At 44.1% G+C, this 1,151,005-nt stretch overlaps 4 protein-coding genes across 20 annotated transcripts; 3 read left to right on the forward strand and 1 right to left on the reverse strand.

The window, feature by feature from the left end:
* The first annotated feature begins 134,675 nt into the window (after positions 1-134,675).
* On the forward strand, positions 134,676-734,835 carry PTPRS (protein tyrosine phosphatase receptor type S). 16 transcript variants are annotated; one of them, XM_040417715.1, is made up of 37 exons: positions 134,676-134,922; positions 236,469-236,607; positions 271,985-272,130; positions 288,972-289,113; positions 291,634-291,822; positions 311,783-311,791; positions 339,011-339,028; positions 340,601-340,711; positions 361,406-361,675; positions 363,163-363,744; positions 388,416-388,549; positions 391,899-392,043; positions 408,139-408,444; positions 408,983-409,176; positions 415,236-415,262; positions 427,510-427,627; positions 469,392-469,979; positions 470,545-470,642; positions 471,541-471,794; positions 475,189-475,279; positions 475,805-476,020; positions 501,748-501,908; positions 509,449-509,460; positions 509,570-509,682; positions 520,745-520,786; positions 525,998-526,095; positions 530,930-531,053; positions 552,191-552,366; positions 568,646-568,765; positions 570,062-570,216; positions 571,298-571,583; positions 575,515-575,693; positions 575,769-575,895; positions 585,809-585,934; positions 620,055-620,209; positions 664,419-664,554; positions 733,373-734,835. In XM_040417715.1, exons 2-37 carry the CDS (start codon positions 236,532-236,534, stop codon positions 733,439-733,441), a joined length of 5,793 nt encoding a protein of 1,930 aa, XP_040273649.1. In that variant the 5' UTR covers positions 134,676-134,922; positions 236,469-236,531; the 3' UTR covers positions 733,442-734,835. The 16 variants fall into 16 exon arrangements, with proteins under 16 accessions (XP_040273649.1, XP_040273647.1, XP_040273657.1 ...); XM_040417713.1 differs by having other exon boundaries at positions 134,676-134,897; XM_040417723.1 differs by having other exon boundaries at positions 134,676-134,897; positions 469,392-469,463.
* Positions 734,836-811,498: 76,663 nt separating this feature from the next.
* Positions 811,499-842,813, reverse strand: TICAM1 (toll like receptor adaptor molecule 1). 2 transcript variants are annotated; one of them, XM_040417730.1, is made up of 2 exons: positions 842,717-842,813; positions 811,499-813,006 (listed from the first exon to the last, which is right to left on the reverse strand). In XM_040417730.1, the coding sequence occupies exon 2, from the start codon at positions 812,876-812,878 to the stop codon at positions 811,529-811,531; it is 1,350 nt and encodes a 449-aa protein (XP_040273664.1). In that variant the 5' UTR covers positions 812,879-813,006; positions 842,717-842,813; the 3' UTR covers positions 811,499-811,528. The 2 variants fall into 2 exon arrangements, with proteins under 2 accessions (XP_040273664.1, XP_040273665.1); XM_040417731.1 differs by having other exon boundaries at positions 842,739-842,812.
* Positions 842,814-948,646: 105,833 nt separating this feature from the next.
* LOC120990935 (potassium voltage-gated channel subfamily V member 2-like) lies at positions 948,647-950,608 on the forward strand. The gene is made up of 2 exons (XM_040419826.1): positions 948,647-949,882; positions 950,351-950,608. Exons 1-2 carry the CDS (start codon positions 948,647-948,649, stop codon positions 950,606-950,608), a joined length of 1,494 nt encoding a protein of 497 aa, XP_040275760.1.
* Positions 950,609-1,017,914: 67,306 nt separating this feature from the next.
* Positions 1,017,915-1,077,093, forward strand: MYDGF (myeloid derived growth factor). Its single transcript, XM_040417732.1, has 6 exons — positions 1,017,915-1,018,088; positions 1,041,669-1,041,719; positions 1,054,190-1,054,251; positions 1,054,339-1,054,420; positions 1,058,683-1,058,737; positions 1,075,999-1,077,093. Exons 1-6 carry the CDS (start codon positions 1,017,951-1,017,953, stop codon positions 1,076,076-1,076,078), a joined length of 468 nt encoding a protein of 155 aa, XP_040273666.1. The 5' UTR covers positions 1,017,915-1,017,950; the 3' UTR covers positions 1,076,079-1,077,093.
* The last annotated feature ends 73,912 nt before the right edge of the window (positions 1,077,094-1,151,005 follow it).

Here is a 1,151,005-nt window from a genome sequence, read left to right on the forward strand (position 1 = left end):
TAGATGTGCCCCAAGCATCTGTGGATATATATATGTAATATGTACTATGTATATATGCAATTCCAACTCTTATCAACAGAGTTGTTTAGAGAAAAACTTTACAGATAGCCTGTAGGATAACAGCTGATTAGCATCTAGTCCCCTTTTGTTCAGGCCCCAAACAATCAGACTCTCTGGCACCATTTGTGAGGGGACTTTCTAACTAGAGACATCAAATACCTGTTTTCCACACCTCTGCCCATGGCTAAACACCATGCCCCTACTCCCAGCATTTTTGGGACTAGGGGGAAGGACTCTTGGGATTGTAGGAAGGCACACTATGATGTCACATGCCTGAGGAAGGAGGAGGGGGCTGTTTTTGGGCTATAATAACCCAAACCGGACAAAGGTGCGGTCTCTTGCAACTGGACTAGAATCAGAAACACATGGGAGAGAGCAGCTCCATGACGGGCACCAGGAGAAGGCCGGCCTACTAACTCTGGAAGGATTAAGTATCTACCTGTCTAGCCCCTACCTACCCCTCACAAACCCCCTATATATAACTATACCCATACCCCCTACAACCCCTTGCCCATAACTCACCACCCTATGATCCCTCCCCCTGCCATCCACTCCCTGTACCTCAGCAATCACTTGCAAGGTATTAACCCTGGCATTGCTGAATCCCTCCCCTGCATTGCTATACAGCCCTGAACTCCCCCATTGTCAACCCTTACCTACCCTGTCCCACCAACGATCCCTGAAGCCCTGATCCCCCCCCCCCCCCCCCACTGTACCTCACCCCTATTCCCTTGTCGTACCCAATAGGGACAGTAAGTAGAACCAGGTGGATGGGCTGCTAATATAAATGTATGTGTGTATTGTATAGTCAGTTTGTGGGTGGAACTTGGGAACTGTGTAGTGTAGTTTAGTGCTGTATTTATAGTACTGTATTGTTAGTGTATTGCGTGCGTAGTGTATTGTTGGTATTAATAAATACTATGTTTTATCTATCTGTGTAATGTGTGGTTATTAGCGATAGTTAGTTTAGTAAGGCGCATGCAGCTAGCTTAGTGATTAGCGTAAGGCAAAGTATAGTGAAAGTATTGTATTATTGTTATATAAAGGTATAAGTGGGCGGAGTCATCAATAGACGGCTCCTCCCATTTATGAATATTAATTATTGATATTTGCATAAATATTGGTGATTAATATTCCCCCTTTACAGTATAAAAACAGGAACTCTCTTTATTTGAACACACAAGCATTGATTTATACACATCTTCCAACAAGGTTACCACCCACAGGGTTTTGTAAAAACAGCCAATCACATGCATTTACAGTATTCAAACCTTCCCAGCAATTGCACACAAAATCCCCTTCCCTCTGTCTGTAATGCAATAAACAAAATACAATGAGCATTGTCTGAGACGCAATTAACTAACACACTGGCATTGTCTGAGACGCAATCCACAAAATATAATTACCAAACGTAATGGGCTAACTTAATCACTACCAGACAGAAAACACACATTTTTCCCAACACACAGAAAACACCTCAAAACCCCACACATCCCCATAATGTATACATCCATGGATAGCTCTGATCTGGTTGAACAACATATCCAAAAATCACCCAGATCCGAGCAGGGGTTCCCGAATTCCATGGAAGTCACATTTGGCCGGCCGCAAGCATGGCTTTTCTGCCCAAAACAGTTCCACAGATTTAAGCTGTGCGGCCGGTCTGTCTTCTCCTTCAAAGTTAGTATGGGCCATAATCCTGGGGCAGGAGGCTGGCAAACAGCCCCCTCCAAAACACCGTGGCGAGGTTGGTTTCGCCACACATCTCCCCCTCCCAGGGAAGACTAACCAGATACCTTATCTCACGCCGGTCAGTACCTGTGTTAGTCTGGCAGTCCACCCACAACCCAATACTGGACCTGTTGAATTTTTGGGCCTGACTCTGTTCTGTATGTCCCCAGCTGTTGAGTGGGCATCTGCTACGCCTTGCTTCCTTGTGGTTCGCTAGCTTGGAGCTGTAAGTACTTGGTGGGCAGAGGCCGACTGCGCTCTGCCCAGATGCCAGCTCATCCGCTGGGGTAGCCAGTGGGGAGTCAGCCTCTGGACAAGAGGATAGGGGAGGGCAGAGGCCGACTGCGCTCTGCCCAGATGCCAGCTCTTCCGCTGGGGTAGCCTGTGGGAAGTCCGGCTCTGGAGAAGAGGATAGGGGAGGGCAGAGGCCGACTGCGCTCTGCCCAGATGCCAGCTCTTCCGCTGGGGTAGCCTGTGGGAAGTCCGGCTCTGGAGAAGAGGATAGGGGAGGGCAGAGGCCAACTGCGCTCTGCCCAGATGCCAGCTCTTCCGCTGGGGTAGCCTTTGGGAAGTCCGGCTCTGGAGAAGAGGATAGGGCAGGGCAGAGGCCGACTGCCCTCTGCCCAGATGCTAGCTCTTCCGCTGGGGTAGCCTGTGGGAAGTCCAGCTCTGGAGAAGAGGATAGGGGAGGGCAGAGGCCGACTGCGCTCTGCCCAGATGCCAGCTCTTCCGCTGGGATGGGGTCAGGGAATCCTGCCCCCAGGACCTTGTTGCGGATCAGCTGTGGAGAGGAGGGATCGTTTACCTCCTCCTCCTGGCATTCCTGCAGGGTTGGTGGGGGATCCGTACCAGCCGTCCAGCATCCCGGTAGGCCTGGTGCAAAGACTGCGGTCCCATCTGCACCATCGGAGTTAGGGGTGCTGTCCCCCTGTGGTTGGGGAGAGAGACCGGTTGTCTCCTCTCCCTTCAAAGTACACTGCCGCTGGGGAGTAAGACCGACTGTCTCCACTACCCATGATGCTGGTTGTTGCAGGGGTGAGGGAGCGACCATCTCCTCCCCCTGGACTCCCAGTGGCAGTTGGGGATCTGGGCAGCCTCCCCAGCCACCCTGTTGGGCCGGTGGAGTGACTACGGTCCCATCTCCACCTGCCGACTGGGGTTCCTCCCAGTACCAGTCTATGAAGTCCCCTACCTCCACAGTTGGTGAGGAAGTAGGGGATACCTCAGCTGTGACTTGGCAGGGGTAGGGCTGCAGGTCTGGGCCTGGTATCCAACTGTCTTGTATCTTACGCTGGGCTTGAATGGAGCGAAACAACTGTTGATAATCTTGCTCCAGCTCCCACTCCCTTTGGACCAGAAAGGTCAGATCTGCCCTCACCCCACTAGTTGTACGCCAATTGTGCAAGTCCCCCCTGTAGTCAGTAATGTCCCAAAATCTAGATTCTTCTGTGCTCCCAAAGTCAATGTCTTCAAAAGACTCCCACAATAACCCAGGGCAATTATATTCCTCACCTTCGGGCTTGGCGTACTCCTCCATCCATGGAGACTGTCGTACTGTGTCCCACCATAGTGCTTGGTAAGCGTCATCCAGCCAGGTTTCCTGCCATACCAGTGTCTCAAGCTCTGACACCCACTCCGTCAATGGTTGCTCTCCCAGTAGAGGCAGTCGCAGCGTCAATCGCATTCGTAATCTCTGCTCCTCACTGGGAAGACTCTCACCCCTCCGACGCTGCACGTCCTCCAGGGCCTGGTGCCATACGCTTTTCCGCTCGTCATCCCTGTAATCCGGGTGATCTTCCTCATGGAATGCTGTGCAGGAACCAACGGCATCCATATTGCTGTAGCCAGGGGCGCTGTACGGATACTAGCGTTGCCCTCAATTTTGTAAATCCACGAACGGTGTCTCCGAGCTGCTTCTCCTCACACTAGGACGCCATCCCACTGCTTGCCACCAATGTAACGGAACGCCTAGCACCCCGACCAGGTACCTCCATTGATAGTGCTTCCAGAGGACTCCAAGCACTCCACTTGACACCGTCAGCACTGCAGACCCCACAAACCGCCGAAGCTTGGTGGAGGTCTCGCCGTCTCCTACCCACCCTGGACCTACGACAAGGCTCCAGTGGGTGAACCTCTCCTAAATGCAGAGACAGGAACCAGGAACAAGCTCTTACAAGAGCTTATACTCAGGGGAGTATTATGATATAGCAATCCCCAAGAGTGTAGTTATCCCATCCCCCAAACATGAGCCAAGACTTCATGAAGGTATAAAAACAGGAACTCTCTTTATTTGAACACACAAGCATTGATTTATACACATCTTCCAACAAGGTTACCACCCACAGGGTTTTGTAAAAACAGCCAATCACATGCATTTACAGTATTCAAACCTTCCCAGCAATTGTACACAAAATCCCCTTCCCTCTGTCTGTAACACAATAAACAAAATACAATGAGCATTGTCTGAGACGCAATTAACTAACACACTGGCATTGTCTGAGACGCAATCCACAAAATACAATTACCAAATGTAATGGACTAACTTAATCACTGCCAGACAGAAAACACACATTTTTCCCAACACACAGAAAACACCTCAAAACCCCACACATCCCCCATAATGTATACATCCATGGATAGCTCTGATCTGGGTGAACAACATATCCAAAAATCACCCAGATCCGAGCAGGGGTTCCCGAATTCTATGGAAGTCACATTTGGCCGGCCGCAAGCATGGCTTTCCTGCCCAAAACAGTTCCACAGATTTAAGCTGTGCGGCCGGTCTGTCTTCTCCTTCAAAGTTAGTATGGGCCATAATCCTGGGGCAGGAGGCTGGCAAACAGCCCCCTCCAAAACACTGTGGCGAGGTTGGTTTCGCCACACTCTCCAACTCACTGTACTCTGCGTCTTCTCCTTCCATGCTGCTGGCTCTGTCACTCTGCCTCAATTCGGCAATTATTGTAGCTCTCTTTTTGTTGCTGGCTGCTATACCTCGAGCTTCCAATAGATCTTTCAGTGTGGTTCTTTTCAATTGTTCATATTGCTGAGCCATTCACTTTTCCTCTGGTTCGGGACATCCATTCGGGAACCGAAATCCCTCCGCTTGCCACCAAATGTAACGAACTCTATTAGGGGTAGCGTGTAGTTCGTTTGCTTTTCGCCGAACGGACCTTGGTTGCAGTGATTCCCTAGTCCGTTCGGATGAAACTCGGTAAAATCCCTCAGAGTAACATGCAGCATCCACAGGAACAATATAAATCCCACAACGATCACAGATATCCAAACACCAGCCGAAACATGATGAAGGGTAGAAGAAGACTCCCTGAGCTGCCAGATGCAGCTCTTTTTATTACGTGCTCCCATGCAGGGGAGGGACACACACATTATCTTACAGTAGCCAATAAAACAAGGGTTACAGCCCACACAAAATCCTCCCCTCTGCCTGTGATACAATTACCTTACACAATGGGAAAGGTAATTATCACAGGCAGAGAAATACAGTTTTTACACATATACATTAACTTTAAAACTATACATCACATTCACATAAAAATTACATATTCACAATCAATCCATTCAGGGGAACAACATGTATTAAGCAAATATATTGCTGCATTTGTGGGAGGGGAGGCTGATTACAAAGCTAATTATACACACCTGTGGGCCCAGGCTGGCTGATTACTAGGCTAATTATACGCACCTGTGGGCCCAGGCTGGCTGATTACTAGGCTATTTATAGGCACCTGTGGGCCCAGACTGATGATTATTGAGCTGATTTCACTACCTCTGAGTCAGTTCTAGGATACAGCAGCATGGTGTGGAGGCTCCTTACGGCTGGGCGACGGCAGAATGTCTCAGGAGGGCGCTGGTATTCATGGTAGGATCGGAGTTGTTTGTACGGGACCGACGCTGCGGTCCGCGACATGTAGCGCTCTGGAATGAAGCAGAGTTTGGGCGCTAATGGTCGAACCATGGTTGTTTGTATTGTTTGTCTGGCTATTCAGAGGCCTGGTGGGGCCATTGCATACAGTTATTGGGGTAGCATGTGCTTAGAGTGGGCATGGTTGTATGTTTTCTGATACCTGCGTTACATGCGGGGTGCGTGTCTGCAGTTGGCTCAAGCTACGCGTGCTGGGTTTAAGTGATGGTAAATGTGGATCAATGGTCGATGATTTAAAAGAAAAAAAAAAACTCCTGCAGCATCATGTGGAGGTTCGGTTGCGCCTGGGCAATGGCAGAAGGTGCCAGGCGAGTGCTGGCATTCACGGTAGGATTGGACTTGGTTACACGGTCCGTGACTTGTAGCGCTCTGGGGCGAAGGGGGTTGGGCTCCAATGGTCAAATGATCGTGGTTAGGATTGTTACCTTCAAAGCTACGTCCGTGTGTCGGCATTTACATTTTGTCCTATACGCCATTCACTACTAGAGCTGCGTTCATGCGTCCGCCGTTGCATTACATTAATACTCTGCTCACTTTCAGATTGCATTCATACGGCTTCTTTATACCATGCTACTCATACTCATACACAGAGCTGTGCCCATACCATGTTTTTAGGCACCACTCACATCCAGAGGTGCATTCACCCACTTGTTTTTACATCATGTGTTATACTCTGCTTCCACTTAAAGCTGCATTTATTTTCATTGCTACATAATGGTTACTCAGTATTCTTACTAGGGCTATCAGCACACCGCTCTGATACTGCTCTTCCGATAAAGATAGCCGCTTTCTTTTCAGGCTTACGTTTCTTTCCTCGGTGGTTTGTTACATTCCTTAGGCCTACCTTTTTCTGTTTACTTGGGGGGAAGAGAGAGGAGAAAGAGAAAAATAAATAAATGGGTGGTGTTCTTTAATCCTGGTTTGCATTCACTTAGACTGGTCTCCTTTACTTCTGGTTCGCATTCACTCAGATTGATCTCCCGCCCCAGTTAACCAAATAGCTCGCTAGCGGACAGTGGTCCAATAGGAGTAAGTTCCTACTATGTTGTCACAGTTGTTCATTCCTTTGTCACGACGAGGGTCTTTTCTTAGCGAACTGCAATGCCCCTGGCTCTTGTTTTTCTCCCATCTGTTTCAATTTCGCGGTTGGTTAATGTTTCGTTCATGCAAGTGGTTCAGATCACTAATGTCTATGCATTTTCCATTAGGTCTGGCTCACGTTTTAATTACTTATCGTCACTGTAAGGTCATCCAGGTCAATCTCTTGGCTTCAGGGGGCCTCATGGCTTCGGGGGCCCGATGACCGTTCTTCATGTTGTTCGTTAGGGGTACAATATTGTTGTAGGCTGGTTAGTGTCCTAGGTTTATTGTCGGAGAGGGTCATGGTCATGCGAGTCCCCAAGTCATACTGGTGCTGCATAAGTGGTTTTAAAAAAAAATAATCTGCCATTAGAGTTTCTCACGCATGGCTTCTCCGTTTTAGTTTTACACATATGGCTCCGCCATTAGAGCCTCTCATGCATGGCTTCTCCGTTTTAGTTTTACACACATGACTCCGCCATTAGAGTCTCTCACGCATGGCTTCGCCATTAGAGTCTCTCACGCTTGGCTTCTCCGTTTTAGTTTTACACACATGACTCCGCCATTAGAGCCTCTCACGCATGGTTTCTCCGTTTTTAGGTTTACACATATGACTCCGCCATTAGAGTCTCTCACGCATGGCTTCTCCCTTTTGGTGTTACATATGACTCCGCCATTAGAGTCTCTCACGCATGGTTTCTCCCTTTTGGTGTTACATATGACTCCGCCATTAGAGTCTCTCACGCATGGCTTCTCCGTTTTAGTTGTACACATATGACTCCGCCATTAGTCTCTCACGCATGGCTTCTCTCTTTTAGTGTTACACATATGACTTCGCCATTAGAGTCTCTCACGCATGGCTCCGCTATTAGTCTCTCACGCATGGCTTCCCCCTTTTAGTGTTACATATGACTCCGCCATTAGTCTCTCACGCATGGCTTCTCCCTTTTAGTGTTACACATATGACTCCGCCATTAGTCTCTCATGCATGGCTTCTCCCTTGTAGTGTTACATATGGCTCTGCCATTAGTCTCTCACGCATGGCTTCTCCGTTTTAGTTGTACACATATGACTCCGCCATTAGTCTCCCACGCATGGCTTCTCCCTTTTAGTGTTACATATGACTCCGCCATTAGAGTCTCTCACGCATGGCTCCGCCATTAGAGTCTCTCACGCATGGCTTCTCCGTTTTAGTTTTACACATACGACTTCTCCCTTTTAGTGTTACATATGACTCCGCCATTAGTCTCTCATGCATGGCTTCTCCCTTTTAGTGTTACATATGACTCCGCCATTAGAGTCCCTCACGCATGATTCCGCCATTAGTCTCTCACGCATGGCTTCTCCATTTTAGTTTTACACATATGACTCCGCCATTAGTCTCTCACGCACGACTTCTCCCTTTTAGTGTTACATATGACTCCGCCATTAGTCTCTCACGCATGGCTTCTCCGTTTAAATTTTACACACATAACTCCGCCATTCGAGGCCGGCTGCGTGGTCCCACAACAAGTAAGTTCCATGTCTTTTTCTGTCCTCAGACCCGCTCGCATGGCTCTGTCATCTGTAGCTCACAATACAATTTTCTTGTGGTGGCTCGCACGTGTGGCTTGTGCCATTAGAGTCTCACTCAAGTTATTGTTTTCCCTGACTCTTTTATTTTCTAGGTTGTTGGGTTTTCATTGTTTTCTTTATAAGCAGTCATTACAAGCCTGCCTTTTCGGACATCATCTTCTCCCAGGCATGCTTACTTCATCTACAAACTCGGGCTCAGGGTGTTGGTGTCCGGCCTAAGTCCTGGGTATCGGTCCATCTTCCAGTAGGAGGTACAGTAATAAGGCGCAGTTTACGAAGTCTGTCATGTCTTCTGACACGACAAGTCCTATCACGACTACAGGCGCAGCATACATAGTTTATCACAACCTTAAGCTTATTTTCTGTCACAACTGCAGGTATTACGTGTACTTTCTGTCCTTATTACAGGCAACATTAGCTCGTTAATCGAAATAGCCATGTATTCCTGAGGATGGTTCCCCAGGCCTGGTGGGTTTACACATTTCACTTAATTTACTACTACAGTAAGACGGCAGACGCTATGTTCTAACTTTTGGGACCTTAATAGAAAGTGTGGCCTGGGAAATAAGTAGAGGTAAAGTATTTTGCCACCAGGAACAGTCGGTGCCCGATCAGGGCCCTTGGCGGATGGTTGGAGTTCATCTAGGCCCTTCCAACAGATTCACCATTGTTTGTTTCAGTCTGCAGCTCTCAGGATTCAGACCTTCTCGTAATATGGTCATATGTTAGTCAACATAGGAGTAAATCGTTCCTGGTTACCAGCCACTCTTTCAATTGCATCAGCATTAACCATCTCCAAGAACGATGTGGCGGTGCACATGACAAAGAGGAAAGGTAGATGGAAGTCACAGTGATATATGCGGTATATTCCGCACCTTCATCGTGAAAGGTCTTTTCCGTTCAAAATCGGGTGTCGTAACGGTATGTATATATTTACTCTAAACAAGGTCTGCTCTTTTTGGCCCCTTTAGGCTGCCCTACCACGGCAGTCATGGCGTAACTCCACTGCTTGTTGTAGATAGGGGTTAGATAGGTTAGGTTCACCTTTCTGATAGCCTATCCGACCACAAGTATTAAGCAAATATATTGCTGCATTTCTGGGAGGGGAGGCTGATTACAAGGCTAATTATACGCACCTGTGGGCCCAGGCTGGCTGATTACTAGGCTATTTATAGGCACCTGTGGGCCCAGGCTGACGATGATTCAGCTGATTTCACCCACCCACACCTTCTTACAGTCACTTCACATTAGGGTGGCCCCCTTTAGGCTGCCCTACCACGGCAGTCATGGCATAACTCCACTGCTTGTTGTAGATAGGGGTTAGATAGGTTAGGTTCACCTTTCTGATAGCCTATCCGACCACAAATTAAAAAAGGGCACGAATCAGACCAGGGGTTCCGAAGTTAGAAGTATTTTTGGAGCCTGGCTGTAAGCATGCTATCCGGCCCAGACCGGTTTTACAGAGCCCTCTATCCTGGAGACAATTGAGAAGTAAGTCAATTATCTCTCTGGACAAAGGGAAATCGCCAATACACACGTGGAGACAATAGGACAGACATCACTACTCAAATATACAATGTCCCACCCTTTACAGTACACATAGATATTTAACATATCCAAACAGAGCTCAGATGCCACAAACACAGTCAGATAGCCATGGGGTTTTAGTTTAGCATGGGCTGATGAGAGGGCCCATAATCCTGGGGCAAGAGGCTGGCAACCAGGCCCCTCCAAAACACAGTGGCGAGGTTAGTTTCGCCACAGTAACGGAATCCATAACGCAATTCTGCTTTTACCACCAAACGAAGCGTAAAGGAATTTCATAACATGAAATTCGCTCATCTCTAATTATGATGTTCTGCAGCAGCTGAGATGTGTATTATGATGTTCTGCAACAGCTAAGGTATATATTAACCCATACAGTACCAGCGCCGTCCATGTACGGAGCTGGCTACTGTGTTTAAAATACCAGCGCGGTGCGCTGATCAGGCGTGTGCAGGGGCTGCACCTGCCCTATCAGCTGCAGGGGTCCGGCAAGGACTGATAGCCAGACTCCTGCTGTATGCCTCGGCATCGGTGAAAACACTGATGCTGGCACATTAACCCTAGATGTGCTGCGGTCAACGCTGACCACGGCATGTGTGATGTATAGGGAGGGAGCTGCCATCGGGTCCCCCCGCTGCTGTGATGGGGATCCGATCGCTGGGAAGGCAGCCCGATGCCTTCCTTAGGCATCGTGGCTGTCTTCCTGTAAGCCTGTGAGCCAGATGAACGCCATAAAAAAAAACACTGCCAAAACAGACATTTTCTGTTCACCTTGTGTAACGGGGCGCCGAAGGCGCACTCAGTCTCCCATCAGCCACAGACCTGCTGCTTAGCTTCAGGAGCGAGGATCTGTGTTCGGCCTCATTCCCAGGGCAGCTTTGCTAGCTGGGAGCTCCTAGGTCTGCCTTGAGCGCCGAGCTGATCACTCGGTGCTCAACTTGTCTGTCTGTCGGTCATGTGACGCTGGCCACGTCACATGACCTTCACTCCCCACTATAAATACAGGCAACCTGCTGGCTACAGGTTGCCTGTGATACTGGTCCATTGGTGCTTCCTTGTTCCTTGGTTCTAGTCTGCGGCTGCTTGTTCTGATTGACCTCCTGACCTTGTGACCTCAGCTCGTTCTTTGTCCTCGACTTCGTATCATCCTTTGTACGTATTTGCTCTCCTGGATTGACCTCGGCTCTGACTGTTGACTTCACATTTGCCCGCTCCATTTGTACTCCCGCTTCTCCTGGTTCTGACCCTTGGTTTGTTGACCTTCCGTATCTTCCCTCTGTGCACTTACGTAAGTAAGTGACGGTCGCCCAGTTACGCCCCGTCGCCTAGGGCGGGTAGTGTAAGTAGGCAGGGACAGGGGTTGAGGGTGGAGTCAGAGTGCACCATCTTTCCTTCCTCTCTGATCCCTGACACCTTGTCTCAGAAAAAGTGTAATACCAAGCGATCAAAAAGGCATATGTATTCCAAAATGGTACCAATCAAACCATCATCTCATCCCGCAAAAAATGAGCCCCTACCTTAGACAATCGCCCCAAAAAAAATAAAGAAATTATATGCTTCTCAGATAATGGCAACACAAAAACAAGATTTTATTCTGTTCAAAAAGGCTTTCACTGTGTAAAACTTTTTTTTTTTTTTGATAAATATAAATTTTTATTTTCCAAATCATGATATTAGTACATAAAACAGTAATAATCACAACGATATGCCTAGCATGGCAATCATAGACATCCTTACAAGAAGAAAAATTCCATACAACATCCTAAGAACACCCTCACGACAATATACAGTAATAACTATATCCACTCCCCCCCCCCCCCCCCACCATTGGCTGCCGTCCACTCCATTCATCAATATATGAAATAATATTAATTATGGCTATGTAAATCTGCGTGCAATTCTCCGTTTCCTTTCAATGTCCTCATAAACTTAAATTTTTTGAAGATATGAACCCCACTCCGTCCACTCCATTCATCAATATATGAAATAATATTAATTATGGCTATGTAAATCTGCGTGCAATTCTCCGTTTCCTTTCAATGTCCTCATAAACTTTAATTTTTTGAAGATATGAACCCCACTCCCTTGTTGAGGGCGGGGAGACAGAGCCCCAATACTTTATCAATATAGCTTTAGCGACCATCAATCCCCGCATCCAAATCCGTCTGACCTGGGCCGGAACTTCCACTTCTGACCCACATTCTCCAAAAAGCACTATCAAAACCCCCGGGTTATAATTCATTGAGCTCTCCCTTTGTAGGGTAGCGAAAACCTCATCCCAATAGCTTCTTATTTTGCTGCAGCTCCAAAGCAAGTGGACATAGTCCGCATTAATATATCCACATTTGGAACAGCAGCAATCCCGATCTTTATTTTGGGGAAATTTTCCCTGGATTTTAGGCATATAGTAAAGTCTATGGAGGATCTTAAATTGGATTAACCTGTGCGCACTGGAAACTGACGCCTTTCTCACATTCCTATAAATAGTAGACCACTGTAGTGGGGGGCAATTCAACTCTTGCTCCCACTTATCTGTGCTTTTGAAAGGTGTTACAGTTGCCAGTGCAATTCAGAGTTTTGCATAAAGACTGGATAACTTCACTTTTTCATACTTCTGAGCGTCACAAAAATCAAAAAATATATTCTCTCGTGGAAAAAAGGGGCCTCTATTCCTAGAGGCTTCAAATATATGTTTCAAACGTGAATACATAAATAAATCTAATGGTGAACTATCAGTAAAACCAAATTCCAAAAGTGATTTAAACTGACCCATATAAAAAAGGTCAGAAACCCTATTGATACCATTACGTACCCAATAACCAAAATCTGTAATTTTGAAGAACTCCTCCAGCCCCCTGTTCTCCCACAGAGGGGTGAAAACAAACGGACCGGAAGATTTAAGGATCTTCTTCAGTCTGTTCCAAACCCTCTGCAGTGAGCACTGGATCAGCAAGGACCTCCTCATTCCCATAAACCCATTCTCCAAACATACAAAAATATTATCAACTGGTTTATCAAAAAGTTTTGCCAAATATCGTGAAAGTAAACTCTCCTTAGAACAGCAACAACGCCGAATCTGTGCACACAAATAATAACCTTGAAAAAAGGGTAATGACAGCCCGACATCTGCCTCCGACAACCATAGATATCTCTGCTTTATGCGAACCCTCTTCCTTCCCCAAATTAAATCATTGATCATAGCCTCTAACCTATGGAAGAAAATATCATCTATCCAGATAGGGGAGGCACACAACGGAAATAAAACTATCGGGAGGATAATCATTTTAATCAGAGCTATTCGATCCGTCTGTGCCAGTATCAGCTTCCGCCAAGCGCAGATTTTGTCCCTGACTTTATTCAGAACCGGGGCCAGATTAAGATCTTAAAACCTATTTAAGGGGAGCCCAATCTTAACCCCCAAATAATCTAAAGTGTCATTGGGGACCAAAACACGAACTCGCCTCCCCTCATCTACAGCTTTCCGATTTAGCGGGAGGAGCGATGATTTTGACCAATTTATTCTATAGCCTGATAGCTTACCGTAATCTTCTATTACCTCTATGACATACGGGAGAATTTTCCACCCCTGGTCCAGGAACAGAATCACGTCATCGGCATATAGACTTATTTTATCGCCCACTCCCGCTACTCCAAAACCGTCTATATGACTATCCAAACGAATCCGAGAAGCCAATGGTTCAATAAAGAGAGCGAAGAGGAGACAGGGGGCAACCCTGTCGCATCCCTCTCTGCATCGTAAACTGTGTAAAACTTAACAAAAATAGAAATAATAGTCGCTTCCGTAATAACCTGCTCTATAAAAATATCAAATCATATGCCCCCTCAGGTGAATGCTGAAAAAAATGTTTTTAAAAAACTATGCCGAAACAGCTATTATTTGTCACCTTTCCTTACAAAAAGTGTAATACCAAGCGATCAAAAAGTCGTATGTACCCCAAAATGGTACCAAAGAAAATGTCACCTCATCCCGCAAAAAATGACCCCCCCCCCCCAAAGACAATCACTCAAAAATTTTTTAATAAAATCTATGCCACCCATAAATCAATCCATCAAAATCTCCTGCATAAGCCATTTGGCGCTCCTTCCGTTCTGAATCCTGCCATGTGCCCCCACAGCAGTTTACCACCACATATGGGGTGTTGCTGTATTCAGGAGAAAATAGGTAACAAATTATGGGGTGATTTTTCACCTGTTACCCCTTGTGAAAATGATAAAATTGAGGCTAAAGCGACATTTTATTGGAGGAAATAAAATATTTTATTTTTACAGCCAAGTGTTTCCAAATTCCGTAAAACGCATAGGGGGTCAAAGTGCTCAGTACCCCCCTTAGTATATTCTTTAAGGGGTGTAGTTTCCAAAATGGGGTCACTTTTTGAGGGTTTCCACTGTATAGGTATGTCATGGTGTCTTCAAATACAAAATGGTGCCTAAAAACCATTAGCAAAATATGCCTCCAAAATCCATATGGCGCTCCTTTCTTTCTGACCACTGCCACGTGCCAATAGAGCAGTTTACCACCACATATGGGGTATTTCTGTAAACTGTAGAATCAGAGTAATGTATATTGAGGTTTATTTTGCTGTTAACCCTTGCTGAGTTGCAATAAAAAATTTACATAAAAATGAAATTTTGAAATTTCACCTCCATTTTCCTTTAATTGTGTGAAACACCTCAAGGGTTAACAAATTTTGTAACATCAGTTTTGAATAATTTAAGGGGTGTAGTTTCTAAAATGGGGTCATTTATGGGTGGTTTCCATTACGTGCTTAAAAAATGGTTTTGGAAATTTTGTTGAAAATTTGAAAAATTGCTTCTAAAATTCTAGGCTGTATAACGTCCTAAAGAAATAAAATTACATTTACAAAATTATGCCAAAATAAAGCAGACATATAGGGAATGTTGGAAAAAAGGGGATCCGCTCACCTCTGTTCTCTCAGGATAGGTGATCCAAACCAAATATTGAGTCACCCCTCAAAAGTGGATATATATAGTAGAAAAGTATGGAATGGGCACTCATATATGGAATTATAGGACACTTTATTCATAAAACATATAATACAATAAAATCACAATATAATAAAACAATCTATCAAAACACAATATGCTTGTTCTCATTGTTTGAGAAATACTTTGTAAAGAAAAAAACGTTTGGGCAGAGGCTGGTGGCTCCAAATTTTCTCTCTAATATTCCCCAACGTGGGCCTGTTAGGTCCTGGGTATTGGATACACGCTATTGATTTTGGAGAAAAAAAGGGGGCGTGGACAGCCTCCGCTTACTTGGGTAAGATTTCTTCTACAAACTTCATATAATAATGACATACACCAATTCTATAAAAACACACCAATTATAAAAAATAATGGCAAAATTCAGTCCTATATTTGATAAAAAATCGCACCGTTATGATGATAAGTCACTGGACATTAAAGCTGTCCTATGTCAGTACAAAGTATATCCGGGGATAAGTATTCAAGGAGCGCTCCATATATTTGATACTTTTCAAGCACTTAATATTTTCTGTGAACTGTATCTATTTCCTATTAAACCAACTGTATGCTGTTGCAATTTGTTGAAGTTCAATTGCTGACGGAAAAAAGACTTTAGTGGATAGATGATACAGTTCGTTCACTTTACCTACTAGCATCTCAATGCAGCGTCTCCTGGTATTTTACCCACACATGTGGGCTTACCTTCACCTGCGCCGCTGGTCTGGTGGGGACTTGCTGATGAGTCTTTGCTCCAGTCTATGAGCCGGCGTCCCGGCTATGGAGCTGCTCGCGTCCCACGTGTCTCTCACAGGTGATCTTGAATCTTAGTCCAATGTGAGGATCACGGACCTTTACTCACAGGCACTGGTAGATGACGTATTGAAGTCCTCTATTCCGGAGTTAAAGGATTCCTTTTTTCTTTATAGTGCCCTAAGTTCCATAACAAAGTGGGGTATTTATCCAAGATTTTTACACCAAACGCGTTTCGGGGAGACGCTTTCCCCTTCCTCAGTGGCCTACCCCGGTTCCATAAGTCAGTGTGATTAATACCTCATGTTGGTCTTTGAAAAAATCCGATCTGGATCTTAATTATGTCCAAAAGCCGGTCTGGATCAAAATCCCGGATGTCATTTTACATCTCTGCGGCTTCTTCGCGGTTTCAATGCGATTTCTTTTTTTTCTATAAAGGTGCGTTTTCTCTACTATATTTGCAGTTTTATATCTATAACTTAATCCATTCACAATTATTCATGTTAAACATTCCATTCTTATGTTTTATCCTGCAATATTTGGTGTAAGGAGTACTTAGTGTTTTTTTTTCAATATATACTACTACTACAACTTATTCAATAAAAACAATGTCATATAGGGATAAAATTTAAACTCTAAAATAATAAATATATATGTTTAAAGGGTTTCTGTCACCCCGCAAAACTCATTTTTTTTTTTTGGGATAGTTAGATTCCTCATAGTGCGATATAGGAGAATATAATGCTCTTACTTACTCCCTCAGTGCACCTGCGCCGATGACGTCTTCTCTTTCGGTGATGTCATCGGCGCAGGCGCACTGAGGGAGTGCTGAGGATACGAGCCTCCTCATCTCAGAGTGCCTGCGCCGAATGACGCGAGGCGCGCGATTTTTGAATTACTGACAGGGCCGGCCGGAGGAGGAGATCACGGCTGGCCCTGTCAATCAACACGGCGAGGGGGCGGATTTCTGCAGCAGCTACCAGCAAGTAGACGCCCTACTTGCTGGTAGAGCCCTCATTTACATATTATAAAAGTTCGTTTTATAAAGAATCGGCCGCATGAAAGTAAGTAAGAGCATTATATTCTCCTATATCGCCCTATAAGGAATCTAACTATCCAAAAAAAAAAAATGAGTTTTGCGGGGTGACAGAAACCCTTTAATGCAGATTTCCACAAATCCAACATGGAAGGGTTGTCTGTCATCCACTAACATAACTATCTTGACCAAAAAACGCATCTGCGATTTGGTTGCGTTTTCTTTAGATCTAGATGCGTTTTAGTCTCCCACCCACATTATAATGTTTGTGAGGTCCATCATGGATATTTTATATGTAGAATCCTATGTGAAGAGTGTTTTCCGGGGATAATATACATATCTATAGTTTTCATTTATTCTTGGTGTCTGGACGGTGTAGAAGGGGGGGGGGGGCCCATGTGGGGTAGAGGGAGAGAGTTGCAGTGCTGGAAAAAACAGCCTGACATGCAACTCTGCATCGACACCCACACGGACCACCCTGTTTTCATATAAAACCAAATATTTCCATTTCCACATTTAAGCCCCTTGGCAAGAGGCTACCGAATCCATATATTTTCCTGGATTCTGCCCTTGATAGTCTCTCCATCTGATTTTCTCCCCGCCAATGTTTCTCCACCTTCTCCAGTGCCATGAAAGAGAGACCCCTAGGGTCTTGGTTGTGTGCATCCTTGAAATGTCTGGATAGCGAATGTTTTTCGTAACCTTTAGAGATATTGTTTAGGTGTTCTGCTATCCTGACCTTCAAGGTGCGTTTGGTTCTCCCTATGTATTGTCTCAGACATGGACACTGGATCAGGTAGATAACATTGACGGAGTTACAAGTAAGGAAATGTTTAATAGTCATGGAGTGGGAGTTTTGTGTGGAGGTGACTGTTGTTGTTTTTCTTGGGAACTTAGTTTTCCTACAGCCTAGGCATCTCCCGCATCTGAAAAAGCCTTTTGGTTGAAGCCAGTTTGATGTTGGGCCTTTTTTAATTTTCTCTTTCACTGAGGGGGCTATTTGAATTCCTAGATTTGGAGCCCTTGAATACGTGATTTTAGGAATTGGGGGCAGAAGCATCCCTATGGTTTTATCATTATGTAAATTATGCCAATGGGATTTTATAATAAATTCTATCTGCTTTGCCTGAGTGTTGTATGGCAAAATGATTCTAAAATCCGAATTCTCTTCTTGTTTGGATTTTTGTGTTGGCTCAAAAAAGGTCTTCCTATCCAAATTTTTTACTTTCACAAGAGCTTCATTGATAATTGATTCTGGATAGTCCTTTTCTTTAAATTGATTACTCATGGAATTGGCCTCTTCCTCAAATTTACCCTCTTCCGTGCAGTTTCGCTTAAGTCGGCGAAACTGTCCGAAAGGGATATTTGTTAGCCACCTTGGCAGGTGGCAACTTGAGAAAGGAATATATCCATTTTTGGCCATGGGTTTATGGAATGTGTTACATAGAGATCTATTGTTTCTTCATGTAATCTCAATATCAAGAAATTCAACCCTTTCACTTCCAATGTTGGAGGTAAATTTCAGATTATTCATGTTGTCATTGATTTTACTGACAAATTTATCAAGATTTTCTTGTGTTCCACCCCAGATAAAAATAATATCATCTATATACCGCCGCCATAGGACCAGGTCTGCCCCCAGTTCCTGGTCGATGTTATTGGCCTCCCACTGTGCCAGAAATAAATTGGCATAACTGGGGGCAAACCCGGTACCCATGGCGGTTCCTCTCCTCTTTAAATAAAATTGATCAGAGAAGAAAAAATAATTATGATGCAGGATGATGCAAGATCACTCCTATTCCACAGGATGTGGTTCACTCCTATTCCACAGCTCATTCCCAGATAATTGTTCCCTCAGGGCTGCAATACCCTGGTCGTGGTTGATGATGGTATAGAGGGACTGGACGTCCAGGGTGCCCATAATCCAATGGTCATGGACGTCCAGACCCTCCAAAATACCCACGATCTCAGTCGTGTCACGTATATAGGATTTTATTTTCCTCACTTCCGGTTGAAGTAGGGTATCTATATACTGTGATAAATTGACTGTTAGGGATCCAATGCCCGAAATGATGGGACGACCTGGTGGGTCCACAATGCTCTTGTGGACCTTTGGTAGGCAATAAAAGATGGGTAATCTACCCGGTGTATCCACAATGAAATTGTATTCTTGTTGTGTTAGGATTCCCTGTTGTAGCCCGTTTGAAATCCTCCATAGGATCTTTTTTCAGGGGGATATATGTGGCCTGGTCTGTCAATTGTCTAAGACATTCCTTGTTGTATTGGTCTTCTCCCCAGATCACTATGCCCCCCCTTTATCCGCGGGGCGGATATGGGGAATGTTCATTGATAACTATTTGATGTGCTATTACTAACTGTCTTAAAAGTAGAGAAATTCAAATTTAGAAAATTGTGAATTCTAATTGTGAATTCTTTTATAAATAAAGGTGAAATATATTGACTCAAATTTACCACTGTCATGAAGTACAATGTGTCACGAGAAAACAAACTCAGAACGGCTTGGATAAGTAAAAGCGTTCCAAAGTTATTAGCACATAAAGTGACGCATGTCAGATTTGCAAAAATCGGCCTGGGATTTAACATGAAAAGTGGCTCGGTAGTGAAAGAGTTAAGATGTTCTGTATCATGGGAGTTGTGTATTATGATGATCTTCAGCAGGTAAGGTGGGTATTATGGTATTCTACAGCAGCTCAGGTATGTATTATGTCCTGAAAAGGGGGCACAAATACTGCGTAGGCTTACTATGGGGGTATTTTACTGTGTATGGGCATTATAGGGGCATTTTACTGTGTAGGGGCACTATGGGGGCATGCTACTGGGGACACCAAGGGTGCACACAGCATGAGGCACATTAGGAGGCCACAGAGTTTAGGAGGCCCCATGAGTCACTAAAGGTAGCACAGAGGAAGCGCCACAATATAAAAGGGGCACAGATCCTGGCACTATATACAGTGGGCACAATGTATGTGATGATATTCACAAACTATGTACAGATCCAGCACCAAGGAAAAATAAAAAACTTTTTTTAGTAGAATTAAAAACTGCTTGGCTTCCCTTGGCTTATGCATTTCATGTGTATAGTGCTTAAAGGGATTGCCCCGCAAAAAATATTCTACAATTTTTAAACCAGCACCTGGATCTTAATACTTTTGTAATTGCATGTAATTAAAAATTTTGTATAGCCACTGAATTTTTTCAATTAAACGTATCCATATAGTGCCACCTGCTGTTTGCTGTTTTTCTTATTTCTTTGTCCAGCTTACTGAGAAGGCTGCACATGATCAGTTTCATCCTTCAACTGCCTCCTGAGCTGTGATAGGGAGAGAGCTGAAGCATAATAGACACACACCCTGTCCTGCAGCAGAAAAAACACTCTCTTGAGCTGCCAGCTTGATATAAATATAGCAGAACAATAAATGGGGAGATCTCTGGATCCATGTTAGGTACAGGGCTGGTTCTAGCTTTGTTAGAAAGAGTGTCACAGTGCGGCGTGAGAGGTAAACTCCACACCGAACACAGGAGGGAAGGGAAAAGGTACAAGTCCTGGAAACTAGGGAAAGGGTAAAGGTCACCACCTAGTGAATCCCTAAACCGAGCCCTGACCTCTAACAGTATGAACAGACCTCGATGGTAGGAATGTTCATACGCAGGAACCTAGAGCCCTATCTGACCCTAAAGGGCTCCGGAAATAGTGTCAGGACAAAAGATGACCTGTTCCTTCCCAGCTGCAGGAACAGGAGACTCCCTCAGGCCTAATACCAAAAGATAGGGGAATACAACAAACTAGAGATAGGGAAAAGACACTTAACTCCGAAGTACGCGGACGAGCAGGAACTCAGAAGAGAACCAAACACCAGCACTTCCACAACCAGAAAGGAGCTATCCACCGCATAGCATGATGGGTGAGACCAGATTAAATAGAGGAGTTGGAATGACCACTTAAGCTAAACCTGAGACAAGAGGTTTTGGTCATAACCAGCAACAACACAGAAACAAGTGAAACCAAAGAGGCTGTCAGATCACATCACGTGCAGCCAGTCTCTTAGATCTAATGTCCCCTGTCACGGGAGAGACCGTGACAAAGAGTTTGTCATGTACTATATAATGTCTGATTTTTTTTTTTTTTTTCCGTAATCATGGGATAGCCCCTTTAATCATAGCTCAAGGAGAAGCTTGGAATAAAAAACACTTTTAAAAGCAAAGCAGACAATAAAATATATGTAAATGGGTCATGTGAGGAAAACTTAGTAATGGTACAATAAGTCTGAATTATAGTTCAACCCTGACTTATAGTTCAACGTGTGTTAAGTTGATCCAGTAGGCTTCAAGATGGAGCAATTTCCTGCGGCAATCCCCGCTCCTTACTGGTCTCTGTACCCGATCAATTCTGTAAAACTTGAAAAAGGAAAAGTTACCCTTGTTTTATAAAAAATAAAATGCTCCTGACAGATTGCGGGAGGAGAGATTTTGGATAAATGCTCAGCGATCTGTATTTTTTTATTTTATGATTGTGCAATCCACATACTTGAGACTGCATGATGTATAATATATTCTGATGTATAATATATGTGCCCAGAGCAGGCAATATGATAAATCCAAGAAAGACAAATTTCCAGCACTTGAGATCTCCCATAAAAATTCAAGATTTATTGAAGCCCTTAGTGACCAGCCTGTTTTCGGCCTTACTGACCAAGCATTTTTCTTCCTTTTTTTCATCGTCGCGTTCCAAGAGCTATAACTTTTTAATTTTTCCATCTATATAGCTTTATGAGGGCTTGTTTTTTGCGGGACAAGTTGTAGTTTTTAATGGAGCCATTTTGGAGTACATGTAACTTTCTGATGAACTTTTATTAACTCTTTCTGGGAGGGAGATGGGAAAAACAACAATACTGCCACTGCGTTTTTATGGTATAAATTTTACGGCGTTCATTTCTCGGTATAAATAACATAATATATTTATTCTCTGGGTCAGTACGGTTACAGTGATACTAAATACATATAGTTTTTTTTTTACTTTTTACTACATTTTTTGCAATAAAACCCCCTTTTTTTAAAGAAAAAAATGTTTTTGCATTGTCACTTCCCAAGACCCATAACTTTTTTATTTTTCTTTATATTGAGTTGTGTGAGGGCTTGATTTTTGGGGGATGTATTTTTCAATGGTATCATTTTGGAGTAAATGCAGCTTCCTATTACGTTTTTGTCGGTGGCAACTAATAATAAATTAGCAATTCTGTCTTACAGCGTTCACCGTAGGGGATAATTTACGTGATATTTATCTAGTCCAGTTCATCACGGATATGGCAATAAAAAAAAGCGTAATTTTTTTATGTGATTTTTTTTTTTTATTGCATAAATGAGGTTTTTTTCAAACTTTTTTTTACCACTTAATAGTCCCACAAGGGGACTATAACAGACAGCTTTTTGATTGCTTAGACTGGGCCGCCGTAAAAAAGAGGCAACCCAGCCTAAACTATTAGTGACCACTGTAAAAAGACATATGGGTGGTCACTAAGTGGTTAAAACCAACATGATCCCACACTGCACACAGGGCCAACGTGTTTCGGATAAAATGCTTAATCATGATCTCATGATCTCGGGGTGGCAACCGTATGAGGAGGCAACACAATGGCCCAGCCACAGAATGGTGAGGTGGCAACTGCATGAGGAGTCAACATAGTGGCCCAGTCACAGAGTGCGTAGGTGGCAAACACATAAGGAGTCGAAACAGTGGCCAAGTTACAGTATGAGGTGGGTGGCAACCGCATGAGGAGTCAACCGTCAACATAGTGGTGCAGTCACAAAATGGGGAGGTGGAAACCGCATGAGGAGTCACCACAGTGGCTCAGTTACAGAGTGGTGAGGTGGCAACTGCATGAGGAGTGAACATAATGGCCCAGTTACAGAGTGGTGAGGGTGGCAACCACATGATGAGTCAACATAGTGGCCCAGTTACAGAGTGGTGAGGTGTCAGATGCATAAGGAGTCAATATAGTGGTCAGTCACAGAGTGGTGAGGGTAGCAAACGCATGAGTCAACAAAATGGCCCAGTCACAGAGTGCTGAGTGTTGCAAACGCATGAGTAGTTAACATAGTGGACTAGTCACAGAGTGGTGAGGTGGCAACCACATGAGGAGTCAACATAGTGGCCCAGTTATTGAGTGGAGAGGGTGGCAACCACATAAGGAGTCAACATAGTGGCCCAGTTACAGAGTGGTGAGGTGGCAACTGAATGAGGAGTCAACATAGTGGTCAGTCAGAGTGGTGAGGGTGGCAAACGCATGAGGAGTCAACACAATGGCCCATTCACAGAGTGGTGAGGTGGCAATCACATGAGGAGTCAACACAGTGGCCCAGTTACAGAGTGGTGAGGGTGGCAACCGCATGAGGATTCAAAACAGTGGCCCAGTTACAGAATGGTGAGGTGGCAACCACATGAGGAGTCAACATAGTGGTCAGTCACAAAGTGGTGAGGGTGGCAACAGCATAAGGAGTCAACGCAGTGGCCCAGTTACAAAGGTGGGTGGGGAGCTACAGCAGTGGCAGTAACATCACAAGATGGTGGGTGGCAGCATCAGAATAGTGGCTGAAGCAGGTGACCAGCAGAAAGTTTTGGTGTGGCACCCAAAATGATCTAGTCTGATGCATCAGACACTGGCATATGGAAATCCTAGCTGACTCATGCCTGATTCATCTTTACAAAAGTCAGTCTCTCCACATTTTGGGTGGAAAGGCAAGTTCTCTTTGGTGTGCCCCCGCTGCACTAAACACCTGCTGTGATGCCACACTACTACCCAGGCAGGAAAGCTTGCCCAGGGCAAACTCGGACAGTTGTGGCCACAAATCAAGTTTGGCTGCCCAGTAGTCTAAGAGATCTTGGATGTGGGGTGACAGGGTGCAGTTCAAGTATGCCACTACCTGCTGGTTCAGTTTCTGCTCCATGTCTTGCTACTGGTGGGTGGTTTAGTAGGTGGGTGAAGAAAAGTGCTCATTAGAGATGCCAGACTTGTTGCTGCTGATGGAGCTGATGCTGCTCCTGCCCCCACCCCCCTCCAGCAGTCATGGCAATGGGTGGAGAAGAGGCCAGTAGTCATCCCTCTGCCGAATAGTGATAATACGGCTGTCACTACGCAAGCAACTCAGCATGCATCTGGCCATTTGCACAAGGGACACCCTGCCTCCTCCTCCTCCAGCTCAGGTCCCACAGGGCTCAGGTGGCCATGAGAAGTAGGCACCACATCTTCTGTTCCCTGGCCAGCCAGATTTGTCAGCATCTGCTCCAGGACATGAAGGAATGGAATGACGTTGTTCATCCCGTAGTCCTGGCGACTGACAAATAAAGTGACCTCCTCAAAGGGTCTGCGCAAACAGCAGGTGTCACGCATGAGCTGCCACTGGCTAATGTCAAAGTTACACAGGGAAGTGCTCCTGTCCGCCTTCATCATCAAGAAATTGTTTACAGTCTTCCTTTGCTCATATAGTCGGTCCAACATGTGGAGGGTAGAGTTTCAACGTTGGAAACATTGCATATTAGGCGATGTTGGTGAATGCTATTCTGCCTTTGAAGCTGAAGGAGGGCATGATTTGCAGTGTAAGCTTGCGTGAAGTGCATGCACAGTTTCCTGACCATTTTCAGGATGCCTTGCAGTTGGGTGGAAGACTTCAGGAACAGCTTTACAACCAGATTAAAGACATGCGCCACACCAACGTGTATGGCATTTTCTCCCCACCACTCTGTGTTGACTGCCTGCTGCCGCTTGTGTTTTATTGATATGTACAGATGTAGTAGAGTTAACACACGTGCTTAATGAGACATGTTATCTAAACTAAATGCATTAATCAAACACCTTCAATTGCTTTCCAATGGCTTTTGTTTCAAGATAACGCGATGAGTTAAGAAATTTGAGTTGTAGGCTCCGAAGTAGCAGGCGGTCTAACCCGGTCATGTTTGGCTCCAGAACTCACACTGCTGTCACCCTGCGTACTCACCACCACACTAGCACACTGCTGGCTCAGCCGCTGCCTCACGTGCAAGCTGCCTCCCGTGACTGCTTCTAACCCCTCCCCCCACTTCTGCTGCTACTGTGAGGGATGAGAATCCATTTTGTATAAACATGTCCTCCATCTTGTACATATGTGGAAAAATTAAATAGCCAGTTGGAAAGTAGGGAGCTTCTGTGTATAGATAGTTACAATGCCAAGGTAAGCAGCTCTCTCTGAGTTCGGGATGAGCTTCTAACGAATACTAACTTTAAGATAAGATGCTGCAGAAATGTTTTAATTATTAGAAGTTTTTAACCATCAAAGACTAATTCTGTCAGTATGGTGCGAAAGTATTGCCTTTTATGAATAACCAATCCAATCATTAGTTTCGCTTTCCACCCCTTTGGTGGTGTGCCAGATTTGTCTATGCTTATCTGTGGTGTTATAAAAATGTATGCTTTTATGGAATAAAGGAGAGAGAGAATTTGATTCAGCGGTGTGCCTGTGTCAGCTCTCTTGAGCACTCATGAACAAAACTTCAATTGGAACCCCAACATATAGAGGTGGGGGCTTTGCCCCAACAAAACTTGTCGCCTCAACGAGGGGCTCGACTAAAGGACACTTCATTGATCTCCCAACAACTTGGATAATCTGGACCGGGACGGACAGATATAAAAGACAGCGCTGCAAGGTAAGAGACTTTATCTTACATTATATCTGTTCCTCCCTGACCGGTTGTCTGGTTCGAGGGATTGTTGAAGGAACATACGTATAAAGTCCTTTTACAGTCAAGTCCATATTGATAAAGAACCTTGAAAGTTGAAAATGCCAATGATTGTTGGGTTTAGTTTCTGATCATGAGTAGATTTGATTGATGATGTTTTTGGTCTGGCTTTAGGAGTCACGGTATATGTTTTGTTTTGTTCTTTACTGTGTTTGAAAATTGCAGAACATTATAGAAAGGAAAATAAAGGACTCCAATGTCCGGTTTGTAGACATTTGATTTGTATAATAAATCTTAGTAACAGAGTACACTAGGTGACATAGTGGGGAAGGTCTGAGGAAACTGAGGCTCAGTAACAGAGTACACTAGGTGATATAGTGGGGAAGCTCTGTGGAAACTGAGGGAAAACAGACGTCTGAATTTTGTTACTTTCTATAGTTGTTCTGGTACAGTTGAAGAGCAACGGGGAATAATTTTAGTACACCCGCAGGTTATAAGACAGCCAAAACACTGGTGAAGGAAAGAGGAGGTAAGGAGGGTCTGAAGAATGTGGAAAGAGTGTTGGAGAAGGCAGGGATGAAGTATGGGAATCTTAACCGTAGGAGTACTAGTACGGTGGCACCCTGATTTAGGGAGCAAGCTAGGCTAGGAAAGATTCAGAAGAACACATTATGGTTGGATAAAGGATCATGGATGTGAAGAAGTAGTTGATACATGGATAAAAGTAGCTCGTGAGGTTGAAACTGAGGGATGGAGAGGAGAAGGAGGAAATTTTGAATACTCAGAAACAGAAAGGTAATACCATTCCTGGTTGACAGGGGGCAGCCAAAACAGTAGTAGACCAGAGTTTCTTGCAGCCTCATCAGTTAACCCCTTGTTATGTACCGGCTGTGGGATTCACAGGAGAAACAGTTTTTGTCTGTGAATCTGAGCCAGTTAAACTGAAGATAAAAGACAGTACAGTTGTTACCCAATTTGTTAGTTAAAGAAAACCTGCTAGAACCTCTTTTAGACACTGATGTTTTGCAAGCACTGGGAGCCCACATACACTTTTACCCCAATGGCACTAGCCGTGTAGTTTTGGGGCCCCAGAGGGAGTATTATGTCCCTTAATAGCGACACTGGCCTTGCCTGAGACTGAACCATCAGAATTAACCCTTGTAGACCAGACTGTTCTTGAGGTGGTCGAAAAACAGACATAGGGAAACTCCCCGTGTCTCCCGTCCCAGTGCATCTTAAGCCAGGATCTCAGCCCCCTCAAGTGAAGCAGTACCCACTCAGTCATGGCCAGGAGATAGCAGTGGCCAGTCAAATTCACAAACACTCGGCTTTACAGATTGATTTCAAAGGCCTCATTTAGGCCATAAGGATTGAGGCTATTGAGTTTAAAAATCCAATACATTTCACGGCGCCTGATGTATTGGACGTCTTTTTGGAGATGTATTGGAATTTGTTCAATGGGTGTTACAGAAAACCCGACAACATTGCCTTCGTGGTGTCTGGACACGCTATGTTTCATATATTTATTTTTTATATTAGAACGATGTTTGTTAAATCTGTTGCGCAAAGTCTGAATGGTTCGGCCTACATATTGTAAATGGCATGGGCACTCAAGCAGAGTGTTACAGGTTAGATGAACACCACGAAGGTAATGTTGTCGGGTAATCTGTAACACCCATCGAACAAATTCCAATACATCTCCAAAAAGACGTCCAATACATCAGGCGAATTGAGATGTATTGGATTTTTAAACTCAATAGCCTCAATCCTTATGGCCTAAATGAGGCCTTTGAAATCAATCTGTAAAGCCGAGTGTTTATGAAGAAGGGACATCCTCCCCTCTGCCACCTGCGCCGTCTTCCTCTCGCCCCCACTCCCCCTTCCCTTGCCCCTCCCGCCACTCTCGCCATCCTATTCCCCTGCCCCCCATAATAGTCATTCTTCTCTCTAGTACTTCAAAATGAGACTTGGATTAGTCATGAAGAATACGTTCTATAACAATCTATCTAGTATTTTATGTACATAACCTGGATACGTGCATATATATTTATTCTACATAATATGCTTTCTATGGTCTTTTTTTCCCTTTTTTTTCCTTATTTTATATAATTCTTTTGAAATTTTGATATGAACTTTTATGTGAGTTTTTATCATCCCCCCTTTTTTTATATATATTTTTTATATATATATATATATATATTCTTTATATACAGTACAGACCAAAAGTTTGGACACACCTCATTCAAAGAGTTTTCTTTATTTTCATGACTATGAAAATTGTAGATTCACACTGAAGGCATCAAAACTATGAATTAACTCATGTGGAATTATATACATAACAAACAAGTGTGAAACAACTGAAAATATGTCATATTCTAGGTTCTTCAAAGTAGCCACCTTTTGCTTTGATTACTGCTTTGCACATTCTTGGCATTCTCTTGATGAGCTTCAAGAGGTAGTCCCCTGAAATGGTTTTCACTTCACAGGTGTGCCCTGTCAGGTTTAATAAGCGGGATTTCTTGCCTTATAAATGGGGTTGGGACCATCAGTTGCGTTGAGGAGAAGTCAGGTGGATACACAGCTGATAGTCCTACTGAATAGACTTTTAGAATTTGTATTATGGCAAGAAAAAAGCAGCTAAGTAAAGAAAAACGAGTGGCCATCATTACTTTAAGAAATGAGGGTCAGTCAGTCAGCCGAAAAATTGGGAAAACTTTGAAAGTAAGGGCTATTTGACCATGAAGGAGAGTGATGGGGTGCTGCGCCAGATGACCTGGCCTCCACAGTCACCGGACCTAAACCCAATCGAGATGGTTTGGGGTGAGCTGGACCGCAGAGTGAAGACAAAAGGGCCAACAAGTGCTAAGCATATCTGGGAACTCCTTAAAGACTGTTGGAAGACCATTTCAGGGGACTACCTCTTGAAGCTCATCAAGAGATTGCCAAGAGTGTGCAAAGCAGTAATCAAAGCAAAAGGTGGCTACTTTGAAGAACCTAGAATATGACATATTTTCAGTTGTTTCACACTTGTTTGTTATGTATATAATTCCACATGTGTTAATTCATAGTTTTGATGCCTTCATAGTCATGAAAATAAAGAAAACTCTTTGAATGAGAAGGTGTGTCCAAACTTTTGGTCTGCACTGTATATATTTTTTATATACTCACTTTTTATATACACATTTTATAATCATTCCTTTACCCTTACCATGTCATTTTTATGTCAACAAGATATATATATGCAAAAGTATGTATGTATACACTAGTAAGCCCCTTGATAAATTATATTAAGTTAATCTTGAACTGCTCCTATGAGCTATATCTCTCAATTACTAGCATCTTCTTTGCCAGTATAAGAGACTATGTGACCGCACAATTGCGATCACGTGATACCCTACAAATTGCAGCCGCCGGCCCACAGTTGAAGACTGAGCATGCGCCTACCCATGAACCAGATCTTGCGGTGACTGGCCTCTCCCCCTGGTTTTTCTCACATGGGGAGAGAGGCGATCACTAGAGGATGCTTTCACTTCTGGCCTCCCGGGTCATGTGACCGCTTACCAATGCGATCACGTGACCGAGAGGTCGGCACATACAGAGAAAGGTTTTATGCTGTAACTTCATCAATAATGCTCGTTTTTGATTAAACTTATAAGCGATCATGTGCATAAATGACAGGAATAGTTCTACAGTGGTTGACTTGAAGATTTGAGCATGCAACCTGGATGACACCTGGGGACATCCTATCCAAAAGAACACACAGTCTGCGGCTGCAGTCCTGGTATAAAGGTCTTATCTATATGAAGTCTACAATAGAGTTGTGCTTATATTAGCACAACGCTACAAGGTGAGCCTGGATATTTCTCACTACATTATTCTTTTATTTAAACATACTACCCTATTGTGCGCCCCCCCCCCCCCCTTCTTTCTTCTCCTGTTTTTCCTCACTTTTGGAGGGTAATACAGATTTGTCCACGCGATAAGATTCTAATTTCTGGAAACTCCAGATTGTGGGAGCAGCACATAGGACCTACCAAATAAGAACTAAAGAAGATATCAATTCAAGAAGTAAACATGGACTATATGCTGAATAGAATTGAACAACGAGAACGTCTGATATTACAATGCACTAGGAATCCAGTGGAATACTCCACGAATACAACCCAAGAGGAAAACGCAAGCACTATCGACGAAAAATCACTATTGAACCATTTTCATAAATTGGAAAAACTTTTAATCTACGAGATTCAGCATCATTTGGATGCTACTTTCTTGGAGATCTATGTACAAGAACAAATTGTCCCCCGGGGTCTTAGACTACGGTTTGGCAATTCATAATGAATGGGATAAATACTTACTTGATTGTGCCAAGGGTCTTATGATGAGACTGATTGAGAAAAGGCGGTCCCTATATTTAGACATAGGGGTTAAAATATCTGACTGCTACAGAGAATTGTCTAAATTCAGATCACATACCAACTTTCTAAAGTTGGATCGATTAATCACCACAAGGGTTTTAACTTTCGAAAAATAAACCCTTAACTGAAAAAGCGGTAAGCTGGTCAGGGACTGCTATGATTTTGAAACCAATAACATCAAATTCTGGCAGAAAACCCCTCCCCAGAATACTATTCACCATACAACAACAATAGAACATAACGCAGGATCTAATAGCATTGGGGGCACTAGTAATAACATAGAGCAGGTAGCCTCTAGTACTCCAATAACATACGCGAAATGGTTACAGAACAAATACCATACACAACAATATCACAAACCACGCAATATTTATTATAATAGAAATAAGTCCACTAATAACTATATCTCATGGCCCCATCCCAGATTTCAACCTAGGAAATCACAAGCCACAATAGACCCAATGCATATGGATAGGGTGGAACTATCAATCCTTAATACTACGCCAAATGTAGGAAGATCCTTAGATTTACTATCTATCAATGCTATCACCCGCAGTAGAGGTACCCCAACATCACAGCTGGATTCCTCTAAGCTGGAGTTTCATTACTTACTCCAAGCAAACCTGGCCCAATTCCTACTCAAAATTACACAGTACTCATCACCTCTCCATCCACTGTTTTCCCTGAAAACATAACGGCAGGGTGTGGACCACTCAACCTCCCACCCACCCTCTTCCCTACTCACTCTAATTTTACTTCGCTACCTCAGTCCAGGTTCTCCACTCCGTCCAACTCTTCAGATGTAGAAGCGGATTTCTCATTGAATCTGACTGCACGATGCCCACTCGCAATCATCCAGACCTTCTTCCACCCACCACACCTAGCACCAAACATTCACATCACAATACCATTCAATCTGATCCCCAATCTACTGAAGATCTTTCTATAGCAGGTCCATCCACATCCATTTCCTTCATAGCCCTACCCCCTCTCATACATCCCACGTTAGCCTAACCCATTCTGAAAAGTCCCAAAACAACTAATATCACACATTTTTTTCACCCACTAGGCCGGAAACCCACAAAAAGAAAAAACCAAGAAGAGGATGTAGAGCAGGTAAAAACAAAAAGAAAAACCCAATTAAAAACATAAACCCAGAGAACAGAAGAACAATTGAAATGTCTTTGGGTATTTTCAATCTATCGTCATACACCCTGAATAAAGCAGAAACTGCAGTACTTTCCAAAGGCCTGTCATTTTGCCCAACAAACAAAATCAATGAATTCAACCTTTTTTTAGATTTAAACCGCTTTATCAAAAAACTTACTCTGAAACGACACTTTAAAATGTTAGAGAATTCAGGAAGAAAACCCGAAAACAACTACTCACACCATCCCAATATCCGAGGGAGAAGAAATGAGAGCTATTCCATCAGGTCTCAAACCACCGTCTAGTTTTTGCCCTATCCACCATAAGGGTAATTTCTTGGATACGTTCTATTCCCTAGTTTCCAATGATTTTAGAGAAATAAATCAAGAAAGCACCCTACCCCCACAAGAAAAATAATCTCAAACCATTGGAGAGAGAAGCCCTTAAAAATTTACAAACAAACACGAGTATAATAATAAGAAATGCGGACAAAGGGGGTGGGATCGTAATCCAGAATAGAGAGGAGTATATAAAAGAAGCCTTCAATATACTTTCAGATAAAAACTACTATCTACTGCTCGAAAACGACCCATCAATTCAAGACAAAGACGAGTTTGAGAGACTTATAAAATCAGCAGAAACATTCCTAGATAAAAAGGAAAAAGAATATATTCTTGTGAAAGAAACAACTCTTGCTACTTTTCACCATCTCCCCAAAATTCACAAAGATATAAAAAATCCCCCCGGCAGACCTATTATCTCTGGGGTGTCCTCTCTTACTAGGAATCTCTCTCACTATATCGATATACATCTCCAAAAATATGTCCTCAATCTAAAATCACACCTAAAAGATTCCACATCTCTAATAACGTCTCTAAAAGATATAAAATGGAAAAATAGCTTTTATTGGCTTACCCGAGACGTATCAGCCCTTTATACAAATATATCTCACGACTTAGGACTAAAATGCGTATCAACCTTCCTAAACAATGACCAGAAAATGCCTATACAACAGAAGACCTTCATCACTAAAGGTATGGAATTTATCCTCACCCACAACGTCTTTACATTCCAAGACCAGATCTATAAACAGATACAGGGGACCGCGATGGGGATGCGTTTCGCACCGAGCTTTGCGAATTTGTTTATGGGTGTGTTTGAAGAAACGTTCATATACCAATCTAAATTCTGGCCCAAAAATAACATCTATTTTAAAAGATATATTGATGATCTAATTTTCATCTGGGATGGTGAGCAGACAACAATAGAGGATTTTATTTCTCATCTTAACACCAACAACTGGGGCATCTCATTTATAGGAACGTATGACAAGAAGAAAATAGATCTTCATCCAAAAAGGTAGATAGCAACAGCTATCTTAACTTTGGCAGCACACACTATAGGAAATGGAAGTCGAACGTTCCATTTAGTCAGTTCAAATGACTCCGGCGCAATTGCACACTAGATACAGACTTCACTTTACAATGTGATACTCTTGTATCTAGGTTCAACCAAAAGGGGTACCCAAGCAATATCATTATGGGTGCCAGAGAAAAAGCAGCCAAACTCACGCAATTAGAATCTCTAGCCCCAGTACGGAAAATAGGGGGCGAAAATTGATACCAACCCTTATTGCTATAATTTCATAACAACATACAACCAGATCCAGAACCACAATGCTATTATAGCTACACTGGGGAAACACTGGCATATCCTGAAAATGGATCCGATACTCAGCCAACTCATTCCAGAGATGCCCCGTTTCACCTATAGAAGAGCGAAAACTTTGAAAAATATTCTAGTGCCCAGTAAATTAAGATCAGCTACATTTTTCACGAAAGATTAGGACCAGGACACTAGGGCCCCCAAAGGAAGTTTTAAATGCGGCCACCAAAGATGTTTGGGCTGCATCAGCATCTATCAGAGATCATCTTTTCATAGCCGAACTACTGGAGATTCCTTCCTAATTCCACACCATCTAACCTGTAATTCGAATCATGTAATATATCTGCTTGAGTGCCCATGCCATTTACAATATGTAGGCCATACCATTCAGACTTTGCGCAACAGATTTAACAAACATTGTTCCAATATAAAAAAGACATTTATGAAACATAGCGTGTCCAGACATGCGGCTGAACACCACGAAGGCAATGTTGTCAGGTTTTCTGTAACACCCATCGAACAAATTCCAATACATCTCCAAAAAGACGTCCAATACATCATCTTTGTTCCCAGTATAAGAAAATTGCGATCACGTGATACCGTACAAATTGCAGCCGCCGGCCCACAGTTGAAGACTGAGCATGCGCCTACCCATGAACCAGATCTTGCGGTGACTGGCCTCTCCCCCTGGTTTTTCTCACATGGGGAGAGAGGCGATCACTAGAGGATGCTTTCACTTCCGGCCTCCCGGGTCATGTGACCGCTTACCTATGCGATCACGTGACCGAGGCACATACAGAGGAAGGTTTTATGCTGTAACTTCATCAATAATGCTCGTTTTTGATTAAACTTATAAGCGATCATGTGCATAAGTGACAGGAATAGTTCTACAGTGGTTGACTTGAAGATTTGAGCATGCAACCTGGATGACACCTGGGGACAGCCCCTCCCCTAGGTGGTGTCACCAAGGTGCATCTCTTTGGCGTTTTTTTTTAAATATGTTTTACCTATAAATACTGATCTGTGTACTATATTTATTGTATCATTGTGAAACCTGATGAAGGGGAAACTCTAATCCCCAAAACGCGTTGTTTCTATTAAATAAGAAGAATTTATCCATTAAGACCGTCTCCACCGGTGACTTTGCGCCGAAGCAGAACCTTTCTTTCTACTGCAAATATCTTTTGGGGGACTGGACATCCTATCCAAAAAAACACACAGTCTGCGGCTGCAGTCCTGGTATAAAGGTTTTATCTATATGAAGTCTACAATAGAGTTGTGCCTATATTAGCACAACCCTACTGTCATGCCCGGCTCAGATAGTGTGCGGAGGTCTGTCAGATTGGCAGCACGTGTCTAACCTTTTGTTTGTTTTGGAATCATGCTGGATCCGCCTTCCTTCAGGTGCTCTGGGTGGGGTCATTGGCTTAAATTGCCTTCAATCCCAGAGGGCCAGGCGGGTTATAGCTTTCAGTCTGGCCTTGGATTCAAGGAAGGAAGGATTGTCTGTTCCAGCTCAGATAAGTTTGATTTCTGTTTGTGTTGTTTGCGGTCTAGGCTATTTGTGTGTCTTCTGCCCCTTCTCCCCTTTCACCATCTCAGGGATTCTAGGGTGTTTGCAGTCCAGGCACGAGGACACTTCATTCCTACCATTAAGGTCTGAATGTGGGCTTAGCAGCATAGGGAGAGAAGTCAGGGATGTGCTAGGAGGTGACCTGTCCCCAGCATCTAGCCTAGACACTTGTGTATTTGGTTGTCTGTGTATCTGAGTTCCTGTCCGCCGTGACACCTACAAGGTGAGCCTGGATATTTCTCACTACATTGTTCTTTTATTTGAACATACTACCGTATTGTGCCCCCCCCCCCTTTTCTTCTCCTGTTTTTCCTCACTTTTGGAGGGTAATACAGATTTGTCCACACGATAAGATTGGAACTGTGTTAGGCATTCCTCATTCGCAGTCCCCCTTTTTACATCCACTGGTCCCTTTCCTCCTTCCCCACCTGGTTCTGTAGGGTGTTAAGAATTTCCAGCGAGACAGGAGGAGTTATTTCAGGGACCTGAGCTGTGTCCACTAAGGCAGGGGTCTGCCTAGGCAATTTGGCAGCCATTGTTGCCGTCTAATCTGCCTTGGCTTTTTTCTTTGCCTCCTCTGAGTCTGTTTTACAGTGACCTTTGTTTTTGTCATCGCCACTCAAGTTGGCGACATGAGGGCTTCTATAAGAGACCTCACTGCTTCCCCATTTTGATGGGTTTACCTGAAGCGGTCAGGAAGTCTCTGGCTTTCCAAATGGGCCCATAGTCATGCTCTGTACCTGGAATCAGTGTAAATGTTGGCTGCTTTTCCAACTGCATATCTGCAAGCCATCTCCAGAGCCCTCAGATCTGCTTCTTGGGCAGACATGTGTGGTGGTAAATACTCATCTTTTTTGGTGTCATGTTTAATCACCACTGCCCAACCTGTGTAGTACCTGCCATCCTGACCATACCTCGATCCATCGACAAAGAGCACATGATCTGGACTATCTAATAGTTGATTTACCAAATCCCGCTGTCCCTTGTGACAATTATCTGCAAACAGTCATGAGCCTCTTCCTCTGGATCTGGAAGTCTGGAAGAAAAGTTGTAGTGCCCTAACTCTTCCCTCCCCCCTTGCTCCAGAGGCAACATGGTGGCTGGATCCAAAATATTACATCTTTGAACATTTCAGGTGTCATATGAATACCCTATGTCAATGAAAATACATTACATTAATCAAATTAAGTGGATGATCGTACATCAACAAAATAATATCCCTGATGGGCACAATTTTTTGATGAATAGATTAATGGAAAAAGTTACAACAGCTGGAATTCTGTGATAGAGGAACAATTCTAGAAAGATAATATTATCTAGAATAGTCCTATATATTAGTAATTAGGGCAAATAATCAACACGATGAATCCATGATAGTACTTAAAACACTTGATCTATAAGCTTCAGGAAATAAGTTTATGATACGTCATCATGATAGTCTGTAACAGTGTCAATTGTGAGAAGCCAAGAAAGGTAATACAATCTAGAATGAAAGTCCAAGACATGATCCTATATGTTAGTAGTAGGTTAAGAAATCAACACAATAAACATATGGTCGGGATCAGTTATTAACTGTTAATTTAGTAACTTTTTGGTGTACTAAAACACATATACAGTTGCAAGAAAAAGTATGTGAACCCTTTGGAATGATATGGATTTCTGCACAAATTGGTCATAAAATGTTATCTGATCTTCATCTAAGTCACAACAATAGACAATCACAGTCTGCTTAAACTAATAACACACAAAGAATTAAATGTTACCATGTTTTTATTGAACACACCATGTAAACATTCACAGTGCAGGTGGAAAAGTATGTGAACCCCTAGACTAATGACATCTCCAAGAGCTAATTGGAGTGAGGTGTTGGCCAACTGGAGTCCAAACAATGAGATGAGATTGGAGGTGTTGGTTACAGCTGCCCTGCCCTATAAAAAACACACACCAGTTCTGGGTTTGCTTTTCACAAAAACCATTTCCTGATGTGAATGATGCCTTGCACAAAAGAGCTCTCAGAAGACCTATGATTAAGAATTGTTGACTTGCATAAAGCTGGAAAGGGTTATAAAAGTATCTCCAAAAGCCTTGCTGTTCATCAGTCCACGGTAAGACAAATTGTGTATAAGTGGAGAAAGTTCAGCACTGCTGCTACTCTCTCTAGGAGTGGCCGTCTTGTAAAGATGACTGCAAGAGCACAGCGCAGACTGCTCAGTGAGGTGAAGAAGAATCCTAGAGTGTCAGCTAAAGACATACAAAAGTCTCTGGCATATGCTAACATCCCTGTTAGCGAATCTACGATACGTAAAACACTAAACAAGAATGGATTTCATGGGCGGATACCACAGAGGAAGCCACTGCTGTTCAAAAAAAAACATTGCTGCACGTTTACAGTTTGCACAAGAGCACCTGGATGTTCCACAGCAGTACTGGCAAAATATTCTGTAGACAGATGAAACCAAAGTTGAGTTGTTTGGAAGAACACACAACACTATGTGTGGAGAAAAAGAGGCACAGCACACCAACATCAAAACCTCATCCCAACTGTGAAGTATGGTGGTGGGGGCATCATGGTTTGGGGCTGCTTTGCTGCGTCAGGGCCTGGACAGATTGCTATCATTGAAGGAAAAATTAATTTCCCAAGTTTATCAAGACATTTTGCAGGAGAACTTAAGGCCATCTGTCCACCAGCTGAAGCTCAACAGAAGATGGGTGTTGCAACAGGACAACAACCCAAAGCATAGAAGTAAATCAACAACAGAATGGCTTAAACAGAAGAAAATACACCTTCTGGAGTGGCCCAGTCAGAGTCCTGACCTCAACCCGATTGAGATGCTGTGGCAGGACCTCAAGAAAGCGATTCACACCAGACATCCCAAGAATATTGCTGAACTAAAACAGTTCTGTAAAGAGGAATGGTCAAGAATTACTCCTGACCGTTGTGCATGTCTGATCTGCAACTACAGGAAACGTTTAGTTGAAGTTATTGCTGCCAAAGGAGGTTCAACCAGTTATTAAATCCAAGGGTTCACATACTTTTTCCACCTGCACTGTGAATGTTTACATGGCGTGTTCAGTAGAAACATGGTAACATTTAATTATTTGTGTGTTATTCGTTTAAGCAGACTGTGATTGTCTATTATTGTGACTTAGATGAAGATCAGATAACATTATATGACCAATTTGTGCAGAAATCCATATCATTCCAAAGGGTTCACATACTTTTTCTTGCAACTGTATATACCGTTGAGAAACACACATTTGTGTACTAGTCATTGTCTTTCTCTTGCCTTTTTGAGAAATTTGGACTCAATTCCTAAGCTGAGCCGGATGGGCAGATGTCTTTTGTCAGCCCTATAAAGTTATGTGAGAACCAATTTGCTTATCCTTAGTCAGAATGAATATGAACATTCAAATCATCAAACAGAGATATACCGAGGTTCAGTCCTAACCAGACTGTGGTCTTCTTCCGGCACATAAGGATTTAGCAGAGTTATACCACACACTTTGTAAGTTATCACATCTAACTCTGCGGGCAACAAAAAGGTTCTTGGGTTCTACTTCCATGAGGATAGACGTAATAGCACTGTCACTTTGTGGTTCAGGACTATCTCAGAACCTTTATCAACCGTGGCTTGTACAACTGCTACAGCTCTGATGCAGAAAGGGGCACCTCTAGCCACGGGGTCAAGTCTGGCTGAATAATATGCCACAGGGCGTTGTTGCTACTGGCCATGCAGTCGGGTGAGGAAAGCTGAAGCATGGCCATTTACTTCTGTACAATACAATCTAAATGTGATAATCTGATAGGCCCAGTACAGGGAAGAACAAACTGGGCATCTTTAGGCATAAAAGGCATCTACCAACTCATCTATAAGGTGGAAAGGACTAAAAGACAAACAATCGTAAAGAAAACTGCATCAAACGTGCATATCCACGGTCTGCAATAAGAAACAGGGCCTAAAAATGATGTCCTCAGTGCATTCATGTTTCTGGGCAAAGGGATGTCCTCCACTGTCTTCTTACATTCAGGGATGAGATGTTTCACCCCAGAAAGGCAACAGTAATGCAACAAAACTGATTTTTTTTTTTTTTTTCTCACTTGCAGCCATGTTGTAAAAAAGGACAGGAGTGACATGGTTGCAGTATACATACTAGGTGAGTTCTAGGCTCCCTGTGGCAGCAACCCCCAGGTATACTGTTTATCCTCATGTGTGAAGGCAAACAACTACCAACTGTCTGAATGTACTGGTACTCAAAAGAAAAACATTTGTCAAATCAATTACAATAGAGTGGGTAGGGGTAGTGGGAACCTGAGCCAACAAGGTGTGTATTGGGCACAATGGGGCTGTTACAAACTGTGGCTTCATTGACAGCACGTAGGTCAGTACCATCTGGTATCGGGTTGGTTTGCCCTTCTCATTCTTCTTTTTACATGGTACAAAAGAGTGTTAGAAGGGGATACAATCTCTTTGATAACCCCTTTTTCAAAAAGTCTCGGACTGTTTGAGATATGGCATCTGACTGTGCCATATTCAAGAGATACTGCATCTTCCTGGGAAGTGGGGCACCAGGTTTCATCACCACTTCAACAGGAGGAACTGGGAGCTTGCCAACATCTATGGGTCCAATAGCCCACAGATGGCCCGACGTTCCCGCAAGCAGGCTTCCTTCTCATCTTCCAGGAGACCTGACAAAAAGATGGACCAGGGAGTTTTATCACTAACTGCTAATAAACAAAATTCCTGGACATTGAGGGCACCTGTGAGCTTCACAGTGTCATCCTCCTGGTACAGTCCTGATCAAAAGTTTAAGACCACTTGAAAAATGGAAAAAAATCATATTTTACATTGTTGGATCTTAACAAGGTTCCAAGTAGAGCTTTAACATGCAACAAGAAGAAATGAGAGTGAGACAGAACATTTTTTGAGCATTCAATTAATTGTTTGTTTGTTTTAAAATTGTTTTTATTGTTTTCCAACACGAAATAAAGCAACAACATAAAGGTCATCACTATCTCAAATCCCTGAAAGTATACATATACCCTGAGCATACATCCTAAAACGAGTAATCGTATAGTTGCACATATCAAATAATCATAAGCACATTAATTTCCAAATGACATCTTCTAAGAAAAAACATCTCTGTTCATCCTAATCTATCAGGTACATGCATATTCACTATAAATTTTAATGCACTGACCTTAAATATAAACCAAAAAGAAACAAAAACAAGGACAATGGGAAAAATGGGAAAAAGGGGGGGGGGAATAGCTTTGTAAAAACACGGAATTCCATCAAGGCAGGCATAAAGTGCTATGTCTAGCGTTAACTCCCACCAGGAGTAATCAGTGTGAGTGTTTACAACCGAAGAAGACCCGTTCAAAGGAAACCAGCTCAGAAGGAGGAGGAGGAGGCCCACCATCGCAAAAACATTCCTCTCGCATGAGCATTCAATTAATTGAAAATAACAATTAAACTGAAACAGGCTGTTTTTCAGCTGATCCAAATTTTAGGACCACATGCCTTGAAAAGGCCAAATCTGTGCAAAGATGTGGATTCATTGTCATTTTCTGTCAGGTAGTCACACGTTGTGATGGCAAAGGCAAAAAACTCTCCCTTTTTTAACGTGGTCGGCTTGTTGAACTGCATAAGCAGGGTCTCTCACAGTGCGCCATCGCTGCTGAGGAGGAATTCAGTAAGACAGTCATTTGGAATTTCTTAAATGATCCTGAGGGTTATGGAACAAAAAAGTCAAGTGGAAGACCCAAAAAAAATTCATCAGCACTGAGCCGGAGGATCCAATTGGCTCTCCATCAAGACACTGGACGATCCTCGACCCAAATTAAGGCCCTTACTGGTGCTGACTGCAGCCCCATAACCATCAGACGGCATCTGAGACTGAAGGGCTTCAAAAACAAAAAACTTCTTCAAAGACCTCGTCTCCTTGAACGCCACAGAACTGCTCGTTTTGGACTTTGCAAGAGAGCACCAAACATGGGACATTCAAAGGTGGAAGAAAGTTTTATTCTCTGATGAGAAAAAATTTAACCTTGATGGTCCTGATGGTTTCCAACGTTAGTGGCATGACAAGCAGATCCCTCCTGAGATGTTTTCTACGCGCCACAGTGGAGGGGGCGCCATAATGGTCTGGGGTGCTTTTTCCTTCAGTGGAACAATGGAGCTTCAGGAAGTGCAGGGGCGTCAAACGGCCGCTGGTTATGTCCAGATCTTTTAGAGAGCATTCCTCATGACTGAGGGCCCTCGTCTGTTGTGTAACGACTGGGTTTTTCAACAGGACACAATGCTACAGTACACAATGCCCGCAGGACAAGGGACTTCTTCCAGGAGAATAACATCACTCTTTTGGCCCATCCTGCCTGTTCCCCTGATCTAAATCCAATTGAGAACCTTTGTGGATGGGTGGCAAGGGAAGTTTACAAAAATGGACAACAGTTCCAGACAGTAGATGGCCTTCGTGCGGCCGTCTTCACCACTTGAAGAAATGTTCCCACTCACCTCATGGAAACGCTTGCATCAAGCATGCCGAAACAAATTTTTGAAGTGAGAAACAATAACGGCGGACCTACTCATTACTGAGTTCATGTTTGGAAGTTGGATTTCTGTTTTGGGGGGTTTATTTTTTTTTTGGAGGTGTGGTCCTAAACTTTTGATCAGCTGAAAAACCGCCTGTTTCAGTTTATTTGTTGTTTTCATTAAATTGAATGCTCAAAAAATGTTTTGTCTCACTCCCATTTCTTCTTGTTTCATGTTGAAGCTCTACTTGGAACCTTGTTAAGATCCAGCCATGCTAAATATGATTTGTTTGCCATTTTTCAAGTGGTCTTAAACTTTTGATCAGGACTGTATTTCACATGCACATTGCACATCCATTGTCATGCCGCACACTATATACCACACACACACACACACACTATATACTGCTCACACACACTATATACCGCACACACACACAGTTTATAGATTATAGTTTGTATCCTGTTGGTCAGGACTCAGGAGAAGCTTTCTTTGTCAGACCGCCAGTATTTGCTGGTTCATTTAGAGTTACCCAGGGTGAATCCCGGGGAGGCAAATCAGCTGTACACCCCATACCGTACCATCACTTCACTAGACAGGTACATCTCTGCTTAGCTGGACAATATCTGATAGCTCCGACCCCACCCACATACAGTCGTAATGCAATCCCATCTTCTAACCGTAACAGTAAGGCCGCATTCACACGGGTGTGTTTTTTCACAACTACGGACCGTAAAAACCCAGGCTGATGTCCTGCAGAGTGGACGAGCGCACGGCGTCATTGGTTGCTAACTCGCTATGACGCCGTGCGCTTCTTGCTGCCACCGCTGTACAGTAATACACTTGTATAGATCATACAAGTGTATCACAGTACAGCGGTGGTGGCCGGAAGCGCACGTCGTCATAGCAACCAATGACGCTGTGCACTCGTCCACTCTGCAGGACGGGTTTGTACGGTCCGTAGTTGTGAAAAAACATGCCCGTGTGCAGGCAGCCTAAATCTAATATTTCCACTTCAAAGCATTAAATACTTTTTGCAGTTTACTTGAGTAAATTATTTTCAATACTATTATTGTTAAAAATTGGGATTATATTATTATTATTATTATTATGCTTGCATTTTTATCTTGCAGCGGATGTTGGGGCGGGGATATGACCGCACCCGGTCCCATGCCGAGAAGCAGCGGATTGTGCGGGAGCTGGCATTTGAGATCTGGCGCAAAACGGGTCTCAAACACCACCGTCTGGCCATCATTAAAAAATGGTCATACATGAAGCGAAGACACCCCCGGTTTATAAAAAGAATACATGACGAAAAATGCCCAGGTAGATGTGGAAATAACTTTTGTATGTTTTGCCAACACTCTGTAATGTATACAGTGCTAAGTAAAAGTATTCACCCCCCCTTGACTTCGTTGACTTTTTTTTTGTTGTCTCACATCCTGGAATTAACATAGATTGTTTGAGGATTTGCAGAACATGCCTACAACTTAGACCTTTTTTTAAATTGGTTAATTATAAAGCATACAACTAATAGGACAAAATAACAGAAAAGGTCAATGTGCATAACTATTCACCCCTAAAGTCAATACTTTGTAGAGCCACCTTTTGCGGCAATCACAGCTCCAAGTCGCTTTGGATAAGTCTCTATGAGCAGTTGCCACATCTTACCACAGGGATTTGTGCCCATTCCTCCTTGCAAAACTGATTCAGCTCCTTCCAATTGGATGGTTTGCGTTTGTGAACAGCAATCTTTAAGTCTGACCACAGATTTTCTATTGGATTGAGATCTGGGCTTTGACTAGGCCATTCCAACACATTTATATGTTTACCCTTACACCACTCAAGTGTTGCCTTAGCCGTGAGTTTGGGGGCATTGTCCTGCTGGAAGGTGAACCTCAGTCCTAGCCTCAAATCACACTCAGACTGGAACAGGTTTTGCTCAAGAATATCCCTGTGTTTAGCACCATCCATCTTTCCATCAACTCTGACCAGTTTCCCAGTCCCGGCTGCTGAAAAACTTCCCCACAGCATGATGTTTCCAACCACCATGTTTCATTGTGGGGATGGTGTTCTTTGGGTGATGTGATGTGTTGGCTTTGTGCCAGACAAGTGACGGACTGAACCATCACTGTGTCTGCAGTAGTAGGCTGAGGGCTAGCCTCCTTCCTATGGGCTATGGACCCAGGACTATGGAGACCCCCACTCTGGGTTAGAGGAAACTATAAACCATGATTTTTTGGTTGAGTTTATAGGCCACATGTTTCCTATTCCCCATTGAAGTTGTATGGTGTGAATCCATAAACATAATAAGGGTTAACTCTGCTCTGAGACTCCCAATCAATGTGTTAGTTTATTTGTCCCTTTGTTCTATTGTGTTAGTGATGGGATTAAGAAGTAGCCGAATCTGCTGTAGAGAAGTAGATCATCCTATGATACACTCAGGAGATAATCCCATCCCATGGGTCTCCTCTCGCCCTATTGTTTCATCAAGACACTGTGGAGGGGGATGTCTTTTTGCATGCTGCTCATTTTTGATTGAGTTATGCATCATAAAGCTGGCAGCCATTGCAATTATATATAGATCCCTCCATATTGGAATTTCTTTATATCTGCCGATCGCCTTCTCCGAATGGAGGGAATAGGAACTTCTGTGATCACAGAATGTTCCGATTTTAGATAAACAACTAAAAAATCTGAACATTCTGTGATCACAGAAGTTCTTATTCCCTCCATTCGGAGAAGGCAATCGGCAGCGGCCATGGAGGTGGTGGAGATTGAGGAGGAAGAGGAGGAGGAGGCCGGACCCTCCCAGCCTATTGAGCCACCCCTACCAGATGTGGGAGAAGTGAAGGAGGTGGAGGTGGAAAGTGCTGGACCCTCCAGCACCGCCCCATCTCAGGACTTATGTATCCATAACATGTACATAAACATTAAAAGGGCCAACAATGAGGGGACAACATACACTATAGTAATACAAAAAAACAACACTGGACAATAACTCTTTAATCTACATTAAAACCATTAACTTAACAAATAAATAATATTAAACTCTATAGAACTATCACTAACAAACCAAATAAAATTATACTGTACTGAAATATCACTAACTAATAAACTATATAATCATCATAAATATCACTAACGTATTGAGATTTAAATCGTCAATGTGTATAAAGACTTAAAAAAAAAAAAGTAAAAAATAGACAAACAGACATATTTTGTACCGCCGTGTACATATCGACCATCTCTATAAAAATATCCTATGATCTAACCCCTCAGGTGAACACTGTAAAAATAAAAAAAATAGAAACAGTTTAAAAAAAGAAAAATTTTGTCACCTAACATCACTAAAAGTGCAACACCAAGCTATCAAAAAAGGCATATGCCCTCCAAAATAGTAACAATCGGTCATTTCATTCGGCCAAAAATGAGACCCTAACATTAGACAATCGCCAAATAAAAATAATAATATGGTTCTCAAACTATGGAGACACTAAAACATGAATTCTTTTTGGTTCAACAATGATTTTAATTGTGTAAAACAGAAATAACTAAAAAATAAGGAAACATTAGGTCTTGCCGCATCTGTAACAACCAGCTGTATAAAAATATCATACCAACTAACCCCTGAGATGGAAACCTTTCAAAACAAAAATTTTAAACTATCCAAAAAGGCATTTTTTTGACAACTTTTATTACAATAAGGTGTAATAGCAAGCGGTCATAAAGTCCGATGCACAACAAAATAAAGGTTTAGTAAGAATTGCAAATAATGTTCATATATATATTTTTATTTTTCGAACAGTAATGAAGACATTGAAGATCAAATTGGCCAAAATGCAGAAGGAGCACCGCCAGGATATGCGGGCCATTCAGGAGCGGATGAAGGCCATGGAGGAGATGCAACACCAGGCCATGAAGGGGGTGCAGGAGATACTCCTGCTATTGGAAAAGTTGTTCGTTTTTTTTTTTCTAATAAGTTATATAAATCGTTTATACAGTTTTAACGTGTATTTTGTTTTTTGTAATATTGCTCTGTTTTAGTGTAATAGCTCGGCCTAAATCAGCCAGAACTGACAGCAGCCGGTAAATACATGTCAAATACATATAGGGTCCATCTGTAAAATGGTTCCGCATCTGTTCCACAATTTAGAATTTTCAATTCCAGTCAGAAAAATTAGGCATTGACAGGATAAATAAGTAAGTGTCGGCCAGTACTGGCCCCCAAAATTAGCCAACAGGCGTTCACCTGACAGCAAAGAACTTTGTATTCTGTGGCTGGAGGTACATTAGGCATTCACAGGATAAAGAAATAAGTGTCGGCCATTACAGGCCCCAAAAATTAGGCATTCAACGGACATAAAAGGCTTTTTATGCCGCTATATTTACCTAAGACAGGGACCATGAATTGTTATGGGTGGTGGCGGATATTTGTGGGCTGTCATAAGGAATTTGAATCAAACATGGTCTATTGGTCACATGTGTTGAATTCCTCCGAGATCCATGCCTCATTCCTTTTTAGAAATGTGAGGTAGTCAACACTGTCGTGAGCTAGGCGAGTGCGCTTATCGGTCACGATCCCCCCTGCTGCGCTGAACGTCCTTTCGGACAGGACACTGGACGAGGGGCAAGCCAACAGTTCCATGGCAAATTGTGCCAGCTCTGGCCAGAGGTCAAGCCTGTCCACCCAGTAGTCCAGGAGTTCATCACTTCTCAGAGCGTCCACATCGGCCGTTAACCCAATGTAGTCGGACACCTGTCGGTCTAGGCGTTCCCTGATGCTGGATCCGGAGGACAGCTGTCGATGGGTCGGCTGAAAGAATGATCTCATATCAGAAGTGACCAACACATCTTCAAACCGCCCTCTTCTTGCAGGCTCTGTTGGATTGGTACCCGCAACTGTTTCTCTGTGAGTGGAAATTCCTCTGCCATCGCCCGCAAAAGCAGAATGCAGCATTTCTCGAAGCAAGGCCTGAAGGCAAGATGGTGGTAACATTTCTGCCATTATCTGATTGTACCGGGGGTCTAAGTACGTTGCCACCCAGTACTGGTCCTTGCCCTTTATGCTTTTTATACGGGGTCCCTCTTAAAACACTGGAGCATGAAGGCCCCCATTTGCACTAAACTGGAAGCGGTGTAGTGGCGTCCTCGTTCTCCTCCCCCCATCCACGGACAACACCAGGGATCCCAGAAAGGTTTAAAGCATACTCTTCTTGCTCCTCCTCATCCGCCCCAGCACCATCTTCCTCTGACTCCTCTTCAGACTCCTGTAGTTTACTTGTCTCAGATGGAGTAGCCCCCACTGAGAATTCATCCAGCATTGCTACTTCCTCATCTTCCTGCTCCTGCTCCTCGACTGCTTGATCAATGACACGACACAATGCACGCTCCAGAAAGAAGGCGTAAGGTACGATGTCACTGATGGCGCCCTGGCTGCGACTGACCAGTTTGGTGATCTCATCAAATGGCCACAGAAGTCTGCATGCGTTGCGCATGAGCAGCCACTGGCGCAGTGAAAAAAAAAACAAGCTCCCAGAACCTGTCCTGCCGCAGAGTTAGTACTGGTATTCGTTAACTGCACGTTTCTGCTGGAGCAGTCTATCAAGCATTTACAAGTTTGAGTTCCATCGCGTCGGGCAGTCACAAATAAGACGTCTGATGTGCAGGTTGTGTCGCCGCTGAATGTCAGCAAGGCAAGCCATGGCCGTGTAAGATCTGAAATGGCCAGAGATTTTCCTGGCCTGCCGCATGACGTCCTGGACCCCAGGGTATTTGACAACGAATCGCTGCACGACCAAGTTCAGGGCGTGTGCCATGCCACGTGTGTAATTTTACCCTTTTTCAGCGCGCTCAGCAGATTGGCACCGTTGTCGCACACCACTTTACCAACTGTCAAATTGAGCGGGGTTAGCCACTGATCTGCCTGTGAATGCAAAGCTGAAAGGAGTGCAGGACCCGTGTGGCTCTTGGCTTCCAGGCACAAAAGACGCAGCTCAGCATGGCAACGTCTCACCTGGCATGTCAAATAGGTTCTGGGGATCTTGGGGGGTGCAGCGGAAGAGACGGTAGCAGCGGAAAAGGAGGAGTCAGCCGAGGAGGAGAGGGAGAATGGAGTAGGAGGAGGAGAAGAAGAGGCAGGCCTGCATGCAATCCGTGGCGGTAAAACCAAATCTACACGGGTGCCACGGGTTACATGCTTGATGGCCATCAGAAGGTTCACCCAGTGGGCAGTAAAAGTGCTGTACCTTCCCTGCCCGTGTTTCCTAGACCACGTGTCTGTGGTCAGATGTATCTTGGCACCGACACTGTGTGCCAGAGATACATTCACTTGCCGCTGAACGTGGCTTTGGGATGCCCTTCTGGGAGAAATATTTCCTTCCTGGGACCTTCCATTGCGGTGTTCCAATGGCCACACATTTTCTAAAGGCTCCGAGTCCACCAGTTTATATGGCAGTAGTTGGCGGGCTATCAGTTCCGACAAGCCAGCGGTCAACCGTCAGGCAAGAGGGTTATCCGGCATCATCATTTTTTTATGCTCGAACATTTGGGCCACGGAATCCTGCCTTTTGCCAGAAAAACATAAGGACGGCATGATGAAAGGTGGAGTGGAGGACAATTGGGAGGAGAGAGGAGAAGAGGCTGGATGGTGAGCGCCTGGAGTGTGGCTTTGTGGGTTTTGACGGCGTTGCTCCCACTGGGCTCAGTGATGGGAGGCCAGGTGCCTTCTTAAGGCTGTCGTCCCTAGGTGAGTGTTGGGCTTACCGCGACTTATGCATTGACTACAAAGGCTGCAGTAAAAGATAAAAGAAAAAATTGGAGTGGATGAATGGGAAAGGAAAATGGAGCAGGAAATGAAGGGAAGGGATAGGTAGAGCGCCAAAGGAGAACTAAAAATTAACGCGGAGACACCAGGTCGTAGTTTACTCGTTAAAGTACAAGGCAGCTACCCACTTAGAAAAAGCAGAACACAGAACACATGTTTATAGACTAAATGAATACTCTTTATCAAAATATGATTTAACTATAAAAATAGTCTAACCTCTGGATATTTGGATAAAGAGTGTATTTATTTAGTCTAAAAACATTATAGTATTTTATTTAAGCTGCCCACGAACACACTTCCTGTTTCCGGCCCCAGAGGTCATGTGATCAGGAAGTCTCTGCCCACAACGAAATGCCACATGGAATCCATCAAACAAATGATATGCATCTCCTCTATATAAGGCCTCATGCACACGACCGTTGTTGTTTTCCGTTCCGCAAAATGGGGTTCCGTTGTTCCGTGATCCATTTCCGTTTTTGTTTCCGTGTGTCCTCCTTTATTTTTGGAGGATCACCAGACATGAAGAAAAGTAAAAAAAAGTTTGCCATGCAAATGATAGGAAAAAAAGGGATGCGGACGCACGGACGCGGATGACAATCTTGTGTGCCTCCGCGTTTTTTCACGGTCCCATTGACTTGAATGGGTCCACGAACCGTTTTCTGTGAAAAAAATAGGACATATTTTATGGACGGACTGGAACCACAGATCACGGACACGGATGACAAACGGTGCAGTAGCCGAGTTTTCAACGGACCCATTGAGAGTCAATGGGTCCGCAGAAAATCACGAAAAACGGAAAAACAGACACGGAACACAACAACGGTCGTGTGCATGAGGCCTTATCGTGAGTTTTTCTTGTATTATGTTATGCTTATGCTCTTGATAAAGGGGACCTAACTCTAATCCCGAAACGCGTTGAGCTTTTAATAAGAATAAAACAAGCATCCTTGGTTTGAAGTCCTCAAGTTTACTTCCATCGCGAGGACGGGGTGTGTATCCATCTTACAGGCGACCTCGGCGGGGGAGGTAAGGAGGACAGGTGTCTTGAGCTTATCCTGTTCATCCTCCTCCCCGTTGAAGTAAGTCCCTTGACTTAACTCGGTTTTTAATTGTGTTTACACTGTATGGCATGTTTTAATACAGTTTTAATACAGCTTTAATACAGCTTCCATACTTGATTACTGGTATATTTACCATTTGAGCTGTTCTACTAAGGCTGCAGATGGCAACACTATTGTCAGCAGCGGACACGTTAAAAAAAAGCCCACACTGCGGAGCCATGTGCCAGCGTCCTGGGAGCGCCAGATGCGACCGTACATGGTTGATGGCTCGCTCCTGATACATTAGCAGTCTGGTTTTTCCCTCCTGTGCAATGTAAGTTCTGCCTGCTTCTCCTCCCTATCTGCTGGTCCATCTCTCCCTCTGAACTCCCCTCCTCTTCCTCTCTTGTGGGCACCCACGTGACGTCCATAGACATGTCATCATCGACGTCACCTTCCCCACCACTAACATTAGAGATCTCGGAGTAGGCAGCAACAGCGGGGACCAACCTCCTTGGGCTGATCTGGGTACTGTCGTCAGACTGCTGATTGGCGGCCGTTGCTACCTCCTCTTCCTGATCCGATTCCAAAAATGGCTGCGCATCGGAAATGTCTTGTAATGGATCGGAAAATAATTCCTGTGACTCAAGCGGAGGATATATGGATATATGGTCTTTGGGGATGCACACAGCAGAGAGTGAAGAGGGTGCAGATAGAGAGGATGAGGAGGGTGCAGAAGCGGAAGGCTGAGTGAGCCACTCAACCAAGTCTGGTGCGTCCTTTGACGTAATCGAACGCACCTTCTGCAACTTCCCACTTTGGCTCCAGCCTGGTGCTCCTGCCCTACCCCTACCACCCCTGCGGAAGGGCCTGCCTCTTCCTCTGCCTGTCATTTTTTGAATTACCCTGTGACAAAAGTCTCCAGAGAAGCGCAGTGTATGTGGAAGAAGGTATATAAACACCCCGCTTCAATCTGTCGTTTGGGGGGCCACTGGTATATCACACCAGTTATAATACTTTTTTTCCAGTACCGTTTGTCACTCTGTGTAGCAGAGGGAACGCAGCAAAACAGGCAAAAATTCTGCAGTACCCAAATACACTATTAAGAAAGTATATTGGTATATAACACCCCGCTTCAATCTGTCGTTTTGGGGGGCCACTGGTATATCACACCAGTTATACTGCTTTTTTTCCAGTACCGTTTGTCACTGTGTGTAGCAGAGGGAACGCAGCAAAACAGGCAAAAATTCAGCAGTAACCAAATACACTATTATGAAAGTATATTGGTATATAACACCCCGCTTCAATCTGTCGTTTTGGGGGGCCACTGGTATATCACACCAGTTATACTACTTTTTTTCCAGTACCGTTTGTCACTGTGTGTAGCAGAGGGAACGCAGCAAAACAGGCAAAAATTCAGCAGTACCCAAATACACTATTATGAAAGTATATTGGTATATAACACCCCGCTTCAATCTGTCGTTTTGGGGGGCCACTGGTATATCACACCAGTTATAATACTTTTTTTCCAGTACCGTTTGTAACTGTGTGTAGCAGAGGGAACGCAGCAAAACAGAAAAAAAAAATTCTGCAGTACCCAAATACACTATTATGAAAGTATATTGGTATATAACTGTCACGAACCGGCAGGACAGGTAGTGAATCCTCTGGACCAGAGAGGCGATGGCGCGGGTTGTACTAGAGGACCGGTTCTAAGCAGTTACTGGTCTTCACCAGAGCCCGCCGCAAGGCGGGATGGATTTGCAGCGGCGGTAACTACCAGGTCGTGTCCCCTAGTAACAACTCAACCTCTCTGGCAGCTGATAAGGCGTGGTACACAGGGAGAAGGTAAGAGCGTAGTCAGACGTAGCAGTGGTCAGGGCAGGCGGCAAAGGTTCAAAGGCGAGTGGACGGTAGCAACGGGTAAGGCAACAGGTAAGGCAAACTAACAACGTAGGAAACGCTTTCTCTGTGGCACAAGGCACAAAGATCCGGCAGAAAGCTGTGGGAGGAGAAGGAATAAATGGGCAGTGCACAGGTGCAGCCTAATTAAGTCAGCACTGCCTCTCAACCTTAACCCTTAATAACCCCTTTGGACCAGGCACCAATCACTGGTGCACTGGTCCTTTGAATCTAAGAGTCCCGGCGCGCGCCCTAGAGAGCGAGGACGCACATGCCGAGACGCTGGAGTGCTGCCTGGGGGCATACGCTGTGAGCGCTCCGAGGCCAGCAGGGGACCCGGAGCGCTCAGCGTAACAGTACCCCCCCCCTTTGGTCTCCCTCCCTTTTTGGTACCGAAGAACTTGCGGATGAGACTGCGGTCCAGGATGTTCTCCTCCGGCTCCCATGACCTCTCCTCAGGACCGCAGCCCTCCCAGTCGACCAAAAAAAATCTTTTCCCCCGGGAGATCTTGGTCGCCAAGATCTCCTTGACAGAGAATATATCGGAGGTACCGGCGACAGGGGTGGGAGAAACAAGCTTGGAAGAAAAACGGTTAACGACAGCAGGTTTAAGTAGGGAGACATGGAAGGAGTTATGGATTCGGAGGGAGGAAGGAAGATGGAGCTGATAAGAAACTTGATTGATACGACTCTTGATTTTATAGGGTCCCAAGAAACGAGGGCCCAACTTGTAACTTGGGACCCTAAATGGGATGTACCTAGAGGAGAGCCACACCTTGTCACCCGGACGAAATTCCGGTGGAGATCTGCGTCTCTTGCCAGCTTGAACCTTCATACGGGCGGAAGCCCTGAGGAGAGCAGCGTGGGTTTCTCGCCAGATGGAGGAAAAATCTTGTACAAGACTGTCAACGGCAGGTACAGAAGAAGGAGTGGGAGACTGCGGCAGAGGTGGAAGAGGATGACTGCCAAAAACTACAAGGAAAGGAGACTTGCTAGAGGCAGAGGATTGTTTGTAGTTGTAGGAGAACTCCGCCCAGGGAAGTAGATCAACCCAGTCGTCATGGCGTGAGGATACAAAGTGACGCAGATAGTCACCCAAAATCTGGTTCACCCGTTCTACTTGGCCGTTAGACTGAGGATGGTACGAAGAAGAAAAGTCCAATTTGATCCCGAGCTGAGCACATAGAGCCCTCCAGAATTTGGAGACGAATTGTACCCCACGATCCGAGACAATATGTTTGGGAAGGCCATGGAGACGGAAGATGTGTTGGAAAAATTGTTTGGCCAACATGGGTGCAGAGGGTAGACCGGGCAGGGGTACAAAGTGAGCCATCTTGGAGAAGCGATCCACCACGACCCAAATAACGGACTTGCCATGGGAGGAGGGAAGATCTGTAATAAAGTCCATGGCGATGTGAGACCAGGGAACTTCAGGAACAGGTAGAGGCAAGAGGAGACCCGCTGGTTTCTGGCGAGGCGATTTATCCCGGGCACAAATCGTACAGGCCTGGACGAAGTCCGAAACATCTTTCTCCAGAGAAGACCACCAGTACCTTTGGGAGATTAGTTGGAGAGACTTTAGCACCCCTGGATGACCGGCAAAAGGGGAGGCGTGGCCCCACTTGAGAATTCGCAGCAGCTGACGTGGAGGTACGTAGGATTTGCCAGGAGGAAGAAGGCGCAGGTCCACGAGAGCGACTGTAATAAGGCGTTCTGGGGGGATAATATATCGAGGTGTTAACTCGTCGCCCACCACATCAGAGGAGCGAGACAGAGCATCTGCCCTAATGTTCTTACAAGCCGGACGGAAATGGATCTCAAAGTTAAAGCGGGCGAAAAACAGAGACCAACGAGCCTGACGGGGATTTAATCTCTGAGCAGACTGGAAATAAGCCAGGTTCTTGTGGTCCATGAAGATGTACACAGGATGTGTGGCGCCCTCGAGTAAATGTCTCCATTCCTCCAGTGCCAATTTAATAGCCAGCAGTTCCCTGTCCCCAATGGAGTAATTTCTCTCTGCGGAAGAGAATGTTTTAGAAAAGAAGCCACAAGTTGAAGTCTTGCCCCGGGAAGACTTCTGGGTGAGGACAGCTCCGGCTCCCACCGAGGAGGCATCCACTTCAAGAGAGAAGGGCTTGGTGGAATCTGGTCTAGAGAGAACGGGTGCAGAGGCAAAGGCGGATTTCAGGGACTGGAAGGCTTCCTTGGCTTGGGAAGGCCAGGATTTGGGGTTAGCTCCTTTTCTAGTGAGGGCCACGATAGGAGCTACCAGAGTGGAATAATGAGGGATGAATTGCCTGTAGTAATTTGCAAAGCCCAGAAATCTTTGTATGGCTCGGAGACCAGAGGGAAGTGGCCAATCCAGAACCGCCGAGAGTTTGGCTGGGTCCATTTGAAGTCCTTGGGCTGAGATAATGTATCCCAGGAAAGGCAGGGAGGTCCGTTCAAAAAGACATTTTTCAAGTTTAGCGTACAGGCGATTTCTCCTAAGACGAGTAAGAACTTGTTGCACATGGACCCGGTGTTGATCCAAATTGGAGGAAAAGATGAGGATATCATCCAGGTATACGACCACACAGGTGTAAAGTAAGTCCCTGAAAATGTCATTGACGAATTCCTGGAAGACAGCAGGTGCGTTGCAGAGGCCGAAGGGCATCACCAAATACTCTAAATGGCCGTCCCTTGTGTTAAAGGCGGTCTTCCATTCGTCTCCCTCACGGATACGGATCAGATTATAGGCCCCCTCGAAGGTCCAATTTAGTGAAGATCTTAGCCTCTCGGAGACGATCAAATAGCTCAGAGATTAGAGGCAGAGGGTAACGGTTCTTGATGGTAATTTTATTAAGACCTCTGTAGTCAATGCAGGGGCGGAGGGAGCCGTCTTTTTTAGTCACGAAGAAAAAACCGGCCCCAGCAGGAGAAGAAGATTTTCTTATGAATCCTCTCTGTAGGTTCTCACGTATATAGTCGGACATGGCAAGAGTCTCAGGAGGTGAGAGAGGATAAATTCTGCCCCGAGGTGGAGTAGAACCGAGTATCAGGTCTATCGGGCAATCATAGGATCGGTGAGGAGGAAGAACCTCAGCTTGTTTCTTGCAGAAGACATCCGTGAAGGAATGGTATGGCTTGGGCAGCCCAGAAGGCGGAGAAACTTGCGGGTTCTGTTTGACCAGAGCAGGCTTGAGACAGCGGTCCGAACAGGAGGAGCCCCAACGCAGGATCTCACCGGTGGACCAATTCAGGACAGGGCTATGACGTTGAAGCCACGGCAGACCCAGGAGGAGTTCGGAGGAACAGAAGGGAAGGACAAAGAATTCTAAAGTCTCGGTATGAAATATTCCGATGTCCATCTGCAGAGGCTGGGTACGGAACTGCACGGTGGCTGAGAGTCTCTCACCGTTAACAGTAGAAATGAAAAACGTCTTGGGTAGATGGATTACTGGAATACGGTACTTGTCAACCAAGGAGGCGTGAATGAAGTTGCCAGCTGAACCGGAATCCAAGAAGGCGGCTGCGGAGAAAGAGGACTTGGAAGAGATGATCAACTGCACGGGTATGATGAGACGTGGAGAGGAAGAATCCACACCTAGCAACGCCTCTCCCATGCTTACTAGGTGCGAGCGTTTCCCGAACGCGGTGGACGGAGAGGACAATCTCTAAGGAAGTGCTCGGTACTGGCACAGTACAGACACAGGTTCTCGTTTCTGCGGCGGCTTCGTTCTTGCGGAGTCAAGCGTGACCGATCCACCTGCATGGCTTCCACGGCGGAAAACCTAGTAGCGGGTTGAGGGGGATGCGGAAAAACGGGAGCCAGACGAGGAAAGCTTCTAGGACGAGCTTTTTCCTTTTCAAGGAGGAGTTCCTCTTGTCTTTCGGCGAAACGTTTGTCTATCCTAGTGGCCAGCAAGATGAGGTCACTAAGAGTGGAAGGAAGCTCACGTGCAGCCAGAACGTCCTTTACTTCACTGTTAAGTCCTTTCTTGAAGGTGGCGCAAAGGGCTTCATTGTACCAGTTCAGCTCAGAGGCCAGGGTGCGGAACTGAATGGCATAGTCACCCTCGGAAGAACCTCCTTGGGTCAAATTTAGTAAGGCAGTCTCTGCGGAGGTAACCCGGGCAGGCTCCTCAAAAACATTCCGGAACTCTAGGCAGAAGCTCTGGACGGAAGCGGTGGCAGGATCTGCGCGGTCCCATAGTGGTGTAGCCCAGGCCAGGGCCTTCCCGGATAGTAAACTGAGAATAAAGGCTACCTTGGCTCGCTCAGAAGGAAACTGGTCGGACAGAAGCTCGAGGTGGAGAGAGCACTGCGACAAGAACCCACGGCACTGCTTAGGATCTCTGTCATATTTGTCTGGTAAGGACAAACGGATTCTGGAACCGGTGGTAACGGCAGGCGGAGGTGATGCAGCAGGAGCAGACAGAGGAGCTGGCTGTTGCAGAGAAGGCAGGAGCTGCTGCAACATAGCGGTCAACTGGGCCAGCTGTTGACCCTGCTGGGCCACAATGGTGGTGAGGTCCTCCAGGCTTGGCAGGGGAACATCAGCGGGATTCATGGCCGGATCTTACTGTCACGAACCGGCAGGACAGGTAGTGAATCCTCTGGACCAGAGAGGCGATGGCATGGGTTGTACTAGAGGACCGGTTCTAAGCAGTTACTGGTCTTCACCAGAGCCCGCTGCAAGGCGGGATGGATTTGGCGCGGCGGTAACTACCAGGTCGTGTCCCCTAGTAACAACTCGACCTCTCTGGCAGCTGCGTGGTACACAGGGAGAAGGTAAGAGCGTAGTCGGACGTAGCAGCGGTCAGGGCCGGCGGCAAAGGTTCAAAGGCGAGTGGACGGTAGCAACGGGTACGGCAACAGGTAAGGCAAACTAACAACGTAGGAAACGCTTTCTCAGAGGCACAAGGCACAAAGATCCGGCAGAAAGCTGTGGGAGGAGAAGGAATAAATGGGCAGTGCACAGGTGCAGCCTAATTAAGTCAGCACTGCCTCTCAACCTTAACCCTTAATAACCCCTTTGGACCAGGCACCGATCACTGGTGCACTGGTCCTTTGAATCTAAGAGTCCCGGCGCGCGTGCGCCCTAGAGAGCGAGGACGCACACGCCGAGACGCTGGAGTGCTGCCTGGGGGCATACACTGTGAGCGCTCCGAGGCCAGCAGGGGACCCGGAGCGCTCAGCGTACTAATAACACCCCGCTTCAATCTGTTGTTTTGGGGGACCACTGGTATGTCACACCAGTTATAATAATTTTTTCTAATTGCATTTTTGTCACTCTTTGTTGTTGTAGTATCGCTGCAGAACCGCTCACCAGTCACAATGCTGCACAATACAAATCCACTATAATATGCTTTCTATGTTAGAAAGTATATTATAAGTGTATTATACCCCTGTATACTGCACACCAATCAATAGCACACCTATACCAGTCCTTAAAAGGACTTTTGTGGACCTATTAGCTAGTGATTTGTGTCACTAACAGTCTGTCCCTGCTCCACACAGCAACCTCTCTCTACACTGACAAAAGACAGAATGTAAAATGGCAGCCAGATCAAGTCTATTTATAAGGTAGGGAGTATGTCCATGTGCTGAAATGTCTCAATTGGCTGTCCTGTACCACCTGATGGATGTGTCATGGGTCAAAGTTCTTCACAATGTAAAAGAATATGGCGGGCGCGAATATCGCCATATGTTCGCATGTTTGGTGAACCGCGAACGAGCAAAGTTCGCCACGATCCGACGGCCGGTCGAACCGCAAGGCCATCTCTAAAAGCCTGTCAGTTACAGGATGGTTCATGATCTTAGAGAAGTTAACAAGGTGACAGTTTTACAAACTCCAATAGTGCCAAACCCACATACCCTACTGTCACAAGTTCCATCCACTGCTTCACAGTGATAGATCTGGCAAATGCTTTCTTTAGTGTCCCACTGCATCCTGTCAGTATCTGTTTGACTTTACATTTAAGGTTAACTAGTATACTTGGTCCGTCCTGCCTCAGGGAGCTCAGAACTCACCGACCATGTATACACAGGCTCTGCAATCTGTACTTACAAACTGGGCACCGCCCGGCTCAGTGGTCCTGTTACAATACGTGGATGATTTGCTTCTGTGTGCTGAAGACAATGAGACTTGCTATGAGGCAACTATATCTCTTTTAATTTTCCTACGTCAGAACAGGTCTAAAGCTTCAAAGCAGAAGCTGCAGTTTTGTAAAAACAAGGTTGTATTTCTAGGACACTGCCTCTCCCATGGAGTTTGCCACCTAACCCCAGAAAGAAAAGAGACTGTTGAAAGGATACAAGTGCCCAAAGGAGCACAAATCCTAAGGGTGTTTTTGGGACTGGTGTCATACTGTCGCCCCTGGATTTGACATGCCTCCATGTTAATGCAGCCTCTGTATGATTTTCTGTCATCTGACCCATTTCACCTTACAGAAGAGGCAGTGAATAATTTCCATACATTGAAGCTGTGCATAACCTCGGCCCCAGCCCTGGGTATTCCAAAATATGACAAGAAATTTAACCTGTTCTGTTCAGAAATACAGGGTCACAGCACGGCTGTGAGTCAGGGGTTACCACATTTCCCTCTCCCTTGGGCAGGGCTTTCCCTTTTCCCTCCCTGTGCGTGACGCCGGTCATTACAGAAACATAGTGACCGCCAGCGGCCAGTGGTGTACTTTTCAGCCAGATTAGATCATGTCGCCAGAGGTGTTAGGGTGGTAGCGGCAGTGCAGGCAATGATAGAAAAAGCCTCTGAAATCGTGTTAGGCTGCCCGGTGACTGTACAAACACCTCATGACATACAGGGCATATTAACACAGGTTCAACCTAAGCATATTTCTATGGCCAAGCAACTCAGACTCTAGTGTGCACTCCTCATGCCTGCTAACGTTTCTTTCAAAAGATGTACTACTCTGAATCCTGCTACTTTGCTACCAATCACAGATTCAGAAATGGGGGAAGGGGGCATAGAAGTTACAGGCAGCCTCCTAAATTACATGCTGGAACATGACCTCCATGACTGTGTACAATTAATGCAACAAGAAACGTCAGGATTTAATCAAGTACATGAAAACCACCTTGATAACCCTGATTTTGAGTATTTTGTAGATGGAAGCAGGTTGCTGGGAGAGGACAGCCGGTTCCACACTGGATATGCAGTGGTCAAACAGCATGAGGTAGGGATAACTGAACCACTGCCACCTCACATGTCAGCGCAAGAGGCGGAGCTGAAGGCACTTACTGAGGCGTATAAATTGGCCAAGGGGAAGAAGGTGAACATCTACACGGACTCAAGGTATGCTTTTGGTATTGCACATGACTATGGACCCATATGGCGGGCTAGAGACTTTCTAACATCAGCAGGCCAGCCAAATAAAAATAAAGACTCTGTACTTGAACTTATGAAGTCTCTGTTATTACCAGAGGAGGTTGCTATTATTAAGGTAAAGGCTCATGCAAGATGTACCACGGTGGAAGCCAGGGGCGTAGCTAAAGGCTCATCGGCCCTGGTGCAAGAGTTCAGTTTGGACACCCCTCCACTCTCAATATTGTTTCCTAACACCACCAGACCCTTGCACGTCCACCATGCCCAATGGCAGAACTAAAATCTCACTGAGAAAATACATTTTAATCCAATAAGTGCATAATAATAATGATTCCCTCTAAAAGCATATGGGTTAAAGGGGTTTTTCTCATCATAGACAATGGGGGCATATCGCTAGGATATGTCCCCATTGTCTTATAGGTGCGGGTCCCACCACTGGGACCCACACCTATATAGAGAACGGAGACCCAAAAGTGAAGGAGGGCGCACTACGCATACGCAGCTGCCCTCCATTCATTTTCTATGGGTCTGGCGAAAATAGCAGAGCGCTGGCTCGTCTATTTCTGTCGAGCCCATAGAAGTGAATGGGAGCAGTGGCCGGTCATGCGCGGTATGCTCCCATTCATTTCTATGGGAAGCCGGCTTGGTGGTGGCCGGACCGGAGTCCTCCAGCCACCACCTTGCAGTCTTCCGTTCTCGATATAGGTGCGGGTCCAAGCGGCTGGACCCGCACCTATAAGACAATGGGGGCATATACTAGGGATATGCAACCCCACTGTCTATGATGAGACAACCCCTTTAAAGGGATAATTGACTTAAAGTTAGGCTGCTACGTTCACATTGCTATGGCGCTGCCATGCCTGTGCTTTGCATTGACAACCAAAGATCTGCAAAGCAAGACTTCAATGGGTCCGCGATCCACAAGATGTGGCCAAAGACAGGACATATCCTATCTTTTAACCTCTTCAGGACACATGACGTACCGGTACGTCATGTTGTCCTGGTACTTAAGGACACATGACGTACCGGTACGTCATGTGTATTCCCAATCACCATCGCCCGGCGGGCGGTGATCGGAAAAAGGTGCCTGCTCAAATCGTTGAGCAGGCACCTTGACTCAATGCCCAGGGGGGTCCTGTGACCCCCCCGTGTCGGCAATCACTGCAAACCGCAGGTCAATTGAGACCTGCGGTTTGCGGCTTTTACATGCGGCGGCGGTTGCGGTTGGCGGTGCCATTGGGTCCCCTTGGGGCTGTAAGGGGGACCCGATGGCATGGAAGGCAGCGCGATGCCTAAGGAAGGCATTGCGCTGACTTCCGGTGACGAGCCTGTGAGTAGTAAGAGGGTATATGTTTCGTCAAACTAAAAGTGACAGGTACCACGCCCCCTTTTATACAGATAACCCCGCCCCTTTTATATTGATTTATATTGTTTGATATAAAATTTATAGTGTTTGATATAGAGTTTATATCGCTTGATATTAATTTTATATCGCTTGATATTGCTTGAAATAAAGTTTATATCGCTTGATATTAATTTTATATCGCTTGATATTGCTTGATATTAAGTTTATATCGTTTGATATTGTTTGATATATAGAGTATTCGTCCATTAAGGTCTTACCACTTCTGACAGCTTCTTACTACAGAGGGCAACATCCTCCAAGACAGTCTTCTCAGATTACTGTTACTGCTAAAACAGGATGTTGAGCTTTTTGAGAGACGCATGACAGCTTACGACAGATGGTGAAAGCTAATGTCCTGCAGTTACAAATTAAAAAATAAATTTGATGTTAAATTTATAATGATTCTTATCTATCTATCAATTATCTATCTATCTATCTATCTATCTGTCTATCAATTAACTATCTATCTTTCTATCTATCTAGCTCATATCTATCTATCTATATCTCTATCTATCTATCTATCTATCTACCTATCTATAGTCTATCTATCCATCTATCTGTTATCTATCTATCTATCTATCTATGTATCTATACACCCATATACCCCATCTATCTAAATTCAATCTATCTATCTATCAACTATCTATCTATCTATATATCTTTCTATCTACCTATCTATAGTCTATCTATTAGAGTTGAGCGAACACCTAGATGTTCGGGTTCGAGAAGTTCGGCCGAAATGTTCGGGTTCGTGAACCAAACCTGACCCGAACTTCGTCCCGAACCCGAACCCCATTGAAATCAATAGGGACCCGAACTTTTCGGCACTAAAAAGGCTGTAAAACAGCCCAGGAAAGAGCTAGAGGGCTGCAAAAGGCAGCAACATGTAGGTAAATCCCCTGCAAACAAATGTGGATAGGGAAATGAATAAAAATAAAAAAAATAAAAATTAACTAATATCAATTGGACAGAGGTCCCATAGCAGAGAATCTGGCTTCATGTCAGCAGAGAATCAGTCTCTTCATGCCATAGCAGAGAATCTGGCTTCATGTCAGCAGAGAATCAGTCTTCATGTCATAGCAGAGAATCAGGCTTCACGTCACCCACCACTGGAACAGGCCACTGTCACATATTTAGGCCCCGGCACCCAGACAGAGGAGAGAGGTCCCGTAACAGAGAATCTGGCTTCATGTCAGCACAGAATCAGTCTTCATGTCATAGCAGAGAATCAGGCTTCACGTCACCCACCACTGGAACAGGCCACTGTCACATATTTAGGCCCAGGCACCCAGGCAGAGGAGAGAGGTCCCGTAACAGAGAATCTGGCTTCATGTCAGCACAGAATCAGTCTTCATGTCATAGCAGAGAATCAGGCTTCACGTCACCCACCACTGGAACAGGCCACTGTCACATATTTAGGCCCCAGGCAGAGGAGAGAGGTCCCGTAACAGAGAATCTGGCTTCATGTCAGCACAGAATCAGTCTTCATGTTATAGCAGAGAATCAGGCTTCACGTCACCCACCACTGGAACAGGCCACTGTCACATATTTAGGCCCCGGCACCCAGACAGAGGAGAGAGGTCCCGTAACAGAGAATCTGGCTTCATGTCAGCAGAGAATCAGTCTTCATGTCATAGCAGAGAATCAGGCTTCACGTCACCCACCACTGGAACAGGCCACTGTCACATATTTAGGCCCCGGCACCCAGACAGAGGAGAGAGGTCCCGTAATAGAGAATCTGGCTTCATGTCAGCACAGAATCAGTCTTCATGTCATAGCAGAGAATCGGGCTTCACGTCACCCACCATTGGAACAGGCCACTGTCACATATTTAGGCCCAGGCACCCAGGCAGAGGAGAGAGGTCCCGTAACAGAGAATCTGGCTTCATGTCAGCACAGAATCAGTCTTCATGTTATAGCAGAGAATCAGGCTTCACGTCACCCACCACTGGAACAGGCCACTGTCACATATTTAGGCCCCGGCACCCAGACAGAGGAGAGGTTCATTCAACTTTGGGTTGCCCCGCAATATAATGGTAAAATGAAAATAAAAATAGGATTGAATGAGGAAGTGCCCTGGAGTACAATAATATATTGTTAAGGGGAGGTAGTTAATGTCTAATCTGCACAAGGGATGGACAGGTCCTGTGGGATCCATGCCTGGTTCATTTTTATCAACGTCAGCTTGTCCACATTGACTGTAGACAGGCGGCTGCGTTTGTCTGTAATGACACCCCTTGCCGTGCTGAATACACGTTCAGACAAAACGCTGGCCGCCGGGCAGGCCAGCACCTCCAAGGCATAAAAGGCTAGCTCTGGCCACGTGGACAATTTGGAGACCCAGAAGTTGAATGGGGCCGAACCATCAGTCAGTACGTGGAGGGTGTGCACAGGTACTGTTCCACCATGTTATTGAAATGTTGCCTCCTGCTAACACGTTCCGTATCAGGTGGTGGTGCAGTTAGCTGTGGCGTGGTGACAAAACTTTTCCACATCTCTGCCATGCTAACCCTGCCCTCAGAGGAGCTGGCCGTGACACAGCTGCGTTGGCGACCTCTTGCTCCTCCTCTGCCTTCGCCTTGGGCTTCCACTGGTTCCCCTGTGACATTTGGGAATGCTCTCAGTAGCGCGTCTACCAACGTGTGCTTGTACTCGCGCATCTTCCTATCACGCTCCAGTGTAGGAAGTAAGGTGGGCACATTGTCTTTGTACCGGGGATCCAGCAGGGTGGCAACCCAGTAGTCCGCACACGTTAAAATGTGGGCAACTCTGCTGTCGTTGCGCAGGCACTGCAGCATGTAGTCGCTCATGTGTGCCAGGCTGCCCAGAGGTAAGGACAAGCTGTCCTCTGTGGGAGGCGTATCGTCATCGTCCTGCGTTTCCCCCCAGCCACGCACCAGTGATGGGCCCGAGCTGCGTTGGGTGCCAGCCCGCTGTGAACCTGCTTCATCCTCATCCTCCTCCACCTCCACCTCCTCCTCATCCTCGTCCTCCTCGTCGTCCAGTAGTGGGCCCTGTCTGGCCACATTTGTACCCGGCCTCTGCTGTTGCAAAAAACCTCCCTCTGAGTCACTTCGAAGAGACTGGCCTGAAAGTGCTAAAAATGACCCCTCTTCCTCCTCTTCCTCCTGGGCCACCTCCTCTTCCATCATTGCCCTAAGTGTTTTCTCAAGGAGACATAGAAGTGGTATTGTAACGCTGATAACGGCGTCATCGCCACTGGCCATGTTGGTGGAGTACTCGAAACAGCGCAACAGGGCACACAGGTCTCACATGGAGGCCCAGTCATTGGTGGTGAAGTGGGGCTGATCCGCAGTGCGACTGACCCGTGCGTGCTGCAGCTGAAACTCCACTATGGCCTGCTGCTGCTCGCACAGTCTATCCAGCATGTGCAAGGTGGAGTTCCACCTGTTGGGCACGTCGCATATGAGGCGGTGAGCGGGAAGGCCGAAGTTACGCTGTAGCGCAGACAGGCGAGCAGCGGCAGGGTGTGAACGCGGGAAGCGCGAACAGACGGCCCGCACTTTATGCAGCAGCTCTGACATGTCGGGGTAGTTGTGAATGAACTTCTGCACCACCAAATTCAGCACATGCGCCAGGCAAGGGATGTGCGTCAAACCGGCTAGTCCCAGAGCTGCAACGAGATTTCGCCCATTATCGCACACCACCAGGCCAGGCTTGAGGCTCACCGGCAGCAACCACTCGTCGGTCTGTTGTTCTATACCCCGCCACAACTCCTGTGCGGTGTGTTTCAGAACGGCCTGCTGACGTTTACCCCGGGCTGTGCTGAAGTTGGTGGTGAAGGTGTGTGGCTGACTGGATGAGCAGGTGGAAGAAGAGGAGGAGGAAGCTGAGTAGGAGGAGGAGGAGACAGGAGGCAAAGAATGTTGCCCTGCGATCCTTGGCGGCGGAAGGACGTGCGCCAAACAGCTCTCCGCCTGGGGTCCAGCCGCCACTACATTTACCCAGTGTGCAGTTAGGGAGATATAGCGTCCCTGGCCGTGCTTACTGGTCCACGTATCTGTGGTTAGGTGGACCTTGCCACAGATGGCGTTGCGCAGTGCACACTTGATTTTATCGGATACTTGGTTGCGCAGGGAAGGCACGGCTCTCTTGGAGAAGTAGTGCCGGCTGGGAACAACATACTGTGGGACAGCAAGCGACATGAGCTGTTTGAAGCTGTCTGTGTCCACCAGCCTAAATGACAGCATTTCATAGGCCAGTAGTTTAGAAATGCTGGCATTCAGGGCCAGGGATCGAGGGTGGCTAGGTGGGAATTTACGCTTTCTCTCAAATGTTTGTGAGATGGAGAGCTGAACGCTGCCGTGTGACATGGTTGAGATGCTTGGTGACGCAGGTGCTGGTGTTGGTGGTACATCCCATGTTTGCTGGGCGGCAGGTGCCAACGTCCCTCCAGAGGCGGAGGAAGAGGCCGAGGCGGCGGCAGCAGCAGAAGAGGCCGAGGCGGCAGCAGCAGAAGAGGTAGCAGGGGGAGCCTGAGTGACTTCCTTGTTTTTAAGGTGTTTACTCCACTGCAGTTCATGCTTTGCATGCAGGTGCCTGGTCATGCAGGTTGTGCTAAGGTTCAGAACGTTAATGCCTCGCTTCAGGCTCTGATGGCACAGCGTGCAAACCACTCGGGTCTTGTCGTCAGCACATTGTTTGAAGAAGTGCCATGCTAGGGAACTCCTTGAAGCTGCCTTTGGGGTGCTCGGTCCCAGATGGCGGCGGTCAGTAGCAGGCGGAGTCTCTTGGCGGCGGGTGTTCTGATTTTGCCCACTGCTCCCTCTTTTGCTACGCTGTTGGCACCTGTGTTTCGTCATCATCAGAGATGTGCTGAGGTGGTATTCCTATGTCCTCATCATCAGGAAACATAAGTGGTTGTGCGTTAGTGCATTCTATCTCTTCCACCCCTGGGGAAGGGCTAGGTGGATGCCCTTGGGAAACCCTGCCAGCAGAGTCTTCAAACAGCATAAGAGACTGCTGCATAACTTGAGGCTCAGACAGTTTCCCTGATATGCATGGGGGTGATGTGACAGACTGATGGGCTTGGTTTTCATGCGCCATCTGTGCGCTTTCTGCAGAAGGTTGGGTGGGAGATAATGTGAACGTGCTGGATGCACTGTCGGCCACCCAATTGACTAATGCCTGTACCTGCTCAGGCCTTACCATCTTTAGAACGGCATTGGGCCCCACCAAATATGGCTGCAAATTCTGGCGGCTACTGGGACCTGAGGTAGTTGGTACACTAGGACGTGTGGCTGTGGCAGAACGGCCACGTCCTCTCCCAGCACCAGAGGGTCCTCTAACACCACCACGACCATGTCCACGTCCGCGTCCCTTACTAGATGTTTTCCTCATTGTTACCGTTCACCACAATAAGAAAAATATTATTCGGGCCAATGTATTGAATTAAAATTCAGGCCTTTTTTTGCAGACACCTAACACTATCTGGCTATCTATTTAGGTACCGTATTACACTAATACAGGCACACCAGTAATGACAGATTTAGCTGAATATAAATGTGAGGCCTATTTTTTAGGCGCTGGGTGACAGGTATACGTTTAATCACAGAATTAGACTTGGATCTGCACTGTAGCGTGTGTGTTAAGTTTTTCAGAATGACCCTATCAGCACCTTGAATCTAATATACCCTTTTAGGGATAGATTTAAAGTAGGCCTGATACAGCAGAAACCACTAATTTTGAGAATTGCAAATTTGGGAATTGTTTTTCAACCCAGAACAAAAACTGTGCTTTGACGGTCACAAACAATTACTTGACCAGCTAAAACAGTACAGATTTGGTTGAATATAAATGTGAGGCCTATTTTTTAGGCGCTGGGTGACAGGCTCAACTTGCCCCTGATGTAGTATATGGCCAAAAAATAACCACACTATTGATGGTTAAATGCACTTGGGTGACACAGGCTCAGCTTGCCCCTGATGTAGTATATGGCCAAAAAATAACCACACTATTTATGGTTAAATGCACTTGATGAAAGCTTGACCCTGATGTAGGATATAGCAAAAAATAACCACACTATTGATGGTTAAATGCACTTGGGTGACACAAGCTCAGCTTGCCCCTGATGTAGTATATGGCCAAAAAATAACCACACTATTGATGGTTAAATGCACTTGATGAAAGCTTGACCCTGATGTAGGATATAGAAAAAAAATAACCACACTATTGATGGTTAAATGTACTTGGTGGTAGCTTTTGCTGGCGCACCACAAGCCACAAAATGGCCGCCGATCACCCCAGAAAAAAGTGATATAAAAACGCTCTGGGCAGCCTAAAAACAGTGAGCAATTGAATATCAGCACTTCAATGATCCACAGCTGTAGATCGATCACTGAATGAAGTCTTTTGGAGGAGTTAATCTGCCTAATCTCGCCCTCGCCATTTGGGAATTGTTTTTCAACCCAGAACAAAAACTGTGCTTTGACGGTCACAAACAATTACTTGACCAGCTAAAACAGTACAGATTTGGTTGAATATAAATGTGAGGCCTATTTTTTAGGCGCTGGGTGACAGGCTCAACTTGCCCCTGATGTAGTATATGGCCAAAAAATAACCACACTATTGATGGTTAAATGCACTTGGGTGACACAGGCTCAGCTTGCCCCTGATGTAGTATATGGCCAAAAAATAACCACACTATTGATGGTTAAATGCACTTGATGAAAGCTTGACCCTGATGTAGGATATAGGAAAAAAATAACCACACTATTGATGGTTAAATGTACTTGGTGGTAGCTTTTGCTGGCGCACCACAAGCCACAAAATGGCCGCCGATCACCCCAGAAAAAAGTGATATAAAAACGCTCTGGGCAGCCTAAAAACAGTGAACAATTGAATATCAGCACTTCAATGATCCACAGCTGTAGATCGATCACTGAATGAAGTCTTTTGGAGGAGTTAATCTGCCTAATCTCGCCCTAACGTCGCAGCTGCAACCTCTCCCTACGCTTGTATCAGCAGAGTGACGTGCAGCGCTACGTGACCCAAGCTTATATAGAGGCTGGGTCACATGCTGCACTGGCCAATCACAGCCATGCCAATAGTAGGCATGGCTGTGATGGCCTCTTGGGGCAAGTAGTATGATGCTTGTTGATTGGCTGCTTTGCAGCCTTTCAAAAAGCGCCAAGAAAGCGCCGAACACCGAACCCGAACCCAGACTTTTACGAAAATGTTCGGGTTCGGGTCCGTGTCACGGACACCCCAAAATTCGGTACGAACCCGAACTATACAGTTCGGGTTCGCTCATCCCTACTATCTATCCATCTACCTGTTTTCTATCTATCAATTATCTATCAAGCTACTTATCTGTAGTCTAGATTTCCAGCTATCTATATTTATAGTGCTTGATATTAATAGTTATATTGCTTGATATTAAATTTATATACTGTTGTGCACTGTCACAGATGTCCTAAGACATATCCTACACAACCAACCCCCCCCCCCCCAGCACTCTGTGTCAATACACACCTTAGTATTTCTCTGTGCCAACCATCCCCAACACTCTGGTGCAATACACAATGCAATGTTGCAAAGTTGTATTCATTTAAAATGTTTACACAATACAAAATTTCAAAATATCTATCCCGTTATCTATATATATATCTATGTTTCTATACATCCATATACCTCATCTATCTAAATTCTATCAATTTATCTATTTATCTATCTATATTTCTATCTATATATCTCTGTATCAATTACCTATCTAGCTATCTATTCTGTCTATCTACAGACATGTCAGGACATGGCCTAATATAAAGTCTATCCATATATCTATCCATCTATCTGTTATCTATCTATGTAGCTAAACAACCATATACCCCATCTATCTAAAATGTATCTGTCAATTTATCTATCTATCTAGCTATCTAGCAATTATCTATTTATCTATCTCATATCTATCTATCTCGATCTATCTATCTATCTACCTATCTATAGTCTATCTATCCATCTAGCTGTTATCTATCTATCTTTCCATTTATCTATCTATGTATCTATACATCCATATACCCCATCTATCTAAATTCTATCTATCCTTCTATCTATCTATCTATCTATCAACTATCTATCTATCTTTCTATCTACCTATCTCTATAGGCTATCTATCCATTTATCTATCCAACTACCAATCTATCCATCTATCTGTTATCTATCTATGTATCTAGACATCCATATACCCCATCTATCTAAATTCTATCTATCTATCAACTATCTATCTATCTCTATAGGCTATCTATCCATTTATCTATCCAACTATCAATCTATCCATCTATCTGTTATCTATCTATGTATCTAGACATCCATTTACCCCATCTATCTAAATTCTATCTATCCTTCTATCTATCAACTATCTATCTATCTATCTACCTATCTATAGTCTATCTATCCATCTATCTGTTATCTATCTATGTAGCTAAACAACCATATACCCCAATCTATCTAAAATGTATCTGTCAATTTATCTATATCTAGCTATCTATCAATTATCTATCTATCTAGCTATCTATCTCATATCTATCTATCTATCTATATCTCTATCTATCTATCTTTCTACCTACCTATCTATAGTCTATCTATCCATCTATCTGTTATCTATCTATCTTTCCATTTATCTAGCTATCTATGTATCTATACAGACATATACCCCATCTATCTAAATTCTATCTATCCTTCTATCTATCTATCTATCAACTATCTATCTATCTATAGTCTATCTATCCATTTATCTATCCAACTATCAATCTATCCATCTGTTATCTATCTATGTATCTAGACATCCAAATACCCCATCTATCTAAATTCTATCTAACCTTCTATCTATCTATCTATCTATCTATCTATCAACTATCTATCTATCTACTTATCTGTAGTCTAGCTTTTCAGCTATCTATATTTATAGTGCTTGATATTAAATTTATATTGCTTGATATTAAATTTATATTGCTTAATATAAAATTTATATACTGTTGTGCACTGTCACAGATGTCCTAAGACATATGCTACACAACCAACCCCCAACACTCTGTGTCAATACAAACCTTAGTATTTCTCTGGGCCAACCATCACCAGCACTCTGTGGCAATACACAGCAAAATGTTGCAAAGTTGTATTAATTTAAAATGTTTACACAATACAAAATTTCAGAAATGTTGTACAATATGCTGTAAAATGTCAAAATGATCAATTTATCCGTATATCTATCTAGCACAATCTAACGTTTCAATAGATAAAAATTTTATCTATCTATCTATCAATCTATCTAACAATTTTATCCATTTATCTATCTATCTTTCTATCTATTTCTAACCATCTAGCTACTATAACATGGCTATCTATCAAACATCTATTTACCTTTCTATCAAACATCTATTTATGTTAAATTCTATCTATCCTTCTATCTGTCTATCAACTATCTATCTAGCTATCTATCTTTCTAGCTACCTATCTATAGTCTATCTGTCCATCTACCTGTTTTCTAGCTATCAATTATCTATCTATCTATCTACTTATCTGTAGTCTAGATTTCCAGCTATCTACAGGGTGGGCCATTTATATGGATACACCTTAATAAAATGGGAATGGTTGGTGATATTAACTTCCTGTTTGTGGCACATTAGTATATGTGAGGGGGGAAACTTTTCAAGATGGGTGGTGACCATGGCGGCCATTTTGAATTCGGCCATTTTGAATCCAACTTTGGTTTTTTTAATAGGAAGAGGGTCATGTGACACATCAAACTTATTGGGAATTTCACAAGAAAAACAATGGTGTGCTTGGTTTTAACGTAACTTTATTCTTTCATGAGTTATTTACAAGTTTCTGACCACTTATAAAATGTGTTCAATGTGCTGCCCATTTTGTTGGATTGTCAATGCAACCTTTTTTTCCCACTCTTCACACACTGATAGCAAAACCGTAGGAGAAATGCTAGCACAGGCTTCCAGTATCCGTAGTTTCAGGTGCTGCACATCTCGTATCATCTGAAGGCAATCATCTATGCTGTGAAGATACGAGATGTGCAGCACCTGAAACTACGGATACTGGAAGCCTGTGCTAGCATTTCTCCTGCGGTGTTGCTATCAGTGTGTGAAGAGGGGGAGAAGAGGGTTGCATTGACAATCCAACACAATGGGCAGCACATTGAACACATTTTATAAGTGGTCAGAAACTTGTAAATAACTCATGAAATAATAAAGTTACATTAAAACCAAGCACACCATTGTTTTTCTTGTGAAATTCCCAATAAGTTTGATGTGTCACATGACCCTCTTTCTATTGAAAAAACAAAAGTTGGATTCAAAATGTCCGACTTCAAAATGGCCGCCATGGTCACCACCCATCTTGAAAAGTTTCCCCCCTCACATATACTAATGTGCCACAAACAGGAAGTTAATATCACTAACCATTCCCATTTTATTAAGGTGTATCCATATAAATGGCCCACCCTGTATATTTATAGTGCTTGATATTAAATGTTACTATCTATAGTCTATCTTTCAAGCTATCTGTTATCTATCTACCTTTCCATTTATCTATCTATCTATGTATCTATACAGCCATATACCCCATCTATCTAAATGCTATCTAGCCATCTATCTATCTATCAAATATCTATCTATCTATCTTTCTATCTACCTATCTATAGTTTATCTATCCATCTACCTGTTTTCTAGCTATCAATTAGCTATCTATCTACTTATCTGTAGTCTAGCTTTCCAGCTATCTATATTTATAGTGTTTGATATTAAATGTTATATTGCTTGATATTAAATTTATATTGCTTGATATTAAATTTATATACTGTTGTGCACTGTCACAGATGTCCTAAGACATATGCTACACAACCAACCCCCAACACTCTGTGTCAATACAAACCTTAGTATTTCTCTGGGCCAACCATCACCAGCACTCTGTGGCAATACACAGCAAAATGTTGCAAAGTTGTATTAATTTAAAATGTTTACACAATACAAAATTTCAAAAATGTTGTACAATATGCTGTAAAATGTCAAAATGATCAATTTATCCGTATATCTATCTAGCACAATCTAACGTTTCAATAGATAAAAATTTTATATCTTTCTATCTATTTCTAACCATCTAGCTACTATAACATGGCTATCTATCAAACATCTATTTACCTTTCTATCAAACATCTATTTATGTTAAATTCTATCTATCCTTCTATCTGTCTATCAACTATCTATCTAGCTATCTATCTTTCTAGCTACCTATCTATAGTCTATCTGTCCATCTACCTGTTTTCTAGCTATCAATTATCTATCTATCTATCTATCTATCTATCTATCTATCTACTTATCTGTAGTCTAGATTTCCAGCTATCTACAGGGTGGGCCATTTATATGGATACACCTTAATAAAATGGGAATGGTTGGTGATATTAACTTCCTGTTTGTGGCACATTAGTATATGTGAGGGGGGAAACTTTTCAAGATGGGTGGTGACCATGGCGGCCATTTTGAATTCGGCCATTTTGAATCCAACTTTGGTTTTTTTAATAGGAAGAGGGTCATGTGACACATCAAACTTATTGGGAATTTCACAAGAAAAACAATGGTGTGCTTGGTTTTAACGTAACTTTATTCTTTCATGAGTTATTTACAAGTTTCTGACCACTTATAAAATGTGTTCAATGTGCTGCCCATTGTGTTGGATTGTCAATGCAACCTTTTTTTCCCACTCTTCACACACTGATAGCAAAACCGTAGGAGAAATGCTAGCACAGGCTTCCAGTATCCGTAGTTTCAGGTGCTGCACATCTCGTATCATCTGAAGGCAATCATCTATGCTGTGAAGATACGAGATGTGCAGCACCTGAAACTACGGATACTGGAAGCCTGTGCTAGCATTTCTCCTGCGGTGTTGCTATCAGTGTGTGAAGAGGGGGAGAAGAGGGTTGCATTGACAATCCAACACAATGGGCAGCACATTGAACACATTTTATAAGTGGTCAGAAACTTGTAAATAACTCATGAAATAATAAAGTTACATTAAAACCAAGCACACCATTGTTTTTCTTGTGAAATTCCCAATAAGTTTGATGTGTCACATGACCCTCTTTCTATTGAAAAAACAAAAGTTGGATTCAAAATGTCCGACTTCAAAATGGCCGCCATGGTCACCACCCATCTTGAAAAGTTTCCCCCCTCACATATACTAATGTGCCACAAACAGGAAGTTAATATCACTAACCATTCCCATTTTATTAAGGTGTATCCATATAAATGGCCCACCCTGTATATTTATAGTGCTTGATATTAAATGTTACTATCTATAGTCTATCTTTCAAGCTATCTGTTATCTATCTACCTTTCCATTTATCTATCTATCTATGTATCTATACAGCCATATACCCCATCTATCTAAATGCTATCTAGCCATCTATCTATCTATCAAATATCTATCTATCTATCTTTCTATCTACCTATCTATAGTTTATCTATCCATCTACCTGTTTTCTAGCTATCAATTAGCTATCTATCTACTTATCTGTAGTCTAGCTTTCCAGCTATCTATATTTATAGTGTTTGATATTAAATGTTATATTGCTTGATATTAAATTTATATTGCTTGATATTAAATTTATATACTGTTGTGCACTGTCACAGATGTCCTAAGACATATGCTACACAACCAACCCCCAACACTCTGTGTCAATACAAACCTTAGTATTTCTCTGGGCCAACCATCACCAGCACTCTGTGGCAATACACAGCAAAATGTTGCAAAGTTGTATTAATTTAAAATGTTTACACAATACAAAATTTCAAAAATGTTGTACAATATGCTGTAAAATGTCAAAATGATCAATTTATCCGTATATCTATCTAGCACAATCTAACGTTTCAATAGATAAAAATTTTATATCTTTCTATCTATTTCTAACCATCTAGCTACTATAACATGGCTATCTATCAAACATCTATTTACCTTTCTATCAAACATCTATTTATGTTAAATTCTATCTATCCTTCTATCTGTCTATCAACTATCTATCTAGCTATCTATCTTTCTAGCTACCTATCTATAGTCTATCTGTCCATCTACCTGTTTTCTAGCTATCAATTATCTATCTATCTATCTATCTATCTATCTACTTATCTGTAGTCTAGATTTCCAGCTATCTACAGGGTGGGCCATTTATATGGATACACCTTAATAAAATGGGAATGGTTGGTGATATTAACTTCCTGTTTGTGGCACATTAGTATATGTGAGGGGGGAAACTTTTCAAGATGGGTGGTGACCATGGCGGCCATTTTGAATTCGGCCATTTTGAATCCAACTTTGGTTTTTTTAATAGGAAGAGGGTCATGTGACACATCAAACTTATTGGGAATTTCACAAGAAAAACAATGGTGTGCTTGGTTTTAACGTAACTTTATTCTTTCATGAGTTATTTACAAGTTTCTGACCACTTATAAAATGTGTTCAATGTGCTGCCCATTGTGTTGGATTGTCAATGCAACCTTTTTTTCCCACTCTTCACACACTGATAGCAAAACCGTAGGAGAAATGCTAGCACAGGCTTCCAGTATCCGTAGTTTCAGGTGCTGCACATCTCGTATCATCTGAAGGCAATCATCTATGCTGTGAAGATACGAGATGTGCAGCACCTGAAACTACGGATACTGGAAGCCTGTGCTAGCATTTCTCCTGCGGTGTTGCTATCAGTGTGTGAAGAGGGGGAGAAGAGGGTTGCATTGACAATCCAACACAATGGGCAGCACATTGAACACATTTTATAAGTGGTCAGAAACTTGTAAATAACTCATGAAATAATAAAGTTACATTAAAACCAAGCACACCATTGTTTTTCTTGTGAAATTCCCAATAAGTTTGATGTGTCACATGACCCTCTTTCTATTGAAAAAACAAAAGTTGGATTCAAAATGTCCGACTTCAAAATGGCCGCCATGGTCACCACCCATCTTGAAAAGTTTCCCCCCTCACATATACTAATGTGCCACAAACAGGAAGTTAATATCACTAACCATTCCCATTTTATTAAGGTGTATCCATATAAATGGCCCACCCTGTATATTTATAGTGCTTGATATTAAATGTTACTATCTATAGTCTATCTATCAAGCTATCTGTTATCTATCTACCTTTCCATTTATCTATCTATCTATGTATCTATACAGCCATATACCCCATCTATCTAAATGCTATCTAGCCATCTATCTATCTATCAAATATCTATCTATCTATCTTTCTATCTACCTATCTATAGTTTATCTATCCATCTACCTGTTTTCTAGCTATCAATTAGCTATCTATCTACTTATCTGTAGTCTAGCTTTCCAGCTATCTATATTTATAGTGTTTGATATTAAATGTTATATTGCTTGATATTAAATTTATATTGCTTGATATTAAATTTATATACTGTTGTGCACTGTCGCAGATGTCCTAAGACATATCCTACACAACCAACCCCCAACACTCTGGGGCACTACACACCTTAGTATTTCTCTGTGCCAACCATCCCCACCACTCTGTGACAATACACACCGCAATGTTGCAAAGTTGTATTCATTTAAAATGTTTACACAATACAAAATTTCAAAAATGTTGGACAATATGCTGTAAAAATGTCAAAATGATCAATTTATCCGTATATCTATCTATCACAAACTAACATTTCAATAGATACATATTTTATCTATTTATCTATCAATCTATCTAACAATTTATCCATTTATCTATCTATCTTTCTATCTATTTCTAACCATCTAGCTACTATAACATGGATAGCTATCAAACATCTATTTTACATCTATTTTACCTTTCTATCAAACAGCTATTTACCTTTCTATCAAACATCTATTTATCTTTCTACCTATCTAACTGGCGGTCTTTCTATCTTTCTTTATATCTATTTTCCTATCAATCTATCCATTTATCTAACAATGTAACCATTTATATGTCTTTCTATCTTTCTATCTATCTTTCTATCAATTTTTCTATCTATCCAGCTCAATTTATCTATCTATGATCAATTTATCCATATATCTGCGCCAATATAGACAGACAAACCCCACCACTCTGTCAATACACACCGCAATGTTGCAAAGTTGCATTCATTTGAAATGTATACACAATTCAAAATTTCAAAGTGTGGTACAATATGCTGTAAAAAATGTCAAAATGAGCAATTTATCCATATAGCTAGCTATCTTTCTATCCTTCTATCAATCTATCTATTTATCTTTATAACAAACATCTATTTATCTTTCTATCTAACCGTCTATCTTGCCACGATCTTTATAGCTATCACATATCTATTTATCTATCAATTTATATATCAATTTATCTATCTATGCATCTATTTGCCTATTTATCTAACAATTTATCTAGACATCTATCTATCTATCTATCTATCTATACAACTATTTATCTAGCTTACAACAGCTAGCAATTTATCTATCTATCTATCTATTTATGCATACATCTATGTATACGTATATCTATTTATAAAGCTTCTAATATCTTTCTAACAACATATCTTTCTATCTATCGATCTATCTATAACACGGCTATCTATCAAACATCTATTTATCTTTCTATCTATCAAACATCTATTTATCTTTCTATCTAACTGTCTAGCATTCCACTATCTTTCTATCTATCACATATCTATTTATCTAACAATTTATCTATCAACAATCTATCTAAATATCTGCCAATTTATTTATCTAGCTTCTAATATCTATCTAACAGCCTATCTTTCTAGCTATCTTTCTATCAAGCTATCTATATATCGAACTATCTATTTTAGCTGTCTTTCTATCTATCTTTCTATTATCTATCTTTCCATTATTTTAAGAATTGTGAACAGAGACGTGAACAGCTGTTGGAAACTAGATAGATAGATAGATGTCTAGATTAATTGTTAGATAAATAGGCAAATAGATGCATAGATAGATAAATTGATAGATAAATTGATAAATAGATATGTGATAGCTATAAAGATCGTGGCAAGATAGACGGTTAGATAGAAAGATAAATAGATGTTTGTTATAAAGATAAATAGATAGATTGATAGAAGGATAGAAAGATAGCTAGCTATATGGATAAATTGCTCATTTTGACATTTTTTACAGCATATTGTACCACAATTGAAATTTTGAATTGTGTATACATTTCAAATGAATACAACTTTGCAACATTGCTGTGTGTATTGACAGAGTGGTGGGGTTTGTCTGTCTATATTGGCGCAGATATATGGATAAATTGATCATAGATAGATAAATGGATAAATTGAGCTGGATAGATAGAAAAATTGATAGAAAGATAGATAGAAAGATAGAAAGACATATAAATGGTTACATTGTTAGATAAATGGATAGATTGATAGGAAAATAGATATAAAGAAAGATAGAAAGACCGCCAGTTAGATAGGTAGAAAGATAAATAGATGTTTGATAGAAAGGTAAATAGCTGTTTGATAGAAAGGTAAAATAGATGTTTGATAGCTATCCATGTTATAGTAGCTAGATGGTTAGAAATAGATAGATAGAAAGATAGATAGATAAATGGATAAATTGTTAGATAGATTGATAGATAAATAGATAAAATATTTATCTATTGAAACGTTAGATTGTGATAGATAGATATACGGATAAATTGATCATTTTGACATTTTTACAGCATATTGTCCAACATTTTTGAAATTTTGTATTGTGTAAACATTTTAAATGAATACAACTTTGCAACATTGCGGTGTGTATTGTCACAGAGTGGTGGGGATGGTTGGCACAGAGAAATACTAAGGTGTGTAGTGCCCCAGAGTGTTGGGGGTTGGTTGTGTAGGATATGTCTTAGGACATCTGCGACAGTGCACAACAGTATATAAATTTAATATCAAGCAATATAAATTTAATATCAAGCAATATAACATTTAATATCAAACACTATAAATATAGATAGCTGGAAAGCTAGACTACAGATAAGTAGATAGATAGCTAATTGATAGCTAGAAAACAGGTAGATGGATAGATAAACTATAGATAGGTAGATAGAAAGATAGATAGATATTTGATAGATAGATAGATAGATAGATAGATAGATAGACGGCTAGATAGCATTTAGATAGATGGGGTATATGGCTGTATAGATACATAGATAGATAGATAAATGGAAAGATAGATAGATAACAGATAGCTTGATAGATAGACTATAGATAGTAACATTTATTATCAAGCACTATAAATATAGATAGCTGGAAAGCTAGACTACAGATAAGTAGATAGATAGATAATTGATAGCTAGAAAACAGGTAGATGGACAGATAGACTATAGATAGGTAGCTAGAAAGCTAGATAGCTAGATAGATAGTTGATAGATAGATAGAAGGATAGATAGAATTTAATATAAATAGATGTTTGATAGAAAGGTAAATAGATGTTTGATAGAAAGGTAAATAGATGTTTGATAGATAGCCATGTTAAAGTAGCTAGATGGTTAGAAATATATAGAAAGCTAGATAGATAAATGGATAAAATTGTTAGATAGATTGATATATAAATAGAAAAAATATTTATCTATTGAACCGTTAGATTGTGCTAGATAGATATACGGATAAATTGATCATTTTGACATTTTACAGCATATTGTACAACATTTTTGAAATTTTGTATTGTGTAAACATTTTAAATGAATACAACTTTGCAACATTGTGCTGTGTATTGCCACAGAGTGGTGGTGATGGTTGGCCCAGAGAAATACTAAGGTTTGTATTGACACACAAGCAATATAAATTTGTAAGCAATATAAATTTAATATCAAGCAATATAACATTTAATATCAAGCACTATAAATATAGATAGCTGGAAAGCTAGACTACAGATAAGTAGATAGATAGTTGATAGATAGATAGATAGAAGGTTAGATAGAATTTAGATACAGTGAGGAACAGAAGTATTTGAACACCCTGCGATTTTGCGAGTTCTCCCACTTAGAAATCATGGAGGGGTCTGAAATTTGCCATTGTAGGTGCATTCCCACTATGAGAGACAGAATAAAAAAAAGAAAATTCAGGAAATCACATTGTATGATTTTTAAATAATTTATTTGTCTTGCACTGCTGAACATAAGTATTTGAACACCTGAGAAAATCAGTGTTAATATTTGGTACAGAAGCCTTTGTTTACAATAACAGAGGTCAAACGTTTCCTGTAGTTCTTGACCAGGTTTGCACACACTGAAACAGGGATTTTGGCCCACTTCTCCACACAGATCTCCTCTAGATCTGTCAGGTTTCGGGGCTGTCGCTGAGCAACACAGAGTTTCAGCTCCCTCCAAAGATGTTCTATTGGATTTAGGTCTGGAGACTGGCTAGGCCACTCCAGAACCTTGATATGCTTCTTACGGAGCTGCTCCTTGGTTATCCTGGCTGTGTGCTTCGGGTCATTGTCATGTTGGAAGACCCAGCTACGACCCATCTTCAATGCTCTGACTGAGGGAAGGAGGTTGTTGCTCAAAATCTCACAATAAATGGCCCTATTCATCCTCTCCTTAATACAGTGCAGTCGTCCTGTCCCCTTCGTAGGAAAGCACCCCCAAAGCATGATGTTACCACCCCCATGATTCACAGTAGGGATGGTGTTCGTGGGATGCAACTCATCCTTCTTTTTCCCCCAAACACGATGAGTGAAGTTTAGACCAAAAACTTCTACTTTGGTCTCATCTGACCACATGACTTTCTCCCATGCCTCCTCTGGACCATCCAGATGGTCATTGGCAAACTTCAGATGGGCCTGGGCATGTGATGACTTGAGCAGGGGAACGTTCCGTGCAATGCATGATTTGTGACCTTTAAAACTGTGGTCCCAGCTCTCTTCATGTCATTGACCAGCTCCTCCCTTGTAGTTCTGGGCTGATTCCTCACCTTTCTGATCATCAGTGATACCCCACGAGGTGAGATCTTGCATGGAGCCCCAGTCCGTGGGAGACTGACAGTCGTCTTGAGTCTCTTCCATTTTCTAACGATTTCTCCAACAGTTGATCTATTTTCACCAAGCTGCTTGGCAATTGCCCCTTAGCCCTTTCCAGCCTTGTGGAGGTCCACAATTTTGTCACTGGTTTCTTTTGACAGCTCTTTGGTCTTGCCCATGGTAGTAGTTGGCATCTGAATGATTGTGGGGTAGACAGGTGTCTTTAAAGAGATCAGACAGGTACTACTAAGTTAGATTAATGAGTGGAGTAGAGGTGGACTTTTTAAAGGCACAGTAACAGGTCTTTGAGAGCCGGAATTCTAGCTGTTTCTCAGGTGTTCAAATACTTATGTTCAGCATTGCAAGACAAATAAATTCTTTAAAAATCATACAATGTGATTTCCAGATTTTTTTTTCTTTTTATTCTGTCTCTCAGAGTGGGAATGCACCTACAATGTGAATTTCAGACCCCTCCATGATTTCTAAGTGGGAGAACTTGCAAAATCGCAGGGTGTTCAAATACTTCTGTTCCTCACTGTAGATGGGGTATATGGATGTCTAGATACATAGATAGATAACAGATAGATGGATAGATTGATAGTTGGATAGATAAATGGATAGATAGACTATAGATAGATAGATAGATAGTTGATTGATAGATAGATAGATAGATAGAATTTAGATAGATGGGGTATATGTCTGTATAGATACATAGATAGCTAGATAAATGGAAAGATAGATAACAGATAGATGGATAGATAGACTATAGATAGGTAGATAGATAGATAGATAGATAGATATGAGATAGATAGATAATTGATAGATAGCTAGATATAGATAAATTTACAGATACATTTTAGATAGATTGGGGTATATGGTTGTTTAGCTACATAGATAGATAACAGATAGATGGATAGATAGACTATAGATAGGTAGATAGATAGAGATATAGATAGTTGATAGATAGATAGATAGATAGATAGATAGATAGAAGGATAGATAGAATTTAGATAGATGGGGTATATGGATGTCTAGATACATAGATAGATAACAGATAGATGGATAGATTGATAGTTGGATCGATAAATGGATAGATAGCCTATAGAGATAGATAGATAGATAGATAGATAGATAAAAGGATAGATAGAATTTAGATAGATGGGGTATATGGATGTATAGATACATAGATAAATGGAAAGATAGATAGATAACAGCTAGATGGATAGATAGACTATAGATAGGTAGGTAGATAGATAGATAGATATGAGATAGATAGATAGATAATTGCTAGATAGCTAGATAGATAGATAGATAGATAGATAGATAGATAAATTGACAGATACATTTTAGATAGATGGGGTATATGGTTGTTTAGCTACATAGATAGATAACAGATAGATGGATAGATAGACTATAGATAGGTAAATAGATAGAGATATAGATAGTTGATAGATAGATAGATAGATAGAAGGATAGATAGAATTTAGATAGATGGGGTATATGGATGTCTAGATACATAGATAGATAACAGATAGATGGATAGATTGATAGTTGGATAGATAAATGGATAGATAGCCTATAGAGATAGGTAGGTAGATAGAAAGATAGATAGATAGTTGATAGATAGATAGATAGATAGATAGATAGATAGATAGAAGGATAGATAGAATTTAGATAGATGGGGTATATGGATGTATAGATACATAGATAGATAAATGGAAAGATAGATAGATAGATAGATAGATAGATAGATAGATAGATAACAGCTAGATGGATAGATAGACTATAGATAGGTAGATAGATAGATAGATAGATAGATATGAGATAGATAGATAAATAATTGCTAGATAGCTAGCTAGATAGATAGATAGATAAATTGACAGATACATTTTAGATAGATGGGGTATATGGTTGTTTAGCTACATAGATAGATAACAGACAGATGGATAGATATATGTATAGACTTTATATTAGGCCATGTCCTGACATGTCTGTAGATAGACAGAATAGATAGCTAGATAGGTAATTGATACATAGATATGTAGATAGAAATATAGATAGATAAATAGATAAATTGATAGAATTTAGATAGATGAGGTATATGGATGTATAGAAACATAGATATATATATATATAGATAACGGGATAGATATTTTTAATTTTGTATTGTGTAAACATTTTAAATGAATACAACTTTGCAACATTGCATTGTGTATTGCACCAGAGTGTTGGGGATGGTTGGCACAGAGAAATACTAAGGTGTGTATTGACACAGAGTGCTGGGGGAGGGGGGGGGGGTTGGTTGTGTAGGATATGGCTTAGGACATCTGTGACAGTGCACAACAGTATATAAATTTAATATCAAGCAATATAAATTTAATATCAAGCAATATAACATTTAATATCAAGCACTATAAATATAGATAGCTGGAAAGCTAGACTACAGATAAGTAGCTAGATAGATAATTGATAGATAGAAAACAGGTAGATGGATAGATAGACTATAGATAGGTAGATAGAAAGATATATATATAGATAGATAGATAGATAGATAGTTGATAGATAGAAGGATAGACAGAATTTAGATAGATGGGGTATATGGGTGTATAGATACATAGATAGATAGATAAATGGAAAGATAGATAGATAACAGATAGATGGATAGATAGACTATAGATAGGTAGATAGATAGATAGATAGAGATATAGATAGATATGAGCTAGATAGATAGAAAGATAGACTATAGATAGGTAGATAGAAAGATAGATAGTTAATTGATAGATAGATAGATAATTGATAGATAGATAAGAATCAATATAAATTTAACATCAAATTTATTTTTTAATTTGTAACTGCAGGACATTAGCTTTCACCATCTGTCGTAAGCTGTCATGCCTCTCTCAAAAAGCTCAACATCCTGTTTTAGCAGTAACAGTAATCTGAGACGAATGTCTTGGAGGATGTTGCCCTCTGTAGTAAGAAGCTGTCAGAAGTGGTAAGACCTTAATGGACGAATACTCTATATATCAAACAATATCAAACAATATAAACTTAATATCAAGCAATATCAAGCGATATAAAATTAATATCAAGCGATATAAACTTTATTTCAAGCAATATCAAGCGATATAAAATTAATATCAAGCGATATAAACTTTATATCAAACACTATAAATTTTATAGCAAACAATATCAATCAATATAAAAGGGGCGGGGTTATCTGTATAAAAGGGGGCGTGGTACCTGTCACTTTTAGTTTGACGAAACATATACCCTCTTACTACTCCTGTGAGATCCAGCCCCCACAGTATTACTCATACATCCAATGCATTCCAATACAGAAGTATTGGAATGCATTGTAAAGGATTAGACCCCCAAAAGTTGAAGTCCCAAAGTGGAACAAAAAATAAAGTGAAAAATAAAGTTGAAAAAATAAAGTTTTCCCCCCAAAAAATTTAAAGTTTCAAGTAAAAATAAACCAAATTTCCCCAAATAAAGTTAAAAAAAATTGGTAAAAATAGGGGGGGGAATTGACTTATTAGGTATCGCCGCGTCCGTATCGACCGGCTCTATAAACATGACCTAACCCCTCAGATGAACACCGTAAAAAAATAAAAACTGTGCTAAATAAACCATTTTTTTGTCCCCTTACATCACAAAAAGTACAACAGCAAGCAATCAAAAAGGCGTATGCCCACCAAAATAGTACCAATCTAACCGTCACCTAATCCCGCAAAAAATGAGCCCCTACCTGAGACAATCAACCAAAAAAAAAAATAAACTATGGATCAGAATATGGAGACACTAAAACATCATTTTTTTTGTTTTAAAAAAGCTGTTATTGTGTAAAACTTACATAAATAAAAAAAATGTATGCATATTAGGTATCGACACGTCCGGCTCTATAAAAATATCACATGACCTAACCCCTCAGATGAACACCGTAAAAAATAAAAAATAAAAACTGTGCTAAATAAACCATTTTTTGTCACCTTACATCACAAAAAGTGTAATAGCAAGCGATTAAAAAGTCATATGCACCCCCAAAATAGTGCCAATCAAACCATCATCTCATCCCAACAAAAAATTAGACCCTACCTAAGATAATCGCCCAAAAACTGAAAAAACTATGGCTCTCAGACTATAGAGACACTAAAACATGATTTTTTTTTTGTTTCAAATATGATATTATTGTGTAAAACTTACATAAATAAAAAAAAGTATACATATTAGGTAAAACCAGCTCTATAAAAATATCACATGACCTAATCCCTCAGGTGAATACCGTAAATAACAAAAAATAAAATTTCTTGTTACCTTGCCTCACAAAACGTGTAATATAGAGCAACCAAAAATCATATGTACCCTAAACTAGTACCAACAAAACTGCCACCCTATCCCGTAGTTTCTAAAATGGGGTCACTTTTTTGGAGTTTCTACTCTAGGGGTGCATCAGGGGGGCTTCAAATGGGACATGGTGTCAAAAAAACAGTCCAGCAAAATCTGCCTTCCAAAAACCGTATGGCATTCCTTTCCTTCTGCGCCCTGCCGTTTGCCCGTACAGCAGTTTACGACCACATATGGGGTGTTTCTGTAAACTACAGAATCAGGGCCATAAATATTGAGTTTTGTTTGGCTGTTAACCCTTGCTTTGTAACTGGAAAAAATAGATTAAAATGGAAAATTTGCCAGAAAAATTTAAATTCTGAAATTTCATCTCTATTTGCTAATAACTCTTGTGGAACACCAAAAGGGTTAACAACGTTTGTAAAAATCTGTTTTGAATACCTTGAGGGGTTTCGTTTTTTAGATGGGGTCACTTTTATGAAGTTTCTACTCTGGGGGTGCATCAGGGGGGCTTCAAATGGGACATGGTGTAAAAGAAAACAGTCCAGCAAAATCTGCCTTCCAAAAACCGTATGGCATTCCTTTCCTTCTGCGCCCTGCCATGTGCCCGTACAGCAGTTTACGACCACATATGGGGTGTTTCTGTAAACTACAGAATCAGGGCCATAAATATTGAGTTTTGTTTGGCTGTTAACCCTTGCTTTGTAACTGGAAAAAAAAATATTAAAATTGAAAATCTGCCAAAAAAGTGAAATTTTTAAATTGTATCTCTATTTTCCATTAATTCTTGTGGAACACCTAAAGGGTTAACGACGTTTGTAAAATCAGTTTTGAATACCTTGAGGGGTGTAGTTTCTTAGATGGGGTCACTTTTATGGAGTTTCTACTCTAGGGGTGCACCAGGGGGGCTTCAAATGGGACATGGTGTAAAAAAAAAACAGTCCAGCAAAATCTGCCTTCCAAAAACTGTATGGCATTCTTTTCCTTCTGCGCCCTGCCGTGTGCCCGTACAGAAGTTTACGACCACATATGGGGTGTTTCTGTAAACTACAGAATGAGGGCCATAAATATTGAGTTTTGTTTGGCTGTTAAACCTTGCTTTGTTACTGGAAAAAATTTATAAAAATGGAAAATTTGCCCAAAAATCGAAATTATGAAATTTTAACACCATTTGCCATTAACTCTTGTGGAACACCTAAAGGGTTAACGACATTTGTAAAATCAGTTTTGAATACCTTGAGGGGTTTAGTTTCTAGAATGGGGTCATTTTTGGGTGGTTTCTGTTATGTAAGCCTCACAAAGTGACTTCAGACCTGAACTGGTCCCTAAAAAGTGGGTTTTTAAAAATTTCAGAAAAATTTCAAGATTTGCTTCTAAACTTCTAAGCCTTGTAACATCCCCCAAAAATAAAATATCATTCCCAAATTGATCCAAACATGAAGTAGACATATGGGGAATGTAAAGTAATAACTATTTTTGTAGGTATTACTATGTATTAAAGAAGTAGAGAAATTGAAACTTGGAAATTTGCAATTTTTTACAAATGTTTGGTAAATTTGGTATTTTTTTTATAAATAAAAATGTGGGTTTTTTTTTACTTCATTTTACTAGTGTCACGAAGTACAATATGTGACAAAAAAAAACTGTCTCAGAATGGCCTGGATAAGTCAAAGTGTTTTAAAGTTATCACCACTTAAAGTGACACTGGTCAGATTTGCAAAAAATGGCCTAGTCCTTAAGGTGAAATAAGGCTGTGTCCTAAAGGGGTTAAATAACATAAAATACGTAAAAATAAAAAATAATTTTGATCTAGGAGGACTAGGTCCATATGAAGTAGGAGGTTGAGGAGGCGGTGGATGTGGCGGTGTAGGTGGAAGTGGCGGTGGAGGAGGAGGAGGTAGCCTACACTGCTAAAAAAAAAAAAAAAAAAATTTTAATTAGGGTACACCCCAAAACATTGGGAAATATAACCCTCCAGTCGTGCTAACACACATTCAGACAATACAGGCCAGCACCTCCAAGGAGTAAAGGGCAAGCTGAGGCCATGTGCCCAATTTGGAGACCCAGAAGTTGCAGGGGCTGACCCCTGCCAGTTAGTTTGTGTAGGCGTGTGCAATCTTAATGCCCCACCATGTCGCACGTCCCCGTGATGTTCACGATCTAATTTCGTATCTGCTCTATCAACTTTCGATGTTCTTTTATGCGCCTACCATGGTGATTACGGGTGGCGGGCAATCAGGGTTCCAGGCCGGAGAGGGAGCGTGAGAAAAAGAGACCAAATTTAAGGGAGATAAATTTATTTTAAAAAATTGGGATCGAGAAGAAATGTGGGAAAAGCTATTGAGGCGCAAATGTGGGACAAATTACAGAAGCCCAAATGTGGGCCAAAAGAGTCAAGCGGAATTGTGGGAAAAGCTATTAAGGCGCAAATGTTGGCCAAAAGAGTATAGCGGAAATGTGGGACAAAGTATTGAAGCTTAAATGTGGTAACATAGTACATAATACATAAGGCCGAAAAAAGACATTTGTCCATCCAGTTCGGACTGTCATCCTGCAAGTTGATCCAGAGGAAGGTAAAAAAAAAAAAAACCTGTGAGGTAGAAGCCAATTTTCCTCACTTTAGGGGAATAAAAAATTCCTTCCCGACTCCAATCAGGCAATCAGAATAACTCCCTGGATCAACGACCCCTCTATAGTAGCTATAGCCTGTAATATTCTAACACTCCAGAAATACATCCAGGCCCCTCTTGAATTCCTTTATTGTACTCACCATCACCACCTCCTCAGGCAGAGAGTTCCATAGTCTCACTGCTCTTACCATAAAGAATCCTCTTCTATGTTTGTGTACAAACCTTCTTTCCTCCACACCCAGAGGATGTCCCCTCGTCACAGTTACAGTCCTGGGGATAAATAGATGATGGGATAGATCTCTGTACTGACCCCTGATATATTTATACATAGTAATTAGATCTCCCCTCAGTCGTCTTTTTTCTAAAGTGAATAACCCTAATTTTGATAATCTTTAAGGGTACTGTAGTTGCCCCATTCCAGTTATTACTTTAGTTGCCCTCCTCTGGACCCTCTCCAGCTCTGCTATGTCTGCCTTGTTCACAGGAGCCCAGAACTGTACACAGTACTCCATGTGTGGTCTGACTAATGATTTGTAAAGTGGTAGGACTATGTTCTCATCACGGGCATCTATGCCCCTTTTGATGCAACCCATTATCTTATTGACCTTGGCAGCAGCTGCCTGACAATGGTTTTTGCAGCTTAGTTTGCTGTTTATTAAAATTCCTAGATCCTTTTCCATGTCAGTGTTACCGAGTGTTTTACCATTTAGTACAGGTGACTTGCATTATTCCTTCCCATGTGCATAACTTTACATTTGTCAGTGTTAAACCTCATCTGCCACTTATCTGCCCAAGCCTCCAGTCTATCCAGATCGCTCTGTAGCAGTATACTGTCCTCTTCAGTGTTAATTACTTTACACAGTTTAGTGTCATCTGCGAAAATTGATATTTTACTATGCAAGCCTTCTGTCACGGCGGACGTGCACTCAGACTAACAGTTAAACCACCAACCAGGCTCTAGGCGACAGGCAGGGGAAGGGTCACCTCCTAACTTATCCCTGACCTCTCTCCCTGCACTGCTCAGCCCACATGCAGACCTTTGTGGTAGGTATGATGTGTCCTCGTGCCTGGACTGAAACACCCTAAATTCCCTGAGATGGTGAAGAGGGGAAATAGGAGCAGCCTGCTCGCACAGAACCTGGATGGGAGAGATGACACCAAACAATCAAACAAGAAACCACACTTATCTCTCTGCGCTGGAACAGACAACCTTCCTTTCTAGCTTCCAAGACCAAAGTGATTAATATAATCCGCTCAGAGCACTGGGGTGGAGTGCTATTTAAACTCATAACCCCACCCAGTGCACCTGATGGGAGGCGGATCCAGCACAGCTCCAAAACAAAACACTAAACTCGTGCTGCTATTCTGGCCGACCTCCGCACACCGTCAGGACCGGGCATGACACCTTCTACAAGATCAATACTGACCCCTGAGGTACTCCACTAGTGACAGTGACCCAATCTGAGTGTGTACCACTAATAATAACCACCCTCTGTTTTCTATCCCTCAGCCAATTACTTACCCACATACAGATGTTTTCTCCCAGTCCGAGCATTCTCATTTTATATACTAACCTTTTATGTGGTACAACTTGTTTAAGTTTAAGCATTGAATCAAAGGAGGTGGCGCGCATCAATTAAAGAAGCATTTCAGAAATTTTATTCCCTGTCACCTATGCAGAGCAGGGGTTTATTCACATCTAAAATTGTATAATGTCAACCCAAGAATGTAACAGAAAAATTACAGAAATTAATTAACCTGTCTACTTGGTAGAGCAGGGGTCTATGACAGAAAACAATTGTTTATTGTCACCCGAAAATGTAAAATAAAAATTATTAAAATTTATTAAGCTGTCAACTAGGTAGAGGAGGGGTATATTACAAATGTTTTTGTTTTTTTTACCGGTCTACTAGGTATAGCAGTGGTAGTTCACACCAAAAAATTGCTGAATTTCACCATAAAATGTAACTGACAAATTATTTTTTTTTGTTAACTGGCCTACTAGGTATAGCAGTGGTACTATACACACAAAAATTGGTTAATTTCGCCCGAAAATTTAACTGACAATTTATTTATTTTTTAAAACGGCCTACTAGGTATAGCAGTGGTACATCACACCCAAAAATTTGTGAATTTCACCATAAAATGTAACAGACAAATTGTTTTATTGTTTAACCTGTCTACTAGGTATAGCAGTGGTACTATACACCCAAAAATTGTTGAATTTCAACTAAAAATCTTAATGACAATTTTTTATTTGTTTTTTTAACCGGCCTACTAGGTATAGCAGTGGTACTATACACCCAAAAATTGGTGAATTTCACCAGAAAATGTTAATGACAATTTATTTTTATTTTTTTACCGGACTACTAGGTATAGCAGTATATATACACCCAAAAATTGGTAAATTTCACCCGAAAATGTAAATGACTTCTTTTTTTTTTTTAAACGGCCTACTAGGTATAGCAGTGGTACTATACACCCAAAAATTGGGGAATTTCACCAGAAAATGTAAATGACAAAGTAGTGAAATTATATAAAATAAAACACGTACAAAAAAAAAAAATTTATTTGATTTATGAGGTGGAGTTCCATATGGAGTAGGAGTTTGAGGAGGCGGTGGACATAGCGGAGTAGGTGGAAGCGGCGGTGGAGGAGGACGAGATAGCCAACACAGGTTTTTGGTTTTAATTTAAGTTTTTAAAATTAAGGTACACTCCAAAAGAGTGTGAAACATCCAAAATACAAACATGAGCAATTGCGCTGCAGTATAACAAGGGATTGTTAGTGCCGGTATACATGTCTATTCTGCACAAGGTACGGACAAGTCCTGAGGGATCCATGCCTGGTTCATTTTAATGAACGTGAGCTTGTCCACATTGGCTGTGGACAGGCGGCTGCGCTTGTCTGTGATGACGCCCCTGCCGTGCTAAACACACGTTCAGATAATACACTGGCTGCAGGGCAGGCCAGCACCTCCAAGGCGTAAAGGGCAAGCTCAGGCCATGTGCCCAATTTGGAGACCCAGAAGTTGAAGGGGGCCGACCTGTCATTCAGTACTTGTAGGCGTGTGCACACATACTGCTCCACCATGTTGGCGAAATGCTGCCTCCTGCTAAGTAGTTCCATATAAGCTGGTGGTGCTAGTTGTTGTGGCGTACTGACAAAGCTTTTCCACATTTCGGCCATGCTAAGCCTGCCTTCTGAGGTGCTGGCGGTGCCCCAGCTGCGTTGGCGACCTCTTCTTTGTCCTCTGTCTTCGCCTTGTGCTTCCACTGTGCCCCCGCTGTCAGGTGGGAATGCCACCAGCAGCGCATCTACCAGCGTGTGCTTGTACTCGCGCATTTTACGATCACACTCCAGTGATGGAATTAAGGACGGTACGTTGTTCTTGTAAGGTGGATCCAGCAGCGTGGCCACCCAGTAATCAGCACAAGTTAGAATGTGGGCAACTCGGCGGTCGTTGCGGAGACACTGTAGCATGTAATCGCTCATGTGTGCTAGGCTGCCCAGAGGCAACGAAAAGCTGTCCTCTGTGGGAGGTGTATCGTCTGTGTCTTCTGTATCCCCCCATCCACGCACCAGTGATGGCCATGAGCTGGTCTGGGTGCCACCCTGCTGTGAACATGGTTCCTCCTCCTCCATCTCCTCCTCATCATTCTCCACCTCGTCATCCTCCAGAACTGTGCCCTGGCTGGACAATTGTGTACCTTGGGTTTGTAGGTGCAGGAACCCACCCTCGGAACCACTTGGGAATGACTGGCCGGAAACCTTTCGAAATGATCCCTCTTCCTCCTCCTCCTCCTGTGCCACATCCTCTTCCATCATCGCCAGGAGCGTTTTTTCAAGGAGGCATAGAAGTGGGATAGTTACGCTGAGAACGGCGTTATCGGCACTGGCCATGTTGGTGGAGTACTCGAAACAGCGCAACAAGGAACACAGGTCTCGCATGGAGGCCCAGTCATTGTTGGTGAAGTGGTGCTGTTCCGCCGAGCGACTCACCCGTGCGTACTGCAGCTGAAACTCCACTATCGCCTGCTGCTGCTCGCACAGTCTGGCCAGCATGTGCAAGGTGGAGTTCCATCTTGTGGGCACGTCACATATGAGGCGGTGAGCGGGAAGGCCGAAGTTACGCTGCAGCGCTGACAGGCGAGCAGCGGCAGGGTGAGAACGCCGAAAGCGCGCACAGTATGCAGCAGCTCTGACATATCGGGGTAATTTTTAAGGAATCTCTGCACCACCAAATTCAGCACATGCACCAGGCAAGGGATGTGCGTCAAATTGCTAGTCACAGAGCTGCTACGAGATTTCGTCCATTATCGCACACCACCAGGCCGGGCTTGAAGCTGACTGGCACAAACCACTCATCGGTCTGTTGTTCAAGGCCCGTCCACAGCTCCTGCACGGTGTGGGGTTTGTCCCCCAAACAGATAAGTTTTAAAACTGCCTGCTGTCATTTACCCCTGGCTGTGCTGAAGTTGGCGGTGAAGGTGTAACGCTGACCGGATGAGGAGCTGGTAGAGGATGAGGAAGCAGAGTAGGAGGAGGAAGCAACAGGAGGCAAACTGCAATCCTCGGTGGTGGAAGCAAATGCGACAAACTGCTATCCGCCTCAGGCCCAGCCGCCACTGCATTTACCCAGTGTGCTGTTATGGAGATATAACGGCCCTGACCGTGCTTACTGCTCCACATATCCGTAGTCAGTTGCACCTTGCCACAGATGGCGTTGCGCAGTGCACACCTGATTTTGTCCCCTAATTGGTTGTGCAGGGAAGGGATGGCTCGCCTTGAAAAGTAGTGGCGGCTGGGCACGACGTACAGTGGGAAAGCCACCGCCATAAGGCCTTTAAAACTATCCGTCTCCACCAGTCGGAATGACAGCATTTCAAAGGCAAGTAATTTAGAAATGCTGGCATTCAGAGCTAGGGATCGCGGGTGGGTAGGGGGGTACTTCCTCTTCCTCTCCAGCGTTTGGGAGATGGAGAGCTGAACGCTTCCGTGGGACATTGTGGAGATGCTTGGTGACCCAGGTGTTGGTGTTGCTGGCAGATCCTCTGTTTGCGGGGTGGCAGGTGGCACTATCACTCCAGAGGTGGATGAAGAGGCCTTGACTGCAGCAGAAGAGGAAGCAGGAGGAGCCAGAGACCTTTCTTGGTTTTTGAGGTGTCTACTCCACTGCAGCTCGTGCTGTGCACTTAAATGCCTGGTCATGCAGATTGTGCTCAGGTTGAGAACATTTATGCCTCGCTTCAGGCTCTGATTGCACAGCGTGCAAACCACTCGTGTCTTGTCGTCAGCACATTGTCTGAAGAACTGCCACGCCAGGGAACTCCTTGGAGCTGGCTTTGGTGTGCTCGGTCCCTTGCTGCGGTTGGCAGTAGGAGGCATACTGTCTAGAGGACGGCCGCTCCGCTTTTGCACCCTGCTCCCTCTTCTGCTGTGCTGGTGGCTCTGTGCGACCACAGCCTCTTCCTCCGAACTACATAGGTCACTCGTATGACCTTGATTCCATGTGGGTTCGAGGACCTCATCGTCCTCCACATCATCTTCCACCCAGTCTTCACCCCTGCCTTCCTTGTCGGTCTGCACACTTTCGAAAGCCCCAGCAGTTGGCACCTGTGTTTTGTCATCATCCGAGACGTGCTGTGATGGTCCTCCCATGTACTCATCTTGAAAGATAAGTGGTTGGGCATCGGTGCACTCAATCTCTTTCACTTCTGGGGCAGGGCTAGGTGGATGGCCCTGGGAAACCCTGCTAACAGAGTCATCAAAAAGCAGAAGAGACTGTTGCATGACTTGGGGCTCAGACTGCTTGTCTGATTTGCAAGGGGGTGAGGTGAAAGACTGATGGACATTGGCTGCAGGTGCCAACTGTGGTCTTTCAGCAGGAGACTGGGTGGGAGACAATGTGAAGGAACTGGATCGACTGTCAGCAACCCAATCTACTATGGCCTGTACTTGTTCAGGCCTCACCATTCGTAGAGCAGCATTAGGCCCGACCAAATACCGCTGCAGGTTTTGTCGCCTACTCGCCCCTGAGGAAGGGGTTTCACTTGTGCGTGTAGCTGGCACAGATCGACCTTGTCCTCTCCCTGCAACAGGAGCTCCACCAGCAGCACCACGACCTGGGCCACGTCCCTTATTTGACGCTCTCCTCATATTTTTTGAATTTAGGATCTTGCCCTAAATGGGTGTTTTATTAATAGTAGAATAGAACGACAGTATGTAAAGGGTGTATCTCACACGGTCTGAACCAGTGTAGGCCTGAATTAAATATTTCTTTGCCCAAAATGGATGTATTTCAAATGGCTTTATTTCAAATGCCTGAATCAAACCCCTGTATGTAGAGGGAGTATCTCACACGGTCTGAACCAGTGTAGGCCTGAATTAAATATTTCTTTGCCCAAAATGGCTGTATTTCAAATGGCTGTATTTCAAATGCCTGAATCAAACCCCTGTATGTAGAGGGAGTATCTCACAAGGTCTGAACCAGTGTAGGCCTGAAGTAAATATTTCTTTGCCCAAAATAGCTGTATTTCAAATGGCTGTATTTCAAATGCCTGATTCAAACCCCTGTATGTAGAGGGGGTATCTCACACGGTCTGAACCAGTGTAGGCCTAAATTAAATATTTCTTTGCATAAAATGGATGTATTTCAAATGGCTGTATTTCAAATCCCTGAATCAAACCCCTGTATGTAGAGGGTGTATCTCACACGGTCTGAACCAGTGTAGGCCTGAAGTAAATATTTCTTTGCCCAAAATGGCTGTATTTCAAATGGCTGTATTTCAAATCCCTGAATCAAACTCCTGTATGTAGAGGGGGTATCTCACACGGTCTGAACCAGTGTAGGCCTAAATTAAATACCTTATTTTTTGCTTTATAAGACGCACCTGATGATAAGACGCACCTAGGTTTTTGAGGAGGAAAATAAGAAAAAATATTTTGAACCAAAAGGTGTGCTTTTGGTAGGTTTTGAACTAATGGTGGTCTGTGGATGCCGCACTGTTATGAGGGATCTGTGGATGACGCACTGTTATGGGGGGATCTGTGGATGACGCACTGTTATGGGGGTATCTGTGGATGACGCACTGTTATGGTGTATCTGTGGATGACGCACTGTTATGGGGGGATCTGTGGATGACGCACTGTTATGGGGGGATCTGTGGATGACGCACTGTTATGGGGGATCTGTGGATGATGCACTGTTATGGGGAGATCTGTGGATGACACTGATGGGGGATCTGTGGATGACACTGATGGGGGATCTGTGGATGACACTGATGGGGGATCTGTGGATGACACTTATTGGGCTCTGTGGATGACACTTATGTCATCCACAGATCCCCATAAGTGTCATCTACAGATCCCCCATTAGATGCATCAGTGTGGAGGGAGGAGGCGGAGACACTCATGGTAGGGCCTGGTGCAGTGATTCTACTCTAATACATCGGCCCCCGCAGCTGTTAAGTACATTCAATCCAATCCATATCTTAATGTATACCGCACTGTTCTGTACTTACTGTAGTACCGTATGTATAGCATTAAGAGTGCGCAGACCGGCAACTCCCTAAGTCATGCGCCGCCTGCCCCGCCTGCCGCAGCTCTCTCCTCATGCCTGCTTATCTCACTTTATGAATGAACAGACAGGCGGGGCAGGCTGGGCATGAGGAGGGAGCTGGGGCAGGCGGCGCATGACCGAGGGAGCTGCCGGTCTGCGCCGTCTTAATGCTATACATACGGAACTACAGCAAGTACAGAACAGTGCGGTATACATTAAGATTAGAGATGGCCCGAACTATCCGACGGCGAACAGTTCCCGGCGAACATAGCTTGTTCGCGTTCGCCTCTGCCGGGCGAACACATGCGATGTTCGGTCCGCCCCCTATACATCATCATTGAGCAAACTTTGACCCTGTACCTCACAGTCAGCAGACACATTCCAGCCAATCAGCAGCATACCCTCCCTCCCAGACCCTCCCACCTCCTGCACAGCATCCATTTTAGATTCATTCTGAAGCTGCAGTCTTAGTGAGAGGAGGGAGACTGTAACTGCTGCTGATTTAATTGGGAAATCGATAGCTAGGCTAGTGAATTCAGTGTCCACTCCAGTCCTGAAAGACTCATCTGATCTCTGCTGTAAGGACAGCGTCCTGACAGCACCCCAAAAAGCCCTTTTTAGGGCTGCAACATTAGTCTGCTTTTTTTTTTTCCTTTATATACATATTGCAGTTGCCTGGCCTGCCTGTGTGTGAGGAGCTGCAGGCCCACAGACTGTAGTGTGCCCACTGCCAGTGCTCACCCCTGTCATTCCGTGTGGCACAGGACTTTGCTTAAAAAAAGGCACTTAATTTTTACACTTTAATCTAAGGTTAGTTGCCTGCCAGTGTGTGTCAGGCTGACTTCCACTGACTGTAGTGTGCCCACTGCCAGTGCCCACCACTCATACCGGCTGGCACAGGACTTTGCATAAAAAAGGCATTTAATTTTTACACTTTAGTGTAATTTCAGCTGCTTGCCTGCTGCTAGTGTGTGTCAGGCCGACTTCAACTGACTGTAGTGTGCCCACTGCCAGTGCCCACCCCTGTCATCCCGTGTGGCACAGGACTTTGCTTAAAAAAAAGGCACTTCATTTTTACACTTTAATCTAAGGTTAGTTGCCTGCCAGTGTGTGTCAGGCCGACTTCAACTGACTGTAGTGTGCCCACTGCCAGTGCCCACCCCTGTCATCCCGAGTGGCACAGGACTTTGCTTAAAAAATAGGCACTTAATTTTTACACTTTAATCTAAGGTTAGTTGCCTGCCAGTGTGTGTCAGGCTGACTTCCACTGACTGTAGTGTGCCCACTGCCAGTGCCCACCACTCATACCGGCTGGCACAGGACTTTGCATAAAAAAGGCATTTAATTTTTACACTTTAGTGTAATTTCAGCTGCTTGCCTGCTGCTAGTGTGTGTCAGGCCGACTTCAACTGACTGTAGTGTGCCCACTGCCAGTGCCCACCCCTGTCATCCCGTGTGGCACAGGACTTTGCTTAAAAAAAAGGCACTTCATTTTTACACTTTAATCTAAGGTTAGTTGCCTGCCAGTGTGTGTCAGGCCGACTTCAACTGACTGTAGTGTGCCCACTGCCAGTGCCCACCCCTGTCATCCCGAGTGGCACAGGACTTTGCTTAAAAAATAGGCACTTAATTTTTACACTTTAATCTAAGGTTAGTTGCCTGCCAGTGTGTGTCAGGCTGACTTCCACTGACTGTAGTGTGCCCACTGCCAGTGCCCACCACTCATACCGGCTGGCACAGGACTTTGCTTAAAAAAGGCATTTAATTTTTACACTTTAATGTAATTTCAGCTGCTTGCCTGCTGCTAGTGTGTGTCAGGCCGACTTCAACTGACTGTAGTGTGCCCACTGCCAGTGCCCACCCCTGTCATACCGAGTGGCACAGGACTTTGCTTAAAAAATAGGCACTTAATTTTTACACTTTAATCTAAGGTTAGTTGCCTGCCAGTGTGTGTCAGGCTGACTTCCACTGACTGTAGTGTGCCCACTGCCAGTGCCCACCCCTGTCATACCGAGTGGCACAGGACTTTGCTTAAAAAATAGGCACTTAATTTTTACACTTTAATCTAAGGTTAGTTGCCTGCCAGTGTGTGTCAGGCTGACTTCCACTGACTGTAGTGTGCCCACTGCCAGTGCCCACCACTCATACCGGCTGGCACAGGACTTTGCTTAAAAAAGGCATTTAATTTTTACACTTTAATGTAATTTCAGCTGCTTGCCTGCTGCTAGTGTGTGTCAGGCCGACTTCAACTGACTGTAGTGTGCCCACTGCCAGTGCCCACCCCTGTCATACCGAGTGGCACAGGACTTTGCTTAAAAAATAGGCACTTAATTTTTACACTTTAATCTAAGGTTAGTTGCCTGCCAGTGTGTGTCAGGCTGACTTCCACTGACTGTAGTGTGCCCACTGCCAGTGCCCACCACTCATACCGGCTGGCACAGGACTTTGCATAAAAAAGGCATTTAATTTTTACACTTTAGTGTAATTTCAGCTGCTTGCCTGCTGCTAGTGTGTGTCAGGCCGACTTCAACTGACTGTAGTGTGCCCACTGCCAGTGCCAACCACTGATACCGGGTGGCACAGTAGCTTGCCGATAAATAAGGCATTTAATTTTTAGACAGTAGTCTAAATTCAGTTGCTTGCCTGCTGCCAGTGTGTGTCAGGCCCGCTTCCACTGATTGTAGTGTGCCCACTGCTAGTGCCAACCACTGATACCGGGTGGCACAGTAGCTTGCCGATAAATAAGGCATTTAATTTTTAGACAGTAGTCTAAATTCAGTTGCTTGCCTGCTGCCAGTGTGTGTCAGGCCCTCTTCCACTGACTGTAGTGTGCCCACTGCCAGTGCCAACCACTCATACCGGGTGGCACAGTAGCTTGCCGATAAATAAGGCATTTAATTTTTACACTTTAGTGTAATTTCAGTTGCTTGCCTGCTGCCAGTGTGTGTCAGGCCCGCTTCTACTGACTGTAGTGTGCCCACTGCCAGTGCCAACCACTGATACCATCTCCCCGTTCGAAAAATCTATTCAATAAATGGCACCCAGATTGGGGACGTTAGAGGGATTAAACTGATGAGAATAGTACTACAGAAAATACCACTCATATCGGGTGTGACAGTAAATTGCACGGCGCAGACGCAGTCACCGTGGATAAAAACAAAGGGGAGGGAGCCAGCGTTTTTTTAACCATCTCCCCGTTCGAAAAATCAATTCAATTGACCTTTCGGGGACCCTTGGTGTTGTACGTGGCTGGGTGGAGGAAGAAACCTTCAATGACATCACCGGGACGTGGCTAGCTTGGTATCCAACCTTGTGCAAATGGGGAGTTTGCGGTTGTGCAAATGAACTGTTTGCGGTGCATTAAAAGGGGAGTTTGGTCTGTCAATGTCTGTGATGCGGGCGTAACCCTTACACTACCTGATCGATACAACATCATACCTGATCGTATACACACACTGGATGTTTTAAAGCACGTTATTCCAAACAATTTAGGAATGTTAGTTGATTTATGCCCTTTATGGATTAAAACCCGACTCTGCGTCCACTACGTAATTTTCCATGGGAGTTTTGCCATAGATCCCCCTCCGGCATGCCACAGTCCAGGTGTTAGACCCCTTGAAACAACTTTCTCATCACTATTGTGGCCAGAAAGAGTCCCTGTGGGTTTTAAAATTCGCCTGTCTATTGAAGTCTATGGCGGTTCGCCCGGTTCGCCAGTTCGCGAACATTTGCGGAAGTTCTCGTTCGCTGTTCGCGAACTGAAAATTTTATGTTCGCGACATCACTAATTAAGATATGGATTGGATTGAATGTACTTAACAGTTGTGGGGCCCGGTGTATTAGAGTAGAGTCACTGCACTGGGCCCCGCCATGAGTGTCTCTGCCTCCTCCCTCCACACTGATACTTCGCTGGCCGCGCTGTGCAGCATAATGGCCAGCAAAGTATCCGCTTTATAAGATGCATGGCCATTTCCCCCCCACTTTTTGGGGGGGGGGGGGAAAGTGCGTCTTATAAAGCGAAAAATACGGTATTTCTTTGCACAAAATGGATGTATTTCAAATGGCTGTATTTCAAATCCCTGAATCAAACCCCTGTATGTAGAGGGTGTATCTCACACGGTCTGAACCAGTGTAGGCCTGAAGTAAATATTTCTTTGCACAAAATGGCTGTATTTCAAATCCCTGCATCAAACCCCTGTATGTAGAGGGTGCATCTCACAGGGCATGAACTAGTGTAGGCCTGAAGTAAATATTTCTTTGCCCAAAATGGCTGTATTTCAAATGGCTGTATTTCAAATCCCTGAATCAAACCCCTGTATGTAGAGGGGGTATCTCACACGGTCTGAACCAGAGTAGGCCTGAAGTAAATATTTATTTGCCCAAAATGGCTATATTTAAAATGGATTTATTTCAAATCCCTGAATCAAACCCCTGTATGTAGAGGGGGTATCTCTATAGCTTGCTGCTTTCTCAAGGCTGCTAATCAAGTGCTGGTCTAATCAAGTGCTGGTCTGCAAGTGCATTGGAGATATTCAGGAGATACTCAGGAGGTAATCTGGAGGTGGATACAATCTAAACAAGTAAGATTTGTTTGTCTAAAAATGTTTCCCCTCTTTGCAATGGTAGACCTGGTTCTGTGCAGGAATTATTGTGCTTTTATTTCCGGTTCCACTCTTCAGAGGTTTGGATACTGTCTGATCTGTAGACAACTCTCCATAATGCAACAGGAAATTACCTTTTTGAAATATGAGATTTGTAAATTAACCATTAAACAAACTCAGGCTGAGAACATTTCAATGCCACTGCCACAGAGGCCCCCTAGAAATGGAAGATGGGTTACTGTAGGTTCTGGTAGACAGAGTTGTGGATAGAAGACATGTCCCACAGTCTGTGGCTCTCCATAATTCATTTGCAGCACTTTTAGAGTGCAAGAGCAACATGGCGGATGGCTCAAGCATAGTGGGTGAGAAACAATCATCTCCCATGCCTAAAGTATGCAAGACTGCAACCAAAGACAAAAAGGAGAAGGTGAGGACTGATAGTAAGCAGCTGTTGGTGGGCGATTCCATCATAAGAGGTGTGAAGTTTGAGAAGAATGGTGTTGTGAGATGTCTCCCTGGTGCTACTAGTTGAGGAAATAGCTAAAATGACATTGAAGGGGGAAGTTATCATTATGGGAGACTTCAATCTTCCTGATGTAAACTGGAAAACCAAAATAGCTAGTTCTGCCAGGAGTACAGATATTCTAAATTCCCTACTGGGATTATCTCTACAGCAAGTAGTTGAGGAGCCAACCCGGAAGGAGGCCATTTTAGATTTAGTATTCACAAATGGGAATTTGGTATCTGATATTACTGTAGGGGAAAGCTTTGGATCTAGTGATCACCAGTCAGTGTGGTTTACTATAAGTACTGAGTCACACCACACAAAAACAAAAGTTTTAAATTTTAGAAAAACTGACTTTTCTAAAATTAGATTAGTGGTATACGAGTCCCTATCAGATTGGAACAGTTTCATTGGAGTCCAGGAGAAATGGGACTACTTAAAAGAGGCACTATTGAAGGCAACAGAAAATTGCATTAGGCTTGTCAGTAAAAGCAAAAAAAGGAAGAGACCACTGTGGTACTCAGCATAAGTGGGCAAAATCATTAAAAACAAAAATATAGCATTTAGGAATTATAAAAAAAACAAAAACGAGGATGACAGGCAAATTTATAAGAATAGGCAGAGAGAAGCCAAACAAGTTATAAGAGCTTCTAAAGCACAGGCAGAAGAGAAATTAGCTCAGTCAGGGAAAAAAGGCAATAAGGCATTCTTCAGAAACATAAATGAAAAAAGGAAACTAAAACAAGGAATTACAAAATTAAAAACAAAAGAAGGAAGGTATATGGAAGATAAAGAACTAGCTGACTGCCTCAATGAATACTTCTGTTCAGTCTTTACAAAGGAAAATGAAGGAAAAGGACCTCAGTTAGGAAAGAAGACTAATGAATCTTTTGATGCATGTGTCTTTACAGAGGAAGAGGTTCTAAGTCAGCTGTCTAAAATCAATACAAATAAGTCACAGGGGCATGATGGGATACACCCAAAGCTATTAAAAGAGCTCAGCGGTGAACTAGCAAAACCATTAACAGATTTATTTAACCAATCACTGGCAACAGGAGTCATCCCAGAAGATTGGAAATTAGCAAATGTTGTGCCCATTCACAAGAAAGGTAGTGGGGAGGAATCGGGCAACTATAGGCCAGTAAGCCTGACATCAATAGTGGGGAAATTAATGGAAACCATACTTAAGGAGAGGATTGTGGAACATGTAAAATCCCATGGATTGAAAGATGAAAAACAGCATGGATTTACTTCAGGGAGATCCTGTCAAACTAATCTTATTGATTTTTTTGATTGGGTGACTAAAATAATAGATGGAGGAGGTGCAGTAGACATCGCTTATCTAGACTTCAGTAAGGCTTTTGATACTGTCCCACACAGAAGGCTTATCAATAAATTGCAGTCTTTTGGCTTGGACTTCCATATTGTTGAATGGATTAGGCAGTGGCTGAGGGACAGGTAACAGAGGGTTGTAGTCAATGGAGTATATTCAGACCAAGGTCTTGTTACCAGTGGGGTACCTCAGGGATCTGTTCTGGGACCCATATTGTTTAATATCTTTATCAGCGAAATTGCAGAAGGCCTCGATGGTAAGGTGTGTCTTTTTGCTGATGACACAAAGATTTGTAACAGGGTTGATGTTACTGGAGGGATACACCAAATGGAAAAGGATTTAGGAAAACTAGAGGAATGGTCAAAAATCTGGCAACTAAAATTTAATGTTGATAAGTGCAAGATAATGCACCTGAGGCTTAAAAACCCAAGAGCAGAATATAAAATCAGTGATACAGTCCTAACCTCAGTATCTGAGGAAAGGGATTTAGGGGTCATTATTTCAGAAAACTTAAAAGGTAAGCAGACAATGTCATAGAGCAGCAGGAAATGCTAGCAGAATTTGGAGTATTGTGCTCAGTACTGGAGACCATATCTCCAGAAGGATATTGATACTTTGGAGAGAGTTCAGAGAAGAGCTACTAAACTGGTACATGGATTGCAGGATAAAACTTACCAGGAAAGATTAAAGGACCTTAACATGTATAGCTTGGAAGAAAGACGAGACAGAGAGGATATGATAGAAACTTTTAAATACATAAAGGGAATCAACAAGGTAAAAGAGGAGAGAATATTTAAAAGAAGAAAAACGGCTACAAGAGAACATAGTTTTAAATTAGAGGGGCAAAGGTTTAAAAGTAATATCAGGAAGTATTACTTTACTTAGAGAGTAGTGGATGCATGGAATAGCCTTCCTGCAGAAGTGGTAGCTGCAAATACAGTGAAGGAGTTTAAGCATGCATGGGATAGGCATAAGGCCATCCTTCATATAAGATAGGGCCAGGGGCTATCCATAGTACTCAGTATATTGGGCAGACTAGATGGGCCAAATGGTTCTTATCTGCCGACACATTCTATGTTTCTATCTCACACGGTCTGAACCAGTGTAGGCCTAAATTAAATATTTCTTTGCACAAACTGGATGTATTTTAAATGGCTGTATTTCAAATCCCTAAATCAAACCCCTGTATGTAGAGGGTGTATCTCACAGGGCATGAACCAGTGTAGGCCTGAAGTAAATATTTCTTTGCCCAAAATGGTTGTATTTCAAATGGCTGTATTTCAAATCCCTGAATCAAACCCCTGTATGTAGAGGGGGTATCTCACACGGTCTGAACCAGTGTATGCCTGAATTAAATATTTGTTTGCCCAAAATGGCTGTATTTCAAATGGCTGTATTTCAAATGCCTGATTCAAACCCCTGTATGTAGAGGGGGTATCTCACACGGTCTGAACCAGTGTAGGCCTGAAGTAAATATTTCTTTGCCCAAAATGGCTGTATTTTAAATGGCTGTATTTCAAATCCCTGAATCAAACCCCTGTATGTAGAGGGTGTATCTCACACGGTCTGAACCAGTGTAGGCCTAAATTAAATATTTCTTTGCCCAAAATGCTGTATTTCAAATCCCTGAATCAAACCCCTGTATGTAGAGGGGGTATCTCACACGGTCTGAACCAGTGTAGGCCTAAATTAAATATTTCTTTGCCCAAAATGGCTGTATTTCAAATGGCTGTATTTCAAATCCCTGAATCAAACCCCTGTATGTAGAGGGGGTATCTCACACGGTCTGAACCAGTGTAGGCCTAAATTAAATATTTCTTTGCACAAAATGGATGTATTTAAAATGGCTGTATTTCAAATCCCTGAATCAAACCCCTGTATGTAGAGGGGGTATCTCACACGGTCTGAACCAGTGTAGGCCTAAATTTAATATTTCTTTGCACAAAATGGATGTATTTCAAATAGCTGTATTTCAAATGCCTGAATCAAACCCCTGTATGTAGAGGGGGTATCTCACAGGGCATGAACGAGTGTAGGCCTAAATTAAATATTTATTTGCACAAAATGGCTGTATTTCAAATCCCTGAATCAAACCCCTGTATGTAGAGGGTGTATCTCACAGGGCATGAACCAGTGTAGGCCTAAATATTTCTTTGCCCAAAATGGCTGTATTTCAAATGGCTGTATTTCAAATCCCTGAATCAAACCCCTGTATGTAGAGGGGGTATCTCACACGGTCTGAACCAGTGTAGGCCTAAATTAAATATTTATTTGCACAAAATGGATGTATTTCAAATGGCTGTATTTCAAATGCCTGAATCAAACCCCTGTATGTAGAGGGTGTATCTCACAGGGCATGAACCAGTGTAGGCCTGAAGTAAATATTTCTTTGCCCAAAATGGCTGTATTTGAAATCCCTGAATCAAACCCCTGTATGTAGAAGGGGTATCTCACACGGTCTGAACCAGTGTAGGCCTGAAGTAAATATTTCTTTGCCCAAAATGGCTGTATTTCAAATCCCTAAATCACACCCCTGTATGTAGAGGGTGTATCTCACACGGTCTGAACCAGTGTAGGCCTGAAGTAAATATTTCTTTGCCCAAAATGTCTATTTCAAATGCCTGAATCAAACCCCTGTATGTAGAGGGGGTATCTCACACGGTCTGAACCAGTGTAGGCCTGAAGTAAATATTTCTTTGCACAAAATGGATGTATTTCAAATGGCTGTATTTCAAATGCCCGAATCAAACCCCTGTATGTAGAGGGGGTATCTCACACGGTCTGAACCAGTGTAGGCCTAAATTAAATATTTCTTTGCACAAAATGGATGTATTTCAAATGGCTGCATTTCAAATGCCTGAATCAAACCCCTGTATGTAGAGGGGGTATCTCACACGTTCTGAACCAGTGTAGGCCTGAATTAAATATTTCTTTGCCCAAAATGGCTGTGTTTCAAATGGCTGTATTTCAAATTCCTGAATCAAACCCCTGTATGTAGAGGGGGTATCTCACACGGTCTGAACCTGTGTAGGCCTGAAGTAAATATTTCTTTGCCCAAAATGTCTATTTCAAATGCCTGAATCAAACCCCTGTATGTAGAGGGGGTATCTCACACGGTCTGAACCAGTGTAGGCCTGAAGTAAATATTTCTTTGCCCAAAATGTCTATTTCAAATGTCTGAATCAAACCCCTGTATGTAGAGGGGGTATCTCACACGGTCTGAACCAGTGTAGGCCTGAAGTAAATATTTCTTTGCACAAAATGGATGTATTTCAAATGGCTGTATTTCAAATGCCTGAATCAAACCCCTGTATGTAGAGGGGGTATCTCACACGGTCTGAACCAGTGTAGGCCTAAATTAAATATTTCTTTGCACAAAATGGATGTATTTCAAATGGCTGCATTTCAAATGCCTGAATCAAACCCCTGTATGTAGAGGGGGTATCTCACACGTTCTGAACCAGTGTAGGCCTGAATTAAATATTTCTTTGTCCAAAATGGATGTATTTCAAATGGCTGTATTTCAAATCCCTAAATCAAACCCCTGTATCTAGAGGGGGTATCTCACACGGTCTGAACCAGTGTAGGCCTGAAGTAAATATTTCTTTGCCCAAAATGGCTGTATTTCAAATGGCTGTATTTCAAATCCCTGAATCAAACCCCTGTATGTAGAGGGGGTATCTCACAGGGCCTGAACCAGTGTAGGCCTGAATTCAATATTGGTGCACCAAATGGTGGTATTTCAAATCTCTGAATCTAACCCAAATGAATTAAGGGTGTATCTCACAATGACATCTGCATTAAAGGCTGGCAACTAAATTTTTTTGGCCCAAATGAGTGTTTGTTTAACAACTGAATTTGACAGCAGTATATAAGCCTGTAATTTCACACGTGCTGATGCTGCAAGGCCTGAAAATAGTGGTTTTTGTCAAAAAAGTGTGTTTTTAAAACCCCTGAAAATGATGGGTGTGTTTCTAGCTTAAATTTCACACTGACTAATCCAGATGTTGTAGATTGCCAAAAAAGTCTTTTTTTGGTAACAGAATATGAAAGCTGTATATATTAAACTTGAATTTAACACTTGCAGATCAGGAAAATACAGTTTTTTGGGCTAAAAAAGTGTGTTTTTCAAACCCCAGAAAATGATGGGTGTATTTCTACCTTAAATTGCACACTGACTAAACCAGATGTTGTAGTTTGCCCAAAAAAATGATGATTTGCAATGTCCCAAAAGCTCAGATGCAGTGCTGGTGCACTGAGCTTGCATAAAATGGCCGCCGCTGCCACCCACCTAACTAACAGAATTATAAAAGTTGTTTTATTTTTGGTCAATGGCCTCAGGGCAGGGTAAAACGATTGTGCCCTGCACCCACACAACTATTTCTATGTAGATCGCTGAGTTAGGCCTCTTTCACACGGGCGTTGCGGAAAAAAGGTGCGGGTGCGTTGCGGGAACATGCGTGATTTTTTCGCGCAAGTGCAAAACATTGTAATGCGTTTTGCACTCACGTGAGAAAAATCACGCATGTTTGGTACCCAAACCCGAACTTCTTCACAGAAGTTCGGGCATGGGATTGGTGTTCTGTAGATTGTATTATTTTCCCTTATAACATGGTTATAAGGTAAAATAATAGCATTCTGAATACAGAATGCATAGTAAAATAGCGCTGGAGGGGTTAAAAAATAAATAAAAAATTAAACTCACCTTAGTCCACTTGATCGCGCAGCCGGCATCTCTTCTGTCTCCTTCTTTGCTGATTGCAGGAAAAGGACCTGTGGTGACGTCACTCCGGTCATAACATGGTCCATCACATGATCCATCACCATGGTAAAAGATCATGTGCGATCAAGTGGACTAAGGTGAGTTTAATTATTATTATATATTTTTTAACCCCTCCAGCGCTATTTTAATATGCATTCTGTATACAGAATGCTATTATTTTCCCTTATAACCATGTTATAAGGGAAAATAATAATGATCGGGTCTCCATCCTGATCGTCTCCTAGCAACCGTCCGTAAAAATCGCACCGCATCCGCAGTTGCTTGCGGATGCTTGCGATTTTTACGCAACCCCATTCATTTCTATGGCGCCTGCGTTACGTAAAAAACGCACAAAGAGGAGCATGCTGCGATTTACACGCAACGCACAAGTGATGTGTGAAAATCACCGCTCGTGTGCACAGCCCCATAGAAATGAATGGGTCATGATTCAATGCGGGTGCAATGCGTTCAACTCACGCATCGCATCCGCGTGGAATACTCGCCCGTGTGAAAGGGGCCTTAGATTCTTTCCTATTCTCTCCCTGAAATCACAAGTCCAGCAGCATCCTCTCCCTACACTTGTAACAGCAGAGTGACATGCAGCGCTACGTGACTCAAGCTTATATAGAGCCTGGGTCACATGCTGCTCTGACCAATCACAGCCATGCCATTAGTAGGCATGGCTGTGATGGCTTCTAAGGTCAGACAGTTAACCGCTTGTTGATTGGCTGCTCTGCAGCCTTTCAAAAAGCGCCAAGAAAGCGCCAAACAACGAACCCGAACTTTTACAGAAATGTTCAGGTTTGGGTCCGGGGTCCAAAAATCCTAAAGTTCGGTACGAACCCGAACTTTACAGTTCGGGTTCGCTCAACCCTACTAGGAAACCTAAACAGTAGTGCTCAGATAAATAGATATATGTGTTCCTACGCGTTTCAACTATTTATATAGCCTCAAATTAATCAGGGGACATGGGGCTAGTGGTACCTACAAAACAAAAACAAAGGGAAATCTATATATTTGTTTGTTAACCTATATGTACACTTAAAATTAGAGGCAATTGGATTGCCCATTATCACCATTCAGGGCATCCAATAAACCACTCACTTACTTCTAAACGGGCTGGTTAATCCCCGATGTAGCCGTCCTGGAGAATGTATGGTCGCACCTCCGGATATATTAACCCTTATAGGATGAGGGTACTGTTACATGGGATGGAAGCCATTAACGATACATGGCGTCCCATGTTATGTGTCCTTTTAAAATGAAGCTACCGCCTCCCGAAGTGTGCTGATGTCATCACGCACCGCCCATGCTCCGCGGCGTCATTGCGCACGTGGGGAGCGTCACGTGGGTCTGCCTGTCACGCCCAAAGGGCGGGGACATGGGCTGGCAGGTCCTAAAAGATACCCCCAATGCCCAAGTCCTTAAAGGTCAGTACAACACTGATAAAAAAAACACAACATAAAGGGGGCGTGACACCATGCTGTAGTATATCACAAATACGTACAACAATTGCCCGATTATAGGGGACTAGATAATAGAGAATCCTTAATAGGATCCTGTCCAAATGGACACAAAACATAAATACCAAGGGATATTTTGACCTAATTTTCGCTGCGGTCATTCACAAGAACACAAAACTAAATTGAGGAAAGTGTGGGGGATTTAGGTAAAGCAGCCAAAATTCAATTGCTCATTGAGGCCACGAGGACTAGAGGTATCAAACTCGAAAATCCACCAGCATTCTCTTTGCAGGATACGTCTATCCCAATCACACCCACGTAGTGGTTTGCAAACTCGTTCTATCCCCGTAAATTTAAGCACCATTGTACGTCCATTATGGACAGTATTAACGTGTCTAGCCACCGGGGTCTCTCTGTTATTCCGAACGTCCCCAAGGTGTTCACCCATCCGAAGGCATAGTTCTCTACCTGTCTTGCCTACATACTGTAAGCCGCAAAGACAGGTAATCAGGTAGAAAACCCCCGCAGTGCGGCAGGTAATAAATTCACGTAAGTCATATGACTTTTGAGTACTAGTACTAGTAAAGCTTCTGCCGCTTCTGCCAGATTTATTGGAGTCGCAAAAGATACAGTCCCCACATCTAAAACAACCTCTAGTAGGATTTTCCAGCCAACTACGAGGTCTCTCTGGTGGGAGATAATGACTATGTACAATATGGTCTCTGAGGTTTTTTCCCCTTCTGTAGGTGATCGCAGGTTGGGCGCCAAGTACCTCCTTTAGATCGGGATCCATTAACAATGTCTCCCAGTGGTGGCTGATAACTCTCCTGACCTCATTTGCCGCGGCATCATAGGTCCCTGTCACGGATGGTGTTGCAGAAAACTGGAAGTTATAAATAAACATCCGACTGACTTGATCCCAAACTAAGGAACATATGGGTGAGCCCTATAAAACCCCTAGAGCTCTCCCTGACTGCTCTGCCCATGCAAAGATCTTTATGATAGATAATTGCATGCCCTCGTACCTAGACTGTGTGACACCTGAAAACCCTATAATAGTGAGGGGACACGACCACCGGCTCCCTGCACTTAATACGGAGGGAGTCAGGGTCACCTAGAATCAAGCCAGCATGGAAACACAAATAAAGGAAAAGACTTATCTGAGGAACCAGCAGTTACAGCATCTAGCAGTGAACACAATCCAGGAAGTAGTATAAACCGCAAAGTGAGGCAGTATGGGAGGGAATATAAAGGGAGGCAATCAGTGTAAATAGATGACAGCTGGGAGAAGGAAAAGAGATAACAAAGTGAAACCAAAACAAAGAACATCATGCAAGAGGTACAGAAGATCTGCCAGAGCATCTCAGATTGCTGGCGGTGACAGTCCCTATTATTCTGATCATGTCAGGTCTGTCAGGTTCAGGGTGCCTTGTTTGATGTAGTAATGTCGTGCGAGTTTGTGAAAGTGCCCGCTGATAGGAAGAGCGTAAGCTTCTGTCAGGATAACCATGGACCAGAAACCTATTCCTCAAATCCTTAGCTTGGCGCCTAAACTCGGCTGGGTCAGTACAATTACGTTTCAACCTCAAATATTGTCCAGTGGGTATCCCACGCTTCAGTGAGGTTTATCTTGGCGCCTAAACTCGGCTGGGTCAGTACAATTACGTTTCAACCTCAAATATTGTCCAGTGGGTATCCCACGCTTCAGTGAGGTTGGATGGTTGCTCTCTCACCTGAGTAATGAATTTGTTGCGGTGGGTTTCCGGTAAATGGTAGTATTGAGTCCCCCCCCCCCCCCCCCCCGATTATCTTTTGAAATTAGGGTGTCAAGAAAAGGTAATTTGTCCTCCACAATCACAGAAGTAAACTGAAGATTAATTGGATTGACATTGAGCTTCGCTACCAGGTCATTAAACTCTCTATCAGTCCCGCTCCAGATGATAAAAATTTAATCTATGAAGCAGGACCAAAAGGACAACATTATCCAGTTCTTTTGGGGGAGCCTCACCAAAAACCACAGTCTTCTCCCACCAGCCCAGGAGCAGATTTGCATACGATGGCGCACAAGAACTGCCCATCGCTGTGCCCCTGAGCTGGTGGAAGTGTTTGTTATCAAAGAGAAAGAGGTTTCTGGTGAGGATATATCTCAAGTGTTCCAACACTAATGCATCAAGGGTAGTGCCCTTATGGACCTTGGGTAGGCAGTAAAATGTTGCAGTAACTGGGTGGCGTGGATACAGGAATTCAAACTCGTCCTCACTAATAAGGAGGTCCGTTTTTGCTCTCACAAGAATCTCCCTCAATTCCTTCTGAAACTGTACAGTGGGATCGCTGGACAGAATCTCGTAGCCCCCCCCTTGTCCTGTAGTATGTCTAGACATATTTCCTTGTAGCTAGATTAGTCTATCACAACAATATTGCCCCCCTTATCGGAGGGCTTAATTGTGATGGATTTATCCGTCTCAAGCACATGAATCGCCCTACGTTCCTCACCACTGCAGTTAAATCTCCTAGGGGTAGGGTTCAATCGGGTTAGATCTGATGTGACCTGGTTCACAAAGACGTCTATACACGACCCATCACTCTGTGGGGGCTATTTTTTTACTTTTATTCTTTAAATCTATGAATGGACCCTCGCCCTCTGCGTTCGCAGGTGTTTTGTCCAAGCTATACAGTAATTTTACGTCCTTAAGGATCTCCACCTGTAATCCCAGTTTGCGGCTCTCCTTCCTGGCCATGGTTTTCAAATGCTTATGCCACTGTAATTTGCAGGCAAACAGGTGGAGATCCTTAGTCCACTCAAAGGTGTTAAATCTACACGGGGGAACAAATGATAAATCTCTTCTCAGGACTCTTTCTTCAATTGGTGTCAAATTGCGGGCTGAAAGGTTAATCACCAATTTTTCTTCCGTAATTATGCTGTCGGTGATGGCTGCGGATTTCGAAAAGGGTAATTTATTTCCTTATCCAAAAAATGGTAGAGGGTAGGTTGACTTTGTGTGTAACGTCCACCCCTCTTTCTCAGTCTGGACAAACCCGTACCCCTTGGTCTGGGTTGTTTATCCCTATCAAGATCTGAGTTATCCGTTTCCGTTGAGGAGAGGTCTGACTTCTTCTCTAATATTTGATCAGAATTATTAATGAACAAGTAGGCCCTATTTTCTTTAAAATCCTGTAGATCTTTTGCAAACAATCTATGTTTTCGTTCCTTTAGGTGATATTGGAATCGTTCAATTGTGTTTTCTAGATGTCTCTCTTTGGTGCTAAACTCAGGTTCCTGATTAAATTTCTTTGTAACGTTGATTTGTTCTACTAGTTGTTTCTCTACTTGTTCCAGTGTGACCCTCTCTTCCTCTAACAGGAGTTGCATGAACTGAAGTGAGTTACTTGTTGCTTCTTTTTCCCACTTACGCATGAGTTCGGGATTTCTACAATGTGTGGCCGGGGTTAGTGTGATACGCAAACCCCGAGGGACAATGCCAGGCTTAATATAATTCTCCAGTCCCTGCAACTCCCACCAAGAAACGGTATGCTCTTTATACAATTTAGTTAAATCCGAGAAAGCCCCATTCAGTGTTGCAGTATATTTTTTCTGAATGAAGGCTTCCTCTAAGAACACAGCTTTTGCCTCAGATAGCCATGTGCTGTTCCACTTATAAGACCAAATACAGTCCTAGCAGACTACCGCAAATAACCGAACCAAAACAATGAAAAGGGCAGTAGTAAAATTTAACTTTTAATGTTATACCTTAAAAAACAAAGGCCCACGATTCTTTTAATAGACCACACCCCTCACGGGGCCAACATCGCAAACATATCCCTACCATACGAATATGTTTATGCCCGAAATAGGATAAACCAGCTTTCGTAAATATACACACTTCTTACCGGAGTGTACAGGTAGGGCCTTGCTTGAGTCTCGCACCCACTAAGGTTGTTCCCGTCCCCACAAGTGAAAAAATTGGGATTCTGCTGTGTTCCACAATCCGAGGCCACACCGATTTCTCACCGTCTGGTCCGTGTATATGTAATATTGCAGACAGAGCAAGAGGATAGAGCCCTACCGCTGATAGTCCAAAGAGTGCTAGGAAACCTAAACAGTAGTGCTCAGATAAATAGATATATGTGTCCCTACGCATTTCTTCTATTCAAATAGTCCCAGATTCATCAGGGGACATGGGGCTAGTGCTACCTACAAAACAAAAACAAAGCGAAATCTATATATTTGTTTGTTAACCTATATGTACACTTAAAATGAGAGGTAATTGGATCGCCCATTATTATCATTCAGGGCATCCAAAAAACAACTCACTTACATCTATACGGGCTGGTTAATCCCCGATGTAGCCATCCTGGAGAATGTATGGTCGCACCTCTGGATATATTAACCCGTGGCGCACGTCCTTTTAAAATTGTGGTAGTCTGCTAGGACTGTATTTGGTCTTACAAGTGGAACAGCCTCCATGGTTGGAGTTGTGGTTTTTGAGTTTTGATTTATGAGTTTAGGATATGGCTGGTTTTCTTGCTGCTGGTCTAAACAAGAGCACATGGCTATCTGAGGCAAAAGCTGTGTTCTCGGAGGAAGCCTTCATTCAGAAAAAATATACTCCAACACTGAATGGGGCTTTCTCGGAGTTAACTAAATTGTATAAAGAGCATACCGTTTCTTGCAAGGACTGGAGAATTATATTAAGCATGGTATTGTCCCTCAGGGTTTGTGTATCACACTAACCCCGGCCACACGTTGTAGAAATCCCGAACTCATGCGTAAGTGGGAAAAAGAAGCAACGAGTAGCTCACTTTGGTTCATGCAACTCCAGATAGAGGAGAGAGTGTCACACTGGAACAAGTAGAGAAACAACTAGTAGAACAAATCGACGTTACAAAGAAATTTAATCAGGAACCTGAGTTTAGCACCAAAGAGAGACATCTATAAAACACAATTGAACATTTCCAATATCACCTAAAGGAACGAAAACATAGATTGTTTGCAAAGGATCTACAGGATTTTAAAGAAAATAGGGCCTACTTGTTCATTAATAATTCTGTTCAAATATTAGAGAAGAAGTCAGACCTCTCCTCAACGGAAACAGATAACTCCGATCTTGATAGGGATAAACAACCCAGACCAAGGGGTAGGGGTAGGGATTTGTCCAGACCGAGAAGAAGGGGTGGACATTACACACAAAATCAACCTACCCTCTACCATTTTTTGGATCAGGGAATAAATTACCCTTTACGAAATCGAAATCCGCAGCCATCACCGACAGCCTAGTTACGGAAGAAAAATTGGTGATTAACCTTTTAGCCTGCAATTGGAGACCAATTGAAGAAAGAGTCCTGAGAAGAGGTTTATCATTTGTTCCAACGTGTAGATTTAACACCTTTTGAGTGGACTAAGGATCTCCACCTGTTTGCCTGCAAATTACAGTGGCATAAGCATTTCAAAACCATTGAAGGAGAACCGCGAACTGGGAATACAGGTGGAGATCCTTAAGGACTTAAAATTACTGTATAGCTTGGACAAAACACCTGCGAACGCAGAGGGCGAGTGACCGTTCACAGATTTAAAGAATAAAAGTCAAAAAATGCCCCCACAGAGTGATGGGTCGTGTATAGACGTCTTTGTGAACCAGGTCACATCAGATCTAACCCGATTTAACCCTACCCCTAGATTTAACTGCAGTGGTGAGGAACGTAGAGCGATTCATGTGCTTGGGACAGATAAATCCATCACAATTAAGCCCTCCGATAAGGGGGGCAATATCGTTGTGATGGATTCATCTAGCTACAAGGAAATGTGTCTAGACATACTACAGGACAAGGGGGGCTACAAGATTCTGTCCAGCGATCCCACTGTACAGTTTCTATCTCTCTTTAATGGTAACTTTACAGTGTTTTGCAATGTGGTTCGAAGAGGCTGAACACTCCCCAAGCTTTTTGAGAGTATCTATGCACTCTTGCATTATCTTTGTCCTGAGCTCACAACATTTAATAGGTTGAAGTTTTTTTGTGCATAGGTAATGAGCGATTGGGATCCCTTTCTTCAAGAGCAGGAGCATCCTGCCTAGCAGTTAAAAATGTATTTAATGGAACATCAGTCTTTCTAACACATACCATTCCCCTTAAAGGGAGTCTGTCACCTACTTTTAGCGTTCTAGACCACTCATATTGCGTTATTGCTCAGTTCCCCCTTATTTAAACAGTACCTTTATTGTACATGTCCCACCTAGAGAAGGTGAAAAAACTAGTTTATAACGATATGCTAATTAGGTTTTGGAAGTGCCCAGGCCCCCCGCCAATGTGCCCGCCTAACCACTCCCCTTGCAGTCCTCTGGCCCCCCCTGCCCTCTTTGTTCATCATCCTCCTTTGCGTCTGAGATCTTGTGCCTACACCATCCACCGTCAAACTAGTGACAGATTAATTAGAACAATGTAGCTTGCACGAAAGTATAGATAACGATTGCTTTAGCTTGTAATCAGTAGTGCGACCAGCTGGGTATTCCAATTCTCCTGGGATGAAGCAGTCCAGATCAGTATCCTACTGTAATGCTTGTTCAAAGACTTACAGTAGGATACTTAAAGAGTTTTGCTAAAGCTACTTTCACTCTAGCGGTAGCCTTCTACCGCTAGTGCACCGTGCCGCCAGAAGTCTGCTCCGGCCCCATTCACTATAATGGGGGTGGGCCGGAGGTCCGGCCGCAGCACAGCAAACCTGCCGAGAGGCAGCCAGAATAAAACTACAATCTGTGTCGCTGTTAAAGCGTGGAAGAGCTGCTATGTAGTGTTCAGCTCTTTCCCATAAGTCATCTAAATTGTTGTGGAACTCATCTCTGGTTGCCTCAAAGTTCTCTCTAATCTTTTGTGTCGGTTTGATCAGACATTTAGATAATATATTTTGCTCTGCAATAAATGTGGAATCTGCTTCCTGTACATCTCAGTTGTCAGAAACATGATTTATTTGCTTTGGCCAGCAACAGAGGAATCCACACATCTTTTTGTGGACTTCTTATGCTTTTGTTCAGAAAGGTACTGTCTCTTTAAGATAGAACTACCGCTTGCTCACAGACCATGTGGGTCGTTTATCAAACAAAAATATGCCTAAATTATGAATATTTCTGGCGCCACAATCTGTAACTTCTCCCCGCTCACGCCAGGTGGGAATGGCGTAGGTGGGGAACGGCCAGAAGGCCCGTCTCATTTGCCATTTTCTACGCCTGGTTTAGATGTAGAAAATAGTCTAAATATAAGACAGCTCGGGAGCTGTATTACATTTAGAAGTGGCAGAGGATCCGCTGATGTTTTGTATAGTTCTGCGACTCTTCATAACTCCAGCGGATCCACCGCCAGGTTAAGAAGTTATTAAGACATGTATCTAAAACGTTGGTATTGGTAAATGTGCCCCCATGTGTGTAGATGCAGATGCTGTAGACTTAGGTTTCCTTCAGCTATTTTGCCACCGAATTATGTGAGAGAATTCTCTGATGTGTGTGAGTGGCAATCTTGTACAAGCAAATAGCAATGGAAGATAGTTAATTTCAGCGACCAGGTCGCAGAGGCAATATGTGAGAGTTGTGGTGTGCCGAAGCGGGTAGCAGCAGTTTGACTCACAGTTAGTAGCGCTCGCTGGGCTGGCGTGCAATGAATGGAAGTGCAGCCAGCCAGTAGCGCAGGGGCAACACGTGAGGTGCACGGTGGACCAATGAGGGGCCAAACATCAGTTTACTCACGGTTAGCAGAAAGCCGCCCTGGGCTGGCAGCACAGTGTTGAGGTGGACAGCACGAAATCCTCCGGGGCACGCTCTGTGGTAGGGAAGCATCAGCCAAGATGGTGGTTGAGGTGCCCTTGATGTTAGGGGTGCTTAGGGTGCTTGTTGCGGCTGAGTCCCTTGATGGTTTTTGTTGTGACGACCAGTACCGTTAATGGTGGTACAACCATTAGTAGTAATAATGAGGTAGACAGTGGTAAGATCCAACTCACAACTTTTACTGTTGATGACTTTGGTTGCAGCAGTACAAAAATGCAGTCTCTTGATGTTACAGAGTTGATTCTGCAAATCCACTGTTTCTAGGCTTTTCAGGTTTGATTTGGTGCAGTGGGTTAGGTGTACCTGGTTCCTATTGATTTGCTGGGTCCTATTCCTTGTACTTTCCCTACAAGCTGAACATTTTGACAGGAAAACTCAACTATCTCTCAGAAGTATGGTGTGGCTGCCAGAAGCTATAAATCCTCCACCATGCAAAGGTGTCTGTGGCCCTCAATAATGGCTCTTATCACCGATGATTCCTTAGGAAGCTTGTTTCTATTCCAGGGAGGCAAACTCTCTCCTACTGGTCAGGGATGCAAGTATATAGTCCGGCCACAGAAGGAAAACGCTCTTCTGCGCCTCACATCTTAGTATCACCTCCTAGCAAAGTTGGCTCCACTCACTAATCTGTGTCATGGGGTCTTCACTCTACATTCTCTCCCACTAATATGATCTGATCTACTCAGATCTGCACTCGTCTGAACTACATTTTTAATCTGCCTAATCTCAACTCAATTCTGGTCTCAACTGACTAAACTAGGCCTGAACTAGGTATATATAAGACCTAAGTTATATCCCCATCTAGTGGTGGGATGTATAAATTACACCTAATCTGCCTGGTAACAGGGATTTTGCAGATACAATAGTACAAAGTCATACAATACAACATAATACAGTTTCAAATGTAAAAAGTGCTTTTAAAAAGTGCCCACACACACGTAGTGGGACGCTGCATACCCCCATGGTAAAATGTAAGTCACCCTCGACGTTGGTAATGTCTGAAGTTGTGGATCTCTAAGCCGTGTCCTGAAATACACCAAATACACACCTCCAAATATGCACATGTGAATATAGACATTGCAATGCATTGTCATGACTCTTCAATAACCTCCTGTGAATAAAGGGTTATGCACAAAAATACATTCTAGGCAAATATATAAAATATATCACATATACTTTTTCTTTATGGTAGATGTGTTACGGCCAAAAATGGTTATTAGAGAATGATCTCACATTAGGGCAGTAAAGTCCATGATATGGTTCAGAAGATAAAGTCCATACCTAAAATGGGGTATAAAACATGTATAAAAACATTTTAAAATGCAAAAATTTTGTTGTAGAACGGATAAGCACAGAAAAGTCTTTCTGGGTATTTTACTTTAAACGTTGCATTAACAAAGTCCCTTGATAACCTGAAAATTGGGTAAAAAGGGGTTAAACATGATAAAACACAACAGTAGTGCAAAATTCTTAAAGTAGGTGGAGTCCTGGATGGAGTCCTTGCAAGAACATAGAGAGGGGCTCAAAAATAAAAACAAGAAGAGAAGTCCTCTCAAACAATTAGCAGCTCCTGCTCCATGTAGTGAATATTGAACGGCCTTCTTAGTGGTAGGGATCCGAACAGGAAGACACGTCTGTCGGAATTGGGCTCCCAGAATCCCAGGAATCAGGGGATGATCCTTCTGGATGTCCCTCCATCACTCTCTGTTTAGGTGTGGATGGCAAACCAAGTTCCTGCTTCACTTTCTCAAAGATAGGGGGCAGTTCTCTTTTCGCTTCACAAGCCAGCCCAACTGTAGGGTCACTCCTGGTCACAGGATTTGATTTCTCAGTTGGCTTTTTCTGTATTGATGGACCAGCAGGTTCTTCTCCATAGTGTGGGATGGCGAATCCTTGCTGTTGTTGTACAGCTAGCTGCTGAAATAACATAGCACAGTCCTCTGTAGCTGCAGTGAGGTTTTGAGGCTCGGGCCTCATTCTTCTAACCCTTTCCCTTTGGGGTTTAGGTTTGATGTCAGGATCTCTGGTAACAATGGCGGGTTGCCAAAGAATGTTGGTTCCTGCAAAACCAATGGCGTATTGGTTCTGTGTAGTACTGAGTGGTATATATTTGACATCAGGCCGGGGCTGCTTCAAAGCCAGCAGATGGCAGAGGACCTCTAGCAGTCCACCAGTGTTTACAACTTTTCACACTTCCATTCAGCCAGCCAGGAACCCAGCTAATTCAACAGGAAAGACCTCTCTGCAGGATGTCTAGTCCATTCCCCAGTTCAATAGAAATTATCAGACTTTCTGGGGCGGGCAGTTCATAAGGAATTATGAATTGCCCGGCCATCACAGGCACAAACCAGATACATATTTGTGTCCCTATGGCCACGATGAACAGGCCCATGGTCATGGTTTGGTGGTAGGCTGCCAGGGAAGGGAGATATACATATCTCCCCACAGAAACTAAATAACGTTACCATGCTTGGACTCTACTTGTAGCCGGAACCCCGGGTGGGTCTGTTGGTCCCAGAACCATCTCCCTGTGACCTTTTGGTCGGGAGCTATGAACCCTAAAGGGTTTTTTGGGTCATTGAGCTGCCAGGATCAGCAGGCAGGGGGGACCCTTCCCAGAGGCTGGAAGAGGAGGGGCCGGCTACAGTTTAAAAGGCTTGTGCCAGCAAGCCGGCGGGTCTTTTCTCTGAAGGAGGGTCACATCGTGCAATGTGTTTAGAGGGACCTGCAACCTGCTGACGTCACTGCCCTTCATGTGAATACAGCTAAGAACTCATCACAACCCAAAAGGACTCATCCATCTGGTAAACTGACTTTTGTTCTACTTAACCCTGTTTGTACCATACCACCTGTATTTGTAACCTCAGACCACTGTGTATATGAGCTATGAGCCCTTAAGGCGATTAAATATATAATTTAATCTTGTGCTGTCTGGTATCTACGGTAGATCACAAATCACCACGTCCGTGTATTACGCTACCATGGGTTGGTTTCTTACCCTATATAATCCCGTTTGGCTTATATCAAACAAGGAACTAGTGGCAGTCTTCCCGGGCTGAGAACACGCTGTTTTACTGGGGCAGTGAAAAGGCTCTCTCAGCTTGTTGCCTCTCTGTGCCAGTGTGGACAGGAGGAGTCTGTGAAAACTGTACCAAGACTGACCTTACCCGCTCATCCAGGAGGGCGTAACATCACGCCTTGGTAACCAGTGGCCATACCGTATCTCGTGAGCTTGACGTAGTTGACGTCCGGCGTCAGTCGGGGCACGAGGGGTACAGTATTCGTCACAGACAGTAGTGAGGTGCAAAGGTGGTAATGCCACTCTGGGGCATTACAAACTCACTATGATCACTCCCCTAGCAACACCAGTTGCATGTACAGTCGTGGCCAAAAGTTTTGAGAATTACATAAATATTGGAAATTGGAAAAGTTGCTGCTTAAAGGGACACTGACAGGCCCAATTAGCATATTTAGGCATATATATGTCAGTACAGGTCTTATAAAGTCTATTAAAATCATCTAAGTATCCCCCCTGTCCACCTTATAAATACCGAAATATTAAGTTTTATAACCTGCTTGTCCGGTCACAAATCTGCCCAAGGGGCGGCGTTTCATCTGAAAATGCGCCCAGCCAGCCGCTCCCAACTGTCGTCTGCAGCCCCGCCCAGCTCATCAATATTCACTTCGCTGGGCGGCGGCTACAACTCTCCAGACTCAAGATTCTGCGCACAGCCCATTCGATCCTCTGGGCACGTCCTCCGTCCAATCTTCAGAGCATGCGCCCGGCCGGGGTCACATCGCGCCTGCGTACATAGCGCTGCAGCCCCTGCTTTATGCGCATGCGCTGGGCACTTGAGTCGGGAGAGTTGTAGCCGCCGCCCAGCAAAGTGAATATTGATGAGCTGGGCGGGGCTTCAGACGGCAGTTGGGAGCGGCTGGCTGGGCGCATTTTCAGATGAAATGCCGCCCCTTGGGCAGATTTGTGACCGGACAAGCAGGTTATAAAACTTAATATTTCGGTATTTATAAGGTGGACAGGGGGGATACTTAGATGATTTTAATAGACTTTATAAGACCTGTACTGACATATATATGCCTAAATATGCTAATTGGGCCTGTCAGTGTCCCTTTAAGTTTTTATAATAGCAATTTGCATATACTCCAGAATGTTATGAAGAGTGATCATATGAATTGCATAGTCCTTCTTTGCCATGAAAATTAACTTAATCCCCAAAAAAACTTTCCACTGCATTTCATTGCTGTCATTAAAGGACCTGCTGAGATCATTTCAGTAATCGTCTTGTTAACTCAGGTGAGAATGTTGACGAGCACAAGGCTGGAGATCATTATGTCAGGCTGATTGGGTTAAAATGGCAGACTTGACATGTTAAAAGGAGGGTGATGCTTGAAATCATTGTTCTTCCATTGTTAACCATGGTGACCTGCAAAGAAACGCGTGCAGCCATCATTGCGTTACATAAAAATGGCTTCACAGGCAAGGATATTGTGGCTACTAAGATTGCACCTCAATCAACAATTTATAGGATCATCAAGAACTTCAAGGAAAGAGGTTCAATTCTTGTTAAGAAGGCTTCAGGGCGTCCAAGAAAGTCCAGCAAGCGCCAGGATCGTCTCCTAAAGAGTATTCAGCTGCGGGATCGGAGTGCCACCAGTGCAGAGCTTGCTCAGGAATGGCAGCAGGCAGGTGTGAGCGCATCTGCACGCACAGTGAGACGAAGACTTTTGGAAGATGGCCTGGTGTCAAGAAGGGCAGCAAAGAAGCCACTTCTCTCCAACAAATAACATCAGGGACAGATTGATCTTCTGCAGAAAGTATGTGAATGGACTGCTGAGGACTGGGGCAAAGTCATATTCTCCGATGAAGCCTCTTTCCGATTGTTTGGGGCATCTGGAAAAAGGCTTGTCCGGAGAAGAAAAGGTGAGCGCTACCATCAGTCCTGTGTCATGCCAACAGTAAAGCATCCTGAGACCATTCATGTGTGGGGTTGCTTCTCATCCAAGGGAGTGAGCTCACTCACAATTTTCCCCAAAAACACAGCCATGAATAAAGAATGGTACCAAAACACCCTCCAACAGCAACTTCTTCCAACAATCCAACAACAGTTTGGTGAAGAACAATGCATTTTCCAGCACGATGGAGCACCGTGCCATAAGGCAAAAGTGATAACTAAGTGGCTCGGGGACCAAAACGTTGACATTTTGGGTCCATGGCCTGGAAACTCCCCAAATCTTAATCCCATTGAGAACTTGTGGTCAATCCTCAAGAGGCGGGTGGACAAACAAAAACCCACTAATTCTGACAAACTCCAAGAAGGGATTATGAAAGAATGGGTTGCTATCAGTCAGGAATTGGCCCAGAAGTTGATTGAGAGCATGCCCAGTCGAATTGCAGAGGTCCTGAAAAAGAAGGGCCAACACTGCAAATACTGACTCTTTGCATAAATGTCATGTAATTGTCGATAAAAGCCTTTGAAACATATGAAGTGTGTGTAATTATATTTCACTACATCACAGAAACAACTGAAACAAAGATCTAAAAGCAGTTTAGCAGCAAACTTTGTGAAAACTAATATGTCATTCTCAAAACTTTTGGCCACGACTGTAGAATTCCAGCGAGGGAGATGCTAAGGATATGCTTTTAGTCAATTTATTGAATATACCTTGAGAAATGATGTGATAGAGGTCAAAAGAAAATCTCTCTCCAGTTCAATGATGCATTTATGTCAAACAGGAAAAGACTATAAGACACAGGATATAAGCTCATAGAAGAAGAGTTACAAGATGAATGACATAAAAAATTACAACCATGAATAACTTCATAAAACCAAATATAACAATGGCCACTAGATGGCATCAAAGAACACCAAATATAGTGGTAACAGATATAGCACTGAATACAACTAATTTGGATTCTGATTAGAAAGCCATAGTTGGCATAGCACACATTATCTGTGACAGGATGAGTGGCTCCAATGGACGTGAGGTGACGATGGCTTCATTTTATTTTTCTAGTCCATGTACTATACAGGATCCTAAAGAAGCTTGTGCCCTAACGATAAACAATGATTTACCATTACCAGCAAATAATAAAGAGTGTCCCTGAGACTGGGAACCTGTTTTCATATGGCCAGGCAGGGTGGTAAAAAAAAAAAAAAAGGACTCACCCGTGACTAGCACTCTGGTTCCAGTGTAGAGTTACCTTCTACTCCTCTTCCACTCCCTGCTGGATCAGAATTGTGAGGTGACATGCAAATTACCACTGCCTGTCAGTCAATGGCCTCCACGTGACCGCTGCCACCACTGCGGCAATTAACTGTCCTTCAACTGTGATGTGCAGGTAGACAGCTTGTCATGTCACATTTCTGTTCAGCAAAGACAAGAAACCATGGAGAAGGGAGTTTGCTGCACCTAGAGTCAGTGACAGGCAGTGACGCAACTATAGGGGTTGCAGCAGTCTTGACCGGGCCCCTAAGCCAGGGGGTCCCACAGGGCCCTCCTTGCCAGTGGTGCCATCATTTTCTCTTTATGAGACACAGTGCGTCTTATAAAGTGAATACTAGAAAAAGCTTCCATTATGAAAGCACTCACTAGTCTGCAGGAGGTGGAGGGAGGGTGTCACGAGGGTGTCAAGAGCCACGCCTGACTCCGTTATACCCGGGGTCAGGAAGTCGCAGCGGGTGGCTGCGCGCTCTATGTAGAAAGATTGTGCTGTTTCTTTATGGTAGCTTTCTGGGTTTGCCTTGCAACCCTTTTTGGCTCACTCAGGGATCCGTAGCTCCTTCTCCTCAGCTGTTTCTTGTCCAGCACTCCCAACCTCCTTATGTTCCCCTCTCCCACTACTCCGGTTGCCAGATATAGAGCTTCCTGCCTGGACTTCTATACTGACCCACTGGAGCTGTGTAGCTGTGTTCCCTGGTTGTTGTTCCAAAACGTTACCCTCCGGATCCCTGTTGGGCCTTCATCAGGACGCAGTGTGCGCACTATGACCTGACGCTGCAGGCAGTCAGGTGTCAGTGCAGTGTGGGCCCAAAGAAAACCGGGAGCTGAGAATGCAGGGGAGACCGCTGAACCTAGAGAGGAGAGGCGGAAGGGAAGTTAATTTATTTATTTTAAGGTGTGACCTGAGGTGTAATACTTGGGGAAAGTCTGGCATGGAGGTCTAATGGCGGGTCTGATCTGAGGTCTGATATGAGGGATGGTCTGACATAGAGTCCTGATCTGAGGTCTAATACTTGGGGGGTCTGACATGGAGGTCTAATCGGGGTGTGATTTGAGGTCTGATATGGGGGCTGAGATGAAGGTTTAATGGGGATCTGATCTGAGGTCTGATATTGGGGGCATCTGTCATGGAGGTCTAATGGAAATCTGATTTGAGGTCTGATATTGGGGGGAGTCTGACATGGAGGTCTGATTGGAGGTCTGAAACTGGGGTCTGATCTGAGTTCTGATATGGGGGTCTGACATGTGTAACATCCCAGAGTATGTCACTAAACTCTTTCCCCCCTGCTACAACATGTTAAGTGTATGTATATTGTCATCTGGTATAAGTTTGCATCACTCTCTCCATAATGTGCATTTTCCAGGCTTGTATTGTATATCTGCTGTAATTCTCAATGTACACCAGCAGGTGGCAGCAATATGTAAGCAGACCATAGTTAGTTAATAGACCTAGACTGGAACAGTCCATTCCAGGCTAGCTCCCCCTTTCTGAGGAGGAGTGGAATGTTCCCACATCCTACTTCAGGGGGAGGAAAGAAAGTTCTAGGGAGTGTGAGCCACCCCCCTGCTGGGGTAGGCTGTGTTAGTAGGAGCTCCCAGAAACAGGGACCCCAACCAAGGATTCAAGCCTCTCCTGAGGCCCAAGATCAACCTTCCCAGCCTGAGTCCCTTACCTCAGCTGGTGGACAGAGAAAGCAGCCCTTCACAGAACTATCAGATCTCCAGGAAGCCACCACCATACCCTGCGAGCAGTCCTGTAAGTAAAGATCCCAAGACAAAGAGAAGATAAATACCTCATCAGCTAGTCCGACCCATATCAAGCAGACCAAAGACAGAGCAGAAGATAGATACCTGCCAGATTCTAATAGGCGTATGATCAGATGCAGAATACTTATAAATTCCTGCCACATATTGACAAAACCTGCTGGGACTCTAGACTAAAGCTGTAACTTGTATGGATCAAAAGCTGCATATCATATCACCAAGTAAAGACAAGTTGGACCCTATTATCTGTGTGGATTTCCATCATTCCTCAATTACTCCTATTAACAACACTCATTTTGTTGCATGTGAGCCAGGATACAGGAGTCCAGCCGTACTAAGGTAGGAGACACCGTTGACACTACACAGAGACATTATCCCCCTCTGGCATTCCTTACCTAGTACGTGAGCTCATAACATCTTAAAGGGCCCTGCTACAGTACCTGCGCAAGCTGCAACTGGCGTCACAAACTTATACACATATACTGTACAGTCGTGGCCAAAAGTTTTGAGATTGACACAAATATTAGTTTTCACAAAGTTTGCTGCTAAACTGCTTTTAGATCTTTGTTTAAGTTGTTTCTGTGATGTAGTGAAATATAATTACACGCACTTCATACATTTCAAAGGCTTTTAACGACAATTACATGACATTTATGCAAAGACTCAGTATTTGCAGTGTTGGCCCTTCTTTTTCAGGACCTCTGCAATTCGACTGGGCATGCTCTCAATCAACTTCTGGGCCAATTCTTGACTGATAGCAACCCATTCTTTCATAATCCCTTCTTGGAGTTTGTCAGAATTAGTGGGTTTTTGTTTGTCCACCCGCCTCTTGAGGATTGACCACAAGTTCTCAATGGGATTAAGATCTGGGGAGTTTCCAGGCCATGGACCCAAAATGTCAACGTTTTGGTCCCTGAGCCACTTAGTTATCACTTTTGCCTTATGGCACGGTGCTCCATCGTGCTGGAAAATGCATTGTTCTTCACCAAACTGTTGTTGGATTGTTGGAAGAAGTTGCTGTTGGAGGGTGTTTTGGTACCATTCTTTATTCATGGCTGTGTTTTGGGGGAAAATTGTGAGTGAGCTCACTCTGCCATTTTAACCCAATCAGCCTGACATAATGATCTCCAGCCTTGTGCTCGTCAACATTCTCACCTGAGTTAACAAGACGATTACTGAAATGATCTCAGCAGGTCCTTTAATGACAGCAATGAAATGCAGTGGAAAGTTTTTTTTGGGATTAAGTTAATTTTCATGGCAAAGAAGGACTATGCAATTCATCTGATCACTCTTCATAACATTCTGGAGTATATGCAAATTGCTATTATAAAAACTTAAGCAGCAACTTTTCCAATTTCCAATATTTATGTAATTCTCAAAACTTTTGGCCACGACTGTATACTGACCCACTGCATAGCATGCCCACTGACCCAGTGTCCTGCTCATTGCATGAAGTGGCGTCACGAACAGGATCGGATTGAATTGTGTGTCCATCCCTAACTACAGAACCGGATCCAATTGTGCGCTAAAAAAAAAAAAAAAACTGACCTAAACTGCATGATTCACAGTATAATCAGGGCTGAAGATTGTGAAAAAAAAAACGCTAAAAAAGTGACTTTCTTACTTGTATTGTTGTGCCAAGAAAGCGCTGGACGTGCGCTCCTGCATACAAAGAGTTAATTCGGCATTGTGGAATTCGCCATATTTGTTAAAATGGCGCTTCATCTTCATGTCCAGAAACAAAGGAACAAAGAAACGCCTTCTCAGGAGCGCGAAAATGCTGTTTACGCCCCCCAGAAGCGGGAAAATCTAGCGACACCCCCTCAAGAAAGGCGCGAAGATGTCGAATACGCCCCTTCAGGAGCGGGAAAAATAGAGAACGCCCTCCATGAGCTTGTTACTGACTTGGCCCGAGGTGATAAAGACTCCACCCTCTGTGCCCCTCCCTTAGTTCTGGCAATCAGTGTGTTCCGGAGAGCAGCAAGCATGGCTTACCCGCGTCCCAGGTGGAACGAAATGTCCATCGGCGGAGAAGACGTGTACCCAGAACAGCCGCTGGAGATCCAGGTCTCCCAGCTAATGCAGAAACGTGGACCGTCGACCTTTGGTACCAGGCCGGAGGCAGTGGATCCCTCTTTGCCCAAAGCCCCAGTCTCGCCTGTCAAGTATTACAGAGGAGTCGGAGAAGGCCGCCGCTGAAGCCCCAACCCCTGATGCGGAGAGCCAAAAGGTGTTCAAGTACCCGGAGGCCGTGGATCCCTCCGCCGATGCAAGTACCCCCGCGGAAGGCGATGCAGCCATAAAGACGGAAGTGGACGTCGAGCCATCCACCGCAGGGGCCGTCGCTACTGAAACCAGCATCCAGCCTGCAGCGCAGACTAAGATGGAGCTGCAGGATAGTGACCAGAGGACACCGGAACCGGCCGCCCGGCCGCGTCATCAGGTAGGAGCAACCCCGCTCCCTGAGGCCCAGGCCCGGTCCGTGTCCGTCCCGCCGCCACGTCCAGAAACTCCAGCACCAGCCATCAGTCTTAGGCCCGCAAAGCCACAGCCACCTACTGGTGCGGCGGAGGCGGCTGGTGATTCCACTCCGCCGCCCAGCTATGAGAAGTTGAGGAGCCTTAATCCGGAGGTCCCTCATGAGATCACGGCCTTTGCCCAGACCGCTTGGGAATACAAGTCCGTGGTTGAAGAGTGGGCAAAACAAGTCCTTGATAACCCCCAGTCAGGAGACCCCAAGTTGACCAGGAGAACCGGTACGGTTTTATGGTTTTCGGTGGAGAGAGGAGTGGGGTTCCTCCAGGACAATTATTCGGGCACTGAGGTATTTGTGGGCCGTCGCTCCGTGAAATGCCACTATTTGCCCCAGGAAAGGCACAATCTGTATATTGGGGACAAAGTGGAGTACACTCCCATGAGGTGCATGCAGGGACTCTTTGCTGCAGGAGTCACCCTGTTGCAGAAACCACTCTCCCCTGCCGTCACCCCAGAGACCTGGCAGGAGGATCCAGGCTCTGCGGGCAGGACCGGATGCCTCCAGGAAACCCCGGATGGCCACCTACTCTTTAAAGAAAAAGTTCAACCTGCACCGGCACCACTAATACCGGACCTGTCACCACCACCAACCTTGAGAGTGGGACAAATAAATAACAGTGTGCTGACATTCAACCCCAAGGTGCAGCCGTGTTTCATGCCTCCCTATGCGCTCCCTTGGAAGCAGCCCTAACAAACTGCTCCAGGCCTCCCTGAGCCTCTGCAGCCAGAGATTCTGCCACTACCTGCACCGGCTGTGGATTCCGGTCTGCGGCAAGTTACCGCGACGTTCTCCAGGCTGTCGGTACAGCCTATCCCTACTGTCACCGGTAGAGGGCAGTGGCGCACCACCACCAACACTACCCTGAGCTACCAGCAGAGGCTAGAGCAACCTCTGATAAAGTTTAGCAGCTCTAGTAGTGACGAGGAGCTGGACACCTACCTGTAAGGTGTCCCTACCAAAGAAAAACAACCAGTGACATTGTTCTGGGAGCCACTCCGTGGACTGCTACCTGACGGGTAAGGACCTGTTTGGCATTTTGTGTGCTTTTAACCCTTTTGTTCCAGGTTGCCAGTGTTGTCCTCATCCAGATGATCATGTCAGTTAGGACTCCCCCCATCAGCACTTAACCCCCTCATCTCCAAGTTAACCGTTTTATCCCCTTTCTCAGGTTACTCGATAGCCTGTTGCTGCTATTAACTTTTAACCCTTTGGATTACAATTAACTCTTTTGCCCTGTGGATTGCAAAGAACTTTTATCAATTTCCAGAGGATTCTGCAACTTCAAGCACTTCCAGGAATACGGACTCAAGTTATTGCTGAGCCTATTCTTGCACTTATAAAATTTGCACTATTTTATATCAAATGTTTGCAACATAAAAGCTTGCACTCAATCCTCATGCTATTAAATATTTTGCGCTATTGTACCTGTTTACTGTTATGTAACATTTTAAGTATCCTGCCCATTGTGTGTATTATCCATCTAGATGCCACAATGTGAATTATGCACTGTTTGAAATGATTGCACTTAACCATTGCACTTAACAAAAATGTCGCAATTTACTTAAAGTGTGCCTTTTTCACAGCTCTTGTTCTCTTCCACCTTCATACGGACTGTCATCAAAGGGACGCTGAATACTAATGGCCTACACCCGGTGATATATACCCATAGGTACCCAGGGAGGGACCAAGTGGTAAGTCCTGACAGGTCTAATTACACAGGTACCCCTGCTGCTTCGGGAATCGTTAGAAGCCCTATGCTGCTCCTTCCCGCTTGTTAAATGTTCCGGATTGTTCCCATCCGGAGGTGTCTCATTTCCAGGAGATCCATGGGAACGTACTGCCCTCCTCCTTTGACTTGCCAGAAGATACGGAGACGATAAATACCTCCCCTTCTGAGCGTTTGCCTAAGGTATGGTACCTCAAGCCTTAGAGCCTTATATTTAGCTTCCTCTTAGTCATCATAGTGATCGTGCTATAAGCCAAATTTCTTCAGGCTATGATGCAGGGAAGGGAATACAGGATAAAGCCACCCTTTCATTTGCGGGCTTTGCATTACACAATGGTGGGATTACGGAGTAAAGACACCCCCATACTTTCTTTGATATTGGTGGACGATATACGAAGTCAGTCTGTAATGTTTGCTTTGTGCAGTATTTAGGTTACCTGGTTATACCAAGAGAAGGAAACTGTGTGTTGGACACCTTACTCTAGCGGGCAGGAACCTCGAGGAAACCGTTATACGTTTTGTCTATGTAATGTCCTCTATGTATATTCATGCAGCACGTTGTATTTATTGGGTACCCAGAGCTTATTCCTCTTATCCTAGCATACGCTGAGGACGGCTTCACTTAAAGTAAAGGGGTATGTAACATCCCAGAGTATGTCACTAAACTCTTTCCCCCTTGCTACAACATGTTAAGTGTATGTATATTGTCATCTGGTATAAGTTTGCATCACTCTCTCCATAATGTGCATTTTCCAGGCTTGTATTGTATATCTGCTGTAATTCTCAATGTACACCAGCAGGTGGCAGCAATATGTAAGCAGACCATAGTTAGTTAATAGACCTAGACTGGAACAGTCCATTTCAGGCTAGCTCCCCCTTTCTGAGGAGGAGTGGAATGTTCCCACATCCTACTTCAGGGGGAGGAAAGAAAGTTCTAGGGAGTGTGAGCCACCCCCCTGCTGGGGTAGGCTGTGTTAGTAGGAGCTCCCAGAAACAGGGACCCCAACCAAGGATTCAAGCCTCTGCTGAGGCCCAAGATCAACCTTCCCAGCCTGAGTCCCTTAACTCAGCTGGTGGACAGAGAAAGCAGCTCTTCACAGAACTATCAGATCTCCAGGAAGCCACCACCATACCCTGCGAGCAGTCCTGTAAGTAAAGATCCCAAGACAAAGAGAAGATAAATACCTCATCAGCTAGTCAGGCCCATATCAAGCAGACCAAAGACAGAGCAGAAGATAGATACCTGCCAGATTCTAATAGGCGTATGATCAGATGCAGAATACTTATAAATTCCTGCCACATATTGACAAAACCTGCTGGGACTCTAGACTAAAGCTGTAACTTGTATGGATCAAAAGCTGCATATCATATCACCAAGTAAAGACAAGTTGGACCCTATTATCTGTGTGGATTTCCATCATTCCTCAATTACTCCTATTAACAACACTCATTTTGTTGCATGTGAGCCAGGATACAGGAGTCCAGCCGTACTAAGGTAGGAGACACCGTTGACACTACACAGAGACATTATCCCCCTCTGGCATTCCTTACCTAGTACGTGAGCTCATAACATCTTAAAGGGCCCTGCTACAGTACCTGCGCAAGCTGCAACTGGCGTCACAAACTTATACACATATACTGTACAGTCGTGGCCAAAAGTTTTGAGATTGACACAAATATTAGTTTTCACAAAGTTTGCTGCTAAACTGCTTTTAGATCTTTGTTTAAGTTGTTTCTGTGATGTAGTGAAATATAATTACACGCACTTCATACATTTCAAAGGCTTTTAACGACAATTACATGACATTTATGCAAAGACTCAGTATTTGCAGTGTTGGCCCTTCTTTTTCAGGACCTCTGCAATTCGACTGGGCATGCTCTCAATCAACTTCTGGGCCAATTCTTGACTGATAGCAACCCATTCTTTCATAATCCCTTCTTGGAGTTTGTCAGAATTAGTGGGTTTTTGTTTGTCCACCCGCCTCTTGAGGATTGACCACAAGTTCTCAATGGGATTAAGATCTGGGGAGTTTCCAGGCCATGGACCCAAAATGTCAACGTTTTGGTCCCTGAGCCACTTAGTTATCACTTTTGCCTTATGGCACGGTGCTCCATCGTGCTGGAAAATGCATTGTTCTTCACCAAACTGTTGTTGGATTGTTGGAAGAAGTTGCTGTTGGAGGGTGTTTTGGTACCATTCTTTATTCATGGCTGTGTTTTGGGGGAAAATTGTGAGTGAGCTCACTCTGCCATTTTAACCCAATCAGCCTGACATAATGATCTCCAGCCTTGTGCTCGTCAACATTCTCACCTGAGTTAACAAGACGATTACTGAAATGATCTCAGCAGGTCCTTTAATGACAGCAATGAAATGCAGTGGAAAGTTTTTTTTGGGATTAAGTTAATTTTCATGGCAAAGAAGGACTATGCAATTCATCTGATCACTCTTCATAACATTCTGGAGTATATGCAAATTGCTATTATAAAAACTTAAGCAGCAACTTTTCCAATTTCCAATATTTATGTAATTCTCAAAACTTTTGGCCACGACTGTATACTGACCCACTGCATAGCATGCCCACTGACCCAGTGTCCTGCTCATTGCATGAAGTGGCGTCACGAACAGGATCGGATTGAATTGTGTGTCCATCCCTAACTACAGAACCGGATCCAATTGTGCGCTAAAAAAAAAAAAAAACTGACCTAAACTGCATGATTCACAGTATAATCAGGGCTGAAGATTGTGAAAAAAAAAAACGCTAAAAAAGTGACTTTCTTACTTGTATTGTTGTGCCAAGAAAGCGCTGGACGTGCGCTCCTGCATACAAAGAGTTAATTCGGCATTGTGGAATTCGCCATATTTGTTAAAATGGCGCTTCATCTTCATGTCCAGAAACAAAGGAACAAAGAAACGCCTTCTCAGGAGCGCGAAAATGCTGTTTACGCCCCCCAGAAGCGGGAAAATCTAGCGACACCCCCTCAAGAAAGGCGCGAAGATGTCGAATACGCCCCTTCAGGAGCGGGAAAAATAGAGAACGCCCTCCATGAGCTTGTTACTGACTTGGCCCGAGGTGATAAAGACTCCACCCTCTGTGCCCCTCCCTTAGTTCTGGCAATCAGTGTGTTCCGGAGAGCAGCAAGCATGGCTTACCCGCGTCCCAGGTGGAACGAAATGTCCATCGGCGGAGAAGACGTGTACCCAGAACAGCCGCTGGAGATCCAGGTCTCCCAGCTAATGCAGAAACGTGGACCGTCGACCTTTGGTACCAGGCCGGAGGCAGTGGATCCCTCTTTGCCCAAAGCCCCAGTCTCGCCTGTCAAGTATTACAGAGGAGTCGGAGAAGGCCGCCGCTGAAGCCCCAACCCCTGATGCGGAGAGCCAAAAGGTGTTCAAGTACCCGGAGGCCGTGGATCCCTCCGCCGATGCAAGTACCCCCGCGGAAGGCGATGCAGCCATAAAGACGGAAGTGGACGTCGAGCCATCCACCGCAGGGGCCGTCGCTACTGAAACCAGCATCCAGCCTGCAGCGCAGACTAAGATGGAGCTGCAGGATAGTGACCAGAGGACACCGGAACCGGCCGCCCGGCCGCGTCATCAGGTAGGAGCAACCCCGCTCCCTGAGGCCCAGGCCCGGTCCGTGTCCGTCCCGCCGCCACGTCCAGAAACTCCAGCACCAGCCATCAGTCTTAGGCCCGCAAAGCCACAGCCACCTACTGGTGCGGCGGAGGCGGCTGGTGATTCCACTCCGCCGCCCAGCTATGAGAAGTTGAGGAGCCTTAATCCGGAGGTCCCTCATGAGATCACGGCCTTTGCCCAGACCGCTTGGGAATACAAGTCCGTGGTTGAAGAGTGGGCAAAACAAGTCCTTGATAACCCCCAGTCAGGAGACCCCAAGTTGACCAGGAGAACCGGTACGGTTTTATGGTTTTCGGTGGAGAGAGGAGTGGGGTTCCTCCAGGACAATTATTCGGGCACTGAGGTATTTGTGGGCCGTCGCTCCGTGAAATGCCACTATTTGCCCCAGGAAAGGCACAATCTGTATATTGGGGACAAAGTGGAGTACACTCCCATGAGGTGCATGCAGGGACTCTTTGCTGCAGGAGTCACCCTGTTGCAGAAACCTGTCTCCCCTGCCGTCACCCCAGAGACCTGGCAGGAGGATCCAGGCTCTGCGGGCAGGACCGGATGCCTCCAGGAAACCCCGGATGGCCACCTACTCTTTAAAGAAAAAGTTCAACCTGCACCGGCACCACTAATACCGGACCTGTCACCACCACCAACCTTGAGAGTGGGACAAATAAATAACAGTGTGCTGACATTCAACCCCAAGGTGCAGCCGTGTTTCATGCCTCCCTATGCGCTCCCTTGGAAGCAGCCCTAACAAACTGCTCCAGGCCTCCCTGAGCCTCTGCAGCCAGAGATTCTGCCACTACCTGCACCGGCTGTGGATTCCGGTCTGCGGCAAGTTACCGCGACGTTCTCCAGGCTGTCGGTACAGCCTATCCCTACTGTCACCGGTAGAGGGCAGTGGCGCACCACCACCAACACTACCCTGAGCTACCAGCAGAGGCTAGAGCAACCTCTGATAAAGTTTAGCAGCTCTAGTAGTGACGAGGAGCTGGACACCTACCTGTAAGGTGTCCCTACCAAAGAAAAACAACCAGTGACATTGTTCTGGGAGCCACTCCGTGGACTGCTACCTGACGGGTAAGGACCTGTTTGGCATTTTGTGTGCTTTTAACCCTTTTGTTCCAGGTTGCCAGTGTTGTCCTCATCCAGATGATCATGTCAGTTAGGACTCCCCCCATCAGCACTTAACCCCCTCATCTCCAAGTTAACCGTTTTATCCCCTTTCTCAGGTTACTCGATAGCCTGTTGCTGCTATTAACTTTTAACCCTTTGGATTACAATTAACTCTTTTGCTCTGTGGATTGCAAAGAACTTTTATCAATTTCCAGAGGATTCTGCAACTTCAAGCACTTCCAGGAATACGGACTCAAGTTATTGCTGAGCCTATTCTTGCACTTATAAAATTTGCACTATTTTATATCAAATGTTTGCAACATAAAAGCTTGCACTCAATCCTCATGCTATTAAATATTTTGCGCTATTGTACCTGTTTACTGTTATGTAACATTTTAAGTATCCTGCCCATTGTGTGTATTATCCATCTAGATGCCACAATGTGAATTATGCACTGTTTGAAATGATTGCACTTAACCATTGCACTTAACAAAAATGTCGCAATTTACTTAAAGTGTGCCTTTTTCACAGCTCTTGTTCTCTTCCACCTTCATACGGACTGTCATCAAAGGGACGCTGAATACTAATGGCCTACACCCGGTGATATATACCCATAGGTACCCAGGGAGGGACCAAGTGGTAAGTCCTGACAGGTCTAATTACACAGGTACCCCTGCTGCTTCGGGAATCGTTAGAAGCCCTATGCTGCTCCTTCCCGCTTGTTAAATGTTCCGGATTGTTCCCATCCGGAGGTGTCTCATTTCCAGGAGATCCATGGGAACGTACTGCCCTCCTCCTTTGACTTGCCAGAAGATACGGAGACGATAAATACCTCCCCTTCTGAGCGTTTGCCTAAGGTATGGTACCTCAAGCCTTAGAGCCTTATATTTAGCTTCCTCTTAGTCATCATAGTGATCGTGCTATAAGCCAAATTTCTTCAGGCTATGATGCAGGGAAGGGAATACAGGATAAAGCCACCCTTTCATTTGCGGGCTTTGCATTACACAATGGTGGGATTACGGAGTAAAGACACCCCCATACTTTCTTTGATATTGGTGGACGATATACGAAGTCAGTCTGTAATGTTTGCTTTGTGCAGTATTTAGGTTACCTGGTTATACCAAGAGAAGGAAACTGTGTGTTGGACACCTTACTCTAGCGGGCAGGAACCTCGAGGAAACCGTTATACGTTTTGTCTATGTAATGTCCTCTATGTATATTCATGCAGCACGTTGTATTTATTGGGTACCCAGAGCTTATTCCTCTTATCCTAGCATACGCTGAGGACGGCTTCACTTAAAGTAAAGGGGTATGTAACATCCCAGAGTATGTCACTAAACTCTTTCCCCCTTGCTACAACATGTTAAGTGTATGTATATTGTCATCTGGTATAAGTTTGCATCACTCTCTCCATAATGTGCATTTTCCAGGCTTGTATTGTATATCTGCTGTAATTCTCAATGTACACCAGCAGGTGGCAGCAATATGTAAGCAGACCATAGTTAGTTAATAGACCTAGACTGGAACAGTCCATTTCAGGCTAGCTCCCCCTTTCTGAGGAGGAGTGGAATGTTCCCACATCCTACTTCAGGGGGAGGAAAGAAAGTTCTAGGGAGTGTGAGCCACCCCCCTGCTGGGGTAGGCTGTGTTAGTAGGAGCTCCCAGAAACAGGGACCCCAACCAAGGATTCAAGCCTCTGCTGAGGCCCAAGATCAACCTTCCCAGCCTGAGTCCCTTAACTCAGCTGGTGGACAGAGAAAGCAGCTCTTCACAGAACTATCAGATCTCCAGGAAGCCACCACCATACCCTGCGAGCAGTCCTGTAAGTAAAGATCCCAAGACAAAGAGAAGATAAATACCTCATCAGCTAGTCAGGCCCATATCAAGCAGACCAAAGACAGAGCAGAAGATAGATACCTGCCAGATTCTAATAGGCGTATGATCAGATGCAGAATACTTATAAATTCCTGCCACATATTGACAAAACCTGCTGGGACTCTAGACTAAAGCTGTAACTTGTATGGATCAAAAGCTGCATATCATATCACCAAGTAAAGACAAGTTGGACCTTATTATCTGTGTGGATTTCCATCATTCCTCAATTACTCCTATTAACAACACTCATTTTGTTGCATGTGAGCCAGGATACAGGAGTCCAGCCGTACTAAGGTAGGAGACACCGTTGACACTACACAGAGACATTATCCCCCTCTGGCATTCCTTACCTAGTACGTGAGCTCATAACATCTTAAAGGGCCCTGCTACAGTACCTGCGCAAGCTGCAACTGGCGTCACGAACTTATACACATATATACTGACCCACTGCATAGCATGCCTACTGACCCAGTGTCCTGCTCATTGCACATGGAGGTCTAAAGGGGGTCTGATATGGGGGCGGGTCTAACATGAAGATCTGATGGGGTCTGGTACTGGCACACAATGTAAGAGGGTATTTTTTGTACTGGTGCACACTGTAAGCGGGTACTTGCACTGACACACATTATAAGGGGGGTAGTTTTTGTACTGGTGCACATTATAGGGGTATTTTTTGTACTGGCACACATTATAAGGTTGTATTTTTGTACTGGCACACATTATAAGTAGAATTATTACTACTGGGGACTATGGGGAACATGATTACTAGTATGGGCACAATTGGGCCATTATTACTATTGGGGGCACTTGTTAACACAATGCACTCTGGTAGATAATTATTTCTATTGGTGGGACATTTGGGAGCACTCTTACTGTGGGGGCACCCTGGCACAGGATCAGCTTAGCACAATTACCTTTGGGAGACATTATGTTTACACTATTAGTGTTAGGGACATTATTTGCTGGGTGCAGTTATTTTTTTAGGGTACTGTGTTCCTAAAATTATTGAAGGGGACACTATCTGGGTGGTACTAGTACTTTCAGGTGAAATGTTTCTGCAGTATAGTATTTGGGAGCATAGAGGGCACAGTTTTTGGGATGGCAGGATGGGGTTTGAGAAGATGTGAGGATGATGAAAAAGTAGGAAACTAAGATGTCTATGTGTCAAACTCTAGACAAGAGATGGCTGAAAGAAAACATCATGGTGGTCTGGTACAAATAGAGAAAATGATGAAAAAGAACATCTACATCAGAGGAGACAACACTGGATGTAAAGGTTCACATCACATTTTATGCCTCTGTTTGACATACACGTTAGAAAAAAAAAGGATACAAAAACGCAGTACACCACGTTCTTGTATCCTGCACAGTCCGGTAAAAAAACATATACTTTTTTTAAATAATGGAACTCTATGGGAAACGGATGCCACTGTATGGCATCAGTCTGAAGCATCTGTTTAACGTATACGTTTTTTGTATACTTTAAACGGACAGGAAAAACGTGATGTGAACCCATCGTAAGAGGTATGTGGGGCTTTATTACCCTGTATGTTTTGTAGTGCTGTATGTAATGTCATGTTTTCCAAGTATGTCTTTAACAATAGTACTGGAGGGAAGGGGTTAGGTGGAGATTTTGACATGAGGGTTGGGGGGGGGGGGGTGCTGTTTCAATTTTACCTCAGGCAGTAGAAAGGCTAGGTGCACCCCTGCCCCTTGTAACAAAGCACTGAGGGAAGGGCGGAGGGGGGGGGGGGGGGGGGGGGGGGGCTGGGGGGCAAGCTGAACTCTTGCACCAGGGCCCCTGAGCCTTTAGCTGGTGACAGGTGATTTTTTTTTTTACTGCAGCACTCTGCCTGGCCATATGAAAAGGCCTTCCCAGTCTCGGAGAACCCCTTTAATTTGTTTTCTTATTTTAGGGTCCTCTGAGCCAGCTACCAGCAATAGCTTTGTGGCCTAAAGTTACAATGGTTTCAAGGTAGTACGGTGTTCCTGGAACCAATAAATACTGTATGTTGTGTGTATATATATATATATATATATATATATAGTAGAGCAAAAGAAGGTAGCACTACTCACACATATATATATACTCACACTAGTGCTGCCTTCTTTTGCTCTACTATCCATACTTGGGATCTTGGTCGCAGGTCTCTCAGGAGGATATTTTTGCACCCGTTTGTTTTTTGTGTGCTGCTTCTTTTCTTTCTGTATATGTATATATATATTATATGTGTGAGTATATATATATATATATATATATATATATATATATACTTCGTTTGATATTTGGATATGTGACAGGATCGGAGGCAACATAGCAGTAGCAAGCTTCCGAATGAGGACACCAATCACCACAGCGCTGCATGTAAAAAGCAATGTTCCATCTTCTATTTTCAGGTAGCGATGAAGAGTCCACCCCACAAGGTACCACAGTCCTAAAGATGGCCACGCCCCCAGTGACAGGACCCCGCCTCCTCCGTTTGACAGACACGACTGCAGCAGCCCGATAGGGAAGGCTGAGAACCGCTCCCTCACAGACACCGCCTTTGAAGCGCGAGCTCCACCTTTCCCGTTATTCTCTGCTGGGTCATCGCCTTCTGTAGGTGTTCCCGTTCGGTGACAGCCGCCAGCACCGTGGATATTGCTCGGCTGATTGATTCATGTGTGGCTAGAAGAGCGATGCTCCCTCTGCTGCTCCTCTGACAGTCCTCCCGATGCTGCCGGTAAGGAATGAGTGCAGGAATAATGGTGAGCGAATTCGTGTTTTTCTGAATCGGTTTCTGTCTGCCATAGACAATAGGTGTGATCCGCGGTGTGTGGGAGACGGCAGGAGCCGGGACAGCGGCGGCTTCCTGGAAGGATGGAGAATTAACGGGTGGATTGGTTTTTTGTTTTTCTGCTTTGCAGAATGAGATTGGATTGAGGAGGAGAACAGTGTCGTCATGTCGTCTCCTGAATCGGCTAATAGAATAGGGACAATTGCCATTTGGCTTATGTAATAGAAGATAAGAATGTATATGTGAGAACGGGAGGTGCACTGTCATATACATAGACTGGCCTGGTGGAGAATGGCTCATATGAGGTAATGGCTGGTGACGTACACGGCTTCTGAGGTGGAAATCATACATGGGGTAGGTGGGCTAGCTATCTCATATATCATACATGGGGTAGGTGAGCTAGCTATCTCATATATCATACATGGGGTAGGTGGGCTAGCTATCTCATATATCATACATGGGGTAGGTGAGCTAGCTATCTCATATATCATACATGGGGTAGGTGAGCTAGCTATCTCATGATATATCATACATGGGGTAGGTGAGCTATCTATCTCATGATATATCATACATGGGGTAGGTGGGCTAGCTATCTCAGGATATATCATACATGGGGTAGGTGGGCTAGCTATCTCAGGATATATCATACATGGGGTAGGTGAGCTATCTATCTCATGATATATCATACATGGGGTAGGTGGGCTAGCTATCTCAGGATATATCATACATGGGGTAGGTGGGCTAGCTATCTCATGATATATCATACATGGGGTAGGTGAGCTAGCTATCTCATGATATATCATACATGGGGTAGGTGGGCTAGCTATCTCAGGATATATCATACATGGGGTAGGTGAGCTATCTATCTCATATATAATACATGGGGTAGGTGAGCTATCCATCTCATGATATATCATACATGGGGTAGGTGAGCTATCCATCTCATGATATATCATACATGGGGTAGGTGAGCTATCCATCTCATGATATATCATACATGGGATAGGTGAGCTAGCTATCTCAGGATATATCATACATGGGGTAGGTGAGCTATCCATCTCATGATATATCATACATGGGGTAGGTGAGCTAGCTATCTCAGGATATATCATACATGGGGTAGGTGGGCTATCTATCTCATGATATATCATACATGGGGTAGGTGAGCTAGCTATCTCATGATATATCATACATGGGGTACATGAGCTATGTATCCCATGATATATCATACATGGGGTAGGTGAGCTATCTATCTCAGGATATATCATACATGGGATAGGTGAGCTAGCTATCTCAGGATATATCATACATGGGGTAGGTGAGCTAGCTATCTTAGGATATATCATACATGGGGTAGGTGAGCTATCTATCTCAGGATATATCATACATGGGGTACATGAGCTATGTATCCCATGATATATCATACATGGAGTAGGTAAGATATCTATCTCATGATTGATATATCCTAGATGGGGTCCATGAGCTATATGTCTCATATGATATACATGGGGTACATGAGCTATGTATCTCATGATTTATCATACCTGGCATAGGTGAGCTATGTATCTCATATGAGATATCATACATGGGGTAGGTGAGCTATGATACCTTTCTATCTTATATGATATATAAATGATATTATGTGGTATATATCTATAGTACATTGTGAGGTGCTTTATCGTTGCCGATGACGTAATTAGGAAGTATATTACCAATGAGAAGTGAGGCTTGGCTCTTGTGTATTACATCATTGAAATAAACACGCGGTGGAGAAACCACCTCAGAGCTGGTGGAGATGGTCATCTGTCATTGTTTCTGGGCTTGGGTCAGGCTGGGGAGAGTGCTGCTGAGGAGAAAGCCTCGGTCATGTCGGAGAGACTACTGTACATCATGCCTGAATCCATTAAGGAGAATTGCATTTGGCTTTTAATAGACTTTCTCCTTGTGCACTGGGTAATAACCTTGGCTTCTTACATATATCATTTATGCGGGTGTATAGATATAGAAGACGCCTTCTGGCCCTAGCTTTCATTAAATGTATAGCTGGATTGATTTGTGGACCTGATTAACGGCTGGATTGATTTGTGGACCTGATTAACGGTAGACGGGGATGAAGGTTTTTAGAGGAGAACAATGGATTCATTCGGTTTGTTGTAATTTGCTTGGCTGGAAGGGGATTTTATGAGAGAATCTACCTTCTTGTACTATGGAGTGGTGTCCTCATCACCCACAGTGGAAGACCATCTGTTGTTCTGATGGGGGAGGGAAGTGAATGGTTGATAATTCTGGAGAGCCGCATTCCTCCTACCAGTGAGAGGGAGGGGGGAGAGAATGATTGGAAACATCTCCTCCATTGTAGGCCCTGAGTGGAAAGAAATCTCTGCACCATCCAAAGGAGAACCGCTCTGCAGCCTTTCCGCACATTATTGTGGCATGTATGGATTTGGGAAGAAGGTGTTTATTATCATCATGGTCCTTAGAAACGCTTGTGCTGTGAAGAAGTCATTTTGCCTCGCCTGTTCCACCACCATGGTGTGAGCGACTGCGCTGAATGACAGCATGATTTGTAGTGGGAGCAGCTGGCTTGGCATTAGGCCTTCTTTGTAACCAATAATTCCACATACAAAGACTACTAATGCCTGGTTACTCCTATATATTAGAGCACAGATCCTACAAGTGCCTGGCTGGGATTGCTGCTTGTTCTGGTACACAACGAATGGCAATGAACTGGTGCCCAGCTTTCACCTATGTATCAGGATGCTGGGAATATTTCTTACAACTGCTGAACGCTGACGTTTTACAAATAGTGGTGGAGAAATAGCTTGTTAGTCCATCTAACATTTTAAGATATATGTGTGTTTTTTGTATATTATGACTATGGAAGCCATATAAATAATATGTAAGTCTAGGGCCACCTACACACAAGTGCGGGTGAACGCACATAAGATCTGTGAGGATTTCTATGCGTTTCTGCAGCATATCCACACCAAAATCCGTCATTTCTAATTGCACATTTTGGTGTGGATAAGGGTGAAATCCGCAGCTAATTGACATGCTGCAGATTTGGAAATCCGCACGGCAGGTCAATTCCCACGGTGTACATGAGATTTGTGTGATCTTATACACTTTGCTGGTACTGTACTATGCTGCGGTTTTTCCATACGGGAATCCTCTCAGAAAAAACACACGTATTCTGTAATGTGTGCTGGTGGCCTAATAGATTTTGGCGTCTCGGCAGGAGCTAGAGAAGATGAGTGAAACCTACACTAGAAAAAAGGGGAGAAAATGCAGCACTACTAAGACTGATCCACCCAAACATCAAACACTTGAACCATCTGCAAGAAAGAAAAGGGGAAGATGGGAAAAAAGGGATATTTAGGTAGCTAGATGTCATAAGAGCAGTGAGACTATGGAACTCTCTGCCTGAGGAGGTGGTGACGACGAGTACAAGAGGGGCCTGGATGTATTTCTGGAGTGTAATAATATTATAGGATTTCTGTAATTCATCCAGGGAGTTATTCTGATTTAGAGTTGGGGAAATCAGTCTGTCTGTGTATCATTCTCATATCTAATACCTACCTACCTACCTACCTATAACAAGAAACAACAGCAGCACTGTCACATGAAAAAGATGATGTGGGTGTAATCCCTCCATAACCATCGGTTATGGTTTAAGAATATCCACAGCAGAAATGAGGCAGCTCTCCAATATGGGTGAAAGGGTGGTGGACCCACTTTATCAAGCAGGTCCACCACCCTTGTGGATATCTATCTATCTACAGGTCAATGAAGAAAAATGGGAGGGAATGCTAACTCCAGGACAGTATAGATATGTATTTTAATAACCACCAAACAGTTTTGCTTGAGCTTGGGCTTTGGGAAAGCACTTAACTGTTCTGCCTGAGCCCAGCTGAAAAAACAGTATTTATGTCGGCATTATCTCAACATCAGCAGGAGATATAGCTGTTAAAAATTGAGTCGGGAATAAATATGGTAAAACCTGCTTTTACTTTCACCTTCAGTCTGGAGGGCGGGGGGCAGTTGGGGAACTGTCGGCCTGCAGGAGTAAAGGAAAAATAAAAAATGTATAGAAATTTGACATTATCATCATTGTACTGTCCCACATAATAAAGTTATGATATATACACACACCACATAGTGAACGGCGTCAATAAATTCCACAAAATAATGTTAAAGAGGACCTTTCACCGATTATTACACTATGAACTAAGTATACAGACATGTAGAGCGGCGCCCGGGGATCTCACTGCACTTACTATTATCCCCGGGCGCCGCCCTGTTCTCCTGCTATGCCCTCCGGTATCTCCGTTCCCTAAGTTATGGTAGGCGGAGTCTGCCCTTGTTCTTCTGTAGCGCTGGCCAATCGCATTGCAGAGATCACAGCCTGGGAGAAAATACCCTCCCAGACTGTGAGCTCTGTGCTAGACTCCGCCTACCATAACTTAGTGACTGGAATCTCCGCCTACTATAACTTAGTGAGCGGAGATACCGGAGGGCATAGCGGGAGAACGGAGCGGCGCCCGGGGATAATAGTAAGTGCAGTGAGATCCCCAGGCGCCGCTCTACATGTCTGTATAGTTAGTTCATAGTGTAATAATCGGTGAAAGGTCCTCTTTAAGATTGCAGTATTTTTTGTTTCACCCTAAAAATAAAATAATAAAAGTTATTTAATACACTGTACATATGCCAAAATGGTTCCTAAAAAACCTACAACAAATCCCGCAAAATAAATAAAAAAAATTAGAAGAAAAAAATTAGGATCAGCCCTATTAAATCGTAAAAGATAAAAGAAAAAATTGGAGTGGATGTGTGGAGAGGGGGATTGGGACAGGGAGAGGAGAATAGGAGGGGTGAAGCGCCAGAGGAGAACTTGAAACTACCATCAAATTACCAGCTTGTGATAGGCTGGCCACAGTGCAAGGCAGCTGCCCACTTAAAAAGAAACAAAGCGCAGGAACATGGACAGGATGCTTATATTTATACTTATGCTCTTGATAAAGGGGATTTAGTTGTAATCCCCGAAACGCGTCGAGCTTTTTATTGGAATAAACAAGCATCCTTGGTTTGAAGCCCTCAAGTTTCCTTTCATCACGAGGACGGGGTGTGTATCCATCTTACAGGCGACCTCGGCGAGGGAGGTAAGGAGGACAGGTGTCTTGAGTTTATCCTGTTCATCCTCCTCCCTGGTGAAGTAAGTTCCTTGACTTAACTTATTTCTCATTCTAATAACATTATTCCGTCCAAGTTATGGCATGTTTTTTATATAGCTCTAACACAGTACCAATAGACCTGCCATTTGAGCTGTTGTAGATAATCTATATACTGCTATATATACATATATTTCTATACCGCCACCCTTGTAATACCGGTCACGTGTAATTGGCGCCCCACTATATTGCTACTAAATCGTAATAGGTAGGGCTCATCATTCTGATTAAAACTATACCTTTCTTTTGTCTGTATGTTAAAGAGCTGCTGCTTTTTTAAAAATTATATGCAAATCAGCAAGTTTGAGCACAAGGAGGCGGGGCTGAATCTTTTGCGCACTGCTTTGCAACACTCTCTGTGCCCATCACAGTCCCCCTCCCCTTGATTGACAGGTTTAGACATCAGCAAAAAAATTCCAAATGAGGTGGAATTACGAAAAAAAAACCGCAATTCTGCTACAGTTTTATGGTTTTCATTTTTACGGCGTTCACTATGCAGTAAAACTAATTTATGCTCTTCATTCTCCAGCTCAGTACAATTACGGCGATACCACATACAGTGAGGAACAGAAGTATTTGAACACCCTGCGATTTTGCAAGTTCTCCCACTTAGAAATCATGGAGGGGTCTGAAATTCACATTGTAGGTGCATTCCCACTCTGAGAGACAGAATTAAAAGAAAAGTTCAGGAAATCACATTGTATGATTTTTAAAGAATGTATTTGTCTTGCACTGCTGAACATAAGTATTTGAACTCCTGAGAAAATCAGTGTTAATATTTGGTACAGAAGCCTTTGTCTGGAATTACAGAGGTCAAATGTTTCCTGTAGTTCTTGACCAGGTCTGCACACACTGCAACAGGGATTTTGGCCCACTCCTCCACACAGATCTCCTCTAGATCTGTCAGGTTTCGGGGCTGTCGCTGAGCAACACAGAGTTTCAGCTCCCTCCAAAGATGTTCTATTGGATTTTGGTCTGGATACTGGCTAGGCCACTCAAGAACCTTGATATGCTTCTTACGGAGCCACTCCTTGGTTATCCTGGCTATGTGCTTTGGGTCGTTGTCATGTTGGAAGACCCAGCCACGACCCATCTTCAATGCTCTGACTGAGGGAAGGAGGTTGTTGCTCAAAATCTCACAATAAATGGCCCCATTCATCCTCTCCTTAATACAGTGCAGTCGTCCTGTCCCCTTCGCAGAAAAGCACCCTTAAAGCATGATATTACCACCCCCATGCTTCACAGTAGGGATGGTGTTCTTGGGATGCAACTCATCCTTCTTTTTCCTGCAAACACGACAAGTGAAGTTTAGACCAAAAAGTTCTACTTTGGTCTCATCTGACCACATGACTTTCTCCCATGCCTCCTCTGGATCATCCAGATGGTCATTGGCAAACTTCAGATGGGCCTGGACATGTGATGACTTGAGCAGGGGAACCTTCTGTGCAATGCATGATTTGAAACCATGATGGCGTAGTGTTCTACCGACAGTGACCTGGCTCTCTTCATGTAATTAACTAACCTTTCTTATCATCAGTGATACCACACGAGGTGAGATCTTGCATGGAGCCCCAATCCGAGGGAGTCTGACAGTCGTCTTTAGCCTCTTCCATTTTCTAACAATTGCTCCAACAGTTGATCTATTTTCACTAAGCTGCTTGGCAATTGCCCCGTAGCCCTTTCCAGCCGTGTGGTGGTCCACAATTTTGTCTCTGGTGTCTTTTGACAGCTCTTTGGTCTTGCACATGGTAGTAGTTGGCGTCTGACTGACTGTTGGGTGGACAGGTGTCTTTAAAGAGCTCAGACAGGTGCTACTAAGTTAGATTAATGAGTGGAGTAGAGGTGGACTTTTTATAGGCACAGTAATAGGTCTTTGAGAGCCAGAATTTTTGTTGTTTCTCAGGTGGTCAAATACTTATGTTCAGCAGTGCAAGACAAATAAATTCTTTAAAATCATACAATGTGATTTCCTTAATTTTTTTTTTTTTCTGTCTCTGAGTGGGAATGCACCTACAATGTTAATTTCAGACCCCTCCATGATTTCTAAGTGAGATAACTTGCAAAATCACAGGGTTTTCAAATACTTATGTTCCTCACTGTATGTATAGGTTTTTATGCATTTTAATATGGAAAAAAATAAAAAAAAACTTTTGCATAACCTTTTTATTTCGTTTCATCACCATATTCTGACACCCATAACTTTTTTATAGTTATGTCTACGGATATGTTTCAGGGCAAATTTTTTGCAGGATGATCTGTAGTTTTTGTTAATACCATTTAGGGGTGTTTATGACTTGTTGATCACTTATTCCATTTTAGCCAAAAATGAGTAACATGCAATCACTAAAAAAAAATTACTCTGAAGGTGTACTCTAAATGCAGAGATAAAAGATTTGCTTCTCTGGCTCCAAATCATGCTAGAGAAGACTTTAGTACTTTTGTCTCCCTATCAACATAATAATTTAACTTGGACTGCATAGTGGTTTTAATATTTAACACAGCTCTCATAGTAACATATTTTGTAAGGCTGAAAAAAGCTGCAAAGTTAATCAGAGGAAGGAAAAAAAAAAAAAATTCATGAGGTAAAAGCCAATTTTCCTAATTTTAGGGTAAATAATCCCTTCCTGACTCCATTCAGGCAATCAGAATAAACCACTGGATTAATCATCCTTCTTCAGAATTCTAGTAACTTACATTTATCAGTGTTAAACCTCATCTGCCACTTCTCTGCCCAAGTCTCCAATCTATTCAGATCCATCTGTAGTAGTATACTGTCCACTTCCGTGTTATTACTTTACACAGTGTAGTGTCATCTGCAAAAATTGGTATTTTACTGTGCAGTGCATCTATAAGATCATTCATAAAGGAGAGCATAGGGCCCAATACTGACCCCTGATGTACCCCACTAGTGACCCAATCTGAGTGTGTACTGTTAATAGCCATCCTCTGTTTTCTATCGATGAGCCAGTTACTTACCCAGATACACACATTTTCCCCCAGTCCAAGCATTCTCACTTTTTGAATATTGACACCATATTTGCTATGCGCCAATCCTGTAGAACACTCCCTTTCATTATAGAGTCCTTAAATATCAGAAACAAGGGTCTGTCTTTTAACAAAGGGGTGAATACAGGAGTGTATGCCATCTGGACCCAGTAATTTGTGTTTTTTAATCTTTCTAAGATGCTGCTGCACTTCGTCCCAAGTCAGACAGGCCACTTTTAATGGGGAGTCTTTTTTGATACTCTGCATTTTATCTGATATATATAAGTGACGAAAAAATGTATTTAATAAATTCATCACTCTATAACTCCTCCCTCATCACTCTTTAAAGGGCCAACACATTCAGGTTGAAACGTTTTAACCATTTATATAATTGGAGAACATTTTACGGTATCAAGCTTCCTTGCTACCTTCCCATTTTAGTAATTTAAATGCTTTCTTTTTGTCATTTATTGCCCCCTTTACATTTCTGTTTATCCACACAATTTTTTTCTTGTTACTGACCTTTTCTTCCCATAAGGTATGTACCTCTCAAACACAGATTATACAAATTGAATCAGCTCACCTCCATCCACTATGTTGGTGTACTAACACAGAACTGGCTCCCACTTGATATATGGAAAATACACATTTGTTCAGCACTCAGATAAAATCCATCATACTTTAGTCTTGAAACGTATAGAAAAATTAAAGATCAATTTTGAGCAAAATTGTTTTTTTTCTGTATGTTTCAAATAAATAAATTATGATGGATTTTATCTGAGTGCTGAACAAACTTGTATTTTCTATGTACCTCTCAAAATTAGAGTTTAGGATGCTTTTAAAAATATCCCATTTTGTGTCTGCATTTTATCCCAGTTAGTGAGGCTAATGGCCTCTCTTAGCGTTTTTATGCCTCCCTGATTAAAAAAAAACACTTTTGAACAATAATTTGGAGTTTATAATATTATGGTCTCTACTTCCCAGGTATCTCCCAACCTATATATCTGTTGCTCTGTCAGGTCTATTGGTTAAGTCCAGTATGACTGTCCCTCTAGTTGGATCCTGGAGCAGTTGAGGAAGGTAATTGTCTTACAGGTTTCAGTTTCCCAATCTATATTTTGGTAGTTGAAGTGCCTCATAATAATGACTTTGTTATCATTTGCTGCCTCATCTATTTCCAGAGGAACGGGCACAGAAGCCCATGTTTCCGTGGGCTTTCATGCCTATGCTTCCACTTCTCAAAACATAAAACATGTCCTATCTTTTGCCATATGTTGCGGATCGCGAACCCATTTAAGTCAATGGGTCACCACCCGCGAGTTCACGTGGCCGGTCCCCTTGTTTTGCGGACCCGCTGTTTTCGGTCCACAACACCAGCAAGGCGGCCTCACAGTCGTGTGAATGGGGTCCTAGTTGTAGATTTTCTGTGGATTTACAATGAATTTCCACCCATGGTGACTTCATGTTTTCATTTACCTCACTTATACCTTCCCAGAGTGTAGGCTTTAGACAGGACTTTACATGGGCAACCCCTCCACCTCTCCGGTTTTTACGATCCTTTGAAAAAAATTTTTAATCCTGTGCGTTAACTGCCCAGTCATAGCTATCATCCAGCCATGTCTCAGTGATTCCTACTATGTCATAGTCCTCCTCACACATTACTGCTTCCAGTTTGCCAGTCTTACTAGTCAGGCTTCTGCAATTAGTATACATACAATTAAGAGTTTTTTGGATTTTTTTTTTTATCCTACACCGTGGGTACTCAAGTACTTTTTGTAAAGGTCCACATACTGTACCTGGGTCTGCTGTAAAATGAAGGTACTAACTGCGAAAAAAAATGTAAGGATGGACACCACAGTGAGGTGTAGTGCTCAATTATTTTTTTTACGATTAGCCACACCTCTTAGCCCACCTAATCCTCTTACAATATCGATGCCACTTAGTGCTCCTCAAACAGTATGATATCCCTTTAGAACCCTTGCAAACTAAGATACCCCTAAGTGCCCCCTCACAGAAGGTTGATCCCTTTGTGCCCCAAACAGTATGATGCTCCGTAGTGTCCCTGACACATTGAGATGGCCCCTTAGTTCCTCCTTACAGAGTATGATTCCTCTAAGTGCCCCCTAACAGTAGGATCATGTCACAGACTTTCCTGCGACAGGTGGCAGGAGATTAGTGAGACTGGAAACCGGTGGTTTGAACTGACATGTTTTCTGTTTGGATCAAATGATCTATGTGTTGTTTCTGGTGCTTGACACACCTTCTTTCCCCAGGTGTGGCTATTATGGTCATTTAACCTTCTCTATTTATTATTGTTTCTCCCACTATGCTATGCGGTTTATAGCTTCTGTTGGAGTTGTGAATAGCTGGTGTATGGATCTCGACTGAGTTCCTTGTGCTGCCATAGCCACTTGAAGTTAAGTGTTTTCTTTCCCTTTTGTATTTTGTTTGGGTTATTTTGTGTGTTGCATTTCCCTGTCATTTGTATTAAGGCCTGAGGGAGACTCCTGTTCGTCCTTCATTTTGGAGGGACATGTTGTCTCAGTCCTGACATTAGTACCAGGGTCCTATAGGGTGAGTTAGGACACTAGGTATTCCAGTGTATGAACTCACCTACCTCTGGGGTCTGTTCATACTGGTAGTTAGTCAGGACTTTGATTAGGGTTTTACTAGAAGGTGTCCATCTCCCTTCCTTAGTTTCCAAGCCTTATTCTCTCACCCCTTTCTCTCCTATGTTCAGTGTGGTGTTTCCCTCCCACACTCGAATGTGACAGATGATCCCTTAGGTGCCCCTCACACAGACTGAGGCCCCCTTAAAAGCCCCCCAGATAAAGTTTGGTCTTAGTGCACCCTCACACAGTATGATGTACCCTTAAATGCTCCTCTCACAAAGTGATTCCCCTTAAGTGTCCCCTTCACAGTATGATGTCCCTTTAAGTAGGCTCCGTACAGTATAATGCCCCATATGATGTACCCTTAAATGCTCCCCCCACACAGTGCTCCCCATCAAGTTCCCCCCACCCATTGTAGCCTCACACACAGTGATGTCTTCCTCATAGTTTATACCCCTTTAGATGGTCCCCACACATTGATGCCCCCCTAATTGTTATGCATCCTTTAGTGGCCCCCAGAGAGCCATGCCCACATAGACCCCCCCACATAGTCATGCCCCCACAGTGCTGCTCCAAGTGCCTCCACAAATAGTGATGCCTCTTTAGGGGGCCCCCTAAACACAGTGATGCCCGCCTCATAAATTATGCCACTTTAGGTGGCCCCCACAGTGATGTCCCCCTAATAGTTATCCACCCTTTGGTCATCCTCTCTCAGAGTTATGCCCCCTTAGACAGCTGCCCACCCAGTTATGCCCCCTAGATGGCCCCCCACACAATTATGCCCCTTTAGTGGTCCCCCACAGAGTTATGTCCCTTTAGATGTCCCCCCCATACAGTTATGCACTCTCTTAATCTTCTTCTCCTATAATGTAATTACTCTTCCCCAAGTCCCTGTTTACCTTCCTAATCTCTCGCTGCCTTTCTGGTGTGGCTAATGGTACAGGTAGCAGAGAATACTACCTATGTGGTCATTGGCATGAGCTTTCAGCCTAAGTCCCTGAAATAATTTTTAAGGACCCTCCACCTACCTCTAACTTTGTCATTGGTGCCAACATGCACCATGACTGCTGCATTCCACATCTTGAGAAGGTCATCTGGGTGACCAACCAGGAGTTGCCAACCATTAAAGAAGGAGACTGAACAGGAACAACTATCTGACAGGAAGCTTTTTTACCCCTGAATCTGTCAGCAGTTTGAAGGCACCTTGTTTAGGCTACTTTCACACTTGCGTTCGGGGTTCCGCTTGTGAGTTCCGTTTGAAGGCTCTCACAAGCGGCCCCGAACGGATCCGTACAGCCCCAATGCATTCTGAGTGGATGCGGATCCGCTCAGAATGCATCAGTTTGGCACCGTTTGGCCTCCGTTCCGCTCAGCAGGCGGACACCCGAACGCAGCTTGCAGCGTTTTTGTGTCCGACTGGCCGCGCGGAGCCAAACGGATCCGTCCAGACTTACAATGCAAGTCAATGGGGACGGATCCGTTTGACGTTGACACAATATGGTGCAATTGCAAACGGATCCGTCCCCCATTGACTTTCAATGTAAAGTCAGGAGTCCCTATTAATATACTATCAGATCGGAGTTTTCTCCAATCCGATGGTATATTTTAACTTGAAGCGTCCCCATCACCAGGCAGCAGGGGGCAGTCATGTACACAGTTCTTTTAGTATATTCTAACTTGAAGCGTCCCCATCACCATGGGAACGCCTCTGTGTTAGAATATACTGTCGGATCTGAGTTTTCACGAAGTGAAAAATCAGATCTGAAAAAAACTGTTATGCAGACGGATCCGTTCTGAACGGATGCAAGCACTTGCATTATAGGAGCGGATCCGTCTGTACAGACACCAGTCTGAAAGTAGCCTTAGTTGTTGCACAGTATCAGAGAACAAGGAGCACGCTGCTTCGCATTCTGGGACCCCTCTAAGCCTCACATTCTTTCTGTGACTCCTGGTCTTCGTGGAGATAAAAAGCATTGTTGAGATGAGACCGAAGTGCTTGATACTTTGCAGCACCTTACTGTGTTGTATAATCGTGGTCTGCGAGTCTTCTAGCGTAGCTGTGGCTTGCTTCACATCTGTCTTGATGTCGGCCAATTCTCTCACTACAGTTGTGAGCATGCGAATGTTTAAGAAACAATCTGGAGATGAGCATAGGTTCAGACCTACACCTAGTGCCTGAAAGGGCACAGGAGGTGCCATCGTCTGAGCCCTCTGCATTCAGAGGCATACATGGCTCATCTGGTGCCAACTTTGCCCTACCCTGGGGAGAGACTGACTTATTTTTCAGGTACTTATCAAGTTTGGCTTCGGTCCTCCCATTTAGAACTGGCACTGGATGCGCCAAAGTTATGTAGAGGCCTATTAAGGCTTTATTAAGACCAGTGTCTAAAATGCCAGTCTTAATAAATGTGCCCCATAGTGTTGGTTTCAGGAAAGGACAGAGGACATACACTTGTACTTATAGGAGTGGTGTCGGGCAAGAGGCCTAGGGGACAGTCATATGGACTATTAGGTGGCAGAGTTTCAGCCTCCTTATTGAAGACATCCACATAGCTTGGTGTAAGAAGGAGTGTGTGCTGGAGGTCTTTCCTCTCTCCCTGTTTGGTTTGCCCATGATATCGAGAACATGATGATCTAAATAAAAGCTCCACAACCCCCTCCCCCCAAAAAAATCTTGACAACCTTCCTTAATTTCTTCGAGGAACCTGGTCGGGTGGCTTCCGCTGCATCATCTTTGCTATTTGACTGTAGATCAGCATGCCATCTAGTTCCGGAGCCTGTCCTCGGAGTTGTCCTGAAACAATGAGGCTCTGGTAGCAGCTTTCTGAGAGGGTATGGCAGGTTGAATTAAGGTAGAGTTGGCAGATTGGGATTTACTGTTTACTATGGATGAGTTACAGTAATCTCTCTGGACACTGGTATAGCCCTATGCTTCAGAGAACGCCTCTAGAGTCCAGTCTGGAGAGAAGAACTCCAAGTCTGGCACTTTCCTTTCAGAAGTCCCTACTTCCTTCCTCATCTGCTCCACAAGAGGAGCATGTGCGAATCGAGAAAGTCAACCGGTCACAGGAGAAGCGGTTGTGATGGTAGGGCTGATTATGTGAAGGATTGCCCCTAAAATAGTAAAACTCCAGTGCTTAGGGTTGGTTGGAGAGACACTTCAGAATGACCTCTCTCCAAAACTGACAATTGCTGTAGTTCTGTCCTGCCGCATCGTCTCCGAACAGGCCTTTCTGCACTAGGCTTTAATTACTTGGTACTACATATGATGTACCTCTTCCTGTTCCATGCCTCTCTTATTGATTGAGACACCAGATAGGCCCCACGTTGGAAGTCTCAGTGCCAATCTGATTGCCTCGCCACAGTTTGCCTAGTTTGGAGGCCTCAAAACCTCTAGAGATAACCTCCTTCTTACACCAAGCTATGTGCATGTCTTCAATAAGAAGAAGGCTAAAACTATGCCACCTAATAGTATATATAACTGTCCCCTAGGCCTCTTGCCCAACACCACTCTTACATGTAGAAGTGTAAATCCTGTGTCCCTTCCTAAAACAAACAATATGGGGCACATTTATTAAGACCGGCATTTTAGATGCTGGTCTTAAAGGGATTCTGTCAGCTTGTTTTACCATAAAGAGCTGTTTACATGTGCTGCTATATCGCCACTAGCATGTCCGCAATATACATTTTCCATAGCTATAAAACCTTTTACACATTTCCGTGTCAGTGTCACGTCCATAAAAAAAAGCGTACGTGTTTCATCCTTGAAGATATCCGCGAAGGTCCGTGTGTCCGTTTTTACCAAGTGTGTTATCCGTAATTCACCGATATTGCTCAGCTGAAAATTAATTTCCAAAGATTCTCCTATCAGTCTTCAGTGGAAACCAGACGCAACACGGACACATCACAGATGTGTGTCAATGATTTTCACGGACCCATAGACTTCAGTGGGCGTGCTTGGTCTGCATCATGGTTTAAAGTAGCGCATGGCTACGTGTGCTGTCTGTGGAAAATGTGGACAGCACAAGTCAGTGAAAAATGGAAATGTGAACAAGGCCTTAGGCTGCCTTCACACGTCAGTGATTTGGTCAGTGTTTGATCATCATCAGTGATTCTTAGACAAAACCAGGAGTGAAGCCTTCACAGAGATACGGTATAATGGAAAAAATGCCAGGTGCTGTGTTTGTGACCTGCATCTGGTTTTGACAATAAGGCCTCTTGCACATGACCGTATGGCTTTTTCTGTATTTTGCGGTCCATTTTAAACGGATCAGCCTTTCCATTTTTTTTGTTTCAGTAGTGTTTCCACTTCTGTTGCGTTTTTCCGCTTGGTTTCCGTTTGTGATCTGTTTTTTGCATGTCGCAAACGGAAACGGAAGCATACAATAATGTTTAAACAATAAGTACATTAAAAAAATTGGGCTGGGCATAACATTTTCAATAGATGGTTCCGCAAAAACGGAACGGATACTTTTTTTTGCAGAACCATTGTCTTGGAGCCACGGAACGTGATTTGCGGGCAATAATAGGACATCTTCTATCTTTGAACGTAACGGAAACGGAATGCATACGGAATACCTTCCGTTGTTTTTGCGGACCCATTGAAGTGAATGGTTCCGCATACGGACCGCAAACGGAACACAAAAAAACGGAATGGAAACAGAAAAAAAAAAGTTTGTCTGCAAAATACAGAAAAAGCCATACGTCGTGTGCAAGAGGCCTAACTGATGGAAATCACTGACCATCTATCCTGAGCCACTGTTATAAATCTTTTGCAGGTCTAGACAGCCTGGGGGTAATTTATTAAGGTCTGGTGTAAAAATAGTTGCAGGGGAGTGTTTACGATGGGTGGGATGAGGGCATTTCGGGGGCCATGCTGTGGCTGGGTCTCCGGCCCTGGCAAATTTACAACTTTTTTGCCTGTTTTTCAAACAGATACATGGATTGCCATATATGGTCCTAATTTATGACGAGGTGCACACCTCATCATAAATTAGGCTACTTTCACACTAGCATTTTGGCTTTCCGTTTCCGAGATCCGTCATGTGCTCTCACAAGCGATCCAAAATGGATCAGTTTTGCCCTAATGCATTCTGAATGGAAAAGGATCCGCTCAGAATGCATCAGTTTGCCTCTGTTCAGTCACCATTCCGCTCTGGAGGCGGACACCAAAATGCTGCCTGCAGCGTTTTTCTGTCCATCCTGGGATGCGGAGCAAGACCGTTCCGTCCTGACACACAATGTAAGTCAATGGGGATGGATCAGTTTTCTCTGACACAATAGAAAACTGATCTGTCCCCAATTGACTTTCAATGGTGTTCATGACGGATCCGTCATGGCTATAGAAGACATAATACAACCGGATCTGTTCATGACGGATGTATGCTGTTGTATTATTGTAACACACTTGTGTTTGGGGTTCCGCTTGTGAGATCCGTTTGAGGGCTCTCACAAGCGGCCCCGAACTGATCCGTTCATCCCCAATGCATTCTGAATGGATAAGGATCCGTTCAGAATGCATCAGTTTGTCTCCGTTCCGCCTCCATTCCGCTCTGGAGGCAGACACCAAAACTCAGCTTGCAGCGTTTTGGTGTCCGCCTGGCCGTAGGGAGCCAAACGGATTCGTCCTGACTTACAATGCAAGTCAATGGGGACGGATCCGTTTGACGTTGACACAATATGGTGCAATTGCAAACGGATCCGTCCCCCATTGACTTTCAATGTAAAGTCAGGAGTCCCTATTAATATACCATCGGATCGGAGTTTTCTCCAATCCGATGATATATTTTAACTTGAAGCGTCCCCATCACCATCGGAACACCTCTATGTTAGACTATACCATCGGATTTGAGTTAGATCGTGAAAACTCAGATTCGACAGTATATTCTAACACAGAGGCATTCCCATAGTGATGGGGACGCTTCAAGTTAGAATATACTAAGAACTGTGTACATAACTGCCCCCTGCTGCCTGGCAACACCCGATCTCTTACAGGGGGCTGTGATCTGCACAATTAACCCCTCAGGTGCCGCACCTGAGGGGTTAATTGTGCGTATCATAGCCCCCTGTAAGAGATCAGGTGCTGCCAGGCAGCAGGTGCCAGACCCCCCCTCCCTCCCCAGTATTAAATTCATTGGTGGCCAGTGCGGCCCCCCCTCCCTCCCTCCCCAGTATTAAATTCATTGGTGGCCAGTGCGGCCTCCCCTCTCCCCCCCCTAATTAAAATCACCCCCCCCCCCATCATTGGTGGCAGCGGAGAGTTCCGATCGGAGTCCCAGTTTAATCGCTGGGGCTCCGATCGGTTACCATTGCAGCCAAGACGCTACTGCAGTCCTGGCTGCCATGGTTACTTAGCAATTTTAGAAACATTATACTTACCTGCGCTGTCTGTGGCCGGCCGGGCGCTCCTCCTACTGGTAAGTGACAGGTCTGTGCTATAAGCAATGCGCCGCACAGAACTTTCACTTACCAGTAAGAGGATCGACCGGCCGGCCACAGACAGCGCAGGTGTAACGGTCACGTCCACACACACACACAGGGGGAAGGATAGTGACCACTGCGCTCCACCCTCACCCCTGGCCCTGCCTACTTGCCTCACGAGTCCTGATGACAGGGGACAACTGGACGACAGTCCCTAACTTAGGATACGTGCAGGGAAGACAGACAAGACAAAATACGGAACATGAACGGACCGGGTCAGAACCAAGAGAGCTACGCAGTACAAAGGGTTAAGCAAAGAATGGTCAGGAGAAGCCGGGGTCAAATACCAGGAGAGTAGAGAAGTACAAGAGGAGTCCTAAGAGAGTAGTCAGGTGGGAGCCGAGGTCACAATACCAGGACGGATGCGCAGTACAGGAGGAGCAGGCAAAGGATCGTCAGGGAACGGAATCAGGTGAGTATTCAGTAGTCCAACCAATAGCCAGGAACCTAGAAATTAACAGGCAACCTGTGGCTAGCAGGCTGCCTGTATTTATAGTGGGGAGTGAGGGTCATGTGATGTGGCCAGCGTCACATGACTGACAGACCAACCAGTTGAGCACCGAGTGATCAGCTCGGCGCTCAAGGCAGACTTAGGAGCAAGGAGCCACCCAGCAGTAAAGCCGCCCTGGGAATGAGGTCAAACACAGATCCTCATTCCCAAAGCTAAGCAACAGTTCTGCGGGCAATGGGGGACTGAGTGCACCTTCGGAACCCTGTTACAGCAGGTAAGTACACTGCTCAAAAAAATAAAGGGAACAATTAAACAACACAATGTAACTCCAAGTCAATCACACTTCTGTGAAATCAAACTGTCCACTTAGGAAGCAACACTGAGTGACAATCAATTTTACATGCTGTTGTGCAAATGGGATAGACAACAGGTGGAAATTATAGGCAATTAGCAAGACACCCCCAATAAAGGAGTGGTTCTGCAGGTGGGGACACAGACCACTTCTCAGTTCCTATGCTTCCTGGCTGATGTTTTGGTCACTTTTGAATGCTGGCGGTGCTTTCACTCTAGTGGTAGCATGAGACGGAGTCGTCTACAACCCACACAAGTGGCTCAGGTAGTGCAGCTTATCCAGGATGGCACATCAATGTGAGCTGTGGCAAGAAGGTTTGCTGTGTCTGTCAGCGTAGTGTCCAGAGCATGGAGGCGCTACCAGGAGACTGGCCAGTACATCAGCAGACGTGGAAGAGGGCAACAACCCAGCAGCAGGACCGCTACCTCCGCCTTTGTGCAAGGAGGAACACTGCCAGAGCCCTGCAAAATGACCTCCAGCAGGCCACAAATGTGCATGTGTCTGCTCAAACGGTCAGAAACAGACTCCATGAGGGCCCGACGTCCACAGGTGGGGGTTGTGCTTACAGCCCAACACCGTGCAGGACGTTTGGCATTTGCCAGAAAACACCAAGATTGGCAAATTCGCCACTGGCGCCCTGTGCTCTTCACAGATTAAAGCAGGTTCACACTGAGCACATGTGAGAGACGTGACAGAGTCTGGAGACGCCGTGGAGAACGTTCTGCTGCCTGCAACATCCTCCAGGATGACCGGTTTGGCATTGGGTCAGTAATGGTGTGGGGTGGCATTTCTTTGGAGGGCCGCACAGCCCTCCATGTGCTCGCCAGAGGTAGCCTGACTGCCATTAGGTACCGAGATGAGATCCTCAGACCCCTTGTGAGACCATATGCTGGTGCGGTTGGCCCTGGGTTCCTCCTAATGCAAGACAATGCTAGACCTCATGTGGCTGGAGTGTGTCAGCAGTTCCTGCAAGATGAAGGCATTGATGCTATGGACTGGCCCGCCCGTTCCCCAGACCTGAATCCAATTGAGCACATCTGGGACATCATGTTTCGCTCTATCCACCAACGTCACGTTGCACCACAGACTGTCCAGGAGTTGGCAGATGCTTTAGTCCAGGTCTGGGAGGAGATCCCTCAGGAGACCATCCGCCACCTCATCAGGAGCATGCACAGGCTTTGTAGGGAGGTCATACAGGCACGTGGAGGCCACACACACTACTGAGCCTCATTTTGACTTGTTTTAAGGACATTACATCAAAGTTGGATCAGCCTGTAGTGTGTTTTTCCACTTTAATTTTGAGTGTGACTCCAAATCCAGACCTCCATGGGTTGAAAAATTTGATTTCCATTTTTTCATTTTTGTGTGATTTTGTTGTCAGCACATTCAACTATGTAAAGAACAAAGTATTTCAGAAGAATATTTAATTGACTCAGATCTAGGATGTGTTATTTTTGTGTTCCCTTTATTTTTTTGAGCAGTGTATAATGCTTCTAAAATTGCTAAGTAACCATGGCAGCCAGGACTGCAGTAGCATCTAGGCTGCCATGGTAACCGATCGGAGCCCCAGCGATTAAACTGGGACTCCGATCGGAACTCTCTGCTGCCACCAATGATGGGAGAGGGGTGATTTTAATTAAAGGGGGTGGGGGGAGAGGGGAGTCCGCACTGGCCACCAATTAATTTAATACTGAGGAGGGAGGGGGGCCGCACTGGCCACCAATGAATTTAATACTAGGGAGGGAGGGGAGGCCGCACTAGCCACCAATTAATTTAATACTGAGGAGGGAGGGGGGCCGCACTGGCCACCAATGAATTTAATACTAGGGAGGGAGGGGGGGCCGCACTGGCCACCAATGAATTTAAAACTGGGGAGGGTCTGGCCCCCTGCTGCCTGGCAGCACCTGATCTCTTACAGGGGGCTATGATACACACAATTAACCCCTCAGGTGCGGCACCTGAGGGGTTAATTGTGCAGATCACAGCCCCCTGTAAGAGATCGGGTGCTGCCAGGCAGCAGGGGGCAGTTATGTACACAGTTCTTAGTATATTCTAACTTGAAGCGTCCCCATCACCATGGGAACGCCTCTGTGTTAGAATATACTGTCGGATCTGAGTTTTCATGATGTGAAAACTCAGATCTGAAAAAGCCGTTATGCAGACGGATCCGTTCTGAACGGATGCAAGCGTTTGCATTATAGGTGCGGATCCGTCTGTGCAGATACCAGACGGATCCGCACCGAACGCAAGTGTGAAAGTAGCCTAAGACTGACGTTAAAAGCCATCTTAGTAATCGTCTAAAGTTTGTAGCATCTAAAAGATTAGTAAATCTGTTTGTAAAATATAAATAAATAAATGCATGCCTGACTTGTTCAGTATATATTTTTTTGGGCCAAAGAGTGGGGCACATTTATTAGGCTAATCTGTTTTTAGGCTTTCAATTAGACAGGCATATTTGCTTTGTCTGTCTTTTTGTTGACTATTTATCAAAAGTCTCATAGCACTTCATAAACTAGACTAGGTGTATTGCTATTAAGCCTCATGATCACAGCCGTTGCCCTGCCATGGCCGTATTACGGCCCGTAAACAGTGGGTCCGCAATATGTGGGCACGGTGCGGACGGATCACGGACCCATTCAAGTTGATGGGTCTCGATCAGTCCCGGCCGCCTCACGGATGTTGCCCATGCAACAATGGATGTTGCCCATGCATTGGGGACCGCAAATTGCGATCCCTGATGCACGGAATGGCCGCACAATGGCCGTGTGCATTAGGCCTAAGTCTGACCTCTAGTCAGATTCATATTCACCAAGACTGGTCTAATTAGTATGCGCATGGAAATGTGGCGCAAGTGACCATGAAAGGGTAACTTTTTAGGCAAAATGTGGTGCAACCCACTACTCCTAACAGACGAAGTACTCCAGCCCTGGAATGGAGTAGAAATTAGACTGTTTTTACGACTAAATTAGGCGCAAAATTATGCCTCCTGCACACGATCGTATGTATTTTGCGGTCCGCAAAAAACAGATCTGCAAAAAATACGGATGACATCCGTGTGCATTACGTATTTTGCGGAACGGAACAGCTGGCCCCTAATAGAACAGTACTATCCTTGTCCGTAATGCGGACAATAATAGGACATGTTCTATTTTTTTGCGGGAACGGAAATACGGAAACGGAATGCACACGGAGTACCTTCAGTTTTTTTTTTTGCGGATCCATAGAAGTGAATGGTTCCGTATACGGTCCGCAAAAAAAACGGGACAGACACGGAATGAAAATAGGTTCGTTTGCAAGAAGCCTAAGGCACACCTACATACATAAATAGGTTGGAAATTAGTTGCAAAAGTCTAAAAATAAATTGGTCTAAAATAGGTGAATGAGGCGCAAATGCCGCCAAAACATTAAGGCCTTTTTCACACGGGCGAGTTTTCCGCACGGGTGCAATGCGCGAGGTGAACGCATTGCACCCGCACTGAATCCGGACCCATTCATTTCTATGGGGCTGTGCACATGAGCAAGCATCCGCAAGCAAGTGCGGATGTGGTGCGATTTACACGCATGGTTGCTAGGAGATGATCGGGAAGGGGACCTGATCATTATTATTTTCCCTTATAACATGGTTATAAGGGAAAATAATAGCATTCTAAATACAGAATGCTAAGTAAATTAAGGATGGAGGGTTACAAAATTTTTTAAAATAATTAAACTCCCTTTATCCACTTGTTCGCGCAGCTCGGCTTCTCTTCTGTCTTCTTCTTTGACGACCTGGGAGGGCAAGGACCTTTAGTGACGTCACTGCGCTCATCACATGGTCCATCACATGATCCATCACCAAGGGAAAATAATAAAATCTACACAACATCTAACCCAAACCCGAACTTCTGTGAAGAAGTCCAGGTCTGGGTACCAAACATGCCGATTTTTCTCACACGCTGAAAAATTGTGCATTTTCCCGCGATTCACACGGGCGTTGCCTGTGAGTGCCGGATAGGATGCGGGTGCAAGAGGCCTAAATGTGACAAAAAAAAAAATAAGACAGACTAATGCCTCATTCACATGTCAGTGTTTGGTCAGTGATTTTGAGAGCCAGTATTTTTTACGCCTAAGAACAGGTGCAGACTAGGGTTGTTGCGGGTATCGAAATTTCGATACCCAATCAATACTTTTGTCCCGGTATCGATATAAAGCAGTCTCTCCCTCCTCCCTGTGCTGCTGCCGCTGCCACCAATGAGGAGAGAGGGGCGGAGGAGGGGCGGGCGCACTGCGCCACCAATGATAGGACTTTTCCTACATAAAGCGGCGCCCAGCGATGTCCCAGCAGTTACTATTATTCCTGGGCTCCGCTCCATTCGCCCGCTGTGCCCCATTACTGTCTCCTCTCCTGCTCCATATGCCAATTACTATCGGAGCAATGGGGAGGAGACATCAGCTTCTCTAGTGGGCGTTCCTTCTCCCTGCGCTGTGCTGCGATTGGACAGCGCTACAGCCAGGGAGAAGGAACGCCCACTAGAGAAGCTGATGTCTCCTCCCCATTGCTCCGATAGTAATTGGCATATGGAGCAGGAGAGGAGCCCAGGAATAATAGTAACTGCAGGGACATCTCTGGGCGCCGCTCTGTGTAGCCTAATACTTAAAGCCTGCTTTATATGGGTCCAGACTTTAACACATAATACAGGAGGCGGGTGCCGGCAGCAGAATCGCATTGCCGGCACCCTGCCCCTGACAGGGAGCTGCGATCAGCGGCAGTTAACCCCTCAGGTGCAGCACCTAAGGGGTTAACTGCCACTGATCTGCTGCCAGTACCCGCCTCCTGTTTTAAGGGGTAATTATCATTAAAATTATTGGTGGCACAGTGCCCCCCCACCCCATTAAAATCATTGGTGGCAGTGGCCACAGGGTTCTCTCCCCTCCCCCTCATTGGTGGTGCAGTGGCAGCTTCTGATCGGAGCCCCAGCAGTGTAAGCGGGGCTCCGATAGGTTACCATGGCAGCCAGGACGCTACTGAAGCCCTGGCTGCTATGGTAACATCCCTGATGCTGTGTGCACAAAGCACAGAGCAGCAGGGACAGTGTGAAGTCCTATTCACCCTAATAGAGCTCTATCAGGGTGAATAGGACAAGGGATGAAAAAAATCCCAGGTTCTAGCCCCTAAGGGGGGAATTAGTTATTAAATAAAAAGTGTAAAAAAAAAAAAGTAAAAAACCCCCCACCAAAATATTAAGTATGAATCATGCCCTTTCCCAATTTCACATATAAAATGTATAAACAATAAATAAACATATCACATATCGCCGCGTCAGAAAAGTCCAAACTATTAAAATATAAAAAAAAAAAATCTATGTGGTGAACGCCAGAACAGAAAAAATAAATAAAAAGTGTGCGATTCGCCATTTTTTAAAATGCGGAATGCACATGGCTTTTTTGGTTTCTTTTTTTGCGTGGTATCGAGTATCACAATACTTTTTTATGGTATCGAAACCGAATCAAAAAATTTGGATCGCAACAACTCTAGTGCAGACATTATAGTAAATGTGCCCCCATGTGTTTGAGCTCAGATTTTTTTTTTATGGATTTGTTTTTGGGATGAAAAACTAAATAAAAAAATGTTAAGCATATTTATACCTAATGTTCAAGCAGGGCAAAAAATGGATGTCTATAGCCGCTTTCAGACAAGAGTATTTGAAATGTGTACAGTATATAGTCTGGATTTAATGTCCCAGAATCCGCTGCTAATGTTAATTAGGGATGAGCGAATCGACTTCGGGTGAAGCATGTCCGATTTTAGACAATGCCCCTGCAGTCTCGGACTACCTTTTGCGCAACAAGCAGTGATTAACCATCCCTAAATAGAGGAACTGCAAGTTATAAATCTGTCGCAGTGTACCCTGACCCCATTTGAAATGGATGTCCTCAAAAGAGGCCTTTCCTTCGTTCCCTCACAGAAATGTAATTTATTTAATTCAGTCAAAGACCTAAATTTATTTGCATGTAAGCACAAATGGAGGAAATATTTCCTCACCCACGATAAGTGCAAATGTCAAGAGCTAGGAATAGAAATGGAAGATCCTAGCTGACTTGTATGAAGAGGGACAAAGATATTGGTGACGGTCCATTTACTGAGTTGAGAACACCTTCTAAGCAATACCCCCCGTCAGTGATACAACACCGATTGATACATGATTTGTATCAGTGGTCACTGAAGATCTTATTAAGGCCTATTGCACACGACCGTATGGCTTTTTCAGTATTTTGCGGTCCGCAAAAAAAGGATCAGCAAAAAATACGGATGACATCCATGATCCATGTGCATTCCGTTTTTTGCGGAATAGAACATCTGGCCCCTAATAGAACAGTACTATCCTTGTCCGTTATGCGGACAATAGGACATGTTCTATCTTTGAACAGAACGGAAAAACGGAAACGGAATGCATACGGAATGTTTTTTTTTGCAGACCCATTGAAATGAATGGTTCCGCATACGGACCGCAAAAAACTGAACGTAAACGAAAAAAAAAAAGTTTGTGTGCATGAGGCCTAAGTTGGAGGGTAGGCAGTTTGGCCCAGATAATGTGAGCAGGGAAGAGAGAGATGCTCTGAGGGACCTTGAAGGTGATACGACTATTGTTATTAAACCCTCAGACAAGAGGGGTAACAGTCATAATGGATCATAATCAATACCGAGACATGTGTCACCTGTGCTCAACTGTCCCTTCTCTTAAATGAAGCCTATGAAAACAGGCTCATTAGCAAGACTGAATTAGACTATCTGTTACCGAAATTTCCAATATGTGCCACCTTTTACAGCCTGCCAAAATTACATAAATCAGGCACACCCATTAAGGGTAGGCCCATAGTGTCAGCCATATGCGGTCTTACAGCCAATATCAGTGCATATATAGATACAGTGAGGAACAGAAGTATTTGAACACCCTGCGATTTTGCAAGTTCTCCCACTTAGTAATCATGGAGGGGTCTGAAATTCACATTGTAGGTGCATTCCCACTCCGAGAGACAGAATTAAAAAATAAATTCAGGAAATCACATTGTATGATTTTTAAAGAATTTATTTGTCTTGCACTACTGAACATAAGTATTTGAACACCTGAGAAACAGCAAGAATTCTGTCTCTCAAAGACCTGTTACTGTGCCTTTAAAAAGTCCACCTCTATTCCACTCATTAATCTAACTTAGTAGCACCTGTCTGAGCTCTTTAAAGAACCCTGTCCACCCCACAGTCAGTCAGATGCCAACTACTACCATGGGCAAGACCAAAGAGCTGTCAAAAGACACTAGAGAACAAAATTGTGGCTGGAAAGGGCTACGGGGCAATTGCCAAGCAGCTTGGTGAAAATAGATCAACTGTTGGAGCAATTGTTAGAAAATGGAAGATGCTAAAGACTACTGTCAGTCTCCCTCGGACTGGGGCTCCATGCAAGATCTCACCTCGTGGGGTATCACTGATGATAAGAAAGGTGAGGAATCAGCCCAAAACTTCAAGGGAGGAGCTGATCAATGACATGAAGAGAGCTGGGACCACAGTTTCAAAGGTCACTGTCGGTATAACACTACGCCGTCATGGTTTCAAATCATGTATTGCACGGAAGGTTCCCCTGCTCAAGTCATCAAATGTCCAGGCCCGTCTGAAGTTTGCCAATGACCATCTGGATGATCCAGAGGAAGTATGGGAGAACGTCATGTGGTCAGATGAGACCAAAGTAGAACTTTTTGGTCTAAACTTCACTTGTGTTTGGAGGAAAAAGAAGGATGAGTTGCATCCCAAGAACACCATCCCTACTGTGAAGCATGGGGGTGGTAACATCATGCTTTGGGGGTGCTTTTCTGCAAAGGGGACAGGACTACTGCACTGTATTAAGGAGAGGATGAATGGGGCCATTTATTGTGAGATTTTGAGCAACAACCTCCTTCCCTCAGTCAGAGCCTTAAAGATGGGTCATGGCTGGGTCTTCCAACATGACAATGACCCGAAGCACACAGCCAGGATAACCAAGGAGTGGCTCCGTAAGAATCATATCAAGGTTCTGGAGTGGCCCAGCTAGTCTCCAGACCTAAATCCAATAGAACATCTTTGGAGGGAGCTGAAGCGCTGTGTTGCTCAGCGACAGCCCCGAAACCTGACAGATCTAGAGGAGATCTGTGTGGGGGAGTGGGCCAAAATCTCTGTTGCAGTGTGTGCAAACCTGGTCAAGTACTGCAGGAAATGTTTCACTTCTGTAATTGCAAACAAAGGCTTCTGTACAAATATTAACACAGATTTTCTCAGGTGTTCAAATACTTATGTTCAGCAGTGCAAGACAAACAAATTCTTTAAAAATCATACAATGTGATTTGCAGATTTTTTTTAAAAAATTCTGTCTCTCAAAGTGGGAATGCACCTACAATGTGAATTTCAGATGCCTCCACGATTTCTAAATGGGAGAACTTGCAAAATCGCAGGGTGTTCAAATACTTCTGTTCCTCACTGTATAGTGCCGAGACCATTTGTGGTAGGCTTACTATCACATGCCAGGGACACGATAGACATCCTGCAGAGATTGGACGGTATCCAGTGTGATGGGGATAAATGGCTGGCTAGCCTAGATGTGAAGGCCTTATATAGCTCCATTCCCCATCACGCTGGATGCCAGGCCGTAAAAACTTTCCTCCAGCAAAGAGGTGAACATATGAATCGGCATAATGCGTTTGTGATGGATCTTCTGGAATTCGTGTTAACACACAACGTCTTCCTGTTTGACCGTGAGTTCTTCCACCAGCTCAGGGGAGTTGCGATGGGTAGCCCATGGGCCCCGACTTACGCAAATCTCTACCTGGGCTGGTGGGAGAGAGGTTATTTTCAGTGATGCAATGGATCAATTTACATCATCAATATTGATCTGGATTAGATACATCGACAATGTATTTATGTTGTGGAAAGGCACCAGAGAAATTTTCGCCAAATTTGTGTCAGAACTAAATGTGAACCAGCTAGGCCTTTTTTTCATATCCGAGATTCATGAACGTGAAATTATGTTCCTAGATCATACCATCTACTTGGGGGCAGAAGGAAAAATAGTCACGAACCTGTTCAGAAAAAAAGACAGAAACAAATAGTCTCTTATGCTGGGACAGTGGGCATCCCCTTGCCCTCAAGAAAGGTATCCCAAAGGGACAATACCTGAGGACAAGAAGGAATTGCTCAGAGCTGAGTGATTTTAAAATAATGGCTCTTGATCTAAGGAGCCATTTTACCAACCAGGGGTATCCACAAGAGATCATCAGACAGGCATATCATCTCTCCATGAGCACTAATCGTGAGCAACTTCTAAGCCCAAAAATTAAGACCGCTGAAAAAACGACCTCAAGAATAATAGGCACCTATGATAAGGAGATTTTACAGTCTCACTGGTCCATTTTAAAATCTGACCCAGACATTGGATATCTGATGCCAGAACATCTGCTCGTCACATATCGCCGTGGTTCAAACTTACGTGACCGTCTTGTCCACAGTTTGTACCAACACCCTAGACCATCAACATGGCTAAAAATACCCTTGTGGGCACTTTTTCATGCTGTTCTTGTGTGGTATGTGCCAACATTATCAAGGGGGCATTTTTCACAAGCTCAGTTACCAATGAAAGATATTCCATCAGATCCTTCATTAACTGTTTGTCTATAGGGGTGATCTACTTGTTAACCTGTCCATGTGGACTGCAATACGTGGGTAAGACCAAAAAAAAAAACACAACACAGGTGCAAAAAATAAATAAATATATAAATGCTAGACTATTAAAAACGTAAACTGTACCTGCATGTTCCTGCACTTTTAGATAACTTTTCAGAATAAGTTGTCATTGCACATGAGGAATAAAACTACGGGGGTCATTTATCATGCTCGTTTCTTTTCGTGTCCATTCCGGGTTTTTTGGCGGACCGTATGCAGAACCATTTATTTCAATAGGTCCGCAGAAAAAACGGAAGTTGCTCCGTGTGCATTCCGTTTCCGTATGTCCATATTTCCGTTCTTCAAAAAAAAATAGAACATGTCCTATAATTGTCCGCATTACGGACAAAGATAATACTGTTCTATTAGGGGCCAGCTGTTCCATTCCACAAAATACGGAATGCACACAGACATCATCCGTATTTTTTGTGGATCCGTTTATTGCGGACTGCAAAATACATACAGTCTTGTGCATGAACCCTTAGAGTGCGATTAAACAGGCGTGGTGGATTAGCCTGTCACTATTTAGCATAGTATTTATAAGGATTTGCACAGCAGGTGATGAATTAGGCGATACGTCTTTGTATTCGTGGATCATGTATGATTAGATTACTCGTTTGTCAACTCCCGAATTAGGTGCAAAAGTGCAGCGAAAAAGTCACATATTAGCTATAAAAAGTTGCAGTCATATATAGGGTTGTTTCGATACCAAAATTTTGATTCGGTTTCAATCCCATAAAAAAAGTATTGCGATACTCAATACCATTCGATACCACTCGAAAAAAAGAAAAACACCAAAAAAAAAAAGCTGTGTGCATTCTGCATTTTATGGAACGTCCGGCCCATAATAGAACAGTCCAATCCTATTTTTGGGGGGGAAAAGGTGACTAAAAAAAAAAAATGGCGAATCGCACAGTTTTTATTTATTTCTTTTTCTGTTTTTACTATTTTAATAGTTTGGACTTTTCGGACGTGGCGATATGTAATATGTTTACTTATTTATTGTTTACAGGGTGGATAAAAATCTATGATTTATTTATTTATTTTTTTTATAAAAAAAAAAAAAAAATCAGATTTTTTTGATTTAAATCTGATTTTTTTTTTATATAAAATGCTTTTTGAGGAAAATTATATTACCATCCAAAGGTTATTCCATCATGAAATAAAGATTAGTTTTTTAATTATGTAGAATAAGGCTGTACGTAGACTCCCATATTGTTGAATGGATTAGGCAGTGGCTGAGGGACAGACAACAGAGGGTTGTAGTCAATGGAGTATATTCAGACCATGGTCTTGTTACCAGTGGGGTAACTCAGGGATCTGTTCTGGGACCCATATTGTTGAATATCTTTATCAGCGAAATTGCAGAAGACCTCGATGGTAAGGTGTGTCTTTTTGCTGATGACACAAATATTTGTAACAGGGTTGATGTTCCTGGAGGGATACACCAAATGGAAAAGGATTTAGGAAAACTAGAGGAATGGTCAAAAATCTGGCAACTAAAATGTAATGTTGATAAGTGCAAGATAATGCACCTGGGGCGTAAAAACCCAAGAGCAGAATATAAAATCAGTGATACAGTCCTAACCTCAGTATCTGAGGAAAGGGATTTAGGGGTCATTATTTCAGAAGACTTAAAGAGGACCTTTCACTAGTGTACAAACTAAAAACTAACTATATAAGTGGGCAGAGCGGCGCCCAGGGGTCCCCCTGCACTTACTAGTATGTCTGGGCGCCGCTCCGTTCGCCCGGTATAGGCTCTGGTGTCTGCGCTCCCTCTGTTGTACTGGACTGATTTTTTGTATGAGGCGTGTCCCTTGCTGCAGCGCTGGCAAATCGCAGCGCACAGCTCATAGCCTGGCGCCCAGACATACTAGTAAGTGCAGGGGGACACCTGGGCGCCGCTCTGCCCACTTATATAGTTAGTTTTTAGTTTGTACACTAGTGAAAGGTCCTCTTTAAAAGGTAGGCAGACAATGTCATAGAGCAGCAGGAAATGCTAGCAGAATGCTTGGGTGTATAGGGAGAGGCATTACTAGTAGAAAGAGGGAGGTGCTCATGCCGCTCTACAGAGCACTAGTGAGACCTCATTTGGAGTATTGTGCTCAGTACTGGAGACCATATCTCCAGAAGGATATTGATACTTTGGAGAGAGTTCAGAGAAGAGCTACTAAACTGGTACATGGATTGCAGGATAAAACTTACCAGGAAAGATTAAAGGACCTTAACATGTAAAGCTTGGAAGAAAGACGAGACAGAGGGGATATGATAGAAACTTTTAAATACATAAAGGGAATCAACAAGGAAAAAGAGGAGAGAATATTTAAAAGAAGAAAAACTGCTACAAGAGGACATGGTTTTAAATTAGAGGGGCAAAGGTTTAAAAGTAATATCAGGAAGTATTACTTTACTGAGAGTGTAGTGGATGCATGGAATAGCCTTCCTGCAGAAGTGGTAGCTGCAAATACAGTGAAGGAGTTTAAGCATGCATGGGATAGGCATAAGGCCATCCTTCATATAAGATAGGGCCATAGTATTCAGTATATTGGGCAGACTAGATGGGCCGAATGGTTCTTATCTGCCGACACATTCTATGTTTCTATATGTGTAATTTTTTTGGTAAATAAATTCCATTAATCCATTCACAATGTCATGCTCTTCCAGAGGTTTTTGTAAGATTATTGGGCAGTTTCTCTGCCTACAAGATATTATCACAGATGCTTGGTTTACTTTTGACTTTTGACTCAGCAGAGATCACATGCCTCTGCTTCACAGCAAAAATGTTATAACATTAACAGAATTGAGAAAAATACCTTAATCCTAACTTCTACAAACCTATGAATGCAGGCAGAATCAACCTAATCAAACTAATATGAAAAGTTGTTTAAATCTTCATCTACTTGCATATTATAAGTTATACCAGCAAGAATTAGTCTTTATGTAGAAAACTATGATTAAAAATCAAATACACCCTGATTGTTTATATATTTTATATGTAAAATTGGGAAAAGGGGTGATTTATACTTAATATTTGTGTTTTCTTTTACTTTTTTTTTTTATAAACTTTTAATTAATAACTAATTTTTTTCCCCTTAGAGGCTAGAACCTGGGATCTTTTAATCCCTTGTCCTATTTACCCAAATATAGCTCTATTAGGGTTAATAGGATCTTACACTCTCCCTGCTGCCCTGGGCTTTGTGCACACAGTAGCAGGGAGCTTACCATGGCAGCCAGTAGCATCCTGGCTGCCATGGTAACCAATCTGAGCCCTAGGATTACACTGCTGGGGCTCCGATCAGAAGCTGCCACTTCACCACCATCTGATCTGCAGGGGTCCGACATCCGGGACCCCCGCTGATCAGCTGTTTGAGAAGGCACGCTGGCCCAGTGACATCACGACTAGTATCAACTGGCCTAGGCGGGGCTAAGCTCCATTCAAGTGAACGGAGCATAGCCGCGCCCAGTTTAGCTCAGTTTTTGTTTTTTTCCCCCACAATAATGCCTTATATACATCGTATTATTATCTTTTGGGAGACACCTATGTCATTTCCCATCAAAAAGTACTTGCTGGTTGAATAAAAGTAACTTTAAGTCAAAATTTGCCTGGGGTATGAAAAATTATGGGCAGCACTGTATGTGGTTGGGATCACCCATTAAATACAATCACTGTCCTCCATAGAGAATCATAAATGAAAGCTCCACATGAAGTAAAGAACAACGATTAATAATTGAGAGAGCCGAGTGAAACCTGTATCCTAATGTATATACTGGATTAATAGGAAATGGGGATATATTACTAATTCCTATTTAATACTCCCATTTAATATAAATATTCAATTGAAAAAAGTATTACCATTATTGTGAGGGAATTATACAGTAAATAAAAAAATAATAAAATGATAGATTTGGATGCGTAGATAGATATATGAATGAAGGTAGGGAGTTTAAAAAGAACTTTATAGCCCCTATTGCACTGGCAGATAAGACCTGTACATCAGTAATAATAATTATATTACTATAGGGTGTATATATAATGTGTAATAATCATGATTGACAAATAGAAGTGGGTACATTATCTATAGCATAAATATGTAAATCATTGTGTAATTAATGTATTAACCCAAAAATCATGATTTGTACACAAATTAAATAGCGTATACATTCTATATCTTGCACACATAATTGATTAATATAAAAAATGTAAATCATGTTATCTTATGGTTAATCATGTTTTTCCTTTATTGAACATGTCCATCTACAAATAAGCATATATAGAGCAGGAATCATTGAATTAATAATGTGGATCAATAAAGTGAGTATGTTACAAATGGTATTGGGGTTGTAAATGCATAGTCTAGAGCAGGCATGCTCAACCTGCGGCTCTCCAGCTGTTGCCAAACTATAACTCCCAGCATGCCCGAACAGCCTACAGCTATCAGCCTGTGGGAGTTGTAGTTTTACAACAGCTGGAGGGCCGCAGGTTGAGCATGCCTGGTCTAGAGCAATGCAATTATTGTGGAGTGATAGAAAATCAACTAAGTCCGGAAACATGGCCAGTAACGATCACCGTGTGAGAAACAGACTAAGTTCCCTGACATGCACGGAATGAAAGCCGTAAGGGTAAGACGTTCCTGTGACATGCGCGGGACTAGGTAAGATAACGCGAGATTTGGGAGGATAGTAGGTGATACATGGAGATTCCTAAGGGTGGAGCATCTGAAACACCTGGCCCAATGGCTAAGCAGATGACAATTAAATGTAATGTAATGGATCACATAATTGGTATAGAGACATGACACAACCGTGGGAGTCTATAAAAGATCCATGCCACACCCACCAATGCGTAGACTGTCCGATCCCCTGAAGATGCCAGGTTAGCTGGCGAAACATGTCGGGGGACAGTCATTGAGGGTGTTTTTAGAGCAGGGGTGTAGCCTATAGATATCAAGTGTATTCAGAATAATGGAGTGTATTCAGCAATAAGTGTATTCAGCCTAACACAAGTGTATTCAACATAATAATGGAGTGTATTTGGCATCAAGTGTATTCAGCCTAAACACAAGTGTATTCAGCATAATAATGGAGTGTATTTGGCATCAAGTGTATTCAGCCTAAACACAAGTGTATTCAGCATAAGAAAAGGGGGGGGGGGGGGGGTGGTTCTGGAGCCAGCACGCAGCTTCCAGCCCCTTATTGAATTCACAGTCCAGATAGTGAACAGAGTATAAATTGATTCATTAAACGAAAAATAGGCAACACAACTGATAGTTTTTAAATGGGTAGATTTAATGGTCAGTAATAATGAATCAGCTGTAATAAAAGTTACGTTTTATGGGAGTGAAAGGCATATATCAAGATAAGGCAAAAACAGTCTAGGCAAATTATGAATTAAGTGCCTTTACATATGTCAGGGTCAAATATTTTGTATTAACCAATGATTATTAACATTTAATACAGGAGGCAGGTGCGGCACTTCGGGGTTAACTGCCGCTGATCGCAGTTCTCCGCCAGCACCGCCTCCTGGATTTGTATTAAACGTTTACTTTTATTGGGGCGCAGTGTGCCCGCCCCTCTCTCCTCATTGGTGGCAGCGGCACAGGGAGGAGGGAGTGCTTCCTTCTCCCCTGTGCTGCTGAGGAGAACACGGAGCGCGCTGACAGCAGCACGCTCCATGTTCTCTGATACTAGACTGTGCAATAGCGAAGCCTAGTATTGATAAAAGGCAAATCCCGCTATTGAGGTCGGTACCAGGCAAAAGTATTGATTGGGTATCCAAAATTCGATACCCGAAACAACCCTAGTCATATACACGTTTTGGGTTTGTGAAAAGGCGTACTTCTCCCAAAAGATGTGACTCTTTAAATAAAATTGTTGCACAGCCCCACACAAAGCTGACAAAAAAAACTAAGCCACCCCTGGAGTGGAGTAAAAATTTGAATGTTTTTGCTGCTAATTCATTTATTAAAAAGACGCAGCTACTAACAAAATTGTCGAACGAAGCACAATTTTACTGTAAGGCCTCTTGCACACGAACGTTGTGTGCCCGTGGCCGTATTGCAGCCCGCATATGGCAGGTCCGCAATACACGTGCACCGGCCCGTGTGCACTCTGCATAACGGATGTGGACCCATTCACTTGAATGGTTCCGCAATCACGGAGATGCTGAACGGAAGCACGGATTGGAACCCCACGAAAGCACTACCGAGTGCTTCCGTGGTGTTTCTGTCCATGCCTCAGCACCGCAAAAAAGTAGAACTTGTTCTATTTTTTTGCAGTGCGGACGGATCACGGACCCATTCAAGTTGAATGCGTCTCGATCCGTCCCGGCCGCCGCACGAACGTTGCCAAACCACGGAAAGGATGAACGTTTGTGTGCAAGAGTCCTAAAACTGTCGCAAAACGGATGTAATACACAACCCCCTATATCTATTATATGACTTTTCTCTGGTATTTTCCACTTTGCAGGGTCTGTCTCTAAAGGCTCCTTCATTGGCTAGATAATCGCTAACAAGCGTTTGTAGAAATGCTCATTAGCGATTGTCTGCCAGTTTAAAGGTGCTGCAAAATGGTTGTTCATCGGATAATATGATTGTTTGTACGGTCACCTAAATGATTGTTTAGCAGCAGCAGATCGTGCCATCTAAACATCCTCTGCTGCGGCAAACAATGATTCTATATGGGGACGAGCGAGCAGTACTAGAAGGAGATCACTGCATATAATAGCAGAGGTTTCCACCACTGACGAGCAGGCGATTATTCGGAAGGAACGCTTCCCTCCCGACAATCATCTGCTGAATCTAGCAGTATAAAGGGATCTTAATTGTCAGTTGTCACCGAGTTGGTGGGTGGACACGCTGTAGCAATGTCTGCCATTAGGGAGCATTCATAACTGCAGTATGAATCTGTCTGAATCATAGGACATTATAGAAAAGTAAGGAGCAGGGACCTGTCCCCCCGATCATAATTGTATTGCCCTTAAAGGCTGGCCTGGGACTTTTTCAACATGACGCAAGGAAAACTATTCCTTCAACTATTCCACACAGACTGCTACCTGACACTGCATGACTCCTCCTGTAGGGTCCTCCTCTCCTACTTTACTGCTATTGAGGTGGCAGCACTTTATGGAACATTTTATTTTTTAGATTCTAGCAATGCAGTCTCCCTTTAGGCTACATTCACACAAAACGTATTTTGTGGGTTACCATAGTTTGCGGTATTTGACATAGGTTTCTGCTGCCACCAATACGCTGTTCTCAACCACAGATCAGCCTTCTAATCTGCCACTGTTTTTTTCTTACACATATTCTAACCATGTGAACATAGCCTTTAAGGGGCAGGCTCAAGAGCTGCCATCTGAGCGGGAGCAGTCAGCTTAACCCCTTAGATGCCACAGTCAATGCTGACTGCAGAATATATAAGGTTTACAGAGGGAAGATGCTCACTCTCTAACCCAATTTTCAGCCATGGCTGGCATCTTTCTATTCACACATATTAGGCCTTTCCAGAAGCAGGGCCAAATACGGTCTGTAGTGCTGAATTTAATGTATAAATATCCATCCTGGGTCAGTGTGCAGCTGAGCTGTGTATCTAGGACTAGCATGCAAAATTTGTCTGAGTTTGTTTTTGAGGAAATTGGTACATATCCTAGCAACACCTTTGGTACTGAGCAGTAGTGATGTGATAAAGCACTCATGATGAGATATAACACTTCCTATTAACTGCTGAATAATGCCTCTGACATACGGTTTGTGTCTCTCTGTGCTGCTCACTGCTTCTCCCCTCTCCATAGACTATGGGTAGGGCTAGGTGATTTTCAACCCTATGGACGATTATGATTTGATTCTTGACTTTATTTTTGTTAATCAAACTGAAAAAAATACCAAGACACAATTCAATAAATTATTTTCGTTATACTATTTTATTTTTTGCCATAATCGCCCAGGGTCCCCAAGTAGGGCGGGACGATTTTGGCAACAAAAAAAAAAAATTCTCTACTTTAGGCTACATGCCAGGGTGGATAAAAATCAATGTTTTAAAAAAACATATATAAAAATAGAAAAATGATTTTTTTTTTATATAAAATGCTTTTTGAGGAAAATATATTACCATCCAAAGGTTATTCCATCATGAAATAAAGATTAGTTTTTTAATTATGTAGAATATGGCTGTATAGGTTTAATTTTTTTGGTAAATAAATTCCATTAATCCATTCACAATGTCATGCTCTTCCAGAGGTTTTTGTAAGATTATTGGGCAGTTTCTCTGCCTACAAGATATTATCACAGATGCTTGGTTTAGGCTACTTTCACACTCGCGTTTGGTGCGGATCCGTCATGGATCTGCAAAGACGGATCCGTACAGATAATACAAACGTCTGCATCCGTTCAGAACGGATCAGTTTGTATTATCTTTAACATAGCCAAGACGGAACCGTCTTGAACACCATTGAAAGTCAATGGAGGACAGATCCGTTTTCTTTTTTTCTGGCAATAACTGTTTTTATTTTTATGTCGGGGGCACTGTATATATAGAGGGGTGCACTCTAAATAGGGGGAATCCAATGTCTGCAAGTGGAGGGAAGCAGTTGCAAGGTTGGAGATTCAGTGAAGCAAGGGGGGGGGGATCAAAGTGCAGGGATGGCAAAGACAAAGATACTCTGTAGGGGTGGGGCTGGAGCAAGACAGGGTGGTACAGTGTACATGAAAGGGGGCACAGAAGATGTGAAGAAGAAGTTTCGTTTTTGGCAGACTATTTGAAGCAACAGCCTGCCTATACAGAACACAGAACAGGCTACAGCTTTCAAAGCTCTCCCTAGCCTCCCTCCAAAACAGAATAATTGCATACCTCATTCACTGTGTCTACTGCTGTTCCTACAGATTTCAGGCCGGATCCCACCGTTTCAAGTATAACCAACTGCAGCCCTTCACCAGCACAAATCATCCTGTTGTGGAGGTGAAGAGGGGGACAGACTACTGATACTGCCCTGATCACGGCCCTGCAGCAGGAGCCCAGCTAATTCACTGCCGAGCTTCCACTATGATCTGGAGTGCTGTATCAGTGCATCATGTGCTCGTGCACAGGTGGCAGGGACTGAAACAGTGCTCCTGAAGAAAAAAAAATAAAAATAAATAAATAAATAGATGTGGCGATATTCAACAGAATCAATACTGTTGGGCTGTAAAAGGGCCAAATAGTAAATTTCTCACCAGCCCTAACTATGGGGGGTTGTAATCTGGTTCTTGGTCTCACAAGACTGAATTAGAGAAAATTCAGAGAGAAGTGTAGCTGTCATTTTAGTTTATGTTTAATACTGTATAGGGACACTGATATTAAACATTTTGTAATGTACTTTATTAAGGAAAGAGGTTTCTTTCTACTTGAAAACAGGGTGTAAAGAGTCTTCTTAGCAAAGCACTGACAGCGTTGCTAAGAAGAGGCCATCTTCTGAATTATACTGAGCGCTGAAGACGTCTGTGTGTAACATACAGAGGTTTCCAGCCACATCTTGTCACTACCCCAGTCTATGTACATGTGCCCTAACCATCACTGACCATTTCTCTGCCTGTCTAACTTGTTAGACTGGAGACAGACTCTTCTTAGCAACGTTCAGAGCTTTGCTAAGAAGACTATTTAAAGGGAATCATGAAAATGCAGTGTAACCTGCAGGCACCATGTTCTAGAACAAGAGGAGCTGAGCAGATTGATATATACTCTATACACACAACCAATTTAGCAGTAGTCAATGATTTGTTAACTGATGGTAACCCAAAATTCTAAAGAACTTGATGACCATTTTGCATGCAGCTAAAACTGAGGGCCTGATTTCCGAGGAGGAATTTGATTTTATTCAATGTAAACACCCAACAGTGGCAACCTTTTACAGCCTACCAAAGGTCACAAGGGCATGACCCCTTTAAAGAGGCGTCCAATTGTGTCAGGCATTAATAGCCTGAGTCAAAATGCTGGGATTTACATTGATTCAATTCTAGCACCCTTTGTGAAAACTTTGCCCTTCTATATAAGGGATACTGGGGATTTGTTGGGCCGCCTGGAGGGTATCTTATTGGAAAAGGAGGCACTTCTCGGGTCGATTGATGTCGAGTCCCTGTACTCTTTTATCCCACACCATCTGGGGATGAAGGCAGTAGCAGGATTTCTGAATACCAGAGGGTGTCAATTCCAAGCACACAATCAGTTTACGGAATTTACTTGAATTCACATTGATGCAAAACAATTTTTTGTTTGATGGCATCTTCTACCACCAGCTCAGGGGCACTGCGATGGGGAGTCCTTGTGCCCCATTGTATGCAAACTTGTTCCTGGGCTGGTGGGAGAAGAATATTGTATTTGGGGAACCACCCATTTCATCTACTGTAGATATCGTCATGTGGGCCAGATATATAGACAATGTCTGTCATCTGGAAAGGAAAAAAAGAGATGGCTTTAAAGAATTGATGCTAACTATTAACAAGAATGACTTTTGTTTGCGGTTCACCTCAGAGTTGGAAAACAATACCCTCCCGTTTTTGGATATTGAGATTAGAAGGGGGCCCGGAGGTGAAATACAAACCAAAACATTCAGGAAACCCACTGCCACAAAGTCATTACCCCCAGCCCCCGAAACAGGGAATTCCAATTGGGCAATTCCTGAGGGTTAGGAGGAACTGTTCATCTTTGGACGATTTCAAACAACAAAGCGGGGGACCTCAGAGAAAGGTTTTTAGAAAGGGGATACCCTGAATCGGTCCTGAAAAGGGCTTAACAGAGAGTTCAAGAGTAATCAGAGCTCCTACACCCGGTGAAAAAACAGAACATGGCTAATTCGATACGCCTGATTGCTACCTATGACGGAGCAGCAAAGGAGATCAGAGAGGTGATCTCAAAACATTGGGAGATTCTTCAATTAGACCCCGATATTAAGAACGTAATATCAGGGACCCCACAGATTACATGCCGGAGGGGACGTAGCCTACGAGATCGGCTGGTCCATAGCCATTTTACTGATCCATCTAGAAAGCTAGGAGGAGGTTGGCTTCGTCCAGTGTGGGGGTGCTATCGTTGCAGTGGATGTGAGGCATGTGAGCATGTTGCCCAGGGATGTCAGTTTACAAGTGGCATCACGCAAAAGAGGTATCCGATTTGACAATTTATTAACTGCAATATGTGAGTGCGGCCTGGAATATGTGGGCTCAGGAGACGCATTAACGAACGTCTGGGTGATATGCGACATGGAAGAGATGCCCCCTTGGCAAAACTGGTTTAAAGTTATCATTCGGGAATCTATTCAGGAATGAAATTTATAGGTATTGAGATCGTGCCCCCCCCCCCCCCACACACAATGAGAGGGGGCGATTGGGATAAAAAAAATCCTGCACTGAGAAACATGGTGGATTTTTCAACTAAGAACGGTGCAGCCGAGAGGCCTCAATGAGCAGCTACTGTATGGCTGCTACATTTAATTATATTAATGGATTTGACATATACATTTTGGAGAATAACGTGAGATGTCCTACCAGATTTGACTTCTAACCTTTGTCAGTTTAAACCCCATGTGCGCTGTGGACTGTCATCTTACAGCCATGGAGCGCACACCATTTGTGCATTCATCGTTGATAAACGTGGAGATCGAGGATGATGTACGACCTACTCACCTCCTTCTCCCCGCCCTCTCTTCGCCCCACTATATTGAAACCGAGAGGGATGTATACAGGGATCACATGACGCAGCCCTCAGTAGTCATGTGATAAACGTGTCACTCGGCCAGAACACATGACCGGTCATGCGGAAAATCATGTGGACAAGGGGGGAGGGATCGGCGACCCGGGCTGGTTTTAAAAAGCGCCAATGTGGACGCCGACTTTGCTGCTGCCACACGCAGGATGCCAGCCCTGTTCCATGTTCATCGACATATGAGAAGGGGAGCTAAGTATTATATTTAGTTTTTTTGTGCCTGATTACCGCTGAGCCAATGTCTGATTATTATAATTACATCTGACTATATGTGATTATACGTCGATACATATGCATTCAGGGCTGTGGCGACTGTTCATTGCTAGCCTTGTTTAAAGCAATTGAATGTTATATCTGGCTTTGTGTTTTTATATTGCAGACACTTATTGATTGAGGAGTCCCCTGATGAGTTGGCTTGGAACCAACGAAACGCGTAGGAACAATTTGTGGTTAACTAATATGTATTGGCTTAGGGTCCCTCACCTTAGCTATTGACGAAGCTGGGCAGTCACCTTTGCGGCGTTTCGATAAGGGGGGACAGTCAGGTCGTTATATGGTCCTGTGGGGTCGCCCTTGTGAGGGTAAGTGGTAACACTCCTGGGATATAGGCCTCTTTCACATGAGCGTGACAGATTGGCTCCAGATGCTTTCAGGATGCCTTCAGTGAAATTCGCACCATTTTGCAAGAAAGTTTAGTCAGTTTTGTCTGTGATTGCGTTCAGTTGTTTAGTTTTTTCTGCGTGGGTGCAATGCGTTTTGATGCGTTTTTCACGCGCGTGATGGAAAATGAAGGTTTACAAACAACATCTCTTAGAACCATTAGTGAAAAACTCATCGCACCTGCACTAGCTTGCGGTTACAAATCGTTTTTCACGCAGCCCCATTCACTTCTATGGGGCGTGAAAAATTTAGAATATAGAACATGCTGCGTTTTTCACGCAACGCAGAACTGATGCGTGAAAAACAATGCTCATGTACACAGACCCATTGAGTTGAATGGGTCCGGATTCAGTGTGGGTGCTATGCATTCACGTCACGCATTGCACCCGCGTGGAAAACTTAAGGCCCCTTTCGGGGGGCGTGGCCTGATCGAGCTCGATGGCGGCTGCTTGTTAGCAGAGCTCTCGCCACCAGAACCTGTCTCAGCCTCTATCACAGCACTATCCTACGACCGGCATGAAGATTCAGCCGAAGGACTGCACACAGGCCACTTCTGGGCATAAAGAAGACCCAAACCCGAGGTCGGACATGGAGAAATTCCTTAGTAAGTTGGCCTCTCAGCCACCAGCGCGGTCCTCTAAGATGGCGCCGAAACATCATGGCGCGGCCTCGAGCGACTCCGTAGTATCCCAGGCATCGAGAGATGAGGAGGCCATAGGAGATGGTAGCTCACAGCACGGAGACAAACGGTCCGATCTCACCAGAGAGTTTCTGGAAGGAGCCCTGCAGAGAGCCCTGGCTCCGTTGGCTGCGGACCGGGTGTCCATAAAAACTAACATTCACCACATTGGCGATCGGGTCGAAACCCTCGAGCAGTCTCAAGACGCCATACTTACATTTAACTCAGCAGTAAAAGAATCCTTGTACTCCCATGCCAGAGTGATGAAAACACTCCTGCTGGAAATGGAGGACCAGGAGAACAAACAGGCGGAGAAATATCAGGATCAGAGGTCTGCCAGAGGCGGATGATAAAGAGGACCTGTTCCAAGTCATGGACTCCCTCTTCCACATGTTATTGGGTCCGGAACAAGCGGTCCATGTTACAGTCGAAAGGGTACACCGAGCCCTAAAACCGAAACCAGTATCCCACGACAATCCGAGGGATGTAATTTGTGGTATCCTGAGCTACAGGGATACCGAGCTAATCTTACAAGCTGCAAGGAAGAAAGGTGAAGTGAAGTTCCAAGGGGTTAATGTCCAGTTATACCAGGACTTGGCTGCTTCTACCCTGCAAAAAAGGAGACTTCTAAAGCCACTCACCGACCTCCTTCGCTCCTCCAAGTTCCCTTACAGATGGCTTTTTCCCTTTGGGATCCTGATTACAGCGGGGAATCGTCGCATAACCGTCCGTACACCTGAAGATCTTCCGCCAGTTTGGGAGGCGCTGCAACAGTCGCCATTCGAGATTTCTTCCTGGCTGCCTATCCCATCTATGGAGGACTTGCTACCGTCGGTGTCAAAATGGATGAAGCCGAAACCTCAGAGATCCGGGAAGTACAAGAGGGCCTGGTCCCAAGGAGTACCAGATTGAGGGCCTGCCACAAGTGGTATTTTCTTTTTTCATTCGGGCATCGCCCGATTGCCTGGACCTCTTCCTTACAGTTTATAAACCACCCATGATAGCAGTTTTTCTTAGTTACACAATTTTAAAGCAGTAATATGCTAATTATGCATTTCAGTTTAATGTATCTATAGCCTTAAGTTGATTCAGAGCTTTACCTACTACCCAACAAGGGTGTTGTAAGGGTAGTATTAGTATCTCTTATATTAGTTAACGGCGAGGCTGGGAAGATGGGGTTCTGGGCTGGTTGGGATACACATGCTATTAGCGTGCATATTTACTCCCCCCCAGCACAAAACTCTGAATGCGTCGGAAATTACCTTTAAGTTATGTTCGTTGTTTTACTTGATTTGTTATGTATATCCTTGATATCTGGACAGATGTATAGCCTTAGCTCGTGGTTCTATAGCCAGTTCCAATGGCTCCATTAACGTTAAGTTTTTCCACCTTTTAATGTGCATGGATGTAATAACCCCATGAAACGTAGCAGAATTTTTCAAATTGCAGTTGATATAGCCCTCCTTCAAGAGACCCATTTTTCTAACTCCCACATGCCTAATTTAAGTAACTCCCCTTTTAATCTATGGTATCATGCTACTTCTAGCAGCTCAGCGGAGAGAGGAGTCAGTATCGGATTCAAGCAAGGGAGAAATAGGCCATCTTACAGTCACTATATGCAATGTGTATGCGCCTAATGTAAAAACGGTCAGCTGGTTAAAAGGATGTGCTTAGCAAAATTAGCGCATTTGCCACGGGCGTCCTTTTGGTAGGGGGGGGACCTTAATCTCACCCTAAATCCCCTGTTTGACTCCTCAACCCAGAAATCGGCCATTTCATTTCGTGCTCTCAAGTCGGCCCAATCACACCTTAGAGCCCTTCACCTCAGTGATGTTTGGAGATCGGTGCATGGTGACAAAAAAAAAAATGCAAAATTTACCAAAAATTTAGAAAAAAAAATAGCAAATTTCCAAATTTCTATTTCTCTACTTTTATAATAGATAGTAATACCTCCAAAAATAGGTATTAATTTATATTCACCATATGTCTACTTCATGTTTGGATCATTTTGTGAATGCCATTTTATTTTTTTGGGGACGTTAGAAGGCTTAGAATTTAGAAGCAAATCTTGAAATTTTTCTGAAGATTTCTAAAACCCACTTTTTCAGGACCAGGTCTGAATTCACTTTGTGAGGCTTACATAATAGAAACCACCCAAAAATGACCCCATTTTACAAACTACACCCCTCAAGGTATTCGAAACTGATTTTACAAACTTTGTTAGCCCTTTAGGTGTGCCACAAGAATTAATGGAAAAAAAAAGGATACAATTTCAAAATTTCACTTTTTTGGCAGATTTGCCATTTGAATCCATTTTTTCTAGTTACAAAGCAAGGGTCAACAGCCAAACAAAACTCATTATTTATGGCCCTGATTCTGTAGTTTACAGAAACACCCCATATGTGGTCGTAAACTGCTGTACGGGCACACGGCAGGGCGCAGAAGGAAAGGTGTGCCATATGGTTTCTGGAAGGCAGATTTTGCTGGATTGGTTTTTAGACACCATGTCCCATTTAAAGCCCCCTGATGCACCCCTAGGTTAGAAACTCCAAAAAAGTGGCCCCATTTTGGAAACTACGGGATAAGGTGGCAGTTTTGTTGGTACTATTTTAGGGTACAAAAAGTAACAAAAAATAGAAATTCTGAAATTTCATCTCCATTTGCCATTAACTCTTGTGGAACACTTAAAGGGTTAACAAAGTTTGTAAAATCAGTTTTGAATACCTTGAGGGGTGTAGTTTCCAAAATGGGGTTATTTTTTGGAGTTTCTACTCTAGGGGTGCATCAAGGGGGGCTTCAAATGGGACATGGTGTCAAAAAACCAGTCCAGCAAAAACTGCCTTCCAAAAACCATATGGCGCTCCTTTCCTTCTGCGCCCTGCCGTGTGGCCATACACCAGTTTACGACCACATTTGGGGCATTTCTATTAACTACAGAATCAGGGTAATAAATATTGAGTTTTGTTTGGCTGTTAACCCTTGCTTTGTTACGGGAAAAAATGGATTAAAATGAAAAATTTGCCAAAAAATAGCTGTTTTGGCACTGTTTTTATTTATTATTATTTACAACGTTCATCTGACAGGTTAGATCATGTGCTATTTTTATAGAGCAGGTTCTTACGGACGCGGCGATACCTAATATGTATACTTTTTTTATTTATTTAGGTTTTACACAATAATATTTTTGAAACAAAAAAAAACATGTTTTAGTGTCTCCATAGTCTGAGAGCCATAGTTTTTTCAGTTTTTTGGCGATTGTCTCAGGTTGGGTATCATTTTTGCGGGATGAGATGACGGTTAGATTGGTACTATTTTGGGGTGCATATGACTTTTTGATCGCTTGCTATTATACTTTTTGTGATGTAAGGTAAGAAAAATAGCTTTTTTGACAGTTTTTATTTAATTTTGTTTACAGTGTTCACCTGAGGGGTTAGGTCATGTGGTATTTTTATAGAGCAGGTTCTTACGGATGTGGCAATACCTAATATGTCTACCTTTTTATAATTTATCTAGGTTTTACACAATAATATCATTTTTGAAAACAAATATAATCATGTTTTAGTGTCTCCATAGTCTGAGACCCATAGTTTTTTTTATTTTTTGGACCATTGTCTCATGTAGGGGCTCATTTTTTGCGGGATGAGGCGACGGTTTGATTGGTACTATTTTGGCATACATGCAACTTTTTTGATCACTTTTATTACCTTTTTTGGGAAGTAAGGTGGGCAAAATTTCAATTTCCTCAGTTTTTATTTTTTTATTTTCATGGCGTTCACCGTGCGGGGAAAGTAACATGACCGTTTTATAGATCAGGTCGTTACGGACGCGGCGATACCTAATGTGTAGTGTATTTTTTTTTTTTATTCAGTGATAAGTGTTTTTTTTATCTTTACTTTTTTCACTTTTTTTTACTTTTTTTTTGACCCAGACCCACTTGGTTCTTGAAGATCCAGTGGGTCTGATGTCTGTATAATACAGTACACTATATAGTGTATTGTACTGTATTTTACTTACACTCTGAACAGATCTATGCCTTTAGCACAGATCTGTTCAGCACCATGGACAGCAGGATGACACCATGGACAGCAGGCGTCCTGTTGCCATGGGAATTTTCCGCGTCTGCCACAACTGAGCAGACGGGGAAGGGGAAGGAGGGGGGCTGTCTGGGGGCTCCCTCCCTCTCCCATCGGGGGCTGCAAAGTTACAGCAGCCCTCCGATGGGGGAGGGAGGGAGCTTCCTGACTGTTAACCTTTTCCATACAGCGGTCCGTACGCCTGCAACACCCCCCCTGCACCACCCGCCGGCATAAAATCATTCAGGGGTGCAGGGGGGGGGGGGGGGGGTGAAAAATCTTTATTTTGGGCATACTAAAGTTTATGATCAGAAACTGCAGAAAGCGCTGCAAACCGCAGGTCTGAATTGACCTGCGGTTTGCAGCGATCGCCGATGGGGGGGGGTCACAGTACCCCCCTCGGCATTGACACAGCCGGTATCTCAGCGCTGTCACCATGTCTGCAGACATGGTGACAGTTTAATGCCATGACGTGTATACTCATCATGGAGTGCTAAGTAGCAGTGCTCCATGACGAGTATACTCGTTATAGGTCGGGAAGGGGTTTTAATGTACAGCAGCTTTTCACACTCTCTCCTTCTCTGATCGCTTCCCTGACAGGAATTGGGACGATTAGAGAAGGAGAAGCACATAGTCCCTCCCTAACCCCCCCTTATCTGCCCCGATGCGCTGCGATTGGTCCAATACTGCAGAGGGACCAATCACAGCGATCGCGGGCGGGTCAAAGCTCCGATGCAGTTCCCGCTGGCTTCTCTGGTTGCCTAGCAACCCCAGCACGCCGGCTTTACTGAACCTTCAGCGCTTCGCTCCCTGCGCTGACAGAGAAAGCCGATCACGTACATGCACGTGGGGATGCGGTGAGGCACCACATTCCCCCACGTACATGTACGTGATGTTGCGTGAAGGGGTTAAAACAAAAAAAACTGTTTTAGTGTCTCCATATTCTGAGCCATAGTTTTTTTTTTTTCTGCAAATGTCTTAGGTAGGGGCTCATATTTTTGCGGGATGAGGTGACGGTTAGATTGGTACAATTTTGGCGGGCATACACCTTTTTGATCGCTTGGTGTTGTACTTTTTGTGGATGTAAGGTGACAATTTTTTTTTTTTATTTAGCACAGTTTTTATTTTTATTTTTTTATGGTGTTCATCTGAGGGGTTAGGTCATGTGATATGTTTATAGAGCTGGTCGATACGGACGTGGCGATACCTAATTAGGTCTACTTTTCTTTTTTTCCCTATTCTTTTTTTAAAGAAATGTTTACTTTATTTGGGGAAAATGATTTTTTTTTTTTTTTACTTGAAACTTAGTTTTTGGGGGGGAAAACTTTATTTTTTCACTTTATTCTTTGTCCCACTTTGGGACTTCAACTTTTGGGAGTCTGATCCCCTTTGCAATGCATTCCAATACTTCTGTATTGGAATTCATTGGCTGTATGAGTAATACTGTGTGTATTACTCATACAGCTTCCTGCCTGTGAGATCCAGGGGGCTGGATCTCACAGGCTCTCCACCAGAAGGCAGCCCTGATGGCTAAGGAAGGCATCGGGCTGCCTTCCATGCCATTGGGTCCCTGTCACAGCAGCACGGGGACAGCGGCACATGAAGATTTAATGCACCGGCATCAGTGATTTCACCGATGCTGGCGCATGCAGCAGGGGTCCGGCTATCAGTGAATGCCGGACCCCTGCCGCGGATTGGGCGGGCGCAGCTTCTGCACCCGCCCGATCCCCATGAAGTACATGTACGTCACGGATCTTTAAGTCCCGCAAAGAAATGACGTACATGTGTACATGTACATCATTGGTCCTTAAGGGGTTAAATAGGCAGCTGGGCTCAGCAGCTGAGTCTCTGTTTAGGGATCTGAGGCATGGTGCCGTGCTAGAGGGCTAAAAGCCACATGCGCATGGACCGCTGAAAAAAACCTGCTAACAAGGTGACAGTTTTGTGCTTTGGACTTTCCTTTGTGTGAACGAACACTAAGGCCTCTTTCACACTTGCGTTGTTGGGATCCGGCATGCACTTCCGTTGCCGGAGGTGCCTGCCGGATCCGTAACAACGCAAGTGTACTGAAAGCATTTGAAGACGGAACCGTCTTCCAAATGCTTTCAGTGTTACTATGGCACCCAGGACGCTATTAAAGTCCTGGTTGCCATAGTAGGAGCGGGGAGCGGGGGAGCGGTATACTTACAGTCCGTGCGGCTCCCCGGGCGCTCCAGAATGACGTCAGAGCGCCCCATGCGCATGGATGACGTGATCCATGTGATCACGTGATCCATGCGCTTGGGGCGCCCTGACGTCACTCTGGAGCGCCCGGGGAGCCGCACGGACGGTAAGTATGCTGCTCCCCTGCTCCCCGCTACACTTACCATGGCTGTCAGGACTTTAGCGTCCCGGCAGCCATGGTAACCATTCAGAAAAAGCTAAACGTCGGGTCCGGCAATGCGCCGAAACGACGTTTAGCTTAAGGCCGGATCCGGATCAATGCCTTTCAATGGGCATTGATCCCGGATCCGGCCTTGCGGCAAGTCTTCAGGATTTTTGGCCGGAGCAAAAAGCGCAGCATGCTGCGGTATTTTCTCCGGCCAAAAAACGTTCCGTACCGGAACTGAAGACATCCTGATGCATCCTGAACGGATTACTCTCCATTCAGAATGCATTAGGATAATCCTGATCAGTATTCTTCCGGCATAGAGTCCCGACGACGGAACTCTATGCCGGAAGACAATAACGCAAGTGTGAAAGAGCCCTAAGACTAAAAAATGTTGCTTTGTTTTTTCCTCCTGTTTAAATAAACACTGACATTTTGATTTACAAACTTGTACTGCGTCTGCTTACCCTGCCTACCAGAGCAAATCCTTACACATGCTATAAGGGAAAATAATAAAATGAACAGAACACCTAACCTAAGCCCGAACTTCAGTGAAGAAGTCCGGGTCTGGGTCTGGGTACCACATTCAGTTTTTTCTCACGCGTGTGCAAAACGCATTTCAGTCGCGCGGAAGAAACTGAACATCGGAACGCAATCGCAGTAAAAATTGACTGCAATTGCGTGTCTATTTGAGCGGTTTTCCTGCAATGCACACGCGACGCATCCAGAGCAAATCTGGGACGCCCGTGTGAAAGAGGCCTTAGTCTTCACATACACACAGTTTTAAACCCGGTTTCCATAACAACCGAGCCATTTTTTTACACTGCTGTAGGTCAGCTTTAAAGTCCAGACCCTGCATCGAACTGGGGACAGGGAGTCTGAAAGCCAGACTGTCCGCCCTAAAACCGGACCTCTGGCCTCCCTATGGGCAGGCTGCTGTGGAGGTCACAGTTAAGGGGATGGTTCGCTATGGAGGTCAGTGTTAAGGGGCAAATTGCTGTAGAGGCCACTGTTAAGGGGGTGGGGTGTTGTGGAGGTCACTGTTAAGGGGGCAGGATGCTGTGGAGGTCACTGTTAAGGGGGCAGGGAACGGTGGAGGTCTCAGTTAAGGGGATGGTCCGCTATGGAGGTCAGTGTTAAGGAGCGGGGTGCTGTAGAGGTCACTGTTAAGGGGGCGGGGTATTGTGGAGGTCACATTTTAAGGGAACTGAGCTCTGTGGAAGTCACTGTTAAGGGGGCGGGATATTGTGGAAATCACTGTTAAGGAGACTGAGTACTGTGGAAGTCACTGTTAAAGGGAGCGGGGGTACTGTCGAACTCACTGTTAAAGGGGCAGGCTGCTGTAAAAGTCAAAGTTGGGTATACTGTTGATATCTTAATGTCACGCACAAATATTAAAATGAAATATACCCGTGTGAAGCTGGGTCCTTCAGATTAGGGTTGTAGAGGGTATCGAATTATCGATACCCAATCGATACTTTTGTACCGGTATCGATACGATACCGGGATTTGACATTTACAGATACTAGGCTGCGCAGATCAGAGAACATGGCGCACGCTGCTCTCAGCGCGCCATGTTTTCCTCAGCAGCACAGGGGAGAAGGAGTCTTTCCCTCCCCCGTGTGCCGCTGCTTCCAATAAGAAGAGAGCGGGGCGGAGGAGGGGTGGGGCTGTGGCCACTGCGCCAATGATGATAACTCAGCCATTAATACAAATATAGGCGGCGAGTGCCGGCGGCAGAATCACATAGCAATGTGCCCCCCCCCCTCTTCCACCAGTACTAAAAACATTGGTGGTGCAGTGCGCCCCCCCCCAACCCCCCCCCAGTATTAAAGTCATTGGTGGCAGTGGCCACAGGGTCCCATCCCCTCCTCCTCATTGATGGTGCAGTGGCAGCTTCTGATCATATCCACAGCAGTGTAATCCTGGGGCTCCGATCGGTTACCATGGCAGCCAGGACGCTACTGAAGCCCTGGCTGCCATGGTAATCTCCCTGCTGCTGTGTGCACAAAGCACAGGGCAGCAGGGAGAGTGTGAGGTCCTATTCACCCTGATAGAGCTCTATAAGGCCTCTTTCACACGGGCGTTGCGGGAAAATGTGCGGGTGCGTTGCGGGAACACCCACGATTTCTCTGCGCGAGTGCAAAACATTGTAATGCGTTTTGTACTCGCGTGAGAAAAATCACGCATGTTTGGTACCCAAACCCGAACTTCTTCACAGAAGTTCGGGCTTGGGTTAGGTGTTCTGTAGATGTTATTTTCCCTTATAACATGGTTATAAGGGAAAATAGCATTCTGAATACAGAATGCTTAGTAGGTGATCAATTGAGGGTTAAAAAAAAATAAATAAAAATTAACTCACCTTCTCCTCTTGTTCGCGTAGTTCCCGGTCTCTTCTTTACTTCTTTAATGATGAGCTGTGGGCTAAAGGACTTTGGTGACGTCAGATCACATGCTCCAATCACATGGTCCATCACCGTGGTGATGGACCATGTGATTGGAGCATGTGATCTGACGTCACCACAGGTCCTAGCCGGTGGTTCATCATTAAAGAAGTAAAGAAGAGACCGGGAACTACGCGAACAAGAGAAGGGGAGTTAATTTTTTTTATCCCCTCCAGCGCTATTGTACTATGCATTCTGTATTCAGAATGCTATTATTTTCCCTTGTAACCATGTTATAAGGGAAAATAATACAGTGAATAGACTGTCACCTAGCAACCATGCGGGGGGGGGAAAAAAAAAAAAAAAAAAATTATAAATCACACAGCATCACGCAACTCCATTCACTTCTATGGGGCCTGCGTTGCGTGAAAAACGCAGAATATAGAGCATGCTGCGATTTTCACGCAACGCACAAGTGATGCGTGAAAATCACCGCTCATGTGGACAGCCCCATAGAAATGAATGGGTCGGTATTCAGTGCGGGTGCAATGCGTTCACCTCACGCATCGCATCCGTGCGGAATACTCGCCCGTGTGAAAGGGGCCTTAGGGTGAATAGGACAAGGGATGAAAAGATCCCAGGTTCTAGCCCCTAAGGGGGGAAACACACAAAAAAAACCACAAATATATTAAGTTTAAGGGCTCTTTCACACCTGCGTTCTTGTCTTCCGGCATAGAGTTCCGTCGTCGGGGCTCTATGCCGGAAGAATCCTGATCAGGATTATCCTAATGCATTCTGAATGGAGTGAAATCCGTTCAGGATGCATCAGGATGTCTTCAGTTCCGGAACGGAACGTTTTTTGGCCGGAGAAAATACCGCAGCATGCTGCGCTTTTTGCTCCGGCCAAAAATCCGGAACACTTGCCGCAATGCCGGATCCGGAATTAATGCCCATTGAAAGGCATTGATCCGGACTTAAGCTAAACGTCGTTTCGGCGCATTGCCGGAGCCAACATTTAGCTTTTTCTGAATGGTTACCATGGCTGCCGGGACGCTAAAGTCCTGGCAGCCATGGTAAAGTGGAGCGGGGAGCGGGAGAGCAGCATACTTACCGTCCGTGCGGCTCCCCAGGCGCTCCAGAGTGACGTCAGGGCGCCCCAAGCGCATGGATCATGTGATCGCATTGGACACGTCATCCATGCGCATGGGGCGCTCTGACGTCATTCTGGAGCGCCCCGGGAGCCACACGGACTGTAAGTATACCGCTCCCCCGCTCCCCGCTCCTACTATGGCAACCAGGACTTTAATAGCGTCCTGGGTGCCATAGTAACACTGAAAGCATTTTGAAGACGGTTCCGTCTTCAAATGCTTTCAGTACACTTGCGTTTTTCCGGATCCGGAGTGTAATTCCGGCAAGTGGAGTACATGCCGGATCCGGACAACGCAAGTGTGAAAGAGGCCTAAATCACTCCCTTTCCCAATTTTTCATATAAACAATAAATAAATATTACATATCGCCACGCTCAAAAAACTATTAAAAAAATATATCTTGTTACACCGTAACCGAAAAAAATAAAATAAAAACCGCTTGATTCGCCATTTTTTTGTCACCTTGTCCCCCCAAAAATAGGATCGGATTGTTCGATTATGGGACGGATGTTCCATAAAATGCAAAATGCACACTGCTTTTTTGGCGTTTTCTTTTTTTTCACATGGTATCAAGTATCGCAATACTTTATGGTATCGAAATCGAATCAAAATTTTGGTATCGCAACAACCCCACTTCAGATAGTAGTTTATAAGGCTGAAAAAAGACATCTGTCCATCCAGTTCAGCCTGTTATCCTGCAAGTTGATCCAGAGGAAGGCAAAAAACTCCTATGAGGTAGAAGCCAATTTTCCTCACTTTAGGGGGGGGTAAAAATCCTTCCCGACTGCAATCAGAATAACTCCCTGGAGCAATAAGATATATGTAAATGTTTCTAATATTTGATTTAAGCAAAACTTTCAAATGTTATTTACCATTTAAAGGGCTTTTTTTTGTAAAATCTGATTAACCGCCTCCGGACTGCCTAACGCAGGATCGCGTTCCGGAGGCGACTCACTCAGGCAGAGTCACGCATCTACGCGTCATGTCGCGAGACGCGAGATTTCCTGTGAACGTGCGCACGTTCACAGGAACTTCAGGTAAGCCGAGTGGATCTACAGCCTGCCAGCGGCGATCGTTCGCTGGCAGGCTGTAGATGCGATTTTTTTTTTAACCCCTAACAGGTATATTAGACGCTGTTTTGATAGAAGCGTCTAATATACCTGCTACCTGGTCCTCTGGTGGTCCCTTTTGCTTGGATCGACCACCAGAGGACACAGCCAGCTCTGTTATAAGTAGCACTAAGCACCACACTACACCCCCCCCTTCTCGTCACTTATTAACCCCTGATCACTCCATATAGACTCCCTGATCACCCCCCTGTCATTGATCACCCCCTGTAAGGCTCCATTCAGACGTCCGTATGTGTTTTACAGATCCACGGATCGGATCCGCAAAACACATACGGATGTCTGAATGGAGCCTTACAGGGGGGTGATCAATGACAGGGGGGTGATCACCCCATATAGACTCCCTGATCACCCCCCTGTCATTGATCACCCCCCTGTAAGGCTCCATTCAGACGTCCGTATGTGTTTTGCGGATCCATGGATCGGATCCGCAAAACACATACGGACGTCTGAATGGAGCCTTACAGGGGGGGGGGGGTGATCACCCCATATAGACTCCCTGATCACCCCCCTGTAAGGCTCAATTCGTGGATCCGCAAAACACATACGGACCTCTGAATGGAGCCTTACAGGGGGGTGATCAATGACAGGTGGGTGATCAGGGAGTCTATATGGGGTGATCACCCCCCTGTAAGGCTCCATTCAGACGTCTGTATGAGTTTTGCGGATCCGTAAAACACATACAGACGTCTGAATGGAGCCTTACAGGGGGGTGATCAATGACAGGGTGGTGATCACCCCATATAGACTCCCTGATCACCCCCCTGTCATTGATCACCCCCCTGTAAGGCTCCATTCAGACATTTTTTGCACAAGTTAGCAGAAATTGATTTGTTTTTTTCTTACAAAGTCTCATATTCCACTAACTTGTGACAAAAAATAAAATCTCACATGAACTCACCATACCCCTCACGGAATCCAAATGCGTAAAAATTTAGACATTTATATTCCAGACTTCTCACGCTTTAGGGCCCCTAAAATGCCAGGGCAGTATAAATACCCCACATGTGACCCCATTTAGAAAAGAAGACACCCCAAGGTATTCGGTGAGGGGCATATTGAGTCCATGAAAGATTGAACTTTTTGTCCCAAGTTAGCGGAAAGGGAGACTTTGTGAGAAAAAAAATAAAATCAATTTCCGCTAACTTGTGCCAAAAATAAATAAATAATCTTTTATGAACTTGCCATGCCCCTCATTGAATACCTTGGGGTGTCTTCTTTCCAAAATGGGGTCACATGTGGGGTATTTATACTGCCCTGGCATTTTAGGGGCCCTAAAGCGTGAGAAGAAGTCTGGGATCCAAATGTCTAAAAATGCCCTCCTAAAAGGAATTTGGGCCCCTTTGCGCATCTAGGCTGCAAAAAAAGTGTCACACATGTGGTATCGCCGTACTCAGGAGAAGTTGGGCAATGTGTTTTGGGGTGTCATTTTACATATACCCATGCTGGGTGAGAGAAATATCTTTCTACAAGACAACCTTTCCCATTTTTTTTTATACAAAGTTGTCATTTGACAGATATTTATCTCATCCAGCATGGGCATGTGTAAAAAGACACCCCAAAACACATTGTCCAACTTCTCCTGAGTACGGCGATACCACATGTATGACACTTTTTTGCAGCCTAGGTGGGCAAAGGGGCCCAAATTCCAAAGAGCACCTTTAGGATTTCACAGGGCATTTTTTACACATTTTGATTTCAAACTACTTCTCACGCATTAGGGCCCCTAAAATGCCAGGGCAGTATAACTACCCCACAAGTGACCCCATTTTGGAAAGAAGACACCAAGGTATTTCGTGATGGGCATAGTGAGTTCATGGAAGTTTTTATTTTTTGTCACAAGTTAGTGGAATATGAGACTTTGTAAGAAAAATAAAAATTAAAAATAATCATCATTTTCCGCTAACTTGTGACAAAAAATAAAAAGTTCTATGAACTCACTATGCCCATCAGCGAATACCTTAGGGTGTCTACTTTCTGAAATGGGGTCATTTGTGGGGTGTTTTTACTGTCTGGGCATTGTTGAACCTCAGGAAACATGACAGGTGCTCAGAAAGTCAGAGCTGCTTCAAAAAGCGGAATTTCATATTTTTGTACCATAGTTTGTAAACGCTATAACTTTTACCCAAACCATTTTATTTTTTTTATCAGACATGTAGAACAATAAATTTAGAGAAAAATGTATATAGAAATGTAGTTTTAATTGAAATTTTTTTTTAACTGAAAGTGAAAAATGTCTTTTTTGCTAAAATTTCTGTAAATTTCGATTAATAACAAAAAAAGTTAAAATGTCAGCAGCAATGAAATACCACCAAATGAAAGCTCTATTAGTGAGAAGAAAAGGAGGTAAAATTCATTTGGGTGGTAAGTTGTATGACCGAGCAATAAACGATGAAAGTAGTGTAGTGCAGAATTGTAAAAAGTGGCCTGGTCATTAAGGGTGTTTAAGCTAGGGGGGCTGAGGTGGTTAAAGTGCATGAAATATATAGAAATGTGACCTATTGAAAATCCTTTATTTTAAGCCAGAAAGTGCTGCTCGACGTGGAAAAGTGGACACCTGTGGCCTTCTCAGTTATGTCATACATTAATCCCACAGTCACATACACATGTGACCCTTTTGTTCATGCCTTTGGCATACACCAGACTTGCTAAGGGATACTGTGCTGAAGATAGATTTTATTTGCTGATCGCTAAGCAATGCACATTTCTTGTGTTCGGTATAGGACGACCACTGACACGGTGACTCTCCCCTGATAGCAGATGTTACGGGAATCCAAAGTTGAGATTTCAGAATGCCTGATCTGTTCGGTCTATGAAAGTAGCAACTGTCAGAAGTGTTTGGCAGCTACTTCTTCCCCTCTCCCCAGTGGTATAAAAACGTACACTTGGCTGGTGAGCATTGAGCTGACATTTATGTTAAGTATGGCCAGCTTTAGGATGTATTCACACTATCCTTGTGCTCTGCATCACATGTATACTTTTTTTTTTTTACATATAAACAAACTTCTACAAAAAAGTGATCCATCTGTTTGTTTTATATGTGTTTCTCAATTGGCATCTCCTTCTCCCTGGCTGTAGCATGGTCCAATCACAGCAGAGAGCGTCACAGCCAGGGAGAAGGAGATGCCCATTCATAAACAGGGCAGTCTCCTCCTCCCTGTACCGATAATATGCATTTCCATACCAGGCGGGAAAAGTAAAAGGGGGGCACAGCGGGGGAATGGAGCGCCGGACAGATAAGCTAGTAAGTGATCTTACATGCTTGCACTATGCCCTACACAACCCCCTACTTATTTCATAATGTCTGGACCCATGAAAAGTCCTCTTTAACAGCTGTCTGTAGATTAGGTGCTGGCTTACTTAATATCTGAGTCATGTCTCAAGGCCTGTTTAAAAGGTTGAACTTTGACTTATAGGATGGCTGCCTTACATCTGGTGGCATTAGAGGTTGAGTTTTTTAAGTGCTTGTTGCATCCCTTTTTCTTTAACATATACTCAAGGTAAGTCTATGGGTACTGTAGAATATGTCTGTATTTGTTTTTACTATACTGTATATGTGGCACAGGGCATATACATCATATTGACACCACATAATGCAGTTGGTTAGCTTGGGCTTTGTTCACACTGCATTTGAATATCATTTAAGATGTTTATACAAACATACTGTCCTATAGTCATCTCCTTCCTCTCTCTTTCAGTTTACTCAATCTATGTTATTCCTCATGTAAGAGAAAAGTCGTCCAGCTCTCTCCCTGTAAGTGTCCCAGCTTCTAACCATTGACATGACTTGGTTGGAACTGAGCATGTGCAACCACCTCTGTAGATGGACGTACACATTACTGTGAGGATTAAACCCCAGGAAGGGCCATTAGAATGAAGTAAAGAGAATATCTCACACCTGGAGCATTTTTGTAAAGTAAATTACAAAAGTAATTCGTTTTTCATGGTGAATGTTAAAATAACAGTTCATGGTGGCACAACCCCTTTAATGGCTTGTTCTCACTGCCACATATGATTTCTGCTCTAATTTCCAGGCCGAGTCAGCAGTTTGTGCAGAAACTGCTGGAAACTGTGGGAGAAGTGGGCCTATTAAATTGGACTAAAGTCACGGGCTGCAATATGTAAAATCAGGGCAAGTCTGAGGTTTAGCCTAGCATTTCTGAAATTACTTCTGCAGCAGATTTTTCCAGAGGAAAAAAATATCTTTTGTGAATGTGCCCTTAGTTTGTTCACCCTCCATTTGAAAATTTGTTTGTACTCTTTAAAATGCTTACTTTTGGTTGTCCAGGACTATAAAAACGGTTTGCTGTTTTATCGGAAACAGTGCCACATCTTTGCATAGGCTGTATGTAGTATCAAATAAACAAAGATAATAAACTGTACAGGCACATATACACGTGCCAACCGAACAGTCAATTATCAGGAAGGAACCAACCTGTCACGCTGGCGATCCGTGCCCACTACTTTTTCTGTCCTGGGCAGGCATAGACTTTGCTCTGCTCTCCCTGTGTGAACTGGGACTAGTGCTCAATGAACTGTCCTACAGCACTGCAGGAGTTAATCCTTCCTTGTGCTCTCCCAGATGTTGATTAATGACTGCTCAGTCTCCCTAGTTAGCTGAGCTGTGGATTTACCTCCTTACCCGAGTTTGTCTAGTCTCTAGTAACCAGTGAAGGAGACTTCTTGTTTGACTACCCGTTGTGACATAGTGAGAGGTTTGGTCTTGGAAAACAGGTATTTTTCACCCAGCATGTGCTGCTGGGCTGATTTACAGCCAGGTGAGGTCAAATACTGGACCAGATTTTAAATGCCGGTCCGGGTTTTTGCAGCACCTGGCTGTCCTTAAATAGGCTGCTGGGCTCAGAAACCAGGTCTCTGTGTTGGGACCTGGGAGCCGTGTGTCTGGATAAAGGTTTGCTACCTGTTTGGCGTAAAAACAGGTTGGTGCTGCTATGAGCAAGGACTCTGAGTCAGAATTGCCGCATGGTGTAAATTACCACCAACACCATTAGGCTACTTTCACACTTGCGGCAGAGAGATCCGGCAAGCAGTTCCGTCGCCGGAACTGCCTGCCGGATCAGGCAAAATGTATGCTAACTGATGGCATTAGTAAGACTGATCAGGATCCTGATCAGTCTTAAAAATGCCTGATCAGTCGAAAAAATGCATTGAAATGCCGGATCAGTCTTTCCGGTGTCATCCGGCAAAAACGGATCCGGCATTTATTTTTACACCTTTTTTTCAGTCTGCGCATGCGCATACCGGAAGGACGGATCCGGCATTCCGGTATTCTGAATGCCGGATCCGGCACTAATACATTCCTATGGGAAAAAATGCCTGATCCGGCATTCAGGCAAGTCTTCAGTTTTTTTAGCTGGAGATAAAACCGTAGCATGCTACGGTTTTCTCTTTTGCCTGATCAGTCAAAACGACTGAACTGAAGACATCCTGATGCAAACTGAACGGATTACTCTCCATTCAGAATGCATGGGGACATACCTGATCAGTTCTTTTACGGTATAGAGCCCCTGTGACGGAACTCTATGCCGGAAAAGAAAAACGCAAGTGTGAAAGTACCCTAAGGTGACTCTGTTTGAATAGGACTGCTTGTTTTGTCACTTGCCTAAAGTGTGAATAAAACACAACTGTTTGATCCAAATAACTTGTTGCCTCTATACTGTACCTCCCGACAAAATAGAAGCGGTCGTGAAAGCCCTCGTGGAGGCTAACTTGCAACAGCAGGAGGCTATTAAGCAGCAGCAGGAAACCAACCAGCTGCTATTGCAACATGTAATTTCTTTACAAGTGGCAGGAGCATCCACGATGCCCGAAAAGTGGTCCGTGCGGCAATCCCCAAGATTACCCCCTCAGACAACGGCGAGACTTATCTTGCGGTGTTTGAGAAGGTGGCCATGAGGGAGAGACTACCCCGAGATCAGTGGGCTGAGGTCGTCTCTCCGTTCCTGGCATCCGGACCCCAGCAGGTGTTTTTCGACTTACCAGATGATCAAGCGGCCGTAAGTAAAGAGTGAGATTCTGGTAAAACTGGGGGTGTATGTGTTGGTCCGGGCACAGCGGGTGCATCACTGGGAGTTTAACCCGGCTGAACCCACAAGACCTCAGTATTATGATCTGTTACACCGGTTGCAAAAATGGTTGCAGCCTGACGTGCTGAGTTCCACTGCTATGCTGGACCGTCTGGTGGCCGATTTATTCTGGAGGGCTTTGTCGTACCCTCTCCAGCACTGAATCTGCCAGGTGTCTCCTGTAATGCCCTTGAGATGGTCGACCTGGAGGAGTGCTATGAGGCTACCAGAACTCTACAGGGGGGTTATTTTGGGAGGGGGCAGTCAAACCCTGGAAATCTCCACCCCAGACCCAGCAACTGGTGCCAGCAAAACCCGCCCAGGATATACCCCCTACAGACCTAGCTCTGTTAGTCTGCTGGCAGTGTCAGGAGCCTAGCCACATAAGGGCCGACTGTTCCTTGTATGCCAGGAAGCTGTGTGCAACAGGTACCCTAGAGACTATAGACAATAGCCACCTGTGCCAGGTGGAAGTAATAGACACTGTGGCGGTAGCTCTGCTGGACTCGGAGTCTGGTGTTCCTGGTAAGAGCTTCCCTGGTGCAGCCCGGAGAGTATACTGGCCGAAAAGTCGGGGTCGTGTGCATCCATGGAGACTTAAAGGACTATCCCACCGCCCTGGTGTCTGTCCATGGTGGCCGGCAGATGGACCCATGAGGTGGCCGTCGCCACCAATTTACATTATGAACTTATAATAGAGAGACTTCCCGGCACTGTGGCCTACTATGAGAGTTACTGATACCACTGAGACAGTGGTAACCCTAGCAGAGTGGCCCAGCTCAGGGGTTAGACCAGAACTCTAGGAACCTGAGACCAAAGGGCCAGCGGTAGGGGTGTCCGCCACTTCGGTGGAAGAGGGGGAGACAACCCCGCCAAGTTTGATGGTGGGAGACGTGGAGGACTTGCCGCCAGGTCCTGAATTGGCAGCCCTCAATGTCTCCAGGGATAATTTTGGTACCGCCCAACGACGGGACCCAACCCTATCCAGCTCCTGGGAACCATCTATTGAAACTGTTATGCCCAGCCCTAAACATTATTGTATCCTTCAGTTTACGATCTGCAAAAAACAGATCAAAAAACAGAAACCAAATGGAAAAACGGAACGGAAGAGTAAACACTACTGAAACAAAAAAAACTGAACGGATCAGTGAAAAATCGCCTGCGGCTATGCTTAGTATCACGCTCAGCCCCATTGAAGTGAATGTAGCTAAGCGCCATACCAAGCACAGCAGCTATACAATGTACGACACTGTGTTTGGTAAGGACAGAGAAGGCCGCCGCGCTCACAGGAGCGCCGGTGCCTTCTCACACAGCTGATCGGCGAGGGTCCTGGGTGTCAGACCCCTGCTGATCACCTATCTAGAGGACAAGTCATCAGAATCAAATTCTTACTTTAAGTAAGAATTCTGACCTCTACATGTATTGTTGCTTTATTTTTGTCAGGACTGAGAAATTGAACTTTTAATCCCCTCAGTGGTCAAAAATATTAGACCTGGTAATTTATTTATTGAGGAAAATGATCCAATATCACATGTCTGTGATTGGCAAAAGTATGTGAACCTTTGCTTTCCGTACCTGCTGTGACCCTCTTGTGCAGCAATTTCTGCAACTAAACATTTCCGGCAATTGTTGATTAGTGCTGCACATCAGCTTGATTTTAGCCAATTCCTCTGTACAAAACAACAACTTCAGCTGTTATGTTGGGGAGTTTCCTCCCATGAATATCTCGCTTCTAGTTCTTCCACAACATTTCTATTGGACTAAGGTCAGGACATTGACTTTGCCATTTCAAAACACTTTATTCTTCTTTAAAGAGGGCCTGTCATCACTCCTGACATGTCTGTTTTAATAGCTTCATGCATTCCCCATGTAATAACAATTTTGGAGCATCTATTCTTATGGCTCTGTGTTGTGCTATTTTATTACTCCTAGATAGAAGTTATGAGTTGCCACCAGTCTGCAGTATGGGTACAGAGGGGTGGTAACCACTTGAGGGTGTCCCTGCACAATCTGACTATCCAATCAGTGCTGCCATTATCAGACTGTGCAGGGACACCCCCCCCCCCCTCAACTTGTAACACCCCTCTATACCCTTACTGCAGGCTGCTAGCAATTCATTCATAAATTCTAGTAGAAATAATAAAGGAATGGCACAACATACAGACATAAGATAGATGCTCCAGAATTATTATTACATAGGGAATGCATGAAGCTATTAAACAGGCATGTCAGGAGTGGTGACAGGTCCTCTTTAAAGAGGACCTTTCACCTGGAAAAACATTGTGAACAAAGTATGCTGACATGGAGAGCGGCGCCCGGGGATCTCACTGCACTTACTATTATCCCCGGGCGCCGCTCCGTTCTCCCGTTATGCCCTCCGGTATCTTCTCTCACCAAGTTATAGTAGGCGGTGTCTGCCCTTGTCCTGTGGGCGTCTCCTTCTCCTAGGCTGCAGCGCTGGCCAATCGCAGCGCACAGCTCACAGCCTAGGAGAAAAAAAAAACCCCAGGCTGTGAGCTGTGCGCTGCGATTGGCCAGCGCTGCAGCCTAGGAGAAGGAGACGCCCACAGGACAAGGGCAGACACCGCCTACTATAACTTAGTGAGAGAAGATACCAGAGGGCATAACGGGAGAACGGAGCGGCGCCCGGGGATAATAGTAAGTGCAGTGAGATCCCCGGGCGCCACTCTCCATGTCAGCATACTTCATTCACAATGTTTTTCCAGGTAAAAGGTCCTCTTTAACCATTCTTTGTAGAATGACTTGTTGCATGACCCACATTCTTTGTGATTAAGTACAGACAAATGACATTTACCTTTAGAATTTGCTAATATAATTCAAAACGTGTTGTTCTATCAATGATGGAAAGCGGTCTTAGCCCAGATGCAGCAAAACAGGCCTAAACTGTGATACTACCACTACCTTGTTTACAAATGGGATGGGGTTTTTATGCCTCTCTCCAAATATAACACTTCTCATCTGCACCAAAAAGTTCTATTTAGTCTCATCGGTCCACAAAACATTGCTCCAATAGCCTTCTGGCTTGTCCAGGTGATCGTTAGCAGACTGCAGATGGGCAGCAACGTTCAATTTGGGACTGCAGCACATTCTCCGTGCAATCCTGCCATACACACCACTGTTTTCAGAGTCCTCCTGATGGTAGACTCATTAACTTGACATTAACTAATGTGAGAGGCATTTAGTTGCTTCGAGGTTGTTGTTTTTTTGTGACCTTGCAGGCTATAACATGCCTTGCTCTTGGCATGACCTGTGTTCGTCGACCACTCTTGGAGAGGGTAATAATGGTCTGAATTTCCTCCATTTGTATACAATCTGTCTGACTGGTTTTGTTAGTTTCCATCCTGACAACAACTCTTCTTCTGAAGTCCTCAGAAATCTTTGTTCATGTCTTGATACACTTCCACAAAGATGTGCTGTGAACATCAGACTTTAATACATTCCTCAGCGCTCCAGATGGCAACCAAAATGGTCACCAATGTGACTTAGGATTGCAAAATGGCGACAAGACTTTGTAGTCTTGTTGTCATTTGCTCTGCCGCTTTAAGAAGAAAAAAAAAGGCTTTCATCCAGCAGACACAGCTGCAGACATCTGCTGGGTGAAGATCCGCCCCTCACTCTACCCGGCATAGATGGTGGGCATGGCTTGGGTTTCTGCGTCTTGGGCTCCTGCCTCCAGCAGTCTGGCAAGTTTGAATCTGTGCTGTGGAGCTGAGCTGCTGGTGGAAGAGACATGTCAACTAGGGACACACAGATCTCACCACACCGTCCATGGCGGATAACACTAGGCACTAGGCATGCAGATCTATTTGTGTTTTATAGGACTGGGCCCCCATGAGGTCACAAGGAGAAGCCAGAGATCGGTAAACCCGGTTAGAACATGTAATAAGCAATGGCTGTGCTGGTTTCACACCACAGTATGCCAGTGGGATCCCCTCATCCTCACCTATAGCATTATACACTGCGTGCAGAATTATTAGGCAAATGAGTATTTTTGACCACATCCTCCTCTTTATGCATGTTGTCTTACTCCAAGCTGTATAGGCTCGAAAGCCTACTAATTAAGCATATTAGGTGATGTGCATCTCTGTAATGAGAAGGGGGTGGGGTCTAATGACATCAACACCCTATATTAGGTGTGCATAATTATTAGGCAACTTCCTTTCCTTTGGCAAAATGGGTCAAAAGAAGGACTTGACAGGCTCAGAAAAGTCAAAAATAGTGAGATATCTTGCAGAGGGATGCAGCACTCTTAAAATTGCAAAGCTTCTGAAGCGTGATCATCGAACAATCAAGCGTTTCATTCAAAATAGTCAACAGGGTCGCAAGAAGCGTGTGGAAAAACCAAGGCGCAAAATAACTGCCCATGAACTGAGAAAAGTCAAGCGTGCAGCTGCCAAGATGCCACTTGTTTGGCCATATTTCAGAGCTGCAACATCACTGGAGTGCCCAAAAGCACAAGGTGTGCAATACTCAGAGACATGGCCAAGGTAAGAAAGGCTGAAAGACGACCACCACTGAACAAGACACACAAGCTTAAACGTCAAGACTGGGCCAAGAAATATCTCAAGACTGATTTTTCTAAGGTTTATGGACTGATGAAATGAGAGTGAGTCTTGATGGGCCAGATGGATGGGCCCGTGGCTGGATTGGTAAAGGGCAGAGAGCTCCAGTCCGACTCAGACGCCAGCAAGGTGGAGGTGGAGTACTGGTTTGGGCTGGCTATCATCAAAGATGAGCTTGTGGGGCCTTTTCAGGTTGAGGATGGAGTCAAGCTCAACTCCCAGTCCTACTGCCAGTTTCTGGAAGACACCTTCTTCAAGCAGTGGTACAGGAAGAAGTCTGCATCCTTCAAGAAAAACATGATTTCATGCAGGACAATGCTCCATCATACCGTCCAAGTACTCCACAGCGTGGCTGGCAAGAGAAGGGTATAAAGAAGAAAATCTAATGACATGGCCTCCTTGTTCACCTGATCTGAACCCCATTGAGAACCTGTGGTCCACCATCAAATGTGAGATTACAAGGAGGGAAAACAGTACACCTCTCTGAACAGTGTCTGGGAGGCTGTGGTTGCTGCTGCACGCAATGTTGATGGTGAACAGATCAAAACACTGACAGAATCCATGGATGGCAGGCTTTTGAGTGTCCTTGCAAAGAAAGGTGGCTATATTGGTCACCGATTTGTTTTTGTTTTGTTTTTGAATGTCAGAAATGTATATTTGTGAATGTTGAGATGTTATATTGATTTAACTGGTAAAAATAAATAATTGAAATGGATATATATTTGTTTTTTGTTAAGTTGCCTAATAATTATGCACAGTAATAGTCACCTGCACACACAGATATCCCCCTAAAATAGCTAAAACTAAAAACAAACTAAAAACTACTTCCAAAAATATTCAGCTTTGATGTTAATGAGTTTTTTGGGTTCATTGAGAACATGGTTGTTGTTCAATAATAAAATTAATCCTCAAAAATACAACTTGCCTAATAATTCTGCACTCCCTGTATTGATGTATAATGCTATGTAACCCTTAGAGGTCTGGAGTGTACTGGATAACACTGACCTAATGCAGTGTTATCCAATACACTCCAGAACTGTAAGGGTTACATAGCATCATAAATCAATATAATGCTATGCGACCCCGGCAGTGCTGGGAAGTCAGTACAGAGCGCCTGCCTGATCTAGAAAAGTACAACTATGTTAGTGCAAGGCTCTTTACTGACATGCGAGGTGATGGGCAGAGAGCGGTTAGCTGCTCCTTTCTGCTCCAAAGATAGGTGACATTATAAGAGGTTAAGCACAGGCTAGATCAGCTGCCAGAGGAGGTCTCCTACCTTTCCCACACCTTTGCTTCCTGGCAGTGAATGGAAACCTTCAAGGTTGACATTCACAGACTGAATGTCTATGTCCAGCCACAGTTCCACAGTGAGCAGCACTAGAATATTGGCAATCTTTCCTCCCTTTGGGAGCAAAGGTTTTCTTTCACTGACAGGCAAGCACAGGTGTTGAGAATAAAGAGTAAAAGCTCCTGAAGTTTATATTCATATGTCCCCATTGTCTTATAGGTGCAGATCCCACCGCTGAGACCCGCACCTATATCGAGAATGGAGCCCCGCAAGGTAGTGGCTGGAGGACTCCGGTCCGGCCACCACCAAGCTGGCTCCCCATAGAAGTGAATGGGAGCACACCACGCATGCTCGGCCATCGCTCCCATTAACTTCTATGGGCTCGACGGAAATGGCACTCGGCTATTTTTGCCGGCCCCATAGAAAATAAATTGAGGGCGGCTGCACATGCGCAGTGCGCCCTCCTTCACTTTCAGGGCTCGGTTCTCGATATAGGTGCAGGTCCCAGCGGTGGGACCCGCACCTATAAGATAATGGAGGCACATCCTAGCGATATGCCCCCATTGTCTGTAATGAGACAACTCCTAAGTGATTGGCCTTTTAAGGATTGCAGTGGGGATAGTTTATTTTAACCCATTCTGTGTCACATATAGAAGAATACTGGTTTGAAACCCCCTTAAAAAATGTTTTACTTTAAAAGGGTTTGTATACACCAATTTCTGAAACTGGCAGGACCTTTGTTGGTAATCATACTTAGCTGATCCCCAGTGCTGGGTCCCTGCTTTGCTTTGCTCCACAGCCCCCGTTGCTTGTCTTGAGTCCCTCCATGAAAACTTCCTGTTTGACACCGTTACAGCCAACAACTGATCACTGCTTCCCTTGCATTATGTTAAATGGTCATGTGATGCCAGGGGAGCAGATCTCCACTGTGGCCAGTGATTGGCTGCAGCTGCATTAAGATAAAAGTTTTCATGGAGAAACCCAAGACGAGCAGCGGAGGCCTGGAAGCGAATAAGCCAAGGCCCAGCACCTGGGGATCATGCAAGCATGATCAGCAATGTGAAATCTGGCTAGTCTGAGAGTTCATAGAAATTAGTGCACAACCCCTTTAACTGTGTGGCCTAGGAAACCTCATGCGCCTAAGCATCCCAGTTTTTTTTATTTTATTCTAACACTACAGTAGCCATGTGGGTGAGAGTAGGCAGGGGCTTAAATAGAGGAACAGTGAGGGGGTGTAATGAAGGACGGTGAGCATCAAGATTGATGGGGTTAGAAGAACGAATCAAAAAGGAGAGACAAATGGGCAACTACACAAGGTAAGACACGTCGTTTTTAAAAAGATACCGTAATTATATGTATTTTAAATTTGGCAACTAAAAATTTTATTTGGCTCCTAAATTTTTCAGGTTAGGAGCCAATGGCTGCTTTATATATTTTTTCGTCTGGAGCACTGTCCCTATTCTTTAAATAAAACAGTTTGCCCCTCACACCTGATTTTCAATCAATATGACGACAACAACTGACTCTTTCACCTTTAGGGGTTCACAAATGTATAAGCACCTCTCTCTCTCTCTCTCTCTCTCTCTCTCTCTCTCTACCTATCTATATTTATACTATATAGCCAGAAGTATTGGAACACTTACAGTAGCTTTTATGACATCCCATTTTAAATCAATAGGCATCAATATGGAGTTCGGCCCCCTTTGTAGCTTAAACAGCTCAGTTTGTCTGGGAGGGCTTTCTGCAAGATTAAAGGGGTTGTGCCACAAAATTATTCTATATTTTTGTAACCAGCACCTGGATCTAAATACTTTTGTAACTGCATGTAATTAAAAATTTACTATAGCCACTAAGCTATTGAATAAAACGTATCTGTATAGTGCCACCTGCCTGCTGTTTGTACTTTTCCTTACTTCTGCGTCCACTTCACTGAGGTGGTTGCATGCGCTCAGTTTAAGGGTCCATTCACACATCAGTGTGTGTTTTGCGGATCCACAAAACACGGACACCAGCAATGTGCGTTCCGCATTTTGCAGACCGCACATCGCCAGCACTTAATAGAAATTGAATAGGACATGTTCCATTTTTTTTTCAGGAACGGAATTGCAGACCCGGAAGTGCGGATCCAAAATTCTGGATCCGGGCAGCACATCGTGCGGCCCCATAGAAATGAATGGATTCGCAATTCCGTTCCGCAAAATGCGGAACAGAATTGCGGACGTGTGAATGGACCCCAAATCTTTAACTGCCACTAGCCATATCTAATGTTAGAAGCTGTGTCAGTTACAGGGAGAGAGGTGCAGCAGAAAGTACACGCCCCCTGAGCTGCTAGGCTGAAGATAATCTAGCAGAACATTTGGAGCCTTGAATGGTTAGATCTCTGGATCCATGTGAGGTACAGGCCTGGTTCTCTTTGTTAGAAAGAGATTGCTACTTTATAATGTCCGATTTAATTTTTTACATCAATCATGGCATAACCCCTTTAAAGGGTGCATCTGTGGGACATTTTTGCCCATTCATCCAGAAGAGCATTTGTGAGGTCAGACACTGATGTTCGGCCTGGCTGGCCTTCTCAAGTTCATCCCAACGGTATTTGATGGGGTTGAGTTCAGGACTCTGTGGGGGCAAGTGACGTTCTTCCACAGTAAACTCTCTCAACCATGCCTCCATGGACTTTGCCTTGTGCACAACTATGCTGGATCAAAAGAGGGCTTTCTCCATACTGTAACTACGAAGTCAGAATCCTACAGCTGTCTGCTGGGGGGGGGGGGGGGGGACTGGGAGGAGGATCTGGGGGCCGGCAATAGCGGCGGGGCGATGCAGTCAGTGTACTATAGCCCCGCCGCTCCGGTACACTAATATAAAAGGTCCTATTCAATTAATCGTTATTAAACATGCCCCCTCACTCCTAATAGTACCTTACATCCTAACTGCTTCAGTAGAATGCAGGCTGGCCAGAAGCGTAACTCCCTGATGTCACGTGCCTGCGCCGCCTACTTTATGAATGAAGCAGGCAAGTGTCGTAGGTGTGTCTTAGGCAAGTGTCTTAGGTGTGTCTTATGGGCCGGTGCGTCTTATAGGGCGAAAAATACGGGATAGATAGATAGAGATAGATATATATTACACACACATATACACACACACACGAAAAGCCGGGCAGCACTCCTTGTTGACTGAAAGATGGGTGCCAGCGGTAATCCCTCGATTCAGGGTGATGAACAAATAATGAAAATCCGCGGCACTCCTTGAAAGATGAAAAAAAAATTGCTATTTATTCACACGTCATACAGCAACGTTTCGGTTCTCTCACATAACCTTTCTCAAGCCAAGTGAGCTTGAGAAAGGTTCTGTATGACATGTGTGAATAAATAGCACATTTTTTTAATCTTTCAAGGAGTGCCGCGGATTTTCATATATATTTGTGGTCATGGCTACGGCCAAGAGATATCCGAAGAACCCTAGGGAGAGAAACAACGGGAACAACCTAACCCAGCTAGGCGTGTCTTAGCTAACCTAACTAAATGGCTTGTTGTGTGCCCTAAGCCATGATCGTGGGTAGGCCTATAAGTGGGCAAAAACCAAGCCAAGTAGGGTAGAAAAGGAACTCGAATGGCATGTGCAAACTAATCCCCAAGCCAACTGCAAGGAGTCAGGGATCTAGAGCGAAAATTCGGGGTGTATGAGGCAAGACCAGAAGGAGACCTACAACCTATCTTGTGGATGACAAGGCCAGAGACATGATGCTCAATATTGCGGATACAGCGGAATGGAGGACCGGGAATACGTTGTGAAATGGATCATGAAAACCAACTGAACCTTGTAAAGTTTTGGTTCTAGTGCGAGTACTGGCAATGCCCTAGCCTCAGGAGATCGTGGGACCGAAACCTAACTGCCTAGACTATGCAGGAATGAAGGCCAAAAAGAACCATGTAGATAGGAAGAGAATCCTTGAATAGTCCCCAAACAGCTATCTGCTAGCTGTGGTCCGCGCGTTCTACTGTGTGCCCCTGAGAATTGTTTTAATGCTTGAGACGTGAAGACCAACCTATTATCTGAATCTTCTACAGAGAGGAAATGCTGGACCTTGTCCAAAACCAGATTCAACATTGTTGTAGGGAGTCTGAGGTTAGTGCGGCAAGAAGCTACGAAGCCATAATATACAAGATTCTGTCTATGCCCTCCCATGAGTGAGGGAATGCAATTGCAATGAAGCTACCGTCAAAAATGAATTCCTGGTCGTGGTAAAAAGGCAAAGACTCTGCGCCAGGGACCTGGTTGACAAGATATGATCGACTACAGAGACTGAAATGAGAGAGGGAATTGCCCTACTTGTTCTTCCTCTGGCAGGACCTGAGCAAAAGCATGAACAATTAAAGCAAGACGATTATATTCTGCGTAGGACATGACAATGATGCTGTAGGGCGAACCGGACCAGATTGCGGTCAAAACATATAGTGAGCGATCAACATGGATTATTAGGAAATTAGGGAAGCAGGTATGTATGCGATACATACGGGTCAAATCAGCCCAGCAGGACTGAAAACAGTCATCGGTCGCCCGAAGCCATGGGGCCAAAGCTGTCATCGGGCCCCCGAAGTCATGGGGCAGAGTTTTGTTTTTTTCCCCAAGAATTATAACTATAACAAGTTATAATTGAATAAGGTGCAGGTGAAATTAAACCATGAGCCTGACCGATGTGGCAGGCGATACCCAAGATAAATTACGTGGCCTGAATAACATGCAAGGAGAAATATCTGCATGATCTGAAAAGATGAAGGGAAACGTGACAGAAAATGGAAATAACGGATATTAACTAAAATGAAACCTAAATAACATAAGCTGGCAAGCAGGTAAAGATGCGAGTCATTCAAAACCAAAAGCATAGCTGCACAGGTGGACAGAACCATTGGTCGGACCCCTGAAGCCATGGGGCCGAAGCAACCACCAGGGGCCCATGGGGCCGGGCAGCCGCCGGGATGCGGAGCTTAAGAATTAAAGACGGCTGGGGAAAAGATTGGGGCTTAACCCAACGGGTTTAGTAATCAATCGGGACTCTATAACCTAGAAAGAAACACATGGGGTAAAGCTTCTTAATGAAATGAGGCTGAAATGAACCGCAAGTACTAATCTGTAAAATATAAATGAACAAAAGAAAACTTCTGAAAGGTGTGCCATGGAAAATAGTCAGATGGCCGTATGACCTACCAATGTCGATGACAATTGTGAAATCCTCTAAGCCAAGAGCCACTCCAACGAGCCCCTTATGGCGGGAGCCATGCGCGAGAGCCCCTTATGGCGGAACAAGTATCAGATGACCGTGCGAACTACGAATGACGATGCCAGTCGTGAGGTCCTATAAGTGAACAGCCACTCATGCGAGTCTCTTAGGGGAGGAGCCATGCGTGCGAGTCTCTTATGGCGGAAAAAAGTATCAGATGGCCGTGCGAACTACAAGTGTCAGTGCCAATCGTGAGGTCCTATAAGCGAAGAGCCACTCGTGCGAGCCTCTTATGATTTATTTTTTTAATAAACCACTTACGCAGCACCAGAATGCCTTGGGGACTCGCATAACCATGACCCCCTCCAACAGCAAACCTGGGACACTAACCAGCCTACAACCATGTCGTATCCCTAACAAACAAAACATGAAACTGTCATGGGGCCCCCGGAGCCATGAGGCCGGATCAGTCATAGGGCCCCCGAAGCCAGAGGGATGACGTTGCGGTGACGATAATTAAAACGTAAGCCGGACGTGATGGGATATGCAGCGACTTGAATGATTGGATTGGCTAGAAGGTGGTTTAAGGAACATAACTGCCAACAGGCGTTGAAAATATAGACATTAGTAATCCGAAGCACGTGCATACATAACACTAACCACCGCGAACCATAAAACGTAAACATGAAATTGAAACAGAGATGGGAGAAAAAACAAGAGCCTGAGGCATTGCAAGTTCGCTAAGAGAAGTCTCTTATCGTGGCAAACAAATGAACAGCTTGTGAAAACATAGCAGGAAACTTACTCCTATTGGCCCACTGACCTCCGCTGAGGAGCTATTTGGTGAACTGGGGCAGGAGACCAATCTCAGTGAATACGAACCAGAAGTAATAGGAGACCAGTCTGAGTGATTATCAACTAGGATTAAACAGAAAATTAGGCCTATGGAATGTAACAGACCACCGAGGAAGGGAACGTAAGCCTGAAAAGAACAGTTATGTTTGTCGGGAGAGAGGTACCAGAGCGATGGGTGCAGACTGCCCCGGTGAGATTATTGAGTAAAACCATGACGTAGCAATGAACAGGAGAATGCAGCTTTGAGTGGGAGCAGAGTACAACACAGGATGTAACAACAAATGGGTGAATGCAGCTTTGGATGCGAGTGGTACCTAAAAAACATGGTATGGGCGCAGCTCTGAGTATGGGTAGCGCATGAAAAGCATGGTATAAAGCAGACGTATAAATGCAACCTGAAAGTGAGCAGAGTATTGACGCGATGCGAAAGCAGACACACGAACGCAGCTCTAGTAGTGAATGGAGTATAGGACAAGATGTAAAAGCAGACATACGGACGCAGCTTTGGATGTGAACAGTATATTAACTTGATGTGACAGCAGACATGGAAAGCGGCTTTGTTGAGTGGGGTATATGACCTGGTGTAGCAGTAGAAGTGTGAACACAACTCTGGGTATAAGCAGAGCATGAAATTTGGTATCACAGCAGCTCTGGTTGTGAACGGAGCATAACAGATGTAACAGCGACATGAATGCAGTTCTTGAAATGGGCCTGGAAAGAACCTGTAGTAGCATAGGACGTGTGAACGCAGCTCTGAGTGAGAGTAGAGCAAACATGATGTACCGATAGACATATGAATGCAGCTCTGGTCGACGGTGAAGTGCAAAAAATGATTTGACAGCGTAGTGTGAATGCACCTCTAAGTGTGGCCGAGAATGAAATTGGAAGAATAGCAGCTCTAAATGTGAGTGGAGCATAAACATGATGTAACAGTGAACGTGAATGCAGCTCTGAAACAAGCCTAGTATGAACATGTTGTGACAGCAGACGTGTAAACACAGCTCTCACAGTGAGCAGAGCAAACATGGTATATCAGTCGACGCATGAACGCAGCTCTGGTTGTGAGTGAGCAAGGTGGGAACACCAAGGTGGTGCGTCCAGAGCATAAAAACAGAGTAACAGTAGCAGCTATGGCTGTAAGCCGAGTATACAACATGTAATAACAGGCGTGTAATACGGATCCGGCTGTCGGCTGGGTACGGAATGAGATGTAACAGCCAACAGGTGACCGCAGCTTGAATGTGAGATCAATCTGAGTGAATATGAACCAAGAGTAGGAAAGTGCTGGACAGTAAAGACGTGCGGATGCAGCATAAAAGACATGAAATAAAAGCCGAAAGTGTAAATGCCGCTCAGGATAACAGCAGAGCATGAAAGTGCGGCAGGGTTTTTAAGTACATGGAGCAGTGAAATACGTGAAGTCTAAAGATGGTGGTAGCGGGGGGAGGGGGGAGACACGTGGCAAGGAACAGCTACAGCAAGAGGCCTAAACAATAAACGCTGCGTCCGATCGCCAAACATGACGTCACGTGCAGCCCGGGTAACTCTTCTTTTACAGCAAACCGGCTGAAGTAACTTTTTATACGAGACAAACGAAGCAAAGTGAAACTTGTAAGATTTATAGGAACTAACTCCTATTACCAACAAACAAAGTTGAAAAGAAATAGAAGTATTTAGGCCCAATGGGCAAACCTGAGGTAGCAGATTCTGAGGCGAAGCCTCCCGTTTGCTAGCAAAGTCTGTTCAGACCGGGCCAGGAGAGACGGCCCCGGCCCAACCTACTTACATAGTATGGCGCGTGCGTGCTACAGTAGCAGAGAGTAAAATAACGAGCTTCATGCTGCAAAGAAAGACTCCTACCACCAGAGAAGCTAGTTTGCTAATGACACCCAGCGGCAGCTGTGCACCTGAGAACACACGCCTGTAAGTGAGGCTGTGGCTCGTATATGAAGAGCCTCCGTCCCTCCCACAAATGCAGGCTGACTAATCAGCCTTACCAACATATATAATCATGGGATAACCCCTTTAATTCTATAATTCCGCTGCAGTTCTCTTTTGTTCACAACCATATTCTGTCATCACCCCTATGTAAGGGTCCATTCACAAGTCCGCAACTGTTTTGTGGTCCGCAAATTGCACATTTGTCGGACTGCACTATGATAGAAATGCCTTTTCTTATCCGTGGCTGTGGACAAGAATAGGACACGTTCTATTCTTTTCTGTGGCCGCTTAATGAAAGTGCGGATGCGGACAGTGCTCGGTGTGCTGTCCGTATCTTTTGTGGCCCCATTGAAAATGAATGGGTCCGCACCAGTTCCGCAAAATTGCGGAATGGTTGCGGGCCCATTTTGGGGATGTCTGAATGGACCCTGTGGATCGTGATCAATGATACAAAACTGTACCTGTTTTTCCAGGTTTGTAAATTCAGCTAAATCTTTACTGGTAAATCCATTTGCTTCTGAATCATGGTATAACAGTGCTGGTTAATACAAGTTAGAAAAGGGCAAGAAAGTCAATAAATTACAAACTCAGTCGCACATTAAAAAGAGTTTCATTGAAAAAAAAACGTAACCTGTAGATGGATGTGGAAAACTTCCACCATTAGGCCTCATGCATACAGCCGTTGTGCAGCCGTTCTGTGCATTGGGGACTGCAATTTGCGGTCCCCAATGCACGGGCAACATCTGTGTGGCGGCCGGGACGGATCAAGACCCATTCAACTTGAATGGGCCCGTGTTCCGTCCGCACAGTTCAAAAATGAAAAAAAAACGAACATGTTTTCCATGCCTCTGTTCTGCACCGCAGCTCCGGATTGCGGACCCATTTAAGCAGTTTGCATGCCGCAATATGGCCACAGCCAGGCAACTGAGAAGCATGAGGCCTTAATCATGAAGGGACAACTAACACAACACGCCATGTGTCTGCCGTAGGTTTCTGCCAAAACCCACAACCAGCAGATCTACTAATCCTACAGGTAGTGTAAACATGTGCCTCAGGCTGGGTGATACATTTGGTGCAAGGATAGACACTTGTGTTCTTTCCACCACTTACTAGTTGCTTACTGTTCGATAAAATTTTACACCACAATAGTGGTGCAATTTTTGTGCAAATTGTGCATTTTAGCCCAAATCCCTTAACGCAAATCCATGCAGGTATGCCCCACCCCCTTCTGGACAAGTCACAGATAACTTTAAACCTAGATGTGTCAAACTGCCCCACATTTTGGAGCAACTAATGACAAAATCCACGTAAGGGCTCTTTCACACTTGCGTTATTGTCTTCCGGCATAGAGTTCCGTCGTCGGGGCTCTATGCCGGAAGAATCCTGATCAGGATTATCCTAATGCATTCTGAATGGAGAGAAATCCGTTCCGGAACTGAAGACATCCTGATGCATCCTGAACGGAACGTTTTTTGGCCGGAGAAAATACCGCAGCATGCTGCGCTTTTTGCTCCGGCCAAAAATCCGGAACACTTGCCGCAAGGCCGGATCCGGAATTAATGCCCATTGGAAGGCATTGATCCGGATCCGGCCTTAAGCTAAACGTCGTTTCGGCGCATTGCCGGAGCCGACATTTAGCTTTTTCTGAATGGTTACCATGGCTGCCAAGACGCTAAAGTCCTGGCAGCCATGGTAAGTGTAGTGGGGAGCGGGGGAGCAGTGTACTTACCGTCCGTGCGGCTCCCCGGGCGCTCCAGAGTGACGTCAGGGCGCCCCAAGCGCATGGATCACGTCATCCATGCGCATGGGGCGCTCTGACGTCATTCTGGAGCGCCCGGGGAGCCGCACGGACTGTAAGTATACTGCTCCCCGCTCCTACTATGGCAACCAGGACTTTAATAGCGTCCTGGGTGCCATAGTAACACTGAAAGCATTTGGAAGACGGTTCCGTCTTCAAATGCTTTCAGTACACTTGCGTTTTTCCAGATCCGGCGGGCACCTCCGGCAACGGAAGTGCATGCCGGATCCCAAAAACGCAAGTCTGAAAGAGGCCTTACTCACATTAGTAAATGTGGGCCATGGTGTCATGGGAAGGCGTCTCTGCACAGTGCCTGATTGGGAGAAACAGCTGAAGGAGCAGCCTCCCTCCCCTTCCTTCAGGGGATTGTGGAGGTTCTGGCAGCTTTACCCCAAATCATTCATTTATGACATAGCTTAGCTATAAGCCATATGCTACGTGCCTCTTTAAAACCATGTCCAATAAATCTTTATGTCTAATTGAAACTAAAGTACGGTACACAAATAAATGTCCCATCTTTCCTCATTTAATGGCTGTGGGTTGAGATGTAGAAAAAAAAAAATGCAAAACTATAAATTCAACTGCATACAGCTGTCTGACATACAGACTCTCATAAGTGGTCCTTACTTGTCTATTGTCTGCCAGGCTTATGTCAGCTCAAGCCTTATGCTAGAAGTTTGAAGCTTACAAATTACCAGCTACATGGGTGGCCAGATTGCAGACTATTCATGCCACTGGGCTTATTTTGGACTGAACTGTCAGCAAACTGCCAACTGGATCAGCATACATTATGTTTGAATAACGTTCAGTGGCACAGTATTAGCACACCCTAGAATTTCATAATTAGACATCAAAGTGTTATTTTGAAAGTGATGCTGACTTTGATGCCGTCGCAGACACTGACTGGCGCTGACCCTAATACGTGACCAGTTTTTTTTAGAGTCACCCAAACATATCTTTGTTTGCCATTATTTTTTTTATTTCCTACATTATGCATATACCAGTTCTGATTGGCTAACAGATTAGGTCCAGCCTCCTGTATAACTATTCACAGAGGGGAATTTATCATAGACCAGCGTTTCACGATCATATCTCTGCGCTACTGGCCCATCCTCGCCCTCGCAGTGACCCCGTTTCTGGAAAGTGGCTAGGGTGGTGGTGTAGAAAGGCCACCTATGCTTAGATTTAAGCACAAGGTTTGCAAGTTTTCTAGGGAAATGATAAATTCCCCCTTAGTTGCTTGATAATACAGACTTCACACTATAGGAAGATCCTTGTCATTGCTGCCAAAATAGATAATATAGTACTTTACTCTTATTGTGTTGCCTTCACAGAATTTAACCTTTGACAATGTCCTCAGACACCTTCATGAATCTCTTAGGCTAACTGTCTAACCTACAGCATTATAGCTAAGCTGGGTTTCAAGTTACAAACTAAATCCTGACTGTCTTTGGTGGTCAGTGTCAGACTCTACTCTGAGCTGCAGTACCCCTCCCGTCTGTGACAACAGTCGCACAAGATAGAGGCAGCTGGAGTTGAGATCAGAAAGAGGGGGGGGGGGGGGGGTGCAGGGGTCAGAGCCCTTATAGTCAGATCCTATCCTGAAATATTAAGGATATGACAGGTTCCATTTAAAAAATACTTCTGAATTGTGACCATTTTCCAAGATATTTTCAATGAAAGGGTTAATTGAAATAATTGATTTTGGGATATTGGAATATTGATCCCTTGGAAGACAAATAGGTGGGCTAACAGGAAATCCATGTCACGGCACAGTAAGTGAAGCGTTCTGTACTACCTATGATGCCAGGTACCTGCTCCTGATCAGATTAGTTTTACTTTCCTGCTATTAATAACAAAAATGAGCATTATGAATGTTAATTTTAGTAAAGGAATTAACTGTGTACAATGAAACCTCATTATTCAAGACCAGAGTTCCTGTAACAGATCTTCAGTTTCACCATATATTATGCATACTGGCCATTTTCTGTGAGAGGACCACCCCCTCCCCCAGAAAGCCACTTTTCCAGTCGGGACCCATGAAAGGTCCTCTAGGTAATGTATCAGTGAGCATATAGTATAGGTTACCACAGATACCTGCGCCTGATTTTCTTAAAGGAAATCTGTCATATTAAACAGTGTCTGAGCGTAAGGCAGCATGTTATAAAGCAGGAGGATGTGAGCAGACTGATGTATAGTTTTATGGGAAAAGATTCAGTATAAGCTGCATTTCATTGATTTAAATTCCTGCTCATTCTGGTCTTTGAAGTCAAGTAGGCGGTCCTATCAGTTATTGACAGCCTCCCCTCTATGACTGACAGCTATCTCTGTATACACAGTCATAGAGGGGAGGCTGTCAATCACTTATAGGACTGCCTCCAGGGCTGTATTTACAGATCTTGCTGCCCTAGGCACTGAGGTTGAATACGTCCTCATTAAAGGCACTTTTACAATTGCCAGTTATCACCATGTGTGAGGAATATGGATTATTATTTAATGTTAGCCATGTTCCCACACCAGCCATCTGCTGTCAGATAGAGGTAGTGAACTCCATAGGGGGGCCCTGCTTCAAAGCCCAGCCAAATGGCAGAGAACTTCTAGCAGGCCACCTTTGTTTACAATTACTCACCTCCATTCAGATAGCACGGAAAGCTTCCCTGCACGGGGTCTAGGCCATTCCCCAGTTCAATGAACATTATCAGACATCATGGAACCGGCGATTCATAAGGAATTATGAATCGCCCGTCCATCACAGGCATAAACCAGATACATATTTGTGTCCCTGTGGCCACGATGAACAGGCCCGTGGTTATAGTTTGGTGGTGGGATGCCAGGGAGGGGTTATTGGTACCAAATAACAGTACCATGCTTGGACTCTACCGGTAGCCAGAACCCATTGGTCCCAGAACCATCTCCCTGTGACATTCTGGTCTGGAGCCATGAGCCCTAATCGGTTTTGTGGCTCATTTGCAGCCAGCCCCAGAAAAGGGGGAGTGGACTCCTCCCACAGGCCGGGAGGGGAGGGGCCAGCTACAGATCAAAAGGCTCGTGCCCACAAGCGGGCGTGTCTTTTCTCTGAAGGGGGGGGGGTCACATCGTGCCATGTGTTTAGAGCAGGGGTGCACAACCTTTTCAGGTTGGGGGCCACATTATCAGACTGAAGGAATCCCATGGGCCGAAAATAAAAGTTAAAGGGGTATTACCAGCTGAAATACTGTATTTATTGCATATTGTACATACAGTATACACCATAAATGTCTGCTTACACCTCCAGCACTCCCATCTAATGGGAGAATACATGAAAAATGCATGTGAGCAGCCACAAGACATAGACATACATGTCTGTCACCAGATGGTTGAGGGCCGCACAGAATGATATCGAGGGCCGCATGTGGCCCCCGGGCCGCAGGTTGTGCACCCCTGGTTTAGAGGGACCTGCAACCTGCTGACATCACTGCCTCCCATGTGACTACAGCTAAGAAATCACCACAACCCAAAGGGCTCATATACCTGGTAAACTGACCTTTTTGTTCTGCTTAACCCTGTTTGTACCACGCCGTCTGTATTTACCACTCAGACCACTGTATATAGTTTGTGTATATTGTGTTATGTCTAGTTAGCCCTTAAGGCAATTAAATATATAATTTAATCTTGTGCTGCTCTGGTATCTCGATCACGAATCCCCACGTCTGTGTTTCAGCTTAGTTATACGCTACTGCGGGTCGGTTTCTCACCCTATATAATCTCGTTAGCGGACTGGGCTTATATCATAATGAGAAGCTGGTGGCACTCTACCCGGGCTGAGGAAGCGCTGTTTCACTGCAGCAGTGAAGAGGCTCCCTCAGCTTGTTGCCTCTCTGTGCCCGTGTGGGCAGGAGGAGTCTGAACATTGTACCAAGCTGACCTTACCTGCTCTTCAGGGACGGCATAACGTCACGCCTTGTAACCAGTGACTATACCGTATCTCGCTGGCTCTACGTCTTTGGACGTCCACCGGCAGCGAGGTGTGGTATTCATCACACCATGTTTTGCTGGTTCTCGCACAACTGTAATAATAAAGTGGTCAGTGTTTGGGCCCATTCACTTGACCGTATATTTGAGTACACATCCGTGTTTTGCAGATCCGTAATTTGCGGACCGCAAAACACATACGTCATCTGAATGAGCCCTTAACAAAGGAGAAGATCATATCATTGAACATCAGTACGGATTTAATAAAAATAATTATTACGGCACAATTAATAAGTGTAATCACTGCTACCTATTTTAGATGCTGGTCTTAATCCCTTTTGCTGGCGCTTAATGCGCCTACGTTTTGTAGAGGCGCTGGCCTCTACATAACTTAACTTAGGCACATCCACTGCTGGCCTAAATTTATGCCAGCTCCCTTGCTGCCAATTTCTATGCCTAAAACAGGTGTAGAAAATTATAAATGAGGGGCAGACCACGATGCCCCCTTCCCAACCCACGCCCCTTTTTTTTTTTAGAACTGGTGTACGTGCCGTGGATGAGAAGAAGTCACAGATTTGGCCGCAAATCCCCTTTGCGACAAAATATGTGACAGATATATGACATAAATTGGCTTATATCAATTTATAAATGATCCCCTTAGTTCCTACATATTACCAACATACAGGGAGTGCAGAATTATTAGGCAAGTTGTATTTTTGAGGATTAATTTTTGTTATTGAACAACAACCATGTTCTCAATGAAATCACAGAAAAAATGCACCGATATTTTCCTGACAGGAATATATTGGCGAAAGTCTCAGCTTTTAATATCTGCATTTATGACTAGCCAGTATAGTCAGTGGCATATTCGTTTGGTGCATTTTTTCTGTGATTTATATGATTGTATTTACATCCGCACAATGCTCCGTTTTGTGTAGGATGCCCTTGTGGTGCATGTGGACCGCGCCGACATCCTCCACCGTATGCATTTTTTGCTGGGGATAGTAGTTTGCTGCGGTCCACATGCGGTGGGGCTGCTCCCCCAATGTAAAACACGCTACAGTGTTAGGGGTTGAGCCGCTCCTCCAGTATTGCCACTATATTTCTGTGTTTTTGTCATGTTCTCAATGAACCCAAAAAACTCAATATCAAAGCTGAATATTTTTGGAAGTAGTTTTTAGTTTGTTTTTAGTTTTAGCTATTTTAGGGGGATATCTGTGTGTGCAGGTGACTATTACTGTGCATAATTATTAGGCAACTTAACAAAAAACAAATATATACCCATTTCAATTATTTATTTTTTTTACCAGTGAAACCAATATAACATCTCAACATTCACAAATATACATTTCTGACATTCAAAAACAAAACAAAAACAAATCAGTGACCAATATAGCCACCTTTCTTTGCAAGGACACTCAAAAGCCTGCCATCCATGGATTCTGTCAGTGTTTTGATCTGTTCACCATCAACATTGCGTGCAGCAGCAACCACAGCCTCCCAGACACTGTTCAGAGAGGTGTACTGTTTTCCCTCCTTGTAAATCTCACATTTGATGATGGACCACAGGTTCTCAATGGGGTTCAGATCAGGTGAACAAGGAGGCCATGTCATTAGATTTTCTTCTTTTATACCCTTTCTTGCCAGCCACGCTGTGGAGTACTTGGACGCGTGTGATGGAGCATTGTCCTGCATGAAAATCATGTTTTTCTTAAAGGATGCAGACTTCTTCCTGTACCACTGCTTGAAGAAGGTGTCTTCCAGAAACTGGCAGAAGGACTGGGAGTTGAGCTTGACTCCATCCTCAACCCGAAAAGGCCCCACAAGCTCATCTTTGATGATACCAGCCCAAACCAATACTCTACCTCCACCTTGCTGGCGTCTGAGTCGGACTGGAGCTCTCTGCCCCTTACCAATCCAGCCACGGGCCCATCCATCTGGCCTATCAAGACTCACTCTCATTTCATCAGTCCATAAAACCTTAGAAAAATCAGTCTTGAGATATTTCTTGGCCCAGTCTTGACGTTTCAGCTTGTGTGTCTTGTTCAGTGGTGGTCGTCTTTCAGCCTTTCTTACCTTGGCCATGTCTCTGAGTATTGCACACCTTGTGCTTTTGGGCACTCCAGTGATGTTGCAGCTCTGAAATATGGCCAAACTGGTGGCAAGTGGCATCTTGGCAGCTGCACGCTTGACTTTTCTCAGTTCATGGGCAGTTATTTTGCGCCTTGGTTTTTCCACACGCTTCTTGCGACCCTGTTGACTATTTTGAATGAAACGCTTGATTGTTCGATGATCACGCTTCAGAAGCTTTGCAATTTTAAGAGTGCTGCATCCCTCTGCAAGATATCTCACTATTTTTGACTTTTCTGAGCCTGTCAAGTCCTTCTTTTGACCCATTTTGCCAAAGGAAAGGAAGTTGCCTAATAATTATGCACACCTAATATAGGGTGCTGATGTCATTAGACCACACCCCTTCTCATTACAGAGATGCACATCACCTAATATGCTTAATTGGTAGTAGGCTTTCGAGCCTATACAGCTTGGAGTAAGACAACATGCATAAAGAGGATGATGTGGTCAAAATACTCATTTGCCTAATAATTGTGCACACAGTGTACAGAGACTGACTGGATAACACGCACCATACCACTGACTGGATAAAACCGTGACTGGATAACAGGGTATAAGGTGGCACAGTACAGCATATGACCAGGGGCACAGTATAGAGTATAAGAGGACACAGTGCAGGGTATGACTAGGAGCACTGTACGGGGTATGATAAGGGAAAAGCACAGGGTAAGGTACAGAAGAGGGTATGATTGAGGATATAGCACAAGGTAGGGAGCACTTTACGGGGTATGATAAGGGAGTCCAATACAGGGTGTAAGAGGGCATAGTACAGGTTAGGAAGCACAGTGCAGGGTATAAGGGGGCATAGTACAGGTTATGAGGGTCAGTGTAGGGTATAATAGTGGGGCATATTACAGGGTTTAAAGGGGCACAGTACAGGGTAGGAAGCACTGTAAAGGTTAGGCACAGTAGAGGATATGATAATGCAGCATAGATCAGGGTATGATAAGGGGCACAGTATAGGGCATAATGAGGGACAGTATTTGTTATAAGGCGGCATAGTACAGGATATGACTAGGCACACAGTACAAGGTATAAGTAGGCATATTAGAGATTAGGAGGCACAGTACAGGGTATAAAGGGGCTCAGTACAGGGTATGAAAATGGTGCAAAGTATAGGGTATAAGGGAGCATAGTACAGGTTAGGAGGCACAGTATTGGTTATAAGATGGCATAGTACAGGTTATGACTAGGGACATAGTACAGATTATGAGGCACAGTACAGGGTATAAGGGGGCATAGTACAGGTTATAAGAGGGCATAGTACAAAATATAAGGGGGTTAAGTACAGGGTATGATAATTGGGCATAGTGCAGGGTATAAAAGGGACACAGTACAGGGTATAAGGGTACATTGTACAGCTTAAGAGGCTTCGTAAAGGGTATCAGATTCACGTTCTTGGTCAGGCTGGCCACCAGGATGCATGCAGCCAACAGATAGGGAGTCTGAAGCAGGAAATTGGTGGCAATGGCTGGCAGCAGCACTCAGACACAGGTGGTTGACCAGGGACTGACACACAGCGCTGCTCAGGGGCGCTTGTCGTCTCCTTGGTGGGCAGGGTCTGTCACAGGAGCAGGAGGTCAGCAGCGATAAGGGCGGGGCAGGCTCATCCAGGGTACTCTTAGTGCTTCCTCTTGGCGGGTCCTATTTGTCACTGAAGTGTGACTGAAACGATTGGTAGGGCTCCACCAATCAGCTAACACTGTCTAGCAGTGCAGGGGAGAGGTAGCAGAATTCTTTGCCTCTCTCCTCCTTAGGCCTCTTTCACACGACCGTTTTTCCCCCGCCGTTTACGGGCTGTTTTTTGCGTTCTGTATACGGAACCATTCATTTCAATGGTTCCGCAAAAAAAATATAAAACACGGAACGTACTCCGTATGCATTCAGTTTCCGTTACAAGATAGAACATGTTCTATTATTGTCCGCAAATCACGTTCCGTGGCTCCATTCAAGTCAATGGGTCTGCCAAAAAAAAAAAAAAAACACATACGGAAATGCATGCGTATCCATTCTGTTTTTTGCAGAATCATCTATTGAAAATTATATGCCCAGACCAATTTTTTTAATGTAATTACTGTATACGCCATACGGAAACAAAAAAAATGTAACGGATCCGTGAAAAACAGACCGCAAAACACTGAAAAAGCCATACGGTCGTGTGAAAGAGGCATTGTCTCACTTCAGCAATTTATCATGTAGATAAAGTTATACAAAACACTTAATATATTTTGATTATCTATATTGCCTCCTTTGCTGGCTGAATTAATTTTTTTCATCGCATTATACAATGCTAGTTTCCATGGTGTGGGGATTCGCTCTGATAGACAGGATAAGACAGGATAAGCGGACGCAGTATAGAGGCACAAACCAGTTCTTAAATCAAAAAGTTCAGTGTTTATTCACACATTAGCAAGTTCACAAAACTTATTTGTCCAGGTGGTGACAGGCCGCAGCCAAACCTGTATCGCTCCTTCAGAGATGGCTTGTCGCCGAGCCACGGGCACATGGTACAGCTTTAACCAGACTTTTGCCTGGGGCTCAGTGACAATATCCCAGTGGGTTACGGTAGGGCGTTCAGAGAACACATCCGTGTTCCGACTAATGAACTCCCTGACCCCCTGAATCTGTTTAATGGAAAGGCTGTCAGCAATTTTTTCTGTGGCAGCCGCTTTCCCCTAGATAAACCGGCCGTGGGCTCTTCTCAGTACAGGTCTCCCTAACCTTGCAAGGTTTTACAAAATTTACATGGTAGACCTGCTCCAGCTTCCGCCAACCTGGCTGGCGTACCTTGTTATTTACATCTACAACTTCCTGTAGTATCTTGTAGGGCCCCTTTGACCTAGCGCGGAACTTACTATCCACAGGCGGCCCACAAACCTAAACCGGATCTCCCCGGCTAAAGTTACAGACCCCAGATGCTCGATTATAGGTCCGACTCTGGGCTTGCTGAGCTATCTTCCTATGCTCCCTACCTATCCTATTCTGTCCCGTGGGGTTGTCTCCCCCTCATCCACCGGACCTACCATGTCCCCCTCCGCCTTGGGTTTCCTGTGTTCTAACACCTCAACTGGGCCAGGCCTCACTACTGGAGCTTTCCCATCTCTCGGGTATCAGTTTGTACAACGGCCGGCCACAGGGCTGGGAACAATGGAAAGTCTCTTCCTAATATCAATTCATAGTGCATGCTCGTGGTTACGGCCACCTCATGGATCCGCCTGCCGTCACGTGCTTAGGGACACCAGAGCAGTGGGGTACTCTTAAATCTCCATGTATGCTGAACATCCCGACTTTCCGGCCCATAAACTCAGTTGGTCACACCAGGGAAGCCCTCACAAGGGTCACCAGACTCCCTGAATCCAAGAGAGCCACAACGGGAGTGACTCCCACCTCCACTTGACAGAAATGTTCGTTATTGAGAGTCTCTGGAGTGTCTGACGCACAGACCCTTCTGGCATACATGACTGTCGGTACCCAAAGTTTGTGTCCATGAGCTCAATCAGGTGGGGACAGTCAGCCCATACATGGCCGGGCTCATGACACCGCCAGCAGATTATCGGGTCCTGATCCCCAAAGGAGAAACCCCGTGCGGTCTGTCTCAGCTCAGGCCGCTGGGGCGGGGATTTGCTTGGTTCTGTTACGCCCTTCCCCAGAGTTCCCCCCTGGAGTTCCTCAGTAGCTCCATACCGTTCAACCATGTCCACCATCTTCTACACTAGTAGAAGATGTCTGGCCAACCCAGCGCTGGAGGGGGTGGTGGCAATGCCCCCCAGAATTTGTCATCTACAATACAGTCCAGCATGGCAGTGGGACTCAGTTCGTCAGGCGGTAGCCATTTTTGCAAGAGATGCAGCAAATTATAATACTGGAGTCTCGCTGGCTAAGCCGGGTTAAACTCCCACTGATACACCCGCTGGGCCCGGACAAACACATTCACCCCCAGTCTCGCCAGGATCTCACCCTTGACCTTATAGTATTCTGCCGCCTGCTCATCCAGTAAATCGAAGTAAACCTGTTGGGGTCCGGATGCCAGGAACGGAGAGATGACCTCAGCCCACTGGTCTCGGGGTAGACTCTCCCTCACGGCCACCTTCTCGAACACTGCCAGGTAGGTTTCGACGTCATCCGTTGGTGCCATCTTGGAAATCGCTGTGCGAACTGCTTTCCAGGCATTGTGGACTCCCTGAGACATCCCTGACTTCTAAGGGTACTTTCACACTAGCGTTTTTGTATTCCGGTATAGAGTTCCGTCACAGGAGCTCAATACCGGAAACAAAAGTGATAAGTTTTATCCTAATGCATTCTGAATGGAGAGCAATCCGTTCAGGATGCATCAGTTCAGTCCCTCTAACGTTTTTTGGACGGAGAAAATACCGCAGCATGCTGCAGTTCTCTCCGGCCCAAAATACTGAACACATGCCGTCATTAATTTACATTGAAATGTATTACATTAAGTGTTCCAGTAAAACGGATCCGGCTTTCCGGTCTGCGCATTCCATTAAAAAAAAAAACGCGCTTTGTTAAGCTTGACAAAGCGCGATTTCAGTGCGAAACGGCTGTTGCCTTATTTTGCTGCAATTGTGACCTGCATCGGCTATGTTTTAACCCGAAATAAAGCTACGATTGGTGAAGATTCGGTGAGTGACACTTTTTCCCCCTCTATTTTTTATGCAACTATTGGTCTGCTGGTTCTGGCTGAGCACCACCTGTTTCACTTCATGGTTGCTGAGAGAAATGTTACAGACATCGGACCGCATGTAGTAGTGCCGACTGTTTTCTTTTTGTTGTGGATCCAGTATTTCAATGCATTTGTCAGACGGATCCACATCAGGATCCGTCTGACAGATGCCATCAGTTTGTGTCCGGATTGCCGGATCTGGCAGGCAGTTCCAGCGACGGAACTGCCTGCCGGAATCCTCTGCCGCAAGTATGACAGTACCCTTAAGCCATCACATGTTGCAGCAGCTGGTTCGTTTCTTGTTGGACATGTAAGGCTTCTTCAGGTCTCTTTTTGTCCTCTGCATACAACTTTTGCTGTTGCTCTATGGCCTGTTGTTGCCTTAGGTTGGCCTGCACCAGCTGCTTCATCATCTCCTCCATCTTGTCCCGTGATGCTGGTTGCAACTTAGCAGGCTTTATCCAGGACATACAACAGTGCCCCAAAAAACGCAACAAAAATATTTCGGCTTTTACGCCAGCTTCACTGCGATTGCCCGCACCTCCACCAATTGTGGGGATTCGCTCTGATAGGTTAAGCGGACGCAGTATAGAGGCATAAACCAGTTCTTAAATCAAAAAGTTCAGTGTTTATTCACATATCAGCAAGTTCACAAAACAAATAGTCACTTTCAAGCAAAAAGTTACCTTGCAGTATTGGTGTTTGTTCAAACCAGGCGGGCTGTCCTGCCACAAAAAGTCCATAAGCAGGCTTTAGTTGGCCTGTTTTCCCCTCACACATGCCTCAGCCCTCCACCCCGGCACAAGCCTCAGATCCTAACACAGAGATCCCCTCTGCTGATCCCAGCTGTCTTTTAAAGGCAGCTAGGTGTTGCCAAAACCCGGACTGGCACCAGAGATCCAGTCCGGTGTTTGACCCCACCTGGCCGCCAATCAGTCCAGCTGCGCACACTGGGAGGAAAATACTTGCCTCCCCATACAACTCCCTTTACTGTGTCACAAATGTTACAACCACCCTAATCCAACAGCGGTGGCCGTTATACTCACCCCTTTCTCCAGTGCCATTCCCTGCAGCTCTGGTCTGTTCTTGTTTACAAACTGCAGCAGGGACTTGTCAGTATATGGCATGTTTCCGCTGCAGCCCATCAGTGGTCTAATGCTGAGGGCAGTTATTGTCTGCAGTGGTCACATATCATAGACTTGCACATCAGCGTGCACATAACCAACACTGTGACAGATGTGCACACTTGCCCGTTATATCCCCGACAATGATGATGCAATGATGCCAGAAAGTCCAGCACGTCACATACATCATCACTGAAGCCATATAAACAAGGCACGCATACAAGTGTGGCAGGGGACGTACCGGCTTTTTTTTTTCCATATGCTCCGGCCATATTTGTAACTACTGGATAACCCTTTAATTATGGGGTGTTTGTGATTTAAGTGCATTATATTTAGGGCATCTTGAGGAGGTCATTGAATGGGTGACACCCCCAAACCCCATGTGTCCGGGAGCTTTTAAGCTTAAATACCAGAGGTTGAATAAAACATATCATAATCGGTAACTCATTCCTGGAACAACACACATATTAATAACTATAATAATCGCATTTGGTATAATGTGGGCATTATAGGGAGTCTAAACGTCCGACCCCGACAGTCAGCATTGCCACATAATGAGCATCTCATGTTCTGGGACCCCTACACCGGTCATATTTGCTATCAAAGTGCTCGGCATGATAAAAACATGTTGGCATCTGTATGTCCGTCAAACATACTTTCTGTATATTTCATATCTGTCAGCTGAATGAGAGAGTATTCATGTGTAATGAACGCCTTCCCAAAAGGCTGGGCCAAGAATGGGAGAGAGACCTCCGCCTTCTGCTGAATAGAGATAAAAATGAGGGAGTTTGGACATTTCTTTGTCACAATTTGTGGATCTCATCAACATTGGGTTGTGTTCCATGTTCTCCCTAGGACCAGAAACAGACTCTTATCAAAGCCATTCGCTAAGTATGAGAACTTTTCTGTTTAAATACTCTTATTTTTGTAACTTTTTTGCACTCCTGTAAATAAGTACTGTACATGTTCGTACTTAATGGTTTGCCTTGTACCCTTGAATGAGCCGTTACCTCCGTCTGCCTGCGAGCAAGGTGATGTTCAGGTTTCTATTGTCCCCTGATTATTATTTTAATAATTGTAATGCGATATGATGGCAGGGAGTTTGGGGTACCGGGACTGTGGTGGGGTGTGATTCATGCTCATTTGGCAGCCTGAGTAGAGGGCGAGTGCAAGCTTGAGTGAAGTGAATCAGTCCTGAGAGTCGCATCCGTGTCGCGTGACAGGGCGTTCTGTTCAGCAAAGTGCTGAAGATATGAGTGTTCAACTGATCTGTTTCTGAAAGTTGGTTCATCACGTTCTTCATAAAATGTTTAATGAATGATACATTGATACCTTGCACCAAGGGCAGCTGTGATGCATCAGTTGCAACTCTATCCAACTGTAGCGCCCAGTGGTCGCCCAAATCTGCAGGTTAATGGAGAGTGAATGGCGCTGTGTAGTTCTGATGCCTGTCGCCGGTGCTGGAACTACTGCCGAACAGCTGATAAGCAGGGTTGCTGGGAGTCAGGTAGGTCATGGATACTTCTGTCCTGGAGACCGGATGCATAGACCCCCATTTACCCACAGTGTTTTATTGGCCTCTGATGGGACGTTATCTGTTAGGGATACGGTTTTTGTTTTTACTGTATGGAACAGCACTGCAGACTACAGTAATTATGTAACAACTGTACAAGTAGAACTGGCTTAGTTGCCCCTAGCAACCAATCAGATTCCACCTTTCCTTTTTTACAGCTCCTTTGTAAAATGAAAGGTGGAATCTGATTGGTTGCTAGGGGCAACTAAGCCAGTTCTACTTTACACCAGTTTGATAAATCTATCCCATAATGTCAGTTTTTTTAAACTTCCTGCTGCAATGTAAGTGTGTGTGTCAGTGAAGCTGATTTAACAATGTGTTAATGCATAAACCCACTGAAAAATGTTTTTGGTTGAATGCCTCGTTTATCAAGCGCTTGTACTGCAGTGCAGTGGTCATATGTAGATTACCTTTTAGATAAAGCTGACCCATAATGATGAATTATTAGGCTACTTTCACACTCGCGTTTTGGGTGGATTCATTATGGATCTGCAAAAACGGATCCGTTACAATACAACCGCATGCATCCGTCATTAACTGATCCGTTTGTATTATCTGTAACATAGCCAAGACGGATCCGTCATGAACTCCATTGAAAGTCAATGGAGGACAGATCCGTTTTCTAATGTGCCAGGTTGTTTAGCTTAGTTTCGTCATGCGGGCAGCAAAACGCTGCAGGCAGCATTCAGAATGCATTAGGGGAAAACTGATCCGTTTTGGACCGCTTGTGAGAGCCCATGACTGATCTCGCAAACGGAAAGCCAAAAACGTGAGTGTTTAAGTAGCCTTACAGTGTATGCTACACGTCCATCAGATGAGTATCTCATCCAGTAGATTGCTTCTGTCTCTATTCACTACACAGCACTCATTGCGTGGTGCCGATATAAAACCGAGGTTAACATGGCTGTATTTTGTATTAGAAATGGTGAAGGAAACGGGCAAATGAACCTTGTACTGATGTAAAATAAAATCCGCAACAAAAATAATTTTCCGTATCATTTCATTGTATTTGTGCTTTGTGTATGTGTGTTTTGTACAGATGTTTGTATGTGGAAAAAGCTTTTGAATTTGCCATACTTTAGATAAAATCCATATAAAAGCTGCTGATGTATTTTCCTCACTGCATATTGTAATGAAACCTGCCTCCATTCTGTGGAATGTCTGGACAAATAGATTGCTATAGCAACCGGTGTACGTCAGTCTCAGCACTTCGGGGAGCTGTGTCAGGGGATCGATGCAACTGCTAAAGGAAAACGAACAGTGCTCATTATTAGCTCCTGTGTCTGCTCTCAATATTGTGCATTGTCTAGTGGTAGACTCTGCTGCTGTGGTATTTTTATATCTGGCTATTCTTTGTGGGGTGAAATTGAAAAAAAAATCAACGCAATTCAGCCATGGTTTTTTTAAGCCATTCAGCAGGTGCTAAAAATGACGTGATATAGGCCGGATTTATATCGTTTTTATCATGTTTCACTACTTTTTTAGATTTCTGCCTACAGAGCTGTTTGAAGGCTTGTCATTTGTTGTGCAAACTTTTCGATCACTTTTTATATTTTATTTTTTTAGAGGTGTAAGGTGACTAAATAACAACAAATTTGCCTTTTTTCTGTTACTTCGTTTACTTTGCATGATATTTTAATAGTTGGACATTTTTGCTTATACCATAGACTGCAATAGAAAACTATTTCAGGCTATGGGATTTTTACGGACCTCCTTTAAGCCCTGGCATGCAGAGCTTAATAGGCAGGTTACTATGGCAGGTCTTCACAAGGCCCCAGGCTGCCATAGTAACCATTCGGTACCAATCTGTTTTCATAGGGGCTCTGATCGGAGTACAGAGGATGCCCTCTCCCTCTGTCTAATCTTTGAGGTTCCATGGCTGCCATTGACCGTGAATCTTAGGGGTTAAATGACTGAGATCTGATTTATCACTGATCCTGGTAGTTGCAGCTGGGTTTTAGCTGCATTACACAAGCAGTACCAGCTGCTTATTAGGCAGGACAGCTTCTGAGCCTACTCACTGATGCCAGTAGCTGATAGGTGGGGGTGCCAGGTGTCAGACCCCCACCATTCTGATATTGGTGACCAACCCTTTAATTGTTCAGTCTACTCTATGGGGTTGTCTGGGATTTTAAGAAATTTGCCTAACAGCAGATTTCTGTCAGTCCTGCAGTAATGATAACATGTAGACAATTCATGTAACACTTGTATGTACAATACATAACAGTTTTGTTGGTGGTCATGTAAATGAAATATGGGACCTCATCATTGCATTAGTAGTAGGGAGAAGCAGTGCTGGAGCTGTGGGGGATTTATAAGGTTAGTCATTTTTATATATATTTTTTTTTGTGTGCATTTTCTTGCCCTTAGGCCTCATGTACACGACTGTGCTGTTTTTTTGCAGACCGCGGTTCCGGAAAAAACGGAAGCCGTCCGTGTGCCTTCCGCAATTTGCGGAGCGGGCGACCCATTGTAGACATGCCTATTCTTGTCTGCAAAACGGACAAGAATAGGACATGCTATATTTTTTTTGCGGGGCCTCGGAACGGAGCAACGGATGCGGACAGCACACTGAGTGCTGTCTGCATCTTTTGCGGCCCCGTTGCAGTGAATGGGTCCGCACCCGAGCCGCAAAAACTGCGGCTCGGATGCGGACCCGAAAAACTGTCGCCTGTCAGGCCTTAGGCAAATTTCTTATCTAGGAGCAGCCTCTTTAATAGCCTAACCAATTGAAGTTAGGGAGAGTTCACTTCACTGTGATTTTTCCGTTCTTCTAATCCGTCAGAAGAATAGAAAAATAAAGAAAAAAAAATCCTGTGCAAAATCCTGTAAAAAAACGTATCTTGTGCATCAGTTATGCACATTTGCCACCCATTTTAGCCATTTCCATCTGAGATCAGTTTTTTTGGTGGAAAAAGAAGTACTGTATGCAGTACAGATCTCAAAAACGCGTCTCAGACGGAAATGGCTGAAACGGATGCCAAATGTGCATATTTAATGCACAGGCTCCTATTTTGTTACAGGATCCGTTTTTTTCTTTATTTTTCTGTTCTTCTGATGGATTAGAAGAACGGAAAAAATGACTGATGTGATTTCTCCCTAAACAGGCGTAAAATGGTTGAGGGATTTATAAGTCTCAATGCTCTGTCTCATATGTTGTGTCATACTTTCGACAATTGATTTTCCTCTTTGTAAGGTCTCATGCACACGGATGTATGTTCTTTCCGTGTCCGTTCTGTTTATTTTGCAGACCATATAGGGAACCATTAATTTCAATGGGTCCGCAAAACAAACGGAATTTACTCTGTGTGCATTCCATTTCCTTTCCGCCAAAAAAATAGAACATGTCCTATTATTGTCCGCATTACCGCTAAGGATAGTACTGTTCTATTAGGGGGCAGCTGTTCCGTTCCGCAAAATACGGAATGCACACGGACATCATCCGTATTTTTTTGCGGACCGCAAAATACATACGGTCGTGTGCATGAGGCCTAAGTGGGAGTTCACATCCGTTTGCAACAGTTTTTTAGGTTTTTTTTATTCTTAAAATAAAATATTACGTTCATTGTAGTCAAAATGCACAAACAATTGCTGCCAAAAAGATAACAGCAACCACAATATACTTAGGCCTCTTGTACACGACCGTATGCCCTGCGTTACATATGGTGGATGAGTGTGCCATATGTCCTGGAGCGGGATTGATCGTGCGCATGGGAGCGCACCGCATCATAGGTTACAATGATGCCGTGCACGTCGGCCCGCCCGCGGTGCTATTGTCCTGCACTTGTATGACTTTATGAGGCTGCCCGACTTGCACAGCATCATTGTAACCTTTGATGCTGTGCGCTCCTGTGCGCACGATCAATCCCGCTCCAGGACATATGGCCCGCTCACCGACCATATGTCACGGAGGGCATATGGTCGTGTGCAAGAGGCCTTACTGTGTGTGCATTAATATTGATGTGCCTCATCTCTACAATGCTTGAATAGGATTTTGCACTGCAGTGTACGCTTTTTTTATTTCTTCCTTTAGCATCTACACTTGAGGTTAAATGAAAAAAAGATAGGGCAGATTTACTAATTTTGTCTAATATTTAGATGTGTATTTAAAGATGTGCCAAATTTTTCAGAGTGTGTCCTGCTGCGTGAATTTGGTGCATCTCGCTAAAACTTTTATCTCACATATCAGTTATTTGGTCAGTTATTTCCATCCGTGATTGTAAGCAAAAAACAGATCAGGTGCAGATCTTTCCCATTGGGTTCATGTACACGAGCATGTGTGCCCCGTGCCCATATTGTGGATTGCAAACAATCCACAATATACAGGCACCGGCCGCATGCACTCCGTATCACAGATGCAGACTCATTGCCTTGAATGGGTGCGCAATCCTCAAGATAAAGAGCAGTGTGGAGCGGTGGCATGGATTGGAAGCCCACGGAAGCACTACAAAGTTCTTCCGTGGGATTTTGGCCCGTGCCTCTGCAATACAAAAAAAAAATAGAATATGTCCTATATTTTTGTAGTGCAGACTGTCTCTTTTGGCTTGTGGACCCATTCACGCCAGAGACTGTTCAAAAGCACCATGGCACCCATAAACCAATCCATTAAAATCTGAGCTGCAAAGCCAAAAGAAGGTCTTTCCCTTCTGAACCGTGCAGTGTACATCCACATTTATGGCATTTCAGCACTGAAATGCCATATCTGTGTATAACTTGCAATTATTGTAGTTGCCTGTGCATTTATTTCAGCAAAATACCTGTGGTGTTTAAATGCTCACTCCACCCCTTTATACCTTGATAAGTGGAGTTTCAGTTGCAAGTGGTGGGGAAGTTCAAATACCTAGGAATCACAGTGCCTACAAGATTTATTTGGCAGGAAATTTAGACTAAATGTAGTCAAAAGGTGGAAGCCTGGTGCTATGTACCCAATAGAAAGAGGCAATTGGCTTAAAATGGTTATGATGCCCTAACTCCTGTATACTGTATTTTACACAACTTGTCAGTCTGGATATCTCTCCATTTTTTTTTTTTACAAGATTCAAAGTATTTTCAGATCCTTAATATGGAAGTGCAATAGATTAAGGGATGGTGGGGAGAGTCAAGGATAACATATAAATGGTTCTATAGTAAGCTACCTTTCAGACTTGTCTGCTCCCCTTATGGCTATGGAGACTGGATTAGCGGGCCTTCGGGGGCTGGGATTACCCATGTTGGCCATGCTGAAAAAAGTTTGGAAAACAGCCCAACAAGGGGTTGCTTGGGATACATTATTTAACTCCCTTTACTCCTTTATGGAGGAATCCATACTTACTGGAATTTTTCAGATTGTAGGGTTTTACTTCATGGGAGCGGAGAGGAGTAGTGTGTTACGATCAGTGTGTGTGTGTGTGTGTGTGTGGGGGGGGGGGGGGGGGGTACTCCACACTGAACACAAGAGGGAAGGGGAACAGTAACTGGGCCTGGAAACTGGGGAAGAAACAGGTCACCTCCTAGACAACCCTAATCCAGGCCCTGACTACCTAGGCCCTTTCCCTATAAGGCCCTGGAATAAGTATAGCACCAGAGACAACCCATTCCTCCCCAGATGGACTAATGGAAGTCTGTTTCGGGCCCAGATACAACAACAGGGAATATAACAAATACAAGCAAACGCAACACCTAACATCTGTAGAGATGGAAGAACAGGAACACCAGAGATGATCTCACACCAGCTCAGCCAAACCCAAATGAATCAACCTCATAGTCAGAAGGGTTGGGTGAGATTATAAAGGGTAGAATTGATGACCACTGAGCAACAGCTGAGAAAAGGCAAGTGGTCATTAACTTTATCAACACTGAATCAAGAGAAATCAAGGAGGCTGTTAGATTCCTCCACGCTCAGCCAATCTCCTTGATTTCCTGACATCAGTCACCTGAGGGACATAGTGTCACTGGCACAGGTTCATAGTAATGGGCTGCTTTTTACTTTCAAGGAATTCCAGGCTGTACTTTTATTACTATTATCAATTGAGTTTACTCTATTGCCTTTCATCACAAATTACACATCTGCCTGCTAGGCATCTTGAATTTAGACAACATAGATGAAAAAGTGGAGTTAAGTATTCAGGGGATATTGTACCAGGCTAGGAAAACTATTGCTGCCTGGTGGACCTGCTCTGATCCTCCACCCATTCAAGAATTTGTGTCTAAAATGTATGTAAATATTAGATATGAGTATGGTGCCTCCCTTAAATGAAACTGTATAAACAAATTTATCTCTATCTGGGGTAGTTGGTTGGACACCCCTGGATTAGCATCTCAGGCCCTGCGGGATCTTAGAGGTCAATATACAACCAATATAGGGCATAGATGCTTCAGCCCGATATAATTGGGGTAATCGACATGTGGTCATACATACCTAGTTCTGGGCATGCCTTTATGCACCCATTCGATCATTGTTTATTATACAGATGTAGCAGGGGTAACACACACACTCTTAACTCAAATTTCTTAATTCATTGCGTTATCTTGAAACAAAAGCCATTGAAAACCAATTGCTTAAGGCTACTTTCACACTTGCGGCAGGACGGATCCGACAGGCTGTTCACCCTGTCGGATCTGTCCTGCCGCTATTTTGCCATGCCGCCGGACTATAATGGGGATAGGGGCGGAGCTCCGGCGCAGCACGGCAGTGCACGGTGAGAGGCACCCGGACTAAAAAGTCAGACATGCAGTACTTTTAGTCCAGCGGCCTTTCGCTGTGCACTGCCGTGCTGCGTCGGAGCTCCGCCCCCGTCCCCATTATAGTCAATGGGGACGGAGCGGCAGTCCGGCGGCATGGCGAAATAGAGGCAGGGGTGAACAGCCTGTCGGATCCGTCCTGCCGCTAGTGTGAAAGTACCGTAACGCATTTAGTTTAGATAACATGTCTCATAAAGCATGTGTGTTAACCCTGCTAAATCCGTAGTATACCATAGTAAGCCTATCTTTTGCGATATGGAATTTTGTTTTCTTAGTTATTGGTGCCCAGTGACTCCACTATAGCTCCTCTGGTGACTCCCCACCTGCTATGGTTTAGTATGCTCTATCTTCATTTTTTATTGTTCTTTTGGATTTCTGGTTTCCCATTCGGCAGGATAGGGGGAGTAAGCTAGCTAAGCTCTATTTTAAGGATTTTGGCATTTATATTAGGGCTCATGCACACGACCGTATGCCCTCTGAGACATGCGGTCTGTGAGCGGACCATATGTCCCGGAGCGGCATACATCGTGCGCACGGGAGCGCACAGCATCTTAGGTTACTATGATGCCGTGCGCATTGGGCCGCCCGTGGGGCTATTTTTCCACACTCATAATATCATATCATAACTTTTAAAATTTGCAATAGAAAAAAAAAAAATTGGTGCACATTGTCATATATTAAGCCATGTTCCTTTCTACTTAGGCTACTTTCTAACTAACGGCAGCCTGTCCTAGTTTTATTCTGGCCTCCTCTCGGCATGTTTGCCATGCTGCCATCGGAACTCCGTCCCAGACTGACAACTATCTATGTATGAACACTTACATAGAGAATATTATCAGTCACAGATAACACCTCCCTTGTGTACAGTTATCAGTGACTGACAGCTATTAGTGTTGAGCGAGCATGCTCGGCCGAACACCACGTGTGCTGGAGCGCGATGCTGGAGTCAGTGTATTTAAATATAATTTAGCATCTATTTCTGAAAAGTTTCTGCCGAGATAGCTGTATAGTGTAGTTGTTACCATCCTTACCTCTAATGTACAAGCTAGGGAGTTCGAATCCCGGCAGAAACATCTCAGATTATTATAATTTTTTTTTTATATATATATTTTTTTAGCCATAATATATGTACATATTATATATTTAGAATATATAATATATTATAATATATGTAAATATATTATGGCTAAAAACATCAGTAGTAGTGTCCCACATTTCCCATTATGCATTCATATATATCAGAAGTATGATTTTATCTAAATATATATATATATATATATATATATATATATTTTTTTTTTTTTTTTGTAATTGCACATTTATTTTGTGCCATACATTTTTTACATTTACTAATAAAAATATTAAATATATAAATTGTATCTCTATTTCTGAAAGGTTTGTGCCAGGATTTGAACTCCCTAGCTTGTACATTAGAGGCAATGATGTTAGTCACTACACTATACAGCTACATGTTAACATGCACAGAAATATAAAATAAGTCTTCTGCTGAATAGAAATACTCACTAAATCAGAAACTACTATGAGGTTTTTCTGACATGGTTTAGCATTCAGCTTTATAGCTGAGTGGATAAGGTCTTTGCCTCTAATGTACAACCTTGGGAGTTCAAATCCTGGCAGAAACTTTTCAGAAATTAGATTTAAATACACTGGGGTGTCCCCAAGCACTTATTACATATATGGATATAGAGTCCCGACACCCTACCCTCTTCAGAGCAGGGGGTGCCTGGGGTTCTCCCATTGACTTCCATTGTGCTCGGTAGAACACCCGAGCATCGCAAAGTGTTCTACTCGAGCACCCATGCACCTTGGTGCTCGCTCAACACTAACAGCTATCTACGTTTATACACTTACACAGAGAATGTTATCAATCGCTGATAACTCCTCCCCTGTGTACAGCTATCAGTGACTGACAGCTATCTATATTTATACACTTACACAGAGAACACTTCCCATGTGAACAATAAAGTCAGAAAAAACTGAGATATAAATTATGTTATCCTGAATCTTTTCCCAAAAATATTTATACCAATCTGCTCAGCTTCTCCTGCTCTGTAACATACTGCCTTAGAATGCACTGCATTTTGTGGTGACCGGTTCTCTTTAAATGCACATGTCGTGGCAGTATATATTTTTTAAAGGGCTCCCCATAGTTTAAAATGATAAAATAAGTGAATTCTCACCTAATCGATCCCCCTCATTGTTTTAAAAAATATGCTTGGATAACCCCTTTTAAGTTCAAGTTTGGATTTTATCTGCAATGACTCCCATCTGGACCCCCAGGGAGACTTTAAATAATATGAGCAGTTCTCTCTAGATTTGTTTGCAGAGCAAGCAGACACTGACCAATACTGTATAGCTGCATATCGCTATTTGGTGTTACAAAGCTAGTTAATTGTATAATGTAGACCTACAGATGGAAAAGCACATATTTACTTTGCTGCAAGAAAGATCATGTGAATTCATCTCTTTTTGGAGATTTGTGTATCAGAAATGTGTGTGTAATTTTTCAGTGTAGTATATTACACCTCATATAGAGCTAAATAAGTTAACTTTGCTTTCCATAGCTGTTAGGCTGGGTTCACATCGCATTTATGCTGTACATTTTGAGGGACACTTATCAAGACTGGCGTATCCATATGTCAGTCCTAATCTCCCTGCACTGGCGTGAGATGCACTTAAGTTATTAAGAGGCAAATGCCACTTAACAAGTCAGGCCCATCTCTGCCCTGTTGTGCGACAGAAACTGACTTCAGCTATAACTTATGCCATCTACTGGCGAAAGTTCTAGTAAATGCAGCGGGTGGCGTGAAGCTCCATCCCCTTCTGCCAAGCCCCGCCGTAAAAAGTCACACATTATGGTGCACATATGGCGTGCGCCATAATGTGCGACTTTTTTACACGCAGTAGTGGCGTTAAGGGCTTAATAAAGGTCCCTCTGTGTGTGTAAGCTATCAATATCAGAGTGGACATTATCAGATCAAACACCCTGCTCCATCACCAATCAGATGTTTTGTTGTAGATCCAGCACTTCACTTCAGCGTACGTTGCAATAACAAAACCCAAAAAGCAATGGCAGAATTACTGCCTTTTCTTTATCCTGCTTCCCTAAAAAGCCGAATAAAAAAGCGGTCAAAAAGTTGTATGTTCCCCAAAATAAAACCAATGATGATGGCAACTCATCCCACAAAAAATAAGTTCTCGCACAGCTCAGTCGAGAGAGAAAATAAAGTATGGTTCTCAGAAAATGGTTGTGCTGGCACCCAGAGACCCAAAGCCAAAAGGTGGGCCTTCCCTTCTGAACCCTGCAGCACCCACACAGCAGTGTACGTCCACATTTATGGCATTGCAGTATCAGGTAGAACCCACCCAATAATTTAAAGGGCATGCTGTTTTTTCAGATGGCACACACTGGGAACAATATATTGAGCACTGAAATGCCATTTCTGTGTAAAACTTGCCTGTGCATTTATTTCAGAAAAATACCTAAGGCGTTCAAATGCTCACTCCACCCCATAATTTCTTGATGAGTGAAGGTTCCAAAATGGGGTCACTTTTCAGGGGTTCCATTCATTATTTCACCCCAGAGCGGCTACAGTTTTCGGCACAAGCGATGTAAATCACCACATTGGTCTTAAAATGCACATGGTTGTCTTTTCCTCCTGAGCCCTCTCATAAATTCAGGCAAACGAATAGGGCCAAATTTAGGGTGTTTAGAAGCACAGCATAATAAGAAGGTTGACTTTTCACAGTGGCACTCGCTAGATACAATATATTGGGCATTGAAATGCTATATCTGTTGAAAAAATTGCAGTTTTCATTTTGCACCATCCGATGTGCATTCCTTTTTACAAAACACCTGGTCAAATGCTCTCTCTACCCCTTATTTCACCTCAGAGCCTCTACAGTCTGCACAACTTTCTCAAATGCACTTAGTTCTCTTTTAAACCTAAACCATGTAGTATGTCCAGGCAAAAGATTAGGGTCACATGTATGGTGTTTCTAATACCAGAAAACACAGCTTAATAATAAGGGCTTACTTTTTTACACTGCCACATGCTTGACACAACATTTCGGGCACTGAAATGCCATATCTATTTAAAAATTGCAATTTTCACTTTGCACCATTTGCTGTGCATTATTTATGAAAAACACATGTGGAATTAAAATTCTTACAACACTCCTTGGTGAATTCAGTGAGAGGTGTGGTTTAGAAAATGGGATCACTTCTTAGGGGTTTCTATTTTCCACCTCACAGCCTCTTCAGTTGTTGGTAAGTGTTGTATAAATCACCAAACTAGACCTCAAATGCACATGGTGCTCTCCTCTGAACCCTGCAGTGTGCACAAGCTTCAGTTTATGACCACATCGGGGATATTGTCATATAACAAAATTTGGGGTGCTTTTTATCCTATTAACACTTGTGAAAATGAAACATTATAGGCTAAAACTATGTATAATTGAAATGCAATGTAATTTTTACATTGCATTTAAATTATGTAAAACACTTGTGGGGTCAAGACGATCACTGTATCCCTACGTGAATTCCTTGAAAGGTTTAGTTTCCAAAATGGGGTAACTTACAGTACACTGTTCTGGTATGTCAGGGACTCTGTTACATACACAGCACCCGAGAACTATTCCATCACAATCTGCCCTTTAAAAGCCAAATGGTGCTCTGTTCCTTCTGAGCCCTGCAGTGTGCCCATACATCAGTTTTTTCTTCTCATGTTACTCCTTATAAAAAATGTGGGGCTAAAGCAACATTTTATTGGAAATTTTTTATTTTTTTTATTTTCACAGCCATGTGCCTCTAAATTCTATGAAACGCCTGTCGGGTCAATACACCCCATGAAGGTTATATTTTCCAAAATGGGGTCACATTTTGGTAGATTCCACTGTATGGGTACCTCAGGGTCTACTTAAACGCAACATAGCACCTGAAAACAGTTTGAGCAAATCTGCCCTACAAAAGCCATATAGCACACCTTTCCTTTTTAGCCCTGCGGTTTGCGCATACAGCAGTTTACGACCACATATGTGTGTTGCTGTTTTTTGGAGAGAAAAGTCAATCTAGACTCCAGTTAATGGGTGTGGTGGATGCACATCTTTCCTGGGGTATGGTTTACTACCTCCAAAAAAAGGTTACACCAAAAACACAAGTGATGGAGGCAGCACTCCTAAATGCAAAAGATAGTGACCTTTAATCCAGATGCAATGTTTTCGGCTATATAAAGCCTTCTTCAAGCAAACATATATACCAACAAGTGTACATTTATATAGGATATGTGAACATGCATTTAGGAGAAAATGGGTAAAGAATTTTGGGGTGCTTTTCCACCTGTTACCTCTTGTGAAAATAAAAAAATCTGGGGCTAAAGCAACATTTTTTTTTGGAAGAAATTGAATTTTTCATTTTAACAGCCAAATGTTTCTAAACTCTATGAAACACCTGTTGGGTCAAGGCGCCCACTACACACCTCAAAAAATTCCTTGAGGGGTGTCCCTTCCAAAATGGGGTCACTTTTGGACTGTTTCTACTGTAGGGCCTTAGGGTCTCTTTGAATGCGACATGGCGCCCAAAAAACATTACAACAAAATCTTCACAAATGTAAAATTAAAACAAGTGTGAAAAGTAGATTTAAAACATAAAGCATGTATTGTCACTGCCTGCCCTGTGAGAGATCTCAGAAAATACTTGCAGCACGTGAGTCTATCTGACAGGTCTTTCTCTGTTTCCTTTCTGTTTGTTGTCGTGGGCAGGATCCCACCTCTCCACAGGTTCTGCTCGTTAGCTGTTTTAGAGGCTCTTTTTAAGTCCGCCTCTTACTGCTGACTTTGCGGTTGATATTTTCCTTCTGGAGTTCTATCTTGGTTGTTTGTGAATCCTCTACTTCCCGCTCGTCTCAAGCTAAGTCCTCCTGTTTTCTCCTTTGTGCTTGTGTTGCTGCTAGGTCTCAGGGAGACGCTGGTCCCTTCACGGTGGTAGGTACCGGCTGTCTCATTCCCCTCTTCCTAAGTTAGGGTTTGCTACAGTGTCAGTAGGGCTTAGGTTCCAGCGTATGAGTTTGTTCACCATCAGGACTTGCTCATACTGTCAGCAGTCAGGGAAAGGCTCAGGGATTGTTAGGAGGTTACCATTCCCTCCTCCCTAGCTTTGGGGCCTGGTCTGTTTACCTGTTGCTGTTTGTTTACTTAGTGTTCCTCTTATCCCCACTTGCAGTGACATGTATACTGGCCCGCATTTAATGTGAGTGTACCTAGATTTTAGCGTAAATTGCATCAAGTTGTGGGACAGTTTGGCGCCTCTAGGTTTAGAGAAACTATCCGTGCCTAACCTGAAAAGGCACTGAGATCTTGCCAATTGCTAGAATGAGGAAGAGTATCATTTACATGGCACACTCTCCCTACTGCAGGAAACAGAAGCAAGACAGACTTAATAGATTCTGTTTCCTGTGAGGTGAGAGAGTGCAATATGTGAGTGCTTCTCTCTCTCCTTGTTCTAGCGATTTGCAGAGGTCTCAGTGCTGAGACCCACACCAATTAAGAGTTTTCCCAAAATATAGTGCCACGTTGAAATGGTTTTCCGGGAGTTCAATATCGATGGCCTATCCTTTCCCCCTTGCCCCCGCCCCCCCATCATTCAGCTGTTTATGGAGGTGCTGCAGCCTCCTCACAGCTTACCAAGCACAGTGTTGTACAGTATATAGTGGCTGTGCTTGTTATTGCTTCAGATAGCCATGTGACCACTGAGCAGGACTTCACTAGAGCTCCACAACCTCTTCAAAACAGCTGAATAGCAGGAGTGCCAGTAGTCAGCCCCCCACGATCAAATATTAATCTATTATGAAGACAGACCATCAATATTGAACTCCCAGAAAACCATTTTAACGTTCATTGCTTTTTTCACAGAAAATGTAATAGTGTCATCATGTTATAAAGAACTTTAAAGATGACCTAGGCAGTAGGTTATAGAACAGGAGGAGCTGAGCAGATTGAGATATAGTTTTATGGGAAATGATCCATTTATACATTATATCTCTGCTATATCCGACTTTATTGTTGACAGGGGAAGTGTTATCAGTGACTGACAACTAATGTATACACACTCGCAGAGAATGCTGTTAATCACTGATAACAACTGAAGACAAAAAAACTGAAAATTAAATGTATAAATGACAATTTTTTTTTTATCTTTTCCCATGAAAATATATATCATTCTGCTCAGCTCCTCCTGCTGCCTGCAGAGTGCATTGCATTTTGTAGTAACAGGTCCATATTTACCGTAGTTATTTACTCACGTGTTTTACAACTCATAAAACGTATGTTCCATGGTCAGTGGTGGTAAAATAAGACATGTGCTGTGGTTGCCTGCCATCTAAAGAACGGTGGGTAATAACAGGGAACTGGTGGCGAGTGGTAAGAAATCAGTAAGTGTATTGAAGATGTTTATTATTTTAGTGTATTAGGCTGTACAAGAGCAAGTTTGTTGTATTGTTATCTAGTTTATGTGAAGAGGAAAGCTGTATTCAATTAAATATCCTTTTGTCATTTTACAGTTGATGCTACCAGTTTGAATCCAGGATATTGGCTGCACTGAACCAAGGAGAAGTTAAAGGATCATGCGGAACCCCAGCATGGTTATCTTGGTGTGCATAATAAGCCATCTTCTACTTCTTGCCGGACTCAAGGCTGACAGTAAGTCAATTATTGTTTAGTTTACACTTTATATTTTCAAACGTTTACATGAAATATTTGTGACAAAAATCTTAGAGAGTCTATCACTTCTGAGGGAGACTCGAAAAGTGACTGACAACCAGAATAAAAGTACTGTATTTTTCACCCTATAAGACGCACTGACCCATAAGACGCACCTAAGTTTTTGAGGAGGAAAATAAGAAAAAAAATTTAACCAAAATGTGTGCTTTTGGTGGGTTTTTAACTAATGGTGGCCTGTGCATGACACTATTATGGGGGATCTGTGGATGACGCACTGTTAAGGAGGGGATCTGTGGATGGCACTGTTTTGGGGGGATCTATCAATGGCACTTTTATGGGGTGGGGCATCTGTGAATGGCACTACAGTCCTGATCAAAAGTTTAAGACCACTTAAAAAATGGCAAAAAAATGTATTTTACATTGTTGGATCTTAACCACCTCAGCCCCCATAGCTTAAACACCATTAATGACCAGGCCACTTTTTACACTTCTGACCTACCCTACTTTCATCATTTATTGCTCGGTCATGCAACTTACCACCCAAATGAATTTTACCTCCTTTTCTTCTCACTAATAGAGCTTTCATTTGGTGGTATTTCATTGCTGCTCACATTTTTACTTTTTTGTTATTAATCGAAATTTAACATTTTTTTTTGCAAAAAAATGTCATTTTTCACTTTCAGTTGTAAAATTTTGCAAAAAAACCGACATCCATATATAAATTTTTCTCAAAATTTATTGTTCTACATGTCTTTGATAAAAAAAAAATGTTTGGGTAAAAAAAAAATGGTTTGGGTAAAAGTTATAGCGTTTACAAACTATGGTACAAAAATGTGAATTTCCTCTTTTTGAAGCAGCTCTGACTTTCTGAGCACCTGTCATGTTTCCTAAGGTTCTACAATGGCCAGACAGTACAAACACCCCAGAAATGACCCCATTTCGGAAAGTAGACACCCTAAGGTATTCGCTGATGGGCATAGTGAGTTCATAGAACTTTTTATTTTTTGTCACAAGTTAGTGGAAAATGATGATTTTTTTTTTCTTACAAAGTCTCATATTCCACTAACTTGTGACAAAAAATAAAAACTTCCATGAACTCACTATGCCCATCATGAAATACCTTGGGGTGTCTTCTTTCCAAAATGGGGTCACTTGTGGGGTAGTTATACTGCCCTGGCATTCTAGGGGCCCAAATGTGTGGTAAGTAGTTTGAAATCAAAATCTGTAAAAAATGGCCGGTGAAATCCGTAAGGTGCTCTTTGGAATGTGGCCCCCTTTGCCCATATAGGCTGCAAAAAAGTGTCACACATGTGGTATCTCCGTACTCAGGAGAAGTTGGGCAATGTGTTTTGGGGTGTCATTTTACATATACCCATGCTGGGTGAGATAAATATCTTGGTCAAATGCTAACTTTGTATAAAAAAAAAGGGAAAAGTTGTCTTTTGCCGAGATATTTCTCTCACCCAGCATGGGTATATGTAAAATGACACCCCAAAACACATTGCCCAACTTCTCCTGAGTACGGAGATACCACATGTGTGACACTTTTTTGCAGCCTAGGTGGGCAAAGGGGGCCACATTCCAAAGAGCACCTTTCGGATTTCACTGGCCATTTTTTACAGATTTTGATTTCAAACTACTTACCACACATTAGGGCCCCTAGAATGCCAGGGCAGTATAACTACCCCACAAGTGACCCCATTTTGGAAAGAAGACACCCCAAGGTATTTCATGATGGGCATAGTGAGTTCATGGAAGTTTTTATTTTTTGTCACAAGTTAGTGGAATATGAGACTTTGTAAGAAAAAAATAAAATAAAAAATCATCATTTTCCGCTAACTTGTGACAAAAAATATAAAATTCTCGGAACTCGCCATGCCCCTCACGGAATACCTTGGGGTGTCTTCTTTCCAAAATGGGGTCACTTGTGGGGTAGTTATACTGCCCTGGCATTCTAGGGGCCCAAATGTGTGGTAAGTAGTTTGAAATCAAAATCTGTAAAAAATGGCCGGTGAAATCCGAAAGGTGCTCTTTGGAATGTGGCCCCCTTTGGCCACCTAGGCTTCAAAAAAGTGTCACACATGTGGTATCTCCGTACTCAGGAGAAGTTGGGCAATGTGTTTTGGGGTGTCATTTTACATATACCCATGCTGGGTGAGAGAAATATCTTGGCAAAAGACAACTTTTCCCATTTTTTTATACAAAGTTGGCATTTGACCAAGATATTTCTCTCACCCAGCATGGGTATATGTAAAATCACAGCCCAAATTCCTTTTAGGAGGGCATTTTTAGACATTTGGATCCCAGACTTCTTCTCACGCTTTAGGGCCCCTAAAAAGCCAGGGCAGTATAAATACCTCACATGTGACCCCATTTTGGAAAGAAGACACCCCAAGGTATTCAATGAGGGGCATGGCGAGTTCACAGAAAAAAAAACTTTGGCACAAGTTAGCGAAAATTGATTTTTTGGGGTTTTTTCTCACAAAGTCTCCCTTTCCGCTAACTTGAGACAAAAATTTCAATCTTTCATGGACTCAATATGCCCCTCAGCGAATACCTTGGGGTGTCTTCTTTCCAAAATGGTGTTATTTGTGGGGTGTTTGTACTGCCCTGGCATTTGAGGGTCTCCGCAATCATTACATGTATGGCCAGCATTAGGAGTTTCTGCTATTCTCCTTATATTGAGCATACGGGTAATGAGATTTATTTTTTTCCGTTCAGCCTCTGGGCTGAAAGAAAAAAATGAACGGCACAGATTTCTTCATTCGCATCGATCAATGTGGATGAAAAAATCTTTGCCCAAAAAAAAAAAGGAGGGGAAAGGCGTCTGCCAGGACATAAGAGCTCCGCCCAACATCCATACCCACTTAGACCGTATGCCCTGGCAAACCAGATTTATCCATTCACATCAATTGATGTGGATGAATAAATCATTGCCGGGATTATTATTATTTTTTTATATATACAAAGTGTTTGCCAAAGCATATGAACACCGCCGCCTCCTCAGCTCATATGCCTCGGCAAACGTAACTTTTACTGCAGAGGAGAAATCTCGTCTTGCAGCACCGCATACACCGACTTGTGTGTAATCTGACAGCAGCGCAATGCTTCTGTCAGAATGCACATCAGTGCTGCAGCTAGTCGATCGGTTGGTCCACCTGGAAGGTAAAAAAAACAAAAGAAAAAACCAGGCCGCAACGCAATAAATTTTATTAACTTTAGAATAACTTTTGAACAGAACATATAAACTTTTTTTTAACTTTTTGAACAGAAGTTAACTTTTTTGCTTACTGGTGTTTTTTTTTTTTTTTTTTTACCTTTTATAGGACAAACCTCTCCTTCCCCATGGGACAATGTGCAAAGCGCAAATCGCCCAAAGATGTGGCGAAGTACATTATGCACTTTATCCCAGGTGAAAGGAGAGGTTTGCAGCAGCTGTGAGTAAAAGGGCCCTAATAGCCCTGTGTGCCTGTCCTGTGAGATGCAATCCCTATGCTAAGTGTACCTGTGTGTGGTACTTCCTGAAACACTCTCCAAAGCATAGGGCAGGGTGGTCAGGACAGTCAGGACAGAAATAGCGGGTGTCACGCCTTATTCCACTCCTGCTACAGACACGACATCTTTTTCGGGGTGACGGTTGGGTTGAGATACCAGGAACGACACTGGGGAAATGTTGCTCGTGTAGACGACTAACTACACTGGTGGATGGGGCCATGGAACCTTCTGGATACAGGAGGTTCTCGATGATCTCTTCCTGAAATTTGAGGAAGGATCCCGTTCTCCCAGCCTTACTGTAGAGAACAAAACTATTATATGCAGCCAATTGAATTAAATATACAGACACCTTCTTATACCAGCGTCTGGTGCGTCGGGAAACTAAATACGGAGACAACATCTGGTCATTGAAGTCCACCCCTCCCATGAGCAAATTATAGTCGTGGACACAGAGGGGCTTTTCAATGACACGGGTTGCTCGCTCAATTTGTATTGTCGTGTCTACGTGAATGGAGGAGAGCATGTAAACGTCACGCTGTCTCTCCATTTCACCGCGAGCTGTTCTTCGTTACACAAGGCAGCCCTCTCCCCCCTTGCAAGACGGGTGGTAAACGAGCCGTTGGGGGAAGCCCACGCGACTAGTTCACGCGGTGCCACAGCAGCCAATCTGTTCTAGGAACAAATGCCTGAAGAGGGCCACACTTGTGTAGAAATTGTCCACATAAAGATGGTACCCCTTGCCAAATAAGGGTGACACCAAGTCCCAGACTGTCTTCCCACTGCTCCCCAGGTAGTCAGGGCAACCGACCGGCTCCAGGGTCTGATCTTTTCCCTCATAGATCCGAAATTTGTGGGTTTAGCCTGTGGCCCTTTCACAGAGCTTATACAATTTGACCCCATACCGGGTACGCTTGCTTGGGATGTATTGTTTGAAGCCAAGGCGCCCGGTAAAATGTATTAGGGACTCGTCTACGCAGATGTTTTGCTCAGGGGTATACAAATCTGCAAATTTCTGGTTGAAGTGGTCTATGAGGGGCCGAATTTTGTGGAGCCGGTCAAAAGCTGGGTGGCCTCTGGGACGGGAGGTGGTGTTGTCGCTAAAGTGCAGGAAACGCAGGATGGCCTCAAATCGTGTTCTGGACATAGCAGCAGAGAACATGGGCATGTGATGAATCGGGTTCGTGGACCAATATGACCGCAATTCATGCTTTTTGGTTAGACCCATGTTGAGGAGAAGGCCCAGAAAAATTTTAATTTCGGAAACTTGGACTGGTTTCCACCGGAAAGGCTGGGCATAAAAGCTTCCCGGGTTGGCGGATATAAATTCAGAAGAATACCCCCTGTTTGACATTTGGACTACTAAATTTAGGGGTATACCCTGAGACTACCCAAAAAAAAAAGCAAGCCTGTCTTACAAAGGGGAGGCTAGCGAAGTACCGGAGGCCGCTGCGGTTGATAAAAAATATCAAAACTGATTTTTTTATCGCCGCAGCGCTTGGAAAGTGATTGTGCAGTGATCAAAAAAATATATATTTTTTGTCACTGCGGCGGGGCGGGTGTGGGTGAACGCACGTGTGGGCGACCGATCAGGCCTGATCGGGCAAACACTGCGTTTTGGGTGGAGGGCGAGCTAAGGTGACACTAATACAATTATAGATCTGACTGTAATCAGTTTTGATCACTTACAGATACTATAAAAGTACAAATGCTGATTAGCGATACGCTAATCAGCGAATCAGTGACTGCGGTGCGGTGGGCTGGGCGCTAACTGACGCTAAACTACCTAACCAAGGGGCCTAAACTAACCTAAAACCTATCAGTCAATACCAGTGAAAAAAAGTGACAGTTTACACTGACCACTTTTTTCCTTTCACTAGGTGATTGACAGGGGCGATCAAGGGGTGATCAAGGGGTTAATTTGGGTGATGGGGGTGATCTGGGGCTAAGGTGAAGTGTTTGGTGCTACTTACTGTGATGTCTGCTCCTCTGCTGGAACCAACCGACAAAAAGGACCAGCAGAGGAGCAGACAAGCCATTTAACACATCATATTTACTAATATGATGTGTTATCTGGCTTTTCATTTGTTTTTTTTTAAATCGCCAGCCTGCCAGCCACGATCATTGGCTGGCAGGCTGATGACGAACTTGTCCTCTAACTTTTGCCGGCCCGCGATGCGCATGCGCGGGCCGGCTTTGAGCGAAATCTCGCGTCTCGCGAGATGACGCATATATGCGTAACAGTGCGCAGGGCTGCCGCCTCCGGAACGCGATCCTGCGTTAGGCGGTCCGGAAGTGGTTAACAAGGTTCCAAGTAGAGCTTCAACATGCAACAAGAAGAAATGAGAGTGAGACAAAACATTTTTTGAGCATTCAATTAATTGAAAATAACGATTAAACTGAAACAGGCTGTTTTTGAGCTGATCCAAATTTTAGGACCACATGCCTTTTAACCTCTTCAGTACACATGACATACCGGTACGACATGTTGTTCTGGTACTTAAGGACAGGTACGTCATGTGTATTTCCGATCACCGCCGCCCAGTGGTCGGTGATCGGAAGAAGCTGCCTGCTCAAATCATTGAGCAGGCACCTTAGCTAAATGCGTGGGGGGGGGGGTCCCGTGACCCCCCCGTGTCGGCGATCGCCACAAACCGCAGGTCAATTCAGACCTGCGGTTTGCGGCTTTTACCTGCGGTTGCGGCGGCGGCGGGCGGTGCCATCGGGTCCCCATGCAGCTGTAGGGGGGACCCGATGGCATGGAAGGCAGCGCGATGCCTAAGGACTGCATCGTGCTGCCTTCCGGTGACGAGCCTGTGAGATCCAGCCCCCTGGATCTCACAGGCCGGAAGATGTATGAGTAATACTCACTGTATTACTCTTACAGCCAATGCATTCCAATACAGAAGTATTGGAATGCATTGTAAAGGGATTAGACCCCCAAAAGTTCAAGTCCCAAAGTGGGACAAAAAATTTAGTGAAAAAAAAAAGTTTAAAAAATAAAGTCCCCCCCCCCCCCAAAAATTAAAAGTTTCAAGTAAAAATAAACAAATACTTAATTTTCCCCGAAATAAAGTAAAAAAAAAAAAGGTAAAAAATAGGGGGGGGGGGGGGGGGGAGAAAGTATACATATTAGGTATCGCCGCGTCCGTATCGACCGGCTCCATAAAAATATCACATGACTTAACCACTCAGATGAACACCGTAAAAAATAAAAACTGTGCTTAATAGACCATTTTTGTCACCTTACATCACAAAAAGTGTAATGGTAAGCGATCAAAAAGTCATATGCACCCCAAAATAGTGCTAATCAAACGGTCATCTCATCCCGCAAAAAATTAGACCCTACCTAAGATAATCGCCCAAAAACTGAAAAAACTATGGCTCTCAGACTATGGAAACACTAAAACATGATTTATTTTTTATTTATTTTTCTTGCTTAAAAAATGAAATCATTGTCCTTTAAGCGCATGGGGGTTATCCTTTCTCACAATGCTGGACACAATGCTTTGCCTATGTGTCCCGCCGTTATTTATCAATGTTGGCAGTTTATCATACCTCTGCTGAAGAGGGAGGGAGCACAACCTGCGTAGTTACATCTACCTACACTATGCAGGTCCCCGAGTTATTGGCCATTATGTTAGTCGGTTTTGGTTCCGACATTTTCAAGTTATCACTGTTCATGTTTTGTAACATGTTCGTAATTGCTCAAGTATACCTACCTCAAGTATGGGTACCTCACTTCACAAAAGTAGCAAGGGAGACAGCGTCGTATGTAGATCAGATACCTGGATACCCAGGAATTGCAAGTTGGGCGAGTGTATATGTCTTTGATGTACCGCTAGTGCACCCATGGCCTCCATAAGAGTGTTGTCATGGAATGTGAGGGGTTTGGCAGATCCTAAAAAGAGGATTGCGGTATTCTCCCACATTCGTTCATTCAACCCACATATTGTAGTTCTTCAGGAAACCCACCTGACTCCGGAAACGGGTAATAGACTGAAGAAGCCCTGGGCCCAGCACTTATTCAATGCTTATGGTAGTTCTCACTCCAGAGGGGTCGCTCTGCTGCTCCATAAAAGCCTTAGGTGTGAGCTTCATGACTCGGTTGTGGATCCAGGAGGACAGTATATTTTCATACATTTGCATATCAATAGTGCCCCTTATGTGATTGTCAACATATATAACTCTCCCCCTGCCTCTCTCTCCCTTCTACAGGCAGTCGCGGGTTTTGTGGCTCAATACCCCACTGCTCGCCTACTCTGCATGGGGGACTTTAATCAGGTAGTGAATGAGAACTTAGACAGGTTTAGCAGTAGGGGTGACAGAGGTGGGTCAGGCGGGGACAGCACGGTTCTTGCTAGAATATCTCAGGAGATGGGCTGGATAGACATGTGGAGAGCTAGGAATCCACACACAAAGGAATACTCCTGCTTCACCCCAGCCAGAGGTGCCCTGTCTAGGATAGATTACATGTTCGGTAACACCACGGTATATACTGACTTGTTTGAAATAAGTTATGGGCCTCAGGGACCCTCTGATCATGCACCGGTTATGGCTGAGCTAGCCATGACTGACTCTGTCAGCAGGGGCTGTAAAATGCGTATACATCCTTTCTGGCTTTCTTTGTTCGGCTTGAACGATAGAATTCCAGATCAGTTGAGGATGTTCCTTGAGGTTCAGGGCGACTCAACTGACGACTTGTTGCTCTGGGAAACCATGAAGGCATATCTCAGGGGGTGCCTCAAGTCATCCATTTCTTACATCAAGAGGGATTCGCAGCGTAAAGAGAATGATTTACATGCCAGCTGCAGGGAGGCCGAAAAGGCATTCATTGAGTCTCCCTCAGAGGAACGCAGAATTGGATGGCTCTCCTGAGGGAGAAGGTACATGCTGCATTTAGAGGAAAGGAGCAAAAGGAAACTTTTCTTCCTTAAGCAACAATCATTTGAAACGGGCAATCAGACCGGGAAACTGCTTGCGCACATTGCACGCAACAACAATATGGCTCCTCCGGTACTCCGCATTCAGGATGCTGATGGGCATATGGCGGAGTCGGTGGAAGACATACTGAGGAGTTTTCTCAACTTCTATGGAGACCTATATAATTCAGCAGTTGCATACTCAGGGCATGAGTTGGAGACATACCTCCGCGAGGTGTCTCATCCTCGGCTAGAAGACCTGGATAGAGGTCTTATGGAGGAGGATATTACACTGGGACCTCAGCTTCTGAATATGTACAAAGCCGCGCACTCCCGCGGATCCTTGACGGATTCTATGTACGATGCCACTATAGTTGTGATTCTGAAGCCCGGCAAGGATCCGCTGGACTGTGGATCTTATTGCCCAATTTCTCTTTTGAACTTGGACTATAAAATCCTAACCAGGATCCTAGCTAATAGATTGAACAAGAGTGTAAGTACCCTTACATGTCAATTTATGTGGTTATAAATTTGGAATGCTTTTACGTATCCAAGCAATTTTGAGATTGTTTTCTCAAGACATATTGTACTTCATGTTAGTGGTAAATTTTAGTTGATATGTTTTACCTTTTATTTAAAAAATATCCCAAATTTATGGAAACTGTTGAAAAATTTGCAGTTTTCAAAATTTTAATTTCTCTACTTTTAAGAGTGATACGTTATAAAATAGTTATTAACATTCACTATATGTCTACTTTTGTGTTGGCATCATTTTGTAAATATCATTTTAATTTTTTAGAATGTTACAAGGCTTAGAATTTTAGAAGCAATTTTTTTAAAATTTTAACAAAAATTTCCATAACTGACTTTTTTAAGGACCACTTCAGTTATAAAGTGAGGGGATCTGAGGGACTTACATAATAGAAACTACCCATAAATGACCCCATTTTGTAAACAACACCCCTTAACCCCTTATTGACCTGCACCATACATGTACGGCGCAAGGTCCGCGGGGCTCTGGGGAACGATCGGGGATGGGGGAGTCACGGCACCATGCCTGCTCTTACCGGCAGGCAGCCATGCCGGGTAAGGGCAGCATGGTGCTGCACCTCCCCCCCTGCAGCTCCAAGTGCTGCGATTGACTGATCAATGAGACCGGCACATCGCAGTGCAGGACGGTCAGCACCGGTCACCTCCGAGGTGAGGCAGGGTCCCCTGCCAGCACTGCGATTGGCTGAAACAACGCTCCAGCCAATGGCAGCGCTATTAGCTGTACAGGAAGAGGCAGAACTTCCCTGCATGCAGTCATTCTAGCTGGTGACTGCATGCAGAGAGGTTCTGTGCCTTTCTGTGCTGCTTGTGGCTTGCTGGGACTTGTGGTGCACACCACTGCGATGTAACCCCTTTCCTGCTGAAAAGAAGAAGAACATCTGCGTGAGAAGAAGTCTGGAATCCAAATGCCTAAAAAATGCCCTGTGAAATCCTAAAGGTGCTCTTTAGAATTTGGGCCCCTTTGGGCACCTAGGCTACAAAAAAGTGTCAGACATGTGGTATCGCCGTACTCAGAAGAAGTAGGGCAATGTGTTTTGGGGTGTATTTTTACATATACCCATGCTGGGTGAGAGAAATATCTCTCTAAATGTCAACTTTTCCCATTTTTTTTTTATACAAAGTTGTCATTTTAGAGAGATATTTCTCTCACCCAGCATGGGTATATGTAAAAATACATTGCCCTACTTCTCCTGAGTACGGCGATACCACATGTGTGACACTTTTTTGCAGCCTAGGTGCGCAAAGGGGCCCAAATTCTAAAGAGCACCTTTAGGATTTCACAGGGCATTTTTTACGCATTTGGATTCCAAATTACTTCTCACGCTTTAGGTCCCCTAAAATGCCAGGGCAGTATAAATACCCCACAAGTGACCCCATTTTGGAAAGAAGACACCCCAAGGTATTCCGTGAGGGGCATGGGGAGTTCCTAGAAAAAAAAAAAAAATTGGCACAAGTTAGCAGAACATGATGATTTTTTTTTTTTTTTCTTACAACGTCTCATATTCCACTAACTTGTGACAAAAAATAAAATTTTACATGAACTCGCCATGCCCCTCACGAATTTTTTTTTTCTGGTATATTAGACGCTTTTAACAAAAAATGATCACCGCTGGCAGGCTATAGATCAGCTCGTTTACCTGCAGTTCCTGTGAACGCGCGCTCCTGTGTGCGCGCGTTCACAGGAAATCTCGCGTCTCGCGAGATGACGGGCCGGCGCGTCTAGGAGGAATGAATTGACTGCCTCCGGAACGCAATCCTGTGTTAGGAGGTCCGGAAGCGGTTAATAGGGATGTGTCAACGTCGAACGGATCCGTCTCCATTGACTTGCATTGTAAGTCAGGACGGATCAGTTTGGCTCCGCACGGCCAGGCGGACACCAAAACGACTTTTTTTAACTTTCCTTTATGTCTGGTGATCCTCCAAAAATCAAGGAAGACACACTCCATTTTACCAGTGTCATGAAGTACAATATGTGACGAAAAAACAATCTCAGAATGGCCTGGATAAGTCAAAGCGTTTTAAAGTTATCTCCACATAAAGTGACACTGGTCAGATTTGCAAAACATGGCCTGGTCCCTAAGGGGTTAATTATCCAGGAGCCCCACCTGGAGTCCCAGTCCAAACAAGGTGAAATCCTGGAGAGGGTAGAACTGGATCTGTGCCAAATGACTACCATCCTCTCAACTCTCCAGCACCAAGATTGGAATTATACTACTGTGACTAATCTCAGTTGCATGTATCTACCCTCCAGTACTTTTCTTTCTGGATGCTTACAACACACACATGTTAATGTCAGAAAAAAGAGTGGTTTATTCTACACAACCTTCCAAAAGGTACCGTATGTTTTAATGGGGGCAGAATTCCTGCAAGTATTTATTTACACAAGTGTTAATTGTCAGTAGAAAAAATGGCTTGTTCTGGAAAAATCTTCCATTTAATTGGGAGCAGTAGCAGTACAGTGTGGATGTGGAAAGGGTAGGGTAATAGCATGTGGCTGCAGTGGCAGCAGTAACAGCACAGCATGAAACAGCCAAGACATTAGAGGTGTGTGGGGCTGTATAGTGGTGTAGCAGTAATTCTAGTGGCAGTAGGGTTAATGGAAGTGACAGTAGTGTAGCAGTAATTCTAGTGGCAGTAGGGTTAATGGAAGTGACAGTAGGGGATTAGCAGTATGGAATAGCTGCTATGATGGTAGGCAGGCAGCTGCATTATGGTGGTGGCAGCGGAAAACAGCGAGAGAGAGCATCAGCCTTCACATTTTTTATCCCAGGTCGGAATGTAACAACAAAATTGAATCTGGAGAAGAACAGAGACCATCTGGCCTGTCTCGGATTCATACGCCTGGCCGACTCCAAGTATGCCAGATTCTTATGGTCGGTAAAAACGGTGATAGGGTGCCTGGCCCCCTCCAACCAATGGCGCCATTCCTCGAAAGCCAACTTGATGGCCAACAACTCCCTATCTCCCACATCATAGTTTCTCTCTGCCGGGGAGAGTTTTTTAGAGAAAAAGGCACAGGGTCGCCATTTGGCAGGAAAAAACCGCACCCACACCCACCTCGGAAACATCCACCTCAACAATAAAAGGTAAGGAAACATCGGGATGCACCAAGACGGGAGCAGACGCAAAACTCTCTTTAATCTTAGAAAAGGCTGCAAGCGCCTCCTCCGACCAAGAGGAAAAAGCCGCCCCCTTTTTTGTCATGTCAGTGAGGGGTTTGACAACAGAGGAATAATTGAAAATGAACTTTCTGTAATAGTTTGCAAAACCCAGAAAGCGCATCAATGCCTTCTGATTCTCAGGAAGCTCCCACTCAAGTACAGCACGGACCTTCTCCGGATCCATGCGAAAACCAGAAGCAGAGAGGAGAAAACCCAGAAATTGAATTTCCGATACCATAAAAAGACATTTCTCCAGCTTGGCGTACAATTTATTTTCCCGCAGAATCTGCAGAACCTGAAAAAGATGATCCTGATGGGTCTGAACATCAGGGAAAAAAATCAAAATATCATCAAGATACACCAATACAAATTTCCCCATTAAATGGTAGAAAATACTATTAACAAAATGCTGAAAGACGGCCGGAGCATTCATCAGGCCGAAAGGCATAACGAGATTCTCGAAATGCCCGTTAGGGGTATTAAAGGCCGTTTTCCATTCATCCCCCTCTCTGACCCTGACCAGGTTGTACGCGCCTCTCAAATCCAATTTGGAAAACACCTTGGCCCCAACAATTTGGTTGAAGAGGTCCGGGATCAGAGGAAGGGGATAAGGATCGCGAATCGTGATACGGTTCAGCTCCCTAAAATCTAGGCAAGGTTTCAGAGAGCCATCTTTTTTTTTAACAAAAAAAAAACCCGCGGCCACAGGTGACTTTGAGGGACGAATATGCCCCTTCTCGAGACTCTCGGAGATATAAGTTCGCATTGCGATTCTTTCCAGTTGTGAGAGATTGTAGAGGCGTGCTTTTGGCAGCTTGGCGCCGGGAATGAGGTTAATGGGACAGTCAAACTCCCGGTGAGGAGGTAGCTCCTGAACACCGCTCTCGGAAAACACGTCCGAGAAATCAGAGAGAAATGATGGCACAGTTTTAGTAGACACCTCTGCAAAAGTCGCTGTGAGACAATTCTCTCTACAAAAGTCACTCCACTCATTTATTTGCCTTCCTTGCCAATCAATAGTGGGGTTATGTCTAGTGAGCCAGGGTAACCCCAAAACTAGAGGAGAAGGCAATCCGTTAAGGACAAAACAAGATATATCCTCCACATGAGTGTCACCTACAGCTAGCCGGATATTGTGAACAATGCCCTTCAGAGATCTCTGTGAGAGTGGAGCAGAGTCAATAGCAAAAACAGGTATATCCTTTTCTAATGTGCAAACCTGAAAACCATGCATGGCTACAAATTGAGTGTCAATAAGATTGACGGCCGCTCCACTATCGACAAAAATCTCACAAGAAATGACTTTGCTCTCTAGCGCCACCCTGGCAGACAGGAGAAAACGGGAACTGCAGGTCAGAGGAAAAGCATCTATTCCTACATCAACTTTGCCCAAAGTAGCAGATGAAGCAGAACTTGATGATTTACCTTTTGAGGTTTTTCTCTTATTATCGCTCTTAGTACAGTTCAAGAATCTCCTAGACGGACAAACATTTGCCAAATGACCTATGCCCCCACAACAAAAACACACCATACTCTGAGGACTAAATCCTCTTTTATCAGGGGCAAGTCGACCTAGCTGCATGGGCTCCTCCTCAGAGGGGAGCGAGACAGGATGAGGCCCCTGCACACTGAATGAGTCCGCACCACTGCCCCTAGACTGACAATGGCTGGACAGAGAGGTCTCGTTTCTTTCTCTTAGACGTCTGTCAAGGCGTACCGCCAATGACATGGCAGACTCTAAGGACGTTGGTCTCTCATGGAAAGCAAATGCATCTTTCAATCTCTCTGAGAGACCATGACAGAACTGACTCCGGTGTGCAGCATCATTCCAACCCGAATCAGCTGCCCATCTCCGAAATTCAGAACAATAAAGCTCCGCAGACAGTTTGTTCTGGCATAAAACACGTAAGTTAGATTCGGCCAGAGCAACACGATCCGGGTCATCATATATCTGCCCCAGGGCCACAAAAATCTTTCCACGGATCGAAGGGAGGGATCCCCTGATGGCAGTGAAAAAGCCCAAGTCTGAGCATTACCCCTGAGCAGGGAGATGACAATCCTCACCCTCTGCTCCTGATTACCAGAGGAGTGGGGACACAAGCAAAAATGGAGTTTGCATGCCTCTCTGAAGCAAACAAAATTCTCACTGCCACCGGAGAACGTTTCCGGAAGTGAGACCTTTGGCTCGCAACAGACTCCATGAGCCGGAGCAGAGCCCAATGCTTGAAGCTGAGTCATAGATTGACGGAGATCCGCTACTTCCAAAGAAAGACCCTGCATGCGGTCAACCAGGCCAGAAAGCGGATCCATGTCAAAAAAGGACGGTTTTGGTGGATTATAATGTCACGGCTGTATGTGAGCAACAATAGTATACACCGTAAAAGAGCTACTGACCGGACCCAAACTAGGGAGGATAAAGGGTGACCCCTGTCCGACCCTCAAAGCTCTCCCTATTCTGCTAAAGCACATGCCCGGATCCAAATGGCGGAACGAGGCATGCCCACGTGCCTAAGACTGATGACCACTGTAACCCCTACAATAGTGGAAGGGGCACGGCCACCGGTGCCCTACTCAGTATATGGAGGGAACCGTGGCCACCTCAGATCCAGTCAGAAAATAATCAGGTACATAACAATGTCTGTACACTTAGCTGAAGGTGTTGCAGCCGCAGAGAAGACGGATCCAAGGACAGCTGGCAATATCCGGAGTGCTTGCTGCAGCAGAACACAGGTCCAGTGAACTGATAGCTACAAGTGAAGATACTAAAGCAAGAGCTACAACTGAAATGAGAACTATAATCCACGCCCTACAATAGGAGGAGGGGTGATATAAAGAGAGGGAAATCAAACGCATGAGGAACAGCTGGGAGGAAGGAAACCAAAAGTAAACAGAGCAGTGAGAACTCCTCCCAGCTCTAGTAGTGAAATCATCACAGGGGTGGAGAAACAGAGCTGTGAGAACGTCCCAAAGCTCTGGTAGTGACAATATGGTACAGAACATAATTGTAGGTAGGCAGACAGTGGCATGATGAGGCACCGTTAGCAAGGGCTGATCTATTCATTGGCCTCAGCTGGCGAAGTGTGAAAATCCTCACGGATCCATGCTTCATTAATTTTGACCATTGTGATGTTTTGTCCATTGGCAGAGGACAACTTTGTCAGTTTTGGTGTCCCTTGCTATGCTGAAAATCCTCTCTGAGATAACACTGGACGCTAAGCAAGAGAAAACTGAGAGCAGGCTGGGCCAGTGTTCCAGTCTGCCTGCAAAGAAGTCCACAGGGTAAGGGAACACCATATGCACCAAAGAAAGGCCAGAGTGCAGATAGGACTAAACCTGGATGTTGTGGCGGTAGGTTTCCATTTGCTCATTTGTGTCAGCCTAGTGTGGCACATGAAGAAATTGCTTCATCATGTTAATACTGAACTGGCTGCTTATACAGTGAAGACGGTGGAAGGTGGGTGACTCTGCAGGGGGCGGAGAGCGTCCTTAGACATGTGGCCGGCAGGAGCCTGCTCGCCATTAGCTGAGGCAAGCTGCATACACAGTGTTTCCTAGTAATAAAGTAATTTGACCTCCCGTTTGGAAGGAGGAAAATATTCCCCCATTTTGCTTTGATAGGGAGGATCTAACAGCATCATCATTCAGTTATTATCATGCTGAACGCCCCCAACCCCCCACCAACGTTCAGTGTGAATGTCCGTTCTAAGATATTGTACATATCAGGGAGATGACCTAATTTATGCTGCAGCTGTCCCTACTAACAAATTTCATGGCCTGTTTGAAGTGCTTAAGTACGAGATAGGCATCTCCGATGAGCTGCCGATGCCTGACCTCGAAACAACACATGCTCCCTGCTGAGGTGGTCTGGTGCATGACAAAATCATTCACGGCTTTACGCTGCTCATACAAACAGTCTAGCTTCTGCAATTCCAGTGAGTTGAAACTTTGCAGATTAAGCGGTGGTGTAATGGCAGACTGCTCTGTCTCTGCAAGTCCAGGAGGGTGCTCCTTGCCACATAAGAGAGGCTGAAATGCATGGACAGTCTCCTGGACATTGTCAGCACCAGCCCCAGTCTACTTTTCAGCCCCAGCACCAGCCAGTCTACTTTCCAAACAGCGTTGCATGACTAGGTCTATCACATACACCAGGCAGGGAGTATGTGTGATTTCTCCCAAATGTAGCATGGCTGCGATGTTCCGGCCATTGGCGCTGATCACCTTGCCCAGTTGAAGTTGGCGGGAAGAGAGACAGTGGGATTTTTGTTGCTTGATGCACTTTGACAAATGATCAGCTTTGTGGCTACTCCTACCCAGGCCAGCTCTAACATCTCATGGCAAAGCTTCACTTTATACATATGATAGGAGGAAGGGGGAGTGGGAGCAACACTCTGCCCTGCTGCTGTTGGGGACTGGAGAATGTCCATGGAGGAGGTAGATAAGCACCTTGTGTGGGAAACAGACCAACACAAACTTGGAGTTGTCAATAGGACCTGGCCTTCTTGCTGCAGTTCTGTCTCATCATGAAAAACATTGATTCAGGGAGCCATGAAAGATCTGTACATGTAAATTGTAGAACTTTTTAACCAACCAATCAGCATAGACCTCATCACCTGACACCCATGACCTCTCCTAAGGACCATAACCTTTCCAGTGGACAAGATATTGTAATTTAATACGGATCCTTCTGGAATCCAGAATTCTGCCAATCTTCTACTCCATCTCATTTTCTACCTCCATCGGACCAGTAGGTTCCTGTAAAACTAGAGGAGTAATATATTTTTTATCAAAGATTTATGAGGCACATTATGAAATTTGCACGATGGAAGGACACAGGATTGATAATTTAAATAATCTGATTAGCACTAAAGCAGTTTGGCGCAACATTTTTTGAATGGAACTTTAAGATCAAAAGATCAAAATTAATACCTCGAGACTTCTTTCTGTTAGGCCACTTCAGATGAGCAAGTGTCAAGCTGCGGACTCGCAGCACAGCTCCCGTCCTGAACTTCCAGCACTGCCGGGGTCGCATAGCATTATATTGATATTATGATGCTATGTAACCCTTACAGTTCTGGAATGTATTGAATAACACTGACATAATGCTGTCAGTGTGATCCAATACATTCCAGAACTGTAAGGGTTACATAGCATCATAAATCAATATAATGCTATGTGACCCCGGCAGTGCTGGAAGTTCAGGACAGGAGCTGTGCTGCGAGTCCGCAGCTTGACACTTGATCGTCTGAAAGGGGCCTTAGTGGTTCGTATAAACCTGGATCCAGACTGTGGTCAATTTGTCAGATATTACTTCTATCTCACCATAATTGCAGAAAAACAGCAAAGTATTAGTAGAATTGTTTGGACGATTATTGATGACCACATAGCACCTCAAAAACCGTTCAAGGCTCTGATTCAGCCTTTCAGTCTGCCCATTAGTTTCCGGGGGAAAGGCTGAAGAGGACAAGAGAGTGACACCCAAACAATTATAGAACGATCTCTAAAACTTTTAAACACTGTGGGCCAGATTTATCATTAGCTCAATTCAAAATAATGGAGTTAAAAAATTTTTGCGACTTTTATTGGCTCTGCGCTATGTTCGCCAGTTTTCTGAAAGTGGGCGTGTTTTCTTATGTAAATGAATCTCTAGACATATTTACTATTGAGACAATTTAAAAAAGTCGCAAAAAATTTTGCAATTTGACTCCAGTGTGGACCATGCTTATCTTATGCGACTTTTTAATAGAGAATGCGACTTTTTTGTAAAGACGTGCGACTTTTGTAAAGCTGCTTACTGAAGGATAAACTACTACCGTCAAACCACATTTATAATAGTATTAATGGACCATTAATAAATCTGTATAAGTGGAGTAAGATGTAAGTGTAATGATAAATCTGGCCCTGTGTGTCTTGTCCTGTTTGGTGTTTGCTGGATATATGAGTAATATTATTATAAATATTTCTTTGTATACAGATTTTACCCATGTGAGTTCTAAAATCTAAAACTTTTGTTTTATAATAACTGACTTTTAAAAAAAATTAGATTAGTGGTATACGAGTCCCTATCAGACTGGAACAGTTTCAATCGAGTCCATGAGAAATGGGACTACTTAAAAGTGGCACTATTGAAGGCAACAGATAATTGCATTAGGCTGGGTTCACACGAGCGAGATTTCCGCGCGGGTGCAATGCGTGAGGTGAACGCATTGCACCCGCACTGAATCTGAACCCATTCATTTCTATGGGGCTGTGCACATGAGCGGTGATTTTCACGCATCACTTGTGCGTTGCGTGATAATCGCAGCATGCTCTATATTGTGCGTTTTACACGCAACGCAGGCCCCATAGAAGTGAATGGGGCTGCGTGAAAATCGCAAGCATCCGCAAGCAAGTGCGGATGCGGTGCGATTGTCACGCACGGTTGCTAGGAGACGATCGGGATGGGGACCCGATCATTATTATTTTCCCTTTATAACATGGTTATAAGGGAAAATAATAGCATTCTGAATACAGAATGCTAAGTAAAATACGGCTGGAGGGGTTAAAAAAAATAATTGAACTCACCTTAATCGACTTGTTCGCGCAGCCGGCATCTCTTCTGTCTTCATCTATGAGGTAAAGGACCTGTGATGACGTCACTGCGCTCATCACCTGGTCCGTCACATGATCCATCTACATAGTGATGGATCATGTGACGGACCATGTGATGAGCGCAGTGACGTCATCACAGGTTCTTTACCTCACAGATGAAGACAGAAGAGATGCCGGCTGCGCGAACAAGTGGATTAAGGAGAGTTAAAAAAAATAATAATAATTAACCCCTCCAGCCGTATTTTACTTAGCATTCTGTATTCAGAATGCTATTATTTTCCCTTATAACAATGTTATAAGGGAAAATAATACAATCTACACAACACCTAACCCAAACCTGAACTTCAGTGAAGAAGTTCATCTGGGTAGCACATTTATTTTTTTATCATGTGCGTGCAAAACACATTGCACCCGTGCGATAAAAACTGAACAACGGAACGCAATCGCAGTCAAAACTGACTGCAATTGCATACCTACTCGCGCGGGTTTTCCGCAATAGACCCGGGACGCATCCTGAACAAATCTGTCATGCCCGTGTGAACCCAGCCTTAGGCTTGTCAGTAAAAGCAAAAAAAGGAAGAGACCACTGTGGCACTCAGCAGAAGTGGCCATAATCATTAAAAACAAAAAGATAGCATTTAGTAATTATAAAAACAAAACTAAATGAGGATGACAGAGAAATTTATAAGATTAGGCAGAGAGAGGCCAAGCAAGTTATAAGAGCTTCTAAGGCTAAGTTCACACGAACGTGTGTGATCTGTGGCCGTATTGCGGCCCGCAAATCGCGGGCCGCAATACACGGCCACAGTTCCGTGTGAATTCCGCATCACGGATGCGGACCCATTCACTTCAATGGGTCCGCAAATGCGGAATCGCGGAACAGCCGCACGGGACGGGACCCCTCGAAAGCACTAACTTGTTATTCTGCCGAGATCCCGCGCCTGCGCACTCGGTCCGTCGGCCGTATGGCATCACAGTAATTAATGCGCATGCACCGGCTTCGCGCCGTTAGCCGGCGCATGCGCAATAGTTACTGTGATGCCGTACAAGGAATGGGCATCGCAGTGCACATGCGCCGGCCGACGGACTGAGTGCGCAGGCGCAGGATCTCGGCGGAATAACAAGTTAGTAGAAAGGCGGTCAGAGGGAAAGGATGGGCGGGCGGAGGGTAGGAAGGGGCGGGGGGACGCAATGAAAATGCTGAGCAAGCAGGGCACCTACGAGTGTAACGCCGCCCCTGGGCACTTGTGAGCCCTCATTTGCATAAGTTATAAAGATCGTTTTTGATGGTTCTATAAGTCCAGGATTGATGCCAGAGGTAACGTTTTTATTAAAGGAACACTGACAGGGCCAAAAAGCATATTTAGGTATATATATGACATTACAGGTCTTATAAAGTGTATTAGAATCATCTAAGTATCCCCCTGTTCACCTTATAAATACAGTAAAATGAAGTTTTATAACCTGCCTGAATCGTGTTCAATCTGCCCAAGGGGCGGCGTTTCATCTCAACTTGCGCCCAGCCAGCCTCGCCACAACTGCCGTTTGAAGCGCCGCCCAGCTCATCAATATTCACTTCGCTGGGCGGCTACTAGTGTCCCCGACGCAAGATCCAGCGCATGCCCAGTACAATCCTATGGGCATCGGCCTCCGGCTCATCGTCGGGGACACTAGTAGCCGCCCAGCGAAGTAAATATTGATGAGCTGGGCGGCGCTTCAAACGGCAGTTGTGGCGAGGCTGGCTGGGCAGAAGTGGAGATGAAACGCCGCCCCTTGGGCAGATTGAACACGATTCAGGCAGGTTATAAAACTTCATTTTACTGTATTTATAAGGGGGACAGGGGGGATACTTAGATGATTCTAATACACTTTATAAGACCTGTAATGTCATATATATCCCTAAATATGCTTTTTGGCCCGGTCAGTGTCCATTTAAATGTAAGCATGCTAGGGAGCTATGGGAAGGGTTAAAAAAGTGAAATGCTGATGACAGACTCCCTTTAAAAACAAAAGAAGGAAGGTATATGGAAGAAGATAAAGAACTAGCTGACTGCCTCAATGAATACTTCTGTTCAGTTTTTACAAAGGAAAATGAAGGAAAAGGACCTCAGTTAGGAAAGAAGACTAATGAATCTTTTGATGCATGTGTCTTTACAGAGGAAGAGGTTCTAAGTCAGCTGTCTAAAATTAATAAAAATAAGTCACAGGAGCCTGATGGGATACAACCAAAGCTATTAAAAGAGCTTAGCGGTGTACTAGCAAAACCATTAACAGATTTATTTAACCAATCACTGGTAACAGGAGTCGTCCCAGAAGATTGGAAATTAGCAAATTTTGTGCCCGTTCACAAGAAAGGTAGTAGGGAGGGATCGGGCAACTATAGGCCAGTAAGCCTGACATCAATAGTGGGGAAATTAATGGAAACCATAATTAAGGAGAGGATTGTGAAACATCTAAAATCCCATGGATTGAAAGATGAAAAACAGCATGGGTTTACTTCAGGGAGATCATGTCAAACTAATCTTATAGATTTTTTTGATTGGGTGACTAAAATAATAGATGGCGGAGGTGCAGTAGACATCGCTTATCTAGACTTTAGTAAGGCTTTCGATACTGTCCCACATAGAAAGCTTATCAATAAAGTGCAGTCTTTTGGCTTGGACTCCCATATTGTTGAATGCATTAGACAGTGGCTGAGGGATAGACAGAGGGTTGTAGTCAATGGAGTATATTCAGACCATGGTCTTATTACCAGTGGGGTACCTTAGGGATCTCTTCTGGGACCCATATTGTTTAATATCTTTATCAGCGAAATTGCAGAAGGCCTCGATGGTAAGGTGTGTCTTTTTGCTGATGACCCAAAGATTTGTAACAGGGTTGATGTTCCTGGAGGGATACACCAAATGGAAAAGGATTTAGGAAAACTAGAGGAATGGTCAAAAATCTGGCAACTAAAATGTTGATAAGTGCAAGATAATGCACCTGGGGCATAAAAACCCAAGAGCAGAATATAAAATCAGTGATACAGTCCTAACCTCAGTATCTGAGGAAAGGGATTTAGGGGTCATTATTTCAGTCTGTCACCTACCTGACCGGTTTCAAACAGGTGACATTGTTCAGTGGGGCACAAAGACATGACACAGATGTTATCCGTGTTAAGTTCTTCAGATGCTTGAAATCGCCCAAAAAGTCGTTTTTTTTATCATATGCTAATGAGCCGTCGCAAGTGCCCAGGGGCGGAGAGTTTTCCGAAAGTGCCCAAGTTCCCCCGCCTCACTCGTGCCTAACTCCGCCCCTCAGTAAGCTCATGCCAGCCCTGTGGCTCTGTGACATCATATTTCCCTATAGGCTGTTCGCGCATCACTGCCGGGCCTGGGCATGCGCAGAGTTCTAACCACTGTGGGCAGAGGGACAAGGATATGGAGTGCGCATGCACCAGTTACTGGCGTGAAATTGCCCATGCCCGGCAGTGATGCTCGAACAGCCTATAGGGAAATATGATGTCACAGGGCTGGCCTGAGCTTACTGAGGGGCGGAGTTAGGCGCGAGTGAGGCGGGGGAACTTGGGCACTTTCAGAAAACTCTCCGCCCCTTGGCACTTGCGACGGCTCATTAGCATATGATAAAAACATCTTTTTGGACGATTTTAAGCATCTGAAGAACTAAACACGGGTAACATCTGTGTCATGTCTTTGTGCCCCACTGAACAATGTCACCTGTTTGAAACCGGTCAGGTAGGTGACAGACTCCCTTTAAAGGTAGGCAGACAATGTCATAGAGCAGCAGGTAATGCTAGCAGAATACTTGGGTGTATAGGGAGAAGCATTAACAGTAGACAGAGCCACAGACCCAGAGCATCATCCTGCCAGACCGCAAGTACAATACAGAATGATGTTCTGGTCATTCTGCACAGGCAGCTCCCTACCTTCTTCCTCCTTGATTGGCTGATCCAGGCTGTCTGTCAGCCTCTGAGCCAGCCAGGGCAATCACTTCCCCTCACTTCCACCCAGTGTCATGTGTCCATTCTTCTTCTTCCTCACTTGGGGTTTTGCCCACCAACATGGACAGTAAAATGGTGCTGCATACCATTTAAAGTGATTCGTCCAAAACTAATAAAAAATCTTTGGAGTCGTTTTGCAGATGAATTTTTGTGAAATGATTGATTAGTTTACAATTGATTTGCCTATCCTTAATTATTAATTATTCCTCAACATTGAAATTGCAACACCAAGAAGCACATGCTGTAAGGTTATGCAAATTGAGGAAGTAACAGGTGTCGGTAAGATCTGCAAATTATAACATTTTCAAGCACCTAGCTCCAGTAGCCAGATTGAAAGCAATGTTTTTTTAGCCACATGAAACCTCAAAAATCCAATGAAGTCATGTGGGATGATTGTGTGTTACCTCATGTTCAAAGACGTGCCAGTTATCACCACTTGTTGCAAACTGAGAGGGACAAGAATCATTGAGAGACCTTGGTTTATTAATCCAGCAGATCGTTATGTGCCTGGGTTGAGATGTCAACACTGAGACAAACCTTAATGTTGATGGATTATCTGATTAGAAGAATGGCGCATAATGATCCCTTCTGTACTGCAAGTGAAATTGAACATCATATCCTACCGGATTTGCGACTTTTCTAATCTGCAATTTATGCTGCCTTTGCCAAGTCTACAAAAATGGGGCATGTTGAGGGTAGAGAGGGCGTTTTAAGGGCGAAGCTATCATCCCTGGCTACTTCATCGTTATTTATGCCGAAAAACTAGAGTAAGGGTACTTTCACACTTGCGTTGCTGGATTCCGGAAGGCAGTTCCATCTCCGGAACTGCCTGCCGGATCCGCCAATCTGTATGCAAACGGAAACCATTTGTAGACGGATGCAGATCTGTCTCACAAATACATTGAAATACCAGATCCGTCTCTCCGGTGTCATCCGGATCCGGTATTCATTTTTTTAAACATTTTTAAGGGTCTGCGCATCCGTCGATGCGGCAATTTTAATACATTCCAATGGAAAAAAATAAGTAAGTGTTCAGGATTTTTGGCCGGAGAGAAAAATGCAGCATGCTCTGTTTTTTTCTCCATCCAAATACCGTAAAGGACTGAACTGAAGACATCCTGATGCATCCTGAACGGATTGCTTTCCATTCAGAATGCATTAGGATAAAACTGATCAGTTTTTTCCCGGTATTGAGCCCCTAGGACAGAACTCAATATCGGAAAACTTTGATGCAAGTGTGAAAGTACCCTAAATATTGACTAAAATCTATGGCAGTTCAGAGCTGCCATAGATTTCATTCCGTTGCATGTAGAGCCAGGAGGAGCAGGTGCATAGCTAAAGGCTCATGGGCCCTGGTGCAAGAGTTCAGCTTGGGCCCCCTTTCCACAGTGTTTTGTGGCCAGGACAGGGAAGCACACAGCCTTCGTGCTGCCTGAGGCAAAAATTTAAACGGCACCTTTCATGTGAAATTCTTGACCTAACCTCTTCCCTCCAGTCAGTGGTGTAACTTGACCAGCATGCACTTTTCATAATACTGATGTCTTCTTATGTGGCACAAGGGTCTTTGGGCCCCCTCAGGCTCCTGGGCCCGGCAGCGACTGCTTCCCCTATAGCTACGCCCTTGAGAAGGAGGCAGATCATTTATGACGAGGACTGCTCCTTGTCATTACGTGCCTCCTCCGTATACGGCGCAGGCCCTATCATGGCTAGCACATGCTGGCCTTGATAAAGGTGGGCCAAAGTGCTTAGACAGCAGTTTGGGGAGCACTTTGTAGACATAATTGTGTGCACTATGGATTAAATATATTTATGTGATTTATGTGTTTTCAGGGTTTAGTTCCCCTTTCAAGAGATTTTCCGAGAAAATACTTTTGTGACATGTCAATCATGCTATGCTATTAACTTGAGTTTGTGGAGATCTTCTAACTGAAACCCTAGCCAATCAGCAGAAAGAAAAGAACTTGTTACCAGTTCTCAACTGAGAGGTTTATTTTTGTTTGGTTTCTTAACCCCTTCCCGACTGCAATCCGTTTATATACGTGATATTTGCACATGCCCCGTGCAGCTATCACGTCTATAAACGTCAAGCCAGTTCTTTAATCCAAGCGCTGCAAAGCGCTTGGATTAAAGCTTCTGCTCCTGTCCTGCTGCTGTCACGGACAGCATACAGTTCAGTAATGCTGGCAAGGGACCAATCAGAGTGGCCCCTTGCCGGCAATCGATCCGATTGGTTAGTCTATGCAGACTAACCAATCGGATCGCGGCAGTGAAAAAATGCCGGTTTCAGGCTCTGATCTGCGCTCTGCAGATCAGAGCCTGAAATCAGGTAGTGTTCCTCGTGCCCCCCGATCTGTGCCCCTCCAAGCCCCCCTTGTGTCCGCCTGCCGCTGAAGCTCATCTCCTGCCTCCTGCGCTCATCTCCTGCCTCCTGCCCTGATGCGGTCCGCCCCTCCCTGCCCCATACATTCCTCCTGCCCCAGCCTCCCTCAATGTTGGCGGCCGTACCCACCCCCTTTCCAGCGCTGCCCCCAGTCCCCCTGCTGTGTGTGATGGCGGCAGCTCCATTCCTGAGCCGCCGCCATCAGCAGAGTGTCAGCTGTATGCTGACACTCTGCTGTAACCCCATAGATGCCGCGGCACCGGCATCCATGGGGTTAATAGAGGGAGGGGGCTCCCTCTCACCACCATCGGGGCTGCCGCGCTGCGATGCCAGCGTCCGCTGTTGCCACCTACATGGCATCTGATAGTATTATACTTTGCAATGCAAGAGCTGTTAACCCTCAATGTGTTAAAGAATTTTTTTTTTATAAAATGGAAAATCTGCCAAAAAAGTGCAATTTTGAAATTTCATCTCCATTTTCCTTTAATTCTTGTGGAACACCTAAAGGGTTAACAAAGTTTGTAAAATCAGTTTTGAGTAACCTGAGGGGTGTAGTTTCTACAATGGGGTCATTTATGTGGGGTTTCCACTATGTAAGCCCCACAAAGTGACTTTAGACCTGAACTGGTCCTTAACCACTTCCCGCCACGCTAACGCCGAAAGGCGTCATTTCTGCGGCGCTCCCAGGTCACACTAACGCCGATTGGCGTCATCTCGCGTGAGCCGAGATTTCCTGTGAACGCGCGCACACAGGCGCGCTCACAGGAACGGAAGGTAAGAGAGTGGATCTCCAGCCTGCCAGCGGCGATCGTTCGCTGGCAGGCTGGAGATGTGATTTTTTTAACCCCTAACAGGTATATTAGACGCTGTTTTGATAACAGCGTCTAATATACCTGCTACCTGGTCCTCTGGTGGTCCCCTTTGTTTGGATCGACCACCAGAGGACACAGGTAGCTCAGTAATATGTTGCACCAAGCACCACTACACTACACCCCCCCCTGTCACTTATTAACCCCTTGATCACCCCTGATCACCCCATATAGACTCCCTGATCACCCCCCTGTCATTGATTACCCCCCTGTCATTGATCACCCCCCTGTAAAGCTCCATTCAGATGTCCGCATGATTTTTACGGATCCACTGATAGATGGATCGGATCCGCAAAACGCATACGGACGTCTGAATGGAGCCTTACAGGGGCGTGATCAATGACTGTGGTGATCACCCCATATAGACTCCCTGATCACCCCCCTGTCATTGATTACACCCCTGTCATTGATCAACCCCCTGTAAAGCTCCATTCAGATGTCCGCATGATTTTTATGGATCCACTGATAGATGGATCGGATCCGCAAAACGCATACGGACGTCTGAATGGAGCCTTACAGGGGGCGTGATCAATGACTGTGATGATCACCCCATATAGACTCCCTGATTACCCCCCTGTCATTGATTACACCCCTGTCATTGATCAACCCCCTGTAAAGCTCCATTCAGATGTCCGCATGATTTTTACGGATCCACTGATAGATGGATCGGATCCGCAAAACGCATACGGACGTCTGAATGGAGCCTTACAGGGGCGTGATCAATGACTGTGGTGATCACCCCATATAGACTCCCTGATCACCCCCCTGTCATTGATTACCCCCCTGTCATTGATCAACCCCCTGTAAAGCTCCATTCAGATGTCCACATGATTTTTACGGATCCACTGATAGATGGATCGGATCCGCAAAACGCATACGGACGTCTGAATGGAGCCTTACAGGGGCGTGATCAATGACTGTGGTGATCACCCCATATAGACTCCCTGATCACCCCCCTGTCATTGATTACACCCCTGTCATTGATCAACCCCCTGTAAAGCTCCATTCAGATGTCCACATGATTTTTACGGATCCACTGATAGATGGATCGGATCCGCAAAACACATACAGGCGTCTCCCTGGAGCCTTCCAGGGGGGGTGATCACCCCATATAGACTCCCTGATCACCCCCCTGTCATTGATCACCCCCCCCTGTCATTGATCACCCCCCTGTCAGGCTTCATTCAGATGTCCGTATGATTTTTACGGATCCACGGATACATGGATCGGATCCTCAAAACACATACGGACATCTGAATGGAGCCTTACAGGGGGGTGATCAATGACAGGGGGGTGATCACCCCATATAGACTCTCTGATCACCCCCCTGTCATTGATCACCACCCTGTCATTGATCACCCCTCTGTAAGGCTCCATTCAGACATTTTTTTGGCCCAAGTTAGCGGAATTATTATTATTTTTTCTTTCAAAGTCTCATATTCCACTAACTTGTGTCAAAAAATTAAATCTCACATGAACTCACCATACCCCTCACGGAATCCAAATGCGTAAAATTTTTTAGACATTTATATTCCAGACTTCTTCTCACGCTTTAGGGCCCCTAGAATACCAGGGCAGTATAAATACCCCACATGTGACCCCATTTCGGAAAGAAGACACCCCAAGGTATTCCGTGAGGGGCATATTGAGTCCATGAAAGATTGAAATTTTTGTCCCAAGTTAGCGGAAAGGGAGACTTTGTGAGAAAAAAATAAAAAATATCAATTTCCGCTAACTTGTGCCAAAAAAAAAAAATTTCTATGAACTCGCCATGCCCCTCATTGAATACCATGGGGTGTCTTCTTTCCAAAATGGGGTCACATGTGGGGTATTTATACTGCCCTGGCATTCTAGGGGCCCCAAAGCGTGAGAAGAAGTCTGGTATCCAAATGTCTAAAAATGCCCTCCTAAAAGGAATTTGGGCACCTTTGCGCATCTAGGCTGCAAAAAAGTGTCACACATCTGGTATCGCCGTACTCAGGAGAAGTTGGGGAATGTGTTTTGGGGTGTCATTTTACATATACCCATGCTGGGTGAGAGAAATATCTTGGTCAAATGCCAACTTTGTATAAAAAAATGGGAAAAGTTGCCTTTTGCCAAGATATTTCTCTCACCCAGCATGGGTATATGTAAAATGACACCCCAAAACACATTCCCCAACTTCTCCTGAATACGGCGATACCACATGTGTGACACTTTTTTGCAGCCTAGGTGGGCAAAGGGGCCCATATTCCAAAGAGCACCTTTAGGATTTCACAGGTCATTTACCTACTTACCACACATTAGGGCCCCTGGAAAATGCCAGGGCAGTATAACTACCCCACAAGTGACCCCATTTTGGAAAGAAGACACCCCAAGGTATTCCGTGAGGGGCATGGCGAGTTCCTAGAATTTTTTATTTTTTGTCACAAGTTAGTGGAAAATAATAATTTTTTTTATTTATTTTTTTCCTTACAAAGTCTCATATTCCACTAACTTGTGACAAAAAATAAAAACTTCCATGAACTCACTGTGCCCATCAGCGAATACCTTGGGGTGTCTTCTTTCCAAAATGGGGTCACTTGTGGGGTAGTTATACTGCCCTGGCATTCTAGGGGCCCAAATGTGTGGTAAGGAGTTTGAAATCAAATTCTGTAAAAAATGACCAGTGAAATCCGAAAGGTGCTCTTTGGAATATGGGCCCCTTTGCCCACCTAGGCTGCAAAAAAGTGTCACACATCTGGTATCTCCGTATTCAGGAGAAGTTGGGGAATGTGTTTTGGGGTGTCATTTTACATATACCCATGCTGGGTGAGAGAAATATCTTGGCAAAAGACAACTTTTACCATTTTTTTATACAAAGTCATAAAGTTATACATCATTTTCCGCTAACTTGTGACAAAAAATAAAAAGTTCTATGAACTCACTATGCCCATCAGCGAATACCTTAGGGTGTCTACTTTCCGAAATGGGGTCATTTGTGGGGTGTTTGTACTGTCTGGGCATTGTAGGACCTCAGGAAACATGACAGGTGCTCAGAAAGTCAGAGCTGCTTCAAAAAGCGGAAATTCACATTTTTGTACCGTAGTTTGTAAACGCTATAACTTTTACCCAAACCATTTTTTTTTTACCCAAACATTTTTTTTTTATCAAAGACATGTAGAACAATAAATTTAGAGCAAAATGTATATATGGATGTCGTTTTTTTTGCAAAATTTTACAACTGAAAGTGAAAAATGTCATTTTTTTGCAAAGAAATAGTTAAATTTCGATTAATAACAAAAAAAGTAAAAATGTCAGCAGCAATGAAATACCACCAAAGGAAAGCTCTATTAGTGAGAAGAAAAGGAGGTAAAATTCATTTGAGTGGTAAGTTGCATGACCGAGCAATAAACCGCTAAAGTTGTGGAGTGCCGATTTGTAAAAAAGGACCTGGTCTTTAGGGGGGTATAAACCTGTGGTCCTTAAGTGGTTAAAAAGTGGGTTTTGGAAATTTTCTTAAAAATTATAAGAACTGCTTCTAAACTTCTAAGCCTTCTAACATCCTAAAAAAATAAAATGACATTTCCAAAATGATGCCAACATAAAGTAGACATATGGGAAATGTTAATTAATAAATATTTTTATTAGGTATGACTTTCTGTTTTAGAAGCAGAGAAATTTAAATTTTGAAAATTGTGAATTTTTCTAAATTTTTGGTAAATTTGGGATTTTTTCATAAATAAAGGTGAAATATATTGACTCAAACTTTTTACTATCATGAAGTACAATATGTCATGAGAAAACAATCTCAGATTGGCTTGGATAAATAAAAGTGTTTACAACATAAAGTGACGCATGTCAGATTTGTAAATTTTGACCTGGACACTGGGGCATCAATGACACTTGGTCATGAAAGGGTTAAACACCTACTTATGTAAGTCGAGGGCAACTGTACTTTTTTCCACTGCAAACAGGATCAGAACCCTGTTCTCAAAATCAATTAGGGCCAGACCTGACTGACTTGAATGCCTCATTTAAGGCTAGTTTTACCCTAGCAGCAGGGGAGTCCGGCAGGCTGTTCCGGCGGGTGAACAGCCTGTCAGATCCGTCCTGCCGCTAGTTCACGTGTTCCCCCGGACTGCCGCTCCGTCCCCATTGACCATAATGGGGGCGGGGGCAGAGCTCCGGCCGCATCACGGCAGCGCACGGCGAGAGGCAGCCAGACTAAAAGTACTGCTTGCAGCGTTTTGGTGTCCGTCTGACGAAACTGAGCCAAACAGATCCGTCCTGACACACAATGTAAGTCAATGGGGACGGATCCGTTTGTAACGGATGCATGCGGTTGTATTATCTAAACGTTTGTGCAGATCCATGACAGATCCGCACCAAACGCGAGTGTGAAAGTAGCCTAAGTTGTAAAAGGCATTTCCTGGAAAGCCCCTTTTACTGGCTTTTCATGCTTATTTTTACCTCCTTCCCTGCAATTTGGCAGCTGGTAGGTGTTGAACAGCTGAGGTTTGCAGTGAGTCAAGGTATTTGACCTGTACCAGAAGGGTTAGCTTTTACTTGTTTAATCCCTTAAGGACAAAGGAAATTTCCATTTTTTTGTTTTCCTAGTTTTTTCCCCCGTCTTCCAAGACATAACTTTGTGCGTTTCCCTTCACATAGCCATGTGAAGGCTTTATTTTTGCAGGACAAGTTGTATTTTTTAATGGTACGATTACATTTGTAATTTGCCATATCCTGCTTTTCTGAAAGGAAAAAAAAAATCTTTGTGGGGTGAATTATTCATGCGGGTCAGTACGATTTTGATGATACCAAATTTAATACATCTTTATTTTGTTTTACTACTTAAAAACATTAAAACAAAATCAGCATCACCATATTTAGAAACTCATAACATATCTGTCTACTGACCTCTGTGCAGGTTCATTGTTTGCATGGCAAGCTGGTAGATTTGACTGTTACATATTGGCCGGGCCGTCTTTAACAAAGGGCAAAAGGGGCAGCTGCCCCAGGCCCAGTTTCTCCTGGGGGGCCCAAGGCAGCTGCCTCTTGAGCCCTGCTAGCCACTGCCCCGGGTGTCAGGCTGTCAGCTACACAGGGGGTGCTGCCATGCCATGCCTGCCGGCACTCCAGGCAGCGTACTGTGAAAGCTGTGATTCTCTAGGACCTTAGATGACATCATCACCATGTGACCAGTAACCTAGCAATATTACTGGTCACATGGCTATGAGGTCATCAAGGTCCTACCAGGAGTGTTGCTGTAGAAGTTTGCCTTAACTGTGGAGCTTTTTTTGTGAAGATTACATCAGAAAAAGGTGACAGGGGCTGTTATGCTAATATACTGTAAACTACTGTATAGTGGGGTACTGTATACTGTGGGGGCCTGTATACTGTGGGGGCCTGTATACTGTATACTGTGGGTGCTGCATATTGTGGAGTGCTATACTGCTGTACTGTATACTGTGGGGGGCTGTATACTGTGGGGGGCTGTATACTGCTGTACTGTATACTGTAGGGGGCTGTATATTGTGGAGTGCTATACTGTATACTGTGGGGGGCTGTATACTGTGGGTGCTGTATATTGTGGAGTGCTATACTGCTGTCCTGTATAGTGTGGGGTGCTGTATCGTGTATAGTTTGGGGTGCGGTGAGGTGCTATACTGTATACTGTGAGGTGTTGTATACTGTGGGGTGCTGTATACTGTGGGCTGCTATACTGCTCTACTATATACTGTGGGGTACTGTATAGTGTGGGGTGCTATACTGCATACTTTGTGGTGCTGTATACTATAGGGTGCTATACTGCATACTGTGGGGTGCTGTATACTATAGGGTGCTATACTGCATACTGTGGGGTGCTGGGTGCACTGTAACACTAGGGTGAGCCGAGCCCTGGTCTCCTTCCTGCAGAGCGGTGCCCACTTCCAGCCTGAGCCCAGCTGCCCAGAGCACTGATCCTGAGCCGCTGGAGTCTTCAGAACTTGAAGTATTTACAGTCATTCACTGTACTCTACCATATGTGTGGATTTTTTGTGTGTGTTGTGGTGGAGGGCGTGATTGCCTGCTAAGGTGTGGGAAGGTGGGATCCTGGGGGGACCAAGTAAATTTTTGCCCAGGGTCCAATCAATATTAAAGAAGGCCCTGCATATTGGAGTATATATTACTTTTGTGATCACTGTTTCTTCCATTTTTGGTTGGTGGGGGGATAGGCAAAGTGACCAAAAAACATTGACTTTCCAAAATTAGGTCAGCCTGTTTCATAGGTACAAATCTGCTGACAGATGCCCTTTAATCCATAGTGCACACAAATTTCATAATTTTCAAAATTTGAACTTCTCTGCTTTTAAGGTAGATAGTGAAACCTCACAAAATAGTTATTACATTACATTTTCCATATGTCTACTTTATGTTGGCATCATTTTGTAGATGTAATTTAATTTGTTAGAACATTAGAAGACTTAGAATTTTAGAAGCAATTCTTAAAATTTTTAAGAAAATGTCCAAAACCCACTTTTTACATAAAAGAAACCACCCATAAATAACCCCATTTTAGAAACTTCACCCCTCAAGTTATTCAAAACTGATTTTACAAACTTTATTAACCCTTTTAGATGTTCCACAAGATTTAAAGGAAAATGGAGACTTCGGCTCATTAGAGCCCATACATACAATACTGTACGGACTCAGATGTCTATACAGTATTAATCCGAAGATTTGAATGAAGCGACTTTGGATGTAGCATCCGAAGCTTGCTTCGCTCATGACTAACTGTGACATATGCAGTGTCCCAGAGGACTACTGCAAATGGTTAATTACTACTAAAATGGTTAATTTAATTTTAAATAGTAATATGTAACATAAAATTAACCCTTTTATGTTGCCGAGTTAAATACTGTGATTTATTATTAAAGCACTTATTGCATACCTAAAAATAGGGCTGATACGATTACTTGATTGAATGTAGTAATTCTACACCAAAAATTCCTCGATGCAAATTTTTCGCATCAAGGATTCGTTTGTGTCATGTGAACACGGACCAGGAGTGAAGTGCTTGCTATTACTTACCGCTCCCTGGTCACCCGCCAGCCCGTACCGCGCTGCACTGGATCCTGACACATCGTCAGGTCATAGTGCACGTAAATGCGCACTATGACCCGACGCTGTGTGACGTCAGGATCCAGTGCAGCGCGCGGAGAAGAAGAGGAAGGAGCTGTGGAGCGGCGCCCCTACAGGAAAGTTAAGTATTTTATTTCACTGGCGCTGGGGATATGGCACTGAAGGGGGACAGCCGGCAATGGATGGCATGGAGGGGCAGATGGGAGTGGGGGACATGGAGGGGCTGACTGATGGCAGTGGGGGACATGGAGGGGCTGATATGATGGCACTGGGGTAGTGGGGACATGGAGGGGCTGATCTGATGGCATTGGGGGACATGGAGGGGCTGATTTGATGGCATGGGGGAGTGGGGGACATGGAGGTGCTGATCTGATGGCACTGGGGGAGTAGGGGACATGGAGGGGCTGATATGATGGCACTGAGGGAGTAGGGGACATGGAGGGGCTGATATGATGGCACTGAGGGAGTAGGGGACATGGAGGGGCAGATATGATGGCACTGGGGGAGTGGGGGACAAGGAGGTGCTGATATGATGGCACTGAGGGAGCGGGGGGCATGGAGGTGCTGATCTGGTGGCACTGGGGAGTGGGGGACATGGAGGGGCTGATCTGGGGGAGTGGGGGACATGAAGGGGCTGATCTGGTTGTACTGGGGGAGTGGGGGACATGGAGGGGCTGATCTGATGGCACCGGGGGAGTGGGGGACATGTAGGGTCTTATATGATGGCACTGGGGGAGTGGGGGACATGGAGGGGCTGATCTGATGGCACTGGGGGAGTGGGGGACATGGAAATGGATGGCATGGAGGGGCTGATGGCACTGGGGTGGGGGAGAGCTGAAGCACTGGGGGAAGGGAGCTGATGGCACTTGGGTGGGGGGGGAGCTGATGGCACTGGGGCATAGTGGAGCTGATGGTACTGGGGGAACTGATGCACTTGGGCTGATCACACAGGGGGGAACAAAGGGTGTTGGGGACTGATGGCAGGGGGTCTGATGAGTTTTTATAAAGGAAAACAGTCTAATAATTAATTTTTTCTTATAAGATTACTCGATTAATTGTAAAAAATAATCGATAGAATACTCAATTACTGAAATAATAGTTTACTGCAGCCCTACCTAATAGCAATGAATGGGTGCAATGTAACTAAAGCTGGCATATTTGGTTAGTTGACCAGGGTGATGGACTTTGCCCACCCCCTGGTTAGTGATGTCAGAGCAGATCTGCAGAAAAGACCTACATGTGCAAGCTACTGCAGAACCTTTATCCTTGAGGCTATAACTGCCAAAGAAGAGCTGCTAACAGAGTACTCCTGAAGGAAAGATGCAAGCGATCTTAGGTCCAGAACCAACAAGACCATGCAAGATAACATCAGTAAGGTTTCGCTTGTTTATGTGAAGAGACTTTACTGCTGTGGAAAGGGTTCATTGCCTCCGGCGCCCAGCACACTTTGAGACGCATTAGTCATCTGGATCTGCACCCCTCAGCTCATGAATAGCAGAAAGAGTTTACCTCAGACATGCTATTCTGTCCTTGTTATTTTGGAAAGAGTGCAAAGTGTTTAGAAAGAGACTCGGGGACTACTACCATCTCCATTGCTACCCATACACGGCTATTGGGGAAAGAACTACACTGTGATATACTTTGGAACTGTGCCTTTGTTGTTATATGTACTACTACACCTATCATCATTTCAGTAAAGATAAACTTTATTTATTGCAACCAACGGACCTTGTTATTAACTCCATCCTCCTTTTGCTGTCCCTGCATCCGTACTCCTGCCTTGCACCCTGCCAACAACCAAACGTGAAAGGCAGCTTAACTAGCATCAGGCAGGTGCCCCACAAAGTTAGGGAGTCCCCGAGGGAAGAAAGGGTGCACCCTCCACTTACTGTGCATGGCCTGGGGAGCACCAAAGTGAGGACTGCAACAGTGAATTGTGAGTGTTACTACCCCTTTCAGGGCCACAACCACTACATCCATCCTCTCTGCTCTTCTTCTCCATGGCTCTTTGAACATACTCATAGCTTTCTATGGTCCACACGTATGTCAAACACTTTTGGCATACATCTTATAAGTTAGGCTACTTTTGCTCTCTTGCCAGTGATTGACTTCTTTCTCCCTATGCAAAGTAGTAGAGAGATAGCAGTCACTCATAATCATGAGTGTGGCTGGAGGTATCCCAACAGCTCATGAACATGAGGACTACTTCCTAACAATGTAATGCCAGTGCTGCAGCTAGTAAATGCTCATAAATGCATAATGATACTCACATCATATTACATTAATTATCTTTTATGTGTCTTCTTAAGGTGTCCCTGAGTTTATCAAAAGGCCAACAGATGAAATTGGTGTTTCTGGTGGTGTGGCTTCCTTTGTGTGCCAAGCTGCCGGTGATCCCAAACCCAGAGTTACATGGAACAAGCGAGGCAAGAAAGTAAACTCCCAACGATTTGAGGTGGGTATACATTCATGTCAAGTTTTAAGTCAAATACAAGAAGAAAATAAAAAAGTTAATCATTTGTGAAAAATACTCTTTAAATTTTAAGTAATTATTTCAGATCTGTTTGTATGCTTGTTTAATTTGTCATATTCTTGTATCACTCCTCTTTAGGTTGTAGGGGATTAAAGGGGTTTGTGCTACCATTAAGTATTATTTAAATATAATTGAGGATGAAAATCTAGTTATTTTTGTAACTTATTTCCTGTGGAGATAGAGGTATCCAGATATCAAAATTATTTTTAGGAGTAGGCAACACCTGCCTTTATATTCCAGTATTGGGTCATAACCTCATTCATATCCTCTGCCCAAAGCCAGGTCAGGAGATTGTAGCCATAAAATCAGTAAGATGGAACTACTTCACAGAGACCATTATAAAACGTGAAGATAGCTTGAGGGTAATACACAAGTGTTACACAGACCAGAACAGTTAGAGGGGTCAGGGAAAGACTGGCATCCTCTCCAGCCAAGGTCACACATAAAACCCCTATCTTGCGATATACAAAGAAATACGTGGCCTAATGCATATTTTGGCTACGTGCTTCCTCCTGAGAACTCAGACCATGTATATGCGTCTACGGTATCCTTTTCTGCATAATTTGTGCGAGTTGATCATACTTACCAATGTGATATACGACTTGATTTTTCTTTTGTCCAGTTGCTGTTAAGGGAAAAAGATATTTCCTGTTTGACATGAAGAGATATATAATGTAACACATGTATCTGGAAATATACATTGTTTGTCGTTAATGAAAAATGAAAATAAATAAAGAATAAAAAAAAATATATACTCGATCACAGCTCAGTAACAGGGAGCAATTGGATAACGCAAGCCATCCTGCCATTACCGCCGCCATGTTTGGTACGCACGTGTGCGGGACATTAGGATGGAGTGGATGGAGGTAATCTGAAGTTGTGATAGGATGCATGCCCAAAAAGATATTTCAGTACAAAGATTTTGAGGCAGATCTGATAGTCATTACCATACTCACTGGCCTCCTCTAACATCATGGGCCGGGTCTGGTGTAATGTGGGGGAACATGCATGGAGGATAGCAAACTGTCATTTCTTTGGGGATCACTAGCGTGATGGACTGACCGATATTTCTGCTTCCCCGGGCAACCAGACTTAATCATCGCGTAACGTATTAAGTTCTGTTTTTATTCCTTTGAGTTTCCAAACTGTTATTTAGCACTGTATGTATATATCTGTATATTTTATGTTGTATTTTCTATGATAACCCTATTTGTTTGCAATGTCCTTTTTTATATTAAAACTTCACTTTAATAAGAACCTTCTTGTTTTCTAACGATTCCATGGCCTTAAAAGAAACGTTACCTGTATTAATTTATTAACCTGTGCGTGCTAGCAGTTGTAGAGTGTACTAAGGGTACTTTCACACTTGCGTTGTTGGATTCGGAAATCCGTATGCAAACGGATAGCATTTGTTTCCGGGTCTGGATGCGGATCTGGCTGACAAATGCATTGAAATACTGGCTCCGTCTCTCCGGTGTCATCCGGAAATATGGACCCGGTATTTATTTTTTTCACAGATTTAAAGGGCTGCACATGCGCATACTGGGAAACCGGATCCGGACCATCCGAACAATTGGTACCGGATCCGGCATTAATACATTTCTATGGAAGTATTCCGGAATTTTGGCTAGAGAAAATACCGCAGCATGCTGCAGTACTTTCTTCGGTCAAATACCGTAAGAGTGACTGAACTGAAGACATCCATTCAGAATGCATTAGGATAAAACTGAAGCGTTTTTTTCCGGTATTGAGCCCCTGTGATGGAACTCAATACTGGAAAACTTTAACGCAAGTGTGAAAGTACCCTTAGGTGTTATTTAATGCAAGGTGTCTCGCCAGCCTAATATGACGAGTGGTTGCAGCTAATTAGGAAACAGATAAAAGAGAAAGTAAAAGAAAAGGTAAAATGGGAGAAACAGAAGGGGCAGGCGCTTTACGCCTGTATTTCTGATCTGATATTTTTTGACCTGGGAAGAAAGCCCATCTTAATTTTATAGCCGAGCTTTTCTTCTCCCATACAAGGGAAAGAAGGGAGATGTGTATGCACTTTTCCATTTACAATAGCTGCGAGAAGGGGGCCCCATTCTTAAGATAGGTGTTGATCCCAGGGGTGGCATCCGCACTTATTGAACATTCATCAAATATCATGTGGACTTGCCATAAATGTCGAGATAGGAATACCCCTTTAGTGAACACTCTGCACATTTGTGGATTCCTCTGCATTGGAAAGAAGGTCTGGTCATGGGCATGGTGGGCAGATTTCTTCAAGACAAGCTGCATCCTTTGTAAAACTCCATTACTTCTCCAGGGACCAGGGTTTGAAAAGGAGCAGGTCTTGGTGATCAAGGCACAGAAATAGAGGGTTATGCTCTGACCACAAAATGTCTATCTAGAGGAGAAATTATGTCACAGGATTCATTGTGGAGGAAATAAAGCAACTCCATTTGTCTATAGATTTGATGTGTGGGAGGGAAGTAAGAATAGTCTTTGTTGTTGTGCCATGAAGAGATCTCCAGGCATCAGCCAGATATAGTTGGTGTACCTCTTGTTTTAAATTACATTAATGTCACGGCTGAGGATGGGGAAAACCCTCAGCCGTGCGATGCCACAAGATGATAGTCGCTGCTCGGCCAGGACGACAGAAATAGGGAGCAGGTCACCTCCTAGAGCTTCCCTAATCTGACCCTGACTCCTAGCTGCATGAGCCGACCTTGATGGTAGGAGGGCTCATGCTCAGGAACCTCGGATGCCTACTCACCCTCCGCCGAGCTGAACTATGAGCTGGGTAGACCACCTGTTCCTCCTGGATGCGGAGAAACAGGAGTCTAAACTGGCCGAGCTGCAAGGGGATATAAACATAAACAGACTATGGATATGGCAGGGGAGTGAAAGACTTCCACCCCTACCTGCCACAGACACACTGACTGGATCCCTGGACACAAGTGCTGAAGTCCACACACAGACATAACAGGACACAGCACACATAAACACACAGGAAGCCAGAACCATAGCTGAACTAATAGACACCACATACTCATAACATCACATAACAACATTTTGCTTATAACCACAAGGGTGGCCCTCACTGGCAGGTGGTATAAAAGTAGGACGAAGACTCCAGCAGACCATGGCTGAAGTACCCCTCTGACTACTGCTCTCAGCAGAGGCAATATAGGCCCAAGTAGCCACACCCACACAGACACACCCAGTATTCACACACACAGAAGGGAGTTAACCCTTCCTAGACCAGGCAAGGGAAAACAGCCACATACAGGGGAAGTGTACAAACCCTTATCACACTGCAGCTGTTACCGCAGGCAACGACATGCGTGGCAACCGTGTCCTGGAAGTCAGCCAGAAGGCCGAGACACTGCCACCACATGTACAGGATACAACACGTTACCTCGGGCAGCCACAAGTGAAGGGAAACTATCACAGTGCATTCACCCAAACTTCGTGCACACCAAACATATAAAACGGCACACCTACAAAGACAGGTTGCCAGGTGTAACCACATGTGAGGCAACAATCCAGCCGCCCTCACCATGTGATTGACAAAAACCAAACCAAAAAAGGCAACTGCCTGCGGATCAGGAGTCACGACCATAACCATGGTCGTGACAATTAATGACTAAGAGGAAGTTGTGATTTGCCTATCCAAGGGGCCAGTGAAGGGTCAAGGGGAAAATTATATTTGCCACCTTCAAGGATGTTGCCCTATGCAAAGTTCCCTAGTTTCTTTAAAAGCCTTTAGCAGGATTGTACCTGGCCCTGATTTGTAAGATACCAACAGATAAAAAAAAAAAAGGTGAAGAGGGGTGGTTAGAGAAGGGGTAGCGAAGGAAGACGAAGAAGCCAAGAGACTATATGCATAAAAATGTGGAGTAGCAAAAACTAAATATTGAGTTGACCCCTTGTAATGCTGTCACCTAGAGTCCCAAGACAAGATAATAATTAGTGATGAGTAGAGTTGAGCGGACACCTGGATGTTCGGGTTCGGCAGGTTCAGCCGAACTTGAAAAAAAAGTTCGGGTTCGGGACCCGAACTTGACCCCAAACCCGAACCCCATTGAAGTCAATGGGGACCCGAACTTTTGGGCACTAAAATGGCTCTAAAATAGTCCTGGAAAGGGCTAGAGGGCTGCAAAAGGCATCAAAATGTGCTTAAGAGCATGACAACTGTTCTAACAAATGTGGATAGGGAAATGACTTAAAATAACATAAAATACAGAAAAAATTAAAATAACAATCTGGATCTAGGAGTAGGAGGTTGAGGAGGCGGTGAATGGGTGGATGTGGCGGTGTAGGTGGAAGCGGCGGTGAAGGAGGAATAGGTAGCCAACACTGATTTGTGTTATTTTTTATTTTTAAATTGGGGTATCCCCCAAAATATTGGGACATATAACAAAATAAAACAAAGAATAAGTGCACTTGAGTACAAGAATGGATGGTTGAGGCTGGTATAAATGTCTATTCTGCACAAGGTACGGACAAGTCCTGTGGGATCCATGCCTGGTTCATTTTAATAAACGTAAGCTTGCCCACATTGGCTGTGGCCTGTGATAATGCTCTCTGCCGTGCTAAACACATGTTCACACTATACACTGGCTGCACGGCAGGTCAGCACCTCCAAGGCTGACAAAGCTTTTCCACATTTTGGCCATGCTAACCCTGCCTTCTCAGGTGCTGGTGGTGCCCCAACTGCGATGGCGACCTCTTCCTCCTCCTCTGCCTTCGCCTTGTGCTTCCACTGTGCCCCCGCTGTCAGGTGGGAATGCTATCATCAGCGTGCGCTTGTAGTCGCGCATCTTCCGATCAGTAACAGATGTTTTCACTAAATTTAGTTCCCTGTCAGCAATGCAAAGCAGGGGTTCATTCACGGCAAAAGGGGGTTCATGTCACCCAGCAATAGAACAGAGGATTTTGAGAGATTTAGGCCCCTGTCAGCAATGCAGAGCAGGGGTTCATTCACGGCAAAAGGGGGATCATGTCACCCAGCAATACAACAGAGGATTTTGAGAGATTTAGGCCCCAGTCACCCAGGCACAGCAGGGGTTCATTCACGGCAAAAGGGGGTTCATGTCACCCAGCAATACAACAGAGGATTTTGAGAGATTTAGGCCCCAGTCACCCAGTCACAGCAGGGGTTCATTCACGGCAAAAGTGGGTTCATGTCACCCAGCAATAGAACAGAGGATTTTGAGAGATTTAGGCCCCAGTCATCCAGGCACAGCAGGGGTTCATTCATGGCAAAAGTGGGTTCATGTCACCCAGCAATAGAACAGAGGATTTTGAGAGATTTAGGCCCCTGTCAGCAATGCAGAGCAGGGGTTCATTCACGGCAAAAGGGGGTTCATGTCACCCAGCAATAGAACAGAGGATTTTGAGAGATTTAGGCCCCTGTCAGCAATGCAGAGCAGGGGTTCATTCACGGCAAAAGGGGGTTCATGTCACCCAGCAATACAACAGAGGATTTTGAGTGATTTAGGCCCCTGTCAGCAATGCAGAGCACGGGTTCATTCACGACAAAAAGGGGTTCATGTCACCCAGCAATAGAACAGAGGATTTTGAGAGATTTAGGCCCCTGTCAGCAATGTAGAGCAGGGGTTCATTCACGGAAAAAGGGGGATCATGTCACCCAGCAATACAACAGAGGATTTTGAGAGATTTAGGCCCCAGTCACCCAGGCACAGCAGGGGTTCATTCACGGCAAAAGGGGGTTCATGTCACCCAGCAATAGAACAGAGGATTTTGAGAGATTTAGGCCCCTGTCAGCAATGTAGAGCAGGGGTTCATTCACGGCAAAAGGGGGTTCATGTCACCCAGCAATACAACAGAGGATTTTGAGAGATTTAGGCCCCAGTCACCCAGGCACAGCAGGGGTTCATTCACAGCAAAAGGGGTTCACGTCACCCAGCAATAGAACAGAGGATTTTGAGGGATTTAGGCCCCTGTCAGCAATGCAGAGCAGGGGTTCATTCACAGCAAAAGGGGGTTCATGTCACCCAGCAATACAACAGAGGATTTTGAGAGATTTAGGCCCCAGTCACCCAGGCACAGCAGGGGTTCATTCACGGCAAAAGGGAGTTCATGTCACCCAGCAATAGAACAGAGGATTTTGAGAGATTTAGGCCACTGTCAGCAATGCAGAGCAGGGGTTCATTCACGGCAAAAGGGGGTTCATGTCACCCAGCAATAGAACAGAGGATTCTGAGAGATTTAGGCCCCTGTCAGCAATGCAGAGCAGGGGTTCATTCATGGCAAAAGGGGGATCATGTCACCCAGCAATACAACAGAGGATTTTGAGAGATTTAGGCCCCTGTCAGCAATGCAGAGCAGGGGTTCATTCACGGCAAAAGGGGGTTCATGTCACCCAGCAATAGAACAGAGGATTTTGAGAGATTTAGGCCCCTGTCAGCAATGCAGAGCAGGGGTTCATTCACGGCAAAAGGGGGTTCATGTCACCCAGCAATACAACAGAGGATTTTGAGTGATTTAGGCCCCAGTCACCCAGGCACAGCAGGGGTTCATTCACGGCAAAAGGGGTTCATGTCACCCAGCAATAGAACAGAGGATTTTGAGAGATTTAGGCCCCTGTCAGCAATGCAGAGCAGGGGTTCATTCACAGCAAAAGGGGGTTCATGTCACCCAGCAATAGAACAGAGGATTTTGAGAGATTTAGGCCCCTGTCAGCAATGCAGAGCAGGGGTTCATTCACGGCAAAAGGGGGTTCATGTCACCCAGAAATACAACAGAGGATTTTGAGAGATTTAGGCCCCTGTCAGCAATGCAGAGCAGGGGTTCATTCACGGCAAAAGGGGGATCATGTCACCCAGCAATACAACAGAGGATTTTGAGAGATTTAGGCCCCTGTCACCCAGGCACAGCAAGAGTTTGTATACGCCAAAAATGGTAAAATGTCACCCGACAATTAAAAATAAGAATTTTTTCAATTTAGGGCACTAAAATTGACATTTTTTTAAAATTAAAATGGCTCTAAAATAGTCCTTGAAAAGGCTAGAGGGATGTAAAAGGCAGTAAAATGTGCTTAAGAGCATGGCAACTGCTCTGCAAACAAATATGGATAGGGAAATAACTTAAAATTAAATAAAATAACTAAAAATTACAAATTATTAACCTGCAACTCAGAGAAGGAGGTGGATATGGAGTCGGAGGTTGAGGAGGCGGTCAATGTGGTATTGTAGGTGGAGGCAGCAATGGAGGAGGAACAGGTAGCTAACAATGTTTTTTTATTTTTTTTTATTGGGGTAGGTAGCCCCCAAAATATTGGGACAAATAAAATAAAAATAAAACAAAGAATCATTGCACTTGACTTGTGTACAAGAATGTATGTTTGATGGTGGTATAAATGTCTATTCTGCACAAGGTACAGACAAGTCTTGTGGGATCCAAGCCTGGTTCATTTTAATGAACGTGAGCTTGTCCACGTTGGCTGTGGACAGGCGGCTGCGTCTGTCTGTAATGACGCCTCTTGCCGTGCTAAATACACGTTCAGAGAGTACACTGGCTGCAGGGCAGGCCAGCACCTCCAAGGCATACAGGGCAAGCTCTGGCCATGTGGACAATTTGGAGACCCAGAAGTTGGGTGGGGCAGAACCATCAGTCAGTACGTGTAGTCGTGTGCACAGGTACTGTTCCACCATGTTGTTCAAATGCTGCCTCCTGCTAACACGCTCAATATCAGCAGTTGGGGCCGGTTGTTGCGGCGAGGTGACAAAGCTTTTCCACATGTCAGCCATGCTAACCCTGCCTTCTGAGGTGCTGGCGCTGACACAGCTGCGTTGGCGACCTCTTCCTCCTCCCCTGCCTTCGCCTTGTGCTTCCACTTGTCCCCCGGCGTCAGTCGGGAATGCTCTCAGGAGCGTGTCTACCAGCGTGCGCCTGTAGTCGCGCATCTTCCGATCACGCTTCAGTGTTGGAATTAAGGACGGCACATTGTCTTTGTAACGGGGATCCAGCAGGGTGGCCACCCAGTAGTCAACACACGTTAAAATGTGGGCAACTCTGCAGTCGTTGCGCAGGCACTGCAGCATATAGTCGCTCATGTGTGCCAGGCTGCCCAGAGGTAAGGAAAAGCTGTCCTCTGTGGGAGGCGTATCGTCTGCGTCCTCCGTATCCCCCAGCCATGCACCAGTGATGGGCCCGAGCTGCGTTGGATACCACCCCGCTGTGAACATGCTTCATCCCCATCCTCCTCCTCCTCCTCCTCCTCATCCTCCTCCTCCTCGTCCTCCAGTAGTGGGCCCTGGCTGGCCAAGGTTGTACCTGGCCTCTGATGTTGCAAAAATCCTCTTTCTGAGCCACTTCAAAAAAACAGGCCTGAAAGTGTTAGAGATGACCCCTCTTCCTGGGCCACATCCTCTTCTATCATCGCCCTAAGTGTTTTCTCAAGGAGACATAGAAGTGGTATTGTAACGCTGATAACGGCGTCATCGCCACTGGCCATGTTGGTGGAGTACTCGAAACAGTGCAATAGGGCACACAGGTCTCGCATGGAGGCCCAGTCATTGGTGGTGAAGTGGTGCTGTTCCGCAGTGCGACTCACCCATGCGTGCTGCAGCTGAAACTCCACTATGGCCTGCTGCTGCTCGCACAGTCTCTCCAGCATGTGCAAGGTGGAGTTCCACCTGGTTGGCACGTCGCATATGAGGCAGTGAGCGGGAAGGCCGAAGTTACGCTGTAGAGCAGACAGCCAAGCGGCGGCAGGATGAGAACGCCGGAAGCGCGCACAGACGGCCCGCACTTTATGCAGCAGCTCTGACATGTCGGGGTAGTTGTGAATGAATTTCTGCACCACCAAATTCAGCACATGCGCCAGGCAAGGAATGTGCGTCAAACCGGCTAGTCCCAGAGCTGCAATGAGATTTCCACCATTATCACAAACCACCAGGCCGGGCTTGAGGCCGACTGGCAGCAACCACTCGTCGGTCTGTTTTATACCCCGCCACAACTCCTGCGCGGTGTGGGGCCTGTCCCCCAAACACATCAGTTTCAGAATGGCCTGCTTACGTTTACCCCTGGCTGTGCTGAAGTTGGTGGTGAAGGTCTGTCGCTGACCGGATGAGGAGGTGGTAGAAGAGGAGTAGGAAGCCGTGTAGGAGGCAACAGGAGGCAAAGAATGATGCCCTGCGATCCTTGGTGGCGGAAGGATGTGCGCCAAACAGCTCTCCGCCTGGGGCCCAGCCGCCACTACATTTACCCAGTGTGCAGTTAGGGAGATATAGCGTCCCTGGCCATGCTTACTGGTCCACGTATCTGTGGTTAGGTGGACCTTGCCACAGATGGCGTTGCGCAGTGCACACTTGATGTTATCTGATACTTGATTGTGCAGGGAGGGCATGGCTCTCCTGGAGAAGTAGTGGCGGCTGGGAACGACGTACTGTGGGACAGCAAGCGACATGAGCTGTTTGAAGCTGTCCTTCTCCACCAGCCTGAATGACAGCATTTCAAAGGCCAGCAGTTTAGAAATGCTGGCATTCAGTGCAAGGGATCGAGGGTGGCTAGGTGGGAATTTACGCTTTCTTTCAAAGGTTTGTGAGATGGAGAGCTGAACGCTTCCGTGTGACATGGTGGAGATGCTTGGTGACGGAGGTGGTGGTGTTGGTGGCACATCCTGTGTTTGCTGGACGGCAGGTGCCAACGTTCCTCCAGAGGCGGAGGAAGAGGCCGAGGCAGCAGCAGAAGAGGGAGCCCTTTCTTGGTTTTGAAGGTGCTTACTCCACTGCAGCCCGTGTCTCGCATGTAGATGCCTGGTCATGCAGGTTGTGCTAAGGTTCAGAATGTTAATGCCTCGCTTCAGGCTCTGATGGCACAGCGTGCAAACCACTTGCGTCTTGTCGTCGGCACATTGTGTGAAGAAGTGCCATGCGAGGGAACTCCTTGAAGCTGCCTTTGGTGTGCTCAGTCCCTGTTGATGGTGGCCAGTAGCAGGCGAACTTTTTTGGCGACGGCTGCTCTGCTTTTGCACCCTGCTCCCGCTTTTGCTACGCTGTTGGCTCGGTCTCACCACTGCCTCTTCCTCCGAACTCTGAAAGTCAGTGGCACGTCCTTCATTCCATGTGGGGTCTAGAACCTCATCGTCCCCTGCATCGTCTTCCACCCAGTCTTCCTCCCTGACCTCCTTTTCGGTCTGCACACTGCAGAAAGATGCAGCAGTTGGCACCTGTGTTTCGTCATCATCATAGACGTCCTGAGGTGGTATTCCTATGTCTTCATCAGGAAACATAAGTGGTTGTGCGTCAGTGCATTCTATGTCTTCCACCCCTGGGGAAGGGCTAGGTGGATGCCCTTGGGAAACCCTGCCAGCAGAGTCTTCAAACAGCATAAGAGACTGCTGCATGACTTGAGGCTCAAACAGGTTCCCCGATATGCACGGGGGTGATGTGACAGACTGATGGGCATGGGTTTCAGGCGCCACCTGTGCGCTTTCTGCAGAAGACTGGGTGGGAGATAATGTGAACGTGCTGGATCCACTGTCGGCCACCCAATTGACTAGCACCTGTACTTGCTCAGGCCTTACCATCCTTAGAACGGCATTAGGCCCGACCAAATATCGCTGTAGATTCTGGCGGCTACTGGGACCTGAGGTAGTAGGTTCAGTAGGACGTGTAGCTGTGGCAGAACGGGCACGTCCTCTCCCTGCACCAGAGGCTCCACAAACACCACCACCACGACCATGACCGCGTCCCTTATTAGATGTTTGCCTCATAGTTAGCGTTCACAAAGCAAAGTAAAAAGTGGTTAAGTATGTTAAAAATAATTAACCGCCAAAATAAACCCTGATGTAGGGTATTGCACTTTATTATTATTTTTTTAACTCTATATGACAGCGGTATTTGTGGCCTAAATGGCCTCACTTATGCACGTCTTATCCCAGATGTGCAGTATATTAGAGGGTTTTTGCACCCTAACCAAAAAGCTGTATTTCTGTCCTAAATGTGACAGTGACTTATGCTTGTGTAATCCCAGATGTGCAGTATATTAGAGGGTATTTTAACCCCAGTATGCCAAAGCCGTATTTATGGCCTAAATGTGACAGTGACTTATGCACGTGTAATCCCAGATGTGCAGTATATTAGAGGGTTTTTTCACCCCAGTAACCAAAAAGCTGTATTTCTGTCCTAAATGTGACAGTGACTTATGCACGTGTAATCATACATGTGCAGTATATTAGAGGCTTTTTTCACCCCAGTAACCAAAAAGCTGTATTTCTGTCCTAAATGTGACACTGACTTATGCACCTGTAATTACAGATGTGCAGTATATTAGAGGCTTTTTTTACCCCAGTAACCAAAAAGCTGTATTTCTGTCCAAAATGTGACAGTGACTTATGCACGTTTAATCACAGATGTGCAGTATATTAGAGGCTTTTTCACCCCAGTAACCAAAAAGCTGTATTTTCGTCCTAAATGTGACAGTGACTTATGCACGTGTAATCACAAATGTGCAGTATATTAGAGGCTTTTTTCACCCCAGTATGCCAAAGCCGTATTTATGGCCTAAATGTGACAGTGACTTATGCACGTGTGTTCACAGATGTGCAGTATATTGGAGGCTTTTTTCACCCCAGTAACCCAAAAGCTGTATTTCTCACCTAAATGTGACAGTGACTTATGCAAGTGTAATCCCAGATGTGCAGTATATTAGAGGCTTTTTTTACCCCAGTAACCAAAAAGCTGTATTTCTGTCCAAAATGGGACAGTGACTTATGCACGTGTAATCACAGATGTGCAGTATATTAGAGGGTTTTTTCACCCCAGTAACCAAAAAGCTGTATTTCTGTCCTAAATGTGACAGTGACTTATGCACGTTTAATCACAGATGTGCAGTATATTAGATGGTTTTTTCACCCTAACCAAAAAGCTGTATTTCTGTCCTAAATGTGACAGTGACTTATGCACGTGTAATCACAGATGTGCAGTATATTAGAGGCTTTTTTCACCCCAGTATGCCAAAGCCGTATTTATGGCCTAAATGTGACAGTGACTTATGCATGTGTAATCACAGATGTGCAGTATATTAGAGGGTTTTTTCACCCCAGTAACCAAAAAGCTGTATTTCTGTCCTAAATGTGACAGTGACTTATGCTTGTCTAATCCCAGATGTGCAGTATATTAGAGGGTTTTTTCACCCCAGTATGCCAAAGCTGTATTTCTGGACTTGCAGATAGCCTATGCTGGTGCACTATCATTGCATAAAATGGCTGCCGATCATGTATTGATATTGACTAACTGAAGAAAAAAAAGTTCGTTTTCAGCAGTAGTTGGCTCAGGGCAGGCTTAAAAAAATAGTGTGGGGGATTCAGTCAGCACAACCCTATATGCAGGTGCACATCGCTATGGCGAAATACATATTCAAAGAAAAAAACAAAAATGCAATAGCACTCTGCAACCAGCACTCCGCCCTGCCTCCATGCTGGATGTTGAATGAGGCATTGGTGTACATTTTGGCCAAAGCGTAATAAGCCACTCACCACGTCAAGGTCGCCTCTATGAGTGGTCCCTAACACTAGTTCCTACCTGTTTATGGGCCATGACAGCCCCGGATCCGATGAAAGCTGTAACGGCACCGGACGGGGTTAAAAGCAGAGTGTGCCTGGCGTTCATGCTGTACCTGCGCTCCCTGGACTTTGTGTGGCTGTCATGGCCCATAAACAGGTAGGAACTAGTGTTAGGGACCACTCATAGAGGCGACCTTGACGTGGTGAGTGGCTTATTACGCGTTGGCCAAAATGTACACCAATGCCTCATTCAACAACCAGCATGGAGGCAGGGCGGAGTGCTGGTTGCAGAGTGCTATTGCATTTGTGTTTTTTTTCCTTAAAAAAATTGTGCACTGCACCCACAAAACACTTTTTCGGTAGATCGCTGAGTACATAAACCAGTTCTTGATGAGATTTCTCCCTGATCTCTCCCTCACAGTAGCTGCATCCTCTCCCTACACTAATCCGAGCAGACTGACGGGCGGCGCTACGTGACTCCAGCTTATATAGAGGCTGGGTCACATGCTGCAGTTGGCCAATCACAGCCATGCCAATAGTAGGCATGGCTGTGATGGCCTTTTGGGGCAAGTAGTATGACGCTTGTTGATTGGCTGCTTTGCAGCCTTTCAAAAAGCGCCATAAAAATCGCCGAAACCCGAACCCGAACTTTTATGTAACTGTTCGGGTGCCGAAAACCCTAAAGTTCGTTACGAACCCGAACTTTACAGTTCGGGTTCGCTCAACTCTAGTGATGAGCAAATCAATTTGTACTAATAGAATTCTTAAAAAAATTAGCCTCCTTGAGCAACGAGGGGCTGGCCTTGTGTTGCTCAAGAGACTCCCCCTCCTTCTTGATTGAGGAGGCCAGACATCTTCCTGGCCCTATCAATCTCATGCCTGGGCATTGCTCTCAGTAGCGGCCCAAGTGCAGAGGCTCTGCTGCTGCAGTCTAAACAGCACAGATGCCGACTATGCATGTGCCACTCATGTCTGGTTGCACCCAGAAAGTATAGCAACATACGCACAGTTGGCACCCACGCTGCTCAGGTAGCAGCAACAGAGCCTCTGTGTTTGCGCCACTACTCTGAGCAACTGTGCAGGTGCAAGATTGACAGGGCATTAGGAAGGGGGTATGGGACCCACGCTCTCAGGGTCAGTGGATTCCAGCATTCGGACCTCCCACCAATCAGTTATCACCTATCCAGTTGATGGGGGATAACTTTTAGTTACCAGAATGTGCATCAACAATCCTGTTACCCGATGAACAAGCGTTTCGCAGTTAATCAGTTGAACCTTTACAAAGGCAGATTTCACTAATGAGCATTCGTACGAACACTTGTTAGCGATAATCTTCCCTAACATCGGGTAGTATAAAGGGATCTTTAAAGGGGTTAACCCATGATTAATGTAAAAAATTAAAATCAGTCATCATATCATACATGGCAATCTTTTTGTAACAAAGCTATAACTAGTCCTGACCTCACATTGATCCATTCTCTGCGCCTATTGCTCTGCTAGATTTTTTTCAGGAGCTCAGGTGGAGTGTCCTTTCTTAGGGAATGTGTCCCGTAACCAGGGGTGTCCATAGAAATCATTGGGATCCATAGCAAGAAACTGAATTGGGGCCCCATGCCCTGCCCCTGATCCCTCCCACTACCCACACCTAGCCCCTGGTACTACCTGCCCGCCTGTTTTCACCAACAAAGAAAGAAATGTACAATTCAATCTTCTCATCCACCACCCAACCATTTATTCACTGCAAGTCTAAATTCTTATCGGCAGACTTCCCTTTCCCCATCATGGACAACTACAAACTTACCAGCCGCTTCCCCTCGCCCATCATCATGAATTACTGCAGTCTTGTCATGTACCGTGAACTTTGTGTGCAATCTCACAGCCCACCCATGAACTGCGCTACGGCTGCAGTCTTATGAGCCACACATAGTACCCCCTATGTTACATGCACAGGGGCAAACTACCTGTACTCACGCTGGATACCGACTGACCCCATTTTTGTGAATGGGATCCAGCGGGTGCTCAGCATATACAAGATCCAGAGATTTTGGATTCTGCTTTTATAACAGAATACCGAAATCTGATTGCAAGTTTGAACCTAGCCTTGCCCGATGAACTGTGGCCTTATAGTGTACCATCCTTCACTCATAGATTGTGCCTGCTACTTATTATACAGTATAAAAGTGCCATACCCTCCCCCATGAACTGTGCCTACTGCTGTTTCAACCTACCCCATACTGATTTACTGCTGTGTTTCTGGAGGAGGCTGACACTGTGGCAGAGCGCAGTCATGGTGGTCTCTGGCAGACCTCCATATCTCTGGACCAGATTCTGGACACTGCTGGATCAGATCAGGTCCAGACCAGTCAGTAAGGACACAGTGCGACTTGTGCTGGCAGAGGAACAGTGCCTGGACAAGCCTGGACCTTAGCAGCTGCAGAGCCTCATTACACACCTCAGTTACTGCGGAATATCATAATATACACCTCAGCTGCTGCAGAACCTCATAATACACACCTCAACTGCTGCAGAACATGATAATCTGATGCTACAGACAACATAAGGCTTTGATCACATCTGTGTTAGGGGCTTCAGTTGCAGATGATTTTATAAATGCTGGACACAATGTTACAGCCTGCCAGGGTCCATGATGGAAACCCATCAGATCTCATCATAGTCAGCGGGATCCGTCAGATCTTGCTGTCTGTGATATGCTAGATCCTGCACTACCAGAATTTTCGTTAGCGCAGATGTGAACAAAGCCTAATGCACACCTCAGATGGTGCAGAACATCATGATAGTGACAAAAAAACTACAAGTCTCATCATGACCAAGTTATTGCTGAAAATTAGAGGGCAATACATGGAGGGGTAAAAGAACAGAGAACTAAAACTCCTAGAATGTCCTAAGGTCCTTCTCCACATCATTTCTTATCGTTTTCACAGCTAGCTATGTAAGTGTAATTAGGGGGTGGTCTGCCTCCATTGGAGGTACGCCACTGCCTGTAACTGTCACAGCTTCTAACAGAATATATGGCTGGTGGCAGTTGAAAGTTGGAACTGAGCATGTGAATCCCCCTCAGCATGGTGGACAGAGTGATGAGGAAAAGAATAAACAGTAGGTGGTGCTATACAGATACATTTTATTGAATAACTTAGTAGCTATGCTAAATGTTTAAATACTTGCAATTACAAAAGTATTCAGATCCAGGTGCTGGTTTGAAAAATGTATACTATTTTTGTGGGACAACCCCTTTAATTAAGAATTCAGTCTGTGTTCACGCTTTGCTGTGTGTGCTTGCTGTGTCCAAGTTGTTAGCATATATTTGCAAGCAGCAGATTTGTTGCAGAGATTTCTGCAAGTGTCTCATTCATTTGAATGGGACATGCATAAATTCATGAATGGAACTAATATTAAAATGCAGCAATTTCTGCAACAAATGTGGCATGTCTGAATATATCCTAAATTAAAGGGGTTCTGCAGTTTGTTTAAACTGATGATCTATCCTCTGCATAGATCAGAATCTGATGGGTGGGGGTCCGATACCTGGGAGCCCCGCCGATCAGCTGTTTGAGAAGGCAGCGGCGCTCCAGGAGTGCAGTGGCCTTCTCAATGTTTACCGCAGTGACGTCATGACTAGTATCAACTGGCCATGGACGTGGCTAAGCTCCATTCACTTGTTTGCCTTCTCAAACAGCTGATCGGCGGGGTCCCGGGTGTCGGACCCCCGCTGATCAGATGCTAATGATCTATGCAGAGGATAGATCATCAGTTTAAACAAACTGCAAGAAATGTTTTTTTTTCATCTCATTGTAGGGAGTCCGTCACTCTGAACATGCAGTCTGATTTGTCAGTCTCAGGCTTCAGAGCAGGATTTGCTGTGCAGATTGCTATATATATTTTTTTTTTGGGGGGGGTCAGTACCACGTGTATTTTATTCATTTGAACTCATTTATGGCTTGGGAGTGCAGTGGGTGGTCCTATTTATTGACTAATAGCTATAGTTATCTGTCTATACTCACTTATGCAAGAAGGCTGTCAGTCAAAGAGTTAAACAGTAACTAAACTCCTTAGTTCAGAATGAGCAAATGAATAAAGACATCGTTATGGTGAATCTTTTCTCTGCTAGCTATACATCCATTTTCCTCAGCTCCAGATTAAACTGCATGTTCAGTGTTGTGTTTCCTTTAAGTTGTTGTCTTCCATTTCTAGATTCAAAGCTTTAACCAGTTTTCTTTCCCCTCAGACAATAGAGTTTGATGAGGGAGCTGGAGCAGTTCTACGAATTCAGCCTCTGCGGACGCCCCGGGATGAAAATGTGTATGAATGTGTGGCTCAGAACATTCATGGTGAAGCTACAGTCAGTGCCAAACTCACTGTCTTGAGAGGTACAAAGGCAGCGTATGACTGACATTATTCTCTTCTACTGTTTGTGAATGTTTGCCCTATGGCTACAAATCAAATCTGTCTTGTCATAGAGAAAACTGTGCATCTTCCATTCTTCCACACTTCTGTGGTCGGGCTCACCTTTTTTCACAATGATCATATGGACAGTGTTTAACATATATTTCCAGAGAGGTTTGCACACATATTTGCAGGTACATTTGAGCTGTTTGCACAACCAGTGAGTGGCCAAGCATGTATTTGTGCAGAATGGGAGAATGGATAAAGCCACTGCCATAAAACACTGGCAGCAGCTTATGTCTCTGAGGACAGCAGATTTGTACCTATGACACTGGCTGACCTGTTGCATGTGCGCTTGGCAGCTGAAGACCTCTGTGTTGGTCCCATGTTCCTGTGTGCCCGCGTTGCTGATTAAAATGAAGTTTTAATATGTGCAAATGAGCCTCTAGGAGCAATGGGGGCGTTGCCGTTACACCTAGAGGTTCTGCTCTCTCTGCAACTGCTGCACCCTCTCCACTTTAATTGACATGTCCAGGAGTAATGATGTTTTTACTGCTTGGTCCTGTTAATCAAAGTGCAGAGGGTGCAGCAGTTGCAGAGAGAGCTGAGCCTCTAGGTGTAACGGAAATGCCCCCAATGTGTAGAGGCTCATTTGCATATATTAAAACTTTATATTTCTCAGCAATGCGTGCACATATGAATATGGGACAAGCGCACATGCAACAGGTCAGCCAGTTTCATAGGTACAAATGACAGATGCCCTTTATAAGGATTGGGCAGTTGAAATCCATCCAAGCAGACAGCAGACCCCCTCCACATTAGATGGTCGTCAGAACCACAACAAAATTGGCAGGTTCACTCAACATAGATCTAATTTGTATGGTCAGCAATTGTTTACTCTGAGCTTTTGGTAATAGATTACCTGATAGTACTGTACTTTTTTCTTTTTACCTTACTGTTATCTTCCACACTTATTTCCCGGTATATGCAATGATTGGGTATTTTTATCCCTGTGTGTCACGATTCTTGTCATGGGTGTATTATAGCTATATTTAGAGCTAAGGAAATAATATATGGCACCCCCACTGCACAGCAGTAAATGGAAGCAGTGCTGCATCATTACACAATGGATGGAGTTGTGTCAGTGAAGCAACAAGCTAACAGCTGATCGGTGGGGGTGCTGGGTATCGGACCTCACTAATCTGATACTGATGGCCTAAAATTACAGTCACTTATCAATACATATAGATTTACCATAATTAGTGCCATATTTAGGTTATTTTTTAAGGGAATAATTTATAGAAAACCGTATTGCGAAAATTGAAGAGTTTTAGCCACAAATATTTTTCCCAGTTGAAGACAATAGGGATAAAAAAAACTAGGGACTAATAAGATGAAAAATATGAATGAGGCTTTTACAAATCTCATTAATAAATATGTAAAATCTGAATTTGGATCCACAATTTCAAAGGCCATTTTAATACCAAACCTAGTTGCCAACTGAATGTTCACTCCATGAACTGTTTTATTCCACATCTATCTTAAACCATGCATCTTATTTTAATGGAGAGAGGGGAATAAGCTGCTGATACACACGTCACAGGAACAAAGGATCAAACATGAAGCCCATCATGCCCAATCTCTGCCCCTCGTCTACTGTCTGGCAGAGTACACATACAGCATTGTCATCTGTTCTGTGTGGAATAGGCAGGTTGTAGATGCCTTTTCATTATTCCAGAAACAACACCACTCCAACTTTAAGTCAAACTAAATGGATTTAACTGCAATACCAAAGCAGCATTGTATGTCTCCTCTCTTTCCTATATTCTCTATCTTTGCGTCTTCATCTCTATTCACGTACTTTCCCCAGTCTTCCTATTTGTGCCCTCTTTTTCTACTAGTGTCTTCTTTTTTAGAATGCCAATTGTATTGGTCATACCCTTTTTAATGTGTTTTTTGTTTCTTGATACTTACAGTATACACAGTATGTAGCGCCAGCATAGCCTGCCGTGCTTTATGACACATACTAGTCTCTATGGCTAGTTAGGCTCACAGTATAATTTCTCGGTCACACAAATACAAAGAACACTACAGCACATTTGAGACGCATGTCGAGAATCTGTAACTTCCAAGAAGACGTTACCCATGTTGATTTCTTTTTTGAATCAGATCCTTTTTATTAAAGGTTTTACATACAGCCAATTATTCAGATTAACCGTACATTATATGACAATAGGATATCAATACATTTTTAATCAATCCTACTTTATCCAAATCAGCACGTCAATAACACTGCATCAAATAAACCTTTATTAAGTCTCCCAGTCCCCCCCAACTCCCCCTCGCCCATGTTGATTTCTAACAAAGGAGCCCAGTGCTAAACACTAAGCCACTCTCCTGCCCTAAGTACTTCTCACTCTGTAGTATAGTTATATTATTAGCACAAAGATAATATTTATACAACATGGACTGGTTTTCTTATGTTTAATGATCTTTTTGCACAGAGGACCAACTCCCCCCTGGCTTTCCAAATATTGATATGGGTCCACAGCTCAAGGTTGTAGAACGTACAAGAACAGCTACCATGTTGTGTGCGGCCAGTGGAAATCCAGATCCGGAAATAACCTGGTTCAAAGACTTTCTCCCAGTAGATCCTGCAGCTAGTAAAGGAAGAATCAAACAATTAAGATCGGGTAAGAGGAAAAATTGTACTGGAAATGCACGATATAACATACAATGTAGAACCTTAACCAGTGCAAAGCTATCCATTCATCTGTCTATGTATCTAAAGAATAAAAACTGGCAGCACTCCCAATGATTTTATTTGTAGTAGCAACATTTCAGCTCCTTCCCGGGGCTTTTCTCAAGCAATGTGACAGTGTCCAATAATAATAGAGAGAAAAGAGAGAGGGTTTTGTCTAAGAGAAAAACAGTTTGTTGCCCATAGCAATCAATCACAGCACAGCTTTCATTTTACCAGAGCAGTGTAAAAAATGAAATCTGAGCTCTGATTGGTTTTACATTATACATCTCTAGGATGTGCTCCCTGTACTATATCACACTAATATATAAAAGGCAAGCCGTGTTGCCAAAATCTTTTTAAATGAGGCAGAACGCACTGGTGGAGTCCACTATGCAATACCCCTCTTCCCCCTCTACTTCTCAACTACAGGAAAAGGTGTATTGAGTAGTGTACTCTGGTAGTGTGTGTGTGGAGATCAGGTTGCTTTTGAGGGGGGAGTGCAAAAATCTATAAAACCACAAAAAAACAACAACCTGTGAAATTGGTGCAGGGACAGTGGACAATGATACCATATAGAGTAGTGGTATACCCAGGAGACAGCGATGTATATAGGGGATAGAGTGGTGGTATACCTAGGTGACACTCATGGCATAACCAGAGGACAGAGTAGTGGCATTGAAGTGGCACAGTGATTAGGGGACAACGCGTTCTAGCGTCTTTGTATTTTTTGACACAACTGGCTTTATTGCTAGTGTGTAGATAACTATAAAGATCATGTTAACAGTGCCGTCAAGTTCACACTCAGTAAGGATCCTGTTTCAAAATCCAAAAGTGGAATCAAGTCACCATTAACGTCCAACATGCACTTTAAAATAGCTTATACTTTATATAATAAATTATACAACAGATTTCAGATGGAAATGGCTCAAACAGTGCCAAATGTGCATAACTGATGCTCAGGATCGTTTTTTTTTACAGGATCCGTTTTTCTTTCTTTTTCTGTTCTGATGGATTAGATGAACAGAAAAATAAATGGTGATGTGAACTCAGCCTAAATAACTCTCTAGATGTTTGTTTCTGATTGTGTACCTGATTATTGATCCTTGTCTTCAGATCAAGGCCTGTTTCTCCCACTCATAGAGTAGGTGGCCAGGCTTTAATTGGACCTCAGAGGATACTGAACCTCTAGTGCTACCTGATACAAGGAAGCTATTCTATAAGGCAGGGGTCAGCAACCTTCGGCACTCCAGCTGTTGTAAAACTACAATTCCCAGCATGCTCTATTCATTTCTGTGACAGTTCTGAGAAGAGCAGAGCAAGTATGCATGCTGGGAGTTTCACAACAGCTGGAGTGCCAAAGGTTGCCTACCCCTGCTATAAGGCAATGTTCACCCTTTAAAACAGGCCTTTAGACATAATTTAGGATTGTAGTTAAGCCAGTAGTTTATCCGCAGACAGCTGTTTTGGGGTGAATACCACTCATCAGTGCAGAGCAGAGAACAAATTTAAAACAAACCTGGCATCAGTTTTATGGTGCCCTAACTGCCAAGTCCTACCTAACCTCTCCAGCGATTGGCTGATCTGAGCTTGAATCATATTATGGACTTTTCTCTAATGCTCATGTATGACATGCTCTCAGAGATTAGTGTAGCTCCAGCCTCCATTCTCCTTCCTGACATGCGCAGAAGCTGAGTGACAACCTGACAAGGCTATTTATGTGATCCCCAGGGACACACAAGTGCTGTCTCGCTTGATGACGGTATTATATATATATATATATATATATATATATATATATACTTCATAGTTTTGGCACAATTTATTGTTCAATGTATGATTTGCATTCTACATACCTCCAAACTTTTAAAGAGTCCAAGGAGGGACAATATTGGCGCCATGCGTAGCGAGTGTAAAGGGGGAATATTAATCACCAATATTTGTGTAAATATCGGTAATTAATATTCATAAATAGGAGGAGTCAGCTATTGATAACTCCGCCTATTTATGCCTTTATATAACAATAACAATATTTTCACTATGCCTTACACTGATCACTACACTAGCTGCATGCGCCTTACTAACTATTGCCAATAACTACACGTTACACAGATAGATACAAATATAACAGTATTTATTAACAATACACTGCGCAATACACTAACAATACAGCACTAATTATACAGTACTCAACTACACTACACGTTCCCAATTCCACCCATAAACTAACTATACGATACACACATTCAATATTAACAGCCCACCCACCTAGTACTATAAACTGTCCCTATGGGGTAGACGAAGGTTGACGGTGGTCTTACACGGGTGTAAGCCGACCTCAAAGCATTAAAGGGTTATTAGGGGTATATAGGATTACCAGGGGAGGATAGGGTTACCAGGGGAGTATACCAGGGGAGTATAGGGTTACCAGGGGAGTATAGGATTACCAGGGGAGTATAGGATTACCAGGGGAGTATAGGATTACCAGGGGAGGATAGGATTACCAGGGGAGGTTAGGATTACCAGGGGAGGATAGGATTACCAGGGGAGGATAGGGTTACCAGGGGAGGATAGGGTTACCAGGGGAGGATAGTAGTGGGGTATATATATAGAGTGGTAGGGGGTATATAGGGAGAGAGAGTTGTAATAGGGGGGTATATAGTGGTGAGAGTGGTATGGTGTATATAGGGAGAGAGAGTAGTGGGGTATATAGTGGGGTATATATAGTAATAGGGGGGTATATAGTGGTGAGAGTGGTAGGGGGTATATAGGGAGAGAGTGGTATGGTGTATATAGGGAGAGAGAGTAGTGGGGTATATAGTGGGGTATATATAGTAATAGGGGGGTATATAGTGGTGAGAGTGGTAGGGGGTATATAGGGAGAGAGAGTAGTGGGGTATATTGCAGGGGGGTCCGGAGGGTAATGCAGGGGGGTCCGGAGGGTATATGGATACTTAGGATTGATGCTCGTTGGTCCAGGGGTCGCTCGTTCGTCTAAGGGGGATCTCCTTCAGCGGCGGGGGGGCGGCACGGCTCTTCTACCCCAGTGCTGGGTCCGTGGGATATTTATATCCCACGGCCCGCACTGCCGCACCGCCCACAGGGTGGCGCGCGCGCGCACGCGCGCACACCACTATTGGAGACACGTGGGCCGGCGCAGTGAGATGATGTCACTGCGCCGGCCCGTGCGTCTCCTGAACGAGCGCATCGGGGCTGCGCTTTCATACCAACAGGCGGGGGAAGCCTTTGATCTCCCGCCTGTGGTATTTAGCATTCCGGCCAGCGAGATGTTAATTTCGCTGCCGGAATGCGCATAATAGAAGAAGGGGAGAAACCTCCTCTCCTTCTATCATGCATAATTGTCTCCAGCGGCGCTGGTGACAATTATATCAAAGGGCTCAGATTCTGTGGAATCTGAGTCCTTTGAAGTTATCAGGATGACCAGACCTTAGTCTGGTCATTCTGATACAATCAACCAGATTGCATCTGTGTGAATGCTTGGGGGACATTCACACCGATGCATCTGGTTTCAGATGTATGGAGGGGGGGAATATCATATAATATATATCTATATATGTGTATGGATGCATGGGGCACATCCATACACATGTATACACCAACATAGGGGACAAATACACACACATCAGGGGGCATAAGGGGCCCAGTTATATACATGTATACATATCCTAATATGTATACACATGTATACAAGGGGCCACTGCCCTATACATATTATAAAGGGGGATTATGGAAATACATATACATATATATATATAGAAAAGGGGGCCACAGTATATATGCTAAGGGTGCATATATTTCCCACAGGGGCCACCATGAGTCCCTGTGGGCACCCATGGGCAAACGCGCACAGATGCTTGGCACATCTGTGCACATCATCCCAGGATGCGGTAGTACATGTATGCATATATACCATACATGGCCGCACGTGATTGCATGCATGTATGGGTATATATGCATACGTCTCAACCCTTCCTCAACAGCGAGCCACGGCAAATCTTTTTGGTGCTAAGCCATGCCTCTGCCCAATGTCTATCTTTACACCCACACAGTATTATGCTCCCTTAATGCCCCACATAGTAGTACCCCCACAGAGTAGAATGCTCCCTTAGTACCCCACACTGAAGAATGCCCTTTTTAGTGCCCCACACGGTACATATGCCCCCTTAGTGCACCCTTACAGTAGAATGACAACTTTAGTGCCCCCTTATAGTATAATGTCCCTTTTAATGCTCCCTTTCAGTAGAATGTCCCTTTTAGTGCCCCTTACAATAGAATGTCCTTTTTAGTGCCCTCTTACAGTAGAATGTCCCTTTTAGTTTCAACCAAAAGAGTAGAACGCGGCGGCACTGCCTAAACATCAGGCTTTCAAATACATGGGCAATCCTGTGATACGTGTGAAACATCCATGTGGTGCTCTGCCCGTAATTAGTCCTTAATAATTCTCAAATGTAGAGTATATAATTAAGGCGGCACTCACCATTTGTCGTATAAAAGTCCTTTATTCTTCTAAACAGACATATACATGTGTGGCAGGGGCGGACAAACTTCCATGCAGTCAAAGACGACGGCCGTTTCGCGCAATTGTGCTTCTTCTGGCCACTGACGTAATCGCGTCCCACAGGTGCTCATTTTATATGCTGCTCTGCACCATTATCATGGTAATCAAAAAATACTGATTCATCGCAATGCAGCATATATACTATAGTGTGTATATCTCGCATTTAAAAACAAGCAACAGTAATCAAATGAGCTCTGACACAAATATTCATGTTTTTTAAAGAAAAACGCTGAGGTCATTTTTATCATTTAAGCCTAATAGACCTAATGCTTTTGTTCGGATGATCCATCTAGCCTCTTTTTGTAACAGCAGGCGGTGCCTATCACCAGCTTGTGGAGGAGGAGGTACATATTCAATACCTGAAAAACGTAAACAGTTTGTATTTCCCCCGTGTGCTTCCCTTACCAGATTTTACCGAATTCAAATGTTCTCTAAACCTTTCATAGATACATCTACATGGTTTTACCCACATAAAAACGTCCACATTGACACATTACCAGATATACCATGTACGTACTTTTACAAGTTATAAACCTATCAACTTTATGGTATATGCCCCCAAAAAGCAGGATTTTATTTTGAGCATACCTACAGAAGGCACAGTTTCCACATTTAAAATTTCCTTTTGGTCTCCTGTCTTGTAACCAATTTTTATTCCTCTTTTCTACCTATCTACTCCTCACCAGCATGCCTTTTATAGTCTGGCTTCTTCTGAATGTTATTATCGGTCTGTTTTTAATATACTCTTCTAGGCTACTATCTCTTTTCAAGATGTCCGAATTACTCTGTATTATTTTACGTATATTTTCTGCCATCGGACTATAGCTAAAGGAAAAAACTAATCTTTTTTGGTCTCCCCTATTATTCCCTTTTCTTTTGTTATTCCCCTTTTTTTCCAGCTGTCTCCAAAGCTGATTCAAGGGCTTCACTCGGTTAACCTCTCTCCAACAATCTTTCCTTTATTTCTAAAGCTTGTGTTTTGTAACCCATTTTTGTACTATTTATTCTTCTTAGCCTAATAAATTGGCCATAAGGAACAGATTTTTTTACACTCATAGGATGAAAACTGTCGTGGTGCAGCAAGGAGTTGGTCGCCGTGGGCTTACGATAGCCCTCTGTGACCAACTCGACGCCCCTCACCACGACAGCCACATCCAGAAACTGCAAAGTTTGATTGCCATAAATCTAGGTAAACTTCATATTCATATCGTTCTTTTCATTTAAATAGGTTACAAACTCAGCACATTGTAACTCATTTCCTGACCACACTACAAAAACATTGACATATCTCAAATATGTTTTTATATGACACAAGAATGGATTATCCACTGAAAAAATAATGCTGTCCTCGAACCTTGCCAGATATATATTCACAAAAGTGCATGACACTGGTGTCCCCATGGCCGTACCGTGTTTTTGTTTATACCACTGCTCTCCAAATTTAAATACATAGCAAGAATAAATTCTAAACCTTCTTTAATAAATTGGCAAAACAAATTGCTCTTTTCGGTATTGCCCAACACATCCATTACTGCCCTGATCCCTGCTCTGTGTGGTATACGAGTATAAAGTTTTTCTACATCTAAGGAGACCAAATTATACTCCCCCTGCCACTGAAATTCCTATCATGCCAATAGGAAGTCATTAGTGTCTCTCATATTTGCAGGGGCATTTTTTAGCACTGGTCTCAAAAACCAGTCAATATATTTGGACAGAGGTTCAGTTGCCGAGCCGATCCCCGACACTATAGGACGGCCAGGGGGTCGGCTCGGCGACTTATGTATGTTGGGCAGAAAGTACCACGAAAGCTTAGTGGGGAATTGAGGTATTAATTTTTCTGCCATGCGATTCGAGATAAAATCTCTCTTCACATACTTTAGGACAAGATTTTTCAATTGGTGTTGTATCACTATTATCGGGTCACTGTGTATACTTTCGAAGGTATTTTCATCTTTTAAATGCCTCAATGATTCCTCAACATAGTATTGTCTAGTCATAAGAACCACATTGTCCCCTTTGTCGGCCGGTTTCACCACCAAGTCTTCTTGAGCATGAATCCATTTAAGCGCTTCTCTCTCTTTTTTACTTATATTATCCCATGAACATGGATATATAAGTGCTTTAACTTCTTTTAAAACTTGTTGGTGGAAAATATCCACGGTCCCACCAGCCGACAATGGGGGACAAAGTGTATCTGTTAGCAACTCCAAACACAATCTTTCTTCTTCATTAAATTTTGTTGAGATATTAAAACTTAAAGGGACTATGTTAACAGGTATTTCACCTTGGTTTTTTTTATCACTCACTACTTGAGGTACATTATTGAACATCTTGTGTAAATGGAGTTTGCGTACAGATTTAAACATATTGATCTGAAAGCTCACATCATCAAATTGCTCCACCAGGCTGTATCCCAGCCCTTTTTCAAGGACAGAGGTGCAGTCCGGCGTCAATTCATAGTTAGTTAGATTTACAACAGTACTTTTATTAAATTCCTGTCCCTTGACTGGATTTACTGCCTCCAAGACACTTGCTTCTTCTTTCAAGTTGATTTCCTGATGTTTCCTTGCTTTCCTGCGGCTTCTTCTGGTGTTGCTCCTAAAGGGTGTTTCCTAGACTCTAGGTCAGGTTGCTCATTATGGTTAGTTGGATCATCTGATGCGCTTGAATGTGAATCTGTAGTCCAGTATTCACTCCTAGTGCGTCTTTGGTATTGCTTTCTTTGTTGTTTTTTTCTTTTTGTTCCAATCGAATACCCTTCTGTAATGGCATACAAGGGAATGCTCCAAACTCCGAACGGAACCTCACGAATAGCTGCTAGCAGACGAATAGGAAACGCACCCAAGCGGCTTACACTCCTAGCAATCAGTCTCTAACAGCATACAGTGAATCCCCCCAAGAACGAGACGAGGCTCCGTGTTGAGGGTCAAGCAGTGGTCACCCATAGCTGTGTGTTTATTGAACTTATATAACATTGGTACACATTAGTACCACCCACAGGGTTTTGTAAAAACAACCAATAAACACGTACAATACAGTAAAACACTCCCACACAAAATCCTCCCCTCTGCCTGTGATACAATTACCTTACACAATGGGTTGATGTAATTATCACAGGCAGGAGAATACACAATGTCTTCTGTCCTGGAGACAACTGAGGAGTAAGCCAATTATCTCTCAGGACAAAGGGAAATCGCCAATACACACATGGGGACAATAGGACAGACATCACTATTTAAATATACAATGTCCCAACCATTACAGTAACATAGACATTTAACATATCCCCAGATGGCTTGGATCTGAGCGCTCAAAATATCCAAACAGCGCTCAGATGCCACAAACACAGTCAAATAGCCATGGGGTTTTAGTTTAGCATGGGTGGATGAGAGGGCCCATAATCCTGGGGCAATAGGCTGGCAACCAGGCCCCTCCAAAACCCAGTGGCGAGGTTAGTTTTGCCGCACATCTCCCCTTTTCCAAACAGACTAACAGGGTATCTGACCTTCTGCCGGTCAGTGCCCTTGTTAGTCCAGCAGCCCACCCACAAAATAGAAACAGCAGTACAGCCCACCCACAATAAATGGTTACTACACTTGAGCAAGGGATAAACTTGTCCAGGTGCCTCACCATGGCTGTGTGGGGGACTGGTAGACTGCCTTGGTGGTTTGCTGAGTGGGCAGAGACCAGCGGTACTCTGCCCTGGTGCCAGCGCTACCACGGAAGTAGCCTGGTTGGAGCCTGGTTGTTGAAGGGGGAGACCGACTGTCTCCCCTTTAGATACACCGCTCTGCTGTTGTAGGGAGAGACCGACTGTCTCACCTTTAGATAGACCACCATGCTGCTGTCGGGGGAGACCGACTGTCTCCCCTTTGGCTAAACAGCTCTGTTGCTGGGGGACAGCTCCGACTGTCCCTACCCCCTGTGCTGTGAGTGCAGAGACCATGGTCCCATCTGCACTGTTGTGGGGCTTACTGTCTCCCCCTGGTGCGTTAAACTGCCGCTGGGGGATAGAGACTGTGCTCCCAATTCCTTGTAGATCACACGGCCGCTGGGGAATGGAGACTGGGCTCCCAATTCCCTGCATATCACACTGCCGCTGGGGAATAGAGACTGGGCTCCCAATTCCCTGTAGATTACACTGCCGCTGGGGAATGGAGACTGGGCTCCCAATTCCCTGCATATCACATTGCCGCTGGGGGACAGGACCTACTGTCTCTGCCCCCTGTAACTCAGCCTGCCGCTGGGGAATAGAGACTGGGCTCCCAATTCCCTGCAGGAGCAGTGGAGAGACCTCGGTCCCATCTCCAACGGCCACCTGGGGTTCTTCCCAGTAAACCTCCACAATATCTTCCCAGCTGAAGGGCTCTGGACCAGGGTCTGACACTCTGCTCTCTCACTGAGCCTTCCCAATGGAGTGGAAGAGATCTCGGTAGTCCTGCTCCAGTTCCCACTCCAGGGTTGCTAGGTGAGCCAGGTCTTTCTCTACCTCATGGGGGTCATCCCAATTCTGCCTAGCCTCCCTCTCATAGAAAATGTCCTGAAGTCTGGACTGTGCAGTGCTCCCGAAGTCAGGCTCTGCAAAGGACTCCCATAACAAGCCAGGACCATCAAACTCCTCTCCCTCTGGCTTGTCATGCTCAGCTGTCCAGGGTATATACTGTGCCATATACCACCAGAGCGCCTGGTAGGCATCTTCCAGCCATAGCTCCTGCCATACCCGGTGCTCTAGTTCCTTCACCCATTTCTCCAGGGGCTGCTCTCCCAGGAAGGGCATCCACAGGGCCACTTGCTTCTGCAATCGCTGCTCTTCACTGGGGAGACTCTCGCCTCGCTGGTATTGTACATTATCCAGGGCCTGGTACCAGATGCCTTTCCTTAATGCATCCCGGCCATCCAGGTCTTCCTCATCGTATCCCACTGCTGCCACCAATTGTAACGCCATACAAGGGAATGCTCCAAACTCTGAACGGAACCTCACGAATAGCTGCTAGCAGACGAATAGGAAATGCACCCAAGCGGCTTACACTCTTAGCAATCAGTCTCTAACAGCATACAGTGAATCCCCCCAAGAACGAGACGAGGCTCCGTGTTGAGGGTCAAGCAGTGGTCACCCATAGCTGTGTGTTTATTGATCTTATATAACATTGGTACACATTAGTACCACCCACAGGGTTTTGTAAAAAACAACCAATAAACACGTACAATACAGTAAAACACTCCCACACAAAATCCTCCCCTCTGCCTGTGATATAATTACCTTACACAATGGGTTGATGTAATTATCACAGGCAGGAGAATACACAATGTCTTCTTCTGTCCTGGAAACAACCGAGGAGTAAGTCAATTATCTCTCAGGACAAAGGGAAATCGCCAATACACACGTGGGGACAATAGGACAGACATCACTATTTAAATATACAATGTCCCAACCATTACAGTAACATAGACATTTAACATATCCCCACATGGCTTGGATCTGAGCGCTCAAAATATCCAAACAGGGCTCAGATGCCACAAACACAAATAGCCATGGGGTTTTAGTTTAGCATGGGTGGATGAGAGGGCCCATAATCCTGGGGCAAGAGGCTGGCAACCAGGCCCCTCCAAAACCCAGTGGCGAGGTTAGTTTCGCCACACTTTCCTATTTCATAATCCTGTTTATCTCCCTTTTAGTTTCCCCTTACAGTAAAATGTCCCTTTTAGTGCCCCCTTACAGTAGAGTGTCCCCTTTAGTGCCCCCTTACAATAGAATCCCCCCTTTGTACCCCAACACAGTAGAATGCCCCCTTTAGTGCCCTACACAGTAGATATGCCCCTTAGTGCCACAACACAGTTGAATGCTCCTACACAGTAGACTGGCCCTTTTAGTGTCCGCTAACAATAAAAATGTCCTATTTAGTGTCCACTTAAAGTAGAATGCCACTTTTAGTGCCCCTGTACAGTAGAATGCCTCCTTTTGTTATCCTTACAGTACAAGGCCCCCTTACAGTAGAATGTCCCTTTTAGTGCCACCTTGCATTAGCTGTGCCCCCTTAGTGCCCTCACACAGTAGTTGTGCGTTCTTAGTGCCCCCACACAGTAGTTATGCCCCTTAGGCTCTAATAATAATACGTGTTACTAGATCACACTCCAGATTAGACACTAGATCTCGGGGTCCTGACAGAATGAGCATAATCATACACACAGCCTTCAACAAAATGGCTACTGCAGCTTCACTGAATGTCTCCACCTAGTGTTCCTCCTTGTGCTTGGAGTATCACTTACATGTGATTGGATGCTTTTCTGACATCACTAACAAGTGTCTTCGGACACAACATCTGTGGTTGCTGCCTTGTGGAAGATGCTCACAGTAATGAACCAGATTGTGTAGATTGCAGAAGAGGCGGGCCAGAAGAGCCAAGCATGATTATGATCCTGGCCCACCTTCTTCTGCACATGAATCAGATCCTCTCTCACAGACATAAATAGAAAAGGCTGATCCTGATCAACTTCCCCGCAACCCCCCTCCCAGGCTAATCAAGACTGCCTACACTTGCCGAAAACCCGCCCACTCAGTAGTTATGCCTTCTTAGTGCCCCCACACAGTAGTTATGCCCCCTTAGTACATCCTCACAGTAGTGCACACCTTTGATGCCCCCACACATTAGTACTCCTCCCTAACCTAGCCCTGTTCCTACGATGAATGGACCACCTCCCTCTGTCTTCAGCAGGCGCAATGCACAGTGACATAATTGCACCTGCTGGGATGAGTAGACAAGGACAGGCTGGAGATGATCCTCAGCCCGTGCGTTCTTCTATGTAGTCCAGCAGGCAGTGTCACTGCATCGCACCTGCTGTAGGAATGGTGGCGAATGAGGCCCTCGCTGTGATGGATTACAGACACCCATTATGGCCTGAGCCTCATCTGGTAGTAGTCATTATTACAGTCTGTGTACTGCCAGGAGGGTGGCCAATTAGACCATAACCCCAAAAAGGAGGACATCATACCCGGGACAGTAGGTGACGATACAACACACAGAAAGGAAACCATATGGTACCTGCACACAGAGTAGAACATACATGCTTTTCCTCATGCAGAAAAAATGCAGCGTAATACAATAACAAAAGTGTATGAGATTAAACAAATCTCATGTTCACTTTGCAGATATTTTCCGTTCAGAAATTGACCTGCTGTGCAGATTTAGAAATACGCAGCTTGTCAATTATGTTTGTTATTTTAGCTGCTGGGTTTACTCTTTTATAATGAAGGGTGAGATCTATGGCAAAGCCGCATCAATCCACACAAAAAAACACTGTTAGAAATTGTTTTTTGGTTGTTTGGGTGTAGAAATGCACATATGCATAGAAATGTGTGTGTCATCTAGATTACACTACAAATCTACAGCATAAACGGGGCCGACTATCCATAGACCATACAGGGAAATTTCCCGGGGGGATCTATGACCAAGGGGCCATCTGAGCCCCCCTCATGGCCACCGGCTGGGTACAAAATGATCTGATCCTCAGTCTTAATTAATACTAGGAACATTAGGTACTTATGTACTTTGCTGGCGGCCATAGGTCCCTTCCTGAATTCAACTGTATCACCATCCTCAGGACGGTGATGCAGTTGAATACTGCAGCAGAGGCAGCAGTACTTTGTGCTGTACTGTGGTATTTGGTTCTGCAGGGTGGTATTTTGTACTGCACTAAGGTACTGCTCACCTTGCTTTGTGTCAATTTGGACCTTCCTAGAACATGGGACCACTTTAAGTTCTCAATCCACCCCAGAACATAAAATCACTGCTTTACTAACCAAACATGGTGCCTACTTGTGATCTTTAAAACCTTTCACCCCTGGCTCCAAGGGTTTGTTATTGGACATTACAGGGAGCAGGAATAAGAGGAAAGAACTGTTATTATGTGATATCATAGGACATTACAGTAGGAGAAAGCATAAGTGGAGAGAACAACTCCAAGCATGTCCAGGCCTTTTTTATGTGATATTAGAGGACATTACAGGGAGGAGGCATAAAAGGAGACAACTCCAACTCCTAGCATTTTCCTGGTGCTTACATTAAATCCATGCTTCTTCACTTTCTTCTCCTCCATACAGAGCACAGTCCACTAATGTCACAGGACGTTACCACAGGTGCTTCACCACCTCTTTGCCTCTCCACTGCTGAGCGCCGCCCCTCCTTCATTGATCACATGATGGTAATGTCATCACAGGTCCTTCATCATCACTTCTCTTCATTGCTGAGCTCCTTCCATCCTGCAATGATCACACGAGAGTGACGTTATCACAGATCTTTCAGCTCTTACTAGTAGCTGGTATCAGCCATTAACAGAGCACTCTTACCACCTATATATAGGGCAAGGCGGGCATAGCGGGGCATAAAGGCAACCACCTGGGAAGGTGGGAGAGTGGTGAAAAACCAGCACTGTCCCGTCGAAACCGGAACAGTTGGGAGCTATGCTTCTATGTTAAATGACACCGCACACTTACATTCATGTAATATTATATTGCAACTTCTACTTTGATTGCATTTAATTAAATAAAGTAATTCTCAAACTCAATATATACAGTATATATTCTGTTTGGACACTGTCACATTGCTTGACAAAGTCCTTGGAGATGCTGAAACATCTCTACCACATGGGTCAATAAAGATTAATTGTTTGTTCACTTGAATTCTTGGGAGTGCTGCCTATGACAATATTTTTTATCGCTTATATGGTGCTGCTTTTTCCTTGACTATCTATCTGTCTGTCTATTTGAAATCTGTCTATCAGTGTCTGTGTATCTGTCTATTTCATAGCTATCTAGCTATCTATCTCTATCATCTCATGTCTATCTGTCTGTCTGTTGTGTTATATATCCTTATAACTTAGTAGATAGCTGTGGTTATTGGCTCTTTTCCCTTTCCAAACTGTTTATACATATATAATTGAATAAACATTGTGGTAATCTAATCTTGTTGATGACAAAACAGATATTTTTATTTTTTTTGCTTGATCCTCGTCTGATCAATCACAATTGATATACAAGCTTCTTCTATAAACCTAGTAATTTATTGGTTGTGTAGGTTTGGCAGTGTAATATACAAAGTTGCAATACAGTGGCCTCTCCATTTACAATAGCATCAGTTTCCAAGATGTCCAATGTACAATGGTCCATTCCATGTTTCTGGCTCATTATAACGTAAAATCACATTTAACTATGCCATGGACCGGGCTGACCTGCAGTCCATATATCCAGCAAGTCAGCACTAGCATTTCACTGGCACAACTTCTGTGATCAAATTGCAAGAACGTGGAGGGAATCATTGGGAGCTGTATTACTGGACCACATGTGGTGAGAGGCTGGTCATAGCCACTCTGTGAGTACAGTACTACATGTACTGCTTCCTACCTATATGACTACTAGGTAATCTTTTAGACACCAAGCAAGCGTGGCTTCCTTTTATTTTTACTGTGTACTAAACAGGGCCCGGAACGAGCTCCTGCCCTCTACAGATAAAGTGACACACCAGCTTGCAGTAGGTTTTTATGTATTTTATATAAGGAATTATTTTATCAGTGTTACTGTGGTTATATTTCTTTAATCCAAATTTTTTATTATGTTGGGATGATTGGTTTTCTTCAGAGTTGCGGTCTCAGGTTCCAATTATTGCAAGTTACAATATTTGTTCCAAAAAATATTAATAAACGCAGTATTACCCACAAAACCACAAGGCCATTAATAATTTGTTAATATAAAGAGGACTTGTAACCTCTCCGGACATGTCATTTTTAATTAATAAAAGTAACTGCACAGCATAGAGTGGTAAGAATAGATGCTCCAGAATTGGTATTACCTAAACAGACACGTCAGGAGATGTGACGGTCCTCTTTAATGGTCGGGTGCTTTTATGGACAAAACTGTAGTAATAGTATTGCCGTCAAAATCATGTGGTCAGTTAGCATTCTATTTGAAAACCTCAGCCAAGTGAGACTGCCGCAGCACGAAAACTTGGCCTCACAGTCGGGGCTCATATGCTACCCTAATAAAGGGGAGGATCTTACAGATGAGTATTCTTCTCTGATTGACAGCTTCCTCTGTATCATGCTTAGGCTACATTCACACGACCGTATGTGTTTTGCGGTCCGCAAAAAAAAAAACGGATGATGTCTGTATGGCATCCTTTTTTTTTTGCTGATCCATTGTAACCATGCCTATCCTTGTCCGCAAAACGGACTAGAATAGGACACGTTCTATTTTTTTGCGGGGCTACAGAACGGACATACAGATGCGGATAGCACACAGTGTGCTGTCCACATTTTTTTGCCGACCCATTTAAATGAATGGGTTCTCATCCAATCCGCAAAAATAAAACAGAGCGGACACAGAAACAAAATACGTTTGTGTGAATGTAGCCTTAGACAGTGGGAGAATTGTTAATCACTGCGCATGGTCAGGGAAAACAGGCCTCAGGCCTTGGAATGAGGCCTTGGAGACAGCATTTAATAAAAATAGCATAGCGATCCATTCATATCTTATCTATCACATGCAAATAGGGCATTATGTGAATTCTGACGAGTCTTATTTACATGAGTGTTAGCTGACATTAAAAGCCCTTCATCATGTCATCTCAATTTATTATGAATAACCTGTCATTATCATTTTAAATGCTGCGTATATTGTTAACACTTTTTTAACATGTTAACTTGTTTTCTTGAAATTTTAACAGTTCTGAGGTGAAAAAAGCCTTCTTTGGGGAGATATGGGTAAAAGTACACTAGGATGTGAGGGGGAAAGGCAGATGTGATGTTAACCTAATTTTATCACTTTTGGTTTTTGCAGCTTTACCAACCGCATGTGGTATATGCTTTCCTTCTGTTTTTCCTTAATTAATATTTCTCCCAAGGTGGAACTAATGTATGTGGAACATGTATATGTGCAATGCTCATATGTTTTTGTGCAGGTGCAGTACCAGCCAGAAAGTATGGTTTACCATGCAAACAGGTGACAATATTGAATGCAAATGTTTAATGTCATTATTTCTTGCAGGCACAGGCAGGAATGCCATCACTGTTAGGGACCGGGTTATCACAGGAACGAACAGCTCCTCTGATCAATGTACGGGGAAGCCTTTTGGGCCCTGGGAGCACGGAGCTCCGGAGGAAGACTGCCCGTTAAATGTTTGAGATTGGCATGATCGCCAACCACAGACATTAGCTCCAGGTGACTGCTGTGTGAAACAGCAGAAACTCAGCGGCTATGGCACCTGCACTGCTCAGAAGCAAGTGTCATCTTTAAAGACCCGCCCTCCTCTGTACATGTACTGTAGTGGTCGGTTAGGGGTTAAACTCAAAGGAGTTAAGCAGTGGCTCAATACTGATTATCTATCTTCAGGATAGGTCATCAATATTAGGTCAGCAGGACAAGCAGTTATAATTACACTCCACTGCTACTACAAAGATGATGGCACTCAGGTAAGGCTTTAAAGAGCAAGCAGTGCTCGAGGGTGGGCAGGTACCCCTTCAAACAGCTGATCAGTGGGGGTGCCGGGAGTCGGTCCCCCACCGATCTGATATTGATGACCTATCCAAAGGTCATCAATATTAAGCCACTGCACAACATTGTAATTGCACAGAACTGGAGGAGGTTAAAAGATTATTTAGGTATAAAATATAAGTATAGATTTTCCCGTACAAAATATTGCATGATTGGAAGATGGTTGGTAGCCATCCTGTAGGTTTTGTATAACAGTTCACAGATTATTTGTTTGTATAATTATGTCAAGTTCAAAAGGCAAATAAACTTACTTCCCTTAAAACTGTAGTAGAAATTTGGTCAATATGTATTTTTTGTTTAATAAATTATCGTCACAATGTGCAAATAATGGACAGCTCTATCTTTTCAATACAACTTGCTGTATGGGGTACACAGTTTTTAAGCACCCCAGTAATACAATGTTTTCTTGCCTATATATTGCAGCATAGGCTATTATTAAGCATTAATGCAGAGTCTGTTCTGTATGACGTGTATATACCTGTTTTAGCTGATCCAACATTGATGGCTCGTGTGGCATCTTGGCTCCTTCTTCCCCTCTCATATGATTCCTCTAACACAGCCTGAATTTCCTATTATGCATTATTTTGCAGCGACAGAGTCTCACCACACTGGTCCTGCTGTGATCTGAGTCCTACATAAGAACAGCAACAGCAACTGATTGATTTGTCACATATAACTCATGCTGCAGAATCTCAGTTTATCTTATGTGATGGAGCTTCAGTCTGTCTTTCCTGACACCTGCTGGTGATAGATTTGTCCCTGTCAGCTCTTACAAGCAGGAGGGAATGGAAAGCAGTGTGAAACTGCATTCCATAAGAGTACACTGGAGATGCTGCATACATCACACCCAGATAGAATGGGCAGGCAGTTTGAATCAGGGTACTTTTCTAACTGTCTGGCTAATATATACATAACAGCACTCCTGGTCTCTTAGACAAGACATACATGATATCTTTAGCAGCTCTCTATACATTAGGAGAGGGGAACAGCCAGAGAGTTTCCAGGGGGGATTTGGTAGATGTATTCCTGTAGTTCAGGTGAAGTCAGGGACACAACAAGGGAGACTGATCTGTGACTGGTAGTCAGAATGGGGATCACTTGACGCAGCTGCCTATAACATTAGGCCTCAAAATGTATGCATGAAACTGAGTTGGTCTGAAACAATGTATACTACTGGAACATTGCTGGTGGATTAGCATTATGTCTTCAAAAAAGTAATTGCAATACTTATCTAAATGGCAAAAGAAAGCGGGATTTTCTAATCAAGTATGTTATACACAGTCATTTTGTGTTAGCATAATGCAACTAGCTATCCATGATATCAGTGTCTTCCAGGGTAGATTTGTCATTTCCAGTTGTATTAATTTTGGGACATGTTGTACATCAATAAAGCAGGTTTGAAGGCGCAAGTAGGCTTTAAGTGTGGGCATCTACTTACTTACTGTACCATCTCACTTTTTCCTGGTGACGTACATCATGTTCCCTTTAATCTGGCATCAAGTATCTTCCCTCTTTCCTGGCACCTATTTGTTATTCTATAATGTTACTGTAAAGTAACAAGTTTTGTCTTCAGAGCTGCCATCTAAATATTATATACCTAGGGGTAATGACTGAGTACCTGGGTTTGTAACATTTACTTATTCAGATTCTGCGCCAATTAACATGACTATAAGGGTAAGTCCATGTGGGATGTATTTTGTTGCGGAAAATCTGCAATGAATGCATGGTAAAGTCTTCCTGAGTTCATGTATGATTTGGTTGCAGGTTTGAAATGGATTTCACATTCTGCTTTGTAAAGGGTTAAATCTGCAACATAAATTTAATATGCTGCATTTTTTAAATCCACATTGCAGGTCAAATTATGTGCAGATTCTGTTGCAGAAATGTTTTACAATCTCATACATTTTGCTCCGATTGTACAGCTGCAGCCGAGCTAAACTTGATGGTTAACACTTTAAGTAAACAATAGCAAGAATATGTTAATTGACTTTTTCAATGGCTTTTGTCACGAGATTTCCTGACACCGTTCTGCTACAGTATAATTGCCACGTGTGGCTGTATCATAACTGCATCCTTTTCTGTTGGATACAGTTATGCAAAAGCCAATACTTCATACACAGTATCTGCATTGGCCATTACCGCTAATAACCAGCATTGTTATTACCTGGCACAAGCAGCCACCTGAATTTGGGCAACGTTATGGCCTTCATAATAAAAATCTTACGAGGGGTCTCAGACCTTACTTAAGAGCACACTACAGTAGATCACTTTATCCAGCTATCTGTATTATCTGCTGCTGTAGTACCTGACTTTTACCCGATTCTACAAAGCAATAATAATTGGCCTTACTGCTTCATAATGTCCTAGAAGTAACTATTCCAGTGTATTCCTCCACAGTGAAAGGAAGTCGTTCTATCTGTAGTGATTTTTTGCCATTTTGTGAGATGGTTGTGTAGTAGTCACTTTGCTCTTTCCCGTTTAAGACCGCTTGCTCTAGTTTCTCCTCTTAGTCTGTAGATTTTGCTCCTTTGCTGTGTTGTAGGATTCTTTCCTCCTCCAAATGATCATATTACTTAGCACTGTGCTGTGACATTCCCTCCTGTTGGCTATATAGCACAATGCGCCTTTATTCCTTCTTCACCCTACGTTACAAATCTCCATTGTCACTGCATGCCAGATTAAAGTAAACTTATTGCGTGCGTATACATGTACACTATAAAATACAATTGGTGGTTTAAAAGGGAATCCGTCTCCAGTTGAATGCTACCCTTACTGAGGGCAGTATAAAATGATGACAGATACCCTTAGCAAAATCCTGGGTCATGTATTTGAATTTGACTACTCTATGGCGTGTCCTGTGTATTAAAGGAGGAATGATTTAAAATGGCCACCAGCAACCTGTGCAGCACTGGTTGCCTCCACTTGCAGAGCTGCCTAGGGCTGTGAGGATGTGGGGCCTCACCATGTACTACGCTCTGGCAATTACATATACCACATATTGATGAGTTTTCCTGTCAGCCTGCTCAGCTGTGGTGGTATATTGTAGGCAGTATCACATCATTACCATCTATTGTAGAGCAGTGTAGTGAGGCCCACCCCCCAAACCTCCCCAACGCAGCTTTGCAAGTGGTGGGAACCAGTCCTGCTCACATTCTAGGACAGACCTGAGAACAGAGCTGTTCGATACAGATATTAGTTTTAATGGCTTGGTTAAAGTAAGTGGCCCAAATGCTGCTTCCCGTTTAAGTGAATGGAAGGCAGTTTGTAGTCATTTTATTGTGCTGATTCTGATGTAGAAATGTGCCAAAATCAGCACTAAAAAACTCTGTAGGCCCCAATCACAACACAGAGTACTGCAAAGAATGAAAGCTGTGCTGTGATTGACTGCTATGGGTAACAAGACACTATCATAAATCTCCCAATGTATTCTATTGAATTATTAGTATAGTTAAGTGTATATCTGGATGATATTTTTAATGCCTGGCATTCATGCCTAGGAGAAACTGCTATTAATTATTATTAACCTTTTGTTAACTTACTGATAAAATTCAGTCGCTAAGTGTTTAATTTTAATAGTTTCTGTGTTTTGTGGAGCTCCTTTGGCTAAAGAGATGAAATTCATGTTTATAACCTCGATGATAAAATAACTGCTTCAATATATAATATGAGAATTTAAAGTACAATTTAGAGTATAATGTTATTCATATGGTATTGTTACATTTGTTGTGTCTTAACACAGTAATAAATGGTTAACTTTTTTTTCTTTTCCTTTGTTTCACTCTTTTTTAACAGAAACTTTTGGTAAGTTGGTAAATAAACCATAGACCCAACTAAAGCAAATACGCCCTGAACTAATTCTAACAAGCTTTGACAATGCATGCTTTGCCTACAATACTAACACCCTAAATGGCTGCACTACAAAAGCAAGACAACCCCTTCTAACTAACATAATAACACTTAACACGTGTTGATCTACTCCTTCCCCTATTAACTCTGAAATTGCCCATTTACTGAATTGTGTAGAAAACATTGCCACATATTGGTGAAATTTCTTCCTCTTGTTTGGGATGGGAGATTTCATAATTAAGTAGTATAACTTCTACTTTGCTTTCTAACCCCTTTTTTCAATGTGAGTTAAAAAATATTAGCTAGATTTAAAAACCACTGTCACACGTGTCACCAAAAATGTTGTAAGGATTCCAATTAATGGACCTGAGTTGTAAAAACAATACATGTAGTCTTGCATTAGTATTTGACCCCTGGAAAACCAGTTGAGGACAAAATAATGTACCTTCAAGTTAAAAGGGTTACAACTAATACTTGGGGTTTATATTTGTATAAAATATAAATACTCTTTGTACTTGACTGGCAGGCTCTGTAAGTCTGTCCACAGCAGCTGTCATCACTGAAATGTGAGGAGGGTGGGGGTTTGAAAGACTGCCAGTTCAATGCTCCCACTACAGAATGTTTCTGCATATCCCTGTTTTATTTTGTCTTTTCCCACGCTGCCTCATGCTGATTGTCTTCTAGTACTCACTATCCCGTATAGCTGTCACAAGTTAGAACATAACTGCTATTTATTATAACGGTTGTCTAAAAGAAAACTTATTATTGATATACTTTTGTTAAGGTACTTTGTGTTTCCATTTAAGCTAGGGTGACATAAGAGTTCAACGGGCGGTCCTGCACACTGATTGACAGCTATTTTTGTATGCACATAAAGGGAAGGCTGCCACTCACTGAATAGGATCACCCACATTGGCCTACTAAGGATAGAAGGTGCAGGGATTTAAATGCATAAATTGCAAGTTGAAAGTGAATCTTTTCTTACTATACTATATAACAATCAGCTTAGATAATTCTGCTCTGTATCATAATGCCTGCAGATTGCATTGCATTTTCATTGAGAAAGTTTCAGTTTAATACATTAGCATCAGTGTAGTTAAAGCCCTGTGGTGGTCATGGTTTGACTCTTCAGGGAAGATGTTGTCACGCCCGTGTGTGGGAGGGAGACACCACACCGGACGAGGAAGGAGAGGGAACAATGAACAAGGCCTGAAAGCAAGGGAAGAAAGAAGGACACCTCCTAATCAAATCCCTAGTCACAGTCCTGACTGGCTATCAGTATGAATAGACCCCAAAGGTAGGTCAGTTCATACGAAGGGGTACCTAGAGTCCTAACTCATCCTATGGCGATAGTGACAGGACTGAGACTACCTGTTCCTCCAGAAAAGGATGACCAGGAGTCCCCCTCAGGCCTACAACAAAGGGCAGGGGAAAAACAACTAACAGATAAACCAAAACAAAATGCAAAAGGGAAAGGAAACGCTTAACTTTCCAGTTGCTATGGTAGCAATAGGAACTCAGCAGAGAACCAAACACCAGCAGACAACGGATACCACTGAAGCTATAAACCGCACAGCATTGTGGGAGAAGCAACTATAAATAAGGAAAGTTAAATGACCACAATGACCAGCGGACGAAGAAGGAGAGGGAACAATGAACAAGGCCTGAAAGCAAGGGAAAAAAGAAGGACACCTCCTAATCAAATCCCTAGTCACAGTCCTGACTGGCTATCAGTATGAATAGACCCCAAAGGTAGGTCAGTTCATACAAAGGGGTACCTAGAGTCCTAACTCATCCTATGGCGATAGTGACAGGACTGAGACTACCTGTTCCTCCAGAAAGGAAGGATGACCAGGAGTCCTCCTCAGGCCTACAACAAAGGGCAGGGGAAAAACAACTAACAGATAAACCAAAACAAAATGCAAAAGGGAAAGGAAACGCTTAACTTTCCAGTTGCTATGGTAGCAACAGGAACTCAGCAGAAAACCAAACACCAGCAGACCACGGATCCCACTAAAGCTATAAACCGCACAGCATTGTGGGAGAAGCAACTATAAATAAGGAAAGTTAAATGACCACAATAGCAACACCTGGAGGTTAGAGGTGTAGCCAGTATCAGAAACAACACAGACGTCTATTGATCCACAAGGAAACCTGTCAGATCAAAGCACGTGTTGCGAGTCTCGCAGATCTTCTGTCATCCACTGTCGCGGGGACGTCCTTATGTCTCGATACGTCCGTGACAGATGTGGCCCACTGCTTTTTTGGGGATATTTAGTATTATGTGGTGTCTATTTAGATGAATGCTCTCCATGTAGTTAATTGACAGCTCAAATCTATTGATCAATTTAAGAGGACATACCCATATTTTCACCCAGGCAGCCCCACTAAAATGCCTTTGCCCTGCGCTGAATCCCGCAGGGCAAAGGCATTTTATGGAGTTCCGTTGACGTACTGGGCTTTCCATAGGGGACTGCCAGGAGGAGGCTTCTGCCCAGCAGTGAGCCCGGTGACGTCACCGGCACTGATAGGCAGACTTTAGCACTACCCTAGCCTGTAAAACAGGTAGGGCAGCTCTAAAGCCGGCCCATCAGAGCCTGCTGGGTGGAAGCGTCCGTATGTATCGGTACGTCCGTGACAGTATTTCCCCCTTTTACGGTTGACCTCCGGGCACCCAGGACCAACCTTATCCAGGTGAGACCTGTGAAAAGCTTTCACCAAAAGACTGGCATTCATGTCAGATGCCGGTATCCACATCCTTTCCTCCATAACCCTTCCAGTGAACAAGATACTGAAGAGATCTACGAAGGACACGAGAATCAATAATCTTGGTAATCTTGAATTCCAAACTACTATCTACCATGACAGGAGCGGGTGGCAAAGAATACAGCTCCAAAGGTTCCACATATCTCTTCAACAAAGATTTATGAAAAACATTATGTATTTTTATAGCCCGAGGAAGTTCCAAACGAAAAGCTACAGGATTATTAATGGCACTGATCTTATATGGACCAATAAATCTTGGACCCAACTTCCAAAAAGGTCCCTTCAACTTAATATTTTTTGTGGACAGTCACACAAAATCACCCGCTCTTAGGTCCGGACCATTCATACGTTTCCTGTCAGCCACGTGTTTTTACTTGTTGCCCATATACATCAAGTTATTTTGAATTCTCCGCCATATGGATGATAATGACGACGAAAAATGTTCATTCTCGGGGATACCAGAAGTATCTGAACCAGAAAATGTGCCAAACTGTGAGTAAAACCCATATGCCCCAAAAAACGGCGACTTCCTAGTGGACTCTTGTCCACGATTATTTATGGCAAACTCTGCCAGGGACAAAAATGAGGACCACTCCTCCTTGTTCTCAGAGAGAAAACATCTTAAGTAAGTCTCCAGACTGATTAGTGTGCTCCGTCTGTCCGTTCGACTAAGGATGAAAAGCCGAAGAAAAAGGCAGTTGTACCTCCAGCCTAGTACAGAATGCCTTCCAGAATCTGGACACAAACTGAGTCCCCCGATCTGAGACCACGTCAGAGGGAATGCCATGAAGTTTCAGAATGTTGTCAACAAACATTTGTGCAAGTGTTTTTGCATTAGGTAGGCCAGGTAATGCAATAAAATGCACCATTTTACTAAAACGATCAACATCCACCAGAATAACTGTCTTTCCTGACGAATTAGGCAGATCCGTGATAAAAGCCATAGATAAGTAGGTCCATGGTCTGGACGAGATGGGTAACGGAAGTAGAGATCCGGAAGGCCGAGTATGTGTCACCTTAGCGTGTCCACATGTACCACAGGCCAATACATAGTCCTCAACACACTTGCGCAACCCCGGCCACCAGAATCTACGAGAGATGAGGTCGGCAGTGGATCTACTCCCAGGGTGTCCCGTAAGAACCGTGCAGTGATGTTCCTTAAACACCTTGTGCCGCAATTCTGCTGGCACAAACAATTCCCTAGAGGGGCAAGAATCTTGTGTGTCTCCCTGAGCCTCTAATACTTTCACTTCTAGGTCAGGGTATAGAGCAGATATCACCACCCCTTCCGCCAGTATAGGACTCGGATTTTCTAAATCACTACCTCCAGGAAAACTATGTGACAAGGCATCCGGCCTTGACGTGCTTAACCCCTGGACGATAAGTGACAGTGAAATTGAATCTGGTAAAAAACAACGACCATCTAGCCTGCCTCAGGTTCAGTCGTTTAGGTGACTTCAGGTAGGCCAGATTTTTGCGATCAGTGAACACAGTGATTGGATGAATCGCCTCTTCAAACCAATTATGCCATTCCTCAAAAGCCAACTTAATGGCCAGCAACTCTCTGTTACCCACATCGTAATTTCTCTCTGTGGCAGAGTTGTTGTTTTTTTGTGAAAAAGGGACATGGACGCCATTTACCTGGTGATGTGCCCTGCGATAAAAATGCTCCTACCCCCACCTCAGACGCGTCCACTTCCACAATGAAAGGTTGTGAAACATCCGGCTGCACCAATATAGGGACAGAAGCGAAGCACTCCTTAGGGTACTTTCACACTAGCGTTATTCTTTTCCGGTATTGAGTTCCGTCCTAGGGGCGGGACGTCTGTATGTCTCGATACGTCCGTGACTGATGTGGCCCACTGCTTTTTTGGGGATATTTAGTATTATGTGGTATCTATTTAGATGAATGCTCTCCATGTAGTTAATTGACAGCTGAAAGCTATTGATCTATTTAAGAGGACATACCCATATTTTCACCCAGGCAGCTCCACTAAAATGCCTTTGCCCTGCGCTGAATCCCGCAGGGCAAAGGCATTTTATGGAGTTCCGGTGACGTACTGGTCTTTCCATAGGGACTGACAGGAGGAGGCTTCTGCCCAGCAGTGAGCCCGGGACGTCACTGGCACTGATAGGTGGGCTTTAGCACTACCCTAGCCCGTAAAAGAGGTAGGGCAGCTCTAAAGCCGGCCCATCAGAGCCTGCTGGGTGGAAGCCTCCGCCTAGCAGTGTGCCAAAGTAAACAAACAAGCTCTTGCCCTGTGCGATTCTGGGCTCATTTCACAGAGGCCGGGGGGAGTGAAAATGCGGGTATGTCCGGGTTCAGCTATGAACCTGGAAAACCTCTTTAAGCTGATTTATGAATGAATCAAAGTTTAACTAAGGCTACTTTCACACTGATGTGTCTGGGTTCGCTTGTGAGATCCGTTTCAGGGCTGTCACAAGTGGCCCAAAACGGATCAGTTAAGCCCCAATGCATTCTGAATGGATAAGGATCCATTCAGAATGCATCAATTTGGCTGCGTTTGGTCTCCGATGCGCTTTTTTGACGGTCACTAAAACGCAGCTTGCAGCGTTTTTGTGACCGTCTGACTGTGCAGAGCTTAACAGATCTGTCTATACTTACAATGTAAGTCAATGGGGACGGATCCGTTTTTCACTGACACAAATGGTGCAATTGAAAACTGATCCGTCCCCCATTGACTTTCAATGTAAGTCAAGACGGATCCGTTTTGACTTCGACTTTTTTTTTTAATGAATAATGCAAACTGATCCGTTATTAATGGATACAAGCGTTTGCATTATTCGTGAAAGTAGCCTAAGTTGGTCATAAATCAGCTTAAAGGAAATGTGTCATCAGAAAATGACCTATTGTTTAAATCATGTTTTTATGTTTAACATATTTTTTAAGAATTGTTGGTGATGTTATTTTTAATTTTCCATGTCAATATCAATTTTTAAAGGGAACCTGTCATCAACTTTATGCTGACCTCACTGAGGGCAGAATAAAATAGTGGCAGAAATGCTGATTTCAGCGGTGTGTCATTCATGAGCTAAAAGTAAGTAAGTGGTTGCTGAGAACCAGCATTATAATCATTACAGCATAGACCTTGAAAAGAGTCAAATCTACTTGAGAAGAGTCATGGTTATTCATAATCTACTGTGCTCCCCGCCCATCTGCTGATGATTGGCAGTTCTCTCCTAGAGAGAAAGGGAGAAAACTAGGTAGAAGCCTGTCAGTCATCAGCAGGTGGACAGGGAGAGCAGGAATTCATGAATAACCAGGACTCTTCTCAGGTGGCTGTGACTCTTTTCCAGGCCCAGTCTGCAATGATTGTGATGTTGGTTCTCGGCAACCACTTACTTTTAACTTTTAAATGACAGACCGCTGAAATCAACTCACCTGTCTCTACTTTATGCCGCCGTTAGTATGGGCAGCATAAAGTTGCTGACAGGTTCCCTTTAAACAAAAAATATAAAATCCTGCAGTTTTCAGAATGGCCACTAAACCTAATTAGGCACCACTTCTTGGTCTGTACAGATCACCTTACTGCAGTTTTCCTGCTTATCTGTACACAGGGGTGATATCAGTACAGGCAGGATCCACCATTCACAATAGGTGATTGTCACAGCTTATCTATTCTTTCCTTGTACAATGACCTCTGCACAGGTCACAGAGCATGCCTAGAAAACTCTCCCATATAAGTCAATAGGGTCCCCATCTGTTCATTGTGTGTATGGACCATGGGGTTGCTGTAAAGCAATTTTCTTAAAGCTTTCTAAAGGCTGTTAAGAACAGTGTTCAGGAAACAGAATAAATAAATCTGCAATCAGAAAATAAAAACTGATTAGAAAAATAGGATATGTGTCACTATCTGTTTTTAACTGGCAGAAAACATTTTTAGTGACACATTTCCTTTAATAGGTCATTCACAAGAGGTCAGAGGGGCACTGGAGAACGAGCAATCTGTTGGATTTTCTACAGCTGCCTGTGTAATATACATACATACTTTCTGTAGAAGCAGAAGACATGCTCAATAAAAGGTCTGTGAGGCCATTTTGTCTTTAGCGGTGAGGAGAGACTGATTTTAGCAATGAGCACTCTGATCCCCACCAATAAAAACCTTTGACATGTCACCATGACATTTCAAAGGTTTTGGCATTGGGCACTTACTCTTTAAAAAATGTCTAATGTTTTCAATTGTTTTGCTGTTTTTAGTTCTGACAGCTAGTAGATTATACTGTGTAGTCTATAGTAATGTTGTCATGTGGTTTAGGCCTCATGCACACGGACGTTTTTTTTTGCGGTCCGCAAAACGGATTTCCGTTGTTCCGTGATCTGTGACCGTTTTTTCGTCCGTGGGTCTTCCTTGATTTTTGGAGGATCCACGGACATGAAAAAAAAAGTTGTTTTGGTGTCCGCCTGGCCGTGCGGAGCCAAACGGATCCGTCCTGACTTACAATGCAAGTCAATTGGGACGGATCCGTTTGACGTTGACACAATATGGTGCAATTGCAAACGGATCCGTCCCCATTGACTTTCGGAGTTTTCTCCAATCCGATGGTATATTTTAACTTGAAGCGTCCCCATCACCATGAGAACGCCTCTATGTTAGAATATACCATCAGATTTGAGTTAGATCGTGAAACTCGGATCCGACAGTATATTCTAACACAGAGGCGTTCCCATGGTGATGGGGGCGCTTCAGGTTAGAATATACTAAAAGAACTGTGTACATGACTTCCCCCTGCTGCCTGGCAGGTGCTGTCAGGCAGCAGGGGGCAGACCCCCCCTCCCTCCCCCCCCCTGTATTTAACTCATTGGTGGCCAGTGCGGCCGGCCCCCCCTCCCTCCCTTGTATTTAACACATTGGTGGCCAGTGCGGCCGGCCCCCCCTCCCTCCCTTGTATTTAACACATTGGTGGCCAGTGCGGCCGGCCCCCCCTCCCTCCCTTATATTTAACACATTGGTGGCTACTGCAGTCCTGGCTGCCATGGTTACTTAGCAATTTTAGAAGCATTATACTTACCTGCGATGTCTGTGACCGGACGGGCGCTCCTCCTACTGGTAAGTGAAAGGTCTGTGCTATAAGCAATGCACCGCATAGACCCTTCACTTATCAGTAGGAGGAGCGCCCGGCCGGTCACAGACATCGCAGGTAAGTATAATGCTTCTAAAATTGCTAAGTAACCATGGCAGCTAGGACTGCAGTAGCGTCTTGGCTGCCATGGTAACCGATCGGAGCCCCAGCGATTAAACTGGGACTCCGATCGGAACTCTCCGCTGCCACCAATGATGGGGGGTCGGTCATTTTAATTAGGTGGGGGAGGAACGCCTCTGTGTTAGAATATACTGTCGGATCTGAGTTTTCACGAAGTGAAAAATCAGATCTAAAAAGCTTGTATGCTGACGGATCAGTGGATCCGTCTGTTAAAGTAGCCTACGGACAAGGATGACGGACGCGGATGGCAATCTTGTGTGCATCCGTGTTTTTTCACGGACCCATTGACTTGAATGGGTCCGTGAACCGTTGTCCGGCAAAAAAATAGGACAGGTCATATTTTTTTGACGGACAGGAAACACGGATCACGGATGCGGCTGCAAAACGGTGCATTTTCCGAAAAAACTGAAAACGGAACAATGGTCGCGGATGCACACAACGGTCGTGTGCATGAGGCCTTATTAGTGGAAAATTCCTGCTCACCACCAGTCTCCTTTGAGAACTATAGCTCTTCAGCCATCAATGCCATTAAAGCAAGCTAAATATGTGAAGCCTTTAAAATTATTTTTAGCATTTTTATTTTGTTAAGTTGAAAAAGTAAAGTGCTGTATTGCTCATATACTGGTAAATTATTTGCACAGAATTACTATGTACCCTTTCTAGGCGACTGATTTAGCTTTCGTGCTGCATCTGACTGGTTACCCCCAGCTGTTAGTGGACTCTCTTTATCATGGACTATGCTTTTTTTTTTGTTTTACTTTTATTTTGCATTTTCATTATAATAATTAATACTGCCAGCAGCACATTGGATTTAAAGAAGGAATTACACAAATTGTAAACAAATTGATCTTCTGAGTGAGGCAAAAGGGCCCTATAATAGTGCAAGAGTACCTAATGAACATTCATTTGAGCAACAAAGAAAACCAGAAGGAACAAGAGGAAAAAATGGTGAGAAAGATGGGGAAAACTAGTAAAGGCTCATTCACACGTCCGTGTCCGTGCTCAAATCCGTGAGCAAGTGGTCAGTGATGCATCCATGAAACTGTCCGTGAAGGATTTGTGTTTGGTCCGTGTGTCAGTTTTTTGCTGTCCGTGTTTCACTGACACTGAACAGCTAAAAAATTATTTTCAAAGCATCTCTTCTTAATGATCCGTGAAACACGGATGCAACACGGATGGCATCCGTGGTTTTTACGGACCCATAGACTATAATGGGTGTGAGGGATCCTGGAACACGGACCAAGATAGGACATGCATCTGTGCTGAAAACACGGACCCACGGACCGTGCTAAAACACTGATGTGTGAATACAAATGAATGGGGACGTGTGCTGTCTGCGGAGATCACGTACAACACATGTATGTGTAAGGCCTAGTTCACACGAACGTTTTTTTTGCGGGTGTACGGGCCGTTTTTTTGTGTTCCGTAAACGGTCCGTATACGGAACCATTCATTTCAATGGTTCCGCAAAAAAAACGGAATGTGTTCCGTATGCATTCCGTTTCCGTTTTTCCGTTCCGTTGAAAGATAGAACATGTCCTATATTTGGCCGTAAATCACGATCCGTGGCTCCATTAAAGTCAATGGGTCCGCAAAAAAAACGGAACACATACGGAAATGCATCCGTATGTCTTCCGTATCCGTTCCGTTTTTTCTGAACCATCTATTGAAAATGTTATGGCCAGCCCAATTTTTTCAATGTAATTACTGTATACTGTATATGCCATACGGAAAAACAGAACGGAAAAACGGAAAGGAAACGGAAACACAACGGAACTCAAAAACAGAACAACGGATCCGTGAAAAACGGACCGCAAAAAACTATAAAAGCCATACGTTCGTGTGAACTAGGCCTAAGGCTTCATGCACACGAACGTTGTTTGTTTCCATGTCCGTTCCGTTTTTTTTGCGGATAGGATGTGGACTCATTCATCTCAATGGGTCCGCAAAAAACGCGGACAGCACACAGTTGTGCTGTCCGCATCAGTATGTCCATTCCGTTGCCCCGCAGGTCCTATTTTTTCCTAGTTTGTGGACAAGGATAGGCATTATTACAATGGATCCGCAAAAAAAAAACGGCCCCGCAAAAAAGATAGAGCATGTCCTATTCTTGTTCACGGTTGCGAACAATAATAGGCATTCTCTATATAGCGCCGGCCATGTGCGGTCCGCAAAATGCGGAACGCACACGACCGGTATCTGTGTTTTGCGGATCCGCAATTTGCAGACCGCAAAACACTTACAGTCGTGTGAATGCTCCCTAAGGCAAACATGCACACGACCGTGCCGTTTTTTGCAGTCCGCAAACAGCGGATCCGCAAAAACCGAAAGCCACCCGTGTGCCTTCCGCAATTTGCAGAACGGGCGGCCCATTGTAGACATGCCTATTCTTGTCCGCAAAACGGACAAGAAAAGGACATGCTATATTTTTTTGCCGGGGCCTCGGAACGGAGCGAAGGATGCGGACAGCACATGGTGTGTTGTCCGCATCTTTTGCGGCCCCATTGAAGTGAATGGGTCTGCATCCGAGCCGCAAGAACTGTGGCTCTGATGCGGACCCGAACTACGGTCGTGTGCATGAGGCCAAACACTGACGTGAGAATGAGGCTTAAGACAGGAGAAAAAAAGGGTTAATAGAAGGAATCGCCTCACCAGCAGAACATAATCAATCAGGAGATGCAGAGAGATGCCAGAATTCCAGAGAGTCTTAGAATGCTATCCATTGATGCCAGGATTTTAGAAACTTTCATGTGTACCTGTTTGTGTAACTGTAGTTGGGAAGGAATTGTTTCCCCTAAAGTGAGGAAAATTGGATTCTACCTCACAGTTTTTTTTTGCCTTCCTCTGGATCAACTTGCAGGATGACAGGCCGAACTGGATGGACAGATGTCTTCTTTCAGCCTATGTTACTATGTGAAGCAGTGACATCCTCCACCCTCATGATCTCTTGTATTTTGTAAAACCACAATGAAATCACCAGCTGTGTCCAGAGGGCTGGAGAGTGGAATGTCACAAAGATGCAATTAAAACATTGCAAGGGATTTCGGTAGAGAGGGATGCTTTACGTTAGATGTCATGTACTAGAATTCTCACCAGAATCTTGCAAGTTTTGAGCAATACCAAAAGATATTCATGGTCATACCCAGTTCTGCTCTGCATCTCTAACACAGTGAAGAGACCGAGGACACAACAGGACATTGAAACTCGCCTCTTGCTACCTGACAGCAGTAAATGATTTCTTTTTCAAAGTGTAAATATGGTTATTTTGTCATCAGATAGGAAGGGTCCCAAGTCCAATTGCCAATTAAGCAAGTAGGTATTAGTGGAGTTTAGGTAGGAGATATTAGCAGTTTGTAAATACAGGAAATTGTATAAAAGAAGTGCACCCACGTGATGTTTTAAACCTAGCATATACCGATGCGGGAGGGGGTTAACATTAGAAAGTGCTGAAATTCTGTAACTTGCCAGGCAGACAGTGGGGTAGGAGCAGAAAGCTTAGAAAGCACTTGCGAAGCCATCCATTCCTCACCATGCAGAAAGCATCCAGATCTGAACTTGTTCACCTGGAAACATTGGCAAAAACTAATACTATCTGTGCCAGGTGGAAAAGCTGGCTGCTCCAGAGCGGGGAATAAAAGGATAAGAAAAGATTTCCTCTTTTGGGAAAATACTAGAGGCGACCTTTAGTGTTGGACTAATTTTGGTTTGCATATGAGCTTGTAAATCAATATGATCTGATAAGCATGGAGTGTTCACTAATTTGGTAGGGAAGACTAGTTGCTCCATAGTTAATCCTCATTTACACGTCCGTGTCTGTGCTCAGATCCGCGAGCAGGTGGTCAGCAATGCATCCGTGAAGCTGTGTGTGATTGATCCATGTTGGGTCAGTTTTTTGCTGTCCGTGTTGCATCCGTGTTTTTGCTGACACTAAACACCTGAAAAATCATTTTCTAAGAATCTCTTCTTAATGATCTGTGCAACACGGATGGCATCCGTGGTTTTCACAAACCCATAGACTATAATGGGCGTCTCGGACAAAATAGACCCACGAACTGTGCTAAAACACTGATGTGTGACTACACACATTAAGGCCTAGTTCACACGATCGTTTTTTTTGCGAGTGTACAGGCTGTTTTTTTGTGTTCCGTATACGGAACCATTCATTTAAATGGTTCCGCATTAAAAACGGAATGTGTTCCGTAAGCATTCCGTTTCCGTATTTCTGTTTTTCCGTTCCGTTGAAAGATAGAACATGTCCTATTATTGCCCGCAAATCATGTTCCGTGGCTCCATTCAAGTCAATGGGTCCGCAAAAAAAAAAACGGAACACATACGGAAATGCATCCGTTCCGTTTTTGCGGAACCATCTATTGAAAATGTTATGCCCAGCCCAATTTTTTCTAAATAATTACTGTATACTGTATATGCCATACGGAAAAACGGAACGGAAAAAATGGAACAGAAACGGAAACACAACGGAAACAAAAAACTGAACAACGGATCCGTGAAAAACGGACCGCAAAAAACTATAAAAGCCATACGTTCGTGTGAAGGAGGCCTAAGGCCTCCTTCACACGACTGTTTTTTTTTTCAGTTTACATACCGTTTTTTGCGTTCCGTATACGGTCCGTATGCAGAACCATTCATTTCAATGGTTCCGCCAAAAAAACTGAAGGTACTCCGTATGCATTCCGTTTCCGTATTTCCGTTTTTCTGTTCCGTTGAAAGATAGAACATGTCCTATTATTGCCCGCAAATCACGTTCCGTGGCTCTATTCAAGTCAATGGGTCAGCCAAAAAAACTGAACACATACGGAAATGCATCCGTATGTCTTCCGTATCCGTTCCGTTTTTGTGGAACCATCTATTGCAAATTTTATGCCCAGCCGAATTTTTTCTATGTAATTACTGTATATGCCATACGGAAAAACGGAATGGAAAAACAGTACAGAAATGGAAACACAACGGCAACAAACAACGGAACAACAGATCCGTGATAAACGGACCGCAAAACACTGAAAACGATCCTCAAGAGATGGGAGTCCTGATAATATTACTCAAAATACAGTAGCATAATACCCCCTTTATGTTTAGGGAAAATCAGTGTGGACCATGCTATAAAAGCTGGATTACCCACCCAAATGAATTTAGTCAACATTAACAGAATCTGGGGAAGTATGTTCAGTTTAAAAATCGAGAATGTCCCACACCAGGTAATCCATAGTCCAGGAAGTCAAATGATTCTCAATGCATTGGAGGTACGAAGGATAGTTATCAGCATAGAGCCAGGAAAGATCTTTGGCATGGAGGGAATGCCTAGCCCACCAAAAGGAGAAAGAATCAGAAATTCCAGATACCAGTGATGGTGGCAATGTGATATTTAGGGCCTCCAACTTCTGGTAATTAAAATTCAATAGAATGGGTTGGGAGAAAAGGAGATATGGATAAAAAAGCAAAGCTGCCACATATCGTTGGCAAACCTACCCTCATGTCAGACAGTGATGATCGAAGTGATCAAATAGTTACATATAGTTGTTAAGGTTGGAAAAAGACAAAAGTCCATCAAGTCCAACCTGTAATTCTGAACAAATCCCTGGCTCAATCTCAAAACCTCGATTCGACTGCTTCGCCAAATTTCACATAGAAATTCGCTTTGTGACGAATTACGAAACCCTATTCAATTGGAAATTAAAATGTTAGAGGAGAACTACTTATTAGCATTTACTACTACCGAAGTAAAGGAATAGAGACTAGCTATCCTCTGCACCATATCATTCCCAAGACAATGTAGTGAAGCGTAGGTATCTAACATGAAGTTGCAATTATCAAAAGCTTTGTGTGCATCAGTTGACAAAATAAACACTTGATGAGTATGAAGAAGCCAGCACTCGCTCAGATGTACGCTGCCTGGGAGAAGAGCCCACTCCACAATAATCAATTAAGAAAGACTCCCAAGCAGCTGTGTCTTGATGCAGATAAACTGTTTATTCCATAAATAGAAATGGTCCTACAACCAGGAAGTGTTTCGGCAATGTGCCTTCATCAACAGGTATATCCAAGTGTGATAAGAGCAATATATATATACAAAAGGTACCGTCCAGAGGGACGGAAGGCCCATCCCACAAGGGGAGTGGCCACAAAGGGATACAAAACATCAATATGAATCAGCATACTACAATAGCAAACAAACAAAAAGCACTATGATAGAAAAACTATCTTACATGTTGTAGTCTAATCCCATGGTAGATAATTAAATAGTTGACGCCTGAAAAAAATATAAACAATAAATCAATTATAATCAATAAAAAATAAATGCATAACCTCATATTCCCTATTCAGGCCTGCAATGTATCCAACGTATGGATCCAGAAGGCTTCTCTCCGTTGGAGGATTTTCTTGATTACACCCCCCCCTACGTGGTCTAATCACCTGTTCCAAAACCTGGAACTTCAGCTGGGCTATGGAATGTCTACATTTATCAAAGTGACTTGGTATAGGTAACAACAAGTTTTTTGTCCTGATGGTTGACTTATGTTTATTAATTCTATTTCTTACTGCCTGCATTGTCTCTCCAATGTATAGCAGACCACAAGGGCATTTAATGAGATAGATAACATTGGAAGATTCGCATGTAAAGAAACCCTTTACTTCAAATGAACGTCCAGTATGTGGATGATAGAATGTAGGGCCCTTTATGATGTGCGAACATTGGAGACAATGCAGGCAGGGAAACGTGCCTTTACGTGGTGTTGACAGTACACTCTGGCTTTCAGCCTCACTTTGCGAAAGAATTGTTGTATGTCAATGTCCAATTGAAAGCTATCGAATCTGGGTGAGGGGCTAAATGACAGGCCTTTCTGTAGCGCTTCAACTTGCTGGCTACTTAAACACCGGGACGACAGATTCATTATCAGTGATGGACTCTTACCTGTGACCGAGTCTGCACTTGATTCAGTCCCGTCTCCGGTATTTTTAGTCCATTAGCTATGGTCCTAGAGAAGGCCTTGACGCCACTTGTAAAAAATACAAAGTCGTTCTTATTGGACACACCCCATTTTCTGAGGATGATTAATGATTTGGGTCATGTTCCTGGAGATAGCCCCCTAGTGACTATCGACGTTGTTAGTTTATACACGTTGATTGGCCACAGGGAGGGCATTCTGGCAGTCTCCATGATCTTAGAAACCAGTGAATACTCTCCATCTATACGTGATTTCTTTGTACAGCTATTAGAGATTGTTCTGATGGAGAATTATTTGTTGTTTGGGGATAATTATTATCTCCAGAAACGTGGGACCGCGATGGGGTCGAACGTGGCCCCGCCCTATGCAAATATATTCATGGCTGCATTTGAAGAAACATGTGTTTACACCAATGACTTATACAGAAACAATGTCCTCATTTGGAAAAGATTTATCGATGATATTTTTTGCATATGGGCGGGGCCATGTGAGACTCTGCTGATGTTCATTGATAATTTAAACACAGGTTGTGACGGTCTACAGTTCACCATGTCATGTGACAGGGACATGGTCAGCTTTTTGGATACGATGGTTATAAAAAACCAACAGGGTCAGCTATCCACTGACCTTTACAGGAAGGAGACAGATAGAAATAGCATTCTACTCTATACGAGTGCACATCCCCCCTCTTTAAAGAAATCTATACCTAAATCTCAATATCAGCGGGTGAAACGGATTGTTTCGGATCCATCTATACAGAACCAGAGGCTTGAGGAAATGACTACTAGATTTAAGGAACGAGTATATACCTTAAACATACTAGTTAGTAGTGGTGTTGACCAATCTGTTGTGACAATCAACCCTAATAAAAGGGACACCGCCAGGGTAGCGTTTATACACAAATTTCATCCTTTTAACACACAGATTGACAATATTGTCAGGAAACATTGGCACCTGTTGGGTAAGGCCTATCCAGAGGTTATGGAGTTTAAAAGTCCACCTTTGATCTGCAATAGAAAGAACCCTAGTTATAGGGACAGGCTAGTCAATGCAGATATAGGAGGCACCAAATGTATATCACGCCAGAGTGTACTGTCAACACCACGTAAAGGCACGTTTCCCTGCCTGCATTGTCTCCAATGTTCGCACATCATAAAGGGCCCTACATTCTATCATCCACATACTGGACGTTCATTTGAAGTAAAGGGTTTCTTTACATGCGAATCTTCCAATGGTATCTATCTCATTAAATGCCCTTGTGGTCTGCTATACATTGGAGAGACAATGCAGGCAGTAAGAGATAGAATTAATAAACATAAGTCAACCATCAGGACAAAAAACTTGTTGTTACCTATACCAAGTCACTTTGATAAATGTAGACATTCCATAGCCCAGCTGAAGTTCCAGGTTTTGGAACAGGTGATTAGACCACGTAGGGGGGGTGATATCAAGAAAATCCTCCTACGGAGAGAAGCCTTCTGGATCCATACGTTGTATACATTGCACCCAAGAGGCCTGAATAGGGAATATGAGGTTATACATTTGTAACATGTATTATTTTTTTATTGATTATAATTGATTTATTGTTTATATTTTTTTCAGGCGTCAACTATTTAATTATCTACCATGGGATTAGACTACAACATGTAAGATGTATCATAGTGCTTTTTGTTTGTTTGCTATTGTAGTATGCTGATTCATATTGATGTTTTGTATCCCTTTGTGGCCACTTCCCTTGTGGGATGGGCCTTCCGTCCCTGTGGGCGGTACCTTTTGTATATATATCTTGCTCTTATCACACTTGGATATACCTGTTGATGAAGGCACATTGCCGAAACACTTCCTGGTTGTAGGACCATTTCTATTTATGGAATAAACAGTTTATCTGCATCAAGACACAGCTGCTTGGGAGTCTTTCTTAATTAACAAAATAAACACTGGTAGCTCAGAGACAGTGGTGTGATAGATCAAGTTAACCCGTAGAGGACACGCACCGATGTACGGCGCAGATGTCTGTGATTTAAGGACCAGTGCCGTACATGTACGGCACTGTGATCGGGCGTCTGCAGGAGACTCACCCGCCTGGAGCTCGGCAGTGGTCCGGCAGTCACTGATAGCCAGATTTCACAGATGCCGGCGTATTAACCCTTTATGTGACGCGGTCAGCGCTGACCGCGGCACGTGCGATGTCCGTGCGGGGATCGGAGCTTCCATTGGGTCCCCGTGCTGCTGTGACAGGGACCCGATTGCAGGAAATACAGCCCGATGCCTTCCTTAGGCATCGTGGCTGCCTTCCGGGAGAGCCTGTAAGATCCAGCCCCCTGGATCTCACAGGCAAACAGGCTGTAAGTTTACTACAGTCTGTAATACACTTGCGGCCAATGCATCACATTACAGAAGTATTGTGATGCATTGTAAAGGGGATCAGACCCCCAAAAGTTAAAGTCCCAGAGTGGGACAAAAAAAAAAAGTGTAAAAAATAGTTAAAATAATAAAGTTTTACAAAACAAAATTAAAGTATTTTTTTTTTAAAAATAGGGAAAAAAGAAAAGTAGACATATTAGGATTCGCAGCATCCGTATCGACCAGATCTATAAAAATGTCACATGACCTAACCCCTCAGGTGGACACCGTAAAAAAATAAAAAATAAAAACTGTGCTTAAAAAAACTTTTTTTTCTCACCTTACATCACTAAAAGTGCAACACCAATCGATCAAAAAGGCGTATACCCCCCAAAATCATACCAGTCTAACCGTCACCTCATCCTGCAAAAAATGAGCCCCAACCTAGGACAATAGCCCAGAAAATAAAGAAACTATGGCTCTCAGAATATGGAGATAATAAAACATGATTTTTTTTGTTTCAAAAATGCTTTTATTGTGTTAAATGTAAATAAAATAAAAAAAAGTAGACATATTAGGTATAGCCGCATTCGTAAGAACCTTCTGTATAAAAATATAACATGACCTTACCCCTGAGGTGAACACTGTAATACCAAGCGATCAAAAAGGCCTATGCAGCCTTAAATAGTACCAATCAAACGGTCATCTCATATAGAAATAAATGAGCCCCTACATAAGACAGTCACCCAAAAAATAAAAAAAACTACGGCTTTCAGAATGTGGAGACACTAAAAAAATCTTTTTTTTCCCCAAAAATGCTTTATTATGTGAAACTGAAACAACCAAAAAAAGTTCCCATATTTGGCATTGTTGCGTCCGTAACAACCTGATCTATAAAAATAGTACATGATCTAACCTGTCAGATGAACGTTGTAAATAACAAAAAATAAAAACGGTGCCAAAACAGCTATTTTTTGTTACCTTGCCTCACTAAAAATGTAATATAGAGCAACCAAAAATCATATGTACCCTAAAATAGTACCAACAAAACTGCCACCTTATCCCGTAGTTTCCAAAATGGGGTCATTTTTTGGGAGTTTCTACTCTAAGGGTGCATCAGGGGGGCTTCAATTGGGACATGGTGTCCAAAAACCAGTCCAGCAAAATCTGCCTTCCAAAAACCATATGTCGTTCCTTTCCTTCTGCGCCATGTCGTGTGCCCGTACAGGTGTTTTTGTAAACTACAGAATCAGAGCCATAAATATTGAGTTTTCTTTGGCTGTTAACCCTTGCTTTGTAACTAGAAAAAAATTATTAAAATGGAAAATCTGACAAAAAAGTGAAATTTTTAAATTGTATCTCTATTTTCCATTAATTCTTGTGGAACACCTAAAGGGTTAACAAAGTTTGTAAAATCAGTTTTGAATACCTTGAGGGGTGTAGTTTCCAAAATGGGGTAACTTTTTTGGAGTTTCTACTCTAGGGGTGCATCAGGGGAGCTTCAAATGGGACATGGTGTCAAAAAAACAGTCCAGCAAAATCTGCCTTCCAAAAACCATATGGCATTCCTTTCCTTCTGCGCCCTGCTGTGTGCCCGTACAGCGGTTTACGACCACATATGGGGTGTTTGTGTAAACTACAGAATCAGAGCCATAAATATTGAGTTTTGTTTGGCTGGTATCCCTTGCTTTGTAACTGGAAAAAAAATATTAAAATGGAAAATCTGCCCAAAAAGTTCAATTTTTTAATTGTAGCTCTATTTTCCATTAAGTTTGTAAAATCAGTTTTGAATACCTTGAGGGGTGTAGTTTCTAGAATGGGGTCATTTTTGGGTGGTTTCTGTTATGTAAGCCTCACAAAGTGACTTCAGACCTGAACTGATCCTTAAAAAGTGGCTTTTTGAAAAATTTCAAGATTTTACCAGTGTCATCAAGTACAATATGTGACGAAAAAACAATCTCAGAATGGCCTGGATAAGTCAAAGCGTTTTAAAGTTATCACCACATAAAGTGACACTGGTCAGATTTTCAAAAAATGGCCTGGTCCTTAAGGTGAAAATGAGCCCGGTCCCTAAGGGGTTAATAACCCCTATATCTGGCAGTGCTGGCCTCTACATAACTTCCACCGCCAGTCTAAATATAAGCCAGTTTCCTTGCTGGCTTACATTTAGTGTATTTTCTTACATTTAGTGTATTTACCGGCCCGTCCACGACCGCAACCGTTTTTAAAAGCCTGGCGTGAGCAGGGAAACATCACAGATTGAGGCACAAATAGCCATTGTGCTGCAATCTGCGCCAGAAATACCCCTAATATAGGATTATTTCTGGATTATAAATGACCCCCATAGTGTTATTCCCAATGTACACTCACGTTAGTTTATTCTAAAAACTCATCTGAAATGATAGATATGCTTAATAGATTTAAATATAGAACTCTGTGGTGTAGTGCCTTGTAGATTCGAGATGTTTTTTACCTGGTGACTTCCTTTGTTTGTACTCAGAGAGCTTATCACATTTTAAAGTGTGTTACCACTTATATTCTATGCACCTCTCAAACTGCCATTGTTAAAACACGTATTCTGTATGTGATACTAAGAGCCAACTTGTTCCGAATATATGTTTTAAAGAAGCAGCATATGTTTCCAAAATTAAAGCTTCCTGGTTCATCAATGTCCCTTCCTTGTGGCAGATCTTCCACCAATTGTGGATGGGCAAACAATTGTTTTTTCTTTTCTTTATGATGACAAGTGTTTCTTAAAATATAGATGTTCACTCTTAAATCCTTTATCCTCCCTTGCAGTATTTTTACTTTAAGCCTAAACTTCCCTGCTTTATTAACTATAGCTTTCCCTATTAGTGTACTATATGCTAAAATGTGGAAGAATATAATATAAATATATATTTTTCATATTAACCCCTTATCCTGGAACTGTTAGTAATAAAAGTATATTTTCCAATGTATCTGTAAAGGTTGTTATAAACTTTCACTTCTACATTTTTGCATTTCTGGTAAAAAAAATTGTTACCTTCCATTAGTTACTTACCATTTTCAGGATTGGGGAAGCTACATATACTTGGTTGTATATTGTGGCTACAAGGAAGCAACATAGTTATGAAAGGCACACTATGATCACAATAGTGTATATTATGTTTAATCTTTTGTGAGGATTGGGATTTTTTTCATGTGTATAAAGATTGCTATTCTGTATACTGGAACTGTGTTCAGTACATTTCTGTGGAGGTCTGCCAGAAGCTGCAGTAGATGTATTGGTTCTTCTCAGTATGTGAATATACGACTGCAGTTTGTAGGGAAAGATTATCATAATTGGCCACATATGGTAGCCATTTGCTTTTCATTAAAAAGTAAAGTTACTATCTTTACGATCTATTTGTCTGATAAACCAAATGTGTTGCTTTACTACATTTTCAGTCATTTAAAATCTTTCTAAGGGCACCACCTTATCTATAGCTATGGGCAACGCAAATTCTCTATTCTTTAGTCTATTTATTGCAGACTGTAGTTTGCATATCATTTCTGGCTACTAAATAATGTCAGAAAAGTGTTGTGGAATATACAAATTCTTTGGTTGTCAGTTGGAGAGCTCTATGTTGTACTTGTGGTTTCAGAGAACAAGCTTTAGTGACTTCATTGCTATGTAGCCATTAAGCTCAGATGCTTATTATTGTATATGTATGAAGACCCTTTTTATCATGAAGGAACACAACTTGGAACAACATGTAGATATAACAAGATTTTAGTAATAGTGAAGCAACATGTATGTTCTCTTGTGTTTATTTAGCATTTTACAAACTGTATTTTCTATCTGTCAAAGCAAATCTCCAGGTTGCAGTCATTTTGCTTCTGTAAAAAGAACAGTGTGGCTTAACCTAGGCACTTAGTTTGAGTCATGGATTGGGAATGCCAAAGGGGATGCTGAAAAAATACTGTAGCAGCCAGAGTTCGCAATAAGGCTCATCTAGGCATCATAGACTGCTGTACTGAAGCCACCCTCCCGCTGTAATGGTTGAGATAACCTGCCTAATTCCCTAGATAATGCTGTCAATAGTCAATAGCGACGTGACATCCAGGCTGTTAGACAGAGGGAGAAGGCCGCCCCCCCCCTTACCCCGTGAATGCAATTGAGGATTGCCGATGGATGCGTTGCCATGGCAGCTGAGGGCCTAACAAAACGACAGGCATTGCTAAATACCTGTTACTATTACAGTGATATTCTACAATGCATTAATATAGGTATGCCAGTTCTCTTTGAAAGTGATGCCCCTTTGCGGGATTTAAAAAAATAATTAAAGTTTAGTAATGCTTATTTAACAAATAAATAAAATAAAACTATTTTTTTCCAAAAACAAACATGCACACATATATGGTATCCCCATGTTTGCCACAATAAAGTAGCATGTTATTTAAACTGCCTCATGAACAATGTAAAAAAAATTAACAACTAAAAGAATTGTTTATTTCCTATGTACCCCCCACAAATAATAAATGTTAATCAATAAGTCCCATGCATCCCAAAATGGTGCCAATGAAAACTATGTCACGTCCTAAAAAGCCCACGAGTTATATCTGTTGGAATGAAATGATATTGAAAACTATTATTTTTGCATGTGATGTGTTATTATTATGCAAAAGTAAAAACAAATAAAACTTACATATTTGGTATCACCGTAATTGTATTGACCTATAGAAACAAGTAACATGCTAAGTATGCTGCATTGTTAAGGTTGTAAATGAAAAGTCCACAAAATAATGGCAGAACTGCTTTTTTCCATTCCCACCTCTAAAAAAAAAAAGTTGTATGTACCCCAAAATGGTGTCACTAAAAATACAACTCATCAGTGCAAAAATAAGGCCTCATATGGCTGCACTGACAAAGATACGTGTTGTCCAGGATATGAATATTGGTAGCCTATCCTCAGGATATGCAATCTATAAGCAATCTATACCTGATTGACAAGGGTACAATCCTGCCAATCATTTGTTACAGTGTAGTTCTTGCGCCAGAAGTCAGAGCTGGAACTACACAGTGGTGTCCATTATGTAGTGGAGAGAGCTGCTAACTGCAGTGCTGCGCCCATAATTATAGTGCTGGAGCTACAGATCCTTGCCGATGAAATTCTGATGTCCTTATGAAAATGACAGAAAATCTTTTTAAATTGAAAATACATTTTCTCCTCTGCTATTGTAATCACAGCAGAGCTTCCCTCAGTAGTCACAATATAGGCTATTTTTACAATGGTTCATAGTGTATGTAGCTTTGTGTTTTGTGCATATACATCTGCTCACAGATTTTATTACATGGTAGAACATTGTAGCACTCTCATTTGAGGCTGCTGTAACCTCTTCCTTGAATCTCCAGTAGCGTTTGCTCTTTGTCCAGCAAGTTTTTTTCTGGATTTCTGCTCAAAAGGAGTGATCTTTGACTACCTCTGCGAAAACAGGCTGCTGAATGCATATAATGTATTTTCTGGCAGCTTTCAACAGCTTGCATCATGCAATCTCTGAGCTGCATTTGGAAATGTTTACATTTAAATGGTATCTTGAATACAAACCCCCCCCGGTCCTTGTACTGTATGCTTATTCAGACTGGCTAGCTGTTGTGTCCTGTAGGAAAATCAGTTGTTTGCCAGAAGTTACAGAAATAACACCCATGCAAAATTACTGTTACTGTGAATTGTTAAGCAAGTTGAAGATGAACTATCTCCAAAAGGCATACAGTTAAAGATGAACTACCCCTTTCAACATTTTAAGCAATATCCGTGTATCATTTTAGTTTTGTACAATTTTACAGTGCAAAGGTATGGGAACCAAGGAGATTTGAGCACTCAGATAACTTTGATGGAGCCTTTTAGGTTTAAGGCTTGTTCACAATTATCATTAGGAAAGGTCAGGTGATGCAAATTTCAAAGCTTTATAAATACCCAGACTCCTCTAACCTTGTCCAAAAAACAATAGCCATGGATTCTTCTAAGCAGCTGCCTAACACTCTGAAAATGAAAATGGTGTAGGGCCACAAACAGGAGAAGGCTATAAGAAGATAGCAAAGCATTTTCAGGTTGCCATTGTCAGTTTGAAATGTAATTAAGAAATGGCAGCTAGCAGGAACAGTGGAGGTCAAAAGACCGTCTGGTAGACCAAGAATCCTCACCACATAATTCAGCGTCAGAAGTTTGCAAAGGAACATCTAAACAAGCCTGTTGCATTTTGGAAACCTGTCTTGTGAACTGAGGTTAAAATAGAACTCTTTGGCCACAATGAGCAAAGGTATGTTTGGAGGAGAAAAAAAAGGGCACAGAATTTCATAAAAGAATACCCCTCTAAGCATGGGGGTGGATTAATCATGCTTTGGGTTTGTGTTGCAGCCAGTGGCACGGGGAAAATTTCTCAGGTGGAGGGAAGAATGGATTCAATGAAATTCCAGCAAATTCCGACAGCAAGCATAACACCAACTGTAAAAAATCTGAAGTTGAAAAGAGGATGGCTTCTACAAATGGATAATGATCAAAAACACACCTCAAAATCCACTATAGACTGCCTTAAAAAACGCTGAAAGTAGTCCTCACAGTCCCCTGATCTGCACATCATTGAAAATCTGTGGATAGATCTCAAAATAGCATTGCATTCAAGCTGGCCCAGGAATCTCACGAAGCTGTGAAACTTGCCAAAGGGAATGCTACTAGGTACTAGCCATGCTGGGTGCCCAAGGTTTTGCTTTGGGCCTTTTTCCTGTTTGCTATTTTGAAAATGTAAAAGATGGAAAAAAAATGTTTTTGCTTAAATAGTAACTAAACTTTTGTATAATTTTTTGGAATGTGTCCCTAATATCCTAATAATAGTTTTTGTAATATACTTTATTAATGTATTTAGTATTTTTATTACACTTTTTCCTCCCTAAAGCGCATGTTTCGCTGTGCACCCAAAATCTACTTCTTCTAAGCTGACTGCTTAGCGGTGTACAGAGTATGGAGAACACATTTTATGAATGGGGCCACAGCGCAGTGAGTACAGGCAGGAGTGTATATTGCTGCTCCTGCCCGTGTCCCCCGGAGTTTTACTAATTCCTGGCATAGCCCATGTGCTATGCCAGGATTAGCTGAGCGGAGCAGTCCTGCATGTCAGCTTTTAGCTTAGTGAAGCAGGCACAGGCAGGAGCCCACTCCGCTCAGCTAATCCTGGCATAGCACATGAGTACAGAGTACCCATGTGCTATCCCAGGAGTTAGTAAACCTCCGGGGGGGATGCGCAGGAGCAGCAATATGTGCTCCTACCCGTACTCACTGCTCTGCAGCCCCATTCAAAAAATGTGTTCTCCATACTCCGTACACCGCTGAGCAGCGGTGTACAGATAAGTAGATTTTAAGTGCACAGCGAAACATGCGCTTTAGGGAGGCAAAAGTGTAATAAAAATACATGAATAAACTATATTACAAAAAATATTATTAAGGCATCAGGAAAACACGTTCACAAAAAATTATAGAAAAGTATAGTTAAAGTGGTTGTCCAATGAATAATGTAAAAAATGTAAATCAGACATCATATAGTACATGGCAACTTCTTTGTAACAAAGTTAGAACCAGCCCTGTACCTCACATGGATCCAGATATCTCGCCATTCATTCCTCTGCTAGATTTATATCAAGCTGAACGCTCAAGGGGGGTGTCTTTTCTCCTGCAGCTTAGGGGGCGTCTCTCAACTCTCCCTATAACAACTCAGGAGGTAGCTGAAGGATGAAACTGAGCATTTGCGACCATCTCAGTGAGCAGGTCAAAGAAATAAGAAATTAAGTGGCACTATACAGATATATTTTACTGAATAACTCAGTAGCTATACAATTTTTTTTATTACATGCAATTACAAAAGTATTCAGATCCACGTGCTGGTTTGAAAACTGTAGAATATTTTTTATGGGACAACCCCTTTAAAGAAAAGTGTCATCTTTAGCTTTATGTATTTTGGAGATCATTTCATCTTTAACTTGCTTAACTGTTCACAGTAACAGTAATTTTTACCAAGGGTGCCGAAACTTTTGCAATAAAAACACAAAGAGGACAGCACATAAAAACTGATCAGCCTCTATGAAAAAGTTTCCCCGAGGTTGTGGAAAATCTTTTGGAAGATAGATGGTTAGTAGGGCAGGTTATGTTGTCAGATGAGAATACATCCTTAAGAGAGCTAGCTAGTGAAACGAGGCTCAATCTTTAGGAAAGAAGCATATGTAGAGAGAAAGAAGAGGAGAGAGAATACCATGGAGAAGACAGAGACACTACAAAAATCTGAATTAAAAAAGCATGGAGGCACCTTAGGAAGCTTTTACCTTTTCTATGTGGCTTTTATACAGTTGTGCTCATTAGTTTTCATACCCCAAGGTACACATATTTCCACGATGATGAGTAGTTTCACCTGACCAGTATTCCTCAAGAAATGTTGTTTAACAGAATCACTTATATTTTTGGTCTAAAAATGGTACACGTCTTATGAATTCTGACTGGGGTATGTAAACGTATGGACTCAGCTGTATGTATGTAAAGCTGAAAGGATAGTAAACATGGCCTGATATATATATAGTTCCTATATCATTTGCTTATATTAGTTCATTTTCATTTATTGAATGAAGCAAAGCAAAGTGGCTACTTCCCGAAGTAATAAATAATAAAAGTTGTGCTAAAATATTTGCAATCCTGCCAAGAGAACATATATATTGTTGATAGATGAGAGGAAGCCATTTTGTGGTCTGCAGCCTTTGACATTTTAAGAGAACATTGTCATAGCAGCTTGGTATATATTACAGTGACAAATGCACAGTTCAACTTTATTTCTGTCCGACTTTATAAGCTAACACAGAAGTTCTAATTTTATGGAAGCAGATGCTATTTACAGATCTAAATCTGCCATATACTTCTTTTACACTCTGTGCTCTTCTGTTATTTACAGCCACCATTCTGCCTGTGCTCTCTGCTGTGAGCTGTATAAATCCTCTCTTCATCCTGGCTATACACATTAGATTTGCATCTGCCAAACTTGGCTGGCCAACCATCTGATGTGTATGGATGCCTCCAGACTTTTCCTCAGTGGCGCATTTCGAGGAAGACAAGGAACGTGGAGTTTGATTGGCCAGTACTTTTGATCCCAGGTAGACAGCTGCCATCAGAGGTGTTTTGCAGCAGCTTTCCCCCATCATCCTTGCATGCTCAACTGAGCCAGTGGAGTTGGGAGAGATAAATATTGGATGGAATGAGCCATCATCTATAAAATTTGTATGATCAGCCTTAGTTCCCCTTTGCGTTGTAAGTTCTCCATTAATTATCTTCTGGTTTTGTGACATAAGTATAGCTCACCATGAATATAGAAAACATGGAGAAAATAATTTCATGATTTGTGCAATGTCAAGCAAGGGAATGGCTGTAGGGCACAGAAAGTTAATATCTAAAAGTATATTGTAGATTTACTGTGATAAGTCTGACACAGAAGGTTGGATTGAAAATGGCACCACTTTTCAAAATCAACGTACCATTAGTTCACCTTGGACTAGTAAGTGTACTGTGGATTTCGTTGATATTACTTCAGTTTGTTGTGTCATTGTTCCAGAGTTCCCACTAAGTATCAAATGTTTGCATTTGTTAGAAATCAGAAAAAGCAGTCCACAAAATGGCTTACTGTACTTTACTTAAGTGGAAGGTCTGTTCACACTTTGTGTAGATTATGACATATTCAGTAAGGATGAAGATGTGCTTTGTTTAGATTTTTTGTGTGTGTGACTAGAACGATTTCTTCCAGGATACGGGGCCCTTATTTTTGGCTATGTGCCTGGTAAATAAATATAATTCCTCACCACTGTCACTTTTTTCCTTTGCTTTCATTACAGAAAATACTCCAATTCGAGGTAAGGCATTTTGTAACCTGAAAATGCTATTCCCCTTTAAGTCTTGGACCTCCCCTAGTTTTTTTTACTAGATCATCTTGTTCCTTGCGATATTTCAGTATTTTCTTATTTTTATCTCGCAGAGCTGACAGTTATGTACTCCCCTAGTTTAGAATTAAGGCATTAGAAGAGACTACAGTTTGCAACTTTCCACGACCCAATCCGCGTGCAGTATCAAACAATATTTATGTTTTGTTCTACACAGTTTACACTTGTTTGATGTCACCAACATTTTTGTGAACTTTTACGTTTATCACTGTTGAAAGATAAACTTGTTGTTTTGCACCAAAACATAATGGGGGGAATTTATCAGTTTGCTCTAATTTGTGCGCAAACCATGTTTGTAGAAAAAGTGTGACTTTTTTTTTCTGCTTTTCTTACCTCTCTTTTAAAAGGTGAGTAAGGCTTAGGCTACTTTCACACTCGCGTTTTGGCTTTCCGTTTGTAAGATCCGTTCAGGGCTCTCACAAGCGGTCCAAAACTGATCAGTTTTGCCCTAATGCATTCTGAATGGAAAAGGATCCGCTCAGAATGCATCAGTTTGCCTCCGATCAGTCACCATTCCACTCTGGAGGCGGACACCAAAATGATGCCTGCTTGACGAAACTGAGCCAAACTATTCCGTCCTGGCACACAATTTAAGTCAATGGGGACGGATCCGTTTTCTCTGACACAATCTGGCATAATAGAAAACGGATCCGTGTCCCTTTGACCTGTCTTGGCTATGTTACAGATAATACAAACGGATCCATTCGTGACGGATGCATACGGTTGTATTATTGTAACGGATCCGTTTTTGCAGATCCATGACGGATCCGCCCAAAACGCGAGTGTGAAAGTAGCCTTAGCAGAGGTGACGGGGCTATTGTTACTCCCACAAATTTGCTATCATTTACAACAGAAACTAGCATTAATTATAGCTCAAATCTACAACAGCTACATCACCTCTTAAATATAGCACACTCCAGCGCATGCTCAGTTTAGACGCGTGCATGAAACGCAAGTCTAAAAAAATCTCTCCCAATGTGTTTTCAGGTAAACGGCAACAGGTAAATCTTAGATATGCATTATGAGACTATTTATCTCAAGTCCTCATTGGTTCTACAGAAACTGTCCTGATCTAGAGAAGAAAAAAGTATCATATAGAAGCCAAACTATAGATTGCATATCAAGTAGATGTACAGCAGAGATAAAGTTTCTTCAACTTCTGTTTGGTGTTAATAAAGTCTTTACTAAATGTACTTTGAATAAGTATGGAGCATAACAGTGTTAGTTTCCTTTATTAGTTCACTAAAATACCCTATAGTCTGAGAGTAAAATCTTAAACGAGCATTGTCATTGTAACATTTTGACTTAAATTGCTTATTGCCTTTTGTGAATAGGTTCTTCAGTTCCATGGCTGCTGGCTACAATGTTAACACTGCGGGTTTTGCAGAAGGTTCCTCCAATGGTACCTCCAAATTAGGACACCAGAATGAATAATGCTTGATACCTGACCTTAATGTTGTTTCTTTTTTTCTTCTTTCTTTGCAGGTGCCTTACAAATAGAAAATAGTGAGGAGACTGATCAGGGGAAATATGAATGTGTGGCAACAAACAGTGCTGGAGTTCGATATTCTTCACCTGCTAATCTTTATGTGAGAGGTAGGGAGCAGCAGAGCTCTGCACGCTGGTAATGTGTACAATCTGAGAACGGGATTTATCTGCCCTCCGGTCCTAATCCCATTATTGGTTTTACTTCTTTTTTTTAAATATAATAATACATTGTGTATCTGTGTATACTACTTTTACTAACTAAATAGGGTAGTTTTTTATACAAAGGGAAAAATTAGACATAGTTGTTTTTTGATTTGTCACTCCCTAAATGTCAGTTTCTGAATTATGTAACAATACAGAAATGATTGGTATATATTAGGGGTGTACGTAAAAAAATTATTTAAAAGTGTTCAGTATTTTTGTTAAAAGACCTAAAATATAAAACCTATGTTTAGTAATCTTTATAAATTTGTCAGGGAACCAGCTCAGTTTTAAGTATGTTCCCACAAAAAAATCCCATTATTTTCTTATTACATTAATATAGCATTCTAACAGTAAAATGTATATGTAGTTTAAGCACAAAGTGAATGCAGTTGCAATGGCTATCACTAAGATTCTTGGTAGGTATAAATATCTCTAGATTTCACATTTTATCATTTATCCAAACTATTTTGTATATTAGATTATTCTGTAGTTACACTGCAATATAATTTAACATGAACATACACTTACTGAGTTTTTGGTCTCATGAGACAAAAAGACCAAGAATTGGGCTGTATGTGACCTTTTGACAATCAGAAGCAGTCTATCATACAAGTAGACTTTCCATATTTTTGGGAAGTCTTCTTTTGATGACTTGTTTCCCCTATGACCCCCTATGGTTTTGTGGAACTCTACGCCACAGAGAAGAGTTCAGTAGTGGTGGGCAGATTTTTCAAGACTGTGAGACATCTTTCTGATAATAGCTTATCGCTAAGATCTGTAAACTGATGAATATATTTCTAAATGTAGTTTCTATTAGAAGTCTTACATATTTAGTTTTAGAAATCAATTGGTCAGTAAATATTTCCATGGTTGTTATTATACTGTCTAGATAGGTGTAAGTAAAATTGTATCTGTGTGTGTGTATGTGTATATATATATATATATATATATATATATATATATATATACACACACACACACACACACACATACATGTATTGTCAAGTCAGCAGTTAACTAAGCAGAGGAGCATTGTTATACCAAAGTGGTCAGACAGAAACAGACTGAAAAAGATGCATTCGTGACATGAGTTGGATAATCTTTCAACTCTTAAGAAAGGGAAATTTATTTGTTAATACTTATAATATTTATTAATGGATTAGTCGCTTTGCAGCTGAAAGCCTGGAGAAGGTCTTTTTTTACTCTCTCTGTGTCTCCCCTATTTTTTCTCTTCTCCTCATGTCATTGTGTTCTGCATCAAACCCCTTAACATCCCTCAGAGCTACGAGAAGGTTGGTGTGTTTTTTTTTGTTTACGTTCTTTACCCACATTTTTACATTCTTAAAAAAAAATGAAAAAATGAAAAAAGAAAAGAATAAAAAATTATTTTAGTGACTGACAGTGCAGCTGTCCATGGGCTTTGGGGATTGAGATGATATTGCATTGTGAGACCTCTCTATGCATCCTTTGGTAATGTTGCTGGGTTTTTGCACTTTTCGTCGTCATGGTAATTGGGTGCTTGGGCATTGAGCCTGATGCATGATAGAAGAATGCAACTATCTTTGCATGTGTTTTGGTTATTTTACATGTGTATGTGTGTATTTTTTCTTTTCTTGAGTTTTATTGTTCTTAAGTTACCAATTTATTTTGTTTACTGTAATTTATAATGCATATATTTCTCAAGTTCCTGCCCAGTGTCTGGGTCAAACTACAGTGAAAATGTATTCTCTCAGTTCCTTAAAATATAAATTGACTTATTTTTCTCACTAAGTATTTAAAAAATTATAACTTACAGGTCAGTGGTGCATATCATGAATTCATAATTTGAATTGTAATCCTATGTAGATAATACATTTATTCCAACTACACACATTTAATATAATTAACTTTAAATTTATTTATTTTGGATTATTATTTTATGAACTTTCTAGTAGATGGAGTTTTCACAGGGCAGGAACAGAATTACAGAGAAAAAAAATGTCTTTATCAGTGTTCTACACTATCTTTGTATTGCTTTGTGTTTGCTTTAGAGGAAAAAAATAGATTACACCTTGTGAAGCTTTAGCTCCTTTTACTTTTAAGTTCTTATGCTGAAATCACTGCGAATCACAAATTTTTGTTACATTGCCGGTCAAATTGTTAACATACATTCATCGTTGTAAAACACTGAACAATAAGGTGTAATCTAAGCCTCCGTTATTTTGTATAGGCTGCACATTATTTTGGCTCCCCTCCCTACATCCCTTTCTTCTGCATTTTGGAATAAGACGGAATGATTCCAGTCTCACCAAAATGGTATTATAATATTTGTCTTCTCCCACCCTGTTTGGAGCCGCCGCTTGCTGACTGTTGGAGTGCAATGAAATAATTGGATTATGTTAGTGCTTCAAATGCTCATACCACAATGTTTTTTTTTTTACTGTAATTTATTATATTTTATCATTATTTTTATCTAAATCGGGGCTTGAAAATCAGTGGTTTGAGTATAAAATCTAACCTCAAATTGTACATATAGCAAGGAGCACTCACAGAGCATACTTCTAAATATAATGGAATTGCCTTCACAGGTAATCAGCCGTCCTTCAAAAGAATGCATGCATAGCTTGAAGAGACATATGTATTACTAGGTTTATAGCTACCACCAAGAAGAAAGAACATACCAGTTCTAGACCAAATGTTATCAAAAGGTCTATTACCTTTTTTCATTTTAAATGCAAACAACACATTGAAATATTAACAAAAAATACAAGATTTAAAACATTTTCTTCTTGTTGGTATCTTATTATATTGGTGCATTATTAACCTATACCTACTTATATCTACTTATTAACCTATAATAAGTGATTTTGGACAGCAGAATTTAAATGGAATGTGTCGAAAGCGACCTCCCTATCAAACTGTTTGCATAGACACTTAGTTGTGGTTTACCTGATGAAAACTGTTTTTCTTTTGTTGATCTTAGGCTCCATACCCGGGTTATGATATTTTTTCATAGTATGCCAAGTAGGCCTTTTGTGCAACGAGGGGGATACCATTGCTCTTGTTGCTCCTCTCTGTGGCTAGCTCCTCCCTTGCTGCTTTGCCACTGTCTGGCCCTTTAAATCAAAGCAGCCAGGGAGGGTCTGGCCTCAGAAATGAGCAGAGACTTAGCGCAACAAATGGAGTGGTGATGCCCTCATTGCACCAAATACCTAATTTGCATATTAAGAAAAGTGTCATAACTCAGGTTTGAGTCCTTAAGGCAGCCCCTGCTCCTGTTATATATATATGGACAAAATAGATGGGTCTCCCTCTCTGTAACTCCCCCTCCCCATGAGCAATAACAGAGCCAATCTGTAAAGCTAAATTTCCATGCACCATCAATCTCTGGCCACAAGTGCCTTTTCACAACAATAACAGAGAATCATCAGGGGTTAGACAATCTAAGCTTACAGCGAAACTGCACTGGCTTTTTTATGAGACAGCCTCTTTAAACCCTAGACACCCAAAATATGTATATGAACATTTCAGTTGCAGACTTCCTGTGCAGCTGGTTTATTTTAATGGCAGATCATGCAGATCACAGCGATCATTTTAGCTCCCTGTCACGAAAAATTCTAAACACGACGATCAATGTTATATTTCACAGAGGGACAGAAATGCTGGAAGCCATCCTTGTGCAATTGTGCCGCTGCCATGGGACCCTGAGAGGTGCATGCTGATAAGGCATGATCTGTGTCCTCCCATTTTTGCATATACAAATCACTCTTACCAGATAGTCAGCAGGCTTTAGATCAATAATACCTGGATAAAACCAGGGAACGGTTGACGTGATGACGCCACGTTGCGCCTTCCTCCTCCCGCTCCACCTCGCTACGCCGTGTAAGCTATGCTCTACCCTGATTGATCTGAGGGTTTCACCGCCTCCGAGCCCTGAACACGTCCGAACCTCTTGAACACCCTCCTTGTTTCCAATCTGTGACTGCCCGCTCCTCTCTGGCGCTCTGTGGATGGTTTCTGTCTCCGGAGGTTTGAAGAGCTGTCCTGTGTCCTTCCTGGTCTGTATATTTGTTCCACCCTCCCTTTTGTCTCCTGACATGTCTTAGTTTTATTCCGGCAGCCTCTAGGCATGTTTGCCGTGCTGCTGCCGGAACTCTGGCCCGCCCCCATTATAGTCAATGGGGCCGGAGCAGACCTCCGGCGGCACGCGTGCACTAGCACTAGTTCACCCGCCGGAACAGCCTGCCGGAGAAGGCTGCCGCTAGTGTGAAACTAGCCTAATACTGACTCAGAAGGGGCTCAGGAAAGCCTTGCTCTGTTATTGTGGCACCACACACTTCAGCTGCGGTTTAGTACGGGACAGCACAGGATCTCTATAATGAAACTGTTCAGGTGAATGAAACTTTGGAAGCATTAACAGCTACTTAACTTTAGCCAAAGGATGATTTTCAAAAATTTTGCCTGCAAATTAGATGTCACAGAAAGAAAAACAAGCTGGGCATCTAAAACCTTGAGATGTAAGGCTAGTTTCACATATGTGGCATAGAGCTCCGGTGCGCTGTTCTGCTAGAGAATAACCTGCCAGCGTTCTCCGGATCCGGCATTGACGGATATTACCTCCTTCCTGTCAGACTCCGTTTGGTGTTGGACACAGATCTGGCCACTACCCGGAAATATGCTGCGAATCTGGCGGACAAGAAACAATAACACCTGGCCGCAAGTGGGAAAGTAGCCTAAGGTAGCTATTAGGGATGAGCGAATCGACTTCAGATGCTTCATCACAAGTCGATTCGCATAAAACATTTGTTTTAATACTGTAGGGAGCGAGAGAGACTTTGTGTAATAACTTCGGAAATTAATTTTTACTGTAAAAAACCTGTATCGAAGTTGTGTTTTAAGGACTGTTTAAACAGTCACGTATTGCATTATAGGACAGCTAACTTACATCTGGTTGCATTTGAGGCTCAGTCCTTAACAGCTTTTCTGGCTGAGATTGAGGAAGCTGTAATATACCTGTGAAGGCTCGCAACCTCAAACAGGCTCCGATACCCATCACTTGTATATACCAATACAGGCATCAGGTGGCAGCATTGTATTGGTATGCAGTGAATAGTGTTTCTGTTTTCAGAATACAATTGACTTAAAAAAAAAGTTTTAAAAAGTCGTAAAAATATAAAAAATATATAAAAGTTCAAATCACTACCCTTTCCTCAAAATTAAATTAAAAATAAACAATTAAAAAAAATCGTAGGCATTGCAACGTTTAAAAACACCTGTAATATTAAAATATAAGAATATTTATCACATACAGCGAATGGTGTAACAGAAAAAAAAAATTTAAATGGACAATTCACAATTTTGGTCACTTCACCTACTCTAAAAAATTTAATACAAGTGATCAAAAAGTCACACACACCTCAAAATAGTATCACTGAAAAGTACAGATCACCCCGCAAAAAAATGAACCCTCACAGAGATCCATGCACATAACTACTAAAAAGTTATAGGGGTCAGAATATGAAAGAAAAAAATATTGTTTTTGTTTTGTTAATGTTTTTTTTCCAGTATTTAAACACAAGAAAAACTATACAAGTGTGGAATCGTCGTAATCATACTGACCTGGAGAACAAGTCAGTTTTACCAAAAGCCATGAGAACCCCTTTAAGGAAGGTTTTAATGTTTGCACTTTGTTTTTTTTTTCCTTTTTACATTGCAAGAGCCACAATGTTTATTTAATTTTTCATTTATATAGCCATATTTGGACTTATTGGGTTATTTGCGTGACATTTGATTAGCTATAGCTTGTATTGGAAATTTGAAAACAAAAATTCCCCTATAAATTTTGAGTTTTGCCTTTATGGTGTTCACTGTGCTCTAAAAATGTCATGACCTGCTTATTCTATGAGTTAGCACAATCACGGCAATACCAAACTTATATAGTTTCTATTTATTATACTACTTTTTTTAAAATACAAGTTTTACTGGGTGGGCTGTAGTTTTATTGGTACCATTGAAGTACATACCATTTTTTGATCAATCAATTTTTGGTGCGGCAATGTAACAAAAAGCAAACAAAAAAACAGCGAATTGGTTATATAGATTTTTTTCCATTATTGCATTCAGAGCACACAGTACATATTTTTATATTTTAATAGTTTGGACATTTACAGATGCGGCAATACTAATACTAATGATGTTTTTTTTTATAATTTCTTACTTGTTTTTATATGTATGGATCATTCTATGTGAATTTCCAATTTTAAATTGGCTTCAGAGTTGTAACACAATTTTAGGTTCAAGATATTGCTTTAACCCCTTAAGGACATCCGCTGTACATGTACTGTGGATGCTGGTTCTATAAAGATGACACCTGCTCAGAAGCTGAGTAGGCACAATAGCCGCTGGCTGCTTGCTGTTTTACAATGTCAGTGATTGATCATAACGCCAATAAAGAACTTTTAACCCCTGAAATGCTGTGGTTAATTGTGATCATGGCATTTGAGTGGTGAAATCCCAGGAGTGCTGCGCCCCCAGGCCCATATGGCTTCCCCGCACCAAGATCGAACAAGCCATTTGATTGCTATGGCAGCCTTGGGCGTTCTGAAGGCTCTGAAGCCTGCCAGTAGAAATTCCTGTGGTGCTCTGTAGGAACACAGTAAACCACCCATAGCCTGCAATGGTAAATCATTGGAATCTCTGGGAGAAGCGATCAGACAATCGCATGTCCCCCGTAAGGGGACTTAATATAAATCCCCTTACTTAATAAAAAAAAAAGCTTTTCAAAATATAAAGAATAAAAAATTAAAATTCAAATCATCAAATTTTCTCCGGATTAAAAATATAGGTATTGCCGCATCCCAAAACACTCAAACTATTAAAATATAAATGTATTTATCCCATAACAGAAAAACAAATCAAAATGGCCCATTCCTTGTTTTTTGTAATTTCACCGCCCTTAAAAAATTGAATAAAAAGTGATCAGAAAGTCATACTACAAAATGATATCAGTAAAAACTACAGATCACACAGAAAAATAAACAAGCCCTCATACACCTCCATAGGCATACTGTATCCCCCCCCCCCGCTCTATAACGCACCTGACCATAAGACGCACCTAGGTTTTAGAGGAGGAAAATAAGATATAAAATAAAATATCTTTCATTAGACTCCCAATCTTCATCAGACCTCAGATCAAACTACCAATATTCATAAGACCTCTTATCAGACCACAAATCTTCACCAGACCCCCAATCTTCATCAGACCATAGATCATCAGACCCTCAATCTTAATCAGACCCCCAATCTTCATTAGACTCCCCAATCTTCATTACACCCAAACCTTTATTAGACTTCAGATCAGACTTTCAATCTTCATCAGATCCCCAGTCTAAATCAGACCTCGCCTGTCCCCCAGTCTTCATCAGACCCCCAATCTTCATCAGACTTCCAAATCAGAACTACAATAGTCATCAGACCTCAGATCAAACAAAAAATAAATAAAACAACTTACTTCCATAATGGAAGTGTTCATTAGTATTCATTTTTTAACATGCACTGCCATTTTCCCCACTTTTGAGGGAGAAGTGCTTCTTTATAAAATTAAAAATACTTTAAATGTAAAAAGTCAAGGGATCAGAATATGATGATGCAAAGAAATAAAATCTTTTTTTCCAAAGTTATTTATTTATTTATTTTAAAACACCAGAAAAAAAAAAAATATCACTATAATTGTACTGACCCAGAGAATGAAAGTAACAGGTCAGTTTTACCACATAGGGAAAAACAAAATCCATAAAACCTAATTTAGATTTTTTTTTTACAGCTGTCCACTATATCGTATGCAATATAAAATAATGCCATTATGAAAAGTACAACTTGTCCTGCAAAAAGCAAGCCCTTTTTCGTGAACGGAAAAATAAAAAAAAGTTATTGCTTCAAAAAGGCAGGGAGTAAAAAACAATTTGCAGATCCGCAATACACTACGGACGTGTTAATGGACCCTAAGATGGAAACAAACCAGAGTGGTTGAATTACATAGTGAAAATTGGTCAGGAGAGTCCAAATTGATAAATACAATGCGTGGCGAAGATGTACCTGAAGTAAGAAGCAACTACATGAGCATATCTGTAAAAAGCAATAGTAATCCTGGAAAACCAATATAACAACTGGGCCAATTTCCATTTTTGTGCCTTAGTTTTCTCTTCTTCACCTTTCAAGTTTTTTTATTTAACAGCACAATTAAATTTAACATGTCTTGTATTGGAAAATGGGACAAACAATTGAGGGATTAAATAAAAAATAAAAAAATTCCTCATCTTGGGTTTTGTTTGTACAGAGTTCATCCTGCACTACAAATGACATTATGGTCTTAATCTGTTATGATGATACTACATTTATATAGTTTTATCATGTTTTACTACTTAGGCCCCTTTCACACGGGCGAGAATTCCGTGCGGGTGCAATGCGTGAGGTGAACGCATTGCACCCACATTAGTTCAGATGAGCGGGGATTTTCACGCATCACTTGTGTGTTGCGTGAAAATCGCAGCATGTTCTATATCCTGCGTTTTTCACGCAACGCAGGCCCCATGGAAGCAAGTGTGGATGTGGTGCGATTTTCATGCATGGTTGCTAGGAGATGATTTAAGTAAATTGATAAGTCAATTTACTGTATTATTTTTGAAAGTAATAGCATTCTTAATACAGAATGCTTACTAAAATGTGGCTTTAGGTGTTAAAAAAATAAATAATTATTAACTCACCTCATCCTGTTGTTCGCGCAGCCAGCATCTTCTTCTTTCAGGACCTGCCAAAGGACCTTTGATGACGTAATCGTGACGTCACCACAGGTCCTGCTGAATAAAGATAGAAGATGAGGTGAGTTAATTTTATTTTTTATTTTTTAACCCCTAAAGCCACATTTTAGTAAGCATTTTGTATTAAGAATGCTATTATTTTCCCTTATAACCATGTTATAAGGGAAAATAATAAAATATACAGAACACCTAACCCAAACCCGAACTTCAGTGAAGAAGTCCGGGTTCGGGTCTGGGTACCACAGTCAGTTTCTTATCACGCGCGTGCAAAACGCATTTCACCCACGCGATAAAAACTGAACATTGGAACACAATCGCAGTCAAAACTGACTGCAGTTGCGTACCTACTCACACGATTTTCCCTGATCGCAGACGCAACGCATCCAGACACGCTCGTCTGCAAGGGGCCTTAGAAAAACGAAAAATCTTTTTTTTTTTTTAAATGCTTTGCATTTCCTTATGACCATATATCATGCATATCCAACTTTTTGATCACTTATAAAAATTTATGGGGGGAGTGAGGCGACCAAAAACAGGAAATCGACAATTCGAATTTTTTTTTTTTTTAACTTTATACCAGTCATGATAAATAGTTTGGAGTGATGGTAACTATGGTTATTTTTTATTGTTTATTTTAATAAGTAAAATGGGAAAGGCGGGTGATTTAAATTTTGTGTGCTAAAAACAACATGATGATTGTATTCTGCAGTCTACTATGATACCAAATTTATATCGATTTTATTGTTTTAATACTTAGGCAAGTGTCACATCTCCAGTATTGTGGTAGTGCAAGTTAGTTTCCACAGAGAATGACAGGCTGGACACAAACTGCACAAGCGTGCAGTGGTTTCTGTTCGGCTGATTCTCTGCATTTTTGCCAGTTGCATTTGGCACTGCTGGAGCTGTGAAACTAGCCTTAAAAAAAATAAAAACCTTTAAATAATTTTTCTTTGCTTCACCATATTCTGACTTCCATCACAACTTTTTTATGCTTACATCTCCAGAGCTGTTTGAAAGTATTTAAGAGGTTGAGGGTGAATGACTGAGGAAAAAATACATTAAGGCCTCATGCACACGACCGTTGTGTGCATCCGCGTCCTTTCTGTCATTTTTCACAGTTTAGCGGAGGTCCCATTCATTTCTATGGAGCTGTGAAAAAAAACTGGTAGTCCTCCGTTTTTTCTCCGCGTCCGTGATCCGTGATTCCAGTCCGTCAAAAAAATATAACCTGTCCTATTCTTGTCAGTGGAAAACGGAGGATGGACCCATTCAAGTCAATGGGTCCATCAAAAAAAACGGATGCACAACTGGTATGTCATCCGTGTCCGCGTCCGTTTCCGTTTTTTCCTACAAGACCTTGGTGCAATAAAATTGCACTTTTCATTAACCTTCCTTTTTTTCCCCTGTCAGACAAAAAAAAAGGAAGACACAAGGAAACACAACTGAAGCAAAATCGGACACAGACCACTGAAGCCAAATCACTGACAGTGAAAAAACACTGTCGTGTGCATGAGGCCTAAACATGATGCCATTATGTAAATCCAATTCTAGTAATTACCATATGTTGTTTCTGTCATGGTCACTGTCCATTAGTGTTTATGGAAAACAGTCAAGTAATTATGTATGAAAAACTTCTCCAATGGGAAGTTCAGTCAATGCAGGTCCCCCTCTGTCAATATGATATAAATGTTTCAGATGGGGATATTACTTTAAGGCCTCATGCACACGACCGTATTTTTTTTCCGTGTCCGATCCGTTTTTTTTGCGGATAGGATGCGGACCTATTCATTTCAATGGGTCCGCAAAAGACACACCGTGTGCTGTCCGCATCAGTATGTCCATTCCGTTGCTCCGCAAAAAAAATAGGCATTATTACAATGGATCCGGGAAAAAAAAGGGATCCGCAAAAAAAAAACGGATGCCATACGGAACGTCATCCGTTTTTTTTTGCGGATCCGCAATTTGCGGACCGCAAAACACATACGGTCGTGTGCATGTAGCCTAACACTGTTATTTATTTGCAACATTTTTACCCAACTATTTTTACATAAAATATAAAAATACATATACACACACCTTTCCTACTGTTAATTCATTATATGTATATATATATATATATATACACAGTACAGACCAAAAGTTTGGACACACATTCTCATTCAAAGAGTTTTCTTTATTTTCATGACTATGATGCATCAAAACTATGAATAAACACATGTGGAATTATATACATAACAAACAAGTGTGAAACAACTGAAGATAGGTCATATTCTAGGTTGTTCAAAGTAGCCACCTTTTGCTTTGATTACTGCTTTGCACACTCTTGGCATTCTCTTGATGAGCTTCAAGAGGTAGTCCCCTGAAATGGTCTTCCAACAGTCTTGAAGGAGTTCCCAGAGATGCTTAGCACTTGTTGGCCATTTTGCCTTCACTCTGCGGTCCAGCTCACCCCAAACCATCTCGATTGGGTTCAGGTCCGGTGACTGTGGAGGCCAGGTCATCTGGCGCAGCACCCCATCACTCTCCTTCATGGTCAAATAGCCCTTACTTTCAAAGTTTTCCAAATTTTTCGGCTGACTGACTGACCTTCATTTCTTAAAGTAATGATGGCCACTCGTTTTTCTTTACTTAGCTGCTTTTTTCTTGCCATAATACAAATTCTAACAGTCTATTCAGTAGGACTATCAGCTGTGTATCCACCTGACTTTTCCTCAATGCAACTGATGGTCCCAACCCCATTTATAAGGCAAGAAATCCCACTTATTAAACCTGACAGGGCACACCTGTGAAGTGAAAACCATTTCAGGGGACTACCTCTTGAAGCTCATCAAGAGAATGCCAAGAGTGTGCAAAGCAGTAATCAAAGCAAAAGGTGGCTACTTTGAAGAACCTAGAATATGACATATTTTCAGTTGTTTCACACTTGTTTGTTATGTATATAATTCCACATGTGTTAATTCATAGTTTTGATGCCTTCAGTGTGAATCAACAATTTTCATAGTCATGAAAATAAAGAAAACTCTTTGAATGAGAAGGTGTGTCCAAACTTTCGGTCTGTACTGTATATATATACAATATTTTTTTCAGGTCTTGGTTTTCAGTTTGATTTGGAACTACCATTTGTTTTGGAATGCTAAAATATTCACCCCACCTATTCAAATATATCCCTCAGTACACATCTCACATACCATATATGCCCCATCATTGTCCTTTTACAGGCCAAATTTACAGACCAAGTTTCAAATATCAATTAAAGGGATTCTCCAGGAATTATGAAAATACTTAAATATTACTTTATTATAAATATATTTCCAAATACCTTTCATTAGTTAGAATGGCTTGTTTTGTCTAGAGAGCAATTATCAGGAGAAATAAAATGGCCACCGTTCTATTAGTAACCTGTCCTAATCACACAGCAGGATAAGTTACTTCATAACATTGAGGTAAAGAGATGCCTCATCCTCCTCTCTGCTCTGCCTGTCAGAGATTATGATTGTCAGCTGATAAGATCTTCAGCTGAATCTCTGGGAATGGAGTTCATGAAAAGACATTGGGCCAAATTTATCATTACACTTACATCTTACTCCACTTTTACATATGTCCAAAGTTACTTTTGGCCAAGTCAGATTTATTAATAGTCCTTTAATACTGTGATAAATGTGGTTTGACGGTAGCAGTTTATCCTTCAGTAAGCAGCTTTACAAAAGTCGCACGTATTTACGAAAAAGTCGCATGTTCTATTAAAAAGTCGCATAAGATAAGCATGGTCCACACTGGAGTAAAATTGCGCAATTTTTTGCGGCTTTTTAAATTGTTGCAATAGGAAATCTGTCTTGAGATTAATTTACATAAGAAAACACGCCCACTTTCAGAAAAGTTGCACTTTTTTGCGCAGTTTTAGCAATTGCGCAAAAATTTGCGACTTTTTCACTCCATTATTTTGACTTGAGCTAATGATAAATATGGCCCATAAAGTACAGAGAGGATGGACAAGACAGATTCTGACAATTTGGGACTGTGGTAATGGCAATGTATACAAGTTCTACTGTTTATTACCACACCCCCACACCCCTCTCTGTACTTCATGTCTCCTCATGAAATCCATTTCTACAGAGATTCAGCTAAAGATCTTATCAACTGTATTCCGGATCATAATCACTGACAAGCAGAGCAAAGAGGAGGATGAGGCAGCTCTTTACCTCAGTGTTGTGAAGTAACTTGTCCTCCTGTGTGATTAGGACAGGTTTTGTGTGCACGCATAGAACGGCGGACATTTTGTTTCTCCTAATCATTGTTCCCTAGACAAAACGAGCCATTATAACTAATGAAAGGTATTTGGAAATATATTTATAATAAAGTAATACTTAATTACTTTCATTTTGTTAATTCCAGGAGAACCCCTTTAAGTACAGAAACCAAAGTGAGTGAACTAAAGATTTGATGACTGATACCTAAAATTACCTATTTGTATGAGCTTTACCATCAGTTTTTATCTTTCACTGTAGACAGTCATTTGGTTCTCATATGACACTAGCATTTTATTTGTCAGTGTGGTCACTGAGGGACAAAATAAATCAATTTCCAGTTAGCATTAGGTGATCATGGTATGACATGTCATGTTCGATCTGTTTCAATCAATATTAACAACTACGTAGACCTAGCCATTGAGGTGCTCTTGTGTAATTTAGCCATGAGTCAAGCCCACCCATTAGCTTTTCCAGTAAGCCCATTTACAACCCTAAGCTAACAACAGTGCTGTTATAAATTCTGAACTTTGGCAGCTACTAATTCTAAACAAATCGCAGATGAAAAAGTTTGATATTCCTCAGTGGTTGATACCTTTTAATGGCTAACTGAAAAGATGACAAAATTGCAAGCTTTCGAGGCTACTTAGACCTTTTTGTCAGGTGTCTCTTAACCTGTTGGGGACACATGACATGCCGGTACGTCATGATGCCCTGGTACTTAAGGACACATGACGTAATGGTACGTCATGTGTATTTATGATCAGCGGCGTGCGGTGATCGGAACAGAGTGCCTGCTAAAATCATACAGCAGGCACTCTGTTACAATGCCGAGGGGGGTCCTGTGACCCCCCCCCCCCCCCCGTATCGGCAATCACGGCAACCGCAAGTCAATTCAGACCTGCGGTTTGCTGCGTTTCCGGGTTATTCGGGTCTCTGGTGACCCGATAACCCGGAATTGGATGGTGATCGGTGGTGTGATAATACACCACCAATTACCATCCTGCGATCCTGAGAGGTGATGGTGACATCACCTCTCAGGATCGCTTCCGATTGGCTGAAGGGCGGGCGGGAGGTTTAACTTACTGCAGCTCTGCTCTCCTCCTCTATTCTGTGTCCGGGAGCGAGGAGAGAGAACAGCCTGCGTCGGATCTGTGCCCAGCAACCCCCTTCTGACCGTCCATTCTGACCGTCCACAGTGCCATCTGGCACTAAAAGATACTTTAGGGAAAGGTTAGGTTAGGCAGGGATATTCAGGGAAAGTTTAGGGAAACAAAAAAAAAAAGTTCACTGTTGCATCACCCTGATAGGGTGTCTGGGGTCCACAGCACAGCTTTGTGACCCTAGACCCCCCAGGGGTGCTGCAGCTTGCCCCTCTGTAACCCACCCCCACACAATTATTATTTTTTTGCGTACGCTGACTGTGGCCGGCACTCTTAGCGTCCTGCCACTGTTAGCGCATCGCCCACCCCACCGCTGATCAGCGAGTTCGAATTTTTTTATTTTCTTTTTTTGCCTTTTTCGGGTTTTTTTTACTGCGCAGGGCGCAGAAGGAAAGGAACGCCATATGGTTTCTGGAAGGCAGATTTTGATGGCCTTTTTGTTGGGCACCATGTCCCATTTGAAGAACCCCTGATGCACCCCTAGAGTGGAAACTTCATAAAAGTGACCCCATATAAGAAACTTACACCCCTCAAGGTATTCAAAATGGTATTCAAACTTTATTAACCCTTTAGGTGTTCCTCAACAGTTTATGGCAAATGGAGATGAAATTTCAGAATTTCTATTTTTGGTAACCTTCCCTCACAAAAATGTAATAAAGAGCAACCAAAAATCATATGTACCCTAAAAATAGTTTCCAAAATGGGGTCACTTTTATGGAGTTTCTACTCTAGGGGTGCATCAGGGGGGCTTCAAATGGGACGTGTGAATAAACCAGTCCAGCAAAATCTGCCTTCCAAAAACCACACGGCACTGCTTTCCCTCTATGCCCTACCGTGTGCCCGTACAGTAGTTTACGACCACATATGGGGTGTTTCTGCAAACTACAGAATCAGGGCAATAAATATTGAGTTTTGTTTGGCTGTTAACCCTTGCTTTGTTACTGGAAAAAATTCTGAAATGTTATCTCCATTTGCCATTAACTCTTGTGGAACACCTAAAGGGTTAACAACGTTTGTAAAATCTGTTTTGAATACCTTGAGGGGTGTAGTTTCTAGAATGGGGGCATTTTTGGGTGGTTTCTATTATGTAAGCCTCACAAATTGACTTCAGACCTGAACTGGTACTTAAAAAGTGGGTTTTAGAAAATTTCAAAAAAATTTCAAGATTTGCTTATAAACTTCTAAGCCTTGTAACATCCCCAAAAAAATAAAATGGCATTCCCAAAATGTTCCAAACATGAAGTAGACATATGGGGAATGTAAAGTAATAACTATTTTTGTAGGTATTACTATGTATTATAGAAGTAGAGAAATTGAAACTTAGAAATTTTTGGTAAATTTGGTATTTTTTTTTACTCCATTTTACCAGTGTCATGAAGTACAATATGTGACGAAAAAACTATCTCAGAATGGCCTGGATAAGTAAAAGCGTTTTAAAGTTATTCACACATAAATTGACACTGGTCAGATTTGCAAAAAATGGCCTGGTCCTTAAGTTGAAATATGGCCGTGTCCTTAAGGGGTTAAAATAGTATCTGAAGAGTCAGATTTATACACCAAAGTACATAGGAATCATGAAGTAGATGAAACAAGTGATGTAAAGCAGATCAATATGAGTGGAGGAGTGACTGATTGATTTAAACCAGAAAACCTCTGTGGGTCTTTATCATCTACCTCTTTAGTTCAGGGTCAAGTAGCTGGCAAAAAAGGTCAGACATCTTATGGTAATTTTAGGTACTTATTTCAAAGTACGGTACATCTGGTAAGAGACAAACTCGTTTTGAACTGGTAGAATAGGCTAGTCAGTGTGAAGGAACCAAAATCTAGTTTAGGGGATGTTCACACATGGCTTTTTCAACGGAATTGTGGCATGGACAGACGCAACGAAACTTTACTGAAAACATGCCAGCGACTGCATCCTTTCTGCCTCAAATACATTTCAATGGGAGGCAGCGTTAAGGATTGCAGAGCAGTGAGAAGAGGTTAAAATAAAAGTCATTAAAATTAAAATTAAAAATAGTTCAGCAATATTTTAACATTTTATTTCTGTGCTGAGATATGGTAGCCAAACGTTCCAGACCCAAAGTCTGTAGTATCAAACTGCCATGCTCAGGTGACAACAGTAATAATTTCTGTAAGGCAAAAAGCTTGTGTGAATCCTAATTAGTGAAACCTTACTAAGGCTAATCAACCCAGAAGTCAGAAGGAAAAGAGACAAATAAGGTATTGGAAAAGTACTCAAAAAGGGGAAAGACCATATATTATAGACATTGCAAAAATGGCAGCTGTGTGCCAATCGGAAAACGTATGGGTGAATTTTGAGAAACTGGAGGTGACACTTCCATTGGTTACATGGCCTTTGTACAGCTCAGTTGCATTCAAGTGAATAGGTTTGAAATGCAATACCAAGCCAGCTGCTGTGCAGTGTATGGTGGTGTGCTTGTTAAATTAAGATGTCATATAGTACATGACAATCTCTGTCTAACAAAGCTAGAACCAGGCCTGTGCCTCACGTGGAACCAGAAATATCCCCATTAATTGCTGTATTTGCTCTGCTAGATTAATTTCAAGCTGGCAGCTCAGGGGCATGAGGCATGCACTTTCTTGGGGAAGGTGGGGGGGGTTCTTCTGCAGCTGGTGGCAGTTCAAGGATGGAACTGAGCATGTGCGTCCACCTCAGGTGGACACAGAAATTTTAAAAATAACAAACAGCAGGTGATGCTATGTCATTGAATAACTCAGTGGCTATACTAACTTTTTATTTACATGCAATTACAAATGCATTCAGATCCAGGTTCTGGTTTGAAAACAAGAATAGAATATTTTTTGTGGGACAACCCAGTTTAACTCCAAGAAAACTCCTTTAAAAAACAGTAAGGTCACAGTAAATAGTCATGCCAGTAACCAGGACAGGCTTCACAATGATGAAAAGTCACTTACTGTGAGGAATATTGTCATACAAAGTGTACAGTTATACAGAAAATGTATGGTTGTTTGGTTGTTCTAGGTATATCTGGCTGTGTAGGGCTATGGCACTGCATTTTTCTTTGCTCAAGTCTTCTAAAATAAACTCCAGTATTTATTAATTTTATTTGATCCTGTGCTCTGCGAGTGCTTCTTTTCTATTTCTAGGTTTGAAGTAAATCTAATATCCGCAAAGGTTTTGTAGAACCCTGTTCTTCAAACTCTGATATAAGATATATTAGTACCAATCGTGCATTATTAGATTCTATTCTAAATATCCTTGTATTTACTTTTTCTCATGACAACAGAGTATATGCATCACATGCTGCTGTTTGTCTGTAAATGTGTTTGCTGACTACATATGGATAGTCAGCTTCTGTCCCATTTCTACTCTGCACTCAGTTATTTGTTGGCCCCATCAGAAGACTTGCACTACTCTGTTCTGTCCGCATGTTACTTTATTTTCTCCACTTTTATTCATTGTATGTTAGGTGTGCCTGAGGATTTGGTGGAGCCTCTGTGACTCTGATCTTTGGAACATATTTTATTGTGCTTGAATTCAATGACTAGGAATTAGTGTAAAATTACATGGATGGACTGTATGGTCCATTAGTACCCTATGCTTACACATTTATGGAGAATTTTCACATCACACCATTCTCACCTTTATTGGCATTTAAAAGCAATGGACACAAGCAACATTTGTTTTGATATATATATATATATATATATAGTGGACAAAAGTATTGGGACACCTACAGGAGATTTTATGCATTAATATGGAGATGCCCCCCTCTTTGCAGCTAAAACAATAATCACATAAGATTATTTGTGAGGTCACACACTGATGTTGGACGACAGTGCCTGGCTTGCAATCTCCGTTCTAGTTTATTGCAAAAGTGTTCAAGCCAGTCAAGTTCTCCCACACTAAACTTACCTGCAAGTGCCTTTATGGGCCTTGCTTTGTCACTGGGGTCCAGTCATGCTGGAACAGGAAAAGGCCTTCCCCAAACTCTGCCCACAAAATTTGAAGTATACAATTTTCCAAAATGTCTTTGTATGCTGAAGCATTAGGATTTACGTTCACTGGAACTAAAGGCCTAGGTCAACCCCTGAAAAACAACTACTGATCAAAGAAATATGTAGGTTAGTACCAAGACTTCAACCGTATCGAGGCTGTTAGCAAGAAATCACAACTATGAAGTATGCCGTCTTTTCTTTACTCATGTCTTCATGTGGATGGCGAGTGGAAACTCAGCGTTCTCAAAATTAATCTGTGCAGTTGTATAACTACAAACTGTTTATGAAGACGTGAATAAAGAAAAGATGGCACTTTGTGTACCTCATGGATTGTAAGTAGTGATTTGTTGCTCACAACCTCCTTATAATTGAAGTCATGCTGCTAACCTGCTTATTGCTTTGATCAGTATTTGGGGTGTGTATCGGGGTGGAGTTCAGCGGAAGATAACGATTCATGCATCCCTGTGTGTGGACATTGTTTAATTGAGTCAGCCCCCTAAAAAACAAGCCCATAGTATTATCCATCCTCCACCAAACTTTCCAGATGGCACAGTGCAGTTATGCAGGAACTTTACTCCTGGCATTTGCCAAACCCAGACTCATCCTGCAAACTGCCAGATAGATATGTGATTTATCACTCCACAGAGCATGTTTCCACCACTCTAGAGTCCATTGGTGGGTGCTTTGCACCACTCTATCTGATGCTTGGCATTGTGCTTGGTGATGCAAGGCTTGCATGCAGCTGCTGAGCTGTGAAAACCCATGCCATGACGCTTCCAGCACATAGATTTTTTGCTGTTGTTAATGCCAGAGAAAGTTTGGAACTCTCCAGCTATTGAGTCAGCATAGCGTTTGATGACTTTTATGCACTATAGTCCTCAGCACTGCTTGGTAACTTTACAAATTCTGCCACTTCATGGCTGAGTTGCTGTGGTTCCTTCCACAGTAATACCACTCACAGTTGGTTGTGGCACATCTAGAAGGGAAGACATTTCATGAACTGACTTTTTGCAATGGTGGCATTCAATATCAGTACCACGCTCAAATTCAGTTAACTCCTTAGAACAACCCATTCTTCCACAAATGTTCGAAGACTGCATGGCTTTATGGCTAGCTTGATTTTATACAACTGTGGCAATGAGACTGTTTCAATTGGACTGAATAAAACACTTGAATTCAATGATTAAGAGGTGTTGCCCTATACTTTTGTCCATATAGCGTATGTGTATATATATATATATATATATATATATATATATACATGCACATAAATAAAAATATTGCTTCATAAGCCTTTCACTTTGTAAAAAAATTATGAAGCGTGTATATTTTTCCCTAGGTAACGGACTTGCCAGTTGACTCTTACATTACAATATAAGATGAGTTAGCATATATTTGCATTGATTTTTCAGAAATTTTACTCAATACATTACCAAGAGCAGAGTCACTGAAACTGGGGCTGCCTCAACCCCTTGATCCATGTTCTAACTCGTGAGGTCTGAAAACTGCATCCACCTATCAGCAAGGGGGATGCACAGAACATGTCACTGTTACTCTCAGCGTTAAGTCCATCACTTTGTTTTACTGCAAATAATCTGTTTAATATCCCACCAGGGCTAGTCACATATGCTGTACTTAGCAACTTTTAAGTGGGTTCTCTGCCCTTAATCCTCTGATGCCTTTTTCTACACCCAGTATTATTGCGGGCATTTGCTAGTTGCCCTTATGTTATATTCCTCTGCATTTTCTGTCTTTCCCTTCCTTTTTGTCTTCTCTCCCGTTTTTTGTTTTTGTTTTATTTTCTTTTTCAGTTTAATACCTCTTTTGCATGATGTTTGTGTTTCTGAGAGCTGCATTTATCGATGAAACCGTGTCAGATTCTAAAGAGGCTTCGTTAGGGTTTTTACACCCCAAAACCACAAAAATTTCATTAGAGTTTCTCATCTCTGCTGCTGGTATGCGGTGCATCAAAACAGTAGATATGTATTTTAAAACTTATTGTATGGCACTGGTGCTTAGAGTGGTTTGGCTATGACAAATGAGAGGCATCCATTATAGCCAACAACAGTTTTTCATTTAAGAATAGTTCTGTCAAGGCCATATGACTCCTGAAGTTAAATATGTCTAAAAACCTGAAACATGTAACTTTCATTTGGTTTTCATACCCCATATCTGTTGTTAAAGATGAGAAATTGCTAATAAATTTTTGTGTATTATCTGTGCTGTGATGGGTGTACTCCTGATCTATGGAACCCTTTTGCTATGAATTATGGCTTAATGTTTCTATATTCTCACTTTTTGTTTGTAAAGTAAGTTTTTTTTTTTAAGTCTTTCTATACATTTTTTATTTGTAAAATACATAGTGCCTTTTTAAGTCAGTTTCTTTCTGTATCCTTGTTAATTTACCTGCAGTTCGTCGTGTTGCCCCACGTTTCTCCATTCTTCCTGTGAGCCATGAAATTATGCCTGGAGGTAATGTAAATATAACTTGTGTTGCGGTTGGTTCACCCATGCCATATGTGAAGTGGATGATGGGTGCTGAAGACCTAACCCCAGAAGATGACATGCCTGTTGGGCGTAATGTTCTGGAACTTACCAATGTGAAGGAGTCTGCTAATTATACCTGTGTTGCCATGTCAAGTCTTGGGGTTATTGAGTCTGTAGCTCAAATCACAGTGAAATGTAAGTATTTTTTTTCTTTAGATGTTGCTATAAAGATGTCGGGGCACGTTTACTAGGCTTCTTATCACACTTTTGTGGCATAACAAAGTTGCAAATTATGTTGGATGTCATATGTGGCTGCAGCACAGTTTTCAAAAGAAAAAAGTAGGGCTTGGCTAAATTGTGGCATAAATTATAGTTCATATCTACCCCGGCTCGTAGCTGGTGTAGATAAAAATTTCTGGTGCACAGACTGCCTGGAGATGCATCAAGGGTCACTAACTTTTCAAACAACTTTTGATATGTCATAGAGACATATCAAAAGTTTAGATTGTTGGCGTCTGAGCTCTGAAACCTCCACAGATCTCCAGAACGGTGGGAGAGAGGAGCGCACATAGTGCGCTTTGTTTCCTCGCTGCAGGAGACTGGCCCCATAGAAGTCTATGGGTCTGTCTCTATTCTGTCCCAGGCAGTGTGGTGAGAGAGAGCGATATGCATGTGCTTTTTCCCCTCGTTCTAGGGATCATAGTCTCAGCTCTGATATGTCACTATAAAATATATGAAAGGTTTTTTGAAAAGTCAGTGACCCCTTAAAGAGCCCATGACTCTTAATAAATTTGCCCCACTGTGCAACAACGGACTTTATACTAAGACTGATGCTGTAAAGTATTAGTATATCTGCCGATGTCTACAAGTAACTATCAGTGACTGGAATAATTCATTCTTTAACTGTTTGTACAAAAATTCTGAGAACTGCTGGTTTTCAAATGACCTGTTTTGTTTCCTCTGCAAGCACAGTTATTGTAACCAAGTGAACCATTTATTTATTGCTCATTCTCTTTCTGAAACTGATAGGGAATGAGAGAATAAGCGATTTTTACTAGAGATGTCTAATTTATGGTTCTCTGTGATCTGGAACATTACAACTATTATTAGACACCTTGCAGATGTTTAGCCTGCCATTCCTTACATTACAGCCACCTCAACATTTCAGGCCCTCTTTTATTATTAGGGTGCTCTGATATTGGAGCAAAGCAACAAAAATAACAAAAGTGCCAGATTCAGCATTTAACTTAATAAATGGAGCTGAAAAGACTCTACTAACAACAGTGAAGTCTGTTCAATTTCCGTTCAGGAACCATTTTTTTTAGGCTAGTTTCACCCCTGCGGCAAGGAACTCCGGCAGGCTGTGTCGGCAGGTGAACATTCTTTCGGATCCGTGCTGCCGCTAGTGCACGCGTGCCCCCGGACGCGTGCACGGATCCGACAGGCTGTTCACCCGCCAGAACAGTCTGCCTGAATTCCTTGCTGCTAGTGTGAAACTAGCCTTGCTGGACAAAAAGTCCTGCATGCAGGACTTTTTGTCCTGTCTTTTTGACAGAATATGTGATGGAGCCTCCAACGCAGATGTGAACAAACCTTTATTGTGTTTTACCTTTGTTTTACCTTTGGTTTAATGATAAAGTATATTTGATTTTATTTCTTGTTTTTTCCCCCCAACTTATTAGCCCTTCCCAAGGCACCTGGAGCTCCTGTGGTAACGGAAACCACTGCTACAAGTATAACAGTCACATGGGACTCAGGAAATCCTGATCCTGTATCTTACTATGTGATAGAGTACAAATCTAAAACACAGGATGGACCATATCAAATTAAAGAGGACATCACTACTACGAGATACAGCATTGGAGGCTTAAGTCCTAACTCTGAATATGAGATTTGGGTATCAGCTGTAAACTCTATCGGCCAAGGACCACCTAGTGAACCTGTTGTAACACGTACAGGGGAACAGGCACCTGCTAGTGCCCCACGAAATGTACAAGCTAGAATGCTTACTTCCACTACTATGATAATTCAGTGGGAGGAACCTGTGGAACCCAATGGTCAAATAAGAGGTTATCGTGTTTACTACACTATGGAGCCTGTCCAGCCAGTCAGCAACTGGCTAAAATATAATGTGGATGATAATCTTTTGACTACTATAGGAAACCTTTTAGAACATGAAACCTATACCGTCAGAGTATTAGCTTTTACTTCAGTGGGAGATGGGCCACTATCTGATCCAATTCAAGTAAAAACACAGCAAGGAGGTAAGCTTTTGCTTTGCACACACACACACAAACACACATACACAGACATAATGCAAATTAGGTTATAGCATGAATAGTTACCATAAACAATATATTTTAAAAATGTTCAGTGATACAGTGAACAAAAATATAAACGCAACATTTTCGGTTTTGCTCCCATTTTGCATGAGCTGAACGCAAAGATCTGAAGCATTTTCTACATACAAAAAAGACCCATTACTCTCAAATATTGTTCACAAATCTGTCTAAATCTTCTCCTTTGCCGAGATAATCCATCCCACCTCACAGGTGTGGCATATCAAGGTGCTGATTAGACAGCATGAGTATTGCACAGGTGTGCCTTAGACTGCCCACAATAAAAGACCACTCTGGAATGTGCAGTTTGACCACACAGCACAATGTCACAGGTGTCGCAACATTTGAGGGAGCGTGCAATTGGCATGCTGACTGCAGGAATGTCTACCAGAGCTGTCGCCCGTGCAATGCATGTTAATTTCTCTACCATTAAGCCGTCTCCAAAGGTGTTTCAGAGAATTTGGCAGTACATCCAACCGGCCTCACAACCGCAGACCACGTGTAACCACACCAGCCCAGGACCTCAACATCCAGCATGTTCACCTCCATGATCATCTGAGACCAGCCACCCAGACAGATGCAGCAACAATCGGTTTGCATAACCAAAGAATTTCTGCACAAACTGTCAGAAACCGTCTCAGGGAAGCTCATCTGCATGTTCGTCATCCTCATCGGGGTCTGGACCTGACTGCAGTTTGTCGTAACCGACTTGAGTGGGCAAATGCTCCCATTTGATGGCATCTGGCACTTTGGGGAGGCGTTCTGTTCACGGATGAGTCCTGCTTTTCACTGTTCAGGGCAGATGGCAGACAGCGTGTGTGGTGTCGTGTGGGTGAGCGGTTTGCTGACGTCAACGTTGTGGATCGAGTGGCACATGGTGGCGGTGGGGTTATGGTATAGGCAGGCGTATGTTATGGACAACGAACCCAGGTGCATTTTATTGATAGCATTTTGAATGCACACATATACCGTGACAAGATCCTGAAGCCCATTGTTGTGCCATTCATCCACGACCATCACCTCATGTTGCAGCATGATAATGCACTGCCCCATATTGCAAGGATCTGTACACAATTCCTGGAAGCTGAAACTCACCCGATCTGTCACCCATTTAGCATGTTTGGGATGCTCTAGATCGGCGTATACGACAACGTGTTCCAGTTCCTGTCAATATTCTGCAACTTTGCACAGCTATGGAAGAGTAGTGGACCAACATTCCACAGGCCACAATGAACAACCTGATCAACTCTATGCGACGGAGATGTTTTGCACTGCATGAGGCAAATAGTGGCCACACCAGATACTGACTGGTTTTCTGACCGCACCCCAGTAAGACACAACTGTGCACATTTCAGAGTGGTCTTTTGTTGTGGGCAGTCTAAGGCACACCTGTGCAATATCCATGCTGTCTAATCAGCACCTTGATATGCTACATCTATGAAGTGGGTTGGATTATCTCGGCAAAGGAGAAGTGCTCACTAACACAGATTTAGACAGATTTGTGAACAATATTTGAGAGTAATGGGTCTTTTGTGTATGTAGAAAATTCTTCAGATCTTTGAGTTCAGCTCATGCAAAATGGGAGCAAAACCGAAAGGGTTGCCTTTATATTTTTGTTCAGTGTATGACCATTAAGACCGAGTTAGCACTCACATTTTTTGCAGTATGTTTTTTTTCTCAATAAATGTAAACTAAAAACCTGATGATAACACCTGCATCCCTTTTCCTCAGTTTTCTCATTCTAACTACCATTGACTTCAATTATCAGTTTATTTATCTATTATCATGACTAAATATTTCTTTGAGTCCCAAATAGGTTCCCCTGATTTTCTTTGAAAAGCATACTGCAAAAATATGCAATTGTAAGCTCATGTACACTGGTGTATACTGAAATACCTTTGAGTTGTATTAACCATATAGACATCAATGGGGATCAACTCCTGTCTAAGGCCTCATTCACACCACCGTATTTTTGGTCTGCATCCGATCCGCATTTTGTGCTGATCGGATGCAGATCCATTCACTTCAATGGGGCCGACAAGATGCGAACAGCACACTGTGTGCTGTCCGCATCCGTATGTCAATTCTGTGGCACCCGCAAAAAAATAAAACATTTACGATTCTTGTGCTTTTTACGGACATGGATAGGACTGTTCTATAGAGGGCCAGACATTCTGTTCCGCAAAATGCAGAAAACACACAGCCGGTATCCATGTTTTGCGGATCTGCAATTTGAAGACCGCAAAACAGTCTACGGTCGTGTGCATGAGCCCTAATACAGAAGTTTTTTCTTCTGTCCTATTCCACTTGAATCTGTTCCTTCAGCTGGTGTACTATGTACTATGTATTATGGAGTTTTGTCTCTTAGTTCATTCCTCCTTGGGGAGAATAGCTCTGTAATAATTGATTTAATGAGGCTGTGCACACAGGGCCTAAGACATTTTGACAATGTGTGTTGCCTTTTAGTGCACTTAAATGTTTACAATGTATATTACAAAATGTTTAGTAATAGATATTTAAAAGATGGGATAACAGATCGTAATTTAGGTGAAAATTTTTTGCTGTCTTTGATTCTGTAAATGTCCTGTTTGTTGCCCTCATCATTAAATGGCTTGTCTGGACAATGATTTTTAGTTTTTTGGAAAAAAAAGGTTCACAGTGCTTTAAAAAGTATTAGACCCTTTCTTATCCACTGCTTTTCATTTTCCAATGCTCCACAGGTCTCTTTACTTCCTGCTGCCTCTCAGCATGGAAATGTGACCACTCGGCCAATCACTGGTCGCAGCAGTGATCCGCTACAATATGTTATTGTCTTAGTGGTCACATTTCTGTGCTGAAAGTATATAGACTGGTGGGAGACCAAAGAAATGTTGGGATCAGTTAGGTGGGTGTTTAATTTTGAAAGCCTTCTCAGCCTTTTTATTTTATTGGCTAAACAACCCATTTAATTTCCCGTTTGGTAATCGCTATAATTAAGCCAAGAAAGTTTACGTTTATCATGATCATAGTTAAATAAAACATGCTGCATCTACCATGTAAATGAATTGTGTTACTGGAAAAACATTACTGTTATTGGAAAATGCACAATGTAAAAAGAGCAGTTTCCTCCATAAAGTGTCGCAGTATTTTGGGGAAACCTTGACATGTCATAGTGCTATGTTTGCCTGTACACATTGGGGCATATTTACTAAAGTGTCTGTGCCACTTTTTTTGTCGTATTCTCTCTTTGATGCCCTTGTTTTTTTTGGGTCCGCACAATTTATTAACATTGTTGCGCCTGTAACTCTGAACCGAAGCTGAGTTCAGTTTCAAGTGTTAAAGTGGTTTTCCACTTTAAAAATCAACTACCAAAATTATTCAACGAAGTCACACGCGACTTCGCAAATAACTAACTTCTGGTCATCAGAGCCCATACATTCTAATACTGTACAGAGACGGATCTCCGTACAATATTAATCCAAAGTTTTGAACTAAGCAACTTCGGATGTAGCATCCGAAGCTCGCTTCGGTCAACACTACCCACGAGCGCCATAGATGTACAGCACTCTGATGGAGTGAGCACAGAAGCTGCACTCGCTTGATCAGTGCCAGGGGACCGGCTGTATCCACTGGCATCACCGAACACTTAGATGCCGGCGGGTCGGCTGCCCACCACATCTAAGGGGTTTACGGAGGGAGGGCTAACTTCATCGGCTCCCCCTGATGCACCCAGGCTGGTTCTCATAGGTGAACTGTCAGTGTAAAAGTGACAGTTCAATGCAGTACTATACAGCATGTATTGTACTCCATTGGAAAAGGAATCAGACCCTGAAAAGTTGTGGGACAAAAAGAAAAAAAGGTGTTCTATAAAAATCTCTCCTGACATGTCACCTCTCCTGATATGTCTAAATGCTATATGCATTCCCCTGTAATAACAATTCTGGATCATCTATTCTGATGGCTCTATGTTGTGCCTTTCCTTTCTATTATTTATACTAGAAGCTATGAATGAATTGCCAGCAGTCCTCAGTAAGGGTACAGAGGGGTGTTAACCAAGAATCGAGGAGCAAACTTATAGGAAGGTACCCCCAACCGGATATTTCTGAAGTACAGACAGGCTTTGTCCCCAGGGGAGAAGTATGTTGTTACTATTGTCTCTAGTTCACAGATCTCTTGTGAGCAGTTGCCTGGATAAGTTGAGATTTAGTCTCCTGACAGATCTGGAGGAAGTCCTTGTTAGTAGAATCGGCAGCTGGCATCTCATACAATGTAAAATGGGGATTTGCCAGTACATTTTCCAGTGTACTCAGTGCAGCGCTGGGGACAGTGGTAGAGAAGACGTTAAAACTTTTATTTTGCTGTATAGAAGTTCAGAGAAAGGATAGGGAGAAATCATTCCACAGTATTGAAGCAGAAAAAGTTTCAGTAGGGGAGTTTACAGCCTGGGTAATAGGAACAATCCCATTATACAGCTATGTAATTCCAGTAAACCATTCTTGTTATTGCGGTGCAGGTGCTGTTTGATACAGCCATTAATAGGGTTTATTACAAGGAAATATTTCTACATCTTATTTGCCCTTGTGCGGTGCAGTTATATGTTCTAAAGCATTTTTTGGCTTGTATTAGTGGGTAAAAAGGGCTTATTAGCCGTTGTGTGGTGAAGTGATAAAATTACAGTGCTTTTTTTGCGTATATTAGTGGCACAAAAATATATATTATTTGCTGTTCAGCAGTGCAGTTATATGTTCCAAAGTTTTTTTGAGCGTGTATTCGTAGCAAAAAAATATATATTATTTGCCGTTCAGCAGTGCAGTTATATGTTCTAAAGCCTTTTGTGGCATGTATAAGTGGAAAAAAATAAGGGCCTATTTTCCGTTCAGCGGCAGTTATATGTTCTAAAGCCCTTTTTGGCATGTATTAGTGGCACAAAAATATGTATTATTTGCCATTCAGCAGTGCAGTTATATGTTCTAAAGCCCTTTTTGTCGTGTATTAGTGGCAAAAAAATAAATATAATATTTGCCGTTCAGCGTTGCAGTTATATGTTCTAAAGCCTTTTGTGGAGTGTATAAGTGGAAAAAAGTAAGGGCCTATTTGCCGTTCAGCGGTGCAGTTATATGTTCTAAAGCCCTTTTTGGCATGTATAAGTGGCACAAAAAATAGTATCTGCCGTTGTGTGGTGAAGTCAGAAAATGACAGTCCTTTATGGCGTGTATTAGTGGCAAAAAATATATATATTATTTGCTGTTCAGCGGTGCAGTTATATGTTCTAAAGCCCTTTTTGGCGTGTATTAGTGGCAAAAAAATATATATTATTTGCTGTTCAGCGGTGCAGTTATATGTTTATAAAGGGAGTCTGTCACCTACCTGACTGGTTTCAAACAGGTGACATTGTTCAGTGGGGCACAAAGACATGACACAGATGTTACCCGTGTTTAGTTCTTAAGATGCTTCAAATCGCCCAAAAAGTTGTTTTTATCATATGCTAATGAGCCCTCGCAAGTGCCCAGGGGCAGAGAGTTTTCTGAAAGTGCCCAAGTTCCCCTGCCTCACTCGCGCCTAACTCCGCCCCTCAGTAAGCTGAGGCCAGCCCTGTGGCTCTGTGACATCATATTTCCCTATAGGCTGTTCGCGCATCACTACCGGGCCCGGGCATGCGCACTGTTCTGCCCACTGTGGGCAGAGGGGCAGGGATATGGAGTGCGCATGCACCAGTTACTGGTGTGAAATTGGCGCATGCGCACTGCATATCTCTGTGCCTCTGTCCACAGTGGGCAGAACAGTGCTGGCCTCAGCTTACTGAGGGGCGGAGTTAGGCGTGAGTGAGGCCGGGGAACTTGGGCACTTTCAGAAAACTCTCCGCCCCTGGGCACTTGCGAGGGCTCATTAGCATATGATAAAAACTACTTTTTGGGCGATTTGATACATCTGAAGAAATAAACACGGGTAACATCTGTGTCATGTCTTTGTGCCCCACTGAACAATGTCACCTGTTTGAAACCAGTCAGGTAGGCAACAGACTCCCTTTAAGCCTTTTGTGGCATGTATAAGTGGAAAAAAGTAAGGGCCTATTTGCCATTCAGCGCTGCAGTTATATGTTCTAAAGCCTTCTTTGTCGTGTATTAGTGGGGACAAAAAAGGGCCTATTAGCCGTGAAGTGAGACAGTTTTTTGTTAAGCCGCTGAAGGAGGTGAACACGGCTATTTGTAGAATCTGTGGGCAGAAGGTGAAGCATGGCCAGTGTGCCAATGTTGGCACCACTGCCCTGCATCAACATATAAAGCATCACCATGAATTCAGGCAGTCAAGGCTCCACCACCTCAGCCGAAGGGAGCTGTCTGTCCTTCCCACCATCTGATGCTCCTGCTCCTACTCCTCGTCAATCATTCTGTCAGCAGTCGATCACGATTGCCAAGACACAACAGTATGCGTGCACTTATCCAACAGCACAGAAGTTGAATGTGCTCCTGGCCAAGTTGCTGGTGCTGTAGTCCCTCCCTTTCCAAGTGGTGGACTCTGCACCCTTTAGAGAACTGATGGCTTGTGCCGAGCCGAGGTGGAGAGTCCCAAGCCGTTATTTATTGCCCAAAAAGGCAGTACCAGCCCTGCACACCTATGTAGAACAGAAGGTGGGCCAGTCCTTGAGCCTGTCAGTGTCTGCTTAAGTGCACGGCAGCACTGACGTGTGGAGCTGTAACTACGGTCAGGGACAATACATGTCCTTTATGGCCCACTGGGTGAATGTGGTTCCTGCACAGCCACACCAGCAACTTGGCCAGGTGACGCCGCTTCTGCCTCCACGTTCTCACACCGTTGATCCTTCGACAATGTCCACCTCGGCCTCCTCAGCCTCCACTGCACAGACAATTTACAGTGCCCCTCCAGCATACCACATGTGCAGGGCACGGCAGTGCAACAACTCAAAATCAGAACCATGGTGACCGACAACGGGAAGAACATGGTGTCGGCGCTGCGTCAAGGAGGGCTGAGCCATGCTCCCTGCATGGCACACCTGTTCAATCTGGTTGTCAAGTGGTTCCTGAAGTCTTCTACCCATCTTCAAGACATCCTAAAAATGGGCAGGAAACTTTGCATACACTTCAGCCACTCATACACCGCAAAGCACACCCTCCTTGAGCTGCAGCGGCAGAACGGCATCCCCCAACATAGGTTGATATACGACATTTCCACCTGTTGGAATTCCACCCTCCATATGTTGGACTGACTATACGAACAGAGAAAGGCCATAAATGATTTCTTGATGATCCAAGCGGTCAGGAGTACTCCCCTGTGTAACTTCGATGTCAGCCAGTGGCAGCTCATGCGTGACACCTGCCGTTTGCTCAGGCCCTCTGAGGAGGCCAAGTTACCAGGACTACGGGATAAACAACATCATTCCACTGCTTCATGTCCTGGAACAGATGCTGGTAAATCTGGCTGGTCAGGGGACTGGAGACGTGGCACCTAGATCTCACGGCCACATGAGCTCTGTGGGGGCTGAACTGGAGGAGGAGGAGGACATTGGAGTACAAGCAATGTGTAGTCAAATGGGTGGTTTTTATACACAGGTGACAGAAGAGGAGGAGCAGCTAGAGGAGCTACAGGGTGATGAGGAAGACGAGGCAGAGGACCCAGACACACCGTGGCAGTATGCAGTGGAGATGGAGGCAGTTGCATAAATGGCCTGATGCATGCTCACTTGCTTGCGTAGTGACAGCCTTATTGTCTCCATTCGGCAGAGGGATGACTTCTGGCTCTCCACCTTGTTGGACCATAGCTATCGGTCCAATATGGGGGCCTTTTTTACAGCCGCTGAGAGGGAGGACAAACTGAACTACTATAGAGACATCCTATGTAGTCAGTTGGCCTATTTGCACCATTGTCCATCCTCTCGCAGGTCTGACCTCACGTTCCTCTGTCATGGCTGCTATGGCAGGGTGGGGGGGTAGGAGCAGTTCCAGCTCCATCAGAAGCAACTTCTCTAGTCTAGAGTTACTGATGAGCAGCTTTCTTCCCCCGCCTAGTGAAGAAACTAATCACCAGCAGCAGCTAGACCTGGAGCAAGACCTGAACCAGCAGGTGGTGGCATACTTGGACAGCACCCTGCCACCCCACATTGAAGATCCACTGGACAGCCAAAATGGATTTGTGGCCGCAAATGGCAGAGTTTGCCCTGAAAAAGCTGCCCGGCCAGTAATTTGGCATCAGAGCGGGTGTTTAGTGCGGTGGGGGCCTTAGTTACCCCAAGAAGAATTCGCTTGTCCACCCAAAATGTGGAGAGACTGACCTTTGTCAAGATGAATCAGGTGTGGATCAGCCAGGATTTATACCCACCAATGCCTAGATCATCCATGGTGCCACACCAACACTTTGACAAAAGAGACCAGTTTCTTCTGGGTACCTGCCTTAGCTACAATTCTGATGCTGCCTCCCGCCTGATGCCACATATCTGATGCCAAGTGCTCCTTCTTTCACCCACCATCTTTAGCTGGTACTGGTGCCACCCAGCTTCCCACTCTGTCACCTGGTCACTCTGTGGTCTCCTGATTCTGCTGCCACCTACAGACTATGTCACCTTGCCACTCTTTGGTCTCCTGATGCTCCTGCCAACTCCACACTATGTAACTTTGCCACTCTGTGGTCTCCTAATGCTGCTGCCACTTCCACACTAAGTTAACTTTGCCACTCTGTGGTCTCCTGATGCTGCTGCCACCTCAATACCATGTCACCTTGCCACTCTTTGGTCTCCTGATGCTGCTGCCACCTCCACACTATGTCACCTTGCCACTCTGTGGTTTCCTGATGCTGCTACTTCCTCAACACTATGTCACCTTTCCACTCTGTGGTCTCCTGATGCTGCTGCCCCCTCAATACTATGTCACCTTGCCACTCTTTGGTCTCCTGATGCTGCTGCCACCTCCACACTAAGTTACCTTGCCACTCTGTGATCTCCTGATGCTGCTTCCACCTCCACACTATGTAACCTTGCCACTCTGTGGTCTCCTGATGCTGCTGCCAACTCCACACTATGTCACTTTGCCACACTGTGGTCACCTGATGCTGCTGCCACCTCCACACTATGTCACCTTGCCACTCTGTGGCCTCCTGCCACCTCCACACTGTCATTGTGCCATCCTGTGGCCTCATCCTGATGCTTCTGCTGCCACCTACACACTCTGTCATTGTGCCACTCTGTGGCCTCCTGATGCTGCTGCCACCTCCACACTGAGTTACCTTGCCACTCTGTGGTCTCCTGATGCTGCTGCCACCTCCACACTATGTAACCTTGCCACTCTGTGGTCTCCTGATGCTGCTGCCACCTCCACACTGTCACCTTGACACTTTGTGGTCTCCTGATTCTGCTGATACCTCAACACTATGTTACCTTGCCACTCTTTGGCCTCCTGATGCTGCTGCTGCCACCTCCACACTGTCATTGTGCCACCCTGTGGCCTCCTCCTGATGCTGCTACTGCCGCCACCTCCACAAACTCATTGTGCCAGTCTGTGGCCTCCTCCTGATAATGCTGTTTCCACCACCTCCACACTCTGTTACTGTGCCACTCTGTGGCTTCCTGATGCTGCTGCCACCTCCGCACTGTCATTGTGCCCCTCTGTGACCTCCTCATGCTGCTTCCACCTCACCACTATGTCATAGGGCCACTCTGTGGACTTGTCATTCTGCTTCCACCTCACCACTATCTCATAGGGCCACTCTGTGGACTCCTCATGCTGTTCCCACCCTCCCCACTTCATGACTGGGTCACTATTTTGCCTTTCGGCCTGGCTGACATCATCATTCATTTGACCCTTCTTCTGATCTGTCAGAAGGAAGGAAGAATGAAATGCACAACGGATCCTGTCTATATAACAGTTCTAAGGCCTGCATGACATGGTCCCTATTTTACATCAGAATTGGCTTATGATTTGGTGGCCAAAAGCAGGAGTGTGTACAAAACACATAAGAAATGCAAATATTCCATTCACGTGTCATATCTGTTTTGGATCCACTCGTGTTTTTTTGGGCTTTAGCAATGCTGATGGATTACTGACCAAATGCTGACCGAGTGAAGGTGGATGCTCCACAGACAGGATCAGTTTTTTGGGGGTTATTGTTCGGATCAGTTATTTGGTCAGTTTTGTCCCCGTAACTGCCCAAATAAGTGAAGTGTGTAATGATTCTAAGAGGGACGCCTGTCATCTACATGTCATACTGACTCACAGTATTGTTTCACTACCACAGCAGACTCCCTATGCATGTTACTGCAAGGCACAGTGTTCTACACCACTATAAAGGCTCTATGCAGCCAGGAAATAGCCATTTTTTTAACGCGATTTGCAACAAATAGATTCGGATAGAACCACATTTTTTCGGAAGCGAGCTTCAGATCATAGATCCGAAGTCACTTCGCGCCAAACTTCGTTTTAATGCTGTACGGAGATTCGTCTCTGTACAGCTTTGTCACTGTTTCATTTTTTTAGCTGAACTTCTAAATATATTGAGGGTCATTTACTATGCCCCTCTTAGCCAGAAACTGTGGTTTGCACCAAAATGTAATCACAAGTGGCATTTTAATGCTGCCCTTGCTACTTTTTTAACTCCTTCCCGACTGCCCACTGAATGTATACGTCCTATCTGCACATACCCCGTGCAGATAGCATGTCCTGTGGATGCCCCAGTTACATTGGAAACAGTGAAAAAAAAGTCAGTGTCCTCCAGAGGTCTTTTAATGACCTCCTGAGGGATATATTATATGCCAAAAATAAATTAAAAAGTAAAGTAAAAAAATATTTTTTTAAATGAAATAAAAAAATAAAAAAATGCAGTCGCTAACAGACACCGTCACCATCAGTGGCACACTGACAGGGGTGGTCCAGCGGGTCTGGACCCCCGGCTAGAACAACCAGCGAATATAAAAAAAAAAAATTTTTATCCCTCAGGGCTGCACCGCCGATCACCACAGGCGGCGCGGCCCTGGTTCTAGTTGCCGGCAGCGGTGGGGGGGCAGTAGGAGATGAGCGCTTCCATTGTGGAAGCGCTCCTCTACATATTCATTTGTATCGCCGTCCTCAGGACGGCGATACAGATGACTATGCTGCTGTGGGGCAGGGGAGGGAGAGGCGTCTCCCTTCCCTATTCTTCTGATAGGCCACAGGCACTAATGCCTGCGGCCTATCAGAGGCCGGCTCAGGCGGCGCGTTGATGTCATTATTGCACCGCCTGAGCCGGGCAGCACAAAGCGGGTGTCACAGGCCGGAAGAGGCCTGCATCGCATCACTGCTGATGAAGGTAAGTATTAGTGTTTTTTTTGGGCGGGGAGCTGGCACTATGGGGGCATCTGGCATTTGGGGGTGGCACTCTGGGGTCATTTTTTTCTTGCACATTTTTTTTTGGGGGGGCACTATGGGGGCATTTCTTACTGGCACATTATGGGGGGGGGCAGCATGGTGGAGAGGAGCACTATGGGGGCATCTGGGGGCTCTAAAGTGGCTTTTTTTTATTGGCACATTATGGGGGGCACTATAGGGGAGAGCGGCACTATGGGGCATCTGGTGGCACCATAGGGGCATTATTTGGGGCACTATGGGGAAGTGGGGGCTCTTATTGGCACATTATGGCTGACATTATGGCATCTGGTGGCACTAAGGGGGCATTTTTTACTGCCACATTGGGAGGCAATATAGGAGAGAGCGGCACTATGGGGCATTATTTGGGGGCACTATGGGGAAGTGGAGCACTATTGGGGCATCTGGTGGCACTAAGAAGGGGCATTTTCTACTGCCACATTATGGGGGAGAGGAGCACTATAGGGGCATCTGCTGGGGCACTAAGAAGGGGCATTTTTTTACTGGCATATTATGGGGGACACTATGGGGAAGGGGGAGAGGAGCACTATGAGGGCATTTACTGGGGCACTATGTAGGGGTATTTTATACTAGCATACATTATGGGGACATTAGCTCAACTGCGGGCACTAAGCGGGGGTATTTCATGTACTGTCATATTATAAGGAGAATTATTACTACTAGGGGGTATTATGGGGAGCTTTTTACTACTGGGGGGCTATGAGGAACATGATCACTAGTATGGGCACTATAGGGGCATTATTACTACTAAGTGTGCTCTGGCAGATAATTATTTCTATTGGTGGGATTTTGGAGAGGACTGTTACTTTGGGGGGGGGGGCACCCTGGCACAGTATCAGCTTAGCACAATTATTTTTGGGGGACGTTATCTTTATACTATTAGAGACGGGAGATGGCTGAAAAAATCATCATGGCGGTCTGGTCTGAATGGAGAAGATGAGGAAAGAGAACGTCTACAAAAAAGGTGACATAACTGGATGTAAGAGGTATGGGGCGCTATGTAGTAGAGGAGATGCTCCGGCTCCTCCCCCTGCCATTTGCAGTAGGAGGATTCAGAGCTGGGTGAGGACGGCCAAGGGGGGCAGTAGGCCACGGGCGGGTGTCAGATGGTGGGGGGAACCACAGACCTTGAGCAGGATCTGGGGAGGGAGGAGAATGAAGGAGCTTCCTGGCTGTAGCCTGCTGTTGTTTATTGTATAATGTGAAGCAGGCAGTGCAGCCAGGACAGGTCCTCCCCTCTCCGTATGATGTGTAGAGACAGGCCTCAACAATAGAATTTCAGCTGTACAGTGTTTGTTGGGAGTGGCCTATTATATGTAGGAGGGGCTTTTAATAATGGGAGGGGCTAAAAAATTGCATGGCTCGCTACCCGCACCTCATTTTTTAATATGAAGGGGGCTTTGAAAAATGGGTGGGCAAAAGAATTGGCACAGCGCGCTACACGTGCCAAATCTTTTGCCTTTCTAACCCCCCCCTTCCTAGACAAAATTCCTGGGTGCTCCCGTGGTCACCATAGTCACCCCGTTCCCTGAAACCTATACATGTTATATATGAAAATGATTGTCACAAAATAAGGAACCCATGTTTAATATTTAAGAAATAAAAAGCTATAATTAAAAAAATTGCAAAAACTTATTTGGTAGTCAAACAAATAAAAAAGCTAGGGTCAGTAAACCACCACAAGCACAAAATCCCAAAAAGTTGCCTTGACATTCAGGCCTTTTTTGGGCCCGGTCATGAAAGGGTTAAAAGGGGGAGTTGTGGAGAAGATGCAGGGGCATGGTGTGGGCAGGATCATCGGCATCGGCAAATTCACCCAGCATAAATGCCGATTGAAACCTATTCCAGCTACCAACTGGAGTAGATTTCAATCTAAGCACAAGGACTGAAAAGAGATGCAATTAATTAATGAGGAGATATGAGCCTCATTATACATTAAGCATATCTTTTGTCTAAAAGTGGTGTTCTGGCCTAGGAGCCGATAACCCCAGTGCAACTACTGTGTAACCAGCTAAAAAAAAAAACACACGTCCGAAGTCTTGCTGGTGGTTACTGGCACAGTGGAACTGTGGGCAGATGCGTCAAGCGACCAGGACGTGAGGTGGAGTTTTTGGGTATGATGTGTTTATTTTACCTCTTACCATCTCTGCTGGGGTTTACTATGAAATCTGTCACGGTGCATTTTGCGTACTGGCTGCGGGTGATTTCGTGCAGGCTGGTTGCTTTTGGCTGTGTGCTGGCTGAGGTATTAGTGTGAACCTGTCCGTGTACGTGTGTACCCCTTTGACTGTATCTGTGTTCTGTATCAGTGTATGCTGGTTGCCAAGGGCAACGCCCAGTTCGGTATCAGTGTATGCTGGTTGCCTATGGCAACGTCCGGTTCTGTTCCTGTGTGTCTTGGCTGTCTGAGCTCCGGTGCTGTTGGGGTTAATTACCCTGTCTGCTGTGCCTGGGTGTGTCTTCCCAGGTGCCTCGTTACCCAGCTATATAGACCTGTGAGCTGTGGTTCTGGGGGTCACTTCTACTTCTGGTCAGTCTTTGTCAGTCTGTCCTTAGTCCTGTCTATGCTGCTAGGTGCCACCTCGCTTCTGTTCCTGGGGGTGTTCTGTTACCCTTCTGCGTGGTGTCACCTGGTTTTGCATTGTTTCTGTTTGTCTGTTTCACTAGAGATTCCACCAATCTGTTCCTGACAGGTAAGGGCCAAGTGTACCGGGACCTTCCTGGAGGTGTGACCAGTGAGCCCTCGGCCCAGTCATCCCCACCATCCGGGGCTCTGTGAAGTAAGGGGCTCGCTGGCTCTTGCCTCTGGGTTTTCCTGTGGTCGGCCGGAGCACTTAGTTCTGTGGTATCGTTACCACTTCTGTTTACCTGCTTCTCTGTCATGTGTAACGGTCACGTCCACACACACAGGGGGAAGGGTAGTGACCACTGCGCTCTTCCCTCACCCCTGGCCCTGCCTACTTGCCTCACGAGTCCTGATGACAGGGGACAACTGGGCGGCAGTCCCTAACTTAGGATATGTGCAGGGAAGACAGACAAGACAAAATACGGAACATGAACAGACCGGGTCAGAACCAAGAGAGCTACGCAGTACAACGGATTAAGCAAAGAATGGTCAGGAGAAGCCCGGGTCAAATACCAGGATGGATGCGCAGTACAGGAGGAGCAGGCAGAGGATCGTCAGGGAACAGGATCAGGTAAGTATTCAGTAGTCCAACAAATAGCCAGGAACCTAGAAATTAGCAGGCAACCTGTGGCCAGCAGGCTGCCTGTATTTATAGTGGGGAGTGAGGGTCATGTGACGTAGCCAGCGTCACATGACCGACAGGCCAACCAGTCGAGCACCGAGTGATCAGCTCAGCGCTCAAGGCAGACTAAGAGCAGGGAGCCACCCAGCCAGCAAAGCTGCCCTGGGAATGAGGTCAAGCACAAATCCTCATTCCCAAAGCTAAGCAACAGGTCTGCGGGCAATGGGGGACCGAGTGCACCTTCGGAACCCCGTGACATCATGTCTATTCTGTTTGCCTGTGACCTGCTCGTAGTACGTCCCGGAGGTCTGTCTTGGACCCCCGACACACGACAATATCTGGTCCCAAAGGACTGTCTCTCAGGTGCCTGTTGCCATGAAAAATTAGGAGGCATCCGACTGGGTAAAAATCCTCAAATTATTTGGTACATAAGTTAGGACTTTTCAATCGGATGACTTTAAGTGTGCAATGTGATTATTTAATTTACACAGAAAATCTCTACCCATTAAATTGCATGGAACTGCATCACTAAGAAGGGATGCTACCTGTGCACTAAGGGAACCAATTTCTACTGGCAATGTTTTTGTTTAACCAAGTAGTGTAACCTTGGTATCCAAACCAAGTACAGGCATATGTGTGTATCTTATGTGAGGGATGGAAGGCAAGCCACTCCATAATGCTATTCACACTGCCCTTGTATCGACCAGGCAAAGGAAAGGTAACTACTTTTCAAAAATTTGAAGGGTCATATCATCTACACCCTATTCAGAGAGGGGAAATATTGACACTAGGTAGAGGCACTGAAAATCATTTAAAATCATCTTCTGGGCTTTATACTGTACTTGTTTTGAGTTTCCCTTTTGCGTGACTGGATGCAGTCCACAAACATCTCCTCATCTTTAGTATCATACAGCCCCTGTGCTTCAAAGCCACCCTTGGCATAAGGGACTGGAGGTTAAAAGGTAGTTAGCACACTATGAGGCTGTAGTGGTCACTGACATCTCAGGAACAGAGCCACGATGTAAGATAATACAACGCCACAAGCAATTAACAATTATAAGGAAAGAAAAAGAGTCACCTATGAGAGAGAGAGAGAGAGAGATCGGAAATGTCTCTTTTAGCCTAAGTCCCCAGAAGCAAGACCCACAGAGGAGAGGAGACTGGTAAGAAATCCCATCTGTGCCACTTAGCCTGTCCCATAGACCTTCCCATCAGGGTTACGTGCACTGGGGCTAGAGAATGCTGGACATCTCTGCCAATTCTTCACCATCTGATAAAGAGCTCTGGTATTTCTTCAAATGATTGCCTAAAGCAAGGGGCTTAGCAGACATTTATTTTGGCCACTTTGGCATTCATAGTAATACTAAGAGTTTGCATGATATTAACTGCCGGAATATGTTGTCTGGAACACCATTACTGTCTCTAATATTTTTACCCTGAGATTGACTTTCCTCAGCATCCATGTTTTGTCAGGGGGGAGCAGTGAATGTCACACGACAAATTCCTTTCTAGCATATCTAGATTTGTGAAAGCCATCTTTTTATTATGTCAAAGGTAGAATAGTTGCAAGAAAAAGTGAACCCTTTGGAATTATATGGATTTATGCACAAATTGGTCATAAAATGTGATCTGATCTTCATCTAAGTCACAGCAATATACAATCACAGTCTGCTTAAACAAATAACACAGAAATAATTAAATGTTACCATGTTTTTATTGAACACACCATGTAAACATTCACAGTGCAGGTGGAAAAAGTATGTGAACCCCTAGACTAATTACATCTCCAAGAGCTAATTGGAGTGAGGTGACAGCCAACTGGAGTCCAATCAATGAGATGAGATTGGAGGTGTTGGTTACAGCTGCCCTGCTCTAAAAAACACACACCAGTTCTGGGTTTGCTTTTCACAAGAAGCATTGCCTGATGTGAATGATGCTTTGCACAAAAGAGCTCTCAGAAGACCTACGATTAAGAATTGTTGACTTGCATAAAGCTGGAAAGGGTTATAAAAGTATCTCCAAAAGCCTTGCTGTTCATCAGTCCACGGTAAGACAAATTGTCTATAAATGGAGAAAGTTCAGCACTGCTGCTACTCTCTCTAGGAGTGGCCGTCCTGTAAAGATGACTGCAAGAGCACAGCAAAGACTGCTCAATGAGGTGAAGAAGAATCCTAGAGTGTCAGCTAAAGACATACAAAAGTCTCTGGCATATGCTAACATCCCTGTTAGCGAATCTACGATACGTAAAACACTAAACAAGAATGGATTTCATGGGAGGATACCACAGAGGAAGCCACTGCTGTCAAAATAAAACATTGCTGCACGTTTACAGTTTGCACAAGAGCACCTGGATGTTCCACAGCAGTACTGGCAAAATATTCAGTGGACAGGTGAAACCAAAGTTGAGTTGTTTGGAAGAAATACACAACACTATGTGTGGAGAAAAAGAGGCACAGCACACCAACATCAAAACCTCATCCTAACTGTGAAGTATGGTGGTGGGGGCATCATGGTTTGGGGCTGCTTTGCTGCATCAGGGCCTGGACGGATTGCTATCATCGAAGGAAAAATGAATTCCCAAGTTTATCAGGACATTTTGCAGGATAACTTAAGGCCATCTGTCCACCAGCTGAAGCTCAACAGAAGATGAGTGTTGCAACAGGACAACGACCCAAAGCATAGAAGTAAATCAACAACAGAATGGCTTAAACAAAAGAAAATACGCCTTCTGGAGTGGCCCAGTCAGAGTCCTGACCTCAACCCGATTAAGATGCTGTGGCATGATCTCAAGAAAGCGATTCACACCAGACATCCCAAGAATATTGCTGAACTGAAACAGTTCTGTAAATAGGAATGGTCAAGATTTACTCCTGACCGTTGTGCACGTCTGATCTGCAACTACAGGAAATGTTTGGTTGAAGTTATTGCTGCCAAAGGAGGTTCAACCAGTTATTAAAGGGGTATTCTCATCTTAATGATCACTGTTAAATCTGTTAATGATTTTACAGTGATCATTTTTCTAAATATATTTAATTAACTAATTCCCACCCCTTAGAAGAAAATAAACATATACTTTCCTGACTGTTGTCTTCCGTCTCCCCTGGTTACGGCCACCGCTCTTCTCAGGAATCGCGGTGGCCGCGCTTGCGCAGACGACTTCTCTTCTCCTGGCCGGCCGCGCGCAGTCCCGAAAGCGCACGCCGAGGCCGCGCATGCGCTATGGTAATTTCTTCCTGGCCAGTATAGTATAATTGCCAGGAAGAAGTCACCAGGGCGCATGCGCGGCCTTGGCGTGCGCGTTCAGTCCAGCGCACGGCCCGGCCGGGAGAAGACTTCAATCAAGATGGAGCCCGCCCCCTTGCCGAAACCAGGAAGTGGACAGCGCGCCGGGAGCAGGTAAGTATGAAACGGCGTGTTGATAATACCCCTTTAAATCCAAGGGTTCACATACTTTTTCCACCTGCACTTTGAATGTTTACATGGTGTGTTCAATAAAAACATGGTAACATTTAATTCTTTGTGTGTTATTAGTTTAAGCAGACTGTGATTGTCTATTGTTGTGACTTAGATGAAAATCAGATCACATTTTATGACCAATTTGTGCAGAAATCCATATCATTCCAAAGGGCTCACATACTTTTTCTTGCAACTGTAATATAATCAGTGGGCTACCTGGGCCCTTCTCACAGCCGCCAGTGGAAGGTTTTGGGGATGTATTTTGTGCTGCTGGCAGTATTTTATGATGGCCTTTGGTATTTGGGTCTGTTTGGGTAGTATAATGTGCCACAATATGGTATCGCTGGCCCTGCCTTTCATCAATTTGGACCCAACTACAAAACAGGGCCACTTTTAGTATTTTTTCCAGGGCCACTTTATATTCCCAGTCTGTCCCTCGATATAATATTGGCAATTGTATGTTAGCAAAGCCATATATGATCATTTTCCTTATCACGGTCAACCACTTGTTAGCCTGAGAGTTATCCCTACCAAACCTGCCATACACCTGTACACTCAGCTCGGAACAGGCAGTTACATAGTCAGCACAGTTGAAAAAAGACACAAGTCCATCAAGTTCAACCAAGGGATGGGATGTGAATTTTAGGAAAGAGGAGTCAGAACCTGACTTCTACACATTTAAATAAGCATTAATGATTTAATTTTTAGAATTAATCTAAGCCCTTTTTAAAACCATACACTGTTACTGCTGTGACCACATCCTCTGATGGACTATTCCATAGTTTCACACTCACAGTTCATATGGGGAAGAAGTCTTGTGATCTCTGGAGACTGTACTTTTTCTTCTCTCGGCAGAAGCAGTGCCCCCTGTCTTTTAAGAGGATTTCACACGGAACAGCATTTCATCATATTGCTTGTATGGGCCATTTATATATTTGTACATGTTAATCATGTCCCCTCTTTGATGCCTCTTTTTAAGACTAAATAAATGCAATTCAGTTACTCTTTCCTAATAACTGAGGCCTTGTTCAGATCTCTGTCAAGCAGATCCAACAAGCTGTTCCATCAGAGAATAGCTTGATTGATTTTGCCAGATTTTGTATTGCTGGACTCTTTACTTCACCTCCAGACCCCTTTGACTGTAATACTGGGTTTCAGCCACAAAAAAACACCATTGCATGCTACGGTTTGTTGTCTGGCTGACATCCGGCATTTGTGCCGGATCAGGCAATTGGATCTGTTTAATGGATATGTGAACAAGGCCTAAGACCTTCCTTGCTCCTTATCATTTTAGTTGCTGTTCTTTATACTTTTTCCAGCTCCTAGGCAAACATAACAGCATTCTAACCAAATGCTAAATCTATATATAAACTAATACATTTTGTATGATAAATGATGTTCTTAGCAAATATACAGTATTTTGATCAAAAAATATCTGTGCCCATCCACCACATCAAGGTGACCTCAGTCCATGCGGAAACCTACTCTATTTAATACCTATCTCCATTCCAGTGGGGATCTAAATTTAGGAGAGCAGACCCCACACATACGCTGTGCTACTCTGTGTGCTATCAGGCTTCCGGGAGAGGAAGAGCAAACTCTGCTATATATATCACCTTAATTAAAAACACTTGTGGAATGGATGTGATGATAGGAGTACATTCAGACTTAGAGGCAGCCGAGTATGTACTGCAAAGACAAAAAAAAAAAAACAACAAAAATGATAAACATACCTTGCATGATATGATAAATAGATATATGGATGTAAATGGTTATAATTAAAGAGAAAAACACAGAATATAACAGAAAACTTAAAGGGCTTCTGTCACCCCCAAAACACATTTTTCATTTTTGGGCATGTTAATATCCTTATTGAACGACTATTCCCTATATAGGGCTCTTACCTTGGTCTGTGGCTTCGTTTCATTAAAAATCGATCTTTTAAAATATGCAAATGACTTCACTACCAGCAAGTAGGGCGTCTACTTGCTGGTAGCCGCCGCATCCTCCTTTTAAAAAACCGCCCCCTCCTCCTTTTGATTGACAGGGCCAGCGAGCGCTCTCCTCCTCCGGCTGGTCCTGTCAGCATTTCAAATCCCGCGCCTGTCTTCATTCGGCGCAGGCGCTCTGAGAGAAGGACGCTCGCCTCCCCAGCACTCCCACAGTGCGCCTGCGCCGATGACGTCTTCTCTTTCAGTGACGTCATCGGCGCAGGCGCACTGAGGGAGTGCTGAGGAGGCGAGCGTCTGACAACTTCTGTCCTTGGTAAACCCATGCTGGTCATCACTTATAATATTATTAACATATAGTCCCTTGAGTCCTTCAAACATTTTTCCGACAACTGAAGTCAAAGAGGACATGTCACCAAAAATGGGATGCAATCTGACAGCACCATGTTGTAGAGCAGGAGAAGCTAAGCAGATTGATATAGGGTTGTTTCGGGTATCGAACTTTCAATAGCCAATCGATTCTTTTAGCCCGGTATCAATACGATACCGGGATTTGCCTTTTATCGATACTAGGCTGTGCTACTGCACAGCCCAGTATCAGAGAACATAGCCGCGCTGCTCTCAGCGTGGCCATGTTCCCTCAGCAGCACGGGGAGAAGGAGGCAGTCTCTCCCTCCCCTCTGTATTGCCGCTGCCACCAATGAGAGCACAGAGGAGGGAAGGGGCTGTGGCCACCAATTATAACTAGTGTTTAATACAAACCGGATTCCAAAAAAGTTGGGACACTAAACAAATTGAGAATAAAAACTGAATGCAATGATGTGGAGATGGCAAATGTCAATATTTTATTTGTAATAGAACGTAGATGACAGATCAAACGTTTAATCCGAGTAAATTTATCATTTTAAAGGAAAAATACGTTAATGCAAAATTTTACGGTGTCAACAAATCCCCAAAAAGTTGGGACAAGTAGCAATAAGAGGCTGGAAAAAGTAAATTTGAGTATAACGAAGAGCTGGAAGACCAATTAACACTAATTAGGTCAATTGGCAACATGATTGGGTATAAAAAGAGCTTCTCAGAGTGGCAGTGTCTCTCAGAAGCCAAGATGGGTAGAAGATCACCAATTCCCACAATGTTGCGCAGAAAGATAGTGGAGCAATATCAGAAAGGTGTTACCCAGCGAAAAATTGCAAAGACTTTGCATCTATCATCATCAACTGTGCATAACATCATCCGAAGATTCAGAGAATCTGGAACAATCTCTGTGCGTAAGGGTCAAGGCCGTAAAACCATACTGGATGCCCGTGATCTCCGGGCCCTTAAACGACACTGCACCACAAACAGGAATGCTACTGTAAAGGAAATCACAGAATGGGCTCAGGAATACTTCCAGAAACCATTGTCAGTGAACACAATCCACCGTGCCATCCGCCGTTGCCAGCTGAAACTCTACAGTGCAAAGAAGAAGCCATTTCTAAGCAAGATCCACAAGCTCAGGCGTTTTCACTGGGCCAGGGATCATTTAAAATGGAGTGTGGCAAAATGGAAGACTGTTCTGTGGTCAGACGAGTCACGATTCGAAGTTCTTTTTGGAAATCTGAGACGCCATGTCATCCGGACCAAAGAGGACAAGGACAACCCAAGTTGTTATCAACGCTCAGTTCAGAAGCCTGCATCTCTGATGGTATGGGGTTGCATGAGTGCGTGTGGCATGGGCAGCTTGCATGTCTGGAAAGGCACCATCAATGCAGAAAAATATATTCAGGTTCTAGAACAACATATGCTCCCATCCAGACGTCATCTCTTTCAGGGAAGACCCTGCATTTTTCAACAAGATAATGCCAGACCACATTCTGCATCAATCACAACATCATGGCTGCGTTGGAGAAGGATCCGGGTACTGAAATGGCCAGTCTGCAGTCCAGATCTTTCACCTATAGAGAACATTTGGCGCATCATAAAGAGGAAGGTGCAACAAAGAAGGCCCAAGACGATTGAACAGTTAGAGGCCTGTATTAGACAAGAATGGGAGAGCATTCCTATTTCTAAACTTGAGAAACTGGTCTCCTCGGTCCCCAGACGTCTGTTAAGTGTTGTAAGAAGAAGGGGAGATGCCACACAGTGGTGAAAATGGCCTTGTCCCAACTTTTTTGGGATTTGTTGACACCATGAAATTCTGATTCAACATATTTTTCCCTTAAAATGGTACATTTTATCAGTTTAAACTTTTGTTCCGTGATTTATGTTCTATTCTGAATAAAATATTAGAAGTTGGCACCTCCACATCATTGCATTCAGTTTTTATTCACGATTTGTATAGTGTCCCAACTTTTTTGGAATCCGGTTTGTACATTACAAATGCCGCACCTGAGGGGTTAACTGTCGCTGATCGCAGCACCCTGTCAGAGGTCAGGTGCCGGCAATGTGATTCTGCCGCCAGCTGTATTTGTATATTAAACGTTAGTTATCATTGGTGACGCAGTGCGCCCTCTCCGTCCCCAGTATTAAAATCATTGGTGGCAGTGGCCACAGAGTCCCCTCGCCTCCTCTCATTGGTGACAGTGGCAGCTTCTGATCGGAACCCCAGTAGTGTAAGCCTGGGGCTTCGATCGGTTACCATGGCATCCAGGACGCTACTGAAGCCCTGGATGCCATAGTCGACTCCCTGCTGCTGTGTGTACTATGCACAGGGCAGCAGGGAGAGTGTGAAGTCCTATTCACCCTAATAGAGCTCTATCAGGGTGAATAGGACAAGGGATTAAAAATCCCAGGTTCTAGCCCCTAAGGGGGAAATGGTTATTAAATAAACTGTAAAAAAAAATAAAAAATAAAAAGAGTAAAAAAAAAAATACACCAAAATATTAAGTAGAAATCACCCCCTTTCCCAATTTTACATATAAAATATATAAACAATAAATAAATAAAATATTACATATCGCCACGTCCAAAAAGTCCAAACTATTAAAATATTAAATAATATCTCTTATGCGGTGAACGCTGTAAAAGAAGAAAAAATAAACTTTTTTTGTCACCTTGTCCCCCCAAAAAATAGGATCGGACTGTTCAATTATTGGCCGGACGTTCCATAAAATGTGGAGCGCACGTGGCTTTTTTGGCGTTTTATTTTTTTCCGAATGGTATCGAGTATCTCAATACTTTTTTATGGCACCGAAACAACCCTAGATTGCTATATATTTTTGTGGGAAAAGATTCAGTAAAACCTTTTTATTTATAGATTTATATCTCTGCTTTTTTCTACCTTCTGTTAGCATTGGTACAGATGGGAGAAGTTACCAGTGACTGATGGCATTATGTGTATGTGTACATAGAGGAATAGCTGTCAATCACTGATAACACCTTCTCCCTGTAACGATAGCTCTTTACAGGGCTGCCGATGTAAATGTAAACATTTTTAGGGAATATTTTCCCACAAAACTATATAACAATCTGCTCAGCTTCTCCTGCTCTTTAACATGTTGCTTTCAGATTGCATTGCATTTTTTGGTGACAGGTTCTCTTTAAGCTTACTGGTCTATACTTACCTGTAGAAGACCTAAGCCCATTTTTGAATATGGGCACCATATTTGCATTGCGCCAGTCACTTGGCACTGAACCAGTTACTAGAGAAACTCTAAAAACTATGAATAGGGGCACAGTAATAACTGAACTTTTAAGAACTCTTGGGTTGAATCCATCTGGACCTGGAGTCTTGTTCATATATACCTTATTTAACTTAGCTTGGACCATATCTACAGTTATCCACTTTAGTATAATACTGGATGTACTAACAGCCCTGGCACCACCAATATCAGGTCCTTCTTTTGTATATACAGTGTGTGAAAAAATCGTGCATGTTCCCGCAACGCACCTGCACCTTTTTCCATGTTATAAGGGAAAATAATAATGATTGGGTCTCCATCCTGATTGTCTCCTAGCAACCGTGCGTGAAAATCGCACCACATCCGCACTTGCTTGCGGATGCTTGCGATTTTCACGCAGCCCCATTCACTTCAATGGGGCCTGCGTTGCGTGGAAAAATATAGAGCATGCTGCGATTTTCACGCAACGCATAAGTGATGCGTGAAAATCACAGCTCATGTGCACAGCCCCATAGAAGTGAATGGGTCCAGATTCAGTGCGGGTGCAATGCGTTCACCTCCCGCATTGCACTCGCGCGGAATACTCGCCCGTGTGAACTCAGCCTTACAGTTGAAGCAGAATCTTGACCCCAGTCAATATATGGCAGGTTAACCCATTATGACCAGTGTACCAGCCTGTGCAGCCCATTCTATATGGTTATACAGCTGAAATGCTATCTCCTCATTTAAGTTGGGGGGGGGGGTCAATAGGTTACACCAAGTATTATTGGTAGTAGTAAGTTAAAATCCAGCTGCCCAGTCTCTCAGTGGGGAGTGCACAGTTTTGACATCATACCAGGAAGTGTGCCCCATATCAACTTATCAACTAGCATGGAGATAAATTGTACATTTTGATATATTTTTTATGTAACAGTAGTTTTGATTTCAAGGTGCAGTAATATAGCAAAATGTAAATTTATAATTTGATGTTTTTTTTTTATAATTTAATTTCAACAGTCCCTGGCCAGCCTATGAATTTTAGAGCTGAAGCCAAGTCGGAAACCAGCATTAGCCTGACATGGAGCCCCCCTCGTCAGGACAGCATTGTGAAGTATGAGGTTTGTTACAAAGAAGGAGAACGAGGAAGTGAGGTAAGTCTTTTTATTCTTCCATTACATATGAAATTTTATTACAATATATATTGTGAAGAAAACTTTGTAATAGTTAAGGTAATATGCAATTTTTTTTATTATATACTGAATTAAGTAATAATGCAATAATGCGCTATGGAGGTGGAGACAAAGTGTGGAGCATGGACATGGCGCTTCATATGCTCCTGGTAAATATAAATTTTTGATCAGGCCTATGAAATCTGGCCAGCCAAGTGAGCATTCTTTAAAATGCTTGTCAAAACATGGCATAAATGAACGCTATTGACCCCCCTCCCAATTAGATACATTTGCAGCTGCGTCTTTCTATTAGACAGTGGATTATGAAAAAAATCCCAAGCAAAGCGGAGGCAAAGAAATAAAAACGCACGTTCCGCAGGCTCAGAAGTTCCACCTAAAAAGAGAGCAGAAGCCACAGAGACTTACCAACACCCAAAAGGAATAAAACGTTAGAGAAAGGTCTCCTTTGCAGTCTTGTATTCAATATTATTCACTACATTCACTTCACAGCTTATCAGCACAGGTGTTCTTTCATAGGAAACCCACATCAGAGGCACAGCCGCAAATCCAAGCAAGCCTAATGCTGAATGTAGAACTCCCTTGTAACGTTCACACTATGCGGCAGAGAAGTAAGTCCAGATGAGTCAGACACTAGATAGAATGAAGCATGATAAATGCAGACTGCTAGGCTAAGAGTGGGCGAAACCTTGGGTCGGGAGTTTTGTACAGCATTTGTCACGTGCTGGTATTTCTTTTATTTTTGTATGGATTAAGCCTATCAGTCTGTACTATCTATCGTAATTCATTCTATCTAGTGTCTGACTTATCCGGAGTTGCGTCTTTGCCGCATGGTGTGACCATTCCAAGGGAGTTCTACATTCAGCATTAGGCTTGCTTGGATTTGCGGCTGTGCCTCCGATGTGGGTTTCCTATGAAAGAACACCTGTTCTGATAAGCTCTGAAGTGAATGGAGTAGATACGATTGAATGCTAGATTACAAAGAAAACCTTTCCCTACCTTTTGGGTGGTGGTAAGTCCCTGTGGCTTCTGGTCTGTTTTTTAGGTGAGCTTCTGAGCCTGTGGAACTTGCAGATTCTATTTGTGTTGTAAATAGGGGTTGATTGGACCAACCCGTTGTTCCCTTGTGCTCTGATCCTTTTATATAGTTAGGTGCCTGATTATTCATACAGTATCTGGAGGCAAAAATGAGGCAGTCACCACCTTTAAAGCTGTGAATTTATGTTTTACTATCAAAGCAACTACCTGTGCAACATTTAGGCTCAGATTTCACAAAATTATTATTATTTTATGCACTTGTATAGCGCTGCTATATTCCGCAGGGCTTTACAGACATTAGCATCCCGCTGTCCGCAACGGGGCTCATAATCTAAATTCCTATCAATATGTCTTTGGAGTGTGGGAGGAAATCAGAGTACCCAGAGGAAAACCACTGGGAGAACATACAAACTCCATGCAAGTGTTGTGTTGTCCTTGGTTGGATTTGAACCTAGGACCCCAGTGCAGCAAGGCACCGGTGCTAACCACTGAACCACCGTGCTACCCTAATATATAGAAGAAGCTCCACAGCACTTACCAATGAAGGTACAAACTCCCTTATTGAGACATGTTCACCATGTGTGGAAGAACAAGCTTATGGCCGTTTGGCATGCTCCCACATTTTGTCAAGGCCTCTACTTTTGCAGAGGTTTTGACAAAGCTTGGGAGCACACGAGGCAGATGTAGGCTTGTTCCTCCACACTGTGTGACTATCAATAAAGGAGTTTTTACATGCATCAGTGAGTGTTGTGGTGGTTCTTATACACGTTGTGGATGTTGAATCTTGTGCTATACATATGATCTGTTAAGCACTGCTCTAAGATCAGATGCACAAGGTGATACAGGCGATTGAATTTAAGGTGGATTTCTCTGATTCTTGTAATGCCTTTTTTTTTTTATGTAGGCTCAGAATTTTGAACTAATGCATTCACTACTTTTGAGGTGGAAGTGCCATTTCTTACAGTCTTCACAGTTAACAGTAACAGCCAGCATGCTCCATAGCACAGACACATCCCATTGTAACAGTGAGAAGTGAGAGTCTCCTCCTATAGCAGTAGCATCGTGTAATGTTTCCATAGTGTCCCAAGACAGAACTTACTAGTGACAGGAAGATTGTTCCCATAGCAGTAATAACCTCGACAATAGAGGCAGCCAGCTTTAAAGCTGTGGCTGTCTTTGTTATCAGAGCTGTGGCTATCACTTTTAAGGTGGGTTTTTGTTGTCCCTATTAGGGCTGAATATGACTATTATTGTTATGTGGGCTTTAGATGTCAACTTAAAGAGGACCTGTCACCCAAAAATCAATGCAATTTGAAAGCACCATGTTATAGAGTAGGAGAAACTGAATAGATTTGATATATATATTTTTGTGGGAAAAGATTCAGTAAAATTTGTAATTTTTACATTTACATCTACAGCCTTGTGAAGAGCTATCGGTACAGGAGGGAGGTGTTATCAGTGACTGACAGTTAGCACTGTGTATATAAGTGTACATAAAGAGATATCAGACAGAGCTCGAATAACAGTGACAGACACAGCTCTGATAACAGTGACAGACACAGCTCTGATAACAGTGACAGACACAGCTCTGATAACAGTGACGGACACAGCTCTGATAACAGTGACGGACACAGCTCTGATAACAGTGACGGACACAGCTCTGATAACAGTGACGGACACAGCTCTGATAACAGTGACGGACACAGCTCTGATAACAGTAACAGACACAGCTCTGATAACAGTGACGGACACAGCTCTGATAACAGTGACGGACACAGCTCTGATAACAGTGACAGCCAAAGCACTGATAAGTGACGGCCACAGCTCTGATTATAGTGACAGCCAGATAACAGTGACAATAAAAGCACTGATAAGTGACAGCCACAGCTCTGATAATAGTGACAGCCACATATCTGATAACAGTGCAGGAGAAGCATTGTTTAGCCTTGATCTATATTATTGTACGTAATAGTCCTGTGTAACTCGTACATTATAGAACATATTTTTGTTATTTTTATTTGTGTAAACATTTGATAAAAAGAAAGTTGTTGGTTACACCCTTAAAATTTTTTGCACTTATGTGACTTAAAATATACATGTAGGAGATTTCTACATGGCATTAAAATCAGTGTAATAACATAACTGTTTTATGACTATGCTATTTATACAGAATGAGAAATATGCAGTGTGTCATATTCTGCCTTGTGCACCTCACTTTCACCATCAGATACTTTAATAGAGAATAATGATGTGCTGATACTGTATTTTTAAACAGATAAGAAAGACATTTGATCCTGCAACATCTTATTTAGTAGAAGGCCTAAAACCCAACACAGAGTATATATTTCGCCTTGCTGCACGTTCTAATCAAGGTCAAGGTGCTTGGACATCGGATGTTAAAGAGCGCACAATGCAGTCTAGTAAGTTTCCCCTTTCTTTATCTCTGTGGAAACAGAATCGAGCTTTTGGGGGGTAGATTAGATTTTTTTTTATATACATTTATAATTGAGAGCTTTATGGCAGAATGTATTTTATTCTAATTTGCTTTCACTAATTTTGGATTATTAGCTATATTTCATGCAACCATATAATCATTACATCTGTCCAAAAATGAGTTAAAAACAGGGCCTGCACATCAAAATGTTTTTGAACATGTAGCTCTTAGTACACATTTTGGTCTGTTAATGTGTAGGGAAAATAAACCAGGTTTATATATTTATAGTATATAGAGTATGGCCTTCGATGTTTATTTCTGATTTATCCTTTTTATCCTTTTTTTTTTTTTTTGCATTCTGTTAATCACATAATCTCTGGTCTAGTAAGAATGCCATTTTATGGTTTAATAATCAGTCATCTAATAATGAATTAATTAATCACCATCTTAATCTGTGCTAATGGATACAAAATATTCTCAAGTTGTTGCCTTAAAGAGGTTGTCTCATCTTGGACCTTCATGGCATACTGCTTGGAAGAACAGGACCCTGAAGTAAATGGATAGCAGACAGCATATGCGTGGCATCCTCTCCATTCACAAATGGACTCAGCTATCTTTTAAAAGTTCTATAGCAGTGAAGGGATTGCAAGCCTTGCAAGTTCGGCCAACCCCTCCATTTATCATTATTGGACTGCCTAAATTAGCCAAGCCAGGGTTTGTTCTCCTTTCACGTCGGAGCCCCATTCTGGAGATAGTAGCGAGTCCCAGAGGTGGGACCTGTACCTATCAGATATTTATGGCAAATCATAGCGATATGTTATAAATGTCCCAGATGGGAATATTCCTTTAGCATAAGTAATTGCCCACATTTGCCCTCTACATTCATAATCTCAGTGCAATCAAAGATGCCTAATGTCACTATTACCAGACTTAAAATGATATTTGGGTTTAAGAAAATAAGCCCTGATGACCTAACAGATGCTCAGCATGTTACAGTACAGTTATCAAACCTCTGTCATGTAACAAGTCGTTCACCTTTGTGTCCATGACATGACCAGGACAGATTTGTATTTGCATGGTTTACAGTTAAGATGCTATAGAGTTTGAAAAATGTCAGGCGTTACCTAAAACTTGCCATACATTTAAGAAAGCTGTCGGTCAAATCCTCGTTGAGCTGACAACAATGTCTCCCAATCTTCTCATGCATATGCATGGTCAATTGAGGATTAGAGGATTAAGATAGTGAATGACAAAGGGAGAAAGAAATTGTCAGAATCCTCCCCATCTCACTACTAAAAAGAGATTGCGCAGCTGAAATCCAAATCTCCCCTAACATCAGCTGTTGGTGGAGTGTCAGGAGGACAAAAATAATTCAACAAGAGCTGGAAAACTTAATCTGTGAAAACCCTATAACTACAGGGGCCCTGCCGACAGTGGAATAGCAGCACTGATAGAGGCTATCCCACACAGAAAGCTAACTAGTTAACCCTGACCAGTCCCTGTGGGTGGTAAGAAATCCTATATTGTGTTCACTCTGTAATTTCTACCAGGGGGAGTGAACAGAACCAAGAAATACAAAGTTACAGAAACAAGAAGGCAGGGGAATAGTCACTAAACAGTCCGAGGTCAAACACAGTACCAAGAAAAGAAATGGTAAAGAGTAATCATGGTAAACAAGCAAAAACACAAGAATACTCACTATGTGCACAGAGTTTTATAACATACAAGAACCAGTTTAAAAATACAATAACTGGCATTGAACAGTCCCACAGTAGGATTTACGTAGAGCATTGATCTCACTGATTGGCTCTCAAGGCAAGCCTCCTCCTGACTTTCTGCTTCAGAACAGGTGAGCTTGTCAGGCTATGCCCTTTCCTTGGGACCCTCTAACCCATTTAAAGTTCACAATACCTTGCGCCTGAAATTCAAGATTACTTCTAGGCAGGGTATCTAGTTAGGCAGGGTATCTAAGTCTGCTATTTAGTTATGGATATCTGCTGATGATTGTGTATACATATGTTCTGGCTTGGTACCTCTGCTATGTACCTCAACTCTGGACTTGCTCGTTAGTCCTCTGTGTACTGACTGCAGCTTGTTTTCTGGATTAATCTCTTGTCTGCTTGATTGACTTCTACTGATACTGGTATTCTAACCATGGACATTTCTGTATTAATCCCTTGTCTACTTTATCCATCCCTCCTGCTTCTGACCCTGCTTGTTAACTACTCTTTCCACACCAGTCATTTTGGTAGATCTACTTCTAGTTAGTTTGCACCAGTTTATGCTACCTTACTTCGCAGCAACCCTAGCAACCAAGGTGATCCAGCCTTGCAGCCCTCTAAGAACCTGGGGTCGCCTTACCTTCCTACTGACAAGATTGGTTAAGAAAGACTGCTTTTGAGTTTGCTGGCTGTGATTCCAGACAGTTACAGTAATATTTGATTGCACATAACATTTGAGGATCTCTTCCAGCATATGATTAACACATTCAGTTGCCCATTAGATTCTGAGTGGTAAGCAGAGGAGAGCATCAAGGCTACCTTAAGTGTAACGGTCGCGTACACACACGGGGGGGAGGGAAGTGACCACTGCGCTCCACCCTCACCCCTGGCCCTGCCTACTTGCCTCGCGAGTCCTAATGACAGGGGACAACTGGACGGCAATCCCTAGCTTGGAATAAGTGCAGGGAGGACAGACCAGACAAACAACAGAATGTGAACGGACCGAGTCTATACCAGGAAAGCCACAAAGTACAAATGGAGCAAGCAGAGAATAGTCAGGAGAGGCCGGGGTCATAAATACCAGGAGAGTCGTGAAGTACCAAAGGAGTCAGCAGAGGATCGTCAGGAGGAAGCCAGGGTCAGAATACCAGGAGAGCAGCAAAGTACACAAGGAGCAGGCAGAGGATAGTCAGGAATTCAGCAGGAGGTAAGTACGCCAGGAAAGACAAAGTCGCAGATGGAACCTAAATAACAGGCAATCTGTGGCCAGCAGACTGCCTGTTTAAATAGGGAGCCAGAGGGGTCATGTGACGTGGCCAGCGTCACATGACTCCACACAGACTACACAGCCGAGCGCCGAGTGATCAGCTCGGCGCTCAGCCCTAAAACCATTCTCATGAATGCGAATAGACGCGCGGGGGGGGGGGGGGGGGGAGCGTGCATAGTATTATCAGCTGGATGCGCTGATGATGCATGCGCGCTCCGGACGTGCCCGCCTCCTAGACCGCGCCGTGTCATTAAGGTTGTTTTCCGAGGCCAGGAGATTCATTATGAAATCCGTGGACAAGTGTTTCCTGGAACAGATTATCACAAGAAAGGACAGTAGTTTTTCAGCAGGCTGAAAACAGGGCAGTTTGGCTCAGGCACATGCAACGTGACCCAGGTATAGTAGGAATGCCGAGCGGTGTAGTGCTGCCTAAATGTCTCTTTATGTGTGTCACGGTGCTCCTTCCTGGATACCGCTGGTTCCCAGGCTTTGGCTCCGAAGCAAAAAAAGGGGGAATAATTGAGAGATTTGACAGAATAACTTGAGTCCAGACCTTGAGATGAAGTTCAGTAGCAGCTTTACTTGAATACATGTTTCTACAAAAAGAAAACAGTTTTCAGGCATTGTTTTTGTTCCAGCAGGCTTTAGCATGAACTGGCAGGCAAACTCAACTCCTGCCTTATCTCTTTCTCTCTGCTGTACTGACAAGCTAGCTTAGTAACTTTGATTTCTTCTTTATGCTGCACTCCACTCTTTAGTCTGACTTAGTTTCAGCCAAGGAACAGGTTAGTGGGTTAGTGTCCTGTCACTTCCAACATGGAGTCTAAACCAGACTTATCTATAACTGCCATACCTCCTTCTGGTAGCAAGCAGGACTGGCCCACTTCTGCCCAAAAGGGGGAGAAGGAGAATGGAATGGTAATTTCCATTCTCTCTAAGTGTAGCTCTGCCATATTTGCTGCCGCCTGCTGGTGAACCAGGCACATTACATGTAATAAACAGTTACATAACAAGATTATAGATGCACATTGATGTGAACCTGGAACAGAATTACACAGACAACATTTATGTTAGACCATTAAAGATAGTAGCAGGGTGCAGGAGTGATAACACCACTCTGGGGTGTTACACACACACCTCACAGGTTAGTACATAAGTCTACAAATTAGGCTCATAAGAGGGCCACCAGTAGTTATGGGACATAATAGTAGTTTTGGCTCAAATAGCTTCTGAGACGGGAAAGCCTCAGGGACTGTGGATTATGTACTCCTGATCTCTTCCACCAGGTCTAAGGAGACAGTGGAAATGACAATACCTGGAGGAAGTAGTGGTTCTGGAAAAAAAATTCTCAGATGTGTGGGACTAAAACAACTGGACAGCACATCTGCCTTGACATTCTTAGATACATGCCAGAAAGTTACCAAAAATTGGCCCATCAAGCTTGCTTGAGATTCTGTGGATTCCACTTTTTGGGGATTCAGCTGATCTTTATGGTCTATTATTATGGTCAATTATTACAGTGACAAAATAAGCAGTTCCCTCAATCAAGTGTCGACACTCCTTGACTACCCATTTAATCGCCAGCAATTCTCAATTGCCAATATAAACTTCCAATATTGTAACTGGCTACAGGAGAAGAAAGCACAGGGCCATAAGTTAATGAGACTCAATGGATCCTGAGAAAGGACAGCTAACACCCCGACCTTAAAAGCTCTACTTCAGCTATGAAGGACTGTTGGAGATCTGACTGAACCAGAACAGGTATGGTAATGAAGATAGAGACTCAAATGCCTGAACAGCTTCTGAACTCCAGCTACCGACATTATAAAGGTCTTTCATAGACTTTTCCAGTTTAGAAAACAAAGCAATACATTTTTTGCAAAGCCCTGAAAGCTCTGGAAAACGTTATGGGTTTTTGGCTGCACCCAGCTGACAATGGCCCGCTCCTTGGCAGGATCCATACTAAAACATTTAGCAAAGAGGCAACACTACAGAAAATGCACCTCCTGAGCTTTAAACACATATTTTTCTTGGTCTGGCAAACAAAGTTATTGCATCATTTCTTCATCACAGCCTGAGGATGACAGACATGACATTCCTGGTCTGGAGAGTTTATAATCTAAGTAAACAACTACAAACTGGTCTAAAAAGTCCCGGAAAATATCATTTACAAACCCATGTAATACAGCTGGAGCATCACACAGACCAAAATGCATAACCAGGTATTTTTAATGTCCTTCTGGTGTATTAAATGTTGTGTTCCATTCATCCTAAGACCATATCTGGATCAAGTTATAAGCTCTGGGTTATTAAACAAGTCTGGTATCAATAGCAAAGGATACAGTTTTTTCACCATAATCTTGTTCAGTTCCCTATAATAAACACATGATCTTAGGCCTCTATCTTTTTTCTCTCATAAAAAGAAGTCAGATTCTACAGAAGACGAGGGAGGCCTCATGAATCCCTTACGCAGAATGTCAGCAATATATTGTTTCAAAGCCTGCCACTCCGAGAACTGACAGATTGAAAACATACTTCTTGGGGTGATGGGGACCAGGTACCAAATCAATAGGACAGACATATTCCCTATGGATTGGCAACTTGTCACATTCCAAGACATCTGAAAATACTCTAAGAATTTGAGGCACGGCAGGGAAACGGAACTGAGATAAAGTGACATACAGGAGAAATGGAAGTCAGGGTGCCAATTGACAGTATCACCAAGACACCAGCCAACCAGTGGGTTGTGCTTACATAACCAGGGATATCCAAGCATAACCGCAGTGGGTAATGAACAGTGCCTTGCAAAAGTATTTACCCCCCTTGACTTTTTTCAGATTTTGTTATATTACAGCCTTAAATTCAATGTTTTTTTAATCTGAATTTTATATAATGGATCAGAACACAATAGTCTAAGTTGGTAAAGTGAAGTAAGCAAATATATAAATAAAACTATTGTTTAGAAATAGAAAACCGAAAACTGGCATGTGCGTATGTATTCACCCCCTTTGTTAGGAAGACCATAAAAAGCTCTGGTGCAACCAATTACCTTCAGAAGTCACATAATTAGTGAAATGATGTCCACCTGTCTGCAATCTAAGTGTCACATGATCTGTCATTACCATAGTAACATAGTACATAAGGCCGAACAAAGACATTTGTCCATCCAGTTCGGCCTGTCATCCTGCAAGTTGATCCAGAGGAAGGCAAAAAAAAAAGCCAATTTTCCCCACTTTAGGGGAATAAAAAATTCCTTCCCGACTTTAATCAGGCAATCAGAATAACTCCCTGGATCAACTCTCTAGTAGCTATAGCCTGTAATATTATTACACTCCAGAAATACATCCAGGCCCCTCTTGAATTCCTTTATTGTACTCACCATCACCTCCTCCTCAGGCAGAGAGTTCCATAGTCTCACTGCTCTTACCGTAAAGAATCCTCTTCTAGGTTTGTGTACAAACCTTCTTTCCTCCAGACGCAGAGGATGTCCCCTCGTCACAGTCAAAGTCCTGGGGATAAATAGATGATGGGATAGATCTCTGAACTGACCCCTGATATATTTATACATATTAATTAGATCTCCCCTCAGTCGTCTTTTTTCTAAAGTGAATAATCTTAATTTTGATAATCTTTCAGGGTACTGTAGTTGCCCCATTCCAGTTATTACTTTAGTTGCCCTCCTCTGGACCTTCTCCAGCTCTGCTATGTCTGCCTTGTTTACAGGAGCCCAGAACTATACACAGTACTCCATGTGTGGTCTGACTAGCGATTTGTAAAGTGGTAGGACTATGTTCTTATCACGGGCATCTATGCCCCTTTCGGTGCAACCCATTATCTTATTGGCCTTGGCAGCAGCTGCCTGATACTGGTTTTTGCAGCTTAGTTTGTTGTTTATTACAATTCCTAGATTATTTTCCATGTCAGTGTTACCGAGTGTTTTACCATTTAGTATGTACGGGTGACTTGCATTATTTCTTCCCATGTGCATAACTTTACATTTGTCAGTGTTAAACCTTATCTGCCACTTATCTGCGCAAGCCTCCAATCTATGCAGATCCCTCTGTAGTAGTATACTGTCCTCTTCAGTGTTAATTACTTTACACAGTTTAGTGTCATCTGCGAAAATTGATATTTTACTATGCAAGCCTTCTACAAGATCATTAATAAATATATTGAAGAGAATAGGGCCCAATACTGACCCCTGAGGTGCCCCACTAGTGACAGTGACTCAATCTGAGTGTGTACCGTTAAAAACCACCCTCTGTTTTCTATCACTCAGCCAGTTACTTACCCACATACAGACATTTTCTCCCAGTCCGAGCATTCTCATTTTATATACTAATCTTTTATGTGGTACAGTGTCAAATGCTTTGTAGAAGTCCAGATATACGACATCCATTGATTTGCCGCTGTCAAGTCTAGAACTTACCTCCTCATAGAAATTGATTAAATTAGTTTGGCATGACCGATCCCTCATGAAGCCATGCTGATATGGCGTTATTTGCTTATTTCCATTGAGATGCTCTAAGATAGCATCTCTTAGAAAACCTTCAAACAGTTTACCCACAACAGATGTTAAACTTACCGGCCTATAGTTTCCAGGCTGTTTTTGGACCCTTTTTGAATATTGGCACCACATTTGCTGTGCGCCAATCCTGTGGAACACTCCCTGTCAGTATAGAGTCTGTAAATATCAGAAATAAGGGTCTGGCTATGACATTACTTAATTCTCTTAGGATACGGGGGTGTATGCCATCTGGTCCTGGCGATTTGTTTATTTTAATCTTTTTAAGTCGCTGTTGTACTTCTTCCTGGGTCACACAGGGCACTTTTAATGGGGAATTTATTTTTACATTCAGCATTTCATCTGACAGTTTATTTTCCTCAGTGAATACATTGGAGAAAAAAATATTTAACAGCTTTGCTTTCTCCTCGTCGCTCTCTGCGACTCCCCCTCATAACTCTTTAAAGGGCCGACACCTTCAGATTTATACTTTTTAAAATTTATATAATTGAAGAACATTTTAGGGTTAGTTTTACTCTCTTTGGCAATTAATCTCTCTAGTTTGGCCGCTTTTATTTGTTTTTTACTTGTTCTATTTTTTCCTTATAGTGCTTCCGTGCTACCCTCCTTTTTTTAGTGATTTATATGCTTTCTTTTTGTCATTTATTGCTTTCTTTACAGTTCTATTTATCCACATTGGTTTCTTATTGTTCCTTAACCTTTTGTTCCCATACGGTATGTACCTCTCACAATAAGATTTTAGGATGCTTTTAAATATATCCCATTTTGTGGCTGTATTTTTATTTTTGAGGACTTTGTCCCAGTTAGTTAGGCCTGTGGCCTATCTTAGTTGGATAAATTTCGCTTTTTTGAAGTTTGGTATTTTTGTTCCTCCCTGTAGAAACGCTCTTTTGAATGATAATTGGAAGGTTATTACTGTTTATTTCATATACACACCTTTTTTGAAAGGCCCCAAAGGCTGCAACACCTAAGCAAGAGGCATCACTAACAAAACACTGCCATGAAGACCAAGAAACTCTCCAAACAAATAAGGGACAATGTTGTTGAGAAGTATAAGTCAGGATTAGGTTATAAAAAAATATCCAAATCTTTGATGATGCCCAGGAGCACCATCAAATCTATCATAACCAAATGGAAAGAACATGGCACAACAGCAAACCTGCCAAGAGACGGCTGCCCACCAAAATTCATGGACCGGGCAAGGAGGACATTAATCAGAGAGGCAGCACAAAGACCTAAGGTAACCCTGGAGGAGCTGCAGAGTTCCACAGCAGAGACTGAAGTATCTGTACATAGGACGAAAATAAGGCGTATGCTCCATAGAGTTGGGCTTTATGGTAGTGGTCAGAAGAAAGCCTTTACTTTCATCAAAAAACAAAAAGGCACATTGTGAGTTTGCGAAAAGGCATGTGGGAGACTCCCAAAATGTATGGAGGAAGGTGATCTGGTCTGATGAGACTAAAACTGAACTTTTCGGCCATCAAAGAAAACGCTATGTCTGGAGCAAACCCAACACATCACATCACCCAAAGAACACCATCCCCACAGTGAAACATGGTGGTGGCAGCATCATGCTGTGGGGATGTTTTTCAGCAGCCGGGACTGGGAAGCTGGTCAGAGTTGAGGGAAAGATGGATGGTGCTAAACACAGGAATATTCTTGAGCAAAACCTGTACCAGTCTGTGTGTGATTTGAGGCTATGATGGAGGTTCAACACTTGAGTGGTTTTAGGGGAAACATGTAAATGTGTTGGAATGGCCTAGTCAAAGCCCAGATCTCAATCCAATAGAAAATCTGTGGTCAGACTTAAAGATTGCTGTTCATAAGCTCAACCCATCCAACTTGAAGAAGCTGGAGCAGTTTTGCAAGGAGAATGGGCAAAAATCCCAGTGGTAAGATGTGGCAAGCTCAAAGAGACTTATCCAAACTGACTTGGAGCTGTTATTGCTGCAAAAGGTGGCTCTACAATGTATTGACTTTAGGGGGGTGAATAGTTAAGCACATTGATTTTTTCTGTGATTTTGTCCTATTTGTTAATTCCAGGTTGTGAGGCACCAAAATATGTCAAGGTGGGGTGAATACTTTTGCAAGGCACTGTATATGTATAGCACCAACCAACTCTGAAATCACAGGAGTCATGGAACAGATCACAACTTTTGACAAAGGGGTGTTGTCTACTGCTGTCACCTTAATAAGAACTGACAACCTGATAAGGGGCAGATTCAGCTCTTTTACCATCCTGGAGTCTTATCAGTTTGGCTGCAGACTCACAGTCAATAAATGCATTTCACAAAAATTATACTTCTTATAGGACAACATCACTGGCAAAAACACTATAGAGGGAAAAAAGAAGATACCTAGGTGGGCTTCCTCTGACCCACCTATGCATTTGAGTTTTCTGGCAACTGGCGTTTCAGACTGGAGTAGAGCTAATGTCCCGAATACCCACAGTTGAAGCATGATCCATGCTCTCTACATTGGCTTCTCTGATCACAAGCAGTTTGCATTATTTCAATTTGCATAGGATCATCTGAAGAGGACAGAAATGCAAGGGAGGATGTTGAATGCTCAAAACGATTCTCACCATCCAGTCGAATCACCAGAGACATGGCCGAAAAAGGAAAAAAGTGATGGGCCACAGTGTCCTTGATGGCCTCTGGCAACCCTCAATGAAACTGACCCTCTGCCTAAATGCAGTATTCTTCAGCCAGACATTTACCCAGTCTTGAAGACATTATTTTGCTCTCCGTTACTGCATCACAGTTAGGGTCATGGTAGAGTAGGCGTTGTCATGGTGGCGCTCCATGCCCTCTGCCATCCTGCTATCTGTAACTGGAATGGCTGCCGTGCTCCTGTGTCCCACATTGGAGGCCGCAGCCAACACCAGACTGCAAGGCCTCTACCTGTCTTCCTTAGGGCACGCATGCATCTCCCGGCTTTTAAAGGGCCATTGTCCAATTGTATAAAATCAATGCCAGGCAATGGCTGGTCACCTTTTGGTATTTAAGGCACTTTCCCATAGGGAATGATGCCTAAGCTTTAGGCACCATGTTTGCTAGCTTCCATTTAAGATGTGTTTTTCTATTAGTTTGCTCATGTACTGAACTCTTCCTGTTTATAGACTCTGACTCTCTGCTGCTGCTTTCCCTGCCTCCTGCCTAGTTATCATATTGACTCTCTGCTGCCTGCCCTGACTACTGCTGAGTTATCATATTGACTCTCTGCAGCCTGCCCTGTCCTCGAATATTTTTACAGATATGCACAAACTCTGCCTGCCCTTACCTTGACCTGTTCCTGAGTATGAGTATTGCCTAATCCCTTGATGCTTTGCGCCAGTGTCTCTGACCCCCATGTGACAGCTACAAACTACACTGATTCTATTCCAAGAGGTAGTGGCCTGGTTTCTCCCCTGCAGTGAGGTCCAGATCACTGTATAGGCAGTTAAAGGGTGAAAACCAGGGAACTGCCAGGACAATGCCCTTAGGTATAGACCAAAGCCAAAACAGTTAGCTGGTACAGAGGGTCCACCCCCACAGTCTGTTACAGATGTTCACAGAAACCAGCTTAGGAGAGTCAAGAGACAGTGATAATGCCCAGGTCTGAGAATCACCCTGAAGAAGGAAAATAACTATGCCTACCTGCTAAGCCTCTGAACCTGAAGACCTAGGCCTAAACCTTACCGCTTTCTCTAAATGTGGTAAATTATTTACAGTTGCCAGAGAATTTATCAAGATGATCCAGAGGCTTTTGTATAGAGGGAACAACTGCTGCTGCCTGAGCTTCCTGCACCTTAAAACAGATTACAAGTGTACAAGCTGAGTTTATCCATGTTTCCACAAAAGTCATATATACAATACAAAACAATAAATTGCCTCTGTCTAAAATGTATTTTATATAGTATAGAACTAACTAGACTAGATGTGTTTGGATATGGTAGGATTAAACAATACAAGGCAGCATGCCTTCTCTAAAGAGAACTTGTTGGCTTGACGTGTCCTGTTTAGTAATCAGATATAGATGACTGCTGCATGATAACTGGTCTGCTTATCAAATTCACAGCAACAGTGTTTGGGTGATTGTACACTGTACTGGCCACACAGTCGGAGAAGCTTTGCCTTGCCTGTCACCTTTAGCACATTAGCAAAGCTGTGGGCTACTAGCTGCTCCTCTGAGAACAGCTCACCCACAGAACTGCACACATTATGGCTTTACAGGCTGTATACTGGCTGCACATAGCATCAAACAGTTCAACACTTTATGGACATCTTATAGATATTCATGTTTAAAGTCACACAGTGTCATGATTTACAATATCTTTTTAAATGTAAGACAGTTTTTTTTTTTTAGCTTTAAAACATGGAAACGTTGGATGTAATTTGCTAAATGTAACCATTTTCATTTTAAAATAGTTGTTACCGAGTACAGTATTACTAAGAATTAAAACTTTATATTTTATATTGTTTTTACAATTTCCTATTCATTGGATGCAGCCAATCACATATCACTGGGTGTGGCTTATTTTAAAGGGGTTGTTACATTGCTATTTAATTGTGCTAGAAACATTACATTTTGTGTTTTTAAAATGTACACCTATTAAAACCAATAAAAAGAGAGGGCAAGTAAATCCAGTGTCAACAAGTACTATATTAGGGTTTGTGCAGGCCATACATATTGATGATCTATCATTAGGATAGGTCATTAATATCTGATTGGCGGTGGTTCGACACCCCCACCATCAGCTGTTTGAAGAGGAGGCAGTGCTCCATGCGAAGTTCATCACACCACGCGTCGTCTCCTCTGCAGTGGTGATGTAGTGTAATTACATGTGAATGGAGCGAGTACTTGTCATTACACTGCACTGTCAAATCTTCAGAGATGACAGGCAGTGTAGTGAAGAGAAAGTAACGCTCACATGGAGCACCACCTCCTCTTCAAACAGCTGATCGGCAAAGGGTGCCTAGTGTTGGAACCCTCCCCGGTCATATATTATTGACTTATCCTGATGATAGGTCATCAGTATGTATGACCTGCACTATCCCTTTAATTTCATCCATGGGATGATTGGAAACGCTTTTTAAAAAGTTTGATCGTGGCAGAATTCCTCTAACCCTTTCAGGAGACAGCCTATTTTATTTTATTTTTTGTTTTTCTTCCCTGCCTTCCAAGAGCCATCTTTTTTTTTTAGTTATCATAATCAAATAAACTTATGAGGGGAAATAGGTCATGTGGCAAATCTCTGCATTGGTGGAGTTACACTGCAAGATCACATTTTGGATTTACACTTTTTTTTTCTCATTGAAGAATGAAGCTATTCTTTTCTTTATAATGATTCTCTTTATATCTTGGAGCAGACAAAGTAAAATATGGGGGACTTAAAGACCAAGTAGAGGGCTGAAATCTGTTATATTTTCTATATATTTTCCATTTGATATGGCATATAGTCCTCTTTATTTGATCATGAATATTGGTGTATTAAAATCTAAAATGTGTATATTATGTAACTACAGTAATATATAGAAATTGGATGGTGATGGTCATGTCCCAGTCCTTTCTTCCAGCATTAATCAGCCCTGCACTCTTTACTGGAATTACAGTATCTCTATTTCTGCTTTACACTTATTAATAAGCAGACTGTGGAGGTGGTATGGGCTGCATTGGAAGCGGTCTTGCTACAATGAATGTGTCAATTTTGGTCATTTTAGTTTAATGGATTGGAATGTTGCTGTTACTGTGGGATAGATTTCCCTTTATGGCAATAAACCTGAACTTTTCTCAGACCGTTGCCTTTGTATGAGTTGTTCTTCACTGCATGAGTGGCTGTGGCAGCTCTTTTTTTTGTGTCTTGTCTTTTTTCACCTCTGTAACTCACCAGCTACTTTAATAAATAGGATATTTCACAATTTAGGCCACCATGTTTCAAATATTTTTTTCATAAATTCAGTTCTGTAACACAATGTGTAGTTTTATGGATTTTGTCAAGTGGTCATGAATGCATTTTAGCGATGACTGTAAAGTATTAATGTGTTTGCTAACTTTACCCACACTCTGCTTCAGGTCCCTAGAACCGATAGTGATTTACCATGGTAAAGCCATGGTGAATATCAATCATTTAAATAATTATTATAAATTAGGTTCAAGCTTTCCAAGGTATCATTGGTTGGAAAATCCTTTTTGGATGTCATCTGGATCATCGAGACACCTCTTGACTGGAAAATGCTGGCATAGCTTGGTACAGTCCCATTGTGTCTTCTCTTTAAGTTTTGGTTCACTCATCACTGTTAACCTTGTATGTATGTCTTGTGAGGGAAGAGTGTACTTTCCATTTTGTCTATTCTTTAGTTTTTTCAGCATCACTGCTTTGCTTTACTTGCATGCCATTTTACATCTTCCCTAACACACTTTCCCTTCCATTAGTTTGCTTCATGTGCACTTTGTGCTGCTGTAAGAAAACGTCTTTGTCCTTGAGTCTCACTTCAAATATACCTGCTAGGCTGTAAGCCCTAACAGCATCAAAGCTTAAAGTAAAATCCATTAAACTAAAGGTAAAGTATATCTATATTTTTTTTTATCTTGAAGAAGACCTCTTTTAACTCTTTAAGTACCAAGAAGAGAAACACAATGGTAGCTAATGAATTTAATTAACCAATAGCTAATCAGCCAGAAAACCAAATTATATTCTTCACATAAAAAATTTACAAGTCACCTGGTACTTCAAGGGTTAAATGCCCAGGAAAGTGGTTTCTTTGAGTATGGACATCAGCCAGATTGCTGAAAAGCAGAAGAGGTGAGTAAAAAGTGAAGCTCCAGAAATGTTCACAGACTGACCCTTTTGTAAGGTCAGGTTTTTTTTTTCCAAGTTCTTCTGTGTCTTGAACTGGAATTATAAACACAGGTTTGCATCCTTTTCAAAGTTCCAAACACAAAGTGAGCCGTGGGTATGGCCGTAAACAGAATGGCACGTGTTGAGTTAAGCAGAGTTGAAGAATTGTGACATTATGTTGATGTAAGCAGCTCACCATAAGGAATTAGGAGGTCAGAAAACTTCCAGTGGATTGGTTTTATAGTTACTATAGGAAGGGATTTTCATGCCATTAATAATTATCCATATTTAAATGGTTTAATCGTTCAAAATAATCACAATTTAATAACAAGTGTGACGTCTGCAAGAAAGTCATTTAAAGTTAAAGAGATAATGTACAAATGAACACAGATTTTATGATGTAAACACAAACCACAGAAGTTCTGTCTGATCTCGCTTTCCTATCAAACATTGTCAGAAAGTCTTATGTAAAATTTCTTGATGTAAAGGTAGGTGATTAAATGGCACCTAAACAAGATTCTAGTGTTATTTATTCATTTTATGTGGTCTTTCATTTCTATTTTTATTTGTTTTATCATTTCCATTTTAATCTGCTAATGTTGTGACTGATCCATTGGTTTTTCCCTATTAAATACAGCGTTCATTCACACATAGTGTACATTAGGTAAACGTTTAGTGGAAGGCTATTGCATTTACCTCTTATTTATCAAACTGGTGTAAAGTAGAACCGGCTTAGTTGCCCATAGCAACCAATCAGAGTCCACCTTTCATTTTCCAAAGGAGCTGTGAAAAATGAAAGGAGGAATCTGATTGGTTGCTATGGCCAACTAAACCAGTTCTACTTTACACCAGTATGATAAATGACCCCCTTAGTCTCTAAGCTGGTTGTTGATCAGTTTAGACCTCTTACAACACACAGCCAAAGCCTATAGAAATTGAGTAAATAAATAAAAAACTATTTGTAAAAGAAATGATGTAATGACAAATATGATAATCCATTAGTCAGCAAGTAACTAATAGAGTCTAAGGGTGGCTGCACACAGTACGGATTTGTGTGCAGAAAATCTATAAGAAATTTGCACTTAAACTGCACAAAAATCTGCCCTATTTTAGCATTTTCTGCATTTTTGTTGTTGCTGATTTTCATGCACTTTTTCTGTTTATGTAAACAGTGGTGAAAATCACTCTACAGAAGGTGCACAACAGGTCAATTTCCGCACCTTAGAAAAAAAGCTAAGTGAACATGAGATTTGTCAATTCTAATTCACTTTGCTGGTACTGTATTACACTGTGGTTTATCCGCACAAAATCCATGCAGGAAAAAACGTGCGTAATTCGCATCATGTGCAGCCACCTTAAATGTGGACTAGAAACTCCCTTACATAGTCAATCTATTGAAGAAATGTAAAACTACTTTAACTCACAGACTCCAGAGAAACACCACTTCTGCAAAGATTTTTGTACAAGAGGTGTTAAAGTCTCTTTATGTACAGATGAAAACGGTAGTTCCCCCGATTATATTTAAATTACATTGTTTGAACCCAACTAAATTAAAGGGATCAGAAATTCTTTATAATTTGCCCATATGTTCCATTCTGACCTTTTTAGTTAAACATTTGTGTTTTTGTTGTTTTTGCTTTTATTTTTTGAGTTGTTTTCCTTTTTTTTCTGTTCCATTTTTTTTATCTTTCCCATCTTTTGTTTCTCTGCTTGCCCTATCCCTCCTGCCCTTAACTGTCCTCTCATAGAACCGTCTGCCCCCCCTCAAGATGTAAAGTGTGTCAGCTCAAAGTCTACCACAATACTGGTAAGTTGGCAGCCACCCCCTGCAGAAAGTCACAATGGCATTCTTGCTGGATACAGCGTGCGTTATGGTGCTTTGGACTCCGAGGACCCAGTACCTAAAGAAGTGAAGGACATTCCACCTCAAACAACTCAGATTCTTTTAGAAGCTCTAGAAAAGTGGACTGAGTATCGTATCACCGTTGTGGCACATACTGCTGTGGGACCTGGCCCTGAAAGCTCGCCCATTGTTGTACGCACTGATGAAGATGGTAATTTTATGCTCTTATTATTATTACTCTTTGCATTTTATGTTACGTAGTGATTAACTTGTAACTTGTAATAAAATATCATCATTTACTATTGTCTCACAATTCTATTAAACATCACCTGTTAGCAGGATGCTCCTGTTTAGTATACTGGCTGGAAGGGTTGACCCTGCTGATTAAAATGATACCTGTCTTGTGGAAATTGGTTGTGATGTTCCCAAGAAAAAAGACTGTTATTCTTTACGCAAATGAGGGCTTCAGTGCACCGAGGGGCATGGCCAGCAGTGGAAAGATGAGGTGCACCTTGGGGCTAAAGCCCGTGTCTTGGTGCACTAAAGCCCTCATTAGCTTACAGAATAAGAGTATTTTTTTCTTGGGAACATCAAAACCAACTTTCATAAGACAGGTATAGTTTAAATGAGCAGGATCGTCCCTATCAAGCATTGTGCCTCATTAACTAGGGTCGATCCTGCTGAAAGGTGCTCATGAAATATTTGGAATATTTAATATAGCGAAAAAAAGACTTTGTTTTCTTCCTCAGTGCCTAGTGCTCCACCACGAAAAGTTGAGGTGGAGGTACTCAACTCGACTGCCATTAAAGTGTTTTGGCGTTCTCCTGTTCAAAATCGCCAACACGGACAAATTCGAGGCTACCAAATACACTATGTTAAAATGGAAAATGGAGAGGCAAAATGGCTTCCCCACATAAGAGATGTTATGCTGGCTGATGCTCAGGTGAGAAACCTGAAAAAAAACCATATCTGTTAACTATTTGTTGTTTTAACATGCCATATGTTTCCACGAACCTTGTGAAAACTGTATTATTGTTAAAGGTGTTGTCCAGGACTGGAAAAAGATGTCTCCCTAAAACAACACCACACCTGTCCATAGGTTGTATAGTATTACAGCTCAGCCCCCAAAAAAGTAAAAAAACGGATCCTGTTGCATCAGTTATGCATAGCATCCGTTTTCTTACTTACAGGATCCTGTAAAAAAAAAAACAGATCCTGTTGCATCAGTTGTCATCCGTTTGTGACATTTCCGTCTTTTTTATATGTACTGTACTTTAGAAGTACTGTATGCAGGACTTTTTTTCCTGTCTAAAAATACAAATCGCAGACGGAAATAGCTGAAACGGATGACAACTGATGCAACAGGATCTGTTTTTTTACAGGTTCCTATATTTTTTTTCTCTCTTCTTCTGACGGATCAGAAGAATGGAAAGCTAAACGGTGATGTGAATGCACCCTAACTTCAATGGAACTCAGCTGCAGTACCAGTCACAACCCATGGACAGTTGTGGGGCTGCTTTTGGATGAAAGCAGCCATGTTTTTCTCGTTCTGGACAACCCCTTTAATATATATTCACTAGCTCATACTTATCAGTGACTCTTTCTGTATTCATGTAATTGAATTCTATCTTGATGACTGTAAGTGGTCTTCCATAGAGTTAGTTGTGGAGTAAGATACTTTCAGTGTTTACTGCACATTCTCTAGGTGTTGGATTGTCACTTGTAACCTATTATGTACCATAGTTGCTAATATAGCAATACTGCTCATATTACCTAGTCATTTGTTAAATGGGTTATACTCTTTATGGTTTTACAGAAAAAAAAAAACTACCGGTAATCTTTGTATAATGAAAAATTTTTTTTTATGTTTTTCAGTCCCTCACCATTCTGAAAATCAAATTGCTGTCTATAAACGGGAACATCCTAAGGCCTATTGCACACGACCGTATGGCTTTTTCAGTGTTTTGCGGTCCGTTTTTTACGGATCTGTTGTTCCGTTTTTTGTTTCCGTTGTGTTTCCGTTTTTGTTCTGTTTTTCCGTTCTGTTTTTCCGTATGGCATATACAGTATACAGTAATTACACAGATAAAATTGGGCTGGGCATAACATTTTCAATAGATGGTTCAGCAAAAAACGGAACGGAAACGGAAGACATACGGATGCATTTCCGTATGTGTTCCTTTTTTTTGCCGACCCATTGAATTGAATGGAGCCACGGAACGTGATTTGCGGGCAATAATAGGATATGTTCTATGTTAAAACGGAACGGAAAAACGGAAACGGAATGCATACGGAGTACATTCCATTTTTTTTGCGGAACCGATGAAATGAATGGTTTCGTATACGGACCGTATACGGAACGCAAAAAACGGCCAGTAAACGGGGGAAAAAACGGCCGTGTGCAGGAGGCCTTAGGCTGTGTTCACATCTGTGTCATGGTTTCTGTTAATTACAGAAGCTATGGCACTATATCTGATCCGTTCTACAGTGTCTGCCGAGGGTATCCTAAGGACCCCTATTATCTTAAAATGAGTCTGACTTCCATCATTTTGACATAGGAATAGCTCTGCATGCATTTCATTTCTTGCCATCAAATCTGACAGAAATGTTGACAGGTCAGTGCCAATAAACACATATATGAACAGAGCCTTAACTGGGTTTTCTGGGGTTCTGATATTGATGACAATCAGCACCCCCACCACTCAGCTCTTGCCTACAGCCTCCAGCGCCAAAATAAGCACTTTGAATGGAGCCAGGAGCATGACTCTATTTAAGATGTAGTGGCCATGGTTGCTGAGCTCAACTTCCATTCAAGTGATTTCTATGCATCTCAGAGAAAAAACGATTGTCCTTAATCATGGCATGTTGCAAAACTGTGCACTTCTTGCGTGAAAACACTCACCCAGCCTCCTGTGCTGCAGATGAACATCAGTAGTACCTGTCCTTGTGACTCCTTTAGCACCAATACAATGAGGAAAAACATGGCATATTCAATGCTTTAAATAACTAATAATACACATGACCATGTGATACCTGTCCGGGTATTATACTTTTTAAAAGTAAGAGACATTGGAAATAAATTAATGCTTTTTGTGTACCTTTCCAGTTAAAATGTTTATTAATTGTAGCTCCATCCATGTAATATGATGTGAACAGTATAATGTTAAATTCATTGCAGCCCTTTCAAACAGCTGATCAACAGGGGAGTCTGACCCCGACCTATCTGATATTGAAACCCCTTTAAGCAAGAAGTGCACAGTATCCTAACATGCCATATTTTAAGATAGTAGGTTTCTGGCCAAACCATTTGCACCCAAGATGTTTTTAAAATGACCAAATAAAAGTATGGATTTTAACTAGAAAGTGTTGGAACATTTTTCTTGTGATGAGAAGTGTAAAAATTTGACACTGCCTACACTTAAAATGTATTCTAGTTTTAATAATTACATTATTTTCTTTTAGGGAATAGAATGTTGAACAATTTTCTAATATACATTTATTTCAAATTATGTTCATGTGACCTGGCTTTCAGTTAATTGCCCCGGTATCCAACAGAATAGTAATGTATTGAGGAGCAGAACATGTATAGTATATACACTACTACTACCTGTACGTGTAGCAGCATCTCATCATGTCTATCAGTATCAGGGTAAAGGCAAATCTGTGTGTGTTGTTTGTTTTTCTTTCAAACTAGACTTTACTAACAACATGACAACATTTTAAATATAAATAGTACCAACAAAACTGTCACCTTATCCCGTAGTTTTCAAAATGGGGTCATTTTTTGGGAGTTTCTACTCTAGGGGTGCATCAGGGGGTCTTCAAATGTGACATGGCAGCCTTAAAATTATCCCAGTGAAATCTGCCTTCCAAAAACCATACGGCGTTCCTTTCCTTCTGCGCCTTGCCGTGTGCCCGTACAGCAGTTACGACCACATATGGGGTGTTTCTGTAAAATACAGAATCAGGGCAATAAATCTTGAGTTTTGTTTGGCTGTTAACCCTTGCTTTGTTGGCGTAAAAAAATGGATTAAGGGTACTTTCACACTAGCGTTATTCTTTTCTGGCATTGAGTTCCATCCTAGGGGCTCAATACCGGAAAAGAACTGATCAGTTTTTTCTCTAATGCTTTCTGAATGGAGAGTAATCCGTTCAGGATGCATCAGGATGTCTTCAGTTCAGTCTTTTTGCCTTTTCAGGACGGAGATAATACCTCAGCATGCAGAGGTTTTATCTCCTTTCAAAATTCCGGAACACTTGCCGGCATTTTTTTCAATTGACATGCATTAATGCCGGAACCGGCCCCGAGTGTTGCAGCAAAATGGATCCAGCATTGCGGTCTGCGCATGCTCAGACTGCAATTTTTTTAAATAATTTGTCATCCGGAGAGACGGATCCGGCATTTCAATGCATTTGTCATACGGATCAGGATTTGCATACATTTTGACAGATCCGGCAGGCATTTCCAGCGACTGAACTGCCTGACGGAGTTCTCTGCCGCAAGTGTGAAAGTACCCTAAAATGGAAAATCTGCCAAAAAAGTGAAATTCTGAAATTTCATCTCCATTTTCCATTAATTCTTGTGGAACATCTAAAGGGTTAACAAAGTTTGTGAAATCAGTTTTGAATACCTTGAGGGGTGTAGTTTTCTAAAATGGGGTAATTTTGTGTGGTTCACTTCACGCATTGCACCCGCGCGGAAAACTCACTCGTGTGAAAGGGGCCTAAGCCTTCTAACGTCCCCAAAAAATAAAATGGCATTCACAAAATGATGCAAACATGAAGTAGAGATATGGGGAATGTAAAGTAAGAACTTAGAAAAGTAGAGAAATAGAAATTTGGAAATTTGCAAATTTTTCTAAATTTTGGGTCTCAGAATGGCCTGGATAAGTAATAATCATTTTAAAGTTATTACCACATAAATTGACACATATCGGATTAGCAAAAAATGGTCTGGGCAGCAAGGTGAAAACTGGCCCGTGGTAGAAATGGTTAAACGCTGGCTTGTCTAATTACATACTTCAAAGAAGATGTTTGGAACCAGCCAAGACAACAATTGTAGTGTCCGTTGGAACAGACGAACACATAGATTACTTTGCCACCAAAGGATGTTTCCATGTTTGGCCTCTCTATTCCTCAATGCTTTCAGTGTGGTGAGTTTAGGCTTATTGCACACTAACCTGTGCACTCTGTGGCCGTATTACGAACCGCATTTGCAGATCCGCAATACACGGGCACCGTTCAGTGTGCATTCCGCATCACGGATGCGGACCCATTCACTTCAAAGGGTCCGCAAATCCGGAGATGCGGAATGGTGCGGAACAGAGGCACGGAATGGAACCCTACGGAAGCACTACGGAGTGCTTCCGTGGGGTTTGTCCCGTACTTCTGTTGCGCAAGAAGATAGAATATGTCCTATCTTTTTGCGGAACGGCTGGATTGCGGACCCATTAAAGTGAATGGGTCCGCGATCCGCTGCGGCTGCCCCACGGTGGGTGTTCGTGCATTGCGGCCCGCAGCACGGCCACGGGACGCACACACGTTCATGTGCAAGAGGCCTTACCATTACCAATCTGGGCAGCAATAAGGAATTTGTTCCACATTACCTGAGACTTTTATGGTACTTATAACCTATAAAGGATGACCAATAACCCATACTCAATAATGCAGATCAAATATAAAATATGTAAAATATGTTATATTTGACCTATACATCATTATTGAGTATGGGTTATTATTAGTTATCCTTTATAGGTTACCAGTGTAATTTCGACTAGACCCTCTTTACTTTTGTTGTGATGGTTGAGGTACTTATTGGTTGATTATTTGTGATACTTATAGACAGATCTTAGTGGTATGGTATTGTACAGGCCACATACCCAATGCAGCTTCTACACTGCTAGACTAGTATGGGGAAATGGTAAAGAAAAGAAATGAAATTATAATACTGAAATGTAGGAAACTGACACTGTCCAAGTCCTTCACCTGGACCTGCAGAACGCTGTAGAGACAATGACTAATGTACCGTAATATGGTGAAAATATAAAATAGTTACTGGTCTAGATTGATGCCAATATGACAGATATAAGACTACTTTCACATCTGCATTTTCAACTCCAGTTTGAGATCTGGCAGGGGATGTCAAAACCAGAATTAAACGGTTCAGTTTTGTCCCAATTCATTGTCAACGGGGACAAAACTCATCAGGATGCATAAGTATGCATCAGTTTCATTTTGTTGTCAGACACAAAACTGCTGCAAGCTTCGGTATTGTCTCCGGCTTGCAAAACTGAACAAATTGGATCCTGCATGAAAATCAGTGTAAGGGCTCATGCACATGACTGTGTGCCCCCCGTGGCACAGGCACCGGCAATTGAATGGATCCGCAATCACGGAGATGCGGAACGGAGGCACGGATCGGAATCCCACGGAAGCACTACTGAGTGCTTCTGTGGCGTTTCTGGCTGTGCCGCCGCACCGCAAAAAAGTAGCACATGCACTACTTTTTTGCGGTGCGGACCGTCCCATGCAGATCGCAGACCCCATTCAAGTGAATGGGTCCTCGATCCGCATGCAGCTGCCCCACGGTCTGTGCCCGTGCATTGCGATCCGCAATTTGCAGTCCGCAGCACGGTCACTGAGCCCTTATGTTTGTGGGCATGAGCCCTTAATCAGTGGTGCACAAAAAACTGATCCAGCGCCCGGTCAGTTTTGATTTAATACAACCGGTTCCAGTCGAAACAGATGCATCTGGATGTATTAAATGGCACAGATCCGTTTAATTCCAGTTTTTAAACCGGAATTAACAAACACAGATGTGAAAGTAACCTAAGAGATGCAAATTGAAATTAGAAGTACACTACCCCTTAATTCCAGTGCCCTTGTCTGTCACTCTTATAATCAGTTGGTTCATCACTGCTGTTGTTTTCTTCGCACCTCTCACGCTCAAGCACTTGCAATTCATATCACTCTTTCTTCCTCTGTTTGCTTTTCAATGATCAGTGGGAGAAGGACGATACAGCTGAATATGTAAGTATTGGCTTATGATGTTCAACAGCACAGTTCATGTAATGTTGGTGCATGCTTGTGAATATAAAGTGTACCTCCATCATTGCACACATTCCTGCAAATTACCACTGACAGTCTAAGGCCTATTGCACACGACCGTATGTCTTTTTCAGTGTTTTGCGGTCCGTTTTAAACGGATCCGTTGTTCCGTTTTTTGTTTCCGCTGTGTTTCCGTTCCGTTTTTCCGTATGGCAAATACAGTATACAGTAATTTCATAGAAAAAATTGGGCTGGGCATAACCTTTTCAATAGGTGGATCCGCAAAAAACGGAACGGATACGGAAGACATACGGATGCACTTCCGTATGCATTCTGTTTTTTTGCGGACCCATAGACTTTAATGGAGCCACGGAACGTGATTTGCGGCCAAATATAGGACATGTTCTATGTTAAAACGGAATGGAAAAACGGAAAAACGGAAACGGAATGCATGCGGAGTACATTCCGTTTTTTGCGGACCCATTGAAATCAATGGTTCCGTATACGGACCGTATACGGACCGCAAAAAACGGCCAGTAAACGGGAAAAAAAAACGGCCGTGTGAAAGAGGCCTAATAGTTAACATACCTGGCCCAGATTTACTAATGTGTCTACACCAAACAATCTGTCTAAAAACTAGGGCAAATTGGAACTATACATTTATTCCCCAACATACTCAACAAGGAGGCAGGGCTTAGCGTAAATGGATGGCTCATTGATGGGAAGGGGTGGGGCCTAAGACACGCCATTTTGTGCCAAAATTGCTCCGTAATTGTACTATAGATATCTGTCGCAAAGTAAGCAAACCAGTAATTGGTACAGAGTCAGAGTGTCTATCCCATCACCAGCCTGAGCCTCCATGATAAATCTGGTGCAGGTCTAGACCGTTTGTCTAAGCTCTACAGGCTTAGTAAATCTGGGCCTATGTTTCTTTTTTTGGATTGGATTTGTCATTCAAATTCCATTGTTATTACTAATTTGATATATTCAGCAACTGCTATATTTGCCTTCATTGTATATTTTGGCTCCTACAGGCAGAGTATTCTTGATTTTTATGATACAACACAGGGCACGTGTAGCTTGTAGTTCTGGCCCTACTGGCAAAATTGCAAAGCAAGAATACACAAGAAAATAAGGTTATGTTCCTTTAATTTGATGAAACGTTAAACAAACTGCGTCACCAGTTACAACTTTAGAGAAAAATGTATGAAAAGGAGGGCAGATAAGCAGGCCTGTTTTACTTGCCTGACAGAGCAACAAATGAATTTAAAGGGAATGTTGCACTGGAAAATTACATTTTTGAAAACCCAAGTTTTTATGTTAAAGGAGTATTCCCATCTCAGACAACGGTGGCATATCGCTAGGATTTGCCCCCATTATCTGATAGGTGTTGGTCCCACCTCTGGGACCCGCACCTATCTCGTAAACTGAGCCGGCAAAGTGATGGAGGGCGCGCCCGGCCACCCTCCATCCATTTTCATAGGGGCGCCGAAAAAACTGCTACTTCTGTTGGCCCTATAGAAATTAATGGGAGCGCACCGCTCTTGCGCGGCCACCACTTCCATTCATTTCAGTTTACGAGATAGGTGCGGGTCTCAGAGGTGGGACACACGAACCTATCAGACAATGCTAGCATATCCTAGCGATATGCTTCCATTGTCTGAGAGGGGACTACCCCTTTAAACATATTTTTTAATAATTTTTGGTGATTTTGTTAAAATTTTCAATGTCACTGTTGTGGGGATTCGCCATGGTAGGCAGCTTAGTGAATATAGAGGCAATATAGAGGCAATCACAAAGTCTTTAACTTAAACAGTTCAGTGTTTATTCACACAGAAGGCACAACAAAATAACAGTTTGCAGTGTTGCTGTATGTTCACACCATGGACAGTCCACAGAACACAAACGTTCACCTTGTTAGCGGTTTTTCATCAGTCATCCACTGCAGGCTTTAGGGGGCCTGTTTTCCAGCAATGCGGATCTCAGCCCTTTAGCACGGCACACCTCATGCGGATCCCAAAAGCATAGTCTCCAGAGGTTCACTTTGAAATGGAGGATAATCCACACCCAGCTGAGACTGCTGGCTGGGTTTTTATATCCCAAACCAAAACCTGGCCTGGAACGTGGGGAAAAGCCACCCACCCTGCACTTTGGCTGCTCCCAGTAGGAGCCGGCCCGGATCGGCTCTACAGCCATACTAAATAAATAGTGTCAGTCAGCTGACACTTAAATTACCGATTCTTACCTCACCGAGGCCAGGAATCTCGGTGACACATACCTTCCGTCAATGACGGACCCTTGCTCCTTCCTACACTGTCTAGATTTTTTTTAAAAATCCTAAAATCATGTAGTTCTGACACTGGCCAGTAGGAGAAGCCACATTTGCCATGGACAAGACTAAAAAAATATGAACTTATTGACTACTATGGGAGAGTTTTCTAGTCGTACTCTGTGACCTGTGCAAGAGGGAGTAGATAAGCTTTGATTTTACCTGTGTTATCTATAAATAGGTGATAACTGTCATTGTAATCCCACCTACAATGATGATAATAAGATTACTACTGAAATGTTATCTATACAAAATCAGAAGCATTGGCATGTTTTAGACCTAGTGGTCAGTGCAAAAAATGCATGATTTTAAGATTATATATTTTTGTGACATGGAGAGTAAAAAAAAACAACTCAAAAAATATGTTTAACATAAAAATTTCATATAAGCAATAAGTTGTTTTCTTAAGACACAAAGGAAGAGGTACACAGACATTTAGGCCACATTTACAACGTGACAAAATCCACAGTTAACAGATGCAGATTTTGGTGAGTATTTGTTGTGGAAACGCATGCGATAGCTGTCTGAAAATCCACATGATCTATACTGCCGTGTGCATGTCCTCTAAGAGTACTTAACCTGTGGATTAAATCAACCTTGGAAATCATTGTCAAATATATAGTACGGTATATCTGCCCTTTTCTTTATCTCTGTGTATGTATAGTCTAGAACAAGGCTGATGAAATATTGACAGCTATAAGGCATTGTTATATCTTTGTTTTTCATGTGAGAGCAGGATAAAGGAGGTATTTTAGGAAGTCACAAATATATGGGGCATATGAATGTTGGATCTGGTACTTGTCGCAGATAAAGCAGTTTATGCACCCAGAATCATAAGTATGGTCCTTCTGAAATATACATTTATCTGCATCTTTCCCTTGTTGCTCATCATCTACACAGAATTTCTAATATATACGCCGCGCCACACAGCATGAGATGTAGCCGCTCCTTGCCTAAATGTGTATTTAAAGCACCGCTACTTTCTAAGATGCTCCTGATGAAACAAATGTATGTGGAAATGCGTCGAGTGCATATAAAGGAGTAGTGAGCTCCTAACAGAGCAGCTGCTAGTGGCAATATGCCTGCCAGCAGTGTCGAACTGGGGTGCCTAGAGCCCACCAGTAAAATACATTTTGGGGCCCACTATAAAACTACATGTATCATCTGCCTGTTTTTTATATGAACATAAGCAATGTACTGTATAGCATCTTTACCAGCCTATCTATATGTCAGTCTACTTTGCCATGTGCTACTTGTGGGCGACTTGGAGCCCACCTTGCTCAGTGGCCCACCAGGGGATTCACCTGTTCCCCTGTGGGCCAGTCCGAGCCTGCCTGCCAGATAGGGGGGATTCCCAAGTCCACATGTTTCCTTGCGGTTTTGTCTAGTCTCCTGGAGAAGCTAAATACAATGAGCACTAGGACTCCCTGATAGAGGCACTATACCTACATCCTCCATCTGACTGGGCAATTTTATTAGATTTTTCTCATGATAGCTTGTTCCAGTTCTAATGTGCATTTCTAGGACAAACCTATCAGTATACTGGGTGCTGTCTCTTTCTCAAATGCACCTTGTCTGTAGGGAATGAACAACTATTTGGGTACTCCCAGCAGTATACAATTTCATGAGATTTTTGTGCTCTTAAGGCCTCATGCACACGACCGTTGTGTGCATCCGTGTCCGTTGTTCCGTGATTTTCTGTGGACCCATTGACTTTCAATGGGTCAGTTGAAAACTCGGAAAATGCACCGTTGTACATCCGCGTCCGTGATCCGTGTTTCCTGTCCGTCAAAAAAATAAGACCTGTCCTATTTTTTTGACCGACAACTGTTCACGGACCCATTCAAGTCAATGGGTCCGTGAAAAAACACGGATGCACACAAGATTGTCATCCGCGTCCGTCATCCGTGTCCGTAGGCTACTTTCACACAGATGGATCCGCTGATCCGTCTGCATAAAAGCTTTTTATATCTGAGTTTTCACTTCGTGAAAACTCAGATCCGACAGTATATTCTAACACAGAGGCGTTCCCATAGTGATGGGGACGCTTCAAGTTAGAATATACTACGAACTGTGTACATGACTGCCCCCTGCTGCCTGGCAGCACCCGCTCTCTTACAGGGGGCTGTGATCCGCACAATTAACCCCTCAGGTGCCGCACCTGAGGGGTTAATTGTGCGTATCATAGCCCCCTGTAAGAGATCAGGTGCTGCCAGGCAGGAGGGGGCAGACCCCCTCCCTCCCCAGTTTTAAATTCATTGGTGGCCAGTGCGGCCCCCCCTCCCCTGTATTTAACTCATTGGTGGCCAGTGCGGCCCCCCTCCCTCCCCAGTATTATATTCATTGGTGGCCAGTGTGGTCTCCCCTCTCCCCCCCTAATTAAAATCACCTTCCCCCATCATTGGTGACCAGTGCGGCCCCCCCCCCCCCCCCCCCCCCTAATTGGCCACCAATGAATATAATACTGGGGAGGGAGGGAGGGGGGCCGCACTGGCCACCAATGAGTTAAATACAGGGGAGGGAGGGGCGAAGGGGGGGCCGCACTGGCCACCAATGAATTTAAAACTGGGGAGGGAGGGGATCTGCCCCCTCCTGCCTGGCAGCACCTGATCTCTTACAGGGGGCTATGATACGCACAATTAACCCCTCAGGTGCGGCACCTGAGGGGTTAATTGTGCGGATCACAGCCCCCTGTAAGAGATCGGGTGCTGCCAGGCAGGAGGGGGCAGTTATTACACAGTTCTTATTATATTCTAACTTGAAGCGTCCCCATCACTATGGGAACGCCTCTGTGTTAGAATATACTGTCGGATCTGAGTTTCACGATCTAACTCAAATCCGATGGTATATTCTAACATAGAGGCGTTCCCATGGTGATGGGGCGCTTCAAGTTAAAATATACCATCGGATTGGAGAAAACTCTGATCCGATGGTATAATAGGGACTCCTGACTTTACATTGAAAGTCAATTGGGGACGGATCCGTTTGCAATTGCACCATATTGTGTCAACGTCAAACGGATCCGTCCCCATTGACTTGCATTGTAAGTCAGGACGGATCCGTTTGGCTCGGCCAGGCGGACACCAAAATGACTTTTTCCTTCATGTCCGTGGATCCTCCAAAAATCAAGGAAGACCCACGGAAGAAAAAACGGTCACGGATCACGGAACAACGGAAATCCGTTTTGTGGACCGCAGAAAAAAACGGTCGTGTGCATGAGGCCTTAGAATAATTACCAATAAAACATATTTATTTTTCCTTTTTAGCGTCTCTATAGACAGTGAACACTATTATTATCTTGGAGGCATACACCCGTTTTATTTGTTATTCCGTGATTTATAACTCGAAAGCCAAGTATCCCTAACTTTTTGTGGGTAGTGTATCATTTCAAACACTGAAATAGAAGAATTGCAAACTTTTGTCAATCTACATTATTCTATTAAAATATAAAGAAAATCACAACAAACTGCAAGTGTAAGCGGAGGCCTATTCACACCAGTTTTTTTGTGTGTGTTGTACATAATACATGTAAATACATGTACATTCATACTCCTTCCTAGACAAATTGCCTTGCACATAAGAACAAAACTGAACAACAAAAGTAGTATTCAGTGTTTAATAGGTTGATTGTTATGTAAATATAGGAACAATATCCCATGCATGTACCTGAGTTAATAGTTCCACATTTCTGATGTAAACTGAAGTCATAGGCCTCTTTTACACGGGCGTCACGTTTTGGGGCTCAGGATGCGTCCCGGGTGCATTGCGGCAAACCCACGCGAGTAGGTACGCAATTTGTCAGTTTTGACTGCGATTGCGTTCTGTTGTTCAGTTTTTATAGCGCGGGTGCAATGCATTTTGCACGCGCGTGATAAAAAACTGAATGTGGTACCCAGACCCGAACTTCTTCACTGAAGTTTAGGTTTGGGTTCAAGGTTGTGTAGATGTAATTATTTTCCCTTATAACATGGTTATAAGGGAAAATAATAGCATTCTTAATACAAAATGCTTAGTAAAATAGGGCTGGAGGGGTTAAAAAAAAATAATAATAATTTAACTCCCCTCATCCACTTGTTCGCGCAGCCCGGCTTCTCTTCTGTCTTCTTCTTTGCTGATTTGTGAGGAAAAGGACCTGTGGTGATGTCACTGCGCTCATCACATGATCCATCACCATGGTGGTAGATCATGTGATGAGCGCAGTGACGTCACCACAGGTCCTTTTCCTAAAAGAAGAAGAAAGAAGAGAAGCCGGGCTGCGCAAACAAGTGGATGAGGTGAGTTAAAAAAAATTTTTTTTATTTTTTTAACCCCTCCAGCCCTATTTTACTAAGCATTCTATATTAAGAATGCTATTATTTTCCCTTATAACAATATTATAAGGGAAAATAATAATGATCGGGTCCCCATCCCGATCGTCTCCTAGCAACCGTGCGTGAAAATCGCACCGCATCCGCACTTGCTTGCGGATGCTTGCGATTTTCATGCAGCTCCATTCACTTCTATGGGGCCTGCGTTGCGTGAAAAACGCACAAAATAGAGCGTGCTGCGATTTTCATGCAACGCACAAGTGATGCGTGAAAATCACCGCTCATGTGCACAGCCCCATAGAAATGAATGGGTCCGGATTCAGTGGAAATCTCGCCCGTGTGAAAGAGGCCTTAATTATTGAAGCCTAAGAATAATTGAGCTTATTTGACGTTAGAGTGGATAGATATGCTTGGTGGTCACTTACAGGCATCCGCATTTACACTTCTCTATATTATGCATGTCTGAACAGTAGGCCTCTTGCACAAGCAAAAAAAGATCAACCAGAATGAGATTTGAATTATGATTGTTTTTATAATTTGAGAGTGTTGACCATTTCTCTAGCTGCCTGTAACTGGATGGGCAGACCTCTTTATCTCTTTGTTCAGTTCATTCGGATTTGTTACTGCGTGTACTTGCATGCCTCATTATGTTGTCAAAATGTGAACAGCTGTGCCTTTGGATATTGATTGGACCATTAGGCTGGATTTTAACAAGGCATCTATGATTCAACTGTCGCATACCCGACCACACATAATGGCCAGTGGCTGCTCACATTTGAAGCAATACCTCCGTTAACATAAAAATTTGTGCAGCCATTGGAGGCTGCTGGTGTTTTTTTGTTTCAGTAGTGTTTCCATTCCGCTTCTGTTCCATTTTGGCGTTCAGTTTTTCCGTTTAGTTTTCCGTTTTTTGCGGATCGCAAACGGTAGAATGGCATATACAGTAATTACATAGAAAAATCGGGCTGGGCATAAAATTTTTAATGAATGGTTCCGCAAAAACGGAACGGATACGGAAGACATACAGATGCATTTCGTATCTGTTCTTTTTTTTTTTTACAGCCCCATTGACTTGAATGGAGCCACAGAACGTGATTTTCAGGCAATAATAGGACATGTTCTATCTTTGAACGGAACGGAAATACGGAAACGTATTGCATACAGAGTACATTCCTTTTTTTTGCGGACCCATTGAAATGAATGGTTCCGTATACAGACCGTATACGGAATGCAAAAAAAGGAACGTAAACGGAAAAAAAAAAACGTTCATGTGCAAGAGGCCTAATTCCCATAGAAGGAAAAGAAGGATTCTGGGAGCTGTATTTTCAGAACACCTGGAGTGCTGGAGTTGCTGATCTAAGTTCTGGAAAGCCCTATAAATCACTGGACTAAAACAATTGGATCTCCATCAATCTACCAACCTGTCATGCACCAATCTGAGGTGGCATGCCCTGACTTCTAATGATTAAAAAAAAAAGCACTTTTAGGACACTGATGGCCCTAATGAAGATCCTCACCCTGTGCTTAAGCACAGTGCCTGTCCTTGGATGACAATACCATTGCGACATCCTTCAGACTGACTTCCATAGCCCAGCTTGTTCCCAGTTTTGCATTTAAATTAGTCACCAATCCATAACATCTAGGTGGCTCCTTTTTTGCAAGTCAGCGGCCTGAGGAAGCGCGCGAAACGGCTGTCGCTGCTGAGATGGGTGAGGTTTGCGTGTTCCGACCCTGAGCATTGTTAAGCAAGAATAAAGGACTGCTTTTAGCAACACTACAGTTGTGAGTGCCGCCCCATTTCTTCTTTTTATTATTAGCCATTTTTTGTTAGCTTACCTCACAAAAAGTGTAATATAGAGCAACCAAAAATCATATGTACCCTAAAACCTGCCACCTTATCCCGTAGTTTCCAAAATGGGGTCACTTTTTTGGAGTTTCTACTTTAGGGGTGGATCGGGGGTCTTCAAATGTGACATGACAAATTAAAATTATCCGAATGAAATCTGCCCTCCAAAAACCACATGGCGCTCCTTTCCTTCTGTGCCCTGCTGTGTGCCTGTAGAGCAGTTTAAGATCTCAAATGGGGTGGTTCTGTAAACTACTGAATCAGGTTGATAAATATTGAGTTTTGTTTGGCTTTTAACCCTTGCTTTGTTAGCGGAAATTAATGGATTAAAATGGAAAATCTGCCAAAAAAGTGAAATTCTGAAATTTCATCTACATTTTACTTTAATTCTTGTGGAACACCTAAAGGGTTAAAAAAGTTTGTAAAATCACTTTTGAATACCTTGAGGGGTGTAGTTTCCAAAATGGGGTCTGTTTTTTCTAGTTTCTACTTTAGGGGTGCATCAGGGGGTCTTCAAATGTGACATGACAACTTAAAATTATTCCAGTGAAATCTGCCCTCCAAAAACCACATGGCGCGCCTTTCCTTCTGTGCCTTGCCGTGTTCCCCTAGAGCAGTTTACGATCACAAATGGGGTGGTTCTGTAAACTACTGAATCAGGTTAATAAATATTGAGTTTTGTTTGGCTGTTAACCCTTGCTTTGTTACTGGAAAAAATGGATTAAAATTGAAAATCTGCCTAAAAAGTGAAATTCTGAGATTTTATCTCCATTTTTCTTTAATTCTTGTGGAACACCTAAAGGGTTAACAAAGTTTGTAAAATCAGTTTTGAATACCTTGAGGGGTGTAGTTTCTAAAATAGGGCCATTTATGGGTGGCTTCTATTATGTAATCCCCACAAAGTGACTTCAGACCTGAACTGGTCCTTAAAAAGTGGGTTTTGGAAATTTTCTTAAAAAGTTTAAGATTTGCTTCTAAACTTCTAAGCCTTCTAACGTCCCAAAAAAGAAAATATAATTGACAAAATGATTCAAACATGAATTAATCATATGGGAATGTAAAGTAATAGCTATTTTAGGAGGTATCAGCATCTTTTTTAAAAGCAGAGAAATTTAAATTTTGACAATAGCGGATTTTTCAATATTTTGGGTAAATTTGGTAGTTTTTTATAAATAAAAAATTACATATTTTGACTGAAATTTACCATTGTCATGAAGTACAGTATGTGATGAGAAAACAGTCTCGGAATGGCCTGGATAAGTAAAAGCGTTTTAAAGTTATCACCACACAAAGTGACACTGGTCAGATTTGCAAAAAATGGCCTGGTCCTTAATGTGAAAAATGGCAGGGTCCTGAAGGAGTTAAAGCTTTATTTATTTTTGGATAACCTCTGCCTCTTTTCTCCAATCCTCTGTTTGTGTGTATTCTTATATATTTTTGGTGGGTGATGACTGATACTGTAGGTGGTACTAGTCTTTTTTTTCCCCATCTGTTGTGAGCACTAATATGTAGAATAATTGATGGACATGTAAAAATATATGTGAATTCAGAAAAACCACATTAGCTATCAATAAGAACTAGGTTTGTTGTTGGGTAATAAGGGTTGGGCTACAGTGTAGCTTACATCTGAAAATATTACTATATGTGCTAAGCCCTGTACAGTAGCAGCGATGGTTGTAGCTATCCCTTATTGTGGGTCCAAAAAGGTAATTGGTTGGCTCCATCAGTTATAAGTTATCAACCATACCATATTTACAGTTGCACAGTGCTAGTATATTGATGACCTAACCTCAGAAGAGCTTATCAATATCTGATCAGTGGGGTCTGACCAATCAGCTGTGTGAAGAGACCATGGCGCTTGTGCGAGTGCTGCATTGAACTACACACCATTTAGCTTGTATCGGCGGTGCAGTGTAACTATATCTACTTGTCCTGTTTCACTTAAATAGTATGAGCAGTAATAGTATGAAACGTGTGTCCACCATTAGAAAGGGTAATTTACTGCTCCCTGTACCATATCATTTTCATGAAAAAAAGCACACTATAGCGCAGTTGTGTTACCAGGTGATTGAAGACGTTCCACTACCTCGCCGTGGCGGCGATCGTAATAAATTACTTTTGCAAAAAGAGGCGTATTGGATCCATCGTTTACAAATGATGGAGCCAAGAGGCCTAAACCGCGAATACAATATAAGTAGTTTGATTTGATATCTGAAATTATTTTGTTTGCTTTCAGCGGAGTTAATTATGGGACTTTCATTGGAAACAAGTGGAAACAAGTGAAAGCTTCCTTGCCTGAGTGTATCTGATCAGGGGGAGGAGTCAGTGGTATGACGTCAGTTCCTTTGTGTTTTTTTCATTTCTCTGCTATTTAAGACATGTTTGAGGTTATGTGAATATAGTGTGATGAAAGCACGTGTGAGTGCTGAAACGCGTCACTAATGAAATAAGAAGTGACTTGAATTAAACTTCTGCATTTGAAAATTCAGCGCGAGTGTCGGTCATTCCTTTACAGCATTATTACTGGGATGCCTGCCCATTGACACGTGCACCGCCGAACAAGCAAGGTGAGCAGTGCCGGCCATTTCATTCTAAACTATTCTGAGGGTAGGTCATCAATATACTAGCACAGTACAAGCCCTTTAAATGTAAATATGGTATGGTTGATACAGATATATCTTCTGGCTGTGCTTACACGTTCGGTCTAGTGACATTACTGGATTCCGGTTATATACTTGATGATCAGGCCTGAAAAGGCAACGTTTTACAGTTTTTTCGCCTATGCATCCCCATGCGTCTGAGGGCTTGTTTTATACATGAGAAATGCTATTATTATTTTTTTACATTGTTCAGGACTTTATATAAATTATGGTGTAATTTATATAGTTTTTGTTTTGTGATGGAAATATAGAAAAAAGTGATTTGGCCTTGTTTCTTTAATTTCATGTTTCACACAAAATAACTTGATAATGAAATTCTTCTGGTTATTACGGACTTGCGGATACCTAATATTTGTCTTTTTATTTAATGTGTGCACAGCAAAAATTATCTTACAGTAAATAATGTTGATTTTTTTTTTTTGTGGTGTGCGATTCTTTATTACATTATTTTTCACATTTTTTTAGATCATCCCATTATGGGATTACTATTTTATAACTGTATTTCACATTTATAATGAATTAACATACCCCTGTATATTAATGCATTCTAAACAGTGTCCCTTTGACATTGGCTGCTGTAAGGACAATGCTATTGTGCCCTAACAGTAGGTTTACTGTACATACAGCCCTGGTGTACTTCAGAGGACCTCAGGACTGACCGTGGATCACTTCTCTGGTCTCTGGGAAACCCTGTGACCCGGTTGAAGGGAGAGTACCCTTTGATCATGCCACAGTATGGACCGCAGCATAATCAAAGTGTTAACAGCCGGGCTTGGATCTTCGTCTGAACCTGGCTGTGAAGCGCAGAATGCTCTAAGAAGCCAGGCTGTTACTAACAGCTGGTTCTTAGTGCTGGATAGCTCTGGTGGCTTTTAGCCCCCTCCTCATCTGCAGCAACACCAAAATATATTGCTGCAGACTGGGAACCTGCACTTCCCACCATCAAAAGACAGAGGGCGGTTGATGTATTCTTGTTACCTAAGTGGTTTGCATGCAGTGTTTACATGCATGTAGCTAATGTCTTCTGAATTCTGTAGATTAAGTGCACAGTATTTAGAAAGACATTTTCTTCGTTTTGAATTCACAGGAAATGATCATAGATGGACTTCAATCAGAAACCACTTATTCTATCACTGTTGCTGCATACACAATGAAAGGGGATGGAGCACGTTGTAAACCAAAGGTTGTAACAACACAGAGTGCAGGTGAGCCATTATACTAATATATAAAAAGCATGCTGTGTTCCCAATTACTTTGTCTCTGATCACATGGTGTAACCGCTTCTGGCAATCAGTGGCAGGTTGAAGCAGGCATATATAGTGCTAACTGTAACTGCATGTACTTTTTATTAAATGTGCCGTTTTACATGTAATCTGTACTTACTGGAGCATATTTAGCAAAACTGTTTAAAAGAAAAACTTTTGCCCATTCTATGGGAAGGCAGCAGCTTGTCCCATGTGACCATCAGGCACTGGCATCTGCACCTTCCAGGATGCATTGCAGTTAGCTCTTGCTAACCCCTTCCTCTTCTGCATAAAAAATAGTTCCTCACATATAGTCCCATAGATACGTATGGTATGTAATGCCCTACCCAATTTCCATCTCCACTGTCTAGCAAGGGATATAGCTCTATATTTCTATGAATTTAGAAATATTGATGGATGAATGAAACATGTCCAGGCTGCTTCACCTACTTCTCTATGAGATCACTACGCTGTCACTGACAGGATGGAAGTAGGGAGGTTGCTGAACCTTTTAAAGGGGTTGTGTCACTTCAGCAATTACTAATGTATTGTGATTGTCCATATTGCTTCCTTTGCTGGCTGGATTCATTTTTCCATCACATTGTACACTGCTTGTTTCCATAAATAGCCAAAAGACATGGACTGCGCTGCTTCTCTAAAATCCACAAACAGACAGATTGGGGCAGGTTAGATCCTGAACCACTCCTCCTTCACTCCTTTTTCGTGCTGCCAAACACTGCTACTTGTATCACTTGGGGTACCACTTCCACATGTCCTGCAACCTCCTGTACGGATCAAGGCTCAGGTAGAGAAATAGTGAGTCAACGGAGGCACTTGTACAACAAAAAGATGGATTTATTATGCTCACAAGAGTAGATAAAATCAAGGCACATCAATGGTTTAAAAAGTCGGTTGCCCGTAGTTCATCCAACCTAGGTTTCAGCTCTGCTTTATTACACACAACTGATGAAGCAGAGTAGAATCCGAGGTCGGTCAACTACGGGCAACCAGCTTTTTAAACCATTGATGTGCAGCAGTAGCGGTGTTTGGCAGCACAGAAAAGGAGTGAAGGAGGAGTGGTTCAGGATCTAACCTACCCCAATCTGTCTGTTTGTGGATTTTAGAGGAGCAGTGGTTGAACTTGATGGACTTATGTCTTTTTTCAACCGTATCAATTATGTAACTATGTAACAGTGCGGTCCATGTCTTTTTGCTGTTTATGTCTGGTGTAAATTGAACCCACTTCACAAGGGACCTGCAGCACTAAAAATAGGAGATATAACTTGAGATGCTTGTATTTATTTTTGAACTGTTTGTTTCCATGGTGGTTATGACCAACCAGCAATCCAGCAGTGGTGGAAGTGCTTGCACACTATAGAAAAAAAGCACCAGCCTATGTGCGCTCCCACAGTCCCGTCCCAGAGAGACCGGCACTTTTTCCTATAGTGTGAAAGTATGGCCAACCGTTGATGGATTGCAGGCTAGTTGTAACCATGGAAACAAGCAGTGTATAATATGATAGAAAAATGAATCCAGCCAGCAAAGGAAGCAATATGGACAATCACAATACATTAGTAGGTGGCTTGTATTACCTTTCTCTAAATGGAAAATATATGACGTGTTTGCACCAACATGTGTACATATTTGTGATATGCTAGACATGACATTCAGAAAGTCATTTTTCAAGCAATTTTTGTCATGACCTACTTTTTATCCTAGTTTTAGACCGGTTTTGTCACATCTTTGGGTCAAAGGTGGTCTAAAACATGGTGTGAAATCTGTAGTCGAAAGCCCTGTGGTGCATTGTTTGTTTCGCAAATAGACATCATGTGGCTGATTATGTTGCAAAGGGACATCCTCTAGCTCATCTCTCTTATAGGCATCCTATGGCCCATTGTGTCACATGTAGGCATCCCGTGGTGCATTGTGTCACATATAGGCATGCCATGGCGCATATAGGCATCCTGTGGTGCATTGTGTCACATATAGGCATTGTGTGACGCATTGTGTTGCATATAGGCATCCTGTGGTTTATTGTGTTGCAAATAGGCATCCTGTTGTGCATTGTGTAGCAAACAGGGTTCCTGTGGTGTATTGTGCTACAAATTCCCTACAAAATACCGGAGACGAAAAACAAACTTGGGCACATTTAGCACCATAAACACCTTTTTACCTTTACAATTTACAGTATGTATATTGCAATAATAATTCATTTGAAAAGCCATATTGCATAGTAATATTTTGCATGGTATAGTCCCTTTTATAATGTTTGCGTATTTAGGAAACACTGAACCTTCTCAGTCCCCCTGCATCATGTATAAAAGGTTGCATGAATAAAAGAAAAATCAATTGTATCTAAGAGTCAAATCTAGTAGCATAGTCATTGTTATAGAGTTACAGTATGTATGAAAATCCCATTCCAGAAATCACCACTGCTGTCTTGCAACAACAGAAGCCTGTACGGTCCATAAGAGCAGGGCCGGTTTTAGACAAAATGTGGCCCTGGGCAAAATCAAAAGAGGGGCCCCAAATCTTGTAATAATGTGCTAAAAATACAGTACTACACCTGACACCCCCGCTGATCAGCTGTTTGAGCAGACGGCGTGTGCTGTTCACTGCTGCTATCCCATAGACATACATGGGTGAGCAGGAAGAGAGAAGGGAGACAGAACGTGCGCACACCGTCTCCTCAAACAGCTGATCGGCATGGGGTGCCGGGTGTCCCTACAGTACCCTAGTAGTAATAATATAACCATAATGTCCCCCTGTAGTGCCCCCCACTAGTTCCAATATATAATGCTCCCCCCCCATAGTGCCAGTATATATATAATGTTCCCCTGTAGTGGCAGTATATATATAATGTTCTCCAGTAGTGCCAGTATATATATAATGTTCCCCCATAGTGCCAGTATATAATGCTCCTCCATTCCTCCCCAGTAGTGCAAGGTATATATAATGATCTCCTTTCCCCCATCCCTGGTGCTCCCAGCAGTGCGGACATTTAGTATAAAAAAAAATAATAAACACCTCACTCCCGTTTTCCCCGCCGCTGTCTGCGATGCAGACCACAGTTTTATCTGTGGCTTGTGTTGCTGTGTCCTGATGCATGCGGTACCAATAACATCCCCACTCCTGCTCTGGGTCTCACGTGATCACGTCATCATGCTAGACCCAGAGCAGGAGGTTGCGTTGATGTCATTGCGGCTTCTTGCGCTATTCTAATGCCTCACAGGCTTGAGGCCTAGCGGCCTGAGGCTTGTGAAGTTGGACGGCCATGAGTGCGCTTCCCTTGATGGGTAGCAAAGTGGTGCCCTAGGCAGATGACTACCCTCACCTACCCATTGTCCCGGCCCTAATGCAGAGCACATTACTGCAGGAGGTATAACAGGAGAGGACTATAACTCCCAGCATATCTAAGCCATTATTATTTAATATCAGAGCACATTACAGGGGGACGTATAAGAGGATGGGACTACAACTCCCAGCATATCCAAGCTGTTATTATGTAATGTCAGAGTACATTATAGGAGGAGGTATAATAGTAGAGGACTACAACTCCCAGCATATCCAGGGTGTTGTAATGTGCCCTTATATTACATTATAATGGCTTGGACATGATGAGAGTTGTAGTCCTCTCTTGTTATACCTCCTCTTGTAATGTACTCTGATATTACATAACAAGCTGGACATGCTGGGAGTTTTAGTCCTCTCCTCATACCTCATCTTTTATTGTACTCTGATATTACATAACAGGAGGTATAAGAGAAGAGGAATACAACTCTCAGCACTTCCCTGGCACTTACATTGAATCCTTCACTTCTTCCCATGCATCACTGGTCTTCTTCTTCATTACGTTACTTCATAGCTCCCCCTCCTGTTCTGGTCACATGATGGTGAGGTCATCGCAGGTCCTTCATTCCCCTCTTCTTTGCTGAGCTCCGCCTCCTGCAGGTGACATCATGGCAGGTCCTACAGCTCCAGTAGAAGAATATTGCTGGCGTCCGGAGCTGTCAGTTTGCACAGCAGCACTGTGGTAATGACTTGTGTTGTGTGTCCAGGAAGGGGGCCTTACACTGCATTGGAAAGTGCAGCTTTTCAGCTGTCCTCCCGTTTGCTTCCAGGGACGTTCAGCTGAACAGCACCACTGAAGCAGGGGGCCCCTTAGACCATGGGGGCCCTGGGCAATTGCCCAGTTTGCCCCCTCCTAACGCCGGCACTGCTTAAGAGTACGACAGTTGATCAACACTTGTCAGGCACTTTGTGTCAGAGTTTTCATAAGGAATAATGCTGTCTTCAGTAGATTCTGTTTTTACTTACAGTTAAACTTAAAATATGTTTATACATAAATGGTACAATAGAAACTAAGAAACATTATAATATATCTTATTACAGAAAATTGTCTCTTTCTTCATTTATCAGACTCCTCACCTGCACTCTGCACTTGTTATTCACTGACAGTTTACTGCTCAGATCCATCTTCAGTATAGATGGGTTAACAGCTCTTAGACAGATCAGATTACATAGAAGTTTTTAGAGAGGGGGGAGTAGCTGGATGGAGACAAAGGCAGAGACACACACAGAAGTGCTGCTGCTGTCTAGTAAGTGATTTACTGTCTCATTGAACTGCACAATTAACATCTAAACTGCTCAGTACTGATCTCCATACTGTATATTGTCCTCAATGCAATACAGTGCTTGTAGTTTTCACTTTATAGTGTTTGGTGGAGGTGCCGTCATTTTCACCAGATTTACCAAATGTGACATGATGTTTTATAAATGTGACCCTTGAACTCTAACACTTCTGTCCTGATATGTTACTCCACTTTCTACATTGTCTCTTTACTGACGTAACATTGAAACAATTTTTTTCGTCTGTTTAAGGCTAGGGCTACACGACGACATGTGTCGTGTGACAATAAGTGGTGCGACACATAGGTCACAACTACACTGCAACATGTGTCACGCGACATTGATGTCGCACGACAATTTTTATAATGATAGTCAACTGCGACGCGACACTTGCAGAAAAATCCATTTCAAATGGATTTTGTGCAACACCATAGACTATCCTTATAGAAATTGTTGTGCAACATTGGTACGACAAAATGTTGCGCAACAAATGTCGACATGTAGCCTAGCCTAAAAAGATGCAGTGGATACATCTGGCTAAAATATCTAAAAAATGTATGCAAAAATAAGTCCAAAAATTCTCAAAGGCATATTTTAAGACTTTTTGAAGCCAGATCTAGAGTGTAAGGCATGATAAAAGTTCATCCAATGTGTTTTTGTGTATTTTTTTAATTTTATTTCATATCAGGTTTTTTTTTAAAAAGCACATATTAGTGGTTCACTGTTCTAAATTTTATGCATATATAGTAAATCAGAGATGTGTTTATTGACAGAGAAATGTAATAGATTATTACAGTCTTCAGAAAGTGATGAACTACAGTCCCTCTTCAAGCAACCAAGGTACAACAAGCAGGATACATACAGAACCTTGTTTGGAATCCTGTAGTAGAGCGGTCATTAATTCCCCGGCCTTCTAATGATAATAAAATGATTCTGCTTAGGGCTCATGCACACGACCGTTGTTGTTTTGCGGTCAGTTTTTCCCTGATCCGTTGTTCCGTATCTGAGTTTTTTTTTCCCTCTGATTTAAGTCCTCTTCTGTTCCGTTATTGCACAAAACATATCCGTATGGTTTCCATATTTGACCCATTTTTTGCGGATCGTATTTTGCGGACAATAATAGGACATGCACTACTTTTTTGCAGAACGGCCATGCGGACAAACGGAAACGGAATGCACGCGGAGCAACTTCTGTATTTTCTACAGCCCCATTGAAGTGAATGGTTCCGCATACGGCCCGCAAAAAAAAAACGGAAGCGGAAAGAAAATACCTTTGTGTGCATGAGCCCTTATCCTGTCCTTGTAAGTGGCAAAGCTAATAGGGGAGATAAAGAAAACAGGGTGCATTCATCCATTGTGTCTGCTCTAGTGGCCAGTGTTAAAACTGTAATATTTTTATTTATTTTTTTGTATACGTTACACACCAGATCTTTATGCAGTCTGTGTCTTTTAACTGTTTCTAGATGGAGAAAATATCTCTTGGAATGCACTGTGCTTTAAATATTCTTTAGTGTAGAACTCCATTTCTTAGGCTACTTTCACACTGGCGTTTCTGGGTCCGCTTGTGAGATCCGTTTCAGGGCTCTCATAAGCGGCCCAAAATGGATCGGTTCAGCCCCAATGCATTCTGAATGGATAAGGAACCGTTCAGAATGCATCAATTTGGCTGCATTTGGTCTCCGTTGCGCTTTTGGACACTAAAACACAGCTTGCAGCGTTTTGGTGTCCGCCTGACGATGCAGAGCCAAACTGATCCGTCCTGACTTACAATGTAAGTCAATAGGGACTGATCCGTTTTCACTTTAACACAATATGGTGCAATTGAAAACGGATCCGTCCCTAATTGACTTTCAATGTAAGTCAAGATGGATCAGGTTTTTTTTTATGAATAATGTAAACGGATCCGTTATTAACGGATACAAGTGTTTGTATTATCAGTGCGGATCCGTTTGTGCAGATACAAGACGGATACCGAACGTAGGTGTGAAAGTAGCCTTAATCATTTGTGCTATTATGCTTAAAAAGGACCTGTAAAGGTGCTAGTTTGAAAACTGTAGAATATTATTTCTGGGGCAACCCCATTAAAGAAGTTTCCCACTATAGTTTTGTACACTGATTTGTGAGGATTTGATGAGTGAAACCCTCCCCTGTGAAACCTGTGAATGGGCTGGCATCAGACGGTGCAGACTTAATAACCACTGTTTTATGCCATGTCCTATCAATATGACATGAAAACTTTAAAATATCACTTGATAGTCAGTTAAATAGTTAACTAGCGTGTGTAAATATAAATATATATATTGCTTTTTTCTTTTATGGAAAACTGTTTAACCCGTCCGTCCATAGACTATAAATGTCCGGGTCGCCTGCAGGGCGCCCTATAGCAGGGTTCCCCATAGAGAAGAAATGAAAGTTTTAGCACTATCCCTTCCTTCCTTCAATACGCTCTATAAATATTGCTCTGGTCCCAGCAGTCATGTGACCACCGGGGGCCAGGAGTCTGCACAAGCAGACCCAGATTAGCTCTCCAGTGAGTTTGTACAATGTCGTACAACCTCCCTGAGGGCTGTATACCCCCTGTAACTGGGGTGACACAAAAACATGTTGTTGTTTTTTAAACAAACATATTAGGTATCGCTGCATCCATAATGACCTTCTCTATGAAAATATCACATGTCTGCTGAACTCCGTAAAAATAAAAAAATATACCATTTCTTTTTTCACCTTGCCTTCCAAAAAAACATAATATCAAGCTATCAAGAAGTTCCCAAAATGGTGCTAATGAAAAATGTCAACTCCTCCTGCAAAAAACAAGTCCCCACACAAGACATCACCAGGCCTCCAGTGGACTCCCAAAAACATAATATCAAGCTATCAAAAAGTACCCAAAATGGTACCAATGAAAATTTGTACTCAAAACAAAAAAATATAGCTCTCAGAATATGACATCACAATTTTTTTTTTTCAAAAATAGATGTAAACATAATTGGTATCTATGTAATCGTACTGACCAGCACAATGAAGTTAACATGTTGTTTATCCTACACGATGCATCCAAAAAGCAATTGCAGAGTTGCTGCCCTTTCTTTATCTTGCTTCCCAAAAATCAAAATAAAAAGCGATCAAAAAGTCATATGTACCTCAAAATAGAACCATTGATAATGGCAACTTATTCCACAAAAATAAGCCCTCACACAGCTCCGTTAAGAGAAAAGAAGTGTGATTTCTAAAATAGGGCCACTTCTTGGGGTTTCTTTTTGTTAACTTTACTGCAGAGCCTCTGCAGTTGTCAGCCTGTGCTGTATAAACCACCAAACTTGATCACGAATACAAATGATGCTCATTCTCTTCAGAAATAGTGTCACCAAATAGAGCTCTAAAAGCATATAGGCTCAATTAAACACTCCAAAATATAAACAATAGAACAGCCCACAAGGGGAGAGTGTCAATATTAAAACATGACTTTTACTTGGATATTAATAATAAAACACACCACTGTGATGCACAAATATAAAATTGAGGGGTCCAACCTGGTACCCCAACACTGGTAGATAAAGAAAATACCTGCTTCACGTAGAGAGGGGTGCGAGCAGTCTTACCAGACCAATACATATGATAGGACCAGGAGAGGTTTCAAGGGAGGCAAATCCGGAGGACATCAGATGTACCGTATTTTTCGCCCTTTAAGACGCACCGGCCCATAAGACGCACCTTGGTTTTTGAGGAGGAAAATAAGAAAAAACAAAACAAAGGTGTGCTTTTGGTGGGTTTGAACTAATGGCGGTCTGTGCATGACACTATTATGGGGGATCTGTGGATGATGCACTGTTATGGGGTGGGGGATTTGTGGATGGCACTGTTATGTGGGGGATTTGTGGATGGCACTGTTATGGCGGGGAGCTGTGGATGGCATTATGATGGGGGGGTCTGTGGATGGCATTATGATGGTGGGGGGATCTGTGGATGGCATTATGATGGTGGGGGGATCTGTGGATGGCATTATGATGGTGGGGGGATCTGTGGATGGCATTATGATGGGGGGGATCTGTGGATGGCACTGTTATGGGGTAGTGGATCTGTGGATGACACTGCTATGTGTCATCCACAGATCCCCCCATAACAGTCCCATTCACAGACCCCCCCATCATAATGCAATCCACAGATCCCTCCCACTATCATAATGCCATCCATAGACCCCCCCCCCCCCCATAATTATCCCATCCACAGATCCCTAAGGAGGGGCTGTAGTAGGCGGGGAGAGCGGCGGGGCCGTGCAGGCACTGTACTCTGGCCCCGCTGCTCAGTATGTACTGTATTATACGTAGTGTTAATAATCATATCTAAACTGTGCTCCCCATGTGTACCGTACATAAGGAGGCATAAGTCTGGAGGATATGATAATCCTACGCTGTTGAGGTCAGGAGGATATGGTAATCCTATGCTGTGTGGGTCCCTTATGGTTGGGGGAATCATATGAGTGCGGGACAATAGTCCCACGGCCTGACATCCACAGCATCATTGTAATCTATGATGCTGTGCACTCCCGTGCGCACGATCAATGTTGCTCCAGGACATATGGCCCGCTCACAGACCGTATATCTCGGAGGGCATACGGTCGTGGGCAAGAGGCCTAAACCGTTTTATAAATTCTTTGAGGGATGTAGTAAATGGGGTCACTTTCTGTAGGGTTTCCACTGTACTGGTACCTCAGAGTCTCTTCAAAGGTGACATGGCACCCAAAAACCAAAAAGGCCAAAAAGACGATCTTTGCGGTGTGCTCATACAGCAGTTTATGAACACATATGGGGTGTTTCTGTAAACCGCAGCACAGGGGCATAGCTATAGGGGTGTAGGTAGCTGTCGCTACCGGGCCTAGGAGCCTGAGGGGGCCCAAAGACCCTTGTGCTACATAAGAAGACACTGGTATTATAGAAAGTGCATTCAGGTCAAATTACATCTCTTGCTGGAAGGAAGGGGCTAGGTCAAGAATTTGGCATGGGAAGGGGTGCCGTTTCAATTTTTGCCTCAGGCAGCATGAAGGCTATATGCTTGCCTGCCCCAGGCCACAAAGCAGGGAAGGGGGGCCCAAGCTGAACTCTTGCACCAGGACCCATGAACCTTTAGCTGGGTTACAGGAAAAATTGATTAAATATAATTATTGCGCTGAGTGTACCTATATTATAGTTATTTTAAAACATAACTTTTATTTTGTCGATATTTAGAATATAAAGACACTTATATTGAAACAATGCTTGTGTTGCACTGCTTTCTTAGAGTAAGCCACTGCCTTGATATGCGTACGGGAGCGCTGCCACTGCACTAGGCGCCCCGACGCTGTTGTCTCCTTGTCCGTGAAGAACCACTTCTCCCAGTGGTGAAACGCGTCGGACAGTATAGAGGGAATCTAGTTGTCAGGGTGAAACAGCGATAGATCCGAGGTTCCAGCGGTTGTGGGTCGCCCTTATAAGGGCGGGTGCCCGGAATACAGCCAGATAGGGTTCTCCCCACTCATCACGACTAGTATATGTAGGGATAGAACTCAGGCAGAGCAACCCACCTGAATATTTGTTTAAAAGCGACCACGGTCCAAAAACCGCAGCCTGAAAAAATCGGAATCTCCTTGTCACGCCTGACACTCCTCTAAGAAAGCAGTGCAACACAAGCATTGTTTTAATAAAAGTGTCTTTATATTCTAAATATCGACAAAATAAAAGTTATGTTTTAAAATAACTATAATATAGGTACACTCAGCGCAATAATTATATTTATAGACACCTCTGAGTCATAATACACTGGGCCACGACTATAGACCTCCTGACCTTGAGTATTCTTTTATTACGAAAAATTGATTAAAATGGAAAATCTGCAAAGATTCTGCGAACATTTTTAAATTTCACCTCCATTTTGCTTTCATTCCTGTGGAACACCTAAAGGGTTAACAAAGTTTCTAAAATCAATTTAAAATAATTTGAGGTGGAAGGTGTGGCCAGCAGCTAAGATGGCTGGACGTGCTTGATAGGAGCTCTGTGGCTAGTGCTACAGAACAGGACAAATCCTGATTGATAACGGCCATTCTATAGCAAGTTGGACCCCCGGCTGTGCCCTACCGTAGACAGAAGTGCGCAGATAGCAGACTCACGCTGCTGGGAGTGCGGAGAGAGCTGCGCCAGGAGACGCGCCTCGTGGGAGAGGTCTGAGCGGCGGTCCTGGAGAGCGCTCAGAGCGCACTTGATCTGGTGAGGAAGACGGGGAGGGGACCAGGAACCGGCAGGCAAGATAACCGCATTGGAGGAAGGAGTACAGCTAGGCTTGCGGGCCCCCATCAGTTTCCCGCCAGTCGGCCATCTTACTGGCTTCTCTGAAGCACCAGAAAGGTGGAAGGAGCCCAGATCATCACAAGCTTCAGCCTAAGCAGCGGCCCCTCAGAATCCTCTACATCATACATTGCAGCCAAAGCCTCCTGTGTAAAGTCGCTTGGGACACAATCTCATACTGTCTGATCCTCTACACGGATTACAGATCCACTTATTGGAGCTCAATATAACTCCAGGGAAAACATCCTGACCTCTACCAGCAGCTTCATTATATAAGAAAACACATTGCCCTTCCCAGAGCCCTGGAATCAGTCTTATTTACTGTCTACCTGCTACTACCCTGATATAACAATAGGGCCGCAAAAAACACAAAGCGCCGCCAAAAAACTGCAGGAATTTGTTAGTCAACCAGATGAGAGTACGTGGTCCCCTCTACCACAGTGGAATGTGCACACCAGGGCTAGTAATGCATTAGATTTATCGGCCCCAATAACTTCCTCTGAGGAGGATCATGATGAGCTCACCCTTAAGCAAGCGTCAGCCCAAGTTCTGGAAGCCATTACTGCATGTAAGACTTCGTCTTATTTTCCTGTGAGAGATAAGTCAAGATTGACCTGGGGCTACTGCGCCAAGTCCTGCATAACCTGCGAGAAAGGGTTCCACACTGAAGAGCGTATATCACGCATAGAAGACGGTACTGCCACTGTTCCCAGATCCATATCTGATCTTAACACCAAAGCGGAGTTCTGGAAGCAGAAAGCAGATGACCCGTGGGCTATCCTGAGAAACTCAGAGTGGTGGACGACGACAGAGCGGTCTTCTTTACCTCTCCTGGAGAAGTCTCTGAATGGCTGGCCCTATGGCGAATATCTCCAAGGCGCTGAGATTCCCGGCATTATTTAAGGACTGGCCACCAGATGACGTCAATAGACTGGTTTGACTAAGTTGATATGTTTCAGATATGTTTACATGCAGCTTCTTGATTATACTTTTATCTACTTTTGCTAATGACTAAGAGCCATAATATTTATATACATACACTTAAATGCTCATACTATTATTATAGCCGCAGCCCGCATGCTTCTGCCAATCATCGCAGGCAGAGGCATCCCGGTTTTACTGGCCTATAGTCTGGATTGAGAAAAGTTATTCCAGACCTAACACTGATTTCACAAGAAACACAATGTTAGTGAATCTAGGTTGTTTATCTAGTTTTACGATAATTATGTATTTTCTGTTGGTTACCATATTTTCAAGTAGCACTGTTGCACACTACTACACCCATTGCAGTATGTTCAACCCCTGATAACACATGTTTGCCCTGGAATCCATGGCTGAGTTAAAAATCTTATCGTGGAATGTCAGGGGACTGGGCATGCCACAAAAGAGATCTATAGTGCTTGCCTTTATTAGAAATTCTAGCCCGCAAATTCTGTGTCTCCAAGAGACACATCTTATTACCAGCACTTCTCAGGTACTGCGGAAGTCTTGGGTTCAGTAGGCCGCACGTTCCTATCACACCTCCTCTTCTGCTGATACACAAACAAGTACGCAGGGAGGTTAGAAACATAGAAACATAGAATGTGTCGGCAGATAAGAACCATTTGGCCCATCTAGTCTGCCCAATATATCTGAATACTATGGATAGCCCCTGGCCCTATCTTATACCTGGCCCAGGTTAAAGAACTAGCCATTGATCCAGAAGGCAGATATGTCTTTATTCACTCTCTTATTGACAATGTACAATACACTTTATTAGGCATTTACAGTCAGGTCCATAAATATTGGGACATCAACACAATTTTAATATTTTTGGCTCTATACACCACCACAATGGATTTGAAATGAAACGAACAAGATGTGCTTTAACTGCAGACTGTCAGCTTTAATTTGAGGGTATTTACATCCAAATAAGGTGAACGGTGTAGGAATTACAACAGTTTGCATATGTGCCTCCCACTTGTTAAGGGACCAAAAGTAATGGGACAGAATAATAATCATAAATCAAACTTTCACTTTTTAATACTTGCTTGCAAATCCTTTGCAGTCAATTACAGCCTGAAGTCTGGAACGCCTAGACATCACGAGACGCTGGGTTTCATCCCTGGTGATGCTCTGCCAGGCCTCTACTGCAACTGTCTTCAGTTTCTGCTTATTCTTGGGGCATTTTCCCTTCAGTTTTGTCTTCAGCAAGTGAAATGCATGCTCAATTGGATTCAGGTCAGGTGATTGACTTGGCTATTGCATAACATTCCACTTATTTCCCTTAAAAAACTCTTTGGTTGCTTTTGCAGTATGCTTTGGGTCATTGTCCATCTGCACTGTGAAGCGCCGTCCAATGAGTTCTGAAGCATTTGGCTGAATATGAGCAGATAATATTGCCCGAAACACTTCAGAATTCATCCTGCTGCTTTTGTCAGCAGTCACATTATCAATAAATACAAGAGAACCAGTTCCATTGGCAGCCATACATGCCCACACCATGACACTACCACCACCATGCTTCACTGATGAGGTGGTATGCTTAGAATCATGAGCAGTTCCTTTCCTTCTCCATACTCTTCTCTTCCCATCACTCTGGTACAAATTGATCTTGGTCTCATCTGTCCATAGGATGTTGTTCCAGAACTGTGAAGGCTTTTTTAGATGTCATTTGGCAAACTCTAATCTGGCCTTCCTGTTTTTGAGGCTCACCAATGGTTTACATCTTGTGGTGAACCCTCTGTATTCACTCTGGTGAAGTCTTCTCTTGATTTTTGACTTTGACACACATACACCTACCTCCTGGAGAGTGTTCTTGATGTGGCCAACTGTTGTGAAGGGTGCTTTCTTCACCAGGGAAAGAATTCTTCGGTCATCCACCACAGTTGTTTTCCAGGGTCTTCTGGGTCTTTTGGTGTTGCTGAGCTCACCGGTGCGTTCCTTCTTTTTAAGAATGTTCCAAACAGTTGTTTTGTCCATGCCTAATGTTTTTGCTATCTCTCTGATGGTTTGACCTCTGGAGGGCTAAATATCCCAGAGATAAGGTGTACTCTTGCCACAGTGGCGGTCATAATGCCCTAACTCAGATAGACTATGTTAGGCAATGGAATAGCAATGTTAAATGTTCGCTCCATATCATACTTACCTCGGGGGATATCAGATCACTCACCAATACTAGGTACTCTAATACGTAGCGCTCCTTCAATAATGTACAGAATGAATATAAACCCATTCTGGCTGAATCTCCTGGGCTCAGCGGACGGGATTCCTTATCAACTAAAAGAGTTTCTGAAAACACACGAAGGAGAGCCCAATCTGGCCCTTGTGTGGGACACCTTAAAGGCGTTTGTCTGTGGGTCCTTACATTCCAGCATATCCTATATAAAAAAACACACCAAATGCTCGGAGATGTAGCTGGAAACTGAGTGAACTACACTAGAGTAGCAATATATCCGTCACCCAACTGATGCTAACCGGACGGCTTGGCTTCAGGTGGGCAGACAATATCTATCGATACTTAAAGACAAAGCAGACAGGAAACATTTTTTTCTGAAACAGACCGCTTTCGAGCTGGGCAATCAATCGGCCAAGCTACTGGCTCAGCTAATCTGCCACGACTCGCCCTCTTCTGCAATTCTAGCAGTTAGGACTTTTGCAGGACAAGAACTTCGCACCCAGGCAAAAATCATTCACACTTTTACACATTTCTACCAAGACCTATATAGATCCAGCATAGCAGTACCTGAAACAGAGATAGCCACATATCTAGGAGGCATTTCTCTCCCTAAACTTACTATACCACAAAGTGCCTAATTAGATCAACCAATCTTCCTGGAGGAGATACTACACGCAATATCAGATCTTAATAACGAGAAATCTCCAGGCCCATACGGGCTCCCCAAGAAAGTGTATGCCAGATATGCGGAGGTGCTAGCCCCTCAATTGTTATCTACCTTTCACTCGACTCTGAAGACGGGGCACTTACCCGACTCATTTATGGAAGCCACTATTATACTTTTATTTAAACCCGATAAAGAACCCCTAGACTGCAGTTCCTATAGGCCCATAGCATTGCTAAACGTGGACTACAAAATCCTAGAATCCTACATGGACTAGAATTCTGGCTACTCACCTCAGTCAGGTAATTCTGTCACTGTTCCACCAAGACCAAACGGGATTTATGCCAGGGAGGTCCACTACTGAGAACATCAGACGGGTTGAGGTAGTTAAACAGGTGGGCTGCTCCCTGAATGCGGATTAGGCCTTGGACTCATTAGACGCCGCCAAGGCATTTGACTCTATAGAGTGGGCTTATTTGCTTGGCTGCCTACAAGGTTTTGGGGTTGGTCCACAGTTCCTCAGATGGATTACTATCCTGTACACCACCCCGGTAAGCAGGTTATTGATGAATGGAGAACTATAAGAAAGCTTTCCCCTTCACAGAGGAACAAAACAGGCCTGCCCCTTGTCACCACTCTAGTTTGCCTTGGCGGTTGAGACACTGGCAATTATAGTGAGGAGTAGCAACAACATAACTGGTGTGACCCTGGGAGAGAGAGAGGTTTGTATAGGGCTATATGCTGATGATATGATCCTATACCTGTCCTCACCTGACACATCTCTTCGCAATGCCATGGCTTTAATAGATGAATTTGGGGAATACTCGGGCCTAAGAATTAATTGGGAGAAATCAGTATACATGCCTCTGGGCAGGGTAGATTGGACAGGTCCCTCCTATGTGGCACGGCGAAAGGTGGTAGACACATTCAAGTACCTAGAAGTAAATATCACTAAACAACACTCCTGGGCCTTGCCACTCAATATTTACCCCTTAATTGATCATATACGGAACAAATTTCAAATCTGGAAATCATTGCCTATCTCGGTGGCACGACGCATTAACTTAATTAAAATGATTATACTCCCCCAGACTCTTTACGCCTTTCAACACTCAGAGGTACAGTACAGACCAAAAGTTTTGACACACCTTCTCATTCAAAGACTTTTCTTCATTTTCATGACTATGAAGTCATCAAAACTATGAATTAACACATGTGGAATTATATACATAACAAACAAGTGTAAAACAACTGAAAATATGTCATATTCTAGGTTCTTCAAAGTAGCCACCTTTTGCTTTGATTACTGCTTTGCACACTCTTGGCATTCTCTTGGTGAGCTTCAAGAGGTAGTCCCCTGAAATGGTCTTCCAACAGTCTTGAAGGAGTTCCCAGAGATGCTTAGCACTTGTTGGCCCTTTTGCCTTCACTCTGCGGTCCAGCTCACCCCAAACCATCTCGATTGGGTTCAGGTCCGGTGACTGTGGAGGCCAGGTCATCTGGCGCAGCACCCCATCACTCTCCTTCATGGTCAAATAGCCCTTACTTTCAAAGTTTTCCCAATTTTTCGGCTGACTGACTGACCTTCATTTCTTAAAGTAATGATGGCCACTCGTTTTTCTTTACTTAGCTGCTTTTTTCTTGCCATAATACAAATTCTAACAGTCTATTCAGTAGGACTATCAGCTGTGTATCCACCTGACTTCTCCTTAACGCCACTGATGGTCCCAACCCCATTTATAAGGCAAGAAATCCCACTTATTAAACCTGACAGGGCACACCTGTGAAGTGAAAACCATTTCAGGGGACTACCTCTTGAAGCTCATCAAGAGAATGCCAAGAGTGTGCAAAGCAGTAATCAAAGCAAAAGGTGGCTACTTTGAAGAACCTAGAATATGACATATTTTCAGTTGTTTCACACTTGTTTGTTATGTATATAATTCCACATGTTTTAATTCACAGTTTTGATGCCTTCAGTGTGAATCTACAATTTTCATAGTCATGAAAATAAAGAAAACTCTTTGAATGAGAAGGTGTGTCCAAACTTTTGGTCTGTACTGTATATATACCCAAATCGATTTTCAAATAAATGGATTCCCTGATTAGGGTTTTTATTTGGGGCAGATCCCGCGCTAAACTAATCCTAGATACACTAAAACGCCCCAAAAACAGAGGAAGGTATGGCACTACCGGACTATTTTATATACTACCTAGCGGGCCAGCTGTGACTCATTTATACCTGGTACACAACAGAAGACCTGCCCACCTCAGAGTATTTTTTTAAACTTTACTTAAACTGCTACACACTGTGGTTGGTTTTGGAAATGTTCCCCAAATTCCAGAAACCACTGTTGCCGCTGCACAAGCTGGCTCAAACGATCTAGAAAAAGGCTAAATCATTGTCCCAATTTACGGAAGTTGTCTTGATTATACTTCTGTGGGACAATCAATCATTGCCGCATATACAGGAGGTTATGGGGGTGGACAGTTGGAAATCGGCAGGGGCAAAAACCCTTGGCGATATTTATGACCAGGGAGTGTTAATGACGTTCTTGGCACTGTCACAAAAGTATAACATCCCTCAAACCCATTTCTTCTCATATTTACAACTTAGATCTGCCATACAAAGTAAGTCCCCGAGCACTAGCACCACGATCTCTAAGTACCCACTCATAGAAGTTTTCAAAACCCAGGGTCCCAGGGGACTAGTCTCAGCAATCTACTCACACTTAATGCATACGAAGGTCAGTGCCAATCCCCTCACAGTAATAGACAAATAGAAAAGACTGATACCCACACTCACAGAAGAATCAATAATGGATTTATTGGAATCACATTTACAAGTATCACCAGCAGTCAATAACAAAATAATACAGCTTTACATCATTCATTAGACATATCTCACACCAATTAGGCTATGTAGAATGGGTAGAGCACCATCCACGGCATCTCCACGGTGTGAGGAACTGGAGGCGGACTTCTGGCACATGATTGCCACATTCTGGAAGGAGGTGACGGTCTTTCTTTCCAATTTACTGCAAGTCCAGGTAGCATACACCCCTGAAGTCTGCCTTCTAGGAATACTGAACAAGGATAGCTGGGATCATTATATGACAATATTCTTAAAGGAATCACTGTTCATGGCACATAAATGTATTGCTCTGAGATGGTACAGACCCAATACACTGAAATTAACCATGTGGAAATTGCAGATAAACCATATCCTACCATATATAGTGTTAGTATTTAAACACCGCAATAAACCTCAAAAATGTGAGAAGGTTTGGGGTCTATGGTGTGGGTCACTCCACACTATTTACTCAACCTCGAAACTGCGACAAGCCCTGTCATCGGCTCGAAATTCTATTACTCAGTCAGTTTAATTGGGCCACCTGAATGTATTGTATATTGCTATTTCTGCCACAGAAATAAAGTATTCGCAACAGTGCAATGTTTAGAGAAAATGATAGCATGGACTCTATATCTCTGTATTCTAATCTATAAAAGGAGTGTATGAAGTCAATGTCATTTCTGTTAATAAAAGAGTTTAAAAAATAATAATAATTATTTGAGGGGTGTAGTTTCTAAAATGTTGTGAAATGGGTGGTTTCTATTTTGTAAGCCTTTCAAAGTCACTTCAGATCTGAATTGGTCTTCACGAAAGTCAGTTTTGGGAATTTTCTTACAAACTCCAAAAAATGCTTTTGCAGTTCTCAGCCTTCTTACATTCTAAAAAAAACTAAATGACAATTACAAAATAATGTCAACATAAAGTAGACATATAGACAATGTTAAGTAATAAATATTTTATGAGGTATCACTATCTGTCTTAAAAGCAGAAACATTCAATTTAGAAAATTGCCAGTTTTTCCACATTTCCAAAGTTCCAAAGTTACGTGTCAGATTTGCAAAATTAGGCTTGGTCAGAAAGGTGAAAACTGTCTCAGTCTGGAAGTGGTTAAAATATTTTTTTTGAAGTGCAATCCTATGCTTCAGAAGTAATAAACACAAACATACGTTCTAACAGGATGCAAAATGTAGTGTGAATCCAACCTTAGCCATACTAATAATTCCAAATAATTGAAAGGCAACTGCCTTGTCTGACAATTATTGCTGGGCATGTGTAATCCTTTATGGTCCACCCTTCACCCTACTTTCAGCAGTATAATATGTTGAATTGCTGGCTAGTACCATGGAATACAGGGAGTGCAGAATTATTAGGCAAGTTGTATTTTTGAGGATTAATTTTTTTTTTTTTTTTTTTTTTTTTTATAAATTCTTTATTATTTTATCAACAAGACAAACAATATATCCAGAAATTTGGTCCTGGACACAAAACATTGAACAACATACATTGGGGCATTCAAAAGTTATGGACGCGATATAGTCAGTACAAGCAATCAATAGTGATGACACATATTTTCCTCATTTTCATGAATCTAGGACGTATTGGCAGATTGGAGCAATAAACGACCCAGGGTTCCCTTCAGTTGACCCACAAGGTACCATTCCGTTAGTGTAAACGGGCTCATTATTAGTTTGATCTCCTCATCAGACATACAGTGGGCAATAAATGGTTTCCATTTCTGGAATAATCCCTTTGCCTGTCGCTCTTTTCCTGCAAGGGAATTCAATCTTTCCAAATAAAACACCCTTTTTAACTGTTCTATTATACTTTGTACCCCCGGTGCGTCAGCTTGCAGCCATGTTTGTAAAATACTCCGCTTAACCACCATGCATATCGTGTGAAACAAACAAGGTAATCCCCTTTGACCCCCCCCTCCCTCCTCATAATGAAACAAATATAATTGGGGGGATAATGGAAACTCTCTTCCCCAAATTCCCTTAACTAAGTTCCCTACCTCCTCCCATACCTTCTTACTTTGTGGGCACGTCCAAATCCCATGAAATAAATCTGTAAAACCAACTCCACACTTCGGGCAATTAGTTATCCTATCCGGTTTTGCCGGATGAGGGGGAATGTTAAAGCCATAAATAGCACGATACATTAGCCTAAACTGCGTATCCCTCCATGACTCGTTAATCACATGTCTCCTAACCACTTCCCAGCCTTTCAATATCTTTTGTGCCACATCTTCGTCCTCTAGTTGCTCGGCCCATTTCCCAAACCTCATACTCCTATCTACGACTCCCTCTTCCTTCCTCATGTCAGCATAAATTGTGGAAATCGAGACCTTCCCTCCGCCCAGATCTAGGATTTTATCTAAAATGTTCCTATGACACTCCTTCTGTACCAAACCTAACTGATTTATCACCGCTTCCCTTACCTGGGACCATTGAATGGTTTGAAAAGGCGATAGTGAGAACTTTGCAATCAATTCTACACATGTTAACCATCGAGATTCAGTGTCATGCAATAGATGTTTTACAGTCACAATCCCTTTTCTCCTCCATTCCTCAAATAATTTATTCTCCTTTCCTTGTACAAATTCAGGATTATTCCATAGGGGAAGGTGTTTGGAAATCCTATAGGATAACCAATATTTTTTCCGGAGAGTCCTCCATGTGGCTATCGTATCTTTAAATAGTAAAGACTGTTTTATCCACCCCGGAATCACCGGTAACCTCGCATGCAGCAACGCCACCGGAGACCAGGGAGCACAGAATTCCTTCTCCAACGATAGTGCAGAGTAAAAATCAGACCCATTTATCCAGTCACTAATATGCCTCGCCATGCAAGCCAAGTTGTATCTCCTAATATCAGGAAAGGCAATCCCTCCCTGTTCAATCTCCTTCGTCAAGGAACTCATTGGAATCCGCGGCCTCTTGCCATGCCATAAGAAATTCTTAAACGCTTTTATAATTCTTGATATATCTTTATGTTTTAACAGAATAGGGATAGTCTGCATGGGATACAGCAGCTTAGAAACCGACATCATCTTGATTAAATGATTTCGCCCCAGTAACGACAACGGGAGATCATGCCATCTTTGTAATTCTTTAACTATTTTATGTATTAATGGGTCATAATTTAGTCTATATATGGACTCGGGAGTGGCCCCCACCTTAATACCCAAATACGTTATATGGGAACGTGCAATTGGTACACCTCTCAAGGCACCCCCCCCCCCCTCCCGCCTCCCCCCGCCCTTCAAAAAAAGGAACTCGCTCTTTGCTTTATTAATTTTTAACCCGGAAAGAGAGCCAAATTCCTCCAGCACATCGATAACCCTCCCAATATCCCTAACAGGATCAGACAGAAAAAGCAAAATGTCATCGGCAAACAAGGCCGAGCGCATCTGCCGTCCACCTACCCTCAAACCCTCAAACAACTCCTCTGAGTTCAGCCATCTCGATAGTGGCTCTATCGCCAGATCAAACAAGAGGGGAGATAAAGGGCAGCCCTGTCTGGTTCCTCTCTGTAACTGAAACGAATCCGACAGATACCCTCCAGTACATACCCTCGCCCTAGGGCCTAAGTACAACCTATCTAAGAGCGTGCGAAACATTCCCCTAACGCCTACTGAATCTAGGGCGAGACCCAACCATTTCCAATTGATACTATCGAAAGCTTTTTCTGCATCCAAAGTAAGAATGGCTGGGTCCCGCCCAAGATACTCCGCCTTCCCTGCCACTGATTGAGCCAGCAGCACTTTCCTTAAGTTGGTGACGGCCGCCCTACCCTTAACAAACCCTACCTGCGCAGGAGATATCAAGAACGGGAGGACCCCTGCTAGCCTATTGGCAAGTAGTTTCGACAGAATTTTAAGATCATGATTTATTAAGGATATTGGCCTATACGACGTCATACTCTCCGGGTCTTTTCCAGATTTATGAAGTAATATTATGTGGGCCGTATTCATACGCTCCGGCACTACCCCCCCCTCAACTAAATGGGAATAAAGCGAAGTCAAGTACGGAACTACCTGAGTATCCATTACTTTGTAAAAATCAGACGTAAACCCATCTGGGCCTGGTGCTTTCCCTGAAGGAAAAGATTTAATAGTAGCTTGTATTTCCACTGCCGTCAAGGGAGCGTTCAAGACCTCCAGTTGCCCATCTGTCAGACTTGGCAGAGATATCCTTTCCAAAAAGGCCTTCCCCTCCTCCACCCTATCCCCCGCATTCTGATAAAACTCTTCCATAAAACTTCCGAATAACTTGTTAATCTGCTGTGGTCTGTGCTCCCTGATCCCATCCCTATTTCTTACCACCTGGATATGGTTTAATGAGCGCCTTCCTTTGGCCAATGAGGCCAACAGCTTCCCAGATTTATTGCCAAACCTGTGCAAACTAGCCTCCAATTGAGACTTTTTTGATACCTCTAATTTCTCTGCCGAATCTTCAAAGTCTCTCTTAGCTGAAACCCAACGATCCTTGGCAGTCTGGGTCTGAGTTAAGAGAAAGTTACTATATGCTTCTCGTAAACATACGCTTGCTTTATCATATTGTGTCCTCGCAACCTTCTTAATAGCAGATACATAGGCTAACAACCTACCTCTCAGGACCACTTTCCCCGTTTCCCAAAATAATACCGGATCATTTACATGCTCCCTATTGTCTTCCACAAATTCCATCCACCACCCCCTCATTAATTTTACAAACTCCTCATCCTTTACCAGATAATTGGGAAATCGCCAGATGAAATCACTTCCCCCAGTATATTTTTCTCTAATATCCATAAAAATTGGAGAGTGATCAGAGATTACCATGTCCCCTATGACAATGTCCGCCACTCTATGCACTAATGTTGAGGACAAGAATAGATAATCAATCCTAGACCAACTTTTGTGCGCATGCGAGTAGTGAGTAAATTCCCTCCCCTGAGGGTTAGAGTACCTCCAGACGTCCCTGAGAGACAACGACTCGGCAAAGCCTCCCAGGGAGTATTGATGACAACTCCCCCCAGCTGACTTCCTATCCTCATTCTGATTCATCACTGCGTTAAAATCCCCCCCCACTATTTTTGCACTATGCGTATCCTGCAAAATTTTGGCTCCCATTGAGTCAAAGAAAGCTTTTTGCCCTTGATTTGGGGCGTATAGATTATATAGACTGAAGTCCCCAAAAGGACCCGAGATGTGAAGATGTAACATCCTCCCCTCATCGTCTGCCTCTTCTACATGAACAGTATGAGATACATGGCGACCTATAAGAACCAAGACTCCTGCCTTCCTATTTGCAGCTGCGGACCCATATACTTCTCCCACCCATAACTTCTTCATCCTTTGAAAGTCCGCTGTCGACAGGTGTGTCTCCTGCAACAAGGCAATATCCGCCTTCAACCTACGTAATTGTCTCAGGACCTTCATGCGTTTGTTGGGAGACCTCAGACCTTTCACGTTCCATGAGATTATTCTCATGAATTTATCTGCAGCCTAAGACCCACCTGTCGACAGAAAACCCCTCCCCACCTTTCCGTCATTGCATAAGCTGTATCTATCAAAGCACTGCCTCCCAGCCCGACAGCACTCTGGTTATCATTACACATTAATCGCTTATATGATGCCCCAAAATAAAAATAAAAAACTATGAAGAAAAAACCCAGCCATAATAACATCATGACCGATGGAAACCTTTAACTCTAACAAAAAAGTTTTCCTAACCAGTCATGTAACACCACAATTTGGTTAAGAACTTCCTTTTTTCAGGCAATAGACGCGTCCCAACACCGCCGATTAGGTGTTTATAGCATATAGTCCCCAGGAATCACGTAATGTCCCTGCAAACCTTCATAACAGACTGTAGTAACATAACATTATCAGGACAGATCTAATGATCTAATGAACCATGACTACACCTGACAGAGAAATCACAGTCCTCCTGTTTTTCTCACAAATTTGGATCCCGAAGACTTTTGGAATTTGGACATCCTCTGCGGAAAAGATAAAGAGTTCTGAGACACCCTATTCCATCCATTGCCGCCATCTCTTGCTTCAGCTCCTCTTCGATTCTCCTCCACTTCCACAGACTCCTGCCTGTTACTCATCTGAAGCCGCACGAACTCCTCCGCCTCCATAGGATCGGTGAAATGCTTGGAACCTCCATCCGGAAGCTGTATCCTCAATATCGCGGGGTATGCCAGCTGAAACCTGTTTCCAGCCTTAAAGAGGGTAGTGCAGACTGTCCCGAAAGCTCTCCGTTTCCGCGCTACTTCCGCTGAATAATCGGCAAATAGCAGAACCTTAACGCCGTTCAGAATCAGCGGCTCCCTTCTTGCACGGTAAGCCCGCAAAATGTCCTCCTTATCCGAGTAATCCAGGTACTTACAGATCGCCTGCCTCGGTCTCTGATCCGCTCTGCCGTTATTAGATGTTTTCTGATCTCTCCATGGCCCCACTCTGTGAGCTCTCTCCACTTTCCTTCTTCCTCCTTGGAGACCCAGGGCCTGCGGCAGGACCACTTCGAACACATGGCGCAATTCCGCTGCCGACACTGACTCAGGTATGCCCACCAAACGTAAATTACTTCGCCGGGACCGGTTTTCCAGGTCCTCGACCCGATCATTAAGCTTCTCAGCCAGCTGAAATAGTTCCCGCATTTTCTGTGTTGTGTCCGTAGCCTCCTCCTCAATACAGGCCACCCGCTGCTCCACTTCAGACACTCTGTGATCCTGCAACTCCACCTCCTCTTGTAGTTTGTTAAGCGCCGCATGCAGGGTTGTGGACAAAGAGGCTATAATATCAGGCGCCAACTGTTTCGCCACCTCAATGGCCAGTGTCTTAACATCTATCATTTTGCCCGACGTTTCAAATAAGTCCAGCTGTGTGTTAATAGCCGGGGCATCCTGCTCATCTGCTGGCGCATGCTTTGGCGAGGGGGGAGGAAAAGGCGCCATCATAGGACAGGGCCCGTCTTTACTTGCGGTATCAGCAGCTGCCTGGGTCGTAGTTTTCTGCCCGCTTCTCAAGAGATAACGCTCCATACAAGGCTCCTACACCACCCTGTAACAGTGATGACACTCCGGCTGTGCTCAGAGAAGCAGGACAAGCAGATATTATACGGCGGTGAAGCGGAGCAACTGTCTCACGCGTCTCTACATGCCCGCGCCGGAACCGGAAGTCTGCTACAGCCTTTTGGGGGACTTGGAACCCCGAGGATTAATTTTATTATTGAACAACAACCATGTTCTCAATGAACCCAAAAAAACTCATTAATATCAAAGCTGAATATTTTTGGAAGTAGTTTTTAGTTTGTTTTTAGTTTTAGCTATTTTAGGGGGATATCTGTGTGTGCAGGTGACTATTACTGTGCATAATTATTAGGCAACTTAACAAAAAACAAATATATACCCATTTCAATTATTTATTTTTACCAGTGAAACCAATATAACATCTCAACATTCACAAATATACATTTCTGACATTCAAAAACAAAAACAAATCAGTGACCAATATAGCCACCTTTCTTTGCAAGGACACTCAAAAGCCTGCCATCCATGGATTCTGTCAGTGTTTTGATCTGTTCACCATCAACATTGCGTGCAGCAGCAACCACAGCCTCCCAGACACTGTTCAGAGAGGTGTACTGTTTTCCCTCCTTGTAAATCTCACATTTGATGATGGACCACAGGTTCTCAATGGGGTTCAGATCAGGTGAACAAGGAGGCCATGTCATTAGATTTTCTTCTTTTATACCCTTTCTTGCCAGCCACGCTGTGGAGTACTTGGACGCGTGTGATGGAGCATTGTCCTGCATGAAAATCATGTTTTTCTTGAAGGATGCAGACTTCTTCCTGTACCACTGCTTGAAGAAGGTGTCTTCCAGAAACTGGCAGTAGGACTGGGAGTTGAGCTTGACTCCATCCTCAACCCGAAAAGGCCCCACAAGCTCATCTTTGATGATACCAGCCCAAACCAGTACTCCACCTCCACCTTGCTGGCGTCTGAGTCGGACTGGAGCTCTCTGCCCTTTACCAATCCAGCCACGGGCCCATCCATCTGGCCCATCAAGACTCACTCTCATTTCATCAGTCCATAAAAACTTAGAAAAATCAGTCTTGAGATATTTCTTGGCCCAGTCTTGACGTTTCAGCTTGTGTGTCTTATTCAGTGGTGGTCGTCTTTCAGCCTTTCTTACCTTGGCCATGTCTCTGAGTATTGCACACCTTGTGCTTTTGGGCACTCCAGTGATGTTGCAGCTCTGAAATATGGCCAAACTGGTGGCAAGTGGCATCTTGGCAGCTGCACACTTGACTTTTCTCAGTTCATGGGCAGTTATTTTGCGCCTTGGTTTTTCCACACGCTTCTTGTGACCCTGTTGACTATTTTGAATGAAACGCTTGATTGTTCGATGATCACGCTTCAGAAGCTTTGCAATTTTAAGAGTGCTGCATCCCTCTGCAAGATATCTCACTATTTTTGACTTTTCTGAGCCTGTCAAGTCCTTCTTTTGACCCATTTTGCCAAAGGAAAGGAAGTTGCCCAATAATTATGCACACCTAATATAGGGTGTGGATGTCATTAGACCACACTCCTTCTCATTACAGAGATGCACATCACCTAATATGCTTAATTGGTAGTAGGCTTTCGAGCCTATACAGCTTGGAGTAAGACAACATGCATAAAGAGGATGATGTGGTCAAAATACTCATTTGCCTAATAATTCTGCACGCAGTGTAGACAGTGAGTTCAGATTCCTCCACTGATCTGCATGGTCATCATTGCATTATGCTATTTGTGCAGCACCAGATCTGTTACTTCTGATAGTCTAGTAGCTGCTTTCTGCAGAGCTTTCTGTATGATATACTGGAGACAGGGGAAGTGGCTAGAAGTAAAGGGGATGAATTTAATAGAGCTTAGTATGAGAGATTCTTTTATATGAAAATTCATGATGCAAAATATAACTAAAGCCTTCATTACGCAACTCCTTTAAGTAACATTTTTTTTTATAAAACGGCAAATCTTATTGAAGGTAAACTTACATTTTATCTAATTACTTTTGTTGAAGCTACTTCCACTTCAATCATTTAAGATACACTTTGGTGCTCCAATTGAAGGTACCCGAAAGGGTTAATATCCACACATGGCAGAGACATACGCTGACACAAAGGCAGGTAAAAGACAGTCTCTATGTTTATTACAATGAGTAAAGCAGTTCATACATCTTTAGGGGGGGGGGCACCCCCCTCTGAGGCTCATGCCATTATTTCATTGGCTAAGAAGGAAAAAGAGATAAGATAACACTTGGCTTCTGTGCAGTATGCACTGTCTTACAAACTTTGGTGTGTGAACTTAATGTAAACATCTGTGTGCTAGCGCCATCTTGTAATGGCGTCTCACTAATATTAATACTGCATACGTCATATATGACACTTTAAGGAGGTGCTTTTTCATAGGCAATAAGTATATATGTGAATCATCTAACTAAGTAATTGGCTCAAGCATTCTTTTACAGTCCATACATCACTCTTGACACATCTGTAGGCAGAGGAGAGGACAAACACTGCCCTCAGCTGTGTGCCCCCCTTCTTCTCTCTTCAGACAGCTTGGCTAGCAAAGGGGGGAGGGGAGGCGCTTGAGATAAAGAACAAGCAGCTTAAAGCAACTACTTAAAAATCATACAGTTACTCAGTCCTAGAGATACAAAATATAGAATGATATTCACACATCTCTATCACTTTGCAAGTTACAAAGGTTTACTGGTATAATTTATGAAACAATATATTATTTATTTTGGCACAGTTTATTTTATACAGTAATTGCTACAGGTAGCCTTTTTCTTAATTTCTGCAGAATAGGTAGATCTTTTTTAAGGCACTGTATGTCTAGCGATCTAGCTCAGCTTCCCTATGTCATGATGCAAAAATAGCTGGAGGGAATTAAAGCCAGAACTAATACCATAGTTTTCTATAACATTGCTAATATGCATCTAGTGCAGGCATGGCCAACCTGAGGCTCTCCAGCTGTTGTAAAACTACAACTCTCACCATGCCCTGCTGTAGGCTGATAGCTATAGGCAGTCTGGGCATGCTGGGAGTTGTAGTTTTGCAACAGCTGGAGAGCCTCAGGTTGGCCATCCCTGATCTAGTGCATCACTTGTGATGCCAGGCGTCAAATAGCGCCGGACAGAAAAGCACTGTATGCTTTGCTTTTCTGTCCGGCATTATCAGTCTATAGATGCCAAATCTGTGCACAAAGTGAACATACACATACACTCACCTAAAGAATTATTAGGAACACCATACTAATACTTTTGCCTTCAGAACTGCCTTAATTCTACGTTTCATTGATTCAACAAGGTGCTGATAGCATTCTTTAGAAATGTTGGCCCATATTGATAGGATAGCATCTTGCAGTTGATGGAGATATGAGGGATGCACATCCAGGGCACGAAGCTCCTGTTCCACCACATCCCAAAGATGCTCTATTGGGTTGAGATCTGGTGACTGTGGGGGCCATTTTAGTACAGTGAACTCATTGTCATGTTCAAGAAACCATTTTTCCAGTCTTCAACAGTCCAATTTTGGTGAGCTCGTGCAAATTGTAGCCTCTTTTTCCTATTTGTAGTGGAGATGAGTGGTACCCGGTGGGGTCTTCTGCTGTTGTAGTCCATCCGCCTCAAGGTTGTGCGTGTTGTGGCTTCACAAATGCTTTGCTGCATACCTCGGTTGTAACGAGTGGTTATTTTAGTCAACGTTGCTCTTCTATCAGCTTGAATCAGTTGGCCCATTCTCCTCAGACCTCTAGCATCAACAAGGCATTTTCGCCCACAGGACTGCCGCATTCTGGATGTTTTTCCCTTTTCACACCATTCTTTGTAAACCCTAGAAATGGTTGTGCGTGAAAATCCCAGTAACTGAGCAGATTGTGAAATACTCAGACCGGCCCGTCTGGCACCAACAACCATGCCACGCTCAAAATTGCTTAAATCACCTTTCTTTCCCATTCTGACATTCAGTTTGGAGTTCAGGAGATTGTCTTGACCAGGACCACAACCCTACATGCATTGAAGCAACTGCCATGTGATTGGTTGACTAGATAATCGCATTAATGAGAAATAGAACAGGTGTTCCTAATAATTCTTTAGGTGAGTGTATATCAGTTGTTACAGTTCTGGTTACAGAAATAAAAACTTTTTTTTTTTTTTAAACTAACCGAACACAACTCTTGCAAGTGCCTTAGATAGTGTTTACATAGCATGATTGTATTATACCAAAACCAGATTTTAGACTTCTTCCACTGTCCTCCCATGTTAGCTGGGAATTAGATATAATACACTGTTCATGTTAGAATGGTCCCTCAACCTGTTATGTAGGGAATGTGGTTTATTTTGTCTCAGGCAATGTAATTAAACTCATTTCCATAAGCAATTTATTTTGTTGCATTCTTTTTTTTTGCCACAAGAAGATCCAGCAGGAGCAACGAAAAACTTGGAAAATGTTTTCTTTCTTCCCCTGCTGGCGTTCTTGCCTTATATTGGCAAAAAATCATGGAAGGAAACGTGCATGAATTCTGATCATTCATCCTAGAGGATACATATACAGGAATCATCAGATACAATGCCAATAACAGGATAAAAAAATAAGTTTTCAAATATTGAACTTTGTGATTACATCCTAAGTGCTGATACATATGACCGTACTGCGATTCCATGTTGTATAAATCGATACCTGAATATGTCTCTAAGGCCTCATGCACACGGCCGTTGTTTTGGTCCGCATCCGAGCCGCAGTTTTTGCGGCTCGGATGCGGACCCATTCACTTCAATAGGGACGTAAAAGATGCGGACAGCACTCAGTGTGCTGTCCGCATCCGTTGCTCCGTTCCGTGGCCTTGCAAAAAAAAATATTACCTGTCCTATTCTTGTCCGTTTTGCGGACAAGAATAGGCAGTTATATCAATGGCTGTCGGTGCCGTTCCGCAAATTGCGGAACGCACATGGACGCCACCCGTGTTTTGCGGATCCGCAATTCGTGGACCGCAAAACACACAACGGTCGTGTGCATATACCCTAATTTTTATATGGATGCAGTTTTTTTTCTTGTTAGATTCCATAGGACTCCAGCAAAAAAATATTGTGCCATTGTGTCATTAGATCCTGTTTGCATTGCCCTGATTACACCCAACAGATTATGTATGGCATAGGGTGCTCTGTAAGCCTCTAAAGAATAGAAATGTATTTATTGTAAGCTGCAAAAAGACGCTATTTTGGACCTTCCATACTAGTTCTGCAGTTAAGGCATCTCTCAATTTGAGAAGCCTGCTAAAAAGCACATACATAGATTTCAGCACTAGTGGAGGATTAAGCCATTAAAACAGTTTTAGTGTTTGACTGAAGTTGGGCTTTATGAACAAAAAAAGATACATGTTTAATGCATGTTTAGTGCCACCATGGAACCACAAATCTGGAAGTCTGCTCCAGTTGTTAGAATGTCAAGACCATTTACTTCTTGTGATAAATGCTTCTTCTCCCTAGGTTCTATGATGTAAGATTTCTTCTTTAATATTGGCAACCATATTCTCCTTTCTAAAGTGCTTTATCCAGCAAAGTTCTATGCCTCCCCAACCAACATTTGCACACCCCTTGATTCCTACCGAAGCTGGATGGTCTGCAAACAAATGTGTATTAGTCAGTTGAGGTAAGGTTTGCTAGAAGTTACAGAAATCAGGTTCATCATTTTATTTTAACCAGCTAGAAATGTGGGACATTTTTGTGAACATTTAATGAGCCAGCTTGTAGGACTATTTCAGAATATTTAATACCAAACTAGACTTTAAAATCCTGTATTGTGCTCAAGAATAGTATACAATTAGTTTATGTACTCTATTGGAGTAGTTATATGGGGTTCCAAATGTAGCTTTTGCAAGCATTGCCTGACACTTCAGTGGTACATGGACCACATCCACATAATAAAGCAAAATCAGGGTAGTTTCACGATACTTAAAGGGAATCTGTCACCTGCTTTTAGCATTTTAAGCTGTCACCATTGCCATGTTCACTAAAGTACCTTATTTCCTGCAGTCTTCTTCTTACTTTATTTCGTTTTGTCCTTTTGATAAAACAGCCCTTTTTATGATATGCTAATGAAGCTCTAAGGTGCCCAGAGGGGCGTTTTTTTCCTCTCTGGTGCCCAGTGACGCCCCCCTGCAGTGCCCAGCCCGCCTTAATTTGAATCCCAAGAACGCCTCCGTTCTTGGGATTCAAATTAGGGCGGGCTGGGCACTGAACATGGCAATGGTGACAGCTTAAAATGCTAAAAGCAGGTGACAGATTCCCTTTAAAACAAGCTGTTTGTTTTTTTGTTGCAGTTTTTCTTGCAAAAGGCCAGCACCACTCAGGATCATATCCATGGCTATGATTAAGGTCACAGACTGATCAAAATGCGTAAGCTGTTTTTATGGGACCTTTTGAATGAAGGATTGACCACTGAATAAAGCTGGAAATGTTGGCTCTTGAGTGGTGCTGGCTTTTTCCATGAATTTTTCTTGTATTATTGGCTTCTAGGGCTACCGCACACACATCTTATATATACAGTATATATATTTTAGACAAAAACGCAGTAGCAAATTATAACGTGCCCTAAAAACAGTGTTTGTAGAGGCATTTTAAGACAGGCATTTTTTGTTTCATTTTTGTTCCCTTGTATACTCTATACTCCCTCCCCTAGTATACTCTGGATGTGGTGTTTTTCAGGTATTTTCCCATAAACTTCTCTATAGAACAAAAAAAATAAACTAAACGTGCTTGTAAAAAACACATGAATTTCTTGTCATTTTTTCCAAGCTAAAAATAGACACCAAGCAAAAAATATAGGTTGGTAGCACTTTCGCAAAAAGCTTGTAAAATTCCATTTTATATCAGATTAATTATGCTAACAGTGTTATCTTAATGTACAATTGTACAATTTAATATATTTTACTATATGCAGCATGTCATTAGATATGTTTTGTAGTTCATGTGTGAAATGCAGTTAAGATACAGTATTGAATTGAATGTCTAAAATTTGAAGGCAATTTGCAAAAAAAACCACAAAAAAAAACCTGTACATATTTCCTAGGTATTCTGTAGAATAATGAGTTTTTTAGGCAATGTGTGAAAGATCAAACTGTATCCTAAAACGTGAAAGCAACATAAAAATTAAATACATTTTCTAAACTTAAAGGCTATGTACACTCATTGCATTTTACTCATTTTGGGCTAAAAATCTGTTTCAGTTAGTCTTTATTAAAAATATTCAGCCATTCTCTCACAAAGGGTTAACTGTCTAGCTGTGTGAATGGTACTTTCACTTTTTGGCAGTAATCTAACAAACCTTATCTCTAAATTACTAATAGCTCATAAACACTTATTTAAAGAGAACCTTTCATCAGTTTTGACATAGGCTAATTATGGTATTACCTTGTAGGGCGGCCCCACTGATGCCATGGGTGTTTTTTTTTCAAAAGCCCCCCCGTTCGTCCACTGTGGCCCCCACCCACCCGATGATTTGGCGTGCTGTATTATAATGAGCAGTATAGTCGCAACTGGGAGGAGATGCAGTCTTCTGCTGTGGGCGTCTCCTTCGCCCTGGCTGTGAGCGCGATCCAATCAGAGTGGGCCGCTCACAGCCAGGGAGAAGGAAGAGAGATGACAGTCAAAACTGATGAAAGGTCCTCTTTAAGCCACATTCTTAGCAGAATGATGATAATTGAGCTATAATGAGTGTCTATAAGGTCAGAGATAAGGAGCCGTCAGCTGAGCTGCCTGATGGAATACAGAGCATGCTTCTAGAGAATCTCAAGGTTTTATAGAGAAAGGGTTAGCTCAAAGTGAGTGCAATGCAGTAATAATAAATAGCCTTTAAAGAGATTTTTCCATGTTTACTATAGTTTTGAAAAGATTTGCTCATGTAGTTCCTTAGCTCGTGTACAGTCGTGGCCAAAAGTTTTGAGAATTACATAAATATTGGAAATTGGAAAAGTTGCTGCTTAAGTTTTTATAATAGCAATTTGCATATACTCCAGATTGTTATGAAGAGTGATTAGATGAATTGCATAGTCCTTCTTTGCCATGAAAATTAACTTAATCCCCAAAAAACCTTTCCACTGCATTTCATTGCTGTCATTAAAGGACCTGCTGAGATCATTTCAGTAATCGTCTTGTTAACTCAGGTGAGAATGTTGACGAGCACAAGGCTGGAGATCATTATGTCAGGCTGATTGGGTTAAAATGGCAGACTTGACATGTTAAAAGGACGGTGATGCTTGAAATCATTGTTCTTCCGTTGTTAACCATGGTGACCTGCAAAGAAACGCGTGTAGCCATCATTGCATTGCATAAAAATGGCTTCACAGGCAAGGATATTGTGGCTACTAAGATTGCACCTCAATCAACAATTTATCAGATCATCAAGAACTTCAAGGAAAGAGGTTCAATTCTTGTTAAGAAGGCTTCAGGGCGTCCAAGAAAGTCCAGCAAGCGCCAGGATCGTCTCCTAAAGAGGATTCAGCTGCGGGATCGGAGTGCCACCAGTGCAGAGCTTGCTCAGGAATGGCAGCAGGCAGGTGTGAGCGCATCTGCACGCACAGTGAGGCGAAGACTTTTGGAAGATGGCCTGGTGTCAAGAAGGGCAGCAAAGAAGCCACTTCTCTCCTAAAAAAACATCAGGGACAGATTGATCTTCTGCAGAAAGTTTGGTGAATGGACTGCTGAGGACTGGGGCAAAGTCATATTCTCCGATGAAGCCTCTTTCCGATTGTTTGGGGCATCTGGAAAAAGGCTTGTCCAGAGAAGAAAAGGTGAGCGCTACCATCAGTCCTGTGTCATGCCAACAGTAAAGCATCTTGACACCATTAATGTGTGGGGTTGCTTCTCATCCAAGGGAGTGGGCTCACTCAAAATTTTGCCCAAAAACACAGCCATGAATAAAGAATGGTACCAAAACACCCTCCAACAGCAACTTCTTCCAACAATCCAACAACAGTTTGGTGAAGAACAATGCATTTTCCAGCACGATGGAGCACCGTGCCATAAGGCAAAAGTGATAACTAAGTGGCTCGGGGACCAAAACGTTGACATTTTGGGTACATGGCCTGGAAACTCCCCAGATCTTAATCCCATTGAGAACTTGTGGTCAATCCTCAAGAGGCGGGTGGACAAACAAAAACCCACTAATTCTGACAAACTCCAAGAAGTGATTATGAAAGAATGGGTTGCTATCAGTCAGGAATTGGCCCAGAAGTTGATTGAGAGCATGCCCAGTCGAATTGCAGAGGTCCTGAAAAAGAAGGGCCAACACTGCAAATACTGACTCTTTGCATAAATGTCATGTAATTGTCGATTAAAAGCCTTTGAAACGTATGAAGTGCGTGTAATTATATTTCACTACATCACAGAAACAACTGAAACAAAGATCTAAAAGCAGTTTAGCAGCAAACTTTGTGAAAACTAATATTTGTGTCATTCTCAAAACTTTTGGCCACGACTGTACATCTTCCCCTTGTTTTTTTCAGTTTTAACTCTCCTTATTCATTCACCATGTAAATAAATCACTCTGGTTTGTTTCCATCCTGTATGTTACACTTCCGGCTGCTGTATCCAGTCAAAGCCAAGATGTACTTCTCCTTTCTCTGCCACAGCTTGAGCACCAACCCTAATAACGCCCAGCTAGTTACTTAGACACTCCCCTATCACTACACCTAACAACGCCCAGCTAGTAACAAATTGCAAAAATGGTCAGCTCCTGACTTCCAGTTCGTCGGCACGGGAGAGGAATCACTCCAATGGAAATATAGCAAAAAATCCCAGCGGACGCTCTTCGTCTTTAAAACATCTCTTTCAGCAATACAGATACATATTGAGGACGCGTATCGGCCCGTCCTGCCTTCATCAGCTTCATATGAGCTGATGAAGGCTGGACAGGCCGATACACATCCTCAATATGTATCTGTATTCATGAAATAAAGAAAGAGATGTTTTGAAGACTAAGAGCGTCCGCTGGGATTTTTTGCTATATTTCCTTTGCAGCTAGTAACATAGACACTCCACTATCGCTAAACCTAACAATGCCCAGCTAGTTACATAGACACTCCCCTATCGCTAAACTTAACAACGCCCAGCTAGTTACATAGACACTCCCCTATCACTACACCTAACAACGCCCAGCTAGTTACATAGACACTCCCCTATCACTACACCTAACAACGCCCAGCTAGTTACATAGACACTCCCCTATCACTACACCTAACAACGCCCAGCTAGTTACATAGACACTCCCCTATCGCTACAGCTAACAACGCCCAGCTAGTAACATAAACACTCCCCTATCCCTACACCTACCAATGCCCAGCTAGTTACATAGACACACCCCTATGGCTACACCTAACAAAGCCCAGCTAGTTACATAGACACTCCCCTATGGCTACACCTAACAAAGCCCAGCTAGTTACATAGACACTCCCCTATCGCTACAGCTAACAATGCCCAGCTAGTTACATAGACACACCCCTATGGCTACACCTAACAAAGCCCAGCTAGTTACATAGACACTCACCTATGGCTACACCTAACAAAGCCCAGCTAGTTACATAGACACTCCCCTATCGCTACAGCTAACAACGCCCAGCTAGTAACATAAACACTCCCCTATCCCTACACCTAACAATGCCCAGCTAGTTACATAGACACTCCCCTATGGCTACACCTACCAAAGCCCAGCTAGTTACATAGACACACCCCTATGGCTACACCTAACAAAGCCCAGCTAGTTACATAGACACTCCCCTATGGCTACACCTAACAAAGCCCAGCTAGTTACATAGACACTCCCCTATCGCTACAGCTAACAATGCCCAGCTAGTTACATAGACACACCCCTATGGCTACACCTAACAAAGCCCAGCTAGTTACATAGACACTCACCTATGGCTACACCTAACAAAGCCCAGCTAGTTACATAGACACTCCCCTATCGCTACAGCTAACAACGCCCAGCTAGTAACATAAACACTCCCCTATCCCTACACCTAACAATGCCCAGCTAGTTACATAGACACTCCCCTATGGCTACACCTAACAAAGCCCAGCTAGTTACATAGACACTCCCCTATCGCTACAGCTAACAAAGCCCAGCTAGTTACATAGACACTCCCCTATCCCTACACCTAACAATGCCCAGCTAGTTACATAGACACACCCCTATCCCTACACCTAACAATGCCCAGCTAGTTACATAGACACACCCCTATGGCTACACCTAACAAAGCCCAGCTAGTTACATAGACACTCCCCTATCGCTACAGCTAACAATGCCCAGCTAGTTACATAGACACACCCCTATGGCTACACCTAACAAAGCCCAGCTAGTTACATAGACACTCACCTATGGCTACACCTAACAAAGCCCAGCTAGTTACATAGACACTCCCCTATCGCTACAGCTAACAACGCCCAGCTAGTAACATAAACACTCCCCTATCCCTACACCTAACAATGCCCAGCTAGTTACATAGACACTCCCCTATGGCTACACCTAACAAAGCCCAGCTAGTTACATAGACACTCCCCTATCGCTACAGCTAACAAAGCCCAGCTAGTTACATAGACACTCCCCTATCCCTACACCTAACAATGCCCAGCTAGTTACATAGACACACCCCTATCCCTACACCTAACAATGCCCAGCTAGTTACATAGACACACCCCTATGGCTACACCTAACAAAGCCCAGCTAGTTACATAGACACTCCCCTATCGCTACAGCTAACAATGCCCAGCTAGTTACATAGACACACCCCTATGGCTACACCTAACGAAGCCCAGCTAGTTACATAGACACTCCCCTATGGCTACACCTAACAAAGCCCAGCTAGTTACATAGACACTCCCCTATGGCTACACCTAACAAAGCCCAGCTAGTTACATAGACACTCCCCTATGGCTACACCTAACAAAGCCCAGCTAGTTACATAGACACTCACCTATCGCTACACCTAACAACGCCCAGCTAGTTACATATACAAACCCCTATCTCTACACATAACAATGCCCAGCTAGTTACATACACAATCCTCTATGGCTACACCTAACACAGCCCAGCTAGTCACATAGACACTCCCCTATGTGGCTTCGCTAGGGTGCTGAGTCTCCTTAAAGAGATCAGTTCTGTATGGAGACTTACTGGAAGTACTCTATGGTTCAAAGACTTATTGGCAATGCTCCATGGGAAACGAATATACAAAAAGGTATCTCCACCTCTTGAAAGTGGCTTCCTATAAATTAAAATTTGACTTTCCAATAAGCCTTGGGATTTGACAAAGGAATATAGAAAAGCCAGAGATCTTGGGAGATAGCTCTTTGCATATTCATTTTCCATGGAGCATTGCCAATAGGACTCATAGGAAAACACATTCAAGAGGTGTCACTAGTGAGATTGTTTTCTTCCTTGGAGATACCTCTTTACATGTTACATATATCGAAAAATGGGATCCTTTTCAATGGCACAGTCAGTGAAATGCTTTCTCGTTCTTCAATAAATATCCAGTACAGATCATATTTTCAGCTGTACTTGAAATAAACTGTTCAAAATACGATCTGTACTGTATATTTATTGAAAAGTATTCCATTTTCCGATATATCTACTTGGGTTCTGTTTGTCATTGTTGGATTGAATTAATGGCTGCAGTCAGAAGGATTGCTGAATCCTTCTTGAGTGTCAAGCCCAACAAGGTATTGTGCCTGTCACAACCAAAAAGGTCAGTGAGATACTTACTACACTCTCTCTGTTTTTCTTGCATCAAAATAAATGTTAGACGTTGTATAGAATAATTAGGCTTTCAATAAAATCCCTAAGTAATCCTTAAGTAATGTATATATGGTCAGAATTAAATGACGTTCATACTTTGCTAAAGATGATAGGAATTCTATAAAATGCATGCATTTTGCACATATACTAGCGTGTGATTGTTGGTTAGGTTTGATGAAAGACCCAGCAATAGCTTTGTACCAAGGCTGTGAACATACAAGCTACATTGCTGATAGGTAGTACCTCTATAAGGCCTTATGCACAAGACCATATTTTTCACCCATGTGCTATCAGCATTTTTGGGTGATAGCACTCTGGCCCGGTAATTTCTATGGGGCCATGCACATAGAACCTGTCCTATTCTTGTCTGTATTGCATACAAGAATAGCTCTATCTAATGATCCATATTTTGCGGCACCGTTGCTTGTGGGCCAAAGTACGGACACATCTGTGTGCACGAAGGTTAATTAAGGTTTTTATCCTGATGGGTATGGAGCAGTCTGAAAACCAAAAATAATATTGCAGTGTGGTCTAAAAGCAATATTTCCATCCAAGGTATTTATGGCATAGCCACTGTATATCATATAAAATGCACCAATAGGTGTGGGTCCTAATCCTGAAACTGTTATCTATTAAGAAAACTGGGCACTAGATATTCCTGTTCATCTGTTTTTGTCCGCCATAATCTCCAAACACTTCAGAGAGGTGGCAACTTGCATGTGGTCCTCTCCTTTGAAATATATAAGTTATGGAAAGAGCCGAATAAGCAGCTATAGCATTCATAAGTAGGGATGTGCACAAGACTGGTCTCCCTTTCCATAGCCTCTAATGGAGTGGACTGTGCATAAGCACAGCAATAAAGGACACAATGGGAATACCCCTTTCATTATTTATCTGGTAACATGAACAATGATTTAATGTAGAAACCATTATGGTGGGAAGTGTTGTCATTGTTCTAAATATGGGGGGAGATTTATTAAAACTGGTGTAAGGGAAAACTGGCTTAGTTCCCCATAGCAACCAATCAGATTCCACCTTTCATTTTTCACATCTCCTTCGGAAAATGAAAGGAGGAATCTGATTGTCTGCTAAGGGCATCAGTACTACTTTACACCAGTTTCATAAGGTACCATGGGAGAAATTTATCAAAAATAATGTAAGGGGAAACTGGTTTAGTTGCCCTAGGAACCAATTAGATTCCACCTTTCATCTTCCAAAGGAGCTGTGAAAAATGTAAAAGTAGAATCTGATTGTTTGCTATGGGCAGCTAAGCCAGTTCTGCTTTACTCCAGTTTGATAAATCTCCCCTAATGTGTCTATTAAAGGGATCTTTATTATTGATGGCCTATTCTCAAGAGGAATATCCTCCAACAGTCAGCTGTTCTGCAGTAGTTCTGGCACTGGAACTACAAAGCTTGTCCACTTTGTAGTGGATATAGCAGGTGACCGCAGTACTACTCCCATCCACTACACAATGATGGAACTACTGCAGAGCAGCTGATCAGTGGGGATGCCGATTGTGGGAACCCTGTGGATCTGATATCGATGAGCTATCCTGAGGATAGACCATCAGTATAACAATCCTGGTGAACCTCTTTAGCTCAAAAGGTCATAATTAGGGGTGCACCGAAATTTCGGCAGCCGAAAATATCGGCCGAAAATGCACCTAATCCACTTCGGCCGATATTGTTACATATCGGCCGAAAATATGGGGTGTGGGATTTGTCACCCACCATCTGCGGGCGGGCGCCGGGCGGGCGGTTTACTTTGTCACTGCATCTTTATTTTACCTTACAATCGTGAGGCTCCAGTAACTAACAACTCTGCAGGCAGAGCGGAGGCCGGCGTAACGTCACTTACTCACGTGACGCGCCTGCTCCGCCTCCTTCATTCATAAAGTGGGCGGAGCAGGTGCGTCACGTGAGTAAGTGACGTTACGCCGCCCTCCGCTCTGCCTGCAGAGTTGTTAGTTACTGGAGCCTCACGATTGTAAGGTAAAATAAAGATGCTGTGGGCAGCAGGGCCGGGGCTGTTATGGGTAGGGGGGATCGGTCTATGGAACTGCTATGGGGAGGGGGGATCTGTGCACTGCTATGGGGAGGGGGGGATCTGTGCACTGCTATGGGGAGGGGGGATCTGTGCACTGCTATGGGGAGGGGGGATCTGTGCACTGTTATGGGGAAAGGGATCTGTGCACTGTTATGGGGAAAGGGATCTGTGCACTGTTATGCCCATAACAGTGCACAGATCCCCCTCTCCATAACAGCGCCACCCACAGATCCCCCTCTCCATAACAGCGCCACCCACAGATCCCCCTCTCCATAACAGCGCCACCCACAGATCCCCCTCTCCATAACAGCGCCACCCACAGATCCCCCTCTCCATAACAGCGCCACCCACAGATCCCCCTCTCCATAACAGCGCCACCCACAGATCCCCCTCTCCATAACAGCGCCACCCACAGATCCCCCTCTCCATAACAGCGCCACCCACAGATCCCCCTCTCCATAACAGCGCCACCCACAGATCCCCCTCTCCATAACGGCGCCACCCACAGATCCCCCTCTCCATAACGGCGCCACCCACAGATCCCCCTCTCCATAACGGCGCCACCCACAGATCCCCCTCTCCATAACGGCGCCACCCACAGATCCCCCTCTCCATAACAGCGCCACCCACAGATCCCCCTCTCCATAACGGCGCCACCCACAGATCCCCCTCTCCATAACAGCGCCACCCACAGATCCCCCTCTCCATAACAGAGCCACCCACAGATCCCCCTCTCCATAACAGCGCCACCCACAGATCCCCCTCTCCATAACAGCGCCACCCACAGATGAATTTCATTCATGAAAAAGAATTATTAATAAAATCATTAAAAAAAAAGTATTTTAAAAGTATTTGGGCAAAAAGGCAGTTTCGGTTTCGGTTTCGGTTTTCGGTCAAGGGCATCCTGAATTTTCGGTTTCGGTTTCGGACCAGAATTTTCATTTCGGTGCACCCCTAGTCATAATTGTATTGTTTTTTCAATCTTGTGAGTTCAGTTAGAAGTTTACCAAAGCATTATGAATATTTGTGTCTATCAATATGTTACTCCGTACAATTCTCTCTTTACTTCTTTGAGTAAGAATACTATTACCAGAGAGTGTCCTATATATTTTTTCTTATTGCCATAACCATTGTGAGGACTTGAAGCCTTGGAAATACTGGATCTTAACATCATTGGAGATTCTTGTGAAGCGTTCATTTGTATTTAGCATTAACTATTTAAATACTGAACACATACTGCACACATTTCTATATATTTTGATACAAAAAGTGAAAATGATTCAGGGTATAAAGGTTTATACAGGCATAAAAGAAGATAAACTCACTGGGCCTACTGGCCCTGCCTCATCCCCACCCTCGCCATGCCTCCTTTTCAAGGGTGGCGTAAAAACACCACTTGACCCTAGACTTGGGTGCAGTGGCATTTCAAAAGTCGCAAACATGAGGTTTGGCATAGGGGGAAATAGACTTTACTTTGAGATTTGGATATTAGAATACATTTCTAATACCTGTCTTTATTAGTTAATGTTGGTAGGAGGGAGTCACCATCCCTGCTGTCAACATTCCTGAATAAATAATCCATCGGAATTGTACTTTTCAGAGAATAAATATGTAGAATTTTATGATCTTGTCCTTTTGTATTGGTCTGTCTTATTTGTTTAAGTTTAATTGATGCAAAAAAATATGTTAAAGATGTTTGTGTATTATTTATTTTGGGATATACATTGCCAGAATCCATATTTAGAATGCTGAATCCATGCTTTTAGAAGCACACACTTTAAAATGGAACTCTCAAAGCCACTTTAGTGTGGGTTAACATTATAGAAAGTCTAGTACTTTATTTGTCCACCAAATAATCAGACTTTTAGTTAAAAGCTATTTATAAGAGACATTTCAGCGGTGGTGGCACTAATATAATGCTTTCATCCATGTCCTCCAGGACACATAAGGACACTGTCTTTGTTCTAATAGTTGCTATTCAAGAACATCGATGAAGACAGTCACAAAGGCTAAAATTATATTCAAATTATAATTCTGGAGTTTAACTTTAATTCCAAAAATCTTTGCTTAATTACAGAGAACAATACAGTGCAATTAGTTTATTGTTACATGTCCATTGAGTTGACGTGTTGATGCAGGCTAAATCAGAAAAGTGCTCACATTGGTAATCATAGATTTTTTTAAATAGATGGACAGTGTATCCTAAATGCATTTTCTTTCTCTTATAGTTTCAGGAAAACCTGACCTTTCTGTCAGTCAAATATCGGAAAGCAGCTTGCTACTACAATGGGAACCACCAAGTGAGTCAGTTGGACAAGTCCTAGGTTACCGCCTACAGTTTGGGCGTATTGATGCTAAAGTTCTTTCAGAGCTAGAGTTTGGAGCTGAAGAAAAGAAATATACAGCCAACAATATCCATAAGGGTGCAAAGTACATCTTTAAAATGGCGGTCAAAAGCCGGGCGGGCTTTAGTGAGGAAGCAGTACAAGAGCATATGATACCAGAGGAAGCATCTAAAGGTTATCCTCAATTAACTGATCCTAGCAATATCACCTCTGTGTCTATCCAGCTAAACTGGCTGCCTCCTGTTCTTGCTGAACAGCATGGTGTTATCACCAAGTATACATTATCCTATTGGGTAGTCGACTCTCCAGACAAAATGCTGGAAATGGACCTACCATCTTCTGAAAATAATTGCTTGCTGAGCAACCTGAAGCCTAACACTGTTTATGAAGTCAAAATACGTGCATACACCAGTAAAGGTCCTGGGCCTTACAGTCCAAGTGTCCAGTACCGCACTTTTCTTCTAAATCAAGGTAGGCCTTATCAGTCTTGATTCCTTGGCTTTAATTTTGGTTCTTGAAAGCAAGCAGGTAAACTAAAGCAGCCTTCAGAACAAGGGCAGTCATGATAAATGGGATGGTGGTCTTTCTGCCATATGTTTTTTCTATATAAGAGTGATTCGAAAGGTATTTCCAGGTAAGTGTTTCCCCTTATTCAAGTTTAGTTAAGACACTTCTCATGAGTTTCTGGGTTCACCAAACATCACAGGTGGGAAACTCCTCTGCTTCCTCTTCCTTTCACTGTGTGCATTGTAATATTCTTGTTGCCATCTCTCGTGCTTGATTAATCAATCTTACCCCCTTTTGTGGTGTAATGCTTATAATTGTCTTATAATGCCATTTCTGGTTTTGGAGTCATGAAGCAAAGTGTGGGCTAGTTTAATATTAAATAATTATGGTATTTAAAAACACACAGTTTATTTCCTTTATAGTGTCTCAAAAGTCCTCTGTCCTCTTGAAAGTGGTTCCTAAAAGGCATATTCTACTTGAGTAACTTAGAGACCCGGCCCTCTCCCTTTTTCTTTTCAATATTTTTCAGTATTACCCAAAAATTTTAAGGTCAAAATGGTCACGAAGACTTCAGTTCTCTTGAGCTGGGAATTTCCTGAAAATTACAACTCAGTAATGCCTTACAAGGTAAGCAAAATTAATGTTTGTTTTTACGTTAATTAGACCAACCGATAAGAAAAACTCTGATAAAGTGCATGCAATACACTGGGGTCTAGCATAAATTACTATAGCCAAAAAAGAACCAAACCAATAACCCCAAAAGGAATGAGGAAAACACTCATATAAAATATATGTAGTTTTATTAAGACATAAAATAAACATACGACATAAGGCACAAGGCAATGGGAGGATGGGACGCCCCGTGTATCGCACCTGCAAAACCCCCACCCTCACATATACCGTACTGACAAGGGAACGTGCCAGAAATACAAGGTGCTAAACCACACTATGGTGGGTGAGACGTGGAATCACCCAAAGTAACATGTTACTTGATGCATACCGCAGATGTACATAATATCGCCTTATCACACATGCCATGGTTGCCAACCAAAATAGATGGTGACCGTGGCCTGCCTTTGATGTAAAGCAGAAAACCAGGTCACAATAAATGATATGATCATAACAAAGCAACAATAGCATGTGCAAAAAATAACAGCCAAATAGAGACACTAAACATAAACTACGGAATACATGAGTTACCCATGATGTGTGGAAGCACCAGGTATCTGAACAGAGCTGCACCTCGACGCGCGTTTTGCCAGGAAAAGTCTTCATCAGGAGGTAAGGAATACACACAGGTGTCCATCTAGTTACATGTTACTTTGGGTGATTCCACATCTCACCCACCATAGTGTGGTTTAGCACCTTGTATTTCTGTCACGTTCCCTTGTCAGTACGGTATATGTGAGGGTGGGGTTTTGCGGCTCCGATACACGGGGCGTCCCATCCTCCCATTGCCTTGTGCCTTATGTCATTTTATGTTTATTTTATGTCTAATTGTTTCTATGCCTTCCTTTACCTTAAGATTCAATATAACATGCAAACAGTGGATGTTGATGGACGAACAACAAAGAAATTGATCACCAACCTGAAACCGAAGACCTATTACAATTTTATTCTTACTAGTCGTGGGAATACTATGAGTGGTCTTCAACAAACTGTTGCTGTTCGCACTGCACCTAATATGTTGGGTATGAAACCTTTGATGAGTTGGAAGACAGATTCTGATGGTCGCATAACAATAACTTTGCCAAGTGTGGGGACTACAGAGTCAGTCAGGTAAAAATTGTGATGATCGTTTTGTCCTTTGACTGAGCCTAAACATTTCTGATAATTTCATTGGTAAAAACTTTTTTTAACAGTTAAGTTGATTTAAAAGGGTTAGTGTCACGGATGTAGTAGGGGAGAACACCAAAAGACAACAAGAAGGAAGGGGAAAGACACTAGGCCTCACCGCTAGGGAAGGAAAAGGGTTACCACCTATAAAACCCTGCTCCTGGCCCTAACTCCTATCCGTATGGGCACCTCTCAATGGTAGAGATACCCATACACAGGAACCTAGAAAACCCTGGTGACCCTCAGATGCCCTAAAGATAATGACAGGGCAGAGACCACCTGTTCCTTCCCTGGTGAAGGAACTAGCGTCTCACTGAGGCCTAGTAAACAACCAGAGGGGGGGGGGGATACAAAACACAACAAGCGGAACACTTAACTTCAGAGGATGATGGATGAACAGGACTTCAACACGAACCACACTCCAGCTCTTCCTAGACCAAATTAAGCTATCCCAAGCAAGAAGTGATGGGAAAAGTCAGACTAAGGGCTCTTTCACACTTGCGCTTTTGTTTTCCGGCATAGAGTTCCGTCGTCAGGGCTTTATGCCGGAAAAATCCTGATCAGGATTATCCCCATGCATTCTGAATGGAGAGAAATCCGTTCAGGATGCATCAGGATGTCTTCAGTTCAGGACCGGAATGTTTTTTGGCCGGAGAAAATACCGCAGCATGCTGCGCTTTTTGCTCCGGTCAAAAATCCTGAACACTTGCCGCATTGACGGATCCGGAATAATAGCCCATTGAAATGTATTATTCCGGATCCGTCCTAACATCTTCAGTTGTTACAACGCAACGACGGATCCGGAAGTTGCGTCTGCGCCAGGAAGTAGGAAGGACTTGGCTGGCGCGAAAAGAGACTGATCCGGAAATCCTGAAGCCAACATCAACGTTTTTTTTCCGGATCCATCGTTTTTTTTCCGGATCCGGCCCCATACCTGATCCATACGACGGATCCGGAAAAAAAACGTTGATGTTGGCTTCAGGATTTCCGGATCAGTCTCTTACCAAAAAAGCCGGAAAGACGCATCCGGAAAGAAAAAATTATGCGTTCTTACGCGTTTTTCCGGACAACGCGTTTTTCCGGCGTGTAATTCCGGCAAATAAAGTACACAATGGATCCGGACAACGCAAGTGTGAAAGAGCCCTTAATAGGGCGAGGTAAAGGTCACATGATCCACACCTGAACAGGAGGTGTGGACATACCAGCAACACACAGACAAAGTGAAACCGAAAGAGGCTGTCAGATCACTAATGCGTAGATAATCTTTCAGACCTTCTGAGACCTGTCACAGATGTGACAGTTAGGCTCTTTAAGACATTTTTCTGAATTGTAATGTAAACAGCATTATAAGGCACTTACTCATATATTTTGATTACGGGGTCAGCACAAATTACCTGCTTTGTAAAGTGCTGTGTCCTTCTCCACTCTCTGCCCGGTGCTTCAGTCCCAATATGGCCACTGATAGAGGGAACTCCATTAAATAACACTACATGGCATGGGAAACTATAATGTCTGATAGGCCTAGTCCTGAGCTGAGTTATATTACCCTGCCCATGCCCTGTATAATAATGTACCCTGATACCCCTTAGTTATATTACCCCAGCGGGGTAATATAATTAAGGGGTATCAGAGATGGGTACATTATTATAAATGGCATGGGCAGGGTAATATAACTCAGCTCAGGACTAGGCCTATCAGACATTATAGTTATAATGACACCCACAGCAGCCTCCATTCTAAATAATGTCCATAGTGATCCTTATTAAACTTAATGTCCCCCACAGTGACAGTGGCCCCCACTTTCATGTCTCCCACAGTGGCCCCCGCCTCCCATTGTAATTAATGCCACTTCCCCCACAGACCATCCACAGTGTCCCCATTGTAAAAAAAAATTTGGTTTAACCACATTGCACCCACCCACTGTCCCGGATCCACAGAATAGACTCAGGCTTGCCTCACAGCAGGCTTCTTTTCAGCATCAGCACTGCTCAGGGGCTCAGGGCGGGCGGTAACAGGCAGGCAGCGCGGCGCTCACTCACTGTACGTCACGCGCCTGCGCCGCCTAGTGGGAGGAGCAGGCGCGTGACGTCAGTAAGTGCCGCCCGCACGTACCGGAGCTGAGTGACTGGACTCGGTACGTACGGACACTGTCTGTAGATAACAGAGGCCTCGACACTCAGGTGCAGATCGCAGGGCAGGCGAGATCTCAGAGGGAGGGAGCCAGGGCGCATGGCACGAGAGTAATAACAGTCAGAGAAACGACCGCCCCTGCCGGCGCCCCCCTTCAGACAGCGCCCGGGGGGCCGCCCAGCCCGCCCGGTCCTAGAAACGGCCCTGATGTACACCTTTGGAGGCAAAAAAATATATATTTATGATTGCATTTTACTCATTTTGGGCTAAAATAATTTTTTCAATTGGTCTTTATTAAAAATATTGAGCTGTTCTGTTACAAAGGGTTAACTGTCTAGCTGTGTGAACTGTTCTTTTTACTTTCACTTTGTGCCGGTCATCTAATAAACGTTATCTCTAATTTACTAAGACGTCATAAACACTTGTTTAAGCCACATTCTTCAGTAGGATAAGAACTGAGCTATAATGAATGTTTATAATGTAAGAGAGCAGAGATAAGGAGCCTGTAGGATTAGCGAGGTGACAGAGCAGAGGGAAATTGATATCTCTTCATTGGAGCATCTTATCCCTGTACAGAAAAAAAGTTTCCATATTTGAAATAAAGACCAATTAAAAAAATGATTTTTAGCTTAAAATGAGTACAATGCAATAATAATTTATGAATAATAATAACAATAATAAAAATGCCCCCAAATGTGTACATAGTCTTTAAATGGGTAAAGGAGGTAATTTTTATTTTCATATGTTTTTGTTTTTTATATTTTTACAAACTTTTTGGGAACCTGCCATTGTCTGATCTGAGAGAATCTATGTGTTCCTATAAGAACAGGCATGGCTTCATAGGAACTTTGCTGTGGCAGGCCTCGGAGCCTTCAGAAGGCACGAAGCTGCCATAGATAAGAATGGCTCATCTGATCTCATTACGGGAAGCCACTCAGTCATCGGGAGCACAGTGCTCTTGGTAACTGACCGTTCAGATGTGGTTAGAATTGGCCACACTGCTGATCTGCTGCCATCTTTCAGGTTTTTTCATTCAAATGCTGGTGTACCTCCGTATGCCATAAGAACCATGAAAAAAACATTGAAATAAGGCAAATCAAAATATTGTTATCAGTTATGTCAGCTGACAAATGCTTTTTATAGTTTCCAAATGTATTAATCCAAAGTGTTTTCATTTTTAACATACTAACAGTCTTTCATTTTACAGGGGTTACTATATTGTAGTAGTGCCTTTGAAAAAATCACATGGACAGTTTCTTAATCCATGGGGGAGTCCTGAAGAGATGGATTTAGAAGAGGTAAGAAAGTGTATTTCTATCCATCTCTCCCTGGTGTTCATGTTTGCGGCCAATTTGTGCAGAGGTGGCAGATGACATAACTTGCTGGAAGAGAAGTTGGTACACATTGGAGACTGTGAAACATGAATCAGCTCTTCTTAACAGGAGCACATCTAGTATTAAGTTATGTACAGGAAATACATTGCCAGGCTCTTTAAGATTCATGGGCACCTGGTCAAACTTGGCAAATTTTGAAAGTTGGTATTGCTTGTTATAATTTAAATAGTTCTAAATTATTATAACAATAAAATGTGATTGTTGAAACTATGCAGATGCCATCACCTTTATCTCATCCAGTGGATTCCAGCCCAATGAAACATATATGCCAATTTAAACAATACAGTTTAGCTGTTACATAAAGTCAAAGAATTGAATGTCTGAGGCCAGATCAGTCTAAAGCTTCTATTGTTAAGACTGTTTGTTTGCCATTTTCCCATGATAAGTTTTCTCATATATCTTTAAGTATAGTGTACATGTGTATTTCAGCTAGTTCACAGCATTACAAAGCTGCATCGTCGGAGCTTGCGTCATCTAAGGCATGTGGAGCTCCCCAAGCCATACGTTGCAGCTCGTTTCCAGTCTCTACCTCCTGAGTTTATACTTGGAGATCAGAAAATTCATGATGGATTTGAAAACAAAGCACTTGAATTTGGGCAAAGATATGTTTTCTTTATCTTGGCCATGCTGGAAGGTGCAGAAGCAGTAAGTAATTTTTTTGCATTTTTATGTTGCAAAAAGGCTTTGATAACAAACTTTTACTGTGTATTTAGATAAAGTTGGTTTGAACAGGAACTCAGATATCTGCAGCAGATTTTCAGTTGTAAAGTGGGTTCTTATTAAAATAAATGGGAGACTGAGTTTCTGCTGCAGCATCTGTGCCGAAATCGACACAGAAAATACTCAGTGTGAACATACCCTTAAGGCTGTTTCACACAAACGTGATCATCCTTTTCATGTGAGTTCAGTACAAGAGATCTGCAATCAGATAGTAACTGACTGCTTCATAAAACACTATGCTACAGTCAGTTTAGTTCAGGGAAGCTCAGTTGGCCCGGAAGATCCAGCAGACACACAGGCTGATCACGTTCGAGTGGAACTGCTGTTAGGAACATTGCAATCACTACTGAGCTGGCCACCAGGGTGGTTGCATAATGAATTGCTTAGTGTGTGTCAGCACAGTAGGCAGGGAAAACACATTTACACAGTGAGCCCTAACTTGCACCCAACCCTCTGTCCCTGCCAACTTGCAGAGCAAGCCCTGGCGAGTCCACAACTGGTCGACCGTCCCTATGCTGGTAAGTGCAGGGAGTCACACCAAGCACCCGCGGTAAAAGCTGCAAGGACCTGTTTATACAACTGGAACCCAGAAACAGACATACACACAGAGAAAGGTCGTGCAGGAAAAGGTCAATACAGTACCAAATCACAGCAGAGCAGAAAGAGAGGTCCAAGTCAAGCCGAAGACAAATCCAATAGTAAAAATCCAAACCGCAAAATAGCAACTCGAGCACACCAAAAAAAACTGGCAAGGGTGTATTGCCAGCAGGGGTTTAAATAGAGCCCCGAATCCCTGAATCAGAACCTGATAGGTCTTGACTCGGCTCCCTATCAGTCAGAACACAGCACACAGGCATAGATCAGCTGAAGAATCAGCCCACTGCTAATCTTCTCCAGCACACTCCCGCTGTGGGGAGAAAGAGCATCACTAGGGGGCGTGGCTTAGCAGCATGTCTCTCCCAGCTACAGATCTCACTTCTGGAGCCCGGACAGGTAAGTTTGTGACAGTGTGTGAGACTATATATAGTCTATAAAGCACCTAAAAGTAGTCTGTATGTTGTCATGTATACACAAAAAACATGTATAACTTTTGAGCAGCACCTAATTATTATTTTTTTCAGTAGGTCCAGCATTCTGTGCTGATTCATTTCTTAATATGTCTTTATTGCCATTAAGGCCTTATGCACACGGCCGTTGTGCGGCTGTTCCGTGCGGCGGCCAGGACGAATCAAGACCCATTCAATTTGAATGGGTCCGTGATTCGTCTCCACCGTAAAAAAATAGAACATGTTCTATTTTTTTGCGGTGCGGAGGCACGGAGAGAAACACCACGGAAGCACTACGAAGTGCTTCCGTGGTGTTTCTCTCCATGCCTCTGTTCTGCACCACAGCTCCGGATTGCGGACCATTCAAGTGAATGGGTCTACATCCGTGATGCGGGGAGCACACGGCCGGTGCCCGCATATTGCAGACCCGCTGTTTACGGGCCGCAATACGGCCACAGCCGAGAAACGACCATGTGCATGAGGCCTAAAACTGATTTTCAGATACAGAATAATCACCTGGGTCTGGATGCTCAGAATTAGGGCTCATGCACACAACCGTATGTATTTTGCGGTCCACAAAAAATAGATCCGCAAAAAATACGGATGACGTCTGTGTGCATTCTGTATTTTGTGTTATTTTGTGGAACGGAACAGCTGGCCCCTAATAGAACAGTACTATCCTTGTCCGTAATGCGGACAATAATAGGACATGTTCTGTTTCTTTGCAGAACGGACATATGGAAACGGAATGCACATTTAGTAACTTCCCTTTTTTTGTTATGTACCCATTGAAATGAAAGGTTCTGCATACAGTCCGCCAAAAAAATGGAACAGACACGGAAGTAAAATACGTTCGTGTGCATGAGCCCTAAAATTGATCTGTGCATAGAGGAATTCAGGAAGAAATTACATCCTCAGAGCAATTACTCTTGAGACATGTTAATGATAGAAACTCCTGAGGTTTAGAATTGATCATTGTGTGTGGCTCTGTCCAATATTGATAACCAAATGGGAAAAAAAATATACAGTACAGACCAAAAGTTTGGACACACCTTCTCATTCAAAGAGTTTTCTTTATTTTCATGACTATGAAAATTGTAAATTCACACTGAAGGCATCAAAACTATGAATTAACACATGTGGAATTATATACATAACAAACAAGTGTGAAACAACTGAAAATTATCATATTCTAGGTTCTTCAAAGTAGCCACCTTTTGCTTTGATTACTGCTTTGCGCACTCTTGGCATTCTCTTGATGAGCTTCAAGAGGCAGTCCCCTGAAATGGTTTTCACTTCACAGGTGTGCCCTGTCAGGTTTAATAAGTGGGATTTCTTGCCTTATAAATGGGGTTGGGACCATCAGTGGCGTTGAGGAGAAGTCAGGTGGATACACAGCTGATAGTCCTACTGAATAGACTGTTAGAATTTGTATTATGGCAAGAAAAAAGCAGCTAAGTAAAGAAAAACGAGTGGCCATCATTACTTTAAGAAATGAAGGTCAGTCAGTCAGCCAAAAAATTGGGAAAACTTTGAAAGTAAGGGCTATTTGACCATGAAGGAGAGTGATGGGGTGCTGCGCCAGATGACCTGGCCTCCACAGTCACCAGACCTGAACCCAATGGAGATGGTTTGGGGTGAGCTGGACCGCAGAGTGAAGGCAAAAGGGCCAACAAGTGCTAAGCATCTCTGGGAACTCCTTCAAGACTGTTGGAAGACCATTTCAGGGGACTACCTCTTGAAGCTCATCAAGAGAATGCCAAGAGTGTGCAAAGCAGTAATCAAAGCAAAAGGTGGCTACTCTGAAGAACCTAGAATATGACATATTTTCAGTTGTTTCACACTTGTTTGTTATGTATATAATTCCACATGTGTTAATTCATAGTTTTAATGCCTTCATAGTCATGAAAATAAAGAAAACTCTTTGAATGAGAAGGTGTGTCCAAACTTTTGGTCTGTACTGTATACTAACATTCATTTTTCAGTATAGATTGAATCTTCAGATAATCCCTAGATTCAGGGTGATTTCTCATATATCCACATCCATTTTTTGATTCTCTAACTAACCCTAAAATCATCATCCTCATTGTATTTTTTATTTCAACTTTAATACAAACTACTTCATCTCCCGCCATCCAATTTTTCCAGTGTGTTTTCACTGATAATGGGATGAAGAAATTCATAGATTTACCAAACAAGATACATCAGAATTTAGTTGCAAATTCAACCACAAACAGAGCTGTAGTTATAGTCTGAATACTTCCTATAATGGCCAGGATGAGGGGATTGGTAGATGCAGTAGTGGCAATTGCAATGAGCCGGACCGTGGTACGATTACACGGACGCCAAATTATGCAGTGGGTTAGGATATGGGTACAATAGTCTATAGTTTGTTCGTGACGCCAATTGCAGCGTGCGCAGGGTACTGTCATAGGGCCTTCCAAGGTGTTATAACTCACGCCCCAGGTTAGGAATGCCAGAGTGGTGTAATGTCTCTGTATGGTAGTGGTAATGGTGTCAACGTTGTCTCCTACCTGGGTACGGCTGGACTCCTGGATCCTGGCTCACTTGCAATAAAATGAGTGTGTTGCTAGTAGGAGTAATAGAGGGATTTGCAGCAGTAATTGAGATCCAGACCTTTGGTAAAGTTCAAACTTGTCTTTACTAGTTGTAGCTAATATCCAAGCAAGGTACAGCATTAGTCTTTGGTCCCAGCAGGTATTGGCAATGTGTGGCAGGAATATATCTTCTGCTCTATCATGCACCTGGAGCTTTGCAGGAAAAGGACGTCTGCTTTGTAGCTCTATTCTATGGCAGGAACTTGGCTTCTGCGCTTTCTATCTTCTGCTGTCTGGGGACTGACTAGCTGAGGAGGAATATGGCTTCTCCTGGGTCTCTGGATGGTACTCACAGCTATCTTCACAGGGTATGGTTCTTCCTGGAATTGGAGTGGTCTGCTTGCTTCTTTCAGCTGAGGCTGCAAAGCTCAGGCTGGGGATGATGATCAATGTCTCAGCCGAGACAAGATCCTGGCTTTGGATCCCTATATCTGGGAGCTCCTACACACACAGCCTTCCCCTAGCCGGGGTGGCTGGCACACTAACTCTAACTTCCTTCCCTCGCCATGAGGCAGGATGTGGACATGGATTGAACCAGTCTAGGAACACTAAACTGTAGCTGACTCCTTGCTAACACATTGCTGCCACCTGCTGGTGAACATAGAAATTACAGCATTATACATGTAACAAGGCTTTCAATGCACATTTGTGAGAATATTATGTGAAATTACACAAGATGACAATGTTAATGCTCTTAACAGGTTGCAGCAGGGTAAAAGAGTTTCGTAACACAACTCTGGGGTGTTACACAATCTGAGGCACCACTGAAGAGAACGGATGGCCAGGAACGTACTGGGAATTTAAAGTGGCCTCAGGTTGTAGGCGGTGCCAAATTAACAGGTGGGGCCGATGTAAGTAGGTGGGGTTAACTCAAGTAGGTGGGGCTAACGAAAGCTTAGCACAGCATACTGTCCCAGCCGCACCAAATACCACAGCACAATACAATATACTGGCCAAGCAGAACCATATACAGTACTTGGGCTGCAGTAAATAGAGTATTCTACCAATTATTTTTACAATTAATCGAGTAATCTAATAAGAAAAAATGAAATAATAGACTGAAACATAGAAACATAGAAACATAGAATGTGTCGGCAGATAAGAACCATTTGGCCCATCCAGTCTGCCCAATATACTAAATACTATGGATAGCCCCTGGCCCTATCTTATATGAAGTATGGCCTTATGCCTATCCCATGCATGCTTAAACTCCTCCACTGTATTTGCAGCTACCACTTCTGCAGGAAGGCTATTCCATGCATCCACTACTCTCTCAGTAAAGTAATACTTCCTGATATTACTTTTAAACCTTTGCCCCTCTAATTTAAAACTATGTCCTCTTGTAGCAGTTTTTCTTCTTTTAAATATTCTCTCTTTTACCTTGTTGATTCCCTTTATGTATTTAAAAGTTTCTATCATATCCCCTCTGTCTCGTCTTTCTTCCAAGCTATACATGTTAAGGTCCTTTAATCTTTCCTGGTAAGTTTTATCCTGCAATCCATGTACCAGTTTAGTAGCTCTTCTCTGAACTCTCTCCAAAGGATCAATATCCTTCTGGAGATATGGTCTCCAGTACTGAGCACAATACTCCAAATGAGGTCTCACTAGTGCTCTGTAGAGCGGCATGAGCACCTCCCTCTTTCTACTGGTAATTCCTCTCCCTATACACCCAAGCATTCTGCTAGCATTTCCTGCTGCTCTATGACATTGTCTGCCTACCTTTAAGTCTTCTGAAATAATGACCCCTAAATCCCTTTCCTCAGATACTGAGGTTAGCACTGTATCACTGATTGTATATTCTGCTCTCGGGTTTTTACGCCCCAGGTGCATTATCTTGCACTTATCAACATTAAATTTTAGTTGCCATATTTTTGACCATTCCTCTAGTTTTCCTAAGTCCTTTTCCATTTGGTGTATCCCTCCAGGAACATCAACCCTGTTACAAATCTTTGTGTCATCAGCAAAAAGACACACCTTACCATCGAGGCCTTCTGCAATTTCGCAGATAAAGATATTAAACAATATGGGTCCCAGAACAGATCCATGAGGTACCCCACTGGTAACAAGTCCTTGGTCTGAATATACTCCATTGACTACAACCCTCTGTTGCCTGTCCCTCAGCTACTGCCTAATCCATTCAACAATATGGGAGTCCAAGCCCAAAGACTGCACTTTATTGATAAGCTTTCTATGTGGGACAGTATCAAAAGCCTTACTAAAGTCTAGATAAGCGATGTCTACTGCACCTCCTCCATCTATTATTTTAGTCACCCAATCGAAAAAATCAATAAGATTAGTTTGACATGATCTCCCTGAAGTAAACCCATGCTGTTTTTCATCTTTCAATCCATGGGATTTTAGATGTTCCACAATCCTCTCCTTAAGTATGGTTTCCATTAATTTCCCCACTATTGATGTCAGGCTTACTGGCCTATAGTTGCCCGATTCCTCCCTACTACCTTTCTTGTGAATGGGCACAACATTTGCTAATTTCCAATCTTCTGGGACGACTCCTGTTGCCAGCGATTGGTTAAATAAATCTGTTAATGGTTTTGCTAGTTCAACGCTGAGCTCTTTTAATAGCTTTGGGTGTATCCCATCAGGCCCCTGTGACTTATTTGTATTAATTTTAGACAGACAGCTGACTTAGAACCTCTTCCTCTGTAAAGACACATGCATCAAAAGATTCATTAGTCTTCTTTCCTAACTGAGGTCCTTCTCCTTCATTTTCCTTTGTAAAAACTGAACAGAAATATTCATTGAGGCAGTCAGCTAGTTCTTTATCTTCTTCTATATACCTTCCTTCTTTTGTTTTTAATTTGGTAATTCCTTGTTTTAGTTTCCTTTTTTCATTTATGTATCTGAAGAATGCCTTCTGGCCTTTTTTCCCTGACTGAGCTAATTTCTCTTCTGCCTGTGCTTTGGAAGCTCTTATAACTTGTTTGGCCTCTCTCTGCCTAATCTTATAAATTTGTCTGTCATCCTCGTTTTGTTTTTTTTTTATAATTCCTAAATGCTATCTTTTTGTTTTTAATGATTTTGGCCACTTCTGCTGAGTACCACAGTGGTCTCTTCCTTTTTTTGCTTTTACTGACAAGCCTAATGCAATTTTCTGTTGCCTTCAATAGTGCCACTTTTAAGTAGTCCCATTTCTCCTGGACTCCAATGAAACTGTTCCAGTCTGATAGGGACTTGTATACCACTAATCAAATTTTAGAAAAGTCTGTTTTTCTAAAATCTAAAACTTTTGTTTTTGTGTGGTGTGACTCAGTCACTGTACTTATAGTAAACCACACTGACTGGTGATCACTAGATCCCAAGCTTTCCCCTACAGTAATATCAGATACCAAATTCCCATTTGTGAATACTAAATCTAAAATGGCCTCCTTCCGGGTTGGCTCCTCCACTACTTGCTGTAGAGATAATCCCAGTAGGGAATTTAGAATGTCTGTACTCCTGGCAGAACTAGCTATTTTGGTTTTCCAGTTTACATCTGGAAGATTGAAGTCTCCCATAATGATAACTTCCCCCTTCAATGTCATTTTAGCTATTTCCTCAACTAGTAGATCATCTAATTCTTTGACTTGGCTAGGTGGTCTATATATCACACCTACACGAGTTACCTTATGATTATCAAGCTGCACGGTAACCCAAACTGACTCTAAATTGTTCTCGCTAACTTGTATCAAATTAGATTTTATGTTATCTTTCACATACAGGGCCACCCCTCCCCCTTCTTGCCTTCTCTGTCTTTCCTGTATAGAGAGAACCCTGGTATTGATATATCCCAGTCATTACTCCCCTTGAACCACGTCTCAGTAACAGCCACTACATCTATATTCTCAGATGCCATTATAGCCTCAAGTTCATTGATCTTATTCCCTAGACTGCGAGCATTTGTAGACAAGACTCTGAGCTTGTCATTCCTTAACCTTTGTGCTACTGGCCTCTTCTGGCATTGTTCCGGGGGGCAGTTGGACTGCTGGATTATCACTCTTTTGCCCCCCTTTCCTAGTTTAAATGCTTCTTAGCAAATACCTGGAACTGTTCACCGAGGACATTCCTTCCTTTGAGAGAAAGATGCAAACCATCTTTCTTGTACAGTTCTTTTCCATTCCAACAAGAGCTAACATGAGACACAAAGCCAAACCCTTGGTTCAGACACCATTCACCAAGCCATACATTGAATTCCTTAATGTTTTCCTTTATAAAACTCATCAGACCCCCTGCCATCATTCCCCAACACCCTTCGTTCCCCTCTGTGCGATTAGATCAAGTACATCAGTTCCCCCCAGTGCCATCAGCTCCACTATCCTCCAGTGCCATCATCTCCCCCCCCCCCGTGCCATCAGCTCCGTTCCCCCAGTGCCATCAGCTCCGGTCCCCCAGTACCTTCAGCTCTCCCCCACCCCAGTGCCTTCAGCTCTCCCCCACCCCAGTGCCATCAGCTTGTCCCCCTAAGCTTGCCCACCAGTGCCAGTACTTACCTTTCCTGTAGGGGCACCACTCCATAGCTCCTCCGTCTTCTTTTCCGCGTGCTGCACTGCCACCCTAACGTCACACAGCATCAGGACATAGTGCACACATACAGTACAGACCAAAAGTTTGGACACACCTTCTCATTCAAAGAGTTTTCTTTATTTTCATGACTATGAAAATTGTAGATTCACACTGAAGGCATCAAAACTATGAATTAACACATGTAGAATTATATGCATAACAAACAAGTGTGAAACAACTCAAAATATGTCATATTCTAGGTTCTTCAAAGTAGCCACCTTTTGCATTGATTACTGCTTTGCACACTCTTGGCATTCTCTTCATGAGCTTCAAGAGGTAGTCCCCTGAAATGGTTTTCACTTCACAGGTGTGCCCTGTCAGGTTTAATAAGTGGGATTTCTTGCCTTATAAATGGGGTTGGGACCATCAGTTGCATTGAGGAGAAGTCAGGTGGATACACAGCTGATAGTCCTACTGAATAGACTGTTAGAATTTGTATTATGGCAAGAAAAAAGCAGCTAAGTAAAGAAAAACGAGTGGCCATCATTACTTTAAGAAATGAAGGTCAGTCAGCTGAAAAATTGGGAAAACTTTGAAAGTAAGGGCTATTTGACCATGAAGGAGAGTGATGGGGTGCTGCGCCAGATGACCTGGCCTCCACAGTCACCGGACCTGAACCCAATCGAGATGGTTTGGGGTGAGCTGGACCGCAGAGTGAAGGCAAAAGGGCCAACAAGTGCTAAGCATCTCTGGGAACTCCTTCAAGACTGTTGGAAGACCATTTCAGGGGACTACCTCTTGAAGCTCATCAAGAGAATGCCAAGAGTGTGCAAAGCAGTAATCAAAGCAAAAGGTGGCTACTTTGAAGAACCTAGAATATGACATATTTTCAGTTGTTTCACACTTGTTTGTTATGTATATAATTCCACATGTGTTAATTCATAGTTTTGATGCCTTCATAGTCATGAAAATAAAGAAAACTCTTTGAATGAGAAGGTGTGTCCAAACTTTTGGTCTGTACTGTACGTGTATGATGTCCTGACGATGTGTCAGGGCTGAAAGTGCAGCGCAGTACGGGCCGGCGGGTGACCATGGAGCGGTAAGTAATAGCAAGCGCTTCACTCTCTCTCCGTGGTCACATGACACAAATGAATCCTCGATGAAAAAAATTTACATCGAGGATTTTTTTGTCGAATTACTCGATTCAGTCGAGCCCTATACAGTACCTCAACGAAGTACAATATACTGCCTCAGCAGAACCAATTACCGCTGTACAGTACAATATACTGCCCCAGCAAAACCAAATACCACATTGCAACACAATATACTGTACTGCCCCAGCAGAAACAAATACAACAGTGCAGCACATTAGACCGCCCTGGCAGAACTAATTATCATAGTGCAACAAAATATACTGCCCCAGAAGAACTTCTTGTTGCACTGTGGTATTCGGTTCTGTTAAGTAGCAATTTGTTCAGCACCACAGTATTTACTTCTGCTTGGGCAGTGTATTGTGCTACACTTTGGTATTTGCTTCTGCTGCGGAACCAAGTGCCTCAGTGCAGGACAAAATATGGGGCAGAATATACTGCCCTAGCAGCACAAGATACCTCCCCAGAAGCTGCCCTTTTGTGGTGTCCTGAGCAAGTTGGCACTTTCTGTTTTCTTCCTCCTCCAGTTTTCTCTAATTAAAGGAAATGTGTCATGAAAAAAAAACTTTCACACCCCTTATCTGTAAGATAATTAAGGACTCACTCTCAAGATCTTTGATATGTGGTTCTGTTGTTTTTCAAATGTCCATTCATTCCCCCATGTCTCTGTTCTTATTGTATACAGTTGCAATAAAAAGTATGTGAACCCTTTGGAATGATATGGATTTCTACACAAATTGGTCATAAAATGTGATCTGATCTTCATCTAAGTCACAACAATAGACAATCACAGTCTGCTTAAACTAATAACACACAAAGAATTCAATGTTACCATGTTTTTATTGAACACACCATGTAAACATTCACAGTGCATGTGGAAAAAGTATGTGAACCCCTAGACTAATGACATCTCCAAGAGCTAATTTGAGTGAGGTGTCAGCCAACTGGAGTCCAATCAATGAGATGAGATTGGAGGTGTTGGTTACAGCTGCCCTGCCCTATAAAAAACACACACCAGTTCTGGGTTTGCTTTTCACAAGAAGCATTGCCTGATGTGAATGATGCCTCGCACAAAAGAGCTCTCAGAAGACCTACGATTAAGAATTGTTGAGTTGCATAAAGCTGGAAAGGGTTATAAAAGCCTTGCTGTTCATCAGTCCACGGTAAGACAAATTGTCTATAAATGGAGAAGGTTCAGCACTGCTGCTACTCTCCCTAGGAGTGGCCGTCCTGTAAAGATGACTGCAAGAGCACAGCGCAGACTGCTCAATGAGGTGAAGAAGAATCCTAGAGTGTCAGCTAAAGACTTACAAAAGTCTCTGGCATATGCTAAGATCCCTGTTAGCGAATCTACGATATGTAAAACACTAAACAAGAATGGATTTCATGGGAGGACACCACAGAGGAAGCCACTGCTGTCCAAAAAAAACATTGCTGCACGTTTACAGTTTGCACAAGAGCACCTGGATGTTCCACAGCAGTATTGGCATAATATTCTGTGGACAGATGAAACCAAAGTTGAGTTGTTTGGAAGAAACACACAACACTATGTGTGGAGAAAAAGAGGCACAGTACACCAACATCAAAACCTCATCCCAACTGTGAAGTATGGTGGTGGGGGCATCATGGTTTGGGTCTGCTTTGCGTCAGAGCCTGGACGGATTGCTATCATCGAAGAAAAAATGAATTCCCAAGTTTATCAAGACATTTTGCAGGAGAACTTAAGGCCATCTGTCCACCAGCTGAAGCTCAACAGAAGATGGGTGTTGCAACAGGACAACGACCCAAAGCATAGAAGTAAATCAACAACAGAATGGCTTAAACAGAAGAAAATACACCTTCTGGAGTGGCCCAGTCAGAGTACTGACCTCAACCTGATTGAGATGCTGTGGCATGACCTCAAGAAAGCGATTGACACCAGACATCTCAAGAATATTGCTGAACTGGAACAGTTCTGTAAAGAGGAATGGTCAAGAATTACTCCTGACCGTTGTGCACGTTTGATCTGCAACTATAGGAAACGTTTGGTTGAAGTTATTGCTGCCAAAGGAGGTTCAACCAGTTATTAAATCCAAGGGTTCACATACTTTTTCCACCTGCACTGTGAATGTTTACATAATGTGTTCAATAAAAACATGGTAACATTTAATTCTTTGTGTGTTATTAGTTTAAGAAGTCTGTGATTGTCTATTGTTGTGACTTAGATGAAGATCAGATCACATTTTATGACCAATTTGTGCAGAAATCCATATCATTCCAAAGGGTTCACATACTTTTTCTTGCAACTGTATATAATGCTATTTCTTCATATATTCTTGTAGTATGCCTGATGAAGGGACTGGTGATGTCTCGAAAGCTTGCTATGTAACATCATTACTTCTATTTTTGTTAGCCATTAAAAGGTATCAAACCTGCAATACTCTTATTTTGTTTCTGTTAATGAGAGCACTAAACCAAACTAAGGGTACTTTCACACTAGCGTTAAAGTTTTCCGGTATTGAGTTCCATCCTAGGGGCTCAATACCGGAAAGAAACGCATCACTTTTGTCCTAATGCATTCTGCATGGAAATCAATCTGTTCAGTATGCATCAGGATGTCTTCTGTTCCGTCCCTTTTACGGTATTTGGCCGGAGAAAATGCTGCAGCATGCTGCAGTATTTTCTCCGGCCAAAATTCCGGAACACTTGCCGGATCCGGCATTAATTTCCATTAAAATGTATAAATGCTGGATCCAGTACGAAGTGTTCAGGAAATTGCCGCATTGACGGATCAGTTTTTCCGGTCTGTGCATGCGCAGACCTTTAAAAATGTGAAAAAAATTAAATACTGGATCAGTTTTTCCGGATGACACCGGAGAGATGGATCCAGTATTTCAATGCATTTGTTGACGGATCTGGATCCAAATGATATCTGTTTGCATACGGATTTCCGGATCCGGCATTAATTTCCATTGAAATGTATTGATGCCGGATCCAGTACCAAGTGTTCAGGAAATTGCCGCATTGACGGATCTGTATTTCCTATACATGATTCCGTGGGCGGCTGCCATCTTACCTGAATTGTTTTTAACAGTATTTAGAAAGCATTATAAAAATTGCTTTATGGCAGCCCCATGGGCCATAGACACAATGGACAAGACCTGACCTCATTGACTTTTATGGGAGAGTTTTCTAAGCATGCTCTGTGACCTGTGCATAGCTCATTGTACAAGGAAGAATAGATAAGCTTTGCTAATCACCTACTGTGAATGGTGGAACCTGTCACAGAGGTGATATCTTTACAAGCAGGATTACAGTTGCAAGAAAAAGTATGTGAACCCTTTGGAATGATATGGATTTCTGCACAAATTGGTCATAAAAAGTGATCTGATCTTCCTCTAAGTCACAACAATAGACAATTACAGTCTGCTTAAACTAATAACACACAACGAATTAAATGTTACCATGTTTTTATTGAACACACCATGTAAACATTCACAGTGCAGGTGGAAAAAGTATGTGAACCCCTAGACTAATGACATCTCCAAGAGCTAATTGGAGTGAGGTGTCAGCCAACTGGAGTCCAATCAATGAGATGAGATTGGAAGTGTTGGTTACAGTTGAACTGCCCTATAAAAAACACACATCAGTACTGGGTTAGCTTTTCACAAGAAGCATTGCCTAATGTGAATGATGCCTCGCACAAAAGAGCTCTCTGAAGACCTACGATTAAGAATTGTTGGCTTGCATAAAGCTCGAAAGGGTCATAAAAGTATCTCCAAAAGCCTTGCTGTTCATCAGTCCAGGGTAAGACAAATTGTCTATAAATGGAGAAAGTTCAGCACTGCTGCTACTCTCCCTAGGAGTGGCCGTCCTGTAAAGAAGACTGCAAGAGCACAGCGCAGACTGCTCAATGAGGTGAAGAAGAATACTAGAGTGTCAGCTAAAGACTTACAAAAGTCTCTGGCATATGCTAAGATCCCTGTTAGCGAATCTACGATACGTAAAACACTAGACAAGAATGGATTTCATGGGAGGATACCACAGAGGAAGCCACTGCTGTCCAAAAAAACATTGCTGCACGTTTACAGTTTGCACAAGAGCACCTGGATGTTCCACAGCAGTACTGGCAAAATATTTTGTGGACAGATGAAACCAAAGTTGAGTTGTTTGGAAGAAACACACAACACTATGTGTGGAGAAAGAGGCACAGCACACCAACATCAAAACCTCATCCCAACTGTGAAGTATGGTGGTGGGGGCATCATGGTTTGTGGCTGCTTTTCTGCGTCAGGGCCTGGACGGATTGCTGTCATCAAAGGAAAAATTTATTCCCAAGTTTATCAAGACATTTTGCAGGAGAACTTAAGGCCATCTGTCCACCAGCTGAAGCTCAACAGAAGATGGGTGTTGCAGCAGGACAACGACCCAAAGCATAGAAGTAAATCAATAACAGAATGGCTGAAACAGAAGAAAATACGCCTTCTGGAGTGGCCCAGTCAGAGTCCCGATTGAGATGCTGTGGCATGACCACAAGAAAGCGATTCACACCAGACATCCCAAGAATATTGCTGAACTGAAACAGTTCTGTAAAGAGGAATCGTCAAGAATCACTCCTGACCGTTGTGCACGTCTGATCTGCAACTACAGGAAATGTTTGGTTGAAGTTATTGCTGCCAAAGGAGGTTCAACCAGTTATTAAATCCAAGGGTTCACATACTTTTTCCACCTGCACTGTGAATGTTTACATGGTGTGTTCAATAAAAACATGGTAACATTTAATTCTTTGTGTGTTTTTAGTTTAAACAGACTGTGATTGTCTATTGTTGTGACTTAGATGAAGATCAGATCACATTTTATGACCAATTTGTGCAGAAATCCATATCATTCCATAGGGTTCACATACTTTTTCTTGCAACTGTAGAATGGTAGATAAGCAGGTAACTGCAGTATAGTACATATATAGTTTCTCTGTACAGACAAAGAAGTGGCGCCTATTATGAGGCTTAGTGGCCAGTGCGAAAACTGCAAGATTTTGACATGGAAAATAAAAAATAATATAATTAAAAATTCTTTAAAATATATTAACCACTTCCCGCCACGCTAACGCCGAAAGGCGTCATTTCTGCGGCGCTCCCAGGTCACACTAACGCCAATAGGCGTCATCTCGCGTGAGCCGAGATTTCCTGTGAACGCGCGCACACAGGCGCGCGCGCTCACAGGAACGGAAGGTAAGAGAGTTGATCTCCAGCCTGCCAGCGGCGATCGTTCGCTGGCAGGCTGGAGATGTGTTTTTTTTAACCCCTAACAGGTATATTAGACGCTGTTTTGATAACAGCGTCTAATATACCTGCTACCTGGTCCTCTGGTGGTCCCCTTTGTTTGGATCGACCACCAGAGGACACAGGTAGCTCAGTAAAGTAGCACCAAGCACCACTACACTACACTACACCCCCCCCCCCCGTCACTTATTAACCCCTTATTAGCCCCTGATCACCCCATATAGACTCCCTGATTACCCCCCTGTCATTGATTACCCCCCTGTCATTGATTACCCCCCTGTAAAGCTCCATTCAGACGTCCGCATGATTTTTACGGATCCACTGATAGATGGATCGGATCCGCAAAACGCATCCGGACGTCTGAATGAAGCCTTACAGGGGCGTGATCAATGACTGTGGTGATCACCCCATATAGACTCCCTGATCACCCCCCTGTCATTGATTACACCCCTGTCATTGATCACCCCCCTGTAAAGCTCCATTCAGACGTCCGCATGATTTTTACGGATGCACTGATAGATGGATCCGATCCGCAAAACGCATCCGGACGTCTGAATGAAGCCTTACAGGGGCATGATCAATGACTGTGGTGATCACCCCATATAGACTCCCTGATCACCCCCCTGTAAAGCTCCATTCAGATGTCCGCATGATTTTTACGGATGCACTGATAGATGGATCCGATCCGCAAAACGCATCCGGACGTCTGAATGAAGCCTTACAGGGGCATGATCAATGACTGTGGTGATCACCCCATATAGACTCCCTGATCACCCCCCTGTAAAGCTCCATTCAGATGTCCGCATGATTTTTACGGATGCACTGATAGATGGATCGGATCCGCAAAACGCATCCGGACGTCTGAATGAAGCCTTACAGGGGCATGATCAATGACTGTGGTGATTACCCCCCTGTAAAGCTCCATTCAGATGTCCGCATGATTTTTACGGATGCACTGATAGATGGATCGGATCCGCAAAACGCATCCGGACGTCTGAATGAAGCCTTACAGGGGCGTGATCAATGACTGTGGTGATCACCCCATATAGACTCCCTGATCACCCCCCCTGTCATTGATTACCCCCCTGTCATTGATTACCCCCCTGTAAAGCTCCATTCAGACGTCCGCATGATTTGTACGGATGCACTGATAGATGGATCGGATCCGCAAAACGCATCCGGACGTCTGAATGAAGCCTTACAGGGGCGTGATCAATGACTGTGGTGATCACCCCATATAGACTCCCTGATCACCCCCCTGTAAAGCTCCATTCAGATGTCCGCATGATTTTTACGGATGCACTGATAGATGGATCCGATCCGCAAAACGCATCCGGACGTCTGAATGAAGCCTTACAGGGGCATGATCAATGACTGTGGTGATCACCCCATATAGACTCCCTGATCACCCCCCTGTAAAGCTCCATTCAGATGTCCGCATGATTTTTACGGATGCACTGATAGATGGATCGGATCCGCAAAACGCATCCGGACGTCTGAATGAAGCCTTACAGGGGCATGATCAATGACTGTGGTGATTACCCCCCTGTAAAGCTCCATTCAGATGTCCGCATGATTTTTACGGATGCACTGATAGATGGATCGGATCCGCAAAACGCATCCGGACGTCTGAATGAAGCCTTACAGGGGCGTGATCAATGACTGTGGTGATCACCCCATATAGACTCCCTGATCACCCCCCCTGTCATTGATTACCCCCCTGTCATTGATTACCCCCCTGTAAAGCTCCATTCAGACGTCCGCATGATTTTTACGGATGCACTGATAGATGGATCGGATCCGCAAAACGCATCCGGACGTCTGAATGAAGCCTTACAGGGGCGTGATCAATGACTGTGGTGATCACCCCATATAGACTCCCTGATCACCCCCCTGTCATTGATCACCCCCCCTGTCATTGATCACCCCCCTGTCATTGATCACCCCCCTGTCATTGATCACCCCCCTGTAAGGCTCCATTCAGACATTTTTTTGGCCCAAGTTAGCGGAATTATTATTATTTTTTTCTTACAAAGTCTCATATTCCACTAACTTGTGTCAAAAAATAAAATCTCACATGAACTCACCATACCCCTCACGGAAACCAAATGCGTAAAATTTTTTAGACATTTATATTCCAGACTTCTTCTCACGCTTTAGGGCCCCTAGAATGCCAGGGCAGTATAAATACCCCACATGTGACCCCATTTCGGAAAGAAGACACCCCCAGGTATTCCGTGAGGGGCATATTGAGTCCATGAAAGATTGAAATTTTTGTCCCAAGTTAGCGGAACGGGAGACTTTGTGAGAAAAAAATTAAAAATATCAATTTCCGCTAACTTGTGCCAAAAAAAAAAAATTTCTATGAACTCGCCATGCCCCTCATTGAATACCTTGGGGTGTCTTCTTTCCAAAATGGGGTCACATGTGGGGTATTTATACTGCCCTGGCATTCTAGGGGCCCCAAAGCGTGAGAAGAAGTCTGGTATCCAAATGTCTAAAAATGCCCTCCTAAAAGGAATTTGGGCACCTTTGCGCATCTAGGCTGCAAAAAAGTGTCACACATCTGGTATCGCCGTACTCAGGAGAAGTTGGGGAATGTGTTTTGGGGTGTCATTTTACATATACCCATGCTGGGTGAGAGAAATATCTTGGTCAAATGCCAACTTTGTATAAAAAAATGGGAAAAGTTGTCTTTTGCCAAGATATTTCTCTCACCCAGCATGGGTATATGTAAAATGACACCCCAAAACACATTCCCCAACTTCTCCTGAATACGGCGATACCACATGTGTGACACTTTTTTGCAGCCTAGGTGGGCAAAGGGGCCCACATTCCAAAGAGCACCTTTAGGATTTCACAGGTCATTTACCTACTTACCACACATTAGTGCCCCTGGAAAATGCCAGGGCAGTATAACTACCCAACAAGTGACCCCATTTTGGAAAGAAGACACCCCAAGGTATTCCGTGAGGGGCATGGCGAGTTCCTAGAATTTTTTATTTTTTGTCACAAGTTAGTGGAAAATGATGATTTTTTTTTTTTTTTTTTTTTTCATACAAAGTCTCATATTCCACTAACTTGTGACAAAAAATAAAAACTTCCATGAACTCACTATGCCCATCAGCGAATACCTTGGGGTCTCTTCTTTCCAAAATGGGGTCACTTGTGGGGTAGTTATACTGCCCTGGCATTCTAGGGGCCCAAATGTGTGGTAAGGAGTTTGAAATCAAATTCTGTAAAAAATGACCTGTGAAATCCGAAAGGTGCTCTTTGGAATATGGGCCCCTTTGCCCACCTAGGCTGCAAAAACGTGTCACACATCTGGTATCCCCGTACTCAGGAGAAGGTGGGGAATGTGTTTTGGGGTGTCATTTTACATATACCCATGCTGGGTGAGAGAAATATCTTGGCAAAAGACAACTTTTCCCATTTTTTTTATACAAAGTTGGCATTTGACCAAGATATTTATCTCACCCAGCATGGGTATATGTAAAAAGACACCCCAAAACACATTCCTCAACTTCTCCTGAATACAGAGATACCAGATGTGTGACACGTTTTTGCAGCCTAGGTGGGCAAAGGGGCCCATATTCCAAAGAGCACCTTTCGGATTTCACTGGTCATTTTTTGCAGAATTTGATTTCAAACTCCTTACCACACATTCGGGCCCCTAGAATGCCAGGGCAGTATAACTACCCCACAAGTGACCCCATTTTGGAAAGAAGAGACCCCAAGGTATTCGCTGATGGGCATAGTGAGTTCATGGAAGTTTTTATTTTTTGTCACAAGTTAGTGGAATATGAGACTTTGTATGAAAAAAAAAAAAAAAAAAAAAATCATCATTTTCCACTAACTTGTGACAAAAAATAAAAAATTCTAGGAACTTGCCATGCCCCTCACGGAATACCTTGGGGTGTCTTCTTTCCAAAATGGGGTCACTTGTGGGGTAGTTATACTGCCCTGGCATTCTAGGGACCCGAATGTGTGGTAAGGAGTTTGAAATCAAATTCTGTAACAAATGACCTGTGAAATCCGAAAGGTGCTCTTTGGAATATGGGCCCCTTTGCCCACCTAGGCTGCAAAAAAGTGTCACACATCTGGTATTGCCGTACTCAGGAGAAGGTGGGGAATGTGTTTTGGGGTGTCATTTTACATATACCCATGCTGGGTGAGAGAAATATCTTGGCAAAAGACAACTTTTCCCATTTTTTTATACAAAGTTGGCATTTGACCAAGATATTTATCCCACCCAGCATGGGTATATGTAAAAAGACACCCCAAAACACATTCCTCAACTTCTCCTGAATACAGAGATACCAGATGTGTGACACTTTTTTGCAGCCTAGGTGGGCAAAGGGGCCCATATTCCAAAGAGCACCTTTCGGATTTCACAGGTCATTTTTTACAGAATTTGATTTCAAACTCCTTACCACACATTTGGGCCCCTAGAATGCCAGGGCAGTATAACTACCCCACAAGTGACCCCATTTTGGAAAGAAGAGACCCCAAGGTATTTCGTGATGGGCATAGTGAGTTCATAGAAGTTTTTATTTTTTGTCACAAGTTAGTGGAATATGAGACTTTGTAAGAAAAAAAAAAAAAAAAAAAAAATCATCATTTTCCGCTAACTTGTGACAAAAAATAAAAAGTTCTATGAACTCACTATGCCCATCAGCGAATACCTTAGGGTGTGTACTTTCCGAAATGGGGTCATTTGTGGGGTGTTTGTACTGTCTGGCCATTGTAGAACCTCAGGAAACATGACAGGTGCTCAGAAAGTCAGAGCTGCTTCAAAAAGCGGAAATTCACATTTTTGTACCATAGTTTGTAAACGCTATAACTTTTACCCAAACCATTTTTTTTTTACCCAAACATTTTTTTTTTATCAAAGACATGTAGAACTATAAATTTAGAGCAAAATTTCTATATGGATCTCGTTTTTTTTGCAAAATTTTACAACTGAAAGTGAAAAATGTCATTTTTTTGCAAAAAAATCGTTAAATTTCGATTAATAACAAAAAAAGTAAAAATGTCAGCAGCAATGAAATACCACCAAATGAAAGCTCTATTAGTGAGAAGAAAAGGAGGTAAAATTCATTTGGGTGGTAAGTTGCATGACCGAGCAATAAACGGTGAAAGTAGTGTAGTGCCGATTTGTAAAAAAGGGCCTGGTCTTTAGGGGGGTATAAACCTGTGGTCCTTAAGTGGTTAAACAAACAAAACAAAAACGAGATTTAAACAATAGGTTATTTTTTGATCATACATTCCGTCATTCCCTTTAAGATATAGAGGAGCGAGCAGAAGAGGTGAGATGTGGGTCACAGCAGCAAGTCAGCTATACCGACAGCATACTGCCTGCCAGCATTAACAAACATAAAGAAGAATACAGCACTACATACCTTTTACATTCAGTGACGTCTCCTCTGATGTTTACGTTCTCTTTTCTCGTGTTCTCTGGACCAGATCGCCCTGGTAATGTCCCCCACAGAGCACCCCAGTATAAATGTCCCTGACAGTGTCCCTCCATTAATAATTACTCCTATTAGTAGTAATGTCCCCTACAGTGCCCCCACAGTAGTAGTGTCCCCCAAATAGTAATTTCCCCCAGTGCCCCCTATAATAAAGTCCTCCATCCCCCCAATGATGATAATATCCCCCACAGTGCCACCTAATGGTAATGTTTCCCAAAGCGCACCCTCCAGTAATAATGTCCGCTAGTGCCCCCCTAGTAGCAATGTCCCCCACAGTACCACCTTCAGTAATAATGTCCCCCAGTGCCCTGCACCCCAAAGCAATGCCCCCCATACTATTTCCCACTCCCTGTAGCAATGTCCCCCACAGTCCCCTCCCCCCAAGGATTGTCACCAGGTATATTAATATAACAGTTCCTTTACATGTACCATTTTTAGAAACAAAGCCACATTTTCTGTGTGTTTTTTTCCAGCATTTAGTTTTTTTTTAAAAACAGCTGGTGCCAAAATGCCCAACAAACAATTTTTATCCACATTTCTTTGTTTTCACAGAATTTTGGGTCAATGATATTTTTCCCCAAATGCTACATACTCTAGGTTTGCCATTGAATATAACACAGCATAAAATTGAGGAGTCCTCTCCTGTATAACGGAAACGGGACGGATCCGTTTTGCAGCCCACAGACTTCTATTATGAAGGAATGAATAACGGAATGCCTCTAAAGGCATTCCGTTATGCATTCCATCATAGAATTGCGTTATGGTCCGTGGTAACGAATCCATAACGCAATTCACCTTTTACCAGTAAATGAAGTGAACGAATTTCATAACCTGAAATTCGCTCATCTCTAGTGCTTTTTACCATTGCTATTACCTTTTGCTGTTTACAGCCTTGCTTGTTTCATGAGCTCAGTGAAGGCTGCAATAGGTCACAGGCACCATGCTGAGTCCACTAAGTGTCTCTAGTTGCTTTGACAACCAGTATGTCAGATGTGGGGGCACTGTTGGATATCAAGGACACATTTGGGATCGCCGTTCTGATGTGGGAGTCTGATTAGGCTGGCGATGCATGTGCAGTATACTTCTACCTTCTTTCCCTGCACTGACACATGGCACACTGACCAGAGCACTGGGAGTGACATTTACTCCCCACCACCATGTACATCACTCCAGTGAGTTGGTAATCATGGGAATTGTAATACAGCATGTTATTGCTTGCTGTCATCTTGGACTTGTTGGTTGTATCTCTGTGTTCCATGATGATCGCACAGGCAGAGAAATGCATCAAGACTTGGGACTTGATGTTGTAATTGATCTAATCCCTGCATGGTATTAAGATTTACATGATCGTATACATACTGTGGGCAGCTGGAAATTTTGATTAGGCACCAAGGTTCACATTATACCCTACTTTTGTATACCCTACTGTGGATAGGACATGTTCCTTGTTTGGTTATTGTATAGTAATTTGCTGTTAGCGCAACAGATTACTTTAGACTTTACCTTTGTCACCTTTACCCTTCTAGTGCAGAGCTGTACTTTTTTGGGCGATGACCCTGCTTGTATGAAAGGCGCTTTACAGCAAACTAGGGATCTCCGATTTTTTTATCCTATGTGTATGTTTTCTCTAGCATAGCGTGATATGCGGTCTACCTGTTTGCCTAGTGTTGATTTCAGAGTACTGAAGCATTTTCTCTCACTTAGATCATACTGTGACTAGACCCATTTCCACATGTGTGTTTATTTGTGTACAGTAGGAAGTTAATTACTTTTTTAACTTAACCCCTTAATGACTGGGCCATTTTGCAACTTTGTGACCAGGCTGATTTTTTTTCAAATTGTCACTTTGTGTGGTATTACCTTTTGAACGCTTTTACTTATCCAAGCCATTCTGAGATTGTTTTCTTGTGACACATTGTACTTCATGTTAGTGGTAAATTTGAGTCGATATAAACTACCTTTATTACTTCATACTTACTTCAATGTTTCCCATCTTTTATCTGAAGGTGGACATGGAGCCCTCTGTGCGTGCGTCCTCACTCCGCCATGCCCCCCTTCCCGACAATCCAATATGAATTATACTAGTTGTCTGGTGTAAATACATTGAGAAATCATTGAGAAATGATTGCTATAATTGTAAAGTACCTATTCATTTTTTTCTGATATAGAAATCAAATAAAGTGGATGAAGTGGAGGTTGACTTTTTTTTATTACATTTTTAATTTTCCATCGGAAATCTGGGATTTTGTACTTTGTGATGCCTGGGAGCGATTGTCGCACATGTACTGGGAAACTGAGTGGGGCCCATCCGAAGTTTTGCTATAGGGCCCTATGAGATCTTTCTACACCCCTGAATGTGGCAGCTATTCTGCTATAGGCAGAACCCTACTTAGTGATAGGGGTGTTTCAGGGTAAGACCTCCATTCACTAATGCTTGATAAACCAGATGACTAGCATCAAATCTGTCAGTGGGTGTGCATTTCACTAGACAGATTACCAATGCATTGTTACAAAGAGATTACCGTGGGGGACAGTATTCTAAATTTTGCTATGAAGCACTATGGTTTCTGTGTAAGCCCCTGCTTCTGTGTTCTGTTGTTCTGTTATTCTTCCTAGAATTGCATGAAAAAAATCGACACTGGCTGACTGTGTCATACTTTGACAAGGGGAATAGGAATAGGAATTCATAGACTTCTAGGGGAAATAACAGAGGAACGGCACAGCACAGAGCTGTGAAAATAAATGCTGTAAAATAGTTATTTTATGGAAAATACAACTATGTATTAAAATAGACAAGACAGTCCAGAGAGCAGACAACTCTCCAAAGCAATTCCCCCCCCCCTTCCCTTCCATTCCACCCTTAGTGGTTACATGCTGTTTGTGGGCATGTCACAGAAGAATATGCAGTGTACAGTATCTCACAAAAATAAGTACACCCCTCATATTTTTAAAAACGTATTTTATTATATCTTTTCATGGCACAACACTGAAGATATGACACTTACATACAATGTAAAGTAGTCAGTGTACAGCTTGTATAACCGTGTAAATGTTGTGTGCCCTCAAAATAACTCAACACACAGCCATTAATGTCTACACCTCTGGCAACAAAAGTGAGTACACCGCTAAGTGAAAATGGCGAAATTGTGCTCAAAATGCCAATATTTTGTGTGGCCCCTATTATTTTTCAGCACTGCCTTATCTCTCTTGGGCATGGAGTTCATTAGAGCTTCCCAAGTTGCCACTGGAATCCTCTTCTACTCCTCCATGACGACATCACAGAGCTGGTGGATGTTAAAGAAATTGCGCTCCTCCACCTTCTATTTGAGGATGCCCCACAGATGCTCAATAGGGTTAAGTCTGGGGACTTGCTTGGCCAGTCCAACTCTTTTACCCTCAGTTTCTTTAACAATGCAATGATCGTCTTGGAGGTGTGTTTGGGGTTCGTTATTATGTTGGAATACTGCCCTGTGGCCCAGGTTCCAAAGGGAGGGGATCATGCTCTGCTTCAGTATGTCACAGTACATGTTGGCATTCATGGTTCCCTCAATGACCTGTAGCTCCCCACTCATGCAGCCCCAAACCATGACACTCCCACCTCCATGCTTGACTGTAGGCAAGACACACTTGTCTTTGTACTCCTCACCTGGTTTCTGCCACACACGCTTCACACCATCTAAACCAAATAAGTTTATCTTGGTCTCATAAGACCACCAGGTTCCAGTAATCCATGTCCTTAATCTGCTTGTCTTAAGCAAACATTTTGCTGGCTTTCTTGTGCATCATCTTTAAAAGAGGCTTCCTTCTGGGACAACAGCCACGTAGACCAATTTGATGCAGTGTGTATGGTCTGAGCACTGACAGGCTGACCTCTGCAGCAATGCTAGCAGCACTCATACGTCTATTTTGAACAGGCAACCTCTGGATATGACGCTGAGCATGTTCACTCAACATAGGCCTTTTTTGAGTGGAACCTGTCTTGATAAACCGCTGTAGGGTTTTGGCCACCGTGCTCCAGCTCCGTTTCAGGGGGTTTGGCAATCTTCTTATAGCCTAGATGATCTATATGTAGAGCATCAATAAAAAAAAATTAGATCCTCAGAGAGTTCTTTGCCATGAGGTGCCATGTTGAACTTCCAGTAACCAATATGAGAGAGTGTGTGAGCGATAACACCAAATTTAACACACCTGCTCCCCATTCACACCTGAGACCTTGTAACGCTAACGAGTCACATGACACCAGGGAAGGAAAATAGCTAATTGGGCACAATTTGGGCATTTTCACTTAGGGGTGTACTCACGTTTGTTGCCAGTGGTTTAGATATTTATGGCTGTGTGTTGAGTTATTTTGAGGGCACACGAAATTTACACGGTTATACAAGCTGTACACTGACTACTTTACATTATATCAAAGTGTCAGATCTTCTTTGTTGTCAAATGAAAAGATATAATAAAATATTTATAAAAATGTGAGGGGTGTACTCACTGCCCATTTTATGTGCTGTAATATACTTCAAAACCACTTGAAAACCGCTTCCCATTGATTTCAGTGGGAAATACCATACATATTTTTTTGGCTGCTATTTTCAAATATGCTCCAGGTAGTAGCATGTCGCTTTGTTGAAGCTTTTTGAAGCTGATTGTGCCAAACTGTATGCCTGCTTGCTACTTGGTATGTATTTTGTAGGCATTTCCGCAGCTGCAAATACTGTTGAAAAAAATGAATGCACCTGGATTATAGAGGCTGAGTTTTCAGCTTCAAAAATGGTGCCATGTGAACATAGCATTATACTTGTCATTCAGTGTCAGTACATTGGCCCACATTTAATAAGTTGTCTGTGTTTGTGTCTAATGTTTCTGACCTTTGTCTGATAAGCTTAACAAGGGGGTGGATTTAGCTGAAAGGGTGGGGTTTCATTAGGAAAATAGGTGGGTCCTAGAATGGCCAAATTGCACCACAAGTTTGGCACAAAAATCTGCCTAAAAATAAGCCAACCAATTGGTATAGAGTCAAAGAAATCTGTCAATCCCTAACTATATGTATCATCCAGCCTGAGCCACTGTGACAAATCTGGTGCAGGTCTTGACAGGCTGTCTAAGTTTAGGCTATCTGTAGGATTTTTAAATCGGGACCATTGAGTTAAATGCCGCAAAGAGAGCAATCATAGACAAGTACATGGCATGATATTTCAGTTCTATTCAGTTCTATCCCCAAACTGTATAAAGAGAAGGTGAGTAAAGCGATGTTCAAATACAACAAATGTATCTGGATGACCCCATTTACCTGGTGGAGGACGAAAAAAAGCTCTTTTGGCCTCCATCTGGATGTTTTTCTTTCAGCATACCTTTTGTTTAAGGTGTACAGGAGAGCACAGTCTATGGGTCACTGCAAAAATGGTATAATGTTTGGGAGAGTTTTTTTAGGTTTAAAAAAAACATTGAGGCCTATAGTGCTATAACATGGTATTCATCAGCGTCTTCCATTAAAGGGAGACCTGCACAGCACAAAACGTCCCTGGTTACGTCTCCTTATACATCTTTTACTAATTACCTTTTCTTCATTCTCCCATTTTTTTTACTTCTACATTCTTTTTCCCTGTAGAAAATGTTTGCTGCAAGCCCATATTCTGAACCCATTTACATAGAAGATCCAGATCCCCAGCCTATCATTGATGGTGAAGAAGGCCTAATATGGGTTATTGGACCAGTCTTGGCAGTTGTTTTTATAATCTGTATAGTCATTGCTATTCTTCTCTACAAAAAGTAAGTTCATTAAATGTTAATTTTTAAATATTAGCTATTATATTAGCAATATTAGCGATTGTATATTAGATGAATATATTTAATACAATTATGAAAGATTACATGTGTTGTTACCTGAAATTTTCTGTTCCTTGTATGCAAAAAGCAATACAATATTAGCTAGCAAGCAGGAACACATAGCACAAGTAACATTCCAGTTTGCAACTTCCACCATGTGCACAAATAGCAGCAATGCCAAATTTACTTGTATGTTAACTTTTGTAGCTTTTCCCTTGAAATATAAATTGGTCCCTTTAAGGAATCACTCCCAATTTTTAAACCTAAAGATATGTCTATAAGTATGTCAAAACAAGTCTTACTGTTTCATCAACCCTGCTACAATTTTTCTTTCTGCTTTCTGTTTCTCCGTGGCTGGTCTGCCATCTTTATCTGGCTTTTCTCAATACTATATTTATTAAAAATAGCTAACATAGATCTATAGATATATAATCCGTATAACAGTAATACTTTCAACTTTGCAGTACATGAACATATGTCTATTGTTAACCATAAAGCTAGTTTCACATCTGCGGTAAATATATCCAGAAGGCTGTTCCAGCAGAGGAACAGTCTGCCCGAGTTCACTGTATCAAGCATCGCCAGGTATTGCGTACACCACCAGAGCCCATGAGTGCCTGGTTTCGGCTAAACAAAAATCGGTGCATGCACAGGTTTTTGTTCGGCTGAAACCCTGCACTCATGTTGGAAACTGCCTAGATCCCCACCGGATCCTATTATAGTCAATAGGGTCTGGTGGTGCACAGCCCTATCCGGCTATACTGGATACATTGAACTCCAGCTGGCCTAAGTAACCCTAATATGTGTATACATTTTGTACAGCACGCATCATTCAATAGAGTTGCAAGCACGGTCATTGATGGTTTAATAGAGAGCCAAAGTATAACTTTGGACAGTGCACAATAAATTTAGCTACACATGTGCACCTTCTCCTTGTCATGGCAACTATCGTTAATTTCTAACGATAATTTGTTTTCCCTTAGTCCTAACAGCAGCACAGATGGGGGTTAACTGCCCCTGTGGACTGGTAGGATCGGCGGAATTTTAATGAGCCCAAAGAACCAATAAACGATCTTCAGCTCCCTGAAAGGGAGGAGATCACCCCCCAGCCCACCGTGTTTTTAACAAGCATAATGTATTTAGGGTGGGATATTTGTGTGCTGCTGTTAGGACTAAGGGAAAACAAATTATCGTTAGAAATTAACGATTCCCTTACGTCCTACCAGCAGCACAGATGGGGAGATAGCAAGAAGAATCCCCTAGGGAGGGTCCTCATGCCTGGCAGAACTAAGAACAGTCTGCCGAAAACTCTGCCATCCTAGCATCTATCCTATAATGGGAGATGAAGGTTGACTCAGAGCTCCAGGAGGCCGCCTTACAGATCAACTCTAAGGGGAGGAGTCTTCTCTCCGCAACCGAGGTGGAGACCGCCCTAGTAGAATGGGCTCTCACAAACTCAGGAGGATCTAAGGATTGGGAGACGAAAGCTTCCATAATGGCTTCCTTAATCCAGCGACTCATGGTAGCTTTAGACGCTTTATGGCCTTTAGACTTACCGGCAAACAGGATAAGAAGATTCTCATCTATCCTGAACTCTCTAGATCTATCCACATAGATCTGGAGGCATCTTGAAATATCCAGCGGGTCTCTAGCTGGAGTATCAGAGGAGGAGGCTGTAAACAAAACTGGTAAAGAGATTACCTGATTGATGTTCTGGAAAGTAGGCACCTTAGGCCTGAAGTAGGGTAAAAACTTCAGGAGTACTCTATCCTGTAGGAAAATAATGTACGGGTGAATTGCAGAGAAAGCCTGCAATTCAGAAATTCTTTTGGCTGAAGCTATAGCCAGAAGAAAGACCATCTTTAAAGTAAAAAATTTGAAATTTACCTCCTCCAAGGGCTCGAAGGGGGGAGATGCTAGCCCCCTGAGCACTACTGAAAGATCCCACTGGGGGATAGGTTTCAGTATAGTAGGCTTTAGTCTTTCAGCTCCCTTCAGGAAGCGTTTAATGAGTGGGTCCCGAGAATGTGGCCTGTTGAGACAGGCCGAGATGGCATAAACCTGTACCTTCAAGGTAGCTGGAGATAGGCCTCTATCTAATCCATCTTGAAGAAATTGAAGTATCGCAGAAAGGGGCGGATCTGCGGACGCCACCTGTCTGGAATCACACCATGCCACGAAGATTCTCATGATCCTGGAGTAGGCCTTCTTTGTAGACTCTGCTCGGGAATGCGACAAAGTTCTCAGGACCGACTCGGAAAGCTCTTCTATGTTGGGAAGGGACTGATCAACCTCCAGGCTGTCAGGTTGAACCTGTGCAGATCTGGGCAGAGGTGAGTGTCCCACGACACCAGGGTCTGCTCCGGGGGGAGTCTCCAGTATTGTCCCCGACTCATCTGAATGAGCTGGGTAAACCAGGATCTTCTGGGCCAAAACGGTATGATGGCTATTACCGAGGCCTGATCCTGACGGATTTTCATCAATACCCTCGGTATCATGGAAAACGGAGGGAAGATGTAAGCCAGCCTGAACCTCCACGGTATTGACAGAGCATCTATCGCCAGGGGGTTGTCTTCCCTGTAGAGGGAACAGAACCTCAGCACCTTGGCGTTGAACCTGGTTGCCATGAGATCCACTTCTGGCATACCCCATCTGTGAACTAGCTGCCTGAAGATCTCCGGATGCAGAGACCACTCCATGGTCGGTAATCCTCGACTTAAGCGGTCCGCTATCATATTGAGGGAGCCTCGAATATGAACGGCAGATAGATGGGAAAGGTTCGTCTCTGCCCACCGAAGAATCACCCCGATCTCTGACAGAAGGGGCAATGATCTTGTGCCTCCCTGTTTGTTTATATAGAGAACTGCAGTCATATTGTCTGACTGGACTTTCACTGCTTTGCCCCGGATCTGAGGGGCAAAGTGAAGGAGGGCTAGCCGGATAGCTCGCATCTCGCGAAGATTGGAAGAAAGACGCCGCTCCAGAGGAGACCAAGATCCCTGTATTGGGGATCCGTCCAGGTGAGCGCCCCAGCCTACAAGGGACGCATCTGTAGTCAATATGACCCAAGCTGGTTGGGTCATAGACTTCCCTGGTGGTAGCTGAAACCACCATCTGAGGGAATTCCGGGTTTGACCGGACAGGGAGCACAGGGAATCTAGCCCCGCAGGGCTGCCGTTCCATAGGTGTAAGACCTCCGACTGAAGAGGACGGAGGTGCCATAGCGCCCAAGGGACTGCATCCGCAGCCGCTGACATGAGCCCCAGCATCTTCATGAGAGTCCGGATAGAGACTCGACGAGGGACATAAAGGACCTTTGCTAGGTCCTGAATCCGCGCACTCCTTTCTGGAGTCAACCGGAGGGACATCTCCATAGAGTCGACCACGAATCCTAAGTAATGGATTGAAGTCGATGGGCTCACATTCGACTTCTGCCAGTTGATAATCCAGCCTAGGCGGAAGAGAAAAGAGATTGCAACCTGAAGATGGTGGGTAAGGATCGGAACTGAAGAGGCTATGAAAAGCCAATCATCCAGATAAGGAATAATAGTCAGTCCTTGAAGTCTCAAAGCTGCCACCACCGACACCACCACCTTGGTGAAGATAAGGGGGGCAGAAGAGATTCCGAAGGGAAGCGCGGCGAACTGAAAGTGCCTGCGAACCCCTGAAATCTGGACTGCGATCCTGAGGAGTTTCCGGGACGCGGAATGGATCGGAATGTGAAGATACGCATCCTTGAGGTCCAGAGTAGCCATGACGTCCCCAGGGTTGAGGATATGGCTGACTGACCTTATGGTTTCCATGCGAAACCTTGTTTTCCTTATAAATCGATTGAGAAATCTCAAGTCGATGATCATCCGGAGATCTCCCGTCTTTTTGGGAACCAGGAACACTGGTGAATAAATCCCTAGGCCCCTCTCCCCTGCCGGCACCTCCTCTAGGGCTCCCTTGGAAATATAGTCCTGAATGTAAGCTTCTAGGACCACTTGTTTGGCAGACCCGAAGTTTCGTGTGGCGATGAATCTCTCTGGGGGGAGAGAGATAAGATCTACCCGGTACCCGAGGGAAACTATGTCCTGGACACAGGGGTCTGCAATCAACCGGCTCCAAGAGTCTTTGAAATGGGTAAGACGACCCCCCACGGGAATCTGGGGGAGGGGTACGGGAAAATCTAGGGGAGATACTGCAGGGGCAGCAGGGTTTATCCAAGAGCCTCGAAGAGGCCCATAGTCAGGAGGGTTTTGCCTCCCTGGTGGGTTTACGGGAGCGCCTCGAATATTTACGAGATGGTCCCCCCCAATCTCTGCGCCTAGACTGCTGCCCTGGACGACCTCCACCTTTCTTCTCCTGCCTGGGGCGTCCCCGAAAGGGCTGCTGGGGGAGGCTCTTCCCCTTTTTATCGGAGAGCCCCTCCATTATCTTGTCCAATTCGGACCCGAATAGCCTATCCGGTTCGAAGGGGAGCCCACAAAGATTGAACTTGGACGCGTTATCAGCGATCCAAGGTTTCAACCAGAGTGGTCTGCGGGCAGCCGAAACTAGGGCCATAGTTTTGGCGGCCAGCTTCAGCTGCATCTGGGTAGAATCGACCAGAAAGTCCATGGCCAGATTGGCCGACTTGAAGGCTGCCAGGATATCATCCCTTGATACGCTCTGATCAACGTCCGTCTGGATTCGGTTAAGCTTAGAGCATAAATAGGTGGCTACCTCCGTGGCCGCAATAGAAGTTGATGCGGAGGCAGCAGCCGCCACGTAACTCCTCCTAAGGGTGCACTCTGCCCTCCGGTCTAGAGGGTCCTGCAGACTAGACCCATCGTCTGCAGGAACTAGAGTGCGCCGGGACAACTTGGCAATAGCCATGTCCTTCTATGGAACGGAACCCCACGATTCCACCAAGGGTTTAGCCATCGGGTACATCAGTTTTAATTTTCTAGTGAGAACTGGACCTTTCTCAGGCTTTCTCCATTCTGTGCGCATCACGGAGAGAAGGGTCTCATCCGCTCTAAAGACACGCTGTGTCCGTCCGGCGGGATCGGAGGACTCCCCCATGTCAACATCATGGTCCCCCGACCTGATGGACTTGAGTAACTTCTGCGTCTTTTCTGGAGGGAAAAAACAAGAAGTAGATTCTTCTTCCTCAGAAGAAGAAGACCCCGGAGAACAGGGGGTAGGTCTTTCGACCGGTGCGACCACCTCCATGGGAGTCTGAGAGGGTCCTGGTAGCCTCTCATTCAGCAGCTGCACCACTCCCTTAATGGAGTCATCCACGTATGTCTTCGTCCACTGAAACATTTCTTGCATCGTGGGTTCCGTGGATGCTGTGCGACAACTCTCACATCTAGAGTACGGACAGCTGTCGTCTAAGGGGGTGTTACATTCGTAACACGCCAGATGCTTCCTCTTGGCCCCAGCTTTACGCTGATCCGGATCCTTAGGGGAAGCCATAGTCTGTAATTAGAAAGAACACAGGTCATAACACCTACAATTTTACCTGGAGGTGGTGAAACAAGACCTTATGGGGGCCCACCAGCACTAGCAGAAAATAGAGCTGTAAAAGAGGAAACCACAATCCCAATCCAAGCAATAGTAAATATCTCAAGGCACAGGGAACTCTGGAGCTAACTTGTGAAAGCGACGCAACCAGAGCACTGACTGACAGGCTCTGTGCGCTTAAGAGGAGCAAGCCCCGCCCCCAGGGGCCTCACTCGTAACTAGCCCAGAGGGATAACAGAGCCTAAACAGGCTCAGCAAGCCCTAAATGTCTGCCCCACCTAATCCTGGATCCCAGGGTGACATGGGGAGAAAGTTTTAATAAAAGTAGTGAGGTTTAAACCCTCACGGCATCGCTATGGAAAAACCGGAAGTGACGTAGCGCACCTAGTGCGCGTCACTTCCGGAGATGGCGGCGCCCATAGCGCCGCCACATGCAGCGAGAGAAGGACGGGATACCGCAGCACTCGAGTGGAAGGAGAGGGGAGGGAACACCCCCCTCCCCGACAGTACCCCAGCGGCACCCGACGGCCATAGCGCCGCTCACATGCGGCGAGGGAGGACGGGATACCAAAGCTGGTTCAAAGAAGAGGGGAGGGGGCACCCCTCACCCCGACGGTACCCCAGATAGAAACGCCGACCAGCCTATAATAAAGGCAATGAGAGGCCATGGAGGGCAAACTTTAGATCTAACAAAAAAATAGAGCCCCTAGCACTCTTCAGCTCCCAGAGGGGGAGCGACACCGCCAGTCCACCTGTCCAGAGGACAGAAAAAAACACGGTGGGCTGGGGGGTGATCTCCTCCCTTTCAGGGAGCTGAAGATCGCTTATTGGTTCTTTGGGCTCATTAAAATTCCGCCGGTCCTACCAGTCCACAGGGGCAGTTAACCCCCATCTGTGCTGCTGGTAGGACGTAAGGGAATCCTCTGTTTAGAACTTCTGTTAAATTGATTTCCATTGTTTAGGCCTGTTTCACATTTCCATCTGTTTGACATCCATGGAAAATCCATCCATATTTTATCTGTGAGGATGTCCATGAAGAATCCGTGTTTGGTCCATGTGTCGATTTTTTTGCTCTCCATGTGTCATTCATATTCCATGGACACTGCTCAGCTACAAATCTCCTGCAAATGGTCTGTGAAACGTAGATGACATCTGTGTTGTGTCATTTTTTTTTTTAATGGACCTATAGACTTCTTTCTGTGTGTTTGGTCCGTATCATGGACCAAAGTGATGCATGTGGAAACCACTGATGTGTACACAGACACATTAAAGAGGACCTTTCATGGGTCCAGACATTATGAAATAAGTAGCAGGTTATGGAAGGCATAGAGCAGGGATCTAAGAGTCCTTACAATTTTTTTCTGGGCGCTGCTCCGTTCACCTGCTGTGCCCCTGTTGAATTCTCCCGCCTGGTATGCTAATGGTATGCATCAGTACAGGGAGGAGGAGACTTCCCTGTTTCTTAATGGGCGTCTCCTTCTCCCTGGCTGTAGCACGGTCCAATCACAAAGGAGAGCGTGACCAATGCCATTCACTAGCATACCAGGCGGGAGAATTCAACAGGGACACAGCGGGGCGAACGGAGCCGAAAAAATAGTAAGCGCTCTTAGATCCCTGCTATATGCCCTACGTAACCTGATACTTATTTGATAATGTCTGGACCCATGAAAGGTCCTCTTTAAATTCAGTGGGTATGTGTACTTTCCGTTGAAAATATGGATAGCACACATCCATGAAAAAGAGAAATGTGAACGAGTCCTAACATTGTTTAAGAAAACTGATTTGACAGTTCTGAATGGTACCATAGATGTTTCATTGCTTAGAACAGATATCAGACATCTAGCAAACACAGCTTTAGTGAAATTAATGTAACTCTTGTTTTTTTTTATTTTTCACTTTGCTATCTATTGTTACATTAAGTAAGTATTATTATATTTCTGTTCCAAACAAGTAATATAATGTGTTCTCTCTTGTTTGCCTCCATTAACAGCAAACCAGACAGGTAAGAATTCTGTACATTATTTTCCCTTTACATATACAGTCATAGATGGAATTAATCCATTATGAGTCATGGTTTGTTAAAAATAATAGCGCATTTTAATATTTTTAAGCAAAAGGAAAAACTCAGAACCCAGGACCAAATGTCTATTAAACAATGCAGAGATACCTCCTCACCACCCTACTGATCCAGTGGAACTGAGACGCATAAACTTTCAAACTCCAGGTAATGGCAGATATGTAAAATTTGGGGCAAATTTTTAAGTAAAAAAAGTTTCACCTTGAACTGACTATACCCTTGTGATTAGATTGCAGTTCTGCCCTGAAATACATAGAATACTTCCACTAACTTCACAGAGTGATACAAATGATTGTATTAATTATGTTGTTGCCTCCTTCTTTCACATTGACCGGTATTAGGGTCCATTCACACGTCCGCAAAATGGGTCCGCATCCGTTCTGCAATTTTGTGGAACAGGTGCGGACCCATTCATTTTCAATGGGGCTGGAATATGCTGTCCGCATCCACATTTGCGGATCCGCACTTCCGTTCCGCAAAAAAATAGAAAATGTCACATTCTTGTCCTTAATTGCGGACAAGAAAAGGCATTTTCTATGAGAATCCCGGCGATGTGCGGTCCGCAACATGCGGAATGCACATTGCCGGTGTCCGTGTTTTGCGGATCCGCAAAACACATACGGACGTGTGAATGGACCCTTAAAGGGGTTTTTCCATCTCTACATTTGTGGCATATTGCTAGGATATGCCATGAATGTCAGATAGGTGCAGGTCCCACATCTGGGACACGCTACTGTCTTTACAACTGGGCCTCCGAAGTGAAGAGAGTTCAGCCATGCATACACAGCCAACCTTCATTCACCACTATGAGAGTTCCAAAAATAGCCACACGTTCGCCTGGTTATTTCCGGTAGTCCCATAGTGGTGAATGGAGAGTTGGCCGCACTTGTTGGGCTTGTTCTCTATTCACTGCATTAGGACTTTCGAAAATAGCCAGACATGATATCTGACATTTCTGGCAAATTCTAATGATATGCCACAAATGTTGAGATGGGAAAACCCGTTTAATACGAACAGTAGAAATAATTTTATTTAGCACTGTAAATGTGCTTACTTTCAGAGTTAGGCATCTCACACACAGCCATATTCAGAGTATGAACCATGCGTATTCTAAATATGATGTCCATAGCCTGCTGTGGGCCCATGCTGCACCTCACTGTGCCTCTGGTTTTACGTAAAAGTCCAAAAATTTGTTTTTCTCATATATACAGTGAGATCCATGGCAAATAAAATGGGGTATGGTGCAACACTTACCTTAGTTTGGTAACACTTATAAGAGGGAAATTCTAATGCCTTCTAGAAGTAACAAAGTGTAGTGGAGTGCAGTAGACCCATAGTGCTCTCACATAACTGGTATATGCCTCCTTAAATATGAAAATGCCAAACTGAATCGATGTGAAGCGTTCCTCTAGTGATTTACTTAAAAGCCTCTTAGGATATACACCTTAGAGTATAAATTCATGTTTATAATGTACATTTAAAAAATGAGTTCTATATGCTGTTTATTAGCTTCATACATTTGCAGGCTGCACAATCAATTATTGTAATATTTGGCAGAATAGAGACCCGATATGCTACAGCATTTTACTTCCTTCCCTTAGAAGAAAAGATACCAAAATAAATAATGAGGGAGATACAGCAATATACTGTATATACACATTTTGAATGTTCCCCAAACAGGGAACTTCCAGCTGTCTTTATGTAGACCAGTGTAAGGCATGTGAACCAAGGAAACTGATTCAGCTCACCTCCCCAAGGCACTCGAGTAGTATTTGTTCTAACAACTTTATCCAATGCTCAGCGCCACTCCACTTCATAAAACTTAGACAGTATTAGAAAAATTGCATGAAAAAATGCTCACATTATAGAGTAATTGATCACAGCAGCATGAAGAAAGGCATGACTATCTGGTTGACTCGTTTCGGAACATAGCCTGTTCCTTAGGCTACTTTTACATTAGCATTTTCCCTTTCCGCAATTGAGATCCGTCATAGGATCTCAATAGCGGAGGAAAATGCTTCAGTTTTGTCCCCATTCATTGTCAATAGGGACAAAACAGAACTGAACGAAACAGAGTGCACCAAAATGCATTCCGTTCCATTTGGTTGCGCTCCCATCGTGGACAGAATAATGCTGCAAGCAGCGTTTTACTGTCTGTGATGTGGTGCCGAGCAAGACGCACAATGTAAGTCAATGGGGACGGATCCATTTTCTCTGACACAATAGAAAATGGATCCGTCCCCCATTGACTTTGAATGGTGTCCATGGCTATATGGCTATATAAGACATAATACAACCGGATCCGTTCATGACGGATGCATGCGGTTGTATTATTGTAACGGAAGCGTTTTTACAGATCCATGACGGATCCACAAAAACCACTAGTGTGAAAGTAGCCTTACTCATAACCTGATACTATGAATGAGGGAGAAGATATATATACACGTCTGCAATATTCTCCACCCCCCTATTTAAAGAGGACCTTTCATCTGTTTTACATATAGGAGCTAAATACCTGTACTTGCGGGGTACTGCCACCCATTTTTTCTTTTAAACATCTCCCCTACGCCCCGATGTGCCGTCCTGAAGTTTTTGCGCTCAGTATGTTAATACTGAGCATTTGAACAGGGAGTAGGAGACGCCAGGGTTTCTCAATGGGCGTCTCCTTCTCCCTGGCTGTGCCGCGATCCAATCACATCGGAGAACGTCACAGCCAAGGAGGTTTTTCCTCCCTGGCTGTGACGCTCTCCGATGTGATTGGATCGCGGCACAGCCAAGAAGAAGGAGACTCCCATTGAGAAACCCTGGCATCTCCTCCTCCCTGTTCCAATGCTCAGTATTAGCATACTGAGTGCGAGAACTTCAGGCGGGCGCAGCGGGGCGTAGGAGTGATGTTTAAAAAAAAAAAGGGTGGCAGCATCAGTACCCCGCAAGTACAGGTATTTAGCTCCTATAAGTAAAACAGATGAAAGGTCCTCTTTAAACACAAAGGCATATACACAGCATGATTAAAATACAATCACTTCTGAACACACAAATACAATGTCATTTAGTTATCAACAATATAACATAAAATCTGTTCTCATATTTACACCTTCTGGGTTTCAGCTTTTTAGCGTAAAATCCAATAGATTTCGCAATTCAGGGTTCTCCACTCTATTCGCCAGAATCTAAAAGTGGACACATTACCTGAATAAATCTGACAAAAGTGCTTTGAAATGATAGAAGGATTACTTTCTTTATTTTTGCTTCTGTATGGTACAACCCACATATAATCGCATTGAATTCCATACATAGAAAATGAAAACGCAGCACACTAGCGTTAGGGTGCAGAATCAGGCCAATACGAATCGGCACCAGGGTCCCATTCAATGGAGAAAATTCAAAAAGCCAGCAGCACTCCATTCTGATCAGAAAATAAACGTGGTTTATTCACCCAGTGTCAAATAGCAGCGACGTTTCAACCGCTTGTTGCGGTCTTTCTCAAGCTATACAGACATGTGTTACATCAGTGATATATAAAGGTGTGTCAATTCATTACATTAAATCCTCCAATAAAAATAATCACAATTCATAAGAAATATATTTAATAAATACATATCCACCAGCAGCAATGCGAAATTATATATAGTACAAATAAAGTGACAGTGCCTAGTGCAAAAATGCATTATACATAACAAAAGTGCATAGTCGAATATAATTGATAATTAAAAATTCACGTGTTACCAATGTATGGTGTTAATTAAAAACTTACAAAACCAGTTAACCAACAGTGTCGACGGAGCACCACGGTCCCGAGAGCGTCCACATTCAGTTAATGCACAAGTGCGAGATCAATAGATCTCACGATATCTCAAGCGCAAAGGAACTCTATGGGAACCTCATCACAGATGGCCGATTCTGGAAGCAAATACATGTGCGCATGTCTGAGCAATAGTTACCACCCAAGTCAGGGTCATGTGATCACAGTCACATGATCCCAATCGCAAGATGTAAACATGAACAATGATACATTAAGGATCACAGCGACTAGCAGCGAGCCGGGACCGTGTCAACAGTCAACAATTCACTGATGGTAGGTGATGGAGACGCTGCCACGGCTCCCCGCGGCAAAGCGTCCCCCAACCTACATCACGCTGTATAGACCCAAAAGTAAACAAAATAATATAATATAAATGAACCGCTGGATTAGAGGTGTCTCACAGTTAAAACCGGCCGGGTCAGCAGTCAGGTCATCACTGTTATAGTTTTATATATATATATATATTGTAGGAAGGCGCAAGGGTCCGTCGTTGACAGAAGGTATGTGTCACCGAGGTTCCTGGCCTCGGTGAAGTAAGAGCCGGTATTTTCAGGTGTCAGCGGCAGCTAATGCTGATTGACACTTTGCTATTTTAGTATGGTTGTATAGCTGATATGGGACGGCTCTCATTGGGAGTAGTCAAAGTCCTGGGTGGGTGACTACTCCCCACGTTCCAGGCCGGGTCTTGACTAGCCTATAAAAAAAACACCCGGCAGTGTCAGCTGGGAGTGATTAACTCTCTCTGACATAGGGGCTCTGGCAATCGCTGGTGTGGCAACTGAGCCCTGTGCTGGGCTGAAAAGCTGAGACCTGTGTGTTGTGAGAGCAGGCCACCTAAAGCATGCATTTGGACTGCTGGAGGCAGAACCGCCGACAATTTGACATTTTTTGTTATGCACAAACTTACTACTCTGTGTGAACAAACGCCAACCCTGCAAAGAATGTTTTTTGTTTGTCCTTATGTGTGAATAAACACAGACACACATTTGAATTACGAACTTGTACTTTGCCTCTGTACTGCACTCGCTTATCCCAACTACCAGAGCGAATCCCCACAATATATATATACACTCACCTAAAGAATTATTAGGAACACCTGTTCTATTTCTCATTAATGCAATTATCTATTCAACCAATCACATGGCAGTTGCTTCAATGCAGTTAGGGGGGTGGTCCTGGTCAAGACAATCTCCTGAACTCCAAACTGAGTGTCAGAATGGGAAAGAAAGGTGATTTAAGCAATTTTGAGTGTGGCTTGGTTGTTGGTGCCAGACGGGCCGGTCTGAGTATTTCACAATCTGCTCAGTTACTGGGATTTTCACGCACAAACATTTCTAGGGTTTGCAAAGAATGGTGTGAAAAGGGAAAAACATCCAGTATGCGGCAGTCCTGTGGGCAAAAATGCCTTGTGGATGCTAGAGGTCAGAGGAGAATGGGTCGACTGATTCAAGCTGATAGAAGAGCAACGTTGACTGAAATAACCACTCGTTACAACCGAGGTATGCAGCAAAGCATTTGTGAAGCCACAACACGCACAACCTTGAGGCGGATGGGCTACAACAGCAGAAGACCCCACCGGGTACCACTCATCTCCACTACAAATAGGAAAAAGAGGCTACAATTTGCACAAGCTCACCAAAATTGGACTGTTGAAGACTGGAAAAATGTTGCCTGGTCTGATGAGTCTCGATTTCTGTTGAGACATTCAAGTCCGAATTTGGCGTAAACAGAATGAGAACATGTATCCATCCTCTGATGGCTACTTCCAGCAGGGTAATGCACCATGTCACAAAGCTCGAATCATTTCAAATTGGTTTCTTGAACATGACAATGAGTTCACTGTACTAAAATGGCCCCCACAGTCACCAGATCTCAACCCAATAGAGCATCTTTGGGATGTGGTCGAACGGGAGCTTCGTGCCCTGGATGTGCATCCCTCAAATCTCCATCAACTGCAAGATGCTATCCTATCAATATGGGCCAACATTTCTAAAGAATGCTATCAGCACCTTGTTGAATCAATGCCACGTAGAATTAAGGCAGTTCTGAAGGCAAAAGGGGGTCCAACACCGTATTAGTATGGTCTTCCTAATAATTCTTTAGGTGAGTGTGTATATATATATATATATATATATACACATATATATATATATATATATATATACACACTCATATATATACACATATATATATATATATACACTCACCTACACTCGCCAAATTCGGACTCAACCATTTGAATGTCTCAACAGAAATCGAGACTCATCAGACCAGGAAACATTTTTCCAGTCTTCAACAGTCTAATTTTGGTGAGCTCGTGCAAATTGTAGCCTCTTTTTCCTATTTGTAGTGGAGATGAGTGGTACCCGGTGGGGTCTTCTGCTGTTGTAGCCCATCCGCCTCAAGGTTGTGCGTGTTGTGGCTTCACAAATGCTTTACTGCATACCTCGGATGTAACGAGTGGTTATTTCAGTCAACATTGCTCTTCTATCAGCTTGAATCAGTCGGCCCATTCTCCTCTGACCTCTAGCATCCACAAGGCATTTTTGCCCACAGGACTGCCGCATACTGGATGTTTTTCCCTTTTCACACCATTCTTTGTAAACCCTAGAAATGTTTGTGCGTGAAAATCCCAGTAACTGAGCAGATTGTGAAATACTCAGACCGGCCCGTCTGGCACCAACAACCAAGCCACACTCAAAATTGCTTAAATCACCTTTCTTTCCCATTCTGACATTCAGTTTGGAGTTCAGGAGATTGTCTTGACCAGGACCACACCCCTAAATGCATTGAAGCAACTGCCATGTGATTGGTTGACTAGATAATTGCATTAATGAGAAATAGAACAGGTGTTCCTAATAATTCTTTAGGTGAGTGTATATATTATATATATGTTTAGAATATTTCTGACGTGCACATATACATACATGTATATATATGTTCTGAAACAGGTCAACCAGTTAGTCATGCCTTTATTCATGCTGCTGTGATGAACTACTGTATGCCATAAGCATTATTTTTATGCCATTTTTCTAATAAAGTCCAATTTTTATCAAGTGGAGTGGTGCTGAGCTTTGGGTACACTAAGGCATGCTTCACTGAGGTGTGGGAAGAGAGACAATGTTACTGCTAGTGGGAAAGGGGTGGAAAAGGGGGCAGTATTGCTGTCAGTTTGGGAGTGGTGTGTATATATCAGGTCCACTTTGGCGTCTCTCCAGCTCTATAAACCAGGGGTAGTAGCACTTCTCAATTTCCACTTGATGTAATTAATCACAGGTATGTATACATGCATAGTCGGACCCTCCTTTCACCCCTCTGTACGCTTGGAACAGATATTTTTCCAATAGTGAAAGCTGCTTCAGAGACAGACACACACTGATGTCTACTTACGCAGTTTCAGTGTGCTCTTGCAAAATATTGCAGTTCACAGGTTTTCTTTAATGGGCCACCGCATACTTCTCCCACTCCTTCCTGCACACCTTGGCTTGGAAATAAAATGCCTTCGATAGTTACAAATATTACAATATTCTACTTACACGTTTAACATGCAAAATTGTATAGCATATAATCACTGGTAAAAGAAAACGACCTGGGCTTAGCCTTGCTTCCTCAGGGTTTTAAAATTAAAAGTCCAGCTCTGGCCTTTATGGCCTCCCCCTTCCTTTTTCTCTTATAAAAATTCCTTCCATTACAAATAACATTAAAAAGGAAACATTGCCAAAACATTTCCATGTTAGAAAAAGACAGAAATACATTTAATACAATATATCCTTATATTGTATTATATACTATATTTCTCATAATAAGTCAAGTGGAGACGAAGAAGTGAGACTAACAAGGGGAGCCTACATTTCAGGTATACTGGTTAAGCCAGTTGAATACTTGTATATTGATGTACACCCATGTGCATAGATATAGCTCATCTGTGATACCTGTATATTAACCTCAACACGTCCCAAAGCGCAGTATCATATATATTTAAAACGGAGACCAAGAAGTGCTACTACCCCTGGTTTATAGAGCTGGAGAGAGGTCAGCGCAGTCCTGATATATACACATAATTCTGGAAATAGGTGGAAGGACCTAACCTCAGCGTGGTTGTCCAGTGCCCAAAGTGTTGGACTCAAAGTAAGGTGTTTTGTATTGTATTTTCCAGTTTGTGAGTGGTGGTTAAGGGGGCAATGCTGATGGCAGTGGGCGATCGGGGATTAGGATGACAATGCTGCTGCCAGTGAGGCAGGGGTGGAAAGCGTGACAATACTGCTACTAGTGAGGGAAGGGTGTCAAGGAAGACAGTTCTGCTGCCAGTGGGGAAGGTGTGGGAAAGGGAACAAAGCTGCTGGCACTGGTGCTGCACTGTGTTATTTGTTCTGCACTGTAGTATTTCACATTATTGGGACAGTATTTTGAACTGAAGGTGGTATCTGTTTGGCACATCTGAGGAGTTTGCATGTGCAATATTTTGGTATTTGTTTAGTGCTGCTTTAGAGTTATGCTGTGCTGCATCATGGTGTTTGGCCCTTACAGGGAGAAATTTAGTACTATTGGCACTTTAGTCATTTTTTTGCATGTGGAAGCTGTCTTGTGCCACATTGCGGTTTCTTATGTGCTGCACAATAGTACTTGTGTGATGTTGTGTGTTTGCTGGTGAGGCCCTGGCAGCACCATGGATTTGCTAGTAAGGCCTGAGTAGAAAAAGTTTTAGAAGCCAGAGTGTCAAGGGAACTTTTAAATTAATGTCTTTTATTCACAGCATCATCTGCCCTGATTAACGTGTGAGGGTATAGGGTAAGTTAGGTACATGTAAGGTAAGCCAGCAAGCATGTAATCAATACCAGGCAGCAGCTCCACTTTATCCGTGACATGGCAGACAAGGATAACAACTATCTGCTAGTGATTTAGTATAAAGAAGGGGGTCTACAACGCAAATGGCTGATTTTGCTGGGAAAAGCTCCACAAAGGTATTGGACATGAGACTCTAAGAGTATGGTGTGGTTTTTAAGTGTCACCGGAGGCACGCTTTGAAACTACAAAATATACAAAATATATTTTCTTGACTGCTTTATGGCTAATGGCTTCCTTTAAACCAATTAAGTTAACACAACTATATTACAGGTTGGTTAAGAGTACGCCCATAAATCCAGAGCCAGAAAAGCAGCATGTTCGTTGAGCAGTGCCTGTGACTAGCTTAGGAAAAAGCCTGCTGAGCTCTCCTCCTGAATCGCTCTGCCCAATCATAGAGCTGTGCAGCAATACATTTATAGCTGCACAGTCTTCTCTATCCCCTCCCTGCACTCTTCTCTCTGATCATTGCGGTGAGGAAACAGGAAGCTGAACTGTCAGTTTTCATCCTCCTGTTACAGCCATAGCACTGGTTGAGCGGAGCCTGGAAAAGTGAGTAACCACTGGACCCCAAGTACAGTATATCCCTCCACCAAGGATCTTAAAATTAACAGTTTGTTTGCCATAGAGCACTAGGGATCCTGACATTAACCCCCATACTGCCCTAGACCACCAGATGTGCTAACATTAATCCCCACTCAAGATCTTAATATTTATCCTTTCACTGCTGTAACCACCAGGGTTACTAGAAATACCCCCTTACTGCACCAGGTATTCTGACATCAACCACTTCATTGCCTAAGACCACCAGTGATTCTTACATTAACACATAATCTCTTCAATGCTCAAGACCACCAGAGATATTAGAAGTAATGCCGTTTACTGTACACCACCAGGTATTAACCCATTCACTGCTCTAGGCCACTAGGGATACTGGCATTAACCCCTTTGATGCTCTTTCATACTATTTGCCTGGATGTTATGTGGCCCAGTGTTGCTATATAGCTATTCGTTAGAGCACTGTATGTTAATATTTATTTAATGTACTGCCTGCCTTGGAGCAGAGCCCAGATCACAAAGACTTCTAGAGAAAATTATTCAGCACTGAGTAATTTTTTGTGAATTTTGTATCCATTTTATAGTCTAACTTTAATCTTCACTAGGTAAGTGGCACTTGTTTATCCGTTGAGGTGCCTATATACATAACCGTGATTTTTGAGGAAACATACTTAGCGATCATTGCTATGTGTATGTTACTACAATTATTTTCTTGTAACGGATTAAGAACTGGCTTTACATTTTTATTGGCTGTTAGTAATTACACAGTACAATGTTTTCATGCAATCAGTTATTAAATGTAAAAATACACATTAAACAATATTTCCAATCATTTCCCATATAGAAAATAATTTGATCATTTAGGATATCTCGCTGTGTATGCTTTTTTTTAACCAGAAGGAGTCATTTTGGAAAGCTGACAATAGGCAACTTTATTGAAGAGGGTTTGTATACCACAGCAGTCTGCACTGTAATACTTTTAATTTTTTTAACACAAACCTACCGCAAAAGCGGTTGTCCTGGATTTTTTTTCAATTATCCCAGTCAGTAGGACCTGTGAAGAGTGGGTCACATGCCTCTTAGGGGCACACCACCATTGTCATTGGAGGACAGTAGGGCATGTGACCCCATCTGTGCTGATGTTGACAATCTGGCAGCTGGAACTTCATAGGTCCTGCTGGCAGTGACGGATCCAGAGCCTGGTCTCGGGAGAGGCACACACTGTCACTGGCACCATCACAGTTGTCCGCAACCCGTGAGGTGAGGTGAGGTCCCGTCCCTGTCCCGACTTCCGCACTCCTCTGTTTTGCACTTCCAGTTCCCGAGCCTGGAACTTGGTGGGCGGAATTAGAACGGTGCCGGCTTGTACCGGCTTGATTCTGGCTCGCTAGCAGTAAAATGCACGGGGGGGGGGGGGTGTGTGTGTGTAAGGGACAGGGCGCTCCTCTGTTTTCTGTTTACATAACTGTGGAGACACGCTCAATCACTGTGTTGTGTAAACAGAATACAGAGGGGCGTTGCTAAGGTTCAAAATGGGCCACTTTACAGCTATTTTTCTAATAGAAATGTATGATTTCAGTAATTAAAGTATATTACAAAAATGGTTAGTGTCACTGCCCCTATATATTACAAAAATAAAAATACAATTACATTATTTAATTTAACATACAGTGCTGGATTTTCTTCATATAAAGGGTACATAACAAAGCGGTACAACTATAGCACCCAGGCTATTTGGTTGTGATGGATTAGCCACATCTCATATGGAAGCCTACTTTTTAAGCATTTACAGTATATTATGATGTGCATTGTCATCCTATTTATAGTTTTTGCAAATGCCACTCATACTGATATGCTAGTGTGTCACACAATCTCACATCTCACAATAGACAAACACAAAGTGAATGTCTTTGTTGTTAATGTAACCCACTATGTGTTCTTGTGAATGTGAAAAATAGACATTAAAAAACAAGTTGTTTTTATTTCTTTATTTACTGTTCTTTGCAGATTCTGGTCTCAGCAGTCCCCTCAGTGACCATGAATTTGAAAGTTAGTTCCTGTCTGTTTTGTTTCCGTTTTTTTGTGCTTCAATTGCTGTTCAACTTTTTATTTCTCCTTTTTTTCTTACCTTTTGTTTCGTTTCTTTATCTTTTCTTTTGTTCTGTTATTTAATTTTGTGTCCCTTAAGCTTTTCACATAACATCTTTTTACAACAACATTTCTGTGCCTGTCTCTGCAGTTCTGCAGTTTTGGATAAAAAGTGTCTATTGTGCAGATTGATGCTATTATGCCATTGAGTTTGTCTGACAATGTAAATCGAACCATCTTTCCCATTCATGTGTAATACTTAAAAGGGTATTCCAGTTGTGACATGTTATCCCCTATTCACATGATAAGGGATAACTATTAGATCGATGGGGACTCCTACTGCTGGGACCTCATACCCCTCAGGTCCCCCTGAAATGAATAGAGGCAGGTCAGGCATGTGTACTGACACTTCTGCAGCTCCATTTATCTCGACAGGAGTTTCGAAGACAGCCGAGTACAGGACTTGGCTATTTATAGAATGCACATGCCACTCAGTTCATTTTTGGGGCCTCATAGGGGTACAGGGTCTCTATTCGTGCGATCATTGGTGGTCTTGTGAACAGGGGATAACTTGTCACACTTGGAATACCACTTTACCTTAATTCCATATTATCAGTTGTCTTTGTTACATTGTGCTGCTGAAAAAAGTGATTGATACCTGAAACAGTTCTGTAATTAAGAGCTTTATAATAGTCTTTTGGAAGGTCACAAATATATATAAATACACACATACACTGAGATAGTCTTAATTTTAAGTGCCGTACCTGTCACTACTGCTGTACAGTTGCATAGAAATGAAATACTTTTGTTGTATCTCCCACTGAGATTTAACATTTATATCCATTGAACGAGCTCCAGAAATGTGAACATGTATATGTTTTCATTTTCTTTTAATTTGCTACCATTTAAATGTCCTCTTTTCCTGTGTCTGCACCCATAGACTGTGTGTGTGTGTATATATATATATATATATTTATATATATATATATATATATATATACACACACACACAATCTGCCAGTCTGTGACCATGTATGTTTCTAGTCATAAACACATTGGCCAGTGTCCATAATGTTGTTTTTGTTCCAAAGTTCACAAAACTAGATACAATGGGCAGTATTAAGTAATTTCTTTACCATGTCATTCAGCAGTGCCATTTGCATGCATCATTTGTAATTACTGAACATTTCAAATCAGAATAGTTGAAGTGCACATCTGATCTAAATATTGTAAATCCTAATGTCTAGGCTAACTGAAGGCAAGAATAGCATTTCAAAAAGGAAAGATAAAGAACAACTTTGCTTGGTATATTATATTATGGGTAGATTTTGTGGCATTTATTCTGATTATTACTCTTTGCTTTAGCAACACAAAGTGACATAGAGCATAAGATGACCAGTGGTTGTAGTGTGGTAGTTGGTATTGTGTGATGTACTTTTATAATAATAAACATATTCCATTTAGACACTGGATCTGTGTATTGATTGTTCACTTGCTGGTGTTGAACGGGGCGCGAAATTCTCTATGGCAGACATTCCCTTCCATTTTTGACATGCAGAATTTTTCATGTTCAAGCCCACTTCTCATCTCATGTTTCAGGAATCAATTGCAGGACTAGTAGTTATGGAAAAGAATCTATAAGGCTGTTGTGATGGTCCCCTAGTCCATTTAATGAGCTCTTATAGTACTGTGTGAAGTAAAGTAAAATCTAAGACAGGTTTGAAGGCAAGGTCTTTGTTTCAGAGTTATGGTCCTTTTACATGGACTGATAATCAGGCCAATTATCAGAGATGAGCATTTGTAGAAAAGCTCGTTCTTGATAATTGACCTGTGTAAAAGGTGCTGGCAATCACCCAATCAGCAATCCAACACTCATTCATTAAGTGATTATGTCTTTTTGCAGGCACTTAAACTCATCCGTTCATGTAAATGTACCTTTTGGCTGAACGGGTTCTCTGTCATAGTCCTCAGAGAGCCCTTAATAGACGAATTTAAAATATATCCTTATCTGGGTATGGATGACTTCATTACTGATGTTAAGACAGGAAGTGTCGGAAGTAGTACGATTACTAATTAACCTAGCTGTGCTGACAATTAAGTCTTTTGAAAAAGCATGTCAATTGGTCTCTTAGGGTCAGGAAAGGGCTGTGGAGCCATTACCTTTACACCGAGCAGATCTGTGAAATCCATAGTCTGCCCTGTTCTGACATTTCTTATATCTTTCATTACTTCATTGCTTCCCAGTTCCTGATAAACTATTGCAGCCATCCTAATCCCCAATGTCTTTATGTACTGTAATTTGCTTGGGGTACAGTCACAAAAGTGTATTTTCTTAATTAAATGCACTGCATGATCTGAATTGCAGTAATGGTGGCCACACAGTGCCCAGAGTAAAATAGAAGCTGATTTAAGTTAAATAGCTCTCTCCTGAACTTAAACTGATCTTGATACAAAAGCAGGTTTACCTAAAAAGATTATAGTAACCATGAACCTATCATGTCAAATTCTTTCTTCTTCCAAATCCTGGGATCAGTACAGTTAAAGAACATTTTTGTTTAAAATTCCTTCCTTATGTTTCTGTGCAAATCACTTTAGAATCATATATCAAAGAATGTAAGAATATTTTACTCCAATACCTAATGATCCTCCGGAATTTCATCTTTTCTCTTAATTAAATGGATCCCAGCCACATAAAAAGCTGTTTCCATATGATTAAAATGGAAATTTGATTAAACTTACTTGAAAGGTGCCCCAGTTTTAAGGCTGTATTACACAGTCCGACGTGGCAGACGATTGTTGGGAGGGCAGCGTTCCTTCCAGGCATTCACCTGCATCGCTAGCGGAGTAGACCGCTGATGTTACATAGAGCGATCTCCTACGCAGCATGGGTGGAGCGATGCTATGCCATCGCTCATGCCCATGCTGTATAGTGATTTGCCGGCAGCAGATCATTATTAGACACCATGATTTGCCGCCTGCAAACAATTATTTTTTAACATGTAAAAAATTTGGATTGGCCACTGATTGATGCTCATTCATTGGGCAATCAACGCCAGTATTACACTGCTAGATGGTCGCTAACAAGTGTTCATACATCAGCAGGTGTAATACAGGCTTTAGTGTCTGTCCAGGAAGCCTCACTACCACATTGAAGGGGCTGGCTTACTGGCTCTATTAGCTAAGTCAGCTCCCTTCTCTATTACAACTGATGCAGAGTCAGAGAAGCGGACAGGTTCAGCTAATGAACTGAGCCATGCAGCCAGCCCCCTTCAAGCACATTACCAAGACCGGGAGCCTGGGGAAACTCCCTGCCTGTGTTGTAACAATCCTGTAAGAGAAGGTTCCCGGACCATATTGGGGCAGCTTGCATAATTAAATTATATTTGTAAGTATAATCAATTTCCATTTCAAACACATTGAAATAACTTTTTATGTGGCTGGACAACCCCTTTAAGATAGAATTGGTAATCTTCCTCTACATGGTGACTGTTCCATTAGAGTGATCTCACATTCACTGCTGGCAAATGATTGACATGATTAGTCTAAATACAGTAATCGAAAACATTTTTTTTTTACAATGCAACCCTAGGGTGACATATGCCCCTATATGACATCCTTCTGAGGCACCCTTTTAAGGGTCGTGTATATATTAAATGTGGGACAAAAAATGTAATGTGAACACAGCCTAATAGAAACATTTTGAGTTTGTATTAACCCTTCATTTTACCATAGGTGTTGTGTGCCCCTAGATAAGATAAATAATAAATACAATATTTCTCCAACTACTGCTTCTCATTACTCACATTACTGCTCATAGTCCCCCACCAGCCTCTGTTTACATGACAACAAAAATGACAAGCTGTAAAGGCAGATGACCAGTTCAGCCAATCCCTGGCATGCCATCATTTCTGATATGTAAACAAAGACCAGCTGAGGACCATAGGAGTATCTGGGTATTAAACTGGTGATTAATGGGGTTTATGTTATTTTATTACATATACTGCTGCCAGACTTCTCTTATTTCTTGGACTACCCCTTAACAGTTTTGACCGAACTCTGTTCAGCCTTTGAGAGAAGGACCTAACAGTTCAGCTCGAGCAGATCTTATGCAGATTAACACCTTTAAGTTTAAATTAGGTCACCAAGGGGTTAAAATGCACCTGAGTTGTCCGCCAACTATATTTACTTTAGACATAAATTCAAAATCTACAATAAAAAAGTGAAATTTTCGGGAGGATTTCCATAATTATAGTGTCACAATTGGGGGGTTTAAGGGATTGTCCAGGCATTTTCTCATTTTTCACCATGGCAACTGTCTGACCCACTGCAAATATTGTGCATGGGTCCCATTAGAACAGGACCCATGCACAATTCTTACTGCACATCAGACTCTTGCCTGAGCGACTGACCTGCCCAGAGTCCAGTTGTGACTCTTTACTTCTGAAGCCATGACAGTATGTCTACACAACCGTTTTAGTGTCACTGCGAGTATGTGAATAATGATTAATTTACATGTTTTACAAGTTCGTTACTTTGGTGGAGTGTGTAACAGATTTGACAGAATGTTAATTATAAATACATTATATTTTGTTATGGCATTACAAAACTTAAAACTACCTTTACTGTACTTCTCCTAATACTTTATGGTGAAAAATTGTCAGTACATGATATATATATATATATAAAATATATATTTTAGAAAGTGTACCAGCTTCTGTGAATTAGATAATATTTAGTTTAAAAATCCATCACATGGCTAAGCACACTTGAATTTTCATTTTTGTTAATTGATCTTTTTTGTATTTCATCTTCAGTATTTCACCTCTTTTCCAAACCCATGTGCTAGAATTAATTACATTTAGACATCATACTTTTATGCTTTTTGCTGTTCTGTTGAATATTTATACATTGTTTCTGTATTCTTGAAGTTCCCTCATTCCTTGGGTCGTAACCTTTAACAACAGTATCTGCTGAATATGGGGTATTGGAGGGAAATTTAGATCTTATTTTTCTTTCAGGATAAAATTTCGAGCCCTGCTTTCCGTTTTTATCTAACCTGTGTCCTTTCCTTGCAGATCTCACATTAAATATTTTTTCTTATTTTTATATATTTTTTTTTTTGTGATTGCTTTAATAAAATGTTCACGCTGCTCCATTTTTCCCTCCTCTTAGGTATGCTTAATCATCCACCAATACCTATTGCAGATCTTTCTGAACACACAGAACACCTTAAGGCCAATGATAACCTAAAACTATCTCAGGAATATGAGGTGAGGAGCTAAGGTGGCAAATCTTTATGTGGTTAATAGAGTGGTTAAAGTATAATTTCAAACAGAGGATGCAAAGTTATTGATGTTAAGTTTACTGGGAATCAAATAAACTGGAGTATATGTAAGAGGCAGTTTCAGGAAAGCCCCAAACCATCATAAACACACCATTCAGAACAGCACTGTAGTATTCTTATAGTTGATACTTAAAGGGAACCTGTAAGTATAATTTTTGTGATTAAAAAAACTACCATGCTGCTATAGCACTTGTAAATATCTTTGTAGGGATGACCTATCATGGTGGGGAGATGCTCTCCAGTACTCATCTGGGCAGTACTGGAGATGTGACTAGTCACAGTGCCCTGGCTTACGGCATACATATTAGGACATCCTCAGACATCATCCACAACTCCCTCCTCCGTCAGGCAAAACTTCATCAGTCCTCCTCCCTCAGACCAAACTCCCTCCTCCATCAGGCAAAACTCCCTCCTCCGTCAGCCAAAACTCCCTCCTCCCTCATCCAAAACTCCCTCCTACGTCAGACATCAGTAAAAACTTATTAGGACATCCTCAGACATCATCCACAACTCCCTCCTCCGTCAGGCAAAACTCTCTCCTCCGTCAGGCAAAACTCCATCAGTCCTCCTCCCTCAGACCAAAATCCCTCCTCCGTCAGACTAAACTCCCTCCTCCGTCAGCCCAAACTCCATCAGTCCTCCTCCGTCAGATTAAACTCCCTCCTCTGTCAGCCAAAACTTCCTCCTCCCTCATCCAAAACTCCCTCCTACGTCAGACAAAACTCCCTCCTCCGTCAGGCAAAACTCCATCAGTCCTCCTCCCTCAGACCAAACTCCCTCCTCCATCAGGCAAAACTCCCTCCTCCATCAGGCAAAACTCCCTCCGTCGTCAGCCAAAACTCCCTCCTCCCTCATCCAAAACTCCCTCCTACGTCAGACATCAGCAAAAACTCCCTCCCCTAACTCAAAACTCCCTCGTCCCTCAGACGTCAGTCAAAAAATACCTCCTCCATCAGCCCTCAGCCCAAACTGCATCAGCCGTCAGGGGTCAGACATCAGGTGTCAGCCCTCAGCCTAAATTCCATCAGCCGTAGAAATAGAATTTAAAAAAAGGTTTACAGCAAGCGCTGGCACCACAGACCATTGTCTTCACACATTCTATATATATTATGGACACTAATACCAGGCACCAGTACTGGATACAAGTTTCCTTGGTATATAATGGAAGCACGCCGTGTTCAGCCGCTGACATACACGGGCTTCTCTCTAGGACATCAGCAGCCGCTAGAGACTGGTTCGCCTACAAGTGAATGAGATTCCATTCCTAACAGCAGATTGCTCCATAGTTCAGGGGTTAGAGTGCTGGTCTTGTAAGCCAGGTGTCGCGAGTTCAAATCTTGCTGGTACCTTCATAATTTTTTTTTGGGTCTGTTAATATTTGTACTATTACTTATTCCGTTTAGTAAGCAAAAAACATTTTAGCAATTTATTATATGAAATATGCTTTCCGTTATCATATAAATATGACAGGTCTGCTTACACATAATTCAGGATAGATAGAGAGATGAATGACAAATGAGATGATAGGGGTAGATATATGATGGGTGGATGATGGCATATAGGTCTTGATTTGGTTCTTTTACTGTTCTGGGGGCACAAATCAATGCAACTGGGGTTTCACTTACAAGCAAGCAATAGTACATATATTAACAGACAAAATTTTTTTTAAATTGGTGAAGGTGCCAGTGAGATTTGGACTCGCGACTCCTGGTTTACAATACCAGCGCTCTAACCCCTGTACTATGGAGCCATCTGCTGTTAGGAAAGGAATCTCATTCACTTGTAGGCGAACCAGTCTCTAGCGGCAGCTGATGTAATGTGTGCTAGAGAGAAGCCCGTGTATGTCAGCGGCTGAATACGGCGTGCCTCTATTATACACCAAGGAAACTTGTATCCAGTACTGGTGCTTGGTATTAGTGTCCATAATATATATATATATATATATATAATGTGTGAAAAGAATGGTCTGCGGTGCTAGTGCTTACTGTAAACATATTTTACATTCTATTACCACGGCTGATGGAGTTTAGGCTGAGGGCTGACACCTGACGGCTGATGGAGTTTGGGCTGAGGGCTGATGGAGGAGGTATTTTTTGACTGACGTCTGAGGGACGAGGGAGTTTTGGCTGACGGAGGAGGGAGTTTGGTCTGAGGGAGGAGGACTGATGGAGTTTTGCCTGACGGAGGAGGGAGTTTTGGATGATGGAGGAGGGAGATTTGGCTGACGTCTGAGGTAGAAGGGAGTTTGGGCTGACGGAGGATGGAGTTTTGCCTGACAGAGTATGGAGTTTTGCCTGACGGAGGAGGGAGTTGTGGATGATGTCTGAGGATGTCCTAATATGTATGCTGTACTGGCTGTTAGCATGCCAAGTCAAACAAGAGTGGATGTGCTTGTAGTCAAGGCACCATGAGTAGTTCCATTACTGCCCAGATGATTGTTGTACATACTGAGCATATTTCAATGTGGTGAAGCTATAGTACATACAGTATATGATATGTAGATAATAGGACACCACTCTGCCCTCAGTATGTGTAGCCCTGTCAATCAAGGGGAGAGTGTGCAGAGCACAAGGGGTGTTACAAAGCAGTGCTCAAATGATTTAGCCCTGTCTCCTGGTGCTTAAACTTCTCATTTGCATATGAATAAACATTCAGATTTCTCTGCATCTGTTTAGCATACAGACAAAAGAAAGGTATTGTTTTAATCATCGGCATGATGAGCCCTACCAGGCACTATGTCTGGTTTAATAGGGTTGATCCTGGTGACAGAGCCGCTTTACCAACATCTGTCAATGGGGGACCATGTGACCACTGCAATGGTGACCTGCTCCCGTTGAATCACGACAACAGGTGGCCCAATACATTTTACTGAATTAGGTGGTTATATAAATTTTATTTAAATTACTTGCAATTATAAAAGTATTCAGATCCAGGTGCTGGTTTGAAAAATGTAGAATATTTTTTGTGGGACAACCCTTCATGACACCACTCAGTGCGGGCAGTGAGGACGTTATACACCCTGGTGATCTAGAAGCACTGGTATTGACCAAACTGCATCTGAAATTTGAAATCCAATTACTCCCAACCCTTTTAACTATTGGATATTACCATTAAAGGGGTTTTCCATGGAAATACACTGCCCGCCACCAAAGAAAAAGGTCACACACTCTAATATTTCGTTGGACCGCCTTTAGCTTTGATTACAGCACGCATTTGCTGTGGCATTGTTTCGATAAGCTTCTGCAATGTCACAAGATTTATTTCCATCCAGTGTTGCTTTTTGTGATTTTTCACCAAGATCTTGCATTGATGATGGTAGAGTCTGACTACTGCACAAAGCCTTCTCCAGCACATACCAAAGATTCTCAATGGGGTTAAGGTCTGGACTCTGTGGTGGCCAATCCATGTGTGAAAATGATGTCTCATGCTCCCTGAACCACTCTTTCACAATTTGAGCCCTATGAATCCTGGAATTGTCATCTTGGAATATGCCCGTGCCATCAGGGAAGAAAAAATCCATTGATGGAATAACCTGGTCATTCAGTATGTTCAGGTAGTCAGCTGACCTCATTCTTGGAGCACTTACTGTTGCTGAACCTAGACCTGACCAACTGCAGCAACCCCAGATCATAGCACTGCCCCCACAGGCTTGTACAGTAGGCACTAGGCATGATGGGTGCATCACTTCACCTGCCTCTCTTCTTACGCTGATGCACCCATCACTCGGAAACAGGGTAAATCTTGACTCAGCAGACCACATGACCTTCTTCCATTGCTACAGAGTCCAATCTTTATGCTCCCTGGCAAATTGAAGCCTTTTTTTCTGGTTTGCCTCACTGATTAGTGGTTTTCTTACGGCTACACAGCTGTTCAGTCCCAATCCCTTGAGTTCTCTTCGCATTGTGCATGTGGAAATGCTCTTACTTTCACTATTAAACATAGCCCTGAGTTCTACTGTTGTTTTTCTTCTATTTGATTTCACCAAACGTTTAAGTGATCGCAGATTACGATCATTCAGGATTTTTTTCCCGCCACATTTCTTCCTCGAATACGATGGGTCCCCACTATCCTTCCAGTTTTTAATAATGCGTTGGACAGTTCTGAACCCAATTTTAGTAGTTTCTGCAATCTCCTTAGATGTTTTCTCTGCTTAATGCATGCCAATGATTTGACCCTTCTCAAACAGACTAACATCTTTTCCACGCCCACGAGATGTGTCTTTCGACATGGTTGTTTAAGAAATGAGAAGCAACTCATTGCACCAGTTGGGGTTAAATAACTTATTGCCAGCTGAAAGATAGTTAGTTAAATCCAGGTGGCGACTTTTTTTTTGGACAGTTAGTGTATGTTGAAACATGAATCAGAAAGGGATCACAATATAAAAAAAAGTTTTATATTGCCCTCTCTGATTCCCCACTGATGCTGTTCTGTCACTGCCCCTGCCCCCACTGGTGTCCATTTTTGGTCCAAGCACAGCAGTTACCTGCTTCAGCCAGTGATTGGCTGGTGGCCATGCCAAGCCATTTCCTAAAGGTGAAGAGCAGTGGGGTTCGGAAGAGTATCAGAACAGCATTTATGGGGGATTGGTGAAGTTGAGTAACGCTTGGTTTTTATTTTTATAAATTTTTGGCCCCCCATCCTATTTTTATTATTTCCCTGGAAAATACCTTTAAGTAAATAAAGCAATATGTAAGATATTTATTGTTTATTGTAGTAAATATTACACATTTATGCAATCTACCATTTAATTTTTTTTGCAGTCCATTGATCCTGGCCAGCAGTTCACTTGGGAGCACTCGAATCTTGAAGTCAACAAACCCAAAAACCGCTATGCAAATGTGATTGCCTATGATCACTCTCGTGTCATCCTCATGCCCGTTGAAGGTACAGAATTGCATAAACCAACTCAGCAATACTTTTACATTAAAATAATAAAACCATAGTTATATAAAATGTAAACATATCACAAAGCAAATTTATATATCTGGTTCTTCCAAAGTAATGATTCAGGTAACATTTCTAAGTCACATAGGTTAAAAACTACAAAGGGTCTAAAAAGTACCAAGATAGTTTATAGAGGACAATCCGTAACTAGAAAAGCTACAATTTCTGGGGAAATTGTGTGAAGTGTTCTTGCCTCCACCAGTAGTCTATAACTGGAGTGGGCAGAGTAACTGGGTTGAGTGGCTGTTGTTGTGTGGTCGGAGTGGCTGGAGTAACTGTGGAAAGACTGGACTGGGCAGAGTAACTTTATGGAGTGGGCAGAGTAACTGTTTGGAGTGAGTAAAGATAGTAAACATCACACTAGCCAACTGATTGATCAAATTTTAACAGTGCACATGGCAAGCTTGTTAAAATGAGAAATGCATTTCAACTTTTATTTATCTATATAGCACATTTAATTGCTATAAAGTGCTTCACAGTTACATTAAAACATACATTTATAAAAACATTAGCAGCATTATCAAGCCTAGCAGATGAAGTATGACCACATGCATTTGGGTGGTCTCAGCATCTTGATGTAGAATGGAGGTGAAGGTGTGCTATCTGTTTGATGATAATCAGTGTTCACAACCACTGTTTACTGGCAACGCTCATGCCCCATTTATGCAGGCTCTAAGCATGTGACACCACATCACTATGTACCTCCTGGGCACATTCACTGTCACAAACCTCCATTTCCACTATGCTGCTGTGGGGCACCGGATCCCGAATGTCACAAACCTCCATTTCCACTATGCTGCTGTGGGGCTCCGGATCCCGAATGTCACAAACCTCCATTTCCACTATGCTGCTGTGGGGCTCCGGATCCCGAATGTCACAAACCTCCATTTCCACTATGCTGCTGTGGGGCTCCGGGTACCAAAAGCGTGGGTATGAAAGGTCCAGTTTAGTCCAGCGTATCTTTGCAGCTTTAGATCTCTTTCCTTTAGATGGCATGAGGATATTCACACAGCTCTAATTTCTTTTCGTAAATGTAACTAGTTGAAACACCTCAAATACTCTCTACTGTATAAAACTTATTTCCAAACTTTTAAAGGGTTTGGCCACCCTAAGTATCAAAAATCCAAAGTGCCCCAGACAATAGTCCAAACTATGAAGTATGTATATCATGCTAAATGTGCTGGCTATATGTAATTTTTCTAATCTGTTCACAATGACATGTTCCCCTGAGGAGCTTCCTCAGAGGCTGTGTGGGAGGAGCAGCTGTAAAGTGAAAGTAAATATCCCAGCATGCATTGCAGCAAGCATCTTCAGAGGAGTAGTCACATGACATCCCCGTCCACCTCTGTTCCTATAGAGACAAGAGCCCCACAGACTTCTGTACAGACACAGCAATAGAAAGCACACCCCAGTCCCAGCAGTAAAGAGAGGTCACTTCACTGGCGGTTGCCATCTTCAAACGGTTGTAGTTTAAAAATTATAAATCCTACAGCGAAGAGCTTTATATTGTGAGAATCACAAGACCCAGACCTACATTGATGCATAGTGTGTCTCTGAAATATTAAAAATAAAGGCACAGTTGCAGTTTAGAAATTGCCCTTCAAATTTGAGGTGGCTAGAGTGGAGTTTCAATGAATGTCAATGGGCGGCGTGGGTTCCAAGCAGATGGTCATATTGTGAAAACTATCAGGACTATGGCTGAACGTTTTGATATAAGATTTGTGTAGGTCGGCTTGAAAATGAGGGAGTGGTGGCAGTTTAGAAATCATGTCCTGATTTTTCAGCTCACACTCTAGCTTTTGTCGGCTCCCACTCTAGTTTTGAACATTCCGCCATTCATTCCTATGGGACCGATTTCGCCACACAAATGCTGATATTTTGTGAACCATTCGGCGAAACGTTCCACAATGCAATAGCACACCAATGGGGAATAATCCGCACATTTCGGTATATTACTGTCTATGTAGTGTAAAAACTGTGGGAGGAGTTAGAGTGGTAAATTTGGCTATAATAAGAATATATATGTGAGATAACAGTAAGTGGTCTTGCCATTAAAGGGGTTACCCAAAATAATTATTAAATCTCTCAGACCTGCCCCCCTGAATGCAGTAAAAAAAAAAAATGATCGTAAACTTAAGAGGTAAGCATATAATTTTTTTACAGTACAGTATTCGGGTCTTGCCTGAGATTTTTAATTGTCTTTGATAACCTCTTTAGCAATAAAAATTATAGATCATGTAAAACAATAGCCATATATCAACAGATATAGAAATATAAAAAAATTAAAATTCATAGCACTGACTTTGAAGTAAAATAAATATATATGTTTTCTCAGTTCATACCAAACGAATGCAACATACATACACATAAGAAAAAACAGACAAGTATAGTAGCTCAGACTATGACTGTATGCAGACGACGAACTGTAGAAGAAAATATTCAAATTGATCAATCCGTTTTTTAATGGAAAGTATACTGCACAAAAAAGGATATTGGGGCAGATAAATTAAGATAGGTTGATTTGGTGCCAGATTTATAATTTGGTTTGTTAAATTTCTCTAAATCTTTGATGTTTCAGCACGTGGTGAAGGGAAAATGTGATACAATGCTCCATAGGGCTTTATGCTATCAGAATGTTACACCACTTTCTATGCTACATTGGAGCTGGTATAATAGTCCAAAGTACGTGCCAGAAATAGCCCTAGACTGCTACAAAACAAGGTGCATATTAGACCCAGACAAAAATCTGGCATAAAAGTTGTTTATAAAAACCTTGGAGGGAATTTATTATTTATGGAGGTCTTGGTGTCAGCTTTACAAGTAAAAGTACATCAGGGGGTTGTCAGGTGTGGAGATGCAACTTTTTTAAAATTGCACTTCATAATGAGATTTAAAGGTGTTATAATCTGAAATCCTGATGTACTATTTTCTCCACTTCTAAAAGTGGTGCAAAAATATGCACCCAATGTTGCACTTTTTTATGCTACAAATCCTGCATGGCAGGTGGCTGTAATCTCTGTAAATGAGCAGAGTATAATGGAATCAAAAGGAAACCTTAATCAAACCAGCAAAAGGAAGCACTATGTACAATCACAATACATTGGTAAGTGCCTTGTAATAACTTTTCTACATGAGAAATGCCATTTGCAGAAGTTAGACAACCCCTTTAAGCCTTCAGGGCCAGCCATCCTAAATCCGAAGTCTCTTCAGTCAAAACTTTGTTTGAATACTGTACGGAGATTCGTCTCCGTACAGTATCCAAATGTATGGACTCAGGCGTGGTGAAATGAGTAATCACCATAATGTTGTGATACTTTGGTGAATAACTTTTCCAGTTGATTATTAAACTGGAAAACCAGTCTAAAACATTATTCTTTTTTAACCTTTTATTTTACACTTACATTTTTTCCATCTTCTTGTGGGAGGACCAATAGAGTGACAGAGGCTGCAGCAAGAGCTGCTTCCCTCGCTATTCCCGTGACATAACTGTTCATCAAGTTGCAGAAAATAAGCCTTCACCTCCATGTAGAGTGATGGCAAGTTTTTTTTCCATTTAATTTTACACTCCAAAACATTTTTTTTTAGTCCTGTTGCAGGAGGACCTTTGAAGTGACAGAAAAGGCTCTCTCTTTCAGTCTAACTGCTTAGGTGCTAGTTGCTATTGACAGCAGCATCTAAGGGTTTAATGGATCGGCTCAGAAGTAACTCCAACCTAAGGTGCTGCAGTGGAAGCCCAGCTGTATATTACAGGTGGCTGCCGATAATTTGGACACAACTTCAGTGACTCCGGTATCCTCACAACCTAACTGTACATATATAGGCACAAAGAGGGCATTATTAATTTGTAGATGTACTGAGTAGAGTTGTTTCGAAACCAAAATTTTGATTTCAAGTAAAGGGGGTTGGGTGCGCTCACCTGCTGGTATATCGTAGTCGAAGCAAGGATTGCTGTCAGGAACCGGATGGAAATTTTTTCAATGTGGAACTAAGGAAGGATAATCCAGCTTCATATCAAACATGGCAGCTTTATTGTTCGAAGTAGTGCATTAAAATACATACAAACAGCTCATGTCAATGCATTTTGGATCCCCTTAATGCTGATCCTTAATCATGACCAACATTTTGATTCTGTTTCGATACCATAAAAAAGTATTGTGATACTCGATACCATTCGATGCCACGTGAAAAAAATAAAAACACCAGAAAAAGCCGCGTGCGTTCCGCATTTTATGGAATGTCCGGCCCATAATCAAACAGTCCTATCCTATTTTTGGGGGGACAAGGCGACAAAAAAAATTAAATGGTGAATCATGCAGTTTTTGTTAATTTTTTTTCTGTTACGGAGTTCCCCGCATAGGAGATTTTTTTAAATATTTTAATAGTTTGGACTTTTTGGACATGGCGATATGTAATATGTTTATTTATTATTTATATATTTCATATGTAAAATTGGGAAAGGGGGTGATTTATACTTAATATTTTGGCTTTTTTTTTTTTTTACTGTTTATTTAATAACTATTTCCCCCTTTAGGGGCTAGAACCTGGGATCTTATGATCCCTTGTCCTATTCACCCTAATAGATCTCTATTAAGGTGAACAGGACTTTAAACTCTCCCTGCTGCCCTGTGCATAGTACACACAGGGCAGCAGGGAGCTTACTGTGGCAGCCAGGGCTTCAGTAGCGTCCTGGCTGCCATGGTAACCGATTGGAGCCCCAGGATTACACTGCTGGGGCTCCGATCACAAGCTGCCACTGCACCACCAATGAGGAGGAGGGGAGAGGGGACCCTGTGGCCACTGCCACTAATGATTTTAATACTGGGGGGGTTAAGGGGGGGGCGCACTGCGCCACCAATGATCTTAATACTGGGAAGGAGGTGGGGGGAGGGCACACTGCGCCACCAATGATAATTAACGTTTAATACAGGAGGCTGGGTGCGGGCAGCAGAATCACATTGCCGTCACCCAGCCTCTATGACAGGAAGTTGCGATCAGTGACAGTTAACCCCTCAGGTGTGGCACCTGAGGGGTTAACTGTCACTGATCGCAGCTCCCTTTCATAGAGCCTGAGCGACGGCTATGTGACTCTGCACCCGCTTCCTGTATGTGTATTAAACGATAGCTTTCATTGGTGGCGCAGTGCACCCGCCCCTCTCTCTCCTCATTGGTGGAAGCGGCTGCACAGGGGGAGGAAGAGAGTGACTCCTTCTCCCCTGTGCTTCTGAGGGAACATGGCGCACGCTGATAGCAGTTGCGCATCCTAGTATCGAAAATTGTCAAATCCCGGTATTGAGGTTGATACCAGACAAAAGTATCGAATGGGTATCGAAAATTCAATACCCAAAACAACCCTAGTACTGAGATGGTGTTATTTCGTTCTACATAGCACAAATTCGAGCACAAAAGAGGTTATTAATAGTGTGTTGGGCACAAAGTGGACATTACTGTCTAAGCCACATTATTACTATGTAGCACAAGAGGGGCATTATTATTTAGTACAGGACACAACAGTTGCCATTATTAGTCTATTGGGCACTAACAAAAGCACAAGTGTGGGCCTAAAAGGAGCACTATTCAGATGCATTCACATATGTTGCCACAGATTTTTGTGAGGAAAATCCAGTGTTGTACTATACCAACAAAGTGGATGAAATTTTTAGACATCTGATCTGCACACTTTAAAAAAAAGTCTGCAGTGAAATTGAACTACAGTGAGAATTTGAAATCTGCAGTATGTCAATTTAAGCTGCAGATCTCCACCACAGAATTCACACTCTGCAATGCAGAGGGTATAAAATACTGTTTGGGTGACAACTAATGTCTGGGGCAGCTGCGGTGGCCCTGGGAAAAAAGTAAAAGTGGCTCCATGTTGTAGGTGGGTTCAAATTGAAGGCGAGCCAACACAAGTAGGCAGGGATGGCAGAAGTGAGAGGTACAGCAATACCACAGTGCAGCACATACAGTAATACTGCCCTTGCCGAAGTATTCAATATTCGCTGTGCCCATACCTTAACCTATCCAACTGAGGATGGCGACACAGTTGAATTCAGGAGGGCACCCGCAGCCGACTGTTATGTACCCGGCTGGCGGCCTCAAGCAGGGCTCGGGCAGCATCCTGGGCCTTGGCCCACATGGAAATTTCCCTGCAGGGTCTATGGCCAGTCCTCCCTTGGTCTCGAGCACAATATGGGGCACTGTCTGTTTGGCACTATTATTATGAACATATTTTTGGAGGGAAGTAACTATAGTTATGGTCATGGTGCGGTGAAATTATTTGAGCCCTGTATAGTTGTATCATTGATTATATAGTTCTTTGTTTAGTGCTGTAACAGTATGGATGTCATTGCTGAAATATGATTTAATTGCTGTATGGTGGTGATATTCGGTCCTAGCATAGTTTTATTATTTGATAACTGTATATATGTTAATGAACCTGTGTGTGTGTGGGGGGGGGGGGGATATATGCATTGGGGCTTGTGCCCCTCATCTTTTAAGACTCTAGTAACACAGCTGAATCATAGATATCAGCTCTGTAGCTTTATGCAGTGGGGTCCTATTTTTAATTAGGCCCAGGGCCACACCATGTCTAAAACTGGTGCATCACTTTACATTTATAAACGTTAAAATGTATTTGTCATGTTCTCTCCCATACTGCCAGCTTATCTTGGTCATTCTGTAATATTTGACAGCCAAGCTGTGGTATCCCACTGCTGATTTTAGCCCATTTTGAGTATGAACCATTTACAACAACTTTTTATTTTTGTACCATAACCAGTTCTTTACCCATGTGCATATTCTGTCTCCTGGTCCCTGCAATAGTAGCTTCAAAATAAGACTCTTGTTTGGTTCAGTATCCAAAGTATAGTTCATACAGTGGCATGTAAAAGCTTAGGCACTCCCAGTCAAAATTACCGTTACTGTGAACAGTTAAAGGGGTTGTCGTGATTCAGAGCTGAACCCGGACATACCTCTATTTTCACCCCGGCAGCCCCCTGACTTGAGCATCGGAGCAGTTCATGCTCCGATGCTCTCCTTTGCCCTGCGCTAAATCGCGCAGGGCAAAGGCATTTTTGGGAGATCCGGTGACTTCTAGGGGCTCTCCATGGGGCTGCCAGGAAGCCCGGTGACGTCACCGGCACTGATGGGTGGGATTTAGCGCTGCCCTAGTAAAACTGCTAGGACAGCGCTAAAGCCTGCCCATCAGTGCCGGTGACATCACCGAACACACTGCCGGGCAGAAGTTTCCTCCCGGCAGTGTGTTATGATAAACAAAAGAGCCCGTGCCCTGCACGATGCTCCGATGCCAGCCTCAGGGGGGCTGCCTGGGTGAAAATAAGGGTATGTCCGGGTTCAGCTCTGAACCCGTACAACCCCTTGAAGCAAGTTGAGGATGAAATGATCTTCAAATTTTTCACATTTTCAAAATAACAAAAAAGGAAAATGACCCGAAGCAAAATTTTGGACACCCTGCATGTTAAGTATCTAGTACCATCCCCTTTGGCAAGTGTCACAGCTTGTGAAGGCTTTTTCTAGTCAGTCAAGAGTTTTTAAATTCTTGTTTGAGGTATTTTCATTTATTCTACCTTATAAAAGTCTTCCAGTTCTGTGGGATTCCTGGGCCATCATGAATGCACTACTCTTTTGAGGTCTATCCACAGATTTTCAGTGATGTTCAGATAAGGGGACTATGAGGGCCATGGTAAAACCTTCCTCTTTCACCTTTTAAAGGTTGTATATTGTGGATTTTGAGGTGTATCTTGGATCCTTAACTATTTGTAGAAGCCAATCCGCTTTTCAAATTCTGCTTTTTTACAGTTGGTGTTATGTTTGTTTCCAGAATTTGCTGGAATTTCATTGAACCCATTCTTCCCTCTACCCGTGAAATGTTCCCCCGTGTCTGCAAAACAACACCAAAGTATGATTGATCCACCCCCATGCTTAATTGTTGGTGAAGTGTTTTTGCTCATGAAATTCTGTGCCCTTTTTGCTCCAAACATACCTTTGCTCATTGTGGCTGAAGAGTTCTATCTTAACCTCATTGATCCACGGGACAGGTTTCCAAAATGCATCAGACTTGTTTAGATGTTCTTTGCAAACTTCTGATGCTGAATATTGTGGTGAGGATGCAGGAGAGGTTTTCTTCTGATGACTCTTCCATGAAGGCAGTGGCATACCTACCATATAGGCAGACCACGCAGCTGCTATGGGGCTCGTGAGGAAGAGGGGCCCGCAGTGGAGGAGAGGCCCCACCCCTAATTGCTCCTGTCTATCTTTATGAAGCTAAAGAACCTTTGATGATGTCATCACAGGTCCTGTAAGGGAACTGCACAGTGTAAAGCAGGCATGCTCAACCTGCAGCCTTCCAGCTGTTGCAAAACTACCCAGCATGCCCGAACAGTCTACAGCAGGGCATTGTGGGAGTTGTAGTTTTACAACAGCTGGAGGGCCGCAGGTTGAGCATGCCTGGTGTAAAGTGTAGTTCCCAGGTTAGAACAGTACATCCGCCAGAACCTGTAATGACACAATCTTCAACATCACAGGTCCTGCAGGATCTAGCAAAGGAACTGCACCAAAAATGGTGTAGTTCCTAGGTTTGAAAGGTACATCTGCCGGGACCTATGATGACATCATAATAGGTCCTTCAACCCCTAACAGCAAGTATTAGAAGTTTAATGAGGACATGGTGATTTTTCTTTTTTGTTTTTTACTCTCTCCCATTCCGGGGCCATAACTTTTAAATTTTTCACATAGATGTATGAGGGCTTATTTTTTGCAGGATAAGTTTCAGTTTCTAATATATCACCATTTAATATTGCATATGATGTACTTGGAATTCCAAATGGGTGCAATTGCGCCATAGGTTTATAGGTGCTCTCTATGCAGTAAAACTGACCAGTTACCTTTGTTCTCAGGGGTCAGTATAAAGTTTTCTTGTTTTTGGAATCCAGAGGAAAAAAGCAGTCTGATTTGAAGCTGTTTGGGAGCTGCACTTATACAAGCAGACAAACAACACGAGTATGTGAGCGTTCACGTGTTTGATTTCAAGTGTGTGTTTGTATTAAGTGTTTGACTTTATATTACGTGACTTCAGATTCATGGACTTTAAGAGGGGACTACAGTAAGTTAGATTCTTTTCACTGGACTGTATTGTATTTTTTCTCTTTTCAATGGGGTAGAGGGGGAGAAGGGTGGTAGCATGGCGGATCAGGAAAGTGAGGTAGCTAGCTGGGTAATAGTTAGAAAGCTGGGTATAGGGAATAGTGCCAGGGAGGCTAGTCCTGATCTGACACACCCTAACAAGTTCGCAAGGTTGGCAGATGAGGGTTCATGAGGATGTTCGTTTTAGGGAGAACACTGCTGCAGCCAGACACTTTCTCTGCCAATCAGGGGAATGTCAGCTCCAGTAAGCAGGGGACCAGGAGAGCAGGGCAGGGGAGACAGGTGCTGGTAGTGGGACACTCAATTATTAGGGGTACAGATAGGACAATTTGTCACAAAGACCGGGATCGTCGAACGGTGTGTTGTCTTGGCGCTCGAGTTCGACACATCACGGATCGGGTTGACAGATTACTGGGAGGATCTGGAGAAGATCCAGCAGTCATGGTCCATATCGGAACCAATGACAAAGTTAGAGATAGGTGGAGCGTCCTTAGGAAGGAGGGGTCTGGGTTCCTGGAGAACTGGGCTAACTTCTCTGTCGGCTACAGGCTCTATCGTAGGGATGGGACTGCACCTCAATGGGGAAGGGGCAGCTGTTTTGGGGGAGAAGATGGTTAGAAGGTTGGTGGAATGTTTAAACTAGGGACTTGGGGAGGGTAATTACATTATAGGAGGGGAAGATAGTGCAGATAGATACCTGGGGCAAGGTATTAGAACTGGGGGAGGAATGGAAGGGGGGACTAGAACAGTTCAGAAGGAAAGGTGTAGGGTAAAAAAGATACATAAACCTCTTAATTGTGTGAATACTAATGGCAGAAGCCTGACTAACGTACAGGGTTACAGTCTGTTTAGAAAGGATCGTCATAACCGGAGAGGGGGAGGGGGTCTGCATTTATGTAAAGTCCTGTCTAAAGCCCACTCTCCGGGTAGATATAAGTGACGGACATGAACATGTGGAGTCACTGTGGATAGAAATACATGGAAAAAACAATAATAAAATACTAATAGGAGTGTCACTGGAAACAAATATACCCACCGAAAACAGAGGAGGTATATGGAACCCTAAATATGACCTGCCGATTCGAGAGTATGATTCCGAATAAGATGATTAATAAGAAGAAAATAAAGAGTATATGGGAACCTTGGAAAAAACATCACAGGTACCAACCTTAATACCCGATACTGGGTATACAGATATGTTCTAACACATTTATCTGCTGCTACACAAATTATCATCCGAATATATTCTGAAAGATATTGCAAATAGTTGGGTCGTGCGTCATGTTTGGAAGCATCCAATGCGGATGTCGTGGCGCATAGATCCAGGTAACATGTATACAAGTCTACGAATTGGTCGCTCTCATTGAAACCCTAGGAGGTCCACCTTTATACATAAACACGATGTGATATATCTTGGTGGCTGCGTCCACTGAAAATGTGTATACTTTTTAATGTTATTAGGAAAAACTTCAATAAAAAGATTGAAACATAAAATACTAATAGGAGTTTATTATAAGGCACCTAATATACCAGAGTCCACAGAAAATCTACTTCTAAATGAAATAGACGAGGCTGCAAATCATAATGTGGTAGTCATTATGGGGGACTTCAACTACCCAGATATAGACTGGGAAACTGAATCCTGTACATCTCATAAAGGAAACAGGTTCTTGGCAATAACCAAAGACATTTACCTTTCCCAATTGGTTCAGGAACCAACTAGAGGGACGGCCATACTGGACTTAGTATTAACCAATAGACCCGACAGAACAACAGATGTGCAGGTTGGGGGACACCTGGGAAATAGTGACCATAAAGTAATAACCTTCCAATTGTCATTCAAAAGAGTGTTTCTTCAGGGAGAAACAAAAATACCAAACTTCAAAAAAGCTAAATTTAGCCAACTAAGAGAGGCCATAGGCCTAACTAACTGGGACAAAGTCCTCAAAAATAAAAAATACAGCCACAAAATGGGATATTTTTAAAACCATCCTAAAATCTAATTGTGAGAGGTACATACCTTGTGGGAATAAAAGGTAAGGAACAAGAAAAAAAACTATTTGGATAAATAGAATTGTACAGAAAGCAATAAATGACAAAAAGAATGCATTTAAATCACTAAAACAGGAGGGTAGCGAGGAAGCACTGAAAAACTTTAAGGAAAAAAAATAGAATATGTAAAAGACAAACAAAAGCAGCCAAACTAGAGACCTAGAGATTAATTGCCAAAGAGAGTAAAACTAACCCTAAAATGTTCTTCAGTTATATAAATGGTAAAAAATATAAATCTGAAGGTGTCAGCCTTTTACAGAGTAATGAGGGGGGAGTTGTAGAGAGCGATGAGGACAAAGCAAAGCTATTAAATATTTTTTTCTCCACTGTATTCACTAAAGAAAATAAACTGTCAGATGAAATACAGAATGAAAAAGTAAATTCCTCATTAAAAGTGCCATGTCTGACCCAGGAAGAAGTATAGCGAAGTATAGCGGCGTCTTAAAAAGATTAAAATAAACAAATCTCCTGGACTAGATGGCATACACCCCCGTATCCTTAGAGAATTAAGTAATGTCATAGCCAGACCCTTATTTCTGATATTTAAGGACTCTATAATGACAGGGAGTGTTCCACGGGATTGGCGCATAGCAAATGTGGTGCCAAAATTCAAAAAGGGTCCAAAAACAGAGCCTGGAAACTATAGGCCGGTAAGTTTAACATCTGTTGTGGATAAACTGTTTGAAGGTTTTCTAAGAGATGCTATCTTGGAGTACCTCAATGAAAGTAAGCAAATAACGCCATATCAGCATGGCTTGATGATGGATCGGTCAGGTCAAACTAATTTAATCATTGTCTATGAGGAGGTAAGTTCTAGACTTCACCATGGCAAATCAATGGATGTCGTATATCTGGACTTCTCCAAAGCATTTGACACTGTACCACATAAAAGGTTAGTGTATAAAATGAGAATGCTTGGACTGGGGGAAAATGTCTGTATGTGGGTAAGTAACTGGCTTCGTAACTAATAGTAAACAGAGGGTGGTTATTAAGAGTACACACTAAGATTGGGTCACTGTCACTAGTGGGGTACCACAGGGGTCAGTATTGGGCCCTATTCTCTTCAATATATTTATTAATGATCTTGTAGAAGGCTTGTACAGTGAAATATCAATCTTTGCAGATGACACTAAACTGTGTAAAGTAATTAACACGGAAGAGGACAGTATACTACTACAGAGGGATCTGGATAGATTGGAGGCTTGGGCAGATAAGTGGCAGATGAGGTTTAACACTGACAGATGTGGGGTGATGCACATGGGAAGGAATAATGCAAGTCACCAGTACATACTAAATGGTAAAAACTCGGTAACACTGACATGGAAAATGACCTAGGGATTTTGGTGAACTGCAAACTAAGCTGTAGAAACCAGTGTCTGGTAGCTGCTGCCAAAGATAATGGGTTGGATCAAAAAGGGCATAGATGCCCGTGATGAGAACATAGTCCTGCCACTTTACAAATCACTAGTCAGACCACACATGGATTTTTACATCACCTTATTATATAACTATAACTTTTTTATATTTCCATCTACGGAGCTGCATGAGGGCTCATTTTTTGCAGGGTGATCTTTAGTTTTTATTGAAACCATGGAGTGTGTATGACTTTTTGTTCACTTTTTTAGTCAGTTTTATTGGGAGGTAAAGCAACATAAAAACTGTAAATCAGCCATTTAGATTTTTTTTCTGCTAAGGTGTTCACCTCATGGGAAAAATATGGTTATATTTTATTAGTAATGGCATTTTAGAACACATCAGTGCAAATAAGCTTTATTTTTATTTTTTTAAACTGAGTAAAGGGGTATGATTTGAATTTTTATATATTTTTTTAAACTTTTTTTAACTTCCCCTGCAGCATTTCATAATTGCCAGTGTGTACCATGACAGCCCAGTCCTCCCCTGCCTGTCTATCCAATCAGACGTATGCATATCCCAATCTCCCAGAAGACAACACACTGAGTGTTCGGCATTCATGGTTTTTGCAGCAGATGACAAATAACACCACCAACATACAGTATGTCTCACTTTTGCAGCATGCTACCTAAAAATCCTTCCTACATCAGTCATCCTCCTTGCTGCTAGGAGCAATGCCCTGCTGTAGTGATGCTGGCCCTAGGCTTGCATTCCTAATATCAGCCAAATTGCATATTTACTACATTGTGCCAGGGGAGGACTAGCCTCCCAGGCACCTTTTCCCCCTTCTTCTTCTTCTGTTACCCAGCTACTGACATCAGGGTCATGGTCTTGCCCTCTACCCCCCACTTCCATTTCATTGGACCTAGCCAGTGTCTGCACAGTATGCTCTAAACTTCTCTCCAGGTTTATTGTGGTTCTGAGCATTATAAGCTGTTCATTTATATACAAAACCTGGGTTTCCAAATACACAATATGCGTGCATCTAGTACAGATATATTCACCCTCAAACAGGCATGTATACATTGCACAGGGCACCCACTTAGCAGTGTTGTCCATGGAGCACATATTTAACCTCTTAAGGACATAGGGCGTACAGGTACGCCCTTGTGCCCTGGTACTTAAGGACACAGGGCGTACATGTACGCCCTGTGTATTTTCGATCACTGCCGTGCGGCTGGCAGTGATCGGAACCCGGTGCCTGCTCAAATCATTGAGCAGGCACCTAGGCTAAATGCGCGGGGGGGTCCCGTGACCCCCCCATGTCGGCGATCGCGGCAAACCGCAGGTCAATTCAGACCTGCGGTTTGCTGCGATTTCTGAAGTTTCTGGTCCCCGCGGTCCCTGACTGCGGGGATCAGAAACTTTATATGCCTAAAAAAAAAGTTTTATGCACCCCCGAATGATTTTTATGGTGGCGGGAGGTGCAGGGGGAGGGTTGCGGGCGGTGTGGGCGGTGCGGGAGGCGGGCGGTGCGGCAGGCGGGATCGCGATGGGGAGGGGGAGAGCCCCCCGAGAGATCCCCTCCTTACCCTTCCCCGTCTGCGAAGTTCTGAGCAGTACTGAGCAGACGGGGAAGGTTCCCATGGCAACAGGACGCCTCTCAGGCGTCCTGCTGTCCATGGTGCTGAACAGATCTGTGCTGAAAGGCATAGATCTGTTCAGTGTAAGTAAAATACAGTACAGAACAATATATATTGTACTGTACTGTATTATACAGACATCAGACCCACTGGATCTTCAAGAACCAAGTGGGTCTGGGTCAAAAAAAAGTGAATAAAAGTGAAAAAAAAGTAAAAATCAAAAAACACATTTATCACTGATAAAAAAATGAAAAAAATAAAATTCCCTACACATGTTTGGTATCGCCGCGTCCGTAACGACCTGATCTATAAAACGGTCATGTTACTTTACCCGAACGGTGAACACCATAAAAATAAAAAATAAAAAACTATGATGAAATTGAAATTTTGCCCACCTTACTTCCCAAAAAAGGTAATAAAAGTGATCAAAAAAGTCGCATGTACGCCAAAATTGTAACAATCAAACCGTCATCTCATCCCGCAAAAATCATACCCTACCCAAGATAATCGCCCAAAAACTGAAAAAACTATGGCTCTTAGACTATGGAAACACTAAAACATGATTTTTTTTGTTTCAAAAATGAAATCATTGTGTAAAACTTACATAAATAAAAAAAAAAGTATACATATTAGGTATCGCCGCGTCCGTATCGCCCGGCTCTATAAACATATCACATGATCTAACCCCTCAGATGACCACCGTAAAAAAATAAAAATAAAAACGGTGTAAAAAAAGCCATTTTTTGTCATCTTACGTCACAATAAGTGTAATAGCAAGCAATCAAAAAGTCATATGCACCCCAAAATAGATGCCAATCAAACCGTCATCTCATCCCGCAAAAAATGAGACCCTACTTAAGATAATCGCCCAAAAACTGAAAAAACTATGGCTCTTAGACTATAGAGACACTAAAACATTTTTTTGGTTTTAAAAATGAAATCATCGTGTAAAACTTACATAAATAAAAAAAATTGTATACATATTAGGTATCTCCGCGTCCGTGACAACCTGCTCTATAAAATTACCACATGATCTAACCTGTCAGATGAATGTTGTAAATAACAAAAAAAAAAACGGTGCCAAAAAAGCTATTTCTTGTTACCTTGCCGCACAAAAAGTGTAATATAGAGCAACCAAAAATCATATGTACCCTAAACTAGTACCAACAAAACTGCCACCCTATCCCGTAGTTTCTAAAATGTGGTCACTTTTTTGGAGTTTCTACTCTAGGGGTGCATCAGGGGGGCTTCAAATGGGACATGGTGTCAAAAAAACCAGTCCAGCAAAATATGCCTTCCAAAAACCATATGGTGTTCCTTTCCTTCTGCGCCCTGCCGTGTGCCCGTACAGCTGTTTACGACCACATATGGGGTGTTTCTGTAAACTACAGAATTAGGGCCATAAATAATGAGTTTTGTTTGGCTGTTAACCCTTGCTTTGTAACTGGAAAAAAAATATTAAAATGGAAAATCTGCCAAAAAAGTGAAATTTTGAAATTGTATCTCTATTTTCCATTAAATCTTGTGCAACACCTAAAGGGTTAACAAAGTTTGTAAAATCAGTTTTGAATACCTTGAGGGGTGTAGTTTCTTAGATGGGGTCACTTTTATGGAGTTTATAATCTAGGGGTGCATCAGGGGGTCTTCAAATGGGACATGGTGCCAAAAAAACAGTCCAGCAAAATCAGCCCTCCAAAAACCAAACGGCGCACCTTTCAATCTACGCCCCGCTGTGTGCCCGTACAGTAGTTTACGGCCACATATGGGGTGTTTCTGTAAACAGCAGAGTCAGGGCAATAAAGATACAGTCTTGTTTGGCTGTTAACCCTTGCTTTGTTAGTGGAAAAAATGGGTTAAAATGGAAAATTAGACAAAAAAATGAAATTCTCAAATTTCATCGCCATTTGCCAATAACTCTTGTGCAACACCTAAAGGGTTAACGACGTATGTAAAAATCAGTTTTGAATACCTTGAGGGGTGTAGTTTCTTAGATGGGGTCACTTTTAGTGAGTTTCTCCTCTAGGGGTGCATCAGGGGGCTTCAAATGGGACATGGTGTAAATAAACCAGTCCATAAAAATCAGCCTTCCAAAAACCAAAAGGCGCACCTTTCACTCTACGCCCCGCTGTGTGGCCGTACAGTAGTTTACGGCCACATATTGGGTGTTTCTGTAAACGGCAGAGTCAGGGCAATAAAGATACAGTCTTGTTTGGCTGTTAACCCTTGGTTTGTTAGTGGAAAAAATGGGTTAAAATGAAAAATTTGACAAAAAAATGAAATTCTCAAATTTCCTCCCTATTTGCCAATAACTCTTGTGCAACACCTAAAGGGTTAACAACGTATGCAAAATCAGTTTTGAATACCTTGAGGGGTGTAGTTTCTTAGATGGGGTCATTTTTGGGTGGTTTCTATAATGTAAGCCTCGCAAAGTCACTTGAGACCTGAACTGGTCCCTAGAAATTGAGTTTTTGTAAATTTCGGAAAAATTTCAAGATTTGCTTCTAAACTTCTAAGCCTTATAACATCCCCAAAAAATAAAATATCATTCCCAAAACAATTCAAACATGAAGTAGACATATGGGGAATGTAAAGTCATCACAATTTTTGGGGGTATTACTATGTATTACAGAAGTATAGAAAATGAAACTTTGAAATTTGCAAATTTTTTTAAAAATTTAGTTAAATTAGGTATTTTTTGGTGCAAAAAAAAATTTTTTTTTGACTCCATTTTACCAGTGTCATGAAGTACAATATGTGACGAAAAAACATTCTCAGAACGGCCTGGATAAGTCAAACCGTTTTAAAGTTATCAGCACTTAAAGGGACTCTGGTCAGATTTTCAAAAAATGGCCTGGTCCTAAGGTGTAAAAAGGCTGTGTCCTTAAGGGGTTAATGGGGATCACCAGTAAAAGAAAACACAATTTAGAATACAAATGTAAACCCTTTTTCTCATTTTATCTGAGAGCTTTCTAGAATACCGACAGAAAGTGCATGATGAAAATCTACTGAACATTAGTCCTATGTCCTTGTGTTGAACTGTGGCCTTTTATTAACTATTCACTTTTCTGTACTCTTGCAAGCCTTGCTCCACCCAAGAAAACATTTACAGAGCCGGCAACACCCTCGACACTCCTATGTGTTTAACACGGCGCAAAAACACTGGGCGTTCAAAAATTTGCAAAAAGGGGGTCGTGCAACATTTTTACAACATGGTGTAAAAATGTTGGTGAATTTGTCTGGGTTGCCCCAGCCACACCCTTGACACTCCTATCATTGTTGAACAGAGCGCAAAAACACTGGGTGTTCAAAAAGTCAAAACAAAAACTGGAGTAAAAATGTTTGTAAATGACACCCAAAAAAAAGTTGCAAGACCCCATTTTGATACTTTTTAAATGCCTGTGTGTCAAACATTTGACTGGTGTTTTCACGTCACCCTCGTCACATGGGAGTGGGGAGGGAGTTGGATGGTGTGGCGGCTGGGGTCGGCCGATATCTATTGAGTTAAATTAATGTAGTTTAAGTCTGCTGTGTGTTTTACCTTGCTGAAAGAAAACACAGCATAAGGCCCTTTCAGACGAGCGAGCGAGGCACCCAGCCTGAAATTCTAGCACTGCCAGGGTCACATAGCATTATATTGATTTATGATGCTATGTAACCCTTACAGTCCATTTGTAACATAACTGGTTATTTTCAAGACTGCAAAACTTGAGTACACCTATAGCAGTTGCCTTTCCCAGGTTCTAACTATGGCTCTTGGTACTCACACAGCACTAGGACCTAAATATTATCTGTATACATCATTCTTAAAATCCTAGGAAAACAGCCGGGGAATTGCAGAGCCAAGAAGGCATCACTAGATAGTCATAATGCACTGTATGAATGTTAAAAACTGTTCCCCCTTACCAGGGGTGGGATTCAAATTTTTAACAACAGGTTCCCTAGTCAACGGTGGACACTCGGCATCACAACACATGTTTACATATAAATACACCATATATATGCAACACACATGCACATAAATATACCATATATACTGCATACACATAGCACCCAACTTTTTAAAAGCCTAAGGAGCTAAACTACGGAATAGAAGCGCTCATTTCCAGCTGCCGCCGCCAGAGCACTGGATCGGGATTCAGCCGGTAACACGGTTCTCCGATCCAACTGTGATTTTAACAACTGGATCTGGAGAACCTGAGGGAACTGGCTGAATCCCATGCCATGCCATGCCATACCCTTCCTGATCAGATTATAGGTTCCACAGAAGTCAGTATTATAGAAAATGACTGCCTTTTTGAGCTGAGGGGTAGAGGATGGTGGATACGTATGGTGATATTATTAAGTCCTCTGTAATCAATACAAGGACAAAGATCGCCATATTTCTTGGCCACAAAAAAAATATTCCAGCAACAGCTGGGGACCAGGAAGGATGATTTAATTCCTTTTGCAGAATCTCCTTGATATATTGCTGGCCCAAGTCTCTGGAGCAGGCAAGGAATAAATTCTTCATTTGGGAATCTTGGAACTGGGAAGAAGGTCTAAGGAGCAGTCATAATTTTTTATGAGGGGGAAGAACATCAGCAGTCTTTTCACTAAAGACTTCAGCACATTCACGATACTCAGGGAAACCTTGGAGACTGTTGGCAGTAACTAGGAATGGTTAATTAGACAATTGTCTTGTACAAGCTTTTCCACATTGTATTTCATTCTGCTGAAGCCTAATCAATGACTGGACTATGGAGGACCAACAAGGATACTACAAAATAACTGGATAAGAGGAAGAGTGAACTATCAGAAAAAAATGTGATCTGACTGTGTATTTTTTGCTGACAAGGAGTACAGAATCTTACCAATCCTACAGTTAGGGATACCATCTAAAGAATGAACGTCAATGGGTTGCTCCAGATCCTTGTTTACACAGCAGAATCTGCTGCACAGAAAAAATGTTTCAAATGACACGATCACTCGATGAACAAGGGTTTGCTTGTTCATTGGGTGATTGCTGACCTCTTTTACACAGGCCAGTTATTGGGAACTAGAGTTTCTACAAATGCTCATCCCCGATAATTGGCCTGATTATTGGTCTGTGTAAAAGGACCTATAGTTTAACTATGGGGCGCTATAAGATTTCTATGTGCCCTTGGTTGCAGGGCTTCAAGATTATTATAAGAACAGAACATCACTTCAATTTGTTCCACCCTTATCTCTGAAACTATTTTATAACCAAATTATATAGTAATTTTTTATTTTAATTTATTTTACGCATGTATATAACGCTGCTATATTCCGCAAGACTTTACAGACATTAGCATCAAGCTGTCCCCAATGGGGCTCACAATCTAAGTTCCGTATGTCTTTAGAGTGTGGGAGGAAACCGGAGTACCCAGAGGAAACCAACACATAGTTATGCAAAATATCAGTCCAATATAGCACATGTAATGCCAACACGTTTTTCAACAAGCATATTGTTCAAATGGACATTGCTAGTTTGATTAACACATGAATTATGAATTCTTTTTTTTTATATTGTAAAGGCATACGTTTGACAGGGATGCGAGCACTCTAGAATCTGATCAGCAGCAATATACTATAATAAAACTTTTGTAAACTGGAGTTGTGTAAAAGTCCAAAAACATAAAAATTGTTTTGCACAAGTGAACCCAAAAGTCACAAAGCCCTATGATGCTACTTTTTGAAGTGAGAATTCTGATTCTTTCCACATGAAAAAATATAGTAATACTTAAATTACCAAACCAAAATATATTTCTTAACATCTGAAGTTGGGCTTGCATTTTGCACTTTTCTTTAATTAGAGTTTGATCTGTGGTAAAATGAACCTTGTCACGTGATATACAATTGGCAAAAAAGTGAGTGTTGTAAAGTAGGTACTGATGTAACTGCTCCCTGTGGCCTTTAAGTTCTGTGGGTGGAGTATCTGTGTTTGACAGACTTTTCTATATAAAAGATGTCAATCGCTTATTTGTAACGTCACTGAACGTATAAGCATGGAGTGAATTCGGTAAATCTTCAGACCCTTTCACATTTTGTTACATTGTTACAAGATTTTCCTCTTTATTCTGCATTCAATAACCCATAATGACAAAGTGAAAAGAGAATGATCAAAATCTTTGATAATTTATTGAAAAGGAAAAACTTAAATATTTCATTAACATAAGTATTCAACCCTTTACGCATAGCTTAGTTGAAGCACCTTTACCAGTGATTAACGCCTCCAGTCTTCATGGGTATGATTCCACAAGCTTTGGGGATTTTGTACCATTCTTCTTTCTGGCCACTCAGGCATAAAGCCCAGATTGGTGGAATGGTGCAGTGGTGGTTGACCTTCTGGAAGTTTCTTTCATCTACACACAGGATCTTTGAAGCTCAACAAGAGTGATCATTTGGTTCTTGGTCTTACCAAGGCCCTTCTGGTCCTGGTTGTTCCATTTAACTTCTTCTATTTAAGAAGCATCAAGGCCACTGTGCTCTTGGGAGCTTTCAGTGCAGCAGAATTTTCTTGTACTCTTCTCCATATCTGCGCCTCCACACAATCCTGTCTCTGAGCTCTACAGGCAGTTCTTTCCTTCTCCTGGTTGATCTTTGCTCTGATATGTCAGCTGGGAGACCTTATATATACCGCAACATAACAAAATATGAAAAAAGTGAAGTGAGTTTGAAGAGTTTCCGAATGCATTGTACTTAGTACATTTCACTTATTTTTCTACCAGAAATATATAGCTTTGCTATAGCTGATACATTTGTAAAAAGTGTTATAAATAAGCATTTTACATATTCTTCACCTTTTTAAAATATATTTTTGTCTCTTTAATTCTGTGACTATTTTCTAATTATTACCCCTATTTACTACAGGAATTCTTGGCAGTGACTACATAAATGCCAACTATATTGATGGTTACCGGAAACAGAATGCATACATAGCAACCCAGGGACCCTTGCCTGACACTTTTGGAGACTTTTGGCGCATGGTTTGGGAACAGCGCTCTGCTACCATAGTTATGATGACAAGACTAGAAGAGAAGTCTCGGGTGAGTATCATATGACAGTATAGCAGCTCAAGCTATTTATATTTTAAAACCCAAAACAATGTATTAATCAGTTTCTGCCTGGTTTGAGTGGACATTGCACAGGTTAAAAAGTCTCACCTAAAAATTAGCTAAATTTTAAACATTTGTGTTCTCAGTCCTAAAAAGAAAACAGGCAAGAAAAGTGGGTGTGGTCAAGCTGTAAAGGCCACTTTCACACAGTCAGTGTTTGGTCATTGATTTCGATCAGTGATTGTGACCCAAAACAAAAATTTTAGAACAGGCGCAACTCTTCCCATTAGGCCCTATTTACACGACCATATTTGTGGTCTACATCTGATCCGCATGAGCAGAAAAGTAGATGTGACCAAAGAGCAAGTAACAATACCTATTAACTCTGTCAGGGTTAATAGGTATTGCTGGGGGTGTCATTTTTATTTTAGTAATTTTTCTAGAGAGGTTGTACAGCCTCCAGTTTGCACAGACACCCAGCCCCGTTGATCACATGACCTCTGCGACCAGAGAAATAAGTGGCAGTGCTTGTTGAACATCGTATATAGAGCGATGAGGAAGGCAGGGATGATGAAAAACCATCCCTGCCTTCTCTATGGGGAGCTCTGCTGTCACTGACAACAGGCTTTCTGCTCCCACAGCTGCACTATTAGTGTGAAGCTGCAATCTCTTCAAGGAGGTTTAGAAGCCTCTGTGCAGATATATGTGCCAATTGCCCAGACGTTTATCATCAGTGGGCAGTCAGCAAGCATTAGTAAAGTTTTTAAACATATAAAGCCAACTCACATGCCCATCATTAGCTATATTCTTTTTACTTTAGAATAGAGGACAGTGCATTCAAGGGATATCAGTTGTTACTAAGTTTACCCCTAGTTAGGTTTCTGTGTCATAGTGAGTGGGAAGAGAGGGGTCTCTATTCTGTTACACAAATACAAACAGGGACTATCCTAAAAAAGCTTTCATTAATTTCATGAGAAATTTGGTATCTCCCATATACCTTTTTACAAGTACTTACAGCTTAGGCATGTCAATAATACCCAAATCAGAGGGACGCCTTTAACTGTTGAAACTAGTTTTTTCATAGACTTGATTGCTGAATTGGGAAACACAAAGAGGATCATTTATAAAGACCAGCCTCTACATAACGTAGACTGTACACTTGTCCAAATCTACACCCGCTCCCTGCCAGACTGCCCATTTCCCCACCCACTCCACACACCCTTTTTTTTAGAACTGGCATGAGTAGCGGAAAAAGGGAAAAAGTTGCAGATTGCGGTGTAAATAGCCTGCGACAGATATACGCCAAAAAATTGCATATATCTGTTCACAAAAATCCCTGCAATATAGACACCTATTATCCTTCTATTTGAAGAAATTCCCAGTGGTAGTGAAAAGCAAATTAAAGGCAGATGTTGGTACCAAAGCTGAGGATAAGTGTAAAGGCCGATTAATTGGCCTGTATTTGTGGGAGGGGCTTGGCCACCTACTTCAACGGCCGGCACCCTCCCACATGCGTACGACGTGCAGAGTTCTAGCGTGCGCTCGTACCTGGCAGTCCTGGTCGGAAGAGTAGGTGAGTGGACGTCCGTGCGCTGGTTCAGGCCTTTTGTAAGTAGGGGCCGCCATGCGCCGCGCCACTGCATGGCTGACTGTAGACAGCGGGGGGGCGGGCCTCGGCACTACGGGGGGTCCCTCCTGCCCGTTGCAAACGCCGCCACTTTAGCCGCCCGCGGGGGTGGGGGTCCGAGCCCACGGAGACGCTCCTCTCTCCTCCACCGCTCAGGTCCGGTCACGACACCACTCTCCGGCGGGGGGGGGGGGGGGGCGGGGCTCGCGGTCACAACAGGACCTCCCCCCGCCCGCCTCCCCGGCCGCTTCCGCCCTTCCACCTCGCGCATACAGCCAGTGCTACCCCGCTCCCTCACGTGGTGGGCGCACGCAGTCTGCGGTGGGCCGGCCCCCTAGCTAGGGAAGGCACCCCTGCGACGTGCGCCCTACCGGGGGGCGGGGCGGCACCACGTGGCTCCACCCATCTCAACACGGAGCTGGGGATGAGCCACACAAGCTCCCCCGTTACCCCAGGTCTGCCAGGGGGCACCACCGTTCTCCCCACGTGGTGGAGGGGCCCAGCCGGCGGTGGGTCGGCCCCTCATGGAATAAGGGGGCACCCCTGCACTGGGCACCCCATCAGGGAGCGCCGGGCCCCCCACGTGGCACGTTCGCACATTAGAAGGGGGGAGGCCATGTCTGATAAAGCCTCCCCCTATGCCAGGGGGCAGCACCGTTTCCCCACGTGGTGGAGATGCCCAGCCGGCGGTGGGTTGGCCCCTCAAAGGTAGGAGGGCTCCCCCGCACTGAGCTCTCCATCAGGGACCGGTGAGGCCCCCCACGCGGCATTTCTAGTTTTTGGCTAGGTGGGGCCCTCGACGCCGGGGGCCCCCCCTGTGTCAACTTCATGCCAGAGGGCTGCGCAGCTCCCCACACGGCAGTAGTGCTCAGCCGGCAGGCGGCCCAGCCCCAGGACGGCAGGGGGCCCCGCACTGAGCACCCTGTCAGGGACACGCGCTGGCTCTCCACGTGGCACCTGAGACATGTTGGCGTGGGGTGTCGGCCGTTGCCCAGAGGTCCACCCCCACTTGGTTCACGGTGCCAGGGAACCCCGCGCTCCCCACGTGGTTGCCGCGAAGCACGGTGGGGCTCGCAGCGGCCCCGCTCCTCACCCACACCAAAGTCTGGCACAGGCCGCTGTGCCGCTTAGACAGGTAGGGGTTTTTCACCGCCAACGTCAGGTAGTGGTCAATGTCAATCAGTATACCTACTCTCGTTAGCCGACCATACCTTCTACTCACAACCCACGTTCTACAATTGAGCCTTACGCATTGACTGGTTCTTTTGTTGCTCCGTTGTTGTTTTCCAGGTTCAAAGCAGTTATTAGTCAGAGAGAAGTTGGTTTGGATCTCAGTTTATTTTCCTTGTCAACCAAGGTAGTGGGGGTACACCTTGGGGGACGGGTAGGTGCTGCCTTTGTCAGGCTTGTGTCTCATGCATTACTTTACGTACAGGTTGTTCTGTGTTCATTGATACTTCCGTGAAAGTCAGAGTGTAGTGCTTCTCAGTTGGTAAGTACGGCAGGTCTCCTTGCATGGACTACCGGGTGGCGGTTCCTGGCCACTCCTTCACGGCTCTTCTGGTGTCAACGTACATTCCTCACGGGGATAGTTCACCCTTTCGTTACGTGGTTTAGACTGCTGCACGGTTTCCGGCGGTCATTTAGGCTAGACGGTCATTTTACGTTACTGTTTTCACAGCCACGATGTCACACGCGTCAGACATCGTTGAAGCGTCAGTGGACGCGGTCGTAGCAGAGACATCCGAAGGCGGCAGTATACCGTCCCTACGTGCTTGGACCATCCCCAGGCTTATGGCGGCGCTGACAAAGCAGGGCGTCCCTTTCCCGGCATCTGCCAGAAAAGCGGAACTGTATCGCCTATGGAAAGACTCCCTGGTACCCAGTACCAATGATCCCCCTGCGGCCACGATGCAAACTTCGCTGACTCAGATACATGTCATGCTAAACAGTCTGACGTCTGCCGTCACGTCCATGCAGGCGAGGTTGGAGTCTATCGAGGCTCGCAGCGCAGTCCTACCAGTTTCCTCCCTCGAGGTTGCGGTCGCCTCCACCTCTGCCGCCGCAGACATTCGCTCTGTCCAGTCCGTCCCCAACGTGACTCCCTCCCACTTTGTCCCGATCAACATCAGGAAGGACATCCTGGAGGGTAGGGATGTCAATCTTGCGTCTCTATTGATAGCCTCCAGGGACCTATCTGACAACAAGGTCATAGCTTGCGGGGAAGTGTCAGTGGTACCGAGAAGCCGCGACCACCGGCTCAACCGCAAATTGTCCATACCGGAATTCGTCATGGCGTTCAGCCTTTTCAGGGATGTGATTTGCACTGCCAGGCCGGACAGGAGGGAGGAACTAGACCTGTATCTCTTTAGGGTCACAGAGTTGGGTCACAGGTATGGAGGGAGCGCATTCTATGACTACCACTGTTCATTTTCAGCTAAGGCGGCAGCGGCTCTCTCCCAGTTCCAACACGTTACTGACTGGTCCAACCTGGACACTGAGCTTTTCTGCAGGCATTTTGCAGGTCTGAAGGCTCCCTCCTGTTCCGCCTGCCAGTCTATCTTTCACTCTGTCGAGTGGTGCGACAAGTCCGCCGTCAGCACGGCATCCTACCCCTCCAGCTCTACAGCTGGTCCACTCGACGTCTTCAGACCCCCCAACTCAGTAGACAAGCTGGGCCGACCCATCGTTCAGCTAGGGAGGGCACAGATATGTAACAATTTCAATTACGCGTCTTGTAATTTCGGTCAATGCCGTCTGTTACATATCTGTACCAACTGTTTTAGGGCCCACCCCCGAGTAGCGTGCTCATTAAAGTCGGTGAAAAATTATATGAGTGTGGTCAATATTAGCCGTCTACAAGAGTACTTGCAAGGTCATCACAATCCAGGGTTCGTACAGTTCCTGGTGTCAGGATTTCACGAGGGTTTCCATACGGGCTTGATCACGACTCCGGAGTTCACACACGAATGCAGGAACCTTCAGTCAGCCGAAAGAAATCCCGCTTCGGTAGACACACTAATAGAGGCCGAGTTAAGCAAAGGGTTCTTGATCGGTCCCTTTAGTGTGCCCCCCTTTCAACGCTGGAGAGTCAGTCCCGTGGGGGTAGTTACAGGCAAGTTCAGTAAAAAGGAGAGACTCATTATTGACTTATCGGCCCCACACGGCTCCCAGGTCCCCAGCCTTAACTCCCTCATTCCTTCGGAGGAAGTGGGCATGAGATATGCTTCGATCGATCAGGCTATCGCCATCATTATGAAAACGGGCCCAGGGTCCATGTTGTCCAAAGCCGACATATCGGATGCCTTTAAGTTGCTTCCCATCATGCCAGCCCTCTGGCAGTGGCACGGCATCAAGTGGAGAGGCCTGTATTATTTCTCCACCAAGCTCACCTTCGGTTCCAAGAGCAGCCCCTGGCTCTTCGATCAGTTGGCTCAGGCGCTCCACTGGGTCTTGGTACACAAGGTCCTCTGTGAGTTTGTCATCCACTATTTGGATGACTTCCTGCTGATTGAGAGGCCAGGGGCAGTTCCCCTAGGGCTGGGAAAGTTGCTGAGGTGTTTTTTCCAGTTAGGTGTCCCGGTTTCCCCCAAGAAAGTAGAAGGCCCGGCCACAGTCATCACCTTTTTGGGCATTGAGTTAGACTCCCAGCACATGTTAGCTAGGTTGCCTGCGGATAAGTTAATAAGGATTAGAGAAGTCATCCACAGGTTTACAGTCACAACCGTGGTCACTAAGGCTGACCTTCAGTCTCTACTGGGTATGTTAAACTTCGCCATGCGCATCATCCCGCAGGGCAGAGCGTTCATATCCTGCCTACTGGCCCTCTTAAGTTCCGCCACGGAACAGGACAGCCCAGTGTGCCTGGACAGTCAAGCCCTAGCGGATCTCCACATGTGGGACCATTTTCTGAGCCAGTGGAACGGGGTGTCCTTATTCGTACCCGAGCTGTCTTGTCGGTCGCCTACAGTCTTTTCGGATGCAGCTGCGGGCTCAGGGTTTGCCGCCATTTTTGGCACCCACTGGGTTGCAGACGAATGGCCTGCCGAGGTGGGACAAATTCCGGGGTTCCTCCAAACCTCGGCGCTGTTCGAGCTGTACCCCATCGTGGTAGCCGCCCACATTTGGGGCAGTCTTTGGGCGCGTCAGTCTGTTCTGTTCGTAACTGACAACGCAGCCGTGGTAGACATCCTTAACAGTGGGCTGTCAAAGTCTAGCCAAGTCATGTGTTTTCTCAGACGGTTAGTGCAGCTCTCCCTACGTCACCACTTTCATGTTTTCAGTGCCCATGTGCCAGGTGCGCAAAACGGGGCTGCTGACGCCTTGTCGTGGGCTAACTTCTCCCGTTTCTTTCAGATCATGCCAGAGGCAGACGCGACAGGCACCACCGTCCCTCCTCTCGAGTCCTTAAGGCTAATGTAACCAACCACCTTGAGACGGCTCACGCTCTGATACGCAATTCCCTCTCACCTAACACAACCAGGGCATACAACACCGGGTGGAAGACGTTCTGCAGGTTTCGAGGGGAATGTCCTCAAGGGGACTCCAGTTTTCTAGAGTACATCCTGGCGTTCATTGGTTACTGCCACTCAGTGCGCAGGCTCTCCCACGGTACAGTGAGGTCGTACCTGGCGGGAGTGCAACACTTCCTCTCTGTTAGCCATCCCGAACTAGCGTCAGTGTTTACCATACATGCTGTCAAAGCCGCTCTCAAGGGTTTGAGCAAGTGCGGGCCGCAAAGCCAAGTACGCAGGCAAGCGGTCACCGGCCCTCTTTTCCGCAAACTGTCCTCACGCCTTGGACGGTAATCCTTTCGGGGTTTTGGCCAGCTTGGTACTAAATCCGCCATCTATCTAGCCTTTTACGGCTTCCTGAGACCTGGGGAGTTCACCTGTTCGCCAGGCAGTAGCAAGTTCCTCACGGTCAGTCAGCTGGTCCAGAACTCCGACGGGTTCACATTACTGCTCAAAACGTCCAAGACCTCCCAGATGGGCCCCCCTGTTCCGGTATCCTTCTTTCCCACAGCACACCAATGGTGTCCGGTGACGGTGCTTCGTCAGTTACGGTCTGCCTTGTCCGAGGCCGGACCGAATAGTCCATTGTTACCCTTCGGGGGGGTTCCACTCACCACCCATCAGTTCATATCCCATGTAAGGTCACTCGTGGCCAGCACGGGCGGTGACCCTGCCACTATTTCGGGTCATTCATTTCGCATAGGTGCCGCATCCGCGGCCTCCAAAAACCGAGTGCCTGCGCATGTCATACAGAAACTGGGGCGTTGGCACTCGTCTTGTTTCAATCGTTACATACCTCACCCCGAAACAGAAATGTCGGCAGCCTTTCAAACTTTGGCTTTGTAACGACTTTGCAATAAATTACTTCTGCCTATCAGTATGTCTTTTTGCCCTCTTTCAGGCGTCCCTCCACGACGCGGTTACGGCACAACTCTGACCGCTTAGGGATAGGGTATACTAGGTAGGATAGGTACGTACTTGGTTGCCACGACCACAAGTGTAAAGGCCGATTCATTGGCCTGTATTTGTGGGAGGGGCTTGGCCACCTACTTCAACGGCCGGCACCCTCCCACATGCGTACGACGTGCAGAGCTCTCCCTCCCACCCACCCCTTTCTTCTGTTACTCTCAAAGGGGATGCCCTCTTTCAGGCGTCCCTCCACGACGCGGTTACGGCACAACTCTGACCGCTTAGGGATAGGGTATACTAGGTAGGATAGGTACGTACTTGGTTGCCACGACCACAAGTGGAATAACATATTAGAGACTCTGAAACTGTCTTTGTGTGAAGCCCAATGTCTCTTGCAGCTCTTTACTGTTATAGAATGCCAATCTTATTTCACAACATAGAAATCAAGGCTAGTGCTATATTTCCGAGACATGAAGGTTGAGGAGGCATATTTCATGCATATGCTATGGGAATGCACCTCTCGTGGTCCAAATTGGAAAGTTCTTAATATCATACATACGGTACATAATATAACACTTCCAGCAGATTCTAGAGTATGCATACTAGACTTACTTGGGGGTAAGCATTTCAGGCATGCTATATCATGCTAGAAAACATCACTTTTCATTGGATACAGGCAAGCCCTTTCAACTATACAGATATCTAAAAGTAAACTAAACAGGGAAATATGGTTGGAAAAAGGGGTATGTAAGAAGAAAGACACGCTCCATAAATTTGAAGCAGTTTGGAAAGTTTGGAGTGCCTAAACACCCCATTATCAGCGGCCAACATTTTTATGGACAAACTGGAAAACCATAATGAATGATAAAGATTATAAGTACGGTAATACATGTCTATAGCACAATATCCTTAGATGATCTATTTACTAGCATTACAATCACAATGACTTGCTCAAGCACTAGTACCCGCCTAAAATCATAGACCTATCTATTTTTTTTACAGGAATTTCTAAACAGTTGGCAATCCTGTCCAGGGTTGCCATCAGACATTCTCATAAGGAATATATTACATATGATAATCTAGTATACCAGGTGTTTGCTAGGAAGGGAAATAAGGGCTCATGCACTGGATGTTTTGTGGTCTGCAAATTGTGGATCCGCAAAACATGGACACCGTCTGTGTGCATTCTGTATTTTGCAAAACGGAACAGCTGGCCCCTAATAGAACAGTCCTATACTTGTCCGTAATGCGGACAATAATAGGACATGCAGAACAGCCATGCAGACATACACTTTTTTTTTGCGGCCCCGTTGAAGTTAATGGTTCCGCATACGGGCCGCAAATAAAACAGAACAGACACAGGAATAAAAACATGGAAACAAGAAGTATATATTGTGATGGAAAAATGAATCTAGCCAGCAAAGGAAGCAATATGGATAATAACAATACATTAGTAAGTGCTTTGTGTCAACTTTCTGTACATGATAAATGCCATTTGCTGATGTGAGACAACCCCTTTAGCCTCTGCATGTTACCCTCGGGCATCTTCAGCACGCACTAAAACACTGAAGACAGATTCTCCTTATCAACACTGTTAGGCCCCTTTCACACGGGCGTTGCGGGAAAATGTGCGGGTGCGTTGCGGGAACACGCACAATTTTTCCGCGCGAGTGCAAAACATTGTAATGCGTTTTGCACTCGTGTGAGAAAAATCGCGCGTGTTTGGTACCCAAACCCGAACTTCTTCACAGAAGTTCGGGCTTGGGATCGGTGTTCTGTAGATTGTCTTATTTTCCCTTATAACATGGTTATAAATTACACTTTAAATGACAATTAACCTTAAAAACCAAAAGGAAAAAAGGGAGAGGATAATTGTCAATAGTCCTAGGAAGGAGGCCACAAATAGGAGTTGTTTGTACAAATTTACCCCAGAGTCAGCAGTTTGTGGCTGTTTCTTGGACACTTCGGACATTACATGGGAAATTTTTGCTCAGTATATGAGTGTGATGGAATACATGAATTGACATAAAAAAAGATAACAACCTGTATCATAGTAACATTAAGACTTCATTATATGACTTACCATATTATGCTGTGTCTTTTTTTATTTGTGCAGAATTGCAAAGTAAACCCACAATAGTTTAGTAAAACTGTTATAAAATGCATAAAAAAAAAAAATATCTGATCTCGTAATTAATAAATCCACATGTCAAAGCCAGAAAGGGAAAATAAAACAAATGGCAATTTTGGGATACATAGGTCCCCAAAACAGGTACAAAAAAAATCCTGGCACGCTTACAATGTTGTTATATGAAAATTGGAAAATACAAGTTTTGGCAGAAGTTTTACAGTTTTTCACCACAATTTTGCAAAAATCTATATCACACAGGCTGGAAAAAATCTATTTCAGTTTTCGATGCAATACCTCTTCAAATTCAATGTATTTTACATTTGCCACACATATCACCCTATGCATTACAAAGGCCAAAATATGTAGTAAAACTCTGCAGAAAATAATTTGCAGATTTAAAATCTGAAACCACCTGATAGTTTCCATGCATGAACTTTCTGCAGCACTGCAGCTGTATTCCTGATTTTCTGCCTGCAAAGGCAGATAAGAAGTCCACTGCATTTCAAAGTCTAAGGGTTCATGCACATGGCCGTTGCCGTTTTTGCTGTCCGCAAATTGCAGATCTGCAAAATACGGATTCCAGCCTTGTGTGTTGTGCATTTTGCGGAACGTCTTACCCTTGTGGTGGTTAGCTGTACAAATGGTAGGCAGTCGGCAAAATTGGATGCAACATAAGGGTTTTATTGGAAAACAAACACAACAAAAATTGTTCCAACAGGATGGCTTGGCTTCAGCCCATCAAAGTTCAGTCACATAAAGCACTTATCTTCAGCCCTCAAGTGTCATATAACAGTTCAATTTTTAAACAGGCAGAAATACAGGAGTCACCTTTGTGCAGAGTCTTGCCTCTTTCCTTCTCTCGAACACTGTGGAGATGAATGCTCCCAAGTCCTCTGCAGATCACTCCCATACTCCATCTCGGGTGTTACCACCCAATGTCAGTATGTATGGGGTACACATACTGACATTGGGTGGTAACACCCGAGATGGAGTATGGGAGTGACCTTCCCACCCAAACTCTTCAGTCACTCCTAAATCCCGGACCAAAATTCCAGCTACCACAAACTCAGCAATCTAACATCACTGGTTGCCATTTACATCCAGGATTTACATCACTGAGAGCAGCAACCTCAGTGACACATACTTGCCATCAATAACCTCACCCCTTGGATGCTTACACCCTCTATAGAACTGTCCTATCCTTTTCCGTAAAACGAACAAGAATAGGACATGTAAAACATTTTTTTGCGGGTTCGCATCTGTTGCAGCCCCATTGAAGTAAACGTTTCCGCAGCCGACCCACAAAAAATGTGGATCAGATGCGGGCCAAAAATAAGTTCGTGTGCATGAGCCCTAAATGTAAAAGGGATACTTCCATCTGAAAGGGGTATGTTTTCAAACTCTACAGAAGTTGTCAAAAGCTTTGAGACTGACACAAATTTTGGTTCTCAATAAGTTTCCTGCTTCAGTGTTTTTATATCTGTTTGGGCTCATGCACATGACCGTATGTATTTTGCGGTCCACAAAACACAGATCCACAAAAAATATGGATGACGTCCGTGTGCATTCCGTATTTTGCGGAACAGAACTTCTGGCCCTTAAGAGAACAGTCCTATCCTTGTCCGTAATGAGGACAATAATAGGACATGTTCTATTCTTTTGCAGAACGGACATACATACTGTGAGGTAGTGACGGGCCTCATGGCTGCTAGGGGAGATTCATGGCAGGAGTTTCCATGTCTTCCCCATCAGTAATCAATTCTGAGGCAGCACCAGGTGCCACAATCAGTCTGGGATAAGAGCCCAGCCCAGACTGTCAGTCATTGAGAGAGAGTCTTTGTGGAAACAGAGTCCTGCTGGAGACTCTGTACAAGTGGTCTCAGCCAGGCTGACTGAGGTGCCAGGGGGCTAGGTGCTAATGTTCCGGACATTGGGGGACGCCGTGACGTCTGGGTGCAAAGGTCACGAGGCCAAAGTCGGGAGGACTACTGGGCCACACTCCCCTATAAAAGTACTGGACTTGAGAGCGTGTGTGAACGGTGCTCTGTACAGCCAGGAGGCTGATGGACATTGGGTTAGGAAAGCCTTTAGGTGAGTCAGGGATATGTTATGTTTAGTTAGAGCCCAGCCGGGCGAGTGTTTTTTTATTTTGTATAATTGTTTATGTTTACGCGGATGTGCCGCAATAAAGCAGTGTTTGGACCTTAAACTTGGTGTCTGGCGAAGATATCTGTGAGAATGACCCCCGAAAGAGAGCTAATCCCCCACAGTACATACAGAAACGGAATGCACACGGAGTAACTTCCATTTTTTTGCAGACCCATTGAAATGAATGGTGCGGCATATGGGCCGCAAAAAAACCGGAACAGATGCGGAAAGAAAATACATTTGTGTGCATAAGCCCTTTGTCAGATGTTTCTACGGTTTACTGAAGTACAATTATTTTTTAACATTTATGCAAAGTTTCAACATTTACACGCTGGCATGCTGGATATCAGCTTATGGGCCAAATCCTCACTGATGGCATCTCATTCTTGACTAATCAGTGCTTGGAGTCTATCACAATTTCTTTATTTTTATTTGTCCACGTGCTTTTTGAGGGTTGACTACAGGTTCACAATGGGTTTGACATCTAGGGAGTTTCCTGGCCATGGACTCCACATTTTAATATTTTGTTCACTGAGTCACTTAGATATTATTTTTGCCTTGGACATGGTGATCCATCATGGTAGAAAAATCATTGTTCATCGCCAAATTGCTCCTGGATTGTTGAAAGAAGTTGCTCTTAGAGTTTGTTTTGATTCCATTCTTTATTCATGGCAGTGTTCTTAGGCAAAATTGTGAGTGAGCCCTTGGATTAAAGCAACTGTAAAGGCTCTTTCACACGAGCGGATCCCGTGCATGGAATCCACTGCATGAAAGAGTGGCAAGCCCCATTCCGGACAGCAGAGACACGGAGCAGTAACATGATTGATAATGCTCTTTGCCTCTCTGTGACCTTTTTACTACAAAATCATGATGACAACTTTATCTCACTGTGATTTTGTAGTAAAAAGATCACAGAGAAGCATGGAGCATTATTAATCCTGTTAATGCTCCATGTCTCTGCTGTCCGGAACGGGGCTTGGCTCTCTTTCACGCAGCAGATTACCCGCTCGGCATACGCTCGTGTGAAAGAGCCCTAAAGGGTCTCAGGATGCTTCACTGTTGGCATGACACAGGACACATGGTAGCTCTCACCTTTTCTTCTCCGGACAATCAGATGTTCAAAACAGTCTGAAAAGGGCTTCATCAGAGAAATGGGCTATGGGCCTTTATTAATACCACCGCACGTTTTGCTGCCTCTCCCTGTCCCCTCACATTCCATCCTACAATTTTAAGTTTGTCAGCCTTACTCTGCATGGTAGTAAATCATGTCAGGAGAAAGAGCTCGAGAATTCTGGTGCTCTGACCATATCCCTTTACCTCTGAAGCCAAATTATCAATGCACCTGTCCCATCGCTGGACCCACCCAATCCCCAAACCCACATAAACAATGTAAACATCATCAACATAGAATCCTTTTTTTAAAAATATGCTCCATAAAATATGTAGCTTAAAGAATTCACCTAAGGCGGAAAAACTTCCTGTAAACGTGCAGCGGCATATAAAAAAACTATCAAAAACATATTTTGAGTAAACATTAAGCAAAGTCGCTTCTCCGTCCTGCTTCTTATATAGTAAAGTCTGCAGTGCGCAACAGTTGAGCCAATCATGCACTATATAACTACGTCCTCTCTGCTAAATGACCTTAGGCAAACATATATACTCTAGCAGAAGCGAACCAATAGTACATATTAGTATAATTTTGTCATAGATATTGTATTCCAAAGATAAACCACAGTAATAAGGCAAGAGAAAAAAAGTAGAAAGCAAAAGCAATATATTGCACTTATCAGGCATGTCCCTCGACCCAGGCTGGATCCACAAAAGTCCCATGGGCTTGCAGGAGACATATTCAACCAGTGTTCGCTTTAAGCTTTTCGTGGGTTTCCACCCACTGCGCCGCAACCATCTGTGTTTCAAATATGCAGACCTCTCCATGCTCCACCACTCGCAACTAGGCCGGATACATCATAGAATAGGGAATCTGCAAGGCTCCAAGATGGCGTTTCACATCCTGGAAGTTCACTCTTCTGCACTGAACCTCAGAGGAAAAATCTGGAAAAATTGATATTTTGTTTCCATTGATTAGGAGATCAGGGTGATCCCTGGCTTTCGTAAGGATAGTATCTCTGTCCCTGAAGTGCAGTAGCTTCATCAAGATTGGGTGGGGCATGGAATGGCACCCTATGTGCTCTTTCAATGGCAAACACACGAGACGGAGAGTCCTTGCCGAATTTAAGGGCCAGCCAATCTTCAAAAAACATCCACTGTGTCGGACCCCTCAGCCTTTTCGGGCACCCCAACCTATTTTCTAGGTAGTTGGTTTTGGACATCAATATAGACACATTATGTATGATTCTGCCGAGATCTCTCTTCACTGGGGGTAGCTGATCCTCAATAGTGCTCACTTCATTTTCCACCTCTTTGATCCTCTCAGTCCCCTGCCTGAGATCTTGTCTGATGAGGGAGACATTTTCCTTCAAGCTGCCCATATTTGTATTGAGAATGTGTAGTGAGCTGCTGCAATGTTTCACCGCATTAACAATATCTTTAATAGTGGGCTCATCTCCAGGAGTAACAGGGTTCTCTAGCTCCATGTGTGTAGCTTGTGCCTCAGCTGGGAGGTGCCTTCCTGCATATCCTGCCCCCCCTGCTGATGGTGGGGCCGCCATCTTGTGGACCATATATGTCTTTTCAGGGCCTGTAGTAGGGTCTTGTATGGGCTCCCCTAAGGGTTTTACAGGGCAACTGATAGTTGGTCTCGGGGGGGACAGAGGAGGAACGTGCATATCTACCCAGCTCGCGGCCCGCACCTCTGCCACGGTGCCATCTTGCTTCGGCGTTGCCAGAGGCCCAACATCCCTCCCTCCCTGTCCTTCCTTCTGGTGCGGGTCTTTTTGGCGCAGGAGGGAGCCGCACAGCACAAGAAGGTCGCCTGTGGTCCATGTAGATGTTGAGTGACCTGCAGACTGAGGATGGTGCAGGATGGCAGGGAAGCAGGACAGGAGCCTCTCAGTGCTGCGTCCTCTCACATGCCCGACCAGGCCATGCCCCCCGAGAACAGCTACTTTAAACAATTATACATCACCAAAAACAATCCATAGCCTTAATGTTCCCATAAAAACTTAGTTTATTAATACAATTAAAAATATCAAACACACTTAATATAATGGGGGTAAATCAAGATTCCTACCCTGCGTGTATATATAAAAAAATCTTTTTAGAATTAATAATTTCTATTTTTCACTTTTTATCACTTTCAAAGTATGTGCCTTCAATTATAATATTGTTTGAGACACTTTTATACTTTTTAACACTTGTCTAAAATAATCATGCATAGTTGTTTATCTTGCACTTTAATCATGGGCACAAATGTGTTTACTTAATATTTATTATATTGTATTAGTGTTTAATCAATTCGTGGCACTGAGCACTTTGATGTCTTTTAAATCAAAAGTTTTTTTCACTTTAGAATTATGCCTTTAATCATACACATTAATGTTAATTCATTTAATAAATGGCTATTTTGGGATATAGTTAGGTTTCACAGTTCAATCAATAATATAGTGGTCATAATAATATAGAGGCTAAAGAATTGCCAACAGCCCCCTTTGATAGGTATATTGGAGTTGTGTGCATGACAGTTTTAGACTCTCGAGCCTCTTCCGCCACTTTGCCACATGTGACCGGTTCCCAGATGACGCAGTTGCGTGGAGCTACGCACCACGTGATCGGCCTCAGGGGGAAGTGGTCTCGGGTGGAGGGCGGAAGGGGGAGCTCTCAGAGTCCACAAACAGCCATGTGCCGTAGTCACTCCGATAACGATCTCATGACATATACATATCTCTTTAACGGCTTAGCACCCATGTCGCTCCGTTAATGCTCACAGACATACACTCATCGTCCTATTGGAGGATGGTTCTTTTATCAACACCCTTACCCTATCCTACGTCATCTCCTGATGAAGCTTACGCAAAGAGGAACCCGGACATCCCGCTGGCGTGTATCGTGCAGTGTCACAGTAGGCAAGTGATATCGTGCTACAGTGCAAATGAATTAATTAATTACTAATGCTTATTGCTCATTACTAGACTCGAGTGCAGTATATTATATGGATAGTGCCATACTTATATACCTCTATGACTTAACATAGTCAGATAGTGTTGTGAGTAGAATTGTTACTTCTGACTGATATGTAGCGGATTCAGGCCACAAATAACATGGATTTTTTATATATATATATATGTGCAATGAATAGCAACTTGCTGTATATTTTAGATAAAGATGCCCACAGGAGAGTTTTGTTCATTTTAGTGTAATGTGTGATGCTGTAATTAAGTGACTTATCCCCCTTTCCTTTCTGGTTGGAGTGAATGGTTTGAATGAGAAAGTACTGCCATGCTAGAAGTCTAAACAAGCAGTAAGTTAAATAGCCAGGACAGGAATTAGAATATATGGAGTGAAATTCTATCCAGAAAATTAGCAAGCCCTTTAAAAAATAAAAATAAATAAAACACTAAAATACATTGAATATTCACATATGGGCTGTTAATATGTATTTGTTATGTCTAAAAGATTGTAAGCTCTTCCTGGATTGCAACTGTGCAATCTGGAGTCATTGTGGATTAAACTACTGTTGGTGTTTCTTAGTATCCAACAACCAGGACTGGGAAGAGGGTTAGGCATAGTTTCAGGGCATCAGGGGATAGGCAGAGAGTGGATGATTGTGTGGCTGTTCTATGGATGGATTTAGGTTCATTGTATTCAGTCTTTAAAGGGTCTATCTGTTTTACTGTTGAAAATAAAGTAAACCTAAAAAAAAAACAAGTGTGAATGAAACCTGTATCTCACTGCTTTGTTTTTATTTCAAGACTTTTAAAAAACAGGGAATTGGAATGCCATTTCTCAGAATATTACCCCTAACAAATGCATTTTTGCTTACAGATCAAATGTGACCAGTATTGGCCAAGTAGAGGTGCAGATACATATGGAATGATTCAAGTGACACTACTCGATACAATTGAACTGGCGACTTTCTGTGTGAGAACCTTTTCCCTACATAAGGTATGTTAAATGTCAAATGGACGTTTTACCCAGAGGACTATAGAGAAGAAAGGGCGGCTTCCACAGAGTTGATTTCACAGTTATATTTGAACATATATCAAGTCAGGCTGGATTTATCTGTCAGTTTAGATGGGGGTGATCTCTGCAAAGAAATCTTGCTACAATGCCTTCTTTACATGTGCAATACGTCAAGATATGCAGTTGGGCTGTGTTATATTTCTCTTAGAATTGAAGACTAAGGCTGGGTTCACACAAGCGTGTCCGGATTAGGTCCGGATGCGTCCCGGTGTGTTGCGGCAAACCCGCGCGAGTAGGAATGCAATTGCAGTCAGTTTTGACTGCGATTGCGTTCCAATGTTCAGTTTTTATCACACAGGTGCAATGTGTTCTGCACGCGCGTGATAAAAAACCGACTGTGGTACCCAGACCCGAACTTCTTCACAGAAGTTCAGGTTTGGGTTAGTTGTAGTGTAGATTGTATTATTTTCCCTTATAACATGGTTATAAGGGAAAATAATAGCATTCTGAATACAGAATGCTTAGTAAAATAGCGCTGGAGGGGTTAAAAAAAAATAAAAAAATTAACTCACCTTCTTCTCTTGTTCGCGAAGTTCCCGGTATGATGAGTTGTGGGCTAAAGGACCTTTGGTGACGTCAGATCACATGCTCCAATCACATGGTACATCACCACGGTGATGGACCATGTGATTGGAGCATGTGATCTGACGTCACTAAAGGTCCTTTAGCCCACAACTCATCATTAAGTAAAGAAGAGACCGGGAACTTCGCGATCAAGAGGAGAAGGTGAGTTAATTTGTTTATTTTTTTAACCCCTCCAGCGCTATTTTACTAAGCATTCTGTATTCAGAATGCTATTATTTTCCCTTATAACCATGTTATAAGGGAAAATAATACAGTGAATAGACTGTCACCTAGCAACCATGTGTGAAAATCGCACCGCATCCGCACTTGCTTGCGGATGCTTGCGATTTTCACGCAACCCCATTCACTTCTATGGGGCCTGCGTTGCGTGAAAAACGCAGAATATAGAGCATGCTGCGATTTTCACGCAACGCACAAGTGATGCGTGAAAATCATCGCTCATCTGAACAGCCCCATAGAAATGAATGGGTCAGGATTCAGTGCGGGTGCAATGCGTTCACCTACCACATTGCACCCGCGCGGAAATCTCGCCCGTGTGAACGCAGCCTAATGGCTGACTTTCCCTCAATGTCATTGTCTATTAGACATTTCTTTATTTAAATTGAATGATTGACAAGATGTTCTTTTTAACAGAATGGTTCCAGTGAGAAGCGAGAAGTGCGACAATTCCAGTTTACAGCCTGGCCAGATCATGGAGTTCCTGAGTACCCAACTCCATTCTTGGCATTCCTTAGAAGAGTAAAAACTTGCAACCCTCCTGATGCAGGGCCTATTGTTGTACACTGCAGGTACAGTCAGTTTTAATTATGTCTCTATCATTACTACACAAGAGAGATATAGTACTAGTCCAAATAAACCTAACAGAATGGGTAATACAGGAAATGTCAGAATGTTCGACTTACTGCAGAGGAGATGACTGAGGTAAAGACACAAAATGGTTCGAAGCAATGCCTGGTAAATTATGAAAGGGACGTGGTACTCACTGGAGCATAGCAGCCCCTTCAAAGAACTGATTGATAATGGTGTAACTCATGATCAGTATGGATTCAGATTTTCGAAACCCCAACAAACAGCTGATTTTGTACAGGAAAATGTAGTGGAAATGAAATATTACATGCAGACTGTCAGACAGAGAGTGGATGTAGTTTCTATCTGCTCTGGCTCCTATGATGTCTCTATGACCTAATAGGGCATTATAAATAGAAGTTGTGGCACAAAGATCAGGAGCACAATAGGCAGTGCTATTACTTATTACTCAAGTTCAGCTTTAAAGGGTTTAGAAACCCCATATACTTATACCCCATTGAAGGGGTTGTGTCACGAAACATATTCTAGATCACCTGGATCTAAATACTTTTGTAACTGCATGTAATTAAAAAGTCAGCATAGCCAGAAAGCTGTTCAATAAAATGAATCTGCATAGTGCCACCTGCTGTTTGTTATTTTCCTTATTTTTTTGTCCATCTCACTGAACTTGTCGAACGTGCTTAGTTTAAATCTTCAACTGCCACCAGCCATATCTAATGTTAGAAGCTGTGGCAGTTACAGGGAAAGAGCTGCAGCAGAAAGTACATGCCCCCTGAGCTGCCAGGCTGAAGATAATCTAGCAGAACATTTAGAGCAGTGAATGGGAAGATCTCTGGATCCATGTGAGGTACAGGGCTGGTTCTAGCTTTGTTAGAAAGGTATTATCATGTACTATATGAAGTCTGATGTTCATTTTTAAATCAGTCATGGCATGACACTTGTAAGAAATTCTACATTATTATTGTGTGTAATATTTTAGTATATTAGATATTATATTGTTTGCTTTAAATCTGTGTACGTGGCCTTTTTTTAGTATGTGCATTTTTTTATTCTTTTTTCTAGTGCTGGAGTTGGCCGAACTGGCTGTTTTATTGTTATTGATGCAATGCTAGAGAGAATAAAGCATGAGAAAACTGTCGATATATATGGTCACGTGACCTTAATGCGCTCACAGAGGAACTATATGGTCCAGACAGAGGACCAGTACAGCTTTATTCATGATGCCTTGTTTGAAGCTGTAGCATGCGGAAACACAGAAGTTCCAGCTAGAAATCTATATACATATATCCAGAAGCTAGCCCAGATTGAAATAGGAGAACATGTAACAGGCATGGAGTTGGAGTTCAAGGTAAGAACATGAGTAAAACATTAGTAATAATATTGATACCGTATTTTTGGACTATAAGACACACCAGGCCCGACGCTATAATAAGGCAGACCAAGCGGCTGCCTTAGGGTGCAGAGATGCCGAGCCGGAGGGGGGGTGAACCTTTTTTTTTTTTAAATAAATCACTTTCGCACCGCTGCCCGCCCACCCGCGGCTGTTCTCTTCTGTGTGGTCCTGGTATCTTCTTTCTGGGCTCCCGGCAAGTTTGAGAACCTTTCCCACTCAGCCAATCAGTGGCCGCAGCTGTGTCACGTGTCAGGCCAGTGATTTCCCGCTGAGCCAATCAATGGCCTGACACGTGACACAGCTGCGGCCACTGTGGGAAAGGTCCTCAAACTTGACGGGAGCCCAGAGAGAAGATACCAGGACAACACAGAGGAGAAGGGGAGCTGCTACTTACGGGACCAGGGCCAGATGAGCATAATGTTTTTTACACAACATTAATAGGGGGAGGGTGACATGGAGGGGGAGAAATGAGACATGGGGGGAAGGAATGTCCTCTCCTCCATGTCACATTTCTCCCCCTCCATGTCACATTTCTTCCCCTCCATGTCACATTTCTCCCCCCCCCCCCATGGCACATCATCCCCCCATGTCACATTTCTCCCCCTATGTCACATTTCTCCCCCTCCATGTCACATCACCCCCCTATGTCACATTTCTCCCCCTCCATGTCACATCACCCACCTATGTCACATTTCTCCCCCTCCATGTCACATTTTTACCCCCTCCATGTCGCATTTCTCCCCCCTCCATGTCACATTTCTCATCCCACCCCATGACACATCACCCTCCATGTCACTTTTCTCCCCCTCCATGTCACTTTTCTCCCCCTCCTTTTTCAATCACCCCCACCGAGTTCTGGTGGGGAAGGGGGGCGCCAAAATGTAGCTTCGCTTGTGTTGGCAATAAATACTTGCACCGGCCCTGAGACACACTATAAGACGGGCAAGGTCACTAACTCTGGGATTTAGCATAGAGAGAGTTAATGGTTTTGGTCAACTCCTGTTTACCTTAGTGTGTTTTCTGCTGACCATTGTAAGAAACGGCAATGGTGCATGTGGTCACCTCCTCAAATTTACCTATCCAAGTAAATGTGTCTCCTGCTTTTTAGTGTCTTGACATGTTTTTCTGCTAGATTATTTCTTTTTTTTTTTTTTTTTACTCTCCATGACCATGAAATTTTACTTACACACACAGCTCTACAGCACAGATGTTATATACACAACCACATAATACAAACACACAAAGTTCTGCTGCATACGCACACAGTATTGCAGTATGCACATTATACACACACAGCACTGCTACATACATACTCACACATGGGAAGATAGTATGCAAATGAGCTCTTAGCAAGCTCTTTCTCTAATGTCACCAAATGTAAGATAGATATCCTGTAAGTCAATGTTCGACCTTTTAAACAGGCCTTGAGACATGACTTGGACATGTTGTGGGTATGAAAATATATCGATACTTTTGTCCCGGTATCAATACGATACTGGGATTTGACATTTACCGATACTGGGCTGCCCTACTGCACAGCCTAGCATCAGAGAACATGGAGCGCGCTGCTGTTAGCGCGCTTATGTTCCCTCAGCAGCACAGGGGAGAAGGAGTTACTCTCTCCCTCCCCCCTGTGCCGCCGCTGCCACCAATGAGGAGAGAGGGGCAGAGGAGGGGCGGGCGCACTGCGCCACCAATGATAGTAGAGGACCTTTCATGGGTTCAAACATTGTAAACTATCAGGATATGTAGAGCGGCGCCCAGGGATCTAACTGCACTTACTATTATTCCTGGGCGCCGCTCTGTTCCCCCGCTGTGGCCCTCTGTATATTCTCCCGCTCTGTATGCTAATTGCTAGCATCGGAGCAATGGGGAGGAGACCTTTTTCTCAATGGGCGTTCCTTCTCCCTGGCTGTAGCGCTGTCCAATCAGGGAGAAGGTGAGGTTTTTTTTCTTTAGCATACAGAGCGGGAGAATATACCGAGGGCCAAAGCGGGTGAATGGAGCGGCGCCCAGGAATAATAGTAAGTGCAGTGATCCCTGGGCACCTCTCTACATATCCTGAGAGTTAGTTTACAATGTTTGGACCCATGAAAGGTCCTCTTTAACCTTTAATACAGGAGGCGGGTAGCCGGAAGCAGAATCACATAGCCGGCACCCGGCCTCTGACAGGGAGCTGCTATGAGCGGCAGTTAACCCCTCAGGTGCGACACCTGAGGGTTTAACTGCCGCTGATCTGCTGCCGTCACCCGCCTCCTGTATTAAAGGTTAATTATCATTAGTGGCGCAGTGCACCCGCCCCCTGCCCAGTATTAAAATCATTGGTGGCAGTGGCAGCTTCTGATCGGAGCCCCAGCAGTGTAATTCTGGGGCTCCGATCGGTTACCATGGCAGCCAGGATGCTACTGAAGCCCTGGCTGCCATGGCAATCTCCCTGCTGCTGTGTGTACTATGTACAGGACAGCAGGGAGAGTGTGAAGTTCTATTCACCCTAAGGCCTCCTGTACATGACCGTAGGTGTCCCGTTGCCGTATTGCGGACCGCATTTGCGGATCAGCAATACACGTGCACCGTTCCGTGTGCATTCCGCATCACGTACGTGGACCTATTCACTTCAATAGGTCTGCAAATCCAGAGATGCGGAATGATGCGGAACGGAACCCTACGGAAGCACTGTGGAGTGCTTCCGTGGGGTTTCGTCCCGTACATCCGTTCCGCAAAAAGATAGAACATGTCCTATCTTTTTGCGGAACGGCCGGATCACGGACCCATTAAAGTGAACGGGTCCGTGATCCGCTGCGGCTCCCCCACAGTCGGTGTTTGTGCATTGCGGCAACGGGGCGCACACATTCGTGTGCAGGAGGCCTAATAGAGCTATATTAGCGTGAATAGGACAAGGGATGAAAAGATCCCAGGTTCTAGCCCCTATGGGTACTTTCACATTAGCGGCAGGGGAGTCACCCACCGGAACAGCCTGTTGAATCTGTCCTGCCGCTAGTTCACGTGTGCGTCTGGACTGACGCTCTGTCCCCATTGAATATAATGGGGGTGGGGGTGGAGTTCCGGCGGCAGCGCACGGCGAGAGGCAGCCGGACTAAAAGTACGACGTGCAGTACTTTTAGTCCGGCTGCCTCTCGCCGCGCGCCGCCATGCTGCCGCCGGAACTGCGCCCTCACCCCGATTTTAGTCAATGTGGACGGAGCAGCAGTCCGGGGGCACACGTGAACTAGCGGCAGGACGGATCCGACAGGCTGTTCACTCACCGGAACAGCCTGCCGGACTCCCCTGCCGCTAGTGTGAAACTAGCCTAAGGGGGCTAATAGTTATTAAATAAAAAGTAAAAAAAAAATATATAGTATAAATCACCCCTTTTCTCAATTTTACATATAAAATATATAAACAATAAATAGGTAAACATATCACTTATTGCCACGTCCAAAAAGTCCAAACTATTAAAATATAAAAAAAATCTTCTATGCGGTGAACACCGGAACAGCTATTTTTTTAAATGCGGAATGCACGTGGCTTTTTTGGTGATTTATTTTTTTCGCGGGGTATCAAATGGTATTGAGTATCGCAATACTTTTTTATGGTATTGAAATCTAATCAAAATTTTGGTATCGCAACAACCATACAATATATGAGGTCAAACGACAGGTTGTTAGCATGTAGAGGAAACTGCTAAATTACCACTGGAAAGTGGTGGTGTATAAAGAAATAACCAGCAGACATTGGGGGCATATCCTAGCAATATTCCCTCAATGTATGAGATGATACAACCCCTTTAATTCACACATTTTTAGATTTCTATATGTACTGTACAAATGTATCCTGTGTAACTTCTTTAAAGATCCTGTTGTAATTAATATGTTTTGTGCATGTTCAGCGCCTTGCCAATTCGAAAGCTCACACTTCCAGATTCATCAGTGCCAATCTTCCATGCAACAAATTTAAGAACCGCCTTGTGAACATCATGCCATATGAAACCACAAGGGTTTGCCTGCAACCAATCAGAGGAGTAGAAGGGTCAGATTACATAAATGCCAGTTTCATTGATGGATACAGGTATGCTATAGTCTGCATGTCACACAATCATGGTGTTTTTATATAGGGGTACTAATATATTGTCTTATTTTTTAGGCAGCAGAAAGCTTATATTGCAACACAAGGACCACTTGCAGAGACCACTGAAGATTTCTGGAGGATGCTATGGGAAAATAACTCCACGATTGTTGTAATGTTAACAAAACTTAGAGAAATGGGCAGAGTAAGTTACCATACTTATTCTTCAGTTATTGAACCTATGGTCCCTAATATGTAGTGTTAAAACATTCACAAAGTTGGTTCTGTGCTACTTGTGAAGTATAGTAATTGAGAGGTGTGCATGAGTGTGACACCGAATGTTCATTCCTTAGTACAATAGAGGTCTCAGTGGTCAGCCTAACACCAGTTATGGCATATCCTTTTGATACGCCATATATATTTCTGGTGGGAAAACTGAATTTAACCCCTTTCTGCACTACATATGCATAACATATACGCACCATACCATATACAATTGCAAGAAAAAGTATGTGAACCCTTTGGAATGATATGGATTTCTGCACAAATTGGTCATAAAATGTGATCTGATCTTCATCTAAGTCACAACAATAGACAATCACAGACTGCTTAAACTAATAACACACAAAGAATTAAATGTTACCATGTTTTTATTGAACACACCATGTAAACATTCACAGTGCAGGTGGAAAAAGTATGTGAACCCTTGGATTTAATAACTGGTTGAACCTCCTTTGGCAGCAATAACTTCAACCAAACGTTTCCTGTAGTTGCAGATCAGACGTGCACAACGGTCAGGAGTAATTCTTGACCATTCCTCTTTAAAGAACTGTTTCAGTTCAGCAATATTCTTGGGATGTCTGGTGTGAATCACTTTCTTGAGGTCATGCCACAGCATCTCAATCGGGTTGAGGTCAGGACTCTGGCTGGGCCACTCCAGAAGGTGTATTTTCTTCTGTTTAAGCCATTCTGTAGTTTATTTACTTCTATGCTTTGGGTCGTTGTCCTGTTGCAACAACCATCTTCTGTTGAGCTTCAAATGCTGGACAGATGGCCTTAACCCCTTAAGGACTCAGCCCTATTTCACCTTAAGGACTTGGCCATTTTTTGCAAATCTGACCAGTGTCACTTTAAGTGCTGATAACTTTAAAACGCTTTGACTTTCCCAGGCCGTTCTGAGAGAGTTTTTTCGTCACATATTGTACTTCATGACACTGCTAAAATTGGGTCAAAAAAGTACCAAAAATTTTGAAAAATTAGCAAATTTCCAAGTTTCAGTTTCTCTACTTCTGTAATACATAGTAATACCCCCAAAAATTGTGATGACTTTACATTCCCCATATGTCTACTTCATGTTTGTAGCATTTTGGGAATGATATTTTATTTTTTGGGTATGTTACATAGCTTTGAAGTTTAGAAGCAAATTTTGCAATTTTTCTGAAATTTTCCAAATCCAACTTTTTATGGACCAGTTCAGGTTTGAAGTCACTTTGTGAGGCTTACATAATAGAAACCATCCAAAAATGACCACATTCTAGAAACTACACCCCTCAAGGTATTCAAAACTGTTGAATACCTTTGTTAACCCTTTAGGTCTTCCACAAGACTTCATGGCAAATGGACATAAAATTTAAGAATTTAGATTTTTTGCAAAATTTTCCAATATAATCATTTTTTTCCAGGAAAAAAACAAGGGTTAACTGCCAAACAAAACTCAATATGGGTTGCCCTGATTCTGTAGTTTGCAGAAACACCCCATATGTGGTCGTAAACTACTGTTTGGCCAAACAGGAGGACATAGAAGGAGGGGAACACCATATGGGTTTTGCAAGGCAGATTTTGCAGAACTGGTTTTGTTTATACCATGTCCCATTTGAAGCCCCCCGTTGCACCCCTAGAATAGAAATTTCAAAAAAGTGACTCCATCTAAGAAAGTACACCCCTCAAGGTATTCAAAACTGGGTTTACAAACTTTGTTAACCCTTTAACCCTTCCACAAGAGTTAATGGCAGATGGAGAAACAATTTAGAAATTTCTATTTTTTAAAAAATTTTCCATTTTAACCCATTTTTTCCAGTAATAAAGTAAGGGTTAACTGCCAAACAAAACTCAATATAGGTTACCCTGATTCTGTTGTTTGCAAAAACACCCCATATGTGGTCCTAAACTACTGTTTGGCCAAACGGGAGGACATAGAAGGAGGGGAACGCCATATGGGTTTTGGAAGGCAGATTTTGCAGGACTGGTTTTGTTTATACCATGTCCCATTTCAAGCCCCCCCCCTTGCACTCCTAGAATAGAAATTCCAAAAAAGTGACTCCATCTAAGAAAGTACACCCCTCAAGGTATTCAAAACTGGGTTTACAAACTTTGTTAACCCTTTAAGTGTTCCACAGATGAAGAAACAATTTCGAAATTTCCATTTTTTGGAAGAATTTCCATTTTAACCCTTACTTTATTACTGGAAAAAATGGGTTGACAGCCAAACAAAACTCAAAATGGGTTGCCCTGATTCTGTAGTTTGCAGAAACACCCCATATGTGGTTGTAAACTACTATTTGGCTAAACGGCAGGACATTGAAGAAGGGGAACGCCATATGGTTTTTGGAAGGCAGATTTAGCTGGACTGGTTTATTTACACCATGTACCCTTTCAAGCCCCCTGATGCACCCCTAGAGTAGAAACTCCATAAAAGTGACCCCATCTAGGAAACTACGGGATACGGTGGTTGTTGTTTTGGGACTATTTTAGGGTAAATATGATTTTTGGTTGCTCTTTATTACACTTTTTTGAGGCAAGGTAACAAAAAATTTAAATTCTAAAATTGTTTCTACATTCGCTATTTAGTTTTGGGGAACACCTAAAGGGTTAACAAAGTTTGTAAAGTAACTTTTGAATACCTTGAGGGGTGTAGTTTCTTAGATGGGATCACTTTTTTGGAGTTTCTAGTCTAGGCTACATCAGGGGGGGCTTCTAATGGGACATGGTGTAAATAAACCAGTCCATCAAAATCTGCCTTCCAGAAACCATATGGAGTTCCCTTCGTTCTATGCCCTGCCGTGTGGCTATATAGCCATTTACGACCACATATGGGGTGTTTCTGCAAACTACATAATCAGGGCAATAAATATTTAGTTTTATTCAGCTGTTAACCCTTGCTTTATTACCGGAAAAAAGGATTCAAATGGAAAATTTGCCCAAAAATGGGTGTTTTGGCACCGTTTTTATTTTATATTTTTAACGCTGTTCATCCGAGGGGTTTGGTCAAATGTTACTTTTATAGGGCAGATTACGGACACGGCGATACCTAATATGTCTACATTTTAAAATGTATTTATATTTGACACTATATTATCATTTTAGGAACCCAAAAAAATATTTTAGTATCTCCATAGCCTGGGAGCTACAGGTTTTTTTTTGTTTTTTTTTGGGCGACTATCTAATGTAGGGGCTCATTTTTTGCGGGATGAGATGGCGGTTTTATAGCACTAGTGGCAGGGGGGGTCCAGGGTCTGAAAGCTGAAACAAAAAAGTTTAGATAAAAGGGCTTTTTTTTTTCCTAACTAACTTTTCCCTTCTTTCCCTGCCTAACGGTGCCTCTCCCTCACTGACCCTAACCTACCTGGAGGGCGATGGGTGCAGGAGGGTGATGGATGACGATTAGGGGGACTCAGGAGCTGGTGCTGGACGGTGCTGCAGGGTGCTCGTGCAGAACAGGAAGAGGAGGGGAGAGAGGAGCGCAGGAAGTTTGAATCTCGCGCCTCTCTCCCCTGCACCAATCAGCACCCTGGACAGCAGCATTCAGCACCAGGGCCAGCACCGCCTCTTCAAATCTTCGTACTGCGATTGGTGGTGTATAATCACTCCACCGATCGCAGTCTTTTTCCGGTTTATCGGGTCACCGGATACCCGAATGGACCGGAAACGCAGCAAACCGCAGGTCTGAATTGACCTGCGGTTTTCTGCGATCGCCGATACGGGGGGGTCAAATGATTTCAGCCGGCATTCTGTTCCGATTAACCCCTGCGGCGCCGAAATCGCGATTCAAAGCCATGACGTACCGGTACGTCATGGGTCCTTAAGGACTCGGGAAACATGCCGTACCGGTACGTCATGCGTCCCTAAGGGGTTAAAGGGTACCTGTCACCGGGATTTTGTGTATAGAGCTGAGGACATGGGTTGCTAGATGGCCGCTAGCACATCCGCAATACCCAGTCCCCATAGCTCTGTGTGCTTTTATTGTGTAAATAAATCGATTTGATACATATGCAAATTAACCTGAGATGAGTCCTGTCCCTGACTCATCTCACGTACAGGACTCATCTCAGGTTAATTTGCATATGTATCAAAACACTCCGCTGATGGTGCATTCAACCCTTCACGATGATGAGGGGCGTTACTTGTTTCTGAAAGGGACCTTAGGCACTCAGAAAGTAACACTTGGTAACCTATATACTCCTAATGTGGCGCAGGCGGTCTGGTTGGAAAATTCCTTAGCAACGCTACAGAACTTTGCTGAAGGTATTATAATAGTAGGTGGAGATATTAATGTAGCCTTAAATCCCTCTATAGACACATCGACAGGCTCCTCCTCGCTGTCACAGATTACTATCAGACGGATAAAGAAAAAATTAGCAGAGTTAGGCTTAGTCGATATATGGAGAGCTATGAACCCAACATCAAGAGATTACACATACTATTCAGTGGCACATGTCTTATATCAGCGCTTGGATTATCTGTTTGTCCCCCCAAGGTTTTTAGGTGAATGCTCCCAGGCTTCAATAGGCAACATATTACTATCAGATCACGCTCCTGTGTATTTAACTATTAAAGTTAAATCCCTCCCTAAAACGCACTTTACATGGAGATTAGATGAAACTCTGCTGGATACGCTAGAGAACATCCTCACTATAGAAAATCACATTGAAGAGTACTTCAGTCTCTAAATGCCCTGAACTCACATATCAAAAAAAAAGAGAGAAGCCTTAATTGTGTCATTACAGGATCAAATACAAAAACTGGAACTACTACACAAAAAGCAGGTTTCCCCTGAAGTGCTAGATAGCTTAAACAGACTGAGGTCTGAGCTAAAGAACATACTGAATACCCGTGTAGCCAAACTATATTTATCAGTGAAATTTAAATATTATGCACATGGGGACAAAGCATCGAAGTTCAGGATGTCCAGTCTAAAAAAACGTAAAGTTAAATCATACATACATTCTATCAAGGATCCATCCGCCCAGTCACTTATGTCAACAGACCTTATAGCAAAACAATTTTGCACTTTCTATAGTTCTCTTTATAATCTTAGGGAACGGGGCAATCTGGAGGAAAACGAAATAAGATCAGAGAAAATAGAGAGATGGCTATCCCAGTTACAGCTCCCAGTTATCTCCCAAGATCAGGCTTCGTCACTTGCTAAACCATTCACACTGCAAGAACTAAATAAAGCTTTAAGAACGGTCCCCAAACATAAATGCCCTGGACCCGATGGATTAACCTCTGGTTACTACAACACTTTCTCCTCGATATTACTACCTAAAATGCTCAAAGTGTATAATGAGGTATATAATGGTAACTCACTCCCGCCACAAATGTTAGCGGCCCAGATTACCATTCTGCTGAAAGAGGGCAAAGATCCTTCTTCCTGTGTCAGCTACAGACCCATCTCGTTATTGAATGCGGATCTAAAGCTGTATGCTAAAATGCTGGCACTCAGGTTGCAACCCTTTTTGCCCCGGCTTATCAACGCGGAACAGGTGGGTTTTGTGGCTGGCAGGGAGGGACGAATGAATACCACTTGGCTAGTAAATCTCATACATCATGCCAGGGAGAAATATATTAATCTAGTTCTTTTGGGGACTGACGCAGAGAAAGAGTTCGATCGCATAGATTGGCTTTTTATGCAACTAGCTCTGGAAAAATTTGGGATACCATCCCAGTTTATAAGAGCTATAATGGCTATTTCCGAATCCCCTACAGCTAGAGTAATGGTAATTGGTACTCTATCTCCCGGCTTTATAATAGGTAATGGTACAAGGCAGGGGTGCCCCTTGTCCCCCCTGCTCTTTATCCTGGTGGTGGAGTGCCTATTTCAGGCGATCCGCCAGGAGGAGAATATTCAGGGCTTAAAAACGGGAAACACCTACCACCAACTTGCGGCATTTGCTGACGATCTTTTGGTTATCATAACCAATCCTGTAGAAGCTATTATATATCCTGTTCCCAGCTATTCAGGAACTGTTCCAGAGGTTTGGGGATCTATCGAATTTTCGTATCAATCCCACAAAATCCTAAGTTATAAATGTCACGACTAACCATGACACACAATTGATCTTAGAATCACAACATAAGTATATCTGGTCAACGCGATCAATTAAATTCTCAGGGGTAGACATAACTTCAGATCCCAAGACTTATACGAAGAAAACTTCCGAAACCTACCCAAGTATATATTACAGCCACCATAGACTCATGGAGTATCCCCTTCACTTCTTGGTTCGGAAGACACACATTGATTAAGTCCATCTTAGTCCCTAAAATACTGTATCACATGTCGGCGCTACCCATTCACTTACCAAAAGCCTTCTTCGCACAATTGAAGCAAGGCTTTTCCAGATTCCTCTGGAAAAAATCAAGCCCACGTCTCCCTCACTCAACAATGATCCAACCAAATAGGCTGGGAGGGATAGGCCTACCCGATATGACAATATACTATAAGGCAACACAGGGGATGAGTTGTTTAGAATGGATCAGGTGTTCAAAAAATAGGCTAGACATCTTAGCAGAATCAGGAGATGTGAGACCTCCTCTGAGGACCTTCCTATTTTCACCACCTAGTGATATGTCTCAGCAGATCAGACCTCTTAGCAACATGATGAAAAACACCTTGAAATTATGGCACTCTGACCTAGCTAGAATATTACTCTCAAATCAGGAAGTATCGCCCGTGCTTCAGGTGAGAGATATCCTATGGCGCTCTGGGGGGGTCTTCAGCTCCACTCTGCCAGAGGACATCATAGATATTTCCCTTCCGGTGGTTGACCTGTTGGACCCTGCGGGATTTCTCTTAGACGGATGGGATATACATCCTAATCTGTAATCACTATCTTTTATTCATAAGCTGCGCATTAAACACTACCTAGGGAAGAAAAAAGCTTCACCGAATGCCTCTAAGACTCAATTCAAAAAAATTATCCTTGCAAGGGTACCCCCCGAAAAGAAAGTGGCACAATTGTGCTCAATGCTGGTTTCCCAGGCCAGACCCGACACATATAGCTTCATCCGTATGTGGGAAAAAGACCTTGATGCCCAATTTACAAATAGGGAAATTTCACAACTCTGCTTTAATGCACCCAAGGTGTCTAGATGCGTAAAGCTTCAGGAAAACTCTTATAAGGTGATCACCACTATACACCTCAAAAGCTACATCTCATATATCCAGAATGTGACCCGAAGTGTTGGAGGTGTCTTGGTGCTGAAGGCTCACTCCTGCACATCTGGTGGTCGTGTCCTGCTATCTTTGCGTACTGGCAACAAGTCTGTTCAGTATGCTCAAAGATAAGCAATGTACAGATCTTACCTTCAGAAAAAAGGTGCTTATTGGGAGATATCAAAGGTAATAGACAAGTCACTTCTCTGTTAGGCCAACTCTTTGCGGCTGCTAGAGTTTTGATTGCGTATAACTGGAAAAGTCGTAAGGCCCCCTCTGTTTCCCAATGGATAACGAAGTGTGACGCCATATATAGATTGGAGCAGATTGCAGGGTGGGAATCCAAGAGGTCTCACCTGTTCGAAGCCATCTGGTCTCCATGGAAAAAATACAGAGGGTTCAGTCACAGATAACATTTTCTCTAGTAGGAAGTTTCCCCCCCCCCCCTCCCCTACCTCTTCCTCCCCCAATGTAGGTACTTAAATGTAATTGCAGACAAACTATGCAATATATGTAAAGTGTACCCTCTTGTGGGGAATATTGTATTCTATGTATTTTTCTGCTCATCATTCAGAATAAAGTACTTTTCAAAACCCCCCAAAAAAATAAAAATTAGGAACTGGTATAAAAAGCTGGTGGTATATATTGTACAAATGGCCCTTCATTGATGCACAGCCAAGAATATTTTGACCCCTCTATGCCATTTTAATTGTGGCTCAGTGCAATAAATAGTACGCCTTACGTGTTGCAAGTGTTATTTCTCTTCTGAGCCATACCATGTGCCCAGGCCACAGATAATTGCCACATCTGGGGTACTACCATACCCAGGAGAACCTGCATAACAATTTAGGGGGTGAATGTCTCTGGTAACACAGCTGGGAACAATATATTGGGCACTGAAATGGCATAATTGTGAATAATCTGCAGTTTTCACTCTGTGTATTAAATTCTGAAATACACCAGTGGGTCAAAATGCTCATACACCCCTAGATGAATTCTTTGCGGGTTGTAGTTTCCAAAATATAGGGGTCTTCAAAAACAACATTGCACCTGATAATTATTCCAACAAAATCTGTGTTCCAAATGCCAGTCCTTTTTTTCCTGCCATGTGCCCAGGCAGCAGATAGAAACATGGATAGAAACATAGAATGTGTCGGCAGATAAGAACCATTTCGCCCATCTAGTCTGCCCAATATTCACTGTATTTGCAGCTACCACTTCTGCAGGAAGGCTATTCCATGCATCCACTGCTCTCTTAGTAAAGTAATACTTCCTGATATTACTTTTAAACCTTTGATAGAAACATAGAAGATAATGACCACATCTAGGGTTCTACACTACCCAGGTGAACCTGCATAACAATTTATGAGGAATTAGTCTTGGTGGCACATGCTGGGATCAGAAATTACCCTGCAATCCAGCAGTGGTGGCCGTGCTTGCACACTATAGGAAAAAGCACCAGCCTATGCGTCCTCCCATGCTCCTGGTCACCAGAGAGGCAAGCACTTTTTCCTATAGTGTGCAAGCACGGCCACCACTGATAGATTGCAGGGTGGTCATAACCATGGAAACAAGCAATGTAAAATGTGATGGAAAAATGAATCAAGCCAGCAAAGGAAGCAATATGGTCAAGCACAATACATTTGTAAGTGCCTTGTATTAACTTTGTCTACATGATAAATGTAATTTGCTGAAGTGCGACAACCCCTTTAAGGGGTTAATTATGGCATTATATTTCAAGATATATATGAAAATACAGGTTAATATACGTACTCTGTATACACATTCATAAATCAATACACCTGTATGCACCATGCATTTTGATTATTAGATTTTTTTCACATTGGTGCCATGGGGTCCATTTTTATAGGCTGTATATAATAATAATATAATTAAAACTAATAATAAATCCCACTGACTTGTAATGTACATATCTGTCAGTTTTCTATTATTCTTCTGTTCAAGAGCAAGAGAGACCAAGCATAACCATGATGCCAGTGTGAACAGTGGATTAATTGCTGCATTTAGATACTATATGAGACAGTAATGAGTAAATTTGTGACAAAAATTACAAACTTTAATGGGTTTCTCCGGGTCTGTAACTAAAATGGCTCTTTCAGCTAACCTGTGGAATGGACGGTTTGAGTAGTGTTAACCATTCTGTCACTTGATCCCAGCTGGGATCACGTGACTGCCCGACTGGCTGTGGGCTCTTCCTCTGATGTTGCAACCCGATGTGCTCTTATTTCCTTCTGTTCCGCTACATCTACATTATGCAGCTGAACAGGAATAAAGAAGAGCACATACAGTCGCAACATTAGAGAAAGAGCCCATAGCCAGTCGGGCAGTCAAATGAACCCACCAGGGATCATAGAATTAGGCTTCATTCACACATCCGTGGAACACGGTCCTCGAGATACCGGACTGGTATCCTGCTTGGTGCAGGAGCGCACGGCGTAATTGGTTGCAGTAATACCGCGGCAGCTACTGAATGAAGCCTTAGCAGAGCGACAGGCAGGTAAGTACTGTTGGAAAGTGTCTTCTCTCCACAAGTTAGCTGAAAGAGGCATTTTAGCCACATACTCAGAGAACCTCTAAGTGTCTTTTTTGTTGACACATTTATTTGGTGCATCTAAACATGTATTGTTTCTTTTTAAAGGAAATAATTTTTGTTGCTTTACAGGAAAAATGTCATCAATATTGGCCTGCGGAGCGTTCAGCTCGGTATCAATATTTTGTAGTTGATCCAATGGCTGAATATAACATGCCTCAATACATCTTGAGAGAATTTAAAGTTACAGATGCAAGGGTAAGTGTACAAGACATCTATATATATATCAATGTATCTTCTTTAATATCTAAAAACATAATGAAATATTCGAAAACTTTTGCTTTTCTGTCCATTTATCATCATTTAACCTCCACACTGATCTTCCCAGTTACTGTTTGTGCATGCAGGAAAGGGCAATAGTGTTTTGAACTAACACTGTTCAGGGGCCATGTGGCTGCAGAAAGGGGAGCTATTTCTTAAGCTATTTGCTACAGCCACAGTTGTGGAGTTGTTTTACAGCTAATAATCTAATCTTTCAAACAAGACCAAAATCATATCACTAACCCTGATATATTACAAGTTACAGCCCTTAAAAATGCGTCCTAGTCAAAGCTGTATATACCTCCAGCCTTTATTCCTGACCAATTTCTAATAGCTGTATCTCTTCATGTATCCAACCTAGCACTATGATCTTGGTGTTTTTTAAATGCTTACAGTATATTGCTACACTGTGGCTTTTTATATTGCTACTGATTGTTTTGTTTTTTTAACTACTGAACTTCGGCTGCCAGCCAATTAAATGAATTCAGATGAATGCAATCTTGTGACTGCAGCTGTCATTCAATAGTTAATATCAATCAATTGCACTACAAAAAGACGCAGTGTAGGCCTTTAACAAGAGATACAAAGGGTTAAAGGGGTTGTCCTGGATTGGGGACATTGTTCTAAGTGTACAACAGTGACATAAATATTACACACATGCCTGTCCTACCTTTGCCACACATGTCTGATGCCCGTTTTTATATTGCAAATTCTCAGCCGGAAGTGCCTTTTTTCTCATGTTCAGTGACGTACCGGGTCCCTTGCTGCAGAGCGAAGCCTCTTCTTCCGCTTCGCAGGGAGCCCGGTGACGTCGCCAACAACCTCAGTAATTATTCAGATCGTAGGGAGGGGCGGTAACTAGGCTGGAAGACATCATACTAAGCCACGCCCCTCCAGCCCGATGATGTCACCATCAGCCTCAGTAATTATGGAGATCGCAGAAAGGGGCGGTGACTAGGCTGGAAGACATCGTGCTAAGCCACGCCCCTCCGGTCCGGTGACGTCACTGGGCATTGCACTTGCTAATGAATGAAGGAGGCAGAATATTAATGAGGGGGCGGAGTTATGGCGGGGATGATAGGCAGCTGTAACCACGTGATGCCGCACTGCGCTGGGACCAACAGGGAAGTGCGGCAGGAAGTTAGGCAAAGATAAAATAGATGTAAACAATGCGTGGAGGACCATAGGAGCCCTGTAGAAGTGGGGAAAATACCTAAAAACATAAGAGGGGAACTTTAATCAGCTGTTAATAGTGAGTACACTTTAAAAAAATATATATATATTTTATCTCGGACAACCCCTTTAAAGTAGCCCTCCTCCCTTCAGCTGACTTAGCCATTAAATAGAAAAATAGACCATGAATGACCCTATTACAAAAGGGGGGTAAGTACCCACCCAAAAATTTGGGACAAGGTAACGGGCCACCTAATCAAATAACTCGGTAAAAGCTCCCGAGTATATCCAGCAAAAACAGAAAAATGGAGCTCACACAGTACAATTATTAAAATATATAAATTTTTATTGTAACATGATTAAAAAATGTATAAGCTATTAAAAAGGGGAAGGAAAGTGACAGAAAAAAAGCCGTCCTGGCACTGCACACATACCAAAAAAGTAATAAACGTATCTCAATAGAGTATAATTACAGCACATTTAAACAATGGTAAATGAGTTATTCATATAAGAGATGAGTCTCGGTAATGCTAACCACATTGCCTAAGATGTTAAACATTCTAGAACAAGGAAATAATTATACTGTATTGAATTACGTTAATAACTTTCTTGGTATGTGTGCTGTGCCAGGATGGCTTTTTTCCATTTTGTCCACCATGACGGCTCTACCATGAGATTGACCCCTTGACCTCTGTAGGGGCAGGAACACAGAGAGTTTAAAAGGCCACCACCCACTCTCACCCTCAGTGTTTTCCTGTCCCTACGGGGGCACCTCACAGAGAGTCCTCCTGGTGGAGGTGAAGACTTTTTTTCAACTTTTTTAATATTTTAAATACCTTAGGGATCTCTGTTCCTTCCCTCTGCCCTCCTGCGGTTGAGTCCAAAGCTGGGCAGAGGATGACAATGGAGCTGCATCTCGTCCCTGTCAGCAGGGGCCTGTATCTCTCCTCATAGCGTCGGGTCCCCCTTCCCTACATTGAGGAAGCTGACCGCTCGCTGCAGAGACACGCTGCATGCCGACTCCCTGTAGAAAATCCTCAGCGCTGTACTCTGCTACGGACCGGCAGGAGGCTGAGGGGGCGGAGCTTGGACTGGACACCGCGCACTGCGATGATGTCAGACGCCGCTCTGGGCATTTAGAGGCGGCAGTCTGAAGAAGCGGTGGAACACAACTGGGCCTCCCTCTGAGTGTCTCCAAGCTCCAGATGTCTGTCCCTGACGCCCCTGCAGTCCAGATGGAATCTTCTGAAGCCCCCTCGGCTACTCCAACCGTGAGTTCCCCTGTGCGGAGATAAAAATGGTGTATCATACCGACCTGCTATACTTGTCTTGTCTATTGATACCTGGTTACTCCTCTCTTATAGGGAGTAAAAGAGCCCAGAACTAAAACTAAAGTCCCTAGGTGTGCAATTTGTAGCAAGAAGCTTCCAGAAAATCACAAAAAGAAACTCTGCCAAGTTTGCATCAATGATCTTGTAAAGGAGGAGCAACCATCCATACTCATGGAAGTCAAATCCTTGATTCAGAGCGAAATAAAGTCCTCCCTGGCCTCTCTCAGATCTGTCTCTCCAACACCACCGGCAAAAAAACCTAAGGTGTCTGTTCCATCCTCCTCTGACTCAGAGGACATGGACGAGGAGGCTTCCACCTCTAGACAGAACGTAGATATTGACGCTCTGTCTGAGGGAGAAATTGTGGAAGATAGTAAGAAATACTTCTTCTCATCTGAGGACATGGAGGAATTATTGGGCGCTGTCAGAGCAGCCATGGGCATGGAGGAGGTGAAAAAACCACGATCTGTCCAGGATTAAATGTTCGGGGGACTTAGAGTATTTCCCGTGAATGAAAATATAAAAGATATGATCCTGGGTGAATGGACGGATCCTGAGAGAAGACTGGGGGTATCCAAGGAATTCAGGAATAGGCTATTATTTGATCCGGCTGATGTTAAATTGTTTAATGAGAGCCCAAAATTTGACGTCCAGGTGGCAAAGGTAGTCAAAAAGACCTCCCTCCCATTTGAGGACTCGCCACAATTACAAGACCCAATGGAAAGGAAGGCCGACTCAGGCCTCTTTCACACTTGCGTTGTCCGGATCCGGCGTGTACTCCACTTGCCGGAATTACACGCCGGATCCGGAAAAAACACAAGTGTACTGAAAGCATTTGAAGACGGAGCCGTCTTCAAATTGCGTTCAGTGTTACTATGGCAGCCAGGACGCTATTAAAGTCCTGGCTGCCATAGTAGGAGCGGGGAGCGGTATACTTACAGTCCGTGCGGCTCCCGGGGCGCTCCAGAATGACGTCAGAGCGCCCCATGCGCATGGATGATGTGATCCATGCGATCACGTGATCCATGCGCTTGGGGCACCCTGACGTCACTCTGGAGCGCCCCGGGAGCCGCACGGACGGTAAGTATGCTGCTCCCCCGCTCCCCGCTACACTTTACCATGGCTGCCAGGACTTTAGCGTCCCGGCAGCCATGGTAACCATTCAGAAAAAGCTAAATGTCGGGTCCGGCAATGCGCCGAAACGACGTTTAGCTTAAGGCCGGATCCGGATCAATGCCTTTCAATGGGCATTAATTCCGGATCCGGCCTTTCGGCAAGTCTTCAGGATTTTTGGCCGGAGCAAAAAGCGCAGCATGCTGCGGTATTTTCTCCGGCCAAGAAACGTTCCGTTCCGGAACTGAAGACATCCTGATGCATCCTGAACGGATTTCACTCCATTCAGAATGCATTAGGATAAAACTGATCAGGATTCTTCAGGCATAGAGCCCCGGAACGCAGGTGTGAAAGAGCCCTCACTTCTAAAAAAATCCTGGGAGGCGTCCATGTTTGGTATACAAACAAACATAGCTGCGACGTCGGTAGCTAGGTCCATGTGTTTCTGGCTCAATGAGTTGGAAAACCATATTAAAAATAAAACCCCAAGAGAGGAAATATTAAATTCTATTCCACTCCTTAAATCAGCTACCGCATTCTTGGCGGATGCCTCAGCTGAGTCTGTGATGTTTGCCGCCAAGAATGCTGCTCCCTCCAATTCAGCTAGAAGGGCATTGTGGATGAAAGCATGGGGATGGGATAGAACCTCAAAAGCTAAGCTATGTTCTATAGCTTTTTCTGGGGAATACATTTTTGGACCCGTGCTAGACTCCATCCTTGAGAAAGCAGCAGACAAAAAGAAAGGGTTTCCGGAAGAAAGTAAAAAGAAGCCCTTTCGTTCCTTTAATACCCAGACTAGATCCTATAGGGGCAAAGGGAAGTAGGGTAGATAGAGTTACCAGAAAGGGGGAAAAGGCAGAGGATTCCTTCTCAACCCCCAGAATAAGCAAGCAGATAAGCAATGATGCCAGAGTAGGGGGGAGACTGAGGAGTTTTCTGTCCCGTTGGGAAACCGTGACCAAAAATCCGTGAGCCTTAGACATCTTAGGAAATGGCTACCGGATAGAATTTTCCTCAGTCCCTCCAAAAAAGTTCAGAGTAACATCTCACAGCCAAAAGACTCTAGAAAAAATCTGGCAGGGGGTCCTTCAACTTATAGATTCAGGAGTAGTGGCAGAAGTCCCCAGTGCGGAAAGAGGAAGGGGTTACTACTCCAATTTATTCCTGGTTCAGAAACCAGACGGTTCCTTCCGCACTATTATAAATCTAAAGGGACTAAACAAAGCTATCACATACAGAAAATTCAAGATGGAATCCATAGCAACCATCATTCCTTTGATCAAAGCCGGAGATTTCATCCATAGACTTAAAGGACGCTTACTATCACGTCCCCATAAACGAAACATCTCAAAAATACCTCAGATTTGCCCTAGTAGACAACTCGGAAGAAGTAAAGCACTTCCAGTTCACCGCGTTACCCTTTGGAATTTCCTCTGCTCCAAGGGTATTCACGAAGCTCGTAGTGGAAATGATATCCCCCCTCAGAGCAGAAGGAATAAAAGTATTTCCGTACCTAGATGATTTCCTAGTTCTGGGGTCCTCGGAACTGGAGACAACCAGCCTTACCAACGACCTAATACGCAGGTTCTCAGACCTAGGCTGGATAATAAACCTAAAGAAATCGTGCACAGTTCCATCCACCAGAATGACATTTTTGGGATTGATCTTGGATTCAGTTTCCTAGATAACATCCCTCCCTCAGGAAAAAATAAAATCCTTTATAGACAAAACAAAAAAGTTCCAACGCCAGTTTCAGTGCTCCATCCGCAGTGCCATGAGCCTCTTGGGAATGATGACCTCCTGTATAACGGCAGTATCCTGGTCCCAAGCTCATACCAGGGTAGCCCAGTCTTGGATCCTGAAGAATTGGGACAAGAGGCAGTCCTCTCTAGAAAAAATTATCTCCATCCCCTACTGCGTAACATCAGATTTGAACTGGTGGACGGAAAACAAAAACTTGCTAAGAGGTGTACCCTGGATAAAAAATCTAGAAATACAAATATATACAGATGCAAGTGGCACAGGATGGGGAGCAAAGGTAGGCTCACTAATCTACCAGGGCACTTGGTCGGACAACATAAAAATAAAATTGTCAAACCACAGAGAACTGAGGGCGATCTGGGAGGTTCTGAAGGCGTCATAGGACAAGGTATCCGGAAGACACCTGAAAATTCTTTCAGACAACGTAACAGCAGTCGCATATTTAAAACATCAGAAGGGCACAAGATCCCCAAGCTTAAAAGATCTGGTGGAAAAAATATTCTTCTGGGCAGAAATAAATGTTCCATCCATCACAGCTATCCATTTAAAAGGTACAGAAAATATACAGGCGGACTTCCTCAGCAGGAAGACCATAGATCCAGGAGAATGGGCCCTGAACTCAGAGGTATTCCATCAGATCAGGAGATGGGGGACCCCCCAGATAGACCTGTTAGCGTCAAGGAAAAACGCAAAAGTTCATCCTTTCTGCTCCCTAAATCCCAGGGAGAACCCTTGGGCAGTGGATGCATTCTCAATCAGGTGGACTCGGGATCTAGCCTATGGCTTTCCCCCTTGGGCGCTAATACCCCGAGTACTGCAAAAAATAAGATCGGACCCAGTAACAGTAATCCTAGTGGTTCCATACTGGACAAAAATAAATTGGTTCCCAGTACTAAGGGAACTAGCTCTGGAAGAACCCTGGAAAATTCCCACACAGGGGAGCATCCTTTCTCAGGGTCCAATCTTTCATCAGAATCCAGGACTGTTCAAATTATCAGCCAGGATCCTGAGCGCAAGGTCCTAAAAAAGCTGAGGGCTGTCTGAAAAGGTTATAAATACCCTCATATATCTTAAAATCTGGAAGAAGTATTGTAGCTGGCTAGGCCAGAACCCTCCTGTCGATTCTGCCCCAAGCATTGAGAAAATACTTGATTTTCTTCAAAAGGGATTGGATTTGGGCCTGAGACCAAGTACACTTAAAGTGCAGGTCTCAGCCTTGGGGGCATGCTATGATACAGACCTGGCCAGCCATAAGTGGATAAGGAGGTTTATAAGAGCTGCCTCTAGGTTAAGGCCATCCTTAACCCCTAGGACTCCTCAATGGGACCTGAACTTGGTCCTGAAAGGACTTACAAAATCACAATTTTTTCCTATTCAGGACATTTCACTTAAACACCGGTCATTAAAAGCGGCCTTACTAGTAGCCATTACTTCGGCTAGACTGTTGGGCGAGATCCAGGCGCTATCCTGCCGTGAACCATACCTCACTATCTTTCCAGATAGAATATTATTACGTTTGGACCCTGGTTTCTTGCCAAAGGTCGTATTGGACTTTCACAGAGATCAGGAAATTGTCCTTCCATCTTTTCCCAGGGATTTATCAGGTCCATCACACGATCAGTTCCAGCTCCTGGATGTTCGGGATACTATCATACAGTATCTAGCAGCAACAAAGGAATTTAGGAAGGATGACACTTTTCTTGTTCAATACGCAGGTCCAAACAAGGGAAAATATAATATATAGATAAAAAATATATAGAAGAAAATGGTATAAAAAATATTATATATATACACTCACCTAAATAATTATTAGGAACACCTGTTCTATTTCTCATTAATGCAATTATCTAGTCAACCAATCACATGGCAGTTGCTTCAATGCATTTAGGGGGGTGGTCCTGGTCAAGACAATCTCCTGAACTCCAAACTGAATGTCAGAATGGGAAAGAAAGGTGATTTTAGCAATTTTGAGCATGGCATGGTTGTTGGTGCCAGACGGGCCGGTCTGAGTATTTCACAATCTGCTCAGTTACTGGGATTTTCACGCACAACCATTTCTAGGGTTTACAAAGAATGGTGTGAAAAGGGAAAAACATCCAGTATGCGGCAGTCCTGTGGGCAAAAATGCCTTGTGGATGCTAGAGGTCAGAGGAGAATGGGCCGACAGATTCAAGCTGATAGAAGAGCAATGTTGACTGAAATAACCACTCGTTACAACCGAGGTATGCAGCAAAGCATTTGTGAAGCCACAACACGCACAACCTTGAGGCGGATGGGCTACAACAGCAGAAGACCCCACCGGGTACCACTCATCTCCACTACAAATAGGAAAAAGAGGCTACAATTTGCACGAGCTCACCAAAATTGGACTGTTGAAGACTGGAAAAATGTTGCCTGGTCTGATGAGTCTCGATTTCTGTTGAGACATTCAAATGGTAGAGTCCGAATTTGGCGTAAACAGAATGAGAACATGTATCGATCCTCTGATGGCTACTTCCAGCAGGATAATGCACCATGTCACAAAGCTCGAATCATTTCAAATTGGTTTCTTGAACATGACAATGAGTTCACTGTACTAAAATGGCCCCCACAGTCACCAGATCTCAACCCAATAGAGCATCTTTTGGATGTGGTGGAACGGGAGCTTTGTGCCCTGGATGTGCATCCCTCAAATCTCCATCAACTGCAAGATGCTATCCTATCAATATGGGCCAACATTTCTAAAGAATGCTATCAGCACCTTGTTGAATCAATGCCACGTAGAATTAAGGCAGTTCTGAAGGCAAAAGGGGGTCCAACACCGTATTAGTATGGTGTTCCTAATAATTCTTTAGGTGAGTGTATATATATATAAAAAAAATGGGTAAGATGATGTATAGAAGGTGATATGCAATTTTTTTTTGATGATTATACAAAAAATTAAAAAATTGATTTAAAAATTCAAAATACAATCAGTCCTGAGGTAGTAAAAAAGAGTCTTTGGAGTAAAAGGAGCCAGAAAGATATCCAGACGTCAGTCTAAGTGATTGGTGAAATCTTCATAGGCTGTCCATTTTCACAACTATGAAAGTCTCTGATTGCCCCGGGGGGTTATGCCCGTTGATAGGGGGTATAGTGATGTAGTTAGGTCAGAAGAGGGGAGAATAAGCCCCTTCAGAATGATCAGCCCCTTGAAATATTTAGGAGAAAACACTCTCTATTTTAGGGTGACACGGACCTCTCCTTTATGCTAGACATAACTTGAAACATAGGTATTAAATGATGGGCATGTATTACCAACGTGTGGCGTCCCACACTGAACCGGTGTAGTGCCCTAATACCCTTGATACCTTTGATTCCCCCGCAGTCTGTCGACGATGGTCCTGTGTTCGGCGTGTGGCGGCGGCTCCTAAGCGACTCGTGGGTAGCATGCGCATCTCCTCTGCCCGGCGTCCCACGTGGCGGTGACGTCACCGGATTTGTTGATGTCCGCGCCAGCAGGGGGGTGTGAACAATTGGCGGTGTAGTAATGGTCTGTTCGTTATCCAAAGATCGAGATCTCCTGTAACTGAATCCTTGTGTGAGATCAACCGGTGCTAATCCAGGATATGCAGGGTTCTTAGGACGGTACCTATAATAACTTCTCCAGCTCTCGTCAAACTCAAAGTGACAAGTGACCACACCCCTTTCTGCCCATAACCACACCCACTCTGCCCATAACCCGCCCAAACCACGCCTAAAATACCGCCCATTCAAATCCCCTTTTATTCTTTTAGATCCGATAGGGCGTGAGTAATTCAATTAAGTTTAATATGTTTAAAAATAAAATATTAAGCTTGTATTAAGCTTATATTAAACTCTTATTTATTAAGTTATTATAAATATTGACAATAGCTATTTGATCGGTCTATCTAACTATCTATCTATAGAAGTCAAAAAAGCGGGCAGCACTCCATGAAATAAACAGTAGAAAAATCTTTATTTACCCAGACAGGACATGCAACGTTTCGGCTCTATGCTGGAGCCTTCCTCAAGCCTATTGATGATGTCACCGAAGGTCCTGCAAGGTATACGTTGCAGTCCAACACATCAGTAACTTAATTAAGTTTAATATGTTTAAAAATAAAATGATATTAAGCTTGTATTAAGCTTATATTAACCTCTTAATAAGCTATTCTAAATATTGGCAGTGGCTAATTATAAATATTGGCAGCGGCTATTTGATCCGTCTATCTTCCTAAAAGCTAAAAGATCTTTGATGATGTCACCGAAATGCCCCATTTTCCCACCCATAACCCCACCCCACTCCGACCACAACCTCGCCCATCGTGATGTCTTCAAAGGTCCTGCAAGGTATACGATGCAGTCCAACACGTCAGTAATTTAATTAAGTTTAATATATTTTAAAATAAAATGATATTAAGCTTATATTAACCTCTTACTAAGCTATTATAAATATTGGCAGCGGCTAATTATAAATATTGGCAACAGCTAATTGTTCCTTCTATCTTCCTAAAAGCTAAAAGACATTTGATGATGTCACCAAAACGACCTATTTTCCGCCCATAACCCCAGCCCACTCCGACCACAACCCCGCCCATCGTGATGTCTTCGAAGGTCCCGCAAGGCAGCAATCTCTTTGTTAGTGGAGCTGCCATCTTTGAAATTTTCTATTTTTTTTTAAATCAGATAGTTTTTATTAAACATTATTACAACATAATACAAAGAAATTTTGACTCTTTCCTTACATAATATATGACATCTGATCACATAATAGACAAACCGAGCCATCATGAAAACCCAAAAATTTAAAAAGAAAATGAGAGAAAGGAAAAGAAACCCAACCAAATCCCCCGTCCCTCTACTCCGGACACCTATCAGTCCATATATAGAAAGAAAACAAATGTTTCCTTCCTGTCTGTATGAAGAGCCTAGTAGCAATTAGTGCTATCCTTTTAATCCAGTCCTCAGAGACGCATCCTGTCACCACCTGGAACAGTTCCTAGACATACTCAATTCCCCCCACATCACTTTAATTCCAAACGCATGTCTTGAATTATCATCTTCTTGTGTTTGAGACATCTGACAACTTAAGTGGAGAAGGTCCCAGCCCTAGCCGAGAGCCACCTGTCCCATATTGCTGCAAATTTGGCTTCACGGTTCCTTTTTAGATATAACCCCCTTTCTAGGCGTAATATATGGCGGTAACTCTATTAAAGAATTCTGCTAGCGAAGGAGGTTGAGGACGAATCCAGTACCTGGCTATTAATTTACGAACTTGAAATAATAGACATTGCACCCCAAGGCACAATTCCCGGTCTCCAGTGATCATCACCCCCAAAAGACAAGCTCTAGGAGTGGCTAGTATCTCCACCCGATATGCGTCCTTAATATTTTGTAGCACCCCTGCCCAGAAGCTCGACAGCTCCTCACATTCCCAGAACATATGTAGTAGCGATGCTGGTCCCCGCCCACACCTCGGACAGGAATCATTCACTCTAGCCCCTATTTGGAACAGAAAGGACGGGGTTCTATATACCCTATGAATCAACAAAATCATCAAATTGAGATACTCAGTGTCCCTCACATACTGATAGCTGCGGGGTTAAAGCCAGTATTTCACTCCATTCCTCATCTGAGACGGCACTACATCCTCCTCCCACCTCTTTCTAACCGGCAGTGTACCCTCATCCACGGATTTTGCAAAAACATTCCTGTAAATTGAGGAGATCAGCCCCTTTGTAGAGGACCTAGTGAGAATCTCATGCAGGAGTAACACATGTCATTGGAGAGTACCTAGCCTGTGTCTGAAACGTGTGCCTCAATTGTAAAAATTGATAAAAAGCGGTACGGGAAAGAGAGAATTTCTCCCTTAGCTGCTCAAATGACTTGAGTTCCACGTCTTTCTGCAGCTGATGTAGAAAAAGCACTCCCTTCTTTTTCCCACAGGGAAAACCCTTCCAATCGAAATGTCTCAGGCAACTGAGGGTTATTCCAGAGTAGTGTAACCTGAGTACAGCCCGTTATGGACAACATCCCTCTGCATTTTTGCCAGACCTTACTGATCAGGTTGATAGTCGGCATTCCCACGGCACTAACTGATAAACTACCCTGTTCCAATACTGCTATAGGGGATTTACATTTTATAATATGGGCTACTAGTCTTGCAGCTACTCCTCCACCTCCAGGAGTCCGTCCCCATCCCCCCAAGTGCTGTATCTGAGAAGCAATAAAATAAAGCCAAGGGTTAGGAAGAGATAATCCCCCTGATTCCTTTCCTCTTTGCAAAGTCTCCAACCTTATCCTAGCAGATTTTTTCCTCCATATCAAACATCTAAATAGGCTTTGTATTTTAAAGAAAATCATTTGCGGGATCCACACCAGGGAGTTATGTAAAACATATAGTAGTTTAGGCATCAAGATCATCTTAAGGAGATTGCACCTACTAGCCATCGTTAGTGGCAACTTGCACCATGTATTAATTGTGTCCTTCATATTGGTTAGCAGTGGCTCAATGTTGTCTTTGACATATCTGTTAATATCAGAGGAAATGGTAATACCCAAATATTTAAAACATTGAACAACCTGCAGCTGGGTGGATAGAAAGGAGGAGCCAGGGGGAACCTGGTCTAATGGAAATAGTATCGATTTGTCCAAGTTAATGCGAAGACCCGATCTGTCGCCAAAGCCCTGTATGAGGGACATTATGGGATCAAGAGACTCCTCTGCATCTCCAACACATATTAGCATATCATCCCCATATAATGAGACCCGTTCTTCACCTGCGCCCATCGTAAATCCCACTATCTGTCTGAACGACCTCAACAAGCAAGCGGTTCGATCGATATAGCAAAAAGGAGAGGGGACGGTATATTGGGCAGACTAGATGGGCCAAATGATTCTATGTTTCTATGAGTGCCCCTTTCCAATGCAAAGGGCTCCGATGTGATGCCATTAGCCCGAATGCGCGCCACCGGGTTTTGGTATAGCAATCGGACCCAAGAAATAAAGGTCCAAAATCCATGACTCAACACCTCCCATAAATTTTGCCACTCGATACTATCAAAGGCCTTAGTCGCGTCTAGGGATAGTATTGCCCGGCTTCCCACCGCCTCCGACCCCCTCTGAATGTTAAGGAATAGCCGCCTAAGATTAACTGATGTTGATTTATCAGGCATGAAGCCAGCTTGGTCCTCATGAATAATGGTAGTGGTTACAGATTGCAGTCTGTTTGCCAAAACCTTTGCTAGAATCTTAACATCAGAGGTCAGCAGGGAAATGGGGCGGTATGAGTCAGGGCGAGATGGGTCTTTTCCTGGCTTCGGCAGCACCACCACTGTTGCCTCACTCATAGAATCAGAAAAGCTTCCTTTCTGAAAGGCCTCCAAAAATACCTCTAAGAGCTGGGGCAGCAGGATGTCGCCATATTTTTTTTAAAAACTCTGCTGACATTTCGTCTACACCAGCCTTTTCATTCGGGAATGAGCGAATCACCATCTCCAGCTCTTCAGCCCGCATGTTCCCTCGAAAGCCTAGGGAGAGGGATGCCACTAAGATAAGAACCAGATTTTTGTCCCTATAGGGCCCTCAGGAGATTGTAACAAAAATCAAACCACGGTCACCTGACCAAAAACTCCTTTTAGGGGTCCTATCTATATGTTAAAACTTACACCTTTATTATTTACTTTTAAAACAAAAATACTCAGAGAAACCAATACTACAAGGTAATTTAAAAATATCAGGTTGCAGTTTCGGGCTAAGTCAGTTAATTTATGTCTTTTTTGGGCCGCTGTCGCTCGCTCTACATTCTATTTAAGAGGTGGTTAACCTCATGGATACTCTGTGGCCATGTATCACTGCTCAGCAGGCGAGTGGTAGTGGCAGGAACAAGATGCGTCTCAGACACAGACAATAGCCAAATGACATTGCGGTGCGCGAGGTCTATTGCCGTGCGCTTTGTTGCCTCTAACATTCAATCCCACAATTGGTAACTTGTCAGCCATGATTTAGGTATGGACATATATGAACAAGACAACTAGGTTTCAAATAATACAGCCCAGATTGATACATCTTTTTAGCCCGACTATATGGTTCAACCGTCTCTTCACTAGCCCCTCCCCCACCCCCCAAACAACGAAACATTACATATGCATCAACAGGTAACAACAAAATACCCAATACAAAAAGTAAAAAAAGGTAAAAAACTGAGGCAGAAAAATTTCCTGGAGCCGAGAAACAGCTAGGTAAAATGTTCAGCCGCAAAAAGCTGACTATAGACATATTATGAGACATCACCCCCGGCCCACCTCCCACAGAATGTACTCTGTAGTTGACAGCACATTACTCACAGTGCCAGCATACGAAAGAAGGGTATCTCACCAGCATTACAATTATTAGTTCTCCCATTCTACCTAACCGTAGTGCAGAGTAACATAACATTGCAGTACATTGCCCCGTATATAGAGAGATCATTATATATAACATTCCAAGACAATAGATTACAGGGGAAAGGATAGAAAAAAAGATGAAATGAGAACAAGTAGATCATATATAGGGAAGGAGGAAGGAAAGAGGAAAAAAAAGGGGGAGAACAATATACAGTACAGACCAAAAGTTTGGACACACCTTCTCATTCAAAGAGTTTTCTTTATTTTCATGACTATGAAGGCATCAAAACTATGAATTAACACATGTGGAATTATATACATAACAAACAAGTGTGAAACAACTGAAAATATGTCATATTCTAGGTTCTTCAAAGTAGCCACCTTTTGCTTTGATTACTGCTTTGCACACTCTTGGCATTCTCTTGATGAGCTTCAAGAGGTAGTCCCCTGAAATGGTCTTCCAACAGTCTTGAAGGAGTTCCCAGAGATGCTTAGCACTTGTTGGCCCTTTTGCCTTCACTCTCCAGCTCACCCCAAACCATCTCGATTGGGTTCAGGTCCGGTGACTGTGGAGGCCAGGTCATCTGGCGCAGCACCCCATCACTCTCCTTCATGGTCAAATATCCCTTACTTTCAAAGTTTTCCCAATTTATCGGCTGACTGACTGACCTTCATTTCTTAAAGTAATGATGGCCACTCGTTTTTCTTTACTTAGCTGCTTTTTTCTTGCCATAATACAAATTCTAACAGTCTATTCAGTAGGACTATCAGCTGTGTATCCACCTGACTTCTCCTCAATGCAACTGATGGTCCCAAACCCATTTATAAGGCAAGAAATCCCACTTATTAAACCTGACAGGGCACACCTATGAAGTGAAAACCATTTCAGGGGACTACCTCTTGAAGCTCATCAAGAGAATGCCAAGAGTGTGCGAAGCAGTAATCAAAGCAAAAGGTGGCTACTTTGAAGAACCTAGAATATGACATATTTTCAGTTGTTTCACACTTGTTTGTTATGTATATAATTCCACATGAGTTAATTCATAGTTTTGATGCCTTCAGTGTGAATCTACAATTTTCATAGTCATGAAAATAAAGAAAACTCTTTGAATGAGAAGGTGTGTCCAAACTTTTGGTCTGTACTGTATAAACGCATGGCACTTATACGGCGCTATCAAGAAGGGTTACGACAGCTCCGCATATCTCCGGCCGGAGTGGAAAAGGGGTCCCAAGGGTGCCAGCATAATAACATCACAATTACAAGTGTTACAATGATTAAAACTCCCATTCCACTGAACAATATGGCAAAGTAACATAACATTGCAGTATATTACCCTGTATATATAGAGAGTATTATACATGCCCTTTCAGAATAATAAGGTACGGGGGAAAGGAGAAAAGAAAGAGATGGAATGAGACAGAGTAGATCATATACAGGGGAGAAGGGAGGACCAAGAAAATGAAGAGAGCAACCACTCTCAGCTTGGCGGGATATAACATGGAGTAGGGGAGTTGCAAGTCTCGTAGACGGCGTTTCACCTCCTGGAACTTGGCCCTGTTACGCTGTACCTCGGCGGAAAAGTGCGAAAATATGGAAATGTTATTCCTGTTAATAAGGAGTTCAGTATGATCTCTGGCCTTCCTGAGAATTAAGTCACTGTCCGTGAAGTGTAGTAGTTTCAGCAAAACAGGATATGGGGTGCCCCTGGTGGTTGAGCTTGGAATGGCACTCTGTGTGCCCTTTCCATGGCAAATACATGAGACAATGAGTCCTTGCCAAATATATGCGTTAGCCAATTTTCAAAAAAACACCACCGGGTCGTCTCCCTTTGCTTTCTACAGGACCCCCACCAATCTAAGATTATTCCTGCGTGATCTGTTCTCGAGGTCATCAGTTTTGTCCATTAGTAGAGTCACGTTATGTATGATCCTGCCAATGTCTCGTTTTACAGGGGGCAGCTGGTCTTCCACATTGCTTACTCTGTCTTCCACCTCTTTAATCCTCTTATTGACTTTCTCATGTCCTGTCTGATAATGGACACATTTTCTTGCAAATTACCCATATGGGTAGCAAGGATGTTTAGGGAGCTGTTGCAGGACTGTATCGCCGCATATATATCTTTTATAGTGGGTTCCCCATTAGATGTGGGACTGCTGTCTGTGATCACATCATGCCTGCTAGATGGTGCATGCAGGCTAGAGATTGAATCTGACTGCAGGGTCGCCATTAAAGCAGCTGCTTCTGTTTTATCAGGTGCTGGAGAGGAGAGCATAGGCTCAGCCATCATGTTATTGGGGGCAGCAGCCACCGCAGCCGTCATAGAGGGCACTGAGGATGAGTGGGTATATTTATCCAAGCGGGCCGCCACGTCCGCGGCCTGTGCTTCAGAGACAGCGCCATCTTTCCTCAAGGTAGCTGGAGGCCCAGCATCTTTCTGTTCTCTCTCCTTCTTCCCGATACGCTTCATATCGGCGCAGAATGTGGCCACCGGTATAGCAGCGGCTGGGGGCGGTTTTGTCCACGGTAGAAGGAGGATGACGGAGAATTATAGAACGTAGGACGGGAGCCTCACAGCACTGCGTCCTTTCACATGTTCGGCCAGGCCACGCCCCATTGAAATTTGCTTTAAATTATATACAATCATGTATAATAAATCGAAGGCTGCCGTGATTTAAGCAAAATATTTGATCATCGCTTCTAACACAGATACGTATCATTTATATAAATATTAACAATAGCTAATTGCAGCAACCAACTTTCCCGGGGCCGATTCTGTTTACCCATTTGTCCTATTTCATAGCCTATGAACAGAGGTTCACAGACATGTCAGGGCATGTTCTAACATATTTATATAACTATCTATCTGTTATCTATCTATCTACCAATCTATCTATTTTATCTATGTATCTATTTATCTAGCTTCTAATATCTACAGTCAGGTCCATAAATATTAGGAAATAGACGCAATTCTAACATGTTTGGCTCTATACACCACCACAATGGATTTGAAATGAAACGAACAAGATGTGCTTTAACTGCAGACTGTCAGCTTTAATTTGAGGGGATTTACATCCAAATCAGGTGAACGGTGTAGGAATTACAACAATTTGCATATGTGCCTCCCACTTGTTAAGGGACCAAAAGTAATTAGACAATTGGCTTCTCAGCTGTTCCATGGCCAGATGTGTGTTATTCCGTCATTATCCCAATTACAATGAGCAGATAAAAGGTCCAGAGTTCATTTCAAGTGTGCTATTTGCATTTGGAATCTGTTGCTGTCAACTCTCAAGATGAGATCCAAAGAGCTGTCACTATCAGTGAAGCAAGCCATCATTAGGCTGAAAAAACAAAACAAACCCATCAGAGAGATAGCAAAAACATTAGGCGTGGCCAAAACAACTGTTTGGAACATTCTTAAAAAGAAGGTACGCACCAGTGAGCTCAGCAACACCAAAAGACCCGGAAGACCATGGAAAAAAATTGTGTTGGATGACCGAAGAATTATTTCTAAATACATCTAAAAAAGCCTTCACAGTTCTGGAACAACATCCTATGGACAGATGAGACCAAGATCAACTTGTACCAGAGTGATGGGAAGAGAACAGTATGGAGAAGGAAAGGAACTGCTCATGATCCTAATCATACCACCTCATCAGTGAGGCATGGTGGTGGTAGTGTCATGGCGTGGGCATGTATGGCTGCCAATGGAACTGGTTCTCTTGTATTTATTGATGATGTGACTGCTGACAAAAGCAGCAGGATGAATTCTGAAGTGTTTCGGGCAATATTATCTGCTACATATTTAGCCAAATGCTTCAGAACTCATTGGACTGCGCTTCACAGTGCAGATGGACAATGACCCAAAGCATACTGTAAAAGCAACCAAAGATTTTTTTAAGGGAAAGAAGTGGAATGTTATGCAATGGCCAAGTCAATCACCTGACCTGAATCCGATTGAGCATGCATTTCACTTGCTGAAGACAAAACTGAAGGAAAAATGCCCCAAGAACAAGCAGGAACTGAAGACAGTTGCAGTAGAGGCCTGGCAGAGCATCACCGGTGATGAAACCCAGCGTCTGGTGATGTCTATGCGTTCCAGACTTCAGGCTGTAATTGACTGCAAAGGATTTGCAAGTATTAAAAAGTGAAAGTTTGATTTATAATTATTATTCTGTCCCATTACTTTTGGTCCCTTAACAAGTGGGAGGCACATATGCAAACTGCTGTAATTCCTACACCGTTCACCTGATTTGGATGTAAATACCCTTAAATTAAAGCTGACAGTCTGCAGTTAAAGCACATCTTGTTCGTTTTTATTTCAAATCCATTGTGGTGGTGAATAGAGCCAAAAATGTTAGAATTGTGTCGATGTCCCAATATTTATGTAGCTATCATCCTATCTTTATATCTATCCATCTATCTAACAATTTATCTATCTATCTATATATCGACCAATCTATTCTTTCTATCTATCTTTCTATTAATCTTTCTATCTATCTATCTATCTATCTATCTATCTATCTATCCATCTATCTAATAATTTATCCATGTATCTATCTATCTATTATCTATCCATAAACCAGCTTAATAAAATAATACTATAAATATTTTATCTATCCATCTATCTAACAGTGTATCTATTTATCTATCTAACTATCTATTTATCTATTTATTTATCCATCTATCTATCTTTCTATCAATCTATCTATATATCGACCTATATATCTATTCTATCTATCTGTTTTTCTATCCATCTTTCTATCTATTATCTATCAATCTTTCTATCAATCTTTCTATCCATCTATCTAACAATTTATCCATTTATCTATCTATCAATTTATCTATCTATTTATCTAGCTTCTAACACCTATGAATTTATCTGTCTATCTATTTAACTATCTATCACATATCTATTTATCTATCTATCTATACATCTATACAGCACATATCTATTTATCTAACCATCTACCTATTTATCCATATATCTATTTATCTATGTATACGCATATCTATTTATCAAGCTTCTAATATCTTTCTAATGACCTATCTTTCTATCTAGCTATCTATCTATAACACGGCTATCTATCAAACATCTATCTATTTATTTATCTTTCTATCTATCAAACATCTATTTATCTTTCTAACTGTCTATCTTTATACTATCTTTCTATCTATCACATATCTACTTATCTTTCTATCTAGCTATCTATCGTTCCACTATCTTTCTATCTAACCATCTATCTAACAATTTATCTATTTATCAATTTATCTATCTTTCTATATATCTTTCATGTTTCTATCTAACTGTCTATCTTTCCACTATCTTTCTATCTATCCATCTATCTAACAATCTATCTAACAATCTATCTATCACATATCTATTTATCTAGCCATCTATCTATTTATCCATATATCTATTTATCTATGTATACGTATATCTATTTATCAAGCTTCTAATATCTATCTAACGACATCTTTCCATCTAGTTATCTATCTATCTATCTATCTATCTATCTATCTATCTATCTTCTAATATCTATCTAGCTACCTTTCTTTCTATCTAGCTAGCTATCTATAACATGGATAACTATCAAACATCTATCTATTTTTCTTTCTATCTATAACATATTTATTTATCTATCTAAATGCCTATCTTTCCATTATCTATCTATCTATCTATCTATCTAACAATCTATCTATCTAGCAATTTATCTAAAAAGGAAAAACGGATAGCACTCCAATGTTCCAAGGATAAAGTAAAAAACCTTTATTCACCCATGTGGTAAAAAAACGTTTCGGCTCAACAATAGAGCCTTTCTCAAGCTCTATTGTTGGCTATAAGTTTGTTTAACGTTATAAATTTTACTTTGCCTGGATATAAAAATGTATTTGTATGTAATGTCTGATAATGTTTTACATAACCTTGTTACAGACGTCTTGGTTAACGTAACTTTTACTTTGAATGAATATAAAAATGTTATTGTATGTAGTGCCTGATAATGTTTTTATTTGTTTTACATAACTTTGTTGCAGAGGTTTTGGTGGGCACCTGGGATCACACAAAGGTGATACCTTGGTGCCCAGCCCTAATTGGTTCCAGGGACACTTCCAAGTTGCCTCTTGGGTGGTCCCTATATACCCCTGGGGTGTCAGCATGGGTATAGTTATGCTGGAAGGTCTGGGATGGGTGTGCGCTGTTGGCCACCGCTTTATAGCGGCCCCCTACATGACATAGTGACACTGGAACTGGTGATCATTCATGGGTTCACTGTGGTCCCGTCAGCTGGATCTATTGTGAAATGCTGGGCAATGAGTTATCAAGCTAATTTTCGTTTATCTGTATATCTTTATATTGCTCGTACGGAGGATAAGGGGCGTGCCAGCCAGTATTGGCACGAGCATGCGCCCTGAACACAGTTGAGCAAGCGGCCATCTTTGATGTGGTTCCCATTATATTCTCATGTCTCATGAGAGCACGAGCTGAAACATTGCTGTCAGATGGGTTAATAAACCATCCACTTTTTTTTCATCACAATTTGGAGCACTGACGTCTTTTTTCAACATATACATATGTGTGCAGTAGGGATGAGCGAACCCGAACTGTATAGTTCGGGTTCGTACCGAATTTTGGGGTGTCCGTGACACGGACCCGAACATTTTCGTAAAAGTGCGGGTTCGGGTTCGGTGTTCGGCGCTTTCTTGGCGCTTTTTGAAAGGCTGCAAAGCAGCCAATCAACAAGCGTCATACTACTTGGCCCAAAGGGCCATCACAGCCATGCCTACTATTGGCATGGCTGTGATTGGCCAGTGCACCATGTGACCCAGCCTCTATTTAAGCTGGAGTCACATAGCGCCGCACGTCACTCTGCTATGATCAGTATAGGGAGAGGTTGCAGCTGCGACGTTAGGGCGAGATTAGGCAGATTAACTCCTCCAAAAGACTTCATTCTGTGATCGATCTGCAGCTGTGGATCATTGAAGTGCTATTATTGACTTGCTCACTTTTTTGAGGCTGCCCAGAGCGTTTTTAGATCACTTTTTTTCTGGGGTGATCGGCGGCCATTTTGTGACTTGTGGTGCGCCAGCACGAGCTATCACCAAGTGTATTTAACCATCGATAGTGTGGTTATTTTGTGCTATATCCTACATCAGCTGCAGGCTGAGCCTGTGTCACCGAAGTGCATTTAACCATCAACAGTCTGGTTATTTTTTGGCCATATACTACATCAGCTGCAGGCTGAGCCTGTTTCACCCAAGTGCATTTAACCATCAACAGTCTGATTATTTTTTGGCCATATACTACATCAGCTGCAGGCTGAGCCTGTGTCACCCAAGTGCATTTAACCATCAACAGTGTGGTTATTTTTTGGCCATATATTACATCAGGGGCAAGTTGAGCCTGTCACCCAGCACCTAAAAAATAGACCTGACATTTCTATTCAACCAAATCTGCACAGTTTTAGCTGGTCAAGTTATTTGTAGTGACCGTCAAAGCAGACTTTTTGTTCTGGGTTGAAAAAGCATTCCCAAATTTGCCATTCTGAAAATAACTAGTTTGTGGTATTTCAGGCCTACTTGAAATCTATCCCAAAAAGAAAATCTTACATTGAAGTTATTGATAGTGTCATTCAGAAAAACCTAAGACACACGCTAGCGTGCTGATAGAAGTGTCATTCTGTGATTAAACCTATAACTGTCACACAGCGCAAAAAAAAACAGGTCTCACATCTCTATTCAACCAAATCTGCAGTGTTTTAGCTGGTCAAGTTATTTGTAGTGACCGTCAAAGCAGACTTTTTGTTCTGGGTTGAAAAAGCATTCCCAAATTTGCCATTCTCAAAATTGTGGTGAACGGGAACAATGAGGAAAACATCTAATAAGGGACACGGACGTGGACATGGTCATGGTGGTGTTAGTGGACCCTCTGGTGCTGGGAGAGGACGTGGCCGTTCTGCCACAGCCACACGTCCTAGTGAACCAACTACCTCAGGTCCCAGTAGCCAGCAGAATTTACAGCGATATTTGGTGGGGCCCAATGCCGTTCTAAGGATGGTAAGGCCTGAGCAGGTACAGGCATTAGTCAATTGGGTGGCCGACAGTGGATCCAGCACGTTCACATTATCTCCCACCCAGTCTTCTGCAGAAAGCGCACAGATGGCGCATGAAAACCAAGCCCATCGGTCTGTCACATCACCCCCATGCATATCAGGGAAACTGTCTGAGCCTCAAGTTATGCAGCAGTCTCTTATGCTGTTTGAAGACTCTGCTGCCAGGGTTTCCCAAGGGCATCCACCTAGCCCTTCCCCAGGGGTGGAAGAGATAGAATGCACTAACGCACAACCACTTATTTTTCCTGATGATGAGGACATGGGAATACCACCTCAGCACGTCTCTGATGATGACGAAACACAGGTGCCAACTGCTGCGTCTTTCTGCAGTGTGCAGACTGAACAGGAGGTCAGGGATCAAGACTGGGTGGAAGACGATGCAGGGGACGATGAGGTCCTAGACCCCACATGGAATGAAGGTCGTGCCACTGACTTTCACAGTTCGGAGGAAGAGGCAGTGGTGAGACCGAGCCAACAGCGTAGCAAAAGAGGGAGCAGTGGGCAAAATCAGAACACCTGCCGCCAAGAGACTCCGCCTGCTACTGACCGCCGCCATCTGGGACCGAGCACCCCAAAGGCAGCTTCAAGGAGTTCCCTGGCATGGCACTTCTTCAAACAATGTGCTGATGACAAGACCCGAGTGGTTTGCACGCTGTGCCATCAGAGCCTGAAGCGAGGCATTAACGTTCTGAACCTTAGCACAACCTGCATGACCAGGCACCTGCATGCAAAGCATGAACTGCAGTGGAGTAAACACCTTAAAAACAAGGAAGTCACTCAGGCTCCCCCTGCTACCTCTTCTACTGCTGCCGCCTCGGCCTCTTCTGCTGCTGCCGCCGCCTCGGCCTCTTCTGCTGCTGCTGCCGCCGCCTCGGCCTCTTCCTCCGCCTCTGGAGGAACGTTGGCACCTGCCGCCCAGCAAACATGGGATGTACCACGAACACCACCACCTGCGTCACCAAGCATCTCAACCATGTCACACGGCAGCGTTCAGCTCTCCATCTCACAAACATTTGAGAGAAAGCGTAAATTCTCACCTAGCCACCCTCGATCCCTGGCCCTGAATGCCAGCATTTCTAAACTACTGGCCTATGAAATGCTGTCATTTAGGCTGGTGGACACACACAGCTTCAAACAGCTCATGTCACTTGCTGTCCCACAGTATGTTGTTCCCAGCCGCCACTACTTCTCCAAGAGAGCCGTGCCTTCCCTGCACAAACAAGTGTCCGATAAAATCAAGTGTGCACTGCGCAACGCCATCTGTGGCAAGGTCCACCTAACCACAGATACGTGGACCAGTAAGCACGGCCAGGGACGCTATATCTCCCTAACTGCACACTGGGTAAATGTAGTGGCGGCTGGGCCCCAGGCGGAGAGCTATTTGGCGCACGTCCTTCCGCCGCCAAGGATCGCAGGGCAACATTCTTTGCCTCCTGTCTCCTCCTCCTCCTACTCAGCTTCCTCCTCCTCTTTTTCCACCTGCTCATCCAGTCAGCCACACACCTTCACCACCAACTTCAGCACAGCACGGGGTAAACGTCAGCAGGCCATTCTGAAACTCATATGTTTGGGGGACAGGCCCCACACCGCACAGGAGTTGTGGCGGGGTATAGAACAACAGACCGACGAGTGGTTGCTGCCGGTGAGCCTCAAGCCCGGCCTGGTGGTGTGCGATAATGGGCGAAATCTCGTTGCAGCTCTGGGACTAGCCGGTTTGACGCACATCCCTTGCCTGGCGCATGTGCTGAATTTGGTGGTGCAGAAGTTCATTCGCAACTACCCCGACATGTCAGAGCTGCTGCATAAAGTGCGGGCCGTCTGTTCGCGCTTCCGGCGTTCACACCCTGCCGCTGCTCGCCTGTCTGCGCTACAGCGTAACTTCGGCCTTCCCGCTCACCGCCTCATATGCGACGTGCCCACCAGGTGGAACTCCACCTTGCATATGCTGGACAGACTGTGCGAGCAGCAGCAGGCCATAGTGGAGTTTCAGCTGCAGCACGCACGGGCCAGTCGCACTGCGGATCAGACCCACTTCACCACCAATGACTGGGCCTCCATGCGAGACCTGTGTGCCCTGTTGCGCTGTTTTGAGTACTCCACCAACATGGCCAGTGGCGATGACGCCGTTATCAGCGTTACAATACCACTTCTATGTCTCCTTGAGAAAACACTTAGGGCGATGATGGAAGAGGAGGTGGCCCAGGAGGAAGAGGAGGAAGAGGGGTCATTTTTAGCACTTTCAGGCCAGTCTCTTCGAAGTGACTCAGAGGGAGGTTTTTTGCAACACCAGAGGCCAGGTACAAATGTGGCCAGACAGGGCCCACTACTGGAGGACGAGGAGGACGAGGATGAGGAGGAGGTGGAGGAGGATGAGGATGAAGCATGTTCACACTGGGGTGGCACCCAAAGCAGCTCGGGCCCATCACTGGTGCGTGGCTGGGGGGAAACACAGGACGATGACGATACGCCTCCCACAGAGGACAGCTTGTCCTTACCTCTGGGCAGCCTGGCACACATGAGCGACTACATGCTGCAGTGCCTGCGCAACGACAGCAGAGTTGCCCACATTTTAACGTGTGCGGACTACTGGGTTGCCACCCTGCTGGATCCCCGGTACAAAGACAATGTGTCCACCTTACTTCCTACACTGGAGCGTGATAGGAAGATGCGCGAGTACAAGCGCACGTTGGTAGACGCGCTACTGAGAGCATTCCCAAATGTCACAGGGGAACCAGTGGAAGCCCAAGGCGAAGGCAGAGGAGGAGCAAGAGGTCGCCAACGCAGCTGTGTCACGCCCAGCTCCTCTGAGGGCAGGGTTAGCATGGCAGAGATGTGGAAAAGTTTTGTCAACACGCCACAGCTAAGTGCACCACCACCTGATACGGAACGTGTTAGCAGGAGGCAACATTTCACTAACATGGTGGAACAGTACCTGTGCACACCCCTCCACGTACTGACTGATGGTTCGGCCCCATTCAACTTCTGGGTCTCCAAATTGTCCACGTGGCCAGAGCTAGCCTTTTATGCCTTGGAGGTGCTGGCCTGCCCGGCGGCCAGCGTTTTGTCTGAACGTGTATTCAGCACGGCAGGGGGCGTCATTACAGACAAACGCAGCCGCCTGTCTACAGCCAATGTGGACAAGCTGACGTTCATAAAAATGAACCAGGCATGGATCCCACAGGACCTGTCCATCCCTTGTGCAGATTAGATATTAACTACCTCCCCTTAACAATATATTATTCTACTCCAGGGCACTTCCTCATTCAATACTATTTTTAATTTCATTTTACCATTATATTGCGGGGCAACCCAAAGTTGAATGAACCTCTCCTCTGTCTGGGTGCCGGGGCCTAAATGTGTGACAGTGGCCTGTTCCAGTGGTGGGTGACGTGAAGCCTGATTCTCTGCTATGACATGAATACAGATTCTGCGCTGACATAAGGCCAGATTCTCTGTTACGGGACCGCTCTCCTCTGCCTGGGTGCCTGGGCCTAAATGTGTGACAGTGGCCTGTTCCAGTGGTGGGTGACGTGAAGCCTGATTCTCTGCTATGACATGAATACAGATTCTGCGCTGACATAAGGCCAGATTCTCTGTTACGGGACCGCTCTCCTCTGCCTGGGTGCCTGGGCCTAAATGTGTGACAGTTGCCTTTTCCAGTGGTGGGTGACGTGAAGCCTGATTCTCTGCTATGACATGAATACAGATTCTGCGCTGACATAAGGCCAGATTCTCTGTTACAGGACCGCTCTCCTCTGTCTGGGTGCCGGGGCCTAAATGTGTGTCAGTGGCCTGTTCCAGTGGTGGGTGACGTGAAGCCTGATTCTCTGCTATGACATGAATACAGATTCTGCGCTGACATAAGGCCAGATTCTCTGTTACGAGACCTCTCTCCTCTGCCTGGGCCTAAATGTGTGACAGTGGCCTGTTCCAGTGGTGGGTGACGTGAAGCCTGATTCTCTGCTATGACATGAATACAGATTCTGCGCTGACATAAGGCCAGATTCTCTGTTACGGGACCTCTCTCCTCTGCCTGGGTGCCTGGGCCTAAATGTGTGACAGTGGCCTGTTCCAGTGGTGGGTGACGTGAAGCCTGATTCTCTCCTATGACATGAATACAGATTCTGCGCTGACATAAGGCCAGATTCTCTGTTACGGGACCGCTCTCCTCTGTCTGGGTGCCGGGGCCTAAATGTGTGATAGTGGCCTGTTCCAGTGGTGGGTGACGTGAAGCCTGATTCTCTGCTATGACATGAAGACAGATTCTGCGCTGACATAAGGCCAGATTCTCTGTTACGGGACCTCTCTCCTCTGCCTGGGCCTAAATGTGTGACAGTGGCCTGTTCCAGTGGTGGGTGACGTGAAGCCTGATTCTCTGCTACGACATGAAGACAGATTCTGCGCTGACATAAGGCCAGATTCTCTGTTACGGGACCTCTCTCCTCTGCCTGGGCCTAAATGTGTGACAGTGGCCTGTTCCAGTGGTGGGTGACGTGAAGCCTGATTCTCTGCTATGACATGAATACAGATTCTGCGCTGACATAAGGCCAGATTCTCTGTTACGGGATCGCTCTCCTCTGTCTGGGTGCCGGGGCCTAAATGTGTGACAGTGGCCTGTTCCAGTGGTGGGTGACGTGAAGCCTGATTCTCTGCTATGACATGAAGACAGATTCTGCGCTGACATAAGGCCAGATTCTCTGTTACGGGACCTCTCTCCTCTGCCTGGGCCTAAATGTGTGACAGTGGCCTGTTCGAGTGGTGGGTGACGTGAAGCCTGATTCTCTGCTATGACATGAATACAGATTCTGCGCTGACATAAGGCCAGATTCTCTGTTACGGGACCGCTCTCCTCTGCCTGGGTGCCTGGGCCTAAATGTGTGACAGTGGCCTGTTCCAGTGGTGGGTGACGTGAAGCCTGATTCTCTGCTATGACATGAATACAGATTCTGCGCTGACATAAGGCCAGATTCTCTGTTACGGGACCGCTCTCCTCTGTCTGGGTGCCGGGGCCTAAATGTGTGTCAGTGGCCTGTTCCAGTGGTGGGTGACGTGAAGCCTGATTCTCTGCTATGACATGAATACAGATTCTGCGCTGACATAAGGCCAGATTCTCTGTTACGAGACCTCTCTCCTCTGCCTGGGCCTAAATGTGTGACAGTGGCCTGCTCCAGTGGTGGGTGACGTGAAGCCTGATTCTCTGCTATGACATGAATACAGATTCTGCGCTGACATAAGGCCAGATTCTCTGTTACGGGACCTCTCTCCTCTGCCTGGGTGCCTGGGCCTAAATGTGTGACAGTGGCCTGTTCCAGTGGTGGGTGACGTGAAGCCTGATTCTCTGCTATGACATGAATACAGATTCTGCGCTGACATAAGGCCAGATTCTCTGTTACGGGACCGCTCTCCTCTGTCTGGGTGCCGGGGCCTAAATGTGTGACAGTGGCCTGTTCCAGTGGTGGGTGACGTGAAGCCTGATTCTCTGCTATGACATGAAGACAGATTCTGCGCTGACATAAGGCCAGATTCTCTGTTACGGGACCTCTCTCCTCTGCCTGGGCCTAAATGTGTGACAGTGGCCTGTTCCAGTGGTGGGTGACGTGAAGCCTGATTCTCTGCTATGACATGAAGACAGATTCTGCGCTGACATAAGGCCAGATTCTCTGTTACGGGACCTCTCTCCTCTGCCTGGGCCTAAATGTGTGACAGTGGCCTGTTCCAGTGGTGGGTGACGTGAAGCCTGATTCTCTGCTATGACATGAATACAGATTCTGCGCTGACATAAGGCCAGATTCTCTGTTACGGGACCTCTCTCCTCTGCCTGGGTGCCTGGGCCTAAATGTGTGACAGTGGCCTGTTCCAGTGGTGGGTGACGTGAAGCCTGATTCTCTCCTATGACATGAATACAGATTCTGCGCTGACATAAGGCCAGATTCTCTGTTACGGGACCGCTCTCCTCTGTCTGGGTGCCGGGGCCTAAATGTGTGTCAGTGGCCTGTTCCAGTGGTGGGTGACGTGAAGCCTGATTCTCTGCTATGACATGAATACAGATTCTGCGCTGACATAAGGCCAGATTCTCTGTTACGAGACCTCTCTCCTCTGCCTGGGCCTAAATGTGTGACAGTGGCCTGTTCCAGTGGTGGGTGACGTGAAGCCTGATTCTCTGCTATGACATGAATACAGATTCTGCGCTGACATAAGGCCAGATTCTCTGTTACGGGACCTCTCTCCTCTGCCTGGGTGCCTGGGCCTAAATGTGTGACAGTGGCCTGTTCCAGTGGTGGGTGACGTGAAGCCTGATTCTCTCCTATGACATGAATACAGATTCTGCGCTGACATAAGGCCAGATTCTCTGTTACGGGACCGCTCTCCTCTGTCTGGGTGCCGGGGCCTAAATGTGTGATAGTGGCCTGTTCCAGTGGTGGGTGACGTGAAGCCTGATTCTCTGCTATGACATGAAGACAGATTCTGCGCTGACATAAGGCCAGATTCTCTGTTACGGGACCTCTCTCCTCTGCCTGGGCCTAAATGTGTGACAGTGGCCTGTTCCAGTGGTGGGTGACGTGAAGCCTGATTCTCTGCTACGACATGAAGACAGATTCTGCGCTGACATAAGGCCAGATTCTCTGTTACGGGACCTCTCTCCTCTGCCTGGGCCTAAATGTGTGACAGTGGCCTGTTCCAGTGGTGGGTGACGTGAAGCCTGATTCTCTGCTATGACATGAATACAGATTCTGCGCTGACATAAGGCCAGATTCTCTGTTACGGGATCGCTCTCCTCTGTCTGGGTGCCGGGGCCTAAATGTGTGACAGTGGCCTGTTCCAGTGGTGGGTGACGTGAAGCCTGATTCTCTGCTATGACATGAAGACAGATTCTGCGCTGACATAAGGCCAGATTCTCTGTTACGGGACCTCTCTCCTCTGCCTGGGCCTAAATGTGTGACAGTGGCCTGTTCGAGTGGTGGGTGACGTGAAGCCTGATTCTCTGCTATGACATGAATACAGATTCTGCGCTGACATAAGGCCAGATTCTCTGTTACGGGACCGCTCTCCTCTGCCTGGGTGCCTGGGCCTAAATGTGTGACAGTGGCCTGTTCCAGTGGTGGGTGACGTGAAGCCTGATTCTCTGCTATGACATGAATACAGATTCTGCGCTGACATAAGGCCAGATTCTCTGTTACGGGACCGCTCTCCTCTGTCTGGGTGCCGGGGCCTAAATGTGTGTCAGTGGCCTGTTCCAGTGGTGGGTGACGTGAAGCCTGATTCTCTGCTATGACATGAATACAGATTCTGCGCTGACATAAGGCCAGATTCTCTGTTACGAGACCTCTCTCCTCTGCCTGGGCCTAAATGTGTGACAGTGGCCTGCTCCAGTGGTGGGTGACGTGAAGCCTGATTCTCTGCTATGACATGAATACAGATTCTGCGCTGACATAAGGCCAGATTCTCTGTTACGGGACCTCTCTCCTCTGCCTGGGTGCCTGGGCCTAAATGTGTGACAGTGGCCTGTTCCAGTGGTGGGTGACGTGAAGCCTGATTCTCTGCTATGACATGAATACAGATTCTGCGCTGACATAAGGCCAGATTCTCTGTTACGGGACCGCTCTCCTCTGTCTGGGTGCCGGGGCCTAAATGTGTGACAGTGGCCTGTTCCAGTGGTGGGTGACGTGAAGCCTGATTCTCTGCTATGACATGAAGACAGATTCTGCGCTGACATAAGGCCAGATTCTCTGTTACGGGACCTCTCTCCTCTGCCTGGGCCTAAATGTGTGACAGTGGCCTGTTCCAGTGGTGGGTGACGTGAAGCCTGATTCTCTGCTACGACATGAAGACAGATTCTGCGCTGACATAAGGCCAGATTCTCTGTTACGGGACCTCTCTCCTCTGCCTGGGCCTAAATGTGTGACAGTGGCCTGTTCCAGTGGTGGGTGACGTGAAGCCTGATTCTCTGCTATGACATGAATACAGATTCTGCGCTGACATAAGGCCAGATTCTCTGTTACGGGATCGCTCTCCTCTGTCTGGGTGCCGGGGCCTAAATGTGTGACAGTGGCCTGTTCCAGTGGTGGGTAACGTGAAGCATGATTCTCTGCTATGACATGAAGACAGATTCTGCGCTGACATAAGGCCAGATTCTCTGTTACGGGACCTCTCTCCTCTGCCTGGGCCTAAATGTGTGACAGTGGCCTGTTCCAGTGGTGGGTGACGTGATGCCTGATTCTCTGCTATGACATGAAGACAGATTCTGCGCTGACATAAGGCCAGATTCTCTGTTACGGGACCTCTCTCCTCTGCCTGGGTGCCTGGGCCTAAATGTGTGACAGTGGCCTGTTCCAGTGGTGGGTGACGTGATGCCTGATTCTCTGCTATGACATGAAGACAGATTCTGCGCTGACATAAGGCCAGATTCTCTGTTACGGGACCGCTCTCCTCTGTCTGGGTGCCGGGGCCTAAATGTGTGACAGTGGCCTGTTCCAGTGGTGGGTGACGTGAAGCCTGATTCTCTGCTATGACATGAAGACAGATTCTGCGCTGACATAAGGCCAGATTCTCTGTTACGGGACCGCTCTCCTCTGTCTGGGTGCCGGGGCCTAAATGTGTGACAGTGGCCTGTTCCAGTGGTGGGTGACGTGAAGCCTGATTCTCTGCTATGACATGAAGACTGATTCTGCGCTGACATAAAGCATGATTCTCTGCTATGGCATGAAGAGACTGATTCTCTGCTGACATGAAGCCAGATTCTTTTTCTCTGCTGACGTGAAGCCAGATTCTCTGCTATGGGACCTCTGTCCAATTGATATTGGTTCATTTTTATTTTTTTTATTTTAATTTTAATTCATTTCCCTATCCACATTTGTTTGCAGGGGATTTACCTACATGTTGCTGCCTTTTGCAGCCCTCTAGCTCTTTCCTGGGCTGTTTTACAGCCTTTTTAGTGCCCAAAAGTTCGGGTCCCCATTGACTTCAATGGGGTTCGGGTTCGGGACGAAGTTCGGTTCGGGTTCGGATCCCGAACCCGAACATTTACGGGAAGTTCGGCCGAACTTCTCGAACCCGAACATCCAGGTGTTCGCTCAACTCTAGTGTGCAGTTTATCAGCTGATTGTGTGAGTCTTTTAATTTACGCTATGTAATGGGCGCACCTGTATTGTGTAATGATCAATTATATTTTATCATGTATGTTCACAATGTATCATGTATTTGATTATATAACACTGCTAATTTATTTTATTTCATGTACTTCAACACTGACAATGAGATTTTTTATGTTTCAAATGTTATTATGATGAATTTTGTTCACTTATGTATTTGATTGATTTTATTGTATTATTAATTGACACACCTATATATTCTGTGGTTGTAACACATGTGCAGATAGCTTGAGAAAGACCGCAACAAGCGGTTGAAACGTCGCTGCTGACACTGGGTGAATAAACCGCACGTGTTTCTTTGAACTCCATGGTGTACTGCTGCCTTTTTTTCTCTGTATTGAATTGGACCGTGGTGCTGGTTCACACTGGCCTGATTTTGCACCCGATTAAGAAAGTGTGCTGCATCTTCAATTTCCATTTTTAGATAAATTAATAGATAGATAAGATAGATAGTTATAATTATGTTAGAACATGCCCTGACATGTCTGTGAACCTCTGTTCATAGGCCACGAAATAGGACAAATGGGTAGACAGAATCGGCTCCGGGAAAGTTGTTTGCCGCAATTAGCTATTGTTAATATTTATATAAATGATACGTATCTGTGTTAGAAGCGGTAATCAAATATTTTGCTTAAATCACGGCAGCCTTCGATTTATTAAACACGTTTAATTAATTACATTTTATTAAACGTATATATAATTAAAAGCAAATTTCAAAGATCGCAGGTCCAGTAACAAAGGGACTGCTGCCTTGCGGGACCTTCGATGACATCACGATGGGCAGGGTTGTGGTCGGAGTGGGCTGGGGTTATGGGCGGAAAATGGGGCATTTCAGTGACATCAAAGGTGTTTTAGCTTTTAGGGAGATAGAAGGATCAATTAGCTGCTGCCAATATTTATAAGTAGCCACTGCCAATATTTATAATAGCTTAGTAAGAGGTTAATATAAGCTTAATACAAGCTTAATATCATTTGATTTTTAAACATATTAAACTTAATTAAATTACTGACGTGTTGTACTGCATCGTATACCTTTCAGGACCTTCGGTGGCATCATCGAAGGTCTATAGATAGTTAGATCAAATAGCTATTGGCAATATTTATAATAACTTAATAAGAGGTTAATACAAGCTTAATATCATTTTATTTTTAAACATATTAAACTTAATTGAATTACTGACGCCTTATCGGATCTAAAAGAATAAAAGGGGATTTGAAGGGGCGGTATTTTAGGCATGGTTTGGGCAGGGGCGGGGTTATGGGCGCAATGATCTGAAAAGTGCGTGGCCACCTGTCACTTTGAGTTTGACGAGAACGGGAGAGGTTATACTACTTGTGCTTTAATCCTTCTACAAGCAGAAAAGTTTATAGCCATAACAAGCAAATACCTTGCTAACACGCACAGCCTTGTGATATTTTTTGGATATATATTCCTCCTTCCCTCAGGGATTCTCTCCTTAATATGATGTTTCTTCTGGAGAAATAGCCTCTTTTTAGCATCTGGTAGAACTAACATCTGCCCTGCATGGTAGGCAGAGCTAAATGGCAGTGGCAGATACAATAATAACTAAAAAGCGCCTCCATGGCATGGGCGGAACAGGGAGGAGGAGACATCAGCTTTTCTCAGTGGGCATCTCTTCTATCTGGCTGTGGCACTGTCCGGTCACAGCGGAGAGCGTCACAGCCAGGGAGAAGGTCAGCTGTTTTTTCTCAATGGTTGTGACGCTCTCCGCTGTGATTGGACAGCGCTACAGCCAGATAGAAGAGATGCCCACTGAGAAAAGCTGATGTCTCCTCCTCCCTGTTCCGATGCTATTAATTAGCATACAGGGCGCCTAAACAGAATGAGGTGCACAGCGGCGCAACGGAGGAGCATATCATGAAAAAAATTACTGATATGACATCTAGGGAAGATGCGCTACAGTGTGAGGTATCGCTTTTATAAATTAAAAACTGGTAACCGGTCCTCTTTAATGTTATTGTCTGCAGAACGGAAATGTAACAGGAAATCTAAATGGGCAAAAAACAGACCATCAGGCCTGATGAGGAATGAGCCATTCAGCAGGCTAGAGAAGTTTTTATGATCAGTGTAACCAATAATGGATGATTAACAACCTCCAGAAGATAACACCACTATTCCAATGCCAGCTTGACTGTCATCTCTGAAAAAAGTAGCCACATGTGACCATCTTGCCAGAAGTAGTCTTCTGAGTTAGAACAGTTCTAGCTCCCACAAAGGATGCGTCCACCTTCAAACAAAATTTCTTAGAAACATCAGGACAGTGCAGATGCAAAAGCCCATTTAAGGGTCTGAAAGGCAGATTCAGCCTCAGATGACCTTTCCCTGGCACTCATTCCACAACTATTGCATTAGGCTTAACATGCCACCTCAGGCTGTAAGATGGCAGGAGAGGATATTGAGAAATCTCATTCATAAGTGTGCCTCTTCTGGTCTTATTATATGTGAACTTGCTGTACTAGGGCTTTTTCACATCTGTGATGGAGACTCTGTTCGAGGCTTCCGTCACAGATTCCGTCAATAAGACTGGACAAAAAAGTATTGCATATAGGACTTTTCTGTCTGGTAAAATCTTTTTTTTTTCCGAATGGAAACTGAATGGACTCCATTGTAGTCAATGGAGTCTGTTAAGCTCCTTTTTTGTTCAGTTACGTGCCAAATCTGGCACTTTTGATATTTTTGTTGTTCTGCACTTATAATGGAGCAGAACAACGGAAATTACTAGCTTTGATTTGAACTTGCCTTTAATTTCATAAAAAATAAATGTTATTTTGCTGTATAACGCTAAACATATATATGATTTCTCACATGGACAATATATTGGACTTATTCTGGGGTGGGGGACGGGGGTAGGTAAATGTTGATGTTTGTAAACAGTTTTTTTGTTAAACTTAGTGAAGATGGGAAAATTATCAAAGGTGGTTCCGTAAAAAAAGACCTGATTTAAGTAAACTGTACAGCCCCTTTCACATTCATCAGGGTGAAATATTGACTAATAGTTGTCTAACAGATTGACTTATTTCTTTCTGTGTTTAGGATGGCCAGTCTCGTACAGTACGTCAGTTCCAGTTCACTGATTGGCCAGAACAAGGTGTGCCAAAATCAGGTGAAGGTTTCATCGATTTCATAGGCCAAGTACACAAAACGAAGGAGCAGTTTGGACAAGATGGACCTATATCTGTTCACTGCAGGTAGGGATATAACTAAACTTTGTAAAGCTTGGTCCTATATACTCTAATTACTTTTTCAAACAAATTGATTATCTATTTGTGCACGTCATGAAATGTTTTTCCATCATGCTGTACATGTTAGGCTACTTTCACGGATCTGCACAGACGGATCCGTTCAGATAATACAAACATTTGCATCCGTTCAGAACGGATCCGTTTGTATTATCTTTAACATAGCCAAGACTGTGCCAGATTGTGTCATAGAAAACGCATCCGTCCCCATTGACTTACATTGTGTGTCAGAACAGATCAGTTTGGCTCAGTTTTGTCAGACGGACACCAAAATGCTGCAAGCAGCGTTTTGGTGTCCGTCTCCAAAGCGGAATGGAGACGGAATGGAGACTGAACTGATGCATTCTGAGTGGATCCTTTTCCATTCAGAATGCATTAGGGAAAACTGATCCGTTTTGGACCGCCTGTGAGAGCCCTGAATGGATCTCGCAAACGGAAAGCCAAAACGCCAGTGTGAAATTAGCCTTAGTCACATGTGATCATATACATGCCTGTAAATTAATGTGGGAGCCCAGGAATAATTATCTGCCAGAAACATGGCCTATTTGTAACACTGTCAGGCAATAATGCTTTGGAGTATGTATCTTCATGAGACAACCTCTTTGAATGGTTTCCCTGCTGTGTACCTGCAAACCAGCCATGTGTGCATAAAGAGGACTAGTCCTGGAGTTATCTCCTTTTTATAGCCCCCTGTAAGAGATCAGGTGCTGCCAGGCAGGAGGGGGCACACGTTCCGAATCCCCCATCATTGGTGGCCAGTGCGGCCTCACCTCTCCCCCCCCTTGTTAAAATCACGTTCCGAATCCCCCATCATTGGTGGCCAGTGCGGCCTCACATCTCCCCCCCCCCTAGTTAAAATCACGTTCCGAATCCCCCATCACTGGTGGCCAGTGCGGCCTCACATCTCCTGTCCCCCCCGTCCCCCTAGTTAAAATCACGTTCCCCCATCATTGGTGGCAGGGGAGAGTTCCGATCGGAGTCCCAGTTTAATCGCTGGGGCTCCGATCGGTAACCATGGCAACCAGGACGCTACTGCAGTCCTGGTTGCCATGGTTACTTAGCAATTTTTAGAAGCATTATACTTACCTGCGAGCTACCAGTAGGAGGAGAGCCCGGCCGGACACAGACATCGCAGCTCGCAGGTAAGTATAATGCTTCTACAAATTGCTAAGTAACCATGGCAACCAGGACTGCAGTAGCGTCCTGGTTGCCATGGTTACCGATCGGAGCCCCAGCGATTAAACTGGGACTCCGATCGGAACTCTCCCCTGCCACCAATGATGGGGGAACGTGATTTTAACTAGGGGGACGGGGGGACGGGGAGATGTGAGGCCGCACTGGCCACCAGTGATGGGGGATTCGGAACGTGATTTTAACTAGGGAGGGGGGGAGATGTGAGGCCGCACTGGCCACCAATGATGGGGGATTAGGAACGTGATTTTAACTAGGGGGGGGGAGAGGTGAGGCCACACTGGCCACCAATGATGGGGGATTCGGAACGTGATTTTAATTAGGGGGGGGAGATGTGAGGCCGCACTGGCCACCAATGATGGGGGATTCGGAACGTGATTTTAACTGGGGGGGGGGGTGAGAGAGGAGGCTGCACTGGCCACCAATGAATATAATATTGGGGAGGGAGGGGGTCTGCCCCCTCCTGCCTGGCAGCACCTGATCTCTTACAGGGGGCTATGATACGCACAATTAACCCTTTAGGTGCGGCACCTGAGGGGTTAATTGTGCGGATCACAGCCCCCTGTAAAAGATCGGGTGCTGCCAGGCAGCAGAGGTCAGTCATGTACACAGTTCTCAGTATATTCTAACTAGAAGCGTCCCCATCACTATGGGAACGCCTCTGTGTTAGAATATACAGTCGGATATGAGTTTTCACGAAGTGAAAACTCATATCTGAAAAAGCTTTTATGCAGACGGATCTGTGATCCGTCTGTGTGAAAGTTGCCAAAGGCCACGGATCACGGACGCGGATGCCAATCTTGTGTGCATCCGTGTTTTTTCACGGACCCATTGACTTGAATGGGTCCGTGAACCGTTGTCCGTCCAAAAAATAGGACAGGTCCTATTTTTTTGACGGACAGGAAACACGGATCACGGCCGTGGATGAACAACGGTGCATTTCCCGAGTTTTCAACGGACCCATTGAAAGTCAATGGGTCCGCAGAAAATCACGGAAAACGGAACAACGGCCACGGATGTACACAACGGTCGTGTGTATGAGGCCTTATGTGCACATGCTCATGAGACTTCTGAATACAAATCATGGCACAATTGTGGTTACACAGCACGGGAACTGGAGTCAGTGTAAGAAAAGTTACTGATGTGAATGTGCATCATGTAGACGTTTCATACATTACTGTTTTAACCTCGTCTGCTTGGGCTTTGGGAAAAGAACCTAACAGTATAGTCCAAGCAGAGCTCGGGAAGCAGAGTGATGGAAGATGGCTGCTTTAAGCCTTCATATTTCAGGCTCTGTAGAAGATATAGCCTTTAGAAATTGGGTCGGGAGGGACAGCAGCTGAAAGTGAACGCAGGTTTCAGCTGCTTTCACTTCCAGCATGAATTCTAAAGGCTATATCTCCCGATGTTGAGGAGATAATGCAGTGATTCCGGTTTTAAAATTGTTTTAACCCTTTCATGCATTTGGATGTAACTGTATGTCCAAATCGCATGCAAGTTAGCACATTTGGACGTACAATCACATCCAAACTGCTTACCGGGCTGTGAAACTATAAAGTCAAACAGGGACCAGTCCCTTGCCAATAAATTTGGCATCGCCATATCCGTATCAATCCGCAGAATAAAATGATCATATTGTACTTACCGTAAGAGGAACCCCATAAAAAAAAGAAAAAACACTTACAGAATTGCCATTTTTGCCCACTTCACCTCCACAAAAAATGGTATAAAAAGTGATCAAAAAGACATATTTGCCCCAAAATGATACCAATAAAAACTAAAGCCCATCCCGCAAATAAACAAACTCTCACACAGCTATATTGATGAAAGAAATGTTATGGATGTTAGTATATGGTGATGCAAAATATCATTTATTTTAAACACAAAAACATAAAAAAAACAATGCAAATTTGGTATCGCCATAATCGTATCAACCCACAAAATAAAATGATCATATTTACCGCAAGAAGAACCCCATAAAAATAAAAAACACTTACAGAATTGCCATTTTTACCCACTTCACCTCCACAAAAAATGGTATAAAAAGTGATCAAAAAGACATATGCATCCCAAAATGATACCAATAAAAACTAAAACCCATCCTGCAAAAAATAAGCTCTTGCATAGCTACATTGGTGAAAAAATAAAAATGCTATCGACTTTAGTATATGAAGATGCAAAATATAATTTATTTTTAGCACAAAAATGATTTCATGCTGAAAAAGTAGTAAAACATAAAAAACTATATAAATTTGGTATCACCAAGAGGAACCCCATAAAAAAATTAAAATTAAAAAATTAAAAAAATTGACAGAATTGCCATTTTTGCACACCTCACTCAAAAGAAAAATAGTATAAAAAGTTATATGTACCCCAAAAAGATACCAATAAAAACTACAGCCTGTCCTGCAAAAAACAAGCCTTCAGACAGCTACAAAAAAATGTTATGGCCCCTAAAAGCTATTTCAGCAAATTACATGTTAGAAACTCTCGATGTCCCTTCTTCCCTTCTGAATGCTGTTGTGCCCCCAAACAGTGGTTTACGACCACATATATGGTGTAGCCGTATTCAGGAACAAATGCATAACAAATTGTGGGGTGCAATTTCTCATGTTACACCTTGTGAAACTTAAAAATGTGGGGCTAAAGCAACATTATATTGGAAATAATAGTACATTTTTCATTTTCACAGCTATGTGTTTCTAAATTCTACGAAACGCTTGTTGGGTCAAAGCATTCACTTCACCCCTAGATTTATTCCTTGAGGGGCAGAGTTTTCAAAATGGGGTCACTTTTTGGGGTTTTCATTCTAGGGGTACCTCAGGGTCTCTTCAAATGTGACATGGCACTTGAAAACCCTTCCAGCAAAATCTGCCCTCTTACTAGCCACTTACTAATGTATTGTTATTATCCATTTTGCTTCCTTTGCTGGCTGGATTCATTTTTCCATCACATTATACACTGCTCGTTTGCATGGTTACAGACCACCCTGCAATAAATCAGTGGTGGTCGTGCTTGCACACCATAGGAAAAAGCGTCAGTGTCTCTGGTGGCCGGGACCATAGGAGCGCACATAGGCTAGTGCTTTTTCCTATAGTGTGCAAGCACAGCCACCACTGATGGATTACTGGGTGATCTGTAACCATGGAAATAAGCAGTGTATAATGTGATGGAAAAATGAATCCAGCCAGCAAAGGAGGCAATATGGATAATCACAATGCATTAGTAAGTGCCTTGTATTAACTTTCTCTACATAATAAATTACACTTACTGAAGTGAGACAACCCCTTTAACAATATTAAACAATATTAACCCCATTAACAATCTCCTTTCCTTCTGCGCCCTGCCATCTGCCTATATAGCAGGTTAAGACCATATATGGGGTGTTTATGTAAACTGCAGAATCAGGGTAATAAATATTGAGGTTTGTTTGGCTTTTAACCCTTGCTGTGTTACAGGAAAAAATTATTTAAATGGAAAATCTGCACAACAAAATTAAATTTACAAATTTACCCTCCAATTTGCTTTCATTCTTGTGGAACACCTAAAGGGTTAAGAAAGTTTGTAAAATCAGTTTTGAATACCTTGAGGGGTGTAGTTTCTAGAATGGGGTCACTTTTGGGTGGTTTCTATTATGTAAGCCTCACAAAGTGACTTCAGACCTGAACTGGTCCTTAAAAAGTGGGTTTTGGAAATTTTCTTCTAAACTTCAAAGGCTTCTAACCTAAAAAAATAAACTGACATTTACAAAATGATGCCAACATAAAGTAGACATATGGGGAATGTAAAGTAATAACTATTTTGTGAAGTATCACTTTACGTCTTAAAAGCAGAGAAATTCAAATTTTTGAAAATAGTGAATTTTTCTAAATTTTCTGCAAATTTGGGATTTTTTATTATGCATAAAGGTAAAACGTATCAACTCATATTCACCACTAACATAAAGTATGATGTGTCACAAGAAAACATTCTGGGAATGGCTTGGATAAGTAAAAGCATTCCAAAGTTAATACCAGATAAAATGACACATGTCAGATTTGAACAATGGGGCTTCGGAATTTGGTCCACACCGGCTGTTGAAGGGGTTAAAACTTAAATTACCCGCTTTGAAACAGGACCAGGTCCATATCTCTATCTTGTAGAGAGCCCAAGATATGAAAACTTAAAAAGGGTATTCTGGTTGTGTTTTTAAACTGCACTGTTGCGCTGCAATGTGTCAAGGTCTTAACCGATACAGAAACAGTTATCAGAGCGTTACCCTTCTATCCTACTACTGTTCTCCTGTTTTGATCTGTAATCAATCAGCTCTTACTGTTATGGCACTTTCCCTTACATCACATGAGTTGCAAATAAACATCCTGACTAAATTGCCCATTCTCTCACACTGTCCCGTCCCCAAATGGGCGGGGCTCATAAAACCCTGCCCACAAGTGGGTGGGGCTTATATGCCCCGATGTATCTGTGCTTTACTTGAAGGCAAACACTCATTCTGCTTATGAGGAAGTAAGCTTGGCAGAGAATAACTGTGCATGCTGTGCAGGCTACACAGAAAACTACTGGTCGTATCCATGGAAACTATGAATAAACAAAAGGCTGGCTGCTTGTAAAAAAGTACTTTTACTTCAGATAAAGACTGCAAAATTAGTAATAACATTATATCGGTGAGCCACTTGCATGTTAAAACTTTGTAACATAGATACTACTTTGTGTAACCGGAATACCCCTTTAAGGTCTCATGCACACAACCGTATTTTGTATCTGTGTCTGATCAGCAAATTATAGAACATGTTCCATTCTTGTCCACATTGTGGACAAGAACAGTCAATTCTAATAATGGGAGTGAGAAAAATGTGGATTGCAGGCGGTGTCTGTATTTTGCAGATCCGTGGTTTGCGGACTACAACTGTGTGCATGAGGCTTAAAGCAGCCGCTCCACCCTTCAGCTGGTTGTGATCTTAGCCATGGTGGAGCAGGAGAGGGAGGCGGTAGAGGAGCTGACAGCCTGCAGGAAGAGGGGAATAAAAACATCCTCTCTCATGATAAGGCCCCCTGCACACGAACGTGTGCTTCCCGGTGCCGTATTGCGAACCGCATTTGCGGATCCGCAATACACGGGTGCCGTTCCGTGGGCATTCCGCATCACGGATGCGGACCCATTCACATGTCCTAACTTTTTGCGGAATGGCCGGATCACGGACCCATTCAAGTGAATGGGTCCGCGATCCGCTGCGGCTGCCCCACGGACTGTGCTCGTGCATTGCGGCCCGCATTTTATGGGCCGCAGCACGACCATGGGGTGCACACGTTCGTGTGCAGGGGGCCTAACAGTTATCACTAGAGAGGAATCTAATAGATTAGCCCTCACACGGTTTTGTGGTCAGAAAAATAAGAATGTTCTGGGTTTTGGAACACAGCAACACAAAAACAGATTATTTTGTAAAAACAAGTGTTTTTATTATGCAAGTATTATAACATAATTGCACTGACAAAATAAAGTTAGCATATTACTTATAACACACAGAAAATGCCATAACACACAGAGAATGCCATGAAATAAATCCACATAATAAAGTTAAAATTGCTGTTTTATTATCTCTCCTTCTAAAAATAAAATAATACAAGTTAGGCTACTTTCACACTTGCGTTAGGAGCGGATCCGTCTGGTGTCTGCACAGACGGATCCGCTCCTATAATGCAAACGCTTGCAACGCTTTTTTTGTTCATGATAATGCAAACGGATCCGTTTTGACTATACATTGAAAGTCAATGGGGGACGGATCCGTTTGAAGATTGAGCCATACTGTGTCATCTTCAAACGGATCCGTCCCCATTGACTTCCATTATAACTCTGGACGGATCCGTTCGCCTCCGCACGGCCAGGCGGGCACCCGAACGCTGCAAGCAGCGTTCAGGTGTCCGCTCACTGAGCGGAGCGGAGGCTGAGCGCTGGCAGGCGGATGCATTCTCAGTGGATCCGCCTCCATTGAGAATGCATCAGGGCTGGACGGCTGCGTTCGGGACCGCTCGTGAGCCCCTTCAAACGGAGCTCACGAGCGGACACCTGAACGCAGGTGTGAAAGTAGCCTTATTTAATACACTATATACACCCTGTACAACTCCCTCAAAATTCAAGGTCTCATATGGCTAAATTGTAGAAGAAAAAAAAAGTTGACAGTTGGAACACAGAGGGGGGAAAATGTTACTGGTTATTCAGGTTCAGAGCTGAACCCGGATATAACCTCTTCTTTACTAATTTTCTCTATATGAGTGGAGCATCGAAGCATTTCCTTGGTCTAATGCTCCCCCTTGCCTTGCGCTGCATCACACGGGGAAAGGTCTATTTGTTTACTGCCGGTGACTAGGGTTGAGCGAACCCAAACTGTAAAGTTCGGGTTCGTACCGAACTTTAGGATTTTTGGACCCCGGACCCGAACCCAAACATTTTAGTAAAAGTTCGGGTTCGGTGTTCGGCGCTTTCTTGGCGCTTTTTGAAAGGCTGCAGAGCAGCCAATGAACAAGCTTTTAACTGTGTGACCTTAGAAGCCATCACAGCCATGCCTACTAATGGCATGGCTGTGATTGGCCAGCGCAGCATGTGACCCAGCCTCTATATAAGCTTGAATCATGTAGCGCTGCACGTCACTCTGCTGTTACTAGTGTAGGGAGAGGATGCTGCTGGTGATTTCAGGGAGAGAATAGGAGAGAATCTTTGTTCAGAACTTGAATCTAACTCAGCGATCTACATACATTTAGTTGTGTGGGTGCAGTGCACAATCTTTTTACCCTGCCCTGTACCCAGTGACCGAAAAAAACAAACTTTTATCCGTCTGTTAGGTGGGTGGGGCGGCGGCCATTTTATGCATCTGAGCTTTTGTGACATTGAAATCTAAGCTTGAAAAACTGCACAAATAATCTGGTTTTAAAAAAATCACCCTTTTTTGGCAATATACAACATCTGGTGCATTTGCAGGATTAGTCAGTGTGCAATTTAAGCTAGAAATACATTCATCATTTTCTGGGTTTTTAAAAACACACTTTTTTGCCAAAATACCCAATTTTACAGCCCTTGCAGCATCAGCACATGTGAAATTATAGTTTAATATATACAGCTTTCATATTCTGTTACAAAAAAAATAACACTTTTTGGGCAATATACAATATCTGGATTAGTCAGTGTGCAATTTAAGCTAGAAATACACCCCCTTGCAAATCAGCCAAGCAGTCTGAGCCCCAAGTCATGCAGCAGTCTCTTCTGCTTTTTGATGACTCTGCTAGCAGGGTTTCCCAGGGCCGTCCACTTAGCCCTGCCCCAGAAGTGGAAGAGATTGAGTGCACCGATGCCCAACCACTTATCTTTCAAGATGAGTACATTGCAGGACCATCGCAGCACGTCTCGGATGATGACGAAACACAAGTGCCAACTGCTAGGGCTTTCGAAAGTGTACAGACCGACAAGGAGGGCAGGGGTGAAGACTGGGTGGAAGATGATGTGGAGGACGATGAGGTCCTCGACCCCACATGGAATCAAGGTCATGCGAGTGACTTATGTAGTTCAGAGGAAGAGGCGGTGGTCGCACAGAGCCACCAGCACAGCAGAAAAGGGAGCAGCGTGCAAAAGCGGAGCGGCCGTCCTCTAGACAGTACGCCTGCTACTGCCCACCGCAGCAAGGGACCGAGCACACCAAAGCCAGCTCCAAGGAGTTCCATGGCGTGGCAGTTCTTCAGACAATGTGCTGACAAGACACGAGTGGTTTGCACGCTGTGCAAACAGAGCCTGAAGCGAGGCATAAACGTTCTCAACCTGAGCACAACCTGCATGACCAGGCATTTAAGTGCTAAGCACGAGCTGCAGTGCAGTAGACACCTCAAAAACCAAGAAAGGTCTCTGGCTCCTCCTGCTTCCTCTTCTGCTGCAGGCTCGACCTCTTCATCCACCTCTGGAGTGACAGTGCCACCTGCCACCCCGCAAACAGAGGATCTGCCAGCAAAACCACCAACTGGGTCACCAAGCATCTCCACAATGTCCCACGGAAGCGTCAGCTCTCCATCTCCCAAACACTGGAGAGGAAGAGGAAGTACCCCCCTACCCAGCCGCGATCCCTAGCCCTGAATGCCAGCATTTCTAAATGACTGGCCTTTGAAATGCTGTCATTCCGTCTGGTGGAGATGAATAGTTTTAAAGGCCTTATGGTGGTGGCTCTCCCACAGTACGTCGTGCCCAGCCGCCACTACTTTTCCAGACGAGCCATCCCTTCCCTGCACAACCAAGTAGGGGACAAAATCAGGTCTGCACTGGGCAACGACATCTGTGGCAAGGTGCACCTCACTACGGATACGTGGACCAGTAAGCACGGTCAGGGACGTTATATCTCCATAACAGCACACTGGGTAAATGCAGTGGCGGCTGGGCCTGAGGCGGATAGCAGTTTGGCGCATGTCCTTTCACCACCGAGGATTGCAGGGCGCTTCAGTTGGCCTCCTGTTGCTTCCTCCTCCTACTCTGCTTCCTCATCTTCTACCAGCTCCTCATCCAGTCAGAGTAACACCTTCACCACCAACTTCAGCACAGCCAGGGGTAAACGACAGCAGGCAGTTTTAAAACTTATCTGTTTGGGGGACAAACCCCACACCGCGCAGGAGCTGTGGACGGGCCTTGAACAACAGACCGATGAGTGGTTGGTGCCAGTGAGCCTCAAGCCCGGCCTGGTGGTGTGCGATAATAGGCAAAATCTCGTAGCAGCTCTGGGACTAGCCGGTTTAACGCACATCCCTTGCCTGGCGCATGTGCTGAATTTGGTGGTGCAGAGATTCCTTAAAAATTACCCCGATATGTCAGAGCTGCTGCATAAAGTGCGGGACGTCTGTGCACGCTTTCGGCGTTCTCACCCTGCTGCTGCTCGCCTGTCAGCGCTGCAGCGTAACTTCGACCTTCCCGCTCACCGCCTCATATGCGACGTGCCCACAAGGTGGAACTCCACCTTGCACATGCTGGCCAGACTGTGCGAGCAGCAGCAGGCAATAGTGGAGTTTCAATGGACTAAATAGGCAAGCACTCAGAACACCATGAAACAGGCACACTATTTAATACTAATAATATAGGGTAAACAACAAAAATCACAATAAAATATGCAACAATAAAACAGTAAAATGCAGTATAAAATCGCTAAGGAATAAGGTGCAAGGTAAGTTTCTGTCTAAATAAATATACCAATAAATGTCCTTATTGATGCATCTGGTGATACCGCTGAATTGCTGGCAGCCTATTTCTTGTGCACGCTTTGGTCTAGCATTATATCCAAACCACAAATAACAGTTTTTTGTAGCTGCAGTATAATAGCAGTGTGCGGATAAATAGTTGCTCACTGAGCAATCACCCCACCTGATGGTATGCTGTCTTCACACTGGCTGGTGTGTGCTCAGGTGTACGCATTCAGAGCGGATTAATACCTGTATCGAGGTCAGACTTTCGTGCAGTTACCTGGACTGCCTCTGTGTCCCGCTCCGTGCACAATTCTCGTGAGAGTTTGAATGCGAGGTCACGGGTTCAGATCACTTCTTGCCTTAACTTCTCATATTGCTGAAGGATCGTCTTACTAGATTCAGTCGTAGAGTTTAAAATCGCATGGCCATGCTTCGATTAATTGTAGAATCTTTCAGACCACCAGTATACAGCATCAGACGCGTTTCGAGGTCTTTCTGACCTCTTCCTCAGTGGTTATACTTCATATGCTTAGACTCCACTATTTATACTCTACTCAGTGATAAGTAAATCCTGGAGAACAGATCTCAAAGTGAGCCAGATAGTCATAGATAAGTCCTGGAATAGCGGATTTCAAAAAGGCAAATTCGATCTAATGCGATTTTAATGCATTTTTTTGGTTTGCGATTTTTTCAACAGATGCGATTTTTTTCACCAAAGCTGCTAGATTGGAATTATAATTCATTCTGATGTACCAGAAATTAAAAATTCATTCTTATTCCTTAGATATATCCACAATAAATGAACAATATAATAACAAATATTAAAAATGCATAAAAAGACATACATATGGGGATGTAAAATCATTATTTGGGTGACAATCGATATTTGAGTGATTCAATAAACAATCGATGAACAGTCGATCCATGGGATCCTGCAGGTGTATTGAGATGGAGGCCTGCCTCCGAGGGGATAGTGGAGTTTCAGCTGCAGCACGCACGGGTGAGTCGCTCTGCGGAACAGCACCACTTCACCACCAATGACTAGGCCTCCATGCGAGACCTGTGTTCCTTGTTGCGCTGTTTCAAGTACTCCACCAACATGGCCAGTGCCGATAACGCTGTTCTCAGCGGTACTATCCCACTTCTATGCCTCCTTGAAAAAACGCTGCTGGCAATGATGGAAGAGGATGGGCACAGGAGGAGGAAGAGGGATCATTTCGTAGGGTTTCCGGACAGTCATTCACAAGTGGCTCCGAGGGTGGGTTCCTGCACCCACAAACGCCAGGTACATTATTGTCCAGCCAGGGCACAGTTCTGGAGGATGAGGAGGAGGAGATGGAAGAGGAGGAACCATGTTCACAGCAGGGTGGCACCCAGACCAGCTCATGGCCATCACTAGTGCGTGGATGGGGGGATACAGAGGACACAGACGATACACCTCCCACAGAGGACAGCTTTTCGTTGCCTCTGGGCAGCCTGGCACACATGAGCGATTACATGCTGCAGTGTCGCCGAGTTGCCCACATTCCAACTTGTGCTGATTACGGAGTGGCCACGCTGCTGGATCCCTGTTACAAGGACAACGTACCGTCCTTAATTCCCTCACTGGAGCGTGATCGGAATATGCGCGAGTACAAGAGCACGCTGGTAGACACCTGACAGCGGGGGCACAGTGGAAGCACAAGGCGAAGGCAGAGGACGAGGAAGAGGTCGCCAACGCAGCTGGGGCACCGCCAGCACCTCAGAAGGCAGGGTTAGCATGGCCGAAATATGGAAAAGCTTTGTCAGCATGCCACAACAACCAGCACCACCAGCTGATATGGAATGTCTTAGCAGGAGGCAGTATTTCACCAACATGGTGGAACAGTATGTGTGCACACGCCTACACGTTACTGAATGACTGGTCTGCCCCTTCAACCTCTGGGTCTCCAAATTGGGCACATGTTGAATTTGTCAGTTACATTTTCGTGTGAAATTCACCAATTTTGGGTGTGCAGGGTGTATGAGTGTCTTTTTTAGCTCAGAGGTAGTGAGGGAGCTCCATAATAGGAGTGAATGTACAGCTATATAGGCGACCAGATAATAATGCCAAAAGTAAATACGGGCCATAAAGAATAGTGGCAAAAAACAGCATTAGAGGCAGTGAGGGAGCTCCACAAGAGGAGTGAATGTATAGCTGTATAGGCGACAAGATATCACTGCTAAAAGCAAATACAGCCCATAAAAAATAGTGGCAACACGCAGTAGCTGTGAAATAACAGTGATATATACTGATTAATAGATCTGTCTATGTATTGTCTTTGTATGGATAGTGTTAAGATAATAAAGATTTTAAAAGTGAATAAATAAAAGTAAAGTTTTAATCAAGGTAAACAGTACATGATCCAAAGACGTATTTAGGTCCAACTGGACCTCCAGAGAATGAAGGACACAGGTCAGTTTTGCCGAAAACGGAACGCTGTGGAAACGAAACTCATAAAACGGTGGAGGAATGAAGTTTTTTTTTCCGATTCCACCCTATTTGGAATTTTTTGTCCCACTTCCCACTACATTGTATGCCATATTAAATGGTGCCATTAGAAAGTACAACTTGTCCCCTCATACAGCTATGTGAACGGAAAAATAAAAAAGTTATGGCTCAAGAAAGATAGGGAAGAAAAATTAAAACGCAAAAACTAAAAGAACTCCAGTATCCTAAGGGTTAAGGCTAAAATTAGTTTTGTCTCTATGTAAGCTTTCATATCAGTACTATGTATTTCCATTCTTCTGCACCATTATAGGAGCAGAAGAACGAAAATAAAGGAAGTGGATTCGGCACTTAACTGACAGGAATGGAGACTAACAGATCAGTTATGTTTCCGTACCATATTTTATTTTATCTTTTTTGTGGGAAAAAATTCCTGCATGGAGGACTTTTCTCTCCGTTATTTTTGACAAACTCTGTAACACGGTCCCCGAATGGACGCTCCGACGCAGATGTGAATGTGTCCAAAGGGGTTAAAATGCACTTCAGTCTCCTGAGTTGTACAGAAACTATATTTACTTCAGACATAAATTCTAAAAAGTAGAATTTTTGGGAGAGATTTTCCAATTTTAATGTGATTTTTGGGGTGTTAGTAGTGCTGGCTCGAGGTGACAGAGGCCCTTTAAGAAATCACCCAGTCCTGATCCACATTTGCTTCTATTTAAATTCAGCCACTAATTCCTATGCTCAAAGAGGATCTGTCATCTCTCCTGACATCTGTTTTAGTAACTACTTGCATTCCCCATGTTTAACCCCTTCAGGACCCTGCAATTTTTCACCTTAAAGGAACACTGACAGGCCAAATCAGCATATATAGTTAGATATATGACATTACAGGTCTTATACAGTCTTTTAAAAGCATATAGTATCCCCCCTGTCCACCTTATAAAGAGCGAAATATAAAGTTTTATAACCTGCTTGCCCGGTCACCAATCTGCCCAAGGGGCGGCGTTTCATGTGAAAATGCGCCCAGCCAGCCTTCCCAACTGCCGTTCTGAAGCCCCGCCCAGCTCATCAATATTCACTTCGCTGGGCGGCGGCTAGAACTCTCCCCAGTCCCGATCCTGCGCCTGCGCAATTCAATTGTCTATAATTAACCCCTTTGACGATGTGAGTGAGCAGCGCTCTGAAGCGCTGCTCTGAACAGTGCATGGCTGAGGCTGAGGCTGCAGCTGCCTCGAAGACGCAGGCAGGCTGTATCTGTACGCAGGCGCAATCTTACCACGGCGGGGCGCAGGCGCAGAAGATTGGGCATGAACGATGCCCGGACAATTGAATTGCCCATGCGCAGGATCGGGACTGGGGAGAGTTCTAGCCGCCGCCCAGCGAAGTGAATATTGATGAGCTGGGCGGGGCTTCAGAACGGCAGTTGGGAAGGCTGGCTGGGCGCATTTTCACATGAAACGCCGCCCCTTGGGCAGATTAGTGACCGGACAAGCAGGTTATAAAACTTTATATTTCGCTCTTTATAAGGTGGACAGGGGGGATACTTATATGCTTTTAAAAGACTGTATAAGACCTGTAATGTCATATATCTAACTATATATGCTGATTTGTCCTGTCAGTGTCCCTTTAAGGACTACGCCATTGTTTGCATATCTGACATGTGTCACTTTATGTGGTGATAACTTTAAAACGCTTTTACTTATCCAAGCCATTCTGGGATTGTTTTCTCGTGACACATTGTACTTCATAACAGTCATAAATTTGAGTCCATTTATTTCACTTTTATTTATGAAAAAATCCAAAATTTACCCAAATTTGTTAAACATTTGCAATTTTCAAAATGTCAATTTCTCTGCTTTTAAAACAGAAAGTGGTACCTCCTAAATAGTTATTACTTTACATTCCCCATATGTTTACTTCATGTTTAGATTATTTTGTAAATGACATTTTCTTTTTTTTGGGATGTTAGAAGTCTTAGAAGTTTAGAAGCAAATCTTGACATATTTCAGAAAATTTCCAAAGCCCACTTTTTAAGGACCAGTTCAGGTCTGAAGTCACTTTGTGAGGCTTACATAATATAAACCTCCCATAAATGGCCCCATTTTAGAAACTACAACCTAAAGGTATTCAAAACTGATTTTACAAACTTTCTTAACCCTTTACGTGTTCCACAAGAATTAACCTGTTCCGGACATAGGGCGTACAGGTACGCCCTGATGTCCTGGTACTTAAGGACACAGGGTGTACCTGTATGTCCAGAGTAGTTTCAATCACCGCCGAGCGGCGGGCGGAGATCGGAACTAGGTGCCTGCTCAAATCATTGAGCAGGCACTCTGGGACAATGCGCCGGCGGGTCCTGTGACCCCCCTGTGTCGGCGATCGCAGCAAACCGCAGGTCACTTTAGACCTGCGGTTTGCTGTGTTTCCAGGTTATTCGGGTCTCTGGGGACCCGATAACCCGGAACAGGATGGTGATCGGTGGTGTGATACACCACCAATCACCATCCTGCGATCCTGAGAGGTAATGGTGACATCACCTCTCAGGATCGGCTCTGATTGGTCGGCTGGGGCGGACGGGCCATTCAAATTACTGCAGCGCTCCTCTCCTCCTTCTTTTGTGTCCGGGAGCCGAGGAGAGAGTCGATCTGCAGGGATCATCAGCCAGCACCCCCATCTGTGCCCCAGCACCCTCATCTGTGCACCACCTGCAAGGTATTTAGGGAAAGGTTAGGGACAGGTTAGGATAGGCAGGGATATTCAGGGAAAGTTGGTGGGGGAAAAAAACGTTTTTGATTGCATCACCCTAAATCGGGTGTCTGGGGTCCACAGCACAGCTGTGTGACCCTAGACCCCCACAGGGGTGCTGCAGCTTGCCCCCTGCCCCCCCCCACAACTTTTTTTTGGGGCTCAAACATATTATTTATTTTCTACGTACGCTGATGTGGCCAGCACTCTTAGCGTCCGGCCACTGTTAGCGCATCGCACACCCCACCGCTGATCAGCTTTGGACGGCTGATCAGCGAGTTTGAATTATTATTTGTTTTTGGCCTTTTTTTTTGTTATATATATTTTTTTGTCTGTTAGGTTTAGGGTAAGTTTGTGAACACCCGTGCCCCCGCACACACACACACCAAATAAAGTTTAACACGCACACACACACAAACGCACACACACACTCCCCTATGGCCCGCCGGATGTTCTCGGCCGAGGAGGCATACGCCCAGCTTACCTCCGAGTCCGAGAGCCCCAGTGAGGACGAGGATGACCCCACTTTCCTTTTGTCATCCGCGTCCTCATGATCTAGCAATGATGATGAGCCCCCAAAGCGGCGGAGCAAGAGGACCGCCATGCTAGGGACCCTGTGGCCCACACTAGTACGAGCAGCTCTGGGGCTCGTACTAGTTTTCCGGCCCACCAGATCAGTCCACCTGAGCTCCCTGCTGGTGAACTTGTGTGGTGTACCCCAGAGCATTTTGAGCCAGTGATTCCTGATTTTGTAGGCCAACCAGGAATCCAGATTTCCACAGTGGGCTTCATTGAATATGACTATTTTAGTCATTTTTTCAGTGACCACTTTGTAAATCTGATGGTGGAGCAGACGAACCTGTACGCCCAACAGTTCGTTGCTCAACACCCGGGCTCCTTTTTGGCTAGGGCCGGTGGCTGGACTCCGGTCAGTGCAGCCGACATGAGGACGTTTTGGGGCCTCGTGCTGCACATGGGCCTAGTCAAAAAACCTAGTGTCAGGCATTACTGGAGTGGGGACGTCCTCTACCAGACCCCACTTTACAGTACGGCCATGACACGTACCCGGTTTTAGGCCATCCGGAAATACCTGCTGTTAGAGGGGATATTAACTATTGATATTTATGCAAATCTCAATAATTAATATTCATAAATAGGCCTGAGTCGTCTAGTGATGACTCCGCCTATTATGCCTAAATAAACAACAAAGCACTACTGATTACCTTGCGCTATACTGAACTACCTGCGGCTATTACTGCGGCGCCTTACTACTACGAAAGACTACACACTGTGCTTAAATAAAAGGTATTTATTAACACACTATACGTCACAGTATAATATATTTGCTTATAAATATATATATCTATATCAAGGGAATAGATATATATATTTATAGCAGCACACAGCAATATAAGTACACACACTATAACAACACACTAATACGGTTCTAACTACGCTAACACAGTCCCAAGTCCTCCCCAGAATCTAACTACAATTACAATAATACACATACATACACTTTACCAGCTGCCCACCCAATCCTGTCCATATACTATCCCTACGGGGGAATAACAAGGGGTTAATAGATACACTGCTGCTGCTGGGGTATGCAGGGCAGCCGTGAAGGGGTAACAAGGGGTCCCAGGGGCTGGAGATGGGATGACCAGGGGAGGTATAAGGGTAGAACAGGGGTCAAACCAGGGTATATAGGGGATATGCCTGGGGGAACACATGGGAGTATAGGGGGAGTAAGAGTTAATGCAGGGGAATCAGGGATTAGGGGTATCAGGGGAAGATAAGGGTAAATATGGCAGGGGATCGTTGGTGGTATAGGGCAGGGGAATAATAAAGGGTTAATAATATATCGGTGGTATAGGGAGGGTAAGGGTTCGTTGGTGGTATAGGGAGGGTAATAATAAGGGTTAATCGTTGGTGGTATAGGGGGGGATCCAGGATACTCAGCCGGTAATAAGCTCGTTGTCCAGGGGATGCTCGTTTGTCCAGGGGATGATCCTTTCTGCTTCCGGTGGTCTTACCTGACTCCTGAGCATAGCGCCGCCAGCCTATTTAAGCTTGGCGGCGCTTGCTCTCGTCCCACCAGTGGACGTCACCGCGCCGGCCCGCGCATCTCGGAGCGCGCTTCCAGGCGGCGGGATCCTTTGATCCTCCCGCCTGTGGAGCGGATGCACACCTCCGGCGCTGTAATTACAGCGCGGGAGGTCAGCCATCCACAAGGGCATGGGAACTCTTTGTTCCCATGTCCCTGTTAGGCACACCATCTCCGGCGCCGCTGGAGACGGTGACAAAGGGCAGAGGATCTTATTGATCCTCTGTCTTTTAAAGAGGCCGACGCTGGACATAATTGTCCAACTGTCGGTCTCCTCCACCCCCCTCAGCAGGCGCGTTGAGCAGGGGAGATTGGGCACAAGAATTACGGCCATATATGTTTATAGATGCTTGAGGCACATCTATAAACATATATGAATGGACATGACATACATATAGGTGTACATATATACATAGGGGTACATATATATCCATGGATGTTTGGGACACATCCATAGACATATATGTACCCATACCCATGAAACACACCCATATAATATACTCTATATACATAGAGATGTATGCTGCCAAGGGGGCATACATACATCTCCATGTATGCATACACATCCTACCTGGAGGGGCCCAGAAAAAGGGCCCATATATATGCATATATGTCAGGGCATATATACATATATATACTTAAATATGACACTTCCCTCAACAATCCCCCTGTTGTCGGGAATACGACAATAAACATTTTGGGGGAAGGGTTGGGATGTATTTGTCCCCTCTCAGTCGCACTCTTGGTGACAATTCAGGAAGGACTGAAGTAATATGACCCTTAGGTACCTAGACATCACCCATCATGACTAACACCTCCGACCTGCCCTTCACCAAACGTTTTCATCCACCGAATACACTGTTTTCTTCTCTTTGGATAACTTCCTTGGCATCTTACATTATGATCCTCAGGTGTCAGCCACTCCCTATGTAGTCTATTTCTGACTCCGGAATGGCTTCACCCTCGCCGTCTTTAGATCACTCCACTCAGCGACCGTGTTCTTTCTCTTTGCCAGTGTTGTTCTTCTGGCGTCTGTCACCCCCAATGTCAGTGCCAGTCTTTCGGTGTCAGTCACTCCCAATGATTCCGGAATGACTTTACCCTTAATCTATGTAGCACCTCCTTATGGGGTACGGACGGCCGTAGGCTGGCCTTATAACACAAGTACGACTTTCATCTTGATTGAAGACTCAGTTGTTGGAGAGGTTCTCCCATGGACAGATACGTAGGTTTTTACAAGGCAGGTCACAATTTCTGGTAAGAGGTGATGTCATAGTACCTCGCACTACCACCATTCAGTCCAACCCTTACAAAAAGTCACCATTGTCGATGTTAAAGTGGCAAATACCTTAGTAATTGAGGGGCCTGACCCTAGGGAATCTACTCTTCCCCACTCACACAAACAGGTCACATCCCTCCCAATACAGCCCAATTCAATTTAGTGTGTACCCATAGAGACTCATGCAACCTGGCCTATCTCTCTACCCCTCCAAAGACGCCGGTAGTTAACAGACCCCCGTGTCATTGGGAAATGACTATAGGATGCAAGTGTGCGTCCAGCAATATTGTAGTATGGCTGTCGCACACTTGCACCTAGAGTGTCCATGGGTACACAAGGAACTCACATGCAAATAATCAATATAAATCTATACACAATATAATGAGGTCACAGGGTGGCCTAGGATTACATCCCGAACCCTCATACGAAAATCTACTACAATACGATATACTGTATACATACACACAATGCTATGAGGTCACAGGATGGCTTTGGATGTTCATCCTGAACCCTCATAGGAAAACCTACTACAATACAATATATATGTACACACACAATACTATGAGGTCACAGGATGGCTTTTGGATTTTCATCCCGACCCTCATAGGAAACAGTATGTCCATGCAGTCTCTGGCTTCAGGACTTTGTTGGAGCTAAGTCCTGAGCCTCCTCCTCTGGTTAGTTCTGTCTGGTTCTGGTGTGTTTGGTCAATAAGTCCCTTGACCCTCCGATACGCAGTCTAATGTAGATGATGATGACCAAAACCAGAAGAAGTTTCACTGGGTGAAACAAGAGATCGTAGCTGAATAAGCTATTCCACCCGATCATCTCCAAGTCTTTCTCCAGAACCTGAGATAATGCTCCCGCTGGATTGTGGCACAGTCCTTCATCTCTTGAAAACCTCTGAACAAAGGTCGCTTGATTGCCAAAATCCAGTGGGATCCTCTGGAGCCTCACAAGAGTGTCAGGGGGGATAGCTAGTCTCTTCTGTGGCGTCATCTGCGTTTTTCCTCTGCTCCATAGTGAGCACACCTATGAGAGAAGAAAATACCAGGCGCTCCTGGGGGATTTCTCCCCTCACGGTGCAATTAGATGTCAAAAATCCCAGCACCAATACCTTTGACCCATGAGTAGAGAAAGGTATTGGGCTGCCCTTTATCTCACAGGATCCCTCGTTATCCTAACACTGGTGTCTGAACACCCTACCTTCAGAGGATCGCGTCCTCTGCTACACATCCCTCTGCACCAACAAATAAGGATGGCCACACTACTAGGTTAGGATAACTGAAGTGAGCTGTGGACAAAGCACCATCTTGTTATTGATGGCACCGTATCCCCGTCCACTCATGTGTACACAGGCTGATTTCCCCCTGTGATCCTGTCTTGTGGAGGCCTGCAGAATCAATGGCATGGGTCATGCCCTGGCTCCCCAGGACTCCACAATATAAGAACACAGTCCACACTCTGCTGCCAATCATTCTGTGTCCAATCCCCATCAGAGCTGTGTTACCTGTTCGGACTAGAATTAAGTGCGCAGCACAATATTACACCAATGTTGTCTGTCCGCCCCAGTCCCCAGTGTAACACAGCCCTACCGAAAACCTTGAGCAAAACAGTGTTACCTGTATCGATCAGAGACCTTGGTTGCTCATCGTGACATCCCACTTAACTGTGTTACAATGTCACCCGTTCCGCAAACCAACAATTTTCTCGATCCACAGTATAACAAAGTTCTACTCAAAGGGGACACAAGAATGAATCAAAAACAGCAGCGACTGGACTTACAGCAAGGAATGTAAACTACAAAAATCAGCATGGTGGAACACATTAGTAGACAAGGACCACCACCCTCAACATCAAGAAAAACTTACAAACAGATAACAAAAACACACAACATGGACATACACAGGGAACAAATGGTGTAACAAATAGTACAGGGGTGTCAAATGTTGCCTAGCCTAGCTTGGCCATTCTGACCCCTCAGCAGCTGGTGAGGATGCCGAGAGGTAACCCCTTTATGACCAAGCTGACTAGACCCCACTGCACAATTTGTTACCTGGCTAATACTGTTGGACACATTGCAATTACTTGCACAAAGGTAATTCCTTGCAATGTGTCCTTTGTTCCCACACCTGAAACACGTGACTTGGTTTCCTGTCCTGTGTTTTATGTTCCTATCTGCGTTGCAGTGTCTCGCTATGTGACCTAGGCCACCACATGCAAAACATCTGATGTTTGCTCTGCATGGCCCAGGTCCATCTACACTGCAGCCGTGCTCCCTTCTCCTGAATTGTTCCATCCTCAGGGACGCACTCTTCACAACAGTTCTTTTTCCCAAAGTCAGGGAAAAATCTCTGTTAGTCTGGACCGGCTTTGTCTGATGATTTGACCGGTCACAGACTACTCTCCCCCTTTTTGCCCTTAAGTTTTGGGAGATTTCGACCCTGACTTTACGGAAAAAGAAAGGGCCGGCACCAAATTGGTGATAACCTGTTGCATGCCAGACATTAGCTGGGACCTTACAGCAACCTCAGCCTTCAATTTGGCTACCGTCACGTCAGTAGAGGCAGTCCGCTCCTTGAAGGCCTTGACCTCAGTATAAGACTGAGTGAACTTAGCCTCAATTTCCTCCTTCTGCCTCTTCAGCTCTACTAACTGTGACTCTATCCTAGCCACCTGCGCATCTCGGTCAACAGTAGACTGCACATTCTCCGCCAGCTGTGCCCGCAATGCCGAAACCTGGTCCGAATTACTGGCACAGCATTGGCAGTGAATGTTCGGAAGAATTGTCTCCGTTGACCGAGACACCAGCGCAACTTCCTTTGGCTTGCAGATGCTAACCTCAAATGTTTGCACAAGTTTGGCTAGCATCCGAAGCCGTCTGGTGGCCTTGTTCAATACCGTCCGTTTGTTAACACAAAGCTTGTCGTAACTACAAGCCTGTGCTAACAAATCGGACCACAGCATTTCTGCTGACTTGTGAGTGGTGGGGAGGATTGTGTTAAATGTGCTGTGTTTAGCTAGCTGGTGTAGTGTGGAGAAGTCCATACTCACGTTTTGATGAGAGGCCATCTTCCTTGGTGCTGTCCTTTGTTGTCCCTTGTGTGCTGCGTGGAGAAGGTCCTGTAGTATCTGGAACGCCTTCTCCTGACCAGCCGGACCTCTCTGTTCAGCTCCAACGGTGATGGTCCTCTCTTCAGTGACGTATGTGACGACTTCTCTCCAGTGTTCAGTGGGCGTGCAAGGCAATCAGAAAATCGTTAATACACAAATCAGAAAGATTTAAATTCTCTGCGTCACAGTATAATATATTTGCTTATAACTATATATATCTATATCAAGGGAATAGATATATTTATAGCAGCACACAGCAATATAAGTACACACACTATAACAACACACTAATACGGTTCTAACTATGCTAACACAGTCCCAAGTCCTCCCCAGAATCTAACTACAATTACAATAATACACATACATACACTTTACCAGCTGCCCACCCAATCCTGTCCATATACTATCCCTACGGGGAATAACAAGGGGTTAATAGATACACTGCTGCTGCTTGGGTATGCAGGGCAGCCGTGAACGGGCAACAAGGGGTCCCAGGGGCTGGAGATGGGATGACCAGGGGAGGTATAAGGGTAGAACAGGGGTCAAACCAGGGTATATAGGGGATATGCCTGGGGGAACACAGGGGAGTATAGGGGGAGTAAGAGTTAATGCAGGGGAATCAGGTATTAGGGGTATCAGGGGAAGAAAAGGGTAAATATGGCAGGGGATCGTTGGTGGTATAGGGCAGGGGAATAATAAAAGGTTAATAATATATCGTTGGTGGTATAGGGAGGGTAAGGGTTCGTTGGTGGTATAGGGAGGGTAATAATAAGGGTTAATCGTTGGTGGTATAGGGGGGATCCAGGATACTCAGTCGGTAATAAGCTCGTTGTCCAGGGGATGATCCTTTCTGCTCCTGGTGGTCTTACCTGACTCCTGAGCGTAGCGCCGCCAGCCTATTTAAGCTTGGCGGCGCTTGCTCTTGTCCCACCAGTGCCACGGCGCGCCTGCGCGCCGCCGGCCTGGACACGTGGGCCGAAGTGGTGATATGACGTCACCGCGCCGGCCCGCGCATCTCGGAGTGCACTTCCAGGCGGGGGGATCCTTTGATCCTCCCGCCTGTGGAGCGGATGCACACCTCCGGAGCTGTAATTACAGCGCCGGAGGTCAGCCATCCACAGGGGCATGGAAACTCTTTGTTCCCATGTCCCTGTTAGGCACACCATCTCCGGCGCCGCTGAAGATGGTGACAAAGGGCAGAGGATCTTATTGATCCTCTGTCCTTTGAAGAGGCCGACGCTGGACATAATTGTCCAACTGTCGGTTTCCTCCACCTTCGTCAGCAGGCGCATTGAGCAGGGGAGATTGGGCACAAGAATTACGGCCATATATGTTTATAGATGCTTGAGGCACATCTATAAACATATATGAATGGACATGACATACATATAGGGGGCAGGCACAATAAGCCCACCTATAATATATATATATATATACATATATTATATCCATAGGGGTACATATATATCCATAGATGTTTGGGACACATCCATAGACATATATGTACCCATACCCATGAAACCCACCCATATAATATACTCTATATACATAGAGATGTATGCTGCCAAGGAGGCATACATACATCCACATCCTACCTGGACGGGCCCAGAAAAAGGGCCCATATATATGCATATATGTCAGGGCATATATACATATATATACTTGAATATGACACTAACCTTAACACCTGCATTATGCAGATAATGCAGCATGTCCCCCCCCCCCCCCCCCCCCCCCCAAGGTGATCCTGCCTATGACCGCCGGTCTTCGATTACTTTGGGGCCAAATTTGTGCAGGCCTATGTACCTGGAAGGGAGGTCGCGGTTGATGAGTCTCTCATTGCTTTCAAGGGGAGACTCATTTTCCGCCAGTATGTTCCCTCAAAGCAGGTGAGGTATGGCGTGAAGCTGTACAAACTTTGTGAGAGTACCTCAGGGTACACTTACAAGTTTCGTGTGTACAAGGGGCGAGATTCCCGTATTCAACCCCCAGAATGTTCCCCCCCCCATAAGGTCCCATACAGGAAACTTGTATGGGACCTTATGCACCCACTGCTAGATAAGGGTTACCACCTGTACGTGGATAACTTTTATACTAGTATCCGCTTGTTCCAGTCCCTCACCGCCAGATCCATGTCCGCTTGTGGGACCGTGCGGAAAAATCAACGTGGCCTCCCTACCTATCCCCTCCAGGTACCTATCCCCAGAGGTGCGACCCATGCCCTTTCCAGTGGAAACCTGTTGCTGGTCAGATATAAGGACAAGAGGGATGTCCTTGTACTGTCCACAATTCACAGTAACGGCATCACCCCTGTCCCTGTGCGAGGTACCGCAGCAACAGTCCTCAAGCCAGATTGCATCGTCGACTACAATCGGTATATGGGAGGTGTTGATCTCTCTGATCAAGTCCTCAAGCCATATAATGCCATGCGCAAAACCCGGGCATGGTACAAAAAAGTTGCGGTCTACTTGGTGCAAGGTTGCCTTGTACAACTCTTTTTTGTGTTGTCCCGGAGCGCTGGCAACACAGGGAAATTCTTTCAGTTCTATGAGGCATTCCTCAAGGCCCCGATCTTTTCTGACCGGGAAAGAGCAGGCCGGAGTACCTCGGGAACTGGAGGCGCCCGGATCGTCCCTGGCCAACACTTTCCAGGTGTGGTCCCCCATACTGGATAGAAGGGACGGACCCCAAAAAAGTGCAGAGTGTGTCACAGGAGCGGAAAACGGAAGGACACCACTACTCAGTGTGACACGTGCCCCGATCATCCGGGCCTCTGCATTGACGGTTGCTTCAGGGAGTACCACACTTCCATGGAGTACTAAATTTATATTCCCCTTCCCCAATTTAGCCACTGACAATCGGAAAAAAAACTATGGTTCCCAGACTTGAGACACTAAAACAACAAAAAAATAAAAAATATTATTTAGTAAAACTAAAATAAATAAAAAAAGTTGACATATTAGGTATCGCCACGTCCGTAAGAATCTGCTCTATAAAAATACCCCATGACCTAACCCCTCAGATGAACACTGGCAAATTTTCCATTTTAATCCGTTTTTTTTCCAGTAACAAAGCAATGGTTAAGAGCCAAACAAAATTTTATATTTATTACCCTGATTCTGCAGTTTACAGAAACACCCCATATGTGGTAGTAAACTGCTGTATGACTAAATGGCAGGGCGAAGAAGGAAAGGAACGCCGTATGGTTTCTGGAAGTCACCATTTTTTGGCACCATGTTCCATTTGAAGCCTCCCTTGATGCACCTCTAGAGTAGAAACTTCATAAAAGCGACCCCATCTAAGAAAATACACCCCTCAAGGTATTCAAAACTGATTTTACAAATGTGGTTAACCCTTTAGGTGTTCCACAAGAGTTAATGGCAGATGGAGATAAGATTCTAGAATGGGGTCATTTTTGGGTGGTTTCTATTATGTAAGCCTCACAAAGTGACTTCAGACCTGAACTGGTCCCTAAAAATTGGGTTTTAAAAAAATTTCTGAAAAATTTCAAGATTTGCTTCTAAACTTCTAAGCTTTGTAACGTCCCAAAAAACTAAAATGGCATTCACAAAATGATCCAATCATGAAGTAGACATATGGGAATGTAAAGTAATAACTATTTTTGGAGGTATTGCTATGTATTATAGAAGTAGAGAAATTGAAACTTGGAAATTTGCTAATTTTTCCCAAATTTTGGTAAATTTGGTATTTTTTTATAAATAAAAATGATTTTTTTTTTACTTCATTTTACCAGTGTCATGAAGTACAATATGTGACGAAAAAGCAATCTCAGAATGGCCTGGATAAGTTAAAGCGTTTTAAAGTTATCACCACATAAAGTGACACTGGTCAGATTTGCAAAAAATGGCCTGGTCCTTAACGTGAAAATGAGCCCGGTCCCTAAGGGGTTAAAGGAAAATGTAGATGAAATTTCAGAATTTAACTTTTTTGGCATATTTTCCATTTTAATCAATTTTTTTCCCAGTAGCAAAGCAAGGGTTAACAGCCAAACAAAACTCAATATGTATTGCCCTGATTCTGTAGTTTACAGAAACACCCCATTTGTGATCGTAAACTGCTGTAGCGGTGTTCTGTCATTCTGGTGGACCTTATCAAGATGTGATTCTCCAGAATGACAGAACACTGGCACAGGGCAGGGCGCAGAAGGATAGAAATGCCATATGGTTTTTGGAAGGCAGATTTCACTGGGATAATTTTAAGCTGCCATGTCACATTTGAAGACCCCCTGTGTAGAGTAGAAACTCCACAATTAGAGGAGAAAGGACAAGAGAAGGGGAGGGGCTGTGGCAACTGCGCCACCAATGAAGATACCTTTCTCATTAATTCATATACAGGAGGCGGGAGCTGGCTGCAGAATCACATAGACGGCTCCCGACCTCCATGACAAGTACAGTTGTATCATCGTTAGTGCTCCCTGCAGACTCGCATCAGTGCATAACGATAGCGAATTTCATTTGTTAACCCGAAGCGCTTGGTGGTGCAATTTTGCTGAGTGAACACCAGATGGCGCTTGGAACTACCCGGGACCCGCTTGGAACTACAGTACATGGTAGAGTAGGCTGTAAACTGCACCCCCCCTGTATGTGTACAGTAAGCACCTACAGTATATCATTATCTACAGTACTTGCGGCTGCGTTGAGCCGTATGGTCTGTCGGGTAGGCAACTTCATCATCCTCCTGTTCCCTATACTCTGTTGGACTCTGTACTGTACAGTACATGTGCTGTATTTAATTAAAAAGTTTGGCAATACATGAATAAAAATACAGCCATGTACAGTACATACACATGCATGAATTATCGCTGCTGCGCAGCTTACTGTAATTACCGTCTGGTCGCGTTCACCCTTATGGAAACACCGAGGTGGCGGAGATTACAGTAACCTGCGTGGCATTGAGGACAATATACGGTTATATACAGTATACTGTCCCCTTCATCACGCACGCGGCCAAAAAGAATAAATCGTGTGTCGAGGGTGGCGGGGTGGGGGGGAAGTTCACCAGACAGCTACTGTACACTGTACAGTAGCTCCGGCTCACGATGTTGCGCCTAGGACTAAGTTGAAATCGCAATGCGATTCATAGAACTTGAATTAATTGCATTGCGATTTCAACTTTCTCAAATCCGACAGTACATTCTAGCATGGAGCCGTTCCCATGGTGATGGGGACGCTCCATGAGCACGGAAGTCGGCAGAAGCTCTAAGTTGAAATCGCAATGCGATTCATAGAACTTGAATTAATCGCATTGCGATGTAATAACATATTAAGGTATTATATCTGTCAAATGGAGTACCTATATATATATATATATCTATAAATACAGCTGGTATATTGTGGGCACTGAGTGTAAAGTCATTTGTGTCTATTGCACATTAACATAACTCAGAAGGCTAGAATTATCCTACAATTAAATAAATATCCTTCATAGAAAAGACTAATTCTATAGGAGAAATGCCAGGAGTAGAGTGCATGAGGATGCAGATGCCTTGCACCTTTTGGTTACTAAAGAAACAAAGGACGCTATCTCGGCAGCGCTGTGAATAAGAAAACCCAACAGCCTAGCTCCACAGCAGCACGGCTTGTCAGAGCTGCACAGGGGGCCTTTTTTTGGGCTACTGGGGGAGGCAGCATAAAAAGTGTGCAACTTGAAACCTGCTGAGATAGTTTAATGTATAAATAAACATTTAGTCCTGTATACAAGACCAGAATGAGGAGTTCATACCTATTTTTGGATAATGTTTTCTCATAGCAAGATAAGAACCTCGGCATCTATCTAACATCCAGCATCTTCACAGGAGGGGGAGGGGGTAAGTGCACAACCCAGTATATCTTCCTATTATGAACCCACCATAAGAGACATATAGAAGATGTTATACAGATCACTCCAGGTATCAAGCATAAAGAATTAGCCGATCACCCATTATGATCTGGGCAATAATTGCTACTTGAGTTTTTAACCCTTTAGAGATTATGGACTGGCTAGGATACATTTTACCTGCAAAATATCTACAAAAATAAGTTACACTATCATACAGTTTTTGTGCTGCCACCCCCACCAGGAGTCCAGCTTGAATGTTAATCAAAGTCTTTGAAAAGAGGTGTTCTACAGGTTTCAATAAATGGAATATGTGAAAAACAAATATATATGCTCTGGATGTCTGTAATTGAAGAAAAAAAAATAGCATCCTTTTTGGTATAATAAATTGCAAATAATATATTTAATGCAACAATTTGTTTTTAAAACATTTGTTTTTATATTTTTATGTATATATACAGTACAGACCAAAAGTTTGGACACACCTTCTCATTCAAAGAGTTTTCTTTATTTTCATGACTATAAAAGGCATCAAAACTATGAATTAACACATGTGGAATTATATACATAACAAACAAGTGTGAAACAACTGAAAATATGTCATATTCTAGGTTCTTCAAAGTAGCCACCTTTTGCTTGGATTACTGCTTTGCACACTCTTGGCATTCTCTTGATGAGCTTCAAGAGGTAGTCCCCTGAAATGGTCTTCCAACAGTCTTGAAGGAGTTCCCAGAGATGCTTAGCACTTGTTGGCCCTTTTGCCTTCACTCTGCGGTGCAGCTCACCCCAAACCATCTCGATTGGGTTCAGGTCCGGTGACTGTGGAGGCCAGATCATCTGGCGCAGCACCCCATCACTCTCCTTCATGGTCAAATAGCCCTTACTTTCAAAGTTTTCCCAATTTTTTGGCTGACTGACTGACCTTCATTTCTTAAAGTAATGATGGCCACTCGTTCTTCTTTACTTAGCTGCTTTTTTCTTGCCATAATACAAATTCTAACAGTCTATTCAGTAGGACTATCAGCTGTGTATCCACCTGACTTCTCCTCAACGCAACTGATGGTCCCAACCCCATTTATAAGGCAAGAAATCCCACTTATTAAACCTGACAGGGCACACCTGTGAAGTGAAAACCATTTCAGGGGACTACCTCTTAAAACTCATCAAGAGAATGCCAAGAGTGTGCAAAGCAGTAATCCAAGCAAAAGGTGGCTACTTTGAAGAACCTAGAATATGACATATTTTCAGTTGTTTCACATTCGTTTGTTATGTATATAATTCCACATGTGTTAATTCATAGTTTTGATGCCTTCAGTGTGAATCTACAATTTTCATAGTCATGAAAATAAAAAAAACTCTTTGAGTGAGAAGGTGTGTCCAAACTTTTGGTCTGTACTGTATATATATATATATATCAATTTATCATTTAATAAATGGAATATGTGAAAAACAAATATATATGCTCTGGATGTCTGTAATTGAAGTGTGCCTGACTACAGTTGTGAATGACACTTCCTTGGTCAGCATGGTGGCCAGATTCATTACCAATCGAACTTTTATGGAACCAGCTGGGGAGCAAGTTTTGGCAATCTAGGAGTGTATAGGATCTACAAGCCTAGCTGTAATCTCTGTGGGCAAATATCCACTGGATATCATATAGAATCTACAAAAAAAAAAAATGAAATGAAATGAAAAAATAATTTAACTCACCAAATTTAACTCATCTTAATCCATTTGCTCGCGCAGCCTGGCTTCTCTTCTGTCTTCTTTTTTGCTGTGTGCAGGAAAAGGACCTGTGGTCATGTGACGGACCATGTGATGACCGGAGTGACGTCACCACAGGTCCTTTTCCTGCACACAGCAAAAAAGAAGACAGAAGAGAAGCCGGGCTGCGCGAGCAAGTGGATTAAGGTGAGTTAAATTATTTTTTCATTTCATTTCCGTTCATTATTTTTTTGTTCAAGTTTTTTTCAAGTTTTATTTGTAGGTTCTGTATGATATCCAGTGGATATTTGCCCACAGAGATTACAACTAGGCTTGTAGATCCTATACACTCCTAGATTGCCAAAACTTGCTCCCCAGCTGGTTCCATAAAAGTTTGATTGGTAATGAATCTGGCCACCATGCTGACCAAGGAAGTGTCATTCACAACTGTAGTCAGGCACACTTCAATTACAGACATCCAGAGCATATATATTTGTTTTTCACATATTCCATTTATTAAATGATAAATTGATATATATATATATATATATATATATATATATATATATATATATATATATATATATATATAAACATGTAAAAACAAATGTTTTAAAAACAAATTGTTGCATTAAATATATTAATTGCAATTTATTATACCAAAAAGGATGCTATTTTTTTTCTCTTTATTTGCTTCTATCTGCCAATTTGTTCAAAGGAAACTTGAATGCTTTTGTTCACAGGAACTTTGGATTTTTATTGTGCACATTACTCAAGGCACCCAACCCCCACAATCTCCATCTATTGTTCTCCAATGAGGCTGCTGGGGGAGGCAGCATAAAAAGTGTGTAACTTGAAACCTGTAGAACACCTCTTTTCAAAGACTTTGATTAACATTCAAGCTGGACTCCTGGTGGGGATGGCAGCACAAAAACTGTATGATAGTGTAACTTATTTTTGTAGATATTTTGCAGGTAAAATGTATCCTAGCCAGTCCATAATCTCTAAAGGGTTAAAAACTCAAGTAGCAATTATTGCCCAGATTGTAATGGGTGATCGGCTAATTCTTTATGCTTGATACCTGGAGTGATCTGTATAACATCTTCTATATGTCTCTTATGGTGGGTTCATAATAGGAAGATATACTGGGTTGTGCACTTACCCCCTCCCCCTCCTGTGAAGATGCTGGATGTTAGATAGATGCCGAGGTTCTTATCTTGCTATGAGAAAACATTATCCAAAAATAGGTATGAACTCCTCATTCTGGTCTTGTATACAGGACTAAATGTTTATTTATACATTAAACTATCTCAGCAGGTTTCAAGTTACACACTTTTTATGCTGCCTCCCCCAGTAGCCCAAAAAAAGGCCCCCTGTGCAGCTCTGACAAGCCGTGCTGCTGTGGAGCTAGGCTGTCGGGTTTTCTTATTCACAGCGCTGCCGAGATAGCGTCCTTTGTTTCTTTAGTAACCAAAAGGTGCAAGGCATCTGCATCCTCATGCACTCTACTCCTGGCATTTCTCCTATAGAATTAGTCTTTTCTATGAAGGATATTTATTTAATTGTAGGATAATTCTAGCCTTCTGAGTTATGTTAATGTGCAATAGACACAAATGACTTTACACTCAGTGCCCACAATATACCAGCTGTATTTATAGATATATATATAGGTACTCCATTTGACAGATATAATACCTTAATATGTTATTACATCGCAATGCGATTAATTCAAGTTCTATAAATCGCATTGCGATTTCAACTTAGTCCTAGGCGCAACATCATGAGCCGGAGCTACTGTACAGTACTGTACTGTACAGTGTACAGTAGCTGTCTGGTGAACTTCCCTCCCCACCCCGCCACCCCCGACACCCGATTTCTTCTTTTTGGCTGCGTGCGTGATGAAGGGGACAGTATACTGTACATTACCGTATATTGTCCTCAATGCCATGCAGGTTACTGTAATCTCCGCCACCTCGGTGTTTCCATAAGGGTGAACACGACCAGACGGTAATTACAGTAAGCTGCACAGCAGCGATAATTCATGCATGTGTATGTACTGTACTGTACATGGCTGTATTTTTATTCATGTATTGCCAAACTTTTTAATTAAATACAGCACATGTACTGTACAGTATACGGCTCAACGCAGCCGCAAGTACTGTAGATAATGATATACTGTAGGTGCTTACTGTACACCTACAGTGGGGGGACACTAAGTTTAGGGGAGAACAAACATTAAGGGTGATAGGCAGAGCGGGGAGGGATGACGGGAGCCGGTAAAACGGGAAGCCACTCTGGCCAATAACTACGATAATTTGAATACTTTAACTAAACACCGCCATCTAGTGGCTTTGCTGTGTATTGCTACACTGAAGGAGATAAAATCGCGTTTCGGAATTAACGAATTGCGAAAAAAGGGAGCGGTAACGATGATACATCTGTAGCTGCGATCTGCGGTAGTTAACCCCTCAGGTGCCGCTGATCTCAGCTAACGCTCATAGAGGTCGGGAGCCGGCTATGTGATTCTGCAGCCAGCTCCCGCCTCCTGTATATGAATTTATGAGAGAGGTATCTTTATTGGTGGCGCAGTGCGCCCCCCAAACCCCAGTATTAAAGACATTGGTGGCGCAGTGCGCCCCCACCACCACCCAAGCCCAGTATTAAAGACATTGGTGGCGCAGTGCGCCCCCCCACCACCCAAGCCCAGTATTAAAGACATTGGTGGCACAGTGCGCCCCCTCTCCCCCCAACCCCAGTATTAAAGACATTGGTGGCGCAGTGTGCCCCCCCCCCACCCAAGCCCCCCAGAATTAATCATTGGTGGCAGTGGCCACAGGGTCCCCTCTCCCCTCCCCATTGGTGGCAGTGGCAGCTTCTGATCGGAGCCCCAGCAGTGTAAGCCTGGGGCTCGGATCGGTTACCATGGCAGCCAGGACGCTACTGAAGCCCTGGCTGCCATGGTAAGCCTCATGCTGCTGTGTGCACAAAGCAAAGGGCAGTAGGGAGAGTGTGAAGTCCTATTCACCCTGATAGAGCTCTATCAGGGTGAATAGGACAAGGGTTCTAGTCCCTAAGGGGGCTAATAGTTATAAAAAAAAAAAAAAAACATTAATTATAAATTAAATAGAAAGATTTACAAGAAAAAAAAACCTACACGTTAACAATAAACATATTCAGCAGATTTGTGTAGGATTTTTAAAAAAAAAATTATATTCGTAGAATATCAGTATAAATTATCGGCTATCGGCCTGAAAGTTCATAGATTATCGGTATAAAAAAATCAATATCGGTCGATCCCTAGTAGATCCCTAGTAGAAACTCCAAAACAAAGACCCTATTTTGGAAACTACGGGATAAAAGTGGAAGTTTTGTTGTACTATTTTAGGGTACATATGATTTTTGGTTGCTCTGTATTACACGTTTAAATTTTTTGTTATTTACAATGTTCATCTGACAGGTTAGATCATGTGGTATTTTTATAGAGCAGGTTGTTACGGACGCGACAATACCAAATATGACAACTTTTTTTGGTTGTTTGTTTCAGTTTTACATAATACAGCATTTTTTAAAAAAAATGATATTTTTAGGTTCTCCATATTCTGAAAGCCATAGTTTATTTTATTTTTTGGGCGACTGTCCTATGTATGGACAAAATTTTTTTTTGTATGAGATGAAGGTTTGATGTGTGCAAAGGTTAATGCGCCGGCATCTGTGTTTTCACCATTGCCAGGGCATAGAGCAGGGGTCCGGCTATCAGTGACTGCCGGACACCTGCCGTTGATCCTTAAGTCAAGTCCACCAGCGCTGTACAAGTACGGCACGGGTCCTTATGGGGTTAAACAATTCAGTTCTGAAGCACCTATTATTATGATCCTATGTAGTGCCATCGCTTTATTATTCCTGCTAGAAGTTTATGAATGGTCATCAGTGTGCTATAAAGGTCTATCTGGGTGTTAATAGTTGGGGATGTATCCCTGCACAGTCTGACACAGGCAGCACTGATTGGATAGTGTCAGACTGTGCAGGAACCCCCCTTCCCCCTCCAACTGCTAAAAACCAAACTGACTGCTGGCAATTCATTCATAAACTACTAGTAGAAATAATATAGGAGTGCATATTATAGAGTTATAAGAGTAGATTCAACAGAATTTTTATTACATGTGGAATGTAAGTAGTTACTAAAAACAGCCATGACAGGAAAGGTAACAGGTCCTATTAAAGCGTTTGTATAAATTGAGAAATGGTATTTTACTGAAATAGCACAACTCATATCCATCTTTTGTGCCTGGTATTACAGCTCAAGCCCATTCATAATAAATTATGTATGGAAAGCCATAGGGTATGTTCGCATGGCGGACTTTGCCATGATTTTTCACTTTAAATGCTGCAGATGTGCTTATGGTTTAGTCCCATCGAATGGAGCTTAAACGCAAGTGGACAACCGCTGCGACTTCCAGTGTCTGTCTGGACACTGCACCATAAAAGGATATGTCCTTTCTTGTCATATCTGTAAAGAATAAATCAAGGCAACTGGACTTACTGTTATGACTTTCTTGTCATGTTTGTGGCTTTAAACCACTGGCCACACAAATAGCAGCGTGACCTCTCATTGAAAACAATGTGAGGCGAACCACACGTGGCAACCACCTTGTGAACTTACCCTTAGGGTTTGGCCAAAATATTTAGGCCTCATGCACACGACGTATGTATTTTGCAAAAAATACAAATGGCATCCGTGTGCATTCTGTATTTTGCGTAACGGAGAAGCTGGCCCCTGATAGAACAGTACTTTACTTGTCCGTAATGCGGACAATAATAGGACATGTACAGAAAAAATGAGTGGGCACTCTTATATCTGGACTCACACAGATTCAATGTAGCATCCCTATATTTATTTATTATGTGGATGCATGTATCAAAGGGAATAGGGGATACAGGTATATCATATATATTACAAATCGTACCGATGACTCCAAAGTGTAGATAAAAATAAAAACAAAATGTCATATGTATAAAATCAGCAATCCTGCCGCTATTAAGAAAAAATCATATAATTAGAATATGCATGCTGGTAATCATGAGCCAAGTGAGGTAGCTGCTAGGATACAAGTATTTCAGCCCAAATCAAGTTCATTCACATCTCAGATTGAAGCAAATAGGTATCTTCTCCGCAATCTAGGAAGGTTCTGCAGTAGTAGTAATAGAGTCTCTTCCCTGAGATATATGTCTGATATCTCTAAAGGGAATGTGGCTATATAACCTGCCCCTTGCCTGGACGGGGTTGCTTTTTTAACAAGTAATTCACACAACCAAAAAGGGTGGGAAATTTGTGTGCTGCTGTTAGGACTAAGGGAAAACAAATTTACATCAAAATTGACGCTTCCCTTTCGTCCTAACCAGCAGCACAAGTGGGGAAGTAGCAAGGACTTTACACAAATCTGGGAGGGCAAAATATTATGTGTGAACATATACACCAACTAATAATTTCTCTCAGTCTAAGGGAGTACAGCATTTAGAACGGAGTGTCCAAAGGCAGCTCCTTCTGCTCGCCTTGAATCTATCCGGTAGTGAGAGATAAAGGTGTTCTGGAAACTCCAAGAGGCGGCAGCGCAAATCTGGTCTAAAGGAATTAATTTCCTTTCAGCATACGATGTGGATACTGCCCTGGTCGAATGGGCAGATACAAATGATGGTGGTGACAGATTTTGTGATAGAAAGGTCAAATGGATAGTGTCCTTGATCCACCTACTCAAGGTAGGCTTGGAGGCTTTAAGCCCTCAGTTTTTTCCTGAGTAGGCTAGAAGGAGATTCTCAGATCTTCTGAAGTCCAGTGTTCTATGTAAATATATTTTTAGAGCCCTCGGAATGTCCAGGGTAAGTAACTTTTCCTCCTCTGGAGATGTTGGAGCAGGGGAAAATGTTGGTAATGTTATTGTCTGGTTAAGATTTGCGAATGAAGGCACCTTCGGCAGAAAGGTTGGCAGGAACCTCAACAGGACCTTGTCCTGGAGGAAAGTTAGGTATGGCTCTGCCGCTCCTAGAGCTTGAAGTTCCCCAATTCTTTTAGCCGAGGTAATGGCTAATAGAAAGGTGACTTTGAGAGATAGGAATCTCAAGTATACCTCGTCTAATGGCTCAAAGGGGGGAACACACAACCCCTTTAGCACTATTGCTAGATCCCACTCAGGGATCGGTCTCAGGATGCTAGGTTTAAGTCTCTGAGCTCCTTTAAGGAAACTCCTGATTAGGGGGTCTTGAGAAATCGGCCTATCAATACATGCCGACAAAGCAGAGACGTGAGCTCTGAGCGTAGATGGGCTTAGACCCTTGTCTAGACCATCTTGAAGAAACTGTAGGATCGCCGAGAGAGGAGGATCTGAGGGAACTACCTCTCTCTCGGTACACCATAGAATGAAAATTTTGTATTTCCTGGAGTATTTCTTGTTTGTGGACTCCGCCCGGGAGTGCGAGATTGTTCTCAAGACCTCCTCAGATAACCCTCTAGCGTCTATAAGGAACCTGTCAATCTCCAGGCTGTCAGACTGAGCCTCCTCAGATCTAGACAGGGACCTGTGTCCTGATACACTAGGTCCTGTATTAGGGGAAGTCTCCAATATGTGCCCTGGCTCATCTGCATGAGCTGGGTGAACCAAGACCTCTTTGGCCAGAATGGTATGATGGCTATCACTGAGGTCTGGTCTTGCTTGATCTTCATCAATACCCTTGGTATCATGGAAATTGGAGGGAACACATAAGCCAGCCTGAACCTCCAAGTTATGGACAAAGCGTCTATCGCTACAGCGTTGTCCTCTTTGTAAAGGGAGCAGAACCTGTACACTTTGGCGTTCAAACGAGTTGCCATCAGATCGATCTCTGGAGTACCCCAACGCTGGACAATCCTGGAAAAGATGTTCTCATTCAATGACCATTCCCCTGGAACGGGAAGACCCCGACTTAGGCGATCTGCCACTACATTGAGGTCTCCTCTGATATGAACCGCCATCAGGTGGGATAGGTTGGTCTCTGCCCAAGCGAGAATTTGTCCCACCTCCCTCAGGAGAGTCTGGGATCTCGTTCCTCCCTGTCTGTTTAGATAAGCCACTACTGTTGTGTTGTCTGCCCGGACTCTCACCGCCTGACTGCGAATGAGAGGAGCAAAATGATTGAGTGCTAGTCTGACCGCTCTCAACTCCCTTAAATTGGAAGAGAGAAGTCTCTCCTGAGGACACCAGGTACCTTGTACTGAATAGTCTTCCAGATGGGCTCCCCAACCTAGAAGGGAGGCGTCTGTGGTCAACGTAATCCAACGCGGTTGGATAAAGGACCTCCCATCTGTTAGGTTCCTCCACCACCTGAGTGAAGAACGGGCTTTTGCAGACAGGTAGTGCATCCGATCCAAGTCCCTTGGCTTGCGACTCCATACGGTTAACACTTCTTCCTGAAGTGGGCGTAGATGCCATAGGGCCCATGGAACTGCCTCTGCAGATGCTGACATGTGGCCTAACATCCTCATGAGAACCCTGATAGACACCCGTCTGGGTGGAAGTAGAAACTCTGCTGCTTTTATTACTCTGTCTTTCCTCTGTGGCGACAGGGAGAGGATCATCTGCTGTGAGTCGATCACAAACCCCAGGAATGTTCTCTTGGTGAATGGGATCAATTGTGACTTGTCCCAGTTTATAAGCCAACCTAGAGTCTGCAGAGTGTGGAGAGCTTGCTGGAGGTGAGTCTGCAAGATGACTGCGGAGGCGGCTTTTAGCAGCCAGTCGTCTAAATAGGGGACGACTTCTAACCCTAGAAGCCTTAAATGCGCGACAACAGGAGCCGCCACCTTTGTAAAGGTGTGCGGGGCAGAGGAGATGCCGAAGGGCAACACCGCAAATTGGTAGTGCTTCACTGCACTGCCTATGGTCACCGCAACTCTGAGGTATTTTTTGTGCGCTGGATAGATGGGAACATGAAGGTAAGCATCCTTCAGATCTATCGTTACCATCATGTCTCCTGGGTTCAGGATGTTTAGAACTGAACGAATGGTTTCCATCCGGAAACGCTTCTTTCTGATAAAATTGTTTAAATAGCATAGGTTGATGATCATACGCCAATCCCCTGATGGCTTTGGGACCAGAAATATGGGAGAATAGACTCCCCGACCTTGCTCGCGCGGAGGAAGTTCCTCACGGGCCCCCTTTTGTACGTACTGCCGTACTGATTCCTCCAGGATTAACTGCCTGGTGGGAGTCAAAACCCTCTTCAGGATAAACCTCTCCTGAGGTAGGGAAATAAAGTCGATCTTGTAACCTGATGTTATGACTTCTAACACCCATGGGTCTGGAATTTTTCAAATCCAAAAAACTCAAAATAAACTTAAACGATCTCCAACTGGAGGAATGAACTGAGGGTTTGGGGCTGGCACATCGGTGGGGGACGGGCTGCTGAGAGTCATGGTTCAGCCCTGCGGTTTCCACGACCGCGGCCTCTACCTCTTTTATTTCCTTCAGGACGCCTCTGGGTCCTGTCCCCCCTCTGGAACCTTGCTGGTCTACCTCTTCCTCGACCCCGAAAGGACTGTTGAGGAAGGGACTTCCCTTTTTTTATCAGCGAGGTCCTCCATTAAGCGATCCAGCTCAGAGCCGAATAGTCTACCCGGCTCATAGGGAAGGGAGCAGAGGTTAAATTTCGACGTGTTGTCTGCTACCCATGGCTTCAGCCACAGGGGGCGTCTACTGGCCGAAGAAAGTGCCATAGATTTAGCAGCTAACTTTAGCTGCTGCTGGGATGCATCAGCCAAAAAATCTATCCCTAACAAAAGGGTCTTGAACTGGTCCAGTATATCATCTCTGGCAACCCCAGAATCCAGCTCAGACTGAATTCTAAGTGTGCGGGCGTGGATGAAATTTGAGACTTCATTGCTGGCGATAGCCACAGAGGCAGAGGCAGCAGCAGCAGTGTAGTTGCGTCTAAGTGAACATTCAGCTCGTCTGTCAAGGGGGTCTTTTAAATTACTTCCATCATCAGAGGGAACTAGAGTTCTCCTGGAAAGCTTAGATATTGCCATATCTACTTTAGGAGGTGGAAACCAACTCTGCGAGTCTTCCTCCTGTAGGGGAAACATTAGTTTAAATCTTTTGGTCAGGACCGGACCTTTTTCCGGGTGTTTCCATTCTAAGGCCATCATTTTTTTCAAAGAATCGTCCACTTTGAAGGCCCTTGGCCCCCTAGAGGTGGATTGTGGAGCTTCCCCATGCTCAACATCCTGGTCCCTTGACCTGATGGAGCGAAGTAACCTCTGAGTTCTTTCGGCCGGGAAGAAAAATGGCGCGTCCTCATCATCAGAGGAAGAATTATCTTCTAAGGAGACAACTTCTTCCAACATGGGGACTGGCCCCAGAGAGGCCTCTCTAGGTCTCTTATTAGAAACCGCGCCTTTTATCTGCGCGACGGAGGTGTCCATGAACTCTTTCATCCAGGAGAACATCTCCACCATAGTAGGTTTCGGATTCGCAGGTCTGGGTCGACAACCTGGACAGCGGTGGAACTCATATCCATCAGGCAAGGGGGTGCTACAATTAGAACAAGCCAGATGGCTCTGCTTGTGCGTAGACTTCCCTAGGAAGTGATCCATGACGCACTTCCGGTATTACGAGAAAGGCAGAGAGAGGCGGTGTACGCACGCAGCACTAGCCTGCGGCGCTGACGAAAGCGCATGGTAAGGCTATGAGCATCGGAGGGGGAAGGGAAAAAAAGGGGGTGAAGGGGAGAGAAAGGATCTCTAAGCGGACGCTCCTCATATGCTGGCTGGATCCATCGTCTGCAGCAGCCGGCAGCGGACCTGTAAAAACAAACAAAAATGTAAAACACATTAACATACTCAACCCTACCAGGGGAGAAAAACTCCTAAAGGAGTTTAGCCTGTCCATTTCCAGTCCACAGGACAGAAAAAAAGCAACCCCGTCCAGGCAAGGGGCGGGTTATATAGGGGGAGGGGCATTAATTAATTAATGATACTTGGCAGAGATTTTTGTTCAATAAAAATTCCGCCTGTCCTGACCAGCTTCACAGGGGCAAATCCCCCACTTGTGCTGCTGGTTAGGACGAAAGGGAAATAAGAGTGCCCACTCATTTTTTCTGCACATTTTTTGGTGACTAGAGTGCGACATCCGTTTGGAGCACCTTGCCATCCCCAACTAGAGGGAAAGCCGCCCTATATCTTCCCTTCCAATAATAGGACATGTTTTATATTTTGCGGAACGGAAATACGGATATACGGAAACGGAATGCACACGGAGTAACTTCTGTTTTTTTTGCAGGACCCATTGAAATGAATGGTTCCGTATACGGTCCGCAAATAAAACAGAACAGACACGGAAAGAATATACGTTCGTGTGCATGAGCACTTACCAGTATTAAATTTTACTGCACTTCTTCAAAAAAAATTTTTTTATTAATTATGTAGTTAAAGAGCATTTTGATTGTAAATGGTCATGTGGGTTTGCAGGTTAAGCTTCTGTTTGACTGCAAAATTGTGTGGCCATTAACCACTTTCCGTCCGCCCATAGGATATAAACGTCCTATGGGTGGATCTCTATTTCTGAAAGCACGTTTTAAAACGTCCGTTCAGAAATAGCAGCTGCACGCTAATCGTGCAGCTGCTGATCGGGTTGCCCACTGTCAGTGACAGCAGGGCAACCCAGAGAGAAGGCAGGGACAGTGCCCAGGTGTGCGCTTCCTGTTCCGGCCCGGCGGTCATGTGACCGCCGTGACCGGAGAGTGCAGGAGCTGTGTGAGGTCTTTCAGAGACCTCGATCAGCCCTGCTCTGAGGCTGTACAGCGCAGAATTACGCTGTACAGCCTCTCTGGGGGGTGTATTTCTTCTGTAACTGGGGCTACTATGTCAGCCCCAGTTACAGGAGAAATCAACAGTGAAAAAAAAAAAAAAAAGTGAAGTAAATGTCCCCCAGAGGTCTTGTATGACCTTATGGGGGACGAAAAAGTGTAAAATAAAAATAAAAAAAATAAAGGGTTGAAAAAAATAAAATAAAAAAAGTTTCACATGTAAAAAAAAAAAAAGTCCCCAAGTAAGGAATAAAAAAAAAATGTTAAAAATAGAAAAAATAAAATAGACATATTTGGTATTGCCGCGTCCGTAAAAAACAGCTCTATAAAGATATCACATGACCTAATCCCTCGGGTGAACACCGTAAAAAAAAAAAAAAACTGTGTCAAAACAAGCAATTTTTGTCACCTTACATCATAAAAGGTGCAACACCAAGTGATCAAAAACGCGTATGTCCCACAAAATGGTACCAATAAAACCGTCACCTCATCCCGCAAAAAATGAGCCACTACATAAGAAAATCTCTCAAAAAAAAAAAAACTATAGCTCTTAGAACATGAAGACACTAAAACATCATTTTTTTGGTTTCAAAAATGCTATTATTGTGTTAAAGTGAAACAAATAAAAAAAAAGTATACATATTAGGTACTGCCGCGTCCGTAAAAACCAGCTCTATAAAAATATCACATGAGCTAACCCCTCAGGTGAACACCGTAAAAATAAAAAATAAAAAACTGTGTCAAAACAAGCAATTTTTGTCACCTTGCATCACAAAAGGTGCAGCACCAAGTGATCAAAAACGCGTATGTCCCACAAAATAGTACCAATAAAACCGGCACCTCATCCCGCAAAAAATGAGCCCCTACATAAGAAAATTTCTCAAAAAATAAAAAAACTATAGCTCTCAGAACATGGACACATTAAAACAATTTTTTTGTTTCAAAAATGCTATTATTGTGTAAAACTTTAATAAATGAGAAAAAGTATACATATTAGGTATCGCCACGTCCGTAACAATCTGCTCTATAAAAATGTCACTTGACTGAACCCCTCAGATGAACGCTGTAAAAATAAATAAATAGAAACTGTGCTAAAACAACCAATTTTTTGGTCACCTTGCCCCATAAAGTGTTATAATGGATGATCAAAAAATCATATGTACCCAAAAATAGTACTAATAAAACTGGCACCTTATCCCCTAGTTTCCAAAATGGGGTCACTTCTTGGGAGTTTCTACTGTAAGGGTGCATCAGGGGGCTTCAAATGGGACATGGCATCTAAAAACCATGTGGAGTTCCTTTTCTTCTGCGCCCTGCCGTGTGCCCATACAGCAGTTTATGACCACATGTGGGGTGTTTCTGTAAACCGCAGAATCTGGGTAATAAATATTGAGTTTTGTTTGGCTGTTAACCATCGATGTGTTAAAGAAAAAAATTGATTAAAATGGAAAATCTGCCAAAAAAGTGAAATTTAAATATTTGATCTCCATTTTCCTTTAATTCTTGTGGAACGCCTAAAGGGTTAACAAACTTTGTAAAATCGGTTTTGAATACCTTGAGGGGTGTAGTTTCTACAATGGGGGCATTTATGGGGGTATCCCCTATGTAGGCCCCACAAAGTGACTTCAGACCTGAACTGGTCCTTAAAAAGTGGGTTTTGGCAATTTTCCTAAAAATTTGAAGAATTGCTTCTAAACTTCTAAGCCTTCTAACGTCCTAAAAAAATAAAATGACATTTCCAAAATTATGCCAACATAAAGTAGACATATGGGGAATGTTAAGTAATAAATATTTTATGAGGTATCACTTTCTGTTTTAAAAGCAGAGAAATTGAAATTTAGAAAATTGCGAATTTTTCAAATTTTTGGGTAATTTGGGGATTTTTTTCATAAATAAAGGTGAAATATTTTGACTCAAATTTATGACTATCATGAAGTACAATGTGTCACGAGAAAACAATCTCTGAATGATCTGGATAAATAAAGGCGTTCCAAAGTTATTACCACATAAAGTGAGATATGTCAGTTTTGCAAAATTTGGCCTGGTCAGGAAGGGGGCAAATGGCCCAGATGGCAGGTGGTTAAGAATCAGTCTGAAAATCATGCAGATTTTCAGTAAATGTACATAACACAACTTGCGGCTGCATCTTGTTCACCCGGCACACATTTTCTGTAGCCATACCCTCAGACTGTTAGCAAACTATAGACTTTTGATTTGATTTAGATACCATAAAAAGTATTGCGATTCTCTATACCATGCGAAAAAGATAACACACACAGAAAACCATGTGCATTCCATAGAAAAAACATAGAATGTGTCGGCAGATAATAACCATTTGGCCTATCTAGTCTGCCCAATATTCCACATTTTATGGAATGTCCGGCCCATAATAGAACAGTCCTTTCCTATATTTTGGGGGGACAAGGTGACTGAAAATAGGCGAATTGCGTGTTATTTATTTTTTTCTTTTATGGCGTTCACCACATAGGAGATATTTTTTAATATTTTAATAGTTCAGACTTTTTCAGACGTGGCAATACTTAATATGTTTATTTTTTCATTGTTTATGTAAAATTGGGAAAGGGGGTGATTTTAAACTTTTCATATTTTTTTTACTTAATAACTATTAGCCCCCTTAGGGGCTAGAACCCTTGTCCTGTTCACCCTAATAGAGCTCTATTAGGGTGAATAGGATTTTACACTCTCCCTGCTGCCCTGTGCTTTGTGGACACAGCAGCAGGGAGCTTACCATGGCAGCGAAGGCTTCAGTAGCGTCCTGGCTGCCCTAGTAACCGATTGGATACCCGCAATTTTAATGCTGGGGCTCAGATCAGAAGCTGCCACTGCCACCAATGAATATACTGAGGAGGAGGGGACCCTGTGGCCACTATGCCACCAATGAAGATAATACGGGGGGGGGGGGGGAGGCCAATGCGCCACCAATGAATATAATTAACCCCTAATGATAGTGATCCCGCCGAATAGTTTTAATTAACCCCCTAATTGACGTTGTTCTCTGGACCATCGTGCCCTGTCATTGAGGCCGGATGCCGGCTGTGTGATAGGGGTTAATTATATTCATTGGTGGTGCAGTAGCCACAGCCCCTCCCTTCCTCCTCAGTGCTATTTTCATTAGTGGCAGTTGCCGCCGTATTGCCACTCTGCTGGCTCAGGAGAACATGGTGTGCACCAAGGACGGCGCACACCATGTTCTAAAAGATGCGCAGTAGTAGCAGCCTAGTACCGGAAAATAGCAAATCCGGGTATCATATCGATCTGGGAGTAAAAGTATAGATTGCAACCCTGCAATAGACTGACATAAAACAACCTGTAGCTTGCATCTCCCTTCTCTCTTCCTGTTTACCTCTGTGGTCTATGGTCTTTGCCATAAACAGCAGCGGTGAACAGGAAGAGAGAAGTGAGACAGCACGTGTGCACTGCATGCGCCATCTCCTCATACAGCTGATCGGCGGGACCCCCGCCGATCTGATATTGATGACTTATCCTAAGGATAGGTCATCAATAGTAAAAGCCCGGACAAAGAATAAATGCTCAATAAACAATTTAGTTTTAATAAGTTTATATGTTCTCGCTGCAGCCTATATGGCTGCGTTGTATCTAGCTACGTTATTTCCACTTCATATCCCTAAATGTTAATTTGCATGTCTCTCTTTTCTAGTGCTGGAGTTGGCAGAACAGGGGTATTTATTACCCTCAGTATAGTCCTAGAAAGAATGCGATATGAGGGTGTGGTAGATGTTTTTCAAACTGTAAAGATGCTGCGAACTCAGAGACCTGCAATGGTGCAGACAGAGGTAAGATTTGAGAAATCACTTTTGATTATGATATCATAATCTTGTAATTTCAAATTAGTATGATGATTGTAATAAGTTAGAACCTATCCTGAATATATTTACATACATAGTTACACAGATTAAAAAAGATACAGGTCCATCAATTTCATCCTTTTTTGAATAAATAATAATTTATTACTTGATGTAGTTTATTATTAGATAAGCAGTGAGCCCTTTTTTAAATGCTGACATAATATCCAATAGCCTCTTGTGGTAGGACATTCCATAGTTTGACTACTCTAACTGTTAAGAACCCTTTTCTATATTGATATCTAAATTGCCATTCCTCCCCACGTAATGAATTTCCCCTTAGTAAAATCCTTGTATTAACCCCACATCTATTTACACATGTAAATAAGATTACAGCTAAGGCTACTTTCACACTAGCGTTTTTGTTTTCCGGTATTGAGATCCATCCATTTGTCAATGGGGACAAAACTGAACAGAACGTAATGCTCCAAAATGCATTACATTCCATTTAGTTGCGTTCCCATACCAGAGAGAAAACCGCAACATGTTGTAGTTTGCTTTTCGTCCTGGGATGCGGAGCAAGACACAAACTGCCACAATAGAAAACAGATCCGTCCTCCATTGACTTTCAATGGAGTTCATGACGGATCCGTCTTGGCAATTTTAAAGATAATACAACCGGATCCGTTTATAACGAATGCAGATGGTTGTATTATCAGTACCGGAAGCGTTTTTGCTGAACCCTGCTGGATCTAGTAAAAACACTAGTGTGAAAGTAGCCTAAGGCATCTTTTTTCAAAGGTAAATAAGCATGACCTCAAACCTCTAACTAAAAAAGAGGCCTTGCATCCAATTTAAAGGGAACCTGTCACCAGGATTTAGTGCATAGAGCTGGGGACATGGGCTGCTAGATGGCCGCTAGCACATCTGCAATACCCAGTCCCCACAGCTCTCTGCGCTTTTATTGTGTTAAAAAACCTTTTTGATCAATATGCAAATGACCTGATATGAGTCCTGTGTCCGGAGATGAGTCAAGTGGAAAGGAGCCCAGCACCGCCCCGCGTCCTCTGAATCTCCTCCTGGCTGACGTCACAGAGCTGGAGCGCCGAAATCTCGCGATGCGCGAGCTAGCCCATGCGTAGTTCGTTCCCTGTGCTGATGTCAGCACAGGGAATGAACATGATGCCGACACTGCGCATGCACTAGCTCGCGCATCGCGAGATTTCGGCGCTCCAGCTCTGTGACGTCAGCCAGCAAGGAGGAGATTCGGAGGACGCGGGGCGGTGCTGGGCTCCTTTCCGCTTGACTCATCTCCGGATACAGGACTCATATCAGGTCATTTGCATATTGATCAAAAAGGTTTTTTAACACAATAAAAGCGCAGAGAGCTGTGGGGACTGGGTATTGCAGATATGCTAGCGGCCATCTAGCAGCCCATGTCCCCAGCTCTATACACTAAATCCAGGTGACAGGTTTCCTTTAATAATCTGGTTCTTCTCCTCTGAACTAAGTCTTATTCCTTCCTCAGTTGTCCCTAGTTTTACTCAAGAGAAACCGGTGTTTGGCACCAAGGGATGAGCAGAAGTATGGTCAAAGGGCAAGTCAAGACAGGCAAAATCCATGCTGGTTATCAGTTATTCATTTATTCAACACTATATACTTTTTGCAGCTCACTACTTAGAATACCTTCAAATATTTTACATTCCACAAAGTCAGACTTATTTCAAACTTATGGTAGCTCTACCCTTTCACCTTATTGTATAAGTATTACTAAAGACCCTATACCACTGTATAAATATCCGATTGTAGGGTTTCTTTGTAGGTATGTTACATAATTGCATTTTTAACTGTCTAAGTTATGTTCACAAATGTGTTTATAGACATAATACATACAATGATCTCTTTAAATGTTTCCTCTGGACACATTGGGAAATATTTATGAAACTGTATAATAAAACTTTATTCCCCATATCAATCAGTCACAGCTAGTGATGAGCGAACCCGGACTGTCAAGTTCTGGTCCGTACTGAACTTTGCGGTCTCTAAGGTACCGAACATGGACTTTGGCGCCAAAATCCGTGTTTGTTGTTCGTAGTTTAAATAAAGCTTGTTGAAAGGCAATTGGAAACCATCACAATCATGTCTAGTATGTGACCCTACATGCATAAATGCCAGATCTCATGGTGCGCCGCCATTCTGCTCTGACTAGTGTAGGGACAGGATGCTGCTGCATGAAGGGACAGTGTTAGGCTTTTTTTTGTTTTAAATAAGTCTGCTGGTGACCTGTAGGCATTTTTGGTTGGTGCAATCGAACACCTTTGCACCAGTGACACAGAAATACAATACTTAATCGTGCTTTTCAGTCTGTGGGTGACCTGTAGTCATTTTTGGTCGGTGCAATACTACTCCTTTGCACTAGTGACACGGAAATACAATAGATAATCCATCTGTTAATTGTGTAGCTGACACATAGCTATTTTTTGGGTCCGCAAAACCCATTCCTTGCCATTGTCACACGGAAATACAATAGTTAAAACGTCAGTTAATTTTGCTGCTTAAAAAAATCACAGAAAATGATGATTACACTTACTGGTAATCGGATTTTCGTGACCCCGCGACAGCACCTTGGAGAGATGGCTCCGCCTCCAGGACAGGAAACCTGCAGCATTAAAAAGGTGGAGCCACTCTCCCACCTCAGTGAGTTTCCAGAGCATGAGAGGGACTCCCCTTTAGATTAGTTTAATTTCACAAGCATACATACAGTACAGACCAAAAGTTTGGACACACCTTCTCATTCAAAGAGTTTTCTTTATTTTCATGACTATGAAAATTGGAGATTCACACTGAAGGCATCAAAACTATGAATTAACACATGTGGAATTATATACATAACAAACAAGTGTGAAACAACTGAAACTATGTCATATTCTAGGTTCTTCAAAGTAGCCACCTTTTGCTTTGATTACTGCTTTGCACACTCTTGGCATTCTCTTGATGAGCTTCAAGAGGTAGTCCCCTGAAATGGTTTTCACTTCACAGGTGTGCCCTGTCAGGTTTAATAAGTGGGATTTCTTGCCTTATAAATGGGGTTGGGACCATCAGTTGCGTTGAGGAGAAGTCAGGTGGATACACAGCTCCCACTGAATAGACTGTTAGAATTTGTATTATGGCAAGAAAATAGCAGCTCAGTAAAGAAAAACGAGTGGCCATCATTACTTTAAGAAATGAAGGTCAGTCAGTCAGCCGAAAAATTGGGAAAACTTTGAAAGTAAGGGCTATTTGACCATGAAGGAGAGTGATGGGGTGCTGCGCCAGATGACCTGGCTTCCACAGTCACCGGACCTGAACCCAATCAAGATGGTTTGGGGTGAGCTGGACCGCAGAGTGAAGGCAAAAGGGCCAACAAGTGCTAAGCATCTCTGGGAACTCCTTCAAGACTGTTGGAAGACCATTTCAGGGGACTACCTCTTGAAGCTCATCAAGAGAATGCCAAGAGTGTGCAAAGCAGTAATCAAAGCAAAAGGTGGCTACTTTGAAGAACCTAGAATATGACATATTTTCAGTTGTTTCACACTTGTTTGTTATGTATATAATTCCACATGTGTTAATTCATAGTTTTGATGCCTTCATAGTCATGAAAATAAAGAAAACTCTTTGAATGAGAAGGTGTGTCCAAACTTTTGGTCTGTACTGTATATCTTTTTATTTTTTTTATTTTTTTGCGACACCCGTGAACACACAGAACCACCACCATAGGGAGGGAATAAAGAGGTGCTGTCGTGGGGTCAGGAAAATCCGATTACCGGTAAGTGTAATCATCATTTTTCCTCTCCCCCACGACAGCACCTTGAAGAGAGATTACAGAGATAACTCAAGGGTGGGAAACAGCTTCCAAAGCCTTAGTGCCAAAAAGTAGATCAGAAACTGAATCTAGTTGAAGCCTGTAGTGCTTATAGAAAGTAGAGGGAGAAGACCAGGTAGCCGCACGACAAATCTGTTCTATGGATACACTGGCTCTCTCAGCCCAGGAAGTTGACACCGCTCTCGTGGAATGGGCTCCCAAAGAGACAGGCGGAGAAACACCAGATACAGAATATGCCAAATAAATGACTTCTCTAATCCAATAGATGCCTTTGAGGCCCCACCAAAAAGTACAAATAGGGCAGAAGATTTTCTCCAGTCTTTAGTGACCTCTAAATACTGTAGGATACATCTTCTGACGTCAAGAGAATGTAGCTCTTCTTCCCTGTCATTCTTTGGATCTGGAAAGAAAGCTGGAAGAACTATCTCCTGAGACCTATTTGCTCTAGATGGAACTTTCATAAAAAAAAACTGGATCTGGCCTCAATACTACTCTATCCTCTTTATTGACATGAAAGGAGGGTTAATGGAGATAGCCTGGATCTCACGAACTCTCCTGCCTGATGTTAAGGCTACCAACAAAACTAGCTTTAGAGTAAGCAGTTTAACTGAACAGGACTCCAATGGCTCGAAGGGATGTTTAGTTAAGGCGTTTAATACTAAATTCAGATCCCAAGGAGGGAATCTGGGGCCATTCACTGGTACCATCCTGCCAACCGCTTTAAAGAATCTTATTATCCATGGGTTCATAGCTAATCTTTTTCCGCCCAACACTGAAAGTGCAGACACCTGTACCTTCAGCGTGCTTTCTGCCAAACCTAAGGATAATCCTCTTTGAAGGAATTCCAACACCTGTGTCACCGTGAATCCCAAGGGCGAGGAAACTCTTTCTATACCTAAAAAAGACAAGAGTTTTCTCCACACTCTGGCATAAATGACATTTGTGGTCGAGGCTACGGAAAATAGGATATGTTAGCTGAGGGGGGAAGAAGCTTAGTAAGGAAACTAACTGATGGCTGGTGGTGTGCCCTAAGCCATGAGCGCGGGTAGGCCTATAAGGGGGCAAAAAACCAAACGTAGGAAAATATATATATATATATATATATATTTTTTTTTTATTTTTTTTATTTTATTGTAAATTCAAAGAGCATGCAAGCTCAAAGAGCCAGATGACAAAAGGCTTTTGATATCTCAGCATGAGGATTAGGGATGTACCGGGAAAAACAGGAGGACTTCCAACGACCCATTTTTTTAATGACATGTCCGGGCACCCCGTGCTTCGAAGTCGCAGAGGCAGCTCCCATTCTGAAGGAATGACCGAATATGGCGGCAGGATCGAAGCCTAGGCCGGAGGCTAATTACCGTAAGTGGGAAATGAACTGGGAAGAGGTTAAAGGACCGTTCTTGAAAGGAAGCAGGGGACTGTCGGCCGGAGCGCCGCCCAATACCGTGAGAAGTTTTCTGAGGACTTGGACTGGGCACCAAGCGTTGAGAGTTTTGAAATACTTAATGATCACTGGAAGACCTGTTTGGGAGGTTTTTGAAGACGGGAGACGGAAGATAAAGTGGTTGTGCTGCCATTCTAGCTGGCCCTTTGATGGTCCCCTGTTTCTAGAGAAGGTGCTGGTAAATTCTCCTGGTCTCAGGAAGCCTTAAAAACTTAAATATATGGGGGCTTTGATGATGATGCTAGGGTATGGCCCAAAAGGATTCCCGTCTAGTGAGGTGGAAAGTTTCCTGAAAAGGTCACCTGATACCGGCTGCCTGACGGGGGCGGTCTCCTTACTAGATTTCTGAATACCCCTGAGGGTAGCTTTAACTGCGTGGGAAGAGAATATTGACGCGCTACCAGGGCACTCGAGCATGGAATAATGCTGTACTCCTGACAGGTACAATCTAATGGTGCTATAGGAAAGCCTGAGTTCCGTGTGACAATAAGCCAGAAATGCCAGAATGTAGGAGATTTTGTCGGTGTTGTTCCTGGGATAAGAAAGCGAGAATTTGGTGAAAACTTTCCATGCGGTTCTGTAATTTCTGGCTGTATTGGCCGACAGGGATTTGTGGATGAGGGCCTTGGCGGCTGCAAAGTGCATTCTCAGTCCATTGTCAGTGTGTGGAAGGCTGGCGGGGTTAATCCTATTCGGTCTGCTTCTGGCACCACCTGAAAAAAAGCGGGGAAGTTGAATCGTGACAGAGCATTGGCTGCTAGATTCTTGGAACCCTGAATGTGTTGACAGAGGAAATGGAAGTTGTGACACATGGAGAGCCAGACCAGTTTGCGTACAAAGGACATAACTCTGGGGGATTTGGACCTACCTTTGGTGAGGATTTCTACTAAGGACTGATTATCTGTGACAAAAACAACTGGGGAATTGGCCCAACAACTGCCCCAAAGCTGAGCGGCTTCAACTATGGGGTAAATTTCCAAGAGGGGCGAAGATCTAAGGGCTTCCTTGTCTGACAGGATTTCGGACGGCCATGGACCTGCGAACCAATGTTTGTTGAAAATTGCTGCGAAACCGCTGGAGGCTGCAGCGTCCGAAAAGACAGTAGGAAAGGCGGGATTCCATTGCGGCACAAACAGGAAAACACCGTTCCATTGGGACAAGAATTCGTCCCACATGGACAGGTCGGCTAGGGCCTGGGAGTCCTGATCTACGGCCGTGGGCAATAGCTGAAGCAACCTAGAGATGAAGGCCCTAACTTAGGGCATAACTCTTGTGGCAAAGTTTACTCTGTTTTAGTGAGGGTATTAGAAACTAGCGATTTGGAGATGGCGTCTTTGATTTTTGTGAGCTTCTCTTCTGGCAGCCGTGCCTCCATTTTTACGGAGTCCAGGACGATGCCTAGGAAGGTTACAGCCGTGGCGGGGCCCTCTGTTTTTGAAAATGCAACTGGGACATTTAGATTTGAAAATAATTGTAAAAGGAACGCTAGCCTGTCAGGTGGACGACCCGGTGCTTCGACTAAGAGAAAATCATCCAGATAGTGGATAACCATTGGGCAGTGGCAATGGTTAACCAACATCCAGTGCAGCGCTTGGGCGAACTGGTCGAACAACCAAGGACTGCTCTTGGAACCGAAGGTCAATACTTATCCTGCCACTTGATACCGTAAAATTTCTAGAGCTGAGCCTGGACAGGCAGGAGCTTGAAGGCATCAGCGATATCGACTTTTGTTAACCAAGCTTCCCTGCCTGCCAGCAGGATCAGCTGAATGGCTTCATCCACTGAGGAATAACGCATAGAAAACTCCTCGGATGGAATCAGGGAGTTGAGGCTGGGTATATGAGAACCATGAGGAGCGGACAGGTCGTAGATTAAACGCTTTTTATTAGAATTTTTTTTTTGTGACAATCCCAATGGGATTGACTCTCCAGTAATCAAAAGGCACTGAGGAAAAGGGGCCGGTTAGGAAACCTTTTTGAAGCTCGGATTGGAGCAAGTAAGTTACAGCGTCGGGATCCCAAAATGCGGATAAGAGGTTGTCCCCTTCCCAGGTAGACTGGGGCAAAGCTACCAGCCCTGTGTGGAACCCTTCTGTGAATCCAGCAATGAGGAACTGGACGAGGAAGGCTTGTGGTGGTCCTGCAGTAGAGTTGCGAACAACTCTACGTTAACCCCACCTAGTCAGGACTGCTTGGATCTTTGGGGGTAGGTAGTTTGGGGGTGGGCCCTGAAACAGATTGTACAAAAATGGAGGGCTCGGCACTTATTGTAGTTGCAAGCCGCCAGATTGTAATTATTACATATCTGATTCCTGCCCAGCAGGACTATGGGTCTACCCAGCTTATCTAAATTTGGTACCTGCCTGGGGAGGCCTGACGGGCCAGGAACAAGAGTGGTCGAGAAGGTGGAGGCTAAATTAGGACACCAGTCAGATGTATTCAGTATAGACTGGCAGGAAGGGGCTTTAAGACCTGCGAAATGCCGGCAAAAGAGTTCCATGTCTAGCACAGCCCAGTTGGTGACATGATTGAACTGTGAGATTGCTGCGGCGGCTTTGGCTGAGAAAGAGCGATGGTGATCGTAAAAGGCGAAGCCGCCATACTTATAGCCCAGGTCGGTGACCCTATAGAGGTACGTGTCCAGCTCCTCCCGTCTCCGAGGCTGGGCGGAACAGATGATGTCCCGGAAAAGGCTAAAAGCCAGGACAAATTCTGGGATGGAAAGCTTCTTGTTGAGACGGACGTCCTTAGATTTAAGGACTACGGACATGTCGCCGCAGGCGATGGTCTTGTTCTCCGTAGTATCATGAGTGGTGATAAGTATGGAGGCCAGATTTACGTCTTTCCCTGCCAAAATGTCCTTCCTGATGTTCTCAGGAACGAAGTGGGTGGGGGAAATATAGGGGGTGCTGAGAACCTTACCTGGAGAGGGGCAGCGGGAAGTTGAGGGGACTGGCGGGAGAGGGGCCGGCGGCGCAGCAGCTGGAGCCCAGTTCTCGACAGCGAGGAGTCTAGACTGCATGTTGAAGACCGCGCTGGAGATACCGTTGATTGAGGCATGTAGTTGCTGGAGGGAGATCTGAATGGTGGACATGAACACCTGCTCTTCAGCGGAAGCTGAAGTGCCGGTGACCAAAAGTTTGTATAGCTTGTCCTTCCTGGCAGAGGCTGGGTGGCGAATGCCTCGGCGATTCAGCTCAGCAATTAACTTTGGCACGGTCCAATTGCGCAGTGACGTGCAACTAGGATGCTCGGAGACTTGGGACTCTGGCATGGAGATGGCGTCTTCAATGTCGGACACGTGAGACATGACTGGGCTGTCTGAAATACTGAAGACCTGGACAAGAAAAAACATGGATACAACAATTGATGGTGATGGAGAATAAGGCAGATGAATATTAGTGAGACAGACGAGGGAACGGAGAAGTGCTGCCGGGCGAGGCCCGGAAGAGATGGGAGCCGATCGACCTAGGGTGAACCAGAATTATAATAGAGAGAGAGTGCGATGAGTGGACCCTAGCGGAATTTGAACTACGTGGCCTGGAAACGTGCAGGCAGTGGAGTTGGGAACGTGAAACCTGGCCGACGTGGCAGGTTGACCCTATGGGAATTGGGGCAGCGAGACCTGGTTAGTGAGACAGGCAGTGACATTGACTACGAGGCCTGATCTGGGAGGCCGCTTTATCCTGAAATTTGAGCTACGTGGCCTGCGACGTAACAGGCGATAAATTAATAAAAACGTAAACCTACCGACGTGGCAGGTTGTCCCTATGCGAATTGACTATGAGACATGGCTGGAGAGGCCGGCGGCAACAGAGGCACGGCCTGGGTGGCTGGTTGATCCAAAAATTTTGAGCTACGTGGCCTGGGTCGTAACAGGCGAGAAATTAATAAACGTAAACCTACCGACGTGGCAGGTTGTCCCTATGCGAATTGACTACTAGGCCTGATTGTTGTGGCAGGCGGTGGCCGAGGCCTGGCTTGTTTGGGCGGGATTAACCTGAAGATAAGAACTACGAGGCCTGTGACGAACCAGGCGAGATATCAATAAACGTAAACCTGGGCTACGTGGCAGGTTGGCCCTAGAACAAATTAGACTGTATGGCCTGAGTGGAGTAGCGAATAGATAGAGAACACGGGACCTGGCGGTGTGGCAGGCTGAATGCTAGAGGGAGCAGAAGAGATTTGTTCGTGTGACCAAATACCACTAAAAAGCGTGAAGCTCTGCAAAGGCGACATGTGGAGCCGCAGAGGAACCGTACCTTGAACCTAAGTGAGGAGGTAAATAGAAGGGATTCGCTGAACCTGGCGTAGAGGACAATGGGCCGTGAGGCTGGAAGCAATAGGTAACGTATACAAGAGTAAGTAGGTAGAGCAGGCGAGAGCAGGAAGCACGTGTAGCGACGAGTGGAAGGGGATCCGGCGGGCTCAAGCGGAGCGAAACTGCGAGACTCACCCTCCATCAGACAGGTAAATTTAGTTTAGTACTATAGATTTTATTTTTATTTTTATTATACATGGATACATATACACATGCATAAACAAACACATTGTTTAGTTCTTTCTTTCCTTTTTTTTTGTTTTTTTTTTAGGTGGGAAAAAAAGAGGGGGGGGGGAAACGACTGGGATGCAGCCTGGGTTCCCCTGAAATAGCCCTCCAGTACGGAACCCCCTGGAGAAGAGGGCTAAAGTCAGAGGGAACCCGGAGTCACGTGCTCACGCGACCAGCGGCCCGTTGCCAGGCAACAGGACGCTGAGTGGAGAGCCCGGCGCGCGCCCACGTGACCCGGCGACAGAAGAACAGGCAGAATGCACGGAGAAAGTTCCGCCATTACCGCTGCCCTCAGCTGTCAGTGGGAGCGGATGAGTTGAGAGGCCGCAGGTAGGGAGACAAAGGGGGAGGGGGGGAGTGTTCGGCACTTACCCAGGGGATACAGCTGAAGCTGAGCGAACCCAGACGAGCCCTGCTTACCTTCAGAGGCACGCTGGGGAACCGCTCTTGCGATGAGAGGAAGAAGGAGGTGACGTGGCTGCTAGCGAGCACCGGAAGCGCACGAAAAGGATGTGAAACACCTCGTGCGAGTTATAATCGCACCTGTGCCCCTCCCACAAATGTGGGCTGATTAACTCAGCCTTCTAATTAGTCACTTCCTTCCTACTTTTCATCAATGTGGAAACTAACTCTTTTGAAAACCCCTGGCTGGCTAGAAATGCCCTCTCAAATTCCATGCCGAAAGATGTAGGGATTTCACTGTCGGGTGAAACACTGGACCCTGCGATAACAGGTTTGGCATCTCTGGTAGAATCCAAGAGTTCGAAATTGACTTGGTTTTCAACAGTGAAAACCATGCCCTTTTCGGCCAGAAAGGCACTATCAGGATTACTCTCGCCCCTTCGTACCTGATCTTCTTTATAACTAGCGGTATTTAGTATAGTGGGGGAAACGCATACCCCAGAGGAAAGTCCCACCTCTGGAGAAATGCATCCACCCCAGATGGGCACTCCCTTGGATTGAGGGAAAAGAATTTCTCGACTTTCCTGTTCTCCCTTGTGGCGAACATGTGCACAGATGGATGACCCCACAGATCCACTATCTGGGGAAAAACGCCTGGATTTAGAGTCCATTCTCCTTGTCGTAACCTGTGTCGACTCAAAAAATCTGCCTGAGTATTTTCAACTCCTCTTATGTGGAGAGCTGACAGATATTTTCTCTTCTATCTCTTTGAAGATCCACTCTGTCTCTTTTAGCAAGGAAGTTGACCTGGTACCCCCTTGGCGATTGAGGTACGAGACCGCTGTTCGATTGTCGGACATTATCCTGACATGCTTGTTCTGGACCTCTGGTAAAACTGCCCTTAATGCCAGCAGGACCGCTCGCAATTCTTTCCCGTTGGAAGAGAAACATCTCTGACCCTGGGACCACTCTCCCTGAAAAATCTGGTCTTTGACGTGAGCCCCCCAACCCCAGGGACTGGCTTCCGTAGTCACTATCACTGGATCCGGATAGGACCAGGGCACTCTCTGAGCTAGATTCCTTGCATCCTTCCACCAATTTAGGAATAACAATGTCTGATCTGACAAGTCCAAGACTGACTCCAGGGACTGACTCCAGGGATGTTCCTATCTAGGACAGAAAACCTCACTGAGGTGGGAGTGTGGCTCCACCTTTTTAATGCTGCAGGATTCCTGTCCTGGAGGCAGAGCCATCTCTCCAAGGTGCTGTCGTGGGGGAGGGGAAAAATAATGCACTAACACAATAGATGCAAACATTATATATGGACTAAGCCTTCATTCTGATATGATAAAATCTGAGACTCTCAGCCAATATATTTTGATAAAAACACATCTGTGCCCACCTACCCACACCAAGGTGGTCTCAGTCAGGCAGGTCCTACGCTAAACCTACCTATGCCGTTGGGCATCTACTTTCAGGAGAACAGACCCTGCACATATAGTGTGCTGCTCCTAGTTACCTCTGTGTGCATCAAGCTGTACCTAATCAGGGTCACATGTGGGATAAGTGGCGCAAAAAGTGAACAAGAATACTACTCCCCAGACAATAGGAGTGCATTCACACTTCAAAGTGCCACTCCTTCAAGCACATACGGTACATTTATCAAAAATCACAGAAAAAGATACAAAACATTCTGCACAATATGATAACTAAATATGCGGATGTACATGGCGACATTTTGCGGACCACACATCGCCGGCACTTATTAGAAAATGCTTAATCTTGTCCGCAATTGCGGACAAGAATAGGACATGTTCTATTTTTTTCGGGAACGGAAATGCAGACAGGGAATTGTGGGTCCGCATTTCCGGATCCGGGCAGCACATCATACAGCCCCATAGAAATGAATGGGTCCGCAATTCCGTTCCGCAAAATATCACTACAGTGGAGGAGGGTCGCAAGTTACTGAAATCCTGTAACATTTCAGTCTCATAAACTACCACACCATCTGGAACCGGAGCGGAGCACGGTTGGCGCCCGCCGAGGGACCAAACATAGATCTCTCATTAGTGCCGTGGAGCGCCATGTCTGTTAGTGGCAACAGCACGAACTCTGATCCCCATTTCTATTTTCATCCAATATTAGGATGATTAACCCAGGCCAACTTCAGTCTGGATTATTATTCCTGGTTCATTTGTTTTGTTTATCTTAATTTCCTTTTAATGCATAGTTTTACTACTGGGGCACATTGGGTATTTGTCTTCTCAGAAAAGAGATTCCCCTTTGCAGATCTTGTATACATGCTTGTGATGTATGTCACACTTATTAGGCCTCACTGCCAGTACAGCATATTATGGTGACATCATGGTGATAAAAATAGTATCTCTCAACGCCAAAGCGCTTCAATTGCATGCTGATGACCTCTGCATTCAAGAATCACATATTGTGCCTCAAGATGCCCATAGATTTACTCACCACTCATTCCCCTATATTATACAATCTCACTATCATAAGAAACAAAGAGGAGTTGTGTTAGCATTTAAATCTTCAGTTGCCTACCTACCTATTGCATCCGATGTAGACCCAAATGGTAGGTTTATTATTCATGTACTGTATGTAGCCTAAATAATGTCATTTATACTGTGGTTTCAGTTTACACCCCCAACACACACCAGATTCAGTTTTTTAACAAACTCCTAGCAAAAATGAATAAGATAAAACAAGGCCTTGTATTTCTTTGTGTGACTTTAATATGGTTCCAGATGCAGTGCTGGACTCTACGGCTTCCTTTAGAGCTCATTGGGCGGTCCTGGGTCCTGTGCTGCAAAGGGAAGAACTGTATGATATATGGAGGATTCACCACCTCCAAGAGCATGATTTCTCCTTTTTCTCCTCCGCGCACAACACATATTCTTGCATAGACTTATTTCATCTAGGCAGATCTCTGTTACAACTGGCCTCTCACTCTACCATTAAATCTATTAAGTGGTCAGACCATGCCACGATTTCCTTATCTATTACTGAAACATACAACGTCAGAGATACTATGTGGTGTTGTAATGACTTTCTTCTATCCAACCCTTTTCACAAACGTGCTCTAGAGAAAGAATTATCAGAGTATTTTTCTTTCAATACCGGTTCTGTGTCTAGCTCATTTAGCCTCTGGAATGCTCACAAAGCTTTTGTAAGGGGTATTTTTATTAAGTTGGGACACCGTGCGAAAATGGAAAGGGGGCTACATTTAGATTCTATTATTTCCCAACTATCCACATTAGAGGCCCTGAATAAAATCGTCTTTACTGAGGAGCGTAAGGCACAAATTAACTCCTTGAGATTACAACTCAAAGATTGCCTACTCCATCGCTATGAAAAACAACTTCTCTCAGTAAAAGCCCGCTATTACTCCCAAAATAATAAAGCAGGGAAATTACTGGCCAACCGGATTAAAAAGAGATTAGCTAAATCCAGAATCCCTTTTTTACTACACTCAGACAACAAAAGTAAATTATATAACCCTAAAGACATAGCCAATCAATTCGTAGAGTATTTTTCATCCCTATACAACTTGAAAACTTACCAGCAAACCTATCAGGCCACCCCACAGGAGATAAACTCAATTTTGTCCTCCCTTAATCTCCCCACATTAAATATACAACAACAAAATTCGATATTTTTTCTTTTCACACCAACTGAAATATCTCAAATTATTTCATCCCTGCCCCTGCATAAAGCCCCCGGCCCTGATGGATTATCTATTGCTTAGTATAAAACCTTTACCCCCTGTTTATTACCCCATTTATTACTGCCTGAGGAGGTGGTGATGGTGAGTACAATAAAGGAATTGAAGAGGGGCCTGGATGTATTTCTGGAGTGTAATAATATTACAGGCTATAGCTACTAGAGAGGGGTCGTTGATCCAGGGAGTTATTCTGATTGCCTGATTGGAGTCGGGAAGGAATTTTTTTATTCCCCTAAAGTGAGGAAAATTGGCTTCTACCTCACAGGGTTTTTTGCCTTCCTCTGGATCAACTTGCAGGATGACAGGCCGAACTGAGTAGTGGTGTCCTTCCGTATCCCTCTCCTGTGACACATTCTGCACTTTTTTGGGGTCTGTCCCTTCTTTCCAGTATGGGGGACCACAACTGGAAAGTGTTGGCCAGGGACGATCCGGGCGCCTCTAGTTCCCGAGGTACTCCGGCCTGCTCATTCCTGGTCAGAAAAGATCAGGGCCTTGAGGACTGCCTCATAGAACTAAAGGAATGTCCCAGTGTTGCCAGCACTCCGGGACAGCAAAAGAGTTGTACAAGGCAACCTGTACCAAGTAGACCTCAACTTTTTTGTACCATGCCCGGGTTTTGCGCATGGCATTATATGGCTTGAGGACTTGATCAGAGAGATCAACTCCTCCCATATACCGATTGTAGTCGACGATGCAATCGGGCTTGAGGACCGTTGCCGCGGTACCTCGCACAGGGACAGGGGTGATGCCGTTACCATGAATTGTGGACAATATAAGGACATCCCTCTTGTCCTTATATCTGACCAGCAACAGGTTTCCACTGGTAAGGACACGGCTCACACCCCTGGGGATAGGTACCTGGAGGGGGTGTGTAGGGAGACCTTGTTGAATTTTCCACACGGTCCCACAAGCGGACGTGGAGCTGGCGGCGAGGGACTGGAACAAGGGGATACTAGTATAAAAGTGGTAACCCTTATCTAGCAGTGGGTGCATAAGGTCCCTCACAAGTTTCCCGCTAACACCCAGAGTCAGGGGACATTCTGGGGGTTGAATACGGGAATCTCGCCCGAAACTTGTAAGTGTACCCTGAGGTACTCTCACAAAGTTTGTACAGCTTCACGCCATACCTCACCCGCTTTGAGGGAACATACTGGTGGAAAATGAGTCTCCCCTTGAAAGCAATGAGAGACTCATCAATCGCAACCTCCTTTCCAGGTACATAGGCCTGTACAAATTTGGCCCCAAAGTGATCGATGACCGGCCTGATTTTGTACAGGCGGTCATAGGCAGGATCACCTTGGGGGGGACATGCTGCATTATCTGCATAATGCAGGCATTTCCAGATGGCCTCAAACCGGGAGCGTGTCATGGCCGTACTGTAAAGTGGGGCCTGGTAGAGGACGTCCCCACTCCAGTAATGCCTGACACAAGGTTTCTTGACTAGGCCCACGTGCAGCACGAGGTCCCAAAATGTCCTCATCTCGGCTGCACTGACCGGAGTCCAGCCACCGGGCCTAGCCAAAAAGGAGCCCGGGTGTTGAGCAACAAACTGTTGGGCATACAGGTTTGTTTGCTCCACCATTAGATTTACAAAGTGATCACTGAAAAAAAGACTAAAGTAGTGAAGCCCACTGTGGAAACCTGGATTCCTGGTTGGCCTACAAAATCAGGAATCACTGGCTCAAAACGCTCTGGGGTATACCATGCAAGTTCACTGGCAGGGGGCTCCGGTGGACTTAACTGGTGGGCCGGAAAACTAGTACGAGCCCCAGACCTGCTCGTACTAGTGTGGGACACAGGGACCCTAGCATGGTGTTCCCCTTGCTCTGCCTGGCAACGTCTCCGCCGCCTTGGGGGCTCATCATCATAGCTAGATGATGAGGAGGACGCGGATGACAAAAGGAAAGTGGGGTCATCCTTATCCTCACTGGGACTCTCGGAGTCGGAGGCAAGCTGGGCATATGCCGCCATGGCCGAGAACATCAGACGGGCCATAAGGGAGTGTGTGTGCGCGTGTATATATGTGTGCGTGCGTGATAAACTTTATTTGGTGTGCGTGTGTGTGGGGGCACGGGTGTTCGCAAACTTACCCTAAACCTAACAGACAAAAAAAAAAGACTAACTAAAAAAAGGCCAGAAAATGTGAAAAAAAAACTGCTTGCCCCCTAAAAAAAAGTTGTGGGGAGGGAGGTTTGGGGGGGGGGGGGCAAGCTGCAGCACCCCTGGGGGGTTTAGGGTCACACAGCTGTGCTGTGGACCCTAGACACCCGATTTAGGGTGATGCAATCACAAACGTTTTTTTTTTTTTCACTAACTTTCCCTGAATATCCCTGTCTAACCTAACCTTTCCATAAATACCTGGGTGCACAGATGGGAGTGCTGGGGCACAGATGGGGTGCTGGCTGACGATTCCTGGATCCTGAGCTCTTTACAGATGGGGGTGCTGGCTGGAGATTTGATGCAGTGCTCCTCTCTCCTCGGCTCCCGGACTGAAAAGTTGGAGGAGAGGAGCGCTGCAGTAATTTGAACTGCCCACCCCTGCAGCCGACCAATGAGAGGCGATCCTGAGAGGTGATGTCACATCACCTCTCAGAATCTTAGGATGGTGATTGGTGGTATATTATCACACCACCGATCACCATCCTGTTCCGGGTTATCGGGTCCCCAGAGACCTGCGGTTTGCTGCGATCGCCTACACGGGGGGGGGGCACAGGACCCCCTGGCGCATTGTCCCAGGGTGCCTGCTCAATGATTTCAACAGGCACCGGGTTCCGATCACCGCCCGCCGTGCGGCGGTGATTGGAAATTCATAGGACGTACAGGTACGCCCCCGGGGCCTTAAGTACCAGGACATTAGGGTGTACCTGTACGCCCTATGTCCAGAAGAGGTTAATAACAAACAACACTGCATATCATTATAAGCAGATGAAATACTTCTATCCCTCTCTTCTCCCACACATCATTAGAAGCCGCACTGTCACTTATAGAAGAATTTAAGCGTCTATGTTATTACAAAATGAATGAAAATAAGTCCCAACTTCTCCCCTTTAATATACTTTCCCAGCAAATACCAGAATTAAAGTCAAAATTCCCACTAGACTGGAAAACCACTCACATAAAGTACCTGGGCATTAACCTAACATCCTCTATTCCTCTATTGTTTCAGTACAATTACCTCCCTCTCCTAGACACCATCAAAGAGGATATCTCTTCCTATGGTAAAACGGAGGTCTCATGGGTAGGCCGCATTGCTAACTTTCAAATGATGACTTTACCTAAGCTCTTATTTATTTTCCACACAGTCCCCATCAAAGTGACTTCCCACTTTTTTACACAAGCACAACGCCTTCTCAACTCCTTTGTTTGGGCAGGACATAAGCTGCGAGTGTCCTCATCATCATTAACCAAAGCTAAACGAGGAGGTGGGCTGGGACTACCGAACCTCGCAGATTATTTCTTAGCGACACAAGTCAACCTCCTTTTTGGTTGGTGGGATGGGGACATTTCTATTCCATGAATTCAAATATAATCCTCCTTGGCCCAATCGAAACATCTTAGAACTCTGCTAATCGACTGCTTGAACCTATCCCATCCCCAACCAAACTTCCTAACCTCCCCTACCTTTTAGATGTGGCTCTTTACCATTGGCGCACATATCACCGCAGAAGCGCTTCTGTAACCCTCGATGTATCAAATGTATCTCCCCTGCAATTATTAGAGTTAAAAATCCCTGATACAGATCTTTCAACATGGAGTTCACAAGGTCTTTAGTGCAGGCTCGGACTGGCCCACAGGGGTACAGGGGAATCCCCCGGTGGGCCCCTGGGCAAAGTGGGCCTCTAGTCTCCCACCCCCTGCACAAGTGGCACATAACAGAGTAGACTTACTGCACTACATACATATATTCAATGTACAGCACCTACACCCGCCTATGTTCATATAAAAAACATGTTAGATTATTTATTATATTTGAATGTATCCGTACGGTGGGCCCCCAAAATAAATTTTACTGGTGGGCCCTAGGCACCCCAGTCCGACACTGCTTTAGTGGATTCCACAACTATATAGTAGAGGGCAAATTAAGTCCTTTACAGATCTCCAGCAAGTGTTTGGTTTCCCCCGCACAGACTTTTACAAGTACTTACAAGTTCGACAATCACATAACCCTGGTGTAATTATAGCTAATAGGCAATTGTTTGAGCTATGGCGATCCACTAGGCTATCCAGGAAGGCCCCAGGCCTTAAACCAATATGCATGAGTTTGGGTGACAAAACTTCCTTACATAAATCTACCTCCTTTTTAGCATGGGACAGGGAATTGAATATATCTCAATTCTTGCGACCAGCTGGATACCAGCTTTGAGATTTATCTCAACCACCTTTTTCAGTGTGACATTCTATGAAGCAGCCGTTAAAACCTGTCTGAGGTAGTATTTAACCCCTACTAGGCTTAGCAAGATATTCCCTTGAACGTCCCATTTATGCTGGTGCCAATGTGGAGCTAAGGGTACGCTTTTGCATACCCTATAGTCTTTTCCCAAACTAGCACATTTATGGGCCAGTGTCTTTGGTCTAGCCTCAAGATTTTGTGGCTTACCTTGAACCCTCACCATACTGGGCCCTCTTTTTCATGGATATGCAGGATATTCAGAGGCCTCGCAGGATCCCGATAGCTCTTTTATTCAAGTTTTCATTTTGATCAAAAAGAGATTTTTCAAATATGCTAATTAAGCTTCAAGGTGCCCAGAGGGGCGTTATTCCTCTTCTCTAGTGCCCAGCAACGCCCCCCTGCAGTGCCCAGCCGGCCTTTATTTTAAGCCCAGCACGCCTCCTCAGAAATAAATTTACTGCCACATCGGAGCCGAACGGCGCCGCCCCCTCTGCTACGTCATGTAATTCATTCACCCCACGATCCTTGCGTCCTCCTTTCTTTCTCCAGAAATCTCGCACAGCTGTACGATACTACGGCTCCTGACTCCTGAGGGCAACAGCCTCAATAGTGTCACTGGGCATGCACCAAGCCCAGTGACATAATCTGAGCGCTGTTGCCCCAGGAGCCGTAGTATCGTTCAGGCGCAGGCAGTAGGCGATACTGTGGCTGTGCGAGATTTCTGGGGAAAGAAAGGAGGACGCAAGGATCATGGGGTGAATAAATTACATGATGTAGCGGAGGGGGCGGCACCGTTCGGCCCCGATGTGGGAGTAAATTAATTTATGAGGAGGCGTGCTGGGCTTGAAATAAAGGCCGGCTGGGCACTGCAGGGGGGCGTTACTGGGCACTAGAGAAGAGGAATAACGCCCCTCTGGGCACCTTGAAGCTTAATTAGCATATTTGAAAAATCGCTTTTTGATCAAAATGAAAACTTGAATAAAAGAAAGAAGACCCATGCTGGAATAAAGGTACTTTATTGAACATTGCTATGTTAACAGTTTAATATGCTCAAACTAGGTGACAGATTCCCTAGGTGTTGGAAATCAACCGGAGTACCGTCCTTGTTGGGCAGTATCAATCAGGTGCAACAAAACTGTTTAGAGGAAAAACATGGCCACCAAAGACCATAGTCTTGAAAAGTTCAATCATCAGTGGCAGGCTTGGCTCCAGTTTCTGCCTATAACACCCTTAGCACATACTGCTTTAAATCAAAACCAAGACACCTCATGTGACGAGTAGATTTGTTATGATTGTTCTACTGTTGTGTTTATTACCTTTTATACTGTTTCCTAGTATATTTCTACATGACAGGAATATTCATAGTTGCAGATAGGATGATTTATCTCTTGTTTATGATCTCCAAATGTTTATTATTACCATTGACATTTTGTATTCTTTTTTCCATTACTGAGAATATCTGTAACTCTGTACTGCTTTCGCTTTTACGCATTATACATGTGTAAATTTAATAAAAACTATTGAAAACAAAAGATAATTGAATGGGAGCAGGGGCCGCGCGTGCGCAGTGCGCTCCCATTCACTTCTATGGGAGCAGAGCTTGGTGGTGGACGGACCCAGGGAAACCCGGAGTCCTCCAGCCACTGCTCTCCCTGCTCTGTTCTCGTTGTAGGTGCAGGTCCCAGAGGTGGGACCCGCACCTCTCAGACAATGGGGGCATATCCTAGCGATATGCCCCCATTGTCTGTGATGGGAAAACCCCTTTAATCCATCAGTTAATAGTGTTGCTGACACATAGCTATTTTTGAGTCCGCAAAACTTATTCCTTACCATTGTCACACGGAAATACAATTTTTAAAACGTCAGTTAATTGTGTCACTGACACATAGCTATTTTTGGGTCCGCGAAACCCGTTCCTTGCCGTTGTCATACAAAAATACAATAGTTAAAATGTCAGTTAATTATGTCGCTGACACAAAGCAATTTTTGTGGCTGCTAAACCCTTTCCTTGCTGTTCCTTCCTAAACTAAATCCTAAACACAACTTGCTGTTGTGACACAGAAATACAAGTTAATCAGTTTTGTTGATAACACAACATTTTTGGGGTTCAGCACACTGCATTTTCATCCATCTAACTGTTATAGGAGGTTTAATCAGTCTGTTTATTGTGTTGGTGACACAAAGCAAATTTTTTTATTTTATTAATAACACCGCATTTTCATCCGTCTAACTGTAATAGGAGAGTAAATTAGTCTGTTAATTGTGTCAGTTACACATAGCTATTTTTTGGGGTGCAAATCACTTCAATTGCCCCTGTGACACAATACAACAGTTAATCCGTCTGTTAATTGTGTCAGTGACACAAAGCAATTTTTTTTTATTAATAACACAACATTTTCATCCATTCAACTGTTAATCGGAGAGTAAATCAGTCTGTTGCTCACAAAGCAAATATTTTGGGGTTCAGCACACTGCATTCTCATCCGTCTAACTGTTAGGCCTCTTTCACACGGGCGTCACGTTTTGGCTCAGAATGCGTCCCGGGTGCATTGCGGCAATGCATTTTGAAAAAAAAAACTGAATGTGGTACCCAGACCCAAACTTCTTCACTAAAGTTCAGGTTTGGGTTCAAGGTTGTGTAGATGTAATTATTTTCCCTTATAACATGGTTATAAGGGAAAATAATAGCATTCTTAAAACAGAATGCTTAGTAAAATAGGGCTGGAGGGGTTAAAAAAAATAATAATAATTTAACTCACCTTAATCCACTTGTTTGCGCAGCCCGGCTTCTCTTCTGCCTTCATCTGTGAGGAAAAGGACCTGTGGTGACGTCACTGCGCTCATCACATGGTCCATCACCATGGTTTTAAGAATGCTCTTATTTTCCCTTATCCCAATCGTCTCCTAGCAACCGTGCGTGAAAATCGCACCGCATACACACTTGCTTGCGGATGCTTGCGATTTTCACGGAGCCCTATTCACTTCTATGGGGCCGGTAATTAGTCTGTTAATTGTGTCATTACACATAGCTATCTTTGTGGCTGCTAAACCTTTTCCTTGCTGTTGTGACACGAAAATACAATAGTTAATCTGTCAGTTAATTATGTCACTAACACATACCTATTTTTGGGGCCGCTAAATCCTTTCCTTGCCCTTGTGACACTGCAATTGTTCGTCTGTCAGCCTATTTGCTGGGTGAGCGTAAGCAAATGAGGAGAGCATTAAATTAGGGACGTGGCCGTGGACATGGTGCTACTGGTGATAGTGGTGTTGGAGCTCCTGCTGCAGGGAGAGGACGTTGTCGTTCTGTGCCAGCTACGCGCCCAAATGAGACACCTTCCTCTTGTGCACACAGGTGACAGGACATTCTGCGTCATTTAGTAGGCCCAAATACCGCTCTAAGAATGCTAAGGCCAGAACAAGTAGAGGTGGTAGTGGATTGGATGGCTCTTGGTGCCTCCAGTTCCTTCAGATTGTCTTCCATCCGGTCCACTACTGAAAGCGCAGAATTGGCACCAGCTGCCTATGGGCATTTGTCTTCCATCTCAACCTCTTGCACATCAGCTAAGCAGCCTGAGCCCCAAGTCAGGCAGCAGTCACTTATGCTTTTTGATGACTCTGCAGGGGGGATTTCCGTGGGCCATCCTCCCAGCCCTGCCCCAAAAGTGGAAGAGATTGAGTGCACTGATGCCCAACCACTTATGTTTGAGGATGTGGGAGGACCACCGCAGCACGTCTCTGATGAAGATCACAGGTGTCAACTGCTGTGACCTTCTGCAGTTTGCAGACCGGGCAGGGGTGAGGAGTGGGTGGAAGATGATGTTGAAGATGATGAGGTCCTAGTCCTCACATGGCATTCAGGTCATGCGAGTGACGTGTGCAGTTCGGAGGAAGAGGTGGGGGTCATGCAGAGCCAGCTGCAGTGCAAAAGAAGGAGTAGGGTGCAAAAGCAGAGCGACTGGCCCCCAGCCAGTGTGCCTGCTGCTGCCCAACGCACCCAGGGACATAGAACACCAAGGCCAGCGCAAAAGAGTGGCAGTTCTTCAGGCAGTGTGCTGACGACAGGACACGGGTGGCTTGCACACTGTGCCGTCAGAGCCTGGAGCGAGGCATAAATGTTCTAAACCTGAGCACCACCTGCATAACCCGGCATCTAACTGCAAAGCACAAGCTGCAGTGGAGTAGACACCTAAAGAACCACAAAAGATCTGAGGCTCCTCCTGCTCCATCTTCTGCTGCGGTCTCTGCCTCTTCCTCCCTCTCTGGAGCGACAGGGGCACCTGCCACCCAACAAAGATAGGATGTCAAAGCAACACCACCACCATCACCGATCATCTTCCCACTGTCCCATGCAAGCGTTCAGCTGTCCATCCCCAAAATACTGGAGAGAAAGAGGAAGTACCCCCCTACCGACCCATGAGCCCTGGCCCTGAATTCCAGCATTTCCAAATTCCTGGCCTTTGAATTGCTGCCATTCTGTCTGGTGGAGACGGATAGTTTCAAAAACGTCATGAGGGCAGCTGTCCAACAAATGTGGTTCCCAGCCGCCACTACTTTTCCAGGCGGGCCATCCGTGCCCTGAACGAAAAAGTTGTGGAAAAAAATCAGGTGTGCGCTGCGCGATGCCATCAGTGGCGAAGTCCACATAACCACCGATACGTGGACGAGTAAGCACAAGCAGGGACATTATATCTCCCTAAATGCCCACTGGGTAAATGTAGTGGCGGCTTCGCCAGAGGCGGAAAGCAGTTTGACGCACGTCCTACTGCCACCGAGGATTGCTGGACGTTTCTCAGTGCCTCATACTTCTACTCCACTTCCTCCTCCGGTTCCTCCTCTACCGCCTTCTCATCACGTCAGCACAACACCTGCACCACCAACTTTAGCACAGCCACGGGGAAACAACAGCAGGCTGTTCTGCAACTCATATGTTTGGGGGAAAGACCCCACACTGCGCATAGAAGAATAGACTGATGAGTGGTTGGTCCCGCTGAGCCTCAAGCTTGGCCTAGTGGTGTGCGACAATGGGTGAAATCTCGTAGCAGCTCTGGGCTTAGCTACTTTGACGCACATTCCTTGCCAGGCGCATGTGCTGAACTTGGTGGTGCAGAGGTTCCTGAAAAATTACCCCAATATGTCAGAGCTGCTGCAGAAAGTGAGGGCCATCTGTGCGTGCTTCCGGCATTCTCACCTTGCTGTTGCTCGCCTGTCTGCGCTGCAGCGTAACTTTGGCCTTCCTGCTCACCGCCTCATATGCGACGTACCCAGAACTCTACCTTGCACATGTTGGAGAGAAACTGTGCGAGCAGCAGCAGGCAATGGTGGAGTTTCAGCTGCAGCACACACGGTTGAGTCTGTCTGCGGAACAGCACCACTTCACCACCAGTGAGTGGACCTTCTTACAGGATGTGTGTGCCGTGTTGCGCTGTTTCGAGTCACCAACATGGCCAGTGCCAGAAGACGCCATCCTCAGCGTTACTATCTCACTTCTATGTCTCCTTAAAAAAATGCTTTGGGCAATGATGGATGAGGATGCAGAACCTCTAGCCATTATTAAAAGGCAGAATGAAAGTATTAGAGGTTTTAAAATGAAAAGAAAATAATGTTGTATGCAGATGATATTTTATTGTTTTTGGCAGATACGGGTTCGGTATTGGTTAGAGTAATGGACACAATTGAGAAATTTGGTTACTATTCTGGTTTGAAAATAAATTTAAGTAAATCACACTTGATGTTATTAGGTGATGGGGAACTAGATGAGTGTTTGGATGTACACATTGTTGGTAGGGAAAGTAGCTTTAAGTATTTGGGAATAAATATTGCAAAGTGTTTAAATGAATATATTAAGTTGAATGTACCTCCCCTCATAGAGGAATTGAAAAGAAAAACTCACATCTGGAAGAGATTACCAGTGTCAATGATGGGACAGGTTAATCTGATAAAGATGATCTTCCTTCCGAAGATATTTTATGTTTTACAGTGTGCTCCAGTGTGGTTGCCTCCTAGGGTTTTCAAGATTATTAATAGGTTATTCAGAGAAATTGTTTGGAAAGGAGGGAGCCCTAGGATAAGGAAAGAAATCTTGCAGTTGCCTATTAAGGGGGAATGGCACTTCCTAATTGGTATTTTTATTTTCTGGTGGCACAGTTTTGATTTATGAGTAGAGATAAAATAACACCTATTTTGAGTTGGTATTTAGGGAATATGGGATGGAAAGATAGTCAACGAAAGAGGATAGAAGTTTTGGGGTCTGGTGTATTGGGGTTTATAAATAATGGTGTTTTTAGTTTAATGGATCACGTTTGGAAGGAAATTAAAAGAATTTTGAATATTAAGGGATATATAGATTATACACCTATATGGAATAATGTTAATTTGAGAGAAATTCCAAAAATTAAGCACTATGTGAATTGGGAAAATAAAGGAATTACCATATATACTCGAGTATAAGACAAGTTTTTTGGCACATATTTTTGTGCTCAAAAAGCCTCCTCGTCTTATACTCGAGTCTAGGTCTTAGCTCCGGCAGGCAGTGCTGGGGGCGGCGCTCACTCACTGACATCACGCGCCTGCGCCGCCTAGTAGGAGAAGGCGCGTGACGTCAGTGAGTGAGCGCCGCTCCCCGCACTGCCTGTATTACCGGAGCAAAGACAAAGTAAGAATACTGCTGTGAGCGTCGGGGAGGGGGATCTGTGGACGGCACTGTAGGGGGATCTGTGGATGGCACTGTAGGGGGATCTGTGGGTGGCACTGTAGGGGGATCTGTGGATGGCACTGTAGGGGGATCTGTGGATGGCACTGTAGGGGGATCTGTGGATGGCACTGTAGGGGGATCTGTGGATGGCACTGTAGGGGGATCTGTGGATGGCACTGTAGGGGGATCTGTGGATGGCACTGTAGGGGGATCTGTGGATGGCACTGTAGGGAGATCTGTGGATGGCACTGTAGGGGGATCTGTGGATGGCACTGTAGGGGGATCTGTGGATGGCACTGTAGGGGGATCTGTGGATGGCACTGTAGGGGGATCTGTGGATGGCAGTGCCATCCACAGATCCCCCTACAGTGCCATCCACAGATACCCCCTCCCCTAAACAGTGCCATCATGGCACTGTTTAGGAGAGGGGGGATCTGTGGATGGCACTGTTTAGGGGGGATCTGTGGATGGCACTGTTTAGGGGGGAGATCTGTGGATGGCTCCCTGTATTTAATGCAGAGTGTGTGTGTATATAATGCACACACTCTGCATTAAATACAGGGAGTCACCCTCTTGCAGATGTGTGTATATAATGTAGAGTGTGTGCATTATATACACATACACTCTGCATTATAGCTGCATTTCCCACCCTAGTCTTATACTCGAGTCAATAATTTTTCCCATTTTTTTGGGGTAAAATTAGGGGCTCGGCTTATACTCGGGTCGGCTTATACTCGAGTATATACGGTAGATGGTTTTCACAATTGTTTGAAGGGGATGTGTTGAAAAACTTTGTAACACTGAGACAAGAATTTGGGATTGTAGATAAAGACTTATTTAAATAATTCCAATTAAGGGATGCGATTGGATCAACACAGGCAGACTCTCAGAAATATAAAAAGGCTTCTATGGAAAATATAAAACAGTTTCTTGATAATAGAAAAGAAAAAGGGAGTATTTCAAGAAGATATAGAATACTTATAAAAATGAAACCAGGTACATTTAGGATTCTGGTAAAAAAGTTGTGGAAAAGAGATAGTGAAGGTATATCGGAAACGCAATGGGAAGATATACAGTCAGGTCCATAAATATTGGGACATCGACACAATTATAACATTTTTGGCTCTATACACTACCAAATAGATTTGAAATGAAACGAACAAGATGTGCTTTAACTGCAAACTGTCAGCTTTAATTTGAGGGTATTTACATCCAAATCAGGTGAACGGTATATAATTACAGCTGTTTGCATATGTGACTCCCACTTGTTAAGGAACCAAAAGTAATGGGACGGAATAATAATCGTAAATCAAACTTTCACTTTTTAATACTTGGTTGCAAATTCTTTGCAGTCAATTACAGCCTGAAGTCTGGAACGCATTGAAATCACCAGATGCTGGGTTTCATCTCTGGTGATGCTCTGCCAGGCCTCTACTGCAACTGTCTTAAGTTTCTGCTTGTTCTTGGGGCATTTTCCCTTCAGTTTTGTCTTCAGCAAGTGAAATGCATGCTCAATCAGATTCAGGTCAGGTGATTTTCTTGCCCATTGCATAACATTCCACTTCTTTCCCTTAAAAAACTCTTTGGTTGCTTTTGCAGTATGCTTTGGGTCATTGTCCATCTGCACTGTGAAGCGCCATCCAATGATTTCTGAAGCATTTTGCTGAATATGAGCAGATAATATTGCCCGAAACACTTCAGAATTCATCCTGCTGCTTTTGTCAGCAGTCACATCATCAATAAATACAAGAGAACCAGTTCCATTGGCAGCCATACATGCCCACGCCATGACACTACCACCACCATGTGTCACGGATCAGAGTGGGGGTAACTCTAATCCGTGTGATGTTAAACGCATGGAAGCTGCTCGGCCAGGACAACAGAATAGGGAGCAGGTCACCTCCTAACACATCCCTAAATCTGACCCTGACTCCTAGCTGAATGAGCCAACCCTGATGGTAGGAAGGCTCATCCTCAGGAACCTCGGGTCCCTACTAACCCTCAAGGGATCCCTGAACTAGGAGCTGGGTAAGACAACCTGTTCCTCCTAGATGCGGACGAACAGGAGTCTCACTGGCCAAGCTGCAAGAAAGGGGAAACATAAACAGCCTACGGATATGGCAGGTGAGTGAAAGCACTTCCACACCTACCTGCCACAGACACACTGACTGGATCCCGTGCTCACAAGCTGATGTCCACACCAAACATAAAAGGACACAGCACACACACAAACACACAGGAACCCAGATCCATAACTGCACTAAGAATAAACACCAACATAAAGCATAACATCATCACATGTTTTTTATGACCGCAAGGGTGGCCCTCACTAGAGAGATGGTATAAGGATACCAGGAGGATGACTCCAGCTACATGCCTGGAGTACCCCTCAGCTACAGGCTTCCAGCAGAGGCTAAATAGCCCAAGTGGCCACACCCACACAGACACACACTGGAAAGGGAAATTAACCCTTCCAAGACCAGACAGGGTGGTGAAGCCACTTAAAGGGAAAGTGCACACATACAGAAACCTTGTGCACAACAAACAGGGAAAGTGCACACCACTCGTACAAAAGGCACACCTATAAAGACAGGTTGCCAAGTGCAACTGCATGCACTTCACAGCAAACTGCCTAGCAACAGATCAGGCTGCTATACTGCGAATAAAATCATGTTGCCAGCGGCAACCACACGTGAGGCAAGAAACTAGCAGCCCTCACCATGTGGTTGACAAGAAAACCAAAACCGCAGACAACTGCATGCTTGTCCAGGAGTCACGACCATGACCATAGTCGTGACACTCCCACCCCTCAAAGCCCCCCCACCAAAAAAAAAAAGGGAAACTAGTGAGGAACTCAAAAAGGGATGGGAGAAGGGTAAAAATAGGGGAATCAGTGCCAGAAACATGCGAGTCTCCCCGGGACTGCTGCCGGCCCCTGGAGCAACACACAGGAACCAGGGATCCGACTGCCAGACTCTGGAGCAACACACAGGAACCAGAGACCAGCAAAGAAACAGCCCGGAGAGACCGCACTGACACTGGGTCCACTTTCTACACACGTTCCCACTTGAGTTGCTGCCAACAGCCACTCTAAACCAGCAAACAGCCGGAACACCAACGGAATGCTGCCAGCAGACGACTAGAGATAAGAACATAGAGAGGGGCTAGGGATCACCAACACGGACACGGAAGGCAAGGTGGCGGGGAATAAGCCACCAACCGCGCCGTTAACGGTGAGCCCCCTAACGCTCTCCCTCCGGAGAACGCGCATGCACCCCAAACAGATGGCGATGCATGCTGCACCCTCTTTCGAAGGTAACCAGGTAAGGAGCCTTTGCGGTCATACTGTCACGGATCAGAGTGGGGGTAACTCTAATCCGTGTGATGTTAAACGCATGGAAGCTGCTCGGCCAGGACAACAGAATAGGGAGCAGATCACCTCCTAACACATCCCTAAATCTGACCCTGACTCCTAGCTGAATGAGCCAACCCTGATGGTAGGAAGGCTCATCCTCAGGAACCTCGGGTCCCTACTAACCCTCAAGGGATCACTGAACTAGGAGCTGGGTAAGACAACCTGTTCCTCCTAGATGCGGACGAACAGGAGTCTCACTGGCCAAGCTGCAAGAAAGGGGAAACATAAACAGCCTACGGATATGGCAGGTGAGTGAAAGCACTTCCACACCTACCTGCCACAGACACACTGACTGGATCCCGTGCTCACAAGCTGATGTCCACACCAAACATAAAATGACACAGCACACACACATAAACACACAGGAACCCAGATCCATAGTGTGGCGAAACCAACCTCGCCACTGGGTTTTGGAGAGGCCTGGCTGCTGGCCTCTTGCCCCAGGATTATGGGCCATATACTAACTTTTAAACCCCTGAACCTATTCAAGTGAATTTTGGATAGGTTTGTCCCCAAGTTATACTGTTTAAATTGATGTTAGTTATATGTATGGCCAATGTAAACTCCCAAAGTTGTAACAATTTATAATAAGTGTAACTTGTCAGCTTGGGAGGAAATGCTGGGTGTGTTTCTATTGTGCCATTGTCCCATTGTGTGTTTAAAGGGTGATGTCTGTCCTATTGTCTGCACATGTGTATTGGTGACTTCTCTTTGTCTTGAGAGATAATTGGATTGCTTCTCAGGTTGTCTCCGGGACAGAGAGGAGGGAACCATGATGCATTGTGGGGATATGTTGTATCTGTCCTATGTCACAGTCTTCATTCTGGTCCTCTGGGGGCGTGAACGATTGGTTGCTGTAGTTACATTGTATGTGTTGTAAATTACTGATTGGTTGTATTTCAAACCCCTGGGAGCAGTACTATGTTTGTGGTTTATGAATAAAAGAGGCTGTACTTGAAGTACAGTCAGACCACTGCTTGACCCTGAACACGGAGCCTTGTCTCGTTATTGGGGGGATCCGCTGTATGCTGTTTAGAGATTGATTGCCAGGAGTGTAAGCTGATTCCTGTTCGTCTGCTAGCAGCTATTCGTGAGGTTCCAGTTTGGAGTGCTATTTTGTATCCAGTTCGGGAGTTTGGTGTATCCTGCAGTAGCTGTGCCTGTCTCTCAGAAAGGGGCTTATCGCCTAAACGGATTTTAAACCCCTTGTCTGCTGAAACGGTCCGTTACACATAGCTGCACTAAGAATAAACACCAACATAAAGCATAACATCACTACATGTTTTTTATGACCGCAAGGGTGGCCCTCACTGGAGAGATGGTATAAGGATACCAGGAGGATGACTCCAGCAACATGCCTGGAGTACCCCTCAGCTACAGGCTTCCAGCAGAGGCTAAATAGCCCAAGTGGCCACACCCACACAGACACACACTGGAAAGGGAAATTAACCCTTCCAAGACCAGACAGGGTGGTGAAGCCACTTAAAGGGAAAGTGCACACATACAGAAACCTCGTGCACAACAAACAGGGAAAGTGCACACCACTCATACAAAAGGCACACCTATAAAGACAGGTTGCCAGGTGCAACCGCATGCACTTCACAGCAAACTGCCTAGCAACAGATCAGGCTGCTATACTGCGAATAAAATCATGTTGCCAGCGGCAACCACACGTGAGGCAAGAAACTAGCAGCCCTCACCATGTGGTTGACAAGAAAACCAAAACCGCAGGCAACTGTATGCGGGTCCAGGAGTCAGGACCATGACCATGGTCATGACACCATGCTTCACTGATGAGGTAAGTAAAAGATAAAAGAAAAAATTGGAGTGGATATGTGGAATAGGGAAATGGGACAGGAAATGGAGAGGAAGGAAAGGTAAAGCGCCAGAGGAGAACTTGAAACTAACGTCGAACTACTAGCTCGTAATTTACTGGTTACAGTGCGAGGCAGCTGCCCACTTAAAAAGAAACAAAGCACAGGAACACTATCAGTGTGCCATACGCAAGGAAACGCATAACAGTATAGTGGGGCGCCAGTTGCACGTAACCGGTGCTTAATAGGTAGCGGTATAAATATATATATATACAGTATATGTATATATAGCAATATATAGAATAGTTAGAACAGCTCAAATGACAGATCTACTAATGTTATATTGAAGCTGTATAGGAACATGTCATAACCACAATTAAAAATCAAGTTAAGTCAAGGGACTTACTTTACCAGGGAGGAGGATGAACAGGATAAGCTCAAGACACCTGTCCTCCTTACCTCCCTCGCCTGGAGTTCGCCTGTAAGATGGATACACACCCCATTCTCGCGATGAAAGTAAACTTGAGAACTTCAAACCAAGGATGCTTGTTTTATTCTTATTAAACTGATGAGGTGGTATGCTTACGATCATGAGCAGTTCCTTTCCTTCTCCATACTCTTCTCTTCCCATCACTCTGGTACAAGTTGATCTTGGTCTCATCTGTCCATAGGATGTTGTTCCAGAACTGTGAAGGATTTTTTTAATGTCATTTGGCAAACTCTAATCTGGCCTTCCTGTTTTTGAGGCTCACCAATGGTTTACATCTTGTGGTGAACCCTCTGTATTGACTCTGGTGAAGTCTTCTCTTGATTGTTGACTTTGACACACATACACCTACCTCCTGGAGAGTGTTCTTGATCTGGCCAACTGTTGTGAAGGGTGTTTTCCTTACCAGGGAAAGAATTCTTCGGTCCTCCACCACAGTTGTTTTTCATGGTCTTCCGGGTCTTTTGGTGTTGCTGAGCTCACCAATGTGTTCCTTCTTTTTAAAAATGTTCCAAACAGTTGTCTTGGCCATGCCTAATGTTTTTGCTATCTCTCTGATGGGTTTGTTTTGTTTTTTCAGCCTAATGATGGCTTGCTTCACTGATAGTGACAGCTCTTTGGCTGTCATCTTGAGAGTTGAAAGGAACAGATTCCAAATGCAAATAGCACACTTGAAATGAACTCTGGACCTTTTATCTGCTCATTGTAATTGGGATAATGAGGGCATAACACACACCTGGCCATGGAACAGCTGAGAAGCCAATTGTCCCATTACTTTTGGTTCCTTAACAAGTGGGAGACACATATGCAAACTGTTGTAATTCCTACACCGTTCACCTGATTTGGATGTAAATACCCTCAAATTAAAGCTGACAGTCTGCAGTTAAAACACTTCTTGTTTGTTTCATTTCAAATCCATTGTGGTGTTGTATAGAGCCAAAAATGTTAGAATTGTGTCGATGTCCCAATATTTATGGACCTGGCTGTATTAAGGAATAGGCCATTGGTCTCAATGAGGGCTTCTCAGGGTTTTCCCATTTTTTTTTATCCATAGACTGCACCGCTCTCCAATGCTGCTAAAAAAGATGGGTCTGAGATCCTCTGATGAATGTCCCAGATGTGGGATGGAACAAGCAGGTTTTTATCATTTAGTTTGGAGATGTCCCAAATTGTTCCGTTAAGAGCAGATATTATTTAAAAGATTTTGGGAGTACAAATACAAGGAGATCCAGTTGCTTGTATTTTTGGAGGCACATTTTCACTCGGATTATGAAGGACTCACCCTTGGTGGCGGATTGGAAGAGTTTGGTGGAGAATATGGTAAAAATGGAGAGGATAATATATAATAATAGAGGAAAGAAGGATTATTTTGATAATTTTTGGAAAAGTTGGTTGAATAATAAGTTATGATATATTTTGTTATGAGCTGAGAAAGGTGTTTTTTTTTGTTTTCTTTTTCTCTCAGGGATAGGAAGGGTGAGGGGAGGTAGGGTAAAATGGGGATTTGATTTGTTTTTTCTGGTGTATGGTTATATATTTGTTGAATATTTTTGTATATGAATAAAAAAAATAAAAAATTATGGATGAGGATGTGGCACAGGAGGAAGAGGAGGGATCATACCCACTGTTATCAGGCCAGTCGTTCACAGGTGGCTCGGAGGGTGGGTTCCTGCACCAACAGTGGCCAGGTATGCAACTGTCCAGCCAGGTCACAGTTTTGGAGAATGAGGAGGATAATGATGAGGAGGAGGATCTGTGTTCACATCAGGGTGGCACCCAAATCAGCTCTGGAGCGTGGCTAGGAGGATACAGACAGTTACACCTCCTACCGAGGACAGTTTGTCGTTGCCTCTGGGCAACCTGACAGACATGAGCGACTAAATGCTGCAGTCCCTGCGCAATAACCACCGAATTGCCCTCATTGTAACTAGTGCTGATTACTGGGTGGCCACCCTGCCGGATCCACGCTACAAGGACAACGTGCCATCCTTAATTCTGTCACTGGAGCATGATCGGAAGATGTGTGAGTACAAGTGAGTACTGGTAGATGCGCTACTGATGGCATTCCCACCTGACATCGGGGGCTCAGTGGAAGCACAGGGCGAAGGCAGAGGAGGAGGAAGAAGTCGCCAACGCAGCTGGGGCACCGCCAGCACCTCAGAAGGGAGGGTTAGCATGGCCGAAATGTGGAAAAGCTTTGTCAGCACGCTAGAACATCCAGCACCACCATCTGATACGGACCATCTTAGCAGGAGCCAGCGTTTCAGCAACATGGTGGAACATTATGTGTGCACACGTCTGCATGTACTGACTGATGGGTCTGCCCCATTCATCTTCTGGGTCTCCAAATTGGGCACATGGCATAAGCTTGCCCTTTACACCTTGGAGGTGCCGGCCTGTGGCCAGTATATTGTTCAAATGTGTGTTTAGCATGGCAGGGGGGGGGGGGTGTGATCACAGTCAAGCGCATTCGCCTGTCCATAGCCAGCGTGGACAAGCTCATGTTCATTAACCATGAGCCAGACATGGATCCCACAGGACTTGTCCGTCACTTGGCCAAAGTAGAGAAGTATAGCGGCTGCACCCAGCCATTGTTATACTCCAGCGCACTTTGTGTGTTCTCTTTGCTATTTTCTAATGTGTTGGCGTCTCCACAAACCAAAATAAAAAATGTAAGAAAAAAAAAAATTTGTTGGCTATCTCTTCCACCTACGTCCGCCTCTTCCACCTACACTGCCACTTCCGCCTCCTCCTCCACTCGGACCTCCTTTTCATGGCTCAAGATTATTATGTCTTATTGTATTGCAGAGTAGAGAAATATACTGGCCACACCCCAAAAAATGGCCATGTCCACAGCCGCCTCAACTTCTTACTCCACTTGGACCTCCGCTTCCTGTTTCAAGATTATTATTTTTTATTTTTATGTATTTTATGTTATTTTAAGTAGTTTCCCTATCCATATTTGTTTGCAGGGCAATTGTACTGCTCTTACCCCCATTTTGGATCCTTTTGCAGGCCTCCAGCCCTTTCTATGACTTTTTTACAGCCCTTTTTCAGCCCCAAAGTTTGAGTCCCCATTGACTTCAATGGGGTCTGGTGTTCGGGGCCCAAACCGAACTTTGAAACAAAGAAAATCCACTGGTCCACTCATCACTAGGCACAGCACAATTTAAATTTCTTAAAGTGCTATTAAAAATGTGGCTGCACAGTGATTGGTTTAAAGGGGTTAACCGAAATTATCTAAAAAGAAGGCCACAACCACTAAATGTGATAAAATAAAATAAAAAGATCATCACTATCACCGCTGCTCTGGTCTTCACGTCCTGTCTGTGTTTACATGACTACGTGACTGCTTTTTTTTTAGATATACAGTATGTTATGATACCGCTGAGGCCAGTGATTATCTGCACCAGCTGCAGTGAGCTGCAGGGTAGGAGCAGGGCAGAGAGAAGATAGGAGTGGTCATTGTGGCTCCGAAAAGGGTAATAATACACTGTGTGCACAATTGTAAGGCAAGTGACTATTTTGACCATATCATCATTTTTATGCATATTTCCAACTCCAAGCTAAATGCTTATTGGTTTGAAGCATATCAGGTGATTTGTATTGGTGTAATGAGGGAAGATAGGGCCTTTTCCACACCTGACGTGAAACCTATTGAGAACTTGTGGGCCCTTCTTAAATAGGATATTTACAGTATAGTGAATAAAATGGTACTCCTCTCCTCTCTGAACAGTGTATGGGAGGTTGTAGTTGCTTCTGCAAAAAAAAAAGTTGTCAACTGTATTGCTAACAAGTCAGGTAACTTGCTAAGAAATACACCATTTCAGGTTCAGATACTCTTTAAAGAGATTACACATACTATTTTAAGGATATTAAAATATATAGGTAAATTTATTAAACGAATAGGGATAATCAGGCAAATGTATGTTGTTGTTTTTTTTTTAGCAAATTAGGTACATACACAGAATAGAAAACTTACAATCAATAAAGGTTAGACAAAAGACAACTCACAACTACAGGTGTAGGAGGGGTAATGCACAAGGTTTGCGGGAAGCGTTAATAACGAATCGCGATTTAGTCCCCCTGCTAGTTTCACATCGCGAAACAAAAAGGACGGTTTAGGCCTAGTTCACACGAACGTATGGCTTTTTCAGTGTTTTGCGGTCCGTTTTTCACGGATCCGTTGTTCTGTTTTTTGTTTCCGTTGTGTTTCTGTTCCCTTTTTCCGTTCCGTTTTTCCGTATGGCATATAGAGTATACAGTAATTACATAGAAAAAATTGGGCTAGGCAAAAATTTTCAATAGATGGTTTAGCAAAAACGGAACGGATACGGAAGACATACAGATGCATTTCCGTATGTGTTCCGTTTTTTTTGCGGACCCATTGACTTGAATGGAGCCACGGAACGTGATTTGCGGGCAATAATAGGACATGTTCTATCTTTCAACGGAAATACGGAAACGGAATGCATACGGAGTACATTCCGTTTTTTTTGCGGAACCATTGAAATGAATGGATCCGTATACGGAACACAAAAAAACGGCCCGTACACTCGCAAAAAAAACGTTCGTGTGAACTAGGCCTTAGTTGCCAGAAGATGGCAGTGTTGCAGAACAAAAGTAGAAATACTATAAGTTATCACAGTCATTGCAGCTGCCTTGATTTCAGGCAAGCAGCTCTTTCAACAAGCAAATAACTTTGTATCATTTGTTTGAAACTGAGTTACAATAGTATCATGTTAACGGACAGGGGGAGCTCCATGCGATGAAGCAAAATATTAAAGTTCCTCCTAATTTAACCTAATGAATGCAGTGGTCTGTTATAGCAGGGCTTCTCCTCCCAGCTACCCTCCATCTCTGCCTGCTTCTCATGACACCGCTTCTCCAGTATCACACCCATCTCTCCCCTGCTCCTCCTGGCACCACTCTTTTCCGCATCCTTCCATCTCTGCCAGCTCCTTCTCATTCCTCCATTTCTGCTCCTGTCCTCCTGGCACCACTCCTTCCTGTATCCCTCCATCTCTGCCAGATCCTTCCTTCACAGATTTTCCCCTCATCAATCAATCTCTGTACTGCTCTTCCAGGTACCACTCCTCCTCACATCCCTCCACCTCTGTCCACTTCTCCGCATCCCTCTAGCTCTGCCCGGTCCTCTGCATTCCTCCATCTCTGTCAGCTTTTCCTCATCCCTCTATTTCTGCTCCTCTCCTCCTGGCACCACTCATCCCCGTATCCCTCCATCTCTTCCCACCCCCCCACCCTTCAAAGATCTTCCCCACATACATCAATCCCTGCCCTGCTCTTTCAGGTACCAATTTTCCTGGCATCCCTCCACCTCTGCTGGCTCCTCCACATCACTCCAGCTCTGCTCCCACCTCCTGTTTTTCTATGTGTGTTGTGCAAGGACTGTGAACCTAAGCCCACTATTTCCTGCCTGGTCTGGCAGAGTAAACCTGCTCTACATAAAACAATGCTACAAAAGTAGCAGAGTTAGTTAAACTATGGAATAGTTTACATACACAATAGGATTGAAGATACATAACTAAATGTGTACAAATAATACAATAGGTGATGATAATGGTGGTGCAGCAGGTAATCAGATGAAGCAGTAAGTGAAAGGAAGGCTGCATGAAATACCTCAAGTAACTCATCTCTACTACACTGTATATTTGTTATATACAGAACTGTCTGACTCAGCAAAACCAAACAGGCAATTTATTATCTGTTATGATTTATCAATTATTTTTTTAATTAATTTTTGTTTTTCAGCTATTATCATATATTCACAAATACATCTAATAAATCTCCCCACATCTCTGCACACTCCTCTGCATCCCTCCATCTCTGCCTGATCCTCCCCTCACAGATCTTCCCCACATCCATCAATCTCTGCCCTGCTCTTCCTGGTCCTGCTCCTCCACACATCTCTCAATTATGCAGTGACAATGAGAACAGTTTGTTACACCTTTCACCTATTTTAATTATTCATCAGCAATTATCATCTGTTCACAAAGGCACCTTATAAGTCTCCCCATATCCCTTCATCTCTGCTGGATCTTCCCCACACAGATCTTCCCCACATCCATCAATCTCTGCCCTGCTCTTTCTGGTACTGCTCCTCCACACATCTCTCAATTATGCAGTGACAATAAGAACAGGCTGTTTTACCTTTTCACACTGACAGCAGTGTGTGTGGATTGACAGTCAAGGAGATCCAATATGTACAGTATTAATTAGAACAGCATTTCTGCATAGACTATCATTACACTCCATATGCAAATTAAAATCTACCCATTTTTATCTTTATTTCCTTTATATTTTTTTAGATATATTTTTTGTATTCTTGGACAGAAATATGTTACATATTTATAATTTGTTATAATTTAGCAATTATTATTTTAATTATTTTTTGTTTATCAGCAATTATAATCTATTCACAAATACAGTTGCAAGAAAAAGTATGTGAACCCTTTGGAATGATATGGATTTCTGCACAAATTGGTCATAAAATGTGATCTGATCTTCATCTAAGTCGCAACAATAGACAATCACGGTCTGCTTAAACTAATAACACACAAAGAATTAAATGGTACCATGTTTTTATTGAACACACCATGTAAACATTAACAGTGCAGGTGGAAAAAGTATGTGAACCCCTAGACTAATGACATCTCCAAGAGCTAATTGGAGTGAGGTGTCAGCCAACTGGAGTCCAATCAATGAGATGGGATTGGAGGTGTTGGTTACAGCTGCCCTGCCCTATAAAAAACACACACCAGTTCTGGGTTTGCTTTTCACAAGAAGCATTGCCTGATGTGAATGATGCCTCGCACAAAAGAGCTCTCAGAAGACCTATGATTAAAAATTGTTGACTTGCATAAAGCTGGAAAGGGTTATAAAAATATCTCCAAAATGCTTTTTTTGGCAGTGTTTTTATTTTTATTTTTTACGGTGTTCATGTGTGATATTTTTATATAGCAGGTTGTTACGGACGTGGCAATACCTAATATGTCTACTTTTTTTTATTTCACTTCAACACAATAATAGCATATTTGAAACAAAAAATATTATGTTTTAGTGTCTACATGTTCTGAGAGCTATATTTTTTTTTTTTTTGACCAATTGTCTTAGGTAGGGTATCATTTTTTGTGGGATGAGGTGACGGTTTGATTGGTACTAATTTAGGGGGAATATGCCTTTTGATTGCTTGGTGTTGCACTTTTTGTGATGCAAGGTGACAAAAAAGCCTTTTTTTAACACCGTTCTTTTTAAATTTTTTATGGTGTTTATCGGACGGGGTGGATCATATGAAATTTTTATAGAGCCGGTCGCTACGGACTCAGTGATACCTAATATGTGTGTTTTTTCCTTTTTTTCTATTTTTTTTATTATAAAATCAGCTGAAAGGGGCTTTTTATTTTTATTTTTTTACATGAAACTTTATTGAAGCTTTTTTGGGACTCCAACTTTTAAGAGTCTGATCCCCTTGCAATGCATTACAATACATCAGTATTGTATTGCATTGCCTGTTAGTGTATTACACTGAGTAATACACTAACAGGTTGCCTAGAAGACCCGTAGAAGGCAGGTCCCGATGCTGTGCAAGGCATTGGGCAGCCTGTGCATGGCATTGGGCTGACTTGTCACCCATCGGATCCCCACCACAGCAGCACGGGACCGATGGGCTTCCTCACCCGCCGCAAACCCCATCTATGCCGCGGTCAGCGCTGACGGCATAGAAGGGGTTAATTTGCTGGCATTGGCTTTTAAAGTGATGCCGGCGGATACAGCAGGGGCCCGGCTATCAGGGACTGCTGGGCCCCTGCAGTGATCAGGCGCCCCACCGCTCCGGTGCCCACCCAATCACCATGACGTAATAGTACGTCAAAATGCATCAAGTCACTTGCCGCACCTATTACGTCATGTCGGGAAGGGGTTAATAGATAATTATTTCTTGTTTATCAACAAATAGTAAAATAATAATTGCTAAATTATAACAAATAATAAATATGTAACATATTTCTGTCCAAGGATACAAAAAAAAGGAAATAAAGATAAAAATGCGTAGATTTCAATTTGCATATGGAGTGTAATGATAGTCTATGCAGAAATGCTTTTCTAATTAATACTGTATGTATTGGATCTCGATCCACCATACTACTGTGTGAAAGGGTGAAACAACCTGTTCTTATTGTCACTACATAATTGAGGGATGTGTGGAGGAAAGGTACCAGGAAGAGCAGGGCAGAGATCGATGGATGTGGGGAAGATCTGTGTGGGGAAGATCAGACAGAGATGAAGGGATATGGGGATACTTATAAGGTGCATTTGTGAATAGATGATAATTGCTGATAAATAATTAAAATAATAATTGATAAATTATAACAAATAATTAATAAAATGCCTGCTTGGCTTTGCTAAGTCTGACAGTGCTGTAGATAACAAGTATATAAGTGTAGCAGAGCTGAGTTAGCTGAGTTAGTTGAGTTATTTCATTCAGCCTTCCTTTTACCCACGTGTTAAAAGTTTGATTGGACGGCACTACTCATTCTTTGGTACGGTGCTCAATGGTAGTGAAGGTCAATATAATATAGATAAACCACGGCACTCGTTGTTTAGGGTTAAATAAATTATGCTTTTTAATCATAAATCTATCCAGGAATAAATTATATAAACTGGCCAACGTTTTGGCCCTATCACAGGACCTTGCTCTCGGCCTGGGGTAAAGTAGAAAATATAGTACACATGGGTATTTTGTACATAATCAATTGAGTATTCCTAGATATAGTTTGCAGTTAATTCAATTGGTAACATATATAAAGATGTCAGAGAATTCATGCAAAATATATACAAATGCAAATCACATTACAGTGTAGTATACAGAGGAGCAGCTGCTGTTAAAGCAGTACCAGCTGTAGATAAATGCCATTACGCAAACAGAAAAGGATTGCAGAGTATCGCAGGCTATCAAGGATCCCAAGAATGATTCCTGGTGTGGCCTGTAGGACACAAGAAGTGCTAATTTCAGTATGGAGACACATACAGTAGTGGATGGAGAATATCTGTATATGCTTGTGGCAATCAGAGTGCATATAGGATGCATGGGTGCCTGCGCCAGTGATAGCCGAGGTCTGGGGCATTCGCTCAGTAAGGTACAAAATAGATATGGACCTGAGAATTCATATAAAGCAACCCATTGTATAGAATAGATGGCGAGTGTACCTTAGTTTCTGGTGCATGGTGGCTTCTGGATGGTGTTCTGAGCAATTGCTTTAGCCTCATTTTAAATGTTGTTGGTGCCGGCGTGCACCGCATGTGACGCTCTACGTCCTGCGTCATCGCGTCACTGTTCGCCGAGCCGCCGCGCACGTGACGTCATCGCGCAAGTGCGCGTGACTTCATCGCGCTAGCGGCACCACCGCGCATGCGAGATCGTCAGGGAGCAGTAAAATGTAAAGTCTGGGCACTGGCAGAGTTGTAATAGGAGAAGGGCAGACCATAAGAGAAGGGCAGACCATAAATATGGTAATAGTTAGATATATAGATATATAGATAAGGTAGTAGGCAAATGAGTAACAGGCAGGTTTTCCTTTCACTTACTGTTTCATCTGATTACCTGCTGCACCACCATTATCATCCCCTATTTAATTATTTGTACACATTTAGTTATGTATCTTCAACCTTACTGTGTATTTAAACTATTTCATAGTTTAACTAACTCTACCCTGCTACTCTTGTAGCATTGTTTTATCTAGAGCAGGTTGACTCTGCCAGACCAGGCAGGGAATAGTGTGGGCAGAGGTGGAAGGATGAGGAGGAGCAGGCAGAGATGCAGGGATGCTGAGGAATGGGCAGAGATGAAGGGATAAGGGGATGAGTGGTGCCAGGAGGAGGGGAGCAGAAATGGAGGGATGAGGAGAAGTGGGCAGAGATGAAGGGATGTGGGGAGATTTATTAGATGTAGTTGTGAATAGAGTATAATAGCTGATAAACAAAAAATAATTAAAATAATAATTGCTAAATTATAACAAATTATAAATATGTAACATATTTCTGTCCAAGGATACAAAAAAAATTATCTAAAAAATATAAAGGAAATAAAGATAAAAATTAGTAGATTTTAATTTGCATATGGAGGATGAGTGCTGCCAGGAGGAGAGGAGCAGAAATGGAAGGATGAGGAGAAGTTGGCAGAGATGGAGGGATGTGGAGGAGTGGGCAAAGATGGAGGGAAGTGGAGGAGAGATGGAGGGATGCCAGGATGAATACTACCAGGAAGAGCTGGGCAGAGATTGATGGATGCTGGGAGGAGTGGGCAGAGAGGTAGGCACGTGGAAAAGCGGGCAGAGATGGAGGGATGCCAAGGAGTGGGCAGAGGTGGAAGGATGCGGAGAGGTGCCCTACCAGGAAGAGCAGGACAGAGACTGATGGATATGGGGAAGATCTGTGCTGGGAGGATCGTGCAGAAATGGTCGTGCAAAAAAGGTGGGGAGGAGCATGCAGAGATGGAGGGGTGCCAAGAGGAGTGGTGCCAGGAGGAGAGGATCATAAATGGAGAGATGAGGGGAGGAGTGGTACCAGGAATAGTAGGCAGAGATGGAGGGATGCAGGGTGGAGTGGGCAGATGTGGAGAGATGCTGAGAGGAGTGGTGCCAGAATGAGTGGGTCAGAGATAGAGGGATGCTGGGAGGAGTGGTGCCAGAATGAGTGGGTCAGAGATAGAGGGATGCTGGGAGGAGCAGTAGATGAAACTCTAGGAGAAAACACTTTCGGTTTTGCTCCCATTTTGCTGAACTCAAAGATCTGAAACATTTTCTACATACACAAAAGACCCATTACTCTCAAATATTGTTCACAAATCTGTCTAAATCTGTGTTAGTGAGCACTTCTCCTTTGCTGAGATAATCCAACCCACTTCATAGATGTAGCATATCAAGGTGCTGATTAGACAGCATGAATATTGCACAGGTGTGCCTTAGACTGCCCACAATATAAGACCACTCTAAAATGTGCACAGTTTTGTCTTCTTGGGGGGGGGGTGTAAGTTCAGTGTAGGTACTTACATCACCAATTGAGTTAGCATCATCTGACAGCAATACACATCAGCTGGGAATTCAGTTTCAGAAAAAGCAGTCAGAGACTATATTGGAAACAACAATTTTCTCATCCTAGGTGAACTCTGACTTTTTTTATTGAAAAGGTCCAGCTTTTATACTGTTTTATTTATAAATGGTAGTAGGGCACACCTACATTTGGCTGCACATGGAGACTAACTAGATTAACAATGTATATTTATTGAATATATCACATAAAACACTCTGCAAAACTCTATAGTAAAACATAAAACCTCTAAAATCCTTTTGAGAGCCAGGGTTGGTCAGCAAGGTCACCTGACCTAACCCCCACAGCCCAGGGAGTGATGCTCTCCGCCTTTAGAGCAGTGTAAGGCTACTTTCACACTAGCGTTCAGAGAGGATCCGTCTGCTGTCTGCACAGACGGATCCTCTCCTATAATGCAGACGTTTGGATCCGTTCAGAACGGATCCGTCTGCATTATAGTTTAGAAAAAATTCTAAGTCTGAAAGTTGTTCAGACGGATCCGTCCAGACATTACATTGAAAGTCAATGGGGGCCGGATCCGTTTGAAAATTGAGCCATATTGTGTCAACTTCAAACTGATCCGTCCCCATTGACTTACATTGTAAGTCTGGACGGATCCGTTTGCCTCCGCACGGCCAGGCGGACACCCGAACGTGCAAGCAGTGTTCGGGTGTCTGCCTGCTGAGTGGAGCGGAGGCTGAACGCTGCCAGACTGATGCATTCTGAGCGGATCCGCATCCACTCAGAATGCATTGGTAGCTGGACGGATGCGTTCGGGGACGCTTGTGAGACCCTTCAAACGGAGCTCACAAGCAGAGCCCCGACGCTAGTGTGAAAGTAGCCTAACCCGAAACCAGCCGAACTAATGCTGTGTCCAGGGCTGAGTGGAAGCTGTGGAGCGGAATCCTCAAAAGCAATACACCTACAGAAACAGAGCCCAGGACCGCAGTGGTGAAATGGGAAGCACCGACCACAAGTCACCGCTGAGCGTGGCGCCCAGGATCGCGGCGATAAGCGGGGGGACAGCTGCATACAGCAGCCACTGTTAAAGGGACAATGCCTGGTACACATTTCAGACCTGTTTTCTTTTTTCAGTCTATGAGATATAATGAACCAAGGTTTCTTTTCCATTTCATCAGATAGAAATGGACAAGGTCTCTAACAAATATGTCAGACATATAACAAGGACACAGCTTACCTATACAAGTAAAACAATTGCCAAACAGTCTTCAATTCATTCAGAGCTGAGGATAATTATATTAGACCCAATGGATTCCAAATGATCAGAGAATCCATATTCACACTTCATCAATAGATGAAACTGACAGACTCCATGGATGAAACTGTTTTTGAAAAGAAGGGTGGATATATTGGGCACTGATTTTTTTTAAATGTCAGAATGTTTATTTATAAATTTTGAGTTGTTTATGATTCTCACTTTAACCCCCTCACTACCAAGCGAGCCTCATTCACATGTCAGTGTTTTGGTCAGTGATTTCCATTAGTGATTGTTAGCCAAAACCAGGATTGGAGCCTCCACAGAGATAAAGTATAAGGGAAAGATCTTCACCTGTTCGGTGTTTAGAGCCGCACCTGGTTTTGGCTCAAAATCACTGATGTAAATCACTGACCGAACACTGACGTAGGCTTAAATCCCAGGATGATTTTTGCAAATCTGATATGCATCAGATATCTTTGGAATGTGCCTTACTTATCCAAGCCATTCTGAGATTGTTTTCTCGTAACACGTTCTACTTCATAACAGTGGTAAATTCAGTTATAAAGTGATTTTGAGGGGCTAACGTAATGGAAACCCCCCATAAATGACCCAATGACCCCACATATTTTCAATCGGATTCAGGTCTGGCTTCTGGCTGGGCCATTCCCAAACTTTAATCTTCATCTGGTGAAGCCATTCCTTTGTTGATTTGGATGTATGCTTTGGGTCGTTGTCATGCTGAAAGATGAAGTTCCTATTCATGTTCAGCTTTCTAGCAGAAGCCTGAAGGTTTTGTGCCAATATTGACTGGTATTTGGAACTGTTCATAATTCCCTCTAGCTTAAGTGAGCCCCAATTTCCAGCTGAAGAAAAACAGCCCCAAAGCATGATGCTGCCACCACCATGCTTCACTGTGGGTATGGTGTTCTTTTGGTGATGTGCAGTGTTGTTTTTGCGCCAAACATATTTTTTTGAATTATGGCCAAAAAGTTCAACCTTGGTTTCATCAGACCATAACACCTTTTCCCACATGCTTTTGGGAGACTTCAGATGTGTTTTTGCAAAATGTAGCCTGGCTTGGATGTTTTTCTTCGTAAGAAAAGGCTTTCGTCTTGCCATTTTACCCTATAGCCCAGACATAAAGAATACGGGAGATTGTTGTCACATGTACCACACAGCCAGTACTTGCCAGATATTCCTGCAGCTCCTTTAATGTTGCTGTAGGCCTCTTGGTAGACCAGTTTTCTTCTCGTCTTTCCATCAATTTTGGAGGGACGTCCAGTTCTTGGTAATGTCACTGTGCCATATTCTCTCCACTTGATGATGACTGTCTTCACTGTGTTCCATGGTATATCTAATGTCTTGGAAATTCTTTTGTACCCTTCTCCAGACTGATACATTTTAACAATGAGATCCCTCTAATGGTTTGGAAGCTCTCTGTGGACCATGGCTTTTGCTGTGGGATGCGACTAAGAAAATTTCACAAACTAGAGCAGCTAAACATTATTTGGGGTTAATCAGAGGCACTTTAAATGATGGCAGGTATACGCTGACTCCTATTTAACATGATTTTGAATGTGATTGCTTAATTCTGAACACAGCAACATCCCCAGTTATAAGAGGGAATGTACACTTATGCAACCACATTATTATTTTTTTTTTTGTTTTCTTCCCTCCACCTAAAAGATTTCAGTTTGTTTTTCAATTGCGTGGTACAGTTTATAGGTCACATTAAAGGTGGAAAAAGTTCTGAAATGATTTATCTTTGTCTAGTTTTTTTACATCACAGAAACCTGACATTTTAATGGGGTGTGTAGACTTTTTATATCCACTGTAGATTACTGTGATTCAGCAGTTTACCACCACTTATGGGGTATTTCTGTAAACTGCTCTATGGGCACGTGGCAGAGGTCAGAAGGAAACGAGCGTCATATGGATTTTGGAGGCAGATTTTGCTAGAATGGTTTTTAGGCACCATTTTGTATTTGAAGGGACCCTGATGTACCCCTACAGTGGAAACCCTCAAAGAGTGACCCTATTTTGGAAACTACACCCCTTAAAGAATATATTAAGGGGGTACTGAGCACTTTGACCCCCTAAGTACTTTACCAAATTTGGAAACACTTGGCTGTGAAAATGAAAAGTTTTATTTCTTCCAATAAAATGTTGCTTTAGCCCCAAATTTTTCATTTTCACAAGGAGTAACAGGAGAAAAAGCACTCCATAATTTGTTACCCTTTTTCTCATGAATACAGCAACCCTCCATATGTAGTGGTAAACTGCTGTGGAGGCACATGGCAGGACTCAGAACGGAAAGAGTGCCATATGGCTTTTGCAGCACAGATTTTGATGGTTTACGGGTGCCATTGGTTTTAATTTTTTGAGTGATTGTCTTATGTGGGGGTTCATTTTTTGCCAGAGTAGGTGAAGTTTTCATTGGTACCATTTCATTGGTACCAAGACTTTTTGATCGCTTGTTATTACACTTTTTATGAGGCAGTGTGACAAAAAATGGCGTTTCGGCATAGTTTTTTAAAAATATTTTTCTCAGCATTCACCTGAGGGGGCATATAATGTGATATTTTTATAGAGCAGGTTGATACGGATGCGGCGATACCCAATATGTATATATATATATATTTTGTTAAGTTTTACACAGTAAAAGCATTTTTGAACAGAATAAAATCTTGTTTTTGTGTTGCCATTTTCTGAGAGCTTTTATTTTTTATTTTTTGGGTGATTGTCTTAGGTAGGGGCTCATTATTTGCAGAATGAGATGACTATTTGATTGGTACCATTTTGGGGTACATAAGACTTTTTGATTGGTGACAAAGGTGACAAAAAATGGCTGCTTTGGCATACTTTTTTATATTTTTTACAGCATTTACCTGAGGCGCAATATCATGTGATATTTTTATAGAGCAGGTTGTTACAGTCGTGGCAATAGCATATGTGTCTATTATTTTTATTTTTGTTAAGTTTTACATAGTAAAAGCATTTTGGAACAGAATAAAAATCTTGGTTTTGTGTTGCCACTTTCTGAGAGCCATATATTTTTTTTTAGGCGTTTGTCTTAGGTAGGGCCTCCTTTTTTGCAGGATGAAATGGCGGTTTGATTGGTACCCTTTTGGGCTACATGCGCCTTTTTTATCGCTTGGTATTACACTTTTTGTGAGGCAAGATGACCAGAAAATGGCTGTTTTGGCACTCTTTTTATTTTTTTAAGGCATTCACCTGACGGGGTGGATCATGTGAAATTTTTATTAAGCCAGTCGATACGGACGCGGCCATACCTAGTATAGCTACCTTTCTTTTTTTCCATATTAAAAAAAAAAAAACAATTGTCATTAATTTTGGACTTTTTTTTTTTTTTTACAATTGCAAGGGTTAATGCAGTGGTATCAGTATTTTCACTAATGTCGGTGCATACAGTGACTACCGGACCCCTGCAGCTGATTGGCGCAGCTCCTGCACCTGCCCAATAATTGTGCCGTCACTGTACGGCACTAGTACTGTACGGGTTAAGTGAGAAGTGAGGTGGAAAATTTCCCTTTTTCATTTAGTTGCATAATAATTCTGCACACTAGTTAACCAATAATTATGCACAGATAGATATTCTCCCAAGAAAGCCAAAACCTCACTTTTACTTTCTTAAATATTCAGGTTTTAGGTTTATTAACATTTTGGATTAACTGACAGGACTGTAGTTGTTCAATAATAAAATTAATCCTCGAAAATATCCTTTTTCCCTTGGGGAACACCCTGGTATTGGAGCTTAGGCCTGATGGTGGTTACATAATTACATATAGTTACATAGCTAATACGGTTAAAAAAAGACATAAGTCCATCAAGTTCAACCAAGGGCTAGGTGGGGAGGCGAATCCCAGAAGGAAGTGAGACTGAGATTTTTCTACACATTTTCATAAGCATTAATGATGTTTACTTTTAAGAATTCATTTTATGGCCCATTTATATATTTGTATAGGTTAATTATGTCCCCCATTAGATATCTCTTCTCAAGACTAAATAAATGTAATTCTTTTAATCTTTCTTCATAACTAAGACCCTCCTTGCCCCTTATCAGTTTAGTCGCTCTCCTCTGTACGTTTTCCAGCCAGGGCTGGGACAAGGTCAACCACCAACAGAGGCTGAGCTTCCCAAGTGCGCCCCCCCCCCCCCCCCCCCCCCATCAACTTGTGGAGTCTTTACTAAATAATTAGTGTTGTAATCACACATAAGTATGCGCAGTTTAATGATTATGTACCAATTAACTATAGCTGTAAACAAATGCACAACCTCTTTAGATCCATATAAATATAGAATCTAACAGGAATGACCCCCGCATAGTGACTGGATACTAACACCACACTGTAACTAAATTAAAACCAATATGACAATATTACTACACAGATTCTGCAAACCATAAGTGGCTTTTTGATTCCAGAGGGGAAGCAAACCAGGCTGGTGCAGTGAGCTGCATTTATATTAATATAAGCAGATATATAACGCGAGTTTGACCGCGACGCGTGGTTGATTAAGTGTGGTTGATTAAGTGTGTGACTTAAGATTAAGTGACTTTAGATTCAGGGACTTCGGAGGGGGACTGCAATTAGCCTGTATATTATTACTACATTGTATTGTATTTTTTTCTTTTGTGGTGTAATCCCCATTTAGTATGTGTTGCACAATTGACAACGCAGTCCAGTGCACATCTTGCATGATGTATGCAGTCCTGGAACAGCCGTTCCAGGGTGAATTTCTTTGTTCAAGATGTGAGCAAATTACCCGTTTGGAATCGCTAATCGAGTCTCTAAATGGGCAAGTTGCAACACTGAGAGGCATTGACAATTTGCAAAAAAGTTTGCTTCTCACTGAGCAAGCACTCTTTGGGGTAGATGAGGGAGAGGGTGACAGAGAGGAGGCTGAGGAAAGTGAGGTAGCTAGCTGGGTAACATTTAGAAAGCGGGGTAGAGGGAAGAGTGCCAGGGAGGCTAGCCCTGATCTGACACACCCCAACAAGTTTGCACGTTTGGCAGATGAGGGGGATGTCAGTCCAGGGACGGCACTGCCGCAGCCGGACACTTCCTCTGCCAGTCAGGGGAATGTCAGCTCCGGTAAGCAGGGGACCAGGAGAGCAGGGCAGGCCAGACAGGTGCTGGTAGTGGGAGACTCAATTATTAGGGGAACAGATAGGGAAATCTGTCACAAAGACCGTGATCGCCGAACAGTGTGCTGTCTTCCTGGCGCTAGAGTTCGACATATCGCGGATCGGGTTGACAGATTACTGGGAGGGGCTGGAGAAGATCCAGCGGTCATGGTCCATATCGGAACCAATGACAAAGTTAGGGGTAGGTGGAGAGTCCTTAAAAATGATTTCAGGGATTTAGGGCAAAAGCTTAGGGCAAGGACCTCAAAGGTAGTATTTTCCGAAATACTACCGGTACCACGGGCCACACAAGAAAGGCAGCGGGAGATTAGGGAAATTAACAAGTGGCTCAAGAACTGGTGTAGGATGGAGGGGTTTGGGTTCCTGGAGAACTGGGCCGACTTCGCTGTCGGCTACAGCCTCTATCGTAGGGACGGGCTGCACCTCAATGGGGAAGGAGCAGCTGTGTTGGGGAAGAAGATGGCTAGAAGGTTGGAGGAGTGTTTAAACTAGGGACTGGGGGGGAGGGTAATTACACTATAGAAGGGGAAGATAGTGCAGATAGAGACCGGGGGCAAGGTAGTGGGACTGGGGGAGAAATGGAAGGAGGGACAAGAACAGTTCAGAAGGAAAGGTGTAGGGTAAAAAATATACATAAACCTCTCATATGTATGTATACTAATGCCAGAAGTCTGACTAATAAAACTGGTGAACTGGAATTAGTGATGTGTGAGGAGGACTATGACATAGTGGGAATAACTGAGACATGGCTGGATGATAGCTATGACTGGGCAGTTAATGTACAAGGTTACAGTCTGTTCAGAAAGGATCGTCAAAACCGGAGAGGTGGAGGGGTCTGCCTTTATGTAAAATCTTGTCTAAAGCCCACACTCCGTGAAGATATAAGTGAGGGACATGAACATGTGGAGTCACTGTGGGTAGAGATACATGGAGCTAAAAACAACAATAAATTACTAATAGGAGTCTACTATAAACCACCTAATATACCAGAGTCCACAGAAAATCTACTACTAAACGAGATAGACAAGGCGGCAAATCATAATGAGGTGGTTATTATGGGGGACTTCAACTACCCAGATATAGACTGGGAAACTGAAACTTGTATATCTCATAAAGGAAACAGATTCTTGGCAATAACCAAAGACCATTATCTCTCCCAACTGGTTCAGGACCCGACTAGAGGGACGGCCATACTGGACTTAATATTAACCAATAGACCTGACAGAACAACAGACGTGCAGGTTGGGGGACACCTGGGAAATAGTGACCATAAAGTAATAACCTTCCAATTATCATTCAAAAGAGCGTTTCTACAGGGAGAAACAAAAATACCAAACTTCAAAAAAGCTAAATTTAGCCAACTAAGAGAGGCCATAGGCCTAACTAACTGGGACAAAGTCCTCAAAAATAAAAATACAGCCAAAAAATGGGATATCTTTAAAAACATCCTAAAATCTCATTGTGAGAGGTACATACCGTATGGGAATAAAAGGTTAAGGAACAAAAAGAAACCAATGTGGATAAACAGAACTGTAAAGAAAGCAATAAATGACAAAAAGAAAGCATATAAAACCCTAAAACAGGAGGGTAGCACGGAAGCACTGAAAAACTATAAGGAAAAAAACAGAACATGTAAAAAACAAATAAAAGCGGCCAAACTAGAGACCGAGAGATTAATTGCCAAACAGAGTAAAACTAACCCTAAAATGTTCTTCAATTATATAAATGTTAAAAAGTATAAATCTGAAGGTGTCGGCCCTTTAAAGAGTAATGAGGGGGGAGTCGCAGAGAGCGACGAGGAGAAAGCAAACCTGTTAAATATTTTTTTCTCCAATGTATTCACTGAGGAAAATAAACTGTCAGATGAAATGCTGAATGCTGAAATAAATTCCCCATTAAAAGTGTCCTGTCTGACCCAGGAAGAAGTACAACAGCGACTTAAAAAGATCAAAATAGACAAATCGCCAGGACCGGATGGCATACACCCCCGTATCCTAAGGGAATTAAGTAATGTCATAGCCAGACCCTTATTTCTGATATTTGCGGACTCTGTACTGACAGGGAATGTCCCACAGGATTGGCGCATGGCAAATGTGGTGCCAATATTCAAAAAGGGTCCAAAAACAGAGCCTGGAAACTATAGGCCGGTAAGTTTAACATCTGTTGTGGGTAAACTGTTTGAAGGTTTTCTGAGAGATGCTATGTTAGAGCATCTTATGGGAAATAAGCAAATAACGCCATATCAGCATGGCTTCGTGAGGGATCGGTCATGTCAAACTAATTTAATCAGTTTCTATGAGGAGGTAAGTACTAGACTTGACAGCGGCGAATCAATGGATGTCGTGTATCTGGACTTCTCCAAAGCATTTGACACTGTACCTCATAAAAGGTTAGTATATAAAATGAGAATGCTCGGACTCGGAGAAAACGTCTGTAAGTGGGTAAGTAACTGGCTCAATGATAGAAAACAGAGGGTGGTTATTAACGGTACATACTCAGATTGGGTCACTGTCACTAGTGGAGTACCTCAGGGGTCAGTATTGGGCCCTATTCTCTTCAATATATTTATTAATGATCTTGTAGAAGGCTTGCATAGTAAAATATCAATTTTCGCAGATGACACTAAACTGTGTAAAGTAATTAACACTGAAGAGGACAGTATATTACTACAGAGGGATCTGGATAGATTGGAGGCTTGGGCAGATAAGTGGCAGATGAGGTTTAACACTGAGAAATGTAAAGTTATGCACATGGGAAGGAATAATGCAAGTCACCCGTACATACTAAATGGTAAAACACTCGGTAACACTGACATGGAAAAGGATCTAGGAATTTTAATAAACAGCAAACTAAGCTGCAAAAAACAGTGTCAGGCAGCGGCTGCCAAGGCCAATAAGATAATGGGTTGCATCAAAAGGGGCATAGATGCCCGTGATGAGAACATATTCCTACTACTTTACAAATCACTGGTCAGACCACACATGGAGTACTGTGTACAGTTCTGGGCTCCTGTAAACAAGGCAGACATAGCAGAGCTGGAGAGGGTCCAGAGGAGGGCAACTAAAGTAATAACTGGAATGGGGCAACTACAGTACCCTGAAAGATTATCAAAATTAGGGTTATTCACGTTAGAAAAAAGACGACTGAGGGGAGATCTAATTACTATGTATAAATATATCAGGGGGCAGTACAGAGATCTATCCCATCATCTATTTATCCCCAGGACTGTGACTGTGACGAGGGGACATCCTCTGCGTTTGGAGGAAAGAAGGTTTGTACACAAACATAGAAAAGGGTTCTTTACGGTAAGAGCAGTGAGACTATGGAACTCTCTGCCTGAGGAGGTGGTGATGGTGAGTACAATAAAGGAATTCAAGAGGGGCCTGGATGTATTTCTGGAGTGTAATAATATTACAGGCTATAGCTACTAGAGAGGGGTCGTTGATCCAGGGAGTTATTCTGATTGCCTGATTGGAGTCGGGAAGGAATTTTTTATTCCCCTAAAGTGAGGAAAATTGGCTTCTACCTCACAGGGTTTTTTTTTGCCTTCCTCTGGATCAACTTGTAGGATGACAGGCCGAACTGGATGGACAAATGTCTTTTTTCGGCCTTATGTACTATGTTACTATGTTACTATGTTACTATGTTATTAAAAGTACATAAATATTGACTCACAGGGCGACTCAAGGGTTAATCAAAGACGACGTCTTCTTTGATTGGAATCAGTCTTTTTCTGGCCACCACTCGTCTCCGCAGAATCTGCAAAACTAATAGTTTAGGCTTCTCATTCCATGATTCCAGCACCATCCCCACCTCTGTACAAACTCCCAATGCGTATTGCCCCACACAGTAATAAAGCCCACTAAACATGGCAACACAGAGAAAGGGAATCTGTACTATATGACAGCACAGATGGGGGAGCCTGTACTATATGGGGGCACAGAGGAGGGAAATGAAAATAAATGCAGACTTGTATGACTTTAAAGGGGTTATCCTGTTATTTAAAATGTATCCCCCATCCACAGGATGGGACTCCCTGAGCGATCTCCAGATCGGGCAGGTCTGTGGATGACAACACTGTTATGTGGGATCTGTGGATGGCACCATTATGGGGGGATCTTTCGATGACACTGTTATGGAGGATGTGTGGATGACACTGCTATGGGGGATCTGTGGTGGATGACACTGCTATGGGGGATCTGTGGTGGATGACACTGCTATGGGGGATCTGTGGTGGAAGACACTGCTATGGGGGATCTGTGGTGGATGACACTGCTATGGGGGATCTGTGGTGGGGGACACTGCTATGGGGGATCTGTGGTGGAGGACACTGCTATGGGGGATCTGTGGTGGAGGACACTGCTATGGGGGATCTGTGGTGGATTGGATGACACTGCTATGGGGGGATCTGTGGTGGAGGACACTGCTATGGGGGATCTGTGGTGGAGGACACTGCTATGGGGGGATCTGTGGTGGATGACACTGCTATGGGGGATCTGTGGTGGATGACACTGCTATGGGGGGATCTGTGGTGGAAGACACTGCTATGGGGGGATCTGTGGTGGAAGACACTGTTATGGAGGATGTGTGGATGACACTGCTATGGGGGATCTGTGGTGGGGGACACTGCTATGGGGGATCTGTGGTGGAGGACACTGCTATGGGGGGATCTGTAGTGGTTGACACTGTTATGGGGGGATCTGTGGTGGAAGACACTGTTATGGAGGATGTGTGGATGACACTGCTATGGGGGATCTGTGGTGGATGACACTGCTATGGGGGATCTGTGGTGGAAGACACTGCTATGGGGGATCTGTGGTGGATGACACTGCTATGGGGGATCTGTGGTGGGGGACACTGCTATGGGGGATCTGTGGTGGGGGACACTGCTATGGGGGGATCTGTGGTGGAGGACACTGCTATGGGGGATCTGTGGTGGATTGGATGACACTGTTATGGAGGATGTGTGGATGACACTGCTATGGGGGATCTGTGGTGGAGGACACTGCTATGGGGGGATCTGTGGTGGATGACACTGCTATGGGGGATCTGTGGTGGATGACACTGCTATGGGGGGATCTGTGGTGGAAGACACTGCTATGGGGGGATCTGTGGTGGAAGACACTGCTATGGGGGATCTGTGGTGGATGACACTGCTATGGGGGGATCTGTGGTGGAAGACACTGCTATGGGGGATATGTGGTGGATGACACACACTGCTATGGGGGATCTGTGGTGGATGACACTGCTATGGGGGGATCTGTGGTGGATGACACTGTTATGGGGGGATCTGTAGTGGTTGACACTGTTATGGGGGGATCTGTAGTGGTTGACACTGTTATGGGGGGATCTGTGGTGGAGGACACTGTTATGGGGGGATCTGTGGTGGATGACCCTGTTATGGGGGGATCTGTAGTGGTTGACACTGTTATGGGGGGATCTGTGGTGGATGACACTGTTATGGGGGGATCTGTGGTGGATGACACTGCTATTGGGGGGATCTGAGGATGACACTGTTATGGGGGGGAATCCCCCCCATAACAGGGTCCGTGTAGGAATGACCCCCAAATACAAGGGGTGAGGCTGTGGTGCTGTATCTGCTTTTATGATGACAGCGCTAGCGGGGCCCGGTTATATAGTTAATAAGATTATATCCAGTGAGCGGGGAGGTGTAGTAGAATACAGTCACATTGCACGGGCCCTGCTGTCATTATGAAAGCAAATGCGACCCCACACCTCTTTTATTGGTGGTCAGTAAATGGGTCTGTGACAGACCTATTTACTGACCACCAATAAAAGAGGTGTGGGGTCGCATTTGCTTTCATAATGACAGCAGGGCCCGTGCAATGTGACTGTATTCTACTACTATAAAAGCAAAGCTCTGCAGATGTGACTATTGGGTCAGTCAATCACTAAATGAACCCTGTTATGGGGAGAAACTGTGGATGACACTATTTGTCATACACAGACGGTCTGTCTATGACAAATAGTGTCATCCACAGTTTCTCCCCATAACAGGGTTCATTTAGTGATTGACTGACCCAATAGTCACATCTGCAGAGCTTTGCTTTTATGCCTCATATGCATCCATCCCCCCTTCCCAGCAGGCACTGTAAAAATCACATTTTTATTTTTCAAACTGTCTCCCTCCCTGAGATTTTGGCGCCGCCCACTACTTACAAGTTATACAGAGGCAGCAGGGCACTTTATTACTGGAGGCAAGACAAGACTGAGTCTACTCTGAGACTACAGTCCACACCAGGACAGCTGGGCACAGTGGGCAGGCTGCTGAGGCGGGAGAACTTGGAGAAGGCAGCAGGCGCAGGAGTCGGGAGAAGAATTCAGTCAGTGGGCGGGCTCTGCCTGGCGCAGCGTGACATCAGCGTGACGCATCACGCTCTGGGCCCGCCCACCGTTCTCCTGCCGCTGCCGGCTCCCTCCTGGGTCCTTTGAATCACCGGCTGTGATGCAGTACCGCACTCGGCGAGTCGGCACTCGCGCGGCGCACTGCTGTCACATCACAACTCAAGCGGCAGCAAGCGCTCGCCTGCCGCCGGCTCGCCACTGTCTGGCCTGCCGCCTGGGGGACTTAAAGTGTTTGACTCCGGCGGTGACCGGTCTCCGGCCCCTGCTGCGCCCTGAGGCTGGAGCGCCCAGAGGCTGGAGCCTCCCCAGCCTCTGTGTCGGCCCGGCCCTGTTTCCAGCTGCAGTGTGTCCTTTCTATGGACTGGTGCCCAGAACTGAACTGCATATTCCAGATGAGGCCATACCAACTGTGACGAATACCACGCCTCGTGCCCGCTTGACGTCACCTACATCGAGCTCACGAGACACAGTATGGTCACTTGTTACTAAAGCGTGATGTTACGTCCTCCAGAGGAGCAGGTAAGGTCAGCTTGGTACAGTGTACACAGACACCTCCTGTCCACGCGGGCACAGAGGCAGCAAGCTAAGAGAGCCTTTTCACTGCCGCAGTGAAAACAACGCTGTCTCAGCCCAGGTATCTGCCACCAGCTTCTCGTTTGATATAAGCCCGGTCCGTTAACGGGATTATATAGGAAACCAACCCGCGGTAGCTTATAACTAGGCCGAAACACGGACGTGGGGATTCGTGATCAAGATTAAATTATATATTTAATAGCCTTAAGGGCACACTAGATGACACAATATACATAGATAATATATATAGTGTTCTGAGGTTACGGATACAGGTTAAGCAGAGCAAAAGTCAGTTACCGGGTAGTTGAAAGTTCTATGATGGTGAAATAGTCCTTAGCTGCAGTCACGTGGGGGGCGGTGATGTCAGTGGTTTCCAGGTCTCTCCAAACACATTTACACGATGTGACCCTCTTTCAGAGAAAGACGCTGCCCGCTGGCTTGCATGGGCTTATGACCTGTAGCCGGCCGCTCCCCTCCCCGCCTATGGATAGGGTCCACCCCTCCCTACTCTGGTGCTGGCAGCAAATGTTTTGGCATACTTCTTTTTTATTTTTTTCACATAGTAAAAGCATTTTGGAACAGAATAAAATCTTGGTTTTGTGTTGCCACTTTCTGAGAGCCATATTTTTATTTATTTTTTAGGCGATTGTTTTAGGTAGGGGCTCCTTTTTTGCCCCTTAGGGCTCATAGCCCCAGACCAGAAAGTGGCAGGAAGATGGTTCCGGGCCCAATTGATTCGCCTGGGTTCCAGCTAAAACTAGAGACCAAACATGGTACCATTAGTTGGTTTCTGTGGGGAGATATGGATATCTCCCTTCCCTGGCATCCCATCCTCAAACAAAGACCATGGGCACGTTCATCTTGGCCACCGGGACACAAATATGTATCCGGTTTGCGCCTGCGATGGCTGGGCGATTTATAATTCCTTATGAAATGTATGTGACAACATGTCTGGGAAGCATCATTGATCCTGGCAATGGCTGATACCTCCTGCTGGGGGTTTTCCTGCAGGATCCGTGCTGTCTGACTGAAGGTGTGAAATGTAATCAAATGTGGCTTGCTATGAGTTTTCTGGCTGCGGCTTTGAAGCAAGGCCCCCCTGCGAAGCTTGATTTCCTCTGCCATCTTTCAGCAAATAGTGGGTGTGAGGACATGGCTGACAGTAAATATTAATCCATATTCCTGACACCAACGCTTTATAAAGTGGTAGTATTACATCCCTGCCCTGCGAGTCCATGCCTCGTTTAATGCATGACAATATCCAGGTAGCCTTAGAAGCAGCTGATTGACACTGTATGCTGTTATTTAACGATCTACAAGGACACACAAATCCTTCTCTATAAGTGACTCTCCCAGTGTTACATCCCCTAGGACATATGATGCACAGAGATTATTACTACCAAGATGCATAACTTTACATTTATCCACATTGAACCTCATTTGCCAAGTTGATGCCCAATCACTCAGAGTGTTCAAGTCAGCTTGTAGTGTATGGACATCTTCCATAGACTGCACAGTACTACATAGCTTAGGGTCATCTGCAAAAATAGAAATGGCGCTATTAATACCATCCTCAATATCATTAATAAATAAATTTAATAATAGAAGACCCAGAACTGAACCTTGGGGTACACCACTTATTTCATTCTGAATAGGAATCATTGACCACAACTCTCTGGACACGGCCCTTCAGCCAGTTTTCAATCCAATTACAAACTGTACTTTCCAAGCCTATAGGTCTATAATTACCTGTGGAGGGCCTGGATCCTTTTTTGAATATGGGGACCACATTTGCGTTGCGCCAATCACTTGACACTGTACCAGTACCTAGAAAGTCTTTTAAAATTATAAACGGGGGCACATCAATGAACTGAGCTATTGAATTCTTGGGTGTGGAGCCAGAGCCTTGTTCACATTTACCTTATTTAACTTAGCTTGGACCATATCTACAGTTAGCCAATTGAGTATATTACCGGATGTACTAACAGCCCCAGCACCACAGATATCAGCTCCTTTCTATTCTTTTGTATATACAGAGCTAAAAACCCATTTAGTAACTCTGCCTTTTCCTTATCTTCAGTGACTAACCCCACTTTATCATTATTTAGAGGACCTACCTGCTCAGACCTTGGTTTTTTTAAGATTTATACGGTACATTTAAAGAATTGTTTAGGATTTGTATTGCTCTCTTTTACCACCTGCTGTTATTTTTGTATTTTTGCAAATTTTATCTCTTTTACAGATTTCATTTATTGCCCTTTTTACAGTAGCTGTAAGCCATGGTGGGGGGGGGGGGTACAATTTCCAAAACCCACTTTTTAAGGACCAGTTCAGTTCTGAAGTCACTTTGTGGGGCTTACATAATAGAAATCACCCATAAATGACTCCATTGTAGAAACTACACCCCTCAAGTTACTCAAAACTGATTTTACAAAAAAAAATTTTAACACATCGAGGGTAAACAGCCAAAGAAAACGCAACATTTATTACCCTGATTCTGTGGTTTACAGAAACACCCCACATGTGGTCATAAACCGATGTAAGGGCACACAGCAGGGCGCAGAAGGGAAGGACTACCGCATGTTTTTTGGAAGGCAGATTTTGCTGGACTGGTTTTTAGACACCATGTCCCATTTGAAGCCCCCCTGATGCACCCCTACAGTAGAAACTCCCAAAAGTGACCCCATTTTGGAAACTAGGGGATAAGGTGACAGTTTTATTGGTACTATTTTGGGGTACATATGATTTTTAATCGCTCCATATAAAAAGAATTGTGAGGCAAGGTAACAAAAAAATTTGTGTTTTGGCACTGTTTTTATTTTTTATTTTTTACAATATCTGACAGGTTAGATCATGCGCTATTTTTATAGAACAGGTTGTGACGGAACTAAAGCTTTTTTGAAAAAAAAAAATGTTTTTGTGTCTCCATTTTCTGAACGCCATATTTTTTTTATTCATCTGCCAATCATCTTGTGCAGGGGCTCATTTTTTGTAGGAAGAATTGACATTTTTATTTGGTACCATTTTTGGGTACATATGATTTTTTTGATCATTCATTATTACACTTTATGAGGCAAGGTGACCTAAAAAATTTGTTGTTTTTGGCACAGTTTTTATTTATTTATTTTTACAGCGTTCACCTGAGGGGTTAGGTCATGTGATATTTTTATAGAGCAGGTCGTTACAGATGTGGCAATATCTAATATGTATACTTTTTCTTATTTATTTAAGTTTTACACAATAATAGCATTTTTGAAACAAAAAAAAATGATGTTTTAGTGTCTCCATAGTCTGAGAGCCATAGATTTTAAATTTTTTGACTGATTGTCTTAGGGAGGGGCTCATTTTTTGCGGGATGAGATGACGGTTTGAATGGTTTTATTTTGGGTGGCATACACCTTTTTGATCACTTGGTGTTGCACTTTAAATGATGTTAGGTGACAAAAAATTGCTTTTTTGGCACAGTTTTTATTACATTTTTTTACATTGTAAATCTGAGGAGTTAGGTCATGTGATATTTTTATAGAGCAGGTTGTTACAGACGCGACTATACCTAATATGTATACTTTTATTTATTTATTTCACTTTAACACAATAATTGCATTTTTTAAACCAAAAAAATGTTGTTTTAGTGTCTCCATGTTCTGGGAGCTATAGTTTTTTTTATTTTTTGGGCGATTGTCTTAGGTAGGATCTCATTTTTTGCACGATGAGGTGACTGTTTTATTGGTACCATTTTGGGGGGGCATACGCTTTTTTGGATTGGTTGTTTTTTTAAACAGTTTTTATTTTTATTTTTTTACAATGTTTATTGGACAGGGTGGATCATGTGATATATTTATAGAGTCGGTCTTTACGGAATCGATGATACCTAATATGTGTGTGTTTTATTTTTTTGGTTTGTTTTTTATATAAAATCAGAGGAAAGGGGCCTTTTTCTTTTTTTACTTAAAATGTTATTTTTTTCTTAAAAACTTTTTTAGACTTTTTTTTAAACTTTATTTCTGTCCCACTCTGGGACTTTACTTTTGGGGGTCTGATCCCCTCTGCAATGCATTACAATACATCTTTAACTTTATTTTTGTCCCACTCTGGGACTTTACTTTTGGGGGTCTGATCCCCCCTGCAATGCATTAAAATACATCTGTATTGTAATGAATTGCCTGTTAGTGTATTACACTGAGTAATACACTAACAGGTTGCCTAGGAGACCAAGCCCGAGGCTGGATTTCCTGGGCACCCGTAGAAGGCAGGTCCCGATGCCGTGCAGGGCATTGGGCAGCCTCTGCATGGCATAAAGCTGTCTTCTTACCCATCGGGTCCCCCACAGCAGTGCGTGGACTCGATGGGCTCCCTCACCCGCCTAAAATCCCTCCTATGTCGCGGTCAGCACTGATCTCGGCATAGAAGGGGTTAGTCCGCCGGCATCGGCTTGTACAGCGATGCCGGAGGATACAGCAGGGGCCCGGCTATCAGGGACTGATCACCGTGACCTAATAGTACGTCAAAATGTGGGAATGCACCTGCCGCCATGATCTACTATTACGTCATATGTCAGGAAGAGGTTAAGTGCAATTACTCAATGTGGATTTAAAGAGGACCTTTTATGCGATTCTATTAAGAGAGATATGTACCTGTACTTGCGGGGTACCCAGCCCCCCGCTAATGCTGCCACCCTGCTTTCTCCGTGGGCGTCTCCTTCTCCCTGGCTGTAGCGCTGTCCAATCGCAGTGCAGAGCGTCACATCCATGGAGAAAAAAAACGCCTTTGCTATTGACCCTGTCTTTTCTAAATAGTATAAAACCCTCACTATTAACAACCCAGTCGTGCGAAGAGTCCAACTATGTCTCAGCCACACCAACTATATCTATGTGTTCTTCTGGTACCATAGCCTCCAACTCCCCATTTTGCTAGCTAGACTTCTGGCATTTGTGAAAATACATTTTAAATTACTACTACCTATAAAGTGAATATCCGGGATTTTTTAGTTACCTTGGTTGATGTTTGTATGTAACAGGTTCTTGTTACCAGCAGCTCTATTTTTCATTGGTCTACAGTTCTGCCCATTCTTCTCCCTACTTTCCTCAGTAAACCCAGCCCCCACTAAATCCCCAGTCCCCTCGTATATCCCACTCTCTATCTACACTATCTACCCACTTATTACTATGACCCCCCCACCCTCCCCCCAGATCCTAGTTTAAAAGCAACTCCAGCCGTCTAATAATTTTTTCCCCAGAGCAGTTTCACCCTCCACATTAAAGTGCAGCTTGTCCCTACTGTAGACCCTGTAACCGACAGAGAAGTTGGCCCAGTTCTCCATGAACGCAATCCCTTCCTTCCTGCACCAGCTTCTGAGCTACTTATTTAACTCCCTAAGCTCTCATTGTCTTTCTGGTGACACTCGTGGCACTGGTAGTATTTCTAAAACACTACCTTGGAGGTCCTGGACTTGAGCTTCTCTCCTAGTTCCCTAAAATCATTTTTAAGGACCTTCTATCTTCCCCTGACTTTGTCATTGGTGCCAGTGTGTACCATGACCGCCGGGTCTTCCCCAGCCCCACCCAGCATTCTGTCAATCCAATCCTCAATATGCCGAACCCGAGCACCTGGAAAAACACACTGTTCGGCATTCATGGTCTCGGCGACAGATGACCCTGTCTGTCCTCCTAATAATAGAGTCCCCTACCACCAGCTTCTGTCTGACCTTTGCTGCACTCCTTTTCCCATCCTTCCTGCAGCAGTCATCCTCCTGGATGCTAGGAGAAACACCCTGTTGCAGTGTTGCTGGCCCTGGGCTTTCATCCCTAATATCAGCCAAACAGTCATATTTACTAGGGTGTTCTAGCTCAGGACTAGCCTCACTGGCACTTTTCCCTCTACCCCTTCTTCCTACATTAATCCAACTGCTGACCTGATAGTCCTGATCTTGCCCCCCTCCTCCCACCTCCATTTTACTGACCCCAGTCAGTGCCTGCACAGTGAGGTCTAAGCCTCTCTCCAGGTTTGCAATGCCCATAAGTATTTCAAGCTGCTTATTTAGATCCAAGATCTGGGCTTCCAAATATGCAACGTGCTTACATCTAGTGCAAATGTATTCCCCCTCGAATGGATCTTCAAGGCATGCATACATTGCACAGGACACACACTCAGTAGCATTTTCCATGGAGCACATGTTTAAATGGGGATGAACAGTAAATAAAGAAAACAGTAAATATGACTTTAGATTTAGACCCTGTGTTCTGTAGTTGAAGAACTTGCTAGAATCAAGCCAACAACACACAAGGAAAATCTCTCAACCTTAGTTTCTTGCTCCTCATCCTAAACTTCGGTTCTTTAAACTCCACTTATTCAGAAGCCCACTTATATAGCAAGCCCAGTAGTTGTGGTGCCCTTAATGATCAACTGTTTGCCAGGGTATAAGGCAGGAGTACAGATGCACAGGGCCAGCTGATGTATGATGGAGTCAATGATCAGGCCGCAGGTTGCAATAAATAAAGTCTTCTTTGTTGACTTGAATATGGGAGTTGCAGTGGTGTAGTGTGGGTTGCCAGCACCCGGGGCAAGCCAAGTATTGCGCCCCCCACTTGTGACCACGCTCTTTTTTTACAAATAATGCAGTAGATGTCACCTGCAGTCCAATATAATACCACAGATAACACAGTGATAAGTCTCTGAGTACAGATAATGTAGTAGATGTTACCTGCAGTCCTATGTAATACCACAGGTAACACAGTGATAACTCTCTGAGTACAGATAATGTAGTAGATGTTACCTGCAGTCCTATGTAATACCACAGATAACACAGTGATAAGTCTCTGAGTACAGATAATGTAGTAGATGGGTGTGAGGCCCCAGTATTCAGAACACTCACAGTGTGACCTGAAGTCTGGGGCCAGGCTTCGGCAGTGTGGGCCAAATTATATATCCCCCCCCCCCCCAAAACAGATATATGGATAGACATAACATAGATTGCAATGAAATATACAGTACAGTAGAATACAGCACCATACCTGTTACATCCAGTGACATCTCCTGTGATGTAGACTTTCCTCAGCGTCTTCATTCGGAAAAAGGAAATACCGTCATGATACCTTCTTTCATCCGCATCTCATCTCTGCCGAGTTTATTGCAGAAAACATTTTTAGATTCCTCACTTTAATATTAGCCTCTCCCTCCTAGTGCCTTAACACTGTCATCCTGCAGCTACCCCCAATACTGTGCTAGCGTTTGCATATTATTTTTCACCTAGGCCTCCAACAATAATAATCCTCCATTATCAACCCCTTCGCTACCAGCGTCGTACATGTACTACGCTGGAGCGATGTGTAAACATGACGCCCGTTCACACTTGCAGCGAGCGTCATGGCTGGCAGGTCTCTGCTATTTCATACAGCAGAGACCTGCGGCTAATTACCATGACCGGCAATAATGCCGATCAGGGTAATTAAAGGCTTTAAATGCGCAAAAACCCAGAAGCTTGCGCTTCCAGGCTTCCTACCGATGCCCTGTGCGGTCAATTTTTTTACTGCTTCCCACTACATTTTATGCCATAAATAATGGTGGCATTAGAAAGTACAACCTGTCCTGCAAATAATAAGCCCTTATCAGGGGCGTAACTAGAAGTGACTGGGCCCCACAGCAAATATTTGTAAGGCCCCCCCCCCCCCCCCTCCCAGCGCGCTTCGCACCTTCCTCCTCCTGTGTAAACCCCACTCCTTTGGCACAGTGTAGCGGTATACTGTATATTGTGGGGCACAGTGTAGCGGTATACTGTATATTGTGTGGCACAGTGGATGCTATATGTGCATAACAAACATATTTCACATGAAAACTTACAGTTACTTGGCCCTTGGGGATCTCGGACGCCACTTCCACACTTTGGCCGGGGGCTCGGCGGAGCTGATGTTGTGCTTTATCCTAATGAGAAAGATTTCATAATAAGGATTTGGAGAAGGGGCAGTGGGGTCGCAGAGCAGGGAGAGGCTGGTGCTGCTACTAGGGGGTCATACCATGGGGGAGTAATAAAGCCCACCATAATGCCCCCCCCAGTAGTAATAATTCTCCTTATAATGTGACAGTGCAAAAATACCCCCTTGTAATGCCCCCAGTTGAGCTAATGTCCCCATAGTGCCCCCATAATGTCCCAGTATAAAATACCCCTATATAGTGCCCCCAGTAAATGCCTCCATAGTGCTCCTCTCCCCCCTTCCTGCTAGTGCCCCCCATAATGTACCAGTATAAAATGCCCCATATATAGTGCCCCAGTAGATGCCCCTCAGTGTCCGGCCTCTGATAGGCTGCCGGCCTAGTGTCCCCCATAATGCCCCCCCATCATGTGCCAGTATCAAGTGCCTCTCTCCTCCCCCCCCCCACATGTCCCAGTATCATAGTGCCACCTCCCCCCCCCCCCACAAAAAAAGTGCCAGTATCAAGTGCCTCCCCCCCATGTGCCAGTATCAGGTGCCAACCCCCCCTCCCCCCCCATGTGCCAGTATCAGGTGCCAACCCCTCCCCCCCATGTGCCAGTATCAGATGCCAACCCCCCCTCCCCCCCCAGGTGCCAGTATCAGGTGCCTCCCCCCATGTGCCAGCATCAGGTGCATCCCCCCATGTGCCAGTATCAGGTGCCAACCCCCCCCCAGGTGCCAGTATCAGGTGCCAACCCCTCCTCCCCCCCATGTGCCAGTATCAGGTGCCTCTCTCCCCACCAGGTGCCAGTATCAGGTGCCTCCCCCCATGTGCCAGTATCAGGTGCCTCTCTCCCTCCCCCCATGTGCCAGTATCAGGTGCCAATCCCCCCCCAGGTGCCAGTATCAGGTGCCAACCCCCCCTTCCCCCACCAGGTGCCAGTATCAGGTGCCAACCCCTCCCCCCCCCCCCATGTGCCAGTATCAGGTGCCTCTCTCCCCCCCCCAGGTGCCAGTATCAGGTGCCAACCCCCCTCCCCCCCAGGTGCCAGTATCAGGTGCCAACCCCTCTCCCCCCCATGTGCCAGTATCAGGTGCCTCTCTCCCCCCCCCCATGTGCCAGTATCAGATGCCAACCCCCCCCAGGTGCCAGTATCAGGTGCCAACCCCTCTCCCCCCCCCCCCAGGTGCCAGTATCAGGTGCCTCTCTTCCCCCCCCATGTGCCAGTATCAGGTGCCAACCCCCCCCTCCCCCCCAGGTGCCAGTATCAGGTGCCAACCCCTCTCCCCCCCCCCCATGTGCCAGTATCAGGTGCCAACCCCCCCTCCCCCCAGGTGCCGGTATCAGGTGCCAATCCCTCTCCCCCCCCATGTGCCAGTATCAGGTGCCTCTCTCCCCCCCCCATGTGCCAGTATCAGGTGCCTCCCCCCATGTGCCAGTATCAAGTGCCCCCCGCTGCCCCCATGGCAGTAACAGTCGGGTATTAAAAAAAAAATATAAACACTTCTACTTACCTCCATGTCAGCGATGCGATGCAGCCTCTTCCTGTGTCCCGCCCTGTATGTCCATATATGGAGTCAGTGCTTGTATTTCAGAAAAGGTTTCTGCTGGGATTCGAACCCACGACCTTCTGTATCAGAGGCAAAGCATCTAACCACTAGACCATAGGAGACACCTTGCTGCTGACTGACAAAAATTTGAGACTTCTACTGTTATAGCTGGCTAAGTGTACATCTATACACATAACAGCTGCTCATATATAGAGATATAGCAGAGCTTAGTGTGCTGGGACAGCTGTCATATAGAGATATAGCAGTGCTGGGTGTGTTGGGGCAGCTGTCATGTGTATAGCTGTACACTTAGCCAGCTATAACAGTAGAAGTCTCATTTTTTTTCAGTCATTTGTATTGCAGCCTTTATGGTTGTGAGGGTTAATGCTTTGCCTCTGATACACTCAGAGATTGGAGGTTGTGGGTTCGAATCCCAGACACATCAGAAGACTTTAAGAGACAGAAAGATTAGATCATATTAGCGAGGGGGCCTGGTCAGCTGCTGTGAACAGTTAAGACATCGATAGAACTTGAAAATAAACTGTCACACACGCTTGGCAGCCCGGGCCCCGAAGCAGCTGCTTCCCCGGTAGTTACGCCACTGGCCCTTATACAGCTATGTGACCGGAAATATAAAAAGTTATGGCTCAAGGTAAATAGGGAAGAAAAATTAAAACATAAAGAAAAAAAAACCTCTGGTATCCGAAGGGTTAAGCGTCTTAATAATGGAGGATTATTATTGTAGGGGGCCTAGGTGGAAAATAATATGCACAGTGAGTAGTACTACAAAATTTTTCATAGGCCTGGCCTGCTGTGCAGCAGCCTGCACGCTCCACTCTGGCCACAACAGTAATAATGCCCATTTCTCACACAGACTGTCACTACCTATTAGGGCTCCCATTTACATGCCCTGGAAGTAATTGGCACATTAGATCCCCTCTCACCTGGAAAATTCCCCCTCTGGGCAACAAGCCCGGACCTTAACTGACGCAAAATACCACAGTCTATACTGCACTAGCAGTGCTGCCAAAATCACTGCACTACCTACCTTACTGCGATACTGGCAGTGTGGCACTGTTTACTTTGAAATTGTGCCTCAGTCGCTGGCTCGCTTGCTTCACTCAAGGGCAGGCTGTAACTATGCTGAGAGGCTCAGTCAGGCAGTGCGGCAGGCTGAACACTTAGCTGCAGCATGCGGCAGCCATCTTCTTCTTATTGCTCTGGAAGGTGGGCGGCACCGAAAAAGGAGTGCCGTGCGCGCCTGATTATTCATCAGAGGAGGATGCTCAGTTCGGCTGATACCGCTCCTCAGCATTGTGGAGTCCACCGGCTGCACAGCGCCATGGCCGCAGCCTGCGCTTTTTAGCAAGATTCAGCACATTTGAGACAGCACATACTACTTAGCAATCAAATTAAAAGTTAGTTGACGGCCAGGCCGGCGCCCCCTGCAGTCTGGCGCCCGGGGTAAAGGCCCCCCTTTCACGCTACGCCACTGGGGAGTTGTAGTATCTACGACAGTAAAAGGCACAGTTCCGAAGTATTTCACAATGTAGGCTTCTCCCAATAACAACATGTGGGCAGAAACAATAATGGTAGTTATAGTATCCCTGTCTCTCTTTTTAAGGACACTTTGCAGTCTCTCAACAAAACTACATGCATGCAGTAAGGTCCTTATTAACTCATTCTCAATTCTAAGGATTTTAGATACAGATAGTCAGTCCATCTCAAACTGTGGTAGGTGCCAAAGGCAATAATCCTTTTAACAGCAGTGAGGTGTCTTATGCCATAAATGAGAGAATACCTTGCTGACTGAAGCTTGCATGGTCCGTTAGGTCTTGGTCCTTCTTACCTTCTTCCCTCAAGGACACTCTGGTAAAGAAGTTGCTTTCTTGGCAGCTCCCAAAGAAGAAGGTTCTCTGAGCTTGGACTTAGATAGCAGTAGCTTTCATATTCACATCTTCTCCCTTGGTCTGCTCAGACTAGATGCCTCACTAACTAACCAGGGGCGGACCATGTCCATTACCCTGGCAACCAAACATTCTGCAAATTTGTTAACCATTTGGTTATTGGCACAATAAATCACAACATTTAACTAAATAATACTGCATTAACTGTTTTAGTTTTAGTTAACCCTTTACAATATTCCCTCTGGGCTATTGCACAATGATATGGTGTATACAGCTTTGTCACCACTTTAGCCATGTAAACCCAAACTAAAAAGGACCAGAGTGGCAGCACTGGAAACGGAGGGGGATTAAATTATGAGTATAGGATGTTTTCTTAATTTACATTTAGTAACCTGTTTTATACTGTATGGTTTTTGCTTGAATCTTAAGGGGTTAACAAAGCATAGGAAGGAGAAGGTGAAGCCAAGTCTAGCCTAGTGTAAGGTCTCATGTACAAGAATTAGAAGTTGTATAGTGGGACATACTATAGAGCTGCAGCTACTCTGTTGCCACCATATTACGCTCCATAGGTTGCAATATGTAAGGAGCTATTCTCTCTAGAAGCATTACATCTTTGGGAGAATAACTCCATATGTATGGCATCTGATGGAACATTATGCTTTCCAATCAGTGATCATATTGTTAGGGTGTGTAGGTACATACCCTATTGACAAATGGAATGGTAACAATAGCCAGTTGTTGATGTATTCATACTTTTTGAGGAGGAATAAAAGAGGGACAGCATGACAGAGTGAAAAGATGAGCTATCAAAAAGATGGAAAGAAAAGCCGCTTGAAAATTGTTAATTCATGTGGTATACAAATACTTAATAAGGCTACTTTCACACTTGCGTTTGGGGTTCCGCTTGTGAGATCCGTTTGAGGGCTCTCACAAGCGGCCCCGAACTGATCCGTTCATCCCCAATGCATTCTGAATGGATAAGGATCCGTTCAGAATGCATCAGTTTGGCTCCGTTCCGCCTCCATTCCGCTCTGGAGGCGGACACCAAAACGCAGCTTGCAGCGTTTTGGTGTCCGCCTGGCCGTGCGGAGCCAAACGGATCCGTCCTGACTTACAATGCAAGTCAATGGGGACGGATCCGTTTGACGTTGACACAATATTGTGCAATTGCAAACGGATCCGTCGCCCATTGACTTTCAATGTAAAGTCAGGAGTCCCTATTAATATATATTAATAATGCGGCACCTGAAGGGTTAATTGTGCGGATCACAGCCCCCTGTAAGAGATCGGGTGCTGCCAGGCAGCAGGGGGCAGTTATGTACACAGTTCTCAGTATATTCTAACTTGAAGCGTCCCCATCACTATGTTTTCACGATAAAACTCAAATCCGATGGTACATTCTAACATACAGGCGTTCCCATAGTGATGGGGATGCTTCAAGTTAAAATATACCATCGGATCGGAGTTTTCTCCAATCCGATGGTATATTTTAACTTGAAGCGTCCCCATCACCATGGGAACGCCTCTATGTTAGAATGTACCATCGGATTTGAGTTAGATCGTGAAAACATAGTGATGGGGACGCTTCAAGTTAGAATATACTAAGAACTGTGTACATAACTGCCCCCTGCTGCCTGGCAGCACCCGATCTCTTACAGGGGGCTGTGATCCGCACAATTAACCCTTCAGGTGCCGCACCTGAGGGGTTAATTGTGCGTATCATAGCCCCCTGTAAGAGATCAGACCCCCCTCCCTCCCCAGTTTTAAATTCATTGGTGGCCAGTGCGGCCCCCCCTCCCTCCCCAGTATTAAATTCATTGGTGGCCAGTGCGGACCCCCTCCCTCCCTCCCCCCCCAGTTTTAAATCCATTGGTGGCCAGTGTGAAAACTCAGATCTGAAAAAGCTGTTATGCAGACGGATCCGTTCCGAACAGATACCATTGTTTGCGTTATAGGTGCGGATCCGTCTGTGCAGATACCAGACGGATCCACACCGAACGCAAGTGTGAAAGTAGCCTTAAAACAGACATAACAGGGGAGTTGACAGACATTCTGTAATTAATGCCTATGCACAGTGATGTGATTGTAGTTAAAGGTAGTGCACATATCCTGTTAACTGCTAACGTCTAAATAATTAAAAAATGTTTAAATGTTTTTAAGTAGTGTGGTGTTGGACATATATTAATTCCAGTATTTTATATTCTCTCCATTTTAGGATGAATACCAGTTTTGTTACCAGGCTAGTTTGGAGTATCTGGGCAGCTTTGATCACTATGCAACATAAGAAGCCATCATAAATGATTGTGGACAACCACAGACATCATTGCAGATTCTGCTGACCCTCTTAAAAGGCCTGAACTCATGAACTGAAAGACTCTAGCATCAGGGGTAGGGGAGGTTTAACACATTTTTACAGATGTCACATTCAGAACTCTGTGGTGTAGAGACTTTCTGAGACTTGGGTGACTTCTATTTTAAAATGTTTTTAATATGATACTTCAATCACTGTTCTTGAATATACATGGATCTTGTACCAAAAGTGGTAATCCCAGCTTGTGTAACAATGTATGTTCTTTCATAAGGGGACAGCAGGAACTGATGCTTCTTTGAGGCTCATTTTATTTTCAGACTCTTAAATAACAGCAATGTTTGTGATCTGGTAAATTTAGAGTTATTTATATGTGTGTTGTAACCTTATTAAGAGCCCTTGGAAAAAAAAAACTGGTCAAAAATAATATGAAGAAAGCTGCTGGTGAAAACTACAGCTGGATAAATTGGAACTCACCCACTGAGCCACCAATACCTGCCTTTGCCTTGCAACATTCCTGTAAATTATGTTAAGACCTACTACTAACAATTTGCACATATCTTAATTTAAGCCCTTAAGAAGGTTTTGGCCTATCCTTATCTCTCCTACAAGATCTGACATTAAAACGTTTTTAATTTTCTTAAAGTTCATTGGTTGATTGTAAGTTAGAGAGGAGATAGGGTAAGAATCTGCTGCACACTAATTTCCAGCAGTTAAGTGACTGTGGCCAATTATGTGTTTTTACTTATTTATTTTTTATTCTTATTTTTTAATGTCCACAATGCAGCGTGTCCAAAATCCAAAGTGCAGCTTGTATATTTCAAAGTGTATATTTCAATAGCTTGCTTTTAAGTATTGTACCTGTATCCATTTAAGTGACATTAAAATTAGACCCCTTTTTATATTGTATTGCCTTTTTGTAAAGAGAAAAATATCAATGTAATGAAGAGACATTCTACAGTTCATATTCTGTTCAAAGACTGTCTATTTTTTCACTGTAGAGATGTTATAGAGAAGGCTACTAAACACAACAGTGAGCTACTCTTCTTCGGTCTGCTTTTTCTACTCCCAATTGCATCAGATTGTTCACAGAAATTAGACAATTTAATACATGATTCCACCCGACTATTGAACTTGGGCTCATAATTAATGTACCAAAAATATTTATTTACTTAAAAACAAAAAAACAAAAAAAACAAGACACAAACGCAAACCAATGAGCATAGAATAGGGATAACAACTCATCTCACAAGCCCCTTCACAATAGTCTGTGCTTGTCATTTTCCATGGATCTCGGAGTACATATGTGGCTCATAGAAATTCTCAAATGTCCTTCTTTAGGAGAGAATAGTTGCAGGAGTAAAAAAAAATCTGTTGTATTAGGTAAAACTCTGAACAATTTATAATTTGCAGCCATTCAATTATATAAAAGTTGACAATGTAAAAATGACTTTCGACCAACAATAAGATATTACAAAGGAATGTGTGTAATGCAGAAATGTGCATATTTTGTAAGACTTTTCTATGTGGAACAATCTGCTTTTCCCATTTAACAAGAATACAATGCTGTAGTTCTAAGGAACCATTAGATCTTGAGAAAGAACACTCAGAATGTACAGTGGTGGTACTATGTGCTGAAATATACAGAAGATTATTAAGGAAGAGACATGGAGTCGCTGCATTCAGTAACACTGAAACTACTTTGAGAAGCAAAATTTCAACCCTCTGTTCATCTTAATTGTAAAGTGCAACTGTCAACTCTTTATAACTGTAATTGAAACAGCAATGAAATGTGATTTACTCACCATAATGTATGTAGAAATATTAAGTTTGTATTAAAGAAGTCAAAATGACTCTATGGACTAATATGGTTTCTCATAAATGTGGTTTAAAGTACGGAAATTATAAAACTTGCCACTTGGACATGCAGAGCATGCATTTTTTTGGGTCCATTCACACGTCCGCAAAATGGGTCCGCATCCATTCCAATTTTGCGGAACAAGTGCGGACCCATTCATTTTCAATAGGGCCGGAATGTGCTGTCCGCATCCACATTTGCGGATCTGCACTTCTGGATCCGCACTTCCGTTCCGCAAAGAAAAAATAGAACATGTCCTATTCTTGTCCGCAATTGTGGACAAGAAAAGGCATTTTCTATGAGAGTGCCAGCGATGTGCGGTCCGCAAAATGCGGGACGCATATTGCCGGTGTCCGTGTTTTGCGGATTTGCAAAACACATACGGACGTGTGAATGGACCCTTAAACAGGAAACAAGGCTGTAGGTTGACATTCTTGTTCCCACATTCCTAATACTGTGGCAGGAAGCATCAAGAGCAAGAAAGATACAGTTTTCACAATAGGCTATCATTGGTAAGTAGGAAAGTAGAAGCTTTAAAGTGTTCTACCAGACAAAAGCCATATGTTAAAGTGTTCTACCAGACAATAATATTACAGTTTTCCTGAATGCTGATTTGTTGTATTGTCTTTCTTGTAAGCTCAACCATACAGAAAGCTAATCCCTGTCAGTCATATTACCTCTCAGTGGTGTCTGCTGAGCAAACAGCATCTTTACTCTCTTTATCAGCCAGTCTCCATGAGATGCCCTTTTTTTCCCCCATCCTGAGAGCTGTTTCTAGAGTCAGTGCGGGGGTGCCACCTCCCAAAGTTCTGACACTTTAACTGGGGAGGGAACCCAAGCAAATTACTTAAGGCAATGATTGGGACAAACTATTTGCTCCTGATCTTTGCCCAATCGCTCAGCTGCATATACATGAAGCAATGATCCCTTCGGTATAACTAATGATCGCAACTATGATTGTTCATTCTCATACAGAATCACTCTTTTCCAGAAATGCATCCCTGTTTACACTTGGCTTTGTGCTACCAACAAACAATGATTTCAGGTGTTTACCTGACCACTGTGTGTTTGCTCATTCTTTTGGATATCGGCAGTGCTTTTTCATGGTACAATTATGGGAAACAGACAAACTATTTGTCCTTATCCTTGGCATGTGTAAAAGCTTCCTAAGGTGCCTAAAACTTATTATCTGATCACTATCTGACTTTTCAGTGCAGAAGGGAGAAGATAAACTCACACTGGAGCCTGGGGAGATGAGTAAGGGCTATATTTCTCTGACAGATGGGCCTGTAATGTCCCATTTTCCTACACACCATTGTGTTAGGCCTCATGCACACGACCGTATTTTGTTTCCGTGTCCGTTCCGTTTTTTTTTGCGATTAGGATGTGGACCCATTCATTTCAATGGGTCCGCAAAAAACGCGGACAGCACACCGTGTGCTATCGGCATCAGTATGTCCGTTCCGTTGCTCCGCAAAAAAAATAGTGCGTGTCCTATTTTTTTCTAGTTTGTGGACAAGAATAGGCATTATTACAATGGATCCGCCAAAAAACGGATCTGCAAAAAAAAACGGATGCCGTACGGAACGTCATCCATTTTTTGGGCGGATCGGCAATTTGCGGACCGCAAAACACATACGGTCGTGTGCATGAGGCCTTAACGTGACTTTTTCCACTGTGTTGGTTCCCTATCCCGATGCTATCATGTCAACATCTGAGGCTTGTAAGGCTCTGCCCTGTAGACACAACGCTATCAGTGACCTTGCATCTCAGGGTGGTGTTCTGCTATTTCTTTCCTTTAGGGCTTATTCAGACAACCATATGTGTTTTGCAGCCCGCAAATTGCGGATCCGCAAAGCACAAATACCGACTGTGTGTGTTCCACATTTTGCAGAATGGAACGGCCAGCCCTATGATAGAAACACCTAATATTGTCCATAATTGCGGACAAGAATAGGACATGTTCTACCTTCTTTTTTTTTTTTGCGGGTCCGCAGAACAGAAGTACGGATGTGGTTGGTCTCTTTGACATTAACCACTTGCCGCACACTTAACGCCGATAGGCGTCCGGGCGGCGGCAGTCTCAGGCTCAGCGACGCCTATTGGCGTCCTCTCGTGAGACCCGAGATTTCCTGTGAACGCGCGCTCACAGGAGCGCGCGTTCACAGGATCGCAAAGTAAACAAGTTGATCTACAGCCTGCCAGCGCTGATCATGTTTTGTTAACAGCGTCTGATATACCTGCTACCTGGTCCTCTGGTGGTCCCTTTTGCTTGGATCAACCACCAGAGGACACAGGCAGCTCTGTAAGTAGCACCACACTACACTACACCCCCCCCCTGTCACTTATTAACCCCTTATTAACCACTGATCATCCCATATAGACTCCCTGATCACCCCCCTGTAATTAATCACCCCCTTGTAAGGCTCCATTCAGACGTCCATATGTGTTTTGCGGATCCACGGACACCGGCAATGTGCTTTCCACATTTTGCGGATCCACACATTGCGGACAAGAATAGGACATGTTCTATATTTTTGTCGAACGGAAGTGCGGACCCGGAAGTGCAGATCCGAGCGGGACAAAGTCTGACCCCATAGAAATGAAGGGGTCTGCAATTCCGTTCCGCAAAATGCGCAACAGAATTGCGGATGTGTGAATGGGGCCTAAGGGTCCCTTATAACCGCCAGTTAGTTATCTACTTGTTAGGTAGTTAGCACCCAGCCCACCGCACCGCAGTCACTGATTAGTCGCTGATTAGCGTCATCGCTGTCGCTCATCAGCACTAGTACTATATAGTATCTGTAAGTGATCAAGACTGATCGCAATCAGATCTATATCAGTACATTAGGGTCACCTTAGGCAATACAAAAAATGCAGTGTTCGCCCGATCAGGCCTGATCTTGTGCGCACACTTGCGTTCAGTCCGCCCCACCGCAGTGACAGAATATATATTTTTCTGATCACTGCAAAAACACCCTAAAATCGCTGCGGCGCTATAAAGATCACTTTTGAGCTTTTTGGATCTTTATTAGCGATCGCAGCTTTTTTTTTTTTTGCACATTTTTTGGCAGAGATTTTTTCATCCACATTGATCGATGCGAATGAAGAAATCTGTGCCGTTCATTTTTTCTTTCAGCCCAGAGGCTGAACGAAAAAAAAAAGATCTCATTACCCCTATGCTCAATATAAGGCCTCATGCACACGACCGTGCTGTTTTTTGCGGTCCGCAAACCGCGGATCCGCAAAAAACAGAAGGCGCTCGTGTTGACTTCCGCAATTTACGGAACGGGCGCCGGCAATATAAATGCCTATTCTTGTCCGCAAAGTGCGGACAAGAATAGGACATGTTATATTTTTTTAGTGGGGCCGCGGAACGGAGCCACGGATGCGGAAAGCACACGGAGTGCTGTCCGCATCTTTTGGGGCCCCATTGAAATTAATGGGTCCGCATCCAAGCCGCCAAAATGGCGGCTCGGATGCGGACCCAAACAACGGCCGTGTGCATGAGGCCTAAGGAGAATAGCAGAAACTCCTAATGCTGGCCATACATGTAATGATTGCGGAGACCCTCAAATGCCAGGGCAGTACAAACACCCCACAAATGACCCCATTTTGGAAAGAAGACACCCCAAGGTATTCGCTGAGGGGAATATTGAGTCCATGAAAGATTGAACTTTTTGTCACAAGTTAGCGGAAAGGGAGACTTTGCGAGAAAAAAAAATATATAAATTTCCGCTAACTTGTGCCAAAAATAATAATCTTCTATGAACTCGCCATGCCCCTCACGGAATACCTTGGGGTGTCTTCTTACCAAAATGGGGTCACGTGTGGGGTATTTATACTGCCCTGGCATTTTAGGGGCCCTAAAGCATGAGAAGAAGTCTGGAATCCAAATGCCTAAAAATGCCCTCCTAAAAGGTACTCGTTGGACTTTCGGCCCCTTTGCGCATCTTGGCTGCAAAAAAGTGTCACTCATGAAGTATCGCGGTACTCAGGAGAAGTAGGGCAATGTGTTTTGGGGTGTATTTTTACATATACCCATGCTGGGTGAGAGAAATATATCTGTAAATTGACAACTTTGTATAAAAAAAATTGAAAAAGTTGTCATTTACAGAGATATTTCTCACACACAGTACGGGTATATGTAAAAAATACACCCCAAAACACATTGCCCTACTTCTTCTGAGTACGGCGATACAACATGTGTGACACTTTTTTGCAGCCTAGGTGCGCAAAGGGGCCAAATTCCAATGAGTACTTTTAGGATTTCATAGGGCATTTTTACGCATTTGGATTCCAAACTTCTCACGCTTTAGGGCTCCTAAAATGCCAGGGCAGTATAAATACCCCACAAGTGACCCCATTTTAGAAAGAAGACACCCCAAGGTATTCCATGAGGGGTATGGTGAGTTCATGTAACATTTTATTTTTTGTCACTAGTTAGTGGAATATGAGACTTTGCAAGAAAAAATAAAAATAAAAAAAAATTTCAGCTAACTTGTGGCAAAAAAAAAAAATCTTCTATGAACTCGCCATGCCCCTCACAGAATACCTTGGGGTGTCTTCTTTCCAAAATTGGGTTACTTGTGGGGTATTTATACTGCCCTGGCATTTTAGGAGCCCTAAAGTGTGAGAAGTAGTTTGGAATCCAAATGCATAAAAATGCCCTGTGAAATCTTAAAGGTACTCATTGGAATTTGGGCCCCTTTGCGCACCTAGGCTTTTATACAAAGTTGTCAATTTACTGAGATATTTCTCTCACCCAGCATGGGTATATGTAAAAATACACCCCAAAACACATTGCCCTACTTCTCCTGAGTACGGCGATACCACATGTGTGACACTTTTTTGCAGCCTAGGTGCGTAAAGGGGCCGAAAGTCCAACGAGTACCTTTAGGGTTTACAGGGTTGCTCACAATTTAGCCCCGCCCAAAATGCCAGAACAGTAAACACACCCCACAAATGACGCCATTTCGAAAATTAGACACCCCAAGGTATTCACTGAGGGGCATAGTGAGTCCGTGGGAGATTATTTTTTATTTTTTGCCAGAAGCAGAAATGGAAACTTTATTATTTTATTTTTTTCCTCAGAAAGTGTCATTTTCCGCTAACTTGTGAAAAATAATTAAATCATACATGAACTCACCATGCCCCTCTGCGAATACTTTGGGGTGTCTTCTTTCTAAAATTGGGTCATTTGGGGGGTATTTATACTATCCTGGCATTCTAGCACCTCAAGAAACATGACAGGTGCTCAGAAAATCAGAGCTGCTTCAAAATGCGGAAATTCACATTTTTGTGCCATAGTTTGTAAACGCGATAACTTTTGCACAAACCAATAAATATACACTTATTGGATTTTTTTTATCAAAGACATGTAGCACAATAAATTCTGACACAAATTTGTATAGAAATGTAATTATATTTGAACAATTTACCCAGAGAAAGTTAAAAATACACTTTTTTTGAGAAAATTGCGGTCTATTTTGATTAATATCAGAAAAACGAAAAATCTCAGCAGCAATCAAATACCACCAAAAGAAAGCTGTATTTGTGAGAAGAAAAGGAGGTAAAATTCATTTGGGTGCCAAGTTGCATGACCAAGCAATAAACCGTTAAAGTTGTGAAGTGCCGATTTGTAAAAAAGGGACTGGTCACTAGGGGAGTATAAACCTGTGGTCCTTAAGTGGTTAATGGGTCCGCATCCATTCTTTAAAATTGCAGAACCGATGCAAACTCAAATATATAAGGTCATGTGAATGGGCCCTTAGACAAAATGTTAGCAATGATGCTTCTTTCTTTTTTCAGAAATTTCCATACGGGCAGTGTGCCCCCCATTTTTATTCACACTGTTTACCAATTACCATAAATAATATGTTTACTATATTGTAGAGCTTATTATGATTACAGGTTATTATGAAAACTGTTTTCTGATATTTACTAAAAAGAAAAGTAAAACTGTAAGCTGGCATAAAAATCCCATAATCACAGCAAAGCTTTTCAGTAGAGAAGTGGGTAAGGAGTGGGGTCACTGTACAGTCAGTCTGGGTTCAAATCTCACTGAAACCTGTATCATTATATTTAGCAAAGGATATGGCAGAAAAATATAAGGGAAGATTTATCAAAGATTATACTAAAAGAATAATGAAGCAAAGTTTTTGTAACATCCTCAGTATGAAATATCACAGTATTTGGTGTACTTGTAATCATAATAGATTGAACAATATAGTGAACATATTATTTATGATGCCTGGTAGATGGCACATTTGTTCTCTTTCATTTCAGGAATATACTATTTATTTTTAAGCCTGTGAAGAAGATTTTTTAATACAGAAAACAGAAAACGTACCACAGAGCAGGTCTGTACTGTAATGGTAACTCTTCTGCCTAACATACAGAAGGTCTGGAGTTCAAATCCTGATGGTGACCTTTTAAGTGATTTCTTTAGTAAAAGTCTATGTGCTGGACCAGGGCCTCTCTCAACCCAGCTTCATAAGTATTCCATGCATTGAAGTGAATACTAATAAGGCTGCTGACCCATCTTGGATGTGATATTTCAGCTGGGAGGAGGAGAGGCAGAGACCTGATGCTACGGATACTACCAGTGAATCTTGTGCTGGGATGTAAAAACACAGGGTGTGGGTCACTGATTTGAATTATATTGGAGGAGTCAAAATGCACTCAGAACATCATCTGACTTACATAATGCAGTAGGGTTGACTGCGTGTAACGGTGAGCCGGTGATGCCCTCGCTCCCTGCAGCGCCGGCAGCATCCTATCCCTGAGGAGGAGCGAGGATGCAGCTGGCATCCTCGTCTCCATAGTAACAAGGGGGCTCCTCAGTGTGACCGGCGTCCTTCATCCCCTAGACAACGAGCAGGGGGGAACTGAGCGCCGAAGGTGTTTAGATCTGATGGACCCCTCAATTAGACCTATTTAAACAGGTAACCTGCTGGCCACAGGTTGCCTGTGATTGGTCTTATTACCTCTCTAGCGTTCTCTGCATGCGTGACTTCATTTGTTTGACTTCGGCTTGTATTTGACCTTGACCTGGTGTTATCCCTTGTACTGACGCGATCTCTTGGCTCCTGAGCTCGGTTCGTATTGACTTCGATTTTGTATTTACCCTTTGTGCCTTCCAGTTGTTCCTGTTGTGGTACTTTCCCAGCCTGGGAAACTTTGCACTTCTGTTTGTTCTGTCTTTGTCTTTTGTTTTCTTCCCTCGTTATTTCCTTCCTTTAGGCCCCTGCACATACGTAAGCTAGGGACTGCCGCCCAGTTGTACCCCGTCGGTTAGGACGGACCGTGCAAGTAGGTAGGTAGGGATAGAGGAGTGGGTGAAGTTTAGGGCTGCACTTATCCCTACCTTTTCGTGACACTGCGGGTGTTATTTTTTTTTCCCCTGTGACTGGGAAACCCCTTTAATTCTGTCTATAGTCCCTGATAATCACTACAAAGGTAGGATCTTGTATATTCCCATTTCCTCACCAATTGGAAAAAAGCCTCAACAGTAGGATGTCATTAATACATTTATTGCTAAAGACAACTATAAACAGTAGAAGTCTACAGTCGTGGCCAAAAGTTTTGAGAATGACACAAATATTAGTTTTCACAAAGTTTGCTGCTAAACTGCTATTAGATCTTTGTTTCAGTTGTTTCTGTGATGTAGTGAAATATAATTACACGCACTTCATACGTTTCAAAGGCTTTTATCGACAATTACATGACATTTATGCAAAGAGTCAGTATTTGCAGTGTTGGCCCTTCTTTTTCAGGACCTCTGCAATTCGACTGGGCATGCTCTCAATCAACTTCTGGGCCAATTCCTGACTGATAGCAACCCATTCTTTCATAATCACTTCTTGGAGTTTGTCAGAATTAGTGGGTTTTTGTTTGTCCACTCGCCTCTTGAGGATTGACCACAAGTTCCCAATGGGATTAAGATCTGGGGAGTTTCCAGGCCATGGACCCAAAATGTCAACGTTTTGGTCCCCGAGCCACTTAGTTATCACTTTTGCCTTATGGCACGGTACTCCATCGTGCTTGAAAATGCATTGTTCTTCACCAAACTGTTGTTGGATTGTTGGAAGAAGTTGCTGTTGGAGGGTGTTTTGGTACCATTCTTTATTCATGGCTGTGTTTTTGGGCAAAATTGTGAGTGAGCCCACTCCCTTGGATGAGAAGCAACCCCACACATGAATGGTCTCAGGATGCTTTACTGTTGGCATGACACAGGACTGATGGTAGCGCTCACCTTTTCTTCTCCGGACAAGCCTTTTTCCAGATGCCCCAAACAATCGGAAAGAGGCTTCATCAGAGAATATGACTTTGCCCCAGTCCTCAGCACTCCATTCACCATACTTTCTGCAGAAGATCAATCTGTCCCTGATGTTTTTTTTGGAGAGAAGTGGCTTCTTTGCTGCCCTTCTTGACACCAGGCCATCTTCCAAAAGTCTTCGCCTCACTGTGCGTGCAGATGCGCTCACACCTGCCTGCTGCCATTCCTGAGCAAGTTCTGCACTGGTGGCACTCCGATCCCGCAGCTGAATCCTCTTTAGGAGACGATTCTGGCGCTTGCTGGACTTTCTTGGACACCCTGAAGCCTTCTTAAGAATTGAACCTCTTTCCTTGAAGTTCTTGATGATCCTATAAATTGTTGATTGAGGTGCAATCTTAGTAGTCACAATATTCTTGCCTGTGAAGCCATTTTTATGCAACGCAATGATGGCTTCACGCGTTTCTTTGCAGGTCACCATGGTTAACAATGGAAGAACAATGATTTCAAGCATCACCCTCCTTTTAACATGTCAAGTCTGCCGTTTTAACCCAATCAGCCTGACATAATGATCTCCAGCCTTGTGCTCATCAACATTCTCACCTGAGTTAACAAGACGATTACTGAAATGATCTCAGCAGAAAACTTAAGCAGCAACTTTTCCAATTTCCAATATTTATGTAATTCTCAAAACTTTTGGCCACGACTGTATAAAGTCACATCATTGAAAGCACACATAAAATTTTGGCCAGACTTAAAATGACTAATGAAAAGCTTTATTCACATGTCTGTGATCAGTGACAAGATGACCCTAACCTCGGTGGTCCTCGACTTAGATTTTGCCTGACCCCTCAGTGCCCTGCACTGGTGTTTCTGAACCCCATGGGTCAGCTGTTAACTACATAGAGAGTAAGAGACTACTCCAGGAGTGGTTCCCCTGCAGTGAAATCCAGATCCCTGTACAGGGGTTAAAGGGTGAATACCAGAGGACTGCCAGAATAACGCCCTTAGGATTAGCCCAAAGTCAAATCTGTTGGTGAAAGGAAACCTGTCATTTTGCATATGCAGCAAATTAAATGTTCTCCATAAAGCCATTTCCCAGATATAAAACGTATAAATTGGACCTTACATGAGCTCATCGTGAGACCTGGAGTCACCAGGGCATGTGGCTGGATTCACTGAGTTAAAGGTGCACACCCACCCACCTCACTGTGAATGAACCTAATAGCTTACAACAGCTTACAAGCGCTGGCAACGTCTGAAATCTCGCAGCTTCGTATTACACACAGTTTCCTCCTCACTCCTGATGTGCAGTGAGCTGAAGTGTATATACCTCAGCTTTGCTAGCTCACCCTCTAACCCCATATACAGAGATTTGGTCTTCACTGCAACAGATTCACCAGGCCACTACCTCTTGGTATAATCCTGTTATGGTTGGCATCTGACCTGTTGGGCTCAGAGAGACATGTGCAAAACAATATTCATAGAAACAAGTACGAGGTCAGGCAGCAGAGGGTCATATACAGTAAACATGCTAAGGTCAGGACTTGCAGTGGAGGGACAGAGTCGGCACCCAGGCAGACATACTGAACAGCAAACCACTGGTTACTAGCAAGGTAATAAACCTAAATTTTAGACACCCTCCCCCAGGGAAACTGCCCCTAAATAACCTGAAGTGTCCAGCCATTGGCTGGGGCAAACTAAGATGCGTGCAGGGTGTATAAGAGCCTGGGTAAACCTGTGCCCTAAGGGCAGTGCAGGTGGGCCTAGTGGGAAAATGCAGGCTGCAGTGGGACAAGCAGAGTGGGATGCTGGCAGGACCGCTGGTGAAGCAATAGATGGGACAGGGTTAGTGTCACGGATGTAGTAGGGGAGAACACCAAAAGACAACAAGAAGGAAGGGGAAAGACACTAGGCCTCACCGCTAGGGAAGGAAAAGGGTCACCACCTATAAAACCCTGCTCCTGGCCCTAACTCCTATCCGTATGGGCATCTCTCGATGGTAGAGATACCCATACACAGGAACCTAGAAAACCCTGGTGACCCTTGGATGCCCTAAAGATAATGACAGGGCAGAGACCACCCGTTCCTTCCCTGGTGAAGGAACTAGCATCTCACTGAGGCTTAGTAAACAACCAGGGGGGGGGAATACAAAACACAACAAGCGAAACACTTAACTTCTGAGGATGATGGATGAACAGGACTCCAACAAGAACCACACTCCTGCTCTTCCAAAACCAAATAAAGATATCCCGTGGGGGCGTGGCCTGACTGTCATGGCGTGAGGTCGCATGTTACTCCAGCTCCAGCGGCATCCTGGAAATATCCTGGCCATCGGCGACTCCTGACCCCGTGTCTTTTATCTGGAGACCCCCTGAGACACCCGGCGACGCGCCTGAATAACGTTTGCCTGCCTACCCGATTCTGGGGCCTTGCCAGCTCGCCGGCGTGAAGGCCCTCATACTGCCGCGGGAACGGCCATATTACCTTCCCCATACCCCGGACTTTAGATCCTCCGAGGTGAGTGCGGGGGGGAACGAAATCCTGCTATTACCTCCCCCGAGGGCAGAGAGCCCACGGAGCTTGAAGTGGAAGGTGAGTGCGGCTCCCGGTTACCTGCCTGCAGTGCCGCTACCCTCGGGACCCACGTGTGCTTTATAGTGCTAGAGCCATTTCAGCCGCAGCACCTGTCACGCCTGTATTTCTCCTCCTCTGCCTGCACATTAAGGGACAACACTCCGGTGGCAGCGTTTGAAACTTCCCTCCCCTCCTCCTGATCAGCAAGGGGTGAAAGTAGCCTGGAGTCACACGGATCCGGGCCATCACTGAGGTACAGTCTTCATTTCTGCTTGGATAGAGCTGCTTTTAGATTTTGTGGGGAGTGCACTTATCAGCTATAGGCCACAAGGGAAGTGGCTGGCGCACTACTGCACCCAGAGAGAGGGATTCCGCTAGATTGCACTGCACTAGTTCCTGCTGACGTCCCCTAGACACCCCTTGGTACTGCACCTGCTTATAGGGTGGAATTGTGCCCTCTAACGCTTTACATCACAAGTGACCCCTGAGGGGCTTTTACCTTTATCATACGTGAACTTTCAAACGCTTTATGGGCCGCAAAACGGGCACCCCTGGGCCTACTATTTAGCCTAAATTGATGATTGATAATATGAGCCAGACGGAGACTCAAGGGGATGGTACCCCTACCGAACAAGCGGCTGTGGATCTCTCTACAATTATGGTGGCCACCACATCTTGCCAGACGGCGCTCACGGTCCAAATTGATCATGTCCAGGCAGACCTTACCCGCCTCAGACACGACATTGACAAGATACGAGAAAGGACAACTGAGGTGGAGAGGAGGTTGGGAGAGGTAGAGGATAGGACACAGCATGGAGATTCTGCGGTCCGTACTCTCCAAAATCAAGTTAAGACACTGATGGCGAAAGTGGAGGACGCCGAAAACCGTAACAGAAGGAACAATATCCGCATTATGGGGCTACCTGAAAAAGCGGAGGGCCTATCCCAGGAAGAATTTGCGGTGCACCTTATCAAGCAAGTTCTTGATCCCATCAGTCTATCGGCGAATTTTGCGGTGGATCGGGCCCACAGGATACCCACCAGACCTTTACCCCCTGGGGGCCCACCACGACCTTTCATTTTTAAAGTCCTGAACTATAGGGACCGTGATGCCCGCCGCCTGAAGGACATTCACTTTGATAATATTCAATATGTGAGAGAGAATCTAAATCGCACATCCTCATTACTATGCTTTTGATATAACAACTGTTTTAAATATCAGCATGATAAAACATGGCTATACAGCACTATTATCAATCTATTGCTATGCACTATTAGGAGGCATTAGTATACAGTTTGATCAAAGAGCTGCAGTGAGGGCCCGGCTAGGATTTGCCTATGCTATGATGTACCCAGCACAACTCAGGGTGCAAATCGGAGACTCAGTGAAATTCTTCTCCACTCCAGAGGAAGCATCTGAATGGCTCGACCGGAGGGGCTGAGTATATTGAGACTTGTGGGCTGGGGGGTCTCGGTATATGCTTAAAGATGGCCGTGTTATAGAAAGGAGCTGTGTTTGACAAGACTGTTCTGTTCCCTGGATTTAGTTTAGTTTTCACTGAGGGTTGCAGCGTTTAGAACGGGTCTTTCCCGTCTTACTATTTACTAGTTGTACTACTGTAGTTTGGGTGTCTAGGCTCGATTATGTTGGGGTCATCTGGGCAGGGAGGGGGGTTTGACCTGCTGATTAAGGCAAGTTGGGAAGTTTACACTTTTTTACTGAATGTTTGGTATGGATGTGTGTGTGCATGGCTTGGGTGGTCCGGTGTCCTCTTGAGGTATAGTGATGCCCTACCGCCATGATGACGGTCTGTCGGTTTGTCTCCTGGAATGTCAGGGGACTTAATGACAAAATGAAACGGTCCCTTGTCTTTAATTACCTGAAGAACCATAGTCCCGATGTACTGGTATTGCAGGAGACACATCTGCAGGGGCAGAAACTTTTAGCGCTGAAGAAACCCTGGGTGGGAGCTGCATATCATGCTGTGTATAATACCAGGGCAAGGGGTGTGTCAATTTTGGTGGCGAAGTCCCTTCCTTTCCGGTCTTACTCGGTCCAGACTGATATGCTGGGGCGTTTTGTGATTCTCCATGCTGCAATTAGAGGCATCGACTATCTCATAGTGGGGGTTTATGTTTCCCCCCCCCCCCCCCCCTTCCAGCGGGAGATACTGGACGAGATTATGAAACGAGTGGCGACGATGCCCGCCGTGCTACTGATTGTGTTCGGAGATTACAATGCAGTCCTTAACCGGGACGTGGACCGGCTTCGCCCCAGTGGAACCCATAGCGTTGAGTTCCTGGGCGGAGGTGTTTGCTCTAACGGAGGCAGGGGCGGGCTGGGCCGGGGGGCAGGGAGGCAATTGCCCCCCAGGCCGCCCTAAATAAACGGCCGCTGGGCTGCCCGTCTTAAAAAATAAATAAATATTTATTTTATTCTTCAGGGCCGCACCGCCGATCACCACAGGCAGCGCGGCCCTGGATGTCATTGCGGCCGTGCTGTGTGCTGTGGGGCAGGAGAGGGAGAGGCGTGTCCCTCCCCTGTTCTTCTGATAGGCCGCAGGCACTAATGCCTGCAGCCTATCAGAGGCCGGCTCAGGCAGCGCGATGACGTCATTATCATCACGACGCCTGAGCCCGGCAGCACACAGCAGGGACACAGGCCAGAAGAGGCTTGCATCGCTGCTGATGGAGGTAAGTATTAGTGTTTGTTTTTTTTTCTTCTTTGCGGGGGGCTGGCACTATGGGGGGGGTGGATCTGGCACTATGGGGGGGGGGTGAATCTGGCACTATGGGGGGGGGGGGTGGATCTGGCACTATAGGGGGGGTGGATCTGGCACTATGGGGGGGGATCTGGCACTATGGGGGGGCTTGCACTATAGGGGGAGCTGGCACTATAGGGGGGGCTGGCACTATGGGGGGGGCTGGCACTATGGGGGGGGGGATCTGGCACTATGGGGGGGATCTGGCACTATAGGGGGGGCTTGCACTATAGGGGGGGCTGGCACTATGGGGGGGATCTGGCACTATGGGGGGGATTTGGCACTATGGGGGGATCTGGCACTATAGGGGGGGCTTGCACTATAGGGGGGCTTGCACTATGGGGGGGATCTGGCACTATGGGGGGGTATCTGGCACTTTGGGGGAGCTAGCACTATGGGGGGGGCACTATAGGGGGAGCTGGCACTATAGGGGGGGCTGGAAATATGGGGGAGCTGGAACTATGGGGGAGCTGGCACTATGGGGGGGCTGGCACTATGGGGGGGCTGGCACTATGGGGGAGCTGGCACTATAATGGGGCTGGCACTATGGGGGAACTGGCACTATAAGGGGGATGGCACTATAAGGGGGATGGCACTATAAGGGGGATGGCACTATGGGGGGGCTGGCACTATGGGGGGGAGCTGGCACTATGGGGGGGATCTGGCACTATGAGGGGAGCTGGCACTATTGGAGGAGCTGGCACTATGGGGGCATTTCTTGCTGGCACATTATGGGGGGTCACCATGGGGGAGAGGAGCACTATGGGGGTATCTGGGGGCTTTAAAGGGGCTATTTTTTATTATTGGCACATTCTGGGGGGCACTATAGGGGAGAGCAGCACTATGGGGCATCTGGTGTTACTATAGGGCATTATTTGGGGGCACTATGGGGAAGTGGGGGCTGTAAAGGGGCCTTTTGTATTAGAACATTATGGGGGGCACTATGGCATTTGGTAGCACTAAGGGGGCATTTTTTACTGGCACATTATGGCAGGCACTATAGGGGAGAGCGGCACTATGGGGCATTATTTGGGGGCACTATGGGGGAGTGGAGCACTATTGGGGCATATGGTGGCACTAAGAAGGGGAATTTTTTTACTGGCACATTGTGGGGGAGAGGAGCACTATAGGGGCATCTGCTGGGGGTACTAAGGGGCATTTTTTTACTAGCATATTATGGGGGACACTATGGGGAAGGGGGAGAGGTGCAGTATGAGTGCATTTACTGGGGCACTATATAGGGGTATTTTATACTGGCATACATTATGGGGACATTAGCTCAACTGCGGGCACTAAGCGGGGGTATTTCATGTACTGTCATATTATAGGGAAAATTATTACTACTAGGGGGTATTATGGGGAGCTTTACTACTACTGGGGGGCTATGAGGAACATGATTACTAGGGCACTATAGGGGCATTATTACTACTAAGTGTGCTCTGGCAGAGAATTATTTCTATTGGTGGGATTTTGGGGGGCACCCTGGCATAGTATCAGCTTAGCACAATTATTTTTGGGGGACATTATCTTTATACTATTAGTGTCTGAGCACAGTTATTTTTTAGAGCACTGTGTGCCAATAATTGTTTAAGGGGGCACTATCTGTGTGGTAGTAGTATTCCCAGGGGTACTGTTTCTGCAGTATAGTATTGGGGGCACTATCTGTGTGGTAGTAGTATTTCCAGGGGGACTGTTTCTGCAGTATAGTATTGGGGGTGGCAGGAAACTAATGTCTGTTTCTCAATCTCTGCAGAGACGGGAGATGGCAGAAAAATCATCATGGCGGTCTGGTCTGAATGGAGAAGATGAGGAAAGAGAACGTCTACATCAAAGGTGACATCACTGGATGTAAGAGGTATGTGGTGCTATGTAGGAGAGGAGATGCTCCGGCTCCCCCCCTGCCATTTGCAGAAGGAGGATTCAGAGCTGGGTGAGGACGACGAAAGGGGCAGCAGGCCACGGGCGGGTGGCAGATGGTGGGGGGGAACCACAAGCCTTGAGCAGGATCAGGGGAGGGAGGAGAGCAGAGGAGCTTCCTGGCTGTAGCTTGTTATATAAGCAGGCAGTGCAGCCAGGACAGACCCTCCCCTCTCCGTATGATGTGTAGACAGGCCTCAACTATAGAATGTCAGCTGTACAGTGTGTGTTGGGAGTGGCCTATTAAATGTAGGAGGGGTTTTTAATAATGGGCGGGGCTAAAATTGGCCACTTGACTGGATTTGCCCCCCAGGACTAAGGCTGCAAGGGTTGGAGGTACCTACATCCTGGGGAACGTCAGTATTCCTGCTACTCTGCCTCCTATGCTACACTTTCCCGAATTGACTTAGTGTTTCTTAGTAAAGACTTGCTACCCTGTCTGGCAGCAGAATATTTACCGAGAGGCATCTCTGACCATGCCCCCTTAATGGTAACCCTAAGGCAGTCACTTCCTCCTGCCGAAAGAATATGGAGACTTAATAGCAAATGGCTGGAGGTTTTACCAGTGGCCTGGGCTGCACAACAAGGTATAAGGGAATACTGGGAAAATAATGAGGGTTCAGCTAACCCGTTAGTGGAGTGGGAGGCTTTTAAAGTGGTATTGCGTGGCACCTTGGTCCACGCGATAGCCTCGCATAGGAAAGAGTTAGGCGCCACTAGAGTTAAGCTGGAAAAGGAAGTTGTGGAGAAAGAATATCATTATACGCAGGATCCTAGCGAAGAGAACTGTAGGGTATGGGAAGCGCAGAGGAACCTTAGTTTACACTTGACAGAAAAGAGGCTTCTGTTTCAAAGGTGTCTGGTATTTTCAGACGGCGATAAAAACGGGAGTGCCCTAGCGTTTCTTGCTAGAACAGAAGCGCCACAGACTGTAGTTCCTCACATTACTTGTGGGGATGGCTCAAAGGTATTTCGCCCTGGGGGATATATGTGAACAATTTGCTCAATTCTATACTGATTTGTATAGTTTTAAAACTAGTTCATCCCCGGAAAAGATGCGATCCTACCTTCAGTCTATCCCTCTGACACCTTTGGCCAGGGCAAATAGGACATATTTAGAGGGGCCTATAGATGAAGGGGAGATCAAGGCCGCGATTGAGAGTATGTCGGCAGGGAAATCACCTGGTCAGGACGGCTTCCCGGTAGAGTGGTACAGGTTGGATATTGATCTTCACTGTGCACGTTTCCTTCAGCTTTTTAACTATGCTTATGAATCCAGTGGGTTGCTGCCATCCTTTGGAGAGGCCACCATCGGAGTGATTCACAAGGCTGGGAATCCTCCGGACCAATGTGCGTCGTATAGGCCGATATCCCTTCTCAATACGGACGCTAAAATCTTAGCCAAAATTCTAGCTAGGCGCCTGAGTATGGTAGTTTTATCCATCATTGACCCGGACCAATCGGGCTTTATGCCCGGAAAGACAACCGACATAAACCTCAGGAGGTTATTTACAAATTTGCAGGTCAGACATGACAACGCTGGCTCGAGGGTCCTGGCATCAGTCGATAATGAGAAGGCCTTCGACTCTGTAGAGTGGCATTTCATTTGGGAAACGATGTACTGTCTTCATTTTCCTCAATCTTTTGTCAAGTGGGTCAAATTGTTATATCAGGCGCCTACGGCATGTATCAGAGTGAATGGATCTTTTTCCCATTCCTTCAGGCTGTATAGGGGCACCAGGCAGGGGTGTCCTCTCTCGCCATTATTATTTGCCCTTATAATGGAACCCCTTACCCAGCTGATCAATAACAGCTCTCTGATAGAGGGGTGGACGATAGCGGGGGTGCAGGAGAAATTGTCACTGTACGCAGATGACTTGTTAGTGTACTTGGCTGATGCTGGCCCATCCTTAGAAGCTCTGTTAGATATTGTAAATAAATACGGTAGGTACTCGGGACTCTGGGTAAACTGGGTCAAATCCAGTCTTTGTAGGATAGATGTAGAAGAGAACATAAATATTTCCCCGATGTCACCCCTGAGGGTGGTGGACAGTTTCCTTTATTTGGGGATTCGAATACATAGGGACCCGAGGCAGTTTTGTCAGTTGAACTTGAGACCTACAATGGAGTATGTCACGCGCAAGTTGGAAGCTTGGGAAAATCTCCCTTTAACCCTTGTGGGCAGAATCAATATCATCAAGATGGTATTGTTACCCAAACTTTTGTATGTGTACAGAGCGGCCCCTGTAAAGATCCCTAAGTCACATTTCGACTCCTTAGACAGAAGTCTCTTTTCCTATGGCACCATCAGACCCCAAGGTTGGCCAGGAAAACACTGAAGGCTTTGTATACACAAGGGGGATTGCAACTACCGGACATGTATGTTTATTATGTAGCAACCCGTTTGATGTATGCATACTGGTAGATCAGGGCGGATGCCAATAACCCGGCGGTAGTGCTTGAGGCGGCTGTGGTGGGGTCTTATGAAGGTCTGATGAACCTGGTGTATAGGAAGGGGGGGGCTCTGGGAGCCAGGAGGTATACGGAAGCCATAGTGATGGTGATTGAGGCATGGGTACGGTTTGTGGAGACACATGTTGAAGAGCCTACCGGGGGGACCTGGTCTCCATACACCCACCTGTGGTGCAATACACGTCTTCCCGAAATCTTGAACCTTTTCAGACTTCGAATTTTGGCCCCGGAAAGGGATTAAGTATCTGACACAACTGTATCATGAGGTTTTTTTTCGCTCCTTTGAGAGTCTGCGGACTGACTTTCTGCTGCCCCGGGCGAGCTTTTACCGCTACCGCCAGCTGAGACATGCTTGTGAAACGCAGTTCAAATCCTTGTCATTGAACTTGGATTGTGGCCCTCTCGAATCGGAAGCCAGGAGGGTGCATCCATATAAACCAATCTCATCCTTTGATGTAGAAATTGTAAAGATGCAGCAGTCTCCTATTCGGTGATCCTTCGTTAGATGGTCGGCGGATATCCCTGAGTTGAATAACTCTCATCTGGAGGAGTGGCGCTCGGGGTGGAGGACGTCTGTTATAAGCACCCGCGATCAGCTCATCCAAGTCAAATCGATGCATAGGGTATATTTGACTCCGTTGCGTCTTTATTACATGCGGCAAACACCGGATCCGGCTTGTGGGAGGTGTGGGGAGGCTAGGGGCTTCTTTTTTCCACGTGGTTTGGCTGTGCCCGGTATTGCAAGTATATTGGAAGGAGATATGCAGTTTCATCAATGCGAAGTTGGGGCTCCCAGGGATTTGTGATCCTATGGTATGTTTGTTGGGAATGGGCTCCGAAGCTACTCCGACTAAATATGGTAGAAAACTGCTTTGACTATTGATGTTCTACGGGAGGAAGAACATCCTTTTGAATTGGAAACCACCTAAATGCCCAACTGTGGACCAGTGGTCGCAGCTTATAAATAAAGACCTTCAGATGTACAAGCTGACATATGCAGCAAGGGGGGTACCCATTGGAGCCTATGGGTGCAGGCCGAGGGCACGACATGAGGGAGTGTTAGGAGTGGGGACTGGACTGCCCAAGCGTGTGAATGAGTGTGTAATTGCGGGATGAGTGGGCACCGGTGCCAGTCATGTGGCGACTGAGACCGTCAGTTTGGACTTTAAAGCACTAAAATTATTCTTTATCTCTTCTGCTGTCAGGAAGCACATGTACACTTGATCATTACCGGAACCGCTTATGTTAGTGAATGTCTCTATGTGAATTGTTCCCCTTCCCTTTGGGATTGTTGTATTTAATGCAAAAGTGTTAAATAAACGCTATTAAAAAAAAAAAGCTATCCCAAGCAAGGAGTGATGGGTAAAGTCAGACTAAATAGGGCGAGGTAAAGGTCACATGATCCACACCTGAACAGGAGGTGTGGACATACCAGCAACACACAGACAAACTAAAACCAAAAGAGGCTGTCAGATCACTAATGCGTAGATAATCTTTCAGACCTTCTGAGACCTGTCACAGATGTGACAGTACCCCCCCCCCCCCTTCTACGGGTGACCTCCGGGCACCCAGGACCGACCTTATCAGGATGAGCTCTGTGGAAAGCTCTCACCAGACGACTAGCATTAACATCGGTTGCTGGAACCACATCCTCTCCTCTGGTCCGTACCCTCACCAATGAACGAGATAATGGAGGGATCTCCGGAGAACTCGGGAGTCCACAATTCTGCTGATCTGAAATTCTAAATTGCCGTCCACCATGACAGGAGCGGGAGGTATGGAGGACGGCTCAACAGGTTCGACACATTTCTTTAGCAACGATTTATGAAATACGTTATGGATTTTCAATGCCTGAGGAAGTTCAAGACGGAAGGCTACAGGCTTAACAATGGCAGTGATCTTATATGGACCAACAAATCTTGGGCCCAACTTCCAAGAATGTACCTTAAGTATAATGTTTCTTGTAGACAACCACACAGAATCACCCACTCTCAGGTCCGGACCACTCATACGTCAGCCGCACGCTTATACCTGTTGCCCATCTTTTTCAGGTTATTTTCGATTTTCCACCAAATAGAAGACAAAGAAGAGGAAAATTGTTCCTCCTCAGGAATGCCGGAATTTTGAGCACCAGAAAATGTACCAAACTGTGGATGAAACCCATATGCCCCAAAAACGGGGCATATGGGTTATTTATAGCAAACTCAGCTAACGACAAAAATGAAGACCACTCTTCCTGATTCTCTGAAACAAAACATCTCAAGTAAATCTCCAGATTCTGATTAGTGCGCTCCGTCTGTCCGTTCGACTGAGGGTGAAAAGCTGAAGAGAAGGACAATTGTACACCCAGACGAGTACAGAATGCTTTCCAGAATCTGGAAACAAACTGAGTCCCTCTATCGGACACCAAATCAGAGGGAATGCCATGTAGTTTCACGATGTTGTCGACAAACACCTGTGCAAGAGTTTTAGCATTGGGTAGACTAGGTAATGCAATAAAGTGTGCCATTTTACGATCTACAACCACTAGAATCACAGTTTTTCCCGAAGAATTCGGTATATCCGTGATAAAATCCATGGACAAATGGGTCCAAGGTCTGGACGGGATGGGCAATGGAAGCAGAGATCCGGAAGGCCGAGTATGTGTCACCTTAGCACGCGCACAGGTACCACAGGCTGACACATAGTCCTCAACACACTTACGCAACCCCGGCCACCAAAATCTGCGAGAGATGAGATCGACAGTCGATCTGCTCCCAGGGTACCCAGCAAGCATCGTACAGTGATGTTCCTCAAACACCTTGTGACGTAATTCGGAGGGAACAAACAATTTCCCCGGAGGACAAGAGTCTGGAGCATCCTCCTCTGCCTCCAACACCCTGGCCTCGAGATCAGGTTAAAGAGCGGATATGACTACCCCTTCAGATAAAATAGGACTAGGGTCATTAGACTCACTCCCCCCAGGAAAGCTACGCGACAAAGCGTCCGCCTTGACGTTCTTAACCCCAGGGCGGTAAGTGACGATGAAGTTAAATCTGTTGAAAAACAATGACCATCTGGCCTGCCTTGGCTTCAGTCGCTTAGCCGACTCCAGGTATGCCAGATTCTTGTGATCCGTAATTACCGTAATAGGGTGAATTGCTCCTTCCAACCAATGCCGCCATTCCTCGAATGCCAACTTAATTGCCAGAAATTCCCTATTCCCCACATCGTAATTCCTTTCAGCAGTAGAACGTTTTTTTAGAGAAAAATGCACATGGGCGCCATTTACTAGGTGAAGGACCCTGCGACAAGATTGCTCCTACCCCTACCTCGGACGCGTCAACCTCAACAATAAATGGCTGAGTCACATCCGGTTGCACCAGAATAGGGGCCGAAGCAAAACATTCTTTCACAGCAGAAAAGGCCTGCAATGCCGCATCAGACCAGACAGAAATATCCGCACCCTTCCTAGTCATGTCTGTTAAAGGTTTAACCACCGATGAATAATTCAAGATAAATTTACAGTAGTAGTTGGTAAACCCCAAAAACCGCATAAGTGCTTTCAGATTTTCGGGTCGATCCCAGTCCAACACGGCACGGACCTTCTCGGGATTCATACGAAAACCTGAGGATGAGAGCAGCTAACCCAGAAATTGCACTTCCTGTACAGCAAATACACACTTTTCCATCTTAGCATACAACTTATTCTCTACTAGGATCTGTAACACCTGTCTCACATGATCCTGATGAGTCTCCATATTAGGCGAATAAATTAGTATGTCATCAAGCTAACATAGTAACATAGTACATAAGGCCGAAAAAAGACATTTGTCCATCCAGTTCGGCCTGTTATCCTGCAAGTTGATCCAGAGGAAGGCAAAAAAAAAAACCTGTGAGGTGGAAGCCAATTTTACCCACTTTAGGGGAATAAAAAATTCCTTCCCGACTCCAATCAGGCAATCAGAATAACTCCCTGGATCAACGACCCCTCTCTAGTAGCTATAGCCTGTAATATTATTATGCTCCAGAAATACATCCAGGCTCCTCTTGAATTCCTTTATTGTACTCACCATCACCACCTCCTCAGGCAGAGATTTCCATAGTCTCACTGCTCTTACCGTAAAGAATCCTTTTCTATGTTTGTGTACAAACCTTCTTTCCTCCAGACGCAGAGGATGTCCCCTCGTCACAGTCACAGTCCTGGGGATAAATAGCTGATGGGATAGATCTCTGTACTGACCCCTGATATATTTATACATATTAATTAGATCTCCCCTCAGTCGTCTTTTTTCTAAAGTGAATAACCCTAATTTTGATAATCTTTCAGGGTACTGTAGTTGCCCCATTCCAGTTATTACTTTAGTTGCCCTCCTCTCGACCTTCTCCAGCTCTGCTATGTCTGCCTTGTTTACAGGAGCCCAGAACTGTACACAGTACTCCATGTGTGGTCTGACTAGCGATTTGTAAAGTGGTAGGACAAATCTCCCCACCAGATGATGAAAAAGTGCTGAAAAACCGCAGGAGCATTGGTTAACCCAAAGGGCATGACCAGGTTTTCAAAATAACCCTCAGGGGTATTAAATGCGGTCTTCCACTCATCCCCCTCCTCGATCCTTACCAGATTATATGCCCCCCTCAGATCCAATTTAGAGAACACCTTGGCACCGACAATCTGACTAAACAAATCCGGAATCAAAGGAAGGGGGTAAGGATCACGGATGGTAATACGATTGAGCTCACGGAAGTCCAGACATGGTGTCAGGGTACCATCTTTTTTCTTTACAAAGAAAAACCCAGCAGCCATTGGGGACTTGGATGGTCTAATATGTCCCTTTGCCAAACTCTCGGTAATATACTCTCGCATGGCCTTTCTTTCGGGTTCCAAAAGATTATACAACCGAGATTTGGGCAATTTAGCTCCGGGAATAAGATTGATGGGACAGTCATACTCCCGGTGCGGAGGCAACTCCTGATTACCACTCTCAGAGAAAACATCTAAAAATTCTGAAATGAACAAGGGTACAGTTTTAGTGGTAACCATAGAGAACGATGCATTAACCTCCTCAGGACCGCCGTACGCAGGATTGCGTCTTTGCGGCGGCCCTGCTCTTCTGGGTGGACGCGCCGGCGCGTCCTCTCGCGAGACGCAAGATTTCCTGTGAACGCGCGCACACAGGCGCGCGCGTTCACAGGAACGGAAGGTAAGAGAGTGGATCTCCAGCCTGCCAGCGGCGATCGTTCGCTGGCAGGCTGGAGATGTGTTTTTTTTAACCCCTAACAGGTATATTAAACGCTGTTTTGATAACAGCGTCTAATATACCTGCTACCTGGTCCTCTGGTGGTCCCCTTTGTTTGGATCGACCACCAGAGGACACAGGTAGCTCAGTAAATATGTTGCACCAAGCACCACTACACTACACCCCCCCCCCTGTCACTTATTAACCCCTTATTCACCCTTGATCACCCATGATCACCCCATATAGACTCCCTGATCACCCCCCTGTCATTGATTACCCCCCTGTCATTGATCAACCCCCTGTAAAGTTCCATTCAGATGTCCGCATGATTTTTACGGATCCACTGATAGATGGATCGGATCCGCAAAACGCATACGGACGTCTGAATGAAGCCTTACAGGGGCGTGATCAATGACTGTGGTTATCACCCCATATAGACTCCCTGATCACCCCCCTGTCATTGATTACACCCCTGTCATTGATCAACCCCCTGTAAAGCTCCATTTAGATGTCCGCATGATTTTTACGGATCCACTGATAGATGGATCGGATCCGCAAAACGCATACGGACGTCTGAATGAAGCCTTACAGGGGCGTGATCAATGACTGTGGTGATCACCCCATATAGACTCCCTGATCACCCCCCTGTCATTGATTACCCCCCTGTCATTGATCAACCCCCTGTAAAGCTCCATTCAGATGTCCGCATGATTTTTACGGATCCACTGATAGATGGATCGGATCCGCAAAACGCATACGGACGTCTGAATGAAGCCTTACAGGGGCGTGATCAATGACTGTGGTGATCACCCCATATACAGGGAGTGCAGAATTATTAGGCAAGTTGTATTTTTGAGGATTAATTTTATTATTGAACAACAACCATGTTCTCAATGAACCCAAAAAACTCAATAATATCAAAGCTGAATATTTTTGGAAGTACTTTTTAGTTTGTTTTTAGTTTTAGCTATTTTAGGGGGATATCTGTGTGTGCAGGTGACTATTACTGTGCATAATTATTAGGCAACTTAACAAAAAACAAATATATACCCATTTCAATTATTTATTTTTACCAGTGAAACCATTATAACATCTCAACATTCACAAATATACACTTCTGACATTCAAAAACAAAACAAAAACAAATCAGTGACCAATATAGCCACCTTTCTTTGCAAGGACACTCAAAAGCCTGCCATCCATGGATTCTGTCAGTGTTTTGATCTGTTCACCATCAACATTGCGTGCAGCAGCAACCACAGCCTCCCAGACACTGTTCAGAGAGGTGTACTGTTTTCCCTCCTTGTAAATCTCACATTTGATGATGGACCACAGGTTCTCAATGGGGTTCAGATCAGGTGAACAAGAAGGCCATGTCATTAGATTTTCTTCTTTTATACCCTTTCTTGCCAGCCACGCTGTGGAGTACTTGGACGCGTGTGATGGAGCATTGTCCTGCATGAAAATCATGTTTTTCTTGAAGGATGCAGACTTCTTCCTGTACCACTGCTTGAAGAAGGTGTCTTCCAGAAACTGGCAGTAGGACTGGGAGTTGAGCTTGACTCCATCCTCAACCCGAAAAGGCCCCACAAGCTCATCTTTGATGATACCAGCCCAAACCAGTACTCCACCTCCACCTTGCTGGCGTCTGAGTCGGACTGGAGCTCTCTGCCCTTTACCAATCCAGCCACGGGCCCATCCATCTGGCCTATCAAGACTCACTCTCATTTCATCAGTCCATAAAACCTTAGAAAAATCAGTCTTGAGATATTTCTTGGCCCAGTCTTGACGTTTCAGCTTGTGTGTCTTGTTCAGTGGTGGTCGTCTTTCAGCTTTTCTTACCTTGGCCATGTCTCTGAGTATTGCACACCTTGTGCTTTTGGGCACTCCAGTGATGTTGCAGCTCTGAAATATGGCCAAACTGGTGGCAAGTGGCATCTTGGCAGCTGCACGCTTGACTTTTCTCAGTTCATGGGCAGTTATTTTGCGCCTTGGTTTTTCCACACGCTTCTTGCGACCCTGTTGACTATTTTGAATGAAACGCTTGATTGTTCGATGATCACGCTTCAGAAGCTTTGCAATTTTAAGAGTGCTGCATCCCTCTGCAAGATATCTCACTATTTTTTACTTTTCTGAGCCTGTCAAGTCCTTCTTTTGACCCATTTTGCCAAAGGAAAGGAAGTTGCCTAATAATTATGCACACCTAATATAGGGTGTTGATGTCATTAGACCACACCCCTTCTCATTACAGAGATGCACATCACCTAATATGCTTAATTGGTAGTAGGCTTTCGAGCCTATACAGCTTGGAGTAAGACAACATGCATAAAGAGGATGATGTGGTCAAAATACTCATTTGCCTAATAATTCTGCACGCAGTGTAGACTCCCTGATCACCCCCCTGTCATTGATTACACCCCTGTCATTGATCAACCCCCTGTAAAGCTCCATTCAGATGTCCGCATGATTTTTACGGATCCACTGATAGATGGATCGGATCCGCAAAACGCATACGGACGTCTGAATGAAGCCTTACAGGGGCGTGATCAATGACTGTGGTTATCACCCCATATAGACTCCCTGATCACCCCCCTGTCATTGATTACACCCCTGTCATTGATCAACCCCCTGTAAAGCTCCATTCAGATGTCCGCATGATTTTGACGGATCCACTGATAGATGGATCGGATCCGCAAAACGCATACGGGCGTCTGAATGAAGCCTTACAGGGGCGTGATCAATGACTGTGGTTATCACCCCATATAGACTCCCTGATCACCCCCCTGTCATTGATTACACCCCTGTCATTGATCAACCCCCTGTAAAGCTCCATTCAGATGTCCGCATGATTTTTACGGATCCACTGATAGATGGATCGGATCCGCAAAACGCATACGGACGTCTGAATGAAGCCTTACAGGGGCGTGATCAATGACAGGGGGGTGATCACCCCATATAGACTCCCTGATCACCCCCCTGTCATTGATTACACCCCTGTCATTGATCAACCCCCTGTAAAGCTCCATTCAGACGTCCGCATGATTTTTACGGATCCACTGATAGATGGATCGGATCCGCAAAACGCATACGGACGTCTGAATGAAGCCTTACAGGGGCGTGATCAATGACAGGGGGGTGATCACCCCATATAGACTCCCTGATCACCCCCCTGTCATTGATTACACCCCTGTCATTGATCAACCCCCTGTAAAGCTCCATTCAGACGTCCGCATGATTTTTACGGATCCACTGATAGATGGATCGGATCCTCAAAACGCATACGGACGTTTGAATGAAGCCTTACAGGGGCGTGATCAATGACAGGGGGGTGATCACCCCATATAGACTCCCTGATCACCCCCCTGTCATTGATCACCCCCCCCTGTCATTGATCACCCCCCCCTGTCATGCTGCATTCAGATGTCCGTATGATTTTTACGGATCCACGGATACATGGATCGGATCCGCAAAACACATACGGACATCTGAATGGAGCCTTACAGGGGGGTGATCAATGACAGGGGGGTGATCACCCCATATTGACTCTCTGATCACCCCCCTGTCATTGATCACCCCCCTGTCATTGATCACCTTCCTGTAAGGCTCCATTCAGACATTTTTTTGGCCCAAGTTAGTGGAAATTATTTATTTTTTTCTTACAAAGTCTCATATTCCACTAACTTGTGTCAAAAAATAAAATCTCACATGAACTCCCCATACCCCTCACGGAATCCAAATGCGTAAAATTTTTTAGACATTTATATTCCAGACTTCTTCTCACGCTTTAGGGCCCCTAGAATGCCAGGGCAGTAAAAATACCCCACATGTGACCCCATTTCGGAAAGAAGACACCCCAAGGTATTCCGTGAGGGGCATATTGAGTCCATGAAAGATTTAAATTTTTGTCCCAAGTTAGCGGAAAGGGAGACTTTGTGAGAAAAAAAAATAAAATATCAATTTCTGCTAACTTGTGCCAAAAATAAATAAATTCTATGAACTCGCCATGCCCCTCATTGAATACCTTGGGGTGTCTTCTTTCCAAAATGGGGTCACATGTGGGGTATTTATACTGCCCTGGCCCTAAAGCGTGAGAAGAATTCTGGGATCCAAATGTCTAAAAATGCCCTCATAAAATGAATGTGGGCCCCTTTGCGCATCTAGGCTGCAAAAAAGTGTCACACATGTGGTATCGCCGTACTCAGGAGAAGTTGGGGAATGTGTTTTGGGGTGTCATTTTACATATACCCATGCTGGGTGAGATAAATATCTTGGTCAAATGCCAACTTTGTATAAAAAAATGGGAAAAGTTGTCTTTTGCCGAGATATTTCTTTCACCCAGCATGGGTATATGTAAAAAGACACCCCAAAACACATTGCCCAACTTCTCCTGAATACGGCGATACCACATGTGTGACACTTTTTTGCAGCCTAGGTGGGCAAAGGGGCCCACATTCCAAAGAGCACCTTTAGGATTTCACAGGTCATTTACCTACTTACCACACATTAGGGCCCCTGGAAAATGCCAGGGCAGTATAACTACCCCACAAGTGACCCCATTTTGGAAAGAAGACACCCCAAGGTATTCCGTGAGGGGCATGGCGAGTTCCTAGAATTTTTTATTTTTTGTCACAAGTTAGTGGAAAATGATGATTTTTTTTATTTTTTTTTCATACAAAGTCTCATATTCCACTAACTTGTGACAAAAAATAAAAACTTCCATGAACTCACTATGCCCATCAGCGAATACCTTGGGGTCTCTTCTTTCCAAAATGGGGTCACTTGTGGGGTAGTTATACTGCCCTGGCATTCTAGGGGCCCAAATGTGTGGTAAGGAGTTTGAAATCAAATTCTGTAAAAAATGACCAGTGAAATCCGAAAGGTGCTCTTTGGAATATGGGCCCCTTTGCCCACCTAGGCTGCAAAAAAGTGTCACACATCTGGTATCTCCGTACTCAGGAGAAGTTGGGGAATGTGTTTTGGGGTGTCATTTTACATATACCCATGCTGGGTGAGAGAAATATCTTGGCAAAAGACAACTTTTCCCATTTTTTTATACAAAGTTGGCATTTGACCAAGATATTTATCTCACCCAGCATGGGTATATGTAAAAAGACACCCCAAAACACATTCCTCAACTTCTCCTGAATACAGAGATACCAGATGTGTGACACTTTTTTGCAGCCTAGGTGGGCAAAGGGGCCCATATTCCAAAGAGCACCTTTCGGATTTCACTGGTCATTTTTTACAGAATTTGATTTCAAACTCCTTACCACACATTTGGGCCCCTAGAATGCCAGGGCAGTATAACTACCCCACAAGTGACCCCATTTTGGAAAGAAGAGACCCCAAGGTATTTCGTGATGGGCATAGTGAGTTCATAGAACTTTTTATTTTTTGTCACAAGTTAGTGGAATATGAGACTTTGTAAGAAAAAAAAATCTAAAAAAAAAATCATCATTTTCCGCTAACTTGTGACAAAAAAAAAAAAGTTCTATGAACTCACTATGCCCATCAGCGAATACCTTAGGGTGTGTACTTTCCGAAATGGGGTCATTTGTGGGGTGTTTGTACTGTCTGGGCATTGTAGAACCTCAGGAAACATGACAGGTGCTCAGAAAGTCAGAGCTGCTTCAAAAAGCGGAAATTCACATTTTTGTACCATAGTTTGTAAACGCTATAATTTTTACCCAAACCATTTTTTTTTTTTAACCAAACATTTTTTTTTTATCAAAGACATATAGAACAATAAATTTAGAGCAAAATTTATATATGGATCTCGTTTTTTTTGCAAAATTTTACAACTGAAAGTGAAAAATGACATTTTTTTGCAAAAAAATCGTTAAATTTCGATTAATAACAAAAAAAGTAAAAATGTCAGCAGCAATGAAATACCACCAAATGAAAGCTCTATTAGTGAGAAGAAAAGGAGGTAAAATTCATTTGGGTGGTAAGTTGCATGACCGAGCAATAAACGGTGAAAGTAGTGTAGGTCAGAAGTGTAAAAAGTGGCCTGGTCTTTCAGGGTGTTTAAGCACTGGGGGCTGAGGTGGTTAAAACAGTTGTCCATGCAAAAAATCACTGCAATCGAGAATCTGTCTTGCTTGCCAGTCGATGTTAGGGTTATGTTTGCTTAACCAGGGTAAGCCCAACACCAACGGAGCAGGCAGACCCTCCAACACATAGCAGGAGATAGATTCCTGATGCAAATCACCCACTCTTAAATGAATGTCATTCACTACCTGCAACAGGCGTTTTTGGGTGAGAGGTGCTGAGTCAATTGCAAAAACAGAAATACTTTTCTCTAATGCATTAGTAGTCATCCCGTGAATGCGTACAAACTGTCCATCAATCAAGTTAACTCCTTCCCCACTGTCGATAAATGCTTTGATTTTCACAGTTTTGGACTCTAGCGCCACCTTGGCAGACAGGAGAAAACGGTTACTACCAGTAAAAGACAAAAGTAGGTTTTCTTGCTCCCCATCCACACCACCAATAGTAATTTGAGGATTAAATGTTTTTTCCTTTTTGTTTACACCTTGATGCTGCAAGTACGGACAAATATTCACAAAATGTTCCTTCTTTCCACAATAAAAGCAGACTCCTTTCACATGACCCAAACTTTTGCCAGTAGTACCAGGAGTAGCTCCTACTAACTGCATAGGCTCCTCGCAAGGTGCAACCAACAGTGTCTCTCCACCATAAGTGTCAAAGGAAGCAGTACCCTTATTGGACAGTACGTCCTGAAGGTGAGGACCCCTAGATCTCTCCCTCAGGCGTCTATCTAGATGTACAGCAAGGGACATAGCTGCTTCCAATGACACAGGATTTTTATGAAAAGCCGTGTCCTGCAGTCTCTCAGAGAGACCTTGACAGAATTGGCTATGGAGAGCAGGATCGTTCCACTCAGTATCGGTAGCCCATCGCCTAAATTCAGAGCAATAGGTCTCCGCGGAACGTTCTCCCTGCCACAAACTCCGTAACTTGGTCTCGGCCTGAGAGATCCTATCCAGGTCATCGTAGATGAGACCCAAGGGTCTAAAGAATTAATCTACCGAAAAAGCGAAAAAGCCCAAGATTGGGCGTCCTCTTTAAGCAATGAAATAATCATACCCACACGTTGACACTCATCCCCAGAAGAGTGCATCTTAAAGTATAATTTACATGACTCCCTGAACCGGATGAAATTGTCACTACCCCCGGAAAACCTGTCCGGGAGAGCCACCTTCGGTTCAGGACAGACCTGGGACCCACCACCGGAACCAGCAGCCTGTGGACTCTGAATCTGCCAGACAGTTGCGCGGAGGTCTGCTACCTCCAAAGTCAGATTCTGCAGCTGTTCGACCAGTTCAGACATAGTATCCATAGCTGCACAGATCAAAACAAAAATGGCGGTATTGGTTTGGGATAATGTTACGGATGTAGTAGTGGAGAACACCAAAAGACAACAAGAAGGAAGGGGAAAAGACACTAGGCGAAGTAATCACTTAACTGGGATTGAATTAGTCAAATTATAATATAGAATATGGTACCCGTAAATATTGTAATTATAATTGAAAAGTGGGATTACCTTAAAAATAACTTTTATTAGTCAATAGTTAAAATAATAGGTAGGCCCAATAGATTAATTGGAGACTACATACACTAGTAGTCAGACACCACCAATGAAAAAGGTAGAGAGGAGAAGCAGGTGTGAAATGTAAACACTTTCTGGGAGGGTAAGTTTACGAAACATAGGGATACAGGTAAAAAGGGAGACAGATGCTGGGTCTTTTCCCCTAGTGTATCCCTTGGTTCTAACTCAAAATGATGCCCTCACTATATGTCCCTTAGTGTCCCTTGCAGGCAATAACAGTGACTGCCCAGCTTCGTCAAAAATGAAAAGGTGTCACACATCCAAGGACATACAAATCAATTAGTATCAAGCAAAGACATAAACCCGACGCGTTTCACTGGCAGTCAGCCAGGTCATCAGGGGACCTATATGCAAAACAAAGTATACACATATACACAAATAGAGAAGTATCCACGGCGCCTCCAAGTGTATTGGGGCCAGCCAGAGAAAGAGCAGCGTTGTATAACTGGTACTTAGCTTCTCAATGTGCAGCGGTTCAGGGTCCACTCCTCCTGAGTATGGCAGTGAGTGCCCATACCGGCGTTCTTTTGAACCAGCGTGGGCCTAGATAGATCCGCCCCTCAAGAAGTCACATGCTCCGATCACGCGGGTCGTGACGTCACTGGTCACGAGTATGCCGCGTCACAAAAAGGAGTCACATGACCGGGACTCAGACTAGAGGTGTGTCAGAGTAGCCCCATGTCTGTCCCCTACAATCAAGTAGCGGTGATTCGGATAGCATTGGGGGCGGAGATATGGAGATGAGGGGTTGAGAGATGGGCTAACTCAGCCAGCCCCACATATCCATATAAACATAGTGGCATGAAAAGCCAAATAAGGTGCATCATTCCTATAGAATCATAGAGAAGCGCTACCAAGGTATTTAAAAAGCAGGATCATTGGACAAGTAAGATTGAAGCGATGGATAAGTATATTACCCAGTGGTCTCTGGTACAGCTGAACTTTCTATTGGTCCTATTATTTTAACTATTGACTAATAAAAGTTATTTTTAAGGTAATCCCACTTTTTAATTATACTTACAATATTTACGGGTACCATACACTATATTATAATTTGACTGGTTCAATCCCAGTTAAGTGATTACTTTGATTTACGTATATTAGGTATGGCAGGTTTTTTGGCAACAGGTCTAGATAAGAATCAATGGCTATCTTAAGCAGTTGATGTTTTTTCGGATAAAACTCTCTCCCTAAAGAGGTATACCCCCTCCTTTAAAGCCGCCTTCAAGGAACTAACTAAAACCTTTAAGGAACAGATTAGCTCCTGGTGGGAGATACAATCCCTCGAGAACTATTTGAAACATCAGATAGTTCCCAGGGGTCTAAGGATTACTCTGACTCCAGCGAGCAGGTGCTGGAGCTCAACATTGATGACTAAATGGGAGGAGGAGGCAACTAAAAGCTCCCTACGCTTCATGAGCCTGCTACTGGAGGAGGAGAAAATAAATCTGGCCTCATTAGATATTAAACTGAAAGAGCAAATAGAGGTAATGAATAAATTAAAACAGGAGCCAGAATTTGCTAATAAAGAAATACAATTAAAAAACACACTCGAGAGATTTCAGTTTCACTTGAGGGAACGAAAGCACCGCCGATTCAACAGAGACTTACAGAAAACCGGGTATATAACACTATTGACCGGGGAGTACAAAAAAACCAAGAAACAGAATTCTGACGTCTCTTCGAGTGAAACTGACATCTCCGAAAGTGATAAGGAAGGCGGCCAAATCCATCGCGGAAGAGGTCGGGGGCGGAGAAGGGGGAGGGGGTCACGAGGTGCATATGAAAACAATGGACAACGTTTTTTTAGAACAGGGAGTCCCCTACCATCTAAGAAACCGCAATCAACCAAGATCTCCACCACCTGTGACCCCGTTACCAAACAGTGTGGGCAGATATTAAACCTATCATCTAGAAAACTTGGACAGGCCAAAATGGCAATACTTAACAAAGGCTTATCCTTCGTACCCACTTCATCTTTCAACCTGTTTAATTGGACCAAGGACCTGAGCCTTTTTTGTAGGAAACTGAAATGGCATAAACACTTTGCCTTGGCCAATAGGCGGGAGAGTAGAGAGATGGGGATTCCATCAGATATATTACAGGATGTTAAACTTCTATTCAGTTTAAGTGATTACTAGGTTACCACCAGTGGGCGACCCCTCTTGCATTGATGTTTTCCTAAACCAGGTCTCCCAGGAACTGGAACATCTTACTTTTGATAAACCTAAGTTCAACTGTACCAAAGATGAATATAAGGCATTGGAGAATTTGGAACGTGACAGTAAGGTCACGATCAAGCCTTCAGATAAAGGAGGCAATGTAGTCATCCTAGATACCTCCAAATATAAAAAAACTCCTATGAAATAATCAAGACTGACCCCACTGCCAAATACCCCAAAACACTGAAAACCATCCTCTGTGAAGGCAAATCAGAGGGTCTTATTTCGGAGGATGAATTTGACTTCCTCTATAAAAAATACCCGACTATACCGACCTTCTATGGCCTCCCAAAAATTCATAAGGGGTTCACACCCCTTAAAGGAAGGCCTATAGTCTCCGGGGTTAACAGCCTAGGGAAAAATGTAGGGGTATACATCGACCACATTCTGGCCCCCTTTATTAAAACACTACCCTCATACATTAGAGACACAGGGGACTTTTTGGGTCGTCTAGAAGGAATCTTTGTTGAAGGTGACACCTGGCTGGCCTCTATTGATGTGGAGGCGCCCTACTCCTCCATCCCACATCAATTTGGGATGAGGGCAGTTGAGACATTCTTGATGACCAGAGGTTGCCAATTTCTTGCACACAATTGTTTGATCTTGAGACTCCAGGAATTTACACTCACCTGTAACTATTTCCTTTTTGGGGGGTCTTCTACCACCAGCTCAGGGGCACAGCAATGGGGAGCCCCTGTGCCCCATCATACGCAAACCTGTTCCTGGACTGGTGGGAGAGGACCATGGTCTTTGGTGACCCTCTGGCCCATGTGACTGAGAGTGTGGTCACATGGGTCAGATTCATCGATGACATTTTCCTACTATGGAAGGGGGAGGTTGAGGACCTGCATTTGTGGGTATCCTTAATGTCAATGAGGTTGGCTTGCGATTCACCTTCGAGATGAATAAAGATGCCCTCCCATTCCTGGATATTGTCATCATGAGAGGGAATCAGGGAGAACTGGTGAATAAAACCTATAGAAAACACACCTCTACCAATTCCCTGTTGAATTGGAACAGCCACCATCCCCTCCCCCTCAAAAGGGGAATGCCCACCGGGCAATATCTAAGGATGAGGAGAAATTGCTCCACTGTGAACGATTATAAACAACAAGCAGGGTACTTACGAGTTAGATTTAAAGAAAAGGGCTATCCTGACTCTGTCCTCAAGCAAGCTTATCAAAGAGCCCGACTAAAAATTCGAACAGAACTTCTGCACCCCAAAAAAATAATAATTGCAGAGAACAGTATACGATTGATTGGTACCTATGATGGTGCCGCAGGGGAAGTGAGAAGTGTTATCTCAAAACATTGGGGTATCCTTCTTCTGGATCCCGACATCAGACAAATTGTTGCACCATATGCACAAATCACGTACAGAAAGGGCCGCAGCCGCCGGGATCGTTTGGTGCATAGTCACTTTAGCGAAACCGGTGCAAATACGGGTACATGGCTTAAACCACTAACTGGCTGTTTTCGTTGCAGTGGATGTGTTGCCTGCCCCTTTATCATGAAGGGTAGGGATTTCTGCAGTAATGTAACAGGCAAAATGTATTCCATCAAGTGCTTTCTTAACTGTAGATCAAGGGGAGTTATCTACAAGGCAACATGTCACTGTGGCCTAGAATACATACACCAAACCACCCGGGAATTTCGTAGACTGGTGGGAGAACATCTAGGTGACATCAGAAACGGTCGGGACACCCCACTGGCTAAACATGTAGAAGCTAGCCACAACGGGAGAATTGAGGGCATGACATTCATGGCCATTGAACTCGTTCCTCCGTTGAAAAGAGGAGGCAACTGGGACAGAAAAATCCTTCAAAGGGAGACCTGGTGGATATTTGAATTGAAGACCTCACAACCAAATGGTTTAAATGAACAACTTTCTTTTGGGTGCTTCATTGAGGAGACCAGGTCATCCCGTTGATGAGCGATAGCTGTCCATTTGCCTCCTTTAATACCCATCCCGACCCCCCCCCCTATTTGTTCAATGCATTGTATGTTCTGTCCATGCCTTGTATCACATATAGGGACCAATCTACCTGTCTAGCTTTCTCTAAAGGGGGTCCACCAGGTCCCCTTAGTCTAATTTTATGCTATTATGTGTATTCAGCTGTACCAGAGAGCACTGGGTAATATACTTATCCATCGCTTCAATCTTACTTGTCCAATGATCCTGCTTTTTAAATACCTTGGTAGCGCTTCTCTATGATTCTATAGGAATGATGCACCTTATTTGGCTTTTCATGCCACTATGTTTATATGGATATGTGGGGCTGGCTGAGTTAGCCCATCTCTCAACCCCTCATCTCCATATCTCCACCCCCCAATGCTATCCGAATCACCGCTACTTGATTGTAGGGGACGGACATGGGGCTACTCTGACACACCTCTAGTCTGAGTCCCGGTCATGTGACTCCTTTTTGTGACGCGGCGTACTCGTGACCAGTGACGTCACGACCCGCGTGATCGGAGCATGTGACTCCTTGAGAGGCGGATCTATCTAGGCCCACGCTGGTTCAAAAGAACGCCGGTATGGGCACTCACTGCCATCGCTGCCATACGCAGGAGGAGTGGACCCTGAACCCCTGCACATTGAGAAGCTAAGTACCAGTTATACAACACTGCTCTTTCTCTGGCTGGCCCCAATACACTTGGAGGCGCCGTGGATACTTCTCTATTTGTGTATAAGTGTATACTTTGTTTTGCATATAGGTCCCCTGATGACCTGGCTGACTGCCAGTGAAACACGTCGGAATTATGTCTTTGCTTGATACTAATTGATTTGTATGTCCTTGGATGTGTGACACCTTTTCATTTCTGATGAAGCTGGGCAGTCACTGTTATTGCCTGCAAGGGACACTAAGGGACATATAGTGAGGGCATCATTTTGAGTTAGAACCAAGGGATACACTAGGGGAAGAGACCCAACATCTGTCTCCCTCTTTACCTGTATCCCTAAGTTTCGTAAACTCACCCTCCCAGCAAGTGTTTACATTTCACACCTGCTTCTCCTCTCTACCTTTTTCATTGGTGGTGTCTGACTACTAGTGTATGTAGTCTCCAATTAATCTATTGTGCCTATTATTTTAACTATTGACTAATAAAAGTTATTTTTAAGGTAATCCCACTTTTCAATTATACTGAAAGACACTAGGCCTCACCGCTAGAGAAGGAAAAGGGTCACCACCTATGAAACCCTGCTCCTGGCCCTAACTCCTATCCGTATGGGCACCTCTCGATGGTAAAGATACCCATACACAGGAACCTAGATAACCCTGGTGATCCTTGGATGCCCTAAAGATAATGACAGGGCAGGGACCACCCGTTCCTTCCCTGGTGAAGGAACTAGCGTCTCACTGAGGCCTAGTAAACAACCTGGGGGGGGGGGGGGGGAATACAAAACTCAACAAGCGGAACACTTAACTTCTGAGGATGATGGATGAACAGGATTCCAGCAAGAACCACACTCCAGCTCTTCCAAAACCAAATGAAGCTATCCCAAGCAAGTAGTGATGGGTAAAGTCAGACTAAATAGGGTCAGGTAAAAGTCACATGATCCACACCTGAACAGAAGGTGTGGACATACCAGCAACACACAGACAAAGTGAAACCAAAAGAGGCTGTCAGATCACTAATGCGTAGATAATCTTTCAGACCTTCTGAGACCTGTCACAGATGTGACAGTTAGTGATGCAGCACCCATGCTGCCTCGGAGGAGCTGGAAAGTGGCAGCCACGGGCCGCTAGTGTAACACAATCCGAGACTCGTCCCTCAGACTGTGAGTTAGAGAAGCAAGATTCATTGTTCCACAGAACATGTTTCCACTGCTCCAGAGTCCATTGGTGGCCTACTTTGCTCCACTCCATCCATTGCTTGGCATTGTGCTTGGTGATGTAAGACTTGTATGCAGCTGCATGGCCAGGGTGCAGTGGTATTGTCCATTACTGTCCACAAAAGGGATGCCACAAAGGTACATTTAGAGAGATGGAGGCCACATTGGAGTGCAGAAAAACTGTATACTTTAGTAGAGAACTTTTTGCAACTATGTTCTGTACAGATTTCTTTGTATTGTCTTTTTACACAAATGCGATGTATAGGAATATGTTTATGGTGAACTGGTGGTTCACCATAAACATAGTTAACAGTAACAGTCTTTTCCGAACTTATCTCATCCCCAATGAAAGGCACTCAGTATTATCAGCTAGTACACAATTACACAGTAAGGGCTGATTCAGATGGCCGTATATGTTGCTTTCCGCATCTAATCCGCAAAAAATACAGCCGTCTGAATAAGCCCTAACACAGTACTTAACTTCAGGGTTCCAGACTTGTGCTCTTTTTGCACAGGGGTCTCTCCTACAGTGACGCTTCTTCTGTGTGCAGCATTACTCAGGGCCAGGCATGGCATACTCAGGATCCAGTCTGTTTCTGTGCGTGGCTTGCTCTACCCATCCGTATTCCAGTGAAGCACTGGGAATCCATGGGCTTCCAGTCCTACATTTTCCAACAGAGCAAGATCATGAATGCTTTCTCTCCAGCATCCTCCTCTAGACACTGAGGAAGAGGGAGACCCCTCGAAACGCGTCTGGCTGGTCCTGCGAGTGACAAACTACCCACCTGAACCCGAGCAAAGACCTATTTACTATCGGTCAATATAAGATCTTTATGTTGATCCGGACGCCAGTGAAAGAGAAACTGGCTCAAGCTATCGCGAGACTACGCGATTCCTGCTGAGTGCTTCCTGGAAGGTGACACGCAACGACACCACGTGGAACGCCGTGACCTGAGAGCATCAAGCAGAAAATACAAAGTATCGGATCTCACACTGAGCGATACAAAGGACCCAGCGATCACTGGAGCAGCAACTATACAAGCGAGAGGCATTCTGAAGGCAAGGTAAGAGGGTTGACTAATAGGGGGACGCCCCATTTATAAAACCCGATTTCCTTTTATACTCCAATATATGCCTTACTGAACCCTGAGTGCGGACTCTGCATGCTGGTGAAATCGGTGGATTTGTATTGCCATAGCAGCGCTACATGATATTGGACACAGTTCCTATGCAAGAAAACCAAATCTATTGCTACATTAGCGCTATATTGTATGGATACAATATCTCCATAAGAAGATATTAAGTTTCTGCAAGTTTTCTTCACAGAATTTCTCACAGGATATCTAATCCTACCTTCATTTTTTCACAGGACATATATATATTTTTATATTTTTTCACAGGACATTCATTATATATTTTTCACAGGATATTATTCCTTATATAGAACATATATTGTTTATTTTTATTCATCTTCACTTATATATGCACATCTTTATTTCTTTGAAGTATACCGCTATCTAGCAATATATCCAACGTGTCAGTTACATGTACCAAGACCATTGATCCCAGTGTATATTGTTTTATGATATACTGTGTTTTATATTTATATTCATTTTATGTGGGATTTTATTATTATTATATAAATAATCTACTATAGACATACCAGTTGGTGAGTGCCTGTTTTTATTTTCTTCTCATTTGTATTACATTTGCTACATCGGATGAATAGGTGAATCATCCAAAAACAGAGCACCTTAACCACATTAGCAGATACGGGTGAGCTACGATATAAATATAATCAACTTTTGATACAGATTTCTTTGTATTGTCTTTTTACACAAATGCGATGTATAGGAATATGTTTATGGTGAACTGGTGGTTCACCATAAACATAGTTAACAGTAACAGTCTTTTCCGAACTTATCTCATCCCCAATGAAAGGCACTCAGTATTATCAGCTAGTACACAATTACACAGTAAGGGCTGATTCAGATGGCCGTATATGTTGCTTTCCGCATCTAATCCGCAAAAAATACAGCCGTCTGAATAAGCCCTAACACAGTACTTAACTTCAGGGTGCCAGACTTGTGCTCTTTTTGCACAGGGGTCTCTCCTACAGTGACGCTTCTTCCGTGTGCAGCATTACTCAGGGCCAGGCATGGCATACTCAGGATCCAGTCTCTTTCTGTGCGTGGCTTGCACTACCCATCCGTATTCCAGTGAAGCACTGGGAATCCATGGGCTTCCAGTCCTACATTTTCCTACAGACCAAGATCATAAATGCTTTCTCTACAGCATCCTCCCTGTTGGTCTTTACATAATAAACTCTTGTGCAACTTTGCCAGATGTAGAAACAATTTAAGGGTATTTTTTTATAGTCACATATTTGCCAGAATAAAAAAAAAAAATCATAAAATCCAGCGAAACAACACACAGTGTTACTCGTCTGTGGTTTTTATGATACATTCTGTGTTTTTGTGAGCATAATAAAATACCTTGGAAATTATTCTACGTCTGGCAGTTTCATTTCAAGGCCTACTACTGGGGTATGCTGCAGAGAAAGCACTTATGATCTAGCTCTATTGGAAGGTGTATGCCCCAGTTTTCTAGATGCTTCACTGGAATGTGGATGTGGATTCTGATGTTGTGATGGGGGATAAATTCCTCTGAACCTTGGATTATCAGATACTCGACTGTGTAGAACGTTAAAATAATTTCTTTGCAAGCATAAAGTTTATATTGCACAATTAGGTGGAACAATATAAAGTGAACACCAATCTTAGTATGTGGCAAGAACTGACATTAAAGGGATTATCCAGCCTCTACAGTGACCCCAATAATGCCTGGGACCCTCATATGGATTATACATACCCCGTTCCCCGGCACCTACGTCGCTCCTGATCTTCGCACAGCCACCACTGCATCTCCTTGGCCAATTGCAGGCCGCGATGAGGACGAGTCTTCCTAGCATCGTGGTTGACGCTAGGGATGCTCATCCCAGTCGCTGCCTGCTATTGGCTGCCCCAATTCTCCCCTCCCATCACCGGATGTTTTGATCCGTACGACAGGGAGATACAGAGGTTGCTGTGCGGGGATCAGAAGCAACATGGGTGCTGGGGAGAGGGGTAAGTATAATACATATAAGGGGTCTAGGCATTAGGGGGGTCATTATAGGGGTTGGATAACCCCTTTAAAAACGTGGGGAGAATTTTCTTATACTGTCTGTATTTATTTCACCTGTGCATGTCCAGTTCAATCTGATGCATATACTCAGGATAATGCCTTAAGAATCCCTAAATACATTAGTTACCTCGAATGCTATTACACGTCACTAATTGTTTTTGCCTATCAACTGCACAAGCAGTCCAGTTGTTCCTTCCTTGAACTGATGTGTCAGCCCTCTACCAGTTGGCTGAGGAGCTTTGCGTCACCATGCCTATCTACTCCTATCCTGACAAACCATTCATAGTTCCTACCCCCAAGCACTGACACAACAACCAGATTGCATGTGTGATTGATAGGCTGAGATCAGTAGAGACATACGCAATAGCACTTGAGATAATTAACTCTTTTCTCCCCCAGAGGATTTTTTTCGTTATTGCGTTTTCATTTTTCACTCCCTGCCTTTTCAGAGCCATAACTTTTTAATTACTCCATTCATATAGCCTTATGAGGGCTTGTTTTTTTTTTGTGGGACAAATCAGATTCCACCTTTCATTTTTCAGAGCTCCTTTGGAAAATGAATTGTGGAATCTGATTGGTTGCTATGGACAACTAAGCCAGTTTTCCTTTACATCAGTTTGATAAATCTCTCCCATAGTTTCTTCTTACAATTTTTAATAGTTCTGCTGGGAAACTTGAATAATCCATCATCGGAATGCTTCTATTATACACCCCAATAGATTAGCATTGGGGTCTACACTGCGTGCAGAATTATTAGGCAAATTAGTATTTTGACCACATCATCCTCTTTATGCATGTTGTCTTACTCCAAGCTGTATAGGCTCGAAAGCCTACTACCAATTAAGCATATTAGGTGATGTGCATCTCTGTAATGAGAAGGGGTGTGGTCTAATGACATCAACACCCTATATTAGGTGTGCATAATTATTAGGCAACTTCCTTTCCTTTGGCAAAATGGGTCAAAAGAAGGACTTGACAGGCTCAGAAAAGTCAAAAATAGTGAGATATCTTGCAAAGGGATGCAGCACTCTTAAAATTGCAAAGCTTCTGAAGCGTGATCATCGAACAATCAAGCGTTTCATTCAAAATACTCAACAGGGTCGCAAGAAGCGTGTGGAAAAACCAAGGCGCAAAATAACTGCCCATGAACTGAGAAAAGTCAAGCGTGCAGCTGCCAAGATGCCACTTGCCACCAGTTTGGCCATATTTCAGAGCTGCAACATCACTGGAGTGCCCAAAAGCACAAGGTGTGCAATACTCAGAGACATGGCCAAGGTAAGAAAGGCTGAAAGACGACCACCACTGAACAAGACACACAAGCTGAAACGTCAAGACTGGGCCAAGAAATATCTCAAGACTGATTTTTCTAAGGTTTTATGGACTGATGAAATGAGAGTGAGTCTTGATGGGCCAGATGGATGGGCCCGTGGCTGGATTGGTAAAGGGCAGAGAGCTCCAGTCCGACTCAGACGCCAGCAAGGTGGAGGTGGAGTACTGGTTTGGGCTGGTATCATCAAAGATGAGCTTGTGGGGCCTTTTCGGGTTGAGGATGGAGTCAAGCTCAACTCCCAGTCCTACTGCCAGTTTCTGAAAGACACTTTCTTCAAGCAGTGGTACAGGAATAAGTCTGCATCCTTCAAGAAAAACATGATTTTCATGCAGGACAATGCTCCATCACACGCGTCCAAGTACTCCACAGCGTGGCTGGCAAGAAAGGGTATAAAAGAAGAAAATCTAATGACATGGCCTCCTTGTTCACCTGATCTGAACCCCTCTGAGAACCTGTGGTCCATCATCAAGTGTGAGATTTACAAGGAGGGAAAACAGTACACCTCTCTGAACAGTGTCTGGGAGGCTGTGGTTGCTGCTGCACGCAATGTTGATGGTGAACAGATCAAAACACTGACAGAATCCATGGATGGCAGGCTTTTGAGTGTCCTTGCAAAGAAAGATGGCTATATTGGTCACTGATTTGTTTTTGTTTTGTTTTTGAATGTCAGAAATGTATATTTGTGAATGTTGAGATGTTATATTGGTTTCACTGGTAAAAATAAATAATTGAAATGGGTATATATTTGTTTTTTGTTAAGTTGCCTAATAATTATGCACAGTAATAGTCACCTGCACACACAGATATCCCCCTAAAATAGCTAAAACTAAAAACAAACTAAAAACTACTTCCAAAAATATTCAGCTTTGATATTAATGAGTTTTTTGGGTTCATTGAGAACATGGTTGTTGTTCAATAATAAAATTAATCCTCAAAAATACAACTTGCCTAATAATTCTGCACTCCCTGTATGAGACTTACTCTATGTTGCTTCATAGGAACATAGCTGAGGCAGCCTCAGATCATTCAGGACCACCGAGGCTGCCGCATACATTATCTGGCTCTGGGGGAGCCGGTGCACGGCCAGTAATGCGCACTTCCAGGTTTCTGCACTCCCAGATGCCTTGGTCACATTTGACCACGGCATCCGAGGGGATAAATGTATGAGATCAATGTTATCATCGATCGCATACATTAGCCCCAGTGTCTGCTGTTTAACACAGCAGGCACCTGGCGGCTATGTTGTCCACTATGCTCACGAGTGGGCACCATCATTAAAGACCCGTCCTGCACCATACATGCACGGCGCTGGGTAGGAAGGGGTTAATGTATGTGGCGGTTCAGTACAATGATAGGACTGTTCTATTAGGGGACGGCCCTTCCATGCGGAATGCACACTTCCGATATCCATATTTTCCAGATCTGCAATTTGTGGACTGCAAAACACCAAATGGTCGTGTGCATGTGCTCTAATCATGTATTCACATTGACCACATTTATAGTTCCCTAAAGGAATCAATTTCTCCAACCAGTTCATCTTCCTATCCTGATATTTGCTACATACTAAGGTGTCCTTAATGGTCCGAGTTTTTCTAAAACTGATTAATGAACTATTGATCCTTCTCAAACATACAAATAGTCCATGGGATATTGCTAACTTTACATGAGGGGATGGAAATTTTTGAAGTGCAACAAAGAATTTGTGGCTGTAGATTTTCTAAATCCTGTGGTCTGCAGCACTCCCTGCTTAAATTTCACCAACACATCCAAAAACTAAAACTATGTTGTACTGATCTTACTAGTAAATTTCATATTCATAATATTACTCTCATTTAAATACTTCACAAATTCCTGATATTGCAATGGTCCACATTATGAATACATTGGGGGAGATACATCAAGACTAGTGCATCTTTGCCCTGCTGTGCACCCAAAACTGAAGTCTATGCCTGCTTAGACTTCAGCCAGGGGTGCACCACCAATGAGGCCAGGTGAGGCAATCGCCTCAGACAGCACCAGGTAGGGGCAAGAGAGGTGCAGCGGAAGGGCCATGGGCAATGAGCACTTTCATTGTGGCAAAGGGGTTAGGTTAAGAAATTGGCATGGGGGGAGCGGGCGCCTTTTCAGTTTTTGCCTCAGGCAGCAGAAAGGCTAGGTGTTCCCCTGACTTCAGTTATAACTTCCGCCACTTTCTGGTGAAAGTTATAGTAATACGGTGGCGGTGCAAAGCCACCCCCGTTTAGTGAAGTGCCAAGAAGCTCAAAAAGTCGCAAATTATGGTGTACACATGACGTGCGCCATATTGTGTGACTTTTTTACATCACAATTGTGATTTTTGTCTATGAATCTCAAAAATAATATAAACGACACACTGATTCTTATCAGTAAATACATATTCTTCTTCAAAAACCGCTAAGGAAAGATTTGAAAATAAAAATTGGTTTCACAAAACCACTTATCAGAAACAGAATTAATGAGTGCATCCAGCATGGCAGAACAAAAACGCAGGTGCACATAGTCATAGTTAGGCCCCTTTCACACGGGCGAGTATTCCGCGCGGATGCGATGCGTGAGTTGAACGCATTGCACCCGCACTGAATACCGACCCATTCATTTCTATGGGACTGTTCACATGAGCGGTGATTTTCACGCATCACTTGTGCGTTGCGTGAACATCGCAGCATGCTCTATATTCTGCGTTTTTCACACAACGCATGCCCCATAGAAGTGAATGGGGTTGCGTGAAAATCGCAAGCATCCGCAAGCAAGTGCGGATGCAGTGCGATTTTCACGCACGGTTGCTAGGAGACGATCGGGATGGAGACCTGATCATTATTATTTTCCCTTATAACATGGTTATAAGGGAAAATAATAGCATTCTGAATACAGAATGCATAGTAAAATAGCGCTGGAGGGGTTAAAAAAAAATAAAAAAGAATTTAACTCACCTTAATCCACTTGCTGGTGCTGCCGGCATCTCGTCTGTCTCCTTCTTTGCTGAACAGGACCTGTGGTGAGCATTCATTCCAGGACCTGTGGTGACGTCACTCTGGTCATCACATGATCCATCACATGATCTTTTACCATGGTGATGGGTCATGTGATGGATTATGTGATGACCGGAGTGACGTCCCCACAGGTCCTGTTCAGCAAAGAAGGAGACAGACGAGATGCCGGCAGCGCCAGCAAGTGGATTAAGGTGAGTTAAATTTTTTTAATTTTTTTTTAACCCCTCTAGCACTATTTTACTATGCATTCTGTATTCAGAATGCTATTATTTTCCCTTATAACCATGTTATAAGGGAAAATAATACAATCTACAGAACACCGATCCCAAGCCCGAACTTCTGTGAAGAAGTTCGGGTTTGGGTACCAAACATGCGCGATTTTTCTCACGCGAGTGCAAAACGCATTACAATGTTTTGCACTCACGCAGAAAAATCGCGGGTGTTCCTGTAACGCACCCGCACATTTTCCCGCAACGCCCGTGTGAAAGAGGCCTTAAAGGGAAAGTCAGACAGGCATAGCAGCATTCTATAAACTAACTGTGTATGATGTACAGTACAGACCAAAAGTTTGGACACACCTCATTCAAAGAGTTTTCTTTATTTTCATGACTATGAAGGCATCAAAACTATGAATTAACACATGTGGAATTATATACATAACAAACAAGTGTGAAACAACTGAAAATATGTCATATTCTAGGTTCTTCAAAGTAGCCACCTTTTGCTTTGATTACTGCTTTGCACACTCTTGGCATTCTCTTGATGAGCTTCAAGAGGTAGTCACCTGAAATGGTCTTCCAACAGTCTTGAAGGAGTTCCCAGAGATGCTTAGCACTTGTTGGCCCTTTTGCCTTCACTGTGTGGTCCAGCTCACCCCAAACCATCTCGATTGGGTTCAGGTCCGGTGACTGTGGAGGCCAGGTCATCTGGCGCAGCACCCCATCACTCTCCTTCATGGTCAAATAGCCCTTACTTTCAAAGTTTTCCCAATTTTTCGGCTGACTGACTGACCTTCATTTCTTAAAGTAATGATGGCCACTCGTTTTTCTTTACTTAGCTGCTTTTTTCTTGCCATAACACCAATTCTAACAGTCTATTCAGTAGGACTATCAGCTGTGTATCCACCTGACTTCTCCTCGACGCAACTGACAGGGCAAACCTGACAGGGCACACCTGTGAAGTGAAAACCATTTCAGGGGACTACCTCTTGAAGCTCATCAAGAGAATGCCAAGAGTGTGTAAAGCAGTAATCAAAGCAAAAGGTGGCTACTTTGAAGAACCTAGAATATGACATATTTTCAGTTGTTTCACACTTGTTTGTTATGTATATAATTCCACATGTGTTAATTCATAGTTGTGATGCCTTCAGTGTGAATCTACAATTTTCATAGTCATGAAAATAAAGAAAACTCTTTGAATGAGAAGGTGTGTCCAAACTTTTGGTCTGTACGGTATATATATATGTGTTTATCAGAATGAGAAATGTTCTTTCTATTGTATACATATGCTGCCTTGCTCCATATAATCCAGTGAGTTTTTCCTTGGATTTGTAAAGATATGAGAAACAAGAGTGTGATTGGCTCGTTTAGGTTATATATGTGTATTGTGTCTTGAACAGCATTATGTCATGAGTCAGAGTCTCTATGCAATAACCCGAAAAACGCTGTCTGTGTATGGCTTTTTATCTTTTTGCATAAATAAACTATGGATTTTTATGGAAGTTAGATTTGATACTGACCCAAAGAAGACATCATAGGGACTGTCCTGTATTACGGTTAGGGGTATACTTTTTTTTTATAGTGTTTATTTATAGAAAGCATTTTAAATTTGCAAACTTCTCCAAATCCCAAAGGGATACAGAAAACAAAGACAGCCGGACAACAAGTCCGTAATCCAGTACTCATACAAGGATCTCTAATCGGGAGATACATCAGAATAAATCAATGGCATTATGTTACTAAACAAATAAGCGGTCCCAGCTTTGAGGAGATAAAATCACAAATCTCACTCCAGTACCGCTGCACAACAGGACAAGACTAGGCCATTTTTTTTCAACTGAGCCAAATCTCGCCAAAACCACGATTGAAATTTATTTTGAGAGCCACATTTTTAAAACCGAAAATACATAGGATGGTACACTGTTTTTAGTTTCAATAAGTTTTTATTGAGAATATTGTGCATGCAAGTATCCACATAGGTCGGGTACTGTGGGACTCTTTGCACCGGCCCTGTCACGTGGACGTGACCAGAGCCTGTGCAAGGATTTTTTGGCAACACAAGCGAAGCTACATCTCGGTGACCCCCTTCTCCCCCCGCCCCGCCCGCAGCTCACCTGGTCCTGGTTCTGTCTGCAGCAGCTGGCTTCTCCTCTGTGTGGTCCTGATATCTTCGATCTGGTTTGAGGACTGTACTTTTCGCCCTATAAGATGCACATAGGTTTTAGAGGAGTATAATCAGAAACAATATTTTCCATTATACCTCAGGTCAGACCACCAATCAGACCCCCAATGTTAATCATACCTCAGATCAGCCCCCTATATCAGCCGTCAGCACCCCATCCATCATGCCCATGTCAGCCGTCAGCCCCCATCCATCATGCCCCCATGTCAGCCGTCATGCCCCTATGTCAGCCGTCAGCCCCCCATGTCAGCACCCCATCCATCATGCCCATGTCAGCCGTCAGCACCCCATCCATCATGCCCATGTCAGCCGTCAGCACCCCATCCATCATGCCCATGTCAGCCGTCAGCACCCCATCATGCCCATGTCAGCCCCATCCATCATTACCCCCCATGTCAGCCATCAGCCCCCCATGTCAGCCATCATGCCCCCCATGTCAGCCGTCAGCACCCCATCCATCATGCCCATGTCAGCTGTCAGCCCCCATCCATCATGCCCCCCATGTCAGCCGTCATGCCCCTATGTCAGCCGTCAGCACCCCATGTCAGCCGTCAGCCATCAGCCCCTCATGTCAGCACTCCATCCATCATGTCCATGTCAGCCGTCAGCCCCCATCCATCATGCCCCCCATGTCAGCCATCATGACCTTATGTCAGCCGTCAGCCCCCCATCCATCATGCCCATGTCAGCCGTCAGCACCCCATCTATCATGCCCATGTCAGCCCCCATCCATCATTACCCCCCATGTCAGCCATCAGCCCCCCATGTCAGCCATCATGCCCCCCATGTCAGCCGTCAGCACCCCATCCATCATGCCCATGTCAGCTGTCAGCCCCCATCCATCATGCCCCCCATGTCAGCCGTCATGCCCCTATGTCAGCCGTCAGCACCCCATGTCAGCCGTCAGCCATCAGCCCCCCATGTCAGCACTCCATCCATCATGTCCATGTCAGCCGTCAGCCCCCATCCATCATGCCCCCCATGTCAGCCATCATGACCTTATGTCAGCCCCCCATCCATCATGCCCATGTCAGCCGTCAGCACCCCATCCATCATGCCCATGTCAGCCGTCAGCACCCATCCATCATTACTCCCATGTCAGCCATCATGCCCCCCATGACAGCCGTCAGCCCCCATCCATTATGCTCCCTAATGGGGGACAATGTTGGAGTCTGCACCATCGGGGGGGTGACATGATGAGGGACAATGTTGAAGTCGGTACCTGATATATCACTGGGGTCTGGCTGGAGTGGGGTCGGTCTGGTCCTGGCTCCAATCTCAGCTGGCTCTGCCTTAAGGTGTCTTCTCCAGAGTCCAGCAGGGTCGGCCAAGTTCCAACAAGTCGTGCCTCAGTGTTACTCTGTGACTGTGTTCTTCTGCTGCCAGCCTGGAGGGGCAGCTTTTACAGGTCTTAGCAGACAGAGCAGCTCCGCCTCCTCGCCTCCCTCCGCCGCGGCCCCACTGACAGTCAGTGACGCCTCCTTTGGCCTGAGCGCCGCACGGCACACATGTAGGCAGGACAGCCGCAGGCTGCCGCCCCCGAGAGGAGAGAGGGGAGCGGGCGCCCGGCACACAGAACAGTGCTCCAGACTAAAAAAAAATTCCAGGTAGCCATTGGCTCCTGAACTGAAAAATTTAGGAGCCAAATCAAATTTTTAGTCGCCAAATCGAAACTGAATCAAAATTTTGGTATCGTGACAACGCTACGCCGATCAGATCGGCGTAGGGTTGTTTTGAAACCAAAATTTTGATTCGCTTTCGTCACCATAAAAAAGTATTGTGATACTCAATACCGTGCAAAAAAAAAAAAAAACACCAAAAAAAACGGCGTGCATTTCGCATTTTATGAAACATTCGGCCCATAATAGAACAGTCCTATGCTATTTTTTGAGGTGACAAGGTGACTAAAAAGGCTATGTAATATGTTTATTTATTTATTGTTTATATATTTTATATGTAAAATTGGGAAAGGGGGGATTTAAACTTAATATTTTAAAGTACTTTCACATTAGCGTTTTTCATTTCCAGCACTGAGTTCCGTCACAGGGGCTCTATACCGGAAAATAACTGATCAGTTTTATCCCCATGCATTCTGAATGGAGAGTAATCCGTTCAGGATGCTTCAGGGTGTCTTCAGTTCAGTCATTTTGACTGATCAGGCAAAAGATAAAACCGTAGCATGCTACGGTTTTATCTCCGGCGAAAAAAAATGAAGATTTGCCTGAATGCCGGCTCCGGCATTTTTCCCCATAGGAATGTATTAGTGCTGGATCCGGCATTCAAAATACTGGAATGCACCCGCACTAAATCCGGACCCATTCACTTCTATGGGGTTGTGCACATGAGCGGTGATTTTCACACATCACTTGTGCGTTGCGTGAAAATCGCAGCATGCTCTGTTGTGCGTTTTTCGCGCAACGCAGGCCCCATAGAAGTTAATGGGGCTGTGTGAAAATCGCAAGCAAGTGCGATTTTCACGCATGGTTCCTAGGATGAAAGTCTATTCACTGTATTATTTTCCCTTATAACATGGTTATAAGGGAAAATAATAGCATTCTGAATACAGAATGCTTAGTACAAGGTCAATATAATAAACATTGGTGGCGCAGTGCGCCCCCCCATCACCCCAATATAATAAACATTGGTGGTGCAGTGCGCCCCCCCTCAATATAATAAACATTGGTGGCGCAGTGCGCCCCCCCCCCATCACCCCAATATAATAAACATTGGTGGCGCAGTGCGCCCCCCCTCAATATAATAAACATTGGTGGCGCAGTGCGCCCCCCCATCACCCCAATATAATAAACATTGGTGGCGCAGTGCGCCCCCCCTCAATATAATAAACATTGGTGGCACAGTGCGCCCCCCCCCATCACCCCAATATAATAAACATTGGTGGCGCAGTGCGCCCCCCCAACACCCCAGTATAATAAACATTGGTGGCGCAGTGCGCCCCCCCATCACCCCAATATAATAAACATTGGTGGCGCAGTGCGCCCCCCCTCAATATAATAAACATTGGTGGCGCAGTGGGCAATGCCAATGAGGGTTAAAAAATAAAAAAATAATTAACTCACCTCCTCCAATTGATCGTCTCCTGTTCTTACTTCTTTCTAGTTTCTTCAGGACGCAGGACCTGTGGTGACATCACTGTGCTCATCACATGATCCATCACCATGGTAATGGGCCATGTGATGAGCTCAGTGACGTCACCACAGGTCCTGAAGAAACTAGAAAGAAGTAAGAACAGGAGACCGGCAGCTACCTGATCAACTGGAGGAGGTGAGTTAATTTTCTTTTATTATTTTTAACCCTCATTGGCACTTCCCACTGTGCCACCAACATTTATTATACTGGGGGGAGGGGGGGGGGGGCACACTGTGCCACCAACGTTTCTTATACTGGGGGGGAGGGGCGCACTGTGCCACCAACGTTTATTATACTGGGGGGGGGGGTGGCGCACTGTGCCACCAACGTTTATTATACTGGGGGGGGGGGGGCACTGCGCCACCAACGTTTATTATACTGGGGGGGGGGGCACTGTGCCACCAACGTTTCTTATACAAATACAGAAGGCGGGTGCCGGAATGAAATAGCCGGCACCCGACCTTTGTGACAGGGAGCTGCGATCAGCGGCAGTTAACCCCTCAGGTACCGCACCTGAAGGGTTAACTCAACTGCAGCGGATCGCAGCTCCCTGTCACAGAGGTCGGGTGCCGGCTATTTGATTCCGGCACCCGCCTCCTGTATTTGTATTAACAGGTCAGTTTTCTTCATTGGTGGCGCAGTGGCCACAGCCCCTCCCCTTCTCCTCCTGTCTCTTATTGGCAGCGGCGGGGACAGCAGCAGCACAGGGGGGAGGGAGAGACTCCTCCTGCTACTGAGAACGATCATCTCCTGTGCCCGCCGCTGTATTGAGCAGAGCTGCGGCGGCGGGTCCAGTCGCAAATGGCATCTGGAGCCCTGCAGAAGAGCCGCATTAAAGTGTGTAAAGAGCCGCATGTGGCTCGCGAGCCGCGGCTTGCCGACCACTGGACTAGGCCATATGATATAAAGAACCTCTCGGCTCTCCACACCTGGTACAGGAGGGATTTGAGAGCCTACGCATATGATGCAGACGCACTGGAGTGAGATAAACCCTGTGTACCCATTTAAGTTGAATGAGCTGGTCACAGCCACTTATTACCGTGTTCTTCCAGACAGAGCTCAGTTCCTCCAGGTGAGACGCCTCCAGATCTGGGATATCAACCCTCCAACGCTCAAAAGAGCGACAGAGCGGCGAATCCTGCATTTTCATAATTTCAACATAGAATGATGAAATAGGTTTGTATGGTTGTTTCAATCGAGCCACAGATTCAATGAGACCACATTTCAAACACAAGGAAAAGGATTTAAATTGGGCCTCAATAGGCGTGCCTCAGCTGGAGGAACCGATAGAAACATGTATGGGGCAATTGGTAGTCCCTGCGAAGGCTCTCAAATAAACAGAAGACCTGATCCACATACAATTGAGTAAGGTACTTCACACCCCTTTGAGGCCAAAATTCATAGTCAGGTAAGTGAAACAGTTCTTACAGCTGTTTGTTGCGCCACAATGGTATATACGGGGACCAAGTATCACGCCCCTCATTCTCAATGTGCGTCACCACAAACTGCTTCCAAGCCATCACCACAGCAGCAATCACTTCAGTGTAATGCAAGACTGAAGTCACTCCTCCCCGATATACCAAGTTGGCCAATGCCTCATAAGAGCCCACAAGAGTCGCCTCTAATACCACATGGTTAGGAGTATACCTTACCAAAAAGAGGGCTACCGACAGGCACTCTGTCCATGGCTTACCAGTCTCTGCCATGGCTTTTTGAATCTTTAACTTACGTGTCCTGTTCAGTCTTTCTACCCTACCGCTGCTTTGCGGATGGTACAAAGTATGTAAGACCTGTTCTACATCCAAAGCCTTCATTATCTCCTGCATCACTTCACCCATACCTGCATACAACCTCGGCCATAATCTTCTTGGTTGTGGCTTTAGCTACCGGGTATGCTTCTGGCCAGCCAGAGAACAGGTCAAGAAACACCAATACATACTCATACGTGGCCACCTTGGGTAGTTGAATGTAGTCTATCTGCAGATGTTGAAACGGATACAAGAAGCGAGACGTGTGTTTCTGAGGTGCCTTAACAACCTTGCCCACGTTGTTCTGGGCACAAATCATACATCCTTGAGGATATTTGGCTGCTACAGTGCTGAACCCTGGAGCGTACTGTGCACTATGTACTAAATCACACAAAGTGTTTTTTGACTGGTGCGTCACTCCATGAGTTGCTTGTGCCATCATGGGGTAGAGGGACCTGGGGAAGCAAAGTTTCCCTTGGAACTGTATTAGGCCCTCCTCATTTTCAGTCCCTCATTTTGACATCCACTGGTCCCTTTCCTCCTTCCCCGCCTGGTTCTTTAAGGTCTTAAGAACTTCCAGGGAGACAGGAGGAGTTATTTCAAGGACCTGAACTGTGGTCACTAAGGCAGAGGGTCTGCCTAGGCAATAAGGCAGCTGCTTTTGCTGCCTGATATGCCCTGGCATTTCCCTTTGCCTCCACTGAGTCTGTTTTGCAGTGGCTTTTCGTTTTAATCACCGCCACTCGAGATGGCAACATGAGGGCTTCCATCCCCTCACCAATTCCCTATTTTTGATGGGTTTACCTGAAGCGGTCAGCAGGTCTCTGGCTTTCCAAATGGGCCCATGGGCTATCCCAAAGGCATACCTTTGTTTTTCCATCTGTGCAAGCCATCACCAGAGCCTTTAGCTCTGCTTCTTGGACATGTGTGGAGGCAAACACTCTGCTTTTAGTGTCTCATATGGAGTCACCACTGTCCAACCTGTGTAGTACCTGCTATCCTGGCCATACCTTGATCCATCTGCAAAAAGCATATGATCTGGATTTTCTAATGGCTGATCTACCTAATGGTCAAACCCCGCTGTCTCCTGTGATATCATCTGCAAACAATCATGAGCCTCTTCCTCTGGATCTAGAAGAAAAGTGTTTAAGTGCCCTAACTCTTCCATCTCTCCTTGCTCCAGAGGCAACAGGGTGGCTGGGTTCAAAGTGTTACACCTTCGGACAGCGACATTGTCAGGCAACAAGATGGAACACTGCATTCTAAAATGGCGGGCGACAGAAAGATGTAATGTGATGAGGAGAAAGCACTGTCTTTTTGTGGTTCAGGATTATCTCAGAGCTTTTATTAAGCATGGCTTGTAAAGCTGCTACAGATCTGACACAGGAAGGGGCACCTCTGGCCATGGGGTCAAGTCTGGCTTAATAATATGTCACAGGGCGTTGTTGTTGGCCATGCTGTTGGGTGAGGCATGGTCATTTACCTCTGTTCAATACAATCTGATTTGTTTGGCATACTTTGGTAGGCCCAGTGCGAGGTAGGACATCTACCGCCTCATCTGTAAGGAGGAAGGGATTGGAAGATAAACAATCATAAAGAGGCTGCATAAAACTTGTGGCATTGCATATCCAAGGTCTGCCATAAGAAACCAGGCCCAAAAATGTCCTCAGTGCGTTCACGTTTCTGGGCAAAGGGATGTCCATCACAGCCTTCTTACGTTCAGGGCTGAGATGTTTCACCCCAGGTGAAATACAATGCCCCAGAAAGGTGACAGTAGTGCAGCAAGTTTTGTTTTGACACCTTGCAGCCATGATCAGCCAAAAAGGACAGAAGTGACAGAGAAGCCTGTACACAGATGTCCTGGGAGAGACAGCAGATCAATAAATCATCAACATATTGCAGGAGCACATTTTCAATCTGACAAAACTTGTGACATGGCTGCAGTATACATACTGGGTGAGTTCTGGGCCCCCACAGCAGCAGCACGCAGGTATACTGTTTATCCTCATGTGTGAAGGCAAACAAATACCAACTTTCTAGATGTAGTGGTACTGAAAAGAAAGCATTTGCCAAATCAATCACAGTGAAGTGGGTAGAGGTAGTGGGAACCAGAGCCAACAAGGTGTGAGGATTGGGCACAATGGGGGTGTTAAAAACTGTGGCTTCATTGACAGCACGTAGGTCATGCACCATCCGGTACTGAGTGGGTGTCACGGCTGAGGATGGGGGAAATCCTCAGCCGTGCGATGCCAGAAGATGTTAGTGGCTGCTCGGCCAGGATGACAGAAATAGGGAGCAGGTCACCTCCTAGAGCTTCCTTAATCTGACCCTGACTCCTAGCTGCATGAGCCGACCTTGAAGGTAGGAGGGCTCATGCTCAGTAACCTCGGATCCCTACTGACCCTCCGCCGATCCCTGAACTAGGAGCTGGGTAGACAGCCCGTTCCTCCTGGACACGGAGGAACAGGAGTCTCACTGGCCAAGCTGCAAGGAAAAAGGGATACAAAAACAGACCTATGGATATGGCAGGTGAACTGCACAAGTTCCACCTACCTGCCACAGCCTTGCTGACTGGATCCCTGTGCTGACACGCTGCCGTCCACACAATACTTAAAAGGACACAGATACAGACAGGAACCCAGATCCATAGCTGCATTAAATAACAAAAGGAAAACAACATCGACTAAACATCACATAACATTTGCTATGACCACAAGGGTGGCCCTCACTGGCAGATGGTATTAGGTAGGAGGATGACTCCAGCAGACCATGGCTGAGTACCCCTCTGACTACTGCTCTCAGCAGAGGCTATATAGGCCCAAGTAGCCACAGACACACCCAGTGCTCACAGTCTAGGAATTAACCCTTCTCACACCAGGGAAGGGAAGACAGCCACTTAAAGGGGACGTGCACCCATAAATAAACCTCGTGCACAAACAACAATCCCACTGCAGCTGTTACCGCCGGCAACGACATGCGTGGCAACCATGTCCTGGGAAACAGCCAGAAGGCTGAGACACTGCCACCACATGTACACAAACCACACGTTGCCACGGGCAACCGCAGGTGACGAAAAGTGTCACAATACACACATACAAAACCTTGTGCACACATACAAACACACCAAGTCAGGTGCAACCGCATGCACTTGACAGCAAGCTGCCTAGCAACCGCTCAGGCCGCTATACTGCCAAAACATCACAAGAACATGCAACCACAAGTGAGGCAACATACAAGCGGCCCTCACCTGTGGTTGAAACAACCACACGAGACCGCAGGCAACAGCATGGTTTAGGAGTCACGACCATGACCATGGTCGTGACAGTGGGTTTGCCCTTCTCACTTTTCTTTTTCACTGGGTACAAAGGAGTGTTACAGGGGGATACAATCTCCCTCATAATCCCGTTTTTTCAAAAAGCCTCGGACTGTTTGAGATATGGCATCTGACTGTGCCATACTCAAGGTATACAGGGCCGTCTTTAACGCAGGGCAAAAGGGGCAGCTGCCCCGGGCCCAGTTGCTCCTGGGGGGCCCAAGGCAGCTCCCTGTCCCGTCTCGTCCCGATCCTAATCCTATCCTTCACTATGCGAGCAGGAGCAGAGCGGCATGGCTCGCATAGTGAAGGATTTCTTGCTTATGTTAAACTGACTGCTGCGCTAGTCTCACCAACCAATGTCACTATAATAATGAGAAAGTGCGGGGGGGGGGGGGGGCAGGCGGCTGGCGATGTCTGTGTAGTCAGTGCAGACAGGTCCACATTATCATCAAGTAGATGTCAGCAGACAGCAGCGCAGCAGGGTCACCATCAGGGCAGTAACGGAGCTCTGTCAGGGACCCTGCTGGCTGCTGCAAAGAGGCAAAATAGGGGCCACTCACAGCTGCTGATGGGATATATGTGACTCCATTTTGTCTCATTTAGCCACGTGTATTACATTTGGTTAGTGCACTACAAAACCTCCCTCCCCCCTATGGAATGTGAGACACTTCCTTAAACTGTTTCATGAAATCCATACATGTTGAAAGTATGAACAGCCTTCTAGCCATAAAAGGACATCTGACTCAAGTGTCTGCTAGCCTATGTGTATATACCTGATTGGTCAAATGCTGTTACTAGGAGTCAGCTATGATGTTAATGCAGAGCTTATGTGTGACCATACTATTGGTCAAATACTAATGCTAACATATGATTGGATGTAAAGGAAGCTCAACCCCCTCTATTAAAACTGTTTGCCAGCTGTGAATAAACCAGAATGGATCAGAGAAAGACACGTGTTTTTGGTCTCCATCTAATTCATTCTCCCGGTACCGGTAAGGCTTAATTCAAGCTGGCCACTGAAATCATGTGTTAGGGACACACCGTTAGGGAAGAGAGTAAAATTTTCCTTACAGATTTGGGGGCTCGTCCGGGATTGGGAGGGTCAACTCTTCAGGTCTACCGTGAAAGACATCAATTTTTGTCCGCCTTGGACCTGGGAGCAATGACCAAAAATCCCATTCAAGTAAGTCGAACCATCTATTTATGATTTCAGTGGATTGCGATGTCTGGGACACGCGCAAAAGCTCAGGGAGCTTGTTGATTTTAAGCGGCTCATATCATAGGGTCCATATCGTTAGGTAAAAATGTAAGAGGCTTAGTAAGTCCGTATCGTTAAGAGATAGTGCACTATATAAGGATATCTGTTCCGGGAACAGAAGGATACAAGCTTGAATTAACTCTTATGTATATATAGTATAAGTATTTTAGAAGTATTAAGATTATCTGTCTGTGTGAGATGTTGGCCGGGTGGTAAGTGTACGGTCACATCCCACTGTGAAATCATTCTGTTTCTATCACTGCCAACATGTAAACTTTGTTGCACGGTCTAGTCCCACAAATTATTTCCTAGTTAACACATGAGTAGACAATTGGGCAAGATGTGAGAATTGACAGTTAAAAATGTGAAACAGAATGTTATGCCAGGCTGGCAGGATTGAAAAGCTGCAAAAAATCTGTTAGAAGCTTACAGACAGTGTACATCAGAGCTCCTGTGATTGTGAAGGGGGGCTATAGTGAGTGACAAGACACAGCAGAGTCAGGAAGTTAATTCATGGCAAGGGAAAAAGTGTCTCAGTGTTTGCAATTAGAAAGGGCTTGTGTTAAACGTTCAGAAATGAACTGGTTAAGTTTTGTTGCCCTAATGATCTGTGTGTGTTTAAATAGTGACGATTTATAGTCCTAGAATTAGAGATTACAGCACTAAAAGATGGACAGTTAATGCATAAGTGTATTGATAGTTGAAGAGAGAAGTTGTTAAAGGATAATAATAGCCTGGTGCAAGCTGAGTAATGGTGAAAAAGTGTATATGGAAGTGACTGAGAGAACTTGAAGTTAGAGAAATGAAATGAGCAGCATTTCTTATTTCAAGATGGAGGATTTTGAATCCTATAGAGAACAAAGGTTGCCATGAGGCATCCCTCCCCCCCACCACATTCCAAAATGTCACTTGTAGTACTACAAAAAAAAAAAAAAAACTTCTTCCTGTCCTGTTTGAGATGTGTTTTCAGAGAGAACTCCCTCCCATCTCACCCCTCTCCTCTGCTCAGGAATTTCATATGGGGGTTGAGGGGGGAGGGGGGCTGCTAATTGGTAATGCATAAGCAGCAATGTGAAGATACTAACCTGTGTTATCTATAAGATATTCCAGACAGGGCTCCAGTATTGATTGTATCTTTCCAAATTGCATGTTCCGATGGTTTAAAATGTGCCTGCAGTGATGATGCTAATTAGAAGTGTCCACTCGTATCAATCTAAGGTTGCACCCAATAAGTTCTTACTCAGATGTGAGTAAAAGTTTGAGGAACATGTGGTACAGCTGAATGTCCTTGATGTATTGCTTTACTTCCCATGTTTCAACACTCCTGAAATAGGAGACGCAAGGCAGAGGAAATGGGGGAGGGGTTAGTTATATACAATAAGTGGCTATGTGTGTAACACTAAAAAAAAAAAAAAAAAAAAAAAAAAAACGACATGGCATATAAGATGATTTGTTAATTTTAACAAAATGACTGTATGATTAACATGTATATTGTTTTACAGCGACAGACCATCAGCAATTGCTGTGTTTGTCTGTGCTGCAAGTTTTGGGATGTAACAAAGAGATTGTGTGATTGGGTGAAAGATACATGATTCAGTGGAATGTGAATGGGTGTGGCTCTGAGTTATATGTACGTAGCAGAGCTGTGTGTGTAATTCATATTTTATGTATAAGGGCGTGGTATGAGCTGGTTTGTGAAGATGAGTACATGAAAATGTATATGAATGCGTATGGAATACGGTATTTGTTTTTAAATATGCACATTAAGAATTTTATTTTATTTTATTGGAAGTTTTTGGGTTTTTTATTGGTACCAACAGCATTGATCAAGCTGTACATTTTTATTTCAATGAAAAGTTTTTATGGGCCCTTTGTGTGTTCATGTCTGTATTGTCAGATCTGTTTGTTTCAATGTTTGCAGTTACATGTTACATGTTCAGTGTTGTGCTTAACATCAGAGCTCTGCTCGTATGGACAGCTAAGATACTAATGGCTGAACAGAAGAAAGACCAAAGCGTCCACCAAAAGGGGCGGACTTAGGTGACTCAGAGTGTCAGGAAGGAAATGTGAGCCCTCTATGGGAATAAATGGGGTACTGACAAGGACATACAGAACAGATTCCTTACCAGTAGAAACCATGGACAGGGAATACATCATGTCATGTATTTAGCATTATACTAGATTGCCCAGTCAGCCTATTAGGGAGAGATTTGTTCATTAGGCTTAACTTGCAGGTATCAGCAAAGAATCAGGACATAAGAGTACACTCAGGTCTCATTCCAGTCTCTACACCAGTGCCACTGATTCTTGCAAACATACAGGACCACCCAGAATAATATTAACCCTGCATTATGGTCCTCAAATGAATATGACACAGGATTCATAGATTGCACACATTACACAGCTACTGTGAAACCAGGTGTCATCTCAGTGTTCCAGAAACAATACCTGCTGTTAAAAGAGAAACTTGATGGGCTTAGGCCAATGATAGAAGAATTCCTACAAAAGGGAATCCTGGAAGAGGTGATTTCACCCTACAGCACGCCCGTGAATCCAGTGACAAAGGCAGATGGTGCTGCCCGCTTTGTACAGGATTTAAGGGCCATCAACAACATCATTGTGCCTATAGCCCCTGTTGTACCTGATGTCACTTAATTATTATCTGCCATTCCAGCAGACGCTGTTTGGTTCAGTGTGATAGATCTGAAAAATGCTTTCTTTTCTATCCCAGTTGATAAGATAACCAGACTACTTTTTGCTTTTTCCTTTGACAGACGCCAACTGACCTGGTGCAGAGATGTCCCAGGGATATGCTGATTCACCTGTAGTGTACAGCATAGTCCTCCGAGCGATGTTAGAGTCATGGTACATCCCCCCAAGGTTCTGTGCTGCTGCAATATGTCGATGATTTATTACTGTGTAGCATGTCAGCGGAGGCCAGCATTCAGGATGGTTTATCACTGTTATAATGGTTGTCAGGATGTGGTCACAAAGTGACACTTAAGCAAATGCAATGGTGTAAAATGCAGGTTGAATACTTGGGCTTTGTCCTCACAAAAGGTGAACGGAGAATCAGCGCAGAAAGAGTCCAGTCTATTGCGGGTTTGGTCGCCCCGCACACCAAGAAAGAAATGTTATCTTTCCTTGGTATGATAAATTACTGTAGACAATGGATTCTTGATTGCTTTTACTATTGACAATGTTTTGAGGCAAGCCACTCTGGAAGAAAATCCAGATTTGATTAAATGGTCTTCTGAAATGTACAATGCATTTGATTGTCTGAAATGTTCGCTCATGTCGAGTCCAGGGCTGGGCCTCCCTGACTATAATATGCCCTTCCACATGTTTGCACGCCAAAATTGTAAAACCATGGCGGGTGTACTGACACAAGAAAACGGAGGCAAGTTGCGTCCTTGTGTGTTTTTCTCAAAGGTAATGCCCACCTCTGTCCAGGGGATGCCGGCATGTCTGCGTTCTCTTGCAGCCTGTGCTATGATGGTAGAGTCGGCAAATTCTTTCACAATGTGACATTACACCATTTTGCACACCACTCATGATGTTGTAGGCCTACTCAAGGACATCCGCACTCAACACAGCAGACAGCTGAGCTTATTGCACTCACTAGGACATGTATTCTACATGCTGATAGACCTGTCACCATTCATACTGAGAGTAGGTACACACATGGGGTAGTGTGGGACCATGGTATGATCTGGCAGAGGAGAGGATTTACGGCAGCAGATGGTAAGGATCATGTCTCACAGGGCAATGCGCTGGCAGTTAAGATGGCGAAATGAGTTGCCAAAAGCAACCTCACAGGTTTGTATAACCATTGGGAGATGCCATGTTTGGCATCTCCAACCCCTGAGATGCTGCAAATACTTACTGATCTTCAGTGGTATGTCACTGAACAGGAACAGCAGGACTGGTGTTATCCAGTATTGCAGAAAAATCCTGAGATAGGATTAGTCTGCGAAGAGGGGAAGTTATGCATTCCCCAACACAGTGCTTCCATCTTAAGTAGCACATTTCCACAGAGTAGGACATTCCACAGAGTAGGACATAAACAGCATTGAGATACTCATGGGTAGGCCTTTCCCCACACCATGGGCAAGACGCCCCCTGGTGGTGCAGGAAGGGGACTTGGACCTGATCAGAGAGAAGTACTAATCTGATCAAAGTCCTCAGTAAAACTGAAGAAAAAGTTGTTTGTAAGTCTCCTTCTCTTTCACAGGAATCAACCCGTCCATTCCGGATAGGCAACCAGGTGATGATCAAGATCTTAAAGAAGGGAAAGGAACCAGGAAGTTTCACCTACGGACAACCCACCGAGGTAGTCGCGATCACCAGAACAGCGGTCCTCACTGAACAATCGCCCACGTGGATCCACGCCACAAGGATTAAGTTGGTGAAGAAAAGAGAGGTACTAACGGGGGCAGACAGCCCTGACCTCCAACGAGGCCCAGAGGTACTAACGGAGGCAGACAGCCTTGACCTCGAAGAAGATACAGAAGGGGTACTAACGGAGGCAGACAGCCTTGACCCCCAACGAGATGACGCAGTCGGGAAATTCCTCGAGATGGCTGAGATGTAGTGCCTTAATAATTGTAATTTTGTGTCTCCTACTTACTGTCCCATGGCTGTGGAACAGACAGATATACCTGGAAACAGAATGCAGAGGGGAAGACAGTCTATGCAAGACAAAGGAGAACTTATGGCTGTACCTGGCCAAAACTCTGAACTTAACTGACTTTTGTCTCCAAACCACTTTATCGGCATCTAACATTTTGGAGACATGTCTGGTAGCAGTCCCCACCCCACTAGACGTATGGACGGAGCTCCTACGTTCCCAATGGAACGACACAGACTTGGAGGATCATGATGTTAAATATGGATATGTAAATCCTTATCATGCTTGTTATGACTGTCCTACATATGAGAATCTGCAGAGTAATATGATAGAAGTAATTACAGGTCTTGTCACAGCAGCAGAAATATGTTATAACTTCACCTGTGATGAGACACTATTGCCTCCCTGCATACAAGCAAAAATGCAGAATAAGATTAAGCCAAATATTTGTGATAGAGATATAGATAGTTGTAAAAAGATAATATCAGGAAAGAATATGCAATGTAATATTACAAAAACAGTACCATCCCTAGACAAACATGTACCTCTACCAACAGGATGGGTATTGGCCTGTGGGAATACTAGTTACACATACATACCGGCCAATATTACAGAGGGACCCTGTACAATAGCCAGGCTGACATTAGCAATGTTACCACTATTTCCAGCAATGCAGACACGACACACGAGAGACACTTCCCTACAGTTACCGGAAAATTGTGATTATAATGTGAATCTCCTCTCTAGATCAGAATATATGAGTTTAGGGGTATCTTTGATAGGAGTACCAGGGTTGGCCATATATAACCACATGACAATATCAAAACTTGCCTGTTTTATGGTAAAACAGATAAATGTCACTAGTGCAGTTCTGCAAGATATGCTGCTGGATATACAATCGTATGAAAAGGCTATCTTGCAGAATAGGGCAACTATTGACTATTTATTGCTCCAGCATGGTGTAGGATGCTCAGCGTTCGCAGGGATGTGTTGTTTCAATTTATTAGATCACTCCCGTGGAATAAAAGATAAAATAGGCCAATTAGAGGAGATGAGGAAACATATAAAACAGGATGTTGACCAAGGTTGGTGGGACTGGCTTTTTGGCTGAATACCTGACTTTGGTCAAATAAGATATGTTTTAGGAGTGGTACTCGCCGTGGTCGCTGCAATAGTGGGTCTCTGCTGTTGTCTGTAGTGTGTGCCCTCCCTTCTAGCCATATGTCAAAAGGTGGCCGAAAGAGGGGTACACTCAACATTCCTCTATACTCCGGTAGAGGTAGAAGAGGCAAACCCAACCTCAACAAAGCCTGAGGATTATACTGCTGAAGGGTATATGGAATACCTAAAGGCTTATAAGCAAACCAAGGAAGAGCAGAGAAAGAACCATATAGTATAAGGTATATATATAAGGTTCTAAGAGGGGATTTGATGGGATATATGTGACTCCATTTTGTCTCATTTAGCCACGTGTATTACATTTGGTTAGTGCACTACAAAACCTCCCTCCCCCCTATGGAATGTGAGACACTTCCTTAAACTGTTTCATGAAATCCATACATGTTGAAAGTATGAACAGCCTTCTAGCCATAAAAGGACATCTGACTCAAGTGTCTGCTAGCCTATGTGTATATACCTGATTGGTCAAATGCTGTTACTAGGAGTCAGCTATGATGTTAATGCAGAGCTTATGTGTGACCATACTATTGGTCAAATACTAATGCTAACATATGATTGGATGTAAAGGAAGCTCAACCCCCTCTATTAAAACTGTTTGCCAGCTGTGAATAAACCAGAATGGATCAGAGAAAGACACGTGTTTTTGGTCTCCATCTAATTCATTCTCCCGGTACCGGTAAGGCTTAATTCAAGCTGGCCACTGAAATCATGTGTTAGGGACACACCGTTAGGGAAGAGAGTAAAATTTTCCTTACAGCTGCCCCATTGGGCAGCCCATATTAAAGTTTACTGACCCCAAGAGAAGGCAGCTCCCCCTCCTCTCTGCAGTGTGATAGTCCGTGTGAGGAGGGGCGGGACTTCACCTCAGGTAACATTAGTGTGCCTCATGTGTGGTGCTGGAAGTTCAAGTATGAAGTCCCCTCACTGGCCCCTGCTTCCTTCTTACATACAGCAGCAGGGGGATAAGTTACTGTAGGGGGCAGTCAGTCCTGAAGGTGCTACCTATAACCTGTGTTCAAGTCCAATTCTGTGCCCCCTGACCTTACAGAGCCCCTGCAACTCTAGTGTTCCCCTGTGTCCCTTGCCCCATCACAGATCCCTGCCCACCAACCATCTCACCTTCTGGCATCTCCCCCTGCCCTCTGGAGTTTATATCAGTGCTGGAGCATTATAAGAGGAGCGGATGATATCAGTCACATGTGATGTAATGTCTCTGGAGGTTATATCAGCGCTGGAGCATTATAAGAGGAGCGGATGATATCAGTCACATGTGATGTAATGTCTCTGGAGGTTATATCAGCGCTGGAGCGTTATAAGAGGAGCGGATGATATCAGTCACATGTGATGTAATGTCTCTGGAGGTTATATCAGCGCTGGAGCGTTATAAGAGGAGCAGATGATATCAGTCACATGTGATGTAATGTCTCTGGAGTTTATATTAGTACTGGAGCATTATAAGAGGAGCATCTGATATCAGTCACATGTGATGTAATGTCTCTGGAGGTTATATCAGCGCTGGAGCGTTATAAGAGGAGCGGCTGATATCAGTCACATATGATGTAATGTCTCTGGAGGTTATATCAGCGCTGGAGCGTTATAAGAGGAGCGGCCGATATCAGTCACATATGATGTAATGTCTCTGGAGGTTATATCAGCGCTGGAGCGTTATAAGAGGAGCGGCTGATATCAGTCACATGTGATGTAATGTCTCTGGAGGTTATATCAGCGCTGGAGCGTTATAAGAGGAGCGGCTGATATCAGTCACATGTGATGTAATGTCTCTGGAGGTTATATCAGCGCTGGAGCGTTATAAGAGGAGCGGCTGATATCAGTCACATAGGATTTAATGTCTCTGGAGGTTATATCAGCGCTGGAGCATTATAAGAGGAGCGGCTGATATCAGTCACATATGATGTAATGTCTCTGGAGGTTATATCAGCGCTGGAGCGTTATAAGAGGAGCGGCTGATATCAGTCACATAGGATGTAATGTCTCTGAAGGTATTTTTTCCCTGGCTGTGACGCTCTGGCTGTGATTGGACATCGCTACAGCCAGGGAGAAGGAGACGCAAATTGAGAAACCCTGGCGTCTGCTCCCTGTTCCGATGCTAGTAATTTGCATAACAGGTGCGATAATTAAACAGGGGCACAGCGGGCGAACGGAGCCGCGCCCAGGAATAATAGTAGGCTCTATTAGATCCCTGTTTGATGCCTACCTAACGTGGCACTTATTTTATAATGTCTGGACCCATAAAAGGTCCTCTTTAAATGGGTTAAAGGGGTTGTCTCACTTCAGTAAATGGCATTTATCATGCAGTTAATAAAAGGCACTTACTAATGTATTGTGATACTTCATATTGCCTCCTTTCCATCACATTATACACAGCACTTATCCGTGGTTATTACCATCATGTAATCCATCAGCGGTGGCCGTGCTTACACACTATAGGGAAAGGCTGGAAGTGCTCATAGGCGAACACCTTTACCTATAGTGTGCAAGCACGGCCACCGCTGCTGGATTACACAGTGGTAATAACCACGAATACGTGCTGTGTATAATGTGATGGAAAAGACATACAGACACAAAATGCACACTGAGTCTTTTATTTTATTTTTTCAGCCCCATTGAAGTGAATTGAACGGTACAGACATGGGAAAAGAAAATATAAGTTAGTGTTCAGGAGCCCTAAGGTGGGCCCCCAGAATCAGTTACACTGGTGGGCCCTAAGTACCCCAGTCCCACACTGCACAGAGGCACTGCAACGCTAGGGTGACCTGAGCCCCGGTCTCCTTCCTGCAGAGCGGTGCCCACTTCCAGCCTGAGCCAGCTGCCCAGAGCACTGATCCTGAGCCACTGGAGTCTTCAGTATTGACAGTCATTCACTATAAGCTATATTATATATATTACTTGTTTTATGTGAGTAAGGGTACTGGGTGGTTGGAGAAGGTGGGTGAGGGGGGGGGGGGAGAAGTGGATGGAGGGGTTAGTAGTACAGTATTATCTGAATATTGTAAAAAAAAAAATACTATATATTTGTGTCAGAAGTTGTGCTTTTTAAATTTTTAGAATAATGATACAGCCATATTAGATGATACTTTTGTGCTGATTCTTTTTTTCTCTATATTAAGGGACACTACAGTCACCAGAACCACAACAGCTAAACGTAGTAGTTCCGGTGTCTATAGCATGTCTCTGCAAGCTTTTTAATGTAAACCCTGCCTTTTCAGAAAAAAAGGCAGTATTTACATTTACTGCCAAGGAACACCTCTAGTGGCCACTCATCAGACGACCACTAGAGGTGCTTCCTAGTCCAGTGTTGTACAATTTGCAACACTGGCATTCACGCTTAACACTCCAAATATAAATGCATTGCTTCAAAGCATCTCTATGAAGCCGCGCATGCGCAATAGCCTCCCAATGCTTCTCTATGGGAAAGCAGTGGGTTGGCTATGATATACTCACACACTGCACATTCCTGTGCATTGTATTGATGAGGTTGTATGTGTATTGTGGTGGAGGGTGTGATTGCCTGCTAAAGTGTGGGAAGGTGGGATCCAGGGGGCCCAGGTAAATTCTTGCCCAGGGTCCAATCAATATTAAAGACGGCCCTGGTCAACAGCCATTTGCAAGCTCAATGTACTTGCACTTGACAGATTTAGGTCTTGTAAGTACCAGAATTGCATACTGACTGGAAATCCCCGGTTCCATTGAGTGTTTTGTCTTTTAATTTTAAGCTCTCTTTGATTTCCAGGCCAGTGGATAGCTAACAATTTCGTCACTGGCCAGTCTAAACTTTAAACTGATCACGTAGTTCAGTAGGACACAAAGACATGACACAGATGTTACCTGAGTTTAGATTTACAGATGCCTCCAAAAGATCAGTGGATTGCCAGCAATTCCATCAATGACCATTCTAAGCTTAATGTTCCTGCTGTTACACAGCTTAAAGAGGTATTCCCACCTCAGACATGGGGGCATATTGCTAGGATATGCCCCCATGTCTGATAGGTGCGGGTCCGCTTGCACAGCTACTGCTTCTATTCACTTAAATGGGGCCATGGGAAAAAGCCAAACCAGCGCTCTACTATTTTTGGCGGCCCCCGTAAAAATGAATGGAGGACGGCCACACATGTGCTGTGCACCCTCCTTCACTTTGCCAGCTCAGTTTACGAGATAGGTGCAGGTCCCTAACGATATGCCCCCATTGTCTGAGATGGGAATACCCCTTTAAGGCCTGGCAAATACTACTTTGGGAGACTGGCTGAGAATCCTTGGATCTGTGGTCTCTTTTAATGTTAAGCTTTCTCTTGATTTCCATCATAAAGTGGCCGGTGGATTACCAGTAAGTTCGTCAACTGTCATTCTAAGCTGGATATACCTACATTTGTCAGATCACGGATGTTACATACCTTAAGGCCTGGCAAGTACCAGCTTGAGAGACAGGCTGGGAATTCCTGGTTCTGTTAACTGTTTTCTCTTTTTTATTTTTACCTTTCTTTTGATTTCCATCATAAAAAGGCCAGTGGATTGTCAGTAACTAAGCTGAATGTACTTGCACTTATCAGGTCGCAAATGTTACAGCTCCCGGCTTGGAAAGTACCAGTCTGGGAGACTAGTTGAGAATCTCTGGTTCCATTTACTTTTTGCTCTTTTAATTTTAAACTTTCTCTTGATTTTCATTAAGTTCAGTGGATTGCCAATTCCTTCAAACTGAAATTGTTACATAGTTGAAGGCCTGGCAAGTACCAGTCTGTGAATCCTTAGTTCGGTTGACTTTAATCTCTTTTAATTTATGCTTTCACTTGATTTCCATACTAAAAAGGCCAATGAATTCTAGCAAGTCAGTAAATGGCCATTCTAAGCTGAATGTACCTGCATTTGTCAAATTGCAGTTATTATACATCTTAACCTCCTAAGAGTCACGTTAAAATTGGTAAAACCCTCCCAAAAATGTCACTTTTTTATTGTAGACTTTTAATGTGTGTCTGCAGTAAATATTGTTGGTGCACAACCCTTTTGTGTTCTAGTAGTCATAATTGAAATTTTTTCTTCTATATTTTATTTTTATTTTGCTGGATTAGTTGTAAGTTTCTTTTAGGAACCATTTGGGGGTGTATATATAGTGTATTAAATAACATTTTATTTTTAGGGGAAAAGATTTTTAAAAAAATTTACATTATTTTGTGGATTTTTTTTTTTACGGCGTTCACTTTGTTGTAAAACTAACAATTTTATTATGAGGGTCTGTACGGTGATGATAGTGTCCCATTTCTATATATTTTTAGTTTTTTTCTCCTCCTGCAGCCTGTCAAGCTCTGAAGCAGCTCCCTCATTCTCGTTCAGACTAACAGGGAGGGGGGCCTGCTTTCTCTGCTCATATCTCTGGTTTGGTACCAGCTAGATATGGGCTAGAGATATGGGCACAGTTAAAGGGGTTGTCCGACCAAAAATATTCCACAGTTTTCAAACCAGCACCTGGATCTGAATTCTTTTGTCATGGCATGTAATTAAAAATATTTTGCATAGCCATTGAGTTATTCAGTAAAATGTATCTGCATAGTGACACCTGCCATTTGTTCTTTTTCCCATTTCTTTGTCCTGTCGAGAAGGCTGCACATGCTCAGTTTCATCCTTTAACTGCCTCCTAAGTTGTGATAGGGAGAACATAGACACGGCTCCTTAGCTGCAGCAGAAAATACACTCCCTTATAGGAAAAAGGTCCAGCCTCTCTGGTGGCCGGGAACGCTGTAGCTCACATAGGCTGGTGCCTTTTCCTATAGTGTGCAAGCATGGACACTGCTGATGGATTGCAGGGTGGTTGTAACCATGGAAACAAGCAGTGTATAACGTGATAGAAAAATGAATCCAGCCTGCAAAGGACGCAATATGGATAACAATACATTAGTAAGTGCCTTGTATTAACTTCCACTACATAATAAATGCTATTTGCTTAAGTGACACAACCCCTTTAAGGCCTGGCAAGTACCAGCTTGGGAGACTGGCTGGAAATGCCTGGTTCTGTTAACTCGTTTCTTTTGGCATTTTAAACTTACTCTTGATTTCCATCATAAAAAGGCCAAGAGATTGCCACCAACTTCGTTAACGGCTGTTCTAACCTGAATGTACCTTCACTTGTCAGATTGCAGATGTTGCACAGCTTAAAGGATAACTGTCATATTTTTTTTTTTATTTGCTAGTTTATTAGAGCTAGGCATGTGTAGCTGAGTTAGTCTGTCAATGATTGTCAAAAGATCTGTAATTACCTTATAACAACAGCTTTCAATCTGATTGGCTGGCAGGGAGCTGCTGGCTACAGCAAGTGTGTATGTGACCTGAGGGAATGCAGTTTTGGCAGAGGAGCCATCTTGAGAAGGTCTTCATATTGTAAATGTGTAAACAGCCGTAACTAAGGGAAAAACTCAAGGAAAACAGTGGTAAGTGAAGAAACTAAAGATGGCTTTATGCATAATGCTGCTGCAGCAGTATCATATGGTAAAATAGATTTTTTGAGGAAAACATGACAGTTACCCTTTAAGGCCTGACAAGTACCAGTTTGGAATAGAAAGACCAGCACTCCGTAATTCCAATAATGAAAAAGGATTTCTTTATTCGTCACCCATATGTTGTGACGCGCGTTTCGACACCAGTCTGTGTCTTTGTCAAAGTACAGGTGATAACAGCTCAATTCCACATACTGTATATATGGGGAATCAACCTATTGACCGTGCACCTGGACCCCGACGGAAGCACAGTGCCGCCCATTTGTTCCTAATCAAGTACCAGTTTGGGTGACTGACTGGAATCCCTGGTTCTGTTGATTGTTCTCTCTTTAATTTTAAGCTTTCTCTTGATTTCTATCATAAGAAGGCCAGTGGATTACCAGCAATTCTGTCAACAGCTATTCTAAGCTGAATGTACCTTGTCATATCGCAAATGTTACACATTAAGGGCTTGTACCGTGTTTTGCGGATCCACAAATCACAGATAGCAATTGTATACATTCCATATTTTGCGGAACAGCTGGCCCCTAATAGAACTATCCTATCCTTGTCCATAATGCAGACAATAATAGGACATGTTATATTTTTTCGCGGAAACAGAATGCACACAAAGTAATAATATTTTTTTTTTTTTGCAGCCCCATTTAAATGAATGGTTCCACATGCAGGCGACCAAAAAAAAAAAGAATGGACATGGCAATAAAATACATTCATGTGCATGAGCCCTAGGGTTTGGAAATTACCAGCTTGGGAGACTATAATTTTAAGCTTTCTCTTAATTTCCAGTATGAAAAGACCAGTGGATTGCCAATTCTGTCAATGGCCATTATAAGCTCAATGTACCTTCACTCATCTGGTTGCAGATGTTACACAGCTTAATGAGGATCTGCCACCAGAAAATGAAATTCAATCTGAAAGCAAAATGTTACTGAGCAGGAGAAGCTGAGCGAATTGATATACCGTATTTATCGGCGTATAACACGCACTTTTTCCCCCTGAAAATAGGGGGCAAATCATGTATGCGTGTTATACGCCGATATTCATTGCGCTGTATGAGCCGGGAGAGAGGAGGGGCTGGAGTCCGTGACTAGGGGCGGGGCCCGGTGCAGTCACTGTACTCTTACACCGGGCCCCGCCGCTCACCAAAGTATTTATAAACGTGAATCCTTATCCTGTTATTAAGCTGCCCTCTCCCATGTTCCCATGTCCCCCCTGTATCCCCATAGCACTTACTTAAGCTTTAATAGCAGGCAGAGCGGACGGCAGCAGTAACGTCACTCACTGACTTTTTAGCGCCTGCTCCGCCCCCTTTATGAATGAAGCAGGCGGAGCAGACGCGCGACGTCAGTGAGTGACGTTACTGGTGCCGTCCGCCCTTCCTGCTATGGAAGCGTGTGAATCGTAAGTGCTGTGGGGATACAGGGGAACATGGGAAAATGGGAGAGGGCAGCTTAATAGGATAAGGATTCACGTTTATAAATACTTCGGTGAGCGGCGGGGCCCGGTGTATTGGGGGACACTGTTATGAGGGGGATCTGTGGATGACATATGGCAGTGTCATCCACAGATCCCCCCCATAACAGTTCCATCCACAGATCCCCCCACCCCATAGCAGTACAATTTGAAATGGACACTGTTATGAGGGGGATCTGTGGATGACATATAGCAGTGTCATCCACAGATCCCCCCCATAACAGTTCCATCCACAGATCCCCCCACCTCATAGCAGTACAATTTGAAATGGACACTGTTATGAGGGGGATCTGTGGATGACATATAGCAGTGTCATCCACAGATCCCCCCCATAACAGTTCCATCCACAGATCCCCCCACCCCATAGCAGTACAATTTGAAATTTAATTTTTTTTCCTGAAATTTCCCTTAAAATGAAGGGTGCGTGTTATACGCCAGTGCGTGTTATACGCCGATATAAACGGTATATTTGTAGGGAAAGATTCAGTAAAACTTGTTGCTCTTACATTTAAATCTGCAGCCCTGTGAAGAGCTATCAGTACAGGGAGGAGGAGTTATCAGTGATTGACAGCTATCTGTCTATGTACACTTATACACAGAATGCCATCAATCACTGTTAACACCTCCCTCCTGTACCAATGCTACTCACAGAAGGTAGAAAAAGCTGAAATATAAATCTATAAATTACAGGTTTTACTGAATCTTTTCCCACAAAAATATATATCAGCTCAGCTTCTGCGACTCTATAACATGGTGCTTTCAGATTGCACAGAATTTTTTGGTGACAGGTCCTCTTTAAGGCCTGGCAAGTACCAACTTGGGAGACTGGATGGGAATCCTTGGTTTGGTTGACTGTATTCTCTTTTAATTTATGCTTTCACTTGATTTCCATCATAAAAGGTCCGGTGGATTCCAGCTACTCTGTCAATGGCCATTCTAAGATGTTCCACAGTTTAAGGCCTGGGGAGTACCAGCTTGGGAGATTGGCTGAGACTCCCTGGTTTTATAGACTTTTTTTCTTCTTTAATTATAAGCTTTCTCTTCATTTCCACCATAAAAATTAGAGTGGAATGCCAACATAGGCACCAAGGCACCTAAGGGGTTAAATGTTCATCTGGACTTCCATTGTTTTACGTAGGCTGTGTGCGCACTGTTGTTTTTTTTTATTGCAGTGGTGAGTTTGTACTATACAGACCATTGCACTTAAGGCCTCATAGCTGGGATGCAGTTACTAGTCATTGCTGAAGTTAAGGGCAGTATCAGCGCTGCGCAGTGTAAATGCAGCCCTTTAGAGAAACATTCATTCAATGTGGAGATGTGTTTCTGTGATTTGTATGGAACAGAACTAGGAAACCCAGTAAGTGTTATTAAGGAACGTAATTATCTTGGAGTTCAGTTCCTGATGAAGCAGAAAAGGTCAAACGTCATCGGACATGTGCAGCTGAACATGTTTTTATCTTGTGCTATGGAATAAAGTCAGATATATTATTTTAATGTGGATCCTATACAATAGTCTTTTTTGTCCTTCTCTCCTGGCTGTCTTCCCGGTTCCATGGAGTGGTGAGTCTGAACGCTGAGAGGATCTGTGTCCAAGGGCAGTGAATGTCTTGCTGTGGAACCTTGCTATAGGAAGAAGTGGACCCCGTTTGTACAGGCGCTAATATTGGAAGAGGGGAAGCGTGGGTATACTGTCAACATTCTAGAGATATCATATTGTGCAGTTTTATACTTTCATAAATATAAGTGACTTTTCAGCTTCAGGATATATTTTTTTTATACAGTCAGGTCCATAAATATTGGGACATCTACACAATTGTAACATTTTTGGCTCTATACACCACCACAATGGATTTGAAATGAAACAAACAAGATGTGCTTTAACCGCAGACTGTCAGCTTTAATTTGAGGGTATTTACATCCAAATCAGATGAACAGTGTAGGAATTACAACAGTTTGCATATATGCCTCCCTCTTGTTAAGGGACCAAAAGTAATGGGACAATTGGCTTCTCAGCTGTTCCATGGCCAGGTGTGTGTTATTCCCTCATTATCCCAATTACAATGAGCAAATAAAAGGTCCAGACTTCATTACAAGTGTGCTATTTGCATTTGAAATCTGTTGCTGTCAACTCTCAAGATGAGATCCAAAGAGCTGTCACTATTAGTGAAGCAAGCCGTCATTAGGCTGAAAAAACAAAACAAACCCATCAGAGAGATAGCAAAAACATTAGGCCTGGCCAAAACAACTGTTTGGAACATTCTTAAAAAGAAGGAACGCACCGGTGAGCTCAGCAACACCAAAAGACCCGGAAGACCACGGAAAACAACTGTGGTGGATGACCGAAGAATTCTTTCCCTGGTGAAAACACCTTTCACAACAGTTGACCAGATTAAGAACACCTTCCAGGAGGTAGGTGTATGTGTGTCAAAGTCAACAATCAAGAGAAGACTTCACCAGAGTGAATACAGGAAGGCCTGAAGGCCTGATTAGAGTTTGCCAAACGACATCTAAAAAAGCCTTCACAGTTCTGGAACAACATCCTATGGACAGATGAGACCAAGCAAGATCAACTTGTACCAGAGTGATGGGAAGAGAAGAGTATGGAGAAGGAAAGGAACTGCTCATGATCCTAAGCATACCACCTCATCAGTAAAGCATGGTGGTGGTAGTGTCATGGCGTGGGCATGTATGGCTGCCAATGGAACTGGTTCTCTTGTATTTATTGATGATGTGACTGCTGACAAAAGCAGCAGGATGAATTCTGAAGTGTTTCGGGCAATATTCTCTGCTCACATTCAGCCAAATGCTTCAGAACTCATTGGACGGCGCTTCACAATGCAGATGGACGATGACCCAAAGCATACTGCAAAAGCAACCAAAGAGTTTTTTAAGAGAAAGAAGTGAAATGTTATGCAATGGCCGAGTCAATCCCCTGACCTGAATCCGATTGAGCATGCATTTCACTTGCTGAAGACAAAACTGAAGGGAAAATGCCCCAAGAACAAGCAGGAACTGAAGACAGTTGCAGTAGAGGCCTGGCAGAGCATCACCAGGGATGAAACCCAGCGTCTGGTGATGTCTATGCGTTCCAGACTTCAGGCTGTAATTGACTACAAAGGATTTGCAACCAAGTATTAAAAAGTAAAAGTTTGATTCTTGATTATTATTCTGTCCCATTATTTTTGGTTCCTTAACAAGTGGGAGGCACATATACAAACTGTTGTAATTCCTACACCGTTCACCTGATTTGGATGTAAATACCCTCAAATTAAAGCTGACAGTCTGCAGGTAAAGCACATCGTGTTTGTTTCATTTCAAATCCATTGTGGTGGTGTATAGAGCCAAACATGTTAGAATTGTGTTGATGTCCCAATATTTATGGACCTGGCTGTATATTTAATATTTTTTATAACCTGTATAAACACCTCTGGTGAGTATGGTGGTGAAATATAGACTGATACAACTACCCAAGTTTCAACTACCATACATACCTCTAAAGTCTACAGCCTGTGTCGTAATATAGTAACCACTTGTGAATAAGATGTTTGGACTGAGTAGAAAGGCTGATCCACCGAACTTTTCCTGTTTCTATATTTTTTTTTTAGGCCTCTAATATTCAAGAAGGCAACTTTGACATTCATTACCTTTGCCCCTAACCACACCCAGCCCTAATCTACAGATTCCTTTACTCAAACATAGCTGCAGACAACCACTTTTTCGCTACATTCAAATAATTCTGACTCCCTTAACCAAAAATACATTTCAGAGCAGTACAATATCCTTTATCTGTATCGAGTCAGTCAGTTGTCTTAGTTGGATTCTCAAATAACTGTGGGGGACATTTATCATCAACTCTGCACCACAGTGGTGCATGCTGCTGTGGCGACTTTTTAGGAGTTTTACTCGCCACTTTTCAAAGTGGGGAGCAGCTGCAGTGAGGGCCAGAGCAGTCAGTCTGTCATAGGATTTTCATAGGATAACCACTTTCCAGTGACGTCACTGGGCCAGCGGTAAACAGTGAGCTGCTATAGCGCCGCTGCCTTCTCAAACAGCTGATCAGCGGGGGTCCCGGGTGTCAGACCCCCGCCGATCAGATGCTGATTATCCAGAGGATAGATCATCAGTTTAAACAAACTGCAGAACCCCTTTAAGTTTATGCTGAAGCCTTTTTTTCAAATTAGTCTATGCCAGGGGTGCACATGCTGCGGCCCTCGATATAATTTTGTGCGGCCCCCAACCATCTGGTGACAGACATGTATGTCTATGTCTTGTGGCTGCTCACATGCATTTTTCATGTAATCTCTCATTAGATGGGAATCCTGGAGGTGTAACCAGACATTTATAGTATCTACTGTATGCAGAATACGCTATAAATACAGTATTTCAATTGGTAATACCGCTTTAACTTTTATTTTCAGGCTTTGGGATTCCTTCAGTCTGACAATGTGGCCCCCAACCAGAAAAGGTTGTGCACCCCTGGTCTATGCTGTTATATTGCAGTATGAATCTTATTGACGACGACTCATCTATCCAAAATTAAATGTGCTGCGTTTTTTTAGTCACATTTATTTTTACTGGTTTCATATTGTCTCTTGGTTACAACTGAATCACAATCAAGGCTTATGCTTGGCAAAAAGTATCAAGGAGCAATTAAAATACATAACCACCAAAAACTATGTATCCCCAAATAAAGAATGGAGGCATCATATGCGAGGATATCTTGCCGCAGCAGACTGTGGGGAGTAAATATGTAAGTGAATGTGGATCCTGGAGGAAAAACTGCTGCAGTCTACAGACCACTGCCTGGTGTCAGTAGAATAGCACTTAAAGAGACCTGTCACCACAAAATGCAGGCAGCAGGCTTTAGAGCAGGAGCAGCTTAGCAGATTCATATATATTTTTGTGAAAAAAGACTAAGCAAAATGTGTAATTTATACATTTATATGTCTGTTATTTATGATTTTATATTTCACAGGGGAGGTATTATCAGTGACTGACAGCTATCTCAGTATACACACTTAAAGGGGTTGTCCGGGTTGTCCAGTATTGGAGCAGTTCATGCTCCGATGCTCTCCTTTGCCCTTTGTTGCATTGCGCAGGGCAAAGGCATTTTGTGGAGTTCCGGTGATGAACCAGGCTCTCCTTCGGGCTGCCAGGTGTAGGCTTCCGCCCAGCAGTGAACCCGGTGATGTCACCGGCACTGATCAGCGGGCTTTATCGCTGCCCTAGCATGTAAAACAGCTAGGGCAGCGCTAAAGCCCGGCCATCAGAGACGGTGACGTCACCGAACACACTGCTGGGCGTCACCGAGCACTGACGTCACCGAACACTGTTCATCCTGCATGAACTGCTCCAAGACTCTTGTCAGGGGGGCTGCCTGGGTGAAATTATAGGTATGTCCGGGTTCAGACCTTTAAGACTGCTCTACACGGGCCGATTCTCGGCCAAATAATCACTAACAGGTGTTCATAGTGTAAAGTGGCTGCGGATTACCTGATGAACAAGTGTAACACTGGTTCATCGGGTAAACGCATCTTTCATGCGGACACTTAAATCATAATTTGCTGGCAACAGATCTTGCTATCTAAACAGCACTTTGCTGTCGCCAAACAATAATTATGTATGGGAAAGAGCAATGGCATTATCGATCGCTCCTCCCCATACTGTTGCTACATGTACAATGCTATGGTCTCCTTCAATGAACAGGCGCTTGCCAGGTGGGAGAAAGGAAGGAAAGCTTCCTTCCCGACAAACGCCTGCTAAACTGTCCCGTCTAAAGGGACCTTTACACAGAGAATGCAAGCAATCACTGTTAAGATCTTCTCAGTGAAAAAGGTCAAAAATAGTAAAGAATGAAATGTATAGACACACATTTTACCAACTTTGTGTTATCAAAAATTATATCATTCTGCTGCTTCTCTTGCTCTGTAACCTGCTCCCTGTAGATTGCACTGCATTTCACGGTGACAGATCCTCTTTAACTGATATCTATCAAAATACAACCTGTATTCAAATTTCTATTGATTTTTAAAAGACAGTGAAGTAATAAAAAAATTAAAAAAAATCACAAAAGGTCAGTTCTTTTTTTTTTTTTTTGCAAATAATGTTTCAATAATTAAAATTGACCTTGAAAGTCATTGTTACATTCTTCATAACATTCTTCAGACATTTCCAACTGTGGCACATTTGTAGTTTTTTGAACGTTCATGCTGTTTTGATTGCCGATCTGAACATTACTCGAATTGTTTATATGAATAACTGATCCCGGGAATACTTGGGCTGGCAGATTGGACATCATTGATGACATTTGAGCAGTTAGATGAGAGAAAATTGCCTGTATATCCATGGTAATTTGTTGTTTAATTTCAAAAGAATTAGATAGGTCTTTAGCATGTTCTAAACATTTTTTTTTTGTTCTTAAATCCTGCTCTATATTCCAAAGTTCTTGCTGTCTTTTGATCATATCCCATTTGAATGTGTTCCGCACTTGTTTCTCAAAAAGAAATGACTTTTCTTCTAATTTAATTAATGACTGAAGACCCAAAGGTATTTTACATTTTAGTGTCTCTGACTTCGGAATAAGAGGAATTACAGTTCCTGATTTGTTTTCATCTTCAATTGAATTCATAAGAACTACATTCGTCTGAAACTTTCCCCATCTGGATAAAAAGCCAGTAGTGAGCAATAGGACAATATAGGCAGAATTTTCCACAGCATCTTCAAGGCATTTCAGAGGACTTATTCCTGCCGTCTCAAACCCTTCACAAAATGTTGTACCTTCTCCAATCTGAAGGTTGTTTAAAATTTGACATACCCTCCCAGCTTCCTCTTGATCATCTGGAACATGTAGTATGACAAAGTTGAAAAACTTCAAGCCAGAGGGTATATCAGTAAAAAAGGGAGAAGTCGGAGGTGGAGCCGCAAATCTTTCAGAAGGTATGTTTGAATAAGTAGCACATGAAGGATTGTTCTCATCACGAGATGATGTGCCAAAAGAAGGCTCAGAAGATAATTTAGTGGATGGATTTTCAGATGAAGAAGGAGAGACACTAAAGTCTGTAGGTGGCTGCCTTTTCAGTTCATGCTCCTTAGATTGATTATTACTTTCCTCATTGGAGACAAGCATCTCCTTCTCTGCGTTCTTGGTCTCAACAAAAGTGTCTGACACAGCTCCTGTCTGATTTGTGGTATCATCAATGGTATCCGAAGGAACTGATCCACACACCGAATGTTCTTCTTGGAGGTTAACATTCATGCTTAACGCCTGCACGCCAGACATTTGGTTCTTGTCTTTCTGTGTTACAAAACATCTTGTGGGTGACTGACTGATTTGTAATGAATTGGATTCGAGTGACAGAGCACTCAGGTGTGATGGTTTGCATATAGGAATCCCACTACTAGGTAGATCAGAACGTAAAGTGCGAGGTTCATTATCAATGTGTGAGTTTAGATTTCTCTTCAACATGTTAACGTGCTTGATGATTAACAAAATTAATAATGTCACTGATTTATTTCACTAAAACCTTGATTAGAATCCAGGCCTCCTGCAAAATGCTGGTTGGATAGCTTCTTTTTATTGCATAGTGTCTTGTTCTAAGTAAGCAAAGAAGAGAAAAGAAATGGTTTATGCTCAAAACAAAGTCTTACTAAGGACTAATGCACACGGTCATAGCCATTTTTGTAATCCGCAAAATATGGATACCGGCCATGTGCATTCCGCTTTTTGCAGAACAGAATCTCCTGCCCTCTGTAGAACTGTCCTATTCTTGTCTGGAAAATAGACAAAAATAGGACATGTACTATTTTGCGGGGCAAAAGGACATACGGATGCAGGCAGCACACGGTGCATTGAAGTAAATGAGAACCAAAACCACAGTCATGTTCATAAGCTTAATTACATATTATGTAAGACCAAAAAACAAACAGCCATTCTGTTTAAGATATTATCCTACAAAGTTCATCCAGAGGATTGCAAAAATCTCATGAGGTAGGTGTCACGGGCAGTGGTTGTGGAGCCAACTGTGCCAACCAACTGATTTGACTTTGGGCTAAACCTAAGGGCGCAGTCCTGGCAGTCTACTGGTTTTCACCCTTTAGCCTCTATACAGGGATCTGGTATGCGCTGCAGGGGAGCCACTAGTCTGCTACTTGGGATAGCTCCGATGTGGTTGGCAAATGACGCGCTGGGGTTAGAGACACCAATGCAAAACACCCAGGGGTCAGGCAATACAAATAGTCAGGAAACAGGCAGAGGTCAGGGCAGGCAGCATTCATGAAAATATGTAAAAAATAGTCTGAGGTCAAAGCAGAGAGCAAAGTGTAAACAGTCTAAAGTCTGGGTAGGCAGCGGAAGGTCAGGTAAACAGACAGAGGTCGATACACAGTCAGAATAACACACCTACACTAGTTACTAGGAAGTTAGAGGGGTTATCCTGAAAACAATAATGATGACTTATACTCAGGATCGGTTATCATTATCATATCAGCAGTGATCCATAAACTCACAGGAGCTCTGATGAGCGATGCAGGTTCCGGGCAGCTTTCCATGGCCAGCGCCGTACATAGTATAGTGGAAGTGCTTGGTATTGTAGCTCAGCCCTATTGACTTGAATGGGGCTGAGCTGCAACTAGCCCATGTGACCAATGTACTGGCTTAAGAAGAGGCTGCAGCGCTCAAGGCCTCTCCTAACAGCTAATTGGAGGGGGTCCTGAGTGTTGCACCCACGCAGATCTGATACTGATGGCCTATCCAAAGGATAAGTCATGAATATCTTTACCTGGATAACCACTTTAAGAAACCTAAAGCTCAGGCACCCTCCCTCCGTTCACGTAGATGTATGAGGGCTTAATTTTTGTAGGAAACGTTGTACTTTCTGATGGCAACATTTAACCCCTTGGCAACATCTGCTGTACATGTAAGGCGGAAATCGCCACTTTAAAGATGGCACCTGCTAAATTGCCACTAGGTTTCTACTGTTTTAAACAGAAGGCTCCGATAGCCAATACTGGAATATGTCAATACAGGCCAGCACGTGGCAGCACTGTGTTAGGCCTCATGCACACAACCGTATGTATTTTGCGGTCTGCAAAAAATACAAATGACGTCCGTGTGCATTCCGTATTTTGCGGAACAGAACAGCTGGCCCCTAATAGAACAGTATTATCCTTGTCCGTGATGCAGACAATAATAGGACTATTTTTTTGTGGAACGGACATATGGAAACGGAATGCACACATAGTAACTTCTGTTTTTTTGCAGACCCATTGAAATGAATGGTTCCGCATAAAAAATGGAATGGACATGGAAAGAAAATACGTTTGTGTGCATGAGCCCTAATATAGTAAATTGTGTATTCTATGATGGCTATATAGCCATCACAGAACACAATGGCCAGTCTATTGACTGCCAGTTATAGTCACCCACGGTGACTTAAAAAAGGTAAAAAATAAATAAACGGAAAGTTCAAATCACCCCCTTTCCCCAAAATCACAAACAATAAAAAAAAAATATTTAAATACACATCATGGGCATTGCCGTTTGTGAAAATGCCTGTACTATTAAAATATAACAATATCTATCCTGTACAGTGAATGGTGTAACAGAAAAAATATCAAAATGGCTCTGCCTGGGAAACAGCCTAATAGCCATACAGCCCTGGCAGGCTTGACAATGAAAAACAATGGTTAATTATGCATCTGTTTCCTGCCAGGCAGTCTGTTTTTAACAACCGTTTTGCATCAGTTTTTAACGGTCGTTAACCTCTCAAGGATATTGCCATTTTTCACCTTAAGGACCAGGCCAAAATTTGGAAATCTGACGTGTCACTTTATTTGGTAATAACTTTGGAACATTTTTACTTATCCAAGCCATTCTGAGATTGTTTTCTCGTAACACATTGTACTTCATGACAGTGGTAAATTTGAGTCAATATAATCATTTTTTTTTCTAAAAAAAAAATATCCTAAATTTACAGAAAATTTGGAAAGGGAATTTCTCTGCTTTTAAGGAAAATAGTGAAACCTCACTAAATAGTTATTACTTTGCATTTCCCATATGTCTACTTTATGTTAGCATCATTTTGTAGATGTAATTTTATTTTTTGGGGACGTTAGAAGGCTTAGAATTTTAGAAGCAATTCTTAAAATTTTTAAGAAAATTTCCAAAAGTCACTTTGTGGGGCTTACATAGTGGAAACCACCCATAAATGACCACAATTTAGAAACTACACCCCTCAAGTTATTCAAAACTGATTTTACAAACTTTGTTAAGCCTTCATGTATTCCACAAGAATTAAAGGAAAATGGAGATGACATTTCTAAATTTCACTTTTGGCAGATTTTCCATTTTAATCAATTGTTTCCTGTAACACATCAAGGATTAACAGCCAAACAAAACTCAAAATCTATTATCCTGATTCTGCGATTTACAGAAACACCCCACATGTGGTCGCAAACTGCTGTATGGGCACACGGAAGGGCACAGAAGGAAAGGAGCATTTTGCTGGACTGGTTTTTAAAATATCAATTTCACATAAGTAAGTGACCGCAATTAAAACTTAACATTTAATCAATAGCTCATTAAAATTAATAGGCCCAGATATGAAAATTACTACAAAAAAATGGTATAAACAGGGGTCGCACCAAAATGAAAGGTGTGCGACCGCTAGCTGCCATACGATAATTATATGGTCTACAGATAACAGCAAGTACAGGGGGATAGATGTTGGAGAGACTAAGATACTGGGTCTCTGTCCCTCTGTGTCTCACTGTTAAATCTCTCTCTCTAAGTATCCCTTTGTGTCCCTAAACCAGGCGACAGTGACTGCCCAGTTTTGTCAAGTAATACGGAAACAGAAAGGGGAAAAGCGAGAGAATATGATCAATTCAACACAATTGTCCCATAATCAAATCAATACAATTGTCCCTTGTCCTGACGCGTTTCATTGGCCACCGCTAAATCCTCAGGGGACCAATCTACAGGGTACTCTTATAATGCTGGAGGAACATATTTGTTTACAAAGCGAAACATCGTCTACTTAGCTGTCCAATAGTAGCCCCTTATGGTTCAGCTGTAGTCTTCATCTAGTGTCCTGCGTGTGGCAGCATATGGTATGGGGACCTGCAGTGGCAGCAACGATGGACTGGTTTTTAGACGCCATGTCCCATTTGAAGCCCCCCTGATGCACCCTACAGTAGAAACAACCACAAAGTGCCCATATTTTGGAAACTATGGGATAAGGTGACAGTTTTATTTATGCGATTTTGGGTTACATATGATTTTTGATCGCTTTATATTACGCTTTTTGTTAGGCAAGGTAACCAAAAATGGCTGTTCTGGCATAGTTTTTATTTTTTACAATGTTCATCTGACAGGTTATATTATGGGCTATTTTTATAGAGCAGGTTGTTACGAACGCGAGGATATCAAATATGACTACATTTTTTGTTTAAGTTTTACTTAATATAGCATTTTTGGAGAAAAAAAAACATGTTTTTGTGTGTCCATTTTCTGAAAGGCATAGTTTTTCTATTTTTCTGCACAAAAAACTGTGCATATGTATTTTTTTAATTGCTTGGTATTACAGCTTTTGTCATGTAAGTTGACAAAAAATGGCTTTTTGGCACAGTTTTTATAAAAAAATAATTGCCTCCCTCAGTGGGACCCAGTAATAATGCCTCCATTACTGTCCCTGGTATTAATACCTCCCTTAGTGACCCCCAGTATTATTAATGTCCCCCTTTACTCCCAGCGTGAAGACATTACACCAGGAACACAGGTAATTTCCTGCTGCATCCAGTGAGGAGTGGGCATCCCCGAAATTCAAGTGGATAACCCCTTTAAACAGTTGTCACATGGCCATTTTTTCCAGTTCGTGTGAATGTAGGTAGCTGTTCTCAGTCAGAACTTTAACTCCGAAAAGAGAGGGAAAGAGGATAAGTGAAACAATCAGACTGATTAGTGCAATGCTCTTGTGTGAGGATCTTCACCTAGGCCTATCAAGAGAAGAATGGAGTTATCATACTGTACACTACCAGATAACATCGCTCCCTCACGGCAGCAGTAAACTGACAAGGGTACCTATTTCTCTGTGCTGACTGCTACAGAAGCACAATATTTTTATAGAGTAGTACCAAAATAAAAAACAGGCAAACATTTAAAAAAAATGATTTTTCATTTTGGGAATCTCTGCAATTCAAGAGCCTTATCTATTCTATTTTTCTGTAGCCATATAGCAGGGCTAATTACATTTGTGGTCAGGACCTAAACGAGTGGAAGATGCCCAACCACCACCCCCCCACCTAATTGGCCTGAGGTGTGCCTTGGCCTCACTAGGTCGGTATGCCTGAAAAAGGGGGCATACCCTGAATGTGATGGTTGAATGACTGAATGAAGAATGGGAATGGGTGGGCAGGGGACGTCCGAATGCCGACGTGCTGCCTGGGAGAGCCGGACTGCTTAAGACAGGTAACGGCCCCTCCCACAAATCCAGGCTAGCCTGCGGCCAGCCTTAACACTTGTGGTCAGGACCTAAACGAGTGGAAGATGCCCAACCACCACCCCCCGACCTAATTGGCCTGAGGTGTGCCTTGGCCTCACTAGGTCGGTATGCCTGAAAAAGGGGGCAAAACCCACCAGTGAGGGAAGGATTGGCCTGAGGTGCTACTCTGCCAATGTACTGAATGCTTGGACCAGCTTCGCTTGTGGCTCCGGGATATACCGTACAAAGCACCCCGAGCGCCAGCGCCCCAAGTGTTTGATGATATGCACAGGGACTCCATGCTTGGACGCTGCGGATGCCGCACCGATGCGGAAAGAATGCCCCGAGAATTGAGCCGGATTCAATCCTACCCTGGTCAACAGGATGCGAATATGTTTGATGAACTGGCTGGACGTCAGTGGACCAACAGGGAATGGATGTAATGGGTCGGTGGGGCTGTGAAGACTAAGGGCCAGCAAGAGGTTGTCCAAGACTGTCACTGGACACCATGCGTTTGTGGTCTGGAAGAACTTAACTACATGGCAGGGACCTACCTGCCTTGTTTTGTTGTGAGGCAACTGCAAATGAAAGTTACTGCCCATCCTGACTAAATCTCCCTTGCGGAGAGCCACCGCCCCTCGTCTGGCCTGTGTCACTTCACCTGGTCTTAAAAACCCGTAAAACGCCAAGTACATCGCCGCCTTGATCACCAGGCTGGGAAGGACTCCGAATGGTGACAATGTGAGAACTTCCGACAGGCTACGAAACGTGTCCCCCGTAATAGGTCGACGGACCGACTTGACCGTGACCTGGCTTTTTTGAATGCCTCTGAGGATGGCCTTGATCGGGTGAGCTGAAAATATAGAGGGTCTGTCTGGCTCTTTAAGTGACAAAAAATGCTGCACCACAGCCAAATATAGCCTAATGGTGTTGTAGGATAAAGCCAATACCGAATGACAATAAGACACGAAAGCCACCATATACTTGACCTGACCTGTGTCACCTCTAGGATATGCCAACTGAAAGTTCGAAAAAACCACCCACGCTCGGCGGTACGACCGCAACGTACTGGCCGACAAAGACTTGGTAATGAGTGAACTGGCGACCACCATCAGAGAGTCTAATCCAAGACCAGCAGCCGCCAGTCCAGTACCGGGGTGCCCACTGAATCTGCTTCTGGGTTCTGTAAGAAAAAAATAGAAAAATCAAAACGAGATAAAGCATCAGCTGCAACGTTGCTGACCCCGTCCAAAAACAGGGCATGAAAATGAAACCCCTGTTCCAGAGCTATCCAGGTCAATCTACGCATGAAAGACATGATGAGTAACGATTTAGATCTGCCCTTGTTAATGATCTCTGCGGTCGCCATGTTGTCAGTGTGGAAAACCACCGTGTGACCCGACCACCTATGCCCCCAGACTATAGCAGCTGCTACGATAGGATAGATCTCGAACAATGCCGACGTCTGAGAAAACCCCGGCAACTGTAGCACGTGTGTGGGCCATGAGCCGGCGAACCAATGTGAGCCAAATATGGCCGCGAAACCTACCGAGGCAGCCGCGTCTGAAAATACGTGTGGAGAATCAGAAGTGGCCCTCGGAATAAACATGGAAATGCCGTTACACCCGCTGAGAAATCTGTCCCACATGAACAGATCTACTCGGGCGTTCGCATTAAGATGCACTGATGCGTCCAAATCACTGGTCTGTTGTAATAAGACTAGCAATCTTGAAATGAATGATCTACCCTGAGGAATGATCCTCATGGCAAAGTTTAACATGCCCAACAGAGACTGCAATTCTCTCTTGGTGCAAACCTGAGACATGAGCAAGGAACGGACACCTGATTTGATTCTGTCGAGTTTGTCTTGTGGCAGACTGGCTGAGATGGCGCGTGAATCCAGAGAGATCCCCAAGAACGTGACAACCTGCGCAGGCCCTTCTGTTTTATGTGCGGCCACTGGAATGTTTAACTCCTTGAAGACCTGCAAGAGAACCTGCAAGTCAACAGGCGCCTGTGAGGGTTCTTCGATCAACAGAAAATCATCCAGGTAGTGAATGACATTCTGGCAACCCTGTTACAACAAAATCCATTCCAGTGGCTGCGCTAACTTGTCAAACAGACTGGGGCTGCTCTTGGAACCAAACGTCAACTTGGTGGCGAAATAGTACGCATCTCTCCATTTGATGCCATGCCACTGCCAGAGAGATGGGCTAATGGGCAGCAGTTTGAACGCATCAGAGACATCTGCTTTGGACAGCCAAGCCCCCATGCCTGTCTGAAGAATGACCTGGATAGCCTGGTCTACGGAAGTATACTTCAAGGAAAATTTCTCGGACGGAATCAACGAGTTGAGACTTGGAACGTGGGAAGAATGTGGAGCAGACAAATCATAAATCAAACTAAATTTATTGGAATATCTTCCCTGCACCACCCCCACCGGGCTCACCCTCCAAGTGCAGAAAGGAGGGGACTGGAAAGGACCAATGATGAAACCCTTGTCCAGCTCAACTGCCAAGAGTGAATCCACCAGACCAGCATGTTTAGAAGCCGACTGCAAGTTGGGGCATTCATGAGTCTGCTGGGGCAAGGTGATGAGCCCAGTGTGAAACCCCCGTGAAAACCCTTCCACCAGGAATGTACGGAACGGCTGAACCGGATGAAGCCGCAGCAGCTGGTCTAGTGCCTCCACATTCACCCGGCTCAGTCACGCCGGCTTCAATGTGCAGACCGTGACCGGATGTGCCCTAAAACATGTGGCACAGACATGCAGGAGCCTGCACTCGCTGAAGTTGCAGATGGCGTAATTAAAGTTATTGCAGAGCTGGGCTTTGCCTAGATAATGAATGGGTCTCCCTAGCTTGTCAAACTGGGTTGACTGCTGGCTAGGACCCGGGTTGATCCCACCTCTGGAGGTACTGGGGGCGGCTGTGAGGTCAGCCAATGGGCACCAAGCGGTAGTATGAGCAGGAGACTGACATGTAGCGCACACCGGGGACTTCAAACTGGCGAAGTGCCTGCAAAATAGTTCCATGTCGATATTGCTCCAGTCTGTGACTACCTGGAACTGGGCCCAAATGGCTGCCGCTTTGGCCGAGAAAGACCTATGATAATCATAGAACGCCGAACCCCCGTACTTGTGCGCCAAATCTACCACCCTGTAGAGATAAATGTCCAACTCTTCTCTCCTGTTAGGGCTGGCAGAACACAAAACGTCTCTGAACAGGCTGAAGGCCAGGACGAACTCGGCCAGAGACAGTTTGCGACTGAGCCTGGGGTCCTTGGACTTAAGTACCACCGACAACTCGCTACAGCCAAAGGACTTATTCTCTGTAACGTCGTGGGACGTAATTAACAAGGATGCCAAGTTGACATCCTTGCCCTCCAGGATGTCCTTCTTTATGCTAGGCCTTACAAAATACACTGGTGCCACTGAAGGTACTCCCACGCCCTGTGACAGGTTAGCTGTAGACAGTAGAGTAGGCCCAGTACCTGCTACAACAGCCGGAGGTGCCGCGCCACTGGCTGGCCCAACTACTAGGGGGGGGTCGCGACGCTGTTCCATCACCTCCATCCGGGCTTGTAAATCCTGGATGGAACTCGTGAGTGTGTTCAGCACCGTGTGAATCTGCACCAGCAAATTAGTGATGGTGGTATTGTCGCTGGTAGCAGCAGGCCTGGCCTGTGGAGTAGCAGGGAACAGAAGCCTGAAGAGTTCCGCCTTTCTGGCTGTAGCCGCAAACGGAATTCCTCTCCTGAGCAGTTCGGCCGTCAGTTTAGGCACTGTCCAAGACCTAAGGGATGGAGTACTGCCGTGTTCGGACCCTCTTGGACACGGAGGCAAGGACACAAATTCCTCAATGTCTGAAGGCTGAGACATGACCACTGCAAATAACACAACAAACACCACCAAACAACAACAAAAAAAAAAAAAAAACGAAGAAAGAAAAAGAGAAGAGAAAAAAAACAAAAAACAAACAACCTGTTAACCCTACGACCTGCTGCCCGTAAGCTGACAGACAAGATGACTGAATCTAAGCCCCTCCCCTTCCCCCCCCCCCCCAGCAGCGTGAAACGATTGAACGAAAAGCCTTCGAGGCTGACAGAGAGTATGATAGTCGTTTCCACTGACGTATAAAGCGAGCCCGAGTTTATGTGAATCTGTGACGTGGCAGATTAATTACAAACAAATACTGCGGGCTAACGAACCTACAGACGTGGTAGGTGATGTATGTAAGTATAGGATTTGTGGAAAACAGACCGTATGACGTATGACACTAGTCTACGAGATGAAACGGGGTGTGTATGTCGTGCGAGCGTGTAGCTGTATCGGCAGATGTACCTATGCTAGAGGTGTATGGATGAAGCTTGGTGGATAAAGGTTCCCAAAAACCTGCGGCCAGCCTTAACACTTATAACAGCACCAATTTGTGGTACATCAGATGAATTGTATACATTTTCAAAAATGTTTTGGTATGGCGGTGAAAACACAATTCTGCCATTGTTTTTAGGATTAAACATTAAAAAGCGCTTGAAAATAGCTTTGTGTTGCCATATTATGATGCCCATGATCTTTTTTATTTTCTGCCAACAGAGCTGAGTGAGCTCTCAATGTGGGTCTAGTTACAGCTTTTATTACATCACTGTAATATGTTAGAGCATCTTAACGGAAATAAGCAAATAACGCCATATCAGCATGGCTTCATGAGGGATCGGTCATGCCAAACTAATTTAATCAGTTTCTATGAGGAGGCAAGTTCTAGACTTGACAGCGGCGAATCAATGGATGTCGTATATCTGGACTTCTCCAAAGCATTTGACACTGTACCACATCAAAGGTTAGTATATAAAATGAGAATGCTCGGACTGGGAGAAAACATCTGTAAGTGGGTAAGTAACTGGCTCAATGATAGAAAACAGAGGGTGGTTATTAACGGTACACACTCAGATTGGGTCACTGTCACTAGTGGAGTACCTCAGGGGTCAGTATTGGGCCCTATTCTCTTCAATAAATGTATTAATGATCTTGTAGAAGGCTTGCATAGTAAAATATCAATTTTCGCAGATGACACTAAACTGTGTAAAGTAATTAACACTGAAGAGGACAGTATACTACTACAGAGGGATCTGGATAGATTGCAGGCTTGGGCAGATAAGTGGCAGATGAGGTTTAACACTGACAAATGTAAAGTTATGCACATGGGAAGGAATAATGCAAGTCACCCTTACATACTAAATGGTAAAACACTCGGTAACACTGACATGGAAAAGGATCTAGGAATTTTAATAAACAGCCAACTAAGCTGTAAAAACCAGTGTCAGGCAGCTGCTGCCAAGGCCAATAAGATAATGGGTTGCATCAAAAGGGGCATAGATGCCCGTGATGAGAACATATTCCTACTACTTTACAAATCACTAGTCAGACCACACATGGAGTACTGTGTACAGTTCTGGGCTCCAGTGAACAAGGCAGACATAGCAGAGCTGGAGAGGGTCCAGAGGAGGGCAACTAAAGTAATAACTGGAATAGGGCAACTACAGTACCCTGAAAGATTATCAAAATTAGGGTTATTCACGTTAGAAAAAAGACGACTGAGGGGAGATTTAATTACTATGTATAAATATATCAGGGGTCAGTACAGAGATCTATCCCATCAGCTATTTATCCCCAGGACTGTGACTGTGACGAGGGGACATCCTCTGCGTCTGAAGGAAAGAAGGTTTGTACACAAACATAGAAAAGGATTCTTTACGGTAAGAGCAGTGAGACTATGGAACTCTCTGCCTGAGGAGGTGGTGATGGTGAGTACAATAAAGGAATTCAAGAGGGGCCTGGATGTATTTATGGAGCGTATTAATATTAAAGGCGCTAGCTACTAGAGAGGGGTCGTTGATCCAGGGAGTTAGTCTGATTGCCTGATTGGAGACGGGAAGGAATTTTTTATTCCCCTAAAGTGGGGAAAATTGGCCTTTTTTTTTGCCTTCCTCTGGATCAACTTGCAGGATGACAGGCCGAACTGGATGGACAAATGTCTTTTTTCGGCCTTATGTACTATGTTACTATGTTACTGAGCATTACAGGGTTAAATAGAAGCTCATGGCCCCGACTCATAACAACCAATATGAAGGACAGCCAAGCCCTTTACTATGTGTTGTTGCTCCTGTGTGAACAATACCTAAGGTTACGTTCAGAAAACAGATCTTCTACTCTAGCATTAGCAAAAAAAAATTGGGGGGATTTGCCGTTTCATATGCTGCAGACATGCCTGCTACCTGCCACGGTTTCCATGCAGAATGCATGTATATAAATTACAAGCAACCCATTGAAAGAAGTGGAATGTCGTTTTTGGGCAGAATTCATATGGATTTCAACACAGAATCTGTCATGTGAATATAGGTGGGAGACTGGAGCCTCTAGGAGCAGGAGCAACGACCCCCTGCTCCTAAAGGGCTCATTTACATATTATAAAAGTAAGAATTCTACAGTAATGGGGGCACGGATAATCCTTAGAATAGCAGAGGTAGGTGCAGCTGACATTAGCACATCGCTAATGTCCGCCAGTTTAATGCTGAAAATTCTAGTGACAGAAACCCTTTAACCACCTCAGCCCCCAGTGCTTAAACACCCGGCCACTTTTTACACTTCTGACCTACACTACTTTCACCGTTTATTGCTCGGTCATGCAACTTACCACCCAAATGAATTTTACCTCCTTTTCTTCTCACTAATAGAGCTTTCATTTGGTGGTATTTTATTGCTGCTGACATTTTTACTTTTTTTATTAATCGAAATTTAACGATTTTTTTGCAAAAAAATGACATTTTTCACTTTCAGTTGTAAAATTTTGCAAAAAAAAACGAGATCCATATATAAATTTTGCTCTAAATTTATTGTTCTACATGTCTTTGATAAAAAAAAAATGTTTGGGTAAAAAAAAAAAATGGTTTGGGTAAAAGTTATAGCGTTTACAAACTATGGTACAAAAATGTGAATTTCCGCTTTTTGAAGCAGCTCTGACTTTCTGAGCACCTGTCATGTTTCCTGAGGTTCTACAATGCCCAGACAGTACAAACACCCCACAAATGACCCCATTTCGGAAAGTACACACCCTAAGGTATTCGCTGATGGGCATAGTGAGTTCATAGAACTTTTTATTTTTTGTCACAAGTTAGCGGAAAATGATGATTTTTATTTTTTATTTTTTCTTACAAAGTCTCATATTCCACTAACTTGTGACAAAAAATAAAAAGTTCTATGAACTCACTATGCCCATCACGAAATACCTTGGGGTGTCTTTCCAAAATGGGGTCACTTGTGGGGTAGTTATACTGCCCTGGCATTCTAGGGGCCCAAATGTGTGTTAAGGAGTTTGAAATCAAATTCTGTAAAAAATGACCTGTGAAATCCGAAAGGTGCTCTTTGGAATATGGGCCCCTTTGCCCACCTAGGCTGCAAAAAAGTGTCACACATCTGGTATCTCCGTACTCAGGAGAAGTTGGGGAATGTGTTTTGGGGTGTCATTTTACATATACCCATGCTGGGTGAGAGAAATATCTTGGCAAAAGACAACTTTTCCCATTTTTTTATACAAAGTTGGCATTTGACCAAGATATTTATCTCACCCAGCATGGGTATATGTAAAAAGACACCCCAAAACACATTCCTCAACTTCTCCTGAATACAGAGATACCAGATGTGTGACACTTTTTTGCAGCCTAGGTGGGCAAAGGGGCCCACATTCCAAAGAGCACCTTTCGGATTTCACTGGTCATTTTTTACAGAATTTGATTTCAAACTCCTTACCACACATTTGGGCCCCTAGAATGCCAGGGCAGTATAACTACCCCACAAGTGACCCCATTTTGGAAAGAAGACACCCCAAGGTATTCCGTGAGGGGCATAGTGAGTTCATGGAAGTTTTTATTTTTTGTCACAAGTTAGTGGAATATGAGACTTTGTATGAAAAAAAAAAAAAAAAAAAAAAATCATCATTTTCCACTAACTTGTGACAAAAAATAAAAAATTCTAGGAACTCGCCATGCCCCTCACGGAATACCTTGGGGTGTCTTCTTTCCAAAATGGGGTCACTTGTGGGGTAGTTATACTGCCCTGGCATTTTCCAGGGGCCCTAATGTGTGGTAAGTAGGTAAATGACCTGTGAAATCCTAAAGGTGCTCTTTGGAATATGGGCCCCTTTGCCCACCTAGGCTGCAAAAAAGTGTCACACATGTGGTATCGCCGTATTCAGGAGAAGTTGGGGAATGTGTTTTGGGGTGTCATTTTACATATACCCATGCTGGGTGAGAGAAATATCTTGGCAAAAGACAACTTTTCCCATTTTTTTATACAAAGTTGGCATTTGACCAAGATATTTCTCTCACCCAGCATGGGTATATGTAAAATGACACCCCAAAACACATTCCCCAAAACACATTCCCCAACTTCTCCTGAGTACGGCAATACCAGATGTGTGACACTTTTTTGCAGCCTAGATGCGCAAAGGTGCCCAAATACCAGACTTCTTCTCACGCTTTGGGGCCCCTAGAATGCCAGGGCAGTATAAATACCCCACATGTGACCCCATTTTGGAAAGAAGACACCCCAAGGTATTCAATGAGGGGCATGGCGAGTTCATAGAATTTTTTTTTTTTTTGGCACAAGTTAGCGGAAATTGATATTTTTTATTTTTTTCTCACAAAGTCTCCCGTTCCGCTAATTTGGGACAAAAATTTCAATCTTTCATGGACTCAATATGCCCCTCACGGAATACCTGGGGGTGACTTCTTTCCGAAATGGGGTCACATGTGGGGTATTTATACTGCCCTGGCATTCTAGGGGCCCTAAAGCGTGAGAAGAAGTCTGGAATATAAATGTCTAAAAAATTTTACGCATTTGGATTCCGTGAGGGGTATGGTGAGTTCATGTGAGATTTTATTTTTTGACACAAGTTAGTGGAATATGAGACTTTGTAAGAAAAAAAATAAATAATTCCGCTAACTTGGGCCAAAAAAATGTCTGAATGGAGCCTTACAGAGGGTGATCAATGACAGGGGGGTGATCAATGACAGGGGGAGTGATCAATGACAGGGGTGGTGATCAATGACAGGGGGGTGATCAGAGAGTCTATATGGGGTGATAACCACAGTCATTGATCACGCCCCTGTAAGGCTTCATTCAGACGTCCGTATGCGTTTTGCGGATCCGATCCATCTATCAGTGGATCCGTAAAAATCATGCGGACATCTGAATGGAGCTTTACAGGGGGTTGATCAATGACAGGGGTGTAATCAATGACAGGGGGGTGATCAGGGAGTCTATATGGGGTGATAACCACAGTCATTGATCACGCCCCTGTAAGGCTTCATTCAGACGTCCGTATGCGTTTTGCGGATCCGATCCATCTATCAGTGGATCCGTAAAAATCATGCGGACATCTGAATGGAGCTTTACAGGGGGTTGATCAATGACAGGGGTGTAATCAATGACAGGGGGGTGATCAGGGAGTCTATATGGGGTGATAACCACAGTCATTGATCACGCCCCTGTAAGGCTTCATTCAGACGTCCGTATCCGTTTTGCGGATCCGATCCATCTATCAGTGGATCCGTAAAAATCATGCGGACATCTGAATGGAGCTTTACAGGGGGTTGATCAATCACAGGGGTGTAATCAATGACAGGGGGGTGATCAGGGAGTCTATATGGGGTGATAACCACAGTCATTGATCACGCCACTGTAAGGCTTCATTCAGACGTCCGTATGCGTTTTGCGGATCCGATCCATCTATCAGTGGATCCGTAAAAATCATGCGGACATCTGAATGGAGCTTTACAGGGGGTTGATCAATGACAGGTGTGTAATCAATGACAGGGGGGTGATCAGGGAGTCTATATGGGGTGATAACCACAGTCATTGATCACGCCCCTGTAAGGCTTCATTCAGACGTCCGTATGCGTTTTGCGGATCCGATCCATCTATCAGTGGATCCGTAAAAATCATGCGGACATCTGAATGGAGCTTTACAGGGGGTTGATCAATGACAGGTGTGTAATCAATGACAGGGGGGTGATCAGGGAGTCTATATGGGGTGATAACCACAGTCATTGATCACGCCCCTGTAAGGCTTCATTCAGACGTCCGTATGCGTTTTGCGGATCCGATCCATCTATCAGTGGATCCGTAAAAATCATGCGGACATCTGAATGGAGCTTTACAGGGGGTTGATCAATGACAGGGGTGTAATCAATGACAGGGGGGTGATCAGGAAGTCTATATGGCGTGATCAGGGGTGATCAGGGGCTAATAAGGGGTTAATAAGTGACCGGGGGGGGGGGGGGGGTGTAGTGTAGTGTAGTGGTGCTTGGTGCTACTTTACTGAGCTACCTGTGTCCTCTGGTGGTCGATCCAAACAAAGGGGACCACCAGAGGACCAGGTAGCAGGTATATTAGACGCTGTTATCAAAACAGCGTCTAATATACCTGTTAGGGGTTAAAAAAAACACATCTCCAGCCTGCCAGCGAACGATCGCCGCTGGCAGGCTGGAGATCAACTCTCTTACCTTCCTGTGCGTGCGTTCACAGGAAGTCTCGGCTCGCGCGAGATGACGCGTATATGCGTGACTCTGCGCAGGGCTGCCACCTCCGGAACGCGAATCTGCGTTAGGCGGTCCGGAGGTGGTTAATGGTAGTATAATAGAAGGTCCCATGTTATGTAGTGCAGTAGATGCGCCTTTGCCGACATTTTCATGGGTAAAACTCCAACCCCCCCTTTTTTTTTTTTTACAGACGTATACAGGACGTGGACACCTGAAAAAGACTTTATGGTATATTCACATGACAGATTCTGTGTTGAAATCCATATGAATTCTGCCCAAAAACGACAGTAATGGGGGCACGGATAATCCTTAGAATAGCAGAGTTAGGTGCAGCTGACATGAAAATTCTAGTAACAGAAACCCTTTAAAGGGAGTCTGTCACCCACTGCTCATGACTTACACTACCCAATGCCCAATACAACACGTAATGGCCAATGCCAAGGCAGTGTATGACCAGTAAAAGCATGGTAGCGACTAAACTCCAGACACGAAACGGACCTTCTGACGTCACACTATCACGTGACCTTTCTAGGTCACGTGGGTCGGCAGCCAGCGCGCGCTTAGTATTACAGTGCTGCTACCATTACAGTAGGAAGGTTAGGCATGGCTGCTCTGCGCACCAGCATCTTTAGCACTGACAGGGGAGAGTGTCTGCCTGAGAGGTACATGTGAAGCTTGGGGGCTGACAATTCTGTGAGGGGGGACTGTCCTGTGGGATTGTATGATGGGGGGGCTGCCATGTGGGAATGGGGGGGGACTACGGTGTGAGATTGTATGATGGGGGGCTGCTGTGTGGGATTGTATGATGGGGGGGCTGCCATGTGGGATGGGAGGGACTATGATGTGGCATTGTATGCTGGGGGGGACTATGATGTGGGATTGTATGATGGGGGGACTATGATGTGGGATTGTATGATGGGGGGGCTGCCATGGGGGATGGGGGGGACTATGGTGTGGGATTGTATGATGGGGGAAGCTGCCATGGGGGGGGACTATGATGTGGGATTGTATGATGGGGGGCTGCCATGGGGGAGGGGGGACTATGGTGTGGGATTGTATGATGGGGGGGCTGCCGTGTGGGATGGGGGGGACTGCCGTGTGATATTGTATGATGGGGGAGGCTGCTGTGTGGGATTGTATGATGGGGGGACTATGGTGTGGGATTGTATGATGGGGGGCTGCCATGTGGGATGGGGTGACTACGGTGTGAGATTGTATGATGGGAAGGGGCTGCCATGTGGGATGGGGGGACTACGGTGTGAGAGGGGGGGCTGCCATGTGGGATGGGGGGACTATGGTGTGGGATTGGATGGGGGGGGGGACTGCCGTGTGAGATTGCATGATGGGGGGGCTCCTGTGTGGGATTGTATGATGGGGGGCTGCCATGTGGGGGACTATGGTGTGGGATTGTATGATGGGGGGCTGCCATGGGGGGGACTATGGTGTGGGATTGTATGATGGGGGGCTGCCATGTGGAATGGGGGGGACTACGGTGTGAGATTGTATGATGGGGGCTGCCATGTGGGTTGGGGGGACTACGGTGTGAGAGGGAGGGCTGCCATGTGGGATGGGGGGGGACTGCTGTGTGAGATTGTATGATGGGGGGGCTGCGCTGTGTGGGATTGTATGATGGGGGGCTGCCATGGGGGGGACTATGGTGTGGGATTGTATGATGGGGGGCTGCCATATGGAATGGGGGGGGACTATGGTGTGGGATTGTATGATGGAGGGCTGCCATGGGGGAGGGGGGACTATGGTGTGGGATTGTATCATGGGGGGGCTGCCATAGGGGAGGGGGGACTATGGTGTGGGATTGTATGATGGGGGACTGCCGTGTGAGATTGCATGATGGGGGGGCTGCCATGGGGGAGGGGGGACTATGGTGTGGGATTGTATGATGGGGGGGGCTGCCGTGTGAGATTGTATGTTGGGGGGGCTGCCGTGTGAGATTGTATGATGGGGGGGCTGCTGTGTGGGATTGTATGATGGGTCTGACATGTGGGATGGGGGGGGACTACGATGTGAGATTGTATGATGGGGGGCTACGGTGTGAGAGGGGGGGCTGCCATGTGGGATGGGGGGGACTATGGTGTGGGATTGGATGGGGGGGACTGCCGTGTGAGATTGTATGATGGGGGGGGACTATGGTGTGGGATTGGATGGGGGGGACTGCCGTGTGAGATTGTATGATGGGGGGGCTGCCGTGTGGGATTGTATGATGGGGGGGGCTGCCGTGTGGGATTGTATGATGGTGGGGGGGGGGCTGCCGTGTGGGATTGTATGATGGTGGGGGGGGGCTGCCGTGTGGGATTGTATGATGGGGGGGCTGCCATGTGGGATTGTATGATAGGGGGGGGGCTGCCATGTGGGATGGGGGGGACTTCGGTGTGGGATTGTATGATGGGGGGCTGACATGTGCAATGGGGGGGGACTACGGTGTGAGATTGTATTATGGAGGGCTGCCGTGTGGGATTGTATGCGGGGGGGCCCCGTATAATATTGTATGTAGAGGGGGCCCCGTATAATATTGTATGCAGGGGGTGGCCCCGTATAATATTGTATGCAGGGGGGGCCCGTATAATATTGTATGCAGGGGGGGGCCCCGTATAATATTGTATGGAGGGGGGCCCCGTATAATATTGTATGCAGGGGGCGGGCATTGTAATATTGTGCAGAGAAGAGGTCGAGTAATATTGGATGCAGGGGGGGGGGGGGTGCTGTGTGATTTGGTATGTGGGGGGGGGCGCAGTGTGATTTTGTTTTACTAAACAGAACAGGTTTTCATCTTCTCCGCACCCGATATTTATTCTTATATATTTTCTACTGTACAAGTCGAAGTGAAAGCTGCAGGTTTTACTGTTTTTAATAAAAACTTATTGTTGAACCAAAAAAAAATGTATTCTATATTTTTATGTTCATTTCTCAATTTTTTTAATTAATTTTTTATTGCAGTTCTTCTGTGTTCTAGGCGCTTGTAGCTGTGCATAGAGACGGACGCAGACATAAATAATGGTCAGTGTTGAGTGAAGCTTCAGATGCTTCATTCAAAACTTGGGAATAATACTGTACAGTGATTCGTCTCTGTACAGTCTTACAATGTATGGGCTCCTCGGAGCCGAAGTAAGTCATTCACGAAGTTGCGCGAGACTCCATTGAATAACTCAGGTAGTTAATTTTTAAAGTGGAAAAACACTTTAAAACTTTAATCAGAACTCTGCTTCGGTTCAGAGGTTCTAGACTGGACCGAAGCCGAGTTCGGTTTCAAGTTTTAAAGTGTTTTTCGACTTAAAAAATCAACTACCTGAGTTATTCAGTGGTGTCTCTCGCAACTTCATGAATAACTAACTTCGGCACCTCGGAGCCCATACATTCTAAGACTGTACGTAGATTAATCACTGTACAGTATTAATCCGAAGTTTTAAACGAATCGACTTCGAATGAAGCCTCCAAAGCTCACTGTCCTTGACACCAACAATGGCGTAACAGACGCACACATTACACCGCCCCGCGGATCTGTGAGGAGCAGCATTTACCGCTACAAGGGGACTCCCTGTAAAATGCTTTAACCCCTTTCTGACCACCCAACGTAAATATACAGTCCTGATCAAAAGACCACTTGAAAAAATCTTATTTAGCATGGCTGGATCTTAAGGTTCCAAGTAGAGCTTCAACATGCAACAAGAAGAAATGGGAGTGAGACAAAACATTTTTTGAGCATTCAATTAATAAAAACAACAAATAAACTGAAACAGGCTGTTTTTCAGCTGATCAAAAGTTTAGGACCACACCTCCAAAAAAAACTGACCCCCCCCCAAAACAGAAATCCAACTTCCAAACATGAACTCAGTAATGAGTAGCTCCGCCGTTATTGTTTATCACTTAAAAAATTTGTTTCGGCATGCTTAATGCAAGCATTTCCATGAGGTGAGTGGGAACATTTCTCCAAGTGGTGAAGACGGCCGCACGAAGGCCATCTACTGTCTGGAACTGTTGGCCATTTTTGTAAACTTCCCTTGCCATCCATCCCCAAAGGTTCTCAATTGGATTGAGATCAGGGGAACATGCAGGATGGGCCAAAAGAGTGATGTTATTCTCCTGGAAGAAGTCCCTTGTCCTGCGGGCATTGTGTACTGTAGCAATGTCCTGTTTAAAAACCCAGTCGTTACCACACAGACGAGGGCCCTCAGTCATGAGGAATGCTCTCTGCAACATCTGGACATAGCCAGCGGCCGTTTGACGCCCCTAAACTTCCTGAAGCTCCGTTGTTCCACTGCAAGAAAAAGCACCCCAGACCATTATGCGGCCCCCTCCACTGTGGGGCGTAGAAAACATCTCAGGTGGGATCGGCTTGTCATGCCAGTAACGTCGGAAACCATCAAGGTTACATTTTTTCTCATCAGAGAATAAAACTTTCTTCCACCTTTGAATGTCCCATGTTTGGTGCTCTCTTGCAAAGTCCAAACGAGCAGTTCTGTGGCGTTCAAGGAGACGAGGTCTTTGAAGATGTTTTTTGTTTTTGAAGCCCGTCATTCTCAGATGCCGTCTGATGGTTATGGGGCTAAGGTCAGCACCAGTAAGGGCCTTAATTTGGGTCGAGGATCGTCCAGTGTCTTGACGGACAGCCAATTGGATCCTCCGGCTCAGTGCTGATGAAATTTTTTGGGGTCTTCCACTTGACTTTTTTGTTCCATAACCCTCAGGATCATTTAAAGGGTTTCTACCACCAGAAATACTGTTATGTAGCTGACTGATATAGCGATGCGCTAATGTCAGCACTACATAACAGTATGTTTCTAACATTAGTCCCTGCAGCCGTTTTTGTAAAAAAATGCACTTATTATATGCTAATGAGATTCTAGGTGCTATGTGGGCGTAAAATCAGCACCTAGAGGCTCCGTCCACTCACGCTTTATCCTGCCCAGGTCTAGTGTTCTGCCCGCCCAGCTCCTCTTGATTGATGCCACTGTTCCCTGCATCGTTGGCGAAATCCCGCGCCTGCGCAGTTCACTTCGGCACAGTGAGTGAAGGCCGCTCTCCTGATGCCGGCTTCCTCACCGTGACGTATCCGGCGCAGTGAGGAATCCGGCACCAGGATCGCATCATTCACTCACTGCGCCGAAGACAGAAGTGAACGGCGCGGGATTTCGTCAACAATGCGGTGGACTGTGCCATCAATCAAGAGGAGCGGGGCGGGCAGAACAGAGGACCTGGGCGGGATAATGGGTGAGTGGACGGAGCCTCTAGGTGCTGATTTTACGCCCACATAGCACCTAGAGGCTCATTAGCATATAATAAAAGTGCTTTTTTTTACAAAAACGGCTGCAGGGACTAATGTTAGAAACATACTGTTATGTAGTGCTGACATTGGCGCATCGCTATATCAGACAGCTACATAACAGTATTTCTGGTGGTAGAAGCCCTTTAAGAAATTCCAAATGACTGTCTTACTGCGTCCCACCTCAGCAGCGATGGCCCGCTGTGAGAGACCCTGCTCATGCAGTTCAACAACCCGAACACCTTCAAAAAGGGAGTTTTTTTTTGCCTTTGCCATCACGTGTGACTACCTGACAGAAAGTGACAATGAATCCACATCTTTGCACAGATTTGGCCTTTTAACCCCTTAAGGACACAGCCTTTTCTCACCTTAGGACCAGGCCATTTTTTGCAAATCTGACCAGTGTCACTTTAAGTGCTAATAACTTTAAAACGCTTTGACTTATCCAGGCCATTCTGAGATTGTTTTTTCGTCACATATTGTACTTCATGACACTGGTAAAATGAAGAAAAAAAAAATTTTTTTTTGCACAAAAAAATACCTAATTTACCAAAAATTTGGAAAAATTTACAAATTTCAAAGTTTCAGTTTCTCTACTTCTGTAATACATAGTAATACCCCCAAAAATTGTGATGACTTTACATTCCCCATATGTCTACTTCATGTTTGAATTATTTTGGGAATGATATTTTATTTTTTGGGGATGTTATAAGGCTTAGAAGTTTAGAAGCAAATCTTGAAATTTTTCTGAAATTTACAAAAACTCAATTTTTAGGGTCCAGTTCAGGTCTCAAGTCACTTTGCGAGGCTTACATAATAGAAACCACCCAAAAATGACCCCATCTAAGAAACTACACCCCTCAAGGTATTCAAAACTGATTTTGCATACGTTGTTAACCCTTTAGGTGTTGCACAAGAGTTATTGGCAAATGGGGAGGAAATTTGAGAATTTCATTTTTTTGTCTAATTTTTCATTTTAACCCATTTTTTTCACTAACAAAGCAAGGGTTAACAGCCAAACAAGACTGTATCTTTATTGCCCTTACTCTGCTGTTTACAGAAACACCCAATATGTGGCCGTAAACTACTGTACGGCCAACCAGCAGGGCGTAGAGTGAAAGGTGCGCCGTATGGTTTTTGGAAGGCTGATTTTTATGGACTGGTTTATTTACACCATGTCCCATTTGAAGCCCCCTGATGCACCCCTAGAGGAGAAACTCCCTAAAAGTGACCCCATCTAAGAAACTACACCCCTCAAGGTATTCAAAACTGATTTTACATACGTCGTTAACCCTTTAGGTGTTGCACAAGAGTTATTGGCAAATGGCGATGAAATTTGAGAATTTCATTTTTTTGCCTAATTTTCCATTTTAACCCATTTTTTCCACTAACAAAGCAAGGGTTAACAGCCAAACAAGACTGTATCTTTATTGCCCTGACTCTGCTGTTTACAGAAACACCCCATATGTGGCCGTAAACTACTGTACGGCCACACAGCAGGGCGTAGAGTGAAAGGTGCGCCGTATGGTTTTTGGAAGGCTGATTTTGCTGGACTGTTTTTTTGACACCATGTCCCATTTGAAGCCCCCCTGATGCACCCCTAGAGTAGAAACTCCATAAAAGTGACCCCATCTAAGAAACTAGACCCCTCAAGGTATACAAAACAGATTTTACAAACTTTGTTAACCCTTTAGGTGTTGCACAAGATTTAATGGAAGATAGAGATACAATTTCAAAATTTCACTTTTTTGGCAGATTTTCCATTTTAATATTTTTTTTCCAGTTACAAAGCAAGGGTTAACAGCCAAACAAAACTCATTATTTATGGCCCTGATTCTGTAGTTTACAGAAACACCCCATATAAGGTCGTAAACCTCTGTACGGGCACACGGCAGGGCGCAGAAGGAAAGGAATGCCATACGGTTTTTGGAAGGCAGGTTTTGCTGGACTGTTTTTTTTTACACCATGTCCCATTTGAAGCCCCCCTGATGCACCCCTAGAGTAGAAACTCCAAAAAAGTGACCCCATTTTAGAAACTACGGGATAGGTTGGCAGTTTTGTTGGTACTAGTTTAGGGTACATATGATTTTTGGTTGCTCTATATTACACTTTTTGTGCGGCAAGGTAACAAGAAATAGCTTTTTTGGCACCGTTTTTTTTTTTGTTATTTACAACATTCATCTGACAGGTTAGATCATGTGGTAATTTTATAGAGCAGGTTGTCACGGACGCGGCGATACAATTTTTTTTATTTATGTAAGTTTTACACAATGATTTCATTTTTAAAACAAAAAAAATGTTTTAGTGTCTCCATAGTCTAAGAGCCATAGTTTTTTCAGTTTTTGGGCGATTATCTTAAGTAGGGTCTCATTTTTTGCGGGATGAGATGACAGTTTGATTGGCATCTATTTTGGGGTGCATATGACTTTTTGATTGCTTGCTATTACACTTTTTGTGACGTAAGATGACAAAAAATGGCTTTTTTTACACCGTTTTTTTTTTTTTTTTTTTACGGTGGTCACCTGAGGGGTTAGATCATGTGATATTTTTATAGAGCCGGTCGATACGGACGTGGCGATACCTAATATGTATACTTTATTTTTATTTATGTAAGTTTTACACAATGATTTCATTTTTGAAACAAAAAAAAATCATGTTTTAGTGTTTCCATAGTCTAAGAGCCATAGTTTTTTCAGTTTTTGGGCGATTATCTTGGGTAGGGTATGATTTTTGCGGGATGAGATGACGGTTTGATTGTTACAATTTTGGCGTACATGCGACTTTTTTGATCACTTTTATTACCTTTTTTGGGAAGTAAGGTGGGCAAAATTTCAATTTCATCATAGTTTTTTATTTTTTATTTTTATGGCGTTCACCGTTCGGGTAAAGTAACATGACCGTTTTATAGATCAGGTCGTTACGGACGCGGCGATACCAAACATGTGTAGGGAATTTTATTGTTTTCATTTTTAATCAGTGATAAATGTGTTTTTTTATTTTTACTTTATTTTCACTTTTATTCACTTTTTTTTTGACCCAGACCCACTTGGTTCTTGAAGATCCAGTGGGTCTGATGTCTGTATAATACAGTACAGTACAATATATATTGTACTGTACTGTATTTTACACTTTGTCTGAACAGATCTATGCCTTTTAGCACAGATCTGTTCAGCACCATGGACAGCAGGATGCCTGAGACGGCGTCCCGTTGCCATGGGAACCTTCACCGTCTGCTCAGTACTGGCCAGAACTGCGCAGACGGGGAAGGGTAGGGAAGGGTAAGGAAGGGATCTGTCGGGGGGCTGTCTGCGGGCTCTCTCCCTCGGGGGGCTGCAAAGGCACAGCAGCCCCCCGATGGGAGAGGGAGGGAGCTCCCTGAGCTGTTAACCTTTTCCATACAGCGGTCCGTACGGACCGATGTATGGAAAGGGTTAAACGGCTGACATTGCATCGCAGATGTCAGCCGTTTATACCAGGGTGCCAGCAATGTGCTGGCACCCTGGTATACCCACTAGACGCCAACGATTATTCAAGGGGAGGCGGGCGGGGGATCGCAATCCCGCCTCCCGCACCGCCCGCAACCCTCCCCCTGCACCTCCCACCGGGCTAAAATCATGCAGGGGTGCAGGGGGAGGTGAAATATATATATTTTGGGCATTATAAAGTTTCTGATCCCCGCGGTCCGATCAGAAACTGCAAAAAGCGCATCAAACCGCAGGTCTGAATTGACCTTCGGTTTGCGGCGATCGCCGATACGGGGGGGGTCACATGACCCCCCCTGGCATTGTGACAGGATGCCGGGTGAATGATTTCAGCCGGCATCCCGTTGCGATTAACCTCCGCGGCGCCGGAATCCCGATTTTAAGTTAGGACGTACCGGTACGTCCTGTGTCCTTAAGGACTCGGGAAATAGGGCGTACCGGTACATCCTATGTCCTTAAGAGGTTAAAGGCATGTGGTCCTAAAATTTGGATCAGCTGAAAAACAGCCTGTTTCAGTTTATTCGTTGTTTTTTATTAATTAAATGCTCAAAAAATTTTTTGTCTCACTCTCATTTCTTCTTGTTACATGTTGAAGCTCTACTTGGAACCTTGTTAAGATCCAGCCATGCTACATAGGATTTTTTGCAATTTTTCAAGTGGTCTTAAACTTTTGATCAGGACTGTACCTCGGTGGGTGGGTATTTAAATATTGCAGCCGCTCTCGAGCACCATAGCTGCTGGGTGCTGTTTTAACCCCTTAAGGACTCATGACGTACATGTATGTCATATCTTGATGGGACTTAAAGACCCATGACGTACATGTACTTCATGAGGTCTGGGGGAAGATCGGGGTGGAATCGCTGCACCAGGGCTGCTCTTACCGGCAGGCAGCTATGCCGGGAAAGAGCAGCATGGTGCCGATCCACCCCCCTGCAGCTCCAAGCGCTGCGATTGGATGATCAATGTGTCGGTCACATCGCAGCACAGGAAGCTGTCAGCAGCTGCGGGGAGGGTCGGGAGGAGGTCAGGGGACAGTGGCTGGTGCTGAACTGGTCAGCACCAGTCACATCCGAGGTGAGGCAGGGGACACCAGTGTTTTGGGTCCCCTGCCAGCGCTGCGATTATCTGAAACAGCGCTATAGCTGCACAAGAAGAGGCAGAACGTCCCTGCATGCAGCAATTCTAGCTGGTAACTGCTTGCAGAGAGGTTCTGTGCTGCTGTGGCTTGCTGGGACTTGTGCTGTACCACCACTACGAATTTAAGGCCTTTGCATGCTGAAAAGAAGAACGAACAACAACATCTGGAATAGCTGCACAATTATATATTTTTTTTCATTTGCAGCTGTTCCAGATCCCTCTGTTCCTGTCCCCCCCATCCTTTTTTTTAAGGACACCATTTGGTCCGTGCACTTTTTTTGGTATTTTATTAAATTTTTTAACCATTTTCCAGCTCTGCATCACTTTTTCTGTGTGCGAGCTGTGACTGCCAAGTGCTTTTCAGTGCATACCTCCCTGATCAGCACCTGCGGATTATTTGTGCAGATTTTTTTGTAAATTTTTTTCATATTTTATTTTTTGGGGTTAAAAAAGAACTGGTAGTTAGGGCTTTATATAAATATATATAGAGTCATATATATGTAAAAATTTTAGCCAATGTAGTAACGTTTTAGGCTACTTTCACACCTGCGTTCAGGTGTCCGCTCGTGAGCTCCGTTTGAAGGGGCTCACGAGCGGTCCCGAACGCAGCCGTCCAGCCCTGATGCATTCTCAATGGAGGCGGATCCACTGAGAATGTATCCTCCTGCCAGCGCTCAGCCTCCGCTCAGTGAGCGGACACCTGAACGCTGCTTGCAGCGTTCGGGTGTCCGCCTGGCCGTGCGGAGGCGAGCGGATCCGTCCAGACTTATAATGGAAGTCAATGGGGACGGATCCGTTTGAAGATGACACAGTATGGCTCAATTTTCAAACGGATCCGTCCCCCATTGACTTTCAATGTAAAGTCAAAACGGATCCGTTTGCATTATCATGAACAAAAAAAAAAAAAATTTTTTTTTTTTGTTCATGGTTATGCAAACGGATCCGTTCTGAACGGATGCAAGCGTTTGCATTATAGGAGCGGATCCGTCTGTGCAGACACCAGACGGATCCGCTCCTAACGCAAGTGTGAAAGTAGCCATATACGATCTGTGGTGCTCTGCAGCACACACAATCAGTAGTGTGCTCAGTAGCATCTGCACATTTGAGTTTTTTTTTTCACATTTGTGTGTGAAAAAATAACTGCAGTTAACGGTAGTTAGTTAGATATATCTATCTATCTCAATTTCAGTTAGTGTCAGTTTAGATTTAAGCACGAACGCACCATCTGCGTACGTGCCTTTTGCAACCACTGAGCACCGATCAGTAGTGTCCATTATTGATCGCGTCTGCTCAGTTTGCGCTACAAGTAATTTTTTCTTTGCAGAAAATGTTTTAGTTTTTTTAGAACTTTTCTTCTAATTTAAAATTTATTACAAGCCCCTTCACGTGTGAAAACACTACATACACTCCCCACACTAAATAAAGGTTTACACGTTTCACATGTCACACCCCAATAAAATAAAAATGTCCCATTCATCCCAATGACTATACTCAGCTGAAGAGGCATACGCCATGCTTGCCTCCGATACAGAGTCTGCCAGTGGGGAAGAAGAGGATGCCACTTTCCTCTACTCCCTCATCATCATCCGCTGATGAGGGACCCTTTAGAACAGGCATGCTCAACCTGTGGCCCTGCAGCTGTTGTAAAACTACAACTCCCACAATGCCCTGCTGTAGGCTGTTCGGGCTTGCTGGGAGTTGTAGTTTTGCAACAGCTGGAGGGCCGCAGGTTGAGCATGCCTGCTTTAGAAGGTGCCACAGGGTAGCAGCAGAGGCAGCCCCCCAGAGTGAGCCCACATGGACCCCACCCCCTGACTATTATCAGCCCAAAATTCCGGAGTTCATGGGCCACTCAGGATTTCTGATAGATTGTGCGGACTTCACTGAGCTAGATTTTTTCAAAATCTTCTCTGAAAATTTTGTAAATCTAATGGTGGCCCAAACCAACTTATACGCCCAACAATTCATTGCTCAGAACCCTAGTTCGCCATACGCTAGACCCCTAGGTTGGACCCCAGTAGATGCAGCAGAGATGATGAAGTTTTGGGGACTCGTGCTGCATATGGGCGTAGTAAAGAAGCCAAACGTCAGACAATATTGGAGTTCTGACATTTTCTACCAGACTCCAATTTACAGTCAGACCATGAACCGGAAGCGGTTTGAATGGCAGCTAAAATCCATGTCTGCCAATTCAGGCCTGCAAAAAACATATTTTGCACTTTGCCTGTAGAGGCCTGCTGTGCGCCAATACAGTAGGCTACGAGCACATATGGGGTGTTCGCAAAATGGGGAACATATACTGAGGTGCATTTTCTCCTTTAACCCCTTGTGTAAGTGAAAAATTGGGGTCTGCTAGTAATTTTTCATTTTTACAAATGTGTGCTTTGAAATCCTCTCTCTAGTATTTCTGCCTTCTGTGAGACACCTGTTTGGTAAAAAGTACCCTTTCCACCACTTAAAATGTTTGTACGGGGGTGTATATTCTGGAATGGGGTCACTTTTGGGGGTTTCCACTCTAGGGCCACCTCTGGGTGTCTTCATATGCGACATAGCTCCCAATTACCATTCCAGCTAAATCCTCTCTCCTAAGCGCCATATGGTGCTCCTTCCACTCTGAAGCCTGCCGTGCGGCTATACATCATGTGGGGTGCATTTTGTCCTGTTACCCCTTGTGAAAGTGAAAAATGTGTGTGTAAAGCAACTGTTTCTAGAAAAAATTGTGTGTGGTAGACAGAGGTAGATTTGGTTAGCAAATGTTTGGCAAAAGAAAATCATTTCTAGGTTCGTCCACTAGTAACATGTCCGCTCCTGCCGCCACTGCAAACCCACCACAGCCAGACATCATCTCCTGCACCTTGTCCGTCATCATGTTCCACACCGTCACTGCTGCAACCAACTGCTACTACAACTGCAAGGCCAGACATCTTCTGCACCTGTATTGCCGTCTGGTGTATGGGAAATAGACAGTTCACTGTGAGCAGGCTAAACTCCATAACTGAAGAGGACCTCACCTGAAGGAAAAATGATGGGGCCACATGCTGAGCTTTCCTTTGACCATGATGACGGTGAAATCACAGGTTACCGCCAGAGTATTGCAATCTGAATGTATACTTTGATGGGAACATTTCACAGATAACTCTTGATGAATAGAAAATTTGAGCCGATACTTTAGTTTTCTCGTACACTGGAAGGCGGACATTTCTCAGTGTTTAGAGGCTCATCTACAGCATCATCTTAGCTCAAACCCTGTTCTCACAGGACTCGGGGTGAAGGGCGTCCATGATACGGATTTATGTTTGATGGCGATATTAAACAGTTAGGCCTCCTGCACACAAACGTTTTTGGTTTCCGTTTGGCAGAACGCTTTTTCAATCCCATATATGGAAACATTAATTTAAATGGGTCCGCAACAAAACGGAATGTACTCCGTATGCATTCAGTTTCTGTTTTTCAGTTCAAAGATAGAACAGGTCATATTATTGCCCGCAAATCATGTCCCGTGGCTCCATTCAAGTCAATGGGGCTGTAAAATGAACGGATACAGAATGCATCTGTATGTTTTCCGTATTTGTTCAATTTTTTGTGGAACAGTCTATTGAAAATGTTCTGCCCAGCCGAATTTTAGAATGTAATTACTGTATATGCCTTGTTTAAGTTCCTCAAAAAACGCAAACCAAACGGAAAAACGGAACGGAAACTGAGACAGTACGGAAACAAAAAAAATGTAAAAAACTGATCTTTTAAAACGGACCGCAAAACCATCCGGTCTTCTGCAGGAGGCCTTATAAGGATTAAAAATAAAAAAGAAATTTTCTACCACTCATCTGTTCAACTTTATTTGGCAAAATTAATTGTAATGGATCACATACCACAAAGGGTTAAGAAGGTCCTTACGGAGTATGGAGTTTAGCCAATTCACTTTGAATCTGCTAAATCCCATCATAGTTCCGTACCTGACCACCAGGGGGCTGAGAGGTCCGCACCGTGTCTGGAGTTTAGAGCTGTCTATTTCCCATACTGCAAAAGGACCAGGTCCGTTTGGTGTCTGGAGTTTAGACACAACCGTAAAAGCATGCGCCCCGGCCTTGAAGGAACCTGAAGTCAAGGAGAGGGCACCTGTACTGTGACGTCAATAGAGGGGTGAGAAGTGTCCTACAAAGTGACTCAGACGTGTCCCAGGTACTGTCACGTCCTGCACTTATAACTGGTAACATGGCGAATAACAAGGAAGTGGAGGGTAACAAGCATACTATCGCAGCCAGCAAGCTAAGCGCTCTGTACACTGCTCTGAGTGGTCACACAAGACAACACTACCCACACGTCCACCCACTTACTTATAAAGTCACCAACACTCACTTCAACTGGCACTGGAGACCGGCGGACGGGAGAAACCAACGAATTCGGAGTCACTGCGGTCACGTGACGTCGGGGCAAGCACTCCGGATCACGTGACTGTCTAGAGGCGTGAAGGCAGGAGAGAGTAGGGGAAATGGCGGCATGCTGAGTCAATAAGTTGCCTGTAGGTTGGAGTTGCTCGTGGTAGATCCTCCTTACAGCAGCTCCACTCTGGACAGTTCAGTAGTGAGAATGCTAGACTGGAGTTGCTGAAGGGAAGACTGCTAGGAGCAACTCCAGTCTAGACAGTTAATTGCAGAAATGACAAGAATGGAGTCACTTGCAGGACCTACTAATAGAAACTCCCTACAGAACAGACGCATGCAAGTGTGGTTTTCTTCCTGCAACTTTGCGATCAGATGCAGACCCATAACCGCAAATTGTGTCCTGGCCGCATCCGTACGTCTGTTTTGTGGCCCCCACAAAAAGAATAGAACGTGTCCTATTCTTGGCCATTTTTAGGCAGTTTTAACAGGGAGGATGTGGCGATCCGCAAAATGCGGAAAGCACAGGGATCATTAATTTGCGGACCACAAAGTCAGCTATGGCCTTGTGTATGAGACCTAAAGTTCCTGTATGGAGGATCCTGGAGAATAAGGCATTGTTATTTATTAAGATAATAATATAATAAACTACCTTGGGAAAGATAGTATCGATTGTCTTGGCTGCCGCAGTGCTGGGTGTGTTCACTGACAGCGGTACTGACCACTTGAGCGTCCAACCATCTGTATACCGATCTTGTGGCAATATTAATTATACTGGAATAACTGACTGCCACTTTATGGTAACCAAGAGGATATGCCAATGCCGGGGCGTAACGATCGCGGTCGCAGGGAGTGCGACTGCGACCGGGCCCGGCGGGGGGAGGGGGCCCGCTGTACTAACATGTAATGAAGCGCTGTGAAGGGGCCCGGCATGAAGTACAGTGACAATGCCGGGCCCCGTCAGGGCGCTCCATTACATGTTTAATATGAGGCAAGGTGGGGGAGGTTTGCGCAGAGGGGGTGGGAGGAAGAGGGAGGACGCGCGCACTCACTCACATACACTCGGCCCGGCAGTTCTTGTCACTGCCGGGCTGTCTCCAGATCATCAGTGAAGCAGGAGCTCTAGCGCTCCCTCTGCTGGCCGCACATCGGGCTGCTGGCTGTGGGAGGAGCTCTGAAGGCCCGGGAAACTGCCTTTAGTACAGCCAGCAGCGCGATGTGAGTGTGGCAGCGCAACATCAGGGAAGAGGGTAAGTATGTGTTTTTTTTTTTTTTTTCCTAACACTGCAGACTGGGGGCAAAGGGGAAGGGGGGGGGGGTTGATGGGCACAACTAGAGTGAGGGGGCACAAAAGTGGGCATCTCTACTGAGGGGGCACATAATCTGGCATAACCACTGTGAGGGGCACATATGTGGGCATATCTAATGTGAGGGGCACATAATCTGGCATAACCACTGTAGGGGGGCACATATCTGGCATAACTACTGTGAGGGGGGCACATATAAAGGCATAACTATGAGATGGCACATATAAAGGCATAACTACTGTGAGGGGGGCACATAATCTGGCATAACCACTGTGAGGGGCACATATGTGGGCATATTTAATGTGAGGGGCACATAATATGGCATAACCACTGTAGGGGGCACATATCTGGTCATAACTACTGTGAGGGGCACATAGTCTGGCATAACTACTGTGAGGGGGAACATATCTGGCCATATCCACTGTGAGGGGCACATATCTGGGCATAACTACTGTGAGTGGGCACATATCTGGGCATAACCACTGTGAGCGGGCACATATCTGGGCATATCCACTGTGAGGGGCACATATCTGGGCATATCCACTGTGAGGGGCACATATCTGGCATAAATACCGTGAGGGGGCATATATTTGGCATAACTACTGTTAGGGGGCACATATTTGGCATAACTACTGTGAGGGGCACATATCTGGGCATAACTACTGTGACAGGAACAAAGGTGGGCATAACTGCTGTGAGGGGCCACAAGAAGGACATAACTTTTGTGAAGGGACCACAAGGTGGGCTTAATTACTGTGAAAGGCCACAAGATGGGCATTACTACTGTGAGGGGCCACAATGTGGACATTAGTACTGTGTGGTAGCACTTAGGGGAAATGTCCTAAATTACCCTGCTATACATTGGCATAGCTCAGTCTACCAGGCCAGCAGAGCGCCCCCAGCTGGTAGTTTCACAGGGGTAGTCACCATCCCTTCCTTATGTGATTATTCTTTTTTTTTCTATCACCACAGGGACCTTGTTCTGGATCCAGCGGACATCACACCGACGCCAGCGACACCCTGGATGAGGTAGGACCAGATTTTATTAGGATTGGGTGAGTGTAGCCATGCATTGGGCTCTTTCACATGAGCGGATCCCGTGTGGCTAATCTGCTGTGTGAAAGAGTGCCAAGCCCCGCTCCGGACAGCAGAGACACCGAGCAGTAACATGATTGATAATGCTCCATGCCTCTCTATGATCGTTTTGCTACAAAATCACGGTGACCACTTTATCTCCCTGTGATTTTTTTGTAAAAAGGTCACAGAGAGGCACGGAGCATTATCAATCGCGTTACTGCTCCGTGTCTCTGCTGTCCGGAATGGGGCTTGGCCCTCATTCACGCAGCGGACTAGCCACACGGGAAAGCCATTAGTAAGAAAATCTGCCGCTTCTTTATAAAAATCGGGGGGTAGGGGGGCCCCGATACAAAGTTTGCACTGGGGCCCATAACACTCTAGTTACGCCACTGTGCCAATGATATCCTTAATACTTATACAATAACTCAGAACGAATAATAATTGCAGAGTGATAGAAGTATTCCCTGCCACAGTATCTGGCAGTGTTTTATTTTTAAAGTGTCTTTTCTTTAGTGCTTGTTACACTTTTAATACAGTCAATAAACATTATGTTTTAAATAAAGACCAGAAACGGGAACAATTTAGCCTTTGGCTTATGAACCTAACAATGTTTAAAGGGATTCTGTCATGAGATTCCTCACCTCAGCGCCGCTGTTCCGTGAAAATCTGCTGCCCGTGAGAATCTGCTGCCCTCGTCATTTCCGGGGAGAAGTTTCTCGAAGCGTGCCACCTGATAGGCTAAAAGAGGAGGAGTGTTTGCGGCTGCGCACCATCACTCCGGGTACCAGTATTTTGCAGCCGATGGCTGTGAACGCGCTAGGACAGCTGAACATAACGGGCTAGCGCGCATGCGCGCTATGTGAACACGCCCAGAGTGCCAGGAACGCGCCAGGGCAGCTTACTTTTACAGGCAATCGCGCATGCGCGATATGTGATCGCGCACAGGGACTGACAGAAATGCGCCAACGCTCAGGGGCAGCTTATTTTCATGGGCCACCGCGCATGCACAGGAACAGTAAGTTATCTTAACAGGTATCCAAAGCCAGGGCAGCTGAAATTTACGGCTTAGCATGCATGCGCAGAAACAGTAGGTTATCTTAACAGGTATACAGCGCCAGGGCAGCTGAAATTTACGGGCTAGCGCGCTTCTCAGGGACAGTATGTTATATTTACAGGGACCCTGCGCCCAGCATCACCATCACCCGATTGGCACAATGGAGGTAACTGGCACAAAACGGGGGGAGGCATCTCATCACCATAGGGACACTGCACCCAGCAAGCACCCCATTGGCACAGTAGAGGTAACTGGCACCAGAGGGGGGAGGGGGCATCTCATCATCACAGGGACAGGAACAGTAGATTATCTTAAGGCCTCATGCACACGACTGTTTTGTGCATCCGTGTCCGTTGTTGCATTTTCCGTGATTTTCTGCGGACCCATTGATGGGTCCGTTGAAAACTCGGAAAATGCACCGTTGTTCATCCGCGTCCGTGATCCGTGTTTCCTGTCCGTCCAAAAAATATGACCTGTCCTTTTTTTTTGACGGACAACGGTTCGCGGACCCATTCAAGTCAATGGGTCCGTGAAAAAACACGGAGGCAAACAAGATTGCCGTCCGTGATCCGTGTCCGTAGGCTACTCTCGCACAGACGGATCCGCAGATCCGTCTGCAGAGAGCTTTTTCAGATATGAATTTTCACATTGTGAAAACTCAGATCCGACAGTATATTCTAACACAGAGGCGTTCCCATGGTGATGGGGACGCTTCAAGTTAGAATATACTAAGAACTGTGTACATAACTGCCCCCTGCTGCCTGGCAGCACCCGATCTCTTACAGGGGGCTGTGATCCGCACAATTAACCCCTCAGGTGCCGCACCTGAGGGGTTAATTGTGCGTATCATAGCCCCCTGTAAGAGATCAGGTGCTGCCAGGCAGGAGGGGGCAGACCCCCCTCCCTCCCCAGTTTTAAATTCATTGGTGGCCAGTGCAGCCCCCCCTCCCTCCCCTGTATTTAACTCATTGGTGGCCAGTGCGGCCCCCCTCCCTCCCTCCCCTGTATTTAACTCATTGGTGGCCAGTGCGGCCCCCCCTCCCTCCCTCCCTCCCCTGTATTTAACTCATTGGTGGCCAGTGCGGCCCCCCTCCCTCCCCTGTATTTAACTCATTGGTGGCCAGTGCGGCCTCCCCTCCCCTTCCCCTAATTAAAATCCCCCCCACCCCCCCATCATTGGTAGCAGCGGAGAGTTCCGATCGGAGTCCCAGTTTAATCGCTGGGGCTCCGATCGGTAACCATGGAAACCAGGACGCTACTGCAGTCCTGGCTGTCATGGTCACTTAGCAATTTTAGAAGCATTATACTTGCCTGCGATGTCTGTGACCGGCCGGGCGCTCCTCCTACTGGTAAGTGACAGGTCTGTGCTATAGGCAATGCGCCGCACAGACCTGTCACCAGTAGGAGGATCGCCCCGCCAGTCACAGACAGCGCAGGTAAGTAGGGGTTAATTGTGCGGATCAAAGCCCCCTGTAAGAGATCGGGTGCTGCCAGGCAGCAGGGGGCAGTCATGTACACCACACAGTTCTTAGTATATTCTAACTTGAAGCGTCCCCATCACCATGGGAACGCCTCTGTGTTAGAATATACTGTCGGATCTGAGTTTTTTCACGATATAACTCAAATCCGATGGTATATTTTAACATAGAGGCGTTCCCATGGTGATGAGGACGCTTCAAGTTAAAATATACCATCGAATTGGAGAAAACTCAGATCCGATGGTATAATAGGGACTCCTGACTTTACATTGAAAGTCAATGGGGGACGGATCCGTTTGCAATTGCACCATATTGTGTCAACGTCAAATGGATCCGTCCCCATTGACTTGCATTGTAAGTCAGGACGGATCCGTTTGGCTCTGCACGGCCAGGCGGACACCAAAACTACTTTTTCCTTCATGTCCGTGGATCCTCCAAAAATCAAGGAAGACCCACGGAAGAAAAAACGGACACAGATCACGGAACTACGGAACCCGTTTTTGCGGACCGCAAAAAAATAAGGTCGTGTGCATGAGGCCTAAACAGGTATACAGCCTTAGAAGACGGTCCTCCTGGAGTAGTGAATACAGCCTGTTCAGTGTGGAGCAAAAGAATATATGAATAATCTGCCATGGTGTCTTGCAGCGCTGGGGTCCTGTGTTCGAATCCGACCAAGGGCAACATCTGCCTGGAGTTTGTATGTTCTCCCTGTGTTTGGGTGGGTTTCCTCCGGGGTCTCCGGTTTCCTCCCATAGTCCAAAGACATACTGATAGGGACCTTAGATTGTGAGCCCCATTGGGGACAGCCTGATGCTAATGTCTGTAAAGCGCTGTGGAATATAGAAGCGCTATATAAGTGCATAAAATAAATAAATAAATAAATGTGCAGTGGTCTAGCAGTTATTAGAATGAAGTCCCCCTTCTGGATTCTACAATCTAGTCTGTTTAATGTAGTGGGCAAAAGGAGTTCTGAGTAATCTGCCTTGTTCAGTTGTTAGGATGAGGTCCTCTTTCTAGAGTTTGTAATATACCCTGAGCAGCTGGTAGAATGAGGTCCTCTTTCTGGAGTCCATAATATAACCTGAGCTGGCCAGAATGGAATGTGTCCTATTTTTGAAGTGAATTCTTACAATCCTGATGTTCCTTGGTAGACTATTACATGTATTCTTTAATATAAATTAAAAATGAAGGCTTAAACCTGACACAGCTAAATAGATTTTACAGTGAGACATGTACAATGCTGCCAATCTCTTGCTATATGTTTTGTAAATGGCAAATGTATTGATCCAACCGTAATCACCACTGCAGAGTTCTAAGGAGGGGGATGTGGAATAGCGTAGGACATGGTTCATGTTTATACACATGTATGTAGTCAAGTGCAGACTCATCATAGGCCTTTTGGAAAATATTCCTCGTGGGATGATTCCTTGGGGGCCGCCACCAAGCTATCATCATGGCAGATGGACAGATACACAATGACCTGACCCTTCCAGCATTAAAGGGTTATTCTCATCTCAGACAATGGGGGCATGTCGCTAGAATATGCCCCCATTGTCTTATAGGTGCGGGTCCCACTGCTGGGACCCACACCTATACCGAGAACGGAGCCCTGCAAGGTGGTGGCTGGAGGGCTCCGGTCTGGCCACTATCAAGCCCGCTTCACATAGAAGTGAATAGCTGTGCACCATGAATGACAGGCCACTGCTCCCATTTACTTCTATGGGCTCGATGGAAATAGCCGAGCCAGTGCTCGACTATATTCGCCGGCCCCATAGAAAATGAATGGAGGGCGGCTGCGGATGCATAGTGTGCCCTCCTTCACTTTTGGGCTCTGTTCTCTATATAGGTACGGGTCCTATAAGAGAATGGGGGGAATATCCTAGCTATATGCCCCTATTGTCTATGATGAGACAACCTCTTTAACACTGGGAGCATCAGGTACTTACGTGCCCGGCCAAAGGCCACAGCTACCCCCCTAGATTCAACTGTATCACTGCCCTCAGGACAGAAATAAAGATGGATAATGTTAATAAGACCCCTATTCAGACACCCAATATTTATAAGACCCCCCCATGTTAATCAGACCTCAGATCTGAGAGAAGAAAAAAAAAAAATCAACTTACCTCTCCTGCCGCCCGCTGCTCCTGAGATCCAATGCTTTTCCTACTGCGCTGTGCTGTGATCCGACGTCATACAGTGCGCGATGGCGTTTTCTCTGTATTCACCGCTCTCCGGTCCTCCTGTACTAATGACCACTTTCACAATGGAAGCACACAAAACACACTGACATAACCCCCACCACCACCTTGGTATTATTGATCAAAAAGTACGGTATTTGAGAGCATTGGTCAATATAGCGGGCACGTGATGGGAAAAGTGACATAGCTGAAAGAAATTGTCAAGACAGTCTTGACTGACCTTGAATAGAGATGAGGAAGCAGAATGTTTACATCAGAGAAGACACCACAGGATACAATAGGTAAGTAGTGCTGTATCCGCCATTATATCTGGTGGTGCTGAACCAGATAGCACTCTGAGGGCAGTACTGGCTCAGGGTTGTGTCTTGTATCTCAGCGGCAGCTTCTGGGGGGACTCTGTGCTGCACTGTTATTTGTGCTTCAGCAGAACCCAAAATCCAGTGGCATCTGTTAATGCTTGCAGGTATTTTGCACTGAACTATGGGATTGGTGACCCCAACAAGGGCCACTTAGTATTGTTTTTCAGGGCCAGTAACATCCCTATATGTTAATTTTGTGTATATACCTAGATTTTATCACATGGAAGCCTTACGGTGACAAATGATCAGATTTCACAAAATGGAATCTGTTACAATCCTTATACTGACAATGGGAAACAGAGGGAGTCCACTACCTCTATAACCGCTTACTTCTGGCAAGCGCCATTGCTTGCGGCATGTAAGGGGCTAAACAGCCTGGATGGCTCTCCCGCTGGGAACACAGCTCTCAAGTGTGGACAGCGGTTAGAGTGGGCCGCTGTGAAAAGGCTATGGCCCCTTATTGACCGCTGGAGAAATGCATATTGGTGTTCGCTAAGGGGTTCTAGTCGAATAAAACTATGTAAAAGAATGGCAATTTTTTTCCCAAGAGGCCATATTTAGAAATGGTATTTTCTTCCGTCTGTAGCTGTTTGCATGGCGTTCTGTACTGAATCAAATCTCTGCAAAACAGGCTTCATGTGCAGCGGCAAAGTCCGATGGAAACAGAAAAAGAGACTCTTCAATAATAAGAATGGTTACTTAGAGGGCACCATTCAGCCTACAAATCGGAAACACAAGGCACATATGAAAAAGTGTTAACCCCTAAGCTTTCAAGTTGAATAAAAAAAAAAAAAACTGTGACTGCTTCATGTAAGGAAAAAATTGCCTTTTTATATGTTGGGGTAAGGTTACAGCTCTGTGCTTTCCATTGTTATGTTGCAGCTGATTAACTAAAAAAAGGTAAAAAAAAAACAAAACAAAAAGTTTTTTTTGGTAGTGACAAGTTTGTATCCGTATGGGTGAGATCCATTAGATACTGCTGGGATCATCTCACCTGACAGGCCCTCTGAAGCAAACTCCGCTTTTCCGTGTGAAGTCAACTCTCCACCTTCCATACAAATAAAGACAATACACCAGTGTTTTAGGTTGAGTGGGATTGGCCGCAGCTTTATTAAATTAAACCATCCTTAAGTCCATGCCCTTTAAGTCCAGGACCCGCGCCATATTTGTACATTTAAAGCCCAGAGCCTTAGTACTACGACGCTGTGATCGGGCTGGTGCAGGAGCTGTCACTGATAGCCAGACCCCTGCTGCATGCCCCGGCATTGGTGAAATCACCAATGCTGGTGCATTAACCCCTGCATGGCCACGATCAGCGCTGACCGCGGCACGTGCGGGATCCAGTCTGGTGCGTGGTGTCCATTGAGTCCCCGTGCTGCTGTGACGTGGACCCGATGGCAGGGAATGCAGCCTGATGCCTACCTTAGGCATCAAGACTGCCTTCCAGGAAAGAGCCTGTGAGATCCAGCCCCCTTCCGCAGGCAGGAAGCTGTATAAGTAATAAACACTGTATTACACTTACAGCCAATGCATTCTAATACAGAAGTATTGTAATGCATTGTAAAGGTGTTTAGACCCACAAAAGTTGAAGTCCTAGATTGGGACAAAAAAAAAAGGAAAAATAAAAAAAAATAAAAAAGGTTCCCCATCAAATTTTTTATTTTCAAGTAAAAAAATAAAATAAATCCTTCTCCCAAAATAAAGTAACAATTTTTTAAAATAAAAAAATAGGGAAAAAAAGTATACATATTAGGTATCGTCGCGTCCGTATCGACCAGCTGTATAAAAATACTTCATGACCTGACCCCTCAGGTGAACACCGTCAAAAAAAAAAAAAAAATATTAAAAAAATATTGTTTGTCACCTTACTTCACAAAAAGTGCAATATCAAGCGATAAAAAAGTCATATGCACCCCAAAAGATTGCAAATCAAACCGTCATATTATACTTAAAAAAAATTATACCCTACCTGAGACAATCACCAAAAAAAGTTAAAAAAACAATGGCTCTTAGACTGGTTAAAAAAGAGGGCTTAAGACTATTAATAGACATAGCTTGCTGTGCTATGCGGTTTCTGTAGTTCCCAAACATCGCAATAGGATCTACGGAAACAGCAAGCACCAATGCGCTCCACTGTTTACCGGCTGGATGACGGTTAGAATGGTGTTCTGATATTGCCTTAGTAACGGCGAGATGAGACAACCCCTCACATCTCAGACCACATGTACATACCATGATTGTGTTCCCCCCTACAACTCCCTGAAAGCCACCCTTCAGCTAGAAGTTTACATCTCACACTTTTCCACTATGCTCTCATTATACGAAGGATGGCAACTGACAACAGACCCACCTACAACACATCCTAGCACCTTCCCTACCCCATCTAAGAATGCACACTACACCCCATGGTGACTGCCCCCTCAGACTACACCCTACATGACACAGCCTGACCACTCCTCAGGGTGCCCACCCCTTTCACAATATGCGCCCCATTGCCACTAAAACTTCACCTCAAAACGCTCAAAGACTGCTCCCTAAATCCCATTTTCTCACATAGGGTCCTATTACACCTGGAGATTCTGCAGCGATAATCGGGAGGGAACCATTCCTTCCCAGCAATTGCCTGCTCGTTAATAGAGCAGACACATGTGAATACAGTGACCTCGCCACAGTATAGGGAGCAGTGATCACTAACGTCATTGCTCGTCTCCGTTCACAAGCATTCTATCCAGGGCCGATCCTAGGGTCACAGGCGCCTGGGTGCAGAAATATTTCTGGCGCCACCACATGGGCGTGGTTATCTTACTAACTCCTCCCCTTTACAATGTTTCTATGGCAACAACTTCAGCCCCACGAATCGGCGGCTCGGCTGCTCGGCTTAAAAAAAAAAAAAAAGTAAAAAAAAAAAAAGTCCCGGCGGCTCGCTCGGCCAGGGCCGGACTGGGGATAAAAACCAGCCCTGGAAAAAGTTGCACACCAGCCCCACAGCATTGCGTCATTATTTACTTGTTTATAATAGGAGAAAGCATTCATTTTAAAACACGTGTGTAAACACGAATATGAACTTTGCCCCACGATAGCTCTTTTGTAGAACCCCCATAAAAACTTACAGTTACTTGACTTGGCCCTTGGGGATCTCGGACGCCACTTTAACACTTTGGCCGGGGGCTCGGCGGAGCTGATGTTGTGCTTTAACCTAATGAGAAAGATTTCATAATAAGGATTTGGAGAAAGGGCAGAGGGATAGCAGAGCAGGGAGAGGCTGGTGCTGCTACTAGGGGGTCATACCATGGGGGAGTAATAAAGCCCACCATAATGCCCCCCCAGTAGTAATAATTCTCCTTATAATATGCAAAACATTTGTAATGCCCCCAGTTGAGCTAATGTTCCCATAATGTGCCAATATAAAATACCCCTTCTCAGTGCCCCCGTAGATGACCCCCATAGTGCCCCCCCCTTCCCCATAGTACCCACCATAATGTGTCCCAGTATAAAATGCCCCTATACAGAGCCCCCATATAAAATATCTTCTTTTTTAGCCTCAGTAGATGCCCCTATAGTGCCCCCCAATAATCTGCAGTAAGATGTGCCCCCATAGATGCCCCCAATCATGTGCCAGAAATAAGAGCCCCCCCACCATCATGTGCCAGTAGCCAGAGCCCCCCATATCATATGCCAGTAGCCAGAGCCCCCCCATATCATGTGCCAGTAGCCCCCCTTATGTGCCAGTAGCCCTCCTTATCATGTGCCAGTAGCCCCCCTTATCATGTGCCAGTAGCCCCCTTATCATGTGCCAGTAGCCCCCCTTATCATGTGCCAGTAGCCCCCCATATCATGTGCCAGTAGCCAGAGCCCCCCCCCATATCATGTGCCAGTAGCCAGAGCCCCCCCCCACCATCATGTGCCAGTAGCCAGAGCCCCCCCATATCATGTGTCAGTAGCCAGAGCCCCCCCATATCATGTGTCAGTAGCCAGAGCCCCCCATATCATGTGCCAGTAGCCAGAGTGCCCCCAATCATGTGCCAGAAATAAGAGCCCCCCCACCATCATGTGCCAGTAGCCAGAGCCCCCCCATATCATGTGCCAGTAGCCAGAGCCCCCCATATCATGTGCCAGTAGCCCCCCTTATGTGCCAGTAGCCCCCCTATGTGCCAGTAGCCCCCCTTATCATGTGCCAGTAGACCCCCTTATCATGTGCCAGTAGCCCCCTTATCATGTGCCAGTAGCCCCCCTTATCATGTGCCAGTAGCCCCCCATATCATGTGCCAGTAGCCAGAGCCCCCCCCCCTTATCATGTGCCAGTAGCCAGAGCCCCCCCCATATCATGTGCCAGTAGCCAGATCCCCCCCATTATCATGTGCCAGTAGCCAGAGTGCCCCCATATCATGTGCCAGTAGCCAGAGTGCCCCCATATCATGTGCCAGTAGCCCCCCATATCATGTGCCAGTAGCCCCCCTTATCATGTGCCAGCCCAGTAGTCCCCCCTTATCATGTGCCAGCCCAGTAGTCCCCCCTTATCATGTGCCAGCCCAGTAGTCCCCCCTTATCATGTGCCAGCCCAGTAGCCCCCCTTATCATGTGCCAGCCCAGCCCAGTAGTCCCCCCTTATGTGCCAGCCCAGTAGCCCCCCTTATGTGCCAGCCCAGTAGCCCCCCTTATCATGTGCCAGCCCAGTATTGTACCTATATAAAAAAATAAATAAAAATAATACACTTATACTTACCTCCAGCAATGCGATGCGATGCAGGCCACCTCTTCCGTCTGTGTCCCTCGCTATACGGCTCAGGCGACGCGATGACGTCATCGCGCCATCACCGGCCTCTGATAGGCTGCCAGCACTAAGCCGGCAGCCTATCAGAGGAACAGGAGGGGACACACCTCTCCCTCCTCTGCCGCAGCACAGACAGGCATCTGTATTGCCGTCCTGAGGACGGCAATACAGATGACTATGGAGATGAGCGCTTCCGCAATGGAGGCGCTCATCTCCTGCTCTGCCCTGCCGCCGGCCGCGGCCGCCCCCACTTGTCACCAGGGCCGCAGCGCTGGGGTGCGGGGCACCCACTGCACCCCGTGTAGGATCGGCCCTGATTCTATCCTGGCAATCGGCCGTTTGGCAGTGGTCGAGACACATTTACATACAGTTATCTCCTCCACAGTATAGAGAGCAGTGATCACTAATGGCATTGTTTGTCCTCCTACAGAAGCTTTCTGTCCCAGCAATTACCTGGCTCGCTAGTGGAGGAGACTGCTGCCATTACATGCAGCGATGGGAGGAGGGGTGATCGCTAATGCCATAGCTGGTCCCCATACTTAGACCCAATTTCTCATCCTGAAACCCCAGTCCCAGAAAATGATCCTGAACAGCTCTCTATAGAGTATCCTTGCCTCAAGAAGAATACACCTTCAAGACCACACACACAGGCTCCTGATTGCTCTCCATTCCGCTCACCCCTTACAAACTGCACCCTCCACCAATGTTTGCACTCTATAAGGCAAGATCTACATGATGGCATTTGTCGCGCAACAAATAGGGCACAACTACACTGCAACATTTGTCCCGCGACATTTTGTTGCACCAATGTTGCTCAACAATTTTTATAATGGTAGTCTATGGTGTCGCAGGCCGCAGGCGCAGTGTCCCCCTGTGATGATGAGATGCCCCCTCCCCCCTCTGGTGCCTTTTACCTCCACTGTGCCAATGGGTTGCTTGCTGGCCACAGGCGCAGAGTCCCCCTGTGATGATGAGATGCCCCCTCCCCCCCTCTGGTGCCAGTTACCTCCACTGTGCCAATGGGGTGCTTGCTGGCCGCAGGCACAGTGTCCCTGTGATGATGAGATGCCCCCTCTGGTGCCAGTTACCTCCATTGTGCCAAATGGGTGCTTGCTGGCCGCAGGCGCAGTGTCCCTGTGATGATGAGATGCCCCTTCCCCCCTCTGGTGCCAGTTACCTCCATTGTGCCAATGGGGTGCTTGCCGGCCGCAGGCACAGTGTCCCTGTGATGATGAGATGCCCCCTCCCCCCTCTGTTGCCAGTTACCTCTACTGTGCCAATGGGGTGCTTGCTGGCCACAGGCGCAGTGCCCCTGTGATGATGAGATGCCCCCTCTGGTGCCAGTTACCTCCATTGTGCCAATGGGGTGCTTGCTGGCCGCAGGCGCAGTGTCCCTGTGATGAAGAGATTGCCCCCTCCCCCCTCTGGTGCCAGTTACCTCCACTGTGCCAAGGGGGTGCTTGTTGGCCGCAGGCGCATTGTCCCCCTGTGATGATGAGATACCCTCTCTCCCCCTCTGGTGCCAGTTACCTCAATTGTGCCAATGGGGTGCTTGCTGGCAGCAGGCGCAGTGTCCCTGTGATGATGAGATGCCCCCTCCCCCCTCTGGTGCCAGTTACCTCCACAGAGCCAATGGGGTGCTTGCTGACCGCAGGCGCAGAGTCCCCCTGTGATGATGAGATGCCCCCTCCCCCCCTCTGGTGCCAGTTACCTCCACTGTGCCAATGGGGTGCTTGCTGGCCTCAGGCGCAGTGTCCCTGTGATGATGAGATGTCCCCTCTGGTGCCAGTTACCTCCACTGTGCCAATAGGGTGCTTGCTGGCCGCAGGCGCAGTGTCCCTGTGATGATGAGATGCCCCCTCTGGTGCCAGTTACCTCCATTGTGCCAATATGGGGTGGTTGCTGGCAGCAGGCGCAGTGTCTCTCTGACGGAGATGCCCCCTCTGGTGCCAGTTACCTCTACTGTGCCAATGGGGTGCTTGCTGGGTGCAGTGTCCCTATGGTGATGAGATCCCTCCCCCCCTTTTGTGCCAGTTACCTCCATTGTGCCAATCGGGTGATGGTAATGCTGGGCGCAGGGTCCCTGTAAATATAACCTTCTGTTCCTGAGAAGCGCTCGTGCGCGCTAGCCCGTAAATTTCAGCTGCCCTGGCGCTGTATACCTGTTAAGATAACCTACTTTTCCTGCGCATGCGCACTGGGCCGTAAATTTCAGCTGCCCTGGCGCTGTATACCTGTTAAGATAACCTACTTTTCCTGCGCATGCGCACTGGGCCGTAAATTTCAGCTGCCCTGGCGCTGTATACCTGTTAAGATAACTTACTGTTCCTGCGCATGCGTGGTGGTCCGTGAAAATAAGCTGCCCTGGAGCGTTGGCGCGTTCCTGTCAGTCTCTGTGTGCGATCACATATCGCGCATGCGCGATTGCCCGTAAAAGTAAGCTGCCCTGGCGTGTTCCTGGCACTCTGGGCATGTTCACATAGCACGCATGCGCGCTAGCTCGTTATTTTCAGCTGCCCTGGAGCGTTCAGAGCCATCGGCTGCAAAATACTGGTACCCGGAGCGATGGTGCGCAGCCGCAAACACGCCTCCTCTTTTAGCCTATCAGGTGGCCCGCTTCGAGAAACTCCTCCCCGGAAATGACAAGGGCAGTAGATTCTCACGGGCCGCAGATTTTCACGGAACACCGCCTCCGCAATCCTCCCGTCCCTCTGCCAGATCCCGCGCGTGCGCACTAGGCTCAGCCTGATGCGCCCGTGCGGACTCCTGGCAGTGGCTTCGTTGAGCGAAGCCGCTGCCAGGAGTCCGTACGGGCGCATCAGGCTGAGCTTCGTGCGCACGCGCGGCATCTGGCAGAGGGACGGGAGGATTGCGTAAGCGGTGCTGAAGTGAGGAAGGCGGCACTGTAGACAGGGAGGGGGGTGCTGGGCACCAGACGGCGATGGGTGCGGCCGGGCACCCTGTATTAACGGACGTCCCCTTGGGCACCTTAGGTAGGTGATTGACAGGTTATAAAAACCAGTTTTTTGGGCTAATAGAGCCACAAGCAGGTTTAATAAGGCCAGCTTAGGATTCATGTTATTAGTATGGACATAGGCATATGTTTAGGTTATAGGGGTAAAATCTCATGACAGAATCCCTTTAATTTTTTCTTCCCGGGACCATAGGGTCACTAAAAGAAATAGTTTAAATCTGGAGTTAACCCTCTGTTAATTAGACCCATCTGGGAGATAATTCTGTAATGGGGCGCTGAAGGTGCACTCGGTCTCCCATCAGCCACAGACCTGCTGCTTATCTTCGGGAGCGAGGATCTGTGTTTGGCCTCGTTCCCAGGGCGGCTTTGCTAGCTGGGAGGCTCCCTGCTCCTAGGTCTGCCTTGAGCGCCGAGCTGATCACTCGGTGCTCAACTTGTCTGTCGGTCGGTCGGTCATGTGACGCTAGCCACATCACATGACCCTCACTCCCCACTATAAATGCAGGCGGCCTGTTGGCTACAGGTTGCCTGTGATTTTAGTCTCTTAGGCTGTGTGTATTGTTAGCTACTCTATTGATTGAACAGGTGAGCTCTTTGCACCAGTTCACATGCGGCGCTGGACGGCGGCCGTCGCTGCTTTTGTGCCGTGCTGGTGGAGTGATGGGACCCGGGGCCCAGGTGGCCTCACTGTACAGTGGGGCCGCTGTGTGGCTGCTGGATCTCGTTGCCTGCTGGAGCGGTGTGGAGGCGCGGTGGTCGCCGCACGGCTCTGCGCCATGGTTAGAGTAGGTTCCCACTTAAACAAGAGGCAACCTTGTCGCGGTAAGTGGGCCTATGCGCTTTGATCAAACTGTATACTAATTGTCTCTTTATAGTGCACAGCAAATGATTGATAGCATCGCTGTATAGCCATGTTTTATCATAAGAAATGCTGATAATTGAAAACAGTTGTTATATCAGAAGCATAGGAATGAGGATGTGCGATTCAGATTCTCTCTACATATTAATACAATTTACTCTATTGATTGACCTTTGGAATTTGACCTTGACCGTTTCCTGACCTCCCTTTGCCTGCTCCCTTGGTTTTGACGCTACATCTCGGATTCTGACCTCGGCTCGTTCTCGGATTTGCCACCTGCCTCTTCCCTTTGTATTGACGTGACCTCCCGGACTGACCTCGGCTAGCTGACCTGCCTTTGCCTTCTCCTTTACAGGGTACCTCTCTCTTGTCCACTTCCTTGTCCATTTGTCTGCCTGCATCTCGCGTACCGTTCTCTGCCTAGCTGTCCGGTACCCTCTCTGTTCCTTCCTCCCCTACCGGGCACTTACGGAGGTTAGGGACCGTCGCCCAGTTGCGCCCCGTCACCTTGGGCGGGTGGTGCAAGTAGGCAGGGACAGGGTTGAGGGTGGCAGTCTAGGGGGTGCACTTCCTTCTACCTTCCCTTCCCGTGACAGAATCACAGGCCTAATTAGCATGGACCCTCTACAGAGTCTTTTCGAGCATGTGCAGGGTCTTGCTAAATTGTGCAAGAATTAGGGGAAAGGTTACAGGCACAGGAGACCGCCCGTACACCCTCCGTTCTCGCTCCTGCCGCCATTCAGGTGGAACCGCATATTAAATTACCCGATGGGTTCTCGGGTGACCGCAGGAGTTTTTTAGCTTTCAAAGAAAGTTGCAAGCTCTATTTCCGACTATGACCTCACTCCTCTGGTCCTGACCAGCAAAGGGTTGGGATAATCATCTCTCTACTTCAAGGGGACCTCCAGGAATGGGCCTTTTCCTTGCCACCAGATTTCCCGTGTCTTAATTCTGTTGACCTCTTTTTCCAGGCCCTAGGGGTCCTTTATGATGAGCCTGACCGAGCATCTGTGGCTGAGTCTAATCTAAAGGCCCTTACCCAGGGGGATCGTCCCGTGGAGGATTATTGTACCCAGTTGCTGCCTGTCTCAATTGCCTTTGGGGTCCTAAAGGGGTCAGGAAGTGCTTTTGTGGATTCAGGGTCAGCATTTAGTTTTATTGATCTCAAATTTGTTGAACGGGTAGGGATCCCAATACTAAAATTGTCCACCCCGATTCAGGTGATCGCCATCGACTCTACCCCCCTGCTGGGGGGCACGGTAAAGCTCCGTACTCCCGAGATAATCCTGTCTTTTCGGGTCTGCAACTCTGCAAGTTCTAGAGAATCTTCCTGTTCAGGTAGTACTAGGCATGCCCTGGCTTCAGCAACATAACCCGGTCATCAACTGGAGTTTGGGCGAGTTAGAGAAATGGGGTTCCAACTGTAGTTCTTGCTTAACTGTAATTCAAGCTGGGGTTTCTTTAGATGTCATTCCTCACTTAATTGCTGACTTTCATGATATTTTTTCCACTGCTGAGACAGATATTCTCCCTCCCCATAGGTTTTATGACTGCGCCATTGAATTGGTTCCCGAGTCTAAATTTCCTAAGGGGCGGATTTACAATCTTTCTGGCCCTGAACGCAGTGCCATGAGAGATTATATCCAGGAAAGTCTTAAAAAGGGGCATATTAGGCCCTCCACCTCTCCTCTGGGAGCAGGGTTCTTTTTCGTTAAGAAGAAGGACGGTGGTCTCAGACCCTGCATCGATTATAGAAACTTGAATAAAATCACTATTAGGAATCAATATTCCATCCCGTTGATTCCTGATTTATTTAACCAGGTCTTGGGTGCTTCTTGGTTTTTCTAAACTCGATCTGAGGGGGGCTTATAACCTGATTCGTATTAAGGAGGGTGATGAATGGAAGACTGCCTTTAACACTCCAGAGGGACACTTTAAGTATCTTGTTATGCCATTTGGTCTCTGCAAAGCCCCAGCTGTGTTTCAGAACTTTATGAACAACATTTTCAGAGAGCTTATCGTCAAGGTTTTGATTGTTTATCTTGATGATATTCTTGTCTTTTCATCGGATTGGAAGACCCATGTTTCGCACGTCAGATTTGTTCTTAAAATCCTCAGAGAGAATCATCTATCTGTTAAATTGGAAAAATGTGTATTTGGAGTTCAAGAGATTCCTTATCTCGGGTATATTCTTACTCCTCATTCATTTAAAAAGGATCCCAGTAAGGTTCAGGCTATCCAAGACTGGGTAAGACCATCCTCCTTAAAGGCACTTCAACGCTTTTTAGGATTCTACAACTTTTATCGTAAATTCATTTAAAAAAATTCGCTCAAAGGAGGCACTTCAACGCTTTTTAGGATTCTACAACTTTTATCGTAAATTCATTAAAAAAAATTCGGTCATTGCCAAACCCCTGTCACTACCAGAGCTTTGGGACGTTCTCACAGCTCTGTTTCTCCACCCCTGTGATGATGTCACTACTAGAGCTGGGAGGAGTTCTCACTGCTCTGTTTACTTTTGGTTTCCTTCCTCCCAGCTGTTCTTCATGCGTTTGATTTCCCTCTCTTTATATCACCTCTCCTCCTATTGTAGGGCGTGGATTATAGTTCTCATTTCAGTTGTAGCTCTTGCTTTAGTATCTTCACTTGTAGCTATCAGTTCACTGGACCTGTGTTCTGCTGCAGCAAGCACTCCGGATATTACCAGCTGTCCTTGGATCCGTCTTCTCTGCGGCTGCAACACCTTCAGCTAAGTGTACAGACATTGTTGTGTACCTGATTATTTTCTGACTGGATCTGAGGTGGCCACGGTTCCCTCCATATACTGAGTAGGGCACCGGTGGCCGTGCCCCTTCCACTATTGTAGGGGTTACAGTGGTCATCAGTCTTAGGCACGTGGGCATGCCTCGTTCCGCCATTTGGATCCGGGCATGTGATTTAGCAGCATAGGGAGAGCTTTGAGGGTCGGACAGGGGTCACCCTTTATCCTCCCTAGTTTGGGTCCGGTCAGTAGCTCTTTTACAGTGTATACTATTGTTGCTCACATACAGCCGTGACATTATAATCCACCAAAACCGTCCTTTTTTGACATGGATCCGCTTTCTGGCCTGGTTGACCGCATGCAAGGTCTTTCTTTGGAAGTAGCGGATCTCCGTCAATCTATGACTCAGCTTCAAGCATTGGGCTCTGCTCCGGCTCATGGAGTCTGTTGCAAGCCAAAGGTCTCACTTCCGGAAACGTTCTCCGGGGGCAGTGAGAATTTTGTTCGCTTCAGAGAGGCATGCAAACTCCATTTTTGCTTGTGTCCCCACTCCTCTGGTAATCAGGAGCAGAGGGTGAGGATTGTCATCTCCCTGCTCAGGGGTAATGCTCAGACTTGGGCTTTTATGCTGCCATCAGGGGATCCCTCCCTTCGATCCGTGGAAAGATTTTTTGTAGCCCTGGGGCAGATTTATGATGACCCGAATCGTGTTGCTCTGGCCGAATCTAACTTACGTGTTTTATGCCAGAACAAACTGTCTGCGGAGCTTTATTGTTCTGAATTTCAGAGATGGGCAGCTGATTCAGGTTGGAATGATGCTGCACTCCGGAGTCAGTTCTGTCATGGTCTCTCAGAGAGATTGAAAGATGCGTTTGCTTTCCATGAGAGACCAACGTCCTTAGAGGCTGCCATGTCATTGGCGGTACGCCTTGACAGGCGTCTAAGAGAAAGAAACGAGACCTCTCTGTCCAGCCATTGTCAGTCTAGGGGCAGTGGTGCGGACTCATTCAGTGTGCAGGGGCCTCATCCTGTCTCGCTCCCCTCTGAGGAGGAGCCCATGCAGCTAGGTCGACTTGCCCCTGATAAAAGAGGATTTAGTCCTCAGAGTATGGTGTGTTTTTGTTGTGGGGGCATAGGTCATTTGGCAAATGTTTGTCCGTCTAGGAGATTCTTGAACTGTACTAAGAGCGATAATAAGAGAAAAACCTCAAAAGGTAAATCATCAAATTCTGCTTTATCTGCTACTTTGGGCAAAGTTGATGTAGGAATTGATGCTTTTCCTCTGACCTGCAGTTCCCGTTTTCTCCTGTCTGCCAGGGTGGCGCTAGAGAGCAAAGTCATTTCTTGTGAGATTTTTGTCGATAGTCGAGCGGCCGTCAATCTTATTGACACTCAATTTGTAGCCATGCATGGTTTTCAGGTTTGCACATTAGAAAAGGATATACCTGTTTTTGCTATTGACTCTGCTCCACTCTCACGGAGATCTCTGAAGGGCATTGTTCACAATATCCGGCTAGCTGTAGGTGACACTCATGTGGAGGATATATCTTGTTTTGTCCTTAACGGATTGCCTTCTCCTCTAGTTTTGGGGTTACCCTGGCTCACTATACATAACCCCACTATTGATTGGCAAGGAAGGCAAATAAATGAGTGGAGTGACTTTTGTAGAGACAATTGTCTCACAGCGACTTTTGCAGAGGTGTCTACTAAAACTGTGCCATCATTTCTCTCTGATTTCTCGGACGTGTTTTCCGAGAGCGGTGTTCAGGAGCTACCTCCTCACCGGGAGTTTGACTGTCCCATTAACCTCATTCCCGGCGCCAAGCTGCCAAAAGCACGCCTCTACAATCTCTCACAACCGGAAAGAATCGCAATGCGAACTTATATCTCCGAGAGTCTCGAGAAGGGGCATATTCGTCCCTCAAAGTCACCTGTGGCCGCAGGTTTTTTTTTTTGTTAAAAAAAAAGATGGCTCTCTGAGACCTTGCCTAGATTTTAGGGAGCTGAACCGTATCACGATTCGCGATCCCTATCCCCTTCCTCTGATCCCGGACCTCTTCAACCAAATTGTTGGGGCCAAGGTGTTTTCCAAATTGGATTTGAGAGGCGCGTACAACCTGGTCAGGGTCAGAGAGGGGGATGAATGGAAAACGGCCTTTAATACCCCTAACGGGCATTTCGAGAATCTCGTTATGCCTTTCGGCCTGATGAATGCTCCGGCCGTCTTTCAGCATTTTGTTAATAGTATTTTCTACCATTTAATGGGGAAATTTGTATTGGTGTATCTTGATGATATTTTGATTTTTTCCCCTGATGTTCAGACCCATCAGGATCATCTTTTTCAGGTTCTGCAGATTCTGCGGGAAGATAAATTGTACGCCAAGCTGGAGAAATGTCTTTTTATGGTATCGGAGATTCAATTTCTGGGTTTTCTCCTCTCTGCTTCTGGTTTTCGCATGGATCCGGAGAAGGTCCGTGCTGTACTTGAGTGGGAGCTTCCTGAGAATCAGAAGGCATTGATGCGCTTTCTGGGTTTTGCAAACTATTACAGAAAGTTCATTTTGAATTATTCCTCTGTTGTCAAACCCCTCACTGACATGACAAAAAAGGGGGCGGATTTTTCCTCTTGGTCGGAGGAGGCGCTTGCAGCCTTTTCTAAGATTAAAGAGAGTTTTGCGTCTGCTCCCGTCTTGGTGCATCCCGATGTTTCCTTACCTTTTATTGTTGAGGTGGATGCTTCCGAGGTGGGTGTGGGTGCGGTTTTGTCCCAGGGCCCTTCTCCTGCCAAATGGCGACCCTGTGCCTTTTTCTCTAAAAAACTCTCCCCGGCAGAGAGAAACTATGATGTGGGAGATAGGGAGTTGTTGGCCATCAAGTTGGCTTTCGAGGAATGGCGCCATTGGTTGGAGGGGGCCAGGCACCCTATCACCGTTTTTACCGACCATAAGAATCTGGCATACTTGGAGTCGGCCAGGCGTATGAATCCGAGACAGGCCAGATGGTCTCTGTTCTTCTCCAGATTCAATTTTGTTGTTACATTCCGACCTGGGATAAAAAATGTGAAGGCTGATGCTCTCTCTCGCTGTTTTCCGGGAGGAGGAAACTCCGAGGACCCGGGTCCCATTTTGGCGGAGGGGGTAGTTGTTTCTGCTCTATATTCCGATTTGGAGGCTGAGGTCCAGGCTGCCCAGACTGAGGCACCTGCCCGTTGTCCTTCTGGGAAGTTGTTCGTGCCTCCTGAGCTACGTGACAAACTCTTTAAGGAGCATCATGATACGGTTCTTGCTGGTCACCCCGGGAGTAGAGCCACGATAGATCTCATTGCTCGGAGATTTTGGTGGCCGGCTCTTCGTAAGTCGGTGGAGGGTTTTGTGGCTGCTTGTGAGACGTGCGCTCGCGCTAAGGTCCCTCGTTCACGGCCTTCAGGTTCCCTTCTCCCGTTACCCATACCTTCCCGTCCTTGGACACACCTGTCCATGGACTTTATCACGGATCTTCCTCGTTCCTCAGGGAAGTCGGTGATCCTGGTGGTGGTGGACCGTTTTAGCAAGATGGCTCATTTCGTACCTTTCCCTGGTTTACCCAATGCTAAAACGTTGGCGCAAGCTTTTGTCGACCATATTGTTAAATTGCACGGCATTCCCTCTGATATTGTTTCCGATAGAGGCACGCAGTTTGTGTCCAGGTTCTGGAAGGCTTTCTGTTCTCGCCTGGGGGTTCGGCTGTCCTTCTCTTCTGCTTTTCACCCGCAGTCGAATGGTCAGACTGAGCGCCTCAATCAGAATCTGGAGACATATTTGCGCTGTTTTGTGGCAGAGAACCAGGAGGATTGGTGTTCATTTCTCCCTCTTGCTGAGTTTGCTCTGAACAACCGTCGTCAGGAATCTTCTGATAAGTCACCATTCTTTGGTGCATATGGGTTCCATCCGCAGTTTGGGACATTCTCGGGAGGGGCTCTTTCTGGTTTACCTGAGGAGGAGAGATTTTCCTCGTCTTTGTCTACCATTTGGCAAAAGATTCAGAGTAATCTTAAAAAGATGAGTGAGAGGTATAGGCGTGTGGCTGATAAGAGACGTGTGCCTGGTCCGGACCTGAATGTGGGTGATCTGGTGTGGTTGTCTACAAGAAACATTAAACTGAAGGTTCCCTCCTGGAAATTGGGTCCCAAGTTTATTGGGCCTTATAAAATCTTGTCAGTCATCAATCCTGTTGCCTTCCGTCTTGATCTTCCACGGGTTTGGAAGATACATAATGTATTTCACAGATCTCTCTTAAAACCATATGTCCAGCCCACGGTACCCTCCTCTTTGCCTCCTCCTCCGATTTTGGTTGATGGAGTTTGAGGTTTCCAGAATTGTGGACTCTCGCATTGTCCGCGGTTCTCTTCAGTACCTCGTTCATTGGAAGGGTTATGGTCCTGAGGAGAGGATGTGGGTTCCGGTGTCGGACATTAAAGCCACTCGCCTCATCAGGGCATTTTTATAGGGCTCATCCTGAGAAGGTGGGTCCTGGGTGTCCGGAGTCCACTCGTAGAGGGGGGGTACTGTCACTACCAGAGCTTTGGGACGTTCTCACAGCTCTGTTTCTCCACCCCTGTGATGATGTCACTACTAGAGCTGGGAGGAGTTCTCACTGCTCTGTTTACTTTTGGTTTCCTTCCTCCCAGATGTTCCTCATGCGTTTGATTTCCCTCTCTTTATATCACCCCTCCTCCTATTGTAGGGGGCGTGGATTATAGTTCTCATTTCAGTTGTAGCTCTTGCTTTAGTATCTTCACTTGTAGCTATCAGTTCACTGGACCTGTGTTCTGCTGCAGCAAGCACTCCGGATATTACCAGCTGTCCTTGGATCCGTCTTCTCTGCGGCTGCAACACCTTCAGCTAAGTGTACAGACATTGTTGTGTACCTGATTATTTTCTGACTGGATCTGAGGTGGCCACGGTTCCCTCCATATACTGAGTAGGGCACCGGTGGCCGTGCCCCTTCCACTATTGTAGGGGTTACAGTGGTCATCAGTCTTAGGCACGTGGGCATGCCTTGTTCCGCCATTTGGATCCGGGCATGTGCTTTAGCAGCATAGGGAGAGCTTTGAGGGTCGGACAGGGGTCACCCTTTATCCTCCCTAGTTTGGGTCCGGTCAGTAGCTCTTTTACAGTGTATACTATTGTTGCTCACATACAGCCGTGACAACCCCTTACTGATTTGACTAAGAAAGGGTCTGACCTTGTCAACTGGTCGTTGGAGGCCTGCCAGGCCTTTAAGACTCAAAAAATTTGTTTTCAAAAGGCCCCAGTCTTGGTTCAGCCTAATCCAGAGGAACCTTTTGTGGTGGAGGTGGATGCCTCGGAGGATGGCGTGGGGGCCATCCTCTCCCAGGGGTCTTCCAACTTGACTAATTTAAGACTGTGTGCCTTCTTTTCTCGCAAGTTCTCTCCCTCAGAGAGAAATTACGATATTGGAAACCGTGAGTTACTGGCAATTAAGTGGGCATTCGATGAATGGAGAAATTTTTTAGAAGGGGCTAAACACTGTGTTACTGTTCTCACAGATCATAAGAATTTAGTGTTTCTTGAGGGGGCTAAACGCCTTAATCCTAGACAAGCTAGGTGGGCCCTGTTTTTTACTCGTTTTAACTTCTCTGTTACTTTCAGACCAGGAAGTAAAAATATTAAAGCAGATTCCTTGTCTCGAAGTTTTAATGCCGTCCAACCTCCTGACACCCCTCCTGAACCCATCTTTCCGGCAAGCATCTTTGTGGCAGCAATTTCTTCGGATCTTTCTTTGGAGATTCAACGGGCTCAGCAACTTGCTCCTCCACAAACACCTTCAGATAAGTTGTTCGTTCTCGAGCATTTTCGTTTTCGACTATTGAGTGAGTGTCATGACTCCGTTCTGTGTGGTCATCCAGGCATCGCTGCCACTAAAGAATTACTGTTGAAGTCTTTCTAGTGGCCCACTTTATCTAAGTATGTGCGATCTTATGTTTTGGCTTGTGAGGTATGTGCCAGATCTAAAACCCTGAGGTCACATCCCGCTGGTGAACTACAAACACTACCCATTCCCTGCAGGCCATGGTCACACATTTCCATGGATTTTATCTCTGACCTGCCCCCTCTGAGGGGAGGTCAGTGGTTTGGGTGGTGGTTGACCGTTTTAGCAAGATGGTGCACTTTGTTCCCTTAAGTAAGCTCTCTGATGCGAAAACCTTAGCATTCTTGTTTTTTGAACACGTGGTACGCCTGCATGGTGTTCCTGAAAATATCGTCTCTGATAGGGACGTTCAGTTTGTCTCTGGATTTTGGAGAGCCTTTTGCCAAAGATGCGACATCACTTTATCCTTTTTGTCCGCCTTCCATCCAGAGACTAATGGGCAGACGGAACGGTTAAACCAGGCAGTGGAGCTTTTTCTAAGGCGTTATGTATCGCACAATCAGCTCTTGTGGGTGAGATACCTCCCGTTGGCAGAGTTTGCCATCAACAATCGGATTAATTCATCCACAGGGGTATCTCCTTTTTTTGTAATGGTCGTTTTCATCCTCGTTTTTGCTCTAATTCTTTTGTGTTCTCACTCAACCTGCAGGCAGATTCTTTTACCTCTAGACTGGGCACAGGTTCAAGCAAACCTGGAAAAGGCCCAGGAGATTCAGCGTAGACAGGCCAATAAGAAACGCTCTAAGGTAGTAAATTTTGTACTCAGCGATAAAGTGTGGTTGCCGATTAAAAATCTTCCTTTGAAACATTGTTCTCCGCGTTTCATAGGACCATATAATATTATTGAGGTTATTAATCCGGTGTCTTTTAGAGTGAAACTACCGGACTCCCTTCGTATACATAATGTGTTCCATAAATCGTTACTCAAGAAATATGTGTCACCAGTGGCTCCTTCCAAAAAACCTCCCCCACCTGTGGAGGTTGAAGGTCAGGAGGAATTCATCTCTAGAATTATTGATGTTAGAAAGGTTAGGAACTCCTTTCAATACCTGGTCCACTGGAAAGGTTTTGGACCTGAAGAGAGGTCCTGGGTTCCTGTGTCTAGGATGCATGCCTCCAAGTTAATTGCTAAATTTCACCGGCAACACCCTGAGAAGCCCTCTCCGCGATTGTTGGGTCCAGAGGCCCCTTGTGGAAGGGGGGGGGGGTACTGTAACAGGGCGCCGAAGGCGCATTCGGTCTCCCGTAAGCCACAGACCTGATGCTTAGCTTCGGGAGCGAGGATCTGTGTTTGGCCTCGTTCCCAGGGCGGCTTTGCTAACTGGGATGCTCCCTGCTCCTAGGTCTGCCTTGAGTGCCGAGCTGATCACTCGGTGCTCGACTTGTCTGTCTGTCGGTCATGTGACGCTGGCCACGTCACATGACCCTCACTCCCCACTATAAATACAGGCGGCCTGCTGACTACAGGTTGCCTGTGATTTTAGTCTCTTAGGCTGTGTGTATTGTTAGCTACCTCTGGAATTTGACCTTGACCGTTTCCTGACCTCCCTTTGCCTGTTCCCTTGGTTTTGACGCTACATCTCGGATTCTGACCTCGGCTCGTTCTCGGATTTGCCACCTGCCTCTTCCCTTTGTATTGACGTGACCGGACTGACCTCGGCTAGCTGACCCGCCTTTGCCTTCTCCTTCACAGGGTACCTCTCTCTTGTCCACTTCCTTGTCCATTTGTCTGCCTGCATCTCGCGTACCGTTCTCTGCCTAGCTGTCCGGTACCCTCTCTGTTCCTTCCTCCCCTACCCGGCACTTACGGAGGTTAGGGACCGTCACCCAGTTGCGCCCCGTCACCTAGGGCGGGTGGTGCAAGTAGACATGGACAGGGTTGAGGGTGGCAGTCTAGGGGGTGCACTTCCTTCTACCTTCCCTTCCCGTGACAAATTCCTTATTTTTAGATAGGTCTAACCCTCTTTTCCTTGCTGAATGCTTAATTAGTGATATAACTTTGATAAAAGAGTAGACACATTTAGGTACCAATTGATTTCCCTAAAAAAAAAATCCCAATAACTGCTCTGGGTAATCAATCTGGACATTTTTGGTTATGGCAGGTTTCCTCGGGCAAAAATTGAGCCTGGAGAACCTTACCATTGAAGCCAGTCAGGTATTTTTGAATGCTAATATTCCTCTAAGTCAGACAGCTATAAATATATCATTTAGGAACCTTAATAAGACATATAGCCAACATATACGATCCTGGTGGGAAATCGCCAGTCTTGAGACGTATATACAACAAGGGATAGTATATAGGGGACTTCGCATCCCCTTGAGACCTAACACACATTTGGATGACACGCAATTCACTAAGGGATGGGTATGCCTTCTAACTGAGTGCTCCTTGAGACTACTAAACTACCTGTTGGAATATGAAAAAGGTTTCTTCTCAAAAGTAGATCAACAATTGGAAAAGGAGATCAAAGAAATACAGGAATTCAACCAAAATCCATAATTCCCTAATCTTAAACAAAAGATTAAGAAAAATATTGATCTCCTTGGGCACTGAGGGCTCAATTCATAGCCTATCAAGCTTTCAAGGGCAAAAGGTAGGTGTAAAACGCGAAACAAAGAAAAGACAGCAACCCTGTAATGCAAGGCACCAACGAAACAGACCAGTGAGGATGAAGTCAAAGGGGTTTATCAACAAAATAAACAAAGTGTAGGTAAACTTCACTGGGCACATATCAGGCAAACAAAAAACAAGGAAAGCCAGGAGTAGTCCTGAACCGTGCATAAGTCTCTGTGCAACTTGCCAGGTAAATGGATGCGTCACAGAAAGTCCCGGGTCCTGGATGCCACTGGAATGGACGGAGTCCCAGCACTCTTCAGTCAGTAGCTAGCAGTACTGACCTGCACCTGGATAAGGAAGGATAACAGTGGGCACTGACCAACCTGGGAGGCCCCCTTTTATGTGCCTGCTAACAAATCCCAGGGAGCCAAGTGTCCACTCCCCGTCATGATCCTGCCCTACACCTGTGTACAAGGCTTTGGTCGGTCACTAGTCAATTAGACCAATGCCGGCCCCCCTAATCTATTTTGAACTTGCAGCCAGGTGCTATTGCCTTCGCTGGTCGGCGAAGCGCATAAGCGGTACGCGCAACCGCTTTTCCCCTTGCGAACCCATTTTCAAACGTACATGCGGATGCACTTGGAGTCATGAAGCTGTTGCATAACCTTTAACCGAAGGTTAACTGGTACAAACCACCGCCCCTTGGGCTTGTTAGGCGGACTGTCTGCCTTTGATGGCTCGAGAAGAGAGGACAAGTCCTCCATTAACTCTGCGGTCCCTAGAGCGAACAGAAAACATTTAGTCGGAAGAATAGTCTCTGGCTCAAAGCTCACGATGGAAGCAGCCTCAGGGTAGCAACGGGACAGAGCATCTGCCTTTACATTTTTAGAACCTGGCTTATATGTGAGGTGAAAATTGAAGTGGGTGAAAAACAATGCCCACCGAGCTTGTCAGGAATTGAGTCTCTTGGCAGTCTCTAGGTACTCAAAATTTTTGTGGTCAGAGTAAACCGTAATGGAATGTTCCGCACCCTCTAGCCAATGTCTCCACTCTTGAAAAGCCAATTTTACTCCCAGAAGCTCTCTGTTGCCGATGTCATAATTACACTCGGCTGGAGAGAGCTTCAGAGAGAAGAAGGCACAGGGATGTAACCTCTCAGGGACCCCAAATTCTGTTAAAGAACTGCCCCAACACCCACTTTGGAGGCGTCGACCTGGAGTACAAAAGGTCGGGAAGTGTCTGGATGAGTAAGGATTGGCGCAGTGCAAAAGGCCTACTTTAGCGTCTCAAAGGCTGTGTCTGCCTCTCTCGTCCACTTTGAAGGATTAGCTCCCTTCTTAGTGAGGTTTGTGAGAGGTACCACTATTGCAGAGAAATTCTTAATAAACTTGCGGTAGAAGTTGGCAAAGCCTAAGAAACACTGCAGTCCCTTCAGATCCTTAGGCCGAGGCCAATCCAAGACATCAGAAAGTTTGGATGGATCCATAGCCAGTCCCCTTTCTGAGATAATGTACCCCAGAAAAGGCAATTCCGTTACCTCAAACAGACACTTCTCTAGTTTGGCAAAGAGGCTAAAAAGGGAAGTACCACAAACATGTACTGGGAAAATGACAGACAAACAATTCACTACAGATTCAAATATAAATATGACTACTACCAACAAAAACCCATCTATGGGTTTCTCCCTCACATCTATACAACCTGGCTCCTCTTCTGTTTTCACACAATAATTTTCTTTTGGCCAACCATCAAATTCAATGACAAATATGGGCCAGAATTTGATTACTGCCCAGACACCTACGATGCAGACTAGTACACAGATGTCTACTATTCAGACAAACATGAACTTGGGAGAAAGGAATACACCTATTGCCCCCCTTTTTTAGGACAGGCTGGGATACAATTGAGGGATCGGGAGAAATGGGGATACAGCAAATAAATACACCAATATCCAATTATGATCCAAATGATAAACAAATCATAAATTTATCTAAACTGGTCATGATGACATCACAAAAGGCACTCTTGAATAAAGGCCTTACATTCTTTCCAGTTCCTCAATGTGCTAAATTCCTGTGGATCAAAGATACAGTCCTGATCAAAAGTTTAAGACCACTTGAAAAATGGCAAAAAATCATATTTTACATTGTTGGATCTTAACAAGGTTCCAAGTAGAGCTTCAACATGCAACAAGAAGAAATGAGAGTGCGACAAAACATTTTTTGAGCATTCAATTAATTGAAAATAACAATTAAACTAATACAGGCTGTTTTTCAGCTTATTTTATGGACCACATGCCTTTAAAAGGCCAAATCTGTGCAAAGCTGTAGATTCATTGTCATTTTCTGTCAGGTAGTCACACGTTGTGACGGCAAAGGCAAAAAAAAACTCTCCCTTTTTGAACGTGGTCGGGATGTTGAACTGCATAAGCAGCGTCTCTCGCAGTGTGCCATCGCTGCTGAGGTGGGACGCAGTAAGACAGTCATTTGGAATTTCTTAAATGATCCTGAGGGTTATGGAACAAAAAAGTCAAGTGGAAGACCCCAAAAAATTTCATCAGCACTGAGCCGGAGGATCCAATTAGCTGTCCGTCAAGACACTGGACGATCCTCGACCCAAATTAAGGCCCTTACTGGTGCTGACTGCAGCCCCATATCCATCAGACGGCATCTGAGACTGAAGGGCTTCAAAAACAAAAAACGTCTTCAAAGACCTTGTCTCCTTGAACGCCACAGAACTGCTCGTTTGGACTTTGCAAGAGAGCACCAAACATGGGACATTCAAAGGTGGAAGAAAGTTTTATTCTCTGATGAGAAAAAATTTAACCTTGATGGTCCTGATGGTTTCCAACGTTACTGACATGACAAGCAGATCCCACCTGAGATGTTTTCTACGCGCCACAGTGGAGGGGGCACCATAATGGTCTGGGGTGCTTTTTCCTTCAGTGGAACAATGGAGCTTTAGGACGTGCAGGGGCGTCAAACGGCCGCTGGCTATGTCCAGATGTTGCAGAGAGCATTCCTCATGACTGAGGGCCCTCGTCTGTGTGGTAACGACTGGGTTTTTCAACAGGACAATGCTACAGTACACAATGCCCGCAGGACAAGGGACTTCTTCCAGGAGAATAACATCACTCTTTTGGCCCATCCTGCGTTCCCCTGATCTAAATCCAATTGAGAACCTTTGGGGATGGATGGCAAGGGAAGTTTACAAAAATAGACAACAGTTCCAGACAGTAGATGGCCTTCGTGCGGCCGTCGTCACCACTTGGAGAAATGTTTCCAATCACCTCATGGAAACGCTTGCATCAAGCATGCCGAAATGAATTTTGGAAGTGATAAACAATAACGGAAGAGCTACTCATTACTGAGTTCATGTTTGGAAGTTGGATTTCTGTTTTGGGGGGTTTCATATTTTTTTGGAGGTGTGGTCCTAAAGTTTTGATCAGCTGAAAGACAGCCTGTTTCAGTTTATTTGTTGTTTTCATTAAATTGAATGCTCAAAAAATGTTTTGTCTCACTCCCATTTCTTCTTGTTGCATGTTAAAGCTCTACTTGGAACCTTGTTAAGATCCAGCCATGCTAAATATGATTTTTTTGCCATTTTTCAAGTGGTCTTAAACTTTTGATCAGGACTGTATAAATCTCTTTGCGGGGAAACTAGCCTTGCATAAAACACATAAACAAGCAGAATATGATGTACGTAAGACCTTTGAAAATGAAAGAAAATGTGTGGAAACATTGGAGGACCTCCTGAGGTAAAATGAGGGGTATCAGGTCACTCTTGATCCTCCCTTTTCAACCCTAAAGCCCAAATCCAAAAATACGCTGCCCTTTTCACAGTTTCAGGAAATAGATACCTTTGTCCAATTAGTAACACAGGACATAAAATAATTAAAAATGAGGAAAGATCATATTACAGTAGCTGTATGATGGCTTATTTTTTGCGGGACAAGTTGTACTTTCTAATTCCACCATTAATTATGGGATTAAATTTGTGGGAAGCGGGAAAAAAATTCCAAATGGGGTGGAATTGAAAAAAAAAAAAAAAACAATCCCTCCACTGTTTTATGGGTTTTGTTTCCACAGCGTTTTGTTTATGGCAAAACTGACCCATGCCCTTCATTATATGGGTCAGTACGATTACAACGATACCCCATATGTATAGGTTTTTTATGTGTAAATAGTGTAAAAATAAATGTAAACTTTCAGCATTTTTTTTTTTTTTTACATCACCATATTCTGACCCCCAAAACTTTTTTACACTTATGTCTACTGAGCTGTTTAGAGGCTAATTTTTGGCGGGACAATTCATAGTTTTTATTGATACCATTTTGAAATGTGCATAACTTTTTCATCACATTTTATTTCATTTTTTGGGGGGGTAAGAAAAGCAATAAAAAAAAATGCCAAATCAGCCATTTTTACCCTTTTTTCCATTATGCCATTCGCCATATTGGATTTTAATTTTTTTCCGATTTTAATATTATGGGCGTTTTGGTCATGGTGATACCCAGGATGTTTATATTTATTGCTATTTTTTATTTTTTTATTATTATTATTATACGAAAAGGGGGGGGGATTTAAACATCATTTTAAGGCTCATAAATTACCTTATAAATTATGTTTTTTTTTATTTTTCATTTTAGCCTATAAGGGATTTAACCACTTAAGGACCACAGGTTTATACCCCCCTAGTGACCAGGCCCTTTTTTTTACAAATCGGCACTTCACAACTTTAATGGTTTATTGTGCTCGGTCATGCAACTTGGCACCCAAATGAATTTTACCTCCTTTTCTTCTCACAAATCCAGCTTTCTTTTGGTGGTATTTGATTGCTGCTGAGATTTTTCATTTTTCTGATATTAATCAAAATAGACCGCAATTTTCTAAAAAAAAGTGTATTTTTAACTTTCTCTGGTTAAATTGTTCAAATTTAATTACATTTCTATATAAGTTTGTGTCAGAATTTATTGTGCTACATGTCTTTGATAAAAAAAAATCCAATAAGTGTATATTTATTGGTTTGCGCAAAAGTTATAGCGTTTACAAACTATGGTACAAAAATGTGAATTTCCGCATTTTGAAGCAGCTCTGACTTTCTGAGCACCTGTCATGTTTCTTGAGGTGCTAGAATGCCAGGATAGTATAAATACCCCCTAAATGACCCCATTTTAGAAAGAAGACACCCCAAAGTATTCGCGGAGGGGCATGGTGAGTTCATGTAGGATTTAATTATTTTCACAAGTTAGCGGAAAATGACACTTTCTGAGGAAAAATAAATAAAAATAAAGTTTCCATTTCTGCTAACTTCTGGCAAAAAAAAAATAATCTCCCACGGACTCACTATGCCCCTCAGTGAATACCTTGGGGTGTCTACTTTCCGAAATGGGGTCATTTCTGGGGTGTGTTTACTGTTCTGGCATTTTGGGCGGGGCTAAATTGTGAGCAACCCTGTAAAGCCTAAAGGTACTCGTTGGACTTTCGACCCCTTTACGCACCTAGGCTGCAAAAAAGTGTCACACATGTGGTATCGCCGTACTCAGAAGAAGTAGGGCAATGTGTTTTGGGATGTATTTTTACATATACCCATGCTGGGTGAGAGAAATATCTCTGTAAATTGACAACTTTGTATAAAAAAATGTAAAAAGTTGTCATTTACAGAGATATTTCTCACACACAGTATGGGTATATGTAAAAATACACCCCAAAACACATTGCCCTCCTTCTTCTGAGTACGGCAATACCACATGTGTGAAATTTTTTTGCAGCCAAGGTGCGCAAAGGGGCCCAAATTCCAATGAGTACCTTTAGCATTTCACAGGGCATTTTTTACGCATTTAAATTCCAAACTACTTCTCACGCTTTAGGGCCCCTAAAATGCCAGGGCAGTATAAATACCCCACAAGTGACCCCATTTTGGAAAGAAGACACCCCAAGGTATTCCGTGAGGGGCATGACGAGTTCATGTAAAATTTAATTTTTTGTCACAAGTTAGTGGAATATGAGACTTTGTAATAAAAAAATAATAATATCAATTTCCACTAACTTGTGCCAAAAAAAATAAATCTTCTATGAACTCGCCATGCCCCTCACAGAATACCTTGGGGTGTCTTCTTTCCAAAATGGGGTCACTTGTGGGGTATTTATACTGCCCTGGCATTTTAGGGGACCTAAAGCGTGAGAAGTAGTTTGGAATTCAAATGCGTAAAAAATTCCCTGTGAAATCCTAAAGGTACTCATTGGAATTTGGGCCCCTTTGCGCACCTTGGCTGCAAAAAAGTGTCACACATGTGGTATCGCCGTACTCAGAAGAAGTAGGGAAATGTGTTTTGGGGTGTATTTTTACATATACCCATACTGTGTGTGAGAAATATCTCTGTAAACGACAACTTTTTACATTTTTTTTATACAAAGTTGTCAATTTACAGAGATATTTCTCACACACAGTATGGGTATATGTAAAAAATACACCCCAAAACACATTGCCCTACTTCTTCTGAGTACGGCGATACCACATGTGTGACACTTTTTTGCAGCCTAGGTGTGCAAAGGGGCCCAAATTCCAATGAGTACCTTTTAGGAGGGCATTTTTAGACATTTGGATTCCAGACTTCTTCTCACGCTTTAGGGCCCCTAAAATGCCAGGGCAGTATAAATACCCCACATGTGACCCCATTTTGGAAAGAAGACACCCCAAGGTATTCCCTGAGGGGCATGGCGAGTTCATAGAAGATATTTTTTTTTGGCACAAGTTAGCGGAAATTGATTTTTATTATTTTTTTCACACAAAGTCTCCCTTTCCGCTAACTTGTGACAAAAAGTTCAATCTTTCATGGACTCAATATGCCCCTCAGCGAATACCTTGGGGTTTATTCTTTCCAAAATGGGGTCATTTGTGGGGTGTTTGTACTGCCCTTGCATTTGAGGGTCTCCACAATCATTACATGTATTGCCAGCATTAGGAGTTTCTGCTATTCTCCTTATATTGAGCATACGGGTAATGAGATTATTATTTTTTCGTTCAGCCTCTGGGTTGAAAGAAAAAATGAACGGCACAGATTTCTTCATTCGCATCGATCAATGTGGATGAAAAAATCTCTGCCAAAAAAGAGGGGAAGGCGTCTGCCAGGACATAGGAGCTCCGCCCAACATCCAAACCCACTCAGCTCGTATGCCCTGGCAAACCCGATTTCTCCATTCACATCAATCGATGTGGATGAATAAATCATTGCCAGAATTTTTTTTTTTTATATAAAAAATGTTTGCCAAAGCATATGAACACCGCCCTTCAGCTCATAAGCCTCGGCAAACGTATCTTTTTTACTGCAAAGGAGAAATCTCGTCTTGCAGCGCCGCATACACCGACTTTGTGTAATCTGACAGCAGTGCAATGCTTCTGTCAGAATGCACATCAGTGCTGCAGCTGGTTGATCGCTTGGTCCACCTAGAAGGTAAAAAAAAACAACAAAAAAAAAACAGGCCGCAACGCAATAAATTTATTAACATCAACTTTTATAAACTTTATATAACATTGAAACAGAACATTAACTTTTTTGCTTACCTGTGATTTATTTTTATTTTTTTTACCTTTAGAGGACAAACCTCTCCTTCCCCATGGCACAATGTGCAAAGCGCAAATCGCCCAGAGATGTGGCGAAGTACATTATGCACTTTGTCCCAGGTGAAAGGAGAGGTTTATAGCAGCTCTGTGTGAAAGGGCCCTAAGACCCCTGTGTGCCTGTCCTGTGTCACGCGATCCCTACACTAATAGTGTACCTGTGTGTGCTACTTGCGGAAACACTCCCCTATGCATAGGGCAGGCTGGTCAGGACAGTCAGGACAAAAAAAGGTGGTGTCACGCCTTATTCCAGCCCTGCTACAGACACGACATCTTTTTCTTGGGGAACGCTGAGTTGGGGTACCAGGATAGACACTCGGGAAGTGTCTGCATGTAGCCGGCTAACTACATCAGGGACTTGGGGCACGGACCCTCCTGGATACAGGAGTTCCGAAATGATCTCTTCCTCGAATTTTAGGAAGGATCCTGTTCTCCCAGCCTTACTGTAGAGAACAAAACTATTATACAGAGCCAATTGAATTAAATAAACAGACACCTTCTTATACCAGCGTCTGGTGCAGCAGGACACTAAATAGGGAGCCAACATCTGGTCATTGAAGTCCACCCCTCCCATGTGAAGGTTATAGTCGTGGACAGAGAGGGGTTTCTCAATGACTCTAGTTGCCCTTTCAATTTGTACTGTCGTGTCTGCATGAATGGTGGACAGAAGGTAAACGTCCCTCATGTCCCTCCACTTCACCGCGAGTAGTTCTTGGTCACACAAAGCAGCCCTCTACCCCCGTGCAAGTCGGGTATTAACGAGCCGTTGGGAGATGCCCCGGCGACTAGGTCGCGCGGTGCCACAGCATTGAATTCCGACTAGATGTAAGTGCCAAAAGAGGGCCACGCTTGTGTAAAAATTGTCTACGTATAAGTGGTACCCCTTGTGGAGTAAGGGTGACACCAAGTCCCAGACAATCTTGCCACTGCTCCCCAGGTAGTCAGGACAACCGACCGGCTCCAGTTTTGAGTCTTTTCCCTCATAGACCCTAAAACGATATGTATAGCCTGTGGCCCTTTCACAGAGCTTATACAGTTTGCTGGGGATGTGCTGTTTGATGCCCAGGCGCCCGGTAAAATGTACTAGGGACTCGTCTATGCAGATGTTCTGATTGGGGGTATACGCATCTGCAAATCTGGATGACAAATGGTCTATGAGGGGCCGAATTTTGTGGAGCCGGTCATAAGCAGGGTGCCCTCTTGGATGACAGGTTTTATTGTCAGTAAAATGCATAAAGCGCATGATGCCCTCAAAACGTGCCCTGGACATAGCAGCAGAGAACATGGGCATGTAATGTATTGGGTCTTTAGACCAATAGGACCGCAATACATTTTTTTTAGTAAGACCCATGCTGAGGATAAGGCCCAAAAATAATTTAAATTCGGAAACTGTGACTGGTTTCCACCGGAAAGGCTGGGCATAGAAGCTTTCCGGATTGGCGGTTATATACTGTTGTCACGTACCGGCAGGACAGGTAGTGGATCCTCTGGACCAGAGAGGCGATGGCACGGGTTGTACTAGAGGACCGGTTCTAAGCAGTTACTGGTCTTCACCAGAGCCCGCCGCAAAGCGGGATGGATTTGCTGCGGCGGTAACTACCAGGTCGTGTCCCCTAGTAACAACTCGACCTCTCTGGCTGGTGATATGGCGTGGTACACAGGGAGAAGGCAAGAGCGAAGTCGGACGTAGCAGCGGTCAGGGCAGGCGGCAAAGGTTCAAAGGCGAGTGGACGGTAGCAACAGGTACGGCAACAGGTAAGGCAAACTAACATAGAAAGGAACGCTTTCTCTGAGGCACAAGGCACAAAGATCCGGCAGAAAGCTGTGGGAGGAGAAGGTATAAATGGGCAGTGCACAGGTGCAGCCTAATTAAGTCAGCACTGCCTCTCACAACCTTAACCCTTAATAACCCCTTTGGACCAGGCACCAATCACCGGTGCACTGGTCCTTTGAATCTAAGAGTCCCGGCGCGCGCGCCCCCTAGAGAGCGAGGACGCACACGCCGAGACGCTGTCCGGGTCCCCTGCTGCCTGGGGGCATACGCTGTGAGCGCTCCGAGGCCAGCAGGGGACCCGGAGCGCTCAGCGTAACAGTACCCCCCCCCCTTTGGTCTCCCTCCCTTTTTGGTACCGAAGAATTTGCGGATGAGACTGCGGTCCAGGATGTTCTCCTCCGGCTCCCATGACCTCTCCTCAGGACCGCAGCCCTGCCAGTCGACCAAAAAAAATCTTTTCCCCCGGGAGATCTTGGTCGCCAAGATCTCCTTGACAGAGAATATATCGGAGGTACCGGCGACAGGGGTGGGAGAAACAAGCTTGGGAGAAAAACGGTTAAAGACAGCAGGTTTAAGAAGGGAGACATGGAAGGAGTTATAGATTCGGAGGGAGGGAGGAAGATGGAGCTGATAAGAAACTTGATTGATACGACTCTTGATTTTATAGGGTCCCAAGAAACGAGGGCCCAACTTGTAACTTGGGACCCTAAATCGGATGTACCTAGAGGAGAGCCACACCTTGTCACCCGGGCGAAATTCCGGTGGAGATCTGCATCTCTTGTCAGCTTGAACCTTCATACGGGCGGAAGCTCTGAGGAGAGCAGCATGGGTTTCTCGCCAGATGGAGGAAAAATCCTGTACAAGACTGTCAACGGCAGGTACAGAAGAAGGAGTGGGAGACTGCGGCAGAGGTGGAAGAGGATGACGGCCGAAAACTACAAAGAAAGGAGACTTGTTAGAGGCAGAGGATTGTTTGTAGGTGTAGGAGAACTCCGCCCAGGGAAGTAGATCAGCCCAGTCGTCATGGCGTGAGGATACAAAGTGACGCAGATAGTCACCCAAAATCTGGTTCACCCGTTCTACTTGGCCGTTAGACTGAGGATGGTACGAAGAAGAAAAGTCCAATTTGATCCCGAGCTGAGCACATAGAGCCCTCCAGAATTTGGAGACGAATTGTACCCCACGATCCGAGACAATATGTTTGGGAAGGCCATGGAGACGGAAGATGTGTTGGAAAAATTGTTTGGCCAACATGGGTGCAGAGGGTAGACCGGGCAGGGGTAAAAAGTGAGCCATCTTGGAGAAGCGATCCACCACGACCCAAATAACGGACTTGCCATGGGAGGAGGGAAGATCTGTAATAAAGTCCATGGCGATGTGAGACCAGGGAACTTCAGGAACAGGTAGAGGCAAGAGGAGACCCGCTGGTTTCTGGCGAGGCGATTTATCCCGGGCGCAAATCATACAGGCCTGGACGAAGTCCGAGACATCTTTCTCCAGAGAAGGCCACCAGTACCTTTGGGAGACTAGTTGGAGAGACTTTAGCACCCCTGGATGACCGGCAAAAGGGGAGGCGTGGCCCCACTTGAGGATTCGCAGCCGCTGACGTGGAGGTACGTAGGATTTGCCAGGAGGAAGAAGGCGCAGGTCCACGGGAGCGACTGTAATAAGGCGTTCTGGAGGGATAATATATCGAGGTGTTAACTCGTCGCCCACCACATCAGAGGAGCGAGACAGAGCATCTGCCCTAATGTTCTTACAAGCCGGACGGAAATGGATCTCAAAGTTAAAGCGGGCGAAGAACAGAGACCAACGAGCCTGACGGGGATTTAATCTCTGAGCAGACTGGAGATAAGCCAGGTTCTTGTGGTCCGTGAAGATGTACACAGGATGTGTGGCCCCCTCGAGTAAATGTCTCCATTCCTCCAGTGCCAATTTAATAGCCAGCAGTTCCCTGTCCCCAATGGAGTAATTTCTCTCTGCGGAAGAGAATGTTTTTGAAAAGAAGCCACAAGTTGAAGTTTTGCCCCGGGAAGACTTCTGGGTGAGGACAGCTCCGGCTCCCACCGAGGAGGCATCCACTTCAAGAGAGAAGGGCTTGGTGGAATCTGGTCTAGAGAGAACGGGTGCAGAGGCAAAGGCGGATTTCAGGGACTGGAAGGCTTCCTCGGCTTGGGAAGGCCAGGATTTGGGGTTAGCTCCTTTTCTAGTGAGAGCCACGATAGGAGCTACCAGAGTGGAATAGTGAGGGATGAATTGCCTGTAGTAATTCGCAAAGCCCAGAAATCTTTGTATGGCTCGGAGGCCAGAGGGACGTGGCCAATCCAGAACCGCCGAGAGTTTGGCTGGGTCCATTTGAAGTCCTTGGGCTGAGATAATGTATCCCAGGAAAGGCAGGGAGGTCCGTTCAAAAAGACATTTTTCAAGTTTAGCGTACAGGCGATTTCTCTTAAGACGAGTAAGAACTTGTTGCACATGGACCCGGTGTTGATCCAAATTGGAGGAAAAGATGAGGATATCATCCAGGTATACGATCACGCAGGTGTAAAGTAAGTCCCTGAAAATGTCATTGACGAATTCCTGGAAGACAGCAGGTGCTTTGCAGAGGCCGAAGGGCATCACCAAATACTCAAAATGGCCGTCCCTTGTGTTAAAGGCGGTCTTCCATTCGTCTCCCTCGCGGATACGGATCAGATTATAGGCCCCTCGAAGGTCCAATATAGTAAAGATCTTAGCCCCTCGGAGACGATCAAATAGCTCAGAGATTAAAGGCAGAGGGTAACGGTTCTTGATGGTAATTTTATTAAGACCTCTGTAGTCAATGCAGGGGCGGAGGGAGCCGTCTTTTTTTGTCACGAAGAAAAAAACCGGCCCCAGCAGGAGAAGATTTTCTTATGAATCCTCTCTGTAGGTTCTCACGTATATAGTCGGACATGGCAAGAGTCTCAGGAGGAGAGAGAGGATAAATTCTGCCCCGAGGTGGAGTAGAACCGGGTATCAGGTCGATCGGGCAATCATAGGATCGGTGAGGAGGAAGAACCTCAGCTTGTTTCTTGCAGAAGACATCCGTGAAGGAATGGTATGGCTTGGGCAGCCCAGAAGGCGGAGAAACTTGCGGGTTCTGTTTGACCAGAGCAGGCTTGAGACAGCGGTCCAAACAGGAGGAGCCCCAACGCAGGATCTCACCGGTGGACCAATTCAGGACAGGACTATGACGTTGAAGCCACGGCAGACCCAGGAGGAGTTCGGAGGAACAGAAGGGAAGGACAAAGAACTCTAAAGTCTCGGTATGAAATATTCCGATGTCCATCTGCAGAGGCTGGGTACGGAACTGCACGGTGGCAGAGAGTCTCTCACCGTTAACAGTAGAGATGAAAAAACGGCTTGGGTAGATGGATTACTGGAATACGGTACTTGTCAACCAAGGAGGCATGAATGAAGTTGCCAGCTGAACCGGAATCCAAGAAGGCGGCTGCAGAGAAAGAGGACTTGGAAGAGATGATCAGCTGCACTGGTATGATGAGACGTGGAGAGGAAGAATCCACACCTAGCAACACCTCTCCCATGCTTACTAGGTGCGAGCGTTTCCCGAACGCGGTGGACGGAGAGGACAATCTCTAAGGAAGTGCTCGGTACTGGCACAGTACAGACACAGGTTCTCGTTTCTGCGGCGGCTTCGTTCTTGCGGAGTCAAGCGTGACCGATCCACCTGCATGGCTTCCGCGGCAGAAAACCCAGTAGCGGGTTGAGGTGGATGCGGAAAAACGGGAGCCAGACGAGGAAAGCGTCTGGGACGAGCTTTTTCCTTTTCAAGGAGGAGTTCCTCTTGTCTTTCGGCGAAACGTTTGTCTATCCTAGTGGCCAGCAAGATGAGGTCACTAAGAGTGGAAGGAAGCTCACGTGCAGCCAGAACGTCCTTTACTTCACTGTTAAGTCCTTTCTTGAAGGTGGCGCAAAGGGCTTCATTGTTCCAGTTCAGCTCAGAGGCCAGGGTGCGGAACTGAATGGCATAGTCACCCACGGAAGAACCTCCTTGGGTCAAATTTAGCAAGGCAGTCTCTGCGGAGGTAACCCGGGCAGGCTCTTCAAAAACATTCCGGAACTCTAGGCAGAAGCTCTGGACGGAAGTGGTGGCAGGATCTGCGCGGTCCCATAGTGGTGTAGCCCAGGCCAGGGCCTTCCCGGACAGTAAACTGAGAATAAAGGCTACCTTAGCTCGCTCAGAAGGAAACTGGTCGGACAGGAGCTCGAGGTAGAGAGAGCACTGCGACAAGAACCCACGGCACTGCTTAGGATCTCCGTCATATTTGTCTGGTAGGGACAAACGGATTCTGGAACCGCTGGTAACTGCAGGCGGAGGTGATGCAGCAGGAGCAGACGGAGGAGCTGGCTGACGCAGAAGAGGCAGGAGCTGCTGCAACATAGCGGTCAACTGGGCCAGCTGTTGACCCTGCTGGGCCACAATGGTGGTGAGGTCCTCCAGGCTTGGCAGGGGAACATCACCGGGATCCATGGCCGGATCTTACTGTCACGTACCGGCAGGACAGGTAGTGGATCCTCTGGACCAGAGAGGCGATGGCGCGGGTTGTACTAGAGGACCGGTTCTAAGCAGTTACTGGTCTTCACCAGAGCCCGCCGCAAAGCGGGATGGATTTGCTGCGGCGGTAACTACCAGGTCGTGTCCCCTAGTAACAACTCGACCTCTCTGGCTGGTGATATGGCGTGGTACACAGGGAGAAGGCAAGAGCGAAGTCGGACGTAGCAGCGGTCAGGGCAGGCGGCAAAGGTTCAAAGGCGAGTGGACGGTAGCAACAGGTACGGCAACAGGTAAGGCAAACTAACATAGAAAAGAACGCTTTCTCTGAGGCACAAGGCACAAAGATCCGGCAGAAAGCTGTGGGAGGAGAAGGTATAAATGGGCAGTGCACAGGTGCAGCCTAATTAAGTCAGCACTGCCTCTCACAACCTTAACCCTTAATAACCCCTTTGGACCAGGCACCAATCACCGGTGCACTGGTCCTTTGAATCTAAGAGAGCGAGGACGCACACGCCAAGACGCTGGAGTGCTGCCTGGGGGCATACGCTGTGAGTGCTCCGAGGCCAGCAGGGGACCCGGAGCGCTCAGCGTAACAACTGTGTGGCATAGCGGTTGGTTTCTGCCACAACTAAGTCATAGAGATCCGCGGTGAAGAACAGCTCAAAAAACTCGAGGGCTGATCCTAAATGAGCTGTCTCCATGTGAACTCCAGACTGGGCGGTGAAAGGGGGCAATACGGGTGCGGCGGAAGAAGGGGAGTGCCAATTTGGGTTTGCCAGCACCTCTGGGAGACTAAGGGCTCTACGGGCGGGTGAGGCTGCGACGGGGGAGTTACTGCACGTGCCACCGTACCAGCTTGAACTGCCCTTCTGGTGCTCGCCACTTCACCAGGGAATACGGCAGTGCTGGTAGAAGGTCCAGGATGTGCTGCGCTGCTGGTGTATGCCGCACCATAAAAAAGATCAGCGCTAGCACCACTCTGCTGCAAATGAGGCTCATCACGCGGGGTATGCAGAACACTGACATGGGATCGGGTACACCTGACCATAGCAGGGACCTCAACCTCATCATCTTCACTAGCGGTTAGAGTGCCACTGCTGTCTACAGGTTCATATTCTGAACCACTGGATTCAGCGGGTGAGGCGTCCCCATCGCTTTCATCCATCAGGGCCAGAATCCTGTAGGCCTCTTTAGCGGAATACCCCTTGTTTGACATTTTGGGCTAACTAAATTTAGGGGGTATTCCTCTAGACTACCCAGGAAAAAGAGCAAACCTGCCTAGTAAAAAGGAGTGCTTGCGAAGTAAAACTGCGATCGCTAATAAAGATACAGAAAGCTCAAAAGTGATCTTTATAGCGCCGCAGCGATTTTACGGTGTTTTTGCAGTGATCAGAAAAAAAAAATATTCTGTCACTGCGGTGGGGTGTGGACTGAACGCAAGTGTGCGCACAAGATCAGACCTGCGGTGCGGTGGGCTGGGCGCTAACTACCTAACAAGTAGCTAACTACCTGGCGGTGATAAGGGACCCTTACAGGGGGGTGATCAATGACAGGGGGGTGACAGGGGGGTGATCAGGGAGTCTAATATGGGGTGATCAGGGGTAATAAGGGGTTAATAAGTGACAGGGGGGAGTGTAATGTGTGTGTGTGGTGATTAGTGCTACTTACAGAGCTGCCTGTGTCCTCTGGTGGTCGATCCAAGCAAAAGGGACCACCAGAGGACCAGGTAGCAGGTATATCAGACGCTATTTACAAAATAGCGTCTGACATACCCATTTCATTGGTTATTTTAAACATCTACAGCCTGCCAGCCAATGATCGATGCCGGCAGGCTGTAGTTGAACTTCTGAACTGCGCGATCCTGTGAACGTGCGCTCCTGTGAGCGCGCGTTCACAGGAAATCTCAGCTCACACGAGATGACGCCAATAGGCGACGCTGAGCCTGAGACTCCCGCCGCCGGACGCCTATCGGCGTTACGTGTGCGGCAAGTGGTTAAAAAATGACAATTTCTTTGCATTTTGCTCATTTCTTATGTTGGCCTGCCATCTGGTGGCCAAAATAAGAATTGCAGCATTAATGCTCTGAATTTCTTCATAGAGACTCAGCGCATTCAGCGCATGTACTGAAGTCCCGATTGGCCGCACGGGGCTTTAGTACTAAGCCCAGAAGCCCCCTATGTTACATGCTATAATATACATGAGACATTTGTATATATTTTGATCAAAAAGCATAGGCCCACTTACCACGACAAGGTTGCCTCCTCGAGTAGGAACCTACTTTATATTTGGCACAGCGCTGCGCAGCGACCACCGACGTCTCAGAACCGCACCAGCAAGTGGTGGGCCCCAGCAGCCAAACAGTGCCCCTGCTGCCTGGAAGAGCCACCCTGGCACTAGGCCCCACCAACCCACCAGCACAGCACCCAAGCAACGATGGCCACCATGCAGCACCGCTCCAAAGCTCACCTTATCACATGCTCTCAGGGACTCCAACTGAAAGGTAGTAGGGATTTGTAAACCCTTATGCAGACTCCTGCTAATTAAAATCACCTGGACCAAATGGGGTGGAGTGCTGATACCAGAGAAGAAAAAAGGGACAGATTCTCCAAAACTTCTTTAAAGAAAATATAGATGGGATGACCAGCAAGGCTGAAACACATAAAGTGGTGGTGTGTGGATATTTCATCCAGCTAGGAGCTAAAAAGAAAATTTCTGATATAATAGAAAGAATAAGGAAGTTAGAGTCTCTACACAAGCTATCCCTACTGCGGGCAACAGAAAAAGAACTGACCTCCCTTAGAGTGGAGTTAAAAGAACTCCTGAATGAGCAGATTGACAGATTTCTATTTATGCATAAATATAAACAATACACTGAGGCTAATAAATGTGGAAACATTTAGCTAGAATAATACAAAAACAAAGAAATAAAACTAACATTTATAGGGTGAAAATGAGAAGAATAGAGATGTATTCAAAACTGAGGACATAGCAAAATCCTTCTGTGGCTTTTATTCCAAGCTTTATCATTTAAATAGGAGCTCAGGGGACACCAGTAATATAAATCAGGAAATGAATACATATCTTGAAAAGGAAAACTTCCTTCATTACTATGGTTAAAAGAGACAAACTTATGTCACCCTTCTTGCAAGAGGAAAGTAAAAAAGCTATTAACACATTACCTATAAATAAAACTCCAGGCCCAGAAGGGTATACGGTCCAATATTCCCAAAAATTTGGTGAAATACTTGTCCCCTATATGACAGAATTTTTTAATGGATTCGGCACTGTAGACTGCTTACTCACTAAATGCCACAATTGTTATCCCAAAAGAAGATGAAGACCCTACCATTTGGGCCAATTACACACCAGTTTCATTTATGTAAAAATTTACAAAAAGGTTATTGCTTCCCGATTACAAGAAGTTCTGGCAGAATTAATCCACCCAGAGCAAGTTAGTTTTACCCAAGGAGGGGAGGCTAAGGACAATGTAATAAAGGTTCTGAATATAATACAAAATAGCAAAGTCAAAAATAAGCCACTAGCGTTGGCAACTGATGCAGAGAAAGCCTTTGACAGGCTGAATTGTCTTTTTCTTAAAGCTACATTGGGTAAATTTGGCTTTCCAATTGGATATATTAGGAAAATAATGGCCTTATATACCAACCCCACAGCGTCACTGAAAGTAAAAGTTTTTTTATCATCACCATTCTCAATAAAGAATAGAACCAGACAAGGATGCCCACTTTCCCCATTATTATTTATTTTCTCATTGGAACCACTCCTAGCCAAAATCCGGCAAAACACAACTATAAAAGGGGTATGCACACATTCTTTTATACATAAAGTGGCTGCATACCCTGACAATATATATTTATTTTCCTTACAGACCCTCTCCACTTGATTACCGAGCTGGTAGATGAACTGAATAGGTTCGGACAAGTCTCTGATTTTAAGATAAATTGGAAAAAATCTGTAATATTTTATGTGAATCTCAGTCAGGATAATGGGAGAGAGAGATTACTTTGAGCCCCTTGAAGCCCACTTCACAACATTTCAAATACCTAGGTATTAATATTATCAGCGACTTATCACAACTGTTTAGAATCAACTTTCCCCCAATATTAAACTGGTGCAAAAAAGACTAAGACAAATGGAATGAGCAATATGTGTCCTGGGTGAACGTCATTAAGATGATCATTCTTCCTAGACTCTTATTGCAGTGCTTACCCTTTGATATACCATAACACTATTTAAAAGCGTTTAAAAAGATGTTCCTATCATTTGTGTGGAAGAATGGACAAAATAGAGTTGCATATAATACCGTCATCAGGCAAAAGCAAGCAGGAGGCCTAGACTTACCGGATTTGGAGTATTACAGAATAGCTATTTAAATACACTGAACAAAAATATAAATGCAACACTTTCGGTTTTGCTCCCATTTTGCATGAGCTGAACAAAAGACCCATTACTCTCAAATATTGTTCACAAATCTGTCTAAATCTGTGTTAGTGAGCGCTTCTCCTTTGCCGAGATAATCCATCCCACCTCACAGGTGTGGCATATCAAGGTGCTGATTAGACAGCATGAATATTGCACAGGTGTGCCTTAGACTGCCCACAATAAAAGGCCAATAAAAGACCACTCTGAAATGTGCACAGTTTTGCCTTACTGGGGGGGAGGTCAGAAACCCAGTCAGTATCTGGTGTGGCCACCATTTGCCTCATGCAGTGCAACACATTTCCATCATATAGAGTTAATCAGGTTGTTGTTTGTGGCCTGTGGAATGTTGGTCCACTCCTCTTCAATAGCTGTGCAAAGTTGCTGAATATTGGCAGGAACTGGAACACGCTGTCGTATACGCCGATCCAGAGCATCCCAAACATGCTCAATGGGTGACATGTCAGGTGAGTATGCTGGCCATGCAAGAACTGGGATGTTTTTAGCTTCCAGGAATTGTGTACAGATCTTTGCAATATGGGGATGTGCATTATCATGGTGTAACATGAGGTGATGGTCGTGGATGAATGGCACAACAATCGCCTCAGGATCTCGCCTCAAAATGCACCTGTGTTCGTTGTCCATAACATACGCCTGCCCATACCATAACCCCACCGCCACCATGTGCCACTCGATCCACAACATTGACGTCAGCAAACCACTCACCCACATGACGCCACACACGCTGTCTGCCATCTGCCCTGAACAGTGAAAACCAGGACTCATCCGTGAGAAGAACGCCTCTCCAATGTGCCAGACGCCATCGAATGTGAGCATTTGCCCACTCAAGTCGGTTACGATGATGAACTGCAGTCAGGTCCAGACCCCGATGAGGACAACGAGCATGCAGATGAGCTTCCCTGAGACAGTTTCTTACAGTTTGTGCAGAAATTCTTGCAAACCGATTGTTGCTGCAACTGTCCGGGTGGCTGGTCTCAGATGATCATGGAGATGAACATGCTGGATGTTGAGGTCCTGGGCTGGTGTGGGTGTGGTTACACATGGTCTGCGGTTGAGAGGCCGGTTGGATGTACTGCCAAATTCTCTAAAACTCATTTGGAGACAGCTTATGGTAGAGAAATGAACATTCATTGCGACAGCTCTGGTAGACATTCCTGCAGTCAGCATGCCAATTGCACGCTCCCTCAAACATTGCGACTTCTCTGGTATTGTGCTGTGTGATCCAACTGCACATTTTAGAGTGGCCTTTTATTGTGGGCAGTCTAAGGCACACCTGTGCAATATTCATGCTGTCTAATCAGCACCTTGATATGCCACACCTGTGAGCAAAGGAGAAGTGCTCACTAACACAGATTTACACAGATTTGTGAACAATATTTGAGAGTAATGGGTCTTTTGTGTATGTAGAAAATGTTTCAGATCTTTGAGTTCAGCTCATGCAAAATGGGAGCAAAACCGAAAGTGTTGCGCTTATATTCTTGTTCAGTGTAGTTAGAGCAGTGGAATTTTCAGTGAGACCAAAAAGAAAATTTTGGGTAGAAATAGAAGAGGATTCCATAGGATATCCTTTGATACACACTGTTTGGAAAACAGGAAACAATCAGCATTCGTATGGCAAGATTAAGAACCCACTTACTAAAATCACTCTTAAAATATGGTTCAACACACTTAAACATCTTAAATGGAACAATCCTCCAACAGAGGAACAAACATTATACGCGACACTTCCTAGAAAATATACAAATTTGAGGGAAAATTTGAGGGAAAAGATACGGGGGATGATCAATTTTGTAAGATGTGCATTGGGATGCTGTTTGGGAAGCTACTTGCAAGACAGCCCTTGGCAAGAGCCATCTCATGAATTTATAAAGAGCTAATAAGCGTTGATTCTAGACCTTAATATATTACTCACTGGTCCAAAGAATTGAAGATACATTTTAATACTCAAGAGATTGAATGCATCCTTAAAAATATTACCATTTACCTTCAGAAATCTACAAGAAACCTATTTTAAACTGGTGTCTAGGTGGTAAAAAAAACCCTCAATATTACACAGAATTAACCCAGATATACCATACACATGTTGGAGATGTCAACAAGGGGAGGGCACTCTCTCCCATATCTGGGTGGACTGCCTGCTAGTTAAAGAATTTTGTTTGGGTTTTACCAAGGTTATAAATGATATTTACTCTACTAATACAGCAATAGATAAAGAACTGATTCTCCTGCATATGTTGTTCTTAAGGACAAATTGTTTCCTCATCTCCTACATGCAGCCAAGTCTCTAATACCCAAACCATGGCTGGAAAAAAATTCCACAGTGTCTTATGGATTGGTTTAATCTAGTGGTCACCATCAGGAGTTATGAAATATGTAAATGGTCTATCCTTAGACAGTTCAGTAACTACACCAAAACCTGGGGAAAATGGATACACTTTAAAAAGTCTAACAAGATTCTCCAATACTAAACATAACAAAAAGGAATTTTAGAATGATTAGAACTTGTCATTATACTTTCTTAATATGTTTCTTTTTATTTAATTAGACTCAGGTTTATTTTCTAACTTCCACATGTAGGAACTCACCATGTCATGTACATTAGATAAGTGCCCCAACTGACCCTTTCTTTTAATGAAGGTCTTTGCAATCTAAAGGGCCCAAGAATATGCAATTATAGGAGGAAACATATTACTGTGTTGAAATATACATCTCCATGTGCAGCTTGTATCTATGTAATTAGAAAACATGTATAAGAAACCCTATGGGCTCTATTTAATTTCATATGCTGTAAAATATTATATCAATGCCAGTAAATTTTATTTTGTTTACTAAATGACTTATACTATATTAAAGGGGTTGTCCGAGTTATTTTTTTTGTTCTTTCTATGTTCCAAACTGGGCAAATGTAACAGCTTTCCAATTCACTCACTTTATCTCCCGTGGCTGGTTTCTTAGATTTCACTGAGGGTCACATGACCTGTGATGTCAGCTTCTCTCCCTGCTCTGATAAAGTTCGTTTACAAGCCGGTAAACGAGATGTCACTGTGCTGGCCACGCCCCCCTTCACTGCCGGCTGTCTGCTCTATCCTAGGATTCTTAACCCCTTCAGCTGCACAGACTGGCTAGCTGCAGCAGGCAGTGAGGAGACAATTCTGGGCACTGGAGCTGACAGACTAGAGAGAGTATTGCACAAGAAGGTAGGGGAAAGATCCTGTGTGTATTAGCAGTGTCATTATACAGCTGGGACTTGTAGTTCTACACTTACAAGTTGCTGTTGATTCTCCCAGCAGGCCGACATATCACTCAGGGCAGCTCTTGTATCCACTCCCTTAGCAGTTTTATTATACAGCTGGGACTTGTAGTTCTACACATACAACATGCTCCTGAGTCTCCCAGCAGGCAGACATGTCACTCAGGGCAGCTCTTGTAGCCACTCCCTTAGCAGAGCAGGGGGAGGGGCAGAGATTGTTTTTATTGCATGTAAACAAAGGGCCAGAAAAGAAGCAGGGAAATGAGGAAATAGATATATATTATTTGTTTTGCATAAAACTTGCTTAGCTTAGTTATATATTGCTGCCCATCAGATTTTCAGTGCTATACATTTTTTTTTTCCATAACTCGGACAACCCCATTAATTATAAAGAAAGTTTTGTTAAACCAAAATAAAATAAAAATTACAAAAAATACTGCCATCTAGTGGCCTTATATATATCACACTCAGGTAAGCTAATATACCTCATGTTCTTTTGTCTACATGTGATACCACTATAAGGGGGGTGGGTAGAATTCTGGCTGGGGGGATGTTATGGTTTAAAGCAGTGGTGCCCAACCATTTTTCGTCTGAGGGCCGCACTAGACTTGGTATAAATTTTGCGGGCCGGAACCAGGTAGCTTTGCCAGAAAGAAATGCAAATGCTGTGAGGGGGCATGTGTGAGCATTACTAAGTAGAGGGCACATATCTGGCATAACTACTGTGAGGAGGGCACATATCGGGGCATAACTACTGTGAAGAGGGGACATATCAGGGCATAACTACTGTGAGGGGGCACGAGTGAGCATTACTACTGTGAAGAGGGCACATATCTGGCATAACTACTGTGAGGGGGCACATATCTTGGCATAACTACCATTTTGGGGGGCACATATCTGGGCATAACTACTGTGAGGGGCACATATCTGGGCATAACTACTGTGAGGGGGCACATATCTGGGCATAACTACTGTGAGTGGGCACATATCTGGGCATAACTACTGTGAGGCGGCACATATCAGGGCATAACTACTTTGAGGGGGCACATATCAGGGCATAACTACTGTGAGGGGGCACATATCAGGGTATAACTACTGTGAGAAGGGCACATAGGGCATAACTACTGTGAAGAGGGCACATATCTGGGCATAACTACTGTGAGGGGGCACATATCTGGGCATAACTACTGTGAGGGGGCACATATCTGAGCATAACTACTGTGAGGGGGCATGTGTGAGCATTATGTCTGTGAAGAGGGCACATATCTTGGCATTATTACTGTGAGGGGGCACATATCTGAGCATAACTACTGAGAGGGGGCATGTGTGAGCATTACTACTGTGAAGAGGGCACATATCTTGACATTATTACTGTGAGGGACATGTGATGTATACATGTGTGTAATGTATGTAGTGATCACACACTGCACTACATACATTACACACATGTATACATCACATACTGCGCTGTCACCTTCTTCTGCAGGTCTACCTTGATGTCTGGTCTTTAGGCTTCAGTCAGATCCTCCACTGCCATGCTTGCGCCGTGCGCCCAACACCACCAGTACCTGACCCTCCTCCTTTCATCTTCCGCTGGCTTCTCCTACAGCAGGGTGTTCTATCGCTCCAGTGCCCGCTCAATCTTACCAATCAGGGGCATAGCTAGAAATGACTGGGCCCCATAGCAAAAAAAATTATGGCCCCCCCTCCCGGATTTCCCACCCTCACATACCTATCGGACCTCCCACCCCTTCAAGAGCTCCCACCCAAACACCCCTCCAGGACCTCCCACCCCAACATCCCCACACCCCTCCCTAGATCCCCCTAAGTGTAATCCACAAATCCCCCCGTAAGTGTCATCCACAGATCCCCCCTCAGTGTCATCCACAGATCCCCCCCTCAGTGTCATCCACAGATCCCCCCCTCAGTGTCATCCACAGATCCCCCCCTCAGTGTCATCCACAGATCCCCCCCTCAGTGTCATCCACAGATCCCCCCCTCAGTGTCATCCACAGATCCCCCCCTCAGTGTCATCCACAGATCCCCCCCTCAGTGTCATCCACGGATCCCCCCCTCAGTGTCATCCATAGATCCCCCCCTCAGTGTCATCCACAGATCCCCCCTCAGTGTAATCCACAGATCCCCCCTCAGTGTCATCCACAGATCCCCCCCTCAGTGTCATCCACAGATCCCCCCCTCAGTGTCATCCAAAGATCCCCCCCCTCAGTGTCATCCTCAGATCCCCCCCCCTCAGTGTCATCCTCAGATCCCCACCTCAGTGTCATCCACAGATCCCCCCTCAGTGTCATCCACAGATCCTCCCCTCAGTGTCATCCACAGATCCCCCCTCAATGTCATCCACAGATCCCCCTCAGTGTCATCCACAGATCCCCCCTCAATGTCATCCACAGATCCCCCCCTCAGTGTCATCCACAGATATCCCCCCTCAGTGTCATCCACAGATATCCCCCCTCAGTGTCATCCACAGATCTCCTCCCCACCCAGAGCCGCTTCCTAGCTAATTTATTCACTGCACTTGCCTCTGTGAAATTGAAGAGAAGCGCCGTAATCTCGCACAGGCACACTGGCAGAGGCCAGGAAGACGGTGCATGCGCACTTCGATGCCTCTGCCAGTGCGCCTGTGCGAGTTTACGGTGCTTCTCTTCAATTTCACAGAGGCAAGTGCAGTGAATAAATTAGCTAGGAGGCGGCGCTGGGCGGAGAGATTGCAGGCACAGGCAGCATCGCTTTGCTGCCTGTGCCGTTCGCAGCACGCCCTGCGCTGATAAAGTCTTGTTACTGCACGGGCCGCATGACACGGCTTCGCGGGCCGCATTTGGCCCGCGGGCCGTAGGTTGGGCATCACTGGTTTAAAGGAACCAATTACCTCAGGGACCAACTAATACTGAACGCTCCCATCTTATTAGGAAACTAATCACTCCAATGTAACCAACTTCTGTAAACTCCCCTTTCCTGTATGTCATTTATATTATATAAGGACTGGTACTGTGAATGAACCAGGAGAAATTTTTACATACAATACCAATGCCCTGGTGTTTATGTGAATCTGTATGAGCGCTTATACTCCTAAGTGATTCGGACCCACACAAAGAGGAAGAAAATCGCACATTTGCAGCCACAGTAGAAACCCCAAAAAAGTGACCCTATTTTGGAAACTACACCTCTCAAAAAGTTTTGTAAGGGATGTAGTGAGCACTTTGACCCAACAGGTATATCATAGAATTTAGAATCACTTGGCTGTGAACATGAAATATTTTTTTTTACAAGAAAATGTTGCTTTAGGCCCTCTGGATTTTTAAGGGGTTACAGGAGAAAAAGGAACCCAAAATGTGTTATCCATTTCTGCCTGAATACAGCAACAACCCATATGTGGTCGTAAACTCCTGTTTGGGCACACTGCAGGGTTCAGATGAGAAAGAGCACCATTTGAGGCCTAGATTGGTGATTTATACAGCACTGGGTGACAACTGCAGAAATAAAATCAAAAAATCAAATAAGTGACCCCATTTTAGAAACCACATCCCTCACAGTATTTACCAAGTGGTTTAGTGAACATTTTGACCCCATAGGTGTTTTGCAAAAATTAAATCACAGCAGAAGGTGCAAAGTGGAAATTGCAATTTTTACACAGAAATGCCATCTTTGTGCCCAATATATTGTGCCCAGCGTATGCCAGTGTGAAAAAAAGCCCTATTTTTATTATGCCATGGTTCCTGATTTTATAGACACCCTATATGTGGACCTAATCTTTTGCCTGGGCATACAAGAGGGCTCTGGAGCTAATGAACACCATGCACATTTGAGCCCCAATGTGGTGATTTACATATCTTTGACAAATGTAGAAATAAATGGAATCCCTGAGAAGTGACGCCATTTTGTAAACTACACCCTCAAGGTATTTATTAAGGAGTGGAGTGAGCATTTTGCCGCCACAGATATTTTGCAGAAATTAATGCCCAGCAGACCACGCAGAATGAAAATTGTAATTTTGATGATGACAGATATGGCATTTCAGTGCTTAATATGCTGTGCCCAGCGTGTGCCATCTAAGACTCCAAACCCTTTAATTGTTAGGTGGGTACTACTGGGTACTTAAATGCCATTAATGTGGACGTAAAAACTGCTGTTTGGGTACGCTGCAAGGTTTAGGAGGGAAAGACCACCTTTTGGCTTTTGCTGCAGATTTTCATGGATTGGTTTACAGATGCCATGTTGCTATTGAACAGCCTCTGGGTATAAGTGCAGCCATTCTCTGACAACCATACTTTTAAAAATTTTCTCTCGATGGAGCTGTGTGAGGGCTTATTTTGTGCAGTATAACTTGCCATCATCCGTGGTTCTATTATGGGGTACATACAACTTTTTGATCCCTTTTTATTTAGCTTTATGGGGGCTGATTTTTGGGTTTTGTTATTGTGGCGAATATCGTGTGGGAAAAATGACATATTATCTTTATTCTACAGGTCAATATGATTACAGAGATACCAATTTTATATAGCTTTTTTATGTTTTACCACTTTTAGGCTACTTTCACACTAGCGGCAGCCTTCTCCGGCAGGCTGTTCCAGTGGGTGAACAGCCTGCCGGATCCGTGCTGCCGCTAGTGCACCATGCCGCCGGAAGTCCGCTCCGGCCCCAATGACTATAATGGGGGTGGGCCGGAGGTCCGGCCACAGCATGGAAAACATGCTGAGAAGCAGCTGGAATAAAACTATGACATAATCTCCACAGCGACTTCCCCCTTAACAGGGACTGCCACAGTACACTGCTCCCTTAACAGTGACCTCCACTGTACCCCGTTCCCTTAACAGTGACCTCACAGTACCCTGCTGCCTTAACAGTGACCTCACAGTACCCCTCTGCCCATTTAATAGTGGCCTCCACAGTCCCCTCCTCCCTTAACAGTGACATCCACAGTGCCCGCCCCTTTAACAGTGACCTCCACAGTGGCCTGCCCCCTTAACAGTAACATCCACAGCGTCCTCCCCTTTAACAGTGACCTCCGAAATGGCTGCCCCTTTATTAGTGACCTCCACAGTACCCCGTCTCATTAGCAGTGATTTCCACAATAACAAGCCCCTTTAACAGTGACCTCCACCAAGCTCCGTTCCCTTAAAATGGGACTTTCACAACACCCTGCCCCCTTAACAGTGACATCTACAACACCCCACCCCTTAACACTGACCTCCATAGTGGACCATCCCCTTAAATGTGACCTCCACCGTTCCCTGCCCCCTTAACAGAGACCTCCACTGCGCACACCCCTTTAACAGTGACCTAAACAGCATCCCGCCCCCTTAACCGTGACCTACACAGTGGCCCGCGCCTTTATTAGTGACCTCCACAGTACCCCATCTCCTTAACAGTGATTTCCACAACACCCCGCCCCCTTAACAGTGGCGTCTACAGCAATCTGCCCCTTAACACTGACATCCGTCGCGCACCACCCCCTTAACTGTGACCTCCGTCGTTCCCTTCCCCCTTAACAGAGACCTCCACAGTGCCCTCCCCTTTAACAGTAACCTCCACAGCGGCCGCTCCTTTATTAGTGACCTCCACAGTACCCCATCTCCTCAACAGTGATTTCCACAACACCCTGCCCCCTTAGTGGTGGCCTCTACAGCAATCTGCCCCTTAACACTGATGTCCAGAGAGGACCGTCCCCTTAACTGTGACCTTCACAGCAGTCTGCCCCTATGGTGGCCATAGGTTTGGTTTTAGGCCGGACAGTCTGGCTTTCAGACTCTCTGTCCTCCATCCGGTGCAGGGCCTGGGCAGACACAGGGATGTTCTTTTGAACATCTCACTCTCAGACAGCAGCACTGTGCTGTCTGAGTGTGAGCTGCAGGGAGAAAGTCACCCTCCCTCCCATCCCTGCAGCTGACAGAAGTTGATTTTTACCTTGATTTTTTTCACTCCCAGTCAGCTGCAGAGTGGGAGGGACATGGCCTAACCGGGTCGGGCGTGGCTTAGTGGGACCTGGGGGCAGGGCTTTTATATCCGTTTTTTGAAGGTGGCCTGAATGGCCACCCTACCTGCCCCCTTAACTGTGACCTCCACAGCACTCCGCTCACTTAACAGTGTCATCCACAGCACCCTGCCGCTTTAAAGCTGACCTACAGCAGTGAAGAAAAATGGCTGGTTTGTCATGGAAACCTGATGTAAAACTGTGTGTATGTGGAGACTTAAGAGCCTGCGAGCTTCTATTGGCTGATAAGGTTTATGTGACCGTGTGTATGGCAGTTGGGATATGAGGAGAAAGACCTGCAGGCTTCTATTGGCTAATGCATGTTTTTTGGGGAATATCTCAGGAACAGTACATCCTAGAGAGCTGAGACCCGGTCTAAAACCTTCCCGAACACCTGATGTACCTGTGTGCCAAATTTCGTGATTGTAAATGCGACTGTGCGGATTCCTTTAGCGGACATACACACATACTCAACTTTATATATTAGATATTTCATCTATTATACAGTATAATAGAGGCTGTGGACACAGGTATGCTGTATACTTAGCAGTGTACTTACAGTTGCAAGAAAAAGTATGGCAACCCTTTGGAATGATATGGATTTCTGCACAAATTGGTCATAAAATGTGATCTGATCTTCATCTAAGTCGCAACAATAGACAATCACAGTCTGCTTAAACTAATAACACACAAAGAATTAAATGTTACCATGTTTTTATTGAACACACCATGTAAACATTCACAGTGCAGGTGGAAAAAGTATGCGAACTCCTAGACTAATGACATCTCCAAGAGCTAATTGGAGTGAGGTGTCAGCCAACTGGAGTCCAATCAATGGGAAGAGATTAAAGGGGTTGGTTACAGCTGCCCTGCCCTATAAAAAAACACACCAGTTCTGGGTTTGCTTTTCACAAGAAGCATTGCCTGATGTGAATGATGCCTCGCACAAAAGAGCTCTCAGAAGACCTACGATTAAGAATTGTTGACTTGCATAAAGCTGGAAAGGGTAGGGGAAGTAGGGGACGGTCAGCAAAGAAAGCACACCAACAAAAGTGTATATTGAGAAAAAATAAAATATATTATACACATAAAAAAATATATTATACAATTATGCAGATTAACTATTCATAAGAAAAATAAACCAATTTATCATTGCATAAAAACAGAAAAAACAGATAATCAACAAACCATAACACAACAATACAATGTCAAAATGCAAAGTTAGGCCGAATGCACACGGACGTGAAACACGGACGTGAGCGGTCCGTGGTATTCCGGCTTGGGGTCATTGGTTGCTATGATGCCGTGAGCTTCATGCCGCCGCTGCAGTACAGTAATACACTCGTATAGATCATACGAGTGTATTGCTGTAGTGCAGGGACAGCATGAAGCGCACGGCGTCATAGCAACCAATGACACCGTGCGCTCCTGCTGTCAGCAGGATGACAGGCCGGGATGCCACGGACCGCTCACGTCCGTGTTCCACGGCCGTGTGCATTCGGCCTTAACTGAAGAGTTAATCATGTAAAGACTAACCAAAAACATAGTAACATAGTGTTAAAGGAGATATTAATTATTATTATTTGGGATTCATATTAATAATTAATATTACTAAATAGGATATTTATCTATTGTTGCCTATTTCCTAACTCTCTCTGTTTCTTTACCTCTCCTGAACTGCGTGCGTGCCTATACTGGACTGCTACGGCGACGACTGAAAACTCTATACGCAGTATTATAACAATAAACTATATTTATTAAAGCAATATAAAGTCTTACAGTCACTTATTTACTTATATATATGTAACGGAACGCCTAGCACCCCGACCGGGTACCTCCGTTAATAGATGCTCCTAGTACTTCCAGAGGACTCCAAGCACTCCACTTGACACCGTCAGCACTGCAGACCCCATGAACCGCCGAAGCTTGGTGGAGGTCTCGCCGTCTCCTACCCACCCTGGACCTACGACAAGGCTCCAGTGGGTGAACCTCACTGGGAAGACTCTCACCCCTCCGACACTGCACGTCCTCTAGGGCCTGGTGCCATACGCCTTTCCGCTCGGTATCCCTGTAATCCGGGTGATTTAAGCTGTGCGGCCAGTCTGTCTTCTCCTTCAAAGTTACTATGGGCCATAATCCTGGGACAAGAGGCTAGTAGCCAGGCCCCTCCAAAACCCAGTGGAGAGGTTGGTTTCGCCACACATCTCCCCCTCCCAGGGAAGACTAACCAGATACCTGACCTCACGGTCAGTACCTGAGTTAGTCTGGCAGTCCAACCACAACCCAATACTGGACCTGTTGAATTTTGGGGCCTGGCTCTGTTCTGTATGTCCCCAGCTGTTGAGTGGGCATTTGTGACTCCTTGCTTCCTTGTGGTTCTCTAGCTTGGAGCTGTAGGTACTTGGTGAGCAGAGGCCGACTGCGCTCTGCCCAGATGACAGCTCTTCCGCTGGGGTAGCCTGTGGGAAGTCCGGCTCTGTAGAAGAGGATAGGGGAGGGCAGAGGCCAGCGGCGCTCTGCCCTGATGCCAGTGCTTCTGCTGGGGTGCATGGTGCCAACTCCTGCTGGGTAGTAAATGAACGGTTAGGGCAGAGGCCAGCGGCGCTCTGCTCTGATGCCAGCTCTTCTGCTGGAGAGGGGTCAGTGGGGTTTAAAGCCATCCCACTACCCTCAGTATTGGGCTGGGAGAGAGCTGTGGAGGGGGGCTATCGCTTACCCCTCCTCTGGATACCCCATCTGCCGCTGGGGAGAGAGACCAACTGTCTCCTCTCCCTGAAGAGTATACTGCCGCTGGGTAGTGAGACCGACTGTCTCCACTACCAGTGATTCTGGTTGTTGCAGAGATGAGGGACCGACAATCTCCTCTCTCTGTACTCCCAGTGGCAGTTGGGGATCTGGGCCGCCTGCCCAGCCACCCTGTTGGGACGGTGGAGTACTACGGTCCCATCTCCACCTGCTGACTGGGGTTCCTCCCAGTACCAGTCTATGAAGTCCCCTACCTCCACAGTTGGTGAGGAAGTAGGGGATACCTCAGCTGTGACTTGCCAGGGGTAGGGCTGCAGGTCTGGGCCTGGTATCCAACTGTCTTGTATCTTGCGCTGGGCTTGAATGGAGCGAAACAACTGTTGATAATCTTGCTCCAGTTCCCACTCCCTTTGGACCAGAAAGGTCAGATCTGCCCTCACCCCACTAGTTGTAGGCCAATTGTGCAAGTCCCACCTGTAGTCAGTATTGTCCCAAAATCTAGAATCTTCTGTGCTCCAAAAGTCAATGTCTTCAAAAGACTCCCACAATAAACCAGGGCAATTATATTCCTCACCTTCGGGCTTGGCGTACTCCTCCATCCATGGAGACTGTCGTACTGTGTCCCACCATAGTGCTTGGTAAGCGTCATCCAGCCAGGTTTCCTGCCATACCAGTGTCTCAAGCTCTGACACCCACTCCATCAATTGTTGCTCTCCCAGTAGAGGTAGTCGCAGCGCCAATCGCATTCGCAATCTCTGCTCCTCACTGGGAAGACTCTCACCCCTCCGACGCTGCACGTCCTCTAGGGCCTGGTGCCATACGCCTTTCCGCTCGGTATCCCTGTAATCCGGGTGATCTTCCTCATGGAATGCTGTGCAGGAACCAATGGCATCCATATTGCTGTAGCCAGGGGCGCTGTACGAATACTACCGTTGCCCTCAATATACTCCACGAACGGTGTCTCCGAGCTGCTTCTCCTCACACTAGGACGCTATCCCACTGCTGCCACCAATGTAACGGAACGCCTAGCACCCCGACCGGGTACCTCCGTTATTAGATGCTCCTAGTGCTTCCAGAGGACTCCAAGCACTCCACTTGATATCGTCTGCACTGCAGACCCCACGAACCGCCGAAGCTTGGTGGAGGTCTCGCCGTCTTCTACCCACCCTGGACCTACGACAAGGCTCCAAGCTCCAGTGGGTGAACCTCTCCTAAATGCAGAGACAGGAACCAGGAACAAGCTCTTACAAGAGCTTATACTCAGGGGAGTATTGTGATATAGCAATCCCCAAGAGTGTAGTTATCCCATTCCCCAAACATGAGCCAAAACTTCATGAAGGTATAAAAACAGGAACTCTCTTTATTTTAACACAAGCATTGATTTATACACATCTTCCAACAAGGTTACCACCCACAGGGTTTTGTAAAAACAGCCAATCACATGCATTTATAGTATTCAAACCTTCCCAGCAATTGTACACAAAATCCCCTTCCCTCTGTCTGTAACGCAATAAACAAAATACAATGAGCATTGTCTGAGACGCAATTAACTAACACAATGAGCATTGTCTGAGACGCAATCCACAAAATACAATTACCAAACGTACTGGGCTAACTTAATCACTACCAGACAGAAAACACACATTTTTCCCAACAACATATCCAAAAATCACCCAGATCCGAGCAGGGGTTCCCGAATTCCATGGAAGTCACATTTGGCCGGCCGCAAGCATGGCTTTCCTGCCCAAAACAGTTCCACAGATTTAAGCTGTGCGGCCGGTCTGTCTTCTCCTTCAAAGTTACTATGGGCCATAATCCTGGGACAAGAGGCTAGTAGCCAGGCCCCTCCAAAACCCAGTGGCGAGGTTGTTTTCGCCACAATATATATATATATATATATATATATATTTATATCAATGGCTATATAAATATATATACATATAGACTCTAGACACTACAACATACAATAACCGCACTTTAATAACCCTAACTACACTAGATAAAATATACAATCCTCGCTATAATTACACCCCAAAATATCTAGCTAAACACACCCATATACTCTATAATGACTGTGCCCTCCCACCTATTGCTAACTTTTCCTACAAGGGTAAAACAATACAGGAATACAACAGTGGGATCAGGGGAAATATGGCAGGGAAAGGGTGGTATAGGGAAATATGATGGCAAGGGTAATATGGGTTAAATATGATGGCAGGGGTTCAAGGGTTCCAATGGTACTTAGCTAGCCAATGCTCATATTCTGTTTCTGGAGGGGCTGCTCGGCTCAACTCATGTCTACTCTTCCATATGTGAAGTCCTTCCTCTGTTTGTGGTGATGACCCCTCTCCTAGTCCCAAATGCTGGACTATTTATCTATAATAAGTAGGGGGAAGGTGTTTGGCCATGGGGCAGAGGTGTGGATGCCATGCTATAAAAAACTGGTTTAGTATGTCACCAACAGCTTGTTTGGGGTCTGCACAAAAGAGGACTAGATACTGATCAGCTGTTATAAACCTTAACCCATAGGATACCAGCGCCATACATGTATGGCGCTGGAAAGTGGGTCGGAAATCCCAGCACTGTACATGTTTGGCAGGCTGATTGGGCGGGTGCAGGAGTTGCTCCTGTCTGATCAGCGGCAGGGGTCAGGCAGTCACTGATAGCCGGACCCCTGCTGTTTGCGCCGGCATCGGTGAAAACACAGATGCCGGCGCATTAACCCTTGCACTGCCGCGGTCAGCGCTGACCGTGGCATGTGCAGGATCCTGCCGGGTGCGGGGTGGCCATCATGCTGCTGTGAGGGGGACCCGATGGCTGGGAAGGCAGCCCAATGCCTTCCTTAGGCATCGTGGCTGCCTTCCGTGACAGCTTGTGAGATCCAGCCCCCTGGATCTCACTGTAAGCAGGCTGTAAGTGTATTACAGTGTGTAATACACTTACAGCCAATGCATTACAATACAGAAGTATTGTGATGCATTGTAAAGGGGATCAGACCCCCAAAAGAGTGGGACAAAAAATTAAGTAAATGTGGGGGGTTGAGTCCGCACAACCTGTCTGTAGGTGCATATCACTATGGCGAAATACATATACAAACGGAAAATGCAAATGTGATCGCACACTACATCCAGCATTCTGCCCTCAAATGGAGGCAACCTTGACGCGGTGAGTGGCTTATTACGCTTTGGCCAAAATGTACACCAATGTCTCATCCAGCATGGAGGCAGGGCAGAATGCTGGATGTAGTGTGCGATCACATTTGCATTTTCCGTTTGTATATGTATTTCGCCATAGTGATATGCACCTACAGACAGGTTGTGCGGACTCAACCCCCCACATTTTTTCTTTCTAGCATATATTGGAGGCGTGGCGATCTCCTTTGAGTCATGCACACCTGACCAGTCAATCTGTCCTGGAGGCTGGTTTTAAAGTCAGTATAAAACTGAGTCTGCTTATATAGAACCTACCAGTAGCCATTTGGCTCCAGGAGAAGTATATGGTGGGCTCAGCATGCATGTTGGTACTTGCATCCCTGGATCCGATGAAAGCTGTAATGGCATCGGACGGGGTTAAAAGCAGAGTGTGCTTGGCTTGCATGCTGACCTGCATTCCCTGGACTTTGTGTGGCTGTCATGGCCCATAAACAGGTAGGAACTAGCGTCAGGGACCACTCAAATGGAGGCAACCTTGACGCGGTGAGTGGCTTATTACGCTTTGGCCAAAATGTGCACCAATGTCTCATCCAGCATGGAGGCAGGGCAGAATGCTGGATGTAGTGTGCGATCACATTTGCATTTTCCGTTTACAAAAAATTAAGTGAAATAAAAAGTAAAAAAAAAGTAAAGCTTAAAAAATAAAATACAAGTTTCAAGTAAAAAAAAAAGTGTCCTATTCCCAAAATAAAGTAAAACAAATTTGTAAAAAATAGACATATTAGGTATTGCCGCATCTGTATCAACCTGCTCTATAAAAATATCACATGACCTAACCCCTCAGGTGAACACCATAAAAAATAAAATAAATAAAAACAGTGCTAAAAACATTTTTTGTGTCACCTTACATCACTAAAAGTGCAACACCAAGGGATCAAAAATACGTATGCCCCCTAAAATAGTACAAATCTAACCGTCGCCTCATCCCGCAAAAAATGAGTCCCTACCTGAGACAATCACCCAAAAAATAAATATGGCTCTCAGACTATGGAGACACTAAAGCATGATTTTTTTTGTTTCAAAAATGCTGTTATTGTGCAAAACTTAAATAAATTCAAAAAGTATACATATTAGGTATCGCCGCGTTCATAAGAACTTGCTGTATAAAAATATCACATGACCTAACCCCTCAGGTGAACACCATAAAAAATAAAATAAATAAAAACAGTGCTAAAAACATTTTTTGTGTCACCTTACATCACTAAAAGTGCAACACCAAGGGATCAAAAAGACGTATACCCCCTAAAATAGTACAAATCTAACCGTCGCCTCATCCCGCAAAAAATGAGTCCCTACCTGAGACAATCACCCAAAAAATAAATAATAAATATGGCTCTCAGACTATGGAGACACTAAAGCATGATTTTTTTTGTTTCAAAAATGCTGTTATTGTGCAAAACTTAAATAAATTCAAAAAGTATACATATTAGGTATCGCCGCGTTCATAAGAACTTGCTGTATAAAAATATCACATGACCTAACCCCTCAGGTGAACACCGTAAAAAAAAATATATATATATATATTGTGTCAAAAAAGCTATTTTTTGTCACCTTACATCACAAAAAGTGTAATACCAAGCGATCAAAAAGTCATAAATACCCCAAAATAGTGCCAATCAAACCGACATCTTATCCCACAAAAATGATACCCTACCTAAGACAATCGCCCAAAAAATAAAAAAAACTATGGCTCTCAGACTATGGAGACACTAAAACATGTTTTTTTTTGTTTCAAAAATGATGTTATTGTGTAAAACTTAAATAAATAAATAAAGTATACATATTAGGCATCGCCATGTAAGGGTCAGCCCCTAGAATACTGTTTTTTGCACAGATATCTACAATATGGTGCTACATAGACTGTAATGACTTATTTCAGCCACTAGAGGCCACTGTGGCTCTGAGAATGAGGAAGCTGAAGTGTTGCTGAGATACACAAGAGGTAGGAGGAGACAGAAGTTCCCGGGGTTTGAGTCCTGGCTAGAGGTGGGAGTATCCTGAGAGCTGTGAGAGGATGGCTGCCATGTTAGGAGCCAAGTAAAGGCTAGTGATGGGACATGGAGCCTGACTGATGGAGTCCTGAGAAGCTGGCTGTGCTGGAGACAGGCCAAGATAGACTCTGAACTGAAGTGCTGCAGCTGTGACCCAGAGAAAGAGACTTGACTGTGTGTTCCAGAAGAAGTGGGACTGTGTAGAGACCCGTACCAGACGAGTACCAGCCGGATCCTTCCTGCCAGAGGTGGAGAGCTGCATCTGTTGTGACCAGAGAGATAAAGACAGACAAGCAAGCGACCGGACCTGGATCCAGACTGCATCTTATGGGATCCAAGAGAATCTGCAGAACTGTGAGTGGCACCGGTGCTTTCCTGTGATAGGTTATAGAGTCAGGGACTTAGTCAGTGCACTGTAGAAGCGTCCCCTGGGTAGCAGGGCTAGATAGGAAATAAGTGTGGAGAGTAGCCTGCAAGCTGACTGTTTGCTGTTTAGCTTATTCTGTGTCTATGCAAAATCTCATTACCACTGTTGTTGTTTTATGTTCACCTGTTCATACCATTCCTGTCATTGACCCATTGTGCCTCTGGTGCGGTGGTACTGTATTGTTACTCAGCTTTTCCGGCAGTTACATTTGGTTCTTTAATAAAGCCGGCTTTTGCTTCAGTCTCCTTGTCCGCTGTACTGTACTAGAATCCTGCTTTGCAGTCTCTCCCTCCTCTGACCGCTACAAGTGGCATAACCTATATAGAAAAATGCCAGACCGCTGGTACTAATTAAATCTTTATTACAAAACACATAATAATTTAATAACATACATGATTAAAAGAATCAGTGCAGGAGATAAAAAAGCAACATCACTGGAGGAGACATACAGTGGACAAAAAAATCCCTATTCCTTAAACATGATTAGTCAAAAAATGCATACATGGATTCATACAATGCAGGAAACAGGACAATTACCCATGCTGAGTCTCCTCCAGGATGGCACCAACACCAACGCGCGTTTCGGCGTACCTTCGTCTGGGGGTAGCGTCCTCACTTGAGGACGTGGTTTAAATATAAGTATCAGCCAATCGCTACACACCAGTTAATCGTTGGTTCATTCGTCACCGGACTGCGCCGGAACTGATCTAATGAACATCCTAGATGCCGGCATCTGAAGGAGCACGTGACCACCCGGAATCATGTGATCCCTTTCTAGTCACGTGATCCGGATGACGTCACTTGAACGCGCACAACAAAGTCGCGGCCCCGTGGCGTCATCCTACCTTACTATATGATTCAGACCCATAGTATTAACATGTTCGTATATTGGAAAGGCAAAAAATACATACATAAGACAATAGAAATATATCGGAATATGTTTATAGTGACTACCTTGATATAGATATACAGAAATACATAGAAAATTACATAGACATATTGCGTACAGAAATGATCCACAAGAAATGCTAATACATAAATAGATAGGGCCTCATGTCCCTCATAGATGTGATAGCAACTATAAATCAATACGTGACTATACCAAATTTAGATTAGATGCAATTAAATCAAAACAACATATCGATCCTGTGATCTATTCCATCATGTGATATATAAATACAGGTCATGACCCATATATCACATATCATTCAATACTATAAATATATAATAAAAGTGATACAATATTATTATAAGTGCAAAGTACATTGTAGTCAGTACATCATCTATTGAAAGATACATGTAGAAAATACATTAAGTGTATTATGTGTATTACCCACACTAGTCAATGGGGAATCAAGGGGCCAAAAGTGGGGGACAAAGGGAGGGGTCATATCCGTGTATATAATTAAAGGCCATAACCCATATATACATGTATCATTCAATACTATAAAAGAGTGATCCATTGATGTTATAAAAGTGCAAGTGCATTATAGTAATACATCATCTATTGAAAGATGTATGTAAAGAATACATTAGGTGTATTATGATGTGTCACCCACACCAAATTGATCAGTGAGAGGCGAAGAGGCCAGAAAAGAGGGAAGGGGGAAGGAAAAGGGGGAGAGGAAAAGGGGGGGGGGAGGGGGGAAAGAGGGGGGAGGAAAGGGTGAAGGAAGGGGAAGGGGTGGGGGAGGCAAACGGGGGAGGGAAGGGGGGGAGGGGGAGGAAGACGGGGAAGGAAAGGAAGGAAAAGGAAAAGGGGGAAGAAGAAAAGGGGGAGGGACCAAGGCAAAGTCCTCCAACCACATTGCTATTGGTCAGACCGTGCCAACCCATATACTGTATATAACGTATTAGATCTGTCAATTACTCCATTCTCATTGTCTATTTAGATGTCAGTCACCACATCACATTCCCCAATGCACATATAAAAAGGTGGATTGGGAATTGCAAGGTGGGGACACAAGGTACAGCCAATGATGTACTAAATCTGTCAGTTACTCCATTCTCATTGTCTGTTTGTATATCAGTCACCACATCACATTCCCCAATACCCATATAAGATGCGGATTGAGAAATGCAAGGTGGGGACATAAAGTCCAACCAGTGATGACCCTAGAAAATCAGGGGTACAAAAGTGAATTAAAACAAAATTAAAAATACATAAATTAAACCCCTTTTGGGTGTGGAGACCCATGTAAGCCGTCGTACCTACAAGAAGGTAGAGAAACCAGTGGATTCATTCAAATCCACTTGCACTCGAGTAGTCCCAATCTTTTAGTTATGTTACCTCCCCTGATGTTTTTCATGACACAATCAATCGCCCGTACCTTCAAATGCACAGGATTGCAGTCGTGGTATGCCTTAAAATGTCTTGCAACTGGTTTTAAATTGCATAGATCTTCTTCATCTGTTGCTGCCATTATATCTCTAACATGTTCTCACACTCTCACCTTCAGTTCTCTTGTGGTTAAACCCACATAAATTTTTGGGCAGGAACATTTGGCATAATACACGACTGCAGTACTCGTGCATGTGAGGCATTGTGTTATTTTAAAGGTTTTCGTATTGGTTGTGTCATCAAAAGAGGTCGCCCTCTCCATATTTGGGCACGCTATACATTTCCCACATGGGACAAAACCCCACTTAGGCTTCCCCAATCCTGGGAACAAAGGTTGTTTCTGTTTTACATACAGGCTACGTACGAGGTGATCTTTTAGGTTCTTTGACCGTCTGGCCGTTACCATAGGATATGGTGCTATAAATTTTGTCAGGATAGGATCAGTTAACAGGATAGGCCATGATCTTCTCAAAATATCTTTCATCTCTATCCACCTTCCATGGTATCCTGTGATGTATCGTGTCTTATTGTCCTTACTCCTTTGAGCTCCAGAGAAAAGCAAATCCTGCCTGGAGCTTTGCTCTCCTATAGGCCTTTTTGATTGCACATTGGCTGTATCCACGACTTGTAAATCTCTCCTTTAACACTTTAGCTTGTTGCTCCAAAATTTCCTCCGTCGAGCAGATTCTCCGGACCCGTAAATATTGCCCAATCGGAATTGAGTTAATCATCTGTGGAGGATGCGACGAAGAAGCATGTAAATATGAGTTTACTGCTGTAGGTTTTCTGAAAACGTTTGTCACTATACATCCATCAGTGCCTCTCTCTAACTGCACATCCAAGAACTCAATGGATTCCTTACTATATTTATACGTTAATTTGATGTTTTTGGCATTGTTGTTTAATACCATAAAAAATTCCTCCAACTCCTTGGTGCTTCCCTGCCAGATCATAAATACATCGTCGATGTACCGCGCCCAAAAAATGGCGCGGTCCATCGACATGTACCAATCTGACAGGAAAAGGTCCCTCTCCCACAGCCCCAGGAACAGATTCGCGTATGAGGGCGCACAAGGCGCCCCCATCGCAGTCCCTTGGAGCTGTAGGTAGAAGGACCCTCAAAAGGAGAAGAAGTTGTGCGTCAGGACAAAGGAGAGGAGCTCCAGAAGAAACCCTCTACGGTTGGCCTCCAGATTTTCCTGTATAAGGAAAAAATCCACTGCTTGAATGCCATCCATAGGTCTTATGCTCGTATATAGCGACTCGACATCGCAGGTGAGTGTGTTATCCCCCAAATGAATGCCATCGATCTTCTGTAGAAAATCGGTCGTATCCTTAACGTGGGATGGGAGACTGGCCACTATATCTTTCAGTATGGAATCTAAATACCATCCTATTTTCTCTGTAAGGCTACCCCGGCCTGAAATAATTGGCCTTCCAGATGGTATTTTTGGATTTTTATGAATTTTGGGTAGCAAATATAGGGTAGGTACCACCGGTTCTGTAACGGTCACGTCCACACACACACAGGGGGAAGGATAGTGACCACTGCGCTCCACCCTCACCCCTGGCCCTGCCTACTTGCCTCACGAGTCCTGATGACAGGGGACAACTGGACGACAGTCCCTAACTTAGGATATGTGCAGGGAAGACAGACAAGACAAAATACGGAACATGAACGGACCGGGTCAGAACCAAGAGAGCTACGCAGTACAAAGGATTAAGCAAAGAATGGTCAGGAGAAGCCAGGGTCAAATACCAGGAGAGCAGAGAAGTACAAGAGGAGTCCTAAGAGAGTAGTCAGGTGGGAGCCGAGGTCACAATACCAGGACGGATGCACAGTACAGGAGGAGCAGGCAAAAGGATGGTCAGGGAACAGGATCAGGTAAGTATTCAGCAGTCCAACAAATATCCAGGAACCTAGAAATTAACAGGCAACCTGTAGCCAGCAGGCTGCCTGTATTTATAGTGGGGAGTGAGGGTCATTGGACGTGGCCAGCGTCACATGACCGACAGACCAACCAGTCGAGCACCGAGTGATCAGCTCGGCGCTCAAGGCAGACTAGGAGCAGGGAGCCACCCTGGGAATGAGGTCAAACACAGATCCTCATTCCCAAAGCTAAGCAACAGGTCTGTGGGCAATGGGGGACCAAGTGCACCTTCGGAACCCCGTGACAGTACCCCCCTTTTACGAGGGGCCACCGGACCCAAGACTTCAGGCGATGGCTTTTCAGGGTGTTCTAAATGAAATTTACGAACAAGTCTAGGAGCATGAACCTCCCTGGCAGGTACCCAAGATCTCTCTTCAGGTCCATACCCCTTCCAGTGAATCAGGTACTGCAAGGAATTACGCACCTTCCTGACATCCACTATTTTAGACACCACATACTCGACAGCATCATTAACAAGAACCGGCGGAGGCGAAGCTTTTGATGGTACTACCGGTTCAAAATATTTTTTAAGCAGAGATTTATGGAGCACATTATGAATGTGGAATGACTCAGGCAGCTCCAACCTAAAAGATACCGGGTTAATCACTTCCGTGATCTTATATGGTCCAATAAAACGAGGAGCAAATTTTTTAGAAGTTACCTTGAGAGATAGATTCTTGGAGGACAACCATACTTTATCCCCAACCTGAAAGTTTACCCCCCTTGAACGTCTCCTATCGGCCTTGAGTTTTTGAGAACATTGAGCCTTTTCTAGGTTCGATTGAACCCGGGCCCAAACTGTGCACAGTTCGAAGGAGAGTTTATCCGCTTCAGGGTTAGAGGAGGAGACGGACGACCCAGAATGAAAACGGGGATGAAAACCATGGTTACAAAAGAAAGGGGAGACCCCAGCGGAAGAATTGACACGGTTATTCAAAGCACATTCAGCCAACGGAAGGAATTTGACCCATAATTGCTGGTCATCAGCAACATACAACCTCAAGAATTGTTCCACAGACTGATTAAGGCGTTCAGTCTGCCCATTACTCTCAGCATGGTAGGCGGAAGAAAAAGACAATGAAATTTTACATCTTTGAGAGAAGGCCCTCCAGAATTTGGACACAAACTGCACACCCCTGTCAGAAACAATATTTTCCGGGAGGCCATGTAAACGAACAATCTCTCTCACAAAAATAGACGCCAGGGTTTTAGCATTCGGAAGTTTAGACAGGGGAATGAAATGAACCATCTTGCTAAACCTATCGACCACTACCCAAACCACAGTCTTACCCTCCGCCAGCGGTAGGTCAGTTATAAAGTCCATCGAGATATGGGACCAGGGTCTACTGGGAATGGGTAGGTGTCGTAGGTTACCAGCAGGGCGAGTCCTAGGTGTCTTAGACCTGGCACAAACCTCACAGGCTGATACGTAGGACCTAACATCCCTGGTCAGAGAGGGCCACCAATAAGATCTAGAAACCAGATCCTTAGTGCCCTCAACACTCGGATGTCCACAAAAGGCAGAATCATGACACTCCCCCAACAGCTGGAGACGAAATTGTACGGGAACAAACAACTTATCTGTTGGGGTGGATGCCGGTGCCAAATGTTGTTCAGCCCTAATGCGAGCCGAGATATCCTGGGTTAGAGCTGCTAAGAAGATGTTTGTTGGTAGGATGGATTCAGGCGGCGTCTCAGTGGGTTGAAAAGCATGGAAGCTCCGAGATAATGCGTCTGCTTTCACATTTTTACTTCCCGGCCTGAACGTAATGGAGAAATCAAAACGGGTAAAAAACAGAGCCCATCGGGCTTGTCCGGGATTCAACCTCTTAGCTGACTCGAGAAACATTAGGTTTTTATGATCAGTGACAACAGTTACTCGATGCCTTGCCCCCTCCAAAAAATGCATCCACTCCTCAAATGCCCATTTAATAGCCAGCAGCTCCCTATTCCCTATGTCGTAGTTTCTCTCCGTGGGAGAGAATTTCCTGGAGAAGAAGGCACACGGTCTTAGGTTAGTGAGGCTAGCAGGACCTTGTGAAAGGACTGCTCCTGCGCCATCCTCGGACGCATCCACCTCCACAATAAAAGGTTTCTCCTGATCAGGCTGGATCAGAATGGGAGCGCTACTAAATGCCTTTTTTAAGGTTTCAAATGAAGAGATGGCCTTGGTAGACCAATTCTCCAAATCCGCCCCTTTCTTCGTAAGGTCGGTCAATGGCTTAGCAATTACAGAAAAATTCATGATAAATTTACGATAGTAATTAGCGAAACCCAAAAACCATTGTAAAGCCTTTAAGGATGAAGGCCTTACCCATTCCTTAATTGCTAAAACCTTACCAGGATCCATCTTAAAGGCGTGAGGAGTCAAAACATGCCCTAGAAACAGTATCTCCTGTACACCAAAGACACATTTCTCTTGCTTAGCGGATAGCTGGTTCTCCCTCAACACCTCTAATACTTGTTTGACATGAGACACATGAGATTCGAAATCTGGAGAGAATATCAAAATGTCGTCAAGATAGACAATAATAAATTTACCTAAGAACTCCCTGAGAATATCGTTCATTAAGTTTTGGAACACAGCTGGGGCATTGCTGAGTCCAAAAGGCATCACCTGATATTCAAAGTGGGGAAAAAATAAACGAACCAGCACCTCCACAATAAGTGAATATGAGAGCGCAGGTGCACGCTACCTTGGCTAAAACACACTTGGATTAGTAGAACTACAGGTAACAGCACTCTGCTAGTCAATTGCACAAAGATATAAGCAAACACTGAAAGAATAAATGCTTGGTGGTCATCCTTACTGCAAATGCAGTTAGAAGCTCTTTGCGAATATAATTGATCAAAAATATTTCGGGCCCATCTACCGGTCGTCAAGGTAGCTTCTAATCAGATGGGTCCTACTCTAACATGCCTCTCCTGGGCTTACAGCCTACAATCTGGGCAAAGTAGTACCAAGCTGTATCCTACGCATGCCTCTCCCAGGCTGTGAGCCTGCAGTATGGGCTGGGTAGAATACAGCTGTACAAGCTATCTGATTAAAAGCAAATGGTAAATGGGCTGGTGGTGCACGGTTCAATCTCACCACCAGGGGGAGCCACTCCCCTAGTGGCAGTGACAATGGGGAAAAAATAAACGAACCAGCACCTCTACAATAAGTAAATATGAGAACGCAGGTGCACGCTACCTTGGAGGTGCTGGTTCGTTTATTTTTTCCCCATTGTCACTGCCACTAGGGGAGTGGCTCCGCCTGGTGGTGAGATTGAACCGTGCACCACCAGCCCATTTACCATTTGCTTTTATTCAGATAGCTTGTACAGCTGTATTCTACCCAGCCCATACTGCAGGCTCACAGCCTGGGAGAGGCATGCATAGGATACAGCTTGGTACTACTTTGCCCAGATTGTAGGCTGTAAGCCCAGGACAGGCATGTTAGAGTAGGACCCATCTGATTAGAAGCTACCTTGACGACCGGTAGATGGGCCCGAAATATTTTTGATCAATAATATTCGCAAAGAGCTTCTAACTGCATTTGCAGTAAGTATGACCACCAAGCATTTATTCTTTCAGTGTTTGCTTATATCTTTGTGCAATTGACTAGCAGAGTGCTGTTACCTGTAGTTCTACTAATCCAAGTGTGTTTTAGTCAAGATAGCGTGCACCTGCGTTCTCATATTCACTTATTGTGGAGGTGCTGGTTCGTTTATTTTTTCCCCATTGTCACTGCCACTAGGGGAGTGGCTCCCCCTGGTGGTGAGATTGAACCGTGCACCACCAGCCCATTTACCATTTGCTTTTAATCAGATAGCTTGTACAGCTGTATTCTACCCAGCCCATACTGCAGGCTCACAGCCTGGGAGAGGCATGCGTAGGATACAGCTTGGTACTACTTTGCCCAGATTGTAGGCTGTAAGCCCAGGAGAGGCATGTTAGAGTAGGACCCATCTGATTAGAAGCTACCTTGACGACCGGTAGATGGGCCCGAAATATTTTTGATCAATTATATTCGCAAAGAGCTTCTAACTGCATTTGCAGTAAGTATGACCACCAAGCATTTATTCTTTCAGTGTTTGCTTATATCTTTGTGCAATTGACTAGCAGAGTGCTGTTACCTGTAGTTCTACTAATCCAAGTGTGTTTTAGCCAAGGTAGCGTGCACCTGCGTTCTCATATTCACTTATTGTGGAGGTGCTGGTTCGTTTATTTTTTCCCCATTGTCACTGCCACTAGGGGAGTGGCTCCCCCTGGTGGTGAGATTGAACCGTGCACCACCAGCCCATTTACCATTTGCTTTTAATCAGATAGCTTGTACAGCTGTATTCTACCCAGCCCATACTGCAGGCTCACAGCCTGGGAGAGGCATGCGTAGGATACAGCTTAGTACTACTTTGCCCAGATTGTAGGCTGTAAGCCCAGGAGAGGCATGTTAGAGTAGGACCCATCTGATTAGAAGCTACCTTGACGACCGGTAGATGGGCCCGAAATATTTTTGATCAATTATATTCGCAAAGAGCTTCTAACTGCATTTGCAGTAAGTATGACCACCAAGCATTTATTCTTTCAGTGTTTGCTTATATCTTTGTGCAATTGACTAGCAGAGTGCTGTTACCTGTAGTTCTACTAATCCAACTGATATTCAAAGTGTCCTATCGGAGTATTGAACGCTGTCTTCCATTCGTCTCCCTCCTTGATTCGGATTAGATTGTATGCCCCTTTCAGGTCAATCTTGGAAAACCAGGTTGCCCCCAGAACCTGGTAAAATAAATCTGGAATCAATGGGAGAGAGTATCTATTTTGGACAGTGATCTTATTCAATCTCCTGTAATCAATACAAGGCCTAAGACCACCATCCTTCTTTTTAACAAAGAAAAACCCTGCTCCCATAGGAGAGACTGAAGGTCTAATATGCCCTTTAGCAAGTCTCTCCTTAATATAATCTTCCATAGCCTTGCGTTCGGGCCCTGAAAGATTATAAATTCGCCCTTTAGGTAATTCGGCACCCTCTATTAGCTCTATGGAGCAATCATAAGGTCTATGGGGGGGTAGAACCTCTGGAGTAGGGGATGAGAATACATCAGAAAATTCTTTAATAACTGAGGGTAATGTATTAGACCTTACTGAAACCCCAGCCTGGACCACGGACAAGCATGAGTCACACTTAGGTACCAATTTCACCAACTCTCCTTTGGACCAATCAATTGTGGGGTTATGTAAACGGAGCCAAGGAAACCCTAGTACCACCTCAACCAGTAGGTTCTCCAGGACTAAAAGAGAACATCTCTCGGAGTGGCACACACCCACGGTCAGAGAAATTTCAGAGGTACATGACCTCACCGTACCACCCATCAGGGGAGTAGCATCAATAGCCATGACATGGATAGGTGTAGGTAAAGCAAACATTGGAATACACAATTTACTAGCAAATTCAAAGTCAATAAAGCTGGCCGCTGAACCGGAATCAATAAAGGCCTTACCCGGCCACTTATTAACCCCCAGAGAAATTGTTATGGGTACCAAAATCTTATATTTAGAAAAATCAGGGTGTACCTGGTCTTTAGGTTGTCTTGCCTTAGGAGATTTGTCAGAGAGGACCCTCTTAGGACACTTGTTGATCCAATGGCCAGGATCTCCACAGTAGAAGCACTCTCCGCGTCTGCGACAAAGATTACCCCGGGTCATGCCAACCTGCATGGGTTCCTCGGTGGAGGCCTCAGTGTTGTCCCTGGAAAAGGCCTCTGGCTGGAACACCATCTGAGAACAGAACTGTCGTTCTTGTCGTCTCTCTCTAACTCGTCTGTCAAGTCGGACAACTAGGGTCATCATCTCCTCTAAGGTCTCTGGAATTTGATAACTGACTAATAGATCTTTTAAACTATCAGACAGACCAGACCTAAACTGACTCTTCAGGGATGGTTCATTCCATCCTGAGGGGACACACCACCGTCTGAATACTCCTCTGCAGGGAGATGGCCCTGAACCAGTGCCCTAAGAGCCGTCTCGGCTACCAGGGCCCTGTCTGGTTCGTCATAGAGGGTACCCAGGGCCTGAAAAAACCCCTCCACAGAAGTCAGACAACTGGCCCCAGGAGGTAACGAGAATGCCCAGGTCTGGGGATCACCCTGTAGAAGAGAAATTATAATCCCCACGCGTTGGCTCTCGGGACCGGAGGACACGGGGCGCAAACGAAAGTAGAGTTTGTAACTCTCCTTAAAGGAGAGAAACCTCTTCCGGTCTCCAGAAAAGGGTTCTGGGAGCTTGATTTGGGGTTCAAAATGTGGATTGGAGGGCAGAGGAGTGGAAGAACCTTGCCCTAACTCAAAAGAACGGAGTTTCTCTCCTAGCTCCTGCACCACCTGTGTCAAGCTAGAGACATGGTCAGTCAGGGTAGTAAGCGGATTCATGATACAGTGGTTATTGGGCCTGTTAATCTGTAACGGTCACGTCCACACACACACACAGGGGGAAGGATAGTGACCACTGCGCTCCACCCTCACCCCTGGCCCTGCCTACTTGCCTCACGAGTCCTGATGACAGGGGACAACTGGACGACAGTCCCTAACTTAGGATATGTGCAGGGAAGACAGACAAGACAAAATACGGAACATGAACGGACCGGGTCAGAACCAAGAGAGCTACGCAGTACAAAGGATTAAGCAAAGAATGGTCAGGAGAAGCCAGGGTCAAATACCAGGAGAGCAGAGAAGTACAAGAGGAGTCCTAAGAGAGTAGTCAGGTGGGAGCCGAGGTCACAATACCAGGACGGATGCGCAGTACAGGAGGAGCAGGCAAAAGGATGGTCAGGGAACAGGATCAGGTAAGTATTCAGCAGTCCAACAAATATCCAGGAACCTAGAAATTAACAGGCAACCTGTAGCCAGCAGGCTGCCTGTATTTATAGTGGGGAGTGAGGGTCATGTGACGTGGCCAGCGTCACATGACCGACAGACCAACCAGTCGAGCACCGAGTGATCAGCTCAACGCTCAAGGCAGACTAGGAGCAGGGAGCCACCCTGGGAATGAGGTCAAACACAGATCCTCATTCCCAAAGCTAAGCAACAGGTCTGCGGGCAATGGGGGACCGAGTGCACCTTCTGAACCCCGTGACAGGTTCCTTTACAACTAGGGCGTCATGTAGGGCCTTAGATATTAACTGGTTATCCACCGCCTTCTCTAAAATTACACACAGATTTTTCTCAAATGCCTATAGGGGATTAAACGTGACACGAGGGTATCGAGAACCACGCCTGACTCCGTTATACCCGGGGTTAGGAAGTCGCAGCGGTTGGCTGCACGCTCTATTTAAGATAGGGCTGTTTTCCTTATGGTAGCTTTCTGGGTTTGCTTTGCAAACCCTTTTGGCTCACTCAGGGATCCATAGCTCCTTCTCCTCAGCTGTTCCTTGTCCAGCACTCCCAAACCTCCTTATATTCCTCTCTCACACTTCTCTGGTTGCCAGAGATAGAACTTCCTGCCTGGACATCTATTCTGACCTTCTGGAGCTGTGTTGCTGCGTTCTCTGGTAGTTGGTCCAGAACGCTACCCTCCGGATCCCTGTTGGACCTTTGTGGTCTATTGTGATCGCCCACCTGGGTGTATGTGTTTGTCTGTTTTGTCTGTCCTCTCTCTGGTGTTTCCCTCTTAGTAAAAGTGGTGCGGACTAGCGATCCCACCGGCCCGTTCACTATCTAGGGCTCATTTTAGGGAAAGCCAGGGTTTAGGCACGTGATCGCCGCACGGGTGAGGAACCCGTCTAGGGACGTCAGGGCAGTCAGGTGCCAGCCGCAAGGTGAGTTAGGGGTCACCACCTTTCCCTCCCCCTTGGGCAGGGCTTTCCCTTTTCTCCTCCCTGTGCGTGACGTCGGTCATTACATTATCTCTGGCCCTTATTTTGTGTAGGTAAAAAAAAAATATATATATTTTTTTACCTACTTAGAATCCAGTATGGATCAAATTGCTGCTCTGTCCAAACAATTTCATGGCCTGTCTTTTGAGGTGGCAGGATTGAAGGCGTCGGTCCTCCAGCAACAGCAGCGATTACAACTGACCGCAAGCCCAGCGGTTGCTACTGGTAACCAGGTTGTTGCGGAACCCAAGGTCCCTCTCCCTGACAGATTTTCTGGGGGAAGAGACAAGTTTTTGACATTCCGTGAGGCCTGTAAATTATATTTTAAACTGCGCCCTTACTCCTCTGGTAATGAAGATCAGCGGGTGGGGGTTGTTATTTCCCTGCTGCAGGGGGACCCGCAGTCCTGGGCGTTCTCTTTACCTACTGATTCCCATGCTCTCCGGTCAGTGGATGAGTTTTTCGGGGCTTTGGGTCTCATATATGACGACCCTGATCGAGTCGCACTGGCTGAATCAAGATTATGGAGACTCTTACAAGGAGAGCGGCCGGTAGAGGAGTATTGCTCTGAATTCCGTAGGTGGGCTACGGATACCCAATGGAACGACCCGGCTCTCAGGAGTCAGTTCTGCTCTGGGTTATCCGAAAGGGTTAAGGATGCGCTTGCATTATATGAGACCCCCTTTTCCCTTGATGCTATGTCCCTTTCTATCCGTATAGAGAGACGCCTTAGGGACAGGTTGAAAAAACCGGAGCAATTGGTAACCCCTCCCAAGCAGCAGTTAGTCTGTACGGACTTAGACGAGCCTATGCAGCTAGGAGCAACTACTCGTCAGGTCCGTCCTCCTGAGGCTCGCCCTAGGCGTGGGGTTTGTTATTTTTGTGGGGAGAGGGGTCATTTCATTAATCTCTGTCCTTCTTTCCTCAGAAACAAAAAACCGTCAGAAAAACTACTAACCACAGGCTGTGTGGAGGATGTCAGCCGGGGGGTATACGTTTCCTCCATACGTACATCGCAATTTGTGTTGCCAGCGGTTATTATTTTTGGTGATAAGACGGAGACTATTTCTTTCTTTCTAGACAGTGGAGCAGGGGTAACTTTGATAGATGCCCATTTTGCCCGCACTATGGGTTTGTCTCTCTGTACGTTACAGAGACCCATTCCCATATTCGCTATTGATTCTGCTCCCCTGTCTCAGAGAAACCTCACATTGTTCATATTTTACACCTTCGGGTAGGGGACCACCATAACGAGATGCTTTCAGGTTATGTTCTGGAGGGGCTTCCCACTCCGGTAGTGCTGGGTCTTCCCTGGTTGGTAGCGCACAATCCAGTAGTGGATTGGCAGGCCAGGGAGATATTGGAGTGGAGTGAGCAGTGCAGAGAAAATTGCTTAATTAGCAATTGCTTAGTCGCCTCCATAACTACCCTACCTACATTTATTTCGGATTTTGAGGATGTTTTTTCTGAAAAGGGTTGTCAGAAGTTACCACCTTATCGTCCTTATGATTGCCCGGTTAACCTTATTCCCGGCGCAAAATTACCCAAGACCAGGTTATATAATCTTTCGGGTCCAGAGAGACAAGCCATGAAAGATTATATCTCCGAGAGCTTGGCTAAGGGACACATCAGACCCTCTTCTTCACCCGTGGCTGCAGGGTTTTTCTTCGTTAAAAAGAAAGATGGGGGCCTGCGTCCTTGCCTAGATTTTCGCGAATTAAATCGGATAACCATCCGAGACCCATACCCTCTTCCTCTCATTCCTGACCTGTTTAACCAGATTGTGGGTGCTAGGTGGTTCTCCAAACTTGATCTTAGGGGGGCCTACAATCTGATTCGTATTAAGGAGGGGGATGAGTGGAAGACAGCGTTTAACACCCCTGAGGGGCATTATGAAAATCTAGTTATGCCTTTCGGTCTGACCAATGCTCCTGCCGTCTTTCAACATTTCGTTAATGACATTTTTAGTCATCTAATCGGCAGGTTTGTGGTAATATACCTAGATGATATTTTAATTTATTCGTCTGATCTGAAAACACATGAGGTGCATGTCAGACAAGTACTGCAGGTCCTACGGACGAATGAATTATATGCTAAAATTGAAAAATGTGTCTTCGCCGTTCAGGAGATACAATTCCTAGGTTATTTTTTTATCTGCTTCAGGTTTCCATATGGATCCTAGGAAGGTCCAGGCAATTTTAGATTGGGATCTTCCTGAGAACCTCAAAGCACTACAACGGTTCTTGGGCTTCGCGAATTTCTATAGGAAATTCATTAAATATTATTCACTTATTGTAAAACCGCTTACTGACATGACTAGGAAGGGGCCGGATTTTTCTAAATGGTCTGACGCCGCTAAAGTTGCTTCTTCCTCTCTAAAAGAGAGGTTTACCTCAGCACCTGTACTAGTCCAACCTGATGTCTCTCAGCCTTTTATTGTTGAAGTCGATGCGTCAGAGGTGGGAGTGGGGGCGGTGCTGTCTCAGGGTCCGTCTCCTGGCAAATGGCGTCCTTGTGCGTTCTTTTCTAAAAAACTATCTGCAGCAGAAAAGAACTACGATATTGGCAATAGGGAACTATTAGCTATTAAACTTGCGTTTGAGGAGTGGCGTCACTTCTTAGAGGGGGCAGTCCACCCCATCACTGTGATTACGGACCACAAAAATCTTTTGTACCTCGAATCAGCTAAGCGTCTCACCCCTAGACAGGCTAGGTGGTCGCTATTTTTTACCAAGTTTAACTTTGTGATTACCTATCGTCCTGGGGCAAAGAACACCAAGGCTGATGCACTATCTCGTTGTTTCCCTGGAGGGGGTAATGTGAGTGATCCGGTGCCCATTCTTCAAAGAGGAGTGGTTGTTTCTGCGGTACACTCTGTTTTGGAGGGGAAGGTGTTAGAGGCCCAGGGGGACGCCCCGGTCTCTTGCCCCTCAGAGAAATTGTTTGTACCGTTGAACCTACGTTTCGAATTTTTAAAGGAACATCATAATTCGGCACTTGCTGGGCACCTGGGTAGTAAAGCAACCTTGGAGCTATTGTCTCGTCGTTTTTGGTGGCCAAGGTTGCGTCAGGATGTATTGGATTTTGTGTCTTCTTGTTCTACCTGTGCGCACGCAAAAGTTTCACATACACGTCCTGCAGGGTCTCTATTACCACTCGTCATTCCCAATAGACCGTGGACACATCTGTCAATGGATTTTATCTCTGACTTACCTTTGTCTGCGGGTAAAACAGTTATTTTGGTAGTAGTGGACAGGTTTAGCAAAATGGTACACTTCATTGCGTTACCCGCACTACCTAATGCTAAGACTCTTGCTCAGGTATTCGTCAGTGAAATCGTGAAGCTTATCGGGGTCCCCTCCGATGTTGTTTCGGATCGGGGTACCCAGTTTATTTCTAAATTTTGGAAAGCTTTTTGTTCCCGTTTGGGGGTACACTTGTCCTTTTCCTCAGCTTTCCATCCTCAGTCGAATGGACAGACTGAGCGTACCAACCAAAACCTTGAGACATATCTAAGATGTTTTGTGTCTGAATACCAAGAGTTGTGGTCATCATATTTACCGTTAGCTGAGTTTGCCATAAATAATCGTCGTCAGGAATCCACTGGCAAGTCACCATTTCTTGGTGCATATGGTTTTCATCCCCAATTCTGTACTTTCAAAGAGGGGGGGGTCTTCTGGGGTTCCCGAAGAGGAACGGTTTTCGTCATCTCTTTCATCGGTATGGCAGAAGGTGCAAGCTAACTTGAAAAATATGGGAGGTAAATACAAATGCATGGCTGATAAGAGACGGTCGCCAGGTCCGGACCTAGGAGTGAATGACTATGTGTGGTTGTCTACTAGGAATATTAAATTGAAGGTTCCCTCTTGGAAACTGGGTCCTAGGTTTATTGGCCCTTACAAAATTGTAGCCATCATCAACCCCGTGGCTTTTCGCCTGGAGTTACCTCAGACTTTTAAAATTCATAATGTTTTTCATAAGTCGTTACTCAAAAAATATGTTCCACCTCTAGAACCGTCACCGCTGCCACCCCCTCCTGTTGTCGTGGATGGTAATCTAGAATTTCAGATATCCAAAATTGTTAATTCTCGTCGGGTCAGCCGTTCTCTTCAATATCTGGTGCATTGGAGAGGTTACGGTCCCGAGGAAAGAATGTGGGTTCCTGCGTCTGAGGTAAACGCCGACAGGCTAGTTCGGGTTTTTCATGCCTCTCATCCTGAGAGACCTGGTCCTGAGTGTCCGGAGGCCCCTCGTAGAGAGGGGGGTACTGACACGAGGGTATCGAGAACCACGCCTGACTCTGTTATACCCGGGGTCAGGAAGTCACAGCGGTTGGCTGCACGCTCTATTTAAGATAGGGCTGTTTTCCTTATGGTAGCTTTCTGGGTTTGCTTTGCAAACCCTTTTGGCTCACTCAGGGATCCATAGCTCCTTCTCCTCAGCTGTTCCTTGTCCAGCACTCCCAAACCTCCTTATATTCCTCTCTCACACTTCTCTGGTTGCCAGAGATAGAACTTCCTGCCTGGACATCTATTCTGACCTTCTGGAGCTGTGTTGCTGCGTTCTCTGGTAGTTGGTCCAGAACGCTACCCTCCGGATCCCTGTTGGACCTTTGTGGTCTATTGTGATCGCCCACCTGGGTGTATGTGTTTGTCTGTTTTGTCTGTCCTCTCTCTGGTGTTTCCCTCTTAGTGATAGTGGTGCGGACTAGCGATCCCACCGGCCCGTTCACTATCTAGGGCTCATTTTAGGGAAAGCCAGGGTTTAGGCACGTGATCGCCGCACGGGTGAGGAACCCGTCTAGGGACGTCAGGGCAGTCAGGTGCCAGCCGCAAGGTGAGTTAGGGGTCACCACCTTTCCCTCTCCCTTGGGCAGGGCTTTCCCTTTTATCCTCCCTGTGCGTGACGTCGGTCATTACAAAACGTCAGCTTCTTATAACAGGCTTCCTCCCTTAATTGTCTATAGGCCTCCCGTTCGTATAAGTCATGAGGCCATACTACAATGTTACCACCTTTGTCGGATGGTTTAAACACGACATCTTGCAATCTGCCAAGGTTCTTCAGACTAAGCCGTTGAGCTCTTGACAGATTATCCTTCGGGGTAAACATTGCCATGCTCTCAAATTGTCTAGAGACGAGTTTTACAAACAAGTCAACCGCTGGACATAGTGATAGTGGGGGGAATTTTTTAGACTTACATTTAATGGAAGACGGGATCTCCTCAGTTCTATGCGATTCATTTTCTCCTGGTTCATTTTCTCCTGCCAATTCCTCCAAAATTTGGACTGCCTGTATCTCTTCATCAGTAGACAAGTGGCGTTGCGAGCAGGGTACAGTCACAGAGATGGAGGCGACTGAAGGCAATGTGCATAATGCTAATGTAAGCACCTCAGGCAATGGTGGAACCCCTGCAAGGGCCCTCCCTATGGGCATGTTGTTTAACTTGCTACCCAAATTTGTTGGCCAGAAAATGTCACTGTCGGACTGTGTGATAAGGTTACGGAGCGCTGCTAGGATTTACAATGTCGGCCCAGAACTCCAGGTGGAAATCGCATTGGCCGCCTTAGAGGGTGAGGCCCGGAAGACTGTTTTCCTACAACCAGAAGCCACCCGTAGAACGTTGGAAGAGATTGTGCATTTTCTAGAAGAACTATACGGTGAGACAACTAGTGCGGGGCACCTCCGGCAAATGTTCTTTTACCGGATTCAGCGAGAAGAGGAAGGGGTCTCACAATATGCGATGGCGTTACAGGGAATATTGGTCGAGATACAGAAAAAAGAGGCAGACGGAGTAACCGGCCTGGGGCCCGTGGACCGTATACTGCGGGAACAATTCATTCTGGGACTCTACAGCACTCCCTTGAGACAGGCCCTGCGGGAACGAGTCAGGGTGGACCCTGCCCTAACCTTCCGACAAATATTGGCAGAGGCAGTGGCGCGGAGTAAAGAGGAAAGTTATGCGTCCGGAGTGATACGGACCCAGACCGTCACACCCCACAGGGTTACAAAGAGCGAATTGGTCCTAGTCAGAGTGGTACAAGACTTACAGAGCGCTCTGAGTGCTATGCACGAAAAGTTGACGCACCTGGAAAAACGTATGGAGTCATGTTATCTCCCTGAGGCGGCCTGTCCGGCCCAACAGCAAGCCTATCAGGCGACCCTGCAGGTTCCTACACCAGAACCTCCCCACCAAGTTCTAGGGGCACCTCCCGCACGCAGGCACAGTGTTGGCGGTGTGGAAATATAGGACATTTCGCCACAGAGTGTTGGAGTAAGCCGCCTGGACACCCAGAACCTCTGGATTATTGGGAGCGAGCCACTCCACACAAACCTACCCAGACAGCATTTCAACAGCGGATCCGATTTTGTGGGACCCGGAAGAGAGTCCCAGCACACCAATCTGTGGTAATTCCGCGAGAGAAACGTCCTAGAGGCGATTTGAGCGAGTGTTGGGAGGTACGGCCATACAAAGTGAGCAAGGGAGTGTATCCCGATGGTCCGGCTTACAAAGTGCAGGTTGAAAAGGAGGAGTTTGCCTCACGGACTCTACATAGGAATATGCCACGGCCATGCCGGTCCGAAGAACCCGCAACCACATCCAGATCTCCTGCCCAGGAAGAACCCAGGTTAACAGCTACCAGTGGAGAAAGTCAGGTCCTAGCAGATCGTCAAGACCTCTAGAGATCCAGTAGGTCTACTGCAGGGGTTCCACCAAACAGGCACACTGCTGATGAGTTCATTTGGTCTGCCTGTAGGTATGGTGGACAATGTTGTACTGCCGTTTAAATGTTCCATTAACCCCTTTGTTTTCCATGGACTATAAAGCAAGGCCGAGGACGGCCGCCTTTAAAGTGGGGGGGCATGTAAGGGTCAGCCCCTAGAATACTGTTTTTTGCACAGATATCTACAATATGGTGCTACATAGACTGTAATGACTTATTTCAGCCACTAGAAGCCACTGTGGCTCTGAGAATGAGGAAACTGAAGTGTTGCTGAGATGCACAAGAGGTAGGAGGAGCCAGAAGTTCCCGGGGTTTGAGTCCTGGCTAGAGGTGGGAGTATCTTGAGAGCTGTGAGAGGATGGCTGCCATGTTAGGAGCCAAGTAAAGGCTAGTGATGGGACATGGAGCCTGACTGATGGAGTCCTGAGAAGCTGGCTGTGCTGGAGACAGGCCAAGACAGACTCTGAACTGAAGTGCTGCAGCTGTGACCCAGAGAAAGAGACTTCACTATGTGGGACCATGTAGAGACCCGTTCTAGACGAGTGCTAGCCGGATCCTTCCTGCCAGAGGTGGAGAGCTGAATCTGTTATGACCAGAGAGATAAAGACAGACAAGCAAGCGACCGGACCTGGACCCGGACTGCATCTTATGGGATCCAAGAGAATCTGCAGAACTGTGAGTGGCACCGCTGCTTTCCTGTGATAGGTTATAGAGTCAGGGACTTAGTCAGTGCACTGTAGAAGCGTCCCCTGGGTAGCAGGGCTAGATAGGAAATAAGTGTGGAGAGTAGCCTGCAAGCTGACTGTTTGCTGTTTAGCTTATTCTGTGTCTATGCAAAATCTCATTACCACTGTTGTTGTTTTATGTTCACCTGTTCATACAATTCCTGTCATTGACCCATTGTGCCTCTGGTGCGGTGGTACTGTATTGTTACTCAGCTTTTCCGGCAGTTACATTTGGTTCTTTAATAAAGCCGGCTTTTGCTTCAGTCTCCTTGTCCGCTGTACTGTACTAGAATCCTGCTTTGCGGTCTCTCCCTCCTCTGACCGCTACAGCCGCATCCATAAGAACCTACTGTATAAAAATATCACATATCTCATATGCACTCTAAAATAGTACCAATCAAACTCTCATCTCATACCAAAAAAAATTTGCCTGTAGATAAATAAGGCTTTCAGAATATGGAGACACTAGAATTTTTTTTTTGCAAAAATGCTTTATTATGTAAAACTGAAAAAACAACCCAAAAAGTTGCATATTTGGTATTGTCGCATCAGTAACGACCTGCTCTATAAAAATATTACATGATCTAACCTGTCAGATGAACATTGTAGATAACAAAAAATAAAAACGATGCCAAAACAGCTATTTTTTTGATGCCTTGCCAAAAAGTGTAATATAGAGTAACCAAAAATCATATGTACCCTAAAATAGTACCAACAAAACTGCCACCTTATCCCGTAGTTTCCAAAATGGGGTCTTTTTTTGGAGTTTCTACTCTAGGGGGGCATCAGGGGTTTTTCAAATGTGACATGGCAACTTAAAATTATCCAAGTGAAATCTGCCTTCCAAAAACCATATGGCATTCCTTTCCTTCTGCTCCCTGCCATGTGCCCCTACAGCAGTTTATGACCACATATGGGGTGTTTCGGTAGACTACAGAATCTGGGTAATTAATATTGAGTTTTGTTTGGCTGCTAAACCTTGCTATGTTACTGGAAAAAAGGATTAAAATGAAAAATCTGCCAAAAAAGTGAAATTCTGAAATTTCATCTACATTTTCCTTTAATTCTTGTGGAACACTAAAGGGTTACCAAAGTTTGTAAAATCGGTTTTGAATACCTTGAGGGGTCTATTTTCCAAAACTGGTCACTTTTTTGGAGTTTCTACTCTAGGGGTGCATCAGGAGGTCTTCAATGTGACATGGCAACTTAAAATTATCCCAGTGAAATCTGCCCTCCAAAAACCATATGGCGTTCTTTTCCTTCTGCGCCCTGCCGTGTGCCCATACAGCAGTTTACAATCACAAATGGGGTGTTTCTGTAAACTACAGAATCAGGGCAATACATATTGAGTTTTGTTTGGCTGTTAACCCTTGCTTTGTTACTGGAAAAAAAATGGATTAAAATGGAAAATCTGCCAAAAAAGTGAAATTCTAAAATTTCATCTACATTTTCCTTTAATTCTTGTGGAACACCTAAAGGCAGGGTTAACAAAGATTGTAAAATCAGTTTTGACTATCTTGACAGGATTAATTTCTAAAATGGGGTCATTTTTGGGTGGTTTCCATTATGTAAGCCTCACAAAGTGACTCCAGACCTGAACTGGTCCTTAAAAAGTGGGTTTTAGAAATTTTCTGAAGATTTGCTTCTAAACTTCTAAGCCTTCTAACGTCCCCAAAAAATAAAATGTTATTCACAAAATAATCCAAACATAAAGTAGACATATGGGAAATGTAAAGTAATAACTAATATATGAGGTATCACTATCTGTTTTAAAAGCAGAGAAATAGAAATTTGGAAAAATGCAAATTGTTCAATTTTTTTGGACAATTTGGTAGTTTTTAAAAAAAAATTAAATGAAAAATATTGACTGAAATTTACCACTATCATGAAGTACAATGTGTAGCGAGAAAACAAACTCAGAATGGCTTGGATAAGTAAAACCGTTCCAAAGTTATTACCACATAAAGTGAAACATGTCAGATTTGCAAATATCGGCCTGGGATTTAAGGTGAAAAGGCCTACAGGCTATCAACACCAGTGTTTCTGGAAACATGGGCCTGTATGCACTAGTGGGATGAAGAGTTTATAGGGAATTGAATCTAGGGAATATTAATACACTTCCCTCCACACATAGTAACATAGTTTATAAGGCTTGAAAAAGACATCTGTCCATCTAGTTCAGCCTGTTATCCTGCAAGTTGATCCAGGGGAAGGCAAAAAACACCCTTCCCAACTCCAATCAGGCAATCAGAATAACTCCCTGGATCAATGACTCCTCTCTAGTAGCTATAGCCTGTGATATTATTACACCCCAGAAATACATCCAGGCCCCTCTTGAACTCTTTTAGCAAACTCACCATCACCACTTCCTCAGGCAAAGAGTTCCATAGTCTCACTGCTCTTACCGTAAATGTAATACCCCAGAGTGGCATTACCACCTCCTATACCCCTACTATCTTGGTTGGTGCAGCAAGTGTCCTCTTATATACAATTACTGCCATTTCCTGCAATGTGTGTATTCATTTCGTTGTAAAACAATGTTAACATGTAATGTGCCTGGTTCACCATCAGGTGGCAGCAACATTGGCAGAGAGTTAGTTTCTCTGGAGAGGAACCTTCTGGTTCCATTCCAGCCCTCTTTAGAGAGGGAGGAGTTTTAGTGTTAGTGGGTCAGTCTAGTCTACCCTCCTCGGAGAGAGGTTGTGTGTTGGCCAGCAGAGCACTGTCTGCTCTGCTGGGCCCGCAGGCCCTGCCTGCGAGATCTACATGGTTTCTAGTCCCCTCCTGGGCTTGCATTGCCTTCATCCAAGCTGAATCTAGAGCTCGAGGTACTCAAAGCCAGGACAAGAAGTTCCTAGGATTAAAGATAAAGTAAGATACAGACCTAAGTTCCAGCAGAAGAGGAGAAGTTGCTATTTACCCAGCCAAGCATAGCAGGGTTGAAGAATCTACACTATAGCAGAGCTGAGATTGTTGCCGAAGTATTTGCCTGCCAGAGTTAAGCTAATACCTACTGATGACTGTGAGGGATGAGACTCCATCTTTGTGTCTGCAGCGGCCATTTTACATTGTATGACCTTTTTTTAAGTTAATAGATCAGTGACTTTTTGCATGTCAATTTCTGCAGATGCTGGAAGGAGTAACTTAGCCCCCACCTTTGCTATTCTCGAGAAATGGAAACTGCTTGGTGTGACATATATCTACTTCCTCGATTCTGATAAATGTATGTCTCTGCGGTTAACTGACATTTACATTTTCTGCTTTATAAACTTTTCTATATGTCTAGATGTTTCGTGATAAGTGTGTAGGTGTATAACCAGAACTGGCCCTAATGTGGTATAAGTATTTGCACTACATAAAAAAATAGACAGACTTGTTTGAATACAGCCTTGATGATTGTATTATTCAATTCTTCTGAGTACTCGATACCTATTTGCCATAATAATTTGGAACTCAGCATAAATCAGAGTAGGGGTCTTTGCCCTGACAATTCTTTGGTGCCCAACATGGGGCTTGACCAGTGGACTTTTGACCCTGCAGTTCCAGCCACGACGGGAGGAGAACTGGACTCACAGATAAAATATACAGCACTGTAAGGTAAGAACTTTATTCTTACACAATATATCTGTGTTTCCCGTATCTTCAACCGGAAGATTGAAGTCTTACTGACGGTCAAACCTAATATGGTAAGAACCTGTTAATGCTGAGATATGGAATTTGATTGGTCTTGGTCTTGGGAAACATTTGGATTGGTCATTGGTGTTATATATGTCTTGGTTGTTGTTTGGATTTTGTATCGTATCACAGAAAATGCCCGTAGAGGAAATAGTGAACCGTGGAGTCCTCTGAGAAAGTGTTTAGACAATATAGAGTTTTCCTATCTGTTGATGCACTAACAGGAGATTAGTGAGGAAGTCGGCTATAAGGAAGCAGATAGATGGTTGTTGAAATTTAGTTTCAACTAAATATTTCAGACGTCTGGTAGAGAAATTCTTAACACATAGACCTGGGCAAAACACAGAGTATACCTAATGGGTACAAATTAGCCAAACACATAGTAGAAGATGTAGAAGGAAAACAAGACAAGAAAAAGACAAAGAAGGTGTTACAGAAGGCGGGTATGAAAAATGGTAAATTAGATTCTGAAGTTTGGGAAAGGTTCAAAAGAACACATAGTGGTTGGATGATAGATCAGGAATGTGAGGAGGTTGTGGAATGTTGGTGTAGGACAGCAGACAAAGTGAAGAATGAGAAATGGCCAAGCGTAGCATTTGGAGGAAATATATATTATGATACCAATGTGAAAAAGGATGACGTGGACGGACTGAAAGGCAAAAAGTGTCCAGTACCCTGTGCTCCAACACCTTCTTATCCGATGATCACGGATGGCCCGGGATACTGGACATGTGGTGTTTGTGGAAATCAGGACCCTGACTGGACTGAGACATGTAGAGTTTGTTGGGCAGCAAAGCCCAGACCCCAGACAGGACTATACTCAGTGACTATCAGAACAAGTTTTATTCCACGACTACCAGTACCACCACCAGTTGACGGGGAAGCAGATGGAGTAGACGTATGTTACAACAGATACAAGCCACATATAGGGCAACATGGGCTGACTTAAATGACTTAGTGACCTTAAAAATGGGAGAATCACAATATAACCCTCTAAAAGAACAGTTACTAGCTAAAAGGGTAAAAACTGACCAGTCCTCATAAAGTAAGGGGATCGGTGACATCATAATCATGTGGGACGCCGAAGCCGAATCTGAGCAACACAAACCTAAGTAAGTCAGAGAGGCCTGATAAATCCTCCGATTAAAATAATCGTAACTCTCAGTCGCTGGTTTGAAAATCGGTATACTTTCGACTGAAACAACCGCAATTTTCAGCATACCACTGATCTTTAAATTCACAGAAGATCCCAAGCAGAACTCACTCATAGGGAGAGCCAGCAAAGAGCCAGGAAGGTACGAATAAAGTCTCTAATTTCGCAACACGTGGGACGCCACAGTGTATGCAAAGAAGCAGGCGAACTCCTACAAAATAGTGAGTACGATTATGACTATATAGACAGTACGAACAGAGGCCAACTTTTTCTATGTGCGATTTTTTTATATCGCAAGATTAATCGAGATCAATACGATTATTCATCGATAATTTGTTTTGCATCCATTTCTTGTGCTCTCTTTCAGACCGAATAAGAGGGCATAGAATATTGCAGGATTTTTGGCAGACAGGCAAGGACAACAGAAGATGACAGCACCCATAGTTTAAAAGACGTAATACAGGAGACTAAAGAAGACGCAGTGTCATGGATGAGATTTGCAGATAGCTGGAACCTATAAATAAACGAGCGACTGGCTTGATCCAAAACTAAGGAGCTTATAGGTGAGCCCTATAAAACCCTAAGAGCTCTCCTTGACTGCTATGCACATACAAGGGTCTCGATGGTAGATGATTGCATTCCCACGTACCTAAGCCTGTGTGACACCTGAAAACCCTATAATAGTGAGGGGACACGACCACCGGCTCCCTGCACTTAATACGGAGGGAGTCAGGGTCACCTAGAATCAAGCCAGCAAGGAAACACAATACATGAAAGGACTTATCTGAACAAGCAGAAACAGATGTCTCCAGCAGTGAACACTTCAATCCAGGAAGTAGTATAAACCGCAAAGTAAGGCAGTATGGGAGGGAATATAAAGGAAAGAGGATTAGTCTAAATAGGTGACACCTGGGAGAAGGAAATGAGATGACAAAGTGAAACCAAAACAAAGAACATCATGCAAGAGGTAGAAAAGGACGTCTGTCAGACCTTCTCACAGAAGTGGCGGTGACAGTACATGACATGAACCAGCCCTGTACCTCACATGGATCCCAAGATCCCCCATTCATTGCTCTGCTAGATTTATATCAAGCTTGCAGCTCAAGTGGAGTGTTATTTTCTGCTGCAGATAAAGGGGCGTGTCTTAGCTTTCCCCATCACAGCTCAGGAGACAGTTGAAGGATGAAACTGAGCATGTGCGGCCTTCTCAGTGAGCAGGTCAAAGAAATAAGAAAAAAACAGCAGGTGGCGATATCCAGATACATTTTATTGAATAAGTGGCTATGCTAATTTTTTAATTACATGCAATTACAAAAGTATTCAGATCCAGATGCTGGTTTGAAAACTGTAGAATATTTTTCGAGGGACAACCCTTTTAAGGATCAGGGGTGACCAATGCAGTTGCCTTCATGTCTTTTTTCAGCCTTATAAACTATGTTACTATGTACTATGTTACTATGTGTTGGTCAATCCTTTTACCATCAGGTGTGATATTGACCCCTAGAAAGGACAGTGAGGTTTGCATTAACTGACATTTCTTGGGATTTAGCTTCAGTCCAGCTTTCTCCAGCAATTCCAGCAACTCTTTTAACAACCGCAAATGTTCTTCTTTACTCTAAGTGGCCAAGAGGAGATCATCAACATACTACTAGACACTTAGACAGCATCAGGTTTGGAAAATTTTGTGAATCAGCCATCATTCTTCCTTCTCATGGAATGTTGTTGGTGAATTATGTAAACCTTGTGGTAGTCGAGTACATGAATACTGTCGGTCTTTCCAGGTAAAGACAAATTTCTATTGTGAATGCCCCGCAACAGGGATGCTCCAGAAGCCATTACTGATGTCTAACATGCTGAATACTTTTGCTTTGGGAGGGAGTTGGGAATGAAATGTAAGGGTATCTCTGACAACCGCTGCACAGGCAGGTGTAACGGAATACAAGTTTCGATAAACCAAACAGAGCCTCCATGATCCACCTGGTTTCCTGATTGGTTACAAAGGCAAATTTGTTACTGATTCACATTCTCACAATATTCCTTGCTCTAGTAACGATTCAATAGTTTGCTGAATATAAGGCTTACTATCTTTTGGAAGAGGGTACTGCTTTTGGGGCTCATGTGCTCTACCTGAAATAACCTGCTCACCATCCATTTTACCACAGTCATGTTTATGTTTAGAAAACACATATTTATGCTCTTGTATTATCTTTGACACCCTTGCATCATTATGGCTGGGAAGTACAAAGACCTCCGGTTTCTTACTTGGATACACAGCAGTGGAATCAGAGACAGCATAATACTCTCCATTACCATGAAACCAGCTACATGTTGTCCCAAAAATCAGAACCTAAAATAGAGACAGTCAGGTGAATTCATCAAATATGCCTTTAGATCAATTCCTGTTTGTCTATCCATAACACCATCTTTTTTTGCTTCTATGGCGACAGCATGGGATCCATGAAATCCTTGCAAACTGAGTCTCCACCCTGTAGACGAAGGATGTAGATGGGGTTGAGGTACATATAAAATTGAGAGAGAGGCTGTGGTATCAATCAACATTTTCTGCTGTGGGTCTCTATCCACGGCAGCAAATATAATCAGTCTATTACATCCATCTCTCTTGAACTCTATAACAGGAACGATAGAGGCAACAATTTACTAGGCGGAGCTTGTCTGATGAGAATTGTTAATGAGATCTTAAAGGGGTTGTCCCACAAAAATTATTCAACAGTTTTCAAACCAGCACCTGGATCTGAATACTTTTGTAATTGCATGTAATTAAAAATTTTGTATAGCCATGGAGTTATTCAATAAAATCTATATATATAGTGCCACTTAATTTCTTATTTCTTTGACCAGCTCATTAAGAAGGCCGCACCTGCTCAGTTTCATCTTTCAACTGCCTCCTGAGCTGTGATAGGGAGAGCATGGACACACCTCCTGAGCTGCAGCAGAAAATACACTCCCCTTGAGCTGTTAGCTTGATATAAATCTAGCAGAGCAATGAATGTGGAGATCTCTGGACCCATGTGTGGTACAGGGCTGGTTATAGCTTTGTTAGAAAGAGATTGGCATGTACTATATGTAAGGGATCGCTGTACTTGGGGGGTCATTCTCACAAGAATCGTCGTCCACCGCAGCTTTCGGGGCCAAACATTGCATTTATTGGGACATTTTTCATACACTGAACAGTCCAGTTAATAATCACTGGGTGTGATGAGGTTCCCACATACATCAAAACAAATACCTGCCCGGGTGGGCTCTCACTACACCTGTTAATGTGGCCCTGATTCAGCTACAGAACCCTGTTCACACACGGAACCCATATGCGGCTTTTTCTCAGCCCGTAGTTCCCCAGCCTCTCCGGCTGTAATCAGTCCCGTACCTGTATGGGGAAGTGTGGCCCAACAGTCCTCCCAACTCCGGCCTTGTGACCCTTGAATCCCGCCGTCACAGCGTTCCCCAAACTTCGGGCTGTCACAATGCCCTGGTCTCTCAGCCTGGCAAGCTGAGACCACACACAGAGCCTCTGCTCTGGGTCTCTGTATCTCACAGCGTATCTCTTCCCAGACTGACCTACTCTGAGGCGCTTTATGCCAGCCTGATTACAGCAGGCCTCACCTGCAATCACCTCAGGTAGAAAGGAAAACCCGCACTGGAAGGGTGTGAACTGGCAACTCCCTCTACCAAGCCTAACCACCGGTCCAAGTAAAATCCAGCCCAGAAAATGTATACAAAAAGGTCTCAGCAAACTATGCTTTGCTGAGACTACTGCCACTCTCTGGGTTTTATCTGTCTCACCCATCTGAGGTACCTGAAGTGCAGTGGCGTACACACAATCCATGGGGCCCCGGTGCGAAACTGATCCATGGGCCCCCCCCCCCCCCGGTCTCGGGAGGGGCATTTCCCCGGGCAATAGGAGATTATGGGGCCCCTGTGTCAACCACACACACACACAGCCCCACCCATAAATCGCGCCCGTACCTCTTACATCCAGTGACGTCTCCTTCGATGTAGATGTTCTCTGTCCTCGTCTTCTCCTTTCAAACCAGACCACCATTTTTACGCCGTTTTTAATCTCTGCAGTTTGACAAAAAAAAACTTAGTTTACTACTTTTCCATCATCCTACCATCTTCTGGACAAAACATCCTACTACCCCCATACTGTGCCCTGTGGTCCCCAATAGTGCCCCCAATATTGTGCCAGTATCAAGTGCCAACCGCCCCGTGTGCCAGTATCAAGTGCCAACCCCCCCCATTTTCCAGTATCAAGTGCCAACCTTCCTTCCCTCCCCCCATTTTCCAGTATCAAGTGCCAACCTTCCTTCCCCCATTTTCCAGTAGTGCCAACCTTCCTTCCTTCCCCCCCCATTTTCCAGTATCAAGTTCCAACCTTCCTTCCCCCCCTTTTTCCAGAATCAAGTGTCTCCTCATGTCCCAAGTAAAGTCCGGTATAAAAAATTAAAATAATAAACCCTTATACTTACCTCCTTAGCAGCGATGCGATGCAGGCCTCTTCTGGCCTGTGTCCCGCTCTGTACTGCTCAAGCGGCGCGATGACATCATCGCGCAGCGACGCAATGACATCATTGCGCCGCCTGCACCGCTCTGATAGGCTGCGGGCCTTGTGCCGGCAGCCTATCAGAGGAACAGGGAAGGGAGACGCCTCCCTCCCCTGCCCGGCCGCAGCACAGCAATCTGTATCGCTGTCCTGAGGACGGCGATACAGATCACTATGGAGATGAACGCTTCCACAATGGAAGCGTTCATCTCCCTGTCACCTGCGGCTGCCGCCGCCGCTGCCACGGGCCCACCTGAGTCGCACACGCACTACTGCAGGGGCCAGGGGTCCACAGGCGGCCGGGCCCCCTGGAGTGCCGGGCCCGGTCGCAACAGCGACCCCTGTATGTACGCCACTGCTGAAGTGGGACAACACACCTTCCGGCACTGTTCATATTACCACATATATTTTTTATAATATTCATGGGATAACCCCTTTAAGAGCTATTGGTTACATTAGATCTAACAATTTGACCATCAGTTTAAATTGCTTTCAGTTTCTCAATCTCTCTTAAGGCATCTGACAAATAATGCTGCAACTTTTTAACTGAGATATCAGCAGGTGGTGCAGTTGCTTTTGCTTGCCTATATGTAGAATTCCTAAAAATGTGACCCACCCGGCCACATACAAAACAGGTAAAGGCTTGTCCTGTTCATAGGGTCCTTTAACCCCTTAAGGACGCAGGGCGTATCGGTACGCCCTATTTCCCGAGTCCTTAAGGACTCAGGGCGTACCGGTACGTCCTAGCTTGAACTCAGTATTCCGGCGCCCGAGGGGTTAAACGGAACGGGATTTCGGCTGAAATCCTTCAGCCGGCATCCTGTGACAACGCCAGGGGGGGTCATGTGACCCCCCCGTGTCGGCGATTGCAGCAAACCGCAGGTCAATTCAGACCTGCGGTTTGCTGCGCTTTTTGCAGTTTCTGATGCCCGCGGTCCCTGACCGCGGGGATCAGAAACTTTTGAGTGCCTATAATCAATATTTTTCACCCACCCCTGCACCCCTGCACGATTTTATGCCGGCGGGTGGTGCGGGGGGGGTGTCGCATGCGGTGGGGGCGGTGCGGGAGGCGGGCGGTGCGGCAGGCGGGATCGCGATCCCCCGCCCGCCTCCCCATGAATGATCGTTGGCTTCTAGTGGTTATACCAGGGTGCCAGCACATTGCTGGCACCCTGGTATAAACGGCTGACATCTGTGAAGATGTCAGCCGTTTAACCCTTTCCATACCGCGGTCCGTACGGACCGCTGTATGGAAAAAGTTAACTGTCGTCGGTCAGGGAGCTCCCTCCCTCTCCATCGGGGGGCTGCTGTGCCTTTGCAGCCCCCCGATGGAGAGGGAGAGAGCCCCCAGAGAGCCCCCCTCAGCCCTGTGCTTACCCTTCCCCGTCTGCGAAGTTCTGAGCAGACGGGGAAGGTTCCCATGGCAACAGGACGCCTGCTCAGGCGTCCTGCTGTCCATGGTGCTGAACAGATCTGTGCTGAAAGCATAGATCTGTTCAGTGTAAGTAAAATACAGTATAGAACAATATATATTGTACTGTACTGTATTATACAGACATCAGACCCACTGGATCTTCCAGAACCAAGTGGGTCTGGGTCAAAAAAAAAGTTAAAAAAAGTGAAAAAAGTTAAGATAAAAAAAAAAACATTCATCACTGAATAAAAATAAAAAAAAATAAAATACACTACACATATTAGGTATCGCCGCGTCCGTAACGACCTGATCTATAAAACGGTCATGTTACTTTCCCCGCACGGTGAACACCATAAAAATAAAAAAATAAAAACTATGCCCACCTTACTTCCCAAAAAAGGTAATAAAAGTGATCAAAAAAGTCACATGTACGCCAAAATAGTACCAATCAAACCGTCATCTCATCCCGCAAAAATCATACCTTACCCAAGATAATCGCCCAAAAACTGAAAAAACTATGGCTCTCAGACTAAAGTAACACTAAAACATGATTTTTTTTGTTTCAAAAATGAAATCATTGTGTAAAACTTACATAAATAAAAATAAAGTATACATATTAGGTATCGCCGCGTCCGTATCGACCGGCTCTATAAGAATATCACATGATCTAACCCCTCAGGTGACCACCGTAAAAAATAAAAAATAAAAACGGTGTAAAAAAAGCCATTTTTTGTCATCTTACGTCACAAAAAGTGTAATAACAAGCGATCAAAAAGTCATATGCACCCCAAAATAGTGCCAATTAAACCGTCATCTCATCCCGCAAAAAATGAGACCCTACTCAAGATAATCGCCCAAAAACTGAAAAAACTATGGCTCTTAGACTATGGAGACACTAAAACTTTTTTTGGTTTTAAAAATGAAGTTATTGTATAAAACTTACATAAATAAAAAAAAGGTATACATATTAGGTATCACCGCGTCCGTGACAACCTGCTCTATAAAATTACCAAAGTTTGTAAAATCAGTTTTGAATACCTTGAGGGGTGTAGTTTCTTAGATGGGGTCACTTTTATGGAGTTTCTACTCTAGGGGTGCATCAGGGGGGCTTCAAATGGGACATGGTGTCAAAAAAACAGTCCAGCAAAATCTGACTTCCAAAAACCATACGGCGCACCTTTCACTCTACGCCCCGCTGTGTGGCCGTACAGTAGTTTACGGCCACATATAGGGTGTTTCTGTAAACGGCAGAGTCAGGGCAATAAAGATACAGTCTTGTTTGGCTGTTAACCCTTGCTTTGTTAGTGGAAAAAATGGGTTAAAATGGAAAATTAGGCAAAAAAATGAAATTCTCAAATTTCATCCCCATTTGCCAATAACTCTTGTGCAACACCTAAAGGGTTAACAAAGTTTGTAAAATCAGTTTTGAATACCTTGAGGGGTGTAGTTTCTTAGATGGGGTCACTTTTATGGAGTTTCTACTCTAGGGGTGCATCAGGGGGGCTTCAAATGGGACATGGTGTCAAAAAAACAGTCCAGCAAAATCAGCCCTCCAAAAACCAAACGGCGCACCTTTCACTCTACGCCCTACTGTGTGCCCGTACAGTAGTTTACGGCCACATATTGGGTGTTTCAGTAAACGGCAGAGTCAGGGCAATAAAGATACAGTCTTGTTTAGCTGTTAACCCTTGCTTTGTTAGTGGAAAAAATGGGTTAAAATGGAAAATTAGGCAAAAAAATGAAATTCTCAAATTTCATCCCCATTTGCCAATAACTCTTGTGCAATACCTAAAGGGTTAACAAAGCTTGTAAAATCAGTTTTGAATACCTTGAGGGGTGTAGTTTATAGAATGGGGTCATTTTTGGGCGGTTTCTATTATGTAAGCCTCGCAAAGTGACTTCAGACCTGTAGTGGTCCCTAAAAATTTGGTTTTTGTAAATTTCTGAAAAATTTCAAGATTTGCTTCTAAACTTCTAAGCCTTATAACATCCCCAAAAAATAAAATATCAATCCCAAAATGCTACAAACATGAAGTAGACATATGGGGAATGTAAAGTCATCAAAATTTTTGGGGGTATTACTATGTATTACAGAAGTAGAGAAACTGAAACTTTGAAATTTGCAAATTTTTCAAAATGTTTGGTAAATATGGTATTTTTTTATGCAAAAAAATTAACTTTTTTGACCCAATTTTAGCAGTGTCATGAAGTACAATATGTGACGAAAAAACAATCTCAGAACGGCCTTGATAAGTCAAAGCGTTTTAAAGTTATCAGCACTTAAAGTGACACTGGTCAGATTTTCAAAAAATGGCCAAGTCCTTAAGGTGAAATAGGGCTGAGTCCTTAAGGGGTTAAAATATTGTAAGGGCTTCCTAGACCTTGGACAGACTCCCAACTTCTCTGTCTACAGATTCCAAAATTTGTGTAATGATCAGTCTCCTCAAAGTTTTTTAAGGACGTCATCAACTAAATTTTACTTAATCCATGGTTCAGTAAACACAGAAGAGAATAGACTAGCCCTTAACACATTTTCCAAGCTGGCAACAATAACGTCAAAGACATTATTATTTGGGATCAAATTTGTATGTACTTTTTCTGTCACTTTTTCCCCGGCCGCTGCTGCCTCCGTGTGGCATCTGCATCTGGTTGTCGGTGGAACCAAGGCTGCTGAAAAGCCCTTTCTGACATTGGGGCCCCAGGCCAATAAGGTGGTGTGCCAGGGCTCCCGAGCGCCAGGACGTGCTGCCAGCAGCTCCACCCGGTATGCAGGCATGCCGACGTGAGCTACCTATCCTCAGTATAAAAGGCCGGCAGCTACATCTGCAAGTGCTGGTGAATTTCTTGTCCTCTGGCTCTTCCTGCTCTTCCTTTGCCTGTATTGATGACTCCTTTGGCTTGGATGTCTGGATTTGGTATTGTGGCTACGTTTTTGGCTTCTGGCGATTTAGTATTGTATTAATCTCCTGGTTCTGACTTTGGCGTGTTTGGTTTTCACATTTGCTCAAATGCGAGCTTCAAAATCATAACAAATAGTAAAAAAAACAGTTATATAAAATATATAAAAAATATAAAAGTTTAAATCACCTCCTTTGCATATAATAAAAAATTAAATACATAAAGAAAAAAATATAAACATCATGGGTATCACCACGACCGAAAACGCCCGTACTATTAAAATATATAAAATTCTATTTTCCAATATGGCCAAAAAATGAAACTGACTTTCGTATATATGAAAATCCAAAAGACTTTATTGTAAATACATATAAACAATACATACATGTATAATAAAAGGGGCAGCACAAGGCGGGACACACAGATGAGGAGCAGGACCCAAGGAGAGGCCGGGAGATCAGTGCACAAAATAACAGGGGAAAAAAAAAAAAACGAGAATGCTAGCTGAAAGAGCATACCTCAAAACCTCATAACAGCAACGCCCCAAACAAAGTGCAAAGGAGGCGATTGTGGAGATTGAGGTTGAAATGAAATGGACAAAATATAGACATACCCTGAATGGTGCAAAGATCTCTTGGCCGACTCCTGACCCAACGCCAGGTTTACTGGCGAAACGGCGTTGGGTCAGGAGTCGGCCGAGAGATCTTTGCACCATTCAGGGTATGTCTATATTTTGTCCTTTTCATTTCAACCTCAATCTCCACAATCGCCTCCTTTGCACTTTGTTTGGGGCGTTGCTGTTATGAGGTTTTGAGGTATGCTCTTTCAGCTAGCATTCTTTTTTTTCTTTTTTTTCTGTTATTTTGTGCACTGATCTCCCGTCCTCTCCTTGGGTCCTGCTCCTCATCTGTGTGTCCCGCCTTGTGCTGCCCCTTTTATTATACATGTATGTATTGTTTATATGTACACTGCTCAAAAACATAAAGAGAACACTTAAACAACACAATGTAACTCCAAGTCAATCACACTTCTGTGAAATCAAACTGTCCACTTAGGAAGCAACACTGAGTGACAATCAATTTCACATGCTGTTGTGCAAATGGGATAGACAACAGGTGGAAATTATAGGCAATTAGCAAGACACGCCCAATAAAGGAGTGGTTCTGCAGGTGGTAACCACAGACCACGTCTCAGTTCCTATGCTTCCTGGCTGATGTTTTGGTCACTTTTGAATGCTGGCGGTGCTTTCACTCTAGTGGTAGCATGAGACGGAGTCTACAACCCACACAAGTGGCTCAGGTAGTGCAGCTTATCCAGGATGGCACATCAATGCGAAATGTGGCAAAAAGGTTTGCTGTGTCTGTCAGCGTAGTGTCCAGAGCATGGAGGCGCTACCAGGAGACAGGCCAGTACATCAGGAGACGTGGAGGAGGCCGTAGGAGGGCAACAACCCAGCAGCAGGACCGCTACCTCCGCCTTTGTGCAAGGAGGAACAGGAGGAGCACTGCCAGAGCCCTGCAAAATGACGTCCAGCAGGCCACAAATGTGCATGTGTCTGCTCAAACGGTCAGAAACAGACTCCATGAGGGTGATATGAGGGCCCGACGTCCACAGGTGGGGGTTGTGCTTACAGCCCAACACCGTGCAGGACATTTGGCATTTGCCAGAGAACACCAAGATTGGCAAATTTGCCACTGGCGCCCTGTGCTCTTCACAGATGAAAGCAGGTTCACACTGAGCACATGTGACAGACGTGACAGAGTCTGGAGACGCCGTGGAGAACGTTCTGCTGCCTGCAACATCCTCCAGCATGACCAGTTTGGCATTGGGTCAGTAATGGTGTGGGGTGGCATTTCTTTGGAGGGCCGCACAGCCCTCCATGTGCTCGCCAGAGGTAGCCTGACTGCCATTAGGTACCGAGATGAGATCCTCAGACCCCTTGTGAGACCATATGCTGGTGCGGTTGGCCCTGGGTTCCTCCTAATGCAAGACAATGCTAGACCTCATGTGGCTGGAGTGTGTCAGCAGTTCCTGCAAGACGAAGGCATTGATGCTATGGACTGGCCCGCCCGTTCCCCAGACCTGAATCCAATTGAGCACATCTGGGACATCATGTCTCGCTCTATCCACCAACGTCACGTTGCACCACAGACTGTCCAGGAGTTGGCAGATGATTTAGTCAGGTCTGGGAGGAGATCCCTCAGGAGACCGTCCGCCACCTCATCAGGAGCATGCACAGGCGTTGTAGGGAGGTCATACAGGCACGTGGAGGCCACACACACTACTGAGCCTCATTTTGACTTGTTTTAAGGACATTACATCAAAGTTGGATCAGCCTGTAGTGTGTTTTTCCACTTTAATTTTGAGTGTTACTCCTAATCCAGACCTCCATGGGTTAAAAAATTTGATTTCCATTTTTTTATTTTTGTGTGATTTTGTTGTCAGCACATTCAACTATGTAAAGAACAAAGTATTTCAGAAGAATATTAAATTAATTCAGATCTAGGATGTGTTATTTATGTGTTCCCTTTATTTTTTTGAGCAGTGTATTTACAATAAAGTCTTTTGGATTTTCATATATACAAAAGTCAGTTTCATTTTTTGGTGATTATTATGACTCCTTGGGGGTCCGTTTTTTCGACATCATTCTGTCCGGTTAATATTGGTTGACAATATGGCGAATGGCGTAACGAAAAAAAGGGTCTAAATGGCGAATTTGCCATTTTTTCATTGCTTCTCTTACACAAAAATGTAATAAAATGATCAAAAAGTCACACACACTCCAAAATGGTATAAATAAAAAGTTCAGATTGTACTTTATTGTCTAACTGGCACTTGACCCTTTTCTATACAACTATTCTTTGTTTGTCTGTTTGTTATTCCCTGTTTGTATGTTTGTTTGTGTGTCGACCTCACGGTATTGCAGTATCAGTATCACATGTATTGCAGGGACTGTCGTCCAGTTGTGCAGTCACTGCCTAGGGTGGCCATGCAAGTAAGTAGGGATAGTGGCTCTGGGCAGTTTTTGGGCTGCACTATTTCTGCTTGTGTGTGATGGTAGTCATTATCCTGACATTTTCAAACTGATTGATTCTCATCATTACCTCAACAAGATCATCACGCAGACTAATATGACCCAATTCCTTACTCAGGACTTGCACCTCAGTACTGGTTAAGGGTTCGGTTCAGAAATAGTCACACCATTCAAATCTACTTGCATTTCTGTACTAATTGGAGCCATTTTAATCCTTGAGGTTTTTTGTTTTTGCGTTTTCATTTTTCTTCCATATCTTCCTTGAGCCATAACTTTTTTATTTTTCCATTCACATAGCTGTATGAGGGTTTGCTTTTTGCGGGACAAGTTATGCGGCATACAATGTTGGAAGAAGAAGGAAAAAAAATCTAAATGGGGTGGAATTGGAAAAAAAAAATTGCTCCACAGTTTTACGGGTTATGTTCCCACGGCGTTCAGTTTGAGGCAAAACTGACCTGTGTCCTTTATTCTATGGGTCAGTATGATTACAACGATAGCACATATGTATAGTTTTTTTTATGTCTAAATAGTGTAAAAATTTATTTTTACTTCGAGAAAAAAAAAGTTTTTTTTTTACATCACCATATTCTAGTACAGGTGTTTTCGGTCGCGGTGATACCCATGATGTTTATATTTTTTTCTTTATGTATTTATTTTTTTATTATATGGAAAGGGGGGTGATTTAAACTTTTAGATTTTTGAAATTTTTTATATAATTTATATAACAGTTTTTTTAACTTTTTGTTATGATTTTAAAGCTCGCATTTGAGCAAATCCAATTTCAAATAAAAAAAAAATTAAATTCTGAACAATCATGGATTTTTAAAATCCATTTATTACTGAGAATTGCTCATTTCTTATGTTGGCCTGCCACATGGTGGACAAAATGAGAATTGCAGTGTATTAAAATCAATTACCAGCATCCTTACTGGCCACAGAGGATCACTTGATCAAGGCATCAAGGCTTTAATTACCGTGATCGGCATTATTTAGGTAACTTGGGCCAAGAATCTGCCAGATAATCACTAATGAGAGGTCATAGGAACGCTCATTAGCGATTATCTGGTGGTGTAAAGGTACTGATGATTATCCGATGAATGAACTAAATGTTCGTTTGTTGGGTAATTTGATCATTTGTGTAGGCACATAAATTATCGTTTGCCGGCAGCAAATTGTGTAAACAGCCTCTGCTGCTTGCAAAAGAGTCTGTTTGGCAACGAGCAATGGCATTAGCATTGCTCCTCTCCATACTGTGGAGCCAGTAGCGTAGATAGAGGGGTCGGAGCAGTTGCAATTGTGACTGGGCCCCTAAGCCCTCCATTATAGAAGTGCTCACTAGTATGCAGGAGGCAGGGGAGTGAAGTGCTGCTAGCACTATACTCACCCTCCCTGGTCTTCTCCAGGTCCGTGCTGCACTGTCCTGAATGAGTACAGCATCAGGACGTTGTGGACGCACTATGACCTGAAGTTATACGCAGTCAGATCACAGTGCAGGACGGCCCAGACAATATCAGGGAGTGTGACTACAGGAGAGACTGCTGGACCTGGAGAGTAGCGGTGGAGCAGGAGAGGTAAGTGAATTAATTTTTTTTCGGTCTGATCTGAGGTCTAAAGGGGCTCTGATCTGAGGTCTGATATGGGGGTTTAACATGGAGGTCTAAAGGGGGTCTGATCTGAGGTCTGAAATGGGGGTCTGATATAGAGGTAAAAGAGGGGTCTGATATGGAAGTCTAAAGGGGTCTGATCTGTGGTCTGAAATGGGGGGTCTGACAGAGGTCTAAAGATGGTGTTATCTGAGGTCTTTAATGGGGGTCTGACATGGAGGTCTAAAGGGGCTCTGATCTGAGTTCTGAAATAGGGGTCTGACATGGAGGGCTAAAGGGGGTCTAAACTGAGGTCTAAAATGGGGGCTTGAAATGGAAGTCTAAAGGGGGTCTGATTGAGGTCTGAAATGGGAGTCTGACATGGAGGTCTAAATGAGGTCTGATCTGAGGTCTGATATGGGGGTCTGACATGGAGGTCTAAAGGGTGTCTGATCCAAGGTTTGAAATGGGGGTTTGTCATGGAGGTCTAAAGGGTCTCTGATCTGAGGTTTGAAATGGGGGTTTGGCATGGAGGTCTAAATGGTCTCTGATCTGAGGTTTGAAATGGGGGTCTGACATGGAGGTCAAAAGGGATCTAATCTGAGGTCTAAAAGGAGTCTAATCTGAGGTCTAAAATGGGGGACTGACATGGAAGTCTAAAGGAGGTCTGATTGAGGTTTGAAATTGTAGTCGGACATGAAGGTCTAAATGGGGTCTGATCTGAGTGTCTGACATGGAGGTCTTTAAAGGGGGTATGAAAGGGGGGTCTGACATGGAGGCCTAATGTGCAGATTTTTGCAGATGACACTAAACTGTGTAAAGTAATTGACACGGAAGAGGACAGTATACTGGTACAGATGGATCTGGATAGATTGGAGGCTTGGGAAGATAAGTGGCAGATGAGGTTTAACATTGACAAATGTAAGGTTATACACAAGGAAAGGAATAATGCAAGTCACCAGAACATACTAAATGTAAAATACTGGGTAACACTGACAATGGATTTTAGAGCTTAGTTTTCTGTCCACTAAAGTCCTAAGTCCTTTTCCATGTCAGACAGCTGCTGCCAAGGCCAATAAGATAATGGATTGCAGTTGTGTACAGTTCTGGGCTCCTGTGAACATAGCAGAGCTGGAGAGGGTTCAGAGGAGGGCAACTAAAGTAATAACTGGAATGGGTGGACTACAGTACCCTGAAAGATGATCAAAATTAGGGTTATTCACTTTAGAATAAAGACGACTGAGGTGAGATCTAATAACTACAGTATGTATAAATATATCAGGGGTCAGTAAAGAGATCTCTCCCATCATCTATTTATCCCCAGGACTGTGACTGTGATGAAGGGACACCCTCTGCGTCTGGAGGAAAGAAGGTTTGTACACAAACATAGAAAAGGATTCTTTAAGGTAAGAGCAGTGAGACTATGGAACTCTCTGCCTGAGGAGGTGGTGATGGTGAGTACCATAACAGAATTCAAGAGGGGCTTGGATGAATTTCTGGAGTGTAATAATATTACAGGCTATAGCTACTAGAGAGGAGTCGTTGATCCAGGGAGTTATTCTGATTGCCTTATTGGAGTCGGGAAGGAATTTTTTCCCCTGTGTGACACAGTGAAGGGTATTGTCTGGGAAAACAGATATTTTCCCCCTAGTGTGCGCTGCTGGACTGATTGGCGGCCAGGTGGGGTCAAACACTGGACTGGATCTCAGGTGCCGGTCCGGGGTTTTGGCAACACCTAGCTGCCTTTAAAAGACAGCTGGGATCAGCAGAGGGGATCTCTGTGTTAGGATCTGATGCTTGTGCCGAGTTGGAGGGCTGAGACCTGGGTGTAGGGGAAACAGGCCTCCTAAAGCCTGCTTATGGACTTGACGAGGCAGAACTGCCAGCAGGGTGTGAACTAACACCCAGGAGATAAGGTGACTTTCTTGCTTTATGAACTATTCGTGTGTTTGAACAAACACCAAGACTGCAAAGTGACTTGCGTTTTGTGCTATACCTTATATGTGAATAAACACTGAAGTTTTTCTTTACAAACTGGTTTTTGCCTCTATACTGCGTCCGCTTACCCTGCCTACCAGAGCGAATCCCTACAGGGGTCAGTACAGAGATCTCTCCCATCATCTATTTATCCCTAGGACTGTGACTGTGATGAGGGGACATCCTCTGCTTCTGGAGGAAAGAAGGTTTGTACACAAACATAGAAGAGGATTCTTTACGGTAAGAGCAGTGAGACTATGGAACTTTCTGCCTGAGGAGGTGGTGATGGTAAGTTCACTAAAAGAGTTCAAGAGGGGCCTGGATGTATTTCTGGAGTGTAATAATAATAATACAGGCTATAGCTAGTAGAGATGGTTCGTTGATCCAGGGAATTATTCAAATTGCCTGATTGGAGTTGGGAAGAATTTTTTTCCCCTAAAGTGAGGAAAATTGGCTTCTACCACAGTTTTTTTTTTGCCTTTCTCTGGATCAACTTGCAGGATAACGGGCTAAACTTGATGGACAAATGTCTTTTTTCAGCCTTATAAACTATGTTACTATGTTACTATTTTATATGATCTATCCCCCGGATAGGTCATCAGTATCTGATCGTCGCGGTCCGACACGCTGATCAACTTATTTGAGACAATGTATGGTGCTGTGCTTGGTGCCTTCTCAAACAGCAGATCAGCAGGGGTCCCAGGTGTCGGACCCCCACTGATCAGATACTGATGACCTATCCTGAGAATAGTGGGGTATATATATGTAGAACAATGTGGATGTCATTAGGCTTGACAAAGGCTGAGTTTCAGCCGAAACGTTGCTGTTTTTACTTGTCTGGGGGTCGCAATAAACAGTTTGGAAGATGTGAGATGCTGCCGGTGCCATTTTTTCTACATTTACTCTATGGCCTGTTGGATCAAGGGCCAGCGGTGAGGCTGCTGCATCCATTTATACATCAACGAAGGACCGTATAGTGCTGCTTCTATTTACAGTACAGACCAAAAGTTTGGACACACCTTCTCATTCAAAGAGTTTTCTTTATTTTCATGACTATGAAAATTGTAGATTCACACTGAAGGCATCAAAACTATGAATTAACACATGTGGAATTATATACATAACAAACAAGTATGAAACAACTGAAAATATGTCATATTCTAGGTTCTTCAAAGTAGCCACCTTTTGCTTTGATTACTGCTTTGCACACTCTTGGCATTCTCTTGATGAGCTTCAAGAGGTAGTCCCCTGAAATGGTTTCCACTTCACAGGTGTGCCCTGTCAGGTTTAATAAGTGGTATTTCTTGCCTTATAAATAGGGTTGGGACCATCAGTGTGGTTGAGAAGAAGTCAGGTGGATACACAGCTGATAGTCCCACTGAATAGACTGTTAGAATGTGTATTATGGCAAGAAAAAAGCAGCTAAGTAAAGAAAAACAAGTAGCCATCATTACTTTAAGAAATGAAGGTCAGTCAGTCAGCCAAAAAATTGGGAAAACTTTGAAAGTAAGGGCTATTTGACCATGAAGGAGAGTGATGGGGTGCTGCGCCAGATGACCTGGCCTCCACAGTCACCGGACCTGAACCCAATCGAGATGGTTTGGGGTGAGCTGGACCGCAGAGTGAAGGCAAAAGGGCCAACAAGTGCTAAGCATCTCTGGGAACACCTTCAAGACTGTTGGAAGACCATTTCAGGGGACTACCTCTTGAAGCTCATCAAGAGAATGCCAAGAGTGTGCAAAGCAGTAATCAAAGCAAAAGGTGGCTACTTTGAAGAACCTAGAATATGACATATTTTCAGTTGTTTCACACTTGTTTGTTATGTATATAATTCCACATGTGTTAATTCATAGTTTTGATGCCTTCATAGTCATGAAAATAAAGAAAACTCTTTGAATGAGAAGGTGTGTCCAAACTTTTGGTCTGTACTGTATATTTATTACTATCCTGAGAATAGGTCATCATTGGCATAGTTTGGGAGCAGGCAGGGCCGGCGGCCCGACCATAATTTATTATGCCAGTTTTATGGTATAGAGGAACAGGGGCAGGCGTAGATTTCGGTTGAGGTGCACAGACTGCCAGATACTGCACTTAATTTATGACAAGGCATATGCACAGCATCTGTCAGCATGCCTGATTATATCAATCATATACTTCATGGTTTGTAATAAAAGTCAGATGTCATCAGTGGCACCTGATTTGTCATATTCTGCACTCAAATACTGTATGGCAGAGCACAAGTCCTTCCAAGTTTACTTTAATAGTAGAAACACTAATTTAAGTGAGGTCCACAAATTATAAACTAAGTACAAACCTAAAGCGAACTTACTTAAGAAATGTATTTAAAAAATAATAAAAATCTTATGAGTTGAATAAAGCCCTCTTAGATAGTAGGTTTGCATAAGTCACTCCACCAGTTCTGCTCATGATGTACTCATTTGGCACTAGAAAATCCTATTAAAGCGTTTAAAGAAAAGCTGTTTTTAGCCACAGCAATAGCCTTTACTAAATCATCCCTTTTATCCTCTTTTATCCCTGAAACGGATTACTTTATATCAAAACACAACAGTTGTTTGAGAACTGAAGAGCACACACATAAAGGACTTTTTTTGCAGCCATTACATTTTTCTCCTATCCTTAAGCAATAACTAATAACAGATGAGATTTTATTTTGCGACTTGGCAATTTAGACCATGAAGGAGGTATGCATTAGAGGAAAAACCCTTTCTGCCACTGTGAAGTTAGGAGAACACACTCATAGTCTAACAGATATCTACAAAGAAACTTTGTATGCTACGTTTACTGAGGGGAACTCTGAACATGAAGGCCGAGATGTGTTTCTATCATCAAAAAGAAAGAATAATCCTTTTATCCTCAACCTGAATGTTGGAGGGAAATTTTTTTATCTTGATTGCTTTGCAGCAGCAAAATATCCAGTCACTAGAATTGGAAAAATCGCAACTTATACAGATCCATTAAAAAGATTACACCTATGTGATGACTATTCAGTGCACAAAAATGAATATTTCTTTGACCGGGATCCTACAGTTTTCTGCTACATATTCAATTTCTATCGCAGTGGAATCTTATGGATTATGGATGAGCTGTGTCCTCTTAACTTTGTTGAAGAGATAGAATACTGGGGTATTCATATAAATTATACACCTAACTGTTGTCGTACTCTGTTTCAAGAGCATCAAGATGAGCTGAAAGAGCATATTAAGATACAGAAGGACCTGCACGCTGAACTTGAACGCCATGATCATGAAAAACACTTTGAAGGCAAGTGGCTTGGAGATTTGCGAAACAAGATATGGAATTTAATGGAAAATCCATACTCTTCTATTCCAGCTAAAATTATAGCCATATTATCTAGTATTTTTGTCTTGATTTCTATTGTAACTATGTGTCTCAGTACAGTGGAGGAACTTAAACATATGAACCTCTATGGTGTATCCTATATGGAACATATGGATATGGCTTGTGTCATTTTCTTCACCACTGAGTATGTTATTAGACTATTATCAACTTCAGATATTAAAAGATTCCTAAAAACTGTGTTAAATATTGTAGACCTTATTGCTATATTACCATTTTATATCCAGATTATATTTGAGAGGTTCTCAGAAGAAGCATATGTCCATCTACACCCTGATGATATGGAAAGAATGGAAAGAGTGGGACAACTTGGAAAAGTGCTAAAAATAATTCGTCTCATGCGGATATTTCGGATCTTGAAACTGGCCCGTCATTCAATTGGACTGAGAGCTTTTGGTTTCACTATACGTCAGTGCTACCAACAAGTTTGCTGTTTGTTCTTGTTCATTGCTATGGGCGTGTTTACATTCTCTGCTCTAATGCATTCTGTTGAACATGACATCCCTGGCACTAATTTTCCCAGCATTCCAGATGCTTGGTGGTGGGCTGCGGTATGTTTTCATTTACGTTTCATAACTTTGTGCAGGTAGCATAATTTAAGTTATTTTATTAATAATAATAGCATATACAGTATATATACTAAATAAAAGTGATTGAATGCTATTTAAAATACCACAATGCATACATTGAAAGAGATAAAATATACTATAAATTGTCTTCATCTGTTACATAGGTTAGAAAAGACACAGGTTTCCCAAGTTCAGCCTTTCTTAGATCAATTGTACAACATGAGTGCTAGTCTTATATGAAACTTGCCATAATGCAGCATTTTAACATAAGGCACCCTAAGGAAAAATATTTACGTAGTTCATGTTTATGTACTAATGTCTAATTACAAACTTTCCAAGTACATGTAAATCTTCCAGAAAGGACTTCAGCTGTAATGAGATTACCTAGACTGTATTCTGGTGTGATATATCGAGTTTATATGTTGTATGTTTTTTTCTTCTTTTTTATAGGTCAGTATTTCAACTGTGGGATATGGCGATACAATTCCTGATACAATTTTGGGGCGCATTGTAGCCTTTTTGTGTATATCTTTTGGAATTATTCTCAATGGCATGCCGATATCCATACTTTACAACAGATTTTCAGACTTTTATGCAAAACTAAAAGCACACGAAAGCACCGGTGTTATGAAAATTTATACTGAAATCAAATTTAAAGAAAGAATCATGGAAAAGATAAAAACGTGTTGTGACAAGACAGAATGCTGATTAAAGGGTTTTAAAATGTCGCATGGACTATTGATAGATTTTGGTGAGGACAGAAGAAAACTATTACCTGTATCTTCCTTTGTGAATTAGATCCTAGCAGCAGGAGCTCACAGTCAGTCCTTATGTCACTCCTTTACCTCTATAAGCAGTGTTGATCAGCTGAGCTTTCTCCCATCGTGCACTGTTTTTAAAAGGAGCACTACCTATAAATAGTTGAGCACAAACAATAAAAGAAAAAAAATGTCATTTTCTTTGAAAAAATTAAAATTGAGAGTTCTCAGTTCTTGATAGCTTTTAATAGCTAACTGAAAAGATTATGACACATAGCAGGTTGTCAGGACTACTTAGGTTTCTTCCTCAGGAATGATGATGAATGCCAGTTGTTTTTAAAGCTATCTCAAAAGTAAATTCCCTTATTCGCTCAAACATATACAAAGTCTCAACCTCCAAGAGGTCTTTTTTGACCAGTCCCAAGGTGCAGTGTATGTAAGTATTTATAGACAGTATTCCAATTAAGTATGCACATTGATAATTAACCCCTTGCTGGTCTGAATTTTTATTAATAATCTCAAGACATTGGGGCAGATTTACTATAAAAAATGTGGCAAAAACTGGCATACATGTTTTGCACTGCATTTATGACCATTTTAAGCCTCATCTGACAGGGAGGTGTAGCTTAGTGGGAAGGTGCATGGCTTCACAAGAAAGGGGTGTATTTTAAAGGCACTGCCTCATACCACAATATTGGTGAAAATTTTTACGCAACTTTAAAGTAAAGCAAACCCAATTTATAGGTGGTGTAAACTTATACTAGTCAGTCTAAAGAAACAACAGACTTATCATCCAGCATCAGCCACAATTAAATAAATATGGCGCAGGTTGACTGTCTAATCTAAGGTTACACTTTCTTACTTTTTGGCAGTATTATTAAATCTGTCCTATGATCTATATTATTCTACTATATAACAAGTGTCTTCACTTCACTGAGCATGTGCCTGCACCTTTCATGTTACTAGGTAACTATATACACACACATTTCCCCAGTATATATAAAGAGGTCCGAAGTATTGAATAAATCCTCCTAATTACCAGTTTAAACAAAGAAAATATAATTGGAGAAAAATAGAGCTAGACGTGCTTATTAAAAAACGATACCTTTATTAATAAATTGGGTTTTTGGAGCAAAAACGATTTGCTCAAGTGATATCCTAAGTATGATGGATATATTAAACAAAAACTCCTACTATAGATAGGATGTAATTTGGGGTTACTTCTTTTGTTTATACATATTCTCCATCTGTATGTTTTTTTTAATTTTCTCCCTGGATTTATTTATTTCCAATCCAGGTTTATGAGTAGGGTTTTCTTAGGGCAATAGCTAGACTTAGGTACGGGGGCAGGGTGTCTCCACCATTAGGGGACATCCCTGTGCACAGGTTTGTAGATTTTGAGGGTTATCTAGGGAAAGACTCTTTCCCACCCATCTCTACCTATTACCCCTATAGTTCCTAAGTAGTACACTATTGACCCCATTTTTTTAAATTACATCCTATCTATAGTAGAAGTTTTTGTTTAATACATCCATCATACTTAGGATATCACTTGAGCAAATCGTTTTTGCTCCAAAAACCCAATTTTTTAATAAAGGTATCGTTTTTTAATAAGCACGTCTAGCTCTATTTTTCTCCCATTAATTTCAGAACGTGTAGTCTATCCAAAATAATTTTCTTTCGTTTGTATTCAAAGAAAATATAATGTATCCCATCCAGCCCCTTACAACCTTTAAGAATGTAGATAAGTAGATGAACGTAATTCAAAATATTCCATGTAAATATTAGTGTATGCTGGTAGAACACTAGAATCCTTAGCAGTATCTCTATGTTGTATTGCAAAATAATCTCCAATAAAGAAATAATACATTTATTTTGTTTATTGCCTTGGTTCCAAAGTCGCATTAAGAAAGTCACTGCCTAAATACTTTTTCATGTTCACTGGTAGCATACAAACTAACCAAAGGAAACTAAAAAGTACAGTGATCCCTCAAGATACAATGGCCTAAGGATACAATATTTTCAACATACAGTCGTGGCCAAAAGTTTTGAGAATGACACAAATATTAGTTTTCACAAAGTTTGCTGCTAAACTGCTTTTAGATCTTTGTTTCAGTTGTTTCTGTGATGTAGTGAAATATAATTACACGCACTTCATACGTTTCAAAGGCTTTTATCGACAATTACATGACATTTATTCAAAGAGTCAGTATTTGCAGTGTTGGCCCTTCTTTTTCAGGACCTCTGCAATTCGACTGGGCATGCTCTCAATCAACTTCTGGGCCAATTCCTGACTGATAGCAACCCTTTCTTTCATAATCACTTCTTGGAGTTTGTCAGAATTAGTGGGTTTTTGTTTGTCCACCCGCCTCTTCAGGATTGACCACAAGTTCTCAATGGGATTAAGATCTGGGGAGTTTCCAGGCCATGGACCCAAAATGTCAACGTTTTGGTCCCCGAGCCACTTAGTTATCACTTTTGCCTTATGGCACGGTGCTCCATCGTGCTGGAAAATGCATTGTTCTTCACCAAACTGTTGTTGGATTGTTGGAAGAAGTTGCTGTTGGAGGGTGTTTTGGTTCCATTCTTTATTCATGGCTGTGTTTTTGGGCAAAATTGTGAGTGAGCCCACTCCCTTGGATGAGAAGCAACCCCACACATGAAATATATATATATATCGTGGCTCACCCGTATCTGTTAATATGGTTACGGTGCTCTGTTTTTTGGATGATTCACCTCTTCATCCGATATAGAAAAGTGTACTAAAAGTAAAATAAAAACAGGCACTCACCAGCTGGCAGGTCTATAAGTATCTTTATACACTGATAAAATATATATAAAATTGTACATAAAATGTTCACATAAAATATAAAATGCACTGGGGACAATATATTGGTATATGCAGATCTACTCCAATATATTTTCTATAATAGCAGTCTGAATGGATATATTGCTCTTTATCAATTCATAAGTTGGATGAATAACTGTGCAAATAGAACACTTGTGAGTCAAATCCCATAACCTGTGAATAAAAATCCAAAGAAATCCGGTGACGTAATTAAGATCCTATATAAAGGAAATAATAGGTATCCTGTAAAAAATATACTGTGTTGTGAAAAAAAAAAATATGAAAAATTATAATGTAGAGATCCTGTGTAAGAGTTCTGTGAAGAAAGTCTTATGAAGACTAGGTAGCAATTACTTGAATAAGAGATATAACTGTTTCCATCCGATAAAGCTCTTTTTGTATCAATTCCTCTAGGCACACATGCAGTTAGGGTTAGGTAAAGTATGGTCGGGTTTTAGAACTGGGGCGTCCCCCTAGTTTTTCAAACCCTCTTACCTTGCCCTTAAGAGTGAGTGTCCTTTATGGGGGTGCCGCTCTGATAGTTGCCGGAGCCTTTGTATCTCCCGGATTAGTGCGAGATCCAATAATTCAAAATTGCCGCTCGCTGGTCTCTGCGTTCCACGTGGTTACTTCCTTGCGTGTCACCGACCAGGAAGCAATCTGCAGGATTCGCGTAATCACGCGATAGCTTGAGCCGGCTTTACTTTCAATGGAATATTTCCGAGCTGTATGAAAATCTTCCGATAACCAATACTAAGGTTAGTAGGTATATGTTCGGGTTCGGGTAGATAGTTGAATACTCGCAAGACCAGCTAGACGCGTTTCAAGGGTCCGCCCTCTTCCTCAGTAGCTATAGTGCGAGTACTACCCTTCTTCTTTAAATACTGCTGCTTTCAAAAACCCTACCAAAACCCGACACGGATTTCTCCCATTAACATTTGGCTTTTTCTTCAGTGCAAAATACACTCAACACATATATATATATATAAAAGAACTCCTTGACCTTTAATATCCAACTAAAATACTCTTTATTTCTAAAAATATAAATAAGTTTAATATATCATGAACTTAGATAGAACTTAGAGAACCTAATCCATTGGATTCTGTTCCTTTCCTTTATTCTTACTCTCATAGATTGAAGATATATTTGGTAAGCTGCATTCAATTAAATCCTCCATTTATAGAACAAAACAACATATCTGGCTATTCACCTATTTCCTAATCATTGGAGTATGGGGAATCAGGGTCCTACAAGAAATCCCAAAAACGCATCAAAAAACGCGTCATGTACCAAAAACCGCATATGCGTTTTCGATGCGTTTTCTATGGCATTCGCACACCACATCTATCTCTAAGGTCCCATATCAATTACTAGGTTTTCTCCCTATTAGTGACAAAAATACATGACCATAAGATAAAATTCCGTGCATATGGTTGTTCGATGAATATTTGGTCATTGAACAAATATATGCACATCTGGCCGTTGCTTGGACATTTAATCTTCAATGAACTTTTCATTTTGTTGTTAAACGTTTTCATTTTTTCATTTATTCAAATGAACAAATGAATAAATGAATAAATTAAAAAATGAAAACGTTTAACAACAAAATGAAAAGTTCATTGAAGATTAAATGTCCAAGCAACGGCCAGATGTGCATATATTTGTTCAATGACCAAATATTCATCGAACAACCATATGCACGGAATTTCATCTTATGGTCATGTATTTTTGTCACTAATACACTGCGTGCAGAATTATTAGGCAAATGAGTATTTTGACCACATCATCCTCTTTATGCATGTTGTCTTACTCCAAGCTGTATAGGCTCGAAAGCCTACTACCAATTAAGCATATTAGGTGATGTGCATCTCTGTAATGAAAAGGGGTGTGGTCTAATGACATCAACACCCTATATCAGGTGTGCATAATTATTAGGCAACTTCCTTTCCTTTGGCAAAATGGGTCAAAAGAAGGACTTGACAGGCTCAGAAAAGTCAAAAATAGTGAGATATCTTGCAGAGGGATGCAGCACTCTTAAAATTGCAAAGCTTCTGAAGCGTGATCATCGAACAATCAAGCGTTTCATTCAAAATAGTCAACAGGGTCGCAAGAAGCGTGTGGAAAAACCAAGGCGCAAAATAACTGCCCATGAACTGAGAAAAGTCAAGCGTGCAGCTGCCAAGATGCCACTTGCCACAAGTTTGGCGATATTTCAGAGCTGCAACATCACTGGAGTGCCCAAAAGCACAAGGTGTGCAATACTCAGAGACATTGCCAAGGTAAGAAAGGCTGAAAGACGACCACCACTGAACAAGACACACAAGCTGAAACGTCAAGACTGGGCCAAGAAATATCTCAAGACTGATTTTTCTAAGGTTTTATGGACTGATGAAATGAGAGTGAGTCTTGATGGGCCAGATGGATGGGCCCGTGGCTGGATTGGTAAAGGGCAGAGAGCTCCAGTGCGACTCAGACGCCAGCAAGGTGGAGGTGGAGTACTGGTTTGGGTTGGTATCATCAAAGATGAGCTTGTGGGGCCTTTTCGGGTTGAGGATGGAGTCAAGCTCAACTCCCAGTCCTACTGCCAGTTTCTGGAAGACACCTTCTTCAAGCAGTGGTACAGGAAGAAGTCTGCATCCTTCAAGAAAAACATGATTTTCATGCAGGACAATGCTCCATCACACGCGTCCAAGTACTCCACAGCGTGGCTGGCAAGAAAGGGTATAAAAGAAGAAAATCTAATGACATGGCCTCCTTGTTCACCTGATCTGAACCCCATTGAGAACCTGTGGTCCATCATCAAATGTGAGATTTAAAAGGAGGGAAAACAGTACACCTCTCTGAACAGTGTCTGGGAGGCTGTGGTTGTTGCTGCACGCAATGTTGATGGTGAACAGATCAAAACACTGACAGAATCCATGGATGGCAGGCTTTTGAGTGTCCTTGCAAAGAAAGGTGGCTATATTGGTCACTGATTTGTTTTTGTTTTGTTTTTGAATGTCAGAAATGTATATTTGTGAATGTTGAGATGTTATATTGGTTTCACTGGTAAAAATAAATAATTGAAATGGGTATATATTTGTTTTTTGTTAAGTTGCCTAATAATTATGCACAGTAATAGTCACCTGCACACACAGATATCCCCCTAAAATAGCTAAAACTAAAAACAAACTAAAAACTACTTCCAAAAATATTCAGCTTTGATATTAACCACCTCAGCCCCCAGTGCTTAAACACCCTGAAAGACCAGGCCACTTTTTACACTTCTGACCTACACTACTTTCACCGTTTATTGCTCGGTCACCCAAATGAATTTTACCTCCTTTTCTTCTCACTAACAGAGCTTTCATTTGGTGGTATTTCATTGCTGCTGACATTTTTACTTTTTTTGTTATTAATCGAAATTTAACGATTTTTTTTTCAAAAAAATGACATTTTTCACTTTCAGTTGTAAAATTTTGCAAAAAAAACGACATCCATATATAAATTTTGCTCTAAATTTATTGTTCTACATGTCTTTGATAAAAAAAAAATGTTTGGGTAAAAAAAAAATGGTTTGGGTAAAAGTTATAGCGTTTACAAACTATGGTACAAAAATGTGAATTTCCGCTTTTTGAAGCAGCTCTGACTTTCTGAGCACCTGTCATGTTTCCTGAGGTTCTACAATGCCCAGACAGTACAAACACCCCACAAATGACCCCATTTCGGAAAGTACACACCCTAAGGTATTCGCTGATGGGCATAGTGAGTTCATAGAACTTTTTATTTTTTGTCACAAGTTAGCGGAAAATGATGATTTTTTTTATATTTTTTTTTTTCTTACAAAGTCTCATATTCCACTTGTGGCAAAAAATAAAAAGTTCTATGAACTCACTATGCCCATCACGAAATACCTTGGGGTCTCTTCTTTCCAAAATGGGGTCACTTGTGGGGTAGTTATACTGCCCTGGCATTCTAGGGGCCCAAATGTGTGGTAAGGAGTTTGAAATCAAATTCTGTAAAAAATGACCTGTGAAATCCGAAAGGTGCTCTTTGGAATATGGGCCCCTTTGCCCATCTAGGCTGCAAAAAAGTGTCACACATCTGGTATCTCCGTACTCAGGAGAAGGTGGGGAATGTGTTTTGAGGTGTCATTTTACATATACCCATGCTGGGTGAGAGAAATATCTTGGCAAAAGACAACTTTTCCCATTTTTTTATACAAAGTTGGCATTTGACCAAGATATTTATCTCACCCAGCATGGGTATATGTAAAAAGACACCCCAAAACACATTCCTCAACTTCTCCTGAATACAGAGATACCAGATGTGTGACACTTTTTTGCAGCCTAGGTGGGCAAAGGGGCCCATATTCCAAAGAGCACCTTTCGGATTTCACAGGTCATTTTTTACTGAATTTGATTTCAAACTCCTTACCACACATTTGGGCCCCTAGAATGCCAGGGCAGTATAACTACCCCACAAGTGACCCCATTTTGGAAAGAAGAGACCCCAAGGTATTCCGTGAGGGGCATGGCGAGTTCCTAGAATTTTTTATTTTTTGTCACAAGTTAGTGGAAAATTATGATTTTTTTTTTTTTTTCTCATACAAAGTCTCATATTCCACTAACTTGTGACAAAAAATAAAAACTTCCATGAACTCACTATGCCCATCAGCGAATACCTTGGGGTCTCTTCTTTCCAAAATGGGGTCACTTGTGGGGTAGTTATACTGCCCTGGCATTCTAGGGGCCCAAATGTGTGGTAAGGAGTTTGAAATCAAATTCAGTAAAAAATGACCTGTGAAATCCGAAAGGTGCTCTTTGGAATATGGGCCCCTTTGCCCACCTAGGCTGCAAAAAAGTGTCACACATCTGGTATCTCTGTATTCAGGAGAAGTTGAGGAATGTGTTTTGGGGTGTCTTTTTACATATACCCATGCTGGGTGAGATAAATATCTTGGTCAAATGCCAACTTTGTATAAAAAAATGGGAAAAGTTGTCTTTTGCCAAGATATTTCTCTCACCCAGCATGGGTATATGTAAAATGACACCCCAAAACACATTCCCCACCTTCTCCTGAGTACGGAGATACCAGATGTGTGACACTTTTTTGCAGCCTAGGTGGGCAAAGGGGCCCATATTCCAAAGAGCACCTTTCGGATTTCACAGGTCATTTTTTACAGAATTTGATTTCAAACTCCTTACCACACATTTGGGCCCCTAGAATGCCAGGGCAGTATAACTACCCCACAAGTGACCCCATTTTGGAAAGAAGAGACCCCAAGGTATTCGCTGATGGGCATAGTGAGTTCATGGAAGTTTTTATTTTTTGTCACAAGTTAGTGGAATATGAGACTTTGTATGAAAAAAAAAAAAAAAAAAAATCATCATTTTCCACTAACTTGTGACAAAAAATAAAAAATTCTAGGAACTTGCCATGCCCCTCACGGAATACCTTGGGGTGTCTTCTTTCCAAAATGGGGTCACTTGTGGGGTAGTTATACTGCCCTGGCATTTTCCAGGGGCCCTAATGTGTGGTAAGTAGGTAAATGACCTGTGAAATCCGAAAGGTGCTCTTTGGAATGTGGGCCCCTTTGCCCACCTAGGCTGCAAAAAAGTGTCACACATCTGGTATCTCCGTACTCGGGAGAAGGTTGGGAATGTGTTTTGTGGTGTCATTTTACATATACCCATGCTGGGTGAGAGAAATATCTTGGCAAAAGACAACTTTTCCCATTTTTTTATACAAAGTTGGCATTTGACCAAGATATTTATCTCACCCAGCATGGGTATATGTAAAAAGACACCCCAAAACACATTCCTCAACTTCTCCTGAATACAGAGATACCAGATGTGTGACACTTTTTTGCAGCCTAGGTGGGCAAAGGTGCCCAAATTCCTTTTAGGAGGGCATTTTTAGACATTTGGATACCAGACTTCTTCTCACACTTTGGGGCCCCTAAAATGCCAGGGCAGTATAAATACCCCACATGTGACCCCATTTTGGAAAGAAGACACCCCAAGGTATTCAATGAGGGGCATGGCGAGTTCATAGAAAAAAAAAAATTTTGGCACAAGTTAGCGGAAATTGATTTTTTTGATTTTGTTCTCACAAAGTCTCCCTTTCCGCTAACTTGGGACAAAAATTTAAATCTTTCATGGACTCAATATGCCCCTCAGCGAATACCTTGGGGTGTCTTCTTTCCAAAATGGGGTCATTTGTGGGGTGTTTGTACTGCCCTGGCATTTGAGGGTCTCCGCAATCATTACATGTATGCCCAGCATTAGGAGTTTCTGCTATTCTCCTTATATTGAGCATACAGGTAATGAGATTTTTTTTTTCCGTTCAGCCTCTGGGCTGAAAGAAAAAAATGAACGGCACAGATTTCTTCATTCGCATCGATCAATGTGGATGAAAAAATCTCTGCCAAAAAAAGAAAAAGGAGGGGAAAGGCGTCTGCCAGGACATAGGAGCTCCGCCCAACATCCATACCCACTTCAGCTCGTATGCCCTGGCAAACCCGATTTCTCCATTCACATCAATCGATGTGGATGAATAAATCATTGCCGGGATTTTTTTTTTTATATATACAAAGTGTTTGCCAAAGTATATGAACACCGCCACCTCCTCAGCTCATATGCCTCGGCAAACATATCTTTTACTGCAGAGGAGAAATCTCGTCTTGCAGCGCCGCATACACTGACTTGCGTGTAATCTGACAGCAGCGCAATGCTTCTGTCCGAATGCACATCAGTGCTGCAGCTAGTCGATCGGTTGGTCCACCTGGAAGGTAAAAAAAACAAAACAAAAAAGAAAAAACCATGCCGCAAAGCAATAACTTTATTAACTTTAGAACAGAACATATTAACTTTTTTTAAACTTTTTAAACTTTTTTACTTACCGGTAATTTTTTTTTTGTTTAGTTTTTTTTACCTTTATAGAACAAACCTCTCCTTCCCCATGGGACAATGTGCAAAGCGCAAATCGCCCAAAGATGTGGCGAAGTACGTTATGCACTTTATCCCAGGTGAAAGGAGAGGTTTGCAGCAGCTGTGAGTAAAAGGGCCCTAATAGCCCTGTGTGCCTGTCCTGTGAGATGCAATCCCTATGCTAGGTGTACCCAGCATTAGGAGTTTCTGCTATTCTCCTTATATTGAGCATACAGGTAATGAGATTTTTTTTTTCCGTTCAGCCTCTGGGCTGAAAGAAAAAAATGAACGGCACAGATTTCTTCATTCGCATCGATCAATGTGGATGAAAAAATCTCTGCCAAAAAAAGAAAAAGGAGGGGAAAGGCGTCTGCCAGGACATAGGAGCTCCGCCCAACATCCATACCCACTTCAGCTCGTATGCCCTGGCAAACCCGATTTCTCCATTCACATCAATCGATGTGGATGAATAAATCATTACCGGGATTTTTTTTTTTATATATACAAAGTGTTTGCCAAAGTATATGAACACCGCCACCTCCTCAGCTCATATGCCTCGGCAAACATATCTTTTACTGCAGAGGAGAAATCTCGTCTTGCAGCGCCGCATACACCGACTTGCGTGTAATCTGACAGCAGCGCAATGCTTCTGTCCGAATGCACATCAGTGCTGCAGCTAGTCGATCGGTTGGTCCACCTGGAAGGTAAAAAAAACAAAACAAAAAAGAAAAAACCATGCCGCAAAGCAATAACTTTATTAACTTTAGAACAGAACATATTAACTTTTTTTAAACTTTTTAAACTTTTTTACTTACCGGTAATTTTTTTTTTGTTTAGTTTTTTTTACCTTTATAGAACAAACCTCTCCTTCCCCATGGGACAATGTGCAAAGCGCAAATCGCCCAAAGATGTGGCGAAGTACGTTATGCACTTTATCCCAGGTGAAAGGAGAGGTTTGCAGCAGCTGTGAGTAAAAGGGCCCTAATAGCCCTGTGTGCCTGTCCTGTGAGATGCAATCCCTATGCTAGGTGTACCTGTGTGTGGTACTTCCGGAAACACTCACCTAAGCATAGGGCAGGGTGGTCAGGGCAGTCAGGACAGAAATAGCGGGTGTCACGCCTTATTCCACTCCTGCTACAGACACGACATTTTTTTCGGGGTGGCGGTTGGGTTGAGGTACCAGCAACGACACTGGGGAAATGTCGCTCGTGTAGACGGCTAACTACACTGGTGGATGGGGCCACGGAACCTCCTGGGTAAAGGAGGTTTGCGATGATCTCTTCCTGGAATTTGAGGAAGGATCCTGTTCTCCCAGCCTTACTGTAGAGAACAAAACTATTGTACAGCGCCAATTGAATTAAATATACAGACACCTTCTTATACCAGCGTCTGGTTCTGCGGGAAACTAAATAGGGAGCCAACATCTGGTCATTGAAGTCCACCCCTCCCATGAGCGCATTATAGTCGTGGACTGAGAGGGGCTTTTCAATGACACGGGTTGCCCTTTCAATTTGGATTGTCGTGTCTGCGTGAATGGAGGAGAGCATGTAAACGTCACGCTTGTCTCTCCATTTCACCGCGAGCAGTTCTTCGTTACACAAGGCAGCCCTCTCCCCCCTTGCAAGACGGGTGGTTACAAGCCGTTGGGGGAAGCCCACGCGACTAGTTCGCGCGGTGCCACAGGCGCAAATCCGTTCTAGAAACAAATGCCTAAAGAGGGCCACACTTGTGTAAAAATTGTCCACATAAAGATGGTACCCCTTGCCGAATAAGGGTGACACCAAGTCCCAGACTGTCTTCCCACTGCTCCCCAGGTAGTCAGGGCAACCGACCGGCTCCAGGGTCTGATCTTTTCCCTCATAGATCCGAAATTTGTGGGTATAGCCTGTGGCCCTTTCACAGAGCTTATACAATTTGACCCCATACCGGGCACGCTTGCTTGGGATGTATTGTTTGAAGCCAAGGCGCCCGGTAAAATGTATTAGGGACTCGTCTACGCAGATGTTTTGCTCAGGGGTATACAAATCTGCAAATTTCTGGTTGAAATGGTCTATGAGGGGCCGAATTTTGTGGAGCCGGTCAAAAGCTGGGTGGCCTCTGGGACGGGAGGTGGTGTTGTCGCTAAAATGCAGAAAACGCAGGATGGTCTCAAATCGTGTCCTGGACAAAGCAGCAGAGAACATGGGCATGTGATGAATTGGGTTTGTGGACCAATATGACCGCAATTCATGTTTTTTGTCAGGCCCATGTTGAGGAGAAGGCCCAGAAAAATTTTAAGTTCGGAAACTTGGACTGGTTTCCACCGGAAAGGCTGGGCATAATAGCTTTCCGGGTTTGCGGTTATAAATTGTGTGGCATACTGGTTGGTCTCTGCCACGACTAAGTCCAAGAGCTCCGCAGTCAAGAACAGCTCAAAAAATCCCAGGGCCGAACCGATTTGAGCCGTCTCAACCCGAACTCCAGACTGGGCGGTGAAAGGGGGAACTACAGGTGCGGCTGAAGTTGGTGACTGCCAATCAGGGTTTGCCAGCACCTCAGGGACTCTAGGGGGTTTACGGGCCTGTCTGCGCGGTGTCTGCGACGGGGTAACTACTGCACGTGCCACCGTACCAGCTTCAACTGCCCTTCTGGTGCTCGCTACTTCACCATGTTGTACGGCAGTGCTGGTACTAGGTCCAGGAAGGGCTGCGCTGCTGGTGTATGCCTCACCACGTGATCCGGCAGCGACAGCCCCACTCTGCTGCTCTTGAAGCGGATCCTGCGTAACCTGTGGTCTAGCGACACGGGGCCGGGTACGCCTGGTGCTGCCAGGGACCTCCACCTCCTCGTCCGAACTTTGGGTCAGAGAGCCACTGCTTTCCACAGGTTCATATTCTGACCCGCTAGATTCGTCAGATGAGGGTTCCCACTCCTCATCCGACTGGGTCAGAATCCTGTAGGCCTCTTCAGAAGAATACCCCCTGTTTGACATTTTGGACTACTAAATTTAGGGGTATTCCCTGAGACTACCCAAGAAAAAAAGCAAACCTGTCTTACAAAGGGGAGGCTAGCGAAGTACCGGAGGCTGCTGCGGTTGATAAAAAATATCAAAACTGATTTTTTTATCGCCGCAGTGCGTGTAAAGTGAATGTGCAGTGATCAAAAAATAATAATTTTTTGTCACTGCGGTGGGGCGGGTGTGGGTGAACGCACGTGTGGGCGACCGATCAGGCCTGATCGGGCAAACACTGCGTTTTGGGTGGAGGGCGAACTAAAGTGACACTAATACTATTATAGATCTGACCGTGATCAGTTTTGATCACTTACAGATACTATAAAAGTACAAATGCTGATTAGCGATACGCTAATCAGCGAATAAAAGTGACTGCGGTGCGGTGGGGTGGGCGCTAACTGACGCTAACTACCTAACCAAGGGGCCTAAACTATCCCTAAAACCTATCAGTCAATACCAGTGAAAAAAAAAAAGTGACAGTTTACACTGATCACTTTTTTTCCTTTCACTAGTGATTGACAGGGGCGATCAAAGGGGTGATCAAAGGGTTAATTGGGGTGCAGGGGGGTGATCTGGGGCTAAGGTGTAGTGTTTGGTGTACTCACAGTTCAGTCTGCTCCTGTGCTGGATCCAACCGACGAAAAGGACCAGCACAGGAGCAGAGAAGCCATATAACAGATCATATTTACTAATATGATCTGTTATCTGGCTTGTGATTCGATTTTTTAAAAATCAGCAACCTGCCAGCGACGATCATTGGCTGGCAGGTTGCTGATGCAATTCTCCTCGAACTTTTGCCGACCCGCGATGCGCATGCGCGGGCCGGCTGAGACCTAAATCTCGCGTCTCGCGAGAGGACGCGCCGGCGCGTCCACTCGGAATGAAACAACCACCTCCAGGACGCGTCTGTGCGTACAGCGGTCCGGAGGTGGTTAATGAGTTTTTTGGGTTCATTGAGAACATGGTTGTTGTTCAATAATAAAATTAATCCTCAAAAATACAACTTGCCTAATAATTCTGCACTCCCTGTAGGGAGAAAACCTAGTAATTGATATGGGACCTTAGAGATAGATGTGGTGGGCGAATGCCATAGAAAACGCATCGAAAACGCATCGAAAACGCATATGCGGTTTTTGGTACATGACGCGTTTTTTGATGCGTTTTTTGGATTTCTTGTAGGACCCTGATTCCCCATACTCCAATGATTAGGAAATAGGTGAATAGCCAGATATGTTGTTTTGTTCTATAAATGGAGGATTTAATTGAATGCAGCTTACCAAATATATCTTCAATCTATGAGAGTAAGAATAAAGGAAAGGAACAGAATCCAATGGATTAGGTTCTCTAAGTTCTATCTAAGTTCATGATATATTAAACTTATTTATATTTTTAGAAATAAAGAGTATTTTAGTTGGATATTAAAGGTCAAGGAGTTCTTTTATATATATATATATGTGTTGAGTGTATTTTGCACTGAAGAAAAAGCCAAATGTTAATGGGAGAAATCCGTGTCGGGTTTTGGTAGGGTTTTTGAAAGCAGCAGTATTTAAAGAAGAAGGGTAGTACTCGCACTATAGCTACTGAGGAAAAGGGCGGACCCTCGAAACGCGTCTAGCTGGTCTTGCGAGTATTCAACTATCTACCCGAACATATACCTACTAACCTTAGTATTGGTTATCGGAAGATTTTCATACAGCTCGGAAATATTCCATTGAAAGTAAAGCCGGCTCAAGCTATCGCGTGATTACGCGAATCCTGCAGATTGCTTCCTGGTCGGTGACACGCAAGGAAGTAACCACGTGGAACGCAGAGACCAGCGAGCGGCAATTTTGAATTATTGGATCTCGCACTAATCCGGGAGATACAAAGGCTCCGGCAACTATCAGAGCGGCACCCCCATAAAGGACACTCACTCTTAAGGGCAAGGTAAGAGGGTTTGAAAAACTAGGGGGACGCCCCAGTTCTAAAACCCGACCATACTTTTTACCTAACCCTAACTGCATGTGTGCCTAGAGGAATTGATACAAAAAGAGCTTTATCGGATGGAAACAGTTATATCTTTTATTCAAGTAATTGCTACCTAGTCTTCATAAGACTTTCTTCACAGAACTCTTACACAGGATCTCTACATTATAATTTTTCATTTTTTCTTTTTTCACAACACAGTATATTTTTTACAGGATACCTATTATTTCCTTTATATAGGATCTTAATTACGTCACCGGATTTCTTTGGATTTTTATTCACAGGTTATGGGATTTGACTCACAAGTGTTCTATTTGCACAGTTATTCATCCAACTTATGAATTCATAAAGAGCAATATATCCATTCAGACTGCTATTATAGAAAATATATTGGAGTAGATCTGCATATACCAATATATTGTCCCCAGTGCATTTTATATTTTATGTGAACATTTTATGTACAATTTTATATATATTTTATCAGTATATAAAGATACTCATAGACCTGCCAGCTGGTGAGTGCCTGTTTTTATTTTACTTTTAACCCCACACATGAATGGTCTCAGGATGCTTTATTGTTGGCATGACACAGGACTGATGGTAGCGCTCACCTTTTCTTCTCCGGACAAGCCTTTTTCCAGATGCCCCAAACAATCGGAAAGAGGCTTCATCGGAGAATATGACTTTGCCCCAGTCCTCAGCAGTCCATTCACCATACTTTCTGCAGAAGATCAATCTGTCCCTGATGTTTTTTTTGGAGAGAAGTGGCTTCTTTGCTGCCCTTCTTGACACCAGGCCATCTTCCAAAAGTCTTCGCCTCACTGTGCGTGCAGATGCGCTCACACCTGCCTGCTGCCATTCCTGAGCAAGCTCTGCACTGGTGGCACTCCGATCCCGCAGCTGAATTCTCTTTAGGAGACGATCCTGGCGCTTGCTGGACTTTCTTGGACGCCCTGAAGCCTTCTTAACAAGAATTGAACCTCTTTCCTTGAAGTTTTTGATGATCCTATAAATTGTTGATTGAGGTGCAATCTTAGTAGCCACAATATCCTTGCCTGTGAAGCCATTTTTATGCAACGCAATGATGGCAGCACGCGTTTCTTTGCAGGTCACCATGGTTAACAATGGAAGAACAATGATTTCAAGCATCACCCTCCTTTTAACATGTCAAGTCTGCCATTTTAACCCAATCAGCCTGACATAATGATCTCCAGCCTTGTGCTCGTCAACATTCTCACCTGAGTTAACAAGACGATTACTGAAATGATCTCAGCAGGTCCTTTAATGACAGCAATGAAATGGTATTGAGTTAATTTTCATGGCAAAGAAGGACTATGCAATTCATCTGATCACTCTTAATAACATTCTGGAGTATATGCAAATTGCTATTATAAAAACTTAAGCAGCAACTTTTCCAATTTCCAATATTTATGTAATTCTCAAAACTTTTGGCCATGACTGTACAATGATCTTTTCTGACCCATGGTAAGTTGAAACTACAATGCCTCAGATTCAGATACAACCAATCAAGTCCACTTCTCTGGTTAAACAGCTGTATTAGTTGCTAGTAAGCAGCTATTCCTGACTATTATATGTAAGAACTTGTTTTATCTGTCTTGGTTATCTGCTTATTTTTCTTAAATCTTCATTTTCTGTTATTTTGGATGACAGTTTGGGGCTTTGGAACCAATTACTCAACTCACAGTGGTTTCAACATACAATGGTTGTCCTGGAACCAATTAAAATTGTATCTTGAGGGACCACTGTAGTCTTTAGATAAGTTCCAACATATTCAGAAATGTTTAGTAGAGATGGCCTTGCGGTTCGCCAGGCGGTAGTTTTGCGGTGAACTTTGCTCGTTCGTGGTTTGTCGAACGGGCGAACATATGGCGATGTCCACCGGCGCCATATTCTTTTACATTGTGAAGATATTTGACCCATGACACATTCATCAGGTGGTACAGGACAGCCAATTGAGACATTTCAGTACATGGACATACCCCCTACCTTATAAATAAACCTGATCTGGCCGCCATTTTACATTCAGTCTTTTGCCACTGTAGGTAGAGGTTGCTGTGTGGAGCAGGGACAGACTGTTAGGGACACCAAACGCTAGATAATAGGGCCACAAATGTCCTTTTAAGGACTAGTATAGGTGTGCAATCGATAGGTGTGACTTACTGAGGGGTGTAATATACTTATAATATACTTTCCAACATAGAAAGTATATTATAGTGCATTTGTATTGTGCAGCAGTTGAGTGCGGTTCTGCTGTGATACAGCAGCTACACAGACGCAATTGGAACAAATAATTTCTACTGGTGTGAAGTACCAGTTGCCATCCCAAAAAAACTGATTAAAGCAGGGGTGTTATATACCAATGATATCCTTTCCATATAGTGCATTTGGGTAGTGTAGAATTTGTTTGCGGTTCTGCTGCGATATTGCAGCTACACAGAGTGCCAAACGCTATTGGAACAAATCATTTCTACTGGTGTGATATACCAGTTGCCCCCCCCCCCAAAAAAAAAAATGAATAAAGCAGGGGTGCTATATACCAATAATATAGTTTCTATATAGTGCATTTAGTTAGTGCAGCATTTGTTTGTGGTTTTGCTGCGTTACCGCAGCTACAGATAGTGACAAACGCCATTAGAACAAATAATTTCTACTGGTGTGATATACCAGTTGCCCCACAAAAAAATTGATTGAAGCGGGGGGGTGATATACCAATAATATACTTTCTATACAGTGCATTTGGGTAGTGCAGCATTTGTTTGCGGTTTTGCTGCGTTACCTCAGCTACAGATAATGACAAACGACATTGGAACAAATAATTTCTACTGGTGTGATATACCAGTTGCCCCCCCCAAAAAAAATTGATTGAAGCAGGGGTGTTATATACCAATAATATACTTTCTATATAGTGCATTTGGGTAGTGCAGCATTTGTTTGCGGTTTTGCTGCGTTACCTCAGCTCGCAGAGTGAAAAACGCCATTGAAACAAATAATTTCTACTGGTGTGATATACCAGTCGCCCCCCTAAAAAATTGATAGAAGCAGGGGTGTTATATACCAATAATATACTTTCTATATAGTGCATTTGGGTAGTGCAGTATTTGTTTGCAGTTTAGCTGCGTTACCTCAGCTACAGATAGTGACAAACACTATTGAAAGAAATTATTTCTACTGGTGTGATATACCAGTTGGCCCCCCAAAAAATTGATAGAAGCAGGGGTGTTATATACCAATAATATACTTTCTATATTGTGCATTTGGGTAGTGCAGCATTTGTTTGCGGTTTAGCTCCGTTACCTCAGCTACAGATAATGACAAACGACATTGGAACAAATAATTTCTACTGGTGTGATATACCAGTTGCCCCCCCAACAAAAATTGATTGAAGCAGGGGTGTTATATACCAATAATATACTTTCTATATAGTGCATTTGGGTAGTGCAGCATTTGTTTGCGGTTTTGCTGCGTTACCTCAGCTCGCAGAGTGAAAAACGCCATTGAAACAAATAATTTCTACTGGTGTGATATACCAGTCGCCCCCCTAAAAAATTGATAGAAGCAGGGGTGTTATATACCAATAATATACTTTCTATATTGTGCATTTGGGTAGTGCAGCATTTGTTTGCGGTTTTGCTGCGTTACCTCAGCTACATAGAGTGACAAATGCTATTGGAACAAATCATTTCTACTGGTGTGATATACCAGTTGCCCCCAAAAAATTTATTGAAGCAGGGGTTTTATAGACCAATTATATACTTTCTATATAGTGCATTTGGGTAGTGCAGCATTTGTTTGAGGTTTAGCTGCGTTACCTCAGCTACATAGAGTGACAAACGCTATTGGAACAAATAATTTCTACTAGTGTGATATTACCAGTTGCCCCCCCAGAAAATCTAATTGAAGCAGGGGTGTGATATTCCAATAATATACTTTCTATACAGTGCATTTAGACAGTGCTGCATTTGATTGCAGTTTTGCTGCTTTACCTCAGCTACACAGAGTGACAAACGCCATTGAAACAAATCATTTCTACTGGTGTGATATAACAGTTGCCCCTCCCAAAAAAATTATTGAATAAGGGGTGTTATATACCAATTATATACTTTCTATATAGTGCATTTGGGTAGTGCAGCATTTGTTTGCGGTTTAGCTGCGTTACCTCAGCTACACAGAGTGACAAACGCTAATGGAACAAATAATTTCTACTGGTGTGATATACCAGTTGCCCCCCCAGAAAATCTAATTGAAGCAGGGGTGTGATATACCAATTATATACTTTCTATACAGTGCATTTGGGTAGTGCAGCATTTGTTTGCGGTTTCGCTGCGTTACCTCAGCTACACAGAGTTACAAACGCCATTGGAACAAATCATTTCTACTGGTGTGAAATACCAGTTGCCTCCCAAATAAAGTGATTGAAGCAGGGGTTTTATAGACCAATAATATACTTTCTATATAGTGCATTTGGGTAGTGCAGCATTTGTTTGCGGTTTTTCTGCGTTACCTCAGGTCATAGAGTGACAAACGCTATTGGAACAAATAATTTCTACTGGTGTGAAAAATCAGTTGCCCCCCAAAAAATCAGATTGAAGCAGGGGTGTGATATACCAATAATATACAGGGTGGGCCATTTATATGGATACACCTTAATAAAATGGGAATGGTTGGTGATATTAACTTCCTGTTTGTGGCACATTAGTATATGTGAGGGGGGAAACTTTTCAAGATGGGTGGTGACCATGGCGGCCATTTTGAAGTCGGCCATTTTGAATCCAACTTTTGTTTTTTCAATAGGAAGAGGGTCATGTGACACATCAAACTTATTGGGAATTTCACACGAAAAACAATGGTGTTCTTGGTTTTAACGTAACTTTATTCTTTCATGAGTTATTTACAAGTTTCTGACCACTTATAAAATGTGTTCAATGTGCTGCTCATTGTGTTGGATTGTCAATGCAACCCTCTTCTCCCACTCTTCACACACTGATAGCAACACCGCAGGAGAAATGCTAGCACAGGCTTCCAGTATCCGTAGTTTCAGGTGCTGCACATCTCGTATCTTCACAGCATAGACAATTGCCTTCAGATGACCCCAAAGATAAAAGTCTAAGGGGGTCAGATCAGAAGACCTTGGGGGCCATTCAACTGGCCCACGACGACCAATCCACTTTCCAGGAAACTGTTCATCTAGGAATGCTCGGACCTGACATCCATAATGTGGTGGTGCACCATCTTGCTGGAAAAACTCAGGGAACGTGCCAGCTTCAGTGCATAAAGAGGGAAACACATCATCATGTAGCAATTTCGCATATCCAGTGGCCTTGAGGTTTCCATTGATGAAGAATGTCCCCACTATCTTTGTACCCCATATACCACACCATACCATAATTTTTTTTGTTCCAACAGTCTTGGAGGGATCTATCCAATGTGGGTTAGTGTCAGACCAATAGCGGTGGTTTTGTTTGTTAACTTCACCATTCACATAAAAGTTTGCCTCATCACTGAACAAAATCTTCTGCGTAAACTGAGGGTCCTGTTCCAATTTTGTTTTGCCCATTCTGCAAATTCAGTGCGCCGATCTGGGTCATCCTCGTTGAGATGCTGCAGTAGCTGGAGTTTGTAAGGGTGCCATTTGTGAGTAGCTAATATCCGCCGAAGGGATGTTTGACTAATGCCACTCTCCAGTGACATGCGGCGAGTGCTATTCTGTGGGCTCTTGCTGAATGAAGCTAGGACAGCCACTGATGTTTCTTCATTAGAGATAGATTTCATGCATCCACATTTTGGCAAATCCAACACTGAACCAGTTTCACGAAACTTAGCAAGCAATTTGCTAACTGTAGCATGGGAGATGGGTGGTCTCGTAGGGTGTCTTGCATTGAAATCTGCTGCAATGACCCGGTTACTGCGTTCACCAGACATCAACACAATTTCTATCCGCTCCTCACATGTTAACCTCGGCGACATGTCAATGGCTGTAAACAAAGAGAAACTTGTAAATAACTCATGAAAGAATGAAGTTACGTTAAAACCAAGCACACCATTGTTTTTCGTGTGAAATTCCCAATAAGTTTGATGTGTCACATGACCCTCTTCCTATTGAAAAAACAAAAGTTGAATTCAAAATGGCTGACTTCAAAATGGCCGCCATGGTCACCACCCATCTTGAAAAGTTTCCCCCCTCACATATACTAATGTGCCACAAACAGGAAGTTAATATCACCAACCATTCCCATTTTATTAAGGTGTATCCATATAAATGTCCCACCCTGTACTTTGTATATAGTGCATTTGGGTAGTGCAGCATTTGTTTGCGGTTTTGCTGTGTTACCTCAGCTACACAGAGCGACAAATGCCATTAGAACAAATAATTTCTACTGGTGTGATATAACAGTTCCTCCCCAAAAAATTATTGAAGCAGGGGTGTTATAAACCAATAATACAGTTGCAAGAAAAAGTATGTGAACCCTTTGGAATGATATGGATATGGATCACAAATTGGTCACAAAATGTGATCTGATCTTCATCTAAGTCACAACAATAGACAATAACAGTCTGCTTAAACTAATAACACATAAATAATTAAATGTTACCATGTTTTTATTGAACACACCATGTAAACATTCACAGTGCAGGTGGAAAAAGTATGTGAACCCCTAGACTAATGACATCTCCAAGAGCTAATTGGAGTGAGGTGTCAGCCAACTGGAGTCCAATCAATGAGATGAGATTGGAGGTGTTGGCTACAGCTGCCCTGCCCTATAAAAAACACACACCAGTTCTGGGTTTGCTTTTCACAAGAAGCATTGCCTGATGTGAATGATGCCTCGCACAAAAGAGCTCTCAGAAGACCTACGATTAAGAATTGTTGACTTGCATAAACCTGGAAAGGGTTATAAAAGTATCTCCAAAAGCCTTGCTGTTCATCAGTCCACGGTAAGACAAATTGTCTATAAATGGAGAAAGTTCAGCACTGCTGCTACTCTCCTTAGGAGTGGCCGTCCTGTCAAGATGACTGCAAGAGCACAGCGCAGACTGCTCAATGAGGCGAAGAAGAATGCTAGGGACATGGAAAAAGTTATCCGCCTCCTGGACTCTTTTGAGTCAGTATCAGGCTTCAAAATAAATCGTGATAAATGTGTTCTGATGCCATTAAAACCACTAATGACTAGAGAAAGACTTCCCACTATATGCGAGGGTATTAGGGTTAGTGACTCCCAGATCACTTACCTAGGAATAAAAATAGGAAGCTCTCCTTCATCCCTTTACAATCTAAATTACCTCCCTTTGTTTAAAAAAGTTAAAAGTGATCTCAGTAGGTGGCAGAGTCTCCCTTTATCTCTATCATGCAGGAGTCATCTACTGAAAATGATTTGTTTCCCCAAATTACTGTACCCCCTACAGACGATCCCAGTACTTTTAAAACACTCTGATGTACGTGACCTTCACTCAGTGATTACTAGGTTCTTATGGGCAGGTAAGAAGCCTCACATCGCCTTAGCAAAATTAATGTTACCAAGAGAATTAGGTGGCCTTAATGTACCAAACATTAGACTTTACAATTTGGCATGCCTCCTTAGGCATGGTTTAGATTGGATACATGAGACTAGTCACTTTTCCAACTTTGAGCTGGAATCACAGTTGTCCCATCCATGGCCACTAGTAAATTTACTCCACACTAGGAGACAGGCTCTACCTCAACTCCTGAAACACTCACTGATAATTCGCGATACGGTGGTAGCATGGAAGGAGACGCGCAAGCTAGCTAAAAAACCTTATTTAGCCTCCAGGGTAATGGGCATCTGGCAACACCCTGAATTCCCACAAGGGGTTTTGAATAAGATGTTTCAGGTATGGAGATCAAGGGGTATTAAAACTTTACTTGACCTTCTTCATGTGACAGAAAAAAGATATCTTACCTTTCCAGAACTTTGTCAAAAATATAACCTAGATAAACATCATATGTTACCTTTCCAACAAGTTTACCTTTTCTGTTGAGAGATGTAACAAGTGAATGTACAGGTACCTCTTTGATTTTCTGCTTAGGAGCTGATAAATCCAGGCTCTCCATATCCGTTACCGCAGCTACACAGAGTGACAAACGCTATTGGAACAAATAATTTGTACTAGTGTGATATACCAGTTGCACCCCAAAAAAACTGATTGAAGCAGGGGTGTTATATACTAATTATATCCTTTCTATATAGTGCATTTGGGTAGTGCAGGATTTGTTTGCGGTTTTGCTGCGTTACCGCAGCTCACAGATAGTGACAAACGCTATTGAAACAAATAATTTCTACTGGTGTGAAATACCAGTTGCCCCCCCAAAAATCTGATTGAAGCAAGGGTGTGATATTCCAATAATATACTTTCTATATAGTGCATTTGGGTAGTGCAGTATTTGTATGCGGTTTAGCTGCGTTACCTCAGCTACAGATAGTGACAAAAGCCATTGGAACAAATAATTTCTACTGGTGTGATATATCAGTTGCCTCCCAAAAAAACTGATTGAAGCAGGGGTGTTATATACCAATTATATACTTTCTATATATTGCATTTGGGTAGTACAGCATTTGTTTGCGGTTTTGCTGCGTTACCTCAGCTACAGATAGTGACAAACGCCATTGAAACAAATAATTTCTACTGGTGTGAAATACCAGTTGCCCCCCCAAAAAACTGATTTAAGCAGGGGTGTAATATACCAATTATATAATTTCTATATAGTGCATTTTGGTAGTGTAGCATTTGTTTGCGGTTTTTCTGCGTTACCTCAGCTCATAGAGTGACAAACGCTATTGGAACAAATAATTTCTACTGGTGTGAAATACCAGTTGCCCTCCAAAAAACCTGATTAAAGCAGGGGTGTGATATACCAATAATATACTTTGTATATAGTGCATTTGGATAGTGTAGCATTTGTTTGCGGTTTTGCTGCGTTACCTCAGCTACACAGAGTGACAAACGCTATTGGAACAAATAATTTCTACTGGTGTGATATACCAGTTGCCTCCCAAATATAGTGATTGAAGCAGGGGTGTTATACACTCACCTAAATAATTATTAGGAACACCTGTTCTATTTCTCATTAATGCAATTATCTAGTCAACCAATCACATTGCAGTTGCTTCAATGTATTTAGGGATGTGGTCCTGGTCAAGACAACCTCCTGAACTCCAAACTGAATGTCAGAATGGGAAAGAAAGGTGATTTAAGCAATTTTGAGCGTGGCATGGTTGTTGGTGCTAGACGGGCCGGTCTGAGTATTTCACAATCTGCTCAGTTACTGGGATTTTCACGCACAACCATTTCTAGGGTTTACAAAGAATGGTGTGAAAAGGGAAAAACATCCAGTATGCGGTAGTCCTGTGGGCAAAAATGCCTTATGGATGCTAGAGGTCAGAGGAGAATGGGCCGACTGATTCAAGCTGATAGAAGAGCAACATTGACTGAAATAACCACTCGTTACAACCGAGGTATGCAGCAAAGCATTTGTGAAGCCACAACACGCACAACCTTGAGGCGGATGGGCTACAACAGCAGAAGACCCCACCGGGTACCACTCATCTCCACTACAAATAGGAAAAAGAGGCTACAATTTGCACAAGCTCACCAAAATTGGACTGTTGAAGACTGGAAAAATGTTGCCTGGTCTGATGAGTCTTGATTTCTGTTGAGAAATTTAAATGGTAGAGTCCGAATTTGGCGTAAACAGAATGAGAACATGTATCCATCCTCTGATGGCTACTTCCAGCAGGATAATGCACCATGTCACAAAGCTCGAATCATTTCAAATTGGTTTCTTGAACATGACAATGAGTTCACTGTACTAAAATGGCCCCCACAGTCACCAAATCTCAACCCAATAGAGCATCTTTGGGATGTGGTGGAACGGGAGCTTCGTGCCCTGGATGTACATCCCTCAAATCTCCATCAACTGCAAGATGCTATCCTATCAATATGGGCCAACATTTCTAAAGAATGCTATCAGCACCTTGTTGAATCAATGCCACGTAGAATTAAGGCTGTTCTGAAGGCAAAAGGGGGTCCAACACCGTATTAGTATGGTGTTCCTAATAATTCTTTAGGTGAGTGTATACCAATAATATACTTTCTAAGATAAGATAAGAGGCCTTTATTGTCACTGTACAATACAATGTAATACAATGTACAATACAATGAAATGTTGTTTGGAGCAATCCTAGATGCCATGGACAGAGGAACAAGAACTGATATTTAAAGGAAACCTGTCACCAGGATTTTGTGCATAGAGCTGGGGACATGGGTTGCTAGATGGCCGCTAGCACAATACCCAGTCCCCACAGCTCTCTGCGCTTTTATTGCGTTAAAAAAACTTTTTGATCAATATGTAAAGGACCTGATATGAGTCCTGTGTCCAGAGATGAGTCAAGCGGAAAGGAGCCCAGCACCGCCCCGCGTCCTCCGAATCTCCTTCTTGCTGGCTGACGTCACAGAGCTGGAGCGCCGAAAATTCGCGATGTGCGAGCTAGCTCATGCGCAGTGTCGACATCATGTTCATTCCCTGTGCTGGCATCAGCACAGGGAACGAACTACGCATGCGCTAGCTCGCGCATCGCGAGATTTCGGCGCTCCAGCTCTGTGACGTCAGCCAGCAAGGAGGAGATTCGGAGGACGCGGGGCGGTGCTGGGCTCCTTTCCGCTTGACTCATCTCCGGACACAGGACTCATATCAGGTCATTTGCATATTGATCAAAAAGGTTTTTTAACGCAATAAAAGCGCAGAGAGCTGTGGGGACTGGGTATTGCAGATTTGCTAGCGGCCATCTAGCAGCCCATGTCCCCAGCTCTATGCACAAAATCCTGGTGACAGGTTCCCTTTAAACTAAAGTAGTACACTAGAAAAAAACAAAACATTGCACTAGAAAGCATTAATATTCACAGTTCACAGCATATATATAGCAAGAGCAAAGTAGGAAGTGCTTATGAGTATATATACACGCTGATTCAGACACCACTGCAGACAAGAGATCATCATGGGTTCATGAATGCAGCAGTCACTTTCAGTCTGTGGTAGTTTCTATCCTAGGAAGGGGCAATAATCTCTGAGCTTTTAGGAGACTGATTGTTTTAGGGTAAAAGCTGTTCTTCAGCCTAGTGGTGCGGGCATGTAGGGCTCTAAGACGCCTACCAGAGGGTAGGGGAATGAAAAGGCTGTGGCCGGGGTGAGTTGGATCCCCGCAGATAATTTTTGCCCTGTTGCTGCAGCGAGCAGTGAAGATGTCATCCAGTGATGGTAACTGAGTACCAGTGATTCTGCCAGCCATTCTGATGATGCGCTTGAGGGTCTTCTTGTCCTCAGAAGAGCAGCCGGAGTACCACACTGTAATGCAGTATGTGATAACAGATTCTATGGTGCACCTGTAAAAATTGACTAGCAGCTGTTTTGGGAGTTGTGCTTTCTTCAGACTCCTCAGAAAATAAAGCCTCTGAAGGCCTTTTTTGGTAATTTCTGTTTTTTATCCATGACAGGTGTAACGGGGTTCCGAAGGTGCACTCGGTCCCCCATTACCCGCAGACCTGTTGCTTAGCTTTGGGAATGTGGATCTGTGTTTGACCTCATTCCCAGGGCGGCTTTACTGCTGGGTGGCTCCCTGCTCCTAAGTCTGCCTTGAGCACCGAGCTGATCACTCGGTGCTCAACTGGTTGGTCTGTCAGTCATGTGACGCTGGCCACGTCACATGACCCTCACTCCCCACTATAAATACAGGCAGCCTGCTAGTCACAGGTTGCCTGTTAATTTCTAGGTTCCTGGCTATTTGTTGGACTACTGATTGCTCACCTGATTCTGTTCCCTGACGATCCTTTGCCTGCTCCTCCTGTACTGCGCATCCGTCCTGGTATTGTGACCTCGGCTCCCACCTGACTACTCTCTTTGGACTCCTCTGGTACTTCTCTGCTCTCCTGGTATTTGACCCCGGCTTCTCCTGACCATTCTTTGCTTAACCCTTTTGTACTGCGTAGCTCTCTTGGTTCTGACCCGGTCCGTGCATGTTCCGTATTTTGTCTTGTCTGTCTTCCCTGCACGTATCCTAAGTTAGGGACGGTCGTCCAGTTGTCCCCTGTCATCAGGACTCGTGAGGCAAGTAGGCAGGGCCAGGGGTGAGGGTGGAGCGCAGTGGTCACTATCCCCCCCCCTGTGTGTGTGTGGACGTGACCGTTACAACAGGTCCTGACTAATATGAACTCCCAAGAATCTGAAACTTTCAACTCCACGTTTCCACCATTAATGCTAATGGGATGGTGTCCATTTCGTTTCTTCTTCCTAAAATCCAGAATTAGCTCCTTTGTTTTCTTGGTATTAAGTATGAGATTGTTGTTCTTACTCCTTCTCTCTAGGTTCTCAACCTCTTTCATATAGGCTGTTTCATCATTGTTGGAGATTAGGCCTATCACGGTCGTGTCATCTGCAAATTTTATAATGGTATTGGTATTGTGAATAGGTTTACAGTCATTTGTGAAGAGGGAGTAAAGGGCCAGCTGCTTTGTGGGGATTAATGTGGTTTTAAGCCCATTCTACCTCATGTGCTCTCAGCATCAGGGAACATGATGGAGCCTCTTGCTGGGCTAATTTGATGATAGGCAGCTCATTGTCTTTGTCAAATCGTGCAAAAAAATGATTTAGGTCATCAAGAGAGAGAGAATTTCCAGTGTTGATAGAACAGGTATTGCTCTTATAATTCGTAATGGACTTGATACCCTGCCACATGCGTCGAGAATCAGAGCTTGTAAAATGTTCTATTTTTGTTTTGAAGCAGTGCTTTGCCTCCTTAATGCCCCTCTTCAGATTGGACCTGGCTGTTTTGTACTCCTCTGGGTCTCCCTTACGGAAAGCAATGTCATGTGCCTTCAAAAGGTTTCAGATATTTCTGTTTATCCATGGTTTCCTATTTGGGAAGGTCCGAATGATTTTGGTAATAGTGACATTGTCCATGCAAAATTTAATATAGGATAGGACAGAGAAGGCATATATGTTTAAGTCTGTGTGATTTTCCTTTGTAGCTGCCTGTTTAAACAAATCCCAATCTGTGTCCTCAAAACAATCCTGTAGTCTCCTTGTGGCTTCTTCAGGCCAAACTCTGATTGTATGTAAAGTAGGCTTAAAGAGGACCTTTCACCGATTATTACACTATGAACTAAGTATACAGACATGGAGAGCGGCGCCCGGGGATCTCACTGCACTTACTATTATCCCTGGGCGCCGCTCCGTTCTCCTGCTATGCCCTCCGGTATCTCTGCTCACTAAGTTATAGTAGGCGGAGATTTCAGTCCCTAAGTTATGGTAGGCGGAGTCTGCCCTTGTTCTGCTCTAGCGCTGGCCAATCGCAGCGCAGAGCTCACAGCCTGGGAGGTTATTTTCTCCCAGGCTGTGAGCTCTGCAATGCGATTGGCCAGCACTACAGAAGAACAAGGGCAGACTCCGCCTACCATAACTTAGTGAACGGAGATACCGGAGGGCATAGCAGGAGAACGGAGCGGCGCCCAGGGATAATAGTAAGTGCAGTGAGATCCCCGGGCGCCGCTCTACATGTCTGTATAGTTAGTTCATAGTGTAATAATCGGTGAAAGGTCCTCTTTAATCCTGGTGATAAGAGGTTTGTATGCTGGAGCTAAAAACAAAGAAATGTGATCCGAACTGCCAAGATGGGGGGCAGGTGATGCTGTATGAGCATTTGCTATGTTGCAATAAACACGGTCCAATGTATTTCTCCCCCTAGTTGGGAATTTAACAAACTGGTAAAATTTGGGGAGCACAGTTTTGAGATTGGCTTGGTTAAAATCACCCGCTAAGATGAACACTCCATCTGGATGGATATTTTGCAGACTGTTCCTAATATCATGCAATTTGGACAATGGCAGCTTAACATTAGCTTGTGGAGGAATATAAACTACGGTGAGATACTCGACTGTGAATTCCCTCGGTAAGTAGAACGGTCTGCATTTAAGTGTCATAAGTTCTAAATCAGCAGAGCAATATTGTTCAGTAATTATTGACATAAATACACACTCCACCTCCCTTATTCTTACCGGTATCAGCGGTTCGATCCATTTGGTAGACAGTCCGATCCGCAAGTTCAATAGCCTCGTCCGGGATGTTAGTATTTTGCCAGGTTTCGGTGAAAAATGAGGCGCAAGTGTTCATCCTATCAGATGAGATCCTCAGTCTCAGCTCATCGATCTTGTTCACTATAGACTGGGTATTTGCGACGAACAGGCTGGGTAGTGCTGCTTGTTTGGGGGGTTCTTTAATCGAGTATTGATGCCGCCCCTCTTGCTCCGCTTCTGCTTCCTTTCCCGTCTCCTCCTGTGCCGTCGCTTCAAAGGTATAATCATCCAGTCGGGCACCGATGTCCTTAGAATCTCATCCGGGATATTAGGGGGTGGTGGTGGAACAGGACCTTTCATTCTGATGTCCAGTAGCTCTTGCACACTATACGCTGTGTGTGCTGTAGCAAACTGAATACAGTTGCTCGCTGTGCTTAAAATTAAGGTAATAACTATGTTCTATATAGTGCATTTGGGTAGTGCAGCATTTGTTTGCAGTTTAGCTGCGTTACCTCAGCTACAGATAGTGACAAACGCGATTGGAACAAATTATTTCTACTGGTGTGATATACCAGTTGCCCCCCCAAAAAACTGATTGAAGCAAGGGTGTTGTATACCAATTATATCTTTTCTATATAGTGCATTTAGGTAGTGCAGCATTTGTTTGCGGTTTTGCTGCGTTACCTCAGCTCATAGAGTGACAAACGCTATTGGAACAAATAATTTCTACTGGTGTGATATACCAGTTGCCCAACAAAAAAACTGATTGAAGCAGGGGTGTGATATACAAATTACCGTATTTTTCGCTTTATAAGACGCACTTTTTCCCCCCAAAAGTGGGGGGAAAATGGCCGTGAGTCTTATAAAGCGGATACTTCGCTGGCCGCTATGCTGCACAGCTCGGCCAGCGAAGTATCAGTGTGGAGGAAGGAGGCGGGGACACTCATGGAGGGGCCTGGTGCAGTGACTCTACTCTAATACACCAAGCCCCGCAACTGTTAAATACATTCAATCTGATCTATATATAAATGTATACGCACTATTCGGTACTTACTGTAGTACCGTAAGTATAGCATTAAGACGGCGCAGACCGGCATCTCCCTCGGTCATGCGCCGCCTGCCCCAGCTCCCTCTGTCATGCGCCGCCTGCCCCAGCTCCCTCTGTCATGCGCCGCCTGCCCCAGCTCCCTCTGTCATGCGCTGCCTGCCCCAGCTCCCTCTGTCATGCGCCGCCTGCCTGTTCATTCATAAAGTGAGATAAGCAGGCAGGCGGCGCATGACCGAGGGAGCTGGGGCAGGCGGCGCATGAGGAGGGAGCTGCGGCAGGCGCATGACCAAGGGAGCTGCCGGTCTGTGCCGTCTTAATGCTATACTTACGGTACTACAGTAAGTACCGAATAGTGCGTATACATTTAGATATAGATCGGATTGAATGTATTTAATAGTTGCGGGGCCCGGTGTATTAGAGTAGAGTCACTGTACCGGGCCCCGCCATGAGTGTCTCCGCCTCCTCCCTCCACACTGATGCATCTGATGGGGGATCTGTAGATGACACTTATGGGGATCTGTGGATGACATAAGTGTCATCCACAGATCCCCCCATCAGTGTCATCCACAGATCCCCCCATCAGTGTCATCCACAGATCCCCCCCATCAGTGTCATCCACAGATCCCCCCATCAGTGTCATTCACAGATCCCCCCATCAGTGTCATCCACAGATCCCCCAATCAGTGTAATCCACAGATCCCCCCATCAGTGTCATCCACAGATCCCCCATCAGTGTCATCCAGAGATCCCCCATCAGTGTCATCCACAGATCCCCCATCAGTGTCATCCACAGAACCCCCATCAGTGTCTACCACAGATCCCCCCATGACAGTGCATCATCCACAGATCCCCCATAACATTGCGTCATCCACAGATCCCCCATAACAGTGCGTCATCCACAGATCCCCCATAACAGTGCGTCATCCACAGATCCCCCATAACAGTGCGTCATCCACAGATCCCCCATAACAGTGCGTCATCCACAGATCCCCCATAACAGTGCGTCATCCACAGATCCCCCATAACAGTGCGTCATCCACAGATCCCCCATAACAGTGCATCATCCACAGATTCCCCATAACAGTGCGTCATCCACAGATCCCCCATAACAGTGCGTCATCCACAGATCCCCCATAACAGTGCGTCATCCACAGATCCCCCATAACAGCGCGTCATCCACAGATCCCCCATAACAGTGCGTCATCCACAGATCCCCCATAACAGTGCGTCATCCACGGATTCCCCCATAACAGTGCGTCATCCACAGATTCCCCCATAACAGTGCGTCATCCACAGATTCCCCCATAACAGTGCGTCATCCACAGATCCTCCCATAACAGTGCGTCATCCACAGATCCCCCCATAACAGTGCGTCATCCACAGATCTCCCATAACAGTGCATCATCCACAGATCCCCATAACAGTGCGTCATCCAGAGACCACCATTAGTTCAAAACCTACCAAAAGCACACCTTTTGTTTCAAAATATTTTTTTCTTATTTTCCTCCTCAAAAACCTAGGTGCGTCTTATCATCAGGTGCATCTTATAAAGCGAAAAATACGGTATATACTTTCTATATAATGCATTTGGGTAGTGCAGCATTTGTTTGCGGTTTTGCTGCGTTACCTCAGCTACACAGAGTGACAAACGCCATTGGAACAAATAATTTCTACTGGTGTGAAATACCAGTTGCCCCCCCAAAAAAACTGATTGAAGCAGGGGTGTTATATACCAATTATATCCTTTCTATATAGTGCATTTGGGTAGTGCAGCATTTGTTTGCGGTTTTGCTGCGTTACCTCAGCTCATAGAGTGACAAACGCTATTGGAACAAATAATTTCTACTGGTGTGAAATGCCAGTTGCCCCCCAAAAAATCTGATTGAAGCAGGGGTGTAATATACCAATAATATACTTTCTATATAGCACATTTGGGTAGTGCAGCATTTGTATGCGGTTCTGCTGCATTACCTCAGCTACACAGAGTGACAAACGCCATTGGAACAAATAATTTCTACTGGTGTGATATACCAGTTACCCCCAAAAAACCTGATTAAAGCAGGGGTGTTACATACTAATAATATACTTTCTATATAGTGCATTTGGGTAGTGCAGCATTTATTTGCAGTTTAGCTGCGTTACCCCAGCTACAGATAGTGACAAACTCCATAGGAACGAAGGTGCGTGCGATTACGTCAAATGAAGCAGCAGACTTGGTTGAGTGGCTCACTCAGCCTTCCGCTTCTGCACCCTCCTCATCCTCTCTATCTGCAACCTCTTCACTCTCTGCTGTGTGCACCTCCAAAGACACCACCACCACATCCTCTCCGCTCGAGTCAGAGAAATTATTTTCCCATGCATTACAAGACCTTACTGATGTGCAGCCATTCTTGGCATCGGATCAGGAAGAGGAGGTATCAACGGTCGCCACTCTTCTTCTCTGCCTCCTACTCCATCCTCCGTCTCCTCTACGGCTGACTCCTCCTTTTTCACTGCTACCACCTCTTCCGCTGCGCACCCCAAGCTCCCCAGAACCTATTCGATGTGCCAGGTGAGACGTTGCCATGCTGTGCTGCGGCTGTTGTGCCTGGAAGCCAAGAGCCACACTGGTCCTGCACTCCTTTCAGCTTTGCGGTCAGAAACCGATCAGTGGCTAACTCCGCTCAATTTGACAGTTGGTAAAGTGGTGTGCGATAACAGTGCCAATTTGCTGAGCGCGCTGAAACAGGGCAAAATGGCACACGTCCTGAACTTAGTCGTGCGGCGATTCATTGCCAAATACCCCAGGGTCCAGGACGTCTTGCGGCAGGCCAGGAAAATCTCTGGCCATTTTAGAAGATCTTACACGGCCATGGCTCGCCTTGCTGACGTTCAGCGGCAACACCACCTGCCCGTCAGACATCTGATTTGTGACTGCCCGTCGCGATGGAACTCTATCTTGTATATGCTTGATAGGCTGCTCCAGCAGAAATGTGCAGTTAACAACTACCTGTACGATCTCTGCGGCAGGACAGGTTCTGGGGAGCTTGTTTTTTTTCACCACGCCAGTGGCTGCTCATGCGCAACGCATGCAGACTTCTGCAGCCATTTGATGAGATCACCAAACTGGTCAGTCACAGCCAGGGCGCCATCAGTGACATCGTACCTTACGCCTTCTTTCTGGAGCGTTCATTGCGTCGTGTCATTGATCAAGCCGTCGAGGAGCAGAAGCAGGAAGATGAGGAAGTCACAATGCTGGATGAATTCCCAGGGTGGCTACTCCATCTGAGACAAGTCAATAGGAGTCTGAAGAGGAGTCAGAGGAGTATGCTTTAAACGTTTCTGGGATCCCTGGTGTTGTCCGTGGCTTGGGGGAGGAGACCGAGGACAACATTATACTGTACGATGAGCAGGAGAAAGGCCACTCCACCTCTTCCAGTTTAGTGCAAATGGGGTCCTTCATGCTACAGTGTTTGAAGAGGGACCCCCGTATAAAAAGCATAAAGGCCAAGGACCAGTACTGGGTGGCAACGTACTTAGATTCCCGGTACAAATACAAAATGGCAAATGTGTTTCCACCATCACAGAGGGCTGTCAGAATGCAGAATTTCCACTCACAGAGAAGGGTTGCGGGTGCCAATCCAACAGCGCATGCAAGAAGAGGGCGGTTTGAAGATGTGTTGGTCACTTCGGATATGAGATCATTCTTGCAGCCAACACATCGACAGCCGCCCTCTGGATCCAGCCTCACAGAATGCCTAGACTGACAGGTGTCTTACTACATCGGGTTAACGGCCGATGTGGATGCTCTGAGGAACCCCTGGACTACTGGGTGTGCAGGCTTGACCTGTGGCCAGAGTTGGCACAATTTGCCATGGAACTGTTGGCTTGCCCCTCGTTGAGTGTCTTGTCCGAAAGGACATTCAGCACAGCAGGGGGGATCATGACCGATAAGCGCACTCACCTAGCTCACAACAGTGTGGACTACCTCACATTTCTAAAAATGAATGAGGCATTGATCTCGGAGGAATTTAACACCTGTGACGACCACGTTTAATTGAATTTCCTCATGCCAGCCCACAAATATCCACCACCACCCAGAACAAATATTGGTCCCTGTCTTAGATAAATACAGTGGCATAAAAGGCCTTTTCTGTCCGTTGAATGCTTAATGTTTTGGGCCTCGGAGGAATTCAACACCTGTGACGACCACGTGTTTCAACTATTATCATTAGGGTTTTTTTTCAAGAGGGGGGATTTTGTTAGCCATGTTTTTACATAGTAACATAGTATATAAGGCCGAAAAAAGACATTTGTCCATCCAGTTCGGCCTGTTATCCTGCAAGTTGATCCAGAGGAAGACAAAAAATAACTGTGGGGTACAAGCCAATTTTCCCCACTTAAGGGGGAAAAAAATTCCTTCCCGACTCCAATAAGGCAATCAGAATAACTCCCTGGATCAACGACTCCTCTCTAGTAGCTATAGCCTGTAATATTATTACACTCCAGAAATTCATCCAAGCCCCTCTTGAATTCTGTTATGGTACTCAACATCACCACCTCCTCAGGCAGAGAGTTCCATAGTCTCACTGCTCTTACCTTAAAGAATCCTTTTCTATGTTTGTGTACAAACCTTCTTTCCTCCAGACGCAGAGGGGGTCCCCTCATCACAGTCACAGTCCTGGGGATAAATAGATGATGGGAGAGATCTCTTTACTGACCCCTGATATATTTATACATAGTAATTAGATCTCCCCTCAGTCGTCTTTTTTCTAAAGTGAATAACCCTAATGTTGATAATCTTTCAGGGTACTGCAGTTGCCCCATTCCAGTTATTACTTTAGTTGCCCTCCTCTGAAACCTCTCCAGCTCGGCTATGTCTGCCTTGTTCATAGGAGCCCAGAACTGTACACAGTACTCTATGTGTGGTCTGACTAGTGATTTGTAAAGTGGTAGGACTATGTTCTCATCACGGGCATCTATGCCCCTTTTGATGCAGCCCATTATCTTATTGCCCTTGGCAGCAGCTGCCTGACACTGGTTTTTACTGCTTAGTTTGCTGTTTATTAAAATTCCTAGGTCCTTTTCCATGTCAGTGTTATCCAGTGTTTTACCATTTAGTATACCATTTCACATAACATATAAATCTTGACCCTGCATCTAGAATGTTTACTTGGGTTGTACTGTTTGAATGACAGTCGACCAGCAAAGGGGATTAGGGATTCATCAACTGCAATGTTTTTCTTGGGGGTGTGGCAATGTGAACATTGAGGTGTGCAGTAAAGTCCCGGGGAGGCATGATAAAAGGGGTGTTGTTTGCACCGGGAGCGTGTCACCAAGGGGCCTGGCCTTGGTGGAGTAAAGGCCCCCAGGTGGCCACTAAGTTAGCTGGTGGACACCAATATAGTTAAAATAGCTGGTTCCAGCTAGTCCGAGGCGGGTTTTTACTGGGAACAGGCAATGTGCTGGGTGGGTGCCTGTTCCCCATGCTCCAGTCCGGGACTTTAAGGCATGCTCACGTCCAGGGATTCCATTTAATCTGGTTGCTGGAATTGGATGTGTCTCACTCTGGAGAGTGTGCAGACAAAAGCCTGGTGTGGCTCTGTCAGTGTGGTCTCAGCTAGGCAAGGCTGAGGGGCCACGAGGCTATGCAATAGCCTGGACTTTGGGGGGACTCAGCGACGCCCGGGAACAAGCATTGAAAGGTCAGAGTCGGGAGGACTGCTAGACCACAACCCCCTCCAAAGGTACAGAATTTGTTACAGCCCGAGGGCTGGTGGACTGTATGTCTGGGGTAAACCGCAACTCTTTCCATGTGTGAACGCTGTTTATTATGTTTAGGTAGAGCCCAAATGGGCAGGCTTTTGTTTTATGCCATGTTGTGTATGAAGAGTGTCAAATAAATCGCACTGTTTGGACCTGAAACCCAGTGGTTATGAAGATAATTCTGTGAGAATGACCCCCGAATAAGAGACGATCCCTACAGGGGTATAAATCTGTGTAAAGTTTCCATGCCCAGGCCATTTTTTGCAAATCTGACGTGTCACTTTATGTGGTAATAACTGTGGAACGCTTTTATTTATCCAAGCCATTCTGAGTTTGTTTTCTCGTGACACATTGTACTTCATGACAGTCATAAATTTGAGTCAATATATTTCACCTTTACTTATGAAAATGCAATTTTTAAAATTTCGATTACTCTGCTTTTAAAACAGAAAGTGATACCTCATAAAATATTTATTACTTAACATTCCTCATATGTCTATTTGCATCATTTTGTAAATGTCATTTTATTTTTGGGGACATTAGAAGGCTTAGAATTTTAGAAGCAATTCTAAAAATGTTTAAGAAAATTTCCAAATCCCACTTTTTAAGGACCAGTTCAGGTCTGAAGTCACTTTGTGGGGCTTACATAATAGAAACCCCCTATAAATGACCCTATTATAGAAACTACACCCCTCAAGTTACTCAAAACTGATATTAAAACTTTGTTAACCCCTTAAGTGTTCCACAAGAATTAAAGGAAAATGGAGATGAAATTTCAAAATTTCACTTTTTTGGCAGATTTTTCATTTTAATCTATATTTTTCTTTAACACATCGAGGGTAAGTGTCTCCATGTTCTGAAAGCTATAGTTTTATTATTTTTTGGGCGATTGTCTTATGCAGCGGCTCTTTTTTTGCGGGATGAGGTGACAGTTTTATTGGTACCATTTTAGGGGCATACACCTTTTTGATCGCTTGGTGTTGCACTTTTTGTGATGTAAGGTGACAAAAATGGCTTTTTTTTTTTTTTACGGTGTTCATCGGACTGGGTGGATCATGTGATATATTTATAGAGCCTGTCGTTATGGACGCGGCAATACTTAATATGTGTGTGTTTTCTTATTTTTTTTCTATAAAATCAGGGGAAAGGGTCATTTTTTTCATTTTTTACTTGAAACGTTATTTTTTACTTTTTTATTCTATTTTATTTCTGTTCCACTCTGGAACTTTACTTTTGGGGGTCTGATCCCCTCTGCAATGCATTACAATACATCTGTATTGTAATGCATTGCCTGTTAGGCCCCTTTCACACGAGCAAGTGTTCCACGCGAGTGCAATGCGTGACGTGAATGCATAGCACCCGCACAGAATCCTGACCATTCATTTTTTTCACGCATCAGTTCTGCGTTGAGTGAAAAACGCAGCATGTTCTATATTCTGTGTTTTTCACGCAGCCCTGGACCCTTAGGCCCCTTTCAAACGGGCGAGTGTTCGAGGAGGTGCAATGCGGGAGGTGAACGCATTGCACCCGCACTGAATACCGACCCATTCATTTCTATGGGGCTGTTCAGATGAGTGGTGATTTTCACGCATCACTTATGCGTTGCGTGAAAATTGCAGCATGCTCTATATTCTGCATTTTTCACACAACGCAGGCCCCATAGAAGTGAATGGGGTTGCGTGAAAAATCGCAAGCATCCGCAAGCAAGTGCGGATGCGGTGCGATTTTCACGCACGGTTGCTAGGAGACGATCGGGATGTAGACCCGATCATTATTATTTTCCCTTATAACATGGTTATAAGGGAAAATAATAGCATTCTGAATACAGAATGCATAGTAAAACATCGCTGGAGGGGTTAAAAAAATAAAATAAAAAAATTAACTCACCTTAGTCCACTTGATCGCGTAGCCGGCATCTCCTTCTGTCTCCTTTGTTGAATAGGACCTGTGGTGAGCATTAAATACAGTTACAGGACCTTTGATGACGTCACTCCGGTCATCACATGGTACGTCACATGATCTTTTACCATGGTGATGGATCATGTGATGACCGGAATGACATCACCAAAGGTCCTGTTGCTGCACAGAGATCAGATGAAGCCAGAAGGAGATGCCGGGCCGCGAACAAGTGGACTAAGGTGAGTTAAAAAAAATTATTTATTTTTTTAACCCCTCCACCAATGTTTTACTATGCATTCTGCATTCAGAATGCTATTATTTTCCCTTATAACCATGTTATAAGGGAAAATAATACTATCTACAGAACACCGATCCCAAGCCCGAACTTCTGTGAAGAAGTTCGGGTTTGGGTACCAAACACACGCGATTTTTCTCATGCGAGTGCAAAACGCATTACAATCTTTTGCACTCGTGCGGAAAAATCGCGGGTGTTCCCGTAACGTACCCGCACATTTTCCCGCAACGCCCGTGTGAAAGAGGCCTTAGAAATGAATGGTGTATCAGTGAAAACGCATTGCATCTGGAAGCAAGTGCGGATGCAACGGGTTTTTCACTGATGGTTGTTAAGAGATGTTGTTAGTAAACCTTCAGTTTTTTTATCACGCACGTGAAAAAGGCATCAAAACGCATTGCACCCGCGCGGAAAAAACTGAACTTGCCTGCAAAATGGTGCTATCACGGGGTAGCGTCGCGGGGATAAAGATAGAGCGGAGGTTCACCCCCTGAGCTGCCACCCGGTCCCCTGTCCCTGCCTACTTGCACCACTCGCCCTTGGTGACGGGGCGCAACTGGGCGACAGTCCCTGACCTGAGTAAGTGCAAGCAGAGAGATAGAGACAGCAGGGAAGTGGATAGCCAATGAGAGGTAGCACTAGAGCGGACAGAGGTGGAACTAGCAAGGTACCACCAAAAACGGAAGGGCTAGCCAGGGTCAGTCCAGTAGGTCACGTCAGTACGAGGGAGGAGACAGAGACAGATCCGAGAGCGGGCCGAGGTCAAAATCTGGGAGGTCACATCAGTACAAGAGAAGAGGCAAAGACAAAATCCAAAAGCAAGCCAAGGTCAAAATCCGAGAGGTAGCGTCAAGGTTCAGGGAGCAGGCAGAAGAGGTGTCAGGAAGCAGATCAAGGGTCAAATCCAAAGGTAAGCTAAATAACAATAATAATACACAGCCTAAGGGACCAAAATCACAGGCAACCTGTAGCCAATAGGTTGCCTGTATTTATAGTGGGGAGTGAGGGTCATGTGACGTGACCAGCGTCACATGACCGACAGACAGGCAAGTCGAGCACCGAGTGATCAGCTCGGCGCTCAAGGCAGACCTAGAAGCAGGGAGCCTCCCAGTTAGCAAAGCCGCCCTGGGAACGAGGCCGAACACAGATCCTCGCTCCCAAAGCTAAGCAGCAGGTCTGCGGCTGATGGGAGACCAAGTGCGCCTTCGGCGCCCCATTACAGGTGCAAGTTTCACCCTGAACGCATCCGGAGCCAATCCGTGCTGCTCGTGTGAAAGAGGCCTTAGGCCCCTTGCAGAAGAGCATGTCTGGATAAGGTCCGCATGCGTTGCGTCTGCAATCAGGGAAAATCGTGCGAGTAGGTACGCAATTGCAGTCAGTGCAATGCGTAGAAATCTTCTATCTTCATTCAGCAGGACCTGCACTGACATTATCAAAGGTCCTTTTGACGCTCCGGAAAGAAGAAGAAAGAAGATGATGCCGGCTGAGCGACCAACAGGATGAGTTAATTATATTTTTATTAAACCCCATAAGCCACATTTTAATACGCATTCTGTATTAACCGCCTCCGGACCGCCTAACGCAGGATCGCGTTCCGGAGGCGGCAGCCCTGCGCACAGTCGCGCATATATGCGTCATCTCGCGAGACGCGAGATTTCCTGTGAATGCGCGCACACAGGCGCGCGCGTTTACAGGATCGGAAGGTAAGCGAGTGGATCTCTAGCCTGCCAGCAGCGATCGTTTTTTTTAACCCCTAACAGGTATATTAGACGCTGTTTTGATAACAGCGTCTAATATACCTGCTACCTGGTCCTCTGGTGGTCCCTTTTGTTTGGATCGACCACCAGAGGACACAGGCAGCTCAGTAATAAGTAGCACCAAACACCACTACACTACACCCCCCCCTGTCACTTATTAACCCCTTATTAACCCCTGATCACCCCATATAGACTCACTGATCACCCCCCTGTCATTGATCACCCCCCTGTAAGGCTCCATTCAGACGTCCGTATGTTTTTTACGGATTCACGGATACATGGATCGGATCCTCAAAACACATACAGACGTCTGAATGGAGCCTTACAGGGGGGTGATCACCCCATATAGACTCCCTGATCACCCCCCTGTCATTGATCACCCCCCTGTAAGGCTCCATTCAGACGTCCGTATGTTTTTTACGGATACATGGATCGGATCCGCAAAACACATACGGACATCTGAATGGAGCTTTATAGGGGGGTGATCAATGACAGGCGGGTGATCACCCCATATAGACTCCCTGATCACCCCCCTGTCATTGATCACCCCCCTGTAAGGCTCCATTCAGACATTTTTTTGGCCCAAGTTAGCGGAAATTATTATTATTTTTCTTACAAAGTCTCATATTCCACTAACTTGTGTCAAAAAATAAAATCTCACATGAACTCACCATACCCCTCACGGAATCCAAATGCGTAAAAATTTTTAGACATTTATATTCCAGACTTCTTCTCACACTTTAGGGCCCCTAGAATGCCAGGGCAGTATAAATACCCCACATGTGACCCCATTTCGGAAAGAAGACACCCCAAGGTATTCCGTGAGGGGCATATTGAGTCCATGAAAGATTGAAATTTTTGTCCCAAGTTAGCGGAAAGGGAGACTTTGTGAGGAAAAAAAAAAAAAAAACAATTTCCGCTAACTTGTGCCCAAAAAAAAAAAATTCTATAAACTCGCCATGCCCCTCATTGAATACCTTGGGGTGTCTTCTTTTTAAAATGGGGTCACATGTGGGGTATTTATACTGCCCTGGCATTTTAGGGGCCCTAAAGCGTGAGAAGAAGTCTGGGATCCAAATGTCTAAAAATGCCCTCATAAAAGGAATGTGGGCCCCTTTGCGCATCTAGGCTGCAAAAAAGTGTCACACATCTGGTATCGCCGTACTCAGGAGAAGTTGGGCAATGTGTTTTGGGGTGTCATTTTACATATACCCATGCTGGGTGAGATAAATATCTTGGTCAAATGCCAACTTTGTATAGAAAATGGGAAAAGTTGTCTTTTGCTGAGATATTTCTCTCACCCAGCATGGGTATATGTAAAAAGACACCCCAAAACACATTGCCCAACTTCTCCTGAATACGGCGATACCAAATGTGTGACACTTTTTTGCAGCCTAGGTGGGCAAAGGGGCCCACATTCCAAAGAGTACCTTTAGGATTTCACAGGTCATTTTTTACACATTTTGATTTCAAACTACTTACCACACATTAGGGCCCCTAGAATGCCAGGGCAGTATAACTACCCCACAAGTGACCCAATTTTGGAAAGAAGACACCCCAAGGTACTCCGTGAAGGGCATGGCGAGTTCCTAGAATTTTTTATTTTTTGTCACAAGTTAGCGGAATATGCTGATTTTTTTTTTTCTTATAAAGTCTCATATTCCACTAACTTGTGACAAAAAATAAAAACTTCCATGAACTCACTATGCCCATCACGAAATACCTGGGGGTGTCTTCTTTCCAAAATGGGGTCACTTTTGGGGTAGTTATACTGCCCTGGCATTTTAGGGGCCCGAATGCGTGAGAAGTAGTTTGAAATCAAAATCTGTAAAAAATGGCCGGTGAAATCCAAAAGGTGCTCTTTGTAATGTGGGCCCCTTTGCCCAACTAGGCTGCAAAAAAGTGTCACACATCTGGTATCAAAGTACTCAGGAGAAGTTGGGCAATGTGTTTTGGGGTGTCTTTTTACATATACCCATGCTGGGTGAGAGAAATATCTTGGCAAAAACAACTTTGCCCATTTTTTTATACAAAGTTGGCATTTGACCGAGATATTTCTCTCACCCAGCATGGGTATATGTAAAATGACACCCCAAAACACATTGCCCAACTTCTCCTGAATACGGCGATACCAAATGTGTGACACTTTTTTGCAGCCTAGGTGGGCAAAGGGGCCCACATTCCAAAGAGCACCTTTAGGATTTCACAGGTCATTTTTTACACATTTTGATTTCAAACTACTTACCACACATTAGGGCCCCTAGAATGCCAGGGCAGTATAACTACCCCACAAGTGACCCAATTTTGGAAAGAAGACTCCCCAAGGTATTTTGTGATGGGCATGGCGAGTTCCTAGAATTTTTTATTTTTTGTCACAAGTTAGCGGAATATGCAGATTTTTTTTTTTTCTTATAAAGTCTCATATTCCACTAACTTGTGACAAAAAATAAAAACTTCCATGAACTCACTATGCCCATCACGAAATACCTGGGGGTGTCTTCTTTCCAAAATGGGGTCACTTTTGGGGTAGTTATACTGCCCTGGCATTTTAGGGGCCCGAATGCGTGAGAAGTAGTTTGAAATCAAAATCTGTAAAAAATGGCCGGTGAAATCCGAAAGGTGCTCTTTGTAATGTGGGCCCCTTTGCCCACCTAGGCTGCAAAAAAGTGTCACACATCTGGTATCAAAGTACTCAGGAGAAGTTGGGCAATGTGTTTTGGGGTGTCTTTTTACATATACCTATGCTGGGTGAGAGAAATATCTTGGCAAAAACAACTTTGCCCATTTTTTTATACAAAGTTGGCATTTGACCGAGATATTTCTCTCACCCAGCATGGGTATATGTACAATGAAACCCCAAAACACATTGCCCAACTTCTCCTGAGTACGGCGATACCAGATGTGTGACACTTTTTTGCAGCCTAGGTGGGCAAAGGGGCCCAAATTCCAAAGAGCACCTTTAGGATTTCACAGGGCATTTTTTACACATTTTGATTTCAAACTACTTCCCACACATTAGGGCCCCTAAAATGCCAGGGCAGTATAACTACCCAACAAGTGACCCCATTTTGGAAAGAAGACTCCCCAAGGTATTTTGTGATGGGCATAGTGAGTTCATGGAAGTTTTTATTTTTTGTCACAAGTTAGTGGAATATAAGACTTTGTATGGAAAAAAATAAAAAAAAATCATCCTTTTCCGCTAACTTGTGACAAAAAATGCCCATCAGCGAATACCTTAGGGTGTCTACTTTCCGAAATGGGGTTATTTGTGGGTTTTTTCTACTGTCTGGGCATTGTAGAACCTCAGGAAACATGACAGGTGCTCAGAAAGTCAGAGCTGCTTCAAAAAGTGGAAATTCACATTTTTGTACCATAGTTTGTAAACGCTATAACTTTTACCCAAAGATTTTTTTTTATCCAAGACATGTAGAACAATAAATTTAGAGAAAAATTTATATATGGATGTCGTTTTTTTTAAAAAGATTTTACAACTGAAAGTGAAAAATGTCATTTTTTGACAAAAATTTAGTTAAATTTCGATTAATAACAAAAAATGTAAAAATGTCAGCAGCAATGAAATACCACCAAATGAAAGCTCTATTAGTGAGAAGAAAAGGAGGTAAAATTCATTTGGGTGGTAAGTTGCATGACCGAGCAATAAACGGTGAAAGTAGTGTAGTGCAGAAGTGTAAAAAGTGGCCTGGTCATTAAGGGTGTTTAAGCTAGGGAAGCTGAGGTGGTTAAGAGGGATCTTTCCTTTAAGGATATTGAGCGCAATCTCGCCAATAGCCGATATCAAATCATTACTGGCGTTACGTAATATTGATTTTCGGGCCTTCAGATTTGTTTTGACTAATGCTTTTAAAAGATCCCAATTACGCCGGATCCTGTTCGACATCCTTACAGCACCAGCGCCGCTAACAAAAATAACCGTAAAGATGTGTGATACCTCATTTTAGAGCTTCTTTTTGCACACATAAGCCAATGGCAGATCTGGTGGGAACAGACCGGTTCTGAGTCGTAGGTCCTCAGGCGTGTCAGATCTTAAATCTACAAGTAAATAGCCGTAAGGCTTGTGTGTAGCATCTTCAAAAGCTTCTAAAAAGAAACGTGTTTTACCGGGGTACATCTGCCGAGTCAACGTAATAACCTGTAATTTATCACGAGGGTTCTTAAAAAGGACCATGTATTTAGTGTTTAAATTTATGGTTCGGCTTTTCTTACCCTGACAAAAAACGTTTTGAACGAGATACATAATGCTAAAATTTCTGTGGTGTACGTATTTGGTGAATGCGTTTTGTATTTCAAGATTTTCACAAGCTGCCTCCATAAGATGATCAACAACCGCCAAATTTACCTTGTCCGTTGGAAATAGATCAGCGTCTGTAAAATTTTGCGGGACCCCCTCGATAAACCTGATATTTGTAAACAAACGGGTTAGTTCATCATACAATTTCTGCCAACATGCGTAAAACCAAATGACATTATCAGGTTTGTGCGACATTAACATATCCTTGTGCATTAATAAATTTTTAACAAAAAAACTCTTTCCAGAATTTGAGGGTCCTGCTAGAATACACGAAAAAGGGTGTTGAAATTGCGCAGTCATGTTTAATAGCCAAAAGGCAACGTTGTAAAGTCAGCCGTCAGCTGTCTCTTTGTGTAGACGCACTTTTGCGTTTTACGTAATGGTCTTGTCTCTATGGTCAAGCGCTTCCTATTTCTGTAAATGCCGTCTTGCTCGATACCTATTGTTTTCTGCGTTTCCTGGTCGGTGTTGTGTGAGTAATCCAACACAAGGTCTTTTAAACTGTCAAAATTAACAAGCCGTGTGTTAGCGACATTCAATACGGTTTTCCCGTTGTTAAGTTTGTAGCCGTAAGTCTTTGGGCCAGCGGATACAAACTCGGTAATGTGGGCGTCGTCGGGTATTTCACTAGTTAGTTAGTAACATAGTACATAAGGCCGAAAAAAGACATTTGTCCATCTAGTTCGGCCTGTTATCCTGCAAGTTGATCCAGAGGAAGGCAAAAAAAACCTGTGAGGTAGAAGCCAATTTTCCCCACTTTAGGGGAATAAAAAATTCCTTCCCGACTCCAATCAGGCAATCAGAATAACTCCCTGGATCAACGACCCCTCTCTAGTAGCTATAGCCTGTAATATTATTACGCTCCAGAAACACATCCAGGCCCCTCTTGAATTCCTTTATTGTACTCACCATCACCACCTCCTCAGGCAGAGAGTTCCATAGTCTTACTGCTCTTACCGTAAAGAATTCTTTTCTATGTTTGTGTACAAACCTTCTTTCCTCCAGACGCAGAGGATGTCCCCTCGTCACAGTCACAGTCCTGGGGATAAATAGATGATGGGATAGATCTCTGTACTGACCCCTGATATATTTATACATAGTAATTAGATCTCCCCTCAGTCGTCTTTTTTCTAACGTGAATAACCCTAATTTTGATAATCTTTCAGGGTACTGTAGTTGCCCCATTCCAGTTATTACTTTAGTTGCCCTCCTCTGGACCCTCTCCAGCTCTGCTATGTCTGCCTTGTTCACTGGAGCCCAGAACTGTACACAGTACTCCATGTGTGGTCTGACTAATGATTTGTAAAGTAGTAGGACTATGTTCTCATCACGGGCATCTATGCCCCTTTTGATGCAACCCATTATCTTATTGGCCTTGGCAGCAGCTGCCTGACACAGTTTTTTGCAGCTTAGTTTGCTGTTTATTAAAATTCCTAGATCCTTTTCCATGTCAGTGTTACCGAGTGTTTTACCATTTAGTATGTACGGGTAACTTGCATTATTCCTTCCCATGTGCATAACTTTACATTTGTCAGTGTTAAACCTCATCTGCCACTTATCTGCCCAAGCCTCCAATCTATCCAGATCCCTCTGTAGTAGTATACTGTCCTCTTCAGTGTTAATTACTTTACACAGTTTAGTGTCATCTGCGAAAATTGATATTTTACTATGCAAGCCTTCTACAAGATCATTAATAAATATATTGAAGAGAATAGGGCCCAATACTGACCCCTGAGGTACTCCACTAATGACAGTGACCCAATCTGAGTATGTACCGTTAATAACCACCCTCTGTTTTCTATCATTGAGCCAGTTACTTACCCACTTACAGACGTTTTCTCCCAGTCCAAGCATTCTCATTTTATATACTAACCTTTTATGCGGTACAGTGTCAAATGCTTTGGAGAAGTCCAGATATACGACATCCATTGATTCGCCGCTGTCAAGTCTAGAACTTACCTCCTCATAGAAACTGATTAAATTAGTTTGACATGACCGATCCCTCACGAAGCCATGCTGATATGGCGTTATTCGCTTATTTCCGTTAAGATGCTCTAAGATAGCATCTCTCAGAAAACCTTCAAACAGTTTACCCACAACAGATGTTAAACTTACCGGCCTATAGTTTCCAGGCTCTGTTTTTGGACCCTTTTTGAATATTGGCACCACATTTGCCATGCGCCAATCCTGTGGGACATTCCCTGTCAGTATAGAGTCCGCAAATATCAGAAATAAGGGTCTGGCTATGACATTATTTAAATCCCTTAGGATACGGGGGTGTATGCCATCCGGTCCTGGCGATTTGTCTATTTTGATCTTTTTAAGTCGCTGTTGTACTTCTTCCTGGGTCAGACAGCACACTTTTAATGGCAAATTTATTTCAACATTCAGCATTTCATCTGACAGTTTATATTCCTCAGTGAATACACTGGAGAAAAAAATATTTAACAGCTTTGCTTTCTCCTCGTCGCTCTCTGCGAATCCCCCCTCATTACTCTTTAAAGGGCCGACACCTTCAGATTTATACTTTTTAACATTTATATAATTGAAGAACATTTTAGGGTTAGTTTTACTCTCTTTGGCAATTAATCTCTCGGTCTCTAGTTTGGCCGCTTTTATTTGTTTTTTACATGTTCTGTTTTTTTCCTTATAGTTTTTCAGTGCTTCCGTGCTACCCTCCTGTTTTAGTGTTTTATATGCTTTCTTTTTGTCATTTATTGCTTTCTTTACAGTTCTGTTTATCCACATTGGTTTCTTTTTGTTCCTTAACCTTTTATTCCCATACGGTATGTACCTCTCACAATGAGATTTTAGGATGTTTTTAAAAATATCCCATTTTGTGGCTGTATTTTTATTTTTGAGGACTTTGTCCCAGTTAGTTAGGCCTATGGCCTCTCTTAGTTGGCTAAATTTAGCTTTTTTGAAGTTTGGTATTTTTGTTCCTCTCTGTAGAAACGCTCTTGAATGATAATTGGAAGGTTATTACTTTATGGTCACTATTTCCCAGGTGCCCCCCAACCTGCACCTAGTTCACTGAGAAAATCACCCAAGGGTGGCGTCCATTCAGACCCCTTACTCACGAATATGACGGAGTCTGTGTCGTGATAAAGGCAACGTTCCTGTAGCCTGTCTAGGAGCTTGTATAATTCGAGTCTGGCATAGGCGGTTGTAAAACAGGCTATAAAAATGTTTGTGTTTTTGTTGTGGGTGTAGCGCTCTTTTACATAGCGCCAATTGATTACCGATGAAATTAACCTCGGAGAGGTCGTAGTACGGCACAAAAGCTAATTTTAAAAGTTCGTCAGTGTCCGTGACTATGCTGGTACGTGACAAGTTAGAACGCTGGCCAAACTTACCCCACAAAGAGTTTAGGAACAGTTTTGAAATTTGTCTTTTTGCTGGGTTTACAGCTATCTTATCAGATCGCAAGCAGACATCTTCTTTTTTTTTAAATGCAGCTATGTAAGCCGTTTTTTCAGAATCCGTTTTACATCAACTGGGATAACCGGAAGCCTCCTGTTTATCTCTGAGGTGTAATTTGATGTACGGGGCGAACAAATCGTCTGTTGTGTTCGAAAAATGCCAGATCTCGTAGATCTCGGCAATCCTGTAACCTTTTTCAACAGCTAAAACTATTTCTATGGTGCACCATGTACCGGTTAGGGAACGCTCATCAGCTGTGTGGCTGCAAATGTCTTTCTGACAGTTCAAGGCGCATGTGTAACATAGCGGAAACATTAGTTTTTTATTTAGCTTTACAGGCAGGACCAGAAAAAATAAAACTCTGGGCGGGTACACTTTAACTCTGGCAATGCCAAAGTATTTTTTGATGTAGCCAAAATGATCATAAATGATTTTTGGGTGTCCTACAGGGTAAGTCTTAGTTTTATTAACAAAAGAGTACAGACTGGTGAAATCGTAATAATGCACTGTTTCATCGGACTGCACCTTGTGATAAAGTTTAATGGCGTTAGTGTGACCGCCGTAAAGCGCGTCACGAGGATCCAAAGGAGTCGGGAATTTCATTTTAATCAGAAAGTCTTTGACCCCTGAATCGTTTGCAATCATTTCCCGCCACTCGTGTTCCCACAGGACGCGGACCGTAAATCCTTGTCTCTGTAGTCGGCTTTTCCTGACTAGGAAAGATTGGTACAGCTGCCCGTAGGACGATTTAGTAAGCTTGTTGCTGTCATGCTCGTTATAGCACACAGGACACCCGTGATAAAAACAGCCCTGAAATTCAAAAGCGGTGTGTTTACCGTTAACAAAAGCATACCCGTCCAAAAAATATTTACCGACCTTTTTTTCACCGCCCTTTAACGCGTGTTGTATAGAAATGCCTTCAGAATGTACATGAGCCACTGTATAGCGGGTGTTGAAAAGCGTTTCTGGGTCTTGTGGTAATTATCTGCAGGGACAATCTCTATGGTATTTTTGGGTAGAAATTTAAACCGATACAAAGCCATGCACACGGATGCCAATGTGATAAGTTGGAGTGGATCAATACATTTAGTGACCGTTCTGTATTTCTTTTCACGTTTAATGTATTGCAGAACTTTTTGTTCCATCATGGCCATAATCGTGTCCCTGTAACACTCACAAGCCCTTCCCAAAACCTCAACATCCTGCTTACAGTAAGCTTTTAACTCTTTCTGAAAATTAAAGGTGTCATTTTTATGTTTCTCGTACCAATCTGTGAATTCTTTTTTCTCACCAGGCATCATGTATTCGACGCCGTAATACCTAGCGGCCGGTATGCCGCCTATGTAGTTTTGATTTTCTGCCGTGTTGAAAAAATGCGGGAAGTGACCCTTGGCGCCTGAAAAACCCATAGCCTCGGGCATCTTGCTGAGCTTCATAGGCATGAAATTCAGCGAGTCTATGAAGCTAATTTTTAAGTCCTTCAGGGTAACGCACATTAACCGACCGCCTTGTGTCGATATTTATGTTTGTATACAGTGCAACAAACGTCGCAAAAATTATCGAAACCGATAAAGGCTTTTCGATTTTTTATGCCATAATAATGCTTTTCATGGTGCAATATATAGACGGTCTTTTCTTTAGCTGTGTGGGCTGTGTGATAATAACGCCACTGCCCCCTATTGTGGTACAAAATTTGTAAGTCTCTATGCAGTTGTCGAGCTTTCTCTAACAATGCGACGTCGCTCAAAGCAGCACCCTCCAAAATAGCGTAAACACTAGCGGCCAGACAGACGTTATTATCGTAATTATTAAAATCGTATAAATGTTGTTTTTTACGATCAATAATCCGACTATACGCGACACCGCCCAAACGTCTTCTGGCCCCACCACGTCGACACCTGACAATGATGACAACTAGTTTAAGTGTATTACCGGCTATGCTCTCCGCGTTACTCTGTAAAGCGTTAGCGATATTGTCCAAAAATGTTTCGGCTCTAAATCCATCTCTAGAATACCAATAAAAAAAATCGAATCAAACGTTTCGCCGCCGTCTAAACGCAATTGTATGAAATCACCCAGATCGGCGTCCTGTAAAACCCTATCTAACAATGTCTGTATAGAAGCGTGTATTGCATCAAGAGCGTCAACAAATGAGCGAATGGCTTCGAGGTTAGCGAACCTGAAGTGTTCCGTGTACATGGTACTATTAAAATTCGCTAAGTCACGCTGTTGATGATATACACGTTCTAGATATAAACGGATCTAACATTTTGTGGCTCAGGGGGTTCGTCTGTAATAGCCGTGTTATAGGTCATGTCGTCATTTTGTCGGTAGCCTGACTGAATACGCTTTGATTGCGTATTTGTTACGCTGGCGACGCCTTTTTTCTCGAGCTATTTTAGAACGTTTAACTGAAAAACTGATTTTTATAGCCTGTTTTAACTTTCTAACCCTAGCACTTACAGTTGTTTTTGCGCTTTTAAAAGGTCGTCCACCTCCACCAGTCATCACTAGTCAGTCTCTGCCTAGCAGCTCTTTCAAGAGCATCAAGATGCGTAATCAGTCGTATGCATTTGTTACGCGTAGCGTGTATTTGTCCCTCAGTATTTTTGTTGGGACTGTTAAACGCTAGAGACGTAGAGTCTTTAACGTAACATTTTTAATGCAACGCCACGCATGCCATTTTGCTGCATGTGTCTGGGGTATCAAATGTGATGCGCTTTTTACAAGGTATTACATCCTGTGTATTGGGTATTGGTGTTATGTCGCATAAAGCTGTAATATCATTTATTACGCTAGTTGGCTCACCACTCTGCAGAACCAGCCGTGGCGTTGTTATAACTCCAGCTATCGGCGTAAACTGTTCCTGATGCTGTTTTGTGGTCGATCGTCGTCTCTCTTTAACGATTCGGGCTTTGTTGCTTTCTTTTCTTTTGGCTGAAATGTAAAGACAAACATTAAGATATAAGTATTAAGAATTTCAAGCTTGCTAATTAAAACAGCTCCCCGCGAAAGATAGATAGGTAATTGATACATAGATATGTAGATAGAAATATAGATAGATCTGTCGTGGCCATTTTCCTTTTCAGCGCTGCATTTTAAAAAAGTATTAGACTTATAGACATTGTTTAAAATATATTACAGCAACAATGCGTTTTGGTCCTTACGCTCTTTGCCCCGCTTGCGCCGCTTTTGTAGGGCATCATCGTCGAGTGTCGCAATGTCATCAATTCTATACACTTTTCTTTTCAGCGCTGCGTTTTAAAAAAAGTGTATTAGAAATATAGATAATGTTTAAAACAGACAACGTCAAAGAAGTCGATCGAGCCTTACGTGTTCTGGATAGCAGGGTCGTCTGTTTCATTTCAGATCGCCCTGGGGTTGTGAGATCGATAACTCGCGACGAATCGTTCTCCTTTAGCTCGTCAGAATTGTTGTTGCTAGTGACTTCAATGTTTGAATGTTCTGTATTTTCAGTCTCAACGTCTCTGTTCACAATTCTTAAAATGTCTCGGATTTGATCATCTGTAATAAACGTGCATGAAATATAACTAGCTCTAAAACTATATACGTAATAAAAGCATAAGATGGTTATACTTACCGACCAGGCAAGGAGACGTCTTATTGTAATCGGGTTCGCTTGAAATGTCAGTATGAGCTAGCGCCATACTGGGCGACTCGTCTGAAAGCAATTGTGCCCCACCGCCGCTAATGTACGAATCATAGAAATCATTGGCCGTGATAAGCAGCTGCGCATCGGGTATAATGTCATCTCCCCATAAATTTTGGTAAGAATCCATCTAAACTAAATGTATATTGTTAGTTAAAATATAGCAACATTTGTAGGCGGTAAAAGAAAAAGACATTTAGTTAGTGCCGCTTTAAGCCCTATAAATAAGCACAGTTACATAGATACAGATAACATAAGTCATATTCAGTAAATAGTGAAAGATATTGTTAGTTAAAATATAGCAACATTTGTAAGTGGTAAAAGACATTTAGTTATGACAGCATTACACCCTATAAATAAGCACAGTTACATAGATACAGATAACATAAGTCATATTCATGAGTCATATTCAAAAATAGTTAAAGATTTAAAAGCATAACAGACAAATGGTGCTTACCTTTTTAAGTCTCTTTATGTCTTTGTGGCCTATGCCTCTCCTTGCATAAGTATCTCTGTGCTATCAATGCACAGACTGGGACCTGTTTATATAGGCTGTTTATGTTGTAAACTATACCATGTGGTAGCGATTAGCATATTAATTAGTTGATGTAGCTCGAGGGCATTACTGTACGATTTATATGTTTATTATAGGCCTGTAAGATTTTTATAAGTATAATAAAATCAATGACAAGAATACAGCCTGTGGCATGTCCAGACGGTTTCACGAGCATGTCTGTAGAAAGTCTAAACAGATGTCACCACCTTGTAGAACACAGCTTTTGTAGTAAGATGTCATGACCTTTGCATTAGAAACGTCTGGATTTAAGTCTGAAGGATTTAAGTCTGAAGGATATTAGTAATCTATCATACTTTTAAACATATAATCAAATCCATTTTGCTAAAGGCCAGCTTTAAAAAGCTTTGCTTTTGATGTACATGACAGATGTCATGACCTTGTAGAACACATCCTGTGACGGGTCTGAGAAAGTCTTGATTTAAGCAATGTGCTTTTGCCTGCATTTGTGAACTGACTGATATTAGCAGGAATCTGAGAAGTGATAACCAATATAAACCTAATATCACACGATATAAACCTAATATAACGCGATATAAACCTAATATCAAGCGATATAAACCTAATATCAAGCGATATAAACCTAATATAACGCGATATAAACCTAATATCAAGCGATATAAACCTAATATCAAGCGATATAAACCTAATATCATGCGATATAAACCTAATATCAAGCGATATAAAATGAATATCAAGCGATATAAAATGAATATCAAGCGATATAAAATGAATATCAAGCAATATAAAAGGGGGGCGTATAAAAGGGGGCGTGGTACCTGTCACTTTGACGAAACATATACCCTCTTACTACTAATACGTTTGTGTCACGATGGTGTCAAGAGCCACGCCTGACTCCGTTATACCCGGGGTCAGGAAGTCGCAGCGGGTGGCTGCGCGCTCTATGTCTAAAGACAGTGCTGTTTATTAATGGTAGCTTTCTGGGTTTGCCTTGCAATCCTTTTTGGCTCACTCAGGGATCCGTAGCTTCTCCTCCTCAGCTGTTTCTTGTCCAGCAATCCCAACCTCCTTATATTCCCATCTCTCACTTCTCTGGTTGCCAGATATAGAGCTTCCTGCCTGGACTTCTATACTGACCCACTGGAGCTGTGTTGCTGTGTTCCCTGGTTGTTGTTCCAGAACGTTACCCTCCGGATCCCTGTTGGGCCTTGGTGGTCTGCTGTTGTCGCCCACCTGGGATTATATGTTTGTCTGTATTGTCTGTCCTCTCCTTGGTGTTTTCCTCTTAGTGTCAGTGGTGCGGACTAGTGATCCCACCGCCCCGTTCACTACATAGGGCTCATCTTAGGGAAAGCCAGGGTTTAGGCACGTGATCGGCGTACGGGTGAGGAACCCGTCTAGGGACGTCAGGGCAGTCAGGTGCCAGCCGCAAGGTGAGTCAGGGGTCTCCATCTTTCCCTCTCCCTTGGACAGGGCCTTCCAATTTCCCTCCCTTTGCGTGACGCCGGTCATTACAGTTTGTAATTTCATCAGAGCACACGAGCAAGGCAGCCGCAGGAAAAGTCTTTTCAGAGACACCCTACTCACATAGAGTTCGCCACATACAATAGAACCGACACGGGTGGGTGACGTACAGTGATGTCAGATGGTGGGTGGAGTCTGGAGACTTGAATAAGGGAGGCGGAGCAAGAAGGAGCCAGGAGCGAGTGGCGGGAGGGGAAGTAATGTGTTTGTACACAGCGCTATGCAAGGTGCAGGGGCGGGCGGACGCAGATTTAGAAGCGGTCAGCGCACATGACCGCTTCGATGACGTCACAAAATACTGCGGTAGTTAGGAAACAGCGATATCGCCACATCACCGTTTTTTAATACCGCGGTATATCGTGAACACCGGTATACCGCTCAACCCTACTCTGTAACTATCTGGCTTTTTGGAGGATAAAGAAGCGTTAAATTCAGCTCTTACGAAATTCTGAAGACCGCTATAAAAAGATGGAGTCTCCTCAGCCACTGTTTTATCTATACATTGCTGGCATAACCTCTTGCTATATTCAACAGCCAGAGAACATTTGTACAAGGCACATTCTTTGTGACGTCTTTTAGAAACCGCTTTTTTAGGTTTTTCCTGCAAGACACATACATTCATACATCAAAAGATGGTTATAAAATCAGTGGCTACACCAGTCTCTCACCCCTCCCTGGTACCGAGGTCGGGTTGGCCGCCGGGTCCTCCATAGTCTCATTCCTTTCCTCTTCCATACTGCAGCTCCTGAGCACCGGACGCGGTCTCTGCAATCGCGACCACCGGCAGCCATTTACGGGTTCCAGTGGCGCTTTAAACCACCCCCCCTGCACGTGACTCCAATCCATGCGCTCCATGCCTCACTCTCAACCCGGAAGTGGTGGTCACGTGCGCGGAGCTTCTCCTACAACTCCTCCCCCTGGCCGGATGTCCTGTGCTGACGGATGCTTACTGGTGCTTGTTATTTCACCGAAGCATCATGCCCCTCCAGCGCTCAGGAACGCCAAGCCATCACGCCTCTGGAAGCCCCACTGCGCACAGCGTGCCGCAGGTAACAGGGCAGCCTAGGGGTAAAGAGGGCGAACCACAGGCTTCCCCTCAAAGACAGGAAACCATCTTGAGGGCAGAGAGGAGTCTCCGCCTTTTTGTGCCGCAGGTTTCCTGTCTTTGGGGGGCGGATCCATCCTCTCAAGGCAGACCAGCATGCAGCATCCATCCAGTATAGTAGAATATGTGGATGCTCACTCAGCTGCCTACAACAGCCTACCCATTCATGCAATATCACACTGGGTCTCGGTATCAGACCGCATGCATACTGACAAGTCAGCTGTAGCGCTGCTTGAAAATCAATCTACACCCTGCCTGGATGGCCGTGTCCTGTTACAAGATCAACGGCTCAACGCGTTTCAATGTGGAACCATAAGCCACATATCATCAGGAGCGAGAGTCTCTAGATAGAGGTAGCCTGTAAAGCAGAAGTAGCCTCACACTTTTGCGTGTCAAGGCTCCGGCGCTATGATGGCCGTACGCGGCCGCTCAGACGCCGAAATGATATCAGGTAAGCCCCGCCTATGATGGGGGTGTGTACTGGTACTGCGCCAAACATCAAGAGGCGTGTCATCTGGCATTCGCCCCCTGCTCCGCCAAGAACCCACGTCACAGTACACACCTCCTTATCAGTGCAAGCAAGCGCTCATGTATAGGGGGAATTGAAAGTTGTGGCTCAATCTATGTCACATAAACGCCTCACTCCGGTGTCAGTATAATAGGGAATCCTAACAGGTGACAGAGTAGTATATATACATATGTGTCAATCATAAAACCATATCCAGGAAAACACAAGCCAAAATATAAACACTGTCTCCCCAGTTTTCTACAGGTCAATCACCATACCTGTACAATGTAACTGATGCCAATCACAATGAACAAGGTAGAAATTTAGGGAAGGACAAGTAAAAGAGGACAACAGCGCACTTCAGTATATGTATGAACGTGAAAAGCCGTGGACATGTCCATAGATGCAAAGTATATCTGACCTAAATGAAGCAAGCATATGAGATCGCTTCATTCAGGCCTTTTGGCTGGATAGTTTGTAGCTTAAAAATCCACATTGCTTCTTTGCGGAGTAGTGGTGTATCCACATCTCCGCCACGTGTGGATCTATTATGCAAAGCAATCCCTTGAACCCGCAGCACATCTGGATTACCGTCATGTGTCTCACGCACATGACGAGACACCGTAGTGTCCCGTGCGTTGCGGATATCTGATAGGTGTTCGCCAAATCTCCTCCTAAGTTCACGCTTGGTCTTGCCTACATATTGTAGGCCACATTTGCAGGTGATCAAGTACACCAGACCCACCGAGGTACATCTAATAAAGGACCAAATATTATATTTCTCTCCAGTAGACGAACTGGTAAAGAAAGCTCCTTTATTGATGTACTGACATATAATGCAAGAACCACAGGGGAAGTTGCCTTTTGCTGTGTTTTTCAGCCAAGTTTCAGGCATAGGGCGTGTATACAGGCTGTGCACCAATCGGTCATGTAAGTTGGAGCCACGTCTATACGTAACCGATGGACGATCAGATATAGATGATCCAATGTCTGGATCCGACTGGAGAATCGACCAATGATTTTCCAGAATTTCGCGGACCTGACGGTGGGCCTTGTCAAAATTAGCTAGGATACGTGGGGCAGAATCAATGTTAGTCCTGGTTTTAGGGACCAGTAATTCGCTCCGATTTGCACTCATGGCATGATGGTATGCCTTTTTCAGTGTGTGTTCTGGGTATCCTGTATTTTTGAACCTACATTTTAGGTCCGATGCTGCGGCCTTGAACTCACCAAGCTCAGAACAATTCCTCCTGGCCCTGAGGTATTGTCCTTTCGGAATACCACTTCTCAAGGCCAGGGGGTGTCCACTCTCCCAATGTAGGAGACTATTAGTGGAGGTTTGTTTTCTGAAGAGTTTGGTGGTAATTCTCCTGTCCCTACCTATAGAAATGGTCAGGTCGAGAAACGTAATCTGTCTCTCTTGCATTTCAGATGTAAAGAAAAGGCCGACCATATTGGTATTCAAGGTCTCCACAAATTCCAAAAATCCAGTTTTAGTGCCTTTCCACAGTATCAATACATCATCCAGATATCTAATCCATAGCTGGATACAGGATGTGTATTGCTCCATCGTGTCCGTGAATACCACCTCCCTCTCCCACCAGCCCAGGAAGAGGTTTGCGAATGTTGGGGCACAGGGTCTGCCCATCGCAACCCCCCTGAGCTGGTGGTAGATACGTTGATCAAAGAGGAAGAGGTTTCGTGTCAGGATGAAATTCAAGAGTTGCATAATGAAGGCATTATGGCGACGACAATGATCACCCCTCTGTAGGAGGAAGGTCCCCACAGCCTCACATCCCAAATCATGGGGTATAGAGGTGTATAGGGCTTCAACGTCCAAACTCGCCAGCCATACTCCCTCATCACAATAGATACCGTCCAACCGCTGTAACACATCCATGGTGTCACGGGCATAGGATGGCAGGCTCACTACAAATGGACGCAAAATAATGTCCACATACGTACTAATATTTGCAGTGAGGCTGCCTATGCCCGAGACAATAGGTCTGCCCTTCAAGAGGGGGCCTTGTTTATGTAACTTAGGCAGACTATAAAATGTAGCAAGGACAGGGAATTTAGGTAGTAAATATTCATACTCTGCCTTGCTAATCAGTCTCTCCTCCATGGCATCACTTAATATTGTCACGAGTTGGGCCTTAAAGGTAGATGTAGGGTCAAAGCCCAGGATATTGTAAGTCTTTTTGTCCTCCAGGAGTCTGAGACACATCATGCGGTATTTATCCTGGTCCAGGACAACAATATTGCTGCCCTTATCTGAGGGCTTGATGACAATATTGGTGTCTTTCTCCAGTTCTTCTAAGGCAACCCTTTCCTCGTGGTGCATATTGTCGTGTCCCATAGATAAACCATCAAGTTTATAGAGGTCACGGGTTACCACGCTTAAAAAGGTATCAATTGGGGTATTATCATTAAGGGGTGGGAATATTTTTGATGGATTCTTCAGATCCGTGTATGGACCATCACCTATATTCCTGTCCCCCTCTTCCGATAAACCAACCAGAAGGTTCAGGTCCTGGAGATCCTCAACATCTATCCCCAATTCATGACACTGTCTTTTATTATGCATGGAGAAGAATTTCTTCCACTTCAATTTGCGCACATACAATTGTAGATCTTTAATCCAGTAAAACAGATTGAATTTTTGAAGGGGTGCAAAGGACAACCCCTTTTTGAGGACCTCTATTTGTGGTAAAGAGAGGTCACACTGGGACAGATTAACAACCTGGAGTTCGTCTATTTGGGATCCACTGGGACTTTCTTGTGGCGTAATAGGTAGTCGGATACTGGTGGGGTCTGATCTAAAAAACCACCCCGTGAGCCTCTCCCTGATCTACCTCCTTGTCTTGATCCCCGGGATCTGTGAGGTCTTCTATTAGAATTACCACGTCCTCGAGGTGGCATAAACCCCCGCTCTCCGTCAGTGTCACATTCCGAAAAAGACAGATCTGTGTCTAATTCAGAAGCGACCTGGCGTCTAGGGCCAAATTCAAGAATTCTCCATTCCTTAAAGTCATTAGTGTCTCTGTTATACAGGAAGTGTTTTCTTTCTTTGATTTGGGATGTAAAGCGTTCAATATTTTGTTGTAATAGCGCCTCTTTTTGACTAAATTCCCTATGATCACTGAATTTTTTAGCTTGTGTAATACATTCCTGTAATTCAGTCTCGCACACTACAAGTAACCGTTTCTCTTCCTCCAATAATAACCGCATTAGGCGGAGGGAACCTTCAATCGATTCTTGTTCCCACTTTTTGAGAAACTCATTAGAGCGTACACGTGCTGTGGGGAGGATCGGACTTCTCAGACCTCTTAGGACTATGTTGTTTTTTATATATATATCCAGAGTCTGAACCTCCCACCAGCATCGGACGTGATCTTTGTATATACGGTTCAGGGGTTTGAAAGATGCCGTAATACTAGTTTGAACTGCCTGTGAGGGCAATTCTTTTTCTGTAAACACCTCCTTTGGATCCCCCAACCAACATTCAGAGCTCAGGTCGTTAGACAAAAAGCCTGCCATTCCCCAGCTAACTCAAATCACAATAAACTATCTCACACAAACAAATACTATTGTGTACAGTCGTGGCCAAAAGTTTTGAGAATTACATAAATATTGGAAATTGGAAAAGTTGCTGCTTAAGTTTTTATAATAGCAATTTGCATATACTCCAGAATGTTATGAAGAGTGATCAGATGAATTGCATAGTCCTTCTTTGCCATGAAAATTAACTTAATCCCAAAAAAAACTTTCCACTGCATTTCATTGCTGTCATTAAAGGACCTGCTGAGATCATTTCAGTAATCGTCTTGTTAACTCAGGTGAGAATGTTGACGAGCACAAGGCTGGAGATCATTATGTCAGGCTGATTGGGTTAAAATGGCAGACTTGACATGTTAAAAGGAGGGTGATGCTTGAAATCATTGTTCTTCCATTGTTAACCATGGTGACCTGCAAAGAAACGCGTGCAGCCATCATTGCGTTGCATAAAAATGGCTTCACAGGCAAGGATATTGTGGCTACTAAGATTGCACCTCAATCAACAATTTATAGGATCATCAAGAACATTAAGGAAAGAGGTTCAATTCTTGTTGAGAAGGCTTCAGGGCGTCCAAGAAATTCCAGCAAGCGCCAAGATCGTCTCCTAAAGAGGATTCAGCTGCGGGATCGAAGTGCCACCAGTGCAGAGCTTGCTCAGGAATGGCAGCAGGCAGGTGTGAGCGCATCTGCACACACAGTGAGGCGAAGACTTTTGGAAGATGGCCTGGTGTCAAGAAGGGCAGCAAAGAAGCCACTTCTCTCTAAAAAAAACATCAGGGACAGATTGATCTTCTGCAGAAAGTATGGTGAATGGACTGCTGAGGACTGCGGCAAAGTCATATTCTCAGATGATGCCTCTTTCCGATTGTTTGGGGCATCTGGAAAAAGGTTTGTCCGGAGAAGAAAAGGTGAGCGCTACCATCAGTCCTGTGTCATGCCAACAGTAAAGCATCCTGAGACCATTCATGTGTGGGGTTGCTTCTCATCCAAGGGAGTGGGCTCACAATTTTGCCCAAAAACACAGCCATGAATAAAGAATGGTACCAAAATACCCTCCAACAGCAACTTCTTCCAACAATCCAACAACAGTTTGGTGAAGAACAATGCATTTTCCAGCACGATGGAGCACCGTGCCATAAAGCAAAAGTGATAACTAAGTGGCTCGGGGACCAAAACGTTGACATTTTGGGTCCATGGCCTGGAAACTCCCCAGATCTTAATCCCATTGAGAACTTGTGGTCAATCCTCAAGAGGCGGGTGGACAAACAAAAACCCACTAATTCTGACAAACTCCAAGAAGTGATTATGAAAGAATGGGTTGCTATCAGTTAGGAATTAGCCCAGAAGTTGATTGAGAGCATGCCCAGTCGAATTGCAGAGGTCCTGAAAAAGAAGGGCCAGCACTGCAAATACTGACTCTTTGCATAAATGTCATGTAATTGTCGATAAAAGCCTTTGAAACGTATGAAGTGCGTGTAATTATATTTCACTACATCACAGAAACAACTGAAACAAAGATCTAAAAGCAGTTTAGCAGCAAACTTTGTGAAAACTAATATTTGTGTCATTCTCAAAACTTTTGGCCACGACTGTACATTCACTATATATATAATAATTACTGCCTGAAGAACGTATTAAGCTGAACTGGGATATTTGCAGTACCAGGAGGGGTAAAGTACCCTAATTGTACTGCACATCTCTCTCAAGCGTCAGCCTAGTGGTACTACACATCTCCGTCTAGTGTCAGTTTCATGGTACTGCACATCTCCCTCGTGTCAGCCTCCTGGTACTACAAATATCCCTCCAGTTCAGCTTAATTGTACTGCAGATATCCTTCTAGTGTCAGCCTAATTGTATTGCACATCTCCTTCTAGAGTCAGCCTTGTGGTACTGCACATCTCCCTCTAGTGTCAGCCTCCTGGTGCTGCAAATATCCCTCCAGTTCAGCTTAATTGTACTGCACATCTTCTTCTAGCGTCAGCCTCATGGTACTGCACATCTCCCTCTAGTGACAGCCGTATTGTACTGCACATCTCCCACTAGTGTCAGCCTCTTTGTACTGAACATCTCCCTCTAGTGTCAGCCTCCTTGTACTGCACATCTCCCTCTAGTGTCAGCGTATCTGTACTGCACATCTCCCTCTAGTGTAAGCCTGATTGTACTGCATATCTCCCTCTAGTTCAGCCTGATTGTACTGCACGTCTCCCTCTAGTGTCAGCCTAATTGTACTGCAAATCTCCCTCAAATGACAGCCTTATTGTTCTGCACATCTCACTCTAGTGACAGCCTAATTGTACTGCACATCTCCCTCTAGTGTCAGCCTAATTGTACTGCACATCTCCCTCTAGTTCAGCCTAATTGTACTGCACATCTCCCTCAAATGACAGCTTTATTGTACTGCACATCTCACTCTAGTGACAGCCTAACTGTGCTGCACATCTCCCTCTAGTGTCAGCCTAATTGTACTGCACATCTCCCTCTAGTGTGAGCCTTATTGTACTGCACATCTCCCTCTAGTGTCAGGCTAAGGCTACATTCACACGTCCGTGGTGTATTGCGGGTCCGCAACACACCAGCCCGTCACCCCCATAGAAATGCCTATTCTTGTCCGCAAGCTGTGGACAAGAATAGGACATGCTCTATCTTTTTGCGGAGCTGCGGACCCAAAATCGGGGCCGCGCTCCGCAATTGCGGCTGCAGACAGCACACTGTGTGCTGTCCACATCCATTCCGTCCCCATAGAGAATGAATGTTTCCGCACCCGTTCCGCAAAATTGCGAAATGGATGCGGACACATTTTGCGGACGTGTGAATGGAGCCTAATTGTACTGCACATCTCCCTCTAGTGTCAGCCTAATTGTACTGCACATCTCCCTCTAGTGTCAGCCTAATCGTACTGCACATCTCCCTCCAGTGTCAGGCTAATTGTACTGCACATCTCCCTCTAGTGTCAGCCTAATTGTACTGCACATCTCCCTCTAGTGTCAGCCTAATCGTACTGCACATCTCCCTCCAGTGTCAGGCTAATTGTACTGCACATCTCCCTCCAGTGTCAGCCTAATTGTACCACGCATCTCCTTCTAGTGTCAGCCTCCTGGTACTGCACATCTCCCTCTAGTGTCAGCCTTATTGTACTGCACATCTCCCTCTAGTGTCAGCCTAATCGTACTGCACATCTCCCTCCAGTGTCAGCCTTATCGTACTGCACATCTCCCTCCAGTGTCAGGCTAATTGTACTGCACATCTCCCTCCAGTGTCAGCCTCCTGGTACTGCACATCTTCCTCTAGTGTCAGCCTTATTGTACTGCACATCTCCCTCTAGTGTCAGCCTAATCGTACTGCACATCTCCCTCTAGTGTCAGCCTAATCGTACTGCACATCTCCCTCTAGTGTCAGGCTAATTGTACTGCACATCTCCCTCCAGTGTCAGCCTAATTGTACTGCACATCTCCCTCTAGTGTCAGCCTCCTGGTACTGCACATCTCCCTCTAGTGTCAGCCTTATCGTACTGCACATCTCCCTCTAGTGTCAGCCTTATTGTACTGCACATCTCCCTCTAGTGTCAGCGTATCTGTACTGCACATCTCCCTCTAGTGTCAGCCTAATTGTACTGCACATCTCCCTCTAGTGTCAGCCTAATTGTACCGCACATCTCCCTCCAGTGTCAGCCTTATTGTACTGCACATCTCCCTCTAGTGTCAGCCTAATCGTACTGCACATCTCCCTCTAGTGTCAGCCTAATCGTACTGCACATCTCCCTCCAGTGTCAGGCTAATTGTACTGCACATCTCCCTCCAGTGTCAGCCTAATTGTACTGCACATCTCCCTCTAGTGTCAGCCTCCTGGTACTGCACATCTCCCTCTAGTGTCAGCCTTATCGTACTGCACAACTCCCTCTAGTGTCAGCCTTATTGTACTGCACATCTCCCTCTAGTGTCAGCGTATCTGTACTGCACATCTCCCTCTAGTGTCAGCCTAATTGTACTGCACATCTCCCTCTAGTGTCAGCCTAATTGTACCGCACATCTCCCTCCAGTGTCAGCCTTATTGTACTGCACATCTCCCTCTAGTGTCAGCCTCCTGGTACTGCACATCTCCCTCTAGTGTCAGCCTTATTGTACTGCACATCTCCCTCTAGTGTCAGCCTAATTGTACTGCACATCTCCCTCTAGTGTCAGCCATATCGTACTGCACATCTCCCTCTAGTGTCAGCCTTATTGTACTGCACATCTCCCTCTAGTGTCAGCCTCCTGGTACTGCACATCTCCCTCTAGTGTCAGCCTTATTGTACTGCACATCTCCCTCTAGTGTCAGCCTAATTGTACTGCACATCTCCCTCTAGTGTCAGCCTTATTGTACTGCACATCTCCCTCTAGTGTCAGCCTTATTGTACTGCACATCTCCCTCTAGTGTCAGCCTAATTGTACTGCACATCTCCCTCAAATGACAGCTTTATTGTACTGCACATCTCACTCTAGTGACAGCCTAACTGTGCTGCACATCTCCCTCTAGTGTCAGCCTAATTGTACTGCACATCTCCCTCTAGTGTCAGCCTTATTGTACTGCACATCTCCCTCTAGTGTCAGGCTAAGGCTACATTCACACGTCCGTGGTGTATTGCGGGTCCGCAACACACCAGCCCGTCACCCCCATAGAAATGCCTATTCTTGTCCGCAAGCTGTGGACAAGAATAGGACATGCTCTATCTTTTTGCGGAGCTGTGGACCCAAAATCGGGGCCGCGCTCCGCAATTGCGGCTGCAGACAGCACACTGTGTGCTGTCCGCATCCATTCCGTCCCCATAGAGAATGAATGTTTCCGCACCCGTTCCGCAAAATTGCGAAATGGATGTGGACACATTTTGCGGACGTGTGAATGGAGCCTAATTGTACTGCACATCTCCCTCTAGTGTCAGCGTATCTGTACTGCACATCTCCCTCTAGTGTAAGCCTGATTGTACTGCATATCTCCCTCTAGTTCAGCCTGATTGTACTGCACATCTCCCTCTAGTGTCAGCCTAATTGTACTGCAAATCTCCCTCAAATGACAGCCTTATTGTTCTGCACATCTCACTCTAGTGACAGCCTAATTGTACTGCACATCTCCCTCTAGTGTCAGCCTAATTGTACTGCACATCTCCCTCTAGTTCAGCCTAATTGTACTGCACATCTCCCTCAAATGACAGCTTTATTGTACTGCACATCTCACTCTAGTGACAGCCTAACTGTGCTGCACATCTCCCTCTAGTGTCAGCCTAATTGTACTGCACATCTCCCTCTAGTGTCAGCCTTATTGTACTGCACATCTCCCTCTAGTGTCAGGCTAAGGCTACATTCACACGTCCGTGGTGTATTGCGGGTCCGCAACACACCAGCCCGTCACCCCCATAGAAATGCCTATTCTTGTCCGCAAGCTGTGGACAAGAATAGGACATGCTCTATCTTTTTGCGGAGCTGCGGACCCAAAATCGGGGCCGCGCTCCGCAATTGCGGCTGCAGACAGCACACTGTGTGCTGTCCACATCCATTCCGTCCCCATAGAGAATGAATGTTTCCGCACCCGTTCCGCAAAATTGCGAAATGGATGCGGACACATTTTGCGGACGTGTGAATGGAGCCTAATTGTACTGCACATCTCCCTCTAGTGTCAGCCTAATTGTACTGCACATCTCCCTCTAGTGTCAGCCTAATCGTACTGCACATCTCCCTCCAGTGTCAGGCTAATTGTACTGCACATCTCCCTCTAGTGTCAGCCTAATTGTACTGCACATCTCCCTCTAGTGTCAGCCTAATCGTACTGCACATCTCCCTCCAGTGTCAGGCTAATTGTACTGCACATCTCCCTCCAGTGTCAGCCTAATTGTACCACGCATCTCCCTCTAGTGTCAGCCTCCTGGTACTGCACATCTCCCTCTAGTGTCAGCCTTATTGTACTGCACATCTCCCTCTAGTGTCAGCCTAATCGTACTGCACATCTCCCTCCAGTGTCAGCCTTATCGTACTGCACATCTCCCTCCAGTGTCAGGCTAATTGTACTGCACATCTCCCTCCAGTGTCAGCCTCCTGGTACTGCACATCTTCCTCTAGTGTCAGCCTTATTGTACTGCACATCTCCCTCTAGTGTCAGCCTAATCGTACTGCACATCTCCCTCTAGTGTCAGCCTAATCGTACTGCACATCTCCCTCTAGTGTCAGGCTAATTGTACTGCACATCTCCCTCTAGTGTCAGCCTCCTGGTACTGCACATCTCCCTCTAGTGTCAGCCTTATCGTACTGCACATCTCCCTCTAGTGTCAGCCTTATTGTACTGCACATCTCCCTCTAGTGTCAACGTATCTGTACTGCACATCTCCCTCTAGTGTCAGCCTAATTGTACTGCACATCTCCCTCTAGTGTCAGCCTAATTGTACCGCACATCTCCCTCTAGTGTCAGCCTTATTGTACTGCACATCTCCCTCTAGTGTCAGCCTAATCGTACTGCACATCTCCCTCTAGTGTCAGCCTAATCGTACTGCACATCTCCCTCCAGTGTCAGGCTAATTGTACTGCACATCTCCCTCCAGTGTCAGCCTAATTGTACTGCACATCTCCCTCTAGTGTCAGCCTCCTGGTACTGCACATCTCCCTCTAGTGTCAGCCTTATCGTACTGCACATCTCCCTCTAGTGTCAGCCTTATTGTACTGCACATCTCCCTCTAGTGTCAGCGTATCTGTACTGCACATCTCCCTCTAGTGTCAGCCTAATTGTACTGCACATCTCCCTCTAGTGTCAGCCTAATTGTACCGCACATCTCCCTCCAGTGTCAGCCTTATTGTACTGCACATCTCCCTCTAGTGTCAGCCTCCTGGTACTGCACATCTCCCTCTAGTGTCAGCCTTATTGTACTGCACATCTCCCTCTAGTGTCAGCCTAATTGTACTGCACATCTCCCTCTAGTGTCAGCCTAATCGTACTGCACATCTCCCTCTAGTGTCAGCCTTATTGTACTGCACATCTCCCTCTAGTGTCAGCCTCCTGGTACTGCACATCTCCCTCTAGTGTCAGCCTTATTGTACTGCACATCTCCCTCTAGTGTCAGCCTAATTGTACTGCACATCTCCCTCTAGTGTCAGCCTTATTGTACTGCACATCTCCCTCTAGTGTCAGCCTTATTGTACTGCACATCTCCCTCTAGTGTCAGCCTAATTGTACTGCACATCTCCCTCAAATGACAGCTTTATTGTACTGCACATCTCACTCTAGTGACAGCCTAACTGTGCTGCACATCTCCCTCTAGTGTCAGCCTAATTGTACTGCACATCTCCCTCTAGTGTCAGCCTTATTGTACTGCACATCTCCCTCTAGTGTCAGGCTAAGGCTACATTCACATGTCCGTGGTGTATTGCGGGTCCGCAACACACCAGCCCGTCACCCCCATAGAAATGCCTATTCTTGTCCGCAAGCTGTGGACAAGAATAGGACATGCTCTATCTTTTTGCGGAGCTGTGGACCCAAAATCGGGGCCGCGCTCCGCAATTGCGGCTGCAGACAGCACACTGTGTGCTGTCCGCATCCATTCCGTCCCCATAGAGAATGAATGTTTCCGCACCCGTTCCGCAAAATTGCGAAATGGATGCGAACACATTTTGCGGACGTGTGAAGGGAGCCTAATTGTACTGCACATCTCCCTCTAGTGTCAGCCTAATTGTACTGCACATCTCCCTCTAGTGTCAGCCTAATCGTACTGCACATCTCCCTCCAGTGTCAGGCTAATTGTACTGCACATCTCCCTCTAGTGTCAGCCTAATTGTACCGCACATCTCCCTCTAGTGTCAGCCTAATTGTACTGCACATCTCCCTCCAGTGTCAGGCTAATTGTACTGCACATCTCCCTCTAGTGTCAGCCTAATTGTACTGCACATCTCCCTCCAGTGTCAGGCTAATTGTACTGCACATCTCCCTCCAGTGTCAGCCTAATTGTACCACACATCTCCCTCTAGTGTCAGCCTCCTGGTACTGCACATCTCCCTCTAGTGTCAGCCTTATTGTACTGCACATCTCCCTCTAGTGTCAGCCTTATCGTACTGCACATCTCCCTCCAGTGTCAGGCTAATTGTACTGCACATCTCCCTCCAGTGTCAGCCTAATTGTATTGCACATCTCCCTCTAGTGTCAGCCTCCTGGTACTGCACATCTCCCTCTAGTGTCAGCCTTATTGTACTGCACATCTCCCTCTAGTGTCAGCCTAATCGTACTGCACATCTCCCTCTAGTGTCAGCCTAATCGTACTGCACATCTCCCTCCAGTGTCAGGCTAATTGTACTGCACATCTCCCTCCAGTGTCAGCCTAATTGTACTGCACATCCCCCTCTAGTGTCAGCCTCCTGGTACTGCACATCTCCCTCTAGTGTCAGCCTTATCGTACTGCACATCTCCCTCTAGTGTCAGCCTTATTGTACTGCACATCTCCCTCTAGTGTCAGCGTATCTGTACTGCACATCTCCCTCTAGTGTCAGCCTAATTGTACTGCACATCTCCCTCTAGTGTCAGCCTAATTGTACTGCACATCTCCCTCCAGTGTCAGCCTTATTGTACTGCACATCTCCCTCTAGTGTCAACCTCCTGGTACTGCACATCTCCCTCTAGTGTCAGCCTTATTGTACTGCACATCTCCCTCTAGTGTTAGCCTAATTGTACTGCACATCTCCCTCTAGTGTCAGCCTTATTGTACTGCACATCTCCCTCTAGTGTCAGCCTTATTGTACTGCACATCTCCCTCTAGTGTCAGCCTCCTGGTACTGCACATCTCCCTCTAGTGTCAGCCTTATTGTACTGCACATCTCCCTCCAATGTCAGCCTCATCAATAAGCACGTTTTCCTCTTGTCAAGTATCTGGCCGGTCACACTGCAGACCGCCCCCTTTAGGGTGGTGTCTAGAATGCAATACAATACTTTTTCATCCTATATAGCAGGCCATCATCACCCCTTCTTTATAGTCGGTGTAAAGCCCTCGCCCCTTGAGCTCCTCCCATCGGCCGGCCACGTGACCCGCCCCACGCTGACGTTCCTGTGAGGGCAGATGCCCACGTCATCCAGCACATTTGGCAGTTGGCCGGGCGGAAGATGGCAGGCGCCGTGGTGCTGAGCGCTATGCTCCTGCTCTGCCTTAGCAATTGGGTTCAGGCTGAAGCAGGTGATGGAAGCACAGAGGAGTTCGACGTGAAGCCCGGGGGCTTGGACTACACCTACACAAGGAGACTGGTCAGTGGTGCGGCTATCATCGCCTCTCATGAGTGCTAGGAGTAGAACACCGGCAAGGGCTCCTACTGGAAATGACACCGTCCACCATAGGCATGTTGGATTGTTTCCAGAGTCTCAGGGATCCAAGAACTTTTCAACCCTTCCAATATATTAAACACAGAGACCTGAAGGCGGATTTATAATAGTTAAGGGGGCAAGTGGTATAAAAAAGTGCATTGCTTCCCTCCAAGTAGTGGACACTTACCAGGCCCCCACTAGTCCTAGCAGGAGGGGCTGACTTGTCTCAGCCATTGATTGGCTTGGGGGATATTTCCTGGCATCAGACAAGAAGTAGAAAGTGGAGACCTGGTAACATTCAGAATGGCAGCAAACCATGCCTCTAAAAGTGTTGTCCTGGGTTCCCTTTTAGTTTAACACCCCCCCCCCCCCCCCCATGTAAGCTTCCAAAATGGACACAGTCATGAGCGCCACTGAAGTCCATAACTGGTGCAGCGGTGATGAGTCTTTAAACCGTACATTGCTGCGGTCACATGCTACGTGGGGGACAGGACTTGAGGTCACTCCGTGTCCGTTACTTGGAGCATGTTTCCCAGGAAATGTATTTATCACAAATCCACAGGATCTACCAGTGGGACCTCCAGCAATCCCAAGAACAAAAGTCCCCGAGTTCCTTCTCTGAATGGAGCCATAGGGCGCATTTCAGTCTTCTTCTCCATCCATTTTCGTTTGACTGAATTTAGATGTCTCGTAATGTTATAAATTGCTACAATAGCGCTCTGCTATATGCCTCACTAAAATGGGCTGCGGTATCTCAGCAGGACCGCACCAACCGCTGCCCGTTTAACGACCCACATATAATATGATACCGCACATGGGGAAAAGTACTAATGTTGCCTTACAGAATGTCTTCCCCGCCGTGCTGCACGCTTCTAAAGAGCTCACTTTCCAAACGGCGCTTCTGTGCTGGAGTGCGTGTTATCTTTTTACAAGGCAGGCTCTCCCCGCTGGTAGGTAGTATCACTCCCTGAGGAAGGACAGCTTTTGTCTGAAACGCGTTTGTATTTTTTTGGCACCTGCAGCATCCCATAGCTGCAGGAGTGACGTCACTAGTGCTCTGGGAGAGCGCAAATAGCCTACTCCTATTTCCACAGCATTGCGTCACCGGTCTGGGGGCGCACGCTGTCAACCTGAAAGAACTACCTACCAGCGGGGAGAGCCTGACTTGTAATAAGACACACACTCCAGCACAGAAGCTCCGTTTGGAAAGCAAGCAGCACGGCGAGGAAGACATTCTGTAAGGCAACATTAGTACTTTTCCCTGTGCGCGGTATCATTTATATTATGTGAGTGAATTTAGATGCCTGTTATGTGAATTATTTTTTTTTTTTTTATGGGGTGAGCTGTAGTTTTTATTGCTACCAGTTTTAGGGTTTTCTGACTTTTTTGGGGATGTGAGGTGATCAAAAAACTGCAAATCGGCCAGCTTCTTTTCCACTTAGATGTTCACTGTGCATGATAGATATTTTTAGATTTTAATAGACCTTTTCGGACACTGCAATGGCAATTATTTTTGTTTATTTTTATTTGTGAAATCACCTTGTCCCAATTTGAGTTTTTAACCCCTTAAAGGGAACCTGTCACCTTGATTTTGGGTATAAGCTGAGGACATGAGTTGCTAGATGGCCGCTAACACATCCGCAATACCCAGACCCCATAGCTGTGTGCTTGTGTAAAAAAAAAAAAAAAAAAAACGATTTGATACATATGCAAATTAACCTGAAAGGAGTCAGAGCTTGAAAATAACTCTTCTCTTGTCACACAAGTAAGATAGGACTCTTTTATGTTAATTTGCATAAAAGGCGCGAAGTACAAAAATGCATAATACTTATTGAATTCGTCTGCAAATGAAATTAAAAGTGTAATTTATATGTTTAGGGTAACACAATGAACATTTAGAAACGCTCAGTGAGGGTAGCATAGTAGAGCCAACAGGTTCCCTTTAACCCCTTAAGGACTCAGCCCTATTTCACCTTAAGGACTTGGCCATTTTTTGCAAATCTTACTAGTGTCACTTTAAGTGTTGATAACTTTAAAACACTTTGACTTATCCAGGTCATTCTGAGATTGTGTTTTCGTCACATATTGTACTTCATGACACTGGTAAAATGAAGTAAAAAAAAAAATTCATTTTTATTTGTAAAAAAATACCAAATTTACCAAACATTTGTAAAAAATTGCAAATTTCCAAGTTTCAATTTCTCTACTTCTATAATACATAGTAATACCTCCAAAAATAGTTATTACTTTACATTCCCCATATGTCTACTTCATGTTTGGATCATTTTGGGAATTATATTTTATTTTTTTGGGATGTTACAAGGCTTAGAAGTTTAGAAGCAAATCTTGAAATTTTCAAAAACCCAATTTTTAGGGACCAGTTCAGGTCTGAAGTCACTTTGCGAGGCTTACATAATAGAAACCACCCAAAAATGACCCCATTCTACAAACGTCGTTAACCCTTTAGGTGTTCCACAAGAATTAATGGAAAATAGAGACAATTTCAAAATTTCACTTTTTTGGCAAATTTTCCATTTTAAGAATTTTTTTTCAGTTACAAAGCAAGGGTTAACAGCCAAACCAAACTCAATATTTATGGCCCTGATTCTGTAGTTTACAGAAACACCCCATATGTGGTCGTAAACTGCTGTACGGGCACACGGCAGGGCGCAGAAGGAAAGGAATGCCATACGGTTTTTGGAAGGCAGATTTTGCTGGACTGTTTTTTTTTTTTTACACCATGTCCCATTTGAAGCCCTCCTGATGCACCCCTAGAGTAGAAACTCCAAAAAAGTGACCCCATTTTAGAAACTATGGGATAAGGTGGCAGTTTTGTTCGTACTAGTTTAGGGTACATAAGATTTTTGGTTGCTCTATATTACACTTTTTGTGAGGCAAGGTAACAAGAAATAGCTGTTTTGGCACCGTTTTTATTTTTTGTTATTTACAACATTCATCTGACAGGTTAGATTGTGTGATATTTTTATAGACCAGGTTGTCACGGACGCTGTGATACCTAATATGTATACTTTCTTATTATTTATGTAAGTTTTATACAAGGATTTCATTTTTGAAGCAAAAAAAAATCATGTTTTAGTGTCTCCATATTCTGAGAGCCATAGTTTTTTCAGGTTTTAGGCTATTATCTTAGGTAGAGTCTCATTTTTTGCAGGATGAGATGACTGTTTGGCACTATTTTGGGGTGCATATGACTTTTTGATCGCTTGCTATTACACTTTTTGTGATGTAAGGTGACAAAAAATGGTTTATTTAGCACAGTTTTTATTATTTTTTTACGGTGTTCATCTCAGGGGTTAGGTCATGTGATATTTTTATAGAACCGGTCGATACGGACACGGCTATACCTAATATGTATACTTTTTTTTTTTATTTATGTAAGTTTTACACAATAACAGCTTTTTATAAAACCAAAAAATGATGATTTAGTGTCTCCATATTCTGAGCCATAGTTATTTTATTTTTTGGGTGATTGTCTCAGGTAGGGGCTCATTTTTTGCGGGATGAGGTGACGGTTAGATTGCCCACCAAAATAGTACCAAACGCCTTTTTGATCGCTTGCTGTTGTACACTGCTCAAAAAAATAAAGGGAACACTTAAACACAATGTAACTCCAAGTCAATCACACTTCTGTGAAATCAAACTGTCCACTTAGGAAGCAACACTGAGTGACAATCAATTTCACATGCTGTTGTGCAAATGGGATAGACAACAGGTGGAAATTATAGGCAATTAGCAAGACACCCCCAATAAAGGAGTGGTTCTGCAGGTGGTGACCTGACCACTTCTCAGTTCCTATGCTTCCTGGCTGATGTTTTGGTCACTTTTGAATGCTGCCGGTGCTTTCACTCTAGTGGTAGCATGAGACGGAGTCTACAACCCACACAAGTGGCCCAGGTAGTGCAGCTTATCCAGGATGGCACATCAATGCAAGCTGTGGCAAGAAGGTTTGCTGTATCTGTCAGCGTAGTGTCCAGAGCATGGAGGCGCTACCAGGAGACAGGTCAGTACATCAGGAGACGTGGAGGAGGCCGTAGGAGGGCAACAACCCAGCAGCAGGACCGCTACCTCCGCCTTTGTGCAAGGAGGAGCACTGCCAGAGCCCTGCAAAATGACCTCCAGCAGGCCACAAATGTGCATGTGTTTGCTCAAACGGTCAGAAACAGACTCCATGAGGGTGATATGAGGGCCCGACGTCCACAGGTGGGGTTTGGGCTTACAGCCCAACACTGTGCAGGACGTTTGGCATTTGCCAGAAAACACCAAGATTGGCAAATTTGCCACTGGCGCCCTGTGCTCTTCACACTGAGCACATGTGACAGACGTGACATAGTCTGGAGACGCCGTGGAGAACGTTCTGCTGCCTGCAACATCCTCCAGCATGACCGGTTTGGCATTGGGTCAGTAATGGTGTGGGTTGGCATTTCTTTGGAGGGCCGCACAGCCCTCCATGTGCTCGCCAGAGGTAGCCTGACTGCCATTAGGTACCGAGATGAGATCCTCAGACCTCTTGTGAGACCATATGCTGGTGCGGTTGGCCCTGGGTTCCTCCTAATGCAAGACCATGCTAGACCTCATGTGGCTGGAGTGAGTCAGCAGTTCCTGCAAGACGAAGGCATTGATGCTTTGGACTGGCCCGCCCGTTCCCCAGACCTGAATCCAATTGAGCACATCTGGGACATCACGTCTCGCTCTATCCACCAATGTCACGTTGCAGCACAGACTGTCCAGGAGTTGGCAGATGGTTTAGTCCAGGTCTGGGAGGAGATCCCTCAGGAGACCGTCCGCCACCTCATCAGGAGCATGCACAGGCGTTGTAGGGAGGTCATACAGGCACGTGGAGGCCACACACACTACTGAGCCTCATTTTGACTTGTTTTAAGGACATTACATCAAAGTTGGATCAGCCTGTAGTGTGTTTTTCCACTTTAATTTTGAGTGTGACTCCAAATCCAGACCTCCATGGGTTAAAAAATTTGATTTCCATATTATTTTTTTTTGTGTGATTTTGTTGTCAGCACATTCAACTATGTAAAGAACAAAGTATTTCAGAAGAATATTAAATTAATTCAGATCTAGGATGTGTTATTTGTGTGTTCCCTTTATTTTTTTTGAGCAGTATACTTTTTGTGATGTAAGGTGACAAAAGGTTTATTTAGCACAGTTTTTATCTTTTAGTTTTTACGGTGTTCATCTGAGGGGTTAGGTCATGTGATATGTTTATAGAGCTGGTCGATACGGACACGGCGATACCTAATATGTAAAAAAAATTTTATTCCACTTTTTTTTTTCCCACTTTTTTTCCCCCCCACTTTGGGACTTGAACTTTTGGGGGTCTAATCCCCTTTACAATGCATTCCAATACTTCTGTATTGGAATGCATAGGCTGTATGAGTAATACAGTGAGTATTACTCATACAGCTTCCGGCCTGTGAGATCCAGGGGGCTGGATCTCACAGGAAGGCAGTGGCGATGCCTCAGGAAGGCATTGCGCTGGCTTCCATGCCATCGGGTCCCCCCTACAGCCGCATGGGGACCCGATGGCATCTCCGATCACCGCCGCAAACCACAGGTAAAGCCGCAAACCGCTGGATGCCCGGCGTGGATGTGTTATTTTTGTGTTCCCTTTATTTTTTTGAGAGTGTGTATATATGTGTGTGTGTGTGTGTGTGTGTGTGTGTGTATATATATATATATATATATATTATATTATTTTTTTATTTATAAATATTAATTATATTTTGATTCAAATTTACCACTGTCATGAAGTACAATATGTGTTAAGAAAACAGTCTCAGAATGGCTTGGATAAGTAAAAGCGTTTTGAAGTTATTACCACGTAAAGTGACACATGTAATATTTGCAAAAATCTGTCAGGTCCTTAAGGTGAAAAATAACCCGGTCCTTAAGAGGGTTAAATAAGTGTTTATGGCCTCTTAGTAGTTTAGGCTACTTTCACACTTGCGTTAGGTGCGGATCCGTCTGGTATCTGCACAGACGGATCCGCACCTATAAATGCAAACAATGGTATCCGTTCATTGCGGATCCGTCTGCATAACAGCTTTTTCAGATCTGAGTATTCACTATCGTGAAAACTCAGATCCGACAGTATATTCATGGTGATGGGGACGCTTCAAGTTAGAATATACTAAGAACTGTGTACATAACTGCCCCCTGCTGGCGATGCGCCGCACAGACCTGTCACTTACCGGTAGGAGGAGCGCCGGCCGGCCACAGACAGCACATGTAAGTATAAGCTAAGTAACCACGGCAGCCAGGACTGCAGTAGCGTCCTGGCTGCCATGGTAACCGATCGGAGCCCCAGCGATTAAACTGGGACTCCGATCGGAAATGCCACTCCGCTGCCACCGATGATGGGGAGGGGGGTTGTTAGCCTGTGGCCACTGCCACCAATGCTTTTAATACTAGGGGGGGGGGGGGGGGGTGCGCCGCACTGGCCACCAATGCTTTTAATACTGGGGAGGGAGGGGGGCCCCCCCCTCCCTCCCCAGAATTAAAAGCATTGGTGGCCAGTGCGCCCTCCCTCCCTCCCCAGTATTAAAAGCATTGGTGGCCAGTACGCCCTCCCTCCCTCCCCAGTATTAAAAGCATTGGTGGCCAGTGCGGCCCCCCTCCCTCCCCAGTATTAAAAGCATTGGTGGCCAATACTGGGGAGGGAGGGGGGTCACCTGAGGGGTTAATTGTGCGAATCACAGCCCCCTGTAAGAGATCGGGTGCTGCCAGGCAGCAGGGGGCAGTTATGTACACAGTTCTTAGTATATTCTAACTTGAAGTGTCCCGATCACTATGGGAACGCCTCTGTGTTAGAATATACTGTCGGATCTGAGTTTTCACGATCTAACTCAAATCCGATGGTATATTCTAACAGAGGCGTTCCCATGGTGATGGGGACGCTTCAAGTTAAAATATACCATCTGATTGGAGAAAACTCCGATCCGATGGTATATTAATAGGGACTCCTGACTTTACATTGAAAGTCAATGGGGGACGGATCCGTTTGCAATTGCACCATATTGTGTCAACGTCAAACGGATTTGTCCCCATTGACTTGCATTTTAAGTCAGGACGGATCCGTTTGGCTCCGCACGGCCAGGCGGACACCAAAACGCTGCAAGCAGCGTTTTGGTGTCCGTCTCCAGAGCGGAATAGAGGCGGAACGGAGCCAAACTGATGCATTCTGAACGGATCCTTATCCATTCAGAATGCATTGTGGATGAACGGATCCGTTCGGGGCCGCTTGTGAGAGCCCTCAAACGGATCACACAAGCGGAACCCCAAACGCAAGTGTGAAAGTAGCCTTAGAGATAAGGTTTATTAGATGCTGGGCACAAAGTGAAAGTACCAGTCACACAGCTAGAAAAACAGTTAACCCTTTGTGACAGAATGGCTCAATATTTTTAATAAAGGCCAATTGAAAAAAGATTTTTAGCCAAAAATGAATCAAATGCAATCATAAACAAAAATTGCCTCCAACGGTGTACATAGTCTTTAAGGCCTTATTCACATGACCGCATGTTAATTCTGTTCAGGGATGCGGACCTATTGCCTTGAATGGGTCTGCAAGATGTGAAGCGGAGGTACGGATTGGAAGCGCTTCCGTGGGCTTTTGGGTCCGTGCCTCCACACCGGAAAAGAGAGGATGTGTCCTATCTTCGGCTGTATATTGCAGATCACTGACCAATTTAAGTCAATACAGGGTTCACACAGCTGGTGCACGTGCATTGCGGACCGCAGTTTGCGATCCACAGTACGGACGGCTTATGTTCGTTTGAATTAGGCCTAAGGTATAGGAGTTTTCCCATTAACCCTCAGATTGCTGCAGCATGTTTTCAGTTTCCATGCTGCAGACTCACCAGCAGATTTAGCCCCAGCCAATAGGGCCAGTACATGAGAGGGTGCTCATCGGAGCATAAACCGAAACCACGACAAGAACAAACATGTTCATTCCTTTTCTTTTTCCATGGCATGGAATCCAAATCCACGCCCTGTGAACTACAGCCCAAGAGATGCAGGGAAGACTAGAGCAGCAGCAGTGAGGAGACGTTGAGGAATACTAAATGGAAGGCTACTTTCTCAAATGCATTAAAGCTATCAGGCAGAAGAACAGCCTGCCAGAGTTCACCGTATCTGGCATAGCCTGATGGATACGAAGAACAACCAGGCCCCATTTATTCTAATGGGTACTGGCCTGTTTCCAGCATTAGTGCCAGGGTTTGGCTGGACAAAAAAACGGTGCTTGCAGTAGTATTTATCCAGCTGATCCCCGGCCGGATCCCATTATAGTCAATGGGCTCCTGTAGTGAACGGCAGCATCCGGCTGTGCCGGATATGAAGAACTCCAGCAGGCTATTCATCTGCTGGATAGCTTTAACGCATATGTGATGCTATATTGAGAATTGTATTTTTTATTGGATCATATTGCTAACTGCCCAGTGCCAATGGGCTAGGAGAGAAAATAAATACGGAGAGCGCACAACCCAGGATGAAACTTGTGAGGTAACTTATTAGAGAAGTAGCAATTTACTGGTTTTGTTTTGAGGACTCACAGCAACTGTAATCGGCATAAATAGTGTATTTCTTTATACAGTGGACTCATTGATGGACTCATAGGGTCTCATTAAGAATCACAGGCCATATTGCCCCAACGATGTGATAGACTGTAAACAAGTGTGTGTGTGTATATATAATATATACTAGCAGAAGGACCTGGCTTCGCATGTGTATATTTCATTTGTTTCATTTAACATTTGTGTGTTTCGTTAAAAGATATCGACCGTATGCCCCATAACAGTGGCCTCTACAGTAGGGATCGACCGATTATCAGAAGTACCGATATCGGACGATATTCAAATTTTTGTACATTATCGGTATATCAGCAAGGTTAGATGCCGATAATGCGTATAAAGCGAATACTAGTGAGCCCTTCCAATATGGAAGCGCGCACTAGTATGCATCAGGTGTCGGGAGCGGGGAAGAAGCGCAGCAAGTGCTTCTGATACTCACCTTCCCTAGTCTTCTTTGATGGGGCCCACGCTGCACTGTCCTGACCCCGTACAGCATCAAGACGTAGTGCACCAAAAATCAAGGAAGACACACGGGGAAAAAAACGGATCACGGAACAACGGAACCCCGTTTTGCAGGCCGTGAAAAAATACTGTCGTGTGCATGAGGCCTAAGGTCTGATCTTAGATCTGATAGGGGTTAATAAAGGTCTGATAGGGGTTGATAAAGTCAGCGAGGCAGTGCTCCAGACTAAAAAAAATACCTAGTAGCCATTGGCGTAAGATCGGCGTAGGGTTGTTTCGATACAAAAATTTTGATTTGCTTTCGTCACCATAAAAAAGTATTGCGATACTCAATACCACGCAAAAAAAAGCTGCGTGCATTTCGCATTTTATGAAACGTTCGGCCCATAATATAACAGTCCTATCCTATTTTCTGGGGTGACAAGGTGACTAAAAAATGGCGAATCGCTCACCGCATAGGATATATATTTTTTTTATAGTTTGGACTTTTCGGATGCAGCGCTATGTAATATGTTTGTTTATTTATTGTTTATATATTTTATATGTAAAATTGGGAAAGGGGGGATTTAAACGTAATATTTTAGGGTACTTTCACACTTGCGTTTTTCTTTTCCGGCATAGAGTTCTGTCACAGGGGCTCTATACCGGAAAATAACTGATCAGGCATATCCGCATGCATTCTGAATGGAGAGTAATCCGTTCAGGATGCATCAGGATGTCTTCAGTTCAGTCATTTTGACTGATCAGGCAAAAGATAAAACCGCAGCATGCTACAGTTTTATCTCTGGCGAAAAAAAACGGAAAACTTGCCTGAATGCCGGATCCGTCATTTTTCCCCATAGGAATGTATTAGTGCCAGATCCGGCATTCAAAATGCCGGATCCGTCCTTCCGGTCTGCGCATGCGCAGACCAGTAAAAATGTGTAAAAAGATTGATTCGTTCTTGCAATGCATTTGTGAGACGGATCCTCATCCGGATGTGTCTCACAAATGCTTTCAGTCACATCCAGATCGGCGGATCCGGCAGGCAGTTCCGACGACGGAACTGCTTGCCGCATCACACTGCCGCAAGTGTGAAAGCAGCCTTAGTGTTTTTTTTTGTTTTTTAGTTTTTTTTTTTATATACTTACTATTAGCCCCCTTAGGGGCTGGAACCCTTGTCCTATTCACCCTTGGGCCCCTTTCACATGGGCGAGATTTCTGCGCGGGTGCAATGTGTGAGGTGAACGCATTGCACCCGCACTGAATCAGGACCCATTCACTTCTATGGGGCTGTGCACATGAGCGGTGATTTTCACGCATCACTTGTGTGTTGCGTGAAAATGGCAGCATGCTGTATGTTTTTCACGCAACGCAGGCCCCATAGAAGTTAATGGGGCTGCGTGAAGATTGCAAGCATCCCCAAGCAAGTGCGGATGCGGTGCAATTTTCACGCATGGTTGCTAGGATGAAAGTCTATTCACTGTGTTATTTTCCCTTTTTAACATGGTTATAAGGGAAAATAATAGCATTCTTTAAAGAGGACCTTTCACCGATTCTTACCCTATGAACTAACTATACAGATATGTAGAGCGGCGCCCGGGGATCTCACCGCACTTACTATTATCCCCGGGCACCGCTCCGTTCTCCTGCTATGCCCTCCGGTATCTCCGCTCACTAAGTTATAGTAGGCGGAGATACCAGTCCCTAAGTTATGGTAGGCGGAGTCTGCCCTAGCGCTGGCCAATCGCAGCGCAGAGCTCACAGCCTGGGAGGTTATTTTCTCCCAGGCTGTGAGCTCTGCAATGCGATTGGCCAGCGCTAGGGCAGACTCCGCCTACCATAACTTAGGGAACGGAGATACCGGAGGACATAGCAGGAGAACGGAGCGGCGCCCGGGGATAATAGTAAGTGCAGAGAGATCCCCGGGCGCCGCTCCACATGTATGTATACTTAGTTCATAGGGTAAGAATCGGTGAAAGGTCCTCTTTAATACAGAATGCTTAGAAGGTTAATTGAGGGTTAAAAAATAAAAAAATGAACTCGCCTCCTCCAATTGATCACGTAGCTGCCGGTCTCCTGTTCTTTCTTCAGGACCTGTCAAAGGACCTGTGGTGACATTACTGTGCTCATCACATGGTACATCACATGGTACATCACATGATCCATCACCATAGTAATGGACCATGTGATGAGCTCAGTGACGTCACCACAGGTCCTTTGACAGGTCCTGAAGAAAACAGGAGACCGGCAGCTATGCGATCAATTGGAGGAGGTGAGTTAATTTATTTTTTAACACTCATTGGCACTGCGCCACCAATGTTTAATATGTTGAGGTGGGGGCGCACTGCGCCACCAATGTGTGTTATACTGGGGTGTTGGGGGTGCACTGCGCCACCAATGAAGATAACTGACCTGTTAATACAAATACAGGAGGCGGGTGCCGGAATCAAATAGACGGCACCCGACCTCTATGACAGGGAGCTGCGATCCGCTGCAATTAACACCTCAGGTACCGCACCTGAAGGGTTAACTGCCGCTGATCGCAGCTCCCTGTCAGGTCGGGTGCCGGCTATTTGATTCCGGCACCCGCCTCCTGTATTTATATTAACAGGTCAGTTATCTTCATTGGTGGCGCAGTGGCCACAGCCCCTCCCCTCCTCCTCCTGTCTCTCTTCTTATTGGCGGCGGCGGCGGCGGCAGCAGCAGCACAGGGGGGAGGGAGAGACTCCTTCTCCACTGCGCTGCTGAGAAGAACATCGGCGGTGGGGAAGAGAACTATCAGCTCCTGTGCCTGCCGATGTATTCAACTGCAGAGCTGCGGCAGGTCTAGTCGCAAATAGCGACCATTTTGGTCGCCATATGGAGCCCTGTGAGGAGGGGTGAAGGGCGGGATGGTATGGAAATTGGCATTTGGCACTAGTATATTATAAATGTAAAGTAAAAATGGACTACCAACTAAGGCTAATTTCACACTAGCGGCAGGACTGATCTGACAGGCTGTTCACCCTGTCGGATCCGTCCTGCCACTATTTCGCCATGCCGCCGCTCCGTCCCCCATGACTATAATGGGGGCGGAGCTCCGGCACGGCGAAAGGCCGCCGGACTAAAAGTACTGCATGTCCGACTTTTTAGTCCGGCGGCATCTCACCGCGGATTGCCATGCTGCGCCGGAGCTCCACCCCCGTCCCCATTATAGTCAATAGGGACAGAGCGGCGGCATGGCGAAATAGCGGCAGGACGGATCCGACAGGTTGAACAGCCTGTCGGATCCGTCCTGCCGCTAGTGTGAAAGTAGCCTAAGGGCTTTATTAATTTATAATATACTAGTGCCAAATGCAAATTTCCACCACCTCAGTGACTACCAACTAATATAATATATATTATGAGATATAAATATCGGTATAAATTATCGGCTATCGGCCTGAAAGTTCACAGATTATCGGTATCGGCTCTAAAAAATCAATATCTGTCGATCCCTACTCTACAGTACCCCGCACCCTTAACAGTGATCTCCACAGCCCCCCACAGTGCTCTGCATCCTTAAAATGGGACCTCAGCAGCAGCCCATTCCCTTAACGTTGACCTTCACAGCAGCCCTCCCCTTTAACAATGACTTTCCCAGTACCCTACTCCCTTGACAGTGACCTCCTCAGGGGCCCACCCCCTTATCTGTGACCACCACTGTTCCCTGCCCCCTTAACAGTGACCTCCAGAGCAGCTGCCCCTTTTAATAGTGGCCTCCACAGCGCCCTGCCCCTTTAAGGCTAGGGCTACACAACGATAAGTCGCGTGACATTTTGTCGCACCAATGTCACGCAATAATTTTTATAATGATGACAAAGGATAATCAGGGGCCACACCCAATAGATATAGCAGAGTGGAAGCCACGGTATTAGTAGGGGACCATGAAAACCAAAAGAAAAGAATTACCGCAAACAAGGCTGCACCTCTTGTATAAAAGTAATAATTTATTTAAAGATCACAAAATCCCAAACGATTAAAATCTTTGTATACAATTTACACCATTGTGTGTGGACTACAAATATGTCAACCACACATACCTGCAAAACACAAGTATCAAATGGGAACACACATATGCCACCAAACAAAATGTACAATGAGTGAATAAAACATCAAATAGTACACAATACTTATCAATTGCACAGGACGGAGGCCATGGTATGCAGGTAAGAACGCCCCACGCTTGTTTTGCAGGTATGTGTGGTGGGCATATTTGTAGTCCACACACATTGGTGTAAATTGTATACAAGGATTTTAATCGTTTGGGATTGTGTTCTTTTGAATAAATTATTACTTTTATACAAGAGGTGCAGCCTTGTTTGTAGTAATTCTTTTCTTTTGGTTTTCAATTTTTATAATGATAGGCTATGGTGTCACACTGCGACATGCTGTGACACGACAGTCACAAAAAATCCATCCAAGATGGATTTTTTCTGCGACTGTCACGTCGCAGCATGTTGCAATGCAACACCATAGACTATCATTATAAAAATTGTTGCATGACATTGGTGCGACATCAATGTCGCGCGCAGGGTGGATTTGATTTAAATCAAAATGATTTAAATCACTAGTCAGTAAGGCTTGATTTAAATCATAGTTTTATATAGGGTTGTTGCGGGTATCGAAATTTCGATACCCAATCGATACTTTTGTCCCGGTATCGATACGATACCGGGATTTCCGTTTTTTCGATACTGGGCTGCGCTTCTGCGCAGTCTAGTATCTCTGAACATGAGCGCGCTGCTATCGGCGCGCTCATGTTCTCTCTCAGCAGCACGGGGAGAAGGAAGCTGTCCTCCCTCCCCCTGTGCTGCTGCCGCTGCCACCAATGAGAAGAGAGGGGCGGAGGAGGGGCGGCAATGAGAAGAGAGGGGCGGAGGAGGGGCGGCAATGAGAAGAGAGGGGGTGGAGGAGGGGCGGCAATGAGAAGAGAGGGGCGGAGGAGGGGCGGGCGCACTGCGCCACCAATGATAGGATTACTATCGGAGCGATGGGAGGAGACATCAGCTTCACTAGTGGGCGTTCCTTTTCCCTGCGCTGCGATTGGACAGCGCTACAGCCAGGGAGAAGGAACGCCCACTAGTGAAGCTGATGTCTCCTCCCATCGCTCCGATAGTAATCAGCAGCATGTGGAGCAGGAGAGGAGACAGTAATGGGGCACTGCGGGCGAACGGAGCGGCGCCCAGGACTAAATGGTGAGTGCTGAGACATCGCTGGGCGCCGCTCTGTGTGGCCTAATAGTGAAAGTCTGGACTCATATACAGTAGTCAGTCTTTAACACATACAGGAGGCGGGTGCCGGCAGCAGAATCGCATTGCCGGCACCCTGCCCCTGACAGGGAGCTGCGATCAGCGGCAGTTAACTGCCGCTGATCTGCTAGTACCCGCCTCCTGTATAAAGGGGTAAAATCATTGGTGGTGCAGTGTGCCCCCCCCCCCTCAATCCCCCCATCCCATTAAAATCATTGGTGGCACAGTGCGCCGGCCCCTCTCAACCCTCCAGTATTAAAATCATTGGTGGCAGTGGCCACAGGGACCTCTCCACTCCCCCTCATTGGTGGTGCAGTGGCAGCTTCTGAGCGGAGCCCCAGCTGTGTAAGCCTGGGGCTCCGATCGGTTACCATGGCAGCCAGGAAGCCCTGGTTGCCATGGTAACATCCCTGATGCTGTGTGCACAAAGCACAGAGCAGCAGGGACAGTGTGGAGTCCTATTCACCCTGATAGAGATCTATCAGGGTGAATAGGAAAAGGGATGAAAGATCCCAGGTTCTAGCCCCTAAGGGGGGAAATAGTTATTAAATAAAAAGTGAAAAAAAAAAAACCCACTAAAATATGAAGTATAAATCACCCCCCTTTTCCCAATTTCACATATAAAATATATAAATAAACATATTACATCGCCACGTCAGAAAAGTCCAAACTATTAAAATATAAAAAAAAAATCTAGGTGGTGAATGCCGGAACAGAAAAAATAAAATAAAAACTGTGCGATTCGCCATTTTTAAAAATGAGGAATGCACGTGGCTTTTTTTGTTTATTTTTTTCGCGTGGTATCGAATGGTATAGAGTATCGCAATACTTTTTCATGGTATCGAAACCGAATCAAAAATTTGGTATCGCAACAACTCTAGTTTTATACATAAAGGCTAATTCTTGCTGGTATAACTTATAATATGCAAGTAGATGAAGATTTTTAGAATAACAACTTTTCATATTAGTTTGATTCTGCACTCATAGGTTTGTAGAAGTTAGGATTAAGGTATTTTTCTCAACTCTGTTCATGTTATATCATTTTTGCTGTGAAGAAGAGGCATGTGATCTCTGCTGAGTCAAATTCAGTTTTGAGAACTGCAAAAGTGAAACAAGCATCTGTGATAATATCTTGTAGGCAGAGAAACTGCCCAATAATCTTTAATAAAACCTCTGGAAGAGCATGACATTGTGAATGGATTAATGGAATTTATTTACCAAAAAAATTACACCTATAGAAACATAGAATGTGTCCGCAGATAAGAACCATTTGGCCCATCTAGTCTGCCCAATATACTGAATACTATGAATAGCCCCTGGCCCTATCCTATATGAAGGATGGCCTTATGCCTATCCCATGCATGCTTAAAGGGAACCTGTCATGTGGATATTTGGTTATTATCTAACTAATTATATACAATCATGAAACTACTAAAAAGTACTTTAGATGTATTGACTTACTGGTTTGACAGATGGTTACTTCATAATATATATACAAACTTGCCACATGCCGTATGCTAATGAGTTAATTGGAGTCCAGCGTGACGTCATTGAGTCCAGCGTTTATTTAATTAACAGCTATAGCCACTCCCCTGCCCACCTGCTGCTGCTTCATATGGAAAAAAACTGTCAATCAGCAGCAGGTAGGCGGGGAGAGTCAGGAGCTCATGAATATTCAGGACTAATCATTATGAGCTAGAGCTTTTCAATACAAGATGTTGGCAGATTGACTGGGTCAATTAAAGAAAGTGACCCAGCATTTTGCTAAGAGAATCAGTCACTTATTTATATTGCCCTTAGGCCTCATGCACACGACCGTTGTGTGCATCCGTGGCCGTTGTTCCGTTTTCTGTGATTTTCTGCGGACCCATTGACTTTCAATGGGTCCGTTGAAAACTCGGAAAATGCACAGTTGTTACTCCGCGGCCGTGATCCGTGTTTCCTGTCCTTCAAAAAAATATGACCTGTCCTATTTTTTTTGACGGACAACGGTTCACAGACCCATTCAAGTGAATGGGTCAGTGAAAAAACATGGATGCACACAAGATTGGCATCCGCATCCGTGTTCCGTAGGCTACTTTCACACAGACGGATCGCAGATCCGTCTGCATAAAAGCTTTTTCAGAGCTGAGTTTTCACTTCGTGAAAACTCAGATCCCACAGTATATTCTAACAGAGGCGTTCCCATAGTGATGGGGACGCTTCAAGTTAGAATATACTACGAACTGTGTATATGACTGCTGCCTGGCAGCACCCGATCTCTTACAGGGGTGCCACACCTAAGGGGTTAATTGTGCGTATCATAGCCCCCTGTAAGAGATCAGGTGCTGCCAGGCAGGAGGGGGCACCCCCCCTCCCTCCCCAGTTTTAAATTCTGGTTGCTGTAGGGCAGAGGGACCCAGCATCTCCTCCCCCTGGAACTCAGGTTGCCGCTGGGGAGAGAGACCAGTTGTCTCCTCTCCCTGTGATATGCACTGCCGCTGGAGATCTGGGCAGGCGGCCCAGCATCCCTGTAGGGCTGGTAGAGTGACCTCGGTCCCATCTCCACCTGCCATCTGTGGGTCCTCCCAGGACAAGTCTGAGGTTGCTCACCTCTGAGGTTGGTTGGGAAAAAGAGGGTATAATTTCCAGGCAATCCTCTGCGCTGAGGGATGTGGTTGAGCTAGGTTGAACAGTTGACGGTAGCTCTGCTCCAGCTCCCACTCCATGGTGACTAGATGAATCAGGTCTGGCCCAAGGTCGTCCGCTCGGGGAAGGTCCAGCTCGGTTTCCCTGATGTCGTGGATGTCCCAGAACCGACATTCTGTGGGGCATCCAAAGTCATTGACCTCATCAAAGGCTTCCCACAGTAAGCCCGGACCATTATAATCCTCTCCCTCCGGCAGATAGTGGTTAGTCATCCATGGGTTGCACTGGGTGGCATACCACTTTAGTGCCCGGTACGCTTTGTCCAGCCACAACTCCCTCCAACTCAGGGTCCACAGTTCTGTCACCCACTCAGCCAAGGGTTGCTTTCCTAGGAAGGGTGACCGCAGGGCCACGAGTACCTGGAGCCTCTGTTCCTCACTGGGAAGACTCTCTCTTCGCTGCCGCTGTACCTCCTCCAAAGCGTCATACCACAGCCCCTTTCGAGTGGCATCTCTGTAGTCCAGTATGCCCTCCTCTGATAAAGGCCCATCCTGTTGGGCCAAGTACTGCTGCAACCTCCAGTTAAACTCCTCTTCCATGTTGCTGTGGATAGGAACGCTGCCCGGTAGCTAGCTCTGTCCTTTGAGCTCCTTCAAAGCCAGGGTCGCTGCACGAGTGCCAGCGTTGCCCTCCATGCACCATACACTAGTGCCTTCCTTGAATCCTCTGTGCAGGGAAAAAGAAGGGAAAATCCCGCTGCTTGCCACCAGTTGTGACGGTATCATCCGTGTCACCGTCTAGTATTCCCTTCTCCCCTTGAAATGGCACCGCCAAGTAATCCACAGAGCAATAGATCGCTATTATCGCTAGTATCGCCAAATAAGTCTATACATTAGCCCAAGATGAATGCTAGAAATACGTTACTGGAAGCCCCCACATTGAAAAATACAATTGCTTTTATCCCCTGCTCCCATGCAAGGGAGACACCCACAACAAACATACATTAACCCATAACACAAAGGTTACAACCCACATAAACACCATGGTTAACATAATCAACACAGGCAGGAGAATACACATTGCCCTCTGTCCTGAGAGACAATCGAATTACAACTCGGTTGTCTCCAGGACAGAGGACAATCGCCAATACACACAGAGAGACAATGGAACAGACATCACTTACTCAAACATACAATGTCCCACCCTTTACAATACACATAGACATTTAACACATCCCAAAATGACACGAATTAGACCAGGAATTCAAAAGTTAGTACAAGTCTCTTTGGCCTGGCTGTACTCATGGCTTTTCTGCACAAAACCGGTGCATACAACATGGGACCATAATCGCATGGTAAGAGGCGGGCAAGTAGTCCTCTCCAAGCACTCGTGGCAACCTCAAAAGAGGGGAGTTTGTCACACATTACATTCATTGGTGGCCAGTGGGGCCCCCCTCCCTCCCCTGTATTACTGTACATTCATTAGGGGCCAGTGGGGCCCCCCTCCCCTGTATTACTGTACATTCATTGGTGGCCAGTGGGGCCCCCCCCTCCCTCCCCTGTATTACTGTACATTCATTGGTTGCCAGTGGGGCCCCCCCTCCCTCCCCTGTATTACTGTACATTCATTGGTGGCCGTGGGGCCCCCCCTCCCTCCCCTGTATTACTGTACATTCATTGGTGGCCAGTGGGGCCCCCCCTCCCTCCCCTGTATTACTGTACATTCATTGGTGGCCAGTGCGGGCCCCCCCTCCCTTCCCTGTATTACTGTACATTCATTGGTGGCCAGTGCGGCCCCCCCTCCCTCCCCTGTATTACTGTACATTCATTGGTGGCCAGTGCGGCCCCCCTTCCCTCCCCTCCTAATTAAAATCCCCCCCCCCATCATTGGTGGCAGCGGAGAGTTCCGAGTGGAATCCCAGTTTAATCGCTGGGGCTCCGATCGGTAACCATGGCAACCAGGACGCTACTGCAGTCCTGGTTGCCATGGTTACTTAGCAATTTTTAGAAGCATTATACTTACCTGCGATGTTTGTGACCGGCCGGGCGCTCCTCCTACTGGTAAGTGACAGGTCTGTGCTATAAGCAATGCAAGGCAGCAGGGGGGCAGTCATGTACACAGTTCGTAGTATATTCTAACTGTGTTAGAATATACTGTCGGATATGAGTTTTCACGATCTAACTCAAATCTGATGGTATATTCTAACATAGAGGCGTTCCCATGGTGATGGGGACACCAAGTTAAAATATACCATCGGATTGGAGAAAACTCCGATCCGATGGTATAATAGGGACTCCTGACTTTACATTGAAAGTCAATGGGGGACGGATCCGTTTGCAATTGCACCATATTGTGTCAACGTCAAACGGATCCGTCCCCATTGACTTGCATTGTAAATCAGGACGGATCCGTTTGGCACCGCACGGCCAGGCGGACACCAAAACTACTTTTTCCTTAATGTCCGTGGATCCTCCAAAAATCAAGAAAGACCCACGGAAGAAAAAACTGACACTGATCACGGACCTACGGACCCCGTTTGTCGTGTGCATGAGGCCTTAGTTAGGACACCATAAAACTGGTGACAGGTTTACCTTTAAAGAGGACCTTTCATCAGCATCAAGTATGTAAACTGAATATACATACATGGAGAGCGGCGCCCAGGGATCCCCCTGCACTTACTATTATCCCCGGGCGCCGATCCGTTCTCCGGTTACAGGCTCCGGTAAAGTCATAGTTAGGCTCCACCCATTTGAGCCTGCCGGCGTCTCTTTCTCCTATGTTGTAGCGCTGGCCAATCGCAGCGCTCAGCTCATAGCATGGCTAAGAGCTGAGCGCTGCGATTGGCCAGCGCTACAGTATAGGAGAAGGAGACCGCGGCAGGCTCAAATGGGTGGAGCCTAACTATGACTTTACCGGAGCCTGTAACCGGAGAACGGAGCAGTGCAGGGGGATCCCTGGGCGCCGCTCTCCATGTATGTATATTCAGTTTACATACTTGATGCTGATGAAAGGTCCTCTTTAAACTCCTTCACTGTATTTGCAGCTACAACTTCTGCAGGAAGGCTATTCCATGCATCCACTACTCTCTCAGTAAAGTAATACTTCCTGATATTACTTTTAAACCTTTGCCCCTCTAATTTAAAACTATGTCCTCTTGTAGCAGTTTTTCTTCTTTTAAATATTCTCTCCTCTTTTACCTTGTTGATTCCCTTTATGTATTTAAAAGTTTCTATCATATCCCCTCTGTCTCGTCTTTCTTCCAAGCTATACATGTTAAGGTCCTTTAATCTTTCCTGGTAAGTTTGATCCTGCAATCATGTACTAGTTTAGTAGCTCTTCTCTGAACTCTCTCCAAAGTATCAATATCCTTCTGGAGATATGGTCTCCAGTACTGAGCACAATACTCCAAATGAGGTCTCACTAGTGCTCTGTAGAGCAACATGAGCACCTCCCTCTTTCTACTAGTAATGCCTCTCCCTATACACCCAAGCATTCTGCTAGCATTTCCTGCTGCTCTATGACATTGTCTGCCTACCTTTTAAGTCTTCTGAAATAGTGACCCCTAAATCCCTTTCCTCAGATACTGAGGTTAGGACTGTATCACTGATTTTATATTTTGCTCTTGGGTTTTTACGCCCCAGGTTCATTATTTTGCACTTATCAACATTAAATTTTAGTTACCAGATTTTTGACCATTCCTCTAGTTTTCCTAAATCCTTTTCCATTAGGTGTATCCCTCCAGGGACATCAACCCTGTTACAAATCTTTGTGTCATCAGCAAAAAGACACACCTTACCATCGAGGTCTTCTGCAATTTCACTGATAAAGATATTAAACAATATGGATCCCAGAACAGATCCCTGAGGTACCCCACTGGTAACAAGACCATGGTCTGAATATACTCCATTGACTACAACCCTCTGTCTGTCCCTCAGCCACTGCCTAATCCATTCAACAATATGGGAGTCCACGTACAGCCTTATTCTACATAAACATAACATAAAAAATAATCTTTATTTCATGATGGAATAACCTTTGGATGGTAATATATTTTCCTCCAAAAAGCATTTTATATTTAAAAAAAAATCCTATTTAAATCAAAAAAATCCTATTTGATATATATATTTTTTAAATCATTGATTTTTATCCACCCTGGGACTTGCGCGACACATGTAGCAGTGTAGTTGTGCCCTATGTGTCGTGCAACTTATTGTCGTTGTGTAGCCCTAGCCTAAAGCTGACCTACAGTAGTGAAGAAAAATGGCTGGGTTGTTATGGAAACCTGGAGTAAAACTGAGTGTATGTGAAGACTAAGTGCCTGAGAGCTTCTATTGGCTGATTAGGTACATGTGACCGTGTGTATGGCAGTTGGGATATGAGTGAAAGACTTCAGGCTTGTATTGGCTAATGCAGGTAATTTTTTGGGAATATCTCAGAACATCCTAGAGAGCTGAAACTCAGTCTAAAACCTTCCCGGACACCTGATGTACCTGTGTGCCAAATTTGAAGATATGGTACGACACCATAGCCTGTCATTATAAAAATTGTTGCGTGACATTGGTGCGACACAATGTCGCCGTGTAGCTCTTGGCTTAAAAGGGGCAGCTGCTGTGGAGGTCACTGTTAAGGGGGCAGGGGCCACTATTAAAGGGGCAGCTGCTGTGGAGGTCACTGTTTAAAAGGGTTGGGCACTGTGAAGGTCACTGTTAAGGGAACGGGGTACTGTGGCAGTCACTGTTAGGGCTCATGCACACGAACGTATATTCTTTCCGTGTCCCTTTTTTTTTTTTTTTTTTTTCACCACGCCTGATTCATCTTGACAAAGGTCAGTCTCTCCACATTTTGGGTGGACAGGAGAGTTCTTCTTGGGGTAACTATGCACCCGTTCTGATGCCACACTACTGGGCGGGCAGGACAGCTTTTCCAGGGCAAACTCTGTCAGTTGCGGCCACAAATCCAGTTTAGCTGCCCAGTAGTCCAGAGGATCTTCAATGACGGCTGGCAGGGTGCACCCCAAGTATGCCACCAACGGCTGGTTCACGTTCTTCTCTATGTCTAGCTGCTGGTGAGTAGCTTCTTCACTATGCGGGTGAAGAAAGCTGCTCATCAGCGACTCTAGACTCTGTGTAAGTGGAACGTGAGCACAGACCTATGAGAGGATGGACGATGGCGCAGATAGGCCGTGGCCAACTGACTACAAGGATGTCTCTATAGTAGTTCAGTTTGTCCTCCTTCTCAGCGCGTGTAAAAAATAAATAAATAAATTTGGACCAGTAGCGAGGGTCTGTGAGGAATATGGATTAACATTTATTGGCAGCCTTGATTGTCATTTGATTCACCTTTTGGCACGTACACAGTCAGTGTACATGCAAAATATGTTCTCCCCCCCCCCCCCCCCCCCAGCCATCTGCTGTCAGCTAGCAAAGGAGGAAGCCCCAGGGGTCCAGGCTTCAAGGAGGCCCCAAGTGGATAAAGTCACACCTCAAGCTAATCCAGCAGGAGGTCTCAGCCCTTGCCCAGGATCAATGATGCCTCACAGACATGTTGGCACCTATATTTCATAAGGAATTATGAATCGTCCGTCCATCCCAGGCATGATTAGGTTATCTTTTTGCGATCCTGGGGCAAAGCCAAACATCCACGTGGTCCTGGCTTGATGCTAGGATGCCTGGGAGGGGAGATATACATATCTCCCCACAGAACAGGTTCCCTTTAAATGAAATAGATTAAATATACCCGTGCGAAGTCGTGTCCTTCTGCTAGTGTGTGTGTGTGTGTGTGTGTGTATATATGTATTTGTGTGTGTGTGTCTCCCTCCCCCCCCCCCCCCCCCCCCCCCCCTGTGCCGCTGCCACTAATGAGAGGAGGGAGGAGAGGAGAGGAGGAGGGGAGGGGCTGTGGCCACTGCGCCACCAATGAAGATAACTCTCTCATTAATTCATATACAGGAGGCGGGAGCTGGCTGCAGAATCACATAGCCGCTCCCGAAATCTTTGACAAGTAGCTGCGATCTGCGGTAGTTAACCCCTCAGGTGTGGCACCTAAGGGGTTAACTGCCGCGGATGGCAGCTACCGCTCATAGAGGTCGGGAGCTGGCTATATGAATTTGCAGCCAGCTCCCGCCTCCTGTATATGAATTAATGAGAGGGGTATCTTCATTGGTGGCGCAGTGCGCGCCCCCGCCCCCCCCCCCCCCCCCCCCAAAACTCACACGGACGTGTGAATGGACCCTAAGATATTTGAAAGTGTCATCCACTTTGCTGCTACTGTAAACACTGCAGAAAATCCAGTGTTTACACCACATGATGGCGTACCTAGACAGTGCCTTCTGAGGAGAGGAAACTTCTCTTCAGGGATTGTTGGAAAGTATCCATCAAACACAATTTTTCAGTGATCAGTGGTTTAAATGTTTTCATATAAATGCATCATTTATGTGTCACAATGTTTATTTTATGCCTCTTTTAGAACATTATTTTTTACTGTGTGTGTGTGTGTGTGTGTGTGTGTGTGTGTGTGTGTTTTTATTTTATTTTTTAACCTTCATTTATCTTACAGCATTGTTTTTGTGTTCTTCATAGGGTGACTTCTCGTGCAGTTTTTCATACGCGGCTCAGGGTGGTACTAATGAGGTAAGATAATCCTCTTTGAAAACCCTTATTAGATTTTTGATTTATTTGAGGAAAGCTGTAAAATACAGAAGTGAGCTAAAAAATGACTGAAAATACAACATTTGCTACCTGGCATTGTTTATACCACTTTTACAGTGTAAAGACTCATGCACACACAATTTTTTTTTTTTTGTCCGCATCCAATCCACACTTTCTGCATGTCGGATGCAGAACCACCACCACATAACCATATACAGCACTTACATTGTCCTATCGCACACCTATACATGAATGTAATGGTACCTTTTTTCTTTTTTTCTTTACACACAGAAACTGGAAAAAAAGAAATGTAATTCATATGCAAATGAGCACTCGCAAGTGCCCAGGGGCGGCGATCACTGTGTAGGAGCCCAGGCTGTTCTGCTTTCTTTCATTGTTTCTCCACCCCAGCCTCTGCCCGACCCAGCGAAGAAGTGTGCAGGCGCGGGATCTCGGCCAGACCGAAGGATGACGCAAGGGAATAGGAGGGTGGGCAAAGGAAGAGGCTGCGGCGGAGAAACAATGAAAGAAGGCAGAGCAGCCTGGGCTCCAAAACAGTGAACGCCGCCCCTGTAATGAAAAAAAAAAAAAAAGGTACCATGACATTCATGTATAGGTATGCGATAGGTCAATGTAAGTGCTGTATATGGTCATATGGTGGTGACAGACTCCCTTTAAAGGGGTTCTCCAGGCTTTTACAATTAATGACCTGTCCTCGGGATAGGTCATCAATATCAGATCGGCGGGAGTCTGACACCCCCACCTATTATCTGTATAAGGAGTCTCCCTTCTCTCTTCCTGTTGCTATGTCTAAGGCAAAGCACCAGAGAGCATGAAGAGATAAGGGAGACAGCACGTGCACAAAGCATGCACCGTCTCCTCATACAGCGGATCGTCAGGGGTGCCGGACTTCTGACATTGATGTCCTATCCTTAGGATAGGTTATCAATATTAAAAGGGTGCCTTCACACATACTCAGGTGTGGATTTTTACAATCATGAGGATTAGAATGCAGATCTGGGATTTCTGCTGAAGATTTGTTTGTGGTTTACACACCCCAATGAAATGAATGAAGACATTCTGCTTCAGAAAAGCTGCAAAGTTTCATTATTTATGATGCAGAATGTTATTTCGCAGTGGAACACAGGGCAGGCATTGACCCTTTTCAACCACATGGGATATCATAACAGAAGTCTTTGTTGCCTATTTTAAGGCAGATTTTTCCGCCATGTGTGAAGACACCCTAAAATAGAGCCCAAGAGCCAAGACCATACTTCTGTTTTTATACAAGGGCAAGGGACACTGGGGACCAGATCCAGACACCGGAGTAAGCAATTCTTCTGCCAGCAGCTCTGCTGGAAGGCATTTTTTTGTGTGATCGTTGTGACTAGGGATGAGCGAATCGACTTCGGATGAAACATCCGAAGTCGATTCGCATAAAACTTTGTTCTAATACTGTACGGAGCAGGAGCTCTGTACAGTATTATAATGCATTGGCTCCGATGAGCCGAAGTTATTGCTTCGAAGTCTCACGAGACTTTGCGCAATAACTTAAAAAATGTATTTGTACTGTAAAAAAACATTTCTGTACAGTATTAGAACGAAGTTTTATGCGAATCAACTTCGGATGTTTTATCTGAAGTCTATTCACTCATCCCTAGTTGTGACACAATGAATCACAGCGAGCATGTAATCAGAGCTCTTGTATGTGCAGTCTCCATTACCATAGCCTGTCCTGTCCATCCTCTGTACTTCATGTCTGCTCATGAACTCCATTCCTACAAAGATTCAGCTGAAGATCTGATCAACTGTATTCAGGATCATAGTCCCTGACAAGTAGAGAAGAGAGGAGGATGAGGCAGCTATGTACCTCAGTGTTGTGAAGTAACATGTCCTGCTGTGTGATTAGGACAGGTTTTGTGCATACTAATAGGACGGCGGCCATTTTATTTCCCCTGATGATTGCTCCCTAGACAAAATGAACCATTATAACTTATGAAAGGTATTTGGGAATATATAATAAAGTAATATTTAAGTATTTTCAGTCATTTTATTAATTTCAGGAGAACTGCTTTAATGGGTCATGTTTTTGAGGGCTCATGCACACAACCATAGCCTGTTTTGTGGTCCGCAAAACACAGATACTGGCCATGTGCATTCCTCATTTTGGGAACAGAACATCCATGCCATAATCGAACAGTCCTATTCTTGTCTATAATGCAGACAAAAATAGGATAAGTTCTATATTTTTGCGGATGCCACGGAACAGACATACAGATGCCGATAACATGTGGTCTGCTGTCTGCATTTTTTGTGGCCAAATTGAAGTTAATCTTGCAAACTGAGATGAAGAAAAAATTGGCAGCACTCACCAATGGTTCATTTGCTTCTTTATTTCAAGCAGACAAGTGCTTCATGCTGCAAGGTATCAGTTAGCCAGATTCACATACCAGTGGCGACGGCCGTTTCGCACACGAGTAATCGTTCTTCCTGAGGCCACTCCAGGTGCACGCCCATACGTGCTGACCTCTTATACCCCGGCATCAGGTTGCCATGGTAACCCACAACAACCAGGCGCCGTGCACACAAGAGATCATTAATAAACATGCTACAACAAAGAGATACAATATTACAAAAACGCATTTAAATCATTGCGGTCATTCAGACCAAGCTGACCTGTTGCTCCTGTACAAATGATCCACTTTGTCCACGTTTGGAATTTTTGGATGTGTCTGTCGCGGTTTGTGGCGGAGAGTTGGTCACGGAGGGCTATCACAAGCCCACTGCGACCAACTCTCTGCTACACCACGACAGTTTCCATCCATATCCCGTCAAAAAATCGGTGCCTTATGGGCGATTTCAGGTTGAGGCGCATAAATGGCAAAGATGAAGGATATATAAAACAAGCACTGCATTTGAAAGAACTGTTATTGCAGAGAGGCTATCCTGAACATTTATTAGATGAGAACATAAGAGGTTGAGAAATTGTCCCAAGATGAGTTATTAGCAGGAAAAAGAGGGATTGGTAGGAATGGGCAACAGGAAAATAAAAATAACAAAAAGAGATGTGTATTTTCATTTAAATTTAGCCCAATGGCTAATTCTATACGCACAGCAATATTTAAGCACTAGGATATCCTGAAAAAAGATGGGAGTCTGAGAGGCATAGTGGATGATAAACAGTTAGTCACATATAGACGTAGTCACACAATAAAAGATAGGATTGTGAGAAGCAGATTTTTGGGAGAAAAAAAGACTAATTGGTTGCAGGAGAGGTTGCCGGCTGGTAACTATAAATGTGGCAGTTGTTCGCTATGTGAACATAATTGCCAAAAAAAGATTGTCAAAATAGGTCCAATCACAAAAAGGATCACTAGTTTCATAAACTGTACGTATGTAGTATATGTTTTGATGTGTGATTGTGGCCACTTCTATGTGGGAAAGACCATCAGATGTTTGAGAGGATCAGGGAACACTTTAACTCTATGTTTACAATATAGAAGAAATTCTAAATCGCACATCCTCATTCCTATGCTTTTGATATAACGACTGTTTAAAAATACAGCATGATATGGCGGTGAAGCACTATTATCAATGTGTTGCTGTGCACTATTAGGAGGCATTAGTATACAGTTTGATCAAAGAGCATAGGCCCACTTACCACGACAAGGTCGCCTCTTCAAGTGGGGACCTACTCTAACTTTGGCGTGGTACCGTGCGGCGACCATCGCGCCTCCACGCCGCTCCAGCAGGCAATGGGACCCAGCAGCCACACAGCACCCTCACTGTGCAGCAAAGCCACCTAGGCCCTGGGCCCCATCACTCCACCAGCACAGCACAAAAGCAGCAACGGCCACCGTCCAGCACCGCATGTGAACTGGTGCTAAGAGCTCACCTGTTCACAGCCTCTCAGGGGAATAGAATATACAATGTTTACAATATAGAAGAAAATCTAAATCGCACATCCTCATTCCTATGCTTTTGATATAACGACTGTTTAAAAATACAGCATGATATGGCGGTGAAGCACAATTTATATGATTTACCCTCTTTTCTCCCCCCTCTGAATCAGCACTCCTCCCCATTTGGCTCAGGTGCAGAAGTCTGCAAAGGGTCTATAAATTCCTACTACCTCTCAGTTGGAGTTCCTGAGAGGCTGTGAACAGGTGAGCTCTGTGCACCAGTTCACATGCGGCGCTGGACGGCGGCCGTCGCTGCTTCTGTGCCGTGCTGGTGGAGTGATGGGACCCGGGGCCCAGGTGGCCTCACTGTACAGTGGGGCCGCTGTGCGGCTGCTGGATCCCATTGCCTGCTGGAGCGGTGTGGAGGCGCGGTGGTCGCCGCACGGCGCCGCGCCATGGTTAGAGTAGGTTCCCACTTAAACAAGAGGCAACCTTGTCGCGGTAAGTGGGCCTATGCTCTTTGATCAAACTGTATACTAATGCCTCTTTATAGTGCACAGCAAATGATTGATAACAGTGCTGTATAGCCATGTTTTATCAAATAGAAATGCTGAAAATTGTAAACAGTTGTCCTATCAGAAGCATAGGAATGAGGATGTGCGATTTAGATTTTCTCTACATATCAATACACTTTAACTCTATAAAGACGGGAAAAGGTTGCACCAGACTAATTGACCATGTGAGAAAGGTACATGGAGGTAATGTGAAAGCACTGCAGTTTGCTGGGATAGAGACTGTCCCATACCCAGTTCAGGGAGGAGACAGACACCGCACCCTTTTGCAAAAAGAAGCAAAGTGCATCATTTGTACAGGAGCAACAGGTCAGCTTGGTCTGAATGATCGCAATGATTTAAATGCGTTTTTGTAATATTGTATCTCTTTGTTGTAACATGTTTATTAATGATCTCTTGTGTGCACAGCGCCTGGTTACCATGGCAACCTGACACCAGGGTATAAGAGGTCTGCACGTATGGGCGTGCACCTGGAGTGGTCTGAGGAAGCACGATCACTCGTGTGCGAAACGGCCGTCGCCACTGGTATGTGAATCTGGCTAACTGCTACCTTGCCAATGAAGCACTTGTCTGCTTGAAATAAAGAAGCAAATGAACCATTGGTAAGTGCTGCCTATTTTTTCTTCATCTCAGTTTGCAAGATTTAGTGACTATCTTTTGGATTGTGCATCACCTTGTTGGTTTTTGTTTGGAGGTATCGAGAGGATTGTGCAGGCACGCACCAGTGTGAACACGCATCAGCAGTGCCACCTGTGATACTTTTGCTGTTGACAAATTGAAGTTAAAGGGAACCTGTCATGTGGATATTAACTACTAAAAAGTACCTTAGATGTATTGACTTACTGGTGTGACAGATGGTTACCTCATAATATATACACAAAGATGCCGCATGCTAATGAGCTTATTTGAGTCCAGCGTATTTTTAATTCAGAGCTATAGCCACTCCACTGCCCACCTGCTGCTGATTAATATGGAAAAAAAACTGTCAATCAGCAGCAGGTAGGCGGGAAGAGTCAGGAGCTCATAAATATTCATGACTCATCATTATCAGCTGGAGCTTTTCAATACAAGATGTTGGCAGATTGACTGGGTCAATTAAAGAAAGTGACCCAGCATTTTGCTAAGAGAATCGGTCACTTATTTATATTGCCCTTAGTTAGGACACCATAAAACTGGTGACAGGTTCCCTTTAACGCCTGTATGAAGGTACCGGTACGCCATGTTTGCCGGGTCCTTAGGGACACAGGGCGTACCGGTACGTCCTAACTTTAAAATTTCATTGCGGCGCAGCAGGGGTTAATCGGAACAGGATGTCCGCTGAAATCATTCAGCGGGCATCCTGTCAACGCCGGGGGGGAAGGGAGCATCTGTGCTGCCTTCCGGTGACGAGCCTGTGAGATCCAGCCCCCTGGATCTCACAGGCCGGAAGCTGTATGAGTACACTGTATTACTCATACAGCCAATGCATTCCAATACAGAAGTATTGGAATGCATTGTAAAAGGGATTAGACCCCCAAAAGTTGAAGTCCCAAAGGGGGACAAAAAATAAAGTAAAATAAAAGTTGAAAAAATAAAGTTTTCCCCCCAAAAAATTTAAGTTTCAAGTAAAAATAAACAAAAACTTAATTTTCCCCAAATAAAGTAAAAAAAAAATAGGGGAAAAAAAAAGTTTACATATTGGGTATCGCCGCCTCCGTATCGACCGGCTCTATAAACATATCACATGACCTAACCCCTCAGATGAACACCGTAAAAAATAAACTGTGCTAAATAAACCTTTTTTTGTCACCTTACATCAGTGTAAAGTGTAACAGCAAGCAATCAAAAAGTCATATGCACCCCAAAATAATGCCAATCAAACCGTCATCTCATCCTGCAAAAAATGAGACCCTACCTAAGATAATCGCCCAAAAACTAAAAAAACTATGGCTCTCAGAAGATGGAGACACTAAAACATGATTATTTTTTTTTGTTTCAAAAATATTATTGTGTAAAACTTACATAAATAAAAAAAGTATACATATTAGGTATCGCTGCATCCGTGACAACCTGATCTATAAAAATATCACACGATCTAACCTGTCAGATGAATGTTGTAAATAACAAAAAATAAAAACTGTGCCAAAACAGCTATTTCTTAACTTGCCTCACAAAAAGTGTAATATAGAGCAACCAAAAATCATATGTACTCTAAACTAGTACCAACAAAACTGCCACCCTATCCCGTAGTTTCTAAAATGGGGTCACTTTCATGGAGTTTCTAATCTAGGGGCGCATCAGGGGTGCTTCAAATGGGACATGGTGTCAAAAAAAACCAGTCCAGCAAAGTCTGCCTTCCAAAAACCGTATGGCATTCCTTTTCTTCTGCGCCCTGCCGTGTGCCCGTACAGCATTTTACAACCACATATGGGGTGTTTCTGTAAACTGCAGAATCGGGGCCATAAATATTGAGTTTGGTTTGGCTGTTAACCCTTGCTTTGTAACTGGAAAAAAATTATTAAAATGGAAAATCTGCCAAAAAAGTGAAATTTTGAAATTGTATCTCTATTTTCCATTAATTCTTGTGGAAGACCTAAAGGGTTAACAAAGTTTGTAAAATCAGTTTTGAATACCTTGAGAGGTGTAGTTTATAGAATGGGGTCATTTTTGGGTGGTTTCTATTATGTAAGCCTCGCAAAGTGACTTTAAACCTGAACTGGTCCCTAGAAATTGGGTTTTTGAAAATGTCTGTCTGAAAAATTTGCTTCTAAACTTCTAAGCCTTGTAACATCCCCAAAAAATTAAATCATTCCCAAAATGATCCAAACATGAAGTAGACATATGGGGAATGTAAAGTAATAACTATTTTTGGAGGTATTACTATGTATTATAGAAGTACAGAAATTGAAACTTGGAAATGTGCAATTTTTTGCAAATTTTTGGTAAATTTGGTATTTTTTTTAATAAATAAAAAAAAAAATGAATTTTTTTTACTTCATTTTACCAGTGTCATGAAGTACAATATGTGACGAAAAAACAATCTCCAAATGGCCTAGAAAGTCAAAGCGTTTTAAAGTTATCAGCACTTAAAGTGACACTGGTCAGATTTGCAAAAAATGGCCAAGTCCTTAAGGTGAAATAGGGCTGAGTCCTTAACCTCCTCCCGACCGCCTAACGCAGGGATGCGTCCTGCGGGCGGTTTGTTCCTCGTAGACGCATCATCTCGCGAGATTACGAGCATAGCCGGCCCGCGCATGCGCAGTGGGGGCCGGTAAAAGTTACAGGAGAAGTTCGTCACCAGCCTGCCAGCCAATGATCATCGCTGGCAGGTTTGTGACTTTAAAAAAATCGAATCACAAGCCATTTAACACATTATATTTATAAATATAATGTGTTAAATGGCTTCTGTGCTCTCTGCTGGGTCCTTTTCGTTGGTTGGTCCCAGCAGAGAGCACATATCACTGAGTACACCAAGCACAGCACATTTAGCCCTTGATCACCCCTGTCAATCACTAGTGAAAGGGAAAAAAGTGATCAATGTAAACTGTCACTTTTTTCCCCCCACCAGTATTGACTGTTAAGTTTTGATTAGTTTAGGCCCCTTTGGTAGTTGGCTTCAGTTAGCGCCCACCGCACCGCAGTCACCGATTCGCTGATTAGCGTATCGCTAATCAGCATTGGTACTTTTATAGTATCTGTAAGTGATCAGAACTGATCACAGTCAGATCTATAATAGTATTAGTGTCACCTTAGCTCGCCCTCCACCCAAAACGCAGTGTTTGCCCTATCGGGCCTGATCGGTCGCCCACACGTGCGTTCACCCACGTTTTTTTTTTTATCACTGCACATTCACTACACAAGCGCTGCGGCGATAAAAAAAAATCTGTTTTGATATTTTTTATCAATCGCGGCGGCTTCCTGTACTTCGCTAGCCTCCCATTTGTAAGACAGGCTTGCTTTTTTTCTTGGGTAGTCTCAGGGAATACCCCCTAAATTTAGTTGACCAAATGGCAAGTAAGGGGTATTCTTCTGACCCAGTCGGATGAGGAATGGGAACCCTTATCTGACTAATACGAACCTGTAGAAAGCAGTCAAAGTTGACCCAAAGTTCAGACGATGAGGTTGAGGTCCCTGATACCACCAGGCGTACCCGGCACTGTGTTGCTAGACCACAGGTTGCGCAGGATCCGCTTCAAGGGCAGCAGAGTGGGGCTGGCGCTGTCGGATTACGTGGTGAGGCATACACCAGCAGCGCAGCCCATCCTGGACCTAGTACCAGCACTGCCGTAGAACATGGTGAAGTGGCGAGCACCAGAAGGGCAGTTGAAGCTGGTACAGTGGCACGTGCAGTAGTTCCCCGTCGCAGCCACCGCACAGACAGGCCCGTAGAGTCCCTGAGGTGCTGGCAAACCCTGATTGGCAGCCCCCATCTTCAGCCGCACCAGTAGTTCCCCCTTTCACCGCCCAGTCTGGAGTTCGGGTTGAGACGGATCGGCACTGTTTTTTTTTAGCTGTTCTTCACTGCGGAGCTCTTAGACTTAGTCGTGGCAGAAACAAACCGGTATGCCACTCAATTTATAGCCGCCAACCCGGGAAGCTTTTATGCCCAGTCTTTCCGGTGGAAACCCGTCCAAGTTTCCGAATTTAAAACTTTTCTGGGCCTTCTCCTCAACATGGGCCTGACAAAAAAGCATGAATTGTGGTCATATTGGTCCACGAACCCAATTTATCACATGCCCATGTTCTCCTTGCCGCCATGTCCAGGACACTATTTGAGACCATCCTGCGTTTCCTGCACTTTAGTGATAATAGCACCTCTCGTCCCAGAGGCCACCCAGCTTTTGACCGGCTCCACAAAATTCGGCCCCTCATAGACCACTTTAACACCAAATTTGCAGATTTGTATACCCCTGAACAAAACATCTGCATAGACGAGTCCCTGATACATTTTACCGGGCGCCTTGGCTTCAAACAATACATCCCAAGCAAGCGCGCCCGGTATGGGGTCAAATTGTATAAGCTCTGTGAAAGGGCCACAGGCTATACGCACAAATTTTGTGTCTATGAGGGTAAAGATCAGACCCTGGAGCCGGTCGGTTGCCCTGACTACCTGGGGAGCAGTGGGAAGACAGTCTGGGACTTGGTGTCACCCTTATTTGGCAAGGGGTACCATTTTTATGTGGACAATTTCTACACAAGTGTGCCCCTCTTCAGGCATTTGTTCCTAGAACTGATTGGCTGCTGTGGCACCGCGCGACCTAGTCGCCGGGGCTTCCCCCAACGGCTCGTTACCACCCGTCTTGCAAGGGGGGAGAGGGCTGCCTTGTTTAACGAAGAACTGTTTGCGGTGAAATGGAGAGACAAGCGTGACGTTTACATGCTCTCCTCCATTCACGCAGACACGACAATCCAAATTGAACGAGCAACTGAAGTCATTGAAAAGCCCCTCTGTGTTCACAACTATAATTTGCTCATGGGAGGGGTGGACTTCAATGACCAGATGTTGGCTCCTTATTTACTCTCCCGCAGGACCAGACGCTGGTATAAGAAGGTGTCTGTATATTTAATTCAATTGGCTGTATATAATAGTTTTGTTCTCTACAGTAAGGCTGGGAGAACAAGATCCTTCCTCAAATTTCAGGAAGAGATCATTGAGAACCTCCTGTATCCAGGAGGTTCCGTGGCCCCATCCACCAGTGTAGTGAGCCGTCTACACGAGCGACATTTCCCCAATGTCGTTGCTGGTACCTCAACCCAAGCGTCGCCCCGAAAAAGATGTCGTGTCTGTAGCAGGAGTGGAATAATGCGTGACACCCGCTATTTCTGTCCTGACTGCCCTGACCACCCTGCCCTATGCTTAGGGGAGTGTTTCCGGGAGTACCACACACAGGTACACTTAGTATAGGGATTGTGTGACACAGACGTCTTAGGGCCCTTTCACACAGAGCTGCTGCAAACCTCTCCTTTCACCTGGGACAAAGTGCATAATGTACTTCGCCACATCTCTGGGCGATTTGCGCTTTGCACATTGTCCCATGGGGAAGGAGAGGTTTGTCTTATAAAGGTAAAAAAAAAAAAGAAATCGCAGGTAAGCAAAAAAGTTAATGTTTCAAAAGTTCAATAAAGTTTATAAAAGTTAATGTTCTGTTCAAATGTTATATAATGTTAATAAATTGATTGCGTTGCGACCTGTTTTTTTATTTTTTTTTTGTTTTGTTATTTTACCTTCTAGGTGGACCAACTGATGAACCAGCTGCAGCACTGATGTGCATTCTGACAGAAGCATTGCGCTGCTGTCAGATTACACAAAAGTCTGTGTATGCGGCGCTGCAAGACGAGATTTCTCCTCTGCAGTAAAAAAGATACGTTTGCCGAGGCTTATGAGCTGAGGGGCGGTGTTCATATGCTTTGGCAAACACTTTGTATATAAAAATAAAAAAATTCCGCCAATGATTTATTCATCCACATCGATTGATGTGAATGGAGAAATCGGGTTTGCCAGGGCATACGGGCTGAGTGGGTTTGGATGTTGGGCGGAGCTCCTATGTCCTGGCAGACGCCTTTCCCCCTCCTTTTTTTTTTTTTTTGCACATTGATCGATGCGAATGAAGAAATCTGTGCCGTTCATTTTTTTTTCAGCCCAGAGGCTGAAGGGGAAAAAAAAACTCATTACCCGTATGCTCAATATAAGGAGAATAGCAGAAACTCCTAATGCTGGCCATACATGTAATGATTGTGGAGACCCTCAAATGCCAGGGCAGTACAAACACCCCACAAATGACCCCATTTTGGAAAGAAGACACCCCAAGGTATTTCGTGAGGGGCATGGCGAGTTCATGTAAAATAAACATTTTTGTCACAAGTTAGTGGAATATGAGACTTTGTAAGAAAAAAAAAAAAAATCATTTTCCGCTAACTTGTGACAAAAAATAAAAACTTTCATGAACTCACTATGCCCATCAGCAAATACCTTAGGGTGTCTACTTTCCGAAATGGGGTCATTTGTGGGGTGTTTCTACTGTCTGGCCATTCTAGAACCTCAGGAAACATGACAGGTGCTCAGAAAGTCAGAGCTGCTTCAAAATGCGGAAATTCTAATTTTTGTACCATAGTTTGTAAACGCTATAACTTTTGCGCAAACCAAACCAATAAATATACACTTATTGCATTTTTTTTTATCAAAGACATGTAGAACAATAAATTTAGAGAAAAATTTATATAGAAATGTAGTTTTACAACTGAAAGTGAAAAATTTCGTTTTTTTGCTAAAATTTCGGTCAATTTCTATTAATAACAAAAAAAGTAAAAATTTCAGCAGCAATGAAATACCACCAAATGAAAGCTCTATTAGTGAGAAGAAAAGGAGGTAAAATTAATTTGGGTGGTAAGTTGTATGATCGAGCAATAAACCGTGAAAGTAGTGTAGTGCAGAATTGTAAAAAGTGGTCTGGTCATTAAGGGGGTTTAAGCTAGGGGAGCTGAGGTGGTTAAGGGGTTAAGGATCTGTCCATGTGCACAATGCCTAAGAAGGATAGGAAGGATAATCCAGTAATAGTTGTTATATTATTCTCCCTTTATGGAATGATAGAGATTATTCTAAAGGAAACCCTGCCACTCTATGTTGAATGTATCCATAAAAGACAATAGTTCATCATATGTATGCTTCATCCAAGAGCACATTTCAAATAAACAGATCCAACAGGACCTTTCCGAAGCCGTATCTTGGTATGGAAGGTGGATGGAGGGTGAGTCAGTTGGTTGCTCCATCGTTTGAATAAATGATGGAACACCAATCACAATGCAGCTTTCAGTTTTCACAAGCAGAATACGAAATGAAAGTTGTGATTGTTTGCTATTAGCAACAAAGACTGTTTTTTTTTTTTTAAATATCTGTTAGACAAGGTTATAAATCTCCCCCATTTTGACAGTAATACATTTATAAAGGGTTATCCTCACGAAGACTCTTTCACAGTATACTTTGTTTACTTGTCCCCTACAGAAATGGCATATGAGTATTGGAGTAGATGGGGAAAGCAGATATTTTTCGTGCTCGATATGGCGGTAAAGTATTACAGCCTTTGCTTTTTATTCTGGCCTCCATCTTTGTTTCGTATATTCTAAATACGTTTTGATTATCTTGTTTTTAAGGCCTCTGGGAACATCTTATTTGTTTTTCACAAAGTTCAAAGCTGAAGTGTCTGGAGGGAAAATAAAGTTCTGTGAAGCTTATGTGAGTATGAAATTATTCTTGGTAGAATGACTGGAAAACGTCAGTGTTTACACAAGTGGAATTTCACGTTGGCATGTACCTCTGATAGTTGCAACCGAGTATACGTATACAGCATGGTAGATGTGCTTTCCAGTGCCTGACTGTTTTAGGAAAGCATGGCAGTTTCTCTTTATTATGCATTTAATGAAAAATATATTTTGGCATGCCAGTTCAAGAAATGCCAAAAATACAGTGTTTGCATCTCTCCTAACACACAGCGCTTCCCAGTACACGGATTATACAATTGTAGTCTGAACATAACCTAATGCACCTTAGTAACATGAGGTAAGACTGCCACTGGATTTTTACTTTAGTACATTTTTCATTATGCAGGATTATAAAAACCCTACCATGTTGCAAATAAAATTTTATGTTATAGTAACTGTAAAAGTCTATAATATACTTTAAGGGTTTTCTAGGAATTAATAAATTTTCTGAAAATTCCTAAATATTACTTTATTATAAGCACATTCCCAAATGGCATGTATTATTTATAATGGCTTGTTTTCTCTAGGGGCAAGTATCGGAAAATAAAATGGCACACACAAAATGTGTCCTAATACAGCTGGATAGGTTACTACTTCAAAGCAGTTGGCTAAAGACCTGTCTCAGCTCTCCTCACTACTCTTGCTGTCATGAATTAGGATCTTAGATAAGATATTAGCTGTGTGTAGTAATGAAGTAAAGTGAAAGTACAGAGAAGACTGACAAGACAGACTGCTGTCTGGATGTGGTAATGTACACAAGAACTGCTCATTAACCACTTCCCCCACCCGTCCCCCTCTCTGTACTTTCACTTCACTTTACACTTTAGGACAGCAAAGAGTAGTGAGGAGACAGCTCAGCTAACTACTTTGAAGTAACCCATCCAAAGCTATATGGGAATGTGTTTACAAAAAAGCAATATTTCCATATATTCAGTAATTTTATTAACATCTAGAAAACTCATTTAATCTCAAAATTCTTTGCTGGCATCCACCACAAGGCTGCTGTGTGACAGCAAAGCAGCAGCAGTGCTGCATCCACAGCAGTACCTTAATATGGTCCAATGCCTGTATCTAAATCTTTAAAAAACAAGAGCTTTGCATTGACTTTGCTTGGCTGTCCAAAGCTATGGAGTATTTGTTCATGTAAAGTATATGGGATTCGTACTCCACCAGCTCAGGCAGCAGAGCTGTTGAAAGCTAAAGGGGCAGAGCACTCTGAGAAGTGCTTCTGCTCCTTTTTTTTTTTTTTTTGTTTGTTTCTTATTACAAAGCTTTTAGGTACCCTTAAAATGGCACTGCTAGTAAAGTAACATGTAAACAGCCAGGTCCTTTGCCATTTTATGATTGGCTGAACAGTCAGGGTATGCCCACACATGCAGGTTATTGACTTTTTTGATGAGAAAACCAGTAGTGGATTAAAGAGATTTAGAAGAATGGCTACACGGTCAGGTTTCCTGGTGCAGTAATAATTTTGGATCATAAAAGGAGAAAAAGTATAAAGGGCAAGTACTACTACTTTGATGCTGGAACAGTTTTAATACTTCTGACATACAAAATTAAAACCTAAATTACAAACTAAAAGATTAAGTTGTTTAAAGTTCATACATTCTACTTATGTCTGCATACACATCATCATGTGTTCATTAGAACTCAAAAGGCCAAAGATAACGGTCCAGATCTGAATCAGATTTAACATATGGAGTAATTAGGTGCAGTGGGTGATTACAAGTGCAGCTGCTCAATTTCTTCCCCCTGTGCACAGTTAGACTACTTTCACACTAGCGGCAGGACAGAACCGCCAGGCTCCTCACACTGTCGGATCCGTGCTGCCGCTATTTCGCCGTGCCGCCGGACTGCCGCTCGGTCCCAATTGACTATAATGGAGATGGGGGCGGAGCTCTGGCACGGCAAGTGTCCACCGGACTAAAAGTACTGCATGTCCGACTTTTAGTCCGTCGGCCTCTCACCTCGCACTGCCGTGCTGCGCCGGAACTCCGCCCCCATCCCCATTATGGTCAATGGGGACGGAGCGACGGCACGACGAAATAGCAGCAGGACGGATCCGACAGGGTGAACAGCCTGTCGGATCCGTCCTGCTGCTAGTGTGGAAGTAGCATAAGACAATTTTATCTAACTTACCTTGCAAAACAAACTTAACAAGTTGCGAGACAGTAGAAGTCCAGTTGCCTAGGAGTAGCATGAAAGTTCACCAGATCATCAAACGAGTTGTCCCCCAAAGAAATGACAATTTGCTAAAGGGACACACACCTTAAGGTCTAAAGATCACACCACTAGCCCCCTGCCTGATGTCAGGGAGAGGCTAGTATGTATGCTAAATGGACTTTTACAACCAAGTTTTATGAGGTCAGTTCTTGGCTCAGAATATTTCCACTAAGATATATTTTCTTGTGGGCATCATAGCTACTTCATACCACCTTAATCCAAACCGTCATAATGTTCCACACATGGAAGAGTTAGAGGCAGTACTGGCTAAATTCCTTAATTATTACATCTTACAGAGCCCTGATTGAGGTGACGTTAAGGCCTCTTGCACATGAACGTTGTGTGCCCGTGGCCGTATTTGCGGCCTGCATACGGCGGGGCCGCATTACACAGGCACCGGCATGTGTCCACTCCGCATCACGGATCACTTAAATGGGTCCACAAACACGGAGATGCGGAACGGAAGCACGGATCGGCTCCCCACGGAAGCACTACGAAGTGCTTCCGTGGTGTTTCTGTCCATGCCTCCGCACTGCAAAAAATATAACTTGTTCTAATTTTTTTTGCGGCGAGGACAGATCACGGGCCCATTCAAGTTGAATGGGTCTCGATCCGTCCCGGCAGCCGCACGGACGTTGCGGTCCCCAATGCACAGAACTGATGCACAACGTTTATGTGCAAGAGGCCTAACGGAGATGATGCTGGTAGATGGTCTAATTCCAATCCTGAGCAGCACAGTGCCAAGTTATGGATTAGGTCCAGTATTTCTTTATGAATATTCATCTGTATGGGTTTTTTATGCATGACCCATTCTGCAGGTCAAGGTGTCCTCCGCCTGACCTTTTTAACGGTCCCACCAGGTCCCTGAGGAAATCTGTAATGCCAGGATGGGGTTTATGATTGATATTACTGTCTGAGTGAAGTGGTTCTGCTTCCCGGATTTTGTTTAGACAGACCTTTTTGTGTTCTGGTTTCGGGATTAAACCATTCACAATTTTTATGGCCAGCCACAAGAACGTTAGGGGGCTTCTACTACTCCTATCTAAAAAATCATTATGATATCTATACCACCACAAACATGGTAAAGGGAACCTGTCACCATGAAAATGCAATGTACGTGACAGGGTGCATGTTATAGAGCAGGAGAATATGAGCTGATTTATATATAAGACTTATGGGAAAAGATTCAGTGAAACTTGAAATTTATTCATTCCTGCTCATTCTGGTCTTTGAGGTCAAGGAGGTGGTCCAATCAGTCTCCCTCTATGACTGTGTATACAGAGATAGCTGTCAATCACTGATAGGACCGCCTCCTTGACTTCAAAGCAGCAGAATGAGCAGGTATTTAAATGTATAAATTTAAAGTTGAAATAAATGAATTTATTGAATTTTGTCCCATAAAACTATATATCGGTCTGCTCAGCTTCTCCAGCTCTAATGTGCTGTCTTCAGCTCACACACAATGTTCAATATGAAAGCTTCCCTTTAACTTTACTAACCACTTTATGTGGGAAAAACAGTTTTATGTGAATACCTTTTTATAAAAATAAAAAAAACTACCGTATAACTTTAGTCTCATTAAGAGATTTCACAAAGCAGGCCTATGGTTGCCATGGCAATCCACCCGCACCCTGTAATAATGGGTGACAGTGAGAACACCCTCACTTTGTGTAGTCATGAAGATGTTGCAGCCAGCACCTGCTGAGGATTACTTGGGCACAACTCTTATGTCCACTCCATCCACTGGACGTAGCTATACACCCATGTGTGATATGTCCATATTTTCAATGACTATTTGCTGTATATTGCGGTTTTAGTTTTTAGTTTTTTAAACTAGTCCATACCACCAGATGCCTCTCCATCCAATAGAGAAAGTAAGGTACCTGTAATGTTTAAGTGCCTTCTGATGATAAAATTCCTTTATACTTATGTGTCCGTGTTTGTTTAATCTGCCAGATATAATCTATAATTCTACATCCTAGCTTTTCTAGTTAACCATGTCTTCTTTTTAAGTCTCAGGCAGATAAACCACTGAAAAAGTCAGAATATGAAATAAAGAATACGACCGGTGAGTTTTTAATTTTTATAAAAAAAATATATATTTTTTTTTTATTAAAAGCACCTAGTGGCAAGTATATAGATCAGGTTTCTGAAACTTCATTTAAAAGGTTCTGTACCTTTTGATTACTGATTTATGCTTAACTTCAATGGGGCTGAGCAGCGTCCAGGCCAGTGATAATGGTCATGATGTCACTGGCCCTCCGGGAAACAGCAAAAGGGTTGTGGTGGTGCCTTCTCAAACAGCTAATCGGTGGGGGTCCCGGGTGTCTGACGCCTGCTGATGATCTATCCAGAGGATCATCAGTAATCAAAAGGTGTAGAACCTCTTTAGGGTCCATTCACACGTCCGTTATAACACTCCGTTTCCGTTCCGAATCAAATAGGAAAGTTTTTTCGGATCCATTAATTTCAATTGCCTCTGCAAAAATGCGGACACCAATCATAGTGCTGTCTGAATCCGTTCAGTTTTCCTATTTTCGAGTATGCGGATCCTGAAAAAAATTAAGCTTGTCCCACTTTCTGTCCGTTTTTCGGGTCCGTTGTCCATTCAAGTCAATGGATCCGCATAAATGCGGATGACATGCACAAAACCATCCGATTTTTGCGGATCCCTTGACAGGAAAATGGATCAAAAAAAAAAAACGGAATAACGGAAACACGGAACGGATTCGGAAGCACTTTAGTAAAAAAAACGGAAGGTTGTACTGAAAAACGGATCCGCAAAAAAAAGGAACGTTTATCTGGAAAGGTAAAAATAGTGACGTGTGAATGGACCCTTAACTCCTTAGTGACCACCCATACATGTTTTTACGGCGGTCACTAAGGGGCCTTAGGCTGGGCTGCTGCTTTTTTACGGCTGCCCAGTCTAAGCGCTGCACGAGTCCCTCGGGGAGCGGGGACCTGGCTCTCACATGAGAGCATCGGCCCTGCTCTAACAGCCCGGGCCGGCAGGAGTGCCGATCTGGGCTGTTTAACACTTTACATGCCGCAGGCAATGGCGCCCGCCGCATGTAAAGTGCTGACAGATGGAGCAGACTCCCTCTGTCTTCCATCGGCACCCCGCAAATGTGATCGTGGGGTGCCGATGTGTGTGTGTGTGTGTGAAGGCTGCCTGGGGTCTAAAGTAGGCCCCAGACCAGCCTTGAGTGATTTCCAGTAGGCTGCGCCTCTGACGCAGCCTGCTGGTCAATGTCAGAATAGCATTGCCATTAAAATTCAATGCACTATAGGGATAGTGCCTTGCATTTTAATAGCAATAAAAAAGCTGTTTGTTATAGTCCCCTCGTGGGACGATTAAGTGTTAAAAAAAAAAAAATTATTGAATAAAAAAATTCTCATTAACCCCTTAAGGACTTAGGACGTATCGGTACGGCATGGATCCCGAGTCCTTAAGGACCCATGACGTACCGGTACGTCATAACTTGAAATCTGTATTCCGGCGCCCGAGGGGTTAATCGGAACGGGATTTCGGCTGAAATCATTCAGCCGGCATCCCGTAACAATGCAGGGGGGGGGGTCATTTGACCCCCCCCCCGCATCGGCGATCGCAGAAAACCGCAGGTCAATTCAGACCTGCGGTTTGCTGCGCTTTGTGCAGTTTCTGATCCCCGCGGGCCCTGACCGCGGGGATCAGAAGCTTTAGTGTCCCTAAAATATATATTTTACACCCCCCCCCTCACCCCTGCATGGTTTTTTGCCGGCGGGTGGTGCAGGGGGGGAGTTGTGGGCGGTGCGGGAGGCGGGCGGTGCGGCAGGCGGGATCGCGATCCCCCGCCCGCCTCCCCTTGTATAATCGTTGGTCTCTAGTGGGTATACCAGGGTGCCAGCACATTGCTGGCACCCTGGTATAAACGGCTGACATCGATGATGCGATGTCATCCGTTTAACCCTTTCCATACAGCGGTCCGTACGGACCGCTGTATGGAAAAAGTTAACGGTAAGAGGGAGCTCCCTCCCTCTCCCATCGGGGGGGCTGCTGTGCCTTTGCAGCCCCCCGATGGAGAGGGAGAGAGCCCCCAGACAGCCCCCCTCAGCCCTGTGCTTACCCTTCCCCGTCTGCGAAGTTCTGACAACTACTGAGCAGACGGGGAAGGTTCCCATGGCAACAGGACGCCTCTCAGGCATCCTGCTGTCCATGGTGCTGAACAGATCTGTGCTAAAGGCAGAGATCTGTTCAGACAAAGTGTAAGTAAAATACAGTACTGTACAATATATATTGTTCTGTACTGTATTATACAGACATCAGACCCACTGGATCTTCAAAAACCAAGTGGGTCTGGGTCAAAAAAAAAGTGAAAAAAAGTAAAAATCCAAAAACACATTTATCACTGATTAAAAATGAAAAAAATAAAATTCCCTACACATGTTTGGTATCGCCGCGTCCGTAACGACCTGATCTATAAAACGGTCATGTTACTTTCCCCGCACGGTGAACGCCATAAAAATAAAAAAAATAAAAACTATTAGGAAATTGAAATTTTGCCCACCTTACTTCCCAAAAAAGGTAATAAAAGTGATCAAAAAAGTCGCATGTACGCCAAAATAGTACCAATCAAACCGTCATCTCATCCCGCAAAAATCATACCCTACCCAAGATAATCGCCCAAAAAACTGAAAAAACTATGGCTCTTAGACTATGGAAACACTAAAACATGATTCTTTTGGTTTCAAAAATGAAATCATTGTGTAAAACTTAAATAAATAAATAAAAAGTATATCATATTAGGTATTGCCGCGTCCGTATCGACCGGCTCTATAAAAATATCACATGACCTAACCCCTCAGGTGACCACCGTAAAAAAATTAAAATAAAAACGGTGTAAAAAAAGCAATTTTTTTGTCATCTTACGTCACAAAAAGTGTAATAGCAAGCGATCAAAAAGTCATATGCACCCCAAAATAGTGCCACTCAAACCGTCATCTCATCCCGCAAAAAATGAGACCCTACTTAAGATAATCGCCCAAAAACTGAAAAAAACTATGGCTCTTAGACTATGGAGACACTAAAACATTTTTTTTATTTTAAAAATGAAATCATTGTGTAAAACTTACATAAATAAAAAAAATTGTATACATATTAGGTATCGCCGCGTCCGTGACAACCTGCTCTATAAAATTACCACATGATCTAACCTGTCAGATGAATGTTGTAAATAACAAAAAAAAAACTTGCCAAAAAATCTATTTCTTGTTACCTTGCCGCACAAAAAAGTGTAATATAGAGCAACCAAAAATCATATGTACCCTAAACTAGTACCAACAAAAACTGCCACCCTATCCCGTAGTTTCTAAAATGGGGTCACTTTCATGGAGTTTCTAATCTAGGGGCGCATCAGGGGTGCTTCAAATGGGACATGGTGTCAAAAAACCAGTCCAGCAAAATCTGGCTTCCAAAAACCATACGGCGCACCTTTCCCTCTACGCCCTACTGTGTGCCCGTACAGTAGTTTACGGCCACATATGGGGTGTTTCTGTAAACTACAGAATCAGGCCATAAATAATGAGTTTTGTTTGGCTGTTAACCCTTGCTTTGTAACTGGAAAAAAAAATATTAAAATGGAAAATCTGCACAAAAAAGTGAAATTTTGAAATTGTATCACTATTTTCCAATTAAATCTTGTGCAACACCTAAAGGGTTAACAAAGTTTGTAAAATCAGTTTTGAATACCTTGAGGGGTGTAGTTTCTTAGATGGGGTCACTTTTATGAGTTTCTACTCTAGGGGTGCATCAGGGGGGCTTTCAAATGGACATGGTGTCAAAAAAACAGTCCAGCAAAATCTGCTTCCAAAAACCATTACGGCGCACCTTTCACTCTGCGCCCCTGCTGTGTGCCCGTACAGTAGTTTACGGTCACATATGGGGTGTTTCTGTAAACGGCAGAGTCAGGGCAATAAGATACAGTCTTGTTTGGCTGTTAAACCCTTGCTTTGTTAGTGGAAAAAATGGGTTTAAAATGGAAATTAGGCAAAAAAAAAAGAAATTCGCAAATTTCATCCCCATTTGCCAATAACTCTTGTGCAACACCCTAAAGGGTTAACGAAGTTTGTAAAATCAGTTTTGAATACCTTGAGGGGTTGTAGTTTATATAATGGGGTCATTTTTGGGCGGTTTCTATTATGTAAGCCTCGCAAAGTGACTTCAGACCTGTAGTGGTCCTAAAAATTGGGTTTTTGTAAATTTCTGAAAAATTTCAAGATTTGCTTCTAAGCGTTATAACATCCCCAAAAAATAAAATATCAATCCCAAAATGCTACAAACATGAAGTAGACATATGGGGAATGTAAAGTAATCACAATTTTTGGGGGTATTACTATGTATTACTGAAGTAGAGAAACTGAAAGTTTGAAATTTGCTAATTTTTCTAAATTTTTGGTAAATATGGTATTTTTTTATGCAAAAAAAATTAACTTTTTTGACCCAATTTTAGCAGTGTCATGAAGTACAATATGTGACGAAAAAACAATCTCAGAACGGCCTGGATAAGTCAATGCGTTTAAAGTTAGAGCACCTTTAAGTGACACTGGTCAGATTTGCAAAAAATGGCCTGGTCCTTAAGGTGAAATAGGGCTGAGTCCTTAACCTCTTAAGGACATAGGGCGTACAGGTACGCCCCTTGTGCCCTGGTACTTAAGGACACAGGGCGTACATGTACGCCTGTGTATTTTCGATCACTGCCGTGCGGCTGGCAGTGATCGGAACCCGGTGCCTGCTCAAATCATGAGCAGGCACCTAGGCTAAATTCGCGGGGGGGTCCCGTGACCCCCCCCATGTCGGCGATCGCGGCAAACCGCAGGTCAATTCAGACCTGCGGTTTGCTGCGATTTCTGAAGTTTCTGGTCCTCGCGGTCCCTGACCGCGGGGATCAGAAACTTTATATGCCTAAAAAAAAGTTTTATTCATCCCCCCCCTGCACCCCCGAATGATTTTTATGGTGGCGGGAGATGCAGGGGGAGGGTTGTGGGCGGTGCGGCAGGCGGGATCGCGATCCCCCGCCCGCCTCCCCTTGTATAATCGTTGGTGTCTAGTGGGGATACCAGGGTGCCAGCACATTGCTGGCACCCTGGTATAACGGCTGGACATCTGCGATGCGATGTCAGCCGTTTAAACCCTTTCCATACAGCGGTCGTACGGACCGCTGTAGGAAAAGGTTAACAGCGCAGGGAGCTCCCTCCCTCTCCCATCGGGGGGCTGCTGTGCCTTTGCAGCCCCCCGATGGGGAGGGAGAGAGCCCCCGAGAGATCCCCTCCTTACCTTCCCCGTCTGCGAAGTTCTGAGCAGTACTGAGCAGACGGGGAAGGTTCCCATGGCAACAGGGACGCCTCTCAGGCGTCCTGCTGTCCATGGTGCTGAACAGATCTGTGCTGAAAGGCATAGATCTGTTCAGTGTAAGTAAAATACAGTACAGAACAATATATAATTGTACTGTATTATACAGACATCAGACCCCACTGGGTCAAAAAAAGTGGGTCTGGGTCAAAAAAAAAGTGAATAAAAGTGAAAAAAAAGTAAAATCAAAAAAACACATTTATCACTGATAAAAATGAAAAAAATAAAATTCCCTACACTGTTTGGTATCGCCGCGTCCGTAACGACCTGATCTATAAAACGGTCATGTTACTTTACCCGAAGCGTTGAACACATAAAAATAAAAAATAAAAAACTATGATGAAATTGAAATTTTGCCCACCTTACTTCCCAAAAAAGGTAATAAAAGTGATCAAAAAAGTCGCATGTACGCCAAAATTGTAACAATCAAAACCGTCATCTCATCCCGCAAAAATCATACCCTACCCAAGATAATCGCCCAAAACTGAAAAAAACTATGGCTCTTAGACTATGGAAACACTAAAACATGATTTTTTTTGTTTCAAAAAATGAAATCATTGTGTAAAAACTTACATAAATAAAAAAAAAGTATACATATTAGGTATCGCCGCGTCCGTATCGCCCGGCTCTATAAAAATCACATGATCTAACCCTCAGATGACCACCGTAAAAAATAAAAATAAAAACGGTTGTAAAAAAAGCATTTTTTGTCATCTTACGTCACAAAAAGTGTAATAGCAAGCAATCAAAAAGGTCCTATGCACCCCAAAAAGATGCCAATCAAAACCGTCATCTCATCCCGCAAAAAATGAGACCCTACTTAAGATAATCGCCCAAAAACTGAAAAAACTATGGCTCTTAGACTATGGAGACACAAACATTTTTTTGGTTTTAAAAATGAAATCATTGTATAAAACTTACATAAATAAAAAAAATTGTATACATATTAGGTATCTCCGCGTCGTGACAACCTGCTCTATAAAATTACCACATGATCTAACCTGTCAGATGAATGTTGTAAATAACAAAAAAAAAAAACGGTGCCAAAAAAGCTATTTCTTGTTACCTTGCCGCACAAAAAGTGTAATATAGAGCAACAAAAAATCATATGTACCCTAAACTAGTAACCAACAAAACTGCCACCCTATCCCGTAGTTTCTAAAATGGGGTCACTTTTTTGGAGTTTCTACTCTAGGGGTGCATCAGGGGGCTTCAAATGGCACATGGTGTCAAAAAAACCAGTCCAGCAAAATATGCCTTCCAAAAACCATATGGTGTTCCTTTCCTTCTGCGCCCTGCGTGTGCCCGTACAGCTGTTTACGACCACATATGGGGTTGTTTCTGTAAACTACAGAATTAGGGCCATAAATAATAAGTTTTGTTTGGCTGTTAACCCTTGCTTTGTAACTGGAAAAAATATTAAAATGGAAAATCTGCCAAAAAAGTGAAATTTTGAAATTGTATCTCTATTTTCCATTAAATCTTTGCAACACCTAAAGGGTTAACAAAGTTTGTAAAATCAGTTTTGAATACCTTGAGGGTGTGTAGTTTCTTAGATGGGGTCACTTTTATGGAGTTTCTACTCTAGGGGTGCATCAGTGGGGGCTTCAAATGGGACATGGTGCCAAAAAAAACAGTCCAGCAAAATCAGCCCTCCAAAAACCAAACGGCGCACCTTTCACTCTACGCCCCGCTGTGTGCCCGTACAGTAGTTTACGCCACATATGGGGTGTTTCTGTGTAAACAGCAGAGTCAGGGCAATAAAGATACAGTCTTGTTTGGCTGTTAACCCTTGCTTTGTTAGTGGAAAAAAAGGGTTAAATGGTAAAATTAGGCAAAAAAATGAAATTCTCAAATTTTCATCGCCATTTGCCAATAACTCTTGTGCAACACCTAAAGGGTTAACGACGTATGTTAAAATCAGTTTTATGAATACCTTGAGGGGTGTAGTTTCTTAGATGGGGTCACTTTTATGGAGTTTTCCACTCTAGGGGTGCATCAGGGGGCTTCAAATGGGACATGGTGTTAAATAAACCAGTCCATAAAAATCAGCCTTCCAAAAACCAAATGGCGCACCTTTCACTCTACGCCCCGCTGTGTGGCCGTACAGTAGTTTACGGCCACATAATAGGGTGTTTCTGTAAATGGCAGAGTCAGGGCAATAAAGATACAGTCTTGTTTGGCTGTTAACCCTTGGTTTGTTAGTGGAAAAAATGGGTTAAAATGAAAAATTAGACAAAAATATGAAATTTTCAAATTTCCTCCCTATTTGCCAATAACTCTTGGTGCAACACCTAAAGGGTTAACAACGTATGCAAAATCAGTTTTGAATACCTTGAGGGGTTGTAGTTTCTTAGATGGGGTCATTTTTGGGTGGTTTCTATAATGTAAGCCTCGCAAAGTGACGAGACCTGAACTGGTACCCTAGAAATTGAGTTTTGTAAATTTCGGAAAAATTTCAAGATTTGCTTCTAAACTTCTAAGCCTTATAACATCCCCAAAAAATAAATATCATTCCCAAAAACAATTTCAAACATGAAGTAGACATATGGGGAAGGTAAAGTCATCACAATTTTTGGGGGTTATTACTATGTATTACAGAAGAGAGAAACTGAAACTTTGAAATTTTGCAAATTTTTTTCAAATTTTTGTTAAATTAGGTATTTTTTGGTGCAAAAAAAATTTTTTTTTTTTACTCATTTTACCAGTGTCATGAAGTACAATATGTGACGAAAAAACAATCTCAGCACGGCCTGGATAAGTCAAACCGTTTTAAAGTTATCAGCACTTAAAGGGACTCTGGTCAGATTTTCAAAAAATGGCCTGGTCCTAAGGTGTAAAAAGGCTGTGTCGTTAAGGGGTTAAAAAATAAAGTGTTTTTTTTTTTTTCTCCATTTGAAAATACGCTTTTCAATGAAAAAAAATTGTACGCACATGTTCAGTATCGCCGAGTCTAACTACCCGGACTACATAAATATTATGTAAATTAAATAAAAAGTAAGAATTAGTCTTACCGATAATGATATTTCCAGGAGTCCGACATGACAGCACTACATGGAGGTTGTCTCCCCCGCCCACTATTGGGACAGGAAACAGAGAGAGGTTAAAAGCCCCCCCCACCCACCTTCACCAGTGTTTTATAGATTATCACACAATAATGGGTATCGTAATGCAAAAGAAAAATACTCTAAACATTAGGGAGGGAACTACCAGTGCTGTCATATCGGACTCCTGGAAATATCATTACCGGTAAGACTAATTAGTACTTTCCAGGACGTCCTCCATGACAGCACTACATGAAGTAGGAATACCAAATTAATCCAATAACTAGGGAGGCAGAATCTGCGGTTAGGAGAAGATCGTCTAAATAAGGTACAATCTTTATTCCTTTCAGTCTGAGGAAGGCTACTATCTCTATTACCAGCTTTGTAAATACCCTAGGGGCTGTTGATATCCCAAAGGGCAGGCACTGAAACTGATAATGATTTATTTTCCCCGCTTCTCTTACTGTGAATATTAGGAATTTTTTGGTGGTCTGGATGTATTGGCACATGGTAGTAAGCATCTTTTAAGTCCAAGGTGCACATTACCGCTCCCTGAGAAATGAGGGGTGTCGTTGATCTTACTGATTCCATCTTGAAGCGGCGATACTTTATAAAGACGTTTAGGGGTTTTAGGTTGATTATAGTTCTGAATGAACCATCTGGCTTTTTGACCAGGAATAATCTTGAATAGTAGCCCCTGCCTTCCTGATCTACAGGGACGCGGGTCACTGCGCCTAGATTCCTTAATTTCGCAACGTCTTTAAGAGAGGTTTTTTGTGACGTACCTTCTCCGTACCCTGTCAGCACAAATTTTTGTTGCGGAGCTGATATAAATTCTATCTTGTATCCTTCTTAGAATAATTTGGAGAGCACCATGGGTTCTGAGTTATTTGGCTCCATGCTGGGAGAAAGGATCTTAATTCTCCCCCGACTGGCCTGGCGTCATTGTTTGTTGTCTTGGGAAGTGTTGGGGTTAAGCAGAAATCCTCTGCCCTTACCCCCTTTTGGATAGGACCATCTCCCCGACTTCCCCTTATCTTTATACGTTTGGTTCTTTGGCTGGAATTTTTTACGAAAAAAATGTGTCTTCCTAGTTTTGGTCTCTGGAAAACCTATTTTTTTTTATCTGAGGCTTTCTCAAGGATTTTATCCAGGCTAGGCCCAAACACATATGATCCTGAAAATGGAATTGCACACAATTTATTCTTTGAGGTAAAGATCGCCAGACCAGCTTTCTTTAACCACAGAGCTCTCCTTGCGGTGTTCAGAAGGGCCCCACTTTTAGCTGCGAACCTGACTGACTCAGCCGAGGCGTCCGCTGTAAAGGCAGTTGCCATCTTTAGGAGCGGGATAGTCTCCAAAATGTCTTCCCTGGGGGCTCCCATTGACAAATGATTCTCCAGCTGAGATAACCACATTAGTAAGGATCTAGCCACTGATGCCCGGAAATTAAGGCCGCAGAAGCCCCCCAAGATTTTCTCAGGAGACCATCAGCCTTGCGGTCCATGTGGTCTTTCAGCTGGGAGGAGTCCTCAAATGGGATCTCTGTTTTTTTTAGCTACCCTGGCGACTGGGGTGTCTATTTTAGGGATTTCTTCCCATAATTTAGTATCCTCCTTGTCAAAGGATAAGCGACATTTGAATTCCCTAGGAATAAAAAGCCTTTTCTCTACATCTTCCCACTCATTCAAGATCATTTGTTTTAAACTGGAATTCAAGGGAAAAACCTTTCTCTTTTTCGTAATTAGGCCAGCAAACATTTCCTCCAGAATGGATCTCTTTGCCGGTTCATCCGAGATATCCATGGTCTGCCTAACTGCAGTCAGGAGGGAATCCATGTCCTCAGTTGAGAAACAGTATTTACGTTTTTCTTCATGGGATGAGGAAGGCAAGGACTCCTCTTCTACCTCTTCTTCCGAATATTCCACCTCTATAACCTCTGGGTCTGATTCTAAGACTTCTCTAGGTCTTTTCATCCCAGTGGTTTGCTCAGCCACCTTAGGCGTTATCAGGGAGGAAACTGAAGCTTTAACTTCTTCTTTAATGATGGCCCTAAGGACGGTTAATAGGGACGACTGTTCCTCTTTCATCATTTTATTAATACAGTCCGCACAAAGCTTCTTTGTATATGAGTCCTGAAGCCTTTTGCTGCAGATAGCACATCTTTTAGGCTTCTTTTTACTCTCCACTTTGAGGGTAGGATCTTTTTCTCCCTAAGAGACATGATGATAGAAAAGCAATGCTTTGCTACACCTATCCTTATACCCTCCATTGTAGTGCTGGGTTACTCACATGTCCTTGGGCAGGAGGGTCTGGGGACTGCTCTCTCATACCGGATGAATCCATAACTGAGGGACTCACACTTAGCCCAACCAGAATTTAAATGCCACTGGCACTTACCCCTCCTGTCGTGGATGCTCCTCCCATTTCACGTTCCGGTCATTCCCAGGAATTCCGGATGGGACGCGAGGCCGGAACGCCAGGCCTCCAGCGTCCCTCGCCGTGGGGATTGATTGCAGGGCGCCGCCATACTGGATCCGGTGTCGGAGGTTACGCGCATGCGCACTCCTTCCCGGCGTCTTTACATCACTTCCGGCTCAGCGCAGAAGGCCGGAAGTGACAGAAGACGCTCCGACTCCCGCGCGGTCTACCCTGGAGGAAGCATCCTGCAGCCCAGAGCCCCAGCGGGGTTGCGGCTACCGTTCCCCAGCCCCTAGGATCTTTGTTCCCAGCAGTGAGCCTCATGACCCACAGGTACTGGAGGGGCTGGGAGGCTAAGGGACCCCAGCTTAAGGGTTTTAGCCCGGCAAAATAAAAAAAAGAAAAGGAAAAAAATTTAAAAGGTCCAAAGAGACCTTCTCTCTGCCCCGTCCATTATTGGGACAGGAAAAAACACTGGTGAAGGTGGGTGGGGGGGGGAGCTTTTAACCTCTCTGTTTCCTGTCCCAATAGTGGGCGGGGGAGACTACCTCCATGTAGTGCTGTCATGGAGGACGTCCTGGAAAAATAAATAAAAAGATAGAATTGCTAATTTATTCTTAGTTGCCACCGAAAAAACATAATAACAAGCGATCAAAAAGGGTTTATTGCAAAAAAAAAAAGTTGTAAAATGTAAAAAAAACTATGCATTTGGTATCACTGTAATCGTACTGACCTAGAGAATAAAGATATTTATAATATTTATACCGAAAAATGAACGCTGTAAAATTTATTATGTAAAAACCAGTGGCAGTATTGCTGTTTTTTCCCCATCTCCCTCCCAGAAAGTTTATAAAAGTTGATCAGAAAGTTGTGTACCCCAAAATGACGCCATTAAAAACTACAACTTGTCCTGCAAAAAAAAACAAGCCCTCATAAATCTATATAGACGGAAAAATAAAAGTTATAGCTCTTGGAACGCGACGATGAAAAAAAGCTTGGTCAGGAAGGCGCAAAACAGACTGGTGACTAAGGGGTTAAAACAGTTGTACTACATGGAGGAAAAGTCTACTTAAATAAGAAAGATGAAGTACATGATGGGCCCTCATCCACACGGTATGCCTTAGGCCAGTGGTGGCGAACCTATGGCACGGGTTGCCAGAGGCGGCACTCAGAGCTCTCTCTGTGGGCACCCGCATCCCTGGAAAAGTCTATGGTTTACAAAATATTCTTAGACTTTTTTCTGCCATTCATCAGGGCGCGCTTATGAACAGCACAAGCAGCGAACTGAATGTAGCAGGGTATTATAGCTAAATGATAAAGTGCAATGGAAGATATACTGTATGGGACTGTAGTATTCAGGTTAAATGCTGCGTTGGTATTAGCATAAATAAGTGGGTTTTGGGTTGCAGTTTGGACACTCAGTCTGTAAAAGGTTCACCATCACTGCCTTAGGCTTTATTCACACTGCAATGAAAATGACCGTATAAGGCCTCCTGCACACGAACGTATTTTTTTGCGGTCCGCAAAAACGGGTCCCGTTTTTCCGTGATCCTTGACCCGTTTTTTCGTCCGTGGGCAATTCCTTGATTTTGGAGGATCCACGAACATGAAAAAAAAGTCGTTTTGGTGTCCGCCTGGCCGTGCGGAGCCAAACGGATCCGTCCTGAATTACAATGCAAGTCAATGGGGACGGATCCGTTTGACGTTGACACAATATGGTGCCATTTCAAACGGATCAGTCCCCATTGACTTTCAATGTAAAGTCTGGAGTCCCTTATATACATCGGATCGGAGTTTTCTCCAATCCGATGGTATATTTTAACTTGAAGCGTCCCCATCACCATGGGAACGCCTCTGTTAGAATATACTGTCGGATATGAGTTAGATCGTGAAACCTCATTTCCGACAGTATATTCTAACACAGAGGCGTTCCCATGGTGATGGGGACACTTCTAGTTAGAATATACTACAAACTGTGTACATGACTGCCCCCTGCTGCCTAGCAGCATCCGATCTCTTACAGGGGGCTGTGATCAGCACAATAACCCTTCAGGTGCCACACCTGAAGGGGTTAATTGTGCAATCATATCCCCCTGTAAGAGATCAGGGCCTGCAGGCAAGCAGGGGGCAAACCCCCCCCCCCTCCCCAGTTTGAATATCATTGGTGGCCAGTGCGGGCCCCCCCCCTTCTCCCTCTATTGTAATAATTCCTTGGTGGCACAGTGTGCGCCCCCCCGCCCCCCTTCCTCCCTCTATTGTAATAATCGTTGGTGGCACAGTGTGCGCCCCCATTGGCCCCCCTCCCTCTATAGCATTAACAACATTGGTGGCCAGTGTGCGGCCTCCCATCTACCCCCCCCCCCCCCCCGCCCCCCCCCGATCATTGGTGGCAGCGGGTTACTAGCAATAGTAAAAGATTCATACTTACCTGGGAGCTGCGATGTCTGCTTCCGGCCGGGAGCTCCTCCTACTGGTAAGTGACAGTTCATTTAGCAATGACACTTACCAGTAGGTGGAGCTCCCGGCCGGACACGAACCTCGCAGCAGCCGGTAAGTATGAATCTTCTACTATTGCTAAGTAACCATGGCAACCAGCGTCCTGGTTGCCATGGTTACCGATCGGAGCCCCAGCGATTAAACTGGGACTCGGATCGGAACTCCGCTGCCACCAATGATGGGGAAGGGGGGGGAGATGGGAGGCCGCGCACTGGCCACCAATGTTGTTAATGCTATAGAGGGAGGGGGGGCCGATGGGGGGCGCACACTGTGCCACCAACAAATTATTACAATAGAGGGAGGGAGGGGGGGGCGCACACTGTGCCACCAACGAATTATTACAATAGAGGGAGGGAGGGGGGGGCGCACACTGTGCCACCAACGAATAATTACAATAGAGGGAGGGGGGGGGGGCCGCACTGGCCACCAATGATATTTAAACTGGGGAGGGGGGGGAGGGTCTGCCCCCTGCTACCTGGCAGCCCTGATCTCTTACAGGGGGCCGTGATCATCACAATTAACCCCTTCAGGTGCCGCACCTGAAGGGGTTAATAGTGCTGATCACGGCCCCCTGTAAGAGATCGGGTGCTGCCAGGCAGCAGGGGGCAGTCTTGTACAAAGTTTGTAGTGTATTCTAACTAGAAGCGTCCCCATCACCATGGGAACGCTTCTGTGTTAGAATATACTGTCGGTTCTGAGTTTTCACAAAGTGAAAACTCAGCTTTGAAAAAGCTTTTATACAGACGGATCTTCGGATCCGTCTGTATAAAAACTAACCTACGGCCACGGATCACGGACACGGATGCCAATCTTGTGTGCATCCGTGTTCTTTCACGGACCCATTGACTTGAATGGGTCCGTGAACCGTTGGCCGTGAAAAAAATAGGACCGGTCATATTTTTTTCACGGCCAGGAAACACGGATCACGGATGCGGCTGCAAAACGGTGCATTTTCCGATTTTTCCACGGATCCATTGAAAGTCAATGGGTCCGCGAAAAAAAGCGGAAAACGGCACAACGGCCACGGGTGCACACAACGGTCGTGTGCAGGAGGCCTAATACAGTAATTTGCATAACAATGACAATCTGTGGGTGTATTTGCATTTATTTTTTATTTTTTTTAGGACCGCGAATACTGGCGGTACAAAAGATAGGACATTACCTATTTTATCCATTTTCACTGTTTGACAGCCTCTATGAGTCAATTTTTAATGACAGAACAGTATCAGTTAAAAAAAAAAAAAAAACTGCTGTAAAAATGATTTAACCTCTTACTGCCTGTTTTTCATCACTGTGGTGTGAAAAAGGCCTTAACCCTTTCTACTCCGGGCCAGTTTTCACCTTCCTGCCCAGGCCATTTTTTTGCAAATCCGGCATGTCGCTTTATGTGGTAATAACTTTGGAACACTTTTATTTATCCAAGCCATTCTGAGACAGTTTTCTCGTGACACATTGTACTTCATGACAGTACCCTCAAAGTATTCAAAACATATTTTACAAACTTTGTTAACCCTTTAGGTGTTTCACAAGAATTAAAATTCCACAAGAAAATGTAGATGAAATTTCCGAATTTCACTTTTTTGGCAGATTTTCCATTTTAATAAAAAATTCTGCTAACAAAGCAAGGGTTAACAGCCAAACAAAACTCTATTTATTGCCCTGATCCTGTAGTTTACAGAAACACCCCATATGTGGTCATAAACTGCTGTACTGGCACATTTGAAGACCCCAAGATGCACCCCTAGAGTAGGAACTCCAAAAAAAGACCCCATTTAGGAATATACGGGATAAGGTGGCAGTTTTGTTGGTACTATTTTAGGGTACATATGATTTTTGGTTGCTCTATTTTACACTTTTTATGAGGCAAGGTAACAAAAAACTTCAACTTTTGGCGGTCTGATCCCCTTTACAATGCATCCCAATACTTCTGTAACTGCATTGACTGTAAGTGTATTACACTGTGTAATACACGTCAGCCTGCTTACAGTGAGATCCAGGGGGTTGTATCTCACAGGCTGTCATGGAAGGCAGCCACGATGCCTAACCAAGGCATCGGGCTGCCTTCCCTGCCATCGGGTCACCGTCACAGCAACGTGGGGACCTGATGGCCACCCCGCACCCGGCATGATCCCACATGTGCCGCGGTCAGCGCATACAGCAGGGATCTGGCTAACGGGAACAGCCGGTCCCCTGCAGCTGATCGGGAAGTCACTTCCCGCAGCGCCATACTAATACGCCGCTCGTCAGGAAGAGGTTAATATAGTTACAAACTGAAGCACCAGATGTTACCTGGACCCAAAGTAAAGGCCAGTTAGAACAAGTGCAATGGTCTGGGGAAGTGAGCAGCTCTGAAGATTCTTTTCAGCACTGCTGACTGCCTGAGAGGGATTGTGATATCTTCTGACTCCATAATTCACTTTGGAGAGTGTTTAGTGGATGCAATATTCACTAGTATAACTATCTTAGGGCTGTATTACACAACCCGATGTGGCAGACTATTGTTGGGAGGGAAGCGTTCCCTCCTGGCAATGGCCTGCTCGCTAGCGAAGGAGAGCACTATTATATGCAGCAATCTCCTCTGCAGCATGTCTATGCCATCGATACCCGCTAACTTTTATTTTTTAACATGTCAAAAGATTTGGATTGCCTGATAAAGCATTTGCTCGTTCATCAGGCAATCAGCGGAAGTATTACACTGCAAGATGATCGCTAACGAGCGTTACTACGAACGCTCGTTGGCAATCTTTTGCCAAAAAATCAGCAGGTGTAATACAGGCTTTAGGCTAGTGTCACACCTGCAGCTGCTTCTCTGGCAGGCTGTTCCTGTATAGAACAGCCTGCGGAATTCTCTGGATCTGGCATTGCCGGATGCTGCCACCTGCCCGACAAATATACCAGAATTTGGCTGGGCGAAATCCGCTGCACACAGCGTTATGTCTGGTTCCTGCCGTTCTCTGCTGGAACAGCCACACACAGATGTAAAACTAACTTTGGGGTACCTCACTGATGCGCTATTCAAAGATGCTTATCTGAAAAGAGGATTTATCGATTGATGGCTAGGACCTTTACCGTTCACAACCATAGGGCTCCCCATTTTCTGTGGACAGCACACTGTGAAAAATTAAAGGTGGAATCTGGTTGCTATGGGCAACTATGCCAGTTTTGCATCGTTTGTAAATCCACCACTAAGTTTATCAGGAGGTGACTGTCTAACTATTAATCTCTACTTTACATAGAAGACCAATCAAGAAGGCAAACAAATTTAGTGACATTAAGGTTGAGTTCACACTTCGGTTAGTTGGTCATTTCCATTAGTCATTGGGAGCCAAAACCAGGAATGAGGTCTACTCAGAGATACGGTATAATGGAAAGATTTGCACCTGCTCTGTGTGTTTTTGATTCGCATCCAGTTTTGTTCACAGTAAGGGCTCATTCACATGACTGTATCCAGTATTTTGCGGACCGAAAATTGTGGATCTGCAAAACAGATACCGGCCATGTGCGTTCTGCATTTTGTGGATTACAACGTTCTGCCCTATGACAGAAATGCTTATTCTTGTCTGCAAAACGCACAAGAATAGGACTGTGATGTCCGCATATTTTGCAGCCTTATTGAAATGAATGGGCCCGCATCCGATACAGAACAGATGCGGAAAGAAAAATATGGTTGTGTGAATGTGCCCCAATTGAGGGAAATAACTGACCAAATAACTGAGGTGTGAACTTGGCCTAACTCCACCGCTTCTTTAGACCTTCAGACCTTCAGTAAATTTTTAATCAGTAGGAAATATTTTTCTCCCTATTTTGTAAGGTCAAAGCCACACTAAGCAGCTGCTATTTGGCCATGATGTGCAAAAAAAAAAAAAAAACTGGTGCAGGTTTTCGAATGTCCGTGTGGGTTTTTTTTTTTTTTTTTTTCAGTGCCAAAATGCATAGTTGTAAAAGGGCTAATAACTAATTGTGATCTCCCTTTCCTTTCAGTGTCATATATTCCTGGCTCCTTCTTGTCATCTCTTTCCAAGCTAACAATCATGGCTGAGTCAACTCATGCAGAACTGTGATGCATCTTGGAAACACGTTTTACCCACGTAGTGAAAAAAAACATTGCAATGTCTTTTTCACGTGTCTAGTATACAAGAGAAGAACGGTTTGCGTTTTTTCACTTGCACAGTGAGGCAGATTTACAAATCCTGTTAGATGGTGTAAACTTAGACAGGTTGTCTAGACCTGCACCACATTTATTACAGTGACTCAGGCTAGATGATAAATGAGGCACAGAGGCAGTCACTTCTTTCTATATCTATACAGTGCCAACTATTTGGCTTACTTTCATACAAAATATTATCCCAGAATTGTGTCACGTGCATATTTGGTAACGCCCGTTTCCTGCAAAACTCCTCCCCCTTTTCAGTCTAGCTGCAGATTATTCCTCTAAACCTAAATTTGCCACAATTTGCTGCCATTGACACCAGAATCTAGTATATGCGCAGCACTGATTCAGCTTTCTTTTTATCAAAGCTTATGGAAGATGTATATGAATTTTCATAAATTTATTTTTCTCATGTGTTACCATCAGGGCTGGCAACTTTTATATCTTTTTTCTTAATGATTATAAAAAGTAATAATATGTGAATGGCTCTGGATACGATTAGAAACATTAGCAGCAATTACTATGAACTGTAAAAAAGTAAAGTCCCAATAAAACTAGGGCTACATGGCGACTTGTAGTTGTATGTCATGTTCCACAAGTTGGTGTGACATAAGAGTAGGCATAAATTCTAACCTATTGGATTTCTGCATGCCACATTTACGATCGTTGCAATTGAGTGCATGACATGATACTGCTGCACAGCCCCAAGTCGCTGTGTAACCCTAGCCTACTCTTCACTAGCTCCTCCAGTTATAATCACGAATATTCCTTTTTTATGGACTGTCTATGAGTTTACTGATGGTTGACCAACCCGATTACCACAAATAGTGGTATAAGAAAAGTTCTGCTTGCTTAAAAGTGAAACATCATGCATTTAAGAGGATTGTGTTTATTTGAAAAAATTGAAATAAATGTTTTTATATCTATATGCTTATTGATCATTTAGTTTTGCCAGAAATGCACACCTTTTTAGAGTGGGTTCACACACAACTATTTAGTGGTGGGTCTGTACACTTTTGCCATTTTTATGGCGTTTGATAAAAAAAAAAAATACCAGTTCCAGATGTTGGCTGAAAGTCTAAGGTCAGTTTCGCACAAACCTACGAAACGCGCTGCATGGGATGGTCACGTTTCCCGGACTAAACACTACTCTTATGATGCTCTGAATTCCTGCCTGACCATGAGTTTACTGAAGTGTACTTGCATGATGCCATTATTACAGTACAGTAGACCCACTTTCAGACAGGAACTGAGAGCATCAGAAATCATTATGATCGGGGGCATGGCCAGATAAGATGGCTGCTTTATGTAACCGCTCCACACAGATAGCACCTATTTAGCGACTGTACTCCTACACTTGCCACAGTTTGGTGTACAAAAGTGGTTTGATCCATTCTAGAGATGCTGACGAGAAGGAGGAAGAACGCCGAAGAAATCCTTCTTGGGTCCATGGACTCTGCGCAGGATGGCGCTGACTCTCCACCTATTTTATTTGCCTCTGAACCCGCTCCAGACACTGGTAAGGATTGTCATTACTCACCTGCTCCGAGGAGAAGTGGATCAGTTCCTCTGCCCGGTAGGAAAAAAGGAGCTGAAAGAGGCTCTGGTACTAGAAAGTACCATAAAAACCGCATGTGACACAAAAAACTAGTTTCTATGTTTTTTTTTTTTTTTGTTTTGTTTTTTTAGGGAGCAATTAATGCAAAACCAAATTTGTATGTGAAGGGGCCCTAAATATTCAGTTCCTGTTATGTTTCCAGTTACTTATTGGATTGCATTACAGTGCCTTGCAAAAGTATTTTTGTGTTTTGGTGCCTCACAACCTGGAATTAACATGGATTGTTTGAGGATTTGCATAATTTAATTTACAGAACATGCCCACAACTTTGAAAATGTTAATTTTTTTTTTATTGTGAAGAAAACAACAAATAGGACGAAATAACAGAAAAAGTCAATGTGCATAACTATTCACCCCCCTATAGTCAATACTTTGTAGAGCCACCTTTTGCAGCAATCACAGCTCCAAGTCGCTTTTGATAAGTCTCTATGAGCTTGCCACATCTTACCACTGGGATTTTTGCCCATTCTTCCTTGCAAAACTGCTCCAGTTCCTTCAAGTTCGATGGTTTGCGCTTGTGAACAGCAATCTTTAAGTCTGACCACAGATTTTCTATTGGATTGAGATCTGGGTTTTGACTAGGGCATTCCAACACATTTACATGTTTCCCCTTAGACCACTCAAGTGTTGCTTTAGCAGTGTGTTTGGGGTCATTGTCCTGCTGTAAGGTGAACCTCCGTCCTAGCCTCAAATCGCGCACATAGTAGTACAGGTTTTGCTCAAGAATATCCCTGTATTAAGCACCATCCATCTTTTCCTCAACTCTGAGTAGTTTCCCAGTCCTGGCTGCTTAAAAACTTCCCCACAGCATGATGGTGTTCTTTGGGTGATGTGTTAGGTTTGTGCCAGACATAGCATTTTCTTTGATGGCCAAAAAGTTACATTTTAGTCTCTTCAGACCAGAGCACCTTCCTCTATACATTTTGGGAGTCTCGCACGTGCCTTTTCGCAAACTCTCAACATGCCGTTTTGTTTTTAGCTGAAAGTAATGGCTTTCTTCTGTCATAAAGCCCAACTCTATGGAGCGTACGGTTTATTGTCATCCTATGTACAGATACTCCAGTCTCTGCTGTGGAACTCTGCAGCTCCTCCAGGGTTACCTTAGGTCTCTGTGCTGCCTCTCTGATTTAATACCCTCCTTGCCCTGTCCGTGAGTTTTGGTGGGCGGCCGTCTCTTGGCAGGTTTGCTGTTGTGCAATGTTCTTTCCATTTGGTTATGATACAGGTGAAACTCCAAAAAATTTGAATGTCGCACAAAAGTCCATCTGTTTTCTATTTCTAAATAATAGTTTTATTTATATATTTATATAAAATTCAGATTAACAAAACACTGAACTTAAAGGGAACCTGTCATGTGGATATTTGATTATAATCTAACTAATTATATACAATCATTAACTACTAAAAAGTACCTTAGATGTATTCACTTACTGGTGTGACAGATGGTTACCTCATAATATACACACAAAGATGCCGCATGCTAATGAGCTTATTTGAGTCCAGCGTATTTTTAATTCAGAGCTATAGCCACTCCCCTGCCCACCTGCTGCTGATTCATATGGAAAATAACTGTCAATCTGCAGCCGGTAGGCGGGGAGAGTCAGGAGCTCATGAATATTCAGGACTCATCATTATCAGCTGGAGCTTTTCAATACAAGATGTTGGCAGATTGACTGGGTCAATTAAAGAAAGTGACCCAGCATTTGTGACTTATTTATGTTGCCCTTAGTTTGGACACCATAAAACTGGTGACGGGTTCCCTTTAAGGTTGTAATGTAACAAAACACGAAAAGTCAAGGGGGGTGAATATTCTTGCAAGGCATTGTAGCTGTAGTTGATCGTAGAAACAATATACTACTGCACATATGCTAAGAAATGGCTACCGTGCATTGTTTAAATCATGAAAGCATTAACACTTTCACTGTGAGCTGTTTCAAGGCAATTCTTACACTTCCGATCTATACAGATAAAACCTGAATTATATAATAGGGAGACAGAACATGCCACAATATTTACGAGTGCCTTCTAAGCATAAAAAAAAAATGGATTTCCGATTAGCAGGAATGAACGTTTGTTTTACCATTCATTACCAATCATTACCCAAGGTAAATATGGTTTGTCAGATGATTTATGCTTGCTGGTCAGCAGCAAAACTCTCCGGGTATGTGCTGCTGATTATAATGTAGAAGTATGGGGGACGAACAATCATGCAATAATTCCCTATGCCATTTCCATCAACCTTTTGTAAAGGGCTTTTAAACGAGGACTGACTGTTTTCATCATTGATAGGTGCTTTTTATGGATGAAATGAGGTCATTTAAAAGGCCCTTTGACACACTGCATCCTATTACACTGAACAGTCATCAACTGAGTTTTCGTAGAAGTTCTCATTCCAGATAATTGACCTTGTAAATGTGCTCATTCAAACCAAAATCATTATTAATTGGCAGCAGATTGTTCTGTTAAACAGGGATGTGCTGCCCATAAAACATCTTAGAAGATTATTTCTGCATGTAAATGCAGCTATGACCTCCACTGACTATCAGGAAATTATTGGGAACATTTGGTTAGTTTCTGATAATTGCTGGACCATTAGGATGGGTTCTCACATTATGATCAAAATTAGACTATTTGGAATTGCATAGGTTTCAAACTCATTGCAGCCAAAGGCAGTAAATCATACAGTTGCAAGAAAAAGTATGTGAACCCTTTGGAATGATATGGATTTCTGCACAAATTGGTCATAAAATGTGACCTGATCTTCATCTAAGTCGCAACAATAGACAATCACAGTCTGCTTAAACTAATAACACACAAAGAATTAAATGTTACCATGTTTTTATTGAACACACCATGTAAACATTCACAGTGCAGGTGGAAAATATGTGAACCCCTAGACTAATGACATCTCCAAGAGCTAATTGGAGTGAGGTGTCAGCCAACTGGAGTCCAATCAATGAGATGAGATTGGAGGTGTTGGTTACAGCTGCCCTGCCCTAGAAAAAACCCACACCAGTTCTGGGTTTGCTTTTCACAAGAAGCATTGCCTGATGTGAATGATGCCTCACACAAAAGAGCTCTCAGAAGACCTACGATTAAGAATTGTTGACTTGCATAAAGCTGGAAAAGGTTATAAAAGTATCTCCAAAAGCCTTGCTGTTCATCAGTCCGCAGTAAAACAAATTGACTATAAATGGAGAAAGTTCAGCACTGCTGCTACTCTTCCTAGGAGTGGCCGTCCTGTAAAGATGACTGCAAGAGCACAGCGCAGACTGCTCAATGAGGTGAAGAAGAATCCTAGAGAGTCAGCTAAAGACTTACAAAAGTCTCTGGCATATGCCAACATCCCTGTTAGCGAATCTACGATACGTAAAACACTAGACAAGAATGGATTTCATAGGAGGACACCACAGAGGAAGCCACTGCTGTCCAAAAAAAACATTGCTGCACGTTTACAGTTTGCACAAGAGCACCTGGATGTTCCACAGCAGTACTGGCAAAATATTCTGTGGACAGATGAAACCAAAGTGGAGTTGTTTGGAAGAAACTGTGTGGAGAAAAAGGCACAGCACACCAACATCAAAACCTCATCCCAACTGTGAAGTATGGTGGTGGGGGCATCATGGTTTGGGGCTGCTTTGCTGCATCAGGGCTTGGACGGATTGCTATCATCAAAGGAAAAATGAATTCCAAGTTTATCAAGACATTTTGCAGGAGAACTTAAGGCCATCTGTCCACCAGCTGAAGCTCAACAGAAGATGGGTGTTGCAACAGGACAACGACCCAAAGCATAGAAGTAAATCAACAACAGAATGGCTTAAACAGAAGAAAATACGCCTTCTGGAGTGGCCCAGTCAGAGTCCTGACCTCAACCCGATTTGAGATGCGGTGGCATGACCTCAAGAAAGCGATTCACACCAGACATCCCAAGAATATTGCTGAACTGAAACAGTTCTTTAAAGAGGAATGGTCAAGAATTACTCCTGACCGTTGTGCACGTCTGATCTGCAACTACAGGAAACATTTGGTTGAAGTTATTTCTGCCAAAGGAGGTTCAACCAGTTATTAAATCCAAGGGTTCACATACTTTTTCCACCTGCACTGTGAATGTTTACATGGTGTTCAATAAAAACATGGCAACATTTAATTCTTTGTGTGTTATTAGTTTAAGCAGACTGTGATCGTCTATTGTTGTGACTTAGATGAAGATCAGATCACATTTTATGACCAATTTGTGCAGAAATCCATATAATTCCAAAGGGTTCACATACTTTTTCTTGCAACTGTATTTAGTTGCAAAACCACATGACCGTTAACCCCTTCCCGACATGCTGTAATGTCAGATGCCTGGTGTTTAACTATGGTGCCTGCTCAGCCCCACCATTGCAACTAACTCTGATCAGACATTTAACCCTCTGATGCTATAGTTAGTTGCAACCATGACATTTGAGTGGTCATTTACTGGGGGCAGACTGCATCATGTAACCATACAGGTACAGTGGCATGCAACAATTTGGGCACCCCTGGTCAAAATTACTGTTACTGTAAACAGTGAATCAGATTGCAGATTAAATGATATCCTAAAGGCATAAAGTTAAAACTCACTTTTCCAAATTTCAAGCAATATCATATTTTGGTTTTGCACAGTTTTGGAGTGAAAAAAAGAATGCAGTGCCTTACAAAAAAAAAATAAAACATGGCAATTGTAACGTGCAGATAACTTTGACTGAGGTCTCAGACCTTAAATAACTGGTTAGGGCTAAGGCATGTTCACAATAATCATTGGGAAAGGTCCGATTATGCAAATTTCAAAGCTTTATAAATAACCAGACTTCCCTAACCTTGTCCCCATGGATTCTTCTAAGCAGCTGCCTAACACTCTGAAAATGGTTGAGCCTACAAAGCAGGAGAATGCTATAAAAAGATAGCAAAGTGTTTTTCAGACTGCCATTTCCTCAGTTCAAAATGTAATTAAGAAGTGGCCTTTAACAGGAACAGAGGAGGTCAAGACAAGGTCTGGGAGACAAAAAAAAAAAATTAGAGCAGTTCATAGTATTGCTGGTAAGGTAAATCAGAACCACCGCTTAAGTGCAAAAGAACTTTAGGAAGATTTAGCAGACTCTGGAGTTGAAAATGATGAAAAAACATGTTATAAATAACCTGTGCCTTTTTATTTATAGTGGCTTATTTTGTCTGAGGGACAATCGGTGTGGGAGTTAAAATGGATGCTGTCAGATTCTTGGACATGGAACCTGTCCTGCAGGACAGCATGTGTGAGAATATAGAGCAAGAGCCCTATGTAAACTCCGGTCTCTGCCTGCATCAGCACTGTAATGCACAATATTATGTGCAGATGACAGCTGAGATAAGTGCTCAGCTGTGTCCGTGTGCTTCGGAGCTCTTCTCCCCTCGTATTCACAAGCTGGTAGTGAAGGAATGAGCACAAGACACTTCAGCAAGTGGCATTTATCATGTAGAGAAAGTTAATACAAGCCACTTATTAATGTATTGTCATTGCCAATATTGCTTCCTTTGCTGGCTGGATCCATGTTTCTATCAAATTATATCCTGTTCGTTTCCATGGTTATTACCACCCTGCAATCCAGCAGTGGTGGCCGTGCTTTGTGTCTTTCCTGCATAACGGAAACCAGACGCATCCATTATGCTTGCCCATAGACTTCTATTAGGACGGAGAAAAACAGAATGCCTCTTAAAGGCTTCCGTTTTGCATTCCGTCTGGCCATTCCGTTATAGTCAATTATAAACGGAACCTATAACGGAATGGTATAATGCTAGTGCGAATCCACTTTTAAATCAACAAGCGATATGCCAAGCATCAGATGAAGTGGTGTAAAGCATGCTGCCACTGGACTCCAGCAAATGCCAGGAGAAAGTTACCTGTCTTACTGCATTATGCCAACTGTAAAGTTTGGTGGAGGAGGGATAATGCTATTATGGGGTTGATTTTAGGTGTTGAAATAGGCCCTATTAGGGTAGGTTCACATCACTGTTTAATTTTCAATTGTGATCTATCAAAGAACAGAAAAAAAATCATCCTTTATTTTGAGAATCCGTTATGCTAATTTTACAATCTTTTTAGCCATTTCCATTTGAGTTCCTTTTTTTCTAGACCAAAAAGAGTTCTCGGTTAAGGACTTTTTTCCATACAAAAAAAATCAGATCTCAGATGGAAATGGATACAAATATTAGCATAATGGATGCTCAAAATAAAGGATCATTATATATTTTTTTTCTGTTCTTCTGACAAATCAGAAGAATGGAAAATGAAACCGTGATATGAACCTAAGTTCCAATGGAGGGAAATCATACTTCAGCACTTAAAGACATTTTAGACCATTTTATGCTTTTGTGGGAACAGTTTGGGCCATTTTTTGTTCCAGCATGGTAGGTGGGTTTGGTTTGGAAGAACTTAACTAGCCTCAACCCCATCAAACAGATATGGAATGAACTAGAACTGACATTTCAAGCCATGCCGCCTTGTCCAGCATCAGCGTCTTACCCCAGAAATGCTCTTTTGGATGAATGGGCAAAAATTCACACAGACCTACCCCAATATCTTGTAGAAAGCCTTCCTATAAGAATGAAAGCTGCAGAGAGGGAACTAAATCCATATTAATGCCTATGGTTTTAGAACAGGATGTTTATAAAAGCTCCTGTAGGTGGTACAATATATTTACAACAGTATTGTCACTTTTGTGGAGCTTTTGTTAGCAGTAGTGAAATTCTTTTCTGTCAAGTACCTAGAGCCAGAGCTTCACTGTAAAGTGTTGTCTGCATTGAGCTGGTTCAAAGCCCCCTCCCCTCTTCTGTGAGTCACAGCAGTAGCAGCCAACCAGGAGACCACGATAGCTGTCACTTAGAGTGCAGGGGCTATGGAGCTGCTCTATCAAGAGAACACTTCACCTCCAGCACACTTACTGGAGCAGAATAAGACTTCATATTTACACTACATCTGATATCAAAAGCTCCAAAAAAAATGTATGCTTGTCTCCCTGGACCTTCTCAGATATAATTTCAGATATTTACTTTCTGGGAACTAAATGGGAAATTAAATAGTAACTTAAAATGTATGTTCACAAATGCCAGAAGTCTAGCAAGCAAAATGGGGGAGCTGGAGTCTATGGTACAAGAGGAACAGGAAGAGAGTAGTTGGTGTGGCTGAGACATGGCTGGACTCTTCTCACAACTGGGCTGTTAAAATTCAGGTTTTTACACACTTTAGGAAAAACAGGGCCAACACAAATGGTGGTGGCGTGTGCCTGTATGTGAGGAGTGATAGGAAGAAGAGTGTGAAAGAGGCAACTGTGGGTGAGGCTGTTGAAACTAGGGATGAGCGAATTTCTTATTTTAAAATTAGAGTTCGGGTTGTGGTACAATCTGAATTTTAAATCAAGACAGGAGACTCCATTATGCTTTAAGATCTTTCTTTTTACTCCCAGCAGCAAATGGTTAACAACGTAAAAAATTATTCACAATATATGTAAATCGGTGTTCAGGAACAGCCAATCAACAGGCAGTGTAGGTCATATAAGGTTTAACCCATCGTAATAACGTCCTTCTTTCTTGCTGCATTTGGTGTGTGTGTGTGTATATGTATGTGTGTGTGTGTGTGTGTGTGTGTATATATATATATATCTATATACAGTACAGACCAAAAGTTTGGACACACCTTCTCATTCAAAGAGTTTTCTTTATTTTCATGACTGAAAATTGTAGATTCACACTGAAGGCATCAAAACTATGAATTAACACATGTGGAATTATATATATAACAAACAAGTGTGAAACAACTGAAAATATGTCATATTCTAGGTTCTTCAAAGTAGCCACCTTTTGCTTTGATTACTGCTTTGCACACTCTTGGCATTCTCTTGATGAGCTTCAAGAGGTAGTCCCCTGAAATGGTTTTCACTTCACAGGTGTTCCCTGTCAGGTTTAATAAGTGGGATTTCTTGCCTTTATAAATGGGGTTGGGGCCATCAGTGGCGTTGAGGAGAAGTCAGGTGGATACACAGCTGATAGTCCTACTGAATAGACTGTTAGCTGCTTTTTTCTTGCCATAATACAAATTCTAAGTAAAGAAAAACGAGTGGCCATCATTACTTTAAAAAATGAAGGTCAGTCAGCCGAAAAATTGGGAAAACTTTGAAAGTAAGGGCTATTTGACCATGAAGGAGAGTGATGGGGTGCTGCGCCAGATGACCTGGCCTCCACAGTCACCGGACCTGAACCCAATCGAGATGGTTTGGGGTGAGCTGGACCGCAGAGTGAAGGCAAAAGGGCCAACAAGTGCTAAGCATCTCTGGGAACTCCTTCAAGACTGTTGGAAGACCATTTCAGGTGACTACCTCTTGAAGCTCATCAAGAGTGTGCAAAGCAGTAATCAAAGCAAAAGGTGGCTACTTTGAAGAACCTAGAATATGACATATTTTCAGTTGTTTCACACTTGTTTGTTATGTATATAATTCCACATGTGTTAATTCATAGTTTTGATGCCTTCATAGTCATGAAAATAAAGAAAACTCTTTGAATGAGGTGTGTCCAAACTTTTGGTCTGTACTGTGTATGTATGATAGATATATATATAATCTATTATATTCCTACACTCCTCACTCTCTCTATTAGAGGTTTAATCAGTCTTATTTTTGCAGAGATTTCTCTCCATTACCCTTTCCTCTTACCGACGTCACGGTTTACTTTTGGTGTACCTCACGGCTCCGTTCCCTGCAGTGCGCATGCGCTAGCTGGTCCTCAGCCTGCGTGCTTTTTTCTCACACAAGTTTCTGTCAGACACGCTTGCCATTCCTATCAGATTCACCGCTAGTCAACTGCTTCCAGCTCGGCTCCTCTACAGTTCTTTGCTGCTCCCTAGTATTATTACTAACACAATATCCTTTCTACTTGTCTATGTATATTTCACATTGCTGGCATGGTAGATGCTGGAGTTAACTGGTGAGTGGTCTGTGAGTCGGTCCTCACACTCCTGTAATTCACCCACTGGCCCCTGGTATTGCCCATATAGCTCAGGTAGGTGAGTGTTAGGACCCGAGCTACTTGAGAAACCTTGGCACGGTGCTCGGGCTCAGACATCTCCTCATGTAGGACATGTTAGCTAATCTCTCAATTTTAACACCAGTTTGAGGGCTTAGTAAGATCGCAGAGTGCACCTGTCCTTGTTATTAGATTGTTTAACTGAACAGGCCTCTATCTCTGGTAATCCAGTAGACATATCAGTCCTGAAGGGCTGGTCTTAAAGGGCTATATGTTTTTTGGGTAACACTAATGCATCTATATGCATGGAAAGAAAGAGGTCTATCCTCATGCGATTAGACCCACAACTAGTACACCTGGCTGCTGCAGACAATACCCCATCTTCAGAAGGTTTTCTCTTCGGAAATTCCTTTGTGAAGGAAATAAATAAATATGTAGGACTCTTTTCATCACTGGATAAGGCCCAAACATCTTTAAAACGTGTTTTCCAAGGCCGTGTTTTTGGAAGGGCTGGGAAACGAAGGGGCCGAGTGTCCCATGACAGACAATATTTTAGAGGCCGTCCCCCTCCTCAACCAGAACATTCTACCTTCCAAAACACCTCTTATACCACCACACCTTTCTTCCCCACAAGAGGAAGACCATGGCGTGCCAGGGGCAATAGAGGATTCCCAAGGTCAAGATCCTCTGCAGTTAAGGAATCTTCTTCCATATTCTTCCCACATTCCCTCGGGAGGTCGAATAAAACATTTTATCCACGTCTGGGCTATGGTCTCAACAGACGCATGGATACTAAACACTGAGAGGTTATCAAACACAACTACCCCATCCTATAATATTCTCACAGACAGATCAGGGTCTGATACAATTGGAAATCAAGGAACTATGTTCCAAGGGCGCATTAATCAAAATACCCATAAAATCACTAGGTTTCCTGAGCAACCTCTTCTTAGTAAAAAAAAAAGAGGGACAGCGGCCACAGACCTGTCATCAACCTGAAGACCCTCAACAATTATGTCTGCTACAGACACTTCAAAATGGAAGGTATCCATTTACTGAGGGATCTACTTTTACAAAAAGATTGGCTCGCAAAAATAGACCTGAAAGACACCTACCTCACGGTGCCTATGCACCCCATGTCTCAACCATATCTGCAATTTCTATGGGAAGTTCACAAATACCAATTCACCAGCCTACCGTTCGGACTGTCTTCCCCTGCATGGTGTTTCACACAACTATTAAAACCAGTGGTAACAATCCTTCGGACTCGAGGTGTACGTCTCATCATTTATGTAGACGACATCCTCATCATGGCTCAGTATCATTCATTAATTCTCCTTCACATCCACTGGACTTTAACTCTTAGGCTGGGTTCACACGGGTGTTGTGGGAAAATGTGCGGGTGCGTTGCGGGAACACCCGCAATTTTTCCGCGCGAGTGCAAAACATTGTAATGTAAATCGCGCATGTTTGGTACACAAACCCGAACTTCTTGACAGAAGTTCGGGCTTGGGATCGGTGTTCTGTAGATTGTATTATTTCCCCTTATAACATAGTTATAAGGGAAAATAATAGCATTCTGAATACAGACTGCATAGTAAACTAGCGCTGGAGGGGTTAAAATAATAATAATTTAACTCACCTTAGTCCACTTGATCGCGCAGACCGGTATCTCCTTCTGTCTCCTTTGCTGAACAGAACCTGTGGTGAGCATTAATTACAGGTAAAGGACCTTTGGTGACGTCACTCCGGTCATCACATGATCCATCACCATGGTAAAAGATCATGTGATGACTGAAGTGACGTCACCAAAGGTCCTGTTCAGCAAAGGAGACAGCGATCAAGTGGACTAAGGCGAGTTAAATTTTGAAAAATTTATTTTTAACCCCTCCAGCGCTGTTTTACTATGCATTCTGTATTCAGAATGCTATTATTTTCCCTTATAACCATGTTATAAGGGAAAATAATAATGATCGGGTCTCCATCCCGATCGTCTCCCAGCAACCGTGCGTGAAAATCGCACCGCATCCGTACTTGCTTGCGATTTTCACGCAGCCCCATTCACTTCTATGGGGCCTGCGTTGCGTGAAAAACGCTGAATATAGAGCATGCTGCGATTTTTCACGCAACGCACAAGTGATGCGTGAAAATTACTGCTCATGTGAACAGCCCCATAGAAATGAATGGGTCGGTATTCAGTGTGGGTGCAATGCGTTCACCTCACGCATCGCATCCGCGCGGAATACTTGCACGTGTGAAAGGGGCCTTAGTCAACCTGGGGTTTTTGATCAACCACAAGAAATCTGTTTTAACCCCATCGAGACAGATGGAATTTTTGGGGTTTCTAGTAGATACTCCATCTGCCAATTTTTGGCATTTCTGCCTAGACAAACATATCATTTTGAAGGCAAAGTACCTTCCGGGTTTGTCCAATACCATTGCAGATTGGAATTCACAATTTCTTTCGGACTCCAGCGACTGGAGATTAGATCCTACTATCTTCCATCAGATCAATTCCCTTTGGGGTCCGATATATTTAGACCTTTTTGCTTCTCGACTCAACTGTCAACTTCCTCGGTTTTTCAGTTGGCGCCCCGACTCTCTATCACAGTTGTGGCCCATAGAAATCCTTTACGCTTTCCCTCCATTCAATCTTATCCTGAGGACTCTTCTTCTAACCATGTCTCAACAAGAAACTCTGCACAACTCAAACCTGGTTTCCCCAGGTTCTGGCAATGACAATAGATTATCCACGAATCCTTCCGATTCATCCGTCAATCCTTCTAGATCTGACCGGACAGCAACAACCTCTGATTCTATCCGATCTTTTATCTCTAATAAAAACCCACAGAAAAAAACGAAACGGGTGGAAATCCCCAGCAAAAAATGCGTACAATGGAGGATGCCGGGGCAGACCACATGCACCACAAGCACATCTTACACAAAATGATACATTGTGCAGATGAAAAAATATATACATACACAAATCACTGCAAAAAATGCACCAAAATGATGCACAACTGACAATACTAGCTAATTCCTCAAGCTGATGTTAAAAAGCTGAGAACATTGCCAATATCTTCCAGTCAGGAACATATTGGAGCCCCTCATGCACCACGTCATGGTGTCTCAGCAAGCATGGGGTCCTACCACTAAACTACCCGTGGTGTGTGAACAGGGTCTGAACAGTACTAGAAACCAACTCACAGCCAGACTCTCACATGCCTCCATAGTGGTATCACCAATGCACTGTGAGGTCAAATAAAGCTGTGAGCCGCACCCACAACAGACCATGTGACACAGAAGCTACCAGGTGCAAAAGAATGTTACCAACAAAATGAAGTGGCACATTCCATACACAAAGACAAAAACTCACAGAAAAAAGTTGCCTAAGGCCTATTGCACACGACCGTATGGCTTTTTCAGTGTTTTGCGGTCCGTTTTTCACGGATCCGTTCCGTTTTTCCGTATGGCATATACAGTATACAGTAATTACATAGATAAAATTGGGCTGGGCATAACATTTTCAATAGATGGTTCAGCAAAAAACGGAACGGAAATGGAAGACATACGGATGCATTTCTGTATGTGTTCCGTTTTTTTTTGCAGACCCATTGACTTGCATGGAGCCACGGAACATGATTTGCGGGCAATAATAGGACATGTTCTATGTTAAAACGGAACGGAAATACGGAAACGGAATGCATACGGAGTACATTCTGTTTTTTTTGAGGAACCATTGAAATGAATGGTTCCATATACGGACCGTATACGGAACGCAAAAAACAGCCGGTAAACCGGAAAAAAAAACGGCCGTGTGCAGGAGGCCTAAACGAGTGGAAATGCTCCAAACCCAGACACTGTAGCGTGTCTATAACGGGGGGAGCAATTCCATCCTCATATAACGGCAATCCCCAGCAAAAAATACGTACAATGGAGGATGTCTGGGCGAACCACATGCACCACAAGGATATCTTACACAAAATGATACATTGTGCAGATGAAAAAATACACTGCTCAAAAAAATAAAGGGAACACAAAAATAACACATCCTAGATCTGAGTTAATTCAATATTCTTCTGAAATACTTTGTTCTTTACATAGTTGAATGTGCTGACAACAAAATCACACAAAAATAAAAAAATGGAAATCAAATTTTTCAACCCATGGAGGTCTGGATTTGGAGTCACACTCAAAATTAAAGTGGAAAAACACACTACAGGCTGATCCAGCTTTGATGTAATGTCCTTAAAACAAGTCAAAATGAGGCTCAGTAGTGTGTGTGGCCTCCACGTGCCTGTGTGACCTCCATACAACGCCTGTGCATGCTCCTGATGAGGTGGCGGACGGTCTCCTGAGGGATCTCCTCCCAGACCTGGACTAAAGCATCTACCAACTCCTGGACAGTCTGTGGTGCAACGTGACGTTGGTGGATAGAGCGAGACATGATGTCCCAGATGTGCTCAATTGGATTCAGGTCTGGGGAACGGGCGGGCCAGTCCATAGCATCAATGCCTTCGTCTTGCAGGAACTGCTGACACACTTCAGCCATATGAGGTATAGCATTGTCTTGCATTAGGAGGAACCCAGGGCCAACCGCACCAGCATATGGTCTCACAAGGGGTCTGAGGATCTCATCTCGGTACCTAATGGCAGTCAGGCTACCTCTGGCGAGCACATGGAGAGCTGTGCGGCCCTCCAAAGAAATGCCACCCCACACCATTACTGACCCAATGCCAAACCGGTCATGCTGGAGGATGTTGCAGGCAGCAGAACGTTCCCTACAGCGTCTCCAGACTCTGTCACGTCTGTCACATGTGCTCAGTGTGAACCTGCTTTCATCTGTGAAGAACACAGGGCGCCAGTGGCGAATTTGCCAATCTTGGTGTTCTCTGGCAAATGCCAAACATCCTGCACGGTGTTGGGCTGTAAGCACAACCCCCACCTGTGGACGTCGGGCCCTCATGGAGTCTGTTTCTGACCGTTTGAGCAGACACATGCACATTTGTGGCCTGCTGGAGGTCATTTTGCAGGGCTCTGGCAGTGCTCCTCCTGTTCCTCCTTGCACAAAGGCAGAGGTAGCGGTCCTGCTGCTGGGTTGTTGCCCTCCTACGGCCTCCTCCACGTCTCCTGATGTACTGGCCTGTCTCCTGGTAGCGCCTCCATGCTCTGGACACTACGCTGGCAGACACAGCAAACCTTCTTGCCACAGCTCGCATTGATGTACCATCCTGGATAAGCTGCACTACCTGAGCCACTTGTGTGGGTTGTAGACTCCGACTCATGCTATCACTAGAGGGAAAGCACCGCCAGCATTCAAAAGTGACCAAAACATCAGCCAGGAAGCATAGGAACTGAGATGTGGTCTGTGGTCACCACCTGCAGAACCACTCCTTTAGTGGGGGTGTCTTGCTAATTGCCTATAATTTCCACCTGTTGTCTATCCCATTTGCACAACAGTATGTGAAATTGATTGTCACTCAGTGTTGCTTCCTAAGTGGACAGTTTGATTTCACAGAAGTGTGATTGACTTGGAGTTACAATGTGTTGTTTAAGTGTTCCCTTTATTTTTTTGAGCAGTGTATATACCTTCACAAATCACTGCAAAAAATGCACCAAAATGATACGCAACTGACAATACTAGCTAATTCTTCAAGCAGATGTTAAAAGTTCTCAGCTTTTAACATCGGCTTGAGAAATTAGCTAGTATTGTCAGTTGCGTATCATTTTGGTGCATTTTTTTATCTCTAATAGCCTGGTTCATTTCAGGCCGACAAGACTTGATTGCGAAATTTCACAGTCAGCTAGAAGCATCCTCTCTGACGCCTGGGCTCCAGGCACCTGATCTTGTTACAGATCAGCCTGGAAGATTTGGTCTGATTGGTGCAGTCAACAGACATTGGATCCCGTATGTATATCTCTAAATAATATTATACATTTTCTGTCCGATTCTTTCGACGCAGGGAAGGCATATAGAACTATTAATGTCTACCGATTATCCAACTCTTTTTTTTATCATCCACTTATCCAGGCTATACTAATAGGCAAACACCCTTTAGTTTGCAAACTAATGAAGGGCATTAGATTTCGAACACCTCCCATTCCCAAATATAACTCTACTTGGGACGTCAACCTGGTACTAAACTTGTTTTTATCTTGGGAAGATAATGATCTCCTCCCTTTTGAAGTTGTTATCCTTTAAATTAGCCATGCTATTATGTCTAATATCTTTTAAACGTGTTTCACATGTCCGTTCATTAGACATATCTCATAGATAATTCTTACCACAAGGATTTCAGTTTTCTATTGTCCGTCGTACAAAAACTAATATTTCTTCTGTTTTCTACCCTGCTTTTCCTCTACAAGAAAAACTTTGTGTGGTTAGGTGTCTACAATCCTACGAACGTAGAACTTTACCTCTCAGGAATCCATCGGTATCCCAACTCCTCATTTCATATTGCAGACCCCATTTACCAGTGTCACCGGCAACCCTAGCTAGATGGGTCTCTCAAGCTATGTCCTTAGCTGGGGTGGACACTAGAGTTGAGCGAACACCTGGATGTTCGGGTTCGAGAAGTTCGGCCGAACTTCCCGGAAATGTTCGGGTTCGGGATCCGAACCCGACCCGAACTTCGTCCCGATCCCGAACCCCATTGAAGTCAATGGGGACCCGAACTTTTCGGCACTAAAAAGGCTGTAAAACAGCCCAGGAAAGAGCTAGAGGGCTGCAAAAGGCAGCAACATGTAGGTAAATCCCCTGCAAACAAATGTGGATAGGGAAATGAATTAAAATAAAAAAATAAAAAATTAACCAATATCAATTGGACAGAGGTCCCATAGCAGAGAATCAGTCTCTTCATGCCATAGCAAAGAATCTGGCTTCATGTCAGCAGAGAATCAGTCTCTTCATGCCATAGCAGAGAATCTGGCTTCATGTCAGCACAGAATCAGTCTTCATGTCATAGCAGAGAATCAGGCTTCACGTCACCCACCACTGGAACAGGCCACTGTCACACATTTAGGCCCCGGCACCCAGACAGAGGAGAGAGGTCCCGTAACAGAGAATCTGGCCTTATGTCAGCGCAGAATCAGTCTTCATGTCATAGCAAAGAATCAGGCTTCACGTCACCCACCACTGGAACAGGCCACTGTCACACATTTAGGCCCCGGCACCCAGACAGAGGAGAGCGGTCCCGTAACAGAGAATCTGGCCTTATGTCAGCGCAGAATCTGTCTTCATGTCATAGCAGAGAATCAGGCTTCACGTCACCCACCACTGGAACAGGCCACTGTCACACATTTAGGCCCCGGCACCCAGACAGAGGAGAGAGGTCCCGTAACAGAGAATCTGGCCTTATGTCAGCGCAGAATCAGTCTTCATGTCATAGCAGAGAATCAGGCTTCACGTCACCCACCACTGGAACAGGCCACTGTCACACATTTAGGCCCCGGCACCCAGACAGAGGAGAGCGGTCCCGTAACAGAGAATCTGGCCTTATGTCAGCGCAGAATCTGTCTTCATGTCATAGCAGAGAATCAGGCTTCACGTCAGCCACCACTGGAACAGGCCACTGTCACACATTTAGGCCCAGGCACCCAGGCAGAGGAGAGCGGTCCCGTAACAGAGAATCTGGCTTCATGTCAGCACAGAATCAGTCTTCATGTCATAGCAGAGAATCAGGCTTCACGTCACCCACCACTGGAACAGGCCACTGTCACACATTTAGGCCCCGGCACCCAGACAGAGGAGAGAGGTCCCGTAACAGAGAATCTGGCCTTATGTCAGCGCAGAATCAGTCTTCATGTCATAGCAAAGAATCAGGCTTCACGTCACCCACCACTGGAACAGGCCACTGTCACACATTTAGGCCCCGGCACCCAGACAGAGGAGAGCGGTCCCGTAACAGAGAATCTGGCCTTATGTCAGCGCAGAATCTGTCTTCATGTCATAGCAGAGAATCAGGCTTCACGTCACCCACCACTGGAACAGGCCACTGTCACACATTTAGGCCCCGGCACCCAGACAGAGGAGAGCGGTCCCGTAACAGAGAATCTGGCCTTATGTCAGCGCAGAATCTGTCTTCATGTCATAGCAGAGAATCAGGCTTCACGTCACCCACCACTGGAACAGGCCACTGTCACACATTTAGGCCCCGGCACCCAGACAGAGGAGAGAGGTCCCGTAACAGAGAATCTGGCCTTATGTCAGCGCAGAATCAGTCTTCATGTCATAGCAGAGAATCAGGCTTCACGTCACCCACCACTGGAACAGGCCACTGTCACACATTTAGGCCCCGGCACCCAGACAGAGGAGAGCGGTCCCGTAACAGAGAATCTGGCCTTATGTCAGCGCAGAATCTGTCTTCATGTCATAGCAGAGAATCAGGCTTCACGTCAGCCACCACTGGAACAGGCCACTGTCACACATTTAGGCCCAGGCACCCAGGCAGAGGAGAGCGGTCCCGTAACAGAGAATCTGGCCTTATGTCAGCGCAGAATCTGTATTCATGTCATAGCAGAGAATCAGGCTTCACGTCACCCACCACTGGAACAGGCCACTGTCACACATTTAGGCCCCGGCACCCAGACAGAGGAAAGAGGTCCCGTAACAGAGAATCTGGCCTTATGTCAGCGCAGAATCTGTCTTCATGTCATAGCAGAGAATCAGGCTTCACGTCACCCACCACTGGAACAGGCCACTGTCACACATTTAGGCCCCGGCACCCAGACAGAGGAGAGCGGTCCCGTAACAGAGAATCTGGCCTTATGTCAGCGCAGAATCTGTCTTCATGTCATAGCAGAGAATCAGGCTTCACGTCAGCCACCACTGGAACAGGCCACTGTCACACATTTAGGCCCAGGCACCCAGGCAGAGGAGAGCGGTCCCGTAACAGAGAATCTGGCCTTATGTCAGCGCAGAATCTGTATTCATGTCATAGCAGAGAATCAGGCTACACGTCACCCACCACTGGAACAGGCCACTGTCACACATTTAGGCCCCGGCACCCAGACAGAGGAGAGCGGTCCCGTAACAGAGAATCTGGCCTTATGTCAGCGCAGAATCTGTCTTCATGTCATAGCAGAGAATCAGGCTACACGTCACCCACCACTGGAACAGGCCACTGTCACACATTTAGGCCCCGGCACCCAGACAGAGGAGAGCGGTCCCGTAACAGAGAATCTGGCCTTATGTCAGCGCAGAATCTGTCTTCATGTCATAGCAGAGAATCAGGCTTCACGTCACCCACCACTGGAACAGGCCACTGTCACACATTTAGGCCCCGGCACCCAGACAGAGGAGAGCGGTCCCGTAACAGAGAATCTGGCCTTATGTCAGCGCAGAATCTGTCTTCATGTCATAGGAGAGAATCAGGCTTCACGTCAGCCACCACTGGAACAGGCCACTGTCACACATTTAGGCCCAGGCACCCAGGCAGAGGAGAGCGGTCCCGTAACAGAGAATCTGGCCTTATGTCAGCGCAGAATCTGTATTCATGTCATAGCAGAGAATCAGGCTTCACGTCACCCACCACTGGAACAGGCCACTGTCACACATTTAGGCCCCGGCACCCAGACAGAGGAGAAGTTCATTCAACTTTGGGTTGCCCCGCAATATAATGGTAAAATGAAATTAAAAATAGTATTGAATGAGGAAGTGCCCTGGAGTAGAATAATATATTGTTAAGGGGAGGTAGTTAATATCTAATCTGCACAAGGGATGGACAGGTCCTGTGGGATCCATGCCTGGTTCATTTTTATGAACGTCAGCTTGTCCACATTGGCTGTAGACAGGCGGCTGCGTTTGTCTGTAATGACGCCCCCTGCCGTGCTGAATACACGTTCAGACAAAACGCTGGCCGCCGGGCAGGCCAGCACCTCCAAGGCATAAAAGGCTAGCTCTGGCCACGTGGACAATTTGGAGACCCAGAAGTTGAATGGGGCCGAACCATCAGTCAGTACGTGGAGGGGTGTGCACAGGTACTGTTCCACCATGTTAGTGAAATGTTGCCTCCTGCTAACACGTTCCGTATCAGGTGGTGGTGCACTTAGCTGTGGCGTGTTGACAAAACTTTTCCACATCTCTGCCATGCTAACCCTGCCCTCAGAGGAGCTGGGCGTGACACAGCTGCGTTGGCGACCTCTTGCTCCTCCTCTGCCTTCGCCTTGGGCTTCCACTGGTTCCCCTGTGACATTTGGGAATGCTCTCAGTAGCGCGTCTACCAACGTGCGCTTGTACTCGCGCATCTTCCTATCACGCTCCAGTGTAGGAAGTAAGGTGGGCACATTGTCTTTGTACCGGGGATCCAGCAGGGTGGCAACCCAGTAGTCTGCACACGTTAAAATGTGGGCAACTCTGCTGTCGTTGCGCAGGCACTGCAGCATGTAGTCGCTCATGTGTGCCAGGCTGCCCAGAGGTAAGGACAAGCTGTCCTCTGTGGGAGGCGTATCGTCATCGTCCTGTGTTTCCCCCCAGCCACGCACCAGTGATGGGCCCGAGCTGCTTTGGGTGCACCCCACTGTGAACATGCTTCATCCTCATCCTCCTCCACCTCCTCCTCATCCTCGTCCTCCAGTAGTGGGCCCTGTCTGGCCACATTTGTACCTGGCCTCTGGTGTTGCAAAAAACCTCCCTCTGAGTCACTTTGAAGAGACTGGCCTGAAAGTGCTAAAAATGACCCCTCTTCCTCCTATTCCTCCTGGGCCACCTCCTCTTCCATCATCGCCCTAAGTGTTTTCTCAAGGAGACATAGAAGTGGTATTGTAACGCTGATAACGGCGTCATCGCCACTGGCCATGTTGGTGGAGTACTCGAAACAGCGCAACAGGGCACACAGGTCTCGCATGGAGGCCCAGTCATTGGTGGTGAAGTGGGTCTGATCCGCAGTGCGACTGACCCGTGCGTGCTGCAGCTGAAACTCCACTATGGCCTGCTGCTGCTCGCACAGTCTGTCCAGCATATGCAAGGTGGAGTTCCACCTGGTGGGCACGTCGCATATGAGGCGGTGAGCGGGAAGGCCGAAGTTACGCTGTAGCGCAGACAGGCGAGCAGCGGCAGGGTGTGAACGCCGGAAGCGCGAACAGACGGCCCGCACTTTATGCAGCAGCTCTGACATGTCGGGGTAGTTGCGAATGAACTTCTGCACCACCAAATTCAGCACATGTGCCAGGCAAGGGATGTGCGTCAAACCGGCTAGTCCCAGAGCTGCAACGAGATTTCGCCCATTATCGCACACCCCCAGGCCGGGCTTGAGGCTCACCGGCAGCAACCACTCGTCGGTCTGTTGTTCTATACCCCACCACAACTCCTGTGCGGTGTGGGGCCTGTCCCCCAAACATATGAGTTTCAGAATGGCCTGCTGACGTTTACCCCGTGCTGTGCTGAAGTTGGTGGTGAAGGTGTGTGGCTGACTGGATGAGCAGGTGGAAGAAGAGGAGGAGGAAGCTGAGTAGGAGGAGACAGGAGGCAAAGAATGTTGCCCTGCGATCCTTGGCGGCGGAAGGACGTGCGCCAAATAGCTCTCCGCCTGGGGCCCAGCCGCCACTACATTTACCCAGTGTGCAGTTAGGGAGATATAGCGTCCCTGGCCGTGCTTACTGGTCCACGTATCTGTGGTTAGGTGGACCTTGCCACAGATGGCGTTGCACAGTGCACACTTGATTTTATCGGACACTTGTTTGTGCAGGGAAGGCACGGCTCTCTTAGAGAAGTAGTGGCGGCTGGGAACAACATACTGTGGGACAGCAAGTGACATGAGCTGTTTGAAGCTGTGTGTGTCCACCAGCCTAAATGACAGCATTTCATAGGCCAGTAGTTTAGAAATGCTGGCATTCAGGGCCAGGGATCGAGGGTGGCTAGGTGAGAATTTACGCTTTCTCTCAAATGTTTGTGAGATAGAGAGCTGAACGCTGCCGTGTGACATGGTTGAGATGCTTGGTGACGCAGGTGGTGGTGTTGGTGGTACATCCCATGTTTGCTGGGCGGCAGGTGCCAACGTTCCTCCAGAGGCGGAGGAAGAGGCCGAGGCGGCGGCAGCAGCAGCAGAAGAGGCCGAGGCGGCAGCAGCAGAAGATGTAGCAGGGGGAGCCTGAGTGACTTCCTTGTTTTTAAGGTGTTTACTCCACTGCAGTTTATGCTTTGCATGCAGGTGCCTGGTCATGCAGGTTGTGCTAAGGTTCAGAACGTTAATGCCTCGCTTCAGGCTCTGATGGCACAGCGTGCAAACCACTCGGGTCTTGTCGTCAGCACATTGTTTGAAGAAGTGCCATGCCAGGGAACTCCTTGAAGCTGCCTTTGGGGTGCTCGGTCCCAGATGGCGGCAGTCAGTAGCAGGCGGAGTCTCTTGGCGGCGGTTGTTCTGATTTTTCCCACTGCTCCCTCTTTTGCTACGCTGTTGGCTCGGTCTAACCACTGCCTCTTCCTCCGAACTGTGAAAGTCAGTGGCACGACCTTCATTCCATGTGGGGTCTAGGACCTCATCGTCCCCTGCATCGTCTTCCACCCAGTCTTGATCCCTGACCTCCTGTTCAGTCTGCACACTGCAGAAAGACGCAGCAGTTGGCACCTGTGTTTCGTCATCATCAGAGACGTGCTGAGGTGGTATTCCCATGTCCTCATCATCAGGAAAAATAAGTGGTTGTGCGTTAGTGCATTCTATCTCTTCCACCCCTGGGGAAGGGCTAGGTGGATTCCCTTGGGAAACCCTGGCAGCAGAGTCTTCAAACAGCATAAGAGACTGCTGCATAACTTGAGGCTCAGACAGTTTCCCTGATATGCATGGGGGTGATGTGACAGACCGATGGGCTTGGTTTTCATGCGCCATCTGTGCGCTTTCTGCAGAAGACTGGGTGGGAGATAATGTGAACGTGCTGGATCCACTGTCGGCCACCCAATTGACTAATGCCTGTACCTGCTCAGGCCTTACCATCCTTAGAACGGCATTGGGCCCCACCAAATATCGCTGTAAATTCTGCTGGCTACTGGGACCTGAGGTAGTTGGTTCACTAGGACGTGTGGCTGTGGCAGAACGGCCACGTCCTCTCCCAGCACCAGAGGGTCCACTAACACCACCACGACCATGTCCACGTCCGCGTCCCTTATTAGATGTTTTCCTCATTGTTCCCGTTCACCACAATTTTGAGAATGGCAAATTTGGGAATGCTTTTTCAACCCAGAACAAAAAGTCTGCTTTTACGGTCACTACAAATAACTTGACCAGCTAAAACTGTGCAGATTTGGTTGAATAGAGATGTGAGACCTGTTTTTTTTTGCGCTGTGTGACAGTTATAGGTTTAATCACAGAATGACACTTCTATCAGCACGCTAGCGTGTGTCTTAGGTTTTTCTGAATGACACTATCAATACCTTCTATGTAAGATTTTCTTTTTGGGATAGATTTCAAGTAGGCCTCAAATACCACAAACTAGTTATTTTGAGAGTGGCAAATTTGGGAATGCTTTTTCAACCCAGAACAAAAAGTCTGCTTTTACGGTCACTACAAATAACTTGACCAGCTAAAACTGTGCAGATTTGGTTGAATAGAGATGTGAGACCTGTTTTTTTTTTGCGCTGTGTGACAGTTATAGGTTTAATCACAGAATGACACTTCTATCAGCACGCTAGCGTGTGTCTTAGGTTTTTCTGAATGACACTATCAATACCTTCAATGTAAGATTTTCTTTTTGGGATAGATTTCAAGTAGGCCTCAAATACCACAAACTAGTTATTTTGAGAATGGCAAATTTGGGAATGCTTTTTCAACCCAGAACAAAAAGTCTGCTTTTACGGTCACTACAAATAACTTGACCAGCTAAAACTGTGCAGATTTGGTTAAATAGAGATGTGAGACCTGTTTTTTTTTGCGCTGTGTGACAGTTATAGGTTTAATCACAGAATGACACTTCTATCAGCACGCTAGCGTGTGTCTTAGGTTTTTCTGAATGACACTATCAATACCTTCAATGTAAGTGTTTCTTTTTGGGATAGATTTCAAGTAGGCCTCAAATACCACAAACTAGTTATTTTGAGAATGGCAAATTTGGGAATGCTTTTTCAACCCAGAACAAAAAGTCTGCTTTTACGGTCACTACAAATAACTTGACCAGCTAAAACTGTGCAGATTTGGTTGAATAGAGATGTGAGACCTGTTTTTTTTTTGCGCTGTGTGACAGTTATAGGTTTAATCACAGAATGACACTTCTATCAGCACGCTAGCGTGTGTCTTAGGTTTTTCTGAATGACACTATCAATACCTTCAATGTAAGATTTTCTTTTTGGGATAGATTTCAAGTAGGCCTCAAATACCACAAACTAGTTATTTTGAGAATGGCAAATTTGGGAATGCTTTTTCAACCCAGAACAAAAAGTCTGCTTTTACGGTCACTACAAATAACTTGACCAGCTAAAACTGTGCAGATTTGGTTGAATAGAGATGTGAGACCTGTTTTTTTTTGCGCTGTGTGACAGTTATAGGTTTAATCACAGAATGACACTTCTATCAGCATGCTAGCGTGTGTCTTAGGTTTTTCTGAATGACACTATCAATACCTTCAATGTAAGATTTTCTTTTTGGGATAGATTTCAAGTAGGCCTCAAATACCACAAACTAGTTATTTTGAGAATGGCAAATTTGGGAATGCTTTTTCAACCCAGAACAAAAAGTCTGCTTTTACGGTCACTACAAATAACTTGACCAGCTAAAACTGTGCAGATTTGGTTGAATAGAAATGTCAGGTCTATTTTTTAGGCGCTGGGTGACAGGCTCAACTTGCCCCTGATGTAATATATGGCCAAAAAATAACCACACTGTTGATGGTTAAATGCACTTGGGTGACACAGGCTCAGCCTGCACCAGATGTAGTATACGGCCAAAAAATAACCAGACTGTTGATGGTTAAATGCACTTCTTTGACACAGGCTCAGCCTGCAGCTAATGTAATATATGGCCAAAAAATAACCAGACTGTTGATGGTTAAATGCACTTCGGTGACACAGGCTCAGCCTGCAGCTGATGTAGGATATAGCACAAAATAACCACACTATCGATGGTTAAATACACTTGGTCATAGCTCGTGCTGGCGCACCACAAGTCACAAAATGGCCGCCGATCACCCCAGAAAAAAAGTGATCTAAAAACGCTCTGGGCAGCCTCAAAAAAGTGAGCAAGTCAATAATAGCACTTCAATGATCCACAGCTGCAGATCGATCACAGAATGAAGTCTTTTGGAGGAGTTAATCTGCCTAATCTCGCCCTAACGTCGCAGCTGCAACCTCTCCCTATACTGATCATAGCAGAGTGATGTGCGGCGCTACGTGACTCCAGCTTAAATAGAGGCTGGGTCACATGGTGCACTGGCCAATCACAGCCATGCCAATAGTAGGCATGGCTGTGATGGCCTCTTGGGCCACGTAGTATGACGCTTGTTGATTGGCTGCTTTGCAGCCTTTCAAAAAGCGCCAAGAAAGCGCCGAACACCGAACCCGAACCCGGACTTTTACAAAAATGTTCGGGTCCGTGTCACGGACACCCCAAAATTCGGTACGAACCCGAACTATACAGTTCGGGTTCGCTCATCCCTAGTGGACACCTCTTTTTGGAGCACATTCCACTAAAGGAGCCATGTCCTCTAAAGTTAGACAAGCCGGAGGTTCCTTATCAGACATTCTAAAAGCGGCCAACTGGACCTCTGAATCAACATTTAAAACCTTTTATTTCCGACCGGAATCACACGTTTCCATGGTATTATTCAGTAACCATTATTTAGGTATTGCTAACTTTTGTTTACAGTCATATTATAGAGCATAAGCTTTGAACTTGCATAATGGAGTCTCCTGTCTTGATTTAAAATTAAAGATTTTCCTAGTTTTAATGAAGAAAAATATAGATTTTATGAAAGACAGGAGACTAACATTATCCTACCCTATTGACCCGACCCTTGTCCTTATTTTGTCTCTTTCCTATTAGTGTAAAACATTATCTTCAGGACTGCTTTCTCAGCGAGTTATCGAATTCTACTTCAACTTCCAACCACTGTTCTTACGAAGGATGTTTACGTCTTCATACTTCCTGTTACCCTTCACCATCTCGTCAAGAAATAAGGACGTTATTATGATGGGTTAAACCTTATATGACCTACGCTGCCTGTTGATTGGCTGTTCCTGAACACTGATTTACATATCTTGTAAAGAATTTTTTCAGTTTTACGTTGTTAACTATTTGCTGCTGGGAGTAAAAAGAAAGATCTTAATGCATCATGTTCGTCTTTTGTCTTTCATAAAATCTATATTTTCCTTAATTAAAGCTAGGAAAATCATTAATTGCGTTATGGATTCCGTTACCATGGACCATAACGCAACTCCATGACTGAATGCATAATGAGACGCCTTTAAAGGCATTCCGTTATTCATTCCGTCATAATAGAAGTCTATGGCCTGCATAACGGATTTGTCCGTTTCCGTTATGCTGGAATCCGTTCCTGCATAACGGGAACTGGACGGATCCGTTATGCAGGCCATAGACTTCTATTATGACGGAATGAATAACGGAATGCTTCTAAAGGCATTCCGTCATGGAATTGCGTTATGGTCCGTGGTAACGGAATCCATAACGCAATTCAGATTATACCACAACCCGAACTCGAATTTCAAAATATGAAATTTGCTCATCCCTAGTTGAAACCTTGGGGGTGGAAAAAATAATACTTGGTATAATCTATAGACAAAACACAAAGCTGAGGGGTCAGCTGTAGCTTTACAAAAGGCTTAATAAAACCTGTAAAAAAGAGAGAAAATCTACAAAAAATACAAATTTTTTAGTATTTAGTAAATAAAACAAATCCCAAAAACTTCTTTAAATTAATAAATGCTGAAAAATCAAGATCACGGCAGGTAGGTCCCCCTAATTAATAGAAAAGCAAGGATGGTCACTGAAGATGAGGAAAAGGGAGCGTTACTAAATGGGCTTTTATTTTTAGCTCTGTATATACAGAAGCATATAAAGAAAAGAAAGAGTTGATATTGATGGTGCTAGGCTGTTAGTACATCCAGTAATATACTCAGTTTGGACCATACCTACAGTTAGCCAATTGAGTTTTTTAAGGTAAATGTGGACAAAGTTCCAGGTCCATATAGATTACACCCAAGAGTTCTTTAACTCAGTTCAGTTATTGCTGTGACCCTGTTCCTAATTTTTAGATATTCTCTAGGGACTGGTACAGTGCCAAGTGACTGGCGCAAGGCAAATGTGTTGCCCATTTTTAAAAAGGGCTCTAGTTCCTCCATAGGTAATTACAGACCAGTAAGCTTAATTTCTGTGGTGGGAAAAATATTTGAAGAATTCTTAAAGGGGTTATCCGGTTCTAAAAATGCCCCTCACAATGCTGGGGCCCCTCCTATAGATCACACTTACCCCACTCCCAGGCACCCACGTCACTCTGGATGTTTTAATCCACACGACAGGGAGATGCAGCGGCGGCCGTGCAGGAATCCAGATCCGAAGTGACTCGGGTGTCGGAGAGTGCGGTAAGTAATCTATAGGAGGGGCCTGGGCATTCTGAGGGGCATTTTTAGAATTGAATAACCCCTGTAAGGGACTATATACTGGCGTATGGGACTGTTAATAATATCATAAGTGATAACTAGCATGGGTTTATTAAGGACAGAAGTCAGACTAATCTGATTTGTTTTTATGTGGAGACGAGTAGGCGGCTAGACAGAGGGGTGGCTGTGGATGTAGTGTTCTTGGATTTTGCAAAGGCATTTGATACTCTCCCTTATAGACGCTTAATGCATAAAATAAGGTTTATAGGCTTATTAGAATATCGTGCAAAAGTTTGTTTATTTGAGTAATGCAACTTAAAATGAGTTGCATTAATGCAACTTAAAATTAGAATATTGTGAAAAGGTTCCATATTCTAGGCTCAAGGTGTCACACTCTAGTCAGCTAATTAATCCATACCCCCTGAGCAAAGGGTACCTGAGATTCTGACTTTGGGGTTTTCATAAGCTGTAAGCCATAATTATCAAAATTATAACAAACAAAGGCTTGAAATATCTCGCTTTGCATGTAATGAGTCTATCTCATATATTATTATATATAAGGACCGTGTCCAGAGAGTTGTGGTCAATGATTTCTATTCTGAATGGTCATGGGTTATAAGTGGTGTACCCTAAGGTTCAGTGCTGGGTCCCCTATTATTTAACTTATTTATTAACCTGTAGAGGATCTCTGCCGTACATGTACAGCGCTGGGCTGATCGGGCGGGTGCAGGAGCTGCGCCCAACCCGATCAGCGGCACGGACCCGGCAGTCACTGACAGATGGTCTCCTGCTGCATACGCCGGCATCGGTGAAAACACAGATGCTGGCGTATTAACCCCTTGTATGCCTCGGTCAAAGCCGACCGCGGCATGCAGAGGGCTTGCGGAGTTTACGAGTTCCCTCCACTTCCCCATCGGGTCCCCGCGCTGCAGTGACCGGGAACCAATGGCAGAGAAGGCAGCCCGATGGCATCGGGGCTTGCCTTCTACGGAAGCCTGTGAGATCCAGTCCCTTAGGCTGGGTCTCATTGGCAGGCTGTCAGCATAAAAGCTGACAGGCAATGCATTAAAATACAGGATGTATTGTAATGCATTGCAGAGGGGATCAGACCCCAGAAGTTGAAGTCCCAGAGTGGGACAAAAATAAAAAGTAAAAAAGGGTTTTTCATAATAAAAAAAAAATAAACTTTCAAGTAAGAAAAAAAAAAAGCCCTTTTCCCAAAATAAAACACATAAAATTATTTTTAAAAAAATAGAAAAAAAAATTAAAAACAGACGTACTGGGTATTGCCGCCTCCGTCATGACTGGCCCTATAAAAATATAGGAGGGTAGAGAAAGTGAAAAAAAACATCAGAAACGGCGCCAAAAATCTGTTACAAATTAATATGTGCTGGAATTTTTTATCCAAATCGGAAAGGAGTAATGGTGATGGTAAAGGGAATCTATTGTAGGGTGTGTCTTAGTTGGAACAATTATATCAATACGATAGAATAAAATATGGATTAAAAAATAGAAAAAAAACAGAACCTATGAGCAAGACTCACTTTACTGAGGAGGAGTTCTAAGGGATAGGTAAAAACACCCAATATACACAAACTCCCCTGCCTGGGTTGCTTGTAGGGTAATATTTCAGACGGCGTAATCAGAGCAGTTAAAATAAACGAGGATAAATGCAATAAAACCAAGTGGAATAAAATGACTCCCTTCACTGAGGAGGAGGTCTAAGGCCTCTTTCACACAGGCGTCATGTTTTTTGCCCGGATAAGATGCCGGTGCGTTGCAGGAAAATGCACGATTTTTCTGCGCGAGTGCAAAACATTGTAATGCGTTTTGCATGCGCGTGAGAAAAATCGGCATGTTTGGTACCCAAACCCGAACTTCTTCACAGAAGTTCGGGTTTGGGTTAGGTGTTCTGTAGATTGTATTATTTTCCCTTATAACATGGTTATAAGGAAAAATAATAGCATTCTTAATACAGAATGCATAGTACAATAGGGCTGGAGGGGTTAAAAAAAATTATAATAATTTAACTCACCCTAATCCACTTGATCGCGCAGCCCGGCTTCTCTTCTGTCTTCTTCTTTGCTGTGCACAGGAATAGGACCTTTGATGACGTCACTGTGCTCATCACATGGTCCAATCACATGGTTCATCACCATGGTGAGGGACCATGTGATTGGATCATGTGATGTGATGTAACCACAGGTCCTTAGCCGGCAACTCAACATTACAGAAGAAGACAGAGATCCGCAACTACGCGATCAAGTGGATTCAGTGAGTTAATTTTTTTATATTTTTAAATCACCGTCACGTCACCTAGCAACCATGCGTGAAAATCGCACCGCATCCGCATTTGCTTGCGGATGCTTGCGATTTTCACGCGGCCCCATTCACTTCTATGGGGCCTGCGTTGTGTGAAAAACGCTGAATATAGAGCATGCTGCGATTTTCAAGCAACGCACAAGTAATGCGTGAAAATCACCACTCATGTGCACAGCCCCATAGAAATGAATTGGTCCGGATTCAGTGCGGGTGCAATGCGTTCAACTCACGCATTGCACCCGCGCGGAAATCTCGCCCGTGTGAAAGGGGCCTAAGGGATAAACTCAAGACACCCAAATACACTACCAGGATCACTTGTAGTGTGACAGGAAAGAACACGGCAGTATTCCATATGTACTTCAGGTGGTTTCCTTTAATAGAATTTCAGGTGGGCTCATGTCCATAATCATATCAACATAACTGACAATAATACATGGCTCTCACACGACGATATCATTTTTATTTGGAAGGATAGTGTAGAGGAGCTTGGACTTTTTATTAAAGAGTTAAATTCCAATGACTGGGGCCTATCTTTCACCCTTGAATACAGTCATACAGAGGGCATTTTTCTGAAAACCCATTTTAAAAAAGTTGACGTGAATTGCTATCTGGACTATAAAAGTTGCCACCATCTGAAATGGAGAAGAAACATTCCCTATAGCCAGATGAAACGAATAAAAATTAACTGTTTAGATTATGATACCATGAGACAACAGCTTTAGATCCTTAGGCACAGATTTGAGAAAGGCTACCCCAAAAAACTCATTACGATTCAACCAAGAGAATGCTAAAAGTCAACCAGAAAGAGGCCCTTAAACCCAAAGACATAGATCACAAAAAACCACAGCAAAATTCCTCCACTAATTCACAATACAGTCTAATAACAAGATATAATTCTAAACACACACTGATCCGACAGATATTAAACAGACATTGGGCGATCCTCAAAAAAGACCCCATTCTGAGAAAAGATTTACCACCCTTCCAAATTATATATAGTACATAAGGCCGAAAAAAGACATTTGTCCATCCAGTTCGACCTGTTATCCTGCAAGTTGATCCAGAGGAAGGCAAAAAAAAACCTGTGAGGTAGAAGCCAATTTTCCTCACTTTAGGGGAATAAAAAATTCCTTCCCGACTCCAATCAGGCAATCAGAATAACTCCCTGGATCAACGACCCCTCTCTAGTAGCTATAGCCTGTAATATTATTACACTCCAGAAATACATCCAGACCCCTCTTGAATTCCTTTATTGTACTCACCATCACCTCCTCCTCAGGCAGAGAGTTCCATAGTCTCACTGCTCTTACCGTAAAGAATCCTCTTCTATGTTTGTGTACAAACCTTCTTTCCTCCAGACGCAGAGGATGTCCCCTCGTCACAGTCACAGTCCTGGGGATAAATAGATGATGGGATAGATCTCTGTACTGCCCCCTGATATATTTATACATAGTAATTAGATCTCCCCTCAGTCGTCTTTTTTCTAACGTGAATAACCCTAATGTTGATAATCTTTCAGGGTACTGTAGTTGCCACATTCCAGTTATTACTTTAGTTGCCCTCCTCTGGACCCTCTCCAGCTCTGCTATGTCTGCCTTGTTTACAGGAGCCCAGAACTGTACACAGTACTCCATGTGTGGTCTGACTAATGATTTGTAAAGTAGTAGGAATATGTTCTCATCACGGGCATCTATGCCCCTTTTGATGCAACCCATTATCTTATTGGCCTTGGCAGCAGCTGCCTGACACTGGTTTTTGCAGCTTAGTTTGCTGTTTATTCAAATTCCTAGATCCTTTTCCATGTCAGTGTTACCGAGTGTTTTACCATTTAGTATGTACGGGTGACTTGCATTATTCCTTCCCATGTGCATAACTTTACATTTGTCAGTGTTAAACCTCATCTGCCACTTATCTGCCCAAGCCTGCAATCTATCCAGATCCCTCTGTAGTAGTATACTGTCCTCTTCAGTGTTAATTACTTTACACAGTTTAGTGTCATCTGCGAAAATTGATATTTTACTATGCAAGCCTTCTACAAGATCATTAATAAATATATTGAAGAGAATAGGGCCCAATACTGACCCCTGAGGTACTCCACTAGTGACAGTGACCCAATCTAAGTGTGTACCGTTAATAACCACCCTCTGTTTTCTATTACTGAGCCAGTTACTTACCCACATACAGACATTTTCTCCCAGTCCGAGCATTCTCATTTTATATACTAACCTTTTATGTGGTACAGTGTGAAGATGAAAGACGGCACTCACCAAGAATAGTCCTATTCTTACTTTATTGCTCCACATCGGCATAAAAACAGATAAGAAAGAGGTAGGGGTGCAGGACACCACACAGGCACCATGAGGCGACGGCTGTTTCGCGTAAATCACGCTTCCTCGGGCCTACTAATGTGGTGACGTCAATTCGTCACTTTTATGCATCAGCGCTGCATAAGCAGAAATGCCCATCAGCAGCGCTACTGATAACATATCAAATACATAAAAACATAAACCTAATAAGGCTACTTTCACACTAGCGTTCGGGGCTCCGCTTGTGAGTTCCGTTTGAAGGGGCTCACAAGCGGCCCCGAACGGATCCGTCCAGCCCTAATGCATTCTGAGTGGATGCGGATCCGCTCAGAATGCATCAGTCTGGCACCGTTTGTCCTCCGCTCCGCTCAGCAGGCGGACACCGGACACCTTTTTTTTTTTTTGTTCATGGTAATGCAAACGGATCCGTTCTGAACGGATCTAAGCGTTTGCATTATAGGTGCGGATCCGTCTGTGCAGATACCAGACGGATCCGCACCTAACGCAAGTGTGAAAGTAGCCTAATAAGGTACAATACTACAACGATGCCTATAAAAAGACACTTAGGTCATTACGGTCATTTAGACCTAAAGGACCCATGGCATTGCCTTTAATAATCCAGCTAGCCTCTTTACGCAATAATTGGGTACTATTTCCAAACCTGAGAATGTTAAAACCCTGGGGTCGTCTCCATGTGACTCTATAACGTGTTTAATCAACCGTGGATATCTTTTAGGAACTTTTTTTACCCAACAGCAAATCATCCTGGGTAAGGCTACTTTCACACTAGCGTTTAGTGCGGATCAGTCATAGATCTGTTCAGATAATACAAAACGTCTGCATCCATTCAGAAGGGATCCGTTTGTATTATCTTTAACATAGCCAAGATGGATCCCTCTTGAACACCATTGAAAGTCAATGGAGGACGGATCAGTTTTCTATTGTGTCATATCCGTTTGGCTCAGTTTCGTCAGACGGACACAAGCAGCGTTTTGGTGTCCGCCTCCAAAGCTGAATGGAGACAGAATGGATCCAAAGGATTTTAATTCAGTTTTTTATTAGGATTTGATCTATTTATTCAGACAAATATACTTTTAAAGATTCATCCACTACATTTTTTAAGCCATTTAGGCTACTTTATAAAGTTGTCTTTACCTTATTACATTTATTTATTACTCAGATGGACTGATTTATCTTTATATTTATAACAGCGGTATATTCCTTAGTATATTATATGATAATATGCTTTTAATATATTGCATTATGATATATTTTTAAGGGTACTTTCACACTTGTATTAAACTTTTCCGGTATTGAGTTCCGTCCTAGGGGCTCAATACCGGAAAAAAACTGATTAGTTTTATCCTAATGCATTCTGAATGGAGAGCGATCCGTTCAATATGCATCAGGATGCAGGGGCGTAGCTAGAAATGCATGGGCCCCATAGCAAAAAAAAATTATGCCGCCCCCCCCCCCCCCCCCGTGCCATCCACAGATCCCCCTCCCCTAAATAGTGCCATCAACAGATCCCCCTCCCCTAAATAGTGCCATCCACAGATCCCCCCTCCCCTAAATAGTGCCATCCACAGATCCCCCTCCCCTAAATAGTGCCATCCACAGATCCCCCTCCCCTAAACAGTGCCATCCACAGATCCCCCTCCCCTAAATAGTACCATCCACAGATCCCCCTCGCCGACGCTCACATGAGTACATTTATAAACTAATCAGTAACTTTAACTTTAATCAGAGACATTGCTGATCTCTTTACTGGGATATCTTACTCTGTCTTAGCTCCGGTAACAGCAGGCAGTGCAGGAGGGCGGCGCTCACTCACTGACGTCACGCGCCTGCTCCTCCCACTAGGCGGCGCAGGCGCGTGACGTTAGTGAGTGAGCGCCGCCCTCCTGCACTGCCTGCTGTTACCGGAGCTAAGACAGAGTAAGATATCCCAGTAAAGAGATCAGCAATGTCAATGATTAAAGTTAAAGTAGTTAGTTAATGATTAGTTTATAAATATACTCCTGTGAGCGGCGTGGCCCTTGTATATTCTAACCCCCAGGCAAGGGTCCCTGTCACCATGGGAACACCTGGGGGTTAGAATATACCATCGGATTTGAGTTTTTACAATCTCACTGAGCTTGTGAAAACTCAGATCCGATGGTATATTCTAACCCCCAGGCAAGCGTCCCAGTCACCATGGGAACGCCTGGGGGTTAGAATATACCATCGGATCTTCTGAGTTACTCAGTGGCCTGGCTGGAGCCTCCCCAGCCACTGTGTCGGCCAGGCCCTGCGTGCGCCCTGCTCCAGTCCTGACTCCTCCCCAGCCAGGCCCGAACCGCAGACCGCCTGCGCCCCGCCCACTACACTAGTCTAGTGGGCGGGTGGTCTGCGGCTCGGGCCTGGCTGCCTGTGTATGTAAAAAAAAATAATCAACAGAAGGCGGCCCGGACGGGCCCCCAGTGGCGTAGGGCCCCATAGCCACTGCTATGGTGATCCCTACGCCACTGTCAGGATGTCTTCAGTTCAGTCACTGTACGGTTTTTGGACAGAGAAAATATCGCAGCATGCGGCGGTATTTTCTCCATCCAAAATTCCGGAACGCTTGCGTTATTTTCCATTGAAATGCATTAATGCCAGATCTGGCAGTGAAAAAATAAATACCGGTTCCGTTTTTCCAGATGACACCCAGAGAGACGGATCCGATATTGCAATGCATTTGTGAGACAGATCCGCGTCCGGATCCGTCTACAAAATGGTATCCGTTTGCATACAGATTGCCGGATACTGCAGGCAGGCAGTTTCAACAACGCAAGTGTGAAAGTACCCTAATATACTATACAACAATAATATATATTTTTTATAGATATTTTATGTACATCGATATACATTAACCGGCCTTTTTTACAATATTTATTTACTTAATTATCCATCTAGACTGTTAATGCATTTTATATCTGTTCCTTATTACTGTCTATCCATGTATTGACTGTCAGTGGCTAAAGTACACAATGTACACCAATGCGCCATATATATGTATACATATGCCTACACTGCGTGCAGAATTATTAGGCAAATGAGTATTTTGACCACATCATCCTCTTTATGCATGTTGTCTTACTCCAAGCTGTATAGGCTCAAAAGCCTACTACCAATTAAGCATATTAGGTGATGTGCATCTCTGTAATGAGAAGGGGTGTGGTCTAATGACATCAACACCCTATATTAGGTGTGCATAATTATTAGGCAACTTCCTTTCCTTTGGCAAAATGGGTCAAAAGAAGGACTTGACAGGCTCAGAAAAGTCAAAAATAGTGAGATATCTTGCAGAGGGATGCAGCACTCTTAAAATTGCAAAGCTTCTGAAGCGTGATCATCGAACAATCAAGCGTTTAATTCAAAATAGTCAACAGGGTCGCAAGAAGCGTGTGGAAAAACCAAGGCGCAAAATAACTGCCCATGAACTGAGAAAAGTCAAGCGTGCAGCTGCCAAGATGCCACTTGCCACCAGTTTGGCCATATTTCAGAGCTGCAACATCACTGGAGTGCCCAAAAGCACAAGGTGTGCAATACTCAGAGACATGGCCAAGGTAAGAAAGGCTGAAAGATGACCACCACTGAACAAGACACACAAGCTGAAACGTCAAGACTGGGCCAAGAAATATCTCAAGACTGATTTCTCTAAGGTTTTATGGACTGATGAAATGAGAGTGAGTCTTGATGGGCCAGATGGATGGGCCCGTGGCTGGATTGGTAAAGGGCAGAGAGCTCCAGTCCGACTCAGACGCCAGCAAGGTGGAGGTGGAGTACTGGTTTGGGCTGGTATCATCAAAGATGAGCTTGTGGGGCCTTTTCGGGTTGAGGATGGAGTCAAGCTCAACTCCCAGTCCTACTGCCAGTTTCTGGAAGACACCTTCTTCAAGCAGTGGTACAGGAAGAAGTCTGCATCCTTCAAGAAAAACATGATTTTCATGCAGGACAATGCTCCATCACACACGTCCAAGTACTCCACAGCGTGGCTGGCAAGAAAGGGTATAAAAGAAGAAAATCTAATGACATGGCCTCCTTGTTCACCTGATCTGAACCCCATTGAGAACCTGTGGTCCATCATCAAATGTGAGATTTACAAGTAGGGAAAACAGTACACCTCTCTGAACAGTGTCTGGGAGGCTGTGGTTGCTGCTGCACGCAATGTTGATGGTGAACAGATCAAAACACTGACAAAATCCATGGATGGCAGGCTTTTGAGTGTCCTTGCAAAGAAAGGTGGCTATATTGGTCACTGATTTGTTTTTGTTTTGTTTTTGAATGTCAGAAATGTATATTTGTGAATTTTGAGATGTTATATTGGTTTCACTGGTAAAAATAAATAATTGAAATGGGTATATATTTGTTTTTTGTTAAGTTGCCTAATAATTATGCACAGTAATAGTCACCTGCACACACAGATATCCCCCTAAAATAGCTAAAACTAAAAACAAACTAAAAACTACTTCCAAAAATATTCAGCTTTGATATTAATGAGTTTTTTGGGTTCATTGAGAACATGGTTGTTGTTCAATAATAAAATTAATCCTCAAAAATACAACTTACCTAATAATTCTGCACTCCCTGTATATCTCCCTTGTTAAGAACGTTCATTCATTCATTCTATAAGCTAACAATCCATATGCTTTCCAATGGACAAGGGCAGGGCTTGAAGCGCAGTCTCCTTCCGTGCGTTCCACCGCACCGGAAGTGACTTGCGTTCCATTGCGAGCGGGACCGGAAGTGCCCGCCCGCTTGCCAATTCACGCTTCACCTCACCCTCCTCCAGGGTTTGAGGTACACCTTAGGCACCCACTAACACCACTAATGGTATTTAACTATCCCACCAACATTTTTTGGAATAAAACTATTGTTTAGAGACTGGAATGCACAACTTCCGGTTTACACCAGAAATGACGTCCATCCCTCCTCCCTCCATCCATCCCTACCACATGTTTTAGGTGACCACAAGCAACACATATATAAGGCCTATTGGTAAGTGAATGTATTATAGCATTTTGGTTCTGCTATTTTATATGCCAGGGGGAGAGAAACAGAACTGGATCGCACATCCACAATGCTATGCTTTGATCTAACTCGCTTCTCAGCACTATATTGAAGTGTACAGCCCCCAATACTGCATGCTGTACAAGAGGCATTAGTGTACATTTTGATCAAAAGGCATAAGCCCACTCACCACGCCAAGGTCGCCTCTTTGAGTGGGACCTACTCTGACAAAAAGGCGTAGCGCAGTGTGGTGACAAAGCGGCACTGCCCTGGTAGGCGGCGGGGCCCAGGAGTCAAAACAGCATCCCTGCTGTCTGACAATGCCACCCATGGCACTAGGTCCCACCAACCCACCAGAACAGCACCACAAAAACAAAGGCCACCATGCAGTACTGCACCATGTGAACAGTTGTCTAACACAACATGTCCATTGCTATCAGGAGCTACAGGTCAATGACCACTATATGCAGACTTGTGTGATTAAAACCACCTGTGCCGAATGGGAGGAGTGCTGATACCAGTAAACAAAGTTGTCTAACACAACATGTCTCTTGTACAGCATGCAGTATGGGGGGCTGTACACTTCAATATAGCGCTGATAAGCGAGTTAGATCAAAGCATAGCATTGTGGATGTGCGATCCAGTTCTCTTTTTCTCCCCCTGGCATATTAACGGTCTGCTATTTTATACTTGACTGCTCCTGAAGAAGGGGGCACTTTGAAGCCCCCGAATCGTGTGAAATGTGAGAGCCATTGATTATTGTCAGTTATGTTGATCTGTTGATATGATTATGGACATGAGCCCACCTGAGATTCTATTAAAAGAAACCACCTGAAGTACATCTTGGATAATGCCGTGTTCTTTCCTGTCACACTACGAGCGATCCTGGCGGGGAAGGCAGTGTCTGTCTATTTGTGTGTCTTGAGTTTATCCCTTAGACCTCCTACTCAGACCTCCACTTGGTTTTATTGCATTTAGCCTTATTTATTTTAACTGATCTGACTAAGACGTCTGAAATATTACCCTACGAGCAAGCCAGGGAGGGGAGGTCGTTTCTATTGGGTGTTTTTACCTATCCCTTAGACCTCCTCCTCAGTAAAGTGAGTCTTGCTCATAGGTCCTGTTTTTTCCCCCCATTTTTTAATCCATCTTTTATTCTATTGTATTGATATAATTGTTCCCACTAAGACACACCCTACAATAGATTCCCTTTACCATCACCATTACTCCTTTCCGATTGGATTAAAATTCCAGCACATATTAATTTGTAAGGGATTTTTGGTGCCGTTTCTGATGGTTTTTTCACTTTCTCTACCCTCCTATTCACTCTTATAGAAGTTTTGTCTACTCATAACGATCATTGGCCGCCGATCCCCAAACATATCCCTAACTAGAAACTTCCAACAATTCTTTCCCCCTGTAGGCGCCATGCTTGTTGGTCCTTAGACCCTCTGGGAAGGCTCTTTGCGACAAACACTCGTTCTTCTATAAAAATAACACCTGATCCACCCCCTCACCTGAATGCCTGTAGAAAAAAAAAAAAATGCTAAAACAAACTTTTTTTTGTCACCTTACATCACAAAAAGTGCAACACCAAGCGATCAAAAAGGTGTATGCCCCCCAAAATAGTTGCAATCAAACTGTCATCTCATCCCGCAGAAAATGAGACCCTACAATCGCCCAAAAAATAAAAAGAAATATGGCTCTCAGAATATGGAGACACTAAAACATGATTTTTTTTGTTTCAAAAATTATTTTATTGTGTAAAACTTAAATAAATAAATAAATAGTATACATATTAGGTATTGCCACGTCCGTAACGACCTGCTGTAAAAATATTACATGACCTAACCCCTTACATCACAAAAAGTGTAATACCAAGTGATCAAAAAGTTATATGCACCCCAACATAGTACCAATCAAATCATCATCTCATCCCGAAAAAAATTAGCCCCTACATAAGATAGTCGGCAAAAAAAAAAAAAAAAAAACTATGGCTTTCAGAATATGGAGAGACAAGAGAGGCTTTATTATGTAAAACTGAAACAAACAACTAAAAAAGTTGCCATATTTGGGATTGTTGCATCAGCAACAACCTTCTCTATAAAAATAGTACATGATCTAACCTGTCAGATGAACATTGTAAAAAACTAAAAATAAAAACAGTGCCAAAACAGCTATTTTTTGTTACCTTGCCTCACAAAAAGTGTAATATAGAGCAGCCAAAATTCATATGTACCCTAAAATAGTACCAACAAAACTGCCACGTTATCCCGTAGTTTCCAAAATGGGGTCACTTTTTGGGAGTTTCTACTCTAGGGGTGCATCAAAGGGTCTTCAAATGTGATTTGGCAACTTAAAATTATGCCAGTGAAATCTGCCCTCCAAAAACCATATGTGCCCTGCCCTTACAGCAGTTTCCGATCAGAAATGGGCTGTTTCTGTAAACTACAGAATCAGGGTAATAAATATGGAGTGTTTTTTTGGCTGTTAATCCTTGTTTTGTTAGTGCAAAAAATTTGATTAAAATGAAAAAACTGACGAAAAAGTGAAATTCTGAAATTTCATCTACATTTTCCTTTAATTCTTGTGGAACACCTAAAGGGTTAACAACGTTTGTAAAATCAGTTTTCAATACTTTGAGAGGGTTTTGTTTCTAAAATGGGGTCATTTATGGGTGGTTTCTACTATGTACTTCCTTTATTTACATTCGACCCCCTAACACGTGTTGGGACCTCAAATTCAGATTATTTACAGTTGGTCACTAGGACCATAGGTTGTCCCTAGATTGACACGTGTTATTAAGTGTTAAAATGTAACATTTATTATTTATCCTTAAAATATCTAGAACTGACAGGTTAAAATTATCAGCTGTGCCTGCCTGTACATATTGGTAATTGGATAGTCTGAATATGGGTGAATCCACTAGAGGGCACTCTTGACTTGTAGCTATCTAGCTCTCTTTATTTTACATGGTATCATCTGTGTGGCGAAACCAACCTCGCCACTGGGTTTCAGGGGGCCTGGCTACCAGCCTCTTGCCTCAGGATCATACTAACTTTAAAGGAGCAGACAGACCGGACGCACAGCTTAAATCTGTCTTTGCAATTGTATTTTGTTATGTGAGGGTACCCAGATAGCTAATTTTATTGTATTTGTGTATTCTGAGTGCCATTCACCTAATGATATGCACTCAGACTTGAGCTATCTGGGAATATGTTAAATGTCTGTTTGCTGTGGGGGTGTGACATTGTGTGTTTGGGTGGTGATTCCTGTCCTGTTGTATCCACATGTGTATTGGCGATTTCCCTTTGTCCTGAGAGATAATTGAATTACTCCTCGGGTGTCTCCAGGGCAGAGAGGAGGAAACCATGATGCATTGTGGGGATGTGTTGTGTCGGTGTATCCTGAGTGCTACGTATCTGTCCTGTGTCACAGTCTTCCTTCTGGTCCCCTAGGGGCGTGTCCACCAGATGGGGACCTGCATAAATACGGGCGGGTAGCCCTCAATAAAGTGTTCCTGTTTTACCCTTTATCATGTTGAGGCTGATGTTTGGGTAACTGATCGACGCTGGGAGATTTGCTATACTCCCCTGGCTATAACTACTAGCTCTTTTAAGAGCTGTTCCTGCTCTCTGGTTTTAGGAGAGGTTCACCCACTGGAGCCTGGAGCCTTGTCGTAGGTCCAGGGTGGGTAGGAGACGGTGAGACCTCAACCAAGCTTCGGCGGTTCATGGGGTCTGCAGGGCGCACGGTGTCAAGTGGAGTGCTTGGAGTCCTCGGAAAGCACTAGGAGCATCTATCAACGGAGGTACCCGGTCGGGGTGCTAGGCGTTCCGTTACATTTGGTGGCAAACAGTGGGATGGCGTCCTAGTGTGAGGAGAAGCAGCTCGGAGACACCGTTCGTGGATTTACTAAATTGAGGGCAACGCTAGTATCCGTACAGCGCCCCTGGCTACAGCAGGATGGAATCGGCTAGTCTTCAGACAGCGTTCTATGACGAGGAGGAGGAGGCAGCCGCAGACTACAGGGATGCAGACAGAAAGGAAGTCTGGTATGATGCCCTAGAAAATGCCCAGCGGCGGCGAGGTGAGAGTCTCCCCAGTTATGAGCAGCGGCTACAGAAGCGTGTGGCGATGCGGATGGGTCTCTTGGGAGAGAAGCCCCTGGATGACTGGGTAACAGAGCTCCAGAACCTGGCATGTAAGGAGCTTTGGCTAGAGGATGCTTACCAGGCCCTAAGGTGGCATGTCATTCAACATTCCCCCTGGATGGCTGAGCACGACAGACCCGAGGGTGAGGAGTTTGATGGACCGGGGTTACTATGGGATGCCTTGGAGGAGAACATTGATCTTGGCAGCACGGAAGAGTCTAGGTTTTGGGATATCTACGACTACCGGATGGGCACGCATGTTTATGCTGATGGAAGGGAGGTGAGCAAAGACATGACCCACCTGGTAACAAGGGAGTGGGAGCTGGAGCAGACCTACCAACACCTGCTCAGCACCATTAATCCCCAACCTACTCGACAAGCAGAGCCAGATCTGCCCCACTACAACTGGGAAGACTTGCCGGCGATACCCCCTGCTTCCCTACCAACTCCCAAAGTAGGGAACATCATAGACTGGTTCTGGGAAGACCTCCCGATGGCAGGTGGAGATGGGACCGAGGTCTGTCCACCGGCCCTACAGAGATGCTGGACGGCCGGTTCAGATCCCCCACCAACCCTGCAGGAATGCCAGGAGGAGGAGGTAAGTGATTCCTCCTCTCCACAGCCGATCTTCAACAAGGTCCTGGGGATAGGATTCCCTGACCACATCCCAGTAGAAGAGCTGGCATCTGGGCAGAGCACAGTCAGCCTCTGCTCTCCCCTATCCTCTCCTCCAGAGCCGGACATCCCACAGGCTACCCCAGCGGAAGAGCTGGCATCTGGGCAGAGCGCAGTTGGCCTCTGCCCTCCCCTATCCTCTTATCCAGAGCCTGACTCCCCACAGGCTACCCCAGCAGAAGAGCTGGCATCTGGGCAGAGCGCAGTCAGCCTCTGCCCTCCCCTATCCTCTTCTCCCGAGCCGGACATCCCACAGGCTACCCCAGCGGAAATGCTGGCATCTGGGCAGAGCGCAGTTGGTCTCTGCCCTCCTCTATCCTCTTATCCAGAGCCTGACTCCCCACAGGCTACCCCAGCAGAAGAGCTGGCATCTGGGCAGAGCGCAGTCAGCCTCTGTCCTCCTCTATCCTCTTATCCAGAGCCTGACTCCCCACAGGCTACCCCAGCAGAAGAGCTGGCATCTGGGCAGAGCGCAGTCAGCCTCTGCCCTCCTCTATCCTCTTCTCCAGAGGCTGACTTTCCACAGGCTACCCCAGTGGAAGCGCTGGCATCTGGGCAGAGCGCAGTCGGCCTCTGCCCTCCCCTATCCTCTTCTCCAGAGCCGGACTTCCCACAGGCTACCCCAGCGGAAGAGCTGGCATCGGGGCAGAGCGCAGTCGGCCTCTGCCCACCAAGTACCTACAGCTCCAAGCTAGAGAGCAACAAGGAAGCAAGGAGTAGCAGATGCCCCCTCAACACTTGGGGACATACAGAACAGAGCCAGGCCCCAAAATTCAACAGGTCCAGTATTGGGTTGTGGGTGGACTGCCAGACTAACTCAGATACCGACCGGCATGAGGTCAGGTATCTGGTTAGTCTTCCCTGGGAGCGGGAGATATGTGGCGAAACCAACCTCGCCACTGGGTTTCAGAGGGGCCTGGCTACCAGCCTCTTGCCTCAGGATTATGGCCCATACTAACTTTAAAGGAGCAGACAGACCGGCCGCACAGTTTAAATCTGTCTTTGCAATTGTATTTTGTTATGTGAGGGTACCCAGATAGCTAATTTTATTGTATTTGTGTATTCTGAGTGCCATTCACCTAATGATATGCACTCAGACTTGAGCTATCTGGGAATATGTTAAATGTCTGTTTGCTGTGGGGGTGTGACATTGTGTGTTTGGGTGGTGATTCCTGTCCTGTTGTATCCACATGTGTATTGGCGATTTCCCTTTGTCCTGAGAGATAATTGAATTACTCCTCGGGTGTCTCCAGGGCAGAGAGGAGGAAACCATGATGCATTGTGGGGATGTGTTGTGTCGGTGTATCCTGAGTGCTACGTATCTGTCCTGTGTCACAGTCTTCCTTCTGGTCCCCTAGGGGCGTGTCCACCAGATGGGGACCTGCATAAATACGGGCGGGTAGCCCTCAAAGTGTTCCTGTTTTACCCTTTATCATGTTGAGGCTGATGTTTGGGTAACTGATCGACGCTGGGGATTGCTATACGCTGGGAGATTTGCTATACTCCCCTGGCTATAACTACTAGCTCTTTTAAGAGCTGTTCCTGCTCTCTGGTTTTAGGAGAGGTTCACCCACTGGAGCCTGGAGCCTTGTCGTAGGTCCAGGGTGGGTAGGAGACGGTGAGACCTCAACCAAGCTTCGGCGGTTCGTGGGGTCTGCAGGGCGTAAGGTGTCAAGTGGAGTGCTTGGAGTCCTCGGAAAGCACTAGGAGCATCTATCAACGGAGGTACCCGGTCGGGGTGCTAGGCGTTCCGTTACAATCTGTATTCACTAGAGTGCGCCCTGTTATTTTCACAGCGCGCTGCCTACTGGTATCAGATAGCCTCGTGGGATACACTACTCTCCTAATGTATATATATATCTCAGACTACCTATCTAGGCTCTGCACTTGCTGGCTAAAACACACTTATATCACTCTCTGCCCCCCGACATGTTTCACCAAACACTTGGCATCTTCAGGTGAATGGGCAGAGTAGTGTATCCCATGAGGCTATCTAATACCAGTAGGCAGCGCGCTGTGAAAATAACAGGGCGCACTGTAGTGAATACAGATGATACCATGTAAAATAAAGAGAGCTAGATAGCTACAAGTCAAGAGTGCCCTCTAGTGGATTCACCCATATTCAGACTATCCAATTACCAATATGTACAGGCAGGCTGATAATTTTAACCTGTCAGTTCTAGATATTTTAAGGATAAATAATAAATGTAAAATTTTAACACTTAATAACACGTGTCAATCTAGGGACAACCTATGGTCCTAGTGACCAACTGTAAATAATCTGTTTCTACTATGTAAGCCCCACAGTGACCTCATAACTGAACTGGTCCTTGACAAAGTGGGTTTTGGAAATTTTCTGAAAAATTTCAAGATTTGCTTCTAAACTTCTAAGCTTTATAACGTTCCCAAAAATAAAATGACATTCACAAAATGATCCAAACATAAAATAGACATATGGGAAATGTAAAGTAATAACTGTTATATGGAGGTATCACTATCTGTTTTACAAGCAGAGAAATAGAGATTTGGAAAGTTGCAAATTTTTCTATTTTTTTAGACCGTTTGGGATTTAAAAAAAAAAATAAAATGAAAAATATTGACTGAAATTGACCACTATCATGGAGTACAATGTGTCAGGAGAAAACTTGAATGGCTTGGATAAGTAAAAGCGTTCCAAAGACATTACCACATAAAGTGACACGTGTCAAATTTCCAAAAAACGGCCTGGTCCTTAAGGTGAAATATGGCAGGGTCCTGAAAGGGTTAATGATATAGAGGATGGGATTGATAACACTGTTTCTATTTTTGCAGATGAAACCAAGCTATGTAGTACTGTGCAGTCTATGGAAAATGTCCAAAAACTATAAGCTGAGTATTTGGGCATCAACTTGGCAAATAAGGTTCAATGTGGATAAAAGTAAAAAGTTATGCATCTGGGTAGTAATAATCTAATTGCATCATAAGTCCTAGGGCAGGGATGGGCAAACTGCGGCTCTCCAGCTGTTGTAAAACTACAACTCCCAGTATGCCCAGTCTGCCACAGCTATCAGCCTAAAGCAGGGCATGATGGGATTTGTAGTTTTACAACAGCTGGAGAGCCACAGTTTGCCCATAACTGTCCTAGGGGAAGTAACACTGGGAAAGTCACTTGTAGAAAAGGATTTGGGTGTACTTGTAGATCATAGATTAAATAACAGCATACAATGTCAATCAGCGGCTTCTAAAACTAGAAGGATATTGTCATGTATTAAACGAGGCATGGACTTACGGGGCAGGGATTTAATATTATCACTTTACAAAGCTTTGGTGTGGCCTCATCAGGAATATACACTTCAGTTCTGGGCACCAGCCCATAGAAAGGATAACCTGGAGCTGGAAAAACTACAAAGGAGAGCAACTAAACTGATAACTTACACCCTCCATGCCCCTTATGAGGAAAGATTAAAAGAATGAAATGTATTTAGTCTTGAAAAGAGATGGCTAAGGGGGAACATGATTAACCTATGCAAATATATACAGTAACTGGGCTGTACAAAAAATATGGTGAAAAGCTGTTCCATGTAAAATTCCCTCAGAAGACAAGGGAGCACTGCCTCTGTCTGGAGAAGAAAAAGTTCAGTGTCCAGAGCAGTCAATGCTTCTTTACAGTAAGAACTGTGATTCTGTTGAATAGTCTACCTCAGGACGTGGTTACAGCAAGAACAGTGGGCAGTTTTAAAAACAGCTTTGAATTCTTAAAAGTAAATTACATTAATGCTTATAAAAATGTGTAGAAATCTGTGTCTCACTCCCCTTTTTCTAAAATTTGCATCCCCACCTATCCTTTGGTTGGACTTTCCGTATTTTTTGCCCTATAAGATACACTTTTTCCCCCCCAAAGTGTGTGTGGGGGGATGTCAGTGTATCTTATAGGGCGTCCGGAGCAGAAGAGGCAAGTTTTTAGTTTTTTTCCTCTGATCTGAGGTCTTATTAATATGGGGGTCTTATTAACATGGATGTCTGATCTTATGTCTGCTTAACATGGGGGCTTATTTACATGAAGGTCTGATCTAGGGCTGAAATGATTCATCGATTTAATCGATGTAATCGAGGCAAAAAAATCCTCGATGCAGTTTTTCTGCATCGAGGATTCGTTTAAATCACATGACCATGGAGCGTGAGTGAAATTAAGCTTCTCACTCACCGCTCCGTGGCCTCCCGTCGGCACCGCGCTGCAGGACCTTGCGTCCACACATCGTCAGCACGCTGGCTGACGCTGTGTGTGACGTCAGGTCCCCAGTGCATGCTGGGATGAAGAAGCGTCTCCTGCGGACTCCGTGTGTCGGCGCACTCTGCACTGAAAGGTAAGTATAAAGTTAGCAGAGGCGGCGGGGCGGTAAATGGTGGCACCTGTGATTTGGCATGGGGAAATGGGGGCACCTGTGATCTCGCATGGGCTGGGGAAAACGGGGGCACCTGTGATTTGGCATGGGGAAATGTGGGCAGCTGTGGTTTGACATGTATAAAGTTATTGGCGGGGGGGGGCACCTGTGATTTGGCATGTATAACGTTATTGGCGTTAGAGGGGTTAATGGGAGCACCTATGATTTGCCATGTATAAAAGTATTGTGGGGGGAAGAGGGGTTAATGGGGGCACCTGTGATTAGGCACTCGGAGGGTTGATCTGGGGGAGTGGGGGACATGGTGGATGGCATGGAGGCACTGGGAAAGGGGGACATCATGGAAATCTGGATGGAGGGGCTGATGGCAGTGCCATCATGGGGGCACGGCATGGAGGGGCTGCTGAACTGATGGCACTGGGAAAGGGGGACATTTTTATAAAGTAATACATTATTTTAAGAAGGTTTTTCTTATTAGATTACTCGATTAATCGTAAAAAAATAATCGATAGAATACTCGATTACTTAAATAATCGTTTACTGCAGCCCTAGTCTGATCTGAGGTCTGCTTCACATGGGAGCTTATTTACATAGAGGTCTGATCTGAGGGCATCTGATCTAAGGTTTGATTGGGGTCTGATCTGAGGTCTGTATAGGGACCTTATTAACATTGGGGGTCTTATTAACATTGGGAGTCTGTTCTGAGGTCTGATTAACAATGGTGGTCTGATTGAGGCTCTAAGCTGAGCTATGATGAAAAATAGTTTTTCTTATCTTCTTATTTGTTATTTTCATCCTCTTATATGGTGAAAAATACAGTATGTGTTTTTTTCAACAGTATTAACTACACTGAGCAAAAATATAAACTCAACACTTTCGGTTTTGCTCCCATTTTGCATGAGCTGAACTCAAAGATCTGAAACATTTTCTATATACACAAGACCCATTACTCTCAAATATTGTTAACAAATCTGTGTTAGTGAACACTTCTCCTTTGCCGAGATAATCCATCCCACCTCACAGGTGTGGCATATCAAGGTGCTGATTAGACAGCATGAATATTGCACAGGTGTGCTTTAGACTTCCCACAATAAAAGGCTACTCTGAAATGTGCACAGTTTTGCCTTACTGGGGAAGGGGGGGTCAGAAAAACAGTATCTGGTGTGGCCACCATTTGCCTCATGCAGTGCAACACATCTCTGTCACATAGAGTCGATCAGATTGTTGATTGTGGCCAGTGGAATGTTGGTCCACTCCTCTTCAAAAGCTGTGCGAAGTTGCAGTATATTGGCAGGAACTGGAACACGCTGTCATATACGCCGATCCAGAGAATCCCAAACATGCTCAATGGGTGACATGTCCGGTGAGTATGCTGGTCATGCAAGAACTGGGATGTTTTCAGCTGCCAGGAATCGTGTACAGATCCTTGCAATATGGGGCTGTGCATTATCATGCTGCAACATGAGGTGATGGTCGTGGATGAATGGCACAACAATGGGCCTCAGGATCTCGTCACGGTATCTATGTGCATTCAAAATGCAATCGATAAAATGCACCTGTGTTCATTGTCCATAACATACGCCTGCCCATACCATAACCCCACCGCCACCATGGGCTACTCGATCCACAATGTTGACGTCAGCAAACCGCTCACCCACACAACGCCACACACGCTGTCTGCCATCTGCCCTGAACAGTGAAAGCTGGGACTCATCCGTGAACAGAACGCCTCCAACGTGCCAGGCGCCATCGAATGTGAGCATTTGCCCACTCAAGTCGGTTACGACGACGAACTGCAGTCAGGTCCAGACCCCAATGAGGACGACGAGTATGCAGATGAGCTTCCCTGAGACAGTTTCTGACAGTTTGTGCAGAAATTTTTTGGTTATGCAAACCGATTGTTGCTGCAGCTGTCCGGATGTCTGGTCTCAGACGATCATGGAGGTGAACATGTTGGATGTGGAGGTCCTGGGCTGGTGTAGTTACACATGGTCTGCGGTTGTGAGGCCGGTTGGATGTACTGCCAAATTCTCTGAAATGCCTTTGGAGACAGCTTATGGTAGAGAAATTAACATTCATTGCATGGGCAACAGCTCTGGTAGACATTCCTGCAGTCAGAATGCCAATTGCACACTCCCTCAAACGTTGCAACATCTGTGGCAATGTGCTGTGTGGTCAAACTACACATTTCAGAGTGGCCTTTTATTGTGGGCAGTCTAAGGCACACCTGTGCAATATGCATGCTGTCTAATCAGCACCTTGATATGCCACACCTGTGAGGTGGGATGGATTATCTCGGCAAAGCAGAAGTGCTCACTAACACAGATTTAGACAGATTTGGGAAGAATATTGGAGAGTAATGGGTTTTTTGTGTATGTAGAAAATGTTTCAGATCTTTGAGTTCAGCTCATGCAAAATATGAGCAAAACCGAAAGTGTTGCGTTTATATTTTTGCTCAGTGTATGTAAAATCCGTAACAGGAAAAGAAAAATCTAAATACCCAAAAGGAATTGAATAAAAAGTTATACATACCCCAAAATGGTATCATTGAAAAGTGCAGATCGTCTTGTCTTGCAAAAAAAAAAACTCAGTTCCATAGACTGAAATAAAATAAAAATAAATGTTTTGGGTTTCAGAATATTGCGATGCCAATAATTTTTTTTTACAAGTATTATTATTTTTTTTTTAACTTAATGGGAGATTTATAATCTCCCTTGTGCCAGAAAAGAGGCTTTCAAAAGTCGCAAGCTGTGTCTTTGGGACTTTTTAAATGTGACTTTTTGGGGAAAAAGTCGCAAGTGCCTCTTTTTATGCCACCCGCACCACTTGCTTATTATTTTACTCACTTACAGTGGGGCAAAAAAGTTTTTAGTCAGCCACCAATTGTGCAAGTTCTCCCACTTAAAAAGATGAGAGAGGTCTGTAATTTTCATCATTGGTACACTTCAACTATGAGACACATAATGGGGGGAAATGATACAGGAAATCACATTGTAGGATTTCTAATGAATAAATTGGTAAATTCGTCGGTAAGATAAGTATTTGGTCACCTACAAACAAGCAAGATTTCTGGCTCTCACAGACCTGTAACTTCTTCTTTACCTGTATTAATGGCACCTGTTTGAACTTGTTATCAGTATAAAAGACACCTGTCCACAACCTCAGTCACACTCCAAACTCCACTATGGCCAAGACCAAAGAGCTGTCGAAGGACACCAGAAACAAAATTGCAGACCTGCACCAGGCTGGGAAGACTGAATCTGCAATAGGCAAGCAGCTTGGTGTGAAGAAATCAACTGTGGGAGCAATTATTTGAAAATGGGAGACATACAAGACCACTGATAATGTCCCTCGATCTGGGGCTCTACGCAAGATCTCACCCCGTGGGGTCAAAATGATCACAAGAACGGTGAGCAAAAATCCCAGAACCACACGGGGGGACCTAGTGAATGACCTGCAGAGAGCTGGGACAAAAGTAACAAAGGCTACCATCAGTAACACACTCAGCCGCCAGGGACTCAAATCCTGCAGTGCCAGATGTGTCCCCCTGCTTAAGCCAGTACATGTCCGGGCCTGTCTGAAGTTTGCTAGAGAGCATTTGGATGATCCAGAAGAGGATTGGGAGAATGTCATATGGTCAGATGAAACCAAAGTAGAACTTTTTGGTAAAAACTAAACTTGTCGTGTTTGGAGGAGAAAGAATGCTGAGTTGCATCCAAAGAACACCATACCTACTGTGAAGCATGGGGTGGAAACCTCATGCTTTGGGGCTGTTTTCTGCAAAGGGACCAGGACGACTGATCCTTGTAAAGGAAAGAATGAATGGGGCCATGTATCGTGAGATTTTGAGTGAAAACCTCCTTCCATTAGCAAGGGCATTGAAGATGAAACGTGGCTGGGTCTTTCAGCATGACAATGATCCCAAACACACCGCCCAGGCAACGAAGGAGTGGCTTCGTAAGAAGCATTTCAAGGTCCTGAAGTGGCCTAGCCAGTCTCCAGATCTCAGCCCCATAGAAAACCTTTGGAAGGAGTTGAAAGTCCGTGTTGCCCAGCGACAGCCCCAAAACATCACTGCTCTAGAGGAGATCTACATGGAGGAATTGGCCAAAATTCCAGCAACAGTGTGTGAAAACCTTGTGAAGACTTATAGAAAACCTTTGACCTCTGTCATTGCCAACAAAGGGTTTATAACAAAGTATGGGGATGAACTTTTGTTATTGACCAAATACTTATTTTCCACCATAATTTGCAAATAAATTCTTTAAAAATCAGACAATGTGATTTTCTGGATTTTTTTTTCTCATGATGTATCTCATAGTTGAGGTATACCTATGATAAAAATTACAGGCCTCATCTTTTTTAAGTGGGAGAACTTGCACAATTGGTGGCTGACTAAATACTTTTTTGCCCCACTGTATATAGTGCTGATATGTTCCGCAGCGCTTTTACCGACACTAGCATCACGCTGTCCCCAATCAAACACACAAGTAGAACTTGTTGTGCAAAGAAATAAGCCCCTCCCTCATATAGCTATATGAATGGAAAAAAAAATAAAAAATTACTCTCTTGGTAAGCAGGGAGGAAAAGCTAAAATTGTTTTTGGCAGGAAAAGATTAACAGTCGAATTGCTCTTACATGCAGTCAATTGTCAAACACTGTGACAACCAAGCCTAAAGTTTGCATACACACTGAATTATTGCGGTGTATTATGGAAGTAATACACAGATTGCATGGTCAAGTCTCCAAATGAGAGTAAAAGTAAAATAAAAGCTGAATAAAATATTTAAAATAAAGTTGTCAAGTCTGATCTAACAATACATTATATGCAAAGAGGTATCTCCCATGAAACAGAACCATCTTGCTGGCACCACCAATTGGAAGTGGCCCTATATAAATCAAGATCCAACTTCCCAACAAGTCTTGGGATTTGACAAGGCAAAAGAGCCAAGCCAGATATTCAGCTATAGACAGCTATTTTGGGGTGCTTGCTACCCATCAGTACGCAGTAGGATTCTGGCTGGGTCAGTGTGATTCCTGGGAAGTGGCTTAGGCAGGGTGTTGAGCAGTCCTGTATGGAGACATAAGGTGGGTTTACACAGTTGGCCGCTCATTCAGTGACACAGACCACTGCATTTACATGCAGTGATCTCCTTCACAGTATGAGGATGAGGGAATTCTATTGCGATAGTCCCCATACAGAATCATTGTTTCTGGGCAGCAGATTGCGGTTTAGACAGCATGCAGAAACAATAATTTATGTGCCTGCACGAACAACAGGATTCAGTCATAAGCGGCGACAAGCATTCTGTAAATCTCTGGAATAGCCTGCCGCAGGAGCTGGTCACAGCAAATACAGTAGATGGCTTCAAAAAAGGTTTAAATTACTTTTTAATTCAAAATAACATTGAGTCTTATGACAATGTATAGAAATCTTGTTCTACACACCCTTTCCCTTTGGCCCAACCCCTTTTTAAAAGGAAGATGAACATTGATCCAGGGATCGATATAGCAGGATTACAGGTTGGACTTGATGGACTTTTGTCTTTTTCCAACCTCAACAATTATGTAACCCGAATATTGGCTTGTTTAAATCCACCTTTACTGAAAGTACTCCATGGTAAGACGACTTAATGGCAATGCTCCATGGGAAACAAATATGCAAAGAGGTATCTCCCTAGAAAGAGGACATCCATCCGTATACAGCTGTTTTGGGGTGCTTGCACCACATCAGTACGGAATAGGGGCAAGCACCTCAAAACAGTTATATACACACCATCATACATGGAATGGATGTCCATTGCAGTGATGGAATCTAAGTGACTCACACAGAAATGTCTTTTTCTCTTAAACCAGAAGGACTTTTTCCACATCCTACACTCTGGGGTTTCTGGAAAGAGGGTATGCAAATGAGTTCTTAAAGAGAACCTGTCAATTGGATTTTGTGTATAGAGCTGAGGACATGGGCTGCTAGATCGCCGCTAGCACATCCGCAATATCCATTCCCCATAGCAATCTGTGCTTTTATTGTTTCAAAAAAAAAAGATTTTATATATATATATATATATATATATGTAAATGAGGCTACTAACGTTTACGGAGCCCAGCCACGCCCACTGTGAAGGAGCCGCATATTCTGAAGCTCCTCCTTGCTCCCCGACGTCACAAAGCTAGAGCGCCGTAATGTCGTGATGCGCGAGATAGCGCATGCGCAGTGTCGGCATAGTGTTCCTTCCCTGTGCTGGCATCAGCCTCAAGGAACAAACTCTGCGTGCGCTAGCTTGTGCATCACGAGATTACAGTGCTCTAGCTTTGTGACGTCTTTAGCTTTTTTTCCCCTCATCCTCATACTGTGAAGGAGATCACTGCATGTAAATCAAATGGCCGCAGAAGTGTGCATGTGTTGCGCATGAGCAGCCACTGGTGCGAAGAAAAAAAATCAAGCTCCCCAAAACCTGTCCTGCCGCAGAGTTCGTACATGTAGTCATTAACTGCCCGTTTCTGCTGGAGCAGTCTATCAAACATATAAAAGGTGGAGTTCCAGCGCATCGGGCAGTCACAAATCAGATGTCTGACGGGCAGGTGGTGTCGCCGCTGAACGTCAGCAAGGCGAGCCATGGCCATGTAAGATCTTCTAAAATGGCCAGAGATTTTCCTGGCCTGCCGCAAGACGTCCTGGACCCCAGGGTATTTGGCAACAAATTGCTGCACGACTAAGTTCAGGACATGTGCCATGCACGGCACGTGTTTCATTTTGCCCCGTTTTAGCGCGCTCAGCAGATTGGCACCGTTGTCGCACACCACTTTACCAAATGTCAAATTGAGCGCGGTTATCCACTGATCGGCCTGTGACCGAAAAGCTGAAAGGAGTGCAGGACCGGTGTGGCTCTTAGCTTCCAGGCACAACAGCCGCAGCACAGCATGGCAACGTCTCACCTGGCATGGCGAATAGGTTCTGGGGAGCTTGGGCGGGCGCAGCGGAAAAGGTGGTAGCAGTGGGAAAAGAGGAGTCAGCCGAGGAGGAGACGGAGGAGGGAGTAGGAGGAGGAGAAGAAGAGGCAGGCCTGCATGCAATCCGTGGCGGTAACACCAAATCCACATGGGTGTCACGGGTTGCATGCTTGACGGCCATCAGAAGGTTCACCCAGTGGGCAATAAAACCTTCCCTGCCCGTGTTTGCTAGACCACATGTCTGTGGTCAGATGTATCTTGGCACCGACACTGTGTGCCGGGGGTACATTCATTTGCTGCTGAAAGTGGCCATATAGGTCTGGGATGCCCTTCTGGAAGAAATATTTCCTTCCGGGGACCTTCCACTGCGGTGTGCCAAAGGCCACAAATTTTCTAAAGGCCTCCGAGTCCACCAGTTTATATGGCAGAAGTTGGCGGGCTAGCAGTTCCGACAAGCCAGTGGTCAGCCGTTGGGCAAGAGGGTTATCTTTTTACGCTCGAACATTTGGGCCATGGAAGCCTGCCTTTTGGCAGATGAATGCGATGATAGCACGGTGGAAGGTGTAGTGGAGGACAAATGGGAGGAGAAGGGGAAGAGGCAGCACGTGGAGCACCGGAAATGTGTCTTTGTGGGTTCTGGCGGTGTTGCTGGGCTCGGTGATGGGAGGCCAGGTGCCTTCTTAAGGCGGTCGTCCCTAGTTGAGTGTTGGGCTTACCGCGACTTATGCGTTGACAGGACAGGCTGCAGATGGCAACACTATTGTCAACAGCAGACACGTTAAAAAAAAGCCCACACTGCGGAGCCATGTTCCGGCATCCTAGGAGCGCCAGATGTGACCGTGCATGGTGGATTGCTTCCAGATACATTAGCAGTCTGCTTTTTGCCTCCTGTGCACTGTAAGTTCTGACTGCTTCTCCTCCCTATCTGCTGCTCCGTCTCTCCCTCTGAACTCCCCGCCTCTTCCTCTCTTGTGGGCACCCACCTATGACGTCCATCGACATATCATCGTCACTTTCACCACCACTGACATTAGAGATCTCAGAGTAGGCAGCAACAGCGGGGACCACCTTCCTTGGGATGATCTGGGTACTGTCGTCAGACTGCTGGGTGGCGACCGTTGATACCTCCTCTTCCTGATCCGATGCCAAGAATGGCTGCGCATCGGTATGGTCTTGGAATGGATGGGAAAATAATTCCTCTGACTCGAGCGGAGGGGATATAGTGGTGGTGGTGGTGTCTTTGGGGGTGCACACAGCAGAGAGTGAAGAGGGTTCAGATAGAGAGGATGAGGAGGGTGCAGAAGTGGAAGGCTGAGTGAGCCACTCAACCAACTCTGGTGCGTCCTTTGACGTAATCGCATGCACCTTCTGCAACTTCCCACTTAGGCCTCTCCCTCTGCCTATCAATTACAAAATGACCCTGTGACAAAAGTCCCTATAGAAGAGCAGTATTTGCAGAAAAAGGTATATTACACCCCTGCCTCAATCAGTTTTTTTGGGGGGCAACTGGTATATCACATTTAGTAGAAATTATTTGTTCCAATAGCGTTTGTCACTCTGTGTAACTGCGGTAACTCAGCAAAATCGCAAACAAATGCTGCACTACCCAAATGCACTATATAAAAAGTATATTTTTAGTATATAACACCCCTGCTCCAATCAGTTTTTTGGGGGGGGCAACTGGTATATCACACCAGTTGAAATTATTTGTTCTAATAGCGTTTGTCACTCTGTGTAGCTGCGGTAACGCAGCAAAACCGCAAACAAATGCTGCACTACCCAAATGCACGACATAGAAAGTATATTATTGGTATATAACACCCCTGCCTCAACCATTTTTTTGGGGGGGCAACTGGTATACCACACCAGTAGAAATTATTTGTTCCAATAGCTTTTGTCATTCTGTGCAGCTGCGGTAACGCAGCAAAACCGCAAACAAATGCCGCACTACACAAATGCACTATATAGAAAGTATATTATTGGTATATAACACCCCTGCTTAAATTTTTTTTTTTGGGGGGGCAACTGGTATATCACACCAGTAGAAATTATTTGTTCCAATAGTGTTTGGCACTCTGAGTAGCTGCAGTATCGCAGCAGAAACGCACACAACTGCTGCACAATACAAATGCACTATAATATACTTTCTATGCTAGAAAGTATATTATAAGTATATCACACCCTCAGTATGTCACACCTATCGATAGCACACCTATACTAGTCCTTAAAAGGACTTTTGTGCCCCTATTAGCTAGCATTTGGTGTCCCTAACAGTCTGTCCCTGCTCCACACAGCAACCTCTCCCTACACTGGCAAAAGAATATAAAATGGCGGCCAGATCGGGTTTATTTATAAGGTATGGGGTATGTCCATGGGCTGAAACGTCTCAATTCGCTGTCTTGTACCACTTGATTGATTGTGTCATGGGTCAAAGTTCTTTACAATGTAAAAGAATATGGCGCAACGGACATTGCCATATGTTCGCCCATTCGGCGAATGAGCAAAATTCGCCGCGAAACGACCGCCGGGCGAACCGCAAGGCCATCTATATTCCTCACATTTCAATCATCATCCCCTAACCTGAAGTCCCCACAGTGTTATCCTGCTGCTTGCTGTGCACCTAAATACCTCCAAATACTATCCTGAAGAAAAATGAATGCCGTACAGATAGCCCCCCGATAGTAATAGTGCTCCTCCAAGTACCACCAATAGTAATTCCCTTCTAGAGGGCCTTTATTAGTAATACTGCCCCTACTGTGCCCCCAAAAGTGATAATGCTCCCCAAGAGTGCCTCCATTAGTAGAAGAGCCCTCCTTTATTAATAATGCCCTCACAGAGTCCCCAGTAGGAATAAGGACCCCATATTGTTCCCCCAGTGATAATAATACTCTCTACAGACCCCTCAGTAGTAATAAGGCCCCCCATAGTGCTCTTAGTAGAAATAAGGGGATCTATAAGACCCTCCTATAGAGCCCCTAGTAGTAATAAGAACACTTAATGTCCCCTGGAGTTAAAATGCCACTACAGTGCCCCCAGTATTTATATTGCCCTCTCCTGTGATAATGCTCTCCCCTGCAGTGCCCCCTGTAGTTATATTCCTCCCCTTAGTGTCCTCACAAGCCCCTCCACCATACAGTCCCATGTAAATAACACTATTTCTCTCCCTCCGCCATAGAGTCCCATGTAAATAACATCACACCATCTCTCCAGCCCCCTCCATTATACAGTCTTATGTAAATAACATCCCTCTCTGTCTACAGCCCCCTCCAATATACAGTCCCATGTAAATAACATCACTTCCCTCCCTTCAGCCCTTCCAATATACAGTCCCATGTAAATAACATCAACCCCTCCCCAGCAACCTTCAACATACAGTCCCATGTAAATAATATCACTCCCTCCCACAGTCACCATCAATATACAGTCCCATGTAAATAACATCACTCCCTCCCCCAGCCACCATCAATATACAGTCTCATGTAAATAACATCACTCCCTCCCCCAGCCACCATCAATATACAGTCTCATGTAAATAACATAACTCCCTCCAAAAGCCGCCTTCAACATGGAGTCCCATGTAAATAACATCGCCCCCTCAACATACAGTCCCATTTCAATAACATCACTCCATCCCACAGCCAAAATCAACATACAGTCCCATGTAAATAACACCACCCCCTCTCCAGCCTCCTCCAACATACAGCCTCATATAAAAACCATCGCCCCTCCCCAGCCTCCTCCAACATACAGTCCCATATAAATAACATCACTCCCTCCCACAGCTGCCATCAATATTCATTCCCATGTAAATAACATCACCGCCTCCCCAGCCTCCTCCAATATGCAGCCTTATGTAAATAACATCACTCCCTCCCACAGCCACCATCAACATACAGTCCCATGCAAACATCCCTCCCTCCCACTGCCACCATCAACATACATTCCATGTAAATAACATCACTCCCTCCCCCAGCCACCATCAATATACAATCCCATGTAAATAACATCACTCCCTCCCACAACCACCTCCAGTATACAGTCCCATGTAAATAACATCACCCCCTCCCACAGCCGCTTCAACATACAGCCCCATGTAAATAACATCACCCCCTCCCACAGCCACCTCCAACATGCAGCCTCATATAAATAACATCACTCCTGAACATTTAGTCCCATGATAACATCCCTCCCTTCAGCCCTAACATACAGTCCCAGTTAAATAACCACAACTCCCAGCATTCCTCTGCCTCTCCCTTCACTTACCTCTCCTCATGTAGCAGACATCACTACAGTTTCTTCTCCAGGACTTTTCCTCCTCACTGCCATCCTCTCCTGCACTGGTCACATGATGGTGACATCACAGGTCCTTCTCAACCCCTGCCTTCTGCACTGATCACATGACCTGTGATGCCATCACAGGTCCTTCAGATCTTGCAGTGCATTAGATTCAATCATATTGCCGTCCTGAGGATGGCAATACAGTTGTATCTGCCTGGCAGGAAATACATTCGGGCCTGGGACAAAACATCCGGAGCCCAGGCCCCAACTTTTTTAGCCTAGCAACGACCCTGGCTACCTTACATCTGTAAGCATTAGAGGCAGAGCTTGTTAAGAGCTTATATGTATACCTGTAACGGTCGCGTACACACACACACAGGGGGTAGGAATGTGACCACTGCGCTCAACCCTCACTCCTGGCCCTGCCTACTTGCCTCGCAAGTCCTAATGACAGGGGACAACTGGACAGCAATCCCTAGCTTGGAATAAGTGCTGGGAGGACAGACCAGAAAAACAACAGAACGTGAGCAGACCGAGTCAATACCAGGAGAGCAACGAAGTACAAATGGATTAAGAGAATAGTCAGGAGAAGCCGGGGTCATAAATACCAGGAGAGTCGAGAAGTACCAAAGGAGACAGCAGAGGATCGTCAGGAGGATGCCGGGTCAGAATTCCAGGAAAGCAGCAAAGTACACAAGGAGCAGGCAGAGGATCGTCAGGAAATAGCAGAAGGTAAGTACGCAAGGTAATGCAAATTCACAGCAGGAACCTAAATAACAGGCAACCTGTGGCCAGCAGGCTGCCTGTTTAAACACTGAGTAACAGGAGTCATGTGACGTGGCCAGCGTCACATGACTCGCCCTGCTGCAAAAGGCTGAGAACCGAGTGCCCAGCTGGGTGCTCAGGCTTCATCTGGTTGCTGGGGGGACCGAGGACGCGGGCCCCGCGCTGAGGAGACGTGCGCTGCCGGGTCCGTCTTGCCCCCCATCTCCTAAGAGATGAGGACGCTGCACACGTCCTCGCTCCTGTACAGAGGCGGGGCGCCGTCTGCGCTGCGGAGCGCATCGCCGGCGCCCCGTGACAGTACCCCTCCCCTTATGCGGGGCCACCGGACCCAAGACTAGTTTCCCAGGATGGTCTGCATGGAATTTTCTAACCAGTCTAGGGGCATAAACCTCCCTAACTGTTACCCAAGACCTATCCTCGGGTCCATAGCCCTTCCAGTGGACCAGGTATTGCAAAGAATTACGCACTCTCCTGACATCCACGATCTTAGACACCACATACTCCACAGAATCATTAACAAGGACCAGAGGAGGCGCGGCTTGTGATGGTACAACAGGTTCAACATATTTTTTAAGTAGAGATTTTTGAAACACATCATGAATGTGGAAGGACTCGGGCAGTTCCAACCTAAACTATACCGGGTTAAATCATTTCCGTAATTTTATACAGCCCTATAAAACCAGGAGCAAATTTTCTAGAAGCTACCTTAAGCGAGAGATTCTTTGAGGACAGCCACACCTTATCCCCACCCTGAAAGTTCACCCCCTTAGAACGTCTCCGATTGGTCTTGATTTTCTGAGTATTCGGAGCCTTTTCTAGGTTCGATTGAACCCGAGCTCAAACTGTGCACAGTTCAGAGGAGACCCTATCCGCCTTGTGGTTAGAGAAGGAGACGGATGACCCAGAATGAAAACGAGGATGAAAACCATAGTTACAACGGGGAGACACCAGCAGAAGAATTAACATGGTTATTCAGAGCAAATTCGGCCAATAGAAGGTATTTAACCCATAATTGCTGGTCATCAGCAACATAAGAACTGAGGAATTGTTCCACAGACTGATTGAAGCGTTTAGTAGGCGGAAAAAAAAGATAATTAAATCTGGCATTTCTGACAGAAAGCCCTCCAAAACTTGGACACAAACTGCACACCCCTGTCGGATACAATATTCTCCAGAATACCATGTAATCGTACAATCTGTTTCACAAATATAGACACCAGGGTTTTCGCATTTGGGAGTTTAGACAGGGAAATAAAATGAACCATCTGGCTAAACCTATCGACCACTACCCAAACCACAGTCTTACCCTCCGCAGGCGGCAGGTCAGTGATAAAGTCCATCGAGATATGGGACCAGGGTCTACTGGGAATGGGTAGGGGTCGTAGTTCACCAGCAGGGCGAGTCCTAGGGGTCTTAGACCTAGCACAAACCTCGCAGGCCGACACATAGGACTTGACATCTCTAGCTAGAGCTAGAGTGGGCCACCAATATGATCTAGAAACCAGCTCCTTAGTCCCCTTAATACCAGGATGTCCACAAAAGGCAGAATTATGACACTCACCCAACAGTCAGAGACGAAACTGTACGGGAACAAACAACTTATCTGTTTGGGTGGGTGCCGGGGCCAGATGTTGTTCAGCCTTAATGAGAGCCGTGATATCCTGGGTCAGGACTGCTACGAAGATATTAGCTGGTAGAATGGATTCAGGTGGTGCATCTGTAGGCTGAAACTCACGGAAGCTCCGAGACAATGCGTCAGCCTTCACGTTTCTACTTCCTGGCCTGAAAGTGATCAAGAAATCAAAATGTGTAAAAAACAATGCTTATCTGGCCTGACAGGGATTTAACCTCTTAACAGACTCGAGAAACATTAAGTTCTTATGATCAGTGACAACAGTGACACAATGTTTTGCTTCCTCCAGAAAATGCCTCCACTCCTCAAACGCCCATTTAATGGCCAGCAATTCCCGATTCCCTATGTCATAGTTTCTCTCGGTGGGGGAAAATTTTCTGGAAAAGTAAGCACAAGGCCTCAGGTTAGTAAGACTAGCAGGACCTTGTGAGAAGACCGCTCCTGCCCTGTCCTTGGACGCATCCACCTCCACAATAAAAGGTTTCTCCTGATCTGGCTGGATCAGAATGGGAGTGCTACTAAACACCTTCTTTAGGGTTTCAAATGAAGTTAAGGCCTCAGTAGACCAATCCTCCAAATCCGCCCCTTTCTTAGTGAGGTCGGTCAACGGTTTAGCAATTACCGAAAAATTCTTTATGAATTTACGGTAGTAATTGGCAAACCCTAGGAAACGTTGTAAGGCCTTTAAGGATGAAGGTCTTACCCATTCCTTAATCTCTAGTACCTTACTAGGATCCATTTTGAAGGCATGATGAGTCAGAACATGACCTAGAAATAGTATCTCCTGTACCCCAAAGACACATTTCTCTTGTTTAGCAGATAACTGATTCCCCATTATAGATTGGACCAGAGGGGAGTTGGTGAGATGGGGACCTAAGTGCAACTCGTGCTTGTCTGTGGTGCAGGTTGGGGTCTCAGTAGAATCTGATACATTACCTGCAGTCATTAAGGAATATACTGATGTGTTCTCATCATCGACCCCTGGAGGCTTTACCACCCCATAGACCTTATGATTGCGCCATAGAGTTAGTAGAGGGTGCCAGGTTTCCTAAGGGGCGTATTTATAATCTTTCTAAGCCCGAACGCAAGGCCATGGAGGATTATATTAAAGAAAGTCTCATTAAGGGGCACATTAGACCCTCTGTCTCTCCGATGGGGGCAGGGTTTTTCTTTGTAAAGAAGAAGGATGGTGGTCTCAGACCTTGTATCGATTACCGGAAATTAAATAAGGTTACTATCTGGAATGATAATGAGGTGGTTATTATGGGGGACTTCAACTACCCAGTTATAGACTGGGAAACTGAAACTTGTATATCTCATAAAGGAAACAGGTTCTTGGCAATAACCAAAGACAATTACCTCTCCCAACTGGTTCAGGACCCAACTAGAGGAACGGCCATACTGGACTTAGTATAAACCAATAGACCTGACAGAAAAACAGACGTGCAGGTTGGGGGACACCTGGGAAATAGTGACCATAAAGTAATAACCTTCCAATTATCATTCAAAAGAGCGTTTCTACAGGGAGGAACAAAAATACCAAACTTCAAAAAAGCTAAATTTAGCCATAGGCCTAACTAAATGGGATAAAATCCTCACAAATAAAAATACAGCCACAAAATGGGATATCTTTAAAAGCATCCTAAAAGCTCATTGTGAGAGGTACATACCGTATGGGAATAAAAGGTTAAGGAACAAAAAGAAACCAATGTGGATAAACAGAACTGTAAAGAAAGCAATAAATGACAAAAAGAAAGCATATAAAACACTAAAACAGGAGGGTGGCACGGAAGCACTGAAAAACTATAAGGAAAAAAATAGAACATGTAAAAAACAAATAAAAGCAGCCAAACTAGAGACCGAGAGATTAATTGCCAAAGAGAGTAAAACTAACCCTAAAATGTTCTTTAATTATATAAATGTTAAAAAGTATAAATCTGAAGGTGTCGGCCCTTTAAAGAGTAATGAGGGGGGAGTCGCAGAGAGCGACGAGGAGAAAGCAAAGCTGTTAAATGTTTTTTTTCTCCAATGTATTCACTGAGGAAATTAAACTGTCAGATGAAATGCTGAATGTTGAAATAAATTCCCCATTAAAAGTATCCTGTCTGACCCAGGAAGAAGTGGCACAAAGAAGGAGGGAAAGGAAAATTGCAGCGGCACTACGCAAATACACCTCTGTACCTGTAAGTCCGTGTCAAACCTGGGAACGGCAGCCGTCTGTGAAGACCATATAGGAGGTGGTGCTCAGCGTGGCGAAGTGGTATAACGATGAACAGTAGAGAGAGACGCGGCACTCACCGATAATCTTTTGCTGGTTGCTTTTTATTGCAGGTAAGACAGCATGCTGCGCAGGCAGGGGGGCGGGATGGCCACAGTGTGCGTCGGCGGCGACGGCCGTTTCGCGCAAAGATAGCGCTTCTTCTGGCCGGGTGTGACGTGCAGGTGCACGGATAACCTTTTATCAAGGAGGAAATGCTGGGCGTGTCTATGGTAATCCCAGACCTCCCCTGTGTGCAGCTGCGGAGAATATACAAATCAGAGACACAAGTAAATAGTACAGACAGTATCATTCAGCAAAACAATGCAACAATAAGGTACTCATTCTATGCTTGGGCGACAAGTTTCAGGAGCCAGGTCGAGAGTAAGGGCGTCTGAGAAGTATGTAAATACTGTGGATGCATGGACGGAATGTCTAAAAAAGGGATGATGTAGGGAATTGTCAAAAGTGAAAAAGCTGACCCCCAAAGTACTATTGAAGTAAAGTAATGGGAGCAGAAACAATAAGAGGACGACATGGCCATCCGCTTACAAGAAGACAGCCATGTCGTTCTGATCATTGAGTCCATGGGGTCCCATGGCATTAGACCTGATAATCCATCTGGCCTCTCGCTGCAGCAAGAGGCGGTGGCGGTCACCTCCGCGGAGGATCGGTCCCACAGCTTCAATGCCAGCAAAGGAGAGGCCAGATGGATCACCATTATGAGCTGCATGTACATGTTCAATAAGGCGGGGAGAACCTCGTCCGGTGCGGATAGAATTAACGTGCTCACGCACCTGTTCAAGCATTGGCCTAATTGTTTTACCGATATAGAACATGTTGCAGCTACAAAAAATGACATATACCACGAAAGGGGTGCGACAGTTAATAAACTGCAAAACTTTATGTGTGACGGCCCCTAAGGATAGACTTTTAGCCTGGGAGTTCAAATGACAAAAAGAACAAGTTCCACATTTATAGTTGCCTATGGGGATTCTACTTTGCAACCAGTTAGACCTTTTAGGTAGCCGAAGGGCGCTCTGGACCAATTTGTCCCTTAAAGTGTGCCATTTCCTAAAATAAATAATTGGTTTACTGGAAGCTATTATGCTCAGAGATGCATCATGTTTCAGGAGGTCCCAGTTACTGTATATTGCACGTCTGACGGTGTCAGCCACGGGACTATATTTAAAGACGAAAGCAAATCTTTCGTCCTTATCACCGCCAATGTTGTCCCTCAGGAGACTGGATCGAGGGCGAATGGCTGCTCGATGCATTGCGTCTAATACGGTCCTCCTTGGGTAACCCCTCTCCAATAGCCTACCCATAAGTTGATGTGCCTGCTTAAAAAAGTCTGCGTCGGTGCTATTAATCCGACGCAAACGGACAAACTCTCTGTAAGGCACCGCGTCTTTGACGGCGGGGGGATGGAAGCTGGCCTGGTGGAGCAGCGAATTAGTGGCAGTGGGCTTACGGAAACCTGTTGTATGCAGGTGACCATCAACGACGAAGACATGTACGTCAAGAAAATCCAGACACCTGCCCCCGAAGTTGAAGGTGAACTTCATGTTCATATTGTTGATATCGTTAAGGTACTGCACAAAAAGTCCACACTGCTCTTCGCTGCCCGACCAGACCAGGAACACATCGTCCACATATCTAAGAAACCTATGGATGTAGGCAAGAAAGGGATTACCCAAGGAGAAAACGTATGTCTCCTCAAATACCGCCAGATACAGGTTGGCAAAGGTACAAGAGACAGGTGTACCCATTGCTGTACCCTGTATCTGGCGGTACCATAGGCGGTTAAACTGGAAGACATTATTACTGAGTACCAGATGGAGAGACTCCTGTATGAACTGAGAGAACACTGAACTTATGTCTGTCCGGGCAAGGACTGACGCAACGGCTTTGAGGCCTGCGTCGTGAGGAATACGGGTATAGAGGCTCTCCACGTCCAAGGACACAAGGTGGAATTCCTCCCGCCACTCAAGATCATTGATGGCGCGGAGGAAGTCCCCGGTGTCCTTGAGATACGTGGGAGTACCCACTAAAAGAGGCCTAAGTAACCAATCTATGTACTTCGAAATAGGTTCCGTCGGGGACCCTATGCCAGCAATGATGGGTCTCCCCGGAGGGTGTGATAGAGACTTGTGTACTTTTGGCATAAAGTACCAAGTCGGGTACTTAGGGAACTTGGGGACAAGCTTCTCTAAAATGCTTTTGGGTAGAAACTGCTGGTCGACGTATCTGGAAAGGAGTGAATGGACCCTGACAAGAATAGATGGGACAGGGTTCTCACTAAGCTTTTGATATACGGTGACGTCATCTAACTGCCTGGAAGCCTCCTCAAGATAGTAGGTTCTAGACATCAGGACCACGTTACCCCCCTTGTCGGCGGGCTTAATGACCACATCTTCAAGGCCGCATAACCAGTGTAAAGCGGTCTTCTCCTCTTGGGTAATGTTAGGGGGTGCAACTGGATAAACCAGTGCACGTACATCCCTAAGAACCTGCTTATAAAAAAGGTCAATAGAGGAGCCCGTCGGCATGGGGGGCAAGAACGTGGACCCGATACCTCCCGTAAAGGGTGTCTGGGACTGTGGAAGAGTGATATCCTCGTTCTCAGTCTCCATGTCTGCCAGAAACTGAATACATGACAACTCATCTGCGTCGAATCTGGGGTACAAATGGAACTCAGTAGGCGTCATATGAGCTGGGACCTCACCGGGTAAAGGTGAAGGGCGTAAAGAGCACTTCTCAGCAAACATTTTCTTAAGGAAAAGCTTGCGTACGGCTTTATACAGGTCAACCTCAAACCCCACTAGGTCAAACTGTTCAACCAGGCTGTATCCCAGTCCCCGACGGAGGAGTGAGATACAGCCAGGGGACAGCGCATGGGGCGTGAGGTTAATTACTGTGTTGCTGGAATCCGGTATGGATGGAAGTGGATCAGAAACAGTCATTGTCTCCAGGTAACTTGACGTCGTCTCCTCGTGGATCTGCGTGCTTGGACATTTCTTCCTCTTGCGGCGGCCTCGTCCCCTCCGGATTCTCCTTCTAAAGGGAGTGGATCGACGGTACGCCCAGCAAGTCCGGAGGATCCGGTCTCGGATTGGCTGGAATCCGAGTCCGAGGTCCAAAAGTCACTGCGGGTACGGCGTATATTGCGTCTTGGACGACCGCGGTTTCTGCTCCAATCAAATACTCTATCTGTTTCGTAATCTGTTTTGTCACGGAGAAATTTATCCCTTTTTCTTTCTTTAATGTCGACTTGAGTGATGGCTAGTTTGTTATTTAGCTTCTTTTCAAAGTTGCTATATTGTGCGGCTGTCATTCTTGCCTTGATTTCAGCTTGCGCTTTTTCAAGCTCATTATTGAGCCAGGAAGAAGTACAACAGCGACTTAAAAAGATTAAAATAGACAAATCGCCAGGACCGGATGGCATACACCCCCGTATCCTAAGGGAATTAAGTAATGTCATAGCCAGACCCTTATTTTTGATATTTGCAGATTCTATACTGACAGGGAATGTCCCACAGGATTGGCGCATGGCAAATGTGGTGCCAATATTCAAAAAGGGTCCAAAAACAGAGCCTGGAAACTATAGGCCGGTAAGTTTAACATCTGTTGTGGGTAAACTGTTTGAAGGTTTTCTGAGAGATGCTATCTTAGAGCATCTCAAGGGAAATAAGCAAATAACGCCATATCAGCATGGCTTCGTGAGGGATTGGTCATGTCAAATTAATTTAATCAGTTTCTATGAGGAGGTAAGTTCTAGACTTGACAGCGGCGAATCAATGGATGTCGTGTATCTGGACTTCTCCAAAGCATTTGACACTGTACCACATAAAAGGTTAGTATATAAAATGAGAATGCTCGGACTGGGAGAAAACGTCTGTAAGTGGGTAAGTAACTGGCTCAATGATAGAAAACAGAGGGTGGTTATTAACGGTACATACTCAGATTGGGTCACTGTCACTAGTGGAGTACCTCAGGGGTCAGTATTGGGCCCTATGCTCTTCAATATATTTATTAATGATCTTGTAGAAGGCTTGCATAGTAAAATATCAATTTTTGCAGATGACACCAAACTGTGTAAAGTAATTAACACTGAAGAGGACAGTATACTACTACAGAGGGATCTGGATAGATTGCAGGCTTGGGCAGATAAGTGGCAGATGAGGTTTAACACTGACAAATGTAAAGTTATGCACATGGGAAGGAATAATGCAAGTCACCCGTACATACTAAATGGTAAAACACTCGGTAACACTGACATGGAAAAGGATCTAGGAATTTTAATAAACAGCAAATTAAGCTGCAAAAAACAGTGTCAGGCAGCTGCTGCCAAGGCCAATAAAATAATGGGTTGCATCAAAAGGGGCATAGATGCCCGTGATGAGAACATATTCCTACTACTTTACAAATCATTAGTCAGACCACACATGGAGTACTGTGTACAGTTCTGGGCTCTAGTGAACAAGGCAGACATAGCAGGGGTCAGTACAGAGATCTATCCCATCATCTATTTATCCCCAGGACTGTGACTGTGACGAGGGGACATCCTCTGCGTTTGGAGGAAAGAAGGTTTGTACACAAACATAGAAAAGGATTCTTTACGGTAAGAGCAGTGAGACTATGGAACTCTCTGCCTGAGGAGGTGGTGATGGTGAGTACAATAAAGGATTTCAAGAGGGCCTGGATGTATTTCTGGAGTGTAATAATATTACAGGATATAGCTACTAGACAGGGGTCGTTGATCCAGGGAGATATTCTGATTACCTGATTGGAGTCGGGAAGGAATTTTTTATTCCCCTAAAATGAGGAAAATTGGCTTCTACCTCAAAGTTTTTTTTTGCCTTCCTCTGGATCAACTTGCAGGATAACAGGCCGAACTGGATGGACAAATGTCTTTTTTCGGCCTTATGTACTATGTTACTATGTTATTATGTAGATGAAGGAACCCGTGTCTACCTAAGGCCTAGCCCGTACAAACAACAGAAGGGAAGGAAGGAGGACTTATCTAAAGACGAACTGGAAGAATGAGATCCACAAAACACCAGCAGTGAACTCCAGGAGAAACTATAAACCGCAAGGGCTATAGTGAGAGGCAGGTATAAATAGCATCACTAACAAATGAGCAGAACCTGTGAGGGGGTGGGATCCTGCCCAATGCCACAACAGAACAATCTGTCAGATAGAATCACGTGCAGCAATTCTGACAGATCTTCTCCGATCACTCACAGGGCAGGGCGTGACAGTCCCCCCCCCCCCCCCCTCTACTGGTGACCTCCAGGTTCCCGGGACCAACTTTATCCGGGTCTGCCCTGTGAAAGGCATTCACAAAGCGGCTAGCATTGACATCGGTAGCCGGTACCCACATTCTTTCCTCAGGAGCGTATCCCCTCCTATGCACCAGGTACTGAAGGGAACCCCGATGAACCCTTGAGTTGAGTATTCTGGAGATCTGAAACCCCAGATTACCATCTACCAAGACAGGGGGAGGGGGCAAATGGGATGGTTCAGCAGGTTCAACATACTTCTTCAACAAGGACCTGTGAAACACATTATGGATCTTCCAGGCCTGTGGAAGTTCCAGACAAAACGCCACCGGATTAATCATGGCCGAGATTTTGTAAGGCCCAATAAATCTTGGGCCCAACTTCCAAGAAGGTACTTTCAACTTAATGTTCTTAGTGGTCAACCACACCAAATGACCCACACACAGGTCCGGACCAGTTATATGTCTCTTGTCAGCCATCCGTTTATATCTTTAGCCCATCTTTTTCAAATTAACCTGAATCTTCCGCCAGATAGAAGACAACGAAGAAGAGAATCTCTCCTCTTCAGGTATACCAGAAGATTCAGTCCCAGAAAAAGTACCAAACTGAGGGTGAAAACCATATGCGCCAAAAAAATGGTGACTTATCAGTTGACTCCTGTCTATGGTTATTCAAGGCAAACTCAGCCAAGGACAAAAACGAAGACCATTCTTCCTGATTCTCAGGGACAAAACACCTCAAATAAGTCTCCAGGTTCTGGTTAGTGCGCTCAGTTTGTCCATTCAACCGAGGATGGAAAGCCGAAGAGAAAGACAACTGAATACCCAGACGAGTACCTCCAAAACCTGGAAACAAATTGTGTCCCCCTATCTGACACCACATCAGAGGGGATGCAGTGTAATTTCACAATGTTATCAATAAACACATGAGCGAGAGTTTTAGCATTGGGCAAACCTGATAATGTTACAAAGTGAGCCATCTTACTAAAGCGGTCCACCACCACCAAAATCACAGTTTTCCCAGAGGAACTTGGTAAATCAGTGATAAAGTCCATGGACAAATGCGTCTAAGGACGAGATGGAATGGACAACCGAAGAAGAGATCCTGATGGCAGAGTGAGCTACCTTAGCGCATGCACAGGTCTCACAAGCTGCTACATAACCCTCAACACATATACGCAAACCCGGCCACCAGAATCTCCAGGAAATAAGATCCACCGTGTATCTACTCCCAGGGTGTCACACAAGGACAGTATCAAGATGTTCCTTGAACACCTTGTGTCGCAGTTCTGAAGGAACAAACTTCCTTGGAGGACAGGAATCAGGTGCCTCACCTTGAGCCCCTAGCACTTCCGCCTCCAGCTCGGGATAAAGAACGGATACCACCACCCCATCAGCCAAAATCGGAGTGGGATCCTCGGAATCCCCCCCCCCAGGAAAGCTACGTGACAAAGCATCCGTTTTGACGTTTTTGATCCCAGGACGATAAGTGACCACAAAACTAAACCTGGTAAAAAAACAATGACCATCTGGCCTGCCTAGGGTTCAGACGCTTAGCTGATTGCAGGTAAGCCAGATTCTTTTGGTCAGTAATTACCGTAATCGGATGAATCGCTCCTTCTAGCCAATGACGCCATTCCTCAAAGGCCAATTTGATGGCCAACAACTCTATTCCCAACATCATAATTTCTTTCGGCAGCAGAGAGTTTCTTAGAGAAAAAAGCACACGGACGCCATTTGCTAGGAGAGGAGCCCTGCGACAAAACTGCTCCGACTCCCACTTTTGACGCGTCAACCTCCACAATGATGGGTTGAGACACACCGGGTTGCATCACAATGGGAGCGGAAGCAAAACATTCCTTAATTGCAGAAAAAGCCTGTAATGCCTCTTCCGACTAGACAGAGAAGTCAGTGCCCTTCCTAGTCATATCGGTCAAAGGTTTGACAATAGTGGAATAATACTGGATAAACTTCCTGTAATAATTAGTAAATCTTAAAAACTGCATCAGAGCTTTCTGATTCTCTGGCTGGTCCCATTCAAGTACCGCACGGACCCTTTCAGGATCCATGTGAAAACCTGAGGCAGAAAGTAAGTAACCCAGAAACTGCAGTTCTTGAACAGCAAACACACATTTTTCCAACTTGGCATACAATTTATTCTCCCGACGGATCAATAATACTTGTCTTAAAGGGAGTCTGTCACCTCAATATGGCCATATACAGTGCTTACATGGCTCTGTAGCACACCTATACAGGATTGTAACGGTACCTTTGTTCTTTTCTTTAGACTTGCACAAGCAGGAAAAACAAAGTTTAATTCATATGCAAATGAGCACTCGCAAGTGCCCAGGGGCGGCGTTCAGTGTGTAGGTGCCCAGGCTGCTCTGCCTTCTTTTCACTTTACTCCTCCCCAGCCTCTTCCTCTGATTCTTATCAGATTATAAGCTCCTCTTAAATCCAACTTAGAAAACACCTTGGCACCGACAATCTGGTCAAATAGATCCGGAATCAAGGGAAGGGGACCGATTCCCCAAATGACAGTGTCTCCTGCCTGAGGGGAACCCTGCACCTCTCCCTCAGACGTCTATAAAATCCTTACAGCTAGAGCCATGGCCGCCTCCAAAGAATCAGGATTTTCATGAAACGCAAGGGTGTCTTTTAGTTTCTCAGACAGCCCATGACAGAACTGACTACGGAGTGCAGGGTCATTCCACCCAGAGTCAGTCGCGCATCTTCTAAACTCAGCATAATATGACTCAGCCGTATGTTCCCCCTGACACAAGCTACGCAGCTTAGATTCGGCCAAAGAGACGCGGTCCGGGTCATCATAAATCAGGCCTAGGGCTCTGAAAAACTCTTCCATCGGCAGAGAAAAAGCCCAGGATTGAGCATCACCATTCAGCAGAGAAATGATAATTCCCACTCTTTGATTTTCGGCCCCAGATGAAATTGGACGCAGACAAAAATATAATTCACAATACTCCCTGAGCCAAAGAAAGTTATCACTTCCCCCGGAAAACCTATCTGGGAGAGCGACGTTTGGTTCAAGGCTGACCTGGATCCCACCAGCGGCGCCAGACGCTAGAAATCTCTGACACAGTGCAACTGAATTACGGAGATCTGCTACCTCCCAAGATAATTCCTGCATGCGATCAACCAGAGTATCAACAGCTTCCATTTTGCACGGAACAAGGAAAAAAAATGATGGTATGGGCGGTTTATAATGTCACGGAAGGTGAGGGAAGGGAAGAAAACAAAACACAACAAAATTACACAAAACAGCAGGCTAGGCCCCCACAGCTAGGGAAAAGGGAAAGGTCACCACCTGATAGTCCCTGAGCCTTTCCCTGGCTGCTACCAACATGAACAGATCTTGATGGTAGAAGTGTTCATGCACTCGAACCTAAGCCCTGCTGCAACTCAGCTAGGGAGCAGGAGAAAAGACAACAGGTTCCTTGCACCAGATGAAGGAACCCGTGTCTACCTAAGGCCTAGCCCGTACAAACAACAGAAGGGAAGGAAGGAGGACTTATCTGAAGAAGAACTGGGAGCAGGAGATCCACAAAACATCAGCAGCGAACTCCAGGAGAAACTATAAACCGCAAGGGCTATAGTGAGAGGCAGGTATAAATAGCATCACTAACAAACTAATGAGCAGAACCTGTGATGGGGTGGGATCTGTCAGATAGAATCACGTGCAGCAAGTCTGACAAATCTTCTCAGATCACTCACAGGGCAGGGTTTGACATTTACACTGCAGACAGGGCCGAAAGTAAGAGACCAACGATGCCTGCCCCTGTCAATCTAGTGTAGCAGGGCGTGGCCAGAGTTGGGAGAACGGAGCCTCTAGGAGCAGAGGCAACGCCCCCCCCTGCTCCTAGAGGCTAATTTGCATATTATAAAAGTTTGTTTTTCTCAGCAGGCAGTGAGATGGCAATAATATAGTTATGTTCAGCTGACATTAGCACACCGCTAAGCCAGTTTAATACCCATTTTTCAGGTGACAGAAACCCTTCAAGAACCGTGTTTAGATGCCATGTAGGAGTTCGGGATCTCAACAATAAGGGCCTTAGCCTTGTAGCTGCTTTAATGAATCTTTTAATCCATCTATAGCTATTAATATCCGTATCAAAGAATACAATGAGGGCTAAAACCTGAACCTTTAAAGTAGATGGTCTGAGACCTAAGTCCAAACCTTGCTGTAGAAATTCTAATATCTTTTGAATTCTCTGTTTCTCATGGTTAGGGAATGTTACACCTGACAAGGAACAGATTATTTTTTTTCCAAATTTTCATTTATATTGATCAAGTGACCTTCTTCCTACTGGATCTAAGAGTTGAGATCACTTTATCTGATAAACCCTGATGTTTTAAGATATCGACCTCAGGATCCATGCCGTCAGCTTAAAGAACTCTGGATGTGGATGTAAAATAGGACCCTGATATAAAATGTCTATCCTGTTGGGAAGAATCCAAGGATCTGAGAGACAGTCTTTTTAGTAGAGGAAACCAGCTCCTCTTAGGTGAACTGCTGATATTGAATTCACTATTTCTTCCGCCCAGGAGAAGATTTTCCCTGATAAGCCTAGTAGCGTCTCTGACATTTTTCACCCTTGATGTCTGTTCGGTGGAGCTAAAGAAAATTCTATCTTGTAAACTACTCTGATATTTAGTGCCCATGGATTGGATGTTATTTTCTCCCACTGGGGTAGGAATTCCTTCAGCCTCCCGTCTATCCTGGTGTCATTGTTTGTGTAGGAAAGAACAAGGGGCCGTCATTGATGGTCGGTATGTGTCACTGAGGTTCCTGGCCTCGGTAAGGTAAGAGACGATTTTTCTCAAGTGTCAGTATTGCAGATTGCAGTCTGAAATTTCAGCTGTTTAGTATGGCTGTAAAGCTAATACTGGACGGCTTTTACTGGGAGTAGCAAAAGTGCTGGGTGGGTGGCTACTCCCCACGTTCCAGGCCGGGTCTTGGCAGGCTTTAAAAGCAGTCAGCACTATCAGTTGGTGTGGATTTTACCTCCATCTGACAGTGAAGCTGTGAAGCGTCTGTGCTGAAGGCTGAAGACTGCAAACAGGCATGCACCCGGCCTGGAAGACTGCCAGTGAACTTTTCTGTGGCTGAGCATTTAGCCGGGAGTGAACTGACACCTAGGATTCCAGGTGTACACTGTTTTGTTTTGCTGTGTATGAACAAGCACCAAGACTGTTATGTTTTGCTGAGTGTGAATAAAACACTGAAGTTTGATTTACAACCTGGTTCCATGTCTCTATACTGCGTCCGCTAACCTGTCTACCAGAGCAAATCCCCACAATTGGTGGAGAATGCGGGCAGACGCAGTGAGGCTGGCCTGAAGATCGAAAAGTTTTTTGTTCTTTTTCCGGACACGGGTGTATGTCCTATATCAAGCCGGCAAGGTTACGACCCGTGTCCCCTGACAAAATGGAGGCGGTCGTGAAAGCCCTCATGGAAGCTAACTTGCAGAAGTGGGAAGCTTACAAGCAGCAGCAGGAAACCAACCAGCTGCTATTACAGCATATTATGGCATTACAAGCGTCAGGAGTGTCCCAGAACGTCCATGATGCCCGGAAAGCTGTCCGTGCGGCGATCCCTAAGATGACCCCCTCGGACGACGTCGAGACCTATCTGGCGGTATTCGAAAAAGGTGGCTATGAGGGAAAAGTTACCCCGAGACCAACGGGCTGAGGTCGCCGCTCCGTTCCTGGCGTCTGGACCCCAGCAGGTGTTTTTCGACTTACCAGATGGTCAAGTGGCCGACTACCCGACCGTAAAGGTTGAGATTCTGGCAAGACTACGGATGAATGTATTAGTCCGGGGCCAGCGGGTGCATCAGTGGGAATTTAACCCGGCTGAACCCGCCCGACCGCAGTATTATGATCTGCTACACTGGTTGCAAAAATGGCTGCAGCCTGACCGTCTGTTGGCTGACGTGTTCTGGAGGGCTTTGCCGTACCCTCCCCTGGAAATGGTCGACCTCGTATGAGGCCACCAAAAATCTACAAAGGGCTTCTTTTGGGAGGGGGCCAGTTGAATCCCGGAAATCTCCACCCTCGACCAGGTGGCCAGTGCCAGCAAAACCCGCTCAGGATATACTCCCTACAGACCCAGCTCCGATGGTCTGTTGGCGGTGTCAAGAGCCTGGTCACATAAGGGCCGACAGTCCCCATCGGAGGGAATCCATGGACACCAACTATGGCTACCGCCCCTCAATGTATGCCAGGAGGCTGTGTGCAACCGAGACAAAGAAAGGGTATCTCCCCGAGACAAATGGGAGATACCCTGGCGGTGGCGCTGCTGGACTCAGGGAGCCTGGTGTCCCTGGTATAAGCTGCCCTGGTGCGGCCCGCCGAGTATACTGGCCGAAAAGTCGGTGTTGTGTGCATCCATGGAGACTTAAAAGGACTATCCCACCGCCCTGGGGTCTCTATCCACGGTGGCCGGCTGTCACGGATGATGTTCCATATAGCTGAAAGTTATGAATAAACATCCGACTGGCTTGATCCCAAACTAAGGAGCATAAAGGTGACCCCTATAAAACCCTAAGAGCTCACCCTGACTGCTAAGCACATACAAGGGTCTCAGAGGTAG

The sequence above is a fragment of the Bufo bufo genome, chromosome 2, assembly GCF_905171765.1.
Source record: "Bufo bufo chromosome 2, aBufBuf1.1, whole genome shotgun sequence".
NCBI classification, from domain to species: domain Eukaryota; kingdom Metazoa; phylum Chordata; class Amphibia; order Anura; family Bufonidae; genus Bufo; species Bufo bufo.

Excerpts from the sequence above, each read along its gene's own strand:
- PTPRS (XM_040417715.1), top strand. The coding sequence starts at position 236,532 with ATGCGGAACCCCAGCATGGTTATCTTGGTGTGCATAATAAGCCATCTT. Across the intron at positions 363,745-388,415 it reads AGTAAAAACACAGCAAGGAG|TCCCTGGCCAGCCTATGAAT; the intron begins GTAAGCTTTTGC and ends TAATTTCAACAG. Across the intron at positions 531,054-552,190 it reads CATCCTCATGCCCGTTGAAG|GAATTCTTGGCAGTGACTAC; the intron begins GTACAGAATTGC and ends TATTTACTACAG.
- TICAM1 (XM_040417730.1), bottom strand. The coding sequence starts at position 812,878 with ATGTTGAAGAGAAATCTAAACTCACACATTGATAATGAACCTCGCACT.
- LOC120990935 (XM_040419826.1), top strand. The coding sequence starts at position 948,647 with ATGAAGGAGGTATGCATTAGAGGAAAAACCCTTTCTGCCACTGTGAAG. Across the intron at positions 949,883-950,350 it reads ATGCTTGGTGGTGGGCTGCG|GTCAGTATTTCAACTGTGGG; the intron begins GTATGTTTTCAT and ends TCTTTTTTATAG.
- MYDGF (XM_040417732.1), top strand. The coding sequence starts at position 1,017,951 with ATGGCAGGCGCCGTGGTGCTGAGCGCTATGCTCCTGCTCTGCCTTAGC. Across the intron at positions 1,041,720-1,054,189 it reads CTCAGGGTGGTACTAATGAG|AAATGGCATATGAGTATTGG; the intron begins GTAAGATAATCC and ends TGTCCCCTACAG. Across the intron at positions 1,058,738-1,075,998 it reads TGAAATAAAGAATACGACCG|TGTCATATATTCCTGGCTCC; the intron begins GTGAGTTTTTAA and ends CTTTCCTTTCAG.